Genomic DNA, 1,128,246 nt, shown 5'->3' with positions numbered 1-1,128,246 from the left:
TATAGGTCGGCAATTTCAGCAGGCCATGCGTACATAGATCACAAGCCAGTAGGGGAGCATCCCTTGGTATGTAGGCTTCTGAAAGGCATTAAGTGTATGAAACCCCCAGCTTCCAAGTATACTCGTTTGTGGGATGTAAGCATAGTCTTAAGAATGTTTCAGAGTTTGCCGGACAATGAATTCTTGTCCCGGAAGGCACTATGGGCTAAATTGACTACCCTTCTGTGCCTCATTTCCTGTAAAAGAGTCTCGGACGTGAGAGCGTTAGACACAAACAGTAAGTCTTTTTCCCCTTCAGGAGTAATATTCTTTATAACAAGGAGAACTAAGACAAATATTAAGTCTGTAGAATACATGGCCTTCCCAGACAAGCCTAAGCTGTGCCCAGTTAGGTGTTTGAAAGCGTACGTACGCAAAGCAGACGAAGTGAGGCCCGCAGGCGTGAATCAGTTACTAATAGCAATTAGAAAGCCTTTTAGAGCAGTAGCATCAGCCACCTTAGCTAGATGGGTGAAGTGGTGCATGGCCGAGGCAGGAATAGACGTACAACAGTTCGGGGCGCACTCTACTCGGGGGGCTATGGCATCGTCCGCCTTTCTGGCAGGGGCTCGTTTGGAAGATGTCCTAAAGGCGGCAGACTGGTCTAACGGGGAGACCTTTAAGAATTTCTATTTTAGACCAGTGGAGCGAGTAGCATCGTTGGTGGTAGGTAAGCTTTAAACGAGCATAATCTGAGCCTCCGAGTCTTGACATAGAATACAGATTTTCCACACATTCGTTACAGAAAGTCATGATTCTATTAAAGACTCGGAGGCGAAAGATTATTCCACCCAATTTCAATCGCTACGGTGTATGTAATTTTATCTTGCTGTAATAATGCAATTTGTTGAAATTATGCAAATTTGTCTTGCTTGGTAATGGTATTGCTATGCGATTGCCCACCCGTCTATGAAGGAATTTCTAACAATCTACGTTTGTTTCAGGAACGGAACAGAAAACGACAGGTTGAAAAATTTGGCCGAAACAAGTCGTCTACCGGTTGGGGCGCGAGTTTGTCGGTACAGCGAAAGAAAGAGGAAGGACTTCAGAGTTGCGGGATGTTACAGGGAAGAAGTGACGCTGAATGGAAGAAGGGATCACATGGTTTCTGCTTATCCTATGGAAAACGAACTACAAAATTTCTGGGTTTTGTTGGAGTTTGTAGTTTTTATGGGTTTTCCATGTTTATATTGTTTATATGGTTGCTGCTCGAGTTAGTAAAGAGAAGTGAGAGCATAATCTTTCGCCTCCGAGTCTTTAATAGAATCATGACTTTCTGTAACGAATGTGTGGAAAATCTGTATTCTATGGAAAGACCGGCTAGTACTCTGCCCTTTCTTTGATGCTCAGATAAAGTGCTGACATGCCACAATTCTGGAGCCCCTGAGTGGGAGATTTCACCACTGAAATCGTAGAATGTCATTTTCCCATAGGATTGCATTGGAGTTATTATTTTAGGTGGGAGGCAGTAAAAAATAGCACTATTTTTATTAGAAAAATCGCGAGTCTCCAGCGTAAATCGGGAGGGTGTTATAATGTAGAAGTGACACTATGCATGTTCCATATTCTATTAGAGTGTTCATCTTGAGTGGTTCTAGAATCTAGATTGAGAACCACACAAGAAGAAGATGCAGTTTGACTAAGATATGCTGTGAGGGACTTCCTTATAATAAACCTATGAAACTCATTAGTAGTGTCACATCGTTATTGGTGAAACTACATAACAATTGGCGACGAGGAGCTGCTGCTTAAGGAAGTCCCTGGATGTGTGTTGGTGGGCGTTAATGCGAGCTGCAACGTACACTACTGGAGAGGATTGTGTGAAGTTTGGGGTTGCAGTGCCAGTCAAGACAGCTGAGCCCATGCGGACGGCGCTTCACAGAGGACGAGGTCAGACTTTGATATATACTGTGGTAGTAGTGTAGTAATGCTCACCGGAGGGAATAGAGAGGGAGGCGGCATCATTTAAATGCTGTGCGCGAGCTGTCACCTGAAGGAGACCGACATTGGTTGAAACGGTGCGTGAGCTGATGTCTACAGGAGCTGCAAAGAACGCCTTGTGAATCGGCGCGTCATCGCGTACGCAGACCGCTTACTACAGAGGAAAGGACCTTGGTACGTGCGCTGCGTGCCGCCATCTTGTGTGACTTTGGTGCCATAGTAATGGCATATATTATAAGCGTTGTGTTATGAATCGACGCATGAAGTACATTACAGACACTGCAAACACCGCAGAAAGCTAGCGGTTACGGCGAAAATTGACACGCCGTGCTGTGAACACGTGAGGGGCGTGTTTGGACCATAAAAAAAAAAACTGGGAAAGAGTAACGTGCATAAGCAAGACCGCGGAAGACGTGCATTGGTTAAAGTGAATGAGAAACTGAAGTCAGACACGCATATCATTTATTCCAGAGACTGAAGGTTCATGGTCGGATTTCCGTTTAGGACATACTACTTAACATATTGCTAGCCTATGCAAGAATACACTGTGGCTCCTGTTTTTCATCATTTTGCTACATTATGAACATTTATATATAAAACATTTTTCCGTCATGCTCTCCCTATTTCATTCATTGTAGTCATGGTCCAAAAATTGCCCTTAAACCTTGTTTTCCATAATTCTGCGTTGTGTGCATCGAGCCTTAGCCTGCATGGGCTTTTTTTTAAACCAAAACTTTATCAGCTCATTTAATTCACATATATAACATACATCTATTTGCTTGTATTGTGAGTTACATTCCCTTCAAGTTCTTGAACCACAATTTCAACAACTGGTAACTTGCCCCTGTGTCCCGTGCCCCCCACCAGTCCTCACGGGCGATCCTTACAATTGCATTGTTCCAGTTCCAGCTCATTCCTTTTCTTCCTCCAAAATTCCCAGTGCCTGTAGTCTCTTTGGGATGTATAGATGTGTCACGTCTCTGATTGCATTTTGTATGAAAGGGGACCAAACTTTACTAAATGCTCTCAGCGTCCCACGTATCGTCGCTGTCTTTTTCTCCACGTCTATGGTGTCCCATATTGCATAATACCACTGTATAGTGGATGGGGGTTCTTTCTGGTTCCACTGTCTTGCTATGCATCTTTTTGCAGCCATCATTAAATTTGACCACAGTTGCCCAGCATTCCCCCCCCCCCTATTTTTTGTTGCTGGTCAAGCGAGGTGCCTAGGGATATTTCCTTCCCTTCAAACTCCCTTTCTATTTCCATTATCTCCAGCACCTTAAATTTTACCTCCTGCCAGAAGTGCTTCAATCGCTGGCGTCCCCACCATATATGCACCCCACACCCCTCCCCAGCATTGCTCTGACCTTGTAGGACTCATTTTATGCAGTCTCTCTGGTGTGTAATGCCAGTGATGTAGGAGTTTGTATTGTAGCTCTTGATGTTGTACCGACGTGTATGTGGTGTGCCAGCCTCTCATCACCCTGTCCCATTCCTTGTCATTGAACGCACTTCCTTTTATCTTCTCCCACTTCTGCCTCATGGCCCCCTCTTCTTCACTTTCCCCTTTCATTCTTCACTTTCCCCTCTCATTAGGATCTTATATATTGCTGAGATCAACCCCCTGTTCTTTTCTGTAGATGTTATCAATTTTTCTCACTATGTGTTCTCTCGAGGACCCTTCCATCATTGTGGGGGTCCCTGCCCAATGCCTCAATTGCCAGTAGGCAAATCGGTCCTCGCCCTTTAGTGCCAGGTCCCTTTTACAATCTGTGAATGCCTGAAACTGAGTCCCTTCATAGAGGTCGCTAATCACCCGTATCCCCCCTTCAATCCATCCCTGAACCTAGCATATTCTTTGCCTGGTGGAATGCGGGATTCCCAAATATGGGTGTGTGTGGCGACCGCCACAGTGACAGACGCATGTTGCCGTTAGCTTTTTCCCAGATCTTTAGAGTATTGCTCGTAATTGGATTTCCGAGCAGTCCGGCTGGCCTGTCTCCTTTCTTCAATTCCATCACCTTCATTCCCATCACCTTCCACCGATTGTTCCATGCTCAACCAGTGCTTCTGAGTCCCTGCCCTTCCCCACTCTGCAAGTGCCCTTATTTGAGCCGCCTGGTAGTGTTTGATAATGCTGCCACTCGACCCTGTACCTTTATCCTAAATAGCGTTTTCCTTTCTATTCTCGGCTTCTTTCCACCCCAGATAAATTCCATAATGCTTTCTTGGGTTTCCTACAGTAGCTTCCCTGGGACTGTTAGGGGGATTGCTTGGAATGGGTACAATAGTCTAGGTAGCACGTTCATCTTGATCACAGCTACCCTTCCGAAACAAGATATATATAGCCTCCTCCATCTTGCTAGATCTGCTTTTATTTGTTTAAGTAGCGGATGATAGTTGGTCCCTACTATCTGTTTGATGGACGTGGTTAGATTGGCCATGAGTATTTGACTGGTCCCGATGCCCATCTAAAAGGATTGGATCCTTCCAGTTGTTTCTTTTCTGGCTCCTCTATGGACGGGTTCAAGATTTCTGATTTCCCAAGGTTGACCTTGAAACCCGATACCTGCGATTATGCTCTTATCTCTCCCATTATTGCTGGTAGCAACTTCCCCGGCTCAGTGATCATTTGAATTACGTCATCTGCAAACAACCCTATTTTATGTTCCTTCCCTGCCCATGTCACCCCTCTGATCTCATTTTCCCTTATACGATGCACAAAGGGCTCCATCACTAAGACAAAAAGGAGTGGAGACAGTGGGCATCCCTGTATTGTCCCCCTTCTTATTGAGAATGGGTTGGTTAGATGCCCGTTGACTTTTACTCGCCTGCGGGTTTTTAGTAATTCGCCTGTATCATTCTTAACACTTTTGGCCCAAGTCCCAGCTTCTGTAGCGTTTGTTCCATGAAGGCCCAGTCAACCCGATCAAATGCCTTCTCGGCGTCTAACATCATCAGGCAGGTGGGCGTGGAACCCCCTTTCCCAGCTTTATCACATGCAGAACCCTCCTTATATTGTTGAATGTGTTGCGCCCTTGTATGAACCCAGTCTGGTACTGCTCTATTAGACCTGGTAATATCCCTTCCAGCCTCGCTGCAAAGACCCTTATATAGATCTTGGCATCTACGTTGATGTGTGCTATGGGTCGGTATGAGCAGCATGCATAAGGGTTATTCCCTGCCTTTGAGATCAGGGTGATATGCGCCATGTTCATAGACCTGGTTACCTCTCCAGAATCTCTAAAATGATTGAATAGGTTTGTGAGGCTTTTGGCCAGGGGGTCCCTAAACGTTGTGTAGAATATTGCCATTAGTCCATCCCCTCCCGGGCTTTTATTCACCTTTAGTCTGGATATTCCCCTTTGTACCTGTTTTAACTCTATGAGTTTTTCCAGGTGATCCTTTTGCTTGGGAGTTATCCTCGGCCCGTCCCATCCCTCCAAGAATGCCAGTTGCTTCCGTCTATCCGCTTGGTCTTCTCCGTATAGATTTGAGTAGAAATCCCTTACAATGTTTCTCTTGTCCCTGGTTGGGGGCGTAGACTGATGCCCTTGTATAGGATTGGCCCCTTGGTCTCCCCTTCACCATTACATATCTCCCGTCTATGTCCCGTTTGATCCTGGTTCCTTCAATTTTGATGGTTTTGTGGATTAGGATTGCCACCCCTGCGCGCTTGGATCTTGCCTTGGTATGGCACTGTTGTGTATAGTTCCTACTGCACAAGCGTCTCTCATCTTCTTTCATTAGGTGCGTCTCTTGCAAGCACACTATTTCTGGTCCCTCCTTGTCTAATTCTCTCAGGACTGCTACCCTCTTGTTGGGGCTGTTTAATCTTCTCACATTCCAGGTCCTCAATCTATACATCCTGCTCTAGTTGAATTTCCCCCTGTGTATTTAGGCACTGTTAGGAACTTCTGTGTAAATGAGCCATCACACCTTTGTCCCTTCCCACCCTTTGGACTGGTTATAAACACCCCTCCCCCACAGTTGTCCCTGGATCCATGTCCACGTTCTATGATGTGGTCCCCCTTGGTGAGCCGTCTCTGGAATCACCCCCACCCCCGCCCGCATTCTCCCCCATTTTCTTACCGAACATCAGGCTATATTCTAGTCCTAGAGTTATATTTACTGTGAACACCAGTTCCTCTTATGTTGTCCTTCTTCAGTTCTTCCTCGACTTTTTAGTTGTCATCCCTGCGTCCCTGATCGGGAACCAGACATTGTTGCCTCCTGGTAGGCTCCCGTACTGTCTCCTCCCATCTCCATCCCCAGTGCCCACAGCCCGTCTTCGATCTGGTTGACTGTTTTTTCTCCGTTGCCCATGCAAAATTGGATGAATGTCGGAAAGAGCTACCTATATCTTGGCTTCCTCTTAATAAGTTCCTCTGTTAGCGGTTTAAAGGCACGCCTTCTCGTCAGTAATGATTTGTGATAGATCCTCATACACCTGCTCTTTGTGTCCTCTTACTCAGATCTTACCCTTTGTCCTTGCCACCCTCATTAGCTGGGCCTTGTCTTTATAATTGTACATTTTGACTAAGATGTCTCAGGGTCTAACCCCTGGGTCCATTCTCCTGTTCCCTACTCTGTGCTCCCTTTCAATCCCCATACTACGGGCCACCTCTCCTTCCACCAGGGTCTCAAACATTTCCTGTATGCAGGCCTCCAGGTCGGGGTCCTCTGCTTCTTCCCCCAGGTTCTTGATCCAAATGTTATCCCTTCTCAACCTGTTTTCCAGGTCCTCACACTTCTCTTCCACCGCTCTTAGTCTCTCCTCTGTTTCTGTCGCTTGTTGTGTCCACTCGGGCCCTTTTGCATCTAGGTCCGTTAGGCACTCTTCCATCACCATTACCCGCTCTTCCAGTGAGTCAATGTCTCTCCTGTTGTTTGTGATTGCTTGCGATAGCTCTTCCCGTATGCTTGCACCCTCCGCCTTGACAGTTTCTGTCAGTTCCCCTTTGAATTTAGACAGCGCTGCAAGCAGATCGTCTTTGGTGAGGGCCATTGTGCTTATGTCCTGCTCTGCCGGGTTGCCAAAGGGAGGCTTTGTTTGTATGTGCCCTTTGTTGCGTGTTTCCTGGTCCCGCTCACCCAAGTTAAGGTTCTTCTTTTTGGGTCCCATCAGCCTCTCACTACTCCATTGCTGTTCTTCCCCTCATCCAATACTCAGACTGTCCTGGCTCCCTTTAGGGGCTTCGCCCCAGCTGGCTAGCGTTTCTCTGCTAGTTTCCTGGGAACACTGCTGTACCTTCTGTTAGGCAGAAACCTGTGCAGTTCCCTCTTGGACCACAGCAAAAGATTTAAGACTACAGGTGTTTGGCAGTATATCCACTTGGTAGCAGTCTGTACCACACAGATTCACTTGCTAGCTGTGGCTGAGCAGTCAGACTTCCCTCAAGAAGAGTTAGGCAGTATACAGAGTATTCCCAATAGGTCAAAAGAACACAGTAGAACAAGTAAACACTGACCAGGGCTTGGTGTAAAAGAGATATAATTATTTATTTAAAACCACATCTAGAAAAACACACAGGCACTAATAGTAAGCAATTCAAAAAGACGGTCACTAAAAGATATACACTCCCTTAGAAGAATATTAAACAAGTCTTAAGTAAAGCCCCACTTATTTTCAGACAACGGTGAGCGCTTAACGCAGATGGCACTCTAATAATTCGTTTTAAAAGGGAGAGAAAAGCAGAGAATAAATTGAAACAGGTCCCAACACTTTTACAAGAACACAACAAGAGAGGAAGGCAAAGTAAAACCGTGAAGTTAGAGTTCAGTAGGCTGGATCCACTTTAAGAGGATCAATCGAAATGTGTCCAAGGTCATACGGTTGCAGTGCACAAAAGTCTTGAAAAGGTTCAAAAAGAGTTGGACCAAAGAAAGGGACCAGTTAGAAGGTCAAGGCGGCCAGCCCAGTCCAGAAGGTTATTAAGGGGTTATTATTACCTTGTTGCTACAGAAAGGGAGGCCTGGCGGACACAGTACCTTAAAGTGGTGAGAATACTCCAGCGGGGGCAGTTGTTCCTGGCAGCGGATGCAAGTCGGTGCTTCGTCCGGGGGAAGAGAGGATCTCGTCAGGGAGGAAGACAGGAGTCCGTTGCACTGCCAGGGAAGAAACCAGCCGTGGAGTTTCTCAGGTAAAAGGAGCGGTCCTTTGAGTCGCGGTCCAGTGGTAAGTGGCTATCCGGTTGCCGGGGTGCTTGGCACGGGCAATTCGACCACAAGCCGGTCTGGGGTGCAAAGAGAAGAAGGTAAACTGGTTGTGCCCACCAGTCAGGGGAAGAAGCCTCTCCAGCCGGGAGATCTTCTCTGTCGTCGGGAAGTGGTGAGTCGGTTCCGCAGGGCTCCACCGGTGGTGTCGTCGTGGTAGGTCGGCTCAGCTTCTCCCTCGTCGGATTCTCAGGTCCTGTGGCGACTTCTGAAGTTCCAGTCCCCAAAGCCCTGCTTTTATGCAGCACACCCCCATTCACTCAGCCTAGCTGTCAATCAAACATGCTAAGTGGTGAGCCGGCCGGCTCACCACTTGTGCCAATCACACAAGAGTGCGACTTGAGTTACCAAGGTAACTCAGTCCAGGGTGCCTAAACCCCCTCCCACACACACTGTGGTACCCAGACAGAGTGGCACCACTTTTGGAGGCTTTTGTGGAGAAGCCCGCCAAAAAGTGGAACAAAGGGCTCGACTTCGGTTGGAGTCACAGAAGAGAACACAAACGCCATTTTAGAATCGAGTCCTGGCAAAAAATACCAACCGGCGAATTAATATTAAATAAATAAACCGGCAGTATGTTCGAGGCTATGAGAATTAAATAATTAAAGTTGGTAGCCTCGAACAATGGGAAAATCCCATAGGGATATATTCGCGGTCGAATATAAAAAGTAGTATCCACTGCCACCAGCCAAAACTCGATCAGGGGGGACGGAGACGTGCCCCCTCGACTAAAAGACCCCGGGGCAATCGAACCAGTACGTCCACAATATTATGGTTTGTACTGGTTTCTGTTAATAATTTGGGACTAGTAAAGCCAATGGTGACTTTACATGCCCTGGGAGACAGTAGTCAGTCCCAGGGTATGGCGTCTATGGTGGGGTGTCACTATGACACCCTTGTGTCACTGCACGGAGGGTGCTGTGTAAAAACACATGAGACCCTATGGAGTAAAGGACCCCATAGCCCATAAATCACATTAACAGTCAAAGGAACACCATAAATCATGTCCAAGAGTGGGAGAAAAAAGAGTCTCACTCTTGGCAGGAGAAAAAAACAAACTCCAGAAATCCAGCAAAGCTGCTGGGGGACTCACTAGGTTAGGAAATTCAGCCTAAAGAGAGAATTCTCCCTAACACCTTCCTCTGTGGCTCTTATATTGTGGGCTTCTGTTTCTTTCCCCTCTTCCAACTGGTCTCCTTGGGTACGGCCTACCCTTGTAACCTCCTCAGCTCCCTGGGTTCCTCTTTCCCCACCGTAGGTGCCCTTGTGATTCTCCCTCCACTCACTATGTGCGGCCTTCTGTGTCCGGAGGATTTTAATCGTTGTTGTGCGTGTTAAATTTTCCGTTCGCGCCTGCCGTTTGGGGGGAGGTGCTCTAGGCCGCAGTATCCGTTCCTCCGGATGAGCCCCCAATTTTGCCCAGCACCCCCAAAGTCTGTTAGGGCTGGGCTCCCCTTCACTGTGGGCGCTTATGGGCAGTGCCCCAGATGATAGGGTCTCACCTGCCCCTTCCCGCCAACCTTGCCGCCGCTGGCGTCAGCTGGAGCCCTATTCGCCCTCTCCCGACTAGTTGGGGGTTTCCTCTATATATGGCACTCTATGCTTCCCCCCGCTGCGGGGCTTACCGGTGTTCCAGAGGTGGCTGCCGGATCCTTTCCATCTGCTCCTGCTCAGCCTTCCTTGCTGGCACTCTCCAGATTCTCCTCACTTTCCTTGGTCAGTCAGGGGTTCAACAGAATCCAAATGGCTGCCCTTCTCTGCTTCCCAGCTGCTGGGCTTGCCGGGATACTCCGCGGGCTGTTCACCTCTCAGGCAGTACCTCTGTTGCTTTCCCTCACAGTGGTGCCCTCCGGGGCTTTTCGATGGCGCCTCCTTCTGCTGCTGCTTTCATTGGTCCTCCTCCCGGCACCGTGGTCTCCCCGGCGTTCCTCGCCGTGCAGACAGGCTCTCTCCACCTCTTTGTTTCGCGGGTCTCCTCGCTTGTGCCGCCTTGCAGCTCCCCTTCTTCGGTGGCTCCTTGGCTTTTGCCGGGGTCGGTGTCCTCCCAGCTGCTTTCCCCACTGCCTGCTGGCCAGGTACACCGGAGTATCGCAGTCCCTGGCACCATTTGATTTGTCGCTTCAATGTGTCTTGGTGCGCATCCCGGTCTGCGCCTGCCAAGCTCCTGTCTGGATGGCAAGTCACTCACTCCTCTTCACCTCCATTCTTTCCCGGGGCAGTGTTCCATGCGGTGCTTCACTCCTGTCTGGCCGTCTCGCTTCACTGCGGAGGACTTGCCACACTTTCTCTGTATTGCTCCTCCTGCCGTGCCGCTCTCATCACAGCCTCCTCGTCCTTGCTATTCCTGGGCTCCCTGCTCAGAGATCGCCGCTATGCTCCGTGACCAGACGAGGCTGGCTGCCATTTTCCCGCTCGCATCTCCAGTACGTGTCCTTGCCTTCCTTCGCTCCCCGGTGTCACTTTCCTCGCGTTGTGCTCGCAAGGGTTACTCCCCGCTGTTGAGCCGGTGTCCAAAGTTTAGTTCACAGCGTGCCTGATGTCAGATTTTATTATAGTTCCTCGGGCCTGGATGGAGCTAACCCTGGACACGTCCACTTGGCCCGCTATCTTGGCCACGCACCGCCCTGCATGGGATTTTTGACAGACAGCCAACAGCTGGTGAGCCACTTCGTTTGCTCTGCCAAAGCTACTCGGTGTCGCAACACTGCATGCGCTCTGCGATCTATTTTTAATGCAGGCTACATGCCTTCTTTTTAGTGCCCCTCCTCCCCCCTGGTCTCTTGTAGTGCCTAGAAACAGGTAAAAGAAGTCTTACCTAATTGTAGCACTTGGGAATGAAGGAAGACACTAGCTCCTTCCCAACACTAGCCAAATAATTTTGGCACTGCTGCCTGGAGAGGCACATTTTAGTGATGGTGGAATATCCACTGGATTTGGCAAACACGGTAGCAGATTGGAACTCGAGATTCCGGAGAGATATGATATGATATGGCATTTGTAATGCGCCTATACACAATTGTTTCAAGGCGCGAGATGCCAGTGAATGGAAGCAACACAGGGAAGTCTTCCAGCACCTGATGACGATTTGAAGACCATGCATGATGGATCTGTTGGCCTCAAGGGCCAACTGCCAGCTGGAGAGATTTCTTCTGTTGGAGGCAGACCTGAAGGGACTAGCAAGAGATGCTTTTCTACAGCAGTTGGAACCAGCAAAGGAGTATACTTTTTCTCCTTTTGTGGTAATCCCTAGTACGATTTCCTTCATTCGTAGACACCAGGCTAGAGCGGCACTGGTTACCCCCTTTTAGTCAGCACAACCTGATTTCCCAGATCTCCTGGAGCTTTCAGTAGAGACTCCAATACTCTAGGCACAGATGCCGCAGATCCCCCCAGGACCCAGAAAGGAGCCTTCACTTGATGGTCCTGGGCGGGTCCTTGGACTTGCTAGCATGAATGATTTCTGGAGAAAGCCAGGACGTTTGAACGAGGCTGGTCACTTCATCCAGAGATTGTGGGCCCCGGGAAAGACGAGATTGTACAAGGAAGCTTGAGATAGCTGGAATAGTTGGTGCATGGCAAGGGGTACAAATACAATTATGGCAGATGTGGTTACACTGACTAATTTCCTATCAAAATTAGCGGCAGGATACAAAGCCTACAGGACAGTTAATGTGTAGGTGATTTTGGCAGGGCACGTTTTGGTGGACACACCCCACTTAGTGAGCATCTCCTCATAAAGAGATTGATGATGGGCATTCGGCTAGTGAGGCCACTAACGCCAGACTATTCCATACTGTGGGATGTCAATAAAGTTCTGTGCCTTTTTCTGACATGGTCAGATAATGATCACTTGTCTAGGAAAGCCCTGTTGGATAAGCTGACTATACTTTTATGCCTGATCTGCTGTAAGAGTGTATCGGATGTCAGGGCCTTGGACATTATGAACAGGAGTTTTTCCCTTTAAGGGATTACGTTTCATATTACCTGGAAGACTAAGACACTAATCTCAACAGCATCATCCCCGTCTTTTCCTGACCATCCTAAGCTGTGTGTTGTTAGGTGCCTCAAGCCTTATCAGGAGGTAATGGCAGAGATTAGGTCTTCTAAAACTCCATTGTCAATAGGTATTGCATAAGGTAGCAGCTTGCGCTACTCATACCAGATGGACTAACTTACAGGCAGGACTAGACACCCAAGGCTTTGGCACACATTTCACCGGAAAAGCCATTGCCTGAAGGTCCTTCAAAGCAGGTGTCAGGTTGAAGAATATAATGAAAGCAGCAGACTGGTGATTCTAGTTCAGGCCAATTGAACACGTTTCTTCGTTGGGAAAGTAAGTAAGCTTTGAACAATCATAATATGAGTCTCCAGTCTTGCCATAGGATACATATTTTTCATACTAACATTCAAGAAAGTTATGAGTCTGTTAAAGACACAGAGGCAAAATATTTTCATACCCGGGCAAAGCGATACCTCACTGCATGGCATGAACAATGAATGTTCATTAACTGTTTGTGAAAATAATTGCTGCTTGGACGATTTGAAGCAGTTAAAGCTGTTCGAGTGGATTTCAATAATGCAGGTAAGGCCTGGGGATAGTTTTGCATCAAACAAAACGACCTGGTTTCAGGCTATGGGACATTATATATCCCGAAGCTATTGTGATTGTTGTGGAGCGTCACATGATTTTGTTAAAATACTAATATTTCTGTGTTCTTGGGAAATGTAGTTTAGTTTAAGGACTTATAGTATATTTTACATGAGTTGATTTAAGATGCTGTTTTGAAGCAATGAAAGGACATGCCTAAATTACTTAATGGCATTCCTCATTACTCCTAGTCATACACGTCCTCGTCACGGTACTTACATTTGATGCCCCACCTCCCCTGACAGGAACCTTTCTTTCAATCTGACTGGTCTCCTTTCACCATTCCACCTTGGTTAGCCATTTCCAACTGAGGACCATGGGCCCTACCATCCCTCACCAAGAGGGAGAGGCAGGTTGCAAGTAAGATATGATATGATAGGTTATTTGCAACGCGCATAATACCCAGAGGTTTCTAAGCACGGACCCGGGGATCGATCCTGTGTTGCTTCGTGTTGTCTTGCTTCCAAGGCGAGCACGCTGCCCGTGAGCTATCCTCCTGAGACAAGTACTTTGACGAGGAAGAATAGGAATAGGATTAATGAGGTTTTCCAGTAAGTAATGTAGGCATTACCGCCATGTTCATCTTCCTCATCCCAGTACTTACTTTTGGGGAATACCACATATCAAGATGATAGGGCCTGTGAAACACCACAAAACACAAATGCATTTTGTAACACACCCTACCATCAAATGTATTGACCGACAACTGGCACTCACTTCCCTCTGTGCGTACCAGCCCTCAGAACACCAGAATCTCAATGCCAAAAACACAAGCCTTCTTACGGCCACAGTCAGTCGATAATGTCTGCAGAGTTCTCAAGTTTCCTGTGGCCACGGGTGAAAAGACCATGCGGTCCCGTTTGTTTTCCCATTCAATTCTGAGATATCGTTTTTTATTTCCCATTTGAAATTTAGGAAAACTACAAGTCTAAGAGTTCCAAATTAAAACAGGAATGGATGACCTTCTCACGCATGGCCCAGCAAACTTGAGAGCTCTACTTCTGACGAAAGAATTTTGGTGGGCCTACTCCTCCAACCTACAAACGTCCTGCAGGGAGACTCCCTGTGCATCTATCGAGGATGTCACCATGCTTCTGATGGACCATTCTTGAATCCTCAGAGGCAGTAGCACCCCGTCACCTTGTAAGCCATCATACAAGCCAACGTTATCCATTCCATCAACCACTGTCCTCCCTCTTTTTCTTTCTATTCTCTCTCGAATGGAATGGATAATGTTGGTCCGGATAATGTTGGTCCGGTTGAGCCATGCACATGATTGTTTTATTCCATTGGCTAACGGAAAACCGCTAAGGCCTTCCTACCAGCCTTTGAGTCTCTGTATGTGATTACCAAATTGACCACCGCCTGAAAACATGCAGTCCTTTAAAGATACATGGGTACAGACTTTCACATTTCCTCATCCCGAGAGCAAGGATTCGAATGAAAAGCAGGGAGTACAATGTCCTGAGACCTACAACACTCATACCCCACCTTCAGAAGAAACCCAGGATCACATCAAAGCACCAATGACTCCACTAGCACTCCTAGGAAAGGCTTTGTCCATGGAAGAGACCCAATCTCTTCCATCTTGTGTGTGAACATAATAGCTACCAGGAAAACAGTCTTCAATGTGCAGTTTTATGTCAATCTCGTCCAGCTCAAAATGTGGCCCCTGGAGCAATTTCAAGACCAACGGGTGATCCAAAAGAAGGAGGACCCGAGTAATCGACTGAACCTGGAAAGGCAAAACTCTGCAGCATGTGCCCCTGCCCCACAAGATTGTCCCCATCAGAGATGTCTCCCTAGGCTTATGATATGATAGATTATTTATAATGCGCTTAATGCACAGAGGTTTCTAAGCGCGGACCCGGGGATTGAACCTGTGGTGCCCCGTGACGTCTTTTTTCCAAGGCAAGCACGTTGCCCCTGAGCTATCCTCCCGAGACCGGCTTCTCAAAACACTTTCACAATCCCCCATTGCAATCTTAAAGTGGACACTTCAAGGCCCTTCTTAAATCGGACTGAAATTATAATATAGCTGTCATGCCACAAGACTTTGCTTGAACCACATTCTCTGCAAAGCAGGACACACAATGGTTCCTGTGCCAAATGGAACACTTCAGATTAGCCAGCTTTCTGCATTTTTGAAAGGAGTGGGCCACTTGAGGAGCAAAGTCAAGACTTCCCCAGCCTGTCCTCTGAAATTCCACATAGACCATGTGATGAATCCTACAGAGTCCTCACAAATACCCTGCTAAAGCCTCCTCCCAGATGTCCAGGGAAAGACTGAGGCTTCCTGATCCTGACCCTGGGGCTGGTGTTATCTTGGAGGAGAAGGGCCCCAGGGGAATAAGAGGACTATGTTGGCTGAGATGTAGTATTTGTCTTTCTCAGGGAAGGAAGTATCGGTAATACCGGAATATGTAATTTTCTGCTGTCAGAGAGAGCTTTTATTTTCCTAAACTAAATATCTGAATGTGGGAGAAAACTATCATAATCAGTTATGTATTGGGAGTAAGAAAAACCTTTGTAATGTAACTGACATTCAGAGAGATTAAAGCTCTTATAAAATCCTAGGAAATAATGAGTGCTGGAAGACAAGCATGAGACACAGACTGAAAGGTTCATTTTTAAAACCTTTATTTACTAAGGAACCTGGGATGGTGTAATGCCTGACTGGCCCTAACTCTAAAAGGATGGATCCCTTAACTGGTGTTTCAAATGGCCGTTGCTGTCTAATAGTCCAAAATAAAAGTCTGTGTCTAAACCTATACTTACCCTCACTCTTTACAAAAATGTGATAGGAAGTCTTTTAAAAAAAGGAAACATAGTGGTTCAACAAAAAGTGGGAAACCAAAGTTGGTTTCAGGTGGTCTTCTCACCAGGTGCAATTTGGTCAATGTCACAAAAATGAGTTCAATCAAAAGGGCTATTCATAAGACCTTCTCCACAGGCCCTTAAAGTGATTTCAAATACCTTCAGTTTCTTTGAGTTCCTTGCGGTTCCATTCCCCAAGCTTCAACTTATTCAAGTTTCAAAATGCCACAAAAGGAATGTAACACAGTTCCTCCTCTAGCTTCTAGTTTTGTATCCTCCTGCTGCACTCTGTGTACCGGCAAAACATGGTTTGGGTGGGGGGTGCGAGACAATTTGGGGTAGTTAGAAGGAAGTTGGCCTATGGAGATGCACCGGGTAACCGTTGTAGAGATGTAATGATAGTATTGCGGATGAGAGAGACCAAGGAATATGGGGGAACTTAAAATAGTAACCTAGAACGCGAGAGGCTTGAACAGCTATATCAAAAGGAATCGGGTTATGACATACCTGCGCAGGCAGAAAATAGATGTGGCGCTGGTGCAAGAAATGCACTTAACCAAGGAGAAACAAGACAGGATAGCATGGAAATGGAGCGAAGTTACATTGGGCTCAGTATACTCAGCTTATGCTAGAGGGGTCCTAATTTGGGTAGCACCAACAGTCCCCTTCCAGATCCTTCAGACCCATCAAGATACAGATGGCAGGATGATAATCATGAGGGGATTGGTCAAAAGTAGAGAAATATGCATCATCAATATGTATGCCCTGAACCAATATACTGCAGCTTACTTCAGATCGTTGTATCCCAAGATTAGCCCACATAGAGATGGGGGATGATATGTGGGGGACTTTAATTGCACGTTGGACCCGACATTAGATAGATCGGATAACAAATACGTGAGTCCAGCCCTTCTGGCAAAAGCTTTGAACACACTGCTAAGTACATTCATGCTAGCGGATGTTTGGAGATCCATGCACCCCCGAGACCGAGGGTACTCGCACTCTACCGCCCCGAATAACATATGCACAAGGTTGGATTATGTGTTTGTGGGGGAGGAAATAGTGGGTGGGATCATACAGGCCGAATACGAAGCCAGAATCCTGTCAGATCACGCACCACTGGTGGTCACGTGGCAGGTTCTCCCCCTGCGCGCTAGAATTCCAACAGAGAGTCTAAGGGTGGAGGCACTTTTATTTATTTATTATTCATATTTGTAGAGCGTGCAACAGCCCGAGGGCATCATGGCGCTTGTTACAGTGGGTGATCAGAGCTTAGTTACATCAAACAACAAACATTCATACTTATTGTACAATTTGTATGGAACAGTTTGTAACGCACATAAACAAAAAAGCTGAAAAGGGATGGGAAATTAGAGAGTGGTTAGTTAAATAGAGCAATTTAAAGTTTTTTTTTCGAAAGGCAGAGAGAGAGGTTTCTGCTCTGAGGGCAGTGAGGAGCGCATTCCAGAGCTTCGGGCTAGATATGGGAAGCCTATCCCTCCTGCTTTGGCCCTGTTGATGCACAGTACGATGAGTTGGTTGGTGTAGCATGTTCTAGTAGGCCTAGTTGAGATAGATCTGTATAGTGTGTCTGAGAGGTAGGACGATGCTGTAAGGTTAATGCATTTGTGTGTGGTCGTGAGAATTTTGACTGTGATACAGTCTTTGACTGGGAGCCAATGAGCAGTCTTTCTTGCTTGTGTGATGTTGTCTCTTTTTGGAATGCTTAAGGATTTTCTGAGCGAGTTATTTTGGGTGATTTGGAGTCTGTTTGTGTTATTTTTGGAGGTCCCGGCTAGGAACGCATTGCAATAGTCAAGCTTGGCCCTATGGTGGCTCTGGCTATTGACAGACAGTTGTCCTTTGTTAGGAAAGGTTTTATGGTGTTGTGATGCTGCGCCTCGGCTGATGCCGCGCCGTGTAGCCGGCCCGCACGAGTCGGGAGGCGCTGCCGTGCCCGCCCTTTCCCTTGCGGCAAGGGAAGGGAAACCCGCTGCGGGTAGCCGCGGCTGGGCCGCGGCTAAAACCGCTACGAGTAGCCGCAGCAAGGCTGCGGAAGAAGCCGCTGTGTACAGCCACGGCGGGGCCGCCAGGTACTCACCTGATCACCCCGGTCCGGGGGAGGGGGAGCAGTGCCCACGACGGCACCGAGATATGGGAGAACAGCGCCCCGGCTCGCCGCCCCCGTGCTACTCCTGACGGTGCCAGAGCTGCACATTGCTGGGGAGGGACGCCCAGCATCCAGATGCGTCCCTACACGGCGCGGCCACAACCGCATGGCCAACACAACCGCCCACCACCACAAGGGGAACGGGAATGGCGACACCCCGGGACGGCAACCCTTAAGAGGGGCGGGACCACGTCCCAGGAACCAATGAGAAGGGGGTTAACCCAGACCCTCAGTGATTGGTGGGGGCTTGAAACCTCCAGGTGTGTTAAAAGCGCGCCAAACGAGACTAATGGGTTGCTCTCATTCCACAGGACACGGAGAAGAGAGAGGAGAGAGAACCAGAGTGGTAGGCCTATCCGGACAGCGGCTCGAGATAGGACCAAGCCAGGACTAACGCCGCTGTACTACAGGAGGCCAAGACACCGGTGAAGCTAACCGGGAGGACTTGATAGTTATTCTTTCAGCATTTGCTGCCTTAAACCAGTGAATAAATATTGTTTTAGCATTTGCCTGTCTCCGACTATAATTCCACACTTCACACTGGCGACGAAGGTGGGATTTTATACAGCGCTATGGAGTCTTTGATAAAGACCCTGTCTGAGGGCCAACAACAATTGCAACAGATGGTACAACTGCAGTCACAACAAGCAGCTGCGGATCGGCAAGCCTTTCAACAAGCCATCCAGCTGCAGGGCACTATACTGACCACCGCACAGGACAAACAGCATGAGACCATGTCCCGTCTCACCGATGCAGTGGCCAGTACTAGAAACCAACCACTGGTGCCCTCGGCCCTCCTAAAAAAGTATAGGGACGGAGAGGATCCTGCCTTCTTCTTTACTAGTTTTGAACGCATAGCCAGAAACACACAGTGACCTCCGGACCGGTGGGGTCAGTATGTCGCCCCCCTACTGTCTGGGGTGATGCAGTGCGCCTACCAGGCGGTAAACCCCAACGGCAACACGCCGTACGGAGAGATCAAGGCTGCAGTACTAGACCGCTTAGGCCTGGACGACGAGGCATACCGGATCCAACTGAGGGAAACCAGGCTCAGGGCCGGGGAGAGTCCACGCCAGCTATACTATAGGATAAAGGACCTAGCCGAGAAGTGGTTGCTGGCTCCAAAGCCCGCTAACCAACCCCTGATCGATAAAATTATTCTGGAACAATTTGTCAAAGCCCTGCCCGGGCAGATGCAGAAATGGGTCAGGCAGCACCATCGGCCCACCCTAACCGAGGCTGTGAATATTGCATCAGCATACCAGAAGGCCGGCCACTTCCGACTACCACCTACAGGGGTATCAGCCCGCATCGCCATCCCGATATCCGACCCCCACGTGATTAGGGGTAACCGAGCCTTACCCATAAAATGGAGACCCTCCGATGAGAACACCAGGAGACCCGAGGACAAGAGACCAGGAAGCGAGGAGAAGGCCCCATCACCGACCCCTGGTTACAAGCAACCGCAGTGCTATGAGTGCAACGAGTGGGGCCATATAGCCCGGTTTTGTCCCAGGAGAAGAACGGTTGAACCCATGGACATCGGCTACCTGAACCCGATAGACGAGGACGGCGTCCCAGGACCATATGTGGTGGACATTCGGGTCGACGGCAGACCATCACGTGCACTTTTGGACAGCGGCAGCAGGCAGACCGCCATATCACCAACCGTGAGTAACACTCCCTGCTTACCTAATGTAACCGTACCTATCCGATGCATTCACGGGGACACCAAGTGTTACCCGATGAAGGATGTTGTGATTGATTTAAATGAAACCTCCTCTCCCTTGAGGGTTGCCGTCCTACCTTGTCTCCCCACCCCGGTGGTAATTGGGACCGACCTCCCCAGTTTCGATCAGACATTAAGGTAAAAGGGAAGGACAGTCCCCGCCCAATTCCGATGTTGCAGGGACGGACCCCGTTTCCCGGGAACCCCCACCTGGGCGAAAGAGGCGGACCCGGATGGCATGGTGTCAGGCCAGTTATATGACCCGGCCTATCGACTGGAAGCTCGAAGGTAACGAAGACACCATAAGGGGGGAGACCCTAACCGACCCCACCCTACGAGTGGCCAGGGAAAGGGCCGCTCGGGAAGGGGAACCCAACCTAGCCAGAGGCCCAGGGTTTCTACTGCGACAAGGTGTATATATACCGGAGGTATAAGGGTGACGACGACGCCATAAAGGAACAACTTGTACTACCGAAGAGCCACCGTCTTATAGTGCTACAACTGGCCCACAACCATTCCTGTGGGGGTCACATGGCCTCTCTTAAAACCCAACAAAACCTACTAAAGAGGTTTTACTGGCCAGGCATTTATGGGGAGGTCGCCCAACATTGCAAGAACTGCCCCACCTGCCAATTGACTAGCGGGGTTCTACCCGCAAGGGCACCGCTACAGAAAATGCCCCTCATTTCAATCCGATTCCAGAGGATAGGCATGGATATAGTGGGACCCCTGGAACCAGCCAGCCGCGGCTATAGATACTTACTGGTCGTAGTCGACTACGCTACTCGGTACCCAGAGGCCTTTCCCCTAAAGGGAACATCGGCCCGGGTATTGTGCGACCAGCTAATTCCATTCTTTGCCCGAGTGGGGATACCCTCCGAGATAATCACCGACCAGGGTACTAATTTCATGTCAACCCTCCTAAAACAAGTATGTGGACAGTTCCAGATCAACCAGTTGAGAACCTCAGTATATCATCCCCAAACTGATGGGCTGGTAGAGCGTTATAACCAAACAATCAAGAAAATGCTAAGAAGGGTGACGGGACCAGCCGGGAAAAACTGGGATCGGGTGATCCCCCTGGTGTTAATGGTGTTAAGAGACACCCCGCAGTCGTCCACCGGTTTCTCTCCCTTCGAGCTCTTGTTTGGGAGACAACCTCGAACAATATTAGACCTGGTTAAAGAGGAATGGGAATCCACAGAAGAAGTGTCTTTAACCGAGTATACGGAGGAGTTAAAGGAACACCTAACCGCACTACGTACACTGGCCCAAGACAACCTTGGACATGCCCAAAAAACTCAAGAAAGGAATTATAACAAGGGGAGCCGAATGAGAACCTTCAACCCAGGGGACCAGGTATTGGTACTCCTGCCTACCAGCACCAACAAACTATTGGCTAGATGGAGAGGGCCGTACGAGATCACTGATGTACTAAGCCCAGTAACCTACCGGGTACACCAACCTGATCGTACCACCCCAGAGAAGGTCTATCACATCAACCTTCTAAAAAAATGGAACGAGCCTCTTCTGGGTGCCTTTGTATGTATCGAGGAAGCCAAACCAGACGAGATCCTGAACACCGTTCCTGATACCCTGGATTCAGTCAATTGGGGAGACGCCCTAACCCTCGAAATGAAGACGGACATCAGGAACAGGCTGTCCCCTTATGCTGACGCCTTTTCCGCCTTACCTGGACGAACCGATGTTCTTGAGCATATAATCAAAACAGATCCCGGACCACCTGTGAGGCTTAGACCGTACCGGATACCCGAAGCCAGGCGAACCATCATCAAATCCGAGGTGGATGAGATGCTAAGGATGGATATCATCGAGCCTTCTGTCAGCGTTTGGTCGTCCCCCATAGTACTCGTCCCTAAACCGGATGGCTCGGTCCGTTTCTGTATGGACTACAGACAATTGAACGTGGTGTCCCGATACAAAGCCTATCCAATGCCTCGGATGGACGAACTCCTGGAGGGCCTTGGAGCAGCCAGTTTCTTAAGTACTCTAGACTTAACCAAGGGCTATTGGCAAATACCCCTTCGCTCCCAGGACAGGGAGAAAACTGCCTTTTCCACTCCACAAGGCTTATATCAGTATAAGGCCCTGCCCTTTTGCCTCCACGGGGCCCCCGCCACGTTCCAGAGATTGATAGACATCATACTGAGACCGCATGCTGGATACGCTGCTGCCTACCTAGACGACATTGTGGTATACAGCCAATCCTGGGGATCGCATCTGAACCACCTAGAACTAGAAGTGGCTGATTTACAGAAGGCAGGACTACATATCAACCCCAGGAAGACTACGATGGGAACCCACAAAACCAAATATCTGGGCTACATAGTGGGTGGGGGAGTGCTGAAACCGCAGTTGTCCAAAACACAGGATATCCATGATATACCGACTCCCACCAACAGGAAACAAATACGAGCGTTCCTGGGGTTGATCGGGTATAACCGAAGATTTATCCCTGACTTCTCCTCGATAGCCGCTCCCTTGACGGACGCATTGAGGCTCAAGGGGAATCCCAACCTGACCAACGACCCGAGGGCCCTGAACGCCATAGCACACCTAAAGCGAAGGATCACGTCCTCTGCTGCCCGGACTTCCAGAAACTTTTCTTTTTACAAACGGACGCCTCAAACCAGGGCCTGGGAGCTGTATTATCGCAGATGAATGGGGAGGACCTGCAGCCGGTGTGCTTCATCAGTCGGAAATTGTTGCCCCATGAAGCGGCTTACTCAACCATTGAGAAGGAGTGTTTGGCCATCAAGTGGGCCGTTGACTCGCTCCGGTACTATCTGTTGGGTCGCCGGTTCACTCTATACACCGACCATGCCCCCCTCCAGTGGCTGGCTCAACATAAGGACACGAACCAGAGGGTACTCCGCTGGTTTCTCTCCCTTCAGCCTTTCGACTTCGTCACACTGCACAGGCCTGCCAGGTTCCAGCTGGTGGCTGACTATCTGTCTAGGTGTTCACCCTTGCCCGAACGGCCTGGGATTGGGGTGGGGATGTGTGATGCTGCGCCTCGGCTGATGCCGCGGCGTGTGGCCGGCCCGCATGAGTCGGGAGGCGCTGCCATGCCCGCCCTTTCCCTTGCGGCAAGGGAAGGGAAACCCGCTGCGGGTAGCCGCGGCTGGGGCACGGCTAAAACCGCTACGAGTAGCCGCGGCAAGGCCGCGGAAGAAGCCGCTGTGTACAGCCACGGCGGGGCCGCCAGGTACTCACCTGATCACCCCGGTCCGGGGGAGGGGGAGCAGTGCCCACGACGGCACCGAGATATGGGAGAACGGCACTTGGCTCGCCGCCCCCGTGCTACTCCTGACGGTGCCAGAGCTGCACATTGCTGGGGAGGGACGCCCAGCATCCGGATGCGTCCCTACACGGCGCGGCCACAACCGCATGGCCAACACAACCGCCCACCACCACAAGGGGAACGGGAATGGCGACACCCCGGGACGGCAACCCTTAAGAGTGGCGGGACCACATCCCAGGAACCAATGAGAAGGGGGTTAACCCAGACCCTCAGTGATTGGCGGGGGCTTGAAACCTCCAGGTGTGTTAAAAGCGCACCGAACGAGACTAATGGGTTGCTCTCATTCCACAGGACACAGAGAAGAGAGAGGAGAGAGAACCAGAGTGGTGGGCCTATCCGGACAGCGGCTCGAGATAGGACCAAGCCAGGACTAACGCCGCTGTACTACAGGAGACCAGGACACCGGTGAAGCTAACCGGGAGGACTTGATAGTTATTCTTTCAGCATTTGCTGCCTTAAACCCGTGAATAAATATTGTTTTAGCATTTGCCTGTCTCCGACTATAATTCCACACTTCACAGGTGTTAATGAGTTTGGTACTAAGGGCGGAAGCAGAGACAAAAGCTCCGACTTTCTTATTAATGGACAGTGTAGCATCAATGTGGACCCCTAACGTCTTAACAGGGGATAGGACTGGGATGACGCAGTTGTCAATGTTGAAGTTGGAGTAGAGACAGTCTAGGTTTGCTAGAGAGGACCTTTGGCCAAGAATAAGAATCTCAGTCTTGTCTCCGTTGAGGCATAGGCCATTTGTGGCCATCCAAGCTTGGATAGTGGAGTAGATTTGTTGTAGGGCTGTAGCGGCTTGGTGATATGAGCCTGTTAGAGGAAGGAGCACCTGGGTATCGTCAGCATAGTTTGTATATGCGATCCCAAGTGCATCAAGTTTATCAAAAAGGGGCTTTGTGAAGAGATTGTAGAGCTTTGGGGCAGTACACGATCCCTGTGGGACACCACAGTGAATGATGGTGGGAGCTGAATTTGCTATGTCTGAGAAGACTTTCATTGCTCTGCCTTCTAAGAAGGAGAGGACCCAGGAAGCTGCTTGGTCGGAAAAGTGCGCAACATGTGTGAGGTGTGTGGTGAGGGTTTTGTGTTCCACCAGATCGAACGCCGCTGAGAGGTCTAGGAGGAGGAGGAGGGCGGGCTTGCCATTGTCCAAGATTTGAGTGATTTGATTTTTTAGGTCTAGCAGGGAGGTTTCGGTTCTGTGCCCTTTGCGAAATCCAGACTGTCTTTTTCCTAGGATGGAGTTGGTTTCCAGGTAAAGTTGGATCTGGTTGTGAGCGGGCTTGTCTAATATTTTGAGAAGAAACGGGATGGTCGTTATGGGCCTGTAGTTATTAGGCTGGGAGGTGTCTAGTGTTGGCTTTTTTAGAAGGGGATGCACCCAGGTCTCTTTAAGGCTGTCAGGGACAATGTCTGCTTTAAATGAGGAGTTGATGAAGGCGGTCAAGAGTGGAGCAAGTGGCTCGGCATACTCATTAATGATCTTGGGGGGGCATACATCGCCCTTAGATTGCGATGGTTTAAGGTGTTTGAGGATGTCTTTAACTTCTGCTTCTGAGATGTCTTTACATGCAAATTTTGGGAAGTTGATAGTTTTGCTGTTGGGCAGGGTCTGTATTGGCTGGTTCTGTTTTAGTAGGGCCTTATAATAGTCTAGAAGTTTGTTTTGTAGAAGGTCTAGTTTTTTTTAGCATAGCAGCTTCTATGCTAGTCCACCACGCTTCATTTTTAAGGATCTCATCAGTGCAGATAGGAGGATCTGTGAGTTTGTTAAAGATGGTAAAGAATTATTTGGATTGAGAGTTGGTGTCGGATATTCGGCGATTATACGCTTCAGATTTGGCAATGAAAATGGCGTCTTTGTACTTTTTGGCAGTTATTTGAAATTTTCTTTAGCGGCGTCACATCAGTTTGCCTTCCAGTTTTTGAGCACCTGGCGTTTGTTTTTATGTAAGATTTGGAGCTCTTCTTTGAACCAAGAGTTAGAGTGGAATTACTTTTTTTTCCTTCTTGTATTCTAGTGGGGCAATGCAGTTGACTGCGTGATTAAGGGTGTCCTTAAATATATCCGCTAAGATGTTTGGGTCTTGCGAGAAAGGTGGTGCTAGGCAGGGGAGGTCAAGATAGGCTTGGAGGTTATCCGCAGTTAGCTTTTTTGCGCTTCTTGCTAGAGTAGCAGTTGCATGTGTGGTAGTTTTAGTACTTGGGGCTGTGGGGACAGTGAATTGTGTACAATTATGGTCTGTCCATGGGTAGACAGTGTTGGAAGTGATGGTGGAATCACAATTATGGTCGACCACCCAGTCAAGGATGCGGCCTTTGGAGTGGGTGGGGGTCATCATTTTCTGGGAGAAACCCAGATCTGTGAGGTCCTTGGTGAATGAGGTAGCGGCTTTATCATTGGCGTCATTGGATCCTAGGTTGAGGTTGCCTAGGAGTAGGGTTTTGGTCATTTAAACAAATATTTTCACTTAGTAAGTGGGCGACGTGTCCTTGGAAGTCTGCAGGGAGTCCTGGGGGCCGTAAAATGAGATTAATATTTATGGTGTTTTTAGGTGAAAGTGACAGTTTGGTCGATGGGATGTCTGCATTACCCTCCCAGGAGTGGGGTATGGGCCTAAAAGGAAGGGCATTTTGAAAATCAGAGCTACCCCGCCCCCCCCTATTTTAGAGGGTCTATCCTGACTGAGGATAGAATAACCTACGGGTAGGGCTAAAGTGATTGTCAGGCCAGATGCCTCGTGTAACCATGTTTCAGTGATGGCTAATATATCTAAGTCCTGGCTTAAGATAAGGTCATTGACTTCAAGAGCATGGCCGTTAAGAGAGCGGACATTGAGTAGAGCGAATTTGTAGTGCTGTGCAGGGTTATTTCTGTTGAGTTGTGACTGATTGGCTGCTTTAGATGTGGAATTATGTGGCTTAATAGGGTTGAGAGTGGGCTTCGTGTTGGGTGGCAGTGTAGTGCTGGAATTAGGGGAGTGCAGGCTGTGGTGATGAGTGTTAAGTCTAACAGAGGTGCAAGTTCCTAGTCTAAAGTTTCTGCGTGTTGCATGTGTAGGAAGGGCGGTGATATGCATGGGCAGGGTGCGTGTTCTGAGTCTGAGGAGTCTGGCGTGGCAATTGGGTGCATAAGCGAGTGCATGCGTAATGTGATGAGTGGGGTGGTTGGCCATGAGAATGTTGGTTATAGTGCGATTAGTTAGGCTGAAGGAGTTTAGACAGTTGAAGGGATACATCCTGGCATAAAGCAGAATAATGTTAAGGATGAGTAATGTGCCTATCATGCTAATGTAGTGGAGCGTGGTACACATACTGAGAAGGAGATTAGGGTACAGTTATCAGTTAAGCTATTTCAAAACATGCTTATCTAGTGACACTTGGTTTATTTAAGAACCCGCTTGGCAAGTGACAATTAGTCTATTTCAGGACACGTTTAGCTAAAGACAATTGGGCAACAAGCTTTACTAGGCGTCACATTGAGCGGCTGGGCTAATTCAAACTATATAGCGCAGTAGGCAGATAGGATGATTCAAATTAGGCATTACATTGAGCAGCTAGGCTAATTCAAGCTGCATATCACAATGAGCAGATAGGCTGAATCGAATTAGGCATTGCAGAGAGGAATATGCCTTCATAGGTGCATAGAGTGCCGTGTTGTTGCAGAGGCAGTCAGTGTTAGTAATATAATGCATCCAGATTGCCACAAGAAGTTGGTTCGGATAGTGTAAGGTCTTATATCTGATAGGGGTGTGAATCAGTAGCCAGTGACTGTAGAGACAGATGGGTTATCTATACGTTGGTGCCGTGAGTTCAATGGACAGTCGTCTACCTTGATTCTACATGAGGTAAGCGAGCCCCTGGCTCTGTCGGCTCGGACAGGCGTTTCCCTTAGTGTGGGACCTTCGTGCTGGAGGCCCGGCTTAAGCCTTCCGGTCTTGCTTGTGTGCGGAGATGGCATGCAGCAGTCAATCCACTGGTGCTAACGTTACTTAGCAACGGAGAACAAAAACAAGTGCGTGCAGCACCATTTTAAATATCCGCGTCTCGTGGATAGTGGCTTTCTGATCAGCACGCATTGCTGGATCAGGTGTGGCAGCAGTAGATTCGTGCCGCTCCGGGGTTGGTAGGGGACAGCTTCAGTGAAGTGTATTATGGCTTACCCATAAGGTCAGGCACTCGATGTCGTCCGGCTGCAGGTAGCAGTGTGTGTGAATGGCTGTGCCCGTGGTCCTCGGGTAAGCCAGATGGCACTGAAATATACTGGTTTCCGAGAAACACCTACGAACTGAGGTGAAAGAATATTTTGAGATCAACACAGGGAGTGTCGGGTGGGTAAAAGATCCCTAGACGAAGCCAAGGAAGTAGCTCACCTATAGCATGAGTGTAGGGTGCACCAGGAAAGACTAGGCAAACTAAGTTATAAGAAATATATTGAGAGACAACATGCCGAAGAGGACATACTGGGCAGATTGTTAGCTTGGCTGTACAAAAGTGAGACCACACGTCAAACAATGAGAGCTGTATAAAGAATAGATGGGAAGCTGCGGGAGACACAGGAGGAAGTAAATAAATGTTTTTACGACTATTATAGGAACCTTTATAGTGAGCCCGCGAGCGAAGAAGGGATAGATATACAAGAAGCGTTGACTGAGATTAACCTTCCCAGACTAAGTAAAGAGGATAGCGGCCAGCTAGAAACCCCAATCACAGTAGAGGAACTAGAAAGCGTGATAAAAGACCTACCAACTAGCAGAGCCCCAGGAGCGGACGGGCTCTTCGGAGAATTCTATAAAGAATATAGGGCTGTTATAATTACACCTTTGGTGGCCATGTTAAATGAAGCATTGGAAATAGGTAAACTGCCAGGGTCCTTGCGGGAGTCAATTATCCAATTTCTCAAACCAAACAAGCCAGATAAGGAGTGTGGCTCATACAGGCCCTTATCTTTATTTAATCAGGACGGGGAGATTCTTACAGCGGTCATTGCCAAGAGGGTTAAGTCATTCATAGGTAAACCCATACACCCCGATCAGACAGGATACGTCCCACACAGGAATATGACTAATAATTTACGGAGATTACACCACATAATTGATTGTACTCAGAGAGATACACAGGAGGTGGTAGTGGTGTCGCTGGATGCAGTGAAAGCATTTGATTTGGTTAAATGGCCGTGCCTGCTGGCGGTCCTGAAAGAATTTGGGATCGGGCCAACATACATTGAATGGGTGAGGCTGCTGTACAACGAGCCAATAGCAAGAGTCAAAACGGGAACTACAATATCGGAACAATGGAAGTTAAGTAAGGAGAGGAGACCAGGCTGCCCATGGTCACCAATGCGCTTGATTTTAGCACTAGAACCACTAGCGGTCTACTTAAGGCAGGAATATGGAGAGGTGGGGATAAGCACGCCGGTGGGAAGGCACCTGATCCCGCTGTATGCAGACAATATGCTTCTATTCCTGCAGTACCCAGAAGAGAATTTACAATATATCCTGGACATGATGGAACTATATGCAGCATTGTCAGGCATAACCAAAACCCCCAGAAGTCGAGTTTGTACCCTCTAGGAGGGTATGTGGGCAAGCCTGTGCATATGCTGCCGGTACTACCGATTAAATGGGAAGTAACAAAGTTCTGAAATTTGGGCGTGGATATATACCATGATCCCCTGGTGGAACATATACAAAACACAGTAAAGGCGGTGGACAAGATTGAGAACAGCATGGCATTCTGGTCTAGACTACCACTATCCATGATGGGGCGCGTTGCCTTGCTGAAGATGGTGGTGCTGCCAAGACTCCTACATTATTTTGCAAATGTCCCATTTGCGATACCTAAGAAGTTTTTAAAGAAATTGCAGGGTATATGTGGAAGCTTTATATGGCATAACACTAGGAGTAGGGTAGTACTACAGAAACTGCACAATTCATACGAGCAAGGAGGTATAAAGTTGCCCAATTCTGAGGTATATTATCTAGCCGGTCAGTTGCAATTTGTGGCCAAATGGCTATCGGATGAACAGACACCAGACTCAAGGTTGCTACGTGCAGAATGCGCACCGTTCTTCCTAAACAAAATGATATGGTTACTTGATTCAAACAGGACCTGCGAGAGCTGATTGGTGCGCCTGGGGCGCGTGATGTGGCACAGAGCATGTGGCGCTAGAAGGGGTGGATGAACACGTCAGGCTGAGTGTGAGGAGGCGATGGGAACCCATGATAGTGGCATCGGTGGGAGATATACTTAAGGAGGGGAGGCCCACGGAATTTGAGGAGCTGACGGGGAACACAGGAGTGCACAGAGATAAATATTTCACGCATTCCTGACTCCTGAGGGGCCTCAGGCGGAGATGGCCGGAGACCAATGCACTTCTACAGGCAGAGTAGGTGATAGAGACATTTCACAATGTTTCGGAAGGAGGACATGAAGTCTCACGCATATACAAACTGTTGCTGTCTAGGGTTAAGGAAGATATGTGACAGACGAGACATAAATGGGTGGCGGATTTAGGGGAACCAATTTCAGATGAGATGTGGAACAGAGTGTTGGCGTACCACAAAAATGTATCGAGAAATGCGAGATTACAACAGATCCAGCTATACATTACCCACAGAGCATATTTGACCCCAAACAAATTAGCACAGTTCCATCAAGCAGATGTACAGGCATGCCCAAAGTGTGGGGAGGTTAACGCCGATCTAGTACATATGTTCTGGGCATGCATATAGATTGGCAAATAATTCTAGTTTGAAAATGGCCCAAATATTTGCATAATGCAGGAATTACCCTGGATGTTGGATCCCGTAGGAGGTTTCCTGAGACCTAAGAGAACCAAACAAGTGAGCAAGTTTAAGGATTTAGCATACATACTAGCGAAATGCAGAATAGCGATGGTATGGAAAGCAAGACAAGACCGGCAGGGCAAATATGGTGGAGAGATCTGTTGAAATGGACCAATGCAGAATCTGTGGTGTGGCAGGAAGCGAGAGGGAGGAACAGGAGGAGGGTGGATTGGATGTTTGGAGGCAATTGGTAGCTGATCTGGCTGTCTCGGAAGAGAGTAATCTGGACTCGGAACAGACATCGACGTGAAGGACAGTGTAGAGTGGGGGAGGGTGGGTGAAGGAGGAATGACATGGAAGGAAGGGGTGACATAGGCCGGGAAGGGTGGGTGAGGAATACGAAGATTATATAATCGAACGTGTATTGTGTGAATTGAGCCACAATTGTAAGGTGGTGTGGCGAAGTGTGTAAAACCAATAAAAATTGTTTAAAAAAAAACATACAACTGATATAAACAGAGTAAAGTGCAATAAGAGAAGTTTCTTTGAATACTGAACTGATATAAAGCAGACTGATTATTGCAAACCAAGCTGACTCAAAAAGGAGCAGGTGGCTGAATAAGACTATCAGACCAGAAGGGTGTGATTGTAACTATGTGGGTCTGATAAAAGACCACCAACAAGAGAGGGCACTACATTGAGTAATCCATACAAACAACTGTTGCCAAATCCAAAAGAGAAATATAACAAGGCAAGTTATAAAGAACCAACATTGCCAAAGCCAAGAGAAGGCAACTAAGAATTCTAGTGCTTGTAAAGCATATTGCTCATATGTAAAGGAGGTCTTAAGAGGAACTGGCTTAACCCCATATTGCTAAAACCAAAGAAATGTGAAAGTGAGAAAGAAGCATTGTCAGCATTTGGTTAAAGCAGAGGTCGTGAAACTAGTGTTGCAGGAGGGCTCTCCTTCAGATGGAAGGTGTTCAGGAGCAATAGAAAATAATCTGTATTGCGTATGTCAATCACAAGTGTGTAACAAACAGCACTTATATGTTTTCCCAGAAGGAATATTTAAACTTGAAGTTGTGAAGCAAAATACATTGCTAATTTGTTGGACGATAACCTTTACCACAGAAGCACTTGTACTTAGTAGTTTAATCTGTCCTGGCAATAGAGTGCACCAGGGCAGAGGACCTTGTAGTAGTAGGCCAGGCAGGTGAGTGGACCAGGTGGAAGTCATTGAAGTACTGTGGTGTGGTTAAAAGTCTTAAAGAAGAAGTGATGGAACAATTAAGATGTTTTTGTGAACTAAGACAGATTCATCCTGACAACTTAATATCGCTGAAGCAAGTATTGTGTGAACTGCTGCAGAATTGCCTAATATTGTTAAAACAAATGTATCGTGAACTGTTGCAGAATCATCCTGACAAAGACTTTTTGTTGTTGATCCTAATGAACTATGGAAGTATTCTTGATTCACAAGAAGAAGTTGTTTTGAGCTCTTGTTCCACAAGTGGAAAGAGAAAAACCTTGTTGATGAGAAGATGTTGTTTTGAGCTCTTTTGTCACAAGTGGCAAGAGGAACCTTTGTTGAACATTTGTGAACGGTTGACTGAATTCAATTTGGTACTTTTTGTTATAAAATTGGAACCACAAAAACTGAAGTGGAACTGTTGAATAGAATGCTGCCTGAGTCTGGGGGAAGGGGAATTCATCCAGATTACAAGGAGAGACTATTATCAAGTTGTGAAGAGAACTGATATATTTATTGTGAACTGCCACATATTACCTTATTGAGTTGTTGTATGAACAAGTGTGAGGGACAGAAACCTTTTGGTAGAGAGTTTTCCTTTAGTTTATTTTCGGCAGGAAAATCCTCGCCAGAGTAGGGATAGTGTGGCGTTTATCCACCCCTTTGTTTTAATAAAATGGCATCTTTTGAAAAATCTTCACAAAGTTGTCCGCCTCACATTTCTGAACCCTCACAAGCATCTTACTGGGAACGTCTCCTGTTCTTCCCTGGTGAAACTCGGCAGGGACGGTATTGCAGCAGGACCCATACTGGAGCCAGTGGCTCATTTCCTGTATGAGGCTGTGTCCTCTCCCTCCATGTCCACAACTCCCAATGAGTGGAATTGCCCAGAGACCACCCCCACCCGGGTGACTGGAATTGGTGGACAGAGGAATTGGCACTGATCAGACCAGAGGAGGTAACCTTGTCTATGGCACCACAAACACACAAGATACCATATCCCTCTGTGCCCCCGAGAAACATCCTGGCTAATAGCACCTCCATTCTACACAACTATCGCCATGGCCATGAGATTCGTGAACACCCTCAGGGTTGTTCGCAGGTCAAATGGGAGAGCATGGAATCAAAACGTATACCTCCCACTGTAAATTGCAAGAACTGCTGATACAATGACTGGATTGGTACGAGGAAGTGCGCATTTCCAAAAGTATATGGACATGAAGAAGTCCCCATTCCATGCTAGATGAACAATCCTCTGAAGTGTCTCCATCTTTAACTGCAAATTGGCCAAATATTTGTCAAACCCCCACAAATCCAACTGGAATTTGTTTGAGCCCTTTGAGACCAGAAAGATGATGGAATAGAACCCCTGACCCATGCAGACCCTGGATACTCTCCGGATGACATTCTTGACCAACATTTCCTAGACATATGATTGCAGTGCCACTCCCTTGAGTCTGCTCCTGGACCAAGGTGAAACAATTGATCCAGAGTGTGGAGGGAGGGCCAAGAAGTCTATTTTGCAACCTAACTGTACCATTCAATTGGCCCAGGTTTCGGACAATCAAAGGTCTCACATGTCCCAGAAATAACAGAGTTGTCCTGCCACCAGCCTCTGCCCCTACTGCTGAAAACAGAATTTGAAGAACCTCTGATCCACACCTCCCCATCACCTTCCACTGCTGCACTGATTAGGATGAAGACACAGGCCTGTCAAACCTGCAAGCCCAGGCCGCTGAGAAAGCGATGATGCTTTGGTCTTTGGTGTGAGCTTGGTAGTGTACTTGTCTGCCTGAACCGTATCTACCTACAGCTCCCCAAACAACTTGGCCCTGTGAGAAACCAAAGGGTGTCTCACCTGCTAGTTCCCGGGGATCTCTCTCACAGGTGGCCAAGGCACAGCCATCGCCTTTGTAAGCAGACCCTGGGGGTGGACCAGTGCGGGAGGATCACCTGGGTGAGGGGTGTTCGGGGAGTGGGAGTAAGTCATCCGATGGCGAGATGCGGTATTCCTCCCTTTCCCGTATCCATGATCCCTCCTATTTCATAGGAATCTCCGATGTCCCAACTGAACCCCCCCTGCCCCTTTCCACACAAACACTGGTCCGAGGAAGTGGGTGTCTGAGAGTAATGATGCTAATTCTTACACATAGCATTGGACATGTCCTGCTAATTGGTTCAGGCAAAGTCGGGCACTTGACTGCATACATCTTATACCAATTAGCACTCCTCACACGGATAAAAGGCAGGACATAGAGACACACTCTAAATAAGGTGGAATATGAGTAAATGCAGAACTTCTGGGGTGAAGGCGAACCAACTGGAGCACAGCAACGGACTGAGGGACGAGTGCCACAGATGGAGAACCCCAGGAGTTCCCTGCCGGAGGTTGTTCCCTCCAAAAGGCAGCATAAGATACACGGAGAAGGCAGAATCCCAAACTAGAAGGCTGCATTGTGTTTCCAGGATGCCAGTGACTCTCCCAGGTGAACGGCAGAGTTGGGGAGGCGAGGCCAAGCCTGTGGTTCTAACCTTCACTTGTAAACTGGAAGACAGTAAAGACAAGAAAGAAATGCACACAGCGTGTCAGTTGGCAAGCAACATGAGAGACAGGTATGTACTAAAGAAAGATTGAAGTGGCAACATAATATTGCACAATTGTAGGCTGCACGCGTGTGGATGAGACGTGAAGAAAGGCAGACCTGCGAATGAACCATGAAGGAACGATAGCTGTAAACACAGCGATACTGAGTAATAGAGTGGTCCGGCGAAAGGAAGTAGCACACTTGAAAGTCTCTGGGAAAGGTGGTAATTTTGTAGCGATACAGTGAATGAACTGTAAAAGCGAGGTGATCGAAATTAACCGTGAGAATAGGGGAGAATAAAAAGGTGAACGTTGAACTTGGTGCATAATACAATGAACTACCCAGAACAGGAAGCACTGGGGCAAATAACATAGGAGTGTGAGTTGAAAGCTGGAAAGTCGAAAAGGCCCTGCGGAGGTCTGTAGAAAAAAGCCACACACATTCAAAAGTCTTTGATGGTCCGAGCCAGACTGAGGGAGACCGAAGGTGTAATAAGTTATTGGAACGGAACCCATAAAGGAGATGAATTAAGCTTGGGGAAGTGAACCCCTGCAAGTGTTTTGTTTTGCTATGAGAGGTCTGAGCCCGACAGAGGGGGACCATAGTGAACTTTTTGGTGAACTGTGTTATGGAAATCGGAAAGTAAGACTTAAACATGGAAGGCCAGGCAGGCCTCGATCCACGTCATGAACTGTCTTTGTGTTAAGAGCCTGAGCCACAGTGTGTCATCTTGCCTATAGGGACCACCTTACTCTGTGCTGTCCAACGTGGGGAGGAGAGCTGACTCAGCCACATTTATTCTTTATATTTGAACACTGACTTTCCTTTGCATACATATTCTCCTTTTCACACTTTTTGTACAAGGTATAGGGCAGGCATTAGGTTTTTGTTAGTATAGGCCACTTTGATTTGACAGTCTCAACTAGGAATGTTTTATTTATTATTTGATGGTCGAGACTACTCCCATTTTAGCTGTAGGGCAAAGTAGGAGTTTCTCCAACCCCATTGAAACTTGGTTTTACAAATTGTACCTTTTGTGTCAGTGTCATACTTGTGATACCATACCTCTCTTACAGCCCCATGAACATGTAGTTTCAAAGCGACACCTCCTGGGATCCCACTGAGTACCAGACTCTGATATGCAGATGCTACCGACCATCACACCAGCTACTATCTCCACTACCTCAGCCCGCAACTCATCAGAGGCAAGGTACACAAATTGATGCACGATCAGTCTGATCATCAGTTGCTGTTTCACTATCTGAAAACTCCCAAGTCAGTCTGAGCAACATAGAGAGCCTAGATATTTGTTTTCAGAGCTAAATGCACCACAGCAAGGGATTTCTGAAAGGCTGCATCTACCTTCTGATTCAAAGGATCCCGCACTGCTACTTCTTCTAATGCCATAGAAGATCTAGCCATTAACTTGGTCAAAATGGGACCAACTTCCACTACCTCCGGCAAAGACATGTCTTCCACTTTCAAAGGATAAAGTATGGCCATAAACCGTGGCATAGAGATCCACCCAGGGGCATAACACTCTTACAATAATGTACATTAGCACCTGGAGCGTTCCAATTGCTGAATGGGATTACAAGACTAAATTATCTCAGGCTCAAATAACTGGACAGAGTCAAGGAATATGGCAAAATACTACTTTATTATCAGTTCAATAAAGTAGGGAAACCTGGCGTACAAACAGATTGCAGTTCGAACACTCTCAATGCATTTTGGTTACACAAAAGATTTTTTTACCTCAACATACGTCAGCTATGATGTCATCCTACATGGCTAACAGTAAAACCCACTGGGTGGAGGGATTGGTTAAGGGAAACGTATATATCTATAGTATATATAAGTGTTAATATCATCATTGGTCGCCGTTTATCTAGTATGCATGCCTTGAACTACCTCTAGCTACGTAAAATACAAATACTAACATAATGCCAGCAGCGAATAGGTCTGTGCAATAATGTATGGTCAACTATTAAATAGGCCCTCATGATTGGTTGGCACTTTCTTACCAACCTTGGACATTCAGCTCATTAGCAGCATGTAAAATACAGATACTAACATGATACAAGCAGCGGCTAGGTCTGTGCAACAGTGTATGGTCCACTAGTAAATAGGCCCTCGTGATTGATTGGCATTCTCTTACCAACCTTGGACATTCGGCTCGTTAGCAGCATGTAAGCAACTAAACCAGGTGCAAGAGAATAAGGTCAGACAACTGCCTTTCTTAGATAATTAGCCTACCACCTCTCATCAGTTAGGCCCTAAGCCAAGGCTTCTTGTTTGTAGTTGACCTTGCTGACTGTCCTCTTCCTCAGAACTTTAAAGGGAGTGAAGGTACATTGCTATCTTCATCTAGAGCTTTATGAATAGGTGTTGTTTTTTGGCCCTGAATCGCGTGTAAGGAGACCATGATTTTGTCAATTCTGTCCTATTTAGTGCTATTTGATTACATTATATTGAGTTCTTGGCCTCTGAAGACTTGGCTGTTCCATTCTGCATGTGCTTTCTGCATCTTTAATTGGCACTCGCAACTGTTTGCTGTGAGAAACCTGAAGGTGTCTCACCCGCTAGTCCCAGAGGATCTGTTATCCAGGTGGCCAGGACACGGCCATCGCTTTTTGATCCAGTTCCTGGGGGTGGACCAGCGTTGGAGGATCACCTGGGTGAGGGATCTTCAGGGAGTGGAAGTGGGACACCGGAGGGCGAGACGTGGTATCCCCTTCCCTGTAACACCTTTACCCCATCCTACCAGGTAGGATACTTAGGAACTCAACCTCCCAACCCCCTTTCACAACACAAACACTTTCTCACGTTCAGCTCGCTATGAGAGAAAACGGACTAACACCCGATCCATATACCTGACATGTCCCAATACAATGGTCAAGCAGGGGCAGGCAATTACTGACCATCACGCCCACCTGACTTCCATTACACTTCCCCACACTCAGAGCGAGGCAAAGCACACGAGGAAACGGCAGTTCCAAGACGGCAGTTAAATACGAGTAGAAAGATGCCGAAACAGAAGGGGATCGCAAGGAGGGAAGTGCCCTTGACCTTTTTTGAGAAGGAACCGTTACTTTCATGAAACCTCAAAAATAGAAAGAGTAAGACCAGGAAACCAGGCTAAAGAATCCTGCATTGTGTATCAGAGCTACCCAGGGCCCTCCTGTGGCAATAATCAAGGCAGGGAAAATAGCCTGCTTCCGTGGTACTGTCCTTGGCTCCTACAGCAAAGCAGTGCCACTGAAATCAACACAGCCGGTGAGTTGGGGAGACGGATACCAGACCGGTCTGTGTTGAAGCCAAAGTTGCAAGCGGCAATGTTGTATGGTGAGCGCTGAAGCGAACAGTGTATGAAACGAGTAAAATAACCAACTCTAGTAAAAGGGAACAACATATGAGTGATTGAACTTTGAAACCAAGATACAATACCTTTGACAGAGTCGTCCGGCACTGCATGCATGCTCATTCGAAAGTCTCCGTAGGGTGTCCAACCGAGAGTTGAAAAAAGGTGAAAGAGTGAAAAGAAATTGTGCATCGAAGTGGTCCTGCGGTGGGTCAAGCAAAATCCTGTGCCTAATCAAAAGTCTTTGATGTTGATGCTGGCAAGAAAGTGGATGACAAAGTAGATAAAGTTGGTCCGAGCCTGAATGAGGGAGATCAACTGAAAGCTTTGGGTTAAAGCAAGTTTGTGTTAGATTGAATTAATTTGGTCCGAGCCCAAGCGGAGGGCGACTGATTGAACATTGTGTCAAAACGGATCTGAGCTCTGCTGAGTGGGATTCGGGGTGAACCGTGAATCTCCCAAGAAATTGGATACATGAAAATCCTGAAAGCATTGTGTTAAAGGGGATCTGAGCCTGGCTGAGGGGAATCCGAGGTGAATAGTGAATCACCTGAGAAAATGTGTATGTATGAAATCCTGAGAGGAAAATAACTTATTGTTTGTTTGTCGCATCAGACCCTCTGAAAGAAGAGTCTTTGAAAGGCAAAGAGACTTGGGCACAGAAGTCCCTGATGGTAATGTTTTAACTGCACACTTGTGCTAGAGAAGCCAGAGACTGTGCTAAGCTCGAGTGTGCCGCCTTGTCTGAAAACGTGGGTAAGGGAGGCCAACTGCCTGAATATCCTGACATATTATTTCTTGAACACTTCTTTCTTTTACCTAACATTTTTTGCCACACTATTTGCGTTATTATTTGATGGTCGTAGCTTACTCTCATCTTTAGATTTAGGATTAGATAGGTGTTTTTCAAACCCTTTTTGAAGTTCAATAAACACCCTTGAACTGTGGTCACTGGTGTCTGTCTTACTGTTAATACCATGCCTTTCTTACAACTCTTTTACCTAATCTAAGAGAAATATATCCTGCATATGTAGCTTATCCTCCTCGACTCCTTTCAAGCCTTGCAGTTACTTTTTGCTGCGGCATACTTGATTCTGAGCCAAGCAAATACCCTTTGTTCTTGCATGAATCTGTATTCCTGTGCCTGTCAGCTCTGCGGCCTTGGTTTCCCTTCTCGAGGCTTCTCGCTTACTATTATACGATGCTGACGTCCATCCCCCCCAGCACTATCTCAAATGTCATCAAGCCTAGTACAGTAGTCGCCTGTCTGTTTCCATTTCCTTCCCACTCTTCCTTTGCCCTTCCTTATCTATGTGTTAGCTCTTGTATTATCTGAAATGTCATCAGGCCGAGTACGATAGTTACTTTCACATCCTTACTGTTCATGGGCTGTAAGAATGTCATTGTATTTTCCCTTGTTCTCTCCCTTGCCTTGGAGCGCTTTGAAACACATTGTGTATAGGTGCTATATAAATAAACTATTATATCATTTTCTCAACATGGCTGCTTTACTCGCTTTCTAATTCCTACGTTGTCTTATCTACCTGTATTTCTGCATATATACATCGATTACATCTCTTGTTGCTTATTTTCTCAATGTATATGGTTTTCTTTATTTTCACATTTGTTTACTGTGTTACTTCAGTCACATCTTCATTCTTTAGATATCCATATATCGAATTCAGTGTGTTTACGTATTATGAGAAACCTGATGCTGTTCTCCCACCTATTCCCCAGGGATCCTCTGTTCAGGTGGCCAGGGAATGGCCATCGCTTTTGGATCCCAACCCGGGGAGGGTAGACAAGCGAGGGAGGATCACCTGTGTAGAGGGTCACAAGGGATTGGGAGGATAATACCCAAGGGCAAGACATGGTATTCCCCCTCTCCCCATTGCCATCAGAAACCCCTTCCTCAGCCTTGATGGGATATTTCCAATCACATTCCATCTCCCCCTCCCCATTTCCAACTAATACTGGGAAGAAGAAGAGGCAGCCGACAGTAGTGAGGATTACCCATGGAAACAACATGGGGAAAGTAAGGGAAACCTACTGTAGAAATGACTCAAGTTGTCCCACTAATAGAGTGAGGTAGAGTCAGGCACTTAATAATAACCACTTACATCTGACTCCACTTGACACTCTTTTCAGGACTGAATGTCAGGCATGTCTTGTTAATTGGAGTATTGAAGGTCAGGCAAACCCAGTCCTGACCAAACACCTGCAGCCCGTTGATACAGCACAGCGTATCGAAGGATACTGCTGAGAGAGCAGGCAGACCAGCAGTTGGGAGAGCAGAAAAAGGAGGCTGTGTGGCTGAGTCCAACAGGGGATCCCTTTTCAGTCCCACTCCAATGTATGTCAGAAGCAGAGGGCAAGCTGGGGATACTGTCAGTACCAGAGAAGCCAAGGAGAAAAGAGTGGCAGGAGCTGAAGGCTGGATGAGAACGGCGTGACGATACGCTGGCCTACTGTCTGTGAGGGGCTGCAACGTGGCGAGGGTACTGTGTCTACAGTGAGCCAGAGTGAAGCTGCCTGCATCCTTCTGGCGGCATTGAGTGGAATGCTTATTCCCACGGGACCGGTGCCGGCCCCAAGGGTATCTGAGGGGCAGGTGGCGAGACTCTGACCTCAACCCCGTGTATCCTGAAGGGACTGCCTGTCAACACAATGCTGCCTGGTGAGTTTTGTGAAAGTCAATGAGAGAGAAACTCTGGAGCATGCGTTTGACTGCAGCGGAACGGGAGAAAGGCACAAACTTTAAAGCGGCATGGAATGAAAAGCAAGCGACAGATTGTAAAGAGGCATGAAACAGAAAGCAAGGGAATAGAGTGAAAAGCGACACGAAGCAGAAAAACGAGAGAAAATAATCCTTTTGTGAACTTAAAAGTCCACCATTGTCCATTGGAAGAGGGGCATTGTGGGACTTGTGAAGTGCCAAGCTATATGAAAAAGCCAAAAGAAAAGAGAGAGGCGCTGAGAGAGTAGAAAGGAAGAAAAAGGCTTGAAGATAAGTGAGCTCCTGAATCCTTTTCTGAACTTCAAGTCCACTATTGTCCATAGAAAGAGGGCATTGTAGGACTTGTAGTGAGAAGCCAAGTTATATGAAAAACCAAAGGTGTCTGGGACCCACATATATGCGAAAGCTAAAGGGGTATGGGACCCATATAATAAAGAAGAAGAAATGCTTGAAACAAAAAACCATTTCCTCAGCCAAATGGAAGCCAGTATTGTTTCAAGGAAAGGTATAAAGGCTAATAGAAGGGTGCAAGTGCCCATAAAGAAAATGTCCAGGAGTGAAATAAGTGTGCATGAAGCACAATAAATAAAAGGACAGGTGCAAGGCTGCACGAAAAGTAAAGTGAATCAAAGGAAGGTGCCAGGGGCACAACAAGGTGATATCAGAAAACACCAAAGAAGGTGCCAGTGGGCACAGTGAAGTGAAGGATAACAAAGGGGTGCAGGAAGCACCTGAAGATGAAAGGATAGAAGAAAAGCAAGTACGGGAAATACAGAAAGGTGTCGAAGATCAGAGTGGTCACACTTAGGTGGAGCAAAGGAACCTTGCGTTTTCGAAAGTCTCTGATTCTAACATATGAGAAGGTTATTTGAGAAAGGAACTGTATATAGAGAAAAAAGTACATTACGACAAGTTGAATTTTGTGTTTGAAACTGAAGCGGTCTTAACTTGGGGAAGGGAACCCTGAGAGGTCTAACCATTTTGATATTGAAGGAATTGAAACTTGGGGAAGGGAACACCCGAGAAGGTGAAAGATAAACTGTTATATTTCTTTTTTTTGTTGAACTTGGACAAGTTGAAGCTTGGGGAACGGGAATGCCAAGGAACTAAAGACATTGAAAGTATTTGAGAATACTTCAAGGGCCCTGTGTAGAAGGTCTTACGAACAGCCTTTTTAATTGAACTCATTTTTGTGACATTGACCAAACTACACCTGGTGAGAAGACCACCTGAAACCAAACTTGGTTTCTTATTTTCTGTTGAACCAATTTTTCCTTTTTAAAGACTCTCTAACACATTTTTGTAAAAAGTGAGGACAAGCATAGGTTTAGACACAGATGGATTATTGTTTTGGACTTTCAGACACAGACAGCCCTTAGAAACATCAGTTGAGGGAACCGTTCCTTTAGAGTTAGGGCCAATTAGGTATTACACCAACCCCAAAATTGTAGTAAATAAAGGTTTTGGAATTATAACACTTAAGTCTGTGTTGCTCTTGATAACATGCCCGTCTAACAGTATCTTCTCTTTCTAGTGGCGTCAATTTACAACTGCCAGATTTTGTTATAGCTCTTCTAAGCCCAGTGGTGTCTGCAGGCTCATGTCTACTGCATTAGTTCTAGGGTACATTCGATACGGTTGTCTGAGCGCATAACGTCTCCCATACCTTCGATGTGCCATTGGGATAATACCAGGTGTTGTGCACAATGTTTTCTTGCTGCTCTTCCAGTATGACGGATGTGAGGGGGTGGGTGCTATAAATGACATGTACGTCTGCCTCTGTACAACAACTTATGTTTTATATCAGGTATACGTGGCAACCCCAACTTGGGAGACTTCTCGAATTGCCAGACACTACGACCCCTTGACCCTGGTACCTCCTTAGAGGTGTGTATCATGGGTCCTCCAAAGGAGGGTAATCACTGGGATACCAAAGGTAATCCAAGAAAGAGCGTACACCAAGCACGAAGTTCTGCTGTTTATTACAGCTGGGCAAGCACACATCAAATGGCACAGTGGAAATGAATTGGTTGATCGGAGCTGACAAAACCACCCACCTTTTCTTCACACTTTGGTTTCTTCAGGATCTATCTCTTTGTCATCCCGCACAGGTCACCTGCATTCTTTATATGTTCATCCACACTCCAGATCATGTGGCAACACTCCCCAGTTGGTGTACAGAACACCCAGCGTCCTACATAGTTCTTATAGTGCTTGGGATAATAACTTTGTTCCTGGGTGTGCCATGGGGCTTCCTTTCAGGTGCTCACTGGTGGTGTTCTTGATCTGTGTGTGTTCGTCAGTCACAGCATTTACATCTATCATTATCTTCATCCCAATAGCTTTATATATCGGATGAATATAACTTGCTGATGCTTTTAACTCATTTAAAGGATAAAATCCTTGTTTCTCAGTGGTTGTACTATTGTCTTCAGAGGGACAAAGAGGACCTGAGGACATTGTGCCCTCCCCTTCATGCTGATTAAGCATCTACTCCTTCTCGGGCAGGTCTTCTTTCTTGCTCTGATGTATTTTCCCTAGCTCGAAAATAGCTAACCTTTTCTGTAACATTTTCCCTGTATACGCAGCATGTAAGTATGTCGTCATGTGTTGCAATAATGTTGTTGATAGGGAACCCTCTTCAGCCCAAGACATGAACATTTTGTCAGCCGTGCCCTTTACCCATTCAGCAACGTATTCCCTAATCTTAGGTGTGTACCTCAGTAATGTTTTGCACAGCTGTAAAAGAGGAGTGTCCTCCATGATGACAAGCAATTTTTAACTGTCAGTACTTTCCAGACCTTTTATTCTGTTATTACTATAATCAATTAGTATTAGCTCAATGTTATTCTTTTCCTTCTTTCACGATACTTCATATGCCACAACAATCAATTCGGGCAAGTACCATCAATCACTGCTCATTTGCAAAAACAATTCTTGAAACAATTTTCAAGCCTGCACAATAATATTGTTTTTGCTTCTTTGTTACAATTCTATTGATTCCCTACTATCCTGTTATTTCATTATTGAAAATCTAAGAATTTTATTTTGCTGTATTTCCTACGTCAACTATTATCCTCCTATGATTGGCACCAATTGCTTGTTTTTGGCATCTGATACAGTCAATTTATTACTATCGTTCTATATTTCAAGTCTACAACCTAGATTATCACAACTAATAAAAACAACGTGTCTTTTTTAAACAAATCAACTTTTTACGCTAACCTATTCATAACCCCAAACAAATGCGCACAACAATTTCCACAATCCTCTTTCTTTACCTGTCTAGTAAAAAGTATCTCCTCTCCAGTTTACCCCATTTTGGAGTGTAAAACACATACTTCTTATTGGCCTTGCCTCAGGAATCCCTATCTTAATACTCCATCTTGCAGTTTGATGCGTTTTTTTCCATCTCCTTGAGAATAGGTATTCGATATATCTCTTCTTAAATCTATCATGTTATGTTTCCCCACAATATATATTTACACATATACTATAATACCTCCTCTTTTATTTGCCGTTTTCGATGTTCTACTTACATCCGTTGCTCAGCTCCAGCCCTTTGATATCGACTCTTCCCCAATCGACCACTTCGCCTTCAGTCTGCGGGGCGTTCATGGGGACCGGACAGGTATTTCTTCAAAAAGGCACCGGCCGACCATCTTGATTTACACAAGTGATTCTTCCTCTCCACAGGAAACTCTGCGATCTTCCAGCTGATGGTGGAATCGTCAAATTTCAGAGAGTCTGGATCTGAACCATCCACACCGCTACCAAATGTGCAATAGCACCTGGAGCGTTTCAAGTGCCGAATGAGATTACCACAATAAATGGTCCCAGGCCCAAATAAACAGACAGATTCAAGGAATATGGCAGAATACTAATTTATTATCAGTTCAAAAAAATAGGGCAACCTGGCGAACAAACAGATTACAGTTAAAACACTCTCAATGCATTTCGGTTACACAAAAGGTTTTATACCTCAACATACATTGGCTATGATGTCATCCTGCATGGCTAACAGTAAAAACCTACTGGGTGGAGGGATTGGTTAAGGGAAAAGGTATATACATATAGTATATATAAGTGTTAATATCATCATTGGATGCCCCTCATCTAGTAACCACGCCTTGAGGTACCTCAAACTACGTAGAATACAGATACTAACATAATACCAGCAGCGGATAGGTCTGTGCAACAATGCATTGTCCACTATTCCATAGTCCCTCGTGATTGGTTGGCATTCTCTTAACAACCTTGGACATTCAGCTTGTTAGCTGCACGTAAGCAACAAAACCCTTTCTTAGATAATTAGCCTACCATCTCTCATCAGTTTGGCCCTAAGCCAGGACTACTTCTTTGTAATTGACCTTGCTGACTGTTCTCTTCTTCTGAACTTTAAAGGGAGTGAAAGTGCATTGCTAACTTCATCTGGAGCTTTATGAATAGGCCTTGTTTTCTGGTCCTGAATCATGTGTGAGGACATCATGATTTTGTCATTCTATTTAGTGCTATATGATTCAATTATATTGGGTGCTAGTACTCTCCTTAGTCTCTGGAGACTTGGTTGCTCCGTTCTGCGTGTGCTTTCTGCATCTGTAATTGCCCAATACTTGGCACTCACAACTGTTCATTCATTTACTTAATCTAAGGGAAATGTGTCCTGCGTATGTAGCCTATCCTCTTCAACTTCTTGCAAGCCTTGCAGTTGCTTCTTGCTGTGGCATCCTTGATTTTGAGCCACACAAAAACCTTTTGTTCTTGCACATATCTGTATTTCTGTGGCTGTCAGCTCTGCAGCCTTGGTTTCCCTTCTCAAGACTTCTCGCTTACTATTATTTCGATGCCAGCGTCCATTTTCTCAACATGGCTGCTTTACTCGCGCTCTATTTCCAACTTTACCAAGCTTCTACGTTGTCTTATCTACCTTGCGTTTCTGCGTATATACATCAATTACATCTCTTGTCGCTTATCTTCTCAATGTATATGGTTTTCTTTATATTGACATATGTTTACTTTGTCACTTCAGTCACATTTTCATTCTTTAGATATCCATATATCGGATTCAGTCAGTTTACTTATCTTCTCTTTCGAGTGGTGTAACTTTACGTCTACCAGACTTTGCTTATAGCTCTTCTATGTCCAGTGGTGTCTGCAGTCTCATAACTACCGCATCAGTTTGAGGGTACATTAGATACGGTTGTCTGAGCACATAATGTCGCTCATACCTTCAATGTGGTATTGGGATGATACCAGGTGTCATGCACAATGTTTTCTTGTTGCTCTTCCGGTATGACGGAGGTGAGCAGCTGGTCTCTATAAATGACATGTATGTTTGCCTCTCTACAACACCTTGTGTTTTATATCAGGTATAAGGGGAAACACCAACTTGGGAGACTTCTCAAATTGCCAGACATTTGGCCCCTCGACCCTGGAACCTCTTGAGAGGTGTATATCAGGTGTCCTCCGAAGGCAGGTAATCACCGGGATACCAAAAGTAATCCAAGAAGTAGTGTACGCCAAGCACAAAGTTCCCCTGTTTATTACAGCTGGGCAAGCACAAATCAAAACGCACAGTGGAACAGAACTGGTTGATAGGAGCTGACAAAACCGGCCATTGCGGCCAAATCTTTTATACAGTTATACGTTATTTGCATAGTCAGAAACAGTTACAAGTAGTGTTAAAAATATTAGACATCCTACAAAGCTGATTGGTGGGACCACGTCAGTCCCCTATCGTTAGATGTAGGTTAATCAAGAGTGATCGGAGCAAACAATCTTGACCCTTCTGTTCATTACCACCCATGTGACATCACATACTTTACCGCTCCGCCCCAGAAATGACTTTTTATTAGCAATACGTAATCGTGCTGACCTCTGGAACATTATCAATCTACCGTTGATCAGCACCCATGAGGAACACAAGACACCCTGAGCTCCTCTGCTGACTTGCTCCCTTCCATCTCACCCCCTAACCTCACTGCCTTCTTCCCAGGCCCATCTGCCAAGGGGCAATTTGAAAATGCTGGTTCTACTGAATTTACCTCTCATAGCATGCCTTTAGGCATTTTAATTTTTTCCTTTCCCAGCAAGCGCCCAAGAGCCTGCTTGCTGACCTTCTGTGTATCTGCCGGTCATCTTTCCCAGTGATTGCTATCTCCTGGGAAAAGCCAGCTTGCCCCCTTTCTCCAGCATAGCACTGTTGCATGGCACTCATGAAATTCATGTCTGCTCGCTATGCAGGGCCTGTCAGTGTGAGACCCAAGTGGTTTGCTTACCTGTGGTTTTCACCCTATGATGGCTGTTATATGGTTCCGTATTGCATTGTATTACCATTTCTATCCCTCACTTCTGTCTTGAGTCCCCTTGCCCCCATGTGTCCCCCCTTGAGTGCCCCTAACCCTGTCTTGTCCCCAAGCGTCTTGAGCTGCGCTCGTACATTCGACACATAAACTAAACACTTCAGCTGTCAATGATGTCCATTCCACATCTAGGGATACCCTGTCCCTGCTCCCATCATTCCTGCAGCCGGTAGGTGCGCTCCCCTTGACAGCACTGAATCGGCATCTTTGCCACATTTTCCCCCTTCGATCGATCTATCGGTCGACACTCTTCTACCCCCCATTTCTTTGCTTACTGTTTTGAGCATCCATAACCATGTCACTCTGCTCATGTCCCCCCTCTTCTTCGTAGTCTTGCATTGGGGATCTTATTATCATGCAATCCCATCCATCTACTGAGCATGCTACCCAAAAGGCATCATAATATTCTGGATTAGCCAGGGGTACTGCAAAAACTACCCGTGTATCACATTCTCATCTCAAGTGATGAGGCCACTGCCTTCTATTCTTTTCCTTTATCCTCCTGACCATCCTCAATTATAGACATAATGACGACTTGTTCTTCTTTTACTGCAATAACACATTTTTTATAATCAACTGTCCGGCACAGAAGGTGACTAGCACCAGGACAAACATGGGGCCAGTCACCTTAAACACCACTGCCAACCACTTGGGCACCCAAGCGAACAGTGAATCCAGCCAACTGTCCTGTGTGGTAACGGTGTCTCCTTTGTCATCTTTTCATGGAGAGTGTGGATTTCCTTGATAGCTTCAGTCAGGATCCCATTGGCTGCATCATTGGCCGGGTTGCCGTACAGGAGCTGCTCCCTTTCTTATGACATACGCCTCCCTCCATTGCTGTGAGCATGTGCAAAACAAATCTGTTCTGAAGTGCTAAGTTCTTCCCTTACTGTATTCAGACCCTTTTCAATTGAATTGGCAAACTGTAGCACTTCCCACCCCGTAATCTGGAGCCACCTGGAATTAGTGGCTGCTTGAACTGAGCGTTAGTGATGCAACAAAAACAGAAGCTTTGGTGATCAGCCAAAAGTGGTGAGGAATTGCATCCATGTTTGTTTTGTGATGCCTCCTCTGACAGGTAGTTACTGCTTCTCTTCTCCCTGCTTATTGGGCGCTCTTGCCCTTTTTGTGCCCTTTGTTCCTCCATCATCTTTCTGTGCAGTAATGCCGGGTGGTTGTTGAAGTGTTTTAAATCTGCTTGCGGCACGACCAATGCAGGGCGGTGGACCGTGACAAGGGAGCAAACTCCTCCCCAGTCTGGAAGCAGCTGGGCATATGCCTAGGACCCGCAAGCCCACCAGTGGTCCATCACCACTGCTTTTCCACTCTGCAGTTCCGGGATGTTCACTGTCTTCACCCAGCCAGTGTTGGCTCCCAAGACTCTTGACACCTTAGCTCTGAAACGCAAGAAAGATTGTGTAAGAGAGGCTTTATGTGAACTGGTTGATGTCTCTCATCTATCCAAGTCAAAGCATGTAGATGCTCATTCCACACCGCCCGACAACTTTCATTTATTTTTGCTGCCATATCCTCCTAAAATCCTACCATTCCATCTGCCCAACACTGTATCATCCCCTCTTCCCATTTTCCATGGTGAACCACGGATCCCTGTATTCTCATCAGGGGTCAAGTGTGGGGAAAGGGTCTACCCCTTGGGGAGAAGGGACAACATCACAGGATTCATCACAGTACCCTCTCTTTTTCGGCACAGTCTACCTTTGCCTGTGCAACCAACATTCCTCATTCTGTCCTCATGGCTGGTTTGATATTGTTTGTCCAGTTTGGGTTTATAATATAATAACCTGAATGCTCCGCTCCTGGGTAGGACCTTTCAGACCTCATCACACATCCTGTTCTACTCCTCATGATTTCTGGGCCCTAATCGTATATGCCCTTAGTGCACAGATATAAGCTGCCACATCCCAGACCAATCTTTGGGATTTTCCAAATAATGCCTTATTTATTCACCCCTTCTCCTGGGCATCAACCCTGGCATGGATCCTGACTTGATAGGTATAAAGATAAAGGTTAGCTGCCAAGTGACTGCTCTGCATTGCAGCTTCTAATTCAGGAAAGAACACTAACCCAGACACTGAGCCCTGTGGCTTGCCTGTAGACTTACCCCCTGGCTCTAATGACATGGCTGATCAACCTGTTAACAAACTTTGTGTGTGGGGCTGGGTTTAATAGCTTTGCGAAAGTCTGTGTGTGTCAAATACACAGCTCTGCTGTAGTCCATTTCTTTGGCTGCCCATTTGAATAACTCATTGCAAATCAGTTTAGCATGACCTTTTCATTGTTAGGCCTTGAACCCCCTTGGGTGATTAGCAAGTAATTTGACTCCTCAGTAGTAGGGATTGGTGAAACAGCTTGTTTCCGGTTTAAACCTTTATAAGCAGTGGGGTTTTGCTGCATCTGAATAAGTATTACTATGTTGAGCTGAAACTCTAAATGGTTTGTGGGATTGTCTTGTGAAGGCGCCATCACCACCCCTAAACCTCTCCTCCATGTGCAGCTCTGCAGGCAGGATGCAGTCCTGCATCACTGTTTCCTATTGTGATTACTAGACACTACTTAAGTAATTAGTTAAGTTACCAATTGATGACTGGCCATTACCACAGGCCCATCCTGTGGCAGATGCCATTATTGCTATTAGCACCCCACAGCCATCGAGTGGGTGCTAATATAGGTATCTGCACTCCTGCCTGCATCCATTTCACTGCATTTTGTGTCGGAACTTCTCTCTGAAGTTTGCTGTAATAAGTTTGTGGTTGCTATATAGTAGTCGGGCTGTCAAAAAGGGTCTGAAATGGTGGTAGGGCCAAGCAAGGACTGTGTCATGGAGAGATGGGTGTGGGGGATGCCTCAACCGTGTAAAAAACATCACAGTAAAATGAGGCGAGATGTTCCAGATGGCCAGATGCAGAAAACCTGCTATTGTGTATTTTTTTTAAAAGCACATGCGTGCCATGTGTGCACAATTTCCTTTAAGAATCATGAACTGCTAAAGGCTGTAAGTCCCTTTTCTGTTTCCGAAGCCATCATGCATGGCCGAGTTGTGGATAATGGAGATGCCAGCGGACAGGTGAATGTAAACATACCTCATCCGACAAAATAGGCTCCTCACCTCCACCAAAAAAGCTCAAGCAGCCTCTGAACTACAAATGCGCACTACTTCACTTACGCTCGCTTAATGCCCATGCATTAGAAGTTAATGATCGAATCACTAGTCAATACCTAGCCATCACAGAAACTTTGCTTCACGAGGCCTCCGGCCCCACTATTACATTAACACTACCTGAAGGTTACTCCATCTTCAGACAAGATAGGCTCTCGAATACAGGAGGGGGTAGCACTAATATTCAAAGAAGTCATATCCATTAGACCCGTACCTCACCAAGGGGAACGGAACATAGACATTCTATCAACCAAACTATCACTCTCCCCAAAAAACACTATTAACTTACATGTCCTTTACCAACCAATGGGTCCCCCACAGACTTCAAAGGGCAAGTCACACACCTTCTCGGTAACAATATTAAAAAACGGGTGTGACGTTGGGAGTAGCCCCATAAGTCAATAACAGCACAGTATATCAAAACAGGAAGCAGCACAATGTAACAATGTAACAATGCAATACAGGTGAAGCACTCAGATCAACAAAGATGGGTCGATACCGCGTTGGGAGCAATATGTCAAGGCAGAACAGATGCAGCAGTGGGAACGTCATGGTAGGTCAGGAAATACAGTGCAGTTGTGTCATTTATGAGGAGCACATTAAACAACAGCAAGTAGAAGGGGGCGCTGCTGCATGGCTAAATGCAGATTACTAGCACGTATGGCAAAATACACGATAGGTGATGTGTGCATCGCAGTGATATGGAATTGCAAGGATGGGGGAGTGGGAGGTGGAAGACACAACAAGCAGTAGGTACATGGTCAATGATCACCGGTGGGTTAGGGTCAGGTGCCGAATGTGGGCTTGGACATTGGAGTTGCTATATTGGCATAATAATACAGTGTGTAAATAGTCTTACCGCAGATGTGGATGCTTTGTTATCCTGAAGAGTGGAGCTAGCGAGATTCAGCCGGTGTCATGAGCATGGGTCATGCCCCTAGATTAGCCTCTAAGAATTTGTGGACCATGGCTTATCATGCTTGGTCTGTAACAAGGAAAAAACCATGTCTTGGCTATATGGCAGAAGGCACTTCCTCATTACCTAAGATGGCGGCTTAGTGGTCATATGGGAAGTGATAGTGAGGGTCTAGTGCTTCACACTCGCTGCACATATAAGTCCCTCCCGGCTCCTACTCCTCGCTTCGCGTCGTCTGCTTTGCAGTGTACGCTTACCGCAGTGCCAGTTTCAGTCACAGTTTTCCTCAGCCCATTCTTGAAATATCCTTCATCTTAGTTTTCCATTGTTCCCTATGAAGTTAGCCTTGTAACTCCCCAGTCGTTACCACTGTATTCCATAGTGTTCGTTTTCAGTCAGCATTATCAGCAGTTGCCTTCACGTCTGCCGCGGCACCGTCACTGCGCTCATTCCTGACAGCGGAATATTCTCGTTGAACCTCCGTCAGCTGTTTGAAGTTCGTTGCCTTGTCAACCTACATTTATCGCAAGTATTGGCTGCTAATGTTTATTGTGCGCACTTGTTTGGCTATCACTAGATGGTGCAGCGTGTATTTTCCAGTCAGCTGAATTACCTTGTTTTTGTGTCAGCTGTAAGAAGTTGTTGCCCTGTCAGTCAGCCTTTTTACACACACTGTAGGGAACTGTTGCCCTGTGACAAGGTTTGAGTTATCATATATTGGGTGCTACATTCATTCCAGTCAGCGGAACTACTAGGGTCATATTAGTTAGCTGTTCGAAGTTGGCTCCCTCTAGTTAGCATTCCGCCCATTCCGCACTAAGCTAGCGTTTCATGTAAAAAAGAAACAAAGGGCAAGCATTCTCCCAGTGCACAGGCCACCGTTTCAATTGCCAGGGCGAATAGGAGAGGGGAGAAGGGACAACCCTGCCTAGTGCCCCGAGTTGGATAAATAGGAGCGGATTGAATACCGTTCGTGTAAACCCTTGCCTGTGGTGCCGAATAAATAAGGCGGATCCGGTGCCCGATCCGCATAGGACCTCAAACAGGAAAGGCCATTCCACTGAATCAAACGCATTTTCCGCGTCCAAGGCCACCACCACAATCGCGACCTCCGGATTCACATTGTGCATTAAGGTGAATAGTCTATGCAAATTATTCATGGTGGATTGCCCCGGGATGAATCCCGCCTGATCTGGAAGGATCAGAGCAGACACATGTGGGAGAAGACGGTCCGCAAGTAACTTTGCAATGATTTTATTATCAGTGTTTATCAGAGACAGGGCGCAATAGGAAGAGCACTTTTTGGAGTCTTTATTGGGCTTGAGTAACACTGTAACTAGGGCTGTCCGCGTGGACTCCGGAGGCACTCCAGAGGATGCCGCCTCCTCAAACATTTTACGTAAATGGGGTATAAGCAAATCAGGATATGTTTTGTATAGTTCAGCCGATATCCCGTCGGTTCCAGGAGGCTTACCATTCGGGAGTGATTCTAACACCCTTCGAAATTCTTCTTCCATGGGGGGGGTCATTAAGAAGCCCACCCACCTCAGAATCGAACCAACCCAACGCAACCCTATCAGGAAATTGCATGATACCATCATACCCAGCCGTGCTATGAGCAGTATACAACTGCTCATAATATTGGCGAAATACCTAATTTATCTCCAACACATCACTGGTAGGTGCTCCGACCCTTGGGCTCCACTTCGAATATAGGCTCCAGTCGACTCTCCTGCCTTATGGCCCAGGCAAGGGTTCTACTCAGGCGATCTCCCTCCCCATATCTCGCTGCAGCGATCGGGTCACCCAAGAATCGTTCCTCTCCATCCATCAGAGCACGGATCTCCCACCTCCTCGCTGCAAGATCAGTCTGAAGATCTGAAGAATCTGCATTCTTCTGGAGGAGCTCCAATTTCTTAATTTCACACTCCTTACGCGCAATGGATCGGCAATACTTTTAAGGACCCCCCCTCCTGTGACATATACCTGCCTTGCAGGAGCACCTTAAAAGTTCCCCATACTACCCCTGGACTGGGGACGGACGCCGCGTTAAACTGAAAGAATTCTATAATAGCCTGGCGCAAGCCCTCCCGGAACACCAAGTCCTCCAATGCCCTGGCCTGAAACCTCCAACGAAGCTGCCCGGGGTAGGATGGGGGGCTCCTGAATTTCACCAGGACCGGGGAGTTATCGGAAAGGGTGTGGGGAGAATCACCGCCTCGTCCACCACACGGGTCAGGTCCGGGGACAAACACATAATCAATCCTGGACAAACTCCTGTGCACACTAGAGTGGAACCTGAATCGCCGGGCGTCAGGATGACACCGATGCCAGACATCAGACAAGGAATAATCGGACGCAATGGACAGCCATTTTTGTGCTGCGGTCGGAAGTGACCTATGGGTCGACACCGATCTATCCAATGTGGAAGAAAGGGCTACGTTAAAATCCCCCGCCCACACCACCTCGTAACCGGTGAACAATCGTAAATGCTCCGAGCATGCCTGGAAGAAATCGGGAGAGTCATAGTTAGGGCCGTAAACATGTATAAAGAGGACGGATCGGGTCGCAATCTCCCCAGCCACCAACAAGAACCGTCCCTCCCCGTCCACCACCTGTTTGTGAAGTTTGAATCCCAGGGAATGGTGTATATATGTTGCAATACCCCAGGAGTGTGTAGAGTAAGAGGACCCATACCTGTGAATCCCCCAACCAGACAGGGCAGGGAGCTTGTGACCTTTCCCTAAATGTGTCTCTTGCAGACATAACACATTAACCTGGTGATTCCTCGCGTAGTTGGATATGAGTCGCGCCTTTTTTGCGTTAGTAAAGCCCCGAATATTCCATGTAAGCAGGGTTATGTCAGAGTTAACTGGGGAACCAGACCCCGTGGAGACACTCATGATATGGCTCTGTGGATTGCGTTTGGAGGAACTGCGGCCGCTGAGGTGTCATTTGATGTAAGGCCATGAGAGCGTCTAAGCTGACCAGGCCGCTCGTAGAGCGTCGCCCTTCCTAAAGAGGAAATCCACCCCTCCCATCCCTTATATTCGAGTGTGACAAAACATCCATACCCGAGACCGGGGATGAACACTAACAGGTATGACGTTAGGTCAATAGCAATTAGGTAATGGGAAATGCCCACCCTGAATTCAATTCTTGGGTCAACATCTGCATATGCAACAACCTTGGTACCCCCCTCTCCCAACAACTCACAAATAACACTAACAAAAAAGCAGAACAGACCCCGAACCACACCGCCCCTCCCATGCCAGAAACCCCAATCTACTGGCCCCCTAACCACACCAGCCTCCCTTGACCCCTCAAACATTAATCAAAACCGAGCCAGTGGCAGTTGGGCTCAGGGGAAGCTGGCGGCATCTGCTCATACCATGGATACATGACACTTTTGATCGCCCACCTGAAACGTTCACCTGTTATCCACGGGGACATCCCTCAGCCTGTTCTGACCTCTTACGACCTCGAACCCTTCCCTGGAGTCTACTCGACTGGAGACTGGGCCTTGTTTTCTTGGAAAGTGTGCTCTCCGTCCTGCTTTCGACACAGGGGCACGTTGTTTGATGCAGGTCCGTTGCTGCCTAGTGACTTCATTGGCAAGAGTCCGACAGGTAAGTATAATGAGTCTTTTGAACAGTTCTCTAACTTCGTTCCTTTCCTTCCTTAGATGATGGCTGGCGTCCGGGGATGGCGACGTGCTGCTGAGATGAGTAGCGCTGAAGGTGAGTGAGAGCACGATGCCCGATGCAACCCTTTCGTATTCGTACTGAACTGAGTTCTTTTTCTGTGTCTTTTAGGTGCCGCGACGTTTTCAGCGTGGATGCCGGTTATGAAGAAGAAATGCGGTGAGTATCGCGGTATGTGGCACCTCTAGATGTTTCCACGCTAACCTGGAGTGTCTTTTCCCTCTTGCAGATGGATGAGAAGTTCAGGAGACAGAGTTCGCCCAGAGCGTCTGGGATTCAGGTAGGCGTTTCAAGCTCGTACAGTCTTTAAAAATAAGCGAAGATTTGCTGAATGCTTACTAATGCCTTTTTTCTGTTCTTTTCCCTTTTCCTTAGGAAGCGGCGTGCCGGGATGGGAATGACACCGCCGAAGATGCCCGTAGAACAGAAGGAGCGATGAATGATGGGCAGAAGCTCTGCAAGGTAAGGCTGCTCCTAATGGTGTTCTTGTTCTTGCAGGAGCTGAGCGCAGAAGAAAGATGCAGGCTTACTGGAGAACGATCCGAACACAGGGAGTGTCACGCTGCAGGTGCAGAAAACACAAAGCATGTTTCTCAGCCTGGGCGTGGCTTAAATAGTCTCTGGGTATCCCAGGTGTCTCTGGGCTGAACCACACCCAAAAGACTAGACTGCACATGCAGTTTTGAGAACCGAAATATGTGGGGGCATCCATCTTGTCCCCATCAATGCACTACAAGTCCAATCCCCAATGTTATCCTATGGGAGTGAGTGAGTCTGGTGCCACAAGCGCCAAGTCTGACTCCAAGTGGGTCTTTGGAGGGATGGAGAGGCCCTCGAGGGCCATGTGGGTGATCATGGCCTGGCTCCAGCCTGACATCTTGGAGGGCTGGGGACATGAGGAGCAGGAATCATGACACCACCGGGGAAAGTATTACCAATTATGATCATATAGCAGTGGAAAATCTTAATTGGCCTTTGATCGAGACCGGCCGTGCACCACAATACAGCCTTATGCGCACGTTGGCCTCCTCCCGGTCAAGGGGTCGCCGGAGCAGGGGGCATGGGGTCCGGAATGCTCAAGGCAAAGCTCTCAGCCGATTTAGGGTTAGTGAAGAAGAATACCCTGCCATCCCGCACCACCCTAAGTTTAGCGGGATACATCATGGAGTAGCAAATCCCCTTCTTCGCAACATGGCCTTGACACTTAGAAACGTTTTTCTCTGATCTTGCACCTGCTGGCTAAAATCAGGAAATAAGCGTATTGTCGATGAGCCCCATTGCAGGTTCTCCTTTTCTCTGGCCACATGCAGAAAGGTATCTCGATCTCTGTAATTGAAAATGAAAATTCAAGCTATGATAGCTCTTTCCGGAGCCCCCGGGGGAGGTCTAGCCGCCAACGAGCGGTGGGCCCTTTCAACCATAAACATATTAGTGACTGGCGGGTTGTCCAAGACCTCTTTGAGTAACTGTTCAACAAAGAGCTCCATATTGTCAATGTGAGTAGATTCTGCCACCCCTGTAATACTTATATTGTTTCTCCTCGATCTCCCTTCAAGGTCATCATTTGTAGCAGTCATTTTCTTAACAGTCTGTTGCAGGGATGCCACCTCTCTCTGGAGAGCCGGATATCTTGTCCTCCCCTTCCTCTATCCTTTGCCCTGCCTCCGCCATCCTACCACACAGCTTCTCAATTTGTACCGCCGACACTTCCGCCTTACAGGTGAGGGTGTCAAGTTTTGCCCACAGGCTGTCAGTACTTCGCTTGAGGGCCAGCAGGGTTTGATTTAATGCTGATATGTCAATGCGGGTGTCCCCGGGGACCTCCTCCTGGCAGACTGAGGAACGGCCTGCCCTCGCAAATTGATCCATCTTGGATTGCCGTCTTGGATTACCCATTCCGTGGATGCAGGGAGTAACAGTCGGGGCCTATGCTGGATTCGCCTCAACACAAGGCCCAGGGATTCCAATAAACCAGGACCTACCGGTGTCGGGGAGCCAATGTACCCAGGGTGAGGGCCAAGATCCAAGCCCCCCCCTCTCAGGTCTCTCAGGTCTCCAGGAACACCCACAGATTGCACACCCTGCGACAACTCTTTAGCAAGGGCAGGCGGGCGAGGACCCCCAAGACCAGCCCACAGTTCGATCCCCCACACATCCGGGCCGGAGCTTCAGGTAATTAAGTGGCCACCAATCCAGACATAGAGAGGAAGAAAAATAAAAAATCTGCGCCCTAACCAGAGCCTCCACTGACGGGTGGGGGGGTACCCCTCTCCACCCCAGGGAAGGGGAGTAGTGGGGTTACACCATCATTTCCCCCACAAGGCCTTTGCCCCACATGGCATGGCAGATTGTCCCAAACTGCCAAATGCCTCCCCCCCAGTCCAGGAAGCCCAGACCAGGTGTGCAGGAGCCCCCAAAGTCCCTCACTGTTGGATACTGCCGCATGTGCGGGCACCAGAGCCAGGCCACTGCACCCTCCACTGGGTTTATGTGTCGGGCAGGAGGGGTGATCACCATTCACCTCCTCAGGTCCCTCGCCCCCTCGCCCCTACCATCCCGAAGGTGAGCGGGGACACCAGCACCGCGGCCACCAGCAATGGAACCGCTCACCGCCTCATGAACTGCACATGTTGGAGCCGCGGGCCGCCCGCGCCAAGCACCGCTCCACCCCGCAGCCACGGCTCCTTCGTCCACAGGACCACCAAGGAGCCTCCACTCCGCCGAGCGGGGGGAATGGCACACCAGTGCCAATGCGGCCGCAGCTGTCCAAGGCCCGGAGCCGAACACCGCGAAACATTGCCAGCTCGCCCCAAGCTGTTCGCCAAGTGATCCCAGGATGTTCCGCCGCATCAAGGCAGACTTTTAATGCAGTTGTAGCCTGTCACGAGCCTCCGGTGGGGCAGGATTCGTGAGCCTCCAGCAGAGCACTCTCAGGCTGCGGCCATTTTCGATGCCGCGCAACAGCACCCCCATAAAAAGGACTTTTCTAAGAAACCCTGACCTTGTCCTCCTTCTCAAGATAACAAATGTGTTACGGGAATACAAAAAGGAAAACAGTGTGTCAAAAATAAATGTCAGACTGGCTTCAGCACCAACTCCCACAGGGTCTGGAGAGTTCTCAATAAACAATGAATAGGTGACTGGCACAGTTCTATCAGCTTTGCACACTTTGGCATACTGGTACAGTTCAACCTTGGGCTCTCAACTCTTGGTAGTTCCATCACTTCCTTAGGCTTCAGCCACCTTACCATCAATACTTAGTTCATATGCTTTCAATTTCTCACAATTCTGCACAGGCTACCTCTGCTGGGCTTATCTTTTATCCAAGATATGTTTCACTGTCGAAGACTTATGAAACTGCATGACTACTTCATCCTTTCTTTCCACATTCCTTCAATTCACAATCTTTTCACGTAGCACCACTGTCTCTTGGTACTTGTATTTCTTATTCTCTTTCACTTGCCTTCTTGGCCCTTTCCAAAGTTCTTACACTCAACTTTTTCCCTCTTGGCATATTACACAATTTACATATTTCACTTTCTTCTTATTCAACTTTCTTTACTTTGATCGCTGCTTGTAATATCTTTCAAATAAAATTCATAACATTTCACAGAGACTTTCGAATGTGTGACTTCCTTGCTATTACAGCGTACCTTAGTTGGATGCTCACAAACAGGATATTGGATGGTGTTCTAGCTTCTTTCTTAAACCCCAAGTGTGGTCTCCTGATAACTGGGCAACGTTTTTCTCCCTATCTGTTAATATGTATACTGACAGGACAGCAATTAGAGCAAAAGAGCAGGAAACCACCCAGTGAACACCAAGCTGTATGAAAAGGAGGATGGTACAAATTAGGAATTCACATGAATATATATGTCAAACTAATAGCAAAGGAAATGACCTGATAGTTGGGCGCTAGGTCCTTTAACCTACAGGGTGTAAAACTGCCCTATCTTTGGTATTACTGCAGGAAGAAGAATGACGGTTTTCCCATTGAAGAGGTAGAATTCCAAGAAGAGAGGCAATCAGGAGGTCGAAAGGATAAAATAAAAAAAGGAAGGTTATTAGGGACCTAACCGACAGGAACGAAGACACTCTAATGGATCATCAAGGCCAGGTAACAGCAAGGTGTCTTATCCTGTAAAAGTCCCACTGTCTTGGTGCAACTGCAGGCAGAGAAATCCAAATCCAGGTTGATACAACTGTCCCTTGTCAGAGTAGAGGTCTGTATTTGCAGAGAGTTTCTGATGGAGAGAAAACCAGCTGAAAGCAAACTTCTGTGTGATGGCAAAGTGGAGTAAAGGTGTTGCTCACGATATGTTCGCGTGCCACAGGACGGCAGGGAATGACGTGGAGTGTTGAGTTGACGAGCCGCAGGGTGGCAAGAGTCAAAGCATTGAGGCGGCCAACAAGGGAGTCATGGGGCAGCAAGTAAATAAGCAGTGGAGTGGCAAGGAAACACAGCTGCAGGGCTGGCGAGATCAAAAGCCGCGAGGCAGCGAGTAATTATGCCGAGGAGCGGCGAGGAATTGCAGTGGCAGGCTGGCCCGATCGAAAGCTGCGAGGTGGCGAGGAAAGTGCCTAAGAGCAGCGAGAAACGTAATTTACAAAGCTGCGAGATACCAAAACCACTATGCAGTAAAAGAGCTGAAATGCAGCGAGGAAGGCTGAATAGCAGACAAGACGGGATCTTATGCAAAAGGAATACCGCTGCAAGGTGTAACTTCAAGGTGTAACTTCAATCAGAAGCACCGATACCCAGAAGAGTTCAGAATCTAAAGGCTGATGGAAGTTCATCACGAAATGTAGGCTCCTCGCGTCGGGTAACCATGGTAATGGTGGATCCAACCTGACGCAAGAGAGTGGAAAGCAAAGAAGGCATAGCAGAACTTTCCCTTAAGCGCCACCGGTGCCATAGGGTTGTGGGAAACCTAAGCCTTTTGTTGGATATGGTAGGCTTACTGCGGGATGTGACTCTTGCGCAGGACCACTCTGCTACTTTGTTTCCTTTAACAATTGTCCTCTTCATTCGTGTTTTATCGGCACATGCACAACTTTCAAATGACAGTCATTTTCTCTCTAACATCAACTGGACTTTTGTTGCTTTCGATAACTCACTGGTTGTGCTAAACAATATGCTTTCATCTTTTCCCCGCACTTCAAGGCTGCTACCAGTGCCTCCTCTGCTCCTCCCCAAGTCTGCCGTTCATCCGGGAGGGACGCGGACCGTTTCCTGGCACCTGGAAGGTTTCTTGCCTATGCTCGCTCGGCTCTGATTTTCGAACACTCACGGCTTCCCGAAAGCTTGGAAATCTGACCCAGCTTATTTATCTGGATCCTCTCAATTGCTGATCAGCCTGTTGGCCTTCCAACTCCCACAGCCAGGTTTGCATCAGCCTCGGAAGAGCTGTTCCTTCACGTACCTAGACTCGCTCCAAGTGTGCTTGAGTCTTAACAAGCGGCAGGTGTATTGGAGCTACATGCCTGACTCTGCTTGGCCTCATTATAGGGATGGGGCCTATGCAAGTCAGGGGAGGTAATCCTTTCGACCTCATTCCTCATCTTCCTTGGTGCAGTACCTTTGTCAAAACAAAGGAGGATGAATTATGGGAGTTGTAGTTTCCCATAAAATAAACTGGGATAGGGGTAAGATGAGCTGTGGAAACAGGGCAAACCCATGTCTCACCATTGGGTGCTTCTCGCCCACTACCCAGGAGATCATCCCTCGCTTGTCCACCCCCAGGGTCGGGATCCAAAAGCGATGGCTTTTCCCTGGCCACCTGAAATGATGTCCTTGGGTAAGGCATGGTATCCTTCTTTCCCTTGTCAGAATGCACTCTCACCTCCCCCTGCCTTTGCAGGTTATTATCAGTCTTCCCCTCTTTAACACACACCCACTGTCCCCCATTCATATCCCACGAAGAAGAGGAAACTGGGAGTAATGCATACTTCCCTTTGTGCACACCACTTAGGTACTGAGACGAAGAAGAGGACTGTGAAGAACCAGGTGAGTGAGAGAAGGCCAAAGAAGAAACCAAAAGCACCCAAGGGAGCGACTGCAGACCAATGAGCGACAGAGAGGGAACCCTCATGCCGGGGTGCTCCAGGGCCTGGATTTGGTCCGAGGAAGATGCCGATCGAATGAAAATGTGTAATGAATGGGTCTGGAGACTCAATGGAAGAATATTGAATACCGAACAAGTTGCAGAGTACTTTATGACTTATTGAATACCGAACTGAGGAAAAGATATGAAAAGTATATGAAAATACTGCACGAGTGAAAAGAAAGTAATGTGCATTGGAAAATTCAGTGAAATCAAGTAAGAAGCATTGGCGCACAATGTGAAAGTATGAGCAAAGTGAAAGCCAGCAATGAGAACTTAAGAATCATGTGAAAATCAGATGAGAAGCACTATTGTATAGTGTGAAAGCAAAGTGGTGACAAGAGATAAACACCATTAAGTGAGCTTTGGGAAAGTCACCTTGTGGCAGAGTCAAGAGACTGCCAAGGAGAGACAGAATTGAAAGTGGACCAATGACACAGGTTCAGAGAGGAAACCTGTGTTGGCAAGGAGGTACAATGAGAACAAGTGAACATAGCAATGTGCCAAGGGTAATCGGTTGTGTGACCTGTAACGGTTGAACTACGTGGTCAGAGAACTGCACCTAGACCGACTAAACCCTACTTGGAGAGAACCCAGGAAAGTCAACATACTGAAGCTGTTTTGTCTAACAAGTTTCAAAGTGGTTAAAAAAAGCAGCAAGCTATGTGAACTGTTGAAAAGTCTGAAGGTTACAAAGTTGATTTGGAATCTTTATGGAAGATTGAAAGAACTGAATTGACTGTGACTTTGAAACTAGAAGAGTTGCCTTCTTGGGGAAGGGAACTCCAAGACTTTGTGAACTGTGTTGAACTTGGAGATCGGTATGCCGAGGCCTTTTTGTGGAACTGTTTTGAACTTGGGGAAGGGGAAGCTGAAACACAAGCCAGAAGCAGGAAGAAGCTCGGAACTTTATTTTTGACCACTGTTTCTTTGGTTGCTGATATCATTACACATTGTATATCTTTAGTTGTGAGGGCAAGTATAGGTTTTGGACACAGACAGACTTTTGAGTTGCACTTAATGACACAGACTATCCTTTATTGTTTAGGTAGGTAAATCCCACCTTAGCATAGAGCACATTAGGCCTTACTCCATCCTGACATTTAAGATATAAATCAATTTATTTTAGAAAAGTGAATCTGTGGTCTGTGTCTTACGTAATGATGCCTTCACAATGACTCAGTTACACACACTAGGGGACTCGCAGTACCCTTGAGATAACCTTGTGTGTTCCAACCAGACCCTGCGATATGTGAACCTGGAGCCGGGCTGCAATGGAATAGAAAAGAACATGTTCTTGAGATTAATCACTGTAAAGTATTTGGCATTTGCAGGTATCTTGCACAATATTATGACATTGTTTGGTACGAGTCGAAACTCAGCCATAAGTCATGTATGAATTGCCACGCCACTCCCTTCGATTTTTTTAATCGGGTATATGGTCGTGTTGCAAGGGAACGTTGACATCTGTATTATGCCATGTTACCACAATGCGTGGAGCGTGTCATAAATGCCCTCATCTGCTTCCCAGGACAGGGGGACTGTTTCGTCCGGGGCATCAGAGCTCCTTCTGTCAATTTTATGCAGACGCTCCCTGCTCCTTTTGTCCACTCCCATGTCATGGGGCCCCTTTGTCCACATTGCTTTAGGGACTTTCTCTAAGTCTTCTCGAGTTTGATGCCCCACGTTTATGACAAGCTGTGTCATCTGTGGTATCAGCCTCTTTATAACTCTTATGGGGCATGGGCTGCGTAGTTGAAACACCACTTCTCCCTCCTCTTCCTCTTCCTCTTTCCCATCTGAAAAAAGATCTACCTCAGCCAGGTCAGTCAATGTTAACATGAGGTCGATATAGAGTCATGTACGCGTCTCCATGTCATCCTCGTCTGTTCCACATAGTATCACCATGACTTTTCATGTAATCACCTCTTATAAGTATAGCAGTATTCATGTGCCTCTGGTAATGTACTTATCCCACCTGGGCCTGAACAGGAACTCTGAAGATAGTCAGAATGTCTATCACTTTATTCCTGGCACCCAACCTAGTAGTATCTGGACCCTGTATAGGAACACCTCTGGGTGCAGGGGCTGCCCTTGTAAGGTGCTGCAGCAATAGAAGGCCTGTATAAGGGCTGCCACCCTCGCTATATATACACCCAGAGTGGAGCACAACATGCCATTCTCTGCAAATGAAATGGTTGCATTTAGCTTGCTCAGTAGGTCCCCTCCTAGTATGTTAATGGGGGTATCCTTTGAGTACAGCAAAGGCGCTACAATGTGTTGTGTGCCAATCGTTAAAGGTAAATCATTTGTTAATGGAACCATGACAATAGCCCCAGAGAAGTCCTGCACGTCCATATCATTGTTTGACAGTGGGAACCCCACCTCCTTTATACAAGACTTCGTGGCCCCCGGACTCGCGGTTCACCCCGGATGCCCTTCAACCGGGCTCAGATCCCTTCATACAATGTTCACAGAATATTCTTTCTCGGTGACTCACGGTTCAGCCTGGATCCCCTGTGCTGGGCTCAGATCCCCTTTTATACAATTAGTCTCCCTCCGCCGGGCTCAGATCAATTTCCTTGAGTATTAACTATCATAGACTTTTGAATGTGCAAAGGGTTTAGCTTAACCCATTAAAGGACCACTTTGATTTCCCAATAACTTTTTGCAACATCTTTAAATTTGGATATGTAGGAAACTTAGAGGTGTCTCACATCCTAGTCTCCGGGGATCTGTCATCCAGGTGGCAAGGACACGGCCATCCCTATTGGATCCAATTCCTGGGGGTGGACAAGTGTGGGAGGATCACCTGGATGGGGGGTCCTCGGTGAGTGGAAGTGGGACACTGACGGGTGAGACGCGGTATCACCCTTCTTTCAACAACTTATCCCCATCCTACCACGTAGGACATTCAAAACCACTGCCCCCCCCTTTTCCAACACAAACACTTATACACAACACAATAGAGAACGGACTAACACCAGAGCCGTTTCATGACATTTCCCAACACAAGGGTCAGGCAAAGTCAGGCAATTGACCAGAACCACACACACCTGATGGCCCTTTCCCTTCTCCACAGGGATAAAAGGTGGAACACGAAAGCACACTACAAGCAAGGCAGACCGCACCACGAGACAGCTATCCCAGGGCGGCAGTTCAAGAGGAGTAGAAAGGCAGTGAGAATTGGAGGGGCGACACGGAGGGAAACAACCTTGCTCTTTTCGAGCAAGACCCATGAAGCTTCTGTGAAAGTAATCATAAAACCGCGAACAATAACCAGCGTGTGTTGCAACAGATGTCAACGGTACATGGAGCCCTCCTACTCTGATAACCAGGGCAGGGAGAAACGCTTGCTACCGTGGTACCGTTCCTGACTCCAAAGACAAGAAAAGCCAAGTGGTTCATCACAGCCGGTGAGTCGAAAGAAGAACTGATAAGAAACCACACAGTGTTGAATGAAAGTTGCGAATTGCCAATTAAGGGTAAATCAAAGAACTGTTAACACCTCAGTGGAAAGCCATCTGCAGAGGGGTCCGGCACCACATAGGTGCTCACTCAAGAGATTCTGGTTGATTCCCCTATTGTTTAAAATACCGACACCAGAAGGTTTTAGGAGAGCCCAAGGAAAAGGTCAAAGGGGTCATACAGGGGTCTAGCAAAACCCCCTGTACAGTCGAAAGTCTTTGACCAACAAGTAATTGGAGGACGAAGGGAAGTGAATCCTGCATAGTGAGAAAGCAGAAGGAACTGTGGGGCTGGCAAACGTGAACCCGACGGAGGGATGCCTGCAGAATGGGGCAAAGCATGATACTCCAATGAACATTGTGTTGACAAGAGTGAACCCGACAGAGGGATGTCCACAGTGGATTGTCTAAAAGGACATTAAGACTGGTGAATAAAAGCTTTAGTGAACCTGATGGAGGGAGGCTAACATTCGAGGAGGGTCTGAGCCCGGAAGAGGGGGATCCAAGAGTGAAAAGCCATCACCCAAAGACCTGTGAATACAATAAGTGAAATTGTTTAGGAAAAATCCATAGTGAACCTGATGGAAGGAGGCTAACATTCTAGAAGGGTCTGTGCCCGGAAGAGGAGGATCCTCGGGTGAAAAGCCATCACCCAAAGACTTGTGAACAAAATAGATGGAATCTTGTGGAATAAAAGCCGTAGTGAACACACCAGAGGGAGGCTAACATTCGAGAAGGGTCTGAACCCGGAAGAGGGGCACGCAGGGGTGAAAAGTCATCATCCAACATACATACAGAAAGGAATGTTTTGTTTTGTTATTTTGAACACATCAGATCCTCGATGGCAAGAGACTTTTTTGCATAAAAGAGACTTACCCACCGAAGATCATGAGTCCGGCTTGTCCCGTGTTAATGTTAATGTTAAAGGATATTTGTACTACCACCGGAGTGGTCCCCTGGCGCTCTGGTGGCTCTGAAAAAAGGGAAGGGGGGGTGAGTTAGTGGGAGTAAACTGGAAAAGTGAACGAGAGCAGTGATGTGCTGTTGGCAGCCTCAGCCCGGTGGGTCCGTTGGCTGGGCTTGGGTGTTTTACGGTCGGTAGTCGTCGTTTGCTGTTGTGCGAGTCTATGTGTGGTTTGTTTTGTTGTTGCAGTGTAGTGAATTTTGTGCGGATTGTTGTGTTGTAGGCTTGTGGTTGTATTTGGTTAGAGTTTGAGAGGTGTATGTGCCCAAAACGTGGGGAAGGGAGACCCCCCGGCTACCACATGCTGACTTATCATTTTGTGAACACTATCCCACATTCTTTTTGTATTTAGTTGTAAGGATTGGCAATCGTTTTTTTTTAGTATAGGCCCTTTTATTTGACAAGATGCCACTAGGGTTGCCTTATCATTTGATGGTCGTAGCTTGCTCCCATCTTCGATTTAGCTTTAGATTAGACGTTTTTCCAACCTACCTATACAGTTTAATAAACTCCCTTGAACTGTGATCACTTGTGTCTGTCTTTACTGGTGCCACCATGAGTTCTTACTGATACCTGACAGAGACCTTCGAAAGGAGCACCCACGTGGCGCCGGACCACTCTGTTTATGGTATCTTTCTTGTCTTCAAAAGTGCAGTCACTCATCTGCTGTTTAATTATTCATGTGTCACAACCCTCAGCCCAGAACCCCACTGGTAAGCCCATTGGCCAGGTGGAATCAGGGCTCGGATCACTAATAAGGCCTGGCATCCACTTGTCAGGCCCTCTTGGGGCCAGTCCTGGCGCCTTTGGCGCCACGCTCATCAGTAAGGAAAGACATCCGCTTGAGGAACTACTTTATTTAGGCTTTCAGCCAACATGGAGGCATCCACATAGCTTGGTTCGTAGAACCAAGCTATGCGGTCTAGTGTTTTGCGTGTGGTCGCCCAGGGACTACTTTACCTAGACTACTTTACAGTGGCTATTTAAACCACACCCGACAAGACAACACGCTTCGCGTTACTTTGCTTCTAGCAACGTGACGCTCACCGTGTCCAGCTTTCTCACGAGCCTGGTGAATTGCGGACCTGCAAAAAAACCAAGAACATCGTTAGCAGCAGAATCTTACCTGCATTCATCATCCTTCACTGCTCGCAGCTCCTGGGCAGCTCTGTTGGTGGAGTTCACCGCCTGGATCGAAGGACCTGAGAAAAGGAGAAAGACATCATTAAAGGAGGTAGTGGAGACATTACAACCACAAAGCGCTTAAAGACTTACCTGGTTGGTTGCTTTTCGGTCGGCATAGCTCCGGAACTCCATCTGCGCTGGGAACTCACCGCGACCTATGAAAAGAGAAAAGCACAGGTCAGTTAGGACAAGACATTACTGCGCTGCGCAAAACGCCTCCTCACCGCATCACAGCGTGATAGCGCGCCATCATCTCCCGGTGAGAACCAGCATATCCAGTTCTCCAAGCGGACACTCCACGCTCCTAAGGAGATCAAAAAAGAGACATTTAGAACAGTGAAAAGGCATGCAAGAATTACGACGCCATCAATCGCAATAAGACCTACCTGAAAGACACTACAAGGGCAGCAGTCAGTGAAGTAACTGGACCGCCCGCGCCCACAAAAGACAATGCGCCCCTGCCCAGAGAGCAGGACGGAGAGCCCATCGATTCCGACAACCAGGTGAGAAGAGAACCTGGAGGGGCTGGAAACACAAGGGAGGTGGGGGAAAACTTACCTTGGTAGCCCAGTCCTAATATAGTCTTCATTTCCAGGCGGAATCCCATCGACACCGAGACTACATCAGGGAATCATTGGGAAGGGTACCAACGACCAACTGGCTGGGTGGCGTCCCCGTGGATACCAGGTGAGCCTAACATCATGTCGCTTGTCACATAAATTTCACACACTGTTCTCCATATTTCTCTATACAATGTTGCCGCTTGCAACCTTGGCGCTAACATAGCCCGGTCTGGTATCAGTCTCCCTGACTCACCGGCTGTGCTCACTTTACTGGCGCTGGTTTGTTGTAGGAGCCAAGGACTGTACCATGGCGGCAAACGCTTCTCCCTGCCTTGGCAATCAATGGGTAGAGCCCCGGGTACCTCTGACACACAATGCAGGTCTCTTCAGCTTTAATTCTAGGACTTATGTTTCTTATTCTCGAGGACTCTTGAAAGTAACAGTCTTTCTCTGAAAAGGTCAAGGGCACTTTACTCCATGCTACCCTCTCTGGTCTTGCCGCCTTTCTTCTCGTATTAAACTGCAATCTTGGAACTGCTGCATTCTTGTGTGCTTTGCCTTGCTCAGAGTGTGCTTCCGTGCTCCGCCTTTTAACCATGTGGAGAAGTGTGATGGAAGTCAGGTGTGTCCAATTATCACTAAATGCCTGACTCTGCCTGACCATTGTGTTGGGACATGTCAGGTATATGGCTCAGGTGTTAGTCCGTTTTCTCTCACAGTTAGCTCTCTGTGAGACAGTGTTCATGTCGGGAAAGGGAGGGGTTTCAGTTCCTATGTATCCTACTAGGTAGGATGGGGAAAAGGTGTTATAGGGAAAGAGAACACATCTCGCTGGCTGGTGTCCCACACCCACTCCCCGAAGACCCCTCATCTAGGTAATCCTCCCACACACCTTCAGGTTTCTCACAACACTCATGTGTCCTAGAGATCCTCAAGCCCTCTTGGCACTGAGTCTTCCTTGCTGGCTCATCCCTCCACATAAGCACGGGCGGCACTCGGGACTAGGCAGACCTTCGTGAATTCGGCATCTGCAGAACCTCATCGGTGGTGCGCGTGAGACTGGTCTGCAGCCGCTGGACCCGTAATCCCAGGGAGGGCGGGTGGAATACCTTAAAATGGCTGAGGGAATTGAGGATATTGGTGGGGCCTCCAAAATGTATCAGGGGGCCTCCGAAGGCAGGTAATCCTGGGATTCCAAAAGTAATGCAAGAAGGAGCATATGCAAAGCACAAAGTAACACTGTTATTACAGCTGGGCAAAACAAATCAAACAGCACAGTGGAACAGAACTTGTTGATAGGAGCCGAGGAAACCGTCCACTGCAGCCACATCTTTTATACATTTATACGCTATTTGCATAGTCAGAAACAGTTGCGAGTAGTGTTACAGAATATTAGACATCAGAACAAAGCTGATTGGTGGGACCAGATCAGTCCCCTATAGCTAGAACTAGGTTAATCAAAAGTGATTGAAGCAAACAATCTTCACCCCTCTGTTTATTACCACCCATGTGATGTCACATATCTTCCCGCTCCGCCCCATAAATTACTTTATATTAGCAATACATAATCGTGCTGACACCCTGAGCTTGTGAGAAGGGAGGTACTCACATGGCATCCAACCAATAAGGTGCCTCACGGATATCGGCGAGAACACAAAACACTGTTGCATCTCAGAGACACCAAAGCTTCTCTGCTGATTGGCTCCCTCCCATATCACCCCCTCGACCCCACAGCCTTCTTCCCAGGCCCATCTGCCAAGGGGCAATTTGAAACCGCTGACCCCACTATGAGTTTACCTCTCATAGCATTCCTTTTAAGCATTTTAATTTTCTCCTTTCCCAGCAAGCATCCGAGAGCCTGGCTCGCTGACCTTGTATGTATCTGCTGGTCCCCTTTCCCAGTGACTGCAGTCTCCTGGGAAAAGCCAGCTTGCACACCTTCTCCGGCCTACCACTGTTGCATGGTGCTCGTGAAATTCATGTCTGCCCGTTATGCAGGGTCTGTCAGTGTGAGACCCAACTTGTTTACTTAGCTGTGTTTTATACCCCACGATGGCTGTTATATAGTTCCCTATTGTGTTATGTTACCATTTCTACCCCTCACTTCTGCCCCGAGTCCCCTTGCCCCCATGTGTCCCCCCCCTTGAGTGCCCCCACCCCTGTCTTGTTATCGAGCATCTTGAGCTGCATGTGCACACTCGGTACATAAACTAAACACTGCAGCTGTCAATGATGTCCGTTCCCCATCTAGAGATACCCCGTCCCTACTCCGATCATTCCCGCAGCTGGTAGGTGGGCCCCCCTTGACAGTGCTGAATCATCACCTTTCTCGCAGGTAGGTCCCATGCCATCCACTCTCTGCACCCACACTTCTGTATTCAAGTGTTTGCCCCTCTGGTAACACCCTCTTCCTCTGAATAATCAGACCTGCTGGACAAAAAAGACTCAAAACAAGGGGAAGACTGAGATGAAGAAAACAAAGACACAGTCGCCCAATGTGATCTCCATTGATGCCCCTTAGCTTCCTTCAAAGATTGAAGGACTATTTTCTGCACCGTCTCATCCGACACAGGACATCTCTTCCCATACCTTTTCAACTTCTTCAGCTGGACTGAGGAGGAGAGCAGGCGTAGGTGAATCATGCTCCACCACAGAAATGCCAGTGCTTGCTATAATACTTACTCCCTGCATAGTTAATGATGAAAAATATAAGCACAAATTACAAAATGCAGACCAATCTGCAGCAGAACACCACCACCCTCAGTGCAGCCACAATCTAACAGCATCAAAAAGCTCCTTCAAACAGTTCTGGCTCCTGTGAGAAACCAAAGGGTGTCTTACCTGCTAGTCCCCGGGATGTCTCTCTCAGGTGGCCAGGGTACGGCCATCGCCTTTGGATCCAGACCCTGGGGGTGGACCAGTGTGGGAGGATCACGTGGCTAAAGGGTCTTTGGGAATTGGGGGTGAGGCAGCTGGTGGCGAGACACAGTATTCCTCCCTTTCCTGTACACATGATCACTCCTATTTCATAGGATTCTGCGGTATCCCAACTTCCACACAAACGCTAGGCCGAGGGCAACTGAGAGTAATAATGTTAACTCTCGCACATTGCATTGGACATGTCCCGCTAATTGGGAAAGGCAAACTCAGGCACTTGACTCTGAGCGCATACATCTGATACCAATTGGCTCTCCTCACATGGATAAAAGGCGGAACATAGAGACACACTCTGAGCAAGGTAGAACATGAGTAAGAGCATTCCAGGGCAAAGGCGTACCTACTGGAGCAAAGCAACAGACCGAGGGGTGAGATTTGCAGGAGGAGAACCCCAGGAGTTCCCTGCAGGAGGTTGTTGCCTCCAAAAGGCAGAGGAAGACAGGTGGAGGAGGCCGAATCCCAAACAAGAAGGCTGCATTGTGTTTCAAGGATGCAGGCGACCCTCCCAGGTGAATTACAGAGTTGGGGAGGCGAGGCCAAGCCTGTGGTACTAACCTTGACTCATAAACTGGAAGACAGTAAAGACAAGAAAGAAACGCACACAGCCATTGAGTTGGCAAGCGACTTCAGAGACTGGTGTGTGCTAAAGAAAAATTGAACTAGCAACATTATATCACACAATTGAAGGCTGCAGGCGTGTGGATGAGATGTGAAGAAAGACAGACCTGCCAACGAACCTTGAAGTAACAATAGCTGTAAAGTCAGCGATAAGAGTGGTGCAGCGAAAGGAAATAGCCAACTCAAAAGTCTCAGTGAAAAGTGAAAAGTTTGTATCGATAAAGTGAAGTAACTGTAAACGCGAGGTGATTTAAATTGACCTAGAGAAAAGGGGAGAGTAAAAAGGTGAAAGTTGACCTTTGGTACATAATACAGTGAACTACCCAGACCCGGAATCACTCGGGCAAATAACATAGTAGTGTGAGTTGGAAAGTCGAAGTGGTCCTGCGGTGGTCTGTAGAAAAAGTCCACGTACATTCGAAAGTCTTCGACATCAGGAAACGGTCTGAGCCTGACTGTGGGAGACCGAAGGTTTAATAGGTTAGGGGAAGGGAACCCCTAAAGAGGTGAATTAAGCTTGGTCAAGGGAACCCCTGCAAGTGTTTTGATTTGCTATGAGAAGTCTGGGCCCGACTGAGGGAGTCCGACGTGAACGTTTGCTGTGAAAGGTTTGCTGTGAAAGGTCTGAGTCCGACTGAGGGAGATGGATGTGAACATTTTGGTGACCTGTGTTTTGGAAATTGTAAAGTAAGACTTTAATGTGGAAGGCCAGACGGGCCTCGATCCACGTCTTGAACTGTCTTTGTGTTAAGAGCCTGTCATCTTGCCTACAGGGACCGCCTTACTCCTTGCTGTCCAACGTGGGGAGAAGAGCTGACTCAGCCACATTTATTCTTTATATTTGAACCCTGACTTTCGTTTTAATACATATTCTCCTTTTCACACTTTTTGTACAAGCTATAGGACAGGCATTAGGTTTTTGTTACTATAGGCCATTTTGCTTTGACGTAGTCAACTATGACTGTTTTATTTATTATTTGATGGTCGAGACTACCCCCATCTTAGCTATAGGGCAAAATAGGAGTTTCTCCAACCCCATTAAAACTTCAATAAAGGTTTTACAAATTGTACCTTTTGTGTCAGTGTCATACTCTTGATGGCATGCCTCCCTTACACTCCCCACAAGAAACAACATAGCAATAATTAGTACAGCACCGCCTAGGGCACTCTCCACTCCCTGAATAGCAGTAGTGTAGCCCCATAGCACTGAAAGCCCATCAGGGTACTTTGGTGAACCTAGAGGTATCACCCCTTTTACGGCCCTTCTACTCCCATGTTGGCTAAACGACTGGTTCAAAACATTTTCTCTTCTTTCCCTGCTGGAGATACTAGTGAAACACGGCACAGCATATCTTCCACTACTGAAACTCCAGCATTAGGAAAGAATAGTACTGGGAGAAGGAGTCCACAGAAGGAGGCACAGAGCCATACACAACACTTTGGTCCTTCCTTTATGTCTAATGACCGTTGTATCACTAGAATAAAAGAAGGACAAAACACGTGTTGTAGTTGGTTCAGAAGTAGTAGAGGTAGCCGCAGTGGACGTTGTGCTGGAAGTAGCAGCAGCAGTGTCAATAATATCTCAAAATGGAGAGGTGACTAAATTCATTGGAAGAGGAACAGCAGACAAATGAACGGAAGTAACCGGAGCAGTAAAAAAAGATATAAGGTTGTGACAATAGGTGGGGGAAGGAAAAAGGAGAATGAGTGAAAAAATGAACGCTGTTATTGCCAGCAAGCGGCCCCGCTGGAGGAGAGGAAGTGTCAAGTTCACAGGGTTCGTCACTCAAATCTGACAATACCTCTTCATCCACACCTGTTCTACTGGAGCTTGTCTGTTTCTCCTTTCCTCTTCTTCTCGCCTGCGAGTTCTTCTTCTTGTGGTAGAGGTATGGTCTCCCTCGGAGGGAAGCCACTATGCCTGCCTACTGGATTTGGCAGGCTAGTGGCCCCTTCTCCAGGAAAGCCGTGAAGGGGGAAAAGTCTCCTGAGGCAGAAAAAAACCCTTGCAGTCGACGTGATAAGTAGGTTTGAGTGTGTTTTGATTCCCACGAAGAATTCCAATTGCCCAGTATAGAAGTTGAGGACCAGAAGAGTGGATATGCGTAGAGCAAAGGTTAGCAACCTTAGGGTAGATAATCCAGAGAAGGCAACAGTAAGCAACCCTTTGTCGGATAGAACGGTAAGTCTCCAAAGTGAGAGAGGGCTATTAGGAGCCTTAATATGCAGTGAGAAGCCAGACTGCAGAGAACAGCAGAGCAGCAAAGGGGGAAAAGTTAACAGAAACAGAGCTGTCGTGCTCACAGGGGAAGGGCTGTGAATCCACATCCTGAGATTGGATGCCCCAGTCCAAACGCAACTGGAGAGCTGAGAAGGGAAAATACAGAAGACAGGGAGAGCAAAGAGAACCGTGGCTGAAACCACTTAGAAGCCGGAGAGAACTAAAGGAGCCGTGCGAGAACGGCACAGAGGGGGAAACAGACAGCGGGCAAAAGAGAAAGAAAGCAAGCGGCTTGGTATCGTGCGAAAGCAGACTACTAGTGCCGTACCCAAAGAGAGAATGGCAGTAGTGTTACAACGAGCCGGCCGTCGGGTGCATACTGACTAAATGCAGCCCGGCGGCGGCGATGTTGGAAACAACTGGACCGTTAAACACGTTGGAAGAATAACGTGGTGTGCCATTCAATGGAGATGCATTCTCCATCTGTTTCAGAACCGCCACTGGAGGGGAAGTGTGACACTATACCCCCTTCCAGACCCGGGACTACCAGGTTTACCCGGGTGAGTTCTGTGGAACCTCTGGACAAGCTTGCGGGCATGAACATAGGAGGAGGGCTCCCAAGAGTTTTCGGAGCTGGAGTAGCCTTTCCATTGGACCAGGTATTCCAACCTACCCCTCTTGCATCCTGAATCTCGTATCTGTGCAACCTCATATTCTGCAGGTAGATTCACCTTGGGTAAGCGTGGTCGGCGTAGGGGTCGATCATAGGAGTTATCTACATAGTTCTGCAGAAGGGAAGCATGGAACACTCGGTGGATTAAACTGAGGTGTTTAGGTAACTGAAGTCTGAATGAGATGGGATTGATCTTTTCTTGAATAGTAAAGGGACTGAGATACCGTGGTGAGAGCTTGGAAGGACGTACCCAGCGGGCCAGAAACTTAGTGGACAGCCAAACCTTGGATCCTCTTTCCCACTTTGTTGTCTCTCTGCGATGACGATCAGACAGGATTTGATATCTCTTCTTGCAGGCTTGTAAGCTTTGCTGAGCCACCTTGTGAGCCTCCATGATCTCAGACAATACAGTATCCACAGATGGTACCTCCGAATGCATGGATGTTCCTGGCAGAATGCTGAGGGGTTGTTGACCATAATTACGGAAAAACTGATTGAGGCCAGTTGCTGAGTGTACAGTGCTGTTATAGGAAATTCTGCTGTTGGTAGGAGATCCACCCAGTTATCCTGTTGGTAGTTGTCAAAACAGCATAGGTATTGCTCCAAAGTACCATTCAGTCATTCCGTCTGTCCGTTCATCTGGAGGTGAAAACCGGAAGACAGGGCTCTTTCGAGTCCCAGTTGAGCACACAATGCTTTCCAAAACTTGGAAGTGTACTGACTCCCACGGTCTGATACTATCTTCTCAGGTAGGCCATGTAGTCGAAAAATGTCCTTTTGCGAATACTGTGGCCATAGCTGAGGCAGAAGGTGATTGCTACTACTATCTCAAAATGGAATAATAGGTCTGAAAACAATCGGTCCATGAAGCGTTGGAAAACCGTGGGGCATTTACCAGCCCAAATGGCATCACTTTGTACTTATAATGACCGAAGGGGGTCCGAAAGACGTCTTCCATTCATCTCCTTCACAAATTCTCAAAAGATGATATGCTCGTTTCAGATCCAACTTGGAAAAGTTCATGGCCCCCTGTAGTGCCTCCAGGATATCCTCAATGAGGTGCATTGGGTAACGATCATGGATGGAGACCCTGTTTAATCCCCTATAATCTATACAGGGTCTGAGTTCCTAGGAATCACGCTTCGGTATGAAAACCAGCAATTCCCCTGCAGGTGACCGATATGGTTGTATGAGGCCATTCTGCAGATTAGAATCAAGGTATTCCTGGAGTGCTTTCTTTTCCAGCAAAGAAAGTAAATACATCCGGCCAAAGTGAATCACCGCCGCCGGAGTTAGTCCGATAAGCGCAGTCTTCAGGCCTATGCTGGGGCAGCTCTTGAGAGTTCTTGTCCTTGAAAACTTCACTGAATTCTGCGATTTCTGTAGGCAGACAATGTACTCCACAGGATTGTGTGAAAGAGGTTGCCACAGCCTTGACTGGTCCGTATTGTGCCTCTAGAAGACATGTCTTCTGACAGTGTGCTGAGTTGAATTCCAACAAATTCTTTGCCCAGTCTATAGAAGGGTTATGTTTACGGAGCCAAGAAATTCCCAGAATGACCGGGAAATGGGCATCACAGATTATATTGAATCAAATCTTCTCAGAGTGCTGAAGCATGAAGACTGTGATTTCTTCCGTGGAGTGAGTTATGAGGCCAGAACTGAGTGGCTTCCTATCAACGCCTTCCACCTTCTGATCGTCTTCTCGTTCCACCCGCCGAATGCCGACCTTCTCTGCCCAGATGGTGTCAACAAAGTTTCCGGCGGCACCGCAGTCTGAGAGCTAAAGAATCTATTCTTTGTTAATTAATAAGAAGTTGAATACCAATGACAATAAATCGGGTTTCGTCGGTTGAGACAGGTGAGGATACAGTCATGGAAACAAAGGGACTTGGAAGTGAACCTTGGTAGCTTGTCCTCTTCAGGACCTAGGTTGGCGGTTTCCCAAACGGCAGGTGGGACCTCTGGACAATCCCAAAGCAGGTGTGTGTCAGAGCAGCAATACATACAGAGACCCTTGTCTCTTCTACGTTTGCATTTCTCTGGAGTGAGAGCCGCTCCGATCTACATCGGTTCATCTTTAGATGGTCTTGAAGAAACCGGGGGGAAGGATGGTGGTTGCTCAGAAAGTCCGGTTAGGCCTCTACCTCTCCTCCTCTCTGACTTCCTCTCAGTGAGTTTGTAGTCAATCTGTAGGACTTTTGACAGTAGTTCCGGGAAAGTGTTGGGTCTTGAGTCCTGGCCAATTGGTCCTTAATCTCTTCCTTTAATCCTCTCCTGAAAATAGTGTACTGTGCGGCTTCACGCCAGCCGGCATCTGAAGCCAATCTCTTGAAATGTGAGATATATGAAAGAAGGTCAGACGATCCTTGCCGCACATCCAGTAGCTCCTCACAGACTATGTAGGTGGTTTCTGGTCTTTCGAATGTTTGTTTTAAGAGATTAGGGAAGGCCCCGTGAACATGAAGAAATGGGTTGGCACTGGTTACCAATGGAGTTGCCCAAGCAAGGGCGTTCCCCACCATATTAGAGATCATGTATCCTATTTGTGCTTGTTCTGAGGCAAAGGTCTGGGCTCGGAATGTTAAGTGAACTATACATGCCTCCATGAATTCTTTTAGCCTTTTTGGGGAACCATCAAACTTTTCAGAGGCTAAGGCCATAGGGGGTAGCTCGGCAGGGTGCAGGTCCCAGTCAGTGATGAGCTGCCTCAGTACAGTGTTCTCCGTCTTCAGGTTTTGTACCTCTTGTGTGAGTCTAGTACTGCAGCCACTAATTCTTGCACTTGTTCGGCTGTGGCCATATTAGATCGTGGGCGTTGCAAACTGTCAAGTTCACAGGGTCATCACTAAAATCGGACAATACCTCTTCGTCCTCACCTGTTCCACTGGAGCTTTTCTGTTTCTCCCTGCCTCTCCTTCTCGCCTGCGAGTTCTTCTTCTTGTGGTAGAGGTAAGGTCTCCCTCGTAGGGAAGCCACTATGCCTGCCTACTTGATTTGGCGGGATAGTGGCCCCTTCTCTGAGAAAGCTGTGAAGGGGAAAAAGCCTCTTGCAGTCGACTTGATGATAAGTAGGTTTGAGTGTGTTTTGAAGGCAACAGTAAGCGTGTCATGTCTCGGCGAGGGTGGTGGATTTGGAACCGCTGGCGCTATGGTCCGCCATTGCTAGTTCCATTACGTTCTTCCTCTTGCGGGTGTTACCGGTCTAGTGTTTGCACGCGCACGTAACCGGAGATATTTATTCAGCCACTTCTGGGTTACGGGCGTGTTGCAACGTTGCCTGGTTACCCACCCGTGTTGCGTCGCTCTCGCTGTGTTTTGTTTTCCCGTTTCGGACCTCGCGTCCGTTATCACCCTCTCCTCTCCTGTTTTCCTCCCGGAGCCCTCTACCTTCTTTTCCACCCACTTGCTCCTCCTATTCTCGCTCCTTTTCGCTCACTCTCTCTATCGTTCCGCTTCTTCCCTTTTCGCCTCTTAGTCCTTGTCCCCTCTCTAATCTCTTCCTCTCTTCCTGCCTTCTTCCTCCTTCTTTCTATTACCCTGGTCTACCACCTTGTACTCATCAGCCAGCCCGTGTATTAGACCTCTGCCTGCCTTTTCGGATTGCCTCTGCCACGTACCTTGTACTCATCAGCCAGCCCGTGTACCAGACCTCTGCCTGCCTTTTTGGATTGCCTCTGCACGTACCTTGTACTCATCAGCCAGCCCGTGTATCAGACCTCTGCCTGACTTTTCGGATTGCCTCTGCCACGTACCTTGTACTCATCAGCCAGCCCGTGTATCAGACCTCTGCCTGCCTTTTCGGATTACCTCTGCCGCTTTCATCCGTTGGTTCCACTTCATCTGCTGGTTCACTCAAGCCTGTTCCACGACCACTGCTTGGAAGTCTCTCAAGGGTTTTTTTATGCCGTTGACTTTTTCCCCTATCTGGACGTTCACAGAGGTTTAACCCCCGTCACACCTGTTACGGTGGCACGGTGGCATCCTTCTGTGGACGTCCCTATCTACATAAAAAAAAGGAGAGACCCAAAAGCGACAAGAAGAGGAAAACCAAGAAGAAGGACAAAGGTGAGGAGCTTGGGGAGGGTGGTGAGACGGAGCCTTCTTGTGAAGGAGAAGATATTACAGACCCCTGTGACAGATTGCAACGCCACCAAGAACCCAGGATGGCAACACCACCACAAGTTCAGGAACTTGGAAGTACAGAATCTCAAGTCCGCTAATCCAGCGTTACAGCAACGTATGACGGAGAGAGAATGACCCTCTACAGACCTTCCTTCGCTCCCTTTGGTATCTGGCAAGTTTGATGGATCACCAAAGAGAGTTAAAGAATTTTTGGATGCCTGTAATCTTCACTTCTCTTTTCATCCTCAAACCTTTGTGTCTGACCATGCCAAAGTGGGGTTTATGATTACCCATATGACGGGTAATGCTCTGGCATGGGCCACCCCTCTTGTTAATCAGCCCGATCCAGTTCTGCAGGATTATAGCGCTTTCAAGACCCTCTTACAGCAAACCTTTTTGCGCACAGAAAGTACATTTCTAGCATCGGAAGACTTTCTGGACATCCGACAGGGGAATTTCGACCTATTGACATACATCACCACCTTTAAACAAGTAGCAGCTGAAGCAGGATGGCAGGAGCAGGCTCAATATGCCATCTTCCGGCGGGGATTGAGAGAGGATCTCAAGGATGAGCTGGCCCGTATCGCTAGACCTGCCTCGTTTGCTGACCTCATCACTGCTACCCTTCGGATAGACTTCCGACTGTCGGAACGCCGGGCTGAAAAGAAGAAGACCAAGTTCTTTGGGCCCCCTCCCCTGGAAACCTATCCTCCTATGTCCGTGCCTTCCTCACGGCAAGGAAACGAAGAACCAATGCAAATAGGTACAGCTCGAGCTCCGCTCACCCCGGAAGAATGTAAGAGACGTAGGGATGGCTAATTATGCATGTATTGTGGAGCATCCACTCACTTATTATGGGATTGTCCAGACGTCCCTCCCAGACGGTTGGGAAACGATTGCCCTCGGTAAGTGTTAGGACTCACTTCTGAGGGGTCATTCCAAGTCCTTACACAACCCTTTTGGTATCCTCCTCAGAGATACCTCAGGATTCTCGTCTCATGGTACTTTCTGTAACCCTCAAACTAGGAACCACTGAAATGACCTCCCAGGCCTTACTTGACTGCGGAGCGGCCGGTAACTTTATTGATACCCTGTGGGCGGAACAAAAGGGTATTAACCGTGTCACCAAACAAGAAGACCAGAAGGTTGAAGGTGTTGATGGGGAACCTTTAAGTTCTGGGTTGATTACCCACACCACGGAAGAACTCACCTTATTTATTCAAAAGCATTCTGAAAAGATTGTCTTCGACATAATTCGTACAGCCCACTTTCCCCTCATTCTGGGGATTGGCTGGCTACGAAAACACAACCCTCACATTGACTGGACAAAGAATCTACTAAGCTTCCTATCTAAATTCTGCAAGACGGAATGTCTAACGGAGCCAAGATATGAAACACTTAAGACCACAAGTAGCTGTGAACCCAGAGCCGTCCTTTGTCTAGCGCACCATCTCATGGAATTTGCTGAGGTAGTTACTGAGAAGATTCCCATAGAACCACCTCCACACCGACCGGAAGATTGCTGCATCAACCTCACTCCCGGAGCCCTGGTGCCCTTCTGCAGGATGTTTCCTCTATCCCTGGATGAAAGACGTTATCTCAGAGAGTACCTGGATAACAACTTAGTCAATGGACTGATTAGGCCTTTGAAATCTCCAGCCGGAGCCTCATTATTCTTTATTCCCAAGAAGGAGACACAGGAATTGCGTCCCTGTATAGACTATCGGGTCTTGAACAAGGTAACCATTAAGGACCGTTACCCGATGCCCCTGATAACGGAGATTATTCAAGCCGTCCAAGGTGCCACCATGTTCACCAAACTTGATCTACGGAATGCCTATCATCTGCTCCGCATTCAGACAGGTGACGAGTGGAAAACGGCATTCAGGACTCCGTTTGGGCTTTTTGAGTATCAGGTGATGCCTTTTGGGTTAGTCAACGCCCCTTCAATCTTCCAACGCTTTATGGACCGTCTTTTTTCTGATTTGCTGTGCCATACCACCATTGTATATCTCGATGATATTCTTGTGTTTTCCAACACTTCAGAAGAACACGAAGAACATGTAAAGGAAGTCTTCCGAAGATTAAGAGACAATCATCTCTCTGTCAAACTCAACAAATGTGTGTACTCTGCCACTTCCATTCCCTATTTGGGATTCATCCTCTCCAGTCAAGGAATTTCTATGGACCCCCGCAAGGTGACTTCGATTTTGGAGTGGCCGTCACCTAAATCCGTCAAAGAGATTCAAAGGTTTCTTGGCATAGCAAACTTTTATCGGAAGTTCATCTCCAATTTCTCTCAAAAGATCTTACCTATCACGACTCTTCTCAAGAAGTCGTCGGCCCCTTTCAGATGGTCTACAGAAGCTGAAGATAGTTTTCGCAGTCTCAAAGAAGCCTTTTGCACTGCTCCCATTCTCCTCCAGCCGTATCAAGGTCGACCCTTTATCTTAGAGACGGATGCCTCTGCTGCTGCGATTGGGGCGTTCTTGTTGCAGGAACATCAAGGCTTGGAACATCCCATCTCGTATTTTTCAAAAACTCTAAATGCCAGCCAAAAGAATTATTCTGTTATTGAACGCGAATTGTTAGCCATGAAATCGGCCTGTCTTGAGTGGCGCCATTTACTGCAGGGAGGCGAACACCCTTTCACCATCCGGACCGACCAAAAAAACCTACAAGTCCTAAGACAGTTTGAATGCTTCAACACTCGTCAAGCACGATGGGCTCACTTTTTTGCTCAATTTGATTTTGTCATCACTTACATATCCGGTAACCAGAAATTGGTGGCAGATTCCCTTTCTCGCCGGTGCGACTACATGTCCGAATCAGGAACCTCTCAAGAATTGATGTTTCCTCTAACCAAGTGTATCGGAATGCTCTCTACATTCTTGAGACAGGTGAGGGATGCTTCTGGGGGACAATTCGAAGTGGACCAACATCCCAAGGACATCAATTATAACATCAGAGACGGCCTCTACCTAGTAAGAGGTAAACTTTATTTACCCACGCAAGACCTCCGGAAGACAGCTTTAACTTGGTGTCATGACTCCAAGATAGCAGGACATAGAGGTGGCAAGGGCACCTTAGAGTATCTACAAAGACATTTCTACTGGCCTGGTATGCGAGAAGATGTTGTTCATTATGTACAGTCCTGTACAGTTTGTCTTCGTAACAAGAATTCACACCAAAAACCTGCAGGGTTCTTGGAACCCTGTACAGTTCCCGTCGGCCCCTGGAGTACCATCTCGACCGATTTCATCGTTGAGTTGCCCAGATCTCAAGGATGTACATGCATCATGGTGGTGATAAATTCTTTTTCTAAACTGGCTCACTTCTCCCCCTTGCCGGGGGTGCCGTCTGCAACCGAAATGGTAGAGGTGTTCTTGAAAGACATCTTTCGTCTCCACGGGATACCTACAAACATCATCTTGGATCGGGGAAGTCAATACACTTCCCGGTTTTGGAAAGACTTTTGTGGAAGGTTGGGAGTAGAGAGGGCTTTGACATCTGGGTTCCACCCTCAATCAAATGGACAGACAGAACGTCTCAATGGAACCCTTGAACAATATCTACAATGCTTCGTAAACCTCCAGCAGGAGAATTGGTTCTCACTATTACCCTTAGCTGAGTTTTCTTATAATAACTCTGTTCACTCTGCTCTTGGTATGAGTCCTTTTTTCTGCACCTATGGCTATCACCCACGTTCGATCTTGCCCATTTCTGACTTTACCTCCAATCTACCCTCTGTGGATTCCTCACTCGTCCTCCTTCGAGAAGTCCATGAGAAGGCTAGGAACGGTCTCAGTGAGGCTCAAGAGCGCCACAAGACACAAGCCGACAAGCACCGACAACCTGTCCCTGGATGGGAAGTAGGATCTCGGGTCATGCTGCCTACAAGATACTTACCTAGATGGACTCACCCCTCCAAGCTATCCCCTAGGTTTATAGGACCACAAGATCACACAGGTGATCAATCCGGTAGCTTTTCGATTAAGACTCCCCATAGGTCTTCGTAGAGTACACCCGGTCTTCCATGCTTCCCAATTGAAACCTTTTCATGAGGATACGTGGTCTCGTCATCCCAAGAGTACTCCTTTACCCTCAGATTCCACCCAGGAGGAGTATGAAGTTGCCCAGATCTGCGATTTAAGGTATCGCAGAGGTAGACTGGAGTATCTTGTGCGGTGGAAAGGATTTCCCTAGTCAGAAAATTCCTGGGAACCTATCTCTCATATCAATGCCACTCTCCTAGTACATAAATTTAATTTCCATCATCCCGGCAAGCCCGGGGGAGGGCACTTTAGGAGGGGGCATACTGTCATATCTCGGCGAGGGTGGCGATTTGGAACCGCTGGCGCTATGGTCCGCCATAGTTAGTTCCATTACGTTCTTCCTCTTGCAGGTGTTACCGGTCTAGTGTTTGCACGCGCACGTAACCAGAGATATTTATTCAGCCGCTTCCGGGTTACGGGCGCGTTGCCTGGTTACCCACCCGTGTTGCTGTCGCTCTCGCTGTGTTTTGTTTTCCCGTTTCGGACCTCGCGTCCGTTATCACCCTCCCCTCTCCCGTTTTCCTCCCGGAGCCCTCTACCTTCTTTTCCACCCACTTGCTCCTCCTATTCTCGCTCCTTTTCTCTCACTCTCTCTATCGTTCCGCTTCTTCCCTTTTCGCCTCTTAGTCCTTGTCCCCTCTCTAGTCTCTTCCTCTCTTCCTGCCTTCTTCCTCCTTCTTTCCGCTACCCTGGTCTACCACCTTGTACTCATCAGCCAGCCCGTGTATCAGACCTCTGCCTGCCTTTTCGGATTGCCTCTGCCACGTACCTTGTACTCATCAGCCAGCCCGTGTATCAGACCTCTGCCTGCCTTTTCGGATTACCTCTGCCGCTTTCATCCTACCGTTGGTTCCACTTAATCTGCTGGTTCACTCAAGCCTGTTCCACGACCACTGCGTGGAAGTCTCTCAAGGTTTTTTTTATGCGTTGGCTTTTTCCCCTATCTGGACGTTCACGGAGGTTTAACCCCGTCACACCTGCTACGGTGGCACGGTGGCATCCTTCCGTGGACGTCCCTATCTACATAAAAAAAAGGAGAGACCCAAAAGCGACGAGAAGAGGAAAACGAAGAAGAAGGACAAAGGCGAGGGGCTTGGGGAGGGTAGTGAGACTGAGTCTTCTTGTGAAGGAGAAGATATTACAGACCCCTGTGACAAAGCGGCCCTTCGTCGGATAGAACGGTAAATCTCCAAAGTGGGAAAGGGCTATTAGAAGCCTTAATGTGCAGTGAGAAGCTAGACTGCAGAGAACAGCAGAGCAGCAAAGGGGGAAAAGTTAACAGAAAAAGAGCTGTCATGCTCACAGGGGAAGGGCTGTGAATCCACATCCTGAGATTGGATGCCCCAGTCCAAAGGCAACTGGAGAGCTGAGAAGGGAAAATTCAGAAGACTGGGAGAGCAAGAGAACCGTGGCTGAAACCACTTGGAAGCCGGAGAGAACTAAAGGAGCCGTGAGAGAACGGCGCAGAGGGGGAAACAGACAGCGGGCAAAAGAGAAAGAAAGCAAGCGGTTTGGTATCGTGCGAAAGCAGAATACTAGTGCCGTACCCAAAGAGAGAATGGCAGTAGTGTTGCAACGAGCCGGCCGTCGGGTGCATACTGACTAAATGCAGCCTGGCGGCAGCCATGTTGAGAACAACTGGACCGTTAAGCACGTTGGAAGAATAAAGTGGTGTGCCATTCAATGGAGATGCATTCTCCATCTGTTTCAGAACAGCCACCGGAGGGGACGTGTGACACTATACCCCCTTCCAGACCCGGGACTACCAGGTTTATCCGGGTGAGTTCTGTGGAACCTCTGGACAAGTTTGGGGGCATGAACATAGGAGGAGGGCTCCCAAGAGTTTTCGGAGCTGGAGTAGCCTTTCCATTGTACCAGGTATTCCAACCTACCCCTCTTGTATCGTGAATCTCGTATATGTGCAACCTCATATTCTGCAGGTAGATTCACCTTGGGTAAGCGTGGTCGGCGTAGGGGTCGATCATAGGAGTCCTCTACATAGTTCTGCAGAAGGGAAGCATAGAACACTGGGTGGATTAAACTGAGGTGTTTAGGTAACTGAAGTCTGAATGAGATGGGATTGATCTTTTCTTGAATAGTAAAGGGACTGAGATACCGTGGTGAGAGCTTGGAAGGACGTACCCAGCGGGGCAGAAAATTAGTGGATAGCCAAACCTTGGATCCTCTTTCCCACTTTGGTGTCTCTCTGCGATGACGATCAGACAGGATTTGATATCTCTTCTTGCAGGCTTGTAAGATTTGCTGAGCCACCTTGTGAGCCTCCATGATCTCGGACAATACAGTATCCACAGATGGTACTTCCGAATGCATGGATGTTCCTGGCAGTATGCTGAGGGGTTGTTGACCACAATTACAGAAAAACTGACTGAGGCCAGTTGCAGAGTGTACAGTGCTGTTATAGGAACTTCTGCTGTTGGTAGGAGATCCACCCAGTTATCCTGTTGGTAGTTGGTAAAACAGCATAGGTATTGCTCCAAAGTACCATTAAGTCATTCCGTCTGTCCGTTCGTCTGGAGGTGAAAACAGGATGACAGGGCTCTTTCGAGTCCCAGTTGAGCGCACAATGCTTTCCAAAACTTGGAAGTGTACTGACTCCCACGGTCTGATACTATCTTCTCAGGTAGGCCATATAGTCGAAAAATGTCCTTTTGCGAATACTGAGGCCATAGCTGAGGCGGAAGGTAATTGCTACTACTATCTCAAAATGGAATAATAGGTCTGAAAACAATCGGTCCATGAAGCGTTGGAAAACCGCAGGGCATTTGGCATCACTTGCCAGCCCAAATGGCATCACTTTGTACTTATAATGACCGAAGGGGGTCCGAAAGATGGTCTTCCATTCATCTCCTTCACAAATTCTCAAAAGATTATATGCTCGTCTCAAATCCAACTTGGAAAAGTTCACGGCCCCTGTAGTGCCTCCAGGATATCCTCAATGAGGGGCATTGGGTAACGATCATGAATGGTGACCCTGTTTAATCCCCTATAATCTATACAGGGTCTGAGTTCCTTGGAATCACGCTTCGGTATGAAAACCAGCAATTCCCCTGCAGGTGACCGAGATGGATGTATGAGGCCATTCTGCAGATTAGAATCAAGGTATTCTTGGAGTGCTTTCTTTTCGAGCAAAGAAAGCAAATACATCCGGCTAAAGGGAATCAACGCCGTCGGAGTTAGTCTGATAAGCGCAGTCTTCAGGCCTATGCAGGGGCAGCTCTTGAGAGTTCTTGTCCTTGAACACTTCACTGAATTCTGCAATTTCTGTAGGCAGACAATGTACTCCACAAGATTGTGTGAAAGAGGTTGCCACGGCCTTGCTGGTCTGTATTGTGCCTCTAGAAGACATGTCTTCTGACAGTGTGCTGAGTTGAATTCCAACAAATTCTTTGCCCAGTCTATGGAAGTGTTATGTTTACAGAGCCAAGAAATTCCCAGAATGACCGGGAAATGGGCAGCACAGATTATATTGAATCGAATCTTCTTAGAGTGCTGAAGCATGAAGACTGGGATTTCTTCCGTGGAGTGAGTTATGAGGCCAGAACTGAGTGGCTTCCTATCAACGCCTTCCACCTTCTGATCTTCTTCTTGTTCCACCCGCCGAATGCCGACCTTCTCTGCCCGGATGGTGTCAACAAAGTTTCCGGCGGCACTGCAGTCGGAGAGCTAAAGAATCAATTCTTTGTTGATTAATAAGAAGTTGAATACCAATGACCATAAGTCGGGTTTCGTCGGTGGAGACAGGTGAGGATACATTCATGGAAACAAAGGGACTTGGAAGTGAACCTTGGTAGCTTGTCCTCTTCAGGACCTAGGTTGGCGGTTTCCCAAAGGGCGGGTGGGACCTCTGGGCAATCCCAAACCAGGTGTGTGTCAGAGCAGCAATACATACAGAGACCCTTGTCTCTTCTACGTTTGCATTTCTCTGGAGTGAGTGCCGCTCCGATCTACATCGGTTCATCTTTAGATGGTCTTGAAGAAACCGGGGGGAAGGATGGTGGTTGCTCAGAAAGTCCGGTTAGGCCTCTACCTCTCCTCCTCTCTGACTTCCTATCAGTGAGTTTGTAGTCAATCTGTAGGACGTTTGACAGTAGTTCCAGGAAAGTGTTGGGTCTTGAGTCCTGGCCAATTCGTCCTTAATCTCTTCCTTTAATCCTCTCCTGAAAATAGTGTAGTGTGCGGCTTCTGGCCAGCCGGCATCTGAAGCCAATCTCTTGAAATGTGAGATATATGAAAGAAGGTCAGACGATGCTTGCCACACATCCAGTAGCTCCTCACAGGCTATGTAGGTGGTTTCCGGTCTTTTGAATGTTTGTTTTAAGAGATTAGGGAAGGCCCGTAAAGATGAAGAACTGGGTTGGCACTGGTTACCAATGGAGTTGCCCAAGCAAGGGCGTTTCCCACCATATTAGAGATCATGTATCCTATTTGTGCTTGTTCTGAGGCAAAGGTATGGGCTTGGAATGTTAAGTGAACTATACATGCCTCCATTAATTCTTTTAGCCTTTTTGGGGAACCATCAAACTTTCAGAGGCTAAGGCCATAGGGGGTAGCTCGGCAGGGTGCAAGTCCCAGGCAGTGATGACCTGCCTCAGTACAGTGTTCTCTGTCTTCAGGTTTTGTACCTCTTGTGTGAGTCCTAGTACTGTAGCCACTAATTCTTGCACTTGTTCGACTGTGGCCATGTTAGATTGTGGGCGTTGCAAACTGTCAATTTCACAGGGTCGTCACTAAAATCGGACAATATCGCTTCGTCGTCACCTGTTCCACTGGAGCTTTTCTGTTTTTCCCTTCCTCTTCTTCTCGCATGCGAGTTCTTCTTCTTGTGGAAGAGGTAAGGTCTCCCTCGTAGGGAAGCCACTATGCCTGCCTACTTGATTTGGCGGGCTAGTGGCCCCTTCTCCGAGAAAGCTGTGAAGGGGAAAAAGCCTCTTGAGGCAGAAAAAAACCCTTGCAGTTGACTTGATGATAAGTAGGTTTGAGTGTGTTTTGAAGGCAACAGTAAGCGGCCCTTTGTCGGATAGAACGGTAAGTCTCCAAAGTGGGAGAGGGCTATTAAAAGCCTTAATGTGCAGCGAGAAGCTAGACTGCAGAGAACAGCAGAGCAGCAAAGGGGGGAAAGTTAACAGAAAAAGAGCTGTCGTGCTCACAGAGGAAGGGCTGTGAATCCACATCCTGAGATTGGATGCCCCAGTCCAAAGGCAACTGGAGAGCTGAGAAGGGAAAATACATAAGACAGGGAGAGCAAAGAGAACCGTGGCTGAAACCACTTAAAAGCCAGAGAGAACTAAAGGAGCCCTGCGAGAACGGCGCAGAGGGGGAAACAGACAGCAGGCAAAAGAGAAAGAAAGCAAGCGGCTTGGTATCGTGCGAAAGCAGAATACTAGCGCCGTACCCAAAGACAGACTGGTAGTAGGGTGCAACGCACTGGCCGTCGGGTGCATACTGACTAAATACAGCCCGGCCGCGGTCACGTTGGAGACACTGGACCGTTAAGCACGTTGGAAGAATAACGTGGTGTGCCGTTTAATGGAGATGCATTCTCCATCTGTTTCATAGGTGCCACCAGAGGGGACGCGGGACAAGAAGTGTCCGTGGGTATGTACAGAAGACCTTCCCCAGGGAAAGCAGCTTAACTGGAGGCAATGCCGACCCGAGGGATGAAGTGATTTCCCTGAAGATGCCGCCACTGAGGTTATGGGCGGCACGCGCTGAGAAGATTCACTCCGACTGACCCGTCCAGAAAGTTACCACACGACATGTAAGCTGGTGGGAGAACAACTGCTAACACGAAAGGCTGCCTGTAGGGAGAGCAGTCGTGAAGCGGAGGAGATCCCTGTAGGAAAGAAAGTATGGAACACATGCAGCACCGGTGAGAGAAACTGTGTGCACAGGGCACGCAGTACTGTGCAGCCTACCGATATGTGTCGTCCAGGGAAAATTGAGGTATTCACGGACATCAATCAGTAGATGCAGGAAAGCTTTTATTAGGTTTCAACAGTACCGGCGCCCCGCTCTGCGACCGCCTGCAACCACGGCTCACTCTCTCCTCAACCGCCCCTTTCATACACAAACATTCTCAGACGACGCAGGTGGGGAGCCGACATTCTAGACAGAATACAGAATACTACACCACCCCCCTTTCAATATTATGCAATATTATGCATATACATTCCAAAACATTGTAAGATATAACCATGGAAATATACATATTAAAAGGATCTTAAAACATATAAAATTGACAATTCTGAATAAAGAAAAACAAAAATGACACATAAAATTTAACTTTGCATGACATAATCCCTGGACCAACATGGCAATCTCCTTTCTCTTGAACTGCGCATAAATATGCGCCCAGAAGCATCATTACTTTGTCTCATGTTTACTTCTGCACCTTGTCTGACTAAATCCCCATTAACATTCTCTGCACCATACTGAACATAACCATCTCCAAACAATTCATTATCTCCAAACAAATCAGTCACTCTTCTTCCTTTAACAAATCGTCTACCTCTCTCAGGTTTACCTTCCCATCTCCATTTACTGACCCTATCCAAATCCCATACTGCTCCGCCAGTGACTCTGATTGCTCTCCCGAACACTTGTATGACCTTAACTGGACTACTATATTTAGAGTCACCTTTCCTCACATTGCGTCCAATCTTAATTCGCACATAATCTCCTGGTACAATTCTCAACTTGGGCTCTTTAATAAACCTACTATTCTTAATTTTATGTTTAACCAAACTTTGTCCTTCACCATGTACAACTCTCCTACTATTAACCCATTCTGGATTAAGCAAAGTATTGAGAGCTCTCCCCTCATTAATTCAAAAGGAGAAATATCCATTCCTCTCTTAGCAGACATCCTACTACACCACACCCTCTCCTTGAGAACCTCGTCCACAGACAAATTATTACTTAAAGCCAACTCCACAGCTTCTACTATTACGCGGTTGTACCTCTCCACTAATCCATTAGTTTGGGGATGGTATAAAGCTGAAAATCTCCACTCAATTCCCGATCTCTTAGCAAACTCTCTTACTTCTTTACTTTTGAATTGAACTCCATTGTCACTCATTATTAGTTTGGGAAATCCTTCCCTTCTGCAAATCTGCATTATGAATTTCATAATCTCGTGACTATCAACTCTACTCACTGCTTTTACTTCAAGCCACCCTGAATAGTAATCAACCAAGACTATTAAGAACTTCTTCTCACCAATCAACTTTGGATATGGCCCAACGATATCAATCCCTACCATTTCCCATGGTGCTTCACCCTTATAGGTGTTAATAGGCTCAGACTTGACAATTCTACAACTCTTGTCACTGTTCTGACATGGCCATCAATTTCTAACCGCTCTCTCTATCATCAGATCCATACCTGGCCACCAGTATTTCAATCTCACATTGTTCTTTGTGCCTGTAATGCCAGGATGACCCTGGTGTGCCTTTTCAATAAGTTCATCATATAACTTACGTGGGGGAATTAGTTTGTCCCCCCTCACTAGAAATCCATCCTCTATTGACAATTCATTCCTCACCTCCCAAAATCTCAAACATGCTTCGCTAACTGCTTTCTTTTCCAGCCATCCAGATTTCGTGTATTCATTGATTTGTAACAGTTCAATATCTTTGCCCAGCTCCTCAATCCAGGTATCCCTGGACGTAACCTCAAACACAACAGCCACCATCTCATCATCCATCTCCACCATTGTCTGCCTATTTCCCAACGGTAATATAGATAGAAAATCAGCAGCAACATTCCTTTTTCCAAGCACGTACTTCACTACAAAATTATAATCTTGCAGTTTAAGACTTTGCTAATCTCGGCGAGGCTTTGCACATTCCTTTGACCGTAAGGACTTCAATCAATGGCTTATGGTCCGTCTGAATCACAAATTCTGTTCCCCATAAATATTTCCTGAAATAATTCACGGCCCAAGAACATGCCATCAATTCCTTTTCAATTACTGAATATCTACTCTCTGCATCTGAAATGGCTCTTGAAGCATGACTGATTATTCTCTCATTGACATCTTCATCTATCTGTGATAAAACTGCTCCCAAACCATTCCCACTGGCATCCACTGTGATCTTAGTTATCCTACCAAACTCATACCCTCCCAACTCCAATGAGTTACATATTTCTGTTTTTATGCAAACTACCACCTTATCGCAATCATCACCCCACACAAACTTAGCATCCTTTTTCAACAATTTTCTCAAAGGCTCTGTGACAATCGCAAAGTTTTTAACAAACCTATTATAATACTCACATAACCCCAAAAATGATCTCAACTCATCTTTGTTCCTAGGATTAGGAGATTCCTTAATTGCTTCCATGGCATCCCTTTTTGGTTTGTAACCTTTGCCATTTACAGTATTTCCTAAATATTCTACTTCATCGACTCCAATTTTACACTTGCTCTGCTCAATTTTCAAACCAACATCTTCTAATCTTTTCAACACATTTTTCAACCTGTTATCATGTTCCTCAATTCCTTTTCCAAACACAATAATATCATCTTGATATACAAAGATCCCACTTAAACCTTTAAGAACATGCATCATAACCCTTTGAAATACAGCTGCCGCAGACGCTAAACCAAACGGCATGCGTTTATACCTATACAGACCATGTGGTGTAATAAAAGCTGTAATGTCTCTGCAATCTTCAGTAAGTGAAATTTGATGATAGGCTTTTGAGAGATCCAACGTAGAAAACACATCCGCATTACCAATACAATTCAACATTTCAGAAATAATGGGAAGGGGAAATATATGAGTTATTATGTTCTTGTTGACATCCCACGTCCACGCAAATCCTGAGTTTGCCATTTTACTTTGGTGCCACAACAATGGAGCTCACCCATTCAGAAGACTACATTTTTTCTATGACACCTTCAGATTCCAACAATGTCAACTCCTGCTCAACTTTGTCAGCAATGGCAAATGCAACCAGTCTAGACTTCGTGTTTCTAACCAGTACAGCTCCTTTCTTGAGGCAAATTCTGTGCGCAAAATCCTTTAATAAGCCCAACTCTGACTTAACTTAATTTGTCTCCGCTGACACTTCCTTTCTCAGTTGTTGACTATTATTGACCAACAGAATCTGTTCTTCCGTACATGGATCTAATCTGTTTCTCAAACCAGCTTGGTCTCTCCATCCTATGATGTTCACACCTTTTTCTGCCACATAAACTTTAACCTAGGCTCGTCAGTCTTTAAATTGGATGATACAAGAAAACCACCCAATCATTTTGATCTTTGACCCTTCAAATCCACCCGGATTTCTAATGTCTGGTGAATTCAACTCGCTTTTGAGACCACGTGTTATAAGGTTCTTCCATATTTTCTTAGTAATAATTGTCCACAGTGAACAACTATCCACCTTCACTCTAAGCTTCCAATTATCTAGAACCACCTTGCAACTTGGGCACTTAAATTCTCCTTCCAGAGGTTCATGTATGAAGAACACCCTTTCTTCTTCTGACTCTTCCTCTTCATCCACGATGACAGAAACTTTTTTTTTTCTACATACAACTGCAAAGTGACCTTTTATGCCACAATTTCCACATTTCTGTCCCAGTGCCGGACACTGTTTTGCATTCGCATGATGACCAATTCTGCCACAGTTATAACACCCGTTTCCATCTCTTGGTTGGGCATTCTGAAATCTTTGATCATATTGTGTACGAGGTTCATTCTTTTTCCAATTTCTTCCTTGAACTTTATTTGAACTTCCTCTGTACTCTGGATTTTTTGCTTTATTGTTCTTTTCTGGAGTGGCTTCAGCCTTGTCTTTAGATCGCAGTGCATTAACCTGGCCTTGTTCCTCTTGTTCCTGTACTATCTTAGTAGTGTGTCGTTGCATGCTCTGTACAGCTTCTTCTTTCTTGTCCTTCATCTCCTTGGAGCATAATTGACTATCCTCCACCCGCTTAGCAATGGCTGTAGTCTCCGGTAGTGATGGATTGCCAACCATCCACAGCCTGTCTTGAACTATATTATCCTTTGAGTGAATAATTATCTGATCTCGTATTAATTCATTAAGGGTGATGCCGTTGCCAAATTGACAGGTCCGTGATAAGACCCTTAATGCTGAAACATATTCCTCAATACTCTCATTTTCTTTTTGCACTCTGGTGTAAAATTTATATCTAGTTATAACCACATTAGTTTCTGGAGCATAGTACTTGTCCAATTGTCTTATGGGCCTGTCATGTTCGTCAGCATCTCCAGCTTCATCTCTCCTCAATTCCGGAAGTTCTCTAAACTTCCTTTGACCTTCTAATCCAAGGGCATGCAACAAAAGTAGCTTCTTCTTCTGGGATGTGAGTTCTTCATGTTCCACAGCTTGAATATAGTTTAACCAAAACTCCTTCCATTCTGACCAGACAACTGCTGGTTGCCCTGGAGTCAGCAAAAAACTTGCTGGAGGCTGAATACTTATGCCCTGCATTTTTGCAACCCAAGGGGCCTCTCCACTGTTGTGCATGTGAGGAGATGTAGAGTTACTTTGACACTGTCTTGCGGTCGTTGAGTAATTCAGAACCCAAATGGCATCTGAGCATAACTGGACCTAAATTCCATAACAATCTTTATGTGGGCATCCAGGCATGTCAAGAGTCAATCTTCATGTAGAGAGAAGATGGAAGGAGAAAAAAACATTTTTTTTCCCTTAAGTACTGGGACGAGGATGAAGATGCCTAATCCTCATCCTCCCCAGACTTCCTGGTCCTGGACGTGCAAAGTCACGTGACCGTCCGTGGGTTGTTGGAAGGTCCTTTACTGTAAAACGCGCAATGATACGCGTTTATGGGTGAAAACACACAGAAACTAACCGGCAACGACCGATGAGTAATATCTTCAAAGGGGGCTACTTTCCCTTGATACATTGCTCCGGCTACCTGCTGATAGCTGATAGCAGCACAACAAACGTGATTTCATGTTTATTCGGAGCTCCAGCTCTCTCTTCTCCCCTTACAACGTGGGCCCGTGGGACGCCGGATCCTCGTCGCCAAATGAGGTATTCACGGACATCAATCAGTAGATGCAGGAAAGCTTTTATTGGGTTTCAACAGCACCGGCGCCCTGCTCTGCGACCGCCTGCAACCACGGCTCACTCTCTCCTCAACCGCCCCTTTCATACACAAACATTCTCAGACGAGGCAGGCGCGGAGCCAACATTCTAGACAGAATACAGAATACTACAAAAATACACTCTGGAGACTGGAGGGAGCACTGGTGGAACACTGGAGGTATTGGTGGGCAGGAGAGGGTATTCAACCTACCATGAAGGTGACACAGAGAAAAAGAAGCATGAACATGATAAACAAGGTGAAATAAAACAGTGTTTCACTTTCATTAATCCCAGTTATTGGGGGAAAGTCAAAACAGTTGGCGAGCTGTTAATTACATGGGCCTTGAGAGAAGAGTAAACAGAGGCCGTGCCTCTCTCTGAAGTAAGACTGAGAAAAGCACATATTATTTACACCTCTGCTGCGCATCCCAGCGTTTTGATCAAATAAAAAAAACGTTACTTGGCAGATGACTGAATCAAGTGTGCTGGGCAGAAGAAAGGGATACCTACACCTTTATCCCAGTAGGCATAGGAATAAATACTAACAATAACCCTCCTAGAGCATACCAATTGGGCCAGAGACGAGTAAAGTCACATAAACAATTGTTTATGTAGAACAAGGCTGTGGGGCAAAGAAAAGAAACAAGGAGGGATATCTGCTAATAACAGACCCAGACAGAAGCTGAGAAAAGGGGTGTATAGATGGCAACATCACCAAAATATACATGCTATTTGTGTTTTTATTTTATTGGACGTTTGTATGGCACCTATACACAAGTGTTTCCAGGTGCCACAAGACAAAAGTGGGGCGGGGGGATATATGGTATAGGGAGTGGAAGTGCTTGGAAGGGGGATAAGGGGGGGTAGAAGTGCAGGAGTGGCGGGTACAAGGGGGCTGAGCAAGTGCTATGGGGAATCAATGAGGGCAAAGTGCCAGGGGAAAGGGGGAGAGGGAACATAAGTGCGATGGACAGCGGGAGACCAGAACCAGACTAGTTGGGGACGGGTGCCCAAGGGTAAGTGCAGAAGGGGTCCTGGTGGAGACTGGTCAAGGGGGGGCTGGCCCTAGTAAGACTCAGAAGGGACTACGCACCATTAGCAAGGGAGGGGGAGGGAGAAGGAGGAGGAGAAGATGAAAGTCCTGAAAAGTTTCTGGAATTTGAGAAGATCCGGCTCAAATCTGAGGGGAGCAGGGAGCCATTCCAGAGGGAGACTCCTGCCGAAGAAAGAGATCTATCTCCCACTCTCTGCTTGGAGAAGCGTTTGACCTGCAGAGAGTTGGAGCTAGAGGACCAAAGACCTTCAGGACAATATGAATGAACACGACATATAGATTTTGTGAGGATTAAATCCAGACCCTTTTTCCACTTCCTTTTATCTCCCTCCTCCCCCTTAGATTTATTCTCTGTTCGTGGCCAATCTCCCCCATCTTTCCCACATGGGATGTGTGGTAGGTTTTATGACGCGTGCTGTCACTAGCGTCAGGTGATAGCCTGTGTCATGTTTTTTGGAATAAAAGGGGACATCCGCATTCATGCTGGACAGACACCCTGTGAACCTGCAGCACTGGCCCACAGTAATTCTAGATGAGGCCCCCCCCCGCCAGTGACCCGACAGCGCAGGGCCATAACAAATGGTGATGAGAGGTGGGCGAGTACGTCCTGCACCCTGAGCGAGTGCAGCAGCTCCCTCAGGCAGCTGCTCCTGCACACGGCATCACCATCCAGGGGAGTTTCCTGCAGTCCCCAGAGGGGATCTGGAAGCCACGTGAGTGTGGCCATGATTACTGCCTGGCTGGCTCATGGCAGTGATGCAGTTCAGCCGCTGCCCCGTCCCTGAAGTTAACTGCAGTCCCCAGAGGGGCTTTATAGGCTGCTGGACTGCAGCAGTGATCAGAGCAGTGTGACTCCTCCCCTCTTGTTGCTCCAGTGTTCCCGCTCCCAGCAAGCGGTCCTGCCAAGGGGCACTCGTGCTGCTGGGGAGCGGTGACCCTCCTGGTAGGTGGTGCACTACACACGCACCTCACAATAGGCAGAGATCGCATTTTGAAAGGGAGGACATCAGCTACCATCCCTTCACTTGTATTGAGGACTCTCTCAGTATTGCACTATCGGGAGGAGGTTATTGCTGGCCCAGCCCCTCAGTACATCCTCACCTCCACAACCACAGGCTTGCGTCCCCTAGTGGAGGGGTGCACATGCGGCCTGTGGGCATTCTGCACCCCGCTCGGGGAGGGGGTGTGAGAGTCCTGAACTAAAAGCCTGGGGGTGCCAGGTGGTCACAGAAGGGCCCAAAGTTGCAGACAGCTAGGTGGATGTGGACCATGCCGATGACAGGGTGCTGTTGGTGGCCCTAAGAACCGCACTGTATGCAACCCAAGGGGATGGGAGAAGGAGCAGAAGCACACCACAGGCTATCCCCAAAGGGTTTATGGGGTGCCTGAATTTGACGTCACTGGCGCACCAGCTACGTTGGGGCCCAGGTGGCACTTGTGGGTTGAAAGACTAGAAATGTTTTATAATACCAGCAAAGAAACTGATGAAAGAGCCATGAATGTGATGCTGCTATTCTATGCGGGCAGTGAGGTCCACCACATTTTCAAGACGTTGCAGCCCCAGGATGATTTGTACGACGGAGCCAAGGGAACGCTTCTACCGTATTTCAGGCCGCTGGTCAATACCGACTACGAAAGATTTTGCTTGCGGCAGGCCCATCAAGAGCCCTCTGAGTTGCGGTACACCTAGCACGCACGCCTCTGGGGTCTAGTCATGTCCTGCCGCCTCCAAGATGAGACGGACGAAATAAGGTCTCGGATTATACAACATTGCTACTCTGCAGCAGTACAGAGACATATTCTGAAAGAGCTGGACATCCCGTTGCAGCGAATACTCGAGCTGGGCCATACTCAGGAACTTATGGCCTCCAGAGCAGCACAGATGGAGGAGGCGTCCAAGGGTTCTAGGCCAGAACTGATGCAGGTGGTCACAGCAAGAGGGTCATCAAGAGGCAGAGGGTGGTCTTATAGGCAGGCGGGATCTGGCCCTCAGAAACTGCCGGAAAAACAGCAGGGACCCTGCAATGCCTGGAAGGGCCCGTTGCCACATGATCAGGCCTGCCCGGCAGTGGGCGCTACGTGTGGGCGCAGTGGCAAGCCTAACCATTTCACCCGAGTGTTTAGGGCTCCTTGGGAGGTGGCTTAGTCATCTCAGACCCCCCGACGCTGCCAAGACTGAGGCATCAACAGGTTGCTGCCGTGGAAGAGGACCGGCGTTCAGTTCGCTCTGTGCAGTCCAGGCTTGAAGTTTTGGGGGACATTGAGGACGCATTCTTTATCTGCTTTAAGATGTTATAGCATATCTCATCGTCATCATTCCAATGGAGTTCCTGGGGTTCAGCATTTTTAAGTTGATCTGTTAGCCAGGCTGTTTTATCCGAGTAGTTAGGGATAAACCTATGGTAATATCCTATTAGACCAAGGAAAGCCCTAACATCTCTTTTGTTCTTAAGGGTTGGTGTATCTAAAACGGCCTTTGTCTTTTCATGTTGGGGTTGTACATTCACATTCCCTACAAAGAAGCTGAGGTATTTTACGGTTCACTGGGCTAATCTGCACTTAGCTGGGTTTGCAATTAGGCCAGCCCCTCTGAGGACTTTCATGATGGTATAAAGATGGAAGAGATGGTCCTCCCAAGTCTTACTATAAATGACAATATTGTCAAAGTAAATTCCACAGATATCAGAATAGGGTTGTAGGATTTTATCCAAGAGGCGTTGGAAAGTGGCTGGCGTGCCGTGTAAGCCAAAAAGAAGGACTTTGAAATGGGCAGTCCTAAAGGCGTTGAAAACTCTGTCTTTTGTTTATCTGGCCCGTACACTGGGACTTGCCACTACCCTTCGGTTAAATCTAGGGTAGATAGAAAGGTTGCTGCTCCGAGTTCATCAATTAGGTCAGTGATGCGTGGCATGGGATAGGCATCCAAGTCTGAAATGGCCTTAACTTGACCGAAATCTATGCAGAATGGTCATCTTTAGTGACCAACACAACACTATAGGAGAGGACTGTGGAAGAAGGCTCGATAATATTGCCTTTCAACATTTTGTTGACCACCTCAATCACTATCTGTTTACTAGCTGCTGGGAGTCTATACGGTTTTAAATGGACCACGTTACCCTTAGGTGTGCTAACATAGTGGTATGTGCCTATTACTCTTCCTGGTTTTTCTGAGAATACATTGGGGAATGAGTTAACTACATCTTTTAGATCTTGTTGTTGGATAGATAGCTTGGGAGGAATTAAATCAAAGTGATCTATCTCTTCAGGAACCAGACAGGCTAGTACTTTGGCATGGGTGGCTGACCGTTTCTCTTACCACTCTTTCAAGAGATTTACATGATACAAATGGATCTTTTGTTTTCTGTCCGGTTGGGCTACTTTTTAAGTACAGGTTCCTGTTTGTTCTACTATCTCATAGGGCCTGTGCCACTTGGAGACAAGTTTGTTCTCTGAGGTTAGTAAAAGGACTAGTACTTTCTGTCCAACAGAAAAAAGGTCTTACTTTACCTTTTTATCATAATTGGCCTTTTGTTGGCTCTAGGCCTTTCCCACGTGAGTACAAACTAAGTCCCGAACCAACTTCATGTGTTCTCGCATTCTAGTGGCAGTTTGTGATATTGGAATGGGAGCCTCCTCTACGTTCTACCCAGGTTTCCTGGAGCATGTCCAGGACATCTCTCGGTTCTTTTCTATAGAATAGCTCAAAGGGAGAGAAACAATCTCAGTCTTTCCCGTCCTTGTCTACCAGTTTCCGTAGAATTAGTTTCAAGGTCTAATTGAATCTTTGTACTAGACCATCGGTTTCAAGATGGTACAACGAAGTTCACAAAGTGGTAATGTGGAGTAACTCTTTGACTTCGGCCATAAGCCTACTCATAAAATTCAAATTTTGGTTGGTTAGTATTTCTTTGGGAAAACCGACCCTAGAGAAATACTGTAGAAGAGATGTTTTAGGATCTGCTGAGTGGTATTATTTTGCATTGGGAATGCTTTGCGTTATCGGGGTGCATAATCTATGATCACCAGGACATAGTTGTTGCCCAATTTAGATGTTTCTAGAGGTCATATTATGTCCATACCAATTCTAGAAAAAGGGGGGCTGGCACTGGGATGTGGGGCTGGTCTTCTGATATATTTTGCAGGTTTGTATGAAAGTTTTTATACCGGCGTGGATTCCTGGCCAGTAAGATGGGAATGCGCGATCTCCAGCAAAACATTTCAGTGGTTGTTGGGTTTTCACAACTGTGTTTTTAGTAAACCTTCCATAGATGTCTGTCTTCTATAAAACAATCCATGTTTTAGGAAGAACAAGTGGCTTCCCTGCTCTAAGTCTTCTCCTTCTGGAATTGTTTGTAGAAAAGCTTCAGCGAGAGGTGGATAATTTCGCTGGGCGAAGGCTAGGTCGGACTTGATGGTAGGCTCTTCTCCCTTCTTTTCTTCGATGTTAAGAGATTTATCAGCTTCCCCAATGCCTAAGTTACCTCTCTCTGTTTTCAATTTGATCTCCACGATGTACTTCAAAGGGATTTCACCATGATTCTGTAAAAGAACCTTTACATCTCCCCGGAAGTTGGGATCGATAACGCCTGCTAAGACGTCTATCCCGAACTTCCATGCTAGGCCAGATTTTAGGGCCAATCTTATGTAGCACACCGGAAGGGGTATCAAAACCAAATCTGTAGGAATCCTTCCTCTTTTCCCATGGGGATAATAGCTTCTCTACTGCTACAGATATCAAACCCTATTGATTCCTTGGTGGCAATGGAAAGGTTAGAAGCTCTCTAAGTTTTTGAAATTGTAGGGATCCGCAATTAGTTTCAATTGAGTCAGATCCCACTCTGACACCATATGTAAGGAACTCATGGTGGCAACAGTAAAGACAGACACAAGTGATCGTAGTTCAAGGGTGTTTATTAAACTCTAGAATGGGTGAGAAAAACACCTAATCTAAACCTAAATCTAAGATGGGAGCAAGCTACAACCATCAAATAATAATAAGGCAGTGCCAATGGCATCTTGTCAAATAAAAAGGACCTATACTGAAAAACCTATTGCCAATCCTTACAACTAAGTTCCAAAATAGTATGGGATAATGTTATCAAGAAAAGAAAGAAGTGTTCACCAAATGATAAGTCAGAATGGTATGGCGTGGTCTCCCTTCCCCACATTTTTAGCATGGGAAAAGGCAGGACCTTTGAGCACAGCACATTCCTGGGTCTTGCCAGGACGAGGTTCCAGTTCCCTTCAACGATGCTAGGACCTTCCCGGGGCCAAGTCTCTTTCCTTCAAAAGTCTCTTGCCTCAGAAGGCCGGCTGTACCAAAAACAATAAACAAACAAACAAAAGTTCCTTTTGGCAATCTTTAGACGTTGGGCGACAGCTCTTCACCTCTTGGATCCCCCTCAGCCAGGCGCAGATCCTTCTTGCAACGTGAGCCTCCCTCATTCGTGTTCACTAGGGCCTTTCACTCAAAAATGTACCACTTAACAGTCTCAATGTCCCTTTCACCAACTATCCATTGTGGAAATCCCTCAGCCAGGTTCACATTTGTCGCTTCAATGCTCACAGGTACATTACTATTTACCCTCAATTTGCAGGCATCCCTCTGTCGGGTTCACATTTGCCAGTTTCACAGTTCAATGAGTTTTCTCCCATGTGTCAGACTTTCGAGTGTATGAGGGGTTTTGCTCGACCCTCGTAGGACCACTTTGAGAGTTTATACTAGCCTCTCCTAAGGCCTCTTGGTCTTTGTAGTTTAAACAAAACAACACAACCCAAAAGGCTTCAGTCGGAGTCCTCCAAATGAGCACCCCCACGACGCCTGACCACTCTGCTTCTGAACCTTTTGATGGGGTTTCTTTAAAGTTCAAATATACAAGTTCTTTGTTCAACAAGGTCGCCTGCAACCTTGGGCCCAGCACAGTTTGGTTTTTACAATCTGTCTTCTCCGACTCACTGGCTGTGCTGACTTTTGAAGTTTCTTGTCTCAGGAGTCAAGGATGGCACCACGGTGGCAAGAGCGTCTCCCTGCTTTGACTCTCAGCACGAGAGGGCCCTGTGTGCCATTGACACCTGCCACACCACACGCCAGCTGGACTTCCCAGTCTTATGTTTTCTTCGGACGCTTTGCGGGTCTGATTTGAAAAGGGAAAGTGCAAATTCCTCCTCCTCCTCGCTTCAGGTCTCTCTGCCTTTCTCCTCCCTTTGAACTGCCGGTTCAGAATAGCTGCTTCCTCGTGCTTTCGCCCTTGCTCGAAGTGTGCTTTTGTGCTACGCTTTTTATCTCTGTGTGGAAGGGAAAGGGCCGTCAGGTGTGCTTAGTTATTGTCACTTTCCTGACTCTGCCTGACCCTTGTGTTGGGACATGTCAGGTAAACGGCTCGGGTGTCGGTCTGTTGTCTGTTACGGTGTAGGAAAGTGTTTGCGTTGGAAAAGGGGGGTAGAACTTCTGAGTATGCTACGGGGTAGGATGGGGAAAAGGTTTTATAGGGAAGGGGGTACCGAGTCTCACCCGTTGTGTCCCAGTTCTACTCCCTGAGGACCCCTCATCCAGGTGGGCCTCCCGCACTGGTCCACCCCGAGGAACTGGATCCAACAGCGATGGCTGTGTCCTGGCCACCTGGATGGCAGATACTAGTCAAGGAGACACCTTCAGGTTTCTCACAAGATGCACACAATTGAAGCACAATCCCACCACAGCTTACCAATCGGGTTCAAATATACCATATGGGTACATGTGTTGCTACAAAGCAAAAACCCCATCTAAAAACACAGAGATGCTGCATTTGGAGGGAAAAGGAGTGAGAACTACCAGGCAAATTCACAGTCCTTCTTTTGTTTTGCTGACCCAGATGGATAACAAATGGAAGGAATGACTAAGGTGGTTCATTGAAGGAGGAGGCAGCAGTAGTAGTCAAGAGTTACCAGCAGACAGTAAAATGAAGGAGAAGTCGTGGGAGAGTGACAGCAGTGGTTGTGTGAGGGGGTGAAGTGTGCCACCCCAAGAGAATCAGTGGGTGAACGTTCCCCACCACAGAGGAGAGGGCCATGTCCACTGGAGGACATACGCAGATCCCAAAAAACTGTGGGAATAGACGAAGACTGGTGAATGCTGTGTTTGCTGTGGCAGGGGAGCACAAATGCCAAGCGGATCGTGGTGTTCCCCAAGTGGCCGAGCGGCAACCTTGCCAAAGCAGGGACCCATTCTCTCCGGGTGCAGTGGATGCACCACGAGGAGCAGGACCGCCGTCTCTACAATTAATGAGGAGCAGCAGCATTGGAGCTAGCACGGACATCAGAGCGGGAAGCTCCAGGTACGGCTCAGGAAAAGGGGTTTGGGGCTAACAAAACAAGGTATTAAATAGTTGCATACTATCCAAAGAAACATGCAAACAACTATTTATTTAACCAAATCCCATGCTTCCTGATTGCCAACCCGTCTTTTTGTGCGTTCCAGTACCTCTGGAGGAATCAAAATGAATAAGAGTCCATCATACATAGGTTATACAACTATAACATAGTTGTATGCTACGCAAAACAATATGAGGAATGTAAGCATACCATAGATTCAGTCTGAATGACAGACCTGTACAAAAACAAACAGCTTCCGCAGTTGGACAGAAAGGCTTACCAAGGGACCAAAACGTAAGCTTAAAAGCCATGAGGCGTGGGAAAAGACCAAGGAAGGGGAGTGTCCCCTTGGCATTGTGGGTTTCAAAGCCCTGACAAGTGGAAAAGAGCAGGGAAGGGGAGTGTCCCCTTGGCATTGTGGGCTCCCAAGCCCTGAGGTGTGGGAAAAGACCAAGGACGGGGAGTGTCCCCCTGGCATATATTTCAAGGGCAGTGGGTGTAAGAGGCATCACACGGCTGTCGGAAAACAGCCACGTATTGTTTATTATTCCCCCTTAACAGTTTTGATATATTAAGGGTGAGGGTCAGAGTAGATTCTTGTACGCCAGACTGTAGACAGTTTATGTTGGACATCCTGGAAAAAGCAGGTATATTATTTAGTTGTGTTGAGGCAGGGAAACCCCTCATAGAATTTGGGACATTGAGGCCTTTTTCCATTTCCCCCTTTTGAGTTAAAGTAAAAGCATTGTGAAGCACACCACTGTGTCTGTGTTTTGTCACTCTGAAATCTCACATTACCCTTTTTAGTAATGGGTATAAGAACAGCCTGATTCCAAGATTCGGGTATTATGCCCTCCCTAAAACTTGTTTGAGTAATGTCATTATAGTGTACCATACTTCTACATCTGTTTTTAAGACCACATTTGCCAATCCATCAACCCGAAGCCCTAGATTCTTTTAAACACTGGATGTCATTCACCACGTCATCATGATCCAATTCCAAATCAAAGCAACCGCTCGGAGAATGTAAATGCCCATCAGCCATCTTCAGTGCATTCCCATAATAGCGTCTTGCATAACTTCACCAATCTTGTTCGCTAATGGGATTAATGACCACTTCAGCTTTAGGATGTCTAATTGTTTTGAACAAATTCCACATTCTATGTATATTACCACTGTTTAACGATTTAACTAGATTTTGCCACTGTGCATTTTTAATTGACTTCTTGCATCGCATTAGCCAGTTAGAATCCTTACTTTTAATTTTCCTTATAGTGATAACCCACACATATAAATCACTCCTTCTTGCTTTCCAAATCGTCCTCCTCATTAAACACTTAGTATCGTGTATAACTTTATCATAACTTTTTTGCATTATTGGAGGCTTGTTTAACACAATACTTTCCCCCATGCACAGCTATGCTGTAGTTAAGGGGTTTTATCCAATCAGTAATGTCACTGGCTACCATACTATTTATTTCCATCTAAAAACCTGACTCTATCGATACCAGCTGTATACTCACTTTGTTCAGATTACTAGTCGTCCAAGTGATTCGATTACCACCATTCTTAATATCAATATCTTCAAGCAATACTTTATTCTTTGCGTTATGATACATATTCACACACAGCCTAACTAAACCATAGCATGATCACTGTACACATTTGGACACACATTGAGTTTTTCTGCCAAAGTGACCCAAAAAATAATCAAGAGTGGCTTTCTTGTTCCTACATTGCCACATATAACCACCAGGTATATCACCATGTAATCTCCAGTTCATCATCAACAATCACACTCCTCCATGAAGCGTACCAATCTTTCTCCTTGCCCATTATATTTATTTTGTAGCATTACACTCTGGGCATTCATTAGGGTCATTTCTTCAACCAGTTTTTATCCATACAATGGGTGTTTAGGTCCCCCGCCAAACAACCCTAATTCATCATCATATCTGCCCTGCCAATTTAGCAACACCTCTAATATTGTCTCATGTTTTCCTTCAGTATAGGAACCGCCCAGGAGATCATATACATTAAGTAACAATTTTCTCTGGAAGCACTTATCATTCAAGGACATTTCAACTGCCAATATATTATTCTGTAACACCCCAACCATTAATCCTCCAAATGGACGTCCTTTAGGGCCTTTTTTGCCAAATTTTGGAAGATATTATATCCGTCCAAATAAAAATCATTGATCATCCAGCTCTCCTGAATCATGAATATAGTTGAATCAAGCAGGAGTGAAAGTGATCAGTTTAAGCAACTTAAATGATTGTTTAGTTTAGTCTATTTGCTTATATAGTGCACCAAACCCGTGGGTATCCTCCCATCTACTCCCCTTGGATCTTCATCTCAGGTGGCCAGGGAAAGGCCATCACTCTTTGATCCCGACCCTGGTGGTGGAGATGCGAGGGAGGATCACCTGAGTGGAGGGACCTTGGGGAGTAGGGAGAGGATGTCTTTAGGTGAGGCATGGTATCCCTCTTTCCCTTGTCAGAATGAAACATATCCTCCCCTACCTCATAGGTGTTTGTCAGTCTTTTCCCCTTTCATGGACACCAAGTGTCCCATACTCATACTCCTTTAAGACTAGGACGTAGGAGAGACAATTGGAAGTTATGCACACTTCCAGTCATTCACACCACTTTGGTACTGAGAAGAGCAATAGGACTTTACAATGACCACGCATGTCCCACTAATAGAATGAACTGTGGTCAGGCAAAGGGCTTGCACCTGCAACCAATTGAGAGGCTAGAGGTGCATAAAAGGAGAGACAGGCAGGAGCGAGGGGGAAACCAGCTTGGGAAGAAGGACGCAGCAACCCGACGTGGAGCAAGCTTGGGAGGGATTGGTCAAAAGGACGCAGAACGTTGCAGAGGGGTGAGAGAGATGCTGGGGCCCAAGTGGTCCACGAGAGAGGCGCAACCCCATCAGTCCCCTTTGTTGTGTGTCCACAGCCGGAGATGTGGGACAGAAGACAGAAGACTGCAGTGCGCCGCGGACTGCTGCAGCAAGGTTCGGAGGAGGCGAGCGCTGCTCGCCGGAGCTCCCGACAAGCACAAGAGGAGCGAGAGAAAGTCCGAGAATGAAGACGCCCGGAGGTGCAGCCGGACACTGGTGAGTGAAAGAAAGGGAACACTCATACCAGGGCGCTCCAGGGGCTGGAATTGGGCAGATGGAAATGCCGATTGAACAGAAACTTATAATGAATCGGTATGCAGACCGAATGGAAGACTATTGAATACCGAACAAGCTGCAAAGTACTTTTGAAATACAAGTTTTATCTACAAGAATTTAACTCTGTGCGTTTGGGACATCTATAAATAAACATTAGGCTACATCTATACCACATTTAAAGCTTAAAGGGTAATAATAATTAACAAAATGATATGTTTGCATCTTATGTGGAAGTTGGATTTGCTGAACGCTGTGTACTAGCTCCTGGGTCCTCAGTGGTAGCTCCTGGTCACTGGTTAATGCGGGATACCCAGGAGCTGCTTTTAGCTCCTGCTTATCCAGTCTTGATTTCTAACCCTGAATCAGTGATCTCTGTCTGAAATTCAACAAAGAATTATTATCCACTATAGTGGATTTTGTGTTTTGAAGCACACTGTTTGTCCACCTCCACACTATCACTATGTGCTTCATTCTGGTTTGCGCCAGCACAAAAAAAAGTCAGTGATTTTCCCATTTCCGCCAAGTGTACAAGAATCCACCAGAATATCGTTGTCAATTTCATTCGCATGGGACGTTATTATGTCAGCCATTGTGCCCACTGACTTTGTCTGTACACTATTTTTTGGCGATTTGTTGGAGCGTTGCTCGTACAACCCTTTCTTGAGCTTTGATGTTGCAGGCATTTCTCAAAGCTCCCCAAACAGTACCGCAGTGATCCGTAAATAGTTCACAAAACTCATTGCCTTCAAGTCAAGAGTTCCTGCTGATACTCCACCTCAAGCCCACCAAGCCCCCGCTATTCTGCTAGACTGCAAGACTTGTGACGAATCCCTTGATGTTGTCACTTCTCCCCCAGAGGGTGAACCTTCCTATGGGGACAGGGAGGTGAGGCCACTACCCGATAGGCCCCCTGGGGGTGGTACTCAGTGGAAGGATCCCATGGGAGGGGACCCCCTCTGTGGAGGGAGGGAAGACTATCAATCCAGATTGCGATATAACAACTACCACTCTAACCCCAAAACCACACCCCTACACTGTTGGGGCCAAAATACTCCCATCCTCTTTACTTCCTCTTTCTACTCTCAGTTACTTTATGTAGAGTAGACCTGTCTATGAGTATGAGGAAAACCATACTGTGACGAGGAAGAGTGAGAGGAAAACTTGGAAAGCTGTGGCTCTATAAATACTGGTACGAGGAAGAAGAAAAGAAGATTGAAGATCGCTTTGTGGAGCCAAAGTGAACAGACTAGCTCTCAACCACACATGAGCCGGCCAAAGATGAAGAGGGGAAGGACTTCTCTCGTGGTCCGATTCTCCCTGGAGGAACCGTGAGCTAGAAGGAGCTGCCGTGCAGAGAACAGGTACCGAAGAAGACTGGGACTCTGGCCAGTCAGCAGACGCGTCCCTTTGGAGCACGCTGCTGAGACACGAGGACCACAGCAGGAGAAACAGGTGGCGAGCTTGTGAGACGTAAAACGACCCACTGTACCTCTGAGGGACCTAGGTCTGTGGAACCGCTGCATGACTTCCAGGGGTGAGAAAAGCCCAGAGAAGCTGGGAGCTCGAGAGGGAAACAACCTGTGCAGCAAAGTTAAGGAGGACGCTGCTGGGGTTGAGAAAATCTGTAAAGACGAGTGTGTTGACAAATTGGGAATTTCTCTACAAAGCAGGGGGCAGAGCAATGAACCTCTGGAGACCCTGAAAGGCATAATTGAACCAAGTCGGGGCAAAAAAGAAATCCCTGGGGTGAAACCAATTGTTGAGAAAAATCAATCAGAGTACAGGGGTCGTCATCTTCCTCGTACCAGTACTCGGAAGAATCCTAGAGGACTTTGTATGAGAAACAGTGCCTGGCAGTTTAGTTAACCAGGCCTAATTAAGAGACACTATAAACCTGAGAAAGGTGTCTAGGATCCGAAGACTGAAACGATTGAAGAGTTGTATAGGAGAAACAGTGCCTGGCACATTTTAAGCTTCCTAGGTTAGTATCGGGGAAAGAGTTGCTTTGTAATGCACCGCCAGTGACATCCTTTGGCTGAAATTGGCATCATTTAACATAAAATTCTTGTCAAATTTTACAGAAATACATTTCAGAATAATCATATATAACTTTGTAGTGGAACATCTGTTAGCATGCACTAGTACACGTACCTTTGCAAGCCAAATCAGGAGTTCTAAATATAGAAGCAGTGTCCAGTATGCCACGTAACCCACTGTGTAGTAATAACAGAAAGGTGCAGGGGACAATATGGCCAAAGCCAAAGACAAAAAAACCTAATATTCACGAATAGCTAAGTGTAGCGTTGGTGCAGACAGGCAGGAGCAGGCAGCTTGGAGACCAACAGCACCGGTGAACGATTGGAAATTAATGGTACAAACAGAATGACGAAGGAAACAGAAGGCAGGAAAGGACGGTTCAAGGGGTACCATGGCAAGGAATCAAAGGAGCGTCAACACGGGGATGGCTTACCAGAGCAATTGCAACGCGAGGATCGTCTGGCGAGCACAGTCCATATCGCAGGCTTTCTGTGAGAAGCAACGCCTCTATTTTGGAAATGCAGCTGATGCAGCAACATGAACGTGGACCTCTCAGCCTTTCTCGATGGCCATTTTTGTGTGGGAAAATGAGTAAATACAGAGCGGGACAGGCACTCCATTATTGCAATAGAGACCAACGATGCAGTCTCACGTTCCTCCGTCGCATTACAGTATGCTCACCTCGTAATGCCGCCGGCCCTGGTCTCCAAGTGTTCGGGGAATGAAAGTGGCAAATGAGAGCAGTGGCATGAGCATTATTGCATTAATCCCAGGATCGATCAGAGGGTCCGTAACCTTTCCAGTCCACAAGATATTGCAGTTTTCCGTAATGGTACCTGGAGTCACAGGTCCAGGCGGGCAACCTCATATTCAGAACCATAAGTTGTTCATACCAGAGGAGGTGGAGGAAGACAACTTCCAGGAAAGCAATCAGAGACATGTACCTTGAGTTGAGAAACATGAAAAACTGGGTGCAGGCATGTCAAAGAAGCCGGAAACACGGTTTAAAGGTGGCTGGGTTGATGCATTTAAGGATCTGAAATGGTCCAAATTACTTTGGTGATAGCTTAGAATGCACCAAATGACGAGGCAAATATCACAAGGACAATCAGACAAAAATCTCCATGTTCCAACATCTGTTCCTTGGATCGTTTTCTGTCAGCATACTTGTTGGCACTGCCTTGGGCATCTTTCAAGCTGTTCTTAGCTTTTTTGTGGCTTTCTTGGATAGATGTGCTGTGTCTATGGAACAACGGTACTGAAGCTTCCAGGGGTGTTGAGTAGGAAAGAACTGGGGATGAATTCCATATGTACAGAAAAAGGGTCAGGTTTGTATGGATGAATGAAATTAATTGTTGTATGCAAACTCAGCCAAAGGAAGGAAACCATACCAATTATCCTGGGAAACTGAGACATAGAATGTAAATACTGTAGGAGAGATTGGTTTAATCTTTCAGTCTGACCGTTTGATTGTGGATGGTAACCTGAAGTTAAAGCCCGCTGAATGCCAAGAAGTTTGCAAAGTTGTGTCCAGAATCTAGAAGTATATTGAAGGCCTCTGTCAGACATTATAGTATTAGAAAATCGGTTTAATACTGAATTTCTGATCCAGGAAAAGCTTAGCCATTTCATATGCAGATGGTATTTGCGGTAGGGGACTGAAATGTGCCATCTTGGAGAAGCTGTCAGTGGTGACCAAAATGGTAGAACAACCATTATACAGAGGTAAACCAACTATGAAATCAGTGGATATCCGTTGCCATGATCTGTCTGGTACAACTGGTTGTAAGAGTTGTCCCAATGGTTTTAGACTGCAGACATACTCTCCATGATCTGCGGTACATTGACAGATAACCTAGGCCACCAGAAATGTCAATTGACATTCTCGGCGTCCTCTTGATTCCTTTATGCACTGCAGTGACGTTGTGGTGGCACATCTGGAGTACTTTGATTTTGAGGGGGACGTATAATTTGGTGTAAAAAAATAAAAGCCCTTTCTTGAGATGAGAATGGCCCTTGCTGTAGTAAGGCACTGGTTTCTGCGGTTTCTTCAAACTCCATGGCAAGTTTGATTTTTTGCAAATAATCCATGATCACATGGACGAAAGCAGTCTTGCTGGACAAGAAATCAGCAGTGATATTTTTGCAAACAGGAAGGTAAGTGAACTGTAGGTTATATTGCAAAAAGAAATATGCCCACCTAGCTTGCCTGCTATTTTGGCATTCAAATCGTTGTAGAACCTGCAGGTTCTTATGATTGGTACGGATTTCAACAGGATGAATGGATCAAAGAAGCAAATGTCTCCAATCCAGACATGCGTGTTTTATAGCAAGCAATTCTTACTTTTGTTTGGTGCTGCTAAGGGTTCGAGAGAAATATGCCACGGGATGTTCAATACCATCAGCACAATAAAAGAGAGGCCCAAGCAGGTAATTTAGAATGAACAATCAGGCCATTTTGTAGGTTTACTTAAAGGTATTCTTGTAACGCTTTCTTTTTTCGGGGTCAGGCAGCATATACTTTCTCCAAAAGGCTAGTTGAGTGTCAGGAACAAGATCTATAGCGCAGTCCTCAGGAAGATGGGGAGGCAGCTCTCTGAAATTGTCATCAGAAAAGACGTTCAGGAATTCTTGATACTCCAGTGGTACAGCAGAGAGGGGACAGAGAGAGGAATTCCTTGGATGATTGTAGGATTGTCTTTCCTGGAGGAGGAATTACAGTGCTGTACAAAGTATTCAGATCCAAAGAATATGGTACCTAATGACCAGTTCATGTAAGGGTTGCATAATTTCCACCAGGATTATGGGAAAATGTTCAGCCTTTATGAAGTTGAATACAAGATTTTCTTGGTGAGAACCAATGCTTAATTGCAAGGGAATGGAAAGAAGAGGTCTTTCTTCAACACCTTCAGCCGGGAGACTGGTTCTCGTGTCCCCATGCAGAATGTTGTGTTTTATAGCCAATGCAATGTCTATAAAAACCCAGACAGCTCCACAGTCAACAAGGGCTAGTACTTCCACAGAGATATCATCTGAGAACGAGATGGAGATTTTTAGAACTACCAAGTTTTGTTCAGTGTCTCCAGTACTAGAGAGAACAGTAGGAACAGGACTTGGATTTGAGAATTTCTCCCAGTTGTTCGGCCCTTCTACGGCCAGGAGACAGCATTTCCCGAATGGCTAGGTGGTGCAATCGGACAATCTTTGATAAAGTGCTTGCTGCAACCACAATACATGCAAAGTCCCTAATTTCTCCTTCTAGTTCTTTCTTCCTCTTATAGTGGTCATCTGGCTTTTCCAATTTTCATTGGCTCAGAGTTGTCTTCTTTTTTTGCTTGTTGTTTGTGATGGGTTACCCCGTTGTATGGGTTCTCAGGTCTTTCTCTTCTCATTAGTACATTCTTGGATACAATAAACCAACTGTAATACAAGTGTAAGTAACTCATTGAACTTTCTGAGTCCGGGCTCATGCCAGCTCGTCTTTTAGGGTTTCATTAAGACCCCTACAAAACAGGGTTATTTAAGCATCATCTGGCAGGCGGCTTCGAAAGCCAATTGTTTAAAGCTAGTCATATACATTAACTGGTGTAGACTGCCCTGTTGCAGGTCCAATATATTTTCTTGGCCAGGGTGAGTTCTGGCTGTCCAAACATAGTGTGTAGGCTGTTAAGGAAGCCTTGGTAGTCATCTAAGACAGGGTTGTTTGAGGTAGCCAAAGTAGTAGCCCAATCCAGGGCACGGCTTGCCATATTTGATATCATGTAACTGACTTTTGAACGGTCGGTAGGAAAAGAGGATGCTTTGAAAGTAAATTGTGCTGTGCAATCGTCCATAAACTCCTGTAGCCTTTTGGGGTTTCCTTTGAATTTGCCACAGGACAAATTCCCCACAGGTATATCCTGATAACGGTTATGTTGGGTAACCATGTGTTTGATGACATTTTCAGCCTTCAAGGTCTGAACCTTTGTTGTCAATGCCTCTACGGTGGCAATTAGTTGTTGCATTTGGTCCATAGTGGTTCAGTAACGACAATTTTGGCATCGCAATCTGTTAGCATGCACTAGTACACATACCTTCACAAGCCAAATCAGGAGTTCTAAAGATCGAAGCAGTGTCCAATATTGCTGCGAAACCCACTGCGTAGTAATAACGGAAAGGTGCAGCAGACAATACGGCCAAAGCCAAAGGGGAAAAAAAAATCAATGAGGGGAAATAAACATGATGGTCTCGACTAGCTGAGTGAAGACGTTGGTGCAGAAAGGCACGAGCAGGCAGCTTGGAGACCAGCACCGGCGACCGATCAGGAATAAATGGTAGAAACAGAATAACGAAGGAAACAGAAGGCAGGGAAGGACAGTACAAGGGGTACCAAGGCAAGGAATCAAATCACTGTCAGCACAGGGATGGCTCACTGAGCGATTGCAATTGCTGCCTCATCATGAGTTGGGTGGTATCCCTACTGGGATATTGCCCAACTTTATTTGCGTTACCGCCCACCCGTCCGGTGGTATTACTGCCGGATCACGGTTTGGGCAGTAAACATTATTCCCCATTCCCCATATGGTCCATTGTACCCAATGGGGAATTTTCAGCGCAATTACTGCCGGCGGTATTACTGTGTGGTAATTGCGCCGAAAATCTGCATTTTTCTGGCATGTTTACCTCTGAGTTGGGGGTAAACACGCCATACTCATGATTGGGCGGGCCCTTAAATGCAGCGGTAACCCAGTTTCCACTGCATTTAAGGGTTACCGCCCCACTCGTGATGAGGCCCTACATGTGTTTTAAAACAATCGCACAATGTTCACGTTAGGTCACCCTCATCAGGGCTCAGACCTCCCAAAGCATTTGCCAATTTTAAACAGAGACTTCCGAATGGCGATCACGTCCTGCCCGGTCACTCTGTTGGCCTATGGAAAGTTTGGATTTGCAAAATTACAGTTCGTACAGCGTTCCCCTCAGCCGTGCACAAACGCCTGTTTCACAATTCCCTCAGTCGGATTCACAATTTCAACATTGTCAAAACCTTGTGCACCGTGTCAAGGACTTTCAATTGACAAGGGGTTTGGCCTGACCCTTGTATGACCACCTTGACACCTCACGCCGGCCTTGCGTATGGCTTCTTGGTATTTGCAGTGTTAATACTTGTTCAGTTCCACATTCTCTTTGTTCAGGAGAGGGGTACCAGCTAGAGTCCTTCTAATGAGCGCCTACGTGGCGCCGGACCACTCTATCTCTGGTGCCAAGTTCGTTCACAACAAGAGACCTCTGTCTATTCATCTTCTTAATGTTGCCACTGCAACCTCAAGTCTAACACAGTCCAGTCTACTATCAGGTTCTTCCGACTCACCGGCTGTGTTGAACTCAGCGTTATCTTGCGGCTGGAGTGAAGGACGGTACCATGATGGCAACCACGTCACCCCGCCCTGACTATCACTGCGGGAGGGTTCCATGTACCACTGACATCCATCACACCATTTGCCAGCTGCGATTCCAGGTCTTATGGTTGCTTTGTAGGTGGCTTCTCAGGACTGAGTTCTAAAGGGCAAGGGCAACTCCCTCCTTGACGTCCTTTCAGGTCTCACCACCTTTCTCTTCTGTTTGAACTGCTGTCCTGGAATAACTGTTTCCTCGTGCATGCAGCCTTGCTCAGAGTGTGCTTTCGTGCTCCGCCTTTTATCCCTATGGGGAAAGGGAAGGGAAGTCAGGTGTGTGTACTTTTCGGCAATTGCCTGGCTCTGCCTGACCCTGTCTGTTGCCTTAAACCTAGCACTTGCAAATTGCTGGATGCATTACCACTGTTTGTTGCCTTTATTATTTATTTATTGTTATTTATCTGTTTCTCCTCTGCTTCTCACTTTCCACTTCTCCCCCCTTCCATGCACTTTTCCCCTCCCCCCTCTCCCATGCACTTGCGCGTTCTCAATGTCACTGGGCTTAGTAAGATCGCTGTTTTGTTCTCTCCTGTTCCCCTCCCTTGCCTTGTCGCGCTCTGAAACACTTGTGTATGAGCGTGATAGAAATAAAATATCAATCAATCAATAAACAAAAAAGTTCTTCCCTGCTTGCACATTGGGTGATGCTTTTTCCACCCCTGGGTTGTCCTCTTCTGAGCTCGGACCCTTCTTTATTTTTAGCCTCCCTCTGCTGGGTTCAATATGGCTTTCAACACAATCTTCTTTGTATCATTCATGAATCTTAATGTCTTTTTAAACAGTTCACTGTGGACATCCCTCGGCCGGGTTCACTCTTGTCAACACACTGTATTTCGGGACTTTAGACTGTGTCCCCTTTTATCGGCATCCCTCCTTCGGGTTCACTCTTGCCAGTCTTTTCAATCATGCCTTGCTCATTCAACTTCTACGATGCAGGATTCACTTCCCTTAGCTTCACAATCATCTGTCGGTCAAAGACTTTCAACTGTACAGAGGATTTTACAATGCCTCTGTATGACCACTTTGACCCCCTCTTCTCGCCTTTCCCACGGCCTTTCGGTTATGGTAGTTTCAACAATCGGATAATTGCCCAGAGTTTTCTGAGTGAGCACCCACGTGGTGCTGGACTCCTCTGTTGCTGGTTTTCCCCCTTTTCGTATCAATCGTTCTTTTAACTTTTCACAGTTCAATTAGACATTTGTGTAAGAAGGAAGCACACAAAGTTACGGTTGAACAAAACCAAAAGTCCTTTATTTCAGGAAGGAAATTGGGTTTGTTTTCCCAGGGGGCTAAATAACGAAAAAGTCCAGGTTGGTTTCACAGAAAAGCATCTCTGCTTCCCTTTTTCATATAAGGAACCAGTCTCCTAGCCCTTTGGCGTTTGTTTCCAATCCTAATAAGCCAAAGAACACTCCAGTGTTCGGTCCTGCAAAATGCCGAAGAAAAAGAACACCAGGTATCGGTCTGAAGTCCTTTTAAATTCCTCACCCTCTAGCTAATCCACACTGCTAATACAATCAGGGTTACCTGGATTGGCTCTGCCCCCTTCTTCCACCCTGGTCTCCCCGGGCTGCCATGATCCCTGCCATCCAGGGGCCGTGCTTGGCTCTCCCTGTCTTCGCTGCTGAGACCTGCTGTTCCCCTGTGACCTCCGACGTCTCTCCTGTGAGAGCCACGTGGACTGCTCCCGTGATCTCTGTATCAGGAAACAGGCGCCTTCCTCAGGTACGAGCCATTCCTGGGTTTGCCTAAGGGCACCGCTGTAAGGCCTCTCCCAGACTGTTTTGCAGGAGGGGTATGTTGGGTAGTTGGATAGGGTCCCTCCGTAGCCCCTGGTTCTCCCGGGGCCTCTGCCAGAGTGAGTCGTCTGGCCCTCATGGAGCAGGGTCACCCTGCTACAGTTTGCTACTTTTCATTCAACACAGTTCGGTTTCTTATCGACTCTCCGGCTGTAATGAACCGATTGGCTTTATTTCTCTTTGGAGTCAAAGTTGGTACCACAAAGACACACATCTCTCCCCGGCTTGGTTATTAGCGGAGGAGGGTCTCGTGTACCGTTGACATCTGCTGCAACACACGCTGGCTATAGTTTGCGGTCTTATGATTCCTTCTGTAGAGGTTTCATGGGCCTTTGTCGGAAAGGGCAAGGTCGCGTCTCTCCTTGTCACCCTCTCAGTCCGCAATGTCTTTCTCATCCTCTTGAACTACCATGCTGAGTTAGCTCTCTCAATGTGCGGTTTGCCTTGCTCGTATTGTGCTCCACCTTTTATCCCTGTGGGGTAGGGAAATGGCTGTCAGGTGTGTGCGGTTCTGGTCAATTGCCTGACTCTGCCTGATCCTTGGTTTGGGACATGTCAGGTAAATGGCTCGAGTGTTAATCTGTCGTCCTTTGTAATATGCAAAAGTGTTCGAATCGGAAAAGGGGGGGTAAAGTGTTTGTGTATGTGGAAGGTTGGGGAAGTGTTGTCATAAGAAGGGTCACACCGCGTCTCACCCGTTGGTGTACCACTTCCACTACCCAAGGATCCCCCATCCAGGTGATCCTCCCTCACTGGTCCACCCCCAGGAACTGGATCCAATAGCGATGGCCAGGTCCTGGCCACCTGGATGACAGACCCCCGGGGACTAGCGAGGGAGACACCTTCAGGTTTCTTACAGGTGCTACATGACATTGTATGTGGAGCATGCAGTGTTTTCCATCCTGGAGCAATCCTGGAGCAATCCAAATCTACGATGACCATGCAGCGGGCATCCGCGTATGAGGTCATCCTATCCAGTCCAAACATTCATATAGTTTGGTCCAAAACAGTAAACCCTGCCACCTTTTTGACAGAAATTTGCACTGACAAAGACTTTGCAAAACATGACTGTGTGACATTTGAAGGAGAAGAAGACGACATTCCAAAGGCAAGAGACAGCCCGCTCGAAGGGGTTGGGGGTTCATTTCCTTGATGCGTCAGCAACTATCGACCAGGGGACTGTCCTGAGGCATACTGGAGCGCAGTTGTCCACCTAGTAGATGGAGTATATGAGATATCAGTGCAGAGAAGGTTGCCCATGCATTATTTGGCACAAGCAGCAGAACTCATAGCACTTATTGAAGTACTTCAAGCATCTCGAGGGTGCCGTGTAACATTCTACTGTGACTCGGCCTACGTCACAACCACAGTTCCCTCAGGGCTTGCATGGTGGAAGAGGGGGAGGTTTAGGAGAGCTGACGGATCCGCAGTACAACATGCAGCGCTGTTAGACACACTAATTGAAGCACTGTCTCAACCTGGAAGCGCAGACACGGCGGCCAAGCACCAGCGTATCTCCCTGTACCAAATGTTTCTGAGTACCCAGTACTAGCATGGGGGCCGGAAGCAGCTACCAGCCTCCTATAATGCCTTACCAATTTCACAACTGATTGAGTTACAGGGTCATGCTCCATAGGAGGAGAAGGATTTATGGTTGAAAAAGGAATGCAAGCAGTCCCTTACAGATCTACTGTGGCGTCAGGAAACATCAGGCAAAGCAGTCATGCTGTATTCATTGCTGCTGGTTGCATTTGACCAGCCCCACCATCCATCCCATTTGTAAAAACCGCATATTGCTGCAGATATACAGGACTGGTTTGTCCCCAGTCTGCAAGAAGCCTTAATTAAAATGGTTATTCATTGCACCACGTCAGACTTACAGCACTGGTCTTCCCTTAAGAACTACCCGAGGTACCCTGACCGGCCCTATTGGACCGTTCTTTGAATTACACATAGACGCGAACAAGGGGGAAAGGTGTAATGGGTCATGTTATTTGATCATGATTGTATGTCCTTTCTCCTGTTGGGTGGAGGCAGGTCCCTTTGCACATCCAGATGCTAAGTGTACAGCCAGGTTTTTGGTCAGAGAGGTTTTCCCTCATTGGGGCGTGTGCGATGTATTAAAGTTTGATAACGGCACACACTTTTTCAATGAGCTATTTAAGGAAGTGTCAGTGTTGCTGGGCATCAAGCATTGAATGTGTTCAATCTACCACCCCCAGTCCAATGAAATTTTGGAGAGGATCAACAGACTGTTAAAAAGTAAATTGTTCACGCTTTGCACCACTTTAGAGAAAAACTTGGTGCACTGCTTGCCCCTCAGACTGTTTAGCATGCGCACGCAATCCTGCAAGGATGCCATTTATTGGCCCACGAGGTGGTGATCGGACAACAAATGCATACGCCCCTATCTCCCATCAGGGGAGCATCTGATGCTAGGAGGCGAATTCAGAAGCTTTCTGTTTGCCTGAACAAAAGTAATATACTTTATCTCTCAATAGATAGCGCGACCAAGGACTGAAGACATGATCAACGCTGCATCTGACACATCAGCAACATCACCTTCTCTCCAGCGATTCCCCGGCGCCCTTAGGTACATAAAGGACTTTGTCCTCCGGTGAAGTAAGCCTAGGTATAACGGCCCCTTTGATGTTGTTTATGCCTCTCCCCTTGCGGTGAAAGTTCAAGAGTTAAGATATTGGGTGCATCTGTCTGATGTTCGCAAAGCACCTCAGGCTGTAACCCCCTCACCCAAGTTCAGTAAATATTTAAGGTGCAAAACAAGTCACTCACCATAATCCTTTGACCTCATTAATATTCCTGAAGAAACATGTGCAACTGCACATTGACTACTGATTATTTCCTGGTTTGTTCTTTTTTATTTTTGAGTACCATGCAACTGACCTACCTCCACAATAAACAAACACATTTTTTGTATAAAAAGTATACTCCCTTTTTCTCTCCCTCGCTCGCTCTCTCCCCTCTTTTGCAATGGATGTACACAGCTCAAACCACTCCATTTATAAAAAAGTAAAAAAGCGACATTCTAGATTCCCTGAATACTCTCTCATAGCAGTGTTTTCTACCACATATACCTGCATTATGCACTGTGTAGCTGGTTTATTCGCTGTTTCTATGTTTGGAATAGGTATATATTTAGGATGTACTATTATATGGGGTGTTAATATAAAAGGAAGGAATAGAAATGCAAACATTACTAATAGTTGTTTAACATATGGCAATGCTGCCAATAGTACAAATGTATCCCTGTTAAACAAAGTAACTGAAATGAACAATGCCACGGCCCTTGATACAAAGATTAATGCAACTGCTAATAATACTTCTGTCACCCAGCAACATATGGGAAAGCTTGTCAATTTACTTGTTATCATCATAATTGCAGATTTGAGTTTCTCTTAAAGTGTCCCACATGTTACTGTTTTGAAAAGTTTTAAAAGACAACTTAGAAGAGCCGAGTACTATGAGTACCGAGTGCTCGATTTAGATACAATAGAAGATGTGCACCATCCAGAATTAAGCAATAGTTGGTACGCAGACATGCGTTCAGTGGGAAAAAGAGGGTTAATGGGAGCTGTTATGTCTGTTCCGTAATACCACATGGTCAGGAGCCCCCAATGTATTAATGCTGCAAGAAACTCCAATTTTGGAGGCTCAAAGTTTAGTTCATCTGACCTTGTGTAGATCGCAAAGCACTTTCCAGTCAAGAAGCGCCATCCCCCATATTCCGTATCCTACCAGAGCAGAAAAATAAAGACAAGTTGTGCAGAAGGTGGAGGTCCAATTACCTATCTCAAGTCTCATCACAGTTGCTCAAGGAAATACCAGATCAATATAGACTATATAGCAAGGAAGAGACATTCTTTGCATTGCTTCCAGTGACCAGAATACAAGCAGCTGCAAATGCAAAATGGCTCCAGATTGTCCACTGGGAGTCGATACAGTTGGTAAATGGCACTGAGCAGGGTCTCAACGCTGTCAAAGTTGAAATGTACGCAATTAGATTAATGACATTGCAGAATTGTTATGTGCTAGACTCACTAACCGCAATGGAGGGAGGCATTTGTCGCAAGATTGGCGATTCTTGCTGCATATTTATACCTCAGAACGATGCCAAGAATGGCTCCCTCACATAAATAATAGGGGCCCTGCACACTCTTGGTGCCCATATGCAAACCGAAGCTGGCATACAAAGGAGTGACTGGTTTGACAACCTTTTTTCATGGGCACCATCATGGATGGGGTTGATCGTGAAGCTACCAGTTCCTGTGATGGTGTTCATGTTGGTAATCTTCTGCACCTGCCAGCTGCGGCTCGGGTACTGTGCAAAAGCTGTGCATAAAGCGCAATGATGATGGTTTGAATTGGGGTACATGGTGCACCTCGCTATGCAAAAGATAGTGCGGCCCAGAATAGATGTCCATGACAAGCCATGCATGGTTGCAATAGAGCAACACATTCACCCCCCAGGCACCAACACGATTCCCCCACCAGACCCCGAGAATTACATAGAACACTGGGTAGACTTGGCAGGAGATGTAGGGTGTATATATATGACATGTACCCCCGGGCAATATGCACAAGCAGTGGAACGTTTATGGTCCATGTGTAGAGCATGGACACCAAAAGAAGGGTCAAAACCATATAAATTGAGAGATTGGAAAGGGAAAAAATAAATAGGGAGGAAAAGGAAATGCTCATGTGTGAGTTTGTTAATATGGTATTAACGAAAGAGGGGAATATTGGGAAGGGGCGATGATCATACCAGGCTCCAAGCAGTTTCGGATGAGACAGAGGCCTGGAAGTGTGCTATAGGGGCGGGGGCAGGGGAGTGTCAGTAAGGGCCACCATGTAGAGAGGTCAGTGTATTGTGAGAAACCTAGTGGTATTCTCACATGTACACGTTGAGAATCCTCTATTCAGATGGCCATCGCTCTTGAATCCCAACCCTGGGGGTGGATGAGCAAGGGAGGATCACCTGGGTAGGCGAGCCAGGGTGAGGTGCGGTATTCCAACGGGATGGCAGGCGGGGATGAGGAAGCCCCATAAGCCAATGTTGGGTATTCAGGTACCAGGGTCCCTAATCCAAGAAGGAGGTGGAAGTGCTGCAGTAGAACAAAAACAGGTAAAGAGGAGGGTCATATAAGGCAAACACATAATTTTAACATTAACATCTACTTGTCTTTCCCTGGCTTAGGCCAGGGAGAAATGAAATCCTCCCAGGCATATATAGATGGGGCGAGGGACTCCCGTCTTTCCTCTATCAATCACCTCATAATGATTTGACCCCTAAATATCAATTTCCATCTTGCCCTATGTCCCCCTCCCCATTTCCAACAAGTACTGGGAGGAGGAAGAGGCGACTCAGACTAATGAAGATTACCCATAGAAACAACATAAGGATACAAAGGGAGGCCTACCATCTAACACATTTGAATTCTCCCACTAATAAAGTCAGGCAAGCTCAGGCACTTTTCCCCAACTGTGCCCACCTGACTCCAATTAACTCTCACCCAACTGTGCACACCTGACTCCAATTAACTCTCACTTGCAGTATATAAAGGGGGATTCTACCAGGATCATTGAGCAAACTAGGGGTGCTGGATGGAACCAGGAGGCCAAGGAGTAGAAGGCTGCCAAGAGAGGAGCACAGAAGGACCAGTGGAGTGTGGAATGCCAACACGCTGGCACGATGTGTGTGAGGGGCTGTAGTGTGGTGAGGGAGCCGTGTCTCTGGGGAGCCAGAGCAGGACGGAAGGCAGTCCATCTACCTAATTAAGGCCAGTGCTCGTTCCCCTGGGATGTTTGCAGGTCCCAGGGGTATCTGAGGGGCAGGTGGTGAGACCCTGACCTCGATCCAAACCCATTTGAACTGATTTGTTCTGCTCACAGGCGCCGCGCTACTGTTGATGAGTTTCATTAAGAAAAGGGAATCTCAGTAGCGTGCGGGTGGCCGGAGCAGGAGCGCTGTGAAAGGAAGAGCTTGGTGAGCTAAACCGGAAAGAAAGCAAAGCAAAGTGAAAGAAGTTAAAGGAAAAGCGCAGCAAGCGAAAGCTGGAAAGCGGCTAGAAAAAGAAAGCGGAATGTCAGAAAAGTGCACTAGAGGCACATAAGTAAAGCAAGAGAGCAAGAGCACTGCAGCGTGAAAGCGGCTAAGAGGGGGTGCGAGGGACCCAAAAAAATGAGTAGAGGGGCACAAGAGACCTGAAACAGCAAAGAAATAGTGAGAAGGAAAATGGACAATGAAGATAGGGTAAAAGTAACCTGAACATGAGATAAGGGTGCAAGCGACCCAAAGAAAACACAGAGTGTGCAAGAGAGCACAGTGAGAAAGAAAGAGGATGCAAGAGAGCATGGTGAAAAGTAAAGAGAAGTGTGCAAGTGTGCACAACAGGAAAAGAAGGTGTGCAGGGCGCACAATAAAGTAAAGAAAGGACAGAGTGAAAGAGGCACAAAAGAGAAAAGGTGCCAGAGAATAAGGAGAGGGGTTAGAGGTCAGAGTGGTTGTGCCTGGGAGCAGCAAAGAACCTCAACTTTTTGTTTGAGACCAGAGGGGCCTAGGCTTGGGGAAGGAACCCAAAGAGGCCCACCAGAGACATTGGTAAACTTCGTAGGAAAGGGCCTATACTTGGGGAAGGGAACCCTGGGAGGCTTGAATGGAACTATGAATCTTCAGTTGAGTTGTAAAGTAAAAAACTGTGAAACGTCTGACCCAAAGGGGTCTAAGCTTGAGGAAGGGAACTCTAAGAGCCCCACTAAAGATATTGTTGAACTTTGTGAAGAGAGGCGATACTTGGGGAAGGGAACCCTACAGGCCTAACAGGAACTCTGCCTTTTTTGTTTGGAACTGGAAGGAACGCAGTTTGGGGAAGGGAACCCTAAGAGACCATGAGACCTTCTGAACTTTATTGATTTGCTGCAAGAGCTCTACGTGGAAAGTTCCAAGGGGAACCCTTTTGAGTTGAGCTATTTTCACCTGGCAGAACTACACCTATTGGTAAGGCTATCTAAAACCAACTGTGGTTTACGTTTTCTTTTGAATCACCATTTTTCCTTTAAGAAGACCCCCTATCACATTTGGTTAAGGAGTGAGGGCAAGCATAGGTTTTGACATAGACAAACTTTGGTGTTGGACTTACAGACATCAACGGCCCTTAGAAACATCAGTTGAGGGAACAACCCCCTTGGAGTTCGGGTCAGATAGATATTACACAAACCCCACAAAGTTTGATAATAAAGGTTTTCAAACTGTTACTTTTGAGTCTGTGGGCCTCATTACAATTGTGCCGGTCCAGAAACAATTCTTCTGGTAAGCCTAATGTCAAACTCTGAAGAATCCTCCCTCCCTTCCTCCTCACTTGAGTCTTCCTCAGTCCTCTTTTCAGGTTCCTTCTTCTGACCGAAGATCGTTTGCCAGGGTTCTTTCTTCTTTCTTTCCTTCTTCTGATGTAAGTAGTGTCTCTCTCCGCGGGATGCCACACTGTTGGTAGGGCAAGACCACAACAGTGTGTTCTCCCCTGGAGGAAGCCCAAATACAGGGAAAAGCCTCCTGGCTGAAATACTCTGTCCGTCTGAAGATGGAGGATTGGTCTGGCGTGTTCGAGCACTGAACCGGTATGAAGAGGATCACTGGTCTGATGGCATAGGAGCAGAAGAGTATGCCTTGAATCTCAGGGGAGGCGAATGATCAGGAAGTGATCCTCGTAGCTTGTTGGCTCCGAGATGAGTAGCAACAGGCAGCAGTCGAGAACCATTGAAGAATGAACTCAATAATGAAGAGTCCGGAGAAAGGCATAAGCTGGCCACATCCAACAAGGAAGAAAGAAGGAAAACAAGAAACACTGCTCAGGGTGAGCACAAGAAACAGGGCGGAACAAAAGGTAAGTCAAGAACGGAAATCCCAAGAATCGGGAGATAGCCGCGCAGAGGCACAAGAAAAGGGCATGAAAAGGTCGGAACAAACAGAGGTCTGAAGGACCGAGCAAATCAGAGAGGAGTCAGAAACGAGAGCGAGAGAAAAGGAGACTCGGGAATCCAGAGAAAAGCAAGGAAGCACCCCTTCCCCCCCCCGAAAAGGTGAGGGCAAAAGAGCTAGCGAGCAGCAGAAATACGAGTAGTGTAGAGCACAAGGAAATCCAGGTGCAACGCACCGCGGCTCTGTGTGTGTGTCCGTATATCCATGGCGGTGGCCATCTTGAAAAGAACTAGACCGCAACTGTCGGATCTACAGAAAAACGTGGTGCCAACTAGAGGCGCTGCCATTGGTCCCATGTCTTCCACAAAGGCATGACACCTACCGGCACTGTTGTTTCCGGACCGGCACACTACAACACTGCGGGCAACTGCCGTCCCGCTTGCCAGGGTCAGACCTGCTGGGTGGCATGGCAACCGCTCGCAGAGTTCTCACGGGAGCACAGCACTGTTGTTAACGGTGCCGGTGCTCCCGTGTCCCCATTCGCATGGTGGCCTAATGGACTCCCTGGGACTCCCTGGGAGTCCTAATGGACTCCCTGGGCTAACAAAATTACTGAAAATAAGCATATGCATGCAGGAATAGATTGTATCATGGGCACTGGTGAGAAAGGCCAAAACCGCAGAGATTCATAAACCTTTCAATGTCTTTTTTTAAAAATGTTTTATTGGGTTACAGTTCAACAAGTGACCTTTTCAAATATCAACACAATACAAGAAAATACAATGAGATAATAAAACAATTATATGGGAAGATTTCATCAAAGGGAAAAACAAATAAAAAACAGCTGTCATTTAAAATCATCATCCAAGTTCAAGTGTGAATAGTGCTTGATAAGAGTGACCATGCAAAAGATAAGACCACAAAACATCACAATAAAATCAGTCCTAAAAATGAGATGTCTAAAATATCTCATTCTTTTAAAATGCAGTGCAGGGCAATTAATCACAACATGCGTCAAAGTCTCAATACAGTCCACATCCCTACAATAGCGACAGGTTACAAAGGATGGGTTAAGCAAACCCCATCTAACTTTGATCTGTCCTGTAGGTAAAATATTAAGGGCCTAATTTACAGAAGCGTTTTATAACGGCAAAACCCCATTGGAAAACGCTCTGTGAATCAGGGCCTAAGTCTGAATCACATAGACATACCACAAATGTTAATATTGCGAGAAAGGCTAATATATTTAGGTAAAGAACCAGTGCACTTATGCTCAAATTCCAGGTGATTTAGGGAACTATATTTATGCATAGGAGCGATAGTTTCACACCAATCAACCTTATATGGTGCCTTCTTAATTCCATTATATCTGTAGGGATCATCTGGACAGTAATTCCCAGCTTCTCAATAATATTTGTACATGTAGAAAGTAAGAGTCGAATAGTTCATTAGTGTCTTTGTCGAGTAATGTTCGCATATCCTCATACATCGACACTTTAGGTGGATCTAAAACTTTCCACACTAAACAAATTACCTTCCAACACAGTCTAGCTGTTAGCGACTGCAATCCCAGCTCATATCATATAAACGCAATGGGAACATAATTAGAAAGATTTAACGCTTTCCTCCAAATCAACACCTCAAGCGTCTCCACTTTCTCAATAACCCACATGGGCATTATGTCCATCCATGCCATACATTAATTTAGGTATGACTTTTCCCACGTAGAAATGACACCTGAGGCTTGATTGAGCAAATACAAAATATTTTCCACATCAGTTAACTACTGCAAACCCAGCCACCAGCTAAAGTGATTAGGTGTTTTCTAGACGTAAAGTCCCAAATTGTTGTTTTATCTGGATTCATAGAAAGGAAGTTGTTTTGGGCATAGGAAGCAAAGACGGTAATCAATCTTTGTAGGCCAATGGGTGTAGTATCAAACAACACAATGTCATCAGCGTATGCCATAATACAAAAAAAGCTAAGCAGTGCAAATCTAGGGGGAGCGAAACTCACAGGGACTAATACCTCATCCAGATCAGATAAATATAAATTAAAAACCCATGGTGCCATTTTCTGAGACAATAACCCCTCAGGACTTAATCTGACCTGAATTCAGGATCACTGTGCAGCAGTATTAACAGTTTCAACAAGTCCCGAGAATCCCCCACCCAGCCACTTTTTTTCCATAATAGCTTTCTATTCACAGAGTCAAACACTGCAGTGAGGTCAATGGAGGCCACATGAATATGTTCATATTTCTTATTTTTATTCCAGATAGCATCCTGTAACAATCTAACCAATGACCATTCAATGAGGTTGTCACAATCCTACCCACCTGCCACCCAGCGCTTCTACATGCGCACATTCAGAGACTCTGTATACGGTCTACTTGCGAAGTTAAAACCGACAAACTGCCTCTGCATTAATTTACTTGTTTTACCGCTACAGTTTGCACCATTCTAATTTCATGTTCCATTCCAGGTTTTGGGTTAAACCAGCAGATGCATTTTGGTACATGCATGCTGTCCAAAAGGCAGAGAGCTGGCGGAGGCATTCTAAGTACATTTGTTTGCGCCAAGCTGCTAAGAGAGAGCTGGAGAGGCTCTGGTTGCATTCACCTGTTCCACACTACTGCAGGCTAGGCTGCTGAGAGCTAGAGAGACCTTAATTTCAAATCACTGCTGCAGGCTACTGAAGCCAGGGCTGGGCTTAATTGAACACAGCTGCCTGAGGCTGCAATCAGCTCCACCCTGTTGGCCTGTTGGCTGGGAGGGCTTTTATAAGCTCACTTTGAACAGAAGCAGGTGTCAGTCAACTGCTTCCACTGGGAGTTTGTGATGTGCTCCTGTGACCAGTTTTTTTACCTTTTTTAACGCTTACCTGGACTCCTCGGGAGCATAATGCCTTCTCAACCTGTAGACCTAATACTTGATACCTTTTGGATTCTCTTTCTGTTTTAAAACAACAATAACAACAATAGAACACTATAACATCTATTAACTAAAATACACTGCATGACATGTGTGCTCCTTTAATCCCTCCCTTATCACTTGTGTTTATTTTTTGTGGAGCTCTCCATCCTGCTTTTCTACAGGGGCGCGTTGAGGTGAAGAAACAATGATAACTTAGGTAGCTGTTGTACTCTATAATTGAACTCTGCAAATTGCTGTGAAGCTAATGTCTCTATTATCTCCTTTTACAGGTTCTGTGAGGAGAAACGCTGGTAGCGTTACCTGCTGTCAGCGGATCAGATGTGAAGCGCGCGTTCCAGAGGCGGGGCTTAAATAGCTCCCTCTGCAATATGAATAGAACGTGCTGCAATTTATGAATGGATTGTGCGGTGGCCATCTTAAGTGTATGGAATTTACTGTAAAACATCACAATAGTCTATGGAAGTGTATGCCCAGAATGATGTAAATGCCATGTGTGCCGCCAGGCTAACACCCACCTTTGACCTGCTGGTTTATTTAATGGTCCCTGTCTAGCCTGAAAGCCTGAATGAGGATTATGTCCACTGACTGGAATCATGACATCTTTCCTGAAATTCCTCTTTTGAAACCTGTTTGCTGTTGCTGTTTTGCAGCACCCTTTCCAGTCTGCTTTTGCAGTCTGCATGTTAATGAACCTTTCCTTGATTTCCAGCTTTTGACTTCAGTAACCTTGTCCTGTTTTGCTGTTAAAGACTTTCAGTTCTTTACTAATATCTATTCTGCCTTTCTGACTTTCCGTAAACACCCTATCTCCTGTAAGCATTTCAGCTCTACCGACTTGTCCTGATACTGACTTGCTTTTCTCTCTTTCTCTCTGCAACCCCAGCCTTTTGAAGTTTTCCTGTTTGTTCCTTGCCTGCGAAATTACCCGACTTCAGTCCATAGTTCTAGTGCCTGTCTTAAATACTCTGAGTTTCCTGAATCTCTCATATTCGCTGTGTTGGCAGTGACCTATCTTGCCTGTGTCCTTTGCCTTGTGTATTCTGATATTCCAGTCTCTGCTTTGTACTGTGTTTCTCTAGCCTGCCCTGTACCTGGTTATTTCTTTCAATGCTGCTTTCTACCTGTATTACCTCTTGTTCCACTGTTGTGCTTCTACTTTGAATCCATTTACAGTGCGACCCCTGGGTTGGTCTCCGTTCAGATCAGTTAAGGGAAAGACTTCTGTTGCCTTTGCCTAGTCCGTTGAAGTCTTACCAGCCTCCGTATATGGTCTCCAGTTTTACTGTTGCACTGAGTGGCACGCCTAACTCATGACGCTGCTGTATGACCATTGTTAAGACTAATCTGCGGATACCGATCCCCAGGGCTTCCCCTAATCCCTGGAGACCCCTTATCATATTCCAGTACAGCCTTTATTCTGATCAATCAGTGTTGCCCAGTATATTTGCATGCCTTTGGTTTCTCTCTGTCTCTTTACTTACCACCAGCTCCTGCCCATGCAGTTCCTGTGAATACCTGTCTCAGCTCATATTAGCTTGGTATGTACCCTGTTTCTGGTATATGCTGGCATTGCCTCCGGAATCTCCCTGAATCTACAGTGCAGATATAGCTTTTACCCCGTTCTCTCAGGCCAGACCCCTAACAAAGGTCCCCTGATTCTTGCAGAAGCCAACCTGGAATTTCTTCATTATATCCGGCTTATATGCTCATTCCTTAAGATGTTTTAAGAGGATGGATGCAAAATTGTTTTGATCGGTGTCCATAATCAGCGGCCTATAATTACATTGATTTAGGCGATCGCCTTTTTTAAATATAGGCAATGCATAAGATAAAATAATACTAATAATAAGATGAATGCCAAGATTCCAGCAGTATCTGTTGAAAAAACCAAACCACTAAGGATGCCCATACATCACAAGCTGCCTTAGACATAATTATTTAGTCCATTTGGACCGGCGGCCTTAGAAGAGCTAGCCCGCCTTATGGCCTCTATCACCATATCCGAATTAATAGTAAAAGTGCTAGGCAGTGGTTTTTCTACACCTAGGAAAAACCTGATCTATTAAGGCATTCTCCATTGTTTCTTTCATATAATCATGTAATGTTTCTACATTAATAGTACTGAACTTACATTCCAAAGTATTAACATTCCAAGCCTGTTTCAAGTTCACATTAAGAGCCTTTATTGCACCATTATTAATGTACAGCCTATTTTTACCCTGGCTTACCCTCAAGGGGACAGCCATCATAACTTCATTAGACTTTACAGAAGTAACAGAGTAGAATACAAGCATATATTGATCACTCGCATCAGACATGCTCACATGGAAATTTTAGAGAGGGAATACATCGTAGGATCTACAAACACATAATCAATTATTGAGTGCAGGGTACCATTCTTCCAAATCAGCCTAGGAGGACAATCTCCTGACTTATGTCCATTGAGCATAACTGAACCCAAAGAAGTAAGCATATGCATTCACATTTTCCCATTATTGCACTTTTTAGAAACACTTTCACCCCGGGAGCCACCCATCACTGTCACTGCAGAGGAGAACAAGCAACCTGAATTCAAATCACCAGCTAAAATAATATGCTCATTCCCTTTCTCATTCAGCCAACTTAGAATCTGACCTTCCAATATAGAAAGGAATTCCATCAGGGGACAAATTCCCTCATTCCAACATATATTAATTACCAGACAATTCCACATGAGATTATTTATTGAAACAGGAACAGAGGTGGCCATGGCACCCTTCTGCATTGCCGTCTTTTTGACCGGAGCACAAATAATATCAGATTTTATAGCAGTCAGGAGCCCCCCTGACAATTCCCCGACAGGCGACCTATTAACCCTGTTTGAGCTGGTTGAGAATGAACAACATATCCATCGATCAAGGGCCAACCAACCAGGTCTCCTGGATCAGAATAATGCTGAAGCTCCTGAGGACACTTCCCAGTCCCGGTCTCTTTTAATAGGCAGCAATGTCCTCTTGAATTCCATGCTATAAGAAACAATACCGCTTGCTCAGGACATACATCAAAGGGAGGGGTTCCCCGACCTTGTATTTATGGCTGCATTAATCTAAGACTAGTCCAATGTATCTCTTTCATGCTGTGCATCGACTGGCAACCACCGCCTTGTTCTCCCAGACGGTGCCCCCTTTGTGAACTTAATGTTACTATCCTTACTTCTGGCATCTGGTTTACCCACATCCAATCCCTTACTCCTACATGATAAGACCTGCACCCCAAAATACTTAAGAGACACCAATTTGCTCCCCGTTACCATTTCCAAAGCAACAATATCAATTCTATCATTGTACATACATTCTCTATATTTAATGTCCCTGGAATTAATAGTTTTAAGGCGTGGAATCTCAGAAAAAAGAGACAAGCTAGTACTGCGATTCATGGGAAAGGAACCACAATGAGGCCCATTATATCCACAGATCAATCTACGTTGATCACTCTTAATGACAGAACGATCACCACTCACAACATCCAACCAGCTTCCACCTACTTGACGTAAAACAGGACTCCCTCTATCCATAGATCGTGCCCCTCTCAAAATGCTTTTAGGAGGAAAATCATTATTCATGTCATGGGAACCTGAATGGGTTACCATTTGAGCAGAAGACATCTTAAGGCATCAACGTTAATATCACCTGAAGAAAACACAACCGTCCTAGAATGACCATGCATATTCATCCCATTTGGAACACATTCATCATTCAAGGAGAACATACAACACATCTTAGAAGGAGAAGGGGTACCTGATTCCTTAGCGATCCTAATCCCTGAAGGAAAGTCTACCTTCCTTAAGGGTCCAGGATCACACCTGCTATTCATGTCCCCATCAGCATTACGTATAGACAGCCTACCATGCATCGGGTTATGAGTTGCCAAAACATAAGAGTCCTCATCAGCCCTACCTACTATACTTTTATACGGACCACCATCTCTATTTTCAGCACCCTACATACCAGGAGCAATACAAGAGGCTTTGTAGGGTAACTCCAATGTATTAATCAAATCTTTAATAAAATTGTTGGGCTCCTTAAACTGACTTTATAGTATGACAGCTAAGTAAGACTTTAGTTTTCCTAATTGCCAATCTTCCTTTCTCTGCAGATTTATCGGCCATTGCTGGCCTGGGGACAATGCTATGACTCACCACCTAGGACTCCCAGTGACTCCAACCAGCCCTGAGACGACAGAGAAGGCCAGAACCCAGACTGGATCCTTTAAGTCTCCTCACCAGGAGAGAGTTCTTCCTATCAATGTATCCCACTGTTGTTCAAGTTTAACAATCAGAGGAATTAATTAATCGGAAGAGTGGGGGACATACACCACGAACAACTCCAGCTGTAAGTAGAAATAACAGCAATTAGTGGCACAAACGTGATGTTCCAAACTCAAGTGAGAGAAAAAGAGAGTGGCTAACCTCTAAGGGAGGATTGGGTTCCCAGAGTGTTGCTAGCAGTCAATGTAGTGACTGAAGAGTGGTGTCCCCAAATGGTTCCAGGCAGGAAAGGGTTGGCTCGAATAACAGAACAATAAGAGTAAGTCCCTGTGGAGAAGCAGTGTGGCATGCGTTATCGGTTCCATGTATTAATATCCCCGCAAATATATTGTGATACAAAAATATCGCCATATTTTTGTGGCGATATTGAGGCCTGGTCCCTGCGGGGTACACCCCCGCAACTCCTGCATTATTTTTAAATGTGCGGGGGACACCCCCGCAACTCCCGCTCCCACAAATTATCCCCCCCAAAAATATCGCCTATAGCGTTCCAGACGACCATATATACGGCGCTATTTTTGGTGGGGATAATATGTAGGGATACCGTGTTATCATAGGAATGAAAGCACCTTACCATGGAGTGGAAATGTCTGAGTCCGGAAGATCAGAAGGTCCAGTTATCCAGGCAAGGAAACAAAAAATGAATGGGAGATAGGAGTGGGACCTATACCCGAAGGCATGAAGATGCCTGAGCGAATGAGATGGTGCACAATAAACTGGGTAGCGCCTCTAGTCCATGCACAAGCTGATCACGAAAATGCAAGGATATCCGGAAGAAAACAAGGAGCGGCTAAGCACAGTATCCAGCAGAGCGTCTCTTGTCTATGAACAGGCTCAGTTCTGAGCCACGAGGAAGTCCAGTGAACAAAGGTGGTTGTCAAAGTGCGTGCAGCAGAGGTAACAGGACAGCAAGACAGGGAGTTCCAGGGAGGTAGCAAAGGTTGGCGTTGGTCTGGCAGATAGATGTACAAACCGTTAGGTTAATGAGCAGCACCGGGTCATGAAACGGAGTCAAACAGTACAATGGATGAGACGGAGGTGGAATCCAGTAAACAGAAGCAGGTCAGTAACGTGGAATCAAATGTAACGAAATACAAGAGCAAAGCAGAAAACAACTTCAATCAGAAGCACTTGTTTCCGAATGAACGCTGCAACGTCCTACATTTTACGTGGGTGCGAGCACCGCCTTTCCCCGTGGCAACCACATAAGTGACCGAATGACGTCCTGCATGCAGGGGCTTCAAACGTTGCCAAGGTAACTTTCAGCACTGTAGGAATGGCCCAGTATTTATGTGTGTAACACAACTTTTGAGGGAACGTCGATGAGAGATTCTCGGCAAGGAATGTTGCACAGCATGTAGTTTCCTGACAGACAACAACCACGCTTAGACCATCAACGTCTTCTACTGCTGGATTATTCATTCTGGCCTCCTGTGAAACCTAAATCCCACTAGGACCGGCCCCCTCCTCAGAGTGTTTAGGAATAACACATTTTGCATAGTGACATTTTTGAGCAATTGTCTGGAGGAGTTAGAATTAACTTTCTTAGTTTGTAGGTTCTTTGTTTTCTTAAGCTGTTTCCCACCTCCTTTGGGTGCATAAGATAGCAAGGGCGCTCTTGGAGTCTACACTAGTGCCTCAGTCATAGAACCTGTTTCATGCTGCAACTTAGTTATATCATTCACAATCAGGGAAGGTAAACCCATCCCCACGTTTTCGTTATTCCTCGCCACACAGACCTCCTGAGTTATAAGAGTCACGTTACATGCCGCTAGCACAGTAGATTCTGAGATCTATGCTGAGACATTTATCAAATCTGTGAGTGTAGGACTATCCACACGTTGATCATTGGTTGGTCACTGAGAAAATGTTACCACCATTAGCACGTTCTTTAGCACAATTCTGAACACTGACAAAATAACTCCCAACTGACCTATTCATATTTTCAATGACAAGCTTTTCCACACTGCTCCGTCAAAGCCTGTAACAGGGTAGTGTATACCGACTCCTTTTTTTAAAAGAAACGTACAAATCACAAACTCTGAAAGAACCCCATTCAATGCTACAGTGGCTGAAGCATTCTGGTCCCAACTCTGTGAGGGATACAATAAGGTAGATAGCCCTCTCCTATTCACATTCATCAGAGATTCATTAGTAGAGCTCTCTGTATCACTGTCAATAGAACTCTCCTCAGGTGCCAGCTCTTTGAAAATAAGGGGGTATTGATGTACCTATCACTATTACTTCCCACTATTAGGCTGGTATTGAGGTCCAAGAGATCTGCATCAAGATCTTCTATAACCTCCACTCTCTTTTGCTCCAGTTCTTTATTAACAATTCTTTCATCGGGTTGAAGAAACAGGGAATTAGAGTTGCCTGTTTTTTTATCATGTTCATGCGCTTCATCTCTCCCCCGTGTATTAGAGAAGGCAATGTCTCTATCGGTGAAACAGGGAGGGGGAGGGCCCTTGCCTTGTCCGTTTGTTGTGCCAGATCACAATTCTCACTTGACCTCATGGTACAATTCCTTGTTTTGTTACTTCTCAGATCATAAACATGCATTCAGAACCGGTAGAGATTAATAGAACTTTGAGAGGCAAATGTTTATATATCCGGGTAAAAGGAGGCTATTTACCCAATGATTCAACAAAATACTGTGAGAAACCAAATGGTGTCTCACCCGCTAGTCCTCTGTGACCTGTCATCCAGGTGGCCAAGACACGGCCATTGCTTTTGGATCCATTTACTAGGGGTGGACCAGTGCGGGAGGATCACCTGGTTTGAGGGGTCTTCGGGGAGTGGGGGTGAGACAACTGATGGTGAGATGCGAAAATGCCCCTTTTCCCGTACCCATGACCCATCCTATTTTATAGGATCCTCCAATATTCCAACTCCCCTGCCCTTTTCTACACAAACACTGGCGAGGAAGAGGGCCACTGACAGTAAAGAGGCTAACCATTACATATCTCATTGGACATGTCCCGTTAACCGGGTCAAGCAAAGTTAGGCACTTGCCTTTAATTACATACATTCGATACCCAATAGCTCTCCCCACACAGATAAAAGGCAGAACATAGAAACACACTCTGAGCAAGGTGGAACACGAGAAGGAGAAGAACTTCTGGGGCGAAGGTGAACCTACGTGAGCAGACCAACTGACAGAGGGATGAGAGCAAAGAGTAGAGAAACCCAGGCGATCCCTGCAGAAGGTTGTTGCCTATGAAGAGACGTGAAAGATACGTAGAGAAGGCCAAATCACAGACAAGAAGACTGCATTGTGTTTCAAGGATGCCTCCAACCCTCCCGAGTGAATGACAGAGTTGGGGAGGCAAGGCCAAACCTGTGGTATTAACCTTGACTCGTGAATTCAAACAGCAAAGACAGAAAAGGAATGCACACAGCCAGTGAGTTGGCGAGTGACATGAAAGACCGGTGTGTGTTAAGGAATCATTGAAGATTCAACATTATATATCACAATTGAAGGCTGCACGTGTGTGGATGCGACGTGAAGGAAGGCAGACCCGCGGGGAACTTTATATTACCGATAATTGTGAAGCCAGTGATACAGAGTAGTGGGGTGGTCTGGCGAAAGGAAGTAGCCCACTCAAATGTCTCAGTGAAAGGTGAAATGTTTTGTTATAAAGCGACACAGTGAATGAACTCTAAAATGCGTAATGATCAAGATTGACCCCGACAAAAGGGGCAGTGACAAGGTGAATGTTGAACTTTTGTGCTTGTGATACTGAACTACCCAGACCAAGAGACACTGGGGCAAATAACACAAGAGTCTGAGCTAAACGGAAAGTCAAAGTGGTCCTGCTGATGTCTATAGTAAAAACCTCGCACATTTGAAACTCTTTGACATCAGGAAAAGGTCTGAGCCCATCTGAGGGAGACCGAAAGTGCGATAAATTAGGGTAAGGGAACTCCTAAAGAATGTGAATTAAGCTTGGAGAAGGAAACACTTGACAGTGCTGTGATTGAGAGGTCTGAGCCCAATTGAGGGAGACCTATGAGAACCTTTTTCTTTGAGACGTCCGAGCCCGACTGAGGGAGACCTGCATGAACTTTTGTTGAACTGTGAAAGAACTTTTGAAAGCAGGAATAAGTGACTTTAACATGGAAGCCCAAGCGGGCCTCGATCCATGTTTTGAACTGCCTTTGTCTTGAGAACCTGAGCTAGAGTGTGTCATCCTGTGTACGTGGACCACCTTACTCTGTGCTATCCAACATGGGAAGGAGATCTGACTCAGCCACATTGATTACTTATGTTATCATACTGATTTTCCTTTGCATACATATTCCCCTTTACACACTTTTTTGTGTACGAGATAAGGCAGGCATTAGGTTTTGTTAGTATAGGCCATCTTTGATTTAACAGAGACTGACTAGGACTGTGTTTCTTTATTATTTTGATGGTAGAGACTACTCCCATCATAGCTATAGGGCAAAGCAGGAGTTTTTCGAAACCCTGAAAACTGAATAAAGGTTTTGAAATTGTATCTTGTGTGTTAGTGTTGTACTTGTGATACCATGCCTTCCTTACAGTACCCACGAGGAGAGGCCAAATTATTCCAGCAGACACCACAGTCAAACAATAAGTATACACAGTGAAAGTCTCACCTGTCTTCAAGGACACATATTATATATCCTGAGCCCGCGCCCGCCAGCCCACCAAACACTCAGCTTACTCAGCTCACTTCACTCGCTCTACGGAGGACAAGGTTTAAGACAAGAAAGGTCCGCCACCAAGGGAGAGAAATGGTAGGGAGTCTCGGTTAGCAGGATAAAGGATAAATGCTCCTGCACCAAAACCAAACACTCAGCTCACTTCATTGCCTTCTGTTGCCAGCATTCATATCCTAGGAGAATGGGCCCTGCAATGCCAGGAGGGGGCTGAGAGCTCCCTGTGAAAAGTGATACCACGAGAAGGAGGGCACGAGCCTCCGACCTCCACCACTCCCAGAACTAAGTAATAGCGCTCAGACGCCGCCGTCCGAAGACTATAAAACTGTTAAATCCCCAATCAATCAGAAAAGATCAGAAAGCAGGGACAGGTTTCCTTGACCATTAGGTCACGTGATTTGTGCCGCCAGGTGCCGGGAGGGGCAAAACAACAAACCTAAAATGAGGGTGGGGAGCTTTGGAAGAGCGCTGACGTGTCTGGAATTGAGCTGGGGTTTGTGAGTTTCAGTGACCTCGAAGTATCTTCTTAGCCCTTGTCTGCAGTACCAGGATCACATTAGGTTAGAGATAGAGGATGCATTGTTTTTCTTTATATAATGAGCAATTAACTGTAGCTTCGTGCCTGATGACGTGCAAGGAGGATTCCACTTGGAAGCGCCTAATGGCTTGGCATCCCCATGGAGCAGGTAGCCTATGTATAGGGTTGCACCACCCAGCCATTCAGATTTGTAACTTATGTGACTTAAGTCACTGATGACACTTTGTGCCTTTTTAATGTATTGTTTGTGCTGATTTTGCCAGAACATTCTGTGGCAGCAGACCTCTTTGCTGGCGGATCTTTATTTTTGTGGAAATAAACCTTGTCCTCCTTGCAAGTGGTGTGCTGGGCCTTTTTCCCTAGTGAGATGCATTTTTTCTGGTGTGAGCGTTGAGGGGCTTCTCTACACCAATTAGGGACATTCTTGTTAGGCAAGGGAAAGATAGGTGTTTATCTAACCCTTTATTGTTTAATAAATGACAGACTCTGAGAAAACTACTTTTGTGTCCCCCTCACATTTCTGTCCCCTCACAATACCTAGGTCACTCAGAAATTTCTTCATTGATTTCACTCCTTTGAAATGGCTGCCCATTGTCGGACTTGAGGGAAATGGGCATACTGTGCGCGGCGAAGATCTATTCCAGTTTTGGGATCACTACACGCATTGCTGTGGAGTGATGTTCTCTACCTCAGGGTAGTGGGAACATTCGTCCATCATTATGAACATGTACCTTCCATCTGGTAGGGAGTCGAAGTCTGCACAGACATTTTCCCAGGGTCTCTCTCTTCTGGGTGTGAACCAGAGAGGGGTATGCACCTTAATATAAGCGCTTCCACGGCTGGCTCCAGCCCAGGAACCATACTTTTTCTCATAGATATGGCTTGGTGCTGCAAACCCCTTCTTATCTAGTGTTTGGAGGTGGACTACACTTATGGTCAGGGAAGCTGGGATTCCAATTTTCTTTAAGTACAACGGATTCACAACCACACTGCGCATACACGTTAAGTTTAGATGAATGGAATACTTTAATGAAAGTGAAAACAGCTGACAGGTGTTTCGACCACAAGGTCTTCTTCCAAGCTGATATATGCATATCAAATATCACAGACAGTTAATGTACATAACAAATAAATAAATATGAAAAGTCAAAATTGGTATAATGCACCAGAAACAAAAATCGGGGCATATAGGTACAGGTAAGGATGTAAGGTGGAGCAATAATTAAATTCACAATATTACATTGAAACAATTTTACCATTCATGAGTTGACGTCAACATAGTCACCAAAGTCACCAACAATCCATAGTAGGGAGACAAAAAGCCATATACACGGTAAGGGTACATATAATTCATTGTAAATTGATAAAATAACCGTTTTTAGTCAACCTTTCAAGGTACAACTAATGTTAAGAGTGGCACTCCATCATGTAAACCAATTAAACATAGTTTGCCATATTTACAGTACCCAAGTGGGTGACACCAGAGCCAAGACATCATAACGCATGCTGAATCACGCAGTGAAAATCCCATTTCTATGAAGATCCAGCTGTTCTGTATAGATTAGCGTGCACTTAGATAAATCTACAGTGAGCCATTATTTGTGACTTGTTAGAGAACGGCATGATCAATTGTCATGTCACCCTACCTTGACTGTGTTCTGTTCTCCCACTGGTGGGAACTAAAAGTGTACTAAAATTGAAAAAAACTAAAGCTTTTAATCAATTAAATGCCCCCAACACTTATAGGGAACCCTGTATACACCCTCTCTGATTGGCATACCTGTTTTCAGTAAATTATATTAGCCGCAATTGCGTAGCTCTCAACGCTGTCGGGAGTCCATGGGGGTATCCGAGAAAACAAAAGAAAAAAACAAGGGCATTGTTAAAAGTAACCCTTCACTTGTGAAATGTAAACTCAAAAGTACATAAGTGATTCCTTATCCATACAAATATTAAACTCGCCTGACATCCCTGGCAGCTCGCTGTGCATCCACTCTCAAGGGCGACTGCCCTGTAACAGTGTTCTTTTAAACTGCGACAAATGACCTGGAAGTAATCGGTAGGCCCACATTGAGCCACCATTTTGGATTGGGGTGATAGCGATGTTGCAGTCGGGTTCGCCACTACCACCACAAAAAGTAATCACATTAGGAATTGAATTGCGTACGATTAATGATGTCATGTACCAGATCTAATGTTATTCTGACCAACACTTTACACTGACGATGCGCTATTGCATATTAGGGGTCCCCACATCCACCTTTCACCTATCATGAAAGACATTCTGGATTTTGGGGAGCTATCAGGTCTTAGGGTGAATTGCAGCAAGTCCGATATTTTACCCCTAACAGATACCGCCATTGAGCCCTGTGATCTACATGGATTTACATGGGCCCCTTCCACTATTTGTTATTTGGGGGATAATAGCTGTCCGACATGGCAATGTGATATACAACTACAACTATGCCATCTATATGGTGAGGCTGGTGACTAAACTTAGAAACTGTTTACGGCTGCCAATCATCATTGCTGGCAAGATACCGTTAATTAAGGTGACGGTGCTCCCCAAACTCCTGGGTGTGTTTTGTATGCCTCTCACTCCTTGTATGTTCAGTCGATTTGATCTGTGATGAATGATGCCAAGTATGTTAATAAAGAAAGTTTATTAAAACAAAAAAAGTATCTTTTTAACAAAAATCACAACTTTTCCCATTGCAAAAAAAACAAATCCTACCACCAAGGTGAAAGAACCAAAAGAAAGGATGAAGAATAACAAAATCAAGGAAACACCCCCAACCCTTTAAAACAAACAAAAACCCTCAAGGAACACCTTGAGTTGTACTTGTGCATCAAATCGTGCACTCATGAAATATTAACAATTATTGCAATATGAATGACTCTCATCCTTATTTACAAAGAACTAAGCAACCAATACTTACATTTTGTCATCAATTTACACGCAAGAGGCCATGAAACGGTGTCCTTTTCGGTTCACAACATGTTTTCAAATGCCAGTGCCTATTCAAGTTTTGGCTGATCTAAGGCCATCAACTATATCAGTGGCCCAGCCTTCTTCAGGGCAGCAGAACCAACTTGACAACGGAGAAGCCAAATGAATGGTACTGTTATGCTCATTGTGCATTAATCTGCAGGTATACCCTCTTCGCCCGATATGATAGATATATACAGTAAGCAACTAACCTTGGGACCTCTGCTTCCGCTTTCTCACTGTCAGACTGGCCGGCCTCCCTTGGCTCTGCACCTTCACCTACCAATGAGGCCAAATATCTTGGGGTCATCTTCAACTCCTCTCCTTCTCTTCGCACATCTCAGACATCTCTAAAAATGTCCACTACCAACTGTACCTTCTAAGAGGTATTCTACCTTTTCTCACTTTCCCCCAGCGGCACACCACCACGAGAGCCCTGGTTCTCTCTAGGGTGGACTATTGCAACAGCCTCCACTCAACATTCCTTCTTGTACTCTCTGTCCTTTACAACTCATCCAGAACAGAACCGCAAGACCTATCCTTAGCCTCAAGCCCAGGGACTGCATCTCTCTGACGCTGAAATCCCTCCACTGGCTGCCCGTGGATGCAAGGATCAAGTTCAAGACCCTCTGCATAATCCACAAGACATTCTTGGGCCGGGGCCCGCACTATCTGCAACGCTCTCTTCCTAAATACTCTCCGTCTATCTTCCTCCGCTCATCCTCCTCCAACTCTCTGTGGATTAGCCGCTTTCACAAACAGAGATTTCAGGGTAGATCTTTATCCTCTGCAGGTGCCTCCAGAAACACATCAAGACCTTCCGCTTCTCTTCCCCTTTCTATCTCCCTTTACCCTGCTAACCTCCATCTTTTTCTCCACCCCCCTTCCTCCTTCTCCTCCCTAACTCCATTCAGATTTTGCTGACTGTTTGCCTGGTTCACTCCAGAACCTTACAGGTCCCAGGCCCCCCGCCAGTCTTTGCACTTGCCTCCGGCCCAGTGCACTATGTTCAGCATTACTGCACTTTAGCTTACACTCCATGAGCAAGGCAACCTCTCTGCACTTAAACCAGGGCCCTGTTGGAGTGGACGTGTCTGTTCCCCCTGACCGTCTCTTCCTCGCACCTCCGTCTGTATGCATGCATTACCTAAATGTATTAGGACTAGTAAGTTTGTCTGTCCTGTCCCCCCACCTTTTTCTGTGCCCTCTCCCTAGCTGGATCTAAACTGTAACACTTCATGCACTTGCACTAGGAGAAATAGTATACTAGATGTTCTGTTTAGATCATTTGGAAACTTCAAGGCCTAAGAATGATTACTGTATTCCCTTTTTCCCTTCCTGCCTTGAAGCGCTTTGATGTTACAATATACCCCTTTCCAAGAGGAGACATACCCGGTTTACCAGGATGGAGTCTGTGAAACAAACAAACCAATCTAGGAGCATGAACTGAAGAAGCCGGTTCCCAGATCCGGTCAGCAGGGGAATAACCCTTCCAGTCCACCAGATACTGGAGGCAACCACGACGGTAGCGGGAGTCGTAAATACCGGACAGTTCGATTTCCAGCCCTGAGATGGTGTCCACAGGAGGAGGGTGATGAGAAACGTGAAACACTGGAGGAATCCTGGACCAAGAGGGGGGAAGCTAGAGCAGAAAGGCAGCCAAACCCCGACAGGACAGAACCTTAAAAGGACCAAAGAATCTGGGCGACTGCCTGGAAGGAACCAGATGACAGGGCAAAAAATAGGATGCAAGCCAGACCATGTCACCTGGCAATATGACATGAGCCGGCGTGTGATTCCACTCGGCGGACCGCTTGGACCGGTCCTGAGCCTTCTGCAAGGCAACGCCAGCAAGCGAATGCCCCCGTTGGATATCTGAAACCAGGGCATCCACATCTGGAAACTTGGTAGAGAACGGGTAGCAGTCGGAAAACAGGAAGGGTGAAACCCAAACATGCACAAGAAGGGGCTGGAATTCAAATTAAACTCAGCCAGGGGCAACAACTCCACCCAGCTATCTTGGGCGGCGTAATTGAAACACCGTAAGTAATGGGAGAAACCGGAGGGTGTCTCACTGTCTGAACCCTGGGATCTCTTTCTCAGGTGCTAGGGCACAGCCATCGCCCTTGGATCCAGACCCTGTGTGAGACAAGTGCGGGAGGATGTCATGGGTGAGGGATCCTCAAGGAATGGGGGTGAGACATCTGATGGCGAGATTCAGTATTTCCCCCTTTCCAAAACTTCCTCCATCTTTATAGGTTATTCTAAATCCTGCCCCGTTACGCCCTCCCTAATTGCAACAAGTACCAACTCAGAAAGGAGGCGTGGGAGAACCAGGAGAAAGAAATTACATATCTCAACCCGTGTATTACAACAGCAGGACTATCCCTGTGTCTCGGATATGCCCCAGTACCTTTATGTGAAACCACACCAAAGCATTTATTTACCCTCACACACTCAGCCCGTTTATTTGGACAAAACCCTACACAATTTTTCCCAAATTAATTAGAAAAACTACAACTCCCACAATCCTTCCACACTGGCTTTTTCTATATACACTGAGATGAGGCAGAGGGGAGCTAAAAGTATGAAGATCTCTCAAAACACCACTGAGAGATCGAAGAAAGACTATGTCATATTAAGATTGGACTGTTCCGCTAATGAGGCCAGGTAAGGTCAGGCCTCTCTTAACTATTCACACCTGACTCCACTTAAGATTCCCAGAAAGTGTAAAAGGCAGAGCAGGAGAGCACACTTTGAGTAAACTGGGGATGCTGGAGGGTGCCAGGATGCCAGAGCGAGACCTGTGGAGCTGTGAGGAACCTGGAAGGCCTGGAAGAGAAAGAACTACCCAGACACTGAGCCTGACTGCGCGGGGGAGGCTGCAGTGTGAAGTGGAAGCTGTGCCTTCAGGGCGCCTAAACCAGGGGCAGCTGGGTTTACCTGGTGGCACCCACAACAAAGCTCCTCCCCTGAGCTAAACAGGAGAGCCCAGGCCTCTGGGGGGCAGGTGGCGAGACCCTGACCCCAGGTAAAATTCCCAAAGTGCTCTGGCAGCTCATAAAACCACGAGAATGCTGTTTTGGGGAGCTGAGGAAGTGTGAGCAAAATGCCAAGAACTGTGTTATGGGACTGGAATTCCAAATACACTTTTTCTATGTCTTGTTTGCATAAATGTTTTGCTTTTTCTTGACCATGTGAGGAGAACCCTTATACTTATGTTTTCTCCGGCCCCAGGCAAAACAAGTTATTGGACTCGGACAGGCAAAAAATAACACTTACACTAATCGGTATACTAAAAAAGGAAAATGGCTCATTATAGGCCCTTTATTCACTATATATATTATATATATATATATATATATATATATGTATATATATATATATATATATATATATATATATATATATGAACTCAGCATACAAAAACAAACATATAGTCAGGTATATAAAAACATACAGAAAAATGGCATCACCGTTAGCAAGGAAGCAGAAGACACCTTCATCTTAGCCACTACGAGACTGCTTAGTCCCAGAGTAGGTAGGCAAAGAGATCACTCATACTAACGGGGTCTGAGGCGGGGCGTCCGTTCCCTCAGCGAGACTGCATCATCCAGGGGTCCAAGTTCTAACTGCCTTCCGCAGAATACCCTCTTCTCTTTATGGGGGCATGTCCCCGTCCTTCCCACTTGTGACTATCCCTGGCTCGAAGAGCAGATCACAAGTAGAAGGGGCAGAGAGTGGCAAAAACCAGTCAGGAGTGGAAAAACCCTTCGCCCTCTCCTTGAATTCATTCCCAGAACCCCTTATCATGCACCTGCAGAACGCTCCGACTCCCTCCCTGTATTCATCCTTCAGTGGACAATACAATAACTATTCCCCAAAGTTCGTCCACTCAGCAACACTATTTATGTAGTAATATGACCTTGCCCTGCTTTCGCTACTGAAATACTCCTTCATTTTACCAGGCCTGCAGAGACGCAGGTTTTTATTGCGGTGATGGGAGATGAGTGTCCAAAATGGCTCTGCACCGACTCCATGTTGTTTCAGCTCGTATTTCGCATAAGCATTACAATAAATTAAAGAAAGGTCAGAGGCCGGCAGATGGATGCCCCTTGTAAACTTTGGAAGAAGGGTCCGAGCCCGGCAGAGTGAGGCCCTTTGAGAACCCTGAGAGGGGTCTGAGCAAGGCAGAGGGAGACCCCTTGTGAACTTTGGGAAAGGGTCCAAACCTGGTGGAGGGAGACCCTGAAAGACTGAACTTTTAAAGCCAAGAAAGATACAGTAGACAGAGTGGTCCAACGCCACGTGGGTGCCCATTCAAAGATCTCTGTTAGGCTTCCCACTGGTTGGCAACTGTGAGAAGGGAATTTTGAGATTGAAGTTGTTGTGCAACGGGTCAAGCTAAATCCTGCGCACATTAAAAGTTCTTGATGTTGATGCAAACGAAATTGGTCCAAGCCCAGCTGAGGGAGACTAAATGTGTAAGAGGAAGGATCTGAGCATGGCTGAGAGGGATCCGGGGAGAACCATGAGTCAACCGAGAAAGAATATTCTGTGAACGTTGTAAAAAGAGGGATCTGAGCCTGGAAGTGGGGGATCAACAGTAATGACCATGATATAAAAGAGAGCAGAGCCCGGCTGAGGGGGATCCAGGGTGAGCCACTTGAATTGAGTACTTATAAGAGGAAAGGAACTTTGTGTTTTGTTTTGATACATCAGGCCCTCTGAATCAAGAGACTTCCATACTTAAAGAGACTTGGGCACAGAAGACCCTGGTGCTCGTACTGGAACTGAATCCTTGCGCCGAAGAAGGCAGAGTGTGTGCTTTGCTCGAGTGAACTGCCTTGTCCCGTGCTGAAAACGTGGGGAAGGGAGGCCAGTGGCCTGAACATCCTGGCATATCATTTTGTGAACACTTCTTTCTTTTTCATGAACACTACCCTACACTATTTGTATTTAGCGGTAAGGATTGGCAATAGTTTTATTTTAGTATAGGCCCTTTTATTTTGACAAGACTCCACTAGGACTGCATTAATATATGATGGTCATAGCTTGCTCCCATCTGTAGATTTAGAATTAGATAGGCGTTTATCACATGCTTGAACTGTGGTCACTTGTGTCAGTCTTACTATTGATACCATGCCTTCCTTACAGTAACCATCAAGAGTTTGATTCAAGTGCTCAGTCTGGCCGTTGGTTTGGGGCTGGAACCCCAAACTCAACCCTCTCTTGATGTTCAAAATAGAGCAGATCTGTTTCCAATAACAGGAAGTAAATTGAGGACCGCGGTCAGAAACTATGTCCGGCAAACCGTGCTGCAAAATAAATCGTGTCAATGACAATTCTGGCCATGCTGGTGGCAGATGGAACCTTGGGTAAAGCATGGAAGTTAGCAAGTTTAGTGAAATAATCAATGGTTACCATGATGGCAGTAGAACCCTTGGAGGAGGGTAAGTACACTATAAAATCTGTAGAAATGATCTGCAAATGTTTGGTGGGACTCAGCATTTTAACTACGTGACCGAGGGGAGGTTTCCTGGGAACCTTAGACTGCAAACAGGTGGTATATGCAGAGATGTAGTCTCGGATGTCTGGAATCATAGTAGGCCACCAGAAATGCAGATGAATAAGATCCAGGGTGTTAAGGAGTCATGACACATATGCAGAGCTTCATGTTGCAATTCAGCAGTAGGAAGTAGAACCTTCTCTTCATGAAAAAAGTATCCACCCTCATACAATAGGTTGTTGTTGACTGCAGCTTCTTGACAAGAGGCGATATTAGCTGCTGTCTCCCTATGCACTGTAAGGAGGAAATCAGAGACTGCATGGATAAAAACTGCTTTGGAAAAAGGCACTCCGATGGGAAACGAGGAGTGAAACGTATGTCCTTCCTTGATAGGGCATCAGCCAGAAGGTGGGTCTTCCCTGGATTATACGTGAACGTCACGTTGTAGAGAGAAAAGAAGTGGGCCCACCTAGCTTGCCGGCTGTTCTGGGTTTCGGCATATTAAAGGCTTTTCAGATTCTGGTGGTCTGTCCTGGCCACTACAGGATTTTTGGCACCAAACAAGAGATGTCTCCACTCCTAAAAGGCACGTTTGACAGCCAACAGTTCTTTTTCGAGAACAGAATAGTTCAATTCTGAAGGAGACAGGGTCTTGGAGAGGTATGCTATGGAGCATTCTTGGCCCTGATCGGAGACTTGCAGCAGCACCGACCGTAAGGTATAGTGAGAAGCGTCCGTCTCCCTGTTCTGATTAGGAGTCTTCAGAATGGGAGCTGAAGAGAATAGAGATTTCAGTGTCATGAAGGCGACCTGAGCCTCGTCTGTCCAAGTAAAAGAGACTCCCCTCTTTAACGGAGGGGTAAGAGGGTGTTAAGATTGCCTTCTTAATTTGCCCCTGTAGTGTAGAAGAAGAATTCTACCCTACAATGTAACCCTGTGTCTGGATACAAGTAAACCAGCACCAGGGATCAATTGTTTGGAAGAATGGACCCAAAAACGCGTGGCAGTAGACTTCCTCGTGTGCGACAGTATTCCAATTAATGCTTTTTATGTCGACTTCACAAGGACCACAAAAGAACTGTTACAATACACAAAAAACAAGAATCCTTAATACTCACACAACGTGAAACGAAAAGCAGAAACATAAATAAGGACAGACACTCTTACCATGGGATTGATAGCAAGTATTCCATAGACAACCAATGTTCCGACCGCCAGGTACAGGGGTGTAGGGCTATTCCCGCCGGCACGCGTACGCCTAAGGGTCGGATGTACAATACCCGACGAAACAAGGACGCTCCGACCTCATCCCCTGATGGTACCATGGCAGTCTCTAGTCCGTACCGGGGAAGAGGAGAGGAGTAGTGTACTGGCAGTCTAGTTGAGGAGCAATCGTCATGTGGATCCCAAGAAACAGGAGGCAATCCTGTGCAGTCCACAGTGATGAGTTATAAACAACGTTGATCAAATGAGAGGCAATAACAATCCATAAGGCAGTCCAGGTCGGTAGCTGAAGGAATTTCACAGGACAAAACGTGAGGCAAAGCAATCCAGGAGGAATTCCGATTCGGCAACGGGAGGTATAGATGATCAAAAGCGTGAGGCAAATGGCAGTTCCTGGATGCGGTCCGGTTTGGCAACAAGAAGCAGCGGAACGGAACGGGAATAGTTCCGTGTGTAAGCTGGAAGGATGAAAGGAGCAGGAAGGCAAGAGGTAAGGGGAATAGCACAGACAGGAGGAGGGAGATCAATGGAGATTCCAATCACGGAGGCCGTAACTTCGAGGAAACTACGAGTGCGAGGCTGAAGCAGGGGCAAAAAGTAGCGAGGCAGAGACAGGAAGGCAAGAATCCAAAATAGCAGGCAAAACAAGGAATATCACAGGGTACGTAGCAGACTCCAAATTCTAAATCAGAAGCAACGAGTTTGCTGCAGGCTAGAGTTTATCTAGCGGCAGTCACATGACCTAAAGGTGCGGCTGACGTGGTGCGGGTCGACGTCCCTGCCCTAATCTCCATGGCAACCGCCAACGCAACAACACGGAGGGACAAGGTTTTACCAACTTCTTGTGGCCTTAAAGTAACCCTCTTTCACAAGGAATCCGAAGGGATCGTGAGCGCTGACACCATGTAGAGTGTCCCTGTTTTGTCTGAGACTATGGGGAGGGAGCCAGCCTAGTTCGACTCCTGTTGATCCCGGACCGATTCCTGACAGAGGGTGAATCGTAGAAGATCAGTGAGGAATACATTTTCTATGGTAGTAAGCCCAAAAAACTTTGCAATTCCTTCAATGTAGATGGGGGAGGCCAATCTAGAACTGGGGCCACCATACTTGTATCCATAGAGGTACCTTTATCAGATAACACATATCCCAGATAGGTGACTTCAGGTTGATGAAATTTGCATTTCTCCAATTTGCAGAAGAGATGCTGCTCTTGCAATCTGTACAGTATTGTACGGACGTGAAAGGTATGATCTGCCATGGTGTGTGAATAAACATGAATGGTATCTAGATAGACTATGATGGAATGTAGCAACAAGTCGCCATAGAGGTGGTCCATAAACCGTGGAAAGATGGCAAGAGCATTGGATAAACCAAAGGGCATAACCATGTATTCAAAATGCCCAAAGGGGGTACGGAATGCTGTCTTCCATTAATCTCTGGTCTTGACACAAATGAGATGGTAAGCCGCCTAAATTCTAATTTCGTGTAAATAGAAGCACCCTTAACCGCTTCTAAAATAACTTGAATTAATGGCTTAGGATACCGGTTTGGCACCATAATCTTGTTGCGTCCACGGTAGTCAATGCAGGGGCATAATTCATCAGTGTCTTTCTTTGAGACAAAGTTGTTGTGTAAATACTCCTTTAGTACAGACCTTTCTTTTTCAGAAAGGATGTACATTCTTCCAAAGGGTGATGGATGTTCCGGAAGGAGTTGTATGGCCCAATCGTCTTAGCGATGTAGAGGTAATTCTGAATACTTTGGTGAGGTGATAATATCCTGCAATTTTCTGCATGGTTGTGGTAGGACACGGATGTTATCAATCTGTGTGTTTGCCGTAGGACCAGTTGCTATTTAATGCCAGTTAATGCTATTAAGGTTAAGATGGGAACAGTCTGTTCAATTATGGGACCTGAAACTAAAGGACTGCCTTTGACCCCTTCTACAGGCATAGAAACTTCTTTGGGTGTACGTGAGATATCATTCTTACTGGCCCATTGGTCATCGATGAAGTTACCCGCCACCCCACAATCAAGTAAGGCGGGAATGTTGTGTATCTCGGAATCGGGGAGAACGAATTTAACATTCAGTTGGACCATAGAAGAATCTGTATGATAGGATCCTCATGGTGGGGAAGACTGTACTGCGTGTTGTAATGGGGAGCCAATCTCCTTTTCCCTGATCGTGGTTCCACCTATGGTGTGGAAGAAGCGTTTCCCTGTCATCTAGAAGGGGCTATCGGACAATCTCGGACCAAATGGTCCTTTGACCCACAATACATACACAGGCCCATGGTTCTTCTGCGATTTCATTCTTCCAGAGATAAGGGACCACAGGTAACCCCCAACTGCATAGGTTCATTGGGTTCACTTGCTTTCGTAGTCCCACAAGTTGGATCAATAGATGGTTTTGTTGACCTGACCCTCCTCTTCTCTGCGTGTCGTTCCTGCAGCATGGTGAGCATAATCATCTATGCTAAATTAACAGATGGGGGGATACGTGTAATCTTGTCCTTTAACTCGTCTGATAATCCCCTTCTAAACAATGTGATTAAAGCATCATCTGGCCATGCTTTGTCAGCAGCCATCTGTTTACATCAGGTAATGTATGTCAATATATCTTGGGACTCTTGTTTAAAGTCAAGGAGGTGTTCTTTAGAGGACACTGTGATCTCTTGCCTCCCGATCATTGCCTTTAGGCTCTGCAAAAAGGCTTGATAAAAGTCTAGAATAGGGTTATTAGTGGTGACTAAAGGAGTAGCCCAGGCAAGAGCAGGCCCCGTTAGATGGGAAATCATATAACCTACCCTATCCCTATCGGCTGGAAGATGAGCAGTCTTAAAGGAGAATTGCACTGTAGAGACATCCAAAACTCCTTTAGTTTATGGGGATTCCCGTCATATTTGCCTCCAGGCAGTGGGCCTGGCAGTATTTCAGAGATAGGGGAGGTGCAAACCTACTGCTGAAGATGCATGACATTCTCTTGTTTCAGACTCTGCACCTCTACAGTCAAGGATTGAACCGCAGCCACCAGCTGCTACATCTGATCCATAGTTGCTGACTGTATATGGGTCTATTTAGCTTTTTTGGGCATCGCTAACTGTTATGCTCACTGTGCATGAATCGACAGATATACCCTCTTCACCAGATATGATAGCTATATACAGTAAGCAACTAACCTGATCAGGTGCATAACAGTGAGTGGTAAATAGTCCCCTAAAGCCCTTGCACTCACATTCTCTGTAGAGGAACAATGTAGGAGAGACAGTGGCCTCGGGGAAACCCTCAGGGGAAGAATACCCTGGTATCAGTCACTTGTGGAACTGCAAAGTATAAATGTCAAGCAGAAAGGCTGTAGAAGCGGCTTTCTGTCTGATTGTTCTATCTTCTTTCTTGCATCGCTGGGGTCCAGGGCAAAGGCTAGCGTGACGCGCTAAGAGAAAGAAACAGCATAAAGTGCGGGACAGAAGTTGCGGAATGGAGGACTACAGTCGGCTTGCTGCAACTAGATGCATACCGAATGACTTGTTGATTCGGTGTCATGTGCGACACGGAAGCCGATCTCAAAAACTCTGCGTTCTAGTATGAAAGAAGGAGAAGAGCAGTTGATTTAAGGAGAAGCAGAGAGTAGGTAATTATAGTATCAAGGATACAAGAAGGGCGAACTTACAGTGCGTCCAGAGAAAGGAGTAGCGAGGCGCCGGATTGCTGGAGAAGGCAGAATAAGACTTGTTCTGATGCTGGAACGATAACAAACCAGGAAGTCAGCTGCAGAGGAAACAAGAACTGCTCACGGCACAGTGGGCACCATCTTGGAGAAAGGCAGGCAAATGGCCCGGATTCATCTACTCCAATGCGAAACAGAATGCTGCCGTACCTGGGATGTTACAGGTACTTCTATAAAACAAATATGATTCCACATCAACATGACAGTCAACCAATGAGGGTAAATAATAATAAAGGAACATATGTAGACATACACAAAACAATAAACAAATGGGGTGGACGAAGGGATGACCTTTTGAAGACGGGGATGATTGGCTTGTGGTTGTCAACACTTTGAACAGTTTCAAATAGAGATAAAAGTTGAAGTGTTTGTACCTGCACACCAAAGCAATCATTTCCTTTTCGATCTGGGTGCTGAGCGTCTCAAGTGGGGTTATGTAAGAAACCTAGGGGCGTTCTCCCATGTATACCCTGAGAATCTCTATTCAAGTGGACAGGGGAGGGCCATCGCTTTTGGATCCCAACCCTGGGGGTGAACAAGCGAGGGGGTATCACCTGGGTAGGTGAGGCCAGGGTTGCCCTCAGGAGAATACCGTAGGCGTAGGGGTTAAGTGGTATTCTAATGGGACGATAGGTGGAGAGATCCCAGAAGACTTCATGGGTTATGCAGGTCCCATTACCCCTTATCCCAGAGAGAGACAAACTGATTATCCCAGAACTACCCCAGGGAAAGGGGAACGCAAGGTAATACAAAAACATGATCTCAATTCCAATGCTTCTTTATTTTTTCCCAGTTTAGATCATGGGAAGGGTTATACAGGCCCAGGGAGGCATGGTTTGGTGGGTTGGAAAGGGAGAAAGTTAATACAAAAAGCTTCACCTTTTGTCTCTCAATCTAGGGCCAGGGAGTCTCCCCCTATCCTTTACCAATCACCTTGTAACAATACAGCCTTTATGGGGTATCTCCAATCTCACCCCATCTCCCACTCCCCATTTCCAACAAATACTGAGACGAAGAAGAGGCAACTACGATCCGTAAAGATTACCCATAGGAATAACATGGGAATTGAGTTGTCCCACTAAAGGAGTCAGGCAGGGTAAGGCATGTAATAATGTCCATTTACACCTGACTCCACTTGACTTTTGTTTTCACTATAAAAGGAGTGGTTTTACAGAGATTGGTGACAGGGATGTTATTTCACCAAAATGCCAGAAGTAGCGGAAGTGACATCACACGACCCTTGACCCCTGATGACATTACAGGAAGTGATGCAATTTGACCTCACCCTGAAGTGATATCGCGGGAACCGATGGAACACAACCTTTCACCCATTGACAAAACAGGAAATGGCATCACATAGCATTGTACACTACGACAAATATGGTTACGATATCACTATAATGTGATGTACATTTCATACAAGAATGGATCGCCATATGTATCGTTAAGATCAGTGTGTATAGGCCCACATTACCAAGTTACTGTGAATGCAAGCAGACGTCCATGACCAAACGATAATGATGTGTTATTATATAACACTTACACTTAAGAGCTTTATATAGAAAAAATATACACCCAATATCACCCAACCTGTGTTGGTACTCATTTATCGACCTCAGAAGGATGAAAGGCTGAATTGAGGCATTGAAGAACAGACTAAATCAGTGACTCAGCCCCTGAAGTGTGCCTGGAATAAACCTTTAATGAGTCTAGCAATTATTGTATAGAATTCCAGAAAGATACATTATTTGGTATTCCTATTCTTTCTTATTTAGGGTCAGTGCTAAAAGTGTTAGACTTGTGGCACTCCTGTTCTTATTTTTCTTCTTTTTTTTAAGGGGCCTGAACAAGAAAGTCAGCTACTCCAGAAGTAAAGAGCCACATGGTGCTGGCCACAGCCCAGGAACTTGCATTACAAACCCCCCCCAAAAAAACCTTTTTTCCTTAGAGGGGGGTTTAGAGGTCGCAAGGGAGACCACAGAGGTTGCAAGGGAGACCTCAGAGGTCGCAATTGTGACCTCAGTTGACCCCTAAATGACGTCCCTGATTGGTGGGGGAGCTGGAGAGGCATTTTGGACCAGTGAAGCCACGAAACTGGGAGCTGCAGGAAGGAGGATCCGGAGGAGAGCGGTGTGCTGCGACGCTGGCCTGGTGCGCAAGGAGGGCTGCAGCATGGCAGATGGGCTGTGTCTCTTGAGAGCAGGAGCAAGGCAGCTGGGACCCTGCTGGCAGAGTCCGTGCACAGTCCGTGCAGTTGCTTGTTTCCTTGGGCCATGTGCTGGACCCAAGGGTTTTTGAGGGGCAGGTGGTGAGACCCTGACCTCGACTCAAGCATTCCATAGAGACCGTTTGCCAGCACTACGCTAGCCGGTGAGTTTCACATGACAGAGAGAGAAACCCGGGAGCGTGCAGGTGGTTGGAGAGGGAAAGGGAGTAAAAAGCAAGATTGGCAAAATTGCTTGAATCGGAAAGCAAGAAGGACAGTTTTAAGAACCAGAAAGTAAAAAGGGAGAACGCGAGTGAAAGAAAGTACCAGAAAAAAAAACGGTGTGTGCGAGCGGCGCAGAAATAAAAGACAGAAAGCGTACAGATTTGTAAGAAAGGGTAACCAGCCCGAAAGGAAAAGAAGGAAAAGGTGCGAGTGGGCACGTTTTTTGCTCAGAAAACCTCTGATTAAGCTCCATTAGAGGATTGTGTGTAAAAGAAGCTGTAAATAAGGAAACGGCATATCCTGGCCAGCTGAATTTGTGTTTGGAACTAGAGGGACCCAAGCTTGGGCAAGTGAACCCTGAGAGGCCTATGTAAGAAGGCAAAGTGCATCCTGATACTTATATTTTGTATTACATTTAAAGCTGGGAGAGGCCTAAGCATGGGGATGGGAGCCCTGAGATGCCTACTTAAGAAATCAAAGTGTATCTTGACATGTATATTGTTTTGCATTGAAAGCTGGAAGAAGCCTAAGCTTGGGGAAGGGAACCCTGAGAGTCCTACTTAAGAAATCAAAGGGCATTTTGATCAAACTGACTTTGTGTTTGAAAGCTGGAAGGGGCCTGAGCTTGGGGGAGGGAACCCTAATAGGTCCAACCAGGATGGAGACTTATTGGTCTGCTTTATAGTGTTGAAAGGACTAAGGTGTGTGGAAGGGAACCCTGAGAAGCTTCTAAAGGTCACATTTCTTTTGTGGTGTTTGAAACTTGAATACATTGCAGCTTGGGAAGGGAATCCCAAAGAACTAAAAAAATTGAATGTATTTGAATTCACTGACAGGACTCTGTGGCGAAGGTCGTGCAGGCAACTTATTTTTGGCAAGCTTAAAACCACGCCTGGCAAGAAATCACCGGAAAGCAACCCTGGTTTCCTATTTTTCTGCTGAACCACTACTTTTCATTGTTGAGAAAAGACCCTCTAACAAATTGCTTGCATAGAGAGAGGACAAGCATTAATGTAGACACAGACATACTTTTTATTTGGACTTTCAGACATTGCCGGCTCTTAGAAGCATAATTTCAGGGACAAATCTCTTTAGAGTTAGGATTAGTCAGGTATTACACAAACCGTGAAACTTTAAATAAAGGTTTAGAAATCTTACTTTCTGAGTCTGTGTCTCTTGTCACCACGCCTGTCTCACATGTTATCATCCTACACACAACAGCCACTGGTGCCACTTCATCTGTAAGTGTCCATTGGGTAAAGACATCTCCCAGCCGTTGGAGGCTTGCGTCATTTAATTTTGTGGCAAGTTTGAAGTAAAAGTAAGCCATGTTCCGCTAATGCATTTTTTGAGTTTTCAAATGTTATGTCTTGAACTCCATCCATTCCTCTGGTTTTCATGATTTGGTGAGGTGCCTCAGGAGGGTCATGACAGCAGCGAGGTTGGGGATGAGTCTTCCACAGTAATTTAACATTGCCATGAAGCTTCTGACCTCTGACTGGTTCCATTGAGCATGTGATGCTTTGATGTCCTTGACCTTTCTTCAGAAAGAGGGAGCCTCAACAGACCTGCAGAATGCACATCTGCATTTAGATTGCCTGTTCTAGCAAACTTGCATTTAGGTTGCCTGTTCTAGCAAACTTGCATTTAGGTTGCCTGTTCTAGCAAACTTGCACGTTCTTAATTTTGTATGCTCTCTATTGAATTGAAAGTTGAACGTTTTCTGCGTTTTCTTTCTTTCCTACACTCTTTACTTTCATTTCTTCAATACTTCCTTTTGCTCTTGCATGCATTCTCAATATATGTATATAGATGTTTTCAGCAATTTGTTTCAAAAAACCTATTTTGTATCCGTACATATTGATCTGCTGTTATCCCATGTATTTGCCTTTTTATATTTGAATGTTTAACTCTATACATATTAGATGCAAAGGTTTTGGTTCATTGGTGTTTCTTTTCTGTCAAATATATGAATAACTGTGTAAACATTTTTGGTGTTTAGGAAGGTTGGTCTAAAGAGTAAGTTCAAAATAAGTTAACCCAATTGTACCAACCCCATGCGCAACAGTACTTATTTTTCTTGATTTAGTAAGCATTGACAGGGGCCTACAAGAGCTACACTCTTCAGGAGGCTTGTGTGGCTTAAGGAGTAGTACAGTGATAGATTCTCTCAGGCTCGGCGGGAGAACCCCCGCCTCATAGGAGTCATTAAAGGTGCTAAGCAAGTGGGGGGGGCAATTCCTGGGCGTATTCCTTATAAAACTTGCTAGGGAGCCCATCCGATTCCGGTGTCTTCCCCGTTGGCAGGACCACAATCGTGCTCAGTATATCTTCTAGGGAGGCGGGTGCATCTAGGCTATCTTGTGTTTCCTGGCGCAACACTGTAAGAACTATCACGCCCAGCACGTCCTCTATATCGGCCCTTGGTATGCAGGATTTCTCCTGATAAATGTCCTGATAAAATTCCAAAAACGCATCATTGAAACCCTTCTTGGTATGACACAGATCTCTTTGTCTTGTGTATATAGAGTGTATGGGCCCTGGTTTATCCTCCCTCTTATACAGCCAAGCCAACAGAACGCCTGTTTTTTCTCCTTCTACATGTTGCCACTCTGTGTATCGTGTAAAGTTATGTTTACCCAACTGCTCCCAGAAGTCCATGCACTTCTGTTTTAGTGTAAAGATCTTCACATTCTTGTCCAGCAGCTGCTCTTGGGATTGTTCTAATTGCCTCAAGCTTTCCTCAGTGAAAGACAGATCCCTGCTTGGACCCCATTTGATCCTGCTATGGCTGCGCCTCTAATCACTACCCTCAGTGCCTCCGAAAAGGTCCCTGCTCTAGGGACAGCCCCCTCGTTATGCAAAACGTAATCCGTGATACAGTCTTTAATGCAATCCCGGAATGGGGGGGTCCTGCAGTGACTCGCTCCGGATCCGCCACGTAGGGATCGGGGCTCTAGTGGGCACGTACTGCCATTGCAGCCTGAGCGGTGCATGATCCGACAAAACTCTGCCTTTATATTGTGCATTAATGATGAGGGGAGCTAGTTCACATCCCACAAAAAAGTAATCTATTCTCATGTGCACCGCATGTGGTGCCGAGTGGTACGGGTAATGCCTGGTGTCTATGTGTGTCAAAGGAATCTAAAAGCGTTTCCAAGGTCCTGGCTGGCAGAGCCGGTCTGGCTTATTTTGCCCCTGATCTGTCCAGGAGAGGGTTTAGCCTACTGTTAAAGTCTCCCCTCCATATTATATTACTATTCCTATAAGGTCCTAACCTGGGACATAGGGTTTGAAAGAACTGAACCGCCCCATGGTTAGGGGCATACGTATTAACCAAGCATGTGTCCACCTGATCGAGAAGGCCTTGCACCACCACCATCCTACCCTCATTATCTGTTTTAACATGGGTGACTTTAAAGGGTACTGAGGGTGCGATCCATATCAGGACTCCCCGTGCATAAGCCAAATATAAAGAACCCCAAACCCCCGCCCCCATTTCTTTGTTAGCAATATTTGCTTCTAAGCCGTTAGATGTGTTTCTTGCAGCATGGCTATATCCACCCTGCATCTCCTGAGGCATGAATTAACCCTGTTCCTTTTCACATAGGCATTCAAATCCCTCACATTCCATGTGAGAACATTCACAGATCCAGCCATTGGCTTTCCTTCCCCTTTGCCCGTGTTATCTTCCCCCTCAGGTCGCCCCTCGCAGCTTCCTTCTTATGAGGTATTCCGAACCAGGGTGATACATTGTACTTCTTCATTACCTTACAAGTAGGCAAACCCCTTCCCAAGAAAACTACCCCAACATCCCCAACAATAAACAAAAGCCCAGCTATGTTCTCGTTGCTCAGGCATGTCCGCTCCTCGCATTTGCCCCATGCCGGCCTGCTTGTGGTTAGCGCACAGCGGATAGGCACAACAACAAGTGCCCTCAGAAAAAAAAGGAAAAAAGGAACTCGGGGGGGGTGTGGGGGCAGCAGCCACGAGTACGACCCTCCTCATCTTGATGTATGTTGACAAGGCCCCACCATGTACAAAAGAGATGCCAAGACAGCAAGCGCAAACAGTGTGTTCCAAGGAGAATCTGACTTCTAGCCAGAGATCGACTACTGCAGGGTGTCCCTCCAATGTCGGTGTACCCAGAGCACTGCGTCTCACCTCAAACCAGTCTAGCTACCTTAGACACTCCTGACCACTTAAGTCGCTCATCAGCATTGTCTCCCCCCTGGACCCCCAGGGCATATCTTCTCCCTGTCCATCCATGCCTGCACTTCCTCCAGGAGATCAAAGAACCAGGTCTTATTTTTATGTATACATTTTAAGTCGCGCAGAGTAAATCAACATGTACTTCAGACCTGCATCACAGAGCCTTGCTTTAGCTGCTGGGGACTGCGCTCTGCTTTTCTGGACTTGGAAGGTATAATCAGTATAAACCGCCAAGTATGCCGAGGCCCTTTTCAATTCACCTCCTTGTTTTAAATATGACAATATGTTCTCCCGATCTTTATAATTCAGCACCTTAGCAATGATCGGTCTTGGCCGTGCACCTGGGAGTGGGCGTCTGGTCAGTGCCCTGTGTGCCCTCTCAATTGTGAAACCCTGCATAAGGTTTCCAGGCCCAATCTACTGAAGTAGCATATTCTCAATATATGATGTATGGTCAGTGCCCTCTTCCCCCTCCGGCAGGCCTACTGTGCGTATATTTTTCCTCCTGGCGTGCCCTTCTGCTTCTTTCATTCTATGTTCCAGGAGGCTGACCTTCTTTTATAGAATGTGGACATCCGCTTGCGTCTCGTGGAGCGCTCCTGTGTTTTCCTTCGATTGGGTGTCCAGGGTAGCAGAACGCTCCACCAAGTTTTGCACATCTTGGTGCAGCAGGCCAACACCTACTTACACTGCTGCAATCTGTGTGCCCAAAGAGGCTTTTAGGACTGCTATTGCCTGCATCACCTGGTTGTGCAGCTCCATAGTCTCACACCCCTTCCCCTGTGCTGGTTCCATGTCGCTTCCAGGGTACTGTTGCTTGGCCTTGGCAAAGATGTTCAACGTGGGTTGGCTTGGTTTCAGTTTAGCTGACTTGGGAGGCATCAGGCCTGCTAAGTTCCTGGTGCATGTCCTTGGCCTCTTTCTGCCCCTAGCCCCCACCCTGGGTACCTGGGCGTGGGTATGTGTGCGTTAGTTGTAGCTGAGCGCTATCTGGGACTCTTCATGGTGTGGCTGCTGCAGGGGTTCACATGCATCCACTGTAACTCTCCCTGACCCCTATACTTAAATGGCCTGAGAGTCCGTGCCTCCCGTAGCATCCAACAAAGGATGTTACGGGAAAAGCTAAGTGCAGCAGTCCATTGTGCTAGACTCAGTCGAATGCTTTGGCGACATCCAAGAAGACGATGGTTGTGGACTTGGTGATGTTGAATCCGTGGCTGATGTGTCCACCACTCTTAGCAGCTGATGGGTCGTTGCATGCTCCTTTCAAAATCAATACTGTTCCTTTGGTAGTGGATTTCTTTCGGATGCGTAGTCGCTGAGGTGGGCAAGGAGTACCTTCTCCAGGAGCTTCGATAATCCAGTGAGCAGGCTGATGGGGTGGTAGCTCACAGGATCCCTCAGTTCATTGCTGGCCTTTTGGGAATACGCAGACCCTTGCTTACTTCCAGGATCTTGTGAAGTGCTGAAGTCTCATGCATGCATTTAAGTACTCTGTGAGGTGTTCCATCAAAGCCGGCAGGAGGTTCTTGATTGTTGGGTTGGTTATTCCGTTGCTCTCTGGGTGCCCTTCCATTCGCCAGCTTCTCTACTAGCCCAGCTACCTCAAAGCATATGCACTCCTTGATATCTTCTGCTCCCATCCAAGTTTGGTCTTCTGCGAGAAGCTTGCCAACTTCATCCTCTACTCCATCAGAATGCCTGCTTATCTTGTTCGGGGTCAACAAAGCCTCCAGTGTTTTGGCGAGGACCTCCGACTTGTCCTTGTTGCTGCATGAAAGGTGGGTACGTCCCTGGATTGGTTGGCTTGGCTCCTTCTTCCCAGTCAGGCGACAAGTCATTCTCCACACTGAGTTGTCCGCCTCCTTCAACTTGGCTGTTGCGGCCTCCCACTTCCCTCCACAGTGCTGTTTGATTTGCTCCTGCAGGAGCCTTGTGAGCACGTTGTACTTCTGCAGAATATCAGGAGTGCAGAACTTCTGCCACTGGTGTCGGACCCGGCTCTTGCCAACGATTGACTGCAGGATGCCTATTGGTAGGTTGTGGATGGAACATTGCTTTGTCTTCTGTTTTTGGACGCTGCTCTCAGTTGCTTGCTCGACTGCTATTGTGAAGTCTTCCACAGCCTTATCAATGTCTTTTTTGGTGCTCAGGGGGTTAGGTGTGACTGTGCTGCTCAGCTCTTCCTGGTAGCGGCCCCAGTCAGCTCTCTTGTAGTTGTATCTCTTTGCCCACTGAAGGGTTCCATCTCATTTCCCATGGTGATTGCTACTGAGTTGTGCTCAGAGGTCAGCTCTGCCAGTTTTTCCAGCTCCACAGTGTTTTGCAGGTTTGTCAGAAGCACGATGTACAGCACATCTGGGTTGTGACTTTCTGTACCTGAATAGTGTGAGGGCTCCGTGGAACATGCTACTACACAGTCGTTCTTCCTGGAGTATGCCAGCAGTGTCCATCCTCTGTGGTTGGTGGTCCTGAAGTTCCAGCATCAATGTTTGTGTCATGTGAATCAACCTCAATGTCAGAATCGTTTGTTCCACTCTCTTCCTCACCTGAAGAAAGTGTAGCAGGGGTCTTCGTCTTCTTCTTATCTCTCTATGTTGCTTTCTTTTTATGCAAGTATGGTCGGCCGCGGAACGAAGCCACGCTGGTTGCCGGAGAATATCCGGGAACCAGAGGCCCCGGATCCGCAGCCGCCAGAAGGGGAAAAAGCCGTGAGGGCAAAAAACCCCAGAGAATACAGAACTGTCGGTGGAGATCTTCCTGACCCTCAGGTAAGTAATGAATCCTGGAACAGAACTGCTCCACACCGTTACGAGAGAAGGGAATGAAAGCAAGGGGAGAAAAGGGAAACCCAGGAGAGTAGAGGGAGAACGGGGAAGCCAGGACACAGGAGCCGAAGCTGGGCAGGTAGAAGCTGATCCGAGGCAAGGCAGGGAGGTGCCGAGAGTAAGAGAACCAAAAGGCGACAGAAAGGAAAGAAGGCACAACAAAGGAGAAAGGCAAAGGCGCCAGAAACGAGGGCGGTAAGCCAAGGAGAAAACTCATGGAAGCGCTGGCAACGAAGGAGAAACAAACCAGTTGCAACACGATCGCCGCCGGTCGGGAGTGAAGAAAAAGCCGGCTGCGGCGGCCATGACAGAAGGGAAGGCTAGACCGCTGAAAGCACAGCGGCGTAACGTAGCGGAGCAATTCAATGGCGGCTGCGTCTCCATCGGTCCCATACCCTTACATAGGAGGGGCGCATGACAGTATGCCCCCCCCCAGTGCGGGCAAAACCTGGTTTACCCGGATGGGCCCGGTAGAATCTCCTCACCAAAAGTGGGGCTTGGACATGAGAACTGGGTTCCCAAGTGTCTTCTGATGAAGGGTAACCTTCCCAGGAAATAAGGAATTCCAATCTCCCTCTGTGGTAACGTGAGTCTTTGATCTTTTCCACTTCATATTCTTCTTCAGCCGTGTCCTCCACACCCCTGCGCCGAGGTACCGGGGTAGTGGGAATGTCTGCCGGGGCAGGACACAACAAGGAGGAATGAAAAACAGGATGTATTTTACTCATGTTCTTGGGTAGCCAGAGTCAAAAGGCCACCGGATTGATGCGAGATACCACAGTAAAAGGACCTATGAACCTAGGAGATAACTTGGAAGGGCGTACCCATCGAGGTAGGTATTTGGTGGATAACCAAACTCTGGGCCCGGTCCAAAAGGTGGGACTTCCGTTCTTTTTCGATCCGTCCATCTCTTGTAACTTGAGCGAGTCTCAACCAAAGCTTGTTCAGCTATCTTGTGGGCTTCCTGGATTTGCAATAAACGAGCCTCAATGGAAGGGCACACGGCTTCGGAGGATGATATTGGCAGAATGCCCTTGGGGTGTTGCCCATAGGTACAAAAGAAAGGACTGAGACCAAGAGCGGAATGTGTGGAATTGTTATATGCATATTCTGCAAAGGGTAATACATCATACCAGTCATCTTGGGCCTTGTTGACATAGCATCGAAGGTATTGTTCAAGAGTTCCATTAAGTCTTTCAGTTTGACCATTAGTCTGTGGGTGGAAGCCTGATGAGAGGGCCCTAGTGATTCCTAACCGATGACATAAGGCTTTCCAGAATTTGGAGGTGAATTGACTCCCCCTATCCGAAATGATCTTGCTGGGTAACCCGTGAAGGCGAAAAACATCTCGGATAAAAACTTCTGCCATTTCGGATGCGGAGGGTAGTCCCAGAAGTGGGGAGAAGTGGGCTAACTTAGTGAGGGAATCCACAGTAACCATTATGCAAGTGTGCCCCCGAGATGCTGGTAGATCTATGATGAAATCTGTGGATATCTGTTCCCAGGGTCTTGAAAGTAGTGGGATTTGCTCAAGAAGGCCAATGGGTTTCTGTTATCGATGCTTACCACGGGCGCATGGGAGACAGGATTGTATATGTCTTCTGACATCGGCAGAGATCTCGGGCCAAAAGAAAGATCTTCTGACCAGATCTTCTGTATTCTTTATGCCTCGATGCCCTGCTGTCTTATGGTCATGGCACCATGATAATATTTGATTGCGCAGATCCGGTAACGGAATGTACAACTTATTGTCGACGAATACCAAACCCTCTTTCTTTACAACCTTATACTTGGTGGCTACAGAGTCAGGAAGTGGTAACCTTTCATTGGCGGACCTTACCTGAGAGAGGAATGACACTATGGTTCCAATGAATACCTGATCCGGGAAAAACCTCTCTTTGATCGGAATCGAGGGTTCTTCGGTATTCCATCGACGTGAAAGTGAGTCGGCTACCACATTCTGGGCTCCCGGAAAATATGTAATCTCAAAATCATAGTGAGCAAAGAAATGAGCCCAACGTGCCTGTCTGGCATTCGTGCATTCCAAGTTCCTTAAAGATCTCAGATTCTTATGGTCTGTCCTAATGGTGAATGGACCGACTCCCCCTTGAAGAAGATGCCTCCAATCCTCACACGCCAGTTTGATGGCCAGAAGCTCTCGCTCAATCATAGAGTAATTCTTCTGACTGGGGTTTAAAGTCTTGGAGAGATAGGCCACCGGCTGCTCTACTCCTTCATGCTCCTGCAATAGGACTGCTCCCACCGCGTCCGCTGAAGCATCGGCTTCCACAATAAATCTTTTAGTCTGGTCTGGTTGTTTCAAAATGGGGGCTGAACAAAACTTTCCCTTTAAACTTCTGAAAGCCTCTTCCGCTTCCGAAGACCATTTGAAAGGTAGTTGATCTTTCTTAAGAAGAGAAGTGATGGGAACCACTGTAGAGGAAAAATCTTTGATGAATATGCGATAGAAGTTAAAGAAACCCAAGAATCTTTAAACTTCCTTTATGGAAGAAGGAGAGGGCCACTCTGTGATTGCAGACACCTTCTTGGGATCCATCTGAACTCCATCCCTGGAAAGAATAAATCCCAAATAAGGAACTGAGGATAATTGAAAAAGGCATTTACTGGATTTGACCAATAGACGATTATCTTGAAGGCGCCTGAATACTTCATGTAAGTGGTGCGTGTGTTCTTGGGCTGATTTGGAAAAGACTAGAATATCATCTAAATAGATGATAACCGAATGGAAAAGTAAGTCAGAGAAAGTTCGGTCCATAAACCGTTGAAAGACCGCAGGAGCATTGACTAAGCCAAAGGACATAACCCTGTATTCGTAAAGCCCATACGGGGTTCTAAATGCCGTCTTCCATTCATCTCCAGCGCGGATGCATAGGAGATGATAAGCATTCCTCAGATCCAGCTTGGTAAAAATCACAGCCCCTTTGACTGCCTCGAGTATGTCGGATATCAAGGGCATGGGATATCTGTCTCTGATAGTGACCTTGTTGAGACCCCGATAATCAATGCAAGGCCGAAGCTCCTCAGAATCCTTCTTAGAGATAAAGAAAAGTGAGGCTCCAGAGGGCGATTTGGAAGGTTGGATTAAGCCATTTTTGAGGATGGCATCCAGGTACTGTCAAAGAACAGATTTCTCCTTGAGGGATAAGGCAAACATCCTACTAAATGGAACCAACGCCTCAGGAATAAGCTCAATGGCACAGTCCTCCGGGCGATGTGGGGGAAGATCATGTTCCATCTTTTCAACAAACACTTGGGAATATTCAGAAAATAGCGGTGGAACTGAGTGAATGGTACGAATGGGAGACTCTGAAGTCTGTAATACCGCTGTCTGATATCTTTGAGAACTCAAGCACGACTGGTTGCAGAAGGGAGAGAGAAAGCTGAGGGTATTAGTGGCCCAGTCGATAGTCGGATTGTGACGGCGTAACCAAGAAATGATTCTTATGATTCCTTCTGTAGAGGTTTCATGGGCCTTTGTCGGAAAGGGCAAGGTCGCTTCTCTCCTTGTCACCCTCTCAGTCCGCAATGTCTTTCTCATCCTCTTGAACTACCATGCTGAGTTAGCTCTCTCAATGTGCGGTTTGCCTTGCTCGTATTGTGCTCCACCTTTTATCCCTGTGGGGTAGGGAAATGGCTGTCAGGTGTGTGCGGTTCTGGTCAATTGCCTGACTCTGCCTGATCCTTGGTTTGGGACATGTCAGGTAAATGGCTCGAGTGTTAATCTGTCGTCCTTCGTAATATGCAAAAGTGTTCGAATCGGAAAAGGGGGGTAAAGTGTTTGTGTATGTGGAAGGTTGGGGAAGTGTTGTCATAAGAAGGGTCACACCGCGTCTCACCCATTGGTGTACCACTTCCACTCCCCAAGGATCCCCCATCCAGGTGATCCTCCCTCACTGGTCCACCCCCAGGAACTGGATCCAATAGTGATGGCCAGGTCCTGGCCACCTGGATGACAGACCCCCGGGGACTAGCGAGGGAGACACCTTCAGGTTTCTTACAGGTGCTACATGACATTGTATGTGGAGCATGCAGTGTTTTCCATCCTGGAGCAATCCTGGAGCAATCCAAATCTACGATGACCATGCAGCGGGCATCTGCTTATGAGGTCCTCCTATCCAGTCCAAACAATCATATAGTTTGGTCTAAAACAGTAAACCCTGCCACCTTTTTGACAGAAATGTGCACTGACAAAGACTTTGCAAAACATGACTGTGTGACATTTGAAGGAGAAGAAGACGACATTCCAAAGGCAAGAGACAGCCCGCTCGAAGGGGTTGGGGGTTCATTTCCTTGATGCGTCAGCAACTATCGACCAGGGGACTGTCCTGAGGCATACTGGAGCGCAGTTGTCCACCTAGTAGATGGAGTATATGAGATATCAGTGCAGAGAAGGTTGCCCATGCATTATTCGGCACAAGCAGCAGAACTCATAGCACTTATTGAGGTACTTCAAGCATCTCGAGGGTGCCGTGTAACATTCTACTGTGACTCGGCCTACGTCACAACCACAGTTCCCTCAGGGCTTACATGGTGGAAGAGGGGGAGGTTTAGGAGAGCTGACGGATCCCAAGTACAACATGCAGCGCTGTTAGACATACTAATTGAAGCACTGTCTCAACCTGGAAGCGCAGACACGGCGGCCAAGCACCAGCGTATCTCCCTGTACCAAATGTTTCTGAGTACCCAGTACTAGCATGGGGGCCGGAAGCAGCTACAAGCCTCCTATAATGCCTTACCAATTTCACAACTGATTGAGTTACAGGGTCATGCTCCATAGGAGGAGAAGGATTTATGGTTGAAAAAGGAATGCAAGCAGTCCCTTACAGATCTACTGTGGCGTCAGGAAACATCAGGCAAAGCAGTCATGCTGTATTCATTGCTGCTGGTTGCATTTGACCAGCCCCACCATCCATCCCATTTGTAAAAACCGCATATTGCTGCAGATATACAGGACTGGTTTGTCCCCAGTCTGCAAGAAGCCTTAATTAAAATGGTTATTCATTGCACCACGTCAGACTTACAGCACTGGTCTTCCCTTAAGAACAACCCGAGGTACCCTGCCCTGCCCTATTGGACCGTTCTTTGAATTACACATAGACTACGCGAACATGGGGGAAAGGTGTAATGGGTCATGTTATTTGATCGTGATTGTATGTCCTTCCTCCTGTTGGGTGGAGGCAGGTCCCTTTGCACATCCAGATGCTAAGTGTACAGCCAGGTTTTTGGTCAGAGAGGTTTTCCCTCGTTGGGGCGTGTGCGATGTATTAAAGTTTGATAACGGCACGCACTTTTTCAATGAGCTATTTAAGGAAGTGTCAGTGTTGCTGGGCATCAAGCATTGAATGTGTTCAATCTACCACCCCCAGTCCAATGAAATTTTGGAGAGGATCAACGGACTGTTAAAATGTAAATTGTTCACGCTTTGCACCACTTTAGAGAAAAACTTGGTGCACTGCTTGCCCCTCAGACTGTTTAGCATGCGCACGCAATCCTGTAAGGATGCCATTTATTGGCCCACGAGGTGGTGATCGGACAACAAATGCATACGCCCCTATCTCCCATCAGGGGAGCATCTGATGCTAATAGGCGAATTCAGAAGCTTTCTGTTTGCCTGAACAAAAGTAATATACTTTATCTCTCAATAGATAGCGCGACCAAGGACTGAAGACATGATCAACACTGCATCTAACACATCAGCAACATCACCTTCTCTCCAGCGATTCCCCGGCGCCCTTAGGTACATAAAGGACTTTGTCCTCCGGTGAAGTAAGCCTAGGTATAACGGCCCCTTTGATGTTGTTTATGCCTCTCCCCTTGCGGTGAAAGTTCAAGAGTTAAGATATTGGGTGCATCTGTCTGATGTTCGCAAAGCACCTCAGGCTGTTACCCACTCACCCAAGTTCAGTAAACATTTAAGGTGCAAAACAAGTCACTCACCATAATCCTTTGACCTCATTAATATTCCTGAAGAAACATGTGCAACTGCACATTGACTACTGATTATTTCCTGGTTTGTTCTTTTTTATTTTTGAGTACCATGCAACTGACCTACCTCCACAATAAACAAACGCATTTTTTGTATAAAAAGTATACTCCCTTTTTCTCTCCCTCGCTCGCTCTCCCTCTCTCCCCTCTTTTGCAATGGATGTACACAGCTCAAACCACTCCATTTATGAAAAAGTAAAAAAGCGACATTCTAGATTCCCTGAATACTCTCTCATAGCAGTGTTTTCTACCACATATACCTGCATTATGCACTGTGTAGCTGGTTTATTTGCTGTTTCTATGTTTGGAATAGGTATATATTTAGGATGTACTATTATATGGGGTGTTAATATAAAAGGAAGGAATAGAAATGCAAACATTACTAATAGTTGTTTAACATATGGCAATGCTGCCAATAGTACAAATGTATCCCTGTTAAACAAAGTAACTGAAATGAACAATGCCACGGCCCTTGATACAAAGATTAATGCAACTGCTAATAATACTTCTGTCACCCAGCAACATATGGGAAAGCTTGTCAATTTACTTGTTATCATTATTTTCTAACATGTTTTCAGACATAATTGCAGATTTGAGTTTCTCTTAAAGTGTCCCACATGTTACTGTTTTGAAAAGTTTTAAAAGACAACTTAGAAGAGCCGAGTACTATGAGTACCGAGTGCTCGATTTAGATACGATAGAAGATGTGCACCATCCAGAATTAAGCAATAGTTGGTACGCAGACATGCGTTCAGTGGGAAAAAGAGGGTTAATGGGAGCTGTTATGTCTGTTCCGTAATACCACATGGTCAGGAGCCCCCAATGTATTAATGCTGCAAGAAACTCCAATTTTGGAGGCTCAAAGTTTAGTTCATCTGACCTTGTGTAGATTGCAAAGCACTTTCCAGTCAAGAAGCGCCATCCCCCATATTCCGTATCCTACCAGAGCAGAAAAATAAAGACAAGTTGTGCAGAAGGCGGAGGTCCAATTACCTATCTCAAAACTCATCACAGTTGCTCAAGGAAATACCAGATCAATATAGACTATATAGCAAGGAAGAGACATTCTTTGCATTGCTTCCAGTGACCAGAATACAAGCAGCTGCAAATGCAAAATGGCTCCAGATTGTCCACTGGGAGTCAATACAGTTGGTAAATGGCACTGAGCAGGGTCTCAACGCTGTCAAAGTTTAAATGTACGCAATCAGATTAATGACATTGCAGAATTGTTATGTGCTAGACTCACTAACCGCAATGGAGGGAGGCATTTGTCGCAAGATTGGCGATTCTTGCTGCATATTTACACCTCAGAACGATGCCAAGAATGGCTCCCTCACATAAATAATAGGGGGCCTGCACACTCTTGGTGCCCATATGCAAACCGAAGCTGGCATACAAAGGAGTGACTGGTTTGACAACCTTTTTTCATGGGCACCATCATGGATGGGGGTGATCGTGAAACTACCAGTTCCTGTGATGGTGTTCATGTTGGTAATCTTCTGCACCTGCCAGCTGCGGCTCGGGTACTGAGCAAAAGCCGTGCATAAAGCGCAATGATGATGGTTTCAATTGGGGTACATGGTGCACCTCGCTATGCAAAATAGATGTCCCTGACAAGCCATGCATGGTTGCAATAGAGCAACACATTCACCCCCCAGGCACCAACACGATTCCCCCACCAGACCCCGAGAATTACATAGAACACTGGGTAGACTTGGCAGGAGATGTAGGGTGTATATATATGGCATGTACCCCCGGGCAATATGCACAAGCAGTGGAACGTTTATGGTCCATGTGTAGAGCATGGATACCAAAAGAAGGGTCAAAACCATATAAATTGAGAGATTGGAAAGGGAAAAAATAAATAGGGAGGAAAGGGAAATGCTCATGTGTGAGTTTGTTAATATGGTATTAACGAAAGAGGGGAATATTGGGAAGGGGCGATGATCATACCAGGCTCCAAGCAGTTTCGGATGAGACAGAGGCCTGGAAGTGTGCTATAGGGGCGGGGGCAGGGGAGTGTCAGTAAAGGCCACCATGTAGAGAGGTCAGTGTATTGTGAGAAACCTAGTGGTATTCTCACATGTACACGTTGAGAATCCTCTATTCAGATGGCCATCGCTCTTGAATCCCAACCCTGGGGGTGGATGAGCAAGGGAGGATCACCTGGGTAGGCGAGCCGGGGTGAGGTGCAGTATTCCAACGGGATGGCAGGCGGGGAGGAGGAAGCCCCATAAGCCAATGTTGGGTATTCAGGTACCAGGATCCCTAATCCAAGAAGGAGGTGGAAGTGCTGCAGTAGAACAAAAACAGGTAAAGAGGAGGGTCATATAAGGCAAACACATAATTTTAACATTAACATCTACTTGTCTTTCCCTGGCTTAGGCCAGGGAGAAATGAAATCACCCCAGGCATATATAGATGGGGCGAAGCACTCCCGTCTTTCCTCTATCAATCACCTCATAATGATTTGACCCCTAAATATCAATTTCCATCTTGCCCTATGTCCCCTCCCCATTTCCAACAAGTACTGGGAGGAGGAAGAGGCGACTCAGACTAATGAAGATTACCCATAGAAACAACATAAGGATACAAAGGGAGGCCTACCATCTAACACATTTGAATTCTCCCACTAATAGAGTCAGGCAAGCTCAGGCACCTTTCCCCAACTGTGCCCACCTGACTCCAATTAACTCTCACTTGCAGTATATAAAGGGGGATTCTACCAGGATCATTGAGCAAACTAGGGTTGCTGGACGGAACCAGGAGGCCAAGGAGTAGAAGGCTGCCAAGAGAGGAGCACAGAAGGACCAGTGGAGTGTGGAATGCCAACACGCTGGCACGATGTGTGTGAGGGGCTGTAGTGTGGTGAGGGAGCCGTGTCTCTGGGGAGCCAGAGCAGGATGGAAGGCAGTCCATCTGCCTAATTTAGGCCAGTGCTCGTTCCCCTGGGATGTTTGCAGGTCCCAGGGGTATCTGAGGGGCAGGTGGTGAGACCCTGACCTCGATCCAAACCCATTTGAACTGATTTGTTCTGCTCACAGGCGCCGCGCTACTGTTGGTGAGTTTCATTAAGAAAAGGGAATCTCAGTAGCGTGCGGGTGGCCGGAGCAGGAGCGCTGTGAAAGGAAGAGCTTGGTGAGCTAAACCGGAAAGAAAGCAAAGCAAAGTGAAAGAAGTTAAAGGAAAAGCGCAGCAAGCGAAAGCTGGAAACCGGCTAGAAAAAGAAAGCGGAATGTCAGAAAAGTGCACTAGAGGCACATAAGTAAAGCAAGAGAGCAAGAGCACTGCAGCGTGAAAGCGGCTAAGAGGGGGTGCGAGGGACCCAAAAAATGAGTAGAGGGGCACAAGAGACCTGAAACAGCAAAGAAATAGTGAGAAGGAAAATGGACAATGAAGATAGGGTAAAAGTAACCTGAACATGAGATAAGGGTGCAAGCGACCCAAAGAAAACACAGAGTGTGCAAGAGAGCACAGTGAGAAAGAAAGAGGATGCAAGAGAGCATGGTGAAAAGTAAAGAGAAGTGTGCAAGTGTGCACAACAGGAAAAGAAGGTGTGCAGGGCGCACAATAAAGTAAAGAAAGGACAGAGTGAAAGAGGCACAAAAGTGGAAAAGGTGCCAGAGAATAAGGAGAGGGGTTAGAGGTCAGAGTGGTCGTGCCTGGGAGGAGCAAAGAACCTCAACTTTTTGTTTGAGACCAGAGAGGCCTAGGCTTGGGGAAGGAACCCAAAGAGGCCCACCAGAGACATTGGTAAACTTCGTAGGAAAGGGCCTATACTTGGGGAAGGGAACCCTGGGAGGCTTGAATGGAACTATGAATCTTCAGTTGAGTTGTAAAGTAAGAAACTGTGAATCTTCTGGCCCAAAGGGGTCTAAGCTTGAGGAAGGGAACTCTAAGAGCCCCACTAAAGATATTGTTGAAATTTGTGAAGAGAGGCGATACTTGGGGAAGGGAACCCTACAGGCCTAACAGGAACTCTGCCTTTTTTGTTTGGAACTGGAAGGAACGCAGTTTGGGGAAGGGAACCCTAAGAGACCATGAGACCTTGTGAACTTTATTGATTTGCTGCAAGAGCTCTACGTGGAAAGTTCCAAGGGGAACCCTTTTGAGTTGAGCTATTTTCACCTGGCAGAACTACACCTATTGGTAAGACTATCTAAAACCAACTGTGGTTTACGTTTTCTTTTGAATCACCATTTTTCCTTTAAGAAGACCCCCTATCACATTTGGTTAAGGAGTGAGGGCAAGCATAGGTTTTGACATAGACAAACTTTGGTTTTGGACTTACAGACATCAACGGCCCTTAGAAACATCAGTTGAGGGAACAACCCCCTTGGAGTTCGGGTCAGATAGATATTACACAAACCCCACAAAGTTTGATAATAAAGGTTTTCAAACTGTTACTTTTGAGTTGTGGGCCTCATTACAATTGTGCCGGTCCAGAAACAATTCTTCTGGTAAGCCTAATGTCAAACTCTGAAGAATCCTCCCTCCCTTCCTCCTCACTTGAGTCTTCCTCAGTCCTCTTTTCAGGTTCCTTCTTCTGCCCGAAGATCTTTTGCCAGGGTTCTTTCTTCTTTCTTTCCTTCTTCTGATGTAAGTAGGGTCTCTCTCCGCGGGATGCCACACTGTTGGTAGGGCAAGACCACAACATTGTGTTCTCCCCTGGAGGAAGCCCAAATACAGGGAAAAGCCTCCTGGCTGAAATACTCTGTCCGTCTGAAGATGGAGGATTGGTCTGGCGTGTTCGAGCACTGAACCGGTATGAAGAGGATCACTGGTCTGATGGCATAGGAGCAGAAGAGTATGCCTTGAATCTCAGGGGAGGCGAATGACCATTGAAGAATGAACTCAATAATCAAGAGTCCGGAGAAAGGCATAAACTGGCCACATCCAACAAGGAAGAAAGAAGGAAAACAAGAAACACTGCTCAGGGTGAGCACAAGAAACAGGGCGGAACAAAAGGTAAGTCAAGAACGGAAATCCCAAGAATCGGGAGATAGCCGCGCAGTGGCACAAGAAAAGGGCATGAAAAGGTCGGAACAAACAGAGGTCTGAAGGACCGAGCAAATCAGAAAGGAGTCAGAAAGGAGAACGAGAGAAAAGGAGACTCGGGAATCCAGAGAAAAGCAAGGAAGCACCCCTTCCCCCCCCCCCAAAAAGGTGAGGGCAAAAGAGCTAGCGAGCAGCAGAAATACGAGTAGTGTAGAGCACAAGGAAATCCAGGTGCAACGCACCGTGGCTCTGTGTGTGTGTCCGTATATCCATGGCGGTGGCCATCTTGAAAATAACTAGACCGCAACTGTCGGATCTACAGAAAAACGTGGTGCCAACTAGAGGCGCCGCCATTGGTCCCATGTCTTCCACGAAGGCATGACACCTACCGGCACTGTTGTTTCCAGACCGGCACACTACAACACTGCGGGCAACTGGCGTCCCGCTTGCCAGGGTCAGACCTGCTGGGTGGTACGGCAACCGCTCGCAGAGTTCTCACGGGAGCCCAGCACTGTTGTTAACGGTGCCGGTGCTCCCGTGTCCCCATTTCCATGGTGGCCTAATGGACTCCCTGGGAATGGGGGCTAACAAAATTACTGAAAATAAGCAAATGCATGCAGGAATAGGTTGTATCATGGGCACTGGTGAGAAAGGCCAAAGCCGCAGAGATTCATAAACCTTTCAATGTCTTTTTTTAAAAATGTTTTATTGGGTTACAGTTCAACAAGTGACCTTTTCACATATCAACACAATACAAGAAAATACAATGAGATAATAAAACAATTATATGGGAAGATTTCATCAAAGGGAAAAACAAATAAAAAACAGCTGTCATTTAAAATCATCATCCAAGTGTGAATAGTGCTTGATAAGAGTGACCATGCAAAAGATAAGACCACAAAACATCACAATAAAATCAGTCCTAAAAATGAGATGTCTAAAATATCTCATTCTTTTAAAATGCAGTGCAGGGCAATTAATCACAACATGCGTCAAAGTCTCAATACAGTCCACATCCCTACAATAGCGACAGGTTACAAAGGATGGGTTAAGCAAACCCCATCTAACTTTGATCTGTCCTGTAGGTAAAATATTAAGGGCCTAATTTACAGAAGCGTTTTATAAAGGCAAAACCCCATTGGAAAACGCTCTGTGAATCAGGGCCTAAGTCTGAATCACATAGACATACCACAAATGTTAATATTGCGAGAAAGGCTAATATATTTAGGTAAAGAACCAGTGCACTTATGCTCAAATTCCAGGTGATTTAGGGAACTATATTTATGCATAGTAGCGATAGTTTCACACCAATCAACCTTATATGGTGCCTTCTTAATTCCATTATATCTGTAGGGATCATCTGGACAGTACTTCCCAGCTTCTCAATAATATTTGTACATGTAGAATGTAAGAGTCGAATAGTTCATTAGTGTCTTTGTCGAGTAATGTTCGCATATCCTCATACATCGACACTTTAGGTGGATCTAAAACTTTCCACACTAAACAAATTACCTTCCAACACAGTCTAGCTGTTAGCGACTGCAATCCCAGCTCATATCATATAAACGCAATGGGAACATAATTAGAAAGATTTAACGCTTTCCTCCAAATCAACACCTCAAGCGTCTCCACTTTCTCAATAACCCACATGGGCATTATCTCCATCCATGCCATACATTAATTTAGGTATGACTTTTCCCACGTAGAAATGACACCTGAGGCTTGATTGAGCAAATACAAAATATTTTCCACATCAGTTAACTACTGCAAACCCAGCCACCAGCTAAAGTGATTAGGTGTTTTCTGGACGTAAAGTCCCAAATTGTTGTTTTATCTGGATTCATAGAAAGGAAGTTGTTTTGGGCATAGGAAGCAAAGACGGTAATCAATCTTTGTAGGCCAATGAGTGTAGTATCAAACAACACAATGTCATCAGCGTATGCCATACAAAAAAAGCTAAGCAGTGCAAATCTAGGGGGAGCGAAACTCACAGGGACTAATACCTCATCCAGATCAGATAAATATAAATTAAAAACACATGGTGCCAAGATACACCCTTGGCCATTATTTTTGGCCATTTTCTGAGACAATAACCCCTCAGGACTTAATCTGACCTGAATTCAGGATCACTGTGCAGCAGTATTAACAGTTTCAACAAGTCCCGAGAATCCCCACCCAGCCACTTTTTTCCATAATAGCTTTCTATTCACAGAGTCAAACACTGCAGTGAGGTCCATGGAGGCCACATGAATATGTTCATATTTCTTATTTTTATTCCAGATAGCATCCTGTAACAATCTAACCAATGACCATTCAATGAGGTTGTCACAATCCTACCCACCTGCCACCCAGCACTTCTACATGCGCACATTCAGAGACTCTGTATACGGTCTACTTGCGAAGTTAAAACCGACAAACTGCCTCTGCATTAATTTACTTGTTTTACTGCTATAGTTTACACCATTCTAATTTCATGTTCCATTCCAGGTTTTGGGTTAAACCAGCAGATGCATTTTGGTACATGCATGCTGTCCAAAAGGCAGAGAGCTGGCGGAGGCATACTAAGTACATTTGTTTGCACCAAGCTGCTAAGAGAGAGCTGGAGAGGCCCTGGTTGCATTCACTTGTTCCACACTACTGCAGGCTAGGCTGCTGAGAGCTAGAGAGACCTTAATTTCAAATCACTGCTGCAGGCTACTGAAGCCAGGGCTGGGCTTAATTGAACACAGCTGCCTGAGACTGCAATCAGCTCCACCCATTTGGCCTGTTGGCTGGGAGGGCTTTTATAAGCTCACTTTGAACAGAAGCAGGTGTCAGTCAACTGCTTCCACTGGGAGTTTGTGATGTGCTCCTGTGACCAGTTTTTTTACCTTTTTTAACGCTTACCTGGACTCCTCGGGAGCATAATGCCTTCTCAACCTGTAGACCTAATACTTGACACCTTTTGGATTCTCTTTCTGTTTTAAAACAACAATAACAACAATAGAACACTATAACATCTATTAACTAAAATACACTGCATGACATGTGTGCTCCTTTAATCCCTCCCTTATCACTTGTGTTTATTTTTTGTGGAGCTCTCCATCCTGCTTTTCTACAGGGGCGCGTTGAGGTGAAGAAACAATGATAACTTAGGTAGCTGTTGTACTCTATAATTGAACTCTGTAAATTGCTGTGAAGCTAATGTCTCTATTATCTCCTTTTACAGGTTCTGTGAGGAGAAACGCTGGTAGCGTTACCTGCTGTCAGCGGATCAGATGTGAAGCGCGCGTTCCAGAGGCGGGGCTTAAATAGCTCCCTCTGCAATATGAATAGAACGTGCTGCAATTTATGAATGGATTGTGCGGTGGCCATCTTAAGTGTATGGAATTTACTGTAAAACATCACAATAGTCTATGGAAGTGTATGCCCAGAATGATGTAAATGCCATGTGTGCCGCCAGGCTAACACCCACCTTTGACCTGCTGGTTTATTTAATGGTCCCTGTCTAGCCTGAAAGCCTGAATGAGGATTATGTCCACTGACTGAAATCATGACATCTTTCCTGAAATTCCTCTTTTGAAACCTGTTTGCTGTTGCTGTTTTGCTGCACCCTTTCCAGTCTGCTTTTGCAGTCTGCATGTTAATGAACCTTTCCTTGATTTCCAGCTTTTGACTTCAGTAACCTTGTCCTGTTTTGCTGTTAAAGACTTTCAGTTCTTTACTAATATCTATTCTGCCTTTCTGACTTTCCGTAAACACCCTATCTCCTGTAAGCATTTCAGCTTCACCGACTTGTCCTGTTTCTGACTTGCTTTTCTCTCATTCTCTCTGCAATCCCAGCCTTTTGAAGTTTTCCTGTTTGTTCCTTGCCTGCGAAATTACCCGACTTCAGTCCATAGTTCTAGTGCCTGTCTTAAGTACTCTGAGTTTCCTGAATCTCTCATATTCGCTGTGTTGCCAGTGACCTATCTTGCCTGTGTCCTTTGCCTTGTGTATTCTGATATTCCAGTCTCTGCTTTGTACTGTGTTTCTCTAGCCTGCCCTGTACCTGGTTATTTCTTTCAATGCTGCTTTCTACCTGTATTACCTCTTGTTCCACTGTTGTGCTTCCACTTTGAATCCATTTACAGTGCGACCCCTGGGTTGGTCTCCGTTCAGATCAGATAAGGGAAAGACTTCTGTTGCCTTTGCCTAGTCCGTTGAAGTCTTACCAGCCTCCGTATATGGTCTCCAGTTTTACTGTTGCACTGAGTGGCACGCCTAACTCATGACGCTGCTGTATGACCATTGTTAAGACTAATCTGCTGGTACCGATCCCCAGGGCTTCCCCTAATCCCTGGAGACCCCTTATCATATTCCAGTACAGCCTTTATTCTGATCAATCAGTGTTGCCCAGTATATTTGCATGCCTTTGCTTTCTCTCTGTCTCTTTACTTACCACCAGCTCCTGCCCATGCATTTCCTGTGAATACCTGTCTCAGCTCATATAAGCTTGGTATGTACCCTGTTTCTGGTATATGCTGGCATTGCCTCCGGAATCTCCCTGAATCTACAGTGCAGATATAGCTTTTACCCCGTTCTCTCCGGCCAGACCCTGACAAAGGTCCCCTGATTCTTGCAGAAGCCAACCTGGAATTTCTTCATTATATCCAGCTTATATGCTCATTCCTTAAGATGTTTTAAGAGGATGGATGCAAAATTGTTTTGATCGGTGTCCATAATCAGCGGCCTATAATTACATTGATTTAGGCGATCGCCTTTTTTAAATATAGGCAATGCATAAGATAAAATAATACTAATAATAAGATGAATGCCAAGATTCCAGCAGTATCTGTTGAAAAAACCAAACCACTAAGGATGCCCATACATCACAAGCTGCCTTAGACATAATTATTTAGTCCATTTGGACCGGCGGCCTTAGAAGAGCTAGCCCGCCTTATGGCCTCTATCACCATATCCGAATTAATAGTAAAAGTGCTAGGCAGTGGTTTTTCTACACCTAGGAAAAACCTGATCTATTAAGGCATTCTCCATTGTTTCTTTCATATAATCATGTAATGTTTCTACATTAATAGTACTGAACTTACATTCCAAAGTATTAACATTCCAAGCCTGTTTCAAGTTCACATTAAGAGCCTTTATTGCACCATTATTAATGTACAGCCTATTTTTACCTTGGCTTACCCTCAAGGGGACAGCCATCATAACTTCATTAGACTTTACAGAAGTAACAGAGTAGAATACAAGCATATATTGATCACTCGCATCAGACATGCTCACATGGAAATTTTAGAGAGGGAAAACATCGTAGGATCTACAAACACATAATCAATTATTGAGTGCAGGGTACCATTCTTCCAAATCAGCCTAGGAGGACAATCTCCTGACTTATGTCCATTGAGCATAACTGAACCCAAAGAAGTAAGCATATGCATTCACATTTTCCCATTATTGCACTTTTTAGAAACACTTTCACCCCGGGAGCCACCCATCACTGTCACTGCAGAGGAGAACAAGCAACCTGAATTCAAATCACCAGCTAAAATAATATGCTCATTCCCTTTCTCATTCAGCCAACTTAGAATCTGACCTTCCAATATAGACAGGAATTCCATCAGGGGACAAATTCCCTCATTCCAACATATATTAATTACCAGACAATTCCACATGAGATTATTTATTGAAACAGGAACAGAGATGGCCATGGCACCCTTCTGCATTGCCACCTTTTTGACCGGAGCACAAATAATATCAGATTTTATAGCAGTCAGGAGCCCCCCCTGACAATTCCCCGCCAGGTGACCTATTAACCCTGTTTGAGCTGGTTGAGAATGAACAACATATCCATCGATCAAGGGCCAACCAACTGGGTCTCCTGGATCAGAATAATGCTGAAGCTCCTGAGGACACTTCCCAGTCCCGGTCTCTTTTAATAGGCAGCAATGTCCTCTTGAATTCCATGCGATAAGAAACAATACCGCTTGCTCAGGACATACATCAAAGGGAGGGGTTCCCCGACCTTGTATTTATGGCTGCATTAATCTAAGACTAGTCCAATGTATCTCTATCATGCTGTGCATCGACTGGCAAACACCGCCTTGTTCTCCCAGACGGTGCCCCCTTTGTGAACTTAATGTTACTATCCTTACTTCTGGCATCTGGTTTACCCACATCCAATCCCTTACTCCTACATGATGAGACCTGCACCCCAAAATACTTAAGAGACACCAATTTGCTCCCCGTTACCATTTCCAAAGCAACAATATCAATTCTATCATTGTACATACATTCTCTATATTTAATGTCCCTGGAATTAATAGTTTTAAGGCGTGGAATCTCAGAAAAAAGAGACAAGCTAGTACTGCGATTCATGGGAAAGGAACCACAATGAGGCCCATTATATCCACAGATCAATCTACGTTGATCACTCTTAATGACAGAACGATCACCACTCACAACATCCAACCAGCTTCCACCTACTTGACGTAAAACAGGACACCCTCTATCCATAGATCGTGCCCCTCTCAAAATGCTTTTAGGAGGAAAATCATTATTCATGTCATGGGAACCTGAATGGGTTACCATTTGAGCAGAAGACATCTTAAGGCATCAACGTTAATATCACCTGAAGAAAACACAACCGTCCTAGAATGACCATGCATATTCATCCCATTCGGAACACATTCATCATTCAAGGAGAACATACAACACATCTTAGAAGGAGAAGGGGTACCTGATTCCTTAGCGATCTTAATCCCTGAAGGAAAGTCTACCTTCCTTAAGGGTCCAGGATCACACCTGCTATTCATGTCCCCATCAGCATTACGTATAGACAGCCTACCATGCATCGGGTTATGAGTTGCCAAAACATAAGAGTCCTCATCAGCCCTACCTACTATACTTTTATACGGACCACCATCTCTATTTTCAGCACCCTACATACCAGGAGCAATACAAGAGGCTTTGTAGGGTAACTCCAATGTATTAATCGAATCTTTAATAAAATTGTTGGGCTCCTTAAACTGACTTTCTAGTATGATAGCTAAGTAAGACTTTAGTTTTCCTAATTGCCAATCTTCCTTTCTCTGCAGATTTATCGGCCATTGCTGGCCTGGGGACAATGCTATGACTCACCACCTAGGACTCCCAGTGACTCCAACCAGCCCTGAGACGACAGAGAAGGCCAGAACCCAGACTGGATCCTTTAAGTCTCCTCACCAGGAGAGAGTTCTTCCTATCAATGTATCCCACTGTTCTTCAAGTTTAACAATCAGAGGAATTAATTAATCGGAAGAGTGGGGGACATACACCACGAACAACTCCAGCTGTAAGTAGAAAGAACAGCAATTAGTGGCACAAACGTGATGTTCCAAACTCAAGTGAGAGAAAAAGAGAGTGGCTAACCTCTAAGGGAGGATTGGGTTCCCAGAGTGTTGCTAGCAGCCAATGTAGTGACTGAAGAGTGGTGTCCCCAAATGGTTCCAGGCAGGAAAGGGTTGGCTCGAATAACAGAACAATAAGAGTAAGTCCCTGTGGAGAAGCAGTGTGGCATGTGTTATCGGTTCCATGTATTAATATCCCCGCAAATATATTGCGATACAAAAATATCGCCATATTTTTGTGGCGATATTGAGGCCTGGTCCCTGCGGGGTACACCCCCGCAACTCCCGCATTATTTTTAAATGTGCGGGGGACACCCCTGCAACTCCCGCTCCCACAAATTATCCCCCCCAAAAATATCGCCTATAGCGTTCCAGACGACCATATATACGGCGCTATTTTTGGTGGGGATAATATGTAGGGATACCGTGTTATCATAGGAATGAAAGAACCTTACCATGGAGTGGAAATGTCTGAGTCCGGAAGATCAGAAGGTCCAGTTATCCAGGCAAGGAAACAAAAAATGAATGGGAGATAGGAGTGTTAGTGGGACCTATACCCGAAGGCATGAAGATGCCTGAGCGAATGAGATGGTGCACAATAAACTGGGTAGCGCCTCTAGTCCATGCACAAGCTGATCACGAAAATGCAAGGATATCCGGAAGAAAACAAGGAGCGGCTAAGCACAGTATCCAGCAGAGCGTCTCTTGTCTATGAACAGGCTCAGTCCTGAGCCACGAGGAAGTCCAGTGAGCAAAGGTGGTTGTCAACGTGCGTGCAGCAGAGGTAACAGGACAGCAAGACAGGGAGTTCCAGGGAGGTAGCAAAGGTTGGCGTTGGTCTGGCAGATAGATGTACAAACCGTTAGGTTAATGAGCAGCACCGGGTCATGAAACGGAGTCAAACAGTACAATGGATGAGACGGAGGTGGAATCCAGTAAACAGAAGCAGGTCAGTAACGTGGAATCAAATGTAACGAAATACAAGAGCAAAGCAGAAAACAACTTCAATCAGAAGCACTTGTTTCCGAATGAACGCTGCAACGTCCTACATTTTACGTGGGTGCGAGCACCGCCTTTCCCCGTGGCAACCACATAAGTGGCTGAATGACGTCCTGCATGCAGGGGCTTCAAACGTTGTCAAGGTAACTTCCAGCACTGGAGGAATGGCCCTGTATTTATGTGTGTAACACAACTTTTGAGGGAACGTCGATGAGAGATCCTAGGCAAGGAATGTTGCACAGCATGTAGTTTCCTGACAGACAACAACCACGCTTAAACCATCAACGTCTTCTACTGCTGGATTATTCATTCTGGCCTCCTGTGAAACCTAAATCCCACTAGGACCGGCCCCCTCCTCAGAGTGTTTAGGAATAACACATTTTGCATAGTGACATTTTTGAGCAATTGTCTGGAGGAGTTAGAATTAACTTTCTTAGTTTGTAGGTTCTTTGTTTTCTTAAGCTGTTTCCCACCTCCTTTGGGTGCATAAGATAGCAAGGGCGCTCTTGGAGTCTACACTAGTGCCTCAGTCATAGAACCTGTTTCATGCTGCAACTTAGTTATATCATTCACAATCAGGGAAGGTAAACCCATCCCCACGTTTTCATTATTCCTCGCCACACAGACCTCCTGAGTTATAAGAGTCACGTTACATGCCGCTAGCACAGTAGATTCTGAGATCTATGCTGAGACATTTATCAAATCTGTGAGTGTAGGACTATCCACACGTTGATCATTGGTTGGTGACTGAGAAAATGTTACCACCATTAGCACGTTCTTTAGCACAATTCTGAACACTGACAAAATAACTCCCAACTGACCTATTCATATTTTCAATGACAAGCTTTTCCACACTGCTCCGTCAAAGCCTGTAACAGGGTAGTGTATACCGACTCCTTTTTTTAAAAGAAACGTACAAATCACAAACTCTGAAAGAACCCCATTCAATGCTACAGTGGCTGAAGCATTCTGGTCCCAACTCTGTGAGGGATACAATAAGGTAGATAGCCCTCTCCTATTCACATTCATCAGAGATTCATTAGTAGAGCTCTCTGTATCACTGTCAATAGAACTCTCCTCGGGTGCCAGCTCTTTGAAAATAAGGGGGTATTGATGTACCTATCACTATTACTTCCCACTATTAGGCTGGTATTGAGGTCCAAGAGATCTGCATCAAGATCTTCTATAACCTCCACTCTCTTGCGCTCCAGTTCTTTATTAACAATTCTTTCATCGGGTTGAAGAAACAGGAAATTAGAGTTGCCTGTTTTTTTATCATGTTCATGGCCTTCATCTCTCCCCCGTGTATTAGAGAAGGCAATGTCTCTATCGGTGAAACAGGGAGGGGGAGGGCCCTTGCCTTGTCCGTTTGTTGTGCCAGATCACAATTCTCACTTGACCTCATGGTACAATTCCTTGTTTTGTTACTTCTCAGATCATAAACATGCATTCAGAACCGGTAGAGATTAATAGAACTTTGAGAGGCAAATGTTTATATATCCGGGTAAAAGGAGGCCATTTACCCAATGATTCAACAAAGTACTGTGAGAAACCAAATGGTGTCTCACCCGCTAGTCCTCTGTGACCTGTCATCCAGGTGGCCAAGACACAGCCATTGCTTTTGGATCCATTTACTGGGGGTGGACCAGTGCAGGAGGATCACCTGGTTTGAGGGGTCTTCGGGGAGTGGGGGTGAGACAACTGATGGTGAGATGCGAAAATGCCCCTTTTCCCGTACCCATGACCCATCCTATTTTATAGGATCCTCCAATATTCCAACTCCCCTACCCTTTTCTACACAAACACTGGCGAGGAAGAGGGCCACTGACAGTAAAGAGGCTAACCATTACATATCGCATTGGACATGTCCCGTTAACCGGGTCAGGCAAAGTTAGGCACTTGCCTTTAATTACATACATTCGATACCCATTAGCTCTCCCCACACAGATAAAAGGCAGAACATAGAAACACACTCTGAGCAAGGTGGAACACGAGAAGGAGAAGAACTTCTGGGGCGAAGGTGAACCTACGTGAGCAGAGCAACTGACAGAGATGAGAGCAAAGAGTAGAGAAACCCAGGCGATCCCTGCAGAAGGTTGTTGCCTATGAAGAGACGTGAAAGATACGTGGAGAAGGCCAAATCACAGACAAGAAGACTGCATTGTGTTTCAAGGATGCCTCCAACCCTCCCGAGTGAACGACAGAGTTGGGGAGGCAAGGCCAAACCTGTGGTATTAACCTTGACTCGTGAATTCAAACAGCAAAGACAGAAAAGGAATGCACACAGCCAGTGAGTTGGCGAGTGACATGAAAGACCAGTGTGTGTTAAGGAATCATTGAAGATTCAACATTATGTATCACAATTGAAGGCTGCACGTGTGTGGATGCGACGTGAAGGAAGGCAGACCCGCGGGGAACTTTATATTACCGATAATTGTGAAGCCAGTGATACAGAGTAGTGGGGTGGACTGGCGAAAGGAAGTAGCCCACTCAAATGTCTCAGTGAAAGGTGAAATATTTTGTTATAAAGCGACACAGTGAATGAACTCTAAAATGCGTAATGATCAAGATTGACCCCGACAAAAGGGGCAGTGACAAGGTGAATGTTGAACTTTTGTGCTTGTGATACTGAACTACCCAGACCAAGAGACACTGGGGCAAATAACACAAGAGTCTGAGCTAATGTCATGATCTCTGCTTCCAAAAGGTCAGGGTTTTCCCAACTCCCTTGGAAGCAGATCCATAACCCAGGTTCCGAGGGCCAACCAGTCCCAATTGGGACCTTTTGGACCCAGTCCTGGCGCCAGTGGCACCAGGCTCATAAATATGCCCAGACCCAGCGCTGGAAGCGCCGGGCTCATAATGCTTGGGTGGACTTACCTGCAGCAGACCATGCTGCTTACTTGCCTGCCAGTTGAGCCTCTGATCCTCTTCTGTTTGGAACTACTTTTCCTGTTGGGTGGGGCAGGAGCCACTCCCTAGGTTCAGAACACTGGAACTCTTCTGGAAAGCAGGAACTCTTTTCTTACCTAGGCGTGGCTGTGGAAGGAGACACCTAAGCACTACAGGAGGCTATTTAAACCACACCCGATGGATGAATCTTGCTTTGCGTTATTCTGCATCCTCTGCAGCAGAACGCTCATCGTGTCTTCTGCATCTGATCCTGGGCCTAAGGAAAAAGGCTTACCATCCTGAATCCAGTCTTCAGTCTGCAGACATCTTACCCTTCGAGTCAGACATACAGTGCACAGAGGTCCAGCCCAAAGAGCCAGCCGTGTGTTACACATCACCTTTGAAGATACGGCATACGCCCAGTCAAGACCGGCGCCTCTACGGGAATCAGGTGAGCGTTACAGCTAAACGGAAAGTCGAAGTGGTCCTGCTGATGTCTATAGTAAAAACCTCGCACATTTGAAACTCTTTGACATCAGGAAAAGGTCTGAGCCCATCTGAGGGAGACTGAAAGTGCGATAAATTATGGTAAGGGAACTCCTAAAGAATGTGAATTAAGCTTGGAGAAGGAAACACTTGCCAGTGCTGTGATTGAGAGGTCTGAGCCCAATTGAGGGAGACCTATGAGAACCTTTTACTTTGGGACGTCCGAGCCCGACTGAGGGAGACCTTCATGAACTTTTGTTGAACTGTGAAAGAACTTTTGAAAGCAGGAATAAGTGACTTTAACGTGGAAGCCCAAGCGGGCCTCGATCCATGTTTTGAACTGCCTTTGTTTTGAGAACCTGAGCTAGAGTGTGTCATCCTGTGTACGTGGACCACCTTACTCTGTGCTATCCAACATGGGAAGGAGATCTGACTCAGCCACATTGATTACTTATGTTATCATACTGATTTTCCTTTGCATACATATTCCCCTTTACACACTTTTTTGTGTACGAGATAAGGCAGGCATTAGGTTTTGTTAGTATAGGCCATCTTTGATTTAACAGAGACTGACTAGGACTGTGTTTCTTTATTATTTTGATGGTAGAGACTACTCCCATCATAGCTATAGGGCAAAGCAGGAGTTTTTCGAAACCCCGAAAACTGAATAAAGGTTTTGAAATTGTATCTTGTGTGTTAGTGTTGTACTTGTGATACCATGCCTTCCTTACAGTACCCACGAGGAGAGGCCAAATTATTCCAGCAGACACCACAGTCAAACAATAAGTATACACAGTGAAAGTCTCACCTGTCTTCAAGGACACAGATTATATATCCTGAGCCCGCGCCCGCCAGCCCACCAAACACTCAGTTTACTCAGCTCACTTCACTCGCTCTACGGAGGACAAGGTTTAAGACAAGAAAGGTCCGCCACCAAGGGAGAGAAATGGTAGGGAGTCTCGGTTAGCAGGATAAATGCTCCTGCACCAAAACCAAACACTCAGCTCACTTCATTGCCTTCTGTTGCCAGCATTCATATCCTAGGAGAATGGGCCCTGCAATGCCAGGAGGGGGCTGAGAGCTCCCTGTGAAAAGTGATCCCATGAGAAGGAGGGCACGAGCCTCCGACCTCCACCACTCCCAGATCTAAGTAATAGCGCTCAGATGCCGCCGTCCGAAGACCATAAAGCTGTTAGATCCCCAATAAATCAGAAAAGATCAGAAAGCAGGGACAGGTTTCCTTGACCATTAGGTCACGTGATTTGTGCCGCCAGGTGCCGGGAGGGGCAAAACAACAAACCTAAAATGAGGGTGGGGAGCTTTGGAAGAGCGCTGACGTGTCTGGAATTGAGCTGGGGTTTGTGAGTTTCAGTGACCTCGAAGTATCTTCTTAGCCCTTGTCTGCAGTACCAGGATCAGATTAGGTTAGAGATAGAGGATGCATTGTTTTTCTTTATATAATGAGCAATTAACTGTAGCTTCGTGCCTGATGACGTGCAAGGAGGATTCCACTTGGAAGAAGATGGACAGAAGGGGCCGCGACTAATGGCCTGGCATCCCCATGGAGCAGGTAGCCTATGTATAGGGTTGCACCACCCAGCCATTCAGATTTGTAACTTATGTGACTTAAGTCACTGATGACACTTTGTGCCTTTTTAATGTATTGTTTGTGCTGATTTTGCTAGAACATTCTGTGGCAGCAGACCTCTTTGCTGGCGCATCTTTATTTTTGTGGAAATAAACCTTGTCCTCCTTGCAAGTGGTGTGCTGGGCCTTTTTCCCTAGTGAGATGCATTTTTTCTGGTGTGAGCGTTGAGGGGCTTCTCTACACCAATTAGGGACATTCTTGTTAGGCTAGGGAAAGATAGGTGTTTATCTCACCCTTTATTGTTTAATAAATGGCAGACTCTGAGAAAACTACTTTTGTGTCCCCCTCACATTTCTGTCCCCTCACAATACCTAGGTCACTCAGAAATTTCTTCATTGATTTCACTCCTTTGAAATGGCTGCCCATTGTCAGACTTGAGGGAAATGGGCATACCGTGCGCGGCGAAGATCTATTCCAGTTTTGGGATCACTACACGCATTGCTGTGGAGTGATGTTCTCTACCTCAGGGTAGTGGGAACATTCGTCCATCATTATGAACATGTACCTTCCATCTGGTAGGGAGTCGAAGTCTGCACAGACATTTTCCCAGGGTCTCTCTCTTCTGGGTGTGAACCAGAGAGGGGCATGCAGAGCAGTAGCACAGGTTGCCCAGCAAGGTATGCACCTTAATATAAGCGCTTCCACGGCTGGCTTCAGCCCAGGAACCATACTTTTTCTCGTAGGTATGGCTTGGTGCTGCAAACCCCTTCTTATCTAGTGTTTGGAGGTGGACTACACTTATGGTCAGGGAAGCTGGGATTCCAATTTTCTTTAAGTACAACGGATTCACAACCACACTGCGCATACACGTTAAGTTTAGATGAATGGAATAATTTAATGAAAGTGAAAACAGCTGACAGGTGTTTCGACCACAAGGTCTTCTTCCAAGCTGATATATGCATATCAAATATCACAGACAGTTAATGTACATAACAAATAAATAAATATAAAAAGTCAAAATTCGTATAATGCACCAGAAACAAAAATCGGGGCATATAGGTACAGGTAAGGATGTAAGGTGGAGCAATAATTAAATTCACAATATTACATTGAAACAATTTTACCATTCATGAGTTGACGTCAACATAGTCACCAAAGTCACCAACAATCCATAGTAGGGAGACAAAATGCCATATACACGGTAAGGGTACATATAATTCATTGTAAATTGATAAAATAACCGTTTTTAGTCAACCTTTCAAGGTACAACTAATGTTAAGAGTGGCACTCCATCATGTTAACCAATTAAACATAGTTTGCCATATTTACAGTACCCAAGTGGGTGACACCAGAGCCAAGACATCATAACGCATGCTGAATCACGCAGTGAAAATCCCATTTCTATGAAGATCCAGCTGATTGTATAGATTAGAGTGCACTTAGATAAATCTACAGTGAGCCATTATTTGTGACTTGTTAGAGAACGGCATGATCAATTGTCATGTCACCCTACCTTGACTGTGTTCTGTTCTCCCACTGGTGGGAACTTAAAGTGTACTAAAATTGAAAAAAACTAAAGCTTTTAATCAATTAAATGCCCCAAACACTTATAGGGAACCCTGTATACACCCTCTCTGATTGGCATACCTCTTTTCAGTAAATTATATTAGACGCAATTGCATAGCTCTCAACGCTGTCGGGAGTCCATGGGGGTATCCGAGAAAACAAAAGAAAAAAGCAAGGGCATTGTTAAAAGTAACCCTTCACTTGTGAAATGTAAACTCAAAAGTACATAAGTGATTCCTTATCCATACAAATATTAAACTCGCCTGACGTCCCTGGCAGCTCGCTGTGCATCCACTCTCAAGGGCGACTGCCCTGTAACAGTGTTCTTTTAAACTGCGACAAATGACCTGGAAGTAATCGGTAGGCCCACATTGAGCCACCATTTTGGATTGGGGTGATAGCGATGTTGCAGTCGGGTTCGCCACTACCACCACAAAAAGTAATCACATTAGGAATTGAATTGCGTACGATTAATGATGTCATGTACCAGATCTAATGTTATTCTGACCAACACTTTACACTGACGATGCGCTATTGCATATTAGGGGTCCCCACATCCACCTTTCACCTATCATGAAAGACATTCTGGATTTTGGGGAGCTATCAGGTCTTAGGGTGAATTGCAGCAAGTCCGATATTTTACTCCTAACAGATACCGCCACTGAGCCCTGTGATCTACATGGATTTACATGGGCCCCTTCCACTATTTGTTATTTGGGGGATAATAGCTGTCCGACATGGCACTGTGATATACAACTACAACTATGCCACCTATATGGTGAGGCTGGTGACTAAACTTAGAAACTGTTTACGGCTGCCAATCACCATTGCTGGCAAGATACCGTTAATTAAGGTGACGGTGCTCCCCAAACTCCTGGGTGTGTTTTGTATGCCTCTCACTCCTTGTATGTTCAGTCGATTTGATCTGTGATGAATGATGCCAAGTATGTTAATAAAGAAAGTTTATTAAAACAAAAAAAGTATCTTTTTAACAAAAATCACAACTTTTCCCGTTGCAAAAAAAACAAATCCTACCACCAAGGTGAAAGAACCAAAAGAAAGGATGAAGAATAACAAAATCAAGGAAACACCCCCAACCCTTTAAAACAAACAAAAACCCTCAAGGAACACCTTGAGTTGTACTTGTGCATCAAATCGTGCACTCATGAAATATTAACAATTATTGCAATATGAATGACTCTCATCCTTATTTACAAAGAACTAAGCAACCAATACTTACATTTTGTCATCAATTTACACACAAGAGGCCATGAAACAGTGTCCTTTTCGGTTCACAACATGTCTTCAAATGCCAGTGCCTATTCAAGTTTTGGCTGATCTAAGGCCATCAACTATATCAGTGGCCCAGCCTTTTCAGGGCAGCAGAACCAACTTGACAACGGAGAAGCCAAATGAATGGTACTGTTATGCTCATTGTGCATTAATCTGCAGGTATACCCTCTTCGCCAGATATGATAGATATATACAGTAAGCAACTAACCTTGGGACCTCTGCTTCCGCTTTATCACTGTCAGACTGGCCGTCCTCCCTTGGCTCTGCACCTTCACCTACCAATGAGGCCAAATATCTTGGGGTCATCTTCAACTCCTCTCCTTCTCTTCGCACATCTCAGACATCTCTAAAAATGTCCACTACCAACTGTACCTTCTAAGAGGTATTCTACCTTTTCTCACTTTCCCCCAGCGGCACACCACCACGAGAGCCCTGGTTCTCTCTAGGGTGGACTATTGCAACAGCCTCCACTCAACATTCCTTCTTGTACTCTCTGTCCTTTACAACTCATCCAGAACAGAACCGCAAGACCTATCCTTAGCCTCAAGCCCAGGGACTGCATCTCTCTGACGCTGAAATCCCTCCACTGGCTGCCCGTGGATGCAAGGATCAAGTTCAAGACCCTCTGCATAATCCACAAGACTTTCTTGGGCCGGGGCCCGCACTATCTGCAAACGCTCTCTTCCTAAATACTCTCCGTCTATCGTCCTCCGCTCATCCTCCTCCAACTCTCTGTGGATTAGCCGCTTTCACAAATAGAGATTTGAGGGTAGATCTTTATCCTCTGCAGGTGCCTCCAGAAACACATCAAGACCTTCCACTTCTCTTCCCCTTTCTATCTCCCTTTACCCTGCTAACCTCCATCTTTTTCTCCATCCCCCTTCCTCCTTCTCCTCCCTAACTCCATTCAGTTTTTGCTGACTGTTTGCCTGGTTCACTCCAGAACCTTACAGGTCCCAGGCCCCCCGCCAGTCTTTGCACTTGCCTCCGGCCCAGTGCACTATGTTCAGCATTACTGCACTTTAGCTTACACTCCATGAGCAAGGCAACCTCTCTGCACTTAAACCAGGGCCCTGTTGGAGTGGACGTGTCTGTTACCCCCGACCGTCTCTTCCTCGCACCTCCGTCTGTATGCATGCATTACCTAAATGAATTAGGACTAGTAAGTTTGTCTGTCCTGTCCCCCCCACCTTTTTCTGTGCCCTCTCCCTAGCTGGATCTAAACTGTAACACTTCATGCACTTGCACTAGGAGAAATAGTATACTAGATGTTCTGTTTAGATCATTTGGAAACTTCAAGGCCTAAGAATGATTACTGTATTCCCTTTTTCCCTTCCTGCCTTGAAGCACTTTGAAGCACTCCACCTGTGTATAAGGGCTTTATAAATAAACAATTACCTAATCAGGTGCAGAACAGTGAGTACTAAAGATTCCCCTAAAATCCCTGCACTCCCCTTCTCTGTAGAAGAACGAAGTACAAGATACAGTGGACTCAGGGAAACCCTCTGGGGAAGTAACCCCTGGTTTCAGGAGCTGCACGGCGTCTGAGTTTGATCAGCCACTTGTGGAACTAAAAAGTATAGATGTCAAGCGGGAAGGCTGTGGAAGCGTCTTTCTGTCTGATTATTCTTTCTTCTTTCTTGCACCACTCGGGGCCCAGGGCAAAGCCTAGCCATGACGTGCTAAGAGAAATAAAAAGCATGAAGTGAGGAACAGAAGTTGCGGAATGGAAGAATATGGTTGGCTTGCTGCAACTAGACGCGTACCGAATGACTTGTTGATTCAGTGTCATGCGTGACACGGAAGGCGATCTCTAATACTCTGATTGCGTTCTAGTATGAAAGAAGGAGGATAGCAGTTGATGTACGGAGAAGCAGAGAGTAGGTAAGTAGGTAGGTACAGAGTGAAAGATACAAGAAGGGTGAACTTACGGAGCGTCCAGAGAAAGGAGTAGCGACGTGCCGGGTAGCTGGAGAAGGCATGATAAGACTTGTTCTGATGCTGGAATGAGGGGAAACCAGGAAGTCAACTGCAGAGGAAACTAGAACTGCACATGGCACAGCGGACTCCATCTTGGTGGAAGGCAGGCAAACAGCCCGTATTCCTCTCCACCTATGCCAAACCGTATGCCACCATGCCCGGGATGTTACAATATACCCCTTTCCAAGAGGAGACATACCCGGTTTACCAGGATGGAGTCTGTGAAACAAACAAACCAATCTAGGAGCATGAACTGAAGAAGCCGGTTCCCAGATCCGGTCAGCAGGGGAATAACCCTTCCAGTCCACCAGATACTGGAGGCAACCACGACGGTAGCGGGAGTCGTAAATACCGGACAGTTCGATTTCCAGCCCTGAGATGGTGTCCACAGGAGGAGGGTGATGAGAAACGTGAAACACTGGAGGAATCCTGGACCAAGAGGGGGGAAGCTAGAGCAGAAAGGCAGCCAAACCCCGACAGGACAGAACTTTAAAAGGACCAAAGAATCTGGGCGACTGCCTGGAAGGAACCAGATGACAGGGCAAAAAATAGGATGCAAGCCAGACCATGTCACCTGGCAATATGACATGAGCCGGCGTGTGATTCCACTCGGCGGACCGCTTGGACCGGTCCTGAGCCTTCTGCAAGGCAATGCCAGCAAGCGAATGCCCCCGTTGGATATCTGAAACCAGGGCATCCACATCTGGAAACTTGGTAGAGAACGGGTAGCAGTCGGAAAACAGGAAGGGTGAAACCCATACATGCACAAGAAGGGGCTGGAATTCAAATTAAACTCAGCCAGGGGCAACAACTCCACCCAGTTATCTTGGGCGGCGTAATTGAAACACCGTAAGTAATGGGAGAAACCGGAGGGTGTCTCACTGTCTGAACCATGGGATCTCTTTCTCAGGTGCCAGGGCACAGCCATCGCCCTTGGATCCAGACCCTGTGTGAGACAAGTGCGGGAGGATGTCATGGGTGAGGGATCCTCAAGGAATGGGGGTGAGACATCTGATGGCGAGATTCAGTATTTCCCCCTTTCCAAAACTTCCTCCATCTTTATAGGTTATTCTAAATCCTGCCCCGTTACGCCCTCCCTAATTGCAACAAGTACCAACTCAGAAAGGAGGCGTGGGAGAACCAGGAGAAAGAAATTACATATCTCAACCCGTGTATTACAACAGCAGGACTATCCCTGTGTCTCAGATATGCCCCAGTACCTTTATGTGAAACCACACCAAAGCATTTATTTACCCTCACACACTCAGCCCGTTTATTTGGACAAAACCCTACACAATTTTTCCCAAATTAATCAGAAAAACTACAACTCCCACAATCCTTCCACACTGGCTTTTTCTATATACACTGAGATGAGGCAGAGGGGAGCTAAAAGAATGAAGATCTCCCAAAACACCACTGAGAGATCGAAGAAAGACTACGTCATATTAAGATTGGACTGTTCCGCTAATGAGGCCAGGCAAGGTCAGGCCTCTCTTAACTATTCACACCTGACTCCACTTAAGATTCCCAGAAAGTGTAAAAGGCAGAGCAGGAGAGCACACTTTGAGTAAACTGGGGATGCTGGAGGGTGCCAGGATGCCAGAGCGAGACCTGTGGAGCTGTGAGGAACCTGGAAGGCCTGGAGGAGAAAGAACTACCCAGACACTGAGCCTGACTGCGCGGGGGAGGCTGCAGTGTGAAGTGGAAGCTGTGCCTTCAGGGCGCCTAAACCAGGGGCAGCTGGGTTTACCTGGTGGCACCCACAACAAAGCTCCTCCCCTGAGCTAAACAGGAGAGCCCAGGCCTCTGGGGGGCAGGTGGCGAGACCCTGACCCCAGGTAAAATTCCCAAAGTGCTCTGGCGGCTCATAAAACCACGAGAATGCTGTTTTGGGGAGCTGAGGAAGTGTGAGCAAAATGCCAAGAACTGTATTATGGGACTGGAATTCCAAAGACACTTTTTCTATGTCTTGTTTGCATAAATGTTTTGCTTTTTCTTGACCATGTGAGGAGAACCTTTATACTTATGTTTTCTCCGGCCCCAGGCAAAACAAGTTATTGGACTCGGACAGGCAAAAAATAACACTTACACTAATCGTTATATATATATATATGAACTCAGCATACAAAAACAAACATATACTCAGATATATAAAAACATACAGAAAAATGGCATCACCGTTAGCAAGGAAGCAGAAGACACCTTCATCTTAGCCACTACGAGACTGCTTAGTCCCAGAGTAGGTAGGCAAAGAGATCACTCATACTAACGGGGTCTGAGGTGGGGCGTCCGTCCCCTCAGCGAGACTGCATCATCCAGGGGTCCAAGTTCTAACTGCCTTCCGCAGAATACCCTCTTCTCTTTATGGGGGCATGTCCCTGTCCTTCTCACTTGTGACTACCCCTGGCTCGAAGAGCAGATCACAAGTAGAAGGGGCAGAGAGTGGCAAAAACCAGTCAGGAGTGGAAAAACCCTTCGCCCTCTCCTTGAATTCATTCTCAGAACCCCTTATCATGCACCTGCAGAACGCTCCGACTCCCTCCCTGTATTCATCCTTCAGTGGACAATACAATAACTATTCCCCAAAGTTCGTCCACTCAGCAACACTATTTATGTAGTAGTATGACCTTGCCCTGCTTTCGCTACTGAAATACTCCTTCATTTTACCAGGCCCGCAGAGACGCAGGTTTTTATTGCAGTGATGGGAGATGAGTGTCCAAAATGGCTCTGCACCGACTCCATGTTGTTTCAGCTCGTATTTCGCATAAGCATTACAATAAATTAAAGAAAGGTCAGAGGCCGGCAGATGGATGCCCCTTGTAAACTTTGGAAGAAGGGTCCGAGCCTGGCAGAGTGAGGCCCGTTGAGAACCCTGAGAGGGGTCTGAGCAAGGCAGAGGGAGACCCCTTGTGAACTTTGGGAAAGGGTCCAAACCTGGTGGAGGGAGACCCTGAAAGACTGAACTTTTAAAGCCAAGAAAGATACCGTAGACAGAGTGGTCCAACGCAACGTGGGTGCCCATTCAAAGATCTCTGTTAGGCTTCCCACTGGTTGGCAACTGTGAGAAGGGAATTTTGAGATCGAAGTTGTTGTGCAACTGGTCAAGCTAAATCCTGCACACATTCAAAGTTCTTCGCTAGTTTGATGCAAACGAAATTGGTCCAAGCCCAGCTGAGGGAGACTAAATGTGTAAGAGGAAGGATCTGAGCATGGCTGAGAGGGATACGGGGTGAACCATGAGTCAACCGAGAAAGAATATTCTGTGAACGTTGTAAAAAGAGGGATCTGAGCCCGGAAGTGGGGGATCAACAGTAATGACCATGATATAAAAGGGAGCAGAGCCCGGCTGAGGGGGATCCAGGGTGAGCCTCTTGAATTGAGTACTTATAAGAGGAAAGGAACTTTGTGTTTTGTTTTGATACATCAGGCCCTCTGAATCAAGAGACTTTGATACTTAAAGAGACTTGGGCACAGAAGACCCTGGTGCTCGTAATGGAACTGAATCCTTGCGCCGAAGAAGGCAGAGTGTGTGCTTTGCTCGAGTGAACTGCCTTGTCCCGTGCTGAAAACGTGGGGAAGGGAGGCCAGTGGCCTGAACATCCTGGCATATCATTTTGTGAACACTACCCTACACTATTTGTATTTAGCGGTAAGGATTGGCAATAGTTTTATTTTAGTATAGGCCCTTTTATTTTGACAAGACTCCACTAGGACTGCATTAATATATGATGGTCATAGCTTGCTCCCATCTGTAGATTTAGAATTAGATAGGCGTTTATCACATGCTTGAACTGTGGTCACTTGTGTCAGTCTTACTATTGATACCATGCCTTCCTTACAGTAACCATCAAGAGTTTGATTCAAGTGCTCAGTCTGGCCGTTGGTTTGGGGCTGGAACCCCAAACTCAACCCTCTCTTGATGTTCAAAATAGAGCAGATCTGTTTCCAATAACAGGAAGTAAATTGAGGACCACGGTCAGAAACTATGTCCGGCAAACCGTGCTGCAAAATAAATCGTGTCAATGACAATTCTGGCCATGCTGGTGGCAGATGGAACCTTGGGTAAAGCATGGAAGTTAGCAAGTTTAGTGAAATAATCAATGGTTACCATGATGGCAGTAGAACCCTTGGAGGAGGGTAAGTACACTGTAAAATCTGTAGAAATGATCTGCAAATGTTTGGTGGGACTCAGCATTTTAACTACGTGACCGAGGGGAGGTTTCCTGGGAACCTTAGACTGCAAACAGGTGGTATATGCAGAGATGTAGTCTCGGATGTCTGGAATCATAGTAGGCCACCAGAAATGCAGATGACTAAGATCCAGGGTGTTAAGGAGTCATGACACATATGCAGAGCTTCATGTTGCAATTCAGCAGTAGGAAGTAGAACCATCTCTTCATGAAAAAAGTATCCACCCTCATACAATAGGTTGTTGTTGACTGCAGCTTCTTGACAAGAGGCGATATTAGCTGCTGTCTCCCTATGCACTGTAAGGAGGAAATCAGAGACTGCATGGATAAAAACTGCTTTGGAAAAAGGCACTCCGATGGGAAACGAGGAGTGAAACGTATGTCCTTCCTTGATAGGGCATCAGCCAGAAGGTGGGTCTTCCCTGGATTATACGTGAACGTCACGTTGTAGAGAGAAAAGAAGTGGGCCCACCTAGCTTGCCGGCTGTTCTGAGTTTCGGCATATTAAAGGCTTTTCAGATTCTGGTGGTCTGTCCTGGCCACTACAGGATTTTTGGCACCAAACAAGAGATGTCTCCACTCCTAAAAGGCACGTTTGACAGCCAACAGTTCTTTTTCGAGAACAGAATAGTTCAATTCTGAAGGAGACAGGGTCTTGGAGAGGTATGCTATGGAGCATTCTTGGCCCTGATCGGAGACTTGCAGCAGCACCGACCGTAAGGTATAGTGAGAAGCGTCCGTCTCCCTGTTCTGATTAGGAGTCTTCAGAATGGGAGCTGAAGAGAATAGAGATTTCAGTGTCATGAAGGCGACCTGAGCCTCGTCTGTCCAAGTAAAAGAGACTCCCCTCTTTAACGGAGGGGTAAGAGGGTGTTAAGATTGCCTTCTTAATTTGCCCCCGTAGTGTAGAAGAAGAATTCTACCCTACAATGTAACCCTGTGTCTGGATACAAGTAAACCAGCACCAGGGATCAATTGTTTGGAAGAATGGACCCAAAAACGCGTGGCAGTAGACTTCCTCGTGTGCGACAGTATTCCAATTAATGCTTTTTATGTCGACTTCACAAGGACCACAAAAGAACTGTTACAATACACAAAAAACAAGAATCCTTAATACTCACACAACGTGAAACGAAAAGCAGAAACATAAATAAGGACAGACACTCTTACCATGGGATTGATAGCAAGTATTCCATAGACAACCAATGTTCCGACCGCCAGGTACAGGGGTGTAGGGCTATTCCCGCCGGCACGCGTACGCCTAAGGGTCGGATGTACAATACCCGACGAAACAAGGACGCTCCGACCTCATCCCCTGATGGTACCATGGCAGTCTCTAGTCTGTACCGGGGAAGAGGAGAGGAGTAGTGTACTGGCAGTCTAGTTGAGGAGCAATCGTCACGTGGATCCCAAGAAACAGGAGGCAATCCTGTGCAGTCCACAGTGATGAGTTATAAACAATGTTGATCAAATGAGAGGCAATAGCAATCCATAAGGCAGTCCAGGTCGGTAGCTGAAGGAATTTCACAGGACAAAATGTGAGGCAAAGCAATCCAGGAGGAATTCCGATTCGGCAACGGGAGGTATAGATGATCAAAAGCGTGAGGCAAATGGCAGTTCCTGGGTGCGGTCCGGTTTGGCAACAAGAAGCAGCGGAGCGGAACGGGAATAGTTCCGTGTGTAAGCTGGAAGGATGAAAGGAGCAGGAAGGCAAGAGGTAAGGGGAATAGCACAGACAGGAGGAGGGAGATCAATGGAGATTCCAATCACGGAGGCCGTAACTTCGAGGAAACTACGAGTGCGAGGCTGAAGCAGGGGCAAAAGTAGCGAGGCAGAGACAGGAAGGCAAGAATCCAAAATAGCAGGCAAAACAAGGAATATCACAGTACGTAGCAGACTCCAAATTCTAAATCAGAAGCAACGAGTTTGCTGCAGGCTAGAGTTTATCTAGCGGCAGTCACATGACCTAAAGGTGCGGCTGACGTGGTGCGGGTCGACGTCCCTGCCCTAATCTCCATGGCAACCGCCAACGCAACAACACGGAGGGACAAGGTTTTACCAACTTCTTGTGGCCTTAAAGTAACCCTCTTTTACAAGGAATCCGAAGGGATCGTGAGCGCTGACACCATGTAGAGTGTCCCTGTTTTGTCTGAGACTATGGGGAGGGAGCCAGCCTAGTTCGACTCCTGTTGATCCCGGACCGATTCCTGACAGAGGGTGAATCGTAGAAGATCAGTGAGGAATACATTTTCTATGGTAGTAAGCCCAAAAAACTTTGCAATTCCTTCAATGTAGATGGGGGAGGCCAATCTAGAACTGGGGCCACCATACTTGTATCCATAGAGGTACCTTTATCAGATAACACATATCCCAGATAGGTGACTTCAGGTTGATGAAATTTGCATTTCTCCAATTTGCAGAAGAGATGCTGCTCTTGCAATCTGTACAGTATTGTACGGACGTGAAAGGTATGATCTGCCATGGTGTGTGAATAAACATGAATGGTATCTAGATAGACTATGATGGAATGTAGCAACAAGTCGGCATAGAGGTGGTCCATAAACCGTTGAAAGATGGCAAGAGCATTGGATAAACCAAAGGGCATAACCAAGTATTCAAAATGCCCAAAGGGGGTACGGAATGCTGTCTTCCATTAATCTCTGGTCTTGACACAAATGAGATGGTAAGCCGCCTAAATTCTAATTTCATGTAAATAGAAGCACCCTTAACCGCTTCTAAAATAACTTGAATTAATGGCTTAGGATACCGGTTTGGCACCATAATCTTGTTGCGTCCACGGTAGTCAATGCAGGGGCATAATTCATCAGTGTCTTTCTTGGAGACGAAGTTGTTGTGTAAATACTCCTTTAGTACAGACCTTTCTTTTTCAGAAAGGATGTACATTCTTCCAAAGGGTGATGGATGTTCCGGAAGGAGTTGTATGGCCAAATCGTTTTAGCGATGTAGAGGTAATTCTGAATACTTTGGTGAGGTGATAATATCCTGCAATTTTCTGTATGGTTGTGGTAGGACACGGATGTTATCAATCTGTGTGTTTGCCGTAGGACCAGTTGCTATTTAATGCCAGTTAATGCTATTAAGGTTAAGATGGGAACAGTCTGTTCAATTATGGGACCTGAAACTAAAGGACTGCCTTTGACCCCTTCTACAGGCATAGAAACGTCTTTGGGTGTACGTGAGATATCATTCTTACTGGCCCATTGGTCATCGATGAAGTTACCCGCCGCCCCACAATCAAGTAAGGCAGGAATGTTGTGTATCTCGGAATCGGGGAGAACGAATTTAACATTCAGTTGGACCATAGAAGAATCTGTATGGTAGGATCCTCATGGTGGGGAAGACTGTACTGCGTGTTGTAATGGGGAGCCAATCTCCTTTTCCCTGATCGTGGTTCCACCTATGGTTAGGAAGAAGCGTTTCCCTGTCAACTAGAAGGGGCTATCGAACAATCTCAGACCAAATGGTCCTTTGACCCACAATACATACACAGGCCCATGGTTCTTCTGCGATTTCATTCTTCCAGAGATAAGGGACCACAGGTAACCCCCAACTGCATAGGTTAATTGGGTTCACTTGCTTTCGTAGTCCCACAAGTTGGATCAATAGATGGTTTTGTTGACCTGACCCTCCTCTTCTCTGCGTGTCGTTCCTGCAGCATGGTGAGCATAATCATCTATGCTAAATTAACAGATGGGGGGATACGTGTAATCTTGTCCTTTAACTCGTCTGATAATCCCCTTCTAAACAATGTGATTAAAGCATCATCTGGCCATGCTTTGTCAGCAGCCATCTGTTTACATCAGGTAATGTATGTCAATATATCTTGGGACTCTTGTTTAAAGTCAAGGAGGTGTTCTTTAGAGGACACTGTGATCTCTTGCCACCCGATCATTGCCTTTAGGCTCTGCAAAAAGGCTTGATAAAAGTCTAGAATAGGGTTATTAGTGGTGACTAAAGGAGTAGCCCAGGCAAGAGCAGGCCCCGTTAGATGGGAAATCATATAACCTACCCTATCCCTATCGGCTGGAAGATGAGCAGTCTTAAAGGAGAATTGCACTGTAGAGACATCCAAAACTCCTTTAGTTTATGGGGATTCCCGTCATATTTGCCTCCAGGCAGTGGGCCTGGCGGTATTTCAGAGATAGGGGAGGTGCAAACCTACTGCTGAAGATGCATGACATTCTCTTGTTTCAGACTCTGCACCTCTACAGTCAAGGATTGAACCGCAGCCACCAGCTGCTACATCTGATCCATAGTTGCTGACTGTATACGGGTCTATTTAGCTTTTTTGGGCATTGCTAACTGTTATGCTCACTGTGCATGAATCGACAGATATACCCTCTTCACCAGATATGATAGCTATATACAGTAAGCAACTAACCTGATCAGGTGCATAACAGTGAGTGGTAAATAGTCCCCTAAAGCCCTTGCACTCACATTCTCTGTAGAGGAACAATGTAGGAGAGACAGTGGCCTCAGGGAAACCCTCAGGGGAAGAATACCCTGGTATCAGGAGCTGCAGGTTGTCTGAGTTTGATCAGTCACTTGTGGAACTGCAAAGTATAAATGTCAAGCGGAAAGGCTGTAGAAGCGGCTTTCTGTCTGATTGTTCTATCTTCTTTCTTGCATCGCTGGGGTCCAGGGCAAAGGCTAGCATGACGCGCTAAGAGAAAGAAACAGCATAAAGTGCGGGACAGAAGTTGCGGAATGGAGGACTACAGTCGGCTTGCTGCAACTAGATGCATACCGAATGACTTGTTGATTCGGTGTCATGTGCGACACGGAAGGCGATCTCAAAAACTGTGCGTTCTAGTATGAAAGAAGGAGGAGAGCAGTTGATTTAAGGAGAAGCAGAGAGTAGGTAATTATAGTATCAAGGATACAAGAAGGGCGAACTTACAGTGCGTCCAGAGAAAGGAGTAGCGAGGTGCCGGATAGCTGGAGAAGGCAGAATAAGACTTGTTCTGATGCTGGAACGATAACAAACCAGGAAGTCAGCTGCAGAGGAAACAAGAACTGCTCACGGCACAGTGGGCACCATCTTGGAGAAAGGCAGGCAAATGGCCCGTATTCATCTACTACAATGCGAAACAGAATGCTGCCGTACCTGGGATGTTACAGGTACTTCTATAAAACAAATATGATTCCACATCAACATGACAGTCAACCAATGAGGGTAAATAATAATAAAGGAACATATGTAGACATACACAAAACAATAAACAAATGGGGTGGACGAAGGGATGACCTTTTGAAGACGGGGATGATTGGCTTGTGGTTGTCAACACTTTGAACAGTTTCAAATAGAGATAAAAGTTGAAGTGTTTGTACCTGCACACCAAAGCAATCATTTCCTTTTCGATCTGGGTGCTGAGCGTCTCAAGTGGGGTTATGTAAGAAACCTAGGGGCGTTCTCCCATGTATACCCTGAGAATCTCTATTCAAGTGGACAGGGGAGGGCCATCGCTTTTGGATCCCAACCCTGGGGGTGAACAAGCGAGGGGGTATCACCTTGGTAGGTGAGGCCAGGGTTGCCCTCAGGAGAATACCGTAGGCGTAGGGGTTAAGTGGTATTCTAATGGGACGATAGGTGGAGAGATCCCAGAAGACTTCATGGGTTATGCAGGTCCCATTACCCCTTATCCCAGAGAGAGACAAACTGATTATCCCAGAACTACCCCAGGGAAAGGGGAACGCAAGGTAATACAAAAACATGATCTCAATTCCAATGCTTCTTTATTTTTTCCCAGTTTAGATCATGGGAAGGGTTATACAGGCCCAGGGAGGCATGGTTTGGTGAGATGGAAAGGGAGAAAGTTAATACAAAAAGCTTCACCTTTTGTCTCTCAATCTAGGGCCAGGGAGTCTCCCCCTATCCTTTACCAATCACCTTGTAATAATACAGCCTTTATGGGGTATCTCCAATCTCACCCCATCTCCCACTCCCCATTTCCAACAAATACTGAGACGAAGAAGAGGCAACTACGATCCGTAAAGATTACCCATAGGAATAACATGGGAATTGAGTTGTCCCACTAAAGGAGTCAGGCAGGGTAAGGCATGTAATAGTGTCCATTTACACCTGACTCCACTTGACTTTTGTTTTCACTATAAAAGGAGTGGTTTTACAGAGATTGGTGACAGGGATGTTATTTCACCAAAATGCCAGGGGTAGCGGAAGTGACATCACACGACCCTTGACCCCTGATGACATTACAGGAAGTGATGCAATTTGACCTCACCCTGAAGTGATATCGCGGGAAGCGATGGAACACAACCTTTCACCCATTGACAAAACAGGAAGTGGCATCACATAGCATTGTACACTACGACAAATATGGTTACGATATCACTATAATGTGATGTACATTTCATACAAGAATGGATCTCGCCATAAGATCAGTGTGTATAGGCCCACATTACCAAGTTACTGTGAATGCAAGCAGACGTCCATGACCAAACGATAATGATGTGTTATTATATAACACTTACACTTAAGAGCTTTATATAGAAAAAATATACACCCAATATCACCCAACCTGTGTTGGTACTCATTTATCGACCTCAGAAGGATGAAAGGCTGAATTGAGGCATTGAAGAACAGACTAAATCAGTGACTCAGCCCCTGAAGTGTGCCTGGAATAAACCTTTAATGAGTCTAGCAATTATTGTATAGAATTCCAGAAAGATACATTATTTGGTATTCCTATTCTTTCTTATTTAGGGTCAGTGCTGAAAGTGTTAGACTTGTGGCACTCCTGTTCTTATTTTTCTTCTTTTTTTTAAGGGGCCTGAACAAGAAAGTCAGCTACTCCAGAAGTAAAGAGCCACATGCTGCTGGCCACAGCCCAGGAACTTGCATTACAACCCCCCCCCAAAAAAACCTTTTTTCCTTAGAGGGGGGTTTAGAGGTCGCAAGGGAGACCACAGAGGTTGCAAGGGAGACCTCAGAGGTCGCAATTGTGACCTCAGTTGACCCCTAGATGACGTCCCTGATTGGTGGGGGAGCTGGAGAGGCATTTTGGACCAGTGAAGCCACGAAACTGGGAGCTGCAGGAAGGAGGATCCGGAGGAGAGCGGTGTGCTGCGACGCTGGCCTGGTGCGCAAGGAGGGCTGCAGCATGGCAGATGGGCTGTGTCTCTTGAGAGCAGGAGCAAGGCAGCTGGGACCCTGCTGGCAGAGTCCGTGCAGTTGCTTGTTTCCTTGGGCCATGTGCTGGACCCAAGGGTTTTTGAGGGGCAGGTGGTGAGACCCTGACCTCAACTCAAAGCATTCCATAGAGACCGTTTGCCAGCACTACGCTAGCCGGTGAGTTTCACATGACAGAGAGAGAAACCCGGGAGCGTGCAGGTGGTTGGAGAGGGAAAGGGAGTAAAAAGCAAGATTGGCAAAATTGCTTGAATCGGAAAGCAAGAAGGACAGTTTTAAGAACCAGAAAGTAAAAAGGGAGAACGTGAGTGAAAGAAAGTACCAGAAAAATAAACGGTGTGCGCGAGCGGCGCAGAAATAAAAGACAGAAAGCGTACAGATTTGTAAGAAAGGGTAAGCAGCCCGAAAGGAAAAGAAGGAAAAGGTGCGAGTGGGCACGGAAAAGGAAAGTGACAATTCAAAGGTGCAAGGATGGACGGCAAAGGAAAGAAAGTGCAAGTGTGCCCGACCAAAGACAGAAATGAGTGAAACAGAAGGGTGCAGGAAGCATGATAAAGCAGGAAGGTGCAAGAGGCACAGAAGAAGTATAGAGTGGGAAAGAACAGCGCAGGTTTGCACAACAAAGTGATAGGAATGAAAGGCAGTGCAAGTGTGCACAAAAAGCGCCTGAAGATAAAAAGCTACAAAGGAAAGCTTGGGCAGGAAATCAATAGAGGGGCAAAGGATCAGAGTGGTAGTGCTAAGGAAAAGCAAAGAGCCTGGCGTTTTTTGCTCAGAAAACCTCTGATTAAGCTCCATTAGAGGATTGTGTGTAAAAGAAGCTGTAAATAAGGAAACGGCATATCCTGGCCAGCTGAATTTGTGTTTGGAACTAGAGGGACCCAAGCTTGGGCAAGTGAACCCTGAGAGGCCTATGTAAGAAGGCAAAGTGCATCCTGATACTTATATTTTGTATTACATTTAAAGCTGGGAGAGGCCTAAGCATGGGGATGGGAGCCCTGAGATGCCTACTTAAGAAATCAAAGTGTATCTAGACATGTATATTGTTTTGCATTGAAAGCTGGAAGAAGCCTAAGCTTGGGGAAGGGAACCCTGAGAGTCCTACTTAAGAAATCAAAGGGCATTTTGATCAAACTGACTTTGTGTTTGAAAGCTGGAAGAGGCCTGAGCTTGGGGGAGGGAACCCTAATGGGTCCAACAAGGTTGTAGACTAGTTGGTCTGCTTTATAGTGTTGAAAGGACTGAGGTGTGTGGAAGGGAACCCTGAGAAGCTTCTAAAGGTCACATTTCTTTTGTGGTGTTTGAAACTTGAATACATTGCAGCTTGGGAAGGGAACCCCAAATAACTAAAAAAATTGAATGTATTTGAATTCACTGACAGGACTCTGTGGCGAAAGTCGTGCAGGCAACCCTGTTTGATTGAACTTATTTTTGGCAAGCTTAAAACCACGCCTGGCAAGAAATCCACCGGAAAGCAACCCTGGTTTCCTATTTTTCTGCTGAACCACTACTTTTCATTGTTGAGAAAAGACCCTCTAACAAATTGCTTGCATAGAGAGAGGACAAGCATTAATGTAGACACAGACATACTTTTTATTTGTACTTTCAGACATTGCCGGCTCTTAGAAGCATAATTTCAGGGAAAAATCTCTTTAGAGTTAGGATTAGTCAGGTATTACACAAACCCTGAAACTTTAAAGGTTTAGAAATCTTACTTTCTGAGTCTGTTTCTCTTGTCACCACGCCTGTCTCACATGTTATCATCCTACACACAACAGCCACTGGTGCCACTTCATCTGTAAGTGTCCATTGGGTAAAGACATCTCCCAGCCGTTGGAGGCTTGCGTCATTTAATTTTGTGGCAAGTTTGAAGTAAAAGTAATCCATGTTCAGCTAATGCATTTTTTGAGTTTTCAAATGTTATGGCTTGAACTCCATCCATTCCTCTGGTTTTCATGATTTGGTGAGGTGCCTCAGGAGGGTCATGACAGCAGCGAGGTTGGGGATGAGTCTTCCACAGTAATTTAACATTGCCATGAAGCTTCTGACCTCTGACTGGTTCCATTGAGCATGTGATGCTTTGATGTCCTTGACCTTTCTTCAGAAAGAGGGAGCCTCAACAGACCTGCAGAATGCACATCTGCATTTAGATTGCCTGTTCTAGCAAACTTGCATTTAGGTTGCCTGTTCTAGCAAACTTGCATTTAGGTTGCCTGTTCTAGCAAACTTGCACGTTCTTAATTTTGTATGCTCTCTATTGAATTGAAAGTTGAACGTTTTCTGCGTTTTCTTTCTTTCCTACACTCTTTACTTTCATTTCTTCAATACTTCCTTTTGCTCTTGCATGCATTCTCAATATATGTATATAGATGTTTTCAGCAATTTGTTTCAAAAAACCTATTTTGTATCCGTACATATTGATCTGCTGTTATCCCATGTATTTGTCTTTTTATATTTGAATGTTTAACCCAATACATATTAGATGCAAAGGTTTTGGTTCATTGGTGTTTCTTTTCTGTCAAATATATGAATAACTGTGTAAACATTTTTGGTGTTTAGGAAGATTGGTCTAAAGAGTAAGTTCAAAATAAGTTAACCCAATTGTACCAACCCTATGCGCAACAGTACTTATTTTTCTTGATTTAGTAAGCATTGACAGGGGCCTACAAGAGCTACACTCTTCAGGAGGCTTGTGTGGCTTAAGGAGTAGTACAGTGATAGATTCTCTCAGGCTCGGCGGGAGAACCCCCGCCTCATAGGAGTCATTAAAGGTGCTAAGCAAGTGGGGGGGGGCAATTCCTGGGCGTATTCCTTATAAAACTTGCTAGGGAGCCCATCCGATTCCGGTGTCTTCCCCGTTGGCAGGACCACAATCGTGCTCAGTATATCTTCTAGGGAGGCATGGGCATCTAGGCTATCCTGTGTTTCCTGGCGCAACACTGTAAGAACTATCACGCCCAGCACGTCCTCTATATCGGCCCTTGGTATGCAGGATCTCTCCTGATAAATGTCCTGATAAAATTCCAAAAACGCATCATTGACACCCTTCTTGGTATGACACAGATCTCTTTGCCTCGTGTATATAGAGTGTATGGGCCCTGGTTTATCCTCCCTCTTATACAGCCAAGCCAACAGAACGCCTGGTTTTTCTCCTTCTACATGTTGCCACTCTGTGTATCGTGTAAAGTTATGTTTACCCAACCGCTCCCAGAAGTCCATGCACTTCTGTTTTAGTGTAAAGATCTTCACATTCTTGTCCAGCAGCTGCTCTTGGGATTGTTCTAATTGCCTCAAGCTTTCCTCAGTGAAAGACAGATCCCTGCTTGGACCCCATTTGATCCTGCTATGGCTGTGCCTCTAATCACTACCTTCAGTGCCTCCGAAAAGGTCCCTGCTCTAGGGACAGCCCCCTCGTTATGCAAAACGTAATCCGTGATACAGTCTTTAATGCAATCCCGGAATGGGGGGGTCCTGCAGTGACTCGCTCCGGATCCGCCACGTAGGGATCGGGGCTCTAGTGGGCACGTACTGCCATTGCAGCCTGAGCGGTGCATGATCCGACAAAACTCTGCCTTTATATTGTGCATTAATGATGAGGGGAGCTAGTTCACATCCCACAAAAAAGTAATCTATTCTCATGTGCACCGCATGTGGTGCCGAGTGGTATGGGTAATGCCTGGTGTCTATGTGTGTCAAAGGAATCTAAAAGCGTTTCCAAGGTCCTGGCTGGCAAAGCCGGTCTGGCTTATTTTGCGCCTGATCTGTCTAGGAGAGGGTTTAGCCTACTGTTAAAGTCTCCCCTCCATATTATATTACTATTCCTATAAGGTCCTAACCTGGGACATAGGGTTTGAAAGAACTGAACCGCCCCATGGTTAGGGGCATACGTATTAACCAAGCATGTGTCCACCTGATCGAGAAGGCCTTGCACCACCACCATCCTACCCTCATTATCTGTTTTAACATGGGTGACTTTAAAGGGTACTGAGGGTGCGATCCATATCAGGACTCCCCGTGCATAAGCCAAATATAAAGAACCCCAAACCCCCGCCCCCATTTCTTTGTTAGCAATATTTGCTTCTAAGCCGTTAGATGTGTTTCTTGCAGCATGGCTATATCCACCCTGCATCTCCTGAGGCATGAATTAACCCTGTTCCTTTTCACATAGGCATTCAAATCCCTCACATTCCATGTGAGAACATTCACAGATCCAACCATTGGCTTTCCTTCCCCTTTGCCCGTGTTATCTTCCCCCTCAGGTCGCCCCTCGCAGCTTCCTTCTTATGAGGTATTCCGAACCAGGGTGATACATTGTACTTCTTCATTACCTTACAAGTAGGCAAACCCCTTCCCAAGAAAACTACCCCAACATCCCCAACAATAAACAAAAGCCCAGCTATGTTCTCGTTGCTCAGGCATGTCCGCTCCTCGCATTCGCCCCATGCCGGCCTGCTTGTGGTTAGCGCACAGCGGATAGGCACAAAAACAAGTGCCCTCAGAAAAAAAAGGAACTCGGGGGGTGTGGGGGCAGCAGCCACGAGTACGACCCTCCTCATCTTGATGTATGTTGACAAGGCCCCACCATGTACAAAAGAGATGCCAAAACAGCAAACGCAAACAGTGTTTTCCAAGGAGAATCTGACTTCTAGCCAGAGATCGACTACTGCAGGGTGTCCCTCCAATGTTGGTGTACCCAGAGCACTGCGTCTCACCTCAAACCAGTCTAGCTACCTTAGACACTCCTGACCACTTAAGTTGCTCATCAGCATTTTCTCCCCCCTAGACCCCCAGGGCATATCTTCTCCCTGTCCATCCATGCCTGCACTTCCTCCAGGAGATCAAAGAACCAGGTCTTATTTTTATGTATACATTTTAAGTCGCGCAGGGTAAATCAACATGTACTTCAGACCTGCATCACGGAGCCTTGCTTTAGCTGCTGGGGACTGCGCTCTGCTTTTCTGGACTTGGAAGGTATAATCAGTATAAACCGCCAAGTCTGCCGAGGCCCTTTTCAATTCACCTCCTTGTTTTAAATATGACAATATGTTCTCCCGATCTTTATAATTCAGCACCTTAGCAATGATCGGTCTTGGCCGTGCACCTGGGAGTGAGCGTCTGGTCAGTGCCCTGTGTGCCCTCTCAATTGTGAAACCCTGCATAAGGTTTCCAGGCCCAATCTACTGAAGTAGCATATTCTCAATATATGATGTATGGTCAGTGCCCTCTTCCCCCTCCGGCAGGCCTACTGTGCGTATATTTTTCCTCCTGGTGTGCCCTTCTGCTTCTTTCATTCTATGTTCCAGGAGGCTGACCTTCTTTTATAGAATGTGGACATCCGCTTGCGTCTCGTGGAGCGCTCCTGTGTTTTCCTTCGATTGGGTCTACAGGGTAGCAGAACGCTCCACCAAGTTTTGCACATCTTGGTGCAGCAGGCCAACACCTACTTACACTGCTGCAATCTGTGTGCCCAAAGAGGCTTTTAGGACTGCTATTGCCTGCATCACCTGGTTGTGCAGCTCCATAGTCTCACACCCCTTCCCCTGTGCTGGTTCCATGTCGCTTCCAGGGTACTGTTGCTTGGCCTTGGCAAAGATGTTCAACGTGGGTTGGCTTGGTTTCAGTTTAGCTGACTTGGGAGGCATCAGGCCTGCTAAATTCCTGGTGCATGTCCTTGGCCTCTTTCCGCCCCTAGCCCCCACCTGTTAAAGTGTGCGTCCCGTGGACGCTGCGTACCTGTGTTTCCTGAAGGCTTGCGTGCCAGGGTCGCCAGGACGTTGATTGCAGAACGAAAGATGACAGGGTAACGCCAAGAACCGGCCCAGGTCCCGTCCTGACTTGCAGGATTGAAAATGGGTCCAATTCCTGACGCCACGGATGGACACTTCCCTGTATTGACGTGGCGCCAGAACAGTGCAAGCACTGAACAGGGATGGTCGGTAGATGTAAACAGCAAACTTGAGTGCGTTGCTTGATTCTGCAGAAGACCCTCTCGAAGATGGTGGAAGAAGGCAGCCGAGACAGTAGTATGGCAGCAGTAAAGGCACCGTAGAGGCACTGGTACCCAAGCACAAAGCAGAGAAGGAATTCAGGCTAGGGGAGGTGGACAGGTAGGAAAGGGGTAAGGCGGCAAGGAAGAGACAAGGGGAGCACCAGACCAGGACCGACTAAGCCCAACCCAGGGAAGCCAGACCCCAAACCAAGGAACCAGACCAACAGGACAGGAGATGAAAGGGCAAACAGGAAGGGAACAAGGAAGGCAAGCGGAGTAACCAAGTAAGGACAAGGTAATCCAGAAGCGAGCGGGAGATCAGGACCAAACCGCGTTGAGACGCGGCGAGTACAAAACCAGGAAGCTTCTTTATAGTGACTCGGCATGGAAGCGAGGCTTGACCCGCAATGCGAGTCGGCGCATGCGCGGAATCAAGGTATTCATGGAAACGAGGCTTGAACCACAAGCCCGTTCCCTGCCGTCCCCGCGTAAGAACGCATGCACCCCGACTCGGCCGGAGCGGGCAGGTACCCCAAACGAGCGATGACCTCGGAGAATGCACCCTCGGCCAAGACGATACCGCGGGTACAGCCGCCAGGCATCACCCCGCCCGCGAGGATATGGACGTCCCTGTTCCCAGGTGAGTGTCCTAACACCACCCTGGGTACCTGGGCGTGGGTATCTGTGCGTTAGTTGTAGCTGAGCGCTATCTGGGACTCTTCATGGTGTGGCTGCTGCAGGGGTTCACTTGCATCCACTGTAACTCTCCCTGACCCCTATACTTAAATGGCCTGAGAGTCCGTGCCTCCCGTAGCATCCAACAAAAGATGTTACGGGAAAAGTGCAGCAGTCCATTGTGCTAGACTCAGTCGAATGCTTTGGCGACATCCAAGAAGACGATGGTTGTGGACTTGGTGATGTTGAATCCGTGGCTGATGTGTCCACCACTCTTAGCAGCTGATGGGTCGTTGCATGCTCCTTTCAAAATCAATACTGTTCCTTTGGTAGTGGATTTCTTTCGGATGCGTAGTCGCTGAGGTGGGCAAGGAGTACCTTCTCCAGGAGCTTCGATAATCCAGTGAGCAGGCTGATGGGGTGGTAGCTCACAGGATCCCTCAGTTCATTGCTGGCCTTTTGGGAATACGCAGACCCTTTCTTCCTTCCAGGATCTTGTGAAGTGCTGAAGTCTCATGCATGCATTTAAGTACTCTGTGAGGTGTTCCATCAAAGCCGGCAGGAGGTTCTTGATTGTTGGGTTGGTTATTCCGTTGCTCTCTGGGTGCCCTTCCATTCGCCAGCTTCTCTACCAGCCCAGCTACCTCAAAGCATATGCACTCCTTGATATCTTCTGCTCCCATCCAAGTTTGGTCTTCTGCGAGAAGCTTGCCAACTTCATCCTCTACTCCATCAGAATGCCTGCTTATCTTGTTCGGGGTCAACAAAGCCTCCAGTGTTTTGGCGAGGACCTCCGACTTGTCCTTGTTGCTGCATGAAAGGTGGGTACGTCCCTGGATTGGTTGGCTTGGCTCCTTCTTCCCAGTCAGGCGACAAGTCATTCTCCACACTGAGTTGTCCGCCTCCTTCAACTTGGCTGTTGCGGCCTCCCACTTCCCACACAGTGCTGTTTGATTTTCTCCTGCAGGAGCCTTGTGAGCACGTTGTACTTCTGCAGAATATCAGGAGTGCAGAACTTCTGCCACTGGTGTCGGACCCGGCTCTTGCCAACGATTGACTGCAGGATGCCTATTGGTAGGTTGTGGATGGAACATTGCTTGCTCGACTGCTATTGTGAAGTCTTCCACAGCCTTATCAATGTCTTTTTTGGTGCTCAGGGGGTTAGGTGTGACTGTGCTGCTCAGCTCTTCCTGGTAGCGGCCCCAGTCAGCTCTCTTGTAGTTGTATCTCTTTGCCTACTGAAGGGTTCCATCTCATTTCCCATGGTGATTGCTACTGAGTTGTGCTCAGAGGTCAGCTCTGCCAGTTTTTCCAGCTCCACTGTGTTTTGCAGGTTTGTCAGAAGCACGATGTACAGCACATCTGGGTTGTGACTTTCTGTACCTGAATAGTGTGAGGGCTCCGTGGAACATGCTACTACACAGTCGTTCTTCCTGGAGTATGCCAGCAGTGTCCATCCTCTGTGGTTGGTGGTCCTGAAGTTACAGCATCAATGTTTGTGTCATGTTAATCAACCTCAATGTCAGAATCGTTTGTTCCACTCTCTTCCTCACCTGAGGAAAGTGTAGCAGGGGTCTTCGTCTTCTTCTTATCTCTCTATGTTGCTTTCTTTTTATGCAAGTATGGTCGGCTGCGGAACGAAGCCACGCTGGTTGCCGGAGAATATTCGGGAACCAGAGGCCCCGGATCCGCAGCCGCCAGAAGGGGAAAAAGCCGTGAGGGCTAAAAAACCCAGAGAATACAGAACTGTCGGTGGAGATCTTCCTGACCCTCAGGTGAGTAATGAATCCAGGAACAGAACTGCTCCACACCGTTACGAGAGAAGGGAATGCAAGCAAGGGGAGGAAAGGGAAACCCAGGAGAGTAGAGGGAGAACAGGGAAGCCAGGACACAGGACCCGAAGCAGGGCAGGTAGAAGCTGATCCGAGGCAAGGCAGGGAGGCGCCGAGAGTAAGAGAACCAAAAGGCGACAGAAAGGAAAGAAGGCACAACAAAGGAGAAAGGCGAAGGCGCCAGATAGGAGGGCGGTAATCCAAGGAGAAAACTCATGGAAGCGCTGGCAACGAAGGAGAAACAAACCAGTTGCAACGCGATCGCCGCCGATCGGGAGTGAAGAAAAAGCCGGCTGCGGCGGCCATGACAGAAGGGAAGGCTAGACCGCTGAAAGCACAGCGGCGTAACGTAGCGTAGCAATTCAATGGCAGCTGCGTCTCCATCGGTCCCATACCCTTACATAGGAGGGGCGCATGACAGTATGCCCCCCCCCAGTGCGGGCGAAACCTGGTTTACCCGGATGGGCCCGGTAGAATCTCCTCACCAAAAGTGGGGCTTGGACATGAGAACTGGGTTCCCAAGTGTCTTCTGATGAAGGGTAACCTTTCCAGGAAATAAGGAATTCCAATCTCCCTCTGTGGTAACGTGAGTCTTTGATCTTTTCCACTTCATATTCTTCTTCAGCCGTGTCCTCCACACCCCTGCGCCGAGGTACCGGGGTAGTGGGAATGTCTGCCAGGGCAGGACGCAACAAGGTGGAGTGAAAAACAGGATGTATTTTACTCATGTTCTTGGGTAGCCGGAGTCAAAAGGCCACCGGATTGATGCGAGATACCACAGTAAAAGGACCTATGAACCTAGGAGATAACTTGGAAGGGCGTACCCATCGAGGTAGGTATTTGGTGGATAACCAAACTCTGGGCCTGGTCCAAAAGGTGTGACTTCTGTTCTTTTTCGATCCGTCCATCTCTTGTAACTTGAGCGAGCCTCAACCAAAACTTGTTCAGCTATCTTGTGGGCTTCCTGGATTTGCAATAAACGAGCCTCAATGGAAGGGCACACGGCTTCTGAGGATGATATTGGCAGAATGCCCTTGGGGTGTTGCCCATAGGTACAAAAGAAAGGACTGAGACCAAGAGCGGAATGTGTGGAATTGTTATATGCATATTCTGCAAAGGGTAATACATCATACCAGTCATCTTGGGCCTTGTTGACATAGCATCGAAGGTATTGTTCAAGAGTTCCATTAAGTCTTTCAGTTTGACCATTAGTCTGTGGGTGGAAGCCTGATGAGAGGGCCCTAGTGATTCCTAACCGATGACATAAGGCTTTCCATAATTTGGTGGTGAATTGACTCCCCCTATCCGAAATGATCTTGCTGGGTAACCCGTGAAGGCGAAAAACATCTCGGATAAAAACTTCTGCCATTTCGGATGCGGAGGGTAGTCCCAGAAGTAGGGAGAAGTGGGCTAACTTAGTGAGGGAATCCACAGTAACCATTATGCAAGTGTGCCCCCGAGATGCTGGTAGATCTATGATGAAATCTGTGGATATCTGTTCCCAGGGTCTTGAAAGTAGTGGGATTTGCTCAAGAAGCCCAATGGGTTTCTGTTATCAATGCTTACCACGGGCGCATGGTAGACAGGATTGTATATGTCTTCTGACATCGGCAGAGATCTTGGGCCAAAAGAAAGATCTTCTGACCAGATCTTCTGTATTCTTTATGCCTCGATGCCCTGCTGTCTTATGGTCATGGCACCATGATAATATTTGATTGCGCAGATCCGGTAACGGAATGTACAACTTATTGTCGACGAATACCAAACCCTCTTTCTTTACAACCTTATACTTGGTGGCTACAGAGTCAGGAAGTGGTAACCTTTCATTGGCGGACCTAACCTGAGAGAGGAATGACACTATGGTTCCAATGAATACCTGATCCGGGAAAAACCTCTCTTTGATCGGAATCGAGTGTTCTTCGGTATTCCATCGACGTGAAAGTGAGTCGGCTACCACATTCTGGGCTCCCGGAAAATATGTAATCTCAAAATCATACTGAGCAAAGAAATGAGCCCAATGTGCCTGTCTGGCATTCGTGCATTCCAAGTTCCTTAAAGATCTCAGATTCTTATGGTCTGTCCTAATGGTGAATGGACCGACTCCCCCTTGAAGAAGATGCCTCCAATCCTCACACGCCAGTTTGATGGCCAGAAGCTCTCGCTCAATCATAGAGTAATTCTTCTGACTGGGGTTTAAAGTCTTGGAGAGATAGGCCACCGGCTGCTCTACTCCTTCATGCTCCTGCAATAGGACTGCTCCCACCGCGTCCGCTGAAGCATCGGCTTCCACAATAAATCTTTTAGTCTGGTCTGGTTGTTTCAAAATGGGGGCTGAACAAAACTTTCCCTTTAAACTTCTGAAAGCCTCTTCCGCTTCCGAAGACCATTTGAAAGGTAGTTGATCTTTCTTAAGAAGAGAAGTGATGGGAACCACTGTAGAGGAAAAATCTTTGATGAATATGCGATAGAAGTTCAAGAAACCCAAGAATCTTTAAACTTCCTTTATGGAAGAAGGAGAGGGCCACTCAGTGATTGCAGACACCTTCTTGGGATCCATCTGAACTCCATCCCTGGAAAGAATAAATCCCAAATAAGGAACTGAGGATACTTGAAAAAGGAATTTACTGGATTTGACCAATAGACGATTATCTTGAAGGCGCCTGAATACTTCATGTAAGTGGTGCGTGTGTTCTTGGGCTGATTTGGAAAAGACTAGAATATCATCTAAATAGATGATAACCGAATGGAAAAGTAAGTCAGAGAAAGTTTGGTCCATAAACCGTTGAAAGACCGCAGGAGCATTGACTAAGCCAAAGGACATAACCCTGTATTCGTAAAGCCCATACGGGGTTCTAAATGCCGTCTTCCATTCATCTCCAGCGCGGATGCGTAGGAGATGATAAGCATTCCTCAGATCCAGCTTGGTAAAAATCACAGCCCCTTTGACTGCCTCGAGTATGTCGGATATCAAGGGCATGGGATATCTGTCTCTGATAGTGACCTTGTTGAGACCCCGATAATCAATGCAAGGCCGAAGCTCCTCAGAATCCTTCTTAGAGATAAAGAAAAGTGAGGCTCCAGCGGTCGATTTGGAAGGTTGGATTAAGCCATTTTTGAGGTTGGCATCCAGGTACTGTCGAAGAACAGATTTCTCCTTGAGGGATAAGGCAAACATCCTACTAAATGGAACCAACGCCTCAGGAATAAGCTCAATGGCACAGTCCTCCGGGCGATGTGGGGGAAGATCATGTTCCATCTTTTCAACAAACACTTGGGAATATTCAGAAAATAGCGGTGGAACTGAGTGAATGGTACGAATGGGAGACTCTGAAGTCCGTAATACCGCTGTCTGATATCTTTGAGAACTCAAGCACGACTGGCTGCAGTAGGGAGAGAGAAAGCTGAGGGTATTAGTGGCCCAGTCGATAGTCGGATTGTGACGGCGTAGCCAAGAAATGCCCAGAATTATGGGGAAGTGGGCGGCCCTAATGATATCAAACGACATCTCTTCCTTATGTTCCTGAATGGTCACCCGAATGGCTTCTGTGGAGTGGGTGATCGGCCCAGAACAGAGAGGAGTGCCATCCATACCTTCTACCTTGAGGTTCTCCTTATTCTGGATTCGTTGGATACCCATCTTGCTGGCCCATACTGTGTCCATAAAGCTTCCCGCGGGGCCACAGTCTTTAAGAGCCAGCGTGTCCACAGATTTTTTCCCCCAGGACAAATGCAATGAAACCACCATAAGACGAGCGTCTTCGTTCAGGCGGGAAGGGGCGACTGACAAGGTAACATAGGGACCCTTGTTTATTCCTCAAACCAAGGTCCCATTTCGGTTCGAGGCACCACATTTCCCGACCTCCTTGGTGGGACATCGGGGCAATCCCTAAGCAGATGAGATGCAGAACCACAGTACATGCAGAGACCTGCTTCACAGCGTCTTTTTCTTTCTTCTGGAGTGAGTGGCGCCCTCATGGAGCCAATCTGCATGGGTTCCTCTTTAGAGAAATTCCGGGAAATCCTCGGAGTAACTGAGGGACTGGGAAGGCTGAAAGCCCCTCTGGCATTCTTCTTCTCTTGCTTTCTTTCATTGATACGATGTTCAATCTGTAGAGTGACAGACAAAAGTTCTGAAAACGAGGCCGGACGAGGAATCCTTGCAAGTTCATCCTTCAATTCCTCCTTAAGACCCCTCCTGAAAATGGTGAATTGGACTTGCTCCTGCCAGTTAGCCTCTGTAGCAAGCTGTTTAAATTTGGTGATGTAGGATCGAAGATCCATTTGTCCTTGATGGACCTCCAGCAATTCTTCACAGGCCATATATGTGACTTCTGGCCTTTCAAAGGTCTGTTTAAACCTTGCAACGAAGGCGTCCCAATTCCTCAAAATTGGATCGTCTGCTGTGACCAAGGAACTGACCCAGGCCAAAGCGTTTCCTGATAAATTAGAAACCGAAAACCCGATCTTACTTAGATCGGTGGAAAATGTAGTAGGTCGAAAGGCAAATTGTATATTACAGGCCTCTATAAATTCCTTGAGTTTCTTAGAAGACCCGTCGAACTTTCCTGATGAAAGTGGCATGGGAGGAAGATCCGTATTGCGGGGCTCTCTAGTCACCACTAACTGTCGGAGTACAGTGTTTTCGGCATTAATATTTTGTAACTCCTGGTTTAAATTTCGCACTTCCATATTCAAGGACTGCACAGCCGCTACCAGCTCTTGGACCTGTTCAGCGGTTGCCATAACGGGATCTTTGTGGCGTTGCAAGCTGTCATGTGAATCAACCTCGATGTCAGAATCGTTTGTTCCACTCTCTTCCTCACCTGAAGAAAGTGTAGCGGGGGTCTTCGTCTTCTTCTTATCTCTCTCTGTTGCTTTCTTTTTATGCAGGTATGGTTGGCCGCGGAACGAAGCCACGCTGGTTGCCGGAGAATATCCGGGAACCAGAGGCCCCGGATCCGCAGCCACCAGAAGGGGAAAAAGCCGCAAGGGCAAAAAAACCCCAGAGAATACGGAACTGTCGGTGGAGATCTTCCGGACCCTAAGGTAAGTAATGAATCCAGGAACAGAACTGCTCCACACCGTTACGAGAGAAGGGAATGAAAGCGAGGGGAGAAAAGGGAAACCCAGGAGAGTAGAGGGAGAATGGGGAAGCCAGGACACAGGAGCCGAAGCAGGGCAGGCAGAAGCTGATCCGAGGTAAGGCAGGGAGGCGCCGAGAGTAAGAGAACCACAAGGCGACAGAAAGGAAAGAAGGCACAACAAAGGAGAAAGGCGAAGGCGCCAGATAGGAGGGCGGTAAGCCAAGGAGAAAACTCACGGAAGCGCTGGCAACGAAGGAGAAACAAACCAGTTGCAACGCGATCGCCGCCGGTCAGGAGTGAAGAAAAAGCCGGCGGCCATGACAGAAGGGAAGGCTAGACCACTGAAACCACAGTGGCGTAACGTAGCGGAGCAATTCAATGGCGGCTGCGTCTCCATCGGTCCCATACCCTTACATAGAAGGGGCACATGACAGTTTGGCATTGAGGTCTCCTCCGATGATTGTCGGGATGGTGGAATCCAGTAAAGCATCTGGGTCTCCAAGGTCAAGCTTTGCTTTCGGAGGGCAGTAAGTTGTAATCCGCTGGAGTGGTCCTGTCGCAGTCTTGACTTGCACTAGAGCTTTGATGCTTCTGAGGGGTGGGAGCACAATCTCATGGTTGTCGATCGCCGTCTTCACTATCACTGCTACCCCCCCTCCTTTGGCTCTTCCTGGTCGGTCAGTTCAGTACACTCTGTAGTTCACCAGGCTCAGTTACTGGTTTCCTTGCAGGTGGGTCTTTGACAGCAAGGCAGCACTTATGTTCCTCGTTTCCATCAGGTGGAGAAGTTTGTCTGTCTTCTTTTGGATACCGTTGGCATTCCACATCATGATGCCCTAGTTGGGTTTAGGTGCAATGTTGGTTTGTTTCTTCACCCTGAAGTAGGCTCAGGACAGCCTTGCCATCATCATCATGGTGGGGTCGATGTTCAGCTCTGCGACAACAGCTGCAATCTTTACAATGACAGTCTTCCAGTTGATGGAGCTCACTGCTCCCTCATCCTGCGCTGGGACGGCAGCTTGTGGCGGCATTGGTGGAGTCTTCAGGACATCAGTGTAGCTCAGCCCACCTTTGGTGGGTGTCCTCTGGGTCTTTGCTGGGCCTTGACCTGGTGGTGGGTGAGGTGGGTTGTTCCACTGCACATACATGCCAACATTCAGACGCACTTGGGAGGGAGATTTCCACAGGGAAATCGGGAGACATTGTCATGATGCCTACTCCCGGGAAGCCAGTTCAGGGCCAGCGTCCCCGAAAGCAGACATCATGTCCCCAGGGAGGGACCCAGCAACCCCTTATAGGGGCTCTTTGGACATTGTCCTGGCGCCTTTGGCGCCAGGCTCATAGAAGGCATCAGTCCTGGCACCATAGGCGCCAGGCTCATTATGGGAGTGCTTGGATGGACTTATCTGATGCAGACCATGCTGCTGGATCCAGACCTCCTTGAGGTTTGAAAGGGACTATTTTACCTATGGGACTATTTTACCACTCGGGCGTGGCTGAGGAAGAATACTTACCTGGAACTACTTTGGGGGCTATTTAAACCACGCCCAGACAGCAGCTCACGCTTTGCGTTGTTCTGCGTCTAGCAGCTGGACGCTCACCGTGTCTGCTCCTGCATCCTGGCTCCAGCCACGCCCGCCTGCAACCTGGAACACCTGAAAAGGAAGGAAAGGAGAGAAAGGTGAATAATTGAACTTTACCTACCTCCATCCGGAGTCCGGAACCATCACTCCGACGATCCTGAGAAAAGACATTATTTTTAGAAGCGCATCGCATCGCTCGCTGCAGCGCCGCGTTCCACTCACCTTCACGAGGCGCCCTCGGTATCTTCAGCCACCATTGGCACCATCCGTCGCCTTTCAGCGCCTAAGGAGAAAAAGAGACAAAACAAAGGTGAGCGAAGGAACAGATTGAGGAAGGCCTGATTCTTCCACCTTAAGACTTACCTGATTTTTGTTGGGACAATCTTTCCACACCTCGGATCGGTGTCGCTTCTTTGGTACTGCAGTACCCCGGCCCCTAAGGGGAAAAAGAAAAAGAGACAAAACAAAGGTGAGCGAAGGAACAGATCGAGGAAGGCCTGATTCTTCCACCTTAAGACTTACCTGATTATTGTTGGGACAATCTTTCCTCACCTCGGGTCGGCGCCGCTTCTTTGGCACTTCCGTAGCCCGGCACCTAAGGGGAAAAAGACACACGAATTAGTGGGTGAAAGCACGATCACTAAGGGAACCATCCATCAAAAAGACTCACCAGAGTTACCTTTGGCGAATCCATTCCTCTACGCGGATTCTTCATCCTACATCTGAAATAGAGAAAAGGACAACGGACAATTAAGGCTTGAACTTTTGCAACTGAATACTTACGGCCTCATATCGGAAAAGTCAAGCGGAGTTGAATACTCACCAAACCCGAGATCCAGTGAAGTAACTGGAAATCAACGCGCCCCTGCATCGGAAGCAGGATGGAGAGCTCGTCCTTTCAGACTCTAAGGTGAGACTCTACGGGGAATCGCGGAGGGGGTTCGAGGAGTGTGAGAGGGGGAAGGGGGGGAATCCGACACATTATCCAGCAGACAGTTAATCCCCTTTTCCATCTACAGAAGGATTCTTCTACGGGCCAGACAGGCGAGGTTTGGGGGTCCGGTCCAGTCCGTCTTCCGAGTCCTGCGCATCACCTTAGAAGAGGTCATAGCAGTCCAGAACAGATCGGCGCCTCCGTGGGAATCAGTTGAGCGTTACAGACATATATTTCCCCATAGCAATGCATTGGGGCTACAGTTAATTTAGGCGGGAGACTATGTAAAATAGCTATATTTTTCACCGAAAAATCGTGATCTGGTGCCTAAATCGGGAGGGTTGGCATGTATGCCTGCGTGGCAGTTGTCTGCTCAGAGTCCTGGTCATGTGCAGTGCCTTTGCGTGATAGGTGGGTTACGCTGTTCCTCTGTGTACCAGTCTTCTTCTGGGAGTCCTGTGCAGTGGCTGCTGGGTTCTGTGCTGTCTGGAGGGGTTGTGGTGCCCTCCCCACTGCTGCTCATCATGTTTGGTGCTGGTTAGGGCCTGGCATTCTTGGTAGCTGGCAAGGTGAGGTCCCTTGCAGTTGGCACAGAGCTACGGCTCCATTACTGTGGATTATTTGCTCAGTTTTCTTTTGCGGGTATTTATTCCCATCAATGTGCATTGTTGTGTGAGTACCCGTACCTCGGGAGGTACCACACACGCACTCGCTCACACGCATCCACACAAGGAGACACGGGACACGCGTGTGTGCCTTACGGCGTCCCTGCAGCAACTGCCCACACGGACGTTCTTTATTCTTGATGCGCATGCGCGGCCTGGAACGAGGCTAGCGCATGCGCCGTTCATGCTTACAACATCACATCCCTTTTTTTCTTCAACCAAAAACAACATAACATCAACCAGAATGAACCATATACCTGGTAAACATAAACATATAACCCAACGTGGGTCGGCCGGCTGCTGTACCCTCGGCCCAGTCTCCCGAGTCCAGAACATAGTCCTTGAGGCGAGCCGGCATTCTGCGGTTTCCCCGCACAGGGTACCGAGGGGTGCTGTGCTGAATCGAGCCGGGACCATTTGCATGTGGAATGTCCTCCCTCTGAGCATCCCCCGCCTGACCTTCGGGGACCGCTTCAGATGAGATGCTTTCGTCCTGTTCACTGTCCCTCGTTGATGTGTCCACATTTTTGAAAAAGGACCTGTTGCGGGTGACGGTTCCCCGGTTGCATGCTGCCGTGACCATGGTTCCTTTCACGGGCGTGACTTTCCACGGGTGAGGTTCGTAAGGTAGTGATAGTTTGCTTTCCGGGTGACGATTCCGCACCAGCACGGAATCACCTACAGCCACTTCCTTGTTTTGGAGACCTCTCCTCTCATTCTCTCTCTGATTGCGGGCTGACCGCTCCTCCCTCACTTTATCATTGTCAATGACCCCGGGTACTCTTCCTTCTACCTCCGGTATCATGCCGCGAGGGCAGCGCCCGAATAGCGCTTCAGCAGGAGCTACGCCCGTCGATTGGTGCGGCGTGGTCCGATACTCTCGCAGGAATTCCACAACCTTCTTCGGGAGGTCCTCTCCTCCGCTTGCGGATATTCTCAGCACCTTGTTAAGCGTGCGCATGAGTCTTTCAGCTTCCCCGTTCGCACGCGGCCACAACGGGGATACACTCCAGTGATGGATGCCCCTCGCTTTGAGATACTGTCCGAACTGGCTGCCCGTGAACGGGGGACCATTGTCTGAGCATAGTATTTCGGGGAAGCCATGGTTCGCAAACATTTTGTCCAGGGCCCTAGTGGTGTACTTGGTGGCGGTGGACTCTACGATCTCCACCTCGGGATATCTAGACCATTGGTCTACCACCGCTAAAAAGTACATGCCCCGACCCGTCGATCCAAAGTCTGCATGAACGGTTCCCTAGGGCTTTTCGCTCCGTTTCATTGAGCTGATCGGTGGAGCTTTAACCCCGGGATTCGCCGCCTGACACGGCAGACACCTTTTTATGAACAGCTCGACCATTCCCTCGAGTTCAGGGAACCACACCTTGGGTCGAAGCCGGGCTTTGGTCTTGGCCACCCCTTGGTGCCCTATGTGAGCTAATTCCAACACATGATTTCTAAGGGTGTGCGGGATCACAATTTGCCTCCCCCTCAACAGTAGTCCGTCGTCGGAAATGGATAGTTCATCCCTCACCCTCCACAGCGCCTGAAGGTCTTTCTGGGCGTCAGCCTGCCGCCTTGCATTGTTCTGAAGCACCTCTCTCCAGTCGCCGCTTCTAACCGCCGTCTTGATGATGTGGAACACCTCATCTTTGGACGATTCCGTCGCTATGGTGAGCCTGGACAGCGCCACCGGTAATGCACCTTCCACGACCTGACAGAGCAGCCCTCTACAAGCAGACACCTCCTTGGTATTTTCCACGCTCTCTGGGTTTGGGTGTCGCGACAGATAGTCCGCTGGATTATTGGTCCCTGGTCTGTACACGAGTCGAACCCCATATTCCATAAGGGCTAGCATCCATCGTTCGATTCTGGGTGGAGGTTTTGATGACACCCCCGCCAGGATGGGCAGCAGGGGCTTATGATCGGTCACGACCACGACCGGCTTGCCAAGGATGTAGAGACGAAAATGGCGACAGCCCTACCGTATGGCCAAGGCCTCTCTTTCTATTTGCGAGTAGCGCTGTTCTGTGTCTGTGAGTGCCTTGCTCGCATACGCAGTGGGTCGCATGTCCCCTCTCTTGTCCGCTTGCATCAGCACAGCACCTACGCCCACCGGGCTGGCGTCAACAACGATCTCAGACTCGGCCGTGGGGTTGAAGTACGCCATGGTGTCTCCATCGGACAGGGCATTTTTGATGACTTGAAATGCCTCTTGTTCTTTTCTTTCCCACACCCAGACAGCATCGTTCTTGGTCAGCGCCCTGAGGGGTTCCGACAGGGAGGCCAAACCCTTAATGAAGCGCCCACAGTAGTTCAGCATCCCCAAGAAGCTCCTTACCTCCGTTTGGGACTGGGATGCTGCGGCCTCCCGAATGTCCTTGATCTTTGCAGGATCGGGCGACACGCCACTGGCATGAAAGATGAAGCCAAAGAACCCAATTCTGTCTTTGAAAAATTCACATTTTTCACGGTGTAGTGTAAGCCCCAAATCCTCTAGCCTCTTCAGCGTGCACTCCAGTCTCTTCATGTGTTCCGCCTCTGTGTCTGCAAACACCAAGATGTCATCGCTCATATTCAAAACACCTTTCAGTCCTGTGAGCGCCCCCCTGATGGTATTCTGAAAAACTTCTGCAGCAGATGAAATGCCGAAGCTCAGGCACTTAAACTGATAGAGGCCATCATGCGTCGTGATATAACGTGAGTCCGGGTGGAGCTCGAGCTGATGATAACCTGCCCTCAAATCTAACTTCGAAAAGACTCTCGCCCCTTGCAGTTCTCCTATAATATCATCGAGAGTGGGCGTAATGTGTCTCTCCCTTTTGATAGCTGCATTTGGGAGTCGCATATCGACGCAGATGCGCACCGCTCCCGGCTGTTTTGGCTTGGGGCCACCACTATGGGTGAGACCCAGGGCGTTGGGCCTTCCAGCCGTTCGATTATGTCCATTCAGACCAGTGAGCGGAGTTCTTCCTCCACCTGCTCCCGGAGATGGAACGGGATCCTTCGATGCTTGAGAGCCGTGGGCCTGATGGTGTCGTCGATGTGTAGACGCACAGGAGGAGCTCTCAACTTACCCACTCCTTCGAAAATGCCTGAGAATCTGGCTAGTAGCTGCTCAATGTCTACTTGATAGACTGCAAATACAAAATGCACAAGGTCCCGTGCCTCCGACTCGGCACAGCTAAGCAAGGAGTGGGGGCTCACGTCAGTGACAGAAAATCGTGCTTTTATGGACTTGCCGCCCTTTGAAACGGGCGCCACAAAGACACCCTTGATGGGGAGTGGTGTGTCGCCGCCAAACGTGAAAATCTTTGCCCTCGAGACATCCAACGGTGGTGGTCCCGGGATCGACTGGTAGTGATCGGAGGCCAGCACACATACCGAGGCTCCTGTGTCGATCATCACTTGTGTAGGGACCCCCTGGATGTCCAGTATGCATTTGAGCTGCCTCTTTTTCCTTTCCCCTGTGGCTATGCTCGAAATGAAGAACACTTCGTCCTCCTCTTCTTCCTCCTCGGCCACGTTCAGCCTCTGCATATCCTGCTCCACTGTCGCAATGCTCTTTTGCCCCCTCGACCCACTGCCAAACAACCTGGCCGGACCCCTTTGAGTAGACACCGGCGCAGGAGCGCGGCACATCCGGGCGTAGTGTCTGAGTCCGTTGCATCTGCCACAGGATCTGGATTTGGCGGGACATTCCTCGGAGTGCGCCAAATCGTACCCACAATACTGACAAATGGGCGCCACTCCATGCGTCGGGCTTGCTTCTTGGCGTTTCTGACTCCACTTACTCTTTGATGTGGACTGCCTCCCTACCGCAAACGCCTCTTCTGACCTGCTGGGACACACGGCCGCGTCCATTGTGGCACCCCTCGACTCTGCCAGTTCATATATTCTTCCGCTGTCCAGGATCTGTGTCAGAGTCCAGCCTGGCTCCCTTAACACCTGTCTACAGAGTTTGCCTGAGCCACAGCCTTGGATGACTTGGTTTCTAATCATGGACTCCTCATTGTCCCATCTGCACGCCGTGGCCATTTGTCTTAGGCGGGCGCAGAATTGATCAAGCGACTCTTCTTCTCGCTGTTCACTGTTGAACAGGAATCTCTCATAATCCACGTTGGACAGCGGAATAAAATGATTCCTTAAGGCAGTCTTGACCGCATCATAGGTAACTACTTGCAGGTTAAGGGACTCAAATGCGTAGGACGTCCATACCCGCGGAGTATAGTAGAGTTGCCCTTTTTGCGTCATCATTGGTTTCTCCTGTTGCAGTGAAGTACATGTCAAATTTTCTTATCCACAGCAACCATTTTGGGCCCAATTTTGAAGCTGGACCCGACGTGTCGAATTCTTGCATGGGTAACAGCGATCCCTGTTGTCTCCTCCTTACCAACACCGGCGCTGTCCCTGCATCTTCGTCACTCTCTGCCATGTTCACAGGTCGCACTGGCAGCTCCTTAGGGTTTGGAGGCCACAACCTGACTTGTGCGGACAGTCGACGTATCTCAGGCCGCCGCGTGGTGTGGATCAACGTGTCCGTGGACCCGTCCAGTTACCACAGCTTGAGGGACAGTCGTCTTGGATGTCGACGACTGTCAGTAATCCAAAAATTAGTTCACTGTGGTTTCTGTGGAACGTGAGCAGCGCACAAGCACCTTTTCAGGCCGCTACTGCTCCTTGTCCTGCGTAGAAACCGATCCGCTTTGCTCGCGCTGGGTTCGGGGAATGCTCAATTCGCATCCCGCTTCGTCGCCAGATGTTGTGTGCGTACCCGTACCTCGGGCGGTACCACACATGCCCTCGCTCACACGCATCCACACAAGGAGACACGGGACACGCGTGTGTGCCTTACGGCGTCCCCACGGCAACTGCCCACACGGACGTTCTTTATTTTTGATGCGCATGTGCGGCCCGGAATGAGGCTAGTGCGTGCGCCGTTCATGCTTACAACATCACATGCATGAATGGTTTGGTGGTTTTCACTATAAACAAATGTATATCATAATCGTACCATTTAAAACGTAGAGGGGCCCACTCATCTTGCTTCAGCAGGATATCCCATCTACCGCACACGCCCGGGACAAAAAAACAACTCTCATCTTAAGTCCCCCTTTTAAGCACATACAATTTTACTGGCAAGGTACTGACAATGCAAAGAGGCATGAACCTCTAAAGTGACTTTTCTTGATGTAAGTAATCCCTACATTAGATCATGGTGAATTCGAAGCACTTTTGTAACTTTTGTGTATTTTTGGGAGCCCTGTGGGATTCTGCGGCTACTACAGAACTCGAGCAGGTCTCGCTGCTCCTCGTTTTTGACAGAAGGCGCTCTCTGCCCCCGCCCACACACTTACAAGGGCCTCTTTCTGGAGCCGCAGTTCCTCCGATGCGCCAGGGGGCGCTGTCAGACTCATCTCGGTGGCTGCCTGTCTCTGTCAGTCCGTGTTCCGGGTCCCTCCCTCCTCAGCGCTTCCCGGAGACCCCAGCGCCCCTCTCCCTCCCTCCCCACCCACCCACCCGGCCTGGCTCTGCGCTGCCTCCTCCTTCTCCCCGCGCCTCTTGCGTGCCGCCTGCTTCTGCGTTCCCGCTGCCCCCTGCCCCCACGGGGAGCAGTCCCCGCCATGCCCGGCCCCGCCGCCGGGAGCAGGGCCCGGGTTTACGCCGAGGTGAACAGCCTGAGGAGCCGTGACTACTGGGACTACGAGGCGCACGTTCCGAGCTGGGGGTGAGAGTCTAGCCCTTCGAGGACATTGTGCCCCATGTACAAGCACCAGGCTCCCGTTCGTGGTATCCCTTTAAGTAATCGATACTCGCTCAAACGCACCACACAGGTTATGTTGAAGTGGTCGTCCACAGAAACTGGCTCCCCCTACACCGGCACACTAATCGAGATCGGCTTCCTCTACCCATGCTATGAATTGATACTAGACCACTGTTTATTCCATGTGCCCACCCACCTTGACATTTAACCAGCGCAGGTTACCGTGATCTTATGACCAATATCATTCAATTGTTAGTAGCCGATTATCAATACCACTTAGCACTGACATGAGGCTTCTGAATGAGCGCAGAAAAGAACCGCGACCCGGTTGGTCGTTGAGTGCGGGGGAGGCGGGTTCTTACCTGTCTATTTAGCATGCTCCAGTTATCTGCCTATAATTTGAGCATTAGAATTTGAACTTGTCGTGTTTGCTTTTTGGGAGCCAACATCATATTTTTTATGTTTGTGTGCAAGACACCAACTTGTTAATTTGGTTTAAGTGACTACGTGTTTTAAGGTGGACGGGTAATTTGCTGTTTGAGTAGTGAACAGCTCTTGTTCATGCATATGCAGTGTTGGTTAACGACGTTCTGTATGTGCTTTGCTGAGATTTTGAAATGGAGCAATTTCTTTTTCCGTTTGGTGGAATAGAAGCTATTTACCTACTCCAGCAATGTTTTAGTATGAATGGAAACCATAAAGTAATGATGGCAGGGTTTGAAATGGGCATAGCGTGCTTTGCTCTTTTACGCCATGTTCTTGTACGCCTGCCCCATTGCAGAAGGCTACCAACCATATGCCAATCGGTCTTGCTCCTTCTTGTTCTGTCCATTCAGAATTGCTAAGCCACGTTAATAAACATGAAGACACGTTTCAACCCTGTCTAATCTGTGAGATGTGATGACTCTCGTATTCTTATACTGCATCCGTAAGAGAAATCCGTGCATCCCATTTCCCATACAGTACCGTCCGCTTTTGCCTTCCTATCTTCCATTAAACCCATTCTTTATTGTAGTAGGCAGGCTAAACAAACACTATCTGTTAGGTTGCCCAGAGCAACGTTGGTGGTTCTGCTTAGTTAAAAACTTTCCCTACGTATCTTTTTACCTCTAGTTTGTCCACTTGACCAAATCATAGCTCGCTACACTTCACTGACGAGGCCCAATAAAGCTGAATAATGTCTGGGGTTGTTATGTGCAGAAGAGGTGTGGCCAACCAGTTTGGTCTGTACTGCTCCCATTGGTTTGCAAACTGTGACTGATTTGCTTGTAAATGGACCACTTTATTGATGGCCCAGATATGCTGAAACATTGGTATGGAAGCTTGCTCGGAGCCACTGAAATGGCTATTATTTATTCAAAACCTTAAATCACTTTTTGGTTTTGATTATTAGAAGTTGGTCTTGGGTCATGAAAGTATGGTTTTTGAGTAATGGGTGAGAATATGTCATTTTTAAAAATGTTTTCCTAAATCTGTGCCTGTGTTGGCATCCTGAAACCATTCTTCGGGCAATATGGAACTTGGATCAATGTGCTCAACTTATATAAAAAATAAGCAGGCAATTTGGTGAACATTGTCATCTATGCAGGACTTATGGTTGACCACATCCAAATGCTTTCCGTTCAGATCAAGCCTGGTTTGCCTTCCACCAAAGTAAAGGGAGGTGAGGTGGTAAAACCATTATGCCAAAGGCTTAGGACCTGATTCACAGAAGCGTTTTTATAATGGCGCAATCCCATAGGAAAACGCTCTGTGAATCATGCCCTTAATGTCATCTAAGATCCAGAGATCAATTGGAAAATATTAAAGGACGTTCATTTACCAGAATAAAAATGGATGGCATCAATATTTATGACAATAACGATGGTGCAGGATTATCTCTTCAATGGGTGATCAACTAACAATGTAATTTAGTGTTTAGGATGATCCGCTCACCTTTATTGTCTCTCTCGAGTTAGTTTTATGCTTGTTGGATCTTTCACATCTTTCTGTCTTATCAACATTTTAGAAGCCTCTCAGGGATTTTCTGTTTTTAGGCGCATTCAGAATTGGAAAGTGTCCTCATTTTGCACTTCCTGTACTTTCAAAGTCATTTTTATAGGCCCATGAAGGATTAGGACGATTGATTGCGTTTTTAAATATTGTTTTGCATTTGTTAAGTTAGCAAGTGTTTATCGTGTGGACAAAGGTTTTACCTGATACCCAGTCCGTATACTATATTATTCACAAGAAAACACTTTGTAAACTATGACCTTTAGGTGCGATACCTTTTTTGAACTTGTACGTCGTTAGAAAAGATAAATCGCTCTTGGCAGCACAGGGCTATCTATATCCCTTTTATTTATGCCAGAATTGAGGCCCAAGCAAACATTGTTGGCATGTAAGTTTTCTTTGGGCTGTGAAACTCGGGTCTTAATGTCTATAAGGGGTGCTGTGTTGTATTGGTGGCATGGAGACTGCTTTTTCACAACTTTTTTCTTGACATGATCTGAGTTTGGTTGGTATTGAAATATTTTGCTTTCAGCTCTTTTGTGCTTTAGCAGAAATTTCAGAATCGCATGTTTATCTTTTATTGGTCAGTGTCGGAAATCGTGGCACATTCGCAATGTCTTGTGCTATCAGTTGTGCAACACCCTTTTTGTTTTTGAGAAGCCAAGGAAAGCAACTGCGCTGTAAACTTGACGCTGTAAATAATATTTAGAATTAGTCACTGAAGTTTCTATAATGCTGGAAAAATAAAGTGGGATTGTCGATTGCTGCTTCCTTTTCTTAGGAGGAGGTTTCAGCCTTTTGCTTTGTTAGAACTCTTAAGTGGAAGAACCCTGACGGCTGATAGCTGACTAGGTAGGAAGGAACATTTGCTGTTCCATCCCACCCATATGGTTCAGAGTCCGGAAGTAGAGCTGTTTAAGTGTTTAAGCATCGAGTGACTGATAGATTCATAGTACGCAGAAGACGCGTGCTCTCCGTGTTGTGTGGGAGGCAGCATAGTTATTTGCTTGATTAAGCAAAAAGATTGGGGGACTGTTATCTGCTTTCAACTGCCTATAATTCTCTGGCAACTGCGTTTGCCTTATGCCTGAATACCTGTGTAATTACTTTGTGAGTAAACTTATGCGATGCGCCCGACTACCTGTGGGTTTGGTGCGCAATACAAGTAATAAACTAAACTGTAGCATTTGCACAATGGGCCTCATTACAAGTTTTGCCATAGCCGTGCCAGTAAAACCGTCATGGCTGCCTCCAAACTCATGAAATTACTGCCACCTGGCAATGGGGACGTGCAGGGGCATTCCGACCCCGGTGGACCCGGTCTGTCCCCATTGCCGCTATTCATTACGACTCATTCCCTTTTGAGCCCCGTAGGGCTCAATGGGAATGGGGAGGTCGGATGCACCGGCAATATTCATGAATGGTGCCGGTGCATCAGACAAGTTGTGCTCACGGGTGCCGCTCTGACCGCCAGGTAAGACCTGGCAGGCAGAAAGGCACCCGCAAGCACAACTTGTAGTAACGGCGTAGGTAGCTTACCGGCGCTATTACTACCGGACCGGCAAACGTATGAGGCCCAATGTATTTTAGTTGTAAAAGCGTGTTTGACTCTGAAGTGGGAGTATTTTACTCCCTATTTGTTTTATAGTTGGGAGTAAAATGATTTTTTTTAGGGAGTATAAAAAGTCCCATTCCCAATGGGAGCATTTTATAAGCAAGTAAAAATGTTGTAACTGTAAAACACATTTTTTATAATATTCCTTTTGCAGGCAGGTATCCAAGCACATTAAAAGATTAATTTTACTTCTCTGAATCAGACAGCAGTAATAGTTACTTCCTATGGCACTACGTCTGTTACTGTCCAAACATATCCATGGAGCTCTGTGGATGAAAGCAGGATGACAAGCTCCTATATAGGGCTGATTGACATATAAAATATTGTTACAATCGATATATATAACCATTTTCAAAAATTAACATTTTGATATTTTCACAGCTGTGTGTATTCTCAAACAGGAAGAGAAACCATGTATTTGCACTTTCTTATAAAGTTGTTTGTGACATCTCAAATGTAGTTGGCGGCTTACAAATGAGCATTTACCCCACAAGTTTAGGATGCAGAACTAGTTATGTTTAATATGTGAAAGCAGTATTTTGTAGTATGTTTCAGGTCCATAAATTAAAATCTGAAGGACTTTTGACATTGTGCATTTAGTTAGAGCTCAGATTTGCAGCAGGATCAGAGTTAAAATACGAAAAGCGACACAAAAAGGACAAAGGTGGTTGGGAGAGTTTTCATAGACCTTGCTAGAAATGGGACACTGAAGTATTTACAGAACTATAATCTTGCTCAGTTAATGGGTAATAAGTTATTGCTACGATCCTCTGGCCGGGAGGATAGCCCAGGAGCAACGCATTTGTCTTGGAAGCAAGACCACGCAGAGCAACACAGGTTTGAATTCTGGTCCCTCGCTTAGAGACCGGTCTCCGGTATTCAGCATGTTATAAAATAAGAATTACAATGTATGTATTCTATTTGTGATGTTATTGGTCAGTTAACTATGGTGTTATTGGTCAGTTAACTATGGTGTAAGAGTGCTTTCCGACAGTCTCTAATTCTGTGCCTAGTGGAAAATAGCTGTGCAGAACTGCTTTCCTGGATATTGCATTCTTTGTTATTGCACGGTACACAAGTGGATACACAGTATTTAATGCCAGCACATGCATTAATGCATACACACTAAGTTGCATTGTGCCCAGTTATGCTGCGCTAATAAAAACAGGCGTATTGATGATTTGCTGGGAAATGTCCAATTATGACTTGTCATGAACAATGAAATTAGGCTAAATTACCAATGCCTTTTGTTCGAGGTGTTCTGACTATCTCTGTAGAAAATTCATTTGTCACAATACTTGTGTTAAACGACTGCGCAAGCACTCTCCCTATGAGAGTTCATAGAAGTGTTGAAGTCCTCACACCTTTTTGTTATTGTTAATTTACTGTTCGTTATCTATAGTTGTTGGCATTATCGATGCTCTCATTATTATTGGCATACATGTATGCATTTCTTGTGTGTGTGTGTGTGTGTTGTAGTTTATAGCACATTCAGGCCTGCGCAAAATCTACTTGCCCACTACCATTGGTGAGTCACTTTTATGCAGGGCGAGTACCATTTGCGTGATACTCTACTTTGCTGCCGAGTATGGGGATGTCGCAAACTTATTTCTTTTACTGCAAACGCACTTTATTTGCGGTAAATGGCAAATACAGGTTTTACTGTACATGCTTGACAGCATTGCAGCAATTATGAAGTGCGTTTATGTCCACCTGCACCATTTTACAAAAAGCACTGGTAAATATTTTGTCACCAGTCACCTTGGGGCAAGTGCGTTTCTTTTAGGTGAAGTATGTAAACTAAGGAGGGTCTAATGACCATTTAACATTTTTTTTAAATCAATTTTTATTTGGTTGTACACATGATAATCATACAGAGCAAACTTGCTTAATATCAGACCTGTTAACCCATCTCCAGCCCCCCTCTGCGCTAAAAACTAGCTACCATGACACTCAGTGGCTCTGTAGGTATAGTTTTGCCATTTTAGGTTTAAATGTTAGGGCCGGGAAATCCTGGTCATACACCCAAAGGGGGGCCCAAATGTTCATGAATCGGTGCAATACCCCTTCCTTTGCCGCAGTTACTTTCTCCACGACCACAATGTCCCAAATCTTGATCCACCAAGGAGCTAAAATCGGACCATTTGGGGACCTCCAGCTGCAAGCTATCGTAATTTGCCCTGCCAGCAAAAGTTTCGTTATTAGTTTAGCCGAATCCCCGGACTTGGGATAGACTTCCGCGGTTGCGGCCCCCAGGAGAAGAGCTTCAGGGCACAACAGGAGCTCCGCCCATGGGATAGCATTTACCACTGTAATGATCTCTTTCCAGAAGGAGTGAATGAGCGGGCAGTCCCACCAGATATGAAAGTACGCCCCTGTGCCCCACAGTTTAGCCAGCATTTGGGTGCCACTGATGCCTCAAAATGGTACGATTGTTCTGGGGAGTAGTACCAGCGGAAAAATAGTTATCGGGCACATTCATTATTTGTCACACATCTGGAGGAGTGATTCCCAGCAAACCATATAAGATGGGCAGGCAGCCAACATATATCCTCCCATAACAATTTGGAGACACTTCTAGGTTGTGATCTCTTGAATAGTAAGCTCTATAGGGCTCGGGCTGTGAGTAGCTTTTTGTCTGATTAGCAGGTGCGAGATCCAATGACATAGTTGTGTATAGGAGAACCTGTCCGATTCCAACAATCGGAAAGTTGCTTTACAGTTTTCGAATGTGCGTGGAAAAGCCCCGGAATGCATGCCAGGGGAAAAGGCTGGATTATTGAAGACTGGGGAGTATGGACAAATGGCAAAAAGCTAGGGGGAAGTGGGAGTCTAGACTGTTCATTTTCAACCCATTTGGGCGGGGACACAGGAGCCGCCCATGTCGTCTGGTGGGATCTGTGGCGCCGCATAATTTTGCAGTTCAGTAATCCCAAGCCACCCCAGCTCCCGCCCCCCCCCCCCCCCCACATCACTGCCTTGGGGATCCTAGGCTTTTACCCCACCAGATAAATCTCTGAACTGTCTGCTGAAGGCGATTGAGTAACTTTTGCGGGATTGCTATGGAGAGGGATGAGCAGAAGTATAGGAAACAAGGGAGCAGGTTCATTGTCACAGCAGTTATCCGGCCCATCAAAGAAATCTCTTGTGTTGCCCATCTAAGTCTGCCTCTAATTCTCTAAAGAGTGGGGAGAAAATTAGCTGGAAACACATCATTAGGGATGCCGTAATATGACCCCCCCCCCCATCCCCCAGGTATTCTATTTCTTTCCTCCCATTGAATCGGGCAGAGTGGTTGTAGGGAGATAATTTTCTCATGGTGCATTCCCACCCCTAGTGCTACCTATTTCCTATAGTTTATTGCAAAACAAGCTGCCTATTCAAATGATTGCAATTCCTGTAGAGTAGCTCTGAGAGAGGGCCGGGAGCTAGTTAACGTTAGTCTGGCATCGTCTGCGTAAAGAGAACTTGCGTTGCGAGCCCTGTATCGTAACCTCATTGATTGCTGAATTATTGCAAATCGGCTGAGCGAGAGGTTCCATAATTAGCGCGAAGAGCAGGGGGAAAGAGGACATCCCTGTCGTGTCCCGCATGTTAGAAGAATCGGGATGTTTGTTCCCGATTTACCCAGAGTAGAGTACTGGGGTAGATATAGTTGGCTAGAATCATTCTAAGAAAGGAGGGGCCAAATTGAAATGCTTTCATAGTTAAATGCATGAAGGCCCAATCCATCTTATCAAATGCCTTAGTAGCATTGAATGCAGAGAGTGCCAGTTTGCGGGCCTTTAATGTTGCTTACTCCATCAATTCGCCGGATGTTGTCTCCTGCTCTAGGACAAAGCCCGTCAGGTCTGAATCTATCAAAGACGTGAGTATTGGAGCGAGGCGATTAGCTAATATTTTAGAATAGATGTTTGCATCAATAGTCAGAAGCGAGATAGGCCTGTAGGGTTTTTATCAGGTTTTAACAGCCAAATAGTTGCGCAGGACTGCATAGAGGGGTTGTGGTTCCTGTTTATTTAAAGGAATTAAAGAGGGCTGTCAGTGGGGACATCCGTTGGGCTCGGAACAGCTCATAACCTTTTGTTGAAAACCCATCCGGGCTAGGGGCTCTAGTTTTGAGGGACCCGATCACCGCTACCACTTCATCTGTCTGTGTTGGGGCTTCTAGTGCTGCGCTGGGGCTTCAAGTGCTGTGCCATCTTCCCTGGAGAGGCGTGGCAACGAAGCCTCTTTAATATATCGGTTTTGATCCTCTAAGGAGCAGAGATGTGCTACCATGGAGTGAATTAAGTGTGATCTAGCCAGCTGTAATTTGGCCTGTTCCCATACTGTACCACCCCATGCTGGTCTTTTAGGCTTATGATCATGTTCTGTCTTTTCGATTTTTGTCAATTTCCTCGCTAGTAGTTTGTTGGCCTTTATTACCTTTTTTGCATAGCACCCCTGCTTAGTTACTGAAAGAGAATGCACGGTTTCTTCAGCATAAAGGGCCTCCAGTTTATTCTGGGCAATTTGTGAGGATTTATGGAGTTTGAGAGACCAACCTTTTTCATATTTCCCTTCAATTTGAGAAATGTCTTGTTCCAATTTGGAACGGGTTTGTTTTTTCTGTTTATAATAGGCCGAAGTGTGAGCTATTAAGACTCCCCTAATCGTTGCCTTCATCTCATCCCAGGTGATAGCTGTTGAGGTAAGATCGACTGTGTTTTGTCTAAAGTAATCCTGTTTTGCTGCAGCCACATTGTGGCCTGGGGGTTGGGTCACAAAACCTTACCCTTAACTGAACCAGGGCGTAGTCAGACAACAATTTAGGTCTAATAGATACCTTTTTAATGTATGTCATGAGATGGGAAGACTCAAGGATTAGGTCTATGCGAGAAGAGCAGTGAACATGAGAGAAGAAAGAGTAATCCCGTTCCCAAGGGTGCAATACCACCCCCAGGGATCTGAAAAAATTGAGAATGCTCAATGCGATCTTAAATTCTCTTGGAGTGGGGTCGTGCTTTTTATCCATCATGGGGTCGGGAACCCTGTTAAAGTTCTCTCTCACCCCCTCCCAATGAGCACATGACCCTCTAAAAAGGGGAGGACCGCAGCCTCCAAGTCTCTGAAAAATTGTTCCTGTGTCTCGTTGGGTACATAGATTAAAAGTAAGGAGTACAATTGCCCACATACCCTAACATATCACCCTCCTGGGTCTCGTATAACGCCCAATTCCCCGAATGATGTTCCTTTCGCCAATAGGATGGCCATCCCCCCAGTTTTAGGCCAGGAATTGTTTGGGGAGTCTGTTTTGCAGGCGGGTGAAATCTGAAGGGAGATGTTAGATAACTGTGCCGTCCAAGTCTTTTAGGTGTTGCAGAACCGACTTGTGTTTTACTTGCTAGTGTAGCCCCTTGATGTTAAGTGAAATTAATTCCAAATTTCGCGGGGCCAAGGGGGGGTTCCACGGGGACGGCGTCTACTGTAGAGTAGGCAGAAGAGTGCCATCCGACCATTAGAGGTTACCATCTGCATAAGTCCAAGTTTGCATTAAGAGATAAACTTTTTTTTAAAAAAAAACTGAACTGCATCGTTGGGGGGTGAAGCAATCTCTGTTTCTGAATTGTGATGGTTGCCAGATCCTAGAAAATTTGAAGTGCCGTGCCCTGAAAGGTTCTCACCTTGCGTGCGCCCCACCGCCATGATCTCGTGTTTAGTGGTGAAAAAATTGACTTGTGATCACATCTGTTGGGGCAGTTGATGATTGGCCCCTTCAAGCGTGCACCCTGTGTGTTCTGTCCAGAAGGAGCAGCGACTTGTCCTCTGTCTCTGGCATAAGACCTTGGAAAAAACGTCCTATGTATTCATTCAGGTCTTAGTCTGGGATTGTGGAGGGCACCTCCCCATCACCCCCCAGATTTGCAGAATGTTCCTGCGGGCCCTGTTTTCCATGTCCTCCCGTTTGGCTTCCAGGGCTTCACCTTGATCTTCCAAACATTGAATCCTGAATTGGAGATCGGCCATGGTGGAGGAGTGATCCAGCACCTGATCTTCTGTTTCTCCTGCTCTTTGTTCCACCTCCAAGGAGGTCCATTTTAGTTGAGTTCTGTCATGCAGTTTTGGAACTCGGTCTTGATAGCGAGGACAAAGTCCTGGATGAACTCCTTGGTAGCTAACTGGCGATTTTGCTGTTTCTACTTTCTTCCCCTTTTCTGATGCCAACAGCACCGTGGAAATGTCTATATTCTTGGGGGTGTTTGATTGCTTTGCCATGGTAGCTAGTTGGGATGGATTTCCTTCTGACTGAGGTTTTCTCCCTCAGAAACTGTATTGTGTTGGTGCCTGTCGCATGCAGCCCAGCATTGAGAGGTCCTGGGAGAGTCCAGTGATGTGGAGCACCAGCTCTGTTATCCAACTAGGATCTGCGGTAGTGCTGTTGTCTGCCCCGCCCCCTGGAGGTCTGGCGTGCCATTTGTTTCTGCTGCTGCTCCACCCCTGCAGGCATGGGCCGGGTGGGTCAGTCTACAGAGGGATCCTATGTCTCGTGGCGTGGCACTGTCCCTCACCGCTGTCCCTCACCGCTGTCCCTCAAATGCGCAATGAGTTCTGTGATGAGCCGGAACTTGCTGTTGCCTCTCCTGACACTGTCTCCGTTTTGGGCTGCAGTCTCCCACGTTCAGATCTCGAGGCAGTGGGGCAGGCGTTCCCTCCTGAATGCAGTTATCCTCCGAGCGAGCTGAGCGTGATCAGACGGGCAGACGGACGGCTGGTAGCCTCTTGCAGCCGTAGACTGGCACCATCCTGGGATCACTCCATAGCTTCTGCGTTGCAGACATCCCGCTGCTGCATGATTTCCCGGCTGAGTTGCGCTTCGCCGTGGCAGCTTCAGCTTCTTTGTCACTTGTCAGCCACTATCCCTCATTTTATAGGCTGTGCAACGGGGTTTAGAAGCGTTAGTTTAGGCTTTGCTTCATGGCTTCAAGCTGAGGCTTTCAGCAATGCGTTTGCATAGCCGGTGTTGCTAGCCACGCCCCTCTCTAGTGGGATTTTTAAGAATTTGTAAGGCCTGACATTTTGCATGAAGAAGAGTGTGTCCTGTTTGTCCTTGTTTTGTGAGATGTTCCTTGTCCTGAAAGATGTTATACGTTCTTGTGAACGTTTTTAATGTCACTTTATTAATTTGAATACAACGATTTATGTACATTAATTTATATATAAAAAAAGAAACCATTTTTTACTAATAAAACAATTGGAAGAGAAAACTACTGTTATGGAATCGCTTTTTTTGTTTGTAATGATGATTTGCAGCAGATGGTGGGGACTTCAGTGGTGGTCACCATTTCAAATCTGTGCTATGCAAATGCTCTCTGCATGAAGCATGTCTAAAGATTTGTCGGGATCCACTCCACACTTGTGTTGTGACAACCATAGTAATGCTGCCGTTTTAGCACAAATCCATTTTCTTCGTCTTTCTTCACCAAGTTGGTTGGGAATTGCATTTCATACAATTTTTCCAAGCTGCTAAAAATTAGCAAATAATGATCAATGACTAAGGCGTTTGGTTTAGTTGTGTCTTTTACAGGTAGTGTGTAAGACTGATCCCATATGTGTGCTTGTTGGGCAGTATGTTGCTTTGAGAATGACTGATCGTGTTGTGCCTGTGACTTCAAATGGATTTGAATGATTCCCACGTTCACCAAATAGTCCTGAATGGAAAGCTTTAACTGCATCCCAACCAGTTTTTCTCTGGGCAGAGTTCCATTATGTATCTGTTTTATTACAGAATGCAACCAGACTTATGCAAATCATTGCTTGCCTTACTCTCAAAGGATCAGTCCAGCCAAATTTGCTAGGCTAGCTGTTCGATTTATAAATGGGGGAATATAAGCAATCACAAATGTTTCAGCCATATTGGGCACCATCAGTGCAGTATGGGATTATTCCGTAGGGGTTGATCACGGTGTGTTTGACTCGAAATGGATAGAACTGATCTTTGTGGGCTGCTTAGCAGCGTGTAACATTTGCACACTCCTCTAGCCACTGCCTAGTGATATTTGATTCTTAGCGAGTAAGAAATGGTGTGCCGTGTTTGTGCTGGATTTATGTATAGAATTGCAGGGGTTGAAATTAAGATGGGAGAAGCAGGAGCTAAATGCAGCTCCTGGGAAGTCTGCATTAACTAGTGACCAGGAGCTGCCACAGGGGACCAAGGTGCTAGTATGTAGCGGCCCCCATATCTACCTTCCACATAAAATGCAAACCTATCCTTTTGTCCATTATTTAGTACCCTTTATGCTTCAAATGTGTTATACAGGTATCCTAATATTTATTTATGTATTGTCCAAAACACACAGTTAATCTCACATGAGTGTTTTAGTTAAGCATCAGTTGGCCTCGGGAGCCAAAAGTAGCTCATGGTAGCTGTTGGTACCAAGCTAACCAGGCTCTTCTAGGCTGCAAGCAGGAGCTAAATAGCTCACAGCGTTCCTCAATTTCGAACCTTGGAACTGATGTAGAAAGTGGTGCTATTTGAATGCAATTTGAAATGTTGGCCACTGGTGTTAATGTGGTATAGATATAACGGATTATGTTTGTCTGTGACCCAGAATGCGTTGGCCCGAGTTGTGGGTAAGCCTCGGCTGATTTGTTCATCTGAATACTGGTCACCTAAATGTGTTCCATATTTGGGAGTTACGGAACTTTCCAAAATGTCAAAGATTTCGGTAGGAATACTTCCCAGGGTATATATTGGAAAGCCTGCCGGAGCTCTTCAGCGGTCGCTGGGAATCTTTTAGAGAGGGAGGAATGTTGTGCTTACTGGTGTCTGTTTATGTTCGAGAGCTTGAACATTTAATTTCTTTTTGTGGTTTTGCCTTTTAATATATTTAAAGGGAGAGGCAGAATGATGAAGCAACATTTAAAAGGAAAGGAAGCATTATGTGTGTGTTTCTGTTTGAGAGCTGTAGAATTTTACTTTCACTCTTATGATTTTTGGGACTTTGAAACAAAACTGTTTCATGTTGTGCATTTATTATTGGAGATATATTATAGAATTGGCGAGAACCTGAGTAGGGTCATTTTAGGCACTGCTGAACAGAAAATTATTTTACTGAAGTATGAATGAAACTGGATCAGAAAAAGGCGGGTGCAGTTGTACTATAGGACATCTCGGCCTTTGATACTGTGGACAGTCACATTCTGACATCCAGGTTGATGGTGGATTACATGGTACGGCTGCAGCGTGGATAAACTAATTCTTAAGTAGCAGATCTCATCAAGTACGCCTAGATACTTTCTCATCCCAACAAGATGTTGTGGACTGTGGCATATCACAGAGCTCTGACCTGTCTGCTCTGCTGTTCAATTTGTACCTACTCCCCCTGATGGATCTAATGGATAGATTTGGAATACCTTATTATAACTACACTGACAACATTGATCTTATACGTACGTTGACGTTGAATCATCAAGCATAGAATGTAACAACAATGTCTGAAATTGTCTTGCTGCTATAAAATACTGGGCTGATGCTAATCTACTAAACATCAATTGTGAACACTGAAATCCTGGTAGTCCACTCCGGTCCTTTGGCCTGGTGTCCATCCTTTCTGGCCTGAGACTTTCAACCAACGTTGAGAGGTTAGGAGTAGTGCCTGATAATGCATTAACCCTAAATAAATAAGTGGGATCCATCACTGAATCATGCTTTCTCCTGATTAGGAAGATTAAAGACCTGTTGCCCTACCTTAACGCCTCTCACCAGGTTATGGTGATGAATGCATTCTTCAAGACTGGATTATAACTATAGTGTCTGTCTGGGCCTTCAGTCTTTATCCCTGAATAGACCCCAGAGAAGTCCAAACATAGCAGCTCGAATTTTGATGGACGTTCAAAAGAAACTTTGAATTACAATTTTGTTCAAAATAATTAAAAGAACAAACCTAGACTTTCCTGTAAAAATTAGATGTGAAAGAACTAAACCTTTTTTTGTAAGAGTGGGAAACCAACTCCACAACGAGGAGCTGATAATAAAATATTTATATTTAAAAGATCAGACCATTTTACCCTTGCCTTGCAAGAACTACATTGGCTCCTGATTAAAAGACATATTTAAGAGCCTGTGTCTTGTTTTTAAAATGTTTTATTCTTTTCGTAATTCACCATTATCATCCAGAATCATTGAGATGTACATTAAGATCAGCCAATGGAAAACTAGTACACATACCTTATTACAGGAAAAGAAGTCGGGGAGGTTGAGCCTTCTCGATAAAGAATGCTAAATTAGGAAACCTGCTACCTTGAACTCTCTGGAAAGAGACTATATCTTTTAGAAAGCACCTGAAAAGATTCGTATTCAGCCTCTCCAGATATTTAATACAGATTTTATTAACGATTGCTTACTTCTCCTTTTAACCGTGGCTGGGTCACCTTTTATCATGTTCTATAGCGCAAAGATGCCTTAGGACAACCGTTGGCACATTATAAAACCACAATAACATAATATGCTTGCAATTTAAAGGAATTTTTCAAGAGAATTTACTTTATTTTGCATACATGCACTGGGGCTGCTTGATTGTACACAGCTACACAGCTCACGCATAAGTAATTGAACTGATTTATTTGCCACACTTTGGGGTACTGTAAAAATTGTTGGGGGTGGTGATCACAGGTGGTGGGCATACAGCACTACCTCTTTCTGAAAACGAGGCAGCCAGTATTTTCAGTGTTTGAGGCAAAAAGAACCACCAACTACAATTTCCTCAGAGGTTTGGATTAATGGCTTCTGACAACGTTACCGTAGTGACTACCTTACTCCTACTCCCCTTTTTCGCCATTCTTGTGGGACATTCCGACCTTCGGGACGGGACCAGAGCACTTTTTAAGCATCAAAAATAGAATGGTTGTCCTTCTCTTATTTTTATGCGGGACCACCGCATGTGACCGTAGCCCCACCCTCCAGAGCTATGCCCGACGCATCACCCTTCAGTCCTTTTTATATCGCCAGGTCAGGACCATTTAGCCACAAATAGAGAATACTTAGAGGGGACCGAGAGCGGGCGTATGGAGTAAAGGGGACTATGGACTAGTAGTAAGATGGTCCCTACAGTATTTTTTTCTTACTCATACATCTCATCCCCTTTCCTCCATACTTGTTGGATATTCCCAAGTACTGACCATAGGTATTACGGGTGGATGGAAATTCCCCTTATTGGAACAAATTCTTAAGAACTGCCTGGCCATCAGCCCGGGAGCTCACGTCGAGACAGTAATGTTTGCAGAAAGCCGATGGGGAGGAGCACTTAGCTGCCTTGGCAATGCATGTACTTTTGGAAGGCAACAGCAGCTGCTTTGCTCTGGATCAGATGTGCCTGAATGCCCTTTGGTGGTTCAAGGCCTTGAATCCCATAGGCCCCAAACGCATGAAGCTACCCAGTGGGAGAGGGATGCTTTTGATGCTGGCTTTCCCTTTGGGTCACCAAACGTAACAAAGAGCTGTGAAGAGCTTGAGTTTGCTCGTCCTATCGAGGTAGAACTTCAGAGCCCGTCTGACGTCTAGATTTTGCAGGACCCTCTCGGCATCAGAGGCCGGGTTCGGGGAAGAAGACTGGTAAAGATATTGACTAGTTCAAATGAAATTCCTAAACCACTTTAGGAAGGAGGGTAAGTGCAAAGCACTACCTTATCCTTATGGAAAGTTAGCAACAGATGTTCCACAGAGCCTGAAGCTTGCAGATGTTGACCGTAATCAAAAAGGCCACCTTCCAAGACAGGTATTTGAGTTCGATAGTAGCCATGGGTTGAAAAGGCTTATGACATAACGCAGTGAGGACCACGTTCAGATCCCATTTGGGGTGAGGGGCCCGAATCGGCGGGAAAAAGATGGAGAAGACTTGAAAAGTGTCTTTGACGACTGGATTATGCATCGAAATAGGAGCAACTGTTTGTAGACAGGTACGTTGCGATGGAGGACAAATACGTCCTGCATGGCAAGACGTGTATGCCAGAGGCTGCAAGGCCAGATACAAAGGACAAAACTTTGTCAAAAGAAGTATGCGTGAGATCAAGCTCTTTGGCAAGACACGAATGGCAAAAATGCAGCCACTTGCTCCTAAATTGAGCTCTTGTAGAGCGAGTTCTTGCTGCTTGAATTAATGTTTGCCTCGGAGAGGTTGAACTGCGCTAATGATCGGAACTCGGGGACCAGGCTGTCAAGCTGAACTAAAGCGGGGAAGGGTGCCACAACTGGTGATTGCTCTGGTGAAGAAAGTCGGGAATCTGCAGCAACCTGATCAGGGAGGACCATGACAGGTGTTGCAGTTCCGAGAACCAGGCTGGCCACCAAGGAGCTATGAAGAGGAGAGTGCAGTTCAATGCACTCCTGAGTTTCCAAAGTATCAGTTGTAAAGGTGGGAAGGCATAAGCTTTCGTGATGTCCCACGGGATCTCAAGGGCGTCCCCCAAGGCAGACACTCCAAGCTTGACCCTTGAAGCATACAGAGGAATTTTCCTTTTCAATTTCGCAAAGAGGTCCCCCTCTGGAGAATCCCATTGCTGAAAGATCTTGGTACGAACATCTGTGTTCAACTACCACTCCAGCTCGCTGCAGATTGGCAGCTGAGGGAGTCTGCAGTCCCACTGATGTGACCGGAATGTGCACATCAGCCTGGAGCCAGACAGTGTGGTGGATAGCCCAATTCCAAATTTGGATAGCAAGTGTCCACCAGGAGGGGAGACTTGGTACCCCTTATTTGTTGATGTAAAACATTGCTACAGAATTGTCCGTGCCACACTGTTGGTGATAGAGGGTTGAAAATCCTTAAATGGCAGAAAGACTGCCAGGAGCTCCAGGTAATTGATATGGAACCGCCTGTCTTGAGGAGTCCACAAATCGAACACCTCGAGGTGATGCATTGTCGCTCCCCACCCCAGAACAGAGGAGTCTGTAGTAACCGTTACTTGTGGGCAGGGATCCTGGTAGGCGGACGCCACTGAGCGGTTGTTGGCGGACGACCACCATTGAAGATGCGCCGTCATACAGGATGGGACTGGAATCGTCTTGGAATCCGGTTCCGTAGCCTGGGACCAGCTGCTCCGAAGAGCAAGCTGGGTGCGCCTCATTTACAGGTGTGCCGGAGGTAGAGCTAACGCGCAAGAAGCCATGAGGCCAAATAGTCTCTGGAACCACCAAGCCGTCACGTGCGAGGACTGGAGGAGAGATGGCATGTGGTCGAAAGGTCTGCAGTCCTGTCCTCCATCAGGAACACTGGTACTGACGGTCTCCCAACGGAAACCCAGGTCTTGTGCGACCGTCATCGACGATTTCCGCCAGTTCACCGACAGCTCAAGATGGAACAGGAGCTGAAGGAGTGGCTGTAGCGGCCTGTGGGCAAAGACTGCGCAGGAGCCAATTGTCCACATATGGATATACACGACTTTTATCTGGCAGGTTGTAATCATCTTGAATTTCTCTTGGGGTAGAAAAAGATTGAACTTGGATAGGTCGAGGATAGTGCGCAGGCCAGCTTGGTTGATTTTGGGCACTATGCACAGACTGGAGTAATAGCCCTCCCCTTGCTCCCTCAAGGAACAGGTTCCACTGCTCTGAGGTCTAGGAAGTTTATGTACCTCGGCTTTGAGGGAGGGTGGCCCAGTCTGCTGGAGAGGAGGGTGAGAGGCAAGCGGAAGCCCGCCCGAGCAACTGACAAAACTCATCGGTCTTCTGTGATGGTCTGCCACGCCTCCAGATGAGACGAAATTCCCACCTGAGTCTTGTGCGACCCATGGAAAAATATCATTTGAAAGTTTTATCGGCAGAGAGACCACCTGTTGCTGAAGAGGAGGCTGGTTGACGAGAGAAAGACTGTCCGCCTTGCCGTTAGGGGTGTCACAGTATTAGTTTTATGACGGTACAATAACCTTCTTGCCAAATGACGGTATATCATGGTTATCGTGGTATAGCAAGTGGAGTTCACTAATCTTACCAAATATTTTCTAAAAGGTCATACATTGTCAGATTTATCATCACAAACAAAACCAGGCACCCAGGGCCAGAATTGGGCTTTTTAACATACTTTCCACTGAAATGCCACCCCTTGCTTCCACCAAACACAAACGCATGTGTGGAGAGGAGGAGGAGGAGGAGGGGGGGGGGAGAGCCCTGCTGCGACAGGCAAAGCGAACTGAATAGCTTTTCTTTTTCTTAGGTTGTCATTTAGGCTTTTAGCTCCCCCACTGGCTACTGGTGAAGATGAACATGTTGCCATCTTGATAACCTGCATGCCGCAGATCAATGGAGTTTGATCGTAGTATACGCTTGTGCGCATACACACACACACATGCACACGCTCTCTTTACATTGCAGCCTTTAGTTTACTTCTGGGCCAAAAGGTGTTGCGTAATCACGGACATGTTACCCTTTGGTATGGCAGCAGGGAATACCCACAGGCATGAGTACATTTTTGCAGTGTGACTTATTATTTGTAAATTCAATGATAGAACCAGGGAAATCCCCCCATTGTCATATGTTTAGAAAACATTATCCATTATAAATATATAAACCCCAAAGCCGCCAACCCAAAGTCCCGGGAGAATAGCTCAGCGGCAACGTCCGCGCATTGGAAGAAAGACGACCCGAAGCAACAAAGGTTCGATCCCCAGGTCCGCGCTTAGAAACCTCTGTGTGCTTAAGCGCATTATAAATACGCAACTAAGACAAAAACAATTTCTTTAACAGCGCATCAATGCCCGTGGGCTGTGTGAGCGCTTTAAAAGAAAAATGTAAATAAAAAAAAAAGAAAAAAAAAAGTAAACCATTTTCCTTCTTGCCACTGTATTTATTCTTCCTATTGCGAACATACTGATTTTGTGTCGGGCACATGTGGTTTATGGAATGGCATTGAAAACTGCTCAAACTGAAACTACTTGGCAGACGGCACATCCAGCAGTGCAAGACCAAGACTGCGCAGCACTTGCTTACTGCAGCCTTTCCAAATCAGATTGAAAAGCACACTTAACGGTATGAACGGTATACCGGTATAAACAATGTGACGGTTATTATTGTTCATTTAAATGGTTCACGGAATCTTTAACGGTATACCGTAATACCGTTGCATCCCTACTTGCCGTTGCTGTTCACGATGGGGCCCACCAATTGGAGCATCTCCTTGGCGAGCATGGCGGTCCTGAAAGCCTCTGAAACCACAGAGGGACCTAGTTTGAGATCCCAACCTCTGAGTATAAAGTGTCCTTGCAGGAGTTTTCGCAAGGACCGATAATGACTTGGTAGTTTGAGAACTTGCCTTGGTCTTCATGAGATCCTCGTCCGTGGAGGAGTGGAAAAGTTCAAGCGCCTTGTCCTGAACTTCCTTCGAGAACTTCGTAGCATGCAGCCACGCTTGGCGGGAGATTGTACCCAGACCATAAGGCCTGGAGCTAAGTGTCTATGTGATGGGCCGCAGCCTCCAGTAGATCCTGCGCCAGAACTCTGGCGTCAGATAAGCTGCCCTTGAAGTCTTCGTGCCTATCCGGAAGAATACGTTCCTGAAACTCTGCTAGCTCCTTCCACAACTTGACATTAGTAGCCACCAGGATAAGCTCAGCATTAGCCTGACGCAGCTGAAGAGCCGAAATGGCAACAACGTTTTTCCCAATGGTGTCTAGAAGCTTGTCCTTCTTGGAAAGGATCCCAGACGCTGCAGTGGAGGATGCAGAGGGCCGGCTTCGACTGGAGCATAGCTTCTGCCATCACTGTTGACGAGGGGATCAGGCATGCAGACCATGCAGACAAGGATATGTCCTCTGACGTGTGTAGCTTTTAGCGGGTGTCAATTTTTCTGTTTAGGAGCTGCCCTGGAATTTTCCCAGGCCATATGGGCCTTTTGCCAGACCGTCCTTTTGAAGGAACAGGCCGGTGCGCTCCTTTGTTGACAGTGAAGGCTCCAGAAAGTACCCCTTCTTGTGGAGCTGGGGGCTCGGGTATTGGGATGTCTAGCAGTGCCACCATATCCACCGCCCGGCATGAAAGGCTGGGTGGGTCATCTCCGTCCTGGTCCTCATCCAGTGAGGTGGGAGCAGATGACTGATCCGCCGCACACGGCCTCTCAGGCCCCAAAGTGTTGGCTGGCAGAGCAACCACAGTCTTTTCCACAAGGGAAAGTGGAAGCGGAGGAGGCCCCACTGGAAGTGGAGGAGGTGGTTGCAGTACTGGTACCTGAATAGGGATTGCTGGAGCAGGGGCCGTTTCAGGCTGCTTAGGATAGATTTCCTTAAAGTACGCCTTCATGGGATCCAAATGCATAAGCGTCTGAAACTTGCCAAAAAATGCATCCTCAGATGAGGGTCTAGCTGGTGTTGGGCAGAGGCCGTTTGGAAGGGACATACCGCCAGGATCGCAAAGAGGATGGTTGCCGCAAGATGGTATGCGGCAGCAGAGTCCGAGCATGACAATCCATTGGAGGGCGGAACAGGCTTTTATTGTCCACAAAACGTGGAAAAGGCTGCTATGCTCCAAAAACAGGCCTCCTCAGCACCAGCCACATAGTGAAGGTTGGTGTGAGAGTAGTAGTCAAAATGGCCGCTGTGGACCTCAGGGGTTGGACTGCTGTTTTGTCAATGCCTGAGGCGAACTGCGTCACAGGTGTGAGGCCGTGGTCACCACAGGGAAGTTGGGGGTCTTATGTGCCATTGTAGATGTTACAAGGAACCTTGGCTAAGCCGGTGCTGGCAGATCTAGAGTGTTTCTGGGGCACCTTTTGGGACTTCTGATAAATTAGCCCTAAATAGAGGGCCCTTGGCGGAGCCGGTACTAGAAGACTTATGGTGCGTGACTGGCTTCTTCTTTCCCCTCGGCAGGATTGGTGTGGGAAGGCTTAGTCACCCCCTGAAGCCAGGACTCTCAAAGGGCCCACCTCAATCGGGGTGGTCTTGGATATAGCCCCAAGAAGTGGAACCTCCGGAGTAACCCTGGTAAGTTTAGTCACTTTGAGAGGGACCTCGACCTGAGACTCAGTACACTTGGTTCCAGATGTGGAAACCTCAGGGTTGACCCCCACAACAGCCACAGAAGTACTGGGCCTACCTTTAGCCCTCAAAAGGGGAACCTCGGAAGGTCATCCGGTCTTGGCAGCCCCTTTGCAGGGGTCCTCGGACAAAACTCTGGTGCGCCAGTTAGATCTCTTTCGGGACTCCTCTGGGAGATCCCCGGTAATACAGCCACTTGAGCCCCTCCAGGAACTAGAAGACCCCTTGAAGTAGTGCCCTGAAAAGGAACCAACTTACCAGCCATTTCCTTTTTTCTTCGAGGAACTGCTGTAAATGTGGTGGAAGAACAATCTGAAATGCCTCCACCCACCTGACAAGCCGACGCTGTGGAGTGCCCGGTCGGAGAGACAGTCGCAGTAGAAGCGAGTGTCCCAACGGTGTGCCGGGCCTAAGCACTCCAGGCAAAGAGAATGGGGATCTGCCTTCGCCAAACGACGTTGGAACAAGAACAGGGCATGAGTCCCAGACGCTCTGGCATGGACGGAGGACAAGATGACCGTGGAACCGGAGCAGGAATGAAGTATAAGGGAACAAAAAGAAAAAATATTCCCTGTGATGCAAGTGCGGCCGACCCCGCGGAGAAAAGGACTAGGGGCGAGCTATGGTCGCACACAGTGGCCCGCGTATAAATAAAAGAATTTTATTTTTGATGCTTAAAGTGCTCCGGGTCCATCCCGAAGGACAGAATGTTCCACAAGTATGGAGGAAAGGGGACGGGACGTAGGAGTATTTTTTTTTTTTTTTTTTTTTTTTTTTTTTTTTTTTTTTTTTTTATTCCCCCTGGAACGTTTTAATCATGTTTGGCAATTGCCTTAAGTGTTTTTATGACGATATTTGTTGCAACACTGAGAATTGATGTTTTAAGTCTTTATTAAGCTATTGAACATTTATAAAGATACGTTAGGCATCATTTTTTTTCAGAGCCAAAAGCCAAACGGAGTACGAGAGGAAAGGGTAGCGTAATAGTAATATTGTGAAAACATTCGCTGCTGCAATTGTGGGGGTGCCTACATCTTGTGTAGTAGAACAGCACAACACACATTGTACTGCACCCATTCAAACTCTGGTTGTGGAGGTTGCTGCTAGTACTCGGTGCAGCCAGCCCAAACGGCAATTTCCGTCCCTAAGATCAAAGTCTGGTACAAGTGAGGATGTGATTCATGCTCCCATGTTGAAACAGGCAAGCTATGCAGGGGCCTGTTGAGGTGCCACACTGCCATTGAATTTGTAGCAAAAATAGCAGATGTTCTTGGGCTGGTGGGGTGGAGGTGGGGGATTTGCAGCTCCCAGCAGTAGGTTGGGTGCAGCATAGCCATGCCCACTTGCCCATGTTAAAGGAGCAGGATGTTTCGTAGTCGAGCACACCCACTGCACCTCCCACCTTCTGCTCATTTGACCTCCGATTTCAATGAGGCCACTGGCACTGGTGACGACTTTGGTGTTGACTAAACCCTTCTTGTAACATTGGGAGAGGTAGAGGCGTTTATGGCTATGAGCACTGATAACTGAGTCCAACCTCAACAGTGGCACAGCGGGAGGGTTTGTAGAGCAAACGCAGGTTGAAAGGGCTCCTACTACCACCACAACCCCTGCACGGTTTGAGTTTGCTGAAAGGCCACCTCAAGGCACTCATCTGTTTGCATGTTCTTTCCGGCAGTGGTGTACTTCAATCAACGACCGCACCTGCCAGACAATCGTAGCAACAAGTACCACCAATTGCAAATGTGTGCTGTGAGAAACCTAGTAGTATTCTCCTATTAAGACCCAGAGAGTCCTTTATTCAGGTGGCCAGTGAAGGGACTTCGCGCTTGGATTCCAATCCTTGGGGTGTACGAGCGTGGGAGTATCACCTGGGTAGGGGAGTCCGGGATTGTTCTCGTGGGAATACCCTAGGCGAGATGCAGTATCCCAACGAGACGACAAGGGAAGGACAGGAAATCCCGGAATCCTTTGTAGGTTATGTTGGTTCCATCCTCCCTGACCCAAGACCTCCCTAAACTCCATCCAAGGGACAACAAGAGACAAGTAAGACACAGATCTGGTGTTAAGGGAAGTATCCCTTTATCTCCCCCTACTCTAGACCACAGGGAATATTATCAAGTCCCATGTATGTATGCTACCAGGTCAGAAATACAATGTGACCTACTGAGTTGGAAAACTACTCCTTCCCACAAAACCCAAGATAGAGCGTTTCCCTTTGTTTGTTTTATTTATATAGAGCTCATTATCCAAAGGTATCTGGGCACAAGTTTACATGTTACAATTAAAGTGCAGATAGTTTTCATAACAATGAACACATTTTATCCACAGTCAGTCACCTGTCATTGTTTCAATAAACAAATCTGACCCACCCCCCTCCCAACTAACACTGAGACAAGGAAGATGCAACGAAGATCAGTAAAGATTGCTGAAGTATTGGCTCACACAGTATTGTAGATACATTTGGATTATTTAAGATCCATAGATAAACCCACCGGCTCCACCACAGCTAACAGTTCCTCTCTCGGTTCACTCAGATCAGCATCCTTTCTCCTGGGTTCCACATTCTATATTCCCTCTTCTATTACATGACTGTCCGACAATTACATATAAAGGTGTTAACTAAATGCATGTTCATGTACTAAGATATTACACACCTCCTTTTCTTACACAACCTTTTTTTAACGCTTCAATTAATGAACAATAAAACATAGAATCAACATAAAATTACTTTACTCTTCCTATTTCAATGTAGGTTTACATACAATAACAGTATTGATACAAACATTAATTACACTCCTACTTCACATAGTCTTGCAAATACGCAGGTCTCCTGCTGACCCGTCTAGAGTGTGTATTGTGTTCATCACCGCAACTTGTTTTTCCACTTTCCTCTTTAGAATTTCCCACACAACTTTTACTAACATTACCCACACTCCTTTTTTCTGTTTGAACACTTGCACACTTTGTTTACATTCCAGACCCTTTCAATTGAAACTTTCACTGCTCCATGGAATCTTTCCACAACTTTTGTCAAAGGTGACCATTTCACCAAATTACCCATGGAAGGCAGTTTTATTCTCACTACATCACCTACCTTCACTTCACAAACTTTCACCACTTTTCTCACATCATAGCGTTCCTTGTTGGCTAATTGCTTATTCATAATCTTCCTTTCAATCTCCTTTTTGCACACTCTGCCCAACGTGGTGGACAAATCCTTGTATTGGGCTTTCTACCTCTAAGCACCTCTAAGCATCTCAAACTGGGATATCCCTTTAGTAGTATGAGGTGTGAATCTGTGTGCAACTATAGTGTCTTCAACTGCTTTCTTCCAATCTGTTTTATCCGTTAAGGCACACCTTATACTATTTTTGATGACCTTATTGAACCTTGCCACAATTCCATTTGTTTGTGGATGATAAATGGAACTGGTTTGTGCTCAACCCCTTTTAAAAAATGTCATTTCTTGTAATATCAATTGTATCCCATTATCCGTAATGATGGTAGTGGGGTACCCTGCCCTCTTGAATATGTCATTAAAAATATAATATCTCTGGAGCAGATATTTATTACCCATTTCACTTCCAAAGCATATCAATTAAAACAATGCAATATTTCAAGTTGCTCCTTACTGGTCCCGCAATGTCCAGACTCACCCTCTCCCACGGTATGGTAGGTACAGACATTAATGTCATGGGCTCCTGCCTAGTAATGGATCCCTTTGCAGAATCATCACATGCACAGCACTCTGATTGCTCTTTCTATTTCAATGGCCATGCCAGGCCATCAATAGTCTTGTCTTCAACTGTTTCGTTTTTGTCATACCCTGATGCCCTTCATGTACTATCTCCAAAATTGTACATCTCACACTTGTGGGTGGAAACAGTTTGTCACCTCTCATTGCACATTTGTTATTTATATGAAATTCATCATACACTTGTCTGACCGCTTACGGTAAATACCCTTTCCTGACTGCACTACTCTTAACTCCCTCACAAATGCATTTTTTCAATTGGCATAAAACTTCATCTGATTCCATTGCCTTTTCCCACTCATTTTCAGATACCACTTCTTGAGTCACGTTAACTACTTCTTCATCATCATTATCACATTCATCAGAGTCTACATAATTTGTTAACCTAGATAAACAATCTGCGCACTCATTTTTAAATCCTGGAAGATATTCAATATCCCAATTGTATTCCTGCAAATTTGTGACCCATTTCCTAATCCTGGACGACACTTTATCTAAACCTTTGATTGTTAAAATTTCTTTTAGCGGTTTGTGATCTGTCGGCACCTCAAATTTGGTGCCCCACAAAAAGGATCTAAATCTTTCAATGGACCATTTTATAGCTAGTAACTCCTTTTCTATTGTAGAATTGCATTCTGCCGGTTTGAGTACTCTGGAAGCAAAACAAATGGGATGTTCACTTCCCCCTTCAACCTGTGGTAATACTGTACCTAAACCTTGATTGCTCGCATCAGTGGTGAGAATGCTACCTTTATTGGGATTGAAAGACTTCAAAGTGGGTGCAGCATTGAGATCCTTCCTTATCTTTTTGAATTCCAACTCATCATATTCTTCATACCATACAAACTTTACATTCTTTTTTGCTAACTTCCTCATATTGAAACTCTTTCTAGCTAAGTCTGGAATAGATTTGGCATAATATTCTGCCATTCCTAAAAATGATATGACTTTATCTTTTGTATCTGGATTGGGAAAACCTACAATGGTATTAACCAAATCTTGTTTGGGCTTTATGCCTGTCTCAGAAATTTAATGTCCCAAATACTGTATCTGTGATCTGTTGAATTTGCATTTCTCCTTACTGAGCGTAAGACCAGCTTCTCAAAAAATATTTAACACTTTGTACATTCTATCGTCATGTTCCTTTTTGTCTTTCCCATAAACTAAAACATACTGAAAGCATAGGACACCTTGCATAACATGGAATAAATTGTACATCATACGTTGAAACACTGCAGCTGCAGAGATTAACCCAAAGGGCATTCTCCTACATTGAAACAAACCTTCACTTGTAATAAAAGCTGTTACATTCTTAGACTTGGGGTGCAACACAATTTGATGATACACAGACTTGAGGTCAAGCATGCTCATGACCTTTGGATCCCTAATTGAACCCAACATTTCTGCTATATTTGGCAAAGGATGTCGATCAGGAATTATGCATTTATTTACTGACCTAAGATCAATACAAAGCCTAAATTTCCCATTAGGTTTATGGACTACAACCAGAGGTGACACCCATTCAGAAGATTCAACTCTCAATAAACACCTTGCTCTACCATCTTTTCCAATTCCTCTTTTACAACACTCCTGATGGCCATTGGCACTGGTCTTACTTTATGTACAAAACAAACAGCATTGCATTTCATTCTTATTTCATGTCTCAATATCTGTTAATGCAATACTATCTTTGAAATGTCTATCAAATATTATTCTTGGTAACAATGTATACTTGGCACTAGAGCCAATGACCATCTTAACTGAATTGCAAATCTGTAGGTCAGCCATAGGTTTTTCTAAATCCACATCACAATATTCCACTATATTGATGTCTGAATTCTCAATCGGAAAGGTACATCCTTCAAAATCATCACATTCAACACATTCAATGTTTTCTGCTTTGGTTTTGCAACAATTCGTAAAGTGTCCTTTCCTATTACACCTTTTGCACATTTCTTTTAACGCTGGGCACTTATCACTGCTAGCAATATGATATATGCTACCACATCTAAAACATTTCCTCTTATGATCGTTCACATCCTCCCTTTTTTCATCTCTTTCCTTGAATTTTGGCCCTTTTTTTCTTTCATATACTTGATCTTTCTTTGTTTCTTTCTAGTAGTTTTACTGTTGACTTCTTGTTTATACAGTACTTCTGGAACGTTAGTCATATTTAGTTTATCAGTTTCTTCTCTTTTTTTCCAGTTCCTTTACACATCTGTTTGCATGTTCTACTTCCTTTGCAATCCTGAGAACTTCATCCAGTGAACGATTGCCTTTGGGCCCATAAGGCATCTCTTTACTGCCGTTACATTCCAACATAAACTGATCACAGAGGTGCTCTTCCAAATTTTGATCTAAAATCGCGAGTATTGGCTAAACCGCATAGTGCGGTGATGAATTGTTCTACTGTTTCTCATTTTCTTGTTTTCGCTTCCCGAAATGGTATCTTTCAAGAATGACACTAATGGACTTTTCATAATGTAGAGCAAGCATTTTTATACACTTGTCATAGTCAGTCAAACCCACAGACTCTTGATCAAATAGTGCAGGCAGGTTCTCAAACTGTTCCTGACCATAGTTTCCCAAACAATTAATAAGTAGACATCTCTTCCTCTCACTGGAGAAATTGAGACCATGCGTTGCTAACACATAATGATCAAAACGCTTCTTCCACCGTTTCCATGGCACAGGAGGTTCACCTTTGGTGTCTAAAAAGTAATTAGGAGGCGGTATGCCTTGCATGACTGGCAGAAGTCGCTGATAACAATTGTTTAAATGAGGTTTGAGAAAAATCTGTATATAGTATATTTGTTTATATTATGTGAGATGCGTGGTCCTTCTTGATCCTTTATATTCTTGCGATGGAATGTTGCCTCTATTAGTGGAACAGATGTGATTCCCAATATATTTGCTTTTTTCTCTTTCTTGTAATTTTATGTGGCTGACTGTAATGATATAATTGATAATATGATGGGGATGGAAGTGTAACGATTGTTGCAATGGTGTTTTTGTTTCTTTATTAATTGCTCCGTACAATTTGGAAGCCCAATCACCTTTAAAAAGAACTAGAAACACATTACTCAAATATTATATTATATATGCAAGTGTTCAATTACAATCATACATCCGCTCATGTTACAAATTAGTTCTATTATCCCACTTTGAATATAAATAAAATTCTCACCGGATTGTACTGCTGAGCAAGCGTTGGTCTATTGAAGACAGTTGTATATCCAAGTAAACTTCCTTGGCTTTTTTTTTTTTTTAATTGCAGACTCCTGACCTTCATGATTTATGTTCTGTACTTGACCTTTCACACGGGTAGTGTGATAGTTTCTGCTCTTCAGTCTTTTGACTTCACAATCTGTTCAATTGTGGTTTTCCTGGAGTTCAGTTTATTCCAATTGGTTCCCAATGTTACCTGGCTTGCAGGTAGTGGTAAATCCAGTGTGAATGAACAGCTACTTGGTGGGTTTGCTGTTCTAAACCAAATAAACATCCCACCTTCGCCACTGAAGTATTGGCTCACACAGTATTGTAGATCAATTGGTTTATTTAAGATCTATAGATAAATCCACCATCTCCACCACAGCTAACAGTTCCTCTCTCAGATCAGCATCCTTTCTCCTGGGTTCCACATTCTATATTCCCTCTTCTATTACATCACTGTGCCACAATTAAATATAAAGGAATTTTTGGTTCCTTTTGTGGAGGATTCGCAGAACGTTTGGGGAAGAGGCAGAAACCAGTTTCAATGGGCCTCTTCAAGAGCTGTGTTGACTTCGGTCTCCAGAAAGAGTTGTGGACATGATTTGTTGATGGATAGCATGAGGAGCGCCTGGAAGGGTTTGTGTCGTTATTTGGGTGTGGATGCTTTGAGGGAGCCCGGTGCCTCGGTGTGGCTAAATCCTGCTATCAAAATAGATGGCAAGGAGATCTTTTGGGCAGATTGGTTTCTGGGTGGGGTGAGGTGGGTTGCTGATCTGTTTATAAACGGTCGTTGGATGAACGCCAGGGAATTGCAGCAACAATATGGTATTGAAAACTTCAGAGCTTCTGACTTTGTAAAGCTTAAACGTGCGATTGGAGTTGTGGATTTGGAGAAGAAACTTGGTTGGATTCGTTTGCAAGGAATTTGGTCGGATCGGGTGGGGGAACTGGCCAGTTGCCTGTTTAAAGTGTTTGTCAGGTTTTCAAGGGAATGATTCTTTAAGAGAGGAGTGGGGCAGGAGAATCGGGTTGGATGTCACGGAGGGCTTGTGGCAAAACGTGTATGAATGTGAAGTTGTGCTCGCTAGGACTCACAGAAAGATCGAGACAGATTAAAATTCTTTATCGAATTTATTGGATGCCTGAAAGAATGTATAAAAGAGGGATGTCGGAGAGTGCAGAATGTTGGAGATGTTCATATGAAATTGGTACGCTGGAACATCTACTATGGGATTGTAGACTGGTGAGGCTGTTTTGGGGTGAGATTGGACGTATATGTGATGAAGTGATTGTTGGTCTCCCGGTCTTGGATTTTAGTGTGATCATATTAGGGAATGAGGAGTCTTTGGATGATCTTACTCGGAGTGAGAAGAAGTGGTTGTTTGTTCAGAGGTGCGATGACTAGTAAAAGAATTATCTTGAGGAACTTGAAGAATGCTTTGACATTGAATATTGAGACGTAGTTGTCTGAGATGAATGAATTGGTAAATATGGAGAGAGTGCTGTATAGGAGACTTGGTAAATTGGCTTTGTTTGAGAAAATATGGGGTAGCTTTTTGCAGCTATTTTAACTTGGCATTGTAGTTGTTGGGTGGGGGGGTAATTGAGAGATGTATTTGATTTGTTGGGGGTTTACGGTGTTGTATATCTCACTCTGTACATAGAACTGTGTAAAATGCTGTGCTTTTCTTGTGTAATTTGCCATGTTTTATTTCTTATACACTGATTGCGATGGGTTTTGTAACAGATGTTGTGTAAATAGTTTTAAAAAAAAATCTAAAGGTGTTAACTAAATGCATGTTCATGTACTAAGATATTACAATTGCCCATAGGAATGACTTTGGGGAAAATAAGGGAAAGCTACATAAGAACTACTCGAGTTGACCCACTAATGTGCTGGGTCAGGCATTTAATAGTGACCGTTCACTCCTGACTACGGTTGACTGGGTTCTTCACTATAAAAGGGGTGGTCTTGCACAGATGGGAGAACGAGCTGGGGAGGCATACTGGACCAGAGAAGCCACAAAGCTGGGAGCTGCAGGAAGAAGGATCCAGAGGAGAATGGCGTGCTGCAGCGCTGGCCTGGTGCTTGAGAGGGGCTGCAGTGTCTCTTGAGAGCCGGAGCGAGGCAGCTGGGACCCTGCTGGCAGTACCCATGCATTTACTCGTTCCATTGGGGCCTCTGCCGACCCCACTGGCGTCTGACGGGCAGGTGGTGGGACCCTGACCTCAACCCTGCATATCCTGGAGGAACTGCCTGTTGCTGCCCAGTGAGTTTTGTGAAGAATGTGAGAGAAACTGGCGTGTGCGTTTGGATGAGAATGGAGTGGGAGAAAGGCACGAATAGTAAAAGCGGCACGGAATTGAAAAAAGTATAGAATAGCTGAAAGTAAGACTGAAGCAGAAAGTGCAAAGTTAACAGAACGAAGCAGAAAGGAAAGTGAAAGGCAGATGGGAGCGGAAAGCAAGCAAAAGATTGATCGAAACAGCAAGTGAGTAAAAGTAGCAATTTTGTAAGTGTGCACAAGGGTGCGAGTGATCCATAGCAGAAAAGAGGGTGCAAGGCAGCATGAGAGGAGTAAAGATTATTATTATAATTATTATTAATCAGGAAAAGTGCAAGGGGCATGATAAAATGAAAGCAGCAGTGCAAGTGTGCACAAGAATGCGAGTGACCTGAAACGGAAAAAGGGGGTGCAAGGTAGCACAAGTAGAGTGAAGGGGAAAAAGTGCCAGGGGCATGATAAAAGAAGACAACCATGTGTGCACGGAGAGGAAAGAAAAAGCAAAGTGGTGCAGGAAGCGCCAGAAGACAGACAGGGAAGACAGAAATACAGAGGGGTGGGGGTCATAGGTCGGACTGGTCGTGCTGATGAGGAACCAATATCCTGGCGTTCGAAATTCTGACTTCACCCCATAAGTGAATATGTGGAAAGAACTATATGGAAAAGGCAAGGTTCATCCTGACAACTTTAACTAATCTGTTGAACTTGTGTTTGAAGCTGGAAAGGGGCCTGAGCTTGCGGAAGGAACCCTGAGAGGCCCAACCAAGTTGAACACTTATTGGTTGTCTTCATAGAGTCAAAGAGTGAAGCTTCAAAAGGAACTATTACATTTCTTTTGTGGTGTTTGGAACTTGAATAAATTGAAGCTTGAGGAAGGGAACCACAAGTAACTCTTGAGACGCTGCAGGTATTTGAAATCATTGCATGTACCCTTTACATGCAATGATTTCGAACACTGTTCATTGAGCTCATTTTTTGTGTTATTGGCCAAACCATGCCTTGCAAGAAGGCCACCGAAACCAACCCTGGATTCCTATTTTTTTGTTTTGTTGAACCACTACTTTTTGTGTTTGACAAAAGACCCCCTTACACATTTTTGTATAGAGTGAGGGCACGCATAGGTTTAGACACAGACTTTTATTGTGGACTATTAGACAGCGACGGCCATTAGAAACATCATTTAAGGGAACCATCCCTTTAGCGTTGGGGCCAGTCAGGCATTGCCCCATCCCAGGAACCTTAATAAATAAAGGTTTTAAAATGAACAACCTTGAGCCTGTCTCTCTTGATACCATGCCTGTTTCGCAGTGCCTTGCAGAGCGCCATGTTCCCTCTTCTTCTGCCTCAGCTGAAAAGCCAACATCATCTGCTGCAAGTCCACAATGCATATCTATGGTGTAGGATTTCCTTGTACACGATCAAAAGCAGCAGCTTGCTTACTGCACTATGTCACCTGTGAGGCAGCATACACCAATCCAGGCACATTATCATTGCTGGGTCTTATGAAGAAACATGGTGCACCAGAATGGGACCTGCATGTTGCACAGCTCACCCCAGGTGCCATCGAACTCCCAGCAGTGTGCTGGCGTTATCCTGTGTGGTGAACTGGGATGCGTCAGCCCTGCTGCAAAGTAGCACGTCTGCCAGTACTATCTGCAGCACACAAACACAAAGCAGTGGTAGGGGAACAATGTTTATGGCCAAGCCTAGCCTTAGTGAGTATTTTCTGCCCAGTCAAATATTTTTGTAAACCCCTCCTCCCCTCCCCCCCCCCCCCCCCCCCCACGATTACAGCTGCTCCATGCTGAATTTGGCGATAGGATAATGCTGGTATTTTGTTGAAAACAGTTTTGATAGAGCTGGTGGCAAGTTTGATGCCTGCTGGTAAATTGCCCGCTGGACTCCAGTTTTCATGCAAGGCTATATTTGCGTTGTATAATGCAGCAGTTATTGCATTGAGAAAGGACTTTAACATGTTAGAAGGTGGGCAAGTCCTCCTCTGCACTATGGATATGTGGACAAGGCACTGATTAGGTGGCTGTGCGTTGGGTCGTCCATGGGTCTCCAAACTCTCTGTATGCCCTGGTGTGAAGAAGGGATCAGTGGCTGATCGATAACTTGGTACTACACGCCTTCACAGCCTCCCTAGTGCTGCTCCTCATCTGCTGGTTGTGTTCGTCTAACAGTCCACAAAAAGTAATGAAACACAGCCTGCAGTTAGCAGCTGTCCATAGCATCTCTAGCGTCCCTCTGATGCACATTACCATCATGCACTTAGTTGGTAATCAAAACAAGAGGTGAAGGTTTTGAATTGTTCATAACCTCTGTCATTGCTCTCTTCAACTCTCCAGGCCCTCGTTCTTAAGCCTGCCATGCCATTACTGAAAGGGGAAAAAGACTTTTTCCAAATCCAGCTTTGTCCTACCCCAAAAGGGTTAATCCAGCCCAAATGGCTTCGTCACTGCCCTTCTGCGCATGACCACAAGCCACCCCAGATATATTCAGACCTCATTGCGTTTCATCAGCGAGATGTGGTTTGGGGGTCTCTGCCCAGCAGGCTCAGGACTCGCATCTGGGCATACCAGCCATCTCGACACTCCACAATCAGGTGGGCCTTGGCATGCCACTTGCTAATTATGGCCATTTAGTGAGAAGAATTTTGATTGTATTTTCTTGACGTGAGCTTTGGGAGTGTTCTTATAGTCGGTGTAATCTGGCAACCTGCCAACTTGGTTAGACCTCAAACATTTGATACATCGCTCTAAAGATTTGTGTTTTTCGAACAGTGGATTTGGGGGTTAATGTTCTGCAGACTGTTTTGTAAAGTGTAATTGACCTCGAACTGCTCAGGTGTTGCTTTTATTCATGATGCATACTGTCTAGTGGGGTGGGTCTTAAATGGTAGCTGCTTTGTTATATAGCCTCGTTTAATTGGGACTGCAGGGAAGTGGTGGTAATGCAGTTACTTGCTTATAGCATTAACTGGATTCCTCCTTATCACATTTTTTTCATTCCCATTCATTGACTGAGTTCCAAGGATATTACTTGGGTATACTAGAGTTTTCTGGTGTGGTGGTGGTTGGGTAACCAGAACCATGCCACCCTTTTTAGTTTTTTATGTGCTCCTTGGAGCAAGCAAGATGACCTACCTACAGGATGGGGACTGGCATTTGTTTGGCTTAGTCTGTGATCGGAAATGTATGCCTCATTAGAATGGTCGTGGCATTTAATACTGTTTTGCTGCCTATCCATGCTGTACATCCTCTCTATTCACTTCTGTAAAAAAAAGTCTGTGCTGCTAAATGCCTTTCCACTGGGTAGTGTTGCCAAAGAAATTGATAGCTGCCTTAGTTGCTTCTATTCTGCTGCTTCTCACATTCCACCACTTCACTTGGGACATGGAATGCAGCCACTGGGCTTTCTGGGAATGGCCTTCACCTCCTGTTATGATAGTTTATTTGTATAACGCCTATACACATTTTTCAAAACGCCCCAAGGCAGGGGAGGGGGCAAGGAAAATACCATGACATTTTTATAAGGCCTTGAGACATTAAGAAAGAGTAATTAACTATCGTACTAGGCCTGACGACATTTCGGATAGTGCAAGAGCATTGACAATAAATGAGGGGAAAAAAGAGGGGGCAGGAAGGAGAGGAACAAACTGCTACCGTACTAGGCCTGACAACGTTTCTGATGGTCCATAAGCAATGACAATAACTGAGGGGGGGGGGGAGAGGAACAAACAATCTACTGTACTAGGCCTGAAGACATTTCTGATAGTGCAAGTGCATTGCTAATGGTGGGGGGACGGGGGAGAGAAAGGTATAGGCAGGGAGAGGAGAAGCAGGCAGAGAATCAATGAGTAAGGAGAGTAAATACAACGCAAATGAAAAACTGTGACCAGGAGCAAACAAACAATAGGAGTGAACATGCCATGATTCGAAGTCTTTGTCCCTTAATGTGGAAGGTGGTCTGCAGGATTTGCTGCGTTCCTTCTTGTTGTTCCTCTTTCCTTTGTCTCTTGCTTGTAACCACTCCCATTTCATTTGGGTGCTGCTAATCCAGTCTTGGTTTTAATTTTGCATTCTGGGACGGGTTTTAAATTATGACGGGCGACATCAAGACTACAAGTCACAGAATTCAAAGTTAAAACCAGGACAGTGCTTGCTGCTCCCGAATGGAATGGGCATGTATGCCTTCCTCCTTGCATTGAGCGACCATGCTTGCAATGCTTTCTTCGTTGCTCTCTGAAGCAAATGGTGAATGTAGTGATGAAAGACAACGGTTTGCGATAAGAAAAAGAGCCTTTTATTTATTTATTTTTTTTTTTTTTTTACTTGTTTATCTTGAAACTGTTGCACAAGCCAAGGTGGCACATAGATACAAAGTGTACTTTTTCTCATGACATCAAGGAGCACTGTTAGAGGATTTTACAAATATACATTTATTTTCCCTCACCCCCTTGTTTCCCTTCCCCCTCAGACCGCCAATTGAGGCCTCCTCTAGACCGTAAAGTCACGGATGTCTGGCACTAGTTCAGGGCTATCTCGTAGGGCCCGTCAGACTGCCTGTGGTTTATAGGTTTGGGCCGGGAATTTTCGGTCATAGTCAACCAGTGGGGCCCAAATGTCTGTGAACCGGTGCAGGAGACCTGTTTTGGCTGTGGTGACCTTTTCCACCACCAAGATGTCGCAGAGCTTAGTCCACCACAGGTTCATCGTTGGGTCATCTGATTTCCATGTGCGGGCCATCGTAATCCTTGCTGCTAATAGCATTTGGGTAAGAAGATTGGCAGTTTTCCCAGTCTTGGGGTATGATCCCGGCACTGGCATACCCCGTAAAATGACCTACGGTTCGTTGGGAATAGTCACTTGGGTGATGTCTTTTATAGTGGTTATGACTGCGTTCCAGAAGGCTTGTGCTGTGGGGCAAGTCCATCATGTGTATATATGATCCAAGTTGTCCGCATTTGCGCCAACATAGGAGGCTAAAGGATTGATTGATTGATTAAATAAATGAAGGCGTGTTGGGGAGTAATACCAACGAAGGAGCAGTTTATAGGCACATTCTCGATTAGTAATTCAGAAAGAGAATGAGTGGGCTCCAGTCCATATGTCCACCCAGGTTTGGTTGTCCAGTGGATGCCCTAGGTCAATTTCCCACTGTCACATATGAGGGTCTTGGGGAAAGGAGATTGTCTTGTAACAATTTATAAAGACTAGAGGTTCTACTTCTCGCCGGGATTTCCTGTAAGGTCAGTTCGAGGGGGCTGGGAGTGCGTGTGGCTGCCTGTCGAGTCAGCGGATGGGTATACCAGTTCTGCAGCTGTGCGTAAGAAAACCTGTCTGCTTCCATTAAGTGAAAAGCCAGTTTGCAGCTCTCGAAGGTTCGTGGTTGGCCATTTTCGAAGAGCTGCCCTAGGGATTCCAGCCCTCCGGCCACCCAGTTTTTAAAATTCAAGGGGTGAGCCCCCGGGGAGAAAGCTGGGTTATAGAAGATTGCGGAGTTTGGACTCCAGCCACGTGTGATTCCTTTAGATTGTAAAGCCCCATCCCAGATATTGAGGGTAGCCTTAGTCGCAGTTAGGATTCCAGCCCAAGACCTCCGTAGTGGGGAGGTGGGGACATGGGGAAGAAAGCTAAGGGGCATTGAGAGTCGTGACTGCCCCAATTCAACCCATTATGGGGGCTTATCCCCTATGCACCACACCTGGAAGTGTGCCAGTTGCGAGGCCACTTGGTAATTACATAGGTGAAGGACCCCCAATCCCCCAAGGTGGGATTTGCCCATCGTGACTTTTCGAGGAATTCTTGACTTTTTACCTCTCCATATAAACCGGGGCATTTGCCTCTGTAGCTATAGGAGGGTAGACAATGGGATTGTAGTGGGGATGGAGGCACATGCATAAAGGAATCGTGGGAGAAGGTTCATCCTACTTGCTGTGATCTGCCCAATGAGAGATTTCTTGGGAGGACCATCGCTCGAGGTCCCTTTCCAGTTCTTTAAAGAGGGAGAGGAAGTTCAGGGAGTAGACCTCTTTCGGGCATGCTGGAATCCGAACCCCCAAGTAAGGTGACTTCTGGCTCCATTGGATGGGGCACAGGGGCTTCAGGGTCTCCAATTCCCCAGAACTGGGGCTCACCCCAGAGCTGCTGTTTTCTCAAATATGATGGTGAACACTGCAACCTTTCCAAACCTGTGGAGCTCTTGGAGGAAGGATGTTGAGGGGCCGATATCTGTTATAGACAGCAATACCTTGTCTGCGTAAAGTGACATTTTATGTGGAGAGGTGGCATTTGATGGGCCTTTAATATTAGGCAGTGTCCACGGTCAGTGGATCACTCTCGTCCCCGGCACACTCAAGAATGTATGGTAACAAACAATAAATTAGTATAATTCAAATAATTAATGGGTTGGAGTCAAACCAATAGGGTGATAAATCATGCATGTTCACTGGTGAGTCTATATAAGGACCCCCCGCAGCTCTAAACTTAATATCTTGAGGTTTCATTAGTTATCAGTCACTGTAACGAATCACTTTAATGCAATGGAGTAGCAATGTTAAACATAAAATAGAATTTTAACTCAGTGGAGCGAACAACCTTCCAAATATGCACACAGTTACAATATTACTTTCATATTGATACAATGTTATATTGGAGAGTCGTAAAGACTGTCAGCAGTTCATATTGAAAACTCAACGCGTTTCGGAAAAACAATTTACTTCATCAGGAGTGGTTACTTGTGGATACGTTCAAATGTTCTGCAATTCCAATTCAGGTATATGTGTGTTACAAAGCAAATGAGTCTCTATCAGTTTTAATGTTGATAATAATGAACTTGCAGTGTCATCACTTTTTAGAGAGAAACCCTACACCTCATGGGTTCCGCAGTGTGTTTTCTACTTGTATCTCAGTCGAACATAGATCCATTTTTCGTGGCTGAAGTAGTTAGTTATCTTCTGTGTACTTGAGGACGTTAATGCAGAATTGAATGCATCTAGGACTTCAACACAACACTTATCTTTTGGATTGTTACATAATGGAATATGAGACATACCTCCTAGGATGGAGTTGGTCACCGGCTCTAAGGTAGGTGAACTGTAGAACCGCATGGAAGCGTTCATAGTGCTTTGAACAGGCTTGTTGGTATGCAGACTGAGTTTCTCAAACTCGTGTGCTTCCACTCTAAGGGAATATGGTTTAACTTAGAATAGAGTACTGCATGTACTTACGGGTATTAGTTCATTTTAGTGCAAATTTGTCAGCATGCTTCGCTCACCTCCCAAATGGAAGCTTGGTCATGCGTGGATAGTGTCTAAGGTTTAGATGCCAGAATGCACCCTAGATCTTAGCCTTGTGTGATCTTCAGAGTCTCCTCAATAGAGTTCCGGAATAGGAGGATATGTCGAATTCCATGATCAGGGAAGACCTCTGTGTTGCTGTTTGGATATAAAGGAGTGGAGCAGTAGAGTGAGGACCTAGACTCGTACCATGTTTAATATTGTAGGACATAATAAAAAATAGTATGGTGCAACGTGGTGAGCATAGCTGTTAATACAGAAGACCCTTTTTCGTGATGAGACACGTAGTCATAGACAGCGTTGTATTACATGTGTGTCAGTCTAATCAAGGTTTGGATTTAATGAAGCTAGCAATGGTCCGCGAAATGAATTGTGTCCTTTATGTATACGTAAGACAGGGTCGGTAAACTAATCACCATCAACCTAGGATTCGGGAATAGAACTGCTAAGAACTCACGTTTACCTGAGGGGCACAGATGCGCGGGCAGAAGCCGGGTTCTGTCACAATCTCGAAGATAGGGAGCTGCAACCTGGAAGCACGTCTGAAGCTTACTGAGTGACGTGTAACCACGTGTGCGTGGTGACGTTGGATGAAAACATCTGACGTCATTGCATGTCTCGTAACTGATTCAACTAAACAAAAAAATATAAAGAATACAATAAGACTGAAATATGTGAATCCAACTATTAAGGAGTAAAGGTTTTAAAAAAATAATAAAAAAAAAAAAATTGGGTAAAGAAACTTATGTGGCCAAATGGTAATCATTATGGGACTGGGTGTCAAGTGCATGTTACCAACCCCCTATGAGAAATGGAGGCGACAGGATGGAGGCATCCAAGGTTACTAAGGGTTATAAACGAGGCTACCCTGAGGAGATCATCACCGCAGCCGAAGACAATGCTGCCCTTAAAACACGAACAGAACTTTTGAGCAAAATACCAGAGCCCAAAGAAATACCCTTCTATACACCCTCAAATACTCAAGTCAGTCATCATATTACCAGGTTAATAAGAAAAAACTGGATAATCATTCATATGGATCCACACCTCCAGAAACTCTTCCCTGAGCCTCCATTGATAGCATATAAATAAACGAGGCCGGAACTTCAGAGATCAATTCGTGAAAGCTGAACGTATTCAAGAACGCCAGGTGACACTACGGACAAAAAAAACTAGGAACTTTTGCCTGTCTACACTGCTCGAATTGCCATAACATTACAAAAGGAGATTACGTAATACATCCACACACAGGCGCCAAGATCAAACTTAAACATTACACAACATGTGACACCAAATCTGTTGTGTGCGCCCTTAATTGCCCTGGTGGCATCTACTACATAGGTCAAACCTCGAGGAAAATGAAGGAAGGCCTCAATGAACATAAAACCAACATCAGAACCAACAATCTACATTCCCCAGTTGCTAGACTCTTTGCGGAGAAACGCCATACGGTAGCTCAGCTTGGATTTCAACTTTTGAATCGCGCTAAAATAATCGACTAACGAGCACTATACTGGATTGACAAATTAGACAGAATGAGTCCCCATGGAATGAATGAAGATTTCTATCTAGGTGTCTTCTTATAAGACACTGATATACCATACATAGGAATCCATGGGGGCTGATTGCCCAATCCGAGGAAATTGTATGACATTAGGAGGAATTCCAGCCCTCAAGCCTATTAAGACATACTCACTTTCATTACCAATTCATTTAAGGCCATAATTGAAGGAGTGAGTATTAATGTTCCCTCCGGAACAACTTACCGTAGCTTATACACCCATTGTCTCTACATCTTCTATAGACACTTCTGAGGTGTCTCCCTATTTGGTCCAGAGTTGCACTAACATGCTACATTACCTGAATTGCCCAAGGTAGTAATCATTAGCTTTGAACCGGATTAAGATCTGTAATGTATGTAATATTGATCTCTGTTGCCAGTGTACCTTATCAATAGGGTATTGCTAGACCTTCTGGTGTCTATACCAACAAGGTTATCGCTAGACTTCGAATAGGAGTAATTGTGCCTATACATCAGAGATATTCATTCACACAGGGTTCGTAGCTATTTAGTGCGTGCCCGACTTGTTCCACATTGAAAGAGCATATATACTTCACCCTGTGTACTTTTTAGCCAGACTGTGAATAGACCGATTTATACTGGTCCCATGTATTTTTAATCAGATTGTGAGCATGGGTGCCCCATACTAACATATAGCCTCCTACAAGACGAACTCTGAATTATATTTCCATTCCACAATACCACGACAGTCTCGTTCTCACGTACTATCATGACCTGTAGATAACACAAGTACTCAATATAGGTGTATCTTTAACCAGATCCAAGGAATCTTACCACCTTCTTTGATTGACCCTTAGTACCCTTGGATGCCTCCATCCTGTCGCCTCCATTTCTCATAGAGGGTTGGTAACATGCACTTGACACCCGGTCCCATAATGATTACCATTTAGCCACATCAGTTTCTTTACCAGAAACATTTTTTTAAAAACCTTTGCCCCTTAGTAGTTGGATTCACATAGTCTCTTTCAGTCTTATTTTATTCTTTATTTTTTTTGTTTAGTTTAATCAGTTATGAGACACGCAATGACGTCGGATGTTTACATCCAACGTCATCACGCACCCGCTGTTACACGTCACTCAGTAAGCTTCAGACATGCTTCCGGGTCGCAGCTCCCAGTCTTTGAGATTGTGACAGAACCCGGCTTCTACCCGCGCATCTGTGCCGCTCAGGTAAACTGAGTTCTTAGCAGTTCTATTCCAGAATCCTAAGTTGATGGTGATTAGTTTACGGACCCTGTCTTGCGTATACATAAGGGACACAATTCATAATGTCCACGCTGTCTTTTCATGGACCATTACTAGCTTCATTAAATCCAAACCTTGATTAGACTGACACATATATGTAATGCAACGGTGTCTATGACTACGGGTCTCATATCACGAAAAAGGGTCTTCTGTATTAAAAGCTACTCTCACCACATTGCATTATACTATTTTTTTATGTCCAACAATATTAAATATGGTACGAGAGTAGGTCCTCAAGCTACTTCTCCACTCCTTTATACCCAAACAGCAACACAGAGGAGTTCTCTGACCTTGCGGTTCGACATATCCTCCTATTCCGGAACTCTATTGAGGAGACTCTGAAGATCACACAAGGCTAATGAAGATATAGGGTGCACTCTGGCATCTAAACCTTAGACATGGCATGTCCGAGCTTCCATTTGGGAAGTAAGCTAAGCATGGTGACAAATTTGCACTAAAATGTACTACTAACCGTAAGTACATGCAGTACTCTTCTAAGTTGAACCATATCCCCTTAGAGTGGAAGCACACGAGTTTGAGTCACTCAGTCTGCATACCAACAAGCGTGTTCAAAGCACTATGAACGATTCCATGCGGTTCTACAGTTAACCTAACTTGGAGCCGGTGACCAACTCCATCCTAGGAGGTATGTCTCATATTCCATTATGTAACAATCCAAAAATAATAGTGTTGTGTTGAAGTCCTAGATGCATTAAATTCTGCATTGATTAACGTCCTCCGGTACACAGAACATAACTCTAACTACTTCAGCCACAAAAAATTGATCTATGTTCGACTGAGATACAAGTAGAAACACACTGGGGCACCCATTAGAAGTAGGGTTTCTCTCTAAAAAGTGATGACACTGTAAATTAATTATCAACATCAAAACTGATTTATTTTCTTTGTAACACACAGATACCTAAATTGGAATGGCAGAACTTTTGAACGTATCCACAAGTAACTGATGAAGGAAATTGTTTTTCCGAAACGCGTTATTTAGTATGAACTGCTGACAGTCTTTATGACTCTACAATATAACATTGTATCAATGTTCATGTTAAAGGATATTTGTACCGCGCACTATCACCACCGGAGTGGTCCCCTGGCGCTCTGGCGGCTCTGAAAAAGGGAGAGGAGGGGTGAGTTAGAGGGAAAGAGCTGTAAAAGTGCAAGAAAGCAGCGACGTACTGTTGGCAGCCTCAGCCCGGTGGGTCCGTTGGCTGGGCTTGGAGTGTTTTACGGTCGGTAGTCATTGTGTGCTGTTGTGCAAGACTGTGCGGTTTGTTTTGTTGTTGCAGTGTAGTTTGTGCAATTTGCTGTGTTTAAGGCTTGTGGTTGTTTTTGGTTAGAGTTTGAGAGGTGTATGCAGAGCGCTGAAGTTTTTAGTGGGTTGGTTAGTTGGCATCATTCACTATTCCATGTAAGTGTGGCACACGCTAACATTCACAGTCCTGTCTAGATGCGACGCGAGCTGAGGTCAAGACTTTCAGCTGAGTGTGGCACGTGCTAACCTTCACAATTCTGTCTAGATGTGACGCAAACTAACCTTCACAGTTCTATCTAGATGTGACGCATGCTAGGGTTACGACTTTAAGCTGAGTGTGGCACGTGCTAACCTTCACAATTCTGTCTAGATGTGACGCAAACTAACCTTCACAATTCTGTCTAGATGTGACGCAAGCTAACCTTCACAATTCAATCTAGATGTGATGCAAGCTAACCAATATGAAAGTAATATTGTAACTTTGTGTGCATATTAAGTTTAGAGCTAGGGGGGTCCTTATATAGACTCCCACCAGTGAACATGCTTTCCTTAACATGATTTATTACCCCATTGGATTGACTTTCAACCCATTAATAATTATTTGAATTATACTCTATTTGTTTACCATACAATCTCTCGAGTGTGCAGGGAACGCGATTGATCCACTGACCGTGGACACTTCCTTTTTGTTGTACTTTAGTCATCGCAATCTAGTGTCAGGGTTGCGTTACTCTCCTCTGCACCTCACTAACTTAAGATTATCCAATCTTCAATACAGATAGGTGTTCAACTGTACAATCCTTTCTTGTCCTTTAATATTAGGGTTCAGTCGAATCCGCTGGGTGAATGGCTGTTATTCAGGTAAATAGCAGTGGATACAGGGGGCATCCATGTTTGGTACCACAGGTTAGGGAAATTGGCTCTGACAGATTGTTGTTGACCTGGAGCAGAGTTTTCGGAGATTGATAATTAGCAAGCACCATGTGACGGAAGCTGGGGACAAACTGGAAGGCTTCTAGAGTGAGCTGCAGAAAGGACCAGTCTACTCTATCAAAGGCTTTAGTTGCATCCAAGGCCAGTAGGGCCAGTTTATGTGAATCTTGGGTCGCTATATCTATTAGGTCAATGGCTGTTTGAATATTGTCCCCGGTTGACCTATTTCTTATAAAACCTGTCTGCCTTGATCAATTTGGGTAGGGCCATTGCCAGGCGGTTCGCCAGAATCTTTGACTAAATATTGGCATCAATATTTAGCAAAGCGATAGGTCTATGTGAGCTATTTTCCTTAGGATCCTTGCCGGGTTTAAGTAGGAGGATGGTTACCGATTCTTGCATAGGAGGGGGTGATGGAGCCTGTGGTGCCAAAGGAGCTAGAGGTCCGTTAATGGGGCAGCCACTTGAGGGCAAAGCACTTGGGCTTTAGGGACTTGGCAGCTTCCACTTCTCACCTGTAATCGGAGCGTCTAGTTCCTCCCTGTCCGATTCCTCAAGGTGCGGAAGAGTGGCGCCTCGGAGGTAGCTTAATTGTTCTTCTCTGTTCCGTGGGGATGCTGACATTGTTTTGGAGAGGTGGGCTGCCGCCAGTTGTAGTTTAGCCTTTTCAGTATAGTGGACCTTGCTGTGTGGATCCCGCAGGCCTATGATTGTGTTCCTTCTTATTGCCCTAGCCAGTTTATCTATTAGGAGTCTGTTAGCCTTGTTATTTTAGGCTTAATGGGCTTGCTTGCTTTGATTTGGCCAAGATATGCGCCGTCTCGTCCACGCAGTGGGCCTCCAGTTTCTTTCAGGCCATCTGTAGTGCGCTATGGGTCTTGGGCGTCCAGCCCTTCTGTTTGTGAGATGCCTTGGCTCTCTAGACGTCATCCTTTAGTTCCATGTGAACCTGTCGTTTTCGCCTTCGGTACGCAGCTCCGTGAGCGATCAACTCTCCCCTAACACAGCCTTCATGGCGTCCCAGGTGGTAGCCATGGAGGTATCTTATGCCAGGTTTTCCTGAAAGTTATTCCTGATCACTTTGGCTATAGAGTCCCTAAGTGGCATGTTGTTTAAAAGCGAGTCATACAAAGTCCAACGGTGACGAGGAGGTGGTGCCGGGTTGTGTGCTCTAAGAGTTAGCTTGACTGGTGCATGGTCTGACAGTATCCTTGTCCCTGTGGCCACTTCGTCCACGAAAGTGACAATCTGCGGAGAGGTCAGCAGGAGATCTATCCTGGAGGACGTTCAGTGAACATGGGAATAGAAGGAATAGTCCTTCTCACTTTAGTGCAGTACCCTCCAGGAGTCCACCACCCCCAGCGTCCGGAAGAAATGGAGAAGTCCAACAGCGATTTTAAAGTCCGGGGCGATGGTGGGTGAGATGTATTCTGCAGGGGGTTCGGTACCCCATTGTAGTCGCCCCCAATAATTTGGCCTTCAACAAAAGGGAATAGTTTGGCACCTAGTGCCTCATACAATGTTTCTTGCCCTTCGTTGGGGACATAGACTGAAACGAGTGCGTAAAGTTGTCTGAAGATAAAGCCTTGATTGCTGTATAACGTCCCGCTGGACAGCATAAGGTCTCAAGTGCCTTCAACTGGGTGTCTCTGGCTAGGTGTATGGCTGTCTACCCCCCCCCTCTTTTAGTGCTGCAGGAGGACATATATTGGAAAGGAAATTGCATATGTCGAAGGTGCACAAAGTCTGCCGGCATCAGGTGAGTCTCCTGCAAGAAGATCACTGAGCCTTCCATGTCCTGGAGGCGCTGCAGAGTCTATTTTCGTTTGGGGGACATTCGGTCCTTTCACATTCATTGTGATAAAGCTCGGTATTTGGTGTGGTCTGGGTTCCCCTACGGCACTTACGTTTTGTGGGCAGGGGCGGAGGGCCCGGTGTAGTTCAGCCGCCATCCATTGTGTCCGATGTTCCGATTCTGCTGCGCAACCAAGGTTTTAACTTAAGCTTCGAACATGAAGCTGTAACAGCAACCTTACAGGGTACCGACCATTTGTTGTCTGTAATATCCCTGATAAGCTGCAACAAAACTAGGAACCGTGAACTCCAAGGGCTTACAGATGACATCCACCTCAGAGTTGGGCATGGAACATGTGAAGCCTGCTATGGGTATCGGACTATCAATGGTTCCCAAGCTTCCATGCTCGTTGGACTTGGTGTCATGGACCACAAACTGAACTTAGCACTAGGTGTTCTGTGAATATGCCAGAGAGTCTGGCTAACTGGGACACGGGCATCGGTCATCTCATTCTTCAGCCTTTCTTAACCTTCGACTCTTAAACTTCGACCAGGCCTGTCGTCTCGGTTTAGGCAGGAGATCATCGCTCTTGCCATCTGGGGTGTTGGGGCGGTGCCATCTTCTTTCTCAGGAGAGGTGGGGTGTAAGATCATCTTCGCATCCACTAGGCGCCCAATCGTTTGCGGGACCCCTTTGTAGGAGAATTGAAGTGCGGTCGGGAAAAGCCAGCGAAACCTGATGTTTTGACCACGAAGGAATAACGTCGGCCGCCTCAGGGCTCTTCAGTAATATATTGTTGCAGCAGCAAGGTCTTGGAAAATCTGCAGGGGGATCCCTGAAACGACAGTTCTTCTTGTGATCGGCTTATCGCTAGGATTGCTTCCTTGGTCGTATAAAAGTGGAACCAGGTGATCACATCTGGAGGGGAATCTGACTCGACAAGGACGCAATCTGTGAGTGTGATCTAGTATGAGCTGGGATTTTTCAAGCTGCGGCAAAAGAGATTGGAATAGGTCACCCATGCACTCCGCAAGGTTGTGGTCCTAAACCGAGGAGGGGAATCCCTATATATGTAGGTTTTTTTCGACGGGCCCTTTTTTCCAGATCTTCCTGCTTGTACTCCAGGATCTCATTCCTGTCCGTTAGGGTTTGAATCTGGCGTTGAGTCGCAAGGAGAGTCACTGCGTGTTCTTGAGTTAAGTCTTCCATCTCCCCCACTCTCTGTTACTGATATGGGCTTAGGGTGCCTCCCCCTAATGCGCTTTCATGGAGCCGAGTGCCAATGCCCTCTTACAGAGCCCTTTTTTTGATGTATTCTTGAGGCACCTCTGTCTGATTTGTTTCTATGGTGCAGCTCGTTATTCTACCTATAGGGTTCTTCTTGCCGGTGCTTGCTTATGGCGTCGCCCTCCAATGTGTTGAAATAGCGCCTCCTTCTGATATCTGATTGTGGGGTCTTCAATGGTGCACTGTACCGCTCCCCAAAAAAGAAAAGCAGGCTATTAATTTAATTGGAGCAAGTTGGAGACCGCTTCTCCAGTATGGGGTATGGCATGGATTCACATGCTCATGAATATTCCCCGTCGTCAGGCTGGAAATCCTCAGTACAGAAAAAAAATAAGTATCAGTTTCGTTTCTGATCTGTCTTTCCTAGTAGTAACCAATCACTGATCTCTGGGTCATACTGCCCACAGCCAATGACTGCCCTCTCCCTTAGACCCGCCTCCGGCAGCCATCCTCAGATTATTACCGCATGTTCAAGTGTTGGGAGTCCTCGTGCTATAGCTCTCGAGCTTTTGCTGAGTTTTTGCGCTTTTTCAAAGAAAATTTCTCATTTTTTGGTTAAATTGAGCCTCAAACTCCACCGTCTTTACATCCGATCAACGGGGACCCGTTTCGGAAGTTTCTACGCCCCTCAAGGGTGAAGAATTAATTCATCGAACGACGCTTTTGGAGGATTCCAGAAGTTTCTGAGGCCTACCCCGGACATGGCCCAGGAGAAAGGGAGCTTGACGCCCGGGAAGCTGTTCAGGGCCTGCCCTGGATGCCAGCTGCAGGACGTGTTCAAGGAAGACGAGCATTCCTTTTGCCTCTACTGTCTTCACGAGGACAAAGCGCACATGAAGGAGGACTGTGTGCGTTTTGCGGGAACATGTCTGAGCGGACCATGAGGGACCACCATCTTCGTCTCGCCAACTGGCTGGAGGGAAAGATCCTGTCAGGTGAGAAGAGAAAGAAGAAATCCGAGTGGTCTTCTAAGTTGTTTGACGACGGGGGCCCAACAGAAGGCTAAGCACCTCAAGTCCGGGGGCACCGGGAGCGCCAAACGGTTGGGCTCCTCGGCTGCCAGGCAGGGCGCATCGTCCCCGGCGCCATTGACCACGAGCCAACACTCTGGCCCCGGTTGATCTCGAAGATTTCAGCTGATGGGGAGCGAGGCAGGGAGCCCTCCCCCAAGGTGAAGGCCACAAGCACGCAGTCGGTGACTAAAGCCTTGATTCACCCAGCCAAGGCCTCTATCGAGAAGGTCGCGGCAACCCTGGCGCAGCCTGCGGAGGTTACACCTGTGGTAGTGGCCTCTGGGCCCAGAGTCTCCCTGCCACCTCGGAGGGAGGCATCTTTCAAGCCCATCGAAAGAACCCCCACAAAGCCCACGGTGGAGAAAGAGTGGGGGGGGGGAACCAGTGGCCGTCGTGGATTCAGACACAACCTCCGAGGAGGAACTTGTCGAAGTCCCTGAGAGCTACGACGCGGGCATGGAGGAGGACCAGCCTGTTGAGAGGCATCCCGACGAGGGGGACGACGGAAGCGACGGCGGCGCAGACGGGACCCCAGACCAACCATCGCGCCCCGTCGCAGCCAGTGCCGCAGGACAACTCGGTGGCCATTTTGATGGCAATTCAATCCTTATGCTCTGAAATAAAGACTAGATTGCCTTTACCCCCGACGGAGGAGCTGGAGCCAGGGGCAGGCCCGTCAGGAAGTCCACCACCCAAGAGGAGAAGAACACATCCTCCTACACCCTTCCAGCCCTCAAGGCCTGCTCAACCCTCCTCCCCGTCCATGGTCTGTGGGGATGACACAGGCACGGACATGGCCACGACGGGCACGGACGACGAGGGCGGTGACGGCGGGGTGGACCTCCCGTCTCTCCCCCCCCTCCCTCTCTCCCCAGGCTTCCCCGCCCGATGAGATTGGATCCTTCCATGCAATGATCTCCAGGGCATCCGAGCTTTTCCAGCTCTGCCCCCCAAGTAAAGGAGGGGTTCCTCTATCAACGTCGAGAGACCAAGAGGAAGACGGTCCTCGCGGTTCCTCTACTGGATGACATCTGGGACGAGGGGCTCTCCCTCCTCAAGAACCCATCCACGACTTCGGCAAAAAGGGACCGATACGAAAAGAAGTACCGAGTCCCCGAAGGCGGCCCCTCTATGCCTTGGAGCACAGCCGACCCCGGATTCAGTCGTCTCGGCGGCGGCCAAGAAGGCGGCGGGGGGGCATCGACATCGACTTCGCCGCCGGACGGTGAGGGAAAGAAGCTCGACGTGATGGGACGAGTCATCACATCGGCAGCAACGACGATTAAGGCGGCCAACGCCCTGGCTATCGTTTCCCGTTACGACAGGGAACTTTGGTATAAAATCACTCCCTTGTTGGACTTCCTTCCGGACGACAAGAGGGCAGAAGCCCTGGAAATCTTGCAAGAAGGCGAGGTGGCGTCGGACCACGCCATAACGGTGGTGATGGACATTGCTGACACCGGTTTTCGCCAGTTGGGCAACAGTGTTTGCCTCAGACGGCGCGGATGGCTTAAGGCGACGGATTTCCGCCAGGACGTACAAGCCAAAGTGTTGGACATGCCCTTCGACGGGAACAACCTGTTTGGGAAGACAGTCGATGAGTCCCTGAAAGCCATCAAAACGGACACGGAGACAGCCCGGGCCCTGGGAGTTCTCCAGCAACGACGGCCGTCCTTTCGGAAGACCGGAGGCAAGCAAGGGGCCTCCAAAGGTTCCGGCAGCGGCTCCTCTACCTACCATCAAGCAGCCCGTTCCCCGTCGCAGGAGGCCTATAGAGGACGGGGCAAGTCTGGAGGTTCCCGCCGTCGTCGCCAGGGAGGTCAAGGCGGCCTCAAAACAGGACTGAACCGACCGTGGCGTTGGGCCCCCACGAAGCACCCCGGTGGGAGGCCGGCTGATGAAGTTCGTCAGCGTGTGGGAGTCATCTCCACCGACCGTTGGGTGCTGGAAACCCTGGCCCAGGGGCACGCCCTCTAGTTTCTAAAGAAGTGCCCTTGCGTGCCACTCGTGGCCAGGAAGGAAAACCACGTACCCCAGCTGCTGCTGGAGGTAAGGGATGCTCAAGAAAGGTGCCATCGAGCTCGTCCCAAAGAGACTTCGGGGCTCCGGGGTCTACTCAAGATAATTTCTCGTAAAGAAGACGACAGGAGGTTGGCGACCCATCCTGGACCTGCGGCAACTGAACAAGTACATCAAGGCTCAGAGGTTCTGGATGGTCACCCTCCAGCACGTGGTGGGCAGCTGGAGGAGGACGATTTCCTGTCGTCGTTGGACTTGGAGGATGCCTACTTCCACATCCCCATTCTAAAAGGACACCGGAGGTTCGTCAGGTTCGTGGTCCAAGGACGGCACTACCAGTTCAATGCCCTCCCTTTCAGACTAAAGTCGGCACCCAGGGTATTCACCAAGTGCCTAGCACCAGTTGCGGCGGCGTGGCTACGCCTGCAAGGGATCCACGTCTATCCCAACCTGGACGACTGGCTCATCCGAGCAAGGACAAGGGAGCTCGCTGTAGAACACACAGCGAAGACCGTCCAGCTACTCACGGACCTGGGGTTCTCCATCAACTTCCCCAAATCCCACCTGGTCCCTTCGCAGGTCGCCCTGTTTCTGGGAGCCAAGCTCGACACAGTGGCACGGCTGGCCTCGCCGTCCGACGAAAGCCATCCTGGGCAAGGTGCAACGCCTGCTAGCCATGGACGTAGCCAGGGTAAGCGCCATCAAATCCCTTCTCGGGATGATGTCATCTTGCATCTATCTGGTACGCCTGTGCAGACTTCGAATACGTCCACTGCAAGAGTTCCTCGACGCACGCTGGATCCAGGCGAGGGGCAGCTCTGAGGACAGGATACCGCTCAACGAGATATTCCGACGAGCGATCCGGTGGTGGGGCACCTGCACTCATCTGATGGCGGGCACAGACTTTCAGACCCCAGCTCACCAGGTAACGGTGACGACGGATGCCTCCCTGGAAGGGTGGGGAGAGCATACCGGAGATCTCCACGCGAGAGAGGCCTTTGGCTCCCGGAGGAAAAACTGCTTCATATCAACATTCTGGAGCTCCGCACAGTGTTTTGGGCCCTCGGGTCTTTTCTTCCGTCCCTCAAGGGCAAGGTGGTGAGGATCTTCACCGACAACACCACCACGATGTTCTACATCAGGAAGCAGGGTGGAACCAGATCCCCCAGCCCTGTCCAAGGAAGCCCAGGATCTGTGGCACTGGGCCGTCGACCAGGGGATGTTTCTGGTACCTTTTCATCTGGCAGGGATAAAGAACACAATCGCCGACTCACTCAGCAGGGAGCTGCACTCGTGCCACGAGTGGGAGCTACGCCCAGATCAAGTGGATCGACTCTTCAGGCTGTGGGGCAGACCCCAGGTCGATATCTTTGCGACAGCGATGAACTCAAAGTGCCAGAGGTTCGCCAGCAGGTTTCCCCAACCGAGGAGCATGGGCGATGCTTTCTCGTTCCCCTGGGACAACCTGTTCGTCTATGCTTTCCCGCCGTTGCCACTGCTACTCTGGCTCGTCAACCAGCTCAAGAGGTCCCGGTGCAGGATGATCCTTGTCGCACCGGCGTGGCCGAGACAGATCGGGTTCCCGGACCTTCTGGACTTATCGGCGTCCCCACCAGTCAGACTGCCCGTGGACGCAGATCTTCTCTCCAGAGAAGGAGGTGCCATTCTTCATCACGACCCGAAGTCGCTGAACTTGCAGGCCTGGCTCCTGCAGCACTAGAGTTTGGAGGATACGATATACCGGCCGGCTGCAGAGAGGTTCTTGCAAAGGCCAGGGCGTCCTCAACTCTCAAGTGTTATGGACAAAAATGGAAGAGGTTCTCTGTCTGGTGCCGGGCACAGAAGATTAACCCTCTACGGATTACGGCCCCTCAAGTACTGCCGTACCTACTGTCGTTTGCCAAGGCTGGACTAGCTCACGCCTCCATCAAGATACATCTGGCTGCCATCTCCAGATACACCAGGGCAACAGGACGGGTGTCCTTGTGGTCTCATATCCTGGTGAAGGAATTTATGAAGGGACTATTCCGCTCGTTCCCGCCGGTGAAGGCCCCAGCCCCGGCGTGGGAGCTCAACGTGGTGCTGGCTAGGCTCATGGGGGCCCCTTTCGAGCCTATGCATACGGCACTGTTGAAGTTCCTATCGTGTAAAACAGCTTTTCTTGTGGCCATCACCTCCGCACGGCGTGTGGGAGAGATTCAGGCCCTATCTTGCAAGCCTCCATACTTGACTTTTCACGACACGAGGATGGTGCTCAGGACGCATCCCTCCTTCATGCCGAAAGTGCCGTCGGACTTCCACCTCAACGAGCCCTTGGTGTTACCAGTTTTCTTCCCATCGCCTTCGTCGCCGGCCGAGAGGACTTTGCACTCGCTGGATGTAGCTAGAGTGCTGAAGTTCTACGTGGACCGCACAAAGAGTTTTTGGAGGACGTCACAGCTTTTTGTGAAATTTGGACCTGTGAATCAAGGGAAGGCTCTCTCGAAGGCTTCCGTTTCCAGATGGCTCTCCGGCTGTATCATGCACTGTCACCGGTTGGCAAACCGACCACTGCCCGGCCGTCAGAGAGCCCATTCGACCAGAGCGAGAGCTGCTACCACTGCGTTCTTGTCTGGTGTGCCCCTGCTGGACATCTGCAGGGCTGCTACGTGGAGGTCGACGCACACCTTCACAAAATTCTACTGCATCGATCGGGATTCCAGGGAGGAGTCCAGGGTCGGCCAAGCAGTGCTGCGCAACCTGTTCGCCTGAAGGGCCTGTTGAGGAGGTAAGAGTTGCTTAATGTTGAGCCTTTTGCCACCTCCCGTGCTTGTGCATGTGTGTACTGCTATGTAATCTTAAATTCATGAGCATGTGAATCCATGCCAGACCCCATGCTGGAGAAGGAACAAGTTACTTACCTGTAACTGTTGTTCTCCAGCATGGGTCTGGTATGGATTCACATGCGAACCCTCCCGCCTACCCCTCTGCGGCTCTTCACTTGGTCATACTGCCACTTTACGTGCTACCAAATCTGAGGACGGCTGCCGGAGGCGGGGCTTAGGGAGAGGGGCAGTCATTGGCTGTGGTCAGTATGACTCAGAGATCAGTGATTGGTTACTACTACGAAAGACAGATCAGAAACGAAACTGATACTGATTTTTCTTTACCGAGGATTCCCAGCCTGACGACTGGGAATATTCATGAGCATGTGAATCCATGCCAGACCCATGCTGGAGAACAACAGTTACAGGTAAGTAACTTGTTCCTTCCTGAGACAAGACAAAAATACAGCCCTAACCATTGCGAAAAACATGAGCAGAGAATGAAGAAGCGAAGCAAGCTAAAGTGGGTGCTGGGTATGGAGTGATGGACTATAAGAACTTGGTGTGGAGTTTATTTTATGGGGTCCGATAAACTATAGGGTGAAAGGAGCAAATCTCATGGGAAGAATCTTCATGTAATGGGATAAGTTATTTCTCTTAGCTTGTTATACAGTATATGATTACACACATTAACATTTCATCTGTGAATTTAACTTTGTTCGAATTGGGGTGGTGGAGTGGTGAGGGGTCGCGGTGCATTATGTGTGCATTTAATTTTGGCCATAGTTTTTTGCTCTGTTGGTTTGCCATTTGCCACTACTGTGCAGTTAAGTGTATGGCATACACATGCATACCAAGTTTAATGATCGTTTGGGACTGTTCTTCCAGAGGCACATATGATCGCTTGGTCGCAATGGCCAGCAATGGGTCAAGATTAAGTAGGTAGGTGTTGGAGTTATGTATGCTAGACATGCTAATCTAGCATCTGTTTTCGTCTGGATGAGTAATGCTGCACATTTCCTCTCGAGTCAAAAAGGACACACTTTGTTGCACAAAAAGCTCATGCAAGCTAGTCACTATAGCATTGGAGCAATGGAATCAAAGAAAGTGAGACCTAATGTGTGAATTTTCGGTGATTTCCGTATCCCGTTTTAAGGTTAAGAACGTTGCTTGGGATATATTTGTTGAGATTTTAATTTTGTGGCTGACGTCCATCCACATTTCTGGACATTGTTTTGTAGGGTATTGAGGCTATTAAGTATGTGAAGTAATTTGCATCCCATTTCTGTTGCAAGATATCTGCCATTGGAGTTTTATTTTTGAAGAAATGTGTGTACATTGGAGGCACTATGTCTGCTTTTAGCGAAATTGTTTAGGGCCTTGATAAGATTTGTAGATTTTGGAAAGGCATGATTTCAGTCTTAGAAGCTTTATAAAACACAATGTTTGGGAGAGGATGGTGCTGTTAGATTTGGGCAAATGGTCGTTGTTTGCTTTCATTCCGTAGGTCTTTGACTTGCGAGGTCCTGATGCTTGTTTTCTAAGCCTAATGTGGAGTATTATCAATTATTATCTTGCTAAGAAGTTTGTGGTTTTTTTTTCTAATTTATAAAGGTGATCTGTAATTGTGTATTATACATTTCATTTTGGCAATAGTATTATGTCACAAGTGTCAGTTATGGGGAATGCATTTTCCAGTTATGTCAACTGAATAAAAATGTTTGAGGCTGTTAAACTGTATATAAACATGTTATGGTAAATGCCACATTCAAAGTTGTAATTGCTTACTCCGTTTTCACACAGTTGGTCACCACGAGAACATGTTCTGGTGTTGTCTGGGTAACCACGAATGTACACCAGTTTCTATGCCAGTGTATATAAGGCTGCAAACCTGTACAAGTTGAGATTCGTCGTGGACGGGAGGGCCTCCTTTATATCTACAATAGATTCTTAAAAGAAAACTTACCTGGCTGTTGGAAATCACTTACTTCGGAATGGCGACAAGCTGAATCTTCTGGATGCCCTTCTGCTGCCTTCCTGCTAATTTCTTGTTGCTTTGCCATCTGCTGACGAGCTGATCTCTCTGGAGGCTCCCCTGCTGCTTCCATTCAGGCTGCCCATTCTCTGACTGCCGCATCTGCTGTGGTCTCCTGCTGCTCTGCACCTCTCCGGTTCCGTCCTGGGAGCAAGGGACCCTGCCAGTTTGCCTCCGATCACGTGACTTGTGCTACTTCTACATCAGTGATCGCTGACTCTTGCCTTGGTAACTATGCCTTTCGCGTAGCCTTGAAGAGGGACCCAGAGTATTACTCCGCTGGCACAACCTGCCCTCACAGCCATCTGTGCATCGGCGCACATCTCGCCACTGGAGCTCCGCCTTGATGTCTGTCCAACTACGCCATTCGTGTAGCTTTGCCATCTGATCCTGTGCTTCCTACTCTACTGGCGCAATTCACATTTGCGGCGATCTATATCCACAGCACTGCACTAGGTGCTTCTCCTGGATCAGGCAGATCCTGCCTTTGCGCTCCTCCTTGCCATACTGCAGGTGGAGTGCCTGGGGAGTTGGACTTCGTCACTGCCTTCTCATTGTGGGACATTTCTCTCCTGCGGTCTCCTGTCTGCTCCGAACTGCATACTCTAGAGAGATTTTTCCACTTGAATGTTGTACTACACACCACACTGCTGGAAAACGTTTCCATTTGAATGTTCTACTGCCCATTAGAGATCCAACAATTGACAATCAGTTTACCTACTGCGCATGCTTTTTGCACTCCATGACATTTGTTTCTTGCTCTACTTGTTGACATTTGACGCTCAGCGTCTGCCCTATTTGTTTTTGTTGCATGCCTCAGCTATTGTGCTGCTGATTTATTGCATTTCAATGCTTGGGTTCTCCCATTTGTGACAAATTAGTTGCTTCTTCACATGCTACTGAATATTGCATTTCATTTTTTTATTTTTTTAATTGAAAAACTACAGTTTGAAATTACAAACATTTGTTAAACATCAGCCGAATCACCAACGAACCAGACCCAACAAATCAAATCAGAATCAAAACAATCCAAAAATTTGATGTCGAATATCTGTTTTCAAAATCATATCAAAATAGTTCACGGTTGCACAAACAAGTTGTGTACTGTGACCAGTGGTAATCCTGGCCCACCACGTCTCCATGTCATCATCCAGAGGTGCAAACTGACCAAGATGCAACGATCGCTGGGTAGTTGTTCGCTGACATTCAACTAATAGATGTTTGGTGGTTTCTATCAAAGATTCACAGAAACGACACAGATTATCTTTTAAGGATGGATCCTTTCTTTGCCATGAAAGTTTCCTTGGTTTTTAGGATGTTTGCTCGCAACCGTAAGAATTGAGCTCTATGATAACGGGATGGGCAATGCAAAAGGTAGCAAGCTGGTTTGTTACGTTTTCGACAGTCGTGATCCATCACTTTGGTTGACTTCAGCTTTTTTCTTTCGTCACTATTGATGCTCCATGCCCAATTATCAAATTTCTTTTTTATGTGTTGTGGACGAAGTAGGAGTTCTTCATTGCTGATATTTGCTGCAGACAGATACGCCACTAGTTGCCAAACCAAATATTAAGAAGCTCAAACTTTTTTGGCATCTGGTTGAAAGCAAACCATTTGTATGCGGGTTCCGGCGCTTCCAAGTACATTTTACGCCGTGTTGCTATTGAGTTCCACACCATATTCATGTGTAGAGAGTTGGTGGCTAATTCATATCTCACAATAGAAATAGAAGTGGACTGTGGGAGCTTCAAAACCTTCCGCCAAAAATGACTTTCTAAAACATGCCAGGTTTGCTCACTTATGTTCCAACCTGCAATAGCCCCGAAGATCATTACTGGCACCACTTTTTGCTGGTAGAATTTAATGTCAGGTTCCAGAGAAAATTTGCCATAGTTCCTGTTGATTTTTACAGCTTGTAGTGATAGTTTCTTCATTTTAGAAGTTAGATCTGTCACCCATTGCTGTTCTCTGATAGAGTTGTTGAATTGTATACCCAAGTATCTTATTGAATCAACCGATGAAATAATTGCTTCTGCAATTTTCCACCTAAAGGATTTATCCTTTTTTCCTTTGACATTTCCAATTGAAACAATCTTTGTTTTTGTGGTGTTTATGGTTAGTTCATTTAGATCCATATATTTTTGCAGGCCTGTTAGTAGCCTCTGCAGCCCAATTGACGATTTGGTCCAGCAGTACCAAATCGTCCGCATATACGATACATTTAATTGCGGTTTGATTTATTTTGGGCGAGAAGCATGGAATTTGCATGAGAAAAGTTGGTAGGTCTGCCAGGAACAACTTAAATAGCTCTGTGGCTAAGGGGCATCCTTGCTTGACACCTTTTTGGGTCATGATTGAGTTGGTGAGCAGCCCATTGTTATTCAGCCTCACTTTGAGGTATGGGTATGTAACGCCATTATTGGTTCCAAGATAGATGCAGAACAGCACCATTTCCGTACTTTTGCCCACAACCGGTTGCAATTTACACCATCGAAAGCTTGTTTCAAATCGATAAAGGCAAGATGTAATTTGACATTTGATTTCATGGTTTCCAATTTTAAGATTGTTAGGATGAGTAAATTGACATCGACCCCCACACCTTTTGTGAACCCGGTTTGCCGTATATCATTTATTTGCACGGTTTCCACCCATTTGGCAAGTTTGATACGCAAGTTTGAGCCAAATATTTTACCAATCATATCTAGCAGGGCAATCGGGCAATTTTTTTGCCAAGCTGATTTTTCTGAAAAGATTTCCAATGAAAGCTGCCCACTCATTTGGATGTCGTTTTAAGTCGATATTTGAAATCAAATCTGGCCCAGCAGCGCGTGAGTTCTTTAGCGCCTTGATATCAATAATAAGGTTGTCGTATTCCATTAGCACGTCCCATTGAGTGTCCACAGAGCTCGATGTTATCACATCATTACCATTTGAGTTTTGGAATACCAAAGAAAAATGCGATTCCCATGTCACCTGAGATGGTGTTTATTACATATGGGATACTTTTGGAGAAGTCCATATCCAATATCTTCCAGATATCACGGGTGTTTTTTGTCATAATTAGACGTAACATGTGTTCCGCACGATCTTGCTCTATTATTTGCGCCTGCGACCTTGCCCAATTTCTATAGAGTGTGCGTCTAGCTTTTATCGCTTGTTGAGCTTCAGATTTTGGTACGTTTTTCTTATATTGCCTTAAATCTTTCCGCATTGCCTCTTTCTCATCGTGCAGCACCTTACAATAAATATGTTGGTGAGACCGACCTTGATTTTGAGACCCAACTACAGGCATTTTAAAGACAATCAGCAGGGCAGTATAATCTGCCACATGATTATCTGGAATGTTCATAAGTTTCGTGCTGCGCCCTTGGATTTGTTTGCCACTTAATCGTAGACGATTTCCACCTGAGTTTACTTATAGAATGATGTTACTTGAGCAATCTGGCAATGGCATTTCCATCACTATGCAGAGTTTTAACAGGCAGTGGTCGCTGTATTTCATTCGTTTTATTTCTAAGTCAACAACCATGGTTGCAAGGTTACTTGATATCCATATGTAATCCAGAATGCTAGTGGTGGCTTCACGATGCCAAGTTGGCTTAGCAGGGATGTCTCCTTTAGTTCCATTTAGCATGTGTATATCACGAATCGACATAGCAGTCTGCCAACAGCTCTCTTTCATCAATCAAGGCGGGAGGGACCAACTGAAATTTCCCCGGCGAATTTTCAAACCCGAACCAGTTGCAATTCAGGTCCCTGCAGCAAATCACTGATATGTTGGTGTAGGTCAACATTGCGACGTCGATTAATTCAGCGATTGCGGATATAAAGATGTCTGACCTGATCTTTGTCGAGTGCCAGTAAACGTTTATAATCAGAAGGTATTTCCTCGCGTTAGCATTTCAATCCTTGAATTTTTCCATTGGTCACATATGAGCTGCTTTTTTACATTCTACTGCAAACTGTTACCAATTGCATTTTCACCTCCTACATGTGCATAAGGTTTTACTGTGCTATCACTACTGAATCCTCCCACTTTGTCGTAGATGTTTGCTGCAGTACTGTTTATGGTCCTGCTTTATGGTGTGTCTTTACCACTGCACTCTTGTGATAACTTACCTCCACACACCTGGTGATCCTGTAGGGCCTTGGGACACATGGAGGGACGATTTTGATTGCCAACCATGGACCTGATTTTAACATGGAGACACGCAGGCCACTGCTAATGCACTGTCTAGTATATGAGGTTAGACATCTTAAAGAGCCTTCCTGACCTTGTCACGCCCTCAAAAGCAGCTGGTGAATGTGTAGATATCCCTTCAGCTTACAATGTCCTCTTAATATAACTAGGCAAACGTTACGAGAAGGAGGTCGGCACTATCTTGCAACGCTATCATTTCAGCACCAGGCAACTTTCCAAAGATGAATCTATTGAATGTTTTGTTACCATTTTCAGAAAGCTTGCTAACAAATGTTGTTTTGGCTCGACATATGATGAGTGAATACATGACCAATTTGTGTTCATGGTGAAGCAAGCAAGCAGAAATGAGGGAAGAGATGTGGACAAGAGGCGACTCCAGTTTGGAGGATGTTTTAGAAATTGCTGAGAGATTAGAGCATATGCTAGAATGTGTTTCAGAGTAGGAGGCTAATGAATTCAAAGAATCGATCAGTATAGTGGCTTCTCACAAAAGTAAAAAATGTGTAAAAAAAGAAATCTGTTCTACCACCAATGAAACCACCTCCAATAAGGATGAGTGCGAGTAGAAAGAACAATCTCAGACCCACATCCTCCTCAGGTCCCAGAACATGTTTCAGGTCTGGAAGCCTGTCACATTAAGCAAATAACCCAGAATGTCCGGGTCAAAGGGCACAGTGTATCAAATGTGGGGGGAAAAGGGCATTTCACCAAGAGTTGCCAAAACCTTTCCCGCCAAGTGGTGAAAGTGATAGTCCAGATGAAACCCTGTCTGATGATGAAGCATGTGGTGTGAGTTGGTTGGTTGGTATGTGAGGTATGTCCTTCCAAAGGACTAGATGAGAAACCCAATTCGGTTTTACTAGTAGTATAGGAATCTGAGTATACCATTATTAATGGAGGCGTTGCAGAATACATGTTCTCATGTCAACCTAAAACAGTCACATATCAATGCCAGCGTCTGATGGTTGAAAGATTACCATGATGGGATGTTTCATGGCTACCCTGGAATGTAAGAATAAAATCACAAAAGCTAAGTTTTATGTTTCTAACAAAGGGGGTTGTCTTTTTGGGGTGGTACCAACAAAGAGACATGGGCTTCACAATTGACCCCAAAATACCTGGCAGTGTGGCAACGGTCACTACTTCTCTAGAATGCAGGATATCTGTGTTTAGAGAAAAGCTAAATTGTTTGAAAGGTCGTTACAAAATCAAATAAAGGGCTCATTTCCTGTAGCCGCCAAACTCTGGTTTTGTCCTTGCTTTAAGAGATGAGGTCTCAAAGAGATCAAGAGGCTGATTGAGGAAGATCTCATTGAGGATTCGGAGTGGTGTTCTCTGGAAGTAGTTGTTAGAAAGCCCAATTGTAGTGCCCGTTTGTGTGTACCTAAGGGAACTAAATAAGTGTGTGGTAGTGGATTGTTTTCCCCTGCCAAACATTGGTGAACTGGTAGTCTCACTTCTGGCACTGGAATGTTCTCCACACTTGATTTAGCATCAACATACCACCAATAAATATCATACCAAATCAAGCTTCATCCTGAATATGGAGACCTCACCACCTTCATCACTCAGAAGGGCATGTTCAGATTTAAAAGAATGCCTTTTGGGCTCGCATCTGCCGCTGTTTTCTTTCAAAAAGTGATGATGGCGTATTTTACTATCAAGATGACATTCTGGTCATGGGTTCATCAGGGAACATGGCAGCAGATTTGGAAAAGTATTGGATAGACTTAACAAAGCAGGACTGACACTGCAAAAATCTAAATGCTGTTTTAGGCTCTCCCAAATTGATTATCTAGGACCGCGCTTACGTGGTGAAGGTATATTACCCAGTGAGATTTGTCAAAGCCATATTACAAATTCTATCACCAAAAGATAAACACAAAGTAATGGTATTCTTAGGGGTGGTTAAATACTACTCAAAGTTCATATGGAATTTTTCTGACAAATGTTTAAATATGAGTTTTGTGCAAAAAGGGCTGTGCATTTCGAATGGCCAGATGAATGTAACAAGGAATTTCAAGACATCAAACGTGCAATTATAAGTCCTAATTCTTTTAGCTCATGATGCATCTAAAGAAAAATGTTTGACTGATGCCAGTGCCTCTGGGCTGGGTGCAGTCCTCATGCAATACGACAAATGTGACAAAGTTGTTGCTTTTGCATGTGAGGCTCTAAAAGATGACAAGTGTAGCTTCTCTGTTATTGAGAAAGAGGCATTGTCTGTAGTATGGTCTATAAAAGTTCAAGAATCTTTTATTATGGTGTAGAAAATGTTCAGTTCTGTCAGATCACAAACCGTTGGTAGCTGTCTTCAGTTCGAAAGGTTTGGATGGGGTATCCAGACGAGTCGTTAATTGGGTTAACTTCAGTGCAGGGGCACACATTTGTCATTAAAGAAGTTCCTGGGTAAAAAAAATGTCATTGCTGACTTTCTCACGAATTAGGTTAGTTCTGATGGAGATGTTGTAGAACCAATTCAAGTTGTTTGTTGTTTGCAGGGAATCAATTGCACAGGAAGAGTGGGATACAGCACTGAGGGGCGGTCCATGAATTATATAAAGTCAAAAATCTAGTGTTAAAAAATTGACCAGGATGGACCCCTGACATGTGGTTGGGACTCTTTCATAGAGTAAGAGATGACCTAGGAGTCTTAAAATGATCATGTTGTCAGAGCGGGTCACAATGGCGGAGTTGGGCGAGTTGGAGGTTAACTGCAGTCTTTGCACGCCTGACGCCACAAGATAAAACACATATATGGTGAAATAACCGTAGCTGTGAGAGTGAGTGGGATTTTCATGCAAGCCTGTTTTTATTGCTTTGGGCGGCTCCCACTTAGAACTCGTCAGCACTTGCTATCGAGCAATTGTCTTCAAAAACTGGACTGCAGACTTTTAGTTCTTTAAAAGGAACACTCGACATGCAGTCTCTTCCCCCCCCCCCAACCCCCCGCCACAGCTCCCCTACTTGCGCCTAAGGAACTGACTTTCACTTCTACTCCGGCGGCGACTGTGGGCACATCTGCCTTTGAGCCGTCCTTGGTTGAGAAGCTGAGGAAGTATGTCTTATTCAATTTGGATTCTTTTTGCATCCTCCTCCTGAGTACAATCACTTTTCTTTTTCCTTGTTGATACGGGCAGCAACTGCAGGCACCTTAGCCTTTGGGCTGTCCCGGGAAAATGAGTATATGAAGGACGTTATGAAATTTTGTAAAAAAAAAAAAATGTATTTACTTTGACCTCTTTGTGATTTAATATTTTCTCTGCCACACGGGCAGTGACTGCGGGCATTCGTGCCTTTGAGCTGGCCGTTTATTGGGCTTAAAGTATTATCCTCTGTATATTCATGTGGTAAGCATATTCTGTTGAGGTAGGTACTTGTGGGCATTTTTATAAATTGCATTTATTTTGTATAATTCTGCTAATTTACTCCGCGGGCGACGGTGGGCATTCTGCCTTTGAGCCATGTTGGGGATTAAAAGAAGCAGTGGAACTTTACTGCGCAAGCGCACCTAATGCACTACTAACGTAGTGCTGAGGACCACCTAAGAAGCGACTAAGGGTATTTGTATCATCTATTACAGTAGCATATCGCCTATACAGATCATATGCTACAATGTTTTGCAATTATTTTGTAACCTTATTTTTTTCTAATTTTTTTTTTTTACGCTGGTTGGCGGATGTGGACACTGGGGCTTTTTACAATCTAGAATTGCTTTGTGTTGTGCTTATACCGTGTGCCTATACTTTCTTTTTCAGGGTCTCTGTGAATAACACATTCTATTATTTCACTACCTGTGGCTTCTGTTGTGTTGCTTCTTTTCTATACTGCAATTGGCTACCTTGTTTTGCTCTAGGTTAAATCTGGTTCTTCTGCTACTATTGGTTCTTTGATTCTCATTCAAATCAAGAGCATGCTGAACTGGAGTGGAATTGGTCAGGGTTAAAGCCTCCAGTCAATGGGAGGGCACCATGGAAGCAATCCTCAGGTTTACAACTAATGCGCACGAGGAGGCACTGAAAGAATCTCTGGTTTTTGTCCAACAATACTGAGACAATATTGCAGAATACACAAAACGAGGTTGAACTGGAATTAAGAGTCAGTGTCTGTAGGAATGTCTTTCTGCACCACCCATCATGGTTACTAGGAAGGTGGTAAGATTCCATATTTCTACTCCTACCCCACCCCCCAAATAACCGATTGTTGACTGTTTTGGGAAAAGAAACTTATACCTTGCCTGGTCAGTCTTCGTGCTTACCCTCTTTTCCTACTTCTGCTCTCCCAAAGTGTTCGTATTTGGTAATTTGTGAGAGGATATTCTTTCTAGACCTGGGCTTCATCCTCAGCTAGATGCTGGGGGGCTTTCGGCCCTCCCACTGTGTGGTGAAGGGGAGGGAGAGACCTATGGCTTGGAACAGGATTGCTCTGTTATGGAGGACTCTTCTCATTTAGCTGCAACAGCACCTAGGGAGCTCTTGAGGGACGGACATTATAGACCTGGACGTGACCTCTATTCTGGAGGACTCGGGAACAATAAGCGGCCATGGGCCATTGCCACTCCCCCACAGAGTGTCAAAAGAAATCTCCTGGGAGGGCTGGAAAGTGAGGTCAGGACATACACAACTAGAACTGGATTGGATAACTTTGGGAAGACCTGTGGCGAAGGCAACTGGCTGTGTGCACGCCCTGATTCTATAGTATTTGACCAGGGTCCACACACCACATGGAAGCTGTGGTTTGCACCTCATCACGGGAGACTCCTTTCTGCCTCATCTCAAAGGTAAGCCTGTCCGGGGTTCGACGCTGCTCATTTGCGTTATTGGAAGTGTATTTGAGTTAAAATTGTACGTGTGAAAAGCGTGCCTGCAGCCCCCGTATTTGTGCAGCACACAGTGCGGTTAACGAAATTCCCTAAACAAGCGTTATTGCATCAAAATCAGCTTTTGTGGACCTCCTGACACGCTTCATTTGCTTTTACCTGCATGAAAATGGCCGGCCTGCTGTTGTGCACAGGAGTGCACTTCTGAGACTCCCTCTGCTGCCGTGCGGTTTTTTGCTATTGGTCACTTCCGTATACAAATTGTAACCAATAGGAAGCCGGCAGACGAACACGGGCCCCCACCAAAGGCCCACACTCGGGCCCTGTTTGTGCTTGTTCGTGTTGAGATGCGGAGCACTGAGACAAGTCACTGTGTAGCCCAGGTAAGCACACCCCCTCCCCCCCCGCCTTGCTCGTACACCTGTATCGCCAGCTCTTCGTCCTTTGCCTCATGCCCACGGTCTACGGCTTTCCAGAGTCTGGCCGGCAAACTTATTGTCGCACACAAGCTCTGCGCCCATTCCTAAATTGCTGCCCCTTACCTCGTGGTCCCGAACAACAAAATACTGTAGCAGCATAATCTACTTCAAGATCGTTTAAACACTTTCACCCTACCGCCCCAGCCGACAACTGCTACTCAGGCTCATCAATGGCGCACGCCCTGACTTTGCTCATGCGCCGCACCTCTGTGAAGCATCTAGCCTTGCAGAGTTCATACTAATGTGTTGCTGTCTGCTCGCATGTAACAAGTTTATTGTGGCGCAGCCTGACTTTGTGCTGTTCACAGCAGCCTACCACATATCCCACTGGGCCGTATACTATAGTGTAGCATCGAGCACACAGAGCTTTTTTTTCCTGCTTTTTATTGCTTACCACATGATGTATCGGGCCCATAGGGCTGTACTTCGCATTTTGCCGCATATTATACTGCTGCATCTAGCCTAGGGGGTTGCATCCTGTATTTTATTGCTTACCCTTTTGTGCTGCATCCAAGCCAATAGCGCTGTACACGGCATCATGCTGCATATCCTATTGTTTCATCTAGCCATAGGTTGTTTCCTACACCTGCAAGTTCCCACCTACTCTTGCACTGCACACTCCCAGACAACCTTTAGAATGCTAACCTATGCTGCTTGCTCCCTTTCACATGGTCACCTTACGGAGAGGAATGCTCACGACGGCTACTCTTACCCCTGTTTCACACAATTGCACTAACAAAGTTTGTGCCTTCCCTTCAGCCCTATTCACCTCAGCTTGTGAATTCAGTGCCAGCCAACAGTCTATTGTCCCAACACCCCTGCGGAATGGATCCATGCATCACCACCCACGGCACTGGTACCATGTCCACTCAGCTTGAGGAACGCTAGACTGTGTTCACGTTTTCTCTGCAATATGATGACAATTAGGCCTCCTACTCCACCCGCTGCTAATAGCCTGATCAATACCCTGCCTGCAACGCCTCCTATGAGGTCACCTGACCCCAATAAAAAACCCTGTGTACCTGTAACTATAACTCCAGTACTTGGTGTACCAGATGCATCTGCCATCAAAGGAGCTCTGATCAATGCAAGATCCCTGTTGGCTCATGTCTTTTACATAGCTGACTTCATCTCCACCAACCAACTTGACTTCCTTGCCATAACAAACTTGGTTCTACCCTGCCGCAGGACCTACCCTGTCCTTAGCCCTGCCAGATAGCTACACAATTATCAGAGCAGATAGAGGCACTGGCAAAGGTGGGGGAGTGGCCTTCATAGCCAAATCACATCTGGGCCTTAGAGAATTTCCCAAAACTAGCTTCCCTTCGGCCAAACTTCTGTCGGTAAAACTCCCTCTCTCATCCACCTGCACCCTTCTAGTCTCTCTCATGTACCGGCCTCCTGGCTCAATGTCCTCCTTCGAGGAAGACCTTACCCTCCTCCTGACGCAAAACACCAAACTTGATTCTAAAATAGTCTTCTTGGGAGATCTTAACTTAGGCCTGCATGACCCAAATGACCTCCACGCCAAAGCCATAGAAAATTCTATCTCACAACTTGGCTTCAAGCACCATATCAATGAGCCTACACACAACAAGGGCAGAACACTGGACTCGCTTGCAGGCCTGAACTGTACTCAACAATTCTCAACAATGCGCCTGGTGCCTGGTCAGACCATCACTGCATCACCTTCAACATACATGAGAGCGCTTGCCCTGATTCCAGCACCGCAATTGGTCCAGAAACAATCTTAACATAACTCTAGACAACCTATTACCCCTAGTACAGCCTATTACCGATCCTGCGACAAACCTAGATAAGGACCCGTCTTCTTTGGTAGACCTGTACAACTATACCTTAGATCAAGCCCTCAATAAAATTGCCCCACTTAAGTTAAGAAAGGCTAAACCTATAGTCCATTTAAATATGGTTCACGGCTGACCTAAAAACCCTCCGTAACAATAAAAGATCAGCCGAAGCCACTTGGAGAAAAACACCCTCAGTCCCCAACAAGGAAAAGTTCACTACTGCCGCCACAACTTACAAAACAGCTATTCTTAACACCAAAAGAGAGATTTAGAACTTCAGAATGCTAAATCTGGTACTAAAGAGCTCTTTACTATACTAAGGGAATTGGAATCCCATGCTCCACCTACAGAAGCCTGCATCAAAGATGCGGTCTGGTGCACCAATATCCAGAAAGCCTTATCTGACAAAATAGCCTTACTTCAATCCAAATTTGAGACAAAGCTGTGTCACCTTTTCTACATTTCTCCAGTCACTTTAAAAGAAATTGAAAACGTCATCACTGGTCTAAAAACCATCAAGGTGCCAGGGAGATGCATGCCCAGCCTCAGTTATCAAGGAAGGAGCAAAAGATCTAGCCCCATTCATCACTGCTGTGATTAACTCTTCCTTTGAATGCTGCTCTGTCCCTAACAACCAAAGAGGCCTGGATTATGCCCCTTCAAAAAAACAATCTTGATCCAAACGTACCCACTAATTACCGACCTATAACAGTCCCATTCCTCCTAAAAATACTAGATGGAGCGGCCTATCTACAAATATGAAAACACCTGGAGGACAACCTCTTGGGCCTGCAACAATTTGGTTTCGGACCTAGGCACGGGACTGAAACTGCCCTCCTGGAACTAAAAATCCAAATGGTTGAAGCCAAAGATGAAGGCAATCTGGCCATTCTTCTACTGCTGGACATATCAGCAGTGTTTGATCTCGTAGACCATCTGATCCTTACTAAGCACTTGACCTCTCCAAACACCGCCAGTTGGATCCAATCCTTTCTCTCGAATAGAACAACAAAGGTCTTTGCACCTATAGCGTCTGTGATCCAGTACCAATCTACTGTGGAGTCCCTCAGGGTTTGTGTTTCGCCCACGCTGTGTAACATATTTTACAAAGCTCCTCTTTGACCGTCTTGATAGCCTCGGTGTCGCATACACATATTATGCTGATGACACCCAGGTCCTCATTACGCTCACTGGCTGCTATAAAGACTAAAAAATGTTAAGTGAAACTTAATTCAGGCATGGATGGCCGTCCATAGCCTCTGCCTAAACAATGCCAAAACCTAGCTTCTGATCATTGGATCCCCAGCTCTCTTAAACAGACTGGACGCAAAATACAAGATTAACAACATTTATGGAAACATCGTTGAAGATGCCAATGAAGTCAAAACCTTAGGCGTCTACTTGGACGCCACTCTCTCCCTCAAAAAACAAGTTAACATTACAGCCTCAACTACAGCATACACCAATAAGCTGATCAATGCCTGCAAACCCTACTTGTCAACGAACTGCTGCCTTGCGCTCACCAGGGCATTGATTTGATCTAAGCTGGATTATTGCAATAATTTATTCAGATTGCATTTGGAAGAGGCTAGGAATAAACTAAAAGTTCAATAGAACAATGCTCTTAGATCTGCCTTAAATATCCCACGTGCTAATCACATCTCTGCCATGAGACGGGATTCAAGCTGGCTGCCAGTGCGTGACAGAATCTCGCTGCGTACGCTAGTCATCACAAATAAATGCCTGTCTAAAGCAGCCCCTAAATATTTGGCTGACAAATTCACTATGAAAAGGCCATCTAGACCCACAAGGTCCTTCTATTCACACTGCCTCCACATCCTCAAGTACAAGCTGAAAACTGCAGGTGGGTCCAGTTTCCCCGTACTAGCTGCTAAGTGCTGAAACTCCCTCCCTTTAGCCATTAGTCTATTTTTGGACCTTTAGATCTAAAGTCAAAGCTTGACTCTTATACCAGCAACATTAAACTTATCTCTTCCGGCATCCACCACCTATATGTGTGAAATTGCTCCACTGCTTAGGTAGCCTCGCTGTATTTATTCCTGATTTTGTTGACTATTCTGTAACCCATGTCAACCTACCTTGTGTCAACTGTCCCTATATGTATGTACTTGTAACAATTATGTAACCTCAGGGTTGGGTGCGCGCTACAAATGATAAACTAAACAAATTATCCAATAAGATTAAGGAAAGCATGGCAACGCTTACAGTGACTATTGATGCACATAGCACATACAAAGAGAGCAAGGGTCTTTTAACTTTGCCTCAGGCCCAGGTTCAGTTGACCAATGAGTATTGTGCCACAAATGGCCTTCATGGAAACGTGGCCCAAATACCAAGGGAGGGATCAATATTGGCTATAAATTAAGACCCTATTATATCCAGGGGACCTCCAGGTGTTCAACCTCAGGATCTAGTATCCCCATTAATATCAAGTCTGCACATTAGCCTTAATCTTGCACTAAAGATTTTGGCTGAGACGCAAGACAATTTGGGCAGGGTGCTAACTTCTCAGCAGACCACATTTAACGAACTGACGAACCGCATTGGCATTTCTGGAAGTTTTCAGTCAGGGGGATGTTCCCCCAAAGCGAGCAAACAGGAAAAGGTAAGGATTCTCTACTAGAGAATACCTAAACACCCACAAACCTTGATGCCAAGGTGTCTCTAATTCTCAAACAGATGTCTGCGCTGGAGAAAATCCAGCGGGATACATCCAAGGATCTAACCGAGGGAACGACAGCTAGGGACGCAGTAACTTGTACAGCACTGTTTTGAGGCTTCTAGTAGGGATGTTCTGAATGATTCATGGCTTTTAGATGCACCGGACAGCCTTTCGGTACTCTAAGGCAACGGCTTACTTGGAAAAATCGCAGCCCCAAAACTGTCCATGTGGATCATCACGAGATGTATCTGATAAAACATCTAACTAGGAAAGTTTTTTAAAGATCCACATAGCCGACAACCGACTGCATGGGGTAAAAAATGCAAAAGCAAACAGAACCATCTAAAAAAACCTAAAACATGCCGGCCGTTAGGTTGGAAGGGAGAAACGCTAATCTACAAGGTATACGTCAAATATCAGGGACAGATAAACTGATCGACTGGGATCCGCAAGAGGATTAAACGGTAGAGATTGTGCCGAGGACCTCTGCAAGGGATCCGGATGCACTCGAGAATGCATTAGCTACATCTACGCTGCCATGCATAGCCAGACAAAATGTTTTGACTTGACTCCGATAAACAACAAGCATCGACTTCTGGCTCTGAAATAGGGAGAGAAGCATGAAAGAATGTAGCATTAGGTCGATTAGCAAAGGACCATGTGGTAGGTTCTCTTGGTCGTTTGGAAACAAAGCAAGCTAAGATCACCTCTTTTGTAAGATCATGAGTACTACCCCTGCTCGTGTGGGAACTTGACGGCCTATGGTGGCGGCTACGGGACTGTGTGAAACGGGGCTCTGCACCTCGCTGACAATCCCAGTAAGCGACAACCTACTCCAAAACCTTGAGATTTCGGCTAGACGGGTGTTGCAACCAGCTATACCGGTTCGGGAGGTTGATTCTGCAGAATCTGTACAATTCGTATTAGTAACCGCGAAGGGAGAGTCAAATCGATGTGCTTCAAAAATCTTAGGCTGGGTTGCAAAGAATCCATTCGATAAACAAATGAGGCTTAATGGATCTAGCATATTGGCATTCTTTCAAAAGATCCCCCCATTTGAGGTCTATTACAACAGATATTGATTGTATTTCGTTGCCTGTTCTGGATAATCGGCGCATGGTTAGCTTCTTTCACTTGGAAATAGTGGCAAATACGGTCTGGGCACAGAGGGAGAATCTCCTATTCCTTGGCTATGAATTTATGGGATTGAAAAGTTCGGATGATGCCAAATCCCTGCAAAAAGAAGAAATTGGGGTGGCTTCGGAAAATGTGGATGTTGTCCTTAATTGCAACCCTTTTCGGAAATGGCCAGGATTGGTCATGTGTACAACCTGCCCCCAAAAAAGACAAGGCACGGGTCAACCCTGACCATGTTAAAGTCAAGCTGATTTCCTGTAATGTGTGTGGGGGCACTAATCTATTAAAATGCATTCACAAACCTATTAATGAGGGATTGCTAAGCATTTACATGTTCCAGGAAACCATGCTTATGACTCCTTTTAAACTCGAGGGCTTCCATACTTTTACTAGCCCAGCACTAAGGGCGGTACTGGGACGACCTATAGGAGGCTTGGCAGTAGCCTTAGATCGTAGTCTTGGGATCAATTGGGAACTGATTATTCGGAACGAATGGTTGCTGGCGGTCAAGCTAATCTTGGGCTCGGGACAGCCACCTCTTTTATTGGAAGCTTTTGAGAGTTCTGTTTGAGACATTACATGATTCCCTGATTGATATTTTCCAAGCACGGTTTGAAGAGGGTAGCGAGATCAGAATAATCTTAGGGGGTCATTTTAACTCCTTTTGTGCACAGGGTTCTCTATGGAACACTGCCAAAGCAACACCCTCTTCTCTGCATTGTAACGTAGATCGGGGTTTGTTGGGGTCGCTTTCTCTGTGAATGGGATATGTCTTTTTCGGACTGTTCATCTTCCAATTGTCCCATGTATACCTGGAAAAGAGGATATAGAATGTCTAGGATCGATCTACATCTCCAACTATCTAAGGCCTAAATGTGCTTACCTGAGTTATAGAAATCCTGATTTGGGCGATCACTTAGTCCTATCTTTCTGCCTGACTCTTCCCTCCCCCATCTTTCTCTGACCTGATCTTGTAGTTCTTGTGGCTATTGGGGTGGTGGGGCATGTCCGTAACTGGAATAGAAGGATGGTGGCCAAACTGAGTCGTCTATTGACCAATTATTTGCTAAATTTGAGCGAGTGGTCACTGTTCTAATCTACCTTACCAAACTATTATGGCCTGCATTAAGAGTTGGTCGAGAATAATCTGCTCTTGGTGCGACCACAAGATACCCCCCACCCCTCGACAGCAGAATCTAAACGCAAGAAATTGGTTGCGCTAAAAAAGCAGTACCTATCAACCGTGGATTACTCAGTTGCTAAGAGCAACATTTATCAAACACACAAAAACTTGGTTAAATCCCTCAGGATTGAATCCTACCTACGTATCCATCAGTCCTGCTTTTATCTAGTTTGCAAGGGCAGGGAAAATACATTTTAGGCCACTGCCAATCAGACTCTAGGTCTAAAGAGTAAGGGCACAGAGTCCCCTACAGAGGAACAATCTTGGGTTGACTACTATGAGAAGAAATAATCTTTGCTGGAAAGCTATAAGACTCCCACGTCTCCAACCTGGGCCCTGTTGGTGCCGTTTCTTGCCCTTGGAACATAGACAATTTAAGTTGGGCCATTGGTAGCTTAAAGCCCTCTTGTGCTCCGGGCCCTGACTGTATTCCGCCGGTTTTCTCTTAAGAGAAGCACTGCAGATCTGGTCGTAGATACTGAAACCTATGTTTTTTTTTTTTTTTTGATAAAACATTTTTATCATCATTTGATTACAACATAAACAAAACAACCTGAACCAAAAAGGGAGGCATAAGAAAGAGACGAGGCAGTTACATCCACTGGGCCGGCCCACCTTGGAATAATAATTGTCTTGCATCACCATCTTCGTGGAGTACGGTCACGGTTCACCTTTATAAGTGTTCAGGGTGATGTCCCCGGAGTCCATATACTTCAGGGCCCTCCCTCCTCCCATGCTGCCCATCTTTTGGAGGCTTTATTGGGACAGCCTCTTGCGGTATAGATCCTCCTTTCAATCATAGCACATGTGTCCATGTCCAATGCCCATAGCTCCAGTGTCGGGGAGTCCGGTGCTCCCCACTTCTGTGCAATATTGCGCTTGATTAGGGCTGCTGCCGTTTACAATAGCAATTCTTCCCATTTGTTCAGTTCGTGCTCTCCCAGTGCTCCCAGGATTAGGACCTTCGGGTCCATGTCTATAGTTTTGGAGAGTATCCGGGTCAGTTCCCGACAGCAGGCCTCCCAGAAAGTACGGATCCGGGGACAGGACCACAGGATGCAAAAGAAGGTCCCCTCCTCATCCCCGCACCTGAGGCAGTTCGGGTTTGTTGCTTTTCCCCACCCAAACACAGCAGTTCTGGGATAATACACTCTATGCAGTATTTTCAGTTGCACCAGTCTAAGTCTTGAGGAAATGGCGGCTTCACGTGGGTGCATTAGTACCCGGATCCATTCCTCGGGGTCGATCTCCCCTACATCTATTTCCCACTTGGCCTTTAGATTGGTCAACTCAGGGGTTGCGTAGGAAGTGATGGCGTTGTAGAGAATGGATATGCATTTGGAGGGGATATATTCGGGTAAAATGTTGCGTTCTAGAGGCGAGCATTCCGGGATATTGTCCTCTGTTGATATATGGACTCTCAGGGCATGGGACATTTGCATGTGATGGTATCTTTGTCTGGGAGCTGGAACCTGCATTGTAGGTCCGCAAACGGGGCAAGATTCCCATCCTTCAAGACATCCCCCACCCTCTAAGACATCCCCCACCCTCTGGATCCCAGCCCTCACCCAGCATGGCCACGGATTGAGCTTTGCAATTTCTTTCAGGTTGGCGTTACGCCACAGGGGTTGCGCCACTGATAGTCTGTTCCCCCACCCCACAAACATGTGGACGGTCATCCAGATGGTAATGATCTGTGCCTTCATTGTTAGTGGGGAAGATCTGGGGGGGGGGGGGGGTTTGGTACAGTAGTTGCAATAGGTCGGTGTCGTGCATAGTTCCTACCTCTGCTTTTATATGGGGCAATTACCGGTCTCCGTGCAGAAGGTCATTAACCACCACCAATTGGGAGGCCCAATAGTAGGTCTGAAGGCGGGGCACTCCGATCCCACCCTCCCAGATCGACCTCTGGAGTGTGGCCAGGGCTATACGTCCTTGTCCTCCGCCCCATAGGAGCTCCCTGAGGAGGGTTTCCACCCGGCCAAATTCCGCCCCCGAGATCTGCCGCGGGGCGTTTTGAAGGACGTAAAGGAACTGCGGGAGAGCTAACATTTTAAAAAGGGTGGCTCTACCCATGAGGGTCAGGGGGAGAAGCTTCCAGTGTTGTACATCGTTGGAGAATCGGTCCATGATCGGTTTGAGATTGTGCATGGTATAACTGGTAAAATATCGAAAGCCAAATTGTTCTATGTGGTATGGAGAGTTAGGTGGATCAGGCTGACCCCTACCCTTCACCGGGAAGAAGACGGATTTCTTCCAGTTGATCCTTAGACTGCTAAATTCCCCGTATTGGACAAGCATCTGGGTCACCACGAGGCAGGTTCGGACAGGATCTCCCAGGTAAATCGGGAGATCTTCCGCGTATAGGGATATCCGGTGTTCGTGTCCCTCTGGCCACCTGAATCCTATCCAGGATGTGCTCTGGTGAAGCCATATGGCCAACGGCTCTATCGCGAGAGCGAAGAGAAGGGGGAAAGATGGCACCCCTGTCTTGTACCCCTGCCCAGTCGGAAAGAGCGAGAGGTCCACCCATTCACCCTGACCTCCGCCCAGACATTTGTATACAGCAGTTTCACCCATCCCAGGAATCCCTCCCCGAAGCCCATGCGTTCCATGATCTCCCAGAGGCCATCACATTGGACCGAATCGAAGGTCTTCTCAAAATAAATCACTAGAAGAGCAAGCGGGTCGTTAATGGTGGGAGCCCTCTCTAACGCCAAGTGAAGTCGACGCAGGTTCATAAGGGTCGATAAGCCACATTGATCCGGGTGTATTAGGGCCTCAGCCACCGGTTGTAACCTGTTGGCTAGGAGTTTGGCAAGGACCTTAGCCTCGCCATTGATTAGCGAGATTGGCCTATAGGAGGTGCACTGATCCTGGGGCTTATCAGGTTTAGGGATGACCACAGTGGTGGTCTCACAGAGGTCTTGCGGGAGGGTGCCCTGTTCCCGGGCTGTCAAACATTTTATAGAGGGAAGATGTAATGTTGCCCTCCCCCAGCTTCCGCCAGGTTTCAGCTGGGAACCCATTCGGGCCCGGTGTCTTCCCAGTTTGCAATTGCGCTAGTGCTTCGGCAACCTCGGTCTCCGTCGAGACTCGCCCTTTGCTGTACTGAGAGAGTTGGGAGTGGTATGTCACTGAGGAGAGTTGGCTCCAGCTGCAGGGTCGGGGCCCGATAGTCTTTCATAGAATTGGGAGAAGGCCTCGGCTATATCAGCGTCCGATGTGCACCTTTCACCCCTTAGGGTGACAATCTTACGAACGCAACGTTGTCCCTCATCCCTTTTCTCCAGCCAAGCTAGCATTCTGCCGGCCTTGTCCCCATGTTCATAGATTCTGGCTCGAGAGTCCCAATGGGCTTGTTTAGCATTATCCAATAAGAGGTTTCGGAGCCGCTCAGTGGGTCAAGAATGTGTTCGCTCTCGCGTCAGGCCAGTTCGCCCTCCGCTGTTGCTATGTCTTGGAGTCTCACTTGCCACCCAGGAGATTATGGCGCCCCGCAAGACTGTCTTATAGGCCTCCCATATCACCACTGGTCCTGCTCTCCGTTATCATTAAACTCAAAGTATTCGGTGGAGACTTCAGTAAAGGGGTCGCCTAGCTCGGGGAAACCCAGATAGTAATTGTTCAATCTCCAAGTTCTAGGGGGGGGGGGGACCCTGTGTGCAAATTTCCACAAGTAGGGGTGAGTGGTCTGAAATGCCCCGGGGAAGGAAGTCTGCCGCTCGTGCTCTGTAAAGATCTGTGTGTGGGACAGAGATAGTCGATCCTGGGGAGGGAGCCGTGGGCTCCAGAGTGAAAGGAGTACCCTCTGGTGTCCGGGTGTAGCTCTCGCCATACATCACCCAAACCCAAAGCAGATGCAAAGTTATACAGTTTCGTAGGGGTATCCGGATTGCAATGTCTAAGGTGCGTACGGTCAGTGGTATTGCACATGACATCATTAAACTCTCCCCCCAGAAACAGCCTATCAGGTTGGTGTTGTTTTCCAATGAGGGCCGTCAAGTTCTCCAGCAGCTCCTGCCCCAACCCAGGTGGGGGAGTACACTGAAGCAAAAGCAACCCTCTCCTCCCAAAGCGTTCCCAGAATCAGCACATAGCGGCCCCTAGGGTCCTGTTCCAGGCTCTGAATAGCAAAAGGAATCCACTTGTGTACAAGAATGAGGGTTCCCCTGGATCCCATTGTGTAACCCGCATGGAAGGCCGTCCTGTAGTTTGTGCGTTGTAAATGGGCAGAGTTTGATCCCGCAAAGTGCGTTTCGGATAGCAGGGCCACGTCGGGAGAGTGTCTGCTAAGTAGTTGCTTAAACAGGCGCCTTTTGATCGCGGAGCCCATCCCATTTACGTTCCAGGTGAGTACCTTAAAAGATTTGGGGTGTTCAGTAGGGCTCAACTGGGATTGTATGGATACCATCCCATAGTCGGGATAAGAGATTGGGCGGGTGATTCACGAGGAGTGATCTCCCCGTCAGTGGTGATGTGTTGCGGTGCCTGCCCAGGTTAAATGGTTTTGTACTGTCTGGACCATCTGTGGCCTCGTCTTCCCATGAACCTCAACAAACCCTGGAATTTGCAGTGACGCGTTGATCCCAGGGTAACAAAAAACTCCCTGTAACTTTCCCTTCCCTCCACCTCCCCATACTCACCCCAACACGAAGTATCTGTAGCCCCAACATCGTTGACTCTGAAAGAGGGTAGAGCGCCAACCTTGCGAACCCCCGTTTAGGTTAAAACTAAAGAAGATGGGGGGGGCCCCCAGTAGTCTTCTCCCAGGTGCGATGGAGATGCGCCACCGCTAGCCACAATATTAACGACGTAAACGACTTACAACAGTTTTGTGGCACCACCCGGCTTAGTCGGTGGTATCAGTTCGGTCTCGCACCCGCTTGTGGGATCGGACCCCCCCCCGCGGGAGGCCTGCCAGAGTCAGTCCCCGGCTTCCGCCGGTTGGTTCGGTCAGGGTGGTAGATCCGGCTCTGGTGGGTGTCGTGCCGGTGGCCTGGGATTTCTGTGTCTGTTGGCTCGAGGTGCCGACCAGTCTCCCTCGATACGCTGTTCTGCCCAGCGCCAGGCCTCCCTTGGGTCACTGAAGTGGACCGTTGTGCCCTTGTGATAGATTTTCAGCTGCGCCGGGAAGAGAAGGCCGTATTTGACTCCCATCGCTTGCAACTGCCTTTTAAGTTTATCAAAGGATTGTCGTGCTTTTTGGACTTCCGCATGTAGTCCGGGGGAAAAAGGCTGTCTTGGATCCGTTAAAGGTGATCAAGCCTTTGGTTCGTGCAAGGTGCAGCAGCGTGTCTCGATCCCGATAGTTCAATAGCCTTGCAATCACCGTTCGCGGGGGGGCACTGGGCACTGGTCTGCCCGTGGGCATTCGGTGGGCCCTCTCTATAGAAAAGAATTTAGAGAAGGATTGCTGGTCGAACAGGTCCATCAGCCACTGCTCCAAAAAGAGCTCCATGCAGGGGCCTTTGGCCTTCTCAGGAATACCTAAAATCTGAATGTTGTTGCGCCTGGACCTGCCCTCTCCTTCCTCGACTCTGGCTTCCAGAGTTTTGAGTTTGGCGGTGACCCCTTGAAGCTGCTGTTGCACTGCGTGCAGTCCATCCTCCGTGTTGGAAATACGCTGTTCCACCTCTCCCGTTCGTGCTGACAATTTCTGCAGGTCGTGTCGGAGGAGGGACACGTCCAGGCTGATTCCGTCCATCTTCTGGTCCATGGATGTGAGGGAGTCTGCTATGGCCGCCATAAAGTCCCTCAGGGAGAGTCTAGGCACCAAATCATCCTCTACCGACGGCAGCAGTTGGGAGTCGGGGGATTGCGTTGGAGGGATTGTGTACTGTTCGATTCTGTTTTGCATGGTGGGCCGTCTAGCTTTGTCTTTCCCAATGTCCGTAGCCGAGCACTCACTGCTGTATGCGGGTCTTCGTCATGGCGACCAACTGGCCGCGCCCGTCTCCCCTCGTCCGGGCGGAGCAGTTCAGAGTCCGGCCAGCCGATTCCTCCAGTCGGGGTCCCACAGGGGGCCACGCCGTAACTCCTGGCCCCTGCTAGTCCTCCGGAGCTCCGTCCCCGACTCCAACTGGCAACCACCTCAGAGTGCGTGGATGGTCCGGTCCACGCTCAAAGCGCGCCCAGTGCTCCGGCGGCCATATTGGTTCGTCGTCGGGCCTCACCGGCGTCTCCTTCCCGGGCTCCCACCTGTACAGCCCGGCGCGTTTCAGGCTGAAATTCGCCCCAGACGTGCCCTGGGGTATCATGCACCGGAGATCGTATTTTGGAGGTCACCAGATGGTCTTAAGTAGTCGTTTATAAAAGGATGTTAGGTCGCGGCAGCGGGAGCTCCAGAGGTGCACGTCTACCGCATAGCGCAGTTGTCCACGCCCCCCTGATACCTATGTTTGATCAAATCTACCTGACACATTTTATTCCTGTTACCTGGGCTCAATCTATTACTATCCCCATCTTTAAAAAGGGGTGATGCTCAAGACCCTGTTAATTACAGGCCGATCGCTCTAATCGATGCCACTAGCAAAGTCTTCGCCATACTTCTCCGGAGCGACCTCAACCAGGTTGTTAAACAATCTAAACTCCTTAGTAGATTTCAGGTAAGGTTCAGGCAGGATTTGGGAACCTCCCTCAATGCCATCATTATGGCCCACTTACAACATCATATCCATCATTCTCAAGTGGGGAAAGTTTAAACTTCTGGGCATAAATGTGCCTAGAAAGTTGGTACAGCTACTTGCTCTTCTCCATACCAATACAACAATGCAAATACGCCGGCCTAAAGAGGGCTCCTTAGCAAGACTTGTTAAATCGCATGTAGGTCTGAAACAGGGATGTACCTTGGCCCCGATACTTTTAAATTTGTATGTAAGTGACGTGGAGGGTCTTGGGCAGGGGCCCTCGATTTCGTTGGCTCAGCTGGGCAGGACTTCATACTGTTTGATAGAACTCCTAGAGGCTTACAGTGCAAAATGAACATATTCTTTGAATGTGCATTAGCCAAAAATCTGTCCCTGAATGCCTCAAAATGTAAGGTGATGGTTTTTTCAAAGGGCATTAAACTTAAAGCTAAGCATTGGGTCATGGGACCCGAAAGAGTCGAACAGGTACTCTCGGTGACACATCTGGGTTATAATCTCTCCAATAAGGCTACTGTGGAAGCGTGGAAAACTATCCTCTACGCTAAGGTAAACAAGTTGCCCCCCCCCCCCCCCCCAAATATGTTGTCTAGACTGTGTACATTTTCTAATTTACCTTCATGTCGCTTTTCGTTAGCTCAGGTAGAACCTGTGATCCTGTATGGCCAAGATGGGTCTCCATGATCTGGGTAACTTGCTTAACATCATACAGGCAAGTTGGGTCTATCTCTGACTATACCTAACACAGTCATTAGACTCAAACTTTCCTTATCCTCTTTGAAAGCCTGTTGTATGTGGAAACAACTTTCGACATTAAAGAAAACCCTCAACCCTCTTGAAAATTCACTCTACGAGGTTATGTACAAAGTCATGAAGGATGAATGTCATTTCACTTAACTCCAGATTGAGGATGCAAAGCATATTATTTTCAATCGCGGTGTCTGAGCTAGACCTTATACAGCGATCAGGCGTTGTCAAAAAGTGTCTGTTTAGAGCAGATTGAGCTGAGACAATTGACAGCATTGAAAGTTATGTTGCCTACATTATTACTCACATTTCACTCCTTCAAGAGAATGTATTCCTCAGTACGTGCAACACCTTCCCTGTGACAAGATACGTGTTAACTACATGCACTTTAGTTTGAATTGGTTCCATTCAAGGGAAAGGACTAAGCACTGGGAGGATTATCTTTTGTGCACACCCTGTTTTAAATTGTAGATTCTGCAGTACTACAGACACAGTAGAAACATTGGGTCACTGCATGTCCTCATTTTGTTACTACTAGGCCATCCTGTTTTAAGGGTAAATGTGATGACCTCTGAAGTGTCAATGAACTTGTTTTGGGGGACTAATGTTGCTTTAATTTTAGCTTTGAATAACTTAGTACCGCTGTTAATAGCATGGAAAGCGTATGCAAGGAATATTCAAGAAGCTAAACAGGTTTACTAAACAAATGCTATTGGCTGGGCTATAAACGAACCAAATGTCCTGTTTTGTCACGTCAAAGTAATAGCTAATCCAAGATTAGACTTGGAGGTAAAACCTTTTGAATCTGAAATGTCAAGTATTTGCTCGATATTTTACTGACACTATCTAAGATTAGGGAAGAGATTTCCAGTGCATCTTCAGTAAATGCAGATATCACTTGTAAAACAACGCATAATTCGGTCTCCTTTTCTTTACCAGACACAACAGAGGTTGCGGATTTAAAGAATCATTTAAATCCTACATTTTTTGTTGCTGACCTATGTCCAGCAGAAAAGCTAAAATATGTATCCGTCTTCACTTCTTCACTCCCTTCTTTGGGCAGATACTACATCTGTCTTTAACACATGGCCGTTTTCCTGACACTTGCCAAAATTGGGCATGTACGTCCTTTATTAAAGAAAGCTAATCATGATGCCAATTTTATGGCTAATTCTAGACCTGTTGAGGTTTTAGGAAAAAACAGAATCCGTTCAATGGAATGAAGGGATTAGATCAGAAGATTTACTGACTTTTTCTCAATCGAGTTTCCGGTCAACCGATAGTACTGAGACTGTAATGCTGCAGATCTTGGACGAGAGAATCCAGGTTTTGGATGACGGGTGTTTTGCTCTTATTAGCGTTGACAGCACCATTTGATACTATTGATCATGCCATTCAGCCCTACAGATACGTGGTGTATCAGCCACTTTTACTCCATACAAATTGGTTAATGCTCTCAAAAAATAAAAATACTGAGTAAAAAGGCTCCCAACAAAAAATAGGAAAAAGACATGTAGAATCTTGCACCCGTGCTTTCACCCTCACAGCTCCATGGATGTTTGGGCCAGTAGTGTACACAGTATCACAGGAAGAAACAGCTATTTCAACTGCCTGATTGGAAGAAGTAAACCTGTATCTTTTTAGTGTGCATGAATAACTGGGTGCAAATAAATATTACAAAAACATTTCCGTTTTTTAGTTAACACATTTCTATTCTTAAAAAATACGCTCATTGGGAATTTGACTTAAATACTCCCCAAAAAATTATTTTACTCTAACTTTAAAAAATAGGGAGTAAAATACTCACTTCCAAATCTTATCTGGATGCCAATCTTATTGACATATTGAACCAAAGAATCGGCATTAAAGGTATTGTCCTGAAGTGGATAGTCTCTTTACTCCAGGTACCAATCAGGAGCCTTAATTTCACGATCTCGTACTTTGAGTTCCACAGTGATCTATTTTATTGCCAACGCTTTTTAACCTTTATATGGAACCTTTAGGAGATGTAGCCAAAAATATTGTTCTGCTGCGTCTTTATGCTGATGATTATCCTGATGGTGATTTTACAAAACTGGCTGATTGCCTGTTGGATATTGATGGTTGAATGGCATCACTTTTAAAGCTGATTCCCTCGAAAAAACAAATTTCTTTCATTCTTGCGTACTTAAGTCCAGTCACTGGTAATTTCTAGAATACTGCAAATGTTTTTACTCCTATGTCCCGTCCGCTTTCCTCCATACTTGTGGGACATTCCGTCCTTTGGGATGGGACCGGAGCTAAAAAAGTATCAAATTTAATTTGTGTCCTTTTTTATTTTTGACGTGGGGCCACCGCATGTGGTCATAACCCCGCCCTCCTGAGCTCCGCCCCACTCATCGCCCTTCAATCCTTTTCTCCACGGGGTCGGGTCGCACGCACTAGCATCACTGGGAATCTTTTCTTTTTATTCCCTTTGCCCTTCCTTCCTGCTCCGGTTCCACAGTCCTCTTGTCCTCTGTCTGTGCCGGAGCGTCTGGGATTCTTGTCCTGTTCATCCTGCGAAGGTTGTTTTGCGAGGGTGGATCCCCATTCTCTTTGCCTGGAGTTTCTAGGTCCCGGACACCGTTGGGACTCGGGTTTCTATTGCGACTCCCTTTCTGTCTGGGCCCTCGAGCGTCTTGTCAGGTGGGAGGAGGTGTTACAACGCGTTCCTCCACCTCATTTACAGCTCTTCATCAACGAGAAAAAAAAAGTCTGGGGATTTTGTTCTTTTTTAGGGCACCCTGGCCAGGGGACTCTATCCGGGGTCTTCTAGGACCGGGAGGGGCTCAATTAGCGCTACTACCAGGGATATCCCTGAGGTATCCTGCAAGGGGCCTAATGGGTGCACCAGAGACTACTCCGAAGGCCTCTGCAGTGGGCCAGCCAAAACCAGATCTTCTTCCGAGGTTCCCCGTTTGGGGGCTAAGGTTGGGCCCAGTTCTTCTGTGGCTCTGGATACCAGGTTTCGCCCTGAGGCTTCTGCATCTGCAGCTAACCGCACTGAGTCCCGGCTCAATGTCGCTCTCGAGGTAGATGAATGTTCCAGGGTTAAACCTAAGGTTCTCCTTCTTGGGGCTAAAACTGTTCTCAACAAAATTGAGGAACCCTCATCGAGGGTCTTGGCTGTAAGGTACATCCCTCAGCCTTCCCACACACCTGGCCATGGTGATACCAGTTCTGTTGAGGGGGCAAAGAAGGCGGTCGTGCACCACAGGCCTTCCAGTGCTGGCTCTGCTGAGGATCCTTCACGAGAGGCTAATTCTGGTGCGGTCCCTAAGGTGTTGAATAAACACCTTAGATCTGCCAGTACCGGCTCAGCCGAGGTTCCTTGCTTCAAGGCTAAGATGTCACACAAGGCCCCTGGCTCCCCCAAGACGACTATTGCCTCACTTGATCCTATGACGCAGTTCGCCCCAGGAGCTGAAAAAACAGCAGCCCAACTTTCGCAGACCACGGCGGCCATTTTGACTACCTCCCTCACACCGCCATTCACTACAGCTGGTGCTGGGGGCTCCTTTTGGGGCAGAGCAGACTTTTTCACGCTTAGTGGATAAGAACCCGTTTTTACCTCCAATGGACTGGCGTGCTCGGACACTGCTGCCACATAGTCTTGCTTGCTCCAGCGTCCGCACCCTTGCTCTATGTGAATCTAATTGGTGGAGGTCCATCCAGTCAACCTTCCTCATTGCGTTTATGGGGGTTTGCCCCTTCCGAGCAGCCTCTATCCTCACCAGCATCTAGACCTTCGTCCGAGGCTATGTTTTTTGAGAAACGTCAGATTCTGATGCATTCTGATCCCATGAAGGTGTACTTTATGGATCTGTTTAGGGAAATGTATCCTAGACCTCCTATACCGCCTCCTGTTCTGGTAGATCATACAAAGGTGCCGGCGGTGCCTCATCTGCCTCCACCTCTTCCTGCCGGACCTCCTTCACCACTTCCTCAGCTGTCTCCAGTAGAGAACTCTGGCAGACAACACTTTAAAACCTGAGACGATGCGTGGGGGATCAGCCCTCTGCTCCTGCTTCACTGGACGAGTATTACACGGAGCAGGACAGCGATGAACCGCCCCGCTCTATCAAAGCATTTCATGACCGGGTGCAGGACATGATGGCGCTGCTTTACATTCCTGTACCCAAGGCCCCTGCTCCACAAGAGGGGGAGCTTTCTGGATCCTTCACCTTGTCGACTCAGGAGCGCACCAACCTGTTCTCCAGAAGGACATTTTGGTTGAGGCCCGCCAGGTCTGGGAAAAACCTCATTCCGGGCAGAATCTTGACAAGAAGATTGACGCTCGCTACAAGCTTCATGTGTCTGAAGACCTATCTTTGTCTACTTGTCAACTCCCTTCGTCAACGGTGATGGCAGCAGCCACTCTCAAGTCCAAACCGGCCTCTACATCCTCTACTGCAGCGGCTCAAATCCTCTCCAAGGAGGATAAGCTTCTTGACGTCATTGGTAAGAAAGTATTTTCCAATTCGGCTCCCCAGCTTCGTCAGGATAACACCGAGCTTATCCTGGCAGCTTCTAATGTCAAGCTATGGAGGGAACTAGCAGAGTTCCAGGAATGTAATCCTGCGGATAGGCTTGAGGACTTCAAAGCAGGTTTGTCAGATGCCAAAGTGCTGGCACAGGATCTAATGGAGGCTGCAGCACATCATGTGGATACTGCCGCACGAGGCCTCCTGGTCGCTGTCGACATCTCGCTCTATGCTATGAAGTTCTCAATGGAAGTTCAGGACAATGTGCTTTATCTTCCTTTTGATGGTAAATTGTTCCATTCCTCCACGGATGAGGAAATAACGAAGACCAAGGCAAGCATTCAGTCAGCCAAGTCTTTATCGGTCCTGGCAAAAGCTCCAGCTAAGGCCCCTTATACACAGTGGTCGGGGCCCCAAACGCTGTCCTCCTCTGGATTCGGGGGTTTTCAGGCTCGCAGAGTGCACCGATCTGATGCTCCAGCTGGCGGGCCCCGCCGTAAGCAGCAGCGGCAAGGTGGCTGAGTTTTCTCTCGTCCAACAGCCTCCTCCCCTTGCACCGGTAGTCTCCCTGCCGACAAATCATCCAAATTATATTTTTCATCAGTTGCATGAAACTCCGGTGGGAGGACGGATTTCAGCTCATCTGGACTCCGGTGGGAGGATGGATTTTGGCTCATCTGGAGGCGTGGCAGACCATCACTGAAGACTGATAGGTTTTGTCTATCGCTTGGGCGGGCGTGCTTCCGCTTGCCCCTCCGCCCACCCTTCAATCCTCCCTTCCAGCAGACCGGGTCTCACTCCTTCAGAGCCGAGGTACAACGTCTAGACCTCAGAGCAGTGGAGCCTGTTCCCCTTCAGGGAGCAAGGAGAGGGCTCCAGTCTGTTCAGTGGCCAAACCCAACCATGCTGGCCTGCGCACTATCCTCCATCTGTCCCAGTTCAATCCTTCTTTTCCCCAAGAGAAATTCAAGATGATTACGTCCTGCCAGATAAAGTAGTCTTTCTGTAAGGGCGACTGGCTCAGTATGGTGGATCTTCGGATGTATACATGCATATTCTGTTTTGAAACCCACATCGAAAATATAAGCAGTTTTCCGTGGGAGCAGGACACTTCCAGTTTCGTGTACTCCCTTTTGGGTCTCAGCTCGGCACTGCGTGTCTTTACTAAGATGTCAGTTAGCGAAGCATTCCTCAGACTGCAGGGGGTTCATATATATCCATACCTGCGCAGTCCTTGCCGCAGACGACTACGACTAATCTCCAGTCACTCCTTCAGCTCCTGTTCCATCTTGGGCTCCTGCAAACTGGTGGAAATCATCCATGATGGTCTCTCAAGACCTGATCATTTTGGGTTTCCGTTGCGATACTGACAGTACCAGAGTGTTCCTAACGATGGACAGGATTGCAGACCTGTCAACCACGTGCCAAATCTTCCTCCAGTCTTCTCACATGACGGCCTGGTGGTTCCAAAGACTTTTGTCTCATGGCCTCTTGCGTGTTATCTTCAGACGTGCAAGAGGTAGAGCTGAGGTGCACTCTGCTAGCTCTTCGGAGCTGCTGGTTCCAGGCTTTGGATCCAGATTCCAAGATGATTCCAGTTCCATCCTGCACGACGGCGGATCTACAATGGTGGTCTTCCGCCAACAAGCTTTCAGTGGGGTCCTCCTTTCAGGAGCTTTGCCCACAAGTACCCGTCACTACAGACTCCTCCCGTCTGGGGAGCGACGCTACATCACCTCGAGGTGTTAGATTTGTGGACGCCTCAAGAAAGGCAGTTCCATATCAATTACCTGGAACTCCTGGCTGTGTTTCTGGCGCTCAGGGCTTTTCAACCGACTATCTGCAACCGTCTAGAACATGTTCACACAGACAATTCTGTGGCAATGTTTTACATCAACAAGCAGGGCAGCGCCAAGTCTACTCCGCTTGTGGATCTGGCAATACAAATTCGGGTCTAGGCCATCCAGCACAATGTTTGGCTACAGGATGTGCACATCCCGGGCCAAATCAATGTGACTGCAGATTCGCTCAGTCGCCAGCCAGTTACAAGTGGGAAATGAACAGCAAAGTACTCTCCAACATTTTCCATCAATGGGGCACCCCAGAGGTGGACCTCCAACTTTTTAAAACAAGAAAACAACCTCTTTATGCGTCCAGTGACGGGCTCGGAGCATCCTCCCTGGGGGATGCCCTCGAGATTCTGTGGGACAACATGAAAGCTTATGCTTTTCCTCCATTGCCTCTGATTCACTGGTCGCTTTGCAAGCTCGGGAGCACATCAAACTGCACTCTCCTGTTCATGGCTCCTTGGTGGCCAGCCAGGTTCTGGTTTTCGGACCTACAGCATCTGTACCATAGTGACTACATTACTCCTAGTCCATAGTCCCCTTTCCTCCATACGCCCGCACGCCGTCCCCTCTAATAAGTATCCTCTATTATTGCTTTAATGGTCTCAGACCTGGCGATTAGAAAAGGACTGAAGGGCGATGCGTGGGGTGGAGCTCAGGAGAGCGTGGTTACGGCAACCTTCAGTAGCCCTGTGTAAAAATAAAAGGACAAATTTAATTTTTGGTGCTTTTTTACAAGAGATACGGTCCCGTCCCAAAGGACAGAATGTCCCACAAGTATGGAGGAAATGGGACTATGGACTAAGAGTAAGGTAGTAACTATGGTGAGTAACTTTGTTAAACTGGCCTTCCCAAAAATGCTTCCTCTGAAATCCAGTCTTTAATGCAGCTGCCTGGTTAGTCAGTGGAGTGTGCACGTTTGACCACATTTCTCTGATTTTTAAAAAAATGTCACTGGCTTCCTATTGTTTTTACGCTAACGTGTACATTTTTATGCATTGTACATAAAGCACTTTATTCTCAATGTCCTGAGTATTTAAGTCCCCAGCATTCCTCATGTCATCAGGAGGTTGAAGTCCTGGAAATCCATTATCCTGATTGGCCCAGGAGAACGTGGTACCCTGAACTTCTAGAAATGGCCATCCGCCCTCGAATTAGTCGAATTCGAAACTGTAAGTGCGGCATGGGTGGGGTGTAGAGCAATTACTCTACTCCAGAAAGCCTTCACCACTCTAATTTACATCTCCATAACGTAGACTGCCATAGATTTACAACATGCATACTTTGGGATATTTCTGACCACCAGCCTAAATCCTGTCTTGGCTGGACTGTAAATGTTGCATTGCATTACGCACTAACATACTAGCCAATGTTAACTAATGCCACACCCATAGAGAACGGTCAAGATTAGCCTGCGTCACCTTTAAACGGGTGTAATAATGTTAGCATGTGCCACACTTGGATGGAATTCTTAACCTTAGCCTGTGTCACATCTAGACAGGATTGTGAGTGTTGGCATGTGCCACACTTAAATGAAACTGTGAGTGATGACAAGTACAACACTTGAATGGAATCGTGATCACTAGCCTGCCTCACATCTAGACAGAATATTGAAATTAGCAAGCGCCACACTCCGATGGAATAGTGAATGATAGCAAGCATCACACCTAGTCATAATTGCAAGGACAGCAATGCCAACTAACCAATCCACTAACAATGTCATCCTTCTGCATACACCCCTCAAACTCTAACCCAACACAATTACAAGCCTAAAACGCAGAAATCCGCTCAAACTTCACTACACTGCAACAACAAAACAAACCGCACATAGACTTGCACAACAGCACACGGCGACTACCGACCGTAAAACGCCCCAAGCCCAACCAACGGACCCACCGGGCTGAGGCTGCCAACATCACATCACTGCTATCTTGCACTTTTCCAGTTTATTCCCACTAACTGAACCCCCCACCCCTTTCACTCTTTCAGAATGCCAGGGGACCACTCTGGTGGTGATAGTGCGTGGTACAAATATCTGAGTGTGTTTTCTTAGGATACATGGATTGTTTAATGTGTTGTAATATTGTCTATTGCTATATTGTATACGTTTTTGTGAAGCGCTCTGCTGTTGTTGGCCATGTTCGCGCTATAGAATAAAAAATAAATAAAACAATGGTTCTGATGTTTGTTAATCTGCTTAAAATCACATGCTATGCATAGTCCAACATCCAGTGGTCACCGCGGAGTATTGCATTGTTTTTTGTAGTCGAAAAGGGGACGTCGACAAGGCGTGTCTGTAACACTATCCCTATAGAGACGTGCAGTGTACCCACAGTCCCTCACGCGTCGAGGTCCCTCAGATTGGTTTTTTCCGCCCAGATATTGGTCACCTATATGCGGAGCTCCTCGAGAGACATTGCAAAAAACTTTATTCAACCTTTGGTCGCCCTTAACTTATATTATTACTTGCATCCCTCCTTCGGCGTTGTAGCTGCAAAGCCGTTCACCGCTGATCAAGATCTCCGACGGCGGTGCCTTTGGCGTTCGCCGAACACGTGGCCTGGCCTCGACGACCAAATACAGAAGGGAGAGTGGGGTCATGGGACATTTATTGTTTCTCTTTGAGCATGCCTTTCCCTTTCCCCCTCCCTTTCCTTCGGGATTGTTGTCACATGCAATCTGTGCCTCGGCTATGGAGAGGGACACCCTTTAGGTTTTGCCCGCGTTGCAAAGGCAAATTTACCTGGAAAGACCAGCATAAACGGTGTAACCGTTTCTTGCCCTTCGACCACAAAGAAGACAGCTGTGCGGCCTGTCAGCTCCTTAAGCCGAAGACTTTGAAAGACCGTAGGGTCAAGAGGTGGGCACCCTACGCCATGTCTAGGTCCAAATCATCACCCGCCGCCGCCGAAAGTGACGAGGAATGTGACAACCCGACGTCCGTTTCGGAAGTCGTAGACCTCTCTAAGGAGCGTTCACGCTCCTCGTCGTCCGTCCCCGGCCCCGACAAGCTCGGCTCATGTTTATGGGGGATGAACACCCCGGCGACAAGGACGCACACAGAAAACACTCCCATAAACATACATCCCACGGCTCTTCCTCGTCGAAGAGGAAGAGAGCATTAGCGCCAATGGAGACGCAGGTCCTACCGGCGGCCTCCTCAGACCGTGAGAGTCTGAAGCCCCCTCGCAACCGCAAACGGAATTAGCGACTGGGCTACCCCCAGATAAGGGCGCTATCACTAAACCGCCAGACGCACACTGGCAGAGAGCACCCGTCAGCGTAGAGCAAGCAATGCCGGTAACGTTGACGCCGGAGGTACCCTCGACAGACAGTTTAGTTGTCGAGAGCCTGGCAAGGATTATTTGCACCGATAGCCAGAGGACGGCGAAAGAGATGTCGGTTACCGCTTATAAGGCCTGGGAAACGCCGAAAAGGTCAGAAGGAAGGCAGGAACCGCCTGCTCCGTCGAGAGGGACTCCTAGCCTGCCACAAGGCTTTTCAGAAGGCGAGGGGAACCTCTCTTCGTTATGGGATAGGTCGAAGTGTTTTCTAATGGAAGGCCCTCCCTTTTCTCCCCCTGACCGCTCCGGGGTACTTCAAGAAACCCTAGAGACTCCAGTTCTGTATGGACAAAATGGGGAGGTTTATGGAGACTCGGAACCTTCCAACACCCAAGAGATCAAGAGAGGGACCTCAGGAGGATCCCAGGGACAAGTACCCCAGGCTGTTCTCCTGACATCGACTTTGTAGAAAAGATCATTAAGGAGAAAGCCCCTGTCAGCCAAACCATTCCCCTCCTCGCCTCAGTAAAGTGACAAATTATTCCTTCACTATCCACTCCCGCGTTTATCAGAGAGGTCAACCCAAGGATAGACAAATTATTTCTCCAGCATGGGGTCTGGCATGGATTCACATGCTCATGAATATTCCCCGTTGTCAGGCTGGGAATCCTCGGTAAAGAAAGAATCAGTTTTGTTTCTGATCTCTTTCTTAGTAGTAACCAATCTCTGGGTCATACTGCCCCCACCCAATGACTGCCCTCTCCCTAAGCCCCGCCTCTGGCAGCCATTCTCAGATTTTTACCGCATGTTCAAGTGTTGGGAGTCCTCGTGCTGTAGCTCTCGAGTTTTTTGCTGCATTTTCGTGCTTTTTCAGGAGATCTTCTAATTTTTCGGTTCAATCGAGCCTCAAGCTCCACCGTTTCTACTTCCTATAACGGGGATCCGTTTCGGAATTCTTCTACGCCCCTCAAGGATGAAGTTTTCATTGAGTTTACGCTTCTTGGAGGATTCCGGAAGATCTGCGGCCTACCTCAACGGACATGGCCCAGGACAAGGGAAGCACGATGCCCGGATCCAAGCTGTTCAGGTGCTGCCCTGGATGCGGATTACAAAATGTTTTCAAGGAGGACGAGCATTTGCGATGTCTCTGCTGCCTTCACAAGGACAAGATGCACGTGGAGAAGGACTGTGTGCTCTGCAAGAACCTTTCGGAACGGACCAAACAAGATCGTCGTTCCCGCCTCGCCGCCTGGCTGGAGAAGGGCAATGCAAGTGAGAAGGCGAAGAAAAAGTCTGAGCGGGCTTCTAAGTCCTGTGAGGGCGCTCCGGCGACGGGGGCCCAACAGAAGGCCAAGCACCGCGAGTCCGCGGGCACCGGGAGCGCCGAAAGGTTGGGCTCTTCGGCTGCCAGGCAGGGCGCGACTTCCCCGGCACGTTCAACCACGAGCCAGCGCTCTGGTTCGGGGAAGAGGAAGTCCGAGAACCCGGGTAAGCTGCTGGAGCGGCCCTGGTCGATCTCGAAGGGACCCGAGAGGGAGCGAGGCACTGACCCTCCCCCCCCCAAGGCGAAGGCCCAGGATGCACCTAAGGTGGTGAGGGCTTTGATCCAGCCGGCAAAGGCCTCTATTGAAGTGTTCGCTGCGACCCTGGCGAAGCCGGCTGAGACTACGCCAGTGGAAACGGCCTCTGGGCCCAGAGTATCCCTGCCACCGCAGAGGGAATCCTCTTTCCAGCCCATTGTTGAGACCCCCGTGAAGACCCCGGTGGAAAAAGGGGGGGGGCGGTGGCCATTACAGACTCGGAATCGGCCTCTGAGGAGTATCTGATGGAAACCAGGAAGGGCCTCAACGAGAGGTTCATAGGCCTCAATGAGAAGTTCGAGAAGGTTTGATCCCAGGGGACGGTTCCCGTTGTTGTGATCGAAGATAGCGACGATGGCGACGAAGAGGGCCCAGTAGAGCAGCCATCCCGTCCGTCGCAGCCATTACCCGAGCCCCAGGATAGCTTGGCAGCCATTTTGTTGGCGATCCAATCCTTATGTACTGAGATAAGGATGAGGTTACCACGGACCCCGACGGAGGATCCAGAACCAGGCCTGTCGGGAAGCCCTCCGAACAAGCGGAGGGGAGTCCACCCCGCTCCTCACTTCGTGCCTGCGAGGCCTGTGGACCCCTCATCCCCCTCGACGGACCCTAGAGGATACGGCGACGGATAAAGCAACGGATAGGGACGACGACAGCGGCGATGACACAAAGGACATCCTGTCATCACCCCCCCTGCTCCCTCCCTACCCTCGGGCTTCTCCACCCGACGAAATTGGCTCCTTTCACGCCATGATAACCAGGGCATCCGAGCTCTTCCAGCTCCACCCTGAGGAACAGAAAAAGGAAGGGTTTCTTTACCAATGACGAGAGGCCAAGAGGAAGATGGTCCTCGCGGTGCCGTTGCTCGACGTCATCTGGGACGAGGGGGTGGCTATTCTCAAGAACCCTTCCACGACACCCGCCAAGAGGGAAGGTACGAGAAGAAGTACTGAGTCCCCGATGACGCCCCCTTGTGCCTCAGCGCCCAGCCCACGCCGGACTCTTATCGTCTCGGCAGCGGCCAAGAAGAAAGCAGCGGGTGCGGCGGCTTCAACTTTCACTTCCCCGCCGGACGGCGAGGGCAAGAAGTTGGACTCCATGGGACGACGAGTCATCTCGTCGTCGGCGGTGACGACGATGATTAAGGCGGCCAATGCCTTGGCGATCGAGGCCCGCTACGACAGGGAGCTTTGGTTCAAGATAGCTCCCCTGCTAGACTTCCAACCGGACGACAAGAGGGTGGAGGCCCTACAAATTCTGCAGAAAGTAGAGGTGGCGTTGGATCACGCCATAATGGTGGCAACGGACATTGCCGATACCGGATTTCGCCAACTGGGCAACAGGGTTTGCCTCTGACGACGAGGATGGCTCAAGGCGACGGACTTTCGCCAGGACGTCAAGACCAGAGTGTTGGATATGCCGTTCGACGGCAACAACCTTTTTGGGAAGACGGTGGACGAGTCGCTCCAGGCCATCGAGACCTACTAAGACGGCCCGGGCCCTAGGGGTACTTCAACGACGGCCTTTTGGGAGCTCCGGAGGCAGACAGGGTGCCTCCAAGGGATCCAGCGGTGGCTCTTTTACCTACCGCCAGGCGGCCCGCTCCTCGTCCCAGGAGGCCTACAGAGGTCGCGGCAAGAAAAACGGGGGTCTCGCCGTCGTCGTTAAGGAGGCCGAGGCAGCAAGGCCTCCTCCAAGCAAGACTGAACTGGCCGTGGCGTCGGGCCCCCATCGAAGCACACCTGTGGGAGGCCAGCTGACGAAGTTAGTCAGCGTGGGGGAGTCCATCTCCACCGACCGTTGGGTGCTGGACACCCTGGCCAACGGGCACTCGCTGGAATTCCAAAAGAAGTGTCCTCGCATTCCTCCCGTGGCCAGGAAGGAGAATCACGTCCTAACTGCTCTTGGAGGTAAGGGCGATGCTCAAGAAAGGTGCATTCGAGCTCGTCCCCAGGAGGCTCCGGGGCTCCGGAGTGTACTCGAGGTACATCCTCGTCAGAAAGAAGACAGGCCGTTGGCGCCCCATCCTGGACCTGCGTCGGTTAAACAAGTACATCAAGGAGCAGAAATTCAGGATGGTCACCCTCCAGCATGTGCTGGGACAGCTGGAGGAGGGCGACTTCCTATCGTCGTTGCACCTGGAGGATGCTTACTTCCACATCCCCATTCTAAAAGGACACAGTTTCTCAGGTTCGTGGTTCAGGGACGCCACTACCAATTCAGAGCCCTGCCGTTCGGATTAAAATCGGCACCCAGGGTATTCACCAAGTGCCTGGCACCAGTGGCGGCGCGGCTGCGCCTGCAGGGGATCCACGTCTACCCCTACCTGGACGACTGGCTAATCCGGGCAAGGACTAGAGAACTCGCCGTCGAACACACAGCGAGGACAGTCCGGCTGCTCACGGAACTGGGATTCGCCATCAACTACCCCAAATCTCACCTGGTTCCGTCGCAAGTAGCGCGGTTCCTGGGAGCGAAGCTCGATACAGTGGGGCAATTGGCCTGCCCGTCGGAGGAGAGGACGAAGGCCATTCTGGGCAAGGTGTGGCGCCTGCTAGCCACGGACGTGGCCAGGGTGAGGTCCATCAAGTCCCTCCTCGGGATGATGTCCTCATGCATCTACCTTGTACCCCTTTGCAGACTTCGGATGCGTCCGCTACAGGAGTTCCTCGACTCCCACTGGTTTCAGGCGACGGGCTGCTTCGAAGACCGGATCCCTCTCGACGAGGAGTTCTGTCGGGCGATCCTATGGTGGGTTACCCGTGCGCACCTCACTACAGGCACGGACTTTCAGACCCCGGCTTTTCAGGAGACGGTGACGACGGACGCCTCTCTGGAGGGTTGGGGGGGTGGCCACACCGGAGATCTCCGCGCAAGAGGCCTTTGGCTCCCAGAGGAGAGGTCTTTCCACATCAACATTCTGGAGCTTGCAGCAGTGTTCTGGGCGCTCAAGTCGTTCAAGTGTTTCCTTCCGTCCCTCAAGGACAAAGAGGTGAGGATCTTCACTGACAACACCACCACAATGTTCTACATACGGAAGCAAGGAGGCACCAGATCCCCAGCCCTATCCAAGGAGGCCCAGGATCTGTGGCACTGGGCCGTTGCCCAGGGGATGTTTCTGGTTCCCTTCCACTTGGCAGGAATAAAAAACACCATCGCTGGCTCACTCAGCAGGGATCTGCGCTCGTGCCACGAGTGGGAGCTACGTCAGGACCAGGTGGATCGGCTCTTTCAACGATGGGGCAAACCCCGGCGACGAACTCCAAGTGCCAGAAGTTCGCCAGCAGGTTCCCGAAGCCGAGGCGCATTGGCGATGCTTTCTCGTTCCCTTGGGACGGCCTGTTTCTATACGCGTTCCCTCTGTTGCCGTTGCTGCTCCGTCTCATCAATCGGCTCAAGAAGTCCAGGTGCAGAATGATCCTCGTTGCACTGGCGTGGCCGAGGCAGATCTGGTTCCCAGACCTTCTGGACTTGTCAACGTCCCCACCAGTCAAGCGCCATTCTTCATCACGACCCGGAGTCGCTGAACTTGCAGGCCTGGCTTCTGCAGCACTAGAGTTTGGAGGGTAAGATATCCCGGCTGACTGCAGAGAGTTTCTTGCAAAAGCCAGGGTGTCCTCAACTCTCAAGTGTTACGGTCATAAGTGGAAGAGGTTCTCTGTCTGGTGCCGTGCACAGAAGATTAACCCTCTGCGGATTACGGCCCTTCAAGTACTGCCGTACCTACTGTCGCTGGCCAAAGCTGGACTGGCTCACGCCTCCATCAAAATACATCTGGCTGCCATCTCCCGATATACCAGGACTACGGGACGGGCGTCCTTGTGGTCTCATCGCGTGGTGAAGGAATTTATGAAGGGATTATTCGATCGTTCCCGCCGGTGAAGGCTCCTGCCCCGGCGTGGGAGCTTCATGTGGTGGTGACCAGGCTCATGGGGGGGTGGGGGGGGGCCCATTAGAGCCTATGCATTCGGCGCCTTTGAAGTTCTTGTCATGGAAGACAGCATTCCTCGTGGTCATCACCTCCGCACGATGAGTGGGAGAGATCCAGGCCCCATCTTGCAAGCCTCCATACTTGACTTTTCATGACACGAGGGTGGTGCTGTGGACGCACCCCTCCTTTATGCCCAAGGTGCCGTCGGACTTCCACCTCAACGAGCCCTTGGCGTTACCAGTTTTCTTCCCGTCGCCTTGGACGCCGGCAGAGAGGACTTTGCACTCGCTGGATGTAGCTAGAGCGCTGAAGTCCTACGTGGACCGCATAAAGTGTTTTCGGAAGACGTCACAGCTGTTTGTGAACTTTTGGTCTGTGAATCAAGGGAAGGCTATCTCGAAGACTTCAATTTCCAGATGGCTCTCCGGCTGCATGATGCACTGTCACCCGTTGGCAAACCGACCTCTGCCCGGTCGTCCGAGAGCCCATTCGACCAGAGCGATCGCTGCTACCACGGCGTTCCTGTCTGGTGTGCCCCTGCTGGACATCTGCAGGGCTGCTACGTGGAGGGCGACGCACACCTTCACAAGATTCTACTGCGTCGATCGGGACTCCAGGGAGGAGTCCAGGGTCGGCCAAGCAGTGCTGCGCAAACTGTTGCCTAAGGTGAGCCTGGGGAGGAGGTAAGAATTGCTTAATGTTGAGCCTTTGCCACCTCCCGTGGTTGTGCATGTGTACAGCTATGTATTCATTTATTCATGAGCATGTGAATCCATGCCAGACCCCATGCTGGAGAAGGAACAAGTTAATTACCTGTAACTGTTGTTCTCCTGCATGGGTCTGGCATGGATTCACATGCGAACCCTCCCACCTACCCCTCTGCGGCTCTTCACTTGGTCATACTGCCACTTTGCATGCTACCAAATCTGAGGATGGCTGCCAGAGGCGGGGCTTAGGGAGAGGGCAGTCATTGGCTGGGGGCAGTATGACCCAGAGATCAGTGATTGGTTATTACTAAGAAAGACAGATCAGAAACGAAACTGGTACTGATTTTTTTCTTTACCGAGGATTCCCAGCCTGACGACGGCGAATATTCATGAGCATGTGAATCCATGCCAGACCCATGCTGGAGAACCACAGTTACAGGTAAGTAACTTGTTCCTTAGTCCTTCTCCATCTGTCCCGTTATACATCAGGGGCCACTCTGTACCAGACTCCTTAGTGGTGTCAAATACCAGGAAGAGAGCAGGGGTCCCGCTGTCAACTAGCGAGGCACCACCAGATAAAGAGGGTAAAAAATTGTATGCCCTAGGAAAGAGGATTACAGCCTCACCTCCCTTTTCCGCAAGAATTGCTAACAACAAATCTTTGCTGGCAAGTTAAGCAGATGCACAATGGAGCAAACTACGCAAGGACATTGAGGAGGTACCGGAAGCCCTACGTACTCCTTCTAGCTACAGTGACTGAAGGGTCCTTAGTCAACCAAAGCATCATTAAAAATACCTGGATGCTGCAGAGATGGCTGGGCGTTCCCTAGTCCAAGGAATCCTACTCAAACGCCATGTATGGCTACGTAATTCAGGCTTTAAACCTGAAACGCAAGCATCTCTTATTAACAAACCTATAGAAGATGCAAACGTCTTTGGTAAGGTGGTGGAGGAGGCACTAGAGATCACAAAGAAGGAAATTGATCACAATCGAATCAAATTTCAAGGCCTCCCAACAAACGTGGTTATGACAACAAATGTTTTTTTCGAGGCCAACGCCAGCTGCAACAATACTCTGCAGGTAACTGGTCCTCTAACCAAGGCACCAGTGGACAATCTAACCAAAGAGGACAACAATGTGGCAAGGGAAGAGGTCGGGGTCCCACCCCTAGAGGTTCCCAAGCCACCAACACCAAATTACTCAAAGATTCGGGTCCCCTTCCCTGCTTCGCCTGTCGGGGGCCGGTTAACATCCTTTCTTCCAGCATAGGAGGGTATAACATCAGACCGCTGGGTACTATCAACCATAGGCCGCGGCTACTGTATAGAATTCAACAGTTCCCCTACATACAGACCCCCAAGGTGACGACGCATGTCACCAGAACACCTCGCCATCCTTATTCAAGAAGTGGACCAACTACTAGAAAAAGGAGCTATGGAGGTCGTGCCTCTATCCCAGGTAACGGAAGGTATTTATTCAGTGTACTTCCTTGTACCCAAAAAGGACTTAACGATGCGCCCTGTACTAGATTTGCACCCAGCGAACAAATTTGTCAAACCTCAAAAGTTTCGTATGGTGTCTCTACAGGAGGTAATCCCCCTGCTTTCACAGGGAGATTACATGACAACACTGGACATGAAAGATGCATACTTTTATACTTTTATATTTTAATGTTGCCAGCACACAGGAAATACCTCAGGTTCATGATAGAGGGCAAACACTACCAGTTCAGAGTGCTACCCTTTGGCATAGCATCAGCGCCGAGAGTATTCATGAAGGTACTGGCAGTGGCAGCGGCCCACCTGCGCAGGTTGTCCATCCCAGTATACCCTTACCTCTACGATTGGCTCATAACAGGGGATTCTTAAGAAGCATGCTTCTCAAATACCCAAAAGACTGTTTGTTTCAACTGGGCTTCTCCATTAACGAGAAGAAGTCCAGCTTAGAGCCCAGCCAAATCAAACAATTCCTAGGGGCTCAAGGAACAAAGGACGGCCTCGTCTTCCCCTCCAACGAGAGGGTCCAAAACATGCTGTTTAAAATCCCTCAATATGTGGCCGGTCGAGAGGTGACGGTACGCAAAGCAATGCGCTTACTAGGAATAATGGGGTCATGTATTTATTTGGTACCTCACGTGCGCCTGCGCCCAATGCAAGAGTGGCTCAACATCCAGTGGTGTCAGGCCAGCGGACAATGTGCCGATCTATAGTGGTGGTCTCGCAGGGCTTGATTCTCTCGCTAAGGTGGTGGTCGAAGGAAAACCTGGTAATAGGGAAACCAGACGCATCCCTCACAGGATGGGGGGCTCACCTATCCCATGACTCCTCACGGAGTCTGGACTCCGAGCGTAGCATCCAAGCACATAAACTTACTGGAGCTACTAGCTGTGTTCAAGGCACTGAAAGCCTTCCAGACACACCTACAAGGGAAGACGGTGATGGTCCTCACGGACAGCACCACAGCCATGTACTACCTCAACAAGCAGGGGGGCACTCGCTCTCCAGGACTGTCCAAGCTGTCCCAGAACATCTGGAAGTGGGCTCTCAGACACATGTTCCTACTGTCACAACATGTACCAGGGGAACTCAATCTGCTAGCAGATGAACTCAGGAGAGACTTCCCTCTGCCCTCAGAGTACGAATGGCAGTTAGACTAAGACATCGCCTTTGACATCTTCACACAATGGGGATTCCCAGAAATAGATCTGTTCGCAACTCTGGAGAACTCACAATGCCAAGATTATGCCTCCAGGTACCCCCAGAACCAATCCAAGGGGAAGGGTCTATCGATGTCCTGGTCAGGGAAATGTGTTTACGCTCCCCCCCCCCCCACATACCCACCTACCCCCCGACTCCCCTTCTCAAAAAGATGCACCAGGAACAAGTTACCATGATACTGGTGGCCCCTATGTTGGCCAGATAACCTTGGTTCGCTCACTTCATGGAGATATCCCCATCTCCTCCAGTGAAACTTCCCTGCCTGTACAACATGCTGTCACAGGACAAGGGCAGGACACTACATCCATGCCCTCAGGCCATGAATTTAGCAGCCTGGCTCCTGAGATCATACAATTTGGACATTTATAACTCCCGCATAGATGATGGACATTCTCAGGGATGCTAGAAAGCCTAACACTTGTCACTGTTATTCTAGCAAATGGAAGAGATTTGTCATCTGGTGTAGGGGGAAGGAGCATCAACCCAGTTGAATGCTCTCCCACACAAGTTGTTCTGTACCTGACTCACCTACTAGACTCAGGCTTGGTGTTTTAACTCTATTAAAGTCCATTTAGCTGCACTTTCCGCCTACACCACTTCCCAACTTAGTGTCATGGTGGAAAGTCCCGGTTATTAAAGCCTTCATGGAAGGAGTGAAGAGGAGCCACACTCCCATAGATAACCCCGCTCCCGGATGGGACCTAAATGTGGTACTAACCAGGCTCATGGGGTCTCCCTTTGAACCCATGCACAAAGCAACACTTAAAGACCTCACTCTTAAGACTGATTTTCTAATCGCTATCACCTCCATTAGGAGAGTAAGTGAACTACAAGCGCTCTCTGTATTAGACCCCTTTGTTACAGTTCACAAGGATAAGGTGGTTCTACGCACACATCCTAGGTTTGCACCAAAATGTATCTCTAAATTCCATGTCAACCAGTCAGTAGAACTACCAACGTTCTTTCAATATCCTTCAAACTTAGGTGAGAAGAGCCTGCATACACTGGATGTTCGCAGAGCAGTGATGTTTTATATGGAAAGAACTAGACCATTGAGAAAGACTAATCAGTTCTTTGTCTCGGTGGCAGCAGGAAGAGGAGGAGATGCAGTTTCGAAATACAATGTACAATGCATCACTCTGTTTCTCTCTTGCTAAGAGAGAACTACCCTTCAAGCCAAGAGCACACTTCACTCGAGGCACCGGGGCTTCCATAGCTTTCATTGCAAATGTCCCTTTCGAGTCCATTTGCAAAGCAGCAACCTGGAGTTCTGTTCACACCTTTACAAAACACTACTGTCTAGATGCCCACTCTAGATCTGATTCCCAGGTGGGACAAGCAGTATGAAGACATCTTTTCTCTACTGTTCCTTCTCACAACCCACCTCCAACTCCGGGTACTGCTCGCTAGTCTATGCACAGCATGTGATTCTAAGCAGATTAACAAGCATCAGAAGACAATGCATTACTTACCGTAAAAGCATTTCTGATGGTTGTATCTGCTTAGATTCACATGCGCCCACCCTTCCTTCACGCTCGGATGGAAGGAACATAGACTTTCTTCTATATCTCTTTTCTGTACTCACTCGCGTCTAATAGGCTTCCTCAGGGCAGAAAAAATACAAACAGAGGGACCTTGACGCGTGAGGGATTGTGGGTACACTGCACTTCATTATAGGGATAGTGTTACAGACACGCCTTGTCGATGTCCCCTTTTCGACTACGAAAAACAAAATGCAGTACTCTGCTGTTTGTTTATTATTTTTAATGCGCCGAAATACCCTAGGGTAACAGGGTGCAGCAGATACAGGAATTTGCAAAACTTAGTTACAGACAATAAAATATATTCAGGGCATGAACACAATAATAATGAAAGTAAGCAGGAATATATACGTATATACAGTTAACAGTTGTGTATCCAGTATGTCCAAGTGACAGGTGGGAGATGCGGAAACCTGGCACAGTATGTTTAGACAATGGCTGTCTTCAGCCAAGACATAATCTTGGAACAGAAGTTTTGGTAGGGCAAGTCCATTCTAAGAGTGGGTGGTAGGGAGTTCCACAGTTTATCCGCTTTCACTGGGAAGCTATTACTTCCTATGGTAGAGCGTTTGTAGTTAGGAATAGAGCGGCAGTCTCTGTATGCTGTCCTTGTCGGTCTCAAGGATGTCATTCTGTGAAATCTGTTGATCAGGTAAATGGGGACCGCGTTATTGAGGGACTTGTGGGTAAGTGGGGCAGTTTTTAGAGAGATTTTGCGGTGACTTCTGGATGTCTGACTATGCACAGCATGTGAATCTAAGCAGATGCAACCATCAGAAATGCTTTTACGGTAAGTAATGCATTATCATCTGATTTTGCAGTCCGATTGGGTGCATGTTGATGCTATAGTTGATGGGAGATGGCAATGGTTTGGTGGTTTCAGTTCTCCCCCACTAAGTACTGAATATAGGTGACCATTTCTCTTTTAAAGACTATTTTTCAAGAACGAGTTCAGATCTTTAGTTTCAAAGCAGTCATCCGCAAAGAGTAGCCCCAAGTGTTTTAGATGGCCAGATTGCCACTTCAAACGAGGTATTTATCGTGTTTGTCCAGCGCACGTTGATTAGTTTTTAGTCAAATGGTGGCAGTACCTGACTGATTTGCATATGGCTGGACCCCTTTTGCAGTGGCACAGACGGGCGAAACAATGGTGGCACAGAGAAGTGGCGAGGTGACGTGGTCTTGCTGTGGTCCACTTTCGAATACCTCATCCATGCTGATGTTTTGGAGCAGTGTCTCACTGGAACTGGCCCTAATGCTACCTGATAAAAACTAGTTCTCCCCGCGGCACGGGAAGTGGTTGAGGTAAAGTGGTCTTGCTATGGTCTGGTGTGGGGGCTGTGAGGAGCTGTGGACGAGATGGTGAGTTTACTATTTCCACCTAACTCAGTCTATAAGTGCTATTAACTCTACACCTAGTTTTCTTTTGGGACCTCCCCCCAGTGTGCGGCAGTGTGAAGCCAGCTTGCTAGTTCATCGAAGGAGCTGTTAGCTGACTGGCCCCTCCTCTAGTCTTCGTTGGTTGCTACCTGGGTGCTAGTCTTCATCGGCTGGAAACGCGATTCCTAACTGGGTGCTCTGTCATTGACTAGAGGCTGGAGTGCAGCGATTGATTTAGCCGATATTCATTTGGCTCAATGAAAGCAAGGTAAGGTTGTCGGTGAGTTCCTTGTTTAGCACATCTTCTGGCATTCCTAGAGCATGAAGAGTGTTCATTAGTCCCTGCGTGCCGCTGCTAAAAGAGCGCGCAGCCCAGTACCGGAGGAAGGGGATGGCGCATGTGGCGCGTGATACACCAGCTTCAAAGAAAGACAGACAACATCATATAATGGAATCCCAAGGTAAAATCTCAGTTTTTCCCAACCTATTATGACGACAGACTGAAATTACTGATATTTATCTCCCCACCATGGCCATTAACAGAGACTCTCCCAGAAAGAACTCTGTTGGATTTGCCAACCATAGATATTAACCACTCCCTCCTCAAGATCGGTCTCCAGAAACAGTCTTTGGGAGGGGGAATTGCTTTACCAACTACCTTGTTTGGGCTGGATACCTGATTGGCGCACAGCTATCTGTCGATCTGAATTTACAGAGATTCATATCTACGTCCTTGACTCATCCGACTCTTACAGCCCGGGCGAGAGCTCCATGCTTTCATCTGCTTTTACTTTAGTGGTTTCGACTCCTACACAAGCTGCTTTTGGCGAAATTGGAGTCTTGTTTCAATTATGTTCGTGAACAGAAATATATATACTGGGAAAAATTGTTGTTATACTTGCATGTTAAGAGGACTTAATGAGAACATCCATAGGGAAATGAGTCTCGTCATTTGACCGCTAAGTCTCCTATTCTACTGAGACTTACACTTGCTAAAGAGGGGACAGTCCCTCTAACTTTACCTCCAAATACTCATGGAAATTCAGATATAATTGAGGCATCTGAAAGGACCCCTTTGACTGTGGAAACTGGTAACCATCAGGCTCCTCTTCATGGTAAACCAGAATTACCCTTCCCTTGGGAAAATGGGTTAAACTGGAAGAATCTAATCCAACTGATGCAAGCCCATACCTCAATCGAGCTTTCCTCCTTGAACTATGGAATAAAATACAGAGAATGAGAGTAATTGCCTCAGAAGACATTGAACTCCCTACGCCATATAGCTTGACTAACTGGGCCTTGATAGTTGTTCACCTGTTGCCACCACATTGTTGACTACTTGTAATGTTTAAACAAGATGGGATTTACTCTTACAGTATGTAGGAAACCTACAATTTACACCCCTGACCAAGAAAGTACTTAAAAATTGTCTAATCGAGTGAGCTCAGTCTCTATTACCAAAGTAATTACTGAGAGGGAGGGAGAGTCTACGTGCCTCACTTACTGCTTCCTACATTGGATTATTGCTCCTCTTATCTAGGCCCCTTCCGACTCCAACTACTCGCCGCAACGCGAGTGCTCTTTCTCTCGCCATTAACGGTGTTACACCATGCCCTGCTGTTCTTCCCTATGTTCCGGAGGGAACATCTGCGCAGCGGGCGCGCCATAAGCACGCTTAAGGCAAGCCTGTCTGTGCCAGTCCGGCACCGTTCTGGGTGTTGGGTGCCTGGGATTGAAATTACTAACTGCATTATTCCGGTCCGCATTACTTACTCGCACAACACACTTACTGCCGTGGCTCCTCTTACTTTGAGCTGGCCACTGGGCTTCTCCACTCGCCCCCCCCCACTACTATGGGGGACAACTCTGCAGTACCTTATCTCTTGAAATGCCTTCTCATTAATGCAAGGTCTGCAGTGGCCCACCTTGATATTTTTAGTGTTTTAGACAACCATTGGTCTGATGTTCTGTGCATTACAGAAACTTGGTTCAATACCAACACTGGACCTGATATTATTCGAATGCTTCTTCCTCGTTATGGCATTCTCCAATTAGATCGACCCACCCCCCAAAACAGGAGGTAGAGTCGCCATTGTGTCCATGAAATCTTAGCTGCCAAATCATTGATCTTAATCACTAACACACTTGCGAGCTACTTTTCATCAAGATTCAGGTCTCTCCTGAAAACTCTACATACTTTCTTATAACCTACCGCCCTCCTGGCTATGCTAGCAACCTGTTTTTGTGTTATTTTGTGCAGCTGTTGGCTCAACTACCCCTATCCTAAAATTATACTTGGCGATTTTCAACCTTCACCCCAATAACCCTCTTGATCTACAAGCCACCAAATTAGGTTCCTCCCTATCTGATTATGGCTTCTTTTTAAGTAATCACAGCCCCACCCACTCGGGCGGCAACCAGCTCAATCTTATTTTTTCTGATGTTCATGAACTTCACTCCTTGCTGCCTTGGCCGGTGCCTTGGTCGGACCACTGTCTGCTTCCTTACTCCCTTCACCTTGCACAGTTTAAAATTAGACCGAAGCCCCAAATGAAATCTCAGCGTTGCTGGTCTAATGTCCCCCCTGAATTAATTCTTAATTCAATTGAAACTCTAACCCAACAGGGCCTCAGTGGTGGAAAAAAACGCATGCAATACCCCGATTGAGGCCTTGCAGTTAACCACTGGCACTGGCACCTCCAGGCTTTCTACCATTCATACTAAACCACCTGCTCCATGGTACTCTCCTGAGCTGAGACTGCTAAAACAAAAATGTCAACAAGCCGAACAGAGATGGCATAGTCTTCTCGAAACCTCTGCGAAACTGACCTACGTACAGGCACGCAATAGCTACCAGAGTTCCATTAAAAAAGGCAAAAGCCAACCACTTTGCAGATCGTATTCTGAATGCATCCGGCTCCTCCAAATAGCTGTTTTGGGTGGCTAAAGAACTGAAAACCCCTGTTCGCCCCCCGTACCCCTGTGACTCTACACACGCAAAGAGAACAAAGTGCAGAGGTGGAAGGCACAACTGTGTCAATAATACGTGTTTAGGCCATTAAGTTGAAGTATAATCATAATTCTCAGAGATGTTTCCTGAATTTCTGGCGCAGCAGGGAGAATCTCGAGGCCACTCGAGATTCAGAAAAAACAAGCACTAGACACACACCAGCCTTTGCCAGCTGGTAGCCCTATGCTGCACTCTTAATGGGACACAGTGCCCCATGTTATTTTGTAGAATCTCGTGAGCCTCATCCCACTCCCTATCGGAGAGATTTTAGGTCACGAGAGTCAGAAATGTAAGTATTCTTAAGATGCAATCAGCATTTACTCAGTACATCATATATTTATTAATCAAGGTGTTTTGAATCTATTAGCTCGTCTCCAGCAAGGCACCACAAGACTGAGACGAGACAGAATTGTTTATATCAGTTTTACTAGAAACATTTAAATTAACACACTATTTCCTGATAGTGTGGGAAAACATTGTCAACAACAAAAACGTATAGCATATAGAAATATTGGCAGTAGATGGGGCTGAAAAACCATCCCCACAAGTACAGAGGTATACTCAGAAAATTATATACATTGTAACATCTTCAATTAAACAAGGAATTCATATGTTGCTCAGTAACATTGGTTTGATTGTCCTTCTGAGCAGTACGTTTCTTTCCGCTCAGTGTTTTCTAAACACACTCCTGTCAATCATGTGTCCTACGTGTTTCGGATTAAACAATCCTTCAGGGCGGGGTATGTTACAGTTTCATGAGTGTCCATAAACTCCTACAACAAGGAGGGATATACTAGTTAGCCTTATGGGAAAGTAAAGGGATTTCACCAGTAACTCTTAAGAGAAGGTGTAGTACTGACCTTAATTCCTGTGTGTATGGTCAAAAACCAGCGTCAACCTGTGTAATAAATGTGCAAACGTGCAAAATCAGGATTTGTTCTGTAGCATGAGTCAACTTGATGTAAATACATTCTTGGCATACTCACCCGGACGGAAGATAACTATCTCTCCCCGGGTGAAAGAATGGTGATCGGCTGTGACTTCCCGTGCGCAATGGCTGAAGGCAAAAACAGAACAGATGTGTGCCATTAATGCCGTATGAATATATTTATTGGCAGTGTAGATACTGTTTGTCATAAAGGATGTAAGGGTATAAATGAAGTACTGCCGTTGTGAGTTAATATGACCACTAATTGATGTTCGTAATTGCAGCGGGATACGCCAATCGTGCAAGTATCTAGAAAAATCCATTCGCGTAACATGCACACTGGCACGAGCTATCGGGTTTTGGGACGTAAACCTATGCTCTCTAAATGTCAGGGACCGTGCCGGTCACCGTGCGTACAAGACACAGGGTATATCAACAAAGATACTCACTTTCTCGCGACCACGAAACTCCGAGAACGATCGAGCAGCCTGTCGCCAAGACGCGCTGCTCGAAAATGCTCTGTTTACATGGTCGTCATGGAGTCGGCGCGCGTGTCCGCTCCTGACTTCCATCTTGTTGTGGGACTGGCCGCCCGTAATCAAAGGCTCGCGGCGTGCTCCTCCCACAGGCATCTGGTCAGCACTATACCAGATTAATGCTCAGGTTGAGTTAAAAATAAATTGGATGTTGAAAAATGGGAAGAGAGATTATTTAATTCAATCTAAGTTATGTGCATGCACTTTGTTACTGGTCGCAAACATAGAGACGTGCTCTTATTCACCAATACAAATCGGCAAACGTTATCGTATTAGCCTGTGCTACAGGTAACGATCTTAGAGAGGATAGTGAATAAACTGAGTGTTGTGGTAACTAATGGTGTGAACACACCATGGAGTGATGTGAAGGTATTCAAGAGTCATGAATGGTGGGGGGACACGCCCCTGACCCTTCATGGCGGGAGGGGGGGACATCTAGGCCGTAACCAGCCGCGAGGCGCCCCCATTTGTCACTATCACTTAGGATCCATAAGTGGAGAGTATGGTGATACAAAGGCGGGAAGAGGGGCGCCCGGCAGTAGTATACTGCCCCAGGCCCCAACTTCCGACAGGGTAGTGATGGAGACCTTCATGTAAGCATGGTGTGATACAGAAAGCCCTTTACATCTGCCCTCCCATGAGTCACCACAAACAAAGAGAACTACACATCAATCTGAACCAAACATCTTGTATAATGGCCTCAATGAGGTCGCTAAATTTGAAGCACCCTGACCTGTACACAGTGTCAAACCTGCGGAACAATTGCCACTAACATTCTGTTGCATAGCTCACAAGGTATAAACTAAACATTGAACTCCCAGTGTCTTCGCCATTCACAATCTTTAAACTCAAAGTACACATCACCATTAAACAAATCGATTTACTTTCAACAGACCCCAAACTCGTAGGCATCGAATGAATTCAATGCCTGACCCGGACTCATATTTCTGATCTAGCTATCAGTACTCTGTACTAGGTACTATGATGCACATTTTTAGGGCACATTGTTTTTTGAGAGAAACATTACCATGACTTTCATAATGACAGTCTGCAATCAACATAGCACAAACAATTAAAACTGCAAAAGAAAACATTAAAGAAAACACATGAGGTCAAATTCACAGTTCATTCCTCTTGGGCTCAAGCAATCCAGAAGGTCAATCCAAGCAATCTCCCTCTGGAGCAATCTCTTGTGAACATTACCCCCTCTCGGTCCCATCTTTGCTTGTTCTAAGATCATACACTTCAGTTGAGCAATGCTATGTCTTGCTTCCAAAAAGTGCATTGATACTGGGGATCTGAGACTTTTTGTCCTAATGTTGGATTTATGCTCGGTCCAATGCAGCTTCGCTTTTCTCATGGTAATCCCAACATAATAGAACCCACAGGGGCATACACCACATTTGAAGAATCACAGGTACAAGAATGTTTCAATGTTATGGGCTTCCCTGTGTAGGGGTGTGAGATTGTGTTACCTGGAAGGATATTGCTACAATGGTGACAGTTGTGACAAGGTAGATTACCTTTGTGTCTAATCTGAGCCTCAAGTGGCAGGGATAAGTCCACTCTGACCAAACTGTTTCTTAGCGCATTGCTGTTCCTGTAAGCAAAGATTGGTAATTGTTGAAAGAGTGTTTGTGCTGAGGGGTCCATTTGCAGCATTGGCCAATTTCTTTGGATGAAGTTCCTGATTTTTTTACTTTGGGCTGAGTATGTGGTAACATAGACCATAGAGTCATCCTTATTCCGCTCTTTAGGTTTCAATAAGGTTTCTCTCTCTCTATGGTAGCAACTTCCTCCTCGACCTGGGTTAAGGTAGTGGGGTTGTATCCTCTTTCCACAAACCTGTGACTTAGAGATGCCGACTGTCTCACAAACTCTGTCTCTTCTGAGATGTTTCTGCGATATCGTAAGAATTGACTCAGTGGGACACTGTCAATTGTCCTACGAGGATTGAAACTAGTCGCCAATAGCAGGCTGTTTCTGTCTGTGGTTTTGGTGAAGATACGTGTCTCCAGGTTTGCCTCCTTCGCATACACTTCTACATCCAAGAAATTGATTGTAGTTTTGCTTGTCACAGTTGTAAACTTAATCCTCGGGTGCATTTCATTCATCGTGCCAAAGAACTCCTGTAACTCTTCTTCCGGTCCTGACCAGATACCGAACACGTCGTCAATATATCTCACAAAAATGGTTGGAGGACGTAGCCACCTCGCTGATAAGACGTGTTTTGTTTCCAGGTAATACATGTAGGTGTTCACATACGCTGGTACCATTGCGGCTCCCATGCTAGTTCCTGAAACTTGCAGAAAGAACCTGTCTTGGAATCTAAAGAAGTTATTCATTAGAACCAATTTAAGCAGTGTCAACACAAATATCTTGTCACCCTGACAGTTGGTAGAATTTAACAATAACCATTCCACGGCGTCTAGCCCCGCTTCATGTACGATATTGGTGTACAGTGATGTCACATCCATAGTAAACAAAATATCTCTTCCTTCCACGAACACGATCTCTGAGTTTTTTCAGGAAGTGAGTGGTGTCTTTGATGTAGGTCGGAGTCTCCTGTATGAGGGGTTGGAGGATCTTGTCCAAGTATTTGGCCAGAGGTTCCAGAATACTGTCGGTTGCCGCTACGATGGGTCTCCATGGAGGGTCTATGAGTCTCTTGTGAATCTTGGGTAGGATGTATATCACCTGAGTTATGGGGTGTGTTGTCTCCAAGAATTTGCGTGTTTTTTTCTGAAATGGACTTTGCTCATTTTGGCCTCCTCCAGAACTTCCTTTATCAGGTTCCTAACTAGTTCAGTTGGATTGAAATCCACTTCGTGATAAGTCTCTCGATCCGCTAGTTAACGTTCAATCTCTTCGATATATTTTGATCTTATTCCTAAGGACAAGGGCTCCTCCCTTGTCAGCGAGTTTGAAGATGATCTCTCTTTTGTCAAGTAACCTTTTCAAAGTTTGTCGTTCAATCTTCGAGAAGTTGCTTCTTTCTTTAGTTCTAAAGGAAATCTTTTTGAATTGGTCTAACACTGTTCTCTCAAAAACCGTAAGGACGTGGTTGTTGATAGGTGGATTGAAGATGCTCTTAGGTGCAAGTTCTAGAAATTTTGAGGGTTCGCTGGTGTCTTCGTCTTCTGCATGCTCATTGAAGAAGACCTTCAATTTTAATTTCCTCATTAATTTAAAGAAATCAATCCTTTCTCTCAGATTAGTGTTATATTGTGGTACAAACGAGAGGCCTTTGTGTAGAACTCTTAATTCCATGCGTGACAACTGATATGATGAGATATTCACTACTATATCTTTTTTCCGGTTTGTTTCTTCCCCTCTGATTTTTTTTCTTCCCTTGTCCCTGTCTAGTTGGTCTTTTTCTAAAAAAGGAACAGCCGTCCTTGGAGCGTTGTCCTCGGCTCCTGTGGCTGAGGATGTTGGTCTTCCTGTGTCAGAGATTACCTCCAGTTCCGCGCTAGATGCTTCTGACAAGATGGTCTCTGCGTTTTGGAGGCCCTGTTTTCGGGGTGCGTGGTTGAAAAGGTCTAGGAATCCTCTGGCCGTAGTACTCCTGCCAGGTGTAGACGATGTCGAGTTTATAATCCTGGGTATCGCGTCTGAACTTACATATCTTCTTGGTCTCAAGTTCTTGTTTGTATCTAGCTAGTTTTCCATTAGTTTCATCCAACACTTGTTTAAGCTGGTCTGCAGAAAAGCTTTTACTGAGAGCTCCCTTGATGGTATCAATCTCCTCGTCAAGGGTTGTCAAACTGTAAGAGTTCTTCGATCGTCAGTAAAATAAGATCCAATGAACACTTATTTAGAATTTGTCTCCATTTCTTCACAAAGTTTGGATTTTCCTTACATAGGGTCGGCTCTAGATTCACCCTCAAACCTCTCGGGATTCTTTGTGCTTTGTAATAATGTGCTAATGTAGTTGCGTGTAACTTCAAGTTTATTTCTCTACGTATCTTCCACTCAAGTTGCTTGATGAGCGCTTCCGGTTTATCTGAGATCAGTTCATCACCTGCCGACTTAATGAGGCCTAGAATCCTCTTGGCCTCTTCCTCGCTAAAGCCCAGTAACTCTGCTCTGTTGTTGGTGGTAGTATCACTTTTAGCAAAGGACGTGGTCTTGTGTTGTACGGTGAAAAATTAACTAATTTGATGATTGTATATTCATGAAATCTGGTTAATATGCGTGTACTTCCTGATTGTGGCCACCGTAGTGAAAAGAGAACAAAGTGCAGAGGTGGAAGGCACAACTGTCAATAATACGTGTTTAGGCCATTAAGTTGAGGCATAATCATAATTCTCAGAGATGTTTCCTGAATTTCTGGTGCAGCAGGGAGAATCTTGAGGCCACTCGGGATTCAGAAAAAAGAAGCACTAGACACACACCAGCCGTTGCCAGCTGGTAGCCCTATGCTGCACTCTTAATGGGACACAGTCCCCAATGTTATTTTGTAGAATCTCGTGAGTCTCATCCCACTCCCTATCGGAGAGGTTTTAGGTCACGAGAGTCAGAAATGTAAGTATTCTTACGATGCAATCAGCATTTACTCAGTACATCATATATTTATTAATCAAGGTGTTTTGAATCTGTCTATTTGCTCGTCTCCAGCAAGGCATCACAACACTGAGACGAGACAGAATTTAAACAGAAGTAGTATTGTTTATATCAGTTTCACTAAGAAACATTTAAATTAACACACTATTTCCTGATAGTGTGGGAAAATATTGTCAACAACAAAAACGTATAGCATATAGAAATATTAGCAGTAGATGGGGCTGAAAAACTGTCCCCACAAGTACAGAGGTATACTCAGAAAATGATATACATTGTAACATCTTCAATTAAACAAGGAATTCATATGTTGCTGAGTAACATTGGTTTGATTGTCCTCCTGATGCCTTTTTTCACTTGAATGAACACCCTCCTATTGCCTTTATGTTCATGACAGTAACTGACACTATGGTCTTAGCTGCCCTGATGAAGCTTAAATCTGCTTCCCCCTACTGACCCGATGCCATGCTGCACTCTTCACTCTTTCTCACAAACTTGCCCCTCTATTCACTGCTGCACTTCAGCACTCCTTCTCTACTGGACACATTCCTGATTCACTTAAACACTGTGTAATTTCTCCCCTACTGAGAAAACCTCACCATGACCCTGCTGCCACTGAAAACTATCGTCCTATAGCCCTCCTCCCTGTTATGAAAGTGCTTGAATCCATTGCCACCCCTCAGCTCTCTGCTTTTCTTGAGACCAACTACATTTTTCACACCTTTTAGGCTGGGTTTCATCCCAGAATGGGAACAGAATCCGTTATGGTGGCTCTTGACGACATTGCCCTACCGCAGGAAAGCGCAGAGCTTGGCGTGCTTATTCTCCTTGACCTCTCCACGGCCTTTCACACCGTTGACCATCAAAAGCTTTTTCATTGTCTTCTTGAAGCTAGAATCTTAGGCATCGGCCTGAAGTGGTTCTTTCTTTCTCTCCAACCAGTATAGAACGGTTTCTCTTCCTACTTTTACACCACCCACCCCCACTATATCCTTGACTGGGGGTTCCCTCTGGGATCTGCGCTCTCCCCCTTCTGTTTAATCTGTATATGCTGGCCAAACTGATCTCTAGCCATGGGGGGTACACTTCTCGTATGCCGATGACGCAGGTCTGCTTTAGCTCAACGTCCCTGTGACTGACCCAGCCTGCCCCCCCTCCTCAGAAGCTGAAGGACTCTCTCCCGGCAGTTGGGGTTTGGATGGCCAATAACTGGCTGAAATTCAATGGAGAAAAAACAGATTCTTCTGGTTGGCCCCAGTTACGCAAGACAGTCCTGGACCTCCGATTATTGGCCTACCTCTTTTGGTCCCTGCCCTGAGCCGTCTTCAGTTAAGAGCCTAGGAATGAAAATGTCCTCAGGCTCCAGTGAAGCTCAAATTGCAGCGATTTGCCAATCGGGCTTTGCGAAGCTTAAAGTGCTTAAGAAGGTTCTTCCTTTTCTTCCGGCTGACTCTAGATCAAAAATTGTGACAGCCTTCACTATGGGATCAATAGATCACTGCAACAGTATCTATCTCGGTCAACCCAAGTCCCTGCTTTGTCTACAGATACTTCGAAACTCACCGGCTCACCTTGCCCTGAATGCCCCCAGATTGGCTCACTCCCATGACCACCTTCGCCGCCTTCACTGGCTCCCTGTTAGGAGCCGAGTTGAATTAAAAATGGTATGCCTTCTTCACTATACTACCCACAACACTAGGGCTGGGTTTCGTCAATCCAGACTTGCATCGTACAAACCCTGCAGACTCCTCCGCTCTGCCAATCAATCATTGCTGAGCATGCCTCGATTTCAGCGGGTCCGAGCTCGATGAAAGTCATTCTCCGTACTTGCGCCTACGCTGCGGAATGCCCTTCCTTCTCAGATTTGTAATATTTCTGACTTCACCCACTTTCGAAACTGCTAAAAACATTTTGAATGGATTGTGTCCTCTAACGTGTTCCACGTCTTTTACATCTAATGTCCACAGCTGTGCTACTTTGGAGATTTTTCAGCAGAGGGTGTCCTGCGTCGATGGCGTCGGGTCGATGTCCCTCGAAGGCCTCCGTTGAGGGGGCCTTCACCGGATGTTATAAATAGGACGCACAGCGCCCGCAGCTTTAGTTTTTCCTCCATAACGTGTGACCTGCTCATACACAATGCCTGCTTGACTGCAAATAGCCTTGAGGGAACGCAAGCTGCAATAGAATAGGAAATTCTCCAGAGGGGCAGGCTAGGAGGGTGATGTGGCATACATTGGAGGAACATCCAGTCGAAACAAAGTTAACAGTTGGTAAGTAATTTGTTCTTCGAATGGATTGTGGTATACGTTGGAGGACACATCTTTGACAGACTCCCAAAGCAGTACCAGAAAATGGAGGAGGGTGAAGAATTTAGAATACCCAATCAGATGAATAGGACGCATGGCGCGCGTAGCCTCAGTTCTGTTTTTTCCGCAAACATGTTTGCTTCGAGAACTCGGCGCGCTATGTGTATTCTCCGAGAATGTCTTCTTCGTCTACCCCTCCGACTCCGCGGCCTGGCTTATAGACTTGGCGGGACTGTAAGTCAAAGATGTTGATTACGGACCCGCACTGCATTTGTTTGTGGTTCTGGGCGAGAGTCATGACACTGACTGTTCAAAATGCCAGTCGCTGACTGCTAAGGCCTTGCGGGAGCGTAAGAGGAAGTTACAGGTAGGGCTACTAAACCCAGTAAGTCCTGAAAAGCTGCGAAAGGGATGTCCATCCACGATTCGAGGGGTAACTCTCCTCGCCGGAAGGAGTCCCGGGAATCTCGATCCCGGGTGGCTCCCGCCACTTGTCCTCATCTAGGCAATCCCGGAAGCGGCGTCACCGGTCGCCTTCCCGTCCTCGTCGGATGATGGCGCAGCAAGAAAAGTGGATTGTCCCAAAAAATCCTCGACTCCTGAGGAATGGGAGGCCTTCCGGGAGCAGATACTGGCGATTTTTCAATCCCAGGTTCCGTCCGCACCTTCCGAAGAAACCGGCAGGGAACAGTCTCGATGCTCGCGCCGCTTCGGACCCGGGTCCTCTGTGCGATACTCATCGGGAACCGTCCAGGTCCCGTTAGAACAAGGTTCAGGTTGATCGCCAGAGACGTACTAGGTCCAGATCTCGGTCTTCAAACCACAGAAATCTGTTAAGGGCTCGAGGTAGGTGTCGACTCAGTGTCCATCGGATACGGAGGTCAATACTTTGCCTTCGCTCCAGCCCTCAGCGCCATTGTCACCTTCGGGGCCATTTGGCCGGAATTTGCCAATTGAGGTCCCTGGTACTGTGGATCCTCCAAGGAAGGCTACATCCAAGTCTGTGAAGCCTGTTAACGATTCCAGACCCACTTCTGTCCCTATGCAGGAGTTCTTTCTTCCTCTGGATGGTATCTACGAGGATTTAGGAGATTTCAAATTTGGAGTTTGACCCTGTTGAGTTTGATGTGGCTCCTGTCTTTTCCGGGGACAGTCAGTTGGAAGAGTTAAGTCAATCACTACATGAAGCCAGTGGCTTGGACACATTTCCTGAGGTGACGTTTGGCAGGTCTGAGCATGAGCCTTGGGCTCATGCTGAGTCCTCTTATAGGAGACTGATGGCTATGGTTACCGAGTATCTTGGTTGGTCTAGTCCTCGGGATGCATTTTTTCAGGATGACTTGACTGATATTTTGGATCAAGGTCCGTCCACTGATTCTGTGTTGCATTTTCATTTGACTTTGCAAAAAAGGGTGACGGCTGCTTGGCAGACCCCAGTCTCCTCCGGCGGTTAACAATTCATTAACTAAAAAATACTGCCCTGCCAGTAGCGACCCCAGCTACCTATCCACTCACGCCACTCCCGAGAGTTTGGTGGTTCACACGGCTACTGCCACTTCGAGGCAGATGGCATATCCTAGCATCCCTCCTGATAAGGACAAGCGCTTCGATCGTTTGGCACGCAAGGTGTTTTCTGCAGGGAATATGGCGCTGAAGTCAGCTAACTCCACTTGTGCCTTGGCAAGATTTTCACTCTGTGGAATTGCATCTCTCTAGCGACTGAGCATATTCTGGAGGCCATGGCCATGTGTTAATCCCTTCAGTCTGGGTTGGACACGGCCGACAGTGTTAGCCGGTCCTTGGCTGCAAGCACCGTTCTACGCAGGTTTGCGTGGTTGCGGAAGTCTGGTTTTGCTCCGGATGGACAGGGCCCGTCTTCTGAACATGCCCTTTGGTTGGCAGCAAGGCTGAATAGAGCTTTGAGAAGGTTGCAGACCTCCAAAGCTGCTGCTTAATCTTTGAGTGCAGTAGTGCGTCAACCTCTGCCTTTTCGTCCTAGGGGACAACAATGGAGTGGAGGTTCCTTTCGTTGCTACTCCTTTTTTCGTAGAACTCGAGGAGCCGCCAATCAAAAGGGGTCAATGAAAAAAAGTACCCGTGGTGGTCGGGGAAATAGAGGTGCCAAAGCCGCTCAATCAGCAGCCTCTTTGCCTTCAGGTGCTGCAACAGTGCTCCAAAACAGTTATGAGGCCATGTTCCATTGTTCGCCGGTTGGGGGCAGACTGGCTCACCATCTCGAAGAATGGCGAGCTATTACTTCGGATGCTTGCGTTCTGGAGACAATAGCCCATGGCTACTGCCTTCACTTCCTAAAGCGGCCTCACGACAATCCACCAGAGTGTCTTTCTTTGAAGCTTCCGGATCCACTTGTTGGGCAGGAAATCCTTACCATGGTGGAGAATGGCACTATAGAACTAGTGCCTGTAGCAGAGAGGAACAAGGGATGGTATTTCCCATATTTTTTTATTCCAAAGAAAGATGGGTGACTGAGACCCATCTTGGACTTGCATTGGTTGAACAAGTTCCTCAGGAAAGACAAGTTCAAGATGGTCACTCTTTCTTAGATCCTTCAGGCTCTTCGGCTCCAGGATTGGTTAGTGTCTCTGGACCTACAGGATGCTTACTTTCATGTGCAGATTCATTCAAAGGATAGAAAGTACCTGAGGTTTGCGGCTGGCAGCTCGCTCTTTCAGGTCCTGCCATTCGGATTGACCTCCGCCCAAGGGTCTTCACAAATATAATGGTGGTGGTGGTGGTGGCAGCGTATCTCAGGCGAGGGGTGATTCAGGTCTACCCCTACCTGGACGACTGGCTGATCCAAGCACATTCTCCTGAGCAAGCTCTAGATCATCTTGGTCTCACCTGCCGCACCCTCCACAAGCTGCGCTTCTCCCTCAATTTCAAGAAGTCGCATCTGACACCTTCTTTAGAGCTCCAGTACATCGGGGCTGTGTTGGACACGTCCTTGGGAAAGTGTTTGCCTCCCAAGGTGATGGCTAATCACATTGTACAGATGGTGGACAAATTTTAACATGGCCAGAGGCTTTCGTATTCTTAAGGTTGCTCAGCCTCATGGCATCCTGCATTTTTCTGGTGCCAGAGGCCAAACTGCGGATGAGATCCCTGCAATGGGTCCTCAAGATGCAGTGGTCCCAATTCTCAGGCAAGATGTCGGATCCCGTTCAGGTTCCACTCTCGGTCTTGCAAGATCTTCTGTGGTGGGCCAGTGAAGGGAATCTGATGAAGCGGAGCCATTTTGTCAATCTTAGCCGGAGGTGACAGACGTTTCCCTCACAGGATGGGGAGCTCATACCGACGATCTGAGCGCCACCGGTCATTGGTCTCTGTTGGAGTCTAAACTCCACATCAACCTGTTGGAGCTGAGAGCCATCAGGCTGGCCCTGAAGGCCTGTCTGCCATCTGTGCGGGTGAAGTGTCCTGATCATGACGGACAACACAGTGGCCATGCATTACCTCAACAAAAAAGGGGGGTAGGGTCACTCCCGTTGTGCAGAGAGACAATCCAGCTCTGGTTCTGGGCAATCCAGCAAGGAATTTCACTCTCTGCAGTTCATCTGGCTGGAGAGGAGAATGCGCCGGGGACGCTCTGAGCAGGCAGAGCATGATCTCTCACGAGTGGGAGTTGGCTCAGGAAGTCCTTCTGGAGATCTTCACCCTTTGGGGAATCCCGCAAGTGGATCTGTTCGCGACCAGTGCCAACCCGTAAGTACGAGAGATTCTGCTCAAAGGAATTTCCTCCAAGAGGAGCTCTAGGAGACACATTAGTTGTGAATTGGTCATTCCCACTTCTGTACGCGTTTCCTCCAGTCCCCGTCATTCCTCAAGTGTTAAGGAGGTTCAGATCCTCCATGATCCTCATTGCTCCGGATTGGGCCAGGAGAGCTTGGTACCCGGACCTTCTAGAGATGTCCATCTGTCCTCCACGCCGTCTTCCCTACCGAGAGGATCATCACTTGCATGGGGGGGGGGGGCAAGAGAAGGGGAGGTTTCGGGTTCTCCACCCAGAGGTCAAGTCTCTCGGCATTCACGCTTGGGTTCAGAAAGGTTGAGCTATAAGGATTGGGACCTCCTGGATGACGTGATGGAGGTGTTGCTTTCGGCCAGGCAGCCAGCAACCAAGTCCCTGTACCTTTGCCGTACGTTTTGCGACTGGTGCAAAGGACACGATGTCTATCCTTTTCAGTGTTCCATTCCCATGGTTCTGTCTTTCTTGCTTTCTTTGGCCCACAGGGGTCTTCAAGTAGGTACCATTAAATGTTAGCTGGCAGCACCGTCTATCTTCAAGCGCTCGTCTGAAGAATGTTTTACTTTAAGATTCCTTTGATTTCCCAATTTCTTAAAGGGCTCACTAATGTGTTCCCACTGTTCCCGTTTCAGGTGCCGGTATGGGATCTGAATTTGGTCTTGAAATGCCTGATGGGTGCTCGATTTGAACCTTTGCACTCTTGTCCTTTGAGACTGTTGTCTTTCAAGACGGTTTTCTTGGTTGCGGTTCCATTTGCTAGCAGAGTGAGTGAATTGCAGGCACGTTCATCTAATATGCTTGGTTATTTATAATATGCTTGGCTATTTATAACTCCCTTAATACCCAGAGGTTGCTAAGCGCGGACTGAACCTGTGGTGCTACGTGTCATCTTGTTTAAAAGCAAAGCAGAGCAGGTTGCCCCTGATCTATCCTCCTAAGCCACCCTTTACTGTGTTCCAGAAGGATAGGGTTGTACTGAGGGTACGTTCATCCTTTCTACCTAAGGTAGTGTCTGAGTTTCATTTAAGCCAGAAAGTTGTACTTTATGCTTTCTATTCTCCTCCTCATCCTGGTAAGGAAGAGGAGCGACTCCATAGGTTGGACTCTAGGAGAGCTCTGAGCTTTTTATATTTCTAGGATGTCCACGGGCAGAGTGGCTGATAAACTCTTTGTGGAGTGGGGTACGCTGGACACCGATTGGGTCAAGGCTGTTACCAAACCGTCTTTGTCCAGGTGGATTATCCTCACCATTACTGAATGTTACAGATTGGCGGGCAAGGACCATCCTGAGGGTTTGCGAGCTCACTCCGCTAGGGGCGTGGCTACTTCCACAGCCCTGCAGCGGGAAGTTCCTATTAGGAATATTTGATGCAGCTACATGGTCTTCTATCTACACCTTTGTCAAACATTACTCCCTGGATAGGCTCCATGGTCGAGATATGGCCTTTGGTAAAGCAGTTCTTTATTCTGCCATCTGATTGGGTATTCTAAATTCTTCACCCTCCTCCATTTTCTGCTACTGCTTTGGGAGTCTGTCAAAGATGTGGAATACGTTGGAGGACACAATCCATTCGAAGAACAAATTACTTACCAACTTATAACATTCTTTCGACTGGATGTTCCTCCAACGTATTCCGCATCGCCCTCCCGGCCTGGCCTTCTGGAGAATTTCCTATTCTATTGCAGCTTGCGTTCCCCCAAGGCTATTTGCGGTCAAGCAGGCATTGTGTACCAGCAGATCACGCATTATGGAGAAAAAACATAAACTGAAGCTACGGGCGCTGTGCGTCCTATTTATAACCTCCAGGGATGTCACCCTCAATGGAGGCCTTCGAGGGGCATCGACCCGACGTCATCGACGCAGGATGCCCTCTGCCGAAAAATTTCCAAAGTAGCACAGCTGTGGACATTACATGTCAAAGATGTGGAATACGTTGGAGGAACATCCAGTCGAAGGAAAGTTACCAGTTGGTAAGTAACTTGTTCTGTTCCAATTACCCGACTCTGTAGCCCCCTCTCCTCTCCCGCGCCTTGATGCCTTCTGGTCTATTGTGCGCCCTACAAATCCCACTAAAGTACAATACTGCTCAAAAAATGTAGTGAGGGACCAAGTGCGGGTAACACAATGGATACCAGACATGATGCGTTTAGGTACCCATTGATGTAATCAAGCTAAGTCCAATATTGATTTTGTGTTGGAACACACTGGGACATAGCTCTTTTTTGATGCATCCAGGGGGTCGGGACTATATTAGGGAATCTCTGGTATTCAAGCTACAAGAGACCTGGCTCACTGGCGATTTCCATATAGGATTCCAAGTTTTGTGCCACCCTGCGATTAGTCATCTGAGGGGTCGGACTACAGGAGGATTAGCAATTGGGCTTTCTGCTCGTCTTACTTTAAAACCCTATATTTGTGGTACACCCAATCCGTATGTCTGTAGTTATCTCTGAACCACATTGTTTATTGGTGCCTATTTTGCTTATTAACATATATGCTCCTCCGAATAGAGGAGGAAATCTAGACTTAATAAAGGTGGTAGAAGAATTATTCTCTTGGGCTGAGCGCTGTCCTAAGGGGAGAGTGATTATGGGTAGAGATTTTAATTCCCCTACCATACTTATTCTACAGGCATCCAGAAATAACTGGTGTAGCTACCCCTGTATACGGATAAGTGATAAAACACAAAGTTTGGATTGGGGCACACTCATTGAATCTCAGGATTTGGCATGTCTGAATAAGTGGAGGTGTAGGAGGGACCCCATGTCCTACTTGGACAAATGGTAAAAGTAACTAGTGTAGATTACATTTTTATGGATTAGTAAACAGTAGCTTGTAGTGAGCTGATCATTCATCATACTGGATATAGCTATAATGCAGTCCCGAAATGGACTATCCCTTTGGATAAAATCAGATATAGCAGCAAGTATTGGTAGCCAGGTCAAGATCATTCGTCGTGGGAATCGTTTTATTTGGACTGGATCGAACCATGGCAAGATCCATAAATATGTCCTTGACAGGGAATTATCACTTTTGGTCTGGTTGGAATGTCATGATTGTGACTTCCATGGGTTTATGAGCGTACTGGGCAAATACCTTGGACTAGTTAACAAACACATTCTTACATCTGCCACGGCACATGGTCCCTTTGATATTATTATTCAGAGCAAGAGAAGGGAATATTGCCGAGACAGGGCTACGATCAAGAGGGATAGCACAATCTCTGCCATTGATGGAATTGGTGTCATATCAAACCCGGCATCACGCTACAAAAACTGGATTAAAGCCCATAAGGATTAGTTGATCAATGCTAACAGTGTGCTTCTTTTTAAACTCTTCAGGAGCACTTCTAATTAAGTTTTGGTCACTAATACTAAATGTTTCCGCTCCGCTTACTGCACATGAAGATAATGCTGTTTCAGGTTCGAAGTGGACTAATGCTATTAGAGTTCTGTATTATTATCCTGGCATCACACATAATATGGTGATGCCTCTTCCACTGGAGGCAGTCAATACTGACGTTTGATTATAGATGACTTGCGGCTCATTATTGGGAAACTTCATTCTGGGCTATTACCATGTCACAATTATTTTTATAAGATCATTGAGCTGGGTAACATACCCGAGAGCTGGAGGAGGATGATCTTCATTCCTGTATGAAGACAGGTGACAGAGGCTGCCAGGACAATTATAAGCTTCTGGCCATGAAGGATAGCGTTTTGAAGATCTTTGCAATACTGCTATTGAGGAAACTCAACACATGGGCAGAATAACAGGGTTTACTTAATAAGCCCATAAGGAGCATTATACCAGCCTTAACATCTGCACCATCCAGTGCCCGATGTCTGAGGTTGTGCATCCCAAGGCAAAGAGACTTTCTTTGCTTTATGGACTTCAGTAAGGCATTTGACACGGTCTCCCGATTTAGGTTATGGGAGAAGCTTCAGAAATGGGGAATAGAGCCATGCTTGCTATATTTCATCAAAAAGCTCTATACTGATACTCTAGCATTGGTCTGTCTGAATCAAGAGGGCACCACCACACTGCCCATCCCCACTAATGTGGGGTTAAAGCAGGGCTGCACTCTTGCGCCCCTGCTTTATAACTTATATGTATCAGCCATGGCAATGGCCCTGAGGGAAGTGTATAACTTCCCTCCTAAATTGGGGGGTGAGCACGTGCCCTAGCTGGGATATGCAGACGACACTGTTACTCGACCATACCCCTATGGACCGCCAGCGTTCTATCGACGCACTGTGCAATTATGCTAAAGAAAATAACCTTAAGATTAATGTGTCCAAGACCAAGGTTTTAATCGTTGTCCATACTATTAGTAAAAAGAACACGTTTGTCTGGAAACTCGACGAAGTTCCATTGGAAATTGTAAACTCCTACTTGTATCTTGGGGGCCCCAATGAGGACCTACTTGAATCAATCAGATCATGGTGCCTATATTACGGGGAAGGCTCTATGGAAATGGCATGTTCTCAAGTAATATATAAATCATAAAGGAGGACAAAATACTGAAAGGCTGCTCACCATATATAAAACCAGTATTGTCCCAGGCATATTATATGGCACGGACTCCAAACGTTTTCCAAATGAAGTGGTTGGAGCACTTGGAAGGTAAACTATTAGGATAGATTGTTGGAGTACCCTCGTCTGTGCCGGTACAGGCGCTGAGGTTGAGCTTCCTTCTATTAGATCATTATGGCTATTGCAGCAAGGCAAATTTGTACTTTCTTTTTATTTGATTAATTGTCACCATAATAGATGGTCCTCATTGCATGACAATACTTGAAACACTCACCTTGTTCTATTTTCTTTGATATTCAGGCAACGGTGGCTAATTATCAGTCAGAGATGGGGCTTACCCTGCAAGGTCTACTACTTCTCCCACCAGTGCTAAAGATCTGAAAGCCAAAACCATTACATGGGATTTAGGCTCTAGCCTTTCCTACCTGCACCAAAAGAAACATTATACCTCATTTACAACACATGGTTTGTGTTTAAACTCCCCTCAGAGTTATTGAATTAATGCAGGCAGTTATATATTGGTAGTTGTAAGGCTATCCCTAAAAAGGAAAGACTTTGCAGATTTTGCAAAGCTGATATTGAAACATCAGGACCTATACTTACTGCATGTGGGAATTTCATTTATATGAGTCTCTATGGTTCCCTGGTGGTAAATAAGAATTATATATACACTGATCAATTCTGGAGTACAATATAATGTGCAGAATCGATGGTGGCTACTGCTTCTGCCTTCTATGTTTGGAAAAAAGCTATGAAGGATGCATTAGTCTTTTTAAAAAAAAATTTAATTAAAGTTGTTAAATGAAATGTATCTAACTTTAATGGAGTAGAAACACTTTATTGAATCATTTTTAGATAATCTATTGGAATTTGCATGAATTCCCCTTTTATTTGAGTTTTTTATACATATATATACATAACTGATGAATTTTTTGAATGTTTGTTGATTGCTGTTTTAAAGGTTTTTTTGTAAACCAATTGCGCAGTAAACAATTTTTTTTAAATGGTGGTGTGGAAGGTTGCCCAGAGCAATGCCAGTGGTACAGATTAATTCAAATCCGTTCGTCCGTCCGTCCAATCTTTTAGGCAATCTACTGGCTAGAATTTTGTCGCGTTTCTTTCCTTCTATATGGAGATGGCCTAAAATTGGCCTTCACTAGCTTTAGGAACTTCAACTATGATGACCTTGGTGCTGGTATCTGTAATGTACCCAAGCAAAGGTTTGAATTAAGGTCTAAGAGGTGGCGCACATTTTCAAATTGTTTGGAAAACATCGCTGTAAATCCATCTAGCCCAAGGGTTTTGTTAATGGGCAGAGTTATTAACATTCTGGATTTATGTATTGATGGAAGAGTCTAGGTGAAATTGATCTTTATTTTCAATTGTGGGAATTGCTTTTTGTTTTCAGCTGTCAGTTAACTGAGAATCATGGAGTGTGTAATTTTCAGGAGAAATTTCAAAATTGTTCAATACTGTGCATTCTTGGTAAAGAAATTACCCTTTTCATCATTAAAGCAGTAGTTCTCTAACGTTTTTTTAACTTACGGTAATTGGCTAATAAACAGCATGACTTTTTTTAATCGAAGCAGAGCGATTTACTTTTCTATATTTGCAGCGAAGTGCCTGCGCTAGTTAGTGCTTATTATCCTATAGTATATTTTAATGCTTTTAGTTGTGCAAGAGTCGAGTTGAATATTCAGTCTTATTAGATTGGTTTCTATGTTCTTAATAACATTTTCGTGGAGGACAGTTCTTCCTTCTTTCATATTAGTTTTTATGGGCAAGATATTGATAAGGGAACATTTGGGGTAAAAGTTGCAATTTACAAGCTAGCTGTAACGTCCCCTCCCCCCTTGGTTCGCCATGTGCATGCAGAACAGTTTCTTACTTGCCAAGTGTCCATTCTCACTCACCAATGGCTAGTGACTGGTGCTTATTTTGAGGTCTGATGTAATTTGTGCTTGCAAAGCATTCCACACCCTTCGGGCTAGTTCTTTAACAGAGAAGTTTGCTTGGAAAAATATTTGTAGGCTTTTTTCAACTTCGAGATTTTTTCTGCATATCTGTTCTGTGTCTGTTAGGACATTGTTGGCTCTCCACAGGTTCTGTCTGGAAGGGTAATCTTGTTGAAAGCACAATTGCTGAGTGATGTATTATTTTTAGATATGCGCTTGACTCCTTGGTGCAGCTTTAATGAGAAGAAGTGCTGGTTTATAAATGGATTTTGTAGACGCTTTGGCGAGGATGGGACAAGAAGGTGAATTCTTGACCAGTTGGGTTATGTGCTACCAGATGTCTTCTAAATGTATATTAGCACAGAGGCTATGGAGAACATTTGAGGAAATGGAGGTCTTCATTTATGTTGCGCTTGGTTCTCTAGTATTGGTTCTTAGGGAAGGTTGACTTCCCTCCCGCAACGATTATTCTGCCGTATCTGGAATTGGATGTGGTGTATTACGCATGTTTTGCCAACATAGGGGACATCTGTTTTGGCAGCATAGAAGTTCATTACTTTGGTTTATCCTTGTTGAAAGTGACACTATAGACCTTTCATGCCAGTTTTTGCTTGACAAGATTTTAATTAGTCTTTTTATGTACGAGTGACACTGCTGCTTTTTTTGTTTATGTTGGGGGCGGTGGGGGTTACCCTCCAGAAGCTTTGGAGCATAGTGCCAAGTCCAACCATCCACTTGGCACTTTATGGCCTAATTGCGCTTTCTTTGGCTTAGATTCCTTTTATAGAACAATTTCCCTTTTTAAGTTTTAGATGTTTTGCTTTAACTGTGTAATCTAGACCCTATTAACATTAGCAACACAAAACTAAGGGGCCCAGTGTTAACTCCTGTGAGATTTGGCAAATACTCAGTGAGAGGGGATAGTGATGGATGATAAAAAGGGGTAGAGGGCAGGAGAAGAATGAAGTAAGAAAGTAGATGATCGGAGTCCGGATTTTGAGCATACAAGTAGGAGAGTGGACTGTGGTTGTAGAGATGGTTGTAGATCTCCCTTGTCTGTACTGAATTTGGATTAAAAATCAGCATTTGGTTGATTCATATGTTGGGCCATTGGGGAAATTGGAGTGACTCGTTGTGAAGGCGAGCACTGATAGATCAGGGCAGAGCTTAAAATGTTTAGTTGTAGACAATATACAAGAACAATCTGGTGCAAACCACTAATAATTAAAAAGATAGACCTAGGCTGCAATACTCAAGAGTAGGTCTGCTTAACTAAGTCCTCAGCCGTCTAAGTAGGTTGTGGGGGAAACTCTTTATTCAAAGCCTTCTTCTTCCTCGAGTACAAAGTCTTTAGCAAAGAACAGAGCCCTGATGGCCAAGGGCAAAATAATCTTTCCTAATTCTGTATTTCCGGTTAGTCAAGCAACGTCTCTGGCATTATTGGCGGTGGCCACCCAGATACTTTGGAGTGAGCCTTTCGAGTTTGAGCTATACTTTCCTCATGAGCGGCTCAAATTGTTCAATGGCGATTTAGTGGACGCAACAAGTCTTGACTTGCAAGTGCCAGCGGCACACCATGTAGGTTTCTCTACAAGGGAGGTGGCCGTTGGCTAGGATGCTTGCAGGCAAGTTTGGATACATCTTACAAAATTAACGAAATTCAAGATGATCAATTCCTTCTCAAAATTGGGACTTTGGATCTGTGCAGTCGCTCTGAAGGCTGCATACCTGAATATCCCAATATGGCCACTTCAAGGAAATTGTTAAGGTTTTTAGTGGGGAAGGTTCAATTCCAGTATGATGTGTTACAGTTCGGCCACAACTCGGCACACCAAGTGTTTACAAATATGAGGTCACCAGTTGCAGTTTTTCCTGGCCTTCATAGTCCCTTTTATATTCATATTTCGAAGGGATTGTGTCCTCCGACGTATTCCTCATTTTAGATTCTTATATATATCCTTCCAGCTCTGCTGGCCTCGGAAAGTTTTTTCTCTAGAGGGCGCTGCGCGTCGACGTCCCTCGAGTCGATGTCCCTCGACAGCCGCTGTATCGACGCTCGACGTCATCCTGCCTATAAAGGCCGCGCGCAGCGTCCGTTGCTCAGTTCCGTTTTTCCGCGCTTACTCGGTGCCTCGGAATACCGTTGCTCAGTTCTTAGTCAGATTAATCCCATTTACCTTGAGTTATTCGATCCATACTCGATGGCTTCCTCGTCGGAACTGACAACTCCTCGATCCGGCTTCAAAAAATGTCGAGATTGTGGGACGATGTCGTTGACCGATCCTCACAGAAATTGTCTGTGGTGCTTGGGAGCTGAACACCATTGTTCGGAATGCGAGGACTGTATGTCCATGACAGCTAAGGCCCTGAAGGAGCGTAGGGGGAAGCTGGAGAAAGGTAAGACTTTTAAAGCTTCTTCTTCGTCGACGAAGTCGAGACATTCGTCTCCTCGTCACCATTCGCGCTCCAGGTCTCGGAGTGGGTCTCATCACTCCTCGAGATCGAAGCACTCGATGAGGAGGCGTCGAAGATCCCCCTTCTCCGTCTTCCTCTTCCTCTGTTTCGCCAAAAAGAATCCCTTGCCCCACGAAACATAGTTCCCGGGCTGAATGGGAGGAATTCCGAAAGAATATGATGAGCGTCTTCGAGAAAGCGGCCTCGACCCCCTCGAAGACTGCCGAGAGCAATGCTCTGGTCGAAAGACCCAAAGGTCAAAAACGCCGCGAGTCGCAGTACCCGGCGAAAGAAACCTCTCGAGCGCGTTTCTAACCCTCGAGCAGGACTATTACCTCCAAACCTTCCTCGACGGTTCCGTCGACGCCGTCGACTAAGGTCCCGTAGAGGTCGAGGTCGATTTCTTCGGCGCCGTTGTCGAGGGGACCTTCAACACACGGGTCTGTCGACTCGACGCCGGCCTCGACACCGGCGTCGACGCCAAGAAAAGTCACGGTGACCACACATCCAGTGACTATCCCCAGGCCCTCGACGTCGATGGCGTCGATATTGTCGAGTAGAATTCCAATTCTGTCGAGGTCCTCGAGGCCTCCACCTCTGTTTTCGACGCCACGCTCGAAGCCTTCGACGTCAACGACATTGACGTTTTCGAGGCCAATAATGACAAGTTCGGCACCCTCTGCCTTGGAAATGGGATTTACTCCCTTTATGAGTTCAGAACAATTGAGAACTATATCCTCAATTTTATAAGAGGGTGATTTGTCTGAACAAGACACATTTGAGTTACAGGGACCTGTAACCCCAGTTAGAGAGGAATTTTCCTCTGAAGAGCGCAGATTAAAGGATCTTCATGATTCTTTACATGAGGCAAGTGGGTTAGACACTTCCCCTGAGGTGGATTTTGCTAAGCCAGACCCGGGGGAGCATGCTGAAACCCCCTACAGAGCCTTAATGGCCAGGATTACAGAGTTCATGGGGTGGTCTGCACCTTCACAATCTTTCCAGCAAGATGACCTCACGGATATTCTTGACAAAGGCCCACAAGAGGATCCTGTGGTGCCCTTTCATAAAGCTCTTCAGAGAAAGATCATGACAAACTGGGAAACCCCAGATGTAATACCAGCAGTAAATAAAAAACTGTCTGCAAAGTACAGGGTATCTTCCACAGACCCAGAGTTTTTGTCTAAACATCCATCCCCAGAAAGTCTGGTGGTACAAGCAGCATCCTCTACCGATGTCAAGACGGCTTATCCTACAGTCCAACAGGACAGGGACGATAAAAAATATGATGCTATGGCAAAGTCTTTTCAGCATGTAGCATGGCGTTAAAGTCTGTTAATGCTACTTGCACCCTTGCTAGGTTCAGCCATACACTTTGGGAGTGTGCTTCTACAGCGGCTGACTGCATCCCGGAGGGAGAAGAAAGGGATGCGTTCCTGAATATTATACAGGACGGTAAAGACGCTATGTGCGAATCCCTCCAGACGGGCATTGATTCGGCTGACCGTATCAGCAGAGCAATGGCGGCAAGTACATCAACCAGGAGATTCGCTTGGTTGAGAAAGTCGGGTTTTGCCCCAGATGTGCAAGCCAGGCTCTTGAACATGCCATTCGATGGCTCTTCTTTGTTCGGGAAAAAGGCGGATGACAGTTTAGAGAAACTGCAAACTTCAAAAGCTGCAGCAAAATCCCTAGGAGCTGCAATCCGTCAAACTCCTTTTCGTCCCACAGGAACCTCTGCGAGGGGCAAGTCCTTTCGCTTCTACTCCGCATTCGGAAGAGGTAGAGGACGACCGGCTCAAAGGGGTCAAAGAAGAACTACCCGAGGTGGGCGGGGCAGATATTCTAAAGCCGCAGCAACAGCAGGTGCCTCTTTACCATCGGCATCTGCATCAGCTGCCCCAAAACCACTCCCCTCACAGGACACCTGTAGGAGGCAGGTTGACTCAACATCTGACGGTATGGCAGGCTATCACGTCAGATGCTTGGGCATTAGAAACAGTCGCCCAAGGTTACTGCCTGCCTTTCCTACGTATACCTCAGTCATCCACCGGGGATCAGCTCTCAGAAAGCTCCAGATCCGCTCCTCTTGCAGGAAATTTTGGACCTGCTAGAGAAAGGTGCCATAAAACCGGTACCTGTAGCGGAGAGGGACAAGGGCTGGTACTCCCCTTACTTTCTCATTCCGAAGAAAGACAGAGGACTGAGACCCATCTTGGACTTGCGAGAATTGAACAAATTCCTCAGAAAAGACAAATTCAAGATGGTCACTCTTTCTCAGATCCTCCAGGCCCTTCAGTTTCAGGACTGGTTGGTATCTCTGGACCTTCAGGACGCTTATTTCCATGTGCCTATCCATCTCAAACACAGGAAATACCTGAGGTTCGCAATTGGCAACTCTCACTATCAATTTCGAGTACTGCCATTTGGGCTGACCTCCGCCCCGAGGGTCTGCACCAAGTTAATGTCGGTAGTGGCTGCAAGTCTAAGGAGGGAAGGGATTCACGTCTAGCCCTACCTGGACGATTGGCTGATCAGGGCTGTTTCTCCGGAGCAAGCTCAGATCCAGCTAAATCACGTGTGCCATTTCCTTCACAGACTGGGCTTCTCCCTCAATTTAAAGAAGTCACAAATGATACCATCGCAGAGACTCCAGTTCATAGGAGCGATCCTGGAAACTTCCCTGGGAAAAGCCTCGCCACCAGAGGTGAGGGCTCAAGATATTCTACAGATGGTTACCAAGTTCCAGCATGCCCAACGTCTCCCAGCCTTCGACTTTTTGAGGTTGCTAGGCCTCATGGCATCCTGCATTTTCCTTGTGCCAGAGGCTCGCCTGAGAATGAGATCCCTCCAGTGGGCACTGAGGACTCAGTGGTCACAATTCTCAGGGAGAATGACAGATCTTCTTCAGGTTCCCGGCAGGGTGGCTCGAGACCTTCATTGGTGGGCCTGTCAGGAGAACATTCTGAAAGGAGAACAGTTTTGGCAACCCTGGCCGGAGATAACAGTAGTCACGGATGCCTCACTCACGGGGTGGGGAGCCCACGCCAACGACTTGACCATCAGCGGTCGTTGGTCTCCATCGGAGTCCAGACTACACATCAACCTGTTAGAGCTGAGAGCCATCAGACTTGCGTTGAAGGCATTCCTGCCAGCTGTACAAGGGAAGAACGTCCTGATAATGACGGACAACACGGTGGCTATGCATTACCTCAACAAAAGAGGAGGCGTAGGATCACTAGCCCTGTGCAGAGAGGCGATGCAGCTCTGGTTTTGGGAAATCCAAGAAGGAATCTCTCTATCGGCAGTTCACCTAGCCGGAGAGAAGAACTTGACAGCGGACGCTCTGAGCAGGCAGAACACAGTCTCCCACGAGTGGGAGCTAGCTCAGGAAGTCCTTCAAGAGATCTTCGCCCTTTGGGGAACCCCTCAGGTAGATCTGTTCGCCACCAGCCTAAACAGGAAATGCAACCTGTTCTGCTCAAGGGAATTTCCTCCGAGAGGAGCTCTGGGAGACGCGTTCATAGTGGACTGGGAGTTTCCGCTTCTGTACGCGTTCCCACCGGTCCCTGTCATTCCTCAAATGATCAGGAGGTTGAGAAGATTCCGGCGAACCATGATCCTAATTGCCCCGGATTGGGCCAGGAGAATGTGGTACCCGGACCTTCTAGACTTGTCCATCTGCCCTCCAATTCGACTTCCTCTCAGAGAGAACCTACTCTCACAGAAGGGAGGTCAGGTTCTCCATCCAGACATCAAAACCCTCAACCTTCACGCTTGGCTTCTGAACGGCTGAGGTACAAGGATTGGGACCTCCCTGATGATGTTATGGAGGTGTTGCTTTCGGCAAGGAGGCCAGCAACAAAGTCTTTATACCGCTGCCGTTGGAACAGATTTTGCAGCTGGTGTAGAGAACAGAATATCGACCCATTTTCATGTGGTACACCAATGGTTTTGTCCTTTCTATTATATTTGGCAAATTCAGGCCTTCAAGTTGGCACCATTAAGGGCTATCTCGCACCGCTATCTATCTTTAAGCGTACTGCGGAAGAACCATCCTATTTCAAATTACCCTTGGTAATACAGTTTCTAAAGGGGTTAACCAATGTTTATCCCCCAAGACCATTCCAAGTTCCCCTATGGGATTTAAAATTAGTACTAACTTTCCTGATGGGTACACCTTTCGAACCTCTCCATTCTTGTTCGTTAAGATTCCTTACCCTTAAAACTGTTTTATTAATAGCACTTACATCTGCTAGAAGGGTGAGCGAATTACAAGCTCTTTCTTGTAAACCCCCTCATACAATCTTTCACAAAGACAAAGTTGTCCTGCAAGTGAAGCCTAATTTCCTCCCAAAGGTGGTTTCTGAATTCCATATCACTCAGAAGATTACCCTACCATCGTTATATCCTCCTCCTCACCCGGGGAAAGAGGAAGAGCGGTTACACAGACTAGACCCTAGGAGGGCTTTAAGTTTTTACATTAGTAGACTAGCCAGGATAAGACAGGCAGACCAGCTGTTTGTAGGTTACGCAGGTCACAAGCTGGGGTTACCAATAACTAAGCAGACCATTTCCAGATGGATCATTCTAGCCATTCTGGAATGTTATAAACGGGCAGGGAAAGAGCCCCCTCAAAACCTTAGGGCTCATTCGACCAGAGGTATTGCAGCTTCATCGGCCCTCAAAAGAGGCGTGCCGGTTAAAGACATATGTGCGGCCGCTACATGGTCGTCTGTCCATACCTTTACACGTTTTTACAATCTGGATTCCTCCTCCAGTCAAGAGACTAGGTTTGGAAGGGCTGTACTGCATTCTATTCATCAATAGAAGACAGCGTGAAGTCAGTACTCCCTCCTCCGAATATAGAATACTGCTATGGGAGCCGATCTAAGATGAGGAATACGTCGGAGGACACAATCCCTTCGAAGAACAAGTTACTTCTTACCTTGTAACGTTCTTTCGACGGGATGTTCCTCCGACGTATTTCTCATCGACCCTCCCATCCATCCCCGCAGTTCTACTTCCTTTGTTGTTGCAGCTTACGCTCCTTCAGGGTGATTAGTCTAGTCCAGACAGTAATACTGTGGGCTACAAAACGGAACTGAGCAACGGACGCTGCGCGCGGCCTTTATAGGCAGGATGATGTCGAGCGTCAATACGGCGGCTGTCGAGGGACATCGACTCGAGGGACGTCGACGCGCAGCGCCCTCTAGAGAAAAAATTTTCCGAGGCCAGCAGAGCTGGAAGGATATATCTAAGAATCTAAGATGAGGAATACGTCGGAGGAACATCCCGTCGAAAGAACGTTACAAGGTAAGAAGTAACTTGTTCTTTGATTGGCAGGAGAGAGCTCATTCTCCGGAAGTAGTGGCGTCACACTTAAAAATACTGCTGTATCTGCTCTACAGTTGAGACTATCTGTGAACAAAGGGAAATCGAGAATGAAGATCAGACGTGACCTGATTTTATTCTTTTATTTTTTTCCCTTTTTTTATTTTTTAATATGCTTTCATTGGTACGCATCCCAAGTCAGAGTATATCCAGTGGTGGAGAGATTACTGGATATTTACAAGACTTGCAATTTGTTCAACAAAGCATGTTCCATGACAGCATGGAGGCTTTGTGTGCCAGTGGTTCCGCTTGCTAGACTTGCGATGCGCAGAACTCTGCTGACACTGATACATTTCTTGTGACGGTCCCACTGTCCCAGCAAAGGCCGATATTAGATGTGATGAAGACCGCACATACTCTGGTGGTATGATCAAACCAACCTAGCACTAGTTGCACACTTTGCGGATCCTCCTCTTCGGTTACTATAACAATGTATTCCTCTCTTATTTGGGAACCCACCATGGGTTACCTACAGGTCTTCATTCTTTGAACCAGCAAGAAAAGACAACCACATATCGTTTTTTTTAACCTTGAACGTTTTCCAACCTGGTTTCCTCCTAAACACATTCCTGCAGAATTTCGGACATATCATTCTGTGTCCATGTTTTACCTGAAGAAACAAGGAGGCATACAATCCGACCTAATGATGTTGGCAGTTGAAACATGAGAATTTTCCATTTGCCAAATCACCTGGCTCTAAGCAATTCACCTTCCCGGTACAGAACCCCCCCACCCCCTCCACTTGCCCTAATTTGTAGAACTCTATTAAAGTTTAAGTTCATAACTCACAAGGTGACTGCACACTTATGTAGTGGATTCATCATGGTCCAGGGCTCTTAGCACTATTCAGAGGCAGGGAGGTTTCAATGTGAGGGTTCGGTTATGTGGGAGAGTGTTGATTCGAGCATATGCTGAGATATTCCAGCCTCTATCCATTCATGCAATATTCCCCATTATGCTCCTCGATTCCATCTTGTTTCTTCTGTAGTTATTTTCAGGAGATTTTTACTTGTTATTCTGAACCTTTGGAATAGATTTGTTTTTCTTGATCTTACTCTTGCTTGCTACCCTCCCATTTTGCATGTTGGATCTCCTGTAGACTGTCTGGAAGATTGACTGGCTGCTAGCTCTAAGCTTTTTTCTTTCTTTTGGTAAGTGATTGTTTTCCACATCGCACTTGCAACGCATGTTAAAATCATTTACACTTCTTGTCCCTTTGTGCGTAGTTTGGTGGGGGGAAGAGTTCGGTTTACCGGCAACAGGCATTGTGTTTAAGTATTTGAATGTGTTTTACTGCATTGAGCCCGGCAGCCGTCCCCTATAGAGGGCAGGAGCTGTATGAGACTCCCTTAATGGAGCTATGATGGGTAGTGGAGGGTGAAGGTGGGGGGGGGGGTCAGTTAGTTGTGATCAGTTAGTTTTGATCAGTTATTATAGCTTTATAAACCTGTAGCGAGGCCCATACCAGGAGTTATGGCCCTGAAGACTGAGCTGAAGGCCTGAGCGTAGTGAGGGCCTTTAACACGATATGAGGGCCCATAACGCCAGGTACGGCCCAATCTATCTGGATCAGATCAGGCCTGCTCATGCAAGATCACTATATATGAGGGTAAGACTATTGCCAATCACCGCTTTTACTTTTAAATGGAATGGCCTTGATTCTTCTAGATGCCCCCTGTGTGGTGCTTCTGAGGAGACAATCACATCTCATGTTATTTTGTAAGTCTTTCCAGCGGCTAAGGTTCTCGTACCCGAGACCTGTCCTGCTGGAGGCAGGGATTAAGTCATGGGGCAGTACAGTGGAATTTCTATTTCAATCGATTATCCCCTCAACGGTGGGTGCTTGTGGCCTGTTTTCTGCTTAGAGCATGGATTTTGAGGAGAAAAACTGTAGCACTTTAACTAGGCAACAGGCTGCGTGTATGTCTCTCCTGCTGTCGCAGTAGTCCCTTTGGGATAGCTAATTGCCATTTTTGTATGTCCATTTAGGCCATGTGTTGTAAAATCTGTTTTTAGCAGTTATGTTCGTCTTTTTGTTCTTTTTTTTTCCCACCAGCTATATTTACTTTGTTATATTTGGGATCATTGATTGTGTGATTTTTAATGTACTTTATCTTTTATAATTTAATCTGAGGACTTTTGGTCGAATTAAGGTTTTATATGTATATATGATAATGATTACTTTTGTTTGCAGATATTGCGGTTTCCTTGTTTGCAGCGTTTGTATTGCACTATTCTGGAGCGCAAAAGAAAGGTTTCCTTTACTTGTTTTTGTTAAGGGTGGCAGGGCCACGTCAAATATGCCTGCACAGCAATTCTGTGGATAAAATGTTGTCGGAGTCAATAAGAAAGCTTTAATATTAGTTTCCGTGAGGGGGCTGAGCTATGTTGTGTATACTCGCCTGACAAAACGGCAGGTAATGTTGCACAAGTTGATTACAATGCTTTTGTTTTGTTAGGGCTGAGCTGCGTTACTTCACAGCAATGCGACTTCATTTTTTTTGCAGGAGCTTGAATATTTAGCAACAAGCTTTCATTCACAAAGCTCCCTTGAGGGGGTGGGCACGTGAGACCCGCTCCTACGTTAGCAGGGCAACTTACTACTAATTGTTTCAGGTGCTGAATGTGACTCGGGCAGAATAGAAATGTGGCAGCAGCTTTTTCCAGGCTGTCCTCGGCGGTGGAGGTAAGCAAAGTAATTATTTTCCAGGCTATATCAGTTGGTATAGTCTGCAGATTGACCAATGACGTCCATGGAAACACCACAGTGGTGTTCTAATTACTGTTATGCTGCTGATATTGTGCTACTAGTATAGCAATATAATAACTGGAACCTCTTACTGATCCTCTTAAGGGTCCGGTGCCCTTGTACTTCGAGCCTCTTTGTAGTTCCTAAATGGAAATTGCTTTCAAGTGTCTGGTGATTTATGTTGTAGCCCATTGAGTCATCACATGGCGCCTGGTGAGGATTATATACCTTTTTTGTCACTGGAGTTTCTGCAACGGTTCGTATTGGAAGTGGCTGGCAATCTGTCAGTTTGCCAGGTTGGAGCCTAAGGTATTATACCCGACTTGGATTGCGTGGTCCTACAGTGTTGGTCTGCTCCAGATGGTGTCTCTCTAACACCAGGCACCCCAATCTCCAGCAACGCCATTCGTACGACTAGCTGAGTGACTTTCTAATGTAGAACCTGGATTAATATCACTGGGGCCAAAAGTATTATAAACAGAAATAAAAGATGTAACTTTTACATAGCTCATCTTTTAAAATGTATTTTTGTTAGCATTTCTTATACATCAAACTATAATTTTGCCCCAATAACCCCCTTATTCCAGCATGGTACAAATTAAAGGATCACAACAGCAGAACAGAAAGTTATACTCAGTTGATTCCCTGGATTCTGAGGTGTTGCAGGCAGTATTGAATGTTATAGTCATTATTTCCGCTCAGTCCTGTGCACATTTCGTTTGATCACCCTGAATAGAGTACGTTATCCACTCAAGTGCAACAATGTTCCATATTTTAGAGAACAAGTCTGTAATGTTTGGATCTTTTAGATTTCCATTTTTGCGTTATGCACAAGAGAGCAGCCAGTTGCAAAATGACAAATGTTTTACATTTTTGTTTCAAACAGTTTCTATTTTATCTCAGGGATGAACAGGTTAGACTTCAAAGTACTATGCCCCACAGCCCCAAATATTTGCACCTTCAATTTCCACCCAATAACCCTTTCAATTTCGGACACGTCCACCAAACGTGCCCCCAGCCCCCAAGAAGACCACACTGCCTCCAACATTGCTTAGAGATTGTTGGTTTCATTTTGTGCAATAGTACCAGGGTATAATGCCACTGAACTATCGGCTTATAACGGAATTCCCTTACCCGAATCGAACAAGTATACTTGGGGATATCTTTCCACAGCCCTTCCCATTCGAATTGCGTGATTTGTTAATTAGCTGAATACATCCCGGTTTAATTTAGGATTTACCATTACGCCGAGAAGTCCAACAATGTCCAGTGCCCAGCCAAATTGTGTTTGCAATCGAAGTGTCTGCACCTCTTCTAGGGGGAAGAGACAGAATTAAGATTTTGTATGGTTAATTTTGAACCCTGCCACCTACTGATGTCAACGTAGATACTGGGTCTGTTATGAACAACATGTCATCTACATATGCCATAATATTATGCTGAATTGCCCCAAACAGTATCCCCTGTATTTCAATACTTTGATTAATTTTCGCATTAAATGGTTCCATAGAGATGGCATAAAGTAGGGGTGACGTAGGGCATCCCTGGTTAGTCCCTCTTAGAAGTGTTATAGGTTTGGATAGTTATCAATTGATCAAGAGGCGAGCAAGCAGGTTTTTATAGTTCACCTTTATTTTCTCTATAATTTCCCGGCCAAAGCCCATCTTTGTTAACTTTAAAAAGAGAAAAGACCACGGTCAAAAGCGTTTTCGGCATCGAGAGAGAAGGAACGCTGATGAGCCGTTCCTTGCGACATTTTTTGCAAGCTATGTCAAGTGTGTCTTGTATTATCCTGAGCCTGCCTATTTATTATAAAACCAGACTGGTCTGGATGTATAATTGAGGGGAGCAAATTCTCTAATCTGTTTGCCAACATTTTTGAATGGATGTTTGCATCTAAATTTATAAGGACAATGGAGCAATATGATCCACAACCGTGTGGGTCTTTTCCTGGTTTTAAAAATAAAACTATTTTTGCCTCTTCCATAGACGGAGAGATATTCCCGGATTGTGAGAATGAATTGAAGCAGGATACAAGTCATGGGGTCAGCACCTTCTATGTTTTATAAAATTGGTCAGAAAAACAGTCTGGGCCCAGAGATTTATTCAGGGGAGAGAATTTATGACCCGTAATACTACTTATGAAGTGATTACTCCCTCTAGACTTCCCCTTTCCTCATGCGTAATTCGGGGGAGATTAATCGATGCAAAGTGTGTCTTGTCTCCTGCAATCTGGGTATTCAGACCCATACAGATTTTACATTTGTTTTTATAAAATTGCATGATAATCTGGGGTGTTTCTGTAACGGATTCCCTGAGGGGTGGTGGGTTGTATTGACTAGTTTGGGAGGCATTGTTTGGGGCTAATAATTTGTCTAGCCAAACGGTTTGCCCTGTTGACTTTGACATAAAACTTTTGTCTAAGGTATAGTAAAGACTTTTCAGCTTTCTTGGCGTGTAGTAAGTTTAATTCCCCAGCGACCACTCTATACGCTCTTTGAATAGACGGAGTGATTTTGGTTGCCATTTTGCCCATAATTTGTTTTAATTCTTGCTCATATGCTGTTTCTAGGGCCATTTTCTTTCTTGCGTCTATACGTCATTTTGGCTAAGAATATCCCACAGATGGTAGCCGTGAAAGCATCCCACGTTATATTTGCTGAGGTGGTTTGTGTGTGGATAAACTCGAAAAGCTCAACTATCTTGCCCTCAATCTTATTTACCACTGTAGCATCCCCCAATATTTCAGATGGAAAACGCCACACCCAAACCCTCTGTACCATCCCATCTATTTCCAAGTCCATGACGAGGGGAGCATGATCTGAGAGCGACATCACCATGCAAGAAATTTGAGTTCCCAGAAGCGGCTTTGAAACCCAAACATAATCGATCCGTGAAAAGGTCCGATGGACATGTGCATAAAAGGCATAGCCCCTTTCCTCACCTTAGATGGTTGAACAGACATCCATTAAGGCAAGGTTCGCTACTTTTTGTTTCAGAGATGTCGATAGCCCCGATTGGAACGAGTAAGTAGCGGCACTACGATCTAGACATGGGTCCCAAGCAAAATTTAGATCCCCCAAAAGAACGATTTCCCCCTCACCAAAGAGTTCCAATAATGTCAAGGTGGACTTCAAGAACCCCTCCTGGCCCCTGTTAGGAATGTAGATGGAAGCCACCTTTGGACCCATAGTGATAACAATAAACACAAAACAACCTTCTTTATGCATCTTCGTGCAAAGCACCTTGATATGTGAGGCTGCTCTCATCTCTATTAACACCAACCACCTTGTTGATTGCATTGTACTGTATCCATGCAGGGTATCGTCTCAAACTGAACTTCATTCTATCCTTTTGACAGAAACGTGTCTCTTGTAGCGCCACCAAGTCCGGTTGGTGTTGCCCCAAAAGTGCATCTGGACTTCTGTAGTGATGGAGGTAATCTGTTGCTGGAACAAAGCCAAGAATTTGTCCTGGAACTCCTGGAAGCTTGTAGCAGTCCTCTTTCGACGCCGCTATTTCCGTGTCGAGGCTGCCTAGGTCCACTTCAGTGAAGGGTGTAAACGTTTTCACGGTCAGGGGTGTAGTCTGGCTAGTTTCCCAGAATTTCTGTAAAGGGTTCAATTTAGAGTGCAAGCCTTTGGTCGGTCCCATTTGGGAAGGCTTCTTTCCCCCCCACCCCCCCTCGGCATATATGTGAAGAATTAACAATGTCCAGTATGCCGTCTGGTGAGGATCTTTTTCCCAAGCGAGCCTCTGCATCGGGCCCCGCTCAAGTTTCTCTCGTGGAAAACTGCGTTCCTTGTGGTCATGAACTCTGCCAGAAGAGTAGGTGAGAGCCACGCCCTATCCTGCAAGCAACCATACCAACTTTCCACGAATAGAGCATGGTGCTATGTACGCACCCCTCCTTCATGCCAAAGGGTCTGTCAGAATTCCACCTCAACAAGCCTTTGTTACCTGTTTTATTTCCCGAAACCTTCATCTCCAGCGGAAAGGGCCTTGCACTCGCTGGATGTTTCTTGTGCCCTGAAGTTCTATGTGACACACATGAAGAGTTTTTGGAAGACTTCACAGCTGTACTTAACTTCGGTCCTGTGAACCAGGGGAAGGCCTTGTCCAAGGCTACCATTTCAAGATGGTTCTCCGGCTGTATCACACACTGTCATCGGTTGGCTAACCGACTGCTGCCCGAGAGCCCACTCCACCAGAGCTATCGCTGCAATGACCATTCCTATCTGGTGTGCCCCTGCTCGATATCTGCAGGGCACACCGCCACAAAATTCATTCTCTTGGTACTAAACGGGGAGTTATGCTGGAGACACCAGGGGAAAGGAGACCTTCCACCTGGTTTTATTGGAAACTGTATAGATCTACACCAGGAGAAGCGAGCCAATCTCCTGGACGTGGAATTGTAAAAAAGGGTGTGAAACGTGCAAGACCTGGGAAGGGAGTCCTTCCTCCTGGCATTTTTGTTGTAAGAGAATATTCTTTTTAATACTATCTGAACGGCAGGAGAAGGGAATCATTCTTTTGAAGAAGGAACTTTGCTAGTTTATCCTTAAGTCGCAGTGTGAGGGATAGAAGTAGGTTGTGACACAGGACGGTGGAGTTTATTTTAATGGACAATGTGCCAGACCCATTAGTATTCGTTTTGAGTCAGGGAAACTCCCTTTTAGAAGATGGGGATAGTGAGATCCTTTTTTATGCACAAAGAAGTCTATAACAACCACAATGCCATCTTTGTGTCCACTTCCTTCTTCGATAACCTTACAAGTAGTATTGTGGAAGAGTGAGTAGTAGTACCAGGGAGAATGTAATATCAAAGGGTGAAGGCGAGGCTTAGGAGTGGGAGACATCGGAGGGACGGAGGAGTAAGGCGCAAGCAGTAGCAGTAGGAGTGAAGGAGGGTGGAGTTGAGAGGGAGAACACCAGGATGTGAGGTGTAAGGGTGTGATAAAAGGGAGACCACATCAGGCAGAGTATAAGGCACAATCCAATAACCCTATTAGACCACTAACCCCTGGATAGAGTAGGTTAAGTCTAGGAAGTCCCTGACTGAGTTTAGATGGAGGAGGCGTGCAGCCTTTTAGTCTTCACTGTTCGTTAGTACTAGTAAGAACTTGGACACTAAGGTGGAATCTGCGGTATATACGCACCTAGGGAGTAGGGATTCTTTGGTTAGGATGTATTGGTACTTTTAGTCGAGAGAGATGCGAATGGCCCTAAAGAACTGATAATTTAAAAAAAAAAAACTGTTTAACCGTCTCTGGGACCTGGATTATTTCTTGAGCCATCTGCCACATAACCTGTTCCACTCATGTATTTCACATAAGCATCCATATTTCGGCTTCAGCAGCATAAGAAAGCAACACTCTTTTTTTCTAATATTCTATGGTACGTTTGCCTCTGTGGCCTCTCTTACCTCATTGTAGCAAAATGGTATAGAGATTACACAAGAGGGGGGCAAACACTCACCACACTCTGTCAATAGCTAAGGGGTCTCTGAAAGCCCCCTCTCTCACTTCCATACCTCACCACTTCAGTTATTCCCTCAAGTAACAATACCAGTAGTTTTGAGGGATCCCCTGGAATCCCCATTCAGTATTGATGTAACCACCACAGCTTTGCTACGTTGACAGAAGCAGAAATTGTTTTCATAATAAACAAATGTAGTATTTCTTGGCAATCACATATACTTCCAGAGTCTGGCCCCTTTCCGTCCTAGTGTCGGGGCCAGAGCGTTTTTGTTACCCCCACCCCCTTTTTTTGTTTACGCTGGCCCCTGTGCATACACGACAACGGGCCTTGCCCTTCAGTCCTTTTATATGTGTGGAGGGCATCAGACGCGTTTGATAGGCGGTTTTCCCCACACATCTCTTTGTCCATTACACAACATTCTCTCCTCTGTTCTTGGGAATTGTTTTCCTACTGCTAGTGCTGGGACATAAAGGCACTGTTGCCTGCCTTTCTTGCGGGCATCAGATCTTCATTCACTCCATCTAGTGTTTGGGACCAGTGTAATGATCGGAAGCTTGTTTTTATTGAGGTATTTTCAGCTTGCCTCTTAACTGGTCGACTTCAATGCTGAGAAGAGCTTTTCCACCTCCCAGCTACAAAACTTTTCCAAAATTTAATTACTGAAAAAGGATAATTACCTGTAAGTGAATATCTTTTCCGTACGTCCCAGGCATGGGATCTCTAGTCACGGGAGGGGTTGGTCCGGCTGTAGCGTCACTGAGGCTTGTCCTAAAAATCCCCATTCAGGGATTCATCTGGATAGCGGGACATGCCCCGAGGATCCACTCTTGGGGGGCCAACATCACAATTAGCAAGGCAGATGATCCCTCCACGTCTCCTCCGTTATACTATGTGAATCCGTGGTTGCCAAGGCTGACATGACAGCCCGCCCCGATTAATCTTGGTCCAGGCCACTGATACCCCAGAGAAGGTAGGATCAGCCAGACATCAGAAGATACTTTCTTTGCAAATTCCAGGTTATCATGCACTCTAAGCCCTTAAGAGTACTATAAGGATTTGTTTTTCTGAAAGCACAAGATCCAGTGAAATAGGCTGAAAATATACCAGCATCTCCTCAGCCTGTCAAAATAATAAACTCGTCCAGCGCCAATTCCTCCCTCCCCAGTACCTGATTTTAATGGACTTTCTAATAACCCCATTGAACAGGAAGACGACACAAGGACATTCCTGCTTCAGCTAGGCATTCCACGATGAACTTGTAGACTCATGGAATCTTCCCCAGAAACTGAAGTCCTTGCATAGCCCATCTCGATAAGAACCATGGAGAGGTCGGATGTAGAATTGCAAAAACAAATAAATACCATCTCAGAAGTGAGGAAGATCTACACGAAACCTCACTCAGTAACTACTATAAATCCTGTCCTCAAAGATCCTCCTTGGTAGTGGTAGCTGCCACATTATCGCGTATATAATATTTTGAGTAAAGAGGACGTTACTCTTGAGGCTCTAGGGAAAAAGATTTGGGGCAATTCAGTGCTGCAATAGGATCTGGTTAATGCTCTTGCCCGCACTACTGGAAGCTGCAAGACAAAGACTCTGGAAGTATTTCGGACTTAAAAATATATTCCAGCAGGATATCTAGAACAATTGAAAAGTTGTTAGTGGGACGCTGGAGGGATTGCGCAAGATCTGTATGCTGCTGTGCATCACATTGAAACCTGTAGTGGAGTTGCCGTAGGTGCAGACAGGTGTACACGACCAAATTTACAAAAGCGCTTCAGGATAAAGTCCTTGATCTCCCCTTCGATCGGTTTGATAGGTCCATCACACTGATGACTAGGAATTTACAAAAAAAACGGCGAGCACCCTCACAGCAAAATCCTTGCTGGTGCAAACTAAACCAGCTACAAAAAAAATCCCTAGGTCTAGAGCAGATTTCTGATCACGCTCTTACTCAGACTTTTGTATTTTCCAAGAGTGTAAAGTTTAAGCAACAGGACAGATCTGTTTTTTTCTCTTAGGACTTGGCGAATACTTCAGTTTAAAGGATTTTCTCTGTCTCAGCCCCTACATGATGGTGTGGGTCGGTCCGCAAGCACTCAAGAGAGTGGGAGAATTTTCTTTCAAATCAAGCCCGGGTGGACCATCACCTCTGGCCTGTGGGTGATTTCAGTTGCTAGCAGGGGTTTAATGTTGCCCCTTCAGGGATAAGCAGGGGCTAAAAACAACTTCTGCGTTATCTGGCTTTAATCAGTGACAAGATTCTACCACTGAGGAACGAGGATGCAGCGTTCTGCAAGTCTTCTACATAAAATGCAAAAAGATGGTGTCCTTTTAGTTCTGACCCATTCTGCTTTAAATGTTGTATAAATGTGTCCTAATGTGTGATTGTCCCAAATGCATGTCGTTAAATTCAGATGGGTGTTTTTGTTTGCCATCAGTTGGCCTGGGGGCCCAAAAGTAGCTCCTGGTGACAAGCTAACCAGGCTCTGTGAAGAATCTGGAGGTATTTTCCACAGAACCCTGGTCTGAAACCCTCCTCCTGTGGCCACGGAGAGGCAGGTGCTTTCTGATCTGATGGACCAGGCAGCCAATGACCCTCTGTAGGTTTGCCAAGACTGTGCCAGGACTTTGGCTTTACCATTAATTAACGAGATTGGCCTGTAGGAGGAACAGAATTCTGGCGGCTTGCCCACTTGAGGAAGAACTGTTATGCGTTCCTTCCACAGATAGTCTGGGAGCATACAGTCCCTCCTACTCTGTTGAAATCACCTGTGCAGCAGGCCAACCACTGCCTCCCCCAGTATCTTCAAAACTTCCACCGGGAAGCCACTAGGACCCGCTGATCTTTCCCTTTTGATGGCTTTTTGTTGAATTTCAGAAGTGGAAAAACCTGACTTTGAGAAAGTAAGCTACATGCCCCAGAATCCCATAGGGACTGAGGAAGAGGGCTGAAGAGGCGTGTAGTTGTAGAAGATGGGCAATTGGGCCGAACAGCCTTTGCCAGGGTCAAGCAAATGCATAATGGTTTGCACCTGAAATCAATGGTCCCATTTAAGAGTCATAAAAAGCTGCAGCAGGAGGAAGGAAGGAGCTGGAAGTCTGGCAGTAGTAGCATAAGTAAAAGGGCACAAGGCTGGCAATTCATGAGGAAGTGTGATCACCTAATGGACTCCAGTACTTGGAGACAGCAGATTTCACCTGCAAGTTCTGAGAGGGGTTCTGTGTTCACAAGCCCTGCCTTGCTGTGGCTGCACTGAAAGACAGGCTCAGAGTGAAGGGTTTCCCATGTGCACCTAGTGGCTATAATTGTAAAGCCGGGACTGCTGAAGCCCGAGGTACACAGCAGAAAGCAAGCTGAGGGACAGAGGAGCAAAGGAGACTCCGAGTTGGCGTGGCCAGTAAGAGACACCTCTGGTGCGCAAGGGTGTGGGTCCCAAGTGTACCCAATGTCGTTATACAAGTAGAAAGTCAGGAAGGTGAGGAAGCCCGCAACTGCAGTGTTCCTAATGCCAGTGAATGAAGCTGGGTGTTCAGGTTCACTCTGAAAACCTTTACGGTAACTGTTACCAACTTCAAAGTGGCTCGCGTAAGAGTAGAAGAGAGTATAAATTGTTTGTTGTTGTGAAAAATATTGTTAACAATGGAAATATATCTTGTGGACTTGCAGTAAAAGTTGTAGTGCTCTCGTAAGAAGAAAAGCATCTAATTTGCTATTGTTAAACTATTAACATTGCCAGAGTGGTAGCGTGTCCCTAATAAGAGAATGCTTGATAGAAACATTCCAAAAACCCTAACTGTTACTTTCGTAATTGTTACAAGTATTTACAGCATCAAAGGAAGGTTGCGTGTGGGCAATTGAGATTCCCGACCGTAGTTGGAAAGCATCTCCATGATATGAGGAAATACAAGCAATTGCAGTTATTTAAGGTTAAAGATCTTCCTTAAGGAGTGCTAGCGTGTACCTACATCTGTTTCTCATTTGAAGACTGAACATTGTAACATTAAGAACAAGCATTATTTAATCCTAGAAGTTGTACTAACGAGAAGTACGCGCATTACCCAAGCCAAGAGGCAAACGGTTAAGCAAGCCCTGTTTAAATATATCCGCCTGATTGGCAAAGTTGTAAAAGTCCAGTGTCCTCCGATACAAGTGTAACAGTGTTACCTGAAGTTGGAAGTGTGCCAATAAAGGTTCAGTGTAGCTACTGGAACCAAGAAGGTGTGCATAAAGCTGGGGAAGGGAGCTGGGTGCTTGTAAGAAGATTGAGCAAATAATCTGTAATGCTGAGACTGCTGAAGTTGAGAGACGTTCAGTCTTGATGCAGAAGCAGGTTACACATGTGGCAGTAAAACAGACAGAAGAGGCAAAGAGGCTGTCCTATAGGAAAGAGGAGTGCCTTGCCTACCTGTAAAGGTCAGAGAGACTTGCCTTTAATAAATGCCTAACCATTCAGAAGTAGAAAGTTGAAGTAGAAATACCAGAACTATAGTTGTGTAAAATTCGGTCAGTGGATGTTACTTTGAAGTTGGTTGAAGTAGTGGCATACTGTGGAACAAAGGAGTCCGTTCCCACAGTAATAGTAGTGGAAGGGTGGTTGTCGAGAGGAAAGCAACAACCCAAGAAGAAGCATCCTGACAATTGTACCAAATACACTGCAGAGGGGATAAACACTTGTGAGGTTGTTGAAGGAGAAGTTATTAATCTATTCTTTGAACTGTGGCAAAACCATCTTGGAAAGAGGATAACCAGGATTACCATTGGTGCTGTTCTGTTGGCTGAAATTGAAGGGGATCTTTTGAGCTGAAAGCTGAACAACTGTTACCCGTGGATTTGTGTTTTAACTGTTGTTTTAGTTGGACCCTACAAGAAGTGGTTCACGACTTTTCTTTTTCCTTTGAACCTTTGGGGATGTTGACCTTGGATGTGAAAGGGATTTAACCAGGACAGGGAAAGGTCATCCGAATACTGGTTAATTGTTCTTTTATGTTTATGAATTACTTTGAATGTTATGTTTAGTGTGAGGGCCAGTTTTGTATATGTTAGAAGATATTCCCTTAGCCTTTAGACTAGGTAGGGATTTCCCTGATAGAGTAGGATTAGCGAGGACTTGTTTGAAGCTTTTTTCTTTAGTAAAATGCAGTTGTTTGCCTCGCATTACTGGCCCCTCACAGCTCTTTTTATCTACAAGTAGGAGCTAAATAGCACCCAGCTCTGCTCAATTTCAAACCCTTTCCTTCCTTGTGAACTACATTCCCATTTGCCCTGAACGCAAATTGGATCAAATTTACTTGAGGTAAGAAATCTCAACTAGTCGAGATGAGTGTTATTTTTTTTTTTTTTTTTTGTGTTTAATCCCTTCGGATTTTTTTACAAAACGAAGAATAAATAGCTGAAATTCCCCTCCAATGTTTAGTATCTGATTTCCGGAAGGTCTCAGGTCTCAAAGAGGGACGAGGCGAACAGCTGTTAATGATTCGTCTGATGTCTTGGCGGGCCGGTGAAAACCTGCATGGAGGGAGCTCTGACTTGTGACTGGTCTATATTTGCGCGATCTATAGGCGGGCAGCTAAAGGCTAGGCTTCTACGGAACATTTTGAGTTAATGATGTATTGCATGATGTTTACAGTAGCCAAGGCCCAGCCCTGTTTGTCGCCTGCAATCAACTTGTTCCAAAAAGAGGCATAGGGTTTTACTCCAGGCTGTTAATGCCAAAATCGAACACGGCGGACCTGTGCACCATATTCGATTTGGCAGATTTCAACCTGCATCTGCCCCTAGAAAAATTCAAGATGTCTCCGGCCCAGATTCCGTCTGTTCTTCAGCAGGAAGAATGGATCTGCGTGATGGAGGATCGAGGGCTCGATGATTAAGCAGAAGCTAAACTCAACTTCTGGCCATTCAGCAGTAACCAGTAGGGATGTAACGGTATAACGGTATACCGTTAAAGATACCGTGAACCAATCAATTGAACAATAATAACCGTCACATTGTTTATACCGGTATACCGTTCATACCGTTAAGTGTGCTTTTCAATCTGATTTGGAAAGGCTGCAGTGAGCAAGTGCTGCGCAGTCTTGGTCTTGCACTGTTGAATGTGCCATCTGCCAAGTAGTTTCAGTTGGAGCAGTTTTTAATGCCATTCCATAAACCACACGTGCCTGACACAAAATCAATATGTTAGCAATAGGAAGAATAAATACAGTGCCAAGAAGGAAAAGGGTTTACTTTGGGTTGGCGGTTTTGGGGTTTCTATATTTATAATGGATAATATTTGCTAAACATATGACAATGGGGGGGATTTCCCTGGTTCTATCATTGAATTTACATATAATAAGTCACACTGCGAATTTCACTCATCTCTGTGGGTATTCCCTGCTGCCACACCAAAGGGTAACATGTCCGTGATTACTGAACACCTTTTGGCCCGCAAGTAAACTAAAGGCTGTAACGTAAAGAGAGCATGCGTGTGTTTATGCGCACAAGCGTATACTACCATCAGCCTTCATTGATCTGTGGCATGCAGTTTATAAAGATGGCAACATGTTCATCTTCACCAGTAGCCAGTGAGGGAGCTAAAAGCCTAAATGACCACTTAAGAAAAGCTATTCAGTTTGCTTTGCCAGTCACAGCAGGGCTCCCCCCCTCCTCCCCACATTTGTGTTTGGTGGAAGCAAGGGGTGGCATTTCAGTGGAAATTATGTTGAAAAGCCCAATTCTGGGCTAGGGTGCCTGGTTTTGTTTGTGATGATAAATCTGACAATTTATGACCTTTTAGAAAATATTTGTTAAGATTGGTTAACTCCACCTGCTATACCGCGATAACCATGATATACCGTCATTTGGCAAGAAGGTTACCGTACCGTCATAAACTAATACCGTGACACCCCTAGTAACCAGTCACCACAAGTTAAAACTGGGGAACGTGGAGCTAGTACATAGTGTTATGCAAATCTAACTTCCACATAAAATGCAAATATGTCATTCTATCCATTATTTATGACCCATTCTGCTGTTAATGCCATATAGAAGTGTCCTAATCTTTATGTTAGATTGTCACAAATAGTTAAATTCACATAGTTGTTTGTTTGGCATCAGTTGGCCTGGGGAGCCAAAGTAGCCCCTGTTAACTGCTGCTTTTTTGCTAACCAGGCTCTTCTAGGACGAAAAGCAGGAGCTAAATGGCTCCCAGTGCCCCATCATTTCGAACTCTGTGGATCTGAAAGATGTGGTTTTCCACATTCCAATTTGGTCCCTTCAGAGCAGTTTTCTGCATTTCTCGAGGTTTTCACTTCCAGTAAAGAGTGCTTCTCTTGGGCCTGAATTCTGCACTGAGGGCATTTACAAAAATGTTGTTGGCCATTGCAGCCTTCCTCTTGCCTCCAGGGTTTTCATGTGTCCTCTTACTTGAATCATTGGCTGGTGAGGGTGCGGTCTCGACAGATGGCGGAGGAGCAACTCGGATACTTACTGGACCTGGTCATTGATCTGCGACTGTCTTTAAACCAGGGAAAGTTGTACTTGACGGTCACACAAGGCCTGCCGTAGATTCTTCTAGTAGGAACATGTAGTGGTTTTAGAGGCTACCGAGTCTCATCGCTCTTGTGTCCAGGCAGTGCCTCTGGCCAGACTGAACGTGCTCAGTTTCAGATGGAGATTACATGACTCTGGCTTCCGCTCCACAGGACAAACCAATTCTGATTCCCTCGGGAGCTGATTGAGGACTTGATTTGTTGATCAGACCCACAAAACCTACTACTGGGCAGTCCTTTATCGAATTCCACACCTTAGATAGCATTACCACGGATTCTTCGCTCCTAAATCTGTGAGCAACCATGGTCTTCTTCAGGTTTCCGACACTCTGGCCCTGCAAGATCTGGATCAGGACATCAATTTTTCTGGAATTTAAAGTGATATACCAGGCTCTAAAGTCCTTGCCAAGAACAGACAACTGTCATTTTCTATAATCAAAGATGCATGCAAGTGAGACAACTTATTTCTCTAGCAGTTCAAATTTCGGGAGTGTGCCATCCAGCACAACATGTAACCAGTGTTCGAAATTGTCAGGAGCTGGGAGCCTTTTAGCTCCTGGTTATAGCCAAGGAGAGCCGGAAACCAAGAGCTACCAGTAGCTACATTGGAACTTCCCCAAGCACGTGGTGCCATACAAATATAGCTTTGTAATATTCACTCTGTAGGCTTGTTAATGTGTATGAAAGAAAATAAAGGACACACCTAAGAAACAATTAAAGGATATTGGATAATACATACTGGACAAAGAGTTTGCATTTTGCACACACATTAGATTTTCCTGGTTCCCCAGACGTAGCGCCTACATAAAGGATGATGCCTGAAGCCCAGGAGCTGGTTTTTGCCCCTCGTTTACAAATCCTAACTTCGATCCCTGATTGAACAGTCCATGTACCAAAAATATACAATACAGAGGCATGCTGCCTAAATTGCCTGTCGGGAGCCAATCCACCAATTGGAGCTGCATCCACAAGGGGGTTGCTGGTGGTATTCTTGTTCGGTGGAGAATTACGTAGCATTTCGGTGTTGGACTGCCCTTTTGGGTGGGACCAGACTGATACGGTGCAGTGAGCTAAAATGTGGTTGTAAACTCTCCTGAGTGGGATCAATTCCTTAAAACCGGGTATTTGACCCATGATCGTCCTCAGTAGAAGGGCTCCTACACTTCGGTTTAAAAAGTAAATGTGGTCTGTGTTCCTATCTCCTGCATGCAATAGTTCTGGCATCTGAAGAACCAGTGAGAGTGGGGATCAACAGGAGACCTTGCATGACAAGCGCCAGCACAATTGCAGACCTGTCTCCACATTTGGTCTTCTAAAATGGGTTATGAGGGATGCATAATCATACTATACATGTGGAGACTGAGCACATGGATAGATTGCCAGCTCTTCACATGCACACGATTCCTTACTCGCCCAGAAGAAATTCCGACTTTCTAGTTCCTACTGATGAGTTTGTTTTGCAGTTTGATGTAGTCATGATATGGTCCTTTATACGTTAAACTGGCAGAGGTGGGGAACAAGCTGAAAAAGTAAATGGTAGAGGGGGTTGCATAATAGAAATTAAATACATCTTAAAAATAGTTGCACATGGTTGAACAAGATTGAGGCTGCATGGAGCAGAGTTCTTTATCATGCGGAGACGAGCAAAGCAGTAGGTAATTCAGCCTTCGAAGGACCAGGGTTGCTACGAGCGTTACAATGAAAGGAGAATTGATTAATTTCTCAGATGTAAAAAAAAAGGGTTAACCGTGGCAGTCATGGCAGTAAAGGTTGTGTAGTGCTGACATTTTAGGTCACTGTCACTGTCACAGGGACAGGGATGGAAATCTGGGTAAAGTGTACAGAAGATTGGAATCTGAGGTGTACATTGTATGCCTGAAGAACGGTCATTTGTTTGCGCTGTTGCATATCAGGAAAGGCAGCACCCTCCAGTGATGGATACCAGCTTGCAGTTATTACTGAGTTTTTGTGCCTCTGCCTGAAGACTCTTGGACATTTGTTGTGCATTGATGTGGTGGTTGGTGCGGTTGTGGTCACTCACAGGTCCGTCTGAAAAGGGCCATCATTAATAATCCTGCTGGACACAAGATCAGTTGGTTTTATTCCATTGTAGCCGCAAAACTATTCATTTGCACATCTGGATCCATGCAGACAAGATCGATTAAAACTAGACACATCTCTGTCATAGAATGCCTGGAAATGGTAACTCCTTAGGGCGGGAGTTGGGAAAACCCCACTCACCAAAGGGGCGCATAGTCACAGAAAAGCACTATATACAGCCTGGCACTGTGACAAAACGACTATTGCTCTACAGGAATGTAGGAATGAGTAGTGGATAAAACTTTTACTGTGGTACCAAAATAAGGGAGTGCCCATTCGCACCTGGGAAAGACAGATTGACCAGTCACAATCTGCCTTTCCCAGTTGCGATTGTGCTTTCATGCCCGCACTGCTGCTGTTAAAAATAGAAATGGGGCTAGTTCCCTTTTCGGATGACGGCGACCATTTCGGAACATGTTTTTCATGGCTGCAGTCATCCCAAAAGGACAATAGTCCCTTTTCCATTTTATTGGCGACAGCATTTTTTTCTCAGACGGGAAATGGGCTTGCAGTGAGCTGATTTCCCATTGGACCTCCCAGTTGGACAAAAGAAAGAACTATCCGCACCCTGGTAAAAATCCTGAGGTGCGAATAGCTTGCATCCCCTGGCGTGGGGCGGAGATGGGGCGCAGACATTGGCTTTAAAGGCCCACAGGTCGGATCTACCAAAGATCTGGCTGGTGGGCCGTTTAAAGCCCATGTCCCAGCCTGACAGTCTGGGCGTGAAAGCTATAATCCAGGCTCTATGAAAATAGGATGATTTTAATTAAACTTATAATACAAACACACTGATCAAAACAATGTAACCAACCCCTACATAAGAAGATGGACTATACAGACTTTTTAGTGAAAGGGAGCACTCTGTCTGAAGCCAGACGTGCATAATTTTGGCATCAATACCCAATTCACTGAAGATGTCTTTTAAAAAGGTAGAGAGTGGGGTCTTGTAAGCCAATAGGGTACTTTAAGGCAGGGTAGGAGGACAAGGCAACCTTATTCTTGGGGCTTGACAGCATTGTGCTAGGCTTTATGGTGCGTTTCCACTGTTCGCATCGAGCCTGGTTGAGACTGTTGCTTCCGTTGGGTCGGGTTGTGTTGGGCAGAAACCTGTGCAGTTCCCTTTGGGAACACTGCAAAAGATTTAGGACTACAGGTGTTAGCAGTAAACCCACTTGGTAGCAGTCTGTACCACCCACATTTACCTGGTAGCTGTGCAGTCAGACTTCCCTCAAGAAGAGTTAGGCAGTATGCAAAGTATACACAATAGGCACTCGGATACAATAACACAAGCAAACACTGACCAGAGCTTTGGTATCAAAGTATATACTTATTTATTTAAAAACACTGTTTGAAACACTCCAGCACTCTTATTGTAAAATATTCTAAACACAGTTGCTATTATAATATATACAACCCTTATTCCTTATCAGATAAGTCTTAGTTAACACCATTTATTTCCAGACAGAGGTGAGCGCTTAACTATAGATGGCACTCCAATAAGTTCATGAAAAAGGGAGGGAAAAAGACAGAATATGTGAAGATACACCACTCTAAGATTTAAGAACACTTTTAGCAAGGCAGAAGAGCAAAAGTCACTGGTGAGCCGAAGTCCATAGGCTGGGCCCACTCTTAGAGAGAGCAGGGCACAAATGCGCCCAAGATCACACAGTTACACTAGGCTTTGAAAGTCTTGCAGAGAGTTCGAAATGAGTTTAGAGAGGCTCAGAAAAGTTTAGCTAGGGTGTCCCAGACTAACCCAGGTTCGAAAGCCGAAAGATAGTAGCCTCGAAAAATGGGAAAATCCCATAGAGAAATATTCGCGGTTGACTATAAAAAGTAGTATCCACTAAATCTACCCCGTACAGTCGGTGGCAAGGGAAGCCAGGCGGAACACGGTACCTTAAGTGGGAAGGATCCTCCAGCGGTGGCAGTTGTTTCTGGCAGCGGGTGCAAGTCTCGGCGTCGTCCAGGGGAAGAGAAGATCTCGACTTGGAGGAAAGCTGAAGGTCGTTGCACTGCCAAGGAAGAAACCAGCCGCAGAGTTTTCTGGTTAAAGGTATTACCCTTTATTTCACGGTCGTGGTAAAACGTGGTATTCCGGTTGCCGGGGTGCTTGGCACAGGCAAGTCGGCCACGAGATGCGTCGGGAAGGCAAAAAGACGGTGAAACTGGTTATCCCCACCAGTCAAAGGAAGAAGACTCTCCGGCGGTAGATCTCCTCTGTCGTTGGGAAAAGTGGTGAGACGGTCCAGCAGGACTCCACCGGTGGTGTCGTCGTGGTAGGTAGGCTCAGCTTCTCCCTCGTCGGATTCTTAGGTCCTGTGGCGACTTCTGAAGTTCCAGTCCCCAAAGCCCTGCTTTTATGCAGAAAACCCCCATTCACTCAGCCTAGCTGTGACTCAAACATGCTAAGGCCGGCTCACCACTTGGGCCAATCAGGATGGAGTACGACTTGAGTTGCCTAGGCAACTCAGTCCAGGGTGCCTAAATTCCCCTCCACTCCTCCTAAGTACCCCAGACAGAGTGGCACCACTTTGGAGGGCTTCTGTGGAGAAGCCCGCCAAAAAGTGGAACAAAGGGCTCGACTTGGAGTCACAGAAGAGAACACAAACGCCCTTTTAGAACCGAGTTTTGGCAAAAAAATACCAACCAGAGAATTAATAATAATTAAATAAACCGGCGGTATGTTTGAGGCTATCGTAATTAAATAAATAAAGATGATAGCCTCGAAAAATGGGAAAATCTCATAGAGAAATATTCGCGGTTGACTATAAAAAGTAGTATCCACTGCCACCAGCCAAAACTCGACCAGTGGGGACGCAGACGTGCCCCCTCGACTAACGGACCCCGGGGCAATCGAATTGCCCCAGCCAGTACGTCCACAATATGATGATTTGTACTGGCTCTGTTCAGAATTCGAGACTAGTAAAGTCAATGGTGACTTTACATGCCCTGGGAGACAAGTCAGTCCCAGGGTATGGCGTCAATACTGGGGGGGTCGCTATGACACCCCTGTGTTACTGCACTGAGGGTGCTGTGTAACACAGATCACAAAAACACATGAAGCCCTATGGAGTAAAAGACCCCATACCCCATTAAACACATCTAGAGTCAAAGGAACACACTCAAATCATGTCCAAGAGTGAGGGTAAAAGAGTCTCACTCTTGGCAGGAGAAAAAAATAAACACCAAAAATCCAGAAAAGCCGCTGGGGGACTCATTAGGTTAGGAAATTCAGCCTAAACAGAGAATTCTCCCTAACAGGTTTGCACCAAGATGATCGAAAAGCAGCAAATGTCAAAGGCAGCGCTCATTGATTCTATCTGTTCAAAGTGACTCAAAGCAGTCAAGCCGGCTCAGAAGCAAAATGAAGCAAACTGTGCTTGGAGCTGGTTCTTGAATTCTGGTTGGTGGAGGACGGCATCCGTTGACCACAAGGGCAATGTGGTGCCTTTGCTCTGAAATTCCCAGTCGGCAAGTTCTTTAGCATGCACTTGCAAGGCCTGTCGCATCAGGGCAAGGGTAGTATAGTTCAGTAGCTATGCGCAAGACGATGTAGAGCAAAACGGGTTTGAGTCCCAGGTCCGCGCCTGGAAACCTCTTTGGTATTAAGCACTTTATAAAAAAAACTATTATAATTGTAATATTGAGCAGATTCATGGGTACCAGTAGTCTCAGATTGCAGTAGGCCTTGTCCAGTCAGCAGGTCATCCCAAATGTTCAACTGGTATTGGTGAGGCAAGGGGCTTTCTTCCTTCTTGGAGCTTTTGCCTCCACCTTTATGGATGAGGACTTTGGCGCAGACGGTGTAACCCCAACACATTTCCAGGTGTAATCTTTCTTCAGTAGGGCAAAGATGTTTCAACGGAGGGGGTTGTCTGACCCCTTTAAAAGTAAATGCACTACAGCAGATTTGTTCCTTTCGAGCCTTCTGTAAGAGATCCAGTATTCGTCTGCATGATTTGGGGATTGGGCTCAGGAAGTGTGGGAGCCCTGGGAGAATCCAAGATGGTAGGACGCTTCTGTGGACTGGTGCTTTTCTCCGAACTACTTATTTCACCCATTTTCCTGTCTGCACTACTTCAGAGTCCGTTGATTGCTACCCCATGTAGGCTCTCCATTGTCATGACAGAGCTGACTCTTGAAGCAGTGTTTCCCATAACCCCCCTTCCTTCCCCCCTCCCCGCCTCCCTCTGGAGATTTCCTGTTCTCTGGAGAAATTGACCAGCCTCCCCAGAGAGATCAAAAGAGGGATTTCGTGGGCTGGACCCAAATGGTGGTTTTGATTGAACTCCAGTCCTACAAGTGGATACCCATAAGTCCCTTTCAGTAAGATGAGTCACTAGCCACCATGTTGACAAAAATGACACCAATAAGTTTTGGCCAATATAGTGTATATTCCCAGAGATTACCATGTCCAAATTATACATGGCTTATATTTAGTTTCATCTGCCACCAGGTTCTGGGAGCTGTGATGAATCTGGGATTTTGTCACTGCTTCGGGTGGGGGAGCCCCTTGCATGAGGCCAGGGGAGTGAGGCTGCTGCCCGAGGTTCCCCCTGGGCATGGTGCTCAGAGGGAGGATTTTATGGTGAGGAGGGGACCCCATTGAGAGCAGTAGTCAACCTGGGAGAACCCAGGTTCTCCATTAGCAACCCACCCTCCCTCCGAGCCCCTTCCATTCCCCAATACCCAATATCCCCATGTGTTTTGGCAAGACATCTCAGATAGAACGCACTGGGACAAGAAGGAGGCAACAAGTAATGAGTATCACCAACTTGAACGCTGGCATAGGATCTAGCCCTTGCAGTAACGTGATTGGCCAGTTGTCGTTTAAAAACAGTGAGTGAGCAGAACAATGGCGTCTACCTTCTCCACTTGATGTGGACCAAGAGCGTGGCAGGAGCTGCACAGAGCCACAGGGAAGAGGAGCCAACTTCGTCCTAGAGCAAAGCAGACCCACGGAGGGCACAGTAAGCGAATCCGCAGAAAACCTACCCTCTGGGAACCAGAGCTGCCGTGCTGTCCACAAAGCACCAGCAGACTGCAGGGGAAGCCTGTGAGTGACTGGGAGAGAGCCTGCTGCTACCGAAATACCAGTGAAACCCTTGGGAGACTTGCAAACCATTGGAGATAGACAGCCAAGGCCCTACAGGTATCGGGGTGACTAGTCTGGCGCTGGCGGTTGGGGAGACCCGGAGAGCATGTGGGTAGGAAACACAGTAAAGGAGAAATTCTCGCAGGGAAAGAGTCCAGGAAAAGGGGGTCTGGGACCCACCTCAGAAGGACAAATCCAGACTGACGGAAATAAGGGATACACACAGACCTTGGCAGTGGACAACAAACCAAGACTGTGGGCAGAAATTAAGCAAAAGCACGAGAACATTGAGAATAACCTAGAGAAAAGGGCCTGGGATCCATATCGCAACAGCATACCCCGACTAACAGTAAGGGGAACATGAACTTTGGGGAAACACATAATGTTCACAGACCTTTGCAGGAGAGTAATCTAGGTGTGGAACAGAGAGCGATTGAATGATGGACATTGCGAGCAGACGAAAGAAGGGAGTCTGGAACCCTTATTGGGAAAGTGCTCCCCAAGTGCTATTAAAGAGGAATACAAAGTTTGCTTATGTGACTGACACTCAAAGATCTTGGCAGGAGAGTAACCCAAGGCTGTGGGTGCAAGTGAAACCAGAGCAACAGGATTGGATTGGGGAATCAAGAGCATGGTATACCTCATTTGGCAGGGGAGTGGGTCAAGAGGAAGGGTACTCTGAAGGAGGTCTGGGACCCATAACAAGTGAGAATCTGGTGTACCCTACTTGGTAAGAGAGTGGGATATTGTGAATGTGGTCTGGGACCTACAAGAAGTGATCAGTAATTGCAGTACACCTTGGAACAAATGGCCAATCTTTCACCTTGTTGCAGGCCTCTGCTCATAAAGAGTAAACCATGTGGAATACAAGAAAGGCTTTGGGGAAACTGAATTAAACCCCAAGCCTTAGGGAACTTTGCACAGCTTGGGAGAGATAACTAAGCTCTTTTACATTATGGCAGTACCTAGGAGGCTGGCTCTGCCCCAGGAAACAAACTTGAATAACTTTGGAAAGACTCTGGTAAAGGGAGCCAACCCCTTGAGTCTAGTGCCACTTTTTATTTACTTAAGTTTAGCTGGGGGGGTAGACAGGAGGGGGGGGGGTTAGGATTTTGACATAGGGCGGTGAACTTTATTTTTGACATTCTGACAATGACTGTTTAATTAGTTTTGTTGATGTAGGGAAACCCCTCTCTGAAGCAGGTAAATGGTTAAAGGTTGATCCTGGCTGCTTTGAAATTTGGGTTCCATCAGTTGTTCGTGGGAATGCACATGTTACTTTGTAACTACGATGTTGCCATCCTCAAATGTAGCTGGTTTGAGGGATTAGTAGATCGGCTTGGCAGAGTTACGTGTTTGCTGTACTGTATTCTTTCCAACATGAAGCGGTATGTTATGTTAGTGGTGTCTGATTAGCAGACCTCACTTTAAGGGACAGATTTACTTGCATCATTTTCATTAATAAATTTCAGGCTATTCCGCTTTCTCAGATGGCATTCTGTCACAGGAACCTAAACCGATGTGCTGCACCGGCTTCAGATCACCATAGCCATTGTGGACCATATTACCTCTCTTCGTAGGCAGCATTGGCTGCCAGCAAAATGGCCATACTGACTTGGTAGTTATGTATCGGCCCTTTTATGGAAATTGCCCTTTTTTCCATCAGAAAATATCATTAGAATCCCAAAATACACATTTCCCAAGAGCCTGTAATTCCCTGGTGTCTCCACGAACATTGAATACGTGTCCACCGAGCCATCCTAGATCAATCATTCTAAAAACATGCTTCCTGCCTAAAATGTTTGTTTCAGTCTTCTCCTTTGCCTCGGCTGTCAGTAACCGGTCATACAAGGCCACACACACACTGCTGGCTCCAAGCCACTGGCACAAATGCAGGCCACATTAACACATCCTACTTAAATGGGGCGTGTCAATAGCTTAATTCGTTGATAGAATCACTCTTAACTTTTTTATTGACGCTTTGCGTATTTTCGGGATTATTTTCCAAATAATTTTTTTGATAAAATGTTATTCGAAGTACTATTCGGATTTGAAACCCACTCTCCCATTTTGTTATAACTCTTGAGTCGCTTTCATTTCTTGTAATCGATAACAAATTCCAGTGATTATTCGTCAAATGAATGCATTACCCGCTTTTCCTTTTTACAGCAAAAGACCCTCTGCAGAGTTTACTGGACCCTGTTTAAGATCTTTAAATTGGGCGCAAAGGATCGGAGTAAATGTTGGTTCTGTGCCACACCAGACAAAGATTCTACTGCAGGTGTTGGGGAATTGCAGAAAGATGCTAGGTTTCCCAGGGCAAGTGTCCTGCAGGTGGGAATGGTTCTGGGCACTGATTTTGAAGATTTCCCCCCGACGGTCACTGTGGGCTCGATGCCCTCTTTTAGAGGGATTGGTGGAACAAGCTAGCTCCATAGAGCAGTGACTTGGTTACATTGAGGCCAAGTAGATTGAGGTGGCGGCCCAGTGAGGAGACCTGGTTGTCTGATTTACAGAAACTAGATTCCTTGGAGACGAAGTTGTCTAAGCAGATAAAATTGTTGTTTCAGGGAACTTTGCTGAGTAGGGTTTTCCTACACCTCGCCCTACTAACCTTCCGCCTCGCCTCACACTTCTTCTTCCCACCACTTTCCCCTGTTTGGTGAGAACCCCATATTTGTCTTGCTATATTCTTTTTGACCATGTTTAGTGTGCTTAGGAAATCATGGGGAAGAAGGATTTTATTCAAAAAGTTATTCATTTATAGTGTTATTAAGGAGCAGGGTGACTTTTGAATTAACATATCTGTCCTTGCTAGTATCTTTTCTGGCTCATCCATATATTTTGTTTTAAAAATGAGTGAAAACTATTTGAAAATGCCTATTGAAAATGTGTCATTCACTGCTAAAAAACGTCTGAAGTGACTAGCAAATAATGGTCATAAAGCCCACTGAATTTTCATCATTTGCTTTGGTGCTGTTAAGAATGTAAACAACCGGCGTGCTATTCATTTGGAGTTTGTGGAACACAAAAGGGGTGATTCCTCTTTCAGCAGGATAACAAGGCAATTCTTTTGAATGTGAATCTCTTTATCTTGTCTCATGTAGGTCTCGAAAAGGCGAACTTAAATATCAATGTGCAACATGCCAATAGGACACTTTGTTATAGTTTGGTAGAAGAGATCTTTTCATGGATTATCTACATTTACTTTTCACGTTCTCTCTCTTCCCGTTTTAAGTATTAGTGGAACTAACCTATCCAGACAACTCCCATCGGTCAAATCACTGGTGATGGGGGAATTTGCAGTGGCTTTCTGCTGTCTGTGTGGTACAGTCGAGTTGTTTGAGCAAGGCTGGCATTTTTGGCTACCTTTTTTTATAGTGCTTGTTGAAACCCATTTGCTTCCTTTGTGTAATGTGCAATTACAATCTGGGGTCTTATAGCAGGTTTTCGATGCCACATAACTACTCTACAGAATATGTGCAGTTTAATAAGTATGGGCTGTGGGGGCAGTGTAATCTCATTAATGGCACTCCTGCTCTCCTGCCAACATACTGGGGCCTATCCTGAAGGATAGGCCTGTTGGAATGTAACACTTATTCATTAAGTTTATTAAGAAAAGCTTTTCGTTGTCTGCATACTTTTTCTTTAATCACATTTACGAGGTAAGAGGTCTATTGTGAGAAAATGTGGGACCTTTTCTTTTAAAGAAAGGCACTCTGGCTTTATCACAAGCATACTGAACCAGCACCCGGCAGGACCTTAAAATGAACTGCACACAAAGAACGCCCACCCACAGGGAAGGATACAGCCCTGCCAATCTCGCATAGCTGCTGTGCTGCTACTAATCCACCTATAAGCCCACCTTTTTCTTTGCAGGACCCAAATTGCCAGGATGCAAAGCAAATGTGTTCTAGCAAGCCTGATTACATAAAATCAACATAACTTACCAGCATGTTCCCAAATAGTTTGTAGTGTCCCGCTGACCTTTGTGTGGTCTCATTGTCACCTCCAAGAGAATGTAGAAGTTGGAAGATCGGTTAGACAAGTGAATATGGCATTGATTGGCAGAGTAGGGAGGTATTGCATTACCTGGTGGCCTTTATTTTGTCTGTATACTCTATTTTTAGTGATAGGCTTCAAAGACCAGCTATTATCTCAGAACACTCTCAGCATGTGCAGAGATGAATAAATGGTAATGAATGTAATCAGCTGTTGCCCATGTCTGCCTGTTCTGCGGCACTGTTGTATCACCCCTGTTTCTGTAACCCATTGCCTTGTCCCCTCCCCCAAGACCAATCTCCCTAGTACCACATACACGATACAACACGTTAATTGATACACCCCATACTCCTTCGTCCCGTCCCCTTTCCTCCATACTTGTGGCACATTCCGTCCCACGGGACGGGACCGGAGCACTTTTGTTAAAAAGCATCAAACATTAAATGTTTGTCCTTTTATTTTTTTACACGGGGCCATCGCACGTGACCATAACCCCACCCTCCTGAGCTCCGCCCCACGCATCGGCCAACAGTCCTTTTCTCTGCGCGGTCGGGTTTGGGGACACAGGAATTTTTCTTTTTATTCCCTTTGCCCTTCCCTCCTGCTCTGGTTCCACAGTCATCTTGTCCTCAGTCTATGCCGGAGCGCTTGGGATTTGTGTCCTGTTCATCCTGCAAATGCTTCCCATGTGCGGATCACCACTCTTTACCTGGAGTGTTTAGGCCCGGAACACCGTTGGGACTCGTGTTTCTAATGCGACTCCCTTTCTGTCCGTGCAAACCAGCGTTGTCTCGTCAGGTGGGAGATGTTTCAACACGTTCCTCCACCGCATTTGCAGCTCTTCATCGATTGGGAAAAGAAAAAGCGTCCGGTGAGTTCTTTGCTTTTTAGGGCACCCCGGCCAGCTGACTCCTTCCCAGGTTCCTCCAGGACCGGGAGGGGCTCAAGTACTCTTCTACCAGAGATATCCCTAACGTGTCCCGCAAAGGGCCTAATAGACGCACCAGAGCTTCCTCAGAGGGTTCCCACAGCGGGCCTGCCAAAACGAGATCTCCTGAGGTTCCCAGTTTGGGGGCTAAAGTTGGGCCCAGTTCTTCTGTGGCTCTGGGTACCGGGTTCGCCCTGAAGTTTCCGCAACAAGCAGGCTAACTGGACCGATAGAGCCAGTGTCCAAGGTCCCCAGACAAGAAAAGACAGTTAAACCAAATTGATTGAAGAGAGTACTAGAAGTAGGAGAAAATGACATGATCCGTGTGCCATTGGAGAGAATCCTACACATACAGGACAACCTCATTCTTAGTAGAGCGAATATCCTTAGACACTTCCACAGCATAAGATCGCTCTCAACTATAAACTCTAACGATCTCCATCTGGTTGATTTCCCAGAGGAGTCAAGGAAAGACATGGTGGTAATTTACTTCTCTATCAAAATCAAGCAGTTGCTGGTGCAGGAAACTCCCCAACTGAACATTATGGGGTTTTCATTAAAAGACCTAGCAAATTCTGAGTCTGGGAGCAATAGAGGAGCTGAAACTCCCAACGCACACTCCTGTGAAAGCTTGCAAGCACTCTCGGAGCAAACCCAACTCTACAGGGCCTAAACCTATCCAGCGAACCAGAATGACAAGCGGCCAACGGGGCGAAGTCGGGTTGTGTCAACCCAGCAAATTCAAAATTGTTGTAGACGACCCAAACTCAGCCACGGACAAAAACTGCCCTAAAAAGGGCAAACGGGTGGGGAAGGATGACACAGGCTGGAATTGGTTGGTTGGGTGCCTTAGCTTCTCAATCATAGCGCCAAATGTTTGGTAGGAAGGCCGCCCAGCCTCAAGTCACACTGAGCTGCTGGAACACGTAAGGTTTTTAAGCACTTGCTAGGGGAAGGGACCACACAGTTCAAAGATTTTGACGTGATTTGCCTCCAGGAGGCCTGGCTAAGAGACCAATCTCTCCTTGAGGGGTTTGCCACCTTTCCAAACCTGGCAAGAAAGGGTCTGACGGGAAGACCCATGGCTGGCCTCCCAACCATTGTAAATGTTAGCAGTGGGTTCAGAGTAATATGGGAAAGGAACATCTCCCCTCTCATTCAAGTCATGCTAGAGGAATTTGATTGTTTAAAGGTCACGAACGCAGGGCCGATTCTATGCTGCAATTTGTACTGGAACATTAAAACAACGACATCTAAGCACTTCATTGAACAAGTTACGGAGGAGATTGATGACGCCAGAATCTCTAGGCAGAATCTGAACATCATACTGTGTGGTGACCTAAACATCCAATGCTTTAACAGCGCCTTAGCACTCGTAGAGCGCCCAACAACCACCTCGAAGGAAGTCTAATTGAGAGGCATGTTGTGGAGAAAGGATCTGTCCTCAAACATCCTACTGCAAAATGGAGCGGTGGAGGGAGACAGACCGCCTAATTCTACCTTGAAGCAGGGAGGGGGGAGACACCCAAATACAGACTATTTCTTTCAGACAACCTACACACAAACTTAATGGATATGACGGTCATTAACACTAACCGAAGTGACCATAATATTCTGAAGTTACGTCTTTCGCTCAAGGTGACCAAAAAAACTGCAGAAGAGAACGTAAAGCTTAGAAATTCAACCAAGGAGAAACGGACTGAGATTGTCACGTGACCATGTCACTGCCTTGACGACAATCTTGGATGGCGTCCGAAAACATGTTGCCTTAAACTACACAAAATACCTGTCCATATACACAAACGACAGCTCCAGGTGGTGCTTCATTCACAGACACAAATTCGACTTAGCAGTCCGGTTGAGGAAAAAATAATTGAACTGCTTAATAAGAGCTAATAAAAAACCACCTTAATTACTATCCTTGGACACGGTCAAGAAACGTAAGTCAACATACAAAAACTGGTTGAAACAGCATAGATACACCTTAAGTCATCACAATGCTGAGAACATGCTGAATCTTTGTTGCCTCCAAAAACTCCAGGCAGATGTGGCAAATCTTTTAATTCAATGGACGCTCCGCAGCAGTGTATTCTAACAGATTCAATTCCACGAGAGTGGACAGAATACTTAACAGCTCTTTTCTAGTCCGACAGAGAATCAAGGAAACAAACTCTCATAAATGGCTATTTGAAACAGACCGAGAAGACATCCTCGCCCTAATCAAAAGCTCTAGTAATTCGAGAGCGGTCGGATCAGATGTCCTGACTAACCTGATTCTCAAAAGGAATCTGGAGAATTGGGAATCGTTCATGTACGACCTGTTAACATGAATGAAACTGAGGAGAAAAATAATGGCCTCTTAGACTACCTCAGTTGTCATCCTGATTTTTAAGAAGGGCGATGGGTCACTTCCATCAAATTATAGGCCTATTGCCCTTCTGGACGTTATTGGCAAAATCTTTGCAGCCCTGATTTTGGAACATCTTGTTGCCTGGAGCAGGAAAACAAACCATCGAGACTGAACTCAAGCAGGATTCGAGAAAGGCACTGGCACCGCCCTGAATCTATTCTTAATCAACTTTATGAAACTGAGAACTACACAGAACAGCAAAAAGTTATACTTGGCTTCAGTGGATCTGTCACAAGCCTTTGACTCAGTTAACAGACAGACCCTATAGTTTAAGCTAAAAGCTTTGAGATGCCCTACCAACCTGCGAGAAGCCATTGATGCACTGCACTCCGGTACAACGATTCAAATCGGGCTGAATAAATTGGGCGACTTGACACACCCCATAAAAACAACTGGGCTTAAACTAGGCTGTTGCCTTGCCCCTGCGATCTTTAATTTGTATACATCAGACATGGAAGAGGCCTTTAAAGAGATTTGGTGTTTCCCACCTTCTATTTTGGGCATCCCCGTAAGCAGACTATTGTACGAGGACGACGTAGTGATACTAGATGAAACACTAATCGGTCTTCAGCGTCAACTAGATGCCTTGGTTTCTTAACTGCCAACGACCTCAGGATAAATGCATCTAAATCCGCTGTGTTAACATTTGGCAAGCCAGTGGGCAAAGCCGCAAAGTCCAAGGGTTGGTACATAAATGGAGAAGGAACACCAGAGACTACCCAAATGACATACTTAGGGGTATCAATAAATGTCAGCAGTAATGACGCACCCAGAGAAGCTGACTTGAGACGGAAAGTGAAGATCCTATCAGCACAGGCGAAATTCATCAAAGGTAAATGCTGTCAATTTTCCCTTGTCCCAGTTATAACATTCTACTGCATGAAAGTAATCCCCATTCTGACTTATGGAGCGGAATCTGCAATCCAACTGAGTTGGAAGGTGTGGCAAGTTTTAGAGCGACTATTCTGGAGATATGGTCTCGTGTTGCCGAACTGCATGCCTGTAGCAGTGATCCGAAAAGAGATGTCTCGCTTCATTACACAGTCACTGTTTGGAAGCTCGTTATCCTTCTACCAGAAATGCATTCAGCTTCCCTCGGAAGGTGGATTCACCCTACTTGGACAAGCACACAAGGCGAAAATGGAGTGCATACTAGAAGAATGGAGTGGAAAATGCAAAGGTTTACTAAAGGTAATTGTGCCATGGAGAAACTATTTATAGAAAATCCTGACCAGGTAAAACGTAGGCTGTACGACCAAGACTGGATTGACACTTTAGGTCTAGTGTCTACTAGTGTCTTTCTATGGGAAATACTGTGCAGTTTCGAGCAGACTAGGATTGATACCACTGTTCCTGAGTATGTTTCCCTCTGCAACTTTACAGTACCAATTTCTAAGACTGAGTTTTAACTTGTTTCCCACAATGGAGCTCCTTGAAGTCAGGAAATTAAAGGAACTCAGAGACTACGGTTGTAAACTGTGTGATCACAAAGTTGAATCCTTGTACCATTTGATCAAGAGCTACCCGGCAGTGCATCATATCGGATTCAACCTGGTGCAGAATTATTTTGCTTGAAATCGAATGTTATCTAAAGAGGACATTTGGCTACTTTTGTTGCAAGGGACCAGGCTTTCATTAACATTCGCCTTGCTGGAGTTGGTTAAAATAATATTTCAAAAATTTGAGGCGGAAAAGGAAGCCTTAACGGTTTTCTCTTTAACTGGTACTGCTGACTTCCAATTGTGTGGTTTTTTTTTTCCCCTCCCCTTTGCTTGCATTGTTATGATTACGTACCAATATGTAACCACTAAAAAAGTTTAAATTGAAACTAAATGGCGATAGTGGGCATCGCTGGCGCGTACCTGATTGTAGGGCAAATTCTATGAAGGCTACCCTATTAGTGACCACAGAGCCTGTGTACAGAAGCTTAATTGATTGGATTAGCTGTGGGGGCATGGGGGAGAAAGCATATCTGGGCAGAAAATGGGACATAAATTCCCACTGTATCTTGTCGAATGCCTTTTCCGCGTCTACTGCCAGAATGGCGTCTTGGGGGTCTCCGTCTTCAGCTATATGTAGCAACCTGCAGATGTTATCGCTGGAGTGTCTACCTTTTTATGAAGCCCGTTTGGTCTTTATGCACTAGTTGCAGAAGAGTGTTTTCTATTGTTTTTGCTTGACATTTCGCTAACATTTTGGTGTCTGAGTTTATTTATGAGATTTGGTCTGTAGAAGCCACAGACTTCTGGTTCCCTCCCGCCCTTGTGGAATACTATGATGTTGGCTGCTAGCATGAATTTTGGTAATTGTTTGTGGGTAAGCGCTTCTTTAAAGACTGCCTCTAGTTTTGGTGCAATTCCTTCCACTATATTCGTATGCATATCTATTGTGATCCTGTCCGGGCCGGCTGCCTTTCCCTGGGAGAGAGCTAGTATTGCACTACTGATTTCTGCGGCGGTGATGTGAGTGTCTAGGTAGTCTCTCTGTTCTGCTGGGATTCGGGGGATGGGTACCGTGTCCAAGAAGGCTTCTGTGGCTTAGGGCATGTTTGTATCGGTTGCGGTATATAGCTCTCGATAGAACTCGGCGAACCTCTCGTTAATTTGTTCATCCCCCACCACCAGGTTGTTTGTGTTGTCGCTAATGGCTGAGATTATTTGTGCCTCTTGTTGTTGTGCAAGTGCCATCATATGTATGGTCTATCGCTCTCCAGGTAGTATGTGTTTGACCAACTAGTGTATGATTTTTGTGCCCATTCTGTGGTGAGTTGTTTGATCTCTGCACTCAGTTTTTGGAGCTGGGGCCTTAGCTGCTGCTTGTTTCTCTAGATGCTTAAGCTCTTCTGTCAGTTGGGCCTCTCTTTGTCCCCAGGTTTTTCGCTTATGTGCCCATCGCGATATGCAACGTGCACTCTTGAAGGTGTCCCAGAACTTATAGGGCGAGTATTCCGGTTTTTCGTTATCTTCCCAAAAACCATTGATGTCGTCTGACTGACCCTCTACTATGTCGGGGGAACTGTAGAGTGCAGATGTTCGGGCACCACAATGGGAGTTTGCGGGTCGCATCTGGGAGTGTAAGATGCAGTGTGACCGGGGCATGGTCTGATGGTGATCGGCTTAATCTTGCAGTCAGTTGCCATGTGGGCTGTGTTGGTTGACTGGCATTAAGTCTGGCCGTGAAGTCCTGTTGTATCTCCTGATGTCTACCAGTTGTAGGTCGGTCATCAGTGTTTTGAGTGCATCTCTTATTTAGGTTGGGTAAGTTGACATGTTTTACTCCCTGGCGATCGAGGTCCGGGTCTAAGGCTAAATTCAGGTCTCTGCCTATTATGGTGAGTTACCCCAACTATTGGGCGCATTTTGAGAATGTGCGGGTGAAGTATGCCGGGATGTCCGTTGTGGGGACATATAAGTTTAGCAGAGTATTTGGATGTTGCTGGATCCGGCCCTGCAGTAGTATGAATCGGCCCTCTTTGCCGTTGCATGTGTGTTGTATCTGGAAGGGGACACGCTTGTGTATAATAATGGATACTCCCCGTTTCCCTTGACTTGGTGAGTATACGGCTGTGCCGCCCCCCAGCCTTGTGCTTTGTTTTTCTGCTTCTATTTTATTGAGATGTGTCTCCTGCAGAAATATGATATCCACTTGTAGTTTGACATACGTCTGCGTTTTTATAGGGGTGCCCTAGTCCCTGTATATTCAGAGTCACCAAAGTAAGTTTAGCCATTGTACAGGTGTGTGTGTGGGGTTTTCTAGCGTAGGGTCTCATGGGGCCTTGGTCGCTATTGTCAGTATGCCTGCACACCTTGAGCGCGTCCCTTCCCCATAACTTTCAACCTGTGGGCCAACTCCCACAACATAACTGTGGTCTTACAGTAGACCTGTACAGAACCATGAACAGTAACATTGGGTGGGCCAGCCAGCCGGCCCTGGCCCAATACTTGACTTAGAAGTTCAAATATGGGGTTGGTGGATGCAAGCCGAGGGTTTGCCTCCTTTTCCCATATATAATCCAGTCATTAAAAGGCATTTTGTGGGTTTATCTCTTCCCGCCGGTGCGGACTCCTCCCAAATGGAATCTAAATGTGGCTCTCACCGCATTATGTCATAAACCGTTTGAACCCATGGCCACTATAGATCTTAAGTACCTCTCTTGGAAGGTTAGGTTGCTTTTCTGATCGCAATAACATGAGCAAGGCCACTAAGCAAGCTCCAAGCTCTCTCCGTAGAACATCCATTCCTCATTTTCCACAGGGATAAGGTTGTGCTTCGCACTCCTCCTTCCTTCCTGCCTAAGGTAGTTACTGATTTTCATTTGAACCAATCCATCTCCTTGCCTGCCTTTTTTCCTAATCCGGCATCTGATGCAGAGAGTTTTACACAACCTGGACATCAGGCGAGCCCAGAGGTTTTCTCTCGATAGAACACGTGAACTCTGAAGATCCTCACAGCTCATAGTTGCGTGCGGAGATCTGAAAGGGAAGCCTGCTCCCAAAGCATCTATTTTCCACTGGATTGCCTACTGTATTTCAGAGTCCTATAAGATTCAAGGCCTTCAACCACCAAAGGGCATCCATGCACAAATCAGTTGCTGTTGTCTCCCAAAAGTATGTCCCTTGGGAGTGCATCGCCAAGGCGGCCACGTGGGCCTCCCCATCAGTTTTCTGCAAACATTACTGCTTAGGCCTGAGCTCCAGGGCTGATGCCCAATTTGGCCAGGCTGTTCTCAGAAACGTATTCCAGTAAAGGTATTTTCCATCCACCCGTACTACCTATGGTTATGCTGGGGGAAAGGAGACGGGACATAGGAATATAACAGTTACTCACCGTATTGACTACCTTACTCCTAGTCCATAGTCCCCTTTCCTCCATACGCCCATCCGCCTGCCGTCCCCTCTAAATAGTATCCTTTATTGTTGCTTAAATGGTCTCAGACCTGGCGATAGAAGAGGATTGAAGGGCGATGCAGAGCTCTGGAGGGCAGGGTTACGGCCACGTGCGGTGACCCTGCGTTAAAATTCAAATAACGTTTTTGATGCTTTTGAACAAAAGTGCTCCGGTCCCATCCCGAAGGACTGAATGTCCCAAAAGTACGGAGGAAAGGGTGGATTCCTGCCACTGTCACTCCTACGCAGACCTACTCCTCCTTTGAATGCCTTGTCTGCCGACTCTCTCTCTCTCTCTCTCTCTCTCTCTCCTAGCCATTCCCTTACCGTGGCTACTATCTATCGGCCACCTGGTCAAATTTCCTCCTTCCTCTCTGAGTGGGCTAGCCTCTCCTCCTCACTCCTGTCCTCAACCACTCAACTCCTCTATCTTGGAGACTTCAACATCCACCTTGATGCCTCCTGTCCTCCCTCTGGACTCTTTCGCACTCTCTATTCTCCCGTCTGCGCCGACCCATTCTGCAGGGCACACTCTTGATGCTCTGATCTCTCATGACCTTCCCCTCTCTGTCCCTCTCTCCACTCCGCTCTCCTGGAGTGATCACTTTCTCCTATCCTCCCACCTCACCTTCCCTACCCCACAGGCAAGGCCACCCTCATCACTGCCACCCACCTTCGCGGTCATCCTACCCATGAAGCGCGTGTCAGTTGAGGCTTTCGCTACCACCTTCTCGCCCCCATCTCCCCCTTCGGCTGACCCCCACCTTGACAAAGCCCTCTCCACTCTGCTATATCTGATACTCTTGATATCCTTGCCCCCGTCATGAGACTCTGCCTGAAGCCTAAAGCCAAATGTAACTCCTGGTATGACTCGGATCTCGTCACCCTTAAATGCAAGTGCAGGGTAGCAGAGAAGAAATGGCGTGCTTCATGTTCATCCTCTGACAAACTGGCCTGCCGGCTGCTCCAAAGGCAATACCGGCTCTCCGTTCTCACCAAGAAGAGAGCCCTTATCCAAGCACGTATCTCTGCAGCATCTAACAATTCGGCCGAACTCTTTAAAATCTGCAAGGAGCTGGCCAACCCTGCTGCAGTCTCTACCTCTCCTGTCCCCTCCTAGGCCCTCTCCACGGCACTGGCCTCTCACTTAATTTAAAAAACTCAGGACATCCTGTCCTCTCTCCTCCTATCACCTCCCCCCTCTATTCCCTGCTCTTCCTCTGGCCCTTCTGCAGCCACTCCTCCTCCCTCCTTGTCTGCCTTCACCTTTTTTCTGCTGACGAGGTTTCGAGACAAGTCCGATCTATGAAAGTCTCGTCAAAACAGGTCCACCCCTGTTCCTCCAAAACTATCAAGGACCACATCGACTCCTTGGCTCCTGCCCTGGCTGACTTCCGCAATCACTCCTTTCCCATTCCCCCTCAAGCACTCCCTTGTGCACCCCTTCCTAAACCCTCTTCCGACCCCTCCTGCCCAGCTAACTATTGCCCAATCTTGATCACTCCCTTCCTGGGCAAGCTCCTGAAGAAACTGGCCATCTCCCAGCTTAATCTCCATGCTGAATCTGTTGGTAGTCTTCATGACCATCAGTCCGGCTTCAGAGCTGCCAGAAGCACGGAAACTGCTCTCCTGAACATCCGTGAGGACCTGCTCTCAAACCTTGACTCTTAACACCCCTTGTGTTCTCATTTTGATTGATCTCTCTTCTGCCTTTGACACTGTCAACCACACCATCCTGCTCAACCGTCTCCATGATAACCTGGGTATCACTGGTCAGGCTCTGGCATGGCTGACCTCCTTCCTCTCCAATTGACCCTCCCAGGTCCAACTGGGCTCCTTCGTCTGACATCTTTTTCTCTACCTGTGGTGTCCCCCAGGGATCTAACCTCTCCCCCTGGCTGTTCAACCAGTATCTGGCACTTCTTGCTCACCGCATCGCCGCTCTCTGTCCCAACTTCCAGTGCTACACGGATGATACCCAGCTCATTTTCAGGCTACCCTCGGCCTCCTCTTCCCTTTCCCTCATCTCTGACTGTCTTTCTGCTAACCATGAATGGTGTGCCGCCAATGACCTCTGCCTTAATGCCAATAAGACTGAGATTCTACTCATCAGCACACCCACTCCCTCCTTCCCTGCAGCTCTGGCCGGCCTCCCTTGGTCCTCTCCCTGCTCCTACCTGCAAGGCAAAAAACCCCGGGGTCATCTTCGACTCCACACATATCTGACGTCTCTAAGAAGTCACACTACCAGCTACACCACCTCAGAGATATCCTTCCTTTCCTTTCCTTCCCCAGAAGCTCACTGTCTCTAGAGCCCTGGTTCTCTCGAAGCTGGACTACTGTAACAGCCTCTATCTAAATCTTCCTACCTCTACTCTACGCCCTTTGCAACTCATCCAGAACAGGACTGCAAGACTTGTCCTTGGCCTCAAGCCCAGGGACCGTATCTTTCCAGGACTGAAATCACAACACTGGCTCCCCCTGGCTGCGAGGATTAAGTTCAAAACCCTCTGCATTGTCCACAAGGCCTTCTGGGGCCTTGGGCCAAAATACCTTCAACTCTCTCTTCCTAAACATCTTCCTTCTCAAGCTCTTCGCTCATCCACCTCCAACTCCCTCAGGGTCAGCCGCTTCTCCAAGCAACGAGTTGGGGGTAGATCTCTCTCTCCGCAGCAGGGGCCTCCCTCTGGAACAGCCTTCCTGCCTCCCTGAAACTTGAGGAGAACCATCTCCGGTTCCGGAAGAACCTCAAAACCTTCCTCTTTGCCTCCGCTTTCTCTCCCTCCCCTGCTAAAATCGGCAAACCTGCACTGAATCTGCAACTGGGCCACTCGCCGATCTCGGTCCTTGGCCCAGCCACTCTTCCCTGCACTGCCTACCTGCACTACCGAACTGTCTCTGTATCCTACAGCCCCTCCTCCCAGCACTTACCTTGCACTTGCCACCAGGTGTCCCTATTATTTATCTTGTATTCTACTAACCATGTACTGCACTTTCCCCTCTCCCCTTCCCCTTGCACTTTTCCCTTTCTCCTCTACCCTTGCACTTGCATGATCTGAATGACACCTGGCCTAGTAGGATCGTTGTCTGTCTCCCCCCTCCCCCCCGCCTTGTCGCGCCTTGAAACACTTGTGTATAGGCGCGTTACAAATGCCATATCATATATCATATCACTATGGACCAGGAGTAAGGTAGTCACTACGGTGAGTAACTTTGTTATTGCTTCCTGGATTGCCTCTTCACCAATTATGGACCCAAATTTAACATCATTTTTAGGAGCACAACTAAAAGTTGGGGTTGCTTGATGCTAAACTCATCTAAACCTAAAGTTATTGTTCTCCTGGTTCCCAATACTAACCCCCACTCTCCCATGGCCTTCCCTGAGTCCCTCAATCATGGGGGGGGTCTTCATCAGCAGCGAACTTAGACTCCATCAATTTATTACCATCAGCGCTACATCTAGGATTATCCTCCTGAATATGATTCTGCCCCACCTCACCCATCACATCGAAATCTCGGTCTTTACTGTAGTGCTAAAAAACGGGTCTACTGCTCTAGCTTTCTCCCCTACTTCTTCCCTCTGAGCAAACTCCTAAGCGTTTCCACATGCACACACCTTAACCTATTTGGAACCTCCCACACCAGCCCCTATATGCACCATGCTGTATGGCTTTCCCTGCACAATCGGTTCATCTTCCAGTTTCTACTGTTTTCAAATCGGTCAATGGTCTGACGCCCCCATTACCTTGCTGAATATCTCTTCGCCCTCCCTCTTGCTCTGAGGGTCTCCTCTCCCCTCAACCTTTTTGTGCCATTTGTGAGGGAGGTATGGTATCACAAGTAGACACTGACACGAGCTGCATGTTTCAAAATCTTCACTGATGGTAACTAAGATGGGTGTATTCTCGACCATGAAACAAAAAGAAAATGAGGTCTTAGTCAGGCTGTGGTCAAATTAAAATGGCCTATACTAATAAACCTAATGCCTGCCCTCTTTCTAATACAATAAATGTGTAATGGGAATATGCAATTCAAAAAGGAAAGTGTTCAAAAGAAATGTCTATGGTTGCGTAAACTCCCTTCACCACGTTTTGTAGCACTGGGTAAGGTGGCACACTCGGACCATGCGACACATTCTGGCTTCGGACACAAAGATATAGTTTGTTTCGTGGACCAGGGCCCACTTGGCCTTCCACAAAAAGTCACTAGTTTCTTAGTCTGGCTCAGGTCTGCAATGTGTCCTCTTTAATCACAAGTTTGCTGGCTCCCCTCAGTCGTTCTCAAGCCTCCAACAGTTCACATAGGCTCCCCTCAGTCGGGCTCAAGCCTTTCAATCACAATTTGTGGGGTTCCCTTCCCCAAGCTTCTATCACACCTTCATAGGCTCCCCTCTGTCTGGCTCAAGCATCCTTTTACTTCCCTTCTGCTGTCGAATACTTTGGAAACTGCAAGGCTTTTGCTCTTACCTCGACATGGCCGCTTCAACCTTCTTTCCTTAAACATCACTTTTTTTCTGCAAGGCCTCTTGCTAAATGCATATCTCCAGCATGGGGTCTGGCATGGATTCACATGCTCATGAATATTCCCCATCGTCAGGCTGGGAATACTCGTAAAGAAAAAATCAGTTTCAGTTTCGTTTCTGAACTGTCTTTCTACTAATAACCAATCACTGGTCTCTGGGTCATACTGCCCCCAGCCAATGACTGCACTCTACCTAAGCCCCTCCTCTGGCAGCCATCTTCAGATTTTTACCGCACGTTCGTGTTGGGAGTCCTCGTGCTTGGCTCTCGAGCATTTACTGTGAGTTGCATTTTTGTCACAGAGTTTACTCTCATTTTTTTGGTCAATTCGAGCCTCAAGCTCCACCGATTCATCTTCCGATTAACGGGGACCCGTTTCGGAATTTTCTACGCCCCTGAAGGGCCATTTTGTCGAATTTCACTTCTTGGAGGATTCCCAAAGATCTTTGAGGCCTACCCCGTGTGGTCATGGCTCACGACAAAGGAGTCTCGACACCCGTTGGATCCAAGCTGTTCAGAAACTGCCCAGGATGTGGACTAGAGAACGTCTTCAAGGCGGATGAGCACTCTCGATGTCTCTACTGCCTGCACTCCGACAAGTCGCACGTGGTGGAGGACTGTGCATTGTGCAAGAACATGTCCGACTGGACCATGAAGGACTGTCGGAAACAACTCGCTGACTGGCTGGAGGCGAAGAGCCCGGCAGCAGGTGAGAAGTAGTCTGAGCGGTCTTCTAAGACCTTTGAGGGGGCTCCGGCGATGGGGGCCCAACAGAAGGAAAGCACTGCCTGTCTGTGGGCACTGGGAGCGCTGTTGGGTCGGGCTCCTCGGCTGCCAGGCCGGGCACAATATCACTGACGGTCAACCACGAGCCAACGCTCCGGCTCGGTGAAAAGGAAGTCTGAGAACCTGGCTAAGCTTCGGGAGAAGCCTCGGCCGATCCCGATGGAGAAAGCCAAGGGCGAGCGGGGTGGTGACCCTCCCCCCACGGTGAAGGCCTCTGACGCACCTAAGGTCATGAAGGCCCGGGTTCACCCGGCTAAGGCCTCTATTGAGGGAGTCGTGGCGAAGCCTGCAGAGGCGACCCCAGTGGAGACGGCCTCCAGGCCTAGTTTCCCGGCCATCTTGGAGGGAATAGGCTTTCCAACTGATCGAAAAGACCCCCGTGAAGCCCCGGGTCGAGAAGGAGGGAGTGGGCGAGGTACTCTAGCAGACTCGAATACCTCCTCTGAGGATGAGCTGTCCGTCATCAAGGCAGCACTGGACAAGTGGTTTAAGGTGGTCGGGGCCTTTGGGAAGGATCCCGACGAGGCGGACGTAGAGAGTGAGGGTGGAGCTGACGAACGGCAGGTTGAGGAGGAACCGGAGGAGCCTCTACCGACGCTCCCGTCTCTACCGATGCCAGCACCGTCGGACAGGTCGGAAGACATCTTTCTGGCACTGCACACCTTGTGCACAGAAATAAGGACAAGGTTGCTCTTACCGCCGGCGGACGATCCAGCGGCACCTGGACCGTCGGGGAGCCCTCCAGCCAAACAGAGGTGAGTCCTTCCACCCCCACCTTTCATTCACCTCCATCCCCTCTGCCGAGGGATGAGACGGAGATGGCGATGACAGACGACGGCAGAGACGACGGAACAGATCTCCCATCGCCCCCTCCCTGGGCTTCCCCTCCCAACGAAATTGGCTTGTTTCACGCCATGATCGCCAGGGCCTCGGAGCTGTTCCAGCTATGCCCCGAAGAGCAGACGGAGGTATTCCTGTATCAATGACAAGAGACCAAAAGGAAGACCGTACTCTGTCCCGCTGTTGGACGACATCTGGGACGAGGGACTGTCCCTTCTGAAGAACCCGTCCACGGCCCCTGCAAAGAGAGACCGGTACGCGAAGAAGTACCAGGTCCCAGATCCGCTCCTGTGTGCCTCGAGGCGCAGCCGTCCCCAGACTCCGTAGTCTCAGCGGCAGCCAAGAAGAAATCGGCAGGGGCGACGGCATCGACTTCCACTTCCCTGCCGGACGGCGAGGGGCAGAAGCTGGACGCCATGGGACGTCGGCTCATCTCGTTGGCAGCAACGAGCATTAATTCGGCCAACGCTCTCAATCGTGGCCCGCTATGATGGGGAGCTGTGATTTAAAATCACCCCACTCCTGGACTTCCTCCCGGACGACAAAAAAGCAGAGGCCCTTGAAATGTTGCAGGAGGTCGAGGTGGCTTCTGATCACGGTATCCACGGACATCGCTGACACCGGGTTTCGCTAGATGGGCAACAGCGTGTGCCTTCACTGGCTCGGTTGGCTCAGGACCACTGACTTCCATCAGGACGTACAGACCGGGGTATTGGACATGCCCTTCAACGGGAACAATCTGTTCGGTAAGGCAGTGGACGAGTTACTGCAGGCCATCAAGGCAGACACCGAGACGGCCCGTGCCCTGGGCACGCTGCATCTGCGACGGCCGTCCTTTCGGACCTCCGGAGGCAAGTCCCACGGTGCCTCCAAAGGATTCAGCGGCAGCTCTTTGCCATACTGCCAGGCGGTCCATTCTTCGTCGCAACAAGCCTACAGAGGCGGCAACAAGGCTGGTGGACATGATCACTGTCGTCAAGGGTCCCAAGGGGGCAAGGCCTCGGCAATGCAGGATTGAACTGGCCATGATGTCGGGCCCCCACCCGAGCACCCTGGTGGGAGGCCAGCTGGCGAAATCCGTCTGCGTGTGGGAATCCATCTCCACAGACTGTTGGGTGCTGGGTGCCCTGGCCCACAGGTACACTTTGGAGTTCCAAAGAAAGTGCCCAGACTTTCCACCAGTGGCCATGAAAGAAAACTACATACCACAACTACTTCTGGAGGTACGGGCGATGCTGGCAAAGAGCGCTCCGGAGTATACTCACAGTACTTCCTCGTCTGAAAGAAGACGGGGGGTTGGCGGCCTATCCTGGACCTCCGCCGCCTCAACAGGTACATAAAATCCCCAACATTCCGGATGGTCACCCTTCAGTACGTGCTGGGACAGCTGGAAGAAGGGGACTGCTTGTCATCGCCGGACCTAGAGGATGCATACTTCCACATCCCCATACACAAAGGACATCGGAAGTTTCTCCGCTTTGTGCTCCAGGGGCGGCACTATCCGTTCAGGGCACTGCCCTTCGGTTTGAAGTATGCACCAAGGGTCTTTACCAAGTGCCTGGCACCGGTGTCAGCGCGGCTCCGCCTGCAGGAGATCCACGTCTACCCCTATCTGGACGATTGGCTCATCCGAGTGAAGTCAAGGGAACTCGCCGTCAACCACACAGCGAGGACCGTCCACCTGCTCACGGAACTGGGGTTCTCAATCAAATTCTCAAAGTCCTGCTTGTTGCCATTGCAGGAGGCCCTATTCCTAGGGGCCAGGGCAAACAGTGGCGTGGCTAGGTTCACCGTCGGCTGTTGACCATGGAAGTAGCCAGGGTGAGGTCCATCAAATTCCTACTTTGCATGATGTCATGCATCTACCTCGTGTGTCTGTGCAGGTTGCGGATGCGGCCACTGCAGGAGTTCCTTGACGCCCGTTGGATACAAGTGGCGGGAAGCTTCGAAGCCAAGATCTCACTTAAAGAGACTTTCCGTCAAGCGTTCTGGTGGTGGGACATCCGCGCGCATCTCGCGGCGGCATGGACTTCCAGACCCCAGCGCATCAGGAAACTGACGACGGACGCCACCCTGGAGGAATGGGGCGTGCACACCGGAGATCTCCAAGCAAGAGGCCTTTGGCTCCCGGGGGAGAGGTCACTGCACATCAACGTCCCTCAAGGGCAAGGTGGTATGGATCTTCACAGACAACGCCACCACGATGTTGTACATCCGGAAGCAGGGGGGCACCAGATCTGCAGCTCTATCCAAGGAAGTGCAGGATCTGTGGTGCTGGGCCATCGCCCAGGGAACGTTCCTTGTACCCTTTCACCTGGCATGAGTGAAGAACAGTCACCGACTCACTCAGCAGGGAGCTGCGCTCTTGCCACGAGTGGGAGTGGGAGTGGGAGCGGAAGCGGGAGCTTCGGCAGGATCAAGTAGATCTTCTATTCCGACGATGGGGCAGTCTCCAGATCGATCTGTTTGCGAACACCAAGTGCCGGAGATTGGCCAGCAGGTTTCCCCAGCCAGGGAGCATGGGGGATGCATTCTCCTTCCCCTGGGACGGCCTGTTTCTCTATGCATTCCCACCATTGCCGCTGCTACTGCGACTCATCAGTCAACTCTGACTGTCCCGGTGCAAGATGATCCTCGTCGCACCGGCGTGGCCGAGGCAGATATGGTTCCCGGACCTTCTGGACATGGTGGTGTCCCCTCCGGTCAAGCTACCGAAGGACGCGGATCTTCTCGCCAGGGAAAGAGACGCAATCCTGCATCACGACCCAGGATCGCTGAACCTGTAGGCCTGGCTTCTGCAGCGCTAGAGTTCGGAGGCTACGAAATCCCGGCAGACTGCAAGGAGGTACTTGCCAAGGCCAGGACTTCCTCGACTCTTAAGTGCTATGGACATAAATTGAAGAGGTTCTCTGTCTGGTGCCGTGCACAGAAGATCAACCCTATGTGGCGGTCGACGCACACGGTCACAAAATTCTACTGTGTCGACCGGGATTCCAGGGAGGAGTCCAGAGTCGGCCAAGCAGTGCTGGGCAACCTGTTCGCTTGAAGGTGAGCCTGGTGAGGAGGTAAGAGATGCTTAATATTGAGTTGTTGAGCCTTGTCACCTCCCATGGTTGTGCATATGTGGACTGCTATGTATTATTGTATTCATGAGCATGTAAATCCATTCCAGACCCCATGCTGGAGAAGGAACAGGCTTTCATCAACTCACCGACTGTGTTAATTCATTTTCGTCTTTCGCGGCTTTGATCCTGAAGTCCAGGCTGATTTCACAACTGCTGCTGCACATCCGTGACTCTGTTCACCCAGGAGGGTGGCTGGTATCCTTGAAACACACAAGGTTTGTTTCTTTTCTCTGGCTCAGCTTACTTGTGCAACTTTCAAGGCCCTTTGGAGGGAACGATCTCTTGCTGGGGTGTCCGAGGTTTCTCTGTACCTCGGTTCCGTCCCTCGGCCTGTTGCTCTGCTCCACCTGGTTCACCATCTGCCTGGAAGAACTGCTCCTTTTCATGCACCGCTTTGCTCAGTGTGTGTGTGTGTGTGTGTGTGTGTGTGTGTGTGTGTGTGTGTGTGTGTGTCTGTGTTCCACATTGTAATAATGTTGGGAGGGCTAATATGTCCCAGGTGTATGTAATTAGGGTGAAGTGCCTGACATTATTGGTGGTAAATGTCCAATGTATTGCATGGGTGGTACTTTTTTTTTTTTTTTTTTTTTTTTTTTTTTTTGCCTCAGACCAGCCCTTCCTCAGCTCAGTTTGTCTAGAAAATGGAGGAGGAAATCTAGGCAGTTGGAATATCCTATCAAATCGGATGGGACAGGGTTATTTGGAAAGGGAGGATACCATGTCTCGTCATCACGCAGTCCTCCGCCACTCCCCAAGGACCCCTCACCCAGGTGATCCTCCTGCACTTGTCCACCCCAGGGTCTGGATCCAAAGGCGATGGCCGTGCCCTGGCCACCTGAATAAGGGATCCCTGGTGTTTAGGCAGTGAAACACCCACTGGTTTTTTCACACTGTCTACTTGTGCTGCTGCTGCCACCTGTTGCAGTTCTTTCTCCCTACTTGCCCTCTTCAACTTGAATCCCCTCCCTCTGGCCATTTAAAACCTGACCAACAGTACAATTTAAAACCAAACTCAAACACCACCTGGTAGCGTAACCCCCTATGCGCTGCTTCTCAACTGATACCCAGAACAGCCATAAAATGATAGCACTCAGTAATGTTAAAATGTATATTGCTTAAGCCTAGATAATGGTACATGGCCCTGCATGTTTATCCTGTGTATGTCTGTCATTGTTCACATTCCTTGTTCGACCTACCCCACCATGACCAGGCTTACCCAAAAACCACTGCATATTGTAACAGCACCCTCTGTCATTGGATATTTTAAGCTAGTCAAGTTCTCTGTTATAAATTATATGCTGGCTGTCCAATTGAATATTAATAAATATGAGCCCTAGGTCACTGTGTGGTTCCTTATTTCTTTTCTGCACTTTAGGAACCAGGATGACTACCAGCTGGTGAGGAAGCTAGGACGGGGGAAGTACAGCGAAGTGTTTGAGGCAATTAACATCACAAACAACGAGCGGGTGGTTGTAAAAATTCTGAAGGTAAGGTAGTCTCCCTTTTTGTTCCAGTAACATGACCGTGCTTTTTTAGAGAGAAAACTAAATAAATGTTGTTTTTTTGCATTTATTGGGCATGGTCTACTAAAAATGTTTATTTAAAAAATAGATAGGCAACATAAAAAAAAATACTTGCTTTCTCTGTTTTAAAACTTCTTATGTAAAATTTTGAGCTATTCAAGCTCAAAATTCGCAAAAGCAAGCACATGGGAGCATCCATTTTGTGAAATGGAGGCCCTCCTGTGCTGGCTTTTGCGGCACTAATGAAGGAAAAGCCAGCCAGCTGTAGTAAACAAAAGCTACCGCTGGGTGGCTTTCCCTTCATTAGTGCTGTAGGCGGAGGACAGGGACCGGAGACCAGAGCAGGAAAGCTACAGCTGAATCTCGGTAAGTGCTATTTATTTTTGTTTTAAAAAATAAGCCCTAGCTGCGTTTTTTTTCTAAGTTTTCCGGACTGGAGGAGCCCGGAAAACTTAGAAATAAAACCGCAGCTTTAAAAACGTTGTATTTATGTTTGCGGTCGCTGGAAAACGCTGCGGTTTTTCTTTCCAAGTTTCTCAGGCTCCTCCGGCTCGGAGGAGCCTGAGAAACTTGGAAAGAAAAACTGCAGCGTTTTCCAACACAACCGCGTTGTTTCTGCCTGAGTGGAGCACCGGAGACCCAAAGTGAAAGCCAAGGCAGGCAGAAACACAACGCGGTTATGTTTACATGCCGCGTAGTATTTCTACCTACAGCTGATTTCCCATTTGGGGCTCTAGGGCTCCCCGTGGGGAGCCCGAGAGCCCCAAATGGGAAAGCAGATTCAGGCAGAAACAACGCGGTTGTTTTCCAGAGTCCGGGAACCCCAAATGGGAAAGCAGATTCAGGCAGAAACAACGCGGTTGTGTTGGAAAACACTGCGTTTTTTCTTTCCGAGTTTCTCAGGCTCCTCCGAGCCGGAGGAGCCTGAGAAACTTGGAAAGAAAAACCACAGCGTTTTCCAACACAATAACGTTGTATTTATGTTTGCGGTCGCTTCAAAAGCGACCGCAAACATAAATACAACGTTTTTAAAGCTGCGGTTTTATTTCTAAGTTTTCCGGGCTCCTCCAGCCCAGAAATCATAGAAAAAAAAACGCAGCTAGTGCTTATTTTTTAAAAAAATAAATAGCACTTACCGAGATTCAGCTGCAGCTTTCCTGCTCTGGTCTCCGGTCCCCGTCCTCCGCCTACAGCACTAATGAAGGGAAAGCCACCCAGTGGTAGCTTTTGTTTACTACAGCTGGCTGGCTTTTCCTTCATTAGTGCCGCAAAAAACAGCACAGGAGGGCCTCCATTTCACAAAATGGATGCGGCGCCCATGTGCTTGCTTTTTGCGAATCTTGAGCTTGAATAGCTCAAAATTTTACATAGGAAGTTTTAAAACGGAGAATGCTAGTATTTTTTTTATGTTGCCCATCTATTTTTTAAATAAAATTTTTTACTAGACCATCCCTTTAAGTACTGTACAAGAGGTCCTATTTGCAGCTGCAGAAGTTACCCTTCTAAGTGCCTTACTGGTAACGGTGGATGGTACACATCGTGCAGTGTAAAGAAAAAAGCTGGGAACATAACTCGCCGGCATATATGGACATAAAATGAAAATACACCAATTTACAACAGTGCAAAATGTATGGGGAACATTGCGGGTGGGGGAAGAGGGTTGATACTACTAGTCTCAAGATCTGATTACAGTGGAAGAAGGCGTTTGTCAACCCTTAACGTGTGTGAGTAATCTTCCAACTAATGCTGTGTGTTGGGACTTTTTATGTCCCAGAGCAATTATGATTTAGAAGTAAGGCACCCTTATGAAATCCAAGTTAATATTTGACATTAATTTGGCATGTTAACCCATCTACCTAAATGCCAATTGAATAAAACCGAGAGATCCAATCTAGCGATATCCTCTATAGAATACTCCATTCCATGACAGCAGAAATGGATTTAAAGTCATTGCAAGTGTTTTTGGAATTAAAGCTATAAATGATGTTGACGCGTAGCGTATAAGAAGTCATTTATATTAGTGGCACAACTTCTACAAAGTGACACATAAGATAAGTTGCTAACACCTTATGTTATAAAATAACCACCTAATCCTGAATTGTGGAACATTGTATGCCACAGACATATTATGGTGTATAAATTAGACACCCTTCTGAATTGTCTCCTTTCACATGAAGTTATATGGGTCCCAACATACCTAAATTCCAAGGCAATAAACGCAGAGAACTCTTGATACAGAGACACCTTGTGTAGTGCTGACATGTATTTTTTTTGCCAGGTGATTTTTGGAACTCGGGATGTTAAGAAAGGGACATCCCTCAGGGTGAAGATAGGACACACATTTTACCTGGGGCTTTTATTTTGACAGATTTACTTTGAGTAACCTCTCTGACATCTTTTGCTTGAAAGATGTAATTTTAAGGGTTAAAAGCAAAATCTTGCTATCTTGTTAATATAAGAGTCAGTGATGGAAAAAGCAACTTCTACCCCAAAACAAGCAATTAATAAACTGTGCTCACATCTACTGCAACCCTTTTTGTAAATGGGGAATGCGTTTTTTAATCTGTTAATGTTGTGTACATTTGCAGTTGCACATTGATTTAACAGAAAATACTCTTAAACTCTTTATCACCCACTGGAGGCTTAAGGTTCCAAGAATAACCAATTGGTTTCTATTTAAAGTGTTTATTAAAACATTTGGGTTTTAATCAATCATTTGCATGTTGGTGTTCTTAATCCGCGCCATTCATAAAAACATTCATCAATGCTTTTTAATTCACAACAATGATCTTATCCTTTCATCGCCTCGCACTAAAATCTCAACATTCATTGTTTAAAAAAAATACAAAACATTAATTCAACTGTTTGTATTTCTAATGATTTCAATCCATGTGCAACGGTCCTGCTTGTTGTGTCTAGGTTCAATAACATCAAATAGGATTTTTAAAAGCAACATTCTATTCTCACTTGTCAATCGTTCTAAAAATAAAAACTTCAGTCATAGAATTGCTTCTAAATACAGTTTTTTTTTCAAAATCTATTTACATAAGCTCATTAAGGTTTCAGGCTAGTCTGCTGTTTTGTGTGCAGTAGCCCCGGTCTTGTAATTCACATTACATTGGGCCCGAATCTTCTCTTTAAAACAAAAACGGCTGCTCTTTCTTTTAAACAAGCTCATTTAACACCACGCGCACACAAACTATCCTGTACTACTTTGGACCCTATTGCAAAAACATCATTCTCATTCTGCTATTTCAAAACTGAACGGAATCAGCCCTGCATCTACCCAATTCCGGATTAACAGAAACATATGCTAGGCCTCTTGTCTTGTAATAGAAAAGGATATTACAAAAATTTGAGTGCAATTGGCATAACATGGCATATTACAAAAAATTGGGCATGCTCTCTCCAGGACCTTTTTCGGCTGCTAGCTTCTAATCTGCTGTTCCTGCTGTCATTCTCTGCACACACCTTAGGCAGAACGTCTCCTCTGCTAAGTGGCTACGGATTCTGTCTCTTCTCAGAGAATGTACTTAAAAACATATATACTTCATCTTTAATCTACATACATAAAAGGAACATTTGTGGTGGGATTTATGGCAAAGAGTTGTTCCTTATGGAATTCCATACTGTTACACCAATCTGCACCACATTTTGCACAGTGGCCTGTTAGGCCCTTCTGGACATTACTGGCTGCATGACATTTGGACACCCCACTCCTTTCCCTGGATTTCAGCACCTTCACACATGAAAAGGCTGCCTGAAATCGGTGAAACCGCCATGTGCTTGTAGGACGACACAAGGAACAAAACTTGAGTCACAGGCACTAGGATGCATGGTTTCCAACATATTTACAACAACGAACTTCACCACACCAGTGTGAGGTGACCGGTGGGGAGAAGAGCACAGAAGGTCCCCGTATGCAGCACACCAATTCTCGCCTCAGCAACGTCTGCTCTGGGGTGTGTCAGCCACCCATACACGCCCATTCCCAGTGCAGTCTACTTCAGGGTGCAAAGCACATCATATCTATCTACAGAACCCGTTCGGAGAACGGGTACTTATGCTAGTATTATAAGTTTGTGTGCTCCCTGAACAGATTATTCTCTTATCCTGGGCGATCAGGTATTCTTTCCTACATTTAAATAAATAAAAGCAAGTTGAACCATTCTTGATTCAAAATAGACATCGTTCATTTTATCATAGCCCAATTTGCAAGTCTGCGCTTTTGAAGCCTGCAAGTGTTTTTTAATTAAACTATGTAGTGCAAAACTTAAAAGTGCACTTGTACCCTTGCAATGTGAGAATGTCCTGCTTCTATGTTTTGATGGTTTGTTTTGACTTATTCAACGAGCGGTGGCTTTGTTCCTGCAAGCTGAGAGCACAAAGGATTTCCAAATGAAAAAAAGTTTTCTTCACAGCATCCAGAACAAATTGCTATTTGTCATTGTACTTACTCCTACGTTACATCCCCTTTCCTCCATACTTGTGGGACATTCCGTCCTTCAGGACGGGACCGGAGCACTTTTGTAAAAAACAGCATCAAAAATTTAGATTTGTGTCAGTTGTATTTTTGTGCGGGGTCCTGCACGTGGCCGTAACCCTGCCCTCCTGAGCTCTACCCTGCGCATCACCCTCCAGTCTTTTTCTCCGCGCGGTCGAGGCTGGACGCACTAGCATCACCGGGAATTTTTTTTTTTATTCCCTTTGTCCTTCCTTCCTGCTCTGGTTTTATGGTAATATAGTCCTCAGTCTATGCCGGAGCGCCTGGGATTCGTGTCCTGTTCTTCATGCGAACGTAGTTTCGCGAGGGCGGATCCCCACTTTCTTTGCTTGGCGACTAAGCCTGGACCATCGCTGGGACTAGTGCTTCTTTTGCGAATCCCTCTGTCCAGGCAGACGTCGACTTCTTCGTTGGGAGGAGGTGTTTCAGCGCGTTACTCTACCACATTTTTAGCTCTTCGACGAAAAGAAGAAATGCCTGGTTTGTTCTTTACGTCTTAGGGCGCCCCCGCCACAGGACTACTTCCCGGGGTCTAGTTACCAGGGGTTCCCCTGAGGCGCCCCATAAAGGGCCTAATAGGCGCACTGTAGTATTCCTAGAGGGTTCCTGCAGCACATATGCCAAAACCAGATGCTGTTCCGATCCGAGGTTCACTGTTTGGGTGCTAAAGTTCAGCCCAGTTCTTCTGTGGCTCTAGATACCGGGGTTCACCCTGAGGTCTCAATTTCTGGAGCTTTCCACACTGATACTGGGGTACTCCCTGAGGTCTCTGTTTCTGGAGCTTTCCACATCGAGTCACGGCTCCTCTTTAGGGAGCTATACTTCCCGGGTTAAAGCCTGAGGTTCCTCTTCTTGGGGCTAAAGTCAGCACCGACAGAATCCGAGGGATCCTCTTTGAGGGTCTTGTCAGTGAGGTGCGTCCTGCAACCGTCCCATGCTCGGGGTTGTGGTGTTACCGGTTCTGTCGAGGGGGGAAAGAAGGCGTTCACGGACCACATGCCTTCCAGTACCAGCTCTGCCGAGGTTCCTCCATCGGAGGCTAATTCTTGGGCAGTTCCTAAGATGTCCAGTAAACATCTAAGGGCTGTCAGCACCGGCTTGGCCGCAGATCTTTGTGTCCAGGCTAAAGTGTTAAGTCACCTGACTCCCCTGAGGAGACAATTGCCTCCACTTTCTACTGTGACGCAGTTCTCCTCAGGTGTCGACAAAATGGCGGCCTAACCTCCATGGTCCCCGGTGCCATTTTGGATACCTCCCTGACACCAATGTTCACGACGTCTGGTGCTGGGAGCATGTTTTTTGGGACTGAGCAGCCTTTTCCACGCTATGTGGACAACAAAAACCTGTTCCGCCCTTCATTCGATTGGCATGCTCGGACACCGCTGCCTCATACATTCTCGCTCCCTCCTAGTTCCGTGCCACTGTTTGTTCTATTTGGATCTGGCCGGTGGTGGGCCCTCCTGGCAACCATCCTCATTGTGTACGAGAGGGTATGTCCCTCACGAGCGGCCTCTGCCTTTTCCAGTGCCTAGACCTTCGTCTTAGGATGCGTTGTTTTGGGAAGTTTCAGGCGCTCATGCACTCTAACCCTATGTGGGCGTTCTTTAAAGGTCTTTTCAGGGAAATGTACCCTGTACCTCCTGTCCCACCTTCTGTTCCTATGCAGGTCCCGGTGGTGCCAATGCCTTCACCTCTTCCTGTCGAACCTCTTCCATCATTCCCTCCTCTGCCCCTGCTTTCTCCCATAGAGAAGACTCCAGCAACACGGGATAGCACTTTAAAATCTGAGGCGCTACGCGCAGTGGACCAGTCTTCTGTTCCTGCTTCTCTGGATGAGCCGCAAGCGGCTCAGGACAGCGATAAGCAGCCCCGCTCTGTTAGAACATTCCATGACCTGGATATGATGGCCCTGCTTGATATTCCAGTACCTGAGGCCCCCACTCCACAGGAAGGGGTGCTTTCTGGAGCCTTTACTCTGTCACCTCAGGAGCGCATTGGCCTGTTCCTACAGAAGGACGTCTTGGCTGGGGCCCGTAAGGTCTGGGATAATCCCCATACCGGGCTGCATCTCAACAGGATTGACGCTTGATACAAGTTTCACGCCTCGGAAGAGATGGCTTTAGTGGCTTGTCCGCTCCCTTCGTAGACAGTGGTGGCAGCAGCCACCCTCCAGTCCAAGCCGGCATCTGCATCTTCCACGGCAGCAGCCCAAATCCTCTTCAAAGAGGATAAGCTCCTTGACGCCTTTGCAAGAAAGTCTTTTCCAATTCCGCGCTCTAACTTTCACGCTAACGCCAAGCTCATCCTTGCAGCAGCAGGAAAGCTAGCTGATTTCCAGGAGTGTATTCCTGCAGATAGGTTAGACTACTTTAAAGCCAGTTTGTCGGACACCAAAGTGTTAGCGCAGGATCTACTGGAAGCTGCGGCGCAACATGTAGATACCTCTGTCAAAGCCTTATGGTCGGGGTTGACATCTCTTGCCAGGCGTGGCTCCACGTGACAAAGTTCTCAAAGGAAGTGAAAGACAAAGTACTGGACCTTTCTTACTCCTACGTCCAGTCCCTTTTCCTCCATACTTGGACATCCCTCCGTCCTGTGGGATGGGACCGGAGCGCTTTGTAAAAGCATCCAAAACTGTCAAACTTTTTTAGTCCGTCCTCTCTCTATGCGGTGCCCGGCCTGCGGCCGTACTCCGCCCATCTTGGCTCCTCCCATGCATCTCCCATCCGTCCTTTTCCCCGCTCGTTCGGGACTGGACACGTTGCATCCTCGGAAGATCATCTTCCCTTTTTTTACCTCCTCGCTGGCTCTCACTAGCGATCGTGTACTAGTCTCTGTCGTTGAAAATAGACTTTCCAGGTTGTTCGTATCACCGACGCTTCGCGAGGGCGGATCCCCATCATCTTTGTCTAGAGTGTTTGGGTCCAGATCACAGTTGGGACGCCTGTTTTTATTGCGACTCCCTTTCGGTCCGGGCACTTCAACGTCGGTTGGAGCGGTGGGAGGTGGTGTTTCAACGTACTCCTCCTTCGCATTTTCAGGCTTTTATGGACGAAAAGAAGAAACGCCCCGTAAGTTTACTTTTCAGAGCACCCTGGCCGGGAGGAGCGTTGATCGCTCTGTCACCGGGGATTGCCTGGAGGTGCCTTCTGGGCCTAATAATTGTACCAGAGTTTTCTCTGAAGTCTCCGTAAGGGGCCTGTGGATACTGGAGCACGCTCGGACGCCCCTCCTATGGGGGCTGCCTGTAGACCCTGTTCTACTGAGTCGTGGGGTACCGGAGCTTACTCTGAGGCCTTGCTATCGGCTTCCCTCAAAAGTACTGGGGTGCTCCCCGAGGCCTCGGCTGGGGTTGGTGTTACTATGTTCGAGGCCCACGCTAGTAAGGTTGTTACTGGACCTCGGTCCCTCGTGCAGAGGCTTAAGCGACCAACATTTCTGAGAGGCCTGCCAAGGCCTGATCGGTGAAAGTTGTTCCTCACCGTTCCCGCTCTTGTGGCGACGCCAGAACTGTTGAGGGGGCAAGGAGTGAAAGTTCTTCCTTTACCGGCAGTGCCGAGGTCCTTCCTGTGGAGGCTAGTTTGGCCACTGGTATGTCGCAGAAACATTCCAGGCCACATAGTACCAGCTCGGCTGAGGTTCCTTATGTAAAGGCTAAAATTAAGACCCCTGACCCACCGGCTGGGACCCCTGCCTCACTTCCATACGTGCCGCAGTTCACCTCAGGTGATGGCAAAATGGCGGCCGTTCCCGCCATGACCACGGCAGCCATTTTGAGTGCTCACCTTACAACTATGCCATCTGCCTCAGGTGTAAGAGTTGGTTCCGCGGGTGAATATAAAATTCCTTGTACGCATCCGTTTTGTCCCGTTTACGATTGGAACGCCCGGATGCTCCTTCCACACGTCTTGTTGCCTGTGGGTTCAGCACCTTTGATTTTTGTGGACACTTCGGGGGATGGGCCTGTGTGGCAACCCTCCCCTTTGCGTCCCTGGAATTATCCTCCTCATGAGAAGCCTTCTCCGGCAGTTCCAAAACCGCCTCCGGAGGATGCCTTTTTCAGCAATTTTCAGACGCTCATGCGTACCGACTCCATGAGAGAGTATTTCAAGGGTCTTTTTAGGGAGATATGCCCGCCTGCGCCTCCGGTTCCACCAGTGGTTCCGCCGGCGCCGCCCTTGCCTACGGTGCCTCCACCGACCCTTCCGCCCTTGCCTCCATTATCCCCTGTGGACAAGACGGTGCTTGACACGGTTCAGCAGGATCCTGACCTGTCGGATGATGCGCAGGGCGAGCAGGACAGCGAAGACCAGCCCCGCTCTTAGAGCTTTTCACGACCGGGTACTGGACATGATGTGCCTATTGGATGTTCCAGTGCCCGAGGCACCCGCTCTGCAGGAGGGTGTGCTTGCGGGGGCATTCACCTTGTCTCCTTCAGCGCGTACCTGCCTGTTCTTGCAGAAGGCCGTTTTGGCCAAGGTCCGCAGGGTCTGGGAAAAGCCACACTCTTGACTTTTCGTCAATAAGAAAATTGACGCGCGTTACAGGCTGCATTCTTCGGGAGAGGTGGCCCTGTCATCTTGTCCGCCCCCCTCCTCCACAGTGGTGGTCGCGGCCACTTTGCAGTCCAGGCCTGCAGCGTCCTCTTCTACGACGGCGACTCAGGTTCTGGGGAAAGTGGACAGACTCCTGGACTCCCTTGAGAGGAAGATTTTCGCTAACTTGGCCTTGCAGCTCCGGCAGGCCAACGCGGAACTGGTGTTAGCGGGGGCGAACATGAAGATGTGGAAAGGTCTGTCAGAGTTCGAGTAGTTCATTCCGGTCGAGAAGCTGGAAGACTTTAAGGCGGGTTTATCTGACGCCAGAGTCTTTGCCCAGGATCTGCTTGAGGCCGCGGGTCGTCATGTCGGCTCGGGGCCTTATGCTGGGTGTTGACACCTCTCGACAGGCATGGTTGCATGCCACCAAGTTCTCGAAGGAGGTACAGAACAAGGTGTTGGACCTGCCGTTTGACGGTAAGGAGCTTTTTCATTCCACAACGGATGTGGAGCGCACCAAAACAAAGGACAGCACCCAGACAGCTAAGTTCTTGTCAGACCTGGTTAAACCCCTTTCAGGACCCAGAGACCGCTGTCGCAGAACCAGCCCTCCTCTGGTTTCAGGGGCTTCCTAGACCGGAAATCACGCAGAGTGGATACTCCTTCGGGTAATAACCGCTGGAGGCAGCAACGGATTCAATTTTTCTCCAGCTCCTCAGCCGCCTCCTCGGGTTCAGGTGGTAACGCCACTAAAAGCCTGCCAAATGAGGCATTTCCTCGCTCGCACGAGACCCGGTGGGAGAACACATTGCGTCTCATTGGGAGGCGTGGCAGACCATCACCGAGGACAGGTGGGTCTTGTCAGTCGCTCAGGCGGGCTTCCGCTTACCCCTGGCCCACCCTTCAACCCTCCTTTCCAGCAGTCGGGATCGCCCTCCCTAAAAGCCGAGGTGCAGAAACTGCAGGACCTCAGAGCTATGGGACCCGTTCCTCTTGGGGAGCGAGGGGAGGGCTTCTACTCCCGGCTGTTACGGTGCCCAAACCCAACCAAGCTGGTCTGCGCACCATCCTAGACCTTTCCCAGTTCATCTTGAATTTCCCTTGGGGTAGGAAAAGATTGATCACGCCCGGCCAGATACGGTCTTCCCTGCAGATGGGCGATTGGCTCAGAGTGGTGGATCTTCAGGATGTCTACATGCATATCCTGATCTGGGGTCCCCTCAGGAGATATCTGTTTCTCTGTGGGAGAGGAGCATTTCCAGTTTCAAGTGCTTCCTTTTGGCCTAAGTTCGGCACCGCGTGTCTTTACGAAGATGATGTCGGTGATCGCGGCCTATCTTCGTCTGCAGGGTATCCATGTATATCCAGATTTGGACGACTGGCTCTTGCACAGCCCTTGTCCGCTGAAAGCTGCCTGCAATCTTCAGTCTCTTCCAGCTCATGTTCCACCTTGGGCTGTCGGTGAACTGGTGGAAATCTTCCATTATGGTCTCTCAGGACTTGATCTTCCTGGGTTTTCGCTGGAACACGATCGGCTGCAGAGTGTACCTGACCGGGGATAGAATGGTGGATCTGTTGGCCACTTGTCAGATGTTTGCGCAGTCGGAGAGCATGTCGGCCTGGTGGTTCCAGAGGCTTCTGGGCCTCATGGCCTCATGCGTTCTGGCACTTCCTCTTGCTCGCCTCAAGATGAGGCAGACTCGGATGGCTCTTCGGAGTTCTTGGCTTCAGGCTGTGGATCTGGACCCCAAGTTGATAACGATTCCGGCTTCTATGAGAGCAGACCTGGACTGGTGGTCGTTTCTCAGCAACCTGTCGGTGGGGGTGGGATTTCAGGACCCAGGTCCGACGGTAACGGTCACAACGGACTCCTCCCTTCTGGGGTGGGCTGTGACGTTGAATAATCTTCAGGTCTCGGATCTTTGGTCACCTCAGGACAAGCTCCTCCACATAAATCATCTGGAGCTCCTGGTGATCTTCCTAGCGCTCAAGGCATTCAGACCGATCATAGCCAACAAGGTGGTCCGGATTCGCAATGCGGTGTCGATGTTTTAAATCAACAAGCAGGGGGGCACCAAGTCTTCCCCACCTGTGGAACTGTTCATCCAGATTTGGGAGTGGGCGGTTCAGCATGGTGTTTGGCTACTTGCAGTACACATTCCGTGCCAGCTGAATGTCACGGTAGATGCCCTCAGTCCGTGGACGATAGTCCGCTACGAGTGGGAACTGAAGGCGGAGGTCCTCTTGTAGATTTTCCTGCGCTGGGGCACTCCGGAAGTGGACCTCTTCGCTACAGCTGCAAACAAGAAGCTTCCTCTGTATGCCTCCAGAAACGGACTGGGAGCCTCCTCTATGGGGGATGCTCTCGAAATTCAATGGCACAACATGAGGGTTTATGCCTTCCCGCCGCTGCCTCTAGTTCATCGGACGATTTGCAAATTGAAGAACTCGGTGAACTGTTCTCTTCTGCTCATTGCCCCGTGGTGGCCGGCCAGGTTTTGGTTCTCAGAACTTTAACACCTGTCAGTGTATCCGTCGATCGGGTTACTGGTGACCCCCAATCTTCTTCACCAGGGGGAACAACTGTGGCACCCCTCCCCACAATCACTCAGCTTGTTGGCGTGGTGCCTGAGTTCAGGTCTTTAGAACATCTTGGCCTGTCCGTGGATAACATGTGCATTATTCAGGCAGCCAGAAAACCTTCGATTAGGTCCCAGTACAAAAGCAAATGGCTTAGATTCTGTCATTGGTGTTTAGACAAGCAGATGGACCCAAGGCGGGCTACAATTGACACGGTACAGTCCTTTGTATCCCACCTAGCAGTGTCGGGAGTTCACGTTCTGTCATGTAGAACCTATCTTTCGGCGGTTTCCGCCTACCCATCTACGGACCAATGTTCTTACTCTGTCTAATCCAGTGGTTAAGAGACATTTTGCAGGCTTGACACACCTTTATCCTCCGATTCGCAGTCTGCACCCAGCGTGGGATCTAAATGTGGTCCTGACGGCGATGTGCCATAAGCCTTTCGAACCAATGGCCACGGTGGACCTCAAGCACCTCTCATGGAAGGTGTCCCTTTTGGTGGCCGTCACTTCGGCAAGGCGCGCGAGCGAACGCCAAGCTTTGTCTGTGGAACATCCCTTCTTGGCTTTTCACAAGGATAAGGTGGTCCTGCGGACAAACCGTGCTTTCTTGCCGAAGGTGGTTTCGGAGTTCCATCTAAACCAGTCCATTTCCTTGCCGTTCTTTTTCCCGAACCCCGCTTCAGAGGTGGAAAGGGTTCTACACTGTCTGAATGTTAGAAGGGCTCTTAAGTTCTATCTTGACAGAACTTCCGAACTTGGGAGCGCTTCTCAACTGTTCGTCACCTTTGTAATCCACAAGATAGGCAGGCCTCTAAGGCGACCATCTCCCGATGGATCGCGGCCTGCATTACGGAGTTTTACACCGTCGAAGGGCTGAAGCCTCCTAAAGGTATATACCTGGTGCGGGGCAAGGAAGCTGCAGTTGCCTTTCAGAAATATGTCCCCTGGGAGATCATCGCAAAGGCAGCTACCTGGGCCTCCCCATCGGCTTTTTGTAAACATTGTCTAGACCTGAGTTCAAGAGCTGATGCCCAGTTTGGTCAGGCTTTGCTGAAAAACCTGTTTCAGTAAGGTTTTTTTTTCCATCCACCCATAGTTCCTGTAAGGAGTGCTTGAGAATCTCCCATAAGTATGGAGGAAAGGGGACGGGACGTAGGAGTATAACCAGGTTACTCACCGTAGTGACCACCTTACTCCTAGTCCATAGTCCCCTTTCCTCCATACACCCGCCCGCCGTCCCCTCTAATAAAGTTCCTCTGTTATTGCTAAAAGGTCTCTGACCTGACGATAGAAAAGGACTGATGGGCGATGCGCGGGGCGGAGCCGAGATGGACGGGGTTATGGCCGTGTGCCGGGCCCCATGTAGAAAGAGGACGGACTAAAACATTTTCTGACATTTTTGGATGCTTTTACAAAGCGCTTCGGTCCCGTCCCACAGGACGGAGGGATGTCCCAGAAATATGGAGGAAAGGGGACTATGGACTAGGAGTAAGGTGGTCACTACGGTGAGTAACCTGGTTATTTGATGGCAAGGAATTGTTCCATTCTTCAACTGATGAGGAACTCGAGGACTAAAGCGAGTACCAAAACGACCAAATCTTTATTGGTCCTGGCGAAAGCTCCAGCTAAGGCCCATTATACAAAGGTCAGGGTCCCAAACTCGTTACTTCTCTGAATTTAGGGGGTTTCAGGATCGCCTTGTGTGCCAAACTGGAGCTCCGGTTGGCGGGCTCCGCCGAAAGAAACAATTGCAAGGTGGCTGGCTTTTCTCTCGCCCATCAGCCTCCTCTCCAGGGACAGGTAGTCTCCCTGCTGAGAAATCCTCTAAATCATATTTTGTCCGTTGCACGAGACTCCGGTGGGAGGACGAATCTCGTCTCATCTGGAGGCGTGGCAGACAATCACCGAAGACCGGTGGGTTTTGTCCATCGCTCGGGTGGGCTTTTGCTTGCCCCTCCCCCCTGCCCCGTCCTTCAACGCTCCCTTCCAGCAGATAGGTTCGCCCTCCCTCCGAACCGATGTACAGAAACTTCTAGACCTCAGAGCGGCAGAGCCTGTACCCCCCCCCCCCCAGGAGCAAGGGGAGGGCTTCTACTTCGTCTGTTCAGTGCCCAAACCCAACCAGGCTGGCCTGCTCATTATCCTCTGTCTTTATTAGTTTAATCTTTTTCTTCCCAGGGAGAAATTCAAGATCACGCCTTGCCAAATTAAGTCCTCTCTTCAGAAGGGCCACTGGCTCAATGTAGTGGACCTTCAGGTCGCATCCATGCACATCCTGATATGGAGCCCGCATTGGAAATATCTGCTGTTCTCCCTGGGAGAGGAACACTTTCAGTTCTGTGTGCTCTATTTCGGTCTCAGCTCAGCGCTGCGTGTCTTAACGAAGATGTCGCTCATCGCTGCTTTCCTCAGGCGGCAGCTCCTGTTCCACCATGGGCTATCGGTGAACTGGCAGAAATATTCCATGACAGTCCCTGGACCTGATTATCCTGGGTTTCTGTTGGAATACGGTCAGTGCCAAGGTGTTCCTAATGGCGGACAGGATTGCGGACCGATCAACCACGTGCCAGCTCTTCCTCCAGTCTTCGCACATGACTGCTTGGTGATTCTAGCGTGCTAGCCCTTCCTCTTGCACATCTGAACATGATGGCATGCTCAGCTGGTTCTTCAGAGCTCTTGGTCTGAGGCTTCGGACCCGGATTCTAAGATAATCACAGTTCCATCCTGCATGACGGCGGATATACATTGTTGGTCTTCGACCAACATCCTTTCAGTGGGTGCCTCCTTCCAGGAGCCCTGCCCACAAGTGATAGTTACCACAGACGACTCCCTTCTGGGGTGGGGTGCAACGCTGTCTCATCTCGAAGTAGTGGACCTTTTGGACACTTCAGGACAGGCAGTTTCATATAAATTAGGTGGAACTCCTGACTGTTTTTCTGGCGCTCAAAGCTTTTCAACCATCTATCACGGGCAAGGTAGTCCGCATTCACACAGACCATTCGAATGGATTGTGTCCTCCAACGTCTTCCACATCTTTGACATGTAATGTCCACAGCTGTGTCCTTCAGAAACTTTTTCGGCAGATGGCGTCCTGCGTCAATGGTGTCGGGTCGATGTCCCTCGAAGGCCTCTGTCGAGGGCGACATCACCGGATGTTATAAATAGGATGCACAGCTCCCGTAGCCCAAGTTCCGATTTTTCCGCAAACAAGTTTGCCTCGGAGACTCGGGGCGCCTCGTGTATTCCTTGTGAACGTCTTCAACCCCTCCCACTCCGTGGTCTGGCTTCAAGACTTGCCGGGACTGCAAGTCGAAAATGTCGATTACCGACCTGCATCGCATTTGTTTGTGGTGCTTGGGTGAGAGTCGCGACACAGACGACTGTTCCAAATGCCAGTCGCTAACTGCTAAGGCCTTGCGGATGCGTAAGGGAAAGCTTCAGGTACGGGTTCTAAACCCGGTACGTCCCTTAAATACAAGTTCAAAGGTATGTCCACCAGCGATTTGAGGGGTGACTGTGTCGGAAGGAGTCCCGGGGGGGGGTCTCGTTCCCGAAATGGTTCCCGACATTCGTCCTCCTTGTCTCGGCATTCTAGGAAGCGCCGTCACCGGTCGCCTTGCCCGTCTTCGGAGGATGGAGCCGCGTGGAAAGTGGCTTGTCCAACAAAGTCCTCAACTGTGGAGGAATGGGCTGCCTTCCGGGAGCAGATGTTGGCGATTTTTGGCTGAAATTTAACGTTGGAAATACCTGGTATTGTGCATCCTCCAAGGAAGGCTATTTCCAAGTCTGTAAGGCCTGTTATGGACTCCAGACCCTCGGCTGTTCCGAGACAGGACTTTTACCTCCCTCTGGATGACATCTATGAGGAGGAGGAGAAGATGTCAGATTTAGATCTTGACCAGGTTGAGTCTGATGTGGCTCCTTTCTTTTCAGGGGCTAGCCAATTGGAAGACTTGAGACAATTTCTTCATGACGCTAGTGGCCTGGACACTTCGCCTGAGGTGGAGTTTGGCAGGCCTGGGGCTCATGCTGAGTCGTCATAGAGGAGACTTATGGCTAGAGTAACAGAATACCTTTTTTGGTCCAGTCCTCCTAAAGCTTTTATTCAGAATGACTTAACGGACATTTCGGATCAAGGTCTGTCCTCTGATCCGGCGTTGCCATTTCATTTAACCTTGCAGAAAAGGGTGGCGGCTGCTTGGTAGACCCCGGAATCTCTTCCGGCAGTTAACAAATCGCTAATTAAGAAATACCGCCCTTCCAGTAGTGACCCTAGCTACCTTTCATCTCACCCCACTCCAGAGAGTTTGGTGGTTCAAGCGGCTATGGCCACCTCAAGGCAGGCAGCATACCCTACCATCCCTGGGCACGACGAACGCTTCGACGGTTGGGCACGCAAGATGTTTTCTGCAGGGAGTATGGCGTTGAAATCAGTAAACTCTACTTGCGCCTTGGCAAGATTCTCACACACTCTGTGGAACTGTTTCTCTTGCGGCTGAGCATATTCCCGAGGGGGAAGAAAGGGATGGGTTCCTTGCTCTCGTGCAAGATGTCAAGGATGCCTTTTGTGAATCCCTTCAACCGGGTTTGGACACGGCCTACAGTGTTAGCCGGTCCATGGCTGCGAGCACCGTTATACGCAGATTTGCGTGGTTGCAGAAGTCAGGTTTTGCTCCGCATGTGCAAGCCCTTCTTTTGAACATGCCCTTTGATGGCACGCATTTGTTTGGCAGCAAGGCTGACGAAAGCCTTGAGAGGTTGCAGACCTCCAAAGCTGTGGCAAAATCTTTAAGCGCAGCTGTGCGTAAACCTCTGCCCTTTTTGTCCTAGGGGACTGCAGTGGAGGGGAGGCACTTTTTGTTACTACTCCTCCTTTGGTAGGACAAGAAGTGCCGCCAGTCAAAGGGATCAGTGAAAAAGTATGCATGGTGGTCGGGGAAATGGAGGTGCCAAAGCCGCCCAGGCAGCTGCCTCTTTGCATTCAGGCGCTGCCACACCAAAACAGTCATGAGGCCATGTTCCATGGTGCGCCGGTTGGGGGCAGACTGTCTCAGCATATCGAAGAATGGCGAGCCATTACTTCGGATGCCTGGGTGGTGGATACAATAGCCCGCGGCTACTACCTTCCCTTTCTAAAGCGGCCTCACGACAATCCACCAGGGAATCTCTTTGAAGCTTCCGAAATACACTCCTTGTGTGGGAACCTTGTGTGGGAAATCTTGACCCTGATAGAGAAAGGCACTATAGATCTGGTGCCTGTAGTGGAGAGGAACAAGGGATGGTATTCCCCATATTTTTTTGATCCCAAAGAAAGACTGGGGATTGAGACCCATCCTGGACTTGCGTTGGTTGAACAAACTTCTCAGGAAGGACAAGTTCAAGATGGTTACTCTTTCTCAAGTCCTGCAGGTCCTTCAACTTCAGGATTGGTTGGTGTTTCTGGACCTACAAGATGCTTACTTTCATGTGCTGATTCATCCTAAGCACAGAAATTACCCGAGGTTTGCGGCTGGCGACTCGCACTTTCAGCTTCGGGTCCTGCCATTTCGGATTGACCTCTGCTCAGAGGGTCTTCACCAAGCTAATAGTGGTGGTGGTGGCGGCGGCGTACCTGAGGGGGGGGGGGGGATTCAAGTCTACCCCTACCTGGATGACTGGCTGATACATGCACGCTCTCCCGAGGAGGCATTGGATCACCTCGTTCTCGCCTGCCGCTCCCTCCACAGGCTGGGCATCTCCTTCAATTTCAAGAAGTCGCATCTGACACCTTCCCAACAGCTCCAGTACATTGGGGCTGTGTTGGATACTTCCTTGGGGAAAGTGCTCGCCTCCCAAGGTAAGGGCTCATCACATTGTGCAGATGGTGGACAAGTTTCAACATGTCCAGAGTCTCCCGGCTTTCGAATTCTTAAGGTTGCTAGGCCTCATGCATTTTTCTGGTACCAGAGGCCAGGCTGAGGATGAGATACCTGCAATGGGTCCTTGTAACGCTCACCTGATTCCCACGGAGGCGCCGACCTGTTCTGGACTGCTATGACCTCTTCTAAGGTGATGCGCAGGACTCGGAAGACGGACTGGACCGGACCCCCAAACCTCGCCTGTCTGGCCCGTAGAAGAATCCTTCTGTAGATGGAAAAGGGGATTAACTGTCTGCTGGATAATGTGTCGGATTCCCCCCTTTCCCCTCTCACACTCCTCGAACCCCCTCCGCGATTCCCCGTAGAGTCTCACCTTAGAGTCTGAATGGACGAGCTCTCCATCCTGCTTCCCATGCAGGGGCGCGTTGATTTCCAGTTACTTCACTGGATCTCTGGTTTGGTGAGTATTGAACTCCGCTTGACTTTTCCGATAAGAAGCCGTAAGTATTCAGTTGCAAAAGTTCAAGCCTTAATTGTCCGTTGTCCTTTTCTCTATTTCAGATGCAGGATGAAGAATCCGCGTTGAGGAATGGATTCGCCGAAGGTAAACTCTGGTGAGTCTTTTTGATGGATGGTTCCCTTAGTGATCTTGCTTTCACCCACTAATGCGTGTGTCTTTTTCCCCTTAGGGGCCGGGGTACGGAAGTGCCAAAGAAGCGGCGCCGACCCGAGGTGAGCAAAGATTGTCCCAACAATAATCAGGTAAGTCTTAAGGTGGAAGAACCAGGCCTTCCTCAATCTGTTCCTTCGTTCACCTTTGTATTGTCTCTTTTTCTCCTTAGGCGCTGAAAGGCGACGGATGGTGCCAATGGTCGCTGAAGAGCCCGAGGCGCCTCATGAAGGTGAGTGGAACGAGGCGCTGCAGCGAGCGATGCGATGCGCTTCTAAAAATAATGTCTTTTCTCAGGATCGTCGGAGTGATGGTTCCGGACTCCGGATGGAGGTAGGTAAAGTTCAATTATTCACCTTTCTCTCCTTTCCTTCCTTTTCAGGTGTTCCAGGTTGCAGGCGGACGTGGCTGGAGCCAGGATGCAGGAGCAGACACAGTGAGCGTCCAGCTGCTAGATGCAGAATAACGCGAAGCGTGAGCTGCTGTCTGGGCTTGGTTTAAATAGCCCCCAAAGTAGTTCAAGGTAAGTATTCTTCCTCAGCCTCGCCCGAGTGGTAAAATAGTCCCATAGGTAAAATAGTCCCTTTCAGACCTCAAGGAGGTCTGGATCCGGCAGCATGGTCTGCATCAGGTAAGTCCATCCAAGCACTCCCATAATGACCCTGGCGCCTATGGTGCCAAGACTGATGCCTTCTATGAGCCTGGCGCCCAAGGCGCCAGGACAATGTCCAAAGAGCCCCTATAAGGGGTTGCTGGGTCCCTCCCTGGGGACATGTCTGCTTTCGGGGACGCTGGTCCTGAACTGGCTTCCTGGGAGTAGGCATCATGACAGTCCTCAAGATGCAGTGGTCGCAGTTCTCAGGTAAGATGTCGGATCACGGTCAGATTCCACTCTGGGAATCTGACCGTGATGGGCCAACGAAGGGAGCCTGATGCAGGGGTAGCTGTTTTGGCAACCATGGCCAGAGGTGACTGTAGTGACGGATGCTTCCCTCACAGGATGGGGCGCTAATGCCGACGACTTGACCGACAGCGGTCGTTGGTCTTCGTCGGAGTCCAAACTCCACATCAACCTGTTGGAGCTGAGGGCCATCAGGCTAGCCCTGAAGGCTTTTCTGCCATCTCTGTGGTGGAAGTGTGTCCTGATCATGACGGACAACAGTGTTCATGCAATACCTCAACAAAAAGGGGGGGGCGCAGGGTCCCTCCCCTTGTGCAGAGAGGCAATACAGCTCTGGTACTCCTACGTCCCGTCCCCTTTCCTCCATACTTATGGGACATCTCTCCATCCTGTGGGACGGGACCGGAGCACTTTGTAAAAAGCATCCAAATTTTTATCGAAAATGTGTCCCTCCTCTCTTTCCTGCGCGGGGCCCGGCACGCGGCCGTAACCCCGCCCACCTTGGCTCCGCCCCGCGCATCACCCATCAGTCCTTTTCTCTGCACGATCGGGGCCAGTCGCACTTGCATAGTCGGAAGATTTTCTTCCCTTTTTCCCCTCTCTGGCTCTCGTTTGCGTTCGTTTACTAGTCTGTTTTATGTCTTTTAAACTACATTTTCCAGACTGTTCATCGTGTCACCGTCTCTTCGCGAGGGCGTATCCCCATCCACTTTTGTTTAGAGTGTTTGGGTCCGGAACACCGTTGGGGCTCCTGTTTTTACTGCGACTCCCTTTCGGTCCGGGCACTTTGTCGGTTGGAGCGGTGGGAGGAGGTGTTCGGACGGGCTCCTCCTTCTCATTTTCAGGCGTTCATCGACGAGAAGAATAAACGCCCGCTAAGTTCTTTAATTTTCAGAAAACCCCGGCTGGGGGATACCTTCCTGGGTTCCTCTCGAGCCGGGAGGGGGGTTGATCGCTCTGTTACCGGGGTTCGCCCTGAGGTGCCTGTCGGGGACCAATAATTCTACCAGAGTTTTCTCCAAGGGTCTCCGTAAGGGGCCTGTGATCACCGGAGTACACTCCGAGATCCCTCCTGTGGGGGCTGTGTGTAGACCCAGTTCTACTGAATCATGGGGTACCGGAGCTTGCTCTGAGGCTGCTCTTTCGGCGTTCCCTCAAACAAAACCGGGGTACGCCCCGAGGTCTTGGCTGGGCTTGAGGTTACCGAACGGATGTTCGAGGCCCGTGCCGATAAGGCTTCTACCGGGCCTAGGTCCGAAGTCCCTCGTACAGAGGCTAAGGATACCAACAGTTCTGAGGGGCTGGGCAAGGCCCTGTCGGTGACAGCACACCGTTCCCTCTCTTGTGGTGACACCAGATCTGTTGAGGGGGCAAAGAAGAAAGTTTCTTCTTTTACCGGCAGTGCCGAGGCTCTTCCTTCGAAGGCTCAGTTGGCGGTTGGTATGTCGCAGAAACATTCCAGGCCTCATAGTACAGGCTCGGCAGAGGTTCCTTACGTTAAGGCTAAAATTAAGACCCCTGATCCATCGACGGGGACCTCTGCCTCACTTCCTCACGTGCCGCAGTTCCCCCTCAGATGAGGACAAAATGGCAGCCGTTCCCACCACGACCACGGCGGCCATTTTAGGTACTACCCCTACAACTGTGCCATCGGCCCCTGGTGTAGGGTTCGGTCCTTCGGGTGAACCTAAGGTCCCTTGTGCGCATCCTTACTGGCCGGATTATGATTGGAACGCCCGGATGCCTCTTCCGCACAATGGTTCGTTGCCCGCGGGGGCGGCTCCCTTGATTTATGTGAATACGTCGGCAGAGGGGCCGGTGTGGCACCCTTCCCTGTTTGTCCACCTCATGAGGGGCCTCCTCAGGTTCCGAAACAATCTCCCGAGGACGCTTTTTTCGGTAAATTTCAAGCGCTTATGCGCACCGACCCCATGAGGGAATATTTCAAGGGGCTTTTCAAGGAGATATGTCCACCCGCGCCTCCGGCTCCACCCGTTCCGACGGTGGTTCTGCCGGCTCCTCCCTTGCCCATGGTGCCTCCCCCTGCGCTTCCGCCTGTGCCACCATTGTCCCCAGTGGACAAGGCAGTGCCTGACACGGCTCAGCAGGCTCCGGATCTGTCAGATGACCCTCAAGGCGATCAGGACAACGAGGACCTGTCCCGCTCTACCAAAGCTTTCCATGACCGGGTACTGGACATGATGAGCTTCTTAGATGTTCCGGTGCCCGAGGCACCTGCTCCGCAGGAGGGCGTGCTTTCCGGGGCGTTCACCTTGTCACCTTCTCTCCTTTGGAGCGTACCGGCCTGTTCTTGCAGAAGGACGTTCTGGCCGAGGTCCGAAGAGTTTGGGAAAAGCCACACTCAGGACTTTTTGTAAATAAAAAGATTGACGTGCGGTACAGGCTACATTCCTCAGAAGAAGTGGCCTTGTCGTCTTTTCCGTCTCCCTCCTCCAGTGGTCGCTGTGGCCACGTTGCAATCAAGACCTGCAGCTTCCTCCTCCGCGACGGCGACGCAGGACTTGGGAAAGGAGGACAAGCTCCTGGACTCCCTAGGGAGGAAAATCTTTGCCAATTCGGCCTTGCAGCTCAGGCAGGCCAATGCAGAATTGATTTTGGCGGGAGCTAACATTACGGATGTGGAGAGGTCTGTTGGAGTTTGAGGAGCACATTCCGGTCCAGAAGCTGGAGGATTTCAGAGGAGGCCTTTCCGATGCCAGGGTCTTGGCCCAGGATCTCCTGGAGGCTGCGGCTCATCACTTCGACACCTCGGCTCGGGGTCTGATGGGGTTGATACCTTGCGGCAAGCATGGCTGCATGCCACCAAGTTCTCGAAGGAGGTGCAAGACAAGGTTCTGGACCTTCCATTTGATGGTAAGGAGCTTTTTCACTCTTCTACTGATGTAGAGCTCACCAAAACCCAAGATAGCACTCAGATGGCTAAATCATTGTCTGTTCTGGTTAAAGCTCCCTTCAAGTCTCAAAGGCCGTTGTCGCAAGGTCGACCTTCCTCTGGTTTTAGGGGCTTCCTCGACCGCAAATCTCGCAGGCTGGATCCTTCTAGTCGAATAACCGCCGTAGACAACGGCGTATGCGGTTTTTCTGCCGCTCCTCAGCCTCCTCATCAGGTTAAGGTAGCACCACCATCGATAAGCCTGCCAAATGAGGGTTTTCCACGCTCGCACGAGACCCCGGTGGGAGGGCGCATTGCGTCTCATTGGGAGGCGTGGCAGGCCATCAGAGAAGATGGATGGGTCTTGTCAGTCGCTCGAGGGGGCTCCTGCTTACCTTTAACCCCCTAACCCACCCCTCAACCCTCCTTTTCAGCTGTCGGGCTCAGCCTCCCTCAAGGCCGCGGTTCAGAAACCTCTGCTCCTCAGAGCTGTGGAACCCGTTCCCCTTGGGGAGCGAAGGGAGGGCATCTACTCCGGCTGATTACGGTGCCCAAACCCAACCAGGCTGGCCTGCGCACCATCCTAGACCTTTCCCAGTTCAATCTTTCCCTACCCCAAGAGAAATTCAAGGCAGGTGATTGGCTCAGCGTGGTGGATCTTCAAGACGCGTACATGCATATCCTGATTTGGAACCCACAAAGGAGATCTCTCCGCTTCTCTTTGGGAGAGGAGCACTTCCAGTTTCGAGTGCTTCCTTTTGGCCTCAGCTCGGCGCTGCGTGTCTTCACGAAGATGTCGGTGATTGTGGCCTAACTTCGTCTCCAGGGTATCCATGAGTATCCGTATTTGGACGACTGGCTCTTATGCCGGGGTGCGCCCCGAGGCCTTGGTGGGGCTTGGTGCTACCGACCTGATGTTCGAGGCCCGCACTAGTGAGGCTGTTACCGGACCTGGGTCCGAGGTCCCTCGTACAGAGGTTAAAGTTACCAACATTTCTGAGGGTCTGGCAAGGCCTTATCGGTGAAGGTTGTTTCTCACCGTTCCTGCTCTTGTGGCGACACCAGATCTGTTGAGGGGGCAAAGAAGGGAAATTCTTCTTTTACCGGCAGCGCCAAGGTCCTTCCTGAGAAGGCTAATTTGGCAGTTGGCATGTCGCAGAAACATTCCAGGCCTCATAGAACCGGCTCTGCCGAGGTTCCTTATGTTAAGACTAAAGTTAAGACCCCTGATCCATTGACGTGGACCCTTGCCTCACTGCCTCACATGCCGCAGTTCCCCTCAGGTGATGACAAGATGGCGCCCGTTCCCGCCACGACCACGGTGGCCATTTTGAACGCTACCCCTACAGCTTCGCCATCGGCCTCAGGTGTAGGGCTGGTTTCTCGGCCTTGTGCGCATCCTTTTCGATCAGTTTATGACCGGAATGCTTGAATACCCCTTCTGCACAATGTTTTGTTGTCTGCGTGGTGGGCACCCTTGGTTGATCTGTCCATCCAGATATAGGAGTGGGCCATGCTTCATGGCTTCTGGCTGCTTGCGGTGCACATCCTGGGCCAGCTGAATGTCACAGCGGATGCCCTCAGCCGGCGGACAGTGGTCAGCTATAAGTGGGAGTTGAAGGCGAAGGTCCTCTCATGGACTTTCTTGCGTTGGGGCACACTGGAGGTGTACCTCTTCGCTATGGTGGTAAACAAGAAGCTTCCTCGGTATGCCTCCAGAGGGGGGGCTGAGAGCCTCCTCTCTGGGGGATGCTCTCGAGATTCCATGGCACAACATGAGAGCTTACGCCTTCCCGCCTCTTGCTCTAGTTCATCGAGCAATTGGGAAGCGGAGGAACTCTGTGAACTGTTCCCTTCTGCTCATGGCCCCGTGGTGGCGGGCCAGTTTTTTGGTTCTCAGAACTTCAACACCTGTCTGTGTTTCCGCTGATCAGGTTACCACTAACCCCAGATCTTCTTCATCAAGGGGAACAGTAGATGTGGCACCCCTCCCCACAATCGCTCAGCTTGGCGGCATGGTGCCTGAGTTCAAGTCTTAGAGCACTTTATCTTGTCTCGGATAACATGCGTATTATCCAGGCTGCCAGGGAACCCTTGACCAGATCCCAATACAGGAGTAAATGGCTCAGGTTCTGTCGTTGGTGTTTGGAAAAGCAGTTGGATCCAAGGGTGGCTACGATTGACACAGGGCTGTCCTTCGTGTCCTCCCTAGCAGAGTCGGGTGTTTACGTTCTGTCATGCAGAACTTACCTTTCAGCGGTTTCCGCTTATCTTGCTATAGACCAATTCTCTTATTCTCTGAGTAACCAAGTGGTTAAGAGGCATTTTGCAGGCTTGACAGGCCTCTACCCTCCGGTTCGTAGTCCGCACCCGCCTGGGGACCTAAATGTAGTCCTGACGGCGCTGTGCCATAAACCCTTTGAGCCAATGGCTACGGTTAACCTCAAGTACGTGTCCTGGAAAGTGTCCTTTCTGGTAGCCGTTACGTCAGCGAGGAGAGTGAGCGAGCTCCAGGCATTGTCGGTGGAGCACCCTTTCTTTCTTTCACAAGGACAAGGTAGTTCTTCGGACGAACCCAGCTTTCCTACCAAAGGTAGTGACCGAATTCCATCTGAATCAGTTGATTTCCCTTCCGGTCTTTTTTCCGAACCCTGCCTCGGAGGCGGAAAGGGTTCTACACTGCCTGGATGTCCGAAGAGTTCTTAGGTTCTAACTGGACAGGACTTCCGAGCTTCAGAGCTCTTCCCAACTGTTTTTGACCTTCGGTAAGCCTCAGGGCAGGCCGGCGTCTAAGGCATCTATTTCCAGATGGATTACCGCCTGTATCACAGAATCTTTTACCGTCCAAAAGCTGAAACCTCCTAAAGGTATCCATGCACACCAGGTGCGAGGCAAGGCAGCCGGGGTTGCTTTTCAGAAGTATGTTCCCTGGGAGTCCATCGCTAAAGCGGCTACTTGGACCTCCCAATCTGCTTTCTGTAAGCATTACTGCCTCGATATGCGCTCTAGAGCTGACGCTCAGTTCGGCCAGGCTGTGCTGAAGAACCTGTTTCAGTAAGGGGTATTTCCATCCACCCATAGTTCCTGTAAGGAGTGCTTGGGAATCTCCCATAAGTATGTGTCAGGTTTCCTTCCCCTATTCAGGCTATTGTCAGGTTACCTTCCCCTATTCAGGCTATTTTCCCTTATTCTAGTTTCTTTCCATTATTTCTCTTTTATCATTCTTTTTTAGATTAGCCTTGTGTGGGTGGGGAGTTTTCTATTATAGTTGGTTTGGCCTTAACTTCCTGATTCAGAATCCTGGTTCTGACCCAAGGCAAAATGGAGTTTCACAGTGACAGCTCTGATTGGTTAGAAAACACTGCAGAACACCAATGAACATTCTAAACTGTCACTCTTTGCCTTTCATCTAAACCCCAGCTGAGAGGACGTGTGTAGTGGCTGCTCCTGCTTTGGACTTGGGCCTGGTGGATTTTATCCTTCAGGCGCTAGCAGTTGAGCGGCTACATTCTTTGGGGTTTCAGGAGAAGTTCTCAGCTGTCAGGAATGTGTTTTGAAGACAGGGAACTCTGAAGATCTTTAAGAAATCGTTCTGGAGATAAGTGACTTTGTTTAACTGCCGCTCTGTTTCACTTAAAGACATTTAAGTGAGAACTCGTAAAATGTTATCTTTGAATTATTTTGAACTTTTTGAGTGCGCTTGAAGTTTTGCGCGAGGTTAACGGGTGAACGCTATTTGTTAAACACGTACTACGTGTAATCTGAAACTAAACGTTGAACTTTTGCGCGTGCGAGGGACATTAGCGTGTTTTCCAGCGCGTGTACTTCCAGGCGAGAGAATTCAACTGCGCGTATGTTTTCCAGCACGTGTGCTTCCTTGCGCGAGAATCTGTTCGCCGCGTGAGAACTCCATTGCGCGTGTGTTTTCCAGCACGTGTGCTTCCTTGCGCGAGAATCTGTTCGCCGCGTGAGAACTCCATTGCGCGTGTGTTTTCCAGCGCGTGTGCTTCCTTGCGCGAGAATCTGTTAGCCGCGTGAGAACTCTATAGCGTGTGTGTGTGCGCGCTTCCTAGCACGAGAATCTGTTCGCCGCGCGAGAACTCAATTGCACGTGTGATTACCAGCGTGTGTGCTTCTTAACGCGTGAACTCGACCGCGTGTGAACTCTTTGCGCGTGGGCTATAAGGCGCGTGTGAATAGGCGCGGGAGTTCATCAGCGCGTGGGTTATCTGCGCGAGATTCCGTTTGCGCGTGAATTCTGCTTCGCGTGTGTTTACAAGCGCGTGTGTTTTCTGCGCATGGACTTTTCTCACAGTGCGCGTGTTCTTCAACGCAGGAAGTTTTCAACGTGCAAATCTTCAGTATTGAGATTATCTGCGTGTGTGTTTAGCACGTGTATCTTCAAGAACTCACAAACTCTATAGAATTGTAAAAAAGTTTGGAAACTAAAAAGTTTGAAAGAAAAAGAAAATATCAAAGACAATTTAACTGGACAATTAGTGAATTGTGGAAAAAAGGCAAAGAGCAAAACTTTCCAGGTTTGCCCAAAATAAGAAGTTGCTGTGAATTTCAAGAGTCTCAAGTAAGAGAGATTTTCAGCTTCTTTACAAGCTTCTCTAAGAAATTTCAAAAGAAGAACCAGGTATGATTCTTAATTATTAGTTAAGGATTTAAAGTCTTTCCAACTCTAAAGGTTAAGTAAGTAGTAAAAGGATTTGTATTCGCTTTTCTTATATCCTCTGCAGGTTCAGCTTTGGTTAGCCTTGACGCAGTCAGCCTGGTGTTGTTTTGTTATCCACTTCCCCCTTTCCCTTTGGGGTGTAGTTTGCAGAGCTGAATTAATATCTAGTTCTGGGAATTACATTTCAGGGGGATTGTCGGGGGTTCAGCAGCTTCTGCGGACACAGGACCTCTCAGCCTGACAGTATGGAGGAAAGGGGACGGGATAAACTACAGAGAGCAAAATTCCCTGCTGTATTGTCCAGAATTACCAGGTTACTCACCATAGTGACCACCTTACTCCTAGTCTATAGTCCCCTTTCCTCCATACGGCTGCCCGCCGTCCCCTCTAATAAGGTTCCTCTGTTATTCCTAATGGGTCTTTGACCCTGCGATAGAAAAGGACTGATGGGCGATGCGCGGGGCAGAGCCAAGGTGGGCGGGGTTATGGCCGCATGCCGGGCCCCGCGCAGGAAAGAGAGGAGTGACACATTTTAGAAAACAATGTGGATGCTTTTTACAAAGTGCTCCGGTCCTGTACCATAAGTATGGAGGAAAGGGGACTATGGACTAGGAGTAAGGTGGTCACTACGGTGAGTAACCTGGTAATTCTGGACAATACAGCAGGGAATTTTGCTCTCTGCAGTTTATCTGGCCAGAGACGAAAATGTAGAGGCGGACGCTCTTGACGGGCAGAGCACAATCTCACGGGTGGGAGTTGACTCAGGAAGTCCTTCTGTAGGTCTTCACCCTTTGGGTAATCCTGCTAGTGGATCTCTTCGCCACCAATGCCAACTGAAAGTGGGAGAGATTCTGCTCAAGGGAATTTCCTTCGAGAGGAGCCTTAGGAGAGACATTCGTAGTGGAATGGTCATTCCCACTGCTGTTTGCGTTTCCTCCAATCCCCATCATGCCTCAAGTGTTATGGAGGTTCGGCTCCCACATGATCCTCATTGCTCTGTATTGGGCCAGGAGAGCATGGTACCTGGACCTTCAAGAAATGTCCATCTGCCCTATATGCCGTCTTCCCTACCGAGAGGATCTGCTCTCGCAAGAGGGGGGTTAGGTTCTCCATCCAGAGGTCAGGACTCTCAACCTTCACGCTTGGTATCTGAAAGGTTGTGGTATAAGGATTGGGACCTCCCGGATGATGTGATGGTGTTGCTTTTGGCCAGAAGGCCAGCAACAAAATCCCTGTACCGTTGCTGTAAATTATTTCGACTGGTGCAGAGGACAAAATGTTGATCCTTTTCATTGTTCCATTCCTATGGTTTGGTCTTTCTTTGGCCCACAGGGGCCTTCAAGTGCGTACCATTAAAAGTTAACTGACGGCGCTGTCTATATTTAAGCGCTTGCCTGAAGAATGTTTTTTCTTTAAGATTACTTTGATTTCTCAATTTCTTAAAGGACTGACTGTGTTCCCGCAGTCCCCTTTCCAGGTGCCGGTTTGGGATTTGAATTTGGTTTTGAAATTTCTAACGGGTGCTGCGTTTGAACCTTTACACTCTTGTCCTTTGAGATTGTTGTCCTTCAATACAGTGTTCTTGGTTGCGGTTACTTCCGCTCGCAGAGTGAGTGAATTTCAGGCACTTTCATCTAAGCCGCCCTTTACTGTGTTCCACAAAGACAGGGTTGTACTAAGGGTATGTCTTCCTTTCTACCTAAGGTAGTATCTGAATTTAATTTGAGCCAGAAAGTGGTTCTTCCTTCTTTCTATCCTCCTTATCCTGGTAAGGAAGAGGAGCGGCTCCATAGATTGGACCCTAGTAGATCTCTGAGCTTTTATATTTCTAGGATGTCTAGGCTCAGAGTGGACGCTCAACTCTTTGTGGGGTTTGCTGATCAACGATTGGGCCAGGCTGTGACAACAGACCATGTCCAGGTGGCTTAGCCTCACCATTTCTGAATGTTACCGTTTGGCGGGTAAGGACCCTCCGGAAGGATTGGAAGCTCATTCTACTATGGGCGTGTGGTTACTTGCACAGCCCTACAGAGGGGAGTTCCTATAAGGAATATTTGTAATGCAGGCACATGTGCTTCTATCCACACCTTTGTAAAACATTAGTCCCTGGATACGCTCCATGGTCAAGATATGGCCTTTGGTAAGGCGGTTCTTTATTATGCCATCTGATTGGGTACTCTAAATTATTTTTCCTTCTCCATTTTCTGGTACTGCTTTGGGAGTCTATCAAAGATGTGGAATACGTTGGAGGATACAATCCATTCGAACAACAAGTTACTTACCAAACTGGTAACTTTCTTTCGATTGGATGTTGTGCCAACGTATTCCACATCGCCCTCCCAGCCTGCCCCATAAACTGAGGCTACGGGCGCCGTGCATCATAGTTATAACATTTGGTGACGTTGTCCTCGACGGAGGCCTTTGAGGGACACCTATTTGACGCAGGACGCCCTCTGCCGAAAAGGTTTCCAAAGTACGCAGCTGTGGATATTACATTTCAAAGATGTGGAATACGTTGGAGGAACATCCAATCAAAAGAACGTTACCAGTTTGGTAAGTAACTTGTTCTTCTGTGGCAATGTTTTACATCAACAAGCAGGATGGCAACAAGTCACCTCTCCTTGTGGACCTAGCGATACAGATTTGGGAATGGGCCATCGAGCACAAGGTTTGGCTCCTGGCTGTACACATTCCGAGTCACATCAATGTAACTGCAGTTTCACTCAGTCAGCAGCCAGTTACGGGTGGGAATGAACAATGATGTTCTCCAACATTTTTCGCCAATGGGGCACTCAAGTGGACCTCCTTTGTGAATTTTTGGAAACGGGGAAACTTCCTTGTTCTGGATCCAGAGACTGCCTCGGGGTGTCCTCCCTGGGAGATGCTCTTGAGATTCCGTGGCACAACATAAAGGCTTTTACCTTTCCTCTACTGCCTCCGATTCATCGGTCCCTCTGCAAGCTCAGGAATGCATCGAATTGCACTCTGCTCTTCATAGCTTCTTGGTGGCCAGCCAGATTCTGGCTTTTGGAACTTCAGCATCTATTGGTTCTTCGTCCGATCAGATTGCCACTGATTTCCCGACCTTCTTCACCAGATCAATCACCAGCTGTGGCACCCCTCCCCTCAATCATTCAGCTTGGCAGCCTGATGCCCGAGTGCAGATCTTTGGTGCAGTTTAATTTGTCCCAGGACAACATGCACATTATCCAGCGGCCAGAAAACCATCTACGAGGGCTCAATCAAATGGCTGTTTTTGCCACTGGTGCTTAGCTAAACAGCTTGACCCCAGGCACGCTACAGTTGACACTGTACAATCTTTCGTGTCTCACCTCGCAGCTTGAGGCATTTGTCTTGTCTTGCAGGACTTGTCTGCCATTGCAGCCTATCTTTCCACGGACAGCTGTTGCTTTTCATTGACTAATCCTGTCATTAAAAAACATTTTGCAGGTCTTCATCTCTTCCTGCCGGTGCGCACCTCTCATCCCAAATGGGATTTTAATGAGGTCCTCACAGCGTTATGCCATAAACCAATTGAACCCATTGCCACGATCAATCTAAAGTACCTGTTTTCGAAGGTTGCTTTTCTGATCGCAGTGACATCGGTGAGGCGTTTAAGTGAGCTCCAAGCTCTTTCTGTGGAACATCAGTTTCTCACTTTCCATAAGGATAAGGTTTTTCCAGAGTCTTGCACAATATGGATGTCAGGCGAGCGCTGAAAATTTACCTCTATTACGAGTGAACTCGGGGTGGGGGAGGGAAATGGGGGCGGGGGCAGGGTCAGGGGGGGCGGCTCCTCCCAACTGTCACATTGGGAGACCCGAAAGGGAAACCGGCTTCCAAAGCCACTATCTCCCGATGTATTGCTGCTTGTATTTCAGAAGCCTATAGTATTCAAGACCTTCAACCTCCGAAAGGTATCCATGCTCATCTTGTACCCGGCAAAGCGGCTGCTGTTGCCTTCCAAAAGTATGTCCCTTGGGAAACCATCGCCAAGGCGGCTACCTGGGCTACCCCATCAGCTTTTTGTGAACATTACCGCTTGGCCAGACTGTTCTTAAGAAGTTTTTCCAGTGAAGGATTTGTTGCCATCCACCCGAAATAACTGGTGTGTGCTTGGGAATCTCCCACAAGTATGGAGGAAAGGGGACGGACGTAGGAGTATAACAGTTACTCACCGTAGTGACTACCTTACTCCTAGTACATAGTCCCCTTTCTGCCATACGCCCGCCCGCTGCCCCCTCTAAAAAGTATGCTCTTATTGCTTAAATGGTCTCAGACCTGACGATGGAAAAGGACTGAAGGGCGATGCAGAGCTCAGGAGTGTGGTTTAACGGCCACATGTGGTACCCCGCGTAAAAATAAAAGGATAAAAATCAAAATGTTTGATGGTTTTTAACAAAGTGCTCTGGTCCTGTCCTGAAGGACGGAATGTCCCACAAGTGTGGAGGAAAGGGGAATATGGACTAGGAGTAAGGTAGTCTCTACCGTGAGTAACTTTGTTAATGTGACTAATCAACTTTCCACCCCCCGCACCCCCAAACCACTCCCCTTTGGGACATGTATTGCCCACGCCCAGGGTTCAATCCCACGCCCTTCCATTCAGAGGCACCAATGTTGGGTGTATGGGATTTGAAGATATTAATTTACAGGGCCCCTTTAAGGTGCCTTGCTTGGTTACTGACCTGTGGTTGTTACCATCACCTGGTGAAACCACTGATCAATGGACTGCTCTTCTTTACTCCAGGGAGGAAGTTCAAACCAGCAGGAAAGCAACTGACCGGGAAAGAAGAATCTGTTGCAGTATGCAGGACCTTGGTGGCAGAGACTGAAGGCTTTGCTAGGAATACTGCTGCTTCGATTAAGGTGGGGACTCCAACCAGGCAGGTACTGCTGATGCAGGAAGCAAACGGAGAACCACCCAGAAGTACTGGCGTCCGATGCATAGAAGCCAAAGTCCTGAATGGGAAGAAGAACCGAAAAGACGGCCGTGCATACCGAAGAGGAAACGAGGGCATAGATCCGCAGGAGCCGGAGACAGAGTCCTGCCACTAGAAAGGAGGTTACTGGGAGGGACTGTTTAGAGGGCTGAGAAAAGGATACCAAGCAGGGCTGAAGGAGGCCATAGCCTGAGAAACTGAAGACACCAGGACGGGGCGGGAGGGTTAATCGTGTGGAGCAGGGCAGGTCAAATCTGAGGCCACTTGGAGCTGAGATTATACCCCCTCCCTCCAGAGGACAAGAGACGAAATAAAGGGAGGCAGTGTGGAGTAGTCCCACATACCACTCAATGCTAGAACTTTGCACAATACCCGAACGACATGAAGCAAACCTTGTTTTTTTTCGTTATGTACAACTATCTACCCAAGTCAGGAGAATACATCCCTGAAGGAGGGATACGTGGGACACGTTCTGGAATACGATACAGACATTGTGTCAGCCAAACATGAGAGACATATTTTTTTTTTTTTTTAAACTGGATTTCTTTGTGAACAGTCTACAAAACCAGGAGCTGGAAGAAACTGCAAAAACATTGTGGATAGTGGTCCGAAAACTAGCCACCACTAATTCCAAGGGGTAGTAACCTTGACTTAGTCATTCTCGCCTTCGCCCGTTGCCCTTTGCCCTTCGCCCGTTGCCCTCGATCTCCATTTCTGGCTCTTTCTCGAGATCTCTTTCGCGCTCTCTTTCTCTTTCTCGAGATCTCTTTCGGGCTCTTTTTCTTTTTCTCGCAATCTCTTTCGCGCTCTTTTTCTTTTTCTCGCGATCTCTCTTTCGCGCTCTTTTGCATTCGACAGAGCAACCGTCCACAAGCGATGGGATGGATAAAGGCCCGTCATCGGCCAGATCGTCGACGAAACCCTCCTTGATGATTACACAAGACGTAGTCTACAGCAAGATTCACGTCATCGGATTTATCGTCCACGAAACAGTCGTCAACGAAGGAAACACACCATTCGTCCACGAGGCACTCGTCCACCGGGGAGCGACCATCCAAAACACATTAGTCGACGGAACTACTATCGGCGGGACGCTCTGCGACGAAGGTGCCATCGACCACAACACCGTCGGCGACACCATAAGTTCCTGCATCTACAGAGGAATTGGAGCCTGAGGCGCCTTCCGCTCACGCCAGGGTGACATCTGTCATTGAAGACAGTTGCCTTGAGGCTGCTGAAGCTGCTGAACCAATGGTAGTACAAGTTTTTCCTTGGGACATGGCAGAGCTTCATGATGTAATTCTCCAGGAGGAATTGTCAGATGCAGAAGTGGTGGAAGAACAACCTTGTCCTTCTCCTAAGCAACACAGTCCCCCTTTGCAGCCTTCTACGTAAGAGGCCGACTATCCTCATGACCCGATACTGATGTTGTCCATACAGAGGATCATGGATGAGTTATACAGGCGTCAAAGTGAGTAGAGCAGGCTGGCTGGTTCCATACAACCGGAAACCTGTCAGAGAGACACGTCTCCGATTCCAGGTAAATCAAGAAGTTCAACTCACGGGGGTGGACCTCAAAAGAGAGCACGATCACCTGAGCCTGCTCGAAGGTCTTGGAGCAGGACTCAGTTCTTCACCAACAAGGGTCCCATCACCACCATCACCGCATAGACCTCGATCTCCGGATCGGGATCCAACAATGGTGCCGTCCTCAGTTTCAGTCTGATTGGCAGGAGGATCCTTTTAGAGAATTCTCTGATCCAGAAGAAGGCGAGATTACACAGGAGCCTGACGCAGCCAGTGAGCGGGATGAGTACATCGTCGTGAAGCCCAGGAAGAGAGATTCCCCAGGCCATGCTTCACCTCCGGATGATCTTGTTTCTTTCTCACCATAATAGGCAAGGATGCAGAATTGTTCAATATTCAGATTACATCAGAGGAAAAGAAATCCGTGCTTTATGAGCACAGAGACAAACGCAAGAGGGCGGTGACCACCATTCCTCTCCTCGACACCATCTGGGAGTCCATATCCAAGATCTTGTCTAGGTCCTTGTCTACGCCGGCTCTGATTTCCAGACCAGAGAAGAACTATAAAGCACCCGAGTCTGCACCGCTTTGTCTGAGAGGTCATACAAAACCGGACTCGGTTATCACAGCCACAGCTAGGAAGAAGCTTGCCAATCCTGCTTTGCCGCTGTCAGCACCACCGGACAAGGACGGATGTAAGCTAGAAGCCATGGGCAGGAAGGTATCCACTTCGACGTCGCTTATCAGAGCGGGTAATGCGCTGGCCATGACTGCAAGATTTGATCGCAAGCTTTGGCTCCGCATGTCCAAATTGGCTAAGCAGTTACCACCAGAGCTCCAGGAAGAGGCTAGATCGATATTCGCTGATGGTGAACCAACCTCCGATCATATGATCGCAGCAGTTGATGTTGCCGAATCAGGCTTCAGACAGATGGCCCATGGCACAGTACTCCGAAGACAGGCCTGGATGAAGGCTACTAATTTCAGCTCGGAAGTCCAAGCTCAGATATTGGACATGCCTATGATGGACAAGAGCTCTTTGGAAGAAAATAGACGACCACCTGAAGGGAATTAAATCGGACACAGCCCGAGCCATCACTTCTTTGAAGGACAAGGATAAGGACCGTCTGTCTTTTCGCCCCTTTAGAGGCTCATCGTCTAAGTACAGAGGGTACGGCCGCTCCGCTTATGGTCAGAAGGCGCAAGGTAGCACGTACCAAGAGAACAAGTATCAATCCTCCAACAGATACTCCCATAGAGGCAGGCGTGGCACTGCCAAGGGGAAGTCGCAAAGCAAACAAAACTTGATTATCCGATTCTTTCCCCTCAATGTCACACCCCGGTGGGGGGGGGGGTTAAGCCAGTTCTTCCAACGCTGGTAGTCAATTACATCAGACAAATGGGTGTTGCAGGTGATCCGAGAGGGTCACACCTTAGAATTTCTAAACCAACCACCTTCTCTACCTCCAACTTCGCGCTGGATGCATATGTTAAGGCGGGTCATGTCCGAAGTTCAAAAACTGCTCCAGAAAGCAGCGGTAGAGCCGGTGCCGAACCCACAGAGGGGAAAGGGTTTCTACTCCCGCTTCTTCATCATCAAAAAGAAAAACGGTCAATGGAGACCCATCTTGGACCTGAGGGCACTCAACAAATCTATCGAACGCATAACATTCAAGATGGTAGCATTGCAAGGAGTGCTTCCTTGGTTAAACGAGCACGACTTCTTGGCCACTTTAGACTTGGAGGACGCATACTTCCATATACCGATCCATCCAGCTCACGGGCAGTTACTCAGGTTCACGGTGGGAGAGCTTAATTTTCAGTTTTGAGTGCTCCGTTCGGGTTGAAATCTGCACTGAGAGTTTTCACAAAATGCATGGCACCAGTAGCTGCAAAACTCAGGAGGACAGGAACGGAAGTCTTCCCATACTTGGACGACTGGTTGATAAAAGCATGTTCCGCCGCAAGGGCTTGCTCAGCAATTTTAAGGTCTATCAACCGCCTAAAAGAGTTAGGTTTCTCCATAAACAACACAAAGTCCTGACCCGATCCCAGCAAGACAGTTCTCTTCCTGGGTGCCGAGTAGGATACCAGCATTACCAGGGTGAAACATCGGCAGAAAGGGTAGCAGCGATTCTACGCTCAACCTCGTGCTTCCTGGAGAGAGAGACTACACCTGTACGCTCTTACAAATCCCTTCTGGGCATGATGTCCTTATGCATATTCCTCATACCATATTGCAGGCTTCGCATGAGACCGGTTCAGGAGGCCCTGGACCACCAATGGAAACAAGCTCTCGGATGTTAGGAGGACGTCGCCCAGATTCCATCGACGTTACACAAGGCTCTTCGATGGTGGAATGTTCAGCGGATCTTCTGCAAGGGATGCCGTTTCAAGCACCGACATCGACCCTTCTGCTGAGGATGGGCGAGTCATTATCAGGCTGGGTCGCTCACATTGCGGACCTCCAAACCAAGGGCACTTGGTCGGCACAAGAGTCCCAACTCCACATCAATATGTTAGAGCTAAGGGGCTATAAGGTGGGCGCTGAAGGCTTTCCTGCCTGTGGTAGCTGAACAGGTACTGACAGTCCAGACGGACAACACAACCTCCATGCACTACACAAACAAGCAGGGAGGCACGAGGTCAGAGCTCCTGTCACAAGAAGCTCAACAGCTATGGGCATGGGCCTTGCACCACGGAGTGCAGATCAAGGCAGAGCATCTTCCGGGATTGGGCAATGTCCTAGCGGACAAACTAAGCAGAGAATACACGTCGTCTCACGAGTGGGAGCTGCACGAAAAGGAAACCCAACAGATTTTTGCCTTATGGGACCATCCGGAGATCGACCTTTTTGCCCCCAAAGACCGCAAGAAGCGCTGAAGGTTCGCCTCGAGGTACCCAGAGTATCAATCACTGGGAGATGCTTTCTCAGTGGCTTGGATGGGAAAGTTCCTTTATGCCTTTCCCCCCATTCTCCTCATTGCGAGGGTACTACGCAGACTGAAGGAACAGAATTGTTCAATGATCCTAATTGTGCCGGATTGGGCGCAACAAGTCTGGTACTCGACTCTGAAGCATTTATCCCGATGGCCCATGATTCGCCTCAAGGCGTATCAATATCTGTTGACGCAACAGAACCGCAAGGTCCTCCACCATGACCCGAGGAGCCTATCTCTTAAGGCATGGTTCCTGAGCAGCATAAACTGATTAATCTTAAGATGCCATCAGAATGTTGAGATCATCAGGACCGCGAGAGCCCCGTCGACACGACACGGAATTGGACTCGATTTTCCAAGTGTTGCGAGAGATCTGCCCTTGATCCTCTCACTGTTTCGGTTGACAAGTTCTACCCTACTTATTCTGCCTAGCTAAGACAGGGCTTTCATTGTCCTCAGTCAAGGTCCATCTGTCAGCCATAGCGGCCTACACAACAACTCCGGAGATGCAATCCTTGCCTTCTTTGCCGGCGGTTAAAGTCTTTCTGATGCTGATGCGTACTTATCCTCCCACGCCAGTCCCGAAATGGAGCCTGAACACAGTCTTGACAGCCCTTATGGAACCTCCCTTCGAACCCATAAACAGATGAGACGTGAAGTTCTTGTTTTGGAAAACAGCCTTTTTGATGGCTATTACATCAGCCAGAAGGATCAGTGAGTTGCAAGCTTTGTCGTCTGAACCTCTGTTTACTTAGTTCCAGAAGAACTGCGTCATTTTAAGGCCACATCCTAAGTTCCTTCCCAAGGTGCTGTCGGAAATGACTCACTGAGCACGTTGTTTTGCCAACTTTTTTCCAGAATCACGCTTCTGAAGCAGAAAGAACATTACATTCTCTGGACGTTGCGAGAGTTTTGAAGTTTTACTTGCAGAGAACCAAGGAGTTCTGCTCCTCAAACCGACTGTTCATTGCTTTCTCTGGCCGTACCAAGTGCCAGCATATCTCTAAACAGTCTGGCACGCTGGGTTTCGTCCTGCATCACCCACTGCCATCAGATGAAAGGCGACCCTCTAAATAGACCGCCATCAGCGCAATCCACCAGAGGGAGGGCGGCATCAACAGCATTCCATGCAGTGGTGGCCTTGAAGGACATATGCACAGCCGCCATGTGGAGAACTCCACACACGTTTGCAAAACACTACTGCCTGGCTGAAGATACCAACAAAGAAACTCCAGTGGACAGGCAGTTCTCCGCCATCTCTTTGCATAAGGTAGGACCAACATGTAACCGTTGTGTTGCTGCATGGTAAAGGTTTGATCAGTAATGTTTTTTTCGGTATTTATGCATATATGTATATGATGGTGGCATGTTTTAACTGCTTGGTATTCTATTCAAGCAACTGAATCTATGAAAGATCCAATGCTGGAAAAGGCTGTTACTTGCCTGTAACTGTATTTCTCCAGCATTGCTATCCTTCATAGATTCACATGCGCCCGCCCTCCTCCCCTGAGAGGCTGCTCCTATGCTTAGCCTCCATCATACTGTAGTCTCTACGGTTCAAAATCTGAAGATGTCTGCCAGGGGCGGAGCTTGAGCCCTGCCACCTCATTGGTTGGGGCCATAAAGGACCAAAGTGAGGTGGAAGGACTACACAATAGCTATGTAGCAATGTGTGTATATTTAAAAAAAAAAAGTAGTAATTATTTTTATCACCAAGGATTCCCAGTCTGACGACGGAGAATATTCAAGCATCTAAATCTATGAAAGATAACAATGCTGGAGAAATACAGTTACAGGTAAGTAACAAACGTTTGTAAGACACCTTGACACGCATAAGTTTGTTTTAGCATAGGAAATTCATTGTAGAAATTAAGACCTAGAATGTTTTTTTTAAATGGGGTTAATAAAGTAATTTGTTCAATGTCCTCTTGTCTGTCTCCTATATCCGCTGTAGCTATTATCCAACATGCATCCACATCTTATGCATTCAATATGCTTCTAATGCCTACCTGTAAGCTTTAGACATTTGAAGTTGCCTTGTACAGTCCCCGCTGCTCAGTGCTAGTCCTGTGTTTACATGGAGTGACCAGTGAAATTGTTTGCTTTTAGGCACTCCTTTGTGCTTTGTAAGTGCTAATGCATATTCCTGCTGTTGAAATGAGCCTTGCTACTCCATCTATGCCTTGCGTATAAGCTGACATTTATGTGCCTCTTTGTATTTAAAACTCCACCCTGGTATCGTGTACAGTTTTTGCTGCTAAAAGTTGTTTAGGATTTGCATATAGGATGACATGCGTTTCACTTGCACCTAAACGCAACTAAATGGTGTTTACAGGTCCTGCAGTCCAATGGGGTATTAAATGGCATTTAAGTGGCATGGTCTACCTGAATAAAAACAGATATGACAGTGTACTCCATGCCTCGACACCAGAACACAGTGGGTTTTGGATGAAAGTATAACTTTTATTCAAACAAATCTTAATTTAACTTTTACTATAGATCCATTTATTAGAAGTTCTAAACGTGTTTGCATAACCTGAATTGCTAACAACCTGTTTTTCCAAAGTACTGACTAATTCTGTGTTTTGGAACATTGTACAAATCAGAAGCTGTTATGGTGTAAAGGAACAAAATAAATCTTACATGCAGTTTTCACGGGTGTTTGTTGGTGAGGTGCCGCTATCAGAGATGCCCCTTTAACTTTTAGTCCATTTTGTATGAATGTGTTTAAATGTGCATTAGATGTGTTCTAATTCTTCTTTATAAACATTCGCAAATACTCAGTTAATGTCACATTTACATATTTGGAAAGCACCAGTTGGCTCTAGGAGCCAAAAGTAGCTTCTGGTAGCTGTTGGTTTCAAGCTAACCAGGCTCTACTATGCTAGAAGCAGGAGCCAAATGGCTCCCAGCTCTCATCCATTTCGAATCCGGCATATTCTCCTCTCCTCATCGATCCTTGGGCACGTTTAGCAATGCATACGTTTTGCTTTTGTGAAACTTTTTGATGGGCAGACGTGTGCAGGCATATAGAAGGCAGTCAATGTTATTTATTTTGTGGTTCAGCTGTGCATTCAGTATTCTCGTGCAGACTGGTGAAAAACACAAGCCTGCGCAATTTCATAGAGTAGCCTTTTGTTGGATTATACATCTGCTTTCTGGTATTTTGGTGTACAAGGTTGTCAGGTTTGTCCACACCACTCTTGGTTGTATCGTATTGCGTTTTCTGATCTTCAACTACTCAGTTGTGGTGCATTGTTGGTGGAGGTTCAAAGCCTTCCTATTTTTTGGAGCATAGGCAGCATTTGTTTAGGCCCTTCAAATCTAAACGGGGGGACGGTGATTGCCTGCTTGGGTCTGGAATTCTTTCTGGGGGCATGCCAGCTTTGTTATGGCTGATTGTGCTCACATATATCCTGGCTTTAGTTAACAGATATTCAGCTTGTTGCACACTGATGAAAAAATGTGTCCCCACATGGAAACAGTTGTTTCCAAATAAACCTCACTAAGCAGTAGTTATGAGTAGCAGCGTAGCACCACCATCCTATCTGGATGTGCTATTTGTTTCGTTTACTGGGGATGTACTGAATGATACGAAAGCTGCCTCTAGAGCCTACCAACGGTTGTCAGCTGGTATGTCTGATCACGGAATGTAGTCTTTCTGAAGCTGTCAATCTTGGCTCATATGGCCGTGATAGGTGCCAGTTTGTCCATTTGCTGCATTCTTGTGATACTTTCTAATCTTTGGAGAGACTTTGCGTTGCGCCTTGGAAATATGGGTTTCGAATGGATTGTGTTCTCCAACTTATTTCTCATCGTTATGAGATCTGATATGGCATTTGTAACGTGCCTTTACACAAGTGTTGCAAGGCGCGACGAGGCAAGGGAGGGTGGGGAACAAAGGGAGGACGGACCACGATCCTACTAGGCCAGGGGTCATTCAGATTGCGCGTGCGTGGAAGGGGGCAGGGACAGTGCAGTACAAGGTAAAATGATAACAAGTAAAGTAACGGTCAGCATGTGGCAAGTGCATGGGTAAGTGCGGACATCGGGTGTCAAGGGCTGGTGGGGACTGTGGGGATACTGAAACAGTCCCCAGGTGCGTGGGTAGCCTGGTGGGCAGTGCAGGTGTGTGACCCTGGCAGGGGAGGAACTGGGCCCGAGATCGGAGCTGTCCATGTAGCCAGTGCAGTTCGGTTACAGCCAGGAGGTCAGCAGAGGAGAGGAGGAGAAAAAGCAGAAGCAAAGAGAAAGGTTTTGAAGTGCTTCCGGAACCTGAGATGGTTCACGGGTTTAAGGTAGGGAGGGAGACTGTTCCAAAGGGAGGCACCAGCCAAAGAGAGATCTACCACCAACTCGTTGCTTGGAGAAGCGACTGACCCTGAGGGAGTTGGAGGCGAATTAGAGATCCAGCTTCTGCTGCTTCGGAATGTTTTTTTCGGCAGACGGCGCTGTGCGTCGATGACATCGACTGGATGTCCCATGAGGGCCTTCTCCTCGAGGATGTCATCGAAGGCATATATAGCATGCTCAGGGCCCGTTGGCTTCAGTTCTGTTTTTCCGCGACCGCTTTACCTTTGAGAAATACAGCACGCTTCTATACTTTCATGATGACTTGGTTATTTCGTGAGAGAAAATGTCTTCTTCGTAGAGACAGACAACCCCGAAGTCTGGGTTCAAAAAGTGTTGATTGTGGGTCAAAAATATCTTAGACAGATCCCCATCGAATCTGTTTGTGGTGCCTCGGGACGAACCATGAAACCTTAGACTGCTCCAAGTGCCAGTCTCTGACTGTAAAGGCCTTGAAGGAACGAAAGGGGAAGTTGAAGGTAGGTCTAATCTCTGAATCCCCTACTCTGAATCTCCGCCAACATACCTTTTGACTGACGAGTCAAGAGGAGAGTCTCCTCAGAGATCGAGGAGTGGCTCGCACCACTCTTCGTCCTCGAAGTCTAAGAGAAGGCACCATAGGTCGGCTTTGTCTGACCCTTCCGCAGAGAGGGTTTTTTGCCCAACTAACAAAATGGGAAGCTTTCGGAGCAGTGATGTTCCAAATATTTCAAAAACAGAAGCCTCCAATCCATGCTCCTACCGTGCCTTTTGAAAGAAGTCTGGAAGGAAAAGGCTCAACCTAAATCCTGCTTGCCTGGGACAAAGGCCCGATCTGCCTCTAGAGCCGTCGAAGCGATGAAGTAACATTGAAGGATTAGTTGAGCAGAAAGCATAAGTCAAGGTCATTGACTCCATCAACACCAGCCAAACCCTTGACATCTACTCCAGCTGCGCCATCTACGCCGAGCAACAAAGTAAAACCTATGGCCACAATGAAGAACGTTTCGGTGACTGTTCCAGCGTCGAACCCATTATTTACAAAACCTCTCATTCGGGAGAAAACCTATTTGCCACCACCAAGAAAAGACTATTTTAAGTCTTTCTTCCATAAATGAAGAGAATGAACCATCAGATGGGGAGGCTCCTTTTGGCCTCCAGTTTGGCACGCCAAATGTACCAGAAGGTTTTATTGCAGAGGAGTTCAGGTTGAGAGACCACTATGACCACCTATAGACTGCAAGTGGGGTGGATACCTCACCTGAGGTGGAGTTTGGGAGACGAGAGGCTGGGGAGCATGCAAATGTGTCCTACGGATAACTCATGTCTTAGGTAGTGGACTACATGGGGTGGAGTAGGCCTCCATTAACATTTGAACAAGATGATCTCACAGACATCTTAGATAAGGGTCGTCAGTCGGATCCCATATTACCGTTTCACATTACTTTGCAGAAAATGGTGGCGACGAATTGGGAAACACCGGAAACCAATCCGGCTTTAGATAAAAACTTGACCAATAAGTACCGCCCTTCCATTAGTGACCCAGACTACCTGTCTAAACACCACACTCCAGAGAGGTGATGCAGGCAGCTACTGCAACATCTAAGCAAGCGGCTTACCCTACCATCCTTCCAGATAGGGACGACAAAAGAGTAGATGGATGGGCAAGGAAGGTATTTTCCGCAGGGGGTATGGCACTCAAATCTGCCAACTCCACATGTGCCCTTGCAAAATGTACGTTCTCTCTGTGAGACTGCATTTCCATGGCGGCAGAGCACATTCCGAAGGGGATGAAAGATATGGGTTCTTAGCCATAGTTAGAGACTGCAAAGAAGCCATGTGCGAGTCTCTTCAGTCCGGTTTGGATTCTGCTGATAGCATCAGCAGAGCCATGGCTACTAGCACCATTCTGCTCAAATATGTGTGGTTGCGGGAGTCAGTTTTTGCACTGGATGTGCAATCCAGACTTCTCAAAATGCCCTTTGACGGGTCTCACCTTTTTGGCAACACGGCTGACGAGAGTCTTGAAGTTGCAGACCTCGAATGCGGCAGACAAATATTTAGGCGCTGCCATTAGGCAACCTCTGCCTTTTCGACCTTGTGGACAACCTTGGAGGGGTAGATCTTTTCACTACTACTCCTTATTTGGAAGGGCAAGAGGAATGGCCAGTCAAAGGGGCCAAAGATGATTTCCTTGTGGTGGACGGGGAAGGCGTGCAAAGCAAGCTCAAGCAGGGTCATCTTTACCTTCTGCCACTGCATCAGCCACCTCAAAACCTCTCTGAGGTCTTGAGTCACAATTCACTAGTAGGAGGCAGACTGTCTCCGCATCTAGAAGAATGGCGAGACATTGCTCGGATGCTAGGTCTTTGGAAACTGTAGCCCACAGGTACTGCCTTCCTTTTATACAGAGACCTCGGAACAATCCACCGGGGAACCACTCTTTGAGGATTCCAGATCCGCTCCTTGAGCAGGAGATTTTAACCCTGCTCGAGAAAGGCGCTATAGAACCAGTGCATGTAGCGGAGAGGAACAATGGTTGGCATTCCCCTGATTTCCTAATACCCAAGAAGGACGGATGATTGAGACCCATCTTGGACTTGAGATACTTGAACAAGTTCCTCACACAGGACAAGTTCAAGATGGTCACACTTCCTCAGATCCTTCAAGCCCTCCAACTCCAGGATTGGATGGGGTCACTGGACCTTCAGGATGCTTACTTTCATGTGCTAATCCATCTCAAGCACAGAACATACCTGAGGTTCACAGTTGGCGGTTCTCATGGTCAATTTCGAGTTCTGCCATTCGGGCTGACCTCCGCCCCTAGCGTTTTCACCAACCCACTTACGGTAGCGAGTTTCAGGAGAAGGGGGGTATTCACGTCTACCCCTACCTGGATGATTGTCTGATCAGGGAACATTCTTCCGAACAAGTCCTGCATCATCTCAACGTCACCTGCCACTTTCTTCAGACTGGGCTTCTCCCTCAATGATGACCCCTTAGAAACTCCAATTCGTCTCAGCTGTTCTGGATACATCCTTGGGTAAGAGCTTGCCACCCGAGGTGAGGGCTCGTGACGTTCTTCAGATGGTCACCAAATTTCAAAGTGCCCAGTGTCTCCCGGCCTTAGATTTTATTTTTTGAGGTTGCTCAGCCTTATGGCATCCTGCATTCTGGTGCCAGAGGCCCGCCCGCCTGAGCATGAGATCCCTTAAATGGGCTCTAAGAACTCAATGGTCCCCGTTCTCAGGAAAGATGTCGGTCCTACTCCGGTTCCCAGCAGGGTTGCACAGGATCTTCTGTGGTGGGCCTGCGAGGACAACATTCTGAAGGGAGGACCTTTTTGGCAACCAAGGCCAGAGATAAAAGTAGTGACGGACGCCTCACTCACAGGGTGGGGAGCCAACACCAACGATCTGACAGTCAGCGGTCGTTGGTCTCCATCGGAGTCAAAGCTACATATCAATCCTTTGGAGCCGAGGGCAATCAGACTAGCGCTGAAGGCTTTTCTGCCCTCTGTACGGGGGGAAGAATGTGCTGATGACACAGCACAGTGGCCATGTACTAACTCATCAAGAGAGGTGGTGTAGGGTCACTACCACTGTGCAGAGAGGCAATGCAGCTCTTGTGCTGGGCAATACAAGAAGGAATCTCCCTATTGGCAGTTCAACTACCCGGAGAGGGGAACACAGCGGCGGACGCTCTGAGCAGGCAGAGCAGTCTCCCACGAGTGGGGGAACTAGCTCAGGAAGTCCTTCAAGAGATCTTCCAAACTGTATTGCTCCAGGGAATTTCCCCCAAGAGGAGCTCTACGCATTGTTGATGGACTGGGAATTTACACTCCTGTATGAATTTCCTCCAGTCCCTGTCATTCCTCACATGACCAGGAGGTTGGGAATGTTCGGGAAACACATGATTCTAATTGCCCCGGATTGTCCCTCTGTCCTCCAATACGTCTTCCACAAAGAGGACTTTATCTCGCAAGAGGAGGGTTGGGTTGTCCAACTAGAGGTTAAAAAGCTCAACCTTCATGCTTGGTGTCTGAAATGCTGAGGTACAAGGGATTGGCATGACGTAATGGAGATTTTACTTTCGGCAAGAAGGCCAGCAACAAAGTGTTTGTACCGTTGCTGTTGGAATAAATTCTGCAACTGGTGCAGAGAAAAGAATGTAGAACCTTTTCTATGTAAAACACCAGATGTTTTATACTTGTCTTTAGCCAAACTAGGGCTCCAGAGTGGAGGGCTGGAAACGGAGCACGGGTGCTCTAAAGCCACAAAATAAAACTAAAATGAAATCAAGGGCCGAGAGGCGAGACTCTTAAAGACACCGATTAAGTACTTCTGCAGGAAATGGCAAAATGCTTGAGGAACAAGTTACTTAACCTTGGTAACTTTCTTATTAGTTTTATTTTGTGGCTTTAGCGCACCCGTGCTCCGTTTCCAGCCCTCCAATCTCCAAAGCCCCTGATCGCGCCCGCCACCCCTTCCCTCTCTCAGCACTGGGATTTGCCCATGGGCCTTGCCCACGTGACCCAGAACACTGGCCAAGTATAGTCCGTTCATCATGGACTCGGATTGCCTTTTCCTGCAGAAGCAAGCGCTGCAGGAAACTCAGCAAACCCCCTCAACCCTCCAACCAAGGATTTTTTAACTTAAGTTGAAAACACAGACCCCTCCTGGGTTCTCCAGCGGCCCCCAACCCCAGGCTACCACCGATGTCTTTATTTCTATTTGTAAAGCGCACATCGGCCCTTAGGCATCGTAGCGCTGTTGCAGAAAACGTACTTAGTTGCGGAGGTAATAGAGAGAAATTACAATGCAGACATTTGAGTGCAGGGTACAATACAAAATATAGGTAAGCTTCAGGAAGCGAGGTATACAGTATGTCCCTTGGTTCCATTGGAACTGAATCTGGGCTTATGAATTTCCTATGCAAATTAAACAGTTTGGTTTTAAGAACTTTGCAAAAGATGATGTAAGATGCTTCATTTCTGAGGGCTGTGGGCAAGGCATGCTAATTTTTTGGCGCTAGATGTTGGAAGCTGGCTCCTCCTGCTTTAGTTCTATTGAAGGTGGGGACAAACCACATGTTGGCACAGTGTGACCGGATGGGTCTGGCAGCAATGAGGGGAATGATCTTTTCTGCTAGGTAGGGTGGGGCAGTGCGGGAGATGCATTTATGCATGATGGCCATGGTTTTGAAAAGGATGTGTTCTTTAACTGGTAGCCAATGTGCATCCCTCCTAGCTTGAGAGAGGTGTTCCTTTTTAGGGATGCTGAGTGCAGCTCTGAGGGTGTTGTTTTGTGTAACTTGTAACCTATGGAGGTTTTTGGAGGAGGTAGCCAGGAGTAATGCATTACAAAGTTTTGCCCCAGCTGTGGCTCTAGCTATTGCTAATCGGTTAGTATTGGATAGGTAGAGTTTAACGGCATTGATGATTTTGGTGGTGAATGCTGAGGCAATAGCACTTGCCTGGCATGTCATGGCATGTCATGGATAGGGTTAAGTCAAAATAGACCCCAAGGGTTTTCACTGCTGGGGACACCTTAAGAGGTGTGTTGTCAATGATGAAAGTCTGATATTGCGGGTCAGGTTTGTTAAGCAATTATTTAGAGCCTACAAGGAGGCTCTCTGTTTTGTCCCCGTTAAGACTTAATCCATTAGCTGACATCCATGTCTGTATGGCTGCATAAATGTGGTCCAGGGCGGCAGCATCTTGTGCATAGGAGCCTGTGAGGGATAGTAGGACTTGGGTGTCATCGGCATAGTTTGTGTAGCCTATGCCATGATCATCCAAGTCTTCAAGGGTGAAAATATTGTAGAGTGTGGGGGCTGTGCAAGAACCTTTGCGGGAGTAAGGTGGTGGGTGCTGCGCATGCCTGATCTGAGAAGACCCTCATGAGTCTCCCCTTGAGAAAGGAGGAGATCCATGCTGTGGCTTCAGTGGAGAAGTAAGCAGCATTTGTACGGTGTTTGCACAGGCTGTCATGGTCCGCAAGATCAAAGGCAGCCGACAAATCCAGTAAGAGAAGTGCTGGGGTGCCTTTGTCAACTAGGTTACACAGTCGGATCTTGAGATCCAATAGGGCGGACTGGCTGCTGTGGCCTGGGTCGGAAGCCCGATTGCCTCCTGCCTAGGATGTTTGCTTCAAGGAACTGTTGTATTTGGGTGTGGGCAACTTTACCTAAAATGTTTAGAAGGAATGGCACTGTGGTGATAGTTCTGTAGTTGTTGGGATATTCAGGGTCTAGACCGGACTTCTTTAATAATGGGCAAACCCAAGCTTCTTTAAGGCAGGAAGAGACTGTTAGTCTTGAAGGAGGCATTGATGAAGGATGTCAAGAAGGGGGCTAGGGAATCCGCACAATCTTTGACCTAAAGTGGCTGGGCAGGCATCACCTTTACAATTTGAGGGTTTGATTTTCTGGATGATGTCAAGAACTTCTGACTGTTACTTCCCTAAAGAATAACTTTTTTTACTGCAGTGGCTGTGCTGGAAGCAGAGCAGGTGGACATCTGTATTTTGGAGAGGTAGTTGTGGTGGTCGCTGATTTTCTTTTGCAGGAGTTCAATTTTGCTAATCATTGCTTTTTGAACATTGGTGCACCAGGACTCGTCTTTGACTGGTTGTGTTGGTGACCGGGGAGGCCAGTTCTTGAAATATTGAGAACAACTCTTTAGATTCGGAGGTGGCGTTGGAAATCCTGTCATTGTAGGATGCCGACTTAGCTAGAATAATATATTTTTTCTATTGATTTGCAAGGCTTTTATAGTTGTCTTGAGTAGATGCCTGTGGTGTCTTTTGCCAGTTGCTTGAGGCAGATCGTTTGCGGGAACGAAGTTCCTTGAGCTCGGCAGAGAACCAGGAATTGGAGTGTTTGTTATTTTTCTCCAGCATGGGGTCTGGCATGGATTCACATGCTCATGAATATTCCCCGTCGTCAGGCCGGGAATCCTTGGTATAGAAAAAAAAATTAGTATCAATTTTGTTTCCGATCTGTCTTTCTTAGTAGTAACCAATCACTGGTCTCTGGGTCAGACTGCCCCCAGCCAATGACTGCCCTCTCCCTAAGCCCCGCCTCTGGCAGCCATCCTCACATTTTTACAGCACGTTCAAGTGTTGAGTTTTTTCTCATTTTTCGGTTAGATAGAGCCTCAAGCTCCACCGTTTCCACATCCGATCAACGGGGGATCCGTTTCGGAGTTTTCTATGCCCCTCAAGGGTGAAGTTTTCGTCGAGTTGCACTTTTGGAGGATTCCAGAAGTTCCGAGGCTTACCCCGAACATGGCCAAGAAGAAAGGAAGCTCGACGCCCGGGAAGCTGTTCAGGACCTGCACTGGATGCCAGCTTTAGAATGTTTTCAAGGAGGACGGGCATTCGCTATGCCTCTACTGTGTCCATGAGGACAAGACGCACACGGAGAAGGACTGTGCGTTTTGTGGGAACATGTCGGAGCGTACCATGAAGGATCGCCACCTCCGTCTCGCCAACTGGCTGGAAGAGAAGAGCCCCTCAGGCGAGAAGAAGAAAAAGAAGTCCGAGTGGTCGTCTAAGTCCTGTGAGGGCGCCCTGGCGACGGGGGCCCAACAAAAGGCTAAGCACTGCGAGTCCGCGGGCACCGGGAGCGCTGAACGGTCAGGCTCCTTACTTGCCAGGCAGGGCGCATCCTCCCCAATGCCATCAACCACGAGCCAACGCTCTGGCTCGTGTAAGAGGAAGTCCGAGAACCCGGCAAAGCTTCTGGAGAGGCCCCGGTCGATCTCGAAGATTCCGGCAGAGGGGAAGCAAGGCTCGGACCCTCCCCCCAAGGTGAAGGCCCCAGGCGTCCAGAAGGTGACAATGGCCTTAATTCACCCTGCCAAGACCTCGATTGAGGATGTCAACGCGGCCCTGGCTCAGCCTGTGGAGGCTACACCAGTGGAGGCACCCTCAGGACCCAGAGTCTCCCTGCCAGCGCGGAGGGAGTCGTCTTTCAGGCCCATTGAGAAGACCCCCACAAAGTCCTCGTTGGAAAAGGTGGGGGAGGGGCTGGTGGACATCGTGGATCCGGACACAACCTCTGAAGAGGAGCTCATCGAAGTCGTGGAAGAGGCCCAGCCCATCGGGAGGGATCCCGACGAGGGCGACGACGAGAGCGACGGTGTCGCCGACCAGGCTCCTCAAGAGCCCTCGCGCCCGTCGTTTCCGGCGCCGCAGGACACTTCGGCAGCCATTTTGTCAGCGATTCAGTCCTTGTGCTCGGAGATAAGGACAAGGTTGCCCCTTCGCCCGACGGAGGTACCTGAGCCAGACCCGACGGGGGAACCGGAGCCAGGAACTTTGGAAAGTCCACCGTATAAGAGGACGCATCCTACGCCACCTCTCCCAACTCTTCGGCCTGCTCTGCCTTCCCCCCGGTCTACTACCCACTGGGATGAGACAGGCACAGACACGGCTACGACAGATACAGATGACGACGGAGGCGACGACTGGTCGTGTCCCCCGTCGCCCCCTGCTCGGGCGTCCCCGCCCGACGAGATTGGATCCTTTCATGCCATGATTTCCAGGGCATCTGAGCTTTTCCAGCTCTGCCCAGAAGAGAAGAAGAAAGAAGGGTTCCTTTACCAACGGCGCAAGGCTAAAAGGAAGACGGTCCTCGCCGTACCGCTTCTTGATGACATCTGGGATGAGGAGTTCGCCTTCCTCAAGAACCCTGCCACTGCGCCGGCAAACAGGGACCGGTACGAGAAGAAGTACCGGGTCCCCGACGTTGCCCCCTTGTGCCTTTGGGCACAACCTACCCCGGATTCGGTCGTCTCGGCGGCGTCAAAGAAGAAAGCTGGGGGGGCATTGGCCTCGACATCCCTTCCCCGCCAGACGGCAGGAAGTTGGACACGATGGGAAGACGGATCATCTCATCCGCAGCAACGACTACCAAGGCGGCCAACGCCCTGGCTATCGTAGCCTGCTACGACAGGGAGTTGTGGTTCAAAATCGCCCCTCCGTTAGACTTCATTCCGGACACCAAAAGGGCTGAGGCCATTGAAATCCTACAGGAGGCTGAGATTGCTTCGGACCATGTCATCACGGTGGCAACGGACATCGGCGACACTGGTTTCCGTTAGTTGGGCAACAGCGTTTGTTTGAGACGAGGATGGCTCAAGGCCACGGATTTCCGCCAGGACGTACAAGCCAAGGTTTTGGACATGTCCTTCGACGGGAACAACCTTTTTGGGAAGGCGGTTGATGAGTCCCTTCAGGCCATCAAGACAGACACAGAGACTGCCCGGGCACTGGGAGTGCTCCAATGACGACGGCCGTCCTTTCGTAGCTCCGGAGGCAGACAAGGTGCCTCCAAGGGATCCGGCAGTGGCTCCTCCACGTACCGCCAAGCGGCAAGATCTTCGTCCCAGGAAGCCTACAGGGGACTCGGCAAGCCAGGTGGTGCCCGTCGACTGGGAGGTCAAAGCGGCCTCCAAACAAGATTGAACCGACCGTGGGGTCGGGCCCCTGCCAAAGCACCCCAGTGGGAGGCCGGCTGGCGAGGTTCGTCAGCGTGTGGGAGTCCATCTCCACTGACCGTTGGGTGCTGGACGCCCTGGCCCAAGGGCACGCCCTCGAGTTTCAGAAGAAGTGCCCTCGCGTTCCACCCGTGGCCAGGAAGGAAAATCGCGTCCCTCAACTACTGTTGGAAGTAAGGGCGATGCTCAAGAAGGGTGCCATCGAGCTCGTCCCAAAGAAGCTTCGGGGCTCCGGAGTTTACTCAAGGTACTTCCTCGTAAAAAAGAAGACAGGAGGATGGCGCCCCATCCTGGACCTACGACGACTGAACAAGTACATCAAGGCGCAGAAGTTCCGTATGGTCACCCTCCAGCACATGCTGGGACAGCTGGAGGAGGGCGATTTCCTGTCGTCGTTGGACTTGGAAGATGCGTACTTTCACATCCCCATTCTAAAAAGACACCGAAAGTTCCTCAGGTTCGTGGTCCAAGGGCTGCACTACCAGTTCAAGGCCCTCTCGTTCGGATTGAAGTTGGCACCCAGGGTGTTCACCAAGTGCCTCGCACCGGTGGCGGCGCGGCCGCGCCTTCAGGGGATCCACGTCTACCCCTACCTGGACGACTGGCTCATCCGGGCAAGGACGAGGGAGCTCGCCGTGTAGCACACTGCGAAGACCGTCCAGCTGCTCACGGACCTGGGATTCTCCAACTTTCCAAAATCCCACCTGGTTCCGTCGCAAGTCGCCCTGTTTCTGGGAGCCAAGCTCGACACAGTGACGCGGCTGGCCTCACCGTCGGAGGAAAGGACCAGGGCCTTTCTGGGCAAGGTGCAGCGTCTGCTGGCCACGGACATGGCCAGGGTAAGATCTATCAAGTCCCTCCTCGGGATGATGTCCTCCTGCATTTATCTGGTGCCCCTTTGCAGGCTTCGGATGCGCCCCTTACAAGAGTTCCTCGACGCCGGCTGGGTCCAGTCGGCGGGCAGCTTCGAGGACAGGATCCCTCTCAACGAGACGTTCCGTCGGGCGATCCGGTGGTGGGGTACCCGCTCCCATCTGTCGGCGGGCACGGACTTTCAGATCCCAGCTCACCAGGTGACGGTGACGACGGACGCCTCCCTGGAAGGTTGGGGAGCGCACTCCGGAGACCTTCACGCGAGAGGCCTTTGGCTCCCGGAGAAGTCACTCCACATCAACATTTTGGAGCTCCGCGCAGTGTTCTGGGCCCTCGAGTCCTTTCTTCTGTCCCTCAAGGGCAAGGTGGTGAGGATCTTCACCGACAACACCACCACGATGTTCTACATCCGGAAACGGGGCGGAACCACGTCCCCAGCCCTATCCAAGGAAGCCCAGGATCTGTGGCATTGGGCCGTCGCCCAACGGATGTTTCTGGTGCCTCTTCATCGGGCAGGAATAAAAAACACGATCGCCGACTCACTCAGCAGGGAGCTGCGCTCGTGCCACGAGTGGGAACTACGCCAGGATCAAGTGGATCGACTCTTCCGACGATGGGGCGAACCCCAAATTGATCTCTTTGCGACGGCGACGAATTCCGGAGGTTCGCCAGCAGGTTCCCCCAGCCGAGGAGCATGGGCAATGCTTTCTCGTTCCCCTGGGATGGCCTATTTCTTTATGCATTCCCTCCGCTGCCGTTGCTGCTCCAGCTCATCAACCAGCTCAAGAGGTCCTGGTGCAGGATGATCCTTGTCCCACCGGCGTGGCCGAGACAGATCTGGTTCCCAGACCTTCTGGACTTGTCAACGTCCACACCAGTGAAACTGCCGACGGACGCAGACCTTCTCTCCAGAGACGGAGGCGCCATTCTTCACCACAACCCGGAGTCACTGAACTTGCAGGCCTGGCTCCTGCAGCACTAGAGTTTGGAGGGTACGACATCCCGGCCGACTGCAGAGAGGTTCTTGCAAAGGCCAGGGCATCCTCAACTCTCAAGTGCTACGGACATAAATGGAAGAGGTTCTCTGTCTGGTGCCGTGCACAGAAGATTAACCCTCTGCGGATTACGGCCCATCAAGTACTGCCGTACCTACTGTCGCTTGCCAAAGCTGGACTGGCTCACGCCTCCATCAAAATACATCTGGCTGCAATATCCCAGGACTACGGGACGGGCGTCCTTGTGGTCGCATCGCCTGGTGAAAGAATTCATAAAGACACTATTCCGTTCATTTCCGCCGGTCAAGGCTCCTGCCCCGGCGTGGGAGCTTAATGTGGTGCTGACCAGGCTCAGGGGGGGCCCCATTCGAGCCTATGCATTCGGCGCCTCTGATGTTCCTGTCATGGAAGACCGCTTTCCTCGTGGCCATCACCTCCGCACGACGAGTGGGAGAGATCCAGGCCCTATCTTGCAAGCCTCCATACTTGACTTTTCATGACACGAGGGTGGTGCTGAGGACGCACCCCTCCTTTATGCCCAAGGTGCCGTCGGACTTCCACCTCAACAAGCCCTTGGTGTTGCCAGTTTTCTTCCAGTCGCCTTCGTCGCCGGCCGAGAGGACTTTGCACTCGCTGGATGTAACTAGAGCGCTAAAGTTCTACGTGGACCGCACAAAGAGTTTTCGGAGGACGTCACAGCTGTTTGTGAACTTTGGGACTGTGAATCAAGGGAAGGCTCTCTCGAAGACTTCCATTTCCAGATGGCTCTCCGACTGCATCATGCACTGTCACCGGTTGGTGAACCGACCGCTGCCCGGCCGTCCGAGCCCATTCGACCAGAGCGATTGCTGCTTCCCCGGCGTTCCTGTCTGGTGTGCCCCTGCTGGACATCTGCAGGGCTGCGACGTGGAGGTCGACGCACACCTTCACATGATTCTACTGTGTCGATCGGGACTCCAGGGAGGAGTCCAGGGTCGGCCAATCAGTGCTGCGCAACCTTTTCGCCTAAGGTGAGCCTGATGAGGAGGTAAGAGATGCTTAATGTTGAGTTGTTGTAATGCTTAATGTTGTGCCTGTTGCCACCTCCCGTGGTTGTGCATGTGTGTACTGCTATGTATTCTCTTATTCATGAGCATGTGAATCCATGCCAGACCCCATGCTGGAGAAGGAACAAGTTACTTACCTGTAACTGTTGTTCTCCAGCATGGGTCTGGCATGGATTCACATGCGAACCCTCCCGCCTACCCCTCTGCGGCTCTTCACTTGGTCATACTGCCACTTTACGTGCTACCAAATCTGAGGATGGCTGCCAGAGGCGGGGCTTAGGGAGAGGGCAGTCATTGGCTGGGGGCAGTATGACCCAGAGACCAGTGATTGGTTACTACTAAGAAAGACAGATCGGAAACAAAACTGATAACGAATTTTTTTTTTTCTATACCGACGATTCCCGGCCTGACGACAGGGAATATTCACAAGCATGTGAATCCATACCAGACCCATGCTGGAGAACAACAGTTACAGGCAAGTAACTTGTTCCTTCGCTTTCTTGGTCTCCAGCAGGGCAATGGCAGCCACAGCTTTGCTGAGAGTGGTGTTGCAAATTTCCACTAGCACCTAGCACAGCGGGGTCTGAGGAGAGTGGGAGCTGGAGGGCTGGGCTGTCTAGGTATGGGAGGATTCTGTCTTTGGTTAGGTTGCGAGCGCTTCTAGCCAGAGCAGGTGGGACAGACATCGGCGTGTCTTTAGCTTTATTGGTGGTGGGAATGAGAAAGTGGATAAGGTGGTGATCAGTCCATGGGTACGGAACGTTAAAGGAGATGTTTACACCTCAGTTATGACCAAACTAGGGGGCGCCCTTTACAGTGGGTTGGATTGTCGATTTATTTTGCTGGAAGCCTAGTTCAAGTAAGCCTTTGGCTAGGGCTTTGGCATTTTTATCTTTTGGATCATTGAGGCCCAAGTTGAAATCACCTAGAAGGATGGCTTTGGTGGACGTTTTTAGGTTACCACCCACGAGGTGGATTAGGTTGTCATGAAAGTCAGCTAGAGGACCTGGTGAAGATGGATGGTGATGTTGGGCGAAATGGAGAGCTTGACTGAGATGGAGTCCACGTTCTCACATGAAAGCGATAAGGTTTGTCTGGCTGTTAGGTTTTATTTGAGCATAAGGGCTACTCCCCCACCTTTGCCGAAAGGGGATGTCGGCATAGGCGTGTTTGTAACACTATCCCTATCATGACGTGTGTAGTACCCAAAATCCCTCACGCGCCGAGGTCCCTCAGATTGTTTTTTTCCACCCAGATAACTGGTTGCCCTATAGCGGAGCTCTTACTAGACACGTTGTTCATCTTTACTGAATTGTCGGTTTATTCCCCGTTAAGTCACTTCGCCCAACAAGAACATCTTCGACGAAGACTACGGGGGAATCGTCTACGGCTGTGCATTTCGGCGCCTAAGATCCGGCGGCCGGATTTTCCACGTGGTCGGGCCCTCTGGCCGACCTATACAGTAGGGAGAGAGGGGTTGGGGTGGCCATATTGTTTAGGTCTTTCCTCCTTTCCTCCTTTCCCCTCTTTTCCCTGTTGGTCTGGTCATCCTTCCCTTTTGGTATGGAAAGGACTCCTTTTAGATTCTGCCCTAAGTGTAGGGTCAGATATCCTTGGAAGGACGAGCACAGGACGTGTAACGCCTGTCTCCCCCTAGAGCACGACGAGAAGCGGTGTATGGCGTGCAAACTCCTTCGGCCCAAGACCCTTAAGGAGCGCTGTGTAAAGCGGTGGGCTGTGTACCCCTGTCGCTCCCCCACCTCCACGCCAGCTGAAAGTGACAGGGGTACTTCGGATGACCAAACGTCCAATGCGGATGTTATAGACCTTGAGGCCGATGCTTCTAGATCCACCACGCCCGTCCCTGACCCTTCCTGGCTCGACTCTGGTCTTGCTACAGGGACTACACCCGGCGACAGGGGCGTACAAGCGCATCGCACTAAGCACACAACCCCTACGCCAATTTCAACGCTTTTGTCGAAAAAGGCGAAGGCGCCAACGGGGCTGCAGAAAACTTTGCCGGTTCCCTCGGATCGTTCAGATCCAAAGCCTTCCCTGCATCCGCAGCTGCGTCTAGCGACTGGGCAAGCGAAACAAACTAAGGGCGCTACTCCGAAACCTACACGCGTCGAAGTGCGGGAGCCCGACGCTTCAACGGTTTCCAAGGCCTCAATAGGCCCAAAAACTACAGCTAGGCCTCTACCCAGAAAACCGACCGCTAGGCCCCCTAGTGCCGCGGACGGTATTACAACTGCTGACAAATCATCTGAGCCTTTGTCTCACGACGATTTGGCAACTATCGAGTAGCATCAGAAGAATCGCAGAGGCGGTGGGCCTTACTCCGGTAAGGTTATGGGCCAAGCCGCAGAAAAAGTTTCAACGGATTGGGTTCCCGATTCCGATGAGGCTTATGAATATAGTCTAGAGCCTCTTTCCAACACCCCGAGAGGTTCCTTTCGACGCTGCAGTGCGGAGAACGTAGTTTCTTCCCGCATAGGCCTGTTTGGGTCCTCTAAATGGACTACAGAAAAATGAGGGTTGTATGGATCGGCTGAATCAGATTATCAGTTCTTCTGATCATCCTTCCCCTGAAAAGGGCTCCGGTAGACCCTAACTTCCAAATTCAGGAAGATCAGTCTCATGCTTTCCAACAAGACGTGGTCCAGATGGACACTTAGAGACATCTATAATGAAGAAGAAGCTTCTTTTCTCAAACTATGAGGAAGATCAACAGTATACTACGGACAACTGTGAGGAAATCCAGCAGGAAGGTCAAGACCCTTGGACACAGCAAGATGACTCTCCTACGTCCACCCCGGCTCGCCAGACCTCCCCTGTGGATGACCAAATGGCTTTCAACTCCATGTTGAAGAAAGCAGCTGAATACTTCAAAATTGACACTCAAGAGGCGGTACCTGAGCAGGATTTCATGGAGGATATTAAGTAAAAACCTCCAGCGAGTCAATCCATCACCCTCCTTAACTCTGTTAAGAGACAGGTAGCTCCCTCATTGGTCTCATCTGCTCAGACACGGGCAGTGAACCAGAGAGTCGAAAAACTATTTCGACCTTCTCCTTCTGACCCTCTATATATCAAAGGGCACGCCATCCCAGACTCGCTGGTAGCGACTACCACTCGAAAGAGGGCAGGGGTACCCCTTGCCACGGGAGAATCACCACCGGACAAGGAGTCTAAGTGGCTGTATGCCCTGTGCAAACGTGTCATGTCAGCCGTATACACCATTCGGGTTGCTAATAATACTACTCTATTAGCAAGCTATGCTGATGCCCAATGGAATTTGCTCCAGGAAGCCCTCAAAGGGGTTCCTGAACCTGCCAGATCATAGCTTCTCGCCATTGTTTCGGAGGGAAGACTGGTTAACCAGAATGTGGTGAACACCCTGGACACTGAGGAAACTGCAGGCATGTCTCTTTCACAAGGGACTACTGAAAAGACACGCATGGCTGCGGACATCAGGATTTAGACCTGAGACTCGGGCCTCCCTCATTAATAAACCCATTGAGGAGACTAACCTCTTCTTGAAAGCAGTGGATTAAGCATTGGAGACAGCCAAGGAGGAGCATGAGAATATAAGGTCTCTGCATCAAATTACACAGATAACCTCCTCCCAGAGGGGTAATAACTCTCGGCGGTCCTTTCGAGGGCAAACCCGTGCTGGTCAAAACTACTACGGCACGGGTAACTTCAACACAAATCAAACATCTGGAAGCCCCACTTAATACCCCTCAAGGGGTCAGAAACGCGGCAAAGGTATAGGCAGAGGCCCCAATCCCAGAGGAGCCACAGCCTCTGGTCAGAAATGACCACCAAGTCCAGGTCCCCTCCCATGTCACCCCGGTCGGGTGTCGATTAACATCTTTCCTGAAGGCATGGGACGGGATAACTTCCGACCAGTGGGTCTTAAAGACGGTCACCCATGGTTATTGTGTGGAATTTGCCCGACCTCCACAGTTCAGACCGCCGCGCTCATGTCGCCTTTCACCGGAACATCTGGAGATGCTGATCCAAGAGGTGGAAGCACTACTGGGAAAGGACGCCATAGAGGCTGTCCCTATTCTTTAGGTAAACAAGGGTATTTATTCAGTGTACTTTCTTGTACCCAAAAAGGATCTCACTCTGCGTCCTGTTCTAGATCTGCGCCCAGCGAACAAGTTTATAAAACCCCAGAAGTTTTGCATGGTAATACTGAAGAAGGTGATCCCATTGCTGAAACAAGGGGACTTCATGGCAACGTTGAACATGAAAGGTGCATACTTTCATATTTCAATGTTGCCAACGCACAGGAAATCTCTAAGGTTCATGATCCAGGACAGGCACTACCAATTCAAGGTATTCCCCTTCGGCATCGCCTCGGCGCCAAGGGTGTTTACCAAAGTCCTGGAAGTGGCAGCAGCACACCTGTGCAAACTATCAGTCCCAGTTTACCCTTACCTCGACGACTGGCGCATTACGGGGGGACTCGTTCGATGCTTGTTTTTCAAACACCCAACAAACAGTGGATCTCCTCTTCAGTCTGGGTTTTTCAATCAACGAAAAAAAATCCAGCTTAGTCCCCAGCCAAGTAAAACAATTTCTGGGAGCGCTAATTCAGACGGAAGGCGGTCTTGTCTTCCCCTCCAGCGTGAGGGTTCAGTACATGCTCTCTGATTCCTCAATATCTAGCCAGTCGGGAGTTGACGGTACGCAAGGCCATGCGTTGGCTAGGGATGATGGCGTCATGTATATACTTTGTTCCCCACGCGTGGCTGCGCATGCGTCCTATGCAGTAGTGGCTCAACAGCCAGTGGTGTCAGGCCAGCGGACAATGGGAAGATTTGTTAGTTGTCTCGCCAGCCCTCGTTCTCTCTCTGCAGAGGTGGTCAAGAGAAAACCTCTTGAAGGGGAAGACCTTCACCACCCCTGCAGTGGAAGCCACTCTCACGACAGACGCATCTCTCAGGGGGTGGGGTGGGGTGGGGGGGGGGGGGGGGGCCGGGGGGCCTTACCTGCTTCAGCAGACAGCGCACGGAGTGTGGTTCCCTCAAGTAGCGCCCAATTATATAAACTTACTGGATGCTATTCGTGGTGTTCAAAGCATTGAAAGCCTTTCAGATGCAACTGCAAGGGAAGACAGTGCTGATCCTAACCGACAGCACTACAGCAATGCATTACCTGAAGAAACAGGGTGGCTCTCCAGGGCTATCCAAGCTGTCCCAAAACATTTGGATATGGGTTCTCAAACACAAGATGTTTTTGTTGTCCCAACATGTTCCAGGGGAACTCTATCTTCTGGCGGACGTACTCAGCAGAGAGTTTTTCTCAGCCAGAATAACTCGTACTCGATGGCTTCCTCACCCGAACCGGCGACTCCACGGTCCGGCTTCAAAAAATGTCGAGACTGTGGAAAGAAAATGTCGTTGACGGATCCTCACAGGATCTGTTTGTGGTGCCTGGGAATCGAGCACCATTGTTCGGAGTGCGAGGGCTGCATGTCCATGACGGCGAAGGCCTTGAAGGAGCGTAAGGGGAAGCTCGAGAGAGGTAAGAAAGTTTCCTCGGCGGAGTGGAGATATTCGTCTCCTCGCCATCACAAAAGACATTCTCGTTCTAGGTCTCGAAGCAGTTCCCATCACTCTTCGAGATCTAAGCATTCAAAAAAGAGACGTCGAAGATCCCCTTCCTCATCTTCGTCGTTTTCCGTTTCCCAAAAAGGTTCTCCTGCCCCACAAAACATAGCTCTCAGGCTGAGTGGGAGGAATTCAGGAAAAAGATGCTAAGCGTCTTCGTAAAAGCGGCCTCGAAGACTGCTGAAGGCGATACCCTGGGTGAAAGACTAGAAAAATCAAAGCTGCGAGTCGCAGCTCCCTGCGAAAGAAGCCACTCGAGAGCGTCACAAACCCTCGAGTAATGGCAGAGTTGCGTCTTCGCCGTCGTCGAAGATCCCTTCAACTCATAGATCGGTGTTGTTGACGCCGTTATCGAAGGGTTCTTCGACGCACAGGTCAGTCGAGTCGACGCCCTCTTCGACGCCAAGAAAGGATAAACCAACGGCCACTTCACAGCCAATAGCCATACCCAGAGCCTCGAGCATGAGAATGTCGTCTACAACCTAGAGTAGAATCCCGATGCTCTCGAGTTCATAGAGGCCTCTACCACCTTTCTCGATGCCTTTTTCGATGGCTTTGATGCCTTTAACGTCCACGTCGTCGACGTTTTCTCAGCCAATCATGACAAATTTGGCTCCTTCTGCTCTGGAAATTGGATTTATACCATTTTCAAAACCTGATCACTCCAGGGTCTTATCTTCTATTTATGAAGAATGGAGGATTTGGATCAGGAAAGACCTTTTGAGTTGCAGGGATCTGCAACTCCTGCACCAGAGGAATTTACCTCTGAGGAAGGTAGGTTGAAAGACCTCCATGAAACCTTACAGGAAGCAAGTGGGTTGGACACTTCCCCAGAAGTGGAATTTGCGACACCTGATCCAGGGGAACATGCTGAAACCCCTTATAGAACCTTGATGGCAAGGATAAGAGTTTATGGGATGGTCCACAGCCTCACCTGCTTTTCAGCAAGACGACCTAACAGACATCTTGGTCAAAGGTCCACAGGAGGATCCTGTGGTGCCATTTCACGCAGCATTACAAAGGAGAATATTGGCAAACTGGGAAACACCCGAGGTAATCCCGACAGTTAACAAAAAATTATCAGCTAAATATCGGGTGTCTTCTGCTGACCCTGAATATTTATCCAAACACCCAACTCCGGAGAGTCTGGTTGTTCAGGCAGCTACTTCAGCAGGTAGTAAATCGGCTTACCCTACTGTTCCACAGGACAGGGATGATAAGAGATATGACTCTATTGCTAAAAAAGTCTTTGCCGCATGTAGCATGGTGTTGAAATCCATCAATGCTACTTGTACGCTCGCAAGGAATAGCCACGCACTTTGGGAGTGTGCTTCATCAGCGGCTGACTGCCTCCCGGATTGAGAAGAAAGGGAAGCGTTTCTCAACATCATTAAGGATGGTAAGGACGCAATGTGCGAATCCCTTCAGACTGGCATTGATTCTGCTGACCGTATCAGCAGAACCATGGCGGCAAGTACAACAACCAGGAGATTTGCTTGGTTGCGGAAGTCTGGTTTTGCTCTAGATGTGCAAAGCAGACTTTTGAATATGCCCTTTGACGGCTCTTCTTTGATTGGTAAGAAGGCGGATGACAGTTTAAAAAAACTACAAACATCAATGGCAGCAGCAACATCCCTAGGAGCTGCAATCCGTCAGACACCATATCGCCCCTCAGGAACCTCTTGGAGAGGTAAGTCCTTTAGTTTCTATTCTGCATTCGGAAAGGGCAGAGGACAGCCGGTTCAAAGGGGTCAGAAGAAATTCACCCGAGGTGGACGGGGTAAAAACACAAAAGCCGCAGCAGCAGCAGGTTCTTCTTTACCCTCGGCATCTGCATCAGCCGCCTCCAAACCGCTCTGAGGACTCTCTTCACAAAACACCAGTAGGGGGCAGGTTAACTCAACATCTGACGGAATGGCAAGCTATTACGTCAGATGCTTGGGCATTGGAGACAGTTGCCCAAGGTTACTGCCTGCCTTTTCTACGCATCCCTCAGTCATCCACCGGGGAACAGCTCTCTGAAAGTTCCAGATCCGCTCCTCTTGCAGGAAATTGTAGACCTGCTAGAGAAGGGTGCCATAGAACCGGTACCTGTAGACGGAGGACTGAGACCTATTTTGGACTTAAGAGAATTGAACAAGTTCCTCAGGAAGGACAAGTTCAAGATGGTAACTCTTTCTCAGATCCTTCAGGCCCCCCAGCTCCAGTTTGATCACAAACTTTGATACTGGCTGGTATCTCTGGACCTCCAGGATGCTTATTTCCATGTGCCAATCCATCTCAAACACAGGAAATACCTTAGGTTCAGAATTGGCGGCTCTCATTATCAATTTCGAGTTCTGCCATTTGGGCTGACCTCCGCCCCGAGGGTCTTCACCAAGCAAATGTTGGTAGTGGCTGCAAGTCTAAGGAGGGAAGGGATCCACGTCTACCCCTACCTGGACGATTGGCTGATCAGAGCTGTATCTTTGGAACAAGCTCGGATCCAGCTAGATTATGTCTGCCACTTCCTTCACAGACTGGGCTTCTCCCTCAATTTAAAGAAGTCACAGATGATACCATCACAGAGACTCCAGTTCATTGGAGCGGTCCTGGACACTTCCCTGGGAAAAGCCTCGCCACCAGAGGTGAGGGCTCAAGATATTCTGCAGATGGTCACCAAGTTTCAAAATGCCCAACGTCTCCCAGCCTTCGACTTTTTGAGGTTGCTAGGCCTCATGGCATCCTGCATCTTCCTTGTGCCAGAGGCTCGCCTGAGAATGAGATCTGTTTAGTGGGCACTGAGAACTCGGTGGTCGCAATTCTCGGAAGAATGACAGACCTCCTTCAGATTCCAGACAAGGTGGCTCGAGACCTTCAGTGGTGGGCCTGCCAGAAAAACATCTTGAAGGGGGAACTGTTTTGGCCACCATGGCCGGAGATAACAGTAGTCACAGATGCCTCACTCACGGGGTGGGGAGCCCATACCAACGACTTGACCATCAGCGGTCGTTGGTCTCATCGGAGTCCAGACTACATATCAACCTGTTAGAGCTGAGAGCAATCAGACTAGCGCTGAAAGCTTTTCTGCCATCTGTACAAGGGAAAAATGTCCTAATAATGACGGACAACACAGTGGCCATGCACTACCTCAACAAAAGGAGGCGTAGGATCACTTCCACTGTGCAGAGAGGCAATGCAGCTCTGGTTTTGGGCAATTCAAGAAGAATTCGCTCTATCGGCAGTTCACCTAGCCGGAGAGAAGAACTTGACGGCGGACACTCTGAGCAGGCAGGGCACAGTCTCCCACGAGTGGGAACTAGCTCAGGAAGTCCTTCAGGAGATCTTTGCCCTTTGGGGAACCCCTCAAGTGGATCTGTTCGCCACCAGTACCAACAGGAAGTGTGATCTGTTTTGTTCCAGGGAATTTCCCCCGAGAGGAGCTCTAGGGGACACGTTCGTAGTGGACTGGGAGTTTCCACTCCTGTACGCGTTTCCACCAGTCCCTGTCATTCCTCAAAAGATCAGGAGGTTGAGAAGATTCCGGAGAACCATGATCCTAATTGCCCCAGACTGAGCCAGGAGAATGTGGTACCCGGACTTTCTGGACATGTCCATCTGCCCTCCAATTCGTCTTCCACTGAAGGAGAATCTTCTCTCACAGAAGGGAGGTCAGGTTCTCCATCCAGACATCGGAACCCTCAACCTTCACGCCTGGCTTCTGAAAAGTTGAGATACAAGGATTGGGACCTCCCTGGTGACGTCATGGAAGTGTTGCTTTCGGCCAAAAGGCCAACAACAAAGTATTTATACCGCTGCCGTTGAAACAAGTTTTTCAGCTGGTGTAGAGAAGAGAATATCGACGCCTTTTCATGTGGTACACCAACGGTGTTATCCTTTCTACTCTACTTGGCAAATTCAGATCTTCAAGTTGGCACTATCAAGGGCTATCTTGCAGCGCTATCGATCTTCAAGCGCACTGTGGAGGAGCCTTCGTATTTCAAATTATCCTTAGTAATACAATTTCTAAAGGGATTAACTAATGTCTACCCTCCAAGACCTTTCCAGGTTCCTTTATGGGACTTAAATTTAGTCTTAAATTTCCTGATGGGTACTCCTTTCGAACCACTCCACTCTTGTTCGTTAAGATTTCTCACCCTTAAAACTGTCTTATTAGTGGCTTTAACATCTACCAGAAAGGTGAGCGAATTACAAGCTCTATCTTGTAAACCCCCTCAAGCAATTTTTCATAAAGACAAGGTTGTCCTATAGGTGAAGCCTAATTTCCTCCCAAAGGTGGTTTCTGAATTCCACATCACTCAGAAAATTACTTTACCTTCATTCTATCCGCCTCCCCATCCGGGGAAAGAGGAAGAAAGGCTACATAGGCTGGACCCAAGGCGAGCTTTAAACTTTTACATCAGTAGACTTGCTAGGATTAGGCAAGCAGACAAACTTGTTCGTGTTACTCAGGGCACAAGTTGGGACTACCGATAACAAAACAAACCATTTCCAGATGGATTATTTTTGTCATTCTGGAATGTTACAAACTGGCAGGGAAAGAGCCTCCTCAAAATCTTAGGGCTCATTCAACCAGGAGTATCGCAGCCTCCTTGGCCCTCCAAAGAGGGGTTCCGGTTCGAGACATATGTGCGGCTGCCACATGGTCGTCCGCACATACCTTCACAAGATTTTACAACCTAGATTCCTCCTCTAGTCAAGAGAGTAGGTTTGCCAAAGCCGTATTACATTCGGTTCATTCCTAAAAGGAAACATGACTTTTACTCCCACTTCCAATTGCACACCACTGCTATGGGAGTCTATCAAACATAAGGAATACGTCGGACACAATCCCTTCAAATAACAAGTTACTTCTCACCTTGTAACGTTCGTTCGATGGGATGTTCCTCCGACGTATTCCTTATCGCCCCTCCCATCCATCCCTGCAGTAATACTTCCCTTGTGGTTGCTGCTTACGCTCCTTCAAGGTCAATGAGCAATTCATGTAAAACAACTGAATGTCGAAACGGAACTGAGAAACGGACGCTGCTCGAGTCTATTTATATGCGTGGGACGTTGACGCGCAGTGCCCTCTACTGAAAAAAAAAATTCCGAGGCCAGCAAGCTGGGAGATGATCTATCAAAGATAAGGAATATGTCGGAGGAACATCCCATCGAAAGAATGTTACAAGGTAAGAAGTAACTTGTTGTTCTAAATTATCCCATCAACTCCCCCACCACCTCAGTCACGTACTGCTTGTTAACCTATGCAAAGCATGTCAATCTATGTAAATTCACATGTCAAGACAAACATTGCTTACTGAGTAATCCTTCCTGTGGCTTTTATCTGCTTAGAATCACATGCACTCACCCATCCTCCCCACGCCACAGTCTAAAAATAACTAAAAATAGAAATTCACTCAGGCGGTATATACACACACACATGCGCCATGTTAGAAAAACAATCTTGTGTTTCAACCCATGAAGCATCATTGGCACCAGTTGTACACTTAGGATAGGGATAGTGTGACAAGAACGCCACCGTCGATGCCCCTTTTAGAATTTGAAAAAAAATGTACTGCTCTGTACCAACCACTAGATGCCGGCCCATGCAAAGCATGTAATTCTAAGCAGATAAAAGCCACAGAAAAACTATTGGATAAGTCGTGTGGTGTAGTAATACTTATTGGTTGTGTCGCATAGAAATTGTGTGTTTTTTAAAAATTGTGCAACAGTTCAAATTATATTTCTCCAAAATGAATTGTTTTATTGATTAAACATTTATGAAAAATCTGGCGATTATCAGTATTACAAAAAAGATTCCACACTAGTATTTTAACTGGCACTTACAGCTTAGTTCTATATTGTAATGTTATGCACACAGCAACTCCCAATAAAAGCTGTCGATTGATTTAAGAACGAGTACATGAGGCGAAGAGTTGCTAATATCAAAAATATTTGGTTTCTTATAACTGTTTGCCTCCAAAAGTCTGTTGAATCCAAAGGTTCAAAATTCATACTAGATGGATTAAAATAGCCTCTTTCATATGACTCTGCTTAGCACACAGGTGGAATAAGGAATCCATTTCGCTACAAAGCCCACAAAATCATCACAAACATTTCCTATGTTTAATCGCCATTTGTTTGCCTGTAATTTTGGCGGAAACCTAGGACTCCTCAATTTCTCATTTGGGAATTTAGTTGGTCCTCAAGACACTTCATGCTTTTCAGCAACATTTAGCAGGTCAAACGGTGCAAGTCCTCACAGACAGCACCACTGCCATGTTTTATTTGAACAAGCAAGGGTGGGGGCACTCTCAGTTCAGGATATACCAAAAGATTTGGAAGTGGGCGCTGAAGCGGAACATGTTCCTAGTCTCGTAACACATTCCAGGGGAACTCAATGCTCTAGCAGACACTCTGAGCAGAGGGCCTCTACTGCCCGAGGAACATGAGTGGCAAATTCACAAAGATATTTTAAACAATATCTGCACTCAATGGGGGCATCCACCTCTAGATTTGTTCATATTCCAACCTAAACGTACAGTGCCCAGATTTTGCATCGAGAGGTTTCACCAACCAGGGTCAAAGGGGAACGCTCTGGGGATGAGTTGGTGAGGGAAAATTGCCTATGCTTTTTTTTCACCTACACCACTCTTTAACAGAATAGTGCACACGATGCACCATGAATAACTCACTCTAAACCTAATTGCTCCAATGTGGCCATGACAACCATGGTTTCCACACCTACTCAAACTAGCTATGTGCAAGCTAATCAAACTTCCGTGGCCATTCAACATGCTGTCTCAGCACAAGGGGGTACAACTCCATCTATACCCTCAAACTATGAACTTGGCAGCTTGGCTCCTAAAGTCATAGAGTTTGGGCACTTAAATCTTCCTCAGAGGTGTATGGATATCCTCAAAGTAGCCCAGAAACCCAACACTAGACACTGCTACTTTAACAAAGGGAAGAGATTTGTTATTTGGTGCAGATCACAAAGAATAAATCCAATTGAAATATGCTCACCATCTAACTTTCTTGAGTATATGCTTTATCAGACTGGTCTAATCAGTGTCCTGGTGCAAGGTACCAGTTAGCAATTCATTTATGGAAGTAGTAAATAAACTATACCCCCCATTTAAAGTCCTCCACTCGGTTGGGACCTTAACATTATCCCCACAAAGCTCATGGGTCCCCCCCTTTGAGCCTACACACAAAGCCAGCCTGAAACATTCGACTTACAAGACAGCAGTTCTGTTAGCCGTCACCTCGATAATACGAGTCAGTGAACTACAGGCACTCAGTACAAGACCCTTTCATTATCATACACAAAGACAAGGTGGCTCTTAGCCTTCATACCCTAGATGTAAGGAGGGTGGTTTTGTACTACATAAACAAATCTAAACCTCTAAGGAAAACAGATCAACTTTGTTTCCATAGCAACCGGTAGGGAAGGAGATCATATTTCAAAGAATGCTATCTCCAGATCGATAGTGAGTAGCAAAGCTGTATGCACTCGTCTATCAAAAAAGACTGCCTTTCACATCAAGAGCTCACACTACAAGAAGTACAGGAGCTACTTTATCATTTATTCCAAACTTCTCTTGGATGCAAGGCAGCTACTTGGAGCTCTATCCATACTTTTACTCTGCATTAGTGCATTGACACACTCTAAAGCAGATTCACAGGTGGGTCAAGCAGTGCTAAAACATCTATTTGCCGCTGTACCTTCTCACAACCCACCTTCTCTAGGTACTGCTCACTAATCTATGCATAGCATGTGATCTAAGCAGAGCCACAAGCCTCAGAAGGCATACATTACTCACTGTAGTAATTTGATGCTTGTATCTACTTAGATTCATGTGTGCACACCCGTCCTCCCCTCCTGGAGTCGAAAGTACATAGATGTTTCTCAATCCATCTTTCTGCTTACTTTTTGTTTTTTTTTTACTCCCGCTACACTTCTTGCAACCTTATGTCCGAAACGAAACAATTTGAGGGAACTCGACGCGTGAAGGACCATGGTTACAGTAGACGCCACACTAGGGATAGCATTACTAACACGCCAACGTCGCTTTTTTGAGTTTTGAAAACAAATCATGTAATACTCTGCTGCTACCACAAGATTTCGGCTGCATCTACGGCATTACTACGTAGCGCGAAATAGCGAATCCGAAAATATCGAATTCCAAAATATTGCTGTGCAGTGATCTCAGATCACTTTCCTGGCATCCCACAACCCCCTACCCTGCCAGCAGCACACAGACAGAAGTGTGCCACTGGCTCTCCTCGTTCCCTGTGGCATCAGGTTTCCTCCCACTAACATGAGTAAGAGCTGGCACCGCACGGTCCTTTTTCCGGGTTTTTTAATCAAAATAAATTCTGTCCTTGCTTCCAATGTCATCGAAGCAGGGCACACCTTGCAACCCCTAAAGCCCCTAATGCCGAACAAGGGGACACCCCCGCTTCCCTTGTATGACATTTTGGACTTCTTTTTACACATGCCGAATGCGCAGTAAATGCACATGTGGCATTTTTTTTCGTACAAAACGTGTCGGGCTATGTATAGCATGTGAATCTACGCAGATGCAAGTATCAGAAATAAGATTATGATAAGGAATGTATGACATGTATATGCTTATGCATATTTCTTTAATTTGAAATAGTTATTCAGATGTACACATTACAGCTATTCGTTTTTTTTCCTGGAAGCAATCTTTTCTTCTCTAACACCCAAACACCAACCGGTTTTGATGTATATGGCCAATTAATGCCACGTCTTCATCAAAGTAACAGATCTATGAGAACTATTTTTCTATTTTCTAATTTACTTTGTGCTGCTCAAATACTCGATATGCAAACATAGTTTACTTAGCATAGGATGATGAATTAGTTCAGCCTGTTGTGGGGGGAAAATGATACAAATTATTTAAACATTTTCACACCGGGTCAGTGACTACCTTCACCCCAAGGATACTTAGAATGGCTTGGAACTACAAAATATATTGGTTTAAATTATACAGCATTTCAAAATGTAGCAGAAGGATGCCTTTTGAGGTAAATTGGTTGCTAAGCCTTAATTTACTAAAAATTGAGCCATCAAACACATTCAGGTGTAAATCAATACATCTCAGCGGACTAAATGCGATTGCTCAGCAGTCAGGCCAATATAAATTATTTAACTGCAAAGAATACAGACGAACAGAAAACTCTCCTTATTGGAGCATGAAAGACATGGGGTCACCAGGAAGTCAAAGCTGTAGTCATGGAATGGTAAAGCGGTAAATGAATGTACCGCTTCAGGGGCAAGCTGAAAACTAACTGCTTGTTCAAATGTAAGCTGAACTAAACGTTTACTTGCAAATTACGCTTGCCGTCCCAGTTTCATTCGCATTCGAGACAGAACGACTGCAAGAATGATGGTACAAACCGAACAATTCATGGAGGCTATATTATAATATACTTATTACTCTCAAATGGTAACTTAGTCATCTTTTTTGAGGATTTCTTTAGGAACTCTTTCTTATACACGGAAAGAGACTTCTTTAATGAAATTCCATTCTTCAAGCTTTAGTCCTCATTCCAGAGATTTAAGTTTATATATTGCGGTTGTTCCTAATAGCTTAAGTCGTGGCAGGTGTGATTTTCATTCGTTTTTTTTTAGTTGTAAACCAGAACTTTGCTATGTCCATTCTCTAAATAATGTACAACCACCAGGACCTTTAGAGTAAGTATGTGTTTCTGACTATTTTCATTAATGCGAACCACCGTTTTCTCTTGTTTTGAATGCTACCACAATCTACTGTAATCCTCTCCAGAATGTTTCGCCTCTTCAGTGTAGGGCAAGAAGAATAAGATGCTGGACACTATTGGCATAATGTAGTGGTAGAACTTGAGAAGTTTCTTCTACAAGGAGAGACCACTTCAGTACCAATATCTGAGGCACAGCAGGTAATGTCCCCATCAATCGATCATCTTGACACCACAGCCTTGGGCATGCTAATTGGGGTCGATGTCAGGAGACCACCCTGCAGGAGGCTGACAAAGTTAAATGTGGATGTTGAATACATTTTTGGATATGCCGTTTGATGGGGTGGACCTATTTAACGAGACTCTGGATGAGGAGCTTTGGAAAATGGACTGGCCAAGCCTCAGCAAAAGCTCTCCCCCCCCCCCCCCCCCAAGAGAATGCTTGAGCAAGATCTGTGAGAAGAGGGTAGGGGCTGGGCAGTCAAAAATGACGTGCAAGTCAACCTGACAGATTCCCCTTCACTCACAGAAAGAAAGAAAAATAACTTCAGTCTGCAGACACACAGTGGTTCGTGGCGAAATGCTGCTATATACGCTATATATACATTTGGCGAACTGCTGCATCTCCCATTGTTAAGGGGGTTCGAGCATGTGTTTTTAAGCATACGTTGATCATACAAACATTTCCCATGCACCTTACAGTAGTTTTCCTCTTTTACACCCGCGAAATGAGTCAGCAGGGCGTGGCCATCTTTTGATAATCTTATCTGTTGCTGCATCGCCCAAGGTGGACTGCCCTGGCGGCACTAAATTATAGCCCCAGCCTCTGAGGCTGACATCACCAAACCTAGTGATATTCTCTGCCTATCTCCATGACGTTACTGGGCAGCGTAGCCAAACGCACCCAGTCATCACCTACATGTTAATTGATGCAGAACCCGGAATATCAACACACATCTCACAACACAGCGCGTCCCAATTCTGAATATAAAACTATACTTTTAAAGAAAATGACAAAACTGTACAATTTGTAAAAATACTATTTCACAATAAAAGCTCAGAGAACATCCGGAGATTGCCATATTCAAGCAAATGGGTAGTTTTTTCTTTGTTCTCGATCCACAAATGTTTATCGTGAGTCACGCGGTGTTCCTTTTGGGTAGAAGAAGCGCATTGGATGCACCGTGAATCGGCTTGGGCATCAGCTTGGCGCTAGGCCACTGTAAACGATGTCAGGTTGCTCCTTATGGCTGGTACGGGCATCAGCTTGGCGCTAGGCCACTGTAAACGATGTCAGGTTGCTCCTTATGGCTGGTACGGTGTAAGGGCATATCGGCCCGTGGCAATTGACACCAAAAAAGCGTCATTGTGATCCAGCCATTCAAGTGTATCTGCAGCTGCCGGTTAAAAAACCAGTCTGTTGGTATCTGCAATCGATGACAATCGCAGAAAGGCAGGATGTAGCTGTTTGAAAAACATAACAGAAATGTGTCTCAGTAGCCGATCTTTATTACAATTTATCATTTTACCCATTAATTTGGCCTGTGTTAAAACTAAGGATGAACACACACGTGAAACAATGGGAACACAGAGAAAACAACGTGGAAAGTAGTCTACAATTTGCTTCAGAGGTTAGTGCTATGGATTATGTTAAGCTCGAAATGGGATGTTGACGTTACAATTCGAAGAACACATGGACAGCATTGTAACTAAATATTAGCGTGTAATTTGGCGTTTGTGGAACCTGGGGGAACCCAGTGGAGGACTACATGCATCTTGATGCTGGACTGCGCATATGCCCAGGACAGAGACAAGTACACACAGGTTTTATTTGCGTGTCGTTGCAATATGCCACAAAGAACAACCCAGTAAAATGTAAGCCAGCAATAACGGTCAGCTAATGATCCATTCACTCGTTGGTCTATAAAATCATTGAAAGTAAAACTTAAATAATATTCAGCATTTCCATTCTCTCCAACAACCCACTTTGATGCCATGTTTTGCTCACAATCACTAGTTCTTGCGTGCCGAGTATCTTATCTAGCCAGCCTAGGTCTCATTCCTTTTGTGGGACAAGTAGTTATTCAGCTATTTGGGCAACTGCTTGGTAAGGCAACTGCAGAACCCCAAAGTTGCTTTTATGCTGTTATCCATCTTGTCCTCCCACGATCAGTGAAGGTACCACAGTAGCTCTACGAAACTTGGAAGTGTGAAAGCACAGCGTTACATTGTATGGCATTTGTAAAAATGGTACTTGTTGAAAATAAAATTGATAAAGAGGATGGATTTCAAAAGACAAATTAGATGCTTTATTTGGACACTTCATATAAACATTGTTGATAAAAAAAAAATTACAAAAAAACATGGTAATCATTTGTACCTGGAAGCGAACTGTTCCACAAGCTCTGCTTTAGGTGGACGGGGCACGTTTGCAATGTTTTGTGGCAATGTATGTGCCCTCTGAACAAAATCATGCGCAATTCCGTGAGTATGTATGTCTATGACAGTCAGAATAAGATCTTTCACAAAATCGAATTCCATTTCCTCGTATATTGGCTTGACCACCCATTTTTAGTCTTTTTTTGTAAAGGCCATTGTGTAGCGAAGCATCCCAAAGTTTTCCACAGTCCTCAATTGTTCACACTCTACATTCTCGTTATGCGCGAATACCGGTAGTAATGTCCTATATTGCATCCCGTCTATGCCGAAATGCAATCTCTTGGGCCTGTACTTTAGGCACATATTGTGGAACACCTCCAAATCTCATATGTGACAGAATTCTGAGAGTCCCTTCAGATCTCTTGATAGTTTTATCAAACACAATCTTCTCAAGGGCTTTGTGTGGAGGTGAAGATGGAATCGACCACTTCTTCCGTTCCTGCTCTGGCGACCAAGGGCCATGTGCACATTGGTGGAAATGTTGGTTTTCTGTCCAAGAGTGAACGTTGGAACAGTGGTGCATTAGTGACTGCCATTTTTCTAGTACAATTTCCACAGGCCCATCACAAATTTTGGAGCCCCACCAAAGATGGTTGCTGAAAGACTGGGACCGCTGTATAATATTTTCAGAACCTTTTTTTTTTTTTAATTTTTTATTTTTTTTTCTCCTGATGCTGAGATTTTTTTTGGATTGATTTGACAACGTGCCATACATCAAATTGATGGTGAATATTTGGAAACTACTCTTTCATTGTCTTGGCTGTTGAAACATGTCTGTCTGTGGCTATGAGGTCGATTTGCATTCCCCTCGATTGGAGATCTTCCAGGGATTTTACAAAACCAAGTTTCTTCATGACCACTGAGGATTTACATTCGGAAAACTGTATGACCACCAAACTCGTAATTGTTTTAGTTTCCATGTCTTGAAAGTGGTATGTGCAGTACTTTTCTGAAAATCTGGGGCTGTCGCCCTGTCCATCGCCAGCTAGCCTGAACCGTTTTTCGGATAATGTACTTTGAATAGACATTTGTTCAATTTTCCAAGCTTCACTAATAGCAGGGAATAGATATTGACGTTGATATTTGTAGTACTGTGCTTTAGAAAGGAACTGGAGTCCCACAAATTGACAAACTGAACAACTTACTGAAAGTAGAGCCACTGAAAAGTAAAGCAGATGCACACAGTAGATTTCCAGTTGGCAGTTTCCCCAGCATCGGTTGAGTGGACCATGAAAATTTAGCATGGAGCATTTCAAAGGTGGCTTGGATTTTGAGGTTACTTGCTTGTGATACACAAGTCACATTCACCAATGGCTTCCTGCATACTTCCCCTCTCACTGGATTCACACATTTCAGCATCATTATAATCTCCAAGCAGCTGTCGAATACAATGTATTTGGACTCCTTTATTAGACTATCATCCTGCATGAATGTGTTTTCTGACCCATCTATGGTTGACATATCAGCCCAACTGGACAAACTGTAGTTGAGATCTTTGTCTAGTTCCTCGGTCAATTGTGTTGATGCTTCAGTCTCTATTTCAGCTTCTGTTACTTGAACACAAATTGGAGAAAACATCAATGTCGATTGTTTTTTGCATGGCCCTTTTTTTGGCGGGTGTCGATTGTGTCAAGTGGTCTGCATCTAATTCTAAAGCATCTTCATTACATTCAGTTTCCCCTTCATCTGGTGGAGCTCTCACATTGTAGCAATGGTCCAACAACACTTTGCTGGCTTGGCTGGTCACATTAGTGTGCTTATTGATTTCAGCACGCTGCGCCTCAAATAATAGTTGCTCCATGGTCAAATCAGTTTGGCAAGCAGCATCTCTGATTTCTGTAGCTCTCTGTGTCTGTATAGTTCGTACACCATCGGGCAACTAGAAAACAGGTTGGAAAAACATGTTCAGTGTAAATCCAACATACAGTATATGGCACTTTAGATTTTTTAAAACACGTTATGAAGGCACCAGCACAAAACACTGTTTGAAAATGAAATTGTAAATTACTGTTGCTTTCTTGGTTTTCTGTGAAACCTCCTTTACTGTAACGACTGCACCAGCAAGCTGGTCCACCGACTCTGATCCATGTGCCTTCTCTTCTATATGCCAATCTTGTATACATCCCTAGAAAAGAGTATCCATTAAAAATAGGTAATTTGTATTTGAAATCAAATTATTCCATCGCACACATGGCTTACACAGATACCCTTGTACGCCGTGTATGTCACTTAGTCAAAATATACATTTCGAATTTCACCTGATTGATGGCTAGTTTACTCGATCAAAGAGGACTGTGCGAAACCCACTGATTGAAATGTTGCACTGAAGCAATTTGCAAAAGATGCCTGTTTATAATGTCATTGTCTAATGGTATCAGATCTAGGACCAACTTTCTTTCATTTGAGGGAACTGTCAGTACGCATACCTCTGGCTCTGTATGAGCTCCGAAGGATGATGTAATTGTAATCGAAGTACCAGCATCACCCTATAAAACAGTACTCGTGTTAGTAGGGATCAAAAAAAGTGAAATTGAATACACACAATGATGTAAACAAACGACAGGATACATAAATTTGATGATATCTCAAATTCCATGCACAAAATATTTCCGGAACTGAATAGCTAAATAAAACTACCTGATGCGCGCTCGAAGTTGTTGACTCCAGGAAAGACATGGATACAGAATCTTGCTCCTTCATATTCAGTGCATTGTCATGGAGTTGTAAAGGGAAAATTAGATTTGATTTAGAAATGATAAACCTAAAAAATGGACATGTAAAGCAACCGATTACGAAAAGATTATGCTAATTTCCAAGGGCACTATAGCACAGTTGTCTGTGCCCATAAATTGTTTTCTATGATGCTCCTAAAACCAAGGACAGATGTTAAGCAAAATGTGGTTTAGTCATGAAGCAATACAATCTTGTGAATATAAAAAGTATTATAAGGGACATTTACACCTAAAACACCAATCCGTCCATGTAGTTGCCTGTTCAGTACCCCAACGTCTACAGCTAAATCAGGAACCGTGACTCACCTGAGGCAGCGTGTGCATGAATAGAGCCGGAATTGCATTTGGAAGCAATTTACGAGACTGAGTCGATGCTTCTTTGTGTACTGCGATTGGCCGTACATATTTGTGGTATAGTGCAGGCTGCAGATGCAGAATCGATCACCCCTCGAGTCCCTCAAAACTTCTTGGGCTCTACTTTCAAGCTCTTCCGGCGCAAATCAGCAATATCTGACTCATTCTCTTATTAGATCTATATTCCTCGGGAATACATGCATTGTAGTGCCTTTAGGTTTGTTAGGGGTCTTAGAGCAGCAACCGTATAGCGTGCATGCAAGCATTGTTGGACATTCTATAAAAAAAGAAAAAAAAAAAGTAAACATTAGAAAAGTACTTTGCATAAAAGCGTGAGAAAGATGGGATTCGTCATACATTTTTCTATACATTGTATGATTTGGTCACCGAAGCAAAACCTGTGTAGCGTGGCCGGCTGTATTATAGGTTAACTTTCATACACAATTCATTGATGTGACGCAAATCGTAACATGTTACTCGTCCCTTGAATGTACTATCGGGCATCAAAAGGAAACATGCTTATAGACACGGTGCGGGAAGGATGAAATTCAATCCCAATTGACACTGATGACAATTGATATATATCGATAACCTAACAAATTAAACTCGAGTCAATGGCAATGAGATGAATTAACATTACACTACCGGGTACGTTCGTTCGAAATAGATAGAAATTTGTAAAGATCAAGGAGATATGATCAGGTGACCTGTCCTTACCTTAACCAACAAACCGTTCGATTCAGCAAGCAGGATATTAGTAGCAGGAGAATGGGGAGATGTTCACAGGTAGCATGATGTCGAGCTGACTAGCAGTGGTCACAGAAGTTCTCGGGTAGCACGTTCTCGAGTTGACTTGCAGTGCTCAAAGATGTTCTCATGATAAATATCAGGTGGTTTATAAAGAATTAGAGAAGTGGGTGTGTACGTGAATGAATGACGTGTATATGGCGTGGTCTTATGTGGATTGCATGGGCGCGGCCTGCTTCAAGGGGAGCCTGCCTGTAGACACCGGGTCCGTGGAGGGCATATGAACAATGACCCCTGCGCGCAAGATACCTTTTGAAGTGTACATGGTACTTGGCACCTTGGCCGTTCACATCCCTGCCAGCCCCCTTTGGCAGCGCACATCCACTGGTGCCAACTGCCTTTTGATAATGGAGGGGGGATGGATGGTACTGAGGCGTGCAGACAAGGCCCGGAACACTGCTGAATGAAGACACACTTGATTGACTTAAAAATTGAAACCACGATTGATAAAAGTTCTGTTGTGTTTTATTTTGTTGCTGATTTTGATGGCACAAATGTACCACACATTAAAAACTTCGGGTTGCAGCACAGTGTGGGAAAATCCTGTGTACTGACCGCTGTCACTGGGGAAAGTTTCTCTAATGGCACCAACGACACAGGCGGGTATTACTCGTCGTCGAGCGCGGTGTCCAAGCCTCCCATGAAGCCGTCATGTAAACGAATGATAGGCCACCAGCCTGTACCAGCTAGGAGAAAGATACAAGCTGTTTTTAAATGAACAAGATAAGTGTAGTAAACCTTAGTTGACAATCTTGATCCAATGGCATTGTTGCCAGTACAAATGTTACTTAGACACTGTACAATATTGAACGACTATGCATTCCATTTAATTTGGGACACAAAGTAATATTGCTTCATGGTTGTGCATGAAATAAACATAAGAGACTACTGATTTCCCCAAATTGCGAGTGATGTATAGAATTGCAAGTCTACATTCGTTTGGCATTGATAGATCAAAGTTACGTCAAAATAGGAGACAATCATTAAATGGTAGTGGCCTAAGTGACATCACAACTAGAGTACACTACACGTTACTTGGATTGCATAAGCACCATCATAATCCTCAACACCGACCATGTGAGGCAGGCTGCCCTGAAGTCATGCAGCTCAAAACGCATTGCGGCCGTCTCTCGCCTTCCGATATGTAGGACAAGCATCCAGAGTTTTCTTGGCAGCTGCAGCTCTCCTCCTCAGTTGGCATTACCGTGCACCGATTGCAGGTACGCGAGGTGGAAACGCTGTCCATGCGACTAGGCTTAGGCTCTTGATCTGTTGAATCATCCTCCTAACTGTCGTCCGAAGCCCCATCGTTTGCACATCTTTCTCTTTTGAGTAATTCCGCCTCGGAATACTCTGGCTTGTTCTGTTAGGGCTGTATTGTTGCATTATGGGGAAAAATAAAAATGTATAGTAATGGTACTAGTATCTGTTCTATAAGTTGTATAATTCTTGGAATTAATAACTAGAGGATATCTTTGATTTATTACTGAACTAAAACTGACAAAAAAAAGAAAAATAAGAAAACATTAACAAAAAACATCGAATACAACACCGTGCTCAGCGCTTATTTGGGAACACCCAACACACTCTAATTGTGTACATGAAGGAGCGGGTACAACTTCTGGGTGTTCCCATTAGCAACGGGCCTACTTCAACAAACTGCTGACCAACGGCACAGTGATAATATCCATAATACCCCAAACCATAACAAGCCTAAGATCGAATGATGACAGGATGGTTCTCTCTGTGGTATGGGGGGATTTTGCTCCATCTGCGGTCATGTAAGGTCTGTTTCCATGGTCCTCTGGATTCCTTTTGTGGTGACGTGAGATTTCTGCCTACCACTTGCCTCCTCCCTCCTGTCCGCGCCTCCGCCATTTCAAGTCCCTGCCTTTAGTGCAGGAAACTTCACATACTGTTGGACATAAAGATGGTGCAAAGAAGGTTTCTTCTACAGATTATTCATTCATCAAGCAAGCATGCACAACATCCTGAATCTTTCCCACTGAAAACTTACTCCTACATCCCACATCCTTGCCTCTATACTTTTGGGACATTCAGACCATCGGGACGGGACCGGAGCACTTTCGAAACATCCAAAATGTTTTGTCCTCTTATTTTTGCCTGGGGCCACCACACGTGAAAGCAGCCCTGCCTTCCTGCGCTCTGCCATGCGTATCGCCTTTTAGTTCTTTTCTCTGCGCAGTCGCGGTCGGATTCACTTGCATCGTGTGGAATTTTGTCTCTCTTCCCACTGGTCTTTCCTGCTCTGGTTCCTTCTCGTCTGTCTATGCCGGAGAGTCAGGGATTTGTGTCCTGTTCTTCATGCGAACGTTGTTTCGTGAGGACGGATCCCCATTCTCTGTCTGGAGTGCTTGGCCCCGGAACAACAGTGGCACGCTTATCTACTGCAACTCTCTCTCAGTCCGTACACTCCAGCGTAGGCTTGTAGGCTTGTCAAGTGGGAGGAGGTGTTACAACGGCTTCCTCCTTCACATTTACAGCAGTTCATTGATGAAAAGAAGCGTCCGGTAAATTCCTTCCTTTTTAGGGCATCCCAGCAGCCAATAAATCCTTCCTGGGGTTTTCTGATTCGGTGAGGAGTCCAAGTGGCTCTTGTACCAGGGTTCTCCCTGAGGTGTCACAAAGTATCTAATCGGGATTCCAGAGTTTTCTCCGAGGCTCCCTGTCAAGGGGCTACAAAGAAAGGTTTTTCCTCTGAGGTTCCCCATCTGGGGGTTAAGACGAAGCCCAATGCTTCTGGGGCAGCTGCAACCTGGATTATTCCTGTGGTTTCTCAGTCTGGGACTAAACGTACCGAGCCCAGTCAAGGTGTCTTGTCCAGTGACTAAAAGTACTGGGGTAAAGGCTGAGGATCCCAGGTTAAGGGCCATTTCAAAGACCAGCACGATCAAGGAGTTCTATTTAGGAGCTAAGGGCTAATTCTCTGCAGAAACCAAAAGGGCTTAAAAGTGCTTCAGGTCTGCTAGTACCAACTCTGCCGAGGTTCCTTGTCGGAGGGCTAAATCCAGTCCAAAAGCCCCTGCAATCCCTGTTGTGACAATGGCCTCACTGAAACCTTTGACGCAAATCACTTCAGGCAGCGACAACAGTGTTCAACCCACGCGGTCTGAGTTTTTCATGAGACCTTCCAAAACAACATTCTCAACGGCCGGTAGAGTGGGGCCTACCTTTAGGACCGAGCCGCATTTTCTGCGAAACATGGTGCAAGGTTTCCGCTGCAAGACACGGTCTTGCTTGCTTGTTTGCGTCCGTTCCCTTAGTTTATGTGGATCCAGCTGTAGGAGGACCATCTTGGTTACCAGCCTTATTACAGTCTTTGGGGGTATGCCCCTCCAGAGCGGCCTCTACCCACTCCTCTACCTAGACCTCCTCCTTATGGTTGGAATCGACATTTCCCGTCAAGCTTGGCTTGACCCGACCAGTTTTCGAAAGAGGTCCAAGACAAAGTACTCTACTTCCCCTTCGAAGATAAAGAACTGTTCCACTCCTCCACCGATAAGGAGCTCAACAAAACAAAGGCAAGCACACTAACCGCTAAATCTTTGTCCTTGCAAAACAACCCCCAGCTAAAGCGGCCTATACTCGGAGGTCAGGGACCCAAACATGGTCCTTCTCAGGTATCAGAGAGTTCCATGAGCGTCGAGCACGCCGAGCCGAAGGTTGCTCTGGCGGACTTCGCTGCAAAGGCAAAGTGGCTGGTTTTTCTCTCGGTCATCAGCCTCCTCCTCTGCAACAGGAGGTCTTGCCCCCGATAAATCACCCAAATGATGTTTTCCCTCGGTCACGCAAGACTCCGGTGGAAGAATGTTTATAGTCTCATCTGGAGGCGTGGCAGACCATCACAGAAGATCAATGGGTTTTGTCCGTCGCCCAAGTGGGCTTCTGCTTGCCCATCCCTCATACCCTACCCTCTATTTCTCCCTCTTCATAAGAGATTGTCTCCCTCCCTCAGAGCCGAGGTGCAGAAACCTCTTGTGTTCATGAAGATGATGGCCGTCATTGCAGTGTTCCTCAAACTGCAGGGATTTAATGTCTATCCATATTTGGACCATTGGCTTCTGCAAAGTCTTTGCCCACAGGCCGCAAGAGCCAATCTTCAGTCACTCCTCCAGCTCCTGTTTCAACTTGGGTTGTCGGTGAACTGGCGGAAATAATCTGACGATTGCTCAAGACCTGATATTTCTAGGTTTCCTTTGGGATATGGTCAATGCCAGAATTTGCCCAACGGAGGACATAATTGCATATTTATCAACCACGTACCTTCTTTTTCTGAACTCCTCCCGCAGGTCAGCATGGTGGTTCCAGAGACTCCTGGGCCTGATGGCTTCATGTGTTCTTGCCCTACCTCTTGCAGGACTGAAGATGAGGCGCACACAGCTCGTGCTGCAGAGCTGCTCGTCCTACGCTTTGGATCCAGACTCCAAAATGATTCCGATACCATCTTCCATGATGACGGATCTTTAATGGTGGGCAACCCCCAACAACCTTTCAGTGGGAACCTCCTTCCAGGAACCGTTATTACAGGTTATGGTTACAACAGACTCCTCCCTGCCAGGGTGGGGAGCGATTTTGGGCCATCTCAAAGTCTACGACCTGTAGACGCCCCAAGACAAAATGTCTCAAACTACCTAGAGCTCTTGGCAGTTTTTCTGGCATTGAGAACTTTCCAGCCTTCTATCATCCACCGTGTGGTGCGAATTCGTACGGACAACTCTGTAGCTATGTTCTACATCAACAAACGGGGGCACCTCCTCTGGTGGATCTAGCTATCTAGGTTTGGAATTGCGCAGTCTAGCAAAATGTCTGGCTACAGGCCGTGCAGATTCCAGGTCAGATCAACGTTGTGGCAGATTCCCTGAGTCGCCAGTCAGCGGTGAATTACAAGTGGGAAATGAACAGCAATGTTCTTCTCAAGCTTTTCCAGCAATGGGGTTCTCCAATGGTGGACCTTTTTGCGATTTTAACCAACATGAAACTACCAATCTATGCTCCAAGGGACGGTCTTTGAGCATCTTCCTTGGGGAGGCGGGGGAGGGGGGTGGGATGCGCTCGAGATCCAGTGAGACAACATGAAGGCTTATTCCTTCCCTCTTCTGCCGTTGATTCTTCTGTCTCTCTGGAAGGTCAGGAGTGCCTCCAACTGCACTCGCCTGTTCAAAGGTCCATGGTGGCCAGCCAGGTTCTGGTTTTTGGAGCTTCAGCACCTATCGATATGCAACCAGATCCTGTTACCGCGGATCCCCCCGATCTCCTAAACCAGTGTAATCACCAGGTGTGGCACCTCTTCCCCACAATCGTTCAAATTGGCGACCTGGTGCCCGAGTTCATGTCCTTGGCGCAGTTTATCCTTTCGGAGGATAATATGCGCATAATCCAGGCGGCACGTAAGCCTTCTGAGAGAGCGCAGTACAAAAGTAAATGGCTTCATTTTGTCATTGGTGTGTTGCTAAGCAGCTTGATCCTCAACATGCTTCTATTGTCCTTGTCTTTCATATCTGACCTTGTGGCCTCTAGTATTCACGTCTTATGCAGAACAGATATTTGATCTTTTTCTCTGGCAAACCCAGTAATCAAGAGGCATTTCGCAGGTCTTCACATCTTTGCGCTGGTTATGCCTTCTCACCTGAAATGGCATCTGATCATTGTCCTTACCGCCTTGTGCCACAAGCCATTTGTACCAATGGCCGCTACTGAGCTCATGTTTCTCTCCTGGAAAGTGGCTTCTTGGTTGCAATAACATCAGTGAGAAGAATAAGTAAGCTTCAAGCTCTGTTGAACATCCATCCGTTCCTGACTTTCCACAGCGATTAGGTTGTGCTTCGCTTTCATCCTTCTTTCCTTCCAAAAATTGTCTTGGAGTTGCACATAAATCCGTTGATATCCATACCGATTTTCTTTCCAAACCCGGTCTCGGATGCTGAAATGGTTGTAAATAAAAAGGATATCAGAAGAGCTCTAAAGTTTTACCTTGACCGAACAAGCGAACTTAGAAGCTTCTCACAAATCTTTGCTACTTACGGTGCCCCAAAAGGGAAACCGGCTTTAAAAGCATTAATCTTACGCTAGGGATGTAACGGTATTACGGTATACCGTTAAAGATACCGTGAACCACTTAATTGAATAATAACCGTCACATTGTTTATACGTGTATACCGTTCATACCGTTAAGTGTGCTTTTCAATCTGATTTGGAAAGGCTGCAGTGAGCAAGTGCTGCGCAGTCTTGGTCTTGCACCGTTGTATGTGCCGTCTGCCAAGTAGTTTCAGTTGGAGCAGTTTTTAATGCCATTCCATAAACCACACGTGCCTGACACAAAATCAATATGTTAGCAATAGGAAGAATAATTACAGTGCCAAGAAGGAAAAGGGTTTACTTTGGGTTGGCGGCTTTGGGGTTTAAATATTTATAATGGATAATGTTTTCTAAACATATGACAATGGGGGATTTCCCTGATTCTATCATTGAATTTACATATAATAAGTCACACTGAAAAGTTTACTCATCTCTGAGGGTATTCCCTGCTGACATACCAAAGGGTAACATGTCTGTGATTACTGAACACCTTTTGGCCCGCAAGTAAACTAAAGGCTGTAACGTAAAGAGAGAGTGAGTGTGCGCGTGTGTGTGTGTGTGTGTGTGTGTGCGCGCGTGTGTGTGTGTGTGTGTGCGCGTGTGTGTGTGTGTGCGCGTGTGTGTGTGTGTGTGTGTGTGTGTGTGTGTACACGCGCACAAGCGTATACTACCATCAGGCTCCAATGATCTGTGGCATGCAGGTTATCAAGATGGCAACATGTTCATCTTCACCAGTAGCCAGTGGGGGAGCTAAAAGCCTAAAGGACCACTTAAGAAAAGCTATTCAGTTTGCTTTGCCAGTCGCAGCAGGGCTGCCCCCCCCACCCCCTCCTCCTCTCCACATTTGTGCTTGGTGGAAGCACGGGGTGGCATTACATTGGAAAGTATGTTGAAAAGCCCAATTCTGACCCTGGGTGCCTGGTTTTGTTTGTGATGATAAATCTGACAATTTATGACCTTTTAGAAAATATTTGTTAAGATTAGTTAACTCCACCTGCTATACCGCGATAACCATGATATACCGTCATTTGGCAATAAGGTTATTGTACCATCATAAAACTAATACTGTGACACCCTTATCTCACGCTGGATCTTCATGGATCTCAGAGGCTGATACAATTGAAGGCCACATTTGGTCTGTGGCAAAACGGCTGCTGTTGCCTTCCAGAAATATGTTCATTGGGGGTCCATAGCAAAGTCTGCTATGTGGGCTTATTTCTTGGCTTTTTTCAGACACTATTGTCTTGACCCCGAGCTCCCGGGTTGATGCCCAGATCTCCCAGGCAGTTCTTAAGAACCTGTTCCAGTAAGGGAAATTTCCATCCTCCCGTATCTTTGGTTAGTGCTTGGGAATTTCCCAAAAGTATGGGGAAAGGGGCGGGACTTGGGAGTATAACAAAGTTAATCACTGTAGTGACTACGTTACTCCTAGTCCATAGTCCGCTTTCCTACATACGCCCACCCTGCTGTCCCCTCTAATAAGTTTCCTCTATGACTTTGGCGATTGGAAAAAGACTGAAGGGTGATGCGCAGGACGGAGCTCAGGAAGGCGGGGCTACGGTCACGTGCGGTGGCTCCATGTAAAAAAGTAAAGGACGTAAAGTTATTTTTGATGCTTAAAGTGCTCTTGTCCCATCACGATTGACGAAATATCCCAAAAGTATGGAGGAAAGGGGACTATGGACTAGGAGTAAGGTAGTCACTATGGTGAGTAACTTTACTTCCTTTAGAGATGTTCAAAATTAGAATTACTCCAGTCTGCTCTCAACCAGGGCGACCGGCTCTGTTTTGTGGATCTGTAGGGTGCCTCCCTCCTTGTTCCCATTGGAGAGCCTTCCTGCCACTTCCTGTGTTTCTCTTTGGGAACCGGCAGTTCTAATACAGGATTCTCCCCTTTGGCCTGAATGCAGTTACCAGGCTCCAAAGGGTACAAAGCCACCCGTGTCTGTACGACATCTTGGTCCGGGATGCTAGTCTGGAGGAGTTGCATTCTCTGGGGCTGATTCAATTGGATATTTTGGTAAACCCCTGGTAACCTTCAATGATGGCTTCCAGGAGCTAGACATGTGTTGGTTTCCACTGTGATATTGAAGCTTCTGGAGTTTTCCTTATGTATTAGTCTGTCCAGGGCATTTTGTCAACTTGCAAGATTTTACTGAATCACAAGAGCGTGTGGTGGTTGCAGAGGCTGATGGGTGTCAAGGGCACTTGTGCTCTTGTTGCTGCATGCAACACTTGTTCGAATGAATTGTCCTCCAAGGTATTCCACATCTTTGACATGTAATGTCCACAGCTGTGTACTTCGGAAACCTTTTCGGCAGAGGGTGTCCTGGGCCGATGGCGTTGGGTCGATGTCCCTCGAAGGCCTCCGTCGAGGGCGACGTCACCGGATTTTATAAATAGGAAGCACAGCGCCTGTAGTCGCAGTTCTGTTATTTCCGCAAACATGTTTGCTTCGGAGACTCAGTGCGCCTTGTGTATTCCTCGTGGATATGTCTTGTTCTTCAACCCCTCCGACTCTGCGGTCTGCCTTCAAGACTTGCCAGGACTGCAAGTCGAAAATGTCGATTACCGACCCGCATCGCATTTGTTTGTTGTGCTTGGGTTAGAGTCACCACACCGATGACTGTTCCAAATGCCAGTTGCTGACTGCTAAGGCCTTGCGGGAGTGGAAGGGAAAGCTTGTTTGGTAGGGGTTCGAAACCCAGTAAGTCCAAGGTTATGTCCACCAACGATTTGAGGGGTGACACTCTGCGTCGGAAGGAGTCCTGGTGGGTCTCGGTCACAGAGTGGTTCCTGCTATTCATCCTCGTCCTGGCATTCTAGGAAGCGTCGTCACCGGTCATCTTCCACGTCCTCGGAGGATGGCACTGTGAGGAAAGTGGCTTGCCCGAAATCCTCGACTCCAGAGGAATAGGCTGCCTTTAAGAAGCAGATGTTGGTGACTTTCCAATTGCAGGACACAGTTCCACCTGCCCCTTCTAACGAAGCCAGCAAGGATTGGTCTCGATCCGTGGCTTGCACGCCTTCGGGCTCGGGTCCTCGGCACGATCCTCATCGGGAACCTTCGAGGTCCCGTTTGGACAAGGCTCAGGATGGTCGCAAAAGACATGCTTCCAGGCCTCTGTCCTCGTCCTCAGCGAGACTGCAGAAACCGGCTAAGGGCTCGAGGTCTGCATTGACTCCGGCGGTGTCCATCAGCGCCCTCGACGCCTTAGAGGCCTTTGGGCCAAAATTTACCGTCGGAGATCTCTGCTACTGTGGATCCTCCTAGGAAGGCTACTTCCAAGTCTGTGAGGCCGGTTCTGGACTCCAGGCCCTCGGCTGTTCCGAGACAGGGCTTTTACCTCCCTCGGGATGACATCTATGAGGAGGAGGCGAGGTCAGATTTTGATCTTGACCGTGTTGAGCCTGATGGGGCTCCTGTCTTTTCAGGGGATAGCCAATTCTTCATGATGCTAGTGGCCTGGACACTTCTCCGGAAGTGGAATTTGGCAAGCCTGAGCCTGGTGCTCATGCATGGCTAGTGTCGGAGTATCTCGGCTGGTCTAGTCCTCCTGAGGCTTTTGTGCAGGATGATCTAACGGATATTTTAGATCAAGGCCATCCTCTGACCCGGTGTTAACTTTTCATCTGACATTACAGAAAAGGGTGGCGGCTGCTTGGCAGTCACCGGAATCTCTTCCGGCTGTTAACAAATCATTCACTAAAAAATACCACCATTCCGAAAGCGACCCCAGCTACCTCTCCGTTCACCCCTCTCCAGAGAGTTTGATTGTTCAGGCGGCTACGGCCACCTCGAGGCAGGCGGCGTACCCTACCATCCCTCCTGATGGGGACGACAAACGCTTCAATGGTTGGGCACGCAAGGTGTTTTCTGCAGTGAGTATGGCGCTAAAATCAGCCAACTCCACTTATGCCTTGGCAAGATTTTCACACACTCTGTGGAACAGTGTTTCTCTTGTAGCTGAGCATATTCCCAAAGGGGAAGAAAGGGGTGGGTTCCTTGCTCTCGTGGAAGATGGCAAGGATGCCTTGTGTGAATCCCTTCAGTCAGGTTTGGACACGGCCGACAGTGTTAGCCAGTCCCTGGCTGCGAGCACCGTTATACGCAGATTTGCGTGTTTGCGGAATTGGGTTTTGCCCAGGATGTGCAAGCCTGTCTTTTGAACATGCCCTTTGATGGTGCGCATTTGTTTGGCAGCAAAGCTGACGAAAGCCTTGAGAGGTTGCAGACCTCAAAAGCTGCAGCAAAATCTTTAAGTGCAGTTGTCCGTCAACCTCTGCCTTTTCGTCCTAGGGGACAGCAGTGGAGGGGAGGTTTTTTGTTACTACACCTCCTTTGGTAGAACGTGAGGAGCCGCCAAAGGGGTCAACGTAAAAGTACCTGTGGTGGTCGGGGAAATCTTGGTGCTAAATCCGCTCAGTTAGCGGTCTCTTTGCCTTCAGGCACTGCCGCAGCCGCTCCACAACAGTCATGAGGCCATGTCCCATGGTTCGCTGGTTGGGGGCAGACTGTCCCAGCATCTCGAAGAAAGGTGAGCTATTACTTCGGATGCGTGGGTTCTGAATACCATAGCCCACGGCAACTGCCTTCCCTTCCTAAAGCCGCCTCACTACAATCCACCGGGGAATCTCTTTGAAGCTTCGAGATCCGCTCCTTGTGCAGGCTGCTTGTGCAGGAAATCTTCACCCTGCTAGAGAAAGGTGCTATAGAACTGGTGCCTGTAGCGGAGAGGAACAAGGGATGGTATTATTTTTTGATTCCAAAGAAAGACTGGGGATTGAGACCCATCCAGGACTTGCGTTGGTTGAACAAACTTCTCAGGAAGGACAAGTTCAAGATGGTCACTCTTTCTCAAGTCCTCCAGGCCCTTCAACTTCAGGATTGATTGGTGTCTCTGGACCTTCAGGATGCTTGCTTGTGCCGATTCATGACAAGCACAGAAAGTACCTGAGGCTTGCGGCTGGCGACTCGCACTTTGTTTCGGGTCCTGCCATTCGGATTGACCTCCGCCCTGAGGGTCTTTACCAAGCTAATGGTGGTGGTGGTGGCGGCAGCGTATCTCAGGTGAGGGGGGAATTCACGTCTACCCCTACCTGGACGACTGGCTGATCCGTGCGCGTTCTCCCGAGCAACCATTGGATCACCTTGGTATCACCTGCCACTCCCTCCACAGGCTGGGCTTCTCCCTCAAAAAGAAGTCGCATCTGACACCTTCCCAACAGCTCAAGTACGTCCTTGGAGGAAGTGCTCGCCTCCCAAGGTGAGGGCTCATCACATTGTGCAGATGGTGGACAAGTTTCAACATACCCAGAGTATCCCGGCTTTCGAAAGGTTGCTCGTCCTCATGGCATCCTGTATTTTTCTGGTGCCAGAGGCCAGGCTGAGGATGAGATCCCCTGCAATGGGTTCTCAAGATGCAGTGGTCGCAGTTCTCAGGCAAGATGTCGGATCTTGTTCAGATTCCACTCTTGGTCTCCCAGGATCTTTTGTGGTGGGCCAACGAGGGGAACCTGATGAAGGGCAGGCGTTTTGGCAACAGTGGCCGGAGGTCACTGTAGGGACAGATGATTCCCTCAAAGGATGGGGAGCTCATGCCGCAGACTTGACCGCCAGCGGTCGTTGGTCTCTGTTCAAGTCCAAACTCCACATCAACCTGTTAGAGCTGAGGGCCATCAGGCTGGCTCTGAAAGCTTTTCTGCCCTCTGCGGGGGAAGAGTGGCCTGATCATGATGGACAACACAGTGGCCATGCATTACTTCAACAAAAAAAAAGGGTGAGGGTAGGGTCACTCCTGTTGTGCAGAGAGGCAATGCAGCTCTGGTTCTGGGCAATCTAGCAGGAAATTTCGTCCTCGACAGTTCATCTGGCCGGGGAGGAAAATGCGGCGGCGGACGCTCTGAGCAGGTAGAGCACGGTCTCTCATGAGTGGGAGTTGGCTCAGGAAGTCCTTCTGGAGATCTTCACCCTTTGGGGAACCCCGCAAGTGGATCTCTTCGCCACCAGTGCCAACCAGAAGTGTGAGCGATTCTGCTCAAGGGAATTTCCTCCGAGACGAGCATTGGGAGACGCATTCGTAGTGGATTGGTCATTCCCACTGCTGTACGCGTTTCCTCCAGTTGCCGTTATTCCTCAAGTGTTAAGGAGGTTGCGGAGGTTCGGATTCCCACATGATGCTCATTGCCCCGGATTGGGCCAGGAGAGCGTGGTACCCAGAACTTCTAGAAATGTCCATCTGCCCTCCACGCCGTATTCCCCAACAAGAGAATCTGCTTGTGTGAGTGGAGGGGTGGGAGGGGGGAACATAGTGGGGGGGGAGGGGTGTCAGGTTCTCCATCCAGAGGTCAGGAGACTCCATCGTCGCGCTTGGTATTGGAAAGGTTGAGGTATAAGGACTGGGACCTCCCGTATGATGTGATGGAGGTGTTGCTTTCGGCCAGGAGGCCAGCAACAAAATCCCTGTACCGTTGGTGTAAGTTTTGCGACTGGTGCAGGGGACAAAACCTTTTTTTGAAAACATTTTTTATTACTTGAATTTAATAAAACATATTTTTACGAGATTCTTTGTAAGGAGTTCGTTCGTCGAGAAGATGTCGAGGAGACCAAGCTCTAGGGACCACTCCAGTTTGTCACAACCATCTTCTGTCAGTTGGTTGATCTTTTTTAGCGCTAGGTCTATTATTTTGACAAATGCCACAGTCCATCTTGTGGTCTCCCCTGTTAGCAGTCTGTTCCATAGAGAATCCTCTACCGTTACGGCACCTATGAGTAGGGGTGGTAGATAGATCTGTTTAGTTTTGTCTTTGGGCACGACATCACTAGGGACCAAATGTTTGTTTTTCAGTGTTCCAGTCCTGTGGTTTTGTCTTTCTTGCTTTCTTTGGCCCACAGGGGCTTTCAAGTGGGTACCATTAAAGGTTACCTGGCGGCGCTGTATATCTTTAAGCGCTCGTCTGAAGAATGTTCTTACTTTAACATTCCTTTGATTTCCTAATTTCTTAAAGGGCTCACTGTGTTCCCACTGCCCCTTTCCAGGTGCCAGTTTGGGATCTGAATTTGCTTTTGAAATTCCTGATGGGTGCTCAGTTTGAACCTTTGCAATCTTGTCCTTTGAGACTGTTGTCTTTCAAGACGGTGTACTTGGTTGCGGTTACTTCTACTCGCACAGTGAGTGAATTGCAGGCACTTTAATCTAAGCCACCCTTTACTGTGTTTCACAAGGAAAGGGTTTTACTGAGGGTACGTCATTCCTTTCTGCCTATTTTCATTTGAGCCAGAAAGTGGTTATTTCTGACTTTCTATCCTCCTCCCGGTAAGGAAGAGGAGCGACTCCATAGGTTGGATCCTAGGAGAGCTCAGAGCTTTTATATTTCTAGGATGTCCAGGGTCAGAGTGGACGATCAACTCTTTGTGGGATATACTGGACACCATTTGGGCCAGGCTGTTACCAAACAGACCTTGTCCAGGTGGATTATCCTCACCATTACTGAATATTACCGATTGGTGGGTAAGGACCCTCCTGAAGTATTGTGAGCTCATTCCACTAGGTGCGTGGCTACTGCCCTGCAACGGGGAGTTCCTATTAGGAATACTTATGATGCAGCCACATGGGCTTCTATCCACACCTTTGTTAAACATTATTCCCTGGATACAATCCCTGGTCAAGACATGGCCTTTGGTAAGGCAGTTATTTATTTCGCCATCTGATTGGGTACTCTAAATTCTTTCTAAAGTCTGTCAAAGATGTGGAATTCGTTGCAGGACACAATCCATTCGAAGAACAAGTTACTTGCAAACTGGTAACGTTCTTTCGATTGGATGTTCCTCCAACGTATTCCACATCGTCCTCCCAGCCTGCCCCTCTGGAGAATTTCCTGTGCGATTGCAGCTTACATTTACGAAAGGCTATGTGTAGTTTAGCAGGCATTGGATAGGTGCCACACGTTATGGAGGAAAAAAACACAAACTGAGGCTACGGGCGCCGTGCGTCTTATTTATAACATCCGGTGATGCTTCCTTCGACGGAGGCCTTTGAGGGACATCAACTCGACACAGGACGCCTTCTGCCGAAAAAGATTCCGAAGTACACAGCTGTGGACATTACATGTCAAATATGTGGAATACGTTGGGGGAACATCCAATCTAAAGAACATTACCAGTTGGTAAGTAACTTGTTCTTCTATCTGGCTTCCGACCTTTAAGTCCCAATCTGCATGGGCGTCTCCTGTGGAGTAGCCTGGCAAACCTTCAGGTGGTATTTCCCTTGTCAGGCCCAGTGCCAACAGTAATGACAGATTCCACCACCTACGGTAGGGGGGGGGCTAGTCTGAATGGTATGAAGGACTACAATGAGTGTCTGTCTTCTCAGTCATAAATTTGCCAATGTATTGTAATTAATGGCAGGTTTTAACGCAGAGCTTTCCTCCTAATAAAATTCAGTTTGGGTAGCCCAGCTGTTGACGAACATCAACCACAATGGTTTACATCGATAAGCAAAGGGCATGCAATCGTCACAGCTGGCTCTTCTGGAAGTGGACACTCTCATGGTATGCTGCAGGATGTCTGCCTGGCGAGAGCAGTTAAGAGGCATTTCAGAATTGTGAGAGGAAACTGCATCTCCATGGGACCGTTTTTCGGAACTGGGACATTTTGCGATACACCTGTTCACAATTTACATGAACACGACTTAACGCGTTGCGTCTGGTGAAAGGCCCTAACTCGCTCGAGTACAGCTTTGACATTTCATATGCTGGTCTGTTCCTTTTAAGCTTAACCCCATTCCCCCTCAATCAACAAGTGATGTAGGTTTCAGGAGTTAGGTTAGGTTTCCATGAACCTCTTAGTTCTAGGTTCTGCTTCCATAACCTCAAGAGCCTGTCTTCAGTTCCTCCCATTTGCCTTCCACACATGATCAAGATCCTTTCCCAGAGCCAGTGGGCAGTTTTACATCCATCCCCCAGTTTATCGGCTTCGGCCCTGAACAGTTAGAGTATGATCATTTTGGAAGACAACGTGCATATCTTAGTGGTTGCCAAATGTTTGCTTGAGACCAGTCTAGGAGTGAGTGGTCCTACTTTTGCCACTGGTGTGTCGATGGGGGAATCCTGATCTCCTATCTAGTAACTTTGTGTTCACCTTTTGTTTCTCATCAGCCGTGGATTTGTGTCCTACTTGACATGACATAGTAGGGGTATATAGAATAGCTTTACCAAGATTTCACTTTCCTTATGCCCTATTGTGAAGACAATTTGAGGGTCTGCTTCACCTATTTCCACTGGGGAAAACACTTCACATCTTGTGGGAATTGAATGTAATCCTGGCGGTGTTGACTCACAAGCCTTTTCAGACGGTGCCAGTTGATATCAGTTTGTTATCATGGACGACTGTTTTCTTACTGGCAGTTGCCTCTGCATTTGAACTTCAGGCCCTTTGAGGTTCACAGCCTTACATGGTCTTCAAGAAGAAAGTGGTCCTTTTAGGCATCTAGCTTTTGTAGCAAATGTTCTTTTGTACTGCCACATAAATCACAAAAATGTTTACCAATGTTTTTCCCAAATCTTCCTTCTGCGACACAAAGGAGACTTTACTTTCCCAATGGGCGTTTTATTCCTGAGTAGCAGAGGCAAAAATTTCAAGAGTGAAGTTACTAGCCAGGCATAAATAGTCGCCCCCTCAGTTCTCCATCTACTCACAGCAGGCTATTTCTGACACTCCAAGAATCAATTATCACTTGCCAGTGGCTACTGGTGCAGATTTGTGGGTCTGCTGAATAGGACTAAGGCTGTTTGCTCTTTAGAGTCATTGTACTCTGTGGTGTATTGTATGCAGTGGGCTTCTGTATTGTTGAAAGCTACAAACACCAAAATCTCCCTCTATCGATTTTATTATCTGATACCGCTGTATTTTGTTATACATCAGGTTTGTGGTGTTTTGCTTGCGGTCAGTTTTCAAAACAAATTAATCCAGATTTCCCAATCTCGAATCAAGTAATCTTCCAATTTGGTATTTTTTAAAAGTTTCAGTAGACTATAGGTTGCACTGTATGTTACAGAAAGTTAACCTCCCATTGCAGTGATTCCTGTAGTCTTAATTCTGAATGATCCACTGTTCACAGCGACTCATTCTTTATCTCTGCTAGCCCAGTGAAATAATCACCCCAATCGTTTCTATGCTTTCTTAGTACACCTGCCATAACAAAGTCCTGCATTTACCGGTTTTACCTTTTTAATATGTTTTGTGGCTATCTGGTAATGTCCCCATACATATCACTGGGAAAAGCCATTGGCGACATGTATTGATATGGGTTGCAGGGATGGCCCCTGCTCCCAATTATTAAAAAAAAAGAAAATGTTCAATGTAGTAATGTCTCTGCAAAAAACAGCGACTTTCTTGTCTGGGGACATTTTTCCGTGGACATTACATGGACCCTTTGTGTGTTCACACATTGGAAGAAAATAACGTATTACGACCACAGTAATTGTTATAACAGAGAAGTAACGGTTATGTTCCTCTTTGACATATTTTATAACTTCATGCATGTAGTATCGTTTTTAAGCTGTAGGAACGTGTTCTGTAGTGTTTGTTATGATCAGTATGTTTTGTTCCCACACCTAAATGAATGTTGACTGTAATCTGCCAGAGTGTTGCTTGTTTTTCACTTGCATTTTTATGTACTTATGCAACCCTTCTTTTTCCAATTTTTTTGTGATATGCCAGTTTGTTTATGCTAGCTCATTTGGTCATGTCTCTGGTTATATTATGTGAGGTTTCATTATGCCTTTTCCATTAATGTCTAATGCTCAAGCACCTTGAAGAAGCTTTAAGGTGGCAGGTAGCACTCCATGAAACGCAACATTAAATGAAAAACGCAAGATTGTAAAGTAGACCTGCAAATTTAATCTGGTAACCTCTACACCCCACTTTTGACCTAATTTCAAATACTGCCCTCTACTAACTGGACATGGTAAATGCAGCACAGGTGGAGAAGGATTCACAAGCACTAGATTATGTAGAACTCCCATAGGAGACGAGCCGCAGCCTCAGAGGATTCCTTTCTCACATACTGCTATAAACATCCCTGTCCTGGTGCCTCAAAAACTTTGGGGCTTTGCTCTTTGGGGAGCCATGGTTGAAAACCTTCATTAACCTGTCCTTCCCTCCAGCTTTCCTGTGTATAGAAACTGTCAGTTCAAGGTCCTGGGTAGTAAGTTAAAGTGGCTTGCCCTCTGTTTTCTTAGGGATGGTTTTAATATGCCCATGCTCATAATGGACTCACTGGCAATGTAAAGCTTGAAGGTTTGACCACTGCTTAGCCAAAGACGGTCTTGTCCTTAAACATTTAGCAAAAAACGTCACGCCTAGGTTGCTCTGAAACGTCTGTGGTGGTGACTTGCTGCAGTATGAAATCTTTGTTTCGAAGGGATTGTGTCCTCCGACGTATTCCTTATCTTTGATAGATCATCTCCCAGCTTGCTGGCCTCAGAAAAATGTTTCAGTAGAGGGCGATGTGCGTCGACGTCCCTCGACAGCCTCCATATCGGCGCGGACGGCATCACGCGTATAAATAGACTTGCGCAGCGTCCGTTGCTCAGTTCCGTTTTTCCGTGCTTCGTGGGGCCTCGGAATATCGTTGCTCAGTTCTTCAGTCAAATATACTTCATTATTCCTCGTGAATACTGACTCGTACTCGATAACTCTGCGGTCCGGCTTCAAAAAATGTCGAGACTGTGGAAAGAAAATGTTGTTGACGGATCCTCACAGGATCTGTTTGTGGTGCCTGGGAGTCGAGCACCATTGTTCGGAGTGCGAGGAATGCATGTCAATGACGGCGAAATCCTTGAAGGAGCGTAAGGGGAAGCTCGAGAGAGGTAAGGCAGTTAAAACCTGAAAAGTTTCCTCGGCGGAGTCGAGACATTCGTCTCCTCGCCATCACAAGAGATTCTCGTTCTAGGTCTCGAAGCAGTTCCCATCACTCTTCGAGATCTAAGCATTCAAAAAAGAGACATCGAAGATCCCCTTCCTCGTCTTCCGTTTCCCCGAAAAGGGTCTCTTGCCCCACAAAACATAGCTCTCGGGCTGAGTGGGAGGAATTCAGGAAAAAGATGCTTAGCGTCTTCGAGAAAGTACCCTCGACCCCCTCGAAGACTGCTGAGGGTGATACCCTGGGTGAAAGACCCGAAAAAAATAAAAACGCCGCCAGTCGCAGCACCCGGTGAAAGAAGCCACTCGAGAGCGTCACAAACCCTCGAGTAAAGGCAAAGTTGCGTCTTCGACGCCGTTGTCAAAGATCCCTTCGACGCATAGATCGGCGTCATCGCTGTTATCGAAGGGTTCTTCGACGCACAGGTCGGTCAAGTCGACGCCGTCTTCGACGCCGTGAAAGGACAAACCCACGGCCACCTCACAGCCAGTGGCCATACCCAGAGCCTCGATCACGAGAATGTCGTCAACAACTTTGAGTAGAATTCCGATACTCTAGAGTTCGAGGCCTCTACCACCTTTCTCGACGCCTTTTTCGATGGCTTTGAAGCCTTTAACGTCCGCTTCGACGACGTTGACGTTTTCTCAGCCAATCATGACGAATTTGGCCCCTTTTGCTCTGGAAATGGGATTTGATTCCATTTTTCAAGACCTGATCACTCCAAAGTCTTATCTGTTTATGAAGAAGGGGAGGATTTGGATCAGGAAAGACCTTTTGAGTTGCAGGGATCTGCAACTCCTGTACCAGAGGAATTTACCTCTGAGGAAGGTAGGTTGAAAGACCTCCAAGAATCCATACAGGAAGCAAGTGGGTTGGACACTTCCCCAGAAGTGGAATTTGCCAGACCAGACCGAGGGGAACATGCTGAAACCCCTTATAGAACCTTGATGGCAAAGATAATAGAGTTTATGGGGTGGTCCACACCCTCACCTGCTTTTCAGCAAGTCGACCTCACAGACATCTTGGTCAAAGGTCCACAGGAGGATCCTGTGGTGCCATTTCATGCGGCATTACAAAGGAGAATATTGGCAAACTGGGAAACGCGTGAGCTAATCCCGGCAGTTAAAATAAAAAATCAGCTAAATATAGGGTGTCTTCTGCTAACCCTGAATATTTACCCAAACACCCAACTCTCGAGAGTCTGGTTGTTCAGGCAGCTACTTCATCAGGTAGTAAATCGGCTTACCCTACTGTTCCACAGGGCAGGGATGATAAGACATAGGACTCTGTGGCCAAAAAGTCTTTTCTGCATGTAGCATGGCGTTGAAATCCATCAATGCTACTTGTACGCTCGCAAGGTTCAGCCACACACTTTGGGAGTGTGCTTCATCAGCGGCTGACTGCCTCCCGTTGGTCTTCATCGGAGTCCAGACTACATATCGAGCTGAGAGCAATCAGACTAGCTCTGAAGGCTTTGCTGCCATCTGAAAATACAGGGGAAAAATGTCCTGATAATGATGGACAACACAGTGGCCATGCACTACCTCCACAAAAGAGGAGGCGTAGGATCACTGCCACTGTGCAGAGAGGCAATGCAGCTCTGGTTTTGGGCAATTCAAGCAGGAATCTCTCTATCGGCAGTTCACTTACCCGGAGAGAAGAAATTGACGGCGGACGCTCTGAGCAGGCAGGGCACAGTCTCCCACGAGTGGGAACTAGCTCAGGAAGTCCTACAGGAGATCTTTGCCCTTTGGGGAACCCCTCAAGTGGATCTGTTCGCCACCAGTACCAACAGGAAGTGTGATCTGTTTTGTTCAAGGGAATTTCCCGCGAGAGGAGCTCTAGGGGACGCGTTCGTAGTGCACTGGGAGTTTCCACTCCTGTACGCGTTTCCACCAGTCCATGTCATTCCTCAAATGATCAGGAGTTTGAGAAGATTCCGGAGGACCATGATCCTAATTGCCCCAGACTGGGCCAGGAGAACGTGGTACCCGGACCTTCTGGACATGTCCATCTGCCCTCCAATTCGTCTTCCACTCAAGGAGAATCTTCTCTCTCAGAAGGGAGGTCAGGTTCTCCATCCAGACATCAGAACCCTCAACCTTCACGCATGGCTTCTGAAAGGTTGAGATCCAAGGATTGGGACCTCCCTGATGACGTTCTCGAAGTGTTGCTTTCAGCCAGAAGGCCAGCAACAAAGTCTTTATACCGCTGCCGTTTGTACACATTTTGCAGCTGGTGTAGAGAAGAGAATATCGACCCCTTTTCATGTGGTACACCAACGGTGTTATCCTTTCTACTCTACTTGGCAAATTCAGGCCTTTAAGTTGGCACTATCAAGGGCTATCTCGCAGCGCTATCGATCTTCAAGCGCACTGCAGAGGAGCCATCGTATTTCAAATTACCCTTAGTAGTACAATTTCTAAAGGGATTAACTAATGTCTATCCTCCAAGACCGTTCCAGGTTCCTTTATGGGACTTATATTTAGCCTTAAATTTCCTGATGGGTACTCCTTTCGAACCACTCCACTCTTGTTCGCTAAGATTTCTCCCCCTTAAAAACTGTCTGATTAGTGGCTTTAACATCTGCTAGAAGGGTGAGCAAATTACAAGCTCTATCTTGTAAACCCCCTCATACAATTTTTCATAAAGACAGTTGTCCTACAGGTGAAGCCTAATTTCCTCTCAAAGGTGGTTTCTGAATTCCACATCACTCAGAAAATTACAGGCTACATAGGCTGGACCCAAGGCGGGCTTTAAGCTTTTACATCAGCAGACTTGCTAGGATTAGGCAAGCAGACCAACTGTTCGTAGGTTACTCAAGGCACAAATTGGGACTACCGATAACAAAACAAACCATTTCCAGATGGATTATTTTGGCCATTCTGGAATGTTACAAACTGGCAGGGAAAGAGCCTCCTCAAAATTTTGGGGCTCATTCAACCAGGGGTATCGCAGCCTCCTCGGCCCTCCAAAGAGGGGTTCCGGTTCGAGACACATGTGCGGCTGCCACATGGTCCTCCGCACATACCTTCACAAGATTTTACAACCTGGATTCCTCCTCTAGTCAAGAGACTAGATTTGGCAAAGCCGTATTACATTCGGTTCATTCCTAAAAGGAAACATGGTGCTTTACTCCCACCTCCAATTACACACCACTGCTATGGGAGTCTATCAAAGATGAGGAATACGTCGGAGGACACAATCCCTTCGAAGAACAAGTTACTTCTTACCTGGTAACGTTCTTTCGATGGGATGTTCCTCCGATGTATTCCTTATCGCCCCTCCCATCCATCCCCGCAGTAATACTTCCCTTGTGGTTGCAGCTTACGATCCTTCAATGTCAATAACCAGTTCATGTAAAACAACTGTTAACGTCAAAACGGAACTGAGCAACGGACGCTGCGCGAGTCTATTTATACGTGTGATGACGTCAGCGCAGATACGGAGGCTGTCGGGGGACATCGGCTCGAGGGACGTAGTCGCGCAGCGCCCTCTACTGAAAAAAAATTTCCGAGGCCAGCAAGCTGGGAGATGATCTATCAAAGATAAGGAATACATCGGAGGAACATCCCATCAAAAGAACGTTACCAGGTAAGAAGTAACTTGTTCTTCTTTCAGAATATAAAGGGGTAACAAAAAGGCAATTTAACTACATTTTAAGGGAGTTGCGAAAATGGCAATTTTGTATTTCTGACCTACAAACTTTCGAGGTGTACAAGCTGCCCTGACCAACCTTTCTCTTAGCTTTGAGTCTGTTGTAGGGCATATCTATTTCTTTTTCACTCTCCTAGCCTCATGGTAACAGTCAAAGCATGTTAACATAACATGAGAGAAGGCTGCCAATCTCTCTATGCATACAGCAAGACAGACCTCTCACCCTTCCCTCCCTATCTACTCTGGTTGCACATCCACCTCCGCCTTTCACAAAGTCTAATGAACATATACTAAACTGCACACTCTTTTCTCACTATTAGAAGGCTAAGTGTTTCCAAACTTTCGTATCCTACTTTCAATGAGGCATCTCCCGGTCTCTCGCAAAATATTTTGACATGGAACAAACTCTTAATTACCTTTTTGACAGCTAGGTGCCATGTCTTTTAAAAAAAATTTATTTTAAGAGCTTGACCAATCCATTCCCTTACCAACAACATTCACTTTTATACACGGTGCATTCTTGACTCTGGTCAGTCCCAGAATTAACATTCTGTAGTTTGACATGGAGTACTCAGTAATGTAGAAGGCAGTGCAAATAAGGCAACAAACTTCCAGAATTGCCAGAGCCCCTCATGCTTCCAATATTGCATAGTTTACTAACCTGCAATTCCACAAATCTGCCTTAGAAGCACAGCTCCATTATCACAACGCATTTGTATATATCCGCCCCATTTTGCAGAACCATAGCCCACCAAACAGCTCTCCCTCCTTGTGTTTGTAGTTATACTGCCCGCTTTCCTGTCCTCTTTACCCCGACCTGGTCATTTTCTTCCAGCAGACTACGGTCTGGATAACCCTTGTGGGGTCTCAGTAATTCACTCTATGGACAATCCTGGTCGGTTTGATACTACTGCGGTAGTGATATGGTGCAGTATTAAAGCATAGTAACAAACACTTACTGCATTTCCTTTTTCTCCCCTTGGGCTATTGGTTTTAGTTGATACAGAAATGTGTTCAGTGTACCCCACCTCCATGACCTTCAATAAAAAGATGAGCATGCAAGCAGGTTTCCTGATATAAGAATGAAGGCTTGCTAGAATGTAGGTTATTTCCAATGAATTTATGTATGGATGGACGTTGATGCCAATGCATTTACTAATGAGCTTGAGTGAGTACAATTGTGACCATGTGGTACTCACTTTATTTTGTTTGTGTTTTAAGCCAGTGAAGAAAAAGAAGATTAAGAGAGAGGTGAAGATTCTGGAGAATTTGCGAGGGGGGACCAATATCATCAAGCTCGTTGATACTGTCAAGGACCCTGTGGTAAGAACTTGAAAGTGATGAAAATGCAGAAACAAGTGACAAGCTATCACGTGGGGGACTATTGCAGGGACTCTGGGAAAGCAAGGAACGTAGAATGCAACATGAAAGTTTTGGCATGGATGCTGGTTTTGCAAATGAATATGCTCAAGAATAACAAGTGATTTTGAGGATGCAGACAGTAACAGTTGAGGGATCAGGTACGAGCAGTTAGAAATGTTGTTGTCAGGCAGATAAGATCACAGTAGGATGTGGCATTGCTACGCGACCTACAGTCCTACTTTAGTGCTCCAGTGTTTGCGAACAGATTGAATTCAAGCTGGTTTCAGTTTTCAATATGATGCAGGGGCAGTCAAATACTATTTATCCATTTGAGGATGTCGAATGTATATAACAAATGTTTTTTCCACAAATAATGCCATGGAGTAGATTAGCATCCCTGGTACACTTTTGACATCATAGCATGCTCCAACATGATCCGTGGCAATTTTGAGAACATTTGGCAAACTTGAGCAGCACCACTGCAGCTTATGAGTTTGAAATATTTCATCAGTATTCCTGGTTAATGAGCATAACAATAGGTATATGAAACTATTACATATTCAAGAAACATTTTGTAAATTGCAACAGCCCTACAATATCTGAGCAGTATCCAGCTATATGTGAGCAGTTCAACTATAATTTAGCAGCAGCATGGTTTGACTGGCACTTTGAGCTGTGCTGTTGAATATCGAGCATCGTACAGATCTATAAAAACATTACACTTCGGATTGTAGTAATACAATACTCATATCTTTGTGCTGCAGGAGTTTTGATATTCAATAGTACAGGAACAGAAATTGGTATTAGATCTTCTAGAACACAATTTACAGTGTATTTCTCTTGGTAGAGGAATTATTTATTTGCATTTTTAAAGCGCTCTGACAGCCCGTGGGCATCAAGGCGCTGTAACAGGAATTGTTTTTTTTAGTTGTGTAATTGTCATTTTTTTTGTCTTAGTTATGTATTTATAATGCGCTTAAATACCCAGAGGTTTCTAAGCGTGGACCCGGGGATCGAACCTGTGTGGCTTCGTGTTGTCTTGCTTCCAAGGCAAACACATTGCCACTGAGCTATCCTCCCAGGATAGGCACTTATTTGCCCCGGGCACAATGCATGAAGTCAGGCAATTTAGCCAGTGGCACAAAGGTGTTTTTTTTTTTTTCTCTCTCTTTATGGGGCCCATCTTTTTTTTTTTTGGTTTGGGCAGGATATGACATGCTTTACTTACCATAATAACATTTCTGATGATTGTATCTGCTTATATTCACATGCTGTGTATAAAGTCGGACATCTAGTGGCAAATGCAGAGTATTGCAACTCGTCTTTCAAAGATCGAAAGGCGACGTCGGCATAGGTGTGTCTGTAACACTATCCCTACCGCGACGTGTAGTGTACTCAGAAATCCCCAAGCGTCGAAGTTCCTCAGATTGTTTTTTGCACCCAGCTAGCTGGTCGCCTTATGCAGAGCTATAGCAAAATTGCAATTTGTAAAAATCACGACCTTTCGTAATTTATACAACATTCGTGCCCTCTTCGATTACTGAAATACCGCTGAAGACAGAACAGACTTTGACGGCTGGCGTTCCCGGTTGATGCCGTCGACCACGTTGCTGGGCCTTCTGGCCGGCCTACACAGTCGGGAGAGTGGGGTCTGGGGGTTCCTTTCCTTTTAAGAATGTCTTTCCTTCTCCCCTCTCTCTGCCCCTTTGGTATTGTCGTCACTTCTGTTACCTTGCGCTATGGACAAGACTCCATTTAAATTTTGACCTTGTAAGGGAAAGTTTCCCTGGAAAGACTAGCAACCTCGGTGCAACAAGTGTCTTCCCCTCAACCACGCTGAAGCGTCCTGTCGGCACTGTAAGCTCCTTTGTCCTAGGAATATAAGGGAGCGTCTTGTAAAATGGTGGGTGGCCTATGCAATGCCGCAGGCTGAGGGTAGCTCCCCCGCCGAAAGCGATGAGGCCCATAGCGACGACCATGGCTCTGACGTGGATGCCATTGACCTGACAACAGAGCAGACACGCTCCAAGACGTCTGTCCCCAGCCCCGATAAGCATGACGCAAATCCTGTTATGGGGACGTTACACCCCCGTCGATGAGGACGCACCCACATCACATGGGACTAAACACACAACCCCTGGTACTGTCGTGGTCTATCAGTCGAAACGATCCAAGGGGTCAACGGGTGCATTTGGTTCCTTGATGACACCTGCCAATTCGCAGGATTGGCAGCCTTCCGTGCATTTTGTAACTAAGGGCGCCAGCAGCAAATCCCCCATTGACGCGCCTTCTAAGAGTGCGTCAACGCTTAAGAAAACTACGGTCACGCCGAAAGTTTTGACGCAGCCGCCCTCTCAGCCTTAACACCATCCCGTAATGCTGAGTATCAGCGAAAGCCTTGCAAAGATTGTTTCAGCGGCTGGTAAACGCTAGGATACGTTGAAAGACTCATCCAAACGTTGCAATAGGCCTAAAAGTACGCCGTAAGAGACACCAGAACACCCCAAAGAGCATCAGGACTTGTCCCAAGTTTTTGTCTACGACACTCAGTGAAAAAGCTTGACGTCCTAAACTACATGTTTCTTTTCCCTCTTCAGACACTTCTGGGTCATCTAAATGCACAAGGGAGACATGTGAGGGGTGTGTTAACAGGCTAGAAAAAGTTGTCTATTTTTCAGAGAGGTTTACCCCAAAAAGGCCTTGTGAAGAGATACCTTATGTTGTACCCTCAGTAACTAAATACCAGAGGACCTCAGACCCCCCCTCCATGAGGATGCCTTTGATCCTTCAGGCCCTTTAATGGTTCCTCCTGACCCTTATGCTCAGGACCCTTACACCCAGGGGGATGATCTTTTCGATGATCCTCGTGATCACCCCCCGAATTGAGGAGAGGATCAACCTGTTGGTGAGAACCCACCATGGCTATCCCCGACTCCAACCCCAGACCAGGGTGCCATTGGCCTTGATTCTCCATAATCTTCCCCCTGTGCGTCAGGCTTCTCCTGTGGACGACAAATGGCGTTTAATGCCATTCTCAAGAAGGCGGCAGAGCACTTCCAGATGTCCACAAAGGAGGACGACATTTTAAAAGAGAAGCCTCCGGCTAGCCAAGCTATTTCCCCTTCTCAATTCCATCAAGAGGCGTGTAGCCCCCTCTTAACACCCTCTCAGTCTCGAGCTGTTAATCCCAAGTGGAGAAACTATTTCGATCTTCTCCTACCGATCCCCTATATATCAAAGGTCATGCTACTCCAGACTCTGTGGTGGGTACGACTACGAGGAAGAGGGCGAGGGTCCACTGCTGCGGCTCACTCCACGTGCATAGCCAATAATACTACCCTATTGGCTAGTTATTCAGATGTCCAGAGGTACGTATTGCAAGAGGGCTTGCAGGAGGTTGCATAACCAGTGCGCACCCGCCTACTAGCAATCGAAGCGGAGGACAAATAAGTTAATCACAACATTCTCAAGAATACCTTGGATGCTGCTGAACCTTTGGCACAAGGTACCCTGTTAAACGCCATGCTTGGCTGAGAAATTCCCAGTTTATATCTGAGACTCGGGCACCTTTGATTAACAAACCCATGGAAGAATCCAATCTGTTTGGAAAAGCGGTGGGCGAGGCAGTGGAAACCGCCAAAAAAGAACACAAGACCCTCAAGTCCTTGAACCAAATTACCCAAAGACCTTTTCAGCAAAGTGGGGGTAGGTCTCACGTCCAATCCTATCTACGTTCGCCCCATAATCAGTATGGCTCAGGAAATCAGTGGTTTTCAGGACAAGGTTCTAACACCCCCACTACTTCCCAGAGGACAACGTCTGGGAAAGGGTCTCAACCCTTGGAGGCTCCCTGGCCGCTGGTAAAAAATGACTCGTCAAGGTCCCCTCTCATGCTTCCCTGGACGTGGGACGATTATTATCTTTCCTGCATGCGTGAGAGGGGATCACATTGGACCAGTGGGTGCTCAAGACAGTCACCCACGGATACTATATAGAGTTCAGCCGGCCATCTAGGTACAGACCCCCAAGATCCAGGCGCCTGACACCGGAACACCTCCAGATCCTGCTACAAGACGTCCGATCCTGCAGGTAAAGGGTGCCATCGAAGTCGTCACCGTTCTACAGGTAAAGTGTATTTATTCAGTGTAGTTCCTAGTACCCAAAAAGGATCTTAACCATGCGCCCTCTGCTAGACGTGCGCCCAGCGACCAAGTTTGTCAAACCCCAAAAATTTTGTGTGGTGACGCTGCAAAAAGTAATTCCTCTTCTCATGAAAGGGGATTACATGGCAACATTGGACATGAAAGATGCATACTTACATATTTCAATGTTGTCGGCAGACAAAGTACCTAAGGTTCATGATAGAGGGTAAGCACCATCAGTTCAAGGTCCTTCCCTTTGGCATTGCCTCAACCCCAAGGGTATTTACAAAGGTAGTGGCAGTGGCTCAGCTGCGCGGGCAATCTATCCCAGTTTGTCCTTACCTCGACGACTGGCTCATAACAGGGGACTCCTACGAAACCTGCCTAGCAAAAACTCAAAGGACCGTCAACCTTTTATTCATTCTGGGATTCTCCATAAACGAGAAGAAATCTAGCCTCGACCCCAGTTAAGTCGAGCAGTTTCTAGGCGCTCTTATTCAGACAGAAGACGGGCTCGTCTTCCCCTCCAGTGAGAGGGTTCAAAACATGCTGTTTCAAATCCCTCTGTATGTAGCCGGTCGCAAGGTGACGGTACGCAAGGCCATGCGACTGCTAGGTATGATGGCGTCCTGCATTTACTTGGTTCCTCACGTGTGATTGTGCATGCGCCCCATGCAAGAGTGGCTAAACAGCCAATGGTCAGTCCAGCGGACTATGGGACGATCTAGTGGTTGTCTCGGTAGCCCTCGTTCTCTCTTTGAAGTGATGGTCGAGAATGGGAAGACCTTCACAACCCCAGCAGTAGAAGCGCCACTCGCGATGGACGCATCCCTCACAGGGTGGGGCGGGCTCACCTTCATCAGACAGTGCACTGGGTTTGGCCCCCAATGGTAGCTTCCAACCACATAAACCTATTGGAATTACTAGCAGTGTTCAAAGCACTGAAAGCCTTTTAGACGCAGCTACAGGGAAAGACAGTACTGGACCTCACTGACAGCACGACAGCCATGTACTTCCTAAACAAGCAAGGGGGGCACTCATTCTCCAGTGCAGTCCAAACTATCTCAACATTTGGAAGTTTGCTCTCAAACACAAGATGTTTCTATTGACTCAAAACGTTCCAGGGGAACTCAATCTTCTGGCAGACTTGCTCAGCCGAGACGTCCCACTGCCCTTGGCGACTACACGAAGACATCGTCTCCAACGTTTTTGCAGAATGGGGTTTCCCAGAGAGAGACTTGTTCGCAACTCTGGAAAACTCACAATGCCCAGAATACACCTCCAGGTACCCTCAGAACCAGTCCAAGGGCAACAGTCTCTGGATAACATGTTCAGGGAGATATGTTTGCGCTCCCCCCAACTCCCCTACTTAACCAGATTGTGCACAAGATGCACCAAGAACCAGTGGCCATGATCTTGGTTTCCCCATTATGGGCGCGCCAACCCTGGTTCTCCCATCTGATGGAAATGTCTCTCTTCCATCCGATGATGCTGCCTTTCCCTTACAGCATGTTGTCTCAGGATGGGGGGGGGGGATGCTCCATCCATGCCTGCCAACTCTCAACTTGGTGGCCTGGCTCCTGAAATCCTAGAGTTTGGGCATCTCCAGCTTGAATTGATTGTTAATTTGTATAGCGCCTATACACATTTTGTTTTAAACGCTTCAAGGAGGGAGGGAACATGGGAGAAAAACAAAACATTCTAAATAAGTCCTTGCAACAGATGAGAATGTGAAAAAATAAACCATCATCACAGATAGTACTAGTGCATGGAAACAATAAGGGAGAGGTAGGGGAGGAAAAAAAGAGAATACGAGCAGTAGCATTATTATGCCTGACGACAATTGTTGCAGTGCAAGAGTGACGAGGGGAAGGGGGAAGGGGGGGTGTAGGGGTATAGGAAAGGAAGAGTTAAGGTTAGGGACAAATAAGTGACTATCTAGAAAAGGTTGACAAGTGTTCAAGATAGTACAGGGGGAGACAGACAGGCTATTATGAATGGTCAAAGGGACAGGTAATAAAAGTAAGTGCTGAGAGAAAAAAGAGGATGGGGGGAGAGAGATGCATGGATATACAGGAAACCTAACACCAGACATTGGTACTCCAATTAATGGAAACGCTTTGTCATATGGTGTAATACCGAGGACATTAATCCCATTGAATATTCCCCTACACATCGTGCTACACCTGACTCACCTGCTGGACTCCGTTCTTGTTTTCAATTCCCTGAAGGTTCACCTAGCTGCACTTTCAGCCTACACTACGCCCCAGCAGAAAATGTCTTGGTGGAAGAGCCCAGTGATTAAAGCTTTTATGGAAGGGGTTAAGAGAATGTATCCTCCCATTTCCGACCCGGCTCCCGGATGGGACCTTAATGTGGTGTTAACCTGATCTATGGGGTCTCCCTTTGAACCTATGCACAAAGCAAGCCTAAAAGCACTCGCTTACAAGACAGCCTTCCTAGTGGCAGTCACTTCCATACGAAGAGTTGGTGAACTACAGGCCATTTCTATTCTAGACCCTTTTGTTACAATTTAGAGATAAGGTAGTTCTCCGCACTCACCCAAGGTTTGCGCCTAAATTCATTTCAAAGTTCCATGTGAACCATCTATAGAACTGCCTACATTCTTCCAGAACCATACCAACGTGCCAGAAAAAAGCCTACACACACTAGATGTGCGCAGGGCAGTCATGTTCTATCTGGTAAGAACTAAACCAGTAGGGAAAACAAACCAGTTTTTCGTTTCAGTGGCTGCTGGTAGAGAAGGGGACCCTGCCTCTAAATCAGCCATCTCTAAATGGATTGTCAACTGCATCACACTCCGCTGCAAATTTGCCAAGAAAGAACTGCCTCTCAAGCCTAGAGCACATTCTACTATGGCCATTGGGGAATCCATAGCATTCATTGCAAATGTTCCTCTAGAGTCCATTTTCAAAGCGGCGACCTGGATTTCTGTACACACCTTTACAAAACGCTATTGCCTAGACACACTCTAGGTCTGTTTCTCAGGTGGGACAAGCATTATGAAGACATCTTTTCACTACTCTTCCTGCTCACATCCCACCTCCGGATGCTGCTTGCTAGTCTACGCACAGCATGTGATTCTAAACAGATTAACAAGCATTGGATTACATGCATTACTTAACGTAATAGCATTTCTGATGATTGTATCTGCTTAGATTCACATGCGCCCACCCTTCTTCCCCGCTCGGATGGAAGGAACATGGACGTCTTACTACTTTCTCTTTCTGTACTCGCTCACGATAGTCATAAGGTTCCCTCACGGCAGAAAAATACAATCGGAGGGACCTCGACGCGTGAGGATTTCTGGGTCACTACACGTCACAGTAGGGATAGTGTTAGACACGCCTATGCTGACATCCCTTTCGATCCTTGAAAGACCTGATGCAATACTCTGCGGCTACCACTAGATGTCCGACTATCTAGTCTGGAATCGCCGCCGGACAAGGAATCCAAAAGACTGTATGCTCTAGGGAAAAGTCTCACTTCGGCTGCCGCATACACTACGCGGATTGATAATACCACACTATTGGCAAGCTATACTGACGCTCAGTGGAACTTGCTCCAGGAAGGCCTCGAGGAGGTTCCTGTACCCGCCAAACCCAAGCTTCTCTCCATTGTAATGGAGGGAAGACAAGTTAACCAGCATGTGATAAAAAAACACCCTGGACACTGCGGAAACAACAGGCAGGTCTCTGGCCCAAGGGACCCTACTTAAAACACGCTTGGATGCGTACCCCAGGTTTTAAACCGGAAACACAAGCCTCCTGTTAGGCAGAAACCTGTGCAGTTCCCTTAGGGACCACTGCAAAAGATTTAAGACTACAGGTGTTGGCAGTAAACCCACTTGGTAGCAGTCTGCACCACCCAGATTTACCTGGTAGCTGTGGCTGAGCAGTCAGACTTCCCTCAAGAAGAGTTAGGCAGTATGCAAAGTATGCACAATGGGCACTCAGATACAATAATACAAGCAAACACTGACCAGAGCTTGGGTATCAAAGTATATAATTATTTATTTAAAAACACACAGTTGAAACACTCCAGCACTCTTATTGTAAAATGTTCTAAACACTGTCACTATTGTAATATATACACCCCTTTTCCCTTATCAGATAAATCACAGTAAAACACCACTTATTTTCATACAGAGGTGAGAGCTTAACTAGATTGCACTCCAATAAGTTTGTGAGAAAGGGAGGGAAAAAGACAGAATATGAAAAGGTACACCACTCTAAGATTCAGGAACACTGTTAGCAAGGCAGAAGAGCAAAAACGTCACTGGTGAGCCAAAGTCCAAAGGCTGGGCCCACTCTTAGAGAGAGCAGAGCACAAATGTGCCCAAGATCACACAGTTACACTATGCTTAGAGTCTTGCAGAGGGTTCAAAAAGGGTTTAGAGAGGCTTTAAGAAAGTTTAGCCAGGGTGTCTCAGGCTAACCCAGGTTCGAAAGCCGGGGGCTAAATCTACCCCGTACAGTCGGTAGCAAGGGAAGCCAGGCGGGACACGGTACCTTAAGTGGGAAGGATCCTCCAGCGGTGGCAGTTGTTCCTAGTAGTGGGTGCAAGTTGCGTCGTCGTCCAGGGGAAGAGAAGATCTCGACTTGGAGGAAAGATTAAGGTTGTAGCACTACCAGGGAAGAAACCGGCCGCAGAGTTTTCCGGTTAAAGGTGGTACCTTGGTTTTGCGGTCGTGGTAAGACGTGGTATCCCGGTTGCCGGGGTGCTTGGCACGGGCAAGGCCGCCACGAGGTACGTCGGGAACGTGAAAAGATGGTGAAACTGGTTATCCCCACCAGTCAAAGGAAGAAGACTCTCCGGCGGGAGATCTCCTGTCGTTGGGAAAAGTGGTGAGGCAGTCCAGCAGGGCTCCACCGGTGGTGGTGTCGTGGCAGGTCGGCTCAGCTTCTCCCTCGTTGGATTCTTAAGTCCTGTGGCGACTTCTGAAGTTCCAGTCCCCAAAGCCCTGCTTTTATGCAGCAAACCCCCATTCACTCAGCCTAGCTGTCACTCAAACATGCTAAGTGGTGAGCCGGCCGGCTCACCACTTGGGCCAATCAGGATGGAGTGCGTCTTGAGTTGCCTAGGCAACTCAGTCCAGGGTGCCTAAATTCCCCTCCACTCCTCCTAAGTACCCCAGACAGAGTGGCACCACTTTGGAGGGCTTCTGTGGAGAAGCCTGCCAAAAGGTGGAACAAAGGGTTCGACTTGGGTTGGAGTCTTAGAAGAGAACACAAACGCCATTTTAGAATCAAGTTTTGGCAAAAAATACCAACCAGAGAATTAATATTAATTAAATAAACCGGCGGTATGTTCGAGGCTACCGTAAATAATTAAATAAAGATAGTAGCCTAAAATAATGGGAAATCCCATAGGAAAATATTTGCGGTTGAATATAAAAAGTAGTATCCACTGCCACCAGCCAAAACTCGATCAGGGGGGGACGGAGACGTGCCCCCTCGACTAACAGACCCTGGGGCAATTGAATTGCCCCAGCCAGTAGGTCCACAATATGATGGTTTGTACTGGTTCTGTTCAGAATTTAAGACTAGTAAAGTCAATAGTGACTTTATATGCCCTGGGAGACAGTAGTCCGTCCCAGGGTATGGAGTCTATACTGAGGGGTCACTATGACACCCCTGTGTCACTGCACTGAGGGTGCTGTGTAACACACATCACAAAAACACATTAAGCCCTATGGGGTAAAAGACCCCATAGCCCATTAAACACATCTAGATTCAAAGAAACACACTCAAATAATGCCCAAGAGTGAGGGTAAAAGAGTCTCGCTCTTGGAAGGAGAATAAAATAAACCCCAAAAATCCAGCAAAGCTGCTGGGGGGACTCACTAGGTTAGGAATTTCAGCCTAAACAGAGAATTCTCTCTAACACCTCCCTCATCAATAATCCCATTGAGGAATCTAACCTCTTCGAGAAAGCGGTGGATGAGGCTTTGGAAACAGCCAAGTAGGAGCATGAAACTCTGAATTCTCTGCAACAGATCACACAGAACCCGTCCCCCCAGAGGGGTAATAACTCTCGGTGGTCCTTTCGAGGGCAAGCCCGTGCTGGTCAAAACAACTACGGCACTGGGAACTTCAACACAGGACAAACTTCTGGAAGTCCCGCATACTACCCTTCAAGGGGTCAGAAACGCTGCAAAGGCAGAGGCCCCAATCCCAGAGGAGCCGCAGCCTCTGATCAGAAACGACCACCAAATCCAGGTGCCTTCCCATGTCACCCTGGTCGGGGGGGGCGGTTAACATCTTTCCTCATGGCATGGGAAGGGATAACTTCAGACCAGTGGGGTCATAAAGACGGTCGCCCACGGGCACTGCGTGGAATTCGCCCGACCTCCACAATTCAGACTGCCGCGCTCATGGCGCCTTTCAACGGACCATTTGGAGATCCTGAATCAAGAGGTGGAAGCACTGCTGTGAAAGGACGCCATAGAAGTCGTCCCTATTCTTCAGGTAAACAAGGGTATTTATTCAGTGTACTTCCTTGTGCCCAAAAAGGATCTCACCATGCGCCCTGTTCTAGACCTGCGCCCAGCGAACAAGTTTGTAAAACCCCCAGAAGTTTTGCATGGTAACACTCGAGAGGTGATCCCATTGCTGAAACAAGGGGACTACTTGGCAACATTGGACATGAAAGATGCATACTTTCATATTTCAATGTTGCCAGCGCACAGGAAATATCTAAGGTTCATGATCGAGGACAGGCATTACACATTCAAGGTACTCCCCTTCTGCATAGCCTCAGCGCCAAGGGTGTTTACCAAAGTCCTGGCAGTGGCTGCAGCACACTTGCGCAGACTGTCGGTCCCAGTTTACCCTTACCTCGATGACTGGCTCATCACGGGTGACTCATTCGACGCATGTTTTTCGAACACCCAAAAAACAGTAGATCTCTTCTTCAGTCTGGGTTTCTCAATCAACAAAAAGAAATCGTCTTGTCCCCCGTCCCCAGTCAAACAAAACAATTTCTTGGAGCTCTAATTCGGACGAAGGACGGTCTCATCTTCCCCTCCAACGAGAATGTTCAGAACATGCTTTTTCAAATCCCTCAATATTTAGCCAGTCGGGAGGTGATGGTGCGCAAGGCCATGCACTTGCTAGGAATGATGGTGTCATGCATATACTTGGTTCCCCACACACGGGTGCGCATGCGTCCCATGCAAGAGTGGCTCAACAGCCAGTGGTGTCAGGCCAGCGGACAATGGGAAGATCTGGTAGTTGTCTTGCCAGCCCTCGTTCTCTCTGCAGTGGTGGTCAAGAGTAAACCTCTTGAAGGGGAAGACCTTCACTACCCCTGCATTGGAAGCCACTCACGACAGACTGATCTCTTACAGGGTGGGGGAGGGGTGGCCGTCACCTGCTTCAGCAGACGGCGCACAGAGTTTGGTCCCCTCAAGTAGTGTCCAACCATATAAACGTACTGGAGCTATTAGCGGTGTTCAAGGCTTTGAAGGCCTTTCAGGTGCAACTACAAGGGAAGACAGTGCTGATTCTAACGGCCAGCCCTACAGCCATGTATTACCTGAACAAACAGGGGGGGGGGGGAACTCACTCTCCAGGGCTATCCAAGCTGTCCCAAAACATTTGGATATGGGCTCTCAAACACAAGATGTTTCTGTTGTCCCAACATGTTCCAGGGGAACTCCATCTTCTGGCAGACGTACTCGGCAGAGATTTCCCTCTGCCCGAAGAATACGAATGGCGGCTACACAAAGACATTGTGTCCAACATCTTTGCAGAATGGGGTTTCCCAGAAGTCGACCTGTTCGCTACTCAGGAGAACGCCCAATTCCAAGACTACGCCTCCAGGTACCCCCAGAACCGAATCAAGGGGGAACGGTCTCTGGATAACATGGTCAGGGAAATGTGTCTACGCCCCCCCCCTCTCCCCTTGACTCCCCTTCTCAACATGAAAGTGCATAAGATGCACCAGGAACCAGTTACCATGATACTGGTGGCCTCCATGTGGGTCCGCCAACCCTGGTTCGCTCACCTGATGGAAATGTCCCTCTCCCCACCAGTGAAACTACCCTGCCCGTACAACAGGTTGTCTCAGGACAGGAGGAAGACCCTACACCCATGCCCACAAACTCTGAACTTAGCAGCTTGGCTCCTGAGGTTATAGTTTGGACACCTGCAACTCCCTCAGAGGTGCATGGACATACTCAGGGAAGCTATGAAACCGAATACACGTTATTGCTATGCCAGCAAATGGAAACTTTGTCATCTGGTGCAATTCCAAGGGCGTTGATCCCATCGATTGTTCACCCACACACATTTTGCTGTACCTAACCCATCTGTTGGACACTGGGTTAGTCTTCAGTTCCCTAAAGGTTCATCTGGCTGCTCCGTCAGCCTACACCACATCACAACAAATTGTTGTGGTGGAAAATACCTTTATGGAAGGGGTTAAGAGGATTTATCCTCCCGTTTCTCACCTAGCCCCTGGATAGGACCTAAATGTGGTTTTGACCAAGCTCATGGGAGCTCCCTTTGAGCCTATACATTAAGCAAATCTAAAAGACCTGACTTATAAAACGGTCTTCCTAGTGGCTATCACTTCTATCAGAAGGGTTAGCAAACTGCAGGCACTTTCTGTTCTAGACCCCTTTTTTTACAGTCCACAAAGATAAGGTAGTTCTGCGCACACATTCCAGATTTGCGCCTAAATTCATCAAGTTCCATGTGAACCAATCAATCGAACTACACACTTTCTTCCAGAACCCTACTAACATGCCCGAAAGAAGCCTACACACACTAGATGTGCACAGGGCTGTCATGTTCTACCTGGAAAGAACTAAACCGCTGAGGAAAATAAAACAATTCTTTGTTTCTGTGGCAGCTGGTAGAGAAGGGGACCCTGTCTCTAAATCCACTATCGCGAGGAGGATTGTCAAATGCATCACACTGTTTCTCTCTTGCAAAGAGAGAACTGCCCTTCAAGCCTAGAGCACATTCTACTCTGGGCACTGGGGCATCCAAAGCATTCATTGCAAATGTTCCTCTTGAGTCCATTTGCAAAGCGGCAACCTGGAGTTCTGTACACACCTTTACAAAACACTATTGCCTAGACACTCATTCTAGGTCTGATTCTCCAGTGGGACAAGCAGTACTAAGACATCTTTTCTCTACTGTTGCTTCTCACAACCCACCTCCAACTCCGCTACTGCTCGCTAGTCTTTGCACAGCATGTTATTATAAGCAAATTAACAAGCATCAGAAGACATGCATTACTTACCGTAATAGAATTTCTGATGATTGTATCTGCTTAGATTCACCTGCGCCCTCCCTACCTCCCTGCTCGGGGTGGAAGGAACATAGAAGTCTTACTACTTTCTCTCTTTATATACTCACTCACTATAGCCTTGGGCTCCCTCATGGCAGAAAAAATACAATCTGAGGGACCTCAACGCGTGAGGGATTTTGGGTACACTACACGTCACGATAGGGATAGTGTTACAGACACGCCTATGCCGACGTCCCCTTTCGGTCCCCGAAAGGCAAGATGCAATACTCCGCGGTTATCACTGGATGTCGGACCATATGCACAGAATGTGAATCTAAGCAGATACAATCATCAGAAATGCTATTACGGTAAGTAATGCATGTCATTCTCGCCCGCTGCCAAATTAATAGATATGGAGAGTACTCCTTTCAAATTCTGCCCAGAGTGTAACGGGAAGTTCCCCTGGGTCGATGAGCACTATTCGTGCATTGGTGTCTCCCACGAGACCATCCCAAGGCTACCTGTCGCGCTTGTAAACTCTTCAAGCCGATAACACTTCAATACCGCTCCACTAAACGCTGGGCCCACTACGCCAGGCAATGAGAGGCCATGGACGCCGAAGGGACCTTTAGCGATGGCAGCAATGCCGACGTATCAGACGGAGAGGGCAGAAGGGTGACTTCAGACACCCACGCGCAAGCCCCCGACCTCAGAGGACTGGCCAGCGGTCCAGTTATGGGGACAAGACCCGGCGCCAAAAGCGCAACCCACGCCACTCCCACTAAGCATCAGCCCCAGCCTTGTCTCAACACGCGTGTCGAGCGATCATCAACAGAAGGCACAGAAACAGCGGTCTAACGATTCTGTGTCCTGGGCGTTCCCGTTCACCACATGACAAAGACCAACCGTCCACGGTTGGAAAAGGTGCTGCACTACCAATAGTTGTAGAGGCTCCTTCGTCGGAAGACTGTTCTGACCTCTATCCTCCCAAGTCTAAACGTGTAGCTTCTTCTCCCGAGATTCGACACCCTCCTTCTACCACCTCCGAATCTCGACGCGAAGCATCAAAGACCACCTCAACATTCCTCTAGTCACGTGAAGGGGGATAAACAGTACAAGAGACCTTCAGAACACCATAAGGAAAAACAGAAGCCCCCTATAGTGATAGAAAAGTCCAAGGTCCCTGACACTACTCAGGGTAAAATTGTCCCTCACACTCCTCAGGATATGGGCATGGATGAGGAACCAGAGCAAGAGAGGTTTCTTCCCAGTTCCAAAGAATGGAACTCAGCCAATATTGATAGGGTAATGAGAAAAATGTCATTTTTTTAGACTTCTACGAGAAAGACCCTCATTATTTCCATAGTTCTCCAGCATGGGGTCTGGCATGGATTCACATGCTCATGAATATTCCCCGTCAGGCCGGGAATCCTCGATATAGAAAAAATCAGTATCAGTTTCGTTTCTGACTGTCTTTCGAAGGGATTGTGTCCTCCGACGTATTCCTTATCTTGGATATCTCTTTATAGCTTTGCTGGCCTCGGAAATTTTTTTTCTGTAGAGGGCGCTGCGCGTCGACGTCCGCCGAGTCGATGTCCCTCGACAGCCGCCGTGTCGACGTCATCCTGCCTATAAAAGGCTGCGCGCAGCGTCCGTTGCTCAGTTCAGTTTTTCCGCGCTTACTCAGTGCTTCGGAATATCGTTGCTCAGTTTTCGTAGAGAATTAATCCAATTTCCTCGAGATATTCGATCCATAGTCGATGGCTTCCTCGTCGGATCCGACGACCCCTCGGTCCGGCTTTAAAAAATGCCGAGACTGTGGGAAAAAGGTCGCTGACTGACCCTCACAGAGTTTGTCTGTGGTGTTTGGGAGCTGAACACCATTGTTCGGAGTGCGAGGACTGTATGTCCATGACAGCTAAGGCCCTGAAGGAGCGTAGGGGGAAGCTGGAAAAAGGTAAGACTTCTAAAGCTTCTTCTTCCTCGACGAAGTTGAGACATTTGTCTCCTCGTCACCATTCGCGCTCCAGGTCTCAAAGTGGATCCCATCACTCGTCGAGATCGAAGCACTCGAAGAGGAGACGTCGAAGATCCCCTTCTTCGTCCTCTTCCTCTGCTTCACCTAAAAGAATCCCTTACCCCACAAAACATAGTTCCCGGGCTGAATGGGAGGAATTCCGCAAAAATATGATGAGCGTCTTCGAGAAAGCGGCCTCGACCCCCTCGAAGACTGCCGAGAGCGATGCTCTGGTCGAAAGACCCGAAGGTCCAAAACGCCGCGAGTCGCAGTACCCGGCAAAGGAAGCTTCTCGAGCGCGTCACGAACCCTCGAGTAAAGCTAAGACCTCGAATCCTTCATGGAAGGTTCCGTCGACGCCGGTGTCTTCGACGCCGTTGTCGAAGGGACCTTCGACACACGGGTCTGTCGACTCAACGCCATATTGAGGACCTTGAGGCCTCCGCCGTTGTTTTTGACGCGATGTTCGAAGCCTTCGGCGTCAACGACATGGTTTTCGAGGCCGATTACAAGTTTGGCACCCTCTGCCTTGGAGATGGGTTTCACACCCTTTGTGAGTTCAGACCAATTGAGAACTATGTCCTCAATTATGGAAGAGGGAGAACTATCTGACCAAGAAGAGACATTTGAGTTGCAGGGATCTGCAACCCCAGTTCAAGAGGAGTTATCCTCAGAGGAACACAGATTAAAGGAACTCCATGATTCCTTACATGAGGCAAGTGGCTTAGACACTTCCCCTGAAGTGGAGTTCGCTAAGCCAGACCCGGGGGAGCATGCTGAAACCCCCTATAGAGCCTTAATGGCCAGGATAACAGAATTTATGGGGTGGTCAACACCTTCACAGGCATTCCAACAAGATGACCTCACGGATATTCTTGAGGAGGATCCTGTAGTGCCTTTTCATAAAGCTCTTCAAAGGAAAATCATGACGAACTGGGAAACCCCAGATGTCGTCCCGGCAGTAAAAAAAAAACTGTCTACTAAATACAGGGTATCTTCTGCAGACCCTGAGTTTTTGTCCAAACACCCATCCCCAGAAAGTCTGGCCGTACAGGCAGCATCTTCTTCTGACATCAAGACTGCTTACCCTACCGTCCCACAGGACAGGGACGATAAAAAATATGATGCTATGGCTAAGAAAGTTTTTTTCGGCATGTAGCATGACGTTAAAATCTATTAATGCTACTTGCACCCTTGCTAGATTTAGCCATACACTTTGGGAGTGTGCTTCTACAGCGGCTGACTGCATCCCGGAGGGAGAAGAAAGGGAGGCGTTCCTAAATATCATAGAGGACGGTAAAGACGCTATGTGCGAATCCCTCCAGAGGGGCATTGATTCGGCTGACAGTATCAGCAGAGCAATGGCGGCAAGTACAACAACCAGGAGATTCGCTTGGTTGAGAGTCTGGTTTTGCCCCAGATGTGCAAGCCAGGCTCTTGAACATGCCATTCGATGGCTCTTTTTTTTTTGGGGAAAAAGGCGGATCACAGTTTAGAAAAACTGCAAACATCAAAAGCAGCAGCAAAATCCCTAGGCGCTGAAATCCGTCAGACACCTTTTCATTCCACAGGATCCTCTGCGAGAGGCAAGTCCTTTCACTTCTACTCCGCATTCGGAAGAGGTAGAGGACGACCGGCTCAAAGGGGACAAAGAACTACCCGAGGTGGACGGGGTAGATATTCAAAAGCCGCAGCAACAGCAGGTGCCTCTTTACCATCGGCGTCTGCATCAGCCGCCCCAAAACCACTCTGAGGACTTCCCTCACAAGACTCCTGTAGGAGGCAGGTTGACTCAACATCTGGCGGAATGGCAGGCTATCACGTCAGATGCTTGGGCATTGGAGACAGTTGCACAAGGTTACTGCCTGCCTCTCCTACGCATACCTCAGTGTTATCCACCAGGGATCAGCTCTCAAAAAGCTCCAGATCCGCTCCTATTGCAGGAAATTTTAGACCTGCTAGAGAAAGGTGCCATGGAACCGGTACCTGTAGCGGAGAGGAACAAGGGCTGGTACTCCCCTTACTTTCTCATTCCAAAGAAAGACATAGGACTGAGACCCATCTTGGATGGTAACTCTCTCTCAGATCCTTCAGGCCCTTCAGTTCCAGGACTGGTTGGTATCTGGTTGGTATCTCCGGACCTTCAGGACGCTTATTTCCATGTGCCAATCCATCTCAAACACAGGAAATACCTGAGGTTCGCAATTGGCAACTCTCATTATCAATTTCGAATGCTGCCATTGGGCTGACCTCCGCCTGAGGGTCTTCACCAAGTTAATGTCGTTAGTGGCTGCAAGTCTAAGGAGGGAAGGGATTCACGTCTACCCCTACCTGGACGATTCGTTGATCAGGGCTGTATCTTCGGGACAAGCTCAGATCCAGCTAAATCACGTTTGCCACTCCCTTCAGACTGGGCTTCTCCCTCAATTTAAAGAAGTCACAAATGATACCATCGCAGAGACTCCAGTTCATCGGAGCGATCCTGGACACTTCCCTGGGAAAAGGATGGTTACCAAGTTCCAAAATGCCCAAAGTCTCCCAGCCTTCGACTTTTTGAGGTTGCTAGGCCTCATGGCATCCTGCATTTTCCTAGTGCAAGAGGCTCGCCGGAGAATGAGATCCCTCCAGTGGGCACTGAGAACTCAGTGGTCACAATTATCAGGGAGAATGACAGATCTTCTTCAGATTCCCGAAAGGGTGCCTCGAGACCTTCAGTGGTGGGCCTGTCAGGAGAACATTCTGAAAGGAGAACAGTTTTGGCAACCCTTGCCGGAGATAACAGTAGGCACGGATGCCTCACTCAGGGGGTGGGGAGCCCACGCCAACGACTTGACCATCAGCGGTCGTTGGTCTCCATCGGAGTCCAGACCACATATCAACCTGTTAGAGCTGAGGGCCATCAGACTTGCGCTGAAGGCTTTCCTGCCATCTGTACAAGGAAAGAATGTCCTGATAATGACGGACAACACAGTGGCCATGCATTACCTCAACAAAAGAGGAGGCATAGTATCACTACCTCTGTGCAGAGAGGCGATGCAGCTCTGGTTTTGGGCAATCCAAGAAGGAATCTCTCTATCGGCAGTTCACCTAGCCGGAGAGAAGAACTTGACAGCGGACGCTCTGAGCAGGCAGAGCAGTCTCCCACGAGTGGGAACTAGCTCAGGAAGTCCTTCAAGAGTTCTTCGCCCTTTGGGGAACCCCTCAGGTGGATCTGTTCGCCACCAGTGTCAACTGGAAGTGCGATCTGTTCTGTTAAAGGGAATTTCCCCCGAGAGGAGCTCTGGGAGACGCGTTCATAGTGGACTGGGAGTTTCCGCTTCTGTACGCGTTTCCACCGGTCCCTGTCATTCCTCAAAGGATCAGGAGGTTGAGAAGATTCCAGAAAACCATGATTCTAATTGCCCCGGATTGGGCCAGGAGAACGTGGTACCTTCTAGACTTGTCCATCTGCCCTCCAATTCGACTTCCACTCAGAGAGAATCTGCTCTCACAGAAGGGAGGTCAGGTTCTCCATCCAGACATCAAAACCCTCAACCTTCACGCTTGGCTTCTGAAAGGCTGAGGTACAAGGAGTGGGACCTCCCTGATGATGTTATGGAGGTGTTGCTTTCGGCAAGAAGGCCAGCAACAAAATCTTTATACCGCTGCCGTTGGAACAGATTTTGCAGCTGGTGTAGAGAAAAGAATATCGACCCCTTTTCATGTGGTACACCAATGGTTTTGTCCTTCCTACTCTATTTAGCAAATTCAGGCCATCAAGTTGGCACCATCAAGGGCTATCTCGCAGCGCTATCCATCTTTAAGCGCACTGCGGAAGAACCATCTTATTTCAAGTTACCCTTGGTAATACAGTTTCTAAAGGGGTTAACTAACGTTTATCCCGCAAGACCATTCCAGGTTCCCCTATGGGATTTAAACTTAGTCCTAACTTTCCTGACGGGCATACCTTTCGAACCACTCCACTCTTGTTTGTTAAGATTTCTTACCCTTAAGACTGTTTTATTAATAGCACTTACATCTGCTAGAAGGGTGTTAGGCAGAAACCTGTGCAGTTCCCTTTGGCAGTAAACCCACTTGGTAGCAATCTGTACCACCCAGATTTACCTGGTAGCTGTGGCTGAGCAGTCAGACTTCCCTCAAGAAGAGTTAGGCAGTATACAGAGAATACATAATGGGTACAGAGGCACAGTAGTACAAGCAAACACTGACCAGAGCTAGGTGTAAAAGTATATAATTATTTATTTAAAAGACACACTCATAAATTACACTAGCACAGAAAAGGTAAGTAAGTCAAGAGTCACTATTACTTATATGTACATCCCTAGTTATTTGTTGGACAAGTCTAAGTTAACACCACTTATTTCCAAACAGAGGTGAGCGCTTAACGTTAGATGGCACTCCAACAAGTTAGTTAAAAAGGGAGGGAAAAGGGAAAAGAAGTAAAAACAGCAAGGCAAAACACTTTTCAGAGATTCACAGTGAGTGTAGAAAGGCAGTCTATTGAGGAGCAAGGAAGTTAGTTTGCCAGGCCCACTCTAGGGAAAGCCAGGCAAAAAGATGCCCAAGATCACACAATGTCACAAGTCTTTACAGTTGAGTAGAAAAGGTTTTTTTTTTTTTTTATAACTTTGTTTATTTTAAATCAAGGCAGAATGATAAATACAGACATTATATGCAAGGGTTATCTCAGCAAGTTGACCCCCCTGTGTCTTCTCTCTCTATCCTCCTCCCTGGATTATCAGTCCCACAAGCTCTGCGAGCGGGCTCCTCCCGCCCGGGCGGTCCGGCCGGAGTCTCAGTGGTCAGGAGTCTTCCTCCGGGCTCGCCTGGTTCGTCAAGATCCAGAGGGCTCTGGCGGGCCTATAGGTCAGGGCGGGGAAGCGCTGGTCGAATTCCAGGACTGGGGCCCAGATGTTCTGAAAGCGGTGTAGCATCCCTGCTCGTGCTGCCGTTACCTTCTCCGCTATCAGAATGTCCCATACTTTGGTCCACCATTGAGCAATGTGGGGGCCTTCCGGGGATTTCTATGTTCGGGCCACCACCGTTTTCCCTGCCAGTAGGCAGTGAGTCAATAGTTTCGCTCTGGGTCCGGAGCGCGGGTAGATCCCGGGAATTGGAGCTCCTAACAGGATCGGCTCCGGTTTCAAGGGAATCATTGTTCCGGTAATCAGCGAAATAGACTCTAGACCAGCTTTCCAGAACGGTCGGATCCTCGGGCAGTCCCACCACATATGGAAGAAAGAGCTAGGGAGGCCGCATCCTCTCCAGCAAGCGTGGTCTATCTGGGGGTTCATATGGTGGAGTCTGAGGGGCGAATAGTACCATCGCAGCATGATTTTGTATGCGCATTCTCTGTTGGTGATGCAGGTGGATGCGGTATGTGTTCGGGTCCATATGTCCACCCAGGTTTGATCCTCTATCGGGTGTCCCATGTCCGCTTCCCATTGGGCCATACATCGGGTTCTTGTGGTTAGGAAGTCGCTTAAGAAGCGTCTGTAGAGGGTGGATACGCTGCCGCGAGTCGGGGGGTCTCCTAGGGTGAGTTCCAGGGCAGTGGGAGGACGGGTCGCTGCTTGCAAGGTTTGGGGGTGTGAGCACCAGTGGCGTAGTTGGATATAAGTAAATCTGTCACATTCCCGAAGTTGGAACTTCTCCTTACATTGGGCGAATGTGAGCGGTTTCTCCCCTGTATACAGCAGGTCTATGGTTTCTAGCCCACCTTTGGTCCAATTTTGGAAATTGCGGGGATGCATGCCCGGTGCGAACATTGGGTTGAGAAAGACCGGGGAGCCTGGGCTCAGTCCTCTTGGCACTTCCTTTCGTTTCAGCGCCCAGTCCCAAGTGCTAAGGGTGTGTTTGGTCGACAGCAGGAGCTCTCCCCCATGGGACCTGAGGGGGGGCGGGATGTGTGGCAGAAACCGCAGAGGCAGGGGGGTCCGCGACTGTTCCAGCTCCACCCATCTCGGGCAGTCTGTCGTATTTTGCCAGGCCTGGACCCGGGCCAGTTGGGCTGCCACTCTGTAGGCCTGAAGGTCTGGAACCCCCAGTCCCCCCAGTTTGGGACTCCCCAACATAGTTCTAAGAGGGATTCTCGCTTTCTTACCTCTCCAGATAAAGTTCAGCATTTTCCTCTGGATCCCTCGGAGAATCGGGGTGGGGATTGCCACTGGCAGTGAGGCGCATATGTATAGAAATCTCGGGAGAAGGTTCATCTTGCATGCCGTGATGCGTCCAAGCAGCGAAATCTCCTGGGTCCCCCATCGCTTCAAGTCGCCCTCCAGTTCCTTGAGAAATCGGGGAAAATTGGATTTGTAAGTCTCTTTTGGATCAGCCGGAATGTAAACCCCCAAATAGGGGATGGCGCTCCTTTCCCATATTATCGGGCACATCCTAGTCAGCGGTTCTCGCTCTGCTGGGGTGAGGCCAATGCCCAAGGCGGAAGATTTATCGAAGTTTATGGTGAGGCCCGAGACTTCGCCATAGCTGGTGATTTCGCGAATCGCATGTTCAAGCGATGAGGGGGCCTCCGAGATCGTAAGTAAAATGTCATCCGCATATAGGGCAAGTTTATGATGTGAAGGGCCGCTTGTTATGCCCTTGATTTGGTCATTCCGCCTAATTTTTTGTGCGAAGGGCTCCATGGTAAGTGCAAAAAGCAAGGGCGACAGCGGACAGCCCTGCCGAGTCCCGCATGACAAGGGGATTGGAGCCGAGAAGTGGCCGTTGATCCTCAGGCTTGTTGTAGGTCGATCATAGTTGGCCAGCACCATCGTTCGGAACGCCGGTCCGAAGCCGAAGGCCCCTAAAGTGTGTCCCATAAACGTCCAATCCACCCTATCAAACGCCTTAGCTGCATTGAGGGCCACCAAGATTAGTTTTTGGGAGTTCCGGGAGGCGAGGTCCACCAGGTTCAGGGTTCTCCGGATATTATCGCCTGCGGTCCGGTGCCGGATAAACCCAGCCTGGTCTGGATGAATGATATTCGGCAGGATGCGATTCAAGCGGGTAGCCAAAATTTTTGAGTAAATGTTCGCATCTATGTTCAAGAGTGCGATGGGTCTATAAGAAGTTATGCTTCTTGGGTCTTTTCCAGGTTTAGGCAGAAGGATGGTGGTCGATTCCTGCATCGATGGGGTCACCGCCCCCGTTTCCCTGAAGGAGTTGAATAGGGTGGTGAGATGGGGGGGTCAGTTGCGACCTGAATAGTTTGTAAAACCTGGTTGAGAAGCCATCCGGGCCAGGGGCCCGTGATTTGAGAGATTTGATGGCGTCCACAATTTCCTCCCCCGTGATGGGCTCCTCCAGTTCATCTCTCATTGCGTCGGAGAGCTGGGGCACCTCTGCCTGCCGAAGGTATTCCTTCTGTTGCGCTGGGTTTCGTGGGGTTGCCTTCACGGTTTGGGCCAAGTGCTCAATCGCGAGGCGTTGCTTCTCGGGTTCTGAGTATAGTATGACCCCGTTGGTGTCTCGCAGGCCCATGATCGCGATGCTGCGTCTTTGCTTGGCTAATTTGGCCACCAGGAACCTGTTCGCTTTGTTGCCCTTCGCATAATACGACTGTTTGACCTTCGCCATTAGTTGGGCGGTTTGTTCCGCGTAATGGGCTTCCAGCCTTTTCCGTGCCGTGAGTAGAAAAGGTTTTACCAAGTTTAGAAAAGTTTAGTTAGGGTGTCCCAGGCTTACCCAGGGTCGAGAGCCGAGGGCTAAATCTACCCCGTACAATCGGTGGCAAGGGAAGCCGGGCGGAACACGGTACCTTTTTAAAATGGAAAGGATCCTCCAGCGGTGGCAGTTGTTCCTGGTAGTGGGTGCAAGTCGCGGCGTCGTCCAGAGGAGGAGAAGATCTCGTCGTGGAGGAAAGCTGAAGGTCGTTGCACTACCAGGGAAGAAACCAGCCGTGGAGTTTTTCCGGTTAAAAGGATGTTACCCCTCTTTCGCGGTTGAGGTAAAAAGTGGTATCCCGGTTGCCGGGGTGCTTGGCACAAGCAAGGTGGCCACGAGATGCTTCAGGGCGGCGAAAAGAAGGCAGAAACTGGTTGTCCCCACCAGTCAAGGGAAGAAGACTCTCCAGGCGGGAGATCTCCTTTGTCGTTGGGAAAAGTGGTGAGACGGTTCTGCAGGGCTCCACCGGTGGTGTCGTCTTGGCAGGTCGGCTCGGCTTCTCCCTCTTCGGCTTCTTAGGTCCTGTGGCGACTTCTGAAGAACCAGTCCCAAAAACCCTGCTTTTATGCAGCAAACCCCCATTCATACAGCCTAGCTGTCACTCAAACATGCTAAGTGGTGAGCGGGGCAGCTCACCACTTGGGCCAATCACACCAGAGTGCGACATGAGTTGGCAAGGCAACTCAGTCCAGGGTGCCTAAACCCCCTCCCACACCCCCTGTGGTACCCAGACAGAATGGCACCATTTTGGAGGGCTTCTGTGCAGAAGGCAGCCAAAAGTGGAACAAAGGCTCGACTCGGGTTCAGGGTTACTGAAGTGAACCTAGACGCCATTTTGGCGGCGAGTTCTGGCAAAAAATCCCAACCGGTGAATTTATATTAAATAAATAAACTGGCGGTATCTTTAACATTGCACCAAAACGTGGTGCATTAAAATCAATGGGAAATCCCATTGGGAAATATTCCGGTGGAATATTTCTGTGGTATCCACTGCCACCAGCCAGAAACTCGGCGAGGGGGGACGGGACAGTACCCCCTCGACAACAGACACAGGGGCAATCTAATTGCCCCTACCAGTACTTCCACAGTATGATGGTTTGTACTGGTTAAGTTCCTAAGTTAAGACTAGTAAAGTCAATGGTGACTTTACAGACCCAGGGAGACAGTAGTCAGTCCCAGGGTGAGGAGTCTGTTTGGGGGTCTCTATGACACCCCTGTGTTACTGCACTGAGGGTGCTGTGTAACACACATTCAAAAACCAATGACAGCCTATGGGGAAAAAATACCCCATAGCCCATAAGCACATAGCAAGTCACAGAAACACTCTTGTCATGCCCAAGAGTGAGGGTAAAAGAGTCTCACTCTTGGCAGGAGAAAAAAATAAACCCCAAAAATCCAGCAAAGCTGCTGGAGGACTCACTAGGTTAGGAAATTCAGCCTAAACAGAGAATTCTCCCTAACAAAGGGTGAGCGAGTTACAAGCTCTTTCTTGTAAACCCCCCTCATACAATCTTTCACAAAGACAAAGTTGTTATGCAAGTGAAGCCTAATTTCCTCCCAAAGGTGGTTTCTGAATTTCATATCAATCAGAAGATTACCCTTCCATCTTTCTATCCTCCTCCTCATCTGGGGAAAGAGGAAGAGAGGTTACACAGGCTGGACCCAAGAAGGGCTTTGTTTTTACATCAGTAGACTGGCTAGGATAAGACAAGCAGATCAGCTGTTTGTAGGCTATGCAGGTCACAAGCTGGGGTTACCGATAACTAAGCAGCCCATTTCCAGATGGATTATTTTAGCCATTTTGGAATGTTATAAACTGCCAAGAAAAGAGCCCCCTCAAAATCTTAGGGCTCATTCGACCAGAGGTATCGCAGCTTCATCGGCCCTCAAAAGAGGAGTGCCGGTTAAAGACATATGTGCGGCTGCCACATGGTTGTCCGTCCATACCTTTACACGGTTTTACAACTTGGATTCCTCCTCCAGTCAAGAGACTAGGTTTGGAAGGGCAGTATTGCACTCTATTCATCAATAAGAGGAAGCATGAAGTTAGTACTCCCACCTCCAATAACAGAATACTGCTATGGGAGCCTATCTAAGATAAGGAATACGTCGGAGGAGACAATCCCTTCGAAGAACAAGTTACTTCTTACCTTGTAACGGTCTTTCGATGGGATATTCCTCCGACGTATTCCTAATCGACCCTCCCATCCATCCCCGCAGTACTACTTCACTTGTTGTTGCAGCTTACGCTCCTTCAGGGTGATTAGTCTAGTCCAGAAAGAATTATTGTGGGCTACAAAACGGAACTGAGCAACGGACGCTGCGCGCGGCCTTTATAGGCAGGATGCCGTCGACGTCGGCTTTCGAGGGACATCGACTCGGTGGACGTCGACGCGCAGCGGCCTCTATAGAAAAAAATTTCCGAGGCCAGCAAAGCTGGAAAGAGATATCTAAGATAGGGAATACGTCGGAGGAACATTCCATCGAAAGAACGTTACAAGGTAAGAAGTAACTTGTTCTTCTCAGTAGTAAGCAATCACTGGCCTCTGGGTCATACTGCCCCGAACCAATGACTGCCCTCTCCCTAAGCCCCACCCCTGGCAGCCATCCTCAGATTTTTACCGCACGTTCAAGTGTTGGGAGACCTTGTGCTTAGCTCTCGAGATTTTGCTGTTTTTGCGCTTTTTTCAGATTTTCTCATTTTTTTGGTTAAAAGAGCCTCAAGTTCCACCGTTGCTACTTCCGATCAGCGGGGATCCGTTTCGGAGTTTTCTACGCCCCTCAAGGGTGAAGATTTCGTCATGTTAAGCTTTCTGAGGATTCCAGAAGTTCCGAGGCCTACCCCGGACATGGCCCAGTAGAAAGGGAGCTCGACGCCCGGGAAGCTATTCAGGACCTGCCCTGGATGCCAGCTTCAGAACGTTTTCAAGGAGGACGAGCATTTGTTATGCCTCTACTGTCTCCATGAGGACAAGACGCACAAGGAAAAGGACTGCGCGTTTTGTGGAAACCTGTCTGAGCGGACCATGAAGGATCGCCACCTCCGTCTCGCCAACTGGCTGGAAGGTAAGAGCCCGCCAGGCGAGAAGTAGTAGTCCAAGCGGTCTTCTAAGTCCTGTGAGGGTGCTCCGGTGACGGGGGCCCAACAAAAGACTAAGCACAGCGAGTCCGTGGGCACCGGGAGCGCCGAACGGTCGGGCTCCTTTGCTGCCAGGTAGGGCGCACCCTCCCCGGCACCATCGACCACGAGCCAACGCTCTGGCTCGGGTAAGAGGAAGTCCGAGAACCCGGCGAAGCTTCTGGAGAGGCCCCGGTCGATCTCGAAGACTCCGGCAGAAGGGGAGCGAGGCTCGGACCCTCCCCCGAGGGTGAAGGCCCCAGGCGTACAGAAGGTGACGTTGGCCGTGATTCACCCTGCTAGGACCTCGATTGAGGATGTCGCCGCGGCCCTGGCTCAGCTGTGGAGACTACACCAGTGGAGGCGCCCTCGGGTACCGGAGTCTCCCTGCCACCGTGGAGGGAGTCGTCTTTCAGGCCCATCGAGAAGACCCCCATGAAGACCTTGTTGGAAAGGGGGGGGTAGTGGCCGTCGTGGATACGGACACGACCTCTGAAGAGGAGCTCATCCAAGTCGTGGAGGAGACCCAGCCCATCGGGAGGGATCCCGACGATTGCGACGAGGGCGACGGTGACGCAGACGAGGCTCCTCAAGAGCCCTCGCTCTCGTTGTTTCCAGCGCCGCAGGACACCTCAGCGTCCTTCTTGTCAGCCATCCAGTCCTTATGCTCGGAGATAAGGACTAGGTTGCCCCTTCCCCTGACGGAGGAGCATGAGCCAGATCCGACGGAGGATCCGGAGCCAGGACCTTCGGGGAGCCCACCGCTTAAGAGGAGGACGACGCATCCTAGGCCTCCTCTCCCACCTCTGCGGCCTTCTCTGCCCTCCCCCCGGTCCAGTACCCACAGGGATGATACAGGCATGGACACGACTACGACAGGTACGGATGACGACGGAGGCGACGACGGGACGTGTCCCCCGTCGCCCCCAGCCCGGGCGTCCCCGCCCGACGAGATTGGATCCTTCCATGCAATGATCTCCAGGGCATCCGAGCTCTTCCAGCTCTGCCCCGAGGAAAAGAAGGGGTTTCTTTAGAAGTGGCGCGAGGCTAAAAGGAAGACGGTCCTCACCCGTACCGCTTCCTGATGACATCTGGGATGAGGGGCTCGCCCTCCTCAAGAACCCTGCCACGGCTCCTGCGAAGAGGGACCGGTACGAGAAGAAGTACCGGGTCCCCGATGCTGCCCCCTTGTGCCTTAGGGTGCAACCTACCCCGGACTTGGTCGTTTCGGCGGCGGTTAAGAAGAAAGCGGGGGAGGCATCGGCCTCGACTTCAACCTCCCCTCCGGACGGCGAGGGTAGGAAACTGGATGCGATGCGCCTGAGACGACGAGGATGGCTCAGGGCGACGGATTTCCGCCAGGACGTTCAGACCAAGGTTTTGGACATGCCCTTCGATGGGAACAACCTTTTTGGCAAGGCGGTTGATGAATCCCTTCAGGCGATCAAGACGGACACGGAGACGGCCCGTGCACTGGGTGTGCTCCAACAGCGACGGCCGTCCTTTCGGAGCTCCGGAGGCAGACAGGGTGCCTCCAAGGGAGCCGGCAGCAGCTCCTCTACTTACCGTCAAGCGGCAAGGTCTTCGTCGCAGGAGGCCTACAGGGGACCCTGCAAGTCAGGTGGATCCCGCCGTCGTCGCCAAAGTGGTCAAGGAGGCAAAGCGGCCTCCAAGCAAGATTGAACCGTCCGTTGGGTCGGGCCCCCACCGAAGCACCCCGGTGGGAGGCCGGCTGACGAAGCTCGTCGGCGAGTGGGAGTCCATCTCCACCGACCGTTGGGTGCTGGACGCCCTGGCCCTGGGGCACGCCCTCGAGTTCCAGAAGAGGTGCCCCCGCATTCCTCCCGTGGCCAGGAAGGAAAATCACATCCCTCAACTGCTGTTGGAAGTACGGGCGATGCTCAGGAAAGGTGCCATCGAGCTCGTCCCGAAGAAGCCTCGGGGCTCTGGAGTTTACTCAAGATACTTCCTCGTGAGGAAGAAGACAGGAGGATGCGTCCCATCCTGGACCTGCGACAACTAAACAAATAGATCAAGGCACAGAAGTTCCGGATGGTCACCCTCCAGCACGTGCTGGGACAGCTGGAGGAGGGCGATTTCCTGTCGTCGTTGGACTTGGAGGATGCTTACTTCCACATCCCTATTCTAAAGAGGCACCGAAAGTTCCTCAGGTTTGTGGTCGGCACTACCAGTTCAAGGCCCTCCCGTTCGGATTAAAATCGGCGCCCAGGGTGTTCACCAAGTGCTTAGCACTGGTGGTGGCGCGGCTGCGCCTGCAGGGGATCCACGTCTACCCCTACCTGGACGACTGGCTCATACTGGCAAGAACAAGTGAGCTTGCCGTGGAACACACTGCAATGTCCGTCCAGCTGCTCACGGACCTGGGGTTCTCCATCAACTTTCCAAAATCCCACCTGGTCCCGTCACAAGTCGCCCTGTTTCTGGGAGCACAGCTCGACACAGTGGCGCGGCGGGTCTCACCGTCGGAGGAAAGGATAAGGACCATCCTAGGAAAGGTGCAACATCTACTGGCCACGGACGTGGCCAGAGTGAGGTCTATCAAGTCCCTCCTCCGAATGATGTCCACCTGCATTTATCTGGTGCCCCATTGCAGACTTCGGATCCGGCCCTTGCAAGAATTCCTCGACGCCCACTGGATCCAGACGGGCAGCTTCGAGGACAGGATCTCGCTCGACGAAACGTTCCGTCAGGCGATACGATGGTGGGGTGTCCGCGCTCATCTGACAGCGGGAACTGGCTTCCTAGCCCCGGCCCACCAGGTCACGGTGACGATGGATGCCTCCCTGGAAGGTTGGGGAGCGCACAAAGGGGGTCTCCACGCGAGAGGCCTTTGGTGCTCGGAGGAGAAGACTCTCCACATCAACATCTTGGAGCTCCGCGCAGTGTTCTGGGCCCTCAGGTCCTTCCTTCCATCCCTCAAGGGCAAGGTGGTGAGGATCTTCACCGACAACACCACCACAATGTTTTACATTCGGAAGCAGGGCGGAACCAGATCCCCTGCCCTGTCCAAGGAAGCCCAGGATCTGTGGCTTTGGGCCATTGCCCAAGGGATGTTTCTGGTACCCTTTCATCTGGCAGGGTTAAACACCATCGCTGACTCACTCAGCAGGGAGCTGCGCTCGTGCCACGAGTGGGAACTGCGCCAGGATCAAGTGGACCGACTCTTCCGACGATGGGGCGAACCCCAGATCGATCTCTTCGCGACGGCGGCGAAATCAAAGTGCCGGAGGTTCGCCAGCAGGTTTCCCCAACTGAGGAGCATGGGCGATGCTTTCTCGTTCCCCTGGGACGGCATGTTCCTTTATGCATTCCCGCCATTGCCGATGCTACTCCGGCTCGTCATCCAGCTCAAGAGGTCCCGGTGCAGGATGATCCTCGTCGCACTGGCGTGGCCGAGGCAGATCTGGTTTCCGGACCTTCTGGACTTGTCAGCTTCCACACCAGTCAAGCTGCCGACGGACGCGGATCTTCTCTCCAGAGAAGGATGCGCCATTCTTCATCACGAACCAGAGTCGCTGAACTTGCAGGCCTGGCTCCTGCAGCACTAGAGTTTGGAGGATATGACATCTCGGCCGACTGCAGAGAGGTTCTTGCAAAGGCCAGGGCATCCTCAACTCTCGTGCTACGGACACAAATGGAAGAGGTTCTCTGTCTGGTGCCGGGCACAGAAGATTAACCCTCTGCAGATTTCGGCCCCTCAAGTATTGCCGTACCTACTGTCTTTGGCCAAGGCTGGCCTATCTCACGCTTCCATCAAGGTACATCTGGCTGCCGTCTCGCGTTACACCAGAACTACAGGAAGGGTTTCCTTGTGGTCTCATCGTCTGGTGAAGGAATTTATGAAAGGACTGTTCCGATCATTCCCGCTGGGGAAGGCCCCTACCCCGGCGTGGGAGCTCAACGTGGTACTAACTAGGCTCATGGGGGGCCCCATTCGAGCCTATGCATTCAGTGCCGTTGAAGTTTGTCATGGAAGACAGCATTCCTCGTGGCAATCACCTCTGCACGACAAGTGGGAGAGATCAAGGCCCTGCCTTGCAAGCCTCCATACTTTACTTTTCACGACACGAGGGTGGTGCTGAGGACGCACCCCTCCCTCATGCCCAAGGTGCCGTCGGACTTCCACCTCAACGAGCCCTTGGTGTTGCCAGTTTTCTTCCTGTCGCCTTCGTCGCCGGCTGAGAGGACTCTGCACTTGCTAGATGTAGCTAGAGCGCTGAAGTTCTACGTGGACCGCACGAAGAGTTTCCAGAACACATCACAGCTGTTTGTGAACTTTGGACCTGTGAATCAAGGGAAGGCTCTCTCGAAGACTTCCATTTCCAGATGTCTCTCCGGCTGCATCATGCACTGTCACCGGTTGGCTAACCGACCGCTGCCCGGCCGTCCGAGAGCCCATTCGACCAGAGCGATGGCTGCTACTACGGCGTTCCTGTCTGGTGTGCCCCTGCTCGACATCTGCAGGGCTGCTACGTGGAGGTCAACGCACACCTTCACGAGATTCTACTGCGTCAACCGGGATTCCAGGGAGGAGTGCAGAGTCGGCCAGGCAGTGCTGCACAACCTGTTCGCCTAAGGTGAGCCTGGTGAGGAGGTAAGAGTTGCTTAATGTTGAGTTGTTGTATTGCTTGATATTGAGCCTTTTGCCACCTCCCGTGGTTGTGCATGTGTATACTGCTATGTATTCTTATATTCATGAGCATGTGAATCTATGCCAGACCCCATGCTGGAGAAGGAATAAGTTACTTACCTGTAACTGTTGTTCTCCAGCATGGGTCTGGCATGGATTCACATGCGAACCCTCCCGCCTACCCCTCTACGGCTCTTCACTTGGTCATACAGCCACTTTACGTGCTACCAAATCTGAGGATGGCTGCTAGAGGCGGGGCTTAGGGAGAGGGCAGTCATTGGCTGGGGGCAGTATGACCCAGAGACCAGTGATTGGTTACTACTAAGAAAGACAGATCGGAAACGAAATTGATACTGATTTTTTTTTCTTCTATTTTCTATACCGAGGATTCCCGGCCTTACGACAGGGAATATTCATGAGCATGTAAATCCATGCCAGACCCATGCTGGAGAACAACAGTTACAGGTAAGTAACTTGTTCCCTATGCAAACACACCAGCTACCTCTGCCCCTTTGGGATCCAAGGACTCTCCACCCCCTACTAAAAGGCTCTGCTCTGAGGCTCCGGCGCAGGGGTTGGTTTCAGACCCTTTGCTAATTGAACCTTACCATCCAGAGTCATATGGTGAGGAGACAGACACACAGATGCTGTAAGACCAGACAGGGGTTGCTTATTATGGGGATGAGGAGGACCAGGAAGAGGAACAGGAAGATGAGGCAGAAGCCTACAATCTTGACTCCCCTATTCCCAAGGATCCCCCGGTGCATGGCTCGCCGATCGATAATCAGCCACTCATCAATGAGGTACTGGCTAAAGCAGCAGCTCATTTTCAAATAGACACACAGGGTGTCCAAGAAGATAGGGATTTCGTGGAAGAAATCCTAGGGGACCAAAGAGCCATTACCCAAACCATCCCAATATTAAAATCAATCCAGGGTAGAATTGATCCCTCGCTGGTAACCCCAAATCTTACCCTTGCAGTGAATCAACGAGTGGAAAAATTATTCCGGCCGGCACCCTCTGATCCCATGTACATAAGGGGTCAATTAAAACCCGACTCCCTGGTAGTAACAACCACCAGAAAGCGGGCAGGCACACCAGTAGCTTCTTCAGAAGCACCTCCTGATAAAGAGAGCCAGAGGATATATGCTCTGGGTAGGCAAGTTGATTCCACGTCAGCCTATCAGGCACGTATTGCTGACAGTACCACTCTTTTAGCAAGATATAACTGCTACCAATGGGAACAAGTAGCTGCTCTAGTATCCTCTGCATCTGAACCACTAAAAGGCCAGTTGGCCCAAATTGCAGCAGACGGAACGTCTGTGTCTGGGTGCATCCTTAAAGCAATTTTGATGCAGCAGATAATAGCCGAAGGCATAGTAATAAAGCGCCACGCTTGGCTAAGGCAGTCCGTGTTTAAATCTGAGACTCAAGCCACGCGTTTAGACATGCCGGTAGAGCCGAACGTTCTATTCGGCAAGGCAGTGGAAGAGGCACTAAAGACAGGTAAAGATGAGTACGAGACCCTGAAATCTCTCGGCCAACTCACAAATAAACCCCAGGTCAAAGGGGAAATAATAGTGTTCGCCGCTTTCACGGCCAAAGTTCCCAGAGGGGTTCCAAGTACTACCAAAATCAAGGAATTTCATGGGGCAACAATTGGTTCCAAACATCACAGGGATTCAACAGAGGCCAGCGCAGGGGCCGCACTAGGGGTAGAGACAGCCCTGCCAGAGGTGGCACGCCACCTAGTAAAAAGTGACGTTCCGCTTCGGGTCCCCTCCCATGCATCCCCAGTAGGGGTGCGCATTTCCACCTTCACCCACGCATGAGAGGGGATCACTTCGGACAGATGGGTGCTGTCCACAGTGGCCGCAGGATACTGTATAGAACTATTAGTGCGCCCCCATGACAATCCTCCAAGACAGAAGGTACACTCATTGGAGAATCGGAAAATCCTTCTCAAGGAAATCGCCACTCTACTTGCAAAGGACGCCATAGAACTCGTCCCGGGCAACCAGGTAAACAGGGGTATTTATTCAAACTACTTCCTTGTGCCAAAGAAAGATCTAACAATGCGCCCAGTATTAGATTTGCGCCCTGCAAAGAAGTATGTCGAGCCACAAAAATTCTGCATGATTACACTCCAAGAGGTAATCCCCTTACTAAAAATGGGGATTACATAGCAACATTGGATATGAAAGATGCCTATTTTCATATTTCAATGTTCCCAGCACACAGAATATCCTTGCGTTTCAAAATAAACAACCAGCACTACCAGGTCATGGTGCTGCCCTTCGTCATAGCCTCATCTCCAAGGGTATTCACCAAGGTACGGTGGTGGCGGCGCACCTACGCAGGGAGGCAATCCCAGTGTACCCTTACCTGGACTGGTTCATCACAGGGGAAACTAAAAGAGAAATTGGGTTGTCGGTGCACACTAGTTGTTCAAGATACTTTTCAGTTTTCTGGAATTTTAAGGTGCGGGGGAGAAAAGATGGTCTTGGCACAAAACCAATATTGCACACAGTAGGGAAAGTAAGAGGATCCTGATTGGGAACCCTCCCGTCCCCTGCACACTTTGGAATGTTGTCAAAAAGACATTAAATAGTTCATTATGAAACTTTACATATGAAAAATGTTTCATTAGAATCAATGATGATCTCAGTTTTAGAACCAGAATAGGTATTTAATTGCAGAAAACAAAGCAAACATGTTTTTGTACTACAATTGATTGTAAGTATATTGGCATAAAGTGCACAAGAAGGGAAAAGAGTGGACAAGAATCCGTAAATTCTGGGTGCTTGGCTGACACGTTTCGATGTCTTTTTCCTCTTCTTCCTGAGCCCAAAAGCACTAGGACACATTCAAGCAAGATATAGAGAGAGATCAAGTGGAGAGATAAAAAGTGGAGGGAAAAACAAGAGTAAATCCCATGAGAATGTTTTAACATAATTATTCCCAACAAACATTATAGGATACTTAATGGGGGACATATCATAGCAGTGGTGGTCAACTACTAAAGGTACAGAATACTTGGGTGATTGTTATGACCTACTATTAATTCTCTAGACAATCATCGCAATGTCCACTATCATACTGTTATTAAAAATGTCAGTGTTTTCCACATATGCCTCGTTTAAAAGGCGGTTGAAGGGGACCCAGTGAGCACCAATTTAGGCATAGCATTAGTTTCCTAGGTTCCTGGATGAGCTTGATCATGATGCATTAAGTGTAATAATAAATGGTGAATAATAAAGTGTAGTTCATTGAGTCTGACTGATAATCTAGTCATACATATTCTAGGTTGATAGCTAATCAGGCTGATAATAGCGACATCAAAGCTAAATGTGAGTACACATAGTTAAAAAAGGCTAGTCAAAAATGTCTACCTTTTTGCTTGAAGTTGACGAATCCTAGAAATGTAGAAAATGCAAGGAAATTGCATTCAATTTGACACAATATGACTCACTCAGTCTGTCGGTTTAAAACTAGGGACAGGATCAATGTCACCAGTTTTTTTTTAATAGAAAACCGTGAACATGTTATATATGTGGATTATGCCAATACTAAAACAGTAAGGTGAAACTCACTCGTGTGACTGAAAAGCGGGAATACGAGGCCGGAGGATGTCATCAACCTTGTATCCGAGGACTTATATAGTCTCATATGAGTGGCTTGATGTAGGCAAACTCTAAAGAAAATAGGTAATTACATGGACCCTATTAAAATATATGTCAAACGAGAAGATTGTGAAAAAAATAGCCAAATCAGCATTTAATGTGAAGTACCTGTAAAAGACAGAACTGCCCTCAAAGTGCACCGGCACCGAACGTCTAGTGTGCTGCCGTGCTGTTAACTGGAGGCGTCAGTCATAGTATCGGGAGAAGTTTGCTGTTGTTCTTGTAAGACACACGCTCTGATTCAGTGGGTTTTCGTTTCGTGTTGTGTCTAAGATGACACAAAAGGAAGAGTAAAATACTCTATAATCCGCGTGTAAAGTGCCTCTGGAGAACTATATATTAATTAAAACATGTACCTGTAAGTAGGCAGTATGCGCCGTGTCTGGATAAACTGCACTCAGGAAAGCGTGGCGGTAGCCACAGTGATGCGAGTCAGTGAGTCTCGTGTATGTTGGCCGCCATGATGGATCGGTCAATTGAATGACTGGAAGCGTCATGGAAACTAAAAATGGACTAGATGTTGAACGTGTCTAAAGTGGGTTCCATATTGGACTCGATACTCGGAGATTGAAATCAACTTGAGGTCTACTTAATACAAGCTAATGCTCTCAAATGGTGTGAAGCGGGTGCCCTTTTTACATTGAATGATGATGTGACTTGTATTAAATTTTTTATATAGTGTTACGTAAAAACCATCTAACAGTGGGAATGCTAGCTGGTATCATATGTTAATTTTAAAGGACATTTGTACCGTACACTATCACCACCGTAGTGGTCCCTTGGCGCTCTGGCGGCTCTGAAAAGGGAGAGGGGGGGTTGAGTTAGTGGGAGGAAGCAGGGAAAATGCAAGAGAGCAGTGATGTGCTGTTGGCGGCCTCAGCCCGGTGGGTCCGTTGGCTGGGCCTGGGGTGTTTGCGGCCGGTGGTAGTCATGTACTGTTGTGCAGGGCTATGTGTGTTTTTGTTTTGTTGTTGCAATGTAGTGAAGTTTGTGCGGTTTGTTGTGCTGTAGGTTTTGGTTGTGTTTGGTTTTGTGTTTGAGAGGTGTATGCAGAAAGGGAAGTTGTTAGTAGGGTTGGTTAGTTTGCATCTCTATCCTGAATAGAAGCGCTCGGTTTGCGTAGTCTCCCCTGTTGCGGCTCTGTCCTGATCTGGGTCTGACTGGTCTACAGGTTCCTTACTCCTCTGGCCCCCACCTCTAACATGCTCTCTCGTGGCTCCCCTTATCCTCCATTTAGACTCTAGTGGCCAGTGCATCTGCTAATGCCAACCTCTCGGATAGTGTGGGGATTGTCAATGTCTCTATAATTCCACACCAACGTGGTACTTGGCGGTAATTAAATTACGGTGCGGGCGAAGGAGTTGGTGGGATTGTCTGTGTCAGTTGACTCAATCTCCTTGTGTGCCGCCTGTGTGCCTGTCTATCCGATGTCACCCGTCCAGCTGCCGTGGGCTTTACTCTCCCCGGTCAGGGATGTCCGTGACTTTTCGGTTTAGTTATCCCTTTTTACCAGTTTCGTTTTTCAGGTTTAGTGTGTGGTGTTGTAGAACCAGGTTTTTAGTGATTTCCTGAATTTTAGGTGATCTTCAGTGTTTATTTCCTTTGGGATGTTGTTGCAGGTTTTTGCGGCTAAGTGGTAGATGGAGGTGCCTCCAAGTTTTTTCTTGAGGTATGGTTTGAGTTCCAGGCGGATTTCGTTGCTCGATCGGAGGGGTCTCGTTGGTTTGTAGACTGTTATTTTCTTTTGTAGGAATTCTGCTCCTTGTCCACTGATTCCCTTGTCCACTGATTGCCCTGTGTGTTATGCACATTGTTTTGAAGGTGATGCGATGTTGAACTGGGAGCCAGTGTAGGGTTTTTATGGCTGGAGAGATGCAATCTCTTCTGTATAGTTTGAGGAGTAGTCTTCTTCAGGACGTATTCTGGTATTCCGAGGTAGGGCGACGATGGTGAGTGTTTTGTGCGCGAAGGAGAGGAAAGGTAGAATTCTTCTTGCCGTCCGGAGGAGGAAAAAGCATTTCTTCACTGTTGCACTTATTTGTGGCTCCAGGGTTAGGTTGTTGTCTATTAGGACTCCCAAATTTTTTACTTCCTTTGATGGTGTTGGTGCGTTTCCCATTTCCGTAGGCCATGGGATGGTGGTTTCGTTCTCATGGTCTTTGGATACAATCATGATTTCGGTCTTTCCTATGTAGATTTTCAGGTTGTTGGAATCCATCCAGTTGAAGACTTCTTTTAGACAGTCGGTTAGGGTTGAATGGTCGGCATTGGTGTCTTGGATTTTGTAGATGATCTGAGTGTCATCTGCGTAGTTGTAACATGTAATGTTGTATTTTTTGAAGATTCTGATGACCGCAGTCTGATAGATGTTGAATTATAGTGGAGATAGTGAGGATCCTTGTGGTACTCCACAGTCGTTAACTTTTGGATTTGAAAGGTTTTATCCATATGGTTCCTGTTCTGTCTGCTAGGAATGATTTGGTCCAGCGTAGTGCTGTGTCTGTTATGCCTATGTTTTCTAGTCTTTTGGTCAGGGTGTCGTGGCTAACTGTGCCAAAGGCTGCGGAGAGGTCGAGCAGAATAAGGGCTGAAGTAGTGTTTGAGTCTGCGTTAGTTTTGAGGTCCTCCCAGATGGATAGTAGTGCTGTTTCCGTTCCTCTCGCTGGTCTGAAACCGATTTGAGCTTGGTCCAGCAGGTGGTGTTTTTCTACGTGTTCTTAGGTTAGTTTATATACGTAGGTTTCTAGAAGTTTTGCTGGGTAAGGGATGTAGTTGGAAAGGTCATCTACGTCACCACTTGTGTTTAAGAGTGGCTTGATGTATGCTGATTTGAAGATCTTCAGTACAGTCCCTGTTGATAGTGATAGATTTAGAAGGTTTCTGTAGTGTTCTGCTGGCGATCCTTGCGCGAGGTTTGATTTGTAGATGTCTGGGGGGCATGGGTCCGTGGGTGATCCCGCTTTCTTGCTTCGTTTAACCAGCATTGCGAATGCCTCTGCTGATATATCAGGAAAGCTTCGCAGTTTTTGTTGTAGTTCCAAGTTGGGTTCGTTGGGTTGTATGTTGTGGTTGGTTGGTCACTTTTGTATGGTTTGACAGATGTCGTTAATTTCTTTTTTTTGTTGAATTGATCTGCCAGGTCGTTGCATAGTTTTTCTGAGGGGGTTGGGGTGTTATCACAGCCTGGTGGGTTTCTCATTTCTTTAATGATGCTAAACATTTCTTTTTGTGTGTTGGCGGTATTGTTGATTCTGTCATCGTAATGTCTTTTCTTTGCCTTTTGAATTCCATTCTTGTATGCACGGATTTGTTTCTGGTACAGTGTTTTTTTTCCCTGGGTTGTATTCTTTCCTCGATTCCAATTCCATCTTTCTGTTTTCCTTTTTCATGTCGTTTAATAGTGGGGTGAACCATTTTGCCATTGCTCTTTTTTTTGATGGGGTGAACGGTTTTTCTGGGGCGATCTTGTCTATCGTATCTGCGATCCATTTGTGCAGTATTTCTACTTTGCCGTCTAGGTCAGCTAGTTCCAGTTCTGTAATTGAGGGTTTCGTTAATTCCAGTTGTTCAAATAGATTGCTTTCTTTGACACGTTTCCAGTTTCTTTTGGTGGTGGTTGTGAGTTTCGGATGTTGATGTTGGATGTTGGATGTTGGATGTTGGATGTTGGATGTAGGTTTGGTTAGGCAGAGTGATCACGAATGGGATGATGAGGTGGTCGCTCCACAGTATTTGTATCGGAAGTGTCGTGGTGATGAGTTTTTCTTTGGGGAAAATTGCGTCTAGGGTGTGTCCTGCCGAGTGCGTTGCTCCTTTGACTAGTTGTCGTAGTTTCATGGTGCTGAGTTGTTCAATTAGTTAGTTTTGGGAGTTGGCGTGGCTGTCTTCAAACCAGATGTTGAAGTCCGCCAGGATGATTAGGTGTTCGTGGTTGATGGCTAAGATGGTGATGGCTTCTATGAAGTTATCGACAAATGTTGCATCATATGTTGGTGGTCTGTATACCAGAATGAATGTGATGTTGGTTTTTGGGCTCGCTGTTACGTGAATTACCATGGTTTTGCAGTTGAGGATGCTGAGTGGATCGTCAGTTTTTATTTTCAGGTGTTCTTTGAATGCTATAGCGATGCCTCCTCCTTTTTTGTTTTTCCTGTTTATTTGTAGGCATTTGAAGTCTGTCGGAAGGCAGCTTTGGAGTGTGATTTTGTAGTTGTCGTCCAGCCATGTTTCTGTGATGAACAGGATATCAATGCCGTTGTCGTCGAGTAGGTCGAAGATCACTGAGTTTTTTTGACATGGATCTTGTGTTTATTAGATTGCAGTGAAGTTTGGAGGTGTTTGGTTTGGGTTTTGTCAAGGTCGTCTTCCGCTCGGTGTTGAGGTTTCCTTCTTGGTCAGTCACTTGTTGGGCTGCAGGGTTTGGGGTGTCAGCGTCTTGGAAGATGAGTTCTAGGTTTTGTCTTGGGTCTTGGGTTTTGTGTTTTCATCGTGTTCGTCTTCCGGGGGTTGTGGTTGTTGATTGGAAGTTCCTCTTGCTTTGGTAATGTAGGGGGTTATTGGGTCTGTCGTCTGTATGTTGTTTTTTTTGGTCATCCTTCTTCTACTTGCTTGTGTTAGATTGATGTTGCTGCTTCTGATGTTGGGTTGGATTGCCATGGTGGGCAGGTGTCTGCGAGGTATGGAGTTAGGTAGAGGGATTTCGCTTCTCTCAAAGTTCCTTCGGTTTGGGTTCCTATCTGTGGCGGACCAGTCTATGGTTGTTCTAGGTTGCTGTTCTGGCGTGTTTGTTCCCTCGTCTCTTCGTCTTTTCCTCGGAATTGGACGTTTGCGCGGCATTGTAGGATTGAGAATTGTCTAGTCCTTCTTTGGTTACGTCCAGTTGGTCCTGCTTTGGACCATTTGTCTTGTGGTGTAGTGGCTGGTGTCCGCTACTAGTCTGGCTTCGTCTATGGGTGGTATTCTGGCTGGAGTTGACCGCTCGTTCAGTCGCTGTCCTAGGAGGGGAAGGGGGTTGTAAGGGTTATCAAGCTGGGTGTTATCGGTGGCTCTTCTTACTGTTCGTCTCCCTAAGCGGTCTATCAATGCAGTTTGGGATTGTACAATGCAATTTGGGCACAGAGGCCCTGCTAAGTTTGAGACACCTGTATTGTGGGAGAGAGGCCCAGCCATGCGACTACGAGATTACGCAAAGCTACTTGGGCACGGGGCCCTGCTAAGTTTGAGACACCTGTATTGTGGGAGAGAGGCCCAGCCATGCGACTACGAGATTACGCAAAGCTACTTGGGCACGGGGCCCTGCTAAATTTGAGACACCTGTATAGTGGGAGAGAGGCCTAACAGTCTAGTTTGGGATTAGACCTAATGCAATTTGGGCATAGAGGCCCTGCTATCAATGCAGTTTGGGATCAAAACCTAATAGTTTGGGCACAGAGGCCCAGCTATCAATGCAGTTTGGGATTACACAATGCAATTTGGGCACGGAGGCCCTGCTAAGTTTGAGACGCCTGTATAGTGGGAGAGAGGGCCAACAATGCAGTCTGGGATCACACAATGCAATTTGGGCACAGAGGCCCCGCTAAGTTTGGGACACCTGTATAGTGGGAGAGAGGGCCAACAATGCAGTCTGGGATCACAAAATGCAATTTGGGCACGGAGGCCCTGCTAAGTTTGAGACACCTGTATAGTGGGAGAGAGGCCTACCAATGCAGTCTGGGATTACACAATGCTATTTGGGCACGGAGGCTTTGCTATCAATGCAGTTTGGGGCAATGGGCGGTAAATACATTGATCGACATAGGTTTTGCCTAGTGGTCAGGTATCTAGGGTAGAGTTGTACCTCTCCCCAGCCACAGCCACCCTACCTTACTGGTCCTTGTAGTTGCTGGTTGATGGCTGGCCACTGGTTTCCCCTGCAGACACCTGCTGACACCACCTGGAGTCGCCTCTGTTGGAGCCGCCCTTGGCCTTGGGGCCCTTAGACGCAGGGGGCTGCCGGGCAGAGGGCTGCCCTGGGAGGATCAGTGATGAAGTGCTCATGGCCCAATCAGAGCAGGGTTGGGCCGGTTGGGAGGCAGGAGGGGAGCGGGTCGCTCGGTGGGCCTGGGGCCTGTTTGGCTCCCAAAAAGAGTTTGGGGTGCCCAGATGGGCTTGCTTACCTCGCGCCGGCCGCCTGCAGTGAATGCAGGGTCCGGTGCGGGGAGGGTTGTTAGACCCTTTTGGACCTGGGCTCATAGCAAAACAATATCATTGCAATACAATTTCACATCCTTATAGTAGTGATCTGCTAATAGATTCTAAATACTCAAATACTCAACTCTGCAGATATATCAACAAGCGTTGTTATCCCTCTTTACTGATCATTTAACGAAAAAAAAAACTTCAAGTGTGTCATACCGCACTTAGCGGAAGAGTGTCAAGTACCTCATGTATCTGACACGCTAGGATATGCCCTAACATCCCTGGGAGTGTTCTAGAGGTCAAGAAAGAGATGCAGATCCTGAAAGAAAAAAAAGAAAAAAGAAAAAAAAATAGTATATGAATACTAGGGTGTTTGTGAGAAGGAAATATTTTCAGAAGTATTGCAAAGTCTCTCAGATCTGTATGCGTCATCCGTGGAGAAATAATTAAGGAGACCATACATCTTCAGATGAAACATCTTAAAGAGAATTCTTCATTCAGTCCCCTTGCGTCTAGGGTGTCCAAGCAATGGATCCAGTATTTCTCACGTCTTCAGATGATTGACTGGTAATCCCCTCCTCTGTGCGGGCGTTTCACAACTTCCAAGATTTGAAATTTTAATTGGGCTATGGAATGATGATTTTCCAGAAAGTGGCGATTTAGTGTTCTTACATCGGATGGTTGATTTATGTTCTGTCCATCTTTCCTTGGCAGGTCTGGTTGTTTGACCTACATACAGATGTCCACAAGGACATTTAATAGAGTAGATTATTCCCGTTATAAGGCATGTCGCATAATCCTTTAGTTTAATTCTTTTTCCGGATTGGTGATGATTAATGAAGTCACCTTTCACCACGTTGTTACAGTGAGAACAAGTCAGACACGGAAATGTGCCTTTTTTCATTAAGTGGTCTTTCTGCCTTTACCAATTTGTCCCGCAAGTTGCGGCCTCTCTTGAATGCCATCATTGGCACTTTCGTGAATAGCTTGGGGAGATTTGGATCATTTTGGAGAATTCCCCAATGTTTTCTAATTGTTTTACTAATTTGAAAGCTTTGTCGAGAAAATTTGGATATATACATCAGTGGTGGTTCCTTCTCTTTATTTTTCAGTCATTAGTTCCTTAGTTGTTTGATCAGCCCTTTCCTTGGCCTCACTCAAAACTGATGATGGGTAGCCTCTCGACTCAAATTTATCAATGAGTTTAGAACATTGTGTCTATTCCCGCTGGGTCTGATATGATCATTTTAAGTCTTAACATCTGGCTGAACGGGAGACTCTTTAGCATTGCTTTCGGGTGAAAGCTTGTGAAGTGGAGGAGGTTATTGGCATCTGTCGGTTTGTGGTAGACTGTTGTAGATAAGCTATTGTTCTTGATTTCAATATTTACATCCAGAAATGAAGTGATGGATTCCCCACCTCCATAGTAAGAGTTGAGGTATTCCAATAATGATGGAAGATCTTCCTGTGGGCCACACCATAGGCCGAATACATCATCTATAAAGCGTTTCCACATCAATATAAATGATGACCACCTAGGGTGGTTAAATACAAATTTTATCTCGAAGCGATCCATAAATGTATTGGCGTAAACAGGGGCCATGGATGACCCCATAGATGTCCCAGTTGTTTGTAAAAAGAATGTGTTTTGGAATCTGAAATAGCTATTGTTCAATATTAGATTATGGAATTCTAAAATAAGTTCCGGATTGCCACTGGGGGATGGTGAGTTGAGAAGAAGCCATTCAACTGACTCAATCCCTTCCCTGTGGGGGATAGACGTGTACAAGCTGCACATGTCCATACTAAAGAGTATGCAGTCGGAGTCTATAGCTTTAACTTCATTGATGCAATTTAGAAAGTCGGTGGTGTCCCTTAAGTAGGTGGGAATTCTTTGTATCAAGGGTTGTAGCGATCGATCAATGTAGATGGCAAGGGGATCAAAAATGCTGTCTGTTCCGGCTACTATAGGTCTGAGGGCTGGAGAATTTTGATTTTTATGGATCTTTGGAAGACCGTAGAAGACGGGTGTTATGGGATGTTGGTTGAAGAGGAACTTACTCGTTTTTTCGCTGATCCATTCATTATCAAGTGCCTCGTTTGTTTTTTTCAATAGTAGACTTAATCCTATATATAGGGTCACCATCAAGTTTAGTGTAGGTGGTTACATCGTTAAGCAGGCTCATACATTTTTTGGTGTAATCATCGGTGTCCATAATCACGATGGCGCCACCTTTGTCCTCCGGTTTAATTGTAATATTCTCATCCTTTGCCAGTTCTTCAATGTGGTCTAATTGACAGTTTTTGATGATGTGATGTGTAGTTCTTTGGTAATTGATCCTTTTAAGATCTGTCAATACGTTTTTCTTGAACATATCCAAAATCAAGTTCTGTGTTGGAGGATCAAAGTAACTCTTTGGGCAAAGTTCTAGCCTGTCATCAGACAAATGTGAAGATTCTGTGTTGCAATCTACTTCGAAGAAGATTTTGAGTCGAACTTTTCTGTGTAGTCTGTGCAGACAAATCTTCTCTTCAAACAAGGATGTATTGCTTGTGGGGAAAAAGGATAGTCCTCTGAGCATCTCAAGTTGTCCTCCTGTTAGTTTCTTGCTCGATATATTAACCACTAGGTTCTCGCTCATTTGGTTTTTTTCCCCCCTTTGGTTTTTGTTTGCCCCGCCTTGTTTTTCTTTTGATTTTTCTCAAAGGCCTAAAAAAGCCCCCCCTGAGGGTCCTGATGTTACTGGTTCCGATTCTTTTGAAGGGCTCACTGCTCGTGGCTCTACAGCCTCGTTATTATCAGGGTCTTCAGTTCTTGGTCTGCGTGGTGCTTCAGTACCAACGGGGTCCCCAATGCTGCTGTTGCTGCTACTACTAGTGTTGGAAATAGTCGGGTTAGAGTTATGTGGTCTCCCTCTATTCAGGTTTCGATGGTGGTAATATTCCTGCCAGTTACACACGATATCGTTTAGATAGTCAAAAGTGTCTCCTTTGAATTTCCGTAATTTACGTTGCTCGATATCGCCCTTGTACCCTGTGAGTTTTGAATTCACCTCCTCTAGAAGGTCTGACAGCTCTTGTTCTGTTTTAAACTCCAACAATTGTGTTTTCAAAGCAGTAATGTCTGTGTCAATTTTTAAAGACTTTGAGAGCACCTTAATTGTGAGTAAGATTTAAGTCAAGCGAGCACTTGTTCAAGATCTGATCCCACTTTGCTATGAATGCCTTGCTTTCACTACGTAAAGTAGGTCTAAGATAAACTCAATCCTCTCGGGATCTTTTGCGATTTATAGTATTCCACGAGTGTTGTTGCATGGAGTTTGAGATTTCGCATCTTATGAGTTTTTCCAACTGTGATAATTATCTGGATTAGTTTTGCAGATTAAACGTTCAAAGAACAATCGACCTCCTCTTCCAATTGGGCTTCTCAATCAACGAGGAAAAATCGAGCCTGGTGTCAAGCACCTCCAAAACAGTTCCTAGGAGCTGTCCTAAACACCCAAGAGGGGTTGGCCTTTCCATCAGAGGAAAGAATTCGAAATCTGTTGCTGCAAATTCCTCTATCAGTCCAGTCGTCAAATAAGGGTGCGCAAAGCGATGCATTTGCTAGGCATGATGGCATCTTGCATTTACCTGGTTCCCCACGCGCGCCTGCGATCCATGCAGGATTGGTTGGTGAAACAGTGGTCTCAAGCAAGTGGTCAGTGGGATGATCTAGTGGTAGTTTGTCTTCGCTGGTGTATAAGAGAGGATCTTACGAAGGGGAAAACCTTCTACGATCCAGAGATGCAGGCCGTCGTCACAACATATGCCTATCTGTCAGGGTGGGGAGCTCACTACCTTCACCACACAACTCAGGGTCTCTGGTCTCACACAGTGGCTCAGAACCAAATCAATCTGCTAGAACTTCTGGCAGTCTTCAGAGCGCTTTGGGCATTGGAACCCCTCCTATCCAACTTGTTAGTGCAGATCCTAACAGACAGCACAACGGCGATGTTTTACTTCAACAAACAAGGGGGCACTCATTCGCCAAATCTGTCCAAGCTTGCCCAGACAATTTGGAGATGGGCACTCAAACGGAAGTTTTACTTGTCATCCCAACATCTTCCAGGGGATATCAACTCGCTAGCAGATGCTCTGAGCAGGGATCCCCTTCCAGAAGAACACGAGTGGACACTACACGAAGAAGTCGTAGGAGACCTCTTCTCTCAGTGGGGTTTCCCCACTATAGATCTATTCGCCACAAGTGAAAACAGACAATGCCCAGACATCGCATCCAGGTTCCCCCAGCCAGGCTCCAAGGGGAACACCCTATGGATGAATTGGTCAGGGATGTTTGCCTACGCTTTTCCACCAACCCCTCTGATGAGGAAGGTGGTCAACAAGATCCACAGGGAACCGATGACGCTCATCCTAGTTGCTTCTATGCGGGCGAGACAACTGTGGTATCCACACCTACGCAAATTGGCGGTGTGTGACCCCATCAAACTTCTGTGCCGGTACAACCTACTCTGCCAGCACGAGGGACTAAGTGCATCCTCAGCCCAACTCGAACTTGGCAGCATGGCTCCTGAAGTCAGATTTCGGACATCTCAATTTACCTCAGAGATGCATGGATATCTTGAAAGAGTCAAGAAAACCTAACACAAGGCACTGTTACTATGACAAATGGAAACTATTCATTATTTGGTGCAAGAATAAGCTAATCGACCCAGTTGATTGTACTCCTTCTAATGTCGTCACCTATATGCTCCACCTATTGGATGCAGGGTTAGTGTTTTTCACTTAAAGTACACCTGGCAGCTTTATCAGCCTACACCACGTCCTACAACAAGATGTCATGGTGGAAAGTGGCAGTTGTCAAATCATTTATGGAAGGGGTGAAGAGACTCCACCCTCAAATTTCTAACCCACCACCATGTTGGGACCTTAATGTGGTACTTGCTAAGCTCATTGGACCCCCCCCCTTTGAGCCCATGCACTAATCTAGTCTCAAACACTTTACTTATAAGACTGCCTTCTTAGTAGCCATCACATCCATAAGAAGGGTTAATGAAATCCAAGCTTTGTCAGTGCAGGATGCTTTCTTTACTGTTCATAAGGATAAACTAGTTTTACGCACTCACCGTAGGTTCTCACCTAAGTTAATCTCCAAATTCCATGTTAACCTGTCTATTGAGCTACCGGCCTTCTTCCAGGAACCCAAAAGCTCTGCTGAGGTGAAACGCCACACACTAGATGTGAGGAGGGCTGTCCTCTACTATGTAGACAAGACCAAGCCTTTAAGAAAGACAGATCAACTGTTCTTCTCCATAGCTCCTGGCAGAGAGGGAGATCGCATCTCTAAGAATGCCATCTCTAGGTAGATAGTCGGATGTATCCAACTGTGCTATTCCCTTTCAGATAAAACACTGCCTTTTACCCGATGGCCCACTCTACAAGAGGTACTGTAGCCACTCTGGCTTCCATTGCAAATGTACCCCTTGATACCATTTGCAAAGCAGCTACATGGAGCTCTATTCACACCTTTACTCAGCACTACTGCATTGACACTCATTCCAAGACAGATACTCAAGTGGGAGAAGCGGTTCTAAGACATTTTATTTGCTCATGACCCTTCTCACATTCCACCTCCTTCCTCTAACACTGCTCGCTAATCTATGCACAGCATGTGATCTTAGCAGATTCCACAAGCCTCAGAAGGGATACATTACTCACTGTAATCTTATTTCTGATGCTTCTATCTGCTTAGATTCACATGTGCCCGCCCTTCCTCCCCTTTGAGAGAAGGCGCATGGATGCTTGTAGTCTTATCCATCTTATCTGCTTGGATACTCTGTACCCGCGCTACTCCTCATGCCAGAAAAAGTACAATCTGAGGGTCCTACACGCGTGAGGGATCATGGGTACAGTGGACGCAACACTAGGGATAGTATTACTGGCACGCCCTGTCGACGTCCCTTTTTGAGTTTCGAAAACTACTGTAATACTCTCCAGCTTCCACTAGATGTCGGCCTATGCACAGCATGTGAATCTAAGCAGATACAAGCATCAGAAATACAATTACGGTGAGTATGTATCGTATATCTGAGGCTTGTGGAATTTGCTTAGATCACATGCTTGGGCCGACATCTAGTGGAAGCTGCAGAGTATTAGTTGTTTTTTTCGAAAAGGGATGTCGACAGGGAGTGCCAGTAATAATATCCCTAGTGTGATGTTCACTGTACCCATGGTCCTACATGTGTCGGCGTACCTCAGATTGTTTTTTTCCACTATTGTGAGCGTTCGCTTATCGCAGAGTGCATTTTCAGCTATCGCCATTTACTTTATCAAAGTTTAAAAACAGTTACTCTTCTTGACCTTTTTTGACCGCTGTGTCTCGACGCGGTGAAGAATCAATGATCGAAGGACAAGACGAACCATTGGATGAATAAACTTCAACGGTTTTCTTTCGGCCTTGGAAGGCCCAACAGGCCTTGGCCCTTACAATAGGGAGAGTGGCAGGCGGTAATTTCACAATGTATTTTTCCACCCCTTTGCTTTGTCGTCCTGCTGCCTGCCCCAACCATGGATAGGACACCTTTTACATTTTTCCCATCCTGTAATAAAAAAATTCTCTGGATCGATGAGCACAAGGTGTGTAACCTGTGTCTTAATTGGGACCACGACAAAGGCCACTGTCGGGCTTGCAAGCTCTTTCGACCCAAGACCCTTAAAGACCATAGGACGAAACGCTGGGCCCATCACGCCATGCAGGTCAAGGCCGCCATGGACGTGGAGGGTGCCTCCAGCGATGGCAGCGACGCCCTCCTTTCGGACAGCGAGGGTGACTGGGAACTTCCACGTTCCCCAGTGCTAGCCCCGACCCTGGAAGACAGACGCGGCTCTGTTGTGGGGACTACACCGGGTGGCAAAAGCACCCCATCTCCCCACACTAAACACATACCCCGCGGCGATGTGTCAAGCACACGCCGAGATTCGGCATCTTGGGGCAGATTTGCGGATTCTCTGCGCACTCCAAAAGTCGGTTGCCTGATGACAGGCCCCATAAGACTAAAGACGCCACCCATAAATTCTCGTCTACCGAACGTCGAAAGACATGGCAGAAACCCCTGCCGACCGCCGAACGTCTGACGCAGCCAAGGCCCTTCCTAGTGCCGATACTCAACCTGTCGTCAAAAACAACTTCTAGTTCAAAGAAATCGTCCTCTAAGAGCTATGAACATAGAGATGAGCAAAATGACAAATAGAAGTCCCTTAAGGACAAACATCGTAGTGAGGGGCCTACCCCTGACAGAGACACTGTACAGGAGATTGATGAAACCCTAAAGGAGGATAGGGAGGGCCCGTTAAGTAAAGCCCTATGTAATAAGGGCCTGCCTACACCTCCTGTTTCTTACCCTGGCATTATCCCCAGCTCGGCTAAATGGTCAGCTGAGTACATCGATAGAGTAATGTCCAGAATGACTCTTTGCTAACTTCTTTGAAGAGTACCCTCAAGTCTTTGAGATCTTACAAAATACACCCCCCACTGATCAGGCTTCTACTTCTCAGCCCCATCAATGCCAGTCATCAGGAAAGAGATCTCTCATCTCTTCTGACCATTATGTTATGTCTACTGCCAAAAAGTCTCGCACCCCTGCATATCTTTGATATACATGTAGACACAGAAGAATATCAAGAGGATGATCAATACTATGAGGATGAGGGGGATAATAATGACGATGAGGCGGAGTTCTATGCTATGGACTCTCCAGTTCCACAGGATTCCCTGTTAACTGATTCTCCAGTGAATAATCCACCCCTGTTAATGACATTTTGATCAATGCAGCTGTGCACTTCGGCATTGAGACTCAAGAGACTCAGCAGGACAAGGATTTTGTCGAACATCCTGGGGAACAAGAAAGCTGCCACCCACTTTATACCCATTTTGAAGTCTGTTCAAAGAAGGATCCAACCTTCACTTGAAACGCCCAATGAAACAAGGGCAGTTAACCCAAGAATAGAGAAGCTATTCCACCCGGCCCCGTCTGATTCCCTGTATATAAGAGGACAGCTTAGGCCAGACGCACTGGTGGTCACAACTACTCGGAAGAGAGCTGGTACACCCTTGCCCTCCTCCGAAGCTCCACCAGAAAGAGCAAGAAGCGCTGCACCATGGGGAGGAAAGTGGCTACTTCCGCAGTTTACCAAGCAAGAATCGCCAACAATTCCACATTGTTGGCAAGCTATGACTCTACTAAATGGGACGAGGTTACTGCCCCAGCTGACTCTGCTCCAGAACATCTGAAATGTAAACTTGACCTTGTCGCAGCCGAAGGCAGAGCCACTGCCAGCAGTCTGCTTAAAAACAACCTTAACTCTGCAGATAATGCTGGTCGCGTCATCACAGAGGGCACTATCGTCAAGCGCCATGCCCGGCTTTGACAGTCCGGTTTTAAACTAGAGACTCCGGCAACCTTGCTCAATATGCCAATAGAACGTAATGTTTTATTTGGCAAAGCAGTGGAGGATGCCCTGAAGTCAGCCAAGGATGAGTATGAAACACTCAAGTCCCTTGGCCAACTTACGCTACAGGTCTCCTTCCATGCCTTCCCAGTCGGGGACAGATTTCAAACTTCACCCACGCATGGGAGGGCATAATCACAGACAAGTGGGTGTTATCAACAGTAGCGGGAGGTATTGCGTGGAGCTCTTAGAAACACCATCAAACCTCCCCCCCCCCCCGCGCCAGGGGAAGACGCCAAGAGAGGAACAACTCATCTTGATAGAAGTAGTCAACGCACTACTCCTCAAAGACGCAATTGAGATCGTGCCGTCCAACGAGGTAAACAAGGGTATCTATTCAGTATACTTCCTTGTACCAAAGCAAAGAAAGATCTGACAATGCGCCCAGTGTTAGACTTGCGCTCTGCAAACAAATGTCAAGCCACAAAAGTTCTTCATGACTACGCTACAAGAAATAATCCCTCTGCTAAAGCGGGGGGATTACATGGGAACATTGGATATGAAAGATGCTTATTTTCCTATTTCAGTGCTCCCAGCGCACAGAAGACTCTTGCGGTTCAAAGTAGCAAACCAGCACTACCAATTCACGGTGCTACCCTTCGGAATAGCCTCGGCTCCAAGGGTATTCACCAAGGTAGTGGCAGTGGTGGCAGCGCACCTGCGGATGGGGGCAATCCCAGTGTACCCCTACCTGGACGACTGGTTGATCACAGGAGAAACTCCCCATCTTTGCAAACTAAACACACAAAGAACCTTAAATCCTCTCTACCAATTGGGCTTCTCGATAAATGAGAAAGTCAAGTCTTGTCCCAAATACACCGAAACAGTTCCTTTGAGCTGTATTAGATACCCAAACAGGCTTAGCCTTTCCGTCCATGGAAAGAGTGCAACACATGCTTCGGCAAATACACCAGTATCAAGCTGGTCTCTAGATAAGCGCACACAGAGCAATGCGATTACTAGGCATGATGGCATTGTGCATTTATCTAGTCCCACACGCAAGACTGTGCATGCAACCAATGCAGGAGTGGTTGGTGAAACAATGGTCTCAGACAAGTGGTCGGTGGGACGATCTAGTGGTCGTTTCGCCAACACTGGTACAAAACCTACGCTGTTGGCCAAGAAAAAAATCTGTCTAAGGGAAAACGCTTACACGATCCGGAGGCGCAAGCGGTTGTCACGACAGACGCGTCACTTTCTGGGTGGGGGGCTCATTACCTTCACCACAGAGCACACGGTCTGTGGACACAGGTCACTACACAGAACCATATCAACCTGCTGGAACTAGTGGCAGTACTCAAAGCACTTCAGGCATTCGGGATGCAACTGACAAACCAGTCGTTTCTAATTGTAACAGCACAACTGCCATGTTCTATATCAACAAACAGGGGGGGGGGGGGGCACACACTCTACAAGTCTATCCAAGTTGGCGCAAAGAATATGGAGGTGGGCCCTCAAACGGGGGATATCCCTATCCTCCCAACACGCTCCAGGGCTACTCAACACTCTAGCAGACTCGCTGAGCAGAGATCCCCTACCAGAGGAACACGAGTGGCAACTATACTCGTGGGTCGTAGACCACATACATATTCTCTCAATGGGGTTATCCCACAATAGCGTTGTTCGCTACAAAAGCAAACCAGCAATCTGGCGATGGTTCCATGTAATAATGTCGCCACAAAAGTCTCGCCGAAAAATGGCCGTTTTTTGTGGCGACATTATTGCATGGAACATGCGGGGGACAGCCACGCAACCCCCAATTTTTTCTTTTTTGTTTCCTGTCCCCGTATATATGGTCACCGATATAATATCGCCACAACCTTTTCCCGGCGATATTATTTACTCAACCATATATATGGGGATATTACCTGATACCCTGGCGATGTGCTATCCCATCAAGCTCCTGTACCTAACCAACCTGTTAACCCAACACGGGGGAACAACGGTACATCCTCAGCCACACTCCATGAACTTGGCAGCATGACTCCTGAAGTCATAAAATTCTGACACCTTAACCTGCCACAGATGTGTATGGACATCCTGAAGGAAGCACGAAAGTCTAACACTAGACGCTGTTATTTCGACTTGTGGAGAAGATTTGTAATTTGGTGCCGGTCTAAACAAATTAACCCCATAGAATGTACCCCATCCCACATGGTAAAATGTTTGCTCCACTTCCTACACTCAGGGTTAGTATTCAACTATTTAAAGGTCCACCTGGCGGCCTTGTCAGCGTACACCACCTCCCACAATAAGGTCTCATGGTGGAAGGTGCCCGTCATCAAAGTATTTATGGAGGTAGTAAAGAGATTCCACCCTCCGATTTCAAATCCGCCGCCTGGATGGTATTTCAATGTTGTACTCGCTAAGCTCATGGGACCCCCTTTCGCGCCTATGCATAAGTCAAGTCTAAAAAACCTGACTTGGAAAACTGCCTTCTTAGTGGCTATTACTTACATAAGAAGAGTTGGCGCATACAAGCATTGTCAGCGCAGGATCCTTTCTTTATCCTACACAAGGACAAGCTGGTTTTACCTACTCACCCTAGGTTCTCCCCTACGTTCATCTCTAAGTTTTAGATGAACCAGTCTATTGAGCTACCGGCTTTTTTTCAGAACCCCACGAGCTCAGCTAAAACTCCACACACTACTTGTGAGGAGGGCGCTACTTTACTTTGTAGACCAGACTGCTAAGGAAAACAGACCAACTGTTTGTCTCTATAGACCAGGCAGAGAAGGAGACCGCATTTCCAAGAATACCATCTCCAGATGGATAGTCAGATGTATACAATTGTTATTCATTACCAAACAATACACTGCCTTTCATGCCTAGAGCTCCCTCCACAAGGAGTACAGGAGCCACTCTGGCTTTCATTGCAAATGTCCCTCTAGACGGCATTTGCAAAGCAGCTACATGGAGCTCAATACTCACTTTCACTCAGCATTACTTCATTGACACTCATTCCAAGACAGATACACAGGTGGGACAAGCAGTTCTAAGACCTCTGTTCGCCCATGAACCTTCTCACATCCCACCACCTTCTCCGAACACTGCTCGCTAATCTATGCACAGCATGTGATCTAAGCAGATTCCACAAGCCTCAGAAGGGATACATTACTCACCGTAATTGTATTTCTTATGGTTGTATCTGCTTAGATTCACATGCGCCCACCCTTCCTCCCCTTGGAGAGAAGGCGCATGGATTCTTATGAGCTTGTCTCATATGTATCTGCTTGGATACAACTTTACTCACGCTACACTTTATGCTACCTCATGTCAGGAAAAATAACTATCTGAGTGACTTTGACGCGTGTAGGACCATGGGTACAGTGGACGTCACACTAGGGATACTATTACTGGCATGCCCTGTCGACGTCCCTTTTTGAGTTTCGAAAACAACTGTAATACTCTGCAGCATCCACCAGATGTCGGCCTATGCACAGCCACAGCATGTGAATCTAAGCAGATACAAGCATCAGAAATACGATTATGGTGAGTAATGTATCATCACGCGTCGAGGTCCCTCATTGTTTTTTTCCACCATTCTAGACGTACGCAGATAGCGGAGTTCCTCTTTTGGTGTAAAGCCATTGACTTCAATTATCGATAGTTCATTCTTTCTATCCTTTACTTCATTGGCCATCGAAACATCACGCCGCTGAAGACAAACTCCCAGTCGAAAGAACTACCTCCCAGCCCGTCCTCAGGCCCGGATTGGTTTACAGAGCCTTGTGTGTCACATGTACAGAGCGCCCTTGCTCCCTGATTTGCACTTTGATCCCTGGCGAAGCAGGTTAGTTGTACCAGCATATAGACCCTCCTGGTCCCCCATTGATCCGGCCTTTCTCTGAGCCCCCAATCCCCTTGAGCACCTGTAACCTACCCGCTCCCATTGCGCTTCCACTTCCCTGTTACCTTCCGCCTCTGGCCCGTATTGGCTCAATCAAAAGCCTTAACCGACCACTCCATGGCAGCCCTCAGCCCGTGCTGCCTATGCAGCTAAGGGCCCCAAAGCAAAGGGTGGCTCCTACTTTGGCGGCTCCAAACTGTGTCTGCAGGTGTAGCAAGTGGCCAGCCATCAACCAGTAGCAACTACCAAGCTAAGTGTGGCATGGGCGGGGAGTAGAGCAATACCTCTACACCAGAAAGCCCTGCCACTCTACCTTACCTCAGAACATAGTTTGCCAGGCTTCTATGACTAACCAACTCTCCAAAGGGTGAGTGTGATGCTGGAAATGCATCAGAGGGACAGGGCCTCTGAATCCTTGTCCTTTACTGTTTTTATCGTGTGTTCTGTCGTGTTTTCTGCCCAGGAGTCCATGTGGGACTCCTGGCAGTGCAGCTCTCTTTTGGTTTGGTGAACAGACCCATGGAATACCCTTATGGCACCCATGGGTAGGGGTACAACCCTGTGCCCCTAGTGTATGTTTTTGGGCACCTGTGGGTGGCCCACAGAGCAGGGTATGGGCTGGTGGCAGCTCCATGCTGAATTTGACAGGTGCTCTGGGTGTCCTCCATTTTGGGATACCCAGGCCCTGCCATTGGGATCAGTTGATTCCTGATAGGAAACAAGATGGCCCCTGTGGCCTCTTGCTTTCTATTGCCTGTTACCTTGTTTTCCCAAAGTCCTGGGAAGCCCTGACTCTATGCCTTCCCCCTGACTGGCTGTTGGGTGGAAGTTCCATATATGGTGTTGTTGTGAAGGCCCAGCTAGACTGACTGGAGCCTTCCCAGTGACTATGTTGTGGGTACCTCCTGTGGGTGGGACCTGGGTGAATGGAGTGTGTGACCAATATACACTCCTTGTTGTGGTTGTCTGGTTTCTGGCATGAGAGACAAAGACTGAGACAGCCCTGCCCGAAACTGGCCTGAATGCAGTGTGTAGTGTTGAATGGCTGGGTACTTGTCCCAATCCACTTTCCTTGTTGTGAGTGTCTGAAAGGGAGGAGTGTGGCCTGAATGCACTATGTGCCTGATTGGCTGACTGACTGCATGAATGCCCTTCTGTATGATTGGCTGCTGAGTGTGTGCCAGCAGTGTGGATGAGAGACAGAATAGTATATCTGGGACCTCTCACCACTGGTAATTGTTCAGAAGCGTTCAGAAGCTGAGTCTCCACTCTAAGAGTAACTGGAACTGCTGATCCTCGACGCCCAGCTGGAAGAAGAAGACTTGCTGATGCACTTGCTTCGACCGATCTGAAAGCTGCCGAATTCGTCGAGGACTGACCCGAGAGAGGACCTGGTAAGGCGCCCTCTTCCCGTGCTCCGAGGGATCATCGAGCACCGCTACATCTTCACCGAAGCGTCCTGGAAGTCAGACCATCGAAAGGCTGCCGACCCGAGACGGGACTGCCGAGGAGATCGAAGTGAAGCACCCGGACATTGCCGCCGTCGAAGTCCATTGCCGTCGACCAGGGTTCGCAGGTCTGTGTAACCGCTGGAGGCCCGTCGAAGTTGTGTTGCCCAGCCGTGGGAACCACTTGACGCTGTGCCGCCGACGACCGGAGCCGTCCGCTCCTTGCCTAATAACATTTGAATCGAAGGACTCCCTCGTCCGCACCGTCGATCGCTTTATCCTGCCGGAGAAAGTCGAGGACGACCAACGCGCCGAGGAGAAACCTGCCGGTGGGTTTCCCGCCACCCGAAGACCACAAAGACTCGAACGACTCGACGCCCTTGCTGGGCCCCCGTCTCCACAATCTTTGCGGTCCAGAACAATTGTCTTCGAGGTGCCCCGCACGCCTCTGCCTTGCAGGACGCCAACGCTCCGTCGTCGACGAGCACCGCTTGGATCGAAGCTGCCACCTCATCGACGCCGTTCTACCCTGTTTGTTGTCGGACGTTCAACGCCCCGTGTCTCCCGCTTGAAAGGGAAGGCATTCAAGAAGGGCCGTCGATTCCCCGACGCCGAACGCCGAGTTCCTCGACGGACGTTCGACGCCCCGTGTCTCCCGCTTGAAAGGGAAGGCATTCAAGAAGGGCCGTCGATTCCCCGCCGCCGAACGCCGAGTTCCTCGACGCTTCTCGATGCCTCTCGACGATCCGTGACGCCCGCTTGAAAGGGGGTCGCTCAAGAAGGATGTGTCGACGCCTCTTCGAAGAACTCGACTTCACCAGGTACATTGGGGGGGTAAAAACATTATAGGAGGGAATAAGACTTGAAGAACAATATATGGACTGGGCTTGTGCTATATCTTTATTTTACAGGTTGCCCAGGTGGGGGGGGATCTCCACACAGAACTGTCTAGTGGTAGGGGCCAGTTTTCTGCCTATTGCTCAACCATCTTATTTTCTCTCCTCTCTCTATTGCTGGTTTCACTCTATTGATTTGTGTGACATTGTTACAGTATTGTTGATGCACTTTAATGAGATCTAATACAAAGGGTGGTACCACTTCAGAATTGTATATATTTGCCATTGTTGATTTTCCAGTACAAAGTGAGTTATTATGATAAGTGTACATAACCTTGAATATTGATTATATAAATACTGTGTTCTAACCAATACAGTGTGTGGACATTCCTTTGTGGGGGCTTGGGGACTACACTGTACTTAGGAACCAGCCTGCATCACCACCTGAGAAGCTAGGCCTTGATTGCTCGACCATAGCTACCGAATAGAGAATCTAGGCTGGGGTCCTCTGTGCCTCCCCTCTACCATATAGAGAGCAGAAGTACAGACCACCCCCTACCAGTCTTTACAGTGAGGCTACTGAATTATCAACTGAGCTACACTGGGGACAGTACTGTGAACACTAGCCGTCGTCACACTTTTGGGAACTTTTAGTTCTCCAGCATGGGGTCTGGCATGGATTCACATGCTCATGAATATTCCCCGTCGTCAGGCTGGGAATCCTCGGTAAAGAAAAAAACCAGTATCAGTTTCGTTTCTGATCTGTCTTTCGTAGTAGTAACCAATCACTGGTCTCTGCGTCATACTGACCACAGCCAATGACGACTGCCCTCTACCTAAGCACCGCCTCTGGCAGCCATCTTCAGATTTTTACCGCACGTTCATGTGTTGGGATCCTCGTGCTATTGCTCTCGAGCGTTAGTGCTATTTTTTCACGTTTTTTGCTCAAAAACTTCGTTTTTTCGGTCAAAAGAGCCTCAAGCTCCACCGACTCTCCATCCGATCAACGGGGACCCGTGTCGGATTCGTCTGCGCCCCTCAAGGGTGAAGATTTCGTCGAGCTACGCTTTTGGAGGACTCCAGAAGCTTCTCAGGCCCGGACATGGCCCAGGAGAAGGGAAGCTCGACGCCCGGAAAGCTGTTCAGGGTCTGCCCTGGATGCCAGCTGCAGAACGTCTTTGAGGACGAACACTCCTTTTGTCTCTACTGCTTACATGAGGACAAGACGCACGTGGAGAAGGACTGTGCGTTTTGCGGCAATATGTCGGAGCGGACCATGAAGGACTGCCATCAACGTCTCGCCAACTGGCTGGAAGGGAAGAGCCCGTCAGGCGAGAAGAAGAGGAAAAAATCCGAGCGGTCTTCTAAGACCTTTGAGGACGCCCCGGCGACGGGGGTCCAACACAAGGCCAAGCACCGCGAGTCCGCTGGCACCGGGAGCGCCGAACGGTCGGGCTCTACGGGCGCCAGGCAGGGCGCACCCTCCCCGGCACCTTCAGCCACGAGCCAACGCTCTGGGTCGGGTAAGAGGAAGGGCGAGCACCCGGCAAAGCTCCTGGAGAGGCCCCGGTCGAGCTCGAAGGCCCCATCGGAGGGGGAGCGAGGCAGTGTCCCCCCTCCCCCTCAAGGATAAGGCGGTGAGCGCACCTAAGGTGGTGAAGGCATTAATCCATCCGGCCAAGCCCTCTATCGATACTGTCGCGGCGACCCTGGCTCAGCCTGTGGAGGCTACACCAGTGGTGGCGACCTCGGGGCTCAGAGTCTCCCTGCCACCTCAGAGGGAGTCCTCTTTTGTGCCCATCGATAGGACCCCCGTGAAATCCCCAGCGGCGAAGAAAAAGGGGGGGCAGGGCGTCGTCGTAGATTCGGCTTCAACCTCGGAGGAAGAGCTGATCGAGGTCTTAAGCCACGGCCTTGGCGTGGAAGAAGACCGGCCCGTCGGGATGGATCCCGACGCAGGTGACGACGACATCGTCGAGGGTGCCGACGGGGCCCCTGATCGCCCGTCGGATTCCCCTCTGCCAGCACCGCAAGACAGCTCGGCGGCCATTTTGTTGGCTATACAGTCCTTATGCTCAGAGATAAGGACGAGACTGCCGTTGCCGACGGATGAACCTCTCCCGTCGGGGGATCCTGAGCCGGGACCTTCTGGTGTTCCCCCGCTCAAGAAAAGGAGGATTCACCCTCCACCTCCTTTTCAGCCGTCGCGCACCATCCAGCCCTCCTCCCCGTCCACCCGAGGGGATGATACGGGGACTGACACGGCAGCGACGGGTACGGACGACGAGGTATACGACGAGGATCTACCGTCGTCACCTCCCACCAGGGTTACTCCGCCCGACGAGATTGGTTCGTTCCACTCCATGATCGCCAGGGCATCCGAGCTTTTCCAACTCTGCCCTGAGGAGAACAACAAGGAAGGATTCCTTTATCAACGGCGCGAGGCCAAGAGGAAGACGGTCCTCGCGGTGCCTCTACTGGACGACATTTGGGATGAGGGCCTCGCCCTCCTCAAGAACCCTTCCACTACGCCAGCTAGAAGAGACCGGTACGAGAAGAAGTACCGGGTCCCGGACGCGGCCCCCCTGTGCCTCCGGGCGCAGCCTTCCCCGGACTCCGTCGTCTCTGCGGCGGCCAGGAAGACTTCCCCACCGGACGGCGAGGGAAAGAAATTGGACTCTATGGGACGCAGGGTCATCTCGTCTGCAGCGACGACGATTAAAGCGGACAACGCCTTGGCTATCGTGGCCCGCTACGACAGGGAGCTATGGTACAAACTGGCTCCCCTGCTGGACTTCCTACCGGACGACAAGAGGGCGGATGCCCTGGAGATCCTACAGGAAGGTGAGGTGGCGTCGGACCATGCCATCACTATTGCGACGGACATCGCCGACACTGGGTTTCGCCAGTTGGGCAACGGCGTGTGCCTTAGGCGGCGTGGATGGCTCAAGGCTACGGACTTCCGTTAAGACGTACAGACCAGAGTCCTGGACATGCCGTTCGATGGGAACAACCTGCTTGGGAAAACAGTGGACGATTCCCTTCAGGCCATTAAAGCGGACACTGAGACGGCCTGGGCCCTTGGGGTTCTGCAGCAACGACGGACGCCCTTTCGGAGCAGCGGAGGCAAGGGCGCCTCCAAAGGTTCCGGCGGCGGTTTCTCCACCTACCGTTAAGCGGCCCGCTCGTCGTCTCAGGAGGCCTACAGAGGACGAGGCAAGTCTGGCGGACCCCGCCGTCGTCGCCAAGGAGGTCAAGGCGGCAAAGCCTCGTCGAAACAGGATTGAACCGACCGTGGGGTCGGGCCCCCACCGATGCACCCCGGTGGGAGGCCGACTGGCGAGCTTCGTCAGCGTGTGGGAGTCCATCTCCACCGGGTGCTGGACGCCTTAGCCCGGGGCCACGCGCTCGAGTTTCAAAGAAGGTGCCCGCGCGTCCCCCCCGTGGCCAGGAAAGAGCTTCACGTCCCTCAGCTTCTCCTGGAGGTAAGGGCGATGCTCAGGAAGGGCGCCATCGAACTCGTCCCAAAGAGGCTTCGGGGCTCCGGAGTTTACTCGAGATACTTCCTCGTGAAGAAGAAGATGGGAGGATGGCGCCCCATCCTAGACCTGCGACGTCTGAACAAATTCATCAAGGCGCAGAAGTTCCGGATGGTCACCCTCCAGCACGTCCTGGGTCAGCTGGAGGAAGGAGACTTCCTGTCGTCGTTGGAATTGGAGGATGCCTACTTCCATATTCCCATCTTGAAGGGGCACCGAAAATTCCTCAGGTTTGTGGTCCAAGGGCATCACTACCAGTTCAAAGCCCTCCCCTTCGGACTACTGTCGGCACCCAGGGTATTCACCAAGTGCCTTGCACCGGTGGCGGCGCAGCTGCGCCGCGAGGGGATCCACGTCTACCCCTACCTGGACGACTGGCTCATCCGAGCCAAGACGAGGGAGCTCGCCGTGGAGCACACGGCAAGGACCGTCCAACTTCTCACGGACCTTGGATTCTCCGTGAACTACGCCAAGTCCCACCTGGTACCCGTGCAAAACGCACTGTTTCTGGGAGCAAAGCTCGACACAGTGTCCCTTCTGGCCTCCCCGTCGGAGGAAAGAACCAGGTCCATCCTGGGCAAGGTACAGCAGATGTTGGCTTCCGACGTGGCCAAGGTGAGGTCCATCAAGTCCCTCCTCGGAATGATGTCTTCTTGCATCTACCTCATTCCCATGTGCAGGCTCCGGATGCGCCCGTTGCAGGAGTTCCCGGACGCGCGCTGGATCCAAACGACGGGCGGCTTCGAGGAGAGGATCACACTCGACGAGAGTTTCCGCCGAGCGGTCCGGTGGTGGGGCACCCGCGCGCATCTGAGGGCGGGCATGGACTTCCAGACCCCAGACCACCAGGAGACAGTGACCACGGATGCCTCCCTGGAAGGGTGGGGAGCGCACACCGAAAAACTGCACGCGAGAGGCCTTTGGCTCCCGACGGAGAAGTCCCTCCATATCAACGTCCTGGAGCTCCGTGCAGTGTTCTGGGCCCTCAGGTCCTTCCTTCCGTCCCTCAAGGGCAAGGTGGTGAGGATCTTCACCGACAACACCACCACCTTGTTTTACATCAGGAAACAGGGCGGAACCAGGTCCCCAGCACTGTCCAAGGAGGCGCAGGACCTGTGGCATTGGGCCGTCGCCCAAAGGATGTTTCTGGTGCCGTTTCATCTGGCAGGGATAAAAAACACCATCGCCGACTCACTCAGCAGGGAGATGCGCTCGTGCCACGAGTGGGAACTACGGCAGGATCTAGTGGATCGCCTCTTCCGACAGTGGGGCACACCCCAGATCGACCTGTTTGCGACGGCGACGAACTCCAAGTGCCGAGGTTCGCCAGCAGGTTTCCCCAGGCGAGGAGCATGGGCGATGCTTTCTCGTTCCCCTGGGAGGGCCTGTTCCTCTACGCGTTCCCTCCTTTGCCACTGCTAATCCGGCTCGTCAACCAGCTCAAGAGGTCACGGTGCAGGATGATCCTCGTCGCACCTGCGTGGCCGAGGCAGATATGGTTCCCGGACCTTCTGGACTTGTCAGCGTCCCCGCCAATCAAGCTGCCGGTGGACGCGGATCTACTCTCCAGGGAAGGAGGCGCCATCCTCCACCACGACCCGAAATCGCTGAACTTGCAGGCCTGGCTCCTGCAGCGCTAGAGTTTGGAGGATACGACATACCGGCCGACTGCAGAGAGGTTCTTGCAAAGGCCAGGGCGTCCTCGACTCTTAAATGCTACGGACACAAATGGAAGAGGTTCTCTGTCTGGTGCCACGCACAGAAGATTAACCCTCTACGGATTACGGCTCCTCAGGTACTGCCGTACCTGCTGACGCTGGCCAAAGCTGGTCTGGCACACGCGTCCATCAAGATTCATCTGGCTGCGATCTCCTGATACACCAGAACCACGGGGCGGACGTCCTTGTGGTCTCATCGTCTGGTGAAAGAGTTCATGAAGGGACTGTTCAGATCGTTCCCGCCGGTGAAGGCTCCGGCCCCGGCGTGGGAGCTCAACGTGGTGCTGACCAAGCTCATGGGACCTCCGTTCGAGCCTCTGCACTCGGCCCCGTTGAAGTTTCTGTCGTGGAAAACGGCGTTTCTTGTGGCCATCACCTCCGCACGACGGGTGGGAGAGATCCAGGCCCTTTCCTGCAAGGCCCCGTACTTGACTTTTCACGACAGGAGGGAAGTGCTCAGGACGCATCCCTCCTTCATGCCCAAGGTGCCGTCGGAATTCCATCTCAACGAACCCTTGGTGTTGCCTGTGTTCTTCCCGTCGCCTTCGTCGCCGGCTGAGAGGACTTTGCACTCGCTGGATGTGGCTAGAGCGCTGAAGTTCTACGTGGACCGCACAAAGTGTTTTCGGAAGACGTCACAACTCTTTGTGAACTTTGGACCTGTCAATCAGGGGAAGGCTCTCTCGAAGGCTTCCATTTCCAGATGGCTCTCCGGCTGTATCATGTACTGTCATCGGTTGGCAAACCGACCGCTGCCTGGCAGTCCGAGAGCCCATTCCACCAGTGTGATCGCAGCTACCACGGCGTTCCTTTCTGGTGTGCCCCTGCTGGACATATGTAGGGCTGCTACGTGGAGGTCGACGCACACCTTCACGAAATTCTACTGCGTCGATCGGGATTCCAGGGAGGAGTCCAGGGTCGGCCAAGCAGTGTTGCGCAACCTGTTCGCCTAAGGTGAGCCTCGTGAGGAGGTAAAATGCTTAATGTTGAGTTTGATGTGATGCTTAATGTTGAGCCTTTGCCACCTCCCGTGGTTGTGCATGTGTGTACTGCTATGTATTTTTTATTCATGAGCATGTGAATCCATGCCAGACCCCATGCTGGAGAAGGAACAAGTTACTTACCTGTAACTGTTGTTCTCCAGCATGGGTCTGGCATGGATTCACATGCGAACCCTCCCGCCTACCCCTCTGCGGCTCTTCACTTGGTCATACTGCCACTTCACGTGCTTCCAAATCTGAAGATGGCTGCCAGAGGCGGTGCTTAGGTAGAGGGCAGTCATTGGCTGTGGGCAGTATGACGCAGAGACCAGTGATTGGTTATTACTACGAAAGACAGATCAGAAACGAAACTGATACTGGTTTTTTCTTTACCGAGGATTCCCAGCCTGACGACGGGGAATATTCATGAGCATGTGAATCCATGCCAGACCCATGCTGGAGAACAACAGTTACAGGTAAGTAACTTGTTCCTTTTGCCTTGAGCTAAATCTAGAGGCTGCCACATTGAGCCAGAACTGTGATTACTAAGACAGAACTGCAAATGTTACCTGCATCACTCTCTTAGGGAATACTCAACACTAGCAATCTCCCACTATAAATGTACTCTCAAATATAGGTATAACAAACCATCTTGCGTCTGTTACAATACTAAACCTGCTGCATTCTGAAACCTAGGCCTTTTCCCACTATACAGGACTTTCAAACCTAGGTGTAGCTGGATTCGCAAATCTATGTGTAGCCGCCATCTTTTTATACTATATTTGAAACCTTCTGTAGTGTTTCCTAGGCCTCTTTCCCACTATACAGGATTCTCAAATCTAGGTGCAGCCTCTTTCTCTGTATATTATATTTGAAACCACCTGTATTGTGAAGCCTGGGCCCCCTCCCACTATCTAGGACTCCCAAATCTAGGCGTTGAGCCACATTGCGATGTTAGTTGCGAGACATATAACCCACTAACCAAAAAGCTAAAGTTTCTGCATACCCAACTCTCTCAAAAACCCACACAACCACCTCTCGCACAGCAAACCGCATGCACTTCACCACACCACACCGCAACAAACACATAAGCCACACCAACAGCACACAAGGACTGACATCGACCCGAGACTCGCACCCAAGCTCAGTGCACGGTGAAAACCGAACTGAAGCTGCCAACGGGACATCACTTCTCTCACTATCCTACTCCCTCTTCACCCTTCTAACCCACCCCGCCTTCCCGTTTGCAGATCTGCCTGGGGACCAGTTCCGATTGGTGACAGTGTGCGGTCCAAATACCTTTTAACATCCTACCCCTAGGTAGAATGTCTGTGCTTTACACCTTTCTTTTGCAACTGCCTGGTATTTTGACCTCGAGAATGGCAGTGTTTGATACTAGAGTGGGTTAAAACTAGGAACTGAAGTAACAGGGGCGGTGCATGCTATATACAATATGGGTGTCGTAGGCCTCGAGAGCCGATGGACGCCGTCGAGGGACAGAGCAGTTCAGTATGACGCACATTGCCCGCTATCGCAAAAACTGTTTCTGAAGCAGCCGACGCTGGAAGGAGTTATCATACGATGAGGAATACGTGGGAGGAACATCCAGTTGAAATAACATTACCAGGGGTAAGTAACTGGACCTTATTTCATGACCCCATTCTGCTCCTGAAAGGTCCCTTCTCAAATTGGATGTAGAGAAGGACCGGATAAATATTCATGAAAGACTAAACACAGTAGAAATTCTGAACTTTTCTAATGAAGTAATCCATGCAGGTTTCCCTGCTGCTGAAAAATCCATAGGTAGGCAAATAGTTTTTTGTATTACTTTATCCTATCAAAAGGCTAACGGAATTCTTGTGGGTAAACCTAGATCTCGGGAAACTAGAGTAAAAGCAACTACTGCAGCATTCCTGAAAAATGTCTTGGTATCTAAAATGTGTAATGCTGCCAGGCCATTTGGAGATCAAGCCATGCTTTTATGGCTGCCTTGGTCAAACATCCTTTAAGTCTTTGTGGGGTAGCTGTCCTATATGTTTTCCTCTTTTCCCCCTTTCCTTTTTTTCTTTTCTATTCCATGTGTATGAATATTAACATGGCTCCCATCTGTTCAATGTTTATGAATATTGAAGATCTTAATGGAGAAGAAAGATGCCTATAATGCAAGTTCTTTCTCATGGGTATCGTCATTTAATTAATCAACTACCCACCTGCCTCGTAGGTCACCAAAAGGAATATGATTTATCAACCGAGGGGACTGTTTGTTTGCCATTATGTGTTAATTAACTGAGTTCCATATGCTTCTGTAATACATCATGATGCCAGAGCTATCTGGTTGACTGAAAGTGACAGTGTTCTACTTACATTTTTATATGTCAGCCTATCTGCCCTCTTCTTTTTACAATTGGAGGCATTTTGGTTTCCTTAAATATGTATTTGATATTTCTGGAGTTTACATGTAACTTTACATTTGAAAAAAAGTTACAATCTCAACCAAGTAGGCTTTTTAATGAAATGTATTTCACTATTTAAATGTTTTCTCGCAGTCCAATATTCAGATGCCCTGTACACAAGCGGATACATTCAGTAGGCTCTCAGGATGGAAAACTGGTTGTTTCGAAAACAATAAATCTGCTATTTGGAATGCTGCTGGGCTTATTCCATCTTCCACTAGCAATGCTGTTCAACACTATTGGAGTTCCTAAAAACATGATGCACAATGCTGGTCTGTTTTCTTACTCTGTGTAATCGTATGGAAGCACTTCGAGGAAATTCACAAGGAATGTTACCCTAACATTTCCCAACAGCTATTCATTTTGCTGCAGCTGTGTTGGATAAGATTTTCATAGCAGTACAAATCTTCCTGACCTGTGTCAACCCCAGAACTTTTTGCTTTTACCGGTGGATTATTGTTCCTTGTACCTCAGTGAGTGGGAATCTTTTTCCACACTCTGGACTCTCCATAGTGTATTAAGTTATCCTTTTTGACAATAAGTGCCAATTGTTGCTTGGTTGCCATAGGGGCTCCCCTTTTAATTTTCTCTGGCTAGGAAGCATCTTTGGATCCCTTTTACGATTTGTAGGGACCAGCACCCCCCTGCCCCCCCTTATGTGGAGTGCCGGTATCTCCTTTCTAATTTTAAATGTAACATTTTATGTTACAAGGAAAAAATCACCTTTAATGGCTGGTGGCAGTGAAACGTTTTATTAATTCGGTGCACCTTTACCGTGGTAAAGGCACTGATGGGTGCTAATTTTACCAAAATGGCCTTGTTTTGTTTTTTTGCGATTTTAGTGTTTCTTGTTTCCTTCCGGACATCCAGGGTGGGAAATTCCTTTCTGTGATTCTGTGGACTCCCCGCCCAGCCTCCAGAGTGTCTGTGAAGGCAGTAAGCGAGGGAGGTTGGCTGTTCTGACAGGATTGCCAACACCCCAAGTTTGAATGTTGCAAGGCTGTTTGATCGGCTTGGTTCCTGCATGAACGTCTGATCCTGGAAGCTGAAGAGGTAGTCGACCACTGGAACCAAAATCGAAGAGGAAGATTAAGAATTGCGGCTGAAATGATTTCCAGCGACCAGATAGCCTGCTGTGTAACCAAAGCCTGCTGTAGCCCTTCCTCCAATCGACCTGGGGACTCCAAAAACGACCCTGACCCAGAGCCTGGTGATACCCACTACACTCAAGAAGACCTGCATTTTGAGCCGGCCCACTCTGTACTGCAACGTTGCAGGGCTGCAAAACCCCAATACCCTGGGACCTCGAGCCATTGTGCGGTGCGCGGTCTTCCGAATTCGTAATCTCGCCGAATCCCCGTGGGCATCCTACTGGATCTCCAGAGGCACAATGCCAGTCCGAAAGTCCCCTCACCAGAGTGCTGGACCTTGCATATTTTGAGAATCCCACCCGCAATATTGTCTTTGCTCCTGACAAAGGTTCCAATTCCACAGAGCCACATCCAGCCGTGAGGAAAACCTTGCCTAGAACCTTCCCTGTGATCCTTGCTGCAAATGTCCTTAGTGTCCCGTCTTCTTGATGAAAGAATTCAACGACCAGGCTTTTGGCTGAAGATCCTAAAGTCCTTCTGCTGCAAAATCTTCTGTGCTCAGGTACTGTGATGGCTTGGGTATTTACTTACCTTAAGTCTCTTGTGATTTCTGTGTAGTTCTGTGTTGTTTTCTGTGATTGGGAGTCCTCTCGTTCAGTGCACCCAGGCCCCTGCTGGAATCCTCATAGGATGTCTTTTGTGAAGCCCCGGACCCTCAACTAACTATAAAGTAATGTACTTGTTTTAAGAGTCTTCTTTAGGAACTCTGACTTTTGCTACTTAAGAACCTATTGTTACCTGCTTGTTGGACACTAGACCCTAGTGTCCCCCGCCCCCTCTTCTGTCACTGAGGACACTCGTGCTCCAAGAATAAGGGAAAGACTTTTAAGGAGTGTGCCTTTTGCCTAGAAAAGATAATATGTTTGAAAGTTACTTAATTGCAAAAGAAGTTGGTTGGTAACTGTAATTCTGTGAGTGAACGGTTACAAAAGGTATTACTTACCTTAGAAATATTCTGCCATTCTGAAAAGTATATGTAACCTTGTTCTTTCATTAGAAACGGTTTAGCCATTCTAACGGAAAGTAGATGCAAGGGTATATTACTCACCTGTGGTTTGGTTATACCTCTTCCCAAAAGTAATGCTGTGGGTTTCACTTCACTATATTCACTATTCCAATTATGAGTGTCCCCAACTGGGTCTTGCTTCGCCTGATTTGCTGTTAGCCTGTCCAGAAGAAGTCTGTATTGGGATTTTTACCTACCTAGAATAACCGTGATTCATTCATAAAGTATAACACTGGGTTTTGCTTTCCCTGGCCTGTTTTAGACAGTCTTCGGTTTACACCTGCCTGTAAGTGGTGGACAGCTCCTGTAAAAAGTGTATAGTTTTTACTCACCTTTAGCATGACTGTTCTCCTACAATAAGGTAGAGTTATTGCTTCCCTTGGTCTGTGAACTGAAAATCAACTGTAATTGAATATTACACCCCCCAAGGTTCAACTCCCGTAGAATAACTTATCCTGTATCAGAGTTATCGGTTTATACTGTTCCTAGAATCTGTGTTTCGAGGGGATTGGGTCCTCCGACGTATTCCATATCTATGACAGGTAATGTCCACAGCTGTGCTGCTCCGGAAAATCTTTGGTGTCTGCATCCTGCGTCGATGACGTCAATGCGCCGTCCCCGAGGACCTCCTCCGACGGCCGACGTCACCCGATGTGATAAGTAGGCCGCAAGATGCCTATAGCCTCAGTTCCGTTTTTTCCGCAAACGTGTTCACTTCGTTAATCTCTGTACGCCTCGACTCGTCGGAGTTTGCTGTTTTCGAATTCTCGGTTCGTTGCACCTATTAGGTTTTTTGTGAAGACCTGTTCGTGGCGATGTCTACTTCGTCTTCAACCCCGCGTCCGGGCTTCAAGAAATGCGGGGACTGTGGGTCCAAGATGTCGGTCACGGACTCGCACGACACCTGCCTCTGGTGCCTCAGGGAGGCCCACAATACGGACGACTGTGTCGACTGCCAGTCGCTCACGGCAAAGGCCTTGCGGGAACGCAAGAAGCTGTCGGTAGGCCGGGTGTCTAAGCCCCGGAAGTCGAGGTGTGCGGGGCTTTCGACAGATGACTCGAGGGGTGACTCTCCGCGCCATCGTCGGAAGTCTAGTGGGTCTCCTTCCAGGAGTCTGTCTCGCCACTCCCCCGCCTCTTCGAGGCATTCCCGGAAGCGCCGGCATAAGTCGCCTTCCCCGTCCTCTTCCGAGGACTCCGCCCGTCGGCGGGTCGCTTATCCCTCCATGCAAGCGACACCGGAGGAATGGGCTTCCTTCGGGAAGCAGATGTTGGCGATTCTTGAATCGCAGGGCACCGGTCCGTCCGCACCTTTGAGTGGGGTCGGTCGGCACCGGTCGAGAGACAGCGCTCGTACACCTTTGGGATCGGGTGGTCGGCACGGCTCGCGGGAGAGGTCCCGCTCGGACAAGGGTAGCCGTTCTCGCCATGCCCGTTCCAGGTCCCGGTCCTCGACGCACTCGAGACCGCGTGATCCTGTGACGTCTTCGAAGACGTCGACGCCTGTGGTGCCGAGGTCGTCAACTATTTCTCTCGAGGCTCCTCCTCCGAGGGGGTTGTCGATGCCGTCGGCACCTAGGTCGTCGAGAGACACGCTCGGACCTCCGGCTTCGAGGCCTCTGTCGACGCCGCCGATGCTGGCGGCACTGGAGCTGACGTCGACGCCGATTCGCTCGACGTCGACGCCTTTTCTGTCGACGCTGGCGCCGACTCGTTCGCCGCCTTCGACGCCTTTCGAGGCGGTGGTGTCGGATGGGCCCCGTGGCACGGGGTTTGCCCCTAGAAAGGCTCTGGCTAAGGTTAAGGCACTGCTTTGGTCCCCAGAGGTCTTCCTCTTCACGCCTGGAGTACATTTCAGAGGGTGATGAAGGCTCTGATGTCGGCTTGGTTCTGGTTACGGTTCCAGATGAGCTTATCTCGGGAAATAGCCAGTTTGATGATCTGAGGCAGTGACTGCATGATGCCAGTGGATTGGACACCTCTCCGGAGGTGGAGTTTTGTAGGCCGGAGCCTGGCACTCATGCCGATTCTTCATATCGGCGCTTTATGTCTCGGGTCACCGAGTATTTGGATCGGTCAGCTCCCCCAGGGGAGTTCGTTCAGGATGATCTCACGGACATCCTTGATCTCGGTCCCGCCACTGAACCGGTTTTGCTGTTTCATATGGCTCTGCAGAGAAGGGTGGCGGCGGCTTGGACTGTTCCGGAGAGTCTCCCGGCAGTGGGTAAGTTTTTGTCACGAAAATATCGTCCAGCCAGTAGCGACCCCTGCTACTTGTACAGGCACCCCACTCTGGAGAGTTTGGTGGTGCAGGCGGCTACGGCCCCGGCAAAGCAGGCGTCGTATCCTACCATCCCTCCGGATAGGGACGACAAACGTTTTGACGGCTGGGCGAAGAAAGTGTTTTCTTCGGGGGTATGGCGCTTCAGGCGGCCAACTCCGTATGTGCTTTGTCTCGTTTCACCCACACTCTGTGGAACTGTTGCATTAGCGGCAGAACATATTCCTGAAGGGGACGAACGGGATGGTTTCCTTGCTATGGTTCAGGATGGCAAGGATGCCATGTGTGAGGCCGTTCAGTCGGGTTTGGACTTGGCAGATTGTGTCAGCCGGTCCATGGCGGCGAGCACCGTAATGCGCAGGTTTGCGTGGTTGCAGAAGTGTGGATTCGCGCCTGATGTGCAGTCCCGGCTCCTCAACATGCCCATTGACGGTGAACATCTTTTTGGCAGCAAGGCTGACGAGAGCCTTGAGAGGTTGCAGACCTCGAAAGCTGCAGCAAAGTCATTGGGCGCTGCAGTTCGCCAACCTCCGCCTTTTCGTCCTAGGGGACAGCAATGGAGGGGGAGGCTTCTTTCGCTATTACTCCTTCAATAAAGCAAGGGGAGATAGCAGTCAGAGGCCATCGTAAGAGTGCCAGAGGTGGAAACAAAGGTACTCGAGGTGCCAAGGCCGCTCGGGCAGTTGCCTCTTTGCCTTCAGGCAAGGCCGCTGCCGCTACCACTCAGTCATGAGGCCAGATCCCATGGTTCGCCGGTTGGGGGAAGGCTGGCGCAGCATCTTGTAGAGTGGCAAGCCATTACTTCGGATGTGTGGGTTCTGGAGATCATAACCCACGGCTACTGTCTTCCTTTTCGGCAGAGGCCTCACGACAATCCACCAGGGAACCTCTCTTTGAAGTGTCCGGATCTGCTCCTGGCGCAGGAAATTCAAGTCCTGCTGGAGAAGGGCGCCATAGAACTGGTGCCTGTAGCGGAGAGGAACAAGGGATGGTATTCCCCTTATTTTTTGATTTCGAAGAAAGACGGGGGATTGAGACCCATCATGGACTTGCACGGTTTAAACAAACTCCTCAGGAAGGACAAGTTCAAGATGGTGACTCTTTCTCAAGTCCTCCAGGCCCTTCAACTTTAGGACTGGTTGGTGTCTCTCGACCTCAAGGATGCTTACTTCCATGTGCCGATCCATCCCAAGCACAAGAAGTACCTGAGGTTTGCGGTTGGTGACTCGCACTTTCAGTTTCGGGTCCTGCCGTTCGGATTGACCTCCGCCCGAGGGTTTTCACCAAGCTCATGGTGGTGGTGGCAGCACATCTCAGGAAAGGGGGATTCACGTCTACCCCTACCTGGACGATTGGTTGATCAGGGGGAGCTCTCCCGAGAAAGTCCAGGATCATCTGTCCCTCGCCTGCCACTCCCTTCACAGGCTGGGCTTCTCCCTCAATTTAAAGAAGTCCCATTTGACACCAACGCAGCGGCTCCAGTACATTGGAGCAGTGCTTGACACGTCCCTGGGGCAGTGTTTTCCTCCTCAGGTGAGGGCTCTTCACATTCAGCTGATGGTGAACAAGTTTCAATTTGCCCAGGATCTCCCAGCGTCCGAGTTCTTGAGACTGCTCGGCCTTATGGCATCCTGCATTCTTCTGGTGCCAGAGGCTCGTCTGCGGATGAGATCTTTGCAGTGGGCACTCAAGCTCCAGTGGTCTCAGTCCTCCGGCAGGCTGTCGGACCCTGTTCAGGTGCCGCCCTCGGTAGCCCGGGATCTTCTGTGGTGAGCCGTCGAGGGCAATCTGATGAAGGGGGCCCCATTTTGGCTGCCCTGGCCGGAGGTGACGATCGTGACGGACGCATCCCTCACGGGATGGGGAGCTTGTGCCAACTAGTTGACAGCGGTCGTTGGTCTCCGTCGGAGTCCAGACTCTATATCAATCTGTTGGAGCTGAGGGCCGTCAGGCTAGCCCTGAAGGCTTTTCTGCCGATGGTGGCCATGCACTACCTCAACAAAAAGGGGGGGGGGGCAGGGTCACTTCCGCTGTGCAGGGAGGTGATGCAGCTCGAGTTCTGCGCCATCCAGCAGGAAGTTTCGATCTCGGCTGTTCATCTGGCTGGAGACAACAACGAGACGGCGGATGCTCTGAGCAGGCAGAGCACGATCTCTCACGAGTGGGAGCTGGCTCAGGAGATTCTCCTGGAGATCTTCGCCCTTTGGGGAGCCCCTCAAGTGGATCTCTTCGCCTCCAGTGTCAACCGGAAGTGCGAAAAGTTTTGCTCGTGGGAATTTCCTCCAAAAGGAGCCTTAGGAGACGCATTCGTGGTGGAGTGGTCATTCCCACTACTGTATGCGTTTCCTCCAGTCCCCGTCATCCCGCAAGTGCTGCAGAGGTTAGAGGTTTGGTTCCCAGATGATCCTCATTGCTCCGGCGTGGGCCTGGAGGACGTGGCACCCGGACCTTCTCGACTTGTCCAAATGCCCTCCACATCGTCTTCCCTACCGAGACGATCTGCTCTCACGGGAGGGGGTGGGTCAGGTTCTCCATCCAGAGGTCAGATCCCTCAACCTTCACGCTTGGCTTCTGAAAGGTTGAGGTATAAGTATTGGGATCTTCCTGAAGACGTGATGGAGGTGTTGCTCTCGGCCAGGCGGCCGGCAACAAAGTCTCTGTACCGTTGCCGTTGGAGAAACTTCTGCGACTGGTGCAGAGTTAAGAACGTGGATCCTTTTGATTGTGACATTTCCATGGTTCTGTCTTTTTTGCTTTCCTTGGCCCACAGAGGCTTGCAAGTGGGGGACCATTAAAGGTTACCTGGCGGCGCTGTCCATATTTAAGCGCTCGTCTGAAGAGTGTTCCTATTTTAAGATTCCTTTAATTTTGCAGTTTTTGAAAGGGCTCACTAATGTGTTCCCTTCGTCACCTTTTCTGGTGCTTGGTTGGGATTTGAACTTTGTTCTTAAGTTTCTTATGGGTGCTCCGTTTGAGCCTTTACATTCTTGCCCATTGAGGCTGTTAACTCTGAAAACTGTGTTTTTGGTTGCGATTACTTCAGCTCGCAGAGTGAGTGAGTTACAGGCACTTTCAGTTAAGCCACCCTTCACTGTGTTTCATAAGGACAGGGTTGTCCTTAGAGTTCGTCCTTTTTTTCTTCCGAAGGTGCTTTTGGAATTTCATTTGAGCCAGAAGGTGGTTCTTCCGGCGTTCTATCCTCCTCCACATCCTGGTAAGGAAGAGGAGCGGCTCCATAGGCTTGATTCTAGGAGAGCTTTGAGCTTTTATATTTCGCGCATGTCCCGGGTCAGAATCGACGATCAACTTTTCATTGGTTACGCTGGAAAGCGTTTGGGACAAGCTGTGACGAAACAGACTTTGTCTCGTTGGATTATTTTAGCTATCTCGGAGTGTTACCGTTTGGCGGGTAAGGATCCTCCGGCTGGTTCGCGGGCCCATTCTACCAGGGGAGTGGCTGCGACTACTGCCCTGCAGAGGCGGGGTTCCTATTCACCTGGGCTTCAGTACATACTTATGTACGTCACTACTCCCTCGATTTCATCAGAGGGCAAGATCTGGCCTTTGGCAAGGCAGTTCTCTATTCCGCAATTTGATTGGGCATGCAAAATTTGGATTCTAAATTCTTTCCCACCTCCTTGCTTGGTACTGCTTTGGGAGTCTGTCATAGATATGGAATACGTCAGAGGACCCAATCCCCTCGAAGAACAAGTTACTTTCTTACCTGGTAACGTTCTTTCGATGGGATGGTCCGACGACGTATTCCATATCGCTCCCTCCCTGCCTTCCCCGCTGCAGAATTTCTTTTGCGATTGCAGCTTGCGTTCCGCAAGGCCTTGTGTGTCTGGTAGGCAGAAAACTGGTGGCACACGTTATGGGAAAAAACTATAACTGAGGCTATGGGCGTCGTTCATCCTACTTATCACATCGGGTGACGTCGGAGGAGGTCCTCGGGGACGGCGCATCGTCGTCATCGACGCAGGACGCAGACGCCAAAGATTTTCCGGAGCAGCAGAGCTGTGGACATTACCTGTCATAGATATGGAATACGTCGCCGGACCATCCCATTGAAAGAACGTTACCAGGTAAGAAAGTAACTTGTTCTTCACTAGATCAGAAAAGTATATTGTCCAGTTGATATTATATATGTGATTTCTTTCGCGGTAAGACTGATGAGGGTCTACTTACGTGGTATTCCTGAAAGTAATCTTAAAGTAACTATTTGTTTGGACTTCCCTTGAACTCCTGCTGGGTGTTCCAAATAAGGTTATATGCTTTGGTCTGTGTACCTTCAAGCATAGTGTTGTTTTTCCATAATGAGTTCATATGATCTGTGGTAGTACTTATTTCCCCCAAGATTTATCTGGGTCTACTTGTATTTAAATAAACAATTTTATTTTTACAATGCATAGTGTTTCAGTGTTTCTTTGGACCATTTGTATTACAATTTGTTTGTACTGATTCTACAGCCCTCTCTCTCCTAAAATAAGCCTGGCTGCTCGGTTTACGCTACCCTGAACTCGGGTGGTACAGCCTTACACGAAGAGTGGAGTCTTGTACTGCCTCCGTTTAATGGTTTTACTTTCAGAAAAACCGTCCAAACACTGTTATGTGGTTGATTGTAAAGGTGAAATTGTTTGACGTGAAGTCTCCTTTCAGCCACCAAGCAATGCTTGCACAAGAATGAGGCTATCCCGTTGATTTCCTTTTGAAGTAGAACCATGTGTACACTCTAATCTATGCTCTCCCTTCACACACATGATCCACTTTCAGGGGAACTCCTTGAAGGTTCTCTTTGACTATTCCTAAACATGGGTGAATTAAAACTGAATTAATTGACAAGTGTTTTCAGGAGTCAGAGTTAATGAAAGCTTACAGCACAACAAAATGGGTCTGTGAGCTGAAATAATGTATTGCTTATTTGAAACATAACAAGAGGAGGATGTTTTTTGCTTTTTTTATTTGCGCCTTATGCTGATCGGTTTCTGTAAGGGAAGCCTCTCTAATGCATGCTTCCTCTTGCAGTCCAAGACTCCAGCCCTAGTGTTTGAATTCATCAACAACACCGATTTTAAGGTGAGTCAGAGCGTTAGTGTTTTGAGGCCAGGGACTAGGTGGGGATTGTCTGTATGTAAGAATTGAGATTTACATATATGTAGTAGCACGTTGGAGGAGGGACTAGTTTGGGGGCAATATCCAATGCTTTTTATTGTTTTATTGCTGCAGACATTCCTCTTTACCCTTGTGTTAGAACCTGTATTGTATTTAAACTACATAATTTGTACAATTTTGGTTCTTCTACACTTAGATCTTCTATTCCGCCCTTGAGTTTGCAATTGCAGGGGTGCAAAGTATAAAACATATTTGTGCTCCGTAGGATATATTGTGCTGTGCTATGTCTTGTGTGCTGCTTGTTGTGTTAAAGGACTTGTAATCTGTCACATTTTTCCAAGATTGTTGGCCATAGTAGAAGGCCAGAGAACAACTGTGATAGGAGAGTTAAGACTACAAGTACCTCTCCATGCAGATCTGAACAAGACTACTGAATGACTAGACTGCATAGCAGAGTGCTGCAGGCAACATGATCTCTGAATTGCATGGACTCGAGTGGACTAGCTGTTAAAATAATTTCGTAGACTGAGGCTTTAGGTTCAGGGATATCAATCCATGCCTTGGTCATACATTGGACTCCTCAGTAAACCCCCTGACTTTTCTGGGGTGACAAGCGGAGATGTAGCAGTCAGTGCTTTACTCTCACGAAGGAAGCAGACTGTTGAAAAGGTACAGTATTAAGTTTGTCCATGCACCAGTAAAAATGTATTGGCTACATAGATTGGTGCAAATGGGAAAATGCAGTGCATTACATGTAGGTTGTTTATTGTCCTCTACAGAGATTTGCAATCTGTATTTAATTTAAAGCTTGCATCTCTTTGGCCATTCATGCCGATATGAGCTACCCTATGGCGAATTTCTCCTCAATGGTGCCCCCTTAGTGAGTTGATCCATTTCTTCCTGCCACTTAAGCTCCCTTTCAACATTTGGCATAGCTTAAGAATAATCTTGCCTGTAGGAAAATCTAGAAATGGCACAATTCAACAAAGGCACCTGACACTTCTCTAACCCTGGCCGCCGCATATCAGTGCAGGAATTGTAGTGTTAATAGTAAACAACAATATGGGAGTAGCCCACTCTTAAGCCAAGGTACTCGCTGAACAATCCACTTTTACTATACTCTCAGGACAAACTGGTAAAACACTCCCCAAAAGCCTTTATTTGTAGAAAATGAAACAAGCAATGTGGGAAGACTGCGACTCAGTTTGCAATAAAAATAATGATTTACTTCCAGATATTTGGGAGATTGCAGTGTATGGGGAGTATTTGTGTGGTTACAAACGTCCATTTATTGAGGTCATATCTGTTAAATCACGCAGAAACCTTACGATCTGCGTTATGTCTCCCTCAAATTTTGATATATGCGCTCCAATTCACTTCAGGCACAATATGGGTGCTGTCACTGGGGCAGGAGCAAGCATACCACCTACCAAGGGCCAGTCGTCCTAAGGGACCCTTGCTGCACACAGATATATGCTTGTGATTTAGTTGCAAAGTGTAACTGGGTTGCACCTTAATTGTCACCCCAGTGGAGTCAAAGTTGAAATCTGCATTAATCTGCAGATACAAAAGCCATACAAGTCCTTCTGCTTACGACTACATCTTTCAACCACTCCCTTTGGCATGGCCTGCTTTCTCCTATAAACATCTCCGTCAGCAGGTATTGACAGTGTGCAATAGATAAATCCGTTGGGGATCCCTGTATCCTTAAATGGCTCAGTAAACCGGTACATATCGGGCTCCCTGGGTACATTCTGTCCGGTGGCTCTTTATGCCTTAGTGTTGGGCACTGGAAGCTGTCTTGGAGACTAGTGCATCTCTACATTCATAGGAACTACAGTTCCTATAAGCCACGACGCTTGGGCATGCAAACGGGCAGCAAGTCCGTTTACTGCTGATGTCACAGTGGGAGTGCAGCGAGCAAGGAATGCAGAAACCAATACTATTGTCGTTTTGCGCACCTCAATGCAGATCTTCTGTAAAAGCAATAGTTTCACTCATGTCCTAGATTCCTTCAGTTTCTCTGACCTTTCGGAACTGTGTACTGGGACAACGTCAGTTGCCTAACCTTATCGAGGGGGAGTGTGAATCCCCTTGTTCGGGGCTTTAGAAGGATGAGGAGGAATCCAGAGCCAGCCCAAGTCCTGAGGGCAGGCCCAGCCGCGAGGGTTCAAATTCCTGATCCATGCCCCTTTTAGCAAAATGCCACAGGGCCGAAAGGAAAAACGTGCCATTGCTGAAATGAAATTAAATAAATCCACTATGCAAATGGCTCCCCAGAAAAAAGTTAAAACGGGCGCGATGAAGGTCCCCATGGCTCGAAACACAGCCCAAAATGAAATCTGCCACCCAGTGCAAATTAATCAAGCACGTTTTGAAGATAATTCAACAGAAAAAATTCAAACTGATATGAGTGAGACAGACTCCTCATCATCCTCCACTGAAGATTCAAGAAATAAGGGTTCCCAAAAGCAGCAGACTCTGGGAAACCAAAAATTTAAACAAGCCCCCAAAAGCCACAAAGATCCAACAAAATGCCAGGATGATCAAACAAGTGACAAAGGATCAAACACAATTATTGGCGGACCAATATGCACAATTGCAAACTGCAGTTGGATCAATGTTAACAATAACGTTGGTGCCTTTTCTTAAATTATATGAAGTGCTCCACGAGAATTATAAAGATAAGACTACGTTACTTGCGCTCATGCAATCGAAATTAATATGTATTGAGTCATATATCAAAGCCACAAAAGAGCAAAGATCCAGAGAAAGAGTCCGAAAACGTCATCTTAAAGACGCTAATTGACCTGATGGAGGATGCCCGCTAGGATAAAAGAACCTTCCTGAGGGGCTTCAGCAACATAGTGGAGCTAATAAAACCAGAAGCTAAGCAGGGCACTATAAGCTCCAAGGAGAGTCGGACGATGTGTGAAGCTACAGAGAACATCAACAATCTAATACCAGCAAGGTTAGTCGATGGCATAATCCCAAATGCACAAACCTTCCCACAAGTGCTAAAAGTGCGCCCATTTTTGATTTGGGGATGCAAGACACCCCAGGATCGCTTCCAACAACTCAACCCTTGTCACAGATATCGCAGGGACCCATTGCTACTACACAACCTCTGCCACAGAAAACATTACAAAATCAGTCGACTAACCGAAGCACCACTGAGAGAGAACTTGCACGATTTGGTCAGCCAGCAAAATAATTGTTTCCCGTATTTGACCCAGTAAAAGTAACTGGGGAAGGCAAGGTTGATCATCTAAGAAATGCCGGAGACAGCGAGTGGCTGAGGAACCAAAGCTGAATATAAAAACGAGGTACTTAATAAATAACAACATAGATAATGAGTTTGAGCAAACAAAGCCACCAAAAGAACGGAAGATGTGCTATTGGATGTATCGACTTATGACGACGAAAGCATCATAGAGGTAGAGAATGAGGAACCACAGGATGAAAGTCAATGGATGGTTGACCCATCTGAAGACCTAAAGCTCTCAGCTCAACAGCTAACACCGTTTGTAACGCTACAGGCCAAAAGAGAACGCTTGGCAAATAAACAGAAGCGTGAGTCAATACAAAGACAAGTCTTGGATGCTATGATTGTACACTCAAAAGCAGACTGCTTCATCAATAGAAAGTCAGCAAGCAAGCCGGAACCAGATAATAACAAGACCAAGCGCCCAGCTCCTAAAATTGACCCCCAAACAAAGAAGGTACATAAATTCATGTTTGAGCGCATCCTGAAGGCAAATGATGGATTGATACTAAACAGGGCCAATTTGAGGCTAATACACTAAGTGCCACAACTTCGAGTGATTGAGACAAAAGATATCAAAGTAGTGGCATTCCCAATCAAAACTCACTCACCTCCTATGTATACATCTCGCCTCCAAGACAATTATGACTTTAATAAGAGCAGCCACGGAAGATCTCAGGATACTGGGTTTCGACCTCAAAGTGACTCAAAAGGATGACAGACTCAGATAGATGTTCAACTAGCAAATATCTGGACAGAGTCCCCAAAACTAGGTGAAGCAGAAGAGAATGAAAATGACATAAACAGTAAACCCATTAGATTTTCAGCAACAATATTGCGTGGTCCGGGAGCCCTACGAATCATTGTAACAGGAACCGAAAACGATAATGAACTGGCAAAAGCAACAAATCATCCCAATATAGCTACCAAAATACATAGCACAGCATCGTGGGATTGGTTACCAACAACTCTTGCGAGTTAGCAAAAACAATAGACCGACCACAAACAGGAACCCTACGGGTCGCCTCATGGCACTCCAGAGGCTTTAAACATCTATTTTGAAAAATAAATAGAACTTTTGTCCGTGGATGTAATATGTATACAGGAATGTTGGTTACAAATTACCCCTTTTTATAGATGGACGCGTGGTTACTTAAAGCCTATAAAGGTGTCAGGGGGAGTCCCTCGGCCGGTCTGACTATTGTAAAAAACAGTCTGAAGAGAGAAATCGTTCAAACTAGGTTGCCCTCATCTCTTATACGAATTGTAATAACGCAGGAAGATCAACCGATAGCATATACAAAAACCATGCAGATCTTTTTCAATTTGTATTGGAACAGCAAAGCTAAAGATGGCGACAACTTTCTCCCGACAGTCATGAAATATATAGATGAGCTTAGAGCTGAATTCAATACTGCAAGCTTTTATATATGTGGTCAGTGATTGCCTCAAAACAAACCGTTAGTTATCAACAAATAACATCCATGAAAATCAGGAACACTACAAAGAGTGATCACATCCAATTGATTCTCACCTGTGCTCAAACAATGCCACGAACAAGTGATGCAAAGGATACCAAAAAACTGAAATGGCCACACAATGTGACTATAAACAATGGACTAAACAGACTACGTCTCTCTCCCCCAAAGAGATACCTCCGTTAGAATTTACAGTAAAGAAATGTATAGGCAAGACTGACGCAGATATCGAGTATGAATTGTGTCTGAGCTTGTTCAGAATACCAGACACACAGAGCACGAATCGTCAAATAAGATTCCATCAATAAGACCAAGTGCTAGCCAAAAAGAAAAAAACAATTATTCAAAGCACTGAGAGCAATAAATGAGACTGAGTCTACAGCGAAAAAATTGGAGACAAAGAGCGTGACAGCAAAAAATTGAAATTGGGTAAAGGCTCTTCGAGCACAATTATATTAACAAGACTGAAAAAATGATTCAAGTGACAGAAAACAAAAAGGCGAACTTTTTCTGGTCTCTGATAAAAAGTCAGACAAATACAAGAGGACAAGATCAGTTGAACCCAATTCAGGAATCACAATAGCTCCAACACTTTGGTGAAATTTACGAACAAAACTGAAATCTATTCAGGCACCTAATTCGTCAAGCAAAAACTCATGGGACATGATCTTTTCTAGGCAGGAAATTTTCAATCTGATCAAAAACGCAAATGCATCACGTGCGACCGGACGGGTTGATGAATTCTATCCTAAAACAAAATCCGGACTTATGGTCGGATATGTGGCACGTTCTCTTCAACAGAATCAATATCAACAGACAAATTCCTGAATCCTGGAAGACTGCAATCATCATACCAATTTTCAAAAAAGGCGATTGACTAAAACCCGAAAACTATCACCCTATTTTGTTATTGGATGTCCTCAGAAAATTGTATGCAGGAATCCTGCTGAAGAGATTAAAAGAATGGCTACTACAGAGTGGACTGCGGCCTAAATCTCTTGTTACTTAATCTATTGAAACTAAAAACAGCAATGGATAATCCAAAATTATATCTAGCATTCATAGACATGGCTGCTGCTTTCATTAGTAAACCAAGAGATTTGTGGCATAAACGGAGGGAAAAGGGTTGCCCACAAGACTTATTAGCTGCCATCCTAGCTTTACACTCCAATACTTAACTAAAAGTGCAACTTGACCAGCAAGGAACCCTCAGTCAGAGCATAAGAACTACAAGAGGGCTGAAACGAGGGTGCCTGTTCGCTTCAATCTTATACAATTTCTACATTCATGACATCAATGAATGGCAGGAGCCAGAGAGATCTTGCTCGCCATGTATAAATGGGTCCCCTGTAAGTCGCTTGTTGTACGCGGGTGACCTTGTGTTGGTGGACTTGACTCCTATAGGGCTTCAAAAGAAACTCAACGCGTTACACGCCTATGTCGACGTTGACAAACAACAAATCAACGCTGGGAAAAAAAACTTTAATTATCAGAAAATCTCACTTGAAAAGCTATAAACTATTCAAGTGGTGCCTACAGGACATTCCAATTAAAGTGTCCAACAGCTCGAAATATTTGGGAGCCGAGTTCAGCTCAGACGGAGGAGAAAACCATGGATTGCTAACTTGGAACTGGACCAACTTAGATCACAAGCACTGATTGTGAAGATAAAATTGGGAAAATTCTCAATCCTGTCCTTGGTTGATTTTTATAATCATAAAGTCACACCTGCAATTACTTAAGTGGGCGAGTGTTGTCTAAGAATGTACTGGAATCCAGATTCTGCAAAAGAACACGGACTACCAAACTCCATACCAAGTGGAGTGATTAGGCACGAACTGGGTCTCTATTCACTTAATGTTCAGGTGATATGGAAAACTCTTAAAACCAACAGAAAAATTAAACTAATTGAATGTCCGCCACAATACAAAGTGATAAAGTCCCAAAGTGAAGATTCTGTGGAGATCCAAATGTAAATAAATTATGGAGAACCTATGAATCGGTGTAGAAACCTTACACAACAACCCAAAAAAAGTAAAATTATCATTGCTAGCAATCGATTGGGCTCAAACAGAAGTTATCTGGGCAGGCTCCAAATCACATACACTCTCTGCTAAACTGGTCAACTACCTGAAAAACCTGCCCAATTATTTGAATAAGAGTGTAAATCCAAAGTACAGGGGCGCCATACTTCACTTTAGACTTAACATCCTAAGGACAAAACAGAACTTGAAGAAATATGGTGTGTCAATGGATAAGTGCCACTTATGTAACAAAGATGAAGAATCATTATAAAAAATGTAGCCATGTTTTGCAATGAATTGAAAGCAGAGAGAGAGATGACACTGCAATGTGCTTTGCCGCTCACATGTGGCTTGGACACTGATCCATGGTGGGAAGCACTGTAAGTCCACCTTAATAAAAGAACGGTAAGGGCTTTGGGCGTGTTACTAGAAGTGATGCAAAAAAGACTACTTGATCAAGCTAGTGTATCAGGAAACCGAACTAGCTATAAGCAATATCTGGTAAAACATGGCCAAACAAAAAAGACAAGGACAAAAAAGGACAGAATGGTAATGTTGTATAGCAAAAGGCCTGGAAAGCAAAGGATCCACAGTTTGCTACATTTGTTTGGCTTGGTGGGAAAGACTATTGATGGGATTTTAAAGCTAAAAAGTTCTATTGATTTACGCTAAATGCTTAATAATTAAAAAAAAAAAAATTGGAGAGTGCCAACCAAGAAAGTCTAAATAGAATGGGCAAGGTAGTGCTGTAAAGAGACCCGGTTGCATCAGCTTTCTGCCAAGAGAGACACCAGTTGCAGCTGTGCACAGATACAAAACAAACATCTGCTTCTCAGGACTGCCAATGTTCGACCAGCAAGCTTATGCAATTGATGACAGGTCCCTTAGACGACCAGGGACAACATGGTTTTGTGAAAAACCTGGGGGCGTTTCACTGCCTAAACCCCAGGGATCCCTTGCTTAGGTGGACAAGGCACGGCCATCGCCTTTGGATCCAGACCCTGCAGGTGGATACGTGGGGGAGGATCACCTGGGTGAGGGGTCCTTGGGGAGTAGGGTGAGGAATGCCCGATGCTGAGACATGGTGTATCCCCCTTTCCAAATACCCCTGTCCCATCCTATTTTATAGGATCTTTCAACTTCCCAGACTCCCCACCCCCTTTCCTACACACACTGAGCAGAGGAAGAGTTCTGAGGCTAAAAGGAGTACCACCCATGCAATACATTGGACATGTCCCACTAATAAGATCAGGCACTTGATCTTAATTGCATACACCTGGTATCTATTGGCACTCCTCACATGGTAAAAAGGTGGAACACAGAGACACACACTGAGCAAGGCGATGCACGAGAAGGAGCAGTTCTGGTCGAGGGACGGAACTGAGGTACGGAGAAACCTTGGACATCCTGGCGAGAGATGGTTACCTCCGAAGGGGCCTTGAAAGTTGCACAAGGAAGCCCAGCCAAAGAGAAAAGACTAACCCCTTTTGTGTTTCAAGGATACCAGCCACCCTCTCGGGTGAGTGGCAGAGTTTGGGAGGTGCAGCAGCAGTTGTGGTATCAGCCTTGATCTCAGGATCAAAGCTGCAACCGATGAAAATGAATTAACACAGCCGGTGAGTTGATGAAAGCAATGAGTCGGTCTATTTTAAATGAAACTTGATGGAAACCATATCTGGCAAATCAAGGTTGCGCATGTGCCGATAAGACGCAAGAGAAAGCAAAGCATTGTAGAGAAATGTAAATTAAAGATACAAAGTAACAGTGGTCTGGCAAAAGAAGATTGCCCAATCAAAAGTCTCTGTGAAATTTCTGATGCTGTAGAAGTGGCGGGAAGAGAAGGAAACTGAGATGCAAGATTTGAACAGTTTTTTGATTCTGGCAGAGGGAAACCTGGATGTGACCGATATCTTCAACTTTGAAATAAGTATTGAACTCGAAACTACATTTACCAAGAGGCCTTGTGTTGGATGCTTGAGCCCGACAGAGAGAAGCCTATGAAGGTGTGATGCAAGCTTAGGGGAAGGGAACCCCTCCGAAATTGTGAATGAAAGGTTAGAGCCTGGCAGAGGGAAACCTGTATTGAATTGTGGCAACATGAAGGAAACACTTTTTTTTTTTTTTTTTACTGTTTTAGTTGCTTTTCGTGGAAGGCCAAGTGGGCCCAAGTCCACAAAACTAACTACATTCTTGTGTCTGTAGAGCCAGAGTGTGTCGTAAGGTCTAGGTGTACCACCTTACCCCGTGCTACAAAACGTGGGGAAGGGAGTTTACTCGGCCATACTGACATTTCTTTTGAACACTGATTTTTCCTTTTTGCATTACACATTCCCTTTACACATTTATTGTATTAGAAAGAGGGCCAGCATTAGTGTATTCGTATAGGTTATTTTATTTTTTATTTTTTTAACAACTTATTTAACATTGCACACAGATGAAGCAGATACATTTGCGACATTCAATTTCAGTGAGCATATAACATATACAGGTTAGTTTTGCATTTCATTTGAGTCATCAAGGGCAGATAAATCTGCTAGATATTGCCTGTACCGTGCCCATATATTTCTGGGTTTAGAGGGGGCCATCACTGAATCTATGTACAGTTCTTCGGTGTCGCTGGCCACAACATGTCCCTGTATATAGGTCATTTTATTTAGAATAAGGACTGACGAGAACTGTATTTTCTTTTTTTTTTGATGGTCAAAAATACTCCCATTTTGGTTATCGGGAAAGATAGTTTTCCAAACGCTTTTAAACCATCAATAAAGGTTTTGAAACTTGCAGCTCTTGTCAGTGTCTACTTGTGTTACCATGCCTCCCTCAAAGCATAAGGGAAACTGTTACCCAAACTTACTGGGATACCCCAAGGGAACGAGTCCTGGTAAACGAAATTGAGCTTCCCATGCCACGATATTTGGTATGTGGCAAGCATGTGCGGAGATGACGAGTGGCGCTTAACCCACTTCTTATGATTTTCTTTTCTTGCACATACATGCCCTGGGTGGGGGAAAAGGGCCATATTGGGCAGGGGTAGTTGTACACTCCTCAGAAGAAGGGGGATTTAAGCGGGGGACAGGAAGCTGGAAGTGTGGGTTTTTTGGGGCGAGGTCGGGCGTGGAAGTAGAGGACGACCATGAGACCAGAAGGAGGGAACAGCAGTTTGTGGAGCAGATTCATGGTGCAGGTGAGGTATTGGCTGGATGCAAATGGTTCTGTAGTGGGAGCGTGCATTGTTGTGTGACGAGTGAGTTAAGAGATTAGTGTAAGCAGTGAATGTGAAATTAATATTACAGGATGAAAGGAGGGTGTTTGAGTGGTTGATTGGAGGAGCAATGTTGGTAGGGAAGGGGATAGTATAGAGGAGTAATAGCGATGAGGAGTAGTAGTCAAAGGAAAAGTAACATCAAAGGGTGGAGGTAAGATCAGGAGAGGTGAAACCTTGAAGGGACAGCAGAAAGGTAGGAGTAACTGGGAAATAGTGAGAGTAGAGATGGATAGTTGAGTGGACTTGCAAGGATAGCGTAACTTGACCAGAGTTTGTGCCAGGCACTATTCAACTGCCCATTAGAAGACTAATCCGTGGATAGAGTAAGATCAGTTTGGAAGTTCGTGAGGGAGGTTAGATAGCCAGCGTCTTAGAGTATCATCTGTAGCGTAAGCCAGTTCTTGAGTAGGGATTCTCAGCATTTGCTTGCACTTACCAAGGTTTACAGGTGCCTGTGTTAGGGAGGACCGTCAAATACAGACAAGAGAAAGAGAGGAACGGCCCTAGGCCCTCAAAAAACCCTTGAAATGTCTGTAATAATTGGAATTATTTGGATAGAAGTTATTTCGAATACAAACATTTTGAAGACAATGTCGAATTCTAATTGTTCGTATTTGAAATAAGCACTACCACCCCCCATCCTCCTTACTTACCCTTTGCCGGCACACTTAGCTGCCCTGCAGCATTAGTCCCCTTAACTTCTGTCTATGGTTGGGAAACGGCGCTGCAGGGTCCTTTTTTTCCTTTTCTTTTAACGTTATTTTGGATGCTGGGGACAACCCGGCCTCCCCAGATTACATTATAGTGAACAAGGGTGCAGGGGACACCCCTGCTTCCCTTGTTCGCTATAATGAAAACCAAATGGTTGACATTTTTGGCTGTTTAATTTTGGTACAGCCGAAATCCAATCATTTCAACCATTGGTTTTTTAAAACTATTTGTAATGTATTTATTTGCATTTCAAAATGTTTCATAACATTCCACCCCTTCCCCCCACCCTAAAACTCCCCCCTCCCACACCACTCACTAGCAGTACCATAGAGAGGCATAAAGCAATGTCCAAAATCTGAATACTTTGGGGGCAAAGATGAATCCGATAATCATCCTTCAGGTAGTCCAACAACACACCCCAGTCCTGTCTACATTTTTTGTCTTCCCCTTGTATATTGTATGTTACCCATACCATCGACAAAACATGCCAAAGTTTATTAAACCATTCATGATGGGATGGGGCTGTTTCTTTTTCCACTTTCTTGTGATCAAAGGGCCGTCGAGGATAATACCATAAATGTTTTTTGTGTGCTCGATCTCGTGGAGCAGTTATCATCTTTTCACAGACAGAATCACCTGCTTCGGTTGATATATTTGCCCCCACCACCTTCTGTAGTGTCTGGTTTACTTGGCCCCAGAATGGTATCAAGACTGGGCAGGGCCACCAAACGTGGACCCAGTCCCCCTGCCCTTTACATTTCTGCCAGCAGTCCTGTGAGGGGTCCCCTTAAACATCACAGTAAGTCTCGCCGGTGTATAATGCCATTGTGTGAGATTTTTATACCACGTTTCTCTTAGTTGAATGGAGCGTGTTTCCTTCGGAATATTTTGCCAGTGCCTCTCCCATTCCTCATCAGTTATATGGCGGTCCAACGTGCCCTCTAGCTTGTCCATGTAAATCCACTTTCCCCGGGGTCTCTTCAGAAACTAAATCGTAAAATGCAGAGGTTAAATGCATATCCCCTGTAAGTATATTAAAAAAAAAAAATCAGGATGGGAGAACCACACTTTTGAGATTCAGGATATTAGTAGTTTAATCTCTGAATTTTGGTGATGATACATATAATATATTGATTGTTAGCATAACAGACAGACGGGCAGTTGTACATTTCGATATGTAGGTGTACAACTAGGTACCACCCTCAAGAGTGTGGAGGGTGTTAGCCTTCTGATAGTGCAAGATCTCTTGGATACACAGTTAACAACACGAGTGAATGCAGCCCAGGACCTCAGTTGATCCATGGGTATTGTCATAGGAAAAAACACAACAGGTGTGTACAAGTATGCATGGGGTGAGGTTGCTGAGGGTGGTACCTAGTGGTACACCTACATATCAAATGTACAACTGCCCGTCTGTCTGTTATGCTAACAATCGATATATTATATGTATCATCACCAAAATTCAGAGATTAAACTAATATTATCCTGAATCTCAAAAGTGTGGTTCTCCCATCCTGTTTTTTTGTTTGAATGTACGTTCACCCTCCTGGGCATATCCGGACCTTGCCAGGCTCCCTGTATTATTACCTATCCCCTGTATGTGACGTGATATATTTCTCAAACATCGTGAATTGTATGCTGGCCTGAATTTTATCATAGGGGTAGCTAAGCAGATCATGTTCCGTAAGAGAAAAGGACTGATTACTTTGCTCAAAAGTTTAGATTTTTTGATCCTGCATCAGATTCTTAAAACCTATGCAACCCGCTTCCCTCCATTTCCCAAACGCTTGTTTTCCCATCTGGGGAGTAAACTGAGGGTTATCCCATTTTGGTGTGAAGGGCCCCGGAATAGTTGATATGTACGTTTGTCGTAGTGCTTTATCCCACACCTCACCTACAAGTGCAGTTATTCACGAGGCCTTCATGCTCATAGGGCGATCAGTCATGGTTACCATGACACCTCCTCTAGTAGGCCACCCACTACTGCTCTATCCATGTCTACCCAAAGTTTATTCTCATCTCCTGAAACCATTGTTTTAGGATTCTCAACTGGTCCGCCCAATAATAAATTAAGTCAGGGAAGGCCATACCGCCCCTATTTCTTGGAGCCATTGGGGTTCGTAATGCCTCGCTTGGGTCTTTTATTATGCCAAATAAAGGCAGATAAGATGCGGTTAAGCGTTTTGAAAAAGCTCCTGGGAATCTATATCGGCAGTGCCTGGAAATAATAAAATAAGAGCGGTAAGGGCACCATTTTTTTTATTGAAGCCCTACGTGCTAGCCATGATATGTATAGAGGATTACACCTTTGTAGATCCTCTTAGTTTTGAGCAATCGAGGGTAATTTGCCTTATATAATTTGGCCTCTGACTTCGCCATATAGACCCCTAAATATTTAATTTACTCTTCTGCCCACAAGAATTGGGTACAGTCGCATATATTTCCTCCTTTTGTGTCCCTTGGTAATGTAAGGTTGAGTAATTTGCCATTATTGTATTTAGTTATTTTATATAGCACTCTTCCCCATTTTTATGACCTCAATGCGCTTTGCGGTTGGAACGCCCTCGGTGACCGTAGTCGATGTGCTGGAAGTTCTAAGAGTTTTGCATTAGGAGATGCATTCGGAGATGCATGTGTGCATTTTCCCTGGTCTGGCTAGGCTCGACTATGCAGCCCAGAAATCAGGCACGCTGGTGGGCGCTGTTGGTGGTTTGCGATAGATTGCTATTGTTGAGCGAGTCAATGTGTGGCCAGCTATACAGAGTTTCTTTTCGTTGCTAGTCATTGAATGCTAGTGGCAGAGGTGTTGAGGTACGTTCGGTGTTTCACTGTGGATGGCTATATGCGCTACTAGATCGGATGAAGCATAGCCTTTGCTGCATTCTACAGTGTGTGGATGTTTGGCCGTGCCTGCGGTCTTTCTCCACAGTGGTGGTGAGAGGTGTATCTACCGTAGGCTTTGAGTTGTTTGGCTGGAGCAATCTTTGTCCAGTGCGGATGGCGTGGTCTCATTGTCATGGTCTCTCTGGTGCGAGGGTCTGAGCAGTGGGGGTGAGAGAATGTATTGCGGTGTGCCACAGTGAAAGCTGCTGGCTTCCCTGGTGTATTTGTTAGGTAGGAGAGTTGTTGTGGATGGGGCGACAGTATGTCAGGTGAGCTACTGTGAATGCTGCCGGCCTCTGTGTTGTAATTGGTGTAAGAGAGTGTTGAGCTCCTCAGTGTGGAGGGGAGGATTCAGCAGGATATTATGGGAAGAGCCTTTCTTTTTAGGGCCTTTTTGAATTTCAGGTGTTTTTTCAATGTTGCGAAAGTGTAGAGTTGGGGAGTTCCAGATGATTGGGCTTTGATGGAAGAGGATGATCCGCCCAACCTGGAGAGTTGTTAGGCGGGACCACTAGTCAGAATGCTGTTTGAGATCTGAGATTCCTTGAGGGCTGCAAAGGAAGGATTTTGTCTCAAAGGAATTCTGGTCCGGTGTTGTGGACAGCGCAGTGGGTGATGGACATGGCTTTGAAGGTAGTGGGTCGAGCAATCGGGAGCCAATGGAGGACTTAATGTGTAGCGCTGATGTGATCTCTGGCGGGTAGGTTAATGAGCCGACGTGCAGCCGTGTTTTGGTTTCTTTGGAGTTTCCCTATTTAAGATGCAGGAGCGCCTAGCTAGAGGCAGTTTGCGTAATCTAGATTGGACAGGATGATGGAGTTGAAGGCCGAAAAACGGTGGGGATAGGTAAGGGAAGATATTCCTCAGAATCCATAGATGGAAGAAGCTGGTTTTAGATGCAGTAGTGGTGTGTTGTGTGAGGGATTAGTCTGAGTCCAATGTGCATCCAAGGTTCTTTTCCACGTTAGAGATTGCTGGTGCTTGTCCTAGGGCTTGAGGCCACGGAATTGGTTGGGCGAGGAGGGCAGTTTTCCCCAGGTTGAGCATTACGTGGTTGGTCGTCATCCAGTGGTCAATATCCGAGAGGCCTGAAGACAGGTCCGGACTGCTGGAGCCTTGAGGTTTTGGGGTTTTTGAGGATGATCTGGGTGTCATCTGCATAGTTGGTGCAGGTAAGATTGTATGAGCGGATGATTGTGGGTAGGGGTTTTAGGTAGAAGTTGAAAATTAAGGGGGATAGGGATGCTCCTTGTGGGACACTTTCCCTTACTGTCGTGATGTGGATGTGAACTGGTTGAGGTGCATGATTTGAGGTCGATTTGAGATAAGAGGAGATCCATGAAAGGGCTGTGTTTCTTATTCCTGGTGTTTGTAGCCTGTCTAGTAGGATGGCGTGGTGGATGGTATCGAAAGCTGTGAAGAGGTCCAGCAGGATGAGTACTACGGAGCCTTCTGCGTCAGCTGTTCTTTTTAGGTTGTCCCAGATGGAGACTATGGAGTATTCTGTACCCCTGAGTGGCCTGAAGCCTGATTGTGCATGGTCTAGGAGGTTGTTGGCTTCGGCAAGGAGTCCAAGTTGTTTGTATGCTGCACGGTCCATGAGTTTGGTGATGAAGCGTGTGTTGGATATATGGTGGTAGTTTGGGGGGAGGAGTGGGCCGAGTGATGGTATTTTCAGGATGGGTTTGATGTAGGAGTTTATTAGGGCTTTCGGGGAAGATCCTGACGTGAGTGAGTGGTTGAGGATTGTCCGTACGACACTAACTGCACAATTGGAGGCTAGGATGTTTGAGGAGTGAGGGTGGGCAGGGGTCAACAGGGGAGCCTGAAGGGCGGCTATCTTCTGTGAGCAAAAGAAACTCTAGGTGTGTGATGGGAGAGAAAGTCGAGGATTTGTAATGGGGGTTTGAAGGTTAGTCAGTGGGCGGGTTGGTGGCGGGGGCATTTCTTTTAGTTTAGAGATGATAGCTGAGTGTCTTTCATTAGCAGCATTGTGGAAGTGCAGTGATAAGGTCACATAGGGCTTGGGAGATTGGCAGGGCCTTGCTCAAGCATGCAGGGCATTTGATTTTGGCTATGATTATATGTAGTTCCTTGCTCGCATTTCGAGCATTTAGGATTCTCTTACCAAAGAATGTTTTCTTGCTTTTTTTTGATTTCGTCTGTATTTCCTGGTTGTTCTTGCTCGGGCGGTTTTGTTCTGGGCTGAGGGATCAGCTTTCCAGGTACGTTCCAGACTGTGCTTGAGAGTTCTGAGTGATTTGAGATTGACTGTGATCCACCTTTTGTTGGGCTGAGGGGTGTGAGGGTGTTTGTAATCCAGAGGTCGAAGGATTTGATCACTGGAGTTCCTACCTGGAGGCAAAGTGTATGGAGAGAGTTGGAGTGAGTGTGCTAGATCTGGAGTGATTAGGACTTTGTTCCACAGTGGAATGGTAGGGGGGGGGGGTGGCGGTGGTAGTTTGTGACCTTGAACTCAAGTCGCTGGGTTCAGAGGTATGGAGAAGTAAATTGCTGAGTGATCAGTCCGTAATAGGGGGTTGGGTGGCTGGTCGTGTGGGTGGGTGGGTGGATGTGGAGATGTATTGTCAGGTTGAGTGATTCTAGGTTGTCTGTGATTGATGAGGTCATAGGGTTTGAGGGCGAGTCGAACCATATGTTGAAATCCCCTAAGATGGTAAGTGTTGGATGTCGGATGAGGTCAGAACTTCGCCAAGTGTGTTTGTGAGGTTTTCGTTGTAACCGGGGGCGGGAGGGGGATTGGGGGGTGTGTCTGTAGATGAGTAGGAAATTGTGGGAGGTGGAGGGAGAGAGTTAGTTTTACCAAGAGATTCGTAGTCTGTGATGTTGGTGGAGGTGTCCTGATTATCAGCTGGTATTGGTGTTTGTGTAATAATGCGAGCCCCCCCCCCCCTTCTTGATATGTTCCGGACAGTGAGGTTGTAGCCAGGTGTGATGGTCTTGTGTACGACTGGCTCGTAGTCATCGGAAAACCAAGTCTCAGTAATGAAAAGGATGTCTGGGATTTCATCTGCGATGAGGTCAGAGATGTGGAATTTATTTTTGGAAGCTAACCTGGTGATGAGGTTCAAGGATATTTGGTGGGTTGTCCTTGTGGGTGTTGGACAGGTAGGGTTGAGTGGGAAAGTGGGGGTCGAAGTGCGTACAGGCAGCATGGTGGGTGTTGGTGGAGTGTGGGGAGAATGGAACAGGGTTGGGAGTAGAGTGAAGGGTAGGAGAGGGGAATGGGGATAGGCATGGGATGGGTGTGGAGGTTTGGGTCCTATAGTGTGCTGGCATTGTATGCATGCTCGTTTGGAGGATGGGTGAAGCTAGGAGGGGCATCGGGTGCCTTTGATCTCTGCCTTTCCTAGACATGTGGAAGGTCCTTGGAGTGTGGGAGAGACTGGGAGGGGCTGTGGGGTTTTGGCCCGAGCTGCTCTTGCCACGCTAAGGCTGGGGAAGTGCCAGTTGGAGGTGCTGTGTTTGGAGGGGGGGTGATTGGTTGGTGGCGGGGGTGGTGCATGATGGGTGTTTTATGTGGCTCATTGTGTCATCCGGTATGTTCCGGGGGACAAAGTTCTCTGCTTCCTCTCTCCATCTTGCTGTTCTTAATTGCGCAGAGCGGGATCTGTCTGGGGGAGATAGCGGGTCGGGGTGGGGTGGTCTGGCGATGAGGGTGGATAGGTGAAGTGTGAGGGTTGTAAGTTGTAGGTGTGCAGAGGTGGGGTAGTCGGCCGAGGTAGAGATTGTCTGTGCTGCTCTGACCAGTATGTGGCATGGTGGCTGGTCTATGGAACAAGGTCGGGCAGTCGGGCGGGTTCTTCAGGAGAGGTTAGGTATCACAGAGCGGTGCAATTTGGGGTATGCGAGAGATCAGACCTTGATTTGAAAGTCCTGTACCGTGGGAGAGGAGCCTAGGTTTCACAGTACAGTAGGTTTCACAATACAATATGCAGAGATTTGAGGGGTATACCTAGATTTGAGACACTGTATAGTGGGAGAGAGGCATAGGTTTCGCAAAAAACAAGCCAGAGATGGGACATACACCTAGATTCGAGATCCCTGTATAGTGGGAGAGAGGCCTAGGTTTCACAGTACCGTAGTTTTCACAATACAGTAGGCAGAGATGGGGGATACATCTAGATTTGAGAGACCTTTATAGTGGGAGAGAGATTTTGGTTTCATCTAATGTCTGTGAAAATTGTGTATATTGTTCCTACCTTGTCCGTTAATGCTGGTTGATGGCAGTCTGTTGCCCGCATGGCACGTCTGGGCACTGCAGCTGGCTGCTACTGCTGGTTTGGGATTATGCTTTTACAACCACCTCCTTGTTGGCTGTTGTGGGGGGGATGTGTGTGACACTGGGCCTGGGGACTTGGGTAGGGGCACTGCTGCTCCTTCTCTTGAGCTTAGTGCGTTGAGCTAGAGTTCGGTGGAAAGGGCAGAGAATGCCTAATTGGTTGTGCCACTAAGGGAAAGAGGGTTAGTTGGTCATTTAGGCATGGTTTATGTTGGTGGGTGGTCGCTTCCCCTGCTGACACCTTCAAAAGGTTTATGGGGATTAACCTTCAGTCCCGAGACCGCCCCAAATATTGCCAGTTCCGAAGAAATCGCCTTCAGAGATTCTACGGGGTCCAAAATAGCTAACAAAACATTGGCGAATGCCATTAGTTTGTGTTCCAAACCCCAAAATGGATCCCCTTAACCACAGGTGCTTCTCATACTGCTGCAGAAATGGTTCTAAGTAAATTGCATATAATAAGGGGGATAGAGGACAGCCCTGTGTTCCTCGTTCTAAGCTGATCTTACCGGACATTTGCCCATTGAAAGATAAGCGGAGGGCTGGAGTTTGATAGTTTGTATCCTATGTTAAATGTTAAAGGTATTTATATTGTGCACCGTCGCCAACGGAGTTGGTCCCCAGGTGGATCTGTAAAACAAGAAGGCGGGTGGGATGGGTTAATCGGGTGAAGAGGGAGTAGGAAAGTGAGAGAAGTGGGGTGCTGTTGGCAGCTTCAGTTTGGTAATCACTGTGCGCTGAGCTTTGGTGCGAGTATCGGACTGAAGCAAGACCTTGTGTGCTGTTGGTGCGGTTTGTGTTTGTATTTTGTTGTGAAGTGTGTGCGGTTTGCTGGGCGAGAAATGGTTGTGTAGGTTTTCTGGTGAATTAGATATGCAGAGATTTGAGGAAGGGTTAGTGGTTTGTATATCCTAATCCTTGCAGATCTTTCCTATATAACTAGTATTCCTGTGGTTCCGCTTAGTTGCTGCTTTCCCTTTGTCCATCTAACTGTTGTGTGCGATGGCACAGCACATTCCTGGCTGTGTTGTATTTTACCTAGTGTAGGGAAGGGGTTTGTCTGGTTTGCCCCTGCCCCCTCTGATTTGGTGCTGTGGATTGGCCGACTCCTATTCCCATACTATCTATTTGACGATAGTCTGATGGTGTTTGGTGTAATTTGGGGCCAAGATACTACTGGTAATTGTCCTTGGCCTTCCGAAATGATCTAGCTATGTAGTCATTCTTTAGTGTCATCCTATCATAGTCCTCTCTCAGTTGGTAAGCTTTGTATGTTGTGGGATGTCTTCCTTGGATTTTATTTATAGTTGATAGCCCAGATAGCCATTTTAATGCAGGCTGAAGACTGACTTCCTAGCCATAACAGAATCCTAGTTAAATGCAGCTGCTGGCCCTGCCCTCATGCTTGCAGTCCCTGACAACTATACTATACTCTGGGCAGACCGTGTCAATTAACAAGGAGGAGGCATAGCTCTCATAACCAAATCTAACTTGGCTTGAGACTTGCACCATCACCAGACATCTAATCCTGCGAATCACTTACTTTAAAATTACCCATCTCTGACGCTCACACGCCCACAATTCTTCTCATCTATAGACCTCAAGGCTCCATTGGTGCTTTCAAACAAGACATTTCTACAATTTTATCTGATAACTTGAAAACTTCCTCTCAAATACTCCTGCTGGCGGATCTCAACTTGGGTTTCAATGACCCCTATGACCAGCAAGCTACAGCCATCTCGAATGTGCTCATGGAACGTGGCTTCACCCAAAAAGTGACCTCATCCCCACACAATAAAGGCAGAACTCTTGATTGGGTGGCAGAGTTTAACTGCAAGGCGTAAAACCTCAGCTGTGGACTGACCACTGCCTCCTATCTTTACGCTCGCAGTAAAAATCTGTAGCACAAAAAATATAGAGAGATTGAGAAGGAAGATATTTAGGAAGAGCGAGTTGAAGGTATTGAAGCCCCAGTCCCCAGAAGGAATTGTGGACAATGCAGAGGGTTTTGAACTTAATCCTTGCATCCACTGGCTGCCAGTGCAGAGATTTCAGTCCTGAAGAGATCCGATCCCTGGGCTTGAGACCAAGGACAAGTCTTGCAGTCCTGTTTTGGATGAGTTGCAGAGGGCGGAGAGTAGAGGCAGGCAGATTTAGGAGGCAGAGTGAGTGGGAACTAGCTGAGGAAGTCTTTCAAGATATTCAACCTTTGGGCAACCCCTCGAGTGGATCTGTTCGTGACTGGTGCCAAACCGAAGTGCGAGCTGTACTGCTCAAGGGAATTTCCCCCAAGAGGAGCTCTAGGAAACACGTTCGTAGTGAACTGGGATTTTCTGCTCCTGTACGCATTTCGTCCAGACCAGTTATTCCTCACGTAATCTGGAGGTTGAGAAAGTTCAGGAAATCCATGATCCTAGTTGCTCTGGATTGGGCCAGGAGGATGTGGTACCCAGACAGTCTGGAACCATCTGCCCTCCGATACGTCTTCCACAAAGAGAGGACCTTCTCTTGCGAGAGGAAGTTGGGTTCTCCATCCGGATATCGGGACGCTCAGCCTTGACGCATAGTTTCTAAGAGGCTGAGATACAAAGATTGGTACATCCCGGATGACGTAATGGAGATTTTGCTTTTGGCCAGAAGGCCAGCAACTAAATATTTGTACCACTGCTGTTGGAAGTTCTGCAGGTAAGAATGTTGATCCATTTACATGTAATACACCAATGGTGTAATCCTTTTTGTTACACTTAGCTAATCTGGGGCTCCAGATTGGTACCATTAAAGGATATCTGGCGACACTTTCTATATATTTTCTTTCCTTTATCAATTTCAAACAAGTACATGCAAGATTATAGTACACTATAAACGCTTTCTATATTTAAGCGCACTTCAGAAGAAGTTTCTTACTTTAAGACACCTCCTAATAATCCCATTTTTAAAGGGACGGACAAATGTTTTCCCTCCAATCCCTTTTACTCCCAGTTTGGGATCTCAACTTGGTGTTGAAGTTTATGATGTGTTCTCCTTTTGAGACTTTACACTCATGTCCTCTCAGGCTAGTAACCCTCAAAACCATCTTTTTACTAGCTATTACATCTGCCTGAAGGTGGAGTGAGCTTCAGGCTTTATCCTGCAAGCCTCCTTACACTATTGTTTATAAGGATCATTCAGGTGGTGCTGATGGTAAAACGCACCTTTCTACCCAAAATTGTCTGAGTTTTATCTCACACAAAAGATAACTTTACCATGATTTTACCATCCTCCTCACCCTGGGAAGGAAGAGGAGAGGCTTCACAGGCTTGACCCTAAACGTGCACTGAGCGTCTCACTAGAATGGCAATGTTAAGACAGGATGATCCGTTATTCGTGGGCTATTCGGGCCACAATTTGTTTATGCCGATCACCACGCAGACATTATCCAGATGGATTATATTGGCAATATCAGAATGCTACAGACTGGCTTGAAAAGATCCTACAGAAGGCCTACGGGGTTCATTCTACCAGAGGCATGGCAACTTACTCTGCTTTGCAGAGGGGAGTACCAATAAAGGAAATCTGTGCGGCTGCCACATGGTCGTCTGTACATACCTTCACCAAACATTATAGTTTAGACTCTTCCTTAGGTCAGGAAACTGTATTTCGTAAAGCAGTGTTGCATTCTGTGCGCAGACCCTTGAAAATGACTAAATTGTCATATAAAATTCGGACTCCTTCCTTCAGTAAAACTACAAGCTGCTTTGGGAGTGTGTCAAAAGATAAGGAATACGTGGGAGGACACAATCCATTAGAAGAGCAAGTTACTTACCCAGGGTAAGATTCTTTTCGACTGGATGTTACTCGCATGTATTCCTAATCGCCCCTCCCAACCTTCCTTGCAGTCGAATTTCCTTTGCGATTACAGTCTGCGCTCTCTCAGGAATAACCGTGAGGTATAAGACAAATCCTTCACTCGTCAAAATGGAACTGCACTTGCTACATATACCTTCGGGGACGTCGAAATCGAGACTGAGGCCTCTGAGGGACATCTAGTCGACAGGCATAGATCACAGCTCCCCCTGCTAAAACATTATTTTCCCTAAGCAGCAAAGCAGGATATTGGAAATATCAAAAGATAAGGAATATGTGGGAGGTACATCCAGTTGAAAGAACGTTACCAAGGGTGGTAGGTAACCTGTTTTTCTGTGCTAACGCCCTTCACTTTTAGAGACTGTCAGCTCTTTTGCTGGACTTCTTTAATTTTAGCACTGTAGTAAGCGAGCCCTTTTTCTCACTCTCTCATGTCTTTTGACCTGATTTGGATTGTGTTTGCTTTGTTTTTGGAGTGTGACAAAATCCATAGGCATCTACTTTTAGTATGATCACACCCAGCACCTTGAGTGCAGTGTCACAGAGAAATGTTAATTCCTCATATGGTTTAAATACCTCTTGTTGGGTGAACTACTGTCCCCAAGAACAGTAAAGTGAAATTGACTTTACTTAACTTTTCTCTTTGTAGGTCCCGCACACACCATTTTATGTGGAGTGCTGGGGGTTATTTAGTGGTCCCTTTTACTACCTACTCGTGTAACATTTTCTGTTACCCTCACTGCTTTAAATGGCTGATGGCAGTGGTTTCATTTTGCTACCCTTGTGCTTTTCTGCCGCAGGCTGTATCCTCAGCTGCAGTATAGCACCCATGGGTAACCATTTTGTCAAAATGGCCCGGTCTTCCATTTGTGAGGTCTGTCTTGGCTTTTACTCTATGCGCCAGGCCAGTTTTGACCCCTTTGTTCATTTTTCCTTTGGACGGGCTTCAGTACTGAAACCCGCCTCTGTCTCCAGTGTTTCTGGAAGGGCAAGAAGTTTGGGAGGTTCCCGAAACTCCCCTGTCTTTTGTCTCTAGGAATGCCTGAATGAACCCAGTCCTGATTGGCTGGCTGGCTGTCCTTTCAGGACAGCAACCCTGCTGTTTGAGTGACCGCAAGGTTGTGCATGAATGGGAGAAACCTGCTTAAAAGGCAAGGGTTTTGGGACTGAAGACAGTCGACCACTGGGAAGACCAACCCGGCTAAGAAACCGTGAACAAAGCTTTCTGCATCCTCCTGGACCTTTGAATTGCACGGTGAAGCCCTGTTGCTGTGCTGAAACTCCTTTTTCTGATCGACAAGAGAAGCTCTGGAAGGGATTACATCTTCCCTTGGGTTAGTGGTACCAACTAACCCTGAGACGAACTGCACTGAATCATCTTCCCTGACTGGCTGTACTACTTTGCTGCTGCAGGAACCAAGCGCCAGGGGTTGAGAAATCTGTAGTCTAGTGTAACGTCTGTGATCTGGTCAGCATCTCCAGGAGTCTCCCCAGGACCCTCTAGAAGCAGGAAGACCAGAGCTTGAGTCCCCTCACCAAAGTGCAGGACTCAAGGAAGCCCATCCGGTATCCAAGATCCACGGTGGTGCTGTTTACCGAGCGCTGAAACGGCAAAGTGCTGCTGATCTGTAAAGAGCCCGTAGCTGCTGCAGGTGACCTCCAGACGTCCTCCCTCTTGTCCCCACGACTGAGGCCCAGGAACCCAGGATCTGCATTGCTGCAGCCGGACAGAAGCCAGCTGGACCACTCTTCTAACCAAATGTACTATTCTGACTTGGGGTACTTACCTCAGTGTCTTTAGCTTTGTTCTTCTCAGTTGAGACTTGCAGTACCTACTTTGCTAGAGTTGATTTCAGCTCTACCCTTCACAAATGTAACAGCTTGTGACCTACACTGATTTTTCTTCAACAAACTATCTAACTTTGTGCAAGACGTTATCTAAGTGCCTCGGCGCCATAGACTGTGCTCCAATTGACATTGGCTGTCCTGGCTCACTGCAGTCTCTTCTAGTCCATTTGACTTTATACTTGCTGTCCCTCATTGGAATTGGTTATAACTTGTTTTTTTAACTATTATTGCTCAGAAAGTTCATTGGAAGATTTAAGTGCTCACATGCTCCGAGAACCTGTTTAACCTTTTTCCTTCCCTTAACCTTTCCTTTCTACGAACCTCAGAATCTACAGTGTGTACTAGTGCTATAAATCCCATTACTGTCCCAGTTAGTGAAGTCACCTCAGGGTGTAGGAAGTGTGTGAGAAGCATCTCCAAAGAGTATCTACTAGCTTTGTGTCGATTCTGGAAAAGTATTTAAAAAAGTATATTTGATTGCTACATATATTGCCCTTTTTAAAGAATGCTTATTTAAAAACGGCTGTTAAATAATTATTTATAACAAAAACCTTTGTGCTACTTGGATACTTGTATATGTGGATTTCATTGTTATAGCTCTACAGCTCACACCTACCTCTCGAGATAAGCCTGGCTGCTCACTCACATTACCAACTTGTGTAGTACAGGCCTATACCAAAAAGTGGGTTACCTAATACCAAGAGGACAAGTGTTGTGTAGTCTCCCACAGGGTTACATCAATTCTTGCCTAACAACCGAACCTTCAGTGTTGGGTAATAATTGGTGCAGTCACACTGGGTGAGACTACACAACACTTATAGGCTTGGTATTAGGAAACCCACCTTTTGGTGTAGGTCTGTACTACACAAGTTGGTAGTGTGACTGAGCAGCCAGGCTTATCTATATCAAGAGGGGTAAATGTGAGCGGTAGAGCTATACAATTGAAATCTGTAAATACAGGTAGCCAAGTAACACTCGCACTCAAAGTTTCAGTTATAAATTTATTTCTCCAGCATGGGGTCTGGCATGGATTCACATGCTCATGAATATTCCCCGTCGTCAGGCTGGGAATCCTTGGTAAAGAAAAAATCAGTATCCGTTTCGTTTCTGATCTGTCTTTCGTAGTAGTAACCAATCACTGATCTCTGCGTCATACTGACCAGAGCCAATGACTGCCATCTCCCTAAGCCCCGCCTCTGGCAGCCATCTTCAGATTTTTACCACACGTTCAAGTGTTGGGAGTCCTCGTGCTTAGCTCTCGAGCTTTTACTGCGTGTTTCGCCCTTTTTCACGTGAATTTTCACATTTTTTCGGTTAATCGAGCCTCAAGCTCCACCGTTTCTACTCCCGTTAACGGGTACCCGTTGCAGGATTTTCCTACACCCCTCAAGGGTGAAGATTTAGTCGAATCAACCTCTTGGAGGATTCCAGAAGATTTGCGGCCTACTTCGAGATGGCCCAGGACGCGAGTTTGTCACCCGGACCCAAGCTGGTTCGGAGCTGCCCTGGATGCGGGCTGCAGAATGTGTTTAAGGAGGACGAACATTCGCGATGCCTCTACTGTCTTCATGGGGACAAGACTCATGTAGAGAAGGACTGCCAGTTCTGCAAGAACTTGTCGGAGCGGACCATGAGGGACCGTCTATCTCGTCTCGCCGGCTGGTTGGAGAAGGGCTCAACGGGTGAGAAGAAGAAAGGGTCCGAGCGGGCTTCTAAGTCCTGTGCGGGCGCCCCGGCGACGGGGGCACAACACCAGGCCAAGCGCTGTGAGTCTGCTGGCTCCGGGAGCGCCGAAAGGTCGGGCTCTTCGGTCACCAGGCAGGGCGCACCTTCCCCGGGACCGTCAACCACGAGCCAGTGCTCCGGTTCGGGGAAGAGGAAGTCCGAGACCCCAGGTAAGCTTCGGGAGAAGCCCCTTCCGATCTCGGGAGAGGGGGAGCGAGGCGTCGCCCCTCCCCCTAAGGAAAAGGCCCAGGACGCACCTAAACTGGTGAAGGCCCCTACCCAGCAGGCAAAGGCCTCTATCGAGGCGATTGCGGTGACTCTAGCCAAGCCGGCAGAGACCCCGCCAGCGGAGACTGCCTCCGGGACTAGGGTTTCCCTGCCGCAAAGGAGGGAATCCTCTTTTCAGCCCATCGTCATGGCCACCATGATGGAACAAGGGGGGGGGGCACGGTAGCCTCCTCGAGCTCCGAGTCAGCCTCGGAGGAGGAACTGACCGAGGTCACAAGGAATCTCGAAGTACAATTCGAGAGGGTTCGGTCCCGCAATGAAGATCCTCGGGAGATAACCGAGGAAGACGATGGCGAGGAACAGCAGCCTTCCCTTCCGGCGCAGCCGGAACCTAGGCCTCAGGATAGCTCGGCGGCCATTTTGTCTGCGATCCAGTCCTTATGCTGAGATAAGGACGAGATTACCACGGCCCAGGCCGGAGGACCCTCAACCTGGCCCGTCGGGAAGTCCTCAGAACAAACGACGGAGGACCCAACCCTCTCCTCTGCTCGGCCCCGTAAGGCCTGCAGTTCCCTCCTCATCCTCCCACGAGTCGGGAGATGACGGTGCGGTGGGCTCGACGACAGGTTCTGAGGGCGACGACGGAACGGGTCTCCCGTCGCACGGGCATCTCCGCCCGACGAGATTGGCTCATTCCACGCCATGATCGCCAAATTGTTCCAGCTCTGCCCGGAGGAGCAGAAAAAGGAAGGTTTCCTCTATCAGCGCCGGGAGGCCAAGAGGAAGACTGTCATCGCGGTGCCTCTAATCGATGACATCTGGGAGGAGGGCCTTTCGGTACTCAAGAACCCCTCCACGGCACCAGCCAAACGGGACCGGTACGAGAAGAAGTACCGGGTCCCCGAGACCGCTCCCCTGTGCCTCAGGTCCCAGCCAACGCCAGACTCGGTTGTCGTCGCGGCAGCGAAGAAGAAAGCGGCGGGGTCAGGAGCCTCAACGTCGAATTCCCCTCCGGACGGCGAGGGAAAGAAGTTGGACGCCATGGGGCGACGGGTCATTTCGTCGGCGGCGACGACGATCAAAGCGGCCAACGCCCCGGCGATCGTGGCCCGTTACAACAGGGAGCTCTGGTTTAAGCTGGCCCCCATATTGGACTTCATACCGACGAGGTCCGAGGCCCTGGAAATACTTCAAGAAGGCGAGGTGGCGTCGGACCACGCCATAACGGTGGAAACCGATATTACTGATTCCGGGTTCCGCCAGCTGGGCAACAGAGTTTGCCTACGACGACGGGGTTGGCTCCGGGCGACCGACTTCTGTCAGGACCTCCAGACCAGGGTGTTAGACATGCCGTTCGACGGCATCAACTTGTTCGGGAAGGCGGTGGACGAATCCCTCCAAGCCATGAAGACTGACACGGAGACGGCCCACGCCCTAGGAGCCGTTCAGCAACGACGGCCCTTTCGGAGCTCCGGAGGCAGACAGGGGGCCTCCAAGGGATCCAGCGGTGGCTCGTCGTACTACCGCCAGGCGGCACGCTCCTCGTCTCAGGAGGCCTACAGGGGTCGCGGCAAGCAGGGAGCGCCTCGCCGCCGTCGGCAAGGTGGCCAGGGCAGCAAGGCCACCACCTCCAAGCAGGACTGAACCGGCCGTGGCCTCGGGCCCCCACCGAAGCACCCCGGTGGGAGGCCGGCTGACGAAGTTCGTCGGCGTGTGGAAGTCCATCTCCACCGATCGTTGGGTGCTGGATACCCTGGCAAGAGGAGACACTATTGAATTCCTGAAGAAGTGCCCTCACATTCCACCTGTGGCCAGGAAGGAAAATCACGTCCCGCAACTGCTGTTGGAAGTACGGGCGATGCTCAGGAAAGGCGCCATCGAGCCCGTCCCGAAGAGGCTCCGGGGCTCCGGGGTGTACTCAAGGTACTTCCTCTTTAGGAAGAAGACGGGCAGCTGGCGCCCCATCCTGGACCTTCGTCGTTTGAACAAATACATCAGGTCACAAAAGTTCAGGATGGTCACCCTCCAGTTCCTCAGGTTCGACGTCCAGGGACGCCACTACCAATTCAGAGCACTGCCGTTCGGATTGAAGTCGGCCCCCAGGGTCTTTACCAAGTGCCTGGCACCTGTGGCGGCGCAGCTGCACCTGCAGGGGATTCACGTCTACCCCTACCTGGACGACTGGCTCATCCGCTCAAGGACGAGGGAACTCGCCGTCGAACACACTGCGAGGACCGTCCAGCTACTCACAGACCTGGGATTCGCCAGAAATTACCCAATCTCCCACCTGGTGCTGTCGCAGGTGGCCCTGTTTCTGGGAGCGAAGCTCGATACAGTGAGGCGCCTGGCGGCACCGTCGGAAGGACGGATGAAGACCATTCTGGGCAAAGTGCAGCGCCTGCTAGCCACGGACATGGCCAGGGTGAGGTCCATCAAGTCCCTCCTGGGGATGATGTCCTCTTGCATCTACCTGGTGTGCCTTTGCAGACTACGGATGCGCCCTCTTCAAGAATTTCTCGACGCCCGTTGGATGCAGGTGACGGGCACCTTCGAAGACAGGGTCCCCCTCAACGAGGTGTTCCGGCGGGCGATTCAGTGGTGGGGCGTTCGAGCGCACCTCACGGCGGGCAAGGACTTCCAGACGCCGGCGTACCAGGAGACGGTGACGACGGACGCTTCCCTGGAAGGTTGGGGCGCCCACACCGGAGATCTCCACGCAAGAGGCCTCTGGCTCTCGGAGGAGATGCTCCTGCACATCAACATCCTGGAACTCTGAGCCGTGTTCTGGGCTCTCAAATCGTTCCTCCCGTCGCTCAAGGGAAAGGTGGTGCGGATCTTCACGGACAACACCACAACAATGTTTTACATACGGAAGCTGGGAGGTACCAGATCCCCAGTCCTATCCAAGGAGGCACAGGATCTGTGGCACTGGATGGTCGCCCAGGGGATGTCCCTGGTTCCCTTCCACCTGGCAGGAGAAAGAAACACCATTGCCGACTCGCTCAGCAGGGAGCTGCGCGCGTGTCACGAGTGGGAGCTGCGCCAGGATCAGGTGGATCAACTCTTCCGACGATGGGGCAAACCCCAAATCGACCTGTTCGCAACAGCGACGAACTCGAAGTGCCAGAGGTTCGCCAGCAGGTTTCCCCAGCCGAGAAGCATAGGCGATGCGTTCTCGTTCCCTTGGGACGGCCTATACCTGTATGCGTTCCCTCCGTTGCAGTTGCTGCTTCGACTCATCAACCAGCTCAAGAGGTCCCAGTGCAGGATGATCCTCGTCGCACCGGCGTGGCCGAGGCAGATCTGGTTCCCGGACCTTCTGGACTTGTCAAGGTCCCCATCCATCAAGCTGTCGGCGGACGCGGATCTCCTCTCCAGAGAAGGAGGCGCCATCTTCCACCACAACCCGGCGTCGCTGAACCTGCAGGCTTGGCTCCTGCAGCGCTAGAGTTTGGAGGGTACGATATACCGGCCGACTGCAGAGAGGTTCTTGCAAAGACCAGGGCGTCCTCGACTCCAACGCTACGGTCACAAGTGGAAGAGGTTCTCTATCTGGTGCCGAGCACAGAAGATCAACCCCCTACGGATTACGGCCCCTCAGGTGCTGCCGTACCTGCTATCGCTGGCAAAGGCTGGGCTAGCCCATGCCTCCATTAAGATTCATCTGGCGGCGATCTCCAGATATACCAGAACCACAGGGCGGACGTCCCTGTGGTCCCATCGACTGTTGAAAGAGTTTATGAAAGGACTTTTCCGGTCGTTCCCGCCGGTGAAGGCCCCGGCCCCGGCGTGGGAACTTAACATGGTACTGACTAGGCTCATGGGGCCCCCATTCGAGCCGATGCACTACGCACCGATGAAGTTTGTGTCGTGGAAGACTGCATTCCTGGTGGCCATTACCTCTGCACGACGAGTGGGAGAGACCCAGGCCCTATCCTGCAAAGCACCGTACTTGGCTTTCCGTGCCTCGAGGGTGGTGCTTAGGACGCACCCCTCCTTTATGCCCAAGGTGCCGTTGGACTTCCATCTTAACGAGCCCCTGGTGTTACCTGTTTTCTTCCCGTCTCCTTCGTCGCCGGCCAAGGGGGCTTTGCACTCGCTGGATGTGGCTAGAGCGTTGACGTTCTAATTGGACCGCACAAAGAGTTTCCGGAGGACATCACAGCTGTTTGTGTACTTTGGACCTGTGAATCAAGGGAAGGCTCTCTCGAAGTCTTCTGTTTCCAGATGGCTCTCCGGCTGCATCATGCACTGCAACCGGTTGGCTAACCGACCGCTGCCAGGCCGTCTGAGAGCCCATTCGACCAGAGCGATCGCTGCTACTACGGCGTTCCTATCTGGTGTGCCCCTGCTGGACATCTGCAGGGCTGCTACGTGGAGGTCGACGCACACCTTCACGAGATTCTACTGCGTCGATCGGGATTCCAGGGAGGAGTCCAGGGTCGGCCAAGCAGTGCTGCGCAAGCTCTTCGTTTAAGGTGAGCCTGGTGAGGAGGTAAGAGACGCTTAATGTTGAGTTGTTGTATTGTTTAATGTTGAGCCTGTTGCCACCTCCCGTGGTTGTGCATGTGTGTACTGCTATGTATTCTTATATTCATGAGCATGTGAATCCATGCCAGTCCCCATGCTGGAGAAGGAACAAGTTACTTACCTGTAACTGTTGTTCTCCAGCATGGGTCTGGCATGGATTCACATGCGAACCCTCCCGCCTACCCCTCTGCGGCTCTTCACTTGGTCATACTGCCACTTCACGTGCTACCAAATCTGAAGATGGCTGCCAGAGGCGGGGCTTAGGGAGATGGCAGTCATTGGCTGTGGTCAGTATGACGCAGAGACCAGTGATTGGTTACTACTACGAAAGACAGATCAGAAACAAAACTGATACTGATTTTTTTCTTTACCGAGGATTCCCAGCCTGATGGGGAATATTCATGAGCATGTGAATCCATGCCAGACCCATGCTGGAGAACAACAGTTACAGGTAAGTAACTTGTTCCTTATTTAACAGTTTAAATAAGCATTCTTTAAAAAGGCAATGTGTTGTAACAATTCAAATACACTTTAAAATTACTTTTCATAGCCAAATAAAGCCAAAGGATAATCTTTGGATATGCTTCATACACTATTCCTACATCCTGAGGTTACTTCAATCATAGGGATAGTATTTGCATTTATATATTGCACCAATACACTTTTGTAGACTGAGTTGCAGAAAGGAAAGAGTTAGGGAAGTAAAAAGGTTAGAACAATTTCTGAGCAATTGTGAGGAAAACTGAATCCTCCAATGAAGCCTTGATAAGTCTTTCCCAGCAGTACCAGTATACAACAAGCTACCACATATGAGGGACAAACGGCATCAAAGTCAATGGATTTTAGAAGTGTGCCTTTAGGGAGCCAGGACAGCCAAAGTCATTTGGACATAGTCTATGGTTCTGATGCACTTCTTAGACAAAAGTCTTGCACAAAGTTATTGAGTTCAGAAAAATTACTTCTAGGGTCACAAGCTGTTGAACTTGTGAGAAGGGAGTTAAAGGTATGCCAATGCAATTCCTCAGTGAGAAAAGTGCGGCTAAAGGTAATGAGGTAAGTGCCCCAAGCCTAAACAGTACATCTGGTCAGAAGAAAAGTGGTCCAGCTGCGTTCCGTCTTGCTACAACGATGCAGACCCTGGTTCCTGAGCCTCATTTGTGTGGAGTAGAGGGACGATGTCTGGAGGGCTCCTGCAGCAGTACTCAGGAAGGTTGTCAGCAGCTACGGGCTCTTTTCGGTTCAGTGGCACTTCGCGGTTTTAGCGCTAAACTAACAGCACTGATGCAGATCAGACACCAGTTGGACTTCCTTCACTCCCTCGGTCCTGCACTCTGGTGAGGGGACCCTGGGTATGGAGGTCCGGCTCCTGGAGCTTCTAGCCGGATTCGTTCCGCGGCAGACGTTGCACTTGGCTATGGACACACGACCCCGGTATTGGGTTCTCGCAGCAACGGAGCGCCACAGCAAGTCAGGGATGGTTGTCCAGTGGAGTTCATCTCGAGGTTAGTTGGTCCCACTAATACAAGGGGAGAAGTCGTTCCATCCTGAGCTTCTCTGTCAAGGTGAAAAAGGTCAGCACAGAAGCAGGGCTTCACGGGCCAATTCAAAGGACCAGGAGGTTGCAGCAAGCTTCGTTCATGGTTTCTTCGTCGGATGTTTCTCCCAGTGGTCGACTCTGCCTGTAGTCCCAAAACCCTCGCCTTTTTAAGCAAGTTTCTCCCATTCATGCACAGTCTAGGCTGTCAATCACACCGCTGGGTTGCTGTCCTGAAAGGAGAGCCAGCCAATCGTGACTAGTTTCATTAATGCAATCCTGGAGACAAAGGACAGGATTTTCGGGACCCTCCCTCACATCCTGTCCTTCCAGACACACTTGTGCCAGGGGCGGGCTTCAGGGCTGAAGCCTGCCAAAGGCAAGACAAACAAAGTGCTCAAATCTGTCTCAACGTACAGAATCAAATCCAAGAAAGACCTCAAACAGAAAATGGCCAAAAAAAAGACATCCAATGCTATTTTGACAAAATGGTCACCCATGGGTGCCATACTTTAGCACAATGGCAGGAACAATAAACCACTGCCACCAGCTATTTAAAGTCGTGAGGGTAACCTAAAAATGAGAAGGTGGGATAAGGGGCTACTAAGTAACCCCCCAGCACTCCACAGAAAATGGTGTCTGTTGGACCCACAAAGAGAAAAGGGAAGTAAAGTCAATTTCACTTTACTGTTCTTGGGAACTGTAGTTCACCGAAGAAATGGTATTTAAACCATACTGCACTGATGGTGCTGTTTGTCTCCATACAAAAAGCAGATGCCTATGGGGTTTGTCAGACTCCAAAAATAGTGAAAACACAAAATCCAAATCGGGTAAAAACACATGATAGGGTGAGAAAAAGGTCTCTTTGACTCCAGGGTTAAAGTTAAAAAGTCCCAAGTCCAGCAAGAGCTGGTGGTCTCTAGGGTTGAAGGGAATTTGTAAAGAAATTAAAATTCTCCCTAACAGTCCTTGCTGCTCCAAGGGCCGTCTCATGCATCCTCTGACATCCGCTGCGGGGCCAGGCACCTGCGCCATTTTAGTGCCCTTCAGACCCACGCCCATTTTTCTCCTGTGTGTTTGCACACTCTGCGTCTGGATTCCAAAAGAGATAGCAAGTTGTGGTGGTAGGGGAGTCTGGAGTAGTCGGAGGACCTGCGGCTCCAGGAAGGCACAACTTAGCCTCTGAGGGGGAATGGACTGTCGGTCTCACTTGTATGCAGTTAGAATCCAAGGATTGTCTGTTAGTGGTGGTCCTTGCTACAGGGAACACTCACGTGGCTGATTGCAGGCACGGATATTCTAGTGAAACACGCTGCCCAGGTTTGCAACAATTAAGATCCCCATATCACTCGAGATCTTGCCATATAATACAGGATGTGTCAGTGCAGTATAGAATCAGACGGCCATGTATCTGGATCCTCAGCGGACATCTTGATTTGACCAATAGCGCAGTAGATTAAAATGTTATGCTTGACTCAGGGTGGTGGCTCTAAATCCAAGACTAGAGTATGAATAATTAACGTGCCACATGACCAATTAAAATCTATTTAGCCCTCAGCTGAAAGAAAGGCTGGACTGGGCCAAAAAGGAAAAAAGCTGCTTGGTCTCTCAGAACGTTTGCAGTCAGGTGTTTGTAATAGAACAGGCACCCCACAAGCCTGAAGATCCTTGTGGGCAGAAACGAAAAACTAAGCCTTTTTCCACAAAGGAAGGGCTAGAACAATACAACACAGCCAGCCGCTACTGCTAGCAGAAATAAAATAACTTGTTGCAAAAGGGGCATTGGAAGAAGTGTACCCCGCTTCCTTAAAAGGAAATTGGGGTACAAGCAAAGTGGGGGTGGGAGGGACCCTGTGGCCCCAGTTCCCATTTAAGTGCGTGAAGGGAACCAGCGTTGCAGAGGGATGGCAGGGGCAGCAGCACACTTCCCCGTGTTCGCCGGAAGGTCAATAAGGGGGTTGGTGGGAGCGGATTGCAAGAAATGTCTGGGGGAGACGGAACCGAATGTTATTCTCAGTAAAATATCATGTTTTTTTCTCCCTCTGACATTTCGTATTCGATCTTTTGATTGTAAACCTAACTTTGGAGTTAAGCATAGCCTTTTTGCTGCACTTGCTTTGCTGAACTCATTTATTTTGGTGGCACTGGTCAGCCCTTATGCTTACCAGTCCATATGGCTGTGTCCCCTTTGACGATTCCTTTGTTTTTTAATGTAGCACACATCATCTTACAAGTGTTGCACGGGTGCTTTGTCTCCCTTTCCTTTGTTTTATGTAACATTTTTGTTAGCTTTTGGATGTGCCTTTTAGATGCTAGTGAGAGTAAACATTGTTTAGTACACTTTTCCGGTGCATTCCTGTGCACCATATTTTTATTTGTTTAATCTTTTTTTACTTCATAGTCCCATTTCTAGATCCATATACTCAAAATGGCCATGCCTTGCATGTGGAGCCCTGGTCTTATTCTTTGACCTTATTCCTATCCTCTCATTTCTGGGAAAATGGTAGGTCACTTTCGCATGATCTGGCTTGGATTCTCTGGCACGTTGCTGCCACTCGCACACCTGGCAAAAATGGGTGTTGGGATGGACTGGTCCCAATCAATATCCATGCCGGAGAATGTCTGTTGCTAATAGACAGATGTGGAGTTTGAGGCTGTTGATGATTGGGCAGTAGTTACCTTTTTAATTTGGTGCTGGTCCTTGGTGTGGTAGAGCAGCCACCAGTCCAGATTTGCAGTATACTCAGCCCTGCAGCAGTTTCTCAGATTGTCCAATGGAGACAAGACCCTGTAGAAGAGCCTGTGCTGAAGACCCGGATAACTGCTGCTTCGAACGACTAGCATTGCCAAACCGTCTCATTGTGCAGTCGTCCTGCTTTTTCATCAATCCTAGAAAACACCTGCCAGTACTTACTCATGGACTTGTCTGGACCAATTATTCCAGACCTCAGCACGAGAAGCTCAGTGTCGGAAGCATTGGATGGATCAGCGCAGGTTTCCAATTAGGCGGCATCTTGCCTGACTTGGGTTCTCCTTTGAGATTCTTTATCCTTGAGTAACTACAGTTCTTAAGGATAAGAGTGATCCTTTGCATCCCTCTTAAAACATTATGCCATGAGAGATTGGCACACACCACCTTATGTGTAGTGCTAATAGGATACGTGGTTATCCCCCTTCTCTCTGTACCTGTGACTTTTTAGTCACATAGACAACCTTCTAGTTATTGCTGGTGGCAGTGGACGTGTTCTACCAATTTCTGTGTAATTTTTTACCGCAGACTGTATCCACAGTCTCGGTTGTGCACAATAAGGTCACATATGTACTAACATGGTGGTTCCTTTCTAGCGTGATTTTTCTTTGTTAGCCCTTCTATGTGTGTGTGTGTCCGTCCTTTGGCTGGAACCCTTGGGTGTTCCAGCCTAGGCTCAAGTGTGTCCGGGCAGGGAGGAAGTGGTGGAGGAGTTTTAGCACGCCCCTGCTCTTTCCCAGAGTGCCGGAATAGAACTAGCTCCCACTGGGTGTCTGGCTGTCCTGATTGGACAAACACCCGCCTCTTTCTATATACTGCTGAGCGAGTTTGCAGAGTGTGTTGTGAAACTGAATAAAAGGTGAAGTTCCTGAGGTGAAAGGCAAGTTGACCACCGGAAACTGAAGTAACAGATGACCAGAGACACCTGCAGACTGTTGGCAACACTGTGAAGCGACCACTGCTGTCCTGACCCTGTTTTATATGCAACAGATGAGCTCTGAAGAGGACTCCTTCCCTTTGGCTGGTGAGAACAATCACTCCTGAGACAATCACAATCTGAGCCATCCCAATTGAAGTGCATCGCCTTAGAAAGGCAGAGTCCTGCCAAGTCTTTGCTGAGCTCCAGCTGAACCTCCAGAGACACAATTCGACTCATTCAAGTCCCCTCAGTAGGAATCGAAGATGTTTTACCGGGTGAATCGCGTCCTTTGTTGGTGCTGCAGAAAAGGCACCGCAGACTGACCAGAAGAGTGAAGAAATCCATGCCAGAGGTTCTCTCGAGAGACTGCAACAGAGACATCCTGTTCATTGTCATGCCTTTCGTCACCAGACCAAAGAATCTGGAGACCGGGTCAATCGCTGCTGCACAGAGGAAAATCTAGCCATGAACATTCCTTCTAACCTAAGGTACTTTGGGGTGAAAAGGTATTGCTTACCTTAAACCAACAAGTTGCTCCAGAGCGTTGGAGTGCATGTCGAGGTCTCCAGGGTGTCCACTTTTACCTCTGACCCAAGCTGCTGCTTGTGTCCCTTTTTATGAGTCTTTTAACAGGGTCTCTGATATTGTGTACTCATACGTCCCGTCCCCTTTCGTACATACTTGTGGGACATTCCGTCCTTCGGGACAGGACCATAGCACTTTTGCAAAAATCATAAATTGAAAATGTGTGTCCTACTCTTTTTCTCAGGGTACCGCACGTGGCTGTAACCCTGCCCTCCTGAGCTCCACCCTGCGTATCGCCCTTCAGTCCTTTTCTCTGCGCGGTCGGGCCTGGACGCACTGGCATCACCGGGAAGTTTTTATTCCCTTCCTCCTTCCTTCCTGCTCTGGTTCCGCGGTCATCCATCTGTCTGTGCCGGAGCGTCTGGGATTCGTGCCTTGTTCTTCATCTGTACTTCGCTTTGCTAGGGCAGATCCCCATTCCCTCTGTTTGGAGTGTCTGGGCCCTGACCATCGTTGGGACTCGTGTTTCTACTGCGACTCCCTCTCTGTCTGGGCACTCCAACGTCGTCGTCTTCGGTTGACGGAAGCGTTTCAGCGCGTTGCTCCTCATTTCCAGCTTTTGATTGACGAAAAGAAGAAACGCCCGGTAAGTTCTTAAATTTTTAAGGTCCGGCTTTGAAGGTATTGTCTGTGAGGTGGATTCCTCAACATTCCCACGCTCTGGGTCGCAGTGATACCGGATTTCGAGGGGACAAAAGGGGCGGTCACAGACTATCACTCCTCCACTACCGGCTCGGCTGAGGTTCCTCGTCTGGATCCTTGTGTCAAAGCTAAGGTGTTGCTGAAGTCCGCTGACCCACCTGAGGAGACAATTGCCTCATCTACACATGTGACGCAGTTCTCTTCAGGTGTCGACAAAATGGCGGCCCAACCACCATGGTCCACGGTGGCCATTTTGGTCACCTCCTTTACACCTAAGTTCACACCGTCTGGTGCTGGGAGCATTTCTTTGGGGCTGAAGAGCTGTTTCCATGCAATGTGGATGACAAAAACATCTTCCGCCCTTCTTATGATGGGCGAGCTTGGCACAGCTGCCTCAGACTCGCTTGCTCCTGCTTCTGCTCTACTAGTTTATGTGGACCTGGCAGGTGGTGGCAACTATCCTCCTTGCGTTCATGGGGGTATGCCCCTTGTGAGTGGCCTCTGCCTGCCTCAACGCCAAACCCTTCATCTGAGGATGCATTTTTGGGAAGTTTCAGATGCTCATGCACTCTGACCCCATGAAGGAGCATTTTAAGGGGCTTTCCAAGGAAATGGTACCCTGAACCTCCTGTTCCGCCTGGCTGTTCCTACACATCCGATGGTGGTTCCACCTCTTCCCCTTGACCAGCCTCCACCTCGTCCTCCTCTGCCTCCACGTTGTCCCCCATAGAGAAGACACCGGCAGAGCAGGATAGCACTTAAAAACCTGAGAGAGTGCACGTAGCAGACCAAGCCTTAGTTTCCACTTCACTGGATGACCATCAAACGGATCAGGATAGCGATGAGCAGCCCCGCTCTGTGAGACCATTCCATGACCGGGTCCTGGATATGCTGACATTCCTTGATATTCCAGTACCTGAGGTCCCCGCTCCGCAGGAGAGGGTGCTTTCGGAAGCATTTACCTTGTCACCTCAAGAGCGCACCGGCCTGTTCCTTCAGGAGGACGTCTTGCCTGAGGCCCGTATGGTTGGGGATAAGCTCCACACAAGGCTACACATCAAAAGAATTGACGCTAGATGCAGGCTTCACACCTCCGAGTAGATAGCCTTATCGTCTTGTCCGCTCCCATCCTCGACGGTGGTAGCTTCGGCCACTCTTCAATCTAAGCCAGCCCCTGCATCTTCGACGGCTGCAGCTAAAATACAGTCCAAAGAAAACAATATTCTGGACTCCTGGGCAAGAACGTTTTTGCCAATTTGGCGCTCCAACTTTGTCAAGCGAACACAGAGCTCATCCTGGTGGCAGCCAATCTGTGGCTGTGGAAAGAGTTGGAGTGTATTCCTGCGGATAGGCTAGATGACTTTAAAGCCGGTTTGTCGGATGCCACAGTCTTGGCACAGGATCTGCTGGAATCCCTTATAGTAGGGATTGACACCGCTCGCCAAGCGTGGCTCCATCCGATTAAGCTTTCGAAGGAGGTGCAAGACAAAGTTCTGGACCTTCCTTTTGATGTCAAGGAATTGTTTCATTCTTCTACGGATGAGGGACTCGAATACAGCGAGTACCCAACCACCAAATCTTTGTCGGTCCTCGCTAAGGCCCATTATACACAGAGATCAAGGTCTCACTTGATCCTTCTCTGGGTTCAAGGGGTTTCAGTATTGCGAATGCGCACCGAACTTAAACTCTGGTTGGCGGGACTTGCTGAAACCAACAACGGCAAGGTGGCCGGTTTTTCTCTCGCCCATCAGCCTCTTCTCCAGGGGCAGGTAGTCTCCCTGCAGATCAGCAAAATATTTTTTGTCAGTCGCACGAGACTCCAGTGGGAGGACAAATCTCGTCTCACCTGGAGGCGTGGCAGACCATCACCGAAGACCGGTGGGTTTTGTGCATCGCTTGGGCTGGCTTTCGCTTGCCCCTCCCCTCTACCCCGCCCTTCAGCCCTCAGAGCAGAGGTACAGAAACTTCTAGACCTCAGGGCGGTGGAGCCTGTTCGCCTTTGGGAGCAAGGGGAGGGCTTCTACTCTCGTCTGTTCAGTGCCTAAACCCAACCAGGCTGGGCTGCGCACCATCCTCTATCTGTCCCAGTTCAATCTTTCTCTCCCCCAAGAGAAATTAAAGAAGACCACACCTTGCCAAATAAAGTCCTCTTTTCAGAAGGGCGACTGGCTCAGTGTAGTGGACCTGCAGGATGCTTACAAGCACATCCTGATATGGAGGCCACATCGGAAATATCTGCTGTACTCTTTCGTCCCGTCCCCTTTCCTCCATACTGCATGGGTGTCCCTCACGAGGGTCAGGAGACGGAACCTTTTTCACCCGAAAAATCTTCTTCCCCTCTAAATTTAGAGGCGCGACCCTGGGAGCATGCGCTGCCCTGACTCCGCCCTGCGGCGCCACACCTCATTCCCCTTTTCCGCGTTGACGGGAACAGGCCGAATTCACCTGGGTTTGGCTTCGACCATGTAATTCCACATGCGGATTCTTCCTCTATTTCTTCTTTTGTCTTTTTTCAATAGGTACTCTGTCCTCAGACACCACAGCTCCTCCCCGACGCATGCCTAATTCGACAGGGTTCAGCAGGTGCCTATCCTACAACGGGCCCTTCCAAACTTCAGACCCCCACGCCCTCTGCCTACGTTGCCTTGGCCCAGACCACGGTTGGCAAGCCTGTTCGGCGTGCGGCTCGCTGTCCTCGAAAAAAGCGCTGAAGAACAGACTAGCCAGGTGGAGGGAGCTCTTCCAGCGGTCTCCTTCTGAGGACCTCGAGAGTTTTGTGAGACATCGTTCCAGGCTCGAGGGAAGGCCTATATTTTCATCCGCACCTCACAAGGGAGACTCCTACGCCGGAGGGACTGGTCTTGTCCTTATACCAACACACACACTGAGACTGTTACAGCTACTGGCCCTCGGGCTGAGGGGTCCTCGGATCCTCCCAGTGCCAAGGTTGAGGGGCCGTTAGGCTCTATTACTGGGCTTGTGCCCGTGGGGCTACGTCCTGTTACCGGCATTATGTCCGAGGGGGCGCCTGAGCACAGATCTAATGACCCCCCCGGTCGAAGTGGATACACCTACCGGGCAAGGGCCCGAGGAGCAGGGCAAGTCGCACGCCGCTCACATAAGAGACTTGGCAGAGGTTCGTTGCAGTCATGTGGTAGGCAGCTCAAAAAAAAAAAGGGCTGACTTGCCACACAATGACACCCGTTCGACGTCTCTGCAGGACTTCGGCGAAGAACGAGTACTGAGGTGGGACAGGCATCAACCAGGTACGTGGCCTACGGCCTACCCTTCTTATGTGCAAGGCTGTTTTCCCTTGCGTCCGTATGTACAGGGTCGGCAGCTGCCTCTAGCTACCCCGTCAGTGCCCTCCTCCTCTTCGGACAGCGAGGACCGGATCTTTGAGAGGTTCCTCGGCCTCATGAAGTCTCCAGATATGGGGGCTAGCATAAAGGACGCAGTCAGGGAAGTCCTTCCCGCTATGCTAGCAGCACCACAGACTCCTCCGCCGATGCCCTTGGCCCCGGCGCAGCTGCCTCCTCCGGCTCCTCAGCCTATTCCACAGGCGGTTCCATACCAGCCTCCTCCTCTCCCTCAGCCTCTGGCAGCGGTCCCTGTGCCCCAGCCTCTGGCTCTGGATACTCCTCCTCTTCCTTGTCCTCCTCCACAGGATCCCCAGACCCTCAGGATACTAATGATGATGATGAGGATCCTGACACGCCTACATCGGTCAGGGCCTTCCTTGCTCTTCACGCAAACCTTTGGCAACAGAAATTTGCAGACCCCTGGATCCTGTCAGTAGTGTCCTCTGGGTACCGTCTACCTATTACTGCCTCTCCTCCTCTTACGCAAGTTAGGACAGCAACTCCTTTGGCGGAGATTCAGTCGCTCATCCTGAGCCAGGCCATGGAGGATGTCCCAGCGAGGATCGGGCTTCTACTCCAGGATCTTCGCCATTGGGAAAAAGAACCAGAAGGCCTTGAGAGTTGTACTAGACCTTTCCACCCTCAACCTCTCCTTACCTCTCCAGAGGTTCAAGATGGTGACGCCAGCTTTTATTGCGGAGACATTATGCAGGGGAGACTGGATGTGCCCCCATGGATCTGAAGGACACCTATCTGCACTTCCCGATCTGGCAACCCCATTGTTCTTTCCTCCGGTTCAGGATCATGGGCTGCCATTTTCAGTACAAGGTCCTCCCTTTTGGCTTCAACTCAGCCCCGAGGGTCTTTACCAGACTCATGAATGCGGTGGCAGCCCTCCTCCGGGCTCGGCCTCCATATATACCCCTACCTAGATGACTGGCTCATCAGGGTGACATCTCAAGAAGCAGTTCACAACTCCTCCCATGCACTGATGAACACGCTACATGACCTGGGCTTTTCACTCTCGTCGTCACAACTGTAGCCCACAGAGTCGTTGACCTTCCTGGGCCTCATCTGGGACACACGCTCCGAGAGGATCTTCCACTCGGAGGATAAGATCGCGGCCATCAGGAGGGCTCGTCCCACTTCCTCATCCTGGGCGTTACTTCGGCTTGGTGGTACCAGTATTGCTGGGCCTTTTTGCACTCATGATGAGGATTCATCTCCACTTCGCAGCACTGTGGAACCAGGAGAGGGGCTCTCAGGCAGAAATTTTCAAGATCCCCATCTCTCTCCACCCGGACCTCACATGGTGGTCCAGGGATTGCAACCTGCGGACGGGCAAGCCCTTCCGGCCCCCTGTCCCACAGGTGATTACTACCACAGACTCCTCCCTCGAGGGCTGGGGAGCAACCCTGGAGGACCTCTCGGTCCATGGCACGTGGACCCATCAGGAGCAAGAATACCACATCAATTGTCGAACTGAAAGCCATATGGTTAGCGCTCAGAGCCTTCCTCACACTTCTCAAGGGAAGGGTTGCCCTCATCCAGACAGACAACTCGACCAGTATGTACGACGACAACAAGCAAGGGGGGGGGGGGGAACCAGGTCCCCTTCCCTGTGCAGACTGGCTATCAGCATGTGGGAATGGGTCTTGGAGAATGGCATCTACCTCACGGCAGTGCACCTTCTGGGGTATCCAGCCTGGAAGCGGACAGGCTCAGCAGGTTGGGGGCAGACAACTACAAGTGTCAGCTGAACAACCTCATTGTACAGGAGATCTACTGTTGGGGCCTCCCCCAGGTGGATCTCTTTGCCACCAGGCACAACAAGAAGTGCTCCCAGTTCGCCTCCTGGCAGGAGCAGCGCCTAGGCTCCCTGGGCGATACCTTGTGGATCCAGTGGAACGGCATGTCAGCCTACGCCTTCCTGCCCAAGCCACTGATTCACAGAGTACTTTGCAAATTCAAGGAGTCTTACCAGCTCAACCCCATTCTGATAGCTCCGTGGTGGCCAGCCAGGCCATGGTTCTCTGAGCTGCTCAGCCTCTCGGCGGTCCCTCCAATCCACCTCCCGACGGGCCCAACATATCTTCTGACACAGCAGGGGGGCAGGGTCGTCCACCCCAACCCCCCCCCCAACCCCAAGAAGATGGCCCTCACAGCGTGGTTCCTGAGCAGGTGACGCTAAGCCACCTCAAGCCAACCTGGAAATCATACAAGGGGTTAGGAGCAAGGCTACCACAGCCCAGTTTAAGAGTAAATGGACCAGGTTCTGCCACTGGGCTCACTCCAAGGATATCGACCCGCTGCTTGTTCATTGGACGACGTGCTGTCATTCTCAGCTCACCTTGCCAATTTGGACGTGCAGGTGGACACCTGCTGCACATACCTGTCTTTGGGGCCTACAGGAATTTGGATGAAGGGGTCTTCTCCTCCTCCAACCCAATCTTCAGGAGACATTTGACTGGGCTCGCTAGGTTCTTCCCGCCCATCAGGAAGCCACACCCCGTGTGGGATTTGAATGTAGTCTTGGGCACCCTCACGCACAAGCCTTTTCAGCCTATGGCGACTGCGGACATCAGGCTGGTCACCATCAAGATGGCCCTGCTAGTCTGCCTCACATCGGCGCGCAGGGTCAGCGAGATCCAGGCCGTAGTCTCCGTACACCACCTTTCACAAGGACAAGGTGGTCCTTCCAACCCATCCGGCATTTTTACCTAAAGTGCCATCAGCCTTTCACTTAAATGAGAAGATTGTCCTTCCTACATTCTTTGCGGACCCAAAGGACTAGCCTCAGAGTTCTGCACTTCCTGGAGGTCAGGTGTGCCCTGAAATTCTACCTGGACAGGACCAAAGGCTTCTGCAAGTCAGATGCCCTATTCATCACCTTTGGAGGCGGTAGGCTCGGCTATCAGGCCTCCAAAGCCTCCATCTCCCGCTCGATGGTCTCAGCCATCAAGGAAGCATACGAGGGCCAGCATAGACCCCTTCCGGCGAACATTCATGCCCACGCGGTCAGGGCCAAGTCAACGGCCATCGCATTTCAGCGCCATGTCCCCTGGCAGATCATAAGCAGGGCGGCCACAAGGGCCACTCCCTCGGCTTTCTGCAAGAATTACTGTTTGGATACCGGCTCTAGATGAGACGCGGCTTATTGACAGGCGGTTCTTCGGAATGTGTTTGCTTAAGGAGGGTCCCCCCTTATAATCTGGTGTCATTAGGCAATGGTATATCTCTTGTCGACGCATCTTTGGGGACTGAGGTGTGGCGCCAGAGCGCGGAGTCGGGGCACCGCCTGCTCCCAGTGCAGTGCCTCTGAATTTAGAGGGGAAGAAGATTTTTCTGGTGAGAAAGGTTCCGTCTCCCGTCCCTCGCGAGGGATGCCCATGCAGTATCGAGGGAAGGGGACTATGGACCAAGAGTATGTTCGTCACTACGGTGAGTAACTTATGATTTCTCTCTGGGAGGAGAACATTTTCAGTAAGTGTGCTCCCTTTTGATCTCAGCTCGGCTCCGCGTGTCTTTACGAAGATGTCGGCCGTCGCAGCTTTCCTTCTGCTACAGGGGGTTCATGTATATCCGTATTTAGACGACTGGCTCCTACGCAGCCCGTGTCCACAGACTGCATTGAAAATTCTCCAGTCCCTCCTCCAGCTCCTGTTCCACCTTGGGCTGTCTGTGAACAGGCATAAATCTTCCATGATGGTCTCCCAAGACCTGATTTTCCTGGGTTTCTGTTGGAATACGATCAATTCCAGGGTAATCCACAATCATGTCCGCTGTGAGGATCTACCCACCACGTGTCAGCTCTTCCTCCAGTCATCACACATGACGGCCTGGTGTTTTCAGAAACTTCTGGGCCTCATGGCCCCTTCCGTGCTTACCCTTCCTCTTGCATGCTTGCCCTTCCTCTTGCATGCTTGCCCTTCCTCTTGCATGCTTGCCCTTCCTCTTGCATGCTTGCCCTTCCTCTTGCATGCTTGCCCTTCCTCTTGCATGCTTGAAAATGAGGCGTATTCAGCTGACTCTTCGGAGCTCTTGGTCTCAGACTTCGGACTCGGATTCCAAGATGATTCCAGTTCCATCCTGCATGACGACAGATCTACTATGGTGGTCTTTGGCCAACAATGTTTCCGTGGGGGCCTCCTTTCAGGAGCCCAGCCCACAAGTGATGATTACCATGGACTCCTCCCTTCTGGGGTGGGGGGCAATGCAGGATCATCTCCAGTTATTCGATCTATGGACACTTCAGGACATGCAGTTTTATATCAATCATCTGGAACTCCTGGCTATTTTTGCTGGCGTAAAAAGCTTTTCAACCGTCCATAACGAACAACTGTGTCCCCACGGGACAACTGTAGCAATGTTTTTTTATCAACAAGCAGGGTGGCAACAAGTCACCTCCCCTTGCCATTCAGATTTGGGAATGGGCCATCCAGCACAATATTTGGCTCCTGGCTGTTCACATTCTGGGTCACATCAATTTAACTGCAGACTCAGCTGCCAGACAGCAGGCAGCTACGAGTGGCAACTGAACACGAATATTCTCTCCCATTTTTCGCCAATGGGGAACTCCCGATGTGGACCTCTTTGTGACTTTTACAAACAGAAAAGTTCCTCTGTATGCTTCTAGGAACGGTCTCTGGGGCTCATCCGTAGGGGACGCTCTTGAGATGCCGTGGCACAAGATGAAGGCCTATTCTTTCCCACTACTGCCTCTCATTCATCGGTCACTCTTCAAGCTCAGGAACCCATCCAATTGCACTCTACTGTTCATAGCTTGTTGGTGGCCAGCCAGATTCTGGTTCTCGGAACTTCAGCCATCTGACTACCTTCTTCCGATCAGACCAGTTGATTCCCGACCTGCTTCACCAGTGCGATAATCAGATGCGGCACCCCTCCCCACAATTGTTCAGTTTGGCGCCCTGTTGCCTGAATTAGTTTAATTTGTCCGAGGACAATATGCGCATTATCCAAGCACCAGAAAACCTTCTACGAGGTTGCAATATAGGAGCAAGTGGCTCAGTTTTTTCCACTGGTGTTCGGAATCCATGTCTTGTCTTGCAGGACTTACTTGTCGGCTATTGCCGCCTACCTGTCCACTGACAGCTGTTCTTTTTCTTTGATGAATCCAGTCATTAAAAGGAATTGTGCAGGTCTATTACATCTTTTTCCACCTGAACACAATCCTCACCTCACATAAGGATAAGGTTGTGCTCCGCACCCATCCTTCTTTCCTGCCCAAAGTGGTTACCGATTTTCATTTGATCAATCAATCTCGTTGCCTGTCTTTTTTCTGAATAGGGCATTAGCTGCCGAGAGTCTTAAACAACCTGGATGTCAAGCGAGCCCTAAAGTTTTACCTCAATAGAACGAGGGAAATCAGGGGTTCCTCACAACTCTTTGTAGTGCTTGGAGACCCGAAAAGGGAAACCTGCTTCAAAGGCAACCATCTCCCGATGGATTGCCTCCTGCATTTTAGAAGCTTATAGCATCCACGGCCTTCAATCTCCGAAGGGCATCCATGCCCATCTTGAACGTGGCAAAGCAGCTTCTGTTGCCTTCCAGAAGTATGTTCCTTGGGAAACCATCGCCAAGGCGGCTATGTGGGCTTCCACATCAGCTTTTTGTAAGCATTACTGCTTGGACCTGAGTTCCAGGGCTGATGCCCAGTTTGGTCAAGCCGTCCTTAATGTATTCCAATAAGGGGGTTTTGCATCCACCCGAGCGAATTGCAGTGCATGCTTGGGAATCTCCCAGAAGTATGGAGCAAAGGGGACGGGATGTAGGAGTATAACAAAGTTACTCACCGTAGTGACTACCTTATTCCTAGTCCATAATCTCCTTTCCTCCATAAGCCCCCCCACCCATTGTCCCCTCTAAAAGTATCCTCTATTATTGCTTAAATGGTCTCATACCTGGTGATAAAAAAAGGATACCTTCTTGATGCTTTTTACAAAAGTGAACCTGTCCCGTCTTGAAGGACAATGTCCCACAAGTATAGAGGAAAGGGGGTCTATGGACTTGGGAGTAAGCTAGTCACTACGGTGAGTACCTATATTATCTATCGCAGCCGAATTTCCTTCAGGAAGTCTGAGGCATTGTTTGAACTTTGTGGGGGGGCTCCTCCCCCGGCTCTCAGGCTTCAAGGCTTCCATCGCCTGGTGGGTGGTTCAGGCCATTTCGGAGGCATACACGGCCATGGGCAAACCTGTTCCTGAGGGGATTCATAGCCATGCCATCAGCGCTATAAGGCCATGGTCGTCCCGTGTCAGAGACCTGCTTCTTGGGATGTCATCAGCAAGGCGGCTACTTGGGCCACTGTCAGCCTTCTGTAGGCACTACTCGGACACCAGCTCCATGCACGATGCAGAGTTTGGTCAGGCGGTTCTGAAGAATCTTTTTCCTTCATCCTAGATATGAGGGAGGTGGCCAAAGCTCCACCCTATGTTCTTGTTCGGTGGAATCACCCATAAGGAATGGAGGAAAGGGGATGTATGAGTAATTAAAGTTACTCACTATAACTTGGGTACTCGCAGTCCATAGTCCCCTTTCCTCCATACGTCCGTCCCCAACCCCCCCGCCCCCCGGCTTGTTTTGCCAGGGGCTAATAAGTACTAAGAGTAGCCAGGTATCTAAGTGCCTGATGTGTTCAAAGAGGTCTGAGGCTGCCGCCCCAGGCGCTATACTGATTTAAAGGGAAGCTCAATTTTTTTTTGCTGCCAAAGCTTCCTGTAGCGTCCCAATGTTCTGGGACGCACACGCGTATGGAGGAAAGGGGACTATGGTCTATGGGTACCTAGTCACTACAGTGAGTAACTTTAGTTTAGTCTTCACGCATCTTTGAAATAGAGACTAGAAGTATCCTAAGGAACCTTTGCTCTTTTGCTGCTACCTAATACTTTGAGCCCTCTCCGAACTAACATTTGCTGCTGGTCAGGATTTGGACTTTAAAGGGTTTGCATGCTCTGAAACAGTCTTTAAAACCTTAAGCTCTGCTACTGTTTGACAAACGAACTGTTTTCCTCGCAAAATACTTTATTATTTGGTTTTGCTAACTGAATGTAATTACTGTATTTCTTCTCTCACGCGAGTGTGCGTTAGCACCAATAATACGGTAGAACTGTCATTAGTGTCAAATGCTGTAACAGTTGTAACTGCGAGCTATTACAAACTAAGCAGTGGCCTTTGAAAAGAAATCTACAAGTAATCCAATGCGCTATATAAATAAAATATCAAAATGGCGTGCATCTTTCTCTAATAATAGGCCTGACTGCTCTGCCACTCTACCAAGGTTCCATGAGTAATACAGACTGATACTAAGAGTTGGGGACTAGTAGGCCATTGGGGTAGGTTTATGAAGTCTTACCACAAGTGGAGTCTAGGAAAATTCTCTAACAGAAATCTATTAGGCACTTGTTTAAAAATGACATTAGCTGTTTCCTTGAGGGAAAATTCCAAAGGTGTTGTACTGTTCTTCTCTAGCCTATCACTCGCACTGGGTCTGACTTGAGATGTCAAAATGTCCTGTGTGCTGACAATTGTATATTCTTTATATTATAGAGAAAAATGATCAACCAAATCCTGATTCTCTACGTTGTTTTTCAAACCTTTTTTGCGGTAACTATAAAATGGACCATTTTTTTACAACATTCCAACATTTCCTGGATATATTTTCTCAGGAAGCTTCTAGTTTCAACCATACTGCATCTAGTTCAAGCTTATAACTGGCTACAGTTCTCGCCTAAATACCTCTCTCTAAGTGGAGTCAGATTTCTTTTTTTATTTTAATATAGATCGCACATAACGTTTGCCCACCCTACACTCATTGTTGAACCAACCTGACACTTTTGAACTCTCTGCAGCGGGGGACATTCTTAATAAAATAGATCCGAAACAATAGACCTCAATTTGTCTTTATAGTAACTACCGTAGGGTCATGTGTCGTCCTCCACTATTGAATTGAGAGAGATATTTGAGAAAATGTTTTATTATACATTTACCCCTACGTCCCATCCCCTTTCCTCCATACTTATGGGACATCTCTCCGTCCTGTGGGACGGGACCAGAGCACTTTGTAAAAGCATCCAAAATTTCAAAAAGAAAACATTCTTTTGTCCTTCCTCTCTTTCTACGCGGAGTCCAGCATGCGGCCGTAACCCCTCCCATCTCGGGTCCGCCCCACGCATCGCCCATCAGTCCTTTTCTCCGCTCGATCAGGACTGGACGCGCTTGCATCCTCGGAAGATCTTCTTCCTTTTTCTTCCTCTCGAGCTCTCGCTAGCGATCGTTCACTAGTCTGTCTGTCATTCAAACTGGACTTTCCAGATTGTTCGTGTCACTGACGCTTCGCGAGGGAGGACCCCCATCCTCTTTGCTTACAGTGTTTGGGTCTGGATCACTGTTGGGACTCCTGTTTTTATTGTGACTCCCTTTCGGTCCGGGCACTTCAACGTCGGTTGGAGCGGTGGGAGGTGTTTCAGCGTACTCATCCTTCGCATTTTCAGGCGTTTTCTCGACGAAAAGAAAAAACTCCCGGTGAGTTCTTTACTTTTCAGAGCACCCCAGCCGGGAGATACCTTTCCGGGCTCTTCCCGCGCCGGGAGGAGCATTGATCGCTCTGTCACCGGGTATTGCCCCGAGGGGCCTTCTGGGCCTAATAATTGTACCAGAGTTTTCTCTGAGGGTCTCCGTAAGGGGCCTGTGGATACCGGAGCATGTTCCGAGGCCCATCCTGTGGGGGCTACCTGTAGACTCTGTTCTAATGAATCATGGGGTACCAGAGCTCGCTCTGAGGCCACGTTATCGGCTTCCCTCAAAAGTACCGGGGTGTGCCCCAAGGCTTTGGTTGGGCTTGGTGTTACCGAACGGATGTTCGAGGCCCGTGCTAGTAAGGCTGTTACCGGACCTGGGTCCGAGGTCCCTCGTGCAGAGGCTAAAGAGACCAACATTTCTGAGAGGCTTGACAAGGTCTTATCAGTGAAGGTACTTCCTCACCGTTGCCGCTCTTGTGGCGACGCCAGAACTGTTGAGGGGGCAGGGAGTGAAAGTTCTTCCCTTACCGGCAGTGCCGAGGTCCTTCCTGCGAAGGCTAGTTTGGCTATTGGTATGTCGCAGAAACATTCCAGGCCTCATAGTATCGGCTCGGCCGAGGTTCCTTATGTAAAGGCTATGATTAAGACCCCTGATCCACCGACGGGGACCCCTGCCTCACTTCCTCACGTGCCGCAGTTCCCCGTAGGTGATGGCAAAATGGCAGCCGTTCCCGCCACAACCACGGCAGCCATTTTGGGCGCTCAACCTACAACTACGCCATCGGCCTCAGGTGTAGGAGTTGGTCCCGCGGGTAACCACAAAATTCCTTGTAAGCATCAGTTTCGTCCAGTTTGATTGGAACGCCCAGATGCCTCTCCCGCACAATGTCTGTTGGTTCGGCACCTTTTGATTTTTGTGGAAACTTCAGGTATGGGCCTACGTGGCAACCGTCCCCGCTGCGTCCCTGGAATTATCCTGCTCATGAGAGGCCGCCTTCGGCGGCTCCAAAACCGTCTCCGGAGGACCCCTTTTCCGGCAAATTTCAGACGCTCATGCATACCGACTCCATGAGAGAGTATTTCAAGGGTCTTTTTCAGGAGATTTGCTCGCCCGTGCCTCCGGCTCCACCCGTGGCTCTGCCGGCACTGCCCTTGCCTACGGTGCCTCCACCAACGCTTCCACCCTTGCCCTCTTTTTCCCCCGTGGACAAGACGGTGCTTGACATGGTTCAGCAGGATCCTGACCTGTCGGATGATGTGCAGGGCGAGCAGGACAGCGAAGACCAGCCACGCTCTATTAGAGCTTTTCATGACCGGGTCCTGGACATGATGTGCCTATTGGATGTCCCAGTGCACGAGGCACCCGCTCCGCAGGAGGGTTTGCTTTCGGGGGTGTTCACATTGTCTCCTTCGGAGCATACTGGCCTGTTCTTGCAGAAGAACGTTTTTGCCGAGGTCCGCAGGGTCTGGGAAAAGCCACACGCTGGACTTTTTGTCAATAAGAAAATTGACGCGCATTACAGGTTGCATTCTTCGGAAGAGGTGGCCCTGTCATCTTGTCCGCGCCCCCTCCTCCACAGTGGTGGCCGTGGCCACTTTGCAGTCCAGGCCTGCAGCATCCTCTTCTACAACGGCGACTCAGGTTCTGGGCAAAGAGGACAAACTCCTGGACTCCGTTGGGAGGAAGATTTTCGCTAGCTCGGCCTTACAGCTCCGGCAGGCCAACGCGGAACTGGTGTTAGCGGGGGCAAACATGAAGATGTGGAAAGGTCTCTGAGTTTGAGGAGTTCATTCTGGTCGAGAAGCTGGAAGACTTTAAGGCGGGTTTATCTGACGCTAGAGTCTTGGCTCAGGATCTGCTTGAGGCCGTGGCTCATCACATCGACACGTCGGCTCGGGCCTTATGCTGGGTGTTGACCCCCCTTGACAGGCGTGGTTGCATGCCACCAAGGTGTCGAAGGAGGTACAGGACAAGGTGTTGGACCTGCCGTTTGATGGTAAAGAGCTTTTTCATTCCAGAAAAGATGTGGAGCTCACCAAAACAAAGGACAGCACCCAGACAGCTAAGTCCTTGTCAGTCCTGATTAAAACTCCTTTCAGGACCCAGAGACCGCTGTCACAGAGCCGGCCCTCCTCCTGGTTTTAGGGGCTTCCTAGACCGGAAATCCTGCAGAGTAGATACTCCTTCGGTTAATAACTGCCGGAGGCAGCAACGGACTCGGTTTTTCTCCCGCTCCTCAACCTCCTCTTAAGGTTTAGGTGTTAACACCACTGAAAAGCCTGCCAAATGAGGGTTTCCCTCGCTCGCACGCGACACCGGTGGGAGGACGCATTGCGCCTCATTGGGAGGCGTGGCAGACCATCACTGAGTACAGGTGGGTCTTGTCAGTCGCTCGGGCGGGCTTCTGCTTTTCCCCTACCCCCTAACCCACCCTTCAACCCTCCTTTCCAGCAGTCTGGATCGCCCTCCATAAAAGCCGAGGTGCAGAAGCTGCAGGACCTCAGAGCTGTGGAACCCGTTTCTCTTGAGGAGCGAGGGGAGGGCTTCTACTCCCGGCTGTTTACGATGCCCAAAACCAGCCAGGCTGGCCTGCGCACCATCCTAGACCTTTCCCAGTTCAATCTTTTCCTACCCCAAGAGAAATTCAAGATGATCACACCCGGCCAGATACGGTCTTCCCTGCAGATGGGCGATTGGCTCAATGTGGTGGATCTTCAGGATGCCTACATGCATATCCTGATCTGGGGTCCACACAGGAGAAATCTTGCTATTTCTCTGTGGGAGAGGAGCATTTCCAGTTTAGAGTGCTTCCTTTTGGCCTAAGTTCGGCACTGCGTGTCTTTACGAACATGTTGATCGCGGCCTATCTTCGTCTGCAGGGTATCCATGTATAGCCGTATTTGGACGACTGGCTCTTGCGCAGCCTTTGTCTGCTGAAAGCTGCCTGCAATCTTCAGTCTCTCCTCCAGCTCCTGTTCCACCTCGGGCTGTCGGTGAACTGGCGGAAATCTTCCATGACGGTCTCTCAGGACTTGATCTTCCTGGGTTTTTGCTGGAACACGATCGACTGCAGAGTGTACCTGACCGGGGACAGAATGGTGGATCAGTTGGCCATGTGTCAGATGTTTGCGCAGTCGGAGAGCATGTCGGCCTGGTGGTTCCAGAGGCTTCTCGGCCTCATGGCCTTGTGGTGTTTTGGTGCTTCCTCTTGCTCACCTCAAGATGAGGTGGACTCAGATGGCTCTTCGGAGTTCTTGGCTTCAGGCTGTGGATCAGGACTCCAAGTTGATGACCATTCCGGCTTCCAGGAGAGCCGACCTGGACTGGTGGTCGTCTCTCAGCAACCTGTCTGTGGGGGGCAGGGTTACAGGACCCAGCTCCGACGGTAACGGTCTCGACAGACTCCACCCTTCTGGGGTGTGGTGCGATGTTGGATCTTTTTCAGGTCTCGGATCTTTGGTCGCCTCAGGACAAGCTCCTCCACATAAATCTGGAGCTCCTGGCGATCTTCCTAGCGCTCAAGGCGTTCAGACCGATCATAGCCAACAAGGTGGTCTGGATTCGCACGGACAATGCGGTGTCAATGTTTTACATCAACAAGCAAGGGGACACCGTCTCCCCCGCTCGTGGAACTGTCCATCCAGATTTGGGAGTGGGCGGTTCAGCATGGTGTTTTGCTACTTGCAGTACACATCCCAGGTCAGCTGAATGTCACTGCAGATGCCCTCAGTCGGTGGACGATAGTCAGCTATGAGTGGGAACTGAAGGCGGAGGTCCTGTCATGGATTTTCCTGCGCTCGGGCACTCCGGAAGTGGACCTCTTCGCTACAGCGGCAAACGAGAAGCTTCCTCTGTATGCCTCCAGAAACGGACTTGGAGCCTCCTCTCTGGGGAATGCTCTCGGAATTCCATGGCACAACATGAGGGCTTATGCCGTTGCGCCTCTGCCTCTAGTTCATTGGGCGATTTGCAAATTGAAGAACTCAGTGAACTGTTCTCTTCTGCTCATTGCCCTGTGGTGGCCGGCCAGGTTTTGGTTCTCAGAACTTCAACACCTGTCAGTGTATCCGCCGATCAGGTTACCGGTGACCCCCAATCATCTTCACCAGGGGGAACAACTGTGGCACCCCTTCCCACAATCACTCCGCTTGGTGGTGTGGTGCCTGAGTTCAGGTCTTTAGAACATCTTGGCCTGTCTGCGGATAACATGCGCATTTTCCAGGCAGCCAGAAAACCTTTGACTAGGTCCCAGTACAAGCAAATGGCTTAGGTTCTGTCATTGCTGTTTAGACAAGCAGATGGACCCAAGGCGGGCTACAATTGACACGGTACTGTCCTTTGTATACCTAGCAGAGTCAGGAGTTCCTGTTTTATAATGTAGAACTTAACTTTTGGCGGTTTACGCCTATTTATCTACGAACCAATGTTCTTACTCTCTGGTTAACCCAGTGGTTAAGGGACATTTTGCAGGCTTGATGCGCCACTTTCCTCCGATTCGCAGTCCGCACATGGCGTGGGATTTTAATGTGGTCCTGACGGCGTTGTGCCATAAGCCTTTTGAACCAATGGCCACGTAGACCTCAAGCACCTTGCATGGAAGGTGTCCTTTTTGGTGGCCATCACTTCGGCAAGGCGCGTGAGCGAACTCCAAGCTTTGTCGCTGGAACATTCCTTCTTGGCTTTTCACAAGGATAAGGTGGTCCTAAGGACAAACCCTGCTTTCTTACCAAAGGTGGTTTCTGAATTTCATCTAAACCAGTCTATTACCTTGCCGGTCTTTTTTCCGAACCCCGCTTCAGACGCGGAAAGGGTTCTACACTGTCTGGATGTTAGAAGGGCTCTTAAGTTCTATCTTGACAGGACTTCCGAGCTTAGGAGCTCTTCTGAACTGTTTGTCACTTTTGGTAATACACAAGGAAAGCAGGCTTCTAAGGCGACCATCTCGTGGTGGATCGCGGCCTGCATTACGGAGTCTTACACCGTTCAAGGGCTGAAGCCTCCTAAGGGTATTCATGCACATCTGGTGCGTGGCAAGGCAGCCGCAGTTGCCTTTCAGAAATATGTCCCCTGCGAGACCATTGCAAAGGCGGCTACTTGGGCCTCCCCGTCGGCTTTTTGTAAACATTGTCTAGACCGGAGTTCAAGAGCTGATGCCCAGTTTGGTCAGGCTGTGCTGAAGAACCTGTTCCAGCAAGGTTTTTTTCCATCCACCCATAGTTCCTGTAAGGAGTGCTTGGGAATCCCCCATAAGTATGGAGGAAAGGGGACGGGACGTAGGAATAAAACCAGGTTACTCACCGTAGTGACCACCTTACTCCTAGTCCATAGTCACCTTTCCTCCATATGCCCGCCCGCCGTCCCCTCTAATAAGGTTCCTCTGTTATTGCTAAAGGGTCTCTGACCCGGCGATAGAAAAGGACTGATGGGCGATGCGGAACCGAGATGGGCGGGGTTACGGCCGCGTGCCAGGCCCTGCGTAGAAAGAGAGTAAGGACAAAAGAAAATGTTTTTGTTTTTGAAATTTTGGATGCTTTTACAAAGCGCTCCGGTCCCATCCCACAGGACGGAGAAATGTCCCATAAGTATGGAGGAAAGGGGACTATGGACTTAGGAGTAAGGTGGTCACTACGGTGAGTAACCTGGTTATTTTAATTGATGCATTTTATTCTTTTAGACATTGGTATTACTTCTGCAAGTGCCATATGGGTACAGCTGGTTGATATGGTCAAGCCACAATGCCACTTCAGCTGTAAAGCATTAGGATGATGGTCACTACAAACATACTCAATGAAAAAAATTCATCAATGCAAGGCCATTTTAATGGCACGGACAGAGAAATAGTCAGTGGAGAAGTTCCCCAGGGTTGTCCTTGATTACTGCACAAATAAACAGAGCACACCCCTCACTCCATTAGCCAGAAATGGAAACTTAAGGCCATTATAACAAATGCAGAGGTTTGTCATACGAGGCTCTGGAATACCCAATATCAAATCCTCGCTTTCCTTGAAAAAGTGAGAGAGGGCTGTCATGATTTTTAAATAAAGTCCCCTCCAACAATTACCCAGACCTTACTCTTTGTATACTGAGAAAATAAACAATCCATAAAACACTTACAAGGATTGATCAACTGCACATATCATTTGACTTTCTGAGGGCTATTCTAAAAATGTATTACTATGATTTCAGCTGTGCCTGAAAATAATTCTACTTGCAAACAGATTGGTTCAGCAAAAACAAGGAAAGTGGTGCACAGTGTTAGGGTGCATTCTCATAAATGTGCTAATTCCCTTCACCTTAGGGACCCCCAGAAACTTTGCTGGATTTTGAGGGAAAAAAGGCTCACACTCTGGAGAGAGTGGGAGCCTTTTTTTCCCACTCTCTCATGTATTTAGATGTGTGTTTTACTCTGGTGTTCTTTGATTGTGGAGTTTTAGACAACTCCATAGGCATCATATTTTCATGTGTCACACAGCACCCTCAGTGCAGTGACACAGGGAAGCCTTTTAGACTGTCCCAATGTTTAGATACAATCTCTGGAATAAATTGTTTCCCAGAGAAAGTAAAATGAAATTGACTTTATTAGTCTGTCCAAATTCCTAGAGCCAGCACACACTATCTTAACATAGTTTTGGAGGGGCTACTAAGTATCCCCTATGTATAGAAACTAATGTAGCAGTCAAATGCTACCCTTTTCTCTCGAAATGGCTGGTGGCAGTGGTTTTACAACGAACTACCATGATTTTTCCCGACCGCGAACACCAGTAGTGTTAAATCGCAGGAGCCATGTTTTTCAAGATGGCGTGCGAGCCCCCTTTGTTTAAAAAGGTCCCGTTCTTCTTTTTTCGCCATTTCTTTTTGGAAAGGTCCTTCGAGAGTTGTCTGTGCGACAATCCAGGTTTGGTCCCTTTGTTCCTACGCCTTTGGTGGGCTTCAGGACTGAAGACCGCCTCTGGCGCCCGAGTGTCTGGGCAGGTAGTGAGGGAGGTGCCCGAAACTCCCTGTGCTTAGTCTCCTAGGAGACTCAAATGCACTCTGGCGTGATTGGCTGACTGTCCGCCAAGGACAGCCACCCTGCTGGTTGAGTGGCAGCTAGGCTGTAATGAATGGGAGGAAACTGGATAAAAGGCGAGTCTCTTGGCTTGGAAGGCAGAGTTGACCACTGGAATGAAAGAAACAAAGAGGAGCTGGAAGAGGACGGCTGCTGCAACTCCTGGACCGTTGGTTTGCCCGGTGAAGCCCTGCTGCTGGTCTGAATCGCCAAGTTCATCTCGATAGTGAAGCCCTTCAAGGACGACTTCTTCCTTTGAGTTTGTGGGACCAATCAACTCGTAAGCCACCTGAATACCATTCTCAGAGCTGGTTGTATTTTCCTCAGAGTGCTGCTGGAAACCGAATAGCCAGGGAGAAGGACACCGGTTTGTGTGCTTCACTACAGCTACCGGAATTGAAGATTTGCCTTTTCCAGCTTTTTGACCAGTCCCAGTGCAGCGCAGCAGTCTCCCGACGTCCTCCCTCTTTTCCCCACGACTAAGGCTCAGGAACAGCGAGATCTGCAGGAGCTGCCAGGAACCGAAGTCTTCAGCTGCATCTTTTTCTTCATTGTAAGGTACTGTGAAAACCCGACCGAGAGAACTTACCTCTCACCGCAAAAGTGCTTGAAACTTTGGAAATTTGCAGGCCTAGTCAGCTTGTGACCCAACATATGAATCTTTCTTTTACGAACTACTTCTGAGAACTTTGGCAAAGACTTTTCCGTTTAACTTCCAGAACTGCTTTATCCTATACAAGACTTTGGCCCATTGACTTTGGCCTAACCTATTGCATTGAGTCAACTCCTTTGGGGATCTCAAACTATTTGCACTGTTTAAATATTCGTTTTATTAACTTACGCCTTTTTGCTCCTCCTTCATAGTAGTTTAAATGCCTCAGAACCTGATATTTTGAAGTATATTTTTGTGTGATCTAGATTGCTTTCTTCTAGTGAATGTTTTATTACTGACTGTGAAATAAATGAATAAGTGTTTTACCAAGAAACCTTGAGTATAAGAGTCTATTTGAATACTTGTAATTGTAGACTCCTGTGTAACATCCTTACAGCTCACATTCCCTCTTCAGATAAGCCTGGCTGCTCAGCAATGCTACCACAAAACTGCATAGTACAGACTTATACCAAAGGTTGGTTTTGCTTACATCTGTAGTCCTAGTTGTGTGTAGTGGTCACAAAGGGTACTGCATACAAACTTTGCCTTACACACTTTACAAGAGTTCTTGGCAAGAATAGCCAGACCTCCAGAAAACCATGCCCAATGTTTCTTGAGAGCTTTAATTTGGAAAATGCAATATCTCGCCAAAACAGTTGTATTGTTTATTTATAGAGCGCACTGGGCCCTCAGGCATTTGGGCGCTATAAAGAGCTCTCAGGTTACAGGAAATACGGACATTGGATAAATATATACAGACATTACATACTTATAAAACTTGTTGCAGCAGAATATATATACAGTAATATACATACATACATATCGTAAATTACACAGTCATAGATAGTGTATTAGAACATCTAGGGGGGCTAGATATCGAGATCACCGGTCAGAGTGTAACCATCTCTTAGCGTTAGTCTTGAAGGGTTGGAAAGAGGTTAATGCTCTTAGGGTATCGGGGATAACATTCCAAAGTTGGGCTGCCCTAACTGGTGCCTCCTGTTTTGATTAGTTTGAAGTTGGGAATTCTAATGCTATTGATTGTGCCTTTCTTATAGGGCGTTCTGACATGTATTTGGTGAATCTATCGGTCAGGTAAATGAGTCTTGTTGGTAAGGCATTTGTGTGGTGGTGATTAGTGATTTGAGCTTAATTCTGTAATTTATAGAAAGCCAGTCAATAGCATGTCTCTCGTGGGAGATATGCTGCGATTTAGGGATGCCTAAGGAGTGTCTGTAGTTTTTTAATGTTTGCTGGCGACCAGATAGAGTGCATTGTAGTAATCCAACTTGGATAATACTAATGCACGTGCTATCGTAGTACAGCTTTCAATGGTCACTAATGGTTTACATGCGTGGATCAGTTTGCAGGTGTAGCTGGTGGCAGAGGCTGTGGCATTTACTTACCTATTGAGGTTGAGTGTCGAGTCCAGGTAGAAACCTAAGGTTTTTACTTCATTAGCGACTTTGATCTTGATACCATCAATAGTGATGGATGTATACTGAGGGGAGAGTTTATTCAGTTTATTGGTGGATCCCACGATTAAGAGCTCAGTTTTTTCATTGTTGAGACATAATCCCTGGGTGGCCATCCAGGTCTGTATAATTAAGTAGATTTTGTTGACCAGATCAACGTCTTTGTCATCTCCTTCGAAGGGGATGAGAATCTGGGTGTCGTCAGCATAGTTGGCGTATGAGCCACCCAGATTGTCAAGTATATCGAATAAGGGCTTTGTAAATATAGTACACAAAGTATGGGAGACACCTGATCCCTGTGGTACTCCGCAGGTGATTGGTACTGGGTCCGCTTCTGAAGAGGGTGAGAATACTCTAATAGATCTATTATCTAAGAAGGACTTTATCCATGATGTAGCATTCTTAGAAAAGTGGGTGGGTGATTTCAGGTGGTTACACAGAACTTTGTGGTCAACCAAGTCCAATGCAGCAGATAGGTCCAGGAGGAGAAGAATGGACACTTCTCCTTTTGTCTTTACGGTCATCCAATTTGTTCTTAAGGTCAAGAAGGGCCATCTCGGTCCCATGTCTTGGCCTAAAGCCTGATTGGCGGGTGCGTAGTAAGTTGTTTAATTCCAGGTAGGATTGAATCTGGGGGTTAGGCAGCTCTGTCCAGGAGTTTAAGGAGAAACAGTACTGTCGTGATTGGCCTGTAGTTGGTGGGGATGCTAGAGTCCAAATTATTTTTAATAATGGTAGTACCCAAGCGTCTTTTAGGTTGGTAGGGACTGAGCAAGATTTCAAGGAGGAGTTGATGAGGGCGGTGATGAAAGGAGCAAGGTCCTTTGCGGCTTCTTTAATGATTGGAGCTGGGCATGTATCCGCCAGGCATCGGGAGGGTGTTAGTGAAGAGATATTTTCGACCTCACTTGTTGAGACTGAGTTGAATTTGAATTGGCTCCAAGATTTTGGCGTTAGTGATTTTTTGCAAGATGGCTTCTTGAGTTTTTACTGAAATCCTATATAGGGTGAATTTTTTGGCTATAATCGTGTCTTGGAGCATGGATATTTTGTTGCAGAGGGCATCTTGGATATCAGTACACCAAATTTTGTTTTTGATGCACTAATCGATGGGAGTGACTGGGGATTCTAATTCTCTTAGTATGGAGAAGATTTCCCTAGTACTTGAGTTGTCTTTTTTGATTCTTTCATTGAATGTCTCTTTTTTGATATTGATGATTTATTTGTTTATACTTCTCTGCCAGGGAGGTGAGGTTTTTTTTTGCTCAGAGGAGTTGTGTTTCCAGCTGGTTTCAGCATGGCTTTTCTTATTGCGAAGGGCTTTCAGGCTAGGGGGAAACCACGAGTTCAAGTGAGCTAGAGGTTTTTCTTTGCTACGTTTCAGCGTTGCAGTTTTGTTAATGGCTGAGTAGATTGTGCTGTTCAATAGATCAACCAGGTATTTTGGGTCAGACGGAAGGTATCTGGTGTTGGTTATAGGGTGGATCAAAGGTAAGAGGTTGGCTACTGTAATGTTCTTTTTGCATCTAGTTAGGGATGGTGGGGCCAGGGGATTTGCCGAGTTGGTTTGTGGGCTGTTTTTAATGGTAAACAAGATCAGGTAGTGATCTTTCTAAAGACGAGGTTCGGTGGTGCTTATGCAAGGTTGCAGTTGATGTCTGCGAACCAATCCAGAGTCTGACCTTTTGTGAGTGGGTCCATTATTCCTGAGAGTGAGACCAGCCTCAGTTATGACATTTACAAGGATGGTGGCGTTGGTATCATTGGGTTGTTGATAAACCAAGTCGCTTGTAAAAGAATAACCTCTAAGAAGTTCAAGAACTTATATCATCTGTGTTCACAAATGTTTCAACTTCCCCAGCAATATTCTAGGTTCATGTGTAATTAAAGGGGGCGGGGTCAGCAGAAATTGAATCTTGTATCTTATTGCTCAATGTGCTGGGTGGGGATCGGTGGTTTATTAGTATTAAGCGATGCATCTACCTCACCCTGTGGACAGCTCTTAAGTTTTTAGTCAGTCCAACTCCTAGAGGGCGGACAGACCGTCAAATCTGTTCTTAGTAGGAATAGAACCAGATTTTGCCAATGTCCTAGTCTGCCCCTGCACACCATCTCTTGCTCTGGGATTGTTAGCAGTCCAAGATACAGTGGAGTTTGAGATTAGGGAATATTTACCATTGGGGTAATTTGGCAGGTACTGTCCCCTTTGTGGGCAACGCCCCTTAGGTGGACAACAAAAATCAGGGGAATAAAAATGAGAAGGGCACCATTCTCAGCTGTTTATTAGGTGAGTGCATTGCCACATTTGAGTTAATAAAAAGTACTTGGCGTTAGGATTGTAAAAGGTCAACACAAAACAATATTGCTTTAAAGATTTAATTTTGTCCCCAACCCAGTCTACTCTTCCGGCCATAAGGATCAGTCGGGGATTAACATTAGGCCCCTCCCTTTTCATATTAATCCAGTGAGCATTCTTATTTATAAGGGAGATTGTTGACTCTTTAGATCCAGCTGGTAAAATATCTACCTCGACAATAACCCCTGCAATGCATCCGTGTACTGGCGGGAAATGAAAGACAGCCAATGATGATGATTGTGGCATGCCTCTACTCTAATACCATAATGTGAAAAAGGGATCTTGAAGTAATCCAGCTCTCATGCCTATCTGCAATCACCCTAGCTGGTTCTCGACTTTTGCCCAAGGTCCTTTGTCACAGGTATATCATTAGAAGTCAGCAAAGGTTCAGCTGGCGTGGAACCAGATGCATGACAAATAGTTTGCGGTTCTGTCAAATTACAAGTTCAGGTGTTAGTAAAGGAACTGGATATAGCTTTTTCATTTAAACCCCTCAAAAGGTCATCTATAACTAAAATGGAGTTAAAAACAGACTTTTTAAAACTAGTTGGACAATCTGATTCATTGCATTTTTTTCTTTTAGTTCCACAGAAGTTGAATGGAGATGCTTGGAGAATTGAATTTTCTCCATAACCGATTTATAATATTTGTCATTTTTTCCATGACGAACTGTCCGAAGGAGAAAAAAACAAGTTATTTGTTATAGAATAACTTTCGGTTTTGTCTCCAGACATTTCCGACAATCCGCTCCCCCCATGCTGCTGCCTCCGCCATCCCTCTGCAATGCCGGTTCCCTTCACTTCCATGCAGGGGAACCGGCACTACATGGCCCTTTTTATTTATGTATTTTAGCTTTGTTGTAGGTCACGGGGGACACCCCGCAACCCCTGATGTGATTACAGTGAACAAGGGTGCGAGGGACACCCCAGTTCCCCTTTTTTTACTGTAATCACAGCAAATGGTAGTTTGTGAAATTTTCGGCTGTACGGAATTTTTGTATAGCCGAAATTCGAACACATCTACCATTAGGATTGTTTTCTAATGGGTTCCACCGATTTTGAGTGAAATTGTTACTGTTCAAGCTTGTAGGCTTTAGAAATGAAACTTTTTGCTGGACTACAGAGAAATTCTGATTAGTAGCCTTCACATACAGTCCCTGAATCCATAGTGGGAAGTGGCTCCATTTATTAGTGATGTGTGCAGAACTGTTACATCTGCAACCTCTAGGGTCTTTGATATCATTAATTGGAGATCTCTTAGTAAGTGCTTGCTCTACCACAAGAATACTCTTCCAATTTTCTTGTCACTTCGTGTAGATATAAATCCAAAAGACTCTGTATTGGTCGCTGTTTCTGAACCACCCTTTCTAGGTTTCTTAATAGACGCACCATTTGCATTGATTGCTTTTAGCTTACCCATTTATTAAGAGATTTAGTGCACTGAATATCTCAGAGGCAATGGCAAACCGCCACTATCCCTCCCCAGCAAGAAAGAAAGGGGATAACTAAGGGTTCAAAAGCTCTAGGCCGCAGTGACCCCAGGCTTAACCCCCGGTTTAACCCCCATAAGTATATGGCACAAAGTGCTTAATGCAAAGTCTAAAGTGCAGAGTATAAACTTGTCAGTTGCAAACAGTAAAAATGTTGAGAGTTCAAGTGTTCATAGGGTTCATAAGGTTCTTTGAACATCCTGTTGCTAAAATCTTCTCATTTTGGAGGTTATCCTCAGACCATTTTGCGGCTCCTCTCGCTCTTCTCGATGCTGCAGTTAAGCTTTGAGGATGGGGTTTGCTCACTTTTCTTAGGGGATTCTCTATTTTCGGTCTTAATAATTCTACCAGAGTTTTCTCCGAGGGTCTCCGTAAGGGGCCTGTGTACACCGGAGTACGCTCCTCGGCTCCTCCGGTGGGGGCTGTTTGTAGGCCCAGTTCTACTGAGCTCTTTGTATGCCCAGTTCTACGGAGTCCCAGGCTTGCTCTGAGGCCTCTCTTTCGGCTTCCCTCAAAAACAAAACCGGGGTGCGCCCCAAGGCCTTGGCTGGGCTTGTGGTTACCGAACGGATTTTCGAGGCCCGTGCCGATAAGGCTTTTACCGGGCTTAGGTCCGAGGTCCCTCGTACAGAGGCTAAGGCCACCAACAGTTCTGAGGGGCCAGGCAAGGCCCTGTCGGTGAAAGCAGTTGCTCACCTTTCCCGCTCTTGTGGTGACACCAGATCTGTTGAGGGGGCAAAGAAGAAAGGTTCTTCTTTTACCGGCAGTGCCGAGGCCCTTCCTTCGAAGGCTCAGTTGGCGGTTGGTATGTCGCAGAAACATTCCAGGCCTCATAGTACCGGCTCTGCCTAGGTTCCTTACGTTAAGGCTAAAATTAAGACCCCTGACCCATCGACTGGGACCCTGCCTCACTTCCTCACGTGCCGCAGTTCCCCTCAGATGAGGACAAAATGGCAGCCGTTCGCGCCACGACCACGGTGGCCATTTTGGGTACTACCCCTACAACTATGCCATCGGCCCCTGGTGTAGGGTTCGGTCCTTTGGGTGAACCTAAGGTCCCTTGTGCACAGCCTTACTGGCCGGTTTATGATTGGAATGCCCGGATGCCTCTTCCGCACAATGTTTCGTTGCCAGCGGGGGCGGCTCCCTTGATTTATGTGGATACGTTGGTGGAGGGGCACCCTTCTCTGTTACGTCGCTGGATTTGTCCACCTCATGAGAGGCCTCCTCAGGTTCCGAAACAATCTCCTGAGGACACCTTTTTCGGTTTTGCAGGGGGGCTTGCTTTGTCTCCCTTGGAGCGTACCGGCCTGTTCTTGCAGAAGGACGTTCTGGCAGAGGTCCGAAGAGTTTGGGAAAAGCCACACTCGGGACTTATTGTAAATAAAAAGATTGACGCGAGGTACAGGCTTCATTCTTCGGAAGAAGTGGCCTTGTCGTTTTGTCCGCCTCCCTCCTCCACAGTGGTGGCTGCGGCTACGTTGCAATCCAGACCTGCAGCATCTTCTTCCGCGGTGGCTACTCAGGTCTTGGGAAAGGAGGACAAGCTCCTGGACTCCCTAGGGAGGAAAATCTTTGCCAATTCGGCCTTGCAGCTCAGGCAGGCCAATGCAGAATTGATTTTGGCGGGAGCTAACATGCGGATGTGGAAAGGTCTGTCGGAGTTTGAAGAGCACATTCCGGTCGAGAAGTTGGAAGATTTCAGAGGTGGCCTTTTTGATGCCAGGGTCTTGGCCTAGGATCTCCTGGAGGCTGCGGCTCATCATGTAGACACCGCAGCTCGGAGCCTGATGCTTGGGGTTGATACCTCGCGGCAAGCGTGGCTGCATGCCACTAAGTTTTTGAAGGAAGTGCAAGACAAGGTACTGGACCTTCCATTCGATGTTGAGGAGCTTTTTCACACTTCTACTGATGTAGAGCTCACCAAAACCAAGGATAGCACTCAGACGGCTAAATCATGGTCTGTTCTGGTTAAAGCTCCTTTCAAATCCCAGAGACCGTTGTCGCAAAGTCGACCTTCCTCTGGTTTTAGGGGCTTCCTCGACCGCAAATCTCGCAGAGTGGATACTCCTGCGGGGAATAACCTCCGTAGATGGCAGCGTACGCGGATTTTCTCCCGCTCCTCAGCCTCCTCATCGGGTTCAGGTGGCACTGCCACCGATAAACCTGCCAAATGAGGGTTTTCCATGCTCGCCCGAGACCCCAGTGGGAGGACGCATTGCGTCTCATTGGGAGGTGTTGCAGACCATCACAGAAGACAGGTGGGTCTAGTCAATCGCTCGAGCGGGCTTCCTCTTACCTTTACCCCCTACCGCACCCCTCAACCCTCCTTTTCAGCTGTCAGGCTCACCCTCCGTCAAGGTCGAGGTTCAGAAACTTCTGCACCTCAGAGTTGTGGAACCCGTTCCCCTTGGGGAGCGAGGGGAGGGCTTTTACTCCCGCTGTTTACGGTGCCCAAACACAACCAGGCTGGCCTGCGCACCATCCTAGACCTTTCCCAGTTCAATCTTTTCCTACCCCAAGAGAAATTCAAGAGGATCACGCCCGGCCAGATTCGCTCCTCTTTGCAGATGGGCGATTGGCTCAGCCTGGTGGATCTCCAGGATGCGTACATGCATATCCTGATTTGGAATCCACACAGGAGATATCTCTGCTTCTCTTTGGGAGAGGAGCACTTCCAGTTTCGGGTGCTTCCTTTTGGCCTCTGCTCGGCGCCGCGTGTCTTCACGAAGATGTCAGTGATTGAGGCCCATCTTCATCTCCAAGGTATCAATGTGTATCCATATTTGGACGACTGGCTCTTACGCAGCCCTTGTACGTTGGCAGCAGCGGGCAACCTCCAGTCTCTCCTTCAGCTCCTGTTCCATCTTGGGCTGTCGGTGAACTGGCGGAAATCCTCCATGACTGTCTCAAGACCTGATCTTCCTGGGTTTTCGTTGGAACACGATCGACTGCCAAGTGTATCTGACAGGGGACAGAATGGCGGATCTGTTGGCCACGTGTCAGATGTTTGCGCAGTCGGAGAGCATGTCGGCCTGGTGGTTCCAGAGGCTTCTGGGCCTCATGGCCTCGTGTGTACTGACTCTTCCTCTTGCTCGTCTCAAAATGAGACGGACCCAGATGGCTCTTCGGAGTTCCTGGTGTCAGGCTGTGGACCCGGATTCCAAGCGGATAATGATTCCATGAGAGTGGACCTGGACTGGTGGTCATCCATCAGTAACCTGTCAGTGGGCGCGGGGTTTCAGGACCCAGCCCCCATGGTGACGATCACGACTGACTCCTCCCTTTTGGGGTGGGGTGCGACGTTAGATCTTCTTCAGGTCTCGGACCTCTGGTCGCCTCAGGACAAGCTCCTGCACATAAATCATTTGGAGCTTCTGGCGATCTTTCTGGCGCTCAAGGCGTTCAGACGGCTCATTGTCAACAAGGTGGTCCGCATAAGAACAGACAATGTGGTATCAATGTATTACTTAAACAAGCAAGGGGGAACAAAGTCTCCCCCCCCCTCGTGGACCTGTCCATCCAGATTTGGGAGTGGGCCGTGCTTCATGGGGTCTGGCTGCTTGCAGTGCACATCCCGGGCCAGATGAATGTCACAGCGGATGCCCTCAGCCGGCGGACAGTGGTCAGCTACGAGTGGGAGTTGAAGGCAGAGGTCCTCGCATGGATTTTCTCGCGTTGGCACACACCGGAGGTGGACCTCTTCGCCACGGCGGTAAACAAGAAGCTTCCTCAGTACGCCTCCATAGGGGGGCTGCAAGCCTCCTCTCTGGGGGATGCTCTCGAGATTCCATGGCACAACATTCCCGCCTCTGCCCCTAGTTCATCGAGCAATTTGGAAGTTGAAGAACTCTGTGAACTGTTCTCTTCTACTGATAGCCCCGTGGTGACCGGCCAGGTTTTGGTTCTCAGAACTTTAACACCTGTCGGTGTATCCGCCGATCAGGTTACTAGTAACTCCTGATCTTCTTCACCAAGGGGAACAGCAGATGTGGCACCCCTCCCCACAATCACTTAGGTTGGCGGCATGGTGCCTGAGTTCAAGTCTTTAGAACATTTGAGTTTGTCTGCGGATAACATGCGCATTATCCAGGCAGCCAGGAAACCCTCGACCAGATCTCAATAGAAGAGTAAATGGCTCAGGTTCTGTCATTGGTGTTTGGAGAAAGAGTTGGATCCGAGGGTGGCAACGATTAACACGGTGCTGTCCTTCGTATCCTCCCTAGCAGAGTCGGGGGTTCATGTTCTGTCTTGCAGGACTTATCTCTCAGCGGTTTCCGTTTACCTTTCTACAGAACTGTGTTCTTATTCTCTAACCCGGTGGTGAGGAGACATTTTGCTGGCTTGACACGCCTCTTCCCTCCGGTTCGTAGTCCGCACCCGCCTTGGAATCTAAATGTCGTCCTGACGGCGCTGTGCCATAAACCCTTTGAGCCAATGGCTACCGTTGACCTCGGGTACGTGTCCTGGAACGTGTCCTTTCTGGTCGCCGTTACGTCAGCGAGGAGAGTGAATGAGCTCCAGGCTTTGTCGGTGGAGTATCCTTTCACAAGGACAGGGTAGTCCTTCGGACAAACCCGGCTTTCCTACCGAAGGTAGTGACCGAATTCCATCTGAATCAGTCGATCTCCCTTCAGGTCTTTTTTCCGAACCCTGCCTCGGAGGCTGAAAGGGTTCTACACTGTCTTGACATCCGAAGAGCTCTTAAGTTCTACCTGGACAGGACTTCCGAGCTTCGGAGTTCTTCTCAACTTTTTGTGACTTTCGGTAACTCTCGGGGCTAGGGGTGTCATGGTATTAGTTTTATGGCGGTACGATAACCTTCTTGCCAAATGACGGTATATCATGGTTATCGCGGTATAGCAGGTGGAGTTAACCAATTTTAGCAAATATTTTCTAAAAGGTCATACATTGACAGATTTATTATCCCAAACAGAACCAGGCACCCAGGGTCAGAAGTGGGCTTTTCAACATACTTTGCACTGAAATGCCACCTCTTGCTTCCACCAAACACAAACACACGTGTGGAGAGGAGGAGGAGGGGGCTGCTGGATAGCTTTTCTTAAGTGGTCATTTAGGCTTTTAGCTCCCCACTGCCTACTGGTGAAGATGAACATGTTGCCATCTTTATAACCTGCATGCCACAGATAAATGGGTGCTGATGGTAGTATACGCTTGTGTGCATACACATGCACGCTCTCTTTACGTTGCAGCCTTTAGTTTACTTGCGGGCCAAAAGGTGTTCAGTAATCACGGACATCTTACCCTTTGGTATGGCAGCAGGGAATAACCACAGAGAAGTGAATTTCGCAGTGTGACTTATTATATGTAAATTCAATGATGGAACCAGGGAAATCCCCCATTGTCATATGTTTAGCAAACATTATCCATTATAAATATATAAACCCCAAAGCCACCAACCCAAAGTAAACCCTTTTTCCTTCTTGGCACTGTATTTATTCTTCCTATTGCTAACATACTGATTTTGTGTCTGGTCAGACTCGTGTGGTTTATGGAATGGCATTAAAAACTGCTCCAACTGAAACTACTTGGCAGATGGCACATCCAATAGTGCAAGACCAAGACTGCGCAGCAATTGCTTACTGCAGCCTTTCCAAATCAGATTGAAAAGCACAGTTAACGGTATAAACGGTATACCGGTATAAACAATGTGACGGTTATTATTGTTCAATTAAGTGGTTCACGGTATCTTTAACGGTATACCGTTATACCGCTACATCCCTACTCGGGGCAGGCCGGCGTCTAAGGCATCTATTTCCAGATGGATTCCCGCCTGTATCGCAGAGTCTTTCACCGTCCAAAAGCTGAAACCTCCTAAAAATATCCATGCACACCTGGTGCGGGGCAAGGCAGCCGCAGTTGCCTTTCAGAAATATGTTCCCTGGGAGTCCATCACTAAAGCAGCTACTTGGGCCTCCCCATCTGCTTTCTGTAAGCATTACTGCCTCGATATGAGCTCTAGAGCTGACGCTCAGTTTGGTCAGGCTGTGCTAAAGAACCTGTTTCAGTAAGGGTTATTTCCATCCACCCATAGTTCCTGTAAGGAGTGCTTGGGAATCTCCCACAAGTATGGAGGAAAGGGGACAGGACGTAGGAGTATTACCAGGTTACTCACTGTAGTGACCACCTTACTCCAAGTCCATAGTCCCCTTTCCTCCATACGCCTGCCCGCCGTCCCCTCTCATAAGGTTCCTCTGTTATTGCTAATGGGTCTTGGACCCTGCGATAGAAAAGGACTGATGGGCGATGCGCGGGGCGGAGCCAAGATGGGCGGGGTTACGGCTGCGTGCCGGGCCCCGCGCAGGAAAGAGGGACACATTTTTGAAAAAAATGGATGCTTTTTACAAAGTGCTCCGGTCCCGTCCCACAGGACGGAGAGATGTCCCACAAGTATGGAGGAAAGGGGACTATGGACTAGGAGTAAGGTGGTCACTTCGGTGAGTAACCTGTTAAATCCTTCAAACTAGACTCCCCTTGTAGAATCCAAGATTCACCAGTATCACCCACCTTAATTCATGACTAACAAATTGAAATATATTGACGTTGCAATTTCATCACTAAACCTTTTTACTTTATTTCAGCAACTGTACCAGGTCCTGACAGACTTTGATATCCGGTTTTATATGTATGAGCTGCTCAAAGTGAGTATTGGGGAGGGGAGAGGGTGGGTTAGGGGGGGTAGTGATTTTGCATTCTTCATGGCGGATGGGAGGAACATTTTGTTACTTTATTCTGCAGTAGTACTGCAATTATGGATTATGTGCTGCTTATCTTGCATGTCTATAATCTTTTTTTTTTTTTTAAGCATAGACCGACGTCTGTCTTATCTGTCTAACTTTGTTGACGTGTCTCTCACTGGTGTTTTTCAATCTGTGTACCACACGTTTGATATTTTAATCGGCTCATACACAAGTGTTTCAGAGCGCAACAAGACAAGGGAGGGGAAACAAGGGAGGACAAAAACAACAATTTTACTAGGCCCTGTGACATTGTGAACGTGAAAGTACATGGGAGAGGGAAAGGGGAAAAGTGCATGGAAGGGTGCGGGGGGAGTGGAAGTGCGGAGCAAAGGAGAAACAGATACATAATTAAAAATTATAATAATAAAGGCAACAAACAATGGAAGTGCAGCCAGCAATTGGCACGTGCTAGGTTTAAGGCAGCAGACAGGGTATGTCTGATAAGTGCAGGAATAAAAAAAGAGGGGGGCTGTATGGGTACAGATACACAGCATTGGTACTTGCCCAGGGAAATTGGGCACATTCTGTGCACCCCACCCTGGAAGGCTTGCAGTCTGTGTGTGTGTATATTAATCAAACTAGCCCCTTTTGATGCTTGTTTCATCAAAAAATGAATATGGTGAAAAGTCATGAACCAGTGGATTGTCAACAGCATTGGGAGCCCAGGGTCACAGTTCATGTCTTGTGACATAGCTCTATTGGTCTCCTGATCTTCTGTGTTTGGTGCTTTCTTTTTGCGATTACCCAACTTTGGGTCTGGTCTTTTCCCAAAATCCCAAGTCTGTTTCTTTTATATTTTGTAAAGTCTATAGGTTTCGGAGATTGACACCTCCATGAACCAGTCATATTGTCTAGATTTCAGCAGTGCGTAGAGCACTCCTGAGAACCTTGTTTCACAATTTTCAAATTAGCTACTGACGGGTGGCGTCTGAAAAACATACCTAGTATGTTTGTGCTTCCTTTTCTACATTAGTGAAACATGTACATTTCTGGCATTTTAGAAAAGTACATCAGTGAACACAGGAGCCCTTCCGTTGACTAAAGCAATAGTCTGGTTCCAGTCCTCTTTTTCAGAAAACTTGAGTCTGCTCATTTGAAACCTTTGCGATATCTCACCATTGGATTTTTTTTTTTAAATGGAAAATTGGATGTCCGTACTATTAGCTTTATCTTAAAAATGAGAAATCCAAATTTGTCCTAAATTTCTTGAGTGTCCATCCCCTTTCCTTCCCTATTTTCTACAGTAACTTTAACACTGTGCAGATAGGGTTTGCATAAATGGAGTAAAGACACTTGGGCCATACAGCAAGCACCTCCTGAAGAGGAGCATCATGCATCAGCCATGCCCTCAAGGGCTCCCGGTCCAGAGGGCTGCTCTTCTATGCTATCTGTTCTGGGTGTCTTAATTTCCCTGGTTGAAAATCGGTAGAGTTAGCACGTGGCTTGCTCCGCGATAGTCTTCTAGAAGAGTATTCCTAGTGTTTTGGGGCCGAACCTATGACACTACTCTTGGGCCAGCGATGGAACTACATATGCCAGACTGACCCGAAGTAGATACTCTTTGCGTACCTGTGCCTGGCAGAGCATCAGTAGGCATCGCTCTTTAATGTTCACATGCCATTCTTGCACTGCCTTGGGTGATATTCCTGTTACTGTGGCTTCTAGGACTATGGGGTTTTCCACATCCTTCTGGTATGGGCCATGGCTCGACAGATGGAAATGATGGTGTTCTTGATGGACACCCCTTACTGCCTTTGTTTCTTCAGTTCCTTTGAAGGACGCTCCTTTTCTTTGGTGTGTGGGCTCATATAATGTGCTGTCTTTACAGTGGTATCTGTGGGGATCATCTTAGAAGGGACCTTGGCCAAGTTAGTGACTTCATACCACATACATGATACTTCAGATTACCGATCAGGCAGCAAATTCCTGATGCTCATGTCAGTGACTTCAGTCTGTACACCAATGCGATCACCAGTATGCACTGCTTATTCCTCCGCTCTAGCTTACATCTAGTCAGTGACAAGAAGCCTCTGGATTGGGGTCTCCGCCTCAGCAGGTGGATATAGACCCTGATGCTTCAAAAGATAAGGATGAGATATTATCAACTCTTAATGCATTCACCAAAACACAAAGGGTGATGGCTGAAAGGTTTGGAATAAGTCATTTCTCTGGGAAACCCCCCCGACCATAGGTTTTTAGACTGTCTTGTCATTACAGTAGGGGAAAAACCATATGCAAATCAGGCTTGGCCCCACCCAAAAAGGGCGACTCCAGCTTGAACTGCTGGGTCACATCTCTTCTCCATGATATGAGGAACCTAAATACATGTTTCATGCCCATTGTATGCGACATGTAGGTTGATGCAGGGGGTTTACAAGCTTGGAACACCCAGCTGGTCCTACCCGTCCGACTCAGCACAACACAAAGATCATAGCTAGCATAGCTAGAAAGCTTTTAAGGAATCATAACCTCTGCCATTGCTCTGGGAAACCCTCCAGGCCAGTGTTTTTCAGCCTTCAGTTCCGTTACAAAAGGGGAAAGACTAAAAAGCAAATTTGGCTCGGTTCAATGCCAGAAGGGGCCCTCCAGCCCGGAGTGCTAGGAATCTCATGTCACTGGTTACATTTTTACTAAAAATACTCTGCATTTAAGGCAGGCTAACAGCTGCGCTGTCCTAGTGTATAATAACTACATGTGGTAGCATTTAACTTTCTTTGCATTTGCTCTGCCTCTGGAAATGCAAGAGGATTTCGTGGTAGCAATAGAGGGGAAGAAGTACCCTTCGTCACATGTTCAGACTACAATCAGTATTCTGGTGGGTTTAACATGTACGAAAAGACATTTCCATATAAATTGTGAGTAGAATAGGCCATTTTGGTTAAAAAGCCGTATACAATACGGATAAGGCGTTGGAGAGAGTTCTCACCTATTAGGCGATCTGCGATTAAGCAGAATGAGTGGCCGGGCCGTGTGCTCTACATACATTAGATGGCGGATGCCTTGCCATTCAGGAAGAAAGAAGTGCAGTGTGGAGACCAGAGTACATTTTGAAGGCAGTGACCTGGTCCTGAACTCCCACTGTGGCCGGTTTAGATGGCGAGAGCTAAAAACAGGAGCCAACCCACACAAATGTATAGTGGACCTGAAGCAGTGGGATCAAAAATGTTCCAACAAAGATGGTGAGAGCCGCCTGACCCCAGTTATCGTGATCATAAGGTGCCTCGAGAAAGGAAGGAGAGCAGGCTAGCAGGGGCACAAATGAGCAGAACTGTGGCATCTGCTGTCCCCATGGGCACAGAAGTCTTGGTGCTGTTAACATGCTTTGGGCTAGTGGGTTAAAACTAGTGGGACACAAGGCAATGGATTAAGGTTCTTCCACAGCAAAGGATCACCCATCATAACTGACGATGCTTGTTCCAAGCACAGCGTCTAATCCATAAAAAAGTGAGTAGCATTGACTTGCTCATAATAAAGAAGAGCTTGCTGCTAAAGAGTAAATCCTTGAGTAACTGGAACCGCAGCAGTTGATCAGAGTCGGAAAATTGAGTTGAGACATCTGCACATGGGGAGCCCTTGTTAATTTCAAATTAAAATGGGGGACAGCGAAGGTGCTGGGCATCATCTTTGAGACTGTGCTAAACCCGCTGAAGGGGAGTGGCTTTCCGTTGGAAGCAATAGGACAGTTTTGTTGTAGACTTTTACACCCATAAGAGGAGTTTCTGAGTGGCCTCTAAATTTGAGACCGGATTATCTGAGGTGAAATATACAGGGGCTGGAAGTGGCACAGAGTGATCAGATTGGCTCGTACAGTAGGGAACCTCCAGTAAGAAAGTCTTCATGGACACTGCAAGATATCTAACTTAATTGGAGTTTCATCAAAACAAAACATGGAGGGAGAGGATTGATGTAGAAAGTTCGAGAGATTCCACAAAATCGAAGACACCCAAGCCGACCACTCAACCCTAATCGAGTGTCTAAAAGAAGTATTCAACTGGATGAATGCCAACAACCTGAAAATCAACCCACGAAAGACAGAAAACATGATCATATCCAAAGACCAAGAGAATGAAACGGCCATCCCGTGGCCAACGGAAATGGGTACCTCACCATCTAAGGTAGTAAAAAATCTGGGAGTCCTGATGGACAACACTCTAACCTTAGAACCACAAATAAATGCAATAGTCTAATGCTTTTTCCTCCTCCACACGGCAGGAAGAATCCTACCTTTCCTCTCCTTCACGCACAAAACACTCACAATCGTCGCCCTTATGTCAAGAATCGACTATGCAAACAGCCTCTACCTCGGAATACCAGAATACCTCTTGAAGAAACTATAACGGATCCAAAATACAGCAGCCAGAATACTCCTCAAACTATCCAGAAGAGACCACATCTCTCCTGCCCTAAAAACACTACACTGGCTCCCAGTCAAACATCGCATCACCTTCAAAACAATGTGCATGACGCACAGGGCAATCAGTGTACAAGGAGCACAATGCTTACCGAAAAAAAAAAAAACAATTTACAAGCCAACAAGACTCCTCAGGTCAAGCAAGGAAATCCGCCTGGAACTAAAACCATACCTTAAGAAAAAACTTGGAGGCACCTCCTTCTACCACTTGGCCTCAAAAACCTTGAACAACACCTGGCTCTTCAACACCACAGATGCAAATTGAAAACCAAGACAACGGAAAGGAAAAAGAATGACTAAACATAGGACACTGACAACATCCAGAACCGACTAAAACCGCCTCCACAACTAGACGGGTAATGCCAAGTCAAATAAAACACAAGCAACACCCATTAAGACAGAATCGACAACCCCAGCCAACTCGAGCCAACTTCCTCACTGGCCCCATAATTGCTAACAAGTACCACACTGTTATAGAGTTTTCTAGGTTAACAATCACCACACTCTGAGTCTTGGACTTTAGCAGGTACGCTGGCCGTATGAGTGGAAAAGGAAGGCAGTTAAGGTTCATGAAGGAAGTTAATGGAAATGGAGGCCAGATATGAACGGGACAGTGTGAATACCGGACAAGCACAGATCAGGACAGCGGTGCAGAAATGCCCCCACTCCCCATCTAGGGAGATTATGCAAACCCAGCGTCTCACTTTGAGACAGAAATGCCAACTAACCAATCCACTAACAATGTTCCCATCTGCATACACCTCTCAAACTCCAAACCAAACACAACCACAAACCTACAGCACAACAAACCGCACAAACTTCACTACATTGAAACAAAACAAAAACACTTGTAGACTCTCACAACAGTACACGAAGACTACCGGCCTCAAACACCCCAGGCCCAGCCAACGGACCCACCGGGCTGAGGCTGCCAACAACACATCACTGCTCTCTTGCACTTTTCCAGCTTCCTCCCACTAACTCACCCTCCCTTTCCCTCTTTCAGAGCCGGCAGAGCTCCAGGGGACCACTCCGGTGGTGATAGTGTGCGGTACAAATGTCCTTTAACATTAACATCTATAGATTCACAAGCAACCTGCACATCAGATAATGGTTTTTGGGAACTGCTACCTTTCGCTCGGTTTTTATCCTGCCTTGAAGTTTTGAGGGGAAGTAAAGCCTTCCTGGTCTTTCGCTCGTTGTTATGGGGAAGTGATCAGTCCTTCCGACTATTGGTACTGGGAAACGGTTTCCCTTTTGAATTCTCGTACTTGCACACTGCACTTTACAGTGCAATGAGGCTACTTTTGTGTCATCCTAGCTTTTTACACATGGACATTTTAGAAGTGCCTAAAGACAAGCTAGGTGCAGCAGTTACAATATATTTTTTTTTTGGTGTGTCTATTCATGTTTACCGCATTTGGCTACTAAAGTGGCTGTGCCATGAGATTTTCACTTGTTCTTTGCCCATATTGTAGTTTGGTGGCCTACTTCCTGCCTTCTCAGGTCAGGCAAATCCTTATAAGCAGCAAGGTAAGCCTTCCGGCTAAAGAGCACAATTGTGCTATTGTGGAAAGCCTCCCCCGAAGTCGCGGCAGAACGCCGTATTATTGCAGCATATTTCAGCAGCTTTAATGCTAAGTTGCACATGGCCTGTACCCAGCCAGATTCACCTTGTTTTGTTTGAGGTATAAATCTGAAACCAGCCTCCATTAAGCACCACGAGTTGTGCTACTCAAAGATGGCCGCCTGCACGATGAGAAGTGCATCCTCCTCCATTTCGGCTTGACTGCGCCCTGATTGGCCCTCGTGGTGCTTTTGTGCACGAATCACGAGCCGGCACGCGAGTTCGTGCCGGCCCACCTCAACGAAGGCTCTCACAGTGCCTGTCCCGAGCCTGTCACTTGCCGTCAGCCAGAACCCCTGCCTGCCCATGCCCAATCAACATGCACGGCTAAGGTAACACTACAACCACTTGTGACATTATTGCATTATCACTCCAACCCTTCTAATATTAGCTGATATGCACACGTCTATCAACTAATGCAGTACACCTGGTCTCTAAGCACCCAGTCGCCAAATGTACTCGTGATTCCATGTACTGCATCCTCCCGGATTCACTTCATTCTGATGCTCACTCCCAATATATTAATGGATCAGCACCGAGCTGCCACAACAGCTCTGCCTGGTGACTATACTATTTGCGCCCCCTACTGTACCTGAATGCTTCCATAGGTGTTACGTTACTATCCAGCCCAAATGTGTTTTTTCAGATCAAGGCACCCACTCATTGCATCCATGACTTTTTACCCACCTGGCATTTCAGTCTTATTGTGTCTTTCTGAATGTAGCATTTGATCGTTGCACATTTAAATTGTGCTGTGCCTTATGGTCGCCTTCAGACCACATTTGAATTGTCTTGTGCCTTATGGTCGCCTTCAGACCACATTTGAATTGTGTTGTGCCTTATGGGCGCTCACTCCTGCCTACCTCAGGCTAGGTCCACCCAACCTGACTGTGTCCTCCTCCTCCACACACAGCCACGCCCAGCATACAATCATGCCCAGAGTGTCCTGCAAGCCCACTATTGGCACCACCACGCTGCTCACTCTCCTCGCAACACTCACTGCTCCACAACTCTATACTCTTACCCATCCCCTCATGCTCACACCACTAAGCCCACTCCCCTACCACATGCATCTCGCTACCCCGGATGCCACACAAACCATGCCACCTCGCACACCCTGTGTCGCAATTATGCAAAGACTAGAAAGGCTTGGAGCTCGCACACAGACCACAGAATTTAGCACACTACCCCTTCCCACAGAACACAGAAACCATAGACTGAGCTCCCGCACCACTTCCAAACGCTGCCCCCGCATGGGAAACCCACTCTCCCTCAGTCCACCACCCACTAACCACGCCACAGCCCACAATACAACCTCACTTAACATATCAGATATGACCACCACTCACACTTCCTCAAACCACAAACACCTCACATCAAATGTGCCCTACTCAATGTCCGATCACTCCCAACTCATGCATCTGATATTAATGATCTCATAACCAACAATAACATTGACATATTAGCCATCACTGAAACATGGTTACATGAAGCATCAGGCCCAGCCGTTGCACTTGCACTACCACCTGACTTCACCATACTCAGACAAGACAGGCCAGATCGAATAGGAGGCGGAGTAGCCCTCATCTACAAGGAGAACCTCCAGCTCCGACCTGTCAGTCACCCCTCAACCAACAACTCTCACCTTATCGACCAAACTCACACTGTCACCCAACAGCACCATCAACATTCACCTACTATACCACCCCCCCAGGCAACAACCCAGACTTCCAGGATAACATCATTCACATCCTCAGCAATAATATCAAACGCTCCACCAAAACCCTTCTACTGGGGGACCTCAATCTCTGATTCAACAATACTAACGACAAATCTGCAGCCACTCTCACCAAGGAACTTAATGACCTGGGCTTCACCCAAAAAGTAGAAAGTCCTACTCGCGCCAAAGGCCGCATTCTTGATTGGATTGCAGACCATAACTGCCTCTCCACTATCACCTCTTAACTCCTCATTGCTCTGGACCGACCACAACTGCATCGAGTTCTCTATTCCTATCACCAAAAACCACAAAACTCTGACCCCTGCTAGCGCTGCACAAGTCAGAAGCTCAAAAAAACTCAAAGGATAACCTGCGCTCATACCTCAATAGCCCCGAGCTAGCTCCCCCGTTCACTAATGACCCCAATATCCTAGCAGACATCTACAAAGATATCATCACCAAAGCTATCAATGAAATAGTACCACTCGAATGGAAAAAAGAAAAGAAATCTCTACACACCACCCCCTGGTTTATCGAAGAACTGCAATCAATGCGATCCCACAAAAGAGCAGCACAAATAAAACTGGCAATCTGACCCCTGCACCAGTACCAAAAAACAATTTCAATCTAATCTCCCACCAATACAAGATAGCTATCACCAATGCCAAAGCCAACGCTTTCAACACACAAATCTCTAATGCCAAATCACACTCTAAGGAGATCTTCTCCATTGTTAATGAGCTCACCTTCTCCCCCCCCCCATCCCCCTCCTCCCAATACACCAGACGAAATAACCAAAGATGAAGCTTGGTGCACCAGCATTCAAGCTGCCATGCTACACAAAATTGACCTTCTCCAAAAGAAAATCAAAGACCACTGCAAAGCACTTCCTCAACAGGCAGGAACTAAACCCACCAACACCCCACCCACCTCGTTTAGGCCCACCATACCTGACTTCTCCTTCAGAGACGTCACTGAATCAGAAGTTATCAACCTACTAAAAAATCTCAAACCCTCCCCCTGTAAAGGCGATATTTGCCCACCAAAACCCATCAAAGACTGTGCAGACTGTTTTGCGCCGCTCTTTACGGCATTCATCAATGCATCCTTTAAAACCGGCATCATCCCAGCTAACCTCAAAGAGGCCTGTGTCCGGCCTCTCCAAAAAAAAAAACAAAAAAACTACTCTCGACCCCTTACAACCAAACTACAGACCAATAACCACGGTGCCATTCCTCCTGAAATTACTGGACAAAGCTGCACATTGCCGAATCCAACACTTTCTGGAAACCCACTCCATCCTCAAGACTAGGCAATCAGGCTTCCGGAAAGAACATGGCACAGAAACAGCCCTGGTGGATCTGACAATCCACTGCGGGGTCCCTCAAGGATCATGCACTGCACCCATACTCTACAACTTATTCAACAAGCCCCTCTTTGACAAACTCGACTCATACGGCATCACATACACGAACTACGCGGACGACACAGAGGTATTTCTACCCCTTTCAGGATCATACAACGAAGACACCAAGGAACTCCACACAATCTGCTCCATCATCAAGGCATGGATGGCAGTTAATGGCCTTTGCCTCAATGGTGACAATACTGAAATCATGATATTAGGTCAACAGAATACCCTAGACAAACTGTAGGCTAACTTCTCCATTGACAACTCCATCATCCCCATTTCCACAGCCGTAAAGACACTGGGAGTAAACCTTGACTCCTCACTATGATTAGATAAGTCAGCGCAATCACTTCCTCATCTGAGCACACCACCAAACTCATAAACGCCATCAAGCCTTACCTCTCCAAACCCAACTGCCTCTCTATAGCGAGAGCAACTATTGGAGCCAAACTGGACTACTATAATGCACTCCTAGCAGGCACATCGACCTAAAAAGACTACAAGTCACGCAGAACAATGCTCTCCGGCCCGCTCTTAGTATCCCAAGAAGAGAGCATATCACCCATGCCAGGCACTCAGCCCAATGGCTCCCGGTCAAAGAGCAGATCACTCTCTCAAAATCCTCACCCTCACACACACATGCCTCTCTCCGCCCCGTCCTATCTATCAGAAACCATCTTCAAACCATCCTCCTCCCGTCCCACCAGGACGCAATACTCCAACCTGCTCTGCATCCCACGCATCAAAAAAGCCAGAGCCGGAGGTCTAAGTTTCCCCTACATCGCAGCCAAGACCTGGAACGCTCATCCTGCAGACAGAGTGGAAAACTCACTCCCTATTTTTTGCAGGAAACTGAAAACCTCATTCCTTGCAAAATAATAGGGGAAACTCAGGAATCCATGTAAATATACTGCATTGCTAATGCGTACATGTCTACTGTAAATATTGCATTTGTATGTAAATATTGCATCTTATGTAACTAAGATATTGTCTGTAACGAGCGTCACGATGCCCCCGGGCTGACGTGCGCTCTACAAATCTGAATAAATAAATAAGGTCATGCACTTGCCCTGGAAAGCTGTGTGTCAGCGTGTGTCCGTGTCTGCACCCGTTCAGGAAGGGGGCGAGAACAGTCTAGTTGCAGTCCACAGCCCTGAAATGCAAAACCAGTAGTTGTCCCTGCTTTGACAACTACTGGCTGTTTGAATGGTGCAGATCCTTACCATTGGTGGGCTTGGACTTGATTTCAGCTCAGTTTTTGGATAAGTAGAGGACCTCTGCAGCCATTTCTTCAGATCATCGTTGGAGCCGAGAAGCCTTCTCAAGACTCCTGAAGTGGTCCAGAATCGCTTTCAGTTGCCAGCCCGGTGAAACCCTGCTCCTAATCTCCGAAGACCCTGAGTGGTGCTTAATTCCCTTGGACTAGTGGGAACAACCAGTCTTGACACCTTCTGAAGGATTCTGCTCTACCGAGCATTGGGATGTGTCTATGGACTGCCTGGTGGAGTGGACTGACCAGTTCTATCGTGGGCTACCTCGCCAGAAGCGTTGCCGTTTCGTGTTCGAGTCTGGAACTTCAGTGTTTGCCAGCTTGTACCACTATTAGCCTTCTCCCGGAATTTCAGCTGTACACCTTCACAGAACCTGTCTTGGAGCAACTGCCAAGGCTGAAATTGAAAGAGGACGCTTGTCGCCTGTGTGGAGACCGTTGCTGGAACTCTCCTTTCTCCAGCATGTGAAGTTTCCTGAAGCCGTCTGCATCAATGGATTCTGCATTTCTTCTGTGAAAAGGGAACCTCTCAAATGATCACACAGTGGAAGATTGAGGCCCCGGTGACCCCGAGACTATCCACAAAGTAATTGGGAAAAACTGAGTTGGCGGGGGTTGGGGGAGTATAGTAAACACTGTGTGCCATAGGATAACCTTACCAAGTCCCTTTTATTCCTCTCACCTTTTAGTCTTCGAACCTAGACTATCCTGCCCATTGGTTATCCTTGGGTCTGGAGGAAAGGAAAACACTTAACTTTTTGGTAAAATAGTTGTAGAACTGTGAAACATTCACCAACACATGCCTTTTGAATCCCAACTACAGAGATGACATTCTGGTGAGAAACCTAGTGGCTCCTGTTACTTTTGGGCACAAGGCCCCATTCATCTTAGTGTTTGGACTGCTTATGTTAGGACTTTGTCTTGTGATCTGGTTCCATCATTTCTCCAGCATGGGGTCTGGCATGGATTCACATGCTCATGAATATTCCCCGTCGTCAGGCTGGGAATCCTCGGTAAAGAAAAAACCAGTATCAGTTTCGTTTCTGATCTGTCTTTCGTAGTAATAACCAATCACTGGTCTCTGCGTCATACTGACCACAGCCAATGACTGCCCTCTACCTAAGCACCGCCTCTGGCAGCCATCTTCAGATTTTTACCGCACGTTCATGTGTTGGGATCCTCGTGCTATTGCTCTCGAGCGTTAGTGCTATTTTTCGCGCTTTTTTCACAAAAACTTCGATTCTTTCGGTCAAAAGAGCCTCAAGCTCCACCGATCCTACATCCGATCAACGGGGACCCGTGTCGGATTCGTCTGCGCCCCTCAAGGGTGAAGATTTCGTCGAGCTACACTTCGGAGGACTCCAGAAGCTTCTCAGGCCCGGTCTCGGAGATGGCCCAGGAGAAGGGAAGCTCGACGCCCGGAAAGCTGTTCAGGGTCTGCCCTGGATGCCAGCTGCAGAACGTCTTTAAGGAGGACGAACACTCTTTCTGCCTTTACTGCCTTCATGAGGACAAGACGCACGTGGAGAAGGACTGTGCGTTTTGCGGCAACATGTCGGAACGGACCATGAAGGACCGCCATCAACGTCTCGCCAACTGGCTGGAGGGTAAGAGCCCGTCTGGCGAGAAGAAGAAATCCGAGCGGTCTTCTAAGACCTTTGAGGGCGCCCCGGCGACGGGGGCCCAACATAAGGCCAAGCACCGCGAGTCCGCTGGCACCGGGAGCGCCGAACGGTCGGGCTCTACGGGCGCCAGGCAGGGCGCACCCTCCCCGGCCCCATCAACCACGAGCCAACGCTCTGGGTCGGGTAAGAGGAAGGCCGAGCACCCGGCGAAGCTCCTGGAGAGGCCCCGGTCGAGCTCTAAGGCAGAGGAGGAGCGTGGCAGTGCCCCCTCCCTCAAGGATAAGGCGGTGAGCGCACCTAAGGTGGTGAAGGCCTTGATCCATCCGACCAAGCCCTCTATCGAAACGGTCGCGGCGGCCCTGGCTCAGCCTGTGGAGGCTGCACCAGTGGTGGCGACCTCAGGGCCCAGAATCTCCCTGCCTCCTCGGAGGGAGTCTTCTTTTGTGCCCATCGATAGGACCCCCGTGAAACCCTCCGTGGGGAAGAAGAAGGGGGGGCAGGGCGTCGTCGTAGATTCGGCCTCAACCTCAGAAGAGGAGCTGATCGAGGTCTTAAGCCACGGCCTAGGCGTGGAAGAAGGCCAGCCCGTCGGAATGGACCCCGACGCAGGTGACGACGACGACATCGTCGAGGATACCGACGGGGCCCCTGCTCGCCCGTCGGATTCCCCTCTGCCAGCGCCGCAAGACAACTTGGCGGCCATTTTGTTGGCCATACAGTCCTTATGCTCCGAGATAAGGACGAGGCTACCGTTACCGACGGAGGAACCTCTCCCGTCGGGGGATCCAGAACCGGGACCTTCTGGTGTTCCCCCTACCAAGAAAAGAAGGATCCATCCACCACCTCCTTTTCAACCGTCGCGCCCCGTCCAGCCCTCCTCCCCGTCCACCCGAGGGGATGATACGGGGACTGACACGGCAGCGACGGGTACGGACGACGAGGCATACGACGAGGATATTCCGTCGTCGCCTCCCACCAGGGCTTCTCCGCCCGACGAGATCGGATCTTTCCACTCCATGATCTCCAGGGCTTCCGAGCTTTTCCAACTCTGCCCTGAGGAGAAGAAAAAGGAAGGCTTCCTTTATCAGCGGCGCGAGGCCAAGAGGAAGACGGTCCTCGCAGTGCCTCTGTTGGACGACATTTGGGATGAGGGCCTTTCCCTCCTCAAGAACCCTTCCACGACGCCAGCTAGAAGAGACCGGTACGAGAAAAAGTACCGGGTCCCGGACACGGCCCCCCTATGCCTCCGGGCGCAGCCTACCCCGGATTCCGTCGTCTCCGCGGCAGCCAGGAAGAAAGCGGGGGGGAGGTGCGGCCTCCACATCGACTTCCCCGCCGGACGGCGAGGGAAAGAAATTGGATGCTATGGGACGTAGAGTCATCTCGTCGGCAGCGACGACGATTAAAGCGGCCAACGCCTTGGCTATCGTGGCTCGCTACGACAGGGAGCTGTGGTACAAGATAGCTCCCCTGCTGGATTTTCTGCCGGACGACAAGAGGGCGGAGGCCCTGGAGATCCTGCAGGAAGGTGAGGTGTCCTCGGACCACGCCATCACCGTGGCGACGGACATCGCCGACACTGGGTTCCGCCAGCTGGGCAACGGCGTTTGCCTTCGACGTCGTGGATGGCTCAAAGCTACGGACTTCCGGCAGGACGTCCAGACCAGAGTCCCGGACATGCCCTTCGACGGGAACAACCTGTTTGGGAAGACAGTGGACGATTCCCTTCAGGCCATCAAGGCGGATACTGAGACGGCCCGGGCCCTTGGAGTTCTGCAGCAACGACGGACGCCCTTTCGGAGCGGCGGAGGCAAGGGCGCCTCCAAAGGTTCCGGCGGCGGTTTCGCTTCCTACCGTCAAGCGGCCCGCTCGTCGTCGCAAGAGGCCTACAGAGGACGAGGCAAGTCTAGCGGACCCCGCCGTCGTCGCCAAGGAGGTCAAGGCGGCAAGGCCGCGTCCAAGCAGGATTGAACCGGCCGTGGGGTCGGGCCCCCACCGAAGCACCCCGGTGGGAGGCCGGCTGGCGGGCTTCGTCAGCGTGTGGGAGTCCATCTCCACCGACCGTTGGGTGCTGGACGCCCTGGCCCGGGGCCACGCGCTCGAGTTTCAAAGAAGGTGCCCGCGCGTCCCCCCCGTGGCCAGGAAAGAACTTCACGTCCCTCAACTTCTCCTGGAGGTAAAGGCGATGCTCAGAAAGGGCGCCATCGAACTCATCCCAAAGAGGCTTCGGGGCTCCGGAGTCTACTCGAGATACTTCCTCGTGAAGAAGAAGACGGCAGGATGGCGCCCCATCCTAGACCTGCGACGTCTGAACAAGTTCATCAAGGCGCAGAAGTTCCGGATGGTCACCCTCCAGCACGTCCTGGGTCAGCTGGAGGAAGGAGACTTCCTATCGTCGTTGGATTTGGAGGATGCCTACTTCCACATTCCCATCCTAAAGGGGCACCGAAAATTCCTCAGGTTCGTGGTCCAGGGGCGTCATTACCAGTTCAAAGCCCTTCCCTTCGGACTACGGTCGGCACCCAGGGTATTCACCAAGTGCCTCGCACCGGTGGCGGCGCAGCTGCGCCGTGAGGGGATTCACGTCTACCCCTACCTGGACGACTGGCTCATCCGCGCCAAGACGAGGGAGCTCGCCGTGGTCCACACGGCAAGGACCGTCCAACTCCTCACGGACCTGGGATTCTCCGTGAACTACGCCAAATCCCACCTGGTGCCCGCGCAAGTCGCACTGTTTCTGGGAGCGATGCTCGACACAGTGTCCCTTCTGGCCTCCCCGTCGGAGGAGAGGACCAGGACCATCTTGGGCAAGGTGCAACGGATGTTGGTGGCCGACGCGGCCAAAGTGAGGTCCATCAAGTCCCTCCTCGGGATGATGTCTTCCTGCATCTACCTCATTCCCATGTGCAGGCTCCGGATGCGCCCGTTGCAAGAATTCCTGGATGCGCGCTGGATCCAGACGACGGGCAGCTTCGAGGAAAGGATCAAGCTCGACGAGAGTTTCCGACGAGCGATACGGTGGTGGGGCACCCGCGCGCATCTGACGGCGGGCATGGACTTCCAGACCCCAGCCCACCAGGAGACTGTGACCACGGATGCCTCCTTGGAAGGGTGGGGAGCGCACACCGAAAATCTGCACGCAAGGGGACTCTGGCTCCCGACCGAGAAGTCCCTGCATATCAACGTCCTGGAGCTCCGTGCAGTGTTTTGGGCCCTCGGGTCCTTCCTTCCGTCCCTCAAGGGCAAGGTGGTGAGGATCTTCACCGACAACACCACCACCATGTTTTACATCAGGAAACAGGGCGGAACCAGGTCCCCAGCGCTGTCCAAGGAGGCGCAGGACCTGTGGCATTGGGCCGTCGCCCAAGGGATTTTTCTGGTGCCGTTTCATCTGGCAGGGATAAAAAACACCATCGCCGACTCACTCAGCAGGGAGCTGCGCTCGTGCCACGAGTGGGAACTACGGCAGGATCTGGTGGATCGCCTCTTCCGACGGTGGGGCACACCCCAGATCGACCTGTTTGCGACGGCGACGAACACCAAGTGCCGGAGGTTCGCCAGCAGGTTTCCCCAGACGAGGAGCATGGGCGATGCTTTCTCGTTCCCCTGGGAGGGCCTGTTCCTCTACGCGTTCCCTCCCTTGCCTCTGCTAATCCGGCTCGTCAACCAGCTCAAGAGGTCACGGTGCAGGATGATCCTCGTCGCACCTGCGTGGCCGAGGCAGATATGGTTCCCGGACTTGCTGGACTTGTCAGCGTCCCCGCCGATCAAGCTGCCGGCGGACGCGGATCTACTCTCCAGGGAAGGAGGCGCCATCCTCCACCACGACCCGAAGTCGCTGAACTTGCAGGCCTGGCTCCTGCAGCGCTAGAGTTTGGAGGATACGACATACCGGCCGATTGCAGAGAGGTTCTTGCAAAGGCCAGGGCGTCCTCGACTCTTAAATGGTACGGACACAAATGGAAGAGGTTCTCTGTCTGGTGCCACGCACAGAAGATTAACCCTCTACGGATTACGGCTCCCCAAGTACTGCCGTACCTGCTGACGCTGGCCAAAGCTGGTCTGGCACACGCGTCCATCAAGATTCATCTTGCTGCGATCTCCCGATACACCAGAACCACGGGGCGGACGTCCTTGTGGTCTCATCGTCTGGTGAAAGAGTTCATGAAGGGACTGTTCAGATCGTTCCCGCCGGTGAAGGCTCCGGCCCCGGCGTGGGAGCTCAACGTGGTGCTGACCAAGCTCATGGGACCTCCATTCGAGCCTCTGCACTCGGCCCCGTTGAAGTTTCTATCGTGGAAAACAGCTTTTCTTGTGGCCATCACCTCCGCACGACGAGTGGGAGAGATCCAGGCCCTTTCCTGCAAGGCCCCGTACTTGACTTTCCACGACACGAGGGTAGTGCTCAGGACGCACCCCTCCTTCATGCCCAAGGTACCGTCGGACTTCCATCTCAACGAACCCTTGGTGTTGCCTGTGTTCTTCCCGTCGCCTTCGTCGCCGGCTGAGAGGACTTTGCACTCGCTGGATGTGGCTAGAGCGCTGAAGTTCTACGTGGACCGCGCGAAGTGTTTTCGGAAGACGTCACAACTCTTTGTGAACTTTGGACCTGTCAATCAGGGGAAGGCTCTCTCGAAGGCTTCCATTTCCAGATGGCTCTCCGGCTGTATCATGTACTGTCATCGGTTGGCAAACCGACCGCTGCCTGGCTGTCCGAGAGCCCATTCCACCAGAGCGATCGCAGCTACCACGGCGTTCCTTTCTGATGTGCCCCTGCTGGACATATGCAGGGCTGCTACGTGGAGGTCGACGCACACCTTCACGAAATTCTACTGCGTCGACCGGGATTCCAGGGAGGAGTCCAGGGTCGGCCAAGCAGTGCTGCGCAACCTGTTCGCCTGAGGTGAGCCTTGTGAGGAGGTAAGATGCTTAATGTTGAGTTTGATGTAATGCTTAATGTTGAGCCTTTGCCACCTCCCGTGGTTGTGCATGTGTGTACTGCTATGTATTCTTTATTCATGAGCATGTGAATCCATGCCAGACCCCATGCTGGAGAAGGAACAAGTTACTTACCTGTAACTGTTGTTCTCCAGCATGGGTCTGGCATGGATTCACATGCGAACCCTCCCGCCTACCCCTCTGCGGCTCTTCACTTGGTCATACTGCCACTTTACGTGCTTCCAAATCTGAAGATGGCTGCCAGAGGCGGTGCTTAGGTAGAGGGCAGTCATTGGCTGTGGTCAGTATGACGCAGAGACCAGTGATTGGTTATTACTACGAAAGACAGATCAGAAACGAAACTGATACTGGTTTTTTCTTTACCGAGGATTCCCAGCCTGACGACGGGGAATATTCATGAGCATGTGAATCCATGCCAGACCCATGCTGGAGAACAACAGTTACAGGTAAGTAACTTGTTCCTTACTGCATCTAAATTTCTTGCCTGCTTTGATGATTTTTTGTGTTTTTGACCCTATGATGACTATATATATATATATATATATTTCTGATGCTTGTTAATCTGCTTAGAATCACATGCTGTGCTTATGGTCTGACATCCAGTGGTAACCACAGAGTATTGCATCTTGTCTTTCGGGGACCGAAAGGGGATGTCTGCATAGGTGTGTCTGTAACACTATCCCTATCATGACGTGTGTAGTACCCAAAATCCCTCACGTGCCGAGGTCCCTCAGGTTGTGTTTTTCTGCCCAGATAACTATATAGCCTATAGCGGAGCTCTTACTAGAGACATTGTTTATCTTTACCGAATTGTCGGTTTATTCCCCGTTAAGTTACTACACCCAACAAGAACATCTTCGACGAAGACTACGGGGGAATCGTCTACGGCTGTGCATTACGGTGCCTAAGATCCGGCGGCCGGATTTTCCACGTGGTCGGGCCCTATCGCCGACCTATACAGTAGGGAGAGTGGGGTCAGGGTGGCCATATTGTTTAGTATGTCTTTCCTCCTTTCCCCTCTTTTCCTTGTTGGTCTGGTCATCCTTCCCTTTTGCTATGGAAAGGACTCCTTTTTAGATTCTGCCCTAAGTGTAGGGTCAGATATCCTTGGAAGGACAAACACAGGACGTGTAATGCCTGTCTCCCCCTAGAGCACGACGAGAAGCGGTGTGCGGCGTGCAAACTCCTTCGGCCCAAGAACCTTATGGAGCGCTGTATAAAGCGTTGGACCGTGTATGGTATGTCATGTGTGGAGCCCCCCACCGCCACGCCAGCTGAGTGACGGGGGTACTTCGGATGACCAAACGTCCAATGCGGATGTTGTAGACCTTGAGGGGGACGCATCTAGGTCCGCAACGCCCGTCCCCGACCCTTCTAGGCTCGACTTTGGTCTTGCTACGGGGACTACACCCGGCAACAGGGGCGTACATGCGCATCACAATAAGCACCCAACCCCTTCATCGAAAAAGGCAAAAGCGCCAACGGGGCCGCCGAAAACTTCGCCGGTTCCTTCGGATCGTTCAGATCCAAAGCCTTCCCCGCATCCACAGCAGCGTCTTGCGACTGGGCAATCGAAACAAACTAAGGGCGCTACTCCGAAACCTACACGCATCGAAGTGCGGGAGCCCAACGGTTTCCAAGGCCTCAGTAGGCCCAAAAACTACATTTATGCCTCTACCCGGAAAACCGACCGCTAGGCCCCCTAGTGCCGCGGATGGTATTACAACTGCCGACAAATAATCTGAGCCTTTGTCTCACGATGATTCGGCAACTATCGAAAGAAGCACCGGAAGAATCGCAGCGGCGGTGGGCCTCCCTCCGGTTCCGCCTAAGGTTATGGGCCAAGCCGTGGAATTTTATTTGTCGGATTGGGTTCCCGATTCCGATGAGGCTTACGAAGATAGTCGAGAGCCTCTTTTCAACACCTTGAGAGGTTCCTTTCGACGCCGCAGTGCGGAGAACGTCGTTTCTCCTCGCGTAGGCCCGTTTGGGTCCTCTGAATGGGCTACAGAAAAAATTCGAGGGTTGTATGGATCGGCTGGAGCAGATTATCAGTTCTTCTGATCATCCTTCCCCGAAAAGGGCTTGGGTAGACCCTAACCTCCAAAATCAGGAAGATCAGTCCCCTGTTTTCCAACAAGACGACGTGGTCTAGATGGACACATATAGAGACATCTATAATGAAGAACTTCTTTTCTCAAACTATGAGGAAGATCAACAGGATACTACGGACAACTGGAAGGAAACGCAGCAGGAAGGTCAAGACCCTTGGACACAGCAAGATCAGGACACTGATGTTTTGTGCCTGGCCTCCCCTGTGGATGACCAAATGGCTTTCAAGTCCATGTTGAAGAAAGCAGCTGAATACTTCAAAATTGCCACTCGAGGCGGTACCTGAGCAGGATTTCATGGAGGATATTAAGGAAAAACCTCCGGCGAGTCAATCCATCCCCCTCCTTAACTCTGTTAAGAGACGGGTAGCTCCCACATTGGTCTCACCTGCTTAGACACGGGCAGTGAAGCGGAGTCTCAAAATTATTTCAACCTTCTCCTTCCGACCCTCTATGTATCAAAGGGCACACCATCCCAGACTCACTGGTAGTGACTACCACTCGAAAGAGGGCAGGGGTACCCCTTGCCACGGGAGAATCACCACCGGACAAGGAGTCTAAGCGGCCTTATGCCCTGGGCAAACGTCAGCAGCCGCATACACCATTCGGGTTGCTAATAATACTACTCTATTAGCAAGCTATGCTGATGTCCAATGGAATTTGCTTCAGGAAGGCCTCCCAAGAGGTTCCTGAACCCGCCAGGTCAAAGCTTCTCGCCATTGTTTCTGAGGGAAGACTGTTTACCCAGAATGTGGTGAAGAATACCCTGGACACTGCGGAAACTGCAGGCAGGTCTCTTGCACAAGGGACTCTAGTGAAAAGACACGCATGGCTACGGACATCAGGATTTAGACGTGAGACTCAAGCCTCCCCCATTAATAAACCCATTGAGGAGACTAACCTCTTTGGGAAAGCAGTGGATGAAGCGTTGGAGACAGCCAAGAAGGAGCATAAAACTATAAGGTCTCTGCACCAAATTGCACAGAAACCCTCCTCCTAGAGGGGTAATAACTCTTGGCGGACCTTTCGAGGGCAAGCCCGTGCTGGTCAAAACTACTATGGCACGGGTAACTTCAACAATAATCAAACATCTGGAAGCCCCACTTACTACCCCTCAAGGGGTCAGAAACTTGGCAAAGGTAGAGACAGAGGCCCCAATCCCAGAGGAGCCACAGCCTCTGGTCAGAAATGACCTCCAGGTCCCCTCCCATGTCACCCCAGTCGGGGGGGGGCGAGTAACATCTTTCCTCAAGGCATGGGAGGGGATAACTTCCGACCAATGGGTCTTAAAGACGGTCAGCCACGGTTATTGCGTGGAATTTGCCCGACCTCCACAGTTCAGACTGCCGCTCTCACAGCACCTTTCACCAGATCTGGAGATCCTGTTCCAAGAGGTAGAAGCACTGCTGGGAAAGGACGCCATAGAAACCGTCCCTATTCTTCAGGTAAACAAGGGTATTTATTCAGTGTACCTCCTTGTACCCACAAAGGATCTCCCCATGCGCCCTGTTCTAGATCTGCGCCCAGCGACCAAGTTTATAAAACCCCAGAAGTTTTGCATGGTAACACTGCAGGAGGTGATCCCATTGCTGAAACAAGGGGACTTCATGGCAACCTTGGACATGAAAAATGCATACTTTCATATTTCAATGTTGCCAGCGCACAGGAAATATCGAAGGTTCATCATCCAGGACAGGCAATACCAATTCAAGGTACTCCCCTTCGCAATCGCCTCAGCACCAAGGGTGTTTAGCAAAGTCCTGGGAGTGGCAGCAGCACACCTGCGCAGACCCATCAGTCCCAGTTTACCCTTACCTCGACGACTGGCTCATTACGCTGGACTCGTTTGACGCTTGTTTTTCGAACACCCAAAAAACAGTAGATCTCCTTCAGCCTGGGTTTTTCAATCAACGAAAAGAAATCGAGCTTAGTCCCCAGCCAAGTAAAACAATTTCTGGGAGCACTAATTCGGGCAGCAGGCGGTCTTGTCTTCCCCTCCAGCTAGAGGGTTCAGAACATGCTCTCTCAGATTCCTCAATATGTAGCCAGTCGGGAGGTGACGGTACGCAAGGCCATGCGTTTGCTCGGGATGATGGCGTCATGTATATACTTGGATCCCCACGCGCGGCTGCGCATGTGTCCCATGCAAGAGTGGCTCAACAGCCAGTGGTGTCAGGCCAGCAGACAATGGGAAGATCTGTTGTCTCACCAGCCCCCGTTCTCTCTCTGCAGTGGTGGTCAAGAGAAAACCTCTTGAAGGGGACGACCTTCACCACCCCTGCAGTGGAAGCCACTCTTACGACGACGCATCTCTCACAGGGTGGGGGGGGGGGGGGGGGTGGCTTACCTGCTTCAGCAGACAGCGCACGGAGTGTGGTTCCCTCAAGTAGCGCCCAATTATATAAACTTACTGGAGCTATTAGCAGTGTTCAAAGCATTGAAAGCCTTTCAGATGCAACTGCAAGGGAAGACAGAACTGATCCTAACCGACAGCACTACAGTAATGTATTACCTGAACAAACAGGGGGGCACTCACTCTCCAGGGCTATCCAAGCTGACCCAAAACATTTGAATATGGGCTCTCAAACACAAGATGGTTTTGTTGTCCCAACATGTTCCAGGGGAACTCCATCTTCTGGTAGACGTACTCAGCAGAGATTTTCCTCTGCCAGAATAATACGAATGAGAACTGCACGAAGACATTATGTCCAACGTCTTCGCAGAATGGGGTTTCCCAGAGATCGTCCTGTTCGCTACTCAGGAGAACGCCCAATGCCAAGACTACGCCTCCAGGTACCCCCACAACAGCTCCAAGGGGAACGGTCTCTAGATAACTTGGTCAGGGATATTTGTCTATGCTTTTCCCCTGACTCACCTTCTTAACAAGATAGTGCACAAAATGCACCAGGTACCATGATACGTGTGGCCCCCATGTGGGCCTGCCAACCCTGGTTCGCTCACCTGATGGAAATGTCCCTCTCCCCACCAGTCAAGCTACCCTGCCCGTACAACATGTTGTCTGAGGACAGGGGGAGACCCTACACCCCGGCCCACAAACTCTGAACTTAGCAGCTTGGCTCCTGAGGTCAGAGTTTGGACACCTGCAACTCCCTCAGAGGTGCATGGACATACTCGGGGAAGCGAGGAAACCTAATACAATGTGATCTGAATGTGGTTTTGACCAGGCTCATGGGAGTTCCCTTTGAGCCTATCGAAGTCTGAAAGAACTGACTTATAAGACAGCCTTCCTGGTGGCTATCGCTTCTATCAGAAGGGTTAGCGAACTACAGGCTATTTCTGTTTTAGATCCCTTTGTTACAGTCCACAAAGATAAGGTAGTTCTGCGCACACATCTCAGGTTTGCGCCTAAATTCATCTCGAAGTTCCATATGAACCAATCAATCGAACTACCCACTTCTTCCAGAACCCTACCAACATGGCCAAAAGAAGCCTTCACACACTAGACGTGCGCAGGGCAGTCATGTTTTACCTGGAAAAAACTAAACCACTAAGGAAGTCTAAACAATTCTTCGTTTCAATGGCAGCTGGTAGAGAATGGGATCCTGTCTCTAAATCGGCTATCTCAAGGTGGATTGCCAAATGCATCACACTTACACTCTTGCTAAGAGAGAACTGCCTTTCAAGCCTAGAGCACACTCTACTCGAGGCACTGGTGCATCCATAGCATTCATTGCAAATGTTCCTCTTGAGTCCGTTTGCAAAGCGGCAACCTGGAGGTCTGTACTCCTTTACAAAACACTATTGCCTAGACACTCATTCTAGGTCTGATTCTCAGGTGGGACAAGCAGTACCAAGACATCTTTTCTCTACTGTTCCTTCTCAGAACCCACCACCAACTCCGAGTACTGCTCGCTAGTCTATGCACAGCATGTGATTCTAAGCAGATTAACAAGCATCAAAAGACATGCATTACTTACCGTAATAGCATTTCTGATGATTGTATCTGCTTAGATTCACATGCGCCCTCCCTACCTCCCCGCTCGGGGTGGAAGGAACATAGACGTCTTACTACTTTCTCTCTTTATGTACTCCCTTACTATAGTCTTGGGCTCCCTCATGGCAGAAAAAATCCAATTGGAGGGACTTCGGCGCGTGAGAGATTTTGGGTACTACACACGTCACGATAGGGATAGTGTTGCAGACACGCCTATGTCGACTTCCCCTTTTGGTCCCCGAAAGACAAGATGTAGTACTCTGCGGTTACCACTGGATGTCGGACCATCTGCACAGCATGTGAATCTAAGCAGATATAATCATCAGAAATGCTATTACGGTAAGTAATGCATGTCATATATTTCTGAGGCTTGTGGAATCTTAGATCACATGCTGTGCATAGGCCGACCTCTAGTGGAAGCTGCGGAGTACTACAGTTTGTTTTTCGAAACTCTAAAAGGGGTGTCGAAATAGGGCGTGCCAGTAATACTATCCCTAGTGTGACGTCCACTGTACCATGATCCCTCACACGTGTAGGACCCTCATAGTTTTTTTCTGCCATTCCAATCGGACACATTGCGGAGTTCCATTGGCATTAGTCAATTATACATATTATTGTTAAAAATTCCCCGTTCTTTCCACCCTATGCCGAAGATCGACGCTGGTGAAGATCGAGGAGAACAGCCGTCGAAAATCCACGACGGACTCTGGGCCTCGGAAGGCCGCTGGCCTTGGCCCTGTACAAGTAGGAAGAGTTGGGGGTGGTCATACAGGCTCCCACATTTATTTCCTACATACTCACCTGCTGCCAAATCAATACATATGGAGTGTACTCCTTTCAAATTCTGCCCGAAGTGTAACAGGAAGTTCTCCTGGGTAGATGAGCACAGTACGTGCAATTTGTGTCTCCCACAAGACCATCCTGAGGCTACCTGTTGAGCTTGTAAGCTCTTCAAGCTCAAAACACTTAAAGACCGCTCCACCAAACGCTGGGCCCACTACGCCAGGCAACGAGAGGCCATGCACGCCGAAGGGTCCTTTATGGCAGCAACGCCGACTTATCAGACGGCGAGGGCAGAAGGGTGACTGTAGACACCCACACGCAAGCCCCTGATCTCGGAGGACTAGCCAGCGGCCCAGTTATGGGGACAACACCCGACGGCAAAAGCGCAACCCACACCACTCCAACTAAGCACATCCGCCCCAGCCGTGACTCGACACGTGTGTCGAGCGAGCGGCAACAGAAAGCACCAAGAGAGCGGTCTAATGATTGTGTCCTCTGGGCGTTAGCGATCGCCGCATGACAAGGACCACCCGTCCACGGTTGGGAAAGGTGCCGCACTACCAGTACTTGTAGAGGCTCCCAAGTCTAAGCGGGTAGTGTCTACTCCCGAGATTCGACACCCTTCTACCACCTCCGAATCTCGACACGAACCGTCGAAACACTTGGAATCCCCTAAAACCTTTGGAAAACATTCCTTTTGTCACAGGAAGGGGGTAAACCGCATAAAAAAACCTTCAGAACACCATCAAGAAAAACAGAAGGGCCCTGAAAAGTCCAAGTTCCCTGACGCTACTCCTTGTCCCTCCCACTCCTCATGATATGGACATCGATGAGGAACCAGAACAAGAGAGGTTTATTCCTAGTTCCGAGGAGTGGAACTCAGCTGATATTGATAGGGTAATGAGAAGGATCTCTTTTTGTAGACTTCTACGAAAAAGACCCTAATTTCCACAGCTATGCTAATACACCAGCTCCCTCTGTCCTTTCGGGGTCCAAGGACACTCAACCACCTACTAAAAGGCTCCGCTCTGAGACTCCAGCGCAGGGATTGGTTTCAGACCCTTTGCTAATTGATACTTACTATACAGAGTCATATGGTGAGGAGACAAAAACACAGATGCTGGATGACCAGACAGGGGTTGCTTACTACAGGGGTCATGAGGACCAGGAAGCTGAGGTGAAAGCCTACAATCTTCACTCCCCTATTCCAAAGGAATCCCCGCTGAATGACTCACCGGTTGATAATCAGCTACTCCTCAATGAGGTACAAGCTAAAGCAGCAGCCCATTTTCAAATAGACACACATGGTGTCCAGGAAGATAGAGGTTTCGCAGAAGAAATCCTAGGGGACAGGAGAACAATTACCCAAGCCATCCCCATATTAAAATCAATCCAGCGGAGAATTGATCCCTCGCTGGTAACCCAAAACCTTACTCGTGCAGTGAATCCACGAATGGAAAAATTATTCCGGCCCGCTCCCTCCGATCCCATGTACATAAGGGGTCAATTAAAACCCAACTCCCTGGTAGTAACAACCACCAGAAAGAGGGCAGGCACACCACTAGCTTCTTCAGAAGCACCACCCGATAAACAGAGCAAGAGGATATATGTTCTGGGGAGGAAAGTTGCATCCACGTCAGCCTATCAGGCACGTATTGCTGACAGTACCACTCTGTTAGCAAGCTATAACTGCCACCAATGGGAACAAGTAGCTGCTCTAGTAGCCTCTGCACCTGAACCACTAAAGAGCCAGTTGGCCCAAATTGCATCAGACGGAAGATCTGTGTTTGATTGCATCCTTAAATCAAACTTCGATGCTGCAGATAATGCAGGAAGATTAATAGCAGAAGCCACAGTAATAAGGCGCCACGCTTGGTTCAGGCAGTCAGGGTTTAAACCAGATACCCAAGCCACGCTTATAGACATGCCGGTAGGGCATAACGTTCTAGTCGGCAAAGCAGTAGAAGAGGCACTAAAGACAGCTTAAGATGAGTACGAGACCGTAAAATCTCTGACCACTCACAAATAAACTTCCAGGTTAAAGGGGAAATAATCGTTTTTCGTCGCTTTTGTGGCCAAAGCTCCCAGAGCAGTTCCAACTACTACCAAAATCAAGGACCTCATGGGGCAATAATCAGTTCCAAACATCACAGGGATTCCCCAGAGGCCAGCACAGGGGCCGCACTAGAGGTAGAGGCAGCCCCGCCAGGGCTGGCACTCCACCTAGTAAACAGTGACGTTCGGCTTCGGGTCCCCTCCCATGCATCCCCAGTAGGGGGGCGCATTTCCAGCTTCAACCACGCATGGGAGGGGATCACATTGGACAAATTGGTGATGTCCGCGGGATACTGCATTGAACTGTTGGAGTGCCCCTGCGACCATCCTCCAAGACAGAAAATACACTCCTTGGAGCACCAAAGGACATCGTCATTCTTCTTGTAAAGGGCGCAATAGAACTCGTCCAGGGCAACCAGGTAAACAAGGGTATTTATTCAACGTGCTTCCTTGTGCCATAAAAAGATCTAACAATGAACCCAGTATTAGACTTGGGCCCTGCAAACAAGTATGTCAAGCTTCAAAAATTTCGAATGACTACCCTCCAAGAAGTAATCCCCCTACTAAAAAAAGATTACATGGCATCATTGGACATGAAAGATGCCTATTTTCATATTTCCATGTTCCCAGCGCACAGAAGATTCTTGCGCTTCAAGGTGGACAGTCTGCACTACCAGTTCAAGGTGCTGCCCTTCGGTATAGCCTCAGCTCCAATGGAATTCATCAGGGTACTGGGGGTGGTGGCGGCGCACCTACACAGGGAGGCAATCCCAGTGTACCCTTACCTGGACGACTGGCTCATCACGGGGGGAAACCCCAGTAATTTGCAGATCAACCTCCTCTTCGAATTGGGCTTCTCAATCGACGAGAAAAAATCAAGCCTGGTGCCAAGCACCGCCAAGCACCTCCAAACAGTTCTTAGGAGTTGTCCTAAACACTCAAGAGGGATTGGCCTTTCCATCAGAGGAAAGAATTTGGAATCTATTACTGCAAATTCCTCTATCAGTCCGTCGTCAGATAAGGGTTCGCAAAGCGATGTGTTTGCTAGGCATGATGGCGTCATGTATTTACCTGGTTCTCCACGCGTGCCTGCGACCCATGCAGGAATGGTTGGCAAAACAGTGGTCTCAGGCAAGTGGTCAGTGGGACGATCTAGTGGTCGTTTCGCCAACACTAGTACTGAGTCTTCGCTGGTGGACAAGGGAGAATCTTTCAAAGGGGAAACCCTTTTACGATCTAGAAATACAAGCTGTAGTCACTACAGACGTGTCCCTCTCAAGATGGGGAGCACACCTCCTTCACCACACAGCGCAAGGCCTCTGGTCTCACACAGTGGCCAAGAATCACATCAACCTGCTAAAGCTTCTGGCAGTCTTCAGAGTGCTCAGAGTGTTCGAACCCCACCCATCGAGCCTGTCGGTGCAGATCCTAACTGACAGCACTACAGCAATGTTTTACATAGACAAACGGGGCACTCGTTCGCCCAATCTGTCCAAGCTTTCCCAGAAAATGTGGATATGGGCACTCAGATGGAACACTTACCTGTCATCTCAACATGTTCCCGGGGATCTCAATTCACTAGCAGACGCTTTGATCAGAGACCCCCTCCCGGAAGAACACAAATGGTGTCTACACAAAGGTCGTAGGAGACCTCTCCTCACAGTGGGGTTTCCCTACTTTCTCCAGCATGGGGTCTGGCATGGATTCACATGCTCATGAATATTCCCTGTCGTCAGGCTGGGAATCCTCGGTAAAGAAAAAACCAGTATCAGTTTCGTTTCTGATCTGTCTTTCGTAGTAATAACCAATCACTGGTCTCTGCGTCATACTGACCACAGCCAATGACTGCCCTCTACCTAAGCACCGCCTCTGGCAGCCATCTTCAGATTTTTACTGCACGTTCATGTGTTGGGATCCTCGTGCTATTGCTCTCGAGCGTTAGTGCTATTTTTTCACGTTTTTTCTCAAAAACTTCGTTTTTTCGGTCAAAAGAGCCTCAAGCTCCACCGACTCTCCATCCGATCAACGGGGACCCGTTTCGGATTCGTCTGCGCCCCTCAAGGGTGAAGATTTCGTCGAGCTACGCTTTTGGAGGACTCCAGAAGTTTCTCAGGCCCGGCCATGGCCCAGGAGAAGGGAAGCTCGACGCCCGGAAAGCTGTTCAGGGTCTGCCCTGGATGCCAGCTGCAGAACGTCTTCAAGGAGGACGAACACTCTTTTTGTCTTTACTGCCTACATGAGGACAAGACGCACGTGGAGAATAACTGCATTTTGCGGCAACATGTCGGAGCGGACCATGAAGGACCGCCATCAACGTCTCGCCAACTGGCTAGAAGGGAAGAGCCCGTCCGGCGAGAAGAAGAGGAAGAAATCCGAGCGGTCTTCTAAGACCTTTGAGGACGCCCCGGCGACGGGGGTCCAACATAAGGCCAAGCACCGCGAGTCCGCTGGCACCGGGAGCGCCGAATGGTCGGGCTCTACGGGCACCAGGCAGGGCGCACCCTCCCCGGCACCATCAACCACGAGCCAACGCTCTGGGTCGGGTAAGAGGAAGGCCGAGCACCCGGCGAAGCTCCTGGAGAGGCCCCGGTCGAGCTCGAAGGCGGAGGGGGAGCGAGGCAGTGCCCCGCCCCCCTCAAGGATAAGGCGGTGAGCGCACCTAAGGTGGTGAAGGCCTTAATCCATCCGGCCAAGCCCTCTATCGAAACTGTCGCGGCGGCCCTGGCTCGGCCTGTGGAGGCTACACCAGTGGTGGCGACCTCGGGGCTCAGAGTCTCCCTGCCACCTCGGAGGGAGTCCTCTTTTGTGCCCATCGATAGGACCCCCGTGAAATCCCCCGTGGGGAAGAAAAAGGGGGGCAGGGCGTCGTCGTAGATTCGGCCTCAACCTCGGAGGAGGAGCTGGTCGAGGTCTTAAGCCACGGCCTCGGCGTGGAAGAAGACCGGCCCGTCGGGATGGATCCCGACGCAGGTGACGACGACATCGTCGAGGGTACCGACGGGGCCCCTGATCGCCCGTCGGATTACTCTCTGCCAGCGCCGCGAGACAACTCGGCGGCCATTTTGTTGGCTATACAGTCCTTATGCTCTGAGATAAGGACGAGACTACCGTTGCCGACGGAACCTCTCCCGTCGGGGGACCCAGAACCGGGACCTTCTGGTGTTCCCCCTACCAAGAAAAGAAGGATCCACCCTCCACCTCCTTTTCAGCCGTCGCGCCCCTTCCAGCCCTCCTCCCCGTCCACCCGAGGGGATGATACGGGGACTGACACGGCAGCGACGGGTACGGACGACGAGGTATACGACGAGGATGTACCGTCGTCGCCTCCCACCAGGGCTTCTCCGCCCGACGAGATTGGATCGTTCCACTCAATGATCGCCAGGGCATCCGAGCTTTTCCAACTCTGCCCTGAGGAGAAGAAGGAAGGTTTCCTTTATCAGCGGCGCGAGGCCAAGAGGAAGACGGTCCTCGCGGTGCCTCTATTGGACGACATTTGGAATGAGGGCCTCACCCTCCTCAAGAACCCGTCCACGACGCCAGCTAGAAGAGACCGGTACGAGAAAAAGTACCGGGTCCCGGACACGGCCCCCCTGTGCCTCCGGGCGCACCCTACCCCGGACTCTGTCGTCTCCGCGGCGGCCAGGAAAAAAGCGGGGGGGGGGGTGCGGCCTCCACATCGACTTCCCCACCGGACGGCGAGGGAAAGAAATTGGACGCTATGGGACGCAGAGTCATCTCGTCTGCAGCGACGACGATTAAAGCTGCCAACGCCTTGGCTATCGTGGCCCGATACGACAGGGAGCTCTGGTACAAACTGGCTCCCCTGCTGGACTTCTTGCCGGACGACAAGAGGGCAGAGGCCCTGGAGATCCTGCAGGAAGGTGAGGTGGCTTCGGACCACGCCATTACCGTTGCGACGGACATCGCCGACACTGGGTTCCGCCAGTTGGGCAACAGCGTTTGCCTTAGGCGGCGTGGATGGCTCAAGGCTACGGACTTCCGTCAAGACGTTCAGACCAGAGTCCTAGACATGCCCTTCGATGGGAACAACCTGTTTGGGAAAACGGTGGACGATTCCCTTCAGGCCATTAAAGCGGACACCAAGACGGCCCGGGCCCTTGGAGTTCTGCAACAACGACGGATGCCCTTTCGGAACAGCGGAGGCAAGGGCGCCTCCAAAGTTTCCGGCGGCGGTTTCTCCTCCTACCGTCAAGCGGCCCGCTCGTCATCTCAGGAGGCCTACAGAGGACGAGGCAAGCCTGGCGGACCCCGCCGTCGTCGCCAAGGACAAGGCGCTAAAGCCTCGTCGAAGCAGGATTGAACCGGCCGGGGGGTCGGTCCCCCACCGAAGCACCCCGGTGGGAGGCCGGCTGGCGAGCTTCGTCAGCGTGTGGGAGTCCATCTCCACCGACCGTTGGGTGCTGGACGCCTTGGCCCGGGGCCACGCGCTCGAGTTTCAAAGAAAGTGTCCGCGCGTCCCCCCCGTGGCCAAGAAAGAACTTCACGTCCCTCAACTTCTCCTGCAGGTGAAGGCGATGCTCAAGAAGGGCGCCATCGAACTCGTCCCAAAGAGGCTTCGGGTCTCCGGAGTCTACTCGAGATACTTCCTCGTGAAGAAGAAGACGGGGGGATGGCGCCCCATCCTGGACCTGCGACGTCTGAACAAGTTCATCAAGGCGCAAAAGTTCCGGATGGTCACCCTCCAGCACGTCCTGGGTCAGCTGGAGGAAGGAGACTTCCTGTCGTCGTTGGATTTGGAGGATGCCTACTTCCATATTCCCATCTTGAAGGGGCACCGAAAATTCCTCAGGTTTGTGGTCCAAGGGCGGCATTACCAGTTCAAAGCCCTCCCCTTCGGTCTACGGTCGGCATCCAGGGTGTTCACCAAGTGCCTCGCACCGGTGGCGGCTCAGCTGCGCCGCAAAGGGATCCACGTCTACCCCTACCTGGACGACTGGCTCATCCGAGCCAAGACAAGGGAGCTCGCCGTGGTCCACACGGCAAGGACCGTCCAACTTCTCACGGACCTGGGATTCTCCGTGAACTACGCCAAATCCCACCTGGTACCCGCGCAAGACACTCTGTTTCTGGGAGCGAGGCTCAACACAGTGTCCCTTCGGGCCTCCCCGTCGGAGGAGAGGACCAGGACCATCCTGGGCAAGGTGCAGCGCATGTTGGTGGCCGACGCGGCCAAGGTGAGGTCCATCAAGTCCCTCCTCGGAATGATGTCTTCCTGCATCTACCTCATTCCCATGTGCAGGCTCCGGATGCGCCCGTTGCAGGAGTTCCTGGACGCGCGCTGGATCCAAACGACGGGCAACTTCGAGGAAAGGATCACACTCGACGAGAGTTTCCGACGAGCGATCCGGTGGTGGGGCACCCGCGCGCATCTGACGGCGGGCATGGACTTCCAGACCCCAGCCCACCAGGAGACAGTGACCACGGATGCCTCCCTGGAAGGGTGGGGAGCGCACACCGAAAATCTGCACGCAAGGGGCCTTTGGCTCCCGACGGAGAAATCCTTACATATCAACGTCCTGGAGCTCCGTGCAGTGTTTTGGGCCCTCGGGTCCTTCCTTCCGTCCCTCAAGGGCAAGGTGGTGAGGATCTTCACCGACAACACCACCACCATGTTTTACATCAGAAAACAGGGTGGAACCAGGTCCCCAGCACTGTCCAAGTAGGCGCAGGACCTGTGGCATTGGGCAGTCGCCCAAGGGATGTTTCTGGTGCCGTTTCATCTGGCAGGGATAAAAAACACCATCGCCGACTCACTCAGCAGGGAGCTGCGCTCGTGCCACGAGTGGGAACTACGGCAGGATCTAGTGGATCGCCTCTTCCGACGGTGGGGCACACCCCAGATCGACCTGTTCGCGACGGCGACGAACTCCAAGTGCCGGAGGTTCGCCAGCAGGTTTCCCCAGGCGAGGAGCATGGGCGATGCTTTCTCGTTCCCCTGGGAGGGCCTGTTCCTCTACGCGTTCCCTCCTTTGCCACTGCTAATCCGGCTCGTCAACCAGCTCAAGAGGTCACGGTGCAGGATGATCCTCGTCGCACCTGCGTGGCCGAGGCAGATATGGTTCCCGGACCTTCTGGACTTGTCAGCGTCCCCGCCAATCAAGCTGCCGGTGGACGCGGATCTGCTCTCCAGGGAAAGAGGCGCCATCCTCCACCACGACCCGAAATCGCTGAACTTGCAGGCCTGGCTCCTGCAGCGCTAGAGTTTGGAGGATACGACATACCGGCCGACTGCAGAGAGGTTCTTGCAAAGGCCAGGGCGTCCTCGACTCTTAAATGCTACGGACACAAATGGAAGAGGTTCTCTGTCTGGTGCCACGCACAGAAGATTAACCCTCTACGGATTACGGCTCCCCAAGTTCTGCCGTACCTGCTGACGCTGGCTAAAGCTGGACTGGCACACGCGTCCATCAAGATTCATCTTGCTGCGATCTCCCGATAAACCAGAACCACGGGACGGACGTCCTTGTGGTCTCATCGTCTGGTGAAAGAGTTCATGAAGGGACTGTTCAGATCGTTCCCGCCGGTGAAGGCTCCGGCCCCGGCGTGGGAGCTCAACGTGGTGCTGACCAAGCTCATGGGACCTCCGTTCGAGCCTCTGCACTCGGCCCCGTTGAAGTTTCTGTCGTGGAAAACAGCGTTTCTTGTGGCCATCACCTCCGCACGACGGGTGGGAGAGATCCAGGCCCTTTCCTGCAAGGCTCCGTACTTGACTTTTCACGACACGAGGGTAGTGCTCAGGACGCACCCCTCCTTCATGCCCAAGGTACCGTCGGACTTCCATCTCAACGAACCCTTGGTGTTGCCTGTATTCTTCCCGTCGCCTTCGTCGCCGGCTGAGAGGACTTTGCACTCGCTGGATGTAGCTAGAGCGCTGAAGTTCTACGTGGACCGCACGAAGTGTTTTCGGAAGACGTCACAACTCTTTGTGAACTTTGGTCCTGTCAATCAGGGGAAGGCTCTCTCGAAGGCTTCCATTTCCAGGTGGCGCTCCGGCTGTATCATGTACTGTCATCGGTTGGCGAACCGACCGCTGCCCGGCCGTCCGAGAGCCCATTCCACCAGAGCGATCGCAGCTACCACGGCGTTCCTTTCTGGTGTGCCCCTGCTGGACATATGCAGGGCTGCTACGTGGAGGTCGACGCACACCTTCACGAAGTTCTACTGCGTCGATCGGGATTCCAGGGAGGAGTCCAGGGTCGGCCAAGCAGTGCTGCGCAACCTGTTCGCCTGAGGTGAGCCTGGTGAGGAGGTAAGATGCTTAATGTTGAGTTTGATGCAATGCTTAATGTTGAGCCTTTGCCACCTCCCGTGGTTGTGCATGTGGGTACTGCTATGTATTCTTTATTCATGAGCATGTGAATCCATGCCAGACCCCATGCTGGAGAAGGAACAAGTTACTTACCTGTAACTGTTGTTCTCCAGCATGGGTCTGGCATGGATTCACATGCGAACCCTCCCGCCTACCCCTCTGCGGCTCTTCACTTGGTCATACTGCCACTTCACATGCTTCCAAATCTGAAGATGGCTGCCAGAGGCGGTGCTTAGGTAGAGGGCAGTCATTGGCTGTGGTCAGTATGACGCAGAGACCAGTGATTGGTTATTACTACGAAAGACAGATCAGAAACGAAACTGATACTGGTTTTTTCTTTACCGAGGATTCCCAGCCTGACGACAGGGAATCTTCATGAGCATGTGAATCCATGCCAGACCCATGCTGGAGAACAACAGTTACAGGTAAGTAACTTGTTCCATAGACCTATTCGCCACAAGCGAAAACAGACAATGCCCAGGATTTGCATCCAGGTTCCCCCAGCCAGGTTCCATGGGAAAAGCTCTATGGATGAACTGGTCGGGGATGTTTGCCTATGCTTTTCCACCAACCGCTCTGATGAGGAAGGTGGTCAACAAGATGCACAGGGAATCGATGACGCTCGTCCTAGTTGCTCCCATGTGGGTGAGACAACCGTGGTTCCCGCACCTGCGCAAAATGGCAGTGTGCGAACCCATCACTCCCGTGCTGGCACAACCTACTATCCCAGCACGAAGGACAAACAGTGCATCCTCTACCCAGCTCGATGAACTTGGCAACATGGCTCCTGAAGTCAGAGTTTTGCCATCTCAATCTACCACAGAGATGCATGGATATCCTAAAAGAATCAAGGAAACCAAACACTAGACACTGTTATTTGATAAATGGAAGAGATTCGTTATTTGGTGCCAGAATAAACAAATCAACACGGTTGATTGCACTCATACTAATATTGTTACCTACATGCTCCACCAGCTGGACTCAGGGTTGGTATTTAATTCACTCAAGGTACACCTGGCGGCGTTGTCAGCCTACACCACCTCCCATAACAAGGTGTCGTGGTGGAAAGTACTAGTAAAGGCCTTTATGAAAGGGGTGAAGAGACTCCACCCTCCAATTTCAAACCCACCACCAGGATGGGACCTTAATGTGGTGCTTGCTAAACTCATGGGGCCCCTCTTTGAACCCATGCATAGAGCTAGTCTCAAACACCTGACCTATAAAACTGCCTTCTTAGTAGCTATTACATCCATAAGAAGGGTCAGTGAAATTCAGGCTCTGTCGGTCCAGGATTCTTTCTTTACTGTTCATAAGGATAAACTGGTTCTACGAACTCACCCAAGGTTCTCACCTAAATTCATTTCAAAATTCCATGTTAACCAGTACATTGAGGGTGTCTAGACAAATGGTCGACAGAATTTGGTCGACAGGACAAACGATCTAATTTTTTTTTTTTTTAGTTATATATATTTTTTTAGGTTTCGTTTAGGGAAAAAAGGCGTTTTTAGCAACAAAAAAAGGGATTTGTCGGGGGACCTTCCCTGTGAAAAAACAAAAAACCTTTTGGTGTCGACCATTTGTCCTGTTGACCATTTGACCTACAACCTCCATTGAGCTACCGACCTTCCAAGAACCCAAGAGGTCTGCTGAGGTGAAACTACACACACTAGATGTGCGAGGAGCGGTCGTCTACTACGTAGACAAGACCGGACCGCTAAGAAAGACAGATCAACTGTTCATCTCCGTAGCTACACGCAGAGAAGGAGATCGCGTCTCTCAAGGTGCCATCTCCAAATGGATAGTCAAATGTATCCAGCTGTGTTACTCCCTTTCAGATAAAACTCTGCCTTTTACGCCAAGGGCCCACTCTACAAGAGGCACCGGGGCCACTCTGGCTTTCATTGAAAATCTACCCCTTTACACCATTTGCAAAGCAGCTACATGGAGCTCTATTCACACCTTTACTCAGCACTACTGCATTGACACTCATTCCAGGACAGATACTCCAGTGGGAGAAGCGGTTCTAAGACATTTATTTGACACTTCTCACATCCCACCTCCTTCTAACACTGCTCGCTAACCTATGCACAGCATGTGATCTAAGCAGATTCCACAAGCCTCAGAAGGGATACGTTACTCACCGTAATCGTATTTCTGATGCTTGTATCTGCTTAGATTCACATGCGCCCGCCCTTCCTCCCCTCTGAGAGAAGGCACATGGATGCTTGCAGTCTTATCTTTATATCTGCTTGGATACTCTGTACTCACGCTATTCCTCATGCTACCTCATGTCAGAAAAAATGCAATGAGGGTCCTACACGCGTGAGGGATCATGGGTACAGTGGACGTCACACTAGGGATAGTATTACTGGCACACCCTATGTTGACGCCCATTTTCGAATTTCGAAAAACAAACTAATACTCCGCAGCTTCCGATGTCGGCCTATACACAGCATGTGAATCTAAGCAGATACAAGCATCAGAAATACGATAACGGTGAGTAATGTATCATATATAAATCCTCTTGTTTTTTTCCACCCAACTAGTTGGTCACACTATGCGGAGTTCATCTCGCTAAATGATATTTTCTTAGTCCCACGACCAGTGATCGTATTAATCTTCAATTTTCATCGTCTGCTTCTTTGTGGACGTATGCGGCTTTTGGCGACCGGTGCATCGGTCGACGCTGTCGACTGCGTGGCCTCGGCCCTCCGACCAGGCCTATACAGTAGGGAGAGTGGGACCCCGGGGTTTGATTCTCTGAGAATGCATTTCCTTTTCCCTCTCTTTCTTTGTGGTCTGGCTGCCGCCCTTTACCTCTATAATGGAGAGGACTCGATTTAAATTTTGTCCGTCCTGTAACGGAAAATACCTGTGTAAAGACACACATCGCAAGCGCAACAAGTGTCTCCCTCGTGATCACGGCGAGCGATCCTGCAAGTCTTGCAAACCTTCCTGTCTTAAGACGCTAAAGGATAGGTGGACGAAGCGGTGGGCGGCCTACGGGCTGCCGGCAGTGTGGTTCCCCTGTAGGCGCTGACAGCGAGGACTCCAGCGGCAGCCATGGCTCCAATGTGGAGTCCATAGACTTTTCCGCAGAACCATCAGATTCCCAGTTGCCCGGCCTCGACAGGCATGCAGTCGGCACTGCTATGGGGAGATCACGCCCCGATGACAGAGGCACTCCCACACCATCGAAGACTAAGCATTCAACCCACAGGCTCCATCGATGGATACGTCGAGGAAGCAGCAGATGCCAGCGGCCCCACTGAAAGTTTCGACGGTGCCTATCGATCCTCGCAATCGGCTGCCCTCCCCGCATCTGCCATCGCGGCATGGTCTGGGCATTTCAGCCATAAGGGCACCTCATGGAAAAAACACTCGGGCACCGACGCGTCATCCCCAAAGGTTTCAGCGGAGATGAAAACCACGACATCTGTAGGTGCGTCGAAATCTCCCTCACCCACCGGAGCTACGTGCGAGTCTCACAAATATTGTTTTGGCAGCGAATATGCCAAGAAGCACATCCTCTCGTCGAAGGGAGTATTCAGAAGGTTCCCAGCCCCTCTCTAAGACTGACAAATCCCTTCCTTCTACGGACCCCTGTCCTCTTGGAGAGCCTTCTCCACTTCTAACCCCTCTGGTTCATCCTTGTGGACCAGAGTGAGGTTTGAGTCATATGGAGAAACCAGCTCAGTTTGTAGACTTTTCTGAAAAGTTTATTACCCCTAAGAAACCTAGGGAGGAGGATTCCTGCCCTAGTTTTCCAAAGGGACAGAAGCTTTCAAGTCAAATTCCCCAGGAAGATGTTTTTGAATTCTCTGGACCTTAAGAGGTTTACGAGGATCCCTATGGTCATGAAGACAACCCATTTGGCCAGGACACACCGGACCAGTGCCCAGATTGGGGTCAAGATCAGCCTATAGAGGAAGCACCTTGACTTCCCCCTCTCCAACCCATGACCCAGGTGCCATTTGTCTGGATCCTACCTCTTCGCCCCACAGAGGCAATCTCCGCCTATTGATGATCAGATGGACTTTAATCAATCCTGAAAAGGGCTGTGGACCATTTGCAACTTCCCACGCAGGAAGCTGTACAAGACACTGACTTCGTAGAGGACAGCCTAAAGGAAAAAATAAATCACAAGCCAAGCAATCCTGCTGCTAAACCTCCAAGAAGCGCATTGCACTTTCTTTGATTACCCCTTCACTTACAAGGGCCTTGTTGAAAAGCTGTTTTGCCCCTCTCCCCTGTTGTACATCCGGGGGCATGCCACTCCAGACTCCCTGGTCGTCACTGCTACCAGGAAGAGGGCCGGTGTACCGTTGTCTACTGCAGAAGCGCTATCGACCAAGACTGAAAAAGTTGTACACACTCGGCAAACGCATCACCACTTAAGCAGCATATTCGTCAAGAATCACTAATAATACAACCCTTCTTGCGAGTTATAGTGATGTGCAGTGGAACCTACTTCAGGAGGGTCTCCAAGAAGTCCCGGAACAGGTACGACCATGCATACTGGCGATTGTCTCAGAAGGGAAACCGGTAACCCACAACATTGTAAAAAACATGTTGGATATAGCAGAGATGGCGGGGCGGGCCCTAGCCCAGGGCACTCTTCTCAAGAAGCACTCCTGCCTCAAGAACTCTGGGTTTAAGCCAGAAACCCAGGCATCCCTAATAAACAAACCCGGTGGAAGACGCAAATTTGTTTGAAAAAGCTGTGGATGATGCCTTAGAGATGGCGAAAAAAGAACAAATCTCTGAATCAGATCACTGCAAGACCCTATCGACAACTGGGAGGCACCTCTTGTTCCGTTCACGGCCAGTCTTTTTCCCATTCACACAACCAGTATGGCACAGGAGGTACACCATGGTCCTCCGGACAAGGTGCAACTGGCAGCAGCCAATATCTGCAGAGTGGACAGCCAAGAGGCAAAGGCAGGGGTAGAAACTCCACCCCTAGAGGCTGCCCGACCTCTGCTCAGAAATGACTCACCAGACCGGGTCCCGGTCGGGGGACGCTTAACATCTTTTATTAATGCATGGGAGGGGGGGTCACTTCAGACCAGTGGGTGCTCAAGACTGTCGCACACGGTTATTGTATAGAGTTCCACAGGCCACTTGGATATCTGTTACGCGCACTTGGCTCCCACAGAGGCGTCGATCTGAACTGGACAGCTGCGTTCTCCACCAATGTGACGCGTAGTGCCGAGATGACGGACTGGACTGGCCCACCTAGCTTCGTTTGCTTGGCCCTAAGGAATATTCTACTGCGAATTGAGAAAGGAATTAACCACCCGTGGAGTTGAGCGTAAATCCTCCCACCCCCGCTGTTCTCCCCACAGATCACCTTTGATGTCCCCTCTTAGTCTCACCTGATGGTTTGAAAAGATGAGCTCTCCATCCTGCATTGAGCGCAGGGGCGCGTTGATAACCAGTTGCTTCACTGGCTCAAAGGAATTGGTAAGTTCCAGAACAATATTGACTCCGAAAAGTATGTAGTTCGTAAGAGTTCACATGTCTGACTTTCACTCTTGTCCGATTCCTTGCAGTTTGACCCCAGCGAAGAGTTCCTCGTGGTAGCTGACGAAGTTCAGGTAAGGATATGGCTTATCCTACACAGCCCAATAAAATAAGGCCAGAATGTAACCTGTCGCTTGCTCCCTTATTCAGGTGTGGAGAGAAAATATGAAGTTCGGGGAATAATGCCTCCGGCGGTAAAATTAGGTAAGTCTATTGCGGTGAGAAGAGTTCCCCTTGTTTGTCCCTTTGTCTCACCTTGTTGTCCTTTTGTTCCCTTAGGGGCTGGGGTACGGTGAGGATGCAATGGAGACTGCGCCGACCCGTGAAGAGGAATAGTACCCCCGGCGGTAATCGAGTAAGTCTATGTGGGTAGTTACTATTGCCTCTGTTTATTCCCTTGGCGCACCTTTGCTGTTCTTGTGTTCCCCTTAGGTGCCAGAGTGTGGCGGAAACGTGCAGAAGGATGCAGTGGATCGTGAGGATGCTGCGAAGGCTGGTGAGTTCAGGTCGGCGCTGCAGCAGGCGAGGCAGCGTGCGTAAAATGCTTCTTTCTTCCAGCTCGAAGGCGCGGTGGGTCTGGAATTCAGGTAAGGATCGAACCTTTTCTCCTTCTGTTCCTTCCTTTTTCTAGGAGCTGCAGACTCGAGGCGGGTGTGGCAGAAGACCGGATGCAGGCTTGCAGACACAGTGAGCGTTACGCTGTTGGATGCAGAATAACGCGAAGCATGTGCTGCTCTTTGGGCGTGGTTTAAATAGCCCCCAAAGTAGTCCCAGATAAGTATTCCTCCCCAGCCGAGTAAAAAATAGTCCCTAGGTAAAATAGTCCCTTCCAAGCCTCATTTGGCTTGGAGCTCTGCAACATGGTCTGCATCAGGTAAGTTCCACTCTATGAGCCTGGTGCCTATGGCGCCAGGACTGACTCTCCATATGAGCCTAGCGCCAAAGGCGCCAGGACTGCACCCAAACCGCCCCTAGCAGGGGTTTTTGGGCTTGCTCAAAATAACATGCCTGCTTCCGGGGTTGCTGGACTTGGTCTGGTTCCCCGGGGGTAGGCATCATCACGATACCGTCCACCAAGAACCAGACGCCTATCGCCAGCACACCTGCAGATTCTGCTGGAAGAGGTGTAGATCCTTCAGGAAAAGGGCGCCATAGAAGTCGTCACCATTCATCAGATAAACAAGGTTTATTCAGTGTACATACTTGTACCCAAAAATTATCTCACCATGCACCCTGTGTTAAACTTGTGCCCAGCGAGAGAATTTGTCAAGCCACAAAAGTTCAGAATGTCGACAATGCAGGAAGTAATCCCTCTGTTGCAGGGGTTTTACATGGCAACAGTGGCTATGACAGATGCATACTTTCATATTTCAATGTTGCCAGTGCACAGAAAGTACCTAAGGTTCATGATCGAGAACCAGCACTGTTGAAGGTTCTCCCTCTCGGCATTGCCTCAGCCCCAAGGTGTTCACGGGGGTACTGGCGGTAGTAGCGGCAGTAGCGGCTCACCTGCGCTGGCAGTCCATTCCAGTCTATCCTTACCTCCACGACGGGCTAATAACAGGGGATTCATACAGAACATGCATATCATGTTTCCCTACTTAAGGCGCCATCCGGCCTCTTTTCCTTTGCAGATGGGGAGCAGGTACAAGTGGATCTAGGTCACCAGGCCTAAGAACCACCCACATTCTTAGCCCTGCCTCTTCCTTCCTACTCTTAACTCTTAGATCAAGGGCGTCTCTCGTCCGGGCGTCCGCAGTGAAGGGCAGACGAAGAAAGGGGCAATTCCTGTTTGGACCTGTTAGGACCAGGAGGACCCAGGGCCCGATCCCCTGCTCAGACAGCAGGTAAGCATGCACCAACATTTGTTTACTCCCTCTGTCCCCACAGGCAGTCCCACCCCCTCTGGACCCCCTGTGATGTTCCCTTGTGCCCTCCCTTCCCGCACACAGGTGTTGCCTGGCTTGCTTGAATCTTCTTGTGTTACTACTGACTTCTGCAATTTTATTCGCTCCCCCTCTTGCTTCTCCACTCTTTTTGACTTCTTACGCTCTGTTCTCTCCTCCCCTCCCTTTTCCTATCTCCTCCCCTTACTTTCTTCTATGCACTTACTCAGAATTGTGCCTGGACCTAGTATGATGGCAACCTCGCCTGTCTCCTCTCCTCTTAATTGTCCCCACCCCTGAAATGTCGTCAGGCGTAGTATGTTAGTCGTCTGTCCATTTCCTTCCCACTCTCCCCCTCCCTTTCTTATCTGTCTTCGCTCTTGCACTATCTGAAATGCCATCAGGCCGAGTACGATGGTTCATTTCACATCCTTACTGTTAATGGCCTGTAAGAATGTCATTGTTATTTCCCTTGTTCCCTCCCTTGCCTTGAAGGGCTTTGAAACACATTGTGTATAGGAGCTATATAAATAAACTATCATATCAAATACCCAGAAAACAATAGATCTCCTCTTCACTCTGGGATTCTCGATCAACGAAAAAAAGTCCAGCCTAGACCCCAGCCAAGTCAAACAATTTTTGGGGCCTCTAATTCGGACCAAAGATGGGCTTGTCTTCCCCTCCGAGAGGGTTCAAAACATGCAGTTCCAGATCCCTCACTATGTAGCCAATCACGAGGTGACCGTATGCAAAGCCATTTGACTGTTGGGGATGATGGCCTCCTGCATCTACCTAGTTCCTCACGCACGTCTGCGTATGCGCCCCATGCAAGAGTGGCTCTCGAGCCAGTGCTGTCAGGCCAGCGGACAATGGGATGATCTAGTGGTTGTCTCGGCAGCCCATGGTCAGTCTGCAGTGGTGTTCGAGGGAAAACCTCTTGCAGGGGAAGTCTTTCACCACCCCCGATTTGGAAGCCACTCTTCCCATGGACTCCTCTCTGACAAGGTGGGGGCTCACCGCCTCCTTCAGACCGCGCACAGCGTGTGGTCCCCAGCGGTAGCAACCAACCACATACACCTGTTGGAACTGCTAGCAGTGGTCAAAGCCCTGAAGGCCTTCCAAACAGACCGCCAAGGGGAGACGGTCCTAGTCCTCACGGACAGTACCATAGCCATGTATTACCTGAAAAAGCAAGGGGGCAAACACTCTCCAGGGCTATCCAAACTGTCACAGAACATATGGAAATGGGCTCTCAAACATAAGATGTTCCTCCTGTTGCAACACGTTCCAGGGGAACTCAAATCTTCTGTTGGATGTGCTCAGCAGAGACTTCCCACTACCCATAGAGTACGAATGGCAATTACACAAAGACATTGTTTTCAACGTCTTTGCAGACTGGGGCTTCCCAGTGATCGACTTGTTTGCAACTCTGGAGAGCGCACAATGCCCAGATTACGCCTCCAGGTACCTGCAGAACCGCTCCAAGGGAACGGTCTCTGGATAACACGTCAGGGAAATTAGTCTATGCTTTTCTTCCCCGACTCCCCTACTCAACAAGATAGTGCACAAGATGCACCAGGAGCCAGTCTGATGATTCTGGTGGCTCCGATGTAGGCCAGCCAACTTTGGTTCTCATGTTATGGCAATGTCAGTCTCCCCTGGGAGGAAGCTGCCATACCCGTACAACATGCTGTCACAAGACAGGGGGGAAACACTTAATCCATGCCTGCAAACGATCAATTTAGCGGCCTGGCTCCTGAGGTCATAGAGTTCGGACACCTCCAACTTCCTCAAAGATGCATGGACATACTTGGAGAACCACGAAAACCTAACACCAGACATTGGTACTCCAATAAATGGAAACGCTTTATCATATGGTGCAATACCAAGAGCATCAATCCTATTGACTGCTCACCAACACGTCATTATGAGTCCGGCGGTAGCCGTGCTGGAACAACCGGCAGGCTGCTGCCGGACCGGTAATTCCATTCCACGATTACCAGAATCACTGGAGTATTACAAGCCCGGTGACCCGGTAATTCTGGAGGCGGAATTCTGTTAAGGCCTGTTAGCAGGAACATGGAGTTCTGTACACACCTTTACTCAACTTTACTGCCTATATACACACTCCAGGTCTGAGACTCGGGTGGGACAAGCGGTGCTAAGACATCTCTTTGCTACTGTTCCTTCACACATCCCACCACCATCTCTGGGTACTGCTCCCTAGTCTATGCACAGCATGCGATTCTAAGCAGATTAACAAGCATCAGACGTGCATTACTTAACCGTTACAGCATTTGTGTTGATTGTATCTGCTTAGATTCACATGCGCCCACCCTTCCTCCCCTCTTGGCGTAGAAGGAACATAGACATCTTACCCCTTTCCCCTTTTGATCATCGAAATTAAGATGCAATACTCCATGATTACCACTAGATTTTCGGCTATATGCACATCATGTGAATCTAAGCAGATACAATCATCAGATATGCTATTACAGTAATGCATATCACATATGTATGTATATCAGTGTTGTGCAATAATCTGTTAGATTCATTTTCCAGTGTGTTCATAAGGCCTAGAATGAAGAACTGTATTTTAATAGTTAACTGTCTAAACTGAATTATTGTGTGCCATACTGGGTGGACTCATTGAGGGCCCCTGATCCCACTCACACTCTTCTAGGAATGAGTCTTATCTGCTCATCCATGTGCATTGATTGGGTTTTGGCTAACCTCTGAGTACCCTGTTCACTATAATTAGGATGGCCTCCTAAAATCTGTCCACCATGCCAGATTCTAGAAATCTGTCTCAACAGGCAGCACAGTTTAAGCCCTCTATACCTTATTAACTGTAGCCAAAAAGCCCCAAAGGAAATGGGTAGGCTACCAGTATACATTTTTTCGTTGAAATGACATGCTAAAAACAAATCTAGTATTATGAGCCTAACAAACTCCTTTAAGCATGTTACTCTATAAGATACTAATTCTGCCAAACTACAGTTATCAGGTCTACAGGTTTTTCTTCACTGGACGGGGAATCCTCATATTGATGTTGACAGCATGGGTCTTTGGGTTGGGCAAGTGCTAATTTTGGCTTTTGCTGTCTCTCCATAGGCCTTGGATTACTGTCACAGCATGGGAATCATGCACAGAGATGTTAAACCACATAATGTTATGATCGATCACCAACAGAAGAAGGTACGCCTGTAGCGGTTGATGGGGCAATGCAATTTCATGCTGTTTTTAATTGTTGTAGAACTGTTTTTGCTGCCATTAGTAAACCTCATTCCTTAATTCCTCGATTTGGATGTGTGATGAAGCAAATCAGTCTTATTTGAGGCATTAAGGTTTGTACGTGTGCCCGTTTAAACTGAAAAATGTTAAGCAAATGCTGATGTTCCAGTTTAATTCCAAATAAACTGTTTCCATTTTTAAGAAAAATGTGCTCTTGGAAGAACCTACCATCTGAGCACATACCTTTTCTTTGAAGTGCTGCCTTTTATTTGTGCACTTTATTTGCGCAATGTGCTCCTCCCTACCACTTGCCCCCGCTACCCACACATATACATTTCTGTGTATTTATACAGCACCTATGACTGGTATTGAAGTTCTATCGCGCCAGAGGAACGTAGACAACGTTGCAGCCACTCTGAGATGTTAATAAAAAAGATAGTTTTAAATGTAAAAGTAATTGGTCAATTCGACTAAGTCTTTTAAAACGGGTATTCTGCTAAGCACTATTGTCCCCAATGCCTTCTAGCTTCTCTACCCTCCCCACCACACCCCTCCTCAGCATTGCATAATATAGCCTTTGCCTAGTTCCTCGACGGCTGTATAATATAGTTTGTAGGTCAGTCAGGTAGAGTGCTTTAGCTTTCGTGTAAACCTTTTTGAACACTTGGATTTTCTTCTCTATTGAGTGTTTTTATTTTACTACATGCTTCAAAGCTGCTTCCGAGCACATGGAAGGGGAACCTGAAGCCGACAGCTACTGACGTTTGTACGGAGCTGTTAATGTCCCTGATGCTATCTGGCACAATTAGTGATCCAAAACAATTGCAATGACCCGAGATGTAAGTAATGGCCTACTAACAGCGGTCCATCAGGAATTAGAAAAGGAAAGTTTGATCTCTACAACTGTCGACCAGATGAATAATCTGTTCCGCGAAATAGGCTGGCAACCCAGAGATGGTAAATACTCAGAGGAAGTAAATAGAGCACTAAGCAAACGTGTAGATCTCTGGGATTGGCTGGAGAATTAAGAGCCTGAGCAGTTACCATTTTGTGCAATATAGATTGTTTGACTTTAGGAAAGCCCAGAAATATCTGAATATCTGTCCATCTGTCAGACTTAGACGGTTCATATTGTTGCTCAGACTGGAACAACTACCTACGCTTATGACCACAGGGAGAAAAGATATGATTGCTGTTGAGAAGCGCATATGCTGACTATGTAAAATCCAAGAGCAGCTGGAGACGGCAAAGCATCTATTGACTGAATGTCCAGAGATGGCCAGCATATTTTCCCCTCTTTTTGCCAGCTATGTCCATGAAACCACGCATATTGGGGAAGCTTTGTTTTGGCATCATTGTCTCAACTCTAACAGTATACGTTTACTGACAGTCCTGTACACTATCTGGCTGCAAATTGAAGTTAGGTTGGGTACAACTCTATGGATGACTATACTCATTATATGCGGGTAAATACCAAATAGATTGTATGAAACATAAGTATATAGATTATATATTCTTCTATTTTAACTTTTTCGGTAAAAGATAGGAATTATTTGTATTTAAAATTGTACTTGGATTCTGAATCATTTGTACCTAAAATTGTTTTTGGATCATGTTTTAATACTATATGGTATGTAACGTGAAATTTGTGTAAAGTTTATAACTTAAACTATAACACAATAAATATTATTATTATTGCAATGTCGGCTTCTTCCTAAAGTGCAAGGGGTTGTGCTCAAGGGTGAACAGTAGGAGGGAGTTAAAAATGAAGACTTAAAACGTTGTCAGATTTGGCCACTTGATAGTAAAAAAATACATCAGTAGAGTATAGAAAATGTGGTTGCGCTTATTCCTTCATGCGCCAAGTTATAATAAAGAAAAGAAACTCCAATCAATTGGAATATAGTGATTGAGGTTTAATAGTTAATTAGGATGAGTGCCCTTTGTGATAACACGTGTTTCAACGAACTATGCCGTCTTTCTCAAATCAGGGCTATTAAATGCAAAAAAAGGGGGGGATACAAATAAAATGTCCAATTGTAGCACAAACATTATAACCATTATGACACACAAGAAAAGTATCCAATGCAACACAGACATAAAAGGAGGGGGGATGGGGAGGATTGTTTAAGGTAGAGATTATTAGCATCGAAACGAATCAAACAATATCCGTAATCATAACGAAATTCAAACATTTATAGTGATGGAAAAAAACAAATAAACAAAACCACAGGGTAGTGGGAAAGGGAGAGCAAAAAACAGAAAAACACAATGAGTTAATTTCTCTTTAAAAAACATGAAAAAAAGAAATATGTAGCATCTGAGCAAAAATCAAAGCATACCTAATGGTATTGTATACAAATGTGGAACGTTGCTTTTCAGCAAAAGAATGGAAATGAAAAGTCTCGGGTTAAATCCCAACCTGTCAAATGAATTTGTGGTAATATATATGGTATTGATACACCCGTTCCTTCTTAAAGTCATAAATTCAGAAAGTGATAATTACACTGAATTTTAATTTAAGTGTGCTCAAAGGTAAGGGATTCGTGTATGGTGTCCTTCTCATTAAGTCCCAAGTAACTAAATTACTATCTCTATATTTGCACTTCTTTTTATGGTTTATCCCGGTGGGGGGCCGTTGTAAGAGTTAAATTCATACTATACGTTCGTGAAATGTCAGATACTGGTGCGTAAAAACTTCCTAGTATATGTACATATGACATTCAAGACTCAAAAGACTACGTGATAGACTAACATCTGTATCTAATTTACTGGTGGTCTCTTAGTAAGGCAGGACTGCCGTGCAAACTTTAAATAAAGAACCCTACGAACTGGTATGTCTTATCTCTGCAATTCAAAAAAGAGAGCTCCGTACGATTCTGTCCACGTTCACAGGACAAACAAAAATGGAGGCTTTAAATAGTTGTTTACACCGGTTGCCCTGGTTACCACGAGAGTCCTTCTACAGTTTCTAGTATGAGCGCCATCTTTTGGGCTACGGAAGGCTAAGATATTGGTCTCTATCTTATGAGCCCATACTTTGCTCGAATTAGTGCTTTTCTTAGAAATTAAATTTGTAAATCAGTAAATATCGACTGGTTCTAGGAGTGCATTGTAATAGTTGGATTATATAACTTCAAATTAGAAAGGACATAGAGTCCTCCATTATAGGTGCATCAAAACACTGTTGATTTTGTTTAACTGGTTGGTAGATAGCCGTGGTTAAACACCACATGTATACATAAATGAAGTCCTTATGTAACCCTAAGTCTATAATTGATCCCTAAGTGTATCTAAATGGCGTTTTTTATCCCATTACACGTTAATCATGTTTCATTAGCAATCAGATTTGTTCCCGTTAGGTTCTGAATGTAAATCTTACTTTGCTGGAGCTGTTAAATAGAATGCAGAGTAAATAAATTGCATGCTACATTTTAGAGTCTGGCTCATAGTTCACAATACATATCAATTTACAGGTATCATGGAAATGAAGACATTTCATTATCCGAGTTCAGACCTCTTTCTACTGAACGAAAACGGCTTATTAGTTTGGCTTCTTCTTGTCTTAATTTCTTCTCAAGGTCTCCTCCTCTCGGTCCCAGTGTCACTTTTTTTAAACCTACATATGTGATGTCTTTTTTGTTGCTAAGTTGGTGTTCTTTTTGCCAGTGGGATGCCAATGGTAAATTAACATTCTGGCTTCCAATGCTTGCCAGGTGTTCCCGAATCCTAATTCTCATTTCCCTAATGGTACTTCCGATGTACACCTTATTACATTGACAGATTATTGCATAAATCACGAATTTCGTTTTGCAATTGATGAAGGCCGTAATTCTGTATTTGATGCCAAAAGAATCTTGAAAAAGTTCTGTATTACCCGTTGCATACTGGCACATCATGCAGGAGTTACATTTTCGAATCTAATGAATCTAATTTTCTCTGACTGGCTCTGAATTGGCTTTCTGGACATCCGTGTCTGTTTGTTGAGTTTCAAGGCTTGCGCACGAGCTTTGATGATATGTTTCATGCCATATCCTCTGGCTAGAAATCGAGATGAGATCAGTTCACATTCTTGATCAAAGGCTGCTTTTGCCGAACAGTTTCTGCGTGCTCTTATGAATTCTCCTTTAGGAATATTTTTGATAACCGCATTGAAATGACATCTTGTCGCGAACAGGGTATAGTTCGCCTCTGTTGGTTTTCTATAGGTCCTAGTCATTAGTTCATTTTCTTTAACATAGATTGTCAGATCCAAAAAGTTAACCTCCTATTTACTGGATGTTCCAGTAAATTGGATTCCCAGAGTATTTTGGTTTGCACGTTGTTTGAATACTTGTCATTCCCCTTCCAAATGAGAAAAATAGTCTATATATCGAGTTCATAAAACAACATTTTCACCATAATTAGTGTCTCTGTCGCGTAACGCATGCGACAATTATAAAAAAAAAAAACCTCCTTTCAGGGCGCTGAGATCCACTTTGCCAAGTGTCCACAAAGGTCCTCATCAAGTTGATTTTGCTGTTTTGTACATCAGTAGAGTACACTGCAGTAAACACACTTTGAATGGATTGTGTCCTCCAACGTATTCCACATCTTTGACATGTAATGTCCACAGCTATGCTACTTCGGAAATTTTGCAGCAGAGGGCGTCCTGCGTCGATGGTGTTGGGTCGATGTCTCTCGAAGGCCTCTGTCGAGGGCGACGTCACCGAATGTTATAAATAGGACGCACGGTGACCCTAGCCTCAGTTTTTTCGCAAATGTGTTTGCTTCGAGAACTCAGCGCGCCGGGTGTATTCTTCAGAAATGTCTTCATCTACCCCTTCGACTCCGCGGTTTGGCTTTAAGACTTGCCGGGACTGTAAGTCTAAGATGTTGATTACGGACCTGCACCGCATTTGTTTGTGGTGTCTGGGCGAGAGTCCTGACACCGACAATTTTTCGAAATGCCAGTCGCTGACTGCTAAGGCCTTGCGGGAGAGTAAGTGGAAGTTACAGGTAGGTCGGGGTACTAAACCATGTAACTCCTGAAAATATGCAAAAGGGATGTCCACCGACGATTCGAGGGGTGACTCTCCTCGTCGGAAGGAGTCCTGAGGAACTTGATCCCAGAGTGGGTCCCGCCACTAGTCGTCCTTGTCTAGGAACTCCCAGAAGTAGCCTTCTCTGTCCTAGTCGGATGATAGTGCCACACGGAAAATGGCTTGTCCCACTAAGTCCTCGACGGAGGAATGGGAGGCCTTCAGGGAGCAGATGCTGGTGATTTTTCAATCCCAGGGCACAGTTCCGTCCGCGCCTTAGGGAGAAGCCGGCAGGGAACAGTCTTGGTCCAATGATCGTGCCTTCGGGCCCGGGTCCTCCGCGCGATACTCTCTGGGAACCGTGGAGGTCCCATTCGGACATGGTTCAGGTTGATTGCCAGAGACATGCTAGATCTAGTTCTTGGTCTTCGTCCCCGGCGAAACTGCAGAAATCTGGTAAGGACTTGAGGTTGGCGTAGACTCTGTCAGCGCTGTGTTCTGCAGATACAGAGGTCGATGGTTTGCCTTCACACCAGCCCTCGGCGCCGTTGTCGACGTAGACATCCAAGCCGTTGCCACCTTTAGGGGCCTTTTGGCCGGAATTTGCTGATGGAGGTCTCTGGTACTGGGGATCCTCCAAGGAATCCAGACCCACTTCTGTCCCTAGGCAGGAGTTTTCTTCCTCCGGATGAGATCTACGAGGATTTAGGAGATTTCAGATTTGGAATTTGACCCTGTTGAGCCTGACGTGGCTCCTATCTTTTGCGCGGACAGTCATTTGGAAGAGTTGCGTCAATCTCTACATGATGCCAGTGGCTTAGACACATCTCCTGAGGTGGAGTTTGGCAGGCCTGAATCTGGGTCTCATGCTTAGTCCTCTTATATGAGACTGATGGCTAGGGTTAATGAGTATCTTGATTGGTCTAGTCCTCCGGATTAATTTGTTCAGGATGACTTGACTGATATTTTGGATCAATGTCCATCCACTGACCCAGTGTTGCCTTCATTTGCTTTTGCAAAAAAGAGTGGCGGCTGCTTGGCAGACCCCGGAGTCTCTTCCGGCGTTTAACAAGTCGTTAAATAAAAAATACCGTCCTTCCAGTAGCGACCCCCGCTACCTATCCACTCACGAGAGTTTGGTGATTCAGGCGGCTACAGCCACCTCGAGGCAGGCGGCGTACCCTACCATCCCTCCTGATAGGAACGTCAATCGCTTCGATGGTTGGCACGCAAGGTGTTTTCTGTGGGCAGTATGGTGCTGAAGTCAGCCAACTCCACTTGTGCCTTGGCAAGATTTTCACACTCTCTGTGGAATTGCATCTCTTTAGCGGCTGAGCATATTCCCGAGGGGGAAGAAAGGGATGGGTTCCTTCCTCTCCTGCAGGATGGCAAGGATGCCATGTGTGAATCCCTTCAGTCTGGGTTGGACATGGCCGACAGTGTTAGCCGGTCCATGGCTGCGAGTACCGTTATACGCAGGTTTGCGTGGTTGCGGAAGTCGGGTTTTGCTCCAGATGTACAGGCCTGTCTTCTTTACATGCCCTTCGATGGCTCTCATTTGTTTGGTAGCAAGGCTGACTAGAGCCTTGAGAGGTTGCAGACCTCCAAAACTGCTGCTAAATGTTTGAGTGCAGCAGTGCGTCAACCTCCGCCTTTTCGTCCTAGGGGACAACAGTGAGGGGAGGTTCCTTTTTGTTACTACTCCTCTTTTGGTAGGACGAGAGGAGCCGGCAATCAAAGAGGTCAATGAAAAAAAGTACTGGTGGTGGTCGGGGAAATAGAGGTGCCAAAGCCACTCAAGCAGCAGCCTCTTTGCCTTCAGGCGCTGCCACAGCCGCTCCAAAACTACTATGAGGCCATGTTACATTGTTCTTCGGTTTGGGGCAGACGCTCAGCATCTTGAAGAATGGCGAGCCATTACTTCGGATGCATGGGCTCTGGAGGTAATGGCCCACGACTACTGCCTGTCCTTCATACATTGGCCTCACGACAATCCACTGGGGAGTCTCTTTGAAGCTTCCGGATCCGCTCCTTAACCCTGAAATCTTAACCCTGCTGGAGAAAGGCGCTACAGAACTACTGCCTGTAGCGGAGAGGAACAAGGGATGGTATTCCCCATGTCTGATTACAAAGAAAGAGGGGAGACTGAGACCGATCTTGGACTTGCGTTGGTTAAACAAGTTCCTACAGAAGGACAAGTTCAAGATGGTCACTCTTTCTCGACTCCTTTAGGCCCTTTGACTTCAAGATTGGTTGGTGTCGCTGGACCTACAGGATGCTTACTTTCATGTGCCGATTCATCCAAAGCACAGAGTACCTGAGGTTTGCGGCTGGCAGCTCGCACTTTGTTTCGGATCCTGCTGTTCAGACTGACCTCCGCCCCAAGGGTCTTCGCCAAGCTAATGGTTGTGGTGGCAGCGTATCTCATGCGGGGGGTGGAATCCCGCCTATCCCTACCCGTACTGGCTGACCCGAGCACGTTCTCCAGAGCAAGCTCTGCATCATCTGTCTCACCTGCCGCTCCCTCCGCAAGCTGGGCTTCTCCCTCAATTTCAAGAAGTCGCATCTGACACCAACAGCTCCAGTACATCGGGGCTGTGTTGGACACGTCATTGGGAAAGTGTTCGCCTCCCAAAGTGAGGGCTCATCACATTGTACAGATGTTAGACAAATTCCAACATGCCCAGAGTCTTCCAGCTTTCATATTCTTAAGGTTGCTCGGCCTCATGGCATCCTGCATTTTTCTGGTGCCAGAGGCCAGACTGCGGATGAGATCCCTGCAATGGGTCCTCAAGATGCAGTGGTCCCATTTCTCAGCCAAGATGTCTGATACCATTCAGATTCCACTCTGTCTCGCAAGATCTTCTGTGGTGGGCCAGCAAAGGGAATCTGATGAAGGGGGAGCCATTTTGGCAACCTTGACTGGAGGGGACGGTGGTGACGGACCCTTCACTCACTGGATGGGGGGGCTCATGCCAACGATCTGACTGCCAGCGGTCGTTGGTCTCCATCGGAGTCCAAACTCCACATCAACCTGTTGGAGCGGGGGAAGAGTGTCCTGATGACCGAGAACACAGTGGCCATGCATTACCTCAACAAAAAAGGGGGTGGGGGGGATGGTAGGGGTCACTCCCGTTGTGCAGAGAGGCAATGCGGCTCTGGTTTTGGGCAATCCAGCAAGGAATTTCACTCTCGGCTGTTCATCTGGCTGGAGAGGAGAGGGCGGCGGCGGACGCTCTGAGCAGGCAGAGCACGATCTCGCACGAGTGGGAGTTGGCCCAGGAAGTCCTTCTGGAGATCTTCGCCCTTTGGGGAACCCCACAAGTGTATCTGTTTGACCACTGTCAACCGGAAGTGCGAGAGATTCTGCTAAAGGAAAGGGCCTTAAAGAGGGGCCTTAAAGGACTCATTCATCGTGGATTGGTCATTCCAACTTCTCTACGAGTTTCCTCCGGTCCCCGTCATTCCTCATTTGCTAAGGCGGTTGCAGAGGTTTGGATCCCACATGATCCTCATTGCTCCGGATTGGGCCAGGAGAGCGTGGTACCCAGACCTCCTAGAGATGTTCATCTGTCCTCCACGCCGTCTTCCTTAATGAGAGGAACTTCACGTGCGGGGGGGGGGGGTAGTTTCTCCATCCAGAGGTCAAGACTCTCAACCTTCACGCTTGGTTTCTGAAAGGTTGAGATCCAAGGATTGGGACCTCCCGGATGATGTGAGGTGTTGCTTTCGGCCATGTGGCCGTCAACCAAATCCCTGTACCATTGGCGTAAGTTGTGCGACTGGTGCAGAGGACACAATGTTAATCCTTTTCAGTGTTCCATTCCCATGGTTCTGTCTTTCTTGCTTTCTTTGGCCCACAGGGGTCTTCAAGTAGGTACCATTAAAGGTTACCTGTCTGCGCTGTCTATCTTCAAGCGCTCGTCTGAAGAATGTTCTTATTTTCACATTCCTTTGATTTACCATTTTCTTAAGGGGCTCACTAATGTGTTCCCCACCGTCCCCGTTTCAGGTGCCGTTATGGGATTTGAATTTGGTCTTGAAATTCTTGATGGGTGCTCAGTTTGAACCTTTGCACTCTTGTCCTTTGAGACTCTTTTTCAAGACGGTTTCCTGGTTGCGGTTACATCCGCTCGCAGAGTGAGTGAATTGCAGGCACTTTCATCTAAGCCACCCTTTACTGTGTTCCACAAGGATAGGGTTGTACTGAGGGTACGTCCATCCTTTCTACCTAAGTTAGTGTCTGAGTTTCATTTAAGCCAGAAAGTGATACTTCCTGCTTTCTATCCTCATCATCCCGGTAAGGCAGAGGAGCGACTCCATAGGTTGGACCCTAGGAGAGCTCTGAGCTTTTAAGTTTCTAGGATGTCTAGGGTCAGAGTGGACGATCAACTCTTTGTGGGGTACGCTCGACACCGATTGGACCAGGCTGTTACCAAACAGACCTTGTCCAGGTGGATTATCCTCACCGTTACTGAATGTTAGATTGGCAGGCAAGGACCCTCCTGAGGGTTTGCGGGCTCACTCCACTAGGGGTGTGGCTACTTCCACTGCCCTGCAGCGGGGAGTTCGTATTAGAAATATTTGTGACACAGCTACATGGGCTTCTATCCACACCTTTGTCAAAGATTACTCCCTGGATATGCTCCATGGTCAAGATATGGCCTTTAGTAAAGCACTCCTTTATTCTGCCACCTGATTGGGTATTCTAAATTCTTCTCCCTCCTCCATTTTCTGCTACTGCTTTGGGAGTCTGTCAAAGATGTGGAATACGTTGGAGGACACAATCCATTTGAAGAACAAGTTATTTACCAACTGCTAACGTTCTTTCGACTGGATGTTCCTCCAACGTATTCCACATCGCCCTCCCGGCCTGCACCTCTGGAGAATTTCCTATGCTATTGCAGCTTGCGTTCCCTCAAGGCTATGTGCAGTCAAGCAGGCATTTTGTACGAGCAGGTCACACGTTATGGAGGAAAAAACATAAACTGATGCTACGGCACCGTGTGTCGTATTTATAACATCCAGTGACGTCGCCTTCCAGGGACATCGACCAGACGCCATCGACGCAGGATGCCCTCTGCGGGAACATTTCTGAAGTAGCACAGCTGTGGACATTACATGTCAAAGATGTGGAATACGTTTGAGGAACATCCAGTTGAAAGAACGTTACCAGTTGGTAAGTAACTTATTAATCTAATTAATTCATAATCATTAATATAGTGGCCACATGGACAATATTATTTGGCAAATGTAATACATGGCAAAGTGCATTGTAACAGTTGAGCCTAAGAAAATAATTAATTTGTAGATAAATAGCAGGCACAATTGTCACAAAGCACTTGCATGGCACCATTTGGGTATTCGAGGCAGCGCCATAAACTGGTCAACACTGTTCACCCTCTTCACGTTAGCACTTGAAGCACGAATACCTACAGCGTCCCGCCATACATATTACATTGACTGAAAACCCTATGCCCACTTGTCCTAATCCCCTATAACAGTCTTAAAGTTCAACCACACTTTTGAATTCTTCACATCTATGGGGTTTTTAGCAGTATCGTCCTCTGCAGCTTTGTCATCCCATAGCTTGAGTTGCTCCCACCAAATGGGGCAGACACATGTTTTTCGAGAGTGTCATATTGGATGAGTAATTGAACTATGTCTATTTGTTCTGGTTGCAAAACAGGAGATTCCTGATCCACCCTGTGAAATCTGAAGGGTCCCATCCATATACCGTCTGGTCCTTCAACCATAATAGCGGTAAACAAGGTACTCCAGCATGGGTCTGGCATGGATTCACATGCTCATGAATATTCCCCGTCAGGCTGGGAATCCTCGGAAAGGAAGGAATCAGTATCAGTTTCGTTTCCGATCTGTCTTTCTTAGTAGTAACCAATCACTGGTCTCTGGGTCATACTGCCCCCAGCCAATGACTGCCCTCTCCCTAAACCCTGCCCCTGGCAGCCATCCGCCATGCATTTCGATGGTGGGGCACCCGCGCGCATCTCGCCGCGGGCACAGATTTCCAGACTCCAGCATACCAGGTGACGGTGACGACGGATGCCTCCCTGGAGGGATGGGGAGCGCACACCGGAGATCTTCACGCAAGAGGCCTGTCGCTCCCAGAGGAGAGACCGCTCAACATCAACATACCGGAGCTCCGAACAGTGTTCTGGGCCCTCAAGTAATTCCTCCCATCCCTCAAGGGCAAGGTGGTGAGGATCTTCACCGACAACACCACCACAATGTTCTACATCCGGAAGCAGGGAGGAACCAGATCCCCAGCCCTGTCCAAGGAAGCCCATGATCTGTGGCACTGGGCCGTTGCCCAGGGGATGTTTCTGGTACCTTTCCATCTGGCAGGGATAAAAATACACCATCGCCGACTCACTCAGCAGGGAACTGCGCTCGTGCCACGAGTGGGAACTACACCAGGATCAAGTGGATCATCTCTTCCGACGATGGGGCAAACCCCAAATCGACCTGTTTGCGAAGGTGACGAACTCCAAGTGCCAGAGGTTCGCCAACAGGTTCCCCCAGCCGAGGAGCATGGGCGATGCTTTCTCGTCCCCCTGGGACGGCCTGTTCCTGTATGCGTTCCCGCCGTTGCCGTTGCTGCTCGGGCTCATCAACCAACTCAAGAGGTCCCGGTGCAGGATGATCCTCGTCGCCCCAAGGTGGCCGAGACCGATATGATTCCCGGACCTTCTGACTTGTCAGCGTCCCCACCAGTCAAACTGTCGACGGACACAGATCTTCCCTCCTGTCATGATCTCTGCTTCCAAAAGGTCAGGGTTTTCCCAACTCCCTTGGAAGCAGATCCATAACCCAGGTTCCGAGTGCCAACCAGTCCCAATTGGGACCTTTTGGACCCAGTCCTGGCGCCAGTGGCACCAGGCTCATAAATATGCCCAGTCCCAGCGCTGGACGCGCTGGGCTCATAATGCTTGGGTGGACTTACCTGCAGCAGACCATGCTGCTTACTTGCCTGCCAGTTGAGCCTCCGATCCTCTTCTGTTTGGAACTACTTTTCCTGTTGGGTGGGGCAGGAGCCACTCCCTAGATTCAGAACACTGGAACTCTTCGGGAAAGCAGGAACTCTTTTCTTACTAGGCTTGGCTGTGGAAGGAGACACCTAAGCACTACAGGAGGCTATTTAAACCACACCCGATGGATGAATCTTGCTTTGCGTTATTCTGCAACCTCTGCAGCAGAACGCTCATCGTGTCTTCTGCATCCGGTCCTGGGCCTAAGGAAAAAGGCTTACCATCCTGAATCCAGTCTTCAGCAACACCTATAAAGACAAGAAAGAACAGGTTAGCATTCCGGCATCTGAAAGGCAAAGGCTTACCATCCTGAATCCAGTCTTCAGCAACACCTATAAAGACAAGAAAGAACAGGTTAGCATTCCGGCATCTGAAAGGCAAAGGCTTACCTACTCTTCGTGCGCTCCGGAGGTCTTCACACTGCATTCCGGCATCTGAAAGACAAAAGCTTACCAACTCTTCGCACGCTCCGGAGGCCTTCGGCGCTGCATTCCGCATCTGAAAGACAAAACAAGGTGCGTTTAAAGACATTGGGGAACTTTAATACTCACGTGCCATTACTCCTTTCCACATCTAATCCAGTGGGTATTCCGGCACCCTGCAGCCGCTCAGAACTCGTACCTGCAAAATAAAAAGACAGTTAGAGCGCATCGTGAAGCAGGCAACAAGCGCTTACTTACGTGCTTCCAGGCGCTTCTATTCATCACACGGGCTCCATCTTCAACTCACTTCAGCCCGTCATCCGCCATCGTCGGAACCCTGCAAAACAAGAGACATCATTACTAAAGACTTTAAAGACATTTGAATGACTCAAAACTTACCGTTCGTGCAGTAAACGACGGACAGCAGTTCTCTGAAGTCAAGAGGCCTGCGCTACCTATCCAGTGAAGAAACTGGTTACAGCACCCTGCCCCGAGGCAGATGGAGAGCTCGGCATTCACTTACCTAAGGTGAGAGCGTTAACCTTTGGGGTCTACAGGAGAGGAGAAGAGGAAAGAGATAGGGACACCCCAATAACCCCAGTTCATTAACCCCATATTTTCTATCTGCAGACATCTTACTCTACACGTCAGGCATACAGTGCACAGAGGTCCAGCCCAAGAGCCAACCGGGTGCTACACATCACCTTTGGAGATACGGTAGTCGCCCAGTCAAGACCGGCGCCTCTGCGAGAATCAGGTGAGCGTTACACCTCCAGAGGAGGTGGTGCCTTTCTTCATCACGACCCGGAGTCGCTGAACTTGCAGGCCTGGCTCCTGCAGCACTAGAGTTTGGAGGGTACGATATCCTGGCTGACTGCAGAGAGTTTCTTGCAAAGGCCAGGGCTACGGACACAAGTGGAAGATGTTCTCTGTTTGGTGCTGTGCACAGAAGATCAACCCTCTACGGATTACATCTCCTAAAGTGCTACCGTACTTACTGTCGCTGGCCAAAGCTGGACTAGCGCACACTAAAATCAAGATACATCTGGCAGCGATTTCCCGATACACCAGAACTGCAGGACGGTCGTCCCTGTGGTCTCATTGCCTGTTGAAGGAGTTTATGAAAGGACTGTTCCGTTCGTTCGCGCCGGTGAAGGCTCCAGCCCCGGCATGGGAGCTCAAAGTGGTGCTGACCAGGCTCATGAGGCCACCATTTGAGCCCTTGCATTCGGGTCCGTTGAAGTTCCTGTCATGGAAGACAGCGTTCCTTGTGGCCATCACCTCTGCACGACGCGTGTGAGAGATTCAGGCCCTTTCCTGCAAGCCTCCATACTTTACTTTCCACGAGACGAGGGTGGTGCTGAGGACGCACCCCTCCTTCATGCCCAAGGTGCCGTCAGACTTCCATCTCAACGAGCCCTTGGTGTTACCAGTCTTTTTCCCGTCGCCTTCGTCGCCGGCCGAGAGGACTTTGCACTCGCTGGATGTAGCTAGAGCGCTGAAGTTCTACGTGGACCGAATGAAGTTTCGGAAGACATCACAACTGTTTGTGAACTTTTGACCTGTGAACCAAGGGAAGGCTCTCTCGAAGGCTTCCATTTCCAGATGGCTCTCCGGCTGCATCATGCGCTGTCCTCGGTTGGAAAATCGACCGTTGCCCGGCCGTCCGAGAGCCCATTCGACCAGAGCGATCGCTGATACCACGGCGTTCTTGTCTGGTGTGCCCTTGCTGGACATCTGCAGGGCTGCTACGTGGAGGTCGACGCACCCTGCGTCGCCCGGAATTCCAGGGAGGAGTCCAGAGTCGGCCAGGCAGTGCAACCTGTTCTCTTAAGGTGAGCCTGGTGAGGAGGAAAGAGATGCTTAATGTTGAGTTTTATATAATGCTTAATGTTGAGCATTGCCACCTCCCGTGGTTGTGCATGTGTGTACTGCTATGTATTCTTATATTCATGAGCATGTGAATCCATGCCAGACCCATGCTGGAGAACATGTGAACCCTCCCTCCTACCCCTCTGCTGCTCTTCACTTGGTCATACTGCCACTTTACGTGCTACCAAATCTGAGGATGGCTGCCAGGGGCGGGGCTTAGGGAGAGGGCAGTCTTTGGCTGGGGGCAGCATGACCCAGAGACCAGTGATTGGTTACTACTACGAAAGACAGATCAGAAACGAAACTGATACTGATTTTTTCCTTACCGAGGATTCCCATCCTGACGACGGGGAATATTCATGAGCATGTGAATCCATGCCAGACCCATGCTGGAGAACAACAGTTACAGGTAAGTAACTTGTTCCATACCAGTGTTGTGTAGGTGGGAGACCTGTCTGCAGCATAATTAGCATCCATAACAGATCTTTAAGTAGCCGTGATCCAAGGATGTTCATGTTAGGACAGTTTTTCTGAAGTTCACCTAAGGGCTTAGTAAAATCATTTAATTGAGGCAGTACAAGACTCTACTCTTAGCATATGGCTGTACCACCCAAGTTAAGGGTAGCGTAGACAGAGCTGCCAAGCTTATTTTAGGGGGGAGAGAGGTCTGTGGATTTCAGTACAAATGAAAATGTAATACAAATGGTCCAAAGAAACACAAACTCTATGTATTGTAAAGATAAAGTGTTTAAGTAAAAGTAGGCCGAGGTAAAGCTTTGGGGGGTGTGGGAAATATGTACTATCACAGATCATATAAACACATTATAGAAAAACACAAGACTTTGCTTGAAGGCACACAGAACAAAGCACATAACCTAATTTGGAACACCTAACGGGAGTTTTAGGGGAGTCAAACCAATAGTTAGTTTTTTGATTCATTTCAGTAATACCAGGGTTGTAGACACTATCAGTTCTACCATGATGCTCAGCAAGAAATCACATAGTAATATCAATTGGACAATATACTTGTTTGATCTAGTGAAACACAGATACTAGGAACAGTGTAAACCTAGAACTCTGATTCAGGATAAGTTAATCTACGGGAGTTGAATATTCAATTACAGTTGCTTTTCAGTTCACAGACTGAGGGAAGCAATATATTTTAACTTATTCTAGGATAACAGTTAAAACGTATACACTTTTTACTTGAACTATAAGCAACTTAAAGGCAGGTATAAACCTAAGACTGTTTTTGGTCTGTCTACAACAGCCAGGTAAAGCAAAACCCAATGTTACACTCTACGAATGACTCAAGGTTATTCTAGGTAGGTAAAACCTAAGGCAGACTTATTCTGGACAGGCTTACGGCAAGTCAGGGGAAACAAGACCCAGTTGGGGACACTCATACATTTGTCCTTACAGCAATATAGAAGTGAAACCAAAAGCATTACTTTTGGGAAGAGGCACAACCAAATCACAGGTGAATAATATAACCTTAAATGAGCTTTCTGTTAGAATGGCAAAACCAGTTTCCGAGGTAAGTAAAATAACCTTGCATATACTTTTCAGAATGGCAGAACATTTCTAAGGTAAGTAATAACTTTTGTGTCTGATCACTCTGAGTTACAGTAACCAACCAACTTCTTTTGCAAGTAAGTCACTTTTAAAAATGTATTCTCTTTTGTGGACAAATGGCCCAATCCTTAGAAGTCTTTCTCTTATTCTTGGAGCATGAGTGTTCTCAGTGACAGAGGGGCGGGGGGGTGGGAGGGGTCACTAGGGCCGAGTGTCCAGTGGGCAGGTCAGGATAGGTTCTTAAGTAGCACAAGTCAGAGTTCCTAAGGAAGACTGCTAGAACAAATAAGTACTTTACTTTAGATTTAGTTGAGGGTCCATGGGGTTCACAAAAAAAGACACCCGATGAGTATTCCTGCAGTGGGCCTGGGTGTACTTGACGAGATTCCTCCAATAACAGAAAACACCCCAATACTACACAGGAATCACAAGAGACTTAAGGTAAGTAAATACCCAAGCCAGCACAGTACCTCAGCACAGACGATTTTGCAGCAGTGGGACTTCAGGATCTCCAGCCAAAGACCTGGTCGTTGAATTCCTTCATTAAGAAGACAGAAGACAAGGACATTGGTAGGACTCTTGCAGCAAGGCTCACAGGGAAGGCTCTAGGCAAGGTTTTCCTCATGCCTGGATGTGGCTCTGTGGATTTGGAACCTTTTTCAGGAGCACAGAACAACGAATATCGCTCGTTGGATTCTCATAGTTTGGAAATTCCAGCACTCTGGTGAGGGGACTTTTCGGACGGAATCGTGCCTCTGGAGATCCAGCAGGATGCCCATAAAGTTTCAGAGATTCGGGTTTCGTAAAACCATGAACCACACAATGTCTCGAGGTCCCAGGGTGTTGGGGTATTGCAGCCCTGCAAGGTAGCAGCATGTCAAAATGCAGGTCTTCTCGAGTCTAGTGAATTTCACCAGGCTCTGGGTGGTTGTTTTGGAGTCCCCAGGTCGATTGGAAGGAAGGGCTATAAGCAGCCTCTGGTTAATAATAATAATTAGGCTTTTATATAGCGCTACAAACCCTCAGGTATCTGAGCGCTGCTTATTATTACCCACGGTGTGTGGTGCTCATTTATCGACCTCGGAAGGATGAAAGGCTGAGTTTGGCCCCGCCGGGATTCGAACCTGCGTTAACAGGCTCTGCACGGGTGTCAAAGCGGGCGCTCTACTCGCTGTGCCACTTAACCAGGCTCTCTTGTGGCTGGAAATCATTTTCAGCTGCGTTTTCTTCATCCTCTTCGGTTTTGGTTCCAGTGGTCGACTGTCTTCAGCATCCAGGTTCGGTCTTTTAAACAGGGACTCAGCCAATTAAACAGCCTTGCAACATACAAACTTGAGGGGGGGGGGAGGCAATCCTTTCAGGACTGCCAGCTTCCCTGTTTGCACTGGAATGTCGCACTCAAGCTGGAAGACACAGGGCTGCAGAGTTCTGAACAACTCCCTCGTTTCCTGCCTCTCTGGACTCACTCTGGAGCTTGGGCATGTAGTCCACAGGACTCAAGCTGAAGATAAAAATCTCACAATGGAATTTCCCGCCCTGGATGTCTGGGGAAAGAACAAGGAAGACTAAAATGACAAAACGGGGGCCATTTTGTTAAGATGAGCACACATGGGTGCCTTTACCGGGTCTGTGCAAACAGCTGGTGGTAAAGTTGCAACTAACTAATAAAGGGTTTCACTGCCACCAGCCATTAAAGGTAAGTCTGTCCTTGTAACATACATTTTACATTTAAAATGAGATAGGGGTACTCAGTATCTCCACACACTCCACATAAGGTGGGGGTTGCTGGTCTCGCCTAATAAAATTTAAAAGGGGGCAAAGATCCTTTAACAATAGGCACTTATTGCCAAAAGGTTATCAGAGGATAACTTTTAAAAGGAACTATAGAAAGTCTTAAAAATGACACCCATTAAAGAGTAAAAGATTCTGGGAGTGTGGGAGAATGTCCCCACTCGTAGAGGTGAAAGGAAAAATAATCCATCAGTAAAAGCAAAATGTTTTTGGGTTGACACAGGTCAGGAAGATTTATCATGGATATGAAAATCTTACCTAACAGTGGCGTCTGCTAGCATCCTATCACAGAATAATGCAATCTCAAAACATTGCTACACGATGCTGCACTGCACGCTTTAGCTCTTGCTACACCTGAAGGTTACAAGTGCCTACATGCTGATCGTAAGTCTGGCCGAGGAGGAGGGGTTGCAATTATATTAAGATTCACAGTTGATTTCTATATCCCCACCTCCCCTCAACTAGACTCATGTGAAACAATACAACTTAAACTTAATACAGACGCAACACACTTACTGAGCCTAATAATCATATATAGACCTCCACGAGAAACTCCCCTTTTTGAAGAGCAATTACTGGCACTCGTAAGAGGCACATGTAAAGTGAACACAGCTGTTGCCATTTTTGGAGATTTTAATCTCTGGGCTAACAACCTCCAGGATATGGAAGTCCAATCCTTACTACAAACCTTATTCTGTCTTGGCTTTTCATAATTGGTGGATAGACCAACTCATAAAGCTGGTATACTTGATTGGATTCATACAAAGAATATTGGACCTCTTTTAAAAAATGTAGATTCCTGCCCCATGTCCGATCACTTCATGGTGCACTTTGTACTACCACTGAAATTCAACCCTGTCCCTAAGAAAACAATCATTGCAACTGAAACGCGCGATATAACAAAATACTACAGCTTATGCATTCAAATCCACTATACAACCGCTACTACCACCCTTGCGTGGTAAACTATTAAACTACCCTTGGAAGAATTTACCACTGCCTTTAGAACGTTACTAATAAAGCTTTTGATATCATTGCTCTTCTCTGCCAGGAAAAAAATGAGAAACAAAAAGGATTTTAACTGTTTCTCTCCCGATATAATCGCTGCTCGGAAAAATAAAAGGAAATGCGAATGTCAATGTGAAACCAATCCTTCGCTTCTACTCTATTGACCTATAAAACAGCGGTCAAAGAGTACAAACATCTTACTCTGGAGGCAAAACAACTGTCCCTCAATGACAGAATTGAAAAGGCCTCGATAAAATCTAAAGAACTCTTCTCAGTTCTCAACGAGCTCAAAGGCCCCATCACTGAACATAGGTTCATTATAAACGATGACTGGTGTCAGAACATACTTGATAGTTTGTCAGAAGACCCGGCTTCACCAAGACCGCATCAGGGAAAAGATTGAGTCTCAATGCCTAACCAAGGCATCTTCACCTCCTCTTCTGGAGCTACCAGATCAAGCGATAAAACCTTTTTCATTCAAAAGAATGATGACGGAGGAAGAGGTTTTGGTGATCATTGAAGGGCTTAAACCCACATCATGTAAGGGGCGTATATCTTCAAACACCCTTACACCATGGGTAACAGAACTTGTTAATCACTCCTTTGATGAGGCGGTTGTTCCTATCGGCATAAAGGAGGCATGGATTACCCCACTGCTACAGAAGGATAATCTTGATCCCCTGATGCCTGAAAATTATCGTCTCATTACCAACGTTCCATTTATACTTAAAATCCTGGAAAAGATGGCCTATATACAGCTACAGAATTTTGTTGAAACCTTCATCTTGGCTAAGGAACAGTCCGGTTTCATAACTAATCATGGAACCAAGATGGCACTGTTGGAGCTAAAGGCCAGCATAACAGAAATCATCGAGGAAGGAAATGCTGCTCTCCCTCTCCTGTTGGACTTTTCCTCTGCGATTCGACTTGATCGACCATAAACCTCTAGCAGGAAGACTTCAGAAGATGGGCCTATGCTCCCCAGAATCATTTCTTGGCCCTAGGAGTGCCTGTGTTGCTAAGGGATTCTCAGTCTCTGAAAGTTCCCGTCACACGTGGTGTCCCTCAGGGATTGTGCCTGTCCCCCTTACTTTTCAACATGTATATTAAATGTCGATGCAACCTACTAAAATCTATGGGCATACAATTTGCCAACTATGCCGATGACAACCAGATAGTTGTCAAACTGTCTGGGGTCTATAAAGATGATCTGGCTACTATAAATGAAATCTATGATGCAGAAGTGGATGGCTCTGAACTCTCTTGCCCTCACTGACAAGAAAACTTAGCTGTTGGTCATTAGCACACCTCATAGGAAAGAAAACATGGATGCATGTTAGGTCTTTGAAATAGGTGGCAACAATATCCTAGTTTCGGACGACTGTGTCGACTGCCAATCGCTCACATCGAAGGCCTTGCGGGAGCGTAAGAAGAAGCTGTTGGTCGGTAAGGTGGTCAAGCCCCGGAAGTTGCGTTCCACTGGTCTTTCGACGGACGATTCGAGGGGTGACTCTCTGCATCGTCGTTGTGAGTCTGGGAGTCGGTCCCGCCATTCCTTTGCCTCTTCGAGGCACTCCAGGAAGCGCCGTCACAGGTCACCTTCCCCGGTCTCTTCCGAGGATTCCGCCCGTCGGCGGGTTGCTTGTCCCAACAAGCATTCCACTTCTGAGGAATGGGCTTCATTCCGTGAGGAGATGTTGGCGATTTTTCAATCGCAGGGCTCCGGTCCGTATGCGCCGTCTGAGGACGCCAGTCGTGGCTGTGCTTGAGACACCGCCTTTGGGCTCGAGCAGTTGTCGCGACCACCGGGTGCTTTCGAGGTCCCGGTCGGACAAGGATGGTCACTCTAGACATGCCCGTTCCAGGCCCTGGTCCTCGTCGCCCTTGAGACCGCGAGAACCTGTGATTTCTTTGAGGAAGACATCGACGCCCGCGGCTCCGAGGTCGTCGACAGACTCTCTCTAGGCCCCGCCTCCGAGGAAACCGTTGACGCTATCGGCGCCCAGGCTGTCGAGAGACACGCTCGGGGCTCCGCCCTCGAAGCCTGTGTCGACGCCGTCGAAGCTGTCGGCGCCGCGCTAGACGTCGATTCCATCGACGCTTTTCGAGGCGCCTTTGTCAGAGATGCCTCGTGGTACGGGGTAAACCCCCAGAAAGACTCTGGCTAAGGCAAAACATGTCTGTTCCTTTTTCAGTTCCCTCTTTCCAGCCTTTGGATTATATTTCTGAGGTGGATGAGGGGTCTGAGGAAGGTGAGGTTCCTGCAGAGGTTCCTGATGACATTGTGTCTGGTCATTGTCAACTTGAGGACCTGCGTCAGTCGCTGCACGACGCTAGTGGTCTAGACACCTCTCCGGAGGTGGAGTTTGGTCTGCCGGAGCCTGGCACGCATACCGAATCCTCATACCGGCGCCTTATGTCGAGGATCACGGATTACCTGGGGTGGTCTGCCCCCCCCTGGGGATTTTCAGCAGAATGACCTGACTGATATCTTGGACCAAGGTCCTCTGACTGACCCGGTGCTGCCATTCCATATGGCCTTGCAGAGAAGGGTGGTGATAGGGACAACAAACGTTTTGACGGCTGGGCAAAGAAGGTATTTTCTTCTGGGGGTATGTTGCGTCAGGCTGCCAACTCCGTTTGTGCCTTGTCTTGTTTCACGCACACTCTGTGGAACTGTATTTCCCTAGCGGCTGATCATATTCCTGAAGGTGGAGGAACGGGATGGTTTCCTTGCTATTGTGCAGGATGGCAAGGATGCCATGTGTGAGTCAGTTCAGTCTGGTCTGGACATGGTTGATTGCGTCAGCCGGTCCATGGCAGCAAGCACGGTGATACACAGGTTTGCGTGGTTGCGGAAGTCAGGGTTTGCTTCTGATGTGCAAGCCCGGCTCCTCAACATGCTCTCTGATGGTGAACATCTTTTTGGCAGCAAAGCTGACGAGAGCCTTAAGATGCGCCGTCGTCGAGGACCTCCTCCGACGTCATCCGATGTGATAAGTAGGGCGCACGACGCCCGTAGCCTCAGTTCCGTTTTTTCCGCGAACGTGTTGCTTCGTGATTCTCGGTTAACGCCTTGACTCTTTGGAGTTCTGTTCTTCTCGGTTCTTCGAACCTGTTCGTTTTGTGAAAATCCTTCGTGTGAAGATGTCTTCTACTTCGTCTTCGACCCCGCGTCCGGGTTTCAAGAAGTGCGGGGAGTGTGGGTCCAAGATGTCGGTGACGGACTCGCACGACGCCTGCCTCTGGTGCCTCGGGGAGGCCCACGACACGGATGACTATCGACTGCCAGTCGCTCACGTCCAAAGCCTTACGCGTAAGAAGTTGTTGTCGGTAGGTCGGGTGTCCAAGCCCAGGAAGTCGAAGTCTGCGGGGCTTTCGACGGATGATTCGAGGGGTGACTCTCCGCGTCATCGTCGGAAGTCTTGTGGGTCTCCTTCTAGGAGTCGGTCTCGCCACTCCTCAGACTCTTCGAGGCATTCTCGGAAGCGCCGACACCGGTCGTCTTCCAGGTCCTCTTCGGAGGACTCTGCCCGGCACGTCGCTTACCCCACCAGCCATGCAACGCCGGAGGAATGGGCTTCTTTCGGGAAGAAAATGCTGGCGATTCTTGAGTCGCAGGGTACTAAGCCGTCCGCGCCCCTGAGTGGGGTCGGTCGTGAGAGGTCGAGAGACACCGCTCGCAAGAGTGGTCGGCACGAGTCACGGGAGAGGTCCCGTTCGGACAAGGAGACTCGTTCTCGCCCGTTCCAGGTCCCGGTCCTCGACACGTTCGAGACCGCATGCACCTGTGAGGTCTTCGAGGAAGACATCGACGTCTGAGGCGTCAGGGGCGTAGACAGGCTTTCTCGAGGCTCCGGCTCCGAGGAAGTCGTCGAAGCCGTCGACGCTCGGGTCGTCGAGGGACACGCTCGGGGCTCTGGCTTCGAGGGCTGCGTCGACGCCGCCGATGCTGGAGGCGCTGCATCTGACGTCGACGCCGATTTCCTCGACGCCGATCCTCTCGTGCCGATGCCGGTTCTCTCGACGCCGGCGCCGATTCGCTCGACGCCATCGACGCCTTTCGTGTCAGAGGTACCCCGTGACACGGGAGAACCCCCTAGGAAGGCTCTGGTTAAGAGCAAGCACTCTCGGGTGCCTTCTTTTCGCCGCCTGGACTATATTTCAGAGGCGGATGAGGATTCTGATGGCCTGGTTCCTAGTCAGATTCCAGATGAAATTGTCTCGGGCCATAGTCAGTTTGACGATTTGAGACAGTCACTGCATGATGCCAGTGGACTGGACACCACTCCGGAGGTCGAGTTTTGTAGGCCTGAGCCTGGCTCTCATGCCGATTCCTCGTACCGGCGCCTTATGGCTAGCGTTTCTGAGTACTTGGCATGGTCTGCTCCCCCAGGGGAGTTTGTGCAGGATGATCTGACGGACATCCTTGATGTTGGTCCCCCAACTGATCCGGTACTGCCGTTCCATATGGCTTTACAGAGAAGGGTGGCGGCGGCTTGGACTGCTCCGGAGAGTCTCCCGGCGGTGGGCAGATCCTTGTCGCGAAAACACCGTCCAGCCAGTAGCGACCCCTGCTACTTGACCAGGCACCCCATTCCGGAGAGTTTGGTGGTGCAGGCGGCCACGGCCCCGGCAAAGCAGGCGTCGTACCCTACCATCCCTCCTGATAGGGACGACAAACGTTTTGATGGCTGGGCGAAGAAAGTGTTTTCTTCTGGTGGTATGGCGCTTCAGGCGGCCAACTCCATTTGTGCCTTGTCTCGTTTCACACACACTCTGTGGAACTGTGTTGCATTAGCGGCTGAACATATTCCCGAAGGGGACGAACGGGATGGTTTCCTTGCTATGGTCCAGGATGGTAAGGAAGCCATGTGTGAGTCCGATCAGTCGGGTTTGGACTTAGCTGAATGCGTCAGTAGGTCCATGGCGGCGAGCACCGTAATACGCAGGTTTGCCTGGTTGCGGAAGTCGGGGTTTGCTCCTGATGTGCAGTCCCGGCTCCTCAACATGCCCTTTGACGGTGAACACCTTTTTGGCAGCAAGGCTGACGAGAGCCTTGAGAGGTTGCAGACCTCAAAAGCTGCAGCAAAGACGTTGGGCGCTGCAGTTCGCCAACCTCTGCCTTTTCGTCCTAGGGGACAGCAGTGGAGGGGTGGTTCCTTTCGCTATTACTCCTTCAGTAAAGCGAGAGGAGCTGGCAGTCAAAGAGGCCAACGCAGGGGTACCAGAGGTGGACGACAGGGTACCCGTGGTGCCAAGGCCGCTCGGGCGGTTGCCTTTTGCCCTCAGGTAACGCCGCAGCCGCTCCCATTCAGTCATGAGGCCATGTCCCATGGTTCGCCGGTTGGGGGAAGGCTGGCGCAGCATCTTGTAGAGTGGCTAGCCATTACTTCAGATGTGTGGGTTCTGGAGATCATAACCCACGGCTACTGTCTTCCCTTTCGGCACAGGCCTCGCGACAATCCACCGGGGAACCTCTCTTTGTAGAGTCCAGATCCGCTCCTTGCGCAGGAACTTCAAGCCCTGCTGGAGAAAGGCGCCATAGAACTGGTGCCTGTAGCGGAGAGGAACAAGGGATGGTATTCCCCTTATTTTTTGATTTCGAAGACAGACGGGGGATTGAGACCCATCATGGACTTGCGCGGTTTGAACAAACTCCTCAGGAAGGACAAGTTCAAGATGGTTACTCTCTCTCAAGTCCTCCAGGCCCTTCAGCTTCAGGACTGGTTGGTGTCACTCGACCTCAAGGATGCTTACTTCCATGTGCCGATCCATCCCAAGCACAAGAAGTACCTGAGGTTCGCCGTTGGCGACTCGCACTTTCAGTTTCGGGTCCTGCCGTTCGGATTGACCTCCGCCCCGAGGGTTTTCACCAAGCTCATGGTGGTGGTGGCAGCGCATCTCAGGCAAGTGGAGATTCACGTCTACCCCTACCTGGACGATTGGTTGATCAGGGGGAGCTCTCCCGAGCAAGTCCTGGATCATCTGTCCGTCACCTGCCACTCCCTTCACAGGCTGGGCTTCTCCCTCAATTTAAAGAAGTCCCATTTGACGCCAACACAGCGGCTCCAGTACATCGAAGCAGTGCTCGACACTTCCCTGGGGCAGTGTTTTCCTCCCCAGGTGAGGGCTCTTCACATTCAGCAGATGGTGCACAAGTTTCAGCATGCCCAGACGCTCCCAGCGTTCGAGTTCTTGAGGTTGCTCGGCCTCATGGCATCCTGCATTCTTCTGGTGCCAGAGGCTCACCTGCGGATGAGATCTTTGCAGTGGGCGCTCAAGACGCAATGGTCGCAGTCCTCCGGCAGGATGTCGGACCCAGTTCAGGTGCCGCCCTCGGTCGCCCGGGACCGTCTGTGGTGGGCCGCCGAAGGCAACTTGATGAAGGGGGGCTCCATTTTGGCTTCCCTGGCCGGAGGTGACGATCGTGACGGATGCATCCCTCACGGGTTAGGGAGCTCATGCCAACGGGCTGACAGTCAGCGGTCATTGGTCTCCTTCGGAGTCCAGACTCCATATCAATCTGTTGGAGCTGAGGGCCGTCAGGCTAGCCCTGAAGGCTTTTCTGCCGACTGTGCGAGGAAAGAGTGTCCTGATCCTGACGGACAACACAATGGCCATGCACTACCTCAACAAAAAGGGGGGGGGGCAGGGTCACTTCCTGTGTGCAGGGAGGCGATGCAGCTCGAGTTCTGGGCCATCCAGCAGGAAGTTTCGATCTCGGCAGTTCATCTGGCTGGAGACGAAAACGTGACGGCGGACGCTCTGAGCAGGTAGAGCACGATCTCTCACGAGTGGGAGTTGGCTCAGGAGATTCTCCTGGAGATCTTCGCCCTTTGGGGGACCCCTCAAGTGGATCTCTTCGCCTCCAGTGTCAACCGGAAGTGCGAAAGGTTTTGCTTGTGGGAATTTCCTCCAAAAGGAGCCTTAGGAGACGCGTTCGTGGTGGAGTGGTCATTCCCGCTGCTGTACGCGTTTCCTCCAGTCCCCGTCATCCTGCAAGTGCTGCGGAGGTTATGGAAGTTCGGTCCCCGGATGATCCTCATTGCTCCGGCGTGGGCTCGAAGGACGTGGTACCCGGACCACCTTGACTTGTCCATTTGCCCTCCACGTCGTCTTCCCTACCGAGACGATCTGCTCTCACGGGAGGGGGGGGGTCAGGTTCTCCATCCAGAGGTCAGATCCCTCAACCTTCACGCTTGGCTTCTGAAAGGTTGAGGTATAGGGATTAGGACTTCCCTGAAGACGTGATGGAGGTGTTGCTTTCGGCCCGAAGGCCAGCAACAAAGTCTCTGTACCGTTGCCGTTGGTGTAAGTTCTGCGACTGGTGCAGAGTTCAGAATGTGGATCCTTTTGCATGTGACATCCCCATGGTTCTGTCCTTTTTACTTTCTTTGGCCCACAGGGGCTTGCAATTGGGTACCAATAAAGGTTACCTGGCGGCGCTGTCCATCTTTAAGCGCTCGTCTGAAGAGTGTTCTTACTTTAAAATCCCTTTTAATTTCACAGTTTCTGAAAGGGCTCACTAATGTGTTCCCTCAGTCACCTTTCCTGGTGTCCGGTTGGGATTTAAACCTTGTTCTTAAGTTTCTTATGGGTGCTCCGTTTGAGCCTTTACATTCTTGCCCTTTGAGGCTGTTAACTCTGAAAACTGTGTTTTTAGTTGCGGTTACTTCCGCTCGCAGAGTGAGTGAGTTGCAGGCACTTTCAGTTAAGCCACCCTTCACTGTATTTCACAAGGACAGGGTTGTCCTTAGAGTTCGTCCTTCTTTTCTTCCGAAGGTAGTGACGGAATTTCATTTGGCCCAGAAGGTTGTTCTTCCGGCATTCTATCCTCCTCCGCATCCTGGTAAGGAAGAGGAGTGGCTCCATAGGCTTGATCCTAGGAGTGCTTTAAGCTTTTATGTTTCACGCATGTCCCGGGTCAGAGTGGACGATCAACTCTTTATTGGTTACGCTGGAAAGCGTTTGGGGCAAGCTGTGACGAAACAGACTTTGTCTCGCTGGATTATTTTGGCCATCTCGGAGTGCTACCGCTTGGCGGGTAAGGACCCACCGGCTGGCTTGCGGGCCCATTCTACCAGGGGTATGGCTGCGTCTACTGCCCTGCAGAGGGGTGTTCCTATTCGCAACATCTGTGATGCAGCCACCTGGGCTTCAGTACATACATTTGTACGTCACTATTCCCTCGATTCCATCCGAGCACAGGATCTGGCCTTTGGCAAGGCGGTCCTTTGTTCTGCTATTTGATTGGCTATTCTAAATTTTGATTCTAAATTCTTTCCCTCCTCCTTGCTCTGGTACTGCTTTGGGAGTCTGTCATAGATATGGAATACGTCGGAGGACCCAATCCCCTCGAAGAACAAGTTACTTACTTACCTGGTAACGTTCTTTCGATGGGATGGTCCGACGACGTATTCCATATCGCTCCCGCCCTGCCTTCCCCGCTGCAGAAATTCTTTTGCGATTGCAGCTTACGTTCCGCAAGGCTTTGTGTCTGACTGGCAGTTGACTAGTGTCACACGTTCTGGGGGACAAAACTACAACTGAGGCTACGGGCGTTTCCGAAGCAGCACAGCTGTGGTGATTACATGTCATAGATATGGAATATGTCGTCGGACCATCCCATCGAAAGAATGTTACCAGGTAAGAAAGTAACTTGTTCATCTCGAGGATAAGATTCCCAACTCGTGTTTTAGCACATGATGTAAGGCCAAAGAAAAGCCTAATCATTTCTTCCAAAACATCCTTTCAATTATTTCTATTCTACATCAGTCAAGGTCACTAATCACTAGACCATAAAGTATTGAGGGAAGCACTTTGCCAATTTACAATCTAATATAGAACCAAGGATGGCCAACCCCTACAATGTGGACCCGGGGAGACAACACAACCAAAATGAACAACCTAGGAGGGGGTGGGTCACATGGAACTGAGAACCAGACTTAAAAGGAAATGAACGGGGGCGTGGCCGGGAGCCGACCGAACTGCATGGCTCCATGAATGCTCCTCGTCAATCCCGCCGTCGGAGGGAATTCTAACAGCTTGGAGACATCACTGAGCCCTATAAACACACCAGCCGAGGCATGAACATCCGCTGCCTCCAACCTTGCTGAGCCGAGTAGGCTGACCCCTGTAACTTGACTTGGCCCTGAATACCGAGACCAGCCTGCGGGAAGAAAGGCAAGATGGCGAGCGGGCACCTGGAGCTCTCGCAGCCACATAGGTTGAGGGGGCCACACCATCCTGGGCAGCCCGAGCTTACACTGAGCCGCCTGGCCGGAGCAGCAGGCCGTGAGGGGGGGCAGGGGGGAGGAGTCCCGGACCCGGTGGTTGACAGGTTGGGCCATTCTGGAGCTCCGGTGCTGCTGTGGGGGACCTTGTGAGGTGGCATACTCCCTAGCTGATCTGTGCCATGTGCGGACACGGCACCCTGGGCTCCGGATCGCCGGAGTGGAGTAATTACGGGGGCAGGGCCCGAGTAGCTTCCTTCTATCCCCGGACTGATGGGACCGGCTGCACCGCCTGGAGGGCCGGTTTGTGGAGGACCCCTGTGCACGCCATGCCCGGGGAGGGGCACTTCTGGAGGTCTGGCCTGAGCTCCTCACCTGAAGCGGGCATTTCCACACGCCTGGAGGGGCCACTGTTGGGCACTGCCCAGTACCCAGCGTCTTCACCCCTATATCGGACTCGAGCACTCCCTCATTGGATCCCCCTGCAACTACCTCAAATGTAGTGCCAGTTTGGGGACAAGTGGCAGCCAATACAGCACCCTCTGTCTTTGGACAGGCACTTGCCAACACCATTACAGCAACTACCACTGCCACATCCCCAGCCACCACTGAATCTGCATTTGGAATTCCTCTGTTTGGAAGTGCAGCGACTGATGGATTTACCCAGCCATCCTTTGGCCAGACTCCATCCTTTGGGCAACCAGCTAGCAGCCCAACGTACTGCTTCTCCTTTGGACAGTCTGCATTTCGGGCAGTACCATCGCTTGGACAGCCTGTATCTACGGCAGTGTCTGGCAGCAGCTGCTTTTTTGGGGCTTCCCCTAGCACAAGCAGGGCAGGCTTTTTCTCTTTTGGATAGCCCTCCACTGGCCCCAGCGCAGGCGGGACCCTCTTTGGGCAGACCAGTACTCCAGCCTTTGGCCAGCATGCTACCTTAGGCCAGGGTGGTTCTATGTTTGGAACTCTTTCTGATGCCACCACCATCACGTCATCCTTTGGATTAAACTCAGCACTGCCAAGGGGGGGACTGGGGAACCCCCCCCCCGCACCCGCAACCCCGGCTTCAGACTCCGAGCTCCTGTGACGTGCCCGGGGGGGGGGGTTGGCTGGCGATGCCTCCCGGTTCGCGCGCAGAGGACTGCGACGTAACACCATATCTCAACCGCACCTGAGGCACGGGGTCCTGCACCACCTACCCGCAATTGGGTCAGAGGAAAAGGAGCCCACACCCGGCAGAACCAAGAAGAAATTGGGGGTACCAAAGACTGGTGCGCTGCGGAGCCACACTGGCAGCGCCGCAGACGAAGACTTCACCGGGGGGCATAGCACCAACACTAACCCACAGCACCAAGTAGCAACATACAACGCAAGCAACCTCCACTAGAAACTGCTCTTGGCCAGGAACCGCAGGGGCCAGTCAGCATGCACAGGGAACAGCACCCACTCCGGGCAAAAGCCGAACGGATCCAACACTCACAGCAGCCCCCATGCCTCACATCGGGCCAGCCGTAGCAGCACCAAGGGGGCGAGTGCCCCTCCGCACGGGGCACACCTAGCAGTGCCCAGGCATACGCCTCGCTGAGGCGCCTCAGAGCTTTGAGCCCACAGGGGAAGCCTTGTCACGGCCATCTCCACCTCCCAACCGGCGGCACTATGGCAAAAAGCGGCAAAACAAGCAGAGATTGCGGCAATGATGAACTCCAACCAGAGTAAAATAGGAAAGCCCGACCAAGCAGTGGGTGTAACACCTGGGGGCACCCACACAACAGAGGAATCTCAGGCTGACCAATTTGCTACCAAATCAGATCTAAAAGATCTTCTACTGGTGCTTACCAAGAAGATCCAGAAGGGCACAGGCGAGGTCACCAAGATGATCGTCTCGCTGGACAGAAGAGTAGTGGAAGTGGAAAAATGCACCGAGGAGGTTGAGAACAGCCTGTGACTACACATTTGAATTGGAGCGTGGTCTAATCAGAATAGTGACCTTGGAGGCCAGATGCAATGCACTCAAAACCAAGCAGGAGGACCCAGGGAATCGATCCCGCCGTAACAACATCCGTATCCGCTGGATCCCCACCACAATAACCAACGCTGAGCTCGAGGGCTTCACGAAAGACCTGTTCAGGTTTATAATAACACTACCGGACAGTGCCCCCCTAGAAATTGATGCAGTCCACCGCACGGCACCGAGACAAGCATCAACTTCCCCACCAGACGTCCTCCCCCAAATCCACTTCTTTAGAGTCAAGGAGGAGATGAGAAAGGCTAGATCCTCTAAGCAAAGCTCCTTTAGAGGAGCTACCATTGCGCTATACCAGGACCTAGCAAGTATAACTCTCCAGAAACGCAGGGCCCTCCGAAACCTAACGGAATGGCTGCAAGAACAGAAAGTGCAATATCGCTGGAGCCACTCAGCAGCCCTAAACTTCGAATGGGAAGGAACCCGCAGGCAGATTCGCAACCCAAGAGGCAGACCATTTTCTGAGGAAAGGATCCATCGTCGAGGACTCCGAGCCAGACGCACGTTCCTAGTCACAACTCGAGTCGCCATCATCCGGCCATTGGTCACAAGCCGGCAGACGCTGCAAGCCCCGGGGGCCCTCGGAAACGGCATGGCCCGAACTGACTCGGCAGGTCGCAGCGGTCTACCCGGAGCCGATGCGGAAGGTTAGTGCCACACCTCTCTGCACACCCTTAGGATGGACGAGCACCCCCCGCTTTGGGCCCTATTTTCATCACTGTGTGGGAAGGGGGCTCTAACACCCATGGATGTACTCCCACATGTGCAGCTAGGAGCATAATACCAAACTTATCTCCAACCGTACTCTTCCTGAGCCATGGATAGCGAGCAATTCATCTCACGCCGCTGCCGGGGCATTGAAGATGCCCTCCGTTATTTGCAAACTGCAATTACTGATGGCGGGGTTGGCTAGAAACCCCGCAGATGAGCTTTATGGTCTCATCCCAACAGTTTCTGGGGGGGTTAGGAGGGGTATTTAAGGGGCCTGGGAATAGTTCAGAATCCCAGTTGCCTCGGTTAACAGTTAGTTTCACACGCAGACATCAGTAATTGCGGCACATCGACACACACGCACGGGAACCCTTTCAAGGCCCCCCTTCTACCGCACAGGGCTATCCGCATAGAACCAGGCGATCTCCTATAACCAATAGGCCCGGACAACGTTCGAGATGTCCGCATCTTGACCTGGAACGTGCAAGGTCTTAACTCTCCTAGGAAGCGTATATCAGTGGAGAATAGACAAATGGCACTAAACGGGGACATGGTAATTCCCCAGGAAACTCACCTCCTGCCAGCCGATGAGCACCGAATCAAATTTAAGCGCTTCAAACAGGGTTTTTTTTCGCCTCCAGCGGTGAGAAAAAACAGGGGATGGCGATTCTACTAAGCGATAAATTCCCTCTGACCGACCCCTCAGTCAAAAAAGGCCCAGCAGGCAGATATCTCCTGCTACGAGGACGTATCGCCGAACAGCCAATTACAGTCGCAGGGATCTATGCCCCCAATACAAATCAGGATAAGTTTATATTGGAACTACTTCCAACACTGTTAACTTTCACCACGGGATACCTTCTCATTGGGGGGGGCTTCAACGCAGTCCCGGACCCTGTAAGGGAGAAATCACTACCTCTGTCTAACTTAGACGTAGTCCGAGCTAGGTTAAGAGAGTCAGGCACGGTGGATATATGGAGAGTGGCTAACCCAGAGACCCGCGACTACACTTCCTACTCAAACGCACATGGGGGACACTCCCGAATCGACCTCTTATTAGCCACTAGTACATTATTCCCTGCTTTAGCAGGATCGAAATCCACACACGCATGGTATCTGATCACACACCAGTCTCGGCGGACCTCTCGATCCAGGGAGGTCCTAACCCACCTCCTAGAGACTGGAAGCGCAATAATTCCCTTCTGCTGGACCAGGTGATCAGGGGAGAGGCGGAAGATGCCTTGGTTAATTTCTTGAAGGAGAACAAGAACCCCGAAGTCACAATAGGGTTATTGTGGGAGGCTATGAAACCAGTAATAAGGGGAGTATTTATTAGCGCAGCCGCTGAGAAATTCAGAATCTCCAAGCTCCACACGCTGGCCCTGGAATCCAAGGTCTCCACACTAGAAAAGGAACTAAAGGCCCAACACTCCAGAATGGCGGACAGGGAATGAAAAAAGGCCAGAAGGGCTCTAGAGATGCACTGGGCCGACCGCACCGCAAAGTCTTTGGCGTATACAAAGCAATTTTACTATCATAAAAATGAGGCAAACCGAATACTGGCATACAAACTACAGAAGACACACAGTAGGAATAATATAAGCCTCAAAGGGCCGGATGCGAAAAACAAATACACCACTCCGGACACAATAGAGATTTTAGACCGCCATCACAGGTCGATTATGTAAGGGCTGCCTTCTTCTGTGGAAGAAATTGCTAAGCAGCAACACTACCTACTACCATTCCGTGCTCCAGCTGTCACTACCCCCCCTCAACTCCTTAGAAGCCCCGATCTCCTCAGAGGAGATCCTAGATGCCATAAAATCATTATAGAATGCCGCCCCAGGTCCGGATGGGCTGACAACCAAGTTTTATAAAACATTTGCACGCGTCCTAACTCCCCAACTAACACTACTATTTAATTCCTTTCTGATCACCGAGAAAGTAACACAATCTATGGCCGAATCAACCACTATACTTCTCCAGAAACCAAGGAAGGACCCTGAACAGGCGGCCTCTATAGACCAATAACATTAATGAACACTGAGGGGAAAATCTATTCCAAGGTGCTAGCAGCTAGACTGGGTAGGATCCTCCCTGAGTTATTACATAAAGATCAAACTGGTTTTATCCCGGGAAGAGGACTCGCACCGAGGTTGGCCCATGCTGGCTGCAGCTAGAGGAAGCATGGTGCAAGCCACCCCTGTCCGACTTACATGATATCAGACGAACATTAGACATTATTGAATCTGCGAATAGAATGGGGACTGCACTACTGATAATCTCCCTCGACGCACACAAATAGTTTGATCTAGTCAACTGGGATTACATTCGAAGCACCCTAACTAGCATGGGACTGGGCCGTAACTTCATAATCTGGACTATGGCAAACTATGTGACCCCATCTACATAGCTTCGAATCAACGGTACAAAATTGGATACTATCCTCATATCCAGAGGCACCCGCCAAGGCTGCCCGCTGTCCCCCCTGGTGTTTGCCCTGTCCATGGAGCCGTTCACTGAGAGGATTCGACAGATCCCGAGCATCAGGGGGATCACCATCGGCGGGATAGAGCATAAAGTGGCACTCTATGCGAACGATGTCCTCCTAACCATCACTGACCCGGACACATCGCTGCACCCCCTGCTAGAAGAACTGGAGGCATTTGGGGCAGTCTCCGGGTTTAATCCTCAGACTTGCTGATCAACTTACCAAAGTGATAGAGACATCCTTAGCCCCGAACTCCCCATTCCATTGGCCAATGCCACGCTGGAATACCTGGGGGTCCAGATTCCTAGAGCCAGCGCCCGGATCTATAAACACAACTTCCCACCATTATTTAAAGAGCTCCGAGCGGACTTAAAGCGGTAGAATAAGCAGGAGATGATCTGGCTGGGCCGAGTAGCGGCAGTAAAAATGAGCTTCCCAGAGTGCTGTATCACTGCCTAGCACTCCCAACCCATATCCCAGAGGAGGACCTCATCTCCCTGCAGCGGGAAATCATGAATTATATCTGGGGATGGGGGGGGGTGACCTTGTATTGCAAAGAAAATAATGACCCGGAGTCGCCATCTGGGTGGACTGGGTGCCCCGGATATTTCCAGATACAAGCGAGCGGCCCAACTGTCACACGCCTTCGCCTGGACTCGCACCGAGGTTGGCCCATGCTGGCTGCAACTAGAGGAAGCATGGTGCAAGCCACCCCTGTCCGACTTGCCACATATCCAGTCCTGGAAAGCTCCCCCCACCCTGAACCCACTACCAGCAACGTGCAACACGGTGGACAGCTGGAGAGCTGCGGCCAGGAAATGGGGAATTATGAGTTCATTGGGCCCACTGACCCCGATCTGGGATAACCCGGGATTCTCCCCAGGCTTCTGCGACCGCAGCTTCGCCAAGTGGAAGGCGGGCGGTCTCCATAGGATCTCGGACTTCCTGGAGGGGGGCCGACCCCCCTCGTTCAAGGATTGCAAGGCGAGGTTCAACATCCCAGAGGACGAAAGATTCCGCTACTCACAAATCCGCCACTGGATCGCTCAGCGCATCATCAAAGAGCGTGGCGCTAGAGACCTAACACCCCTGGAACTCACATTAACATCCTCCCCTCCGAGGGGTAAGATATCCGCTCTCTACAAACTCCTGGAAAAGACAAACCCACAGGCAAAGGAAAGATATACGGCAAATTGGGAGAGAGACCTAGGGCGCCCCCTGGAGCCAGAGGCATGGAGCAGAATATGGACATGGCTTCACAAAAGCACCCAATGTGATACCAATAGGGAAGGTGGATATAAGGTATGCTACAGATATATATCACGCCAACCCAACTGTACAAATCTGGCACCAGCCCCTCACCGAACTGCTGGAGAAGCTGTCTCCCAGAGGGATCGCTATTCCATCTTCTCTGGGAATGCCCAAAAGCAGCACACTATTGGAAAAGAGTGCTGAATCACATCCGGACAATCACGGGCCTCTCCATTCCCTGGGACCGCAGAATTATTCTGCTGGGGGACACTGGAGACGGGGACATGCCACTATCGGGGAATATGGCCCGCTTGTGCACACAATTGTTAACAGCAGCCAAGATTGCCCTCGTCCGACTTTGGAAGCCCCCTGAAGGACCCTCTATGCCGCTATGGTGGGCTAAGTGCTGGGACTTTGTCACAGAGGAAAACGTTACAGCACTTCGCATGGGCAATCTAAACCCCTTCCGAAACACATGGGCTCCATTCATGGCCTACGCAGAACGCTTTCCAGAAAAAACAACCACCCGCTGGCTGGATTGAGTCACAAGATGAAGCACTTTCTCCAGGCAGATTTCTCCACTGCTGGTCCCCCAGTTCTAGTGCCAGATGCTGCAAAGAATGAACTGTGCTATATTTGATGCTTTTGCTAATACTGATGTTAACTGTCTGTTTCTTTTCTTTGACAATAAATAACATTTCTATGTTGAAAAAAAAGGAAATGAACATGACTTAAATCATGAGCATAGGGGAGGAAATAAGCCAAGTCAGGGAAAGTAAAAAATTAGTTTATTTTATTCATCACATATCAAAAAATCATTAGGGTGTTTGGGCATATAACTGAGCCAATTTCGTTTGTAATCTATCGCAAAGATCCTTATTGGATATCTTGGAGAAAACAGGAAAACCCAAATTGATCAGCATATCCAGCACTTTAAAAGTGACATTATTTATATGCCGTTTATAATCTCGCTGGATTTTGAATTGCCTCCTGATTAAAATTGCTGATTTCGTGCACTCTGGCTAAAGTTATTTTTGCTGTGATAAGCATATAGTTTAGGGCAACCCAATTGGAGTTCTATCAAGCAGATGATGTCATCGTCATAAAGTAGTCTGGGGATAGATGAGGATCCTATTTATGGACATAATCTACACAGGTCCATGCAGTCACATGCACTGGAGATCTGTGCATGCCATAAGAATGGGGGGACGGATCCTTCCATCGATATTGTTCTTGTAGCAGATGGAGGATCAAAATATTCAGTGAGGTGCTGCATTTTTGGCAGAAACCTGTCTGGAGAACATTAGGTCTGCTGAGGGGTTTGGCCCAGTCATTCAAGTCCTGCTATAACTGAGGCAAAAATCTTGGATGAAGCTTCCAAGAGAACAGCAATAGGGTGGTAGTTGCTGGTTTCCTGGTGGTTCCAATATGGCATGTTTTCCAGGACTAGGGGAAAAATACTCTCTCTCGCAATGTATAGAAATAATTTATGCAGCAACATTGCCCAGAGTCGGATCTTTTTTTTAAACCAGATTGGCTAGGCCATTTTAGCACAGGTGGTTTGGATTTATGTATCAAGCAACTCTATAGCCAGCATTGAGAATGAGTCTTGCCAAGCACTGAGTGTATACACCTGAGGGCAGAATTTAAAAATATTAGAAATCCATTTTGCTTTCACAGAACCAGTGGCTACCTGGGCAGTAAAACAGCCACACCACGGTGCAACCAAATAAAAATCTGCCACATGCTAGTAAACTTTCTATGTAAACAAAAACAATTAAACACAAACGCAATGCTTCAGTTGGCAAAATTACTTGTGTTAAGAGTACCCTTGTCTGTCATCCCTATTGGTGTACACCACCACATCTGGACTCTGATGCAATAGCTTATGCTCAAGTCAGGCAAACATCCTTATGGAATTAGTTTAGCTGAAGTTTGTGTATAGGACTTCACCTATTTGCGGTTTTCCTTCACACCCTTCTCACACAGTGGACTATTATTCCATTCTGTTTGTGTGATTATCAAGGAAGATCTAATGATAGTGGGAAAGTTATTTGTTTGTTATCCTAGTTGTCCATCTCAAAATTTGTAAACGGCCCACCCACCTTCCCTGTACAACCAGGAGGCGAAAGCATGGTGATGGGGATCATGTTGATGTTGAATTCTGCATAACCACTGTGGAGCAGTTTCAGTTCAAAATGGTTCCATGCATCCAAAGGATACAGTAAATGACGACGTCTATGAGCCATACCTAAGTAGCCAGACAAATCAGGTGAGTAAGTAAAGGTGGAGGAGTTGGGTAATATTGTTATATCCTTTCCCTCGTAATAGTCACTAAGTACTACGTAACATTGCTCGTCTACTTATGCCTCATTCCTGAGACACTATTTTTAGCAAACCCTGTCAAGATGGGTCTTCTTGACAGATTTGCTCCACGTTTTCTGTAAAACTACTTCCTGCGCCTTGACCCAAGTTCCATTACCTGTGTGCCCCACAACAACCTTACTACCCAAAATAATCTGTTTCAGCACATTTGAGTCATTTACTTTAACTTGTCATCTAATCTACACAATAACGAGTGCTAAGTATTGGAGGCTATTTTGTGGTGCAAGCCAGCATGTATGCCAATACCATTGCAACAAAGAGTAGGGAATGCTGTTAGGAAACACAAGGTCTGGCTGGCATGGTAACTGGGGATGCATCGGGAAAAGCAAAATGTGATTTCATGTACCCTATGTCAGTAACAGCCAGTGCGGGATTGCCTTGTCAGATTTTTATGGAATGTAGGTGGCTTCATTGGATGGCTTTGTTTTTAACTGGGAAGGGTATGCCTTTCAGTTACTACTTTGCCTCTCTACCAAACTCTTCTCCTGAGAAGGTGCTTAAATGGCTGCTGTGTGCAGCACAACTAGGCACAGCTCTCACGTCAGTACCATGCCGTCACCCGCCCCTTTTGAATCTCCTCTCTTGCTCTTCTGGCATTCTGATCTGAAGGGGAGCGAGGGAGCAGTTCTACCAAGAAAGGTACATGGTAAAAAGTCTTCAGAATTAAATGTGAGTTCTTCAATAACTGGGGTGTGCACGTGAGTCGTGTTGCATGTGGGGGAAGAACGTGCTTGTGCATGAGTGAATTGTACATGTGAGTCGGTTGTGCATTTTGTGTGCATTCGCTAACTGTGCAAAAAGCAAGTCTACTGGGCTCAGCTGCGTAATTTCGAGATGGACCTGGAGATGTCTTTCTCCGAGGCAGGCACAGTGAAAGACGTTTCTGTTGTGCCATCAGAGGGTTGCCCCTAATTGAATCCTAACTTGTCCTTACCAACTGGGACGGGAGAAAGTTTGGTTTGGGAGGGAGAAAAAGAATCCTGCTTTGATCTCCTAGGATTAGAACCTGTTGCACCAAGCACTCTACCCTACTGTCCTCACTCTCTACCTGAACACTGGTAGAGAAGTTATCCGTATAGTATGCAGCATATGGGGGTCGGTGACTTAAATGAAGGCTGTATTACCCAGACGAGATGTCCCTGCCTTCACCCCCACCCCTAGAGTAGTGTTGGTGCCGGTAATCATTCCATTGCATTCTGCTAGTTGTGTTTCTTGAAAGATGGGAGACTAAAGAAACATACAATTCTACTTTTTGTTCAGTATTTTCTGTAGGGGTTTACATATTTGTCACGCTGGTTTATAATGATTAACTGTATACTTTTCAAGTATATCTCTTTAAAATAGTTTTCAGAAATGTGTCCATTGAGCATATTTCTACTAACTAGACAAAAATGTAGGCTAGCCACACATGCCAGCTTCACCATGTAACGTGTGTGATCCTGGGCACATTTTATCCTTCTGTGCCTTAACTATTGGAGTTCCAAGTGAGCTCCACAAACTGTATGTTTGGCTTTTACGCTGCGTGTCACCACCTGCACAAATGGGCATTATGGAAATCAATTAGGCTGGCAGTTACAATAGCTGATAATTTGTTAATTTCTTTTGGTTTTTGGTTAGCTTGTTTAACAATCTATGCACCCTTTTCATCCTAGGATGATGCGGTGGCCGAGTTTTGAATACTTATGGGCATTGTTCGGAGCACTCTGCCAATAGCAGAAATATCAGGGGGGAGGGGCTTTGTTTTTCAAATGTAGTAAGTCTGAGGTAAGGACTGGAAGAAAATGTGTAGGTAGTTTTTTTGAGCCCATTGGGGCTGACATGTTGTGGGACAGTTCGAAACTCATCCCTGCACTGATGGCCAAGATAATGTTTGTTTTGGTCTTCCTTTTGTGATCGTTTTGATTGAAAGTGTCTGGTTGCGTTGTACCTTAGAGTATATTTTGGTAATTTTTAATTTTGAGGAGTTTGTTGAGGAAGGTGTCTGGTTACGTAGTGTTGTACCTTGGGGGCCGTGTGATTAGCTGAGAATGTGTCCGGTCATGCTATAGTGGCAGCGTTGGGGCAGTCTGTCTTGGTTTAGAGTTATCGATCATTCTCTATCCTGGTGTGTTGCATAGCAATATTTTGAAACTTTTCCGAAATGTCAGCTGGTCTTCTGGAATTGGGTTCCAGAGTTTCTGTATGAGGATAGAGCAGGCAGTACATCTGTACTTTATTTTATTAAACTGGAGGAATTCTGCTCCCTGTCCATGGAGTACTCTGAGCAATGCAGTGCTTTTTAGTGGATTCTTTCTCCACGGGTAACCAGTGTAGGTTTGTCAAGGCTGCAGTGATGTGTTCTCTTGTTCTGAATGAAAGTCTTTCCACAGTGTTTTGGCTGGGTTGATTTTTTTATAATAAAAAAAAGTTGGTCATTCCTAGTTGTTGGCTGTTTGCATAATCTGAGATTCGGGTCAGAGTTCACCATGTGAAGCTAGGGTATGGAAAGATGCATTTAATTGAGCGTTGCTGGTAGATGCGTACTATTGTTGACCTCTCGTTCCAGTGTGAGTCCACTGTTCTTGAGTATAACACATTTTAAAAAAAAAATTCTACTCTTGATGTTTCTGGTCTTTCTATCATTCCCGGTTGCCATTGGTAGAAGTATTTTGGTTCTTTAGTTTGGTTTAGGTTGCTGATGGTCATCCAGATGTTTCTCATTCAGGCTTTCATTGATGGAATTGTTAGTGCTAGTAGTCCTCTTGAAGAGAAGCTATCTCATCTCTCATCTCCATAGTTGTGGTTAATTCATGTTTTGATTAGTTTTGTGGTGAAGGCTTTTATCTGTTGTGTACACCACTGTTGGTGGTTCTGGTAGTTGAGTTGAAAGCAGGTAAGTAGGCTTTAGTGTGAGGAAGAATTTGTATGCACTGTTGTGAATGCCAGATTCTTTTTGACTCTTTAAGGTTGTGTGGATCTTATCATCCGGAGTGAGGTGAGTGGCGCTTCCAGAACTGTGTAATATTGGGCAAAACTATTGTGTTTTCCCTTTAGTGGGCCCCTGTCCTGGTGTTAACTCCTGTGTACTCGAGGTTCCTCCCAGCCTCACTTCCCGATTGCGACCCGACCCTTCCTCCCTCCTTTCTCCCATCCCGCCGCCCACCCGCTCTGATTGGCCTGTAAGTGCGCCCACTAGCCTCTCTGTGAATTTAGAAGTGTGCCCAATAGCCACTCTGTGAAAGTTGCATTTAGAAGTGTTCCCAATAGCAACTCTGTGAAAGTTGCATTTAGAATGCATGAGTGGAAGAACAGATGACTATATAGATTGAATGAGTATGTGATTCGAATGAGTATGTAGATCGAATCAAGGTTTAAAATGGATGAACATGTTAAGCGGATGAGTGTGCAGTGCGGACGAGCGCGTAGAACGGATGAGTGCGTAAATACAGAGAAGCGAGTACAACGCATGAGTACGTAGAACAGATGTATGTAGAGCGGACGAGTATGTAGAGCGGACGAGTATGTAGAGCGCTGGAGCAGATGAATGTGCAGAGCTGGCGAATGTATAGAGCGGATGAGTGTACCGAGCAGGATTACTGCGTATTAGCGAATTACTTTATAGGGCTGACGAGCGCATATTGCTGTTGAATTCGTGGAGCGGACGAGTGCGGGGAGCGGACGAGTGCGGGGCAGAGGGGAGCGCATGCGCGGGGCAGAGGGGAGTATGTGGGATGGACTGGAGTGCATGAGTGTGTCGAGCAGACTGGGTGCATGGAATGAATAAGAGTGCATGGAATGGACTAGAGCACGTAGAATTCGTGACATGCATAGTATGGTTGGAATGCAGGGAACGTTTGAAAGAGCATATAACCCATCATATCACACCACCACGCTTACTCTCCTCTTCACTCCACCACTCAACTAGAACACAGAGATACTATGACACCATTCGGTATAACTGTTCTCATACCAACATCCGCCGCTCACTCCCCATCATTCTAAGTAAGCACTGCTGGTTACACACGCCCCCCAGCCAGGCGTTCTCAGGCCTAACGCAGCCACATTCGGTCTGGATAAATCCTGCCAGAACGAACACATACTCCTGATCTCTCAACCACCACACCTACGGCTAACATGCAGCTATTACACGAATACCGCACCAGCTGCACACATACCTGGTGCTCACATGCACCTTTGACTCTCTACTGACCTGAACTTCGGTTCCCAAGGGCATTCAACCTACCAGCGCCTTCAGACCATACCATTGGTATAAAAAGCGCTATATAAATGCAAAATAACATAACATAAATATTGCTACCAACTGCCAATGCAGTTTTTGATTAACGCATCCAGGAGTTGCTGTCTCCAAAGTAGCAGTTGCAGCTTTTCTCTCTTAATGTAAGGTTGCCTTTCAGTTTTTACTGTGCAAGATTTCCTGCGTATAAATTACTGATTCAGGTCTATAGAATATATTTTTCTTAGGGAAAGTTGTGAAAAAACAAAGCATTCCAGTTCAAATGGATTATTGAGGGCCAACACTGGTCTGAGTATTTTCTTTTTTGGGAACAAATGTCCAAATGACATTGCCTACGGTTTGTGGGAAGCCCGAAGGGCTGCGTTATACCCTTTTTAAAAGGAATGTACTGTATGTTATTTTATTTGGCATTTATATAGCGCTCTATATATCACTGGTATGATCTCAAAGCGCTGGTAGGTTGAACACCCTTGGGGACCGCAGTCCAGGTCAGTAGCGAGAGAAGATGTTGTATGGTGTGTGTGCAGCTTATGTAATTGCTAGATGGTAATGGCATCCTAGCGCTCGGGTGTGGCAGTGAAGATATCAGTTGAATGTGTACAGTCTGGTGGATGGACACTGAAGCTGGGTTCTGGATGCGTGAGGCCGGATTATTATGGGATAGCTGCGTTTTATAGAGTGATGTATTTCATGTGTTAATGTTTGTATGTAAATGGCTCAGCTGAATGTATCAGGGGTATAGCTGCATTCTAATTGTGTGATGGTGTAGAGTAGAGAGTAAGCATAATGCTAGGAGTGTTTGCATGGATTTATGAACCAATGCAGCAGGAGCGATTTCTAGGTTGAAGTTACTGATATTTGTTCTCTCCAAGTGTGGCACTTGCCGACACCTACCATCCAGTCTAGCTGTGACGCAGGCCAGTGTCCACTTAGGTGCAGCATTGTTAAATTCACAATCCTGTCCGGGTCTGGCGCAGGCCAATGTTCATAATTCTAATGACGTGCAGCATTGCCAACAATCACAACAAGCCTATTCAGATGTGACGCAGGCCGATGTTCACAATTCTAACTAAGTGCAGCATTGCCAAAATTCACAATTCAGAGGTTAAGGTACTGTTGAGTGGCTTGGTTTTCCTGAGTAGAGTAATTGCTCTACTCCCCACCCATGCCACAATTACTTTGATGGTTGCTGATGGTTGCTGGCTTCCCCTGCGGACACCGGCAGACACGATCTGGAGCCGCCCTTTGCCTTGGGCCCTTAGCCGCACGGGCTGCCCTAGAGAGGTCAGTTTTCACCACGGTGGAGAGCCACCAATCACGGGCGGTGGGCTGGATGGGAGGCGAGGGAAGCGGGAGGCACTTGGGGGAGATGCGTGCGCGGGGTGGGCCTGTAGAAATTTTTTTTTAGACAAATTGGGCCAAATGGAGGTCGGGGGACACCACTCGCCTGCCTGGGGTCAGGAAATGTGTCCTGCAGATACAGTAAATCAAAATGACATTTCTTGGCATCAAGCCAATCTGGTTAGCAATCCTATAATTGGTTGACTTTTTCATGTGCGAGAACTGCAAATGGCATATCCCTTAAAATGGCCATGTTGATCAGCAAACAGTTGGAACTTACCCAGAAGATTTAAAACAAACCACTGGATTTATCCCCAGACCACAAATGGATCTGACGTCAGACCAGACTTGAGGTCCTCGAGGAACGCTTTGATAGAATCCAGCCAGCGGTGTGGACTGCCACGGTTGGATGCGGGGGAGGTGGGGGGGGGGGTCTCCATCAAAAATAAAATTCGGGAATGCGTCAAAATTTGTGGGGGGAGTGGGTCCCAACCAATTTCCAAGTCATTTGTTTATTCCTTCACTTACTTACCACCCATCCACCTTCAGTAGCTCGATCATACGTCCAAAGACCATCCATACTTTGTAGTGCTGCATTCAAGCTTTGACTGGTCCTGTTTTTATAAGGGAATCATTTCGCATGAAAGTGCATCTTTACTTTTACTGCATGTACTGCCCCTTTTGTGTGCTTGAGAGAAGCTTGCAATGCTCCTCCCAGCACTGTACTTGTGAAAAGTGGTGTGCACACCAGATAGTGTGCTTGCTTCACACTGGTTCAAATTTAATGAGCATTGGCAATGCCAACAGTTTAGACTTTTGTGTAGGCATGGTAAAGGCACTTGCCAGGCAAAGCCGTAGTGGAATTAACGGGCCATTGATCGTAGCAGGCGCAACATGGTGTGAGTACCGGGGCATCTAATAGCAGTGCCTGGCAAATGCTTATAATTATACACAAGCCAAAGACTATTGACTTTGCCAAACCTTATTTTTAAACATGGCTTCAGTGAAGGACACGCATAGTGCTCATAAAGCGAGTGGCTGAAGGCAAACATGGTAAAACATTTTTATTACACAGTAGCAGGGTTACAACTCCAATTAAGTCATTCACTTTCAGAAAACAGCTTTGACAAAACACTGGCAGGCACTTGAGTGCAAAATTTGATGTTAAGGCTTGATTAAAACAAGCTCTAATAGTTCCCATGAGGATGTGTTTTGGGTGAGATGGCCATACGGAATAGCATGGCCATGGGCAGTCAGTGGGGTAGGCACATAACCAAACACCTAGAGGCTGTGTGACCCTTCATTTGCCATTCCTCCCTTTCTGTACTCCCATTCGGTGTATGGACTTGGTTCTGAAACTTTAAATAAGTGACAGTACTGTACCAATGTCATATTGCATAGCAGTCCTGGTAAACGGCACCAAATGTGTAAATAAAGTGTAGTAACTGTTCCATATAAAAAAACGCACATTTGCAGAGAAATGCCAAGTATAAACTTACAGCAACACTGCTCAAGATTTGTGGCTTTTGCTGGGCATCCATAGAGTACACATGCTGAGAATTAGTAACTCCTCACTCTTCTTACTAGTCTTCAATTGAATTGCTCATGGTTCCCACACATTCATAGTCTTTTACACCATCATATCTTAATACAAGTTTAATTTCTTCTACTTAGCTGCATTGGAAATATTTTGGATTACATGAACAGTTTAGACTTTAAAAAAATAGATCTCCCACAAGCGAGAACACTGGTGTGCTCACTAGAGTAGTTTGCTTTGTTTAATATTTTTACATCATGTTTGAAACTATACATTGTCGCTTTCAATGATATTTTTAATAATGTGATTGCTTATGAAGAAGTTACCTCCCCCTTGCGTTCCGTTTCCCTTTTTCCTATCACTTGCTTTCTTTGCTCATCTGTAGCTTTCTTTTCCTCTTTTACTTTCTTTTCCTCTATTTTTCATTTGTCCTGGCCTCTCCACCATTTTCATTTTTGCCCCCTTGCTTTCCTCCCGCTTTTTTTCCACTTTGCTATTTTTCCTTGGTCCTCGCCCTTTTTGCTTTCTTTCTACTATAAAATATTTTTTTTCTGAAACACTAAAGAATTAACAATTTTTCAGTGGAAATTATAAACTGATTAAAAATGGATTTTAAAATGTTGGGGAAAATACTGGTAACATTTGTTACATTAGCCTTGGCATAGATCTGATGTGCTGGGTCTATGTCATTATGCAATTTAGGGATGGAGACTGTCCGAAGAACTTGATTCTTCAAGATCGGTTTTTAATATATGCAAAACTGCTGTAAGATTGATCCAGCAAGAGCCCTGCTATCTGAGGAATGAGGGCAGTGGAAGTTGAAAATCTGAAGGTAGATTATGAATGATTTAACGCATTCTGGCTCAACCTTTGGTACAGATGGCTCCTTGGGCCACTATGGCACTGCTGCTTCCTTGTATTACCTGTTCAAATTGTGCACCCTGATAATAATCTGCAAAGGTTTGTGATTAAATTCTTTTATAGCACAGTAAATATCAGCGACCAGTCTATAAGCGCGGGGACCGGGGTTTGGACGTGTTTTGCTCTGCGTTGTCTTGCTTCCAAGACAAAAGCCTTGCCCCTGAACTAGCCGCCCTAATCGGGAATTATTTACACTGTAAATTCTCTATGGAGCTATGTCATTGCCAAGCACTCCATAAGAAAATGAGTCAGTGTGTTGACACAATGGTTCATTGGCGTAGCGGATTGTGGTCTTGGCCCTGGAATAGGAGTGCTGAAGTCTAGATTGAGGGTTGACCGGTTTCTATTGCTTCCAGTAGGCATGGTGTGAGATGCTATCTTAAGAGCTATTCCCTCTCTATCAATAGATGTAACCATTTGTTCCCACGTGGCATGGCTAAATTGGAGCTTAAACCTACAGGGAGCAAGTTTTATTTTCATGATCTGTTATGCTGCAACTTAATCTACGTTCTCCCTTCTCCTAACAGCTGCGGCTTATAGACTGGGGTTTAGCAGAGTTTTACCACCCAGCCCAAGAGTACAATGTCCGTGTGGCATCCAGGTACTTCAAAGGGCCAGAACTACTAGTGGACTACCAGGTAAGAATGGTTCTTGTGTAGAATGCTGTGGGACACATTATGGGTAAAGGTTTGAATTTGTGCTTTTACCATTGAGATGGTAAACAAATATGAGTTGTATATTTGAGTTGTGCCATTGGGTTACAAGCACTGCTTTCGTTTCAAGTACATTGATAAGGACATATGAACCATTGTTCCGATCAGGGTTACTTGACATGTCGAAAGTTCCCATCTGTGGCTCTGACATCAGTCCCCTGATCGTTTTGCTTGTCTTGAAGTCTTTACCCTTCTTTTCCCATAGTGCTGCTTCATTACAGGCCTAGGGTGCTACTCTGGACAACAAATTACTGAACTTAGTAATTTTTCTGATGGATGTACCTCCCACAGATTCCTCATCTATGATCGCTTATCCGCAGCGTAGTTGTTCTTCAGAAACTTTTCTGCCACCAGGGGACTCAACACAACCATGCCCTATGCCTCTATATGCCCCTCGCCGGACATGTCGGGTTCAGTATTTGAGGCACCGCACCCCATGACCTCAGTTCCACCCTTTTTACATAACACTCTGATGCCTATTGACCGTGTAACTGATTGTGTACTAGCTATCCGCCAAAGAGGGATAACTAGGGAGGGCGAGGAGGAATCCGTCTAAGGAACATCCATCAGAAAGAACATTACAATGTTTCAGGAAAGATTTCTCGTTTTTGCAACTTTTCCTTTATAGTTTCTATGAACCTGTTAGATGTAGCATTTGTATGCTTCATCCCCTGTCCTAGTGAAACCCCCAGCACTTTTTGCTGGACCTTTTTCTGAAATCCTGAATGAGCGGAGCCTTTCTGCCCTCATTCATTCTTATGGGCTCTGTGTTTTGAAACTCTATTCTTTGTATTGTACCTATCCTATGGGGTCTATTTTCCTCCATAAACTGTTAAATGCATTTGTATTTTACTATTGCAGCACACAGCTCCTTATGGGTAGTGTTGCTGGGGACCCTTGGGGTCCTCGTTTGTTTATTTTATTTATATAGCGCGCCTGACCCATGGGTATCTGGGCGCTAGTAGATAAGAGAATGGTTCCAGGTTAGTCCTTTAGAAAGGTACAAAGGTCCCTTAATACAAGTTAGTCATTTTAAAAGTGTAGAGGTCACTCAATATAGATCATACATGATAGTACATACATGCAGAGGTCACTTATTACAGATCATGCAGGATAGTACAAAGGACATAAGATACATGGCATTAAATTCAATCCGTGCAGTAGTACAAGCATACGCACAGTCATACATGAACAAGGGGGGCCTATGTAGGCAGACTGGGTGCAGGAGGCTAAGAAAGGAGGGTTAGTTTTTATTAAGTAGCTAGGTGGTGGCACAGCTTCTGAATTTATCGAATACTTGGATAGTTTGTATGTCCTGTGGGAGTGTTCCATAGTTGGGCGGCAGGACCGGGAAGCTGGAGCCGCCTGCTCTTTTGAGGTTGTATCTTGGTACCAATAGGCAGGAAGTGTTAGAGGATCTCACGGTGAATTTATCAGAGATGGGGTGGAGCTCGGTGGTTCAGTGCTTTGTGGGTGAGGCAAAGAGTTTTCAAGTTGATTTTATCTTGTATGGGGAGCCATTTGCAGTGTTTTCTAGTTGCTGATATGTGCTCTCTTCTGGGTATGTTTAGGGCGGCTCTGAGAGCATTATTTTGCAATATCTGCAGTTTGTTCAGAATGGACTTGTTGGCGCCTAGGTAGAGACCGTTGCAGTAGTTCAGTTTGGATTGTAGAAGTGCTCTGGCTAGTATAAGACAACTGCTGGGGTGACAGTAGGTGTCTGCACACCCTGATCAACTTGCCTGTGTAGGCGGTAGCTGAATCAGTCATATTTACGTGTTTAGTTTAGAATTTGCAGCGGTCCACTTTATCAAATAGGGGCTTTGTAAAGATATTGTACAAAGTAGGCGAGACACATGAACCTTGTGGTACGCCGCAGGTGATCGGAATGAGGTCAGCAGCTGCCGTGGGTGAGAAGACACGCATGGTCCTGTTCTTAAGGAATGATTGAATCCACGCGATAGCAGAGCTCAAAGTGAGCTGCCGATGCAAAGTGGTCACAAAGTACCTTGTGGTCGACCAAGTCAAAAGCAGCCGACTAGTCAAGGAGGAGTAGGATGGCCACGCTACCTTTTTATCTTTTAGTTCGTCAATCTGGCTTTTGAGGTCAACAAGGGCAGCTTCTGTTCCATGTTGCGATCTAAAGCCAGATTGTCGTGATCCAAGTAGTTTGTTAGGCTCAACATAGTCTTATATTTGCAAGTTTTGAGATTCTTTTCTGTATCCTAGAGTAATTACTCCCATTCATGCACTGCCTTGTTGTCACTCACACAGCAGGGGGGCTGTCCTACAAGGACAGCCAGCCATCAGGACTGGGTGCATTGAGGTTACCAAGGAGACTAAGGAGATGGGAGTTTGGGCACCTCCCTCATTTCATGCCCTGCCAGACACACTGGCACCCGAGCCGGGTTTCAGTATTGAAGCACGCAAAAGGCCAAACTAACAAAGGGCTTAAACCTGGTTTGGCACACAGAGGAAAACCCAAGAAAGACCTCACAAGAGTTGGCGAAAAAAATAGAGCATGGCTATTTTGACAGAATGGTCACCCATGGGTACTCTAATGCAGGTGAGGATTCAACCTGTGGTTGAAAAGCACAATGGTAAGAACATTAAACCACTGCCACCAGCCATTTAAAGTAGGGAGGGTAACATAAAAAATGTTATGAGTAAGTAGAAAAAGGGGCTTCGAAGTAATCCTCAAGCACTCCACATAAAATGGGGTGTGCTGGATCTACAGAGAGAAAAGGTAAGTAAAGTCAATTTCACTTTACTATTCTTGGGAACAGTAGTTCTCACAAGAAAGGGTTTTTAAACCTTCAGAGAAATCTAAAGGATTTCTCTGTGACACTGCACTGAAGGTGCTGTGCGGTGTCACCATACAAAAAGTAGATGCCTATGGAGTTTTTCAGACTCAAAACAAAGGAAACACATAATCCAAATCAGAGTAAAATACATGAGGATGAGAAAAAGGGCTCACTCTCTCCACAGTTCAGCAAAAGAGCTAGGGGTCTCTAAGGTTGAAGGGAATTATGATATTTGATATGGCATTTATAACGCACCTATACACAAGTGAATTAGCACAAGTGAATTAGCACAGGAATGACAATTCTCCTTAACTGGTAATCTCTAGGTTCCCCCAGAATGGCTGTGATGGAGTTGAATGATGTTGATAGACAAGGTGTTACCAGTTGGGGGAACAACTGCTCATATAGCCAGATTTGGGAAGACCCCTTCCCAATACTTAAAAAGGTTTAGGGATCACAAGAAAAGAGTTGGTAACTTGTGGGCCACTTGGGTGTGTGAAAGCCTGAAGAAACCTAGATGGGTGGATTAAGGGCTACAAGGTGAACACTTATGAAGGCATGAGATGTTTTTTCTTGCTGGAACGTATTTTTGATGCCTGTTCCCCAGAGCTGTGAAAGCACCTTGCTGACTCAAAGGAACTGGACCCCAAGAAGCTCGCAGTAGCTGCTGACTTGTGGGTGGCCAACATAGCTACTCAAAAGGATTCTGGGGCTCCTCACAAAGAGGATGGGAAGAAGCGTGAGAAGGATCATTCCAAAAGTCCCCCACCAAAAGAGGACCACAAACATAACAAGGGTAGATATCCCCCTAAACAACCTTGTAGGCCTAGCGAAAACTCTGGGCCCAAACCAGAGGGGTATTATCAGAAACTCCCATTCCAAAAGACCATTGGGGAAATGTGTGTTTTTGTGGGTCTGATGACCATGTGAAAGGAGATCCCAGATGTAAGGGTAAACCTTCAGGGATTCCCTCTATCACCTTAGTATTCATTCATGATGTGGATATACCAATTACGGAAGCTATCTTTCACCCTCAAGCTAAAGAACCCATTGGTGTTTAAGCTAGCGTATTTTATGTATCTCTGGGGCTGTGGGAACAGAACATTGTCTATAATTCCATTCCTGATCGTACTAAAGAGTACTATAAAGACAGTGTACTTGTCAATGGTCAGGACACCCCTGCCATTTGAGACACCGGGCAGTACAACTGTGGTAGATGAAAGTTTCTTTCAACCTGAGGAAGTTTCCAAGGCTCCCAAAATGCTTACCAACTTAGCGAGAGGTCCAGTCCAAATGTGTCCCATACTGCCAGCTATCATTAAATGTAATGACATGACTGTTAAGATGGCTGTGAGTGTTTAGTCTGAAGTGCCCGGTGGGGTACTCTTGGGCAGTGACCTGAAGGCCCTGGATGTAGTTTCCAGCACCCCAAAGTCCCTTTCTAAGAAAAGAGAGATAACAATGAAAGCAAGGGAGGTCACCTTAAGAGACCTTCCCACTGAGACCAAGGGGAAACCCATAGTCTCCAAAGGAAAAAAGGGCCCCAAGACCACACCTTCCTCAAGAAAAAAGGTTCCTGTAGAAATCTAGAGGCCAGACCCGTGACCCCACCACCAGCTGAGGCTGAATTGGTGCAAGAATCCCCAGAGGAATTAGGGGTGGAGGAGATTCAACGCTATACGTAAAATCTGGATCCAAGAGACCATCCTGAGCTGCAGACTTTGCTTGCTGAAGATGAACCCTCAAGGACGGACTTCAGTAGGGAACAGAGAGAGGATCCCTCTCTAGAAGGTCATCGTCAGCAGGAATCTTCCCAGAGTGATGGGCAAGACCATGGGAAGCATAGGCTGTACTGGGAGGATTAACACCTGATCGGCAGAATTGCATGCAGTATCCTCAGGGACCACCACATAAAATTAGGACTACAGTTGTATGCAAAACCAACATTTGGTATAAGTCTGTACTACAGTTTGTGGTAGCGAGCCGAGCAGCCAGGCTTATCTCAAGGGAAATGTGAGAAGTACAAGGATGTTACACAGTGGTCTTAAAATCACAGTGGTTCAAGTAGACACTTATACTCCAGGTTTCCTGGTAAAATACGTATTCGTTTATTATACAGTCATTTAGAAAACATTCCGTAGGAGGAGGCAACTTAATATTATACACAAATACACTTCAATACCAAACCAAAAGTTGCTGAGTAAATTAGGCTCCCCTGAAATAGGAGCAAAATGGCATTTGTTACTTTGAATGAGAGTAAAAAGGCACAGTTAATAGAACAGATCACAAATACTTGCTTAGGCAGTGCAAATAGTTTCAGTTCACTAGAGGACTCGATTCAGTTCAATAGGCCTAGGCCAAAGTCGATGGGCTAGTGTCTTGGATAGGAAAGAGCAGTTCTTGTAGTAAACGGTAAAGTCTTTGCCAATGTTCTCAGAAGTAGTTTGTACGAAAAAGAATCATATGTTGGGGCCACAAGCGGATTAGGCCTGCAAGTTGGGAAAGTTTCACAAACTTTCACCGCGAGAGGTAAATTCTCTCAATGCCTTAGTATGAAGAAAAAGATGCAGCTGAAGACGTTGGTTCCTGGCAGTTCCTGCAGATTGCATTGTTCCTGAGCCTAAGTCGTGGGGACAAGAGGAAGGACTTCGGGGGACTCCTCCACTGCACAGGGACAGGGTCAAACAAGCTGGAAAAATTGAACATATTCGGTTCAAGTAGCTGCCATCAAGCATACAAGCTGGTGTCCTTCCCCTTGGTTAGTCCTAACCAGCTCCGAGAATGGTATCAAGGTGGCTTAGGAGTTGATTGGTCCCACCAACTCAAAGGAAGAAGTAGTCCTTGAAGGGGCTTCTTTGTCGAGATGAACTTGGCAATTCGGACCTACAGCAGGGCATCACTGGGCAAACCAACGGTCCAGGAGTTGCAGCAGCCGTCCTCTTCCAGCTTGTCTTCGGTTCTTTCGTTCCAGTGGTCTGCTTTCCAGTCCAAGAGACTCACCTTTTAAACAGTTTTCTCCCATTCATTCCAGCCTAGCTGCCACTCACCCAGCAGGGTGGCTGTCCTTGTCAGTCAGCCAGTCAGCCAATCACACCAGAGTGCATTTGGGTCTCCTAGTGAACTAAGCACAGGGAGTTTTGGGCACCTCCCTCACTTCCTGCCCACCCCAGACACTCAGGCGCCAGAGGCGGTCTTCAGTCCTGAAGCCCGCAAAAGGCGTACGAACAAAGGGACCAAACCTGGTTTGGCGCGCAGAGACAAACTCTAGAAGGACCTTTCCAAAAAGAAACGGCAAAAAAAACTGTGACCTGTTTAAACAAAGGGGCTTAAGGCGCCATCTTGAAAACATGGCTACCGCGATTTTTAGCTACCGGTGTTAGCAGTCCGGAAAAATCATGGTAGTTCGTTGTAAAACCACTGCCACCAACCATTTCGATAGGAAAGGGTAGCATTTGACTGCTTCATGAGTTTCTAGACACAGGGGATACCAAGTAACCCGTCTAGCACTCTATAGGAAGATAATGTGTGCTGGGTCTAGGAATTTAAAAAGACTAGTAAAGTCAATTTAACCTTGTGTTCTCTGGGAAACAGTAGTTTATCCGAGAGAAGGTTTTTAAACCTTTTGGAAGTCTAAAAGACATCCCTGTGTCACTGCACTGAGGGTGCTGTGCGACACAAATACAAAAGATGCCAATGGAGTTGTTTAAAACTCCATAACCAAATAGGAAGACAGGCGACCGCCAGTCGACCACCAGGTGAAGCCGCATCAGGGCGAAGGCCAAAGGATGAGGCCGGAGCCTCTCTATGCAGCTCTGCTGCGAGGAACATCCACACGGCCCCAGAATCAACTACAGGAGCATCTGCGCGGCAATCTCCATGAAGCTGCACACCGCCACAGACCTCGTATAAGCTGCATCGTACCCCCAAGTGCCATGCCACGAAGAGCGATCGAATTTCGGAACAAAATGGAGGCGACCATCACCATGACGACCAGCAAATACACAGAACAGCCCGATAAGCTGCATCGCCGTGCCATTCCCACCTCTTCCGGCATAAATAGGAAGACAGGCGACTGCCAGGCGAAGCGGCATCAGGGCGAAGGCCAAGGGATAAGGCTGGAGCCTCTCTCTGCAGCTCTCCGCTGCTCGACGGTAGCAAGCTATCTTACACAACGTAAGGCCACAAGCTTCTGCAAGAGCGTAACAGCCCACAACAGGGAAAGTATGATGCTTGCAACCCCCCCTTGCCGCTCCAGAAACGCACGACTCCGGTCGCGCACCCGTCCTTCCATGCCGATCACTTACTTCCCGAGCCCGGCTGACCGTAATTCGAGGGTCTGTCTCAGATCTCCACTCATCTCATTCTGCCCCCCCACAATAATCATCTATCTGTAGTTCGGGCCCTGGAGCCTGGAAATTCCAAGACTCAGACACTGTTACAGGATACCCCCAGCAACAACATTGACACTCACACTACTTTAAAAATGCAGGATTACCGACTGGGGTAATCCACGGCTGGCATCAATGAATCAGCACTTGGTCATCTATGCATGCCCCCCCAGCAGCATGCACGTCTGCCCACGCAGCTGAAGCATGGTCTCTGCCCACACCTGCGACATTGTATGGGCCACAGCATTCGAATCTAATCACTGTCTGCCCCATGTTCATCCTATATGTGCAACCTATTATACCCATGCAATCACTGGCCACCTGTGTTGGAAATATCGTGCACATCATGCCTGCGCCTCCTGAGGCACCCCTGCCAAATAATTACAATGCCATTCTGTGCTTGTGGCGCCCATGCCAAATGTTGATACTGCACTGTATTCTATGCCTGAGCCTTCTGAGACGCCCATCACTTCACTGTCCGCTTGTAGTGATAATTCCCTGCCGGGGCCATATACCACACCCACCCTGTTACCTGCCTCCACACCCCTAATGATCCACACTCTTAGCAGTACTCTAGTCAACGCACGCTCGGTACCTGCCCATGCCCTTGACATAAATAACCACATCAAGGATAACCTCGACCTTCTAATAAGACCGTACCTCTCAGAGAGGTGGGGGAGTGGCCCTCATTGCCAGGGAAACCCTTGCTATCAGAGAAGCTGAAGGGCAACTTGGTCACAATTGTGACTACCTCCCACTAAAAATCATTGTCTCCCACAATTGCACCATTACTTTGCATATTGTTTATAGACCTCCTGGTCCCATCACAGATTTTCAGGACACCCTCATTCTCTCATTGTCTGACAACATTAAAAAGACGTCCGAAGTCATACTCCTGGGCAATCTAAACCTAGGGCTCAATGACACCAAGGATTCCCACGTCAAAACCCTCAAAGCCCTATCCACCTTGGGCTCTCGCAAGCAATCTCCCAACCTAGCCACTGTTCCATAAAAATCCCTGCCAATGGTCTGACCACCACTATATTCAATTCAACCTCAACTGGAAAAAAGGCCCTCTAGGCCCATCACCCCATGTCCAGCAGCCTTCGCAAGGAGCTCACGCCAATTGACAGCTGAAAACATAGCACTGTTTCTACGTGTGCCTGCTCTGCAGGCCCCATTTTCAAAAAACCCAGAAACCGTAGCAAAACCCTTTTAAACAGATAGTCGCCCAAGCAGTTGACACCATTGCTCCACTCAACCTTAAAAAAAGCCAAAAAAGCCAAACATTCTAACGCATGGTTCTCAAAGGAACTGCTTAACCAGCGTTCTCAGAAGAGGCTTGCCCTCTCCGCATGGAAAGCCAACCCCTCTGAAGGCACTAGAAGCGCCTTCAAAGCCATTTCCATTGCATACAAAGCCAACATCACCCTAGCCAAAGCCGCATCCTTCAATTCAAGGATTAATGACGCCAAATTGGGGTCCAAAGAAATCTTCGCCATCTTTAGGGAGTTGGAAAAACCATCCACCACTCCTCCCTCTCTCCTCAAGTTCGAAAGCTGGTGCAACAGTATTCAGTCTGCCATGCGAGACAAGCTGAATTCTGTACAAATCAAAATCTGCGGCCATCAAAAATCTCTTAAAGTTCTCATAGCCATCCTGCACAGGAAAACACCCACGCCCACCAAGACTAAATCCTCCCCACCTTTTGACTTTAAAGATATGACAGAGCTGGAAGTTATCACCCTGCTGAAATCCATCAAACCTTATAACTTCAAGGGGGATGCTTGCCCAGCCCAACTCATAACAGACTCGGCACATATCCTAGCAACCTTCCTAACCGCATTCATTAACTCATCCTTCCAGGCTGGCCACGTTCCAACTGGACTTAAGGAAGCGTGGGTACGCCCACTCCTTAAAAGACCGTCCCTGGTCCCAGCGGTCCCAGGGAACTATAGGCCCATTACCACCATCCCATTCTTACTAAAAATCCTGGACAAAGTAGCCTACCTGCAAGTCCATAGATTCTTGGAAGCTAACCGTCTCCTCGGCCTGCGGCAATCTGGCTTCTGCCCATGACATGGCATCGAAGCGGCTCTCCTAGACTCAAAGAATCAAATGGACGATCTGAGAGACACAGGCAAACCTGCGCTCCTTCTGCTCTTGGACCTATCCGCAGCCTTTCACCTGGTGGATCACAACATTCTGTGCCTCCATCTAGTAACTGAGGCCAACTTCTTCCCTAAAGCTTGTGACTGGAAAACCTCCTTTCTCCGAGAGGGGGCCATGAAAGTCTTCTCTGACTCTGCCTGTGCTATCCCTAGCCACATTACATGTGGTGTTCCACAGTGCTCCTGTATCGTGCCCACTCTATACAACCTCTTCACAAGGCCTTTGTTCAGCATCCTTGACTCCTTGTGCATATCGTATACAAATTATGCGGATGACGCACAGGTGCTTATCCCACTCACTGGGGACTATGAAGCAGATATGAACACGCTCACCATCATTTACTCTACTATCCAATCCTGGATGGCAGACAACTGGCTTCGCCTCAACGGTGGAAAAACTGAACTTCTGCTTATAGGGTCACCCACCACCCTGGGCAACCTCGATCAGCAGTACATATCCTTTACCATTGATAATATTCCCATCAATGTCTCGTTAAGACACTTGGAGTCTACTTAGACTTGGATCTGACCATGGATAGACAGGTTAATGCCATCGTCTCCTCGTCAGCCTATTATTCTAAAGTTCTCAACGCAGCCAGTCCCGTCCATCACGCCAGAATTTCCTCACCATTGCTAGGGCATTAATTGGATTGAGGCTGGATTATTGTAATGCCCTCCTCGCAGGGACCTCTTGCAAAAATCTGGCCAAACTCCAACTGATTCAAAACCACGCCCTCGGGGCGGCCACAGGATCCTCAAGAAAAAACACATTTCCGAAGTGAGAAGGCAGGCCCACTGGCTCCCGGTCAAAGAGAGAATTCTCTTCAAAACCCTTGCCCTCACTCACAAATGCCTCCATGAACTTGCACCCCGGTATTTGGCTCAAAGAATCACCAAGCACACCGCCACAAGACCTCTGTGGAAGGGCTACTCAACTTGATTCTCGCGCCTAAAACTGAAAGTCTGCGCAGGGGGGGGCTCCAGTTTTCCTACACTGGCTGCCACCCATTGGAATGCACTCCCCACTCACCTAAGAATGATCGAGTCCCGCCAAGCATTCCGCAAAGCAATCAAAACCAAGTTTTTTGTCTGAAAGTAAAATGACGTCATTGTACTAATTATCTGTATGTAACTCTGATCATATCTGTATTTCATTCAGTCTGTATTTGTAACCAAGAGACCTTTGGTTGCCCACTAACATTTGAATCAAAACCTCCTACGAAATTCTTGTAACAGCGCCTCAATGCCCCCGGGCTGCAAGTGCGCTATACAAATGCAAATAAATAAGTAAATAGAAATAAACACAGAAAACAAACAGAATGGAAAAAGTTCAAAGCCCCAAAGTTTAGCAAAAGAGCTGGAGGGCTCTAAGGTAGAGAGGAATTGGCACATTTTGAGAATTCTCCCGAACACCTCTACACTGAGCCAATGGAGTCTATTCCAGGAGACCTCAGACTGGTGGTTCCCCAAGAATTGAGATCCAGATTCCTACAGTTGGTGCATGAAGGCCACCTGCCTGGACACGTACGTTTTAAGAGGACCAAGGAGAGGATATTGTACTTTTCCGATGCTTGTTAATCTGCTTAGAATCACATGCTGTGCATATGGTCTGACATCCAGTGGTAACCACAGAGTATTGCATCCGGTCTTTCGAGGCTCGAAAGGGGACGTCGGCATAGGCGTGTCTGTAACACTATCCCTATCGTGTAGTGTACCCAAAATCCCTCACGCGCCAAGGTCCCTCAGATTGGTTTTTTCCGCCCAGATAACTGGTTGCCGTTTTGCAGAGCTCTTTCATAAGACATTGTTATTGTTATTACCTTGTTCATCAACTTTGTTGATAATCCCCTTGAAAGTCCTTTCGACAGTGCTTCCTGTACTACGCCGAAGACTGCGGTGGACTTTCGACGCCTACGATACGGTGGCGGAGCCGTCCACGTGGCCGGACCCTCTGGCTGGCCTACACAGTAGGGAGAGTGGGGTTGGGGTGGCCATATTCTTTATGTCTCTCCTCTTTCCCCCTCTTTGCTCTCTAGGTTTGGTCATCACCTTTTTTGCCTTTCGCTATGGAAACACCATTTAGGTTTTGCTCCTCTTGCAGGGCCAGATACCCTTGGAAGGACGAGCACTCTAAGACCACGAGGAAGCATGGTGCGCGGCCTGTAAACTCCAGCGCCCGAAGAAGCTTAACGAGCGCCGTGTTAAGCTGTGGGCGGCATACAGAATGTCACGGGCTGGATCCTCTTCAAATGATGATGGGGGGGGGGGGGGGGTGACCAGCAATGACCAGGCATCCATGTTGGATGCCATTGACCTTATGGCGGACGCTTCAAGGTCCGCCACGCCCATCCCCGACAGGCCTGACGCAAGTCACGCTATGGGGAAAACACCTGGCGACATGGGCGTACAAGATCGCAGCACTAAACGCACAACCCCTTTCCCGGTTTCAAAGTATAAAGAGCAGCCTGCGGACGTGCTGAAGGAAGCACCACAGCGGCCCGATGCTCATGTGGACTACGTAGAGAGCCCTGTGCCGTTGTCAAGCTCTATTGGCAACACATTTAGACACCATAGGGAAGAAAATTAAGATTTTCCACCCTTCTGGTTTATCTACATGGTAACCACAGAGTATTGCATCCGGTCTTTCGAGGCTCGAAAGGGGACGTCGGCATAGGCGTGTCTGTAACACTATCCCTATCGTGTAGTGTACCCAAAATCCCTCACGCGCCAAGGTCCCTCAGATTGGTTTTTTCCGCCCAGATAACTGGTTGCCGTTTTGCAGAGCTCTTTCATAAGACATTGTTATTGTTATTACCTTGTTCATCAACTTTGTTGATAATCCCCTTGAAAGTCCTTTCGACAGTGCTTCCTGTACTACGCCGAAGACTGCGGTGGACTTTCGACGCCTACGATACGGTGGCGGAGCCGTCCACGTGGCCGGACCCTCTGGCTGGCCTACACAGTAGGGAGAGTGGGGTTGGGGTGGCCATATTCTTTATGTCTCTCCTCTTTCCCCCTCTTTGCTCTCTAGGTTTGGTCATCACCTTTTTTGCCTTTCGCTATGGAAACACCATTTAGGTTTTGCTCCTCTTGCAGGGCCAGATACCCTTGGAAGGACGAGCACTCTAAGACCACGAGGAAGCATGGTGCGCGGCCTGTAAACTCCAGCGCCCGAAGAAGCTTAACGAGCGCCGTGTTAAGCTGTGGGCGGCATACAGAATGTCACGGGCTGGATCCTCTTCAAATGATGATGGGGGGGGGGGGGGGGTGACCAGCAATGACCAGGCATCCATGTTGGATGCCATTGACCTTATGGCGGACGCTTCAAGGTCCGCCACGCCCATCCCCGACAGGCCTGACGCAAGTCACGCTATGGGGAAAACACCTGGCGACATGGGCGTACAAGATCGCAGCACTAAACGCACAACCCCTTTCCCGGTTTCAAAGTATAAAGAGCAGCCTGCGGACGTGCTGAAGGAAGCACCACAGCGGCCCGATGCTCATGTGGACTACGTAGAGAGCCCTGTGCCGTTGTCAAGCTCTATTGGCAACACATTTAGACACCATAGGGAAGAAAATTAAGATTTTCCACCCTTCTGGTTTATCTACATGGACCAGAGAAAAATTGGAAGGGTGTATGGATAGATTAGAGAAATTTGTCTCTTTCAGAGAATCCTAACCCCAGGAGACCTCAGGAGAACCCTCCTTCTGTACCTGGTTCTAAGTTTCAAAGAACTTTAGAACCCACTCAGGAAGATTACACTTGCATCTTCTCTGAGGACGAGACCAACATGAACACGTATCGGGACAGGAGGAGGACTCTACCTTCTTAGAAGACTACACTGTGGATGAACAGGCGGATCCTACAAACAACTGGGAGGATAACAACCGGGTTGAGGCTGACCCTGGATGCTCCCTTCTCACGACCAGGATCATGATGTCCTATGTTTGGATTCACTTCCCTCCATTTGGCCCGCCAGGCTTCCCAAGTGGACAACCAGATTGCGTTCAACGCAATCTTGAGAAAAGCAGCTGTCCATTTTCAACTTGCCACCCACTGAGGCCTTGTCTGAACAGGATTTTTTGGATGATATCCTCAAAGAATAGCCCCACCCAGCCAAGCCATTCCTCTTCTTAATTCCATTGAGGAGATTAGCTCCCTCATTAGTTCCACCATACAAGAGGTGGAAGCACTTCTGGAAAAAGAAGCTATAGAAGCCATCCCTATTCTTCAGGTAAACAAGGGTATTTATTCAGTGTACATCCTTGTACCCAAAAAGGACCTCACCATGCGCCCTGTACTAGACTTGCGCCCAGCGAACAAATTTGTCAAACCTCAAAAGTTTTGTATGGTAACTCTGCAGGTGGTTATCCCGCTGTTGATTACATGGCAAGGATCTATATGATCACAGCGCCGCCCGCAACTGCGACGCCGAAAATGCCGATGGCAGTTACGGCATGGCACAGTGATCAAATAGATCACTGTGCCCCCTTCCACCCCTCCCCCCAACCCCAACACAAACACACTGGGTGACGCACTTGTGCGTGTGCTGCCCGCACTCTACGATCCCTGCGGTGTCAGCTCCTCCCACTAACGTTTTTATTTTTTTGACTGTCCCCCGCTTTCCAAAATGGTAAGCCGGGGACACCCCCGACCCCATTACTGCGCCCAGGAAGAGCGGGGGTGACCCCTGCAACCCCCGCTCTGCTTGGACGCAGTAAATGTAACTATCATTTTGTGCGCCTCCAAAGTCGCAATGACGGCGGGGGTGCACAAATAAGGGTGACATTTTTGTACGATACCCATGGCAACACTAGAGATGAAAGATGCTTACTTTCATATTTCAATGTTGCCAGTGCACAGAAAATACCTAAAGTTCATGATAGAGGAAAAGCACTACCAGTTCACGGTACTCCGCTTCGGCATTGCCTCGGCGCCACGGGTGTTTACAAAGGTCCTGGCAGTAGCGGCAGCACACCTGCGCAGACTATCCATCACAGTTTACCCTTACCTCGACGACTGGCTCATAACAGGGGACTCTTCGAAAAATGCCTATTCAACACTCCGAAGACAATAGACCTCTTGTTCAGTCTGGGATTCTCCATCGAGAATAAATCCATCTTAGACCCCAGTCAGCTCAAACAGTTTCCAGGGGCTCTAATTTGGACCAAAGATGGCCTCGTTTTCCCTCCGAGAGGGTTCAAAACATGCTTTTTCAGATCCCTCAATATGTAGCCAGTCAGGAAGTGACTGTTCGCAAGGCCATGCGATTGCTCGGAATGATGGCGTCATGAATTTATTTAGTTTCTCACGTGCGGCTGCACATGCGTCCCATGCAAGAGTGGCTAAACAGCCAGTGGTGTCAGGCCAGCGGACAATGGGAAGATATGGTAGATGTCGCCAGCCCTCTTCTCTCTCTGCAGTGGTGGTCGAGGGAATACCTCTTGAAGGGGAAGACATTCACCACCCCTGCAGTAGAAGCCACTCTCAAGACAGACGCATCTCTCACGGGGTGGGGGAGGCTCCTGCAACAGCAGACAGCGCATGGAGTGTGGTCCCCACAAGTAGCGTCCAACCACATAAACCTGTTGGAGCTATTGGCTGTATTCAAAGCACTGAAGGCCTCTCAGACACAGCTACAGGGGAAGACAGGTCTGGTCTTGACAGACAGCACTACAGCCATGTAGTACCTAAACAAACAGGGTGGCACATACTCTCCAGGGCTATCCAAGCTGTCCCAGAACATTTGGATGTGGGCTTTCAAACACAAGATGTTCCTGCTGTCCCAACACGTTCCCGGCGAACTCAACCTTCTAGCTGACGTGCTAAGCAGAGATTTCCCACTGCCCACAGAGTACGAATGGAGTCTACACGAAGACATCGTCTCCAACGTCTTCGCAGAATGGGGCTTCCCAGAGATCAACTTGTTTGCCACTTGGGAGAAAGCCCAATGCCAAGACTACGCCTCCAGATACGCCCAGAACAGCTCCAAGGGGAATGGACCCTACTCAACAAGGTGGTGCACAAGATGCACCAGTAACCAGTCACCATGATATTGGTGGCCCCCATGTTGGCCCGCCAACCCTGGTTCTCTTACCTGATGATGTCCCTCTCCCCTCCTATGACGTTGCCCAGCCCATACAACATGTCTCAGGACAGAGGGGAAACACTACACCCATGCCCACAAACACTGAACTTAGCGGGCAGGCTCCTGAGGTCATAGAGTTCGGTCACCTTCAACTCCCTCAGAGATCATGGACATACTTAGGGAAGCTAGGAAAACCAACACCCAGTATTGCTATTTCAGTAAGTGGAAACGCTTTGTCATCTGGTGCAATACCAAGAGCATCAACCCGATTGACTGCTCTCCTACCCACATTGGGTTGTATCTGACCCACTTATTGGACTCAGGACTGGTTTTTAATTATCTAAAAGTTCACCTAGCTGCTCTCTCAGCCTACACTACTTCACAACAAAAAGTGTTGTGGTGGAAAATACCTGTTAAGGCTTTCATGGAAGTGGTTAAAAGAATTCACCCCCTCACCCCCCATTTCAAACCCAGCTCCTGGATGGACCTAAATGTGGTTCTGATCAGACTTATGGGGTCTCCCTTTGAGCCTATGCATAAGGCAAGTATCAAAGACCTTACTTATAAGACAGCCTTTCTAGTGTCTATCACTTCTATCAGAAGGGTTAGTGAACTACAGGCCTTTATGGTGCTAGGCCCTTTTGTTACAGTCCACAGAGATGAGGTGGTTCTGCACACTCCTCCCCGATTTGTGCCTAAATTCATTTCGAATTTCCATGTGAACCAATCAATTGAACTACCTACTTTCTTCCAGAATCCCACTAACGTGGCCGAAAGAAGCCTACACACACTAGATGTGCGCAGGGCAGTCATGTTCTACCTGGAAAGAACTAGACTACTGAGGAAGACAAAACAGTTTTTTCTTTGCAGTGGCAGCTGGTATAGAAGGGGATCATGTCTCTAAATCAGCAATTTCTAGGTGGATTGTCAAATGCATCACACTATGCTACACGCTTGCTAAGAGAGAACTGCCCTTCAAGCCTAGAGCACACTCTAGTCGGGGCACTGGGGCTTCCATAGCATTCATTGCAAATGTTCCTCTTGAGTCCATTTGCAAAGTGGTAACCTGCAGTTCTGTACTCACCTTTACAAAACACTATTGCCTAGACACTCATTCTAGATCTGATTCTCAGGTGGGACAAGGAGTACTAAGACATCTTTTCACTACTGTTTCTTCTCACAACCCACCTCCAACTCTGTGTACTGGTCGCTAGTCTATGCACAGCATGTGATTCTAAGCAGATTAAGAAGCATCAGAAGACATGCATTACTCACCGTAATAGCATTTCTGATGATTGTATCTGCTTAGATTCACATGCGCCCACCCAGCCTCCTTGCTCGGTTTGAAGGAACATAGACGTCTTACTACTTTCTCTCTTTTATGTACTTGCTCACAAATAGCCTTGGGTCCCTCATGGCAGAAAAAATACAATTGGAGGGACCTCGGCACATAGGAGGGATTTTGGTTGCACTACACGTCATGATAGGGATAGTGTTGTAATGTTACAGACACGCCTATGCCCACGTCCCCTTTCCGGCCTCGAAAGACGAGATGCTCCGCGGTTACCACTGGATGTCGGACCATATGCACAGAATGTAAATCTAAGCAGATACAATCATCAGAAATACTATTACAGTGAGTAATGCATGTCTTAAAGCCCAAGATGGGTGCAGAAATTCAGAAACTTTGTAGGAGTTGCCACACTTGCCAGTTACCTAGTCAACGTGGAGCCAAGAATGTGGCACCTTTAGTGCCCCTCCCAGTTGTGGGAGTTCCTTTTGAGAGGGTGGGGATTGACATTGTTGGTCCCCTAGACCCTCCAACTTCTTCAGACAACCAATATATATTGACTGTGGTGGACCTTGCCACTAGGTACCCTGAAACTATTCCAATGAGAACTGTTACTAGTTGGGCAGTGGCTAAGGCCCTACTTTGTATTTTTACCAGAGTAGTATTTCCTAAGGAGGTGGTATTTGACAGGGGGTCGAGTTGTGTGTTCTCCACTACATGCAGGCCATGTGGAAAACTTGTGGGGACACCTACAAGTTCTCAACTGCCTACCACCCTCTGACAAATGGGTTGGTAGAGCAGTTTAATAGAACAATGAAGAGCAGGATTGGAGCTTCGGAAGAACCAAAATGGGACCACCTTCTGCAATTCCTTAGTTTTGCCTACAGAGAAGTTCCTCTAGCTGGAGTTGGCTTTAGCCCCTTTGAGTTACTTTATGGTCATCCTGTCAAAGGCCATTTGGCCCTGATTAAGGAGGGTCTGGAGAGTCCTCCTCCCCTCAAGCCAGTAAGGGTTACTGACTATGTGCTAGGCCTCAGACCGAGGATGGCACAGATGATCAGAGGCTTATGAGAATTTGAAAGCTGGTCCTGCATTGGCATGACCAGAAGGTTAACATGGGGGAGTTTACTCCGGACCAACAAGTTCTCATCAAGGTTCCAGTCAGGCAGAGGGTCATACAGGACACATGGACAGGACCCTTGAAAGTTGTGGGAAAACTTGGAGAGGTCAGTTACTTGGAAGACTTGGACAACCCCAAGGCGGCTCCTCAGTCTTTCATTCCAAACGTTGGATGGCTTATGTTTCCAGATAGGAGCTTTGCTCTTAGCTTCTGATCAAGAAGGAGGGAGTGAACCACTCCCAGATCTTCTAAGTGGGCACCCTTTAGATGGCTCAGTAGAAGGGTTAGAACTCTCTACTAATCTGACAAGTCAGTAACAGCATGAGTGTTAACGTTGTGTTAACTCACTTTGCCCCTCTTTTCTCATTTACACCAGGCTTGACCCCTTAGGGCCAACATGACATTGACACCGGTGATAGTGTACATGTTAAAAGCAGGGGCAACAGGATGTCAGATAATGTGAGAAATCGCATAAAGGAAGAGTTCAACAAGATGTTTGACCTTGGAGTGATTAAACATTTCACAAGTCCATGTGCTAGCCCAGTTGTGTTAGTACCAAAGTTAGGAACTAAGGAACTTAGATTCTGTGTGGACTACAGGGCATTAAATGCAGTTACCAAGACTGATGCCATCCCTTGCCAAGGAGAGATGAACTGTTGGATAAACTGGGCTCAGCAAAATTCCTCAGTACTTTTGACCTGAGAAGTGGTTATTCGCAGATTGCCATGACTGACCAGTCCATGGAGAAAACGGCATTCACAACCCCAGAAGACTTGTACCAGTTCAAGGTCATGGCTTTTGGATAAAATAATGCATCTTCCAAATTCCAGTGGCACAGGGAAGTCTCCCAGATTCCCCCAAGGTTTAAATACCATTCTCTGGGATAAACTACTGTTTCCCAGAGCAGTACATTGAAATTGACTCTACTTACCATTGTAACTTTCTAGACCCAGCACACCCTATCTTCCAATAGAGTGCTGGAGGGGTTACTTAGTATCCCCTTTGTCTAGCTTCTTATGTAACATGTTTTATGTTATCATTTCCTCACTGAATGGCTGGTGGCAGTGGATTTGTTTCGAACTACCATGGTTTGCATTTACCGTGACTGTTTGCAGCTCTGGTAAAGGAACCACAGGAGCCATCTTTTTCAAAATGGCGCAGAGCCATCTTTGACAAAATGGTCCCCAGTCTTCTTTTTTCGCCATGTCTTTGTGGAAAGGTCCTTCTTGAGATTTTCTCTGCGCGCCAAACCAGGTTTGGTGTCTTTGTTAATTTCGCCTTTGGCGGGATTCAGGATTGAAGCCTGCCTCTGGCTCCAGAGTGTGTGGGGTAGGTAGGAAGTGAGGGCGGTACCCGAAACTCCCTGTGCTTAGTCTCCTAGGCGACCCAAATGCACTCTGTGGTGATTGGCTGGCTGGCTGTCCGGCAAGGACAGCCACCCTGCTGGGTGAGTGACAGCTAGACTGCAATGAATGGGAGAGAATGGAATAAAAGGTGAGTCTTTTGGCTTGGAAGGCAGAGTCGACCACTAGATGAAGGAACCGAAGAAGAGCTTGAAGAGGACGCCTGCTGCAACTCCTTGTTACGCTCACCTGGTATCCACAGGGGCGTTGATCTGGACCGGCCTGATGATATTTCTTCCAGCGATATTCGGAGCACCGAGATGACGGAGTGGACCGGGCCACCCAGCTTGGTCTGTGTGGCTCGTATGAATACTCTTCTGTAATGCAGAAAGGGGAATTAACCACCTGTGAGGTTTAAGCTTAACCCCACCTTCTCCCCATGAATTACTTTGGAACTCCTTTGGATTCTCAGCTGATAATCTGGAAAGATGAACTCTCCATCCTGCTTCAAGTGCAGGGGCGCGTAGATGACCAGTTGCCTCACTGGTGTGGGAAGTTGGCGAGTTGCAGACAGAGTTCACTCCGTCGAGGTAATAGTTATAAGAGTTCAAAACGTCTGGAATTCACTCTGTCCAATTCCCCTAGGTTGCCCTTATGGATCTGGAAAGAATTCACGTGGCAACCAGGGATACGCAAGTAAGTGTTTATTAAAGCTGTTCGGAATAAAGAGGGAAGCTTGCTCTAATCTGTGGTCTTTTTCCTTTTCAGGCATCCATTTGGAGGAAGATCCGTGGATAGAAGCGTTTAACGCAACCGGGTAAGTCTGTAGCAGAATTTTTCCCCATAGGGGCCGGAGTGCGGCGGATATGCGGAAAAGGTCGCGCCGACCCGAGATTAGGTGAGTATCCCTGGTGTTCTCAAGTAAGTCTTAATATTTGCCTTTGTTGCCTTAGATAACTCTGTTGCTCACCTTATTGTTTTTATGTCCATAGGTGATGAAGAGCGGCCGCGGACTGAAGATGAGCGTGATGGAATGCTGAAAATGGCAACAGGTGAGTTCAGCGCGGCGTTGCAGGAGGCGTGGCAAGAGCGGCTAATGGATTCTTTCTTCCAGGTCTAGTCGGGAAGATGCAGGATTCAGGTGAGTATGAATAAACTCTTGCTCTAACCTTTCCTTCTGTTTTCCTTGCAGGGTTCAGGAGCTCTGGAGTGTAGACGGGCGTGGCAGAAGACTGGAAGCTGCTACAGGCACGGTGAGCGTTACGCTGCTACTGCAGAATAACGCGAAGTACGTGTGGCTGTCCGGGCGTGGCTTAAATAGCTTTGGAAGAAGTCCCAGGTAAGTATTCTTCCACTGCCCCACCCAGGTAAGACAATAGTCCCTGCATTAAAATAGTCCCTCCTAAGCCTCATTTGGCTTAGGTCTTCACGCAGCATGGTCTGCATCAGGTGAGTAAGCAGCATGGTCTGCTTTAGGTAAGTTCTCATAAATGAGCCTGGGGCCTATGGCGCCAGGACTGACCTTGTTCTTATGAGCCTGGCGCCAAAGGCGCCAGGACTGCACCCAAACAGCCCCTAACTGGGGCTTTTGGGCATGCTCCAAATGGCGTGATGCCTGCTTCTGGGGCTGCTGGGCCTGGTCTGGTTTCCAGGGGGCAGGCATCATGACACTCCTGGACTGTTGGTTTGCCCGGTGAAGTCCTGCTGCAGTGCCGAAACGCCAAGTTCGTCTCGACAGAGAAGCCCCTGCAAGGACGACTTCTCCCTTTGATTTGGTGGGACCAATCAACTCCAAAGTTAACCACCTGGACATCCATCTCGGAGCTGGTTGAATTTCCACAGAGTTGCTGCTGGAAACCGTATAGCCAGGGTGAGGAACACCAGATTGTGTGCTTTGCTTTTAAACTGGCTTAGAGCTTTCGGAAGATCCTCAGGACTCCCAAGAAGCAGGACTGACCAAGCCTGAGCCCCCTCACCAGAGTGCGGGACCCCAGAAGCAAGGAAAGCCCACCTCGACAGCCAGGAACCGCGTTGTTGCTACTTGCGGTAGCTGTGAGAAGCTGAAACGCGAAACAGCCACTGAAAGTGAAGTTTGCCGGTTGCAAGTTTTGACCGTCCCAGTGCAGGAGTCCCCCCCCCCGGACTGAGGCCCAGGAACAGGGAGATCTGCAGAGCTGCACCGGAACAGAAGTAGTCAGCTGCATCTTTTCTTCATTGCTAACGTAAAGAGAACTTGCCTCTTACTGCGGAAGTGCTTGTAACTTCTGCAACTCACAAGTCTAATCAGCTTGTGGCCCTACATTTGATTCTTCTTTTTAGCAAAGACTCCTAAGAACTTGTGCAAAGACTTTTCCATTTACTTACCAGAAGTGCTTCATCCTATACAAGAATTTTGCCTGTTGACTTTGGCTTAGCCTATTGAATTGTATGACTCTTCTAAGAGGATCTGAAAGTATTTGCTCTGCTTAAGAATATTGGTGATCTCTTGTGTTCTAATAACCTTTGCATTTTACCAACTTTTAAAAGTGTTCGAATGCCAACAGTAAGATATTAATGTCCCCAGCACCCTTGTTATTGAAGCCACCTGTGGGTGTAGGTTGTCTGTAGCCATCTGAAAAGGGTCTTGTCTAATTCGGAAACTGAGCATACAGTATTGAAGTGTATTTTTGTGTTACTATTATTTTGCTTCCTTCTAAAGAAAGTTTTATAACTGACTGATAAATTAATTGTTTATGCAAGAAACCTTGAGTGTAAGAGTTTATTTGAATACTAGTAACTGTGAATCTTTGTGTAACTCCACTACTGCTCACATTTCCCCTCTTGAGATAACCCTGGCTGCTCAACATGCTACCAAAACTGTGTAGTACAAGCTTATACCAAAGGTTGGGTTGCCTATACCTGTAGTCATAGTTGCTTGTAGTGTTCCCAGAGGGTAGTGCATTCAAACTTTGCCTAACACCATGTCACCTTTCCCTTTGCTTTTTTTTCTCCAATATACCTTTCCCAAAAAAAGTTGTTTTATTGCCTATTGCTGTATATACCCTACGGTGTCATTATGCCTAGTCCATGGAAGCAATCTTAAACTTGTTAGTCAAATGTGATGTATATTCCATACAGAGTATAGGAATAACCATAAAGAAATGACTTCTCAAACCCTTTCATCAGGTCACGCTGTTCAGTGCAACTGGGTTGGATTATCGTACTTGGGGCATTTGGTTGTTACCAGTATAATAGAGATGTTAGTAAGGATGTGTTGCAGCTCTTTCTATCATGTCACATTGGTACTCGCAAGTGTTGGTTTCCCTGTAGGAGTGCATATTGGGCCTGAGTGATGTGAAAGTGTAACACAAGTCAGGGACTTTGAGACTGCCGTCATTCTGCATTGTGACCAAGGTATTGCATGTAATCCTGGTTTGCTTAGTCGCCTATACAAGTTTCATAATTTTTGTTGATGCAAAGTATGCCCTTGGAGGAGTAATGTGGGTATTTAAGAAAATGTATGACCATTTTTGCCTATAAAATGTAATAATTAGTAGTCATTAACATTTGTCTTTGAGTTTTCACTTCAAGGGCACCCAGGGTTTTTACATAGTCTACTTTCCCCATAATGCCGAATTCATACTTCTATTACACAGGTAACTAGTGTTAATAAAACATGCTCTGATTTTCCCCAGTTGATAGCTTATCGTCCTAGCTCACTGTAGGTCTTCATATTTTCCTCTATCTAAGCTAAGTTGTACTCCGGTATTTGACATAAAATCTTGAGTGCGGGTGAGTGTTGGTACAGTTGGGCAGGTCTCTTTTGTTCTTGTACCTCAACATGGTGAATCGGGAGGAGACGCACGCAAGATATCCTTCGAATCAGTATTGCACAGTGCTTTTGCTGAATTAATCTACATTTGACTAGGCATGCCTGTGAGCATTCCGCTCGACTAGCTTAGTCTGTCTCTTGTAACATTACAAGAGCACACACTCAGCGCGATAGCGTGCGTGATCTCGAGTGTGGCTGAGTGTGGCTGAGTGTTGGGACAGTTGGACAGTTAGGTGGTAAGGTGGTCTTTGTCTCTGTTCTAAATTACATTGGACTTTTCTTGCCACCTGCTACTCTGGAATATACTCTCTAACTGCCAGAAGCGTGTAGCTAACTCACAAGACACTTGAATAACTTTATCTGCTGCTACTGCTTTTTTTTTTTTTCAACACCATGTACTTTCTTCATAGTGGGAAAGGTATGCTTCAGCCCACTTTAAATCTGCTCACATTTCTGGCTATGATATTCTTCAAGCTCTGTTTTATGTCTGCCTCCCTCTCCAATTGAAAACTGTTCAAGTCACTTCACCCGTAACAACTTATCCCATGCCCCAGCTCAGAGTGAGGAGCCTTATTAACTGGGCATAAATCGGAGAGCAGACTGTTGGTGTGATGGTGTCACAGCCAAAGGTACAAAAACCAACATTGTGCCCAGTAAAATTACTATTTTCATTCGTTTTAACTCCAGTTTCACAAGTGGTTGCCCCAGCTAACGAGGCTGCTCAGGACGCTTTGGCTATTCCTGAACATATCCTGGTACCAGTGGAGGCTTGCATACATAATGAGGATAGCTTTATGCTGGATTCGCCTCCAAACCTTCTTTTCAAACAAACTTCGAATGATGTGTGCCCCTCCCCTTCATTCTCATTGAATTCTGAACAGTCATGTCGAATGTTATCTCTACACACAGCCCTCAATAACAAAATGAATGGTTCATACTCTGAGATATTGACAGAAACAAACCAAGTGCTCTGTGTATTAGCATCTTTATGAGACTTTAAAAACAGAAACTCAATCGCATTCTATTATGTTGGAATCCATTTTTATTTAAATTTGAAAACGTGCATGTCTAAACGAATTAAGCGTTTTTACTTAATCAAAGGGACCATTTGTTAAATCCTGGTGTTTTATCTAAGGACATGTCTGAAAAAATCATAGCCCCATTACTGGATTGTACTAACACTACAAGGGCGGTGATGCGTGAAACGTAGCCCTTTTGACAATCGATGCTGGGTACATTGCTGGTCCCACTACCAAAGTATCTACATGTTGCTTGGAACTTCGCCAAGAGACCGTAGAGTGGGTTAATCTTAAGGGGTCGTCACCTATAGGGAATGATAAAAGGATGGGCAGAAATGTTTCTCCAGAACGACCAACACCACAGGATCTTGCATCTGTGCAAGTCATTTCAGGTTCACCTGGGGAGGCCGGTTGGAGGTGGAACTTGCTCTGGAAAGTCATCCCCAATCAGTGGCTCAAGAAGGATTTTCTCCAAGCTGGGTGGCAAACTGGTTAAGAAAGCTAAAAGCATGCCACTCAATAAGCAAACCACCAAGAAATTCCTGAACTGTTTATTAAAACAGTCCACTTTTAATAGAGAACCAGATGCAAGTGCAATTATTACTGGGGAGGTGACTAAGAATGCTGGAATTGCAGGGACTTTGAATGAAAGTGGGAATGATTGATTTTAGTTCCAAGTTGTATTAGTAACCTTGCACCAGAGTTTGTGGAGGTGTCTCTTCCCCTCCAACCTCGGAACAGGGATCAGACTTCCACATGTAGTGGGGTGCGATCATCTGACTCTGTGACTGTTGAGGATCTGCGGACTTCTGTTACTTCTGCTGTACGGGCATTGGGTTACTCTAACCCTTTAGTAAGTGAGGTAGTGGTTACTAAGGTGACTGCTCCTCCAACCAGTGTACTAATCCTTTTGTTCCCAGCCCAAAGGAAACTCCACACAGTAAGAATATGGCTTTTCGAACTTCTGTTGTGGTGGATAATCGGCAATTTATTTCCCTGTTCGAGTCAAACTGGTTAAATAATGAGAGAAAAGTGGCACTTCTGAAACCTCAATTTGTGACAGTGTTCTGAAGGGCTCTAATGGCAGAGATACTGCGAATGACAAAGATAAGCGTTCCCACAAGTCTCAGTAAGAACATATGAACAAAGTTCTCAAAAACATTTTTGTTCTCTGGGGGAAATGGTACCAGATGATCTCAAAGTGTGCTCGGAGAGCGTCTTACACGCAAACAAACATATAATTTTGAATCGTACAAACATCCTTCGATTAATGCACGCCATACCCTCTCTCAGTACCATTTCAAGGTATTGCCCCAAAATATTGAACAAAATGTTCAGAATGCGCTTTTACGGCACATTCGCCAAGACCAAAAATGACAGATGACATTATACCAAACAGGGTCTGTGGGTATGCCCCCCTCTCGCCATGTTCGGTATAATGTGTTTCATTTGATATTTTTTTTATAACAAAGTGTGTGAGGAAGACTTACATTAGCCTCCTGGTTTCCCACTCGTAACGTGCGGGAATTCATCTATTGCAGTAGCTTTCTCGTGTGTCACTCACTCAGGAAATCACACGGATTGATATTGAAGACTGAAGCGCAGATCTTTTGGCCAGTGACACAAAAAAAGGGATACATTTTCCTCCCTGGATGGAGCATAGGTCTGGCAGCCACCAGCCGACCCCAACACACCCCCCTGTGATTTACTGTAGGCAGGTTGAATGAAGAGCCAAACGATCGAAGAAACACTACGGATCGACTGTGCACCATGGAATTAGTAAATAAACGTAGTTGTGCGACCTTGTGCTTCGGATTTATGCTTTTTTTGGGATAAAAGTAATGCGAACAAAGTCGATCGATTGTGAACATGAAGGTATTCGACGTTCTAGTTTTTCGAGGCATTTTGCCTCTGCGTAATCTGCTGCGTTGGCCTGCATTATTTTATCGTAGATCCCCATTTCAACACGAGAGTTTGAGAAAATACTCTTCTTTGATAATTTCCATACTGACAGGTTGGAGGTTGTTTTGAGATAAAGAACGGTTTTCGATGCAGTGATGAATGAACTTAACACCATCCGTACATTTGGTTTTGACCTTGGACCCTATAATGATGGGGTATTTGTCGGAATGGATTGGGGGGATGGTGTTGACGCCAAAAGAAATTGTGGTCACCCCTGCTTTGGATCGCAGCCAGGACCGTCGGGCGCAGAGCTATGAGAATGGGTGGATGAATGAGGCTCAATCCAGTGACTGGTCATGGCTTGTGGGTACCTTGAACAGGAAAGAACAAAGGGATTCTGTTTCCCATTCCTCCTAATAGCAGTACAAATTGCATTACTCCTACGTCCTGTCCCCTTTCCTCCATATTTGTGGGACAGTCCGTCATTCGGGACGGGACTAGAGCACTTTTGTCAAAAAGCATCAAAAATGTAATTTTTGTCCTTTTATTTTTCTGCGGGGTACCGCACGTGGACCCCGCCCTCCTGAGCTCCGCAGCTGGACGCACTAGCATCAGTCCTCAGTCTATGCTGGAGCGTCTGAGATTCGTGTCCTGTTATTCATGCAAACGTTGTTTCGCGAGGGCGAATCCCCACTCTTTGTGGCGTGTCTAGGCCCAGAGCATCGCTGAGATTCGTGCTTCTACTGCGACTCCTCCCCCTTCCTTGGGGCACTCCAACGTAGTCCTCTTCGGTGGAAGGAAGTGTTTCAGTGCGTTACTCCACCTCATTTCCAGCTTTTCATAAGAAACGCCCAGTAAGTTCTTTAGTTTTCACGGCGCTCCGGCCATCAGACTCCTTCCCGGGTTCTTCTAGGACCGGGAGGGGCTCGTGTAGCTCTGTCACCAGGAGTTCCCCTGAGGTGCCCCAGGGGCCTAATAGGCGTACCAGAGGCTTCTCCGAGGGTTCCTGCCGCAGACCGGCCAGTACCAGACATTGTTCTGAGGTTAACCATTTGGGTGCTAAGGTTAAGGCCATCTAGTCTGTGGCTCTGGATCCCGGGGTTCGCCCTGAGGTCTCCTTTTCTGGAGCTTTCCACACTGATACCGGGGTACGCCCTGAGGTTTGTTTCTGGAGTTTTTCACACCGAGGCATGACTCGAGGCTTCTCTTGAGGGAGCTATTCATCCTGGGTTAAAACCTGAGGTGGTTCTTCTTGGGGCTAAATACAGCACCGACAGAGTGTAGGGATCCTCTGAGGGTCCTGTCGGTAGGGTGGTATGTTCCTCAACCGTCCCACGCTCAGGGTCGTGATGTTACCATTTCTGTCGAGGGGGCAAAGGAGGCGGTCAAGCACCACAGGCATTCCAGTACGGGCTCTGCTGAGGTTCCTCCACTGGAGGCTAATTCTGGGACAGTTCCTATGATGTCCAGTAAATATTCTATATCTGCCACCACCGGCTCGGCCAGGGATCCTTGTTTCAAGGCTAAAGTATTACTCGAGTCCCATGACTCCCCTGAGGAGACAGCTGCCTCACTTTCTCCAATGACGCATTCTTCTCAGGTGTTGACAAAATGGCGGTTCAATATTCTTGGTCCACGGCTGCCATTTTGGATACCTCCCTTACACCAATGTTCATGACGTCTGGTGCTGGGAGCTTTTCTTTTGGGGCTGAGCAGCCTTTCCACGCTATGTGGACAACAATAACCTGTTTATCGGTCGTGGCGGAAGCTTCAGCTAAGGCCCTTTATACACAGTGGTCAGGTTCCCAGACTCGGTCCTTCTCTGGATTCAGTGGGTTTCAGGGTCGCTGTGCGTGCCGATCTGAAGCTCTGGTTGGTAGCCCCGCCGAAAGCAGCCGTGGCAAAGTGGTTGGTTTTTCTCTCAGCCATCAGCCTCCTCTTCAGGAAAAAGTAGTCTTACTGCTGACAAATTATCCAAATTATATTTTTTGTCAGTTGCACGAGACTTCGGTGGGAGGACGAATCTCGTCTCATCTGGAGGCTTGACAGACCATCACCGAAGACTGGTGGGTCTTGTCCATCGCTCAGGCGGGCTTTCGCTTGCCCTTTCCCCATACCCCTACCTTCAAACCTCCTTTCCAACAGATTGGGACGCCCTTCCTCAGAGCCGACGTACAGCACTTATAGAACTCAGTGGTGGAACCTGTTCCCCTCAAGGAGCAAGGGGGGGGGACTATTACTCCTATCTGGTTCACAGTGCCCAACCAGGCTGGCTTGCGCAATATCCTTGCTCTTTCCCAGTTCAATCTATCTCTTCCCTATGAGAAATTCAAGATGATCACACCCTGCCAAATAAAGTCCTCTCTTCGGAAGGGCTATTGGCTGTGTCGTGGACCTCCAGGATGCATACATGCACATTTTGATTTGGACCCCCCCATGGGAAATATCCGCGGTTCTCTGTGGGAGCAGAATACTTTCAGATTTGAGTACTCCTTTTGGTCTCAGCTCAGCGAGACGCACCAGAGACTCCTCCGAAGGCCCCCCAGCGGTTCTGCTAAAACCAGATCTTCCGAGGTTCCCCGTTTGGGGCTAAGTTGAGTCTAGTTCTGCTGTGGCTCTGGGTACCAGGGTTTACCCTGAGGATTCTGCATCTGTATCGAGTCTTGGCCTGAGGCCCCTCTCGAGGTAGCTATATGGGCCGAGGTTAACCTGAGGTTCCCCTTCTTGGGGCTAAATTGGACCCCAACAGAATTGAGGGCCCTCATCTAGGGTCATGGCGGCTGTAAGGTATATCCCTCAGCCTTCCCACGTGCACAGCAGTGGTGATAACAGTTCTGTTGGGGGCGCAAACGAAGGCGGTCACGCACCACAGGCCTTCCAGTACCGGCTCTGCCGAGGATCCTCCACTAGAGGCTAATTCTGGGGCAGCCTCTAACGTGTCGCGTAAAAACACCCTAGATCTGCCAGTACCGGCTCTGCCGAGGCTCCTTGTTTCAAGGCAAAGATGGCAAGCAAGGCCCCAGACACCCCTGAGGAGACTATTGCCTCACTTGTTCCTGTGACGCATTTCACCCCAGGTGTTAATGGTGGCCCAACCTCCCTGAACCACGGCAGCCATTTTGAATATCTACCTTGCAGCAACAGTATAGTTTGTGTTCGCACGGACAATTCGGTGGTGATGTTTTACATCAACAAGCCGGGCGGCACGAAGTCTCCTCTCCTTGTAGATCTTGCCATACAAATTTGGACTGGGCCATCGAGCACATTGTTTGGCTCCAGGCTTTACACATCTTAGGTCACCTCAATGTGGCCGCAGATTCACTCAGTCCCCAGTCGGCATCTGTTAAAAATGGGAGATGAACAGCAATGTCCTCTCCAACATTTTCCATCAATGGGACACTCCAGAGGTGAACCTCTTTGCAACTTCTTCAAACAAGACACTGCCTCTTTATGCGTCCAGGGACAGGTTTAGAGCATACTCCCTGGGAGATGCCCTCTAGATCACGTGGGTCAACATGTAAGCTTATGCTTTCCCTTCATTGCCTCTGATCCATCTGTCGCTCTGTAAGCTCAGGAGCACATTGAACTGCAATCTCCTGTGCAAGGCTCCTTGGTGGCCAGTCAGATTCTGGTTTTCGGTGCTACAGCATCTGTCGGTACCTCCTGATCAGATTGCTGCAGACTCCCGACCTGCTTCACCAGATCATTCGCCAGATGTGGCACCCCTCCCCACAATCGTTCCACTTGGGGGCCTGGGGCCTGAGTTCAGATCGTTAACACAGTTCGATCTGTCTGAGGACAATGTGCGCATTATCCAAGCGGCCAGGCAGCCCTCTACGAGAGCTTAGTACAGGAGCAAATTACTCTGGTTTTGCCATTGGTGTTTAGCGAAACGGCTCAATCCTGGGCAAGCTTTGGTCGACACTGTTCTATCTTTTGTGTCTCATCTGGCCGTTTGAGGCATCCATGTTCTGATATGCAGAACTTACTTATCCGCTATTGCGGCCTATCTGTCCACCACGGACAGCTATTCCTTTTCATTGACTAATCCAGTAATCAAAGGCATTTTGCGGGTCTCTTCATCTCTTCCGGCCGGGGCATTTTACTATAAGCCATTTGAATCCATGGCCACTATCGATCTTGAGTACCTTTCGTGGAAGGTTGCCTTCTGATAGCAGTAACATCGGTAAGGTGAGTAAGTGAGCTTCAAGCTCTTTCCGTGAAGCATCTGTTCCTCAATTTTCACAGGGATGAGGTTGTTTGCTCTCATCCTTTCTTCCTGCCTAAGGGGGTTGCCGATTTTCATTTGAACCAATCTCTCCTTTCCTATCACATTCGGAGACCTGAAGGGGAAACCAGCTTCCAAAGCAACTATTCCCCGCTGGATTGCCTCATGTTTTTCAGTAGTCTAAAGAATTCAATGCCTTCATCCAACGAAGAGTATCCATGCACATCTGGTCTATGGCAAAATGACAGCTATTGCCTTCCAAAGTATGTCCCTTGGGAGTCCATCGCCAAGGCAGCTTTGTGGGCGATGGACTCAGCCTGGGGAGCCATCAGCTTTACCTGAGCTCCAAGGCTGATGCCCAATTTGGCCAGGCTGTTCTTAAGAACTTATTCCTGTAAAGGGGTTTTTCTATCCACCCGTACTACCTATGGTGTGTGCTTGGGGATCTCCCTCATGTATGGAGAAAAGAGGCTGGGACGTAGGAGTATAACGAAAGTTACTCACCATAGTCACTACCTTACTCCAAGTCAATAGTCTCCTTTCCTCCAATAAGCACGCCCGCCTTCCCCTTTAATAAGTATCCTCTATTATTGCTTAAATGGTTAGACCTGGCGATCGGAAAGGACTGAAGGGCAATGCGCGGGGCAGAGCTCAGGGGGGCGGGGATACGGCCATGTGCGGTACCCAACGTAAAAATTAAAGGACAAAAATGTAATGTTTGATGCTTTTTGAAAAGTGCTCCGGTCCAGTCCCAAAGGACGGAATGTCCCACAAGTATGGAGGAAAGTGGACTGAGGATTAGGAGTAAGGTAGTCACTACGGTGAGTAACTTTGTTAATTTGTCATGCTGGGCAACACCCATGGTAAGATACATCTCTTCACTAAACCGGTATTAGGTGCCTTTTTAAAGTCTAAAATGCTCATATATTTACAAGAAATCTGGTTAATGGAACTTCCCGGGGGCCTTCAGGGTGGTCGTCCATCGGATGGGCTAATGACCCTAGTAAAATCGAGTCAGTCATTTAAAATCATAGAGAAGGTAAACCACTCGTTTGGTTATATAGCCAATCATGTCAGGCCATTAATTGGGTCAAACTGTGACATCTTGGTAACATTTATTGGCACCTTGGTTGTGGGAATCTAAATTTCTGAGGCTTGTGGAATCTGCTTAGATCACATGCTTTGCATAGGCCGACATCTAGTGGAAGCTGCGGAGTATTAGTTGATGTTTCGAAACTCGAAAACGGGCGTTGACACAGGGCGTGCCAGTAATACTATCCCTAGTGTGAAGCCCACTGTACCCATGATCCCTCACATGTGTAGGACCCTCAGATTGTTTTTTTACGCCATACTTGTCAGAAGCATTGCATGGAGTTCCCTGGATTTCAGCCATTTTGCAAAAAAACAATATTAATTTCCCTGTTCTTTCATTCCCACGTCGAGACATCGAAGATCGACGCCGGTCCGAAGAACAAACGTCGAGAGCTGCACGATGGACTTTGTGCCTCGGAAGGCCTCTGGCCTCAGCCCTGCAAGTAGGGAGAGTGGGGGGTGGTAACATACTCTACACTCATTATTTCCTACACACACACATCCGCTGCCACTAGGTGCATATGGTGAGTACTCCATTTAAATTTTGCCCCAAGTGCAACCGCAAGTAGCCTTGGGTTCACGAACACACAACCTGTAACCTCTGCTTGCCGAGGGATCACCCCGAGGCTAATTGCAGAGTGTGTAGCCTGTTTAAGGCGAAAACACTAAAGGACCACTCCACTAAACATTGGGCCCACCACGCCAGGCAACTGGAGGCCATGGAAGCGGTAGGTGCCTTCAGTGATGGCAGCGATGCCGTATTTTCAGACGGTGAGGGCGCAGAGGTGTCCAAAGACGCCCAAGCGCTAGTCCCCGACCTCAGAGGATTGTACGGTAGTCCAACTGCGACACGTATGTCGAGTTCTCGGGGAAAAAAGAGGCACGGAGAGAGCGGTCCACGGAGTCTGTGTCCTCTGGGCGTTCCAAGTCGAGACATGAGGAAACCATCCAAGTTGCCAAGAGTGCCACGCTTCCCCAAGTCACGGAGGTACGTTTGTCAGAAGACTAATCTGACCTCCACCCCCAGGCCGCACACCAGAAGTCTGCTCTGGCAGCCCGTTCGGCATCTGCTTCCTAGTCCTGACGTGCACACTCGAAAGAGAGAGAGAGTAACCCCAAATCTCGACGCCAGGCGTTGAAAAGCTTAGAAAAGGTAAAAACTTCAGGAAAACACTCTTCTACTCAAGGGGAAGGGGGTAAACAGCAGAAAAAAGTCAGTGCACTCTACTTCTACACCACAGACACTTAAGTCTCCAGATAAAGGAAGTTCCAAGACCCCTGTCTCTGCCCCTAAGGCCAAACCTATTCCTCCCAGTCCTCACATTAGGGAAATAGGAGGGGAACTGTCACAAGAGGTCGTCATCCCCAGCTCCAGAGAATGGAGCACTGTAGATATAGACGGGGTAATGAGGAGAATGTCTTCCCTGGCTGATTTCTACTCTTAAAAACCCAGAACATTTCCTCACTTACACTCCAGAGCTACTCCTTCAGGATCCAGGGACCCTCAGCCCCCTAGTAAAAAACCCCGGTTTCAGACTCCAACTCGGGGCCTGATTTCAGACCCTTACTATATACAACCTTATCAACAGTATAGTGAGGATCCACAACAATATACTGAGGATACAGACTTCCAATTGTTGGAAGACCAAACGGGGGTAGATTATTATGGAAATGACGAGGGCCAGGATGGAGAGGAGGAAGACGTTAGAGGTCTACAATATAGACTCTCCTGTTCACAAAGAACCTCAGGTTACCGACTCTCCAGTAGATAACCAGCCCCTGCTAAATGAGGTTGTGGCTAAAGCGGCAGAGCACTTCTGCATCGACACTCAGGGGGCACAAGAGAGGGACTTCGCAGAAGAGCTAGTGGGAGACAAGAAACCCATTGCTCAAGCCATTCCTATTCTCAAATCAATCCAACGTAGAATTGATCCTTCCCTTCTTGATCCAAATCTCACCAGGGCTATAAACCCCAGAATTGAGAAAATGTTGAGGGCCGCCCAGTCAGACCCTCTTTACATAAGGGGTCAACTGAAGCCTGACTCCTTAGTAATTACTAACACCAGAAAGAGAGCGGGGAAACCGTGATCATCTGCGGCTCCCCCAGACAAGGAGAGCAAGAGAATTTATAGGTTATGAAGGAAGGTAGCCTCCACTTCCGCTTACCAAGCGTGAATCGTCAACACCACCACTCTGCTGGCAAGCTATAATTGCCACCAGTGGGAGCAGGTAGCTGCTCTCATTGACTCCGCACCGGAACCACTAAATGGTCAGTTGGCCCAGATCGCGTCAGAGGGTAGAGCCATGTCAGGTTGTATCCTCAAGACAACCTTTGACGCCGCAAATAATGCGGCGTCAAAGGGTGCACTGTCATTAAAAGGCACGCCTGGCTAAGACGGTCAGAGTTTCAACCCAAAACACAGGCGACCCTTATTGACATTCCGGTCGAACCGAATGTCTTGTTTGGCAAAGCGGTAGAGGGCGCACTAAAAACTGCCAAAGACGAGTATGATACTCTAAAATCCCAGGGACAATTGACGAATAAGCCCACTAATCAAAGAGGGAATGGTAATTTTCGTCGCTCACGTGGCCAAAATTCACAACGGGGCTCCAATTACACACAGGGACAGGGTACAACATGGGGTGGAAACCAGCAGACTACCCAGAGTTACGGCAGAGGTAACAAGAGGGGCCTTGGTAGAGGCAGCCTCGGCAGAGGCGGTACGCCTCCCGCAAAGCAGTGACGTTCCACTCAGGGTCCCTTCCCACGCATCCCCAGTAGGGGGGCGCATTTCCAACTTCATGCAAGCATGGGAAGGGATCACATCAGACAGATGGGTGCTGTCCACAGTGTCCGCAGGATGCAGCATCAAACTGCTATAGCGCTCCCGCAACCACCCTCCACGACAAAAAATACATTCCCTGGACCACCAGAAGATCCTCCTCGAGGAAATCAATCTTCTCGCAAAGGACGCGATAGAACTCGTCCTGGGCAACCGGGGTAAACGAGGGTATCTATTCAACGTACTTCCTTGTGTCAAAAAATAATTTGACAATGTGCCCAGTATTAGACTTACGCCCTGCAAACAAGTATGTTAAGCCCCAGAAATTTCGCATGACTATTCTAGAAGAGGTAATCCCACTCCTAAAATGAGGGGATTACTTGGCAACATTGGACATGAAAGATGCCTATTTTCATATTTCCAGGTACCCAGCGCACAGAAGATTCTTGCACTTTAAGGTGGACAGTCGGCACTAACAGTACAAGGTGCTGCCCTTCGGTATAGCCTTGGCTCCAAGGATATTCACCAAGGTGGTGGTGGCGGCGGCTCACCTACACAGGGAGGCAATCCCAATGTACCCTTACCTGGACGACTGGCTCGTCACGGGAGAAACCCCCATAATTTACAGATCCAACATCCAAAGAACGATCGACCTCCTCTTCGAATTGGGTTTCTCGATCAACAAGAAAAAATCAAGCCTGGTGCCAAGCACCTCCAAACAGTCACTAGGAGCTGTCCTAAACACTCGAGGGGTTGGCCTTTCCATCAGAGGAAAGAATTCGGAATATACTACTGCAAATTCCTCAAAATCAGTCCGGTCTCCAGATAAGGTTGCGCAAATCGATGCGTTTGCTAGGCATGTTGGGGTCATGTATTTACCTGGGTCCCCACGCGCGCCTGCGCATTCCACCCATGCAAGAATGGTTGGCGAAACAGTGGTCTCAGGCAAGTGGTCAGTGAGACGATCTAGTGGTCGTTTCGCCAACACTTGTACAAAGTCTTCTCTGGTGGACAAGAGAGAACCTGTCAAAGGGGAAACCCTTTTATGATCCGGAGATGCAAGCTGTAGTCACTACAGACGCGTCCCTGTCGCGGTGGGGTGCACACCTCCTTCACCACACAACTCAGAGTCTATGGTCTCACACAGTGGCCAAGAATCATATCAATCTGCTAGAGCTTCTGGCAGTCTTCAGAGCGCTCGAACCCCACCTGTTGAACCTGTCGGTACAGATCTTAACGAACAGTACAACAGAGATGTTTTACATAAACAAACAGGGAGGGACTCGTTCGCCAAATCTGTCCAGGCTTGCCCAGAAAATTTGGACATGGGCACTCAGACGGAACATCTACCTGTCATCTCAACATGTTCCAGGGGACGCTTTGAGCAGAGATCCCCTCCCAGAAGAACACGAATGGTGTCTGCACAGAGAAATCGTAGAAGATCTATTCTCACAGTGGGGTTTCCCCACTATAGACCTATTCGCCACAAGCGAAAGCAGACAATGCCCAGGATTCGCTTCCAGGTTCCCCCAGCCAGACTCCAAGTGGAACGCCCTGTGGATGAACTGGTCAGGGATGTTTGCCTACGCTTTTCCACCAACTCCTCTCATGAGGAAAGTGGTCAACAAGATGCACAGGTAATCGATGACGCTCATCCTAGTTGCTCCCATGTGGGCGAGACAACCGTGGTTCCCACACCTGCGCAGACTAGCAGCGTGCAAACCCATCAGACTCCCGTGCTGGCACAACCTACTATCCCAGCACCAAGGTCAAACAGTGCACCCTCAACCCGGCTCAATGAACTTGGCTGCATGGCTCCTGAAGTCAGAGTTTGGACATCTCAACTTACCACAGAGGTGCATGGACTTCCTAAAGGAATCTAGGAAACCAAACATGAGGCACTGTTATTTTGATAAATGGAAGAGATTTGTTATCTGGTGCCAGAATGAGCAAATCAACCTGGTTGATTGCACTCCTTCCAATATTGTCACCTACATGCTCCACCTGCTGGATGCAGGGTTGATATTTAATTCACTCAAGGTACACCTGGCGGCGCTGTCAGCCTACACCACCTCCCATAAGAGTTTTGTGGTGGAAAGTACCAGTGGTTAAAGCTTTCATGGAAGGGGTAAAGGGACTTCACCCTCCAATTTCAAACCCACAACCTGGATGGGACCTTAATGTGGTGCGTGCTAAGCTCATGGGTCCACCCTTTGAACCCATGCATAAAGCCAGTCTCAAACACCTGACCTATAAAACTGCCTTCTTAGTAGCCATTACATCCATAGGAAGGGTCAGTGAAATTCAGGCTCTGTCAGTGCAGGATCCTTTCTTTACTGTTCATAAGGATAAAGTGGTTCTACGAACACACCCTAGGTTCTCACCCAAGTACATTTCTAAATTCCACGTTAACCAGTCCATTGAGCTTCCGGCCTTCTTCCAAGAACCCAAAAGCTCTGCTGAGGTGAAAGTACACACACTAGATGTGAGGAGAGGTACTCTACTACGTAGAGAAGACCAGACCGCTAACAAAGACAGATCAACTGTTTGTCTCCGTAGCTACAGGCAGAGAAGGAGATTGCATCTCTAAAGGTGCCATCTCTAAATGGATAGCTAAATGTATCCAGCTGTGCTACTCCCTTTTAGAAAAGACACTGCCTCTACAAGAGGCATTGGGGCCACTTTGGCTTTCATTGCAAATGTACCCCATGACACCATTTGCATAGCAACTACATGAAGCTCTATTCACACTTTTACTCAGCACTACTGCATTGACACTCATTCTAAGACAGAGACACCTGTTTGCTCATGACCCTTCTCACATCCCACCTCCTTCTTCTAACACTGCTCGCTAATCTATGCAAAGCATGTGATCTAAGCAGATTCCACAAGCCTCCGAAGGGATAGATTACTCACCGTAATTGTATTTCTGATGCTTGTATCTGCTTAGATTCACATGCGACCCACCCTTCCTCCCCTCTGAGAGAAGGCGCATGGATGCTTGTAGTCTTATCTATCTGCTTGGATAACCTGTACTCGCGCTACTCCTCATGCTACCTCATGTCAGAAAAAATACAATCTGAGGGTCCTACACGCATGAGGGATCATGGGTACAGTGGATGTCACACTAGGGATAGTATTACTGGCACGCCCTGTGTCGACGCCCATTTTCGAGTTTCGAAAAACAAACTGTAATACTCCGCAGCTTCCACTAGATGTCGGCCTATGCACAGCATGTGAATCTAAGCAGATACAAGCATCAGAAATACGATTATGTGAGTAATGTATCCCATATGTATTCTGATAATGAACTCAATCAATGTGTAGCCGGAAAAAATGGGTATGTGGTTTGATTCTCCTGCTCTGAAGTAAACCCCACTAGAACTGAATCATTCCATGTGGCCCTGGAATGCATGGTGTTTATCAAGAAAATAGTCTTCTCCCCTGAAGAAAGTTCATGCAATGTCAGCCTGGAAGAACTGAAAGATGTCGGGATTGTTTTATGTCATTTGAGTGATATACTCAATGAATGTATTTGTTGTACTACGTCATTTGGTTGTTTCTGTTGTCCATATTCTGAGTGTAGTCCTTTTTTGTGTATTTGTTTTTGTTCATCATGTATGTAATGTTTGGGTCTAAAACATGTTTTATGTAAATAATTTCTTAATGAGTAACTTTCTATTAAATATTGTTTTATAAAAAACCTTTTTGAAAATATTCGACCTGTACTGAGTCTATTTTTTCAAGACTATCGGTTTAAAGAGTCCTCTCTCTCTCTCTAACCCAGTGTTAGTATACATCAGCACATTTGCTATACATAGAATCAGGTTGGAATTCCCTTTCTGCTCTTATATACGTATATGCTAGGTCTGCCTCTGACCTAGCCAGAGAGGGTTTGTTGTGTTAGAGGTTATTAGGCTTTAATAAAGTTATTGGCTAAATATGATATTTTTCTTGCAAGCATTGATCTGTCTGCAGCGTTTGACACTGTCAATAGATAGCTCCTTTGGGCTAAACTACACAGATGGGGCATTCCTGAAGGAGTGCTACGACTAATTTCTGGTCTTTATCGAGGGTCAAATGTGCATATTCGTTTGAATCATCAATGGCTCCTCTCCCGACGCATAGATACCTCTCATTGGGTGAGACAGGTTTGTGTGATAGCACCCTGCCTCTTTAAATTGTGTTTGTCTGATGTGGGAGAGTGTTTATCTGCGTTTGCATGCCCCAACATTGGAAATCTTAGTGATGTGGCTTGCTTACGCCAAAGACTACCTCCTATTTGAATGCACACACTAAAGCTTACAGAGCTTGCTCAATGCCTTTTCTAATTTTGAAAGGGCACACTGTTTGAAAGTCAATCCGTCAAAGACTAAAAAGTCATGATGCCCGCTCCCGGGGAGCCGGTTCAAGCCCTGCGTCCCCAAAAGCGGACATCCAGTCCCCAAGGAAGGACCCAGCAACCCCATATAGGGGCCCTTTGGACAGTGTCCTGGCGCCTATGGCGCCAGGCTCATAAGACATCAGTCCTGGCACCATAGGCGCCAGGCTCATTATGGATGTGCTTGGGTGCACTTACCTGATGCAGACCATGCTGCAGGATCCCGACCCCCTTCAGGCCTGAAAGGAACTACTTTACCTGTGGGACTAATTTACCATCTGGGCGTGGTCGGGGAAGGATACATACCTGATTGGAGGAAGGATACATACCTGGAACTTCTTCCAAGGCTATTTAAACCCCACCGGAACAGCCACATGTGCTTCGCGTTGTTCTGCATCTAGCAGCTGGACGCTCACCGTGTCTGCTCCTGCATCCTGACTTCTGCCACGCCTGCCAGCATCCTGGATCACCTGCAAAGGAAGAGAAGAAGAGAACAGAAGAAGGAAAAGTCCTTACCTGCTAAATCCGCATCCCGGAGACATCTCGCCGACAATCCTGAAAAGGAAGACTTTTATTTAAAAGCTCATCGCATCGATCGCTGCAGCGCCGCATTCCACTCACCTTTACTGGACGCCTCCATGTTCAGCAGCGATCATCCGGATTTGCAGTCACGCCCCAGCGCCTAGGGAGAAAAAGACCAGAACAAAAGGTGAGAGAGAGAAGGGAATAAGGAAAGCTAAATCTCCATGTTAAGACTTACCTGTTGATTCATTCCCTCTTCATTTCGGGTCCGCGCCGCATCCTGGCATTTCCGGATCCCGGCCCCTAAGGGGAAAAAGAGACATCAGCGTTAATGAGCGAATGAAAAGACATTACCAAAAAAGCTCATTAAAGACTTAACTGATTTCTACAAGGATTTCACCTCTCATCTCGGGTCGGTGCCTGTTCCCCGGCATTCCGTACCCCGGCCCCTATGGGGAAAAAGACACTAGCATTAGTACATTAATGCATGGACACAAGGGGAACCTCTTATCAAAAAACTTACCTGGAAGCCAAGCAAGTTTGGTTCTTACCAATCCGAAAATCCAGTGAAGTAACTGGATACCTACGCGCCCCTACATCAGAAGCAGGATGGAGAGCTCGTCCTTCCAGACCCTAAGGTGAGCTGCTACGAGGAATCACAGAAGGGTTTCGAGGAGGGTGAGAGGGGAAAGTGGGAGGCTGATTGCATTACCCCGCAGACAGTTAATCGCCTATTTTCGCCTACAGAAGGATACTTCTGCGAGCCAGACAACCAGATTTGGGGGCCCGGTCCAGTCCGTCTTCCGAACCCTGCGCATCACCTTAGAAGAGGTCACAGCAGCGCGAACCAGGCCAGCACCTCCATGGGAGTCAGGTGAGCGTCATATAAAGTCTATGTAGTATACGGAAATGTGCCCCTAGATTTAGTTGGAATTTTGATTCATAGGCCATTGAACTGGTTGACCGCTTTATTTATTTAGGTTTTCCCATCCAGAAAAAAACACATCAGCAGCTCACTAAAGAACAAGATTTGTATGAGTGCATTATTAAATCTGTTGCGTTGTATTGATTTTAAATATGGCAAATACTTGTATCCTGTACTGAAGTTTTTTGAAGGGAAGATTGTTCTCAAACCCCAGTACGGGATTGAGTTGACAGACTTCTGGATTACTTGCCTGTCCTTGAGGGATTGGTGTGGAGGAAGATTCTTCAGGTTATTAACAGTGTGCCATTAGTTATGCGCTCAGAATTTCATCCTTAAGCTAGGGAATGTTGGAGGTATCTGTTTGTACAGAAAAATCATCTGCCCCACCAAGCACTGTTTCTTGATCTGAAAGCCACTCTGGAAACTCTGGGGGACAGGTATATAAACATCTATTCATCCTTTTTGTCTTTTGCAACTTTTGATGGTGGGATCCTCAGTGGCGGACCTGGTTGGTAATCTATGAAAAGTTGAGAAGTAGTTGTACCTACATGATTGGTCCGATACGGTGGATTCCATGCACTACTTCCGATCAGTCTTCTGACATGGGATTACAAAAATCTGCGAACTCCGGCTCTGTGTATCTCAATTTATCCAGATGGGGAAGTAAGAAGAGGTTTCTTGCTTTTCGGCTGGAACTTAATTTCTACCAAAGAAATTGATTCAATATGGGCTACTGTCCCGAGATCAAGGTCGCGGTTTCTGTGAGGGAGAACAGTATAAGGAGACATTAAGACATCTTTAACAGCATGTGTTGCCACATGGGGCTGTGGGGGGGGGGGGGGGGTGGAATTGCTTTCGAACGTATGCTGATTTGTTCTCTGCAGATGACGGAGAAATTATGTGGCAATATTGCCTCACAGGAAGAACCACGACAATAGTATGGACAGTGACTGTTTTTTTGGACTCCTTAAAATTGGAAGAGACTCATTTGCATCATGTTACACGATTATGTCATCTGTATTTACTTTTGGATTTGTTGGATCTAGCAAAAACTGTTTGTTTTTAGTATGTTATGTAGATTTGTAGAGTGCACAAACGCCCGAAGGTGCTAAGAATGTGAACAAGAAACCTAACAGCGAGGACTTGGAATACTGATGTCTTTAGTAGGCGTCGAAAGACTAGATGATCTGTGGTCTCGCGCAGCAGCAAGGGGAGAGCGTTCCAGGCCTTAGCGGCGGTAACTGTGAGAAATGCGGATTGTGAGTGGAGACATTGTGTGGGAATGTAGTGCAGGAATTTGTCCTGCATGTATTCAGTTCCCACGCCGTTGAATGCCCAGTGTACCATACACAAAGATTTAAACAAGATCTACCTTTCTTCCGAGAGCCAATGGAGCTGCCGCAGTAAAGGGGTCATGTCGGTGCCAAAAGAAGGCCATAGAACAGCTCTAGCAGCAGCATTCTGCAGCAGCTGAAGGCGGTTAACCAGATAGCGTGGCTGAGCTAAGTACGAGTTGCAGTAGTCTAAGCCACTCATGACCAGTGCGGCTACCACCAGTGCCTGGCGTTTTTCAGGCACAAAAGGAAGGACTTTCCTAAGTATGCAAAGTTTAAAATGGCCGCTTTTGCATACTGCCGGAACCTGACCATCCATGGTAAGAGAGGAAGAGTCACGCCCAGATGCTTTCCAGATACCACAGGTACCGGAAGTCGGGCGAAGTGCGGTGTGCCAGCAGTCATTAGTCCAGTAAAGGAGGGCAGCGCTGGTACCTACCACCAACACCTCAGTCTTAGTGCCGTGAAGTTTCAACCAATTGGATGTCATCCATTCCACAACCTCTGAAGACAACACCTAAACCGAGTGGCCGTCTCAGCTTGATTTAAGTCAATCCGAACCAAGATTTGTGTCGTCAGTGTAAGAATAATAACGGAAGCCATGGCGCAGAATGAAGGACAAAAGGTGCCTAATATAGAGATTGAATAAAATAGGGGAGAGAGCAGATCCCTGTGGCACACCACAGGAGAGTGGGCCTGGACTCGAACGAAAAGGTGGAAGGGACACAGATTGTGAGCGGTCGGCAGGGAAGGATAAGAACCAGTCAAGAACTTTACCAGACAGCCTGGCCGAGGACAGCCTGGAGATCAGGGTGGGATGTTCCACTGTGTCGAACGCAGCTGACAGATCTAATAACACAACTGCACCAACACCCCCCTGATCCATCAGGCGAGCCAGGTCGTTCGGCACTGAGTTGAGGACAGATTCAGTGCCCCTGCCCGTTCGAAAACCCGATAGAAAAGAATCAAAATAAGCAGAAGATTCAAGAAATGTAGACTGTAAGGGAGAGACCATGGTCTCAGTGGAGCCATAGGCAGCCGACAGAAGTTTAGCTCCAGTATTAATATTAGTACGAAAAGAGGAGATCTTAGATACAAAGACAGCAGAGAGGGAATCACAAAGATCTTGAGACTGGGTAGGCTGAGAACTGGACATTGCGGGAGTGTGGAATGATTGGACAAGCTGAAAAAGAGCCGTAGGCTGGTTAAGGGCACCCTCAAATTTGGAGACCAAGCTTTCTTTGCCTCGATGACCAGCTTGTGATAAACTGTAAGAGCATGACGAAAGGCAGATTTAGTCTCAGCAGAGTAGTCGACCTTCCATTTTTGCTCGGCTTGTCTACACCGTAACTTCTCAGCCTTAAGCTGATCGGTGTACCACGGTTCAGAAAGGCAAGATGTGCTTACACATCCGAAGAGGAGCCAGCAAGTCTACAGTGGTAGTAAAGACGTACTCGAGCACAGGGAGAGAACACTGGGCAGAATGTCCGCACTGAGTTAGTAGGGTAGTAGTTATTAGAAGATTGAGTACCCTATGCCGGCTACGTTTCAAAATCACTGGCCTAGGTTGCAGACAGATGGGAGTGGGTTGAAAGATGGAAAAAGGTACCAAACCGTGATGGGACTAGATAATGGGTGTGGAGACGCGGCAATCAACATTTCGGATGCAAAGACTAGATCAAGGTTATTGCCCCCATTCATGGGTAGGTTTAGCAACCCATTGAATAGAGCGCCAACTTCATTCTGACTCTGGCTCTCTCCACGACCACCAATATGGCTTCAGATCTGCCCAAAGCACGGAAACTGCTCTCCTGAACATCTGTGAAGACTTGCTCTCCAACCTTGACACTAACATTCCCTCTGTCCTCATCCTACTTGATCTCTCCTCTGCTTTCGACAGTCAACCATACCACCCTGCTCAATCATCTCCATGTCAACCTGAGTATCACTGATCAGGCTCTGGCCTAGCTGACCGCTTTTCTCTCTGATCGACCCTCCCGGGTACAAACTGGGTCCTTCCCATCTTCAATCCCCCTCCCCACCTGTGGTGTTACCCAGGGGTCTAACCTCTCGCCCTGGATTTTCAACCAATACCTGGCAACTCTTGCATACTGCATTTCCACCTGCTGCTCAAATTTCCAGTGTGACACTGATGCCATCCAACTCATTTTCAGGCTTCCTTCAGCCACCTCCTCTCCTTCCGTCATCTGACTGTCTCATCGCCATTCAAAATTGGTGTGCCACCAACGATCTCTGTTTAAATGCCAACAAGACTGAGATCCTCCTCATTGGTAGACCCTCCATCCTTTCCCCTCACTCTCTGGCCAGCCTCCCTTGGCCGCCCTCCTGCCCCTACCTGCAAAGCTAAGAACCTCGGGGTCATCTTTGACTCCACACTTTCCTTCTCCCCACACATCTCTGATGTCTCTAAAAAGTCAAACTTCTTACTGCACCTCCTTAGAGGTACTCATACTTTCCTCACCTTCCCCCAGAAGCTCTGATTCTCTCTAGGTTGTACTACTGTAACACCTCTTTCTAAATCTACCTGCCTCCACTCTCTGCCCTTTACAACTAATCCGGAACAGGACTGCGAGACTTGCCCTTGGCCTCAAGCCCTTGGATCGTATCTCTTCAGCTCTGAAATCCCATCATTGGATGCAAGGATTAAATTTAAAACCCTTTGCATTGTCCACAAGGCTTTCTGGGGCCGGGGTCCAAAATACATTCAACTATCCCTCTGTAAATACCTCCCCTCTCGAGCCCTTCTCTCCTGTATCTCCTCAGGGTCAGTCGTTTTTCAAAGAAACGAGCTGGAGGTAAATCTGTCTTCGGCGGGGCCTCCCTTTGGAACTGCCTCCCTGTCACCTTGAAACTTGAGGAGAACCATCTACGGTTCCAGAAGATCCTCAAGACCTTCCTCTTCGCTTCTGCCTTTGACCCGCTTCTCCCCTGCTGATCTGCCTTCTCCCTCAGCGCTGTGCACTTGGCCACCTTCTGTCCTTCCGGTCCAGGTACCTGCTCACCCTGCCATCCTTCCGCACTGCCTCGGGCCACCCCTTGCACTAGGGCCTGTATCTGTACCCATACAGGTCCTCATCCACTGCTCTCCTCCCCCCCCTTTATTTTTCCCTTGCCCATACACTTGCGAATTCTCAATGTCACCGGGCCTAGTAAGATTGTTGTTTTTTGCTTCTCCTCTGCTCCCCTCCCTTTGCCTGGTCGTGCTCTGAAACACCTGTGTACGAGCGCGATATAAATAACATTTCTGATGCTTGTTAATTTGCTTAGAATCACATGCTGTGTATATGGTCCGACATCCAGTGGTAACCGCCGAGTATTGCATCTTGTCTTTCGGGGACCGAAAGGGGACGTCGGCATAGGCGTCTGTAACACTATCCCTATCGTGACTTGTGTAGTACCCAAAATCCCTTGCGCACCGAGGTCTTGCAGATTGTTTTTTTCCACCCAGATAACTGGTCGCCCTACAGCGGAGCTCTTACTAGAGACATTGTTTATCTTTACCGAATTTTCGGTTTATGCCCCGTTAAGTCACTTTGCCTAATAAGAACATCTTCGACGAAGACTACGGAGGAATCGTCTACGGCTGTGGTCTCGGTGCCTAAGATCCGGCGGCTGGATTTCCACGTGGTCGGGCCCTCTGGCCAACCTCTACAGGAGGGAGAGTGGGTTTGTGGTGGCCATATTGTTATGTCTTTCCTCCTTCCCGCTTCTTTCCCTTTCGGTCCGGTTATCCTTCCCTTTGGCTATAGAAAGTACTCCTTTTAGATTCTGCCCTAAGTGTAGGGTCAGATATCCTTGGAAGGACGAGCACAGGACGTGTAACCCCTGTATCCCCCTAGAGCACGACGAAAAGCGGTGTTCGGCGTGCAAGCTCCTTAAGCCTAAAACCCTCAAGGATCGCTGTGTAAAGCGGTGGGACGCGCACGGCATGTCACGCATGGAGCCTCCCTCCCCTACCGCAACACCAGCCGAAAGTAACGGGGGTACTTCGGATGACCAAACGTCCAATGTGGGTATTACAGACCTTTAGGTGGACACTTCTAGGTCCGCCACGCCAGACCCTTCCAGGCTCGACTCTGGTCTTGCTACAGAGACTACACCCGGTGACAAGGGCGTACATAAACATCGCACTAAAAACACAACCCCTACGCCATCTTCGATGCCTTCGTCGAAAAAGGCGAAAGCGCCAACGGGTACGTCAAAGATTTCGACGGTTCCCTCGAATCGTGTAGATCCAAAGCCTTCCCCGCATCTGCAACAGCGCATGACTGGGCAAACTAAAATGAATAAGGGCGCTACTCCCAGTCTACATGCGCCAAAGTTTTGGAATCCGAAACTTCGACGATTTACAAGGCCTCAATAGGCCCGAAAGTTACGACTAGGCCTCTACCCGGCACTCCGACCGCTGGGCCGTCTGGTGCCGCTGATGGCATTTCAACTACTGCTACATCGTCGGAGGCTTTGTCCCTCGACGATTCGGTTACTATCCGGAAGAGCATCGGTAGGATCGCAGCGGCGGTGGGCCTTACCGCGGTCCCGCAGAAAGTTATGGGCCAGGCTGCGGAAAAATTTTCGACGGACTTGGGCCGCGATTCCGATGACTCTTAAGTGGATAGTCAAGAGCCTCTCTGACACCCTGAGAAGTTCCTCTCGACGCTAAAGGGCAGGGGGAACGTTGTTACTCCCCATCTAGGCCCTTTTAGGTCCTCGAAATGGACTACTGAAAAGTTTGAGGGATGCATGGATCGGCTGGAGCAGATTATCAGTTCTGGTGACAAGCCTCTGCCAAAAAAGGCTTGGGTAGACCCTAATCTTCAACTACAAGATGTTCAGTCTCAGGTTTTCCCAACAGGAAGACGTGGCCCACATGCACACATACTGGGACATTTATACTGAAGAAGAGGAATCCTCTTTTCTGGATAATTATGGAGAAGATCAACAAGTCAATCCATTCCCCTCCTTAACTCTGTTAAGAGGCGGATACCTCCATCTTTAGTCACACCTGCCCAGACAAGGGCCGTGAACCCGAGAGTCAAAAAATTATTTCGGCCTTCTCCTTCCTACTCTCTATATATCAAGGGGCATGCCATCCCGGACTCACTGGTGGTGACCACTACTTGTAAGAGGGCAGGGGTACCCCTTGCCACTGGAGAATCACCTCTGGACAAGGAGTCTAAAAGATTGTATGCCCTAGGCAAACGTGTCACGTCAGCAACTGCATATACCATTCGGGTTGCTAATAATACTACGCTTTTAGCAAGCTATGCCAATGCCCAATGGAACCTGCTCCAAGAAGGCCTTCAGGAGGTCCCGGAACCGGCCAGGATCAAGCTTCTCGCCATTGTTGCGGAAGGAAAACTGGTTAACCAGAATGTGGTTAAAAACATCCTGGATACTGCAGAAACATCTGGCAGATCCCTTGTACAAGGGACTCTTCTGAAGAGACACGCATGGCTGCGTACATCGGGGTTTAGACCTGAAACTCAGGCCTCCCTCATTAATATGCCCATTGAAGAGTCCAACCTCTTTGGGAAAGCAGTTGATGAAGCGTTGGAGACAGCCAAGAAGCAGCATGAGACCTTCAAGTCTCTGCAACAAATTAAACAAAAACCCTCTTCCCAGAGGGGGTAACCATTCTCGGCGGTCCTTTCGAGGGCAAGCTTGTGCCGGTCAAAACTACTACGGCACGGTCAGCTTCAACAATAACCAAACATCTGAAAGCCCCGCTTACTATCCCTTAAGGGGTCAGAAACGCGGCATGGGTAGAGGCAGAGGCCCCAATCCCAGAGGAGCCACATCCTCAAGTCAGAAATGATCACCAAGTCCAGGTCCCCTCCCATGCCTCCCTGGTCGGGGGGCGATTAACATCTTTCCTCAAGGCATGGGAGGGGATAACTTCCGACCAGTGGGTCTTAAAGACGGTCGCCCACGGTTATTGCGTGGAATTCTGCCGACTGCCACAGTTCAGACCGCCGCGCTCATGGCGCCTTTCACCGGACCATCTAAACATCCTGATTCAAGAGGTGGAAGCGCTGCTGGGAAAGGACGCCATAGAAGCCGTCCCTATTCTTCAGGTAAACTGGGGTTTTTATTCAGTGTACTTCCTTGTACCCAAAAAGGATCTCAGCATGCGTCCTGTACTAGATCTGCACCAAGCGACCAAGTTTATAAAACCCCAGAGGTTTTGCATGGTAACACTGCAGGAGGTGATCCCATTGCTGAAACAAGGGGACTTCATGGCAACCAGAAAATAACTAAGGTTCATTTTTTTTTTTTTAACAGCATTAACCATTTATTAATGTTCGGAAGCTAAAGATTGGTTATTAGCATTTGCTTCACATTCAGAGACAGTTATTGATATGCAAGGGACTGTCAATCTAGAACATTGCAATAGCTTGGCTGAAAAAACGATTAACTTATCCTGAAGGTTCAAATTTTGTTTATTTTTTTTAAGCTTTATTTTTGCATTTTAATAAACATGTGTACCAACAAGCCCAAACAGTGGGCTACTAACATGTCACCATTGCCCCCCTCACGCCCACCCCCCCCCCTCACCCTCCGACCTTCCCATCGCCCAACAAGGAGCTATCGCATTTGATTTACACAGGTGAAGTCTGTGGTGGCTGATCAGATGTCTCGGTTGGTGCTTCGCTGGAGAGGAGGTGAGAGATATATAGGCCCCAAATATCTGGGGGTCTCGCGTGGTGGGGTAGAGTCTTTATAAATTCTGATTCCGTTTCTTGGCAGTATGTAATGTCTCTCCTCCAGTTTGCAAGAGTGGGGGGTGTGCCGCGTCCCCACGCCATGGCCACTCTTCTACGTGCCAGAACCAGTAGCATACTTGCCAGTTTTCTAACGTGTGAGGACAGGGGTCTCGTTAGGCCAAGGAGTGCCACTAGTGGGGAGTGCCCCACCCTCTCGCCGATTATTGCGTTAGTTTCATCGAGCACATCTGACCAGAATTTAGACACTGTTGGGCAGCTCCACGCTAGGTGCAAGAAGTCAGCATCAGAGGACCCACACCTGTTGGAGGATGCATTTGACCCTGGGTGATGTCTGTTTCTCTTTTTAGGGGTATAATATGTTTGGTGCAGAAAGTTAAAGTGCATTTGTTTGAAGCAGGAGTTGAGTGCCACTTTTTGAGTCTGTTGTAAGATATGGTTCCAGTCTTCATCTAGAATGGGGGTTTGAAGCGTGGTTCCCCATCTTGCTTTCATTTTGGGGTTCGAGGGAAGAGTGTCCATGAGCAGGGCTTTGTAGATAGAAGAGACCAGTCTGCCCTCCCCTCGTGCCTGAATGGCTCTGTGCAGCAGCTGCCAGGTGGGTGGTGGTTGTGGGAACGATGGGATGAGGGCCTGCAGGGTGTACCGCACTCTGAAGTACAAAAAGCTATCAAGAGAGGAGGTGCTATCTTTCTCCTTCGCTTGTTGCGGTGTTATGAAGGTGTCTTGTATGAAGAGGTCACCAAATGTATTTATTTTACACTTGTCCGCCCAGTTCAGATACACTTTCTCAGCGGCGAGTGGGATCCCGTGAATAAAGTTTGCGGGTAGAAGAGGAGAGTATCTAAGCTGAATCTTGTACTTTTGGGCTATTTTCCGCCATATTGTGTGGGTGGATTGCACTATGTTGAGCGTGGTGTGTGGCACAGCCTGTTTGCTGATAATCGCGGCCCTTAGCAGGTTGGCTGAGGCTAGTGCCCGTTCGACCTGAGCGTGCGGTCTTACGAATTGGGGGATATACCAGTGACTGCGAAACTGGGCTTGTGCAGCCCAGGAGTATCGTTCTAGATCGGGTAGAGCTAGGCCACCCCTAGTAACAGGAAGTACGAGGGATGAGTATGCCACCCTTGCGGGTTTTCCCAACCAGATGAGGTCCAGAACTAGGCTTCTCAGATTACCCAGGAAGCGCTGAGACGAAAATACCTAAGGTTCATGATCCAGGACAAACCCTACCAGTTCAAAGTACTCCCCTTCGGCATGCCTTGACGCCAAGGGTGTTTACCAAAGTCCTGGCAGTGGCAGCAGCACACCTGCGCAGACTATCAGTCCCGTTTTTCCCTTAACTCGACGACTGGCTTATTACGGGGGAATCGTTCGCTTGTTTTTCAAACACCCAAAAAACATTAGATCTCCTCTTAAGCCTGGGCTTTTCAATCAACGAAAAGACCACCAGCCTCGTCCCCAGCCAAGTAAAACAATTTCTGGGGGCACTAATTCAGATGGAAGACAGTCTTGTCTTCCCCTCCAGTGAGAGGGTTCAGAACATGCCCTCTCAGATTCCTCAATATGTAGCCAGTCGAGAGGTGACGGTACGCAAAGCCATGCGATTGCTAGGGATGATGGCGAAATGTATATACTTGGTTCCCCACACGGGGCTGCGCATGCGTCCCATGCAAGAGTGGCTCATCAACCAGTGGTGTCAGGCCAGCAGGCAATGGGAAGATCTGCTAGTTGTCTCGCCAGCCCTCGTTCTCTCTCTGCAGTGGTGGTAGAGGGAAAACCTTCACCACCCCTGCAATGGAAGTCACTCTCACGACAGACACATCTCTCACGGGGTGGGGGGGGCTCACCTGCTTCAGCAGACAGCACATAGTGTGGTCCCATCAAGTAGCCACCCTTCATATAAACTTACTGGAGCTATTAGCAGTGTTCAAAGCATTGAAAGCCTTTCAGATACAACTCTAAGGGAAGACGGTGCTGATCTTAACCGACAGCACTACAGCAATGTATTACCTGAACAAACAGGGGGGCACTCACTCTCCAGGGCTATCCAAGCTGTCCCAAAACGTTTGGATATGGGCTATCAAACACAAGATGTTTTTGTTCTCCCAACATGTTCCAGGGGAACTCTATCTTCTAGCAGATGTACTCAGCAGATATTTTCCTCTGCCTGAAGAATACGAATGGCGACTGCACAAAGACATTGTATCCAGCGTCTTCGCAGAATGGGGGTTCCCAGAGATCGACCTGTTGGCTACTCAGGAGAACGTCCAATGCCAAGACTATGCCTCCAGGTACCCCCAGAACCGGTCCAAGAGGAACGGTTTCTGGATAACTTGGTCGAGGAAATTTGTCTACGCTTTTCCCCTGACTCCCCTTCTCAACAAGATAGTGCACAAGATGCACCAGGAACCAGTTACCATGATACTAGTGGCCCCCATGTGGGCCCGCCAACCCTGGTTTGCTCACCTGATGGAAACGTCCCGCTCCCCACCAGTCAAACTTCCCTGCCCGTACAACATGTCTCGGGACAGGGGGAAACCTTACACCCGTGCCCCCAAACCCTGAATTTAGCAGCCTGGCTCCTGAGATCATAGAGTTTGGACACTTGCAACTCCCTCAGAGGTGCATGGACATACTCAGGGAAGCGAGGAAACCTAATGCACGTTATTGCTACGCTAGCAAGTGGAAACGTTTCCTCATCTGGTGCAATTCCAATGGGTCCATCCTATCGATTGCTCACTCTCACACATTGTGTTGTATCTAACACACCTGTTGGACTCTGGGTTAGTCTTTAATTCCCTAAAGGTTCATCTGTCTGCTTTGTCAGCCTACATCACAGCAAAAGGTATCGTGGTGGAAAATACCGGTGTTTATAGCCTTTATGGAAGGAGTTAAGAGGATTTATCCTCCCATCTCTCACCCAGCCCCTGGATGGGACCTGAATGTGGTTTTAACCAGGCTCATGGGAGCTCCCTTCGAGCCTATGCATGAAGCAAGTCTGAAAGACCTGACTTATAAAACAGGGGTCTAAAACAGAAAGAGCGAACTACAGGCTCTTTCTGTTTTAGACCCCTTTGTTACAGTCCACAAAGATATGGTAGTTCTGCGCACACATCCCAGGTTTGCGCCTAAATTTATTTCGAAGTTCCATGTGAATCAGTCAATCGAACTACCCACTTTCTTCTAGAACCCTACTAACATGGCCGAAAGAAGCTTTCACACACTAGACGTGCGCAGGGCAGTAATGTTTTACCTGGAGAAAACTAAACCACTAAGAAAGACTAAACAATTCTTCATTTCAGTGGCAGCTGGTAGAGAAGGGGATCCTGTCTCTAAATCAGCCAACTCAAGGTGGATTGTCAAATGCATCACACTGTTACTCTTGTGAAGAGAGAACTGCCCTTCAACCCTAGAGCACATTCTACTCGAGGCACTGGGGCATCCATAGCATTTATTGCAAATGTTCCTCTTGAGTCCATTTGCAAAGCGGCAACCTGGAGTTTTGTACACAACTTTACAAAACACTATTGCCTTAGACACTCATTCTAGGTCTGATTCTCAGGTGGGACAAGCAGCATTAAGACATCTTTTGTCTACTGTTCCTTCTCACAACCCACCTCCAACTCCGGGTACTGCTCGCTAGTCTATGCACAGCATGTGATTCTAAGCAGATTAACAAGCATCAGAAGACATGCATTACTTACCGTAATAGCATTTCTGATGATTGTATCTGCTTAGATTCACATGCGCCCTCCCTACCGACCCGCTCGGGGTGGTAGGAACATAGATTTATTACTACTTTCTCTCTTTATGTACACACTCACTATAGCCTTGGGCTCCCTCATGGCAGAAAAAATGCAATCAGAGGGACTTCGGCGCGTGAGGGATTTTGGGTACTACACACGTCACGATAAGGATAGTGTTAGACCCGCCTATGCCGATGTCCCCTTTCGGACCCCGAAAGACGAGATGCAATACTCCGCGGTTACCACTGGATGTCGGACCATATGCACAGCATGTGAATCTAAGCAGATACAATCATCAAAAATGGTATTACGTGAAGTAATGGATGTCATATCATATCATAAGGCCTAAATCCCTCATGTCCAGGAATTGTTCCACCTGCCCCCTAGTGGGAGGGTTGTTGGATAGATTAAAATCGCCCATAACTAGAAGATTGGGGTATTGAATCTGCAATTCCAGTGTCAGCGCCAGAAAATCGGCACAGAACGTCCTGTCCACCCGAGGGGGCCGGTATATAAGCAGCATTAAGAGTGTAGATGTAGGAGAAACCTGAATGCGGGCAAGAAGACATTCCATTTTGAGGGTGTGATTGGGAATAACATAGCTAACTTTACATTTAGTGTTATAAATGATTGCCAGACCGCCACCAGGATGAGTAGCCTTCCGGTCAGCATGTATGAGATCCTAGTTGGGATGCCTCATTCAGCTAGGTCTCAGTAAGGAATAAAAAATCAAATTTCCACGTTGGATATTAGGTGGTGGCATGCCATAGGATATGCAATGAGAGTATTTAGTAGCCCATAGTGGAGTTTGTTGCCAGTTATTTTCTGGGACTTAAAGCATTTAAGAAATCCCTTAGGCCATCTGGTGGAGCTGGGGGCCAGAACTATCAAGGAGTTCTGTGACAGGTTAATATTCTTAATTGCAGGATCGAACAGGGGCAGGTTCAGACTTTCCTGTGCTGTCCGAGCATAGACGGGCTTGTCTTAAGCGCGCCTTTAGTGCGCTGGCGGCGTGCCATCTGCGCCCATCCGCTGCGCGGGCAATATCCCCAGCACATTAAGAGGCCGGAGGAATCGGGAAGTGAGGCAGAGAATCCACCCACTTCAGAGCTAGAGAGAGGACTTGTCCGCAATGCGGCCTCTAAGTAAAATCAAACACACTATTAAAACAGCAGGAGTTAAAACAAATATATCAACATTAGCACCAAGTTACTAGCAGCAAGGTAAAATGTTCACGAAGCAAAGGCTTAAAATGGCAGTCCAGAGGGAAAGCCTCACCTTAGCTCACCTAGTAGTTTATTAAGCAGTGATGAAGCCTACCTTGATATTAGCCATGAATGGTCCTTTGTAACATGTTGTAAATGAATCAAAGTGAGTGAATTTTTTAAACTGTTGCTGTAACAGTTTTACATGTTAACTTTGTGGATGAATTTAATGTGTTTTGTGCACAACATTTTGTGTAAATGAAAATTGTTCACAAAAAATAGCATGGTGTCGGTGCATAGTGATATTTTCTTGGAGGGTCACATATTTGTCCCCTTGTTTGTGGAGCAGTCTGCCAGGAAGCGGGTTATGTGTTCAGTGGTGGGGAGAGTGGACAGCCTTTCCAGATGCCTCTACTCAGTTGGGGTCGGGAGGGGGGAAGAGGGGAAGAATATCAGATTATTTGCCATTTCTTCAAACTTTATCCTTTCAGTGGCATCCAGATAATTCAAAAGGCCAGAACTGCTTGTTGACTACCAGGTAACAGCGATCATGTTTAGCGTGCTGTGATGGTGGGACTGGGCTGCATAGAACGTAACAAGACGAGGGAGAGGCATGCAACACAGTACTCACAATAGTGGAAATCAAATCCATCATCAAGGCCCCACCCAATGGCAAAGACCCAGGTACAGAAGGTCTAGCAGAAGTTTATATGCAGATGTGCTACAACTAAGCATACAAACTGGAGCCACACGCATACCGTTAACATTCCTTTTAAAACTGTCTTTTCTTATTTATAAACATGAACAATAAAATATATCATTCATATTATTAAACCGAAAGTACCCATGGTCTTAACCTTGGATGAAGAAAATGCCTTCTGTGGCAAACCATAAGGAGGACTTGTACCAGAGGACATAGTTTACACGTAAGTTTTTTTAAATAGAAAACTATTCACTAACCATGTTCTTAGGGAGTTCCCTTCCTAAAAGAAACAATCAACTAAGGTGCTATTCGAAAGTCCAAAATAAAGTAGTCCTCGGTCCAAATCTATTCCCTAAACTAGTCCTACCAGTTAGAAAAAAATGTACAGGAAAAATATGTTGAGTGCCCTGCACTTTGAAGTTTTCACTAATATCTCTCTGGCGTCCCAAGAATGGTGTCCCAAGAATCCCTCCTGGGTCTTGATTAAACAGTCATTAGGTAATACCAGCTTCGCTCAAAGAAACAGTTCTTGGTGGACTATAAAGGTGCCTCAAAAATATGCAGGCATATTTCTCTGATCCCGCTCTACCACTTTAGTTGAAATCTCCCCACTTCAATTAGCTGTTGGGTGCCTCGGTGCACCCCTTTTATCTGCTCTTTACTTTGCTTATTGGGCATCTGTAGCTCTTTTGGGTCAGTCTGTCCCAATGTCTCGCTTAACTCTGGTGTTTTGATGATCACTCTGTCTGGCTCTCTTAGCGCTTGTGGGTCCCTTTGACCCATCTGAAGTTTATGACAACTTCTGGTGTTCTTAGTTCTCATGGGTCCCTGTGACCCTTTCTGGGGGCAACTATATGCCCTCTTAACTCTTGTGGGTGCCTATGAACCTTCTGGTGGTTTGTGTTGCTATGGTTTCTCGGGCTAACAAAACCCTTCTTAACTCTGCTTTTCCCTTTTCAGGTCACTGTGGCTTTTGAATGGGGTTAGTGTAGTCCTTTCCTCCATACTGCATGGGCATCCCTTCTAAGGGACGGGAGACAGAACCTTTTTCACCAGAAAAAACTTCTTCCCCTATAAATTTAGAGGCATGCTGGGGTGCGACCCTCGGAGTATGCGCTGCCCTGACTCCGCCCTCCAGCGCCACACCCCAGTCCCCTTTTCTGCGTCGATAAGAATAGGCCGAATTCACCACTGCTCATGGGTTTGGCTTCGGCCATGTAATTCCATGCGCGGATACTTCTTCTGTCTTTTTGTCTTTTTATCATACAGGTATCGATATCAAAAATTATCAGGATGTGAGACCCTAGAACAGTTAAAACCGTTTTGGACACATTTATTTAAATCTCAAAAACAGTTTTTAGAAATGTACACTGCTTTCGCTAAGCACGAAAGTGACACGGACAGATTTTATACAAACAAGGGGAAGTACAACTATATACCATCCCTCAGAAGGGTGGAAGAAAAGTTCTGTAACAAATTGAACAAGTGAGTACAATGATTGGGTGAAAGATAACTGGAGCAAGTGCTGCCCGAGATTGCTATTCGGTCCGGGTATACATAAGAATAGTGTACACAACACTATATCGAGACATACAAAAAAAGGAGTTTCGACAGTTGTCTCAGATTATCGACACTTTGTTGTTTCGGCCACAGGGGGTTGATTCGAGCTTGTACATGTGGTGGCTTTCATCAGGAGAGACTTGTCAAGTATGCCTGTCCGTGGGTGTTCTCATCAAACAGAAGTAAGGCGTAGTAGCTGTGCGGTTATCGTTCCTGGTATTGATCCTGGGAATCGAGGTGTGATGAGTACACCGTGGGAGGTAGACCTGCAGTGCCAGGATCTAGTGTTCCAGAGGGCACTGGGCTTATTATCCTTGGATCAGCTCCGAATTGCTCACGATCATGCTGCGGTCACGACTCGTTGCCGAGTTGCTCACGATCATGCTGCGGTCACGACTCGGTGCAACTCGGAGCTGATCCAAGGCTGTTTTTGAGATTTAAATAAATGTGTCCAATACTGTTTTAACTGTTCTAGGGTCTCACATCCTGATAATTTTTGATATTGATACATATACCCTCCTGGGCATATAGGGACTCGCCAGGTGCCCTTTAGATATTTCTTTTTTTGATCATACAGGTACTCGGTCCTCAGGCGTCACACTCCTCCCCGGCGCATGTCGACTTCCACAGGGTTCAGCAGGTGTCCATCCAGCGGCATGCTCTTCCCAACTTCAGACCCCCACACCCTCTGCCTACGTTGCCTTGGCACAGACCACAGTTGGCAAGCTTGTCGAGCGTGCAACGCCCTGTTATCAAGGTCTCTGAAAAACAGACTAGTCAGGTGGAGGGAGCTCTTCCAGAAGTCGCCTCCACAGGACCTCAAGGACTTTGTGAAATATCGATCCAGGCCAAAGGTGGGGCCTCTATTTTCCATTGCACCCTGCAAGGGAGACTCCTTCCCAAGGGCTCACCCGCGTGGGAGGGACCACTCAGGTTCTCGTACCAGCATGTGCACCGAGGGTGCTTCAGCTACCGGCCTAAAGGCCGAGGGATCCTCCCGGTGACAGTGTTGAGGGACCTGGAAGGTTCTTGTACTGGGTCTCCACCCTCGTGGCTCTGCACTTGTACCAGCATTATGTCCGAGGGGCCACGCCCTAGTACTGGCAATACGTCAGAGGGGGGTGCCTAAATGCAGCTCTTGGTGTCACACCCACTGGCGGGTCTAGGCCCGAGGAGCAGGGTAGGCCTCGTGATCCACACTCAAGAGTCTTGGAGGAGGCTGGGCCCAGCGAGCAGAGCAAAACCCGCATCGACAGTTAAAATTCACCCTAAATTAAGGGAAGAATTGTCCAACACTTAACCAGATTCCCTTTGTTGGAGCACCATGGCTCCCCCATGGCTCAGTCTTTACGTGGTCATAAAGGTCCTGTTCAAAAGGATGTACTTTTTCCACTCCCTGAAACTCCAACTACAGGGACCTGGACAAGGGAAAGTTTTGAGGAGTTTATGGATAAGGTCAGTTTTTTTTCTTTCTCAGACAGGTTCCCTAAAAGATCTGTTCCCTTAGATGAGGACCCTAAACCCTTCAAGTTTGCTATGCTTCAGTCCCCAGTTTTTCGCACTACCTCTAAAGAGACTGATATTTCAGCGGATATATTTCAGGATGATCTACATGATAAGGATGAGGAGTTATATTATACCTGAGACCAGGGAGATGAACGCCAGGATCCTATTTCCCAGGACCCAGACACATGGTTCGATGTCACTGCTGACCAGGGGCCTTGGCCTACTATACCCACTTGTGAGGCAGAATATTTTTGCAGACTCCTCACCTGTTGTTTAGCCCCAAGACTCTTCCCCTATTGATGACCAGCTGATATTTAATAGTAATCTAAAAAAGCAGCAGAACATTTTAAAATGCACAGCCAGGAGACAGTGCCTGACTTTGTGTAGGCTATCCTTAAAGAAAAAAAGCCTCATTCAGTTCATTCTCCTGCTTAATTCTATAAAGTAGCAGATTGCAGCTGGTCTCCCACGCCCTTTCCAACACGAGCAATTAACCCGCAAGTTGAGAAGATGCTCAGGCCTGCTCCCTCATATCCCCTTTACATCCGGGGACACACTGTTCCTGATTCTCTGGTGGTCACCATGACCAGGAAGTGTACATGAGTTCCTTTGTCTTCAGCTAAAGCTGCTCCCGTCAAGGAATGTATAAAATGGTATACCTCAGGCAAAAGGATTCCAACTTAAGCAGCCTATACTGCCCGCATTGCCAACAACACTACTTTGCTTGCCAGCTTTAGTGACGTTCAGTGGGGTCTAGTACAAGAAGGGCCTGGAAAGTGTTCCTGAGCCAGCCAAGTCACAGCTGCGTGCTATTGTTCATGAGGGCGGGCAAGTCTCCCGAAATATTTTGAAGAACATTTTGCACTCTGCTGAGACAGCTGGGCGTGTTAGCTGTAGGAGCTCTTTTAAAGTGCCACGCTTGGTTATGGAACTCGGGGTTCAAACCTGAGGCGCAGGCTTCCCTTGTTACCAAACCAATAGAGGAGTCTGCCTTGTTTGGGAAGGCAGTCGATGATGCCCTCGACATGTCAAAAAAAGAGCTCTAGACTCTAAAGTCCTTAAACCAAGCAAGCCGTACCTACAGAGCAGGGGTTTTAATACCTGCTGCTCCAATTGAGTGAAATAATTTTCTAGGCCCACACAAATCTCACAATCTTCTTGCAGACGTGCTAAGCAGAAACATTCAACTACCCGTCGAACACGAGTGGTGTTAACACATACACATTTTGCACAACGTCTTTGCAGCTCTGAAATGAAGGTTTGTAATGAGCTCTTGGGAGGATAGCTGAGGGGCAACTTGCTCGCCTTGGAAGCAAGACACGGAGCAACACAGGTTCGATCCCTGGGTCCGCGCTTAGAAACCTCTGGGTATTAGGCACGGTCTAAATAACCGATCATATCATATGCCACAGGAAGTTCACCCGGGTACTCCAATCAAAGATCATCAAACGCCTGCCAATCCCCTCAACAGCAAGGCTTCCTGTGTTGCGAAGGAAGGTGTAGGAATGCATCCGCCAGAGGCTCCCTTATTCCTGCCAACAAATGACTCTCTGGTACAGATTCCCCTACTTCACCCATGCGTGGGAGCGAATTCCTTCAGACAAGTGGTTGCTCAAGACAGTAGAGGACGGGGGTATTGAATAGTTTCTCCAGACACCTCGGTGCCACCTGCTAAAAAACAAGAGGAGTGTCTCCAGACCATCTCCTTATTCTTCAAGCAGAAGTGGAGGCCCTGCTACAAAAGGGAGCAATAGAAACTATCCTGGCTCACCAGGTAAACAATGTTATCTATTCAAAATCCTTCCTTGTACCCAAAAAGGTTCTAACCGTGCAAATTGTATTAGATCTGTGTCCTGCAAACAAGTATGTCAAACCTCAAAGGTTCAGGATGACTAACTCTGCAGGAGGTAATTCCACTGCTGAAGCATGGCCATTAAATGTTAACCGTCGATATGAAAGATACATACTTTCACATTTCAAGGTTGCCTATGCACAATAGCGAACACCCACTATGCTTCCCTTCGGCATTTCCTCTGCCCCAAGGATTTTTACCTAGGATCTGGCAGTGGCAGCAGCTCACTTACACAGACGGTCGTTCTGGTGTAACTTTATCTAGACGACTGACTCTTAACAGGAGACGCACATCAGACATGTCTGAAGAACAGCCTAAAGATTGTAGACCTACTCTTTCAGCTGGGGTTCCCATAACAATGAAAAGAAGTCAAGCCTTGTCCCCAGCCATGTCAAAGTTTCTGGGAGCACTAATTCAGATAGAAGACAGCCTTGTGCTTATTTTCAACGAGAGAGTTAAAAGCTGGTTGTTCCAAATCCTTCCAGGCGGAAAGCCATGCGGCTAATACAAATGATGGCTTCCTGCATTTTTCTGGTGCCACATGCCTGTCTGCGCATGCGTCCTATGCAAGAGTGGCTCTCGAGCCAATGGTGTCAAGCAAGCGGTCAGAAGGAAGATTTAGTGGTTGTCTCGAAAGCCCCCCTTCTATCGCTGCAGTGGTGGACAAGGGAGAACCTTATAAAAGGGAAATCGTTCCCACCCCCGCAGTAGAGGCCAGTCTCACGACAGGCGCAGCCCTGTGAGGGTGGGGAGCTCATCTTCTCCACCAGACAGAGCACAGCACGTGATCACAATCTGTAGCAAACAAACTCATCAACCTGTTGGAGCGACTAGCAGTGTTAAAAGCCTTAGGTTTTTCAACAAAAACTGCATGGGAAGATTGTTCTAGTCCTAAACCAGCACCACAACCATGTTTTAAATGAGCAGGAAGAAACTCCCTCTCCAGGGCTGTCCAAACTGGCACAAAGCGTTTGGAAGTAGGCCCTCAAACACATGTTCCTCCTGTTGCATCATGTTCCAGGGGAACACAATCTTCTTGTAGATGTTCTAAGCAGAAACGTTCAACTACCCGTAGAACACAAGTGGTGTTAACACGAACACATTTTTCATGTCTTTGCAGCTCTGAACTGAAGGTTTGTAATGAGCCTCTTGCTTGAGAACTGCACACTGCTGCATCCAGTCTGTGCTCCCCTCCCTATATACACCAAAGCAGGGTTAGGCATTGATGTGTTCATCCAAATTCCAAGTGACGACATGCGACTGTATTACTGCACGTTTTTGTTGGCAGTTGCTGACAAGATTACAAATGTGTTTCGGGCGCACCTAATGGCTCACATCAAGTATGAAATATCAGTGGCAGTTCTAGATGACACAGCAGAAGGCCGTGTTGATTGCTGGTGGTCCAGAGGCCTCGCATCGTGAACCAACCATTATGTTAGACTGGTTGCCCTTGTGTTAGACTATCTGAGGCTGGTTGGTGAATTGTCCCTGTAGAATAACTGCTGTCTCGCATGTCATTTTCCCACCAGGAAAATGTCTTATCCATGGAGGGCCCTGCCTGCAGCCCCCTTCCAATGTAGCATTGCGGCTGCTAGAACACCTGCTGCTTACGTAGTTAAATTTTCAGGGTGGTGGGGAGTCACCCAGCAGTTATGGTTGATAGAATTCCACACTTTTCACTGTCCTTCGTGTAAATTTGACCCTTTCCTATAGTTCTGCTTTTACATACACCTCAATTGAGGCCTTATCACCGGGTGTGGTTTGAACCATCAGACAGGGCTTGCACTATTAACTTTGTCCGTGGCAGACCCTTACTGTTACACAACAAACTGGCAGGCATTCCTCGTAAGTCAACACTACAAACCATTAACGGGAAGAATATTGTTGCTTCCACACTTAAGGATGTGTCTGCTCTCCAGTTTAATTTGCGTTCATATCTGGGGGGTGGTGTGCTTACACTTCAGTGTTGTACCAGGAGAGCCTCTGTTCCACCGTGTAGCACAACACCCGTCTCACTGCTGGGATAGGTCAGGATGCTGCTCAGGTCTCTCATTCCGTTACCATCGTTGCCCGGTATGTTTAGCTCTCCCTCCCTGATCAGTGGTCCTCTTTAGGCAAATCCAATTTTGCTGCCAGCCACAAAATAAAGGAAGGTCAGCATTAAGATATCTACAGTGCAAGGGAAATAAATATAGTTGCATGTATTTTAAAAAGCATAACACATTTATGACTCGGTGCACAACCGTACAGGTCAGTAAAATGTTAACCTATATTAAGAGTTGAAATGTTTAACAGCAAACAAGCACTTCAAAAGTACAACGTATATAGCTTCAAATTAGCAGTTTTCCTAACAATCTCAAACATCATCTAAGCAGTATTCGGCACAGTTTGACAGGCACGTGAACTGTTAGCTTCTTAGAGTTCATTTCCGCAGTCTTAAATGTGCTTTATAGACTTTTACAGTGCAAATTGAGAAGGCCAGACCCACCCAGCAATTTGACCCAAGCTGCTAGAAGAGGTCTATGCAGACCAGGAGTTGTGGGTCAGAAGGTAATATTCCTATCTGGATTCAGTTTTGGTCGCAGTTGCTGTTGTAGGAACTGTAATTAGAGCGACTTACAGGTGGTTGGGTGAAAAACAGTCAATGATGGATGACACACCAAGCAGAGGCCTGATGGTCACTGCACGAAAACACAATGGTGACTTCTGAATTCCAATGTGACACCAGTGAAGATAAAGGGCCTGGGGGCGGCATGTTGAGGTGTCCACGAGGAGGAGGAGGAGCAGCTGCAAGAGTTCAAGCTAGGGTGACCCACAAAGAAGCAGGTTGGTTTGAGCAGTATAAACAATAGCATTCATCTTGCAGTAATCAGCAGGAGCTCCAACTTTAGTCCTGGTGGGTATCATGGTTCCATAAAGCAGCAGGGGATTATGCAGGGCTGGAGGATCCAGTTGTTCCTGCTGGGTCAAGCAGCATTCCATTAATAACGGTACCTCAAATGGAAGAAATGACAAAAAATGAATCACTGAATGCATTTAAAACATAATTCAGGGAATGAAAGATAAAGGAGATGGATTTTTTTGCATTTTTTTAAATTGTAAAATATTAGAACAATAAAGGCTGTCCAGAGGTGAAGAGTTGCAGAGTTTGGGAGCACAAGTAAATGAAAAGAATGAAAATGAGAAGCAGCGCAAGGAGGAGAGGGAGAGTGAACAGAGAAGAAACTGAGATGCAGAATGAATATTACGTGACGGATGATTATCGTAGCACATGAAATGAGGAGGAACCAGCGAGTGAATAGATTTAAAGACCAAACAAAGAACGTGCAATTCACTGAGCTGCTGAACTGGTAGCCGCTTTACATGAAAGTTTCTCTCAATTGAACCAGGCCACCATGACAGTGAGTTTACTGCAGATTCATCTGCATTTTGAAGCCTTAATCTGGGAGAGATGTTTGCTGTCCACTTTGTTTAATAACTGAGCCAGTGTGAAGGGGCTAATTTCATATATTTGCCCATTGACTGTGAGCGGTAGCTGACGTGGCTATGAAGTTTGGAGAAGACTTTTTTAATATATGTTCCGCCGAAACACCCCAAGGAAGAAGCTCTGCTAATCTGCTCGATTTCTAGTGAAGTTGGGAATACTTTTGTAGTGCATGAACATTGGGAGGGGACGTAGGCATATGTGAAGTAGGACACAGACCCTGGTCGTTCTCAGAGGTTTGGAAGTGGTGTGCACCTGGTAGCAATTATAAAGTCAGTCTACCGTAGAACCTTTCTTAACACTGTTCTGAAGATTAATAATTCAGAAGAAGTTTAACATTGCATCATCATTTGTGTGTTGACATTAATTGAACTGTGGTATATATGTATTGTATGTATTTTGTTTGACAGTCTGTACGTTACTCATTTATATGTTGCAAAAATTGCACCGATATTTTTGTACTTAATGCACAAGCACTTTTTGACACTTGAATTGTTGTATGACTGGCTCTGTTTTATATGCATCTGAATTTGTATCCGATCAGAGGTCCAGTGTAGATGTTATTTTAGTGACATAGTGGCCACATTAATTGGGTCACCATGAATACACTTTGTATAATAATTGAATTACAAACTGAATTCTGTGGTGTACAGTGCTGCATCGATTAGAGCATGAGTTCAGTTTATAACTAATTATTATAGGAGCGTGACTGACAGGTGCCTGCTTGTTATTCGCCACTTAAGGCAAGCCAAAAATACAGAAATGTGGGAAGATGGAGGGAGAAGAAAAAGAATGTGCACTGCAGAATGAAGAAGGGACCGTAACAGAAGAACAAATGTAGGAGGAACAACCTAAAGTGAGCAGCAATAGTACAACTGGGATAAAACCAAGGTTTGAAGTAATGTTTTTGCAGAGGAAAATTACCACTTTCAATAGGTGAACATGACATTTCAATGCCACTATTGTATTCTTGGCAGACACCAGTTAGCATATTAGGATGTGACTTGATGACAAGATTAAATATGATTTTCTTTTGCTGACAAAGGGATAGAGTGCTCGACTCCAGGGATACAATATATGGATGTATGGGAATTATTAGCTTTTACAAAACACTAAGGGGTCCCTTTAGACCCGGAAATATTTTTGTATGGAATAAATATTTTGTTGACATGCTTCCTGGCTGACGGGGACAATATTGAGAATACCTGATTTTTTTTTTGTTTACAGCAGAAATACCTATAGACTATTAAGAGTAACGGTTCATTCCCATAGAGCAAGAGGCAGCAGTGGTAAATCGAGAAAGGGTGGTTGGTCATGGGACAGAGGAGCGAAGAGCATGGCGAACAGTAATGGCTCTTAAAAAAGGATCTAGGCTGACCAATTTGACATATGAAGATTTGTTCAGACATGAATATGCAGACAATGAATTAGTATTTTTCAGAAGTCCCACTTATTGGATGAAAATTGAGAACAGAGAAATGCCACCGAGAATAGCATTGGTAAAAAAGAAACTGTCATTTTTCCAGGAAGATTTAGAAAAGGTGCCAAGTGTCTTATGGATCAACAGTCCATGAGACGTGGGTCTATTGAGTGGAGCAGGAGCAGTTGAAATTAAGCTTAAGCCAGGAGCAAACATGCAAAACAGTATCCTATGTCCCGAGAAGCAGATGAAGGCATATTTGAGACCATTTCCGCTTGAATAAAGCACGGAATATTAATGCCCTCAGAATCCCCATGTAACACGGCTTTGTAACCAGTGAAGAAATCAACAGGTGGGGTCATGGAGATATATTCAGGATCTCTGCCCCTCAAACAATATTGTTGAACCAGAGTTTTCTCTGGTCCTGTCATGGTGCATGCCCCCAGGCACCAGGGGCAGATCAGCCTACCCCAGTTGCAGGCACACATGGGGACCGTTAAGGACCCAAAACATTGCTTCAAGGCTTCCTGGAGCCAGGCTAATTTATTTCTATCATGTAAGTGTCATGATCTCTGCTTCCAAAAGGTCAGGGTTTTCCCAACTCCCTTGGAAGCAGATCCATAACCCAGGTTCTGAGTGCCAACCAGTCCCAATTGGGACCTTTTGGACCCAGTCCCAGTGCTGGAAGCGCCGGGCTCATAATGCTTGGGTGGACTTACCTGCAGCAGACCATGCTGCTTACTTGCCTGCCAGTTGAGCCTCTGATCCTCTTCTGTTTGGAACTACTTTTCCTGTTGGGTGGGGCAGGAGCCACTCCCTAGATTCAGAACACTGGAACTCTTCTGGAAAGCAGGAACTCTTTTCTTACCTAGGCGTGGCTGTGGAAGGAGACACCTAAGCACTACAGGAGGCTATTTAAACCACACCCGATGGATGAATCTTGCTTTGCGTTATTCTGCATCCTCTGCAGCAGAACGCTCATCGTGTCTTCTGCATCTGATCCTGGGCCTAAGGAAAAAGGCTTACCATCCTGAATCCAGTCTTCAGCAACACCTATAAAGACAAGAAAGAACAGGTTAGCATTACGGTCTTCAGTGACAGCTCTTCACTTACCTGGTCCATCGGCTGTCACCAACGCCTCGCGCTGCATTCCGGCATCTGAAAGACAAAGGCTTACCTACTCTTCGTGCGCTCCGGAGGTCTTCACACTGCATTCCGGCATCTGAAAGACAAAAGCTTACCAACTCTTCGCACGCTCCGGAGGCCTTCGGCGCTGCATCCCGCATCTGAAAGACAAAACAAGGTGCATTTAAAGACATTGGGGAACTTTAATACTCACGTGCCATTACTCCTTTCCACATCTAACCCAGTGGGTATTCCGGCACCCTGCAGCCGCTCCGAACTTGTACCTGCAAAATAAAAAGACAGTTAGAGTGCATCGTGAAGCAGGCAACAAGTGCTTACTTACGTGCTTCCAGGCGCTTCTATTCATCACACGGGCTCCATCTTCAACTCACTTCAGCCCGTCATCCGCCATCGCCGGAACCCTGCAAAACAAGAAACATCATTACTAAAGACTTTAAAGACATTAGAATTACTCAAAACTTACCGTTCGTGCAGTAAACGACGGACAGCAGTCCTCTGAAGTCAAGAGGCCTGCTCCCCTTATCCAGTGAAGAAACTGGTTACAGCACCCTGCCCCGAGGCAGATGGAGAGCACGGCGTTCACTTACCTAAGGTGGGAGCGTTAACCTTTGGGGTTCTACAGGAGAAGAGAAAGGGAAGAAGAGAGACATTCAATAACCCAGTTCCTTAATCCCATATTTTCTATCTGCAGACATCTTACCCTTCGAGTCAGACATACAGTGCACAGAGGTCCAGCCCAAAGAGCCAGCCGTGTGTTACACATCACCTTTGAAGATACGGTATACGCCCAGTCAAGACCGGCGCCTCTACGGGAATCAGGTGAGCGTTACAGTAAGTCCGCTTGCAGGGAACATGGAAGCACACATGGTCCAGTCTGGTAGAACTGAGCCATACAGTCTAGTTTCCAGGGTGTGGCTGGAGGTACTACTTTACCTGGGAATACTTGTGCAAGACTCTATAAACCATACCCTAAGGACAGAAAACGCTTTGCGTTATTCTCCACTCCTTCAGCGTAATGCTCACCGTTTCTGCTCGGCTCCCGTCTACCCGGTCTTCAGCCACGCCCGCCTAGGATACCATGAACCATTGGCACCTGCTGGAGAAAAAGAAGGGGAGGGAGAACAAGTAGAACAGCAGTGGAAATCTTACCTGAGAAGCAACCATCCGAAAGCCCTTCCCTTCTGCCGCTCTTAGGAACCATTGCATCTGTAAAAGGAGAAACACAAGCAGAAACAGCCAATACTCACCCGAAGGCTGCTCTCCTCCAGTAATCCATCGAAGCGGTTCATGCGGTCGCCGCTCCGGAGTCACGACACACCTGCAGAACAAAAGAAAGCATCAGGTTAGTCGCGCGCATGGAAAGGGTCCGTTTCTAAAGACATTTCGACGCCGCGCTCTTGAGTCAATACTCACCTGCAGGGATACTGCTCAGCGCCGCAGAGAGGAGTCCTCCTTCGCCTGGCACCCGCAAAACCGTGCCTGAGAAGGAATAAGCGCAATAGTGAGAACTTTGGCAACAAAGAACATTTAATCAAAACTGATACCAAGAATCTATTCGTAGGTAAGTCTCTATACCGAGTCACAGTTGTTCAGCACTCCGCTACAACCCGCAGGATCAGTGACGCAACTAGATCCAGTAGAGGTCTATGAACATTAACGCGCCCCTGCATTCAGTCGCAGGACGGAGAGTCCACCATTAAAACACCTAAGGCAAACGCCCACTCATGAAGAAGCAAGGAGACAGAGAAGACACGTGCAGTCATTCATAGCTCAGCAGCGTACAACGCCCCCGTGAAGACCAGGTGAGCGTAACTGGTTCCGAACCCTGCTACAATATTATGTTACATCCCAGCTAAAGCCAAATATTGTAGTCGTAGATTTAAAGGCCTTCTTTTCAATCACCCTTCATGAAGACTCAAATGATTTGAGGTCCTTTTCGTATAGAAATCAGCCACTAAAACACTTAAGACTGCCTCAGGGGTACTATGAGTCCCCATCAATCTTTAATAGTCCTTCAGATGGACTTGGGTAATGTGCAACTCGAGAGCATGATAATTCAGGATGTGTACGACATATTAGTGTGCAGTGAGAGGGAAGTTGCAGGGAAGGCTCAGTTCGACTAATCATAATACTTGCAGAGAAAGGTTACAAAGCAGACAGAGAAGCTACAATATTGTCAGGAAGAGGTCCTGTACAATAGGACAGCTCATCTCTCGAGAGGGGAGAAAAGTGACACCTGAGCAGAAGCCGTTATGAAAACTCCAAAACCTAAGACAGTGAGGGAAATGCAACTGTTTTAGGCCTATGTAAATATTGTAAGGCTGGGTTTTTGACTAAAGTACATATATTCAACCACTTTTAAAAGGACTCAAGGAAGCACTGATGAACAAAAATAAGATAACATGGACAGATGACATGACTGAAGGATTCGAAGAATTCAAAAGGGCGATTAGCACAGGCCCTGTGTTAGGAATAGCAGACTACAGTGAAGAATTTGACCTATTCTCACATTCAAATAGAGAAGTAATGAGTGTTACGCTCACCTGGTATCCACAGGGATACCACCCAGCCGGGTTACTCGCTGGTATGCTACTCAGCTTTGCCCTGATGTGATCTGCGGGGAAGGTTCTGCCTGAAAATACAGGAGGACTGTGTTCAAGACTGACCGACTGGGGTAAGTATCCTCCCTCCAGACCCATATGATTTCAGTCCCTCTGGCTCTCACTCCTCACCTTGTGGTAGAATTAGGCATGCTCTCCGTCCTGCCTTCTTTGCAGGGGCACGTTGTCTTTCATGGGCGAGTGCAGTCCAGTTACTTCACTGACGCCGGCCCGTTTGAAATTGTTCAGGTAGGTCTTATTGCTGTTCTTTAGTTTTGTTGCTATCCTGCATGCCTTTCTTTGTTTAAAATGTCTTTTTTTCCCACTTAGGTATGCAGAGCTTCAGTGCGGCGAACTGGCTTGGTTGAGCCCCGCTGGTAAATGATGGCGCATTAAGAGCGCTATGATGTGGTAAGTAAGCGCTATGCGGAGCGCTGCAAAGTCTTGCCTTTGCTAGCCCGTGTTTTCCTTCCTTGTAGGTCGCAGTGTTCTTCAGCGCGAGTGGAATGTCCGGAGTGGTGCCAGCCGAGAGGCGACCAGCCAGGTAAGCCTTTTGAGCAGTTCGTAATTTGTAAATGTCTCTACTGCTTTCTTTAATGTTGCCTCTATCTTCCTCTTTCAGGTCGTTCTGTCCGGGAGGCATGCAGATTCGAGGAAGCTGTTCTCAGGAGCTGCGAGTGGCTAAAGATAAAGACTGCAGGTAAGATGCTGCTGCTAATGATGTTCCTTTTGTCGCCTTGCAGGTTCTGCTTCTCCGAGGGAATAGCCGGACATGGTGAGCGTCACGTTGCAAGCTGCAAAGTAACGCGAAGCGTGTTGTCTTGCTCGGGTGTGGTTTATATAGCCCCAACAAAATAGTCCAGGTAAAGTAGTCCCTAGGCTACCACACCCAAAGCACTAGACCCCATAGCTTGGTTCTTAGGAACCAAGCTATGTGGATGCCTCCATGTTGGCTGACAATATAATAAAGTAGTTCCCAAACACATTGTTTTTCATGGTGTATGAGCCTGGCGCAATAGGCGCCAGGACTGGCCCCATGAGGGCTTTTGAAGAGGATGCCAGGCTCTAGAGGCCCGAGTCCTGACTCCACCAGGCCAATGGGGTTGCCAGAGGGGATTTTGGGCGAGGGTCGTGACAGACGGCAGCACTTGCACAAGACGACATTAGAACATGGACACAAACCGTTAGCCTATTATAGTGGGATTTTTAGACCCAGTAATGAAAGGACATTACCTTTGCGAACGAGCGCTAGCAGCTGCTGCTTTTGCAGTTGAGAAAGCCACCAGTATTACAATGGAATGCTCAATAACATTATTTGTCGAGCACTCCCTTTTTGCTATTTTGGAGAAACCTAAAAGTACATTGACTACACAAAGAGCGTCTGTATACGAAGTGATTATTTCGAATCCAGCAATCAAAATTCTTAGATGTAGAATAGTGAATCCAGCGACATTTATAGCAGAACCAGTAGAAAAGGATGACTATATAAACGACTGTACAACATATACTGAATTCTATGATGACAACCCTCATGTTGGAGAAAATGCTCTCGAGGGGACGGGGAGTACTCTTTATTGATGGTTTCTACGCAAATTGACCAAACGACTGGTGAAAGGCATACTGGGACGGCAGTAGTGAAATAAAAAAAGGTGACGTAGTTAAGTAGTGACGAGTGCGAGATTGCATTCACATTGTTTAGCGCAGGCTGCAGAAGTAGTGACGCTCATCGCAGCGCTTGAAAGATTTGAAGGTGAGGAAGTGACCATGTATATCTGACTTCACCTACGTGCCGACAACCGTACTTGCAGGGTTGCCACATTGGGAAAGGAGGGTTTTCCTCCACGCAGAAAACACTCTATTGCAACATGCGTCCATATTGGGATAGCTAATTAAATACTAAAGCTGCCACTGGCTATCGCTGCGGTGAAGTGCACAGCCCATACTAATGGAGCAGACTTACTTACTCGCGGTAACAAAGCCGCAGATGTGGAAACTGAAAGAGAAGCATATTTTCCCAATATAATTGTAGCATGTTAAGCAAGGATCAGACCGATGTATGCTTATGCAGTAAGGATTTAATTTGTTATTCTCTGTACAGTTAATTGAGCTACAAGGTCGAGCTCCACAGGAAGAGAAGGATTTGTCGAGAAAACGTGGGTTTTCTTTACACTGGAAAGCCAAAATTCCTCTAGCATTATTGAATGTGGCGCTGGAGCAGCTTCACTACCCTGCGCACACCACCAGAGTCTCTCTGAAACGATCGCAGAAGACTGGTTCACACCATATTTTTTCGAACATGTGGCAGTTTATTGTAAATAGCATTGTGTGCCAGAAATATGGTAGGGCAGACCTTGTGGACAGTGAGGAGTAATCACTAGGCCCAATGGTGCCTGTGAGAGGCTAAACTGATTTCTCAAAGAAAGGATAGCAAAAATAAAAATGACTGAAAAAGGGATGGCTACATTACCTATCCCTTGATTTATTTGCTCTAAGAAACTAGCTTGCTCCTCCCACTAGAGTAAAAACTGATGCACATAGTGTAGCAAAAACATTTGTGATGAGATGCATGATTGTTTAAGTATGACTGCTAGTGTTTTTTATTTCTCAACAGATCAACAATCGGAATAACAACTAGTGTTATTGGCTCACTCAAACAGCCTAGTTTGTATCCAGGGAATCAACTGATCCTTAAGAGCTTTGTTAGAACTTGGAACAAACCCCGTTTTGAGGGACCATACCTAGTAGAGGGAGGTCACTCCCATAGCAGTAACATTCCAAGGAAGAAGAGCCTGGCTGCACCTGAACGACGTGAAGCTGTACACAGGAGAGACCCCAACCCCTTCGGCACCCGTTGACAGTAATGCAAGAGAAGAAGTTGAGCACATGCTGACTATGGATTGGCTACCAAGAGAAAGGACAAAAATCAATGGATTAAAAATACTCTTGAAAACAATTGGCATTTCCTAAGTCTAAAAGGGAATGAATGGACTTGCTGCAGTTCCAGAACTTTTTCAGTTGAACTAAAACGGGACGTATTGAAAATGTGATACGAAGATTGTACGACACATTCTGTTTCCTGATACATTGCACACATTTTTTGCATGCTGTTTTTGTATACATACTTCGAACATATCCAGCTCTAGTGCGATGAAATGTGGACGTTGTTACATTTTTTGGAAATCCTAAAAATTTGTATCATTTGCAGAATTATTATAGCCATTATTATTCAGTTTCTGTTATAACAAGTGCACATTTTGTAAACCAAATTGAAGGTGAAAATTTTAAAAATGGGAATTTTCCATTTTTATAAAACACACACTGTTAACAAGAAGACAAGCTACGCCAAAAGAGATAATGTTGCATTTGAATACTATGCCAACACTTCTTCCAACTACATTTTTCCTTGTGTGCTGTCTCTATTTTCTTATGCTCTTCACATTTCACGGGTTATTGTTTTACAATTCAAATGAAATACCGGACAATGAGACATCTCTTTCTATCCCCGATAAAGCTACAAGTGATTTTTTCTGTTAATTCGAACATATTGCCCGATCTAAAAGAGATGTTAAGGAAGATAATGAAGGTATAAATTCATATCTTGATCACTCAGCACATTTAAACTCGGCCCATTTACAGAATAACATGTGGTATCAAGACATGAAAGAAGTGTCGTTTGAGAACTGCTTTGTATGCTCACTCATCCCATATCCCATATGCCATGAGCACAGCCAGAACATTAATTGCAAGAGAAATACCCATACATGATGGAAAAATAGATATTTATTTATTGGTCATTTGTTAGTTTTTGCTAATTGTATAAACGCCTATTTCAAAGCGCCCACAGGGCAACAGGGAAGGGACATTGAGGTGGACAATTACAACAGAGATAAATAAATAATTGAATTAATATTACAAACAATGGGAATAAAAGGCAGGGTAGACAAACCTACTATGCCTTTTGAGTGTTCAGAACGTACAATTGCAGTGGGGGGCGGGTCAGGGATAGGTGATGTGGTGCTCATGGAGAAGTGCTTGGGGTGAAGTGCTTAAGAAGAGAAGCACAATGTAAGTGCAAACTCATGTGGGAGCCTAACTTTAAGTGCAGTAAGAATAGACAGCCGGGATGAAGGGTGTGTGGGGTCAGGGCCCAGAGGATACATAAGGGCCTGCACATCAGTCACGCTACTGTATGATTAGCAGGGAAGAGGGTAGAAGTAAGAAGTAAGGAGAAAGGTCTTGAGGCGTCTTAGGAACTTGAGGTGGTCCTGCTCGAGAGGGAAGCTATTCCACAGATGGGAGCCCGCCGAGGAAAGTGAACGACCACCAGCTCTCTGTTTAGCAAACTGCTTCACAGTAAGGGAGTTGGTGCCAGAGGAACGCAGGGGTCTAGAAGGGGAGTATATGGTCAGGAAGCGTTGAAGATGATAATCCCCAGCCACAGATAGCCTTGTGGATGATAGAGGTATATGAATTAAGTTCTTGCTGAGACCGGGAGCCATTGAAGGCTTTGTAGGGCAGGAGAGATGCGGTCCTTGGGCTTGAGGCCAAGGATAAGTCTTGATGCCCTATTCTGGGTTAGCTGGATGGGTCGCAGGGTGGACGAAGGAAGATTGAGGAAGAGGCTATTGAAATAGTTTAGCCTTGAGAGGACACTAGCACGGGTAACATTGAGTCTCTGGGGGAAGGTGACGAAGGGTAGAGTTCCTTTGAGAAGGAAGAGCTGAAAGTGTGACTTCTTGGCGATGTCCTGAATATGAGGTATGAAGGATAGGGAGGAGTCGAAGATGACTTGGAGATTCATGGCTTCAGTGGTGGGGGCAGCCAAAGGAGGAAGGCCAGAGTGAAGGGAAGAAGTAGGGTGCAGGGGACCCAATAGGGATAATCTCGGTTTTGCTGGCATTGAGGCAGGTCATTAGCAGTGCATCAGGCCTGGATGGCAGTGAGGCAGACGGGGATGAAGGAGAGTGCAAGGGCGTCAGTAGGAAGTTTGAAGAAGATTTGGTTGTCAGCATAGCACTGGAAGTTGGGGGAGAAGGAAGAAATGAGGTGTGCCAGCAGTAAAAGATAAGAGCCAGGGTGAAAGAATGGAGCCCCGGGGGACGCCACAGGTGGAGGAGGAAGTAGGGGAGGAGAATACCAAGGGTGTCATGGAGCCTTTTTATGAGGACGGAATGGGTCACTGTATCAAATGCAGAATTGAGATCAAGGATGACGACGAGAGCAGGAGTATTGGAATCCAGGGATGCTAGCAGTTTCTGCGCCTCTGGATGCTCACAGACTGGTGGTAGTGTAGACCTCCAACAAGTTTGGTGTGAGAATGGAGTTCGGGAGGACCAACTTCTCAAGCAGTTTCCCCAGGAAGGGGCTGATGGAAATGGGTGGTAGTTGGCTGGGCAGGATTGTTCTGCAGAGGGTTTTTTAAGGAGGGGGCGCACCAGAGATTGCTTGAGGGAGGATGGGAAAGAGTAAAGGACTGGTTGGAGAGCTCAGCAAGAGTAGGGGCGAGAGAGTAGATATTGTCTTAATGGTTCTGGAAGAGCATGGGGCAACCTGTTTGGAGGAGACCTTCATGGAGTTTACAACTTTGGTGACTTCTTCAGGGGAGACAGGAGCGAAGGAGGAAGGATGAGGGTGTGTGGTAGGAGGGGGCAGAGGGGGAAGGTTGGGTTGGAAGAGTGCGTGGCACGGCTGTTCAGTATGGCCTGGGTTTTTTAAATGAAATAAGAGGCAAGTGCATTGCAATGGGCTTGGGAAGGAAGGGGTAGGGACAGAGGATACTGCGGATGGGTTGGCAAGTTTCCTGCAGATTTTGAAGAGTTCAGCCGTGGTGTTAGTGATTGGACTCCTGTGCCTGAATGTGGGCTCTCCATTTGGCATGGATGGAGAGTCTGCAGTGTCACTGGATCAGTCGGCAGGCCAGTTTGTCAGAGGGTGAGTCTGAAGTGTGCCACATACGTTCAGCAGCTCTGCACTTACGTGGTCTGCAAGTTGAGTCGTACCAGGTGTTCCACTTGGAGGCAGGTTTCAGGCGGATCCTCATTACTGGGGCAAAGACGTCCAAGGGTGTTGGTAATGGACAGATAGAGGTTGCTGAGGGCAGAAACAGTGGAAGAGTCTGGGTTGGATGGGCAAGGGAGAATGAAGGTGGAAGAGAAGGTAGCTGCTGACACTAGTTTCATTTTACGGATGTTCGTGAACAAGGTTGGCTGAGCTTTGAGGAGTTGTCGCATGGCCATAGGGACCCAGATGAGGGGTGAGGAGAGAGTGGTCGGACCAGGAGAGAGGGGTGACCAGGTTCGACGAGAGTGAGATTGGAGTGGATGATGGTCTAGCGTGTGTCCAGCAGAATGGGAAGGGCCGGAGGGAAGAATGGAGAGGAATAGGGAGGCGCAGAGGTCAGTAAAGAGCGTGGTTGCTGTGCAAGGGGAGTCTAGGTTGAAATTGAAGTCCCCTAGTAGTAGTAGGTCGGGAGGTGTAGTGCAGGGAGGAACAGAAGTCCCCCCACTCAGAAAGAAACTGAGGTGGTGGCTGGAGGCCAGTAGATGGAAGCAAAGGTAAAGGCGGTGGAAGGAGAGATGGCCAGTTTGCATACTAGGCTGTCAAAGGAGGAATAGGGCTGAGTGGGTAGGATGAAAGAAGGAATCCACTCAGGGAAGATTAAGGCAACCCCTCCGCCAGTACGGTGAGGTCGAGGCTTTGGGGTGATCTTAAAGCTGTCTGCTAGGAGTGGGTCAAAGGAAGTCACTGAGGTGGCATTGAACCAAGTCTCAGTGAGTGCAAGTATGTCCAGGACCGTGTCTTCAAGCAGTAGGCTGATGTCAGCAGAGTGTTTGATGGCTGAGTGTGCGTTTAGGGTCGCCAGGTGGAGACGATAGATGCCTTTTTGAAGGTTTTTTGAGTGGGAGAGTTGGGATGTGGGCCTTCTGTCAGAAGTGGTGGAGCAGAGAGGATAGAAGGGGGGGCAGGGGATGGAAGGAAATTGATGAGGGATGGTAGGATTCGGTCAGAGGAGAAGGTTGGCCTGAGGGCCTTGGACCAGGACTGTGCCCGAGTGATGGACATTGATGCAACAGCGAGATGAGAAGAAGGCCGTAAGCAGGGTATGGGCTGCTGGCAGCTCCATGCTGAATTTGACAGGTGCTCGGAGTGTCCTCGATTTTGGGATACCCAGGCCCTGCCATTGGAATCAGTTGATTCCTGATAGGAAACAAGATGGCCCCTGTGGCCTCTTGCTTTCTGTTGCCTGTTAGCTTGTATTCCTTAAGTCCCGGGAAGCCCTGACTCTGTCCCTTCCCCCTGACTGGCTGTTGGAAGGAAGTTGCACATATGGTATTGTGGGGAAGTCCAGGACAGAGCGGCTGGAGCCTTCCCAATGACTGTATGTTGTGGGTACGCCCGTGGGGTGGGACCTGGGTGAATGGAGTGTGCAACGAATACGCATTTCATGCTATGGGTGTCTAGTATCTGGTGTACTCCTACGTCCTGTCCCCTTTCCTCCATACTTAGAGGACATTCCTCCGTCCTGTGGGACGGGACTAGAGCACTTTGTAAAAAGCATCCAAAAATGTTGCAAACATTTTTAGTCCTTCCTATCTTTCTGTGCGGGGCCCGGCACGTGGCCGTAACACAGCCTATCTCGGCTTTGCATCGCCCATCAGCCCTTTTCTCCGCTCGTTCGGGACTGGACGCACTTGCATCCGCGGAAGATTTTCTTCCCTTTTCTCCTCTCTGGCTCTTGCTAGCGATCGTGTACTAGTCTGTCATTCAAACTAGACTTTCCAGATTGTTGATTGTGTCATCGTCGCTTCGCGAGGGCGGTCCCTCATCCTCTTTGTCTCGCGTGTTTGGGTCCGGACCACCGTTGGGACTCCTGTGTTTACTGTGATTCCCTTTCGGTCCGGGCACTTCAACGTCGGTTGGAGCGCTGGGAGGAGTTGTTTCGACGTACTCCTCCTTTGCATTTTCAAGCTTTTATCGACGAAAAGAAAAGAGACGCCCAGTAAATTAATTACTTTTTAGAGCACCCTGGCCAGGAGATACCTTTCCGGGCTCTCCCCGAGCCGGGAAGAGCGTTAGCTGCTCTGTCACCGGGGATCGCCCTGAGGTGCCTTCTGGGCCTAATAATTGTACCAGAGTTTTCTCAGAGGGTCTCCGTAAGGGGCCTGTGGATAGCGGAGTACACTCTGAGCCCCCTCCTGTGGGGCCGCTTGTAGACCCAGCTCTACTGAGTCGTGGGGTACCGGAGCTTGCTCAGAGGCCTCTTTATCAGCTTCCCTCAAAAGTACTGGGGTGCACCCTGAGGCCTTGGTTGGGCTTGGTATTACCGAACTGATGTTCGAGGCCCGTGTTTAAGGCTGTTACCGGACCTGTGTCCGAGGGCCCTCGTACAGAGGCAAAAGTTACCAACATTTCTGAGAGGCCTGTCAAGGCCTCATCGGTGAAAGTTGTTTCTCACCATTCCTGCTCTTGTGGCGACGCCAGAACTGTTGAGGGGGCAAAGAAGGAAAGTTCTTCCTTTACCGGCAGTGCCGAGGTACTTCCTGAGAAGGCTAATTTGGCTATTGGTATGTCGCAGAAGCATTCCAGGCCTCATAGTACCGGCTCGGCCCAAGTTCCTCGCGTAAAGGCTAAAGTCAAGACCCCCGATCCATAGACTGGGACCCCTGCCACACTTCTTCACGTGCCGCAGTTTCCCTCGGGTAATGGCAAAATGGTGGCTGTTCCCGCCACGACCACGGCAGCCATTTTGGGTGCTTCCCCTACAACTGCACCATCGGCCTCAGGTGTAGAGCGCTTGGTTCTGTGGGTGAACATAAAATTCCTTGTGCGCATCCGTTTTTCCCAGTTTACGACTGGAACGCTCGGATGCCCCTTCCGCATAATGTTTTGTTGCCTGTGGGGTCGGCACCTTTGATTTTTGTGGACACTTTGGGGGATGGGCCTTTGTGGCAACCCTCCCCTTTGCATCCCATCATTCTCATGAGAGGCCTCCTCCGATAGCTCCGAAACCATCTCCGGAGGACGCTTTTTTTGGCAAATTTCAGACGCTCATGCGTACCGACCCCACGAGGGAATATTTCAAGGATCTTTTTAGGGAGATCTGCCCTCCTGCGCCTCCGGCTCCACCCGCTCCTCGGGTGGCTCTGCCGGTGCCGCCCTTGCCTACGGTGCCTCCCCCGACCCTTCCGCCGTTGTCCCCTGTGGACAAGGCAGCTCCTGACACAGTTCAGCAGGATCCTGACCTGTCGGATGATGCGCAGGGCGATCAGGACAACAAGGATTTGCCCCGCTCCATTAGAGGTTTTCATGACCGGGTACAGGACATGATGAGCTTTTTGGATGTACCACCCTCTGCAGGAGGGTGTGCTTTCTGGGGCGTTCACCCTGTCTCCTTTGGAGCGTACCAGTCTGTTCTTGCAGAAGGACGTTTTGGCCGAGGTCCATATTGTCTGGGAAAAGCCACAAAAGCCTGTCAGTAGGGGCAGTGTTTCAGGACCCAACCCTGATGGTAGTGGTCACTACAGACTTCTCCCTTCTGGGGACGTTGGAACTTCGTCAGGTCTCAGATCTTTGGTCGCCTCCGGACAAGCTCCTTCACATAAATCTGGAGTTTCTGGCAATTTTCCTAGCGCTCAAGGAGTTCCGACCGATCATTGCCAACAAAGTGGTCCGTATCCGCACGGACAATGAGGTGTCGATGTATTACATCAACAAGCAAGGGGGAACCAAGTCTCCCACGCCCCCCCCCCCCCTTGTGGACCGGTCCATCCAAATTTGGGAGTGGGCGGTTCTTCATGGTGTCTTGTCTACACATCCCGGGCCAGCTGAATGGCACAGCAGACGCCCTCAGCTGGCGGACGATGGTCAGCTACGAGTGGGAGTTGAGGGCGGAGGTCCTCTCATGGATTTTCCTGTGTTGGGGCACACCGGCAGTGGACCTTCGCTACGACGGCAAACAAGAAGCTGCCTCTGTATGCCTCCAGAAGCGGGCTTGGAGCCTCCTCTATGGGGGATGCTTTAGAGATTCCATGGCACAACATGAGGGCTTATGTCTTCCCGCCCCTAGTTCACCGGATGATTTGCAAATTGAGGAACTTGGTGAACTGTTCTCTTCTACTCATAGCCCCTTGGTGGCCGGCCAGGTTTTGGTTCTCAGAACTTCAAGACCTGTCTGTGTATCCGCCGATCAGGTTACCGGTGACCCCCGATCATGTTCACCAGGGGGAACAGCAGCTGTGGCACACCTTCCCACAATCGCTCAATTGGCGGCATGGTGCCCGAGTTCAAGTCTTTAGAACATCTTAGCCTGTCTGCGGATAATATGCCTATTATCCAGGCAGCCAGGAAACCCTCGACTAGGTCACAAATGGCTCAGGTTCTGTCATTGGTGTTTAAACAAGCAGTTGGACCCAAGGGGGGGCTACAATTGACACAGTACTGTCCTTTGTATCCCACTTAGCAGAGTCGGGTGTTCACATTCTGTCATGCAGAACTTCTCTTTCAGCGGTTTCCGCTTACCTATCTACGGACCAATGCTCTTACTCTCTGTCTAACCCAGGGGTTAAGAGGCATTTTGCAGGCTTAATGCGCCTTTATCCTCCGATTCTTAGTCCGCACCTGGCATGTGATCTAAGTGTGGTCCTGACGGCGTTGTGCCATAAATCTTTCGAACCAATGGCCACGGTGGACTTCCAAGCACCTGTCGTGGAAGGTGTCCTTTTTAGTCGCCGTTACTTCAGCAAGGCGCGTGAGTGAGCTTCAGGCTTTGTCGGTGGATCATCCCTTCCTAGTCTTTCACAAGGATAAGGTGGCCCTATGGACAAATCCTGCTTTCCTGCCGAAGGTGTTCTCTGAGTTCCATCTGAACCGGTCAATCTACCTGCTGGTCCTTTTCCCGAACCCCGCCTCAGAGGCAGGAAGGGTTCTGCATTGCCTGGATGTTAGAAGGGCTCTTAAGTTCTATCTGGACAGAACATCCGAGTTTAGGAGTTCTTCTCAACTTTTTGTGACCTTTGGTAATCCGCAAGGTAAGCAGGCCTCTAAGGCGTTTATCTCTCGATGGATCGCGGCCTGCATTACGGAGTCGTACACCGTCCAAGGGCTGAAGCCTCCTAAAGGTATTCACGCACACCTGGTGCGGGGCAAGGCAGCCGCGGTTGCCTTTCAGAAATGTCCCCTGGGAGACCATCGCGAAGGTGGCTACTTTGTGCCTCCCCATCTGCTTTTTGTAAGCATTATTGTTTAGATATGAGTTCAAGATCTGATGCTCAGTTTGGTCAAGCTGTGCAGAAGAACCTTTTCAGTAAGGGGTTTTTCCATCCACCCATAGTTCCTGTAAGGAGTGCTTGGGAATCTCCCATAAGTATGGAGGAAAGGGGACGGGACGTAGGAGTATAACCAAGTTAATCACCGTAGTGACCACCTTACTCCCAGTCCGTAGTCCCCTTTCCTCCATATGCCCGCCCGCCGTCCCCTCTAATAAGGTTCCTCTGTTGTTGCTAATGGGTCTCTGACCTGGCCATAGAAAAGGACTGAAGGGCGATGCGCGGGGCGGAGCCGAGATCGGCGCGATTACAGCCGTGCCGGGCTCTGCGCAGAAAGAGGAAGGACTAAAAATGTTTGCAAACATTTTGAATGCTTTTTACAAAGTGCTCCGGTCCTGTCCCACAGGACGGAGGAATATCCCATAAGTATAGAGGAAAGGGGACTATGGACTAGGAGTAAGGTGGTCACTATTTGACACAATGGCTGAGACAGCTTTGCCCGAAACTGGGATGAATGCAGTGTGGCGTGCTGAATGGCAGAGTGCTTGTCCGAATCTACATTCCGTGTTGTGAGTGTGTGGATGGAGAAGTATGGCCTGAATGCACTGGGAGCCCGATTGGCTGCCTGACTGCCCTTCTGAATGATTGGTTGCCTGAGTGTAACCCAGCAGAGTGAATGCGAGATCAACAGTATATCTGGGGGCCTCTCACTGGTTGAAATCCTTCAGAAGCTGAAGTTGATACTTGATGCTTTACCTTGAAGCCCGCTGGAAGAAGAATTGCTGCTGCTGCTGTCCTTCGCTAATCTGAAAGCTGCGTGACTGTCAAGGAACTGATCCAAGAGAGGACCTGGCTACGAGACCTCTCCCTGTGCTACGAGAGACCATTCTGCACCAGCTGATCTTTGCCAAAGCTCCCTGGATGTCAGACCCTCGAAAGACTGCCGACCGGAGACTGGGACCACCGTGGAATCGCAAAGCGCCCGGACATTGAAGTTCATCACCGTCGCCGACCGGTGCCGCAGTGCTCCTTTGCCTAAGACATTTGATCCAAGGATTCCCTTGCTCATCATCGTCGAGAACTTTCGTCCTGCTGGAGAAAGTAGAGGCCGCAGATGACCGAGGAGAAACTGCCGGTGGGTTTCCCGCCACTCGAAGATCAGACGCCGACGACCCCACATCCTTGCTGGGCCAAAGTTATTCATTAACTTTTTGTGGCCACCAACACTTGTCAAGGTGCACCGCACGCCTCAGCTTGCAGGACATTTTTGGTCAATTGTCAACGAGCACCGCAAGAACCGAAGCTGCTGCCGCAACAACAGTGTTCACCCTTTTCTTCACCAAATCTCGACGACCCGTGGCTCCTGCCTTTTTAAATGGAGTGCACTCAAGAAGGGCCCGTCAATGTCTCACTGAAGAACTCTACGAAATCAGGTACTATGTGGTCGTAGAACCTTTAGAAGGAATCCAGACTATATTGAGCATAATTGGACTGGGCTTGTCAATACACTTTATTTACAGGTTGCCCAGATGAGGGGATCCTCGCACCGAACTGTCTCTAGGTAGACTGGGGACCTTTCTGCCATTGCTTGATTTGACTTGCTTTCTTTCTGTGTCTATCGTTGATTCATCTTACAATCTGATTTGTATGCTATATGGGGCTGTTAGCCGTGGTTGCAATTCAAAGGAATCGATAGAAAGATGGTACCACATAGACATGTGTATTTTTATTTTTAATTTGTTTGTATCGCGCTGCAGCCATCAGTGCATGTTACATGTAGACAAGGGCAGTAGTGATGGGACAACATATAGGCATGAGAAATTATGGTCTATGATTTGCATAAGTGTTTTATTTGAAGAGCAAGGTGTTCAGTATCTTTTTAAAACAATTGAGATTAGGTTTTGTTTCTAAGAGTCTCTGGTAGTGTGTTCCATTTAACTATTGTTGTGGCCGAGAAGGCTCGGCCAAGGCCCTTTGTTTTTTTGGTTTGCATGGCCTGGTGTAAGCCTTTGCTGATCTGAGATTTCGACTTGGCTCATACCACTTGAATTGTTTGCCATTAAAGTATTGCCAGAGTATGTGTGTTATTGGGATTGTGTATATAACCTTGAACCTTATTTATATAAAGACAGTGTTTTCACTAACAGTGTGTGGACATTCCTTTGTGGGTGCTTGGGGACTACACTGTACTTAAGAACCAGACAGCATCACCTCCTGAGAGCTAAAGCTTGATTGCTTGCCAAGTTTTATCAACAATTGAGAATCTTGGCTGGGGTGCTCTGTGCTTCGACTCTGCCATATAGAGAGCAGGAGTATATATAACCCCCCTCCGGTGCTTTACAGGGTGGCAGTGAGGTGAGAGGTCAGGAGATGGGATGGAGAATAGGATGTTTGTAAAGATTTCTCTTGAGGATGCACTGACATAGGTGTCTGCCATTGGGAGGCCTGGGTTTGCAGCAAGGATGTCCTTTTTATGTTTTTTCCGTCCACATTTTGAGAGAAGGAGAAAAGGTGATGATGTAGCAGTTCGAGTAGATTGGGGGAGATGGAGTGTCATCTCGGAACTAGAGGAGGTAGTGAGAGCCAGAGGAAAATTAAACAGGGGGGCGGGGGGTAGGGTTGAGAGTGCTGCAATGCACAGTTCTGAACCTGATACACAGTATGACAAAACAATGAAGGATGAAGGCACAGCTAGATGTGATTTTTACACTAACAGACAAATGCAAAGCAGGATAAAGGCACACCGAAATGCGATTACTTTTGGTGAAGAAGCACAACCAATTCACAGGTAAGTAAACCAATCTTATATGTACAGGATGGCAGGACATTTCTAAGGTAAGTAATAACTTTTGTAACTGTTCACTCTCGAGAGTTAGTTACCAACCAACTTCTTTTGCAAGTATATTTTAAACATGTATTCTCTTTTTTAGGCAAAAGGCCCAATCCTTTAAAAGTTTTTCCCTTATTCTCCAGCATGGGGTCTGGCATGGATTCACATGCTCATGAATATTCCCGTCGTCAGGCCGGGAATCCTCGGTATAGAAAAAATCAGTATCGGTTTCGTTTCTGATCTGTCTTTCTCAGTAGTAACCAATCACTGGTCTCTGGGTCATACTGCCCCCAGCCAATGACTGCCCTCTCCCTCTGCCCTTGCCCCTGGCAGCCATCCTCAGATTTTTACCGCACGTTCAAGTGTTGGGAGTCCTCGTGCTGTAGCTCTCAAGCTTTTGCTGCGTTTTCACGCTTTTTTCAGGAGATTTTCTCATTTTTTTCGGTTAAATAGAGCCTCAAGCTCCACCGTTTCTACATCCGATCAACGGGATCCGTTTTGGAGTTTCTACGCCCCTCGAGGGTGAAGATTTCGTCGGGTTACGCTTTTGGAGGATTCCAGATGTTCCAAGGCCTACCCGGACATGGCCCAGGAGAAAGGGAGCTCGACGCCCGGGAAGCTGTTCAGGACCTGCCCTGGATGCCAGCTTCAGAACGTTTTCAAGGAGGACGAGCATTCGTTATGCCTCTACTGTCTCCATGAGGACAAGATGCACAAGGAAAAGGACTGCACGTTTTGTGGGAACATGTCGGAGCGGACCATGAAGGATTGCCACCTCCGTCTCGCCAACTGGCCGGAAGGTAAGAGCCCGCCAGGCGAGAAGAAGAAAAAGAAGTCCGAGCAGTCTTCTAAGTCCTGTGAGGGTGCCCCGGCGACGAGGGCCCAACAAAAGGCTAAGCACCGCGAGTCCGCGGGCACCGGTCGGGCTCCCTGGCTGCCAGGCAGGGCACATCCTTCCCGGCGCCATCAACCACGAGCCAATGCTCTGGCTCGGGTAAGAGGAAGTCAGAGAACCCGGCGAAGCTTCTGGAGAGGCCCCGGTGGATCTCGAAGATTCCGGCAGAGGGGGAGCGAGGCTCGGACCCTCCCCCCAAGGTGAAGGCCCCAGGCGTACAGAAGGTGACGTTGGCCTTAATTCACCCTGCTAAGACCTCGATTGAGGATGTCGCCACGGCCCTGGCTCAGCCTGTGGAGGCTACACCAGTGGAGGCGCCCTCAGGTACCAGAGTCTCCCTGCCACCGTGGAGGGAGTCGTCTTTCCGGCCCATCTAGAAGACCCCCCACAAAGTCCTCGTTTGAAAGGATGGGGGAGGGGCTGGTGGCCCTCGTGGATACGGACACGACTTCTGAAGAGGAGCTCATCCAAGTCGTGGAGGAGGCCCAGCCCATCGGGAGGGACCCCGACGAGGGCGACGGTGTCGCAGACTAGGCTCCTCAAGAGCCCTCACTCCCGTCGTCTCTGGCGCCGCAGGACACCTCGGCGGCCATTTTGTCAGCCATCCAGTCCTTATGCTCGGAGATAAGGACTAGGTTGCCCCTTCCCCCGATGGAGGTACCTGAGTCATACCCGACGGGGAACCGGAGCCAGGACCTTCAGAGAGCCCACCACTTAAGAGGAGGACGACGCATCCTAGGCCTCCTCTCCCGCCTCTGCGACCTTCTCTGCCTTCCCCCCGGTCCACTACCCACGGGGATGATACAGGCATGGACACGACTACGACGGGTATGGATGACGACTGAGGCGACGACGGGACGTGTCCCCCGTTGCCTCCTGCCCGGGCGTCCCAGCCCGACGAGATTGGATCCTCCCTTGCTATGATTTCCAGGGCATCTGAGCTCTTCCAGCTCTGCCCCGAAGACCAGAAGAAGGAAGGGTTCCTTTAACAACGGCGCGAGGCTAAAAGGAAGACGGTCCTCGCCGTACCGCTTCTTGATGACATCTGGGATGAGGGGCTGGCCCTCCTCAAGAACCCTGCCACGGCTCTTGCGAAGAGGGACCGGTACGAGAAGTAGTACCGGGTCCCCGACGCTGACCCCTTGTGCCTTACAGCCCATCCTACCCCAGATTCGGGCGTTTCGGCGGCAGCCAAGAAGAAAGTGGGGGGGGGGGGGGCGGCATCGGCCTCGACTTCAACCTCCCCGCCGGACGGCGAGGGTAGGAAGCTGGATGCGATGGGACGACGGATCATCTCATCTGCAGCGACGACCATCAAGGCGGCCAACGCCCTGGCCATCGCAGCCCACTACGACGGGGAGTTGTGGTTCAAGATCGCCCCTCTGTTGGACTTCCTTCCGGACGTCAAGAGGGCTGAGGCCTTGGAAATCTTACAGGAAGGCCTCAGACCACGCCATTACGGTGGCTACGGACATCGCCGACACCGGTTTCCGTCAGTTGGGCAACGGCGCTTGCATGAGACGACGAGGATGGCTCAAGGCGACGGATTTCCGCCAGGACGTACAGACCAAGGTTTTGGACATGCCCTTCGATGGGAACACCCTTTTTGGCAAGCCGGTTGATGAATCCCTTCAGGCGATCAAGACGGACACAGACGGCCCGTGCACTGGGTGTGCTCCAACAGCGACGGCCGTCCTTTCGGAGCTCGGAGGCAGACAGGGTGCCTCCAAGGGAGCCGACAGCAGCTCCTCTACGTACCGTCAAGCGGCAAGATCTTCGTCGCAGGAGGCCTACAGGGGACGCGACAAGTCAGGTGGATCCCGCCGTCGTCGCCAAGGTGGTCAAGGAGGCAAAGCGGCCTCCAAGCAAGATTGAACCGACCATCGGGTCGGGCCCCCGCCGAAGCACCCCGGTGGGAGGCCGGCTGACGAAGTTGGTTGGCGTGTGGGAGTCCATCTCCACCGACTGTTGGGTGCTGGACGCCCTGGCCCTGGGGCACGCCCTCGAGTTCCAGAAGAGGTGCCCCTGCATTCCTCCCGTGGCCAGGAAGGAAAATCACGTCCCTCAACTGCTGTTGGAAGTAAGGGCGATGCTCAGGAAAGGTGCCTTCAAGCTCGTCCCAAAGAGGCTTTGGGGTTCCGGAGTTTACTCAAGATACTTCCTTGTAAAGAAGACGGGAGGATGGCGTCCCATCCTGGACCTGCGATGACTGAATAAATGCATCAAGGCACAGAAGTTCTGGATGGTCACCCTCCAGCACGTGCTGGGACAGCTGGAGGAGGGCGATTTTCTGTCATCGTTGGACTTGGAGGATGCATACTTCCACATCCCTATTCTAAAGAGACACCGAAAGTTCTTCAGGTTCGTGGTCAAAGGGCGGCACTACCAGTTCAAGGCCCTCCCGTTCGGATTAAAATCGGCACCCAGGGTGTTCACCAAGTGCCTAGCACCGGTGGCGGTGCGGCTGCGCCTGCAGGGGACCCACGTCTACCGCTACCTGGACGACTGGCTCATATGGGCAAGGAAAAGGGAGCTTGCCGTGGAACACACTGCGAAGACAGGTCAGCTGCTCACGGACCTGGGGTTCTCGATCAACTTTCCTAAATCCCACCTGGTCCCGTCGCAAGTCGCCCTGTTTCTGGGAGCACAGCTCGACAGTGACGCGGCGGGCCTCACCGTCGGAGGAAAGGATGAGGACCATCCTAGGAAAGGTGCAACGTCTGCTGGCCACGGACGTGGCCACAGTGAGGTCTATCAAGTCCCTCCTCGGAATGATGTCCTCCTACATTTATCTGGTGCGCCACTGCAGACTTCGGATGCAGCCCTTGCAAGAATTCCTTGATGCCCACTGGATCCAGACGACGGGCAGCTTCGAGGACAGGATCCCGCTCGACGAAGCGTTCCGTCAGGCGATACGATGGTGGGGTGTCCGCTCTCATCTGACGGCGGGAACAGGTTTCCTAGCCCCGGCCCACCAGGTGACGGTGACGACGGATGCCTCCCTGGAAGGTTGGGGAGCACACACCGGGGGTCTCCACGCGAGAGGCCTTTGGCTACCGGAGGAGAAGACTCGCCACATCAACATCTTGGAGCTCCGTGCAGTGTTCTGGGCCCTCGGGTCCTTCCGTCCGTCCCTCAAGGGCAAGGTGGTGAGGATCTTCATCGACAACATCACCACAATGTTTTACATTTGGAAGCAGGGCGGAACCAGATCCCCTGCCCTATCCAAGGAAGCCCAGGATCTGTGGCATTGGGCCGTCGCCCAAGGGATGTTTCTGGTACCCTTTCATCTGGCTGGGATAAAAAACACCATTGCCGACTCCCTCAGCAGAGAGCTGCGCTCGTGCCACGAGTGGGAACTGCGCCAGGATCAAGTGGACCGACTCTTCCGACGATGGGACGAACCCCAGATCGATCTCTTCGCGACGGCGGCGAACTCCTAGTGCCGGAGGTTCGCCAGCAGGTTTCCTCAATCGAGGAGCATGGGCGATGCTTTCTCGTTCACCTGGGACGGCCTGTTCCTTTATGCATTCCCGCCGTTGCTGTTGCTACTCGGTCTCGTCAACCAGCTCAAGAGGTCCCGGTGCAGGATGATCATCGTCGCACCGGCGTGGCCGAGGCAGATCTGGTTCCCGGACCTTCTGGACTTGTCAGCGTCCACAACAGTCAAGCTGCCGACGGACGTGGATCTTCTCTCCAGAGAAGGAGGCGCCATTCTTCCTCACGAACCAGAGTCGCTGAACTTGCAGGCCTGGCTCCTGCAGCACTAGAGTTTGGAGGATACAACATCCCGGCCGACTGCAGAGAGGTTCTCGCGAAGGCCAGGGCATCCTCAACTCTCAAGTGCTACGGCCACAAATTGAAGAGGTTCTCTGTCTGGTGCCGTGCACAGAAGATTAACCCTCTGCGGATTATGGTCGAAGTATTGCCGTACCTATTGTCCTTGGCCAAGGCTGGCCTATCTCACGCTTCCATCAAGGTACATCTGGCTGCCGTCTCACGTTACACCAGAACTACAGGACGGGCGTCCTTGTGGTCTCATCGACTGGTGAAGAAATTTATGAAAGGACTGTTCCGATAATTCCCGCCGGTGAAGGCCCCTGCCCTGGCGTGGGAGCTCAACGTGGTGCTGACTACGCTCATGGGGGACCCCATTCGAGCCTATGCATTCAGTGCCGTTGAAGTTTCTGTCGTGGAAGACAGCATTCCCTGTGGCCATCACCTCTGCACGACGAGTGGGAGAGATCCAGGCCCTGTCTTTCAAGCCTCCATACTTGACTTTTCACGACACGAGGATGGTGCTGAGGATGCACCCCTCCTTCATGCCCAAGGTGCCGTCGGACTTCCACCTCAACGAGCCCTTGGTGTTGCCAGTTTTCTTCCCATCGCCTTCGTCGCCGGCTGAGAGGACTCTGCACTCGCTGGAGGTAGCTAGAGCGCTGAAGTTCTACGTGGACCGCACAAAGAGTTTTCGGAAGACCTCACAGCTGTTTGTGAACTTTGGACCTGTGAATCAAGGGAAGGCTCTCTCGAAGACTTCCATTTCCAGATGGCTCTCCGGCTGCATCATGCACTGTCACTGGTTGGCAAACCGACCGTTGCCACGCCGTCCAATGGCCCATTCGACCAGAGCGATCGCTGCTACTGCGGCGTTCCTGTCTGGTGTGCCCCTGCTCGACATCTGCAGGGCTGCTACGTGGAGGTCGACGCACACCTTCACGAGATTCTACTGCGTCGACCGGGATTCCAGGGAGGTGTCCAGTGTCGGCCAGGCAGTGCTGCGCAACTTGTTTGCCTAAGGTGAGCCTGATGAGGAGGTAAGAGTTGCTTAATGTTGAGTTGTTGTATTGCTTGACAATGAGCCTTTTGCCTCCTCCCGTGGTTGTGCATGTGTATACTGCTATGTATTCTTATATTCATGAGCATGTGAATCCATGCCAGACCCCATGCTGGAGAAGGAACAAGTTAGTTATCTGTAACTGTTGTTCTCCAGCATGGATTCACATGCGAACCCTCCCGCCTTCCCCTCTGCGGCTCTTCACTTGGTCATACTGCCACTTCACGTGCTACCAAATCTGAGGATGGCTGCCAGGGGTGGGGCTTAGAGAGAGGACAGTCATTGGCTGGGGGCAATATGACCCAGAGACCAGTGATTGGTTACTACTGAGAAAGACAGATCAGAAACGAAACTGATACTGATTTTTTCTATACCGAGGATTCCCGGCATGACGATGGGGAATATTCATGAGCATGTGAATCCATGCCAGACCCATGATGGAGAACAGTTATCTTGAAATCTTGAACTGTTCTCACCATATGATCCTCAACAGAGCCCATACTCCATTTGACACTGGCGCAGCCCTATTGACTTTTATCTGCCTCTTAGAACACGTCCTCTGGTTCTATTGCCTTGACAAAAGCATTGCCTATGATTTTTATCCACCATTCCCTTGTTTTATTCTATGTGCTAAGTGTGTTTGACTACGGTTGCATTTCTTCCCGCGGGTATGCTTTTCTTTCGTAAGACAGAGCTGTCATTACTGTCAAAAAGTGATTGCATATTAACCCGCAGTAATGTCTTTGTTTCGAAACACTTGTCTGTCAAATCCTAATGTACTTATCTTGAATTGACCTAAAGAAGAGGAATTGGTTGTGTGTAGTATATTTAGAGTGTGGTCTTATCTAATAGAAGTTGTGTTTTGTGAACAGATGGTTTAAAAATAAATGTACTTATATTTTTTAACCAGAAACCTTGAGTCAGTGTTTGCTTGAGTCACAGTAATTGTAGTCCTTTGTGTAATCTCTACTACTGCTCATTTGCTTTTGAGATAAATCTGGCTGCTCAGCCATCGCCACCACTTTACTGTGTAGTACAGGCTTGTACCAAAGGTGAAATTGTACTATCACTTGTAGTCTTAATTGTCTGTAGTGTTCCCTAAGGGCACTGCAGATGATTCTGCTTAACAAATTGAGTAGTTTATTTTAGAGTTAGTTGTGGATCCAAGGGCTTCACAGAAAACACCTAGGAGGATTCCAGAAGGGACCTGGGTGCTCTGGGCGATAGGTCTCCTAATCACAGAAAACACCCCAAAACTACACATAAATCACCAGAGACTTAAGGTAAGTAAATAACCAAGCCAGCACAGTACCTCAGCACATAAGAATTTTCAGTGGGAGGTCTTCAGGATCTGCAGCCAAAACCCCGGTCGGTGGATTCCTTGTCGTGGTGACTGAAAACAGGACCTTGGAAGGGACTTTGCATCAAGGATCAAAGGGGAAGGGTTTTCCTCGGGGCTGGATGCGGCTCTGTGGATTTGGCGCCTTTTCAGGAGTACAGAAGAAGACTGAGTATCGCTGGTTGAATTCTTTGTTTGCTAAGTCCAGCACTCTGGTGGGGGGATTTTTTGATTTGTAAATAGTGCCTTGGGCGATCCAGCAGGATGCCCACGAAGTTTCAGCGAGATTCAGAATTTGCAAGACCGGGCACCGTACAATGGCTCGAGGTCCCAGGGTATTTGGGTATTGCAGTCCTGCATTGTAGAAGCAGGACATGGGATGGATCAAAATATAGGTCTTCTTGAGTCTAGTGAGTCTCGCCAGACTCTGGGTCGGAGTCCTCGTTTTCGGAGTCCCCAAGTTGATTGGAAGGAAGGGCTACAGCAGGCACACCGGTCGCTGGAAATGGTTTCAGCCTGCAAATTCTTCCTCTTCATTATTGGTTCCAATGGTCGACATAGGTTGGACTAGTAGAATGCTCCTATATTCATCCCTGACTTGAGAACAAATGAGGATTGCCGAACAAGAAAGGTTGAATTGTGCAGATATATAGTAAATACCAGGATGCTGGTAGAGACCTCAGCTATTGGTGTATGGACGGGCTGCCACCAGTACAGGATGGGAAGAAGGAATGGTAATATGCAGTGCACATTTAGTGATGACCGCACCAGTAAAAATAGTGAATGATGAATGCCTCTTTGGAGAATATGAAGCCTGCCAATAGGAAACATTTGATCATTTTGTCTCTTGGCCTGCAGAAGTAGTTGAGCTGTGCTCAGCATCCGTTTCAAAGTATTCTTATTTATAGGGCACATTTTAACTGTATTTTTACAAGTTGTATTCCTTTCTCCACTCTCTTCCCTCCCATTCTGGTCTCCCAGCTGTGACTAGTTTGTATACCTGTTGAATTGTGTGCATTCTCCTCCTCTCCTCTAGGTCCCCCAGGGCTACTAGTTCTTTGGGCATATTGTATTGTTCGAGGGGATTGGGTCCTCCGACGTATTCCATATCTATGACCGGTAATCACCACAGCTATGCTGCTCCGGAATAATTACTGCGTCGATACGCTGTTCTCGAGGGCCTCCGTCGGGCCGACGTCACCGGATGTTATAAGTAGGACGCACGACGCCCGTAGCCTCAGTTCCGTTTTTTCCGCGAACGTGTTGGCTTCGGAGATCTCGGCGCACCTCGTTTCTTCTGAGTTACTGTTCTTTCGGTTCTTCGAACCTGTTTGTTTGTGAAGATTTCATGATGTCTTCGTCGTCTTCCACCCCGCGGCCGGGAATAATTGTCGGGTCTGCAGGTCCAAGATGTCGTTGACTGACTCTTCCGACGCCTGCCTCTGGTGCCTCGGTGAGGACCACGACACGGATGATTGTATAGACTGCCAGTCGCTCACGTCAAAGGCCTTGCGGGAGCGTAAGAAGCTTTCTTTTGGTAAGGTGACCAAGCCTCATAAGCCGAGGTCCTCTGGGCTTTCGACTGACGATTCAAGGGGCGACTCTCTGCATCGTCATCGGTCCGGGAGGTCTCGGTCCCGGAGTAGGTCCTGCCATTCCTCTGCTTCTTCGAGGCACTCACGGAAGCGCAGTCATCGGTCGCCTTCCCGGTCCTCGTCTGAGTACACTGCCCGTCGGCGGGTTGCTTGTCCCACCAAGCATTCGACTCTTGCGGAATGGGCTTCCTTCCGTAAGGAGATGTTGATGATTTTTGAATCGCAGGGCTCCGGTCCGTCTGTGCCTCCGAGAGGAGTCGGCCATGTCCGTACTAGAGCACCACTCAAACGCCTTCAGGCTTGGGTGGTCGTCATGATTCGTGGAGAGGTCCCGCTCGTACAAGGGGAATCGTTCTAGTCATGCCCGTTCCAGGTCCCGGTCCTCGACACCCTCGAGACCGTTGGAGCCTGTGAAGTCTTCGAAGAAGACATCGACGGCTTAGGCACCAAGTTCATCGAGGGACTCTCCTGAGGCTCCGCCTCCGAGGATGTCGGCGCCATCGGCGCCCAGGCTGTCAAAGGACACGCTCGGGGCTCCGCCCTCGATGACTGTGTCAAAGCTGTCGGTGCCACGCTCGACGCCGATTCCATCAATGCCTTTCGAGGCTGTTTTGTCAGAGGTACCCCGTGGCACGGTGGAACTCCCTAGAAAGGCTCTGGCCAAGGCTAAGAATGTCTTTATCCCTTATTCTGTGTCCACATTCCAGCATCTGGATTATATTTCTGAGGTGGATGAGGGTTCTGAAGAAGGGTTTGTTCCTGATACGGTACCAGACAAGCTTTTCTCTGGTCATAGCCAGATGGAAGACCTGCGTCAGTCGTTGCACGATGCCAGTGGTCTGGACACCTCTATGGAGGTGGAGTTCTGTAGGCCTGAGCCTGGAACCCATGCCGAGTCCTCGTACCGGCACCTTATGTCAAGGGTCACGGAATACTTGGAGTGGTCTGCGCCACCAGTGGATTTTCTGCAGGATGACCTGATGGATATCCTCGACCAAGGTGCACCAACTGACCCGGTACTGCCATTCCATATGGCCTTGCACAGAAGGATGGCAGCGGCCTGGACTGCCCCGGAGAGTCTCCGGCAGTGAGCAAGTCTTTTCCACGAAAATACCATCCAGCCAGTAGCGAACCCTGCTACTTGACCACGCACCCCACTCCGGAGAGTTTGTAATGCAGGCGGCTACGTCCCCAGCGAAGCAGTCATCGTATCCTACCATCCCTCCTGATGGGGACAACAAGCGTTTTGATGGCTGGGCGAAGAAAGTGTTTTCTTCAGGGGTTATGGCTTTACAGGCAGCAAACTCAGTGTGTGCCTTGTCGCGTTTCACACACTCTGTGGCACTGTATTTCATTAGCGGCTGATCATATTCCTGAAGGGGAGGAACGGGATGGTTTCCTTGCTATGGTGAAGGATGGCAAGGATGCCATGTGGGAGTCTGTTCAGTCAGGTCTGGACATGGCAGATTGTGTCAGCCGGTCCATGGCGGCGAGCACCATAATATGCAGGTTTGCCTGGTTGCGGAAGTCTGGGTTTGCTCCTGATGTGCAAGCCCGGCACCTCAACATGCCCTTTGATGGTGAACATCTTTTTGGCAGCAAGACTGACGAGAGCCTTGAGAGGTTGCAAACCTCAAAAAAGCTGCAGCGAAGTAGTTTGCCAACCTCCGCCTTTTCGTCCTAGGGGACAGGAATGGAGGGGGAGGTTCCTTTCGATATTACTCCTTTAGTAGATCGAGAGGAGCTGCAAGTCAAACGGGCCACCGTAGGAGTGCCAGAGGTGGAAAACAAGGTACTCAAGGTGCCAAGGCCGCTCGGGCAGTTGCCTCTTTGCCCTCAGGCAATGCCACAGCCGCTTCAGCTCAGACATGAGGCCATGTCCCATGGTTCGCCCGTTGGGGGAAGGCTGGCACAGCATCTTGTAGAATGGCGTGCCATTACTTCAGATGTGTGGGTCCTGGAGATCATAGCCCACGGCTACTGTCTTCCTTTCCGGCAGAGGCCTCACGACAATCAACCAGGGAATCTCTTTGAAGAGTCCGGATCCGCTCCTTGCGCAGGAAATTCAATCCCTGCTGGAGAAAGGCGCCATAGAACTAGTGCCTGTAGCGGAGAGGAATAAGGAATGGGTAGTCTCCTTATTTTTTGATTTCGAAGAAAGATGGGGGATTGAGACCCATCATGGACTTAAGCGGTTTGAACAAACTCCTCAGGAAGGACAAGTTCAAGATGGTTACTCTTTCTCAAGTCCTCCAGGCCTTTCAACTTTAGGACTGGTTGGTGTCTCTCGACCTCAAGGATGCTTTTTTTCATGTGCTGATCCCTCTAGAGCACAAATTCCTGAGGTTAGCGGTTGGCGACTCGCACCTTCAGTTTCGGGTCCTGCCGTTCGGATTGACCTCCGCCCCGAGGGTCTTCACCAAGCTCATGGTGGTGGTGGCAGCGTATCCCAGGAAAGGGGGCATTCACGTCTACCCCTTCCTGGACGATTGGTTGATCAGGGCGCGCTCACCCGAGCAGGTCCTGGATCATCTGTCAGTCACCTGCCGCTCCCTTCACAAGCTGGGCTTCTCCCTCAACTTAAAGAAGTCCCACTTGACGCCAACACAGCGGCTTCAATACATCGGAGCAGTGCTCGACACATCCCTGGGGCAGTGTTTCCCTCCCCAGGTGAGGGCTCTTCACATTCAGCAGATGGTGCACAAGTTTCAACTTGCCCAGGCGCTCCCGCCATTCGAGTTCTTGATGTTGCTCGGCCTCATGGCATCCTGCATTCTTCTGGTGCCAGGGGCTCGACTGCAGATGAGATCTTTACAGTGGGCTCTCAAGATGCAATGGTCCCAGTCCTCCGGCAGGATGTCGGACCCTGTACAGGTGCCACCCTCGGTCGCCCAGGATCTTCTGTGGTGGCCCATTGAAGGCAATCTGATGAAAGGGGCTCCATTTTGGCTTCCCTGGCCGGAGGTGACGATCGTGACGGACACATTCCTCACGGGATGGGGAGCTCATGCCAACGAGCTGACAGTCAGCGGTCGTTGGTCTCCGTCGGAAGCCGGACTCCATATCAATTTGTTGTAGCTGAGGGCCGTCAGGCTAGCTCTGAAGGTTTTCCGCCGACTGTGCGGGGAAAGAATGTCCTGATTCTGACGGACAACACAGTGGCCATGCACTACCTAAACAAAAAGGGAGGGCAGGGTCACTTCCTCTATGCAGAGATGCGATGCAGCTCTGGTTCTGGGCCATCCAGCAGGAAATTTTGATCTCGGCAGTTCATCTGGCCGGAGACGAAAACAAGACGGCGGACGCTCTAAGCAGGCAGAGCACGATCTCTCACGAGTGGGAGCTGGCTCAGGAGATTCTCCTGGAGATCTTTGACCTTTGGGGGACCCCACTAGTGGATCTCTTCGCCACCAGTGTCAACCGGAATTGCAAAAGGTTCTGCTTGCAGGAATTTCCTCCTAGAGGAGCTTTAGGGGACGCGTTCGTAGTGGAGTGGTCCTTCCCACTGCTGTACGCGTTTCCTCCAGTCCCCGTCATTCCGCAAGTGTTGCGGAAGCTACGGAGGTTCGGTTCCCAATGATCCTCATTGCTCTGGCTTGGGCCCGGGGGACGCGGTACCCGGACCTTCTCGACTTGTCCATCTGCCCTCCACACCGTCTTCCCTACCGAGACGATCTGCTCTCACGGGAGGGGGGTCAGGTTCTTCATCCAGAGGTCAAATCCCTCAACCTTCACGCTTGGCTTTTGAACGGTTGAGGTATAAGGATTGGGACCTTCCTGAAGACGTGATGGAGGTGTTGCTTCCGGTTAGGCGGCCTGCAACAAAGTCCCTGTACCGTTGCCGCTGGAGAAAGTTCTGCGACTGGTGCAGGGTAAAGAATGTGGATCCTTTTTCATGTGACATTCCTGTGGTTCTGTCTTTTTTTGCTTTCCTTGGCCCACCAGTGCCTGCAAGTGGGTACCATTAAAGGTTACCTGGCGGCGCTGCTTATCTTTAAGCGCTCGTCTGAACAGTGTTCTACTTTAAAATTCCTTTAATTTTTCAGTTTCTGAAAGGGCTTACTAATGTGTTCCCCCCGTCACCTTTCCAGGTGCCCGGTTGGGATTTGAACCTTGTTCTCAAGTTTCTAATGGGTGGAACATTTGAGCCTTTACATTCTTGTCCTTTGAGACTGTTATCCCTTCAAACTGTATTTTTAGTTGCGGTCACTTCCGCTCGCAGAGTGAGTGAGTTACAGGCACTTTCAGTTAAGCCACCCTTCACTCAGGGTTGCCCTTGGAGTTCGTCCTTCCTTTCTTCCGAAGGTGGTGTCGGAATTTAATTTAAGCCAGAAGGTTATTCTTCCAGCATTTTAGCCTCCTCCACATCCTGGTAAGGAAGAGGAGAGGCTCCATAATCTGGATCCTAGGAGAGCTTTAAGTTTCTACATTTCACGTCAGAGTGCATGATCAGCTCTTTATTGGTTACGCTTATTTGACTGTATTGTATTGCATTTCCCTGTTCAACCCCCCCCACCCCCCACCAGTGGTTGCTATTGTATTTTGAATTTTTCACCTTATTGCACTGTCTTCTCTTTAGGGTCTCCCTCCCCCCTTACTGCGTGCATTGTTGTTTCGGTTCTCTGTGCTCACTGTACCCATTCTCTGCTTGCCTCCCCCTGTCCCCTATTTTGTGTGCCCCTAGTGTGTGTGTGACCCTCTCACCCCCTCCTGCTTGGCTGTCTTCACCTGCTCTCCCCCTCACACCCTTCTATGGTGCTCTGTCTCCCCCATCTCCTATCCTCCTCCTCTCACTTGGTCTGGTAGCTCAAAAGGGGCATACTGGTTTCCAACCCAGGCCTCCCTATCACTGATGCCTACACCAGTGCTTCCTCGAGGACCCTCACCAACACCCTCTGTTGTTCCCTCTCCAGGCCTATGGACCCCTCATATTGTCCCTGTTTTACTCTCCCATTAATGGTGGCACTTGGTGGGAGGTCCTCCTGGCCCACTTCCACTCCTCCAAGACCATCATTAATGTCAATCTGAATGGCACTGTCTTAGTCCAGGGCCCTCAGCCCATCTCCTCTTTTTCAATAGATGCTTCCCACGTCTTGTCAACTTACTTCCTTCTCCTGCTAATACTACCAACTCCCCTCTGGCTCCTCTGCCATCTTTGTCTTCTGCCACCTCTCTGGCACCCTCCTCTGCTTCTCTGCCTCCTCCTGCCTCTGCCACCTCTCTGGCACCCCCTTGTTTCTCTCGGACTAGTCTGCCATCTCCTCCTACTCTTCCCACCCTAGGGCACCTCTAACACCTTTGCATGGCCTACCTCATGCCTGTACCCCTCCACGGAAGTGTTTCAAATGTAGCAATCTGCTCCACCTCGCTACCCTCGGTCTTGCTCTTCTGTCAAACACTCCTAACATTTGCCAACATCTTGAAGAACTTGATCTGGATGTCCTCGGTCTCACAGAGACATGGTTTACGGCCAGCTCTGTCACGAGTTTTGATACTCTCCTCCCTGATGGCTACAAGATCCTATCCAAACCCAGAACCAACCATCCAGGAGGTGGAGTAGCCCTGATCTTCCCTGAGTGGAACACTCCTGTCATTCATACGCAGGCCTACTCCTCGTTTGAATGCCCAGTTTGCAGGCTCTCGATCTCTCCTGGCCTCTTTGGCCACCTTCTACAGGCCACCTGGTCCTGTTGCCCTCTTCCTCTCAGAGTGGGCTGACCGCTCCTCCCTCCTTGCCCCAACATCTCAACTTCTCCTCTGAGACCTCAACATCCACTTGGATGCCTCTAACCCCTCCTCTGTGCTCTTTTGCAATCTCTGTGACTCTCTAGCCTTCCCTCTGGCCAGACACACTCTGCTGGGCACACCCTAGATGTTCTTATCTCCTCAGACATCCCCCTCGAACCACTCCTCTCTTCTCGACTGACCACTTTCTTCTCTCTTCTCTCCTCTCACCTGTCACACTGTCCTCCAGTCGAAGTCGACCCCAGCACTGCTTGTTCATCCCGACCATGAAGCGTTTGTTTAGGCGCTCGCCTGTACCTTCTCCCCTCCTCCTTCACCTTCGGCTGAGTTGCATCTCTCAATCTCTAACACTCTTGATGTTCTTGCCCCTGTCTTTGGATCCGTCTGAAACACACATCCAAGTGCAATTCTTGGTATGATTAAACGCAAGTGTTCGGTGGCTGCGAGAAAGTGAGGGGTGTAACTCATCCCCCAACAAACTGGTCTGCCGCCTGCTCCAAAGGCATTATAGACTCTGTCCTGTCCAAGCCTGCGTCTCTGAGGCCTCTAACAACTCAGCCGAACTTGTCAAAATCTGCAAGGATCTGGACAATTTTTCTGGAGTCTCCACCTCCGCTGTTCCGTACCAGGCCCTCTGCACAGCACTGGCTTCTCACTGCACCACTAAAACTCAAGACATACTGTCCACTCTCTCCTCTTCCTCTACTGGCCCCCCTTCGGCCATCTCTCCTCCTTTGTCCTCCCATGTGTTCACCCCCAACAATGTTTCTCTTCAAGTCTGATCTATGAAAGTCTTGTCAAAGCAGATGCTCCCCTGCTCCTCCCGAACCATCAAGGACCACATAGACATCCTTGCTGCATCCTTGAACGATTTCTGCTATCACTCTTTTGCCACTGGAACCTTGCCTAACCCACCTTAAGCACTCCCTTGTGCACCCCCTCTTCAAGAAGCCCTCTGCCGATCCTACATCTCCGGCAAACTGCCACCTAATCTCTATCACTCCTTTCCTAGGGAAACACCTGGAAAAGCTGGCCATCTCCCAGTTTACTCTCCATACTGAATCTGTTGGCGGTCTCCACGACCACCAGTCTGGCTTTAGAAAAGCCAGCAGCACCGAAACTGCTCTCCTGAACACCTGTGGAGACCTGCTCTCTTATCTCGACTCTAACCTTCCTTCTGTCCTCATTCTCCTTGATCTATCCTCTGACCTCCTTTCTCTCCAATTGACCCTCCCAGGTCCAACTTGGGTCCTTTCTCTCTCACACATTTTTCTCTACTTGTGGTGTTCCCCAGAGCTATAACTTCTTACTTTGGCTCTTCAACCATTACTTGGTTCCTATGGCTCACCACATCTCTACCTATGACACTCGGCTCTCCTTCAGGCTCCCCTCAGCCGCCTCCTTATCTGTCGCTCATTCCTGACTGTGTCCGCAATTCAGGAATGGTGTGCCTCCAACGAGATCTGCCTTAATTCCAGTAAGACTGAGATCCTTCTCATTGGGACCCCTGCTCCCGCTTTCCCTCTTGCACTCTGGTCGCCCACCCTGGGCCCTCCACCTTCCTGCAAGGCTAAAACCCTTGGTCATCTTAGACTCCACCCTCGCCTTCTCTTCTCACATCTCGGTAATCTCTAACAAGTCACACTACCAGCTGCACCTCCTCAGAGGTATTCTTCCTTTTTCTCACTTCTCCCAGATGCTTGCTGTCTCCAGAGCCCTAGTTCTCTATGGGCTGGACTACTGCAACAGCCTCTTTCTAAATCTGCCTCTACTCTTTGCACTTTGCAACTAATTCAGAACAGGACTGGTAAGACTTGTCCTTGACCTCAAGCACAGATATTGTATCTTTCCAGCCCTGAAATCTCTCCACTGGCACCCGGTTGCTGCAAGGATCAAGTTGAAGACCCTCTGCATCGTCCACAAGGCTTTCTGGTGCTGGGGACCACACTACATCCAACTCTATTTTTTTTATTTTTTATTTTATTTTATATCTTCCTCCTCGAGCCCTTCGCTCAGCCATCTCCAATTCTCTAAGGATCTGACGCTTTTCCATGCAGAGATTGGGGGTAGATCTGTCCTCAGCTGAGGCCTCCCTCTGGAAAAGCCTCCCTGCCTCTCTCAAACTTGAGCAGGACCACCTAAGGTTCCGGAAGCAATTCAAGACCTTCCTTTTTGCTTCTGCTTTCTCTCTCTCTCTCTCCCCCTCTCCCCCTCTCCCACTCTCCCACTCTCCCACTCCCTCCCTTGCTGATGCTCCTGTCTGCTTTGCTAACTGGTTACCTGGCCGCCCACTGAACCTCTCAGCACCAGGCTCCTGCACTGCCTCCGGACCTCCCATCCACTGCAACCTTACAGTCCCCTACCCGTCTGCACATAGTAAGCCATTCCCCTGTCAACACTTACCCTCTGCTTGCCACTGCACTCTCCCCTGGCACTTCTCCTCTTCCCTCTCCCTAGCACTTGCACGATCTAAATGACACAAGGCCTAGTAAGATCATTTCTTTTGTCCTCCATCTGTATGCCCTTCCTTGTCTTGTCGCGGCTAGAAACACTTGTGTACAGGCGCATTATAAATGACGCTGTGGTGGCGGCAAGGCTCAATGGGGTTTTGAACCAATAGTGTTTGCTTTGTGAGGACTTGGTACACTTTATTTTGTCCATCTTTTTCAATCATTAGAGCACATACTCTGAAACCTACATTGTTGGGTTAGGGCTTTCGTTATGAGATTGCATTGTATTATTTGCTGCAGTTGTATTCTGTACAAGTGGGCTGGGCTGTATTGACTTGACTTTTTTTTTTTTTAACATGCTCTGTTTTGGAGAGAATCTTTTTAAGATTTATTTATTGTGCATTTGCAAGGTGCTTATACATCAAGTACATTGTTTCAAAGTGCCCACGGAGCAGCAGGGAGTGAGCATGGGAAATAAAGCAAATATAACCATGGAAGACAGCGGTGGACCTACTGGGCCTTGTGAGAATTCCAGAGAGAGAGATGTAGATATATATATATATATATGATGACATATGCCAGTGAGTACCAAGGCAAAGGGGTGGAGGCTGTAGGCTATTGGGTGTGGGAGGCCAGTACCCAGGAAGACGCACAAGGGCCCTGGTCACCAATATCGGCAACTGTGTGATTTAGCAGAGATGGGAGGATGTGGTGAAAAGGAGTCTTGAGGAGCTTCTGGAATTTGAGAAGGAAAAGGGAGGCTGTTCCATAGGAGAGAGCCTGCTGAGGAAAGATCGCCCACCAGCTTGTGGTTTAGCAAAAGCTTTACACAGTTGGTGCCGGCGGAGCGTAAAGATCTGGAGGGAGAGTATTTAGTAAGAGCAAGTTGTAGATAGTGGTCCCTGGCCCCACACATCCTTGTGGATGATGCTGAGGGATTTGAATTTGCTCCTTGCAGCACCTGGGAGCCAGTGGAGTTTTTAGGGCTGGAGATATGCGGTCCCTGGGCTTGAGGCCAAGGATAAGTCTTGCAGCCCTATTTGGGATTAGCTGGAGGCGTCGTAGAGAAAAGGAGGGTAGATTAAGGAAGAGGCTATTGCAGTAGTCTAGCCTAGAGCGATCCAGAGCTTTGGACACATTAAGCTTCTGGTGGAAAGTGAGGAAAGGAAAAATTACTTTGAGGAGGTGGAGTTGAAAGTGGGACTTCTTGGCAAGGTCTTGAATATGTGGGGTGAAGGAAACCAGGGAGTCTAACATGACTCCAGCGTTTCTACCTTCCGATGAAGGAGATGAGGCAGAGCCCATAGAGGATGGCCAGAGTGAGGAACAGAAAGGAGCAAGAGTCCCAATACGTAGGATCCCAGTCATTCTGGCATTGTGGCAGAGACCATTGTAGGTACACCAGGACTGGATGGCAGATAGGCAGTTGGGAATGAATGAATGAATGAATGAATGAATGATCGATCAGAGGAAAGTTTGAAGAAGAGTTGTTTGTCATCCGCATAACACTAAGTTTGGGGAGAAGACAGAGATGAGGTATGCAAGTGGAGCAAGGCAATTCTTTAAGAACCAGGGAGAAAGGTTGGAGCCCTGAGGGATGCTGCAAGTGGAGATGGAGGGGGAGGAGTAAGAGCCCAGAATAACCGGGGACAGTCAGTCACTGAGGAAGGAGTTTAGCTAGTCCAGTCCCCGCTCAGAGATACGTAGGGTATCGTGAAGCAGTTTTATGAGGATGGAATGGTTGACCATATCAAATGCAGAGTAGAGATCAAGTACAATGAGAACAGCAGGAGTCCTGGAGTGCAGAGATGTGAGCAGTTCCTCACAGGTGTTCAGAAAAGCATTTTCCATGCTCGGAATCCAGATTGTCATGAAAGCAACCCACAAATTGTGTGCTGGGTCAGGTGGGGAAGACCAGTTTCTCAAGAGTTTCCCAAGGAAGGGGGTGATAGATATAGGGCGGTAGTTGGCTGGACTAGGCAGGTCTGCAGAAGTTTTTTTCAGGAGGGGGCGCATAAAGGAGTGCTTGAATGAAACAGGGGAAAGATCCAGTAGCAAGAGTGGTTGCAGAAATCAGCGAGTGTAGGGGCAAGGGAGCCGATGTCCTTAATGGTTCTGGTAGGAGCAGGTGGAAACCTGTTTGAAGGAGACCGTCATAGAGCAGACAACTCTGGGGTCCTCCTCAGGTGTGGTAAGATAGGAGAGAGAAGCAGAGGGAGGATGGGAGGTGACCATATGATGCAAGGGGGTGGCGGAATGCGGGGAGAGGGACGAAAGGGTGCTCAGGATGTCCTGAGTATTTGCAGTGAAGTCTGTGGCCATTGCATTGCAAAGGGCCTGGGAGGAAAAAGGTGAGGAGACTGCAGAGGGGTTGGCTAGTTCCCTGCAGATTTCAGAGTTCAACCGTGTTGTTGGATGCATCAGAGATGCAAGCCTGGATGTGGGCCCTTTTCTTGGTACAGGAGTATCTGTATTGCTTTTTGATCAGTTTGTCAGAGGGTGAGCATGAAGTCTGCCACTTCCGTTCTGCTGCACTGCACTTTCGTTTCATGGGAGCAAGTTCGGAGTCATACCAGGTGTTACGCTTAGAAGCATGTTTCAGGTGGATCCTCATGACTGGGGCAAGAATGTCAACGTTATTAATAATGGCATGATGGAAGATGCTGAGAGTAGTCAGATGTAGGGTCTGGAGTGGGGAGAGAGGGGGGGGGATTAAGGTAGATGCAAAGGCCACCAATGATGCTCATTTCATTGGACGGATGTTCGTGAACGAGGTTGGCATGGCTTGGAGGGCGAGGGGGTCAGAGGACTGAGAACTCTGGTGAGAGGAGAGTGTTCTGACCAGGAGAGTGGGGTGATTAATGAGGAGGAGAGTGACAGATTTGTGTGGATGAAGGCATCAAGAGGGTGTCCAGCTGAGTGGGTTGGACCAGAATGAGAATTGAGAGGGAGAGGGAGAGGGAGGTGCAGATGTTATGGACGAGAGTGGATGAGGAGTCAAGGTGGATGTTATAATCGTCCATGAGAAGGAGTTTAGTGTTGATTGTGAGGATAGAGGAGGGGAAATCGGCCCATTCAGAGAGGAACAGCGTGGTAGAGCCAGCAGGCCTGTAGATATGGTGGCCATGGTCAAAGAGGAGGTGGGAGGGATGACAAACTTACAATTCATGCTCTCAAAGGAAGAGCAAGGCTTGGTGGGTATGTGGGAAGAACGGACCCATTCAGGGAAGATAAGTGCACCCCCACCGCCTGCACGGTTAGGGCCAGGCTTGGAGATGATCTTATCCCTACTCCCTCTGCTTCTCCCACCCTCCTTTATCTGCACACTGAGGTGCACCCACCACAGAAACCAGGCTGCCGAGGGACCTTCAACTATGGCCGCCCCGTGTGGCAGCCTGATCAGCTGTTCTTTGTTCTCCCGGACTTCGGGGGAGGCCTTCCATGATTGGCCACCCTCTACTTCATCAACATTAGCCGATCTGTAGCCGGCAGGTGCCCGCTGGCCCCCCTCAAAGGGCCACATCTAAGGGCTGTAGCGCTCCCTGTCTGACCCTGTCCGGGACTGGGAGGACCCGTCAACCATCTTCAACTCTGGCATCATCGGCTGATCAGGGACTGCTCCACACATCGTCTCTCCCCCCCCCCCCCGAGCAGCCTGTGGAAAGAGGGCCACATGTTCACCTTAGCCATCAGCCACGTTCTAATCCGGGTGACCTTTAGCCCCCCCACCTCACGCCATTTGCCCCACCCCCCCTGAACTCTCCTCGCTCTCATGGCAACGCGCACCCGTTATCTCACTACATGCCTGGTGGTAGTTTTACCTTAATTCGCTTTGTGTGTGTGTGTGTGTTTTTTCCTGGACTTTCGCACTATGGTGATTTTACATCTATGCATCCCCATTGCTGCATTGTTTGTGTGTGCTCCTGGACTTTTGCACTATGGTGTGTTCAACCTCCCTCCACGACCCTTTCCCTCCCCTGTCATTATCTAGCCCTGCCTTCTTTCCTACTTATAACCTTCCCACTTTCTCCCTTCTCCCCCCCTCCTACAAGTCTCTTGCACTCAAACTCTCTTGCATGTACGATAGTCTCATTGTTTTGTCTGTTCTTATCCTACCATTACCCTACTCCTTGTATAGCTCTTGCATTGTTGAAACGACCATCGGGCATCTACAATAATTTTGTTCATATGTTGCAATCAGTCCGTATTCCTTTGTTCTGTGTTGTACCTCTAAATGCATAGCACTTGCACAAGCTGAATGTTCCAATGCCTTTTAAGAATGTCAATTCTGCTGTTGCTTAACTACTCACCCTCCCTGCATTGTAGCGCTTTGTAATGCTTAAGTGTATGGGTGCTATATAAATTACCAATACATAAATAAGGGAGAAGGCAGTCAAAAGCAGTGACTGAGCAGGCCTTGAACCATGTCTCGGTAAGAACCAAGATTGTGCCAGTGTGATGGAAATTAATGATGCACCTGAATTATGCAAATCCTGCCAGGAGGACTTCCTATTTGGTGCCACCATTAATGGGTGAGGAGAGAGTGTAGAGGTAAGACGAGGAGTCCATAGATCTGGAGAGGGGACCGAACAGAGGATATCAGTAAGATCTGTCTGGAACTTGCGCTGACATAGGTGTCTGCAATAGGTAGATCAGGGTTGGTGGCCAGGATGTCTTTTATCTAATGCTTTTTTTCTTTCAGACTTTGTAAGAGAGAGCATAGGTGATAGTATAGCAGTTAGAAAAGATGGGAGAGATGTGTGTACCATAGTGGTAGGGGAAAGGGGGGAGTAAGAGGGCTGCAGAGCACAGTACAAGCACAACTCACTAGGTAGCCTAGTAGCCGATTGAAGCAAGAAACGGATTAACTGGTATAGCAATCAAAGCACACAAAGTATTTGTAGGGAGCCTAAATTCGATTTTGATACATGGTACTGGAAAACACACACAAAAACGAAATTGGCAGCACAACTTTTCAAAGGATAAATTGTGTTTGTAGGAATGAATGATAGTAAGTAGACAGGGAAGGTGGAGTCTTGTAGGCACAACGCGGTTCAACGGCTGTTAGGGATTAGTGGTGTGGAAATCCCCATTGCTCAGTCATTACTCACAGGTAATCTGCAGGGTGTGATGAATTGCACCCTGAGTTTATGTTGTAACAGGCTGTCCGTCTGTCAGCGGCTCCATGCTTGTAGGGTGGAAAAAGAGAGGGGGGCCTTCAGAGCCCTCCTATGCCGGAAAAGGACTTACAGGAAATCGGCCTTAAGTCAGGGCCTTTGTCGGAGGCAGGCTCATCTTTCCTGGCAACCGGTTTGGCTATTTGCAGAGGGGTTAAGCCAATCCACATAACAGTTGGACGGGCAGGCGAGGAGCAGCATAGCAAATGGTGATGGTGGTTTCCATGATCAAAGTGTGTGGCGTAGGGGTGATGAAATGGCTCTGGAAGGGCAAACCAAACCCTGAACACACTTGCTGCAAGTGTTTCTGATGGGCAAACCCCAAGAGAGATGTTGGAATGGTAGATTCTCTTTCAGATTCACTTTGAAGGCAATTGCAGCGCCACTCGCATGCAGAAAAATAAATTTGAATTGAAAGTAATTTCAGGCACATGCAGTTCCGTAAACCATTACCTGTTGTGCATGCTGCTCAGGGAAGTGATTCCTCCTCCTAGCGGTCTCGGGGGCTGATGTAGGGGACAGCGACCACCTAGGCATGATGAATGAGATGGAAGTCTTGAAGTCTTTTTATGGTTGTTGGGCCTAATGAAGGTTATTTAAAAAATGTTGTAATGTTGATTGTTACGTTTGCTCTTATTTTTTATGGTATGCTTTCTTTTACCGAATAAAACCTTGAAAAATGTAATGAAAAATTACCTGAAGTCATGGGCCAGGTATTTGAAATTACTGACAGGAGTTGAAAATGAAGCAGGACCAGTATTCTTACTACCAATGAAGAATGCAACATTGTGTTTCAGAAACAGAGGTCTGTTTCCAGTTGGAGAAAATGTGGGATGAAATCAAATAATTGATGTACCAGGAATGGATGGAGGAACTACTGTGCTGATGGATCATTTTTCGGCTTTTGGATCCAACACTTGTATGCCTAAGAATTGGGGAGGAACATGTTCTTTGGTGATTTTATATGTTCCTGCATTGGTGATTTCTCAAAGAGATCTCAATATTGACACCTTCCTGAAGATGGATGCATGCCTGAGGAAAAAGAGATTGCCTAACATCACAACGAAAGAGGGAGAATTCAGCAAAATCGATAGAAGCCTATCATGACAGTCCAGATGAGCTTAAATTGTTGAGCAGAACCGCAGTGATATTTACAGCTATATTCATGCCAGGAATTCAGACTGCAGTAAATGCCAAGTGGTTACATATCACTCGGCGGGAGCTGCTAAAATCAATCAACACGACAATAAGAGGATTTAATGCGATCAGAGAAGAACGGTGGGCCATCGGACTTACAACCCCTCTCCCCAGAACGGTATGACCTGGACTTAATTACAGCAATGCAAGGAGGCTTCTGCGCCAAGATCGGTCCATCTTGCTGTACATACAAAGATGCCCATGGTGGAGAAAATTGAACCCTGACAGAAGCAATAACTATGCTGTCAACCTTGCATACGAAGATGGTAGATGAAGTGGATGAGACCAAGGGTGAAGATTGGTTTTCACCCCTGTTCTTATGGGTTCCAACCTGGTTGGCAAATGCCTTCAAACTACTTGGAACAATACTAGTGTTAGTATTGCTGGGATTCTGTTTTATAAGAATATTCATAGGACAGTGCAAGAAGCCAGCAAAGAAAGCAATTGGGATGAAGATAATGATTGATGTGAATGCTGTGACTGACGATCACACACAAAGAGAAAAACACCTGCAAGCACCTGAAAGAAAGTCCGCTGGCACCCTCAGGAATGGAGTTCTGTTACTCTAAGGATCATAAGAACTATGCATGTTGTTGGGTGTTCTGTCAACCACATGTGGAGTACTGCCATATGACCTGGAGCATGGCCTAAAACATCAAGAATGCAGGTGACTCGAGGGGGCAGGCCAAGATATGGATCCCTAAGAGATCATTCTGTAGAAAAATTAAGAATATTAAGGAAGAGGCAGTGGTCAAGGACTTCACCAGAGGGTGGGAATGTAGAGCAGCGGACGTGTACGTCACCGACAGACCCCACCCCCTCACCTCTGACCTATTGGATGAATAACAAGAAGCCACTGCAAGGCACCTGGTACAATTCCAATACTGCATCGACTGTATGAGACACGTTATGCACTCAGCCGTACCGAATGTATCCTCTAACTGAAGTGGTAGCAGGAGATTTGCAGACACCCTTGAATATCGAAGAGCTGTAAAGACAATCTGATGGGTGCAGAGTGACATCATTAGGAGAAGATACAATGACGCACCAAAATGATAGAAGAATATTTAAAGAATGAAGATGTAAGTGAAGAAACAAAGAACATATATACGAGTAAGAAGACACCATACATACAAAGAAGATAAGTAATCGGAAGAATAGTGAGATTAATAGTGAATCTATGTATGTAGAAACCCAAGGTAGATGAGTCGCATCGAAGCTTGCTGCAGTAGAAAACATTTTTTTTTAAATTATTTTATTGGTTTTGAAGAAAATAAACAAGACCCATCATAATCAAGACATTCACAATTGTATATCTGTTGTCTGTTCTTCCCCTTACTCCCACCCCGCCCTCCCCCAAGACCACGGGAAAAGCATTGGTGACCTTCATATCGGCTTACGAGCTGGGGCTGTTGCTTCTGTCTGAGACGCTATCAGGTGCTCTGGGGTGTAGCAACGGTACCGTCAGCGCTACCTAACGCTGTAATTCTTCACTAGAGTCAAGTCTTTGTTCTTGGATTGCCGTTTCCCAAGCTCCAGTCTCAGCTGTTATCCACTTACTAAGATCTCCCCACCATTGTGTTTCACCTGTGCATTTTGGGCTTTTCCATCCCATGGCTATGTCTTTTTGCTGTGATATACATTAGGTCTTTAAGTCTATTGAGAGGCGTGTTTCTCCTGCTGCGTCTGTAATTGCCCAATGTACAAGCCGCTGGCTTGTGTACTTCCACTTCAATGTCCGCCTCAGCAACTCTTATTCGGGTCCAGAAATCTAATATTACTGGGCAGCCCCAGAACATGTGAGTCATTCCGGCCTTGGGCTCGTTGCATTTGGGGCACACTTGGGTTTTTGTGCCCTTGAACTTTGAAATGGCTTCTGGCGTGAGATAGGCCCTATTAATGTATAATTGGATGAGTTCTAGGCGGGCATTCCTGGAGATCTTCTTGTGGTAGTGGGTTATCTCTTCCCATTCCTTATCTCCAAATTCCAGTCCCAATTCGCTTTCCCATTTAACCTTGCATTTGAGTTAATTTCTGGTCGTACTTTGCATCAAGGCCTCGAAGAGGTGTGAAGTTTCGTGGCCTCCTTCAGTCTTGTGTTCTATAACGGGTTTAGTGGCTTCAGGCCATCTGCCCTGCATGGCCAGCATTACTGCCCTATGGAGCAAGAACTGTCCTGAAGGTAGCCCTGTGGCCTCACTTAATTCGGGAAACATTAAGATCTCTTGTTCATGAACCAAGTCTCCCAGCGTAGCTACCCCGTAGGGTTCCCATTGGGTACGAACTTCTATGTGTCCCCATGCTCGTTTTGTCATAATCACTGCTATGGGAATTTGTGGTGAGTATGGGTCTATTGCTTCGACTGCTTTGCAGACTCGTTTCCCAAGCCGGATTCCCAGCTTGGCCATGTATGGGCAGTGTCGCGTAGTGCTCACTTCAGTCCAGAGCAGATCTGAGTAGCAGGTGAGACAGGCCGGGTTGGAGGAGGCGGGTGTCTACTGTACTCTCGTCGGCCATCCATTGCATCACGTGCCTAAGCTGGCTGGCATGGTAGTATAGCTCGAAGTTGGGGACTTTCATTCCTCCTCTCGTTGGGTCTTTGGAGTGTTTCTAACGCTACTCTGTGCCTACCGCTCTGCCATAGGAATCTCCTGCAAAGTTTATTAATGTTTTTGAAGAATGAGGGGGAGAGGGGGGTTAAAGGGGACTTTAGTGAAGTAACGTAAAAGGCGGGGGAGTGCCACCATCTTGAGGAGGCCTGCCCTTCCGGCCACTGAGAGCGGAAGTCTACTCCAAAACTCCATGGATTTCTCGAGGGAGTCCTTAGCCCTGACCGTGTTGAGGATATGCTCCATGTGCGGGTTTCGGTGTATGGTGATTCCCAGGTATATGAAGGATGTCATTTGCCATTCGAGGTCCAGTGAGGGTAGGGACCTGTAGTCTTCACTATATAGTGCTACGAGGGGGGTAGAGACAGGGCTTGTCCTTGTTGATTTGGATTCCGATACATTTGTGGAATCCGTCTAGGGTCTCAAGGATATACGGTAGGAGGTGTTCAGGATTATGTAGGTACAGTAGTGTATCGTCGGCATACATGGAGACGAGGTGGGTCACACCGTCTATTTCGATACCTAACTCAGCGTATTCCTGTCTGAGGTAGGCTTCCACGGGTTCGGTGGCTATGACATATAACATGGGGGAAAGTGGGCATCCCTGTCTGGTGCATCTATGGAGGGACCATTTGCTGGAATGTCTTATTCGTGTGGACCCTGACAGTTGGGTTTGTATAGACTAGCTGGGTCCATTTCAAAAAGACTGGTCCTATCCCCAGTTTAACCATGGTGGCATACAGCCACCTCCACTGCACTGAATCGAAAGCTTTGGCAGCGTCTAAAGATGAGACTGCATATTTTTGAGGTCTTAACTCTGTGCTGTAAATGACATGGTGTAGCCTACGCAGGTTCTCAGTGATGGAGCGCCCGGGGACGTAACCTGTCTGGTCTTGATGAATTAGTCGGGGAATCACCCTGCGCAGTCTGTTCGCCAATAGGGCTGTTAAGATTTTACTGTCCACGTTTGTCTGTATGAGCCACAGTAGGCTCCATCCTTACCGGGTTTCAGCAGGGGGATGACCACGGCCTCACTCATGGATTCAGGGGGAATACCGCGTTCATATGCCTCATTAAACACCTTGGTCAGCAGGGGGTCCAGGGTCTCCTCATATGACTTATAAAACTCTCCAGGGAGGCCATCCATGCCTGGGGTTTTCCCAGATGGTAGGGATGTGATGACAACTATTACTTCATCTGGGTAATGGGTTCATTAAGGTCCTCCGCCAACTGTGTGTCAAGTTTAGGTAGCTCGATGACGTCTAGGACGTCTTCAATTTCAGTGTTAATAGGGGGAGAGGTCTCAGAATACAGGTTGCGATAAAACTCGGAGAAGACGGCGTTAATTTCCTCTTGGGTATGTGTTGTGGTGCCATCGGATTTGAGTATTTGGGAAATGGGGGTACGGGGTGTCTCCCTTTTGTAAAGCCAGGCTAAGAGTTTCCCAGGTTTGTCTCCCAGGGCATGGGTCCTTTTGACGTGCTTAGCATAACTTAATTTCTGATGTTTGTTAATCTGCTTAGAATCACTTGCTGTGCATAGGTCCGACATCCAGTGGTCACTGCGGAGTATTGCATTTTGTTTTTCGTAGTCGAAAAGGGGACGTCGACAAGGCGTGTCTGTAACACTATCCCTATAGTGACGTGTGTTGTACCCACAATCCCTCACGCGTCGAGGTCCCTCAGATTGTTTTTTTCCGCCCAGATACTGGTCGCCTTTACGCGGAGCTCCTCGAGAGACATTGCAGATTTCATCTCCTCGACCTTTGGTCGTTTTCCTATATTAATATAGAACATATCGATCCTCCCCTCGACGCTGTTGTGAGAAGTACCTTCTCACCCCTGGCAATCACCATCAATATATTCCGACACTGATGTCCTGAATCTAAATCCTCCTGACATTTCACCGGTTAGGAACACGTCTCCCATTGACGATCAACCCACATTTAATGCCCTGTTGCGCAGAGCAGCAGCACACTTCGAACTAGACACTGGGGAGCTCTCTCCTGAATTAGACTTTGTAGAAAGGGTAATTAAGGAGAAACCCCCGGTCAGTCAGACAATTCCCCTCCTCGCTTCGGTGAGGAGAAGAATCATCCCTTCGCTGTCCACACCCTCACTAATCAGAGGGGTCAATCCTAGAATTGAAAAACTTTTCACTCCTTTACCCTCAGACCCGCTATACATCAGGGGACATTCCATTCCGGATTCCCTGGTAGTAACCAACACAAGAAAGAGGGCAGGGGTACCACTTTCCACCAGTGAGGCACCACCTGACAAGGAGGGCAAGCGGTTATATGCCCTTGCTAAAAGAATTACATCCTCGGCCGCCTTTTCGGCAAGAATTGCCAACAATTCTTTGCTCGCGAGCTATGCGGACGCGCAGTGGGCTAAACTGCGCAAAGACGCCGAAGAAGCGCCGGAACCATTACGTACACGCCTGCTTTCAACTATTGGCGAAGGAACCCAGGTCAACCAGAGTATTGTGAAGAGCTCTCTGGATGCGGCAGAAACTGTGGGACGTTCCCTAGTTCAGGGAATAGTCCTTAAACGTCACGTATGGCTGCGCAACTCAGGGTTCAAACCGGAGACACAGGCGTCTTTAATAAATAAACCTGTTGAAGACTCCAACCTCTTCGGGAAGGCGGTGGATGAGGCTCTGGAGATGGCTAAAAAAGAGTTCGATACAATCAAAACTCTTGACCAAATCTCTAAGCCCGCTACCAGGCGCGGATATGGCAATAAACGCTTTTTTCGTGGCCAACGCCAACAACAAAACCAGCAGCAACAATACCCTGCCACCAACTTCCAGACCAGTAGTGGCCAGTACAGTCAAAGAGGACAGCGTCGGGGCAAAAGAAGAGGGCGAGGGTCCACCCCCAGAGGTTCCCAAGCCCCTAACAACACCAAGTGACGCGAAGATTCGCGTCCCCTCCCATGCAACGCCGGTCGGGGGCCGGATAACATCCTTTCTACCAGCATGGGAGGGTATAACGTCAGACCGCTGGGTACTTTCCACCGTAGCCCACGGATACTGCATCGAATTCAACAGTTCCCCAACATACAGACCCCCGAGGGGACGACACATGTCACCGGAACATCTTGCCATCCTTCTACAAGAAGTACAGCAACTGCTGGAAAAGGGAGCCATAGAGGTTGTGCCTCTATCTCAGGTAACGGAAGGTATTTATTCAGTGTACTTCCTTGTACCCAAAAAGGATCTAACCATGCGCCCTGTATTAGATCTGCGCCCAGCGAATAAGTTTATCAAACCCCAAAAGTTTCGTATGGTGACCCTACAGGAAGTGATCCCACTGCTATCACAGGGAGATTACATGACAACATTGGACATGAAAGATGCATACTTTCATATTTTAATGTTGCCAGCGCACAGAAAGTACCTCCGGTTCATGATAGAGGGCAAACACTACCAGTTCAGAGTGCTACTCTTCGGCATAGCATCAGCACCGAGGGTATTCACGAAGGTACTGGCAGTGGCAGCGACCCACCTGCGCAGGTTGTCCATCCCAGTTTACCCTTACCTCGACGACTGGCTCATAACAGGGGATTCTTACGAAACATGCTTCTCCAATACCCAAAAGACGGTAGACCTTTTGTTCCAGTTGGGCTTCTCCATCAACGAAAAGAAGTCCAGCCTAGACCCCAGCCAAATCAAACAATTCCTAGGGGCTCTAATTCAAAGAAAGGACGGCCTCGTCTTCCCCTCCAAAGAGAGGGTCCAAAACATGTTGTTTCAGATCCCTCAATATGTGTCCGGTCGAGAGGTGACGGTACGCAAAGCAATGCGCTTGCTAGGCATGATGGCGTTGTGTATTTATTTGGTACCTCAGGCGCGCCTGCGCCCTATGCAAGAGTGGCTCAACAGCCAGTGGTGTCAGGCCAGCGGACTATGGGACGATCTATTAGTGGTCTCGCAGGCCTTAGTTCTCTCGCTACGGTGGTGGACAAAAGAAAACCTAGAAAAAGGGAAACCCTTTGCCACACCCGCGGCGGAAGCCACTCTAACCACAGACGCATCCCTCACAGGATGGGGGGCTCACCTATCCCATCAGACCGCTCACGGAGAGTGGACTCCGAGCGTAGCATCCAAACACATCAATCTTCTGGAGCTACTAGCGGTGTTCAAGGCGCTAAAAGCCTTCCAGGAACACCTACAAGGCAAGACAGTGATGGTCCTTACAGACAGCACCACAGCCATGTATTACATCAACAAGCAGGGGGGAACCCACTCTCCAGGTCTGTCCAAACTGGCCCAGAACATATGGAAGTGGGCTCTCAAACAGAATATGTTCCTCCTGTCACAACATGTACCAGGGGAACTCAATCTGCTGGCAGACAAACTCAGCAGAGATTTCCCCCTGCCCGAAGAGTACGAATGGCGACTGCACGAAGACATAGTCTTCGACGTCTTCACGCAATGGGGATTCCCAGAAATAGACCTGTTCGCAACCCTGGAGAACTCACAATGCCAAAGCTACGCCTCCAGGTACCCCCAAAACCAATCCAAGGGGAACGGTCTGTCGATTCGATGGTCAGGGAAATTTGTTTACGCTTTTCCCCCGACTCCCCTTCTCAACAAGGTGGTGCACAAGATGCACCAGGAACAAGTAACCATGATACTGGTGGCCCCAATGTGGGCCCGACAGCCATGGTTCGCTCACTTGGAGATGTCTCTATCTCCCCCAGTGAAACGCCCCTGCCCGTACAACATGCTGTCACAAGACAGGGGCAGGACGCTGCATCCATGCCCCCAGAACATGAACTTAGCAGCCTGGCTCCTGAGGTCGTAGAATTTGGACACCTACAGCTCCCGCAGAGACGCATGGACATCCTCAGGGGAGCCAGAAAACCTAACACTCGCCACTGCTATTCTAGCAAATGGAAGAGATTTGTCATCTGGTGCAGAGGAAAGAGCATCAACCCAATTGACTGCTCTCCCACACATATTGTTCTATATCTGACCCATTTATTAGATTCAGGTCTAGTGTTCAATTCCATTAAAGTCCACCTAGCGGCACTTTCTGCATACACCACTTCCCAACTCAAAGTGTCGTGGTGGAAGATCCCTGTTATAAAGGCCTTCATGGAGGGAGTAAAAAGAATACACCCCCCCGATAGCTGACCCAGCTCCCGGATGGGACCTTAACGTGGTACTTACAAAACTCATGGGATCACCTTTTGAACCCATGCACAAAGCAACTCTTAAAGACCTCACTCTCAAGACTGCTTTCCTAATAGCTATCACCTCCATCAGGAGAGTAAGTGAACTACAGGCTCTTTCTGTTCTAGACCCCTTTGTTACAGTTCACAAAGATAAAGTGGTTCTACGCACTCACCCAAGGTTTGCTCCAAAATTCATCTCAAAATTCCATGTAAACCAGTCTATAGAACTACCAGCGTTCTTTCAAAATCCTTCCAACTTGGGAGAAAGGACTCTGCACACACTAGATGTGCGCAGAGCGGTCATGTTCTACATGGAAAGAACCAGATCACTGAGGAAGACTAATCAGTTCTTCGTCTCGGTGGCAGCAGGAAGAGAAGGGGATGCAGTTTCAAAGTCCACTATTTCTAGATGGATTGTCCAATGCATCACTCTCTGCTATACTCTTGCTAAGAGAGAACTGCCCTTTAGGCCAAGCGCACATTCTACTCGAGGCACGGGGGCGTCCATGGCATTCATTGCAAATGTTCCCCTTGAGTCCATCTGCAAAGCGGCTACCTGGAGTTCTGTGCACACCTTTACAAAACACTACTGTCTAGATGCACACTCTAGATCTGACTCCCAGGTGGGACAGGCAGTATCAAGACATCTTTTCTCTACTGTTCCTTCTCATAACCCACCGCCAACTCTGGGTACTGCTCGCTAGTCTATGCACAGCTTGTGATTCTAAGCAGATTAACAAACATCAGAAGACAATGCATTACTTACCGTAAAAGCATTTCTGATGGTTGTATCTGCTTAGATTCACATGCGCCCACCCTTCCTCCCCGCTCGGATGGAAGGAACATAGACATCTTTCTATATTTCTCTCTTTTCTGTACTCATTCACGTCTAGAAGGCTCCCTCAGGGCAGAAAAAATACAAACAGAGGGACCTCGACGCGTGAGGGATTGTGGGTACAACACACGTCACTATAGGGATAGTGTTACAGACACGCCTTGTCGACGTCCCCTTTTCGACTACGAAAAACAAAATGCAATACTCCGCAGTGACCACTGGATGTCGGACCTATGCACAGCATGTGAATCTAAGCAGATACAACCATCAGAAATGCTTTTACGGGAAGTAATGCATTGTCTTACCCAGGGATTCCCAGTGTGTTAGGCAGATTTGTTTCAGCCTGACTATTTTCTGCAGACATTCTGGGGATGTCAGCTCTGTTCTCCAGTTCTCCCAGCTCCCTCTCTGAGCTTTCTAGCGAAGTTACGAAGGATCTTTGGGCTCCACCTATAGCCGCAATCATCTCTCCCCTCATGACCACTTTGTACGCCAGTACTCATGTGGTCCACGCTATTCAAGTTCCTCTGCCAGTATTCCTTGGTGTAGTCTCTTATGTACTCCCGAAAGGCTGTATCTAGCAGGTCTTCAGCTCTAAGCCTCCAGGTAGGCACCGGGGGTCTAGGTGGGAACACTTCCCAGGTGACCATCAGCGGGGAGTGGTCTGACAGCACTCGGCAGGTATTGTGCGTCACTAAACATAGCATGTTGCTCTTGGCTTGCAAAGAAATAATCAAGCCTAGTGTGAACAGAATGGGGCGGGGAATAGAAGGAATATTCTCGCTGTTCCGGTTGCAATTCCCTCCATATATCCAAAAGCAGCAGCTGTTGAGTAAGTTTAATTAGTATTTTGGCAGGAGGGGATGGGCGGGTATGCTTGTTATCTGATCGGTCCTTTAGGGTTTCGAGGGTGCAGTTGTGGTCACCTCCCCAGATCATGATGTTGTCTCTATGGAGTGAGCCGTGGGTATAGGTAATGGAAAAAAGCTGTTGCGTCATGGTTACGTACGTAGGTGCTGATTAGGCATAGTTCTGTTTTCAATGGAGCCGTGTATGAGCGCCATCCTGCCCTCGTCTTCAGTTTTGGTGCCTATCAGCCTGAAGGGGATGGACGGGTCGATCCATATCAGAACCCCCCTGGCATATGAAGAGTAAGATGATCCGATCAAGGTGCCCCGCCAAGTCTTGGCTAAGGTTTCCAGTTTATTCCAGGTTAGATGCGTCTCTTGGAGCATAGCGATCCCAACCCTACACCGCCTTACATATGCGTGGATGCGGCGCTGCTTGACGAAGCTATTCATACCCCTGACGTTCCACGTTATCACTTTGATTTTGTCAGCCATGGGCATGAGCGGGCCTGGCGCCGGCTCTCGGCGGTATTTGAGGTATAGCAACTGGCTCGCTGTGTGTGAAATTTCGCTGGTCTTGGTGTTTCCCGTTTCAATGTCTCAACTTTAATACCAACAACCCATTTCCCACCCCTCAATAAACTCCCCAAACTTTGAACAGGTCCAGCGGGATTTCCCCCGTTATGACTATCCCGTTTACGGTCCATTCATTGGTCTTTGGGTGCCCTACGGGCGGGTAAGTGTACCCTAAAGGAACAACTGGGGGGTAGAGGGACGATTGTGTCCGGTGCCTCCTTAGAGAGGATCATTCTAGCTGTACTAGGCTTCATCATTCTACAATTGGGCTGTTGTGGGTGAAAGGATTTGCTTCAGCTTGGTAAATAGGGATTTAGCATGGCCTCCGTGTCTTGTATTCGATGTCCGGAAGTTGCTGTCCATCCATCCAATCACGGATGTGCCGGTGTGTCGAACAGGTGGGCTTTGTTATTGTGTATGACTTTCAATCTAGAAGGGTATAGCAACATGTATCGCAATCCCGCTGCCTTCAGTCTGGCTTTTGTATATATGAATTGCGCTCTTTTCATTTGGACCTAGATGGTATAGTCTGGGTAGATGGCGTTGTTTGCAGAGTTTCTTTTGATCTGACCCCCTGATCGTGAGAAAGCCAAGATGACCTCTCGATCTCTGTAGTTGAGTACCTTTGCTATCATTGGCCTGGTCGGGGCGCCCAGTGGCAGTCTTCTTGCAAGGGATCTATGGGTTCTTTCGATGGTAGAGCCGTTGGAAAACTTGTCCGCACAGATTTCCTGTAGGAGGAGGTTCTCGACGTAGTTCGTGAGATCAGGGCCTTCAATACCCTCCGGTAATCCCAGGAGACAAATGTTGTTACGGCGAGCCCACCCTTCTGCCGCCTCAGCTCAATCCTCTAGATTCGTAACTTTGTTGGAGTTCGTCGACATTGTGGAGGAGTTGGGTTTTGGCTTCTACATTTTCTCGGACCTGGGTTTCCAATGTTTCAGTTCTGCTGGCCAGGGAGCGGACATCTTGGCGGAGGAGGCCCAGGTCGGTGGCGACAGCATCTATTTTATTTAGCTTCAAGAATCCGGGTGTTGCTGGGTTCAGTATCCGCTTCAGTAGGGCTAGAATGTGTGGTTTCCGCAGTGGAGTGCTCAGGGTTCACGGGACCACTAGCCGTGAAGGTGTCGATGGTAGTCTGGCGCTGCTTGGACCATGCTCTCTTTACAGACATCTTGGCAGGTGCGGGCGCCTCCTCACCCAGGAGGCCAGTTGCGTGGTCCAGGGGTCTTAAGCGAATGAGTTGGCGCAGCGTAGCCGTCCTGGTTTTGGTGGCTCTTGTGCCGGGCTAGATTGGTATGTGGGATCCAGCGGATAGCTGCGAGGCACTTGCAGGGGGGCACCTAGGTCTCAGGTGCTTCACATTCCATCACCTACTCAGGTGTCCGGCAGCGGAGTAGATTGGTTTAGGATAGCTGATTGTGCGATCTGCGGTCTGTCCCGCCTGGGGAGCGTACTTATGCCTTCCTTTCTCGTGTGTGTCGTCTTGCCAGGTGCGGGTGCTATGGTGCACCGGAGAGTCCCTCAGACCAGACTGTAGGCCTGCAACTGCGTGCGCAGTGCTTCCAGTGCAGCAAGGTAGGAAGATCAAGGGAGTCCGTCCTTCAGATCTCAGGTGTGAGGCACTAAGGGGACAACAGCCGGCAGTCCAATTGCTTGATTGTGCCCCTTATACAGTGGTGGTAAAAAAAGGGGAGGAAGGGGGGGGGGGGAGCAGGCTTTCCAGGCTCTCCTCGTGTATCAGCTCAGCTCAGCTGAGCTGTCCACCGCGTCCCCTCGCTTGCTTGGATGATAAGGGAGACTTGGGGAGGTGGGGCCTGCGAGTATGCGGCAGCACAATCTGGTCAGGCGCTCCCTGCTGTGAACGCGCGTTGCACGGGTCTCTCCCAGGGGTTGTAGGATTGTAAGTTAAGCAGGAGGGGCCCGCCCGCACAGGCAGACCTCCGCGGTGTCCTGGGAGGGGTTGGGGGGACTCACGTACGGGCCGCTCGTGCCCTGCAATGACCGCAGGCCTCTCGTCTGACTCCCCTTCCTCCCGCTCACCTCTCCGGCACCGAGCCGTGCCAGGCTTCACAACAGCCGGTCTGGTATCCACAGATGGGACCGCCGCTCCCCCGCTGGTCCTCCGGCTCAGGAGCGCCCAGTCAGCACACACGGAGCGGTCTAGGGACGCAGCGCCACCTCTTCGCCGCCTGGCGGTGCGTTCAACCCGCCAAAGCCTGCACGGCTCTTGGCTCAAGGGGCCCCCCACACCGGCTCCCGGGCAGGGGAGCCGGCCCGGCACTCCAGCGCCGACTCGGCTTCCTCCGATGAAGTCTGCAGTTGGTGTCAGGCAAGGGCGCTTGCAGTGCTCGATCGCCCCGGCCCAGCGAGGGGGATCAGCGCGCCCAAGCTGCCATCTTGTTCCCTCATGCTGATGCGCGGCGGCAGCGTTACGGGGTCATCAGGCGCCCCCGGCACAGCAAAAAGGGCCAGATAGCATCCAGAGCCGGTGCTGGGAATCCCAAAGATTAGAGTAATGTTTAAGCCTTGTTAGGTCAGCTTATGATGGGCACATCAGGCGGAGTACACCAGAAGCATGTCTTACTCACGTGGCGGTTAGCCACGCCCCCCTCTGCAGTAGAAAACATAACATGGTTGAAGTTGCCATGTTGGAAAGATGCACGCTGTCTTTGAATAATAGTAAGTTAAAGGCTTTAAGGAAAGAGATCAGAACTGCAGAGCTAACAGAGGCTGGACATACACATTTGTGCATGAACAAATAGCTGTTGGCCAGAGATCAAGGATGCCACAGCGAGAAGCTACTGAAGAGTACAAGGGGAGTCAATGAGAATAAGCAATGTACACATGACATATTTCTCTTAGATTAGGTAAATGAGTGAACATTTGTGAATACTAAGTATTGACGAATAAAGATGCAGAAAAGCATATGTGAGACAGAACAACCAAGTCTCCAGAGGCCGAAGAGAGTCATGACACCCAGGATAATTGAATCAAATAGCACTAAATAAAAGGCTAGATCAGGAAAAACGAGGCCTAGTCAAGAGCTTCAGATGAAGATAACGATGTACCTTAACTCCCTTAAAGTTCTGGAGAAGCGAACATCCAGCAAGGTCAAGTACAAAGGAGAAGCCCTGGCTGAAAGCTTGGCTGATGAGATGGTAGACTAATTGGGTAAGTGGGCAGTAGTCGGACGCTGTTCTCTGCGCCTGGGTTTTGTTTTGCTTATGTGCTGCTAACGAGGGCCTATGTGATGGTGGACCATACACTGTGTTGCAGAAGCCACTCCGCTGGTGTTATGCTGCTATAATCTGTATTGTACGTAGTTGGAGAGAAGTTCATGGCATTCCTACCAGACAAATGCCAGCCAATAATGTTATTAACACTTAACCTATAAGGTTTTATTTGCCACGTAGGATGACATAGTTGATGCACATAAAGGTATAAATCCTTTGTGTACCTGAAATGTAACCGTGTGGGGGGACTAAAACTTTTTGTTCGGCAGGTTTCTCTGATTTATTGAACTGATAATAAAGTAGTATTTTGCCATATTCTTTGAGCCTGTCTGGTTATTTGGTTCCAACATTATTTGTTATGGTAATCCATTCTGCGCATAGAAACACCCAAAAAGTGCTAATGCACAAGGGTTTTAATGTTCTGTTCCCAGTCTTCCATTTGGAACCAACATTTAATGTCCAAAGATTTCTGCTGACTGAAGGACTGTTTTATTCCCTTCAATTCCCACTCAGTGCCTTTCAAAGTGGTTTGTGGTTATACAATTATTTTTATCAAGAATATTAGTGTTCAGCAATTTCAACATATTTTAAATACATATTGTTTATTTGGTTATAGGGTGTACTGAGCTTTTGAGCTATAGCCTTCCAGCAATTTCTGCCCCCAGCTCCACGCCAAGCACCTCCTGTCAGCAATTTATTTTGGTAAGCAATTTTTCACACAACCTGTATCACTTAGTCTTGGCAACTTCCATACATAGAACTCCTAGGCGTTTCCCATTTGATCTTTGTAGGGTCCTTAGTCAGTGACAGTCCTAATGAAGGCAGTTGCACTAAGGGTTCTCGCTGAAACGTATGAGCAATTCATAGAAGATTCAGTGTATAGGCTCCACTATAAGATACTTCTACCACTAGAAGACCCAATAATTGAATTTGACCGACCATTAGAAAAGCTACAAATGTAAATTGACTACTAGTAGATGTGAATTTGTTCACTACATTGAAAATTAGAAGAGGAGTAATTGCTCACTACACAGGAATTGATGCAAGAAAATGAGTGTCTTTTTGAAGCAGTCATTATTTGTTAGATTAGGTTAATCATTTCTTGCACTTCGTTTGGTGCGTTTTTATTTAATTGTCCACACATTCACCATAGTTTACTTTACATATGGCTCATGCAACTAACAGTTGTGCATATATTTTTGTAAAATACTGATTAATTATTTAGCCAAATTAAATATATTAACATTGAAGAAATCATGTATGACATGTGTATAACGAACTACAGATCATTAGATTAAGTCCACAGGTATGGGTTGCCAGTTAAAACATTGACCCAAGTTTGTATGATTATGTACTTATTTGTTTGTAGCGCGCACCAGACCCGAAGGTAACCGGGCGTGTGTGCAAGAATACTTTAAGCTTACAAGTTACAGTTACACATTTCAAGTAAATACAGTATACATTGGCAGCAAGGAAGTGATTGCCCTACAAGTATGTCTATGAGATAATATACAGAGTTCTATACACAGGTATTTGTACAACATAGGTGTATACGCAGTATACATTGACAGTCAAAAATCTGGTGGCGAGAGGCGCAAGTGGTCTTGAGGTCAGATAGTTATATGTCGTTTTCTTTAAGCCATTTGATACAGTAGAGTCTGAAGTGTGGATAGGATTGGTCAGACCTTGGAGAGGAAGGGATGGAGTTCCACAATTGGGCTGCTTTGACTGGGAAGCTGTTGCCTCCGGCAGTGCTCAGTTTAAATGGGGGAACAATTAGCTGGTTGGTATATGCTTCTCTAATGGGTCTATTGGATGTTCTTCTAATGAACCTTTCTGTTAGGTATTTGGGGGCTAGATTGTTAATACTTTTGAATGTTAGCGATAATATTTTAAGTTTAATTTTGTCCACTGTGGAGAGCCAGTTCGATTGTCTTCTGATATCTGAGATGTGCTCTCTTTGTGGGATTCCTAAGGCAGCTCTAATGGCGTTATAGACCGTGACGGGCACTCCATGCCTGGATGATGAGGTATATCTTATTCACCAAGGCCAAATCCTGTTCATAATCCCCGAAAGTGGGATGAGAATCTGAGTGTCATCTGCATAGTTGGTGTAGGTGACACCCAGAAGGTCCAGATCATCAAACAGGGGCTTTGTGAAAATGTTATACATAGTAGGGGAGACGCAGGATCCCTGGGGAACACCACATGTTATGGGTACTGGGTCAGCTGCTGCAGAGTCAGAGAAAACCCTCATAGTTCTGCCACTTAAGAATGATTTGATCCATGCAATGGCATGTGTGGAGAAGTGGGCTGCTGTTTCCAGGTGGGAGCAGAGTACCTCTGACTTTTGAATGTATGATTTTCCAATGGAAATGCTCTACATGTGCCTGCTCAGATTAACCAACATCACCTGCTCCACGATCATTAATCTGGGTTCAGACCAAAATGTAGAACTAAAAGATCCAGGCCTTGGATGATGACCTCGGAACCATGGAAAAAAGATGTCTCATAGCTCCTGATCCTCCTTGATCTCTGCTGCGAAGGACATGGTCTGCCAACTCACACTGACCAGCTTATTCACAAATTGAATAGGCTTCTCGGGCACAGTTCTCAATTGGTTCCCAACTGGTTCCCATCTTTACATCTAAGACGGGCACCAACGCATCCGGGTGACCAACTTCACTTCAGACCATGTCACCTGTAGAATCCAACTCCACCAATACGCCAATGATACCCAATTAAACCGAAGTCAGCGGTACCAAGGACATTTTGTGCCTCGAACATGGCCTAGTCTCTACCCAAGTCTACTCGAGCGCACATCTGAATCAAAATCCCACCAAGATGCAAGATCCCACTCGGTCCCCCATCTAATCAGCATACTATTCAAGAGTAGCTAAACGACATGCACCATGACTGCTTCATTTCTCGCCTGGCCCGACGGCCAACTCACTCTGGTTCACTATAGATGGAACTCTCCCTCCAACAACATATGAACAAAAAGGCCCAAACTGTCTGCTACCAGCTAACCTTTCTTCGGAAGCTAAACCCTTCCTTCTGCCCGTTCACTTCAGAACCACAATCGAGTTAATGTGCACATCAGTGGGGGAAATGCCCTTCTCACTTGAGTTAAGGCAATGCATCTAGCCCTACTTGGGCCCGCCCAATACGCAGCACAACCTTTAATGGGGAACGGGAACTTTAACTGCATGTCTCCCATCCTAAGGTGGCTGCACTGGCTTCTCATCCTAGCCATAATACTCTGACTGCCTGCATACCTATAAGACAAACACTGCTCATACTGTGGCCTAACTAGCTGCAAAGCATTGTAGCTCAGGTGGACCATATCCTTCCAGGACCCATGCCATTGCAAGGTTCAAGATGAAACTAGGCACAAGGGAAAACTGGAAAAACGCCATCTGTTGCTACTCCCTTGCGCTCTGGAGCACCATGCTGGTTGCAGTTAATACTGCACTGCACTCTTGCAATTCAGGAAGGAACTAGAGGCCTTACTCTTCAGTCAATACCTAAGCACTGCGTCGGTTCCTCGCATTTCCACATCAAAACTCACCCTCATGTTGGTCAATCCCATGCCACGTTGTATCTCTTCCCTCCTTACCTCATATGTTAAATTCATTGACCTGTACGGTGCTCTATTGCTTTCTAGTTAGGGTTGTGCTATATAAAACTACAAATACAGATAAATCACTGTTTTTCACTCTTTTAGAGCCTATTAATGTAGTTCCAAATTATTCGAACCGGTGTAATATTTTCCTGCTTACTTTGAAAGTAATTTTGATTTGTTGGATAAGGCTCATCTATTGTTTTGAAGTAATTGTGAGCTTTCTGATACCCATCTAGCCTGAAAGTGACATTTCTGTGTAGAAATCTCTGCCCTTCACTAGAAGTCCTATAAAGTAGATAGCGTTGTATTTATCCATTGTTCTTCTGACTCCAGAGGTGTTGAGAATCTCTGTGCAGACAACCCTTGCCTTGTTTATTATAGTTGTACCTAAGCTGTGTTCGGGTCAAGTTGCAAGCTATTGGCCAGCCATAAAAAGTAAGTGTGTGGTCTGATTTGGCGGTCCCCTGCCTCGAAGTACAGGTTGTTTTTTGTAAGCCCTCACCAGAGGACAATTGAAACCTCTCCCTAATGGAACTCAAATGTATGTAATGGTACTCCGTGTATGTATTATCTGTCTCTATGTATAATGTATGTAACTTAATTACTCCGTCCCGTCCCCTTTCCTCTATACTGTATGAGCGTCCCTCGCTAGGGACGGGGAGACGGAACCTTTTGCACCAGAAAAAATCTCCCCCTTTAAATTTAGAGGTGTGGCCCTGGGAGCATGCAATCAACTCCGCCCACCGGCGCCACTCCCCAGTCCTCTTTTCTTCATCGACGGCTTTGGACCGCTTTCACCAGCGCCCCTGGGTTTGGATTCAGCCTTGTAATTCCACACACTCTTCACCGGATACTGTCTTTTGTCTTTAGTATTCAGTCTTTTGTCTTTAATCAGGTACTTGGTCCGCTGGTGCCACGCTCCTCCACGGTGCATGTCGATGTCTTTGGGCTTCAGCAAGTGTCCATCCTGCGAAGGGCTCTTCCCTACGTTCGACCCCACGCTCTTTGCCTCTGCTGCCTTGGCCCCGATCACGGCTGGGAGGGTTGTACCGCGTGTGACACGCTTACACTGCACGCTCTGAAGAACAGGTTAGTTTGGTGAAGGGAGCTCTTCGAACGATCGCCTCCAGAGGACTTGAAGAACTTTGTCAAACACAAGTCTAGGCCCAAGGTAGGGACATTGTTTATATCTTCACCCCGTAAAGACGACTCCTTCCTAAGGAGACGTCCGAGCGGGAGGGACCATTCAGGTTCTACAACAAACACGGATACCGAGGCTGCTTCAGCTACCAGCCTCCAGGCCGAGGGGGTCACTAGATCTTACCAGGGTCGTTGCTGAGGGACCGAAAGGTTCTTTTACCAGGTGTCCACCTGAGGGGCTACGCCCTACTACCGGACAAATGTCTGAGGGGAAGCCTGTATGTAGCACAGACAAGGGCACAACGCCTACCAGGCCTCGTTCTGAGATGCAGGGGAGGCCTCAAGCTTCACCACCAAGAGTCCTGGAGGGGGCCGGGCCCAGTGCGGCAAGCACCATTGTGCAGGCATGTGGCATGCAGCCAGACAAGATGGCTGCCGCGCTAGACAAAATGGCCGCTCATCCGAGACCGCCCCATGGTGCGGAGCAGGTGGGATAACGAGTTTCAAGGTGGGACTGGTCTTCACCAGGTACGTGGCCCACTGCATATCCTTCAATGTTGTAGGGAAGATACACTCTGCAGGCAACAAAGCAGAATACGCCCAGATCTCAGCAACCTCAGAGCCCTACTCCTGCGCCACCTAGTGCCCCACCGGCCTGTGAGGACCGATGCTTCGAGAAATTCCTCACGCTTATGAGATCCCCTCAGATGGGCACCATCCTTCGGGATGTGATCAGGGACATGCTACCTCCTGTCCTGCCACCTGCGCACCTAGTCATTTCTTCTCCTATGGCTCCAGCGCCTCTGGCCCCCGTGCAGCCTCATCTGCCTGTGCCGAACTCCGTGGTTCTGGCTCCTCTGCCTCCTGCACCCCAGGCGGTTCCATACCAGCCTCCGGCTTCAGTCGCCACACCTCAGCCTGCGGTGCCCAGTACTCCTCCAACTGTCCCTGACCAACCGCACACCATGGTGGACACCGACGAATAAGAGGACCCAGACACGCTAACTTCAGCCAAGACATTCCATGATTGACTTGCAGGTCTGGCCAAATACTTGGGGCTTCCACAACCAGAGGTTGAACAACCAAAGGCAGGGGTCCTGGCCGCAGTCCTCATTCTATACCCCACAGCGAGAACTGGGATTCCAATGCAGGACGTTGTTGCCTTGGACAAGAAAGGATTGCTTAAACCCTATTTGGCGCAGCCCGCCAATCGGCGCCTTGACCCCAAGTACAGGCAATTGGAGGGTGATGCTCTTGCTGTCAGCACACCCTCAACCGCACTCTTCAGTGATTGCTGCGGCATCATCTATTCTAAGCCTCAGTCTTCCTCGGTCACCTCGTCGTCTGCCCTGCTAGGCAAGGAGAAGATCTTGGCAACATATGGAAAGGTGGTCTACTCCAATGTCTCTCTGCACCGTTGTCAGTTTAATGCAGACGCCATGCTCGCCGCAGCAGTTACCCCAGAGGCTTTGGTGGGAAATAGCCGACTTCATGCTGGAACTTTGGTGCAGTCAGGCGCGCTTCAAGGCGGGGCTGGCAGAATCAACGTTGGTTGCCCAAGATGACATGGGAGTCCACAGTGGCGCATATAGACACCTCAGGCTGTGCCATCTGCATCGCCCCGGACATGAAGGGCGGCCTGGCTGCGGGCTCCCAAATTCAGCCCGGATGTCCAGAAGCACATATTGGACCTTCCATTCAAGGGTGGTGACCCCTTTCATTCTACCACCGATGAGGAGATAGATATGAACAGTTCCCAGACTGCGAAATCCTTATCCATCCTCACGAAGTCCTAGCCCAAGACGTACAGCCAGACGCACCAGCGTTCCGACAAGGGGCGGGTCTGCAGCAGGTTCCGGGACTTCTCTTCAGGCAGCCGGACCGGTCTCCAAGTCTGCACCGCCGCAAACACAAGGCAGAGAGTAAGGGCTTGTTTGTCGCCCTCCTCAGCCCCAGCCTCGGAGGGAAAAAAGGGACAACACTCCCCTCCGGGTCCAGGTGTCTACAGTGGGCGGCGGGGGGCGTGGCTTCCCATGGTGGCATACAAAGCATACTCCGCAATGGGGGTGCGCCACATTGTTGGTGCGCGAGGTTCTCAGACCACTGGATCCTGTCAGTAGTGTCCATGGGCTGCCGCCTACCAGTTCCTCCCTCTCCTATCCTCCCACAGATTGGGACAATAACTCTGTTGGCGGAAATTCAAACGCTCGTAGAGAGCCAGGCAGTGGAAGAAGTCCCAGCCTTCCAGTGGGGTATGGGCTTCTATTCCAGGATTTTCACCATACACAAGAAAAACCAGGCTGGCCTGAGTTGTGTTGGTCCTTTCCACCCCCAATCTTCCCCTCCCCTCTTCAAAAGTTCAAGATGGTTACCCCAGCGCTTATTGTGGAGACACTGTTCAAGGGAGACTGGATGTGCTCCCTGGATCTGAAGGATGCATACCTACATGTCCCGATTTGGCAGTCTCATTAGTCCTTACTGAGGTTCAGGATCATGGGCTTCCATTTGCAATGCAAGGTTCTACCCTTTGGACTCAATTCAGACCCCAGTGCTTCACCAGGCTTATGAATGCAGTTGCAGCCCTTCTCTGAGCCCAGGGTCACCATGTCTATCCATACGTAGACTGGCTCGTCAGGGCGAGATCCTCGCAGGCGGATCCTCACACCGCCTCCGCCCTCATGCATATACACGACATGATTTGGGATTCTCCATCAATCTCAAGAAGTCCCAGCTGTAGCCGATGCCGAGTCTGGCGTTCCTGGGCCTCATCTGGGACACAAGCTCAAGAGTTGGACAAGATCACAGCCATCAATAAAGAGGGCCATGGGTCATTTTCTCAGCAGAGCGGCAACCTCGGCATAGTGGTAGCAGCACCTTTTGGGTATCATGGCAGCATGCATACTGGCAGTACCATACACAAGGCTTAAAATGAGAAGATTACAGCTGCACTTTGCAGCCTCATCGAGTCAGGAGCGGGGCTCCCAGGCGGAACTAGTCGGCATTACTCCTTTTCTCCACCAGGACCTTATCTGGTGGAGCACTGACTGCAACCTGAGGATAGACGGGCCCTTCCGGCAATTGGCACCACAGCTTGCCATTACCATGGATTCTTCCTTGGAGGGCTGTGGGGGCTACCTTGGACAACCACAGCGTCCATGGAGTTTGGTCTCTTTGGGAACAGGAGGCCCATATCAATTGGCTAGAGCTGAAGGCGATCTGGTTCGCTCTCAATGGCTTCCTGCCGCTTATCAGTGGCAAGATGATCCTCATTGAAACGGACAACTCCACCATGATCTATTATATCAACAAGTAGGGTGGCACAAGGTCTCTTACCTTATGCAGTCTGGCAGTCAGCATTTGGGAGTGGGCTCTGGAGAACGTTCACTTGAGGGCTATCCACCTCCCGGGGGAGTCCAACCTGGAGGCGGGCAGGCTGGGTGCGGACAATTAGGAATGGCAATTGAACGATCCGGTCCTTCTGGGGACCTTCAACAGATGGGGGGGGGGCATACCCAGGTATGGTACAACAAGAAGTGCCCTCAGTTTGCGTCCTGCCAGGGACAGGGTCTAGGCTCCCTGGGTGATGCGTTAGTTACAGTGGAACAGCATGAACCCCTATGCATTTCGTCCCACTCCCCTGGTACACAGGGTGAGCTGCAAGATAAGGGAGTCCTGACACTTCATTATCGTTCTGATAGCTCTGTGGTGGCTGGCAAGATAATGGTTCTCAGAGCTCCTCAGACTGTCGGATCAGCCTCAGATTCACCTTCCATTGGGCCCAGCTCATCTACTATCGCAACACAAGTGCATGGTCATCCACCCCGTGCCTCAGAAGTTGGCCCTTTCAGCGTGGTTCTTGAACAGGTCACATTGAAGCATCTGCGTCTTTCGCAGGCTAACCTAGACCTCATACAGGGTGCTAGGAGCAATGCTACTAGGAGCCAGTACAAAAGCAAGTGGTCTAGGTTTTACCACTGGGTTGAGTCCAAGGAGTTCGATCCTCTTACTTGCACGTTGGACGATGCACTATCCTTCTGTGCGCACCTCACTCACTCGGGAGTGCAAGTAGACACCTGCCGCACCTATCTGGCGGCCATCGAAGCCTACCGGAACTCTGAGGAAGTTTTGTCACCCTCCAAACCAGTGGTTAAGACATTTGGCGAACCTCACCAGGCTCTACCAGCCTATCAAGAAGCCACACCTCGTGTGGGACCTCAACATAATGTTGGGCGTCTTGGTGCATATAAACCCTTTGAGCCAATGGTGTCTGCAGACATCATGCTTACATTACGTTTGACAGGGACAAGGTGGTCCTTAGATCTCATCCTGGGTTCTTGCCTAAAGTAGTTTTTGTTTCTCCTAAATGAAGAGATAGTGCTACCCACGTTTTTCGCGGACACTAAGGACGATGATCAGAGGGTCCTGCACTGTCTAGATGTTGGGCGTGCTCTAAAATTCTACTTGGATAGAACCAAAAGCTTCCGCAGATCTGAGGCTTTGTCACCTTCGGGGGAGGGTCAAAGCCAGGATAGCAGGCTTCTAAGGCCTCCATAGCAAGATGGACGATTTTGGCCATCAACGAGGCCTATGAGGGGCAGCACAAACCGCATCTGGCAAACATGCATGCCCCTGCTATCAGAGCTAAGGCCACACCAGTGGCGTTCCAGAGGCACGTTCCGTGGCAGGTCATCAGCAGGACGGCCAAATGTGCCACTCCTTCGGCAAGCGCTGGTTGGATGCCGGCTCCAGGTCAGACACAGCATTTGGGCAGGCAGTATTAAGGAACTTGTTTTCTTAAAGAGGGTCACCTCTACACCCTGGGGTCACATCCAGTTGTAATCGCCCATACAGTATGGAGGAAAGTGGTCGGGACGTAGGAGTAATTATAAGTTACTCACCGTAGTGACTTAAGTTGTCCAAGTCCATAGTCCCCTTTCCTCCATACGTCCCACCATCCTCCCCCTTAATAAAACTGGTGTCATTAGGCAATGGGAATATTGTCGGCGCGTCAGTGGGGATTGAGGAGTGGTGCCAGTGGGTGGAGTCAGGGGAGCGCATGCTCCCAGGGCCGTGCCTCCTAATTTAAAAGGGAACATTTTTTTTCTGGTGAAAAAGGTTCAGTCTCCTGTCCCTAGCTCGGGACAACCATACAGTATGGAGGAAAGGGAACTATGGACTAGGAGTAAATTGGTCGTTTTTATATTGTTTTCTCCATTCAATAGGCCCACCTGCACATTCGCCTTCACAACCCAGTGGAGAGTAATCGTTCACTAAGCTCTTTGTAAAGTGCCCTATATTGCATGGATTCAGTCTTTTGTTTTGTGCAGTGTTTTCAGGTCAAAGAGCACCCTCTTGTTCCATAAATAAAACAATGGGCCAGAGCACAATCTTTCCCACAAATGTTTTCTTTGGAGACAAATGGTTTTGTTTGGTATATCACAGAGACTGTTTGACAATTGGCAGTGGCAGCCCCTCTTATTCCAATAGTAAAATGCTAAATTTTAATGACTGTGTGCTGATCAACACATGATTATTTGTTTTTAAATGTTGGGGTGCTTAATGAATAAGCAAGCTATATGAAAGTGCATTGGGTTGTAACTTTAGGAAAACATGAAAGGAGTTCAAAACATTTTGGGGTTGATTCAGAATGACCCCCTTCCTCTACCTTCTCTCTTGCGCATCCTCAAAATATTTGATAAAATGTCTTCTTAAAGAACGTTGGAACAGAATAATTAATAAACCTGAAGAGTTTGCAGAACCACTTTATAGAGGTGATTAGGTGTGCTCCAAATGCGGTTGGGGGGAAGAGACTAGCTGCTAGCTGTGTACTATGTTGATCTACATAAATTGTGTCCTGTTGTGTCCAGCATGATTGAGTCCTCTTGAGCTCAAGGTCTGTAGTATCTGTGCTGATTGTGCTTGGTGGGGAGTGTTAAGCAGTGGCACGTCAACAGGGGTGGGTTAACAGGGGTGTGTGTGTGTGTTGCACCCTGGGATTTCTGTGTCCGGGTTGCAGTGCACGTGCTGCCATCTGGCGTAGGAGGGTTGATGTGTGTCATGCACCCATGCTGTCATCAGGGGAGGGGGTGACGGTGCATGTGTACTGCCCTCGGCGGGGTGCATGCATGCTGTCATCTGGGGGCTGGGTTGGTGTGTGCGCGCACGTGCTGTCATCTGGGGGAAGCGTGCTGCCTTCTGGGGTTTGGTGCGTAAGCGTACTGCACGTGCAAATGTTCCAATCCAACACAAAAGATAAACATCCAAACCAAAACGTTCCAAATGACCAATGTTCACAGTTCCAGGGGATGGCTACATTCACCAGGTTCCTTTTACCAGTATCAAAATGTTCAAACTGAGAATAAACAAGTTTCTTACAGTTCAAAATGATAAAGTTCTCTTTTAGATACTGCAATTCACTCCCGGGGAAATGGCTCCCAAACCCAGGTTTCTCTTTGCCGTCCAATCGGGTTATAATTCTAAGGGTACGAGTCCTGCTTAGAATTCTCCTTTTATTGTTTCACGCATTGGGTGTGGGTCTTGGACTTGCATGTCATCTGGTATACTCCCCTGCCAGGTTATTTTCAAGATTTACAACAGCTTGAGATCTCATGTGTTTGATTATTCCTTAGGGATTTTCCTTCTACAGCAGTTTATCCCACATACTGGACTATGCCTGGTGTATTGTCCTGCCAGGTCTTGGATATAGTCTCTTTCACTGCTTTTCATATAGTTAGTTTTGCCTGATTTACTCTCCTGCCAGGACTTGTATGCATTTGCTTTCAGCACTGCGTATGTGTTTCTCATATGCTCCTATTATCATTAATGTATGTTCACTACTTTTCATCCGTTCATCTTATTTTACAAAAGTTCTATGGACCTTTTTATCATGGTTCAACTTACAATGTCTCTATGGTTTTCCTTCTTGGTAGTCCCCATGTTTGTATTGAGGATGCCAGACCCCAGTACCACTGCCTTGTGCCTTTGTGACACTGCCCAACACTGTTTCAGCGTCCCAACCCTTTCTTTGGGCGCTCTGGCTTTGTTTGTGGCTTCTTGGCGTTCCCAACTCCAAGGCAGGTGTTTCTCCGGCTCCTGCGGCTCTTCCATTTTCTTTCAGCATCTTCGATAACCCTCTGCACTCTGGATGGCGTCCCAGCCTCTGCAGCTTTCAGAAAGCATGACTTGCTGCCTCCTGCTTCGTTTTGCGTCCCGTTTGCCTCTCTAAAGCGTGCTGCTCATAAGGCTGCCATCTCGCACCTTGTGGCTGTCTGGACTCATACGCTGCTGCCGGTACCTTACTCTGCCATTAGCTGGAGAACACCATGCTCCTCTTGATGTATAAGCGCGTTACAAATGCACAATAAATAAAAAAATAAATAAACCATGTTGGGCCAATGGACTTTTCCCAGCAACTAGACTACTTCTCGTGGGGAGTGATCATCAGCACCCCCCGCCTTTGTCTCAAGTATTGTTTCTGATTAATGTTGAGAAAGGTGACATTGAACTTCATTGGGAGTAATCCTCATTGCTCCCCACTTCTTCCTCGTCTTAGTTTAAAAAACAGTCTTTAAGGGGATACTGTGGAATAGACTTGGTTAATGTTTCGGGAAGCATGTTCTCCAGCATGGGGTCTGGCATGGATTCACATGCTCATGAATATTCCCCGTCGTCAGGCTGGGAATCCTCGGTAAAGAAAAAACCAGTATCAGTTTCGTTTCTGATCTGTCTTTCGTAGTAATAACCAATCACTGGTCTCTGCGTCATACTGACCACAGCCAATGACTGCCCTCTACCTAAGCACCGCCTCTGGCAGCCATCTTCAGATTTTTACCGCACGTTCATGTGTTGGGATCCTCGTGCAATTGCTCTCGAGCGTTAGTGCTTTTTTTTCGCGCTTTTTCACAAAAAACTTCGATTCTTTCGGTCAAAAGAGCCTCAAGCTCCACCGATCCTACATCCGATCAACGGGGACCCGTGTCGGATTCATCTGTGCCCCTCAAGGGTGAAGATTTCGTCGAGCTACACTTCGGAGGACTCCAGAAGCTTCTCAGGCCCGGTCTCGGAGATGGCCCAGGAGAAGGGAAGCTCGACGCCCGGAAAGCTGTTCAGGGTCTGCCCTGGATGCCAGCTGCAGAACGTCTTCAAGGAGGACGAACACTCTTTCTGCCTTTACTGCCTTCATGAGGACAAGACGCACGTGGAGAAGGACTGTGTGTTTTGCGGCAACATGTCGGAACGGACCATGAAGGACCGCCATCAACGTCTCGCCAACTGGCTGGAGGGTAAGAGCCCGTCTGGCGAGAAGAAGAAGAAATCCGAGCGGTCTTCTAAGACCTTTGAGGGCGCCCCGGCGACGGGGGCCCAACCTAAGGCCAAGCACCGCGAGTCCGCTGGCACCGGGAGCGCCGAACGGTCGGGCTCTACGGGCGCCAGGCAGGGCGCACCCTCCCCGGCACCATCAACCACGAGCCAACGCTCTGGGTCGGGTAAGAGGAAGGCCGAGCACCCGGCGAAGCTCCTGGAGAGACCCCGGTCGAGCTCTAAGGCAGAGGAGGAGCGTGGCAGTGCCCCCTCCCTCAAGGATAAGGCGGTGAGGGCACCTAAGGTGGTGAAGGCCTTGATCCATCCGACCAAGCCCTCTATCGAAACGGTCGCGGCGGCCCTGGCTCAGCCTGTGGTGGCTGCACCAGTGGTGGCGACCTCAGGGCCCAGAATCTCCCTGCCTCCTCGGAGGGAGTCTTCCTTTGTGCCCATCGATAGGACCCCCGTGAAACCCTCCGTGGGGAAGAAGAAGGGGGGGCAGGGCGTCGTCGTAGAGTCGGCCTCAACCTCAGAGGAGGAGCTGATCGAGGTCTTAAGCCACGGCCTAGGCGTGGAAGAAGGCCAGCCCGTCGGAATGGACCCCGACGCAGGTGACGACGACGACATCGTCGAGGATACCGACGGGGCCCCTGCTCGCCCGTCGGAATCCCCTCTGCCAGCGCCGCAAGACAACTCGGCGGCCATTTTGTTGGCCATACAGTCCTTATGCTCCGAGATAAGGACGAGGCTACCGTTACCGACGGAGGAACCTCTCCCGTCGGGGGATCCAGAACCGGGACCTTCTGGTGTTCCCCCTACCAAGAAAAGAAGGATCCATCCACCACCTCCTTTTCAACCGTCGCGCCCCTTCCAGCCCTCCTCCCCGTCCACCCGAGGGGATGATACGGGGACTGACACGGCAGCGACGGGTACGGACGACGAGGCATACGACGAGGATTTTCCGTCGTCGCCTCCCACCAGGGCCTCTCCGCCCGACGAGATCGGATCTTTCCACTCCATGATCTCCAGGGCTTCCGAGCTTTTCCAACTCTGTTGGACGACATTTGGGATGAGGGCCTTTCCCTCCTCAAGAACCCTTCCACGACGCCAGCTAGAAGAGACCGGTACGAGAAAAAGTACCGGGTCCCGGACACGGCCCCCCTATGCCTCCGGGCGCAGCCTACCCCGGACTCCGTCGTCTCCGCGGCAGCCAGGAAGAAAGCGGGGGGGGGGGGTGCGGCCTCCACATCGACTTCCCCGCCGGACGGCGAGGGAAAGAAATTGGATACTATGGGACGTAGAGACATCTCGTCGGCAGCGACGACGATTAAAGCGGCCAACGCCTTGGCTATCGTGGCCCGCTACGACAGGGAGCTCTGGTACAAGATAGCTCCCCTGCTGGATTTTCTGCCGGACGACAAGAGGGCGGAGGCCCTTGAGATCCTGCAGGAAGGTGAGGTGGCCTCGGACCACGCCATCACCGTGGCGACGGACATCGCCGACACTGGGTTCCGCCAGCTGGGCAACGGCGTTTGCCTTCAACGTCGTGGATGGCTCAAAGCTACGGACTTCCGGCAGGACGTCCAGACCAGAGTCCTGGACATGCCCTTCGACGGGAACAACCTGTTTGGGAAGACAGTGGACGATTCCCTTCAGGCCATCAAGGCGGATACTGAGACGGCCCGGGCCCTTGGAGTCCTGCAACGACGGACGCCCTTTCGGAGCGGCGGAGGCAAGGGCGCCTCCAAAGGTTCCGGCGGCGGTTTCGCTTCCTACCGTCAAGCGGCCCGCTCGTCGTCGCAAGAGGCCTACAGAGGACGAGGCAAGTCTAGCGGACCCCGCCGTCGTCGCCAAGGAGGTCAAGGCGGCAAGGCCGCGTCCAAGCAGGATTGAACCGGCCGTGGGGTCGGGCCCCCACCGAAGCACCCCGGTGGGAGGCCGGCTGGCGGGCTTCGTCAGCGTGTGGGAGTCCATCTCAACCGACCGTTGGGTGCTGGACGCCCTGGCCCGGGGCCACGCGCTCGAGTTTCAAAGAAGGTGCCCGCGCGTCCCCCCCGTGGCCAGGAAAGAACTTCACGTCCCTCAACTTCTCCTGGAGGTAAAGGCGATGCTCAGAAAGGGCGCCATCGAACTCGTCCCAAAGAGGCTTCGGGGCTCCGGAGTCTACTCGAGATACTTCCTCGTGAGGAAGAAGACGGGAGGATGGCGCCCCATCCTAGACCTGCGACGTCTGAACAAGTTCATCAAGGCGCAGAAGTTCCGGATGGTCACCCTCCAGCACGTCCTGGGTCAGCTGGAGGAAGGAGACTTCCTATCGTCGTTGGATTTGGAGGATGCCTACTTCCACATTCCCATCCTAAAGGGGCACCGCAAATTCCTCAGATTCGTGGTCCAAGGGCGTCATTACCAGTTCAAAGCCCTTCCCTTCGGACTACGGTCGGCACCCAGGGTATTCACCAAGTGCCTCGCACCGGTGGCGGCGCAGCTGCGCCGCGAGGGGATTCACGTCTACCCCTACCTGGACGACTGGCTCATCCGCGCCAAGACGAGGGAGCTCGCCGTGGTCCACACGGCAAGGACCGTCCAACTCCTCACGGACCTGGGATTCTCCGTGAACTACGCCAAATCCCACCTGGTGCCCGCGCAAGTCGCACTGTTTCTGGGAGCGAGGCTCGACACAGTGTCCCTTCTGGCCTCCCCGTCGGAGGAGAGGACCAGGACCATCTTGGGCAAGGTGCAACGGATGTTGGTGGCCGACGCGGCCAAAGTGAGGTCCATCAAGTCCCTCCTCGGGATGATGTCTTCCTGCATCTACCTCATTCCCATGTGCAGGCTCCGGATGCGCCCGTTGCAAGAATTCCTGGATGCGCGCTGGATCCAGACGACGGGCAGCTTCGAGGAAAGGATCAAGCTCGACGAGAGTTTCCGACGAGCGATACGGTGGTGGGGCACCCGCGCGCATCTGACGGCGGGCATGGACTTCCAGACCCCAGCCCACCAGGAGACTGTGACCACGGATGCCTCCCTGGAAGGGTGGGGAGCGCACACCGAAAATCTGCACGCAAGGGGACTCTGGCTCCCGACGGAGAAGTCCCTGCATATCAACGTCCTGGAGCTCCGTGCAGTGTTTTGGGCCCTCAGGTCCTTCCTTCCGTCCCTCAAGGGCAAGGTGGTGAGGATCTTCACCGACAACACCACCACCATGTTTTACATCAGGAAACCGGGCGGAACCAGGTCCCCAGCGCTGTCCAAGGAGGCGCAGGACCTGTGGCATTGGGCCGTCGCCCAAGGGATTTTTCTGGTGCCGTTTCATCTGGCAGGGATAAAAAACACCATCGCCGACTCACTCAGCAGGGAGCTGCGCTCGTGCCACGAGTGGGAACTACGGCAGGATCTGGTGGATCGCCTCTTCCGACGGTGGGGCACACCCCAGATCGACCTGTTCGCGACGGCGACGAACACCAAGTGCCGGAGGTTCGCCAGCAGGTTTCCCCAGACGAGGAGCATGGGCGATGCTTTCTCGTTCCCCTGGGAGGGCCTGTTCCTCTACGCGTTCCCTCCCTTGCCTCTGCTAATCCGGCTCGTCAACCAGCTCAAGAGGTCACGGTGCAGGATGATCCTCGTCGCACCTGCGTGGCCGAGGCAGATATGGTTCCCGGACCTTCTGGACTTGTCAGCGTCCCCGCCGATCAAGCTGCCGGCGGACGCGGATCTACTCTCCAGGGAAGGAGGCGCCATCCTCCACCACGACCCGAAGTCGCTGAACTTGCAGGCCTGGCTCCTGCAGCGCTAGAGTTTGGAGGATACGACATACCGGCCGATTGCAGAGAGGTTCTTGCAAAGGCCAGGGCGTCCTCGACTCTTAAATGCTACGGACACAAATGGAAGAGGTTCTCTGTCTGGTGCCACGCACAGAAGATTAACCCTCTACGGATTGCGGCTCCCCAAGTACTGCCGTACCTGCTGACGCTGGCCAAAGCTGGTCTGGCACACGCGTCCATCAAGATTCATCTTGCTGCGATCTCCCGATACACCAGAACCACGGGGCGGACGTCCTTGTGGTCTCATCGTCTGGTGAAAGAGTTCATGAAGGGACTGTTCAGATCGTTCCCGCCGGTGAAGGCTCCGGCCCCGGCGTGGGAGCTCAACGTGGTGCTGACCAAGCTCATGGGACCTCCGTTCGAGCCTCTGCACTCGGCCCCGTTGAAGTTTCTATCGTGGAAAACAGCTTTTCTTGTGGCCATCACCTCCGCACGACGAGTGGGAGAGATCCAGGCCCTTTCCTGCAAGGCCCCGTACTTGACTTTCCACGTCACGAGGGTAGTGCTCAGGACGCACCCCTCCTTCATGCCCAAGGTACCGTCGGACTTCCATCTCAACGAACCCTTGGTGTTACCTGTGTTCTTCCCGTCGCCTTCGTCGCCGGCTGAGAGGACTTTGCACTCGCTGGATGTAGCTAGAGCGCTGAAGTTCTACGTGGACCGTACGAAGGGTTTTCGGAAGACGTCACAACTCTTTGTGAACTTTGGACCTGTCAATCAGGGGAAGGCTCTCTCGAAGGCTTCCATCTCCAGATGGCTCTCCGGCTGTATCATGTGCTGTCACCGGTTGGCAAACCGACCGCTGCCTGGCCGTCCGAGAGCCCATTCCACCGGAGCGATCGCAGCTACCACGGCGTTCCTATCTGGTGTGCCCCTGCTGGACATATGCAGGGCTGCTACGTGGAGGTCGACGCACACCTTCACGAAATTCTACTGCGTCGACCGGGATTCCAGGGAGGAGTCCAGGGTCGGCCAAGCAGTGCTGCGCAACCTGTTCGCCTGAGGTGAGCCTGGTGAGGAGGTAAGATGCTTAATGTTGAGTTGATGTGATGCTTAATGTTGAGCCTTTGCCACCTCCCGTGGTTGTGCATGTGTGTACTGCTATGTATTCTTTATTCATGAGCATGTGAATCCATGCCAGACCCCATGCTGGAGAAGGAACAAGTTACTTACCTGTAACTGTTGTTCTCCAGCATGGGTCTGGCATGGATTCACATGCGAACCCTCCCGCCTACCCCTCTGCGGCTCTTCACTTGGTCATACTGCCACTTCACGTGCTTCCAAATCTGAAGATGGCTGCCAGAGGCGGTGCTTAGGTAGAGGGCAGTCATTGGCTGTGGTCAGTATGACGCAGAGACCAGTGATTGGTTATTACTACGAAAGACAGATCAGAAACGAAACTGATACTGGTTTTTTCTTTACCGAGGATTCCCAGCCTGACGGGGAATATTCATGAGCATGTGAATCCATGCCAGACCCATGCTGGAGAACAACAGTTACAGGTAAGTAACTTGTTCCTTACTGTATGCCATCAAGGCATGAGGAAGAGAGGGACCATCCCTTAAATGGAATAGTTGGTATGTGACTGGTTCTGATGACGCCATGTTATCACCGTGGTGGTCACCGCCACCCCACTGTGGGTAACCAACCTGCACCCCCCATTTAGTCTTCCCTGATATAGTCACCCCCAGGGTCAGAATCAGCAGCTTCCATCCCCTGGCCAGATGAGAAGAGGCTACCCCCAGGAAAAGGAGTGATGACATCAGGTTCATCACACTAGGCTATTAGAGGGTTTAACTCCCCATAGCGATCAATCAGTTCAAACAAGAGCCTCAGATTATTTTACCTCTCAAAAAAAGTATCAAAGAAGGAATAGATAGTGGATCGCAATATGCACATGAACTAGCAAGGAAACCTGTCCCAAACCCTGCAAGCAATAAGATCCCTCTCCTATTTTACCCGCTTCTCACCCCTAAGCATTTCACATCTTGTTGCCTGTCAACAATTCTCCATAGACCAATAGATGTTAAACATTGTCAAGCATGGACACAGAATCGGATTCTCCTCTCTGCCCAACATCCCACCCTAGAAAACCTTCTTGTAACAGCAAAATTGGCTAATTCAGAAAAACAACCCATTGGCGAAGAATGTGGTGGAAAAAGTAAACCAATCACAGCAAGCAAGGTACTTCCGCGTTCAAAAGGATTCACAACAATTCAGACTGAGAACAGATCAGAGTTGCAAACAAATAGGGGGAGGAGAAATTGATTGCTGGCCTTAAATCGGATCTTCCGGGTGCACTAGAAAGGAGTTTGGCTCTACTCCTTAGACGTCCAGGATGCATCCTGATTGCAAAACACCAAAAGGTCATCCGGTTTATGGTAAAGAAACCAAACTCTCAGTACAAGGTACTACCATTCAGTCTCAAATCGTCCCCACAGGTTTTTCTCAAAATGCAGGTTGGCAGTGCCACCTTACCTAAGGAAAGTCAGAAAGTTGTGTTCATCCATACCTCGCTGATTGGCTTGGCTAGTCAAGGTCTATACTCCAAGCAAATCAAATGAAGACTTGTAAGAGTCTTGCTTAGTCCTCAAAGAACTGGGATTCCTTCTGAACTTATAAAAGATAAAAGCAGTTTTTGACTGTGAGGGAAGTGTTTCCTTTGGAAGGGTCTTTCATCACTTTCCAGGAAATTTGAAGCTATGAAGATCTCATCCCAACATACAGCGAGACTGGTATCTTTGCTACTAGGCTCCATGTCATCTTGCATTTTTTTTCCCAGGGTAAGACTGTGCATTAGACCCTCTGCAGTGCCTATGTGTGTTCTCATCTATTTTTCACAGTGCAGCAGAGTTACATTTTTTTTGCAAGGATGAAAAACAGTAAGTGCATGTTTATGGAGGTTTTCAAATTAAAAAAAAGTTATAAAAAAAAATTGAATAATCTGCTGTGGATCTAAATTGTTAAACATAGTCAAATTGGTAGGCATATGTGAAACATTACACAAACCTTTTTTAATGAGTGTTCCAAGATGCATAAGCTATTAAAAAGTTTATGAATATTAGTCAAGATGTTTGTGATGGGAACTAAGATTACAGGTAAGCAACGTTTCCATGTCTAATAATATCTGCTAGATTGTGGACTAGCGTAACATTCACTGAAGGCTGATCTATAGATCTTAGCAGCTTATCTCACATTACAACTCAGGGATTCTTAAAGGTGCTAAAAGAAGCTCCTGGGTGTCGGGCATCACCAGTTGAACAGGAACTATAATTGTCCTTTTGCGGGGGGAAATGAGGCGTTACTACATAGTGATTTTCAAGTCTAAAATGCACATGAGATGGACACTACAACCTTTCAGTCCCTCACATAGGTCCTAGTATGTATTAATGTATGCTGCAAATGTGGTGATGGTCTTTTTGTACACATGTTCCCCAAAAAACAGTTCATGTATTTGTGTGGCACCAGATAGCCTGGGGATTTGAATGTTGCTCTAGGTATGTGTTGGAGTCAAGTTTACCAGCCTCTTGTAGGCTGCAAGCAAAACCTAAATATCCTCCAGCTCCTGGCAGTTTCAAACCCTGCATCATGAGATAACATGGTGGAAAGTCCAGATGGTAAAAGCTTTTGTGGAAGGGGTGGATGACATCCACCCATGTAGAAACCAATTCCTTGGTGGCATTTCAGTACGATGCTACCCGGCTTACTTGGTGGCTATCCCATCCGTAAGAAGGGAAGGTGTAAGAAGACATCCCTCTTTTACCCTTGCTGTTAGACTCTTGGACCAGGTTGATTATTGTGATGCTCCTGACCCTTTTTCCTAAGTGAGTGCCGTTCAGATCTCACTGTGGTTGCAGATATGTAATGCATGTGTTTCTTAGGCCCCTAAATTGGGGACTTTTTGTTTTTATAACACGCTTAATACCAGCGAGTGGTTTCAGGATTTGAACCTGTTGTGCTTTGTTGTCTTGCTTCCAAGACAAACATGTTGCCTCTGAGCTATCTTTCATCCCAACTGTTGAGGTGCTGCTTAGTTTCACTGGATGAGTACCATCTCCCCGATAGTTTGCAGAGGTTCTGGTTGATGGTAGTATAACCTTCTGTTTTGGCTATACATGTGTGACTATAGTTCCTCAAAGGAAGCCTTTCTTGCTCCTAAAAAGCTCTAAAATGGTGGCTCTAGATTGTTTAAATCCAGTAGCCTGGCATCTCTAACTTGGTTGGTCTGTGTAGGTCGGGGTATAGGGGGAGATATCCTGACGTGCGCTCTACCCTGGAAATTGCAACAGGACTTGCATGGGTGTTCACTGAGGGTGGGATGGGGGTGGGTGGACGAGTCGTAAGTATTCAGGAGTTAGTGTTTCCTTAGTCTGCCTGTGCAAATGCATGCAAGTTAGTATGTGTATACCATCAATTACTGGCTGCCTCCTCCCGGCACCCCAAATGTTTGAATATTGCTCATATGACATGGGGTCAACCCAAGCCTTCAATTTACGGATGAAGGCTGCGACACAACACCTTTACTTGGTCCAATACTGGGAATGAATCCCAAAGGGCTAGGAAGAACTTGCTCATGGACGGCGACTCAAGCTCTGCATCAGCATCTCTTGGACTGAAAAACTAACAGCAAAACTCTGCCTACCCAGTGACCCTGTGCGGCACCCCTTGCCCTTAATCCAGTTGGATCATACCTCTGCATGACATTTGGTTCTTCTCTGGAGGTCCTAGGGGCTAAATGTGTTTCCTGTCTCAGAAGTAAGAGCACCATATCCTCCAGAGATCTGGTGTCACTGTTGCTGCTGAATGCTTTTGTCTCGGAATTCGGGCTCTAGTACCATTTTTACAGTGTGGGAACCTCCAGCAGCTTGTCCTTTATCTCTGTCCCCGCTGTGAGCTGTGCCTCTAGCTAAGGTCACATTTGTACTCTAATTCAATATGCTGCTGTGATGCCTTGTCTTGTCAGCAATGTTTGGCAGACATTTGCTTTGATCTGTCCCCTAACCATCCTGTCTTGAACAGCGACTCTTCTTGATGACGTCAAAGCTCTAATTTTCAAAATAGCACCGAGTTGAGCCATCTTCACACAAGCCTTCACCTTTGGGGGTCCCCTTCTTCTCTTCCCAGTCTACTTTATGCTCTCCCCTGTATGGGGTTTTCCATCTGCCAGCTCTTTCTTACGCCGAAAAAAACATTGGCCCACAACACTGGGAACCATCCGAATTCAGCTCTATTCTAAAGAGAAACTTTGTATTGCGGTTGGAGGAGGGGAGTACATTCTAAAGGGGGCTGTCTCATGAAAATGCCCTGTTGGACTTTTCTGGACTATTGGAAGTTTCTATGTTTCATCACATTTCTGAATGTTTTGTATTTCTAAAAAGTTACTGTTAACTGCATGTATGTAGATCTGTTCTTTGCAAAGCTATTCTATAAAGAATCCATATTTTCATAAATGTATTGGCATGCTTCACTTATTGTTTATCTTGAAAGTGTTGTACCGTTTAACCGTCCTCTTTTCAGATTTTGCCTTCCCTCCTAATCATGTTACTGCTTGTAGAGTCAGAGTGAATAACTAAGAGAAATCGTACACTAAGCAATTGCTATAACTGGGCTCCAGAAATAGGAACTAAAAAAAATATAAATAACAATATTTGAATTACTGACCCTATATGTGGAAGAAACTTTTACCTTAATAGATGAAAATACAGTGATCTTTAGGACACATCGGAGATGCTCACCAAAACTAATCTTAACATTTCATGTAACGCAAACAATGTGTTCTTTCAGTTTTATTGATATTGATATTTTTCTATTGCGCTCATACACAAGTATTTCAGAGCTCGACAGGGCAAGGGAGGGGAAACGGGGGAGAACAAAACCACGATCCTGTCCTTATGAAAGCAATACCCGAGGGCTACCAGATAGTCGGAGTGGATAGGCCTAACTCTCGCGGTGGTGGCTTAGCCATCATCGCCAAAACTAACCTCTCTTAGACTTGCCACTCCAACTACATGTCCCTCATACGAAGTGCTCACGGCCAAACTTCCCTTATCCAACAACCGTACTTTAACGATCCACTTGATATACAGACCTCCTGGCCCACTAGAAACCTTTGAGGAGGAACTTACAGATATCATAACTAGTAACACTAAAAACCACTCACAAACCCTGCTACTGGGGGATTTCAACCTCGACTTCAATGAGGATGGAAACAAACCTACCCAAGCCATAGCTGCACTTCTCAGATCATGGACTCTCACAGAAAGTCCTATCCCCTACCCACATCAAAGGCAGAACTCTGGACAGGGTGGCTGACCTGAACTGTAACATTACTATTACAGATAATGTACCACAACTATGGTCCGACCATCACCTCATTACTTTCTCAGCCACACTCTACCTCCTTAGTCCTAAAACCATTGAGATGGCACCCCCACTTCCCACAAGAAGTAAAAAGGACATCGCAGCAGAAAAATGACTCCTCCACCTCCTCCCTTCTCTGAACAACGTTAGCAATAACGCTGACCCTAAATCTTTAGTGGAAATCTTCAATACTGCCATGTCCCAAGCCCTGGACTCCACCGCCCCTCTAAAAATGCACAAAGCCAGACAAAAATCCCACCTCAATGCATGGTTCACACCTCAACTTAAAGAGTTAAGACTACAGAAAAGAAAACTGCAAACTATCTGGCGCCACTCCGCGACTGTCAATAAGGCTAAATTAACAGAACTCTAAAAACACTCAAAAAAAATAAATAACCAATACAAAAAAATATATATTCAATGATAGAATTGCAAAAGCTAGTTCCAATACTAAGGAACTGTCCTCTATCCTCCGCAAAATGGAAGCCCCAACTCCACCGGCAGACACTGTCCCTAAGGACAAGCCATGGTGTACTGCAATTCAAAAAGCACTCCTAAACAAAACTACTACTCTCCAACAGAAAATAGCAATTAAAAAGCCTCTCTGCCCCCCTCTGAGCAACAACTATCCCCTGGCACAGGGCATAACAACCACACTGTTTACCGTTAAAGAAATCTCTATTCTTGATACGGAAAAAAAGCATTCTCTCGCTAAAACCATCTAACTGCAAGGGCGACAGCTGCCCGGCACAAATTATAAAGGATGCAGCTAGAGACCTTGCCCCATTTATCTCCAAGCTCATAAACGCTTCCTTTAAAACCAATACAGTACCGAATAAACTCAAAGAATCCTGGGTCCTCCCCTTGCTTAAAAAACAATCACTAGACCCCACCATCCCCACTAACTATAGACCGATTACTACTGTCCCCTTTCTACTTAAAATTGACAGAGTAGCCTATATTCAAATTCAGGAATGTCTAGAAGCTAATCACCTGCTAGGATCACAACAGTCTGGCTTCTGCCCACTCCACGGTACGGAAACGGCCTTGCTAGACCTTAAGACTCAAATTGACGACTTGAACGACAAGGGACACACAGCTATGCTACTTCTCCTGGACCTCCCTGCAGCGTTCGACCTAGTGGATCACGCAGTCTTATGCAATCATCTTAGGTCGGCGGCGCACTTTTCAGGGGAAGCCATAGCCTGGGTCCAATCCTTCCTGGCCAACAGGACAATGCGAGTCTTCTCTCCACTAATGGCTGCTGACCCAACTCAAATCTCCTGTGGAGTACCCCAAGGATCCTGTCTCTCACCCACTATGTACAACATCTTTACTAAGCCTTTGTTCGGCAAATTGGACAGACTGGGTATCACCTACACAAATTATGCAGATGATGCCCAGATCCTCATTCCCCTTTTGGGCAACTTTTTTGGAGGACACAGCCTTAGTAAACAGAGGTTACCTCCTCATTCAGGCATGGATGGCATCTCATGGCCTCTGCCTGAATGACAATAAAACTGAGATACTATTCCTATGCTCCGAAACTAACATAAAAAAATGTAGCCCTACCTATACCGCCTTCATTATTGACAACAATCTCATCAAGGTGATGCCAGTGGTCAAAACACTAGGCTTCTATCTTGATGCCACTCTCTCGGTTAAGAAACAAGTCAACTCACTCGCATCCTCCACAGCTTATGCCTGTAATCTTAGCCGAGCATGTAGACCATTCCGCTCTACCTCGAGCTGCATCACCCTGGCCAATGCCCTCGTATTGTCGGGATTCGACTAATGCAACGCTCTCTACTCAGGCGCCAAAAAAATATCATCGACAAAATACAAAGAATGCAAAATAATGCCCTAAGAGCAGCCCTGAATATCCCTAGGAGAGAACACATTTCAGATGCTAGAACCTCTGTTCACTGGCTAAAAATATCCGACAGGATACTCCTAAAAACAGCCTCCCTTACCCACAAATGCTTACACAACTTAGCCCCACCATACCTTGCTGAAAGGATAAATAGAAGATCATCCACACGTCCAACGAGAGTAGCCAATGCCTATACACTTGAAACTCCTAGATTTAAACGTGGTACAGTTGGAGGATCTAGCTTCCCAGTTATTGCAGCACAAACTTGGAATGCATTACCGCATGACCTCAGAAAGGAACAACCATATCCTAAATTTAGACTCAATGTAATTAAATGGCTACGAACGAATGACGGTTAGCTTACCTTGTCGGTACCTTACACTCCTGTCTCTGCTGCATGCCTCTTACCGTGATTCCTTCCGTCTGCCACTAACTATCCTGGCAGCATCTATTTTTCCAACTGTTTTGTATATTATATGCTTCTCTGTACACATTCTGTAACTAAGCTTAAGTTGTCTTGACCTCTACTGCGCCCGGCTACCCAATGGGTTTGGCGCGCAATACCAAATAAACAAACTATCTTACTAGGCTCAGTGACATTGAGAATGGAAGGGGGAGAAGTGAACCGTGCAAAGCAAAGGAGAAACAGATTAATAATAAAGGCAACAAATGGTGGTAGTGCAGCCACCAATTGGCAAGTGCTAGGTTTAAGGCAGCAGACAGGGTAGGTCTGATAAGTGCAGGAAGAAACAGGGGGGGCTGTAGGGGTACAGATGCAGACCCCAGTGCAAGGGGTGGCCCGGAGGCAGTGCGGGAGGGTGGCAGGGGTAGCAGGTACCTGGGACCGGAGGACAGAGGGTGGCCAGGTGCACTGTGCCAAGAGAGAACAGATCAGCAGGGGAGAGGGGGAGCAAAGTTTTAGAATGGCAGGGAGGCTGTTCCAGAGGGAGGCCCCAGCCGAAGACCTAGATCTACTCCCAGATCATTTCTTTGAAAAACAACTGACCCTGAGGGTGTTGGAGGTAGATGAGCAAAGAGCTCGAGAGGGTAGGTATTTGCAGAAGGATAGCTCTATGTATTTTGGACCTAGGCCCCCGAAAGCCTTGTGGTCAATGCAGAGGGTTTTGAATGTAATCCTTGCATCCACTGGGAGCCAATGGAGGAATTTCCGAGCTGGAGAGATCCGTTCCCAGGGCTTCAGGCCAAGGACAAGTCTCGCAGTCCTGGGTTATTTGCAGGGGGCGGAGACTAGAGGCAAGTAGATTTAGAAAGAGGCTGTTACAATAGTCCAACCTAGAGAGAACCAGAGCTTGGGAGACCATGAGCTTCTGGGGGAAGGAGAGGAAAGGCAGACTACCTCTGAGGAGGTGCAGTAGGAAGTTTGACTTTTTAGAGACATCTGAGATGTGGGCAGAGAAAGAGTGTGGAGTCAAAGATGACCATTGCACACGCTGACTCTCTTTAACCCTACTTGGGTCATGTTTTACATGGCTAAAGCAAGCCTCATTTGGAAGACTCGCCAATTATTTGTGCCATTAGGGATTGTACTATGAGATATCCCAATCGGTTAGACGGAGAGGAATAGAAGGTAGATAGTAGAGTTGATCTGCGATTGCTATCGGCTTGCAAACAAGCAGCTACTTGAAAAACCATGGGCTCATTCAGCAGGAGCAGTGGGAGTTACAAATGTTTTTCTGTCAAATGTACCACTCTGTACTATTTGCAAGGCTAATCCATGGAGTTCAGTGCATACTTTCTCAAAGAGCTACTACATAAACTTGCAAATCTGAGCACATTCATAAGTAGGACAAGCATTAGTAAGAAATGCATTTTAACACTGTTCCTAACACGCAACCTCTGCTAGGAGATAAGAAATGTTTGTTAATCTATGCATTGCATGTGAATTTGAAATAAATCTACAGACTGCAAAAGAAAATTGTTACTTACCTATAATAGTATTCCCAAACTGTCATACCATACTTTATAGTATGGTCTATCACTAATTGCCTTTATTAACCGAATATTAAGACTTAATGCCTCCTTGATTATAAGACTGCGGTTTTGACAAAATGATTTTTCTTACTGGTCCTCTATTTCCTGTGGGCTCCATCCACCCTAATCCAGACGTCCCCATCACCCAGGATTTGTGTGGATGCCAGAGGTTGGTGATCCCTACTCTCTAACCTAACTTCTATCAGAGAACCTAAAGGCCAAGGACTTGTCTAACTCCCTCCTAGTGGGAAAGGGTTGGTATTCGTTGTTTTCAAAATGATGCCCGTCTTTTCTCTCTCCTTTCTCTCTTCTCTCCCCGACCTTATACCTCCTTATTCTCGCCCTATTACTCCCTCTCAGCTCACTCTCCTTCTCTCCCAAGACTCCTCCTTTTCTCCTACTCACGCCAATCTCCACACTGCCTCCCTTACTCCTCTCTCTCTCGCCTTTTGTCCCTCTGGTCTTATCACATTCCTCTTCTCTAGCTACTACTTAACTCTACTGACTTACCCCCTCTAACCATCCCCAACTAGTACTCCTCTCTCTTTAATACTCACCCTTTACACTCCCACTTTTTCTATCTTCCTACTACCTCTTGTAGTAAAACATTCCTAGAAGCTCCTGGACCATGTATATCACTGGAGCAGAAGTGTGAGGGCCTATTGAAGCCTGGAACCTATTGGTGCTACTGTCCTTCTGCACTGCTCCGTCACAATACTATTTAAGAAAAAGACTGATGTTAGGGCAGTTTTTCTGAAGCTTAACTAAGGGCTTAGCAAAACAGTACAACTGAAACAGTACAAAACTCCACTCTTACTATAAGGCTGTAACACCTGAGTATTTGGTAGCATAGACAGAGAAGCCAGACTTATCTTAGGAGGGTGAGAGGGCTGTAGGAAAGTACAAAGAACTTGTAGCATACAAATGGTCCAAAAGAAACATGAACACCCAGAAATATAATAAAAACTAAAGGTTTATTATAAATACAAATAGTATTTTGTCATAGTCCTAAACGCAATATAAAAACACAATGCTTTAAGGTACACAGACCAACGCATAGACCTTGTTCGGAATAACTAACTATATTTCTAGGCAAGTCAGATTTAATCATACACATTTGGAATAGAGCACACCCATTCGGGGGAGTAAAACCACAATTTACTTTTAGATTACTTTACAGTAAGTCAAGGATAGTAGACCCTGCCAGTCATACAGTGACTCTGTTAAGGAATTATTTAGTGAACAAACCCTGTTATCAGGATACTTTTCTGAATAGTGAAACACAAATTCATGGAACAGTATAAACCTCGAACTACATTCAGGATAACTGTTAACCCAGGTGAGTAAAACCTAATGTTGTAAGTAAGTTACCAGCTTTTCATAACTCGCAACAATTAGATGGACAAGAAAGGAAAGTGGCAATTAAGCTTACCTACAGGAATGCTAGTTAAATAGATCAAGAACTGCAAGGACTAGGATATATAATCTACTAACCCAAGATCAAATCTCTGCATACCTAATTCACACGAAAATCCACAAAACAATTTCTTGGCCTGCAAACTGCACCCACTTCACCACACCGCAATAAGAACAAACTGCATCGACAGCACACAAGGTCTCGCATCGGTCCGATATTCGCACAAAAGCTCAGCGCACAGTGGAAACCGAACTGAAGCCACCAACAGCACACCACTTCCCGACTAACCTAACCCGCCCGCCTTTTTGTTTCCAGATCCGCCTGGGGACCAATTCCTTTGGTGACGGTGCGCAGTATAAATACCTTTAACATTTTCAGATCAGTGGAACACTGCCTAAGGTAAGCAAAAACTCTCTCACTTATTTTGGGATGACACAAGGCAGACCAAGGTCAGTAAAACCCTATGTAGTCTTATTCTAGACAGGCTAAACAGCCGGTCATGGGAAGCAAGACTCAGTTGGTGAACTTATACATTTATAAAAAATTGTAGTACTTTTCAGAATGGCAAAACACATTCAGAGGCTAGTAAGAACTTTTATAACTATTCATTTTTCAGAGGGTCAATTACCAAACCAACTCTTTAACAAGTACTTTTAAACGCGTATTACATTTCTTACTCAAAAGGCCCTAACTGTATAGGTCTATCCCTATTCTTGAAGCAGGAGTGTGTTCAGTGTCAGGAGGGAGGGGGTCACTAGTACTCTAGTGTCCAGTAGACTGGTCAGGATAGGCACAGATTTAGGAAAAGTCAGAGTTCCTGTGGGAAGTCTCTTTAAAAACAAGTAATTCACTTTAGAGTTAGTTAGGGACCAGGGACTTCATAGAAGACTCCCTAGGAGGATTCGAGCAGTGGGTCTGGGTGAACTGGATGAGAAGATTCCCAGTCACATGAAACACCCCAAAAGCTACACCGAAATCACACACAGCTTAAGGTAAGTAATACCCCGGTGAACAAAGTATGTCAGCACAGAAGAAGAGTTTGCAGCAGGACATCTTCAGGATCTGCAGCCAAAAACCTGGTTGATGAATTCCTTGTCACAAAGACTGAAGACTGGACACTGGAAAGGATTTTGCAGCAGGGATCAATGGGGAATGCTCTAAGCAAGAGTTACTTCGCGGCTGGATGCAGCTCAATGATTTTGGTACCCTTTTCAGGAGCCAGGACAAGACTGAATATCGTTGGCCCGATTCTCGTCACTAATCTGGTCCAGCACTCTGGTGAGGACACTTCAAATTATTGTCTCTGCAGGTCCAGCTGTATGCCACCAAAGCTTCAGAAAGATTCTCGCGGTCCTGGGGTATTGGGGTATTCCGGCCCTGCACGGTTGCAGAATGACGTGGGATGCCTCAAAATGGTCTTCTTGAGTCTAGTGGGTCCCACAAGGATCGGGTCGTCCTTTTTTGGATTCCCAGGTTGCTTGGAAGGATGAGTAACGGCAGGCTCTGGTTACACAGCAGGCTTTCAGGTCGCTGAAAACCGTCTCAGCCTCCTTTTCTTCATCTTGCTCTTCTGTTTTGTTTCCAGTGGTTGACTACCTCTTCAGCTTCCAGGGTCAGACCTTTTATACAGGAACCCAGCAAATCAGACAGGCATGCAACACTCAAACCTGAGGGAGTGGCAGTCCTTTCAGGACAGCCAACCTCCCAGTTGGAACTGGATTTCAGCAGGCGGGCTGGAAGACCAAGGACTGCAGAGGTTTGGACTCCCTCGCTTTCTGCCGTCCCAGACACTATGGAGCCTGGGTGGGCTTGCCCAAGGTCTCCCGTCAAAGACAAAACCACACAAAGGAATTTCCCATCCTGAAGAGTAGGGAAAAGGACCAAGAAAGGACAAACTCAAAAATAGCAAAAAAAGAAGACTGGGCCATTTTTGGTAATATGGGCACCCGTGGGTGCCTTTACTGCAAATGTGCAAACCGCCCGCATAAAGGTGCACTGAATTAGTAAAAAAAAGGTTCACTGTCACCAGCCATTGCTTGTCCCTGTAACAGAAATGTTAGTGAGGATGAGAAAGGGGATACACTGCACCTTCCCAGTATTCCACATAAGGTAGGGTGTGTTGGTCTCACCAAAATAAAGTTTCAAGAGGATAAAATATCCTTTCCATCTTTAAGAACTGTAGTTCTCACAAGGGTAGCCAGAGAAAATTAAAGGGGAGCCCAAAGAGCAACCCAGCAACAATAAAAGGTATTTGCCAAAATGTTGTCAAAGGGGATAAAATCCAAGATACGCTGTAGAGTCCTAAGGATGACACCCGTAATGAGTCCAATAAGCTGCTAGTGTAGGAAAAGGTTCCCACTCACTGAGGTATAAGGAAAAATAAACCACCAGTCCAGCAAAGTGTTCTGGGGGGAGGGAGGGTCTCATGTGAGGGAGATTTAGCACTAAAATGAAAATCTTACCTCTGACTGCTCTCCATCTTTGAGGAAGCCTCCTTTGTCTTGCCCTGAAGTTTGGAGTCCCACCCCGAGCATCTACTGACCGTCCTGGGTCAGTATTCAGATACAGGACTGCTGCTGTTATGCAGTCGACACGTGAGGGTTATCATCTTTGTGTGTCCTCCGATTTCTTTTCTGCATCGCTGGATGCATCCTTCAATCTCCAGTGACTGACTGTGGTGCTTGTACCTGTAACCGAGACATCAACCTACAGAAAATCACATTTCTATACTGCCCTTTTCTGCCTCATCTCCTGGCCCTTTCCTTTAGCTTTCTGCAACTTGTCCCATACCTTATTATGACTCCACTGCCTGCAAGCTTTCTTCTATGGTGGTGCCTCTGCAACTTTGTCTGACTCCAATTTCTGTAGCCATCTCTACAATCTTCCTTCCAAGGGCATCTTGTTGTGCAACCTGGGTCTGTCTCTCCGTGGTGATGTCTTAGTCGCCAGACTGAAGATTGCTACTTCTGCTGCTCCACCTCGACCATAGTAGCTTGTGCTTTACTGTTTGCTTCAATCCGGAGCTGCCTATTGACTTGTCCTGTTAACCTATACACAACATTTCTACTGACTCCAAACTTTACCAATGGAAAAACCTACATGTAAAATTGTTTCAATTGTCTACACGTACAGACCATGTAAGTGTCGGCTTGATAATGTTCAACCGACAGATTTAATAAATCAAATGCCAAACACAGAGCTTCTTCTTCAACAATCTCTTTACTTCAGCCCTTTACTCTTAACTGCCGAGCCCCTTCCTGTCACATGTATACCTCACTTGTCTATGGGTTCATAGAGACCGACATGGAACAGGATACATTAATATTGTTATACCTTCTTTCTATTTTTTAGTAATTATTTGCATTGTGGATATTTTGTTTATGCACAAATGTATAAACAGTATATTTTCAGTAATCTTCTCTGTGGACCTTTCTGTGTTAGTTGTATTTTTACCCCTCACCTCTCCTGAGATTGAAGTGCGACTACTCTGCCACATATATCACTGAGGGAGTCTGGATTAATTTATAGAATTCATGATTAACGATAAAGATTGTTCTTTCTAAACCCTCACCAATCTCCCTAACACCTGCCTTGTTCCAAAACCCCTCTACTGTAGAGAGCTTTTCATACACGTAAAGAGAATGTTAAAGTATTTTCTGCAGATGACAAAGGGAAATCTAAGCCATTATTTTTCAATTACGGATTGGTGAAACCGATCATCGTGCTTCTGAACAATATTTGGGAAGCTGAACAGTATCTTCACTTAGATTATGCTATCTAAGCTTAAGCACTATCCTGTGTAAGCAGTGCCCATTGAACCACCAGGTTGGTGGATACGGCTGGACATCTGTGAAATATCACAATTTTTTAAATGTGCAAACTGCCACATGGTTTAAACTTTTGGAGCACATTACTGATTCGACTTTTGTTAAGGCTGTCTTCTAAATGGGTCAGGCATGCTTGAAAAATGTGTTTGATAATCATTTTTTTTCTCCTCCGTCGTTCAGTGGCATCCTACCTTCACAAAGAAGTGGGAGTGTTTTGCTACACATGATCAAGCAGGGCACGTAATTTGTAATGCTAATTTGATGAAGTATTGATCGAGTTTGAGATTCCACTTATGTATTATTTATTAATATTGGTATGCAAAGGGCACTTTATTTCAGCAGATTGATTCACTATAAAACGGATCTTTAATCTTTGGATAATGTAAAGTACTCAGCCTCTTTTTATTTTAATCAATGTTATTTATGAATTATGAATTATGGAATATGTGTAATCTTAATCACTACAATATATGCCGCACTGTATGTGTTTGTCCTTTTCTTCTTTTTAGTTTTGGCTATTAGGTGGTGCTGTGCTTCCTATAAACCTAAACTTTTGGCTTACAAAGTGAAGATTGGGGGAAGATGTGATGTGAAGAAGGGGACACAGCCTGAGTGGGGGTTTGATTCTTAACTAATCATTGATCACCCATGGCCATGGTATATGGGAGAATTTTCATTTTAATGCTATATTCCTCTCACCTTGGAGATACCTCCAGCTCTTTTGCTGGACTTTAGGACTTGAATTGTAACCTTCAGTGCAGTGTCAGAGAAATCTTTTAGATTTCTCTTATGATTTAAACAGCTTCTCTTGGGTGAACTACTGTTCCCAAGAGTAGTAAAGTGACTTCACTTACCTTTTTCCTCTGTAGGTCCAGCACACCCCATCTTATGTGGAGTGCAGGGGGGTTACTTAGTAACCATGCCAGAAAAGAGGCCCACTGGCTACCAATAAAAGAATGTATCCTATTCAAATCCATGGCATCACCCACAGATGCCTCTCTGCCGACGCTCCACCCTATCTTTCCGAAAGAATCACCCTCAATACATCCACCAGACCCACCAGGTCGCACCGGACTAACCAGACCTATGTACCCATATTCAAAAGAAGCAAAGCCAGAGGGTCCAGCTTCCAACATCTAGCACCAAAAAACTGGAACACACTCCCTACTACACTAAGGAACGAAAAATCATACCATGCTTTCCGCAGACTACTCAAAACCACTCTGTTCAACTAACCCTCTCCACCCTCCTCCTCTTCGACTGTATATGGCAACTGTATGTATGATATGTCCTCACAAAAGTACTGTACCCAATGTTTTTAAGTAACACCCTCTACTATTTACCTCCTGTAATCTATGCACCATGTATGCTATGAACCAAGTAAGTCTACTTTCAGCACCACGATGTCCTCGGGCAGATGTGTGCTATACAAATTCAAATAAATAAAAATAAATGAGTAGCCCCTTTTCCTACTTACTCGTAGAAATGTTTATCCTCGCAACTGTAAATGGCTGGTGGCAGTAGTTTCATTTTCCTACCATTGTGCTTTTCTACAGCAGGCTGAATCCTCAGCTTTCGGTATAGCACCCATTGGTGACCATTGTGTCAAAATGGCCAGGTCTTCTTTTTTTGCCATTTCTTGTTTGTGAGGTCTTTCTTGGGTTTTACTCTGCTTGCCAAACAAGGTTTAACCCTTTTGTCAGTTTTACCTTTGGCAGGCTTCAGTACTGAAATCCACCTCTGGCTCCAGTGTGTCTGGCAGGGCAGGATACGAGGGAGGTGCCTGCAACTCCCTGTCCTTGGTCTCCATGGTAACCTGAATGCACCCAGTCGTGATTGGATGCTGTGAGAGTGACAGCTGGGCTGTGCATGAATCAGAGAAACCTGCATAAAAGGCAAGGCTTCTTGAACTGAAGGCAGTCAAACACTCGACGAAACATCCGACGAATTAATCCTGAAGAGAAGCTTGCTGCATCGTCTGGACCGTTGAACTGCCTGGTGAAGCACTGCTGCTGCGCTGAAACTGCTTTTCCGAATTGACTAGAGAATCTCCGGAAAGGACGACTTCTTCCTTTGGGTTGGTGGGACCAGCTATAACCCCAAGACTAACTTTGCTGGAAGACCTTCCCCAACTGGCTGAACTGCTTTGCTGTTGCTGGAACAGAGTGCCAGGGGTCGAGAAATCCGTAGTCTAATGCAATGTCTTTAAGCCGGACTGAAGCTCCAGGAAGATCCTGAGGACCCTCCCGAAACAGGACAACCCATGATCTAGTCACCTCACCAGACTGCTGGACTCAAGGAGTGGAGGAAGCCCATCAAGTGTCCAAGATCCGCGGTGGTGCTATTTGCCAGTAGCTGAAACTGCGAAGTGTCGCTGAATTGAAAGAGCCCATAGCCGCTGACTACCTTCCAACTGCAGTGCAGGAATCCTCCAAACGTCCCCCCTCTTGTCCCCACGACTGAGGCCCAGGAACCCAGGCTCTGCGACCAGAACAGAAGCCACCTGGATCCTCTTTTTAGAATTTTTTTTTTAATATCTTTATTTTGATTTTAACAGGTACAAATAATTCAGAAATACAAAGAAGTGAGTACAATAAAACAAAATCATAATCATCACAATATTACATTTCAGCCTTGTCAGCATAATTTTATGTACAAGATTTATCTATACATCTCAACATTTAGACGAAAGGACAGAACAAAAAACAGGACAAAAAAAATACCCTACCATTGACATTACCAGACCTATTAAAGCAACTCGAGAATCCTGACCATCGTTACGCAATCCATTAACATACAAATCAAGGAAAGATTTCCACAAAGACCAATGGTTTTCTTCCTTGTCTTGCTTTCGAAACATAATCCATTCAAATTCAGACAACAATGGACTGTCCATTGAGTTCTATAGAAAATTTGACTCTTTTCTAGCTCCAATTTTGTGTGACTTGTTTAATTTGTTTTTAAATGGGGGAAGATCTATGTCTATCAATGACTGAAGCTATGATTACTGTAATACCAAAAGAGGGAAGAGATGGCAAGAAATGTAAGAACTATAGACCAATTTCTTTATTAAATGTAGATGCCAAACTTTTAACTAAAATAGTGGCTAATAGATTAAGTGGTTGCATTGGGAATATCATTAATGAATCTCAAGTAGGGTTTATGAAGGGTAGATCTGGTTATGATCACATTCGGACATTAATTGACATAAGCCTTCATAGTAATAATCGTGTTGATGCTGTCTTGGTTTTTATGGACGCTGAGAAAGCATTCCACAGTGAATTGGGACTTTCTAGATTTTACTATGGAGAAAATGGGATTCGGGCATAGGCATACTGGAGTGATTTGTTGTCTTCAGAATTCTGCATCGGGGCGTGTTTGGGTTAATAATATGATGTCTGAACCCTTTAAACTCAGTAGAGGGACACGACAGGGATGTCCTTTATCACCTTTTTTGTTTAACATTACATTTGAGCCCTTAGTAGCTTTGATACGGAATGAACAGAGAATAAATGGCTTGAACTTTGGGAAAAAGGAAGTGATAGTTCTTTCTTATGCGGATGATATGGTGGTTGTAATTTCGAATCCGGAGAGGAGTAGTGTGATTCCTAAGGAGGTGCTTGAAAGAGTGGGCAAATATTCAGGTTACAAAATCAATTGGGATAAAACTGAGGTGTTCCCGCTTTCAACTGCAGTTAGGAGAGGAGATTTTGTAGGATGGAATTGTACATGATCTGAAGTTCGTGTGAAATATTTGGGGATTTTTCTGATCAGAGATATGCGAAAAATTGTTCAATTTAATGTAGCTAAATTGTTAGATACCCTTAAGAGAGATTTTAGTAGATGGTCAAGATTGGATTTAGGGATTTGGGCGAAGATTAATACAATTAAAATGTTCCTGTTGCCTAAAGTTTTATATATTATGCAATCGATTACTCTACTTTTTTCCTAAAATGTTGCTTAAAGACCTTGATGGGGTTTTTCAAAACTTTCTGTGGGGAGAAGGGAAGGCTCCTAAGATTCCTAGATTTATTTTGCTACGGGATGCAAAAGAAGGGCGGGGGTTTGGATATCCAGATTTGGAGAGGTATTATAGGGGCGTTATTTTGAAGAAAGCAGCCTTATATGCGAATGAAGAAGGGGTGACGGAACCAGTCTGGATAACTATAGAAAGGGAAGCTTTGTTACCATTTCGTTTAAGGAATGTCTTTTCAATGGGGAAAATTGCCTAAAGGGTCTGCTAAATTACCGACTATTAGGGCGACTAAAGACTTGATGTTGTGGTGGATACTTAATTTTAATGAAAATGTTTTTATGAATCTTAAGTCATCCATTTGGTATAATCCGGCTGTGCAGATGGGGAACAGATTTCTCTATTGGAGGAGTTGGATCTCAAAAGATGTGTTGTCATTGAATGATTTATTGCAGGATGGGCGCTTGCTGACCTTTGCAGATCTTCAAGCAGTGTTCCATTTAAGTGGAAGAGAGTTGAATAGATATAAGGAATTGGAAAGTCTGTTAATTCAAGTATTCAATATGTTGTCTATGCCATTGGAGAAGGAACCGGCAGGTTGGAATATGTTTACCTTGTCAATACGTAATGTGTCTACATATTTAGAATTTATGAGGGAACGAGATGCGGTAAAGGAGTCTTGGGAAAATTTGAAAGAGAAATGGGAATTATATTTGGACTGTAATTGATGATGCTTGGAAATATGTATGGAGGGTTGGATACAGCAGCAAGATGGACCTTAAATTGCGGCTTAATCATCAGGAGGTTTTGGGGAGGTTATATTGGACTCCGGTGCAGATGTTGGCTTTGAGTTTAGTAACTTATGTCTGTTGGGGATGTGGAAGTGAAAGGGGGACATTAGTCCATATGTTGTTGTATTGTCCAAGAGTGTTGACCTTTTGGCGTGAAGTATTGGATATGTTGGACATTACTTTGTCAATCTCATTCCCGAGAAAGCCATTTCAAGTTTTGTTGTTGGCGAAGAGTGGGCGAAGCTTGAAAGCTCGCATGTATGGAGGTTGGATAGATAATGTTTTAGTACTAGCGATAAAGCAGATCTTGAAGGTGTGGAAATCCAGGAAAAAACCAATAGTGGAAGAGTGGATTAATTATGTGATTGTGTTGGATCCTCCTCTTCTAACCTAAGGTACTGTGCTGACTAAGGGGTACTTACCTCTTTTGTCTGTAGCTTGCATATCTCACTGAGGACTTGCATTAGATGGTTTTTTGAAGAGTTGATCCCAGCTCTGACTTTCACAAGTCTAACAGCTTGTGACCCAACAGTGATTTTCTACAAACTCTCTAACTTTGTGCAATACTTTTGTGCTATCTAAGAAGTGCCTCAGCTCCATATACATTGTTCAAATTGACTGTCCTGGCTCCCTGCAGGCTCTTCTGAACCAATTGACTTTGATTCTAACTGTCCCTCATAGGTGGTACATTGTTTTAACTAGTATTGCTGGACAAGGTTTTATCTAGACTTCATTGGGAGATTGAAAAGTGCTCACATGCTCTGAGAACCTGTTCACTTCTTTTTCTTCCCTTTCCTTTCCACATCCTCAGAATGTTACGAAATGCAAAAAGTGATATACAAATGCCAATACTATCCTAGTAATTGAATTGCCTCAGGCTGTAGGAAGTGTGTATGCAGCATCTCAAGAGTATCTACATACTTATATTGATTCTGAGAACGTGTTATGAAGTGTATTTTTATTGTTGCACGTTGCCCTGTTTAAAGAAGGCTTATTTCAAACTGACCGTTAAATAAATCATTATTTTACTAGAAAACCTTGTGTAGGTGTTATTTGGATACTTGTATGTGTGGATTTCTATGCTACAGCTCTACAGCTCACATTTACCCCTTTTGAGAAGTCTGGCTATACGAATAGGTGGGTTACCTAATACCAAGAGGACAAGACTGGTGTAGTCTCCCACAGGGTTACTGCATACAGTCTTGCCTTACACATGGTATTTCCCATTTCCATTCCAAATCATTTCCCCTCCGTACCCAAACCCTGCCCTCTAGCACCTCTTTGGGTTTAAGGGGATGCCAATGTTATTCATAAGTATTTCTATGCTGTCTTCTGAAAGGTAATGGCTTAAGTGCAGTTTCTAATGTAATAATGATTTAATCAAGTCAGCCCTTTGCCACTTAATTTATAAGCTGTGTCCTTCTGTGCCTTGGGCCAAGTTCCTATTAAAAACTAGCATTGACAAAGCCAATAGTCTGTCTCTTGCATAGGCATTTCCCAGGCAGGCACTGCAACCATATGTTGGCATATGCACACCATTTCCCAGCTATTTCCTTTATATGGCCACTAAGTACTCGTATGGCACTGCTTGGCAAATAGTGATTTTTTATTTATATGTATGAGCTTTATTGACAATTGAATCAACATTCTTCACTGACCAGACCAGCCATGAAAATGCAACCCATTAGAAAGTATTCATTAAAGCTCTAAGCATAATGCAGACAAAAGGTATGCACAGGAAAATAAATTACGAATTTTTCATCTTGTTTCTTCACCTTTTTCAGATGTATGATTACAGCCTGGACATGTGGAGTCTAGGATGCATGCTGGCCAGTATGATCTTCCGAAAGGAACCCTTCTTCCACGGTCAAGACAATTATGATCAGGTCAGGTGAAGTATTAAAGATCATTGTCGTTATATCCTAGCACTATCATTTGCCCAAGTTTGTTCAGTTGTTGTCAGTTGTTTTATCTTGCCAATGGGCAGTTATTAGAAGTACTTCCCAATCCTCCAAGCCTTGTGGAAGCAACATGCACCATTGGATTCATGCCATGCCCAAATTAACTGCTGCCCTGTGTGGTTTTGTTTCCAGCTGGTTCGAATCGCCAAGGTTCTTGGTACGGATGAATTGTATGGGTACCTGAAGAAATACCATATAGAACTGGACCCACACTTCAATGACATCTTGGGACAGTGAGTAAAAAATCTGGGAATATCCATAATCTAGTGGGGGAAATCAAAGCAGAAAAGTGCAAGGCAACACGACGTGGGTTAGGATTTATGGCCAGTGAGAATGTACTGTTCCGCGGCCTCTGTGGTTTGGTGTTTCTTTAAGGGAGGCTTATAGTGAAGGGGGTTCTATAATTCTTCTGTCTTTGTCTTAGGCACTCTCGGAAACGCTGGGAGAACTTTGTTCACAGTGAGAACAGGCATCTAGTAAGCCCAGAAGCCCTGGATATGCTGGATAAGCTGCTGAGATATGACCATCAACTAAGGTTAACTGCCAAAGAGGCAATGGATCACCCTTATTTCTGTAAGTTTAAGTCTGTTAATCAGAGAGCTGTAACATGGTCTAGAGTTCATTCTTTTTTGTGGGCATTCACTGTCAAAGGCACATTATTAATTTGCTGTAGAAGTGCATATCTTTTTTGCCGTTTGCTAATCTCTTTAAGGTTTGCATGCTCTTCCATCCAGTGATTGGACAGGAGTAGTGCACTTAATTTATTAAGCTTTTAGAATGACGTCAAAGTCAGATCAGAAATAATATCTGTATATGACATGTACATGCTATCTGCAATGCTCTAGCTTGTTGATTCCCTCGTTTGTGCTCTGCTGGTTCGCTGACAGAGTTGAAGAGCAGCAAACAGAAAACTATTTAAAGTACCTTTGATGCAGAGATTGATCTTGTAATTGATTTTTTGCCATTGGCTTTGAGGGATTTTTATTGAGAAGAATGAAGGGAAATGTTGGGTAAGATGCTCACGTGTCTTTGTTGTCTTGTTGTTTGGGGTTGCACTACCCGTAATCACAGGTTCCGTTTGATGGATTGTTTTCCAGGGGGCCATAACTAAAAATAAGTTTATGATGCTTGTGAATCTGCTTAGAATCACGTGCTGTGCATATAGTCCGAAATCTAGTGGTAATCAGAGTATTGCATCTTGTCTTTCGAGGATCGAAAGGGGACATCGACATGGGCGTGCCTGTAACACTATCCCTAACGTGATGTGTACTGTACCCAAAATCCCTCGGGTGTTTAGGTCCCTCAGATTGTTTTTTTTTCCAGCCCGTTTGCTGGTCACCTTATGCGGAACTCGTAAAATTGCTAACTAATATCTTTGTCCACGACCTGCGGTCTCTTTTTATATTCGTCCCCTTCGACGATTACCTGACTACCACCGCAGCCGACAACTGCAGACTTCGACGGCTAGTGCTCCAGTCGATGCTGTCAAGCAAGTGGCTTTGGCCCTCCGTCCAGGCCTACATAGTAGGGAGAGTGGGATCCAGGGCTCTATTTCTTTTCAATAATGTATTTCCTTCTCCCCTCTCTTCCCTTCTGGTTCTGCTGTCGCTATAAACCTGAAACATGGACAAGACACCTTTTTAAAATGTTGCTCTTCTTGTAAAGGCAAGTAGCCCTGGAAGGGCACGCACCAGAGGTGCAATAAGTGTCTCCCTCGATCACCGCAAGGTGTCCTGTCTGTCTTGCCAGCTTGTGCGTCCTAAGACGATAAAAGAATGGCGAGTTAAACAGTGGGCGCCCTGTGCCATGAGGCAGGCAGGCCGGGGGTAGCTCCCCCGCCGCCGCAGGTGCCGAGAGTGACGAGGAATTGAGCGACAGCTGTGGCTCTGACATGGATGCCAACAACCTATCTTCGAGCGGCCTCGCTCCGAGTCGTTCATCCCCGGCCCCAGCAGGCAGGCCACCGGTCCTGCTTTGGGGAGTCTACACCCTGGCGACAGGGACGCACACACTACTCAACGGTCACAGACACCAACGGGTACTCCGATTTCTTTGAAGGAACCCACCGATCCACAGGGTTGGCAGCCCTCCTCGCAACCGCATAGGCGGCATGCGTCCGGGCACTCCATTGACAGGGCCGTCGGCACCAAGATTCATAAGAACGTAGACGCCTCTTAAGAGCGTGCTGACCCAGAAAGTTCTGGCAACATCAAAAACTACTGCGAAGGTGCTAAAACAGCCGAAACCCCTCCCAGACATGCCAAACATCCGCGAGAGCCTCACGAACATAATTTTGGTGGCAAATAAGCCCAAAGACAGGTCGAGGGACACGTACACACGCCGAGAAAGGCAGGACGACTATGCAGAAGGTCCCCAACCCATGGCTAAGACCCTATCAGATAAACTCGACAGTCTAAGCACTCAGATCCTTCAGAGGACCCTCTCTACATTCGGGGACATGCCACCCCAGATTCCCTAGTAGTGACTAAAACTAGGAAAAGAGCAGGAGTACCCTTGTCCACGGGTGAGGCACCACCTGACAAGGACTGCAGGAAGTTGTATGCCCCAGGGAAGCGTGTCACTACTGTGGCAGCCTATTCCACCAAAATTGCCAACAATACTATGTTGTTGGCGAGCTACAGCAACGTTCAGTGTAATCTGCTCCAGGAAGGCCTGCAAGAGGGCCCTAAACCAGCACGGTCACGCCTACTGGCGGTTGTGTCGGAAGAGAGGCTTGTGAATCATAATCTTAAGAACACCTGAGATGCTGCAGAGACAGCAGGGAGAACTCTGGCCTAAGGTACACTTTTCAAGAGGCATGCATGGGTGAAACATTCGGGATTCAAACCAGAAACACAGACGCCCCTCATTAACAAACCGGTAGAGGAATCCAACCTATTTGGTGAAGTGGTAGATGAGGCGCTAGAGACTGCGAAGAAGGAACATAAGACTTTGAAGTCATTAAACCAGATAACTCAAAGGCCCTTTCATCAGCAAGGTGGAAGCTCTCGCCGCTCCTTTCGCTGACAATCTTTCCCGCGTTCCCCACACAAGAAGTACGGAACGGGAAACACATGGTCCTCAGGGCAGGGGTCAGCTGCCTCAAACCAATATCCGCCTAGTGCAAAGCGCCGTTGCTAAGGAAGGGGTAGAAGCACCACCCCTAGACGCTCCCCGGCCTCCTATCAGAAATGGCTCGCAGATCCGGGTCCCCTCCCATACCTCCCCAGTCAGGGGGACGGATAACATTCTTCCACGCATGGAAGGGAATTGCTACTGACTAGTGGGTGCTCAAGACCGTCACCCACGGTTACTGTTTCGATACCGACCACCGAAGACCAGGCGTTTGTCACCAGAACATCTGAAAATCGTACTGCAAGAGGTTGAATCCTGCAGGAAAAGGGCACAATAGAAGTTGTCCCCGTTCTACAGGGAAACAAGGGTATTTATTCCGTGTACTGCTTTGTACCCAAAAAGCATCTCACCATATGCCCTGTGCTAGACTTTCGCCCAGCGAACAAATTTGTCAAACCACAAAGGTTTTGAATGATCACGCTACAAGAGCTAATCCCTCTATTAACGCAGTATGATTACATGGCAACATTGGGCATGAAAGATGCATACTTTGATATTTCATTGTTGCCAGCTCACACAAAATACCGAAGGTTCATGATAGAGGGCAAACACTATCAGTTCAAGGTCCTTCCCTTCGGCATTGCCTCGGCCCTAAGGGTATTTACAAAGGTGCTGGCAGTAGCGGTGGCTCACCTGCGCAGGCAATCCATCCCCGTTTATCCTTACCTCGACGACTGACGAACAGGGGATTCATACAGGACATGCCTTTCAAACACCCAGAAGACGACAGATCTACTCTTCCGTCTGGGATTCTCAATAAATGAGAAGTCGTCCAGTCTAGACCCCAGCCAAGTCCAACAATTTCTGAGGGCGCTGATTCGGACAGAAGGCTGCCTCGCCTTTCCCTCCAACGAAAGGGTTAAAAACATGCTGTTTCAGGTTCCTCAATATCTAGCCAGTGAGGGGTGACGATACGCAAAGCCATGCGACTGGTATGAATGATGGCCTCCTGCAGTTATTTAGTCCCACACATGCTCCCCATACAAGAGTGTGGCCCAACAGCCAATTGTCAGGCCAGCGGACAATGGACGATCTAGTGGTTGTCTCGGCAGCCCTCGTTCTCTCTCTGCAGTAGTGGTCGAGGGAAAACCTCTTGAAGGGGAAAGCCCTCACCGCGCCCGCAGTTCAAGCCACTCTCACTACGGACGCATCTCTCACAGGGATTGGGGGGCGGGGGGGCTCACCTCCTTCAGCAGACGGCACACAGCGTTTGGTCCCCAGCAGTAGCATCCAACCACATAAACCTGTTGAAGCTGTTGGCAGTGTTCAAAGCCCTCAAGGCCTTTCAGACACAGTTACAGGGGAAGACTATACTAGTACTCACAGACAGTACATCGGCCATGTATTACCTGAACAAGCAAGGGGGCACTCACTTTCCAGGGTTATCCAAACTGTCCCAAAACACATGGAAGCAGGCTCTCAGACACAAGATGTTCCTCCTATCTCAACATGTTCCAGGGGAACTCAATCTTCTGTAGACATACTCATCAGAGACTTCCCACTACCCACAGAAAACGAATGGCGACTACACAAAGTCAATGTCTCCAATGTTTTCGCAGAATGGGACTTCCCAAAGATCGATTGGTTCGCAACTCTGGAGAACTCTCAATTCCCATGTTACGCCTCCTGGTACCCTCGGAACCGTTCCAAGGGGAACAGTCTCTAGTTAACATGGTCAGGGAAACGCTCCCCCTTGCCACCTGGCCCCCCCTCCGACTCCCCTACTACAGATACAAGATAGTGTACAAGATGCACCAGTCGCCATGATATTGATGGCCCCGATGTGGGCCAGCCAGCCCTGGTTCTCCCATCTGATGGAGATGTCAATCTCCCCTCCGATGAAACTACCTTGGAGATACAATATGCTATCGTCGGACAAGGGGGGAAACACTTCATCCATGCCCGCAATCTCGCAACCTAGAGGCCTGGCTCCTGAAGTCCTCGAGTTCGGGCACCTCCAACTTTCTCAGAGATACATGGACATACTTAGAGAAGCAAGAAAGCCTAACACCAGACATTGCTATTCCAATAAGTGGAAACGCTATGTCATCTGGTGCAATTCCAAGAGCATCAATCCCATAGACTGCTCACCTACTAATATTGTACTATACCTGACACGCCTACTGGACTCTGGTCTGGCTTTTTAATTCCCTAAAGTTTCACTTAGCTGCACTTTCAGCCTGTACCACGTCCCAGAGAAAGGTGCCATGGTAGAAGATCCCAGTAATTGAAGCTTTCATGGGAGGGGTTAAAAGAATTAATCCCCCTATTTCATACCCAGCTCCCGGATGGGACCTAAATGTGGTATTAACTAGACAAATGGGATCCCCTTTTGAACCTGTGCATAAGGCTAGCGTTAAGGCACTCACTTACAAGACCGCCTTCCTAGTGGCAGTCACTTCAATAAGGAGAGTTGGTGAACTACATGCCCTTTTAAGTTCTATACCCATTTGTCACAATTCAGAGACAAGGTGGTTCTGCATACTCGCCCACGGTTTGCGCCCAATCAATGGAACTACCCACATTCTTCCAGAACCCCACTAACGTGGCAGAAAGAAGCCTACACACACTTGATGTGGGCAGGGCAGTCATGTATTATCTGGAAAGAACTAAACCACTAAGAAAAACAAACTGGTTTTTCGTTTCAGTGGTGGCTGGTAGAGAAGGGGACCCTGTCTCTAAATCAGCCATCTCAAGGTGGATTGCCAATTGCATCACACGCTGCTACAGTCTTGCCAAGGGAGATCTGCCCTTTAAGCCTAGAGCACACTCTACTCAGGGCACTGGGGCCTCCATAGCTTTAATTGCAAATGTTCCCCTCAAATCCATTTGCAAAGCGGCAGTCTGTAGTTCTGTACACACCTTTTAAAAAACACTATTGCCTAGACACTCACTCTAGGTCCGATTCCCAGGTGGGACAAGCAGTACTAAGGCATCTTTTCACTACTGTTCCTTCTCACATCCCACCACCAACTCTGGGTACTGCTCGCTAGTCTATGCACAGTATGTGATTATAAGCAGATTCACAAGCATCAGAAGACATGCAATACTTATCGTAATAGCATTTCTGATGATTTTATCTGCTTAGATTCACATGCGCCCACCGTTCCTAACCCACTCGGTGGAAGGAACACAGATATCTTACTACTTCTTCTCTCTCTCTATACTTGCTCACGATAGTCATAAGGCTCCCTCACGGCAGAAGAAATACAATCGGAGGGACCTCGACATGTGAGGGATTTTAGGTCGCGTCACGTTAGGGATAGTGTTACATGCACGCCCATGTTGACGTTTCCTTTCAATCCTCGAAATACAAGATGCAATACTCTGTGATTACCACTAGATGTCGGACTATTCAAGCCTGAAGGTGATTGCCAAGAAATATTCTTTTGACTGGTTCTAGAGCAGCCCATTCAGTGCAGATTATTGGTCCGTCACATTGACCCCAGAGTTCTCCTGGGAAACATACCCCCAGCCTCCCCCCAAATAAATTGCCATGAAATTATAGGCAGTCTCAAATGGCCTTTGACAGGCCGCAGACATCTTGCGATGTATATAGGAACGCACAATCACTGGCGTTAGACCAAAAACAGTGAATTTGGGACTGAAACAGATTTTCGGCCCCACAGATCGCAAAAAAATATACCCAACTAAACTGCTCCAGACTGTCAGACAAAAGCAAATAGTCCAACAGTCAGTTGCCAGTTGGCAGTTAAAAAAAAAAAAGCACCTATAGCAGACACTGGAAAGCTTACCAAGGCAAATTTCCTTTTTTAGAAATCTGTAGAACCTTTTTAAGGTCCCTTTTACTTTTTGTTTCCGTTTCTCCAGTTTGGATCACTGATCTATTTTTGGTGGTCAGCGGGACTTCCACTGAAGTCCTCCTGCCATTGCAACCCTTTTTGACTACTTAGAAGTACATCCTGGATTGCAAATAAAGTTCCCAGGCCCAGGGGTGCTTTGTAAGTACTCCATTGTGCCCCTGGGTGTTAATATCACCGTACATTGATTTTAGGAGGTAATATGGTGCACCAGTTAGTCTGCATTGCCTTCACCAGGGTTGGAAGCATATTTACCACATTGGAAGCCCAGTGTACCTTTTTGGTGTCCATTGGGGAAACCAAGATATTTTCTTTAAAGTCCTACACTCAGACGTTCTGTTTTAGGGCTTCCTTTTCCAAGGGAACATAAAGGCAGGCTAAAATGTCAGTTGTGCACGTATGGGTTCTTTGTGAGCCCAGCCATGCACTCTATAGTGGTTTGATCTGGGATATACCTGTTCTGACTCCGGACCGGCCATATTGCATCCTGTGGGGTGTTAAGTGGTAGAATTAGAGGCCAACCAGGTTGGTTGGCCGCCTAACTCTGTTTTTAGCATGTGTGTGTGTGTGTCTGTTCTCTCCATTGTCCTGCAGTTGCTGCATTTATGTTAGGAGCAGGTTTGGCCACGGTGGCTAAACCGTGTCCTGGGCTGATCTCAGATGGGCATTTCTATCTGCGGGTCGTCCTTTCTTGACCTATTCAGTCATCCTGCATGCTTTATGTGCTAGCACATCTCCAGGCATTTTGACTGCTTGCCTCCTCCTTTACCTGCATGTTCGTGCTGGTTCACCTTGGTACTTTAGGATTGGTTTCTTTTCTGATATTTCTCTTTAATTGGCTCCATGCACAATCCAGCAGACCATTGTGCTGGCATGTGTCAGTGAGAAGGGACATCATACTGTGACAGGAGCGTCTCTGTGGTGGATACCCCAGCTTTACTACAGCCAAAGCACAGGTGGGGTTGACTTTCTGAACACACGATTATTGGAACATAGGCTCTGGCAGTAGAAGAAGCTTTTTTGTAGCTCTCTCCAGGTTATATTCAAGATTAAGACATGCCCAGGAAAGGACACCGGAAGAAGCAATTGCAGAAAAAGAAGTTCTAATTTTCACAGGCACCCCCCACAGGTTTGGCTTTTTCCCCTGAGGCTGTTGTGGCTGACTGGTACTTGCACAAAGGGTCCAATCGGGTCTGTGGTGAGGAACCTGCCTGAGGTGCCAGGAACTACTGGGGACAAGATCCCAGAGGATACATTATCATTACCTGCCGGGTTAATGACTAAGGGTCTTTCAGCCCCTGGTATGGTGTTACTTCTGGAGGGTCTTCTGGGAACCTGTAGATTGTGGTTCCACGCCGAGACATAAGTCTCTTCTTTCCTAAAAAGACTGGTTGGATTGCTTTGCACATGGCGGCGGACAAGAAGTATGATGCTATTCCAAAGTCTTATTCACAACAGGACGGCAGGGGAATGGGATGGGGGGGGGGGGCACTGAGCACCTATCTCTGGCAAGCTCGTCCCCTGCGAAGATGGAGAAGTGGTTGAGTGCACAAGATATATGATCTCCCTGCCCCTTTCTTCCCACCATTACCGTGTGAGGCTTTAGTTTCCCGTCCTGCCTGGCATCATTTGGAGTGGCCTAAGGTGTATCTGGCTCTCCTAACTTTCTTGGTTATCGGGAGCCACTGCATATGCAGCAGTTATAGTACATACTTCAACATCTCGGTGGATGCCAATACCCTCAGCATCTCATCAGTCTAAGTACCACAGAAAATCAATTCATCAACAGATTTCAGTCCAAGGAAGTCCCAGGCAATGGCAGATTACTTGAAAGGCCTTAGAGATCTGATGCCTCTGGCGTCGTCACCTCTGCCACCTGCAACCTCTGACTCGGAGGATGCCAGCCCCAACGCCTACTCCAATTCAGCCGCTGGTACGCCCCTTAGCATTTGCTTCAACCGCCTCTTCTCAGCGCCGTACGCCTCCTGCCCATATGCTTATCAGCTGAGTAAAGACCAAGGGTATCCCTCAGCCCCAAAAAACAAAAGCAAAAAGCAAATCTGCTAAGTCAGTTTCTTGAGCTGGACAAGTATACTATAGAGGAGGAGAGCAGACACAATTCGCTGCTTGTTTTGGGCATCCCATGACGGTATGTTGGGAATTGTTGATTTTTGGGGTGGTCTCTACCCCAGAACCACCCCCAGAGAGATAATTTGTGCTCTCTGAAATGTTAGTGTTCAGTGCCATTCACAAATCAGGCATGGCTATGTAGAAGGATATGCTAGGCAGGGCAGCAAAGCTATGGCAGATAACTAATTTTCATCCTCTCACAGATACCAAAATGTGAGCTGTACTATAGACCTATGGCATAAAGTCTCCGTGTATTCTCACCCTCAACCTCATTCCTTAGTGGTAGCCACTGCCTCTCTTGATACTAATCCACAGGATCCAGTGCTCCCCCTTATATAGCGCCTCTCATTAATGAGGATTAACTCTTGTAGGCATATGTTCTTAAAGTATATTCTCACGCCTCACTCCACCAAAGGGAGATGCCCACCTGGCAGCAGGGACTTACTCTGAAGGTACTGGAGGGATTTTTTTCAATCTTTTATTTTGGGGTGAAAAGAAGGATGGCGTTCAAGTCTGGCCCTCTTGAGGCCATGCAGATAGCGCCAGACAGTTTGGATACACACCATTATGCTAAATAGTCAGGTTATGGCCCTTGACATGAATGCAATCCATAAAGTTCTCACATGGTGCATGACAGGATTGTGAATATGCCTTTCGACAGCCATTGAATTCTTATCTTCCTCAACGGATGAAGAGTTGAACATGAGAAAAACTTGAGCTCAAACGGCCAAGTCACTGGCAGTTCCAAGTCCTCTGCCAAACATTTAACCAAATCCTCCTTTTTCTAGGCAAGACTCCACACAGAATGTTGTGTAATACGTGTTGCAGGAGAAAAAGAATATAAACCCTGATCACTCATACATTGGTCATAAAAGAAAACAGCCCAGATCCTCAACCAAGGGCTTCTGCATGCTTTATTAAAGAAGAGTGTTCTCTCCTTTCCTGGCACTGCGCTTTCATACTTCTGACAAGCTGCTCTGGTCCTCGGCCACTGAGAACCACATAGGTACCAGGCTCATGGCGAAACAGCGAATAGGCGAGTCGGCAGGTGGGCAGGGAGTACATTAAAAACTCCTGATCATTACGAAGCATAGAGTTCCTTGCCTAGAACTTACTGAAACCCCTTGTGGGCCTTATGAAAAATGTCCAGGGGTATGTAGGTACATCTCAAAGGGGAGATAGAAATTACCATAGGCGTGAGTGGGACAAAGTAAGGGGCTGTACACTTAAAAAGAGGAATATCCCCTTTGAAGGTTAATTGAGGGGCTCCTCCAAAGAATCTCGACCCCCGGAACACAGGGACCCCTTAGGACAAGTATCAAAAATAATCACCAACTCAAGAACTCAGAGGTAAGTATTCACAGCAGCAGTTTAGGCAAAAACAGTTCCAGCATGGCAAAACAACCCAGGTCATTAGAGGTTACTTTCCTTTGAATGGTTTACAGTATACTGTGCCCAGGGGATTGCAGTTTCAGCCATCGAAGACTCCCACAATGGAAAGAAGACAAAATCTCCCCACGACGACAACCTTCAAGCCCGTAGTGAAAAATCCTACGAGCAAGACTCTAAGATGAAAAAACCAGTGAAGATGGATGCCAGTGTCTCAGTGGCCAAAGGGTGGTTGCCAAGCAGAAAGTGATCCCAGAATGGAGATAATTTTTGTGGATGCTCTGGACATCCCAAGAAGCAGATGTGGCCAGGTGTTGGTGTCCCAACACCGGTCCAGGTGGCAGCCACCACCAAGGTAATAAAACCTGACAGTGAATGGCCCGGAAAACGGTCCCTGCATGGGCGACTCATCCAGCAGACATGGAGAGAAAGCAGGAGCATGCACTAAACCTGGACTGGACTCAAATGATGGAATTCCAAACTGGGTAAACCGCTGCACCCAGCAGTATGGCTAAGTGAGAATAGAACATTTCCAAACCAGTGAAAATTGGCAGGAAAAGTCCTTCTGAAGGTTGGCTTAGCTGCTTCTTCTGAGTTTCAGAACAAGAGAGAGCAGGGACTAGGCAAGGCCGCGAGTACCATTACAAAAGGGGTTGGCCAAAGACAAGTCTGCCAATCACTAGAGGGACAACGGGGTCATGACAATCTATACTGGTTGGTCAGTTGGACTGTCTCTCAGTCCAGACTACTTCTACAGAAAGTGAGGGGGGGACCCGAGGGACCGACGCTAGTCCAAACCAGTTAGATATAATATTGAGGCTGTCTGGTGTGCTCACAAAGAGGCCACATGGCCAGAACAGCTATTTGGAGCCTACTTCATGGTTGCTTAGAACAAGGGAAGAGCTAAAATACAAAATGTTTGATAGCAGGAATTAAGAAATAGGCCAACAACCAGAGACTGAACGGTTTGCCTCTTTGCTGCGTCTTACTGCAAACTCCTTGCCGGCTCCACTAAGCAATGGGATCAGTTTGTCCGAAGCAATCCCCGCTCTGGGTGCAGCAGATGGCGCCAAAGTCAGTGGGGCCTAAGCGGATTGTGCCAATGCTGTGACTTCTGGCATCGGGGCCTTGGGGAAGATATCTAGCATCTTCATTCGGAACCCCTCCCATTTCTCTGAAATAGAGGATTGGGTAGGAAAATATACCTACAGGGCCTCTTCCTTTATGGCCCTGTGTGGAGTGTTGGCTCCTCCTCCTCGCCATAGAAGAGCGATGCCACGAAGAATGGCCTGGTGATCTAGACTTCTTGCAGTGCTTCATTTTGTCCTGTGGGACACAGGACCGTTCCTTGGTGCAATGGTCCGGGCACTGAAACAGATTTAATTATCACCTTTCTCTTTTGCTTCAGTCTGAGGCGCCTTCAGGTGCATCAATTAGCATTACGCGCTGTCCTGCACGTTGTGGCCTTCACCAAGACAGTAAAGGCATATGCGGTGCAGGGCTGACCTGGAAATCTGACGGCCGGATTCCACTCAGGGTTTGAACCCCAGAAGACCTCATCAGATTTGGCATTGCGAAGAATTCGAGAGACGTAGCAACACATCCGGTAATGAAATAAGCAAAGCGTGGTGTTCCTAGTAGTGAGCAGAGAGCGCAGAAAAAAAGAACTTCAGTCACAGGGCGCAGCCCCTCTATATATAAATTGGCCTTGACGGTATTTCCGGGCGGGCACTTGGAGACGTTGCGCAGAGCCACGCTGTGCCCCCTGGCGCAGACTTTCCGAAGAGCAGCTGGTGCTGGGAGATTGATATTATAGAGATGAGGAATCAGTGGGAGGAAAGGAGTCCATTAGAATGAGAGGTCTAATAATTTGTCCTGATAGAAACAAAGTTCAGACTCTTCATATCTAGTTCTGGGATAGTTGCCACTTTGTGCCTAACCATGATGGCCTAGGGCATTTTGGACAAGGATGTTGATTGAGGCCAATCTTAAGACCGAATCTTTCACAACTCTTTCATACTCCACCACCCAGGGCAACAGAAACCATTCAGGTGACCAAGGATTATGGGTCGTGTCAGGGGTCGAACATGTGCAATCTTTACAGATTGTGCTTTGCTGGCGTTGACCAGTGCTGTGGACACTGATAGTTTCCTTTGTTTATGGTCGTGCTACTCCTCTTAGGAGCCACCTTCATTATCTGCAACATCTGAAGTAGACTGCTGGTTCATCTCTTCTGGATTGGGTTTCCTTTGGCAGCAAAATGCACCTGTATTATCTGCAGGGCTAAGGGTCTTGGACCGGGCAGGGCATCTTTTACAATAAAGTAGCTGTGTGTTTCCTAAGTGTGGATGCAATATTGGGGAGGTCTTACGGCTATATCTGAGCCCAGAGGTCACTCCTAGGCTTAGTTACTGACCCCTGGAATGACCTTTTCCAGTCCATTCAGTAGCACCAACAGACTGCCCAGGGTCTCTTTAGAAGTGGGCTTGCCTAACGAGGCACTTGCGGCAGAGTGAGTAGAACCATACCTCCATGGAGTTATGTGCTGGACTGGCTTATTGTTCTCCTTGACTGCAGGTTGAGGAGTGTACTGTCCATCCACCATCTTCTCTAGAGCCCATTTAAAAGTTAGGGCCAAGGTGCTATCAGAACCAGAGACTTGTATATGGGCATCATGCTCAATATGGTAAGCAGAGCCCACCACCCTCACCCTCATAGCATTCCTCAACATAAATCCCACTGTCCTTGTGTTCCTACTTCCCCACTGCTAGATATGACCAGGCACCTGCTGAGGATGACCTGATGCTGTCTTGCCCTTGTGCCTCCCTTATCAGGAAGGTTATAGAAACCCGGATTACCCAAAGAGGGGTACTAGTCCTTATGCAAGAAGTGGCTCAAAAAACTTCCTTTATTAGGGGAATGCCACAGTACAAGCTTGCACTCAGCTGATGCCGGGCGAGCAGGGGATATCACTAAATACTAATGTCGATACCCTTTCCTCCATCCTTGTGGGCGTCCCCCCAACATAGGGATTGTACCGGAACCTTTGGCAGCGAAAAATTAAGTTTCCCCTTTCAATTTAGTACAGTGCACTGGGGCGTGGGCTTTGGTACGCCACACCCCCTGTGCCTCACCTCAATCCCTTTTTAAGCACGGATGGTGTCGGACCTGACAGACAGTGCAGAGACTTTCCGCTTGCTTCCTGTTTGTTTTTTTCAATCTTCTTTAACCTCAGGTGCCTCACCTCCCCTCCCTCAGCGCATGTCGGCTGCAGGAGGATTCACGATATGTGCCTCATGCGACCGTTTGTTCCCAGCCTCTGACCCCATGCACACTGTCTTGAGTGTCTCGTGCCCAACCACTGTTCGGCCTGCCGCGCTCTCGGACACGGGGCATTGAAGAATCGGTTGTCGTGGTGGAGGGAGGTCTTCCACACTTCTCCTGCACCCCACCTTAAGGACTTTTTCTCCAGGACCTCTCGTCAAGACAAGGTAGGCCCTCTGTTCAGCATAGCTGCTCAGCATGTTGACTCCGGACAAGGGTCCCTCGGATTCAGGTTCTGTCAGGCCCAAGGCCTATAAGGCTGCACCCTCCCAAGCTGAGGGACCGGGGGGCTCTTACGGGGGCTCTGGGGGAAGACCTGAGGCTGTCCAGCTATTGGCTCCCAGGCCCAAGGGGCTCAGGGCCCCTACCGGGCTATCAAATCTGTCCTCTTCGGCCCCAAGGTGTAAGGGATAGTCTGGTGCCACCTCAAAGAGTCAGTCCTGATTAAAGACATAGTGGGCCTTACGATTCCATTGTGCTCCTTGGACATCTTGTTTGGGTTCCCCTCTCCGGCCTTGGAGTTGAATGCCTACCCGAGGGTAGTTCAAGCTATGCTTAGAGTGGGGAGGCAAGCCCTAGCACAGAAATGGAGAAGCAGAGAAGCCCCGTCCAAAGCGGATTGGCTGATGAAGCTCCATCATTTTTACTTATGAAAAGCTAACAGCCCTTGTACACAATCCTATGGGTGCTTTCCTGCGGGACTGGACAGTGGTGCTCCTGCATGAAGATTGTGCTTCAATGAGACTTTGAAACTCTTGCCCAAGGACCATCTGAGTGTATTCTCTTCTGTTATGGCAGCCCAAATCTGGAGTACTGTTTGTGTAGACGCGAGCCCAAGATGTCAGCCTATTTGTTTTCTGAAATTGAATGGTTCCTGTCCTTCGGTTTTCTGACTCTTTAAGGCCCATTTGGCCCCAACTAATTCTGAGCGGGGGAGCAAGGTTGGGAAGGGGGTGTGGGGGATTGTTCCTTGTTTCTTTGAATTTGTTTATCATTGCTGTGGGTTTCTGGTTTGTTGGATTAAAATGTTCAATAAGAAATAAGTGGAAAAAAAAGTCCGTCCTCGGCACTATCCAGCACAACTGCCGGCACAGGTGCAGAGGGCACCCAGCCTACCAGAGCTCGCTCTGAGGTCGTGAGTCGGGGCATTATGACTAACAGCCAGCCGGGCGCGGGCTCAACGCCTACCAGAGTGATCTCTGGGGTTGACGCTTCTGCTTCATGTACAAGACCCAAGCTGTATTCTCCCATGTCTAAGGACTCTCGTGGCTCAGGGTGTTAGGCAGAAACCTGTGCAGTTCCCTTAGGGACCACTGCAAAAGGCTTAGGACTACAGGTGTTGGCAGTAAACCCAATTGGTAGCAGTCTGTACCACCCAGATTTACCTGGTAGCTGTGGCCGAGCAGCCAGACTTCTCTCAAGAAGAGTTAGACAGTATATAGAGTATACAAAATAGGTACAGAGATACAGTAGCACAAGCAAACACTGACCAGAGCTTGGGTATAAAAGTATATAATTATTTATTTAAAAGCACACTTGTAAAATATACTAACACTAATATGGCAAGCAAGTTCAAACACAGTCACTATCAATATGTATATACATCCCTGATTACTTATTGAACACGTCTTAGTTAAAACACCACTTATTTGCAGACAGAGGTGAGCGCTTAACCTAAGATGGCACTCCAGTAAGTTAGTTAAAAAGGGAGAGGAAAAAGGCAGAATTAGGAAAGTACACAATACCAACACTTTAAAAAGAACCACAGCAAATTAGAAAGGCCGAGTCTACTGGTAGAGCAAGAAAGTTCATAGGTCAGGCCCACTCTGGGAGAGCGCAAGGCGGAATGTGTCCACGATCACACAGTTGAATAATACTTTAAAAAGTCTTTGCAGATAGTTCAAAAAGGGTTGGATCAGTTCAGAAAGTTAGTTAGCAGCTCCTAAGTCACCCCAGGATAGAGAGTCAAGGATTTACGGGACACCTTGAACAGTCTGTTGCAAGGGAGACCAGGCGGGACACAGTACCTGAAATGGTGAGAAAGCTCCAGCGGGGGCAGTGGTTCCTGGCAGCGGGGTGCAAGTCGGTGCTTCGTCCAGGGGAAGAGAAGATCTCGACGTGGAGGAAAGCTGGAGGTTGTTGCACTGCCAGGGAAGAAACCAGCCACGGAGTTTCCCGGTTAAAAGGTACTACCCTTTTATTCGCGGTAGTGGTGAAGCGTGACTATCCGGCTGCCGGGGTGCCTGGCACGGGCGATTCGCTCACGAGATGATCCAGTAAGGTCGAAAGGAGGGCGAACTGGTTATCCCCACCAGTTCAGAGGAAGAAGACTCTCCGGGATGAAGATCTTCTCTGTCGTTGGGAAGTGGTGAGACGGTTCAGCAGGCCTCCACCGGTGGTGTCGTCGTTGCAGGTCGGCTCAGCTTCTCCCTCTTCGGATTCTTTGGTCCTGTGGCGACTTCAAGTTCTAGTCCCCAAAGCCCTGCTTTTATGCAGAAAACCCCCATTCATCAGTCCTAGTTTTCACTCAAACATGCTAAGTGGTGAGCCGGGCGGCTCACCACTGGGCCAATCACACGAGTGCGACTTGAGTTGCCGAGGCAACTCAGTCCAGGGTGCCTAAACCCCCCCCTCCCACACATCCTGTAGATCCAGACAGAGTGGCACCACTTTTGGAGGCTTCTGTGCAGAAGCCCGCCAAAAAGTGGAACAAAGGGCTCAACTTGGGTTGGAGTTAGAGGCGAACACAAACGCCATTTTAAAACCTTTGAGTCCTGGCAAAAAGACCCAACCGGGGAATAAATAAAGAAATAACACAGCAGTATCTTTAACATAGCACCAAAAAAGTGGTGCGTTAAAAATGAATGGGAAAATCCCTTAGGAAATATTCCAGTGGAATATTTCGCGTGGTAACCACTGCCACCAGCCAGAAACTCGACGAGGGGGGACTGCACAGTGCCCTTTGAAAAACAGACCCAGGGGCAATCTAATTACCCCTACCAGTACTTCCACAATATGATGGTTTGTACTGGTTCTATTCACAATTTAAGACTAGTAAAGTCAATGGTGACTTTACATGCCCTGGGAGACAGTAGTCAGTCCCAGGGTATGGAGACTGTATGGGCATCACTATGACACCACTGTGTTACTGCACTGTGTAACACACTTACCAAAACCACATGAAACCCTATGGTGTAAAAGACCCTATAGCCAATAAAACACATTACAAAGTCGAAGGATATCTCAAATCATGTCTAAGAGTGGGAGAAAGAGTCTCACTCTTAGTAGGAGAAAAAAATAAACCCAAAAAATCCAGCAAAGCTGCTGGGGGACTCACTAGGTTTGGGAAATTAGCCTGAACAGAGAATTCTCCCTAACACGGGGCCTTCGCGTCCTCCTGCCCACGGCATGGCGTACGGCTTCATAATGGCAGAGTCACATGGCGTAGCCTGCCAGGCTGGCGGCCAGCTTGGATTCAACTCTGGGACCGCTGGTGCTCTCGCCCATTGAGTGGGCTTTGCAGGAAGATCCCAGTCGACTTCCCTCTGCAAACTGCAGTGGATTGTATGGTACAGGCATCTGGACTCCTCAGAGGTACATCTACCCATTGCAGCCTTAAGGCTACACGGCTCAGGCACCTTGCCGCTTTGACCAAGAGCAGAGGACCGGGCCACTAGGGCTCCGGCAGCTAGCGAGGACCACTTTTTCTAGCGTTTCCTCCTCCTTTCCCCTCAGATGCTGCTGATTCCAGTGCTGGTCCCTCCCCTGGTCCACGCCCTACAGGTTGTTCCGACCCTCCACTCCTCCTGTACCACCAACCCCTCCCCCTCAACAACCGCTGGACCGGTCTTCCGCTCCGGATTTAGGGGGTGGGGGGGGGGGAACCCTGTTGGCACCCGTGTCCCAGGGCCCAGATGCCCCTCTGTAAGAAAGGGGTAGGGACGATTATGCCCAGGACGACAAACCCTCGGCATCCGTTAAGGCCTTTCATGAACGCCTTCAGGGGCTGGCAAAGTTCTTGGAGGTCCCTTTGCCCGAGGAAGCCACCCTGGAGTCGGGAGTGCTAGCTGAGTTTTCAGGAAAGCGCACCATGATCCGGGCTGGCATCACTCTCCAGAAGGATGTCCTGCAGGTGGCGAGAAAGGTCTGGGAGAAGCCCAGGGCCATCCCTTAGATGAAAGAAGTTGGACAGCAGGTTCCGGCTGATGGACGCAGAGCCAATCCTCCTGGCCTCCTACCCGCAGCCACATTCTTCAGTGGTGGCTGAGGCCTCACTATATTCTAAACCATAGTCTTCCTCCATGGGAGCCACCTCCAGTTGTCTTTCCAAAGAGGACACAGTCCTTGAGTACTTGGGGAAACGCGGTTATGCCATCTCCGGGCTGCATCTACAGCAAGCCGATGTCCTTTTGGCCGTGGCTAACCAGAAGCTGTGGTGGGAGCTCAGGGAGTTTCTGCCCGACTTCCCTTTTGAAAGGCGTGCCTTATTCAAGGCCGGTCTGGCGGATGCCCGGCCATTGCGCAGGACCTCATGGGGTCTTCGGTCTCCCAAATCGACACAGCCAGCAAGAGGGCTGTTCCTTGGTGTCGAGATGAGATGAACAGCATGGATGCATGCCAGTAAGTTTTCATATGAAGTGCAGGAGCAGATCCTGGCTCTGCCCTTCGATGGTGTGGACCTCTTTAATTTGTCAACAGATGACAAGTTGACAAAGAACACCTCCACTCAAACCGGCAAATCCTTGGCCACCCTGACAAAGCCAGGGCAGAGGTCCTTCCCTCAGTCTCGGGGCAGGACCGAATTCAAACCCTGCGCTTTCATCGGCTTCAAGGGTTTCCGGAATTGCAGTACGTGGAGGCCCGACGGGTCTCCCAGCGACAACAGGAGGAAGCAGCAGAGGACTTTGGTTTGTCCGCTCCCCCACCTCGGACGCCAAGAAACAGTGAGCAAAAGTGTGGAGTGGGTACCTTCCCAAAGAACAGGTCATTTAGCCGTGTTCGTTCTCGCAGAGGGGCGTCGACGGACCATTTTTTTCACTTTCAGTACAAGGTGCTGCCTTTTGGACTGAACTTGGGTCTTTGTCTTCAAGAATGCAGTGGTGGGTCTTCTCCGCTTGGAGGGCCATCACCTATACCCCGATCTGGATGATTGGTTGGTGGGGGTCACCTGAAAGGGTGGTGCACTCCTGCCAGAGATTGGTGGATATTCCTCATCCGCTGGGGTTCTCCCTCAGCCAGGAAGTCAGTTGGGACCCTCCCAAGATTTGGTCTTCCTAGGGGTGTGTTGGAACACTGCAGTTCAGCGGGTGTTCCCTGAGAGGATCCGCTCCCTTCGCAAGGCGATAGGGCACTTTGTGGCCAACTCGACCACCTCAGCATTGTGATCTCAGCACTGTCTGGGCCTGATAGCTTCCTACGTACTCGCTGTACAGCACGCCTCAAGATGAGGCGCTTCCAGCTCAACCTGGCAGCCATCGGAAGATTGGATCCTGGTCGGAAAGGATCCAATACCCCTGCTCCTCCTGCCTGATCTTTGCTGGTGGATAATGGACGGCAATGTTTCAGTGGGAGCCCCTTTCACCCGGCTCTAGCCTACCCTGGTGGTGACGATGGTCTCATCTCTTTCAGGGTGTGGGCTACTCTGGAGGGCTACTTGATTCATGGGGCATTCATGGGTCCAGGGTGGAAGCCATCCTGCATATCAATCTGCTTATACTCTGAGTAGTGGGCCTGGCCCTCAAGGCATTTCTGACCCTCAAGGACAGGTCTGTTCTTGTCAGGACAGACCACTCTACTACGATGTTATACCTGAACAAGCAGGGTGGCACCCGTTCCCCCCCCCCCCCCCCTCCTATGCATGGAGGCAGGATTGATCTGGGAATGGGCCCTGACTGAGCGGATTTGGAATTCTGCAGTCCACCTTCCGGGGAACAGCAATGCAGAGGTGGACCAGCTGAGCCGCTTAGCATTCAACACCTACGAGTGGGAGTTGCACACAGACTTCTTGTGGCCCTTGTTCCAGCGTTGGGGGTTCCTGGACTTGTACGCATCTCCCCAGAATTGTCTGTGTGAGTCTGTCACCACTTTTCACGACGACAAGGACAAATTGCGCACTCATCCAATCGTCTTGCCCAAGGTGGTCTTCATTTCATCTGAATCAAGAGATCTGCCTGCCGGTTTACTTCCAGAACCACAGAGGCTGAAAGGTCTCTACATTACTTGGACCTCAAGAGGGTCCTTAAATTTTACCTCTCTCAGACGAAATCCTTCAGGAAATCTGAGGCATTGTTTGTCACTTTTGGGGGCTCCTTCTCTTGTTCTCATGTTTCCAAGGCTTCCATCGCCTGTTGGATGCTTCAGGCCATTTCTGAGGCGTATATGGCCATGGGCAAACCAGTTCCTAATGGGATTCACAACCATATGGTCAGAGCGAAAGCCACGGCGGTTGCATTTCAGAGACCTGCTTCTTGGGATGTCATCGAAGGCCCACGATCTAAGGCCCCGGTCTGTGCCTAGCTAGTCTGGTTGGCCCCCCTTTTTTCCCCTCCATCTCCACTCCAGCAGATCCAAGCTAAAACATCTGGACTCGGGGTTGATGAGACCTCCCTTGCCTGCCTGGATGCATGGCACACCGGCATACTCTCAAATCCTGTATCCTTTCCTCCATATTGTACGGGGGTCCCTTCCAAGGGACGGGAGACTGCATTTTTCACCAGAAAAAAAACACCTTCCCCTTTAAATTAAGAGGCGTGCAGGGGTGTGGCCCAGGGAGCATTCGCTGCCCTGACTCTGCCCTCCGGCACCACACCCCTGTCCCCTTTTGCACATCGACAGGAACAGGTCGAATTCACCAGCGCTCCTGGGTTTGGCTTCGGCCATAAAATTCCACGCGTGGATACTTCTGGTTTGTCTTCAGGTACTCGGTCCTCGGACGTCATGCTCCTCCCCGGCGCATGCCGACTTTTACAGGGTTCAGCAAGTGTCCATCTTGCAATGGGCTCTTCCCAACTTCAGTCCCGCACGCCCTCTGCCTATGTTGCATTGGCCAAGACCACAGTTGGCAATCATGTTCGGCTATGACTCTGTCCTCGAAGGCGCTGAAGAACAGACTAGTCAGGTGGAGAGAGCTCTTCCAGAGGTCGCCTCCAGAGGATCTCAAGAACTTCGTGAAGCATCGAACCAGGCCAAAGGTAGGGCCGATATTCTCCATCGCACCCCGCAAGGGAGACTCCTTCCAAGGGCCTCGCCCGCGCGGGAGCGACCGGTCAGGTCCTTGTACCAGCATGTGCACTGAGGCTGCTTCAGCTACCAGCCTTTGGGTCGAGGGATCCTCCCAGTCGCAGTGTTGAGGGACTGGAAGGTTCTTTTACTGGGGCTCACCTTTTTATCAGCACCATGGCCGAGGGGCTATGCCCTAATACCGGCAATACGTCTCAGGGGGCGCCTAAACGCAGCTCTACCAAACCCGGGTCGATTGTCACACCTACCGGGCCTAGGCCCGAGGAGCAGGATAGGCCTTGTGATCCACATGCAAGAGTCTTGGAGGATCCCGGGCCCAGCGGGCTGAGCAACATGTTGCAGGCAGCTCGACAAAATGACTGCTGCGCCAGAAAGAGGCACCCGTCTGACACCATTCCAGGAATTCGGCAAAGAACGAGTGTCAAGGTGGGACTGGCCTCAACCAGGTACGTGTCCTACAGTCTACCCCTCATTTGCTCAGGGCAGCTTTCATTTGCATCCATATGGACAGGGTACGCAGCGGCTCCAGCAGCTCCCTTCTACCCCGACTGCACCCCCTGCCACCTCTTTGGCCAGTGAGGAGGTGCTCATCGAGAAGTTCCTCGGCCTCATGAAATCACCACAGATGAGGGTTATCAGGGAAGTCCTTCCCGCAATGCTAGTGGCACCACAGATGCCTCTGCCGATGCCCCAGGCCCCGGCGCAGCCACCGCCTCCACCCAGCTTACTCCACAGGGGGCTCCGTACCAGCCTCTGCCGTCTCCTCAGCCACCGGCCGCGGGCCCTTTCCCCCCCGATCCTCCGGCGCCAACCACTCCTCCTCCTCCACAGGATCCTCCAGATCCACAGGATACGGATTAGGAGGAGGAGGAGGAGGAGGAGGAGGAGGAGGATCCAGACATGCCATCCTCAGCTAGGGCCTTCCACGAACGTCTTGCTGGTCTGGCGGAGTACCTGGGCCTCCCCAACCCGAGGTCGAGCAGCCGGCAGAGGGGTTCTGGCTGAAGTCCTCACGCGACACCCCTCTGCCAAATCGGGGATTCCTATGCAGACCGATGTAGTCTCCCTGGCCAAGAAGGGCTGGTTCAAACCCCCACTCGGCCCAGCCAGTCAATAGACGCCTGGATGCCAAGTACAGGCAGGTCGAGGGGGATGCACTCTTGCTTTCGGCCCATCCCCAGCCACACTCTTCGGTGATCGCAGCAGCATCACTATACTCGGAGCCCCAGTCGTCCTCAGCCTCTTCCTCTGCAGCGCTGCTAGGCAAGGAGGAGAAAATCTTGGAGGCGTATGGCAAGAAACTCTATTCCAACGCCTCTTTACATTTATGTCAAGTCAACGCTGATGCCATGCTGGCAGCTGCCAACCAAAGGTTATGGAAGGGACTTTATCCAGTCCCCCTTCTCAGCGACACCCTCCGAGGGAAAGAAGGCATGACATGCTCCTTCAGGTCCACATGTCTCTGGTGGGGGGCAGGCTTGCTCTCATGCACATTTCTGGTGCCAGAATTTCACTGACACCTGCATCCTATCCGTAGTAACCACGGGGTACCGCCTTCTTATCCCAGCCTCTCCTATCTCCTCTCCACTCCCACAGGTTGGGGCAGCAACTCTTTTGGTGGAGATCCGGTCGCTCGTAGAGAGTCGGGCAGTGGAGGAAGTCCCAGCCTCCCAGCCTGGTTTTGGCTTTTACTCAAGGATTTTCACCATTCAGAAGAACAGGCGGGCCTGAGAGTTCTGCTGGAACCGTCCACCCTCAACCTCTCCTCCTTACCCCTGCAAAAATTCAAGATGGTTACGCCAGCTTTTATAGCAGGTACATTGGATAAGGGAGACTGGATGGGCTCCCTGGATCTGAAGGACGTATACCTACACGTCCCGATTTGGCAGCCCCATCGTTCTTTCCTACGGTTCAGGATCATGAGCTACCATTTTCAATACAAGGTCCTTCCTTGTGGCATCAACTCGGCCCCCAGGATCTTTACCACACTCATGAATGCAGTGGCGGCCCTCCTCAGAGCGCAGGGCCTCCACATCTACCCATACCTAGACGACTGGCTAGTCAGGGCTACATCTCTGGAAGCGGTTCACCACTCTTCCCATGCCCTTATGAACACACTGCACAATCTGGACTTTTCTCTCTCAGGAGGTCACAGCTACAGCTGCAGCCTGCACAAACTGACATTCCTGAGCTTCATCTGGGACACGTGCTCCGAGAAGGTATTTCCTTCCGAGGACAAAATCTCGGCCATCAAGAGGGCCACCGCCCACTTCCTCAGCAGAGAAGTGACCTCGGCATGGTGTTACCAACATCTCCTGGATCTTCTGGCAGCCGTCTTTTAGCCATTGCGCACACGAGACTAAGGATGAGGAGGATTCAGCTGCACTTTACGGCCTCATGGAACCAGGAGCAGGGTTCTCAATCTGAGATGATCAACGTTCTGCCAACTCTCCACCTGGACATGACGTGGTGGTCCAGATACTGCAACCTGCGGACGGGCAAGCCCTTCCGGCTGCCCACTCCGCAGGCCAGCATCACCACAGATTCCTTGCTCGAGGGCTGGGGAGTCACCCTGGACGATCTGTGTCCATGGCACCTTGACTCGACAGGAGCAGGAATACATCAATTGGCTAGAGCTGAACACCATCTGGCTGGCGCTGTCATGATCACTGCTTCCAAGGAGTCAGGACCAGCCCAACGTCCTTGGAAGCAGGCCCCTAACCCTAATCCTAAGCACCAGCCGGTCCCCACTGGGACCTTTTGGACCTTGTCCTGGTGCCGGTGGCACCAGGCTCATCAAAACCATTGGTCCCGGCACTGGAAGCGCCGGGCTCATAATAGGTGTGAAGATGCTTGGGTGGACTTACCTGCAGCAGACCATGCTGCTTACTTACCAGCCACTTAGAAGCCATCTGAGAACAGGAACTACTTTCTTACCTGGGTGGGGCAGCTCCACTCCCTGGATACAGCACTGGAACTCTTCTGGAAACTGGAACTCTTTTCTTACCTAGGCGGGGCCGTGGAAGAAGACGCCTCATCACTCCAAGGCTATTTAAACCACACCCGATAGATGAAGCGTGCTTTGCGTTATTCTGCATCTGCAGCAGAACGCTCACCGAGTCTGCTCCAGCCTTTCTTCTTCCGATCCTGGACCTGCAAGAATCCTACTTACCATTTCAGTATCCAGACATCATCAGCACCTGCAAAGAACAGAAACAGGTTAGCAAGGCGAACTTCACACCAGTGCTTACTTACCTGATCCATCTGCTGCGGCCGTTTCTTCACGCCGCATCTCCACCTGCAAGAACAAAAGCATTGCCATACTTACCGGCACGCTGTGAATTCCGGATTTCTTCGTTCTGCATTGCCGCCTGTGAAGACAAAGTATCGTTAACAACTTACTGGCATTCCGCAGACTCCGGCCCTGCAACCCGACATCTGAAAGGCAAAAGAAAAGACATTAAGCAGGTATTTTACTTACGTCCATCACGCTCGTCGCAATAAAACGCCTGCAAATTCTCCAGCGTCTCTTTAACACGAACTAAGCTGCAAGGAAAGAGGCAGTTAGAGCGCTTGCCATACTTACGAACTTCCAGACGCTTCACTTCATCTTTCATCTCAAGAGCCCTGCAATACATAAGGGAAAGGCATTATACAGAGTCTGCATATAAACGTGCCACGCATGTAAAGACTATAAAGACAAAAGGTGTCCAGAAACTCACCGCTCGTGCAGATAACGACGGTAACCATCCTCTGAATTCAAGAGGCCTGTGTTTCACCAGTGAAGGAACTGGCAACGGCACCCTGCACCAGACGCAGATGGAGAGCCCAGCATTCACCTATATAAGGTGAGCACATTGACCTGGGGGCTCTACGTAAAAGCTGGGAAGAGAGAGAGGGAGAGAGGGACATTCAACAACCCAGACCATTAACCCCCATATTCTTTCACCTGCAGAAACCTCACTCTTCGAGTCCGACACACAGTGCGAAGAGGTTCGACCCCAGAAGCCAATGGAGTCCTGCACATCACTTTTCGAGTCACAGACAGCTTCCTGCCAAGACCCGCGCCTCCGTGGGAATCAGGTGAGCGTTACAGGCGCTCAGGGCATTCCTACCACTTCTCAGGGGCAAGGTTGTCCTAATCCAGACGGACAACTCAACAAGCATGACTACGTCAACAAGCAGGGAGGCACCAGATCCCCTCCTCTGTGCAGACTGGCGATCAGCATGTGTGAGTGGGCCCTCAAACTATATTTCTGATGCTTGTTAATCTGCTTAGAATCACACACTGTGCATATGGTCCGACATCCAGTGGTAACCGCAGAGTATTGCATCTTGTCTTTCAGGGACTGAAAGGGCACGCTTGCATAGGCGTGTCTGTAACACTATCCCTATCGTGACGTGTGTAGTACCCAAAATCCCTCACGCGCTGAGGTTCCTCAGATTGTTTTTTTCCGCCCAAATAACTGGTCGCCCTACAGCGGAGCTCTTACTAGAGACATTGTTTATCTTTACCGAATTTTCGGTTTATGCCCCGTTAAGTCGCTTTGCCTAATAAGAACATCTTCGACGAAGACTACGGAGGAATCGTCTACGGCTGTGGTCTCGGCGCCTAAGATCCGGCAGCCGGATTTCCACATGGTCGGGCCCTCTGGCCGACCTATACAGTAGGGAGAGTGGGTTCGGGGTGGCTATATTGTTAATGTCTTTCCTCCTTTCCACTTCTTTCCCTTTCGGTCTGGTCATCCTTCCCTTTTGCTATGGAAAGGACTCCTTTTAGATTCTGCCCTAAGTGTAGGGTCAGATATCCTTGGAAGGACGAGCACAGAACGTGGAACGCCTGTCTTCCCCTAGAGCATGACGAAAAGCGGTGTTCGGCGTGCAAGCTCCTTAAGCCTAAAACCCTTAAGGATCGCCATGTAAAGCGGTGGGCCACGTACGGCATGTCACGCATGGAGCCTCCCTCCCCTACCGCAACACCAGCCGAAAGTGACGGGAGTACTTCGGATGACCAAACGTCCAATGCGGATGTTATAGACCTTAAGGTGGACACTTCTAGGTCCGCCCCGCCCGTCCCCGACCCTTCCAGGCTCGACTCTGGTCTTGCTACAGGGACTACACCCGGCGACAAGGGCGTACATAAACATTGCACTAAACACACAAACCCTGCGTCATCTTCGACGCCGTCGTCGAAAAAAGGCGAAAGCGCCAACGGGTCCATCAAATTTCGACAGTTCCCTCCAATCGTGTAGATCCAAAGCCTTCCCTGCATCCGCAACAGCGCATGACTGGGCAAACGAAAATTAATAAGGGCACTACTCCTCAATCTACATGCGCCGAAGTTTTGGAGTACAAAACTTCGACGATTTCCAAGGCCTAAATAGGCCCGAAAGTTACGACTGGGCCTCTACCCGGCACTCCGACCGCTGGGCCTTCTGGGTCTGCGGACGGCGTTTCGGCTACAGATGCATCATTGGAGGCTTTGTCTCACGACAATTCGGTTACTATCCGGAAGAGCATGGGTAGGATCGCAGCGGTGGTGGGCCTTATCCCGGTCCCGCAGAAAGTTATGGGCCAGGCTGTGGAAACATTTTCGCCGGACTTGGGCCGCGATTCCGATGACTCTTACGTGGATAGTCAAGAGCCTCTCTGACACCCTAAGAATTTCCTCTCGACGCCAAAAGGCGGAGAACAATGTTTCTCCCCACCTAGGCCCTTTTGGTTCCTCGAAATGGACTACTGAAAAGTTTGAGGGATGTATGGATCGGCTGGAGCAGATGATCAGTTCTGCTGACCAGCCTCTGCCGAAAAAGGCTTGGATAGGCCCTAACTTTCTATTACAAGATGTTCAGCCTCAGGTTTTCCAACGGGAATACGTGGCCCACATGGACACATATAGGGACATCTATACTGAAGAAGAGGAATCCTCTTTTCTCGAAAATTAAGAAGATCAACAGGAGACGATGGAGAACTGGGAGGAAACCCAGCAACGACAGGATCCTTGGTCACATTAAGATCAGGACTCTGATATTTTGTGCATCGACAGGCCTCCCCTGTGGATGACCAAATGGCTTTCAACACCATGTTGAAAAAAGCAGCAGAATTCTTCAAAATTGCCACTCAAGAGGCTTTAAATCATAAAATGGAGGTTGTCGCTGTGCCTTGGGTATTCAGAACAGAATGGGGTTAATAGTATACCTGAAACTCCCCTTGTCAACCCAAATGCAATAAATGCTGGGATATCCATTTAAGTCTAATCCTCTTGACAAGACGGGTGGAGCACCAGAAAGAGGCAAATATCATAAACAATATGTATGTACAATATAATGCGAAAAATGAACAATAATAAAACACAAGTCTCAGTTAAAGTAAAACAGTTCTGTATTTGGTTGTATCAACAATTTGAGGATCACTGTTTGGCTGGTGGTAGTCCACCAGACATGGAAAAGTTGCAACTAATATCTGTAATGTAAATCAAGAAACATAAAATGTGATAATAGAGAAACAACTTGTTATGTTGTGACACACACCCAATATTTTCCTGTTCTCTAATTACGGAGAAAATATGTCTGGCTCTCAGTGGTGGTGTCAGAAGAAAGGACAGACATGCAGAAAAAATAGGGAGAAGAATGATAGGCAGAAGTAAGGGAAAAGAAGCATGTAGTGGACAGTAGCAGCAAAGTTAGGACAGGAGTGTGCCTGCCTGTCCTGCCTAAAAATTAAGAACAAATCAATGCGGTCAATGTAGTTTGTGCTGCTATGATTCAGAAGTGACTCCTTGTTCCCAATAGGAGGTCTGGAGAGGAAAATGCAAACAGAAAAACCTGATATTACTTCTCAGGTATATCGTCCTTTTCTGAAGTAGGAGTTTGCCAACGCAGTGGGGGATCCTAATTTGGAGAGGGTGTCAAGATGTGTGGGTAGAGGGAGTAACACCCACACTCCCCTCACAGTTCTTGCGTTTCGGCGGTTACTGGTCACAAAGAAAGTAAAAAGTAGTGAAGTGTTCCGCCTTCATCAGGGCAGTGATTGTTAAATTTCTGCAGAAATGAAAAAAGGAAAGGAATAAACATTTTATAAAGAAAGAACTTTGTTGAGATTGGGTGCACAAGGCAATGATTACCTCTAGGGCTGGTATCCTGATAGATAAGTGAGGGTTAGTATTAAAGTTGTTAAAAAGATGAACTAAAGAGAGAAGGTAGAGTTCTCCACTGGAGTTTCTTATTCAATGCATAGTTCATGCAAGGCTTTCTACCGTGGCTGCCTGGTCAGCAGTGAAAGTAGATAGAAAAAAGAGGGTGCGCTAATTCTATCCCAATACTCCCATTAACCGGTGCTCAAACATGCTGTGTCTTTCCTCAGAGTTCCCCGTGGCACTGGGTTGCCATAGAAAGTGTGAGGAAGTAATAGTGAGACTGCCTTAAGTTCAGTCTCTCTACCTTGATGATCCCTGGGCAGAGTATCCGTGGAATGAAGCAATTGTATGGCCTCAAGTGATCTGCCCCCGCTCTGCAGGTAGAGGTAGTCGGGAAATGGAATCCAGCACCGACTTCGGCCGTGGTTAGCACTTGTCACATAGGTAGTGGCTGTGTACATGAGCTGACAAAACACAACAGAAAGTGGAAGATGCTGTCAGGATGCACATAATGGCTGGCGAGAGGTGCTGGGGTGTGTTGAGAGGAAAGTGTAACTCTTGAATTAACGTATTCCGTAATTACCTGCGTATTAGGTAGTCTACGGTGAATCCAGCAGAGTGGATTAGCCACTATCAGTGAAGTCCGGAAGATGTCCAGTGACGAGGGGATGGTGTGTAAAAAAAATCTCCCCAAGTAATGGAATTACTGTCCAGAACACATTTCCTAGGTAGTCTCTGCAGCCGGCTGCAGCTCAAACGTGGCTGTCAGCAGAGCTGGACCTGGTCATTATGAGAGCCAAAGAGAAAGAGGCATTACTAACGAATGCGGGATATAAGATAAATGAACCTTATCTCTGGACGAAGCGAAGCTCACCTTTGTTGTGCAATGGTTTTATAGTAGAGGGCGGGGTCTGAAACGTGTTCGGCGCCCATAGGCTGATCGCGATGCACCCGCGGCTTCAATGGACGGATGCACGCTCATTGTGCCGAGTCATGCTACGGTAGGATTGTGATGTGAATGCTAGGAAAATCCTAGTGTCAGATGTGTGGGGGGGGGACGGGGCGGAAGCAGGAGCCCGTCGCCTCAGGTGACTCTGAGAACTTGAAGGAGTACATGGGCTGTCTCCACGGGTGGTGTACGGCTGAAAAATATATTAGTGAATAGTACCCGGGGCAATTGAAAAATGAATAATAAAGTGTGCACCGATATACTCCGGATGAAGGACAACCGGAGGGGTGGCCCGCGTGTAGATAGGTGCTCTTGACATGTTGGGAACAGGCGGGGCCTATGTGAAGATAGCCACTCAGACCGGCTCGAAAGACAGTGGATCCTGTCTTACCTGGAGGGGCAGAGTTGTATAACTCTGGTGCCTGTGTAAAGGCCAGTGGCAGAGAGTATGTATCTCAGGGTGACTCACTAATTTGTGGGGGCGGGGGAGGAAGGGGAGTGGGTTTAGGTATGTATATGACCGGTGCAAGAGCACATGGAGGGAGTCAACATGGCCCGGTGTTGCGGACTCCAGCGCGGGGGCAGATGGTAGCATGGATTGGATAGCGCAGGACAACCAATGTGTTGCTAAAGCTGGGAATTATGTAATTCATTCATGCCATGCTTGAAAGTGTCCAATCTATGGATCCATCTGCTTTCAAGATTCAGGAGTCCGGTTTGGATGTTAGGGCCTGACTCAACTTTTTCTAACACCCACCATACCAGGTCATCGGGTGTGTGGAGGTTCTCTATGTAGTGCATTACCATTGGCGATGTCATTTCTTTGCAACGGATCCTGGACCGGTGTTCGGAGATCCGAGTTTCCACCTTGCGCATGGTCTGGCCTACATAACGGGAGCCGCATGGGCACTGAATACAGTAGATCACCTGACTGCTTTTGCAGTTCGTGTGGTGTTTCAAAGTCCATGGTCTTTCATTGATGTGGAAAGACTTGTTTTTTATGGTAAAATTGCATACTGAACAAGGCCCACAAGGGTAGTGTCCTGTTGTTTTGCGTAGGTTCCAAAGTCCAGTGGCGGGAGTGTCTCTTATGTACATCAAGTGAACTAGATGTTCTATAATGTTCCTGCCTCTCTCAAAGGCAAATCTGGGGAGTGGTTCCCTTGGTAATTGTAGCCTTACTATTGGCCAAAATGTTTGAATCGTTTTCTTGATTTGAAATGAGTTGGGACCATGTGTGGTAACACATGTGGTCCTCTCGCGGGTCATCTGGTCCTGTGATGGTTCAGGTGCCAGGAGATTGTCCCGATTGGTGAATCTTGCCCTTTTCTGGGCACTAGGTACAAGTTTCTTGGGATAACCCCGCTCTCGGAGTCTGTCCGCCAAAATATCAGAATTGGCGTAGAAGTCAGTTAGTGATGTACAGTTTGTTCTGATTCGCAGGAATTGTCCATACAGGAGGTTCTGTTGGACATGATGTGGGTGATCACTCCTGAAGTGTAGAAGGGTATTGCGATCTGTAGGTTTTATGTATAAATTACATGAGTTTGTCTTCTGTATGAGATATTTCTAGGTCCAAGAAATGGATAGTCTTGCGGTCATACTCCATCGTAAATTGGATATTATCATCACAGAAGTTGAGCCAGAGTAGGAAATTCTCAAGGGATATTTCATCCCCTGACCACAGGAAGATAATATCATTGATATGCCTGTGCCAGTTTTGTATGTTTGCAAGCCATGGGTTGGTTTGGTTGTACACATTTGTCTTCGAAGAAGGCCATAAATAGAATGGCCAGACTCGGGGCGAAGGTAGCCCCCATCGCCGTCCCTTTGACTTGCAGGAAGAACTATTTGTTAAATGTGTAAACTTTTTTGCATAGAGCTAGTGTAATGAGTTCTATGATAAATTCAGATGGACCTCAGGACTGTGTGCTGTTGTGAGTGAGGTGTGCATAGACGCAGTCTATGGCTGCTTCTTGAGGGATAGAGGTATACAGTGATTTAATATCCAGAGTTACTAGATATTGGGATTCAGGATCAAACGGGAGGCCTTCCAAAATCTGGATAGTGTGAGTTGTCACGTAAATACGATCTGGTTTCAGTGCTTATGGGTTTCAGAAACCAATCGATGAATCTACAGATGGGTTCCAATATCGACCCGCATCCTGACACAATGGGTCGTCCCGGTGGGTTCTGGATATTTTTGTGAATCTTAGGAAGGGCGTACAGGCATGGAATTCGTTCTTGGGAGGATGTAAGGAAGGACGCTTCTTTGGGTGAGACCCAATCTCGGTCCGAAGCAAAAGCCACCATTTCTGCAATCTCTGCTTTTATTTCTTGGGTGGGGTCTTTTTTGAGTAAACGGTAGCTTGTCTGGTCCTTGAGTAGGTCCATGACCATATGGGAGTGTTGTTCATTGGTCGTCAACACAATACCACCCCCCTTGTCTGCCGGTTTGATCACAATGTCTTTATTCTCTGCTAGTTGTTTCAGAGCCATTCTTTCTTTCTTGGTCAAATTCTGACGTTTGGAGTTGTTTTTACTCACTTTGAATGTCCCTTAGAACAAATTTCTCGAGGGTGGCTTTGCCTGAGCAGGATGTTGTGGAGGACATTAAGGAAAAACCTCCGGCAAGTTAATCCATTCCCCTCCTTAACTCTGTTAAGAGGCGGATAGCTCTATCTTTAGTCACACCTGCCCAGACAAGGGCCGTGAACCCGAGAGTCGAAAAATTATTTCGGCCTTCTCTTTCCGACCCTCTATATATCAAAGGGCATGCCATCCCGGACTCACTGGTGGTGACCACTACTCGTAAGAGGGCAGGGTTACCCCTTGCCACTGGAGAATCACCTCTGGACAAGGAGTCTAAAAGATTGTATGCCCTAGGCAAACGTGTCACTTCAGCAGCTGCATATACCATTCGGGTTGCTAATAACACTACACTATTAGCAAGCTATGCCGATGCCCAATGGAACCTGCTCCAAGAAGGCCTTCAGGAGGTCCCAGAACCGGCCAGGACCAAGCTTCTCGCCATTGTTGCGGAAGGAAAACTGGTTAACCAGAATGTGGTTAAAAACGTCCTGGATACTGCGGAAACATCTGGCAGATCCCTTGTACAAGGGACTCTTCTGAAGAGACACCCATGGCTGCGTACATCAGGATTTAGACCTGAAACTCGGGCCTCCCTCATTAATATGCCCATCGAAGAGTCAAACCACTTTGGGAAAGAAGTTGAAGCGTTGGAGACAGCCAAGAAGCAGCATGAGACCTTAAAGTCTCTGCAACAAATTACACAAAAACCCTCTTCCCAGAGGGGTAATAACTCTCGGCGGTCCTCTTCGAGGACAAGCTTGTGCTGGTCAAAACTACGGCACGGGCAGCTTCAACAATAACCAAACATCTGGAAGCCCCTCTTACTATCCCTCAAGAGGTCAGACACGGGGCAAGGGTAGAGGCAGAGGCCCCAATCCCAGAGGAGCCACAGCCTCGGGTCAGAAATGACCACCAAGTCCAGGTCCCCTCCCATGCCTTCCCGGTCGAGGGGCGATTAACATCTTTCCTCAAGGCATGGGAGGGGATAACTTCCGACCAGTGGGTCTTAAAGACGGTCGCCCACGGTTATTGCGTTTAATTCTCCCGACCTCCACAGTTCAGACCGCCGCGTTCACGGCACCTTTCACCGGACCATCTAAACATCCCGATTCAAGAGGTGGAAGCACTGCTGGGAAAGGACACCATAGAAGCCATCCCTATTCTTCAGGTAAACCAGGGTATTTATTCAGTGTACTTCCTTGTACCCAAAAAGGATCTCCGCATGCGACCTGTTCTAGATCTGCGCCCAGCGAACAAGTTCATAAAACCCCAGAAGTTTCGCATGGTAACACTACAAGAAGTGATCCCATTGCTGAAACGGGGGGGACTTCATGGCAACATTGGATATGAAGGATGCATACTTTCATATTTCAATGTTGCCAGCGCACAGGAAATACCTAAGGTTCATGATCCAGGACAAACACTACCAGTTCAAAGTACTCCCCTTCGGCATCGCCTCGGCGCCAAGGGTGTATACCAACGTCCTGGCAGTGGCAGCTGTGCAGACTATCAGTGCCAGTTTACCCTTACCTCGACCACTGGCTCATTACGGGGGACTCGTTCGACGCTTGTTTTTCGAATACCCAAAAAACAGTAGATCTCTCTCCTCTTCAGCCTGGGCTTTTCAATCAACGAAAAGTCCAGCCTAGTCCACAGCCAAGTAAAACAATTTCTGGGGGCACTAATTCGGACGGAAGACCGTCTTGTCTTCCCATCCAGCAAGAGGGTTCAGAACATGCTCTCTGAGTCCTCAATATGTAGCCAGTTGAGAGGTGACGGTACGCAAAGCCATGCGGTTGCCAGGGATGATGGGGTCATGTATATACTTGATTTCCCCACGCGCGGCTGCGCATGCGTCCCATGCAAGAGTGGCTGAACAGCCAGTGGTGTCAGGCCAGTGGACAATGGGAAGATCTGGTAGTTGTCTCGCCAGCCCTCGTCCTCTCTCTGCAGTGGTGGTCGAGGGAAAACCTCCTGAAGGGGAAAACCTTCACCACCCCTACGGTGGAAGCCACTCTCACGACAGACAAATCTCTCACAGGGTAGGGGGGGAGCTCACCTGCTTCAGCAGACAGCGCAAGTAGCGTCCAATCATATAAACTTACTGGAGCTATTAGCAGTGTTCAAAGCATTGAAAGCCTTTCAGGTACAAATGCAAAGGAAGACGGCGCTGATCTTAACCAACAGACTACAGCAATGTATTACCTGAACAAACAGGGGGGGCACTCACTCTCCAGGGCTATCCAAGCTGTCCCAAAACATTTTGATATGGGCTCTCAAACACAAGATGGTTTTTATTTTGTCCCAACATGTTCCAGGGGAACTCAATGTCCTAGCAGATGTACTCAGCAGAGATTTTCCTCTGCCAGAAGAATACGAATGACGACTGCACAAAGACATTGTATCCAGTGTCTTCGCAGAATGGGGGTTCCCAGAGATCGACCTGTTCGCTACTCAGTAGAACGCCCAATGCCAAGACTACGCCTCTAGGTACCCCCAGAACCCGTCCAAGGGGGAACGGTCTCTGGATAATTTGGTCGGGGGAATTTGTCTACGCTTTCCCCCCTGACTCCCCTTTTCAACAAGATAGTGCACAAGATGCACCAGGAACCAGTTACCATGATACTAGTTGGAAACCCTACACCCGTGCCCACAAACCCTGAACTTAGCAGCCTGGCTCCTGAGATCATAGAGTTTGGACACCTGCAACTCCCTCGGAGGTGCATGGACATACTCAGGGAAGCGAGGAAACCTAATGCACCTTATTGCTATGCTAGCAAGTGGAAATGTTTTGTCATCTGGTGCAATTCCAAGGGTGTCAATCCTATTGATTGCTCACCCTCACACATTGTGTTGTATCTAACCCACCTGTTGGACTCTGGGTTAGTCTTTAATTCCCTAAAGGTTCATCTGGCTGCTTTGTCAGCCTACACCACACCACATCACAGCAAAAGGTATCATGGTGGAAGATACCGGTGATTAAAGCCTTTATGGTGAAGGGGTTAAGTGGATTTATCCTCCCATCTCTCACCTAGCCCCTGGATGGGATCTGAATGTGGTTTTAACAAGGCTCACGGGAGCTCCCTTCGAGCCTATGCATAATGCAAGTCTGAAAGACCGGACTTATAAGACAGCCTTCCTGGTGGCTATTGCTTCTATCAGAAGGGTTAGCAAACTACAGGCTCTTTCTGTTTTAGACCCCTTTGTTACAGTCCACAAAGATAAGGTAGTTCTGCGCACACATCCCAGGTTTGCGCCTAAATTTATTTCGAAGTTCCATGTGAACCAGTCAATCGAACTACCCACTTTTTTCCAGAACCCTACTAACATGGCCGAAAGAAGCCTTCACACATTAGACATGCGCAGGGCAGTCATGTTTTACCTGGAGAAAAGTAAAACACTAAGAAAGACTAAACAATTCTTCGTTTCAGTGGTAGCTGGTAGAGAAGGGGATCCTGTCTCTAAATCAGCTATCTCAAGGTGGATTGTCAAATGCATCGCACTATCTTACACTCTTGCGAAGAGAGAACTGCCCTTCAAGCCTAGAGCACATTCTACTCGAGGCACTGGGGCATCCATAGCTTTCATTGCAAATGTTCCTCTTGAGTCCATTCGCAAAGCGGCAACCTGGAGTTCTGTACACACCTTTACAAAACACTATTGCGTGGACACTCATTCTAGGTCTGATTCTTAAGTGGGACAAGCAGTACTAACACATCTTTTCTCTACTGTTCCTTCTCACAACGCACCTCCAACTCCGGGTACTGCTCGCTAGTCTATGCACAGCATGTGATTCTAAGCAGATTAACAAGCATCAGAAGACATGCATTACTTACCGTAATAGCATTTCTGATGATTGTATGTGCTTCACATGCGCCCTCCCTACCGCCCCACTCGGGGTGGAAGGAACATAACCTTCTTACTACTTTCTCTCTTTATGTACTCCCTCACTATAGCATTGGGCTCCCTCATGGCAGAAAAAATACAATCGGAGGGACCTCAGCGCGTGAGGGATTTTGGGTACTACACACGTCACGATAGGGATAGTGTTAGACACGCCTGTGCCGATCCCCCCCTTTCGGTCCCCGAAAGACGAGATGCAATACTCTGCGGTTACCACTGGATGTCGGACCATATGCACAGCATGTGAATCTAAGCAGATACAATGATCAGAAATGCTATTTCGATAAGTAATGCATTTCTTACCTTACGGCAGTCCACCTCCCGGGGGAACCCAACCTGGAAGCGCACCTGGCACAACACAAAGTGTCCCCACTTTGGTCAGGGCCCTGGCTCTCTGGGTGACGCATTTCACCTCCAGTGGACCGGCATGAAAGCCTACGCCTTTCCGCCCTCTCCCCTGATCCACAGGGTAATTTGCAAAATCAAGGAGTCTCGCCAGCCAGGCCATGGTTTTCAGAGCGACTCAGCCTCTAGGAGGTGCCCCCGATTCACTTCCCGACGGGCCCAGCACATCATCTTGCACAGCAGGGGGGGCATAGTCATCCACCCTGCGCCAGGCAAACTAGCCCTCACAGCATGGTACCTGAGCAGGTAATGCTTCGGCACCTTAGCCTCTCACAGGCTAATCTGGAGATCATACAAGGCGCCGGGAGCAAGTACAAAAGCAAATGGACCAGATTCTGCCATTGGGCATACTCCAAGGGAATCGACCCCTTGGTGTGCACTTTAGATGACGTGCTCTCCTTTTCGGCTCGCCTCGCTCATTCAGGTGTACAGGTTGACACCTGCCATAGGTGCTTACAAGAACTCAGAGGAGGGCATTTTCTCCTCCTCCAACCCTATCGTCAAACATCTGACTGGTCTCGCAAGGGCTCTACCCGCCAGTCAAGAGACCGCACCCGGTGTTGGACTTTAGGATAGTCTTGGGCGCACAAACCGGTCTAGCCAATGGCGTCCGTGGACATCAGGCTGGTCACCATCAAGACGGCCTTACTAGTCGGCCTTACCTCGGCTCGTAGAGTCGGTGAGATCCAGGCGCTGGTCGGCTCTGAGCCATATACCATCTTTCACAAGGACAAGGTAGTCCTGCAGATGCACCCGGCATGTCTGCCCAAGGTTCCGTCTGCTTTCCACTTGAACGAGGAAATATTCCTTCCTACGTTTTTCCCCGATCCCAAGGGCGAAGCACAGAGTGCTGCACTGCCTGGATGTCGGGCGTGCCCTGAAATTCTACTTGGACAGGACCAAGTGCTTCCGCAAATCGGACGCCCTGTTTGTCACTTTCAGAGGCTCAAGACCGGGCGATCAGGCCTCTAAGGCTTCCATATCCCGCTGGATGGTCTCTGCCATCAAAGAAGCGTACATGGGCCAGCACAAGCCGCTCTCAGCCAACATGCATTCCCACACAGTCAGGGCCAAGGCAACGGCCATCGCATTCCAGCGCCATGTCCCTTGGCAAGTCATAAGCATGGCGGCCACTTCGGCCTCTCCCTCGGCTTTCTGCAAGCATTACTGTTTGGATGCTGGCTCTAGATCTGATGCGGCTTTCGGACAGGTGCTTCTCAGGAACCTATTTGTTTAAGGAGGGTCTCCTTTTCACCCTGGGGCTACAATCGGTTGAAATCGCCCATAGAGTATGGAGGAAAGGGGACGGTACGTAAGAGTAATTGTGTTACTCACTGTAGTGACTAACGTACTTAGTCCATAGTCCCCTTTTTTCCATACGTCCCACCAACCTCCCCCCTAATAATACTGGTGTCATTATGCAATGTTAAATCTATTGTCGACGTGTCAATGGGGACTGGGGTGTGGCTCTGGAGGGTGGAGTCAGTGCAGCGCCTCTAAATTTAAAGGGGAAGGTTTTCTTTCTGGTGGAAAGGGTTCCGTATCACGTCCCTTGGAAGGGACGCCCGTACAGTATAGAGGAAAGGGGACTATGGACTAAGAGTATGTTAGACACTACGGTGAGTAACTTAAAATTTCTCCCTGTGAGTAACCAACACATCTGTTATTGCATCACTGTGACTTTGATATCTGCAGCCACTGTTGATCCATGTGTTTAAGTGTGCTCTGCTTGAAAATCAAATTTAGGCATCTTGCATCTACAGCCTTTTTCTGTGCGTGAATGTGTTGAGTGTGGCTCTCCCTCTCACCCCCTCTCCTCTCCGTCTTTATATAGCTTGCACTTCTTTTTGTTTGTGCCACTTAACCCACCTCCACCTCTCTCTGCTTTCTCCATGTTTAGCTCTTGCATTTTGTAACAGCCGTCAGGCACGGGCATTATTCTTGTCATATGTTGTAACAGTATTATATTACTCCTGTATATTGTTGTACCTCTAAACGCATTGCACTTGCCCCTTCCGAATATCCCTATGGTTAGTAAGAATGTTAATCCTTGTAATTTGTTGTAACCTTTTACCCTCCCATGCGTTGGATCGCTTTGAAATGCTTGGTAAAGTGTATAGGTGCTTTCTGATGCTTGTTAATCTGCTTAGAATCACATGCTGTGCAAATGGTCCGACATCCAGTGGTAACCGCAGAGTATTGCATATAGTCTTTCAGGACCGAAAGGGGACGTCTGCATAGGCATGTCTGTAACACTATCCCTATCGTGACATGTGTAGTACCCAAAATCCCTCACGCGCTGAGGTCCCTCAGATTGTTTTTTCCGCCCAGCTAACTGGTTGCCCTATAGCGGAGCTCTTACTAGAGATATTGTTTATCTTTACCGAATTGTCGTTTTATTCCCTGTGAAGTCACTTCTCCAATAACTACATCTTCGGGGGAATCGCCTACGGCTGTGGATTTCGGCGCCTAAGATCCGGCGGCCTGATTGTCCACGTCGTCAGGCTCTCTGGCCGACCTATACAGAAGGGAGAGTGGGGTCGGGGTTGTTTAGTATGTCTTTCCTCCTTTCCCCTCTTTTCCCTTTCGGTCTGGTCATCCTTCCCTTTTGCTATGGAAAGGACTCCTTTTATATTCTGCCCTAAGTGTAGGGTCAGATATCCTTGGAAGGACGAGCACAGGACGTGTAACTCCTGTCTCCCCCTAGAGCAGGAAGAGAAGCGGTGTGCGGCATGCAAACTCCTTCGGCCTAAGACCCTTAAGGACCGCCGTGTAAAGCGGTGGCCTGCATACGGAATGTCACGCATGGAGGCTCGGGTCCCCCACCAGCCAAAAGTGACGTGGGTACTTCGGATGACCAAACGTCCAACGCGGATGTTATAGACCTTGAGGCGGAACACTTCTAGAGCCGCCACGCCCGTCCCGACCGTTCCAGGCTCGACTCTGGTCTTGCTACAGGGACCACACCCGGCGACATGGGCGTACAAGCGCATCACACTAAGCACACAACCCCTATGCCAATTTCGAAGCCTTTATCGAAAACGAAAGCGCCAACGGGGCTGCCGAAGTCTTTGCCGGTTCCCCCGGATCGGTCTGATCCAAAGCCTTTCCCGCATCCGCAGCAGCGTATTGCGACTGGGCAATCTAAACCAACCAAGGGCGCTACTCCAAAACCTACACGCGTCGAAAGTCGGGAACCCGACGTGTCAACTATTGCCAAGGTCTCGGTAGACCCGAAAACTGCGGCTAGGCCTCTACCCGGAAACCCGACCGCTAAGCCTCCTGGTGGCGTGGACAGTATTTCTACTGCCGACAAATCAGAGCTTTTGTCTCACAACGATTTGGTTACTATCCAACGAAGCATCAGAAGAATCGCAGCAGCGGTGGGCCTTATTCCGGTTCCGCCTAAGGTTATGGGTCAATCCGCGGAAAAGTTTTCGGCGGATGAGATTCCCGATTCTGATGAGGCGTACGTAGATGGACAAGAGCCTTTCTCCGACACCCTTGGAGGTTCCCGTCGACACCACAGCGCAGAGAACGTCACTTCTCCTCGCGTAGGCCCGTTTGGGTCCTCTAAATGGACTACAGAAAAATTTCAGGGTTGTATGGATCGGTTGGAGCAGATTATCAATTCTTCTGATCATCCGCCCCCAAAAAAGGGCTCAGGTAGACCCTAACACACAAATTCAAGTAGATCAGTCTCAGGTTTTCCAACAAGAAGACATGATCCATATGGATACTTATAGAGATGTCTATAATGAAGAAGAGGAAGCTTCCTTTCTCAAACTATGTGGAGGATCAACAAGATACGACTGACAACTGGGAGGTAACCCAGCAGGAAGGTGAAAACCCTTGGACATAACAAGATCAGGACTCTGATATTTTGTGCCTAGATTCTCCTCCGTCCACCCCTGCTTGCCTGGCCTCCCCTGTGGATGACCATGAGGTTTTCAACTCCAGAAAGCAGCAGAATTTCTTCAAAATAGCCACTCGAGGTGGTACCGGAGCAGGATTTGTGGAGAATATTGTTAAAGAAAAACCTCCAGCGAGTCAATCCATCCCCCTTCTTAAATCTGTTACAAGACTGGTGGCTCCTTCTTTGGTCACACCTGCTCAGACACGGACAGTGAACCCGAGAGTCGAAAAATTATTTACCGACCCTCTGTATTTGAAAGGGCACGCCATCCAGGACTCACTGGTAGTGACTACCACACGAAAGAGGGCAGGGGTACCCCTGGCCATGGGAGAATCAGCACTGTACAAGGAGTCTAAAAGGTTGTATGCCCTGGGCAAACGTCACATCAGCAGCTGCATATACCATTCGGGTTGCTAATAATACTACGTTATTAGCAAGCTATGCTGATGCCCAATGGAACTTACTTCAAGAAGGCCTCCAGGAGGTTCCTGAACCCACCAAAACAAAGCTTCTTGCCATTGTTTCGGAGGGAAAACTAGTTAACCAGAATGTGGTTAAGAACACACTGGACACTGCAGAAACAGCAGGCAGGTCTCTTGCACAAGGTACTCTTCTGAAAAGACACGCATGGCTGTGTACATCGGGCTTCAGACCTGAAACTCAGGCCTCCCTCATTAATAAACCCATTGAGGAGACTAAGCTTTTCGGGAAAGCAGTTGATGAAGCGTTGGAGACGGCCAAGAAGGAGCACGAGACTATTAAGTCTTTGCACCAAATTACACAAAAACCTTCCTCCCAGAGGGTTAACAATTCCTGGCGGTCCTTTCGAGGACAAGCCCGTGCAGGTCAGAACAACTACGGCACGGGTAACTTCAACACGAATCAAGCATCCGGAAGCCCTACTTTACTACTCCTCAAGGGGTCAGAAACGCGGCAAAGGAAGAGGCAGAGGCCCCAATCCCATAGGAGCCACAGCCTCTGGTCAGAAATGACCGCCAAGTCCAGGTCCCCTCCCACGTCACCCCGGTCGGGGGGCGATTAACATCTTTCCTCAAGGCTTGGGAGGGGATAACTTCTGACCAGTGGGTCTTAAAGACAGTCGCTCAGTTATTGCGTAGAATTCGACCAACCTCCACAGTTCAGACCGCCACGCTCACGGCGCCTTTCACCGGACCATCTGGAGATCCTGATCCAAGAGGTGGAAGCACTGCTGGGAAAGGACGCCATAGAAGCCGTCCCAATTCCTCAGATAAACAAGGGTATCTATTCAGTGTACTTCCTTGTACCCAAAAAGGAAACACTGCAGGAGGTGATCCCATTGCTGAAACAGGGGGACTTCATGGCAACATTGGATATGAAAGATGCATACTTTCATATTTCAATGTTGCCAGCGCACAGAAAATACCTAAGGTTCATGATCCAGAAGAAACACTACCAGTTCAAAGTACTCCCCTTCGGCATCGCCTCGGCGGCAAGGGTGTTTATCAAAGTCCTGGCAGTGGCAGCAGCACACCTGCATCAGTCCCAGTTTACCATTAGATCAACAACTGGCTCATTACGGAGGACTCGTTTAACGCTTGTTTTTGGAACACCCAAAAAACAGTAGATCTCCTCTTCAGCCTGGGTTTTTCAATCAACGAGAAGAAATCCAGCTTAGTCCCCAGCCAAGTAAAACAATTTCTGGGAGCGCTAATTCGGACGGAAGACGGCCTTGTCTTCCCCTCCAGCGAGAGGGTTCAGAACATGCTCTCTAAGATTCCTCAATATGTAGCCAGTCGGGAGGTGAAGGTACATAAAGCGATGCGTTTGCTCGGGATGATGGCGTCGTGTATGTACTTGGATCCCCACGCGCGGCTGCGCATGTGTCCCATGCAAGAGTGGCTCAACAGCCAGTGGTATCAGGCCATCGGACAATGGGAAGATCTGCTAGTTGTCTCGCCAGCCCTCGTTCTCTCTCAGCAGTGGTGGTCAAGAGAAAACCTCTTGAAGGGGAAAACCTTCACCACCCCTGCAGTGGAAGCCACTCTCACGACAATAGCATCTCACGGGGTGGGGGAGCTCACCTGCTTCAGCAGACAGCACACGGAGTGTGGTCCCTTCAAGTAGCGTCCAACCATATAAACTTACTGGAACTACTAGTGGTGTTCAAAGCATTGAAAGCCTTTCACGTGCACCTGCAGGGCAAGACAGTACTGATCCTAACAGACAGCACTACAGCAATGTATTACCTGAACAAACAGGGGGCACTCTCTCTCCAGGGCTATCCAAGCTGTCCCAAAAACTTTTGGATATGGGCTCTCAAACACAAGATGTTTTTGTTGTCCCAACATGTTCCAGGGGAACTCCATCTTCTGGCAGAGATTTTCCTTTGCCAGAAGAATACGAATGGTGACTGCACAAAGACATTGTGTCCAATGTCTTCGCAGAATGGGGTTTCCCAGATATCGACCTGTTCACTACTCAGGAGAACGCCCAAAGCCAAGACTACGCCTCCAGGTACCCCCAGAACCGATCCAAGGGGAACGGTATTTGGATAACTTGGTTGGGGAAATTTGTCTACGCTATTCCCCCTGACTCCCATTCTCAACAAGATAGTGCAAAAGATGCACCAGGAACCAGTCACCATGATACTGGTGGCCCCATGGGGGCCCGCCAACCCTGGTTCGCTCACCTGATGGAAATGTCCCTCTCCCCACCAGTCAAGCTGCCCTACCCATACAACATGTTGTCTCAGGACAGGGGAAAGACCCTACACCCATGCCCACAAACTCTGAACTTAGCAGCCTGGTCCTGAGATCATAGAGTTTGGACACCTGCAACTCCCTCAGAGATGCATTGACATACTCGGGGAAGCGAGAAAGCCTAACGCACGTTATTGCTATGCCAGCAAATAGAAACGTTTTGTCATCTGGTTCAATTCCAAGGCCGTCAATCCCATCGATTGCTCACCCTCACACATTGTGTTGTATCTAACCCACCTGCTGGACTCTGGGTTAGTCTTCAATTCCCTAAAGGTTCATCTGTCTGCTCTGTCAGCCTACACCACATCAGAACAAAAAGTATTGTGGAAAATACCAGTAATTAAAGCCTTTATGGAAGGGGATAAGAGGATTTATCCTCCCATCTCTCACCCGGCCCCTGGGTGGGACCTGAATGTGGTTTTGATCAGGCTCATGGGAGCGCTCTTCGAGCCTATGCATAAAGCAAGTCTGAAAGATCTGACTTATAAAATGGCCTTCCTAGTGGCTATCACTTCTATCAGAAGAGTTAATGAACTACAGGCCCTGTCTGTATTAGACCCCTTTGTTACAGTCCACAAAGATAAGGTAGTTCTGCGCACACATCCCAGGTTTGCGCCTTAATTTATTTCAAAGTTCCATGTGAACCAGTCAATTGAATTACCCACTTTCTTCCAGAACCCCACTAACATGGCCGAAAGAAGCCTTCACGCACTAGACATGCGCGGGGCAGTCATGTTTTATCTGGAAAAAACTAAACCACTAAGGAAGACTAAACAATTCTTTGTCTCAGTGGCAGCTGGTAGAGAAGGGGATCCTGTCTCTGAATCAGCGATTTCAAGGTGGATTGTCAAATGCATCACACTGTTACACTCTTGTGAAGAGAGAACTGCCCTTCAAGCATAGAGCACACTCTACTCGAGGCACTGGGGCATCCATAGCATTCATTGCAAATGTTCCTCTTGAGTCCATTTGCAAAGCGGCAACCTGGAGTTCTGTACACACCTTTACAAAACACTATTGCGTGGACACTCTTTCTTTCTCTGATTCTCAATTGGGACAAGCAGTATTAAGACATCTTTTCTCTACTGTTCCTTCCCACAACCCACCTCCAAGTCCGGGTACTGCTCGCTAGTCTATGCACAGCATGTGATTCTAAGCAGATTAACAATCATCAGAAGACATGCATTACTTACCGTAATAGCATATCTGATGATTGTATCTGCTTAGATTCAGATGCGCTCTCCCTACCTCCCCGCTCGGGGTGGAAGGAACATAGATGTCTTACTACTTTCTCTCTTTATGTACTCACTCACTATAGCCTTTTTCTCCCTCATGGCAGAAAAAATACAATCAGAGGGACCTCAGTGCATGAGGGATTTTGGGTACTACACACGTCACGATAGGCATAGTGTTAAACACGCCTATTCCGACGTCCCCTTTCGGTCCCCGAAAGACCAGATGCCATACTCCGCGGTTTCCACTGGATGTCGGACCATATGCACAGCATGTGTATCTAAGCAGATACAATCATCAGAAATGCTATTACGGTAAGTATTTCATGTCACATAAATGACCAACAAATTAAATCAGCAAGGTGGCTACTTGAGCCACTGTCTGCCTTCTGTAAGCACTATTCCCTGGATACCAGCTTTAGGTGTGATGCTGAGTTCAGTCGGGCGGTTCTGAAGAATCTTTTTGCTTTGTCCTAGATATGAGGCAGGTTGTCACATCTCCACCCTATGGTCTTGTTTGGTGGAATCACCCACAAGGATGGAGGAAAGGGGACTGGACGTATGTGTAATTAAAGTTAATCATTATAGTGACTAGAGTCCCACCCACCTTCCACTGCTAGTATGCCAAGAGCTAATATGTAGTATACGTAGCCAGGTACCTAAGCATCCGATGTGTACAAAGGCGACTGAGGTGAGGTGCCGATTGTCGGGGCCTCAGCGTGGCATTCCCACACCCGAGGTTGCGCTAAACTAAATTTAAAGGGGAAGCTCGATTTTTCGCTGCCAAAGTTTCCGGTACCGTTTGCCAAAGATTCTTAGTATCAGTTTGTACTACTCATGGAACCTTGTTAGTGGCAGAGCAGTCAGGCTTAAAAGAGGAAGATATGAGCTGTAGGCAAGTACACTGAATCTAGGTAGTAAAGCACATCAAAGAAACACTCAAATGGAGAGTTCGACGAGCAGCAGAATACAAAAGGTTACTGTGGATATTTAGGATGTAGAAGGATTTTACCAACGTTGGCAACCCTGGTAAGGACTCAATGAAGCAACACAAGCAGCAGCTTGCGTCCGGGGTAAGAGGTGGGGTACCCTGGACACCTCTGGGTGCACTCCAAAGGTCTGGAGCGACTTCACGGATCAAGTTAAGCAATACATTTTTTCCCTACAGTACCTTAGGTTTGAAGAAAAGATTGTGGCTGGATTCTCCTTGATGTAGCAGCACTGGACCCGACCTCCGGATTCCTTAGTCTGATGACATAAGGCAGGACAATGGACGGGGATCTCACAGCAGCAGTCTCGAGGAATAACCTCTGGCATGGCTTTCAGCAACTTCTCTGGTCACTGTGGTTTTGGCGCCTGTTCTGTAGCAACAACAAAGGATGCGATTCGCCTGGACAATCTTCTTTGGTTCCTTTAGTCCTGCACGCTGTAGAGGTGGACTTGGATGCATCGGATTGTGTCTCTGGAGATCAGCAAAGACATGGACAGATTCAGCTTTTCCACAACGATTTACTTCAATTGGGTCGAGGTCTCCTGGTATTGGGGTTTGCAGCTCTAGAGAGGTACAGCACCTCTGAAGATAGCTCGGATTAAAGTTTGTCGTGGGACTGGTGATTCTCACCAGTCAAAGGGAAGGGGTCCTCTTCAGAGTTTGTCACACAGAAAACGGGGTCAGGACAACAGTGGTCGCTTCAGTGTTGCAAGGGGTCTTCAGACGTCTCTGGTCATCTTCTTCGGGTTAGTTCAATTTCCAATGGTTGACTTGCCTTTCATCTCAGGAGCTTCACCTTTTATACTGTTTCAACATACACTCCTCTGCCTTCCCTCAGCAATTTACAGAAGGTGGCAGGTGGCTGTTGAATTAGGACAGCCAGACCGCGCAGTGTGACCTGGTTCCATTCAGGCACTCAGGCAGACAAAGGGCAGGGCAGTGAATAACTCCTCCCCCACTTCCTGCCTACCGAGACAAACTGGAGCCTAGGCGGGGCACCCAAGGGTTCCTGCCAAAGGCAAAACGCACACACAGACCATCCCCTCCCAGGACAGTAGAAGGGCTGCCAAAGTACACCCACGCTAGTAATGGCAAAACAAAAGAGAAAAGCCAACCAGTTAGTACTTGGGTGGCCCTATTGTGCTCAACCGGGGCTATGGACATAGCCTGTGGTAGAATATTCACACAATAGTTGGTAGAACACGTCCACTGCCACCAGCCATAACTAGAAGGTGGTCTACGTGATAAAAAATAAAAAATCACAGGATCAGCGAGAAGGGGGATATGAAGTATCCCCTTGGCACTCCACATAAGGTGGTGTGTCTGCCAATCTCTCAGACTATAACATTTTAGGAGAGATACTAGGTATCGCCCTATCCTTAAGAACTGGAGTTACTTTAGGATATAGAAACCAAATCTCAAAGGAGGACCCACTGGGTCCCCAGTAGCACTGCCAATAAGGAGCTGTGTGCTGCAATAGTAAAAATACATGCGCCTTAAAAGAGATAAGGAGGAAAGTAGACTCCATAAAACAGTAAAACACAAAGAACAATGTTCCAAAAGAAAGGGCCCATAAGAAGGAGGAGTGGAAAAAGGCTCCCCTCATTCAGGATTAAAGATAAAGGTCCAGGTGTCCAGCAAAAAGTGCTGGGGTGAGGGGGGTCCTCACTAGGCGAGGAGATGAAGCATAACAATGATAAATCTCCTTAACACCCTGTCTGTTCCTTTCTGCTCTTAACGCTTAGATCAAGGGTGTCTCCCGCCCCAGACAGACGAAGAAATCAGCAATTTCTGTTCGGACCCAGCGCCTGAACCTCTGCTCAGGTAAGCATGCGCCGTCATGTTTTCTCTCCCACAGGCCCTCCACAACATTAGGCAACGCCAGCGACATTGCCCCTCCTTCAAGGCATGGACTCCGCAATGCAGCAACCTCACCTACATCAGTCTCAAGCCCATCATCGCCACCTTATCGTCCACAACCCGGAAATTGATGCTTGCCAATGAAAAGAAATGATACAAAAATGCAATTAGTGGAGGGTTAAAATAAAAAATAAATGAATAAAACTAAATAAATAAAACTGAACTATTACGTAAAAATAAACAACTGGTTACCTATTGTTGTAGTTGACTGTTTAATCAGGACCTGTAGAAGCCTAAGGCACCTAGGTCTGCACTTTTCTATTTCGCTGTAGCTGGCGGCACAGTGTGCCTCTATGAGATGGACTCTGTTAAATTTAATAGACTGCATGTAAATATAAATGATAATACCTGAAACAATGAGTAACTGAAATGTAACTGAAAAGTGTTAAAAGTGAGACCAACCTGCGCTAGAGGCTGGTTTCTTTCCTTCACCATGGCTAGGGAGCGCATGTGAAGATTTCCGTGTTCAGATATTCCTTGTATCCATCTGAAGAAGTCTGTCCTTTGTACTATTGTAATACGATGTAGCATGCGGCGGGAAATACCGCTTGCCCAAAAATTATTGGAGATGAATTAAAACAACTTCGATTCATGTGGCGTACTGTGTGTGTCAATCGAAAAAATAAAAGTATAGGATGCAAAACCAACCTGATAGAAAAGCTAGGGTCTGCCATGTGCTGCAGCTGGACGGCACGCGCGGATGTTTCCGAGTTCTGTTGTCAGCCGTTGTCGGGTCAACGGAGGTGGTAGTGCGATGTCGCAAAAGAATGAGCGCGGTGCTAAATGCTACTGGATATGTACGTGTCATGGTTGTGGGAGTGCGTTGTCATGGTAACAAAGAAAATTATGCGTGCACGCCCAGCTTTCCTCGCTGGCGCGCCGCAAACTACAAAAGAGTGCTTGTAAACTACTGTGAGTAAATGTTGAGATGTATGTCTAGATACCAAAATAATCGCTGTAAAATAGATGTGTAAATATTCAAGGTCGGAGAAAATAATAATCACAATTACGAAAAAAGTAAGTTAAAAACCAGAAATAGAAAAAATACTACAAACATGTGGATAACGTACAACTGTCATGGCTATATTAAATATGTCTTAAATTATCAAATAAGTGCTAATAAAGCACCCTGAGGCCGTGGTGGTGTCGCAAATGGCCGCACCTTGGGTCCCAGACTGTGCGGTCCGGGAAGCGGTCGCAGAAGTGCATAGTTACCTGGCTGCAATGTGAACAATGCTGTCATTCTAATGCCAATTCCCTCATAGACAAAAATCTGTGGGAGGACCCACTGTGCACCTTTTAATGTGTTTACATGTGTCTACATATTGCATTGGTAACTGAACCACATTTCTTCAACCTGTCTAAAAGAAACAAATTGTATTAAGCCAAACAATTCTGTAATTCAAATGCCAATTTCAAAAAATGTCTAGAAAATCGTGTTGGGGGAGCCCCCTGTACGAACTTTGTGTTTACAAATCTACATTTGTTCAACTGAGAACAGTTTGTGTTAAACCTTTTGTTCAAAATCAAATAAAACAGTGGAATTAATCTCTTCATTGAGACCATTGGGAGCTAAACTCCCCAATTTATTGATCCAGTAGGTTTCTCTTCTATTTAGGCATGAGCCCAAGTCTTCATGCTGATTGTTTCTTTTAAGAACTTATTAGACCTTATTTGTGTGAGATTGTCCTTCTTTGGCCCAATGGCGGGCTATTGAAGAGTTTGTGTTCTCATTGCGGATACATGAACGGTGCTCATTCCAGCGTGTTTTGGCTGCTCTGGTTGATTGTCCCACATAATATTTTCTGCAGGGACACTTAATTCCGTAAATAATGTTGGTGCTAGCGACAGTGTGGCTTGGTATTTACACCTAGCCTTTTTTCGTACAATATCCTCAACCTAATCATCGCTGAACTGCCTTACCTCCACTACAGCTCTCCTTTCCCGCCTGGCTGATCTGACCACCGAGCCGTGCCTTTCAACATCCTGCACACCACCCCAGTCAAGCACTCCCAGCAGAAACCAATTAGACAAACCTTCAGCTCCTTCAAGAACTTCTTGGTGGAAGCCCTCATGGAAGATTTCGTCAACCTTCATCTCACATGGACTGAACACCCCCAACCGAACTGTGACTCTCTACTGGAAGCAATCAACCCCGCTCTCTCAGCCTCCATCGACCGACTCGCAGCTCTGAAACAATGCACCTGCAAACCGAAAGTCAGCACCCTGGTACACACAACAACTCCACCTCAGAAAGTGTCATCAGGTCCCCAGAGAAAACCTGGTGCTGCTCAAGGAGTGCGCTCATCAATGAATTTTCGGCCAACATGCCGGCAACTAATCGACACAGCCAAGGCCTCCTATGATTAGAAAACCATAGCAGAAGCTGACAACAAAAGCAGAGCCCTCTTCAAAACGGCCAATGTACATTGGGCTACCAAAGAAAAAATTAGTTGCACCCCACCCCTTGTGCAGTCAAAACTCAAGTACAGCTGCTACCAACCTACTCCCTAAAGCCAATGTAGGGTAATATCATCCTGAACATCAATGGGGTGCCTTGAACTGGGCACCTAAAGGGCGAGCCAATATCATTTGCCTCAAATGAGGCAAAAAGGGTTGCAATGGCAGGGGGACTGGAGGGCAGGTCCCTCTGACCACCAAAAAAAGGTTGGTGATTAAAGAATTAAAGGACAAAGGGGAAAGGGAACTGAAGAAGTGGCCCTAGAATCCACAAAAATAGGAATTCTGTCTCAACAATCATATTAATATGTATTATTTTTAAAACCAATCTTTGGGGTAGAGTTCTGAGGCCACCCTATTTACTGAACAGGGTTAAAGTCGCTTTGGTCTATCCAAACTTGAGTCAAGGTGTAGTGTAGCTGAGCAGTAAGGCCTGGACTTTAAGGAGCGTAGTGTTAGACAAACACAGACAACACTCTAAGCAAATAAAATCGCAGCTAGTATGACTAATCCAAAACTATTAACAGGAGGCAAACATTCAAGTTGCAAACTACTAGACAGCCATAAGTCACTCCCCACCTCCATTTTATACATGCACATAATTTCTTACTCGCGAAGAGTAAAATATGAATAGCCAATGGCTAGTGGTGAGTACGCATTTTGCACCCTGCTCTACAGCATATACATCCAAAGTTATTGGTCTCCCTAGAGATCAGCTGAACTTTACTTTTAAAACAATTGAAAATAATCCAGCAATGAAGCTTGAAACTGTAGGCAGTAAAGAGAATCAAAATCAGTTTCAAAGCAATGAAAATCAATGGGAACGAGTTACCCTGCCTTTGAAAATGAGGCCCATTTCACTTGCAAAGTTCTTCCCTGTTACGGTAAGTAGGCCGAGTGCCACACTCAACAGTCCCAGTTAAGTATTTGTTGCAGGGAGTTGGGAGAAAAACAAGTATTGCAAAAACCAACAAGTAGGTAAAATTTTCCAGTATGAAGGAAACAAAAGGTGTGTTCAAAAGATTAGGGATCCTCTCTTAATCTCAACACTATAGGTGAAGCCCAGGGGAGATCCTTGACTGGAACGCCACCTATGACGACCAGACAAGGAAGAGGTAGGGTGATGACTTTGTGACTGTACAACTGTATGTCTGGGAGGGGGATGGAAATCGGTATGGAAGCTTCAACCTCCTCCCTCCACCCTCTTTTTACTGTGGATCTACCAGCAACCAACCCTACGGTTTCCAGATTCACTGGACCTGCTTACTTCAGTTGTTGGCTCCGATGCAAGTGTTCCAAGGGACCCGGGTGCTGTGGTAATTTTGGTTGGCTAGATTGGGTCCAGCAAGGCGGCGTTGCCGCACTCCAATGAGACGGTGCCTAGTACCTTGAAGGTGGATGTTTCAGGCACCTCAAGACGACCACTGCAGGCTTCATGACAACAGGAGACCCTCGGGTCATGACAGATTGGCAACAGCAAAGAACGCCAGAATCAGGGCAGCAGAGGACTCATGGAGATGACAAAGATTCCAGAAAGGCGCCTCTACGTGATGCAGAGCTGTTGCTGCAGGACGGGTCTTGGGTCACAAGCTGGCAAAGTTCCAAGCCAAAGTTCGGAACGGGGCGAATGCACCAGAGATGCCTTGAATGATGCTGTTCATCCCACAAGATGGTTCTGGGATACGTCTAAAAAGTTCTCGGGCAGGATCTCCGTGCATGGGTCCCGATAGGTTGGTCCCATAAGCCCCACAGTTGAAGCATCAAAAAAAGTGTTCAAGGAAATTGATCCAGAGACACAGGGCTTAACTCAGGGCAATTCTGGATTTCTTATTTGGTTTTTCTCGGGATTACAGCGAGCAGCAACTGCTCATTGGGGTTCTTGGTTCTAACAATTTGAAGAACGGCTGCAGGAGTCCCCCCCCTTTTTTGCCAAATGTGAGCCATGGTCTGCTCCAGTCCACCAATGTTATGGATTTGCACCATTAAAACTGGCAAGGGCTGTCCAATCAAGTGCACCCTCTTGCTGCACCGCACATCTGACGGCAATAGACAGACACCTGGCAGGAGTATGGATTGGGACTAGACCGTCCCAGCCCCCGATATCCACTCAGATGTTCACACTGCTGCTTTCCTCAGGGAAACCCAAGGTTTTGTCCAAAAAAAAAGCTTACCTGATATGGAATTCCTTTACCTCAGAGGATAGGAAGATGGCCAAAGTAGAGAGAGGACCAAAGGACAGGGTTAAAAACAGTGGCTCGGACGTTTTAAGTATATGGTACTTGAAAGGGCAGTGTGCAGTAAAATCCGAACGTGCACACTAGAAGAACAAAAATAACAGTAGGAAAAAATGTCAACTGCCACCGGCCCATCTTTGACTCATCAGAAAAGCAACAGCAATGTTAATAAAAGAAAAGTGTAAATTCACTGCAGCAAATCACTGCCAGGTGATGTAAGCTGCATAAAACGAGGGATCTTGCCCATGGGAACATGGTTCACTTGAACTGGTAGCCTTCGGAACTGACCAGGGCCCCAAAAGAGTTGAGCTAAGCACGGGATGTAAAGCAAAAAGGCTTTACTTAACTCCAAAAGTCAGGGCAGGAATGAAATCAAAGTAAAAAGGTGTTTTCTTAATTTATGTCAGTGGAGGGAAAGCCGCAAAAAATCTTTCCTACCAAGCGGGTATTGCCAGCGCCATAATCCATGGGTACTGTAGATTTCATAGTATATATTATTTAACAATGATGAACTTCTGTAAAGAACCATTCCTTAAGTGACATTATGATTGCAGCGCAACACAACCACAAATTCACCAATTATGGTGCTTAAAGCAACCATAACTGCACTGCTCATGACCACAGAAATTCCAACAAAAAAGACTAACGTACCTATCTTTTCTACATAACATGAGGAGCAAAACAGTTCATTGTGTATCATTCAAAGTGAGATGAATGGGCAGTGCATGGATTCCGCACCGTCGCCGCCTGCGATGGTTGTCGATGTGTCATCGGAAAAAAAACATTTTTCTTGATAAAGATGATATGATAGTTGCAGCATGTGATTGTTTGAAAGATACCAATGCTGGCGAACAGGAGTTACAGTTAAGTAACTTATTCATTACAATGATGTTAGCGCGGCTGTACCCGCGTTTTAATGGTTGCTTTGGGAAGCATAACTGGTGAATTGGGGGCTTTGTTAAAGAGACGTTATGGTTGCAGGACACATATATGACCAATGTTACTTACACAGTAGTCTTTGTATCCACTTAGTCACATGTTATCCATGCTCCCTCTTCTAGTGGTAGTTCCAGAGTATTGCTGGTTGTTTACTTCAAAAGTAGGCATCAGTAGGGGCAATCCTGTCACTATCCCTACTCTACATGTGCAGGTACCTATACTGCCCCTTGGTCCCTACGCCCTCAGATTGTTTTCAGTGACATTAATGAGAGCACTGCATGTTTGCCTACAGTATTCTCCCTTGTGAAGTTTTTCTGTCCACTTTGTTGGGAAGTGGGTGAGTGCATATGAATTTTAACCGATACAAGTACCAGAAGGACTAGCAAGCAGTATGTTTTACCGGTGGTGTGTGTACAGGAAGCATGCAAGACAAACTGCCTGATCCCAGGAGCATCTGCTCTTGTCTGTTTATCTGCACAATAGGGGTGTCACGGTATTAGTTTTATGACGGTTCAATAACCTTCTTGCCAAATGACGGTATATCATGGTTATCGCGGTATAGCAGGTGGAGTTAACTAATCTTAACAAATATTTTCTAAAAGGTCATAAATTGTCAGATTTATCATCACAAACAAAACCAGGCACCCAGGGCCAGAATTGGGCTTTTCAACATACTTTCCACTGAAATGCCACCCCTTGCTTCCACCAAACACAAACACAGGTGCGGAGAGGAGGAGGGGTGGGGGGGGAGCCCTGCTGCGCCTGGCAAAGCAAACTGAATGGCTTTTCTTAAGTGGTCATTTCAGCTTTTAGCCCCCCCACTGGCTACTGGTGAAGATGAACATGTTGCCATCTTGATAACCTGCATGCCACAGATCAATGGAGTCTGATGGTAGTATAAGCTTGTGCGCATACGCACACACGCACTCTCTTTACGTTACAGCCTTTAGTTTACTTGAGGGCCAAAAGGTGTTCAGTAATCACGGACATGTTACACTTTGGTATGGCAGCAGGGAATACCCACAGAGATGAGTAAATTTCGCACTGTGACTTATTATATGTAAATTCAATGATGGAACGAGGGAAATCCCCCATTGTCATATGTTTAGAAAACATTATCCATTATAAATATATAAACCGCCAACCCAAAGTAAACCCTTTTCCTTCTTGGCACTGTATTTATTCTTCCTATTGTTAACATATTGATTTTGTGTCAGGCATGTGTGGTTTATGGAATGGCATTAAAAACTGCTCCAACTGAAACTACTTGGCAGACCGCACATCCAACAGTGCAAGACCAAGACTGCACAGCACTTGCTTACTGCAGCCTTTCCAAATCAGATTGAAAAGCACACTTAACGGTATGAACGGTATACCGGTATAAACAATGTGACGGTTATTATTGTTCAATTAAGTGGTTCACGGTATCTTTAACGGTATACCGTAATACCGTTACATCCCTACTGCACAATAGTCTGTGTTTGAATGATTGTACGGATGTCCATTTACCTCCTTTACAGATGTGTGGACCATAAAGCCCAGAATATTGCCTGTTTCCCGAGTAGAGTCTTGTGCACAAGAACGCATAAATCCTGGGTGCATCACTCACTCAATCGTCCTATGCTAGCTTTACTTACAGAATTTCCCGCTTACCCTGTGGCAAAGGGGCATGAAAACCTAGCTTTTTTCTCGATAACTTGATTCTGTCCACATTAAACCTTACTGACCTTCGTACATCAGGCAAATGTGCAAGAATCTTTCTGCACTAGTATCTGTCTTCTGAAAAAGTGTGTGTAGTTCAATTTATTAATTAGCAGGTAATTAGCCTGCTACACTAATTGTGGTAACTGATACATTTTCCTGGGAGTGGACTGTAAGTTAATTGTTGCTGAAATGTATCCTGGTTTCTCTGAGGCATTGTGCTCTATTTAGAAATAATCTTCAGCCCAGTATCCTGGTTACTTTAATACTGTTCCCTAAAGATCCAGAATTAATGTAGATTTTTTGGTGTTGTCCTTTTGGGTCTTTGGCAGTATTTGTCCTGTGTTCAGTTCCCGTCTTCCCATTGCCTATGTGTGTTGGGTGCTGATAACCTCGTCTAAGTCCTATTATATATCACATACCCAGGGTGTGTTGCGTTATTAGGACACTGTACTATTGTTTGCAGGCCTTGGGGATTGTACCTACTTTGTCAGGCTATCTGCATCCCCTGTTCTCCCACCCCCTTTCATTTTATGTTGTGTGCCATGCTGTTACTGAGCCCACATATAGGAAGTGGAGTGAGGGGAGTCCTACAAGTAATGCCCTGGTTTCATAATATAATATAATGTGTATTCTTTAATAGTATGTGCTAAGTACATTTTGACCTGACAAATGTGTTTATTACATAATAAAAGAATGCCTTTTTCAGTATGTGTGGTGTACTTTCTAGAGATAAGTGTGTGGACTAATTGTATCTTTTTGTCAGCCTGCTACACCTGCCTGTGAATTTGTGAATTAAGCCTAATATCTCTGTCCACCTTACCTAGCTTTGAGTGACTTGGCTTCCCTTATCACCCCTATTAAGATCTGTGGTTGTAAATTCCTCAGCAGAGGGTTGTACAAAACTTGGCTTCACTTTCATGCTCCTATGTTTTTGGCTCTTTACCCGAGTCATGACCTTATGCCATGGCTCACACACCCCCGAGTAACCCATGTGCCACTGGGTTTGGCCTCTGGCAATGCCGAGAAGTCACAATGCAGCTTTCAACCCTTCCCTGATCACTTTTAAGGGCTCATTGAGGATAGTCTAAAGACATGCCCAGTGACCACTATGCTTAAACCATGGCCTTTGACCATGCCCTGGGCTACCTCGAGGCCGGAAATGGCCAGTTTGCAGCCTTTGGCCCTGTCCTAGGGGGTAGAAGGCTACCACTAGGCATACAGATTGTCACTATCCAAAGGTGCTTTAAGCATTGCCCAGGGATTTGGCCAGTATCCACATTTCCCTAGACACCCTGTATCATTCACGCACTGCCTCACACATTGCTATAGTCTTTTAAAACATGGAATGTTATGGTGTCTAAGAGATGTGTTAAGATGGCCACCAAGCTGCCAATAAGAAGGCACCTAAAATGGCCACAGTTGGGTTCACGACAGGTTAGAGACCAGTAATTTGTGTAGTTATGTAATTATCCTGCCTTTAAAAACACCAATTAGGAGGGATCCCGGTGCTTAGCGTTTGTTTGGTAAGCCACTTTGCTTGCCATTATGCCTACCGTGTGTTTGAATTCCCAAGCCTGCAGAATCTGCTGCCCTGAGACTTGAACCTGTGGGAAAAACAGGCCAATTCCAGTAAAACTGCCTGCAGTAGGATTTCAGCTTCTGTAATATTATTTTTGGATGTGAAGATTTTTCGCAATGGGAATCCATTAAACGGAAATGTTTTGCTGTTAGTTTTTGTCAATATGATATGGCATTTATAACGCGCCTATACACAATGTACTCTTACGTCACGGCCCCTTTCCTCCATACTGCATGGGCCTCCCTTCCAAGAAAAAACCTTCTTCCCCTTTAAATATAGAGTGGTGTGGCCCTGGGGGCATGGGCTGCCCTGACTGCGCCCTCGGGTGCCACACCTCAGTCCCCTTTTCCGCGTCGACGGGAACGCGCCGAATTCACCAGCGCTCCTGGGTTTGGCTTTGGCCATGTAATTCCATGTGTGGATACTTCTTTTCTGTCTTTTTATCATTCAGGTACTCAGTCCTCAGGCATCACGCTCCTCCCCAGCACGTGTCGACTTATACAGTTTTCAGCAGGTGGCCACCCTGCAACAAGCTCTTTCCAACTTCAGACCCCCAAGCCCTCTGCCTACGTTGCCTTGGCCCAGTGTTTGGGAGAATTCTCTGTGTAGGCTGAATTTCCTAACCTAGTGAGTCCCCCAGCAGCTTTGCTGGATTTTTTTGGGGTTTATTTTTTTCTCCTGCCAAGAGTGAGACTCTCTTACCCTCACTCTTGGGCATGATCTGAGTGTGTTTCTTTGAATCTAGATGTGTTTAATGGGCTATGGGGTCTTTTACTCCATAGGGCTTCATGTGTTTTTGTGATGTGTTACACAGCACCCTCAGTGCAGTGACACAGGGGTGTCATAGTGACCCCCCAGTATAGACTCCATACCCTGGGACTGACTACTGTCTCCCAGGGCATGTAAAGTCACCATTGACTTTACTAGTCTTAAATTCTGAACAGAACCAGTACAAACCATCATATTGTGGACGTACTGGCTTGGGCAATTCAATTGCCCCGGGGTCTGTTAGTCGAGGGGGCACATCTCCGTCCCCCCTGATCGAGTTTTGGCTGGTGGCAGTGGATACTACTTTTTATATTCAACCACAAATATTTTCCTATGGGATTTCCCATTGTTTTAGGCTACTATATTTATTTAATTATTTACGGTAGCCTCGAACATACCGCCGATTTATTTAATTAATATTAATTCTCTGGTTGGTATTTTTTGCCAAAACTTGATTCTAAAATGGCGTTTGTGTTCTCTTCTGTGACTCCAACCCAAGTCGAGCCCTTTGTTCCACTTGTTGGCGGGCTTCTCCACAGAAGCCCTCCAAAGTGGTGCCACTCTGTCTGGGGTACTTAGGAGGGGTGGAGGGGAATTTAGGCACCCTGGACTGAGTTGCCTAGGCAACTCAAGTCACACTCCATCCTGATTGGCCCAAGTGGTGAGCCGGCCGGCTCACCACTTAGCATGTTTGAGTGACAGCTAGGCTGAGTGAATGGGGTTTGCTGCATAAAAGCAGGGCTTTGGGGACTGGAACTTCAGAAGTTGCCACAGGACCTAAGAATCCGACGAGGGAGAAGCGGAGCCGACCTGCCACGACACCACCACCGGTGGTGCCCTGCTGGACTGTCTCACCACTTTCCCAACGACAGAGGAGATCTCCCGCCGGAGAGTCTTCTTCCTTTGACAGGTGGGGATAACCAGTTTCACCGTCTTTTCACCTTCCCGACGTACCTCGTGGCCGCCTTGCCTGTGCCAAGCACCCCGGCAACCGGGATACCACGTTTTACCACAACCGCAAATCAAAGGTACCACCTTTAACCGGAAGACTCCGCGGCTGGTTTCTTCCTTGGTAGTGCAACGACCTTCATCTTTCCTCCAAGTCGAGATCTTCTCTTCCCCTGGACGACGACGCAACTTGCACCCACTACCAGGAACAACTGCCACCGCTGGAGGATCCTTCCCACTTAAGGTACCGTTTCCCGCCTGGCTTCCCTTGCTACCGACTGTACGGGGTAGATTTAGCCCCCGGCTTTTGAACCTGGGTTAGCCTGGGACACCCGGGCTAAACTTTCCTAAGCCTCTCTAAACTCTTTTTGAGCCCTCTGCAAGACTTTCTAAGCCTAGCGTAACTGTGATATCTTGGGCGCATTTGTGCTCTGCTCTCTCTAAGAGGGGGCTCAGCCTTTGGACTTTGGCTCACCAGTGGCTTTTGCTCTTCTGCCTTGCTATCAGTGTTCCTGAATCTTAGAGTGGTGTACCTTTCCATATTCTGTCTTTTTCCCTCCCTTTCTCACAAACTTATCAGAGTGCAATCTAGTTAAGCGCTCACCTCTGTATGAAAATAAGTGGTGTTTTACTGTGACTTATCTGATAAGGAAAAAGGGGTGTATATATTACAATAGTAACTGTTTAGAATATTTTACAATAAGAGTGCTGGAGTGTTTCAACTGTGTGTTTTTAAATAATTATATACTTTGATACCAAAGCTCTGGTCAGTGTTTGCTTGTATTACTGTATCTGGGTACCTATTGTGTATACTTTGCATACTGCCTAACTCTTCTTGAGGGAAGTCTGACTGCTCAGCCACAGCTACCAGGTAAATCTGGGTGGTGCAGACTGCTACCAAGTGGGTTTACTGCCAACACCTGTAGTCTTAAATCTTTTGCAGTGGTCCCTAAGGGAACTGCACAGGTTTCTGCCGAACATCCAGACCATGGCTGGAAAGCTTGTACCGCGTGCGACACACTTTCCTCAAGGTCTCTGAAGAACAGACTAGCCAGGTGGAGGGAGCTCTTCCAGAGATCGCCTCCAGAGAACCTGAAGGACTTCGTCAATCAGTCCTTGCCCAAGTTAGGGCTGCTCTTTTCCAGCGCACCCTGCAAGGGAGACTCCTTTCCAGTAACTTCCCCGCGTGGGAGGAACCGCTCAGGTTCTCATCCCAGCACGAGTACCGAGACTAAATCAGCTAACGGCCAGCAGGCCGAGGGGGTCAGTGGATCCTTCCGGTGACAGTGCTGAGGGACCAGAAGGTTCTTTTACCGGGTCTTCACCCGAGGGGCCTCTACCTAATACCAGCAACATGTCCGAAGGATGCCTATACACAGTATTACCGGCAGAGGGCATAACGCCTACTAGAGTCCTGGACGAGGCTGCACCCAGTGAGCCAAGCAACATGACCCAGGCACGTGGAAGGCAGCTCAACAAGATGGCCTCCGTGCCAGACATTAGGCACCCGCCCGATACCGCAAGGTAGGGGGCAGATGGAGGAACGAGTGTCAAGGTGGGACTGGTGTCAACCAGGTACGTGGCCTACAGTCTATCCTTCATTTTCCATACAGCAGGTTCCCCCTGCATCCGTATGGGCAGGGCACGCAACGGCTCCAGCAGCCGCCCGAGACCCATTCAAGATCACCTACCACCCCTTTGGCCTGTGAGGACAGAATCTTCGAAAAGGTTCCTTGGGCTTATGAAATCTCCTCGGATGGGGGTCATCCTCAGGGAAGCCATCAGGGACGTGCTCCTCCGCTGCAGGCCCCAGTACAGGCGCCCAAGGCCCCTGTGCAGCCTCCGCTGCAGCCTCCGGCTCCAGTCGCCACACCTCAGCCTTCGGCTCCAAGCACCCCTCCACTGTTGCCGGACCAACAGGACGCCCAGGTGGACACAGATGATGATGAGGAGGAGGAGGAGGAGGAGGAGGAGGAGGATGATGATGATGATGATGAGGAGGAGGACACAGACACACCGTCAGCCAAGGCCTTCCAGTAACGTCTTGCAGGGCTGGCAGAGTACTTGGGCCTTCCTCAACCTGAGGTCGAGCGACCATCAGAGGGGGTCCTCGCCCGAGTCCTCACGCTACGTCCCGCAGCCAGACCTGGGATCCCGATGCAGAAGGACGTTGTCGCCTTGGCCAAAAAGGGCTGGCTCAAGCCCCACTCAGTCCAGCCCATCAGTCGACTCCTGGACGCCAAGTACAGGCAGATGGAGGGGGATACACTTGGCCCACCCTCAGCCACACTCCTCTGTGATTGTTGCAGTATCACTATACTCCAAGCCGCAGTCGTCCTCTGCCTCCCCGTCCACAGCGCTGCTAGGCAAGGAGAAGATCCTGGAGGCATACGGGAAGAAGCTGTATTCCAACACGTCCCTGCATCTTTGTCAACCCAATGCGAATGCGATGCTGGCAGCTGTTCACCAGAGCCTTTGGGCGGAAATTGCTGATTTCCTCCCAGAGCTTCCGGCGCAGAGCCAATCACGATTCAAGGAGGGACTGGCAGAGGCAAAGATGGCGGCACAAAACATCATGGAGTCCACTGTGGCCCACATTGACACCTCTGGCTGGGCCATCTGCATTGCCACAGACATGTGAAGAACTGCCTGGCTCTGTGCTACAAAGTTCAACCTGGATGTCCAGGAACGCATCTTAGGCCTGCCGTTCAAAGGGGGTGACCTCTTCCACTCCACTACAGACGACGAGCTGGATAAAAAGAAAAACGGCTCTGAAACGGCAAAGTCTTTATCCATCCTTACAAAGACAACGCCCAAAGCATACACCTAGTCACAGCAGCGCTCGGACAAGGGGCGTACATACGGAGGTTTCTGCGGCTTCCAAGAGCGGAGGTCCAGGCAACCGAACCGCTCGCCGACCCAGCATCGGCGCAACCAAGAAGGGCCCCTAGATACTCTCTAGTATCCACAGGGTACCGCCTACCCATCCCAGCCTCTGCTCCCTCTTTCCCTCCACTCCCACAGTTTGGGACAGCAACTCTTCTGGCGGAGATCCGGTCACTCGTCGAGAGCCGGGCAGTAGAGGAAGCCCCAGCATACGAACGAGGCTTGGGCTTCTACTCCAGGATTTTCGCCATTAGAAGGAACCAGGCGGGCCTGAGAGTTGTGCTGGACTTTTCCTACCTCTACAAAAATTCAAGATGGTTATGCCAGCTTTAATAGTGGAGACATTATGCAGGGGAGACTGGATGTGCTACCTGGATCTGAAAGACACATTCTTACATGTCCCGATTTGGCACCCTCATCGTTCTTTTCTACGATTCAGGATCATGGTCTACCATTTCCATTACAAGGTGCTTCCCTTCAGCCTCAACTCGGCCCCCAGGGTCTTTACAAGGCTAATGAATACAGTGGCAGCCCTCCTAAGGGTGCAGGGATACCACATATACCCGTACTTCGATGACTGGCTCGCCAGGGCATCATCTCTGGAAGCGGTGCACCGCACTTCCCACGCTCTTATGAACACACTGCACAATCTGGACTTTTCGCTCAGTCTCAAGAAGTCGCAGCTACAGCCCACGCAGAGTCTGACCTTCTTGGGGCTCATCTGGGACACGTGCTCCGAGAGGGTATTTCCTTCGGAGGACAAGATTGCGGCCATCAAGTGGGCCATGGCGCACTTCCTCAACAGAGAAGTGACATCGGCCTCGTGGTACCAACACCTACTGGGTCTCATGGCAGCGGTCCTACTGGCCATCCCCCCCACACGAGACTCAGGATGAGGATACAGCTGCACTTCGCAGCATCATGGAACCAGGAGCTGGGCTCTCGGGCGGAGATGATCAACGTTCCTCCTTCTCTTCACCTGGACCTCACATAGTGGTCCAGGGACTGCAACCTGCGGATGGGCAAACCTTTCCGGCAGCCTACCCCACAGGTCACTATCACTACGGACTCATTTTGGGCGGAGCAGCTCAGAGAACCATGGCCTGGCTGGCCACCATGGAGCGATTAAGATGAGGCTGAGGTGGCGAGACTTCTTGATCTTGCATATCACTGTTAGGCAGAAACCTGTGCAGTCCCCTCTGGGACCACTGCAAAAGATTTAAGACTACAGGTGTTTGGCAGTAAACCCACTTGGTAGCAGTCTGTACCAGCATGATTTACCTGGTAGCTGTGGCTGAGCAGTCAGACTTCCCTCAAGAAGAGTTACAGTATACAGAGCATACATAATAGGTACAGAGGCACAGTAGTACAAGCAAACACTGACCAGAGCTAGGTGTAAAAGTATATAATTATTTATTTAAAAGACACTCATAAATTATACTAGCACAGAAAAGGTAAGTAAGTCAAAACACAGTCACTATTACTTATATGTACATCCCTAGTTATTTGTTGGACAAGTCTAAGTTAACACCACTTATTTCCAAACAGAGGTGAGCGCTTAACGTTAGATGACACTCCAACAAGTTAGTTAAAAAGGGAGGGAAAAGGCAAAAGAAGTGGAAACAGCAAGGCAAAACACTTTTCAGAGATGCACAGTGAGTTTAGAAAGGCTGTCTATTGAGGAGCAAGGAAGTTCGGTTGCCAGGCCCACTCTAGGGAAAGCCAGGCGAAAAGATGCCCAAGATCACACAATGTCACATGTCTTTACAGGTGAGTAGAAAAGGTTTTACCAAGTTTAGAAAAGTTTAGTTAGTGTGTCCCAGGCTTACCCAGGGTCGAGAGCCGAGGGCTAAATCTACCCCGTACAATCGGTGGCAAGGGAAGCCGGGCGGAACACGGTACCTTTTACAATGGAAAGGATCCTCCAGCGGTGGCAGTTGTTCCTGGTAGTGGGTGCAAGTCGTGGCGTCGTCCAGAGGAGGAGAAGATCTCATCGTGGAGGAAAGCTGAAGGTCGTTGCACTACCAGGGAAGAAACCAGCCGTGGAGTTTTTAAAGGATGTTACCCCTCTTTCGCGGTTGAGGTAAAAAGTGGTATCCCAGTTGCCGGGGTGCTTGGCACAGGCAAGGCGGCCACGAGATGCTTCAGGGCGGCGAAAAGAAGTCAGAAACTGGTTGTCCCCACCAGTCAAGGGAAGAAGACTCTCCAGGCGGGAGATCTCCTCTATCGTTGGGAAAAGTGGTGCGACGGTTCCGCAGGGCTCCACCGGTGGTGTCGTCTTGGCAGATCGGCTCGGCTTCTCCCTCTTCGGCTTCTTAGGTCCTTTGGCGACTTCTGAAGAACCAGTCCCAAAAACCCTGCTTTTATGCAGCAAACCCCCATTCATACAGCCTAGCTGTCACTCAAACATGCGAAGTGGTGAGCGGGGCGGCTCACCACTTGGGCCAATCACACCAGAGTGCGGCATGAGTTGGCAAGGCAACTCAGTCCAGGGTGCCTAAACCCCCTCCCACACCCCCTGTGGTACCCAGACAGAATGGCACCACTTTGGAGGGCTTCTGTGCAGAAGCCCGCCAAAAGTGGAACAAAGGCTCGACTCGGGTTCAGGGTTACTGAAGTGAACCTAGACGCCATTTTGGCGACGAGTTCTGGCAAAAAATCCCAACGGGTGAATTTATATTAATTAAATAAACCAGCGGTATCTTTAATATTGCACCAAAAAGTGGTGCATTAAAATCAATGGGAAATCCCATTGGGAAATATTCCGGTGGAATATTTCCGTGGTATCCACTGCCACCAGCCAGAAACTCGGCGAGGGGGGACGGGACAGTACCCCCTCGACAACAGACCCAGGGGCAATCTAATTGCCCCTACCAGTACTTCCACAGTATGATGGTTTGTACTGGTTAAGTTTCAAAGGTTTCACTGGAGCTTCAAGTAGTTTCTTTTACTGAAAAATTGGCAGTCTCTATAGGAGAATGCAATATGTCTGTTCCATTGTTGTATTCAAAACAGACACCAGTTAATATACTGGATCGAGATCTAATGACGAAGCTGAACATGACGATTTCTTTTACTGATGAAGGCATAGTGTGTTCAACGTCAGGAGTACATTATTTAAATGTTAGCAAATTCATTATGGCATTTACAGGACAAATAGTCAAACGAGGGGTATTGTTAGAACCAGAAGTATTTCATTATGGGCTACACATTTTAACATGACTACCTGGTATTGTATGCAAGACCATGAGAATACCTGATGATTTTCTCTTTAGGCCTGAGATTCCTATGGACGAAGAGGAGTGACAGATTTTTCCCTTAGTTACAAGCAGCTGTAGTACGAGGGGTCCTGGCCATGAGCATAGAATTTGATTATAACGGCAGATCATGGAGCACATTAATTGCTATTGGAGAGGGTTACAGATTAAATGAATTCACTGAGGGGCATATTTAAAAATGACACATCTGATGACAAAGTGGTGTTCGAAATGTGCATCACATATTTTAGGGCAGAAAGACGCGAGGTTCCACAGAGAATGTCTTTTGTTAAGATATGGAGAAAGGGCCAGTTTAACTATGGACTACCGGCCCTTATGACGTAGGCCTATTAAAGGTGTTTGGAGAAGTTAAGATTAAATTGAAGCCAGGAGCAATTTTACCTTGAGCTCAATAATATCCCATGTCTCCAGAGGCAGACAAGGGCATTAAGACGATATCCACCATGATAGTTCAAAACATTTTAGTTGCGTCAGTCACCATGAAATACTGCATTGTATCCGGTCCAAAAATCGAAAGGGGCGAGGGGTTGTGGCGTTTAGTGCAAGAAATGCACCCAATTAATCAGATTGTAGAGGCCGAGTTTCCTCTAGTTCCTAACCGGTGACAATATTATGTTGTAACCCTGCTGAGGCGCAATATTTTACTGTGTTTTTCTCAATCCCGTTGCATAAAGATTCTCAGGATCTGACGTCATTTACTTTTCGTCAGACTGAGTTAAAAAGCACAAGATTACTTCAAGGGTATTTCTGTGCCCATCAATTTTCAATCGATTCCTGCAGATGGACTTAAGCAATATTGATTTGCCAAGTGTCGTGTTGCAATACGTAGATAATATTTTGGTCTGCGGTGCATCAGAAGACGAGTGCAGATGTGAATCAGTTCAGCTAATTATTATTTTAGCCGAGAAAGGATACAAAGTGGAAAAAGAAAAATTGCAGTATTGCCAAGAAGTTATACATAGGTCAGTTAATTTCACGATAAGAAGAATTCACACCTGAAAGGGCTGAGGCAATTTTGAAAACTGCGAAGCCACACAACATAAAGCACATGCAACAGTTTTTAGGACTATGCAATTATGTAAGGGCATGGGTATTTGATTATAGTTCATACACAAGGCCATTGTTGCAGGCCCTGAAAAAGGCTCAAGCGAATCAGGAAAATATCGTATGGACTGAGGAAATGGAGGAAGGGTTTGAGGAATTAAAAAAGGCAATTTGTACAGCTCCAGTTTTAGGAATTCCCAATCATTCTGTGGAATTATTATTTTCATACATGAATGGAACAGTACTGACCTCAGTGCTCAGAGGACTGCATTGGGGTACAAGCCTTTAGCATAGCACATTTGGACCCAGTAATGAGGTCACTTCCCTTGCGAACAATTTTTGGCAGTCGCCGCGTTCGCCACTGAGAAGTCTGCTAGCATAGTGATTGGGTGTTCCATGACGTTGTTTGTTGAAAATGCATTATTTGCTGTTTTGGCAAAACCTAAAGGTACACTGACCTCTCAAGAGCTTCTGCTTATGAGGTGGTTATATCTAATCCAGCGATTTAAAATAGTAAGATGTAAAATGGTGAACCCTGCCACGTTTGTAGCTGGACCACTGGAAGAGGGCGAGCAAGCACATAAGTGCTCAAACTATGAGGAATTCTATGATGAGATGTCGAGGGTGAAAGAAAATGCTTTGGCAGCTGGGAAGTTTCTTTTTATTGATTGCCCATCAGTTTTATCGATCCTTGAAGACCAAAGGCATTCAGGTGCCGCTGTAGTAAGGCAAAGAGCTGATGGGGAATTTGAAGTAATTATAAGTGCAAGACCTACCGTCTCACTTTTCAGCACAGGCTGCAGAATTGGTGGTGCGGATTGTCGTGCTTGAGAAAAACGCAGACCAGGAAGTAACCGTGTATAGTGACTCTGCCTATGGGATGTCAACAGTGCACGCAGGGATAGCACATTGGAAAAAGAGGGGCTACCTACGAGCAGACAACACTCCAGTGCAACACACTTCTTTATTGGACAGACTTATTAAAGCACTGCAACTACCAGTAGCCATCGCGATAGTTAAGTGCGCAGTGTAGACTAGGAGAGCAGACTTTTTCGCGTGGAAACCAAGCCGCAGACGAAGCAAAGAGTTGCATATTCACCTGATATTATGAGTTTTGATATGCCTGATGTGAATGAAAGAATGGTGGTGATTATGATGGTAAATGAAAGCTTTAATAAATTATCGAAGTTTAAGGTGGAGCTCCACAGGATGAGAAAGACCTGTGGACACGGAGGGGTGTTATTCATCCCCTTTTGAGGCATTGTGGGGACAAGAAAGCACTGGTAAACCAGTGATGCCTGTAGCCTTATTAAGGGAGGCGTTGGAACAGCTACACTATCCTGCGCATGTCACTAGGGAGAGCCTCGTAGCAACTATTGCAGATGACTGGTTTGTACGCAATTTGTTAGAACACGTTGCTTTTTATGTAGTAAACTGCATTGCATTGTATATCAAGTCTACTGCTGGTCACACGCTGCGAACAGTCAGGAGTTATACCTTGACCGACTGGTCCTTTTCAGCATTTACATATTGACTGTTAATATGCTGCAGGTCTGTATGGGTTGTAGATATTGGATAGTGGTGGTGTGCCCCATTTCTAGTTGGATCAAAGCTGGTCCATGCACACACCCAGACACCACTTGTACTGCCAAGTTTTTAGTTCGAGAAGTATTTCCTCGATGGGGAATATGAGGTGTTGATCAGGTAATTTTGATAGTAACAATGATAGTAACAATGTAGCAAACAACGAGAGAGCACCACGATTTGCAAAAAGCTATTCATGTTTAAAAGGGACATATTGGTAAATAATATATACATGCATAATGTTCATTGTCATTCTTCTCTCTCACAATACGTACTGTCTGTTATGTAGATCCAAAGAGGGCAGTAGTTCCTGTATATCTTCCTATGCAGCAGGAAGGTACAGATATGGCAATTATAAGGCAGCCAAGGATTTGTGATTGTTCCTACAGCAGTAGTACATGTAAAGACACCGATTTCACTAACAAATGTCCCTATGATTCCCCCAGTGAGAAGGAATTTTGCTGTTATACTTCATGAGATGATCATAAAAACTCATGAGGCCAGAAAGAGACCTAAGAGAAGTGCAAGGGAGGATGATCATGAATTAAATGACTGACTAGACAGTACAGCACACTTGGTTAACAACTGGTATCATCACATGAAAGAGGTAGGAAGGAGAACCTCGGAGGAGTAATGTTATGTATGTGCACTCCTGCCTTTTTAGTATGGAAAAGTCTAAGATATTCATAGCCATTGAAATAAATGTCCAGACAGCACACTGTCTATCTCACATTGCACGCTGCCGAGCCAGAGGTCAGTTCATGGGCAGAACAGCTTCTTTGGTATGGTTAACAGAATGGACAGCTCCCGATGAGTATGTTCAAGATACCAAGACAAGAGCATACACCATAAATGATGTGATAAAATGCGAACAGCCTGGAGTGAAAGGGGCTGCAATTAGATGGGAAATAAATAGAAGGCTTGAGAGCCCAGGAACATCTGAAGAGGAAATCCAAAGATGGAAGAATAGAGGCCAACTGCAGAGTACTTTCTCCAGATGGATGGCAAAAAGGAGTGGTCATCTGCAGAGCATGAGTAGTAATTGGATGCTACAAACAAACCATTGTGGAAAATGGATGCAAACCTTAATGGCCGAGGCCGGCCAAACTACTAAAATGGGTGAAGATAAAGGAGGGCCCTTGCAGATCGGCCTCTGGATAGTGCAAAGCTATGTTTCAGAAACTATGGCAAAAGAAAAGTTGGAGAGAATCAGAATTGCAGTTGAATCTTTGACGTGCCTGGAATGAGCACTGGGACAGTAGTGATAATGGATAACTACTGGGCTTGTGGATCCAGAGCTTATATGAAGCTGCCCAGAGATTGGGGAGGACTAGGTTATATGGTGAACTTCCATGTTCCAGCATTGGTGATTCCTAAAAGTGACTTGAACATAAGTGACATTCCAAAAGCAGATGCTCACCTGAGGAAAGAGAGATCTGTTTCATGCCCAGTATCCAGATGGATGCAAACACCCAAGTGGTTACAGTTAACCAGATGAGAATTGTTGCAGACGGACGATCAACACTAATTTAAAGGTATTCAATGCTATCAAGGAGGAACTGAGAGCCATACGTCTGATGACTCTACGGAACAGATATGTCCTGGACACGATTACAGCGATGGATAGAGGTGTTTGCTTTAAAATTGAAGAATCATATTGCACATTCATACCTTCTCATGATGACGAAAATGGCACCTTGACAGAGGCCATAACGATGCTGCCGAAGTTACATGTCAAGATGGACGAAGTGGAAGATCTTGCTGGTGAGTTGGTTTGCATCAATATTCTCATGGTTCCACAATGGATGGCAGATATGTTCAAATTCCTTGGAGCCCTGATAGTCATGGTATTGCTTGGATTTTATGTGATCAGGATAATAATCTCACAATGCAAGAAGACTGCAAAGAGAGCTGCAGGGATAAAGATCATGATTGATGTCGAATCAGGATGGAAAACTAAAGAGCTAACAGATGGAGAAATCGGAGACTGTGAAGGCCAGCATTCATGCACCTAAAGGAACGAAGTTCCTGTACCCAAAGAACCACAAGAAGTATGTGGGGAAATGGATCTACTGCAGTCCAAGTGGACAATGCATGCTTATGTCCTGGAATAAGGATGCGCATGTGAAGTCAGCAGGATGCCTGAAGGGAGCCATAAAGATATGGGTCCCAAAGAAGCATTTCTTCAAATGAGGATGTCTAGATGTGAAGGATGATGAGAGAGTGTCGATGAATCGCCCAGAGGGGGGAGAGTAGAGGCGGAGCCAAGTACCCCCACCCAAAGCTCCTCCCCCATGATGCCTATATGTTGGGAGCCAGAGTGTGAGACACGTGCAGTACCAGTGAAAATGCCTATACCGAAAAGAATGTTGGCAGTAAGTTTCCCATTGAGGAAGCCATACATGCATTCACGACAATATGATGGACAGTTGAATGAAATCCTGAAGGAAGTGTGAAAACTGAGCAAAACAGAAGATTGGTGACGTCATGAAAAGCAGAGCCGACGCACCTAGAAAAGAGACAAGAAGCTGACGATTATAGACATTCTATAGGCTCTAAAGAGTTGTCAAAGATGAGCAAAATTTTGGCCTTGAGATGAAGATGCTCATGCTACAGAAATAATGAAGATATCGTTTCATTTTACAATTGTACAGATGCAGTAACGCAAGTAGGCCAATGTATTCTTAAAGGCTTTACATAGTGAATAGATTGCGGCAATGTGCCAACGTATATGCATAGGAATGTATGGACTATGGATGATTCCACAACGCACTTAGCAGAGCTGGACCCCGTGTGCAGAAAGGCTTTTCAGTGTGTCGCAGTTGGAAGCAATTGAATTACAAAGGTGGATCGAAGAAAGCCTTGGCTGGCCCAGCACCAGGAAGTCAAGGCCACTGTGAGCCTTAATATTCGTGCAGTGGTTAACAGAACGTGTGAAAATAACAAAACTCCTGTCTTGGGTGAGGAGCAAGAATATTGAAGACGTCAGAGGTTCATCATTTTATAGTATTTTAAATGTAGAAAGACTCTAAAACATGGTCTGCAGTCACGTGGATGGATGAAAATAGATACTGGGATGAGCTGTTTCGAAACCAAGAGCCAGAATAAGCCGACTGGGATTAGCTGTTTCGAAACCAAGAGCCAGAGTAAGCCGATACGCCCTCTCATTCTCCAGAGCGGAGAACATTTCCAAGGCCAAGTTCAAAGCCTTAATTGACTGGCAGAAGGCAAGAGTGATGATAGATGACAGGGTAATTGGTGGGAAGCTATGGTTATGACCAGACCACCAGCACCTGGATGCCAGCATGCGTGCTGCTTGCGTATGTGGAATATTAGAGGGGTACGAGTGTGCCAACCAATTATAGAGGGCAATGTATTAGAAGAGCCCTATGGTTTGTATAACCAATAGGGCGTTGTGTATTTGACGTTTGTAGAAGCCGGCACTAGAGGGGGGCTTGGCTGCCCCACCTGACAGTAGACCCAATCACCTTACCTGACAAGTATGGAACGTATACCTAGATGTTCCCTGTAAGCTAATCACTTTCCCAAGTAGGTTTTTGCAGTTTGCTACGTAGATTGAAGTCGATGGGTTTTTAGTATATAAACTACATTTCTTATGAAATGTGTTGAGTGAGGAGATCGAGCGAGTTAGTTTGTTCGTTGTAACTCCCTGTTTTAGATTGATATTAAAACAGACATACTTTGCCAACTTCCTGAGTCTGTTTTATTATTGATGTTGGAGTATATTCTGCATCCCCATCTGTCTGAAAGTATTGTTACCTTGTTTTAAAGGGCTTGTGTTGGACACACGAGTTCAATGTGGTTTCATCTGAGTCAAAGGTTGAATGGTATCACTTCCTGTGATGTCACCCGTGTGTGATGTCACTTGTGCTACCCTTGTCATTTTGTTGAATTGACATCCCTGCCTCCAGGATCCCTTGGTCGTCATCAAGTCATCTTAGCTCCAGTGCTAGACTTTGGTTGTGGGTCCAGCTCATCTCCTTCCATAATTCAGGCTGGGAGCAATCCCTGCCCTCCAATAAAGACACTTCAATATTCAGACGTGGGTGTAGCTGCTCCCAGAATCGGCCCAGCCATTACCCTGCCCTTGAAACACTTATGTATAGGCGCGTTATGCCAAATCCTATATCAGCAACGACCATCCCCTGGGGGAATATGGATTGCAGGCAGACCGTTCACCTCCCCACTTCTGCAAGCTCAAACACACAGAGAAGAACCTTTGAGGCTTTCTGAAAATAGCCTGCCCAGCTGCATTAAGAAAGTGTACCGTTCCCACCTGGCTAGATAAGATGGCCAACAATGTACAGGCTATCTTGAACAGGATTTAAAACATATGGAGAGTCCATTTTGATTATATGGTACTCTTAAATACATTATCAAGGCCAAAAAGGTAGCACGTGATAGGGCACCCACAAAAAGGGTCAAAATGTAATGACTGCCACCAGCCTGTTCATAAGATGTCTGGGAAGTAGCAAACGGGACAGTGTCCCACATCGCTCCATGCGTGCTGCAAGGTAAGAACACAAGTCATAAAAAGGAGTTGACTACTGCTGCACTGGTAGACACATGGGCTACCCAGTGAACCCAAAACAACATTGTAAAAGGGGACCTACGGCCACATAGGGTGGGGTGGGGGTGATTCTGTTGTCGAACATCCATGGTTGCCAAAGAAAGCTGAAAGGTCTCCCCTCACTGGAACCTTAGTGTACAGTGGGTGTGAATGCAGAATGTGAGTGAGATTGTATGGTATTGTTTATTTATAAAGCGCCTCTACACAGGCAAGTGTTTCAAAGTGATCAAGGAGGGTGGGAACAGGGGGGGAAAACAGTCGCTCAGAGCCCTTGATATTCTGAGACGATAATAGTTTGTGCAGGCAGAGTAAATGCGTAAAATACATTTAACAGTTGGAGATACAGCAAATAGGCCTGATAGCGATTCTGCAGTTCTACCAGTGCAAATTAAGGGGTGAAGTCAAGGGAGAACAGACAATCTACAGGCATTGTGCATACGGATCGTACAAGTGCACACGGTCACGGGGAGTGGGGGTGTTCAAGTGCACCCGGGCGGTGAAGACTGGGGTAAGTGCAGAGAGAGACGCTTTCATGGGTTAATTCTCTAGTGCAGTGGGTGGGATGAAGGGCCCTGAGGCAAGTGCAAAAGAGGACTGGCAGGGGTGCTAGGGGCCTGTGGGACTCTTGTGGTACACCAGTCGGCAAGCTGTATGAAAGGGAGGGGGAAGGGAAAGAGCAGAGGGCTAGGTTAGCAGGGTAGAGGGAGAGAGAAGGAAGAGAAGAGGAAGGTCCTTGAGTTTCTGGAACTTAAGAAGAGCAGGCTCAAGACGGAGGCAGGCAGGGAGCCTATTCCAGAGGGAGGCTCCTGCTGAGGATAGGGATCTCCCTCCATATCTCTGCTTGCAGAGCCAGCTCACTCACAGAAGGTTGGAGGTAGATGAGCGGAGGGCTTGTGAGGGACAGTATTTAGATGGGTAGAGTTGCAGGTATTTAGGTCCCAGGCTTCAGAAAGCCTTGTGAATAATGCAGAGGGTCTTAAACTTGATCCTTGCAGCCACAGGGAGCCAAACTTGATCCTTGCAGCCACAGGGAGCCAGCGAAGAGATTTCAGCGTCGAAGAGATGTGGTCTCTGGGCTTGAGGCCAAGAATAGGTCTTGTGGTTCTGTTCTGGATGAGTTGCTGAGGGCGCAGGGCAGAAGAAGGGAGGTTGAGGAAGAGGCTGCTGCAATAGTCCAGCCTAGAGAGATCCATGACTCTGGAGACAGTGAGCCATTGGAGGAACGTGAGACAAGGTAGCGTACCTCTGAGGAGGTGTAGCTGGTAATTAGACTTTTTAGAGATGTCTGAAATGTGAGAGGAGCAGGAGAGAGTGGATTAAAAAATGACCCCAAGGTTTCTTGCCTCCCAGGTGGGTGTGGGGGCAGGGCCAAGGGAGACCGGCCAGCAAGAGTGAAAGTGGGAAAGCGGGTGCCGAGGTCCCAATGCGAACAATCTCAGTCTTACTGGCATTGAGGCAGAGGTTGTTTGCAGCACACCAGGACGGAATAGCAGACAGGCATTGAGATATGAGCAAGGAGGGGGTGGCGACAGCTGAGGGTAGCCTGAAAGAAAGTTGCGTGTTGTCCACGTGCCACTGGAAGTTGGAGGTGAATGTGGCGATTACATGCACCAGGGCAGCCATATAGACGTTGAAGAACCAGGGCGATAGGTTAGATCCCTGAGGAACGCCACAGGTTGAGAGAGCTATAGTCGAGAGAAACGCTCAGTTCCACATGGGATCAGCGATCGGAGAGAAGAGGTTAACCACGCCAGAGCCTGATCCGTGATTCCACCACCATCCTTGCCCCCCCCCCCCCCCCCCCTCTTTACTTTCCACAGAATGGAAAATGTCCACTGCTGGAATGCAGTTTGTGTCTTGGAGTATGGTATGTTCACCGTGCCCTAAAAAAAAAATACATACCGATTTCAGAATGCTACCTGCCTTGGCTAGTGCTGCAAAACATGTGTATGTTACTTGTGCCTTTGGAAACAGTTTTACCTTTGCCGGAATGGATTGACTGCTTTGTGTTGCATGTTGAATGGAAAATTAATTATGTTTCTGACCTCTTCTGTTTGATGTTTTACAGATCCGGTAGTGAAGGAGCAATCTCAGCCAACCTCAGACAATGCTGTGCTCTCCAGCAGTTTGACAGCAGCACGATGAAAACTGGAAACAAAACACAACACGGGTAAAGATCTCTAATTCTTTCCGATTCGGGGGTTGCCAAGCGAGTTGTCAACGTCCTGTGTGGTATTGATTTCCCCAGTCAAATTTACTTTTGTGGTAGATGGAAACTATGTTTAGCTCTGCTTGAGCTTTGGCTCTCTTGCATAACTTTTGCAGGTTTGTAAAAATGGCAGTGATCTTCCGCAAAATGTGTGGAAATTCACTTGTCCAGGTGTTTTTAATGGAATATCATGTAGCATGCATGACCCGTGGACCAAGTTAAGTGAGGTAGAAGGTGCAGACTGTTGCAACCTTTTGTCTGCTAAACAAATGTTCTCCCGACCAAGTCAGGTTGCTTTCTGACTATTGTCGTTATCCAATCTCCAGGAGAATGACTTCCTTCTCCTGGTGTACACTTATGTAGTTCCCAATAGAACCAGGGGGAATGACTCCCTTCCCCTTGTGTCTCCAGTACAACTCATAGCTCACTCAGTTCACCACAAGTCCAGAGGGAATAGACTCCCTTCCCCATGCATCCTTAATACAAGTGCTGGGCCTGCACCAGGAGAATGGCTCCCTTTCCCTGGCGTTGCTTGGTTCAGTTCACAATATAGCCACGGGGGATAACTCCCTTCCCCTGATGTCTTCATCACAGTTTTGTACGATACCAGGAGAAGGACTCCCTTCTCCTGGTAATACTTGATCAAGTTCTTTTTCACTGTTGGGGTTTCAGACCCTTCTCTGGAGGCCAGTAGTTTCATCGTTACCGCTGTGCCGAGGAAGATTTCCTCCGATGCTTTCCTGCTTACGGGTTGAGTCCCAGACCGTTCTGTGCTCATACTGGGCTGGGAAAAGCCACCTTAGCCTCTGTCAACTCCTAGTTTTTCATGTACTGCCCCTACTCTTTCGTCCCGTCCCCTTTCCTCCATACTGTATGGGCGTCCCTTCCAAGGGACGGGAGACGGAACCTTTTTCACCAGAAAAATCCTTCTTCGCCTTAAAATTTAGAGGTGCACGGCCCAGGGAGCATGTGCTGCCCTGACTCCGCCCTCCGGCGCCACACCTCAGTCCCCTTTTCCGCATCGACGGGGACGGGCAGGATTCACAAGCGCTCCTGGGTTTGATTTCGGCCATGTAATTCCACGTGTGGATACTTCTTTTCTGTCTTTTTATCATTCAGGTACTCGGTCCTCAGGCATCACGCTCCTCCCCAGCACGTGTCGACTTATACAGTGTTCAGCAGGTGGCCATACGCAGATTCTTTTTCTGTCTTTTTTGTTTTATGTATCATTTAGGTACACGGTCCTCAGGCGTTGCGCTCATTCCCGGCGCATGTCGACTTCTACAGGGTTCAGGTGGTGTCCATCCTGCAACGGGGTCTTCCCAACTTCATACCCCCACGCCCTCTGCCTATGTTGCCTTGGCCCAGACCACGGTTGGCAATCATGTTCGGCGTGTGACTCGCTGTCCTCGAAGGTGCTGAAGAACAGACTAGCCAGGTGGGATCTCAAGAACTTTGTGAAGCATCGAACCAGGCCCAAGGTAGGGCCGATATTTTCCAGCGCACCCCGCAAGGAAGGCTCCTTCCCAGGGACTCTCCCGCGCGGGAGGGACCGGCTAGGTCCTTCGACCAGCACATGCACCGACGCCGCTACAGCTACCGGCCTTCGGATCGAGGGATCCTCGGATTCTTCAGGGTGCGGTGTTGAGGGACCGGAAGGTTCTTGTACCGGGTCTACACCCGAGGGGTTACGCCCTTTTACTGGCACAATGGCTGAGGCGCTACGCCCTAAAACCAGCAATATGTCCGAGGGGCTGCGCCCTAATATCTGCAATACGTCCGAGGGTGTGGCTAAATGCAGCTTTACCGACCCTTGGTTCGAGGGTGTCACACCTACCGGCCCGAGGAGCAGGGTAGGCCTCATGATCCACACGCAAGAGTCTTGGACGAGGCTGGGCCCAGCTGGCTGTGCAACATGTGGCAGGCAGCTCGACAAAATGGCCGCTGCGCCAGAAAGGGGCACCCGTCCGACGCCATTCCACAAATTCGGCAAAGAACGAGTGGCAATGTGGGACGGGCCTCAACCAGTTACGTGGCCTACAGTTTACCCTTCATTTGCGCAGGGCAACTTTCCTTTGCGTCCATATGGACAGGGTACGCATCGGCTCAAGCTACCCCGTTGGTACCCCTGCAACCTCTTTGGCCAGTAAGGAGGTGCTCTTAGAGAAATTCCTCGGCCTCATGAGGTCTCCACAGATGGGGTTATCATCAAAGAAAGTCTGGGAAGTCCTCCCTGCCATGCTAATGACATCAGACGCCTTCTTTGGGGCCCCAGGCCCCAGTGTTGCCGGCTCCGCAGCCTCTGGCTGCGGTCCCTGTACCCGAGCCTCCGACGCCAGCTCCTCCTCCTCCACAAGATCCTCCAGATCTGCAGGATACGGACGAGGAGGAGGATTCAGACACGCCATCCTCAGCCAGGGCCTTCCATGAATGTCTTGCTGGCCTGGCGGATTACCTGGGGCTCCCCCAGCCCGAGGTCGAACAGCCGGCAGAGGGGGTTCTGGCTGAAGTCCTCAGGAAACGCCCCTCTGCCAACACAGGGAATCCACTGCAAACTGATGTAGTCTTCCTGGCCAAGAAGGGTTGGCTGAAGCCCCACTCGGTCCAGCCGGTCAATCGACGCCCGGACGCCAAGCACAAGCAGATGGAGGGGGATACAGTCTTGCTCTCGACCCATCCTCGGCCATACTCCTCGGTGATCGCTGCGGCTTCACTATACTCCAAGCCTCATTTGTCCTCAGCCGCCTCCTCTGCGACGCTGCTAAGCAAGGAGGAAAACATCCTGGAAGCGTACGACAAGATGATCTACTCCAACGCCTCCTTGCACCTGCGTCAGGCCAACGCAGATGCCATGCTGGCTGCCTGCAACCAACGGTTATGGTGGGAAATTGCAGACTTCCTCCTGGAACTCTCCACCCAGTGCCAATCACGCTTTAAGGCTGGACTAGCGGAAGCGGATCTCGTGGCGCATGACGTCATGGAATCCACATTGGCTCATATCGATACCTCAGGCCGTGCTATCTATATCGCCACAGACAGGAGGAGAAAAGCCTGGCTCCGGGAAACGAAATTCAACCTGGATGTCCAGGAGTGCATTCTAGATCTATTGTTCGAGGGGGGAACCCTCTTCCACTCTTCTACGGACGAGAAGCTGGATAAGAACAGCTCACAAACAACGAAGTCTTTATCCATTCTTACAAAGACCACACCCAAATCGTACACCCAATCTCAGCAGTGCTCGGAAAAGGGTCGTACATATGGAGGGTTCCGGGGCTTCCAGGAACGCAGATCCAGGCAGCCGGACCGCTCGCTGTCTCAGAACCGGCGCAAACTAAAAAGGGGAGTGGGGGAGTAAGGACTTTTTCCAGTCCCCCTCCTCAGCGTCAGCCTCCGAGCTAAAGAAGGCATGACACGCCCCTTCGGGTCCACGTGTCTCCGGTGCGGGGCAGGCTTGCTCTCCATGCATAATTCTGGTGCCAGCATTTTGCAGACCCCTGGACCGTCTGCGTAGTATCCACGGGGTACCGCCTTCCTATCCCAGCCTCTCCTCCTCCCACAGGATGGGACAGCAACTCTTTTGGCAGAGATCCGGTCGCTCATAGAGTGCCAGGCAGTGGAGAGAGTCCCAGCCTCCCAGTGAGGCTTTGGCTTCTACTCCAGGATTTTCGCCATTCAGAGGAAGAACCAGGCGGGCCTGAGAGTTGTGCTGGACCTTTCCAACCTCAACCTCTCCCTACCTCTACAAAAATTCAAGATGGTTACGCCAGCTTTTATAGCAGAGACATTGGACAGGGGAGACTGGATGTGCTCCCTGGACCTGAAGGACACGTACCTACATGTCCCGATTTGGCAGCCCCATCGTTCTTTTCTACGGTTCAGGATCATGGGCTACCATTTCCAATACAAAGTCCTTCCATTTGGCCTCATCTCGGCCCCCAGGGTCTCTACCAGACTCATGAACGCTGTGGCGGCCCTCTTCAGATCGCAGGGCCTCCACATCTACCCATACCTCGACGACTGGCTCGTCAGGGCTACATCTCCGGAAGTAGATCGCCACTCTTCCCATGCCCTTATGAACACACTGCAGGACCTGGGCTTCTCGCTCAACCTCAAGAAGTCACAGATGCAGCCTACGCAGACTGACATTCCTGGGACTCATTTGGGACACGTGTTCCAAGAGGGTTTTCCCGTTGGAGGACAAAATATCAGCCATCAAGAGGGCCACCGACCACTTCCTTAGCAGAGAGGGGACCTTGGCATGGTGGTACCAACTTCTCCTGGGTCTACTGGCGGCAATCCTGTTAGCCGTGCCGCACAGGAAACTAAGGATGCGAAGGATTCAGTGGCACTTTGCAGCCTTATGGAATCAGGATCGGGGCTCGCAATCCGAGATGATCAACATTCCTCCATCTCTCCACCTGGACCTTACTTGGTGGTCCATGGACTACAACCTACGGACGGGCAAGCCCTTTTGGCCGCCCTCTCCGCAGTCCACCATCACAACAGACTCCTCGCTCGAGGGCTGGGGAACCACCCTTGACGATCTCTCGGTCCACGGCACCTGGACTAGACAGGAGCAGGAATACCACATCAATTGGTTGGAGCTGAACACCATCTGGCTAGCGCTCCGAGCATTCCTACCACTTCTCAAGGGAAAGGTTGTCCTCATCCAGACAGACAACTCAACAAGCATGTACTACGTCAACAAGCAGGGAGGCACCAGATCCCCTCCTCTGTGCAGACTGGCGATCGGCATGTGGAAATGGGCCTTGGAAAACGAAATTTACCTCTCGGCAGTCCACCTCCCGCAGGAATCAAACCTGGAGGCGGACATGCTCAGCAGGCTGAGATCGGACAATTATGAGTGGCAGCTAAACAACCTTGTTATTCAGGAGATCTTCAACAAGTTGGGTCACCCCCAAGTGGATCTCTTTGCCACCTGGCACAACACGAAGTGTCCCCGGTTCGCATCCTGGCAGGGTCAGGGCCTCTGGGCGATGCATTTCACCTCTAGTGGACCGGCATGAAAGCCTATGTTGTTCCGCCTACCCTCGTGATCCAGAGAGTAATTTGCAAGATCAAGAAGTCTCACCGACTCATTCTAATAGCTCCATGGTGGCCAGCCAGACCATGGTTTTTTTGGAACTGCTCAGCCTCTCGGAGGTGGCCCCCATACACCTTCTGACAGGCCCAGCACATCTTCTGGCGCAGCAGGGGGCAGAATCATCCACCCCGCGCCAGGGAAACTAACCCTCACAGCGTGTTACCTGAGCAGGTAACGATTCAGCACCTTAACCTTTCACAGGCCAATCTGGAGACCATACAGGGCGCCAGGAGCAAGGCCACCAGGGCCCAGTACAAAAGCAAACAGACTAGATTCTGCCACTGGGCTGACTCCAAGGGAATTGACACCTTATCCTGCAGTTTCGATGACGTGCTCTCCTTTTTCGGCGCTCCCCGCTCATTCGGGCATACAGGTGGACACCTGCTGCACGTACCTTGCAGCCATCGGGGCTTACAGGAACTCGGAGGAATTTGCAAGACTTTGCAAGACTACCACTTCTCAAGGGAAAGGTTGCCCTCATCCAGACAGACAACTCAACCAGCATGTACTACGTTAACAAGCAGGGAGGCACAAGATCCCCTCCTCTGTGCACACTGGCGATCAGCATGTGGGAATGGGCCTTGGAAAATGACATTTACCTCTGCAGTCCACCTCCTGGGGCAATCCAACCTGGAGGCGGACAGGCTCAGCAGGCTGGGAACTGACAATTACAAGTGGCAGCTAAATGACCTACTTATTCTGGAGATCTTAAACAGGTGGGGTCATCCCCAAATGGATCTCTTTGCCACCTGGCACAACAAGGTATGTCCCAAGTTCGCATCCTGGCCGGTTCAGGGCCCTCTCTGCGCAGTGCATTTCACCTCCAGTGGACCGGCACGAAGGCCTATGCCTTTCCGCCTACTCCCCTGATCCACAAGGTAATTTGCAAGATCAAAGAGTCTCACCGACTCATCATTCTTATAGCTCCATGGTGGTTGGCCAGACCATGGTTTTTTGGAACTACTCAGCCTCTCATTGTGCCCCTGATACACCTTCCGACGGGCCCAGGGTGCTAGCATCATCCACCCCGTACTAGGGAAACTAGCCCTCACAGCGTGGTTCCTGAGCAGGTAACGCTTGGGTACCTTAGCCTCTCGCAGGCCAATCTGGAGACCATACAGGACGCCAGGAGGAAAGCCACCAGGGCCCAGTACAAAAGCAAATGGACTAGATTCTGCCATTGGGCAGACTCCAGGGGAATTGACCCCTTGGCCTGCAATTTGGACGACATGCTCTCCTTTTCGGCGCACCTCGCTCATTCGGGCATACAGGTGGACACCTGCTGTACATACCTCGCAGCCATTGGGGCTTACAGGAACTCTGAGGAAGGCATATTTCCTCCTCCAACCCTATCGTCAAGAAACATCTGACTGGTCTCGCTAGGCTCTACCCGCCGTCAAGAGACTGCACCCAATGTAGGACCTTAACATTGTCGTGGGCTCGCTGGCGCACAAACCATTCGAGCCAATGGCGTCCATGGACATTAGGCTGGTCACCATCAAGATGGCCTTACTAGTTGGTCTTACCTTGGCTCGCAGAGGCAGCTAGATCCAGGCGTTGGTCGCCTCTGAACCATATACCACCTTTCACAAAGACAAGGTAGTCATGCGGACGCACCCAGCATTTCTGCCCAAGGTTCCATCTGCATTTCACTTGAACAATGAAATAGTCCTTTCTACTTTCTTTCCCGATCCCAAGGATGAAGCACATTGAGTGCTGCACGGCCTGGATATCAGGCGTGCCCTAAAATTCTACATCGAAAGGACCAAGGGCTTCCGCAAGTCGGACGCTCTGTCACTTTCGGAGGCTCGAAGCCAGGCCATCGGGCATCTAAGGCCTCCATATCCCACTGGATGGTCTCTGCCATCAAGGAAGCGTAAGAGGGCCAGCACAAGCCGCTCCCGGCCAACATGCATGCCCACGCAGTCACGGCCAAGGCAACGGCTATTGCCTTCCAGCGCCATGTCCCTAGGCAAGTCCTATGCAGGTGGCCACTTGGGCCTCTCCCTTGGCTTTCTGCAAGCATTACTGTTTGGATGCCGGCTCTATATCTGATGCAGCTTTCGGACGGGTCTCCTCTCCAACGATGGGAGGAAAAAATCAACCAACGCCTTGACTGGGCAAGCTGCTCCCAAGATGACCTCATTTGTAATCCAGGAAAATCAAAGAGGCGAGTGATGGAGAGGGACTGGATACAAACAATAGACGAAGTACAACTAGTAAAATCCATGAAGAACGGGCTGGACAACCCAGCTAAAATCAATGAAACGAGAGCCTGTCTATTGAAGTGCCCCTCCAAGAAGCTTCGTGAAAATTTCATACGCATTCGCCTGAATATCTTATAAACAAATGAGATAATAGCGAGGCGAAAACAAGTGAACACCAGCCTTTGCCGATTCTGTTGCCAATCGGACGCAGTTGAAACTCTTAAACATCTGCTCCTCACTTGCAGAGGGGTGGACGAGGCCCGCACTCTCCATCTGGGACACCTATTTGGCAAATACGATTTCTTGGACGGAGAGGGGAAATTGAATAATTTGAGTGGAGAGAACATCAAATGGACCATTGCAGTGACGGGCTTTTATGAAAGCCTCGGGCTACTGAAACGCCTGGAATTGGACAAAACAGACTGCATAATTTGAGGCGATCAAACTCTCCCTCCTCCTCGCCGCTTTCTTCCCTCTTCAAGTAGCAGAGGCTGGTACGATTGGGACTTTTCTATTCTTTTAAGGACTGAACGATTAATCCTCAGGAGCAATCTTGTAAAAAATGTCTTTTTTTTTTTAAACAATTAAATAAAGTAAAAAAAAAATCTATTGTCGACGCGTCAATGGGGACTGAGGTGTGGCGCCGGAGAGTGGAGTCAGGGCAGCGCATGCTCGCTGAGCCACGCACCTCTAAAGTTAAAGGGGAAGGTTTTTTTCTGGTGAAAAAGGTTCTATCTCTCGTCCCTAACGAGGGATGCCATACCGTATGGAGGAAAGGGGACTATGGACTAGAAGTATGTTAGTCACTACAGTGAGTAATTTAAAATCATTTGATTGTGAAGCATCCAGAGAAATGACTGACCTGAGGACAAGGAGGTGGAAAACTATGCAATGGCATGTTTCGGGCACCAAGAAACCTGACTCTGAAGCTCTGCCTCACTGACCACTAGAAGCAATCTTGTATGGATGCTACTTTCCCTAGTGGACAGCTGGATCCATGGTCATCCAACCTCAGACTCTCGTATGCTGCTTGAGTCCGGATTTGAGCACTGTATCCTGTTGCCTCCACTGGATCTTTTGTTTGTTGCTTAGAGGGACATTTCGGGAAATTCTTTGTGCAATCTTCCCCGCTGCTTGGTTTGTGCCAACCAGCACTACTGCTAGGTTTTTTGTATTGATCATTGACTTTGAAGGTGAGTGGCATTTCTTAACCTCACCCTCCAGATGCATTTATTATTTTGTTTGGGAGTCACTGGTTAACCTTTTTGGGTTATCACTGCTGGGAGACCTTGGTCTTTGTTCTGGCAACTGTTTTTCTATGGCAGCCCTCTCACCTTATGTGGATTTCTGCCAAAGGGCCTTGGGACCCAATTTTGTAGATAGTGTGAGGTGCACTGTGTAGCTCATGTGTCTACCAGTGCAGGGGATGTCATCCCCTTTTTATAGCACACAATCTTTCATAGACTGCTGTTGGGGGTGGCGCTTTAGTTACTTTCCATGCCCCTCCCCAACAGGCTGGTGGCAGTTAATAACCCCCCGCCCCCCATTTAAGGTAACTTGTTGCCCTGTTCACTGTGTTAATGCACTTAGGAGGACCATTTACACACAATGAATACTCATTTTCCCATTTAAGATGGCATGACACTAGTTGGCAGTCTCTGCCTTTCCAGATATGCGATGGTTTTCCTCTGGGGATTACCTGTGTCAGCTGGGGGAGGGAGAGGGTGGGCATAAGGGCTGTCTGCCCTCAATAAAAAGGTCTCCATTGGTGTGGCTGTTGCTGGCCAGATTCTAGGAGGCTTGCTGTCCAGTATTGGACAGCCACCTTCAAGTTTAAATGTTTTAAAGTCCCTTATTGGAGGACTGGGCTAAACCCCAGCCTCATTGCTAGATATGAAGGGAGCTGCACCCAGGAATTCAGTAGACCACTGGAACCTGAAGAGATCCGAGGGAGACTACAATGAGGGATGCTGGAGGACTGCTGCAGGAATCTCCATTGGCTCAGCCAACACCCTTGCCCTTCAGACCCCAACCTACTTGACAGTGGAGACCTTTGTAAGGCTCTGCTCCGTTTGACTGGTGGACTTAATCAAGCGGCTCTTCTGCTTTTGACCTACATCTGTATTCCTGTGCTGAAGGAGCTTGCAAGTCTATAATTTGCATACATCACCCAGAACAGCTTTTATGGGCATCCTCAGTGCTCTGCTTCAATGCTGGAACCCTACCATGCCGACATTCATCAAAAGTGGGCCCTGTCAGTTCAACTGCAGAGGGCATACTGACCTTGTTCGGGATCAATGCATATAGTGCATCCATCCATTTGTACGTGATGGTCTCTGCTCTATTGTGGGACCGATCCATGGTGATTCCACTCCTCAGATGAGCCAGAAGACAACCGCTCTTGTTTGTGCTTGTGCACTTGTGCATTTACCACAAATGGCTACTTAAGGTGGCTAGAACCCTAAAATTGCCTTGTCATTGGCTTTTTCACTTGTTAAGGATCCTTCACTAGGCCTATCCTTGTGTGCTGGATTGAGTGGAGTACTCACCTCACTTTAGCTTTCACCTAACTTTGCAACTCTTAGATTAACCATAACCACTTGAACTACTGTTCTTACAGTAAGTTAGCTGAAGTAGTATATGCCATAGAACTAGTGACCTTTGGCCGCAAGGCCCCAAACTATCTTATGTTTAGACTTCTATGGTTGAGGGAAGCGAAAGACTGTGCCGGTTTATTTGCATCTGACCACTCGCCTGTATTGCACTGTTAATTGTTTAATTTGCAATTTTGTTTCTCCCAAGTGTGAATTTGCATATATGTTTTATAAGGTTTGGTGTGAGTATTTGCTATGATTTTTATTGACTTGGTGTGTAAACTAAAGGCCAAATAAATAATTGTATTTTCATGATTAATGTCTAACTTGAATTACTGATGTTGCTCTCTGTGGGCTCATTGTAGCCCTAGACCACTCTCGCACCCTTCCTGAGACTAAGCCTTGACTGATCTGCTAACTCAACTTCATTAGGTTTGGCCCACCTCTCGGTGTCTTCCCTGTTTACCATAAATAGGGTAGCCGCCCAGAAACCTTCCACCAGGGCTGATTCTGTGAATTATATATTTATTTATCCTTCCTGTGCTATTGCTTGTAAATAAATCTTTCACATTCATACATGTTTTTATTTTTTTACAAATACAATAAAATGATCTCTAGTATGGATAGCAATGATTTAAGAAAGCTTGTGCAAAGAGATTGTGCAATCTTATAGGTGTACAATACGTGTATCTAGTACATCTATTACATTACACTTACACTTTAGAAAGCTTTATATTAACATTTAATTAGACGATTCATTTTTAATTTTTAAACACAGTAGGAAAAATGATTTGTAAAAATCGTTTAACGGTTATGATTAGGGACACATTCCCTTCTACAATCCTAATCCAAACATCATCAGCAGTTTGACAATTGAAATACTTTGTGAAATGTAAGAAGCATCTCACATACAGAAGCACTAGGGATGGCCTCTCACAAGATGTCTTGATTCACTCTCGGTCTTGCGGTTGCAAATCATCTCTGATTTCATTAATTTAGCCCTGATTCCCAAACCACCTTTTGCGGGAGGAATTTTCAGTCTAAAATGCTAAAATATTTGTCTCCTCTTAGGACACTGGTCACTTTAACTATGAAGTTTTTCAGTGGAAGAAAATTATTTTAAAAGCTTGTATTTCAGGCATTGCACCAGTCATTTAACCCGGTCATTTAACCATAATTTCTTCTTTTGTGCATTCGGATTACTAACTAAACTTTGGTCCTTGTGAATTTAATGTAATCCACAGTTCTTCACAGAATTTCTTCCAGTTTTTAAATGGCAGGTTAGAGGAGTCCTGTGATAAATTTAAACTCACACGGAGGATCCAGGATTTCCCTGTACAAGGTGTGAGAAACCTAGGGGTATTCTCCCATTAAGATCCCAGGAGTCCTCTATTCAGGTGGTATGGGGAGGGCCATTGCTCTTGGCTATTCCAACCATAGGAGTGGACCAGTGTGGGAGGATCACCTGGGTAGAAGATTCCGGGTTTGCACTCGAGAGAGTACCCTAGGCGAGATGGGGTATCCCAACAAGAGAAGGGCAGCAGAAGCCATTGTGGGTTATGTTACTTCCATCATCTCTGACCAAAACCTCCCTAAAAGCAAGCCAAGGAAGAACAAGAGACAAGTAAGACAAAGATGTGGTCTTAAGGGAATTATCCCTTTATCTCTCCCTACTCTAGACCAAAGGGAATATTATCAAGTCCCACTTGTGTATGCTACTAGGTCAGGAATACAAGGTGACATACTGAGAGGGAAAACTACTCCGCCAAACAAAACTCAAGCTAGAGGGCTTCCCTATATCCCACGTCAGTCACCTGTCATTGTTTCAATAAAGAAATCCGACTAACATTTGAACTCCCCTTCCCAACTAACACAGCAACGAGGAAGAGGCAACTAAGATTAGTAAAGATTACCCATAGGATAAATCATGGGGAAAATAAGGGAAACCTCCCCTTGAAATAACTCAAGTTGTCCCACTAATAGTCCGGCAGGGTATGGCATTTAATAGTGACCATTCATACTTGGCTCCACTTGGCTGGGTTTTTCGCTATAAAAGGTGTGGTCTTGCACAGATGGGGAATGAGCTGTGGAGGCATACTGCACCAGAGAAGTCACGAAGCTGGGAGCTGCAGGAGGAAAGATCCAGCGGAGAACAGCGTGCTGCAACGCTGACCTGGTGCTTGAGAGGTGCTGCAGCGGGGCTGGGGAGCCGTGTCTCCTGAGAATCGGAGCGAGGCAGCTGGGACCCTGCTGGCGGTGTCGTGTAATTGCTTGTTCCCTGTGCCGACCCCAGGGGTGTCTGACTCTGACCTCAACCCCTCATATCCTGGGCATGCCGCCTCTCAGCGCAACACTGCCTGGTGAGTTTCGTGAAGAATGTGAGAAACTCTGCAGTGTGGGTTTAGATGAGAGCGAAGCGGGAGAAAGGCGTGAACAGTAAAAGTGGCACGGAATTGAAAGGATGGTGTGGAAAAGCTGGAAGCGCAGCTGAAATCAAGTGCGAAGCAGAAAGTGCAAAGTTGACAGAACGGAGCAGAAAGTAAAGCAAAGGGCATATCTGAGTAGAAAGCAAGCAAAAGACCCATCGGAGCGGAAAGTGAGTGAAAATAAAGAAAAGCAATAGTGCAAGCATGCACAAGGGTGTGAGTGACGCGTAACAGGACAAGGGGTGGAAGGTAGCATGAGAAGAGTAAAGGAGAAGTGCTGGGGGCACGATAAAAAGGAAAGTATGTGTGCACATAGAATAGGAAAAGTAAAGGGGTACAGGAAGCACCTGAAGAAGACAAAGAGAAGAAATACAGAGAGGGGGCATAGGTCGCAGTGGTCACGCTGAGGAGGAATCAACACCATGGCTTTTTCAAAAGTCTTACTTCACCCTATAAGCGAATTATATGTACAAAACTGTATTGAAAAAAGCAAGGTTCATCCTGACAACTTGAACTGAGCTATTGGATTTTTGCTTGAAGCTGGATAGGTGCCTGATCTTGGGGTAGGGAACTCTGAGAGGCCTACCAAAGGAATCAAACTGCATCCTGATAAAACTGATTTTGTGTTTGAAAGCTGGAAGGGCCTGAGTTTGGGGAAAGCAACCCTAATAGGCCCCACCAAGCTGGAGAATTATTGGTTTTGTGTTGGAAAGCTGGAAAGGCCTGAACTTGGGGAAGGGAACCCTGAGAGGCCCAACAAAGTTGGACACTTATTGGTTGTCGTAATAGTGTTGAAAGGAGTGAAGCGTGGTGGAAGGGAACCCTGAGAAGTTACAAAAGGAACTGTTAGATTTCTTTTGTGGTGTTTGGCACTTGAGTAAATTGATGCTTGGGGAAGGGAACCCCAAGTAACTCATCACTGCAAGGACCCTGTGGAGAAGGCCTTATGAACAACATTGTTGATTGAACTAATTTTGTGATCTTGACCAAACCACGCCTGGCAAGGCGGCCACTGGAAATCAACCCTGGTTTCCTATTTTTCTGTTGAAATACTACTTTTCATTTTTGACAAAAGACCCCCTAACACATTTTTTGGAATAGTGAGGGCAAACCTAGGTTTAGACAAAGACATACTTTTATTTTGGACTATTAGACAGCAATGACCATTGGAAACGTCACTTAAGGGAACCATCCCTTTAGAGTTGGGGCCAGTCCGGCATTACACCAACCCAGGAACCTTAGTAAATAAAGGTTTTAAAACAAACAACCTTGAATCTGTGTCTCTTCATAAAATCCTGTCTCGCAAAGGACAAAATCGTCCATGTGACCAAGGCCTCCAAAGATATGTTATGGCATTTATAAAACGCCTATACACAAGTGTTTCAAGGCACGACAAGGCAAGGGAGGGGGAACAGAGGTAAGATAGACCATGATCTTACTAGGCCAGCTGACATTGAGGTTGTGCAGGGGAACGGGTGTCCATGGGGGAGAGGGAAGGGGCAGTGCAGTACATAGGATCAACAAAAATAGAGTAAATAGCTAAGGGGGGCCAGCTGGTGGCAAGTGCAGGGGGGGGGGGGAGTGCGGACATCGTGTCCAGAGCTGGTGGGGACTGTAGGGATACAGAAACAGCCCCCAAGTGCAGGGGTTGCCCGGGAGGCAGTGCAGGTGTGCAGCTGGCGAGGGATGGAACCTTGACCTGAGATCAGAGGGTAGCCAGGTGGCCAGTGCAGTTTCAGTCAGGAGTTCGGCAGGGTAGAGTAGGAGAGAAAGCAGAAGCAAAGAGGAAAGTCTTGAGCTGCTGCCGGAACCGTAGATGGTTCTCCCCAAGTTTCAGGGAGGCTGTTCCAGAGTGAGGCCCCAGCCGAAAAAAGTGATCTACCTCCCACCAACTCGTTGCTTGAAGAAGCGACTGACCCTGAGGGAGTTGGAGGCGAATGAGCGAAGAGCTTGAGAAGGAACGCATTTAGGAAGAGAGAATTGGAGGTATTGATAAAAGGCCAGTCCAAGTAGGTCATCCCATCAACAACCTCCAATCTCTCATTGTTTAAAAACCAAGAAAAAATATCTTTTCTTGGATTTAGTAAAAAGTAAGATTTTGGATTTGGTCTAATTGATTTCCAGGTCATCGATATTTATAGAACTTTGAAAATCCCTCAACTGTCGCTGCAGCGCAATATGACCGCAGTATAAAGATAACCAACAATGAAATTGCGAAGGAGGAAAAGATTTAGTCTCCCGAAAAGCATCTTCATTAGGCTGAAATATATAAAATATAAATGACGCCACAACATAGCATTGTCTAGGGGCTTCTATTTGAGATGACATGTTCATGTCCATTTTTGGACGAACCTGTACGTTTGTATCAGTAAGTACTGCAACAGAGATACCAGTGCATTAGAACACCCCCAGCTTAAATGTTTATCCTGTAGCCTATTTCGACTGACCCTGTCCAGTGCCATTGTCTGGTCAATAAAGGCTAAGCAATAGTGATTGCCTTTTTTCTTTCTTGCAGAATAGAGTATAACTCCGTTAAAGGCAGAACCCAGCCCTTTTCTGAGTCCAGACTGTCTCAGATCAAACTGTCCACTATTTTTGGCCCAGACATGTGTCTCAATATAAGTACAGAAAAATGTTTGCTCGATCCGTCGAGCAGCGGTTTAGGACTTTTTAAAAATTGGAACCAGGTGAGAAGTCTTCCATATGAGAGGAGTAGAGCCAGAAGGTATTTGTTCAAATAATGTTAGGGAGAATTCTCTGTAAAGGCTAATTCCCCAAACCTAGTGAGTCCCCCAGCAGCTTTGCTGGATTTTTTGGGTTTATTTTTTTCTCCTGCTAAGAGTGAGACTCTCTTTCTTCCACTCTTAGACATGATTTGAGGTGTTCCTTTGACTTTGTATGTGTTTTATGGGCTTTGGGTTCCTTTACCCCATAGGGCTTCATGTGTTTTTGGTATGTGGGTTACACAGCACCCTCTGTGCAGTAACCCAGGGGTGTCGTACCGACCCCCAAACATAAACTCCATACCCTGGGACTGACTACTGTCTCCCAGGGCATGTAAAGTCACCATTGGCTTTACTAGTCTTAAATTGTGAACAGAACCAGTAAAAACCATCATATTGTGGACGTACTGGTCGGGGCAATTCAATTGCCCTGGGGTCTGTTGTTCGAGGGGGCACTGTCTAGCCCCCCCCGACCGAGTTTTGGCTGGTGGCAGTGGATACTACTTTTTATATTTGACCGCAAATATATTCCTATGGGATTTTCCCATTGTTCGAGGCTATCACTTTTTAATATAGCCTCGAACATACCGCCGGTTTATTAAATTAATATAAATTCACTGGTTGGTATTTTTTGCCGAAACTCGGTTCCAAACCAAGTCGAGCCCTTTCTTCCACTTTTTGGCTGGCTTCTCCACAGAAGCCTCCAAATGTGGTGCCACTCTGTCTGGGTACCACAGGGGGTGCGGGAGGGGGTTTAGGCACCCTGGACTGAGTTGCCTTGGCAACTCAAGTCGCACTCTGGTGTGATTGGCCCAGTGGTGAGCCGCCCGGCTCACCACTTAGCATGTTTGAGTGACAGCTAGGACTGATGAATGGGGGTGTTCTGCATAAAAGCAGGGCTTTTGTGACTGGAACTTTAGAAATTGCCACAGGACCTGAGAATCTGACGAGGGAGAAGCTGAGCCAACCTGCTATGACGACACCAACGGTGGAGCCCTGCGGAACCGACTCGCCACTTCCCGACGACAGAGAAGATCTCCCGGCTGGAGAGTCTTCTTCCCCTGACTGGTGGGCACAACCGGTTTACCTTTTTTTTCTCGCAACCCAGGACGTCTTGTGGTCGAATTGCCCGTGCCAAGCACCCCGGCAACCGGATAGCCACTTACCACTGGACAGCGAATAAAAGGACCTCTCCTTTTAACTGAGAACTCCGCGGCTGGTTTCTTCCCTGGCAGTGCAATGGACTCCTGTCTTCCTCCCCGACGAGATCCTCTCTTCCCCCGGACGAAGCACTGACTTGCATCCGCTGCCAGGAACATCTGCCCCCGCTGGAGTAGTCTCACCACTTTAAGTTACCGTGTCCGCCAGGCCTCCCTTTCTAAAGATTGCTACAAGGTAATAATAATCCCTTAACCTTCTGGACTGGGCTGGCCGCCTTGACCATCTAACTGATCCCTTTCTTTTGGTCCAACTCTTTCTGAACTGATTTCGAGACTTTTGGTCACTTTGAACCGTGTGACCTTGGACACATTTCGACCAGAGCCTCTTAAAGTGGGTCCGGCCTTGTTAACTTTGACTTTACGGTTTTAACCTGCCTTCTTCTCCTACTGTGCCTGGGGCTCATGCTTATTCGTCATACTGGAGAATTATGGCTAGAGTAACTGAATACCTTGGTCCAGTCCTCCCGAAGCTTTTATTCAGGATGACTTAACAGACATTTTGGATCAAGGTCTGTCCTCTGACCTGGTGTTGCCATTTCATTTAACCTTGCAGAAAAGGGTGGCGGCTGCTTGGCAGACCCTGGAATCTCTTCCTGCAATTAACAAATCGTTAACTAAGAAATACTGCCCTTCTGGTAGCGTCCCCAGCTATCTTTTATCTCGCCCTACTCCTGAGAGTTTGGTGGTTCAAGCAGCTTCGACGGTTGGGCACGCAAGGTGTTTTCTGCGGGGAGTATGGTGCTAAAATCTGCCAACTCCACGTGCCTTGGCAAGATTTTCACACACACTGTGGAACTGTTTCTCTTGCGGCTGAGCATATTCCCGAGGGGGAAGAAAGGGATGGGCTCCTTGTTCTCGTGCAAGATGGCAAGGATGCCATGTGTGAATCCCTTCAGTCGGGTTTGGACACGGCCGACAGTGTTAGCCGGTCCATGGCTGCGAGCACCATTATACGCAGAGTTGCGTGGTTGCGGAAGTCTGGTCAAAGGGTCAGCGAAAAAGTACTTGTGGTGGTCGGGGAAATAGAGGTGCCAAAGCCGCTCAGGGAGCTGCCTATTTGCTTCCAGGCACTGCCGCAACCGCTCCAGAACAGTCATGAGTCCATGTCCCATGGTTCGCCGGTTGGGCGCAGACTGTCTCAGCATCTCGAAGAATGGCGAGCCATTACTTCGGATGCGTGGGTTCTGGATACAATAGCCCATGCCTACTGCCTTCCCTTTCTAAAGCGGGCTCACGACAATCCACCAGGGAATCTCTCTTTGAAGCTTCCGGTCCGCTCCTTGTGCAGGAAATCTTGACCCCGCTAGAGAAAGGCGCAATAGAACTGGTGCCTGTAGCAGAGAGGAACAAGGGATTGTATTGCCCATATTTATTGATCCCAAAGAAAGACTGGGGATTGAGACCCATCCTGGACTTGCGTTGGTTGAACAAACTTGTCAGGAAGGACAAGTACAAGATGGTTACTCTTTCTCAAGTCCTCCAGGATTAGATCCCTGCAATGGGTCCTCAAGATGCAGTGGTTGCTATTCTCAGGCAAGATGGCGGATCCCGTTCAGATTCCAATCTCGGTCAGCCAGGATCTTCTGTGGTGGGCCTATGAAGGGAACCTGATAAAGGGGGAGCAGGTTTGGCAACCATGGCCGGAGGTGACTAGTGACGGGTGCTTCCCTCACAGGGTGGGGTGCTCATGCCGACGGCTTGACCGCCAGGGTCATTGGTCTCTGCCAGAGTCCAAACTCCACATCAACCTGTTAGAGCTGAGGGCCATCAGGCTAGCCCTGAAGGCCTTTCTGCCGTCTTTGCGGGAGGGGGGAGGGGAGAGGGGGGAGGGAGTGGCCTAATCATGACGGACAACACAGTGGCCATGCATTACTTCAACAAAAAAGTTGTGCAGAGAGGCAATGCAGCTCTGGTTCTGGGCAATCGAGCAAGGAATATCACTCTCAGCAGTTCATCTGGCCAGAGACGAAAATGTGGCGGTGGACGCTCTGAGCAGGCAGAGCATGATCTGTCACGAGCGGGAGTTGGCCCAGGAAGTCCTTCTGGAAATCTTCAACCTTTGGGGAACCCCGCAAGTGGATTTCTTCGCCACCAGTGCCAACCGGAAGGGTGAGAGATTCTGCTCAAGGGAATTTCCTCCGAGAGGAGCCTTAGTAGACGCATTCGTAGTGGATTAGTCATTCCCACTGCTGTACGCATTTCCTCCAGTCCCTGTCATTCCTCAAGTGTTAAGGAGGTTACAGAGGTTCGCATCCTACATGATCCTCATTGCTCCGGATTGGGCCAGGAGAGCGTGGTACCTGGACCTTCTAGAAATGTCCATCTGCCCTTCAGGCCGTCTTCCCTACCGAGAGGATCTGCTCTCGTGAGAGGGGCGGGGGGGGGTTAGGTTCTCCATTCAGAGGTCGGGACTCTCAATCTTCACGCTTGGTATCTGAAAGTTTGAGGTACAAGGATTGGGACCTCCCGGATGAGGTGATGGAGGTATTGCTTTTGGTCAGAAGGCCAGCAACAAAATCCATGTACCGTTAGCGTAAGTTTTGCGACTGGTTCAGAGGACAAAATGTTGATCCTTTTCAGTGTTCCATTCCTATGGTTTTGTCTTTCTTTCTTTGGCCCACGGGGGCCTTAAGTGGGTACCATTAAAGGTTACCTGGCGGTGCGGTCTTTATTTAAGCGCTTGTCTGAAGAATGTTCTTTAAGATTCCTTCGATTTCTCAATTTCTTAAAGGACTGACTAATGTGTTCCTGCCGCCCCCGTTCCAGGTGCCGGTTTGGGATTTGAATTTGTTTTTGAAATTTCTAATGGGTGCTCCATTTGAACCTTTGCACTCTTGTCTTTTGAGATCCTTTTCCTTCAAGACCGTGTTCTTGGTTGCGGTTACTTCAGCACGCAGAGTCGGTGAATTGCAGGCACTTTCAACTAAGCCGCCCTTTACTGTGTTCCACAAGGATAGGGTTGTACTGAGGATACGTCCTTCCTTTCTACATAAGGTAGTTTCAGAATTTCATTTAAGCCAGAAAGTGGTTCTTCCTCCTTTCAATCCTCCTAATCCTGGTAAGGAAGAGGAGCGGCTCCATAGATTAAACCTTAGGAGAGCTCTTGGCTTTTATATTTCTAGGATGTCCAGGGTTAGAGTGGACGATCAACTCTTTGTGGGGTATGCTGGTCACCGATTGGGCCAGGCTGTGACAAAACAGACCTTGTCCAGGTGGATTATCCTCACCAGTTCTGAATGTTAACGTTTGGCGGGTAAGGATCCTCCGGAAGGGTTGAGAGCTTTTTCCACTAGGGGTGTGGCTACTTCCACAGCCCTACAGCGGGGAGTTCCTAATATCTGTGATGCAGCCACATGGGCTTCTATCCACATCTTTGTAAAACATTACTGCCTGGATATGCTCCATGGTCCAGATGTGGCCTTTGGAAAGGCGGTTCTTTATTCTGCCATCTGATTGGGTACTCAAAATTCTTTTCCCTCCATTTTCTGGTACTGCTTTGGGAGTCTGACAAAGATGTGGAATACGTTGGAGGACACAATCCATTCGTTACTTACCAAACTGGTAACGTTCTTTCGATTGGATGTTCCTCCAACGTATTCCACATCGCCCTCCCAGCCTGCTCCTCTGGAGAATTTTCTGTGCGATTGCATCTTGCGTTTCCGCAAGGCTATGTGCAGTCAAGCAGGCGTTGGATATGTGCAGGTCACAAGTTATGGAGGAAAAAAACAAACTGAGGCTACGGGCGGCATGCGTCCTATTTATAACATCCAGAATACGTTGAAGGAACATCCAATCGAAAGAACGTTACCAGTTTGGTAAGTAACTTGTTCATCTCCGGAATCCATATCAATAATCTTCCAGAAATTATCAGATTGATTTGCCAACAGAATATGTAACATTAGTTCTGAGTCGTTCTGTACAAGCTGGAATTTTTATCGTCCAACAGTTTTCATATCTCAAAGTAAGGCACTTCTTCCGACTCACTACTACCTTGATAGGTAGGCAACCAAGCCCTTTTATCTCCCGCCTCAATTGCCTTTGTTTCCTAGAATTGCTTAGCAAACCAGTGGTTTTGTATTTGTACATTTGGGTTTTTCGTGTTAACGCATTTCAGGAAATCCACAAAAATGCCAGTAACTTTATTATGATTGTCTTGAGCCCATAAATTGAAGTCATCACAGCTTTTAAGCTTTGTAGCCAGCAGTTTATTGAAGTAAATATCTATGAAATGCGATTACCTCTGTGGTTCACAATCGTGATCTTGTTTCAACAGGATCTAAAACCCTCCACTTCCTTTGCAATGCAACTGAGGCAAACAGCTGAGCGGTCATTACGATCGTTATGCCATACAGTTAGAGAGGAGCAGCAGGATGAAAAAGGAAAAGTCGCAACATATAGTCCAAAGTAGCAGTCGAGTGTCCCTGCCGCCACATACGGCCACATACATGCCCTTTTAACTTCATTCAGGATGTAAATACCCAGGTACACATCAATTCTAACCTTAATTTACAACGCTTAAGAGAACCTTTTGAGAGACCTGGGAAAGTGCCAACATTCCTCAATGACTCCTCAATGCAGCTACATTTTATATCACCTCCCAACAGCAAACTGGTCACTTGCATCACCAACTGCCACTCCTCAAACGCTTAATTCAAATGGAGCAGAATGAACCACCAAACGATTCCAATGCACATGAATCAATCGAACTGCTTCAAGGCCAGCATATATAACACATTGTCCCAGTTTAGCTTCATGGCTTGTCTAAAAGGGGAAGGATCCTGCCATGCTGTTTCATATAAGCCTATATCGTTACTTCTGAGGCTTGTGGAATCTGCTTAGATCACATGCTGTGCATAGGCCGACATCTAGTGGAAGCTGCGGAGTATTAGTTTGTTTTTCGAAACTCGAAAATGGGCGTCGACACAGGGCGTGCCAGTAATACTATCCCTAGTGTGATGTCCACGGTACCCAAGATCCCTCACGCTTCTAGGATCCTCAGATTGTTTTTTTCCGCCATACTGCTCGGAAGCATTTTGCAGAGTCCCCTGGCCTTAGCCATACTTTTGCTAAAAATTTAATTTAATAATCTATTGACATCCTTCCCCACCCCAACTTCGACACTCGACGCCGGCTGGAGAAGAAATCGACTGTCGGCTACTGCACGACGGACTTGGGCCTTGGTAGGCCGCTGGCCTCGGACTGGGCCTTGGAAGGCCTCTGCCCTGCAAGTACAGAGACTGGGGGGTGGAACATACTCTACACTCTTGGTATATAGGTACACCTTATACATTTCCTACACCTAACAGCCCGCTGCCTCAAAGGTGCGCATGGAGGGTACCCCTTTTCAATTCTGCCCCAAGTGCAATTGCAAATACCCTTGGGTCGACGGGCACGCCACGTGCAATCTCTGCTTGCCGAGGGACCACCCCGAAGCGAACTGCAGAGCGTGTAGTAGGTTTAAACCTAAGACACTTAAGGACCTTTCGATGAAGCGTTGGGACCACCACGCCAGGCAGGCGGCCATGGCAGCGGAGGGCGCCTTCAGCAACGGCAGCGACGCCGTATTTTTGGACGGCGAGGGCATTACGGCGTCGAAAGACAGCCGAGCGCAGGTCCCAGACCTCGGAAGGTCGTCCGGCAGGGCGGCTATGGGGAAGACCCCCGGCGACAAGCGCTTCACATCCTACACACACTAAACACACGAAGTCCAACCGAGACTCGACGACTGAGTTCTCGGAAAGAGGCACAAACAGAACGGTCCGATTCGGTGCCCTCTGGGCGCTCTCGATCAAGATCGCCGCATGACTCCAGGCAATCATCCACTCTTGCCAAAAGTGCCTCGCTCCCTAGGCTAACAGAAGTTCGATCGTCGGAAGACGAAGACGACTTCCACCCCCAGGCCGCGCTCCAGGAGTCGGAGCCCGCAGTTAAAACCAGCGAGGCCCCACGCTCGAAAGACAGGGACACCACCCCCGATCCTCGACGCCAGGCGTCAAAAACCTCTGGAGCCACTAAAGGACAGGGAAAACATTTTTCCACTCACGGGGAGGGGGGAAAACAGCAAAGAAACACCCTTTGCACTCTTCCACGCCTGTGTTTAGCGGGAGTGGTGTGTTTCAAACAGACAAGACCAGGTCTGCTGATATAGCTAAAACCAGCAAAGCTACTCAAGATAAATCCCATAGACTTGCTGAGAGATTCATCCCCAGTTCCAAAAAATGGTCCAGTGAAGACATAGATAGGGTCATGTCGAGAATGTCGTCTTTGGCAGATTTTTATGATAAAAATCCAGAACATTTCCTCTTGTATGATCCACAAGGGGCAACTCCCTCAGGCTCTACTGATCCTATCCCCCCGAGTAAGAAGCCCCGGTTTGAAACTCCGATGAGGTCAGAACCCTTCGAGGTACAACCATACGCAAGACCATACTCACTGTTTCAAGGAGAGGCTTCCTTTTGTGAGGACCAAGAATTTGGTATGATAGAAGAGCAAACCGGGACGGGCTACTATGGGGATGATGAGGACCAGGAAGAGGAGGATCCGGAAACATACAGAGTAGATTCCCCGGTAGAGAACGAAGCCCCGGTTACCGACTCCCGGGTCGATAACGAACCCCTCCTAAACGAGGTTCTCGCACGCGCAGCAGAACATTTCCACATTGACACCCACGGTGTCCAGGAGGAAAGGGACTTCGCAGAAGAGTTGGTGGGAGAAAGGAGGCCTGTTGCCCAGACCATCCCTATCCTTAGTCCATTCAGCGGAGAATAGATCCGTCCCTGGTGAACCCGAACCTCACCAGAGCTTTCAATCCCAGGGTTGAAAAACTTTTCAGGGCGGCCCAGTCTGACCCTCTCTATATAAGAGGACATCTGAAGCCAGACTCCCTAGTTGTCACCAACACTCTTAAGAGGGCTGGAACACCCTTGTCATTGTCCGAAGCTCCTCCCGACAAGGAGAGTAAAAAACTATACGGTTTCGGCAGGAAAGTAGCCTCAACGTCTGCCTATCAAGCAAGGATTGCAAACTCCACCACCCTGTTGGCCAGCTACAACTGCCATCAGTGGGAAGAAGTTGCGGCACTCATAGCCTCTGCTCCTGAACCTTTAAAGGGCCAGTTAGCTCGGATTTCCGCAGAGGGTAGAGCCGTGTCTGGTTGCATTTTGAAAGCAACCTTCGACACCGTGGACAACGCAGGCAGATTGATAGCGGAAGGCACTGTTATCAAAAGACATGCGTGGTTACGGAAGTCTGGTTTTAAGGCAGAAACCCAGGCATCATTGTTGGACAAACCGGTGGAAACCGATCTGTTGTTTGGTAAGGCGGTCGAAGACACACTGAAGAATGCCAAGGACGAATACGAAACACTCAAGTCCCTTGGCCAATTAACCAATAAACCCCCTAACCAGAGAGGGAATAGTAATTTTCGTCGCCCACGCGGCCAAAATTCCCAGAGAGGATCTACCTATTCCCAGGGGCAGGGTACACAGTGGAACAACAACCAACAGTCTACCCAGGGTTATGGCAGGGGTAATAGGAGAGGTCGTGGTAAAGGCAGAGGCAGCCCCAACAAGGGAGGCGGCACGCCTCCACCAAAGCAGTGACGCTCAGTTCAGGGTCCCTTCTCACGCAACCCCAGTAGGGGGACGCATTTCCAACTTCACCCAGGCTTGGGAAGGGATCACATCAGACAGATGGGTGCTGTCAACAGTATCCACAGGATATTCTATAGAACTACTGTAGGGTCCCCGGAACCCTCCTCCACGACAAAGAGTACACTCTTTAGAACATCGGAAGATTCTCCTCGAGGAGATCGCCATTCTGCTAGAAAGGGACGCGATGGAACTCGTCCCGGGACACCAGGTAAACAAGGGTATTTATTCAACTTACTTCCTTGTGCCAAAGAAAGATTTGACAATGCGCCCAGTATTGGACTTACGGCCTGCCAACAAGTATGTCAAGCCCCAAAAGTTTTGTATGTCCACGCTACAAGAGGTAATCCCCCTCCTAAAAAAGGGAGATTACATGGCAACCTTGGATATGAAAGATGCTTATTTTCATATTTCCATGTTCCCAGCGCACAGAATGTATTTGCGCTTCAAGGTGGACAGTCGACACTACCAATTCAAGGTACTGCCCTTCGGGATAGCTTCGGCACCAAGGGTATTCATCAAGGTACTGGCGGTGGCGGCTGCACACCTACGCAGGGAGGCAATCCCAGTGTACCCTTATCTGGACGACTGGCTCATAACGGGGGAAACCCCAGGAATTTGCAGGATAAACATTCAAAGGACTATCGACCTCCTCCACGAGTTAGGCTTCTCAATCAACGAGAAAGTCAAGCCTGGTGCCAAGCACCTCCAAAAAATTCCTAGGAGCAATCCTAGATACTCGAGAGGGGTTGACCTTTCCTTCAGAACAAATTCGGAATATACTACTGCAAATTCCGCATTATCAGTCCGGTCAACAAATAACGGTACGCAAAGCAATGCGTTTACTGGGTATGATGGCCTCATGTATTTATCTGGTCCCCCACGCGCGCCTGCGCATGCGTCCCATGCAGGAATGGTTGGCGAAACAGTGGTCTCAGGCAAGTGGTCAGTGGGACGATCTAGTGGTCGTTTCACCAACACTGGTACAAAGCCTTCACTGGTGGGCAATAGAGAATCTCGCACAGGGAAAACCCTTTTACGATCCCGAAGTACAGGCAGTAGTCACTACAGATGCATGTCTGACGGGGTGGGGAGCTCACCATCTCCACCACACAGCTCAGGGTCTCTGGTCTCACCCAGTGGCCAAGAACCACATCAACCTGCTAGAGCGTCTGGCAGTATTCAGAGTACTTCAGGCGTTCGAGCCCCACCTACTAAACCTGTCGGTGCAAATCCGGACAGACAGCACGACAGCCATGTTCTACCTGAACAAGCAAGGAGGGACTCGCTCGCCAAATCTGTCCAAGCTTGCCCAGAAAATTTGGAGATGGGCACTCAGACGGAACATCTTCCTGTCATCACAACATGTTCCAGGGGAGCTCAATTCCCTAGCGGATGCTCTGAGCAGAGACTGCCTCCCAGAGGAACACGAATGGGTTCTACACAGAGAGGTCGTAGAAGACATCTTCTCTCAGTGGGGTTCCCCCACTATAGACTTATTCGCCACAAGCGAAAACAGACAATGCCCAGGATTTGCATCCAGGTTCCCCCAACCAGACGCCCAGGGGAACGTCCTGTGGATGAACTGGTCAGGGATGTTTGCGTACGCTTTTCCACCAACTCCTCATCAGGAAAGTGGTGAACAAGATGAACAGAGAGTCGATGACGCTCGTCCTAGTTGCTCCCATGTGGGCAAGACAACCGTGGTTCCCACACCTACGCAGGCTGGCGGTGTGCGAGCCCATCAAGCTTCCAGCCTGGTACAACCTACTGTCCCAGCACCAAGGTCAAACAGTGCACCAGCAACCCAACTCAATGAACTTGGCAGCATGGCTCCTGAGGTCATAGAGTTTGGACATCTCAATTTACCACAGAGGTGTATGGACATCCTAAAGGAATCTAGGAAACCAAACACAAGGCACTGTTACTTTGACAAGTGGAAGAGTTTTGTTATCTGGTGCCAGAGTAGACAAATCAACCCGGTTGATTGCACTCCTTCCACTATTGTTGCATACATGCTCCACCTGCTTAGATGCAGGATTGGTTTTACACTCACTGAAAGTACACCTGGCAGCCCTGTCGGCTTACACCACTTCCCATAGCAAGGTTTCGTGGTGGAAAGTACCAGTAGTTAAAGCCTTCATGGAAGGAGTAAAGAGACTTCACCCTCCTATTTCAAACCCACCACCAGGGTGGGACCTTAATGTGGAGCTAGCCAAGCTCATGGGCCCCCCTTTCGAACCTATGCATAAAAGCAGTCTCAAACACCTGACTTATAAAACGGCCTTCTTATTAGCTATTACTTCTATAAGAAGGGTCAGTGATATTCAGGCTCTTGTCAGTGCAGGATCCCTTCTTTACTGTCCATAAAGACAAACTGGTTTTATGCACACACCCTAGGTTCTCACCTAAGTTTATATCTAAATTCCATGTAAACCAGTCCATCGAGCTTCCAGCTTTCTTCCAGGACCCACAAAGCTCGGCTGAGGTGAAACTACACACCCTAGATGTGCGTAGGGCGGTCCTCTACTATGTAAATAAAACCAGACCGCTAAGGAAAACAGATCAACTGTTTGTCGCCGTAGCTACAGGCAGAGAGGGGATCGCGTCTCTAAAGGTGCCATCTCGAAGTGGATTATTATCTGTATCCAGCTGTGTTACTCACTCTCTGAAAGAACTCTGCCTTTCACGCCAAGAGCCCACTCTACTAGAGGCATTGGGGCCACTCTGGCTTTCGTTGCAAATGTACCCCTTGACACCATTTGCAAAGCAGCTACTTGGAGCTCTATTCACACTTTTACTCAGCATTACTGCATTGACACCCATTCCAAGGCAGATACACAAGTGGGACAAGCGGTTCTAAGACACTTATTTGCTCATGACCCTTCTCACATCCCACCTCCTTCAGGTACTGCTAGCTAATCTATGCACAGCATGTGATCTAAGCAGATTCCACAAGCCTCAGAAGGGATACATTACTCACCGTAATTGTATTTCTGATGCTTGTATCTGCTTAGATTCACATGCGACCCACGCTTCCTCCCCTCTGCGAGAAGGCGCATGGTTGCTTGTAGTCTTACCTTTCTATCTATCTGCTTGGATTACCTGTACTCGCGCTACTCCTCATGCTACCTCATGTCAGAAAAAATACAATCTGAGGATCCTAGACGCGTGAGGGATCTTGGGTACAGTGGACGTCACACTAGGGATAGTATTACTGGCACGCCCTGTGTCGATGCCCATTTTCGAGTTTCGAAAAACAAACTGTAATACTCCGCAGCTTCCACTAGATGTCGGCCTATGCACAGCATGTGAATCTAAGCAGATATAAGCATCAGAAATACGATTACGGTGAGTAATGTATCCCATATATCACGATATTACCCTACCGTCCCTTCCATCGATGGATGTTCCAGTTCTCTGCCGAAGATGGTCCATGGATCTTCGACGGACGGGGTCCGACGGCGCTGCAGACCATGTGGCCGGGCCTTCTAGCCGGCCTACACAGTAGGGAGAGTGGGGTTGGGGTGGACATTCCCTTTCTGAGAATGCCTTTCCCTTTCCACTCTCATTGTTCCCTGGGTCTATTAGTCAGTTTATTTCCTCAGCTGCGGAGGGGACTCCATTTAGATTTTGTCCTTATTTGCAGGGCCAAATTTCCTTGGAAAGATTAACACTAAGTCTAACCAGTGGTTACCCCTCAATCACGACAAGTCGGTTGGTCAGGCTTGCAAGTTCCTGCGTCCGAAAACTTTGAAGGAGCGCAGTGTTAAGCGGTGGGCAGCCTACGGAATGTCATAGGCCAAGTGAAGTTCTCCCGCTGCCACAACCGCCGATTGTGACAAGGGGTTGAGTGACGAACTAGCCTCCGATTCAGAGGCGATTGACCTCTCGGTGGAGCATTCTCCCTCTGCGTCGTCTGTACCCGTCCCCACTAGGCAAGACCTAGGTCCTGCTGTGGGGAATGTACACCCCAGCGACATAGACACACATGTTCCCCACACTAAAAACACAACCCGAGGGACGTCTTCGACTAAACAATCGAATCGGTCCATAGCGCCAACTGGCACACTGAAAGCTTCAGCCTTGCCCGCCGACCGTCTGGGTCGGCAGCCCTCCCCGCAACCGCAGGTGCGCCTTGCGACTGGGCCTACTAAATCAAAGGGCTCTGACCCCAATAACCACCATCCTGTCGAGGGGCATCGGAAGAAGACGTCCACGGCCGAAAAAGGCCCCGGTTCCGCCGAAAGTAGTCACGCAACCAGAGGCCCGGACTTCAGAACCTCCCAATGATGAAGTGATTACAGAGTGCACCGCCAGGATCATTTCGGCGGATTCTCATAAACAAAGGTCCAAGGATTCATCGAAGCCCAAGGACAAGCACAAGGATTTGTAGAAACCCAAGGATAGGCCGAACAATTTACGGGAACCTACGGAGAGGCCTACAGACAGACAAAGGGACACGCGTCCACCATCAGAACCCCGAAAAGACTTTCTGAATGCTCCTGAAGGGATTTCTTCAGCGTTGTAGAGAAAATCTCGATGTTTGCAGATGGAAGACCCACCTGACGAGCCCTTTCCACCCCTGGCCGTCTCTGGTTCATCTGTTTGGACCAGAGAAAAATGTGAAGGATGTATGGATAGGCTAGAGCGATTTGTGGAAGTCCACACCCAAGTGCTCTTGGGAGGAAATCCCCCCCCCCCCCTCCCTGTGGCTAAGCTGCAAAGGGTCTTTGACCCTACTCAAGATGAGGAAGAGGAGGAATAAATGTATGACCTCACTGAGGAGGAGGCTCAAAATGAAGATCCCTTTATTGACTCTGAGGAGGTCCATTTAGGCCCCACTGAGGGTTAGGGAGTAGACCCGGACTCCATTGATCCTCGCCTTTGGCAGTCACCTACTCCAACTTGATGCCTTGTGCCTGGACTCCCCTCCAACCACCCCCACTAGACAGGCCTCCCCGGTGGACGATCAAATAGCTTTCAATGCCATATTGAGGAAAGCAGTGGAATACTTCAACATTGCTATTTGGGAAGCTGTTCCAGAGGCTGACTTTGTGGAGGAAATTTTCAAAGAAAAACCTCCTGCCAGCCAAGCTATTCCTCTACTAAATTCAATTAAAAAGAGATTGTCCTTTCTTTATTAACACCTGCACTTACTAGAGCAGTGAATCCGAGGGTAGAGAAGCTTTTTTGACCCTCCCCCTCTGCCCCCCTGTACATCAGGGGTCATTCTACTCCAGATTCATTGGTTGTTGCAACTACCAGGAAAAGAGCAGGGGGTTCTCCTATCCACTGGGGAGGCACCTCATGACAGGGAATGTAGGAGACTTAAAGACTCAAGAAGTCCCTGTGCCACTACGACCCCGTCTGCTCTCAACAGTGACAGAGAGCAAGCAAGTTAACCAAAGTATGCTAAAAAGATAATTTGGGTGCAGAAGAAACGGCCGGAAGGTCTTTGGCTCAAGGTACCCTTCTGAAAAGGCACGCATGGCTAAGAAACTCTGGGTTCAAGCCAGAGACACAAGCTTCACTTATAAATAAACCAGTGGAGGATACTAATTTATTTGGGAAGGCAGTGGATGAAGCCCTCGAAACTGCAAAAAGGGAGCACGACACCCTTTTAGAATCTGGATCAGATCATCCAGAAACCTTCACAAAGATGGGGGAATGGGAATAGACGTTCCTTTCATGGGCAACGATTCCCTAAAAATCAATACAGCTTGTGGAATAACTGGTCCTCTTCCCCAGGGAACCAGCAGCTACAACACCCTATACCCCACAATGGGTCAACAACGCGGTAAAGGAAGGGGCCAGAACTCTAACCCTCGAGGCTCCCCGGCCTCAGGCCAGAAATGACCTGCAGTTCCGGGTCCCCGCCCATGCATCCCCGGTCGGGGCTGGCTAACATCGTTTTTTCGAGCATGGGAGGGAATAACTACAGACCAGTGGGTGCTAAAGACCATCGCCCATGGGTACTGTATGGAATTCAGCCGGATCCCACAGTTCAGACCGCCACTAGCAAGACGCCTCACGCTAGAACATCTGCGAATCCTACTACAAATAGTCGGAGACCCTGCAGGATAAGGGCAAAAGGGCGCCATAGAGGTTGTACCTCTTCTACAGGTAAACAAGGGTATTTATTCAGTGTACTCCCTTGTACCCAAAAAGGATCTCACCATGCGCCCTATACTAGATATGCGCCCAACTAACACATTTGTGAAGCCCCAAATATTTCGTATGGTCACTCTTCAAGAAGTAATTCCCCTGCTCACACAGGGGGGATTACATGGCAACATTGGACATGAAAGATGCATACTTTCATATTTCAATGTTGCCGGTGCACAGAAAATACCTGATTCATGATTCAAGACGAGCAATATCAGTTCAAAGTACTACCCTTCGGCATACCTTCTGCGCCAACGGTATTTACAAAGGTACTGGCAGTGGCAGCAGCACACCTGCGCAGGCAATCCTTCCCAGTTTATCCTTATCTCGATGACTGGCTCATAACAGGGGATTCCTACGAAATCTGCCTGTCAAATACCGAAAGAATTATAGATCTTTTATTCAGTCTAGGATTCTCTATCAACGAAAAGAAATCCAGCCTAGACCCCAGCCAGGTCAAACAGTTCCTAGGGGCCCTAATTCGAACAAAGGGTTGCCTCGTCTTCCCCTCCAACGACATGGTCCAAAACATGCTGTTTGTAATCCCGCAATATGTAGCCAGTCGAGAGGTGAAGGTACGCAAAGCTATGCGACTGTTGCGAATGATGGCGTCATGCATTTATTTGGTTCCTCGCGCGTGCTTGCATCCAATGCAGGAGTGGCTCAACAGCCAGTGGTGTCAGGCCAGCAGACAATGGGACAATCTAGTGGTTGTATCGCCAGCCCTCGTACTCTTGCTATGGTGATGGTCGAGGGAGAACCTCTTGAAGGGGAAATCCTTTACCACCCCCGCAGTGGAGGCAACTCTAACTACAGACGCATCTCTCCACAGGGTGGGGACCTCGCCTGCTTCAACAGACAGCGCACATTTGGTCGTCAGACATAGCATCCAACCACATAAACCTGTTGGAACTATTAGCAGTATTCAAAGCACTGAAAGCTTTCCAAACACAACTGCAGGGAAAGACGGTCCTGATCCTCACAGACAGCACCACGGCCATGTACTATCTGAGCAAACAAAAGGGCACTCACTTTCCAGGGCTGTCAAAACTGTCCCAGAACATTTGGAAATGGGCTCTCAAACACATGTTCCTGTTGTCACATGTTCCAGGGGAACTCAATCTTCTGGCAGAGGTACTCAGCAGAGATTTCCCACTACCCATGGAATGCGAATGGCGATTACACAAATACCTCGTCTCCAACGTTTTCGCAGAATGGGGCTTCCCAGAGACCGACTTGTTTGCAACCCTGGAGAACTCTCAATGCCAAGATTACGCCTCCAGGTACGCCCAGAACCGTTCCAATGGGAATGGACTCTAGATGACATGGTCAGGGACATTTTTTACGCTACCCCCCCTCCAGCCAAACTCCCGACCCCCCCCCCGCCCTCCTCCATCGAATCCCCTACTTAACAAGATAGTGCACAAGATGCACCAGGAATCAGTCACAATGATATTGGTGGCCCCTATGTGGGCCCACCGACCCTGGTTTGCTCATCTGATGGAGATGTCCCCATCTCCTCCAATGAAACTGCCTTGCCCGTACAACATGTTGTCGCAAGACAAGGGGGAGACACTTCACCAATGCCCGCAAACATTGAATTTAGCGGCCTGGCTCCTGAGTTCATAGAGTTCGGGCACCTGAAACTCCCTCAGAGATGTATGGACATACTCAGGGAAGCAAGAAAACAAACCTAACACACGATATTGCTATTCCAGTAATTGGAAACGTTTTGTTATCTGTTGCAACTCTAAGAGCATCAACCCAATTGACTGCTCTCCTACACATATCGTTATGTACCCGACTCATTTACTTGACTCAGGCCTAGTCTTTAACTCGCTTAATGTTAACTTAGCTGCTCTTTCAGCCTACACTACATCACAACAAAAGGTGTTGTGGTGGAAGATACCAGTTATTAAGGTTTTTATGGAGGAAGTAAAAAGAATTCACCCTCTCATTTCTAACCCAGCTCGCTGATGGGATCTAAACATTGTGTTGACTAGATTTATGGGGTCTCCTTTCGAGCCCATGCATAAAGCAAAGATCTCACCTATAAAACTGCCTTTTAATAGCCATTACTTCCATTAGGAGAGTCGGTGAACTACAAGCGCTCAAAGTTCTAGACCCCTTTGTAACAGTTCACAAAGATGAGGTGGTTCTGCACACTCACCCTAGGTTTCTGCCTAAATTCATTTCAAAGTTCCATGTGAACCAATCCATAGAACTACCAATGTTCTTTCAAAACCTCTCAAACATGGGAGAAAGAAGCCTGCACACACTGGATGTACGCAGAGCAGTCATGTTTTACATGGAAAGAACTCAACCACTAAGAAAAACAAATCAGTTTTTCATGGCAGCATGTAGAGACGGAGACCCTGTCTCCAAATCTACTATCTCTAAATCGATTGTCAGATGCATCACACTCTGTTATACTCTTGCTAAGAGAGAACTGCCCTTCAAGCCTAGAGCACATTCTACTCTAGGCACTGGGGCTTCCATAGCATTCACTGAAAATGTTCCCCTAGAGTCCATTTGCAAAGCGGCAACCTGGAGTTCTGTACACACCTTTACAAAACACTATTGCCTAGACACTTGTTCAAGGTCTGATTATCAAGTGGGACAAGCAGTACCAAGATATCTTTTCTCTACTTTTCCTTCTCACATCCCACCTCCGGGTACTGCTCGCTAGTCTATGCACATCATGTGATTCTTAGCAAATTAACAAGCATCAGAAGCCATGCATTACTTACCGTAAAAGCATTTCTGATGATTGTATCTGCTTAGATTCACATGCGCCCACCCTTCCTCCCTGCTCTGATGGAAGGAACATAGACGACTTACTACTTTCTCTTTTCTGTACTCCCTCACGATAGTCATAGGATTTTGGGTACACTACACATCACGTTAGAGATAGTGTTACAGGCACAGCCATGTCGGCGTCCCCTTTCGATTCTCGAAAGACGAGATGCAGTACTCTGCGGTGACCACTGGATGTCAGACTATATGCACAACATGTGAATCAAAGCAGATAGAATCAGAAATGCATTTACGGTAAGTAATGCATGTCTTACCAACCCCCATGAGTTATGCCTATGGTGCCTTGGCACGGGTCATGACACGGAGGGGTGTGTGTCGTGCACTAAATTGCACCTGAAATTGGTGCGCGAGTCAGCTGCTTCCTCGCCATCACGTAAGAAGAAGAGGCACCACCATCACAGTCCAAACTCTGATTCGTTGACGGAATGAGGAAAGTCGTTGGTTGGGCCGACCACTCCTCAAGAGTGGGAGGATTTCAAGACCTCCATTCTTTAAATGTTCCATAAACATGCTGCTGCAGGCGCAGGTGCTCCCTCCGCCCCAAGCAATAGGCCTCAAAGGCAACAGTGACGCTTGTAAATACCGACCCTTTACAATCCCCAGTGCTGATGCCATTGGCGTCGGAAAAGCCTTCGGGCTCCACACTGAAGAAGGCACCAAAACCTTTGATGCTGGGGCCTTCCCACGCAAATCAAGGTCTGAGCGCCGAAGGGCAAGTCCTCGGCACGGTCATCCATTTTCGGCGCGGATGACCTGGGATGAGTCGATCCCATGTTCATGGGTCAACGCGGCGTTGACTATTTTGATGACCAAGCTCAACATTTAGAGCTGGCACAGGGGCTTTACGATGCCAGCGGGCTAGACACTTCACCTGACATGGAATTCAGGCAAGGCCAACCCTATACCCTTGCCAAGTTTAGGGCACTGATAGAGAGGGTGATTGACACCTTGGGACTGCAGGCTTCAGCTGGGCCAGTCCAAGAGTACGAGATAACAGATATGCTGGACGAGGGTCCGAGTGCAGAACGGAACATGCCTCTGAATCCGGCGATTGCCAACCCTGTAGCCTCTGTGGCAGCATCCCTGCTGTCATCTCCACCATGACCGGAAAGTATAGGCCGACAAGAGGAGACCTATCATTTCTGTCTTCTCACCCTTCCCCTGGAGGTCTAGTTTTACAGGCTGCCAGTGTCTCCACCAGACCAGCATCTTCAACTTATATCTACCCCTGACGGAGAAGGCAAAAGAATTGACGCCATGGCCAAATAAGTTTTTACATCAGTCAGCAGGGCTCTAAAAGCTACAAACGTGGCTAGTGGTTTTGCAAAGTACTCCATCGGCCTCTGGAAGGCAGTAGAAAATGCTACACAGTATTTCCCTGAGGGAGAAATGCGATGCTTCATACGGCTAGTGGAGGATGGGAAAGACGTGGCCAGGCAATCTCTGTAAACTGGCCTGGACATGGCTGACTGCATGGGCCGGTCGATGGCATCGGTGATCGCATTTAGGAGGCAGGCCTATTTGAGATCTTCAGGCTTTTCGCCTAATGTCCAAAACAAACTGCTGGACATGCCCTTAGAGAGCAAACTTCTTTTCGGCTAGAAGGCGGATGATTCCTTCAAGAAATCTAACGAGTCAAAGATCGCTGACTGCAGGGCCTAGCTACGCTGCTGGCCAAACCTGCCTCCAGGGGCAGAGGCTATAGGTGTTATGTGCCTTACAGTAGGAAGGCGCAGCTCCCGCAAGCCAGGTAAGGGCAGAAACTTTTCTCGCGTCCTGACAGGGGCGGCTCCACCCTCTAAGCCACTTTGATTTTCCCCTCCCACAATTTACCAGTTGGTGGACGGCTGGCAGAGCATTAGCTCCAATGGTTGGAGATTACATCTGACACCTGGGCCCTCAAGCTCGTGCTCTCTGCCCTTCTTAAGGAAACCTCCGGACAGACCCCCAACACCTCCAAGCCAACCGGGACAGGTGCTCCAGGAAGAGCTGAGGGCCCTGTTGAAGGATGGTGTGGAAGAAGTACCACCCGATCAGAGGATCGGGCTGGTATGCCCAGTATTCCCTAGTGCCCAAGAACGGAGGAGGTATTCGTCCGATTTTGGACCTCAGGCCCTTGAACAAGTTCCTGAGAAAAGACAAATTCAAGATGGTGGCTTTGAGAGAAATTCTCCACGCTTTCGAATTGCAGGACTGGCTGGTGTCTCTAGATCTGCAGGCCGCTTATTTCCATGTACCAATACATCGAAAGCACAGGATGTTCCAGAGGTTCCGCATAGGGGACACGCACTATCAGTTCAAGGTGCTTCCCTTTGGGTCTTCACCAAGCTCATGGCAGTAGTTGTGGCTCCTCAGGAGATCCGGAGTCCATGTATTCCGTACCTGGAACACTGGCTCGTCTGGGAGAAATCAGCAGAGCGGGATTTGTCTCACCTAGAGGACACCTGCTCACTACTGCTCAGGCTGGTCTTCTCCCTTAACTTGAAGTTCCATGTGACGCCAGTCCAAAGGTTGCAGTTCATCCGAGCAGTCTTAGACATGTAGGGTTGGGGGGGAGGCCTTTCCCTCCGAGGAGAGTCAACAGCATTGCGCAGATGGTAAACCAGTTCCGGAACCATGCCGCCTTAATAGCAGCTTCAATGGCTCTAGGTAGTCAGTGGTCCCAGGACCTCGAGCCCTTTAGTACTCCCTCAAGGTATCCAGGGCAGTGGTTGACCTTGATTGTTGGGCCGACAGCAGCAATCTCATGGCAGGGGAACCCTTCTGGCCTTGGTTGCCTCAGGCCCGAGTGGTCAAGGATGCGTTTCTGAAGGGTTGGAGCGCTCACTGTGAGGACTTGCAAGTGAACACTCTTTGGTCAGTAATGGAAGCCAGGTGGCACATCAACAGGCTGGAGTTGCGAGCCATGAGGTTAGCATTGAAGGGGTGAAGTATTCTGACGGACAATACGGTGGCCATGCACTATATGAACAAGCAAGGTGACGTGCGCTCCCTCCTCCTCTGCAAAGAGACGATGCAGCTTTGGCTATTGGAGTACCAGATCTTGGTCTCAGCAGTTCATCTGGCAGGGACAGAGAACAGTTTGGCGGATGCTCCGAGCAGGCAGTGCACGGTCTCGCACGAGTGGGAAGTGTGCTTGGAAGTCAGAGGAGATATTCTCTTGGTGGGGTTCACCATCAGTGGACCGGTTTGCCACGGAGTCCAACAGGAAGTGCAGACATTTTTGGTCAAGGGAATTCCCATCGAACGGTGCACTAGGGGATGCGTTTCTGGTGGATTGAACCTTCCCTCTACAGTACTGCTTCCCACCAATTCCAGTCATTCCTTGTGTTTTCAAGGTGCCCAAGAGGTTTTGAGCAGCCATCATCTTGATTGTCCCGGACTGGGAGAGGACGACGGGGTACTCCAACCTTTTGGATCTGACCACCTGCCCACCTCTGTTTGCCTTGGTGCCTGGATCTACTAACCCAGTCGGAGGGTCTGGTGCTTCACCCGAACCCAGAATCCCTCAACCTACATACGTGGTTCTTGAGAGGATGAGATATGACTGAGACCTCTCTCAGGAGATGCTTGAGGTGTTGCTGACTGCACGCAGACAGTCTACAGGATCTCTGTACGTGTGCTGGTGGAGAAGATTTGAGGCATGCTAAAGGGAATGAGAGATTGACCCCATCTCTTGCCCCACCACTTCAGTGATGGAGTTCCTTCTGTCGCTGGCCTTAAGGTCACCACAGTCACAGGATGTTTGGCGGCCTTGTCTGTGTTTAAGAGGTCCCCAGATCAAGGTTCATATTTTACATTCCCAGTGATGGCTTAATTCCTGAAGGGCCTTGTAAATAAGTTTCCGCTAATTCCCTTTGTTGTCCCAGATTGGGATCTTAATCTGGTTCTAACCTTCCTGATGGTGGCTCCCTTTGAGCCCGTGCATATCTGTTCTTTACGGCTACTTCCTTTGAAGACCGCTTTCTTAGTGGCAATAACATCCACTAGGCGGGTTAGTGAATTACAGGCCTTTGTTGCAAACCGCCCTTTCTGCAGTTCTTTCGAGAGAAGGTCTCACTTAAAGTAAGGCTGGGATTTCTACCGAAAGTGGTGTCCGAAATTTCATCTTTCGGGCCATAGACCTGCCAGTCTTCTACCCACCTCCGCACCCTTCTAAGGAAGAGGAGCGTTTCCATCGACTAGATCCCAAAAGGACCCTGAATTTCTACATCCCAAGGACATCTGAATTTCAAAATTCTGATCAACTCTTCCTGGCCTATTCTCTAGGCATAAAGGTCTGGCCAGAACGAAACAAACACTATCTGGGTGGTTTATTTTGGGCAAAGTGAAGTGCTGTTAGGCAAGATTGTATACAGTACCCTTTGGGTGCACTACAACAGCCCTGGCCTCCTGGCAATCGGATCCCAGCCTTTGGTAAAGGTATGTAGTACACAGGTTGGTAGTGTGGTCGAGTAGCCAGGCTTTTCTCAAGAGGGGTCAATGTCGGCTCTAGGGGAGTTGCATAGAGATTCACAGTGACAAGTATTCAAATAAACTCTTACACGCGTTTTCTTGATTAAACAATTAATTTATTTAACAGTCAGTTTGAGTAAGCCTTCTTCAGTAAAGAGTAATATAAAGCAACACACAAATACACTTCGAAAAAACACACTTAGTTTTCTAAATCAGCAAATACCCATTTGGAGTGGCTCTCAGACACTACCTACAACCTCAGGTGACTTCAATAGCTAGGGTGTGGTGGACATTAATGTATCACTGTTGCCTTTAGAATATACTTGAGAGGAGTGCCAAAGAAAAGAGGTTTCAGAATAAGACAAGTATTCACACAATTATTCTTAACCAGGTAAGTACTTTAAAAAATAAAAATGCAAAGTCAGTTAGCTCTTTCCGTTAAGGAAGGCGGCAAAAATACATAAGCAGAGGAGAGAAGTGTCATTCAGGGAGCCAGGCCAGCCAATGTTAAGATCAAAAGTCGAGGTGAACTGAAGCACTTCTTGCAGGTAAGTAAGTCTTGCACAATATTTTATAAATCTTTGTAGCAAAAGTAGAATCAAATGTAGGGTCACAAGCTGTTAGGCCTGTGAGTAGTAGAAGATGCAAGCAACTCTACAAGAGCAACCGAGACAAGTGTCAAATTAGATCAAGCAAGGTGGCACAACAAGAGGTAAGTTCTCTTAGACTGTACAGTACCTTTAGGTTGAAGGAAAGTGCAGCAGATGGTGTTTGTTCCTGTGCAGCTCTGCAGGTCCTGGTGTTCCTGTGCCTCAGTCGTGGGAACAAGAGGGAGGACTTCTGGCGACTCCTGCAATGGGATGGTCACCGACTGCAGCCAGCCATCTTCAAACAAGTGGCACTTCCGTGTTTCAGCTCCTCGCATCTACCGCAAATGGCAACACCATGGTTCCTCACTGTCGAGATGGGCTTTCCTTGCATTGGGTATCCAGCACTCTGTTGAGGTGACTCAGGCTCGGTCAGTCCTGCTTCCTGGGAGTCCAGAGAATCTTCCTGGAGCTCTTGGCAAGCTAAAAAACACCGCACACGATCTGGTGTTCCTCTTCCTTGATATTCAGTTCCAGCAGCGACTGAAATGGAAATTCAACCAGCTTCAAGAGGATGTCCAGGTGGCTTACTTTGGAGTTGATTGGTCCCACCAACTCAAAGGGAGAAGTCGCCCTTTCGGGGCTTCTCGGTCGATGAGAATCCAGAGCTTCAGCACAGCAGCAGGGCTTCACCAGGCAAACCAACGGTCCAAGAGTTGCATCAGGCATCTCTTCCAAGTTCTTCTTCGGATTCCTTCGTCCAGCGGTCGACTCTGCCTTCCAATCCAAAAAGCCTCACCTTTTTATGCAGGTTTCTCCCATTCATTCCAGCCCAGCTGTCGGTCACCCAGCAGGGTGGCTGTCCTTGCTGGACAGCATGCCAGGCAATCAAATAAGAGTGCATTCCTGTCTCCTAGGAGACTAAGCACAGGGAGTTTCGGGGCACCTCCCTCGCTTCCTGCCCCTGCCAGACACCCTGGAGCCAGAGGCGGGCTTCACTCGTGAATCTCGCCAAAGACAAAACATTCAAAAGGACCAAACCTGGTTTGGTGCACAGAGTAAATCTCAAGAAGGACCTTTCCACAAAGAAATGGGGGGGAAAAAAGACCAGGCCATTTTGACAAAAATGACACACTTGGGTGCTTTACTGCAGCTGCGAACACAGTCTACGGTAAAAGTACACCACAGTAGTTAATAGTAAACCACTGCCACCAGCCATTCGTCGAGGCAAGGGTAACATAAAATTGTTACATGAGAAGCTAGACAAAGGGGATACTAACCCCTCCAGCACCCTATTGTAAAATGGTGTGTGCTGAGTCTAGAAAGTTAAAATGTACGTAAAGTCAATTTCAGTTTACTGCTCTTGAAAACAGTAGTTTATCCAAGCAAAGGTATTTAAACCTTTGGGAAATCTGAAAGACTTCTCCACTGCACTGAAGGTGCTGTGTGACACAATGTAAAAGATGCCTATGGAGTTTGTCAGACCCCACAACCAAAAGAAACAAAACACATAGAATTAAAAGTACAAAGTCCCAAAGTTCAGCAAGAGAGCTTTTGGGGTGAGGGGGTCTCTAAGGTGGGCAAAATGTAACACTAAACTGAAAATTCTCCCTAAAGTGCTATCAGTCTGCAGGCAGGGAGCTGCCTTCTGACAACCTCCAAACTGCTTCTGCATTCAGTCCCCTGCTTTACTGCTACAGTTTTGGACGAAACGTAGTTGGTTTTGTTCTGAGTTTTGGTTTAATCCAGCATGAGCATTTCGGTAGGTGTATGCTCTCCCAAGAAGCAAAGGGCCAGGGGAAATGACATTATTTGCCTTCACCTGCCACATGCTGCCCAGATCCAGAGAGCACTTAATTTTCAGCTGCTGCATGCTGCAGAGGATGGAGTGAGCTCGATTGAGCACAGCTGCCTCGGGATGCTGCCTGCTCCAATCTGTGTGGTTTTGAGATTGCAGAACTGTCATAAATTCACTTTCACCAGTAGCAGTTGTTCTATCAGCTGCCTTCAGTGGGAGTTGCTGCTTTGTACTTATGTGACCAGTCCTCGAGTCATTCCTTGCAATCCTGCTTTTTCTACTGAATCGTGCCTGTTGTAGCTGCTTTGTGCAGCTCCTGTCCTGTTGGCTGTTAAAGCCAACTTGTTCTCTGCCGGTAATGGTGCTGCATTTCTGTCTATATTCAATCACCCTTTTTTTACTATGAGTATTCCTTCCTCACAGAATCCTCTTGTTTCTTCAAATGTCACCTTTTTTTCCATGCAGTCAGTTTCTTGCTTTGTTGTTTTCCACTGTTGTCCAATGCCACGTTGTTGGGTAGATTTTCAGTTTTTGTGTGAAATCCCCTTCGCCTGTGAGTCCACCAGCACTTTTTGCTGGACAAATGGATTTTTTTGTCAGTTCTCCTGAGTGGTAACCTTTTTCCACACTCGCACAAAAGGATCCCGAAGAGCATTTCCTTTTATCCCTTTTGCCTGAAGATATGCTTTCCTCCATGTTTTGTGGCATCTGTCTTTGACTTTAGCACCACACCACATTCAGTGTTGCTGGGAGCCATTTAGGCTTCACTTTTGATTTGCTGTTTTCCTTATGGGACAACATGTTCCAAGGGCAGGGGCATATGTGTATCCTTATATTTTTCTATTGTGAGCACCTTATCTTCAGTGCTGCAGGGCTACACCGTATCCCCTTTCTTGCTGCTCCTGTAACTCTTTGGTTATAGTGACAAATTAATCTGAATGGCTGGTGGCAGTGGTTTTATCCTACTTCTGTGCAATCCTTACTTGCAGACTGTTCTCACAGCCGTGGTAATGCCCAGAAGGGTCACCATTGATCCAAAATGGTGACCGTTTTATTTTTTCGCAAATTCAAGATATCTTTTCCTTTCTTGGTTGTCATTCTGCCGTGCAGGGTGGGGGGGGGGGGGGAGATCCTTGCTTGACTTTGGTCTTCTGCAGGATTCTTTTGTGAAGCCTGCCATGGTACCGGTGTGTCTGTGAAGGCAGGAAACAGGGGAGCACTCTGAAACTCTGCTGGTCTTTGTCTTCTGCTGTGCCTGCTGTGAACCAGTTTCAACTGCAAAGGCTGTCTGTCCTGAAAGGACAGCCACCACCTAGAGTTTGAATGAAACGGGTATGCTGATAGGCTGTGTTCCTGCATAAAAGGCAAGGATCCTGAGGCTGAAGGACCGCAGACTACTGGAACTGAACAACCGATGAGGAAGAAGAGGAGAGACGCCTGCAACCACTTCCAGACAACCAGAGATGCCTTTTGAGTAACAGCTGCTATCTGTCCCCTCCTTCCAAGCATCAGGAGATCCCCGAAAAGGACTCTCTCCCTTAGACTGGTGGGACCAATCCGTCTCAAGACGACCTGCATTTCTAGCCATCCCACAACGAGCTGTGACCTTCACCGTTTGCACACTACCAATACCCTGCGACCTGTGGCATTGTGCATGGCTGCGCCTTCAGAAGAACAAATGAATTCTCCTGAAATTTCTTTGGACTCCTTCTGGACCTCCAAAGGCAAGATTCCACTTCTTGAAGTCTCCTCACTAGAGTGCTGGACTGAGAAAGTGAGACAAATCGACTGGGCGGTTACCCTTCTTCACTAGTTATTTGAAAAGGGTGCCAAAACCACAGAACCACCCTTTCCCTGGAGGCTCCTCAAAACACTGCTGCTGCGTGATCCATTGCATTGCCCCTTCTTTAGTCTGCCTGACAAAGAATCTGGTCACTGGGTCTGCTGCATCACAGGAGCATTGTGCTGCATCCTCTTCTTCATGTTTAAGGTACTGTAAGACTCTTAGTACAACGTGCCTAGAGTTGCTTTGCTGCTCCTGCATTACTGGAGTGGCGGTTTGTGTGTTTGGGTGATCGCCCATTCACGTTCGCCCAGGCTCAATGTCTGTGGGCCTTCAGGCAGCCTTCCCTACCTTTCAATTGCTTACTGCCATTTTACAAGTATTGCAAAAGTGATTTACTTACTGTGAATATTGCATTAGTTTTTTTAAGTTGCTCGTTGTGTGTTATAGTACTTACCTTTCTAAAGAATCGCCTTTACCTTGGTGTATATATAAAATAAACCATTACTTTTATGTAACTTTTATTGTGTCAGTGTGTCTTTGACTATGTGTGTATATATGTTTGCTGTACCTTCCTACAGCCCTTCCTTCCTCCCTCCTAAGATGATCCTGGCTGATCAGCCATTGCTACCAACATAATTGTGTGATTCAGGCCTATACTAAGAGTTGGCGCCCTGTACCCCAAGTGAGTCTTCTGAAGTCCTGCCTTTGGTGGACTTTTGCAAAACTTCCTAACACACGTTTGCTGAACTAGAAGCAACCTGATGTATTATGCTTTCCTCTTTTTGTGCTTTTTACCAGACTTCAGTCCATAGTTAAGTGCCTGCTCTTTATTGATCTGACCATATTCTCTGAGTTTGCTGGGATTTACTGCCGTGTCTGTGAACAGTGCTTTGTATTTCCTGATATTCCTAGAATGTTATGTTTCAAAGTTTGTGTGGCCGCCTTTCTTGCCTGTTTCCCTACTAATCCCTCTTGTTGTTCTTGGCCCATGATTTTCACTGTACCGGCATTCCCATGTGCCTTCTAAGTTGATGCTTGTATAGCTTCAGTCCTTAGCTTCGGCATCTGCTCTTTGCTCATTTTCTCTGCCTATCCTTTACCTAATTATTTCTATTCACTGCCTTCTACTTCTGTTCTGCCTTCGTTGCAAATTGGTCCACTGTTGTGCCTCAGCTCTGGATCGCTATATAGCGTGAACCCTGGTCTCCATTACGATAGGGGAGCAAGGCCATGAAATAAGCAGTCTTGCAGAGCAATTTGCTATGCAATTATGTAGGTTTGCTAATTAAATTGGCACTTGTGTAGCAAAGTTGGCTATTTACGTTACCCTGTTCAATGAAAGCACAGCTCACCCTGCATTCCTCTCTTGCCTTCAGAGCTCTCGCCACCCTCTTTTCTCTGTTCACTGCAAGTTCAAAGGGTCTAATAGAGAGGGTGCAGCAGTAATCCTAGCCTTCACTCATGTGCCAAATGGCCTGTGTGGGAGTGCTACGCACATTTTATCTTTATTTTTAAAATGAATGCAGACCAGAAATAATCGGGATAATGCTGTTAAGGTAACGGTATCCTGTCTGCCAAAGACTAGTGTGTGTTTTAGTAAAAAAAAAAAAGGCTTTCAATTCCTGTTTTAAAAATGCAATAGGTTACATAATACATAAATACAGTATTGCTACTGCAAAACACTGCATTGTCTCCATGCTTTACAATGAGGTGTATCTAAATCTGTGTCAACTAGATTTCATTTTGTTGGGAAAGATGCATCATATTGACGAGTGGACACTTTCAAAAATGTATATGACCATGCGGCCAAATGCTTTGATAGCAAACCTAGTCCTGTGGCCTGCTGGTTACGTACAGCTTGCAACTGGTGCTCAACCCATGAGCTGATCCCATACTCCTTGACATTCTATTTTACCATGTTGGTTTATACCCCTACCATGAAAATGAGATGGCCGCAAGCTACAATATTCTGCCTCGTTTGCCCAGTTCTCCACTCTGCTTAGTCTTTTACATAATGACTACACAAAGCTAACTTGATATTTACTTAAAGTAGCGATCAATAGTTTCATCCAGTCTGAACATCTACAGACCTACTGCAAAACTGTACACTATAGTTGGCCTCGAGAGCTCACTTCGCTCTATGATTGTGATTGCATCATATATTTGCACCTGCAGTAGAGAGAGCTGGCCAAACTGTTTTCACAGCCTTTTTATTGTATCTATTTATTTGTGTCAGTTTATGTAGCTAACCTTTTTACAGACACTCATCCGGGGCTCGCAAAGCATTTTTGCCTACTCGCATAGTCGAGTAGATTTTAAGAAGGGCAGTACTATTTGCAGGGGATGTTGGAAACCTTTATTTAAACTTGACTTTGTTTGCAGCAAATGTCAAATAAAGGTTTCACTGTGCATGGCTGGCCTCTGGGTGGCAGCAGCGTGCCAAACTAAAGTGGGTTTCTGGTGACATGCACCATTTTACAGAGAGAATTTGCAAGGCCTGATTTATCTCACTAATGTCTTACTTCAGCGGTATACAAAACTGCTAAATTGTTGTTCATTTTCTATCTTGGGTACAAGTATCTTCTGGTGGCATTAAAAACATTAGTACAAAATTGCTAATCAAATGGGTTTGTTTACTAATCATGAAACATTTAATTAGCAAACTCTGCTAATCAATTTTTGAAAACTGCCTTGGGGGAGACTTCTTTTGCCTCAGACTAGTCAGTTGGAGTCTAACATTTCTCGGTGAATGGTCTCCAGTTTTACCCTTACACTGAGTACAACAGTGTCTTCAGCACGTCCAAACTATGCCTGCTTAAAGACCGTTAAGAGTAATATGATGATATTGATCCATAGGGCTTTCTCTAATCTCCCTGGGGAGCCCTTAAATTCCAGTACACCCCCTATTCTGATAAATCCTTGTCACCCAGTATATTTGTTTGCCTTCTCTTTTTCTCTGTAAATTTGCTTGCAGCCAGCTCCTGCCGCTGCAGTTCCTACGACTACCTTTATCAACTTTGTGTCAGATTTTCATCTTGCGCAGAAGATTACTCTTCCTATTCTCCATCTCACCTATCTAAGACTCCAAGAGGGCTCTCTGCCACTGTTTCTTCGCCAAGGGACATCGTGAAGGATGACTAGTTCTTTGTTGGTTATTCAGCAGCTTGTTTGTGCTTGGATATTAATAGGCAGACCATGTCCAGGTGACTCAGACTCTATATTTCAGAATGCGGTGATGTGGCAGTGAAGGAAGGGCCTATTCTTCCCGAGGCCTAGCAGTTTGCCTTGCAGAGGGGAGTACGTTTTGGACATTTATAAGGTTTCTACATGGGCTTAATTGCACACCTTTGCAAAGCATTTCCTGGCTTTCTTTGTCTGGTCGTAGCAGTTCCATTGTTTTAGGGCCAGATGCCGAACATGGGAGATCTGTGGGAGTAACAAATCCATTACAAGAAGGAATTACTTAACTTAGTTTTTTTTGTTAGATTAGTCTTCAATCTCAGATTCCTTTTCAGTCTCCAAACCATCTCCTCATGACGGGTAGTTTATTCACTTCTAGCTGTTCTGTGGTCTCAGTTACTGAGTGCTAGGGACAAGGGCCGAACTTGGGTCTTGGGGTGCTGTTGATACCATACATGATGGCACACGCATTGTATATTCTATTAAAAATGCAGTCTCTTCCATTTCTTTTTTACACTAGTCTATAACTCCAACCAATGCTAACTAGCCCTGGGATTTTAAAGCTCCATTCTCAGCTATTAGGGCATCCCTTAAGTGTGTTTTTAAGGGCTAACCGAATAGTAATGGGGTGCCCATCTATTTTTTCATGTTTTTAAAAATATTTACTTCATGAGCAGATGAGAATTGAGCATTAAGACGTTTCTAATTGCTCTGTTCCATTCACACTAATTCAGGCTCTTTCTCTTTTTTGTTGGCTTTTTTAACATATTGGAAGTATTTAGGTGGGGCCAGTGTCTTCTCCATATCCTTTCACCCTAGATAGGTGACCCACCAGCGTCGGCTAGGGAATTAGGGTCTCAGGACTAGTTGACATTGGTTGGAGAGATAGACTAGTGGTAAAAAAAGAAAGCAATTGTAATTGAATTACCAATATACAACCTGTTGTGTGTGTCTATATAGGCAATATTTATGTAGTTTAGCTACCTGGTATGTGGTTGCCGTATGTGTATACAGCCAACCATAATGCAGCAGAAGAGCGTAATGGATATAGGGTTCTCAATGACAAAAACAACTCTTGCCTGCTAGGTAATATCCCCTCTGCACAAGACCAGAGACATGTTTCTGTCTCATTGGTCCTAGACACTGAAGTGACCCAGTAGTTCAAATTGCACTTTACCTTTTGGAGTATGACCAAGTCTGATTTGCATATGGTCTTCACCCTTCTGTAATGGCATGAGGCAGATAAACTGGTATGCAGAGTTGCCCAGAGCTTTGCCAGTGATGGTTGATTCATTCCAAAAACCCTGCCTTCCCTCTTCTATGTTGCCCATATAAACTGCCTTTGAAATCACATCTGGGGTTATGTATGCCGATCGGAGCTGCACAGCGCCCCCTAGTGGCTGAAAAAGATTGACAGCTTAACCTTGAAAAGATAAAGGATGAGGAATCTGGGAGGAAGGAATAATTTCATCAAAGTATTACCAAGAGCGATGTAGTTTTGTTTGTTCAGCTGTAACATTGATCTGCATTTCTATGTTTGGTTTCCCTGGCCCGATGGGCTTCCTCCACATCTTCCGTGTCTCTTTTGGCTGGGTTGGAGTGCTGAGAATTCCCTACGGACAAACATGCCATTTTTTTTTTAAAGGATGGTTCTCATTTTGAGACGGAAGCCAGCTCATCCTTCAAACTAACATCATCCCTTCGGACTGTTCCAGAATTGCTTTTTAATGTGTTAAGTGCATTTTACAGCTGTAGCTGTAGAGTTCTGGAGCCCCCTGCCAAAGCTATTGCTGGTTTATATACGTAATCGACTGTTCCATGATGTAGAGCAAGGCACGAAATTAAGATGTGAGTAGGAGCTAAAACTAGCTCCTGGACGTCGGACATTACCATGTAGGCAGGAGCTACCTCTATGGTAACAGGAGCAAGTCCACAGCGCACTACAAATCTAACTTCCACATGAGATGCACTTGTTAACCTTTTGCACTTTATGCTTGATACATTATATTCTCGGGAGGATAGCTAAGGGGCAATGTACTCGTCTTGGAAGCAAGATGTCACGGAGCACCACAGGTTTGATCCCCGGGTCTGCGCTTAGAAACCTCTGGGTATTAAGCGTGTTATGAATAACCGATCATATGATATCAGATTTAAATATGTATTTTCCTTGATTTACAAACACTAAAAGATAATGTCACATATGCATGTTTGTAAGGCACAAGTTGGTCTGGGAAAACTTAAGTAGCTCCTGATATTTGTTGGTTTTTAGTTAAGCAGGCTCTTCTAGGGTAGAAGCAGGAGCTAGATGGCCCCCAGTAATTTCACACACTAGAATATTTTCACTGAAACCATCTTGAAACAGTTGAACACAACTGATAGCATGCCATTTGTGATTTTTCTTTTTCATGTATTGTACTGAGATTGTTTTTCAGCACAAATGGGTGTGTGTATATAATCCCACTATTCCGGGGGGAAAAAAATCACACTTGCAGTGACCATGTTTGAGGCTTGTGAATCTGATTTGCGTGCTTTACATGGGCAACTATGTAGTGGTCGGTGCAGAGTATTGCATCTTGTTTGCCTTTTTGAATTCGGAAAGTGGGCGTCAGCCGGGGCCTTTGTCACACTTTTTCTATTCTATGTGTACATGTACCCATGATCCCTCACCCTTGACTTCCTCAGATGGCTTTTCTTGTACCATTGGGTTGGTCGCTTATGTTCAATGGATAGTCTAGGCCTAAGGCGTTCAACTTTCCTAGCATCAGAAGTAGCTGTGGAATAAAGATGTGTGCTCCACCACAATGCATCTAAAGACGCAAAGTAAGAGGAATGGGAGTAATTTGTAGTTTTCCATACACATGGCTCTTATAGAGTGCTTCAATGCCGCCATATTTACCCTTTTAATAGCTTGTTCGCCCCCCATTAGGCTCCCATGGAGAATACCACTTTTAAATTCTACCCGTCTTGTAATACAATGTTCCCTTGGAAAGAGACACACACCATGTGTGCAATAGCTGCATTACAAGGGATCCCAGTAGATGTATACTAATTGACCCAATTTAAAAGGTCAATTAGGACATATATGCGGAGGGGGGACCCCCGCAACCTCCCACACAATCCAAAACCCCCCGCAACCTCCACCCAATCCCCTTACTTTATTTATAATCCAAAACCAACACCAACCCAATATATACATAAAATAACTAAAATAATATAAAGGTCAATTATGCAGAAGGTCAATTAGGACCACTATAATTAGGACAATTAAAACAAAATGTCAATTGTAAAAGGTCAATTTGGGTAATACCATCACAATGCGTTTCAATGCCGAACATGTCTGCTTTTCAAACTGAAAACACTAAAGGAGCGCCAAACAAAGTGATGGCCCGCATATGCCATGCAGTCTGAAAAGTCCTGCAAGCTCCACCAAGTCTCCTTGTTCCCCACAAAACTCCCTCGGGAAGTCCTTGACTTCTCTGGGGTGTTAGAGCTCCAGTACGAAAGGGACTGATTCCCCTCCTCGTCAGAAATGTCTTCCAGATGGGACATCTATGGTCTCCTGGGGAGTGGGGAAAATTCCCTTGCGATTCTTGCATCAGTCGGCACCACAGAAGAGGGGACTGGAGGTCAGAGCACCGACATCCAGAGACGGAACAGTGTGGCCCTTTGGATGTGACCGTGTCGCATCTGCTTGTGAATTCCCTGTCAGCTTGCCAGTGCACCGTGGGATTCACTCGCTTGGCCAAAGATGCCATGCCTCTTCATCCTGAATGCCTCCCATCAGGAGTTGAAGACTGGGTGAGAAAAAGCACCTGGGGTACTTTTTCTTCCCGGCCACCCATGGAGTGGTGGCTCCTGTTCTTAGACAACGGTAGACGCCCTTGACCTCTTGCAGTGTTTAATTCTTGTCCTTTTTGGACTGGGGACCGTTCCTCAGTCTGCACCTGGTGCCCTTGAACAGGTCAGTTTGTTGCCGCTTCCCTTGTGGAACCAGGTAAAAAGTGTTGCCTCTTGTTCTCCAAGCTCCTTCGGGTGCATCGATTGACACTGCACGCATTTATGCATATCATGGCCTTCACCAACACCGTTCAAGGCAAATGCAATGCAGGTTTTCAAAACCGACATTAGATGCCTGCCGTCCATGCAGGGTTTGAAACCCGAGGACTTTGGTTTTTGACATTGTGTCGAATATGACGAATGGAAGCGAAAGATTCCAAAAATGGAAAACTGTAAGAGCGGTGTTCCGAAAGCAAGCAGATTGTGTAGAAAAAAAACAGTCATGGGGCACGGCACCGCTACATATACTGGCTCTGTCATGTCTCCGCATAGGCGTCATGTGGAGCTGCGCTCTGCCCCCTGGTGACAATGGTTTCTGAAGAGCAGCTGCACTGGGAGATGGACTTCAAAAATGAGGAATCCGTGGGAGGAACATCCATCCAAATGAACATTACCGGGAGGTAAGTGATTTGTTCTTCCCAGAAGACAAAACAATTACATTGTTTAAAAATAAAATATTAGAGCTGCCTATTCAAGAGGGGAGAATATGTACAGCAGGATGATGCATATACAGAGAATGGCGTATTTGATGACGAGGATGATATTGACCCGGATAAGTACCACTTACTTTCCTCAGGCATAGTAGAACCACCTTAACTTGCCGCCTACTGAGGATCAGTGTTTATATCCTGTCCTACTAAAAAAAGTAAGACCAATTTGGCATTCAAACCCATGAATCAGATGAGGAAACCAATTTCATTGAAGAATGCCAACTACCAGTCCATACCCCTTCTAATGTCTATTGAAAAGAGTTAGCCCAACTCTCATTCATACAATCCTTTTTAAACCAGTCAATCTCCTGATAGAAACAAGTACAAACCAGCATTCAGTGGCCCACACTGTTAAAGGTAATTTGGCACCAGATTCCCTGGTTGAAGTCTTGCTCCAAGCCAAAATAAAATGCTTCTCTGAGCCTTTCCAGACAATCGCAAAGCAATAGCTCAACCATATCTCTAAAGGGTCAAGCGTTGCAAGCTCAAACCCCTTGTTACATAGCCAGTCGCCAGATAAGTCAGGAAAGTAATGAATTGCCTAGGCATGATGGTGTCATGTATCTCTGTAATGCCTCATGCTCGTCTCGGCATGCGTCCAATACAGTGGTGGCTGACTGGGCAATGGTGTCAAGAAACGGGCGAATGGGGCAATCTATTGGTGGTCTCACAAAGAGTTGTAAAAGCTCTTCAATGGTGGTAAAAAAAGAACATGATAAAAGGAATACTTTTCGTCAATTCACCAGTACAAGTAACCATTAAATCAGTTGTCACTGACCAGTTGGGGGCACATTGCCTGCACCTCACTGCTCTGTGTTATTGAACAAGCCAAATGGTAAATAAATTTGTTGGAGCTCCTAGCAACCAAAACGCCACTTAGCTCATTTCAAAACATCCTTGCTGGGAAAAGCATTTTTATCAATACAGACAATACTGCAGCTATATTTTTAAATCAAGAAGCAGGGGGTGAACGCACTCAATGGCAATTGTCTTAGTTCGCACAAAACATTTGGCACTGATGTCTTCAAAGGAACCTTTATATTCAAACACAACATGTTCCAGGAGAACAGTTATCTTGATTAAGTAGATTCCTGGTAAAAGAACACAAGTGGGAACTTAACACCAAAACATTTTAAAACGATTTTTGCAACAGTGTCAACCAAAAGTGGACCAATTTGCAACAGAAAAGTGCTCAAGCTTCACATCCAAGTACCCAGAGCATAGGTCCCTAAGCAGTGCACTATAGGTGAGTTGGTCTGGGACATTTACATACTCTTTTCCCCAGAACCACTGACTTGCAAAGTGGTACCAAGCTACACCTAACAATAATACTCATTGTGCCAATGTGGGCAAGACAACTGGTATACTCCCTACTCTTACATCCCGTCCCCTTTCCTCCTTACTGCATGGACGTCCCTTCCAAGGGACGGGAGACAACCTTTTTGACCAGAAAAAACCACCTTCCCCTTTAGATATAGAGGCGCGCGGGGTGCGCCCATGACTCTGCCCTCCGGCGCCGCACCTCAGTCCCCTTTTCTGCCTCGACGGGAACGGGCCGAATTCACAAGCGCTCCTGTGTTTGACTTCGGCCATGTAATTCCTCACGCGGATACGTCTTCTCTTCTGTCTTTTTGTCTATCATTCAGGTACTCGGTTCCCAGGCGTCGCGCTCCTCCCCGGCGCATGTCGACTTCTACAGGGTTCAGCAGGTGTCCATCCTGCGACCGTCTCTTTCCAACTAAAGAGCCCCACGTCCTCTGCCTACGTAGCCTTGGCCCAGACCACGGCTGGCATGCTTGTACTGCGTGCGATGCGCTCTCCTCGAGGTCCCTAAAGAAAAGGCTAGCCAGGTGGATGGAACTCTTCCAGAGATCGCCCCCAGAGGACCTAAAGGACTTCGTCTATCTTCGATCCAAGCCCAAGGAAGGGCCGCTCTTTTCCACCGCCTCTCGCAAAGATGACGCCTTCCCAAGGACTCACCTGCGTGGGAGGGACCGCTCGGGTCCTCATAACAGCAGAGTACCGAGGCTATATCAGCTACCGGCTGGCAGGCCGAGCGGTCAGTTGATCCTTCCGGTGACAGTGTTGAGGGACCGGAATGTTCTTTTACTGGGTTCTTAACTGAGGGGCAACGCCATAGTACCGCCAACATGTCTGAAGGGGCACCTTTACGCAGTTCTACTGGCAGATCAGGCGAGGGGGCGAAACGCCTACCAGGCCTCGGCCTGAGGAACAGGGTAGGACTCATGATCCACACTCAAGAGTCCTGGGTGGGGCTGGGCACAATGAGCCAAGCAACATGACACAGGCAAGGCAGCTCAGCAAAATGGCCGCCGTGCCAGACGTTTCAGACATCCACTCGAGACCGCACCAAGACATGGAGCAGGTGGAGGGACATGTGTCAAGGTGGGACTTGTGTCAACCCGGTACGTGGCCTACAGCCTACACTTGCTTTGCGCAGGGCAGGTTTCCGCTGTGTCCTTATTGGCAGGGTATGCAACAGCTCCAGGAGCCACCCGCTACCCCGTCAGTATCGCCTACCACCCCTCCGGCCTGTGAGGACAGTTTTTTTGAAAGGTTCCTCCGGCTCATGAAATCTCCTCGGATGGGGGGGTCATCCTTAGGGACTCCATCAGGGACGTGCTTCCGCCAATCGCTCTGGTTTCGCAGGCCCCAGTACAGGCGCCCCTGGCCCCTGTTCAGCCTCCTCCGGCCCTCCAACCGATAGTACAGGCGGTTCCGTAACAGCCTCCGCTGCAGCCTCCGGCTCCAGTCTCCACTCCCCAGTCTTCGGCTTTCAACATCCCTCCACCGGTACCGGACCAACCGGACCCTCAGTTGGACACAGATGAGGAGGAGGACACTGACACGCCGTCATTAGCTGAGGCCTTCCATGAACGTCTTGCGGGGCTGGCAGAGTACTTGGTCCTTCCTCAACCCGAGGTAGAGCAACCATCAGAGGGGGCCCTCGCCCATGTCCTCACACTACATCCCGCAGCGAGGACAGGGATCCCTATGCAGGAGGACATTGTCGCCTTGGCCAAATAGGGCTGGCTGAAGCCCCACTCGGTCCAGCCGGTCACTTGACGCCAAGTACAGGCAGATGGAGGGGGATACACTCTTGCTATCGGGCCAACCTCGGTTGCACTCTTCGGTGATCGCTGCGGCATCACTATACTCCAAGCCTCAGTCGTCCTCGGCCTCTTCCTCCGCGACGCTGCTAGGCAAGGAGGAGAAGACCTTGGCGGCGTACGGGAAGATGCTGTATTCCAACGCGTCCCTGCATCTTCGGCAACCCAACGGGATGCCATGTATGCAGCCGTTAACCAGAGGCTTTGCCGGGAATTTGCCGATTTCCTCCCAGAGCTTCCGGCACAGACCTAATCACGATTCAGGGCGGGATTGGCAGAGGCCAAGATGGTGGCACAAGACATCATGGAGACCACCGTGGCCCACATTGGCACCTCTGGCCGGACCATCTCCATTGCCACGGACATGAGAAGAACAGCCGGTCTCTGTGCTACTAAATTCAACCCGGATGTCCAGGAACTCATATTAGACCTTGTGTCCGAAGGGGGTGACCTCTTCCACTCCACCACGGACGAGGAGCTGGACAAAAAGAAGAGCTCATAAACTGCAAGGTCTTTATCCATCCTTACAAAGACCACGCCCAAAATGTACACCCAGTCACAGCAGCGCTTTGACAAGGGGCGTACATATGGAGGATTCTGTGGCTTCCAAGAGCAGAGGTCCAGGCAGCCTGACCGTTCACCGACCCAACATTGGCACAAACAACAAAAAGGGGGTGGAGTGTATGGGCTTTTTCCAGCCTCCCGCCTCCACAACAGCCTCAGAAGGAAAGAAGGCATGACACGCCCCTCTTGCTCCACATGTTGCCAGTGGGGGGGCAGGCTTGCTCTCCGTCAGTTCTGGCACCAAATTTCGCAGACCCCTGGAACCCCTCTGTGGTATCCACGGGGTACCACCTACCCATCCGAGCCTCTCCTCCCTCTTCCCCTCCACTCCCACAGGTTGGGACAGGAACTCGATTGGCGGAGATCCGGTTGCGCGTCGAGAGCCAGGCGGTGGAGGAAGTCCCAGCCTCCCAGAGAGGCTTGGGCTTCTACTCCAGGATTTTTGCCATTCAGAAAAAGAACCAGGCGGGCCTGAGAGTTGTGCTGGACCGTTCCACCCTCAACCTCTCCCTACCTCTACCAAAAATTCAAGATGGTTATGCCAGCTTTAATAGCAGAGACATTGTGCAGGGGATTCTGGATGTGCTCCCTGGATCTGAAGGACGCATACTTGCACCTCCCTATCTGGCAGCCTCATTGTTCTTTTCTACGATTCAGGATCATGGGCTACCATTTCCAATACAAGGTGCTTCCCTTTGGCCTCAACTTAGCCCCCAGGATCTTTACCAGGCTGATGAATACTGTTGTGGCCCTCCTCAGGGCTCAGGGCCACCACATCTATCCGTACCTTGACGACTGGCTCGTCAGGCTTTCATCTCCAGAAGCGGTGCACTGCATCTCTTACGCCCTCATGAACACTTCACGGTCTGGGCTTTTTGCTCAATCTCAAGTCACAGCTGCAGCCTACGCAGACTGACTTTCTTGGGGCTCATCTGGGACACAGGTTCTGAAGGCGAGCGTCCCCAGATAGAACAACCCTCCCCACAATGAGAGGCAGTAAAGGACTCTCCCAAGATGGGAATAAGGCTAAGACAAAGTGCGGGTGAGCTTAATGGGAGTTTATATAAGTCAAAAATAGGGCATGCAAAGGACTCTGCAAACTCCCAGAGCGCTCTGTCTAACACTAGCAAAGACAGGCGTATATATTTACAAAATGCGTCATAAGAATCTACACACTATAGGGGGCACATGTTCGTGGGGATTTGGTGGCGATGACTAACTATAGGTGCAGCTGTGATGTGGTGCGTCGTGGTTGGTGGACGTCACTGGTTGCCAACGTGGGCCGGGCAGGTCAGCTGGGCTCATCCGGGCGGTGCTGTTGTGCCAGGCGTGGCCACTCTCATTGATGAAGGTCTTCCTTGGCTTTCTGCCCTAAGGGCCACGCACACCCCATTCATTCAATACTGCAATATTAGCTTTCCCTGTAAATCCTACAATAGGTTATTCTACAGGTTAATGCAACACAGGAGGAATGCACCTAGAGTGGGGTCCTTTGATAATACATCAATACATGGTTACCATCATCCTGTTTGCTGGGTATCATAGGTCACGAGGTTGGGTCTCAGGGTAAGGGGTGAGCTGTCCAAGTTATCATGTCTCGTTAGAAGTCATTATGAATGTGTTCCTACAGTGTTGCTATAATATTGGGTGTCCTAATTTTACAGGGGCCATTAACCTGGGGTGAGCTGGTGGGTCATGGAGCCTAAGAAAAGGGCACCTTTTGGCCTGCGTTTATGGCCGGGGTTTACTGCTGGGTTGTAAATAATTCAGGTGGCTGGTCGTGGCCATGGGAGCTGCGGGGGAACGTGAATGCTTGAAGCGGCTCCAGCCGAATTGGGGGAGGTGAGGCAGAGCAGCCCGGGCCTCTGCCTTTCATCTGGCAGGCTTCACTGGTGAGAGAGGGGAATTGGCCTTGGATATGCCCACAATGGTATTTTCCTCGTGTGTTTGCAGGTTATACAAAAATACATGAGAATTCATATACTTTACAATACTCGTTGAGCTTTTTCTTCAAAGCTTAAATGCCTACATTGTTAGTGCCTTTACATGGCCATTTCATATGTGTTACCTATACCAATGTTGCTATTGTTAACTATGTGTTTAAGTATTTAACAAACACAACATTTTGTTACATTCTATGCATGCACGATAAGCGAGTTAGTATTAAGGTAAGCGGAGCACGCAGGAACAACTGGCCAATGAGACTAATGGTAATGACACATGGTGAGCTTGAACATTCGAATACATTCTATGGGTTTTCTTACACGATTTACATGAGCTCCCAATGCGGTTGCACTTGTTTTCCGTTGCACTCTAGCAGCATTAGTTCAGTTATGGCATAGGGCCTTGGAGTACATTCTTCTCAAAGAAACATATAACATAAAACCCGGGACACTTCTACCATTTGCGCATAACTACGGGGATATAGGTGTTTTAACCAGAATGCCATATGAACACACATTCTGCCATCTTCATGGAGTTTACATATTTAATCAAAAAGGTCGTGGAGAAACGGGTTTTATCACAGGCAGTTTGCATATTGGTATTTAGGGTCTCTGCTTTTGTCGGGGGACCATTTTACAGTTCTTTTCCACCCTCGCCCTTCTGGCCGGGTCATACTGTGGACAGTGATACACTGCGGAAGTTGAATGTTAGTGTTTGTTTCTAGCACTAGCTCATGTCCGCCTGTTCGTGGGAACGGGCTCTCAGCGGATCTGCCAGGGAGCTGTGGCCGCAGGGACAAGTGAGAACTCTCCAAGGGTGGGCGCCGCGCTGCGGCGCACATGGGCTCATGTCATTCTGGTTTCACAAAATGGTTTCCAGGGCCTAGCTTAATACAGCACGTTTGGTCAATGTTTCAGCCAGTGGTCCACCCGCCACCTGGGCCCTGGTGGCAGGGGGGGACCCCCGACGAGCCATGGACTCCACAAGGGAGGGGGGCTGCAGGGGAGGGGGGGGTCTCTTGGACCTATCCTCCCATACAGTTCCGAGAGTTTTTCCTTCGGAGGACAAGATCACGGCCATCAAGAGGGCCTCTGCACACTTCCTCAGCAGAGAAGTGACCTCGGCCTGGTGGTACCAACACCTACTGGGTCTCATGGCAGCAGTCCTATTGGCCGTCCCCCACACAAGACTCAGGATGAGGAGGATACAGCTGCACTTTGCGGCATTGTGGAACCAGGAACGGGGCTCTCAGGGGGAGATGATCATTGTTCCTTCCTTCACCCGGACCTCACTTGGTGATCCAGGGACTGCAACCTCTGGACAGGCAAGCCCTTCCGGCAACCTACCCCGCAGGTCACCATCACTACTGACTCCCCTCTAGAGGGATGGGGGGGCCACCCTGGACAACCACTGCGTCCATGGCATCTGGACCCAGCAGGAGTACCACATCAATTGGCTGGAACTGAAGGTCATCTGGCTAACGCTCACCTTCCTTCCGGTTATCGAGGGCAAGGTAGTACTCATTCAGACAGACAACTCGACCAGCATGTTCTATGTCAACAAGCGGGGACTACCAGGTCTCCTCCACTTTGCAGACTGGCAGCCAGCGTGTGGAAATGGGCCCTGGAGAAAAACATCTACCTCACGGCCGTCCACCTCCCGGGGGGAATACAACCTGGTAGCAGACAGGCTCGGCAGGCTGGGAGCCGACAATTACGAGTGGCAGCTAAACTACCTCGTACTGCAGAAGATCTTCAGCAGATGGGGACACCCCCAGGTGGACCTCTTTGCCTCCTGGGACAACGGGAAGTGCCACCATTTCGCCTCCTGACAGCGGCCGGGCACCCGCTCCCTGGGCGATGCATTTCAGATTCAGTGGAACGACATGACAGCATTTGCCTTCCCGCCCACGCCGCTGATACTCTAGGTGATCTGCAAGATCAAGGAGTCTCGCCAACACAGCGTCATTCTGATAACTCCATGGTGGCCAGCCAGGCCTTGGTTCTTGGAGATGCTCAGCCTCTCAGAGACCTCCCATTCACCATCCGACAGGCCCAAAAAATCTTCTGGCTCAGCAAGAGGGCAGGGTCATTCACCCAGTGCCACAGAAACTAGCCTTCACAGCGTGGTTCCTGAGCAGATCACGCTAGGACACTTTAGCTTGTCTCAGGCTAATCTAGAGATCATACAGGGCGCTAGGAGCAAAGCTACCAGGGCCCAGTATAAGAGCAAGTGGACCAGGTTCTGCCACTGGGCAGACTCCAAGGATATCTACCCCCTTGCATATACATTAGACGACGTGCTCTTCTCGGCGCACCTCGCCCACTCGGACGTGCAGGTAGACACTTGCTGCACTTACTTGGCAGCCATTGGAGCCTAAAGAAACTCAGAGGAAGGGGTCTTTTCCTCTTAAAACCCGATTGTCAAGAAGCATCTGACGGGTCTCTCCAGACTGTACCCACCCATCAAGAGGCCACACCCTGTGTGGGACCTCAATATTAGTGTTGGTTGCCCTGGCGCACAAACCATTTGAGCCATTGGCGTCCGCTGACATCAGGCTGGTCCCCATTAAGACAGCCTTGCTAGTCAGCCTCACCTCGGCTCGCAGGATAAGTGAACTCCAGGCGCTGGACGTCTCAGAGCCCTATGCTACGTTTCACAGGGCTAAGGTAGTCCTGCGGACACACCCAGCATTCCTTCCTAAGGTGCCTTCCGCATTCCATCTGAAGAAATAGTGCTGCCTATGTTTTGTGCTGAGCCCAAGGACGAGGCACAAAGTTCTGCACTGCCTGGATGTCAGGCGCGCCCTGAAATTCTACTTAGACAGGACCAAGTGCTTTCGCAAGTCGGACGCACTTTTTGTCACCTTCGGCGCAGCAAGACAGGGATATCAGGCCTCCCCAGGCCTCCCCAGGCCTCCCCAGGCCTCCATAGCCCGTTGGATGGTCTCAGCCGTCAAGGAAGCGTACGAGGGACTGCATAAGCCACTGTTGGCCAATATGCACACCCACGCAGTCAGAGCCAAGGCAATGGCCATCACATTCCAGCGGCATGTCCCCTGGCAGTTCATAAGCAGGGTGGCCATATGGGCCACCCCTTCGGCTTCCTGCAAGCACTACTGTTTGGATGCCAGCTCTAGATCAGACGCGGCTTTCGAACAGGCGGTTCTTAGAAACCTTTTTGCTTAGGGAGGGTTTCCTCTCCACCCTGGGGCTACATTCAGTTTAAATCACTGCTGCAGTATGGAGGAAAGGGGACAGGATGTAAGAGTAATTATAAATTACTCACCCCTTAGTCCCACCATCCTCCCCTCTAATAAAACTGGTGTCATAGGCAATGTTGATCTATTGTCAACACGTCTATGGGGACAGAGGTGTGGTGCCGGAGGGCGGAGTCGGGGCAGCACATGCTCCCAGGCTGCACCCCTGCTTGTCTCTAAATTTAAATGGGAAGAAGCTTTTTTCTGGTGAAAAAGGTTCGGTCTCCTGTCCTTTGGGGGGACGCCCATGCAGTATGGAGGAAACGGGAGTCACTATGGTGAGTAATTTATATCTTCTAAACCGGTCTCTGTGCCCCCTATCAGATTTAAACCATTGCGCAATCTCCTAACACAACAATTATAAGAAAGAACAGATCCAAACCCTTAAAATACCAACTTGGCAGATTGGTTCCTGAGGTCATCAAATTCAGACATTTACAGATGACCACTCAATGCACGGATATTGTGCTTGAAGCTAGGAAACCAAGTACAAGGCATTATTACAATAAATGGAAGTGTTTTGTTGTTGATGCAGCCAGAAACACATCAGCCCCATTAATTGCTCCACACAAAGCATTGTAACCTACCCCCAATTGGCTTTGGGCTAGTATACACAGTCTCTCAAAATGCATCTGCAAACACAGCATCACAACAGACTATCTCATGGTGGAAGGTGCCTATGGTCAAGTCACTTATGGTGGGTGTAAAAAGCATGTATCCATCAGGAGCATACCATCTGCCTGGATGGGATCCGAATACAGTCCTATGTAAACTAAGGTGCCCCCGTTTTAAGCCAATGCACAAAGCTCCCTTAAAGGGCATTTTCAAAGGGATTGTATCCTCCGACGTATTCCTTATCTTGATAGATGACATTCCAGCTTGCTGGCCTCGGACATTTTTTCAGTAGAGGGCGCTGCGCGTCGACGTCCCTCGAGCTGGTGTCTCTCGACAGCCTCCATCTCGGCGCCGACGTCATTCTGCATATAAATACTCACGCAGCGGCCGTTGCTCAGTTCTGTTTTTCCGTGCTTCTTGGGCCTCGTAATCGTGTTGCTCAGTTCTTTCTTCAAGATTATTCAACGTATGCTTCGAAGATATATTTATTCGATGGCTTCCTCATCCGAACCGTCGACCCCACGGTACGGCTTCAAAAAGTGTCGTGATTGTGGGAAGAAAATGTCATTGAATGATCCTCACGGGATCTGTTTATGGTGCCTGGGATCGGAGCATCACTGTTCGGAATGTGAGGACTGTATGTCCATGACGACGAAAGCCTTGAAGGAGTGTAAGGGGAAGCTTGAAAGAGGTAAGACTCTTAAAACTTCTACTCCCTCGAAAGTTTCTTCGGCAGAGTCGAGACATTCGTCTCTTCGCCGTCGCAGGAAACATTCCCGTTCAAGGTCTCAAGCGGTTCCCATCAGTCTTCAAGATCGAAACAATCTAAGAAGAGGCGTCGTAGATCTCCCTCTTCTTCGTCTTCTTTCTCCCCGGAAAGGGTCACCTGCCCCACGAAACACAGCTCTCCAGCTAAGTGGGAGGAATTCCGTAAGAAAATGCATAGCATCTTCGAGAAAGCGGCCTCGACCCCCTCGGAGACGGCTAAAGGTGATACCCTGGGTGAAAGACCCGAAAAATCAAAACGCCGCGAGTCATTGCACCCGGCGAAAGAAACTACCCGAGAGCGTCATGAAACCTCGAGTAAAGGCAGTAAATCTGCATCATCGACGCCGTCGTCGAAGGGTCCGTCGACGTATAAATCGGTTGCATCGACACCGTCTTCGACGCCTATGTTGACGCCGATAAAAGACAGACCTACAGCTGTCACTACATCTCATACAGTAGAGGTGTCGAGGACCTCGACCATTACCTCGAGGATGCCGTCGATAACCTTGACGACTCCGAGTAGGATTCTGATCCTCTCAAGTACTTCGAGGCATCTTCTAACTTTTTTGACGCCCTTTTCGGGTTTGTCGAAGCCTTTAACTTCCATGTCGACAACTTTGACGTTTTCTCAACCGGTGACAACTAATTTGGCCCCCTCTGCTCTAGAAATATGAGGAAGGGGAGGATTCCGACCATGAGAGACCTTTTGGTTTACAAAGGACCACAACTCCTATACCAGAGGAATTTATCTCTGAAGAGAACAGGTTAAAAGATCTTCAAGATTCTTTACATGAAGCAAGTGGTTTAGATACTTCTCCAGAAGTAGAGTTTGCTAAACCAAACCCTGAGGAGCATGCTGAGAAACCTTATAGGGTTCTGATGGCTAGAATAATAGAATTCATGGGGTTGTGTACACCTACACCTTCTTTTCAGCAGGATTTCAGCAGGATTACCTTACTGACATTTTAGTTAAACGTCCACAGGAAGATCTTGTTCCTTTTCATACTGCTCTGCAAAGAAAGATCTCTGCTAATTGGGAAACCCCTGAAGTTATCCCTGCAGTTAACAAGAAACTATCTGCCAAATACAGGGTATCTGCTACACATCCTGAATACTTGAGCAAACATACAACTCCAGAGAGTTTGGTTGCACAAGCAGAAACTTCATCAAATAGTAGATCTGCTACCCTACTATTCCACAGGACAGGGACAATAAAAAGGTTTGATGCTATGTCAAAAAAGTCTTTTCGGCATGTAGCATGGCGCTTCAATCGATTAACGCCACTTGCACGCTTGCAAGATTCAGCCATACACTTTGGGAGTGTGCTTCATCTGCGGCTCACTGTCTCCCGGAAGGAGAGGAAAGGGAAGCATTTTTAAACATCAAAGATGGGAACGATGCAATGTGCGAGTCCCTTCAAACTGGCATTGATTCTGCTGACAGTATCAGCAGGGCCATGGCGGCAAGTACCACAATCCGCAGATTTGCGTAGTTGCGGAAGTCTGGTTTTGCTCCAGATGTACAAGCCAGACTTTTGAGCATGCCCTTTGACGGCACTTCATTTGATAAGAAGGCTGATGACAGCCTGGAAAAGTTATAAACATCCAAGGCAGCAGTGAAATCTCTAGGGGCTGCAATCCGACAGACTCTGAATCGCCCCTCAGGAACCTCCTGGAGGGGTAGGTCCTTTCGCTTTTACTCTGTATTCGGAAAAGGCAGAAGACAGCCAGCTTATAGGGGCCAGAAACGATTCACCCATGGTGGATGGGGAAAAGGTACAAAAAACCACAGCAGCAGGTGCCGCTTTACCCTCGGCATCTGCGTCAGCCGCTTCTAAACCCCTCTGAGGTCTCGCCTCACAAGACACTAGTAGGGGGCAGGTTAACTCAACATCTGGCAGAATGGCAGGCTATTACTCAGATGCTTGGGCATTGGAAACAGTTGATCAAGGTTACTGCCTGCCCTTCCTACACACCCCTCAGTCATCCACCGGGGAACAACTCTTTGAAGTTTCCAGACCCGCTCCTGCTAGAGAAAGGTGCCATAGAACCGGTACCTGTAGCAGAGAGGAACAAGGGTTGGTATTCTCCCTACTTCCTAGTACCAAAGAAGGATGAAGGATGGAGGACTGAGACCCATCTTGGACTTGAGGGAATTGAACAAATTCCTCAGGAAGGACAAGTTCAAGATGGTAACCCTTTCTCATATCCTCCAGCTTCAGGACTGGTTGGTATCTCTGGACCTTCAAGATGCTTATTTGCATGTGCCAATCCATCTCAAACACAGGAAATACCTGAGGTTCACAATTGGCAACTCTCAATATCAATTTTGAGTTCTGCCATTTGGGCTGACCTCCGCCCAAGGGTCTTCACCAAGCTAATGTCTGTAGTGGCTGCAAGTCTAAGGAGGGACGGCATCCACGTCTACCCCTACCTGGACGATTGGTTGATCAGAGCAGTATCTTCGGAACAAGCTCAGATTCAGCTAGATTATGTCTGCCACTTCCTTCACAAGCTGGGCTTCTCCCTCAACTTAAATAAGTCTCAGATGATACCATCACAGAGACTCCAGTTCATTGGAGCAGTCCTGGACACTTCCCTGGGCACCAAGTTTCAAAATGCCCAACGTCTACCAGCCTTCAACTTTTTGAGGTTGCTAGGCCTCAAGACATCCTGCATCTTCCTAGTGCCAGAGGCTCGCCTGAGAATGAGATCCCTCCAGTGGGCACTAAGAACCCAATGGTCGCAATTCTCAGGAAAAATGTCAGATCTCTTTCAAGTCCCAGACAGAGTGGCTCGAGACCTTCAGTGGTGGGCCTCTCGGGAGAACATCTTGAAAGAACACTTTTGGCAACCATGGACGGAGATAACAGTAGTCACGGATGCCCCACTAACAGGGTGGGCAGCCCATGCCAACGACTTGACCATCAGCGGTCGTTGGTCTCCATCAGAGTCCAGACTACACATCAACCTGTTGGAGCTGAGAGCAATCAGACTAGCGCTGAAGGCATTTCTGCCATCTGTACAGGGGAAGAATGTCCTAATAATGATGGCCAACACAGTGGCCATGAACTACCTCAACAAGAGGAGGCATAGGATCACTGCCACTGTGCAGAGAGGTGATGCAGCTCTGGTTTTGGGCAATTCAAGAAGGAATCTCTCTATCGGCAGTTCACTTAGCTGGAGAGAAAAACTTGACAGTGGACGCTCTGAGCAGGCAGCAGTCTCCCACGAGTGGGAGCTAGTGCAGGAAGTCCTTCAAGAAATCTTCACCCTTTGGGGAACCCCTCAAGTGGATCTGTTCGCCACCAGTATCAAATGGAAGTGCGATCAGTTTTGTTCAAGGGAATTTCCCCCAAGAGGAGCTTTAGGGGACGCGTGCGTAGTAGACTGGGAGTTTCCACCTCTATACGCGTTTCCTCCAGTCCCTGTCATTCCTCAGATGATCAGGAGGTTGAGAAGATTCCAGAAGAATATGATCCTAATTGCCCCGGATTGGGCCAGGCGAACGTGGAACCCAGACCTTCTGGACATGTCCATCTGCCCTCCGATTCGTCTTCCGCAAAGCGAGGATCTTCTCTCGCAGAAGGGAGGTCAGGTTCTCCATCCAGACATCGGAACCCTCAACCTTCACGCTTGGCTTCTCAAAGGTTGAGATACAAGGATTGGGACCTCCCGGATGACGTCATGGAGGTGTTGCTGTCAGCAAAGCCAGCAACAAAGACTTTATACCGCTGGCGTTGGAACAGATTTTGCAGCTGGTGTAGAAAAAAGAATACCAAACCCTTTTCATGCAGTACACCAATGGTGTCATCTTTTTTGCTCTATTTGGCGAATTCAGGTCTTCAAGTTGATAAGATCAAGGGCTACCTCGCAGTGCTGTCAATCTTTAAGCGCACTGCGGAGGAGCCATCTTATTTCAAATTACCCCTAGTAATCCAATTTCTGAAAGGGTTAACTAATGTCTATCCCCTAAGGCCGTTCCAAGTTCCCTTGTGGGACTTAAATCTAGTCTTAAATTTTCTGATGGGTAATCCTTTTGAACCACTCCATTCTTGTTCATTAAGATTTCTCACCCTTAAAACAGTCTTCCTAGTGGCTCTAACATCTGCCAGAAGAGTGAGCGAATTACAAGCTGTCTTGCAAACCTCCTCATACAATTTTTCACAAAGACAAAGTTGTTTTACAAGTGAAGCCTAATTTCCTTCCAAAGGTGATCTGAGTTCCACATCACTCAGAAAATAACCTTACCTTCATTCTACCCTCCTCCCCATCCAGGGAAAGAGGAAGAGAGGCTACATAGGCTGGATCCAAGGTGTGCCTTGAGTTTTTATATCAACAGACTTGCTAGAATAAGGAAAAGCAGACAAACTGTTTGTAGGTTATGCAGGACACAAATTGGGATTGCCAATCACAAAACAGACCATTTCGAGATGGATTATTTTAGCCATTCTAGAATGATACAAATTGGCAGGGAAAGAGCCCCCTCAACACCTTAGGGCTCATTCAACCAGGGGTATCGCAGCCTCTTCGGCTCTCCAAAGAGGGGTACCGATTAGGGACATATGTGCGGCTGCCACATGGTAGTCTGCACATAACTTGACGGAGGCTGTCGAGGGACACCATCTCGAGGGACGTCGACGCGCAGTGCCCTCTACTGAAAAAATTTCCGAGGCCAGCAAGCTGGAATGTTATCTATCAAGATGAGGAATATGTCGGAGGAACATCCCATCGAAAAATGTTACAGAATAAGAAGTACCTTGTTCTTCTACAAGATTGCATTTCCCATTGCTGTCGCCTCTATCGGAAGAAAAAGAACATTGCAGGCTTTGTCTAATAAGACCACTTGTCTCTGTACACAAACCAAAAGTGGTATTAAGAGAAAACCCACAGTTCTCTCCTATACATTTCAAAATCGCATGTTGATCCATTAAACTGCTAGAATTCTTCTAAACCCTAGCACCGGGAGAAAGAACATTACTTTTCGGCGTGGGGGTCTGGCATGGATTCACATGCTCATGAGTATTCCCCGTAGTCAGGCTGGGAATTCTCAGTAAAAGAAAAAACTATTTCAGTTTCGTTTCTCAACTGTTTCTCCTATACACCAATCACTGAGCGCTGGGTCATACTGCCCCCAGCCAATGACTGGCCTTTACCTAAGCCCCTCCTCTGGCAGCCATCTTCAGATTTTTATCACACGTTCAAGTGTTGGGAGTCCTCGCGTTTTGCTCTTCGAGCTTTTTTGTGTTTTTTCGCTTTTGTAATAGGCAAATTCTATTTTTCGGTCAATCGAGCCTGTGTGCTCCATCGCTTAGTCTTCTGATTAACGGGGACCTGTTTTTCAGCATCTTTCATCGCCCTTCATGGGCAGAAATGGAGTGTTCTTCTTGGAAGCTTCCAAAAGTCTCCAGGCCTACACCACGCCGTATCATGTCGGAGAAGAAGGGCGGAGCTTCTCTCAAGTTGTGCACCAGCTGCGGTTTGTGAAATGTTTTTTTCCGGTGACGAGCATTCCCAGTGCCTCTATTGTCTAAACCCGGTGCATAAAGAAGATTGGGAGATCCGCTGTGCCTTCACCAAGTGCACATTGAAGGATCGACAAGTCCGGTTGGTGGTGTGGCTCAAAGCCCAGGGCCTCTACCCCAGATGATTCTCAGGGGCATGCCTATTCCAGATCCAGCCACCCTGAGTGGGCTTCTAAGTCCTTTTGAGGGCGCTCCATCCGTTGGGGCCCAACACAAGGCCAAGCACTGCGAGTCTGCTTCTGTCGAGGTCGCCGCTCCAGCGACGGTCAGGGCGCGTTCGTCTCCATCTGCCTCGATCTCCAGCCACCGCTCCAGCTTTTCATACAAGAGGAAGTTGGGCATCCTAGGGAAGCTGCGGGAAACGCCGGATAAGGCGAAACAGGGTAAGGTGTCCGAACCGCCCGTGAAGGAGGCGGCCAAGATGGCCAACCTGCCTGTGAAGGCCCGGTGGTCCAGGCCAAATCATCCTCCTCGATCGAGATGGTGGTGGCCTCCCTTTTGAAGGCAAAAGGGGCTGAGCCCGTCCAGGGTGCACTGGCAGCAGCCAGAGTCTCTCTCCCAGCCAGGAGAGAGTCTTCATTGAAGCCGCTGTAAAAGAACCCGGAGAAGAGGGTGCCAGACCTCAACCTGAGACTGACTTTTCAGGACCTGAATGGGGGGGCTCAGGGCACGGACATTTCTTTGTCTGACAGGGAGGAGATACTCTGTCCACACCATCCATGGTGGTGACGACGATGGGAATGTCAAGGAGATGCCAGTCGGAGGCTACGACATTGATACTGTCGACTAGGACGATGACATGGGCACTGGGCCCAGTGACCCGGTTCCCCCTAGAGATTTGTCGCAGGATATCCTCTCAACACTCCACACACGCTGGTGTTGGCGATTCAGAGGAGATTGCCGATGGCTGAACTAGCTCCAGCAGCGCCATCGGTGACCCTGTTGACACCGGGGCAGTCACCAGCGAAGAAAAGGAGGATACAACCTACACCTCTGTTCCAACTCTCACTGCCCTCCCACCCCCTAAGGGGGACGGAGACAGCGACGACAGATACGGACGATGACGCAGGACTGGGGGAAACCCTACATCGCCAGCGCGGAGAGCCTCTCCACCAGACAAAGTGGGAACTTTTCATTCCATGATTGCCCGGGCGTCAGTTTTTCCAGCTCACCCCGGAGGACGACGGCGGCTTCCTGTACCAACGCCGGGAGGCGAAGAGGAAGTCTATCCTGTCGGTACCGCTCCTAGACAACGGAGAACCCTGCTTCAGCCCCAGTGAAGAGAGACCGGCTTGAGAAGAAGTACCGTGTGCCGGAGTCTGCGCCCAAGTGCCTGCGGTCTCAACCGTCGCGGGACTCGGTGGTCTCGGCGGCCGCCAGGAAGAAGTCATCAAGTTCATAGTCTTCTTATACTGTACCCCTGGACAATGAGGGGAAGAAATTGGATTCCATTGGTAGAAAGGTAATCTACCCGGCGACAACGGTAAAAGCGGCCAGCGCCTTGGTGACTGTGGCCAAATACGACCGGGAGCATTGATACAAGATGGCTCCGCTCCTGGATTTCCTCCCCCGATAACAAGCGGTATGAGGCTTTGGAGATCCTCCAGGAAGGCGAGGTGGCGTCGGACCACGCCATCACTTTGGCACTGGACATTGCACCCACAGGTTTCCGCCAGATGGGCAACAGGGTTTGCCGTCGTGGCTGGCTCAAAGCCACCAACTTCAGGCAGGAGGTCCATACGTGGGTCCTGGGCATGCCGGTCGACAGACAACTTGTTCGGGAAGTCCGTCGATGAATCCTTCCAGTCCATCAAGACCGACACAGAGATGGCCCGTGCCTTGGGGGCACTGCAGCACACTGGCCGTCCTTTCGTTCATCCGGTGGGGAAGTCTAGCAGGTCTTCAAAGGGTTTTGGTGGGGGCTCACCCTCTTACCTCCAACCCTCCCGCTCCTCGACGCAGGAAGCCAACAGGGGTCGCACCAAGGCCGCCGCCGTCGTCGACAAGGTTGCCAGGGTGGTGCACCGACCGCCAAGCAGGACTGAACCATCCAGGATGTCGGGGCCCCCACCCCTGCACCACGGTGGGAGGCAGGCTGGCGAACTTAGTCAGCGTGTGAGAGACCATCTCCACTGACCGATGGGTGCTGGACGCCCACAGACAACTTTTAGAGTTCCAGCGGAAGTGTCTGCGAAATACCATCAGTGGCCCGACAGGAACATCGCATACCTCGGCTGCTGCTGGAAGTTCGGGCCATGTTAAAAAAAAGAGCGATAGAGCTGGTTCCAAAGCGACTCAGGGGCTCCGGAATCTACTCAAGGTACTAGACCGGGGGCAGTAGGCCCATTCTCGACCTACGGACAGCTCAACAAGTACATACATTCCCTGAAGTTCAGGGTGGTAATGCTGCAGCACGTGCTTGGTCAACTGGAGGAGGGGGACTTTGTCGTCGTTGGATCTTGAGGACGCGTTCATCCACGTTCCGATACACAAAGGACACTGCAAGTTCCTGTGCTTCGTCATTCAAGGGAAGCATTACCAGTTCTAGGCTCTTCCCTTTAGACTGAAGTCGGCGCCCAGAGTCTTCACCAAGTGCCTGGCTACGGTGGTGGCCCATCTACGACTGTAAAGGAGCCACGTGCACCCTTACCTGGACGACTGGCTCAGCTGGGCCAGATCAAGGGGCATCGCCGTTGACCGCACAGCGAAGATCGTCCGCCTGCTGATGGAACTGGGGTTCTCGTGAATTATGCAAAGTCCTGCTTGACTCCATTGCAGGACATGATGATCCTGGGATCCAGGCTTGGCACGGTGTCCTGCCTTGCATTACCGTCGGAGGAGAGGATATCGGCCATCTTAGGCAAAATGCAACGGCTGTTGGCACTGAGTATCACCATGGTGAGGACCATCAGGTCTCTACTCGGCATGATGTCGTCAAGCATATACCTGATTTGGACTCTGCAGGTTGCGGATGCTCCCTCTGCAGGAGTTCCTCGCGGCCCGCTTGGTCAATGTGTCTGGAGGCTTCCTGGACAGAATCGGGCTCGACAAGGAGTTCCGTCAAGCGATAAGGTGATGGGGCGTGCTCTCCATTATCGTCAGAGGCACGGATTTCCAGAGCTCCCCTCCCCCTACCAGGAGATGGTCATGATGGACGCCCACACCGGACATCTTCACCTCACAGGCATTTGGCTGCCGGAGGAGAAGACGCTACACATCACCATACTGGAATTACGGGCAGTGTTTTGGGCCCTCAAGTTGTTTCTGCCGTCCCTCAAGGGCAAAGTGGTGAGGGTCTTCACGGACAATACCACCACAATGTTTTACATATGGAAACGGGGGAACCATATCCCCAGCGCTCTCCAAAGAGGCACAGGACTTCTCCAGCATGGGGTCTGGCATGGATTCACATGCTCATGAATATTCCCCGTCGTCAGGCTGGGAATCCTCGGTAAAGAAAAAACCAGTATCAGTTTCGTTTCTGATCTGTCTTTCGTAGTAATAACCAATCACTGGTCTCTGCGTCATACTGACCACAGCCAATGACTGCCCTCTACCTAAGCACCGCCTCTGGCAGCCATCTTCAGATTTTTACCACACGTTCATGTGTTGGGATCCTCGTGCTATTGCTCTCGAGCGTTAGTGCTATTTTTCGCGCTTTTTTCACAAAAACTTCGATTCTTTCGGTCAAAAGAGCCTCAAGCTCCACCGATCCTACATCCGATCAACGGGGACCCGTGTCGGATTCGTCTGCGCCCCTCAAGGGTGAAAATTTCGTCGAGCTACACTTCGGAGGACTCCAGAAGCTTCTCAGGCCCGGTCTCGGAGATGGCCCAGGAGAAGGGAAGCTCGACGCCCGGAAAGCTGTTCAGGGTCTGCCCTGGATGCCAGCTGCAGAACGTCTTTAAGGAGGACGAACACTCTTTCTGCCTTTACTGCCTTCATGAGGACAAGACGCACGTGGAGAAGGACTGTGCGTTTTGCGGCAACATGTCGGAACGGACCATGAAGGACCGCCATCAACGTCTCGCCAACTGGCTGGAGGGTAAGAGCCCGTCTGGCGAGAAGAAGAAGAAATCCGAGCGGTCTTCTAAGACCTTTGAGGGCGCCCCGGCGACGGGGGCCCAACATAAGGCCAAGCACCGCGAGTCCGCTGGCACCGGGAGCGCCGAACGGTCGGGCTCTACGGGCGCCAGGCAGGGCGCACCCTCCCCGGCACCATCAACCACGAGCCAACGCTCTGGGTCGGGTAAGAGGAAGGCCGAGCACCCGGCGAAGCTCCTGGAGAGGCCCCGGTCGAGCTCTAAGGCAGAGGAGGAGCGTGGCAGTGCCCCCTCCCTCAAGGATAAGGCGGTGAGCGCACCTAAGGTGGTGAAGGCCTTGATCCATCCGACCAAGCCCTCTATCGAAACGGTCGCGGCGGCCCTGGCTCAGCCTGTGGAGGCTGCACCAGTGGTGGCGACCTCAGGGCCCAGAATCTCCCTGCCTCCTCGGAGGGAGTCTTCTTTTGTGCCTATCGATAGGACCCCCGTGAAACCCTCCGTGGGGAAGAAGAAGGGGGGGCAGGGCGTCGTCGTAGATTCGGCCTCAACCTCAGAAGAGGAGCTGATCGAGGTCTTAAGCCACGGCCTAGGCGTGGAAGAAGGCCAGCCCGTCGGAATGGACCCCGACGCAGGTGACGACGACGACATCGTCGAGGGTACCGACGGGGCCCCTGCTCGCCCGTCGGATTCCCCTCTGCCAGCGCCGCAAGACAACTCGGCGGCCATTTTGTTGGCCATACAGTCCTTATGCTCCGAGATAAGGACGAGGCTACCGTTACCGACGGAGGAACCTCTCCCGTCGGGGGATCCAGAACCGGGACCTTCTGGTGTTCCCCCTACCAAGAAAAGAAGGATCCATCCACCACCTCCTTTTCAACCGTCGCGCCCCGTCCAGCCCTCCTCCCCGTCCACCCGAGGGGATGATACGGGGACTGACACGGCAGCGACGGGTACGGACGACGAGGCATACGACGAGGATATTCCGTCGTCGCCTCCCACCAGGGCTTCTCCGCCCGACGAGATCGGATCTTTCCACTCCATGATCTCCAGGGCTTCCGAGCTTTTCCAACTCTGCCCTGAGGAGAAGAAAAAGGAAGGCTTCCTTTATCAGCGGCGCGAGGCCAAGAGGAAGACGGTCCTCGCAGTGCCTCTGTTGGACGACATTTGGGATGAGGGCCTTTCCCTCCTCAAGAACCCTTCCACGACGCCAGCTAGAAGAGACCGGTACGAGAAAAAGTACCGGGTCCCGGACACGGCCCCCCTATGCCTCCGGGCGCAGCCTACCCCGGATTCCGTCGTCTCCGCGGCAGCCAGGAAGAAAGCGGGGGGGGGGGGTGCGGCCTCCACATCGACTTCCCCGCCGGACGGCGAGGGAAAGAAATTGGATGCTATGGGACGTAGAGTCATCTCGTCGGCAGCGACGACGATTAAAGCGGCCAACGCCTTGGCTATCGTGGCTCGCTACGACAGGGAGCTGTGGTACAAGATAGCTCCCCTGCTGGATTTTCTGCCGGACGACAAGAGGGCGGAGGCCCTGGAGATCCTGCAGGAAGGTGAGGTGGCCTCGGACCACGCCATCACCGTGGCGACGGACATCGCCGACACTGGGTTCCGCCAGCTGGGCAACGGCGTTTGCCTTCGACGTCGTGGATGGCTCAAAGCTACGGACTTCCGGCAGGACGTCCAGACCAGAGTCCTGGACATGCCCTTCGACGGGAACAACCTGTTTGGGAAGACAGTGGACGATTCCCTTCAGGCCATCAAGGCGGATACTGAGACTGCCCGGGCCCTTGGAGTTCTGCAGCAACGACGGACGCCCTTTCGGAGCGGCGGAGGCAAGGGCGCCTCCAAAGGTTCCGGCGGCGGTTTCGCTTCCTACCGTCAAGCGGCCCGCTCGTCGTCGCAAGAGGCCTACAGAGGACGAGGCAAGTCTAGCGGACCCCGCTGTCGTCGCCAAGGAGGTCAAGGCGGCAAGGCCGCGTCCAAGCAGGATTGAACCGGCCGTGGGGTCGGGCCCCCACCGAAGCACCCCGGTGGGAGGCCGGCTGGCGGGCTTCGTCAGCGTGTGGGAGTCCATCTCCACCGACCGTTGGGTGCTGGACGCCCTGGCCCGGGGCCACGCGCTCGAGTTTCAAAGAAGGTGCCCGCGCGTCCCCCCCGTGGCCAGGAAAGAACTTCACGTCCCTCAACTTCTCCTGGAGGTAAAGGCGATGCTCAGAAAGGGCGCCATCGAACTCGTCCCAAAGAGGCTTCGGGGCTCCGGAGTCTACTCGAGATACTTCCTCGTGAAGAAGAAGACGGGAGGATGGCGCCCCATCCTAGACCTGCGACGTCTGAACAAGTTCATCAAGGCGCAGAAGTTCCGGATGGTCACCCTCCAGCACGTCCTGGGTCAGCTGGAGGAAGGAGACTTCCTATCGTCGTTGGATTTGGAGGATGCCTACTTCCACATTCCCATCCTAAAGGGGCACCGAAAATTCCTCAGGTTCGTGGTCCAGGGGCGTCATTACCAGTTCAAAGCCCTTCCCTTCGGACTACGGTCGGCACCCAGGGTATTCACCAAGTGCCTCGCACCGGTGGCGGCGCAGCTGCGCCGCAAGGGGATTCACGTCTACCCCTACCTGGACGACTGGCTCATCAGCGCCAAGACGAGGGAGCTCGCCGTGGTCCACACGGCAAGGACCGTCCAACTCCTCACGGACCTGGGATTCTCCGTGAACTACGCCAAATCCCACATGGTGCCCGCGCAAGTCGCACTGTTTCTGGGAGCGAGGCTCGACAGTGTCCCTTCTGGCCTCCCCGTCGGAGGAGAGGACCAGGACCATCTTGGGCAAGGTGCAACGGATGTTGGTGGCCGACGCGGCCAAAGTGAGGTCCATCAAGTCCCTCCTCGGGATGATGTCTTCCTGCATCTACCTCATTCCCATGTGCAGGCTCCGGATGCGCCCGTTGCAAGAATTCCTGGATGCGCGCTGGATCCAGACGACGGGCAGCTTCGAGGAAAGGATCAAGCTCGACGAGAGTTTCCGACGAGCGATACGGTGGTGGGGCACCCGCGCGCATCTGACGGCGGGCATGGACTTCCAGACCCCAGCCCACCAGGAGACTGTGACCACGGATGCCTCCCTGGAAGGGTGGGGAGCGCACACCGAAAATCTGCACGCAAGGGGACTCTGGCTCCCGACGGAGAAGTCCCTGCATATCAACGTCCTGGAGCTCCGTGCAGTGTTTTGGGCCCTCAGGTCCTTCCTTCCGTCCCTCAAGGGCAAGGTGGTGAGGATCTTCACCGACAACACCACCACCATGTTTTACATCAGGAAACAGGGCGGAACCAGGTCCCCAGCGCTGTCCAAGGAGGCGCAGGACCTGTGGCATTGGGCCGTCGCCCAAGGGATTTTTCTGGTGCCGTTTCATCTGGCAGGGATAAAAAACACCATCGCCGACTCACTCAGTAGGGAGCTGCGCTCGTGCCACGAGTGGGAACTACGGCAGGATCTGGTGGATCGCCTCTTCCGACGGTGGGGCACACCCCAGATCGACCTGTTTGCGACGGCGACGAACACCAAGTGCCGGAGGTTCGCCAGCAGGTTTCCCCAGACGAGGAGCATGGGCGATGCTTTCTCGTTCCCCTGGGAGGGCCTGTTCCTCTACGCGTTCCCTCCCTTGCCTCTGCTAATCCGGCTCGTCAACCAGCTCAAGAGGTCACGGTGCAGGATGATCCTCGTCGCACCTGCGTGGCCGAGGCAGATATGGTTCCCGGACTTGCTGGACTTGTCAGCGTCCCCGCCGATCAAGCTGCCGGCGGACGCGGATCTACTCTCCAGGGAAGGAGGCGCCATCCTCCACCACGACCCGAAGTCGCTGAACTTGCAGGCCTGGCTCCTGCAGCGCTAGAGTTTGGAGGATACGACATACCGGCCGATTGCAGAGAGGTTCTTGCAAAGGCCAGGGCGTCCTCGACTCTTAAATGCTACGGACACAAATGGAAGAGGTTCTCTGTCTGGTGCCACGCACAGAAGATTAACCCTCTACGGATTACGGCTCCCCAAGTACTGCCGTACCTGCTGACGCTGGCCAAAGCTGGTCTGGCACACGCGTCCATCAAGATTCATCTTGCTGCGATCTCCCGATACACCAGAACCACGGGGCGGACGTCCTTGTGGTCTCATCGTCTGGTGAAAGAGTTCATGAAGGGACTGTTCAGATCGTTCCCGCCGGTGAAGGCTCCGGCCCCGGCGTGGGAGCTCAACGTGGTGCTGACCAAGCTCATGGGACCTCCGTTCGAGCCTCTGCACTCGGCCCCGTTGAAGTTTCTATCGTGGAAAACAGCTTTTCTTGTGGCCATCACCTCCGCACGACGAGTGGGAGAGATCCAGGCCCTTTCCTGCAAGGCCCCGTACTTGACTTTCCACGACACGAGGGTAGTGCTCAGGACGCACCCCTCCTTCATGCCCAAGGTACCGTCGGACTTCCATCTCAACGAACCCTTGGTGTTGCCTGTGTTGTTCCCGTCGCCTTCATCGCCGGCTGAGAGGACTTTGCACTCGCTGGATGTGGCTAGAGCGCTGAAGTTCTACGTGGACCGCACAAAGTGTTTTCGGAAGACGTCACAACTCTTTGTGAACTTTGGACCTGTCAATCAGGGGAAGGCTCTCTCGAAGGCTTCCATTTCCAGATGGCTCTCCGGCTGTATCATGTACTGTCATCGGTTGGCAAACCGACCGCTGCCTGGCCGTCCGAGAGCCCATTCCACCAGAGCGATCGCAGCTACCACGGCGTTCCTTTCTGGTGTGCCCCTGCTGGACATATGCAGGGCTGCTACGTGGAGGTCGACGCACACCTTCACGAAATTCTACTGCGTCGACCGGGATTCCAGGGAGGAGTCCAGGGTCGGCCAAGCAGTGCTGCGCAACCTGTTCGCCTGAGGTGAGCCTGGTGAGGAGGTAAGATGCTTAATGTTGAGTTTGATGTAATGCTTAATGTTGAGCCTTTGCCACCTCCCGTGGTTGTGCATGTGTGTACTGCTATGTATTCTTTATTCATGAGCATGTGAATCCATGCCAGACCCCATGCTGGAGAAGGAACAAGTTACTTACCTGTAACTGTTGTTCTCCAGCATGGGTCTGGCATGGATTCACATGCGAACCCTCCCGCCTACCCCTCTGCGGCTCTTCACTTGGTCATACTGCCACTTTACGTGCTTCCAAATCTGAAGATGGCTGCCAGAGGCGGTGCTTAGGTAGAGGGCAGTCATTGGCTGTGGTCAGTATGACGCAGAGACCAGGGATTGGTTATTACTACGAAAGACAGATCAGAAACGAAACTGATACTGGTTTTTTCTTTACCGAGGATTCCCAGCCTGACGACGGGGAATATTCATGAGCATGTGAATCCATGCCAGACCCATGCTGGAGAACAACAGTTACAGGTAAGTAACTTGTTCCTTATGGCACTGGGCCGTCACCCAGGGGATGTTCCTCTTTCCGTTTCACCTGGCAAAAGTAAAGAACACTGTTACCGACTCTCTCAGCAGGGAGCTGCGCTCTTGTCACGAAGACCAAGTGGACAACCTTTTCCTCAAATGGGGCAGTCCCCAGATCAGTCTGTTTGCGACGAACACCAAGTGCCGGAGGTTTGCCAGCAGATTGCCCTTGCCGGGGAGCATGGGGGACACATTCTCATACCCATGGGGAGGTCTGTTTCTGTATGCGTTCCCTCCATTGCCGTTACTACTTCACGTCCTCCATCAACTCAGACGGTACCGGTGCAGGATGATCCTCGTCGCACCAGAGTGGCCGAGGCAGATCTGGAATCCGGGCCTTCTCAGCATGTCAGCGTCCCCTCCAGTCAAGCTGCCATTGGTTGCGGTTCTTCTGGCCAGGTAAGGAGGCGCAATTCTGCACCACGACCCAGTGTCGTTGAACCTGAAGGCCTGGTTCCTGCAGCATTAGAGTTTGGTGGCTACAATCTTCCGGTGGACTGCAAGGAGAGGTACTCGCCAGGGCGTCATCTACTTTGAAGTGCTACGGACACAAATGAAAGCACTTTGCGACTTGGTGCCATTCGCAGAAGATCAACCCTCTGAGGGTCACGGCCCCTCAAGTACTTCCATATTTACTGTCATTGAGTAAATCGGATTTGGCTCAGACCTCCATCAAGGTACATCTGGCGGCTATCTCCCGCTACACCAGATCGCCTAACGGTCTTCACTGTGGTCGCACTGTCTAGTTGACTGTTCCACTCGTTCCCGCCGGTGAAGGCTCTGGCCCCGGCGTGGGAATTCAATGTGGTACGGACTAGTTTCTGTCGTGGAAGACAGAGTTCCTCGTGACATCACCTCTGCAAGACTAGTAGGTGAGATCCAGGCCCTGTCATGCAAGTGGCCTTACTTGACTTTTCACGAGACTAGGGTGGTGCTGCGGAAGCACCCCTCCTCCTTCTTCATGCCCGAGGTTTTTCCCAATTTCATCTCAATGAGCCCTTGGTGTTACCTGTGTTTTTTCCCCGACGCCTTCATTGCCGGCTGAAAGGACTTTGGCTTGCTGGATGTGGCTATTGCGCGTATGTTTTATGTGGCCCGCAAGAAGTTTCCAGAGTACAGCTCATCTTTTTGTGAGCTTGATCCTGTGAACCATGGGAAGGCCCTGTCCAACGCTTCCCTTTCCAGGTGGCTCTCATGCTGTATCACTTACTGTCACTGGTTAGCAAACCAATCGTTGCCTGGCTGTCTTGAAAGCCCATTCTACCAGAGCAATCACTGCTACAACGGCATTCCTGTCTGGTGTGCCCCTGCTGGACATCTGCAGCTACACAAAATTCTACTGCAGTGACATGGATTCCAGGGAAGAGTCCAGAGTCGACCAAGCAGTGCTGCGCCACCTGTTTGTTTGAAGGTGAGCCTGGTGAGAAGGTAAGAGATTGCTTCTGTTGAGCCTTGCCACCTCACGTGGTTGTGCATGTGTGTACTGCTATCTATTCTTCATGAGCTTACCTGTAACTGTTGTTTTCCATATATTGATAACACAATCAGGATGCGAGATCCTCACAAAAATCCAGTTTTTGGACATATTTATTTCTAATAGAAGTTTTTTTGACAGCATACCGCCTCACTCCGGACAGACGGTAAACTGCGCTCTCCAATGTTATTTACTAACCCTTAATTCATTATGTACTTTTTGAGATCCTCATAGTTCTCCTCCCTCCGTCAGATCTTACCCACGGACAGACTCCTCAAGTAGTCTCTCCTAATGAAGGCCACCACAACTACAAGCTTCTACTAAGCCATTGTGGCCGAAACACAACTGTCGATCATTTGTGGCACAACTGTGAAAATCCACTTTGTTGTATGTTTCTAATTTCGTGTTGTGTACACTGTTTTTGTTTAAAAACCACACCCGGGTTGAAGAACAGCCTCGGGCAGCACCGATCTGAGTTACTTGTGTCACCTACTTCGTATACTCATATGTGCTTGTCACTAGGGTACTCATTCTCTACATCCCGATGAGGGTGCACAACTGCACTTCCCTATGTTATGGAAATCTGTCCGGTATCGCTTTCGTGCTTAGCGAAAGTTTGTAATAATTTAAGACACTGGTTTTTGAGATTTAAATAAATATGTCCAAAAACTGTGGATTTTTGCGAGGCTCTCGCATCCTGATTATTTGTGTTATCAATCTATGTACCCACCTGGGCATATCAGGACCCCGCCAGGCGCCTTTTATTTTCTTTCCTACTGTTGTTTTCCAGCATGGGTCTGGCATGGATTCACATGCAAACCCTCCTGCCTGCCAGTCTGCGGCTCTTCTCTTGGTCGCTGCCACTGTACGTGCTACCAAATCTGAAGATGGCTGACAGAGGAGGGGCTTAGGTAGGGGGGCAATCATTGGCTGGGGGCAGTATGACCCAGAGCTCGGTGGTTGGTTTATAGGAGAAAGACAGTTTAGAAACAAAACAAACTTTTCTTTTACTGAGAATTCCCAGCCGGACGGCGGGGAATATTCATGAGCATGTGAATCCATGCCAGACCCATGCTGGAGAACAGTTACAGGTGAGTAATTTGTTCCATACACTTTACGTTTGTAGGGCGGTTATGTATTGCCTCATTGGAACTAAAGAATTAAGAAAGACGGACCATCTTTGTTCCTGTGGCTACTGTGAGGGAAGGTGATCCGGTTCTAAAAGCAACCATTGTAAGATGGGTAGTTGGGTGTATTCAACTCTGTTAACATGTAGTAAATGAATCCCTGCCATTTACTCCTAAAGCACATTCAACACCTAGTATAGGAGCTACTTGCGCTTTCATCGCTAATGTACCTCTAGACGTGATTTCCAAAGCGGCTACAGTGAGTTCTGTTATGGTGTAGACATGCAAACAACATATATTTACAAGTGGAACATGCAGTGTTAAAACATGTATTCACTACTGTTCCTGGAGTTCACACTCCACCTTCCACAGGGTACTGCTAGCTAATGTATCCAAGGTAGATTCACAAGCCTGTGAACACAAACATGACTTACCCAGTGATTATTTTTCTGTGGCTTGTATCTGCTTACAATCGCATGCACCCACCCAATCTCACCACTAGGGAGCGAAGGAACATAAAACAAATGTAGATTTTCTGTAGTATCCAACAATACATTCAAGCTAGTTCACGTCATGTCAAAAAAACGATCAATCTGAGGACGTAGGCATATGAGCGGATCATGTACACTTAGACTAGGGATAGCGTGACAAGAATGCCGTCGACGCCACCTGTTTGAATTCATTGATTAAAAAAAGATGCAAAGAATGCAAAAGCCACAGTACAATTTCTGGATGCAATTTTTCCTGATTCACAGTAGTACTGTATTCTGCCTTTCAATATCATTTAACATCAATTTATCCGGCTTTTAACGTATTTAATGTATGTTATTCTTTACTCTGTTGTGTGGTCAGGATATTCATGTATATAGCATGTAAGATAATTTTACATTATCTAAACCCATTATATTGTATTGTTTTGTATTTTTTGTAAAATTTGAAAGGTTGATTTTATCAACCAAATAAATTTAAAAAAAGATGCAATTCTCTGACCCAACCACTGGATGGCAGCCTATGCATAGCGTCTGATTCAAAGCGGATATAAGCCACAGAACGAACACTGAGGTAAAGAATGTTGGTCTTTATCGCACATCACTAACCATGGCTTGCACACTCTTCCATTTTCAAATAATATATGTGAAATATAACCTGATTTAAAGGAATAACTGTAAAAAGAAAAGTACAAATTCCTGCTAAAACGTGATTTTGCAGTCTGTTCTGTACAAAACAATTAAACGAGGAATAGAGGAGAAATGATTTGTGGCAGCAAAACAGAATGTTACCTTTCATTTAAACATGATGGGCAAAGCCAAACCATATTTTTAAATATTGTGTAGATATTTTATATATTTTTTCTGTTATGTATATACTTCATACGAACTTTCACATAAAACATAGATGACAATTGCAATATAAAAATGATCGTCCACACACAAAACGCAATACATAAAAGTTAGTAACACTTATAATATGAAACCTAACCATTCTCGTCTCGCAATGCTATACTAACTTTACTTCGCTATTTTACAAGTTTCCCTGTGGCTAGTACAGCAGGCCATACACGATATAGAGCTATATGCAGCGATTTATTGTCTGCATTTAGGCAATAACGCCAAAAAGCGTCGCCTGGGATATTAATTTGCATTACAAAAGGGCCTAGCAATGTCATATACAGGGAACAAATGCATTCCTAAAGTACGTGGTGCGCCGTTTCAATCTTTTCAGCAATACCACAAAGACAACAAATCCTTTCTTCCTTGACGATAGCTAATTATGATCCAATACATGCCAATGCTGGCAATTTGTTTATGCAGAGCAAAAGGAGGAATTTACGCAAGGCCGAAGATGGACATATTTTTAAATGGCTCTCTGGGATTTTAATGCTGTGGGACAGTGTCTCCATCACTTTATGGACACTTTTCGCACTCTCCAAATAAGCCCATCTTTCCAATTATGCAATAAATGTCCTCCTTAATTCGGTTCCCGTTCAATTTCAGCAAAGGTCTTATTGGCCAGAATGGTGTACTTACTGCGGGCGTGGGCAGTGATATATCTTCCCAACAATTGAAGTAATGGGCAAGACTTGGATAATCCAAATTATATATACATAAGGCCTCGCCTTTTCAGTGCCAAAGCGACCAGTGATACGAGACCCATTTCCAGCCTAATAATTTCTATAGGTACGCTTGGACCTAGTTTGGGAATTCTTCTCCAGAATTTGCCCTCGATGCTCTTTAACCAAGACAAGTCCTTCATGCACAGAGCCTCCAGCCCATATAATATTGACGCACAGACACACTGTTTATTATCATTGACATGCCTAATAGGCTATATCCTGATGTCTCTATTATGCATTTAGCAATACTGTTTGTCAAGGCTACAGCCTTATGCTTTTTCCCCTGAATAATTGCTGAATAATCGCAGCTGCTTGTAAATTTTAGGCCCAGGTACTTAAAGCGGGTAACATGCTCAATATAGTTGCCAGCCACCACCATACTAGGGATTGATGTTTTTTCTGTGGGCAAAGTACATTAGCTTAGTTTTCACATTTATTGTTAAGCCATGTATGTCCGGGTAATTTTGAAATTTCATTAATGATCTTTTGAGTCCCGAGAATGTATGTCGCACAGCACCAGTCATCAGCGTAGCACAGACATGGCACTTTCTCACTAGCGATGTTCGGGGGCAGATGTCTACACATTTCAAATATTGTGCTAAATCAGCCAGATAAAAGTTGAAGAGCATTGGTGCAAGGACGCAGCCCTGCTTAGCCACCTCTGTGTTACTATGGGCTGCAATCCCCCACCCCCCCTTCGCTGTCCAGCCTGACCTGGTCTGTGGTTTTCTCGTGCAGTCCACGCACAGCAGACAATGGGTCTTTTGGACAACCCTGCACATCCATCTTTTCCCACAGTTTTTCCCTATCTATTGTATCGAACGTGGACCAAAAGTCGATCCTTGCTACATGCAAGCCAGTCACTCTAAAACCCATTTGGCATTTTCCCAACAGGTTTACAGAGTAAGCCCGCTTCTTCAGTTCTAGTACCAAAGACGCAATGATTTTTCCGGAAACATCCAGCATTGTCAATAGCCCGAAATTCTCCGGCAGCTACCTTTTGTAAATGGGGATTCATATGGATTTTCTCCAGGAGGATGGTATTTCCCCTCTTTGCAGACCTCTGTATACAAGATATACAAAGGTTAGCCCAGTTCTCGGGCAAACTCTTCTGAACCGAGTTCGAAAGACCATTAGGTCCGTGGGCTCTAGAATTCTTCAGTCTGTGGATCTTTATTTCAATATCCTCCTGGTCAGAGGAAATGCTAAATCTTTCCTTAATGCAAATGTCTTCCGATGTTAGTGTATCAAAATAATTAAGCATCTCGCCAATAGCTCACCCATTATCTCTCCCCAATACCACTTGTAACCTATTTGGCTTTTGGAGAATTAAACTTCCCTAATCATGTCCACACCTTTCTAGTGTCCCTGGTTCCAGTTGCCCTAGGTAACACTGCCACTGCGCACTTCCATCCCTTAACCCAGTTCTTATATCTATTTCTCGCCTGTTGGATAGCTTTGAACACTTAAAGCTGGCAGTGATATCCAGCAAAACATGAATATCGACATTGAGTTCATTTTAAGTTTCTTCGTAAATTTCATGGTAATAGTCATTTATTGGCTTTTCTCTTGGACATTTCAGCATAACATTGACTTATTTTATGCAGCAAACCTAGTACAAAACAGCCTAGCTAGAACCAGATGATTCATACTTTGCCCTTGTGCCAAAAATGGAGCACAATAATCTTAGCACCAAATTTGATGCTTGAATAATACAGCAAGGAACAACCGGTTTAGCCTCAATGAATATTATCCCAAAGTGATTTTCTTAGGCAAAAATGAAACTGACTGTTTTAAAAAATATATATATTTCTGCTGCATAACATGAATGCAATGTAGTAAACACATTGTTTAGGTTATGCAACAGACCTCTTTCAAAATCATTTTGTACACTTGTGAAGGAAATAAGGATATTGATATTTTATTTGTATTCGCTTGTACACAAGTGTTTCAGAGCGCGACAAGGCAAGGGAGAACAAAAACAACTATCTTGGTAGGCCCAGTGACATTGAGAACGTGCAAGTGCATAGGAAAGGGGAAAAGTGCGTGGAAGAGGGGAGAAGTGAACAGTGCGGAGCAAAGGGAAAAAAATGACAGATTAATAATAAAAAATAAAGGTTAAAAAAAAAGTGCAGCCAGCAAGTTCAGGGTATAAGGCAGCAGACAGGGTATTTCTGATAAGTGCAAAAAAAAGGGGGAGGCACTATATGGTTACAGATACAGACCCCAGTGCAAGGGATGGCCCAGAGGCAGTGCGGGTGGGTGGCAGGGTGAGCAGGTACCTGGGCCCGGGAGCCAGAGGCTGGGCCAGGTGCACAGTGCAGAGAGATCAGCAGGGGAGAGGAGGGGTGAAGGCAGAAGCAACAAGGGAAGGCCTTGAGGTGCGTCCGGAACCAAAGCTGGTTCTCCATAAGTTTCAGAGTGGAGGTGAGGCTGTTCTAGAGGGAGGCCCCAGCTGAAGATCGAGATCTACCCGCAGCTAGTTGCTTTGAAAAACGACTGACCCTAAGCGAGTTAGAGGTGAAGGAGCGAAGAGCTCGAGAGGGGATGTGTTTACAGAGGCATAGCTGAAGGCATTTTGGACCCAGGCCAGAGAAAGCCTTGTGGGCAAAGCAGAGGGTTTTGAGTTTAATCTTTGCATCCACTGGAAGCCAGTGGAGAGATTTCAGGGCTGGAGAGATACGATCCCAGGGCTTGAGACCAAGCACAAGACTTGCAGTCCTGTTCTGGATTAGTTGCAAAGGGCGGAGAGTAGAGGCAGGTAGATTTAGAAAGGGGCTGTTACAATAGTCCCACCCAAAGAGAACCAGGGCTTGGGAGACAGTGAGCTTCTGGGGGGAAGGAGAGGAAAGGGAAAGTACCTCTGAAGAGGTGCAGTAGGATTTTTTTTTTTTTTGAGATATCTGACATATGGTCAGAGAAGGAAAGCGTGGAATCAAAGATGACACAAGCTGCTTGGCCTCACAGGTGCGGTTAGGGGGAGGGCCAAGGGAGGCAGGCCAAAGAGTGAGGGGAAAGGAGGCTGAGGGTGTGCCGATGAGGAGGATCTCGGTCTTAATGGCATTCAGGCAAAGATCTTTGGCGGCACACCAATCGTGGATGGCAATTAGGCAATCAGAGATGAGGTGGCCGAGGGAAGCCTGAAAATGAGTTGTCATCTGCATAGCACTGGAAATTGGAGCAGAAGATGGCAACACAGTGGGCGATGTATTGGTTGAAAAGCCAGGGTGAGATGTTAGACCCCTGGGGAACATCACAGGTAGAACAGGCGATAGATGAAAGGAAGAACCCAAGTTGGACCTGGGAGGGTCGATCAGAAAGGAAAGATGTCGGCAAGTTCAGAGCCTGATCTGTGATACTCAGGTTGTCAGAGATGGTTAGATATGATGGTATGGTTGACCGTGTCGAAGGCAGAAGAGAGATCGAGTAGGATGAGGACAGAGGCAATGTTAGAGTCTAAGTTCAGATAAGCAGATCTTCACGGGTGTTCAGGAGAAAAGTTTACGTGCTTCTGGCAGCTCTAAAGCCAGACTAATGGACGTGGAGACAGCCGACAGAATCAGAATGAAAGTTAAGCTGAGAGATTGCCCACTTTTTAAGAGGATACCCAGAAAAAGAGTAATGGAAATTGGCCGATAGTTAGCCAGGCAGGAATGATCTGCTGTGGGTTTCTTAAGAAGAGGATGCACAAGAGTGTTTCAGAAGGTAGGGGAAGGCACCAGAGGCAAAGGAGAGGTTGCAGTAGTCAGGAAGGGCCTGTGCGAGGGTATCAATGTGGCGAGGAAAGGATGAGAAAGGGGGTGGGAGGGTATATGAAGTAGGACCAGCGTTCACAGGAGGAGAGGGTGGACCGGATGTCCTGGGTTTTTGAGATGAAGTGAGAGGGAAGGGCATTGCAAAGAGCCTGTGAGGTGACCGGAGGGGTACAGACTGCAGCAGGGTTGGCCAGCTCCTTGCATATTTTAAAGAGTTTGGCTGAGTTGTTAGATGCTGCAGAGATACAGGCTTGAATGTGGTCTCTTCTATGAGTGGACAGTCGGTATTGGTTTTGGAGCAGACGACAGGCCAGTTTGTCAGAGGATGAGCAGGAAGCCCTCCATTTCCTCTTAGCCGCCCTACACTTATGTTTAAGTGTAGCTAGGTCAGAGTCATACCAGGAATTGCACTTGGCTTTGGACTTAAAAAGGATCCTCATGACAAGTTCTAGAGCGTCAAGATTAGCAGAAATAGAAGAGTAGAGCAGGATTCCAAGATGGTGGCGTGCGACTGAAGACGTGTCGCCCTGGGCTCCTGCACCGCAAGCAGTAAGTACGCGCAGAATCGGCCACGATGGTGAAGAAGCCCTCCCCGGGAGCCGTCTGGTGGGCAGCAATCTTCCGGAAGGCACAAGGCCACGAAAATAGCCCTGCTGTGGCCACCACAACGGGCTCCAGGCTGCCGGCCAAAGCAGATCCGGAGCATTCAGTGCCCCCCTGGGCGAAGTTGCTGAACTGCGGCCGCCGCACCAGGAGAACAGAGGTGCGGGACTGGGGGGGCCGCGGTGGACACTCCCCGGGCGGGCGGCTGCCGCGACCCTGAGTGCTCGGAGCCGGGAAGGCGAGTCGGGCGGCGAGCGCCAGAGGAGCCGCGGCCAAGGACTGCGTCCGGAGCGGCTGTGGAGCAGGCAACCCCAGCCAGAAGATATCCCCCCCCCACCCACCCGGGGGTCGGGGTCTGCTAATTGACCGGCGCGTCAGGTCCAGCTTCCAAGTTAGCGGGAGGGATGGTGGGGGGGCCACGCCGTGCACTAGAGAGCGGGGGGGCCCCCTGTGCGCCCCCTCTCCACGCAGCCGGTGCTTGCTGACCCCCCGATCAGTCCTTGGGGTAGTGGATCCCTCCTCACAGGGGGGGACTGGTGGAGTGCCCCGGGACCTGGCACCCCACCCTAATCAACAGAGGCCATCTTGGTTGCGGGGAGCCGGCGAGGTTCCCTCATATCAACGTGGACCTTACAGGGAAGTGTGGAAAGGCCCAGACTAGCCAGCGCTGGGCTAGGTGGCTTGGCAGAAGCATCCGCCGACTCCAAAACTAAAGCGAGACAGTACAAGGGTATCCAACGCTGCAACTCTTTCAGTAGAGCAGAGAGAAGATGGGCCTTCCTGGAGGCTCCCCAGGCCGCAAGAAGATGTCCAGAAGCAAATCCAAGGAGACCCCAGCGTCCTCTAGGATGTGAAAAAGCCCCAAGAGTGGCCACTAGCCCAGTTTTGGTCCAGGGACCTTGGTGAGCAGAGACCCCAGGACTCCATTGACGGGACCGAGCAGTCAGCCCCGGTCGCCAACCAAGAACCTCAAGACCAGCCTGTTACCCAGTCACTGCTTGGGACCCTCCTGAGTGAAATCGTAGAGAAGATCACAGAAGCAGGCCAGAAACAGATGGACGCGCTAAGGGAAGACCTGGCCCAGGGTCTACAAGACATAAAAAGGGACCTCAACAAAATGGAAGAGAGGGTGGACACTAATGAGAGGGCCATACAGGAGCTGACGGAGGACGCACGAAAAACGGACTCTTTATTGGAAACCCTAGCTGCAGCAACTCACAACTTGGAGAATAGATCCAGAAGGTCCAATATATGGGTTAAATCCCTGCCAGAAGCTGTCCAGGATCACTATCTGGCCGAAACAATGAAATCGATTTTCGGAGTCCTCATGGAAACCAACCAGAGCTGCGATATTAAGTTTGACAGGATCCTCGGGGCGGGGCCGAAGCGCCTGGAACCGGGAGCGAGGCCACAGGATGTTTTGGTGGCGTTTCATAGCTACCCACAGAAAGAGAGGGTCCTTCAAGCAGCCAGGAAGTCGGGCCAGATAACACACAATGGTACAGAAATTCAGCTGTATCAAGATTTATCTCAAACTACCTTGATTAGAAGACGGCGTATGGCCCCGATACTGGTGCATTTAAGAGGAAAACAAGTTTGTTACAGGTGGCTCCATCCATTCACCCTCATCCTTCAGTGGCAGGGGAAGAACCATAGAATTACCACCTGTGATCAGGGAATGGCTATACTGAGCCTTGAAGATGACACGCCACCGCCTCGAGCGTCCCCGGCTGGGCGAGAGGTCTCCCGGAAGCCTTGGGAATGGTCAGAAGTGAGTCAAAAGAATTCAAGAAGGGAGCTTAAATGAGACCAGCGCAGAGCCCAGTCACTGGACCATGCGTCGGAGCAGGGAGACCAACCTAGGAAGAGTGGCCTACAGAAAATTAAGGTCCACGATCCATACTACTTTACCAACCCTGGGGAGGACACACAGAAGAGCTATTCAGCGTGTGTATGTTGCTATCGGAATTCAGCACTTACACAAGGGCGGGAGCCAATGGGTCAGAGGGAGGGATCCGACATCCTGGAATGGGAAGGAAGGTTCCCACAAATCCCACGTTGGGAGTTTCTAGGTTTATTGAATTCGGCTCTCGTAGTTGGATTGAGGGGGGCTGGGTGCCAGCGGGATTCGCCTTGAAGGGGGGAGGGGCTGGGGGGTAGAGGGGGTGGGGGCGAAGGGAAGATCCAAGGTTCAGGTCTAGAGGGCCCATTCGGCGGCCCACAAATGCAGTGCACACATCACAATGGGTACGGCAAGGGGCTCGGGGGCTACAAAGGGGTTGAGTACCTCTTGCACAATCGATTCACATGGCTATCCCAGAAGCTTTGAAGGTGCGTTCATTAAATGTGAACGGCCTCAATTCCCAGATTAAGAGGATCAAAGTGGAGAGGTTCCTCAAGCGGGAACACCCCCACGTAGTAGCGCTGCAAGAGACCCACGTGTGCACCATGGATTCCCATAGAATACGATTCAGGGGCTACTCTCGGGTGGTACAGGCTACACAAGCGAGCAAGAAAGGGGGAGTCTTAATCGCCCTGAGAGATGGGCTTGATCTGACTATCAGAGACATGCAGAAGGATAACCAAGGCAGATACTTAGCGGTAATACTCGAGGGAAAAGCAGAGGCCTTCGCTGTTGCTTCTTTTTATGCTCCAAATCAGGCCCAAGACTCCTATATTCAAAATATTGTCACCCGCTTGGGAAAGTTTGCCAAAGCCAATATCCTCCTAGTGGGAGACTTTAACTTAGCCTGGGACCCCACCAAAGACAGGAGTTCTGCCTCTTGGGATGCACAGAGGGGACCATCGGGGGACCTGGTGAAGAAAATGCGCGATCTGGCCCTGGTAGATGTGTGGCGCAAACTTTATGGCGATACAGTGGGGTACACCTTCTACTCACACGCACATAGGTCACCCTCACGGATAGACTATACGTGGATATCTAAAACACTGTTGGTTAGAGCGTTAGCTTTAGAAGTGGGGGCAATTACCCTGGGGGACCATGCCCCCCTTACCTTCACGATAGCTAGACCAAAGAGGCCACCCGGCATTTGGAAATGGAGATACCCGGCTGCACTGTTCAGGGACCCAATCTTGGTCAAAGTAGAGGATGAGGTACTTGAATACACCATCCACAACAACTGGGAGGATACGACCCTGCAAATCTGGTGGGACGCCCTCAAAGCAACGATTAGAGGTAAAGAACAAGTTACTTCTTACCTTGTAACGTTCTTTCGACGGGATGTTCCTCCGACGTATTCCTCATCTTAGATATCTCCTTCCAGCTCTGCTGGCCTCGAACATTTTTTCTTCAGAGGGCGCTGCGCGTCGACGTCCTCCGAGTGATGTCCCTCGACAGCCGCCGTGTCGACGTCATCCTGCCTATAAAGGCCGCGCGCAGCGTCCGTTGCTCAGTTCCGTTTTGTAGCCCACAATAATTCTTTCTGGACTAGACTAATCACCCTGAAGGAGCATAAGCTGCAACAACAAGGGAAGTAGAACTGCGGGGATGGATGGGAGGGTCGATGAGGAATACGTCGGAGGAACATCCTGTCGAAAGAACGTTACAAGGTAAGAAGTAACTTGTTCTTCGAAGGGATTGTGTCCTCCGACGTATTCCTCATCTTAGATAGGCTCCCATAGCAGTATTCTATTATTGGAGGAGGGAGTACTGACTTCACGCTGTCTTCTTCTGTTGAATAGAATGTAGTACAGCCCTTCCAAACCTAGTCTCTTGACTGGAGGAGGAATCCAAGTTGTAAAATCGTGTAAAGGTATGGACAGACCATGTAGCGGCCGCACAGATGTCTTTAACCGGCACACCTCTTTTGAGGGCCGATGAAGCTGCAATACCTCTGGTCGAATGAGCCCTAAGGTTTTGAGGGGGCTCTTTCCCTGCCAGTTTATAACATTCCAGAATGGCCAGAATGATCCATCTGGAAATGGTCTGCTTAGTTATTGGTAACCCCAGCTTGTGACCTGTGTAACCTACAAACAGCTGGTCTGCCTGTCTTATCCTGGCTAGTCTACTGATGTAAAAACTTAAAGCCCTTCTAGGGTCTAGCATGTGTAACCTCTCTTCCTCTTTCCCCGGATGAGGAGGAGGATAGAAAGATGGTAGGGTAATCTTCTGAGTGATATGGAATTCAGAAACCACCTTTGGGAGGAAATTAGGCTTCACTTCCAGGACAACTTTGTCTTTGTGGAAGATTTTGTGAGGGGGTTTACAAGAAAGAGATGGTCTTGGGGGATAAACATTGGTTAACCCCTTTAGAAACTGTATTACCAAGGGTAACTTGAAATAGGATGGTTCTTCCGCAGTGCGTTTAAAGATGGATAGCGCTGCGAGATAGCCCTTAATGGTGCCAACTTGAAGGCCTGAATTTGCCAAATATAGTAGGAAGGACAAAACCATTGGTGTATCACATGAAAAAGGGTCCATATTCAGTTCTCTACACCAGCTGCAAAATCTGTTCCAACGGCAGCGGTATAAAGACTTTGTTGCTGGCCTCTTTGCCGAAAGCAACACCTCCATAACATCATCAGGGAGGTCCCAATCCTTGTACCTCAGCCTTTCAGAAGCCAAGCGTGAAGGTTGAGGGTTTTGATGTCTGGATGGAGAACCTACTCAGTTCTCTGAGTGGAAGTCGAATTGGAGGGCAGATGGACAAGTCTAGAAGGTCCAGGTACCAAGTTCTCCTGGCCCAATCCGGGGCAATTAGGATCATGGTTCTCCGGAATCTTCTCAACCTCCTGATCATTTGAGGAATGACAGGGACCGGTGGGAAAGCTTACAGAAGCGGAAACTCCCAGTCCACTATGAACGCGTCTCCCAGAGCTCCTCTCGGGGGGAAATTCCCTTGAGCAGAACAGATCGCATTTTCTGTTGAGGCTGGTGGCGAACCGATCCACCTGAGGGGTTCCCCAAAGGGCAAAGATCTCTTGAAGGACTTCCTGAGCTAGCTCCCACTCGTGGGAAACTGTGCTCTGCCTGCTCAGAGCGTCCGCTGTCAAGTTCTTCTCTCCGGCTAGGTGAACTGCCGATAGAGAGATTCCTTCTTGGATTGCCCAAAACCAGAGCTGCATGGCCTCTCTGCACAGGGGTAGTGATCCTACGCCTCCTCTTTTGTTGAGGTAATGCATGGCCACCGTGTTGTCCGTCATTATCAGGACGTTTTTCCCTTGTACAGCTGGCAGGAACGCCTTCAGCGCAAGTCTGATGGCTCTCAGCTCTAACAGGTTGATATGTAGTCTGGACTCCGATGGAGACCAACGACCGCTGATGGTCAAGTCGTTGGCGTGGGCTCCCCACCCCGTGAGTGAGGCATCCGTGACTACTGTTATCTCCGGCCAGGGTTGCCAAAAATGTTCTCCTTTCAGAATGTTCTCCTGACAGGCCCACCACTGAAGGTCTCGAGCCACCCTGTCGGGAACCTGAAGATCTGTCATTCTCCCTGAGAATTGTGACCACGGAGTCCTCAGTGCCCACTGGAGGGATCTCATTCTCAGGCGAGCCTCTGGCACTAGGAAAATGCAGGATGCCATGAGGCCTAGCAACCTCAAAAAGTCGAAGGCTGGGAGACGTTGGGCATCTTGGAACTTGGTAACTATCTGTAGAATATCTTGAGCCCTCACCTCTGTTGGCGAGGCTTTTCCCAGGGAAGTGTCCAGGATCGCTCCTATGAGCTGGAGTCTCTGCGATGGTATCATTTGTGACTTCTTTAAATTGAGGGAGAAGCCCAGTTTGTGAAGGAAGTGGCATACGTGATTTAGCTGGATCTGAGCTTGTTCCGAAGAAACAGCCCTGATCAACCAATCGTCCAGATAGGGGTTAGATGTGAATCCCTTCCCTCCTTAGACTTGCCGCCACTACCGACATTAACTTGGTGAAGACCCTCGGGCGGAGGTCAGCCCAAATGGCAGCACTCGAAATTGATAGTGAGAGTTGCCAATTGCGAACCTCAGGTATTTCCTGTGTTTGAGATGGATAGGCACATGGAAATAAGCATCCTGAAGGTCCAGAGATACCAACCAGTCCTGGAACTGAAGGGCCTGGAGGGTCTGAGAAAGAGTGACCATCTTGAATTTGTCTTTCCTGGGGAATTTGTTCAATTCTCGCAAGTCCAAGATGGGTCTCAGTCCTCCGTTTTTCTTTGGAATGAGAAAGTTAGGGGAGTACCAGCCCTTGTTCCTCTCTGCTACAGGTCCCGGTTCTATGGCACCTTTCTCTAGCAGGTCTAAAATTTCCTGCAAGAGGAGCGGATCTGGAGCTTTCTGAGAGCTGATCCCCGGTGGATGACTCTGAGGTATGCGTAGGAAAGGCAGGCAGTAACCTTGGGCAACTGTTTCCAATGCCCAAGCATCTGATGTGATAGCCTGCCATACCGCCAGATGTAGAGTCAACCTGCCTCCTACAGGTGTCCTGTGAGGGAAGTCCTCAGAGTGGTTTTGGGGCGGCTGATGCAGATGCCGATGGTAAAGAGGCACCTGCTGTTGCTGCGGCTTTTGAATATCTACCCCGTCCACCTCGGGTAGTTCTTCTTTGTCCCCTTTGAGCCGGTCGTCCTCTACCTCTTCCGAATGCGGAGTAGAAGCAAAAGGACTTGCCCCTCGCAGAGGTTCCTGTGGGACGAAAAGGTGTCTGACGGATTGCAGCGCTTAGGGATTTTGCTGCTGCTTTTGAAGTTTGCAGTTTCTCTAAACTGTCATCCGCCTTTTTCCCGAACAAAGAAGAGCCATCGAATGGCATGTTCAAGAGCCTGGCCTGCACATCTGGGGCAAAACCAGACTTTCTCAACCAAGCGAATCTCCTGGTTGTTGTACTTGCCGCCATTGCTCTGCTGATACTGTCAGCCGAATCAATGCCCGTCTGGAGGGATTCGCACATAGCGTCTTTACCGTCCTGTATGATATTCAGGAACGCCTCCCTTTCTTCTGCCTCCGGGATGCAGTCAGCTGCTGTAGAAGCACACTCCCAAAGTGTATGGCTGAATCTAGCAAGGATGCAAGTAGCATTAACAGATTTTAACGCCATGCTACATGCCGAAAAAACTTTCTTTGCCATAGCATCATATTTTTTATCGTCCCTGTCCTGCGGGACAGTAGGATAAGCCGTCTTGACATCGGTAGAAGATGCTGCCTGTACCACCAGACTTTCTGGGGATGGGTGTTTTGACAAAAACTCCGGGTCTGTAGAGGATACCCTGTATTTTGTAGACAGTTTTTTATTTACTGCCGGGACGACATCTGGGGTTTCCCAGTGTAACGCTCACCTGATTCTCGCAGAGGCGCCGGTCTTGACTGGGCGACTACCGTATCTTCAAAGGTGATGTGTAGCACCCGGTTGGCTCTTTGGGCTGGACCTCTGTGCACTGTATGCCTGACTTCAAGAGTAAGATGTCTGCAGACAGAAAATATGGGATTAATGAACTGGGGTTATTGGGGGTGTCCCTATCTCTTCCCTTTTTGCTCTCCTGTAGACCCCCAAAGGTTAACGCTCTCACCTTAGGTAAGTGAATGCCGAGCTCTCCATCTGCCTCGGGGCAGGGTGCTGTAATCAGTTTCTTCACTGGATCGGTAGCGCAGGCCTCTTGACTTCAGAGGACTGCTGTCCGTCGTTTACTGCACGAACGGTAAGTTTCGAGTAATTCTATTGTCTTTAAAGTCTTTAGCAATGATGTCTCTTATTTTGCAGGTTCCGGCGATGGCGGATGACGGGCTGAAGTGAGTTGAAGATGGAGTCCGTATGATGAATAGAAGCGCCTGGAAGCACGTAAGTAAGCGCTTGTTGCCTGCTTCACGAAGCGCTCTAACTGTCTTTTATTTTGCAGGTACGAGTTCGGAGCGGCTGCAGGGTGCCGGAATACCGACTGGGGTTGATGTGGAAAGGAGTAATGGCACGTGAGTATTAAAGTTCCCCAATGTCTTTAAACGCACCTTGTTTTGTCTTTCAGATGCAGGATGCAGCGCCGAAGGCCTCCGGAGAGTGTGAAGAGTCGGTAAGCTTTTGTCTTTCAGATGCCGGAATGCAGTGTGAAGACCTCCGGAGCGCACGAAGAGTAGGTAAGCCTTTGTCTTTCAGATGCCGGAATGCTAACCTGTTCTTTCTTGTCTTTATAGGTGTTGCTGAAGACTGGATTCAGGATGGTAAGCCTTTTTCCTTAGGCCCAGGATCCGATGCAGAAGACACGATGAGCGTTCTGCTGCAGAGGATGCAGAATAACGCAAAGCAAGATTCATCCACCGGGTGTGGTTTAAATAGCCTCCTGTAGTGCTTAGGTGTCTCCTTCCACAGCCACGCCTAGGTAAGAAAAGAGTTCCTGCTTTCCAGAAGAGTTCCAGTGTTCTGAATCTAGGGAGTGGCTCCTGCCCCACCCAACAGGAAAAGTAGTTCCAAACAGAAGAGGATCAGAGGCTCAGCTGGCAGGCAAGTAAGCAGCATGGTCTGCTGCAGGTAAGTCTACCCAAGCATTATGAGCCCGGCGCTTCCAGCGCTGGGACTGGACACATTTATGAGCCTGGTGCCACTGGCGCCAGGACTGGGTCCAAAAGGTCCCAATTGGGACTGGTTGGCCCTCGGAACCTGGGTTATGGATCTGCTTCCAAGGGAGTTGGGAAAACCCTGACCTTTTGGAAGCAGAGATCATGACACCCAGTTCTTCATAATCTTCCTCTGAAGAGCTTTATGAAAAGGCACCACACGGTCCTCCTGTGGGCCTTTGTCAAGAATATCGGTGAGGTCATCTTGTTGGAAAGATTGTGAAGGTGCAGACCACCCCATCAACTCTGTGATCCTGGCCATTAAGGCTCTATAGGGGGTTTCAGCATGCTCCCCCGGGTCTGGCCTAGCAAACTCCACCTCAGGGGAAGTGTCTAACCCACTTGCCTCATGTAAGGAATCATGAAGATCCTTTAATCTGCGTTCTTCAGAGGAAATTTCTCTAATTGGGGTTACAGGTCCCTGGAACTCAAATGTGTCTTCCTGTTCAGACAATTCACCCTCTTCCATAATTGAGGGCATAGTTCTCAATTGTTCTGAACTCATAAAGGCTGTAAACCCCATTTCCAAGGCAGAGGGTGCCGAACTTGTCATAATCGGCCTCGAAAACGTCGATGTCGCCGACGTCGAAGGCTTTGAGCGTGGCGTCGAAAACAAAGGTGGAGGCCTCGATGACCTCGACAGAATTGGGATTCTGCTCGACAATCTCGAAGCCATCGTCATCGAGGACCTGGGGATAGTCACTGGGTGTGTCGTAACCGTGACTTTTCTTGGTGTCGACGCCGGTGTCGAAGCTGGCGTCGAGTCGACAGACCCGTGTGTCGAAGGTCCCTTCGACAACGGCGTCGAAGACACCGACCTCGGCGTCGACGGAACCTTCGTCGACGGCGTTGACGGAACCTTCGAGGAAGGTTTGGAGGTCATAATCCTACTCGAGGGTTCGGGACGCGCTTGAGAGGTTTCCGTCGCCGGGTACTGCGACTCGCTGCGTTTTTGACCTTCGGGTCTTTCGACCAGAGCATCGCTCTCGGCAGTCTTCGAGGGGGTCGAGGCCGCTTTCTCGAAGACGCTCATCATATATTTGCGGAATTCCTCCCATTCAGCCTGGGAACTATGTTTCGTGGGGCAAGGGATTCTCTTTGGCGAAACAGAGGAAGACGGAGAAGGGGATCTTCGACGTCTCCTCTTCGAGTGCTTCGATCTCGAGTGATGGGACCCACTTCGAGACCTGGAGCGCGAATGGAGACGAGGAGACGAATGTCTCGACTTCGTCAACGAAGAAGAAGCTTTAAAAGTCTTACCTTTCTCCAGCTTCCCCCTACTCTCCTTCAGGGCCTTAGCTGTCATGGACATACAGTCCTCGCACTCCGAACAATGGTGTTCAGCTCCCAAACACCACAGACAAACTCTGTGAGGGTCAGTCAGCGACATCTTTTTCCCACAATCTCGGCATTTTTTGAAGCCGGATCGAGGTCTTGTCGGTTCCGACGAAGAAGCCATCGAGTACGGATCGAATAACTCGAGGTAAATAGATAAAACCTGACACAACTGAGCAACGGTATTCCGAGGCACTGAGTAAGCGCGGAAAAACGGAACTGAGCAACGGGCGCTGCGCACGGCCTTTATAGGCAGGATGACATCGACGTCGATACGGCGGCTGTCGAGGGACATCGACTCGGAGGACGTCGACGCGCAGCGCCCTCTAAAGAAAATAAATTCCGAGGCCAGCAGAGCTGGAAGGAGATATCTAAAATGAGGAATACGTCGGAGGACACAATCCCTTCGAAATAATAGCTCTCAAGGCCAGAAGGGAAAGGGAGCTGAGGCTGGAGGAGCAACGATTAGAAGCCAGACTCAAGGAAGTCATGGCTCGCATGGGTGGTAGGGTGCCAGCAGCCACTTAAAGGGAATATAGGGCAGTAAGAGGTCAGCTGAACCTTATTTAAACGAGAGCGGCAGAGTGTAATTTACTCAGGCTCTGTCAAAAGTACTATATTAAAGGGAACCAGGCGGATCGTTTGTTGGCCAAAAAGCTCGAGAGGGGCAAGGGACAAAACAACCCTAAAAATAAAGGGGGGACGATGGACCGCCCCCTTACTAAGAATCCCGACATAGAGGGGGAATTCTGTAAATTTTGCTCAGATCTCTATCGGTCTAGCGAACCGACAAGTGCAGATCAGGAGCCGTATCTGTCTCAAGCGAGATGCCGTCGGATCACTCGGAAAGATAGGGAGGCCCTGGAGGGGGAGATCACTACAGACGAAGTAAGAAGGGTGATTATCACACTACCGTCCAGCAAGGCCCCTGGCCCAGATGGATTTAGTTCCGAATTTTATAAGACACACACAGAAATCTTAATCCCCACTCTTACAAGACTGTTCAACTGCATAGGGGCCACCGGAAACCTCCCCAACTCGATGAACGAAGCTAAAGTCATCCTAATACACAAGAAGGGCAAAGACCCGACTGACTGCGCATCCTACCGGCCAATAGCTTTAATGTAGATGCCAAAATCCACACCAAGGTCCTGACTAATCGCTTTGAATCACTCCTCCCCAAACGAATGCACAGTGACCAGTCGGGCTTCATTAAGGGCAGGCAGACATCGGACAATGTTAGAAGACTGGTGCACCTGATCGAAAAGACACACAAGAACAATAGATGCCGAGAAGGCTTTTGATCGGGTTGAATGGGGGTTTCTGTTTGCGCCTATGGGCGCAATGGGGTTTGGTCCGGGTTTCAGTAAGAGAATAGAGGCTAATTATCGACTGCCATTAATCCGCTCGCAGTAAACGGCCAGATATCGGCCCCGGTTCAGGTAGGAAGGGGCACTAAGCAAGGCTGCCCGATGTCACTGTTCCTCTACACCCGGAACCGTTCTTGGAGACGGTGAGAGCGGCAGAGGATATAGTGGGAATCCCGTTTGGTGTGGTGGATCACAAGATTGCCGCCTTCACAGACCACATGATACTTTCACTGACTCAACCAATCAACTCCTTTTTAGCAGTGGGGAGGGAATTGAACAGGTTCGGCCAAGTGGCAGGTCTAAAAATAAATGCCCACAAATCGGAAGCGCTCCCTCTTACCCTGTCGGCTTGCGCGGTTCAGTATCTTAGAATGGCATATAACTATAGATGGGTGGCCTCCTCACTACAATATCTGGGAATTCGCCTGACCAAGACCATGGGAGATCTATACCTGGCAAACTTCCCTCCACTCCTCCAAAAGGTGAAATCAAAACAGGTTGACTGGGGCCCCCTTGAAATCTCATGGCTGGGTAGAGTCATTGCCCTAGAGATGACAATCCTGCCCCTGCTGCTCTATCACTTTAATGCCCTTCCTGTTTGGGTCCCGGCGACTTTCTTTAGGACCCTACAAAAAATAAGTGGTCGATTTATTTGGAACTGAAAGCGCCCCAGAGTGGCGGCCTCCCTTATGAAAGTTCTGTCCGACAGGGGAGGGATGGGGGAGCCGGATTTTAGGTTATACTACCTTGCAGCACAGATTCGAGTTATCAGAGACTGGCAAAGAAACAATGTGGGAAAGTTGTGGAGGCAGATGGATAGAGCAGTGGTGGGAAGAGACCTGGAGGGGGTACTATGGTTACCGAGGCACGATAGGCCATCCTGTATGTATCTTGGTGAGATAACGGCAACCACAGGCGATGCTTGGGATCAAGCTATTAATAGTGCACACATTACCACTTCCCCTCCCCATATAAGCCCCTGCATGGGAATCCTCAATTCACTCCAGCACTCGCCAACGAGTTGGCCTTTGAATCTTGGTTCCAGGGGGGCTGCAGGATGGTGCGGGATATGATGGCGGGGGGCGAGGTGAAACAATTCGAACAGTGCAAGAAGGACTTTACCTTGGGCGAGAAGCAGAGATTTTCCTACCTCCAGATTAGTCACTGGGTCTCCCAGCAAGCACTCAAACAAGCGGGCTTGCGCTCCCTCACCCAGTTTGAAAAGTACTTGGACACTGACTCGGGGGACAAGGGAGTGGTGTCGTCCATTTACAAAATCATCAAGCGGGAAGAAACTGTACAGACTAGGAACTATACAGTCAAATAGGCGAGGGATGTAGGGACGGACATTGAGGAGCCGGAGTGGATTGCACTGTGGTCTCAGATCCCGAAACTAACGAGCTCCATTCAAATCCGAGAGATGTGGCTGAAACTGATGCTGACGTGGCACCTAACCCCAACTAGGTTAAATAAGATATACCCCAATGTATCACGGTTGTGTTGGAGGGACTGTGGAGCAGTGGGCTCCTGGGCCCTTGTCTGGTGGGAGTGTCCAAAAATGGACACCCCTTCTGGTCCCAGGTCCATGCTGCAGTAGCCAGGGTGCTGGAAGTTATGCCAGGTCAAAATAGGGGCCTGGACTTATTGGGTCTCAATGGGATGCCTGGCCTCGAGAGCAAACCGCAAACTTTATGCGATAATGATGTTGGCGCAGCGCTGGTCCTGGCCAGGAGGTGGAAATCGAGGGACCCACCACCCGGAACACAAGTGGGTCGCTAAGCTCTGGTCATTGGCGGCAGTGGAATGGCTCACCTACTCACTCCAGGGGTTACACATGTGATTCACGTCAGATTGGACCAATTTTATAACATATTTAAAAGATGGAGCCTGCCGGGCCTGGTGTCCCAAGGCAGTGAAACCTTTGGGCATCATTACCCCGCAGGACGAATCGTACCTGTGAAGACTTGGGACTGTTGTCACAGCCACCCTTTGGTAATGCCGGTTTGTGTACCTAATAGACTGCCCCGCTCGAGAATACTTGCCGATTTAGCAAGCATTAAGCTCCTTGCCCATCCTTTTCTCCTCTTAGCGGGAGATGTGACGATATTATCAGACCTCTTGGATCTGTGGGGTGGGGTGGGGATGGAGGGATGGGGGGAATGGTTGAGGGAAAGGGGAGTTGATGTACCTGTTTCATTGACATATGTTAATAAAAACTTATTGGAAAAAAAAGAAGAGTAGAGTAGAGCAGAGACAGGCTGTGTCCGGATGCAAGTCATCCGGAGGGGGAAGGACTGGGGGAGAAGGTGGCAGCAAAAGCCTCCAGTGATGCACGCTTCATGGGCCGGATGTCCGAGAAGGTAGGTGGCAGTGTTTGGGTAGGCTTGGCCTGGGTTGAAGAGAGGGAGAGATGAGATGAAAGGAGGGAGTGATCACTCCAGGAGAGAGGAGTGGTGGGAGGGATGGAGAGGGGGAGGTCAGAGGAGATCAAGACATCAAGTGTGTGACCTGCAGAGTGAGTGTGGCCAGCGGGGAGAAAAGAGCAGGAGAGAGAGTTGCAGAGTTCACGGAACAGTAAAGAGGATAAACAAAGGGAGTCCAGGTGAATGTTGAGGTCACCAAGGAGGAGAAGTTGAGTGGTTGAGGTCAGGAGGGAAGAGGAGAGGTCAGCCCACTCGGAGAGAAAAGAGGTGATTTGACCTGGGGGGCCGGTAGTAAGATGGTGGCTAAGAGAGAGAGCAAGCCTACAGATAAGGCATTCAAAAGACAAGTAAATCTGAGTGGGAATGATAGAGGCTGGAATCCACTCAGGAAAGATCAGGGCTACACCCCCTTTGGTCCGAGCGGATCCAGATGCGGAGAGGATTGTGTAGCCATCAGGGAGGAGAGTGTCAAAGCTAGTGACTGAGCTGGCAGTGAACCATGTCTCGGTAAGACCGAGGACCTCAAGGTCAAGTTCTTCAAGGAGGTGGCAGATGTCAGATGAGTGTTTGACAGCACAGCGAGTTGAGTGGTAAGATGAAGGTTGCCAGCCTTAAAGACCTTCTGAGGAGGGGTACAAATCAGAGTTACGTCCTGCGGAGAAGGAACCCGAGGAGGAAAGAGAGGGCAAGGTAGCCAAGGGGGGGAGAGGAGGGGACAGCCGGAGATGAAAGGAAATTGATGAGGTGAGGGAAACACCTATCAAACAGGAGGAGATTGGCATGAGGGCCTTGGACCATGACAGCACCATTTAGGTAGACATTTATGATGATTTTAGAGGCGTCGAAGGATGCCATGAGAGCTTCCCAGCGGGTGCCACCATTTATGGGAGAGGAGGAGACGGGACAGAGCACAGAGATCATATGAAAAGTCCATAGATCTGGCGAAGGGACAACAAAGAGGATGTCAGTGAGGGTCTGTCTGGAGGAAGCATTGGAGTAGGTGTCACCGATGGGAAGACCGGGGTTGGAGGCCAAGATATCCTTTTTAAACTTCTTCCTACCAGACTTTGTGAGAAAGGAAGAATAGTCAATGAAGAAGCCGTTGGAAAAGATGGGAGAAACAAAGTGCCATGGGAGTGGGAGGGAAGGGGAAGCAGGGGGGGCGTAAGGCAGATGTGTGGAACAAAAGAGAGCAGTGAAGTCACTGGGCCGGCAAGTTACAGAGAAGCAACTATTTACAAGCAAAGTACAGAGAAGTTGGCAATGGAGAGCAAAATTTTACTTTCAAGGCAAAAGCAAAAACAGCAAAGTTTGACTTTCCAATTGGGTTCAGATGTAGGCAAAAAGGGTAAAAAAAAAAAGGCAATACGAATCAGAAAGACAACATGGGTGAAGATATGATTAAGAAAAGAATAGTGAAAGACCAACGTGGTAGGAGAGAGTCCACTAGGAGGGAAAGACCCAAAGTTAAGTGATTTGACCAGGAGTGAGGTGGCAGCATCATTGTAAGTAAAGGTGCTCGGGAGTGGACCCAAGTAGCGTTCCGGTAGCCGACAGGGAGCACACAGGGGCCTTTCGGTGAGTGTGGCCGGCTAAAGCCTGCCGTCCCAAATTGGCCAGAAAGGCAATGTGCCAACCAATCACAAAGCAGGATGGGATATGATGGAGAATCCAAGCTTGCACAAGCACTCCAATAAGACGGCAGCCATCTTAAAGTTGCTGCAAGGTTCCATTGGCATTGGCAAAAAGTTAAAGCAGAGCACAACTAACTCAGGAAATGCTGCAAGAGGCAGCTTGTGGGCAAGTAGGAATATCCCAAACAGCGCGTTGGTAATGCGCAATGCAAAGTGTTATTGCAGCTCATTTTTATAGTTTTTCTATTTTTGCCAAAACGTTTGTGGATTCTTCTTGAGTTTTTGCTCAGGTGGTGCAGTTGGTCTGGGTAATGCACTTACCTGATGGAAGGCTGCGAAAAAGCCTGGAACGACCTCCGCTCAGAGAATGCAGCTGGCAAGGGAGGGAGGGATGGTGGACCTTCCGCTCCATTAGGCAGATGTGTGATGAATTGATTCAGGTCTCTGGGTCTTAGTGAGGGGTGCCGGCCAAAGCCTGCCGGTTCCCAATCGGCCAGAAAGGCACTACACAAACCAATCGCAAAGCCGGATGGAATAGGATTGACAATCCAAGCTTGCACAAGCACTACAATTGGACTGCAGCCATCTTAATATTGCCACAAGGTTCCATTGGCAAAATGTTACGCAGAGCACAACAAACTCCGGAAATGCTGCAATCTGTTTTCTCCATTCCATATTATCTAAGCAATTGCTCAATTTTTAGCGCTGGTGCAAATGTTTAAAAATCTGGTCCCTGGAGTGTGCACAATGCAGGACTGAAAGATTTGGAATAAGGTATACAGAGGCAAGCATAAGGTATATAGGGATGGACAGCACAGCTACAAAGCCTTATTTTGACTGCAACAGCTACATAGGGATCTGTGGTGGAGTAGCATTCCCGATCTTCTAGTAATGACTATTTTAAGTATTATCAGTTAGGTCTCTGAAACTTAGCAACTGTTTGGTTTCTTGCTCCTTGCGGTCAGTCTGTCGTCGATGTACTGTTTTCTACGTTTCGGGATCCTTCTTGGTAGTCTGTCTTGCATGGGCCCCTTCAGGCACTCAGTAGCACCTGTCCTGGAAGGCATTGGCAGGTTATCTTTTCCCAAGCAATGCCACTTTGCATCACGATTCGTCAGCAGTTTCTTGGCTTTTGTACCTATAGGTCTACTCTTGATGCATCAGCTGCTGAGGCTTTTCCATCCGCTTCACTCTAGTCCTGTTTTCCTTTCTGAGCTCTGGCTGCCGTTGGATGTCTCTTAGACCCAAACCGCCTGCAGGTTAAGAGAAACATCTTGTTAATTTCAAGGCTCACCCGTTAGTTAATGCATTACATTGGATACTTTATATATTGTTGATGTTTTAAACAAGTGTTCCCATGGAGGTAGCCTGTTTCCTTGTTTTGTTTTTCCCTTTGCCCCATGAGTTCAGATTTGGCAATTATATTCCAAAGTGTTCCTCAGTTTGAATCTACGAGGGAAAACTGTTGGTTGTCTGGATTCTTCCTCTACTTAAACACAACGGCAATTTCACACTTTACTATTGTTTTTTTTATATTGATGCTATTTTTCTCAGATAACCCTACATCTGAGATGTGTGTATGTGACAGGCTTATCTGGAGGTGCAAGGCAACAAACTTGAATCCGTCTTTTGGATACATAGGATTGACACACTGACGCTTGGGGTGCTGCATCTTCTATCCGTTCTTTCTTTCCCTGCCAGCAGAACATTGGAAAAGAAAGAAATGGCTATATAACTAAATAAAAATGTGTGTTCTGTGGCTCTGCTCTTCAATCACTAGGAAATGGCATAGTGGACATTGTGCACAACACGATTGACTGGTTCTCCTTCCAAGGAAATGTTGCTCCATTTGAAATCCGGCACATTGATTGCCCTCCTCTGAACTTGCCTATACTCTCCATCTTATATCCTTGGCCCTGTCACATTGCTCTCTCAAGGGCCCTGGGCAAGATGACAAGGTTTCTCTGCACTCCATCTTCTTTTGCAAACTCAAGCAATGCTGGGGGCTAATGTTTTATTTTAGATGAAGCAGCCTAGCTTGAGTCACAGCCACAGAAGATTTGAGACCACAAGAGTAAGCCTATAGGATGCTGTGATGCTCTTTAACTCGCATCTCAAAGGCTCATGTAATACAGGGACGTCATTTGGTGGTCTCCAGAGATTGCAACTGTGACACATGGGGACTCCCTCGCGACCCCAATGATTTTAAAGATTACAAAAAAAGTTAACAAAAAATAAATGGAAGCCCCACAACACCAGGTCTGAGGGGTCCCCAGCACAGTCCTCACCCATCAGGGTGAAGGCTGGGCTGGGGACGCGATCAGTAAGGGTTGGAGTTGGAGCTGACCTTGGCATATGTTATATGCCACGTTCAGCTCCAAACCCTTCTCCTGCAGCTTCTTCGCAGCTCACATACAGGTACCAGGAAGCTCTCGCAGCTTCCTGGTTCCTGTATGTGAGCAGCATGGAGGAGCCGAGGGTGGCCTGGAAGGGACGGTCCGAAGCTGCAAGAAAAAGGTAAGACGACTTTAAAAAATAACTGTTTTTCTGCATGTGTGAAGTGCATGTCAGATTTATGGATGTGAATGGTGGATGAATGGGAAGTGATGTGTGTTTTTGAATGTTCTGGGTGGGTGGGTGTGTGCCTGTGTAGAGAATGCAATGAGTGGATGTAAGGGAAAGGTGCGAGTGAGTTACCGGTGGGTGAATGAGTATGAATGCAGTAGTGTGTGTTTAAATTTTGTGTTGTGTGCCTGAGTGGTGAATGTAGTGTGTAAATGAGAGGGGATTATAGGTGAGTGACCGGTGGGTGAAAGGGGGATGCATGTGTGTGTAAGGCCCTGGAAGATAGGGATCACTAGAGCATTTCTGACACATCCTTTGACTTGGTATGTTTTACTGGTATTTTCGGGCAAAGCCAAGTTCATGAGTGTCATTATCTGGCTAGACTGGCATTTTGGTGCAGTCAGGGTAGCCATTGCTTACTGTGGTATGATCTTTATTGCTCAGCATCTTTAAAAAAGCAAGCATAAGTAGTGTGACCTCACTAGACTGATGTTTTGGTGTAGCGGCCTGTATATTGTCTGTTGTAGCATGACTTTGTATTAACTGAGCATCTATGATGTATCCAGCATGATAAATGTTTCAATGGGTCTAGACTGGCATACATTGGAACCAGTTTGGACAGGTTATCATACTGTGACCCGTCACTTTTAATGGCTAAACCAACAGGAGTATGTTCTTACATAGGAGTACTGGCATGTATTGACAGCCAGTAGTTTTGTTCACAATACCACTGATGATACTATAAAAGAACATCTTAAGCGAACATGAGTATCGTCTTATACGGGAATACTAGCATATGTTGGTGTAGCCAGCATAGACATGTATGGGCACAGCCAGCATGAACATGTTGTTTATACTGGCATATATTGCAGGGGCCAGCATGATAATGCATTGGGAGATGCCCTGTGCACTTTTGTTGACTTACATCTATTCCATTTTTTTTACCGTACACTCTACAAAACAGATTGTTCGCCTTCTGCCCAAATTGTTGGCCTTTTACCCACATTTTCACAAAGTATGCTTTGTAATCCGCCATTTAAACCATTATTCAAAACATTTTCTCAGAGGAGGGGGGAGAAATCCCCCCACCCCCTCCAAACCCATTTGTTAGTTTGGACTCGCTCGCTGAGCTCGGTTGCAATCGCATATTTGTGACAAATATTAACACCCTCCAACAAAATAACTCACCAGCCACCGCTGGTGGCTGGTATGTTTGTGGACCAGGCACCGCCCCCTTCTTTCTACGCTACATAAATCATTAAAGCTTTGATTAAAAAACATACTTACTTTCACTTGCAGTAGTGCATGGTCCGGCCCTGTTCTTTAAGTTCTTGGGAGGGCAAATTTGGGGCTATGCCATTGTCTGACAAAGGTGTAGTGCGCGCCTTGAAGTCTCCCAGTGAGTCCCCGGTTGAGAAGCAACTCGTGGGTGTTTTCAATTTAAAACAACTGGGCGGTGCCACGGATTTATGTGCAGCAATGGTATTAAATGGTGGAGGCTTAATTCCTCTGGCACCCAGTATTACGCTTAGATAATAAAAACTATGGGGGGGGCTTGGGTATATTGAAAGAACCTTTCCCAGGTATTATACTCCAGCAAAGATAACATTGTCAGGTTCACTCCCAAGTGTGCACGCATACAAGTCTAATAGGTTTCTTCTATCGTAGTGGTAGCTTACTCATCGATGCATTTATAACCAGGGAACTTTGTTGATACTAAATCCTGGTCCGTGATTTATTTTTCAGGCCTTGCTCGTGCAGCATTTTGCACCTGGGTAAAAAGCAGTGCACGCCTCCTCAGGTCGGTACTTTTTTGGCTTGTTTAACACAGCAACGCCACAGATAACGAGTACTTCTGTGTCCATTGATCAATAGATGTTTCATAGACTAGCTCTAGCCTGCGTTACAGATTTCAGTTACCCTGTTACAGGTACTGAATTATGTATGTTTTACATATAGACCCTATGTTGAATATGGAAAATGGCATTCCCCAAATGTGTGATTGTGGACAAATCGCGCCTCCCTTTGTTGCCTCAGTTCTTATATCTGGCTAAAATGAGTGTCTGGAAACACGGGTGCTAGACGTATCTGAAAACTCTGAAGGTCATTTGACATCACTTCCCGTGATGTCACTTGGGACGGGGGTCAAATGACATCACTTTCTGTGGGTCAAATGTCATGTGATGACACTTCCGCTACCCATGGTATTTTGGTGAAATGGCGTCCCTGATGTAATACCGCTCTTAAAGAAACACTTCAATTTTCAATCCAGCTGTTAACATAGCTCAGTCGGTCAAGTGTCAACTGCTGAGATAAGGCAGCGTTGCTTTAAACCTTTAAACAAAATTGTTTGCTGCTCTGCGTTAGGAGCTAGCTGAGCTTCCATTAGGGACATAAACCCAAGCATCCTTACCTCCTAAGCCCCTTCATATTTTCACTCAAAGCACTTGAGTGCCTGAAGTAGATTGAAGCAAACCACTATTTTGTTTGGCTTACCCTACCTGGGACCCAAGGGCTGAGTGTAGAACTGTCTGGTACTTGTGCATCTTTACTTTTGAATAGTTAATAGATGTATGTCAAATACTTTGAATCATGTTTCAAACATGTCTTACATGAACTTTGTCTGAAAAGATCAGCACGATTGATCAATTCTGAACTGAACAGAAAGCTAAATTTCAAGAAATATACCACTTAATAGAGCAGGCTGCTATCGAAGGCTAAATAGTTCAGCGGTAGAGAACTTAGTTTTCCTTGTAAGTTGTATGATGATCAATTATTGATACTTCACCCCTTGAATATTTTTTAATTATCCTTTTTTATTGTTGCGTTAAACCCCAGGAGATGGGCAGCATGCCGATAATGGCCTGCTTGCCTAAGGTGATAGGCTTGAACGAAGCAAGGGCCTGCATCACAAGTGTTTAGGGACATTTCCGAGCCTATAAACGTGCTACCCCAGCATTAAAATGTTTAGCACCTTGGGCAAACATCTGGGGTGGTAACCCTGTTTTTCTTTTTGGGGAAATCTGCTTCACGAATACAGCGTGTGCCAGTGTTTCTTAAATTAAAAGAAAACCTCATTACCCCTGGAAATAATAAAGGGACCTTGTGCAGAGTCCCTTTACAATTAGCAGCTAGCATGACACACGAAGGGTAGACTAAGTTGGCCAAGAGGGAGCAGAGTAGAGATCACGCAAGGGCAGGTAATTGGTGCTTCAAGAGCTGGTGGGAAAGTTGTGGGCATCTGGGGGTGGTGGACCGGGGGGCGGGGGCTTAGTGATGGGGTCGAACATAAGATGGTGACACGCAAAAGAAGGCTGGGAGGATAGCTCAGCCGCAATGTGTTCATCTTGGAAGCAGGACAACGCAGGTTTGAGTCCCTCCCTCCCGCCCTTAGAGACTTGGTTCCGGTAATTAGCGCATTACAAAAAAGATTAATTAATGGCCAGGATGGAATGTGTTCTTGCATTGCCGGATTTAACCAGTGTTCCGGGCTACCTGATTGGCTGATGCCTCTACTGAAGGTGCTAAAATAAATACAAACTCAGTTAGAGCTTTCAAGCTACCTGTGGCATGCTATTCTCTGGCATGGTGTGGTATTCCTTTTGTTATAGTTAATTTTTCACTTTATTGAGGTATCCTGGCACTTGGAGCACTAGCCAATACAACGAAATGAAACTACCAAAGATTGACATTACAATGGGTATTTAATCTGTGGCGCAACGTTAAATAATCGACAGTATTTCTGTGCTCTGTCAGTGGGATGTAGCAAAATGTGGCCCCTTGTACTATAAATGGTATGCTGCCCTAGTTGAATATTTGCATGTTTAAATCACCAGCTGTCTTGAATTTTCTGATCTGAGATGTCGGTCTGGCTAATGTTAGATCTAATGCTTTTTCGGGGAAAAAAAGGCCTGAATTCGGCGGCTTTGTTAACCGGGTACAGTGCCATAACATGTACCTTAGCTCTTATAAGAGAACCCAATTAAGGATATGTAGCACAGGCTAAATATAGTCCATGTTCCCGGCGGAGGAGCTGTCTGCATTCTGCACCAACTGTAATTTATGCAGTGTTGTCTTGGTAACTCATACATACAATTCACTACAGAAATGGTATGCTTGAAACAAAAGCATTAACTCGTTATTTTGGGTGTGAGAAAGACACATTCAAGAAATTGCACACAGCGCAGAGATGGAAAAAGCATGCATCGGGTACCTAGCTAACTTGCTTCATTTGCTGCAGCTATGTAGCAAGTGAAACACTCAGTTGTAAACCTGTAAAGCTGGTGAGGGGCAAGGGACTAGAGAGGAGGGCCCTGCAACTGAAATCTATTTTGCGCATGATCAGCATTAAGAATTACTTTGGTGCTCCACAAAGCATTGCCTTTGTTTTCAGGGGTTGAATTTGAATCCATCTGGTTCATTGTTGGGAAAGATTCCTTTTACGGCGACTTTCCTTCCATTTCTATGAACCCCCAAAAGTGTTACTTTTATTGTTGTATCTGACCTGTTCTTTTTTTCAGTGCAGTGAAGCCGTATGCTTCACTACTCTGGCTTTTTCACATTTGTTATGCGGAAACTGACATGTCTTTCAGGCTGTCAGTACTGAGAAACATTGTTTCCCTTCGTTTAGTTACTTGGTTACTACTTTTAGTATCTTGTTACCACTTGTGGTAACTTATTGTACAATGCATCTTGCAATGCAGTACAATGGGGTACACCTTTTGTTTTGCCCTGGACGAAGACTCAGCAGATTTTTTCGTTACTCTAGGTGTGCTAAATGGACAAGCTGGTGGCAGCAATCACTTTTTACAATTTGTTGGTGCATTTTGTTTTAGCCTTACTGCGTTTGACTACTGACTGGCTAGTCGTCAAACATGGCCATGCCACAAGAATTTTTGCTTATCCTTTGGGCATCTTGTGTTTTAGCCTTCTTCATAGACTATGAGGCCAGGAAAATCCTTATATGGAATTCCAATGCCTGGGAAAGCAGACACATTTGGCGGGCTACTGGATGGCTATGTGTGTTTGCTGCCAGGAAGTGGGCTGGGACTGTGTGGTCCCAATCCACAAACTGGTGCCAGTGTGTCTGAGGGGTATGCGAGAGGTCCTGATTGGACCACTACTGGGGTGTATGTCCGTGGGGCAGATCTCTCATTGGCTAGTGAGAGTTGCTGCTCTTGCCTGTCTTTTGGGAGCTAGAGCACTTATCCTCTCCAAGCTGGATTATTGTAATGCTTTGTACCTGGGGGAAAGCAAATACATCAACAAAATCAAAATCTTGCAAAATAACGCACATGGAGCAGCCCCTGGCATATCAAGGAGAGACCATATCTCTCACCTGAGGATACGGGTCAAATGGCTCTCCACCAAGGACAAAACTATGCTCAAAACCTTATCACTTGCACATAAATGCCTCAACCAAGCAGCCCCCCATCTACCTTTCTGAGAGAATCATGAAAAAGTCCTCTTTCCGCCCTACTAGGACAGCAAGTTGAGCATGCTTGGTTGTGCCCAAATTCATTCGAGCTTAAAAAAAAGCAGGGTGAACTAGCTTCCCTGTTCTGGCAGCGCACGCATGGAATACCCTACCACCTGCATTGAGAACCAACTAACCTTTTTCACGTTCCGGTGCAATACCATCAACTAGCTTGTTACAAATGACTTAAATGGTTAGCACCAGCCCAGCTTACACAAGGACCTCTGACCTGTCTAACTTCATTGACCATGCCATACAACTGTGCTTGATTTAATCAAGTAATCTCTCTGACCACCAAGTTATTATTTGTACTCTTTGTATATAATATGTAATTTGTATTTGTTCTCTTGAATATACTTACCTATTTTTCAAGTAACTCCTCTATCTCTACATTTGTATACACGTACTTACCCTTATCACATAACATACTGCATCCTTGTTATTCTTGCTTCTACTATAACCAAGCTGAAAGTATTCTTGTTGCCTTCTGTGTGAAAGGCGCCCAGATACTCCAGGGTGCGCCATACAAATAAATAAACATAAGAGGACCCCTGCACCCACTCTAGAGAGATCCTGGAAGAAAATGAAAGAGCCAAGAGTCCTGTCCAGTTACAAGACTTACAAGGAGACCGTGGACCCATCGGAGGAAGGCTTAGTGACCAACTTCTGCTGCCCTGGTAGAGCCCTGTCCTGTGGAAGATCTCCAGCAGTCCTGTGAAGGTGCTGTAGCCCTTGGAGTGGAAGGAACATCCATTCTCAACGTCAGCTGGGAGTCCTACAAAGAAGAGCCTTTGGAAGGGCCCCAGGACCGCCCTGTGGCTGAGCAGCTCTGAGTTTGGGCTACCGTGCTGCAGATGTCCGTGTTCCGAGTTGAGGCCTTGAACTTGGGGTATCCTCAGCTTGAGCGACAAGACGTACCTCTGTGAAATTTCGTGGTCCTAGCATCAACTGTCACCCGATATGGGAGGGAAAGTCGGACTGTGGCAAGTGAATCCCTTTGCGTCGCAGTGCATCGGTGGCCATCGTCTGAAACTGCTTAACTGCATCCACTCCTGACCTGAGAGGGGCACTGCATCGAGTTCTGCTGCATTCTTCAACTGGGAGACCTTACACCAGCATTAGACACCGACCGGAGAGCTGCTTGAGCCGGCAACCCCTGGGAATCAAGGGCTGAGACAGACGGCGGGAAAAGCGACATTGGACCTTATTCAATCGACCTGCCAATTCCTGTGAAGAATCCGAGTACGGGGGTGAGTTGTAGCAATACCTACCCAACCACTAAACTCCTTTTTAAAAGTTTGGTAATTTAGAACCTAGAAACGTTGTTTTTGGCTTTGCCATTGCTTGTTCACACAAGCACCTTGCATGTTGGGAACATGTTTGTTAGCTAGTTACTCATCCCCTGGAACTTGGAACTGTTCACTGGACCCCAGAGACCCTACGTTCCTTTTTTCCAGCTTCACAAAACTATGTAGAACTTTGCAGAACTTTTTGGCACAGGGCCTCATGCATGTTGGGGATGTTCTTCTGATGTTAGGATTGAATCTCTCTGGAGTAGTAGTGCTAATACTAACCTGCACCTTCTTTTTAAGGGGTTTGATATATAATTTGCCCATCCTCCAGTAATTCTATTTCTGGGGCTTGTGGATCTCCTTCGATCACATGCTCTGCATAGTCCGACATCTAGTGGTAGTCGCAGAGTATTACACGTTTTGTTTTCGTAACTTGAAAATGGACGTCAACAGGGCATGTTAATACTATCACTAGTGTGACATGTATACTGTACCCATGGTCCTTCACGCGTCGAGATCCCTCAGGTTGTTTCTTTCTGCCATCATGGTCAGGAGCAAGTTGCCAAGTTCCTGTCCACGCTGATGCCTTTGACTACTTTAACGTTTATTCGTAGACTTCTCTTTCTTTATCGCCCACCTTTGCTGCAGCGTCATCCAACTGCTCGGCGGCCTTCAACGGGCAACTCCTTCAACTTGACTGAATAGACCACCAGACGCTGCCTTCACAGGCATCTTTGGGGCTACGGCCCTTACAATAGGGAGAGAGAGGCGAGGTTTTTCTTCTTTTAGGGAATGCATATTCTGCCACTACTTTTCCCTTTTCCTCGCCTAACTGCACGTTCCATTTATAATAGATAAAACACCTTTTAAATGTTGCCCTACCTGCCATAGATAATTCCTATGGAAAGACATGCACCGAGTGTGCAATTACTGTCACCCTAGGGATCAACCCGAAAAGCTTTGCAAGTCCTGCAAACTTTTCCGCCAGAAAACTCAGAGCCTCGGAGCCTCCATCGACGGGACGCAGGACTCCAGCGAGGGCAGTATAATAGGTGTCCTTTGGAACGCCGAAGGCCACCAGGTTTCGTCGGAACCCCATGAGTGGGCCCCCAACTTCAATAAGCAGGCCGGAGGCACTGTGACGGAGATGACACCCGGCAGCCATAGCACACACACACGTCCCAGAACATTAAGCACATAGCCCACGGCCGACGCTCAATGAAATCGTTGCGCATCAAGGCTCACGCGGTGTCCGCGGAAAAAGCCTCGATCTTTCTTGTCCTCTGAGCCATCGCTTACACCTCACGGCAGGCCTCCGAAACCGGCCCCCAAAGTCGGTTCAGACACCATGCACAAAAAGGCCCTCCTCTCGTGTGCCGAAAAATAGGCGGCGAAAGCCGCATCAGCGTCCCATAAACATACGCCGAAAATGCAAGAACAAATTAAATTATTTTATTTATTTGCAAATGGTTATTAATAACCTTTACAAAAGCTTAGAAGAATAACAGATCAAAATGTATCAAATAGAACAATAAGAACATAAATACAACTAGTCATCATTACCTAAAAGAATAAGCCTATTCATAGCTTAAAATCATATCAATCAGTACAGTACCAAGGGAGTAAAAAAACATATCTTAATCACAATACCTAAGGCATAGTTCAAAAAGAACAGATGGAACCTTCTACTTATGCACTTGTTTGCTCAGCCTTTCCAATCTTATTCCCTTTGTGTCCCCAATTTAGATACATTTCTCAAGTAACCCACATGAGCCATTTGTAGCGATTTATCTTTTCCACGCAGCATTTTCTACCAGAGGTAGTCCAGGTTGATTAGACCCATGGGCGCAACAAATTTGCTGAAGTACTGTATCCGATGCAATCTCAATAATACTCTAAAGTCTCAACTACTCCAGATTCTTCACAAAATCTACATCTTTGGTCCCGTACCGGCTCGGTACTCCGAGCATAAAGGATTTCTCTTGTGGGAAGAACATTACACCTGAATTGCAGAAACAAGTGCCTGGCCGATTTGTCGGGGAACAAGATTAGGTATGGATCCACGCTTCCCAGTTTTTTGTAGTGTTACCATGTATTGTTGGAACCTTGTAGCCCCAACAACACTCATTGTATTGTCCCAATCCCCCCATTCCAGGCGTTTTTTAATTGTGTTCGGGTTAAACATTAGACATTCCAGTGAAGGACCCAGAAGTTCAAGATATTTCATACATTCTACCTTTAGTTCGACTATATAGACAGAGGTGATGTTACTACTTCTCATAACCGAACCCAAGAGATCATATAGAGTTCCTCTAGCGGTTGTAACCAGTTTCCTGAGGAGTGAGTTTTTTTCCACATTATCATACACATCAGAGAATTTAGACCTAATTCATAGTGTAACACTGCCAGCGGGATACACTTCAGTAGAGACAGAAAAATTGTCCTTAATAGACGTCCCTCATATTTACACAGTTCATCCATAAACCATCTAGGAAAAAAGTTTTTGCTTGTAAAAACGTAAGGTGGGTATGATTGAAAACTTGCTATATTTGCTATCGATTTCTTTTAATTTGAGCATTAGAGGTTTAATTTTGGAATCCATATGTTGTCTATAATGAGATTTCGAAGGGATTGTGTCCTCCGACGTATTCCTTATCTTTATAGATCTTCTCCAGCTTGCTGGCCTCGAATTTTTTTTTCAGTAGAGGATGCTGCGCGTCGACGTCCCTCGAGCTGATGTCCCTCCACAGCCTCCGTATCGGCACCGACGTCGTCATGCGTATAAGTAGACTTGCGCAGCGTCCGTTGCTCAGTTCTGTTTTTCCGTGCTTCGTGGGCCTCGGAATCGCGTTGCTCAGTTTGTTAGTCAGATATATTCTTCATTATTCCTGGAATATACCAACTCTTACTCGATGGCTTCCTCATTAGAACCGACAACTCCACGGTCTGGCTTCAAAAAATGTCGAGACTGTGGAAAGAAAATGTCATTGACAGATCCTCACAGGATCTGTTTGTGGTGCCTGGGATCGGAGCACCAATGTTCGGAGTGCGAGGACTGCATGTCCATGACGGCGAAAGCCTTGAAGGAGCGTGAGACAGTTAAAACTCCTTCGAAAGTTTCATCGGCAGAATCGAGACATTTGTCTCCTACATTCTTGTTCTAGGTCTCGAAGCAGTTCCCACCACTCTTCGAGATCCAAGCATTCGAGTAAGAGACGTCGAAGATCCCCTTCCTCGTCGTCTTCTGTTTCCCCGGAAAGCTGCCCCACAAATCATAGCTCTCAGGCTGAGTGGGAGGAATTCCGGAAAAGGATGCTTAGCGTCTTCGAGAAAGCGGCCTCGACCTCCTCGAACACAGCTGAGGGTGATACCCTGGGTGAAAGACCCGAAAAATCGAAACACCGCGAGTCGTTGCACCCGGCGAAAAACTACTAGAGAGCGTCACAAACCCTCGAGCAAAGGCACTGTGCCATCGACGCAATCGTCGAAATTCCCTTCGCATAAATCTGCGTCATCGACACCATTATCGAAGGGCTCATCGACGCATAGGTCGATCGAATCGACGCCGTCTTCGACGCCGAAAAAGAACAAACCCACGGCAGTCACTACCTCACAGCCAGTGGTCATACCCAGGGCCTCGAACACGACTTCGAGAATGTCATCGACAACCTCAAGTAGGATTCCGATCCTCTCGAGCTCTTCGAGGCCTCTTCCAATCTTCTCGACGCCTTTTTCGGTGTTTTCGAAGCTTTAATGTCCGCGTCAACGACGTCAACGTTTTCTCAACCAATTGTGACAAATTTGGCCCCTTCTGCTCTGGAAATGGCATTTAAGCCATTTCCAAGGTCTGACCATTTCAGACCTTTGTCTTCAATTTATGAAGAAGGGGAGGATTCGGATCAAGAAAGACCCTTTGGGTTGCAGAGAACTACAACACCCAAACCAGAGGAATTTACCTCTGAGGAAAATAGGTTAAAGGACCTTCGAGAATCCTTACATGAGGCAAGTGGGTTAGATACTTCCCCAGAAATAGAATTTGCCAAACCAGACCCAGGGGAACATGCCGAGACCCCTTACAAAATTTTAATGGCAAGGATTATAGAATTCATGGGTTGGTCTACACCTTCACCTGCATTCCAACAGGATGACCTTACAGACATTTTAGTTAAAGGCCCACAGGAGGATCCTGTGGTTCCATTTCATGCTGCATTACAAAGAAAAATATTGGCTAACTGGGAAACTCCTGAGGTTATCCCGGCAGTTAACAAGGAAGTTATCAGCCAAATATAGGGTATCTGCTACTGACCCCGAATTTTTGTCTAATAATCCAACTCCAGAGAGTCTGGTTGTTCAAGCAGCAACTGCATCAGGCAGTAGATCGGCATACCCTACTGTTCCACAGGACAGGGATGACAAAAGATACTACTCTATGGCTAAAAGTCTTTTCTGCATGTAGCATGGCGTTGAAATCTATTAACGCTACTTGTACGCTCGCAAGGCTCAGCCATACACTTTGGGAGTGTGCTTCATCAGCGGCTGACTGCCTCCCAGAGGGAGAAGAAAGGGAAGCGTTTCTAAACATCATTAAGGATGGTAAAGACGCAATGTGCGAATCCCTTCAAACTGGCATTGATTCTGCTGACAGTATCAGTAGGGCCATGGCGGCAAGTACTACAACCCGCAGATTTGCTTGGTTGCGAGTCTGGGTTTGCTTCAGATGTACAAGCCAGACTTTTAAATATGCCCTTTGACGGCTCTTCTTTGTTTGGTAAGAAGGCAGATGACAGCCTAGAAAAGTTGCAGCAGCAAAATCCTTGGGAGCTGGAATCCGTCAAACGCCATATCGCCCCTCAGGAACCTCTTGGAGAGGTAAGTCCTTTCGCTTTTATTCCGCATTCAGAAAAGGCAGAGGACAGTCGGTTCAAAGGGGTCAAAAAAGATTCACCCAAGGTGGACGGGGTAAAAATACAAAAGCCGCAGCAGGTGCCTCTTTACCCTCAGCATCTGCATCAGCTGCCTCTAAATCACTCTAATGACTCTCCTCACAAGACACCAGTAGGGGGCAGGCTAACTCAACATCTGACGGAATGGCAGGCTATTACGTCAGATGCTTGGGCATTGGAGACAGTTGCCCAAGGTTACTGCCTGCCTTTTCTACGCATTCCTCAGTCATCCACCGGGGAACAGCTCTTGGAAAGTTCCAGATCCGCTCCTCTAGCAGGAAATTGTAGACCTGCTGGAGAAAGGTGCCATAGAACCGGTACCGGTACCTGTAGCGGAGAGGAACAAGGGCTGGTACTCCCCCTACTTCCTAATACCGAAGGACGGAGGACTAAGACTTATCTTGGACTTACGAGAATTGAACAAGTTCCTCAGGAAGGACAAGTTCAAGATAGTAACTCTCTCTCAGATCCTTCAGGCCCTCCAGCTCCAGGACTGGCTGGTATCTGTGGACCTTCAGGATGCTTATTTCCATGTGCCAATCTATCTCAAACACAGGAAATACCCGAGGTTCCCAATTGGCCGCTCTCATTATCAATTTCGAGTTCTGCCATTTGGGCTGACCTCCGCCCTGAGGGTCTTCACCAAGCTAATGTCGGTAGTGGCTGCAAGTCTAAGGAGGGAAGGGATTCACGTCTACCCCTACCTGGACGATTGGCTGATCAGAGCTGTATCGCCGGAACAAGCTCAGATCCAGCTAGATTATGTCTGCCACTTCCTTCACAAACTGGGCTTCTCCCTCAATTTAAAGAAGTCACAGATGATACCATCACAGAGACTCCAGTTCATTGGAGCGGTCCTGGACACTTCACTGGGAAAAGTCTTGCCACCAGAGGTGAGGGCTCAAGATATTCTGCACATGTTCACCAAGTTTCAAAATGCCCAACGTCTCCCAGCCTTAGACTTTTTGCGGTTTCTAGGCCTCATGGCATCCTGCATCTTCCTTGTGCCAGAGGCTCGCCTGAGAATGAGATCTCTTCAGTGGGCACTAAGAACTCAGTGGTCACAATTCTCAGGGAGAATGACAGATCTCCTTCAGGTTCCGGACAAGGTGGCTCGAGACCTTCAGTGGTGGGCCTGTCAGGAGAACATTTTGAAAGAAGAACTGTTTTGGCAACCATGGCCGGAGATCACAGTAGTCACAGATGCCTCACCCACGGGGTGGGGAGCCCATGCCAACGACTTGACCATCAGCAGTCGTTGGTCTCCAACGGAGTCCAGACTAAATATAAACCTGTTAGAGCTGAGAGCAATCAGACTAGCGCTGAAGGCTTTTCTGCCATCTGTACAGGGGAAAAATGTCCTGATAATGACAGACAACACAGTGGCCATGCACTACCTCAACAAAAGAGGCGGCGTAGGATCACTGCCTCTGTGCAGAGAGGCGATGCAGCTCTGGTTTTGGGCAATCCAAGAAGGAATCTCTCTATCGGCAGTTCACTTAGCCGGAGTGAAAAACTTGACAGCGGACGCTCTGAGCAGGCAGAGTACAGTCTCCCATGAGTGGGAACTAGCTCAGGAAGTCCTCCAACAGATCTTCACCCTTTGAGGAACCCCTCAAGTGGATCTGTTCGCCACCAGCATCAACAGAAAGTGCGATCAGTTTTGTTCAAGGGAATTTCCCCCTAGAGGAGCTCTAGGGGACGTGTTCGTAGTGGACTGGGAGTTTCCACTTCTGTACGCGTTTCCTCCAGTCCCTGTCATTCCTCAAATGATCAGGAGGTTGAGAAGGTTCCGGAAAGCCATGATCCTCATTGCCCCTTGACTGGGCCAGGAGAACGTGGTACCTGGACCTTCTGGACATGTCCATCTGCCCTCCAATTCGTCTTCCACTCAAGGAGAATCTTCTCTCGCAGAAGGGAGGTCAGGTTTTCCATCCAGACATCAGAACCCTCAACCTTCACGCTTGCTATCTGAAAAGTTGAGATAAAAGGATTGGGACCTCCCAGATGATGTCATGGAGGTGTTGCTTTCGGCCAGAAGGCCAGCAACAAAGACTTTATACCTCTGCCGTTGGAGCAAATTTTGCAGCTGGTGTAGAGAAAAGAATATCGATCCCTTTTCATGTGGTACACCAACGGTGTTATCTTTTCTACTCTATTTGGCAAATTCGGGCCTTCAGGTTGACACTATCAAGGGCTATCTCGCAGCGCTATCTATCTTCAAGCGCACTGCAGAGGAACCATCGTATTTCAAGTTACCCTTAGTAATACAATTTCTGAAAGGATTAACCAATGTCTATCCTCCAAGACCATTCCAAGTTCCCTTATGGGACTTAAATTTAGTCTTAGATTTCCTGATGGGTACTCCTTTTGAACCACTCCACTCTTGTTCGCTAAGATTTCTCAGCCTTAAAACGGTCTTATTAGTGGCATTGACATCGGCTAGGAGGGTGAGCGAATCACAAGCTCTATCTTGTAAACCCCCTCCTACAATTTCTCATAAAGACAAAGTTGTCCTACAAGTAAAGCCTAATTTCCTCCCAAAGGTGGTTTCTGAATTCCACATCACTCAGATTACCTTACCTTCATTCTATCCCCCCCCCCCCATCCGGGGAAAGAGGAAGAAAGGCTACATGGGCTGGACCCAAGGCGTGCTTTGAACTTTTACATCAGCAGACTTGCTAGGATTAGGCAAGCAGACCAACTGTTCGTAGGTTACTCAAGGCACAAATTGGGATTACCGATAACAAAACAGACCATTTCCAGATGGATTATTTTGGCCATTCTGGAATGTTACAAACTGGCAGGGAAAGAGCCTCCTCAAAATCTTAGGGCTCATTCAACCAGGGGTATCGCAGCCTCTTCGGCCCTCCAAAGAGGGGTACCGATTTGAGATGTATGTGCGGCTGCCACATGGTTGTCTGCACAGACCTTCACAAAATTTTACAACCTGGATTCCTCCTCTAGCCAAGGGACTAGATTTGGCAAAGCTGTGTTGCACTCTGTTCATTATTGAAGGGAAACATGGCAATTTTACTTCCACTTCCAGTTACACACCACTGCTATGGGAGTCTCAAGATAAGGAATACGTCGGAGGACACAATCCCTTCGAAGAACAAGTTACTTCTTACCTGGTAACGTTCTTTCGATCGGATGTTCCTCCAACGTATTCCTTATCGCCCCCCCCCCATCCATCCCCTCAGTAAAACGTCCCTTGTGGTTACAGTTTACGCTCCTTCAGGGTCAATAACCAATTCATGTAAAGCAACTGTTAAACGTCAGAACGGAACTGAGCAACGGACGCTGCGCAAGTCTATACGCATGATGATGTCAGCGCCGATACGGAGGCTGTCGAGGGACATAGGCTCGAGGGACATCGACGCGCAGCGCCCTCTACTGAAAAAAAAGATTCCGAGGCCAGCAAGCTGGAGATGATCTATCAAGATAAGGAATATGTCGGAGGAACATCCCATCGAAAGAACGTTACCAGGTAAGAAGTAACTTGTTCTTCTGTTTGTTTCCAAAGGTGGGAGAGCCCAGGTATTGTAAGTTAGGCCTTACCACCAATTTTATGTGGTTCAAAAACCAGCAATATTGTTTTACATTAAGGGCGCAGATCTAGGTGAATAACTGTTTTGTTTTCATTGATCGTAAAATTATTTACTTCAGTATAGTCTCGAAATCTGCACAGCAGGCGCTGTAGTCCTATGAGAGTGTGGTCAAAAAGCATGAAGTCATCTGCATATGCAGACCAACAGATTTTAGTTCCCTCGACCACCGGAGATGCAAAGGCAGCCTCTACCAGCCCCTCCTTTGCGTCTGACACATACAAATTAAATATGGCAGGCGCAAACACGCACCCCTGACGCAGACCATTCAGGGCATCAATTAAAGTAGAGAGACTACCCTCGTTATTAAGTCAGACCTGCATTTGGGATCCCTCATGTAGCTGTATTAAGATTGAGAGAAGGGCAGATGGCATACCCAGGTGTTTCAACTTTCCCCAAAGCAATGTTCGATCCACTTTATCCAACGCCATTGACAAGTCAATGGATGAAATATAAATCGGTGCAGCCTCCTTTCTCCATGCCTTATCCTGCATAACAGTTAACAGGAGTCCCCCCACATCTGTCCCCACGTTTTTCCTGAAACCATATTGAAAACTAGACAGGATGCTATTTATATTAATCCAACGATGGATGTGATTTAGGATGAGCCCTGAAAAGATTTTCGAATCTGCATCCAATAAGGCGATTGGCCTATAGTTAAGAGGATTAGATCGGTCACCCTTTTTATATATGGGTATCACATATGAAATATGCCAGGTAGTAGGAATAATGCGAGACAAAAGGATGTCTTTAAACAGCACATACAATATTTTAGTCCACAGCTGTTTATTTTCCTTAAAAATAACGTTAGCCAATCTATTTGGACCCGCGCCCTGGACATGGGGGCCCTATTTATCAGAATACCAATGTCCTCCTGGCTAACCTCTATATTCCATCAATATCATGCAGACTCAATGGAGTTTGCTGAGTTCACTGTCTCGTTTGTTAAAGGTTGCCAAAGTGCCCACCCCACTGATGCTCTGAGATAGCAGTAGAGAGGGCCATACTATTGAAGGCAGCTTTGTTATTAACCAGTGCCCAGAAAGATCTAGATGTATTGTCCTTCAGCGTGCAGAGAATGTTTTCCCCATCTATCTTGTACAACATAGCTCTGCGTTCCTTGATCTTCCCTTTTCAGAGATTGGCAATCCGTTTCTTTGAAGCCAATTTCACTGCCAAAGGGAGTGTCGTTTTAGCCAACAGCCTCAGGTCCCTATGTCTCCGATTTCTTATATGTTCTAATAACAAGATCATAGCAATGTGAATGATCCTAGGCCGACCAGGCTAAAGAGCGACTGCCGTTTGTGAAATCACATTTCCCACATAATATTAGGAGTCTTTAGTATACATTAAGGGCTTTTTCCCCAGGCTAGAGGAGTTGAAATCAGTTAGAAAGACCGCGTTTGTTTTCTCCACATTAGCCCTATGCCACACAATTCTATTTTTTGCCAGGTTCGTTTCTAGGTTCGCTAGGCTCAAGTAACCGCCGCCCAAGTCTCCACTCCCCTCAAAATGCAACATTTTATGGTTGCTACATTTCGTCTTCAGCAGCTTAAATTCCTTCACCAGACCAATAAGTGGGGAATATGTAGTCCATTGCGCTTGTTTGGGACCATCTAAACCAAGCTGAATAAGGTTCTTTACTTCTCCATAGGCCCATAGCATTGGACAGACCCCATAAATCAGGAAAACCCTCCAGTGAAGCCCCTGCAATGCTTTTTTTTACCATGGGTCCATAGTGGAGTACCTACGTCCTCACCCTTAAAAGAGGTGGAGTCGTTGGGTATTTTGACATTGAAATCCCCTGCAATTATTACCACCAAATTAGTAGATATTTCTTGGCATTTCATCAAGTCCCCCAGTTTTATGAGCTCATTATCAATATCCAGTTTCAGGTTCCAGTAAATGTCGACAATCAAGAGGTTGCATTCCCCAATACATATGCTGGAATCAAAACATAATAACAATAGAAGGCACCAATCAAGGTTCTTATGTTTTTTTGACTTTAGATCCCAACGATACTGCGATAAGTAAGCCTCCTGCTGGCCTACGTGCTGGACGCTCTTTAGCCACACTGGAATGGACAATAAAACCATCTAGAATAAAATCGGAGGTAAACCAAGTTTCCTGTAAACCTATGATGATACACTCCTTAAGTAAGGCACACATTTCAACAGAGTTCCTCAGTGACCAGTTCCCCCTGGAGTTCCATCTTACCAGGGACAGGGTACTAACTATTGGGCTTCAATCCCTGGAGTTGTGAAATGGAATCTCTTAATGTTAAAGCCAGCCAGCTGAGTTTAGGATCACCAAAGCTGCTGCCAGTTTTATTGACACTAATGCATACATTCTCATCCACATTCTGTTCCCCCCTCCTGAGCAGTATTTCCCCTATCCATCACCACCCTCTCCAGGTCATATCCCAGTTTATGAAATGTGCTACTCTCTTTCAAGACTGCCTCAGTGGTAATGTTAGTGTGAAACACGACCCTCACATAGTCATATCTTACAGAGTGCACAAAATCCACCAGCTTGATGTACCCCCGTAGTGATGAGGGAAAGGCCTGGAATCTCCCCAAAGTGTCAAAACTGTTGGTCTATTCAACGACAAAGGACCTCCCTTATTAAATAGATCATGTAAGAGTATGCTTGGAGATTCAGCACATTTAAAGAGACGATAATTGATCGCCACTGGCCGTGTATCTAAATGGCCCAATGTAGGCAAGGCTGGTCGAAGTCCAGTGACCTGGCAGTCTGGGCCCAATCTGTCACCGATGGCTCTGTCTCATTTGTTCCTCTATTCCCATCCACTTCAGATTGCTCATCATTAATCAATAGACCCTGAGTTGTATTTAATGTCTTTGAATTCTGATTTTGACATTCTTCATTTACAGCAAGACTATTTACCTGTCTTGGAAGTGGGATTTCTTTAGGGGCAATATCACTTTGGACTTCTTGACATTCTCATGTCCGCCAAGCATTAGTTTTATAACCCTTGAAATGACCCGTTCCATCATCGGGCCACCTTCCGAGGGGTTTGCATCTGGTTTTGCTTCCCTAGTTTCCGCACCCCTTAGCAATCCTTAGCAAACCTTAGGGAGTTGGCACATTTAGACTGGGGTTTCAGACATCTATTGCGCCCTGTTTCATTGGACTGAAAATACAGACCCGAAGCCTTCGGATCACTTGCGGAATGCATGGGTTGTGAGTTTTCACCACTTGGTACCGGGTGGCCTATAACTGGTGCATTTACTACAACTGGAACAGCCCAACCCCCCCCACCCCCACCTCTGTAGCCCCCGTTCCCTAAAGGAATTCCTCAGGTGATCATGGAATTCCCCAGTTGTCATTTGGGTAATAACATCTTTATCTGGAGGATTCAGCATATTGGATTCGGGGGCAGCCATAGTAGGATCCGTCCGCTTTATTTTTTTAGGGAAAAGATTTAGGAGGCTCCCCTGCATATTTGGTTCAGGCAGCACAAAGTCCCCAATATCACTAAAAAGACCTCTAGAAAGACCTCTCATTATGCGCTTAGTGCCCTTATTTTTTAAGTTCTCAGATAGCAAGTCCAGGGCAGCAGTACCGCCAACCCTCTGCACAATAGCACATCCGCTCCCTCATCTGCTTCATTAGTATCAGATTCCAGGACTTCTACTTCGCCTCTTAAGAGCCAGCGCCAATTGTTCCTAGCGACTTTATCATGCTTCCGTTTATATCCCAAAGTATTCTTTCTAGTCTGCAGAATTATTTTCTATTATTTTTGTTTTTATTTTGATTCATTCATTTCTGCCTCGGGAGACTACCTTTGTTCTTTTTACTAGAACCGCCATTCTTAGGGTCCTCATTCATTACCACATCTGATTCTCCCAGGGGTCCCGCTGGTGTGGTCATCTTCACCTTAGGTGAGGCAGTATGATTGACTGCCCCTGCGGGGCCTCCACTGGATCCAACAGATTCAGGTTGGCCATTCACAACTACCAACGGAGCAGCTCTGTCTCTCGACAGCAGCGATAAACTGCTTCAGTAGGATGGTATGGAGTAAGAGTTCATTCAATAGCAGACCATTAGTGGGATCTTCTTGTGCTGTCCCCCCTGGGACCTCCCTACCCAATGGTTGTGCCGAAGTGAGCTCCCATTCTGCCTCCTTCCCCAATGGATACTGAAACGGTGCCAAAGAGGAGCTGTTTTTCATTTCAGGGCTATGTTCATTCTCATTCCGAACCGGAAAAGGGGTTTCTTCCGGTTGAGTGGCATCTTCGGCAATCTTGATAACTTCCCCTGAATCAATTAGCAAGATAGATTTATCCGCAACACACCCACCCTCATCTAGATTCAAAACAGCCTTTTCCACAGGGGAAGTAGGCTATTGGGGCAGGGTTAACTTACAGGCCCTGCTCATAGTGCCTTTAATAGGAGTAAATACCAAGGGCGCAGACAAAATATCGTCAAAAGGCCCGACCCCTGCCCTGGATTCTCTCCTCGTCAGTGGTACAGTGCTCTTGTATGTGTATATCTCGCGCTTGTTTCTCCTCATGCTGTTGGCATGGGTGTAGATATCCTGCCACAGAAGAGAGCAGCTCAAAAGTCAAGGTGAACAATGTTTATGGAGTACCCGGGTAGTTTAAGTATAACCACAGTATTTTGCACAAGATACACAAGCAAATACAATGTATCACACAAGATACACAAGCAAATACAATGTATCACACAGCTTGTTCAATAAAAAACGTGCAGTGTATCTGCAGAAAGAGAAGCAGATAACGTGAGTTACCAAGTTATGTACACTTGTGAGTTCGAAGACAAGTCACGTCACACATCAAACGATACAGCGAGCGCTAGTAGCGAACGCGGTCAGTGGCATAAGTTCAAAAACACTGCCATCAAGTAAAGTCAATACGAAGTCTGAATAATTACTCTGGTAGGTGGAGTTTCTACAGCACAGTTTCGCTGTGTCTTCAGATGACAAACTTCCTCTCACGCATGGAGGGTAAAACTAAAGAAAATCTTCTGAGGCAAGGGTCCACAGCAAATGCAGCATATGCAGCCCAACAGCACTTGCGGGGCACTTCCGGATGCGCGTGCACCCGTGTATTTATGCAAGGCTTGAGGAAGGCCGGGGTTGTGGCAAGCTCGCAGTGTATTCTGGTAGGTGGAGTTTCTACAACTTTCGCTGTGTCTTCAGATGACAAACTTCCTCTCACGCATGGAGACTAAACGAAAGAAAATCTTCTGAGAGGCAAGGGTCCACAGCATATGCAGCCCAACAGCACTTGAAGGGCCCTTCTGGAAATTAAATAAGTCCCTGCAACCATGTTAAAGACCTCCAAAAGCACTCAGGCTATGGATTCTTCCTCCCCTGTATATAAACTCTCAGGGGCTATGCATCACAAGGACCAAGCACCCTCCGAAGCCACCCTTACGCTTTCAGGCTTCCCACCCTCATGTGACTATACCCCAGAACAATTTAACAGAATTATAAAAAGGATGTCCTGCTTTGTTGACTTCATAGACCAGCATCCAGAAGAACTGATGTTCCTTAGAGACGCCTCACACCAAGGGGCTGCAAAACATCAACCTCCTGCCAAAAAGCCTGGTCTTGGCCCACAGCCAAGCACTTCTGCCCTAGGACCCCCAGCCTGAACCTACCAAGACCCCTCTAAGGACATGTACGATGTGGATCTCTCCGGGTCGCAAGACCCCGGCTCCCAAGGGGACCTATACAGTCAGGACCAATACTACGATGACCATGATATGTCATCCAGTCGCCAGACCACCAAGATCAGCCTGTAGCAGATTCTCCTGTAGACAATGAACTGCTGATGAAGGCTGCCAAACACTTTAGTATTGACACCCAAAAGCCGCAAGTAGACAAGAACTTTGTCGAGGACATTCTTGGCGACAGGAAGTCCCCTGCTCAGTTGATTCTACGGTTAGTCTATACAAAGACGTATACAGCTGCCCTTACTGGAACCTAACCTCACAAGGGCGGTTAACCCTAGAATCGAAAGATTATTCAGGCCAGCGCCCACCTGATTCACTGGTCTTCACCGCTACCAGAAAGAAGGTGACCACTCCTCTGGTGTCGGCTGAAACCCAGCCAGACAAAGAAAGTAAAAAGATATACACTTTTGGAAGGAAGGTTGCCTACTCATCGGCATATCAAGCTAGAATTGCAAATAACACTACACTCCTGGCTAGTTATGGCTGCCATAAGTGGGATGACTTGGAACACCAGGTGGAAGCAGTTCCAGAACCCCTACAATTTCAATTAAGCACCATCGCAGAGGGCAAGCAGGTACCAATCTCATCCTCAAAAATAATCTTGATGCAGCAGACCATGCAGGCCGCGTCATTGCGGAAGGCACACTCAAAAAGCCCCACGCCTGGGTCAGGCAGTCTGGTTTTAAGTTAGAAACTCAGGCCACCCTCCTTACCATGCCGGTGGAACCTTATGTACTTTTTCAGTAAGGCTGTCTAAGACGCCATAACGAGCTCAAAGGAGGAGTATGACACTCTTAAATCCCTCTGCCAATTAACAAACAAGCCCTACGTACAACGGGGCTCCTCAAACTCAAGATTGTTTCGGGGTCAATGTTCACACACTCGGGGCAGACGGTCTTTAACTTGATGCCCATCGCAAGGACAATCTTACTCTTCTGGCTTTCAAAGAGGAAATCCAGAGGAAGAGGCAGAACCTCACCGGGGCGAGGCTCCACCCCTCCCAAACAATGACACACGGCTACAGGTCCCGTCCCATTCAACCCCAGTAGGAGGTTGAATTTAACACTTCACCCACGCATGGCAGGGGATAACGTCAGACAAGGTTGTTGTCCACCATGGCAGGTGGGTATTGCATTGAACTATTGGAAAAGCCACCCAACCGCCTGCCAAGACACATGAAAAGGACACCAGAAGAGCGGCACATACTGTTAGAAGAAGTAAAGACCCTGTTGGAAAGGCACGCCATAGAGTTCGTCACAGCAACAGGTAAACAAGTGTATTTATTCAGTGGACTGCCTTGTGATAATGAAAAACCTTTCCATGCACCCAGTACTAGATCTGCACCCTACAAACAAATAGGTCAAGCCCCAAAAGTTTCACATGACCACGCTTCAAGAGGTAATCCCCCTCCTTAAAACGGTGTGACTACATGGCAACATTGAAAGATGCATACTTTCGTATTTCAATGCTCCCTGCGCACAGGAAATATCTGCGGTTCAAGATAGCGGGAGTTTACTACCAGTTCAAGGTACTCCCCTTTGGCCTCACCTCAGCGCCAAGAGTATTCACAAAGGTGCCCGCAGTAGTGGCAGCACACCTCCTGCGCAGAGTCTCAATCCCTGTCTACTCTTATCTGAGCAACTGGCTAATCACCAGGGAATCTCCTCAAATTTGCAAACAAAGGACAAAAGATCTTTTCAATTTGGGCATCTCCTTCAACGAAAATAAATCAAGTCTAGTCCCAAGCCAAATAAAACAATTTCTGGGAGCAATTCTAAACACAAGAGGAGCTGGCTTTCCCATCAAGCGAGAGAGTACTAAACATGCTGTTGCAGGTGCCTCACTGCAAGGCCGGTTGCCTGATAACTGTACGCAAAGAAATGAGTTTGCTTCAGATGATGGCCTTGTGCATTCACTTGGTTCCACACGTGCGCCTGCGCCCAATGCAGGAATGGTTGGTGAAAACAATGGTCTCAGGGAAGTGTTCAGTGGGACGATTTAGTGGTGGTTTCGCTAACCCTGGTACAGGCTCTTCGCTGGTGAGCCATGGACAACCTGCTATAAGGAAAACTCTTCCGTATTCCACCAGCACAAGCGATCCTAACTACAGACGCCTCACTCGCCGGATGGGGGGAGCTCACTTCCTCCACCCTACGGCCAGTGGCCCAAAGAAGCATCAACTTCCTGGAACTTTCGGCCGTTCCCAAAGCTGTTCAAGCCTTTCAGCTACATCTTACAGGTCAAAAAGTGCAAGTCATTACATACAGCACCAGGGAGGCACACACACTCTTAGTCTGTCCAAACTAAGCCAAAGAATATGGAAGTGGGCACTGAAGGGGAACATGTTCTAACCTCTCAACACATTCCAGGGGAACTCAGTTCTCTGGCAGACACTCTAAGCAGATGCCCTCTACCAGAAAAACACAAGGGGTAACTCTACAAAGATATCCTAGATGGAATATTTTCCCAATGAGGTCATCCCTTCAATAAACTGGTTCACCACAAGCCTAAACACGCAATGTCCAGACTTCACGTCCAAGTGGAACGGCCTGTGGATGAACTGATCGGGGATATTTGCTTATGCTCCCATCCCCTCCCCGACACCACTCCTGAGCAGGATAGTGCACAAGATGCACCAGGAACAAGTTACTCTAATCCTGGTTGCTCCTATGTGCGCGAGACCATCTTGGTTTCCACATCTGCTCAAACTGGCGATGTGTGACCCAATCAAGCTCCCGTGCTCATATAACATGCTAACACAACAAAGGGAGAATCCCTCCACCCTCGGCCGCAATCTATGAACTTGACAGCCTGGCTCCTGAAGTCCTAGAATTCGACCACTTAAATCTTCCACAAAGGTGTATGGATATCCTAAAGGAGTCACGGAAACCCAACACCAGACGCTCCTATTTTAACAAGTGGAAGAGATCTGTGATATGGTGCATGTCACAAACCTTAAACCCAATCGAATGTTCACCAGCTAACATTCTACATTACATGCTTTACCTACTAGCCTCCAGCCTATACACACGGCGGCTCTGTCAGCTTACAGCACTTCAAAGATCAAATTGTCCTGGTGGAAAGTTCCTGTCATTAAAGCATTCATGGAAGGGGTAAAGCGGCTATACCCTCCACTACATTGGGATCTTAATGTCGTGCTCTCCGAACTCATGGGTACGCCCTTTGAGCATGTGCACAAAGCCAGCCTAAAACATTTGACTTACAAAACTGCATTCCTAGTAGCCTTCACCTCTATAAGACGAGTCAGTGCGCTACAAGCTTTGTCTGTGCAAGACCCTTTCCTCATAATCCACAAAGACAAGGTTGTCTCCAGAACACATCCTCGGTTTTCACTCAAGTTAATTTCAAAGTTCCATGTTAATCAATCCGTAGAGCTTCCTACATTCTTTCAAAATCCATCCAGCTCCCCTGAAAGAAGCCTCCATACACTTGATGTACTATATGAACAAAACTAAACCCCTAAGGAAAACAGTCCAACTCTGTTTCCATACCACCTGGAAGCGAAGGCGATCATAGATCATAAAATGTCCTCTCCAAATGGATAGTCAATTGCATACAGCTCTGCTATTCCCTATCAATAAGAGTTTTACCTTTCACTCCCAGGGCCCACTCTACCAGAGCTACCTTGGCCTTCATTGCAAGCATCCTTCTAGACGCCATTTGCAAAGCAGCTACATGGATTTCTATTCATACTTTCACACAGCATTATTGCATTGACACTCACTCTAAAGCAGATTCACAGGTGGGACAAGCGGTTCTAAAACATCCATTTGCCGCTGTGCCTTCACATCCCACCTCCTCCATATACTGCTTGCTAATCTATGCAGAGTATGTTACCTAAGCAGATCCACAAGCCTCAGAAGGGGATACATTACTCACCGTAATCGTATTTCTGATTGGATCTGCTTAGATTCACATGCGCCCACCCTTCCTCCCCTGCGGAAGTCGAAGGCTCATAGATGTTTTCTGGTTTATCACTGTTTCTGCTTTATCACATCTGTACTCAAGCTACACTTCATGCAACCTCATGTCAGAAACAATCATTCGAAAGGATTGTGTCCTCCGACGTATTCCTCATTTTAGATATCTCCTTCCAGCTCTGCTGGCCCCGGAAAATTATTTCTCTAGAGGGCGCTGCGCGTCGACGTCCTCCGAGTCGATGTCCCTCGACAGCCGCCGTATCGACGTCATCCTGCCTATAAAGGCCGCGCGCAGCGTCCATTGGTCAGTTCCGTTTTTCCGCGCTTACTCAGTGCCTCGGAATACCGTTGCTCAGTTTTGTCAGGTTTTACCTATTTACCTCGAGTTATTCGATCCGTACTCGATGGCTTCTTCGTCGGAACCGACAACTCCTCGATCCGGACTGACCCTCAGAGTTTGTCTATGGTGTTTGGGAGCTGAACACCATTGTTCGGAGTAAGAGGACTGTATGTCCATGACAGCTAAGGCCCTGAAGGAGCGTAGGGGGAAGCTGGAGAAAGGTAAGACTTTTAAAGCTTCTTCTTCGTCGACGAAGTCGTGACATTCGTCTCCTCGTCACCATTCGCGCTCCAGGTCTCGAAGTGGGTCCCATCACTCGAGATCGAAGCACTCGAAGAGGAGACGTCGAAGATCCCCTTCTCCGTCTTCCTCTTCCTCTGTTTCGCCAAAGAGAATCCCTTGCCCCACGAAACATAGTTCCCGGGCTGAATGGGAGGAATTCCGCAAAAATATGATGAGCGTCTTCGAGAAAGCGGCCTCTACCCCCTCGAAGACTGCCGAGAGCAATGCTCTGGTCGAAAGACCCGAAGGTCAAAAACGCTGCAAGTCGCAGTACCCGGCGAAGGAAACCTCTCGAGCGCGTCCCGAACCCTCGAGTAGGATTATGACCTCCAAACCTTCTTTGAAGGTTCCGTCGATGCCGTTGACGAAGGTTCCGTCGACGCCGAGGTCGGTGTCTTCGACGCCGTTGTCGAAGGGACCTTCGACACACGGGTCTGTCGACTCGACACCGGCGTCGACGCCAAGAAAAGTCACGGTTACGACACACCCAGTGACTATCCCTAGGTCCTCGATGACGATGGCTTCGAGATTGTCGAGCAGAATCCCAATTCTGTCGAGGTCGTCGAGGCCTCCGCCTTTCTTTTCAACGCCACGCTCGAAGCCTTCGACGTCGACGACATCGTTTTCGAGGCCGATTATGACAAGTTCGGCACCCTCTGCCTTGGAAATGGGGTTTACACCCTTTATGAGTTCAGAACAATTGAGACCTATGTCCTCAATTATGGAAGAGGGTGAATTGTCTGAACAGGAAGACACATTTGAGTTCCAGGGACCTGTAACCCCAATTAGAGAAATTTCCTCTGAAGAACGCAGATTAAAGGATCTTCATGATTCCTTACATGAGGCAAGTGGGTTAGACACTTCCCCTGAGGTGGAGTTTGCTAGGCCAGACCCGGGGGAGCATGCTGAAACCCCCTATAGAGCCTTAATGGCCAGGATCACAGAGTTGATGGGGTGGTCTGCACCTTCACAATCTTTCCAACAAGATGACCTCACCGATATTCTTGACAAAGGCCCACAGGAGGACCCTGTGGTGCCTTTTCATAAAGCTCTTCAGAGGAAGATTATGACGAACTGGGAAACCCCAGATGTCGTCCCGGCAGTAAATAAAAAATTGTCTACAAAATACAGGGTCCTCTACAGACCTGGAGTTTTTGTCAAAACACCCATCCCCAGAAAGTCTGGTGGTACAGGCAGCATCTTCTACCGATGTCAAAACGGCTTATCCTACCGTCCCGCAGGACAGGGACGATAAAAAATATGATGCTATGGCAAAGAAAGTTTTTTCGGAATGTAGCATGGCGTTAAAATCTGTTAATGCTACTTGCACCCTTGCTAGATTCAGCCATACACTTTGGGAGTGTGCTTCTACAGCGGCTGACTGCATCCCGGAGGGAGAAGAAAGGGAGGCGTTCCTGAATATCATACAGGACGGTTAAGACGCTATGTGTGAATCCCTCCAGACGGGCATTGATTCGGCTGACAGTATCAGCAGAGCAATGGCGGCAAGTACAACAACCAGGAGATTCGCTTGGTTGAGAAAGTCTGGTTTTGCCCCAGATGTGCAGGCCAGGCTCTTGAACATGCCATTCGATGGCTCTTCTTTGTTCGGGAAAAAGGCGGTTGACAGTTTAGAGAAACTGCAAACTTCAAAAGCAGCAGCAAAATCCCTAAGCGCTGCAATCCGTCAGACACCTTTTCGTCCCACAGGAACTTCTGCGAGGGGTAAGTCCTTTCGCTTCTACTCCGCATTCGGAAGAGGTAGAGGACGACCGGCTCAAAGGGGACAAAGAAGAACTACCCGCGGTGGACAGGGTAGATATTCAAAAGCCGCAGCAACAGCAGGTGCCTCTTTACCATCGGCATCTGCATCAGCCGCCCCAAAACCACAGGACACCTGTAGGAGGCAGGTTGACTCAACATCTGGCGGTATGGCAGGCTATCACGTCAGATGCTTGGGCATTGGAAACAGTTGCCCAAGGTTACTGCCTGCCTTTCCTACGCATACCTCAGTCATCCACCGGGGATCAGCTCTCAGAAAGCTCCAGATCCGCTCCTCTTGCAGGAAATTTTGGACCTGCTAGAGAAAGGTGCCATAGATCCGGTACCTGTAGCGGAGAGGAACAAGGGCTGGTACTCCCTTTACTTTCTCATTCCAAAGAAAGACGGAGGACTGAGACCCATCTTGGACTTGCGAGAATTGAACAAATTCCTCAGGAAAGACAAATTCAAGATGGTCAATCTTTCTCAGATCCTCCAGGACTGGTTGGTATCTCTGGACCTTCAGGATGCTTATTTCCATGTGCCTATCCATCTCAAACACAGGAAATACCTGAGGTTCGCAATTGGCAACTCTCACTATCAATTTCGAGTGCTGCCATTTGGGATGACCTCCGCCCGAGGGTCTTCACCAAGTTAATGTCGGTAGTGGCGGCAAATCTAAGGAGGGAAGGGATTCACGTCTACCCCTATCTGGACGATTGGTTGATCAGGGCTGTTTCTTCGGAACAAGCTCAGATCCAGCTAAATCACGTGTGCCACTTCCTTCACAAACTGGGCTTCTCCCTCAATTTAAAGAAGTCACAAATGATACCATCGCAGAGACTCCAGTTCATAGGAGCGATCCTGGACACTTCCCTGGGAAAAGCCTCGCCACCAGAGGTGAGGGCTCAAGATATTCTACAGATGGTTACCAAGTTCCAAGATGCCCAATGTCTCCCAGCCTTCGACTGTTTGAGGTTGCTAGGCCTCATGGCATCCTGCATTTTCCTAGTGCCAGAGGCTCGCCTGAGAATGAGATCCCTCCAGTGAGCACTGAGGACTCAGTGGTCACAATTCTCAGGGAGAATGACAGATCTTCTTCAGGTTCCCGACAGGGTGGCTCGAGACCTTCAGTGGTGGGCCTGTCAGGAGAACATTCTGAAAGGAGAACATTTTTGGCAACCCTGGCCGGAGATCACAGTAGTCACGGATGCCTCACTCACGGGGTGGGGAGCCCACGCCAACGACTTGACCATCAGCGGTCGTTGGTCTCCATCGGAGTCCAGACTACATATCAACCTGTTAGAGCCGAGAGCCATCAGACTTGCGCTGAAGGCGTTCCTGCCAGCTTTACAAGGGAAAAACGTCCTGATAATGACGGAGAACACGGTGGCCATGCATTACCTCAACAAAAGAGGAGGCGTAGGATGACTACCCCTGTGCAGAGAGGCCATGCAGCTCTGGCTTTGGGCAATCCAAGAAGGAATCTCTCTATCGGCAGTTCACTTAGCCGGAGAGAAGAACTTGACAGCGGACGCTCTGAGCAGGCAGAGCACAGTCTCCCACGAGTGGGAGCTATCTCAGGAAGTCCTTCAAGAGATCTTCGCCCTTTGGGGAACCCCTCAGGTGGATCTGTTCGCCACCAGCATCAACAGAAAATGCAATCTGTTCTGCTCAAGGGAATTTCCCCCGAGAGGAGCTCTGGGAGACGCGTTCATAGTGGACTAGGAGTTTCCGCTTCTGTACGCGTTCCCACCGGTCCCTGTCATTCCTCAAATGATCAGGAGGTTGAGAAGATTCAGGAGAACGTGGTACCCGGACCTTCTAGACTTGTCCCTCTGCCCTCCAATTCGACTTCCACTCAGAGAGAACCTACTCTCACAGAAGGGAGGTCAGGTTCTCCATCCAGACATCAAAACCCTCAACCTTCATGCTTGGCTTCTGAAAGGCTGAGGTACAAGGATTGGGACCTCCCTTATGATGTTATGGAGGTGTTGCTTTCGGCAAGGAGGCCAGCAACAAAGTCTTTATACCGCTGCCGTTGGAACAGATTTTGCAGCTGGTGTAGAGAACTGAATATCGACCCTTTTTCATGTGGTACACCAATGGTTTTTGTCCTTCCTACTATATTTGGCGAATTCAGGCCTTCAAGTTGGCACCATTAAGGGCTATCTCGCAGCGCTATCCATCTTTAAACGCACTGCGGAAGAACCATCCTATTTCAAGTTACCCTTGGTAATAGTTTCTAAAGGGGTTAACCAATGTTTATCCCCCAAGACCATTCCAAGTTCCCCTATGGGATTTAAACTTAGTCCTAACTTTTCTGATGGGCACACCTTTCGAACCACTCCATTCTTGTTTGTTAAGATTCCTTACCTTTAAAACTGTTTTATTAATAGCACTTACATCTGCTAGAAGGGTGAGCGAATTACAAGCTCTTTTTTGTAAACCTCCTCACACAATCTTTCACAAAGACAAAGTTGTCCTGCAAGTGAAGCCTAATTTCCTCCCAAAGGTGGTTTCTAAATTCCATATCACTCAGAAGATTACCCTACCATCTTTCTATCCTCCTCCTCATCCGGGGAAAGAGAGGTTACACGGGCTAGACCCTAGAAGGGCTTTAAGTTTTTACATCAGTAGACTAGCCAGGATAAGACGGGCAGACCAGCTGTTTGTAGGTTACACAGGTCACAAGCTGGGGTTACCAATAACTAAGCAGACCATTTCCAGATGGATCATTCTGGCCATTCTGGAATGTTGGAAACTGGCAGGGAAAGAGCCCCCTCAAAACCTTGGGGCTCATTCGACCAGAGGTATTGCAGCTTCATCGGCCCTCAAAAGAGGTGTGCCGGTTAAAGACATCTGTGCGGCCGCTACATGGTCGTCTGTCCATACCTTTACACGATTTTACAACTTGGATTCCTCCTCCAGTCAAGAGACTAGGTTTGGAAGGGCTGTACTACATTCTATTCATCAGTAGAAGACAGCGTGAAGTCAGTACTCCCTCCTCCAATAATAGAATACTGCTATGGGAGCCTATCTAAGATGAGGAATACGTCGGAGGACACAATCCCTTCGAAGAACAAGTTACTTCTTACCTTGGAACGTTCTTTCGACGGGCTGTTCCTCCGACGTATTCCTCATCGTCCCTCCCATCCATCCCTGCAGTTTTACTTCCCTTGTTGTTGCAGCTTACGCTCCTTCAGGGTGATTAGTCTAGTCCAGAAAGAATTATTGTGGGCTACAAAACGGAACTGAGCAACGGACGCGGCGCGCGGCCTTTGTAGGCAGGATGACGTCGACGTCAATACGGCGGCTGTCGAGGGACATTGACTTGGAGGACGTCGACACGCAGCGCCCTCTAGAGAAAAAAATTTCCGAGGCCAGCAGAGCTGGAAGGTGATATCTAAGATGAGGAATACGTCGGAAGAACATCCCGTCGAAAGAACGTTACAAGGTAAGAATTAACTTGTTCATCTGCGGGACCTTGACGTGTGAAGGGCCATGGGTACAGTACACATCACTCTAGGGATAGTATTACTAACACGCCCTGTTGATGTTTGTTTTTGAGTTTCGAGAACAAATCTTGTAATACTCTGCAACTACCAATAGATGTCGGACTATGCAGAGCATGTGAATCTAAGCAGATACAAGCATCGGAAATACGATTACGGTTAGTAATGTATCCCATATATGTATCTAATTTTTAGCATTGAGTGATACTAATTGTTGGTAGTCATTGTTCACTGTTATTTGGCCATAAGGGAAGGCCTTCTATACATCGGTCCACCAGGTCATAGTATAGAAAATCAGTCCTAACATTCATTTTGTGTGAAAAGCATCTCGTTATAAGCTTTCTAAGATAATTTCTACTGCTCACCCAATGACCTTATAAAGGAGGTGCATGATGCCAGATAACTAGAGACTACATTCCCAATGTCCAATTCTGTACTCTGTGTAAATTCTAGCCTCCGGTACTCCCACACAAGATCAGATTTCACTGCATTTGATATGTGTTCCTATTTTCAAGTCATGGCTTTTCTTTCTTCCAGGACAATGCTGGCATTCCATTTTGTCTCTTTACATACCAGAGTTACCTGCGTCTTATTCAGGAATGACGTACCTGGTTCCTCTTACTTTAGTCTCTTCCAAAGTGTTCACCAGACATCTTCTTATATCCACCTTCCAACAAGTATTGACCTGGTCAAGAAGTCTGGTGTTGTAAATGTGGGGCACAAGATTGTGGTACTTAACGGTACAGAAAAATGAAACCCTTTATCTTTAAAAAAAAGCCAGATCCCCTAGCTTTGTCAGTGGCTGTTAGTATGGTACCCACGTTAACCTAATGCCTAGACAATCATTTTGGTTCATGAAGTCATTTGGTTTTTCCTCAACTTTAAAGTATCGCCTGTGCAATTTTCATTTGTCCAAAATTCATATTTTTGTTTTCCCTTTGCTACTTATTGGCCATCAGTTTAGCCGAATGTTCAGATTGCAGTCCATAGGCTATATGAGGTATTGTGTGTGCACTGTTATTGTGGCGTTGTCTATTTACAGTGGGATTTGTGTGGGGATGTCATATGTACTGGATATTTGTGAATGTTTACTAAAGGAGTACCTGAATACTAATAATATATTCGAATGCTTGAAGTAGAGCACTGTGAACACCCTTCTGAACAGAAAAAGGTCTGTCCTTTTTTTCTGTTACTTTAACTCTGCTGGTAGAGCGCACAGTCCCATCCAGCAAGGATGTCGAGCCCCTCTCTGGCCATCATTGTTAACATTCTTTGAAAATGTCTCCTCTTCCGAATAGTAGAGCTATAAGATCATTATCCATCTTCCTTTATAGCGGTTAACGAAAATGAAATATCTGCTATTGGGGTTTTATGGGTGCAGAATATGTATGGGTCATGGGAATTCAGTATATCCAGTTCAAAGTTCAAGCATATTGTCCAAATCAGTGCACCTCACTTGTCCCAAATTCATTTACAGGGGACCTTCTAATGGACTACTTCATCTCACAGATTCCTCATCTTTGATAGTTATCTCCAAGAGCCGCTGCTCTTAGAAAATGTTTCCACCGCCAGGGGGCACAGTGCAGCTCTGCGTCGGCTCTGCCTGACCCCTCTCCATGCGCTACGTCGGACATGTCAGGGCCAGTATAAAAAAAGCAGCGCTGCCTGGCCCGTCACCTCATTTCATTGTTTCTGTGCACTCTGCTCACTTTAGCAACACTGCTCTAAAGCCATATTAATTTTATCTAATATTTCTCCTACGTTCTTGGAATTTGTCCCAATGCAAAATCTGTCTTTCTGGGTTCAAACCCTGAGTCGATTAATGACTTGTGAAGGTCACGACGTGCAGGACTGTGAGTTGTGCCAATTGATGCACCTGAATGCGCTTCGAGAACGTGAAGCAACGTTTTTTGCATTCCTCCATAGGAGAAAGGGGATAAGCAGACCCATTCTATAATGCACAGAGGACCGGACCCCAGTCCAGAAGGACAAAAAGAAGTAAATACACTGCAAGTGATTGAGATCGCCTTGCGGTTCTTTATGGTATTTTTCTTATTTGTCATCAAAGAGGAGGAGCAACCACTCCCAAGAGGATGAGGCACTGCAGGTACCTTTTCCCCACTCAGTCATCTGCCCCAGAGGATTTGGAGTCGTTCAGATTGATGATGGCGACACTCTCACCAAGGCCCTGGTTGCTCTGGCCTCCGATGCATTCCCACAGCGCTTCGACGAGCCGGCAGGAACGCTGCAAACAGACATGACACATGTGTGTCTAAGGGGAACACTTCTGTTTCTGGAAGTCGGTCCCTTGACCTTGGGTCCCTCCTCCACAGCACCAACTGACGCTGGCGTCGCTAGAGAATTACTCCAGCTCCCCAGGAGAGCATACATGTCCCATTTGGAGGACATTTATGACCAGGAAGGCGAAGCTGTCTCTTTCGGGCTGGAGCCTTATTTCCTTATTTCCTCAGGAAGTCTCTTATTTCCCAACCTAGGGAAATAAGAGACTTCCTGAGATCAATTTTACAGGGAACAAGGACACTTGGACCGGGCAGCCGATTTGCAGGAGGCAAGTGGCCAGGACAACTTTCCAGAGGTCGACATGCTCTCTGCTGCTACCCTGGCAAGCTACAGGTTGCTTACCAGCATCTGATGACAAAGGTGGTCAACAATGAATGACTGTCAGCCTCTTCATGTCCGAAGGTGCAGGATGGCTTGAATGTAATCCTGATGAGGATCCTAAAAAGGACACTAAGCCTTTCAATCAGGCAGTAGAGGGGCCAGTGCTGGAGTAGGCTACAGTTCTCATGGTGGACTGCAATCTGAGGGCAGGGGAGCACTGGCTGGTACCCGACACCATGTTCCTTTCTAACCATGCTTCCCTGGAAAGCTTGTTAGTCGAGGCTGCTACAGCGAACCTTAAAACCACATCTTTCACGTTTTTGGCCCCGACCGGGAGATCGAGAGACTGGACGCATTGTGTAGGAAGATTTTCAGCTCTTCGAGCCTTGGTCTCCGGTGTGTCAACACCTCTTGTGCCCTGGCCAAGTTCTCCTTTGGCCTGGGATCAGTCTTGGCAAATGCATCGCAGCACATCACTGTAGGGGAGATGCCGGAAGGTTTTGAAGCCCTTATCAAAGACGGCAAGGAAGTTTCTCGTCAAATGCTGTAGTCTGGTCTGGATACTGCAAACTGCATAGCAAGAACGATGGCCATGATGCATGGTCTTGCAGAGATTTTGTTGAGTGAGGACTTCCGGGTTTGCTACTTGCATCCAAGGGAAACGTCTGAATATTCCCTTCGATGGCATGAACTTACTCAGTATTACGGCCAATTAATCCTTGCAGAAGTTCCAAGCCTCTCAAGCTACCAGTAACGCTGGTGCTGGCAGTCCAGCAGCAGCTTCCCGTCGGCCCTGATGGCAGGAGGAGGGTTTTTTGTCCCTTTGCCACTTATGCCCAAAGAGGTAGAGGCCAAGCACTGTGTGGCAAACAAAGGCAGCATCATCGCTGCAGGGCTACGGGCCAAGGTGCACCCAATGGGGTGCTTCCAACTCCACTGTGCCCTCCGTGACCCCAGGTACGAAGTCTCCCTGAAGTAGACTTCCTCCACCAGTCCCTGCGGGAGGCAGGATATCCCGGTTTGGCAAGGAATGGAATGTTACCACCTTGGGCGCCTAGGCCTTACAGGCCATTCAGCAGGGACGCTGTCTCCCTTTTGCTGTTCGCCCTCCGGATCACCCCCTATGCCACCAACCGTTACTCCTGGAACCTCTCCTGTTGGAGATCACTCCGCTTCTAGCAAAAGGGGCCATAGAACTGGTCGCCTGTTCGGTATGGTGCCAGGGTTATACTCAAACTACTTTCCGGTGTCGAGGAAGGACTGCGGTCTGAGACCAACCTGGATCTGCAGCTTCTGAACAACCTCAAGAATGGTTGCTCTAGCATAGATCAGATCGTCCAGGCCCTGGACATGAATGACTGGCTAGTCTCCCTGCTTACCCAGAATGCTTAATTTCATGTGGATGTCCACAGGAAGTACCTGAGATTCAAAGTAGGGAACTACCAGTTCAAGATCCTACCATTCTGTCTTTCTTGCAGCAAGCAGTAGTGGTGGCTCGCCTCAGAAGGGAAGGCACTCATGTCTTTCCCTATCTGAACTGGCACGTCCGAGCTTGCAAACCAGAGCTAGCGTTGGCATACCTGTAGTGGATGTGCAGCCTATTGCATAGTTTGTGCTTCTCCCTGAACTTCTAGAAGTCTTTGGATTCACCGTCCCAATCTCGCTGATTTATCAGTGCGATTTTGGACACTTGCCTGGGCTAGGGATTCCCATCTGAGGAGTGGCACCAACATCTGCACGTTTTCCAGCCACAGACAAAGGTTCCAGCCTCCGCTTTTCTACACTGGCTAGCCTCTCCTGCATCCTTGTGGTGCCATAAGTCTACCTTTGCATGAGGGCATCATGCTTCGCCCCTTCCTGTCACCCCTCCGTCGTGTTCACTCTTGCCAACCACACAGTTCCTTCTCCTTTCTCACTAAGCAGGCCACATCAAAGACTTTCGAATGTACAGAGGATTTTGCTAGACCCCTGTATGGCCACTTTGACCTTTTCCTTGCTGCTCTCCCAAGGCCTTCTGGTATCAGTAATTTCAACAAACTCTGGATCAGCCAGTGTCTCTCAGGTGAGCAACCACGTGATGCCGGACCCCTCTGCAGCTGGTTTTCCTCAATGTCAACAGTTCTTTGGTGTTCCCCTACTTTGCCACTTTCCTTCAACAGAGTTTGGTTTCTTATTGGCTCTCCCCGGCTGTGATGAACCGCTTGGCTGTTCTTGTATCTGCAGTCAAGGACGGTAGCCGGCGTCTCTCTCTATCCTGCTTATTGGCGTAAGCATGCTCTGTGTACCTTTTGACATCTGCTGCAACACAGGTTGGCTATTGTTCGCGATCATACAATTCCTCCTACAGAGGCTTTGCAGGTCTGGGTCAGAAAGGGCAAAGTCACTTGTCTCCTCGTCACCCTCTCGATTCTCGCTGCCTTTCTCCTCTTCTTGAACTGCCGTACTTGGATAGCTGCCTCGTTGTGTGGTCTGCCTTGCTCATCATGTGCTCGCGTGCTCCACCTTTTATCCCTGTGGGGAAGGGAAAGGGCCATCAGGTGCGTCTGATTCTGGTCAATTGCCTGACTTTGCCTGACCCTTGTTTTAAGACATGTCAGATAAACTGCTCTGGTGTTAGTTGTCTTTCGTGGTGTGCGAAAGTGTTCCTGTCAGAAAGAGGGGAGGGCTGTTTGAGTATCCCGCATGGTAGGATGGGGAAAAGGTGTTGTAAGAAGGGGGATACCATGTCTCACCCATCAGTATTCCACTTCCACTCACCGAGGACCCCCCAACTAGGTGATCCTCCCTCACTAGTCCATCCCCAGGAACTGGATCCAATAGCGATGGCCGTGTCCTGGCCACCTGGATGACATATCCCTAGGAACTAGTAAGTGAGACACCTTCAGGTTTCTCACAGCGGCAATTGACTTAAGCTGAATGGGTACAAGACAGAGGTCTTGGTGGTGGGTTCCCCTTCTTGTCGCTGCCATGGCTCTCTACTTGTTTCTTCATTCTGGTCAGCCACTTGGTGGCCCCCAGAGCTTGGCCCATGCCCCTTACCTGTGACTCGGGCGAGGAATTTGGGGTTCATTTTCTCCGAGTCGCATCTCAGGTTAGCGCTATTTGTAAAGCTGGCCACTTTCAGCTAAGGGTTATCCGGAACGTTGTGCCTTTTCCTCCTGATCGACTCTGCCCGCTTCTGGTTTCTTCCCTTATCTTAAGCTGTCTTGACTACTGCAACTCTTTGTTCTTGGCTCAACCTCTTTACCTTCTTCACCGCCTTCAGCTGCTGCAGAATCTCACGGCTCGCATTGCCACTAACACTCCCTGTGGTCCTTTGTGCGGAGAAGCAATGCAATTGTGGTTCTGGGCTCCAGAAAACAGTCGGACTGTGGCCCACCTGGCCATAAAGGAGTGTGCGTGCTGGTGGGTGCACTGAGCCAGGCAGTCTTCAACCTCCATCAGTGGGAGCTGTGCCATGATGTTCTGTTGGAGATTTTATCCCATTGGGGTGCTCCTCAGGTGGACCTCTCCACTTCCAGTGTGAACAGGAAGTGCAGGTCGTTCTGCGCCAGGGAGTTCCCTTGTCCTAGAGCTCTGCGGAACACCCTGACAGTCTACTGGGACTTTGACCGACCTTCTCTGTGTTCCCGCTGATCCCAGTCATACCGCTGGTTCTCAGGAGACGGTGCTTATTCGGGTCCACGATTATCTTGATTGCTCGGGGCTGGACCTGGAGAACGTGGTACCTGAAGCTGCTTGACATGGCTATCTTCCCTGTCTGACGCACAGGATGCTGCTCTTCTTCTACTCTAGGGGTGTGGGTCCTGCACCCACACCCCTAGAGTAGGACCTAGGGGTGCAGCCCCTCTGCAGCCTGAACCTTCAAACATGACTCCTGAAAGGCTAAGGTATATTAAATAGGATCTGTCAGAGAATGTTCTAGATGTGCTACTCTCTGCTAGAAGATCCACCGCAAAGTCCATCTATGCCTGAAGGTGGTGTAGGTTTTTGGCTTGGTGCCGGGTGCGTTATCTGGACCCCCTTTACTTGCTCCACATCCTCTGTAATAGATTTTCTTCTTTTTTTCCCCAACAGGCCTGCAGATAGGTACGGAGAAAGGGTATCTTGTGGCCATTTTGTCGTCCCTTTGTGGTATTTGAATTTGGTGTTAACATTTTTAATAGTCACTCCATTTGACCACCTTCATTCTTGTTCATCAAGGTTGCACACCCTTAAGGTGATTTTCCTGGTTGCCATCACTTCTGCTAGATGGGTGAGTGAGTCCCAGACGTTGTCGGTTGAACATCCCTACTTGGTTTTCTCCCAGGGAAAGGCGACTGAGTGTTGGACCCTCCTTTCTTCCGTAGGTGGTTTAAGGCTTCCACCTCTTATAATTGATCAATCTTCATGTCTTTTTTTTTTTTTTTTTCCCTCTCCCTCATTCTTCCAAGACTGAGGAACGTTCCCATCTGCTGGACCTCAAGTTCTGTGTCTCTCGGAGAAGGGAGGCCAGAACTGATCAACAACTTTTCATTGCTTATGCTGTTGCCCGAGCTAGCGGGGCTGTGACGAAACAGACCAGGTCTCGATGGATCATTCTCTTGTTCTTGGAATGCTAAGATCTTGCAGGCAAGGAGGTCCCATAGGGTCTTGGGGCTCTACACTAGGGGGTTTGCCACCACCTCGGCTCTGCAGCGCAAAGTCCCTGTTCTGGATATTTGCCACATTTGTTAAGCATTACTACTTGGGCAATGTCTGGTCAGGATGCTCATTTTGGTAGGGCAGTGCTTCTGAGTTTTCTGGTTTTCAGTAGTTTCCTTGCTACCCTCTCTCCTCCTGATCATTGTACTGCTTTGATGCAGAATCTGTGATGTTTGGGTGAAGGAGTCCATTAGAAGAACAAATTACTTACCCATTGGTCAAGTTCTTTCTGATGGATGGTCCTTTCACGGATTCCTCATCGCCGTCCATACCTGCCCCTCTTGGCAGTTAGCTTGGTTTTGTGGTACCTCAGCATCAGAGTGCTAGGGAACAAAGGTGAAGCTGTGGTCACGGGGCACAGCACCTCTATATATACTTGCCCTGATGTCATGCATGATGCTTGGAGGTGTCGGGCAGAGCCGTTCTGCGCCCCCTGGCAGCAGAAACGTTTGTGAAGAGCAGCTGCGCTGGGAGTTAGATATCAAAGGTGAGGAATCTGTGGGAGGAACATTCATCAGAACATTACTAGGAGATAAGTCATTTGTTCTTAAGGACCAACTCCAAAATGAAGAATAGCTCCATTGCCAATTTTGTTTATTTATTTATTCACATTTGTGCGCACCAAAGGCATCGTGGCGCTGGTTACAGTGTTTCTTAAACTTAGTTACACACAGTTGTACCCTTGGTTACATTGGGCAATGGTTATGCTTAAGTATATGTACATAGAGGACACAATGGATATGCTTAAGTATATGTACATAGAGAACACAGAGGTGGTCAGGTGCACAAGTTAGTTGAAGAGAGCAGTTTTAAATTGTTTCCAAAAGGAGAGGAGGGATGATTCTGCTCTGAGGTTGGTGGGCAGTGCGTTCCAAAGCTTTGGTGCCAGGTATGGGAAGCCTATACCTCCTGCCTTGGCTCTATTGATGTGTGGTATGGTGAGACGGTTGGCGTATGTGGATCTGGTTGGTCTTGTGGATTGGGATCTAGACAGTGTGTCAGCTAGGTAGGATGGTGCTGTGAGGTTGATGCATTTATGCGTTGTGGTGAGGACTTTGAAAGCAATCCTATCCTTGACTGGGAGCCTATGGACGGCTTTCCTGGCTAGGGTGATGTGCTCTCTTTTAGTTTTGCTGAGTGCTGCTCTAAGAGCATTATTTTGGGTGGTTTGGAGCCTTGCTAGGTTGTTCTTGGAGCGCGTTGCAGTAGTCCAGTTTGGCTCCAATTGTGGCTCTTGCGATGGACAGGCAGTTTTCTTTTGTTAGGAACGGTTTTATAGCATTGATGAGTTTAGTGCTCAATGCCGAGACGATTGCGCTTACTTGTTTATCCATAGATGGGGTGGCATCTATGTGAACTCCTAGTGTTTTAACTGATGATAGGACTGGGATAGTGCAGTTGTCTATGCTAAAGTTAGTGTAAAGTGGGTTAAGGTTGGCAAGGGTGGGCTTCTGACCTAAGATGAGGATTTCAGTTTTGTCCCCATTCAAGCAGAGTCCGTTGGTGGTCATCCAGGCTTGTGTGGTGGAGTTGATTAGTTGGAGGGAGGTGGAGTCTTGATGATAGTTACCAGTCAGGGGCAGGAGTATCTGCGTGTCGTCAGTGTAGTTCGTGTAAGTGATCCCCATAGCGTCCAGTTTGTCGAATAGGGGCTTAGTAAAGAGGTTGTATAGCGTAGGGGCCGTGCAGGAGCCTTGAGGAACCCCACAGTGGATGATGGATGGCGCAGCATGAGCTGTGTTGGAGAAGACTGTCATAGCTCTGCCTTGTAGGAAGGAAGTTACCCATGAGGCTGCGTCCTTAGAAAAGTGTGCTGCTTGTGTTAGATGATTGGTGAGAGTGTCGTGATCTACTAGGTCAAATGCTGCTGATACGTCGAGGAGGAGGAGGAGGGCAGGCTTGCCCTTGTCGAGAATGTTAGTAATTTCATTTTTTAGGTCTAGAAGGGCGGTTTCAGTTCCGTGTCCCTTACGGAATCCAGATTGCCTTTTGCCTAGAATTGCGTTGGATTCTAGGTAGTGTTGGATCTGTATATGTGCGGCTTTGTCAAGTAATTTTAGAAGGAATGGGACTGTGGTTATGGGGCGATAGTTGTTAGGGTTTGCGGGGGTCGTGTGTTTTTTTTTTTTGTTGTTTTTTAGGAGGGGGCGCACCCAGGCCTCTTTGAGGGTGTCTGGGACTATGCCTGACCTAAATGATGCGTTGATGAATGCAGTGAGGAGAGGAGCGAGCTGCTCAGCACATTCTTTGATGATTTTTGGGGGACATTTGTCACCCTTACAGAGTGAGGGTTTGAGATGTTTGAGGATGTTGATGACCTCAGTTTTGGTGATTTTCGGTGAAAGTGAACTTGGGTATGTTGTTGGCTTTGACACTGTTTCATGTGTGCGTGTGAACTTTGCTTAGGTAAGGAGTTGTAGTGGTGTGATATCTTTTTTTGGAGGAGGTTTATTTTTTCTAGCATGGCTGTTTGTATGCCTGTGCACCAGGCCTCGTCCTTGATGATCTCGTCTGGGCAGGTGGGCGGTATGGTTAGTTCTTTAAAGTTACAGAATAGCTCTTTAGATTGAGAGTTGGCCACCGTGATGTGTTGGTTGTAGGCTTCGGAATTTGCTCGGAAGATGACCTCTTTGTATTTTTTGGCTATATCTTTTGTGTTGTGTCAGGGATTACGTTGCCAGTTCTTGAGCGCTTGGCGTTTGTCTGTGCGCATTGCTTGGAGATCCTCTGAGAACCAAGAGTTGGAGTGGAAGGATTTTTTCTCTTTTTTTGCTTTCTAAGGGGGCGGCAGTGTTGACTGCCCTTGTGATAGTCTTTAAATATTTCAGCAAGTGTATTAGGGTCTGATGAGAAAGGGGGCTTTAGACAGGGCACGTTGAGTAGTGCACTGATATTAGCTGCTGTGAGTTTTTTGGCACTTCTGGCTAGAGTAGCCGCAGCTTTGGTGGGCATTCTACTGCTTACAGTGCAGGGGATATCGAATAGGGTGGGGTTGTGGTCTGTTTAGCGCCATAAGTGACTAGCAAAGTATAGGTAACGATACTTACTGAGCATATATTGAATTATGGGACATGTAGGAGGTCTATGTAGTTTTTCCTATTCTAATTTTCTTGTTTTCCCTCACATTAGGTCTGATGCTGCTGTTAAAGTTTTCCACAAACAGAACCAAACCTATGTGTGTGCGTGTACAGAGATGGAGTGTCAAAGGATCGAAGCAGTGAGGCGACGCAGAATGCCACCACAAGGCCCCCATGCTGGCAGCACCAGGGTGGAACTCCAAATGTTTCCTAAACAAACAGACAAACCCCAAAACATTTTTCTTCTGAATGTAAAAGGTTTTCATAAAATACCTTTGACTTCCTTTTGACCTCTTCCTGACCTGGAAAAGCATGGGAGAAATGTGAAGGGTATGCAAAAAACGGTTGTTGACTAATGTTGCTTCTTCTCCCTAGTGCTGCGCCCTCTCCCAACCTCCCCCTCCACACCTGTTCTCCATTGTAAAGTGTTATTTAGCTGCTCAGAAACTTCAGACCGGGGGAGAGGTCGTCTATATAGCATGACGGACAGTTATATTATAGTTTAAACAGAAAGGAAGGAGAGGGGGAAGAATATATATTATTGAATAAAAGTTTTAAAAGAAATGTGGAGAGTGTTGCGTTCCCCCTACCCCTTTGATCCACTGCAGTTAAGCATGCTGGGAGCGTTATCACTATGTTACACCGTTGTCCCTTCTAAATTAGCCTTTGTTGGCAACTCTTTTTCCTTTTGGGTTCTTTAACGTATTCCACTGATGGCCGGTGGGAATGGGGTGATGGCACAGCAAAATCAATCAACCATTCTATTAAAAAGGGGCCTGTAGGGCACAGTATCATTTTACAAGTCACGTGAAATATTGAATATGACAGGCCTTTCATATTAATTTTGATCCATTTTGCACTGAGTGGCTTTAGCCTTCCTCTGTGATGTTTGCTGTTGATGCATTCAATCCCAACACCAGCCCCACTGTCTGCTGATCAGCTGCTGCCTTTGAAAACAATGTGTCCTTTGTTGTGGCCAAGAGCAAAGAGGATTTATGTTGGCTGCAGCATTAATTGCCATGAGTTTTTACCTGTGGGACAGTAACATGCTCTATAGAAGAGCACTCTGGTACCCATGCTCCCATGTGCTGTTGAATCCCATGGATTGTAGACTCAGGGAAATGGAGGACTTGCGACAGACTGGAATCTGTTAGGTTTGTCATGTAGATGCAGTCTGGGCTTTTTGGTTATCTTGTGACAAAGCCACTTACAATGGCACCCGTGCTTTCAGAAAACAATGACATATATCCAGTCTTGAGGCGGAAGCCAGTCTTTCCTAGTGTCCAACGCTTCTTTCCTTACTTAATCCATTAGCTTCATTCTCGTGATTATGCACAGTGAGGCCTGGAGTGATCTGACCTAGCCCTTTATAGCTCAATCCCTAATCTGTCTTCTAGTGCCTGAATTCCCTTCAATTTTTTATTTATTGAAATAAGATCTTGATTGTGCAGATTTGTGTACCTATGTCTGTATGTGTCCATGAAAATGGCGTCTCGTCGACATGATGGCCTGTACTTGTGCCAATGTGGTTTACCTGGTGTGGTTTTAACTGGATGGTCAGTGGCAGTCTGCACAATTAAGGAAGGGGAGTTAGAATTGTCAGAGCATTCTGTGACATTCACAGCTAAACAATGTCAGTAGCACAGAAGGCAGTCTTTTTATAGTATAGTATACAGGTCTCCAATCTGGCTTTGAGTGAGCACTTCTATAGGGTCATTGCAGCACATTTATGGTCATGTTACTCTTCTGTTATTGGAGTGCCTAACTCAGTTTTCTCCAACATGGCACACTGGTCACGGTTTTGGTGCCAGTGGAAGAAAAATCTGTTAAATTATTAAATATTTTTTAGAGTTGTACTGTAGATTATCTTTTTTTTTAAGCAAAGCAAACATTTTGAAAGGTTTTAGAGTTTAACCTTTGCAGTATTTTTGGGCTATGTAAGTAAATTCTTTAGTTTTGTTTATTTAAACCATAATGGTCTAATCTCCTGCTGTCCACATTGAAACCACAATGCATCTCTGGAGGGTTGGTGGGGGTTGGAGGAGTGTTTGAAGCCAGTTGATGTAAGGTAAAAATCCCATTGTGCTTCTTTATTCTCTGCACAGCTGTCCCAAAGCACATCATTTTTAGGAACTTCACTTTTGTGGGTAGAACCTGGAAGGGTATTTTGCTGTTTTTTTGTATTTATTCTTTTGTTTTAAATGCAGCACGCCCTCATACAGCGCATTTGTGCTCTGAAGCTACCTCTGAAGTAAGGCGGTCTCCCAGCTCCTCAAAAGCGTGTTAAAAATACCTCTTTCTAAGCAGCACACCTCCTTCCTGCCTGCCGTTGTATATTTGTCTCTTCAGCCTTATGGAAGTGGTGCTACTGTTACTATGTGTATATAAACCTTGTATCTCTTACCTGTCTTCATATGTGTGTGATGTGTATGTTTCTCGGGACTGGTTTGTTGTGGGGCATTGGGAGGGATGGAAGCTGGAGTAAGAACATATTGGAAACAGTGGTGAGTTTTGAAACGGGTTGGGATGTTTGATCCAGAGTTTTTGAGCAAGCAGGTGGGTTCTAATGCGATTTCCTCTGCATTTTTTTCTCTTGAAATAGTCTGGCTGGCGAAGTGGCACCTGAATATTGGTCACACTTTGGAGGATGGAACTATGTACCGGCGGAGCTTCGTATGTCACATGGTGGTGCACAGGTGTCACACTATGCTTATGTAAGTGAAGGCACATATAGACATATAGATTTCCAATTTTCGGCAGAACAACAAGAAGTAGGGTATTAACCTTGAATGATCTGGAGGTGGTTGGCATAACGCCTACTGGGACTGGGGATTTTACAACTATGCAATGTGTTCCTCTCTGGGAAAGATCTAAGCATCATTTTCTAGGATAGGCTGAGCAATAAAGTAACGGGGGTCTTCACTTTAGTGGAGATACTGGTCACCCCTCAGATTCTGTCCTTAACACAGTCGCAAGGCTATAGCCCAGAGCACTGGTTTTTCTCAGTATCCGTCCCACGGATATAGCACCCAGCCGCCTCTTTATTCTCAAGCATGCGCAAGTAAATTACACCTTGATGCTCCATCACTAAGTTTACAGTCGGAGCGATATAGCGCTCAGCTGCTTCTCTGCTGCAATTTATCTCCACATGGATGTATCGCCCAACTCATTTGCAATCCAGTTTTGGGGATAATGCCTGGACTACTTCCTTTTCCTTAGATATAGTGCCCACTCACAGGGATTCAGAACTCATCTCACTATTGCAGATATAGGTCTTTTCCCATCAGTGGGTATAGTGCTTTGCTCACTATTAAGGGATATAGTGCTTTGCTCACTACCAAAGGATTTAGTTCCACTCTCACTTGTTATCAGACTGCCTCTTCAGGCATTTCAATCCTCCCAGGTCTTAAGGCCCTTTAGCTCCTTTAGCGTCAGCAGCTTGACCAGCCTGCCAAGTTTTATTTTGGCTCAGTCTGCATCTGTGGTCCGGATGAAGGTATCCATGCTGTGGTCCTGGAGTCTGTCTGCCTCTCTCTCTCTCCTTTGTTCCACTGGATTCCAGGGGACTGATTCTCCTTCCTTATTCTGCTCTGGCCTGTTATTGGCCTCTACTTGCGATGTTTCCTCTTAAATATTGCCACGTTGGTTGTAGCTTTCAGAATGGTCTGGTTGCTTAAACATGTGATTTGCCCCAGCTTCTATGTGTCCGCAGCTTGCAAAGCATACTTGCGACTCGTCAGGCAATTTGACTCCAGATGAAAGTCCTGCCTTGCCCGTAACATTGCACACGCTGGAGCCTTCACTGATGGTATACATTTCTCATGATGCCACAGGGATTCCCTGTTGGCATACAGGGCCCACGGCTGCGCATTGCACCTTACATTGCTTTTTGTTCCGGCTTTGAATTTGTGGCCAGTTTAGCATTTTCATGCAGGGATCATTTATGGCCTACCGAATCATGCACTATTCATTCCCTGGGCCCAGACCTCCAAATTGTGGTCTACCTCTTAGCAATGACCAAGTTCTGAGAGGGTCTCCCTTTGACTATTGGGCCCTGCATGGCCTGGATAACCAGGCCTTGAGTGTTCACCGTTCCCATGATCTTTTAAATGTCCCCTTCCTTGGTGTGGATGTATGAACTGGGAATAGCATTTTGAGTTCAGCACAATGGCACATCTCCATACGTTGAGCCTTTTGATCTAGAACTGCATCTCTTCGAACAGTGCAGGGATTTTGCAGCTCCCTCCATGTACCGCCTCTAGTTAGCTCACAATCCTCAGTTTTTACAGTTGTCCCATGGTAGGCCAACTTTCATAGGTTGTAGTCCACTCTGCAGGGATTTAGATAGGGCATTGGAAAAGGAAGAGTTCCTTTTCCAGGGCATTGGGATTGCAGCACTGGACAGCCCAAGTAAACTTATATGGGAGCATGTCCTTACTCCAAGAATAACAACTTAAATAAGGTGTTCCTATCGTTATTTAAAAGAAGAAAAAAACAGGCATGCAGATTTTTATGAAATGTTTTTTCAAACCTCACCCAACCTGCACTCTTGAGGAAAAATGAAAAGAGCTGATCAAAACACTTGCATGAGGATTAGCAGACGCTAAAACACATAATTCAAACACGCCAGTGGACAGGCCAGCAACACACGCAGCTTGTTGTAGTAGATCATGCTGTCACGTTAGGAACCAGAGCCACCAGAGTTTGTAAAGACTGAACAACATGGATGAACAACATTGTCCAGCAATGTGGACTGCTAGGCAAAAAGAGCAACAGGTAGTGTGTGAGTGATCTCAACCCAAAGCACACAGCATGCAAACACTCAGGGTTGAGGCAAAAGTTAAAGGGTGACGCTAATCGAGATCTTCTAGGCACATTCTAGTGAAAGAGGAAATGTAAATCTCAGGATTGCTCCAGGATTCCTTTGCAGGATGCTCCCCATTAAGGACACAGTTATAGATTGTAGGGTGCCCATCTTCAGTATTGGCAGCTGTTGGTTGCAGTGGCATTGCATTTGGAGGCCTTTTGGATAGGAAATCTAATCTACTATTTTAAGATTTGAAGCAGCAGATTATGCCAACTCCCATCGCACTACTACCAAAAAGCAGATAGAGTGGTGTTGCTGAAGGGATCGGTGCAACTCCTGATCACAGTGGAAGCTCTTGTACATTTCTGATTGAGGTGCTAGCTGGCCGTCTTTGGATTGGGGAGGATCACTAGAATACATAAGGAGCTTGATGTACTCGTATGTCCTGTCCCCTTGCCTTCATCCTTGTGGGCATCCCCCCACATGGGGACGGTACCAGAACATTTGCCAGGGAAAAATTGAGCTTCTCCTTGAAATTTAGTACAGCGCACAAGGGTGCGGCCTCGGTCATGGGAAAGCCCCACCGAGGCCCTGCCCTCCAGCACCTCACCCAGTCCCTTTTTCCCTGCACGGATGGTACCGGACTTAGCAGCCAGTGCAGAGATTGTTTTAACTTCCCGCTTGCTCCCCTTTTTTTTTCAATCTTATTTAACCTTCCTTCGGTGCCTCGCCTTCCCTTGCGGGAAATGTCAGCTGCAGCAGGATTCACGACATGTCCATCATGCGACCAGTCATTTCCAGCTTCGGACCCCTATGCACTCTTGTCTGGAGAGTCTGGGGCCCGACCACCGCTGGGGCCCGTGTTCGACTTGCAGTGCTCTCGGTCACAGGGCATTGAGAATCAGTTGTTGGGGGTGATGGGAGGCACTCTGTTCAGCGCCGTGACTCCTTCCCCAGGATCCCACAGACCAGGGTTCCTCGGATTCAGGTTCTGACAGGCCTGAGGCCTCTAAGGCTACTGGCTCCAAAGCCGATCGACCCGAGGGCTCTTCAGGGGCAGGTCTGAGGCGGTCCAGGCTACTGGCTCCCAAGCCAAGGGGCTCAGCAGCCCTACTGTGGTGTCCTCAGAAGGCAATCAAGTTTGTCATCCTCTTCGACACCAAGGGGTTAAGGGATCATCGGCTGCCACCTCCAAGATTCAGTCCTCGGCACAATCCATTACAACTTCTGGCACAGGTGTCGGGGCCACCCAGCCTATCGGAGCTCGCTCCGAGGTTGAGAGTCGGGGCATTATGACTACCTGCCAGCCGGCGGCTCATCGCCTACCTGAGTGATATCTGACGTTGACGCTTCGGGTGCAAGATCCAAGCTGTATCTTCCCATGTGTGAAGCCTCTCATGGCTTAAAGCCTTTGCGCCCTCCCGGCCAGGGTGTGTGGTGCAAGGCTTCAAAATGGCAGCGAGGCACTAGACGGAGCCTGCCATCCTGGTGGCCATCTTGGATTCAACTCGGGGCCCGCCCGTGCATTCGCCCATTGAATGAGCTTTGCAGGAAGATCCCAGTCCCCTTCTCTGGGGAAGCAGCATCTGATTGTATGGTACGGGCATCTGGTCTCCTAAGCGGTAAATCTACCCATCGCAGCCTTACGGCTACACACCTCTGGCGCTTTGACCAGGAGCGGAAACCCAGTGCCTCGGAGGGCCGTGCACCGGCGGCTAGTGAGGACTGCTTCTTTGAGCGTTAACTCCTCATGCGTTCCCCTCAGATGGCTCCTGAAGGATGTAGTGAAGGAGGTGGTGCCTCCCCAGCCCCCCTCCTCTGGGTCCTAGTCCCGTTCATCCAGCACAACCAGTTCCGGTGCTGGTCCTTCCCCCCTGTCCAGGCCCTACCGGTTGTTCAGACCTCTTCCTGTACCACGAACGTCTTTCCCTCAACAGCCATTGGAATGGTCTTCGGCTCCAGACTTAGGGAGGACCCCGTCGGCACCTGTGTCCCAGAGCCCGGACTCCCCTCAGTCTCTAAAAATGGGGGGGGGGGTGACACAATAACGCCCAGGACGACAAACCATTGGTTTTCGTTAAGGCCTTTCATGACGGCCATCTGGGCCTGTTAGAGTAGTCGCCCCCCCATCCCCCTCCAACCAAGAGTCGGGAGTGTTAGAAGAGGTTTTGGTCTCTCCATACTCTTACGTTCTGTCCCCTTTCCTCTATACTGCTTGGAAGGGACAGGAGATGGAACCTTTTTCACCAGAACAAACCTTCTTCCCCTTTAAATTTAAAGGCGCGTGGGGTGCGGCCCTAGGAGCATGCGCTGCCCTGACTCCGGGGCCACACCCCAGACCCCTTTTCCACACTAACGGGAACGGGCTGAATTCACCAGCGCTCCTGGGCTTGGTTCCGGCCATGTAATTCCACGCACGGATACTTATTCTCTTTGTCTTTCTTATCATTCATGTACTCGGTCCTCAGGCGTCACGGTCCTCCCCGGCGCATGTCGACTTCCACAGGGTTCAGCAGGTGTCCATCCTGCAATGGGCTCTTCCCAACTTCAGATCGCCATGCCGTCTGCCTACGTTGCCTTGGCCCAGACCACGGTTGGCAAGCTTGTACAGCGTGCAACGCCCTGTCATCGAAATCGCTGAGGAACAGACTAGGCAGGTGGGGAGCTCTTGTAGAAGTCGCCTCCAAAGGACCTCAAGAACTTCGTGAAACATCGAGCCAGGTCTAAGGTAGGGCCTCTATTTTCCATCGCACAATGCAAGGGAGACTCCTTCCCAAGGACTCGCATGCACAGGAGGGACCGCTCTGGTCCTTGTTACAGCACGCGCACCGAGGCTGCTCCAGCTAACGGCCTACTGGCCGAGGGATTTTTGGATCCTCCCGGTGACAGTGCTGAGGGACTGGAAGGTTCTTTGACCGGGGCTCTGCCCTTTTACCAACAGTACTGTAGAGGGGACGCCCAAACACAGCTCTACCGGCCGACGAGCTGAGGGTGTCTCACCTACCGGGCCAGACGTCCAGGAACGCAGATTAGATCTGCAGTTCGAGGGGGGGGGGGGCCTCTTCCAATCCACCACAGACTAGGAGCTGGACAAAAAGAAAAGCAGCTCACAAACGGCCAAGTCTTTATCCATCTGACAAAGACCATGCCCAAGTCGTACACCCAGTCACAGCAGCGCTCCGACAGGGGGCGTATGTACGGAGGCTTCTGCGGCTTCCAGGAACGGAGATCCAGGCAGCCTGATCGCTCGCTGCCTCAAAACTGGCACAATCAACAAAAGGGTGGGGGTAAGGTCTTTTTCCAGTCCCCCTGCTCTGCGACAGCCACAGAGGGAAAGAAGGCATGACATGACCCTCCGGGTCCACGTGTCTCCAGTGGGGGGCAGGCTTGCTCCCCATGCACACTTCTGGCACCCGAATTTCGCAGACCCCTGGATCCTCCGTAATATCCATGGGGTACCGCCAACCCATCCCAGCCTCTCCTCCCTCCTCCCCTCCACTCCCTCAAGTTAGGACAGCAACTCTTCTGGCGGCGATCCAGTTGCTCGTAGAGAGCCAGGCATTGGATGAAGTCTCAGGCGAACCTTTCCACCCTTAACCTCTCCATACCTCTACAAAAATTCAAGATGGTTACGTCAACTTTTATAGCTGAGACATTGTGCCAGGGAGACTGGATGTGCTCCCTGGATCTGAAGGATGCGTACCTACACGTCCCGATTCGGCAGCTCCATCGTTCTTTCCTAAAGTTCAGGATCATGGGCTACAATTTCCTATACAAAGTCCTACCTTTTGGCCTCAATTCGGCCCCCAGGGTCTTTACCAGGCTCATGAATACGCTGACTGCCCTCCTCCGAGCGCAGGGCCTCCACATCAATCCATACCCCGACAACTGACTCGTCAGGGCTACATTTCCAGAAGAGGTTTGACACTCTTCCCATGCTCTTATGAACACACGGCACGATCTGTGCTTATCGCTCAATGTCAAGTCGCAGCTGCAACCCACGCAGACTGACATTCTTGGCCTCATCTGGGACACGTGCTCCGAGAAGGTATTTCCGTCGGAGGACAAGATCTCGGCCCTCTAGAGGGCCACCGCCCACTTCCTCAGCAGAGAGGTGACCTCGGCATGGTAGTACCAGCTTCTCTTTGGTCTCTTGGCAGCGGTCCTATTAGCAGTCCCACACATGAGATTGAGGAGGATTCAGCTGCACTTTGCGGCCTCATGGAACCAGGAGTGTGGCTCTCAATCCGAGGCAACGGTCATCGCATTACAGCGACATGTTCCTTGGCAAGTCATAAGCAGGGTGTCCTCTTGGGCCACTCCTTTGGCTTTCTGCAAGCATTATTGTTTGGATAACGACTCTAGATCTGATGCGGCTTTTGGACAGGCGGTTCTTGGGAACCGATTTGCTTAAGGAGGGTCTCCTCTCCACCCTGGGGTTACATTCAGTTGTAATCGCCCATGCAGTATGGCGGAAAGGGGTGCGGGACGTAAGAGCAATGATATGTTACTCACCATAATGACTAGTCCCCTTCATATGTCCCACCATCCTCCCCCCCCTAATAATACTGGTGTCATTGGGCAATGTTAAATCTTTTGTTTACGCGTCAATGAGGACTGAGGTGTGGCGCCGGAGGTCTGAGTCAGGGCAGCGTATGCCTCTAAATTTAAAGTTTTTTTCTGGTGAAATATTTTCCATCTCCCATCCCTTGGAAGGGACACCCATGCAGTACGGAGGAAAGGGGACTAGTCCCTACGGTGAGTAACTTATCATTTTCATCTGAATAAAGAGATCTGCCTGACGGTGTTCTTTACAAACCCGCAGTCGTAGGCAGAAAGAGCCCGGTGTTACTTGAACCTCAAGAGGGTCCTCAAGTTTTACCTCGGGTGAAATCCTTCAGGAAGTTTGAGGCATAGTTTGACTTTCGTGGGCTCCTTCCCCGGCTGATGGGCTTCCAAGGCTTCCATCGCCCGTTGGATGGTTCTACCATTTCTGAGGCGTATAAAGCCATGGGCAAACCAGTTCCTGAGGGGATTCACGCCCATGCGGTCAGAACAAAGCCACGGCAGTCGCTTTTCAGAGGCATGCATCTTGGGATGTCATCAGCAAGGCGGCGACTTGTGCCTCTCCGGTCTTCTGTAAGCACTATTCCTTGGACACCAGCTCCAGGCGTGATGCTGAGCTTGGTCAGGCGTTTCTGAAGAAACGTTTTGCTTCATCCTAGATATGAGGCAGCTTGTCACAGCTCCACCCTATGGTCTTGTTCGGTGGAATCACCCATAGGGATGGATAAAAGGGGAGGGGGACATATGAGTAATTAAGTTACTCACCGTAGTGACAAGTGCACATAGTCCATTGTTCTTTTTCCTCCATACATCACACCCACCATCCCCTGCTAGCATGCCATGGGCTAATATGTAATAGGCGTAGCCTGGTATCTAAGTGTCCAATGTGTTCAAAGTGGACTGATAGGAGGTGCCACACGGCGGGGACTCAGCGGTTGTATACGAATTGTTCGTTTTACAACTGTTCGAATTACAATTGACCTTTTCACAATTGACCGAATTGTGAAGGTCAATTGTAACATATATGTGGGGGGAAACTCCCCCCACAGCTCCCCACCCATCGCCAAACCCCCAAAACATGTATATATGTGTATAGAGATAGAGATAGAGATATAGATATATGTGTGTGTGTGTATATATATATATATATATATATATATATATATATATATATATATATATATATATATATATTTGTGACCCTTTAAATTCGGTCAATTGTTCATTCGAACAATTTGGGTAATACCGACTCAGCACGGCATTCCCACGCCCGGACCGTGTGCTGTACTAAATTTAAAAGGAAATCTCAATTTTTGGCTGCCAAAGTTTGTGTTGGGGGACGCCCACAAGGATGGAGGAAATGGGACTATGGACTAGGAGTATTCTAGTCACTACGGTACGTAACTTTGCTGCAGAGACCACAATGATGTGGATTCTGAAAGGGTTTGATGTAAAGAATTCAGCCTTTCAATCGAGATGGAAAATGCAGTTTTGAAACAGTCTATAGGAGATACTGGTTGGAGCTGCTTTGATGGTCAATCGAGGTTATTTTGATGTAGGTGATTGGGTAATTGTAAACTATTAATTTTATTTCTGATGTTTGTTAATCTGCTTAGAATCACATGCTGTGCATAGGTCCGACATCCAGTGGTCACTGCGGAGTATTGCATTTTGTTTTTCGTAGTCGAAAAGGGGACGTCGACAAGGCGTGTCTGTAACACTATCCCTGTAGTGACGTGCGTTGTACCCACAATCCCTCACGCGTCGAGGTCCCTCAGATTGTTTTTTTTCCACCCAGCTACTGGTCGCCTTTACGCGGAGCTCCTCGAGAGACATTGCAGATTTCATCTCCTCGACCTTTGGTCGTTTTCCTATATTAATATAGAACATATCGATCCCCCCCCTTGACGCTGTTGTGAAGCTGGCTCCGCCGAGCAAGATCTTCGACGGAGGGGACGAGCGGAGGAGATCCTCTGGCGTTGCCGAACACGTGGCCTGGCCTCGCAGGCCATATACAGTAGGGAGAGTGGGGGTCGTGGGACATCTCTAATTCTTTTCTGAGAATGCCTTTCCTTTTCCCCTTCCTTTCCCTTGGGGTGGTTATCACGTTTTATTGCCTCGGCTATGGAGAGGACACCCTTTAGGTTTTGCCCGCTTTGCAAGGGCAAGTTTACTTGGAAGGACAAGCATTCACGGTGTAACCGCTGCTTGCCCCTCAATCACAAGGAGGAAGGTTGCACGGCTTGTCGGCTTCTTAAGCCGAAGACTCTAAAAGACCGTAGGGTCAAAAGGTGGGCGGCCTACGCTATGTCGAAGGCCGACGTTCCACCCACCGTCGCTACCTCCGACAGTGACGAGGAACGTGATACCACGACCTCCGCTACGGAAGTCGTAAACCCCCCTAGAGAGCGCACACGTGCTTCGTCGTCTGTCCCCGGCCCCGACGGGCTCGGCTCACGCCCTGCTTATGGGGATGAACACCCCGGCGACACTGACGCACACAAGACCACACATAAGCACACAACCCATGGCTCTTCTTTGCCGAAGGCAAAGAGAGCATCAGCGCCCAAGGAGACGCAGGTTTCACCAGCGGCCTCCTCGGACCGTTCGGGTTCGAAGCCTGGGCTTTCGGCAAATAAGGGCGCCGCCCCCAAATCATCGGCCAGAGCGCATCAGCAGAAAGCGCATGCCGCCGTAGAGCGTTCGACACCCATAACGTCGAAACCACAGTTGCCCGCTGACAAACGAGTCGCTGAGAGCTTGGCGAGGATCGTGGTAGCAGACGCCCACAAGCGTACGCCGAAAGACACGTCGAGCGCTACGCAAAGGTCGAAAGACACGCCGAAAACACAGGGACGATCTCCTTCAGTCGAAGGGATTCCTAGCACACCTGAAGGCTTTTCGGAGGGCGACGGGACACTTTCCTCGACGTTATGGGAGAGGTCGAGTCGTTGTCAGCTACAAGACACCAATTTTCCCCCACTAGACCGCTCAGGGGTACCCCATGAAACCATGGAAAGAATGGAGAGGTTTATGAATGCCCAAAACCCTCCCACTCCAAAGAGAATAAGAGAAGGGCCTCAGGGGGACCCCAGGGCCAAAATTCCAAGATTAGTCAATCCCCACCAGGACACAGCCTCAGACTTCCACAGTGTGTATGACCTCACTGGGGAAGAACATTATTTTGAGGAAGAGGATGATTTTATGGACGAGGAAGACGGACAGAACCAGGAGGAAGGTCTGGAAGACAGCCCAGACTTGGTAGGAGAAGGCTTCGGAGAAAATCCAGAAGAAGGACCTTCTCACCCCTGGCAATCACCATCAATATATTCCGACACTGATGTCCTAAACCTAAATCCTCCTGACATTTCACCTGTCAGAAATACGTCTCCCATTGACGATCAACCCACATTTAATGCCCTGTTGCGCAGAGCAGCAGCACACTTCGAACTGGACACTGGGGAGCTCTCCCCTGAATTAGACTTTGTAGAAAGGGTAATTAAGGAGAAACCCCCGGTCAGTCAGACAATTCCCCTCCTCGCTTCGGTGAAGAGAAGAATCATCCCTTCGCTGTCCACACCCGCACTAATCAGAGGGGTCAATCCTAGAATTGAAAAACTTTTCACTCCTTCACCCTCAAACCCACTGTACATCAGGGGACATTCCATTCCGGATTCCCTGGTAGTAACCAACACAAGAAAGAGGGCAGGGGTACCACTTTCCACCAGTGAGGCGCCACCTGACAAGGAGGGCAAGCGGTTATATGCCCTTGCAAAAAGAATTACATCCTCGGCCGCCTTTTCGGCAAGAATTGCCAACAACAATTCTTTGCTTGCTAGCTATGCAGACGCGCAGTGGGCCAAACTGCGCAAAGACGCCGAAGAAGCGCCGGAACCATTACGTACACGCCTGCTTTCAACTATTGGCGAAGGAACCCAGGTCAACCAGAGTATTGTAAAGAGCTCTCTGGATGCGGCAGAAACTGCGGGACGTTCCCTAGTTCAGGGAATAGTCCTAAAACGACACGTATGGCTGCGCAACTCAGGGTTCAAACCGGAGACACATGCGTCTTTAATAAATAAACCTGTTGAAGACTCAAACCTCTTCGGGAAAGCGGTGGATGAGGCTCTGGAGATGGCTAAAAAAGAGTTCGATACGATCAAAACTCTTGACCAAATCTCTAAGCCCGCTACCAGGCGCGGCTATGGCAATAAACGCTTTTTTCGTGGCCAACGCCAACAACAAAACCAGCAGCAACAGTACCCTGCCACCAATTTCCAGGCCAATAGTGGCCAGTACAGCCAAAGAGGACAGCGCCGGGGCAAAGGAAGAGGGCGAGGGTCCACCCCAGAGGTTCCCAAGCCCCTAACAACACCAAGTGACGCGAAGATTCGCGTCCCCTCCCATGCAACACCGGTCGGGGGCCGGATAACATCCTTTCTTCCAGCATGGGAGGGTATAACGTCAGACCGCTGGGTACTTTCCACCGTAGCCCACGGATACTGCATCGAATTCAACAGTTCCCCAACATACAAACCCCCGAGGGGACGACGCATGTCACCAGAACATCTTGCCATACTTCTACAAGAAGTACAACTACTGCTGGAAAAAGGAGCCATAGAGGTCGTGCCTCTATCTCAGGTAACGGAAGGTATTTATTCAGTGTACTTCCTTGTACCCAAAAAGGATCTAACCATGCGCCCTGTATTAGATCTGCGCCCAGCGAACAAGTTCATCAAACCCCAAAAGTTTCGTATGGTGACCCTACAGGAAGTAATCCCACTGCTATCACAGGGAGATTACATGACATTGGACATGAAAGATGCATACTTTCATATTTTAATGTTGCCAGCGCACAGAAAATACCTCCGGTTCATGATAGAGGGCAAACACTACCAGTTCAGAGTGCTACCCTTCGGGATAGCATCAGCACCGAGGGTATTCACGAAGGTACTGGCAGTGGCAGCGGCCCACCTGCGCAGGTTGTCCATCCCAGTTTAGCCTTACCTCGACGACTGGCTCATAACAGGGGATTCTTACGAAACATGCTTCTCCAATACCCAGAAGACTGTAGACCTTTTGTTCCAGTTGGGCTTCTCCATCAACGAAAAGAAATCCAGCCTAGACCCCAGCCAAATCAAACAATTCCTAGGGGCTCTAATTCAAACAAAGGAGGGCCTCGTCTTCCCCTCCAAAGAGAGGGTCCAAAACATGTTGTTTCAGATCCCTCAGTATGTGACCGGTCGAGAGGTGACGGTACGCAAAGCAATGCGCTTGCTAGGCATGATGGCGTCGTGTATTTATTTGGTACCTCACGCGCGCCTGCGCCCGCGCCCGCGCCCAATGCAGGAGTGGCTCAACAGCCAGTGGTGTCAGGCCAGCGGACTATGGGACGACCTAGTAGTGGTCTCGCAGGCCTTAGTTCTCTCGCTATGGTGGTGGACAAAAGAAAACCTAGAAAAAGGGAAACCCTTTGCCACACCCGCGGCGGAAGCCACTCTAACCACAGACGCATCCCTCACAGGATGGGGGGCTCACCTATCCCATCAAACTGCTCACGGGGAGTGGACTCCGAACGTAGCATCCAAACACATCAATCTTCTGGAGCTACTAGCGGTGTTCAAGGCGCTAAAAGCCTTCAAGGAACACCTACAGGGCAGGACAGTGATGGTCCTTACAGACAGCACCACAGCCATGCATTACATCAACAAACAGGGGGGAACCCACTCTCCAGGACTGTCCAAACTGGCCCAAAACATATGGAAGTGGGCTCTCAAACAGAATATGTTCCTTCTATCACAACATGTACCAGGGGAACTCAATCTGCTGGCAGACAAACTCAGCAGAGATTTCCCCCCTGCCCGAAGAGTACGAATGGCGACTGCACGAAGACATCGTCTTCGACGTAATCACGCAATGGGGGTTCCCAGAAATAGACCTGTTCGCAACCCTGGAGAACTCACAATGCCAAAGTTACGCCTCCAGGTACCCCCAGAACCAATCCAAGGGGAACGGTCTGTCGATTCAATGGTCAGGGAGATTTGTTTACGCTTTTCCCCCCGACTCCCCTTCTCAACAAGGTAGTGCACAAGATGCACCAGGAACAAGTAACCATGATACTGGTGGCTCCAATGTGGGCCCGGCAGCCATGGTTCGCTCACTTGATGGAGATGTCTCTCTCTCCCCCAGTGAAACTCCCCTGCCCATACAACATGCTGTCACAAGACAGGGGCAGGACTCTGCATCCATGCCCCCAGAACATGAACTTAGCAGCCTGGCTCCTGAGATCATAGAATTTGGACATCTACAGCTCCCGCAGAGATGCATGGACATCCTCGGGGAGGCCAGAAAACCTAACACTCGCCACTGCTATTCTAAGAAATGGAAGAGATTTGTCATTTGGTGCAGAGGAAAGAGCATCAACCCAATTGACTGCTCTCCCACACATATTATTCTATACCTGACCCACTTATTGGATTCAGGTCTAGTGTTCAATTCCATTAAAGTCCACCTAGCGGCACTTTCTGCATACACCACTTCCCAACTCAAAGTGTCGTGGTGGAAGATCCCTGTTATAAAGGCCTTCATGGAGGGAATAAAGAGAATACACCCCCGATAGCTGACCCAGCTCCCGGATGGGACCTTAACGTGGTACTTACCAAACTCATGGGCTCACCATTTGAACCCATGCACAAAGCATCTCTTAAAGACCTCACTCTTAAGACTGCTTTTCTAATAGCTATCACCTCCATCAGGAGAGTAAGTGAACTACAGGCTCTTTCTGTTCTAGACCCCTTTGTTACAGTTCACAAAGATAAAGTGGTTCTACGCACTCACCCAAGGTTTGCTCCAAAATTCATCTCAAAATTCCACGTAAACCAGTCTATAGAACTACCAGCGTTCTTTCAAAATCCTTCCAACTTGGGAGAGAGGACTCTGCACACACTAGATGTCCGCAGGGCGGCCATGTTCTACATGGAAAGAACCAGACCACTGAGGAAGACTAATCAGTTCTTCGTCTCGGTGGCAGCAGGAAGAGAAGGGGATGCAGTTTCAAAGTCCACTATTTCTAGATGGATTGTTCAATGCATCACTCTCTGCTATACTCTTGCTAAGAGAGAACTGCCCTTTCGGCCAAGAGCACATTCTACTCGAGGCACGGGGGCGTCCATAGCATTCATTGCAAATGTTCCCCTTGAGTCCATCTGCAAAGCGGCTACCTGGAGTTCTGTGCACACCTTTACAAAACACTACTGTCTAGATACACACTCTAGATCTGACTCCCAGGTGGGACAAGCAGTATTAAGACATCTTTTCTCTACTGTTCCTTCTCATAACCCACCGCCAACTCCGGGTACTGCTCGCTAGTCTATGCACAGCATGTGATTCTAAGCAGATTAACAAACATCAGAAGACAATGCATTACTTACCGTAAAAGCATTTCTGATGGTTGGATCTGCTTAGATTCACATGCGCCCACCCTTCCTCCCCGCTTGGATGGAAGGAACATAGACTTCTTTCTATATTTCTCTTTTCTGTACTCACTCACGTCTAGAAGGCTCCCTCGGGGCAGAAAAATACAAACAGAGGGACCTCGACGCGTGAGGGATTGTGGGTACAACGCACGTCACTATAGGGATAGTGTTACAGACACGCCTTGTCGACGTCCCCTTTTCGACTACGAAAAACAAAATGCAATACTCCGCAGTGACCACTGGATGTCGGACCTATGCACAGCATGTGAATCTAAGCAGATACAACCATCAGAAATGCTTTTACGGTAAGTAATGCATTGTCTTATTGTGCATTTGTAAGGTGCTTATACATCAAATAAATTGTGTTTAAAAGCGCCCACAGGGCAACGGGGAGGGGACATGGGATCGAAAGGCAGTTATAATAACTATAAGAAAGAAAGAGGTGGTCCTACTTTGCCTTGTGTGCATTCAGAATGTGCAAGTGCTGAGAGAGAGAGGGGGGATAAAGAGGGTGATGGGGTAGGTGCTAGGAGTGCCAAGAGGGAAGTGCTAGAGAATAAGTTGCAAGCAACTGTTAAGTGCCAGACAAAGATCACTTGTAAGAGTGTTCAGCTGACGAAAGCAATGTGCAGGCCTGTGATATGGCTCAGGCCAGTGGTGGCCAAACGGCAAGTGCTGGGAGTGGGTGTAGGCTGCAGGTTATTGGGGGGGTGAGGTCAGGCGCTCACATGTTTAGAAGAGTCTTGAGAAGGTGGCAGATTCTGATCTACTGATCTGCAGACAGTGCTTCATGATCTCGTCCCCATCATGTACATTCGTTTTCTTCTGAAGTGGTTTTGCTAAAATGGTGGCAAGCACACTTGAGATAGAACCTGCAGGACAGCCCTGCTGCCAGATTCCATGATAAAGTTGGCTTATTTATTGCACGAGACCCAAGCTGCTGTAGGAGAACATCGTTTTGTTATTTGTGGTGCTTTAAGGACCAATCGTACATGTTAAGAATAGAAATCTTTATCCGAGTAAAAGGCCCCTAAAAGTCGACCCGTCCTATGTTTCTTTTAGTCCAACTGCTGAGACTACTGGTAAACGCTGCAAATTCAAAGGGGAAACAGTCTCAATTACCACCAAAATTGTATTCAGGCTTGTTGGTAATCTTTGCAGTTTATGAATGATGCAACCGACTTGGAGGGATATTAATCTTTGATATATGCTACAGTACAAGCATGATCATTGTGTCAAGTTGTTTCCAGTGGTTCCAAAAAATCCCATTCAGGGTTGCTTTGCGTGGCATAGTCCATTGCTACTTAAGTGACTCTGAGGACACATGATTGGCATAGGACATCAGGGTTTTCCTCCAGTTTCTGACAAAATAGTTGAGGTGCATTTCAAGATGAAATTTCAAAGAAAGGTTTGGGAATAAAGTAAAGCATGCTTGTGAATATTTTTTAAAAATCCAGACCTAGTACGGTCTTTGGATGTTTGCAAGTCTAATGGATGCTATTTTTCCTACACATGTGGAAAAACGCTAGGCTTTTCTTCCAGCATGACTGTCAATTCTAATACCACGCATACAAATCCAGTTAATGTATTCAAGGGACAACTTGCTGGTAAAGGCTTTTCTGCTTTCAGGTTGATTTCGAACTGCAGTGATAATAGGTCCACTTTTACCAGCCCTATAAATTAAAAGCAATGTTTTTTTCTAGAAATGGTGACATCATGTGTTATAATAGTTCTGCAGGCAAGACTGAGGATGTGGTAATGGGATCTCTGCAGAGACCATTGACAGCATGACTTTTGTATCTTTGGTGATCACCACTGCAATACCATATGCCCTCAAAGGGTGATCAAAGGCCGAGAATGTGATGGTACAAGATCCTTCCTTTTCCCTTAATTGTGATATCTATTAATATTCATAAATACTGAATACCTCCCCCTCCATGTGGGAGGACCCTGGAATACTTTTTTCATAATTAAAGATACAATCTTGCCTAGCTCACTTTTCTTTTTTTACCATATCAATTGCCACTCCCAAAAATCATCCACTGTTAATTACAGCTGTTAACCAGCATCAAATAAAACTAAACAGGAAACGGGCATGTGTGTTAAACATGTGAAAAGAACTTTGCTTCTTTAAGGTAGCTGGGTTATTGCAACCTCTCGTCATGTACCACAGTGACAGTCATTTTGCTTTTTTTTCTTCGAGGAGTGAGGATTCTTGTGCTTAGTCTAAAATTCACCACTTTTAACTTAATCTTTTTGGATTTGGATCCAGTTTTTTTTTAGGTAGTTTGATTTCTTTTTTTTCCTTCTACTTTAGATAAGTCATGTTTGACTTTTTCCCATTGTGGCTCTTTCTGTTAGCTGTGCTCAAGAGTATTTTATTTTTATTTATTGGACATTTGTATGTGGTCTATACACCGGTGTTTACAGGCGCCACAAGATTGGGGGGGTGGAGGGTGACACATGGGAATCAAAAAAGTAGCACAATAAAGACTGTTATATTGGCCTTGTGACAATCCTACTGCGCAAGTCCATGACAAGGTGGTAAGTGCAAGGGGAGGGGGTATAGAGAGAAGTTCAGGGGTGGGGACGGGCAAGTGCTGGGCAGGCAAAGTTGGCAAGTTCCAGGGGAATAGTGGGTGGGTGGGGGAGGATGATTGTGGTGGACAGGGAGGACCAGTTGGGCTAGTCCAGGAGAGGGAGCCTGGGGGCAAGTGCTGGCAAAGGATGCTGGGGGGACTGATGGAGGGTAGTCCGGCCCCTGTATTATGACTCTGAAGGGACCAGGCCCCAGCGGCAGTAGGAGAGTTAGCACGGGAGGGGGAGAGGGAATGAAGAGGAGAAAAGGAAATTCTTGAGAAGTTTCCGGAATGTAAGATCTGGCATAAGTCTGAAAGGGGGGGGGTCATGAGGGAGGAACCAGCCATGGAAAGGTATCTACCCCCAGCGCTCTGCTTGGAAAAACGTTGGACCTGCTGAGAGTTGGAGCCAGAAAACCATACGACTCTTGCCGGGAAGGAAAGCTGGATGTAAAGAGGTCCCAGGCCTCAGACAGCCTTCTGGGTAATGCAAAGGATCTTGAATTTTATCCTTGCGTGGTAAGTCTTGCAGTCCTATTCTGGATTAGTTGAAGGGGTTGGATGGGGGAAAGAGGCTGTTGCAGCAGTCTAGCCTAGAGAGAACCAGGGCTCTCCACATGTTGAGCTTCTTGGGTAAGGTGAGGAAAGGTAGAATGCCCCTGAAGAGATGCAACTGAAAATTGGACTTCTTGGCAAAGTCCATGATGTGTGGAGAGAAAGAGAGGCGTCCGAGATGATGCCAAGGTTTTTTTCTCACAGGTGGGTGAGGTCACAGGGAGTTAGTCCAGAGAGTGTGGAGGGGAAACAAGGAGCAGGTGTCCCAATGAAAAGGATATCTCTTACTGGCATGGCATAGTAAGACAGAGATAATTGGCAGAGCACCATGCCTGAGTAGCAGTCTGGTATGAGGAGGAGTATGTAGGGGAAGGCAGCTTGAAAGAGAGCTGTGTGTCTGCTTAACTGAAAATGGGGGGGGAGAAAGTGGAGATCAGAGGGGTAAGGTAGATGTTGAAGAGCCATGGCGATAGGATAGAGCCCTGACGGATGCCACAAGTAAAGTGAGGTGGAGGAGAGAAAAGGACCAATTTTGACTTAAGAAGGTATGTTTGAAAGGAAGATGGTCAGCCACGCCAGAGCCCAGGCTGTGATGCCTAGGGTATCATGGAGACTGTTTGACGATAGAGTGGTTGTCTGTGTCGAAAGCAGAAGAAAGATAGAGGAAGTTCAGAACAGGGGGAGTGTTAGAGTCCAGGTTAGAGAGTAGGTCTTCACAGGTGAAGTAGATTGTAATACTGTCATTCTACATCTCCACTTTTCCCTTGCCAGTAAGAAATGTCATATTTTTCAAATTTTTTTCCATATAGGCGGATGAAGGAAATTGAGACGCCACCTTGTATGTAAACTGGCCACTTCCTTAGAGTGCTCCATGACACTTCTGGGGTCATCCGCTTGGAGGTCGCAACCTGCATAAAAAGGCCAGGAGAAGGAAATCCTATATCCTGGCACATTGTGACCCGACACATCCGTGTCTCTGAATGTTAACTGTCACCAGTGTTATGGCTGCACCACCCCTTTTTTAAAAAAAAAAAGAAATTATTTAGTTGATCACAATTTCTTCAACAGTTAATTTCGTAGTAAAACTTTTTCTTCATTTTACATACAACTTTGGAATGAAAAAGAATAAGCAATACGATGCAACATAATATGACGTCTTATTTACAGTGATCTGATAAAATATGCGTCTCATTTGTCCTTAGTTTTTTCTTTTTAAAGAAGTAAAAAAAAATACTTATATAACAATCAAAAAGAGCAAAATAACATATTTGTAATAAACAATATTACACCTGGTATAACATACATGTTGTTTAGCAATAAAGGTGTTTAAAGAGTTTTCGATTTTGAACAAAAATTTAGCTAGAGGTAAAACCAATGCAAGATTAGTACCTCACTTACATCGCTCCCAAAACATTTGTCTCGACATCAGATTTGTGTCAGTGTTGAAAACGCCGAATGACAGTGCTCTAATCAGATCAAAATGAGGACATACCACAATGTGTTCAATTGTTTCTGGCTCATTATGTTGTAAGCAAAACGGACAATAATAATCATCCATGCAACTAGATTTAGACCAACGTTTGGTACGTTCCTTCGTAGGAAATTGGTTAAGCATAAAACGTACATAAATTTGCTGTGCTCTTTCACATGGAAACAAATGAATGTACAGTGACCTCCCTTCTATTTTCCTGGAAAACAAGGCATATTTAGTATAGGTCTTGTACGTGCTCGATGTGTCAATTGTTTTCGCCTAGTCAAGTTTATATAACTTTATTTTCACATTAGGCAAACTTTACTTGAGGTCTTCAGTGGTAGCGGAAATGGTTGCTAAAATTTGGTTCACATATTTCTTAAATTTACTAATGGACGGAACGTTCCCATTGACTAAAAGTATGTTAAAATCCTGAAAATAAAGAATTACATGGAGGAGACACAATTTTAGAGTACATTGAAAGCATACGCCATTGAAACTTGGCTGAGAAGGAAATGAGACTTAATTTGTGGCATGTTATGGAATTAGGTACTGCCATAAATAGACCTGAGGTTTCTTTCCATATTTTCCCTTGGATTTTGTCGAGCAAGGGATGGACATCTAACAGACAGGTATCTAAGATATATAATAAAGTCGGCTTGACTTTGAAGATGTAAAAGTTAATTAACGGGAGCAATGAAAATTTGCTGAATTTTTTGCAACTAATCTTCATTTGGGAAATTAGTGGTCTAGCCTTGGTGTTAAGTTGGTTAGTCCAAAATAATATAGAAGACTCACCAGTTAATGTATACCCCAGGTAACGTAAAGAGTAGGAGCGTTGGAGAAAAGTGTCAAAGTGACCAACGAAATGATTTCAACTTTTTCTTATGCGCAAAGATGATTACTTGCGGCTTGGTTGAGTTAGCATTACGATTGCTTGCATATGTAGAAAACAGGTCTAGTTAATGATGGAGGCCATAAGGGGGCCTATCAAACATTATAACATCATATGCCATCCAATGCAATTGAAGAGATCCCAGTCTGGCGGGACAAGAGATATGCAAACTCCACACTTCATCCAGGTCGCACAGATATAGGTCGAAAATGGTGGAGATTGCAACCCTGCTTAACACCAATGGCCATTGGAATAGGGGGTGTGAAGGCTCCTTGGTTGGTGTGGATCTGGAACATGTTATCTTCATGTAACATGGCAATAAGATGAACTAGGTTAGATGCAAAGCCTAATCTAATAATTTTTGCCCACAGCAAATCCCTTATGACACAGTCAAAGGCGGGCGATGAGTCCAACGCGGCCATATATATTGGGCCAGAGTTGGACAATCTGGAATTGGCTAACAAGTGAGCTATGATTGCACCATTCAGGGCGTACCCATTCCTTTACAGAATCCCACCTGGAATTTAGAATAGATGTCATTATCCAAAATGAAAGTTTCAAGATGTTTAAGAATTAAAATCGCAAAGACCATTGCGGCCGCATCCGTAAGGGCAATAGGTCGATAGTTGCCAGGATCTTGAGGATTGCCCTTCTTATATATGGCATGATAATGGCGTTCAGCCATGAGACAGGAATTTTATTAGCCCGCATTATGTATAGAAATGTACTTTCTCCAGCATGGGTCTGGCATGGATTCACATGCTCATGAATATTCCCCGTTGTCAGGCTGGGAATCCTCGGTAAGAAAAATCAGTATCAGTTTCGTTTCTGATCTGTCTTTCGTAGTAGTAACCAATCACTGATCTCTGCATCATACTGCCCACAGCCAATGACTGCCCTCTCCCTAAGCCCCGCCTCTGGCAGCCATCCTCAGATTTTTACCGCACGTTCAAGTGTTGGGATCCTCGTGCTATTGCTCTCGAGCTTTAGTGCGTTTTCGCGCTTTTTCATAGGAAAATTCTCTCTTTTTTCGGTCAAAAGAGCCTCAAGCTCCACAGCTTCTTCATCCGATCAACGGGGACCCGTGTCGGATTCTTCTACGCCCCTCAAGGGTGACGATTTCGTCGGGCCACCCTTTTGGAGGATTCCAGAAGTTTCTCGGGGCCCATCTCGGACATGGCCCAGGAGAAGGGAAGCTCGACGCCCGGAAAGCTGTTCAGGGTCTGCCCTGGATGCCAGCTTCAGAATGTCTTCAAGGACGACGAACACTCCCTTTGCCTCTACTGCCTGCATGAGGACAAGACGCACGTGGAGAAGGACTGTGCGTTTTGCGGGAACATGTCGGAGCGGACCATGAAGGACCGCCATCTACGTCTCGCCAACTGGCTAGAAGGGAAGAGCCGGTCAGACGAGAAAAAGAAGTCCGAGCGGTCTTCTAAGACCTTTGAGGGCGCCCCGGCGACGGGGGCCCAACAGGAGGCCAAGCACCACGAGTCCGCTGGCACCCGGAGCGCCGAACGGTCGGGCTCTTCGGTTGCCAGGCAGGGCGCAACCTCCCCAGCGCCATCAACCACGAGCCAACGCTCTGACTCGGGTAAGAGGAAGTCCGAGCACCAGGCGAAGCTTCTGGAGAGGCCCCGGTCGAGCTCGAAGGCCCCATCAGAGGGGGAGCGAGGCGGTGACCCTCCCCCCAAGGAGAAGGCGGTGAGCGCAACTAAGGTGGTGAAAGCCTTGATCCACCCTGCCAAGGCCTCTATCGAGACAGTTGCGGCGGCCCTGGCTCAGCCTGTGGAGGCTACACCAGTGGAGGCGACCTCGGGGCCCAGAGTCTCCCTGCCACCACAGAGGGAGTCCTCTTTAAAGCCCATCGACAGGACCCCCGTGAAACCTCCGGAGAAAAAAAGGGGGGGCAGGAGGCCGTTGTGGATTCGGACTCAACCTCTGAAGAGGAGCTGATTGAAGTCTTAAGCCACTGCATTGGCGTGGAAGAAGACAAGCCTGTCGGGAGGGACCCCGACGAAGGAGATGACGAGACCGTCAAGGGTTCCGACGAGGTTCCTGACCGCCCGTCGGAATCCCCTCAACCAGTGCCGCAAGACAACTCGGCGGCCATTTTGTTGGCTATACAGTCCTTATGCTCGGAGATAAGGACGAGATTGCCGTTACCACCAACGGAGGAACCGCTCCTGACGGGGGACTCGGAGCCAGGCCCTTCTGGGAGCCCTCCTCCTAAGAGAAGGACTCATCCTCCACCTCCTTTTCAACCATCGCGCCCTGCTCAGCCCTCCTCCCCGTCCACTACCCGTGGGGATGATACGGGGACAGACACGGCCGCGACGGGTACAGACGACGAAGTTTACGACGAGGATCTTCCGTCGTCACCTCCTCCCTGGGCTTCCCCGCCCGACGAGATTGGATCGTTTCATGCCATGATCGCCAGGGCATCCGAGCTTTTCCAGCTCTGCCCGGAAGAGAAGAAGGAATGTTTCCTTTATCAACGGCGCGAGACCAAGAGGAAGACGGTCCCCGCTGTACCTCTACTGGACGATATTTGGGATGAGGGTCTCGCCCTCCTCTAGAACCCATCCACAACGCCTGCGAGAAGGGATCGGTACGAGAAGAAGTACCGGGTCCCGGACGCGGCCCCCGACTCGGTCGTCTCCGCGGCGGCCAGGAAGAAAGCGGGGGGGGCGCATCGGCCTCTACGTCAACCTCCCCCCCCCCCCGGACGGCGAGGGAAAGAAATTGGACACGATGGGACGCAGAGTCATCTCATCGGCAGCGACGACAATTAAGGCTGCCAATGCCTTGGCTATCGTAGCCCACTACGACAGGGAGTTGTGGTACAAGATCGCCCCCCTGCTGGACTTCCTACCGGACGACAAGAGGGCGGAGGCCCTAGAGATCTTGCAGGAAGGAGAAGTGGCGTCGGACCATTCCATTACGATAGCAACGGACATCGCTGACACTGGGTTTCGCCAGTTGGGCAATGGCGTGTGCCTTAGACGGCGTGGATGGCTCAAGGCAACGGACTTCCGGCAGGACGTGCAGACCAGAGTTTTGGACATGCCGTTCGACAGGAGCAACCTGTTTGGGAAAACAGTGGACGATTCCCTGCAAGCCATCAAGATGGACACGGAGACGGCCCGGGCTCTTGGTGTTCTCCAGCAGCGACGGCCGCCCTTTCGGAGTGCCAGAGGCAAGCCGGGTGCCTCCAAAGGTTCCAGATATTCCACCTACCGTCAAGCGGCCTGTTCGTCGTCACAGGAAGCCTACAGGGGACGAGGCAAGTCGGGCGGACACCGCCGTCGTCGCCAGGGAGGACAAGGCGGCAAAGCCTCGTCGAAGCAGGACTGAACTGGCCGCACCCCGGTGGGAGGCCGGCTGGCGAACTTTGTCAGCGTGTGGGAGTCCATCTCCACTGATGCCCTGCCCAGGGTCACGCGCTCGAGTTTCTAAAGAAGTGCCCGCGCGTCCCCCCCGTGGCCAGGAAGGAACATCACGTCCCTCAACTTCTCTTGGTGGTAAAGGCGATGCTCAAGAAAGGCGCCATCGAGCTCGTCCCAAAGAGGCTTCGGGGCTCCGGAGTTTACTCAAGATACTTCCTCGTGTGGACCTACGACGACTGAACAAATTCATCAAGGCACAGAAGTTCTGGATGGTCACCCTCCAGCACGTCCTGGGTCAGCTGGAGGAGGGCGATTTCTTGTCGTCGTTGGATTTGGAGGATGCTTACTTCCATATCCCCATCCTAAAGGGACACCGAAAGTTTCTCAGATTCGTGGTCCAAGGGCGTCACTACAGTTCAGAGCCCTTCCCTTCAGATTGAGGTCGGCACCCAGGGTGTTCACCAAGTGCCTCGCACCGGTGGCGGTGCGGCTGCGCCTGGAGGGGATCCACGTCTACCCCTACCTGGACGACTGGCTCATCCGAGCAAAGACAAGGGAGCTTGCTTCGGAGCTCACGGTGAGGACCGTCCAACTACTCACGGACCTGGGATTCTCCATAAACTACGTCAAGTCCCACCTGGTGCCCGAGCAAGACGCACTGTTTCTGGGAGCGAAACTCGACACAGTGGCGCTTCTGGCCTCGCCGTCGGAGGAAAGGACGAGGGCCATCTTGGGCAAGGTGCAGCGGATGCTGGTTACGGACGCGGCCAGGGTGAGGTCCATCAAATCCCTCCTCGGAATGATTTCTTCTTGCATTTATCTCATCCGCCTGTGCAGGCTTCAGATGCGCCTGTTACAGGAGTTCCTGGACGCTCGCTGGATCCAGACGACGGGCAGCTTCGAGGACAGGATCACACTCGACGAGAGTTTCTGACGAGCAATCCGGTGGTGGGGTACCCGGGCGCATCTGACGGCGGGCATGGACTTCCAGACCCCGAGCCACCAGAAGACAGTGACCACGGATGGCTCCCTGGAAGGGTGGGGAGTGCACACCGAAAATCTGCACGCAAGAGGCCTTTGGCTTCCGACGTAGAAGTCCCTCCATATCAACGTCCTGGAGCGCCGTGCAGTGTTTTGGGCCCTCAGGTCCTTTCTTCCGTCCCTCAAGGGCAAGGTGGTGAGGATCTTCACCGACAACACCACCACCATGTTCTATATCAGGAAGCAGGGCGGTACCAGATCCCCAGCCCTGTCCAAGGGTGCGCAGGATCTGTGGCATTGGGCCGTCGCCCAAGGGATGTTTCTGGTGCCGTTTCATCTGGCAGGAATAAAAAACACCATCGCCGACTCGCTCAGCAGAGAGCTGCGCTCGTGCCACGAGTGGGAACTACGACAGGATCTAGTGGACCGCCTCTTCCGACGGTGGGACACACCCCAGATCGATCTGTTCGCGCGGCGACGAACTCCAAGTGCCGGAGGTTCGCCAGCAGGTTTCCCCAGCCGAGGAGCATGGGCGATGCTTTCTCTTTCCCCTGGGAGGGCCTGTTTCTATACGCGTTCCCTCCATTGCCGTTGCTGATCCAGCTCATCAACCAGCTCAAGAGGTCACGGTGCAGGATGATGCTCGTCGCACCTGCGTGGCCGAGGCAGATATGGTTCCCGGACCTTCTGGACTTGTCAGCGTCCCCGTCAATCAAGCTGCCAGTGGACGCGGATCTTCTCTCCAGGGATGGAGGCGCCATCTTCCATCACGACCCGAAGTCGCTGAACTTGCAGGCCTGGCTCCTGCAGCGCTAGAGTTTGGAGGTTACGACATACCGGCCGACTGCAGAGAGGTTCTTGCAATGGCCAGGGCGTCCTCAACTCTTAAATGCTACGGACACAAATGGAAGAGGTTCTCTGTCTGGTGCCACGCACAGAAGATTAACCCTCTACGGATTAGCACTCCTCAAGTACTGCCGTACCTACTGACGCTGGCCAAGGCTGGACTTGCGCACGCTTCCATCAAGATTCATCTTGCTGCGATCTCCCGATACACCAGAACCACAGGACGGACGTCTTTGTGGTCTCGTCTGGTGAAAGAATTCATGAAGGGACTGTTCAGATCGTTCCCGCCGGTGAAGGCTCCGGCCCCGGCGTGGGAGCTCAACGTGGTGCTGACCAAGCTCATGGGACCTCCGTTCGAGCCTCTGCACTCAGTTCCGTTGAAGTTCTTGTCGTGGAAAACCGCGTTTCTTGTGGCCATCACCTCCGCACGACGGGTGGGATAGATCCAGGCCCTTTCCTGCAAGCCCCCATACTTGACTTTTCACGACACGAGGGTAGTGCTCAGGACGCACCCCTCCTTCATGCCCAAGGTGCCGTCGGACTTCCACCTCAACGAACCCTTGGTGTTGCCTGTTTTCTTCCCATCGCCTTCGTCGCCGGCTGAAAGGACTTTGCACTCGCTGGATGTGGCTAGAGCGCTGAAGTTATACGTGGACCGCACAAAGAGTTTACGGAACATGTCGCAACTGTTTGTGAACTTTGGACCTGTCAATCAGGGGAAGGCTCTCTCAAAGGCTTCCATTTCCAGATGGCTCTCCGGCTGTATCATGTACTGTCATCGGTTGGCAAACTGACCGCTGCCCGGCCGTCCGAGAGCCCATTCCACCAGAGCGATCGCAGCTACCACGGCGTTCCTATCTGGTGTGCCCCTGCTGGATATCTGCAGGGCTGCTACGTGGAGGTCGACGCACACCTTCACGAAATTCTACTGCGTCGACAGGGATTCCAGGGAGGAGTCCAGTGTCGGCCAGGCAGTGCTGCGCAACCTGTTCGCTTAAGATGAGCCTGGTGATGAGGTAAGAGATGCTTAATGTTGAGTTGTTTTATTGCTTAATCTTGAGCCTGTTGCCACTTGCCGTGGTTGTGCATGTGTGTGCGGCTATGTATTCTTTTATTCATGAGCATGTTAATCCATGCCAGACCCCATGCTGGAGAAGGAACAAGTTACTTACCTGTAACTGTTGTTCTCGAGCATGGGTCTGGCATGGATTCACATGCGAACCCTCCCGCCTACCCCTCTGCGGCTCTTCACTCGGTCATACTGCCACTTCACGTGCTACCAAATCTTAGGATGGCTGCCAGAGGCGGGGCTTAGGGAGAGGGCAGTCATTGGCTGTGGTCAGTATGACGCAGAGATCAGTGATTGGTTACTACTACAAAAGATAGATCAGAAACGAAACTGATACTGATTTTATTTTTATTTACCGAGGATTCCCAGCCTGACGACGGGGAATATTCATGAGCATGTGAATCCATGCCAGACCCATGCTGGAGAACAACAGTTCCAGGTAAGTAACTTGTTCCATACAAGATAGTTGCCCAGAAGTGCGGATCTGACTTCAAGATACAAGATGGGATGCCGTCCGGGCCGACTGCTTCAGAATACTTCAGTCAATGGCTGCAATAATGTCGTCAATGGAAAATGCTAAATTAGTGAGATTTGAATTAATTGAAACAAATGTACCTAATTGAAAGTTTATCGGTAACAAACTTTTTCGATATATACACTTGCCATCTGTCTGCCGAAATAGACCAGCCTAAATCATTACGGATAGTCATGGACAGTCCTCTGAGGTGTGCCCAAATATTTCTGGTATCTGTGTTACATAACCGATATTTGGTTCTCTTTTAAATGCTGTTGTTGATTAAGAAATTTGATTTTATTTCTATAAGTTTCTTATTCGATGTTGAAGGACTTGACTCTTGTAGTACGACACATGTAATCTACATACTGCTTTTATGTTGGTGTTTTTCCTACGCTTAAATTGTTCTATTTCCAAATTATGTGGATTGATGTGTAGACCCTTGGAAGTAGTTACACTTATTGCTATTTAATTTAAATGATATTGAATTACCTTGATGTTCCACTGCTCGATGTTCTCTAAGTTTATAGTAGGTAAGTGAGAATGAAGGTATTTGTGAGTGTCCCAAGTTTACCCTGTATGTCAAATCCCTACATAAGATAAATGAAGCCTGTGCAGTTGTATAAGTGAAAGAGATGAGTTAGTTGGAAGAGATTGTATTCTGGATTGCACTTTAATTGAAATGGGACAATGGTCACCAATGTGGACAGTATATATACAAACAAAATCAACTAACGAACATAGATTGGCTGATACGAAAAAAATAATCGATATAAGATGAAGAGGTACCTCTCTTCCAAGTTTCTGTATGAGGTGCCTTTTCATGCTCAACCAAATGTAAATCCCATTGATGGAGATATTCAACCCAATGACAACCACTCTGAGCCGAATAAAAAGGATACTTTTAATTAGAATGTGATGCTTGAGTTTTTGAAAACGAGGAACAGGTGGAATTGAAGTCTCCTCCAAGAATGATATGATATATTGCGAATTGTGTAAAAAGGCTTCTTCTAAAATCATATCCAGAGACCTAAACAAGGAATCTATAGTGTGTTTTATCGGATTAAAATAGATGCATATGATAAAAAAAACAATACTTATGGTGTCTTGAGAGGACTATTCTATGGCCAATATTTAATTGGAACTTGCTATCAATATTGAACAAGCATTAGAATGGTTGTTTACAAGAATAGCCAGCCCACCCACTGGTCTACCAGCCAGACCCATGGTGGCTGGCTATGAGTACATAGTATACCCATCTCTAAAGAAAGAGGTCGAAATCATAGATTCTTGACAAATCAAGAGAGTCGGTTTCTGCGGTGGAAGACGAGAATAAATCCAACGAAATAAGTTAGTAAATCCACAGCAGGTCCATTACACTATGTTAAGTGCTGTTGAGCTATAGTTGATTAGCCGGTTTTGCTATTTCAGAAATACTCCCCAGAAGGGGAGTGAGCCACTGAGGATTCTTAAGGGAACCAGCTAGTGACATCAGTTGAGCCAAGACATTCATGTTAGGATGAGTCTTCATATTGTCAGTTCTTAGGTGCACATTAATAAGTTGCGCTTCTACAAACTCCTTAGCCAGTTCGAGGGACTCAAATAAATGCAGTTGGAGCCCCCACAAGGCAAAATCTGATCTGTGATCCCACAAAAGTTTAGTTCTAATCCGGGAATGAAGCCCACAGATCATTCAATAATTGTTGTGGTTTGAAAGAGTTAACCAGTCTATGTCCTGAGATTCAAGCGTCTAAGAGTGGGGATTCATTTAAAGATATTGAACATGAAAGAACAATGTAATCTCTGCTTTCCATTAATATCCGGATTACTAGACCATCCAATAATGTTCGGAGTTGTCTCAGTTAGTGAAGCTTCAATAATTTCAGTGTTAGATACACCGACAGAAGAGAGAGAAAGAGGTTAAGCAGCTTCCAAGAGAGAGACATGAATTAAGATGAGCATGTGTGTCACTAGCCTGACAATTTTCAGTATTGGATGGGAGGACATTGGTCTTTGTTCCTAAACTAAATGTTGTGTCAAATACAGAGTTCAGTGCCACTTGCAATTGCACTTGAGATTTTAATTCATGTTTAGCTTCAATACAAACTTCGTTGTGAGCTGTCCTATCTGGAATTATTGTACAGGAGTCAGATTTACAGATTCTAATCTGTTTGTGGTTGATGACTGGAAAAAATTGAACTAGATTGCCTTTCTTGTCAGATGAGGCCGAAGTTGGTGGCAAATAAGTGTTTCCACTAATTTGAGGAATGGTCTCAACAATCTTAAACTCCACTCGAAGCTTGTGAACTGGTGGAATTAACTTCAGCCTTTGTCAGTTCTTTAGGTGCTATAGATCCAGTTCTCATTGCACTTTTAGGGGAGTGCTGTTCAATATTAAGAAGAGACTTAGATTCCGCGTTCAATTGATTTAAATCGATATCATCATTAGATGGGTTACAAATTTGTTTGAATTGTGACCATCTTTAAATATTTCTCATTTTTTGTTTTTTTGGTGGCATTGGCTTGTTTTTTTATAATATTAGAGCTGTGTTTCATCGCTCTGGCATGCACTAGTTTCATCTTACAAGAGTGGTAGAGAGGAATTCTGATGGACCACCTGCTTGATGGAAATGATCTCCTTCGGCAATTCAGCTTCATTTACATTTTGCGTTATTTCCATGGCAACTATAAGTGGCGAAGGACTATCAGGGCCATCAAGTGATATTTAAGATGTATAGTTGTCTGCATGAGTAAGAGTGGGAGGCCGTAGCCCCTCATCAAAAGGGCCATTGTTTGTGAGTAGATAGCGAAACACATCAGAGTTGGATTTTACCCCTTCAAATAAAATAGCAATGCAGTTATCTTTCGTATATTCAATTTCTATAGGGACGTCTCATACCACATTCACATAGGATTTACTCATCAAGTTCATTGGCATGTTGGATGTGGCGGTTTGTGTACTTTTTGACAATATTACTTGTTGAATGTTAGCATTAAGCCTAACAATCATTTTGTCTAATGTTTCCAATTTCTGAGCTTGTGCATGTTGATTAGCGATCATAAAACCATCAACTCTATGCAATTTACACATGATATCCGACAGCATTCTTTATATCACGTAATTCCAGGTGTGTACGTTTGTGGCCTTTATCTAATAGGTTGAGTATCCTGGTGATGACTGGAAAGGTGGAATCGGGGAAACAAATAATTCACAAGGTTTAGGGGTGGCCTGAAAAAGGCTGTGTGATTTTCACGATCAGGACCCTCGTGACATTGGTCAGTAATAGGTGGAAATAGAAATGCCTCATGATTCTGGGGATTTATAGAGGAAAGGTTGCTCTTACCAAACTCCTTGGGAGATGTTGGTGAACTGGTAGATGGCCGATTGCGTTGGTCACCATTGGCACAAGGATGCCATTTTTTGCTGAACATGATAATAATAATTGTGATAATAATAATAATGATGATCAAACTGGCCTTGAGGATTATGGAGGCAAATACCATCTTCCTCAGATGGAAGCACTGAGGCTGGAGAGGACTAGCTGAGAGAAACTTATTCGCTTTGCCCCTTTGACTCCTAACGATGGGGCCAAAATTGATACATCTGAAATCTGATTGTCAAACCGTTCAGGATAATCGAAACGAACACCAGCTTTCAAATTAGGAATTGTAATAGGAAACCAGGGTTGTGGCGCTGACTGAAGAGTAGCCTCAAGCCCAAAGAAAGAACTTGAATGTGTCTGGGATGAGAAGGCATATGTAACAGTTGTGGACACATCGAAGGGTAAAGAGGATCACCATCAGCGTTGGGTTCCACAGCCATGGATTGCATACTGTATTGTGTTGTATGTGAATCCATTGGATGTTCACTGCCTCCTAACAATCAAGCAGAGATGTTTTCATTTACAGAAAATTATTTGTGAAATTGAATAGGAATCGATGAATTTAATTGGATGGGGGGGGCAGGTTGTTTGCCCAGGCATTTACCACTACGAAGACCAGCAACCGTTTCCGAATTGATCCCATCCCAACTTTCAAAAAAATATAATGAATAAAAATGTATCAGTTTTGAGGATTCTTCAACAAAAAGAATATTCTTACTGGTTGATTTTGTGAAAAAAAGTTACATTGTTATGAATAAATAAAAGCACCCTAATTGCGTTTTTATTCAGATCTATTAGGAAGACGTAAGTATAACTAATCCTCGTTGTTAACTGCACTACCAGTTCATTTAGCTCTCACTAGAGCTGCACAATCTTACTTGGCAACATAAATCACATTCAGACCACTCAAATGAAAATGATTAAAGATATGTGACAAATGAAATGGCACAGCTTCAAGGCCCTTGCAACTGTCGGTTACCAAGTGTAAAATGCTAGACTGACTCCACATTTTAATTGTCAGTGCGATTGTAGTCAATAGAAACCAAACAGAACGTACGTATGAACACTTCTGAGGTACCTTGCGTTTTATCGTGAAAGCTTCTAGTAATTGCCTACACAGTGCGATAAACGCTCAACATGTGTTGGTAATTCTGTAATTAGACTAAGTAACTTTTAGCCAAAATCAGCAGTTGGCACAACTAGGTCAGATGGATAAACTTAAGTAAGCTACGTGGTAAACGTGCATTACATTGTACTGTCGATTGAACGGCAAAGAGAGGCAGTGAAGTAAACAATTAGTTGGTAATTTCTACTTAATGGGCACACATATGGGAAAAAAGCCAGCTAACCGCTTACTAATGAAAATGTAAACTTGCCATTATTGATTCTTAACAAAC

The 1,128,246-nt window shown here is 48.1% G+C and overlaps 1 protein-coding gene across 1 annotated transcript; it reads left to right on the top strand.

Moving 5' to 3' along the window:
- Positions 1 to 218,556: 218,556 nt before the first annotated feature.
- CSNK2A2 (casein kinase 2 alpha 2) lies at positions 218,557 to 1,094,883 on the top strand. Its single transcript, XM_069654499.1, has 12 exons — positions 218,557 to 218,994; positions 392,662 to 392,773; positions 490,183 to 490,284; positions 563,833 to 563,883; positions 631,974 to 632,033; positions 675,916 to 675,999; positions 721,428 to 721,538; positions 878,305 to 878,406; positions 878,614 to 878,714; positions 878,906 to 879,054; positions 951,387 to 951,488; positions 1,094,372 to 1,094,883. The coding sequence occupies exons 1-11, from the start codon at positions 218,891 to 218,893 to the stop codon at positions 951,461 to 951,463; spliced, it is 1,053 nt and encodes a 350-aa protein (XP_069510600.1). The 5' UTR covers positions 218,557 to 218,890; the 3' UTR covers positions 951,464 to 951,488; positions 1,094,372 to 1,094,883.
- The last annotated feature ends 33,363 nt before the right edge of the window (positions 1,094,884 to 1,128,246 follow it).

The sequence above is a fragment of the Ambystoma mexicanum genome, chromosome 1p, assembly GCF_040938575.1.
Source record: "Ambystoma mexicanum isolate Mex_15411 chromosome 1p, UKY_AmexF1_1, whole genome shotgun sequence".
Classification (NCBI taxonomy): domain Eukaryota; kingdom Metazoa; phylum Chordata; class Amphibia; order Caudata; family Ambystomatidae; genus Ambystoma; species Ambystoma mexicanum.
This window is presented reverse-complemented; position numbering and strand designations above follow the sequence as displayed.

Coding starts and splice junctions, on each gene's coding strand:
- CSNK2A2 (XM_069654499.1), top strand. CDS start 218,891: ATGCCCGGCCCCGCCGCCGGGAGCAGGGCCCGGGTTTACGCCGAGGTG. Junction 218,995..392,661: donor GCGCACGTTCCGAGCTGGGG/GTGAGAGTCTAG, acceptor TCTGCACTTTAG/GAACCAGGATGACTACCAGC. Junction 632,034..675,915: donor ATATGTATGAGCTGCTCAAA/GTGAGTATTGGG, acceptor GTCTCTCCATAG/GCCTTGGATTACTGTCACAG.